Raw genomic sequence first — 1,151,196 nt, forward strand, 5'->3', positions numbered from 1 at the left:
TTGGGGAGAAAGAATAAACCAGTGAGCTGGTGTGGTGCCTGTGTGGGTGCTACTCGTTCTTAGAGCTCATCTTAGGTGTTGCTCACTCTGCAGCCATTCTCCCCTGCAAAGAAGACGATCCTACACTATTGGTGAAATTATTAAGGCCCCTCCACGTAGTTGAAAGGGAGGTTTATTTTGTGGGGTAACTTACAAGTGAAGGGATAGGTTACAGGATCTGGGAAAGGTGTAGCGCAATCCGGCAGTTTTCTCTGGAGAACTCTTCTCAGTCTACCTTCAGCATCCAGGGTCCAGGAACCAAGAGAGCAAGCGCATCCAGATCTCAGATCTTCAGGGTCCTCTCTCAGCCCCCCTTGTAGGCATGACAGTTACTGAAACCTCAATGGGGGTTGGAACTTCCAGATCAAAGCTGGAATGGCTACCCACTATATCTCCCCCTTTTGTCTAAATAAGAAGGTTCTAACCTAATACAAGACTACATCCAAAGGAATGGTTATCAAATATTGTCCAGGAATAATGAGGGATAATGACCTAGATAAGATGGAACTACAACCAATGCAAACAATATCAAGCAAGAAACACATACTAAAATCCAGAGAAGTCTAGAGCGTAGGTAAATGGCATGTTACAAAGATCATTCCAAAAGGTGTCCTATTCTAAAGAACCAGAATCTAATACTTAATGTGTTCTAAGAGATATATATATATATATATATATATATATATATATATATATATATATAAAGTTGTAACTATAACTGCTAGTCTTCAGTCCCATCATAGACCTGAGAAAGAATATAATGGTACCTGAGAAATGGAAGATGGATATAATTCCATTAGGTAGGTAATCTTCAAACACTTCAAAGACCTACAGAATATGGCATTTAAAATGTTTTAAAAATTTAGATTTTCTGGACAATGAGACATGTCTGCTCCTGGCAGCACCAATTTACTTCAGATAGGAGGATGGGCATCGAAGACACTCCATGTGGAGTTTATCTTCACCTTGGCAAAAATAGCCATTTGGGCAAGAAACTGTTCTTGTCAGTACTGTTTGATCAACTGGACTTGCAGGACCCATATGAAGGTGACCACTGAACTTTGCTTGGCGAAATGGTCCCTCAGGTTCCTGCTTCACAGAGGAAACTGCCAGACATTCTACAGGACATCTCTCAGAGAGAGATGACTGAGAGACTCTAGGCCTGTGAGCTGAAGACAGATGCCCCAACTTTACAAAGAAACATTAGGTGACTGTCCAGGCTGCCAGCTGTCTCTCTCTACCCTGCAAGAATCCTGAAAGTTGCTTGCATCCTTCTCCTGTTTCTCGGGTAATAGTATATCCTTCTGAGGTCTTTGATGTAGTTGAAGACTAGATAGTTATAATTTCCTCAGTTATGATAAAAGATAAGTTACATATAAAACCTTAGACTCACAAATATAAGATAGATAGGATATCTTATTTAATATTGTAACTGTAATTCTTGCTTGATAAATGTAATTTTACTATGTTAAAGTTAAAACCTTCCTTTTTGAAAAAAAAGAAAAAGGGGAAGTGCTGTGGATGATTGATTAATAAATAAAACACTGATTGGCCAGTACCCAGGCAGGAAGTATAGGCGGAACTAGCAGAGAGGAGAATTGAACAAGAAGGCAGAGAGGAGGAGACACCAGCGTGCCGCCCAGGGAGCATCATGTAAAGGCAGCAGGTAAAGCCACAGAACACGTGGCAACATATAGATTAACAGAAATGGTCTGAGTATAAGATTGAGAGCTAGACAATGGTAGGCCTGAGCTAATGACTGAGCAGTTTAAATAATATAAGCATCTGTATCTTTATTTTATAAGTGAGTTATGGGACTGCCGGCGCTTGGTGGGACCCGGAGAAAAAAACTCTAGCTACATTACACCTCTTTTCAGTCTCCCAAAGCCAGGCTGGGTGCTAAGTGCCTGCCATTGGCTTCCTCGGCAATGGTGACTTGGAGTTGATAAAGAGGAATCTTTTCCCCTAATCTGTAAAATCAAGTGAGATACTTTTATATCCTCACACACTGCCTTTAAAATGATGGCTATGGTGCAGAGGGAAGGAGTATGAAGAGCAGTATGGGCACACACCGGCTAGTGAGTGTGAATGTACCCATGACTCCTGGCTCAGCTTCGCTGTGGAGTTATGAAACAGTTGGAAGGAAGGCTGAGATCTCTGTCCTGTCGTCCTGTTGATGCCCTCACTGATATTCATTTTGATTCATACATCATTCTCACAAAGGGACCTTAGGGTCAGGTGTGAGGTAGTTCACCCAACGTCACTCAACTCCAAGTGGTAGATAGGAAGGGCTCAAAGATCAAGTCAGGGCTTCAGATTCAATTTTTACATATTATACTGCAAAGATAAGTTAGGAAACACCAACAATAAGGACATTTTTAAAATAAATGTAAAGTACATTTATAGGACATGAACAGAACTGAGTCAATGCCTTTCCTGGACCTGAATTGTCAGGAAGCAGCAACCTACTTAATTTATCTTCACACATGGATATCATTTCTGTTCTGGGTTTGACTAAGGATTCCCACATGGTTCCTAATCAAATCCATTTAAGTGTTTGTACCTGTTTCAACTAGAACTTCTCAAAAAAAAAAAAGAAAGAAAGAAAGAGAGAAAGGAAGAAAGAAGAAAGAGAGAGAGAGAAAGAAAAATTAAACACAGAAAGTATCTAAAAAAAATGACACCCCCAGGGTATTCCATGGAAGGAAATTAAAATGCCATTTCAATGAAAAAAAATGAATTTATAACAGTGGATATTTCAGTCTGTTCTTTTGGAGCTTGGCAGTATTACAAATTTATTGGCTCCTTTTTAAAGGAGAACACTATAGGGAGTCTGAGGTCTGATTCAATTTATGTTTGCTTAGTCATGTCCCCAGTAACCCCACTGGGATGAGGTCAGCCTTGGGAATATCCCTATTTTAAAAACTTAAAGTCAGAATAAGTCTTCCTCCTTTTTCTCAAGTTTCTTATACTTTTCCGTGAGGTGCCATCTCCCCACATGCCCTTCCTCAGGTTATTCATTTTTAATTGTCTCTAGATCTTAGCATCCTGATGCCAGGGACAGAGCCTGTGGCTCTGTTCTGACAGTCCCCCCGCCCATTCCTCATATGTTCACTGAAATAGGCTTAGCAGCCATCTGCATCTCTGTATGGAAGCAGGCAAAATGTCAGCCCTCCCATGGGTTCCACACAGAAGAAAGCTCGGGGAGACCCACTGGTTTCTCACCCAGACTCCGTGGCTCTGACCTGGCTGTTCTCATTAATGTTTTAGCATTAGGGTCTCATGAGCTTGGGAAGCACTTTTGTCATTGAGGTTCACAAGGTAACCTCCAGCACGAAGCACATTTTCCATAGACTGTGGAGAGGTGCTTCTTCAGTCTAAACAAAGAACACCTTTCACCACACACGCATGGACACATTAGAGGAGGGTATTTGTAGCAAATCTTTAATATGGCAAAGGCGAAACATGCTGGTTGATTCTGAGTGGAAGAAAAGAAGAGAAAGGGGAGAAGGGGACAGTAAAGAAAATCTCTAATGAAGATTTATAAAAGGGTGTCTAGAAAGGAAGAGGGAACTAACGTGCCCCTGTGTCACATGATGAAATTGCCATCATAGGTGGATCTATAGTAGAATGGAGAGGTTGAGGAGACTGGAAAGAAGAAGAGAACAGAGGGCATGCATGATTCCTTCCCTGCACCAGAATGTCTGGGGTTGCTTCACCCCCATGGTGCAAAGACATTTATGCTTAGCATTGTCTAAATGTCAAAGTAAGGAGCAAGTAGGAAGCTCAACTCCTTACACTCCTTCCTTAGGAAACATTTGTTGAGTATTATGAACAGGTGATATGGTCACCATTATCTAATCGAACATTGTACAGCTTCCACTTTCAAGCCCTCACAATAAGTTAGGACAGGATTACTTGACAACTGTTGGAAATCTGACTACAGGTTGACTTATCTGCCTGATATGTAGGACAGCTCAGACTAAACATGCTTCTTGAGCATAGACAGATCTACCAGAAGTATCTGAAGACATCCGTGAAATGAATTCATATGAATCAGCAAGTCCTTGCAGGAAGATGTGTGGACCTCAGTAAGTAGAAGAATGAATCTATTTCTGAGTTAGTAGAAACTGACCACAACATTGATCAACACTGGGCTATGGAGGCTTCTACACACTAATAACATTGTAGGGCTCCCTTGGGAAGTCCGTGGTGAATCACCAGAAGGGCTACCATCAGCTTGGACCTCTGCTTAGCTTGTTCCATGACTATCAGTCTAGGATGTCAGGACACATTACTGCAGCCAAAGTCACTTATGTCACACATAGCTCTGAAAACTTGAAGGCCCTGGTCAAGGGATGGGAAGGGATAACTCCTGGTGTCTGTGAGCAAGGTGTATCTGCTCCTAGCTTCCCCCTTGTTCCTACAGCCCTGGGCATTTCTTGGCTTGTAGATGGAACTCCTCTTGTCTTCTCCCATCTTTCCTTCATAAATATCATGCTGTGTGCAGTTATGTTGAGTTAGTAATCACCACAATGGCCTCATTCACTTGTTTATAAAGACGATTAATTTCTTTTTTTCTTTATTAAGAAATTTTTTATTCCTTTAATATACCAACCACAGATCCCCCTCTCATCCCTCCTGCTCTCCCCCAGCCTTCCCCCCTCAACTCATTCCCATCCCCTCTTCTGAAAATGTAAGGCCTCCCATGGGGAGTCAGCAAAGCCTGGTACATTCAGTAGAGGAAGGCTCAAGTCCCTTCCCCATGCATCAAGGCTGCACAACATGTCCCATCATAGTTAATGGACTCCAGACACTTAATTTCTAAATCAGGTCACATTCATAGGTATTGGGAGGATTTCAACATCTTGTGAGAGCTTCTCTTAAGAGCAACTAAGAGTTCACAATTATATACTTCTAGAAATTCTCCCAGCTAGAGAAAGCCAGCTCTTCAAAGTCATACCCCTTCCCTACATCAGTCTAACCTATGAATGACCCATGACAGAAGAATATAAGGCCTGACACTGCCCTGATTTGGGGAAATTCTACAGGTGTAGTCCAACTCCAAAACTCCCTGGAGTTTGGAGAGACTGCTCCTTAACTCTGTTTGCCTCTTTCCCTACAGGCTTTACTGGACAGCACATCCCAGTAAAATGACCTGAGCAAATAAGGAAATCAAAGCCACATCACTTGTACCAGTGTGTCTTCAGACTTGGACCATGCTAACAATACAAAGATAAGACATGCCTGCTCTCCAAAGCCTTTCTCAGTGTCCACAGACATTAGCTGGTATGGCAGTATTTACTTCCTCTTGTGATTGGTCTCCCTTACTTTTGCACCTCCCAGACCACAGCTGATCATTACCTTCTTCCTCTCCTTGTGAACTCTACTTCTACAATAAAGAGAGGATGAGGGATTGCTTCCCATCTATAGGGTACAGTGACCATCTAGTCACTTTACATGTGTGATTCTAGTACAAATGGGAAAAAACAGATTCTAAGGAGGTCAATAAGATCCCAGAGCATCAGTTTGTGATAGATGCAGGAGTGGGATCCCAGGAGCATCCAGTGTGAAAGGCTGTGATCCTTTTGCAACACCACCGGTTCTCAGACCAACATCACGCAGACAAGTATATTAAAAGCAAACAAAAAATTGGCAGACAGAAATAAAATTAGTGATGTAAGATCTTGCAAAAAACATTAAAAGCAAATTTTTTTCAATACACTGTTGAGGGAGACCAGCTCCCTCTTTTTCCTCCCAGGGTATTTTTGAGGAGGGAGAAGTAAGAAATATGTAGAAGTATAGAGGAGAGAGACAGTTAGAAACACAGCATAGTTCGGGAGGGCCTGGGTCAAAACCCACCAGCCTCTTCTGTCCCTGCTAAAGGGCTTTTAAAGGAATGCCAAGGGCTAGAACAAAAGACCTCCCCAGCACAGCCAAGTGCAGACCATCCCAGACACCTGGTGACCACACACGTGGTCCAGCCATCCCCTAATGCAGCTCTGTTGTGCAAAGCAAGCCCAGATCTCGCTAGGAAGCTTTTGTGGGCTCCCACGCACTGTCACCACCATTTCATAAGGTGAGCAACATTTTAAGTCAGAAAAATTACAAACATTTAAAATCAAAACAGAGACTGCATGTGCTTTTATCAAGTCAAGAAGTTTAGCTGTGTGGGAAAGCAGAGTGCAGTCTTACTCCTGATTGTATTCATTTGACTGTGGTTCTTTTCATTTCAAGGATTGATACAAGTTGAGAGAGGGAGGGGAGAAAGAAAGAGAGACAGAGAGAAAGATGGAGTCAGGGAGAGAGGAATGAAAGAAAGGATAAAGGAAGAGAAGGAAGGGAGAGAGGGACAGGGGGGAGGAAGAGGGAGGGAAAAGCGTTGTAAATAGTTCCCAATGATCTAGGTTTTATTCACACTAAGGTGCAAAATGGCCTCTCTATGTTATTCTACTGAATATTTTCAGTGTTGCAAAAGATTTATCCAAGTTAGCTTTGATGGGATTTAACCATAGTGAGGTTGCCTGGGTATTCTGCACTTCACGCCACAAAGCAAAAGCACAAGGAAATTCTATTTTATAACTTGACTGTTTTTCCCCAGGTCTCAGATCTCTCAGAAGTCGAGATCTGGCAAGAGTCCAATTTCTAGTCAGAAGATTCTGTTTCCACCCTATCTATTCACATTACAATCCCCCTTAAAATTTATATCCACAAACTTATTTTCTACCATTGGTTACATCTGACAGGGAACTATAGTTAAAATTCATGTTGATAACTGGATGCTTCTAAAATGCTAGACAAAATGTATGCATTCCATAATGCTTGCCACATGCTTCTTAACAATCAGGTGGGAGTGGAATGAGTTAATGTATTCGTAGTGATCACAAAGATGTCCTCTGTAGAAACACTGATTTGTAAGCATTGTTCACCTGGAGGACTTCCCAAACACAGTATAGATGAGAGTGGGACCAACCACCCACCAGTGAAATGCAGCTGCCTCAGGGGTACCAACTCTTGTGTCTGAGGTTTCAGTATTACAAAGAGAACTGCAGCATTATCCTGGGGAGCTCTAATTCGCTAAGTCTTTCAGATTTAGAACTGACAGAGGCATTTCGTTTGAAGAACAGCAGTATTTTAAGAAGGCTGAGTGTGAGTTTTGAAGTGGCAATCACTCCTTGCAGGCAGCTTGTCACCTTCAAAGGAAGGAAGACCTAGGAGTTCATCAGTGCTGGGTTTGGATCCCAGCTCAAAAAAAAAAAACCAAAAAACAAAAAAAAAAAAAACAAAAAAGATTCAGATGGGTGACCCTGAACGCTGTCATCCCCTCAGTAGAAGGGGAGCTGATAATGCTATCTTTGCCATAAGCTTGCTGTGAAAACTGAATGACAGATGCATTCAGTAAATGATAGTTGTTGTCATTACTGTACCTATAACTCCTGGGGCTATCCTGAATCTTAGTGTTGTGAAAACAATTACAGTAGTAAAGAGTGTTAGCTGTGGTGTTCCATAAGCCTGGGAGTGCCTTCCGGGCTTTCTCATGTCCTCACTATAAACATGTTGTTTCACAGAAGTTGAAGTGGTCTTTGACTGAGAAATTTACCTACCCAGCCCAAAGTTACTGCACAGCTAATGTACTTGCTATTTACTATTCTTACCACTATAACAAAATATTTGACAATAACTACTCAGTGAAGAGTTTATTTTGATGCCCAGTTAAAGAGTACAATCCATCATGGTGGAAGAAACACAGCAGCAGGAGCTCCAGGCAGCTAATCACACTGCTACCCCAGTCAGGAAGCAGAGAGAAACAAATTCCAGGGCTCAGCTGTGCTTCTCTTTCTTCTGCCTGAGCACCGCATCCATGGAATGATGCTTCATGGTGGTCTTCCAACCACAGTTAACCATATCTAGAAAATCTCTCCTAGATATCTCCAGAGGTTTGTGTCCTAGGTGATTCAAGATCTTGTTGAAGTTCAACATCAAATTTAAATCGACAAGATCTTGAATCACCTAGGAGGCAAACTAGGTGACAATATTAAGTTACAATGTCAAACCACCACCATTAGCAAGCGGCAGTGACAAATTGTAGAACCAGCCAAGCAGTATTTGAATGGTCTCTTCAGAAAATGGCTTGGAATTTCATGCTGTCTCCCATAGCTCTCACCGTGCTTTGGCCTTGCTCAGCGCTCCTACTTGCCAGCCCTGACAATAGGATACGGCGGCTATGTGAATGAGGCATTCCTGTCTTGTCCTGTTTCTCCACCTACAATTTTCCCTGGTGCACAAGTCCTTAATCCAAGCAGACGGGTGTACACAACTCCTCACCACACTGCTAACATCATCATTGCTCCTACTGTTGGTATTCTTCGGGTTAGCAGTGCCCTTCAGGGACTTGTGTGTTAAATATTTGGTTCCTAGTTCTTGGTGCTTTGGGAAGATGGTGAAAACACTTAAGATTTGGAGCCTTGTGGTAGGACTGCACCCAGAGGAGGTGGGAACCTTGGCTTCTCCTCCCGTTCTTTCCCACCTGACATGAGAACTTCATGCATCATATGTTCCCACCATTACTGGCAAAACAGCAGGGTCAGTCAGTCATGGAATGAAACCTTTTCTCTATAGAAACTGCTTGCTTAGGCCTCTGTTAGAGCATTGGGAAATTTACTGTAGTGAGGAGGAAAGTGAGAGAATGGAGATGTCATTTACAGAGCATAGAGATCTAACCTGAACCTGAGTTCGACTACCACTACCCTTAGCATTTCTGCCTTTTAACAGCATCTGCAAGTATGATTTCTAGGTTTTCCCAACTCATTCTGATCTTGATGTATTCAAGTCTTTGAGCCAAACTCTCAAGAATGCTCAGCAATTTTGAACTCTTAAAGGTGTCTTGATAAATTCTTTGTCATCCAAGTCAGCCAAGATCTTTTTGTTGCCTTAAAGGACTCGAACCCATCCATAGTTCTCCATTAACATTTACATCTGCTTCACATTGGGTACATTCCCATGCATTGCCTTGTCCTGCTCATTTTCAGTGCATTTCTGAATTTTCTCCAGCTAAGTTATCAGGTCTTTCAGAGCATACACTGTATAGTATATAATTCTCAATTTGCCTCTCTGAGGGCTTAAGATAGTGTGTTGAATAAAACATATGTAGTTCAGTTGGGTAATTGACTACCCCTAGAGGTTCAAAGTCACCTCTTTGGCCTCAGCATAATGTGTTTCCTAACATCCTGACATCAAGCTAGTTCTGGAATTTTCCAAATCATTAGAATTCTTTGCCAGACCAATCTAAGCTGTGATGGACAGGATGCATCCTTGTCTGTAACATTTCCCTGGTGCTGGAGCTTATTAGAGATTGCAGGCCTGTGAGCATCTGCTTAACAACAAAAACAAAATTCCTCCAGGGTAACTCCATTTCTGATCTTCCTTAAAATACATCTTAGATACAAGCAGTCAAATAAGAGCATTGGTTAGCCCTGCACTTTAATCACAGAACGCAAACCTCAGACTTCCAGCACTCCTCTGGCATTGGCAAAACCCACTATAATCATAAGTGTCTGCCTTTTCCTGTGTTCAGCAGGTGAAGGGTGGACTTCAGAGTCACAAGCTTACACTGAAGCTTGTCAGGCTCTGTTTCCTTGGCCCTGTGTTCTGATTATCCAAGGCAAGCTCTCTTCTGCAGGAAGACTGCTCTTTGTGAAAGAACTTTGTTAAATCAATAGAATTTACTCTGAATCTTACTTTCACATGGAAAACACACACACATAGAGCACACTACATAAGTAAAATATTTTGAAATACTTAAAATTTTCCCTTTGTATGAATTTCATATACTATTTTAAAGTAGTTCCATGTATATTTTAATAGTGTTTATTTCTCAAAATAAACTGAGAATTTAAACAGATATGATAGAGAGGTATAAATATTAGCAATTGATTGTCTCAACAACTGAAACTAGAATCTTCCTTTGAAAACCTGTGGATATGTAGTACAGAAACCATGGGGATGCTCAGGCTTGATACTACTATAGTATTGTTAATTTTAAAACTTTTAAAGTATAAGTAGAATATCCTTTTGGAAACAGAGGCTTTTTTCTGTTTTTTCAGCAACTCTCAAATACCCAGCAGCCACTTCCCAAATAATTGACTCACAGGCTTAATATTACATATAAGTGCTCGGCCAGTAGCTCAGGCTTATCACTAACTAGCTCTTACACTTAAATTAAGCCATAATTCTTATCTATGTTTAGCCAGGTGGCTTGGTACCTTTTTTCAGTACAAAATTCTCATCTTGTGTCCTCTGTGTTTGCCTAGAGACTCTCTGACTCTGCCCTTCTTCCCTTCCTTAGTTTGGGTGCCCCATCTATACTTCCTGCCCGACTACTGGCCAATCAGCATTTTATTAAACCAATTCAAGTGACAACTATCTACAGTGTACAAGAGGATTATTCCACAGCATTCTCTCTTCCTGCTTCTAGTCATGCCACCCTTTAATCCCTGTAAAGCTGGAAAAAATAGGGATATATATGCAAGTAATGAAAAAAGTTACATTGTGGCTTGAAGCAAACTTGGGGATATTTTCTCTTTTCACGTTACATTTCTGCTATGATGGTCTAAGAGAATTCGATGGAGTTTACATTAAGAATAAACAAATTATCTTTTAAAGACCTTAATGTGGAAACTCAGACTGTGAGTGACAGGACTTAAACTTCATGTGAAGTCTGTCTTCAACAAGAAAGCCTTAGACAACCTCATACCACATCTAGAAATTTTAGAACAATAAAAATGTCACATGCATAAGAAAACCAATTTCTTAATTATGAGAAAACAATGTGGCAATGTCTTGCCTTTGACTCCCTCAGGTGACTGCCTTGCTGCCTCTTATTATTGTTATTGGTAATAAGCATTTCTACACTATGGAGATATTCATGCATTCCTCACAGGCATTGTATCTATACACTGTTCCTCCCCCTGCACAAGGTGAATCAGTCATCCTGATTTTCTTAACAGCACAACAAAGACCTCAAGCAAAGAAGCAAACAATCTACTATTTCTAAAGTCTTCAACTTAGAAATCATAGTTCACACTTTGATCCTCTGTCATCATTCTGATACACCAAGATTTGAGCATTGACACCAAAGGAATCTACCATTCATGGAAATAATGGTCTGTGTCTTTGGTAAATAGCTACAGTTAGTTCTTGAGTTTAGAACTTTGTTTTCTTTGCAGTTTTCTTGGAAGAAGCAAACATCAGATTTTTACCTAGCCTTTAACTTAAACTTCTCCAAGCAAGTACCAGAAACTTCCAGAGAGGTGCTGCTTCCTGGGGCTGGAGTGATGGCTCAGTCAGAAGGATTCCTGCAGTATGAGCACACCGGACTTGAGGTCACATCCACAGCATCTCTTTAAAAAGTTGGGCCTGCAAACTGGATGGGGAAAAGGCCACAAGGCCTCATCTGTACACAAAGAAATATACAGGCAACTGAAGGAATCTGGGAACAGGAAAGGTGACCCTTCCCAAGAAAAAGCATAACAATTGGTTGTCTAGCGCTAAATGATCAGCTCTTAAAACATTCATACAAGTAATAATATATAACATATATCATATATATACACATATATATTTCATGCATACACATGCACACACACACATGCATGTAATAACAATTAGTTGAAAAAGAGACTATGAATTGGAGGGAGAACAAGCAACGATATATGGAGGGTTTGAAGGGAGGAAAGGAAAGGAAGAAATGTTGTAACTAAATATAACCTCAAAAATAAACAAAACAAAAAGAAAGGAAGGAAGGAAGGAAAGTTGGGCATGGAAATGCACTTCTGAAACCCTAGTGCTGGTAAGAAAGGGACAGAGAGAGAAATCCTTCCTGGAACTGACTACCCAGCCAGTCTAGCTGAATCAACAGGCTCTAGTAGGTACAGTGGCAGTCCCAAAAACTGAAAGTGGAAAGGGATAGATGAAAGATACACTCATTTTCTGACACACACACACACACACACACACACACACACACACACATACACATACACACACACACACGTACAATGTGTATATAAACACACATAAATAAAAACATGTGCATACACACACTTACACATACTACAGAAATTAAAAAGTATTAGTCCCTGTCCAATGAAGTCATGTGTGTCAGAAGCCTAGTGCTATGTCTATGAAAACAACCTGCCAGTATATTACTGCAAGAGTGGGAGTCTCCATGAGTCAGTAATTCAGGAGGTGGGATTTCAAACTAGAACATTTATCAATTGTTTATTACTAATAAAGTCCAATTCTAGGAGCAGAACTGATGGCTTCTTTTTCTTCCTTATAAAAGTGACAGTTCATGATTTTCTTAAGCCTAGAACTTTGAACAAAGGAGAAGAAAAGCAAGCTTGTTCTTTCTTGTGCATATTGGTTAATGATGAAAACCTTCTCACAAGAGCAGTTGCTTGTAAGCATCTAACACCTTGCATGGCTTACAGGGTTCAGTAAACAGACAACACATTATTAACAGAAAGATACAATGTCTTTAAACCATGTTGCAATCAGCATTTGGCAGATGTAAGGCAAACAGTTCTTGCCATATAAGTGGGTATTTCTACAAGCATACCAGAAAGACAATCGCAGGCATAGAGAATTATTTACAATCTGTTGATACTAATTCACCTATATATTCTAAATAATGTAAATGATGCAGCAAGCTTATTTTAAAATAAAATATGATAAAACAGGTAGAGTCTGAGTATTTGCAGTTGTGAACAAAGAAGAGCAATGTCCCAGCTCCTAGTCCCATTTCCAATGAAGAAATCAGAGTTACTCTATGGACATGGTGTTTATTTGTTTGTAGTCGAAAAGTTACTCCAGTCCATCCTGGCCCTGCGGTCCTGCAGCTGCTTATGAAATAATCATTCAGAGGCTTAATATTATTTACAAACTGTGTGGTCTATGGCAGGCCTCTTGCTAACTAGCTCTTATATCTTAAATTAACCCATTTCTATTAATTTATGTTTTGCCATGTGTTCCATGGCTTTACCCGAGTTTCATTACATGTTGCTCCTTGGGCGGCTGCCTCACATCTCCCCAGACTCCGCCTTTCTCTTTCCTGTCTCTCTCCTTTCCTGCCTGCCTCTAAACTGCCTTGCCATAGGCCAAAGCAGCTTATTTATTAACCAGTGGGAACAACATATATTCACAGCATACAGAAAGACATCCCCCAGCATTTGTTATTATTCATATATATATATATGTGTGTGTGTGTGTGTGTGTGTGTGTGTGTGTGTGTGTGTGTGTGTGTGTGTTTTACTTGCATGTATGTCTGTGACCAAGTGTATACCTGGTACATGCAAAGAACAGAGGAGAGTGTCAGATCTCCAGGAACTTGAGATAGTTGTGAGCCGCCAAGTGTTTGCTAAGAATTGAACCCAGGTCTTCTTGAAGAGCAGCTTTTAACTACTGAACTATCTCTCTAGCCTCCAATACATTATTCTCTTAACACTAGCTCTTGAGAACTCTCCAGCAATCAGCAGTGGGAATGACCCTACCAAAAGGCTTCATGACAACCTGTAAGACTCTCCAACCTCAGCTCTCAGAACTTCAGGTTGACCTGGTTCATAGAACACACAACCTCCTTAACTTCTAGGCTGTGATTCAGTGCTATCGTCTGGTGTTTTCTGTTCAGGGAAAAGACAAACACAGCACTGGGTGCTGAGTGATCACTAATGCAGGTGATGGCATGGGAAGATTGGACCCAGGGTCAAGACTCAGGCCTTTTATAGGCCTCAGCCCCTACCTTTGATGAAGCCTTGATCCTAAAACTATTCCATCAGATATGGTGAGAGTGGAGAGTCCAGTCTTTTATTTCTATGAAATGCAGATTGAGGACTGGACTAATGTTTAAATATATAATTAAATCTTAAAATATCTCCTTATATTTAAAATAACATTGAGTTGGAGATATTTGCTTATTCAATAACTAATTCTTGCAAGGGCTATTGGCAAACTAGAAAGCAATGTCCAGCACCATGAAAAGTCTCAGAAACTGTCAACTGTCTTCCATAACTGTCTTATCCACTTTATTTTCACACTAGCTTAGATAGTTAAGTGATGATGAACTCCCTTGCAAAAACAAGACAATAGACCAGAAACATCACAATTTAAATGTGACCTACATTCTCCAGCTCTATCAGTGTGACACTTCATCTCAGCATACTGGTTTCAGTGTGCTCAATTGAGTTCCCCTCTGCATCTGAGGATGCCAGGCATTCCAAGGACAGTGCTAGAGATGCCAAGGAGAAGGAGGAGTGGGAGGATGCTGAGAAGACTGACTAGATGCCCGGAGGGGGATACTTGAGATTCTCAGGAGAATGGGGATGCTGTGAGGGATGCTGAGGAGGATGTTTGGGATTCAAAGGAAAGCTAAATGGATGCTGAGAATGTGGATTTTGACATTTGTTCTACCTGCATTCCCAAATGGGCATTACAGTAATAGAGAAGAAGCAAGGGAGTCTGGGTAAGACTTTGAACAGATATAAGCCTCCAAATCCTGAGTAACTGACCATCAACCACATAAATGTGAGTACTTGAAATTACTAGAGAACAATGGGGCTCCTATTGAGGTTCAGTGTGGACCTCTGTAGTCTCATGTCCCTAGCATTTCACATTAAAGTTTTTTACAGCGTCAAATAATTCTCAAATGTTAGGATTTCATAATTTGGAAACTTCCTTCATTAGTCCAATAGGAACTATAGTTAAGGATAGTTGAATTCTATGTGTCCAGTTCAAATCCCCAAGGACAGAAGGCAGGGCTTGTTTCTAGGGCCAAATTCTCTATGCTTTCTAGATTGCTTATCATCCCAATATGCCAACATGCAACTTTCTCTGAAGCTTCAGGACCTTTCATCATGGTCTAACCTTAGCAAATCCTGAGCCATTGTCATTACCTATCATCATCATCTCACAAACTGTCTTGTAAACCACATGCTCAAACACAGTTTCCCCAACCAACTGACAAAATCTGCAAAGATTAGGATGAAAGCTGTTTATGGTTCATCAATAAACCCTCACGGGTTTTGAGAACATGGTAACTGCTGGGTAAATAGAGAGTGAATGGAACAAACTCACATCCTTCAGGGTTGTATCAGTTCATCTTCTCAAGGACATCTGTCAGGACAAGTATCCTCAAGTAGAATTAAGTCCACAATGAAGTTGAAGGCAGTCCTTACAGGGACAGTCTGAGAACTTCCATGTTGGCAGAAGCCACTATAACATGGGGGGGGGGGCGCATACCTAAATAGTTACTCCAGTAGGGTCTTAAGGAAAATACATGGATTTCAAGGAAAAGAATTTATTCTTGGCACACTCAGAGATCTGAGCCCAGTAATGAAGTGTTAACAAGCACCAGCACAGAGCAGAGTCTGCTGACTACATACTTCTTGGTTAATAGTGTGAAAATAGGATTGCGTGGATGTTAAATCTGTTTATTTTATAAAGCTAAAGTGCCTTTTAAGATTATTGATTCCTTAGGGAGATTCTCAGCACAGAGTATTCTAGTATATTAAAAGAGGATTCATTAGGTTACTCTGGACTAATTGTCCTGGTCTTAATTCTATTTCAAACTGAATTTTCCGTACTTTTGTTTCAGTGTTGGGAATAGAATAGAGGGACCTATACATATGAGACAAAGTCTAATACATCCTCAGCCCCCAAAGAAGCCATTTCTTAATTGTATTTAGAAGCTAAAAGTTAAGATGTCCTAAAAATTCAGACAACCTCTTGTTCATGAAATACTTTTTATACTAGAAAAAGTTAATAATTGCAAGGTCCATAGTGTCTAAACTCATCCATTCATTCACTAAACCACAGGAATATTGGAGGTAAGGTATACAAGCCAATGACCAGAGCACATCACTGTATGGAAGAATATAGTACAACTACCTTCAAAATATACTTTATCAGCAAAGTTAGTTTGAATATATATATTATATTCTCTTATATATAAGTCCTATTATAGTATTTAATTCAAATATTATTATAAATATGTACTATGGTTACATCATTTATTAAGCACATTTATAGTTGTCATAATATATGTTTACTTATTTGTATAATATTAAATATATATCTTTACTCGATGTAAATATAGTTATATGGATTATAATATATTCAGTCTATATAAATGCATTTGCATATTAAATTTTGTTTTATATTATATTTACATACAAAATAATTTTGCTTATCCTCCAAATAATTTTTGGAAGGTTTTTGTTCTATGCCTCCCTCTCTCCCTTGGACAATTCCCAGGCTTCACTGTTAGGATTTTCTCTTTAGTCTTCCAGTTAGTCACCATCACTCACTGTGTTTCAAAGCCAGACCGTGATTCCACATGTGCCATGTAGGCACAGGCTCAGACTCCACTGCATAGTGAGCAGCCTCCCCATACCTTCCCATCTCTCTCCAGCTTTTGTTCAGTCTCAAAGCCTGCCATCCCCTGAGGTAAGCAAAAGTACTTTCAGGAGCACGTAGTAGGACTACATGTCACTGGCAGCCACTTTGAAATTTGTGCTAAAATAACACAAGATCTAGTTGAAAAGTTATGGAGCAGATAAAATTATACAACACATCAGTTATACAAAGTTATTTGCGGAGACACTTTTCAGACACCACAAATACCTTTTCCAATATCACTGAGCTCCAAAGTCTTTTATTCTGCCCTTTCTTCTGCTTCTTCTTTACATAATAAACAAGGAAAACTAAGAATAGTACTACTGAAAATAAGTTATTAAAAGTTATTTATTAAATAATTTAAAAATTAACAATTTTATTTTCTTTTGTGTTGTTTATTGTTTAAAGTTATAAACACAAACGTAGCCCTGTATCACTGAGAAGCTGCCATTTCTCTTTACACAAAATCTTCCTTATACATCCTTTTCAGTCAAAGTACTTACCAGTGTATTCCTTTGTGATGGATCCCAAATCACTGAGCTCAAGTAATTACCAGAATTGTGGAAAAGTGTCACATGTCAAAATGTTCACATATTTACCACCAAGAAAATGAGGGTGGCAATGGGTACGTTTCATTTTGTACTTTGAATGTTCTACAATGTAGACTTTCCTTTTTGTAATATCAGTATAACAAAGATAGTGGCCATGATCACCAAACTTTAACTCTCTAATGATATTTTTTTAAGTACAATTACTACTGTTTCAGTTTCGTCTTGCTGCTGTGATAAGAGCATTCTGACAAAAAGCATTTTAGGGAAGAGGGGTTTATTTTAGCTGTGACTTCCAGAGGAATGGAGTCCATTATCCCAGTGAGGAAAGTATGCCAACAGTAAGGGGAGGCCTGGAGGCAGGGGAGGGGCAGATGCCTGACCACATTTTTGTCCACACTCAGAAAACAGCCCACGTATTGGAAGTAAGGCCAAGCTAAAAACCCTCATAACTATACCTTAGTGGCGTACTTCCTCCAGAAATGCTTTACCAACTAAAGAGTTCATAACCTTCCCAAGTAGCATGAACATTTTGGGGCCAAATATCCAAACACATGAGCCTGTGAGGGACATTTCTCTTTCAAACTCTCAGAATTTTGCATGCCTGGCAAGTGTTCTTTTACAGAGAATGAGTAATTATAAAGAAGAACTACACTAACAAGCCCAGGTGCAAAATCAAACTCATATGTTATTGCCCTGATCTTCCTTGACTATGACAATCACAACTGTAACATGCAAAGTACAGCATTCTCAGCTGAAGAATCATGAAAGCAAATAATTGAATTATCATAAGTTTACTCTGAAGCAAGATCAACATATGTGAGCAGGGTGTCTCACTTCAAACTTCCAAAACACATTCTTTGCTACATCTTGGAATTATGCACTTTTAATAGGAGCAACAAAGAGACACAAAGACATTCATTACAACAAGGTAAATAATAAGAAGTCAAATACTTTTCATTCATATCTACTCTGTGTATTCACACCAGAGTTCTTAGAGGCACACATTAGCAACAGGACATCCAGTTAAGAGCAAAAGTTCTCAGCGATGGAACACAGATTTTCATGACATGAAATGAGTTTACTGACAATTTAATCTGAACTGGATTGGGAATAAAGGGTGGCAGAAGCCATATGCTTGCAGACTCATGATTAGTTTTTTTCTTTTTTCTTTTTTTTTTTAACTTGCTTAAGCAAGGTGTGTTGTTTACCATAAACCACTCCCATACAGGAGATTAGAAAAAAATTCTGGTGATCTCACACTGCCAATGGAACCTTAGGAAAGACACCACTTGTGATGGCAAGACTTGCTTTTTTTTTATGGCTGAGAATATGGGGAATGCACTCAAGGTTTCTGGCAAAAGCTTGAAAGGAGTCAGAGCATCTTTGTGAGGGAAACAGCTTTATCTGTAGATACTTGTGTTTGCTAAGCCTGCATCAAAATGGGTTGACCTTGACTTGACAAATATGAGAGTAAATCAGCTCCACAGTTTAGCAATGTTGCTGCCTCACTCACGTGTCTGGTAGCTACGAGGCACAGCTTTCATGTATGCCACCAGCATACAATAGCTACACTAATGGTGTTCCTAAGACTTCAGACCTGATTTATCTGAGCTATCACCTGCCCAGGGCCAGCTTAAGACATCTGATATTTGCAAAAGGCATTCTGGTGGGCAAGTTAAATGCTCCTCCTTCTAGACTCCTTGGATCATCAGGAAGCAATGTACTTGGACCAAATTATCTGAGATCTCCACAGAACCTCCTCCCTGACTGATGATTCCAGGCTTTGCCGTGGGCCTTTGCAGGGAGTCGATAGGAAACATTTCCTTGGTATCTGCTGCTTTGCTGAGCTGTTGCAGACAGTGCTTGCAAATACCAGTTCTTCAGATTCACCTCATCTGACGCAGTTCCACCAAAAGTTTGCTTCTGCTTGCAAATGTGTGTGCCTTCTTTGGTCTGAAGTGAGTATTAGGTAACTAATGAGGTTTCTTTTTTGCCTGGGGTCTCAGGAAATTTGGAGCTAAATTCTTGCATATATTATACATACTTTAGAAATTAACTCACCTCAGGCAATATTCTTCATGCTTTTCTTAGATAGTTTCTTCCTTCCAGTCACCATGTACCCTGCTTATAGGCTACACTTGGAAGCAACTTTAAAAGCTTGCTGTGGAACATTTGTTTACACTGTAAAGATACGTCTCTGTCTATGGTGCCTTCTGAATGGTTGAATAAAGAGCTAAATGTCCACTAGCTAGGCAGGTGAGAATAAGTGGAACTTCGGGGGAGAGAGAGGACTCTGGGAAGAGGAGAGGATGAGATACGAGCAAGATGAGGAAGAAGTCAGATATATGGTACAGAAGAGAGGTAAACAAGCCATATGGCAGAAGGCAGACTAATAAAAACAGTTTAATTTAAGTTATAAGAGCTAGTTGGGGGAAAGTCTAAGCTAAGGTCAAGCTTTCATAATTAATAATAATTATCGGGGTCATTATTTGTGGTCTGGGGGGCCAAGAAAGTCCAATTACAAAAGCTTTTTCAAATCAAAAGGGAACTAAATTCATTGAATATTTGTTGATGCCAAGTAATTCACTTATAAAACTTTATAAATTTCTTTTCTTTTCTTCTCTTTCTGAGACAGGGTCTCACTATGCAGCCCCAGGTGACCTGGAAATTACTGTGTAGATGAGGCTGGCTTTGAACTCATAGAGATCAGCTTGTCTCTGCCACTGAGTACTGGATTAAAGGAGTGTACCACTAAGCCCAGCAAATTCTTCTACATTTCTCTTTATCTCCATGTCCTGGTTGAAAGTTAAAGTTCATATTCTTCAAGTAAAACTCGTAGTGCTTTAGAGCTAATGATAGTCAGGATTGATACTTGAAATCACTGCTTCTGCATCTGTCCAAAGCACACAGTCTACAGTATATTGCTAATATTTAATTAATAATTATAATAACAGTACTGATTTGTTATAGTTAAATGTATTATTTGGGTATTAGACATCTATCCTCTGTGCACTGTACATACAGTATTATCATGAGAGTAAAATAAAATTAAGAAATGGCAGCACTTGTAAAAAATGTTAAATGATATATAAACATGAAAGATTTAGTTTATCTGCAGTGAACGTTAGGAAACTTTTTTCAATGTTAGTTTCTAATAGTGATCAGTGTGAATTATTGCTTTTAAATCAAGAGTTTGCATGTGAGTGTAAGGTTTTAAATCTTGATGAATCTATTATTTATTCTATTATTGTTCAACAATAGTTTTAACCAACTGGAAAGTCCAAAGGTGCTTTAGCAATGGTCAGTAAGATATAAAATATCATGTAGAAACTCATCAAGTATATTATAAAGTAAAATTCACATTCTGACAAAGGAGTCGCAGCATGCCTGGACTTTCTCTCTCAAGTTCATCTGAAGCTGTCCATTTGAAAAGCCCACTGTGAGCCTCTGATCCACAGGAGAGATTTTCTCTTTGAGAGTTTGTCAAAAGCAGTGGAGAGAGATTGGTTGTTCTTTTCTGCATCCTGAGAATCAGTCTCAGACTTTATGAAGTGATCAACCATTTCTAAATCCAGACCGGAATAGTCTCCTCGATTCATCCCAGCCCAAATCCTCAGCCAATATTTAACTGCTACCTCAGCATCACGTTCAATCCTGTTTCACTCTCTTCTCATTTCAGCTCTTCACCCTTCCATAAAAGGACATCTGGATGCTGCCGCTCTTGATTCTAATTATATATATATATATATATTTCTCTGTTTCCTTTAGCTTACAAGTAAGAGTATTTTAAAGTCCATTGTATCATGGGATATGAACATTCTTCCTTAAGATTCAATAGCAGCTTCATGTGTCACTTTACTGAAAGATTTCTGTGTGGCTTCATGTTTCTAAAGCATTACATGGTTCTGCACTCTACTTCCTGAGTGACTGCAGTAGACTGTAGAACTGTGTAATGCTTTAAAACAACGTAGTGCTTCCACAGGACTTTTAGCAAGCTGCAGACTACAGACGGTCTCCATCTTATTTTTAGTTTAATGGGTTGTGATAACACCTTCGTCTTCCTCTCTCCATCATCACTGAGGCCTGAACTGACGATCTAACTTTTATGTGTACTACAGCATATTGAATAACTCATGACTGGGAAATATCATGTGATCCTCAGAGGCTCTGTAAATTGTAAATCCCAACGAGAGAACTGTATATTAGAACCAGTGTGGCAAACTGTTGCAGGCTGTCTCTGGTCCCTGGTTTACAGTCGGAGCAGAAGGAAAGCAGAGAGGAGATATAGAATCCTCTCCTTTTTGAAAGGAAGAACTTTGATCCAGAAGACCAGGTAGAGGAAGCTATTTAAGAAGCTCCATGGCTCCCTAATACAGCAAACGTGGCAGGGAAGAGGGGCCAGGGAGAGGAGGGGTGCAAGTATGTTTCTCGTTTTCTCTGGAAGGACAGCCTGGGGTGAGGTTAGGAAAACCACATACAAAGAAAGGAAAGAGCACGATGGACTGATGCAGCACCAAGCACCTCCTGGTCTGGCCTCCCAGTTTCCAGACACGTGAAACTCCTGGTGAGGAATCGCAGGCTCTTCCTGTGAAGAGAAGGGTGAGTACGCATGCTTGATGTCATAGCATGGAGATAGACACCGACAGGAAGATACACAAGCTTGCCTTTGTTCTAATAAAACTTTATTTACAAAAACAAGTACTGGGCTGAATTTGGCCCCAAGGTTCACTGAGTCTTTCTGTCAGGTGCACCCCTTAGGATTCTACAGGAAGGGGTTGAATCTTTTCTGTTTTAGTCATGAGCTATATAGCTGGGGTGGGCAGAGACATAAACTACCAGTAGCTCCATCAGCTAGAGCAGTGGTTCTCACTGTCCACTGTGACACAGCATCAAAAGGGAGGCTTGCTGAGGTAGATCTCAGGGTTCTCTGAAGCATACATGTTAGTGGTTCCAGAACGAGCCTGTGAGTTTTCACCTTTAGCAAGCTTCCTAGTGATAAGCCCACTACTTTATCCACAAGGACTGCTTGAGGCCAGTTCTTCAGGGGAGGAGGCAGCTGTGAGCCCTTCCTCAGTGGCATTCTAATGGCTAGAGGCCAGTGGCACCATCCTGGGAAGGACATCTCAGCAGGGCATTGGCAGAATCTGGATTCTGCTATGAAAAGATGTAATGAGGGCACTGCACCGGGGAGGTGGAGGCTTCAGAATCAGAAGTTCTTGTCCATCCATCGGTACAAATCAAGTTCTCCAGCTAGTTTAGTATACACAAGACCCTCTGTATTTCAAGAAAACAAAGTACTGTATTTGTAATTGTTTGTTTGATGGTGCATACTTATAACTTAATCACTGAGGTGGAAAAATTAGATGTTCCAAACCAGCCTTGACTATGTATCTATGTATGAATTCTTGAGAACTTCCTGGGCTACAAGAAACTCTGACTAAAAAACAAACAAACAAACAAACAAAAATAACAACAAAAAACCTGTATGCAACATCAAATTAAACAACAATGAAAATATTTGTGGAAAGACACTGATTTGAAAATACAAACTCTAGATAAGAAAATATATTTATTCATCTCATGTTCCCTTTTTTGATAAGGACACTAATCCTTGAGTGACTTCTTGCCTAACTAACCAGCTCTGAGCCAGCTGCTTCTTAGCAAGCAGGTACTGCCCTCTCTATCTACGCTTATGTATAAGTTTTCCACATGGGTTTATTGATGCCTTCATTGGTATTCATTGACATACTAATCCCTGTTAGGTTCTAATCTCCTTGATAACATAGGCCATAGTTATTTCTCCCTAATTTTATAACTAACACTCTCAGGGGAAAAGAATTCTGTGCACTTCAAGGCTGCTTTGAATCAATATTTTACTGGGGCACTTGAAGCAGGCAGCATATAGAAAACAAGGTTTTCTTTACTTAATTCCTCCCATGACTTCTAGCTTATTCCTTTCTTTTATTTCTGTTATCACAAAATATATTACCAGACAATTGACATTAGGAATATAAATGTCAGATCTCTCAGTATTTCTGTCCCTTTACATATCACAGCCTGGTATTAATGTCTTCTCGTGAACATCTATTTCTGGCTCATAGATGCAATACAAGCAGATGACAGCCCCAAATCCTAGCCTGTATTTTGTGCAGTCAGCTTTCTGAAATGCCTATGGATTTCTGAGGTGAGGAACAATATGCCCGGGACCACATGCCTAAATATTAGTATCTGTAACAATGGAAAAGAAGAATGTATCTTGTGGTTGAGACAAGTTAACTAACCAGGCCAGTCTCTAGAATAAAATCAAGTCTATCTAAGGGATCATAATTATGGAGTCACTTCAGCTTCAGTGTTCAGAAGTTAATAATGATGAGAAGTGGAGCAGCCAGAATGCTAAAATGGAAATAGATGTTGACTTTTAAAGGTCTTACTAAATTTAGGGTGTGTAAAATGACTCAGCTGGTAAAAAACACTTGCCACACAAGCAAGACAACCTGGGCTTCCTCCCCGGATCACACAGGAAAAGGAGAGACTCCTCAAAGTTGTTCTCTGATCTACGTGTGCATGTGTTCACACACACACACACACACACACACACACACACACACACACACACACACTAAAAAATAACACATCATTTTATCTTAGAAAAGCAAGATTTTTTAAAAATAAGTCATGAAATTTAAAAGAAAATCAGATTGTACTGCTGATTCTGTCAGTTGAGAGCTAAAACACATGGCAACGATCATTTTTAAAGAAGTAAAGGGGAAGAAATGGAAATATCCTATTACAATTTCTAATTCTGGTTTGAAATGGTATAGCCTGATGTGAGTGTGGTAAAATACAATGTGAGTTAAAAATATAACATAAGCCTGATGTAAGTGATTGATACTGCTGAGAGAGGGAGAATCTATTTCGCCAAAAATGGTTCCCTAACTGTTTATCCAGTACAAATGGTCATCCCAGAAAACATACACATTTAAACAAGACTAAATGGACTGTGTGTGTGTGTGTGTGTGTGTGTGTGTGTGTGTGTGTGTATGCCTGTCAATAATAAGGAAAGAGAAAGTGGCCATGAATTTGAGAGGAAGCAAGCATTCATAAGAGGGGGTTGGAGAGAGGAGAGGGTTAGAGAAAATGATGTTATGTCTTAGTTAAAACAAAATTTTTAAATGTATATCTTAAAACCATTGTACAGAATTTTAAAATATTTAGTAAAAAGACAAGTGGAAGTAAAAAATAATCTAAAACTTATTCAAACAAATACAAAAGGAAACAAAAAAATCAGTAAAAACAACAAGGAATAAATCAGAAAAAGGTAAACTGTGAAAAGGTGTATTTGAAGATACCCATACCGATAGTCTAAGTATTATAGTTTGAAAATGACAAACACTGTGTGCTAGCCTCATGTTATGAACCAGTTCAGGGTGAGTGGCAGGAGGAGTGTGAAGAACAGACCACCACTTGACAATGAAAGAGGCTTTCCTCAGCACATGTCTAGTCGCAGTTTCCTAAGGTGTTTTACGCAGAGAAAGCCGAGGTCTCCTGTGAAGTGACTGCTTAGAGTTGGAACAATAGGATTGTTCCAACAATAGAATCTCCATCCCACACTACCAATAAAATGCCTACCTTGCAAAAAGACTGGGGCAGGCATAAATATGACATAAATATTTAATATAAATATGGCAATAAACTGATAGATTTGGCTTAAGCCAAACAAAGACCTGGTTGAAGTAAGAAAAGGAACTGCTCTTTCCTACAGTGTGTAAAATTGAGTTCAGGGGATGGAAATGCACAGACAAGACTTCCTGACTTATACTGATTAAGTTCAGGAAAGCCTCATTTGGCCACAAGCATTAAAAGTTGGATGGATTCTAATTGGCTACATAGAACGAAGAATTCACTTCTGCTGTGGTCTGCTTTTGTGCTATGGATCTGAACTCACCCGGAATGGTTGGCTCTCACTTGAACTTCAACCTATCTCCAATTAGTGTCTCTTTGACATGATTGGAAGACCAGAAACAAGCACCCCCTGGACACTTGTTTTCACTGAGCCTCCTAAAGTTTGGAATCCTCAAACCCAGTAACAGCCTGCCCTATAACTCGGATGCTCTGGACTGCCCTTTCTATGCCACAGCTCATCACACTGCATATTTCCAGATTTTAGACACTAAGGTATGACTACACTTTAGGAAACGGTCATGCACATCTTCCATAATTTCATAATCACTTGGGATTAACCATAACACATTTATTAACTAATTTGTATGTATCTGTCTTTCCCAAGTGTCTTCTATGCACCACTGGCCCTGCTAGGTATTTGAGTTGCAAAAATGAATTTAAGCACTTACTTCATTGTGATTTTACTTTCATTTGGCTTTCACAGTCAGTCAATGGGCATAAAGTTACATGTAAGTAACAGGAATAAATGCTGATGTTCTGTTGCAATGGTGGGGTAAGCATGATCAATAGTAATGTAATACATACTTCAAAGTATCTAGAAAAGTGTTCAAATTCTCTTGCCACAAAGAAATGGTAAGTGCATGAGGCAACGACTACTAAATTAAAACATCTTCTTGAACTCCATGCATCTGTTCAATTACTGTGGTGTCATAAATGATAAGACAGAGGCAGACATTGTAACAGAAAGTTCCAGCCATTCTGAAACTCTCCTTTCAGGACTGTTAGTCACTAAACTATTCTAAGCCATTTTTAATCATTTGCAGATATTAGCACTTCTAAATATTAATTGTCGTTAGTGAGTTACAGTTGATTTTGGTTCCTGTTATAGAAATTTCTACTGTCTTTCTTTCCTTCACCCACTTTAGGAACTAACTTCAGGTTGCAGTTACGATGTCCCCTGCTCCCTGGCAGACACAATCTCCCCCTTGTCAGTGCTCAGTCCATGCACTGCCCTGTATTCATTTTATTCTTGTGCTCTCTGTTGCTGTTGTTGTCTTGTGTTGGATTGTTTGTTTGAGGTGAGAGTCTTTCTCTGTAGCCCAGATTAGCTTTGAACTCAAGATCTCCCCTGGTTTTCCTCCCAGTGCTGAGGTTCTAGTGTGCACCACCGTATCAAGCCAAGGATGTTGTGAAGTCCCCCAATGCCATTTGTTTCTTTCATGTGGGTATCATGACTTCTGGTGTAATACTTTTTGGTCCAGTGTTACCTTTCCAGGATTCAGTAATTGTGCTGACTCTTCTTGAAAAAAAAATATTGCCGAATCACTAATTTTGATATTTCCCAGCTCTCTTTATGGTTTATGACCACTCTATTCCTTCTCATGAGATCTTTCTTCATAGAGATTGGTTGTCTCTTTATGATTTATTGGAATTGTTTCACAGGCCTGCTCATCTAGGATAAATATCAACCACATTCTTGGCTTGGTCCTAAATCTTCTTCAACTCTCTTCTTCTCTCCAGGTTTTCAGGAACATTTTTTCTGCAGTCATGTTCTTACATATATGGAGATGTGGTAGGGAAGCTGGAAATCACAGGATCCTCTCTGAAGATCTGCATGAGCCTGGATTCTACAGGAAGAAAAGCAAGGGAACAGGACTCAGCTACAAACAATCTTAGGAACAGCAATGCCCTGTATGTGAGTGGAACAACCATCCTGCAGAGACTCCACAAAGGGAAATCCAGGGATTAGATATTGAAGCTCCCTTAATGCCTTCCACTCATTATTAGTAACATCCTCCACTGGCCATGCCCTCCTATAGTACAGGGTAAGATGACATCACCCACTCATGTCAGAAAGCAGTAAACTGTGAAAAATGACACACAGAAATATTTAACTGAGGGTTAATACCTATAATATGTAAAGAATTTGAAAAAATAAAACACAAAATGTCCTAAGTAAGAAATGAACTGATAATGAACAGACAGTCCCCCAAAATAAAGTACAGATGACCAATAAACACATGGGAAAAAAACATTGAATATCCTGAGCCCTCAGAAAAATGCAATTAAAATTACATCTCATCTCATTCTAATCAGAACAGTAATTTTTATGAAAACCGTTAAAACAAATGGTAGTGAGGATGTGATGGAAATGGGAGCCTTTAGATACCTCTGGTGGGAGTCTGAGTCTTCCTAGCCACTGTAGAAGTCAATGTGGAAGTTCCTTAATAACTCCTAAAGATTTGACCATAATAGCTCTACTCCTAATCTCCACTACCATAACTTTCTGGTTTTTCACAGTAAACCTCTTGTCTTAGTTAGGGTTTTATAGAAATAAAAGAAGAGATCTATGACCATGGCAACTCTTATAAAGGACTATTTAATTAGGGCTGGCTTACAGTTAAGATTTAGTCCATTATCATCATGGAGAGGAGCATGGTAGCATATAGACAGACATGGTGCTGGAGAAAGAGCTGAGAGATCTTCATCTTGATCATCTTGGCAGCAGGACAAGCATGCCACACTGGGCATAACTTGAGCATCTGAGACCTCAAAGCCAGCACCAAGTGACACATTTCCTCAAACAAGGCCACACCTATTCCAAAAAGCCACACCTCCTAATGGTGCCACTCCCTGTGGGCCTATGGGGCCCATTTTTACTCAAACCAACACACCCCTCCTCACTATTATACAGACAACAACTAATGAACCACAGGCCCCTAACTCCAGCCTTACTAGGCTTGACCTTACCTATGCTTACTGGGACCATCTGTTCTGGCTATGGTCCTTGACACTCCTCCATATACTACTAACTGCTGCCTCCAGGTCCTTTAACAGGCTGATGCTGATTCAAAAATCACAAGACTGGAGCTTGGATTCTCATCTGCAAATGCAGCACAGATGTCCTGGTACCTTGGTGCATCATGTGACAGTGAGCACACCTGAACTGGGGCCTCAGCTGAAACTAAGGCAGCAATAGTTCTTTCCACACATCTGGTGATGTTTAGTGGAGATATAATAAATGCAGGGTCTGGCAGTAGTTTGTTGGGGGAGAAATTTCCACTACAGTATAAGATAATCAGTCACCAGCATATAAAAAAAGGAAGATAAAAATCCAGTGAGACACAGGAAGGAAGATTTCAACAAATCCTACCTGGAAAAACTTGTTATCAACAACAGAATGATGACACACACTTAGTAAATAAAAACTAAATAGCAGTTACCAGCTGTTAAGCATCATCTACAAAGGAGTATGAAGCAGTCTACCAGTAGAATGTCTTTCAATATGCAAGCAATCCTGTGAATATTACTGTCAGGAAGCTAAGAAAGGCTACCCCACTCTTCCTCTGTCATGATGCTATGGAGCCAAGTGCAGCCAGCTGAATGCTACGTTTCTAGATATCACCAATGGATGCGCTCCTTAAAGAGAATCTTAGGATGCTGCCAAACAAGAGGCTGGTTTCCTGGGAGCCAATGGTAGTGATAAGGAAAGGTTTAGAGCACAGATCAGGAAAACAATACCAACTGCAACCACTACACCATGTTTATTCACACCTATGATGTCATATTAGAAAGAGACTCTAACAAAGAAGTTAAAGGTATCTTTGAGCCTCATTCACATGCTTCATAATTCAAGATTTTCTGAGATATAACTTCAATATTCAGTAAGTCGCTTATAACCAAGTTTTCCCCTATGACACTGTTTAGCTGCCAAGCTTCCATTCTAGTGTAAAGAAAAGCCAATCGTAATAAGCAAGAAGAAATCCACATCCATGAAACTTACTGATTTCCAATCATCTTATGACACTACCTAGGCTGCCTTGCAGAATTTCATAACCTGTTGTATTTGCAATGATCCTTATTTGGGAGAATCTCTAAGCTTCCCCTCTTCCTTCCATAAAATAATTTCTGAAACTCTTCTGTACCTCATTTGTCCTGTTACCTAGCATGCACTTTGACTGCTCTCTAGGTCTTTAATTTATTTTTATGTTAGTCGTTAGAAAAGGAAGTACTCAAAAAGATAGTCTGCTTTATTTTACACTTTAAAGTGGTCACAAGGTTTGCTCACCCTGTTGCTGCTGCTGTCTGGGGGGAGCTTGTTTTGCTTTTTATGAGATGGAGTCTTGTGTATTCCAGGATGGCCTAGAGTCCTTTTCTTTGCAGCTGCCAGGAATTAAACAAGGACTTCGTGCAAGGTTGTCAATTGTAATACTGAGTTATATTCCCCAGGCTGGCTTGGAATTCTTTATCCTCCTGCTTCAGCCTCCCAAGAGTTGATATAGATATGAGAAACTATATCTGTCTTTGAATACCTTTATTAGGACAAAAAAATACATGAAACATCTTGTTTGATATCATACTGTGGGCAGAAACTAGTCTTTATGGCTAGTGCCTATTTAGAAAGCTCGAATGGATCAGATCACCCCTGCATCCTGACAGTTCTAACAGCAACAGCTGTTTCCCCTGCCTGTGTCACCACAGAAACTACCTTCCCCCAAATCACCAGCATCATCCCTGCTTCCTCAGTATCCCTCTGATGTTCTCTCGTTTCCCTTGTCCTCTCAGCCCATCCACCATCTAACAGCCATGAGAGGTTTCCAAAAATGTAAACTGAAGCTGGAGATATGATGGTTCAGCAGGAAAAGGCACATGCCTCAAGCTTGGAGGCTGATTTCCATCACTAGGACCCACATGGGGGAAAAGGAGAACCAACTCTCAAAAGTTATCCGACCTCCACACGTAAGTGGGCCATAGCTCACACCACACTACTCACATGCACACATACATACATGCACACACAATAAATAAAAGTGTAATTAAAAATGTATAAACTGCACTCTATTCCACCCCTGCTAAAACCTTCAAGAGCTGTCACAGTATAAAGCTGACCATCTTAAAATGAACTGCAAGGCCCTGTGCAATATTGTCTTTGAGGACATCAAAGCTGAACCCTTCCATACCAGCTTTCATCTCAGCCTGCATACAGTTGTGAGTGGTATAATCTTCCCCTTCCCTAAACGACTGTTACTTCTATGAAGGGGCCATCAGAGTTCCATCATTTGCTTGTAGCAAACACCTGCTACACAAGTTCTCCACATTCTAATGCTAAATGAATAAAGGAACTTTGGTAAAGATTACTGCAACGAGGAGAAACTGTGCTGGTTCATATGCAGCCAATAAAATGGAAATTACAAATGTAATAGGCAAAAGATTATAATACACCATATGAGAAAAGCGAAATAGAAATGTTGGATACTGTGTGGCATTTATAGTGTGATTAGCCTCACACTTACAATCTGATTGAACTGATTAGGACAGTGGATACAAGCTTTCTAAAACCACTCTGCTTGAATAAAAAAAAGAAAAAAGAAAAAGAAGAAGGAGAGCTATTTAGAGCTTAGATGCATGGTTTGTCTTCCAATGTAGGAACCAAAGTTTGTCTTAGGAACCAATGACCTCTGTCTGGAAGAGATGTTTTGGAGGCCCTTTATTATTCTGGGTAGAACAAAATCCCTTTTTTGAGGTGGGACAATGTCACATCTTAATTGTTCTGAATAAGAGTTAATTTGTCTTCATGCAGTGAAAATCATTTCTATAGTTATTTCCCCTTTGAAAAATCTGAGCTAAGCCTCCTCTTTCACTGTGTGGGTAGCAGGATCAGAAATGTTTCAGAAAGGATTTGCCCCAGCTGTGATGACTCATACCTGCAATCCCAGAACTCAGGAGGCTGAGACAGGAGGGTTGCTGTGAGTTAGATGCCAGCATAAGTGTAGAGTTAATTGCCATATTCAGTGTAATGCCACATCTCAAATACTACTGCCAGTACTCATAATGACAGTAGTACCAAACGACCAGAAATGAGAGGCTTTGAAGTTGACCTCTGTGGAGAAGAAGAATGGGCCGGAATAACAGTGCTAAAGCCAGCCTACAATGCTCTTAAGACCCAATTATTACATTTTCAGGATTTTTAATTAATTAAATTTAAACTAATTAGTTTAATTAACTCTTAACTTAGACATTATTTAATATTCAAATGTATAATCTTTAATTTAAATGAATTGTATTAAAAATTAAGGAAATAAATAACCAAAGCTCATCAATTCAATGGTCTTTGACTTTCACCTGTGCTTTGGTGTTATTTGTGCCTCTCACATCTGAGTACTAGAAATGATATAATGCTGCTGCACAGTTTTGCCCAGTGCTTTGCTTAGTGATAACCTGTTCATAGCTTTGACATTGACAATTGTGTTTGTATTCGCATTCTTCAAACTGGCAACCACTACAAAAATGAGGCTCTATTTATTTTTTCCAAAAATTTTACATTTATAAAAATGCTATGAAATTCAGCCTTCTGGAGATGGAATGGCATAACAGCCATAACAGGTCATGACTTCAAACCAGTATGGTTATCTACCAAATACCTGCACAAAGATGAGGCATGTCAATATTCCATCACTGATGGAGAAAGAGATTGCGAGGCACCATCCTTAGCTCAAGGAGTTATTGTCAGTTAATGGTGGCTGGGAGGAGGAGAGTCATTCTCTTCATCAGTGTAGACACTGGTAAATTGGTGTTGCTCCAGTACATAATGCTAAACACACACACACACACATACACACACACACACACACACACACACGCACACACACACACACGCACACACACATGCACGCACGCACATAGAGGCTCGCATGTGCACCCGCACATAGATTCATGAAAACAACTTCAAATAATCTCAGCAGGTCACAAGAGAAAAGACATGAAAGTAAGAAGTGGACTAGCTGGGGCTCAACAGGAGTTTGAGATAGCTGAGAGCAGATAAGGGAAGTGAAAACAACCAAACTAAAAAGGGAATGATGAAGGTATGTTAATAATGTAAATGATTATATTTGGCTATGTGTGCCTTTGCATCATAAATAGCAAAGAATATTGGAGAAATAAATTATTATTCAATCCAGCCAAGAAGTTTGTCTTATCATAGTCAAATAAGTGAAGTTCTGACATACATTTTCATTGTTTAAATTTTGCTATAGCCTTGATTGCAAGCAGAAGATCAACCCCCATATGTGCCTAAGATCTACTTGTTTGTTAATTACAGCCATATGTTGTCTATGAGTGCTGAAAATCAGCAAAATCAATGAAAACATTCTGTAAAAAATCAATGACTACATAGACTTTAGTATGAAAATATTGCACATTTTATCATTATTATACATTGTCCTATGTTACCTTCATATGAGTAAAATGAGAATATACATTCTTTAATTTTCTTGGAGAGTTGGGTGGTGAATTATAGCCCACTGAATCTGAGCTACTTCTACATCTGGATTTGAAACTATGAAAGGCCAAGTCTTTCTTGAAAGGCACAAAAAGATGTGGGCAAGCAAGCCTGACAGTAAATGCGTGGGATTGGGAGTCTAGCTACTGGAGCCTGTGTTTAAAATGAAAGTAGAGGCAGAGATGTCTCAGCAGTTAAGAGCACTATCTTCTCTTGCAGAGAGCACAGATTTGTTTCTCAGCACTCAAATGGTAGCTCACAACATCTGTAAGTCCAATTCCAGGGGACACAACACACTTTTTCTGGCTTCCTTGGGCACCAGACAAGCACTTGGTGCACAAACATCCATGAAAGTGAAACACTTATGGGTCATTAGTAGTATAGTAGCTAGTCATCATTGTTCCAGTGAGAATGATGGAAGAAACCACAAACCCCTTTCATTATACGAATGTGGGTGAAGCTATGCTTGTGTGAACAGTTTCTTTGATGGTTAGTGGGCATCCTTTCTCAAATCTCATGTTATAAAACAACAGCAGTCTACCTCCAAACAATACTTCATTGGCTCTCCTCAGTGCCATCTCTATCATTAATGTGGAAAAGAAAGGATATACCTCTTAATAAGGACATTAATTATAGGAAGGGCTTTATTTCCTAACCTGGTGACTATAAACTAAATGTTCTGAGACTGATGCATAAGTGGCCTCAATACAAAGCCCAAAGGACAACTGTAGTTTTAAGAAATGGCACAGATAACGAGGGGTCCTAAGGATGACTGTCCTTATTTGGAAGGTCTTTCTATAGTGACAACATGGGACCCTCACATAAAATTTTATGAGCAGTAAATCCAATATAATAGTTAAAGATAATTGCCCTGTGACATAAAAGTAGTGTCAATTGACATTCCTGTGGCTAAGGGGGGTGCAATTCACCAGGGAAATGTTATTTATTTTAATAAGTGACTTTCTACCCTCTCATTATTTTTGTTACTCATAATTGGTGTCAACGTGAGATCAATATTGTATCCCTACCTCATTTGTTCCTGTGAGGATTGAATGATATATAACCTGTGAAAACAGGAGGGCATGCACACTCTGGATGGTTACTCTTAATTTACACTACTGTTACCACAGTTCTACATGTGGGCTGGGAAGAGTCGACCTAAATGTGGTCCCCAAGGGTATTGTTGCCACCTTGTCACTGTCAGAAAAAGCCTGTGCCGTAGTCAATTTCCCTGATGTTTGCCTGGTACTTTATCAAGACTTCTTGGGGACTCTCTGTCCATGCCACAGAAAGTAGAGGTTGATCTTAAGTCCAGAGGAAAATCCAGATAACAGATCTCTTAGAATTGCATGGTCTTGACTCAGAAAAGCTTCTTGGTTTACAATTGCTTTTCAGAGCCTTAATTCATGGTCACATAATAAATGCTATTTCTAGTAAGTCGTTTCCTTTTGTTCTGTTTCTTCAGTCATTTTAAAATCTTAAGTGTACAATGCTATTTCTATCAATATAGTTTGGGACTGATAACTTAATGATTAACTTAAAATTTTGAGTGAGAATTAAATTAAGATTAATTATTAAAAATTAAAGCAAAAATAACCAAGCTCCCATTGTTGTTTCTGGGACTCTCCTCCTCTGCCCTTCCTCCAGCATCTTCCTTTACTGACATCAGAGCACTGGCTTCTGTGCTTCTTAACTTCTTCCTCTCCGCCCAGCCCACTAGAGAAGTGATCAGGTGACATAGGCTGCTCAAAGAATCAGCAATGCAACACCAGTGAGGGGCTTGAGGGAGACAAGGCGTCCAACATGGATGGTCAACATTCTGGAGAACAGTAAGAATGCCAGGAAGCAGGGGCGCTGACCTGAGGAGAGCTCCAGTGGCATTGCTGGGTTTGCTGTCTGCACCTGGTACTTCAGACACACTGCCTTTCACTCAGTTGTTCACATTCGTTTTGTTCTTTCACTTTGACTGGGCTTCCACACCTAGGATGTATGGTGCTGGGTGTGGAACGCAGGACTTTATGTGTGTTAGTAAACACTCTACCAGCTGTGCTGCAGTCCCAGGCCCCAGATACATCATCTCTCTGGATCTTTGCAGCCTTCACTCAAGGCAGATGCCATATTCCATTTTGTAGATGAGATTTGAGACTCAGAAGTACAGTACCTTTTCCTAAACCATATCATGAAGAAATTTCAGGGCAACGATGAATAGGGCTCTTCCTATCACTCCAAAGACTCATAATTTATCTCAATGGACATGATTACAGTCCGTTGCCCGGAGCAGCTTTCTCTACTGTGATAAAGAGTGTGAGTGTTCCTAGAGTGAGAAAAAATAGCTTAAGTGGCTTCTAAAGAACAGAAATTGATTTCTCAAAGTGTTAGAGGTGGGGGAATCCAGGATCAAGGATCAAGGTGCCTGGAGATTTGGTGTTTGTTAAAGGCCAGTCCCTAGCATTTTTGCTGCTTAGAAGAGGCACATGAACACTTTGAAATGCACCCATCCCATGGTTATGACAAAAGCAGCCATGGAGACATGAGCTTGGATGCTGCATGAAAGGATGTAAAACAAATCCAGGTTGGTTGATTTGATGGTTATCCCTTGTCATAAAGGACTCACTAGGTCCTACATCATTATGGTACATTTGATAAGATATGGAAGACCATATATATAGCTGTACAACTGTATCATAAACCAAAAACTTTGGAGTGTCTAATATCAGAAGTGAAGCGACTCAACCATGAAGTTGAGCTAGCAACAAACTCATAGATATCTCCTATAAGCCTTCCTTACTGATCTATTATTGTTTAGCTATATAAGAAGAGAGCAGAGAGCACGTCAAAGAGGCGGTTAGGAGTGTGTGGGATGGAGGACAAGAGGGACACAGGCGAGTAGGGGCATATATAGTACTTCTATAGCATTCGCCACTGATGTCATAGTACTTCAACACTTTGTAGCAATTACGATTTAGTATTATATATTGCTCTTTGGAGATACAAGATATCCAAGTTTTTACATCATTATCTTAGTTCTCGCACATACTATAAGTACTCATATTGTCATTCCACTGTTGCATTCACCTAGCTCGCTATTTATGTGTTGAGTCGTTCTACATTAAAGGACCATGCTTTTACTAACCAGTCTCATAGTACAGTGGCCTCATCGAAGCCTATGAAGTATTAATTGATACTATAAGATGATGACTCATGTTATCGTGTGCACTTTAATTTTCTTCTGGTGCATTTGACTGTCAATTGTCCTCGTAGTGTTGAACCACATTTTAGTGCTCTTCTCACTGATGTGCAATGTGAAGAGTAGTTTTATACACATGGAGATATAGCCTTTAGCCTAATCTAATCATCTTTATGACGTTTCTTTATTCACGAATTCAGCGCCTGATTTCCTGTAACGGGAGTGTTTTACTGTGTAAGCCTTTGCGTAATGCCCTGCAAATGCAAAGAATACGCATAGATGTGTGGATGGCGATCATGTCACACATATAGCGATGGAACTCCCTCTGGTGCCGTGAAATCAAGTTGGGCAAAACCCTCGCAACAGCTTATTGCATGCTGTATGAAGAACACTGTTACCAACTTAGACTTACAGTTGTAAAGGAAGCTCCTATGTGTTACATTCGCCCCTGATATATGACTGGTCACCAGATCTACGAAGTCTTATTTGCTCATCGTTGTATCATTGATGGCTCACATGAATAAGAAAAATCCTACATTTGGTATTTTATTTTATATACCTAATAATTCTATGAACTATAATAAACTTGAATATGTAGCTTTTTTTTATAAAAGTAGTGTTGCTTTATTTATCTATTTGCTCTAGTTTTATATATCTAGATTAGTTGTGTCGTGAGAATATAATTGTTTTTCTTGACATTTGTCATATAAGGACATAAATTTTGCGCGACAAGTTGAATAGTGCCAAGTGCATTCATGAGGAAGTAGAATATATCTCAGTCAGTGTCATAGTAGGCCTCTAGCGTTGTGAACTTAGACGCTTACATTCAGGCTACCATTAAAAGTTTATGAGGCATGCATTGTGATAGCTTGACGCAAAGAGAACACATGCTGTATCACATTATAGACACTTACATAGAGCTGCCTTGCGAGAGTCGGATACAGAGCTAAAACGAAGTCGCATTACCTAAACCTATCAGTCTCAAACTTAAGGTTATCTCCTTCTTTGGTCCTACCTAACAATGATCACAATCTTTTACATAGATCCACGATGACATAAGCATGGTTCCGAATAACATGATAAATTTGTCAACAAAGTTGAACATGTAAATACAGTCGCAAGTGGGACATAAAAATATGCAGTTTAAGTATTCTCTCGAGTTGTTGGTGTGACATAATACTAACAAGTGAAAATTGTAGTTGCACGGTAGACATTGATTAGTAGAAGATATGGTGTATCATTATATTAAACTGTGTTTTGCAATACTCCTGAAGTCGACCAGGTATTGGGTGATGGTGAAGAATTGATTCTCTACGCTTACGCTCGAAAAGCTACAGCCCACAAGTTTAATTTTAAGGTGTAAAACTTTTTCAAGCAGGTTTCTCTCTCTTCACTTCGTTGGGAGGCTGGAATGCCCTGGTTTTCTCATATATCGCAAAGCATACTTTGCACAAAGGTTAAGCATTCGCTTATACCATTCAGCAAAAACTGTCTCGCTAAGGCACATTGATGGCTAGAATGTAACCATGAGGCATGTCTCAAAAAGACCTCTCTTAACTCCAGTGCCCTAGTTTCCTGGTTTTTCCACTTTTTGACGATTATGTTGGAGATATAAGCTCTTCTCAGCTCACTAGCTGATGTGATCCCTGCATTCCATACACCTCCACATCTATGGAGGACTTAAAACAAGGGCTTCTATACTAGTTAGGCGAGTGGCCATACATGGAAGCCGCACACAGCCGCAGTTGCTTGGTTTCGGCCCTTCTCCTTGTGGTTTTACTAAGATGTGAGTTCCAAGGTAATAAAAATACCACGAGGAGATCAAGAGCAGAGGTTACTGCTAACATCTAAGTAATTGTGTGTGAATTGCGCAACTTGACTTTAGGGTGGCCTGGGTACCGGCTCTGTTATATGCTGCGCAACACTTCTGTGTAGCGAGTAGTGCTGGTTCTGTCTCATGGCCCCGACCTTAGTGTCTTATTAGGCGCGTTAACGCCTTTATAGAGGGGACACCCATGACTGTACTCATCTCCACATGCGAGTCTCTGAAGGAGTCACTCAATATGATTTCCTTCTACTGATATATTGATGTCGGATTCAACGCAAAAAAAAAAATCAATCGTCTCATTCAGACGCACCCTTACAGCGCTTAATGGCTCTCTCCTGTGTGCGTCTGTGTGCTCCATTCGTCGCTGATGTCCTATTTCGCGTCACTATGTGGCTGAGAATATCTTTTCTAAAGTATATTGTTTTAACGCTCTCACTGTCTTTAACACCATGTCAGCTTTTGGATCCATTGGAAACGCATGTGTAATCTTATATACTCTCTCGCTCTATACTCTAAGGACTAGGTTTATCTTCAGACGCGTAGGTGTGGAATTAAATGCTGCTATGTGACAACAGTATAGAGTTTTTTAAGTGTGCAAAACATTAAAGTAGCAGAGAGGATAGATTTTAGCATTAGACTGGGGCAGTGTGAATCTAACCTCTCTCTGTAATTCGACTCTCACAGATATAGGCAAAATATTACTGTAAGTGTGATTATGAGAGATATTATGAGACATCTTTGTTTATAGTAACGATAGGTGTACAACATCTCTGAGCGCTCCTGGATGTATTTTAAGCGGTGTATAAAGAATCTCTAGTTAAAATCACTATTCCTATCTCGTGAGACCCACTTGTCTTTATCATTGTGTGTCATATCTCACAGGCAAGCGGGATGATCAGGCAGTTAACAGTCTACTCACTCCTAAACACATATGAGACATTCATTCAACTGTGGTAGATAGAAATGCACAATTGAATAAAATAACATGAGAATTCTGATGGGGATGCGCAGGTGCTCTGGAGACTATTGTTCACTTAGAAAGCGATAGGAATTGACGCGTAGCTCAGAGTCTCTACCCGCATTCCCATCAAGGCAATAGATGCCAAATCACTGGTATCATATATTAAAATGTCACATTACATTGTTTCTACCCATTTGCTACTCAGTGCACATAATATAGTTGTCGATGTTGTTTACTTAGGACAGAGACTAAGAAGAGCTTTGTAAGTATATATTCTAGGGTCTCACCTTACGTAATACGATAATATTGGTCGAGATATCAAGGAATAAAACAAACGCATCGCTAGATTGTAAGACCGTGGATCAGAGTGTGAGAACGCTCATGTATTGAGGAGTTGGAGAACATTGAAGTATAAATGATATATGCGTTTTTTGAGCTCTATGTTCTAAATGTCTTGTACAGACTAACGCACTCTAGGGCAGTGTAATTGGAAGGAACGAGCTTGCTGAGCTTCACTTGCTATAGTTTTTAGGAAGACTTAAGGGAGAGGATGTTCGCAAACAATGAGAGATTGCTCTAGATAGTTGGATTTTGGTGCACTTAAGATTTTGGTGAGGTGATGATGCCTGTTACTAAGCTTATCGATGACAGTGATCAGTGAAAAGGGACATGCTGCAGATGGCAAAGTTATTCAGAAATATAAAGGTACCTAGAGGATGATTTAGTGGCTCTCATACAATCACCATAGAGTAGTGTGTCATATATATTATTAGATTATAACTTAATTTCCGAATTTTTAGAAGACTCGATTGAACAGGAGCATATTATTGAGCTTGACATTAAACTATTATAACGAGCGCTGATTGCTCACTCGCTGCTAGCATTGTGGAAATTCAAGAGATGACTGGATACTCGGCTTGCAACTGATCCTAGTGTGCGCTTATATATTGCCTAATGAGCATCGTCTGGATAGTGCTAAAACTTCCTCTTTTCACTATAGAACTTGGGCGGATACAGATGATTGCGATGTCATGGGCGTCTCTGAGCAAGATGTGTCGTCACTGAATAGTGGAATTATATCAAGAGATTGGTAGCTCACACATTGCTTAGTGAGTCATTTCTCTAGCTCCATACTGGGCATAATCAATATACGCACATTGACGCTTGTATGGGTGTCATAACAGGGGGATGAGGGTTTGAGTGACAATATAATGCTGGAAGAAATTGAGTTGGATAATCAATCTCAAGACATGGCTCAACAGGCATAATCGTGCTCTTCACGATGCAATATGCTACATGCTCTCGCGCTACACTAGGATGAGGATCTGAATACGACCATAGGAGCACATGCAAACACTCTAGAAAGATCTATATATATATATAGTATGGTTGACGATCTACTCTTTATAGGAATGTAGAAAAAAGCTAGTAGGTAATCGGGTGCTTCTCCTAACATCGAGTGCGCTTGAAGTTGGAAGGAGGGTCGACTGACACACGCAGATTTCTTCCGTGGAGAGAAGAAGCTATGCCTATGTCGCGCTCTAGCACATCGACTGAGATATTAATCACATGAGACACAGCCTAGAAGTACGACTCCGCCAAATGCTAAGAGTGAGATAGAGTGTACACGTTGTCACATGAAGCTTTTAAGATAGTCTATCCAGGAATTGACCTCTTATATCATCTCGGAGAGTCGCGTCTATTGAGACTGTTATGTAGGTTACTATGAAGGAATGCGATAAGCTAATAGGAATATCTCACATACATTGATAATGGCAAGTCAGATAGCATGGAAAATACGATTAGGTAGGGATCAGATATAAGTGAGCGAGTGGTTCTAGATGATGCTGTACGAAAATTTCATACTTAGTCACTTAGTGACTCATACCCATGGCGCTCATAGACTGATACGGTTCACACACATGTAATGCATGCGGTGGATATGATTGATTGTGATGTGGAACATCAGAGGTTCTACGGGATGTCCTCTCGAACTGAGAGTAGCACTAGTCTATTGGGTTTGTGCTGGAAACACCTATAGGCACGATATTCCCTACTCGCTATAAGGCATAACACCTTTGAGACTAGAAGATTCCGTCCTTCCTCTGCTTATTTCCTTTGTGCACTCTAGCTCCTACTACTTGATGTTCAACTGCGCTTTCTTTGTTGTAGTTTTTTTCTATACTCTAGAACACTCGGTGATCTTGGTGCAACACTTGAAGGAGAAGTAGCACATCATGGCTTCACTTTATGTACAACATCTATATATTAATTTTGCACTCTTACTTGCTTGCTTCTTTATGCACTTCGCATTAGCGTCGTGCTCGTACACTTGGAATCACTAGTGTTACGACCGTGCACACTCTCTCTTCTCCTCTCACCCTGATGTAATTGGTTCTCTCGTGACTTCTCTCTCTCACATGTTCTTTTTCAAAAAAACAGCGCCTTTGGAAAGTAAACTTACTTTCTTAACATGAGAAAATTGACATATTAGTGGAATTCTTTTATACTCTCACTCAACGAAATGTCGCTGGGCGTGGACACTCACATGAGTGTAACAGGCACTAATTACTCACGAGATAATGTAAATGTTGTGCACACAACAGCGCTCATGAAATTGACGTGCACGTACAATATAACTTGTGGTGTAAGCGTCGCTCTATTTGGCTCCACTTAGCAGGTACAGCAACACAGTAAACTGAGGAGGATAGGGGATAGATAGGTGTGATGGTTTCGACATTTGTTTGGTTGATACGCGGCACATGATCATACCTACAGTGTATTACAATTGCGTGGAAATGTCCTTTCGAGCTCTCAACTTCACTGTACAAGCCAATGGTCGCGCGCCGATTAATGTTTTCTATTATCTCTCCACGCTAGCATACTTTTATATTTTCTCTACTCACATCACCAGACTATCTTTTCTCTATATATCACGATATATGTTACTTTATTTTTGGTGTAAATGTCGTATTCCTTTTATATATTATTCCTGTGGTGTTTGTTTTATTTATGAATTTACCTGTTCTCAGTAACAAGTTTTGCCTGTGCTCGCTCGAACTTAAGAGACATAAGGTCTTATATATTTATTTCACTTATAAAGTTTTTAGTCTGTATGTGTGCAAGTTTCCACCTCACTCTGGTTTTCTCCGCATTTCACTTCTGGTTTTTTTGTCTCCTAGCGTAGACACGATCTGGTATGTCTCATTAAGTGTCGCATATATCTTCTTGGCTCACATATCTTTGAACAGTAGATTAGTTCCCTTGCACCTGCAATCTCGTCAGTTGTTCTCTCTCCATGTGGCTCGCGAGCTCTGATTATAACCAGTGCAAACACCATCACACCACATATCTTAGCTCTGTATCATCATTATCTTTAAGTAGAGCACTGATATTAATTTTAAAATATCAATATAAATAATCGAAATGCGTCACCTCTCAAGCCTCATTCAGTAGTTTTCATTCAGGTATCGTAGCCGATAATGTCAAACGGGCAAACATGATTTTTGATTTCTCAGCACCTTTGGTCATCATTTGGTGGTTCTTACTGGACAGGGACACCATACTATTAATATGAATGAGCGCTTTTTCGTTCGCTCGGACTCTTCTATAAAGGCAAGTCGCCACCTACCTCAGCTATTCCATCTCTCCACATATTGCAATGCAATCACATTACTGTTTTCATTTTAGTATAAAGAAGACATTAGCTCTCGCCAGACCAGTCAAAATGACCAATTTCCATAATACTCAGCCATGTGGATGTCATCAACTAGACACCACTCACTATGTCTACCATGTTGGACTAAATAGCTCATGTCTTTTGTGCTCAGTTCTTTTCTCTCTCTCTGCAGCTTTTGCCTTATATTTATCTCATGTAATACCTCGCGTGAGTGGTGTTGATTTTTCTGTCAATGCCTAGATTCTATAGTGTAGGAATAGATCTTGCCATGATGTGTGTGGATTAAGCATGAAGTATTGACCAGTGCAAATGAAGACAGGGTCCTGCAAGTTTTCGATTGTTTGTGTCTCACGTAGTTTTCCTCTCAAGCATGCACATTTCTCCACGCCGATTCATTCTGCGCTGTATATATAAATCGTTCTTGTGTGAAATACAGACCTGAGGGAGACAGCTTGCACATAGATGGGAGTGTGGCATTTAATCTTCCTACTATAGAATCCACGACAAGGTACCTCCTCTCGCTCGCACAAGAATAACTTGATATAGCCTATGATTGTATCGACTGTCATTCGCGCCTGAGGTCCATTTTGACGCCATTCGGAGGCAAGCGCTGTCAATTCTGGTGATCTTGGCGTTACGCACACCACACAGATAGATATCACGTCATGGGGTTATACAAATAAAATACTCGCGGTCTATTGCTTAGCTCTTGCTGTACGTCACATAGCATAGATGTTTAAATACGCTTGAGCGTGAGGTCCGTGAATACACACTTTGCTCCAGAGATGAAACCTTCGCGCGGGTCAGACTCATTTACTAAGGGCACATTGGCGTTGCTACCTTTTTTAATATGCTATTGATTATGATCTTTTTTCATTATTTATAATAGTATTAGATTATAATAATAAGGGTTCAAAAATAATTAAATTTTATATGCCCTCCATTTGGTTACTATCAGCAGGTGCTCTCTCATAGTACACACGAATGTCTTATCATCACTCTGTGTTTTTCTCACTCATCTCTCTGAACTTTTCTACGTTTCACACTTCTACTCCTTCTCCAGCAAGACTACTGTATATGTCTTCCTATAACATATTACGCAATTACCTGAATAAGAGTTTACAAGATGTGTATAAGGGAGAGAGCATCTAACCATGGCGTGATGATACAGATAGTCTCCTGTGTTATCAACTTAGAGCTAAGCAGTAAGAGCAAGTGCTCAAATTCTCCATAGGGAAGTATAAAGGCACAATGAAGGCTGTGCATATAGTGATATAGATACACTTTTGTATCTGATAGGGGAAAGAGACTCTCAGTCTGTCCTCGAGCCTTCCTCAGATAGAAACAGCTGCGACCAAATCTGCCCATTATCAATAGGGTGAGCGATTGGGTTGCTATATGGTGGCCCTGATTCTCTCATAAGTCGGGCCCGGGAGTCACTGGACCACGGCTCTCTTTAGGACGCGCCAGAATCAGTCTACATTCATAGCCTAGAATCCATTCGTTGCTGTATATGAATTGTCAAGGTGTGCATGTTGACATCCTCGCATTCACTTCATTCTCACTGTGGACTCGATAACCAACAACGCGATGAAGATAATATGACATTATCTCATATAAGTTACCAGTACCTAATCCATATTGGAATAATAATATGAGTCTATTTAATCTGATACACACCATTTGACATAAATTATTTTTTAGAGAGCTGTTTTGTAAGAAGTCTCTCTTTTCATATCTGTGTCTCTCTCTATTTAATGCACTCTTGATGCTAATTCATCTCTACTGCACGCGCCCCACTCTCATGCTTGGTTTTTAACGGTTCTTCACCATTGTAGAGAGCAAGTCCCCTCATCCCAATAGTGATATCGCGTCTCACTCATGGAATTTTCTCTCTGATCACAGCCAATGTTGGCATAGAACTTTTCAGTCAATATCCATTAGTCTTGGTGTCTCTCGGCACCAGGCTATGGGATTAAAGATATGCACATCCAGCATGTAGTAGGAGACGCATGACCTATTCATGTTTTGTAATAATAGATATCAACATTATTTTTTATTCATCTTATTTAATGATCTGTTTGTTATGCACTTTGCTTTGTTCTTTGTTAATGTACTAATATTTTCGTCTGCCTTCTTGCCATCTCTCATCTACCACCCACTACCATTTCACCATATGTGAATCATACTGTTGTCACACCTGTCTAGTGAACAGGACACTAGATAATGCCAGAGATAATCTTATCGTGATTAGGATACTTCGTAATATATATATATAATATCACAAAACAGTGAAGATTTTTATAATATATATATTTATTTTTTCCGTGGAATTTTATTTTTAACCACAAGATTAACAAGGTCTTCCCAGTTACTTTCGCGCCATTATACTGGTCCTTGACTGACTCCATTGTTATTCTCACGAACGCACTCTCTTACGCCGTCCCGCCTCATCCGCTTTGGCCTCCGCCGACTCATGAAGCCCACGCGCGTTCATGTCCTCGACTATCCTGCAGCCATAGGGCAAGACGAGTACCCCCTGATGTGTACGTATATGTATCATGACTCTGACCATTGATGCAAGTCTCATCCAGGGAGGGTCACACCAATTTCTCACCATTAACTCCTGTCACACACAGAATATTGAGACTCACTAGTCCTGGACATAGAGTTCAGACAGGCTTTATCACAAACATGAAGATACCTCAAATGCTCATAAGCGCTGATATTGAGTGAAAGACCTGATACACAACGTTACATAGCATAAGCAAGTGAGCCTGCTCCTAACAGCAATAGGTAGTAGACTGGCAAATGAGATCTTTCATGCACAGTGATATTGAGAAGAGCGCTGCTTATGCTCTGAAATAGTTCGTGGGGCCCTCACAGAGAGCCAGTGTGGTGTTTTACTCACGTTTATAAATTAGGGCTGGACAGGTATGAAATGGAGACCGCACCAAAGTGTTGGATTTATATAATATGTGTTTCTCCTCATTCGTATTTTGTATCTTCTCTATTTGAGATCCCAACCGTAGCTGATATTTATTCTCGTCACTCTCTCTTATTTCGTTTCACAGATTACGTTGTCAATAACGATCTGGAGTAAACCATCGCATTCAACCTATTTTCTATGACTAAAGTTTGTTATGTAGTCTCTCGCAATTGTTTTTAGCGATGAAACAGAGATACCTCTCCTACTCATGGGGCCTCATAGCCATGGACTGTTGTCTGCATCACAGAGTTCTCTGCATGCCCCTCACTTGGTCAATATGTGTTATATACTGGCACTCATACTAGTTAGTGTTGTTTTTTTGAGGTTTCTCACTGTCTCGAGTTGAACACTACTCAATTCACAACGAGGGTTATAAAGGTCTGCACAATGTGACTTGCGTTCGATACGCGCGAGCTGTCACATGAGGTGCATGCTACTGCATGCAGTCTCTTTATTCTCGTGGGGGTACTCCTTTGCTTTATGGATATTCTGTTCGCGAGTCTTCCTCATTGAGCTCATAGCTTTGTTTCCTTCCTTTTTCATCATGTGGTCTTCATTCTACCATGGTCTCCTATTCCTTGTTCTCGCCTTTAAGCTCTGTGCTATGATTCGCAGGCCACTCGGGATCATACTCTGCTCATTATTTCCCTCGAACTAGGCTTTCTCTGGCTCCTTGGACTTCAATCATAGCTTCAGCACTACCTCCTTGCCTAATGAGTTCAGTAAGGAGCCATCGTTACTCCTTCTTGGGTTGAGGGTTTTATTACGATTCGATTAGACTGAAAGCAAGGAAGTTGCCATTTACGAACACCTACTGTGCTCTGCTTCTTTACAGTGGAGAGCCGATCATTGTCCCAGCCTTACGAAGCAGAAAACACCACCTCCATTGCCAAAAGTGAAATAGTCAAGTCCCTGTGAGATCAAAAGAAGTTGCCCAGTGTTGTACAGCAAGTACATGAAATAAGCCTTTCATGTCACTTATGTCAACCAGGTCTAACGGCACAGGCCTGTCATCCCAGCTACTCAGGAGACTGAGACTATAAGATCACAAGTTCAAGACTACCCTGGGCTACAAAATGAGTTCAAAACTAGCCTGGGAAAGTTAATGAGATTTTGTCTCAAAACAAGTTAGATGCTCATAAACTTCCAGAGCTTCTTCTGTCTCTAACTCTTATGTCACCCTAGGAGCATTACATACATGCTACTATACCTAGATTTATATGCATTCTGGGGATTTGAACTCAGGCCATCATGGTTGTAAAACATGCTCTTTACTTGTTGAGCCATCTCAATTCTCTGGGAATTCTTTTTCTTTTTGCTTAAGAATATCCAATAAAGCTACGTAGGTGTGAGTGTGTGGACCAGATCAAGAAGAGTATTATAAGTTTTGTCTTCAAGATAAGTAGACCCTGATCCACTTCCTAAGTCCCTGCAGTGTCCTTTCCCAGACACCAAAGCCATCCATATCCTCTTTGACCATGTCTTGGGCCTTTATTTCCAAAGTAAGCCCTCAAAATTGTCAGCCGGTGTTTATCTGCAACATCCAGAAACTGTTGTAGAAGTCAAAAGTTTGCATAAGGGTAATTCATGTACCATTGCTCCAGGAGTTTATAATCTTTAAGAAAAAAGCATTCAGACAGTTAATTTTGCCGCACTCTGACAAACACTACAGGAGACTCCTGAAGCAATGAAGACAAAGAAGAGAAATAAGTCTTGCTGTGGGATTTGTGTGGGGATTCCTGAAAGAAATGAGCTCTTTGTTGGCTTTGAAAGATGAATAGGAAAATAATTTCCTTAGAAGAGAGAGCAAAGGATCCTGGAAAGAGGGAGTTGCATGTATGAGGAATAAGAGGCCACACGTGATGGCTTTGCATGAAGGAAGTGGAGAATAAGAGAAGAGGGAAATACTGGTTTCCTGCAGCTGGCTGCTTCAATGAAGTTGATTGACTAAACTAGCAAAGTAGCATAACTCTGGAGGCTTGAGATCTGAAGCAGAGTCTCAGCAGGGCCGTGTTCTTCCTGATGGTGACAGGATAAAGGAAAGCATGGTTGCGTCACAGTTTCTGGTGCTTTCCCAGCATTTCTTGGTGTGTCACCTAACTTGTGCAGACACCGATCCAAAGTGTGACCATCCTCTCTTTGTGTATAATTTCCCACCTTCCTTCCATGTCTGACTGCCAGTCTCTGTCTCCATGTGTTCCCACTTGTTTATCTGTGTATATAAATATATAGATTTTGTGTGTGTGTGTGTGTGTGTGTGTGTGTGTGTGTGTGTGCTTGCATGTAGGCGTGCAGGTGCATGTGTGTTGTCTCACGTGCCTTGTCCACATGTGGGAATCAGAAGACAAGCTCCAGTGTCAGTCTTCAATTTGCAGCTGTTTGAGGCAGGATCTCCTCTTGTTCTCCACTGTGCATACAGTAGAGCATCCCGCTTCCACCCCCAACCCGTCATGGCACATCTATCTCTATATAGGTTCTGGAAATCCAAATCTATCCTCATGCTTCCATGACAATAACTTTACCTACTGAGCCATCTCTACAACCCCAAATTTCTCCTTTTCAAAGGGAAAACAAAATTCAGTGGGATAGGGTCCAATCTAACAAGCTTACTGCAACTATTTTGTAGAAATCTTACTTCCAAATATATTTACATTCTGGCGACTATAAGCTTAAGACTTCAGCCCATCTTTCTTCTGAATAGAGCACACAATTCTTTCTGCAACTTGGGATAAAGGTTGCAATGGTAGGTTAACAAGTGTGTTGAGTCACTCATTTATTCAACACACATTATTATATATGCCATGCTGAACAGGCTGCTGGAGAGGAAAAAAGTTTCTGCCTACAAAGCACTCTAAATTATTTTAGTTGACACAATGAAATTAGGAGAAAACATTTATTATTCAGTGTTTAGTAATAAATCATTCTAAACTTGGTATCTTACAACAACAGTAATGTATTCTTTTGGATCACGCAGGGTCTGTGCAATCTAGACTGCTTATCTGAAGTGACTCTGGGAGGCCAAGTTCCTAGCATAATGCCAGTTGGGTCACTGTCCTCATGATTCTAGCTGGGGGTTTTCTTTTCATGATGCCATTTGGAGACATTGCTCATATAGCAAAGGACTAAGAGAGCAAGAGGAAATCACCCAGAGCTATCATTTCTACTCTTATCAAATTAGCCAAAGCAAGACATAGTGCCAAGTTCAGATTTTAAAGAAACTGTGGTCATATTGTCAAGGAGGTGGATACAGGGGAAAGGAAAGAACTAGAGGCAAAAGACATATGGACTTTGCATCAAATAGTAAACATACCAACTTTGTACACTGGTAACTTTGCCACTCTCTTTACTCACTTTACAGAAAGCATTAGCTTGTTCATGTAGGGTCAAGTCAAAAGCATTCTTTATTCTTGTGTTCTCATCTTAATCTTAGTTGTTTGGGAAAGAAGGAAACCATAATATTTAAGATAAAATATAGGAGTTGAATGTCTTCCAAGAAGTCTATCAAGAGGACTCTGCCTCACTTGGTGGTAGATACAGCTTCATTGATCACAGTGAGGTAATAATGGGATATGAAGTGGCTGTTACATCCTTTGGGCTTTAAGCACAATGATCGCACTACTACTCTGTGGGGGTCACTGTCTATTTACCCAGTTACAAAGCATTCATGATGTGAAGAATACTAGAGACGTTTCAGTTGGTCATTTCTCCTTAAAAATTACCAACAAGTGAATGATGTCAAGGGCTGTCTGGAAGCTTTACAGAAATGCAGATTAGATGTAGACTCTAAGGCAGTGTCCAACCCTAGCTGACACCTTCCTGCTGTCAGTGCTCATTCAGTGCTCTTCCACATCATTACTGTGTTAACATCATCCTCCCTCTATCCATGTGCACTCAACCTCACCGATGTGGCAGCTCCCACAGACCTGGAGACGGAAGACATCTCTGGGCCCCTGTTTGTAATTGAATTACAGTTCAAATACATGAACCCTTGATCTGTGAAAGAGACAAGGATCTAGATGTCACTGTGCTTCATCATGCAGAAATGTACATTTGCTTCTATGGAGTAGAAAACAGCTAAAAGAAGGAAGAACTGGCTGTGTAGTTTCATTTCTAATTCCTAGATTATTTTTCTCCTGCTTTAAAGGTACTTCATGGTCATAGAAAATTGAGAAAGTTAAAGAAAATGCTACAAAGAAATATAAGGATTAGCCATCATAACCAGAACCCACAGATAATGTGGGCAGCATCTTGGTTGATTTCCTTCCTGTAGCTCCTGTATGCGCAAAAATACATATCTCATATACAATTGGAACACAGAGAATATATGGCTGGCTCTTTCTTCAGCTTTAATATTGTGGGCATGAACCTAGATCATTTTTACTAAATATTCTTCAGGAATAGGGTTTGTATGGCTTTGATTCATACCTTTTCACTTTTCAAATATCTTATTGTCTTATTTGGAATCCATAAGTCATAATAGGGTCTTGATTTGGGATTTTTTTTAATATATTGACTTTCTATCTTTCAGATTTGTCTAACCCAAGTCTTTGTTTGTATGTTTGTTTTGTTTTGTTTAAGAAGCCAGGCAGGGTGTAAAATGCTGATGATTCATTCAGAGTACATTTCAAAGAAGCAGGAGTAAGGGACAAGGTAGAGTGGCTTGAAAGGAGGAGATAACACAGGAGTTGGAAGCTAGCTGGTGGTGGCACATGCCTTTAATCCCAGCACTCGGGAGGCAGAGTCAGGTGGATCTCTGTGAGTTCAAGGCCAACCTGGTCTACAGAGCGAGATCCAGGACAGGCGCCAAAACTATACAGAGAAACCCTGTCTCCCGGTACAGAAGAAAAAAAAAAAAAAAAAAAAAGCAGGAGCTGGAAGATCAGGGCCACTAGATCACTGGCAGGTAGAAGGAAGGAAGAGACCCCACTCTACATCCTTTTGGACAAAGACATCTTGATACAGGGCTTCTGGGATGCATATGCATGGATACCAGGTAAAATCCTTTGACACTAGCCTGAGGCAAATCACTGTTAAGCTGTGCCTGGGTGAATTCACAGAAGCTGGTCCCCAACAGTGAATGGAAAAACCTGGGTAGATCTGCTAGAATAAAAAGATGTGTGTGAGCCAATGCCTTGCTTCTGGGTCTACAATTTTATGCTTATTGAAAACCAAAATGAGACAAAACCCATAAATGTTGTGTTGGTCAGCTTTTCCTCAAGGTGTGAAAACAAAAGAGAAAAGGTGTATTTGGGCTCAGTCTGGGGCGTTCAGTCCACACTCAGGTAATCCCACTGGTGTAAGCCCGTGGTAAGGAGTGATGATGGTGCAGAGAGGGTGGTGTGGCAGAGTTGCTCACACTCTGATGGTCAAAGATTGCTCCTTCCAGGCTGCACTCCAACAACCTGCTTCCTCTAACAGCACCCTGTCCATTTTTTTTCCATCACTTCCCAACAAGTGATCAATGCCTTCAGTCCAGAGATAAGACTAGAGCCCTCCTGACCAGGTCACTCCCTAAAAGTCCATCAGTTGGCACCAGAGCCTTGAACCCATGGATCTTCAGGGCAACATTTCAACACCAAACTAAAATCAATATGTTACTATCAGATTTATAGCATTAGACAATGGAGAAAAATAAACAAGAAGAAAGCCAGAGCAAGGGGCTGGAGTACCACACCCCAATAAGAAAGTCTTCAGCCCTTCCCTCCTCTCCTTCAAATTACTCCTAAAAAAAAAAAAAAAAAAAAAACTGCTCCAATATGCTCTTCTTTATACACTCCCCAAAGGAGCCTTTGCAGGGTGCCCGATGACATTCCTTGCCTTCTTCCTATGCAGTCATCATGACAATGTGGTAGGGCAGGGGATCCCAATTTAATAGTAGAAGTTCTTAAGCAGTAGCAGTTCTTAAGTTAGCCTTTCATGTCTGTGTATATGTTCAAAATTACAAAGTAATTTAGGACAGAACTGTGAAGTTAGGAGCATTTCACATCAATATCACAAATCTACATTCACTGTAAATAGTAGTGTTACATACATTTTGGTGAACACAGATCAATTAAATATGACAGTGGAGATGGATGTAAAGAGGCACAAGTATAAACATATTTCATTCAACAAAAGCAGCATGATAATCTATTTATTCGTGCTAGCATGAGTAGGATATGAATAAAACCAGATACTACTGTCTATTTCAAAGGTTTTACAATGCCAGAATGTATGTTTGTTACAAGCTGAGATTTATATAAGTATAAATATATGGGTGTCAACTATTGAGAGGTTTATAATAGGTGTTATGGCTTCAAGCTCTGAAGGGAGATTTGGTTTCACATACGTTACTAGAGGGAGTAGGTGTGAGATAGAATTCCACCTTTATGGACCAAATAAAGAATAATGGTGATATTGATTTCATTGAGATGCTCTGAGTACAAAATGAGGCACCTAGTCCAGTGCCAAACCCAGAGTAACTACATTTTAGCAGCAGTTTTTATGCTGTCAGATTTCACAGAGTTTGAATGCACTACTCAGTATCGTGTATTCGCCAGTGCTAGACCCTGGCTTCCCGTGTCTCACTAATGGTACTTCAGAGGCAAAGAGTGTGTAGGAAGAAGCATGGCTCCAGGTGTCAGACTTCCTTCTCTAACAAACAGCATAACACTCTGCATATAACAAACAGTCAATAAGAAACGACTCCATACCAAATGACACAGTTGCTAGTGCATAGTAAAAATCAGATGCTTTGCTTAGCATTGCTTTAGAGGACCCTAAGGATATCAAACACCACTTGTTCCTTTGGTCAACTACACAGTGATAAAAATTTTAGGTGCTCGTAGATTGTGGCCACATCCTTCCAAGATACATTTTGTTTTCGGAGAGTAGGACTGAAAACTAAGATACTCAGGAGGAAAGTACAGTGCTTATTATCAGAGGAAAAGAAATTAGGTAACGGAATTGCTGAAAAACTTCCTGCTTCTGGCTAAGATGAAGCATGTAGCAGAGGCTCCTGTACCCCTCAGGGAAAAGTTCTACAAAGATTACCTAAGTCTGTCGTGAGGAGCCTGGGACAAGAATGCTAAGCCCATGCAGGCACCAAGTTATTCAACAATACAGATTGTCTTTCTGTTACATTTATTTATTTTGCAGAGCTAGTGATTGAACCTGGGTGGGCCTTTATGCATGCTGGGCATGAGTTCTGCCTGTAAACAGTCTCCCGGCTCAATGAAAGGTCAGAAGCCACATTTATTTTTAATTAGATATTTGAGGTTATATAATTATAACATTGTTCTCTTTCCTCTCTCCTTCCAAATCCTTCCGTATATCCCTCGCCTTCAAATTCATGGCCTCCGTTTTTCATTAATTGTTATTGTATGCATCCTTGAGAAAGAGCCATGGGATTGGGATCCACATTCCATGTGGAGAACCATGCTTGCTCTGTGACAACAGGTTCTGGAAAACATGTTGCAATTTCCTTGTTCTCTTAGTATTTTCATAACCTAGTTTCTCATCCTTCTTTACTGAGCATCTACTGGACAATATATATATTTAATATATATATTTAAAACACACATATTACATATAAAATATATCCATATGTGTTACTATATTTTATATAGTATGTGTATATGCACATATAGTACATATTATATATGTTAATATATTATATTGATATGCATGTTAATATATGTGTATTTTTATTATTATTATTATTATTACATTCAGACCTCCCAAATTACTGTGCTGGTGAGGACCAGGTAAGGGTCTGGCCCTAGACTTAGCCTAGAACAAGTTCCCAGCAGTCTTTACTGGCTGTATGGAAAGGAAAAGCACTTCCCTTCAAGCCAGAAACCTGCAAAGCCAGGTGACTTTCCCAGAAATGAAGGGGCTGAGTCTGCAACAGATGCAGGGCACTGCTGATTGTGCCCTCCTCCTCAGCCTGGCTGCACTCAGCAGTTTTGTTGCCTCTAAGTCTTCCCTTTGCAATTCAGCGTCCCTGTTACTGCCTTCAGTTCTCGAATTGCTAGTCTCATCCTGTCACTTCTCGGCGGCCTAAGACATTCAGATTGTCCTATAAACTCTGGCCTTCTCATTACTATTTACATTTAATGCCATCACAGGGAAGTCCTGGTCCATGACTCTCACTGACCCTTGAAAAGGGCCTGTGTATTTCACCCCCTATATATCTTCCTTTGTGTGTCACAGAAAATCATCAGCTTATTCCTCCTGTCGCATGACACCACCATATGCTACATTGCTCCTTTCCAGTCAAGCTTTGCCTTCTCAGCAGCAAACAGTTTCCTGTTGCTTGCCCTAGTTTCTAGACCTTCGCATGATGCATCTTGCAATCAACAGAGTTTATTAGTCATGTGACACTCAGCTCCATTATTAGAGTGCAAACACGCTCAGAGCAGCCAGCAGTCATGACAAAATCAACTTTGAGTAGCCACCATGGCAAACACTATATCCAGTATGCAAGAATTGCTGGCTGGGGGTGTAGAAATCCAGCTGTTAAAAATGCTTGCTACTCTTCCAGAGGACCTGGATTTGATTTCTAGCACCCAAATAGCTGCTTACAATCATTTCTAACTCCAAGATTGGGTGATTTAATACCCTCTTCTGGCCTTTGAGAGCACCAGGCATGCAAGTGGTAAACAGACATATACCTAGGCATAAACAAATAAATACATAAATAAATAAAAATATATAAAATAAAAGTTATTTTTAATGTAGAAAAAGAATTACTAACAGTATGCTTAATGCAACTAACTGGTTAGAGTATACTAGCTAAATATGATACATTCCATATATATCTGTGTACACAAACATGTGAAGTTATTGTTTTAGGAAATTAAAGAGCTACCATTCATTTCTTTTTCTTAAGATTTGTATATATGTATGTGTGTGTGTGTGTGTGTGTGTGTGTGTGTGTGTGTGCACATGCCACATATGTGCAGGTACCTGCAAAGGCCAGGATGACATAGGATCCCCTGAACCTGGAACTACAGGTCCACTTTACCTGGCTGTAGGAGTCTAACGCAGATCCTCTAGAAGATGATGGCTGACCCATTCCTTCAGTCCCCGCCACTCATTTCTTGGTACTGTAAACTGCCTCTTCTTTTTTCACCTCCTCATTCCATATCCTTTCTGTTGGGTAGGTTTGTTTGTTTGCTGCAGAGCAGAAACTGACCATGATTAGCTGAATCCAAGGCCCCCTACCTGGATGAGCTGCAGCTGAGAGATCCCAGCCAAAACTCTAAAAGGCTCCACTGGACAGTGATGGGTGTTTCGGTGGTGGCTACCACTGCATGGTTATTACTAGCAGATTTTTATCTGTGACTTCAACAGGGTCATGAAAGAATGGGGCCCAAAACAACAAGCCAGGCTAGAGACCGATAATTTGAAAAGTAATAAATTTGGAAGGGTTATTAAAAAATCATCTAGTTAATGTTCATTAGAAACCATGAGGGCAGCCTTCTTGGGACAGAAGTCTTCCTTCAGACAGAGAGAGCACTGTGGTTCTTTCCAAATTAACCAATTGCAAAGAAAGTGCCATTTGTCTATGAAACGTGTGCCGTGTTGTGGGGAGGTCAGAGAGATGCCTTCTGGTTTCACTGACATCTACCACTGCAATAAATAAACAGAGAGCTGCCTGAGTCCATTCTCAGAAGAGTCATTCCTAATCCTTTTAGGGCAGGAGGATGATTTGTGCACAGCAATCTCCTATCAGCAGCTGTTCCTATTTCTCAGAGGATTCCAGTTGCTTCAAGAGGAAATATTTGGAACAGTCCCCCAGAGACTGTTCAGGAACCAGAGTGAGGTCCCAGCATGTGGAATAGGCAGATTCAAGATCCTACTGGCACTCTGGAAGCAATTTTCAAGTGATTATTCACTTAGAAAGATGTTGGCCTTTTCTTTGCAACAAAAGCAGGTTGAGCATGACAAAGATGCTCTGAAGTGGATAGCCACTTGGGCATCATGGTAAGTGCAAGGATGGCACTGAGTGACACCTGTCTTCTGGAGTGCAGTGGAGACAAGTAGATCAACTACTCCTGGGAGCAGGAGCTATGTGTTAGGTCAACCTCCAGTGCCTCCACTTCCGTAACACAGTGACACTTGGGAGTGTCTGTATAATGCATCTGCCATTGCACAATTGCTCACTAAATGAAAAACAGCAGGCTTTTCTTGCTTGCTCTTATTGACAGGATTAGTCCCCTATTATTAATATAGCCTTTGAAACTATCATAACATCCAAATTCATAGTAATTAAAAATTCATGAGTCTGTGAAGATGATTTAGCCCATAAAGAATCAGACATGCAAGCATGAGGACCCGGGTTAAGATCCTCAGCACCTATGCAGAAGGCCAAGTGCGGTGGCACACCTGTAACCCCGTGCTTCGGGGAGAGGAGCTGAGATTCATGAAACTCATTGGCCAGCCAGCCCAGCCAAATCCAAGACCTTCATGTTGATGAGAGACTGTGTCTCAAAAATTAAAAGTAGATAGTAATCAAAGATACCTGACGTCAAGCTCTGGCCTCCATATGCCCATTTGCACAATTGGTCACACCTACACAAGAAAATAGACACACACACATACACACACACACACACACACACACACACACACACACACACACACACACACGAAAGCCAAAGTGCATGCTTTCTTAATTTTCTATAGCTCTCTAACATCCTAGCACAACAAGCTGAAATGCACATGTTCACTGAGAATGTTTCCTGGAACTCTCACTCCCGTCTTAAAACTCTGACTAGAAATTACAGCACGATCTTCAAATACTGTTTGTCAGCATCGGATCTGAAGACTATTGGGAGGGAGCACGGTGCTCTTCCTTCAGGACCTGGAGGGCACTTGACAGATTTGCAGATGTCCACCCAACTCTAGCCTCCCTACCAGCTTCCAAGAGTGTCCCTTCAACACCTGGTAAAGTCACTGCTGTCGCTCCAAAACAAGATCACAAATATGTACTGAGAAATGAAAATTTCTGCAGACATTTCTTCCCCTGAGCCTTCCAACTCTAAAAGATAGAAGGCTTTATCAACCCAGTCAATTTCATCTTAAAGGCAAATAAAAAGTTATTGGTACCAAGAGTTCAAATATTTCATGGAGAGTAACACTTGAAAAATGGCTAAAATATGTTATTGATTTTATGTGCAATTTGAAAAGAATGGAAACACTTCTTATGCAACTCCTGAAGCAGCATTCATTTTTCAGAGTGCTTAATCCTTCTAAGTAATTTCACTATTTCTTAGTATCAGTAAAGATTTTGTGTAATCATTTGTCTTCAGATTCCTATTTCCAGATTTCAGAAGTAACACGACATTTTTCAAAAGATGCATAAACTTATATTTCTGCACACACCCATGCAAACACACACCAGGAAAACCAGGGTTGTTGGGGTGCCAGGCAGCAGTTTGTCCTAGTAATCCACTTCCCTCTAGGAGTCCCACAGGAGGCAGATACCCCCTGCTCTCTGAAGGCACTTGACACAGATCAGAAAGCCTTTCCTTTATCACTTAGGGGCCACACTGTAGCATAAGAATCCCATACACCAGGGGAAGAAGAAAGGGGCCAAGTGTCTGATTTCTCTTCCTCAGTAGTCTCTACTTACCTGGAACTGGAGGGATGGGGCTGTACAGCTTTAGGATACTGTGGGCAGTTTACCTCCAGCTGTGCCTACCTAAGCAAAAAATGTTAGCTAATAGAAGCAATTACCTGGTGATTCTGGCTCAACCACAACCCCTGTAAAGAAGCAACCTGGAGAATTTGGATTTTTGTCACATGAGTCAGGCTGGGTACTTTCTCTTTACAAATTTAAAGCTATGTTAAAAAAGAAAAAGTATAGTGTTACATCGTGAGAACTTCAGAACAGGGCTTGCAGTTAACTTGTGAGCACTTTGTGTGTGTGTGTGTGTGTGTGTGTGTATGTGTGTGTGTGTGTGTGCGTGCGTGCGTGCGTGCGTGCGTGCGTGTGTGTGTGTGTGTGTGTGGAGTATGACTGCATGTATGTTGTGTGTGATATGTATGTGTGTGTATAATTTGTGTATTATTGTGTATGTAGTATATGACCACATATACATGGTATATATGTGTGTATGATATGTGTGTGAGATAAATAAGTATATATGTGGTGTATGTGTGATGTGTGTGCTTGGTATTGTGTGTATATATGTGTAGTGTGTGTAGAGTGTGGTGTAAATGTGCATGTTGGTGGTGTGGTATATTGTGTGGGTTAATGTATATATGTGTATGGTGTGTGTGTGTGTGTGTGTGTGTGTGTGTGTGTGTGTTATGAGGAACAGAACCTTGGTCAAAAGTCCTCAAATTTTAACAACTGTTAGAATCACCAAGATTCAGTGAATGCCAATTTCAGGCTGGAGCCCTGTGAGAACATCAGCTTAACACAATCTAGAATCACCTAGAAAAGAATGCCAGGGAGGGATTGTATCCAGATCATGTTGCCCTGTGGACATGTCTGTTGTGGTGTCTCGATTGCCTGGGTTGATGCAGGGAGCCCCAGCATGTAAGTGAAAATGACATAAAACAAATCTGAATCCTATTAGCAACTCCTTGAACATGAATTTCTGCAAAGTTATGAACAAAAACCCATCTTATTTGGTTACTAGTGGCTTGCAGGTTATCAGAGAAGAAATAGAAGGTGCTGTGGCCTCTTTTTTGGCAACAGTGCCATAGGCATTCAGACACTTGTGCACAGAGACAGTCTCCATATGCAAATACCTTGATGCAATTTACTTTTGAAAATTCACGTTGACGTGCATGGCTAACATTTGAGCTGGTAAAATGAAATGGATTCTAATTTATTTAGCCAAAAACACTCCTTAAGTCAGGGCAAATGGCCATTTTCATGAATTAAAAATGAAAATGGCATTAAAATGTTATTTCAGGCAATATGATGATATTTATACTTAATAATACCTTGCTGACTCAATTAAATAAAATCAAAACCAATTCGTCTGATGTACGTGGTGGCTCATAATCCCAGCAGTTGAGAGTCAAGGCTGACAGCAGATCTTTGTGAGTTTGAGGCCAACCTGGTTGTACAGCAAGATCCAAGCCAGACAAGGCTGCTACGCGTAGTGAGGCCCTGTCTCTAAAAGCAGAAAAGAAAAGAAAAAGAAGATAATGAATGAAAAAGAAAGTTGACTAGTCTAATTTAAATTTTCTTTTTTTTTCTTTTTTTCACCATCATTGTGGAAATGCTTTTTCATTGTCTTTGGTTTTGAGAGCCCTTGTTTCAGATGTATTTCTTTTTAACTTTGGTTCATAGTGAATGATGAAGAAGATAATGTAGTTTCTCCTTTTAACAAGTAGACATGTTTTTATCTGCACCTGGGATATTTTTTTAGTAGCTGCACCAGGGAAGTAAACAAACACTGAAGAGAGCCTAGCTGTGAGATGGGCCAACAGAAAGACAGAATAGATCCAATTTCTTTTCTAAGATTTTAGGAATATGGTTACCTCATTTTTAAGTTGCTTGGCAATTTTCCCTTTGATTGGCAAAGGAGCAAGTCTCATCCAAAGTCCATACAGGTTATCTTAAGCTCAGAATTCTTCTTTGTAGAGGAATACTACAAATGTGGCTTTAGTAAACCAGTTCACGTGAGCACACTCCATTCATATTGTATTCACTGTACTGAATGGTAGAGACAAACAGTAAAAAAAAATAATTTTCAAAAAATGTTGTAAGATAATAATTTTGAAAGAAAAAATCCTCAAAATTCTTGAGGAAAAACAAGTTCAATGAGAGGACAAGAGCGTATATAAAAACATGTTACCTAATGAAGTGGGGTTCGGGAGGTGGTCATACTTTGGTAAGGGAGAGCGTATGCCCTTTCAGTATTATAGACTTAGTATGGACTAAGTGTACCCCTAATTATCCTTTATTATCATCAGCCATGGGTAATGTTGGATTTAACTTATGAATAAAATGGGGTGGAATGAAGAGCCCTCTTCACTAGGGTAGTAGTAGTCACGTAACTAACCAGTCCAAATCATTCAACCCACAGCCCCTGTCACTGCTACATTATTTTAAAACATCCTCTGATAAATGGTGAGTTCTAAATCCACCTAAGACCCACGAGGATAGATAACTCATATCTCCCCAGTGCTTCTCAGAGCCAAGTGCATAGCAGCTCAAGAATAATGTTTGCTAGACAGATTGATGAACAAATGAATGAAAGGGAAAGAAGAATGCCTAAGAGATACAGAATTGTACAAAATAAAATGGTGTAACATGAATTTTAAAAGGTCTTATTAATAAAAAAAACAATAGAGGCAGATGTTGGGGTGAATGTTGAAAGATCAGAGAAACAGAACAAGCCACAGCCAACTTCACCTTGCCAACTCCTCAGCTGATCCTGTTTCCACGAATCCTCAGACTGAAAGTCTCTGAGTCCTCACTCGAATGGTTCTCAGCTGAACTGCTTCTAAAAAGCTTCTAGTTCCTGGTCTTCATGTCTTATATTCCTTTCTGCTTCCTGCCATCACTTCCTGGGATTAAAGGTGTGTGTCTTTCCCAAGCAAGACATGAGATCTCAAGTGCGGGGATTAAAGGTATGTGCCACCATGCCTGATTCTGTTCCCAGTGTGGCCTTGAACTCATAGAGATCTGGATGGATCTCTACCTCCCAAGTGATAGGATTAAAGGTGTGTGTATGCCACCATTTTCTGGCCTCTATGGCTAATCTAGCAGCTCTTCTGTTCTCTGACCCCAGATAAGTTTTATTAGGTAGGGTACACAATATATTGTGTCCCCCAATATATTACCACAAAATGGCTTCTATTACATTGATTAACCTGTTAGCCAAAGTAAAGGAAGAGTTGAAGCCCAAGATGGATACAAAATAAAATAAAGTCAGATGGTAAGAAACTCTTTTGAGGAAATCCAAGTAGTTAGGTATACCCAAGTCTAGTTTGGATGCTCTTTGAAAATAAGGACTGGGTTGCAGCAACTTTAAGATACTGAAGTGACTGCTGAATGCCAGGTTTTAAAAATCAACATGTATATCATCCCCAACAAGACCCAGGAAACATCACGGAAAAACGGACCGATAGATTAGAAGAGCTAGAGGATGGGAAGGAGTGCTGGGAGGCACTGTCTTCTACGTGTGATGTGGTCAATGTAATCCTGACAGCAGCTATGACTACCTGCAAAGGACTAGTACACACCAAAAGTAAGGCGGGAAAGTAGGAGGGACTAACTGGGCACCAAAAGGGGGCCTGAAGTGTTGGGAGGGAGATAAAAGTGTGAACATTTTCACAGTGTGCTGCATACATGTGTGAAACTGCCAAAAATTAAAATTAGCAAGAGAACAGTTAAGGCTCAAAGAAGGGTATGCGCAAAGGAAGAATGTGATGCACCCGTCTTGGGCTGGTAGAAGACTGATTTGTAACATGTAGTACCAGGATTGGTGGGAAATTTGGAAAGAAGTCAGTCTGTGTTTTGGACTTACTACCTACTGCAATTCTTAAACCAGCAGTGACCTACTTCCTCCAGTGAGGCTTCAACTGCTAACAGTTCTACCACCTCCCAAATCAACACCAGAAGCAGCAACTGAACATGTTGGGGATGCTTCGCACTTAAGCCGAAACACACAACAAAGCATGATTGTATCTGGTCCCAAAAATAGTGCTGGCTAGAGTCGTGTGCTTGATTTAATACTATGAGGAAAGGACATTCTCCCACCTCCCTAAATAGCCCATTTGGTCATCAAAATATCTCTTAAATTCAATGTTTACGGGGTTAGCAATAAGATAGGTATTACCTCCTATGACATACAAGTAAAATCTTCCTGAACACAGAGACAAACTCAGCAAGATGAACAGGTCTGGATAGAACGTGACAAACAGAATTGATCACTGAAAGAAGTCTTATAAGTACATAGAAAGTTGGGCATATATGTATTCCTGTGTGTGATCAATTCTGTATATATTCATATATTATCCTTAGAAGATAATGAATTATAATTTGGCAGTTGCTTAGAGTAAGAGATGATTAGGAATGACGATCAGACACGAACAAAGGGGTTTACTACGTGACTCACTGTGTCACACTGCAGCTTCCATGATGAAAATTTCAATCCCTCCCTTTTTCATTTCTCTTTCTTCTCTTAATTTTTTTTCGGGGTGTGTGTGTGCAGGAGCAGAGGCCTGTTGCAAAGGGACAGAGAAATGGATGGGATCAAGATACATGATGTAAAAAGACACATAAATAAAAAAAAGAAAGAAAAAATAAAAAGGAATGGCGATTGGTGTATTAGCTTGGGATTGCCAGAAAGTAGAGTGTGACATCAGACTTACTGGAGAGGCTGGAGAGATGGCTAGGGCTACAGCGAGTAAGAGATAGCTTGGTGCTTCAAGCCACATGCTTCCAGAGGACCTTGTTCAGTTCCCAGCTCCCATGTCTTGTCAGGCAGCTCACCCATTGCCTCCATCTCCAAAGGATATGAAGTCCTGTGGCATATACTCACATGCGTATAGGTATGTGAGAATAAAAATAATAAAAATAAACCTTAAAATTATTCACTGGAGAAACTTTGGGGGAAGGGATGTGAGTATGATCCCAGCAGCACAGGAGGGTCAGAGGGCCAGAGCCAGAGGGAAGGAGCGTGTGTATATCCAAGCTGACCACTGTTTCATGCAGCAAGACCACCCCAGAAGCTGTTTGGAATACATCTGCCTCCTCTATCTGTGGCAGAGAGTCATGCAAATTTCCAAACATACCCATGTCCTGTTCACTAAAGATTTTTCAGTGTTTAATCTCCTACACATCTAGGTTTCCATTTACATCAAACACTTCAAGAGACCCCTGGGTGGGAGGTGAGCTGCAAGAGAGGCCCAGGGCACCACACTATGAGTACAGCTTGCAGCAATCCAGAAGAGCAAGTTGTTTGCTCAGGGACCTGGGGGAGAATAAGGCCCAGAGGATCTGGAGTGGACTTGGGAGGCATATAGAGCTACTTACATGATTACATATTCCTGATTTTTCAGCTTAGGGCTCTTTTCTGTGTTGTTATCCAATCTAACAGAGAACTCTCATGCTGTCTGCACTCATTTATTCTTTGACTGTTTAATAAATGTATCCACTCCACTAGGATTTGGACAAGGTACCGTGCATGGAAACTTAAGTGTTATAAATGCCTTTGGTTCATTCATTAAGTTCATAGTTTTATCAATGATGTAACCTCAATACCACAGGTACATAGTAGGTTATGCTAAGAAAAAAATAGATGTTTTTCTGATATCAACAAGCATTACTTGCTCCCCCAAATCTAAACTGACCAGAGAGTGTCCCACTGAGTAAACTACTCCACCCCCTTGCAGAGAGTCCTTTACCCCCAGGTTGTCATGGCCCATTTCTGCTCTGGGAGTAGAGACTGTTTCCTTTACTACCTACACACTGCCTAAGGGCAGGAGGCAGAGTTAGACAGATTTCTGCACTTACAGGCAAAGTGCCTCTGAGGCATGAGAGAGCCTTAGGAGGGGCTAGACTCCCACAGCATCAATGCTCCTCCAGTTACCTGGCCAGCTTCCCAGGAAGGAGGTGGAAGATGGCCTCTCCTGCTGCCGACATCACTTCCCTGAGCGTCCCAGGAGCCAACCAGTGACCCCTGACTCTACCCAAGTGCTGGCTTCAGGCAGCAGCTCTCCTAGTCCTTCCTCAGAAGCACTGGAACGGGAAATGCTTGATTCATTAAAACCTTTGATGCTATGTTAGCTGCCGTGGGTCAGTCACAAGGAATATGCCATATCGGGAGCATATTTATATGGCAATAAACTTTTAATGCCTAAGAAAGTGCCTGAATAAAAAATAAAATCAGAATAAAATTATGCAAATGACAACATTTTGGAGAGCAGGCAAGTTTTCTTCTGGCCTTTGTAACAGTGAAGCCCTGGACACCATCATGCTTCTGGCCTGGAATTAGTTGATGTATGGGGAGCTGTCAGTATTCCTTAGTATTTCCATTAACCGCTCAAGGCAAGCAACCGGAGCATGCAGAGTGCTTTATGGGGCAGTCAAGGCAGTGCAGAAGGCCGCAGAAGGCTTTCAAGGGGAACTTCCCACCTACTAAGAGTGGAGGGCTTTTTAGAGCTCTAAGGCCCCAGGCTTGGGAGCTGAAGACCAGGAAGGTAAATTCTATGAGCTCTTCAAAGGGCATGACTGAACACAAAGACTTTTAGCTGCCACAGACCTTGCTCCCCAAAGAGAAAATGAGGGGTCAAAAATAAAGAGCGATTTTCTCTACACAGCAGATCTGTAGGCCTGCCACCCCTCTGTTGGTATTAGTGCTCAGTCCCCGAGTCCTGGAGAAGCTACCTGGGAGGGGGCACTTCAGGCACCTCTTGGAGTGAGCACCTGCTTTAGACAAATGGGGGAAGGGGATAGGCGGGGACAGGGGCGCTGGCCATTAGCCTGGGAGCAAGGGCTACTGCAGTAGTGGATAGTGGGATGGGGGTGGGGGCGGCGTTTTCCAGAAATCCTTGCACTAGTGAGGATGATACAGAAGTTATAGCAATTAGAGGGCCACCAGTTGGCATTGCAAATCACTCAGAGATCACTCACTCACCCCCATTCGGAATGTCTTCCCATCCCACACAGTTTCAGATGGGGAGGGGGTGATGAGTCATGTTACTCTTTAGTCGGATTCCCTCTCACACAAAGGTGATCCGGAGGATCTGAAATACGTGGGAAAGCAATGCGAGTCCAGTGTAGGCAGCAGGAGGTACAACGTTTGATAGTTTGGCCCACTGCACTTCCAAATAGCCTGAGGAGCTTGGGTAAGCCATCTTGGCCGCATCGTGCCTCCGTTTCCTCTTCTGTTCCCGAGAAGTCTAGGGCACTCTAGGCAGCGGGATGCAGCGCCGGGCCGATTGAATGTGGTGCGTGCGCGCGCGCGCTCTGAAAACGGCAGGGAGCTCTCCCCGCTACTGCCTCTGCACCGCACTTTGGTGCGTCCTTCCAGCCCAGCTAGGGGTGGAGGAAGCCTGGGCTCTAAAATTAGTCCAGCTTCCAGGCGAGGCGCCCAGAGCGTCCTGCTGCCCGCCGCCGCGTCTCCCCGGCCCCCTCCCGCGCCTCTCGTCTTCGCGTGGCGCTCGGAGATCACTGGTCGTCCCCCACGAGGACGCAGCTCTGCGGGGAGGGAGGAGGAGACAGCGAAGCTGGGGGCTTGGCAGTGCGGCGGCGGCAGCGATGGGGAACCCGAAGCAGCTCCTCGACTAGCTGTAGCGGTGCAGGCTGCCGAGAGCAGACGCGAGAACCGCTCCTCCCGGCAGGCTGCGCTGTGATCTGGGCTGAGCATTGGGACCTCTCTCCCGGTCCCCCTCCTCCCGCCGCCATCCTCCTCCGACTCCCCTCCTCCGCCCGCCAACCCGCAGCGGTGGCGGCGTCCTGAGCGCCAAGCGCGGAGCGCCTCCGCTCGCCTCACCAGCTTTAGCCGGGAGCACGCGGCGAGCACTGCGGCGGAGGCGGCGGCGTGGCCAGCTCGCCCTAGGCCGGAGAAGAAGACCACGGAGGACGCGTCTGGTGCAGGAGAGCATCGCCAGCAGAGGCAAGGGTGCGTGAGGATTTTTAGCGTGCTTATTTGGCTACAGGGTGCACCGACTAGAGCGCACCTTTCTCAGAACAGCCCCAGCTACCAGGTTACACAGAAGCTGTAATGGGGTTCCGGCAAGCTAGAGCCATCAGAAAGCGTGGGGGAAACTTTTCACCTTGTAAAGTTCCTGCCTGGGTACTGCCGGGAGCTGTGGTCATTACCGCTACCAGCTAGAACCCAGGGAGACTCAGCCCTGCGGCTGGAGCCAGGAAATAGCTACGGGAGTTGGTCAAGTTTAGGTCTAGGGATAAGAGGAAAGAGTGCTTGCGGGTCTGCATGCTTGCACGCTCCTCTGGGTCCTCACTGAGCTGTGGCTGTGGCGGCTGGCTGCAGGTGCATTTGATCAGGCGGCTAGTCCGCTTGGCTGGCGCTTGCAACATCAGGGGGAAGGCGCAGATGCCAATGGATGCACTTGCAGGACCTAGAGGCGCAAGTTGGGTGCTTGCTAGAGGAGGCTATGTGCGGAGCAGAGAACCTAGCCTGCACTTCCACCGTGCAGGAACGGTAGCCCAGACTGTTCGCCGGTCCTCTCCTCACATCTGACTCTTGTCGGGTTGTGAAAGGTACTGAATGACAGCAGACTTTGAACTGGTGCGACAGTTTGATGGAGTAGCCAAGAGATGATTCCCTGTTATTTTGACGGGAAGATGGACCCGAATGCTTAGGGAGAAAGCATGATTTTTGGCGGGCGGGAGAACGGGCTTTCCTATTTGAAAAGAGAATAGCGCAAGTCTGACCATCCTAAGGATGCCGAAGGGCCCTTGCGGCTCTGCTTGGGCATGTTGAAGGCGCACTGGTCCGCGCCTGGAGGTGATGAGAGGGACTGTCGGTTCTCCAGAGTGCAGTTGGGGATCCTAGGGAGCTGGCTGGAGGTGGCAGACAGGGCCTGGAAGGATTTCGCTTGGCGCTCAGAGAGCAAGAGGACGCGGCCAGCTGGGGTCGCTGAGCTAAAATGCATCGGGCCAGGCTGACGAGAGGTGGCGAGCCCGGGTATTTTTAGCAGTATACTAATTCGCCGTTTCTCTCCCTAGCCGACTTTTGTCGCGTGTGTTTTCGGAAATGTTTAAGCACTGACCACGATTAGACTTTGTGGAAAGCAACTCGTGGTGCTTTTCTCTGTCCTGCTCTTGCATGCTTTGGTGCGCTTGGAGAGCGGATGGGATGCAGAGTGCTGGGTGTTCCCGGGCGCACTAAGGCTCATCTCCTGGCTCCTGCTACCAGAGGAAAGGGGGCGCTCCTGGGTGTACGTGCTGGCGGTGTCACCCACCTTCAGATACAATAACGAGCACGCCCGGCCATGGGGTTGTCCGCAAATGGACGTGAAGATAGGGATAGGCTGCAGACAGTGAGGTCGCCGTGGAGGCTGGGAGTCTCCCAGAAGCGAGAAGCGCTGGCATCCGGGAGCGAGGTCAGCCAGTGTCCCGAGCCTCCCTGGGGGAGCCCCACTTCTCCGCCGCGTGCGCTCGGGACCTGGATCTTGCTTGGGGTATTCCTGAACCCGCTACGCAGCGGCGCGAGGGAGGAACACTGGACCAGGCGACGGATGGGAGTCTTTCTCTGCTTTCCCCTCCTCCCCGCCCCCAGACTCCGGCGCGTTTGCTTCCAAGTTGGATCCCACTTCCATTTACAAGTGTCAGACAAACCGCGCCAAGCACCCGCTCTCTCCGACTCAGCCAGATGGGGGAGGAAGCAGGGCGGGAGCCACGCTCCCACTAGGGTCGGCTCCCGCACGGGAGTCCGGAGTGCTTTCTTAGTTTTTAGGCCCTGATGTTTAAAAGGTATATAGAAGAAAACTGCAAAGCCCACAGCACTAGTGGACACTCGCGTCTCAGCCTTTTATCCTCCTTTCCACCGACACATTAATTTTCTGGCCCGGCGCTTGTCTTTTCAAAGGCGAGTTTGGGCGGTGGGAGGAGGGGCCGGGAGCTGGCCGCCAGTCCACCTCGGTGGCTTTGAGCTTCGGGCTTTGTTGCCAGGATTTGATTGAGCCCGGGCCGAGTTAAAATAAATGTAGAAAGACAAAAACAAGCCAGACATACTGCAGGCGAAGCTGCCTTGATTCGGGAGATGGAAAGGGCGAACTGCCATCTAGGAATTGAGGACCCAGAGGCCAGCATCTCAGCTTAGATGGAGAGAGCATAGGCTCCCTTGCAGCTGCATCAGGCTCCCAACTCTCGGTTATCCAATGCTTGAGCGGGGGCGGGGGTAGAGGTGGGGGAGGGGGCTCAGTGTGATGTGGAGATTGAATCTCATCCGGAAAGAAAGGGAGGAGATGGCAGAGCGAGAGAGAGCAAGGGGAGGGGGGGGCAGACACACACACACACACACACACACACACACACACACACACACACACACACACGGGGGGGGGGGAGGAGAGGAAAGAGGGAGAGGAAAAAGGGAAGAGATTAAGAAATAGAAATGATATGGGCTCCTAAAAATTTCTGGTCACTGACTGCTTGGACCCGCCACTTTAAGCCCCCTCCCCTTTTCGTTCTTATTCCAAAATTGGACAGTTGCACAGGGAGAATTAAAAAAAAATGCAAGAAAACAGTACGCCAAAAGACAAAGAGTATTTTTTAAATGCACAATTACTTTTGCTCCTTGATATGATTTTTATACAGGAAGTTTGGTGTGGGGGAGGTGTTCAGTTGTTTTTTTTTTTTTTCTCTAACATTGTATAGGGAGAAAAGTTGTCTTCCAGAATTAAACCAAATAATTAAAATCAATCGATCAGGAGTCCCCTTTGTTGCTTCTGGAACTTGGACAATGAATGATGTTGGAATCAGTTTCTATACACTATGTGCTGGAAGGAGAAAGTTCCCAGAACTGTCCATGCTATAATGTCTTCATATCTGAGCCACACAGAACTCCACATGAGAGACAGCTGGCTGGGAGATCAGAAATTGGTCAGCTGCTGAGCTGGCTCCATCTCTCATCACTGCAGGATTTTCGCAGCCAATATTTGTTGACCAGCGACTGGCTTTCCAGCCTTGCCTCCACTCACTCCCCTTCTTTCAATTTTTATTTATTCTGGTTCCTGGCAGAGACATTTTGGGAAGTTTTAAATAGTCAGGACCCAGTCAGTCTGTTAAACAGCAATTAAATTTGTGCTGAGCTACGAAGAAATGAAAACTAGTAGCAATAACCCGGGATGCGGTAGGGGGTGGGGTGCCCACCGACCAGTGTGTTATATAGATGTTTTGCTAGCTCACAGGTTTTGTAAAGCAGGGTTTCTTCTGACTGTTCACGTAAGGGCAGTGGCAGGTTGTGCTATTCCTGCATGCTCTCCCTGCTAGGGAAGGAAGGGCCTGCTCTAGTCTACACGATGAGTTATGTCAAAAGGAAAGAAACAGGCAGCTGCCTTGGAGAAGGGGTATTCAGTCTAACCCACAAGTCAGAGGATGATCTGTGAGGGGCTGTGTTGTTAAGGTGTGTTAATGTTTCCTCACAGACCAACAACCTAGTGGACCTCTCTTATTACTCTCGGAGTTAGGGCTGGTGTGTCTCTGTGCCTTGGATCTGTCCAGGTGACTGTTGGACAAGAGGGAAACCACACTAGTGGGGGACATCTGGTGTTTCCCTCTGAGTTACGTCTGGTGTTTTCCTGCTACAAGAACATTGAATAGGGTTCCTGTCTTGGGCTCAGGTGGACTTGCTCCTTTACATTGATTTCTTTGATTGATAAAGTGGTATTGGTGAACCCCATCTTTGCTGACTGTGGAGACATTAGAATTGGAAAGGGCATTTAAAAGAAAGGGGCCTGCAGGCTGTAGCCTCAGCTCTCAGGTTATGGAGGCAGGAGGATCAGAAGTTCAAGGTTATTCTACAGTCTACAGTGAGTTCCAGGCTACCAGACCAGCCTGAGCCACATAAAACCAAACTGGGTCTCAAAAAGAGGAGGGCTAATAAACGTAAGGGGAAGGATTAGTTTCCTAACCTGTTTCTCCATCCAAAAGTTCACAGATGCTCTAGCACTCACCAACACTGAAAGGAGGAACACAGATAGCCCTGTTGTTTGTTAGTAAGTCTCTGCCCTCCTTTTTGCTTTTCCTTCCTCCCTGTCACTCACTCCCTTCCTCTTCCTCCTCTCCCTCACCCTTCTCTTTTCCTACTGTTGATTATATCCTTATCTGCTGCTTTCTACCCAACTGTAAGATCTAAGGACAGGAAGACCCACACTGTGACTACTTCCTTGGGAAGACAGGATAAAAAGCTTTTCTCCATGTGGGTTCATTTGACTGCACTGGTATTTCAAACTCACTAATTTCTTTGAATATCCTCTCATCTCATAAGCTTTCTCCCCATTGACTCCTTTCTCCAAGAATATTTCAGAGAAGCTGGCATTTAAAACAATCAACTTAATGCCACAGATTGAATTTATTGAAAAGACATTGAGGACTTGTCTAGTGGCTTGAACTCTTCTGGTTTAGTTTCTGACTGTCAGTTACATGGAAAATAACAAATTACCCAATCTAGAGATTATGTATTGAAGAGGAATTCCTAAGTTAGACTCAATTTAGCCTCTACCACCTTAGGAGTTCTTCCCAACCCCTAACTCAGTGGGAGGGGCAGAAGTTTGAGAGTGAATTCCCTGATGTGCTCATGGAAAATGGAGAATGGACCTCAGAACACAATAATCAATCTTGTGATCAAAGTGTGGTCTTTCTGTCAGTGTGATTACGTTGATTTCTTTATTTGTTTATTTATTTATTTATTTATTTAGTTAGTTAGTTAGTTATTATTCTGCAATACAATACATCTGAACCACATCTTCCTCTCCCTCCACTCCTGGGGTCTCTCATATAATGCATCCCAACCATAGTCTCCCCTCCCTCCACTCTTTCACTCCCACACACCTCCCCTCTTCCCGAGATCCACTGCTCCTCTGTTTCCCTTCAGAAAAGAGCAGGCCTCCCAGGATATCAGCCAGACATGAAATACCAAATTACAAAAAGACTAGGCACAAACCCTAGTATCAGAGCTGGGTGAAGCAACCCAGTAGGAAGAAAGGGATCTCAAGAGCAGGTGAAAGAGTCAGAGACACCCCACTCCCACTGTTAGGAGTCCCACAAAAACATGAAGCTAACAACCATGACATGTATGCAGAGGTCCTTACACAGAGGAATGCAGGCTCCATGGTGGCCGCTTCAGTCTCTGTGGGTCCCTACAAGCTCTACTTCATTGATTCTGTTGTTATATGCTGATACAGAAACCTTGGCAGATTTCTGGGAAAGGCCAAGTATTATCTTCCTTCAGATACTACCTTCTGAAGATGATGCCATCTTGGACACAAAAGTTGTACAGAGGACCTGGATAGGTCTTAGATTTGACATTCTGACACTTCAAACTTTCAGTATTGGGAAGCATAAATTCTGTTTAATGAACAAACTTATTAACGCTCTCTTCTAGGTGTGTTTTTGTTTTTCATTATGTAAAGTCATGTAGACTCTAAGGTAGTTGGCCCTTTTATTCTTCTTACCAGTTAACTTCACTTTCAATGTTTCACCATAATCTTTGACTGTTGTTTGTATCATTTGAACACCCTTTCTTTTGTTTTATAAGATAGGACCCTGTCATGTGGCCTGAAATTCATGTGTAGCCAGGCTGGCTTCAAATTGATGGTCTTCCTCCTTCTAACTCCCAAGTGCTAGGATTAAAGGCTAGTACCACCATGCCCATAATTCATTTATTTTACATTATTTTCAGCAATATTTACTGAAACTACCTCTGTCTTGTAAGATTCAAAGAATAGCTAGCTACATCCATTGTTTTGAATCTTTGTCTGTTTTCTTGTTGTAGCATAAAAACAATCTGACCAAAGCAACTTAGGGGAGAAACTATTTACCAGGTTCACAGTTCCTGGTTACAGTCCAGCTCCAGTTACAGTGTCAAAAGCTGGATACAACTGGTCACGTTGTATCAATAGTCAAGAAGCAGAGAGCAACAAATGCTTTTGTTCAGCTGCCTCTCTCTTTCTCACTCACTCCACTGCCCAGACAGTGAAACAGTGGAATTGGGACTTCCCAACTCAACCCAATTAAGAAAATCCCTCAGAGGCATGCCCACAGTCTAACCAAATCTAGCCAATCCATCACTGAGACTCCTTCCTAGGTTATCCAGATTCTGCCATGCTGACCAATGAGAGCAACTGTCATTGCTTTGATTAGTCATTGCTTAACTGGGAAGGTGGGAGATAGCCATTCATCTGCTCTTTAAGTCAAAACATAATCGCAATTATTAACTGAAAAAAAAAAAAGAGTGACAATGAGCAGGTACTTGAATAGGAGGGTGAGTGAATATGAGGTGATATACATTTTTAGGAGGGTTATAAAATTTTCTTTCTCAATGAATATATTCTTTCACAATTTCATATATATATATAACACATATATACATATATATAGTGAGCTGATCATATTCCCTACAATTTATCTCCTTTTATTAATCTTAATGAAACCTGAATATATAATATAGTCATTGGACAGGCCAAAGAGGATGTTGGAATGTTATTTGATAGCCTATGAGGAATTCCAGAATTTATCCAACCCTTTCTCCATTATCCTCTTGAGGTTCTCTACTCTGCCAAGTTCAAAAGGGACTCTGGGGATTTTGGAACGTGTCTGGAAGCCTGGATGCAAGTGTACACAGTGCATTCCAAGTCCTACCTCTTTGTATCTGTGACTTAGCTATAGACATACAACTAGCTATGGCACAGAAAATTCTGAAGGTGTTCTGTACCTCATAAATTAGTTCTGTTGCTTACATTTCAGCTGACAGGACAAAACAATAAATAAAAACCAAGAAAAGTAAATGGACTGCCTTGTGATCTTGATTCCTGAATGTGAGCTCTCCATGTTTGTTATTACTGGGGATTTTTGTAATAGGTGTACATAGTATTTCTGTTCCTCTATCTTTCTCTCCTTTTTTTGTTTCTTTCTTCTTTCTTCTGTTATACTAGAGATAAGTGCCCACGATAAGGGAGGCATAACCATGGAGACAACTAAACAGAGAATTTTGCCTTAAGGATGACCACCAAATTACAGTCCAAAGATTGTATGTAGTCTTTTCAATACCATGCAAGGTCAAACAAGAAAACTCTGGAGCAGCTAGATGGTGCTTCATGCTTTGAGATATGCCCCGAATTATCAGTACTACTAAATATCACCGAATACTACTCAACACTTAAAAGCATCTTAAATCCTGCCATATGGAAGGCATTAAATTCAGGAGAAATGTGATTAATGACAGTATAAATGTCAGGGTTTTTTGTTTGCTTTTGTAAACATAAGCTCTTGGGGGTTTTGTTTGCTTTAGAAGTCTAATGAAGCTATCTAGGTAAGAGAAGCCTCTTTGACATTTTGGAAACCTAAACCATCTATTGCAGGTGACATTCTATTGACTTTTAAAGTATAAATGTATAAGTAATATTTTGGACTTCTGAGATTTATTTCTAGGTGTAGTCTGGGTGTCTGTGCTTGGCCATCAGTGGAAGCTGAAGGATGGGAGTGGCTGATCTCATACATGGAAAATAAGGCAGGTGATTCATGCAGCTCACACAAGTCAAGTAGCAACTTGATACCAAGGTGGCTTCAGCCTAGCTTGACTCTGGAGAACTTCACTTCAAGGAGATGTACACATGAAAGTGGGTCAGATGCATATGGCTATTGTATGGCTGGTGTTGTGGAGAGAGGAGGGTGTGACTCTTCCCCACCTTTGAAGTAAAGATGTTTTATTTTAACCATCAGATGAATCAGAATTCACAAGTGTATGGTGTCTCCATTGGGAACCCAATGCCAGTTTCATTGGACTGTATAAGGACTTCAGAATGTCAGAGAAATGGAAAATTTGCCTAGAATTGAATATACTTAAAGAATGTTGAAATCTGCTGTCCATATTCAGATGCTGAACACAATGTTTAATTAGTGAACAAGGATTGGGGCTTATTGACAGGAAGGCTTTCTTGGGGTGCATTTCACTCGGTAAAATCTCACCATCTTTTGGATCTTAGCTGTTTCAGTGTGACCATTTGTCATGTCGTGTTTGTGACTTCCACATTGTGTTCTCTCATTTCTTCCTTCTCTCCCTCCTCCGTCCTTCTGTCCTCTTTCTTCTCTCTTTCTTTTCTTCTTCCCCTCTCCCCTTTATTTATTTATTATTAACTTCACAACAGTTGGAAATGATGTTCCTTCTCACCTTGATGGCTATTCCCACACAACAAGGACGGATGTCCCCTAAAACTACGACTATCACTAGGGATCTAGGCACTTCTAGTACCTTTAAAAGAAAGGAGGGTGCAGAGCAAAGCAGGAACATTGGTAGAATTTCTGTTCTAAAAAACCAGAAGCAATTTGGGGGAATAATTTCATATCTGTAATGACAGGTTCTGTATTAGGTTTATTTAATGGTATCATTTATATACAGCTTTACATTTTTCCATGCCGCTTATGTTTTTTGGTTGGTTTAGTGGTTCGAATCCCTTTTATTCCTGATTGTTGGCAAAAAAAATCTTCCAGTCTGATAGGAGATTGAAAATTTCTTTTTCTTTTATACTTGTAGGGTGTATTTCTTTTTGAACTGCATTTGACCATCATGAATGCTTGAGCATGTTGCAATGAGTGAAGAGAAAGCCTGGGGATGCTAGTAACCACTGAGTAGAGGAGAAAGTAGCTTTATGGAGCCATTGAGAACTTCAGTGACCTGCTTGCAGTCTGAAACTTGATGCCCTCTGCACTGGTGTACTGTGAACAGCTAATTCTTAAACAATTTTTAGTTGATCTTCCCAGATATATCCTCTAACTAGGAACTGTTTAACAGCAACTTAAAATTCCTTATGTTTTATAGACATAGCAGCTCATTTTCAGTCTGGCTGAACTAAGAACACATCGCACTGTTAGCCAGGCTGATGGGATATGCTGGCTCTTCACACTCACCATTGTTGGGGAAAGTGTATTTAGAGTGTGCTTATTTTCTGAGGCTGATTTTTTACCTGTTATGTATTAAACTAATATGGCACCTGACTCTTCAAAATTTATCTTTCTCTTCTGTATGATATTTGTCAGTTGGGTAAAAGAAAAGACGCATGTATGTATGAACCCATGCAGGAAGATAGTCAACTGAAGTAATATGGGATTGTAAGGTGCTAAAATTTTACAAGAGACATGAAAGCCTTAGATTCACATTCAGGAGAGAATGATTCCACTTGGATAAGGATATTGGGCAATGTAGACATTAGAACTGACATGTAAAATAACATGTATTTCTGAGGTTGCCTCAAATTATCCAGTGATTAGATCATGTCTCTCAGTTTGGAAGAGTAGATTGTGTGCATGTAATTACTTGGGTTAATCACTTTATTCCTAAACTGTGTTCAGCAGTGTACACATTCTGTACAATTTGCACTCTGTATATTTTTGTTAAATAGTAGGATTAATAACATATTACACGTTTTCTCTAAAGAGGAAGGAGACAGGGTAAGATGTCAGTATTTATGAGATTTTCTTCCTTCTCAGAGCTCATCAGTGGTTATTATAATAATCAAAGTGAATAAGCTTAGATTGTTTTTATACAATAGCTACATTTTCAAATGTTGAGTATACATCACATTTTCCCCAAAGCAAATCATTCTTTAAATGTATTCAATTAGAGGACCTCACAGTCTGGAAAAATATTTTTTTAAAGTGAAGAATATTTTGGCTCTCAATAATCCATCTGTTTCTTACGTTTAGATTGGGGACATCAAATTTCTTAAAGAGAAGCAAATGTGTTTGCATTGTGGAAATACATTTTCCTTCAAATATATGATATTGGGAAAGAGTTTGACATTTATCCTCTATACTACTTTGAGGAAAAGCATCAGAGTAGAGGGCAATTGGGGTAGTGAAGAATTAGAAATGGGTGTTGTTGTGAATGCCTTTAATTCCAGCACTTTGATCCGAGACGGAGTCAGATGGATCTCTACAAGTTTGAAGACAGCCTGACCTATGAAGGGAGTTCAAGGCCAGCCAAGGTTATGTAGGTAGACCTTGTCTCAAAAAAAAATGCAAATGTCAAATGTCCACCTGGTTTTGATATTGAAAAAATGTAACAAAAAATAGTTTAAAGTTACCTGGAGGGTTAGGCCAGGGTAATTCAACCCAGGATTCCATGTCTGGCCTTGTCAGGTTGCTTGTGAAGACCTTAAGTACGGCTAATGCCCATCTTAGTCTGTGGAAACCCAATATTGATCTTCTTGAGGCCTTGCTCTCTGCTTTCCCTTATTCTTTCATTGTTGATTCTTGATCCCTTTGTCCCTTCCCAAGTCCCATGGTCACTGGCTGGAGGCCTGTGCCCTATCTCCCATGTCCACCCCCTGTGTCCTATCTCCCATGTCCACCCCCTGTGCCCTATCTCCCATGTCCACCCCCTGTGCCCTATCTCCCATGTCCACCCCCCAAGTCTGTGTGCCCTCATGAAGGTCATGTCTACACCTCCCATCCTGTGTTTCCCACATCTCTGCACTCAGAGCCCATTACACTCTGTAAAAGGTGGACATTCATGATCTGAAGTGCTGGTTATTTCAGGTTTGGGGTTCATTTAATTTTTGATGTTGTACATGGAATAACATTTTTATGGAGCAGGATTTTCCACTCACAGTGTCATATCAGTGCAGAAAGATCAAGATTTTGGAGAACGTCAGACTTTCAGATTAGGCACAGTCAACTTTATTATTTGAATGGCCTTTTTATTGCAACTCTCTCAGTGACTATGCTGGTGTCCCCCCCCTCACAGTGACTATGCTGGTGTCCCCCCCCCCTTGTCCCCCCTCACAGTGGCTATGCTGGTGTCCCTCCTCTCACAGTGGCTATGCTGGTGTCCCCCCCCTCCCTCACAGTGGCTATGCTGGTGTCCCCCCCCCCTCACAGTGACTATGCTGGTGTCCCCCCTCACAGTGGCTATGCTGGTGTCCCCCCTCCCTCACAGTGACTATGCTGGTGTCCCCCCTCCCTCACAGTGACTATGCTGGTGTCCCCCCTCACAGTGACTATGCTGGTGTCCCCTCCATCACAGTGACTATGCTGGTGTCCCCCCCCACAGTGACTATGCTGGTGTCCCCCCTCACAGTGACTATGCTGGTGTCCCCTCCATCACAGTGACTATGCTGGTGTCCCCCCCTCACAGTGGCTATGCTGGTGTCCCTCCCTCAGTGTGCAGCACTTCCGGGATTCAGTGGCATCTCCCCAGTCCTTGGTTCTGTACTGTTATTAGTACTAGACCTTGCCAACATTTAGTATTTAATGTTGAATGATTGTTTATATTTGATCTGGGCAGTGATTTTGACTTTCACTATTGAATGTATAAGGCCAGATATTAACATTTATCCCTGTGAGGTGCTAGGATCCTGTCTCATGTGGGATAGGTATTTGAAGTCCACATTTTGTATCTGAAAGGAAAGCCCTTCAGCATATATACTCAGGTCTTGTTGACTGGTCAGTCAGAACTATGAAGCTTCCTTGAGTGTTCTCATTCAGGGTGATGAAGGCAACCCAGGAGGCAGGTGGATATGCCTGTGTTTCTTTGCCTTTCAAGAGCACAACATTGCTTGCAAGAAAGTCCTGATACAAGAATTATCTACATCACAGTGTGCTTTCTTGGAGCTTGATGTCCAAAAATGAAAGAACAGAAATACCTCTCAGAGGCAATCTCTTTCTCTCTCTCTCAACAATGATCTCATAATCCGGAATGTTTCTACAAGGACCCTTGGAGACCTTTTCTAATTAGTATTTAAACAATGCAACCCTTGTAAATGCTGTGGTATAACTATCATCACACTAAGTTACTGTCCACACACCCCACAAGGGGTTAAGACATGGCAGTGCACACTGGGAATTCATATTTAGTTCTGACCATTGTGGGCAAAAGAGTGTGGGTTTACAGGGTGACCTGCAGTGTCCTTGCTTCTCTAAGTTCATCCACGTAAATGAATCCAGCACTGATGTGGTGGTTAATAAGAGAACCCATTAAAGTTCACAGTCTGTTACATTTTAAATCTTTTCTTTTTAAACACTATACTGCAATATAGGCATTAGCCGAGAGCCTGGCCATTCATATCAACATACAAACAGGTGTGCCTTAGGATGTTGTATTATGTTCAATAACTTCTCCTTGAATGAATGGAAATTGGAAAAGATTGTCTTTCAGATACTTTGCCATCCTTTGAGCTTAACAAACAAAATCTCATTAACATCAGCTCTATGAGAGCCTGAGAAATATGTAATGTTCTTAATTTCTTTTTAAGTGAACTGTGTTTATTGAGAATTGGCTTGAAGATGCACTGAGCATAATACGTGGCAGTAGATGTAGGTAAGTTTAAGTCCCCCAGTCCTGCTGTGTGTAGCATTTTCTAACAGCTCCGGTTGGGACCGTAGGTGGGGCGAAGGCTCTGTTCTTTCTGGGAGGATTTACTGAAATGAGAAGATGGTGAGTTAAGACTCTGAAGAGCAGCTTTTCACACTCCTGTGCCTCGGGGGTTGGTGTGATTGGCTGAGCCTGTGTTTTTCCAGCCATACTCTGTACGTGTCCATAAGCAGATGAGCGTGAGAGAGAGGGCAAACAGGGGCTGGTAGAGGCAAATGCCAGTCCCGTTTTTCTCTATTAACTCACGAGGCCTGCTGGGCAGCAGCAGGCATTACAGATACTTAATTGTGTGCTAGGTAAGCCTGGCACAGCTCCAACATCCTGCTGGAGCAAGAATTACACTAATCAGCTGGGATATACTGCATGTATTGATTAGAGTTGGATTTTGTTATGCAAAAAGAAAAAGAAAAAATCCTTATAAATAGTGGGAAAGTAATGGAGAGTAATTAAAAAGGCAGAGAGTTAATTCACAGGTCTTTCCATGAAAGGGTGTTTGAGCCTTTGCCTCCATGCAGATTCCGGGCAGACTGCACTGGGCTGAGTGCTGAGTCTAAATAGTATGACCAGTGTTGTTACTCAACTGGAAAGAGAATATATGGGCAGGCTCCGTTGATGGCTCAGTGATGACTGAGATCCAACAGTCACTTCTTGATGGCCTTGCTGATGGAAGTCCTCCCTATTTTTTGGATTAGAGCATTTTATTTTTTGTGGTCTTGCTAAAAAGAGACACTCATCATCAGTGTCTCTGATCAGAACTGAGTCCCAGGTAGGCACTGGGGAGATAGAATTGATTATGAAGACAACAGGATGGGTAGGGGCCAATTTAAGGACATGCATTTTATCTGTCAGTGTCAAGACTTGATCCTAAAGCTCTTCTCCACACAAAATCCTCATTCTAGTAAGTGAACGGTAACATTCTCTCAGGATCTGGGATAAAGCTACAAGTTAGGCCATGAGCATCATCAACCTGGGCTTTGGATAATGCTTATACTGCAGTATAATTTTGAAATTCAATAGGGTTCTAATTTCAATCAACTCTGTTGCTGTTGTATTGTGCATGCACCTCTTAAAACCAGATTCAGTATGTGCTGGAATGCCTTAACCCCTTACAGCAGTTCTCAACCTTGTGGGCTCCATAGGACTAACATATCTGATATCCTGCATATTAGATATTTACATTATGATTCACAACAGTAGCAAAATTACAGTTATGAAGTAGCAATGAAATAATTTTTGATTGGGGGTCACTACAACATGAGGAACTGTATTAAAGGGTTGCAGCATTAGGAAGGTTGAGAACCACTGCTTTAAGACATATGTGGAAAGTAACTTAATGTGTGATAATGATTGTACTGGAGATATCTTTGAGAACTGAATGTTTTCCTTTGGAAGAAAATGGGATGATTTTACAGACTTTGTCTATACACAATGATACTTTAATTTTCTTACCCATCAAAATACTCATAGCTTTATCGCCAAGGCTTTTGAGTAAAAATGACCCACCCAAACTTGCCCCAAGTACATCTTGAGACACATCTTTGGTATTTCAGATAGGGAGCCAGTGAAGGCAATCTGATTGAGTGACTGGAAGAGCGTGGTGACTTGGTGTCACCTAGGATTCGCAGAGCTGAGGAAAGCACTCCTATCCCATAGTCTCATCTTGTCTCAACAGTAGCCTTAAGATCTGTTGTTGTAGCTCCTGAAAATCAGAGTCCAGGAAGACTGCACAGGGCTGCTCTGCTCTGATCCTACGAGTCACAGAAATGATGAGAGAAGAAATGCTGTCCCAAGTTAACTACCAGGGGCAATTTCACTGCACCAGCTTTAACACGAGAAAGCTTGAGAAAGAGAGGAAGGATGTACCTAAAGAATCTTGAACAGCAGAACAATCCAAAATTCCCTACTTGTCAGCTGGCACTTGGTTCCTAGGAAAATATGAAAAAGGGGTTCTTGACAAATATTGATTACAGTGACTCATGACTTTAGAACTTAACCTCTGTACCATTTCCACTGGTGTTATCAGCAACTAATACTGATAAAAAGCCTTCAGTGTGTATCCCCTGGTCCATCTCCTCAAATCATCTGGGTTCATATTCTCCTATCTCTACCGTATAGATGGGACACTGAAATGCACAGGAGAAGGTGGAGAAACATCTGAGTTCTACTGCTAAGATTTGTAGTTAGCTTTGAAGCAGAAAAATTGTAGTTTTTGTGATCAACAATGAGTGATGTGTGGAAGATGATCTGGTTCCAGAAGTTTTGGAGTAAGCATTCTAAGCTGGATTTTCTGAAGTGGGTTTCTAGTAGGGCCTCAGTTTGACTGCAGTCCCAGCAATCCTGGAGAAAGAGATGCTGTAGCCTAGAGAGTAGTGTGGTGTGAACTGTGGGGAGAGAAATATTCCCCAGCTTTCCCAGGATTACCAAAATTGAACTCAGAAATAGGAAACAAAAATGTCTTCAGACTTACATGACTGTGTGGTCTTCAGAAATGAAGATCCAAAAAGACCCAGGGAATGTTCTCTCTGTTTCTGTCTTTCTCCCTCCCTCCCTCCATTTTCCTGTCCTTCCTCCTCTCCCCAGCCCCCTTCTCCCTTACCATTTCCCTCTCTCTCTCCCTCTTCCTAAGTTAGGATTGATTAAGAATGGACAGCTCTGTGCCTTTGTTATCTCATGGTAGGCAACTGAATCAGGGACACCCAGCAAGGCCTCTTCAGATTCTTCTCTGCTTCTCTATATTCCTTTCTTTTGTGTGGCAGGATGCCTCTGAAATGGGGGTCTTCTGTCCACCATGTAGATCAGAAAAGTCCCTTATGGCCTGGTTCTACATGGAAAGGTGGGGAAGTGAGAGTTTTACTGCTGAATTTTGAAGCTAGCTTTGAGGAAGAGGATATGGAGTTCCCATAACCACCATGGGACAGAGGACTCTAATCTCTGTGACCTACTTGGGGAAAGAAAGAAACAATAAGAATTTAGAGACCTTCCCTTCCAAGACTCTTTCAGTTCCTTCAAGTACAAGTTTATTTCCAGACACTGTCCTTTGGAGTATTCTGTTCTGACTCCCAAAAATTTTCTAAAATTTGAGTGTACCCCCAGGGCAGCTGGAAGCACACGGAGTCCTGCAGAGAGAGGCAGTACAATGCTCTCTTCTGAAAATGACTTTGTCCTTTCAGGTCACGTGACAACATAAAAGGAAGGAGGAAGGTAATGGGGTTCTAATGCACTTGACGTCCACTCTATCTGAGGAATCTTCACCAACTAATGGTCTGACTTTAGAACCATTCTGGGGCAATGGGTCTGAAACTGAGCCAGAGGATTCCCAGTGACTACCTTGTAGTTCCCTGTGACTGTTTTGTGTAGGAAGCTGGAAATCTGCTGCGTTTTCCTGGGTTTTGTTTTGGGTTTCTTTGGTTTTTTTTGTTGTTGTTGTTGTTGTTGTTTTGTTTTGTTTTGTTTGGGTTTTTGGATTTTGGTGGCTTTTTCTTTTCTTTTTTTTTTTCTTTTTGGCATCTCAGATGAATGTAAATAAAAAGATGGAAGAAAAAAATGTAGAAAATTGCATTAGCCTGATTAGGGGTCTTATTTGCATAAAAGAATCTTTGAACACAATTACCCTCTGGCTTTGGACCCTGCTTTTTCTGAGTTCCTCTTATCTGGTCCAAGGTCATTTCTAAAAGGCTTCCTGTTTCGTGGGAGAGGACTTACTGAAATATTAATCTCGTTGCCTGAAGTAGATTCATAATGTCTGGTGAATAATTCGAGGTCCTATCAAAATCACTAAAGTAAAAGTTGCTGCTTATGCCTTTGGAAGGGTGGCACAGGGTTTTGAGGACTTCTACTTGACATAGTGACAGAAGAGAATACACACTTTTGCATTCTTTACTTTCCTGAAACAATGTTATCTGGGTAAGGTGCATGTCTAAGGCATTATGAAGCAGATTTTTTTTTTCTTTTAATTGCACATTGAATTTGATGCATAGGACTGGGAGAGAAGTGAGCTCATGAGATTTTAAGCTTGGAAACATCCCCCCCCTTTTTTTAAGAATACACAGAGCTTGAGGATTTTGTTGAATGTCTTCTCCATTTGTCACTGCCTGTACAATGCTGCCATTCTTTATCCTTTTTGTTACCTTAGCTGTGTGCATGATTTCACCAGCGTATTGACAAGCAGTGGCACTCTTCAATAGCAGGGGTAAAAGTCCCCACTCTTTCTTGTTTGTATCTGATGATAATAATACTTGCAAGCACAGTCCTTAGAATAAAGTAGACAAAACAAAAGCAAACCCTGAATGTGATGGAAAGCTTTTGCATGATTATACAAAACAGCCCCAGGCTGCAACAGATACACTGGGAGTGAGTTTGGCTCGTCTTATTGACATATTGGCTTGTCTGTTGTGAGTAGACATGCATTATCCTTGGCTCAAATAACATACATCATTTGGCAACTTACCTGGAAACATCCTTGAAAGTTTGTGTTGATCTTGTTCACGGAACGGCTCAATAGGTCTTTGCACATCATAGTCCAGTCCATTTTATATATACATCTACCCAGACACACTGCTGGAATGATTTTGTATTTACTTCGAAAGGCAGTTTTGCTTAAAGTCACAACAAAATAAAGCAGGGTTAGAGACAGACAGCATTGCCTTTTCAGACCCTATGCGTTCTGGCATCTCATTGCTATGCAAATGAGATTCAAGGAGGTCATCCCTTTAGCAGTTGCTCTAGCCCTGGTGTCTACTTGATATTCCTTGGCCAAACTTACTAAGCATTCATTACTGAGCAATCCTGGGTATTTAACTCTTCGTTGGCTTTGGGCTAGGCTGTTTGAGGTTGCTGCATTTCCCAGCATTTTCATGTTTTCTTCTCAGGAACCTCTCCTCAATATTCCTCTGTAGAAGATAGAAAGCCTAGACTTCTAAGATGCAATTATTTGTACTTGGCAAAGACAGGATTACAGAAGTTCATTTGTGAAATTTCTTTTACTGCATCAAGTATTTTAATCATTGTTGTAGAATGTAATTCTAGATCGATATTTTATTCATTCACATATGCAAGGAGTTCTCACAGATATTTTTATAGAAAACCGTGTGCCTATGCTGGTTAAAGCTCCTGAATTACTTAAATCACATGGTCTGAAATTCACATTTGATTTCACCAGATTTGGCAGGAGCATTAATAGTAGTAAGTGAAGATGCTAACATCTAATTTCAGTTCAGTGAGAACTGGTGACTTGCACTGAGTTCAGGTTATTGTTGTGACTTTATCTGCTTGATTATTTACAGTATTTGTTTATCAGTGTTTGCCTTCACCATATAATAGATAGCTTTGATTTTGTTGTTGTTTTCTCTTCATAATGTAGGGAATTGAACCTCGGCCCTTGAGCATGAGAGGGGAGCACTTGACCACTGGTCTGTATCCCCAGGTCCAATGGGTGTGTTCTTGAAAAGGTTCACCCACCTTCTTTTATAATTGACACTGAATGAGCCTTCTCCAGCTTGAAAAGCTGCCCTATTGGAGATGATTAACTTGTAATAATCAGTACTATTTCAGTAGTGAATTTCATTTGTAAACCTGCAGACATGGAGATGTCTAGATTCTTAGCTTGCACAGGCATTGTGCCTAGAGTAAAGCATGGCTTATACCAGCTACAAAGCTTTAGGAACTATAATGTCTCCCCGACATTAAGAAGAAGAGGGACCACATTGCTTGAGGGGCAATTTGTTAACACAGAATTCCAGCATGAGCATCGGACTTACTCTTCATTAGTTAGGAAGGCATCTCTCAACTCAGTATTGAAATATACACAAAATTCTTTCAGGATGCTATGCTTGGCTTTTATAAATCATATAAAAGTATCTTATCTAAGTGTCTTCTGGTGATGAAGAACTACTCAGATAGCTGATAAAGATAGGTTATCTTGAATTCTGCTGAGAGGGGTATTACTACAAAGTTTTAATGAAGGGCATTAGAAAATGACTAATGATTAAGTAGTGGAACAGTGTTTAAATGGCCATGTAAGTGTAACCTTTGAAGTAAAAGTTAAAGAGCACCATTCAGTCTGGCTCCCCAACTCTACCCTACTTTTTTCTGACTCACTCTACATATAATAGAATAAGACTATTCTACCTGGGCAGCTTACTGGTTTCTAGAAGGGTCTAGGAAAGAAAAACAGCAGTTGTTCCAAAGGAACTTAAGTTCTAGAGAATGAGATAAACCTACAGATAACCATCAAGAATTCAAAGGAGTGTGGGACACTTGTATTTCAGCCACACTGGCCCTGAGGAAGGTGATTGTAACCCTGTCTCAGTAGGGAAAAAAGTAATTGGAAAGTAAAGTTTGGTAGGCCTTGGTATATCTGTAATAAATCCCAGACTCAGGAGGCTGAGGCAGAAGCATGATGAGATTGAGACCAGCCTGGGCTACAAAATTAAACTGCCTCCAAACTAGCTGACAAATGAATAAAACAAACAGAAGAGTCAGAAAGTAAAGTGCGGGCCTTTGCAAGCTTGGGGGCCTGAGTTCAATGCCAGAATCCATGTTAAAAAAAAAAATCAAGGGATCATGATACATATTTATATTGTCAAGAGAGGTGGCAGTAAGTGGACTTACTGGACAGCCAGTCTTGTCTAAACAGCAAACTCCAGGTCTCAGTGAAAGACTCTCAAAAAGCCAAGGTGGGCAGCCCCTAAGGAACAACACTGAAGGATGATGTCATTTCTCTGTGTACACAAAGGTAGGGGAGAGGAAATCATATTTACTTTGTATTTTCTTGCAAGACAAGTATGTGGTGGTATTGTGTTCCCCCAAATATTGTGTACCTTAATAAACTTATCTGGGGTCAGAGAACAGAAAAGCCACTAGTTAGGCAGTGATAGCACACGCCTTTAATCCTAGCATTCCAGAGGCAGAAATCCACCTGGGATCTCTGTGAGTTCAAGGCCACATTGGAAACAGCCAGGCATGGTGACTCACGCCTTTAATCCCAGGAAGCAAGCCTTTAATCCTAGTGAGTGATGGTAGAAAGCAGAAAGGTATATAAGGCGTGAGGACCAGAAACTAGAAGCATTTGGCTGGTTAAGCATGTGGCTGGTTTAGCATTCAGCTGGTTAAGCTTTCAGGCTTTTAAGCAGCAGTTCAGCTGAAGAGCCATTGGGATGAGGACACAGAAGCTTCCAATCTGAGGAAACAGGACCAGCCGAGGAATTGGCAAGGTGAGATAGCTGTGGCTTGTTCTGTCTCTCTGATCTACCAGCATTGACGCCAATAACTGGCCTCAGGTTTGATTTTATTAATAAGAACTTTGAAGATTCCTGCTACACAAGTAGTATTTGCAGGGTTTTTCCTGTCTGTCATTTTTTTGTCCACTTATCACGGACAAATCTTTCCTTTAGAGCAGTGGTTCTCAACTTTCCTAATATGGCGACCCTTTAATGCAGTTCCTCATGTCGTGGTGACCCTCAACCATAAAATTATTTTTGTTGTTACTTCATAACTGTAATTTTACTACTATTATGAGTCATAATGTAAATATCTGATATGCAGGATATCTGATATTCATTCAACCCCCGTGAAGGGGTCACAACCTATGTGTTCAGAACCACTGCTCTGAAGAAAACTTACAAGTTATTTTGCAGTAACAAACACAGTATGAGTTTTAATTTTGTATTCATAAGACAGTGTTAAAAGTTTAAAATCTGAAGATAGTTCTCTATCCAAGCTACATATGAACCAATCCTGAGAGTCACCTCTTTCCTGTGGTCCTGCTCTCCTCACCTCTGATATTGACACAGGGGCTGTCAGACTCGAATCCATCAACACTGCTTACATGAGAGGAGACAAAGTTGAGAGTCCATGGTAGCTAAAATGAGTAAAGTATGCATCCTGTCCTTTTCTGGTGTCCTTGTTTCCATGACCACAAATGATTCCACTGGATATGTTCCGGCTAGGTGAGTTATAACAGCCACAGCCACAGGGTTTCATCTGGGACTTTGGGGGTGAGTTCTAAAAATGAGTTTGCTTAGAGTTAAATGGAAATGTTCTTTGCAGAAGGCTTGATTTAAAAAAGAAATGTCTTGCTTTATGTTTTAGGAGATTGTCTTTTTCCTAAATAGAAAACTTCAGAAGAAAATAGTTGGCTAAGCATTTTGCATGTCGCTTGGCCTATTGTAGAGGCTTACTGCCTTGTTTCAAAGAGCACTGCTGAGCATGATGTCTGTGCTCTCTGTTGTCAAGGATGTTAGCAAATGCAACCTGAAAGGCTTCTTCCTGGGCCCTCATCCTACTAATGCGGTAAAATGCTACCAGATGGGCTATGGTACGAGCTGCAATAGTCACTTGAATTAGACTTTAGATCCTTATTCCAAACCATGGAATATTCACTGTAAGTCATTTTTAGACAGTAGAACCAAACTTTATTAAAATGCCTTAAAATAGAAAGCTTCCCCCATGTGACTACTCACTGCATTCAGGATGCATGGAGAACCTAGACTCTGGGCTCCCATCCCAACCCTCCTCCTGCACAGGCTCAGTTGAAATGTTTCTCTCAGCCTCTGCACTCCCCACTCTTCTGTGGAGTTAGGATCTCCCCCTTCTGAAAGACTGAGTTTCCCTTTCTCCCATCATAATATTTTTATTGATTATTTGGGAGTTTACATAATGTACCCCGATCATATTCATTTCTGCATCTTCCCAAGTCCATCCCCCCTTGTAACCTACCCCCAAAAGGAGCATAAAAGAAAAAAAAAAAGTCCAATTTGTGTTGCCCATATACTCAGTGAAGTATGTTCAAACTCCCAGTGGCCAGCCCCTTAAAGAAAGCTGAGTCCTTCCCCTCCTCTCGCCTCCACCCCCTGCCAGAAGCCATCAACTGTGAGGAGCTACACTTCAGGATCCCTAACACAATTTTTAAGAGTTCTCTTCAATGGCTTCCTATCTAGACCATTTCTTTATGGGGCGGCTTGGGGTGGGTGTGGGGGACAAAGAGAGGTTTTCAAAGAAGTCTTCTATGTCTCTTATTCTCAAATGTGAGTCTGCAATCATTGATACTACTACAAAAGAGGCTTCCTTGCCCTTCACAGTCAGTGACAGCTTGGACCATGGACTTCCACATGGTTTCTAGAGACAGCAGGAACCATGGACATCCACATGGTCTCCAACATCAGCACAGACTACATGATCATATAGTCTGCATTATGTGTATATGTGTGCAAGTATGCACATGAATGCAGTGCCTACAGAGTCCAGAAGAGGACATCATATCCCATGCTTGTTGTTTTTGTCAAGTTGACACAGACTAGAGTCACCTAGAAAAAGGCAACCTCAATTGAAGATTTTCCTGCATCATATTGGCTGAATTGGCCCATGATGATATCCTCTGCATAGATCACATCTTATTCTACAAAGGTCACTAAGAATGGGCTTTCTGGGTAACAAAATCAAAGCCCAGTAGATATGTTTAGTGGTTACTTAGAAACACTAATTAGCCACAAGGCAGTTCAGCTTGACTCAAGAATCAGCACCATGTGTCTGTACTTGGGGCCCTGAAGATGGCTCAGAAGTTTTCAAATTTTAATAGGCACCAGTTACTTGCAGGGTTTGTTGGAAGGAGATTCTCAGTGTCCCACTCCTTAATCTTATATTTAATAGGTTTGGAATAGAACTCACAGACTGTGTATTCTAAAGCTCTGAGAAGCACCAACACTGCTTACTCTAGGGCCTCCCCTTGGGAGCCATTGTAAGGGTTACAGAGGAAATCTGGCATGTGTTTTCTGTAAGGGGCCAGAAAGAACATGCAGGCTTTGGTGGCCATTCGTCTTTATGACTAATACTTAACTTTGCCTGTGTAGCTTGAAAGCAGCCACAGATGAATATATAAATGAAGGATTATGGCTATATTTCAATAAAACTTTATTGCAAATCTTGGCCATTGACCCGTTTGGGTAGCAAATTTTGCAGCAACTGCCTGAGGGTAAGAAAACACGAACCTTGAGGACAGGAGTCTGGGAAATCCAAGAGGAGGCCAGAAGAGTGGATGATAGGGGACATAAAGGGGAGCAGATTTTCAATGAAAGTGGGATAGGCAACACTCGGCAAGCCAGTCTCCTGCCACGTGGTGAGGATAGGCATGGGAGTGAGTGAAACTGGAGGAGTTTGTTGCACTTGGCAGCAAGAGAAGTACCATTTACTAAGCAGTCTCAGTGAATTGATGGGAAGGAATGTCCCCCAGAGGAAGAGGCCAGAGCAAGAGGTAGAAATAGCCAGGTGGTGGTGACGCATGCCTGTAGTCCCAGCATTTGGGAGGCAGAGGCAGGCAGATCTCTTTGAGTTCGAGGCCAGCCTGGGCTACAGAGTGAGTTCCAGAAAGGTGCAAAGCTACACAGAGAAAAACTGTCTCAAAAAACCAAAAAAAAAAAAAAAAGGTAGAAACAGCAAATTTTGAATATCCTTCTAAGATTCGGCAGTGAGGGAAAGGAAGGGGTAGGGCTTAAGGACAAAGTTGGGTCCAGGAAAGAAAGCCAAGCATGTTTACAGAAAGAAGGGGAGAGGATGGGTAGAAACAGAAGCCTGAGCTGAGAACACATTGCCACCTCAGGAAATGGTTCTCCCGGGTCCATGAAGCCAGTGCTCAAAAGAAGGAAACAAAAGACACCAAGAGGAAACAAACAGCTTCTCAAGGAGCAAGACTGGATGGGCTAGACAATCTGCAAAGTGGGTTCTCTGTGGGGCTGAGGTCTGTGTGCTGTAAGGCCACAAAGTCCGAGCTGGTGGGGATTACCCCACAAGAAATGTGAAGGACAGGAAAGGAGGAGGCAAAAGTTAGAGAGATCTAAACTGACTATGAAGAAAAAGGGCTGACTGAAGATATTTGTAGGGCAAAGCAGAGATCCCACAGAAATACAGTCTGCACTGGCACAGTGACAAAAAATCGCACTGCACATGAGCATGGAAAAAGTCTGCATGCACAGTGAGCATGATAAAGCATGCACAGTGAGCATGGATAAAAGTCTGCACTGGCACAGTGAGCATGGATAAAAGTCTGCACTGGCACAGTGAGCATGGGTCAGAGTCTGCACTGGCACGGTGAGCATGGGTAGAGTGCACTGGCACAGAGCATGGTAGAGTCTGCACTGGCACAGTGAGCATGGTAAGAGTCGCCTGGCACGTGAGCATGATAAAGTCTGCACTGGCACAGTGAGCATGGTAAGAGTCTGCACTGGCAGTGAGCAGGGTAAGAGCTGCACTGGCACGGTGAGCGTGGGGAGTCTGCACGGCAGGGAGGGGTAAGAGTCTGCAGTGGCACGGTGAGCATGGGTAGAGTCTGCACTGGCACGGTGAGCATGGAGTCTGCACTGGCACAGTGAGCATGGGTAAGAGTCTGCACTGGCACAGTGAGCATGGGTAAGAGTCTGCACTGGCACAGTGAGCATGGATGAGTCTGCACTGGCACAGTGAGCATGGATAAGAGTCTGCATTGGCACAGTGAGCGTGGGTAAGAGTCTGCACTGGCACAGTGAGCATGGGTAAGAGTCTGCACTGGCACAGTGAGCATGGGTAAGAGTCTGCACTGGCACGGTGAGCGTGGGTAAGAGTCTGCACTGGCACATTGCACACAACAGATACAAATGGCGGATCCTTCTGGAGGGGGCTATCAAGAGAGTTATGGTACAGGGCATGCCCTTGAAGGAAATATTAGGATTCTGGCCAATCTTTGCACTTCCTAACCACCATAGAGCAAGCAGTCAGTGTGCTATAACTACTACTACAATGTATTGCTTCTTCACAGAGTCCAAAGTAATGAAGTAATAGGCCAGCACTGACACTTCTGGAACTGTGAGTCAAAATTCATCTTTTCTCCTTATAAGTTGATTGCCTAAGGTGTTTTGTCACAGCAACAGGACCAGGCATTACTTTAGTTTTTACTTGGAAGGTCTCAACAATGGGTATGGGTAAGGGTTCTTTTATTGGAGCATGCGTCATACCGTTCTGGAGAACTTTTCCTAAATCCATGACAACCTAAGAGTTGCAGAAAAAAAAAAGCTCAGGAGTTACTAAGAATAGCAGGTTGTCAGAAAATGTGGGTGGAGGACAGAACACGATCAGATGTAAGACATCTATGATGTGAATGGAAAGGGAACAACGAGCACATTGTCATAGACTTTAGAGATCTTGGCAAAGCTAAAGAACAGGTCTGCAAGGAAGAGGGAGTCAGAGATGTTTAAAGAAGGCTTAAAACCAATGAAGGATGTTGGGATTTCTTAGTGATTTAAGAGATGGGGTAGTTTAAGGAATGTTTAAGGCCTCGCTGTAGACCTGGGCTTCTGACGTTGAGTTCAGATGAGTGGTTTGTGTAGTTAGACTCAGGTAAGTGTGTTGTGTGGGTAGGCGGGGCTGAGCTTGAAGCCACTTCAAAGGATCTCAGGAGTCAAGGCTGCTCCTGCCTCAGCCTCTGCCTTCCCAGGCCCCACCTCATCCCTCTTCGCTTTGTGTTTTGATGACTCTGATTCTTGCTTGCTTGTGTGTTTCTCCACCCCTGCCTGGTGTGATGCATTGCTTCTGGGACTGCTTTAGTCATTTGCAATGTGTTTCCACTCTTGCATTCTTCCACCTGGCAGAAACATAGAGAACATTTCCAGACAAGTGAGAATATGTCTGTGTTTGTGACTTGACTTCTGTGACCATCATTTCCAGATCCAAGGGGAAAACATTTCCAACTTCCTCTAAAGAAGAGAGGAATGGAGGGAGAGAGGGAGGGAGGGGAGAGGGAAGGGGAGGGAGAGAAAAAAGCAAGAATGAGAGAACTAGTGAGAGAGAGACACACACACACTGAGAGAGAGAGAGAGAGAGAGAGAGAGAGAGAGAGAGAGAGAGAGAGAGAGAGAGAGAACACAAAACTCCTATAAGACAGAACATGATTCTCCTATGAATGAGAGAAAGCTAGTTGCCAAGAGAGAACCTCTTCTAGCAGAGAGAATGAAGTTCCTCCATAAAAAGTCAGCAAACCTCCTCTCTCTATTTAGAGAGAGCCACCTCTGTGAATGACAGCAAATCTCCTCCCCCTCCCCCTGTGAGGCATTGCAGGTTGCCAGGCATTGCTGAGCCTTTATTGGTGACCACTCTGTGTTACAGGCATTCTTAAGGGAGCTGGCACTTGACTTGCGAAATGGTTGAGCTCTCCTCTCAGTCTTACTTCTTATAACAAATTTTCTTATAAAAATTAGCCAGACTCACTTTCATTAAAAGCATTTAGGGCTTGACACAGGCAATACATCTCAAACCCTAGCACTCAGAAGGCTGGGCTAGCAGGATCGCCAGTGTGAGGTCAGAGTAACTACATAGCAAGATCCTGCCTCAAAACACAGTGCAAGGCCATGCAGAAAATAACTAATGATTTCAATATGAGTAACATTTAAATAGAAATTGAAGGTTTTGAAACAAATGTTTAGAAGGTTTCCACCTCTCACATATAAATCCAGAAAAGGATTAAAGCATTAGTTTAATGCTGTGATGTTATTGTGAGAACCTTGGGGACATGCCCACATGTTGGCCTGCACAAAGGTATTCATGTAGCCCTAAAATATAGTCAGAAAATGTAAAATGTGACATGTAGGATTATGTTATACAAAAAATAATAATAACAGTAGAGCAAAGAAATAATCAAAAGAGGTAAGAAAAAACACAGAATGAAAGAATATTCTGGAAAGAATATATCTGAGTCAGCATCTCGTATTTAGAAGGCAATATCAAAAACCCAAATAACTTAATTAAAAAATGTCTTAAAGTTGGAATAGAAGTTATTGTGAAAGGTGTTGTTTCCCTTATTTCTTTCTCAGACTCCTCACCACTTCTTTCTCCCAACCTGAGTCAAATTAGTGCTTCCCATATGCCCATGGGTGTCAATTATCAACTGGAGCATGGGCCACCTACTTTGGAAGCATGTCTGAGGAAAATAGACCCCCACCTCCACGGTAATCAACTCTTAACAGTGCCTTAGCTGGTGGTGGGGGATAAGGGGTGGGGTGGCCAGTCCATGCTGTAATTCTGGCTGTCCTGGTTTTATGTAGGTCTTGCATATTCAGCCACAGCTGCCATAAGTTCATGTGCACAGCAGTCCTGTTATGTTCAGAAGACACTGTTTCACATCAGTCCTCTCAGGCTTTTATCATCCTTCCCTGAGCCCTGGGGAGGGGGTGAGATATATCTATCCCATTTGGAGCCAAGCAATCTGTGGTGAATAGCCATTTCTTTAAAAATGTCACACAAGTGCTCATCAGGCATGTAATGTTACAGGAAAGGCAAACCATTGCAGCCCAGTTAGAAAAGCTCTATCAAAGACTGAAGGAAAGAAGATGCCAGTAAGAGTGTGAAGAAAGAACAGGCTCACACACTGCTTTGGTGGAATGTATCTGGTAAAGCTAATGTAGTCTATAACATCAAAGTTGCTCGAAAAATTGAAATTCACACATTGTATGGGCCAGCAATCCCATTACTGGACTCACAGTCAGAGCATTAAGATCCCAGTGCTGAAGAGACACCTTTGAAGAAATAGGCTCAACATGAATGTCTTTCAACCAATGAATGAATAAAGAAGTTGAGGCACATGTAGCACAGTCAGGAGTACTACTTAGCCTTGATAAGGGATGGAACATCATGGGTGGAACTGAGTGAGCATCCTTCTGTGGACTAAGCCAGTCTCAGAAAGACAAATATCACATGATCTCACTCATGGAGTCCAAAAATGCTGATCAGAGAGCAGTGGGGACTAACGTGTGCTTAGGAGTCAAGAGTGAAGAGGAGCAGGCTGGTCATATAGACTGTGTTAGAAATGGGCAGGATGACTAAGGGCTAGTGATCTTTTACATAACAGGATAAGGTTAATAGCAATATGATGAATATCTCAATATAGGTAGAAAGGGGGGGGGTTGAATGTACCAGCCATAAAGAAATATTAAAATCTTAAGATGATGGATAAGCTAATTACATAATGTTAGTATTATACAGTGTCTACATAAATGGAGACATCATGATTCCCCATAACCATGTACAGTTATGTGGTAGTCTAAAAATAATAGAGATGAACATGATTGAAGTGACTTCAGAATAGCAGCTCCATCTTTTAAAATAACTACCTTCCTGTTTCCCCATTTCTTTCTTTCTTTGTCTCTTAATGTTTGATTCTTTTAATAATTTTCTTTCTCCCACTGAGATAAGAAAATGATATTTTAAATAGGCCTGAGTCACTGATGATTTTTCTTATTAATAATGGTTCAATTTGTACCTTATATTTTCATGTGTCACTTGAAAAATGAGAGAAAGTTAGTTAGCAACGTTATCATCTGTTAGGACCCGCATGAGCACACCCCACACTGGATGTTTTGTGATGTGTAGATGCAGTTTACCCTCTGCCTATTTCACATCCAGTTCAAAATTGTCAAAAGAAAGATGTAGATATGAAAGGCAACACGGACAAGTTCTTAGAATGGACACAGGGTGTGCTGAACTTGAGATGTGTTTCTCTCACATACATAAAGGTTTACCCATTTACCTCTTGACTAAATTTGTGCAAAGTTAATCCATACTTGACATCTATGAATATTCTTAATACTAAAACATTAAAAAACAAATTTTGAAAAAGTTGAAAGCTCTAGCCTAAACTTATTTATTTATATTGCCATTATGGAAACTATATTATTAGAAAATGAAAAAGGACAAGTGATGGGACAGCACCTAAATTCTAAATGTAAGATCTCAAATCTCCCTGCATTAAAGTGACGTGTCCACACATGTTAGGTAGGTTGGAATTGGGCATTAAAACTCTGTTCAGGTGGTAAATACATTCCCACAGGTGCGTTAACAGTCTCAAAGTGATTCCTCCCTGAAATCCCAGGCACTAGGGAGGTCAAGGCAGGAATATCACAAATTCAAGCCTTCCTTAGTGAAAGCCTGCCTCGAAGCACAAGTGCCCCAAGAGTTGGTGATGCACCTCAGTAGCCCAGCACATGCTTCGCATGTGGGAGGCCTCAGTTCAGTCCTCTTACTGGGGCAGAAAGTTCTCAAGATGTAAAAAGTGGGATGTTTCAGGGCCAAAGGAACCTTGGAGCTTCCAATGCGTTGTTACAGATGAGTGGAGGATCACATAACTAATGAACATTAGCATGTCATATTTCCTAAAATATGACATCTGGGCCTCACCATGTGCTGGGTTGGAGCATTTCAGATTTTTTGTTTTGTTTTGTTTTTACTTAAAATTGTAAGGTGATGGTGGGCATTTGGAAAACCCATTCTTGGTTTTAAAGTAAGTTAGAGTGCCCGCAGTTTGTTCTTGTAATATGGGATGTTGAGTGCTGGTCATTCTAGAAACAATCCCTGTCTCCTTAGATGAACCTTGGGGAGTCACTGACAGGAAATGGTTATCAGAGAGAAAACAGGAGTAAGGGGTGTGTGCCCTGTCCGGCATCCCACCCATCCATCAGCATTCGTCAGAGCAGAGGTCTCAGCCAGGAGCCGAGTGCTCTCAATCCAGGCATGTCAGTAATTGCCATCGACCAAGCATTCTGTCACACCTGCATGCTTTCCTTTCGTGCTTCTTTTTATCTGCTGGACTTCATTACATATTGATTGACTTCCTGGGTTTTACAAGTTCATAAATCACATTCTTTTAAGAGGGTTCTTGGCTTTTGTGTGTGCAGATGGAGAGTCCTGGGAAAGATTGATATTGGACTCACTGTAACAGAGTGCTCATCTCCCCTCCTCCAGTTTCAAATGCAGACCAGGGCATCAGAAGAAGTCTCCTTAAGATGAAATGGGTTTTAGACAGCACAGATACCTTATAAAACCTCACGGTGCTGGCAGCCAGCGGTCGGAGGTGTGATTGAATCTCTTACTTTGCATATAAGAGAGTTGGAAAGAATTTACAGCTCCAAAGTGGACTTACACTAATTGCATAGTGAGATTCCACTCTTGCAATTAGTTATAGACATCATTACCTGATTGCAAATCTATAATTCTAGAACAAGATGGAGCAGACTTTTCTGTCTCAAAGGGCTGCCTTTTATATCGCGTATGGCCAACATTATATAAGAAGAGAAACTTGTGATTTCTTCTACACCTCAAATTCTTTCAGATGTGTAGGTATTAGGGATCAATGTTTTGTTATTAATTTATTTTTAAAAGATCCACCATTCTTTCAAGTATGGGCATTTAAAGTTATGACTTTGTGCAAAGACTTTAAGCCATGAAATTCTTGTTGTTTATACATACAAAGTGGCTATAGAAACTCAGCAAGGGTACATTTCCTATTTTTAGCACCAAGTATTTTTGGTTATAACATAAACCAGATATTTGACATTTTATATTCTCACTTATAGATAGCTCTTAAACATTTTTCCCATTTACAGAAATAAACTGGTATATAAATATATTTTTCCAGCTAAGCATTTTTTTATTCTACTATAGACCAGCTATAGTATTTTGTTATAGAAAGGTAATGTAGTATACAATGTTGACACCTAGCATTCTTTTAAGTAACAAGGCAGCCAACTTTGCAGGTTGGTGGTTCATTATTAGAAACAAAGGACGGTATTTAGGCTGTCTTTAATATTAACTTGGAGATAACTTGCTTGTTCCTTTCTGAATTAAGTCCAAAGCAGAAAGGATCACCACTCCTATGGCTGCTAGAGCTTGCTGCCGAAGCTCTGCTGAGCCCTCCCGTGAGTGAGAAGAGGCTGCCTGGGTGTGGGGGAGGGCAGGTGAGGGGCAGAGCTTTTGGGGAGACCTCCGTGCAGGCATGAGAAGGGATCTCAGAACCATTTCCATGTTCCTGACTAAAGAAACTGCTTGTGTTCTCTCTGTGAGGAGGAGACAAAAGGGGGAGAGGAAGCTTTCTGGGGATGGCTGTCACTTCACAGAGTTTGCGAACAGAATGTATAGGCACAAGAGTGTCTTCTGCACTGTTTAGGAAAATGACATCCATACTCACAGTGTTGCTACAGAAAGGAAAATCGACGCTTTGCTGTGATAAAGACAGCCCTGTTTGCTGCAGATCAATCAAATAGCGCTGCACATGTGGTATTTACTTGAGACAGATTTAGTAAACACACAGCTCCAGAGGAGTTCCCCTGAAACCAGACACAATTCAAGTACTTCAATAGAAAGAAGTATTACTACTCATGAGAAGCCACACAGATCCTGAACGGAGCACTGACTGTCACTGGAGAGCCTTCCCCAAACCTCACGACTGTGGAGACAGGTGCTGTGTAGGCTCTGAACCTGAAGTAAGGAAGTTCGAATGTGTTCAAGGCCAAGCTTTTCTTCAAAGCTGTAGTACAGATCTTCTTATAGTAGCTGGAAGCATCTAATTATTTGTCTTTATTAATTTAGAAGAACTATGTAGAATGCAACATTTGAACAAAAAGAGTAGGCACTTAAAATGAATTAATAATTGATGAAGCTATCAAAATGATATTATCTGCTCATGTTCAGATTATAGATTTTCTAGTTATTTTTTTCCTGTTCTAACTTCCTCACTGCTTATTTCTCATGCAACATGCTTTCAGGATTAAAATTCGTTTTACTATTAATTACAGTAGGGATATTGTTGTAGATTATTATTTTAAGGTGTATTACTTTTATTTACTTTGCATTTGTTTAACTCTATGAAGCTGTGTTACTTTGCCTGTCTAAAACACCTGATGGTCTAATAAAGAGCTGAATGGCCAATAGCAAGGCAGGAGAGAGAAACAGGCGGGACTGGCAGGCAGAGAGGATAAATAGAAGGAGAAATCTAGGAAGGAAAAAGAAGAAGCCAGAGAAGGAGGAGGAATCCAGTGTCCAGCCACCCAGCTACACAGCAAGCCTGGAGTAAGAGTAATATTTACAGAAGTAAGAGAAAGGGAAAAGCCCAGAGGCAAAAGCTAGACAGGGATAATTTAGATTGAGAAAAGCTGGCAAGAAACAAGCCAAGTTAAGGCTGGGCATTTGTAATTAAGAATAAGCCTTTGCATGTGATTTATTTGGAAGCTGGGTGATGGGCCCCCCAAAAGAGTAAAGCAACAACAGGATATAATTTCAAAAAGAATAAAAACTGCTGTGAAAGCTCATAAAAGCTCATAACTCTCTGCTTTTGGATGAGTCTGTTAGATTAAATAAGAACTTAGATACTATGTTTCAAGCAGTTTTGAGAGGAGAAGGCAAGGCCTGCTTGTGGAAGGCTCATTATTTGGTTGGGAAGGAAAAATGTGGAAGAAGTTGAGACAAGACCTAGTTTACTTTCATCTACTTCTTTCAATTATCTAAGATCTTGGAAGGCTCTACAAACTGAGCACGCATTTTAAGTGCTGTATGGTGGTTTGTTTTTAACTTAGAAAACCACCCCTTCTTCACTATTTAGCTTTAACTAATTAAAAACCCCACCGAAGTGAACTGTTGATTACTCTTGGCGCTGATTATCTGGGATTCTGTGTCACTTCACTGTCACCAGTTACCACTCCATGCACTAATACAGGACAGGGGGTCTTGAGATGATAAAACCAAAAACCAGAACGGGACTCAGAAGCCACTTGGCTGGGTGCAGCTTCTCCAGACTCCCAGAGAGTCCAGAGCCATACTCCAAGTAGAGTGGCAAAGTAACAGGAGAGAGAATTGATTTGGCAACTGTGCCTACGACACGTCTTTTGAACAATCCTTTAAATTGGGAGTATTTTCTACCAAGGTGCACATCTGCAGAAGGAGAGGAACAGTTACAGAACCATGTGGACCAAGTCATTCAGCTTTAGTGACCTTTGTCTGGGACCATCCAGGCCACACCTACCTCTCTTATTGCCCAGAAGGGAATAGCTACACTGCTACCAGCTGGAACTAGAGCTGTGAGTTTGTCCCAGCAATATCACAATTAACTAAATACTGGTGTGACATTGACGACAGCCTTCTGCTAAACCAAGTCTATGGAGAACCTACAAGAATGCACCTGGTTGCAAGAGTCACTGAAGTCATCTATTCTATTGTTTTGTCTCCCTTCCCTTCCCTTCCCTTCCCTTCCCTTCCCTTCCCTTCCCTTCCCTTCTTCCTTTCCCTCCCCTCCCTTCTTTCTTTCCCTCCCCTCCCTTCCCCTCCTCCCTCCCCTGCTCATGTGTCCTGTGGTTCCATCAACCTTAAAGACATTTTTAACAGTTACATGTTGGTATGAAAGTTACTTTTAAGTCCTGGTTCTCAAACCTGGCTCTCTGTAAAAGTCATAGGGACCCTGAAAGACTGCTTCCCTGGTTGTACTGTCTTAGGCCACTTAACTGGGCAAAGAACATAAAAATAATTGCAAGTAAGCCTTCCTCTACCAAAACTAAGACTATTTCTTTCTGAATTGTGGCCGGCAGTACTTCTGAGAAGACCTCTCTGTTTCATTAGCCAGCTCTTTACCTCATCTCTTTATAGATCTGGGGACAGAGGACTAACTCACAAATCTTACTTCCCCAACAAGGTCTTGATGATCACTTTAGGACCATGAATTTAGCCTAAGTACTTCCTGTTCTCTCTAAAATGCCATGCCTTCCTTCCAGTAGTGGCTTTTGCGCAAATCAAGCAGTAACAGCAGGTAGACTTTCCTCTCTTTCATATCCATAAGGCCACACCAGCTTGGTTTTCTTCTCTTTGGAGTGTCATGGGGTCCTGGGTCCAGCCCTTGTATAGTCAGCCAAGTTTCTTGCCGAAAGGTTGAAGCTGTTTCTCCTACTTCCTGATACCGAGTGGATAGTGTCCACTCAGAGGAGACAAGACAGTCCCTCATGAGTATATGTTCTTCTTTGCTCCTCTGGGATGGATTCTAATCCCTCGCTTCTTACAATGCATTTTAAATTTGTTCCTACTCCTCATGAGGGGCTTTCTCCAGTGAATATTTCTTTTGTTTAGAGTATTTAAATACATCCTGTAAAACACTTACTTTCACAGGTTATCAACTTTGCTTCTGTTCTTTCATTTTGTTGAAATTAAAATACAATTATACTGTTTTCCCCCTTCCATTTCCTTCTTCCAACCCTTCCTATGAAACTCTCTCCTTTCTCCCAAATTCATGCCTCTGATTTCTTTAATTGTGTGTGTGTGTGTCACATGTACGTGTGCATGCATGCATTCCTAAATATATAAATACAACCTATCCTATTCAGTCTCTATAATGAGACACACACTATATATATGTATATATATACATACACACACATTCAGGACTAAATATATTTTACTTAGTCCTTAGTTTCTGTTCTGAGAGTTTTCTCTGGAGTATGAGAACTGGTACTCATTTGCCAGGAGCACCTAGGACATATTTATTGGCTCCTTGGAAAGGAAACCAACTGGGCAGCTTAAGGGCCATTATTCAGTGTTGGGATTTACAGAGAACATTTCCTCACAGAAACTCGGGTTTCTTTCCATGGGAAATAAAGCTTTTCTAAGGCAAAACTAGCTGGGATTTAGCCATGATTTTTCTCCAGTACATTTTTTTAGCAGTGAGTTTTAAGAAAACCAGCCGTCGTGAGGAATTTGTTTATTGAACTGTCCAAGGTGAAGCATCCAGGCTGAGAACAGATTTGCTGTGTTAGAGAATCTGCAGGTTGGAAGGGGCCTAGAGGGGCGCCTGCTCAGGAAAAATTGGAAGAGTTTCACTACTGATGAATTCTGAACGGAAATTGTCCTACTGCGTAGAAGATTCCTGGACTGCTCTGAGATTTCCCTCATTTGGACTTGAACACTTGAACACTAATTCAGATCAGCTAGCAACAGTCCTTCAATCCTTAAGGCAGAGATGTCATTTCGTTATATCAAAGATCCCCATGAAGCCCCAGATCCAAAGCAGGTGACAGCAGTGTCCAAGGGGGCAGGGCAGGGAGCTCCACGTTCTGGTGGCCTCCAGATGGACAACACCAGCCATGTCCTGAGAGATGGAAGGAAGCCCCATGTTCTCTCTGTCACCTATGGAAACTGTGAAGCCTCTTCTTCAAACATTAACAGTGAGGTGAACCCTGAGAAAGGCTGAGACTCTCACTAAACGTGCAGCACAATCCATGATCCTGAACTCATCAGTGACAACTTTACGCACAAGACCCTCAAAATGAGAAGTTGTATTAATGCGTGTTTCTTAAAGCCTCTGAAAGACAAAGTGTGAGAAACAGAACTTTTATACAGCTTGACACCCTGCTAGGTAGCAGTGCTGGTCCTGCTTTCTGAGCCTTTGAGAAAATGAGGGTGTTGCTATGGATTAAAACTTTCTGAGCACTGGGGTAGTTTCAGGTAAATTGCATGCTGAGGCTGAATGCCCTAATCAAGAAGCTCATGGATTAGGGGTGCAGAAGGGGGTGTTTGGAGGACAGGATACCCTACTGAAACCATGTGGTAGCTGCCCCTGCCCCTAGAGTTGTTGGGAAGATGGGTAACTAGAAACCTCATTGACAGCTAGGATAGGGATCTCCACCTCATGCCACCACCCAGCTAGCAGCAGAGATCCTGACTTTAATTACTTGCATAATTTTTATCCCAGGTTTGTAAAAAAAAAAAAAAACTACTTAATTATTAGATAGTTATGAATTTTAAGACTTGAAAATTCACCTCCTTACAAATGTCTTCTGGGTAGATATAATATGATCTTTCCACTACTTTATATGCCTGTGTGTGAGTGTGTGTATATGTGTGTGTGTGTGTGTGTGTGTGTGTGTGTGTGTGTGTGTGTGTGTGCAGGTGCAGGTGCATTTGTACATGTACACATGCTTGTGTAGAAGGGAGGACAAACTCAGGTGTCATTCCTTACTTTTGGAGACAGCATCTTTCATCACCTTTAAGTCAGACAGGCTGGCCAGCATGCTACAGTCATCTTTCAGCCTTTGTCTCTCTGGCACTGTGATTACAGTGATGTTCTTCCATACCTGGCTTTAAACATGAGTCTTGGGATCAACCCAGGTCCTCATGCTGCCACGGCAAGCACTTTACTGACTGAGCTGTCCTTTAACCCCATTTTTTTCATTATCCAGTCTGTGTTCCCCACTTCTGTCTCTGCCATCTAGGATAGAATCACTGATACACAAAGAACTGTAGGCAACTGAAGAAAGTTGGGAGTAGGAGACATGGTCCTTCCCAAGGAAGAGCATACCAATTGGTTGCCCAGCACCAAATGGTCATCCTTGAAAACTTATATACAAGTAACATTATATGAACTGAACAGGCTATGTTTAGAAATGTACATGTATGTACATACACATGTGCATCTACATATATGCATGCAATAACAATTAGTGGAAAAACTGGCAATGAATCTGAAGGTCACTGGGGTTGAGTATATGAGAGTGTTGGAGGGAGGAAAAGGAAGGGAGAAATGTTGTAATTATAATCTCAAAAAGTATATTGAATAAATGAATGAGTGGATGATGGAATAAGGAATGAATGGTATTATCAGTAGAAACGAACCATTTTGAAGATTCTACTGCCTGGGATAGAACCTTATTCTGCCTCACCCCAGATGCTTTGAGATTGGGAATTGTCTAACCTTTCTGTGCCCCAGTGTATTTCTCTGTAAAGACATGATAAGAATGATAGCTACTTCCTAAGGTTTCGTCACTTAGAATGGGTCTCTTACATGATGGATGAGACATGTGTGTCAGGGGAGATATACAAGAATGAGCCCATTATAGAACAAAGTGAAAGGTCTCATTGCCATCCACATTTCAAACACCCACTAACTAGAGGCGTAACATTTCCTGTGAAAGACATGCCCAGGGTGTGTGAATCCAGATAGACAGTCCATTGTGTAAATAGTTGACATGGAGAGGTGGCAGCTCTCCCATTCCTACTGAAAGGTTACACCATCATTTACTTTCAAGTAAACTAGAGGGCTGAATTCTGATCCAAACGCCTTTAATTTGAGTGCAGAACTGTTTTTAAAAGTGCAGAATACTGGTTGAATATGGTATTCAGCTGGCTGAGTGCTTGCCTAGCATGCAGGAGACCCTGACTACCATCCTCAGTGCTGTATAAAACAAGCATGGGCAGAATATAAGGTTCTTAGTTTCCCTCAGAGACCTCATTTTCAATGTTTGGTGCTTATCACCAGTGTGTTTCTGTGTGAACAAGATTCTTTGTGTCTAAATGTAGACGTGGACTATCTGGAGACAGATGGGGAGGAGTGGAGTTTACAACAGCACTGTAGACCACAGAATCCAAAAAAAAAAAAAATAATAATAATCCTTCAGTGGACTGTGGAGGTAGTGCTGCAGACCAAGCCTCTGTGCAAGCCTTACAACTAGAGTTCAGATTCCCAGAGCCCATGTAAGATGCTAGATAGGCAAGATACCCCACTAGACTTCCAGTGCTCACAGGGTCATATCCACTGAGCATGCTGGCCATCTCTAGGCTCAATTGAAAGGGGCTGCTTCAATAAAAAAGGTAGCAAATGACTGGGCCTCCACACACATGTGAACATGCTTACACTTCTGGCATTTATACATACATAGCTGCACACATACAATGAAAATATTTCTCCAAATGAGATTTTTTTCAAAAATAATTAGCAGATATATGTATGCATGTCTGACTGAATAAATAAATGACATGGAATTTGAAAACCAAAGTACAAAAGAAATTTCATTTGACATGAAATAATCTATTTCTAAGCATGAAGTACTATATTTCTTTGAGTCTTATTAGTAACTGTCTTGTCTTAGCACTGATATCTATTATGGATATACTCTGGGTTATAGCTTGTTTTCTGCTAAGCAGTTTATGTAATTTGTTTCATGTTCTTAATTATTCTTCCTGTGAGACATAGATATTGCCATGTCCATTTTAATGTTGAAAAGACAGAAATTTGATGATCTTACTTATTCTGAAACTACATGGCTAATTAATTGGGTATCCATGATATGAACCTAGTCCTGCCTTGATCTCAGGGCTGTGTACTCTGAGTCACAATTAGGCAATGTGGCAAGCTCTAACACTAACAAGATGCTCTGGGTTGGGGGACAAGTGTCAAATGCTGATCCTCTGCTCTATTACTTGTCTGGGGGTTCTAGAACTCTGGCCACTTCTTCAGAACCAGGAATAAGTGTTTCTCAGTAAACCTTGTGTGGGAACAGCTATGGCAAGACTAACACTGAAGTGCATAACACCCTCATGTGGTCTTTTCCACCTGTGCCTTGGGCAGTCTGCCTCTGCTCCACCCCCTGGAAAAAAGTAAAAGGAGAGATCTTGGTTTTAATGGCTGCTTGCAATTTCATCTCGGGTCTTGTTATAAAGTTTACATCGAAAGCTTTACAGTGGTACCAAGTTCAAGCTAAATTTGAAAGTAGCTGTGGGAGAGATGGCTTTAACATTTCCCTGGGGAAGTGGACTGGAAAATTGCTGGAGAGTGAGCTGCAGGGAACAATCATGAATTGGCCTCTTGGGCTGGACGTAATTACCTAATGGATTCTCCATCTCTGAAAATTTTGAGGAAGGAAAAAAATTACCTTAAAAATAACAACACAAATGTGAAACCTACAACCTTTTCCATTTCTCTCCAGAACTATAAACCCCAGTCTTCCTGTGATGCCTTTGAAGAATAAGTGTCCACCGAGGAGAGACCAGCAAGGGGCAGACATGTGGAAGAGAAATGGGCTTGGTGTGTGATTGAAAACTCACAAATTACATAGTTCTACTTTTTCAATAACTCTTCAATGAATGTGGCTATTCAGACCCTCTGAGATTGTTTTGGGTACAGACTATATGTAAATACAGTATGTATTCTATATGGTGGGTATGAATGTGACTATATAAATGGTGGGGTCAGAGGACAACTTGCAGGTGTCATGTTTCTCTTCCATGTTGGTCCCAGGGACTGAACTCAGGTTGTCAGGCTGAGCAGCAAGTGCCTTTACCTACTGAGCCACCTCACTGGCCTAGGAACTGTATTTTAATGAAAAATGTGACCTAATTCTGACTATTTTACTTTTCCAAAGACTCTAAAGGCAATTGTGGACTGGCTCTAGCTGTTTGTGTACCGCACATTCTGATTCACGTGCCCCTCTGTGCAATCAGTTTTTACCACATACCCACATCAGGATTTCCTCCTCTTGCTTGGAATTTTCTTGGGTCCAGAAACATTAATCCTAGCTCTCCCACTGACACCAGGTACATCACAATACATTTTCTGTTTTAATGTGATTTGTTATTATTACCCAGAGTGCCCTGGGGATGACAAAGCATCTACTTGTTCTCTTACTTATTATATTTTCATTATTAGCTCTGGGAATACATATGCTTCAGTACAGGATGATTCCCAATATAGTCATTGAAAAAAATAAATGTGAGAGCTTCCTGAGTGCCTAATGTACAACAGCTAAGGCAGACCTACAACTGCAGTTAATGCCCACTCCTTGCTTTCTCGGTGGGGAGAGGTAAGTCATTTGCAGAAGAATTTAAAACACAAGGCACATAATGACAAGAACTGCAAGGGATCAATGTACTATGAAATTCAAACGAGGAGACTTTGACCTGGCTTGAGGTACCATGGGATAGCTCCTGAGACACAGTTGTAGTGTTGAGTGAGCTGCAAAGGAACATCTCAATTGAATACAGCACCAGAACAAAGACCCAGTGCCGGGACAGAGGTATCATGGAAGGAATGTGTGAATCTTTTCACTCCATCGGAACTTTGCCTGTGTGATAGTTGTGGGTGGGAATACTGATGCTAAATATTGAATAGTACAGGATGTCAAGAAGGGACCTTGGACTTTAATCACTTGGCAGTTGGGTTTCTTGAGAATTTGGCATTGCTGTGTGAGCCATGATTATTATGGAGCTCTGTGGAAGTAGGCATTGTGTGATGAAGATCAAAGGAATACCAGCAAAGAGAGGGAGAGGTGAGTAAAGATGAATTTGACGATGGAGAACACTAGAAGAGTAGAATGACGATGTGGACCAGAAACCTAAGACCATGAAAGAAAAGTCATCAGTTTTCCCACTAGTTTGTTCAGAGGGAAAGATTAGAAGCTAGATAATAAGGAGAAAGTTAAAAGCATTAAGAGAATTTGGTGAGACAGGAATGATGTAAATACTGTGGTGGAATTGACCAGAGTAGTTGGGAAAGTTGAGAGTTGGTAGACAGGCAGGGGAGGCAGTCTGGTCAAGCCTCTCTCTCTCTGCCTTTCTTCCTTCCTTCCTTCCTTCCTTCCTTCCTTCCTTCCTTCCTTCCTTCCTTCCTTCCTTCCTTCCTCCTTCCTTCCTTCCTTCCTTCCTTTCTCTCTCTCTCTCTCCCTTCCTTCCTTCCTTCCTTCCTTTCTTTCCTTCCTTCCTTCCTCCCTCCCTCCCTCCCTACGTCCCCCCCCTGTGTGTGTGTGCACGCACATGCATATATGTGTGTGTGTGTGTGTGTGTGTGCATGTGTTTATATATGCACATGTATGTTTTATTGGGAGTTTGGGAGCAGATGGGAGTCAGCTGGTCAGGCTTTGTGTATATGTGTAAATGTGCATTCATGCAGGTATATGTGCTTCTATGTATATAAGTGTTGTGCTTGAAATTTGGGAGTAGGGAAGAACATGTATGTGTACATGTGATTGTCTTGAAGTTAGGGAGTAGGGAAGCACTGAGGTCATCAGACTGTGTGTTTAGTTTGGAGTTAGTGGGCAGGCAGGAGCCAGGTAAGCCAGACTTTGTGTGCCTATTTGTGTGTGTGTGTGTGTGTGTGTGTGTGTGTGTGTGTGTGTGTGTGCACATTTGTTGGCATTTGGAAGCCTGGCCACAAGAAGGAACTGGACTACCTGGCTTTCTTTTCCATTTCAATCTAAATCTTTCTTAACAATGTTTACTGAGCAAACAGTTTCACCTTTTTTGTTATCCTCTGTATCTTTAAGTACATCTTTAATTCTTAGCCTTATTATTCCAATATTATTTCCACTATTATTATTTAGGAGTTATAGGAAATGGGTTTTTCAAGTAACTCTCAGAATTGGGAAATGGGGAGAACAAAAAGTGTGACACAGAAGTCATCTGAAACTTTTTCTGTTGCACAAGACTCTTGACCATTACAGCAGATGACGGCCTTTAAATGAATGGTGGGCATGTATGTTAGTATGAAAAGGCAGATCTCAAGACTTAAGAAGATATCAGTAACATGGGGCCACAGGTATGATGTAAGCTCTTAGTGCCACAAGTCATAAGTGGGACACAGGCTGAAATTGCAGGGATTGTCCCATGTACCTTTAGAACCTATGAACCTTTAGAACTGTGCCTTCAGCGTCCTACCTTACCTTAATACACAGCGTAATACATATGTACAATACAAGGAAACGTCCACTGTGGAGAGGCATCAGAGGTGGTTCAGTGCCTGGAACGGAATTCTTCAACAAGGACTGCAGTCTCTCTCCACATATGTCAAGTCACAAGCAATTGCCTGGTTTCTAAGTCAGGAGAAGTGCTGAGCTGAATGAAATGAAATGAAATGAAATGAAATGAAATGGAAAGGACCTGGTGTGCGTTGGAAACCAATGGAATGGTCTTTCTGGGGTGCTGGAAGGGACCTCATGACCTTCCAGCTTCAAAGGATATGATTTCTGGTGGGCTTTCATGTTTTCCTTTGGTGTTTTCCATGTGTGAGGTAGAGAGCAGAGGAAATGGTTGGGGTGCTCTTACAAAGGACCTGAGGTTTGCCCTCAAGTCTTTCAAAGCTAAGGTTTTTCCTCACCAGGGAGTGTATGTGTTATGCACTAAACAGCTGTCTTTCTGAGGCAGCAAAGCAGAGCCTAGGTGCCTTCTACAGCTGTCATGAATTCCGGGCACCCAGTGTGAAGAACCGCCAGTGTGCCCTGTTCCTGAGTTGACGCAGCCTTGCCTTCTCCTGCCGCTCTTCCCCTCTGTTCCTCTGCTTTCATGGATTTTGTTTTCGTCTTCAGATAGAAATGTTCCAGTTTACCAACTCATAGTAGTGTGTGTGTGAGTGTGTGTGTGTGTGTGTGTGTGTGTGTGTGTGTGTGTGTAGGATATGTGTTTTAAGAATATTAATTTTGTGCTACTAAGAGTCACATTAAAAAAAATCTTACCCAAGGCTCTGGAAATTTGCCCTGTAGGAAAAAAGAAAAGCAAAGGTCTTTATCAGCTTTCTTACTTGGTTATAAAAGTGATAAGGCATGAAATTGAAACAGATGGCATAAAAAACAGCTAGCCTTATTTCTCTTATCTGGCTTTTGCTCAAAAGTTCTTTAATCTCTTTATAAAATCCCACTTCTGGTAGTTCTTTCAAGGGCTGCAGTGAAGACCCCCACAATGAGTCCCCATGAAGATTGGTTATAGAAGCTTGATCATGAGCTGCTTGGGACCCACAATAGACCAGAAGCTTCATTTATATATTTTTCATGAATACAACATAAAGGTATTATGTGAGTCTCTTGTCTATACCAACACCAACACACTGTGGTGTTAGGCGGCCCATGTATGTGCTACGGCCTCTGTCTAATGAGTTAATGTGAACCTAACAAGAGCCTTCATGGAAAGTTGAGGGGACTTGAGAATATCAAGCTGGCTGTTTCTTCCTATACATAGTCTCAGATAGACAGCAAAATGACTTAAGTAGTGGTTATCCAAGTCACGTTTGTCTGCAAATATTAAATAGTTTGAATGGCTGGGAAGATGGTTAGATCATTATCTGTGGATAGTGTCTGAGAGTTTATTATAGGGTAGTTACTGAGCTTGGGGGGGGGTACATCATTATTCATATTTTAAAATGCTGCCACAAGCATTGCATGAGTATTTCTCCGTAAGTCACCCCCAAGTCCTCATGCTTGAGGTGTGGAGTGTTGAAAAGATAATTATTTTCTGAGGCAGAAATTTCCATTTCTTCACTGGAAGAATTTTGATTGTAAGGAGAAATTCATCCAAGTAAGAAAGCTGTTTACTGTGGTTACATTATTAAGTAGGGAAGGTAGGAGAGATGTGGTCAGCTCAAATATGCCTCCAAACAACAACACAGCCTTAGCTGCGTGTGATTTGGGATGAGGCATTTCTGTGGAATGCTGGGTTGAAATCCAACTTCTGTTCTTCTGAGAACTGAGAAGTGTGTAATACAGGACCAGCATATCATCAGTCCACAATATTCCAATGCTCGCACCTTGACTAAAGGTCAAGAGGCTCTAGGAACCTCTGTCTTCTTTTCCCATTCCTCCATCATATCTTTCTGATGCTTGAGTTAAGATCTAGCATTAACCTCAGCTGAAATTGTAGTTTCATTAAGTACCGTTTATTATTAATTACAAGTCACCATTTGTATTCTTTTCCTCCAAACCTCTAATTTGGAAGAGACTTGTCTATGGCCTAAATGCCTCTTAAAATAATGTCTACAAGCATTTAATTAACAGAAGTAGGGAATAATAAGCCATGTTTCTTTTTCAAAATTTTGTTCTCTGAGCATGCTATTTCTTTCTTTCTCCAGTTTGAGAACCTGGTCTCACTGTGAGCAATGATGTCCAGATAATCTAGAAAGTGTGTTTTCTCTTAGTATATGAGCAGGAGCTATAAAGTGTCTTAAAGAACAAGCTGCTGGGAGGCAGAGCCAGGTGGATCTCTGTGAGTTCGAGGCCAGCCTGGTCTCCAAAGCGAGTTCCAGGAAAGGCGCAAAGCTACACAGAGAAACCCTGTCTCGAAAAACCAAAAAAAAAAAAAAAGAACAAGCTGCTATCTGTCCCATGCCCAAGATGTGACTCCTCCTTGATAAAGCATCATTAGGAAGGCATACTGAGTGCAGTGCAGTGATGACCAGGTGGGGTTCAGCTTTGTCACTGTGTGTGTCAGGAAATTAAGTTTAATCTAAGCTGCTTCCATTGTTTCTTTAGCTCCACTGGGTATACTTTGTGCCAGGAGACTGCCCTAGAGTCTGCTGTGGAGAATGTGAGCCTCTCACTGCTCCACAGGATCAGCCTCTGAGACTGAGGTGTCCTGAAGGAGATTCATACTCCTTCCCTGCTCTGAGGGGACCTGGAATTTGCGGGGACTTTTCCTCTCTTCAGCTTGATTTTTCAGAATGTTTTTTTTTTCCTACTTGTATGGTAGTGACTATCTGCCAGAAGCTGTTGGGAAAGCTGTCAGGAATTTGAGTGCTTTGGGGAGGGGGGGTGGGGTGCTTTTCTCTGATTTCATCAAATGACTTCCTTCTCTGGGTTCATGTTCCATAATTCTAATGCACTCTGGTATGTCACCCATGGAGTAATATCCCATGACCAAATGGCCTGTGTATGTGTCTGTGTATTGTCCTTTGTCCTTCTTTGGGAAGGACTTTGTAGTCAGTGACTATATCTGGTGTGAAAGGGCATATAAAACTACGTGCTAATCATACACTACCTGGCAAAGACCTAAGCTCCTGAGATTTCCACTTTGCTCACTTTGGTACCAATCCATTTGCTGTGAATGTTCAGCGAAAAATAAGCCAGTTGATCATTTGATATTTCATTCTGCTCACTCAGCACAGAATTATGGGGCAGAAGACAAATTCTCATGTTCCTGTGGTGCTGTCTACACCTATCCTCCAAGAACACAGTGTAAAGATTGCTGTTGTAGACCCAATCTCTGTTGGTCTTAAAGAAATTTTAAGTGCATTTTGAAACCTCTGACCAGACACCTACCTAATCAGCTTACTAGCTCTGATGTCTTAAACATAAGCATAAGAGAATGGTGGGCATATTTACACTGAGCAAAGTGAAAAGAAGTCATAGAGTCTGACAGGCCCCTTGGCATCCTGGAAGGGGCACAGGCTTTGGCAGAAGGTCCTTGGACAAGAGCAGCTTATTGGAGACCATGGAATTTAGACAGCAACAGCTTCAAAGTTCATATGTTAGAAAAACAGGGAGTGGGGGTGGGAAGTGAGCCCAAGGAACAGGCTCTCCCAGTTAGACCCAATACCAACTGTCTGTCTTTGATTACCCTCTGAAAAAGGTGTAGAGGAATTTTTAAATGAAAGAGAAAAGAGATTCTCAAGGAAGCTTGGTTAAAATTATTTGCTTATAGGGGTTCCTTTGTTAGGATAGCACCTACCATTCTAAATAATTTTGTAACACAATGACAACAACAACATTTATAGGACCACATAAGGCTGTGTCCTTGACCAGGTAACATTGGAAACTGGCTTGTTAGAATCTGTGGGGTGAGGTTGGATGGAGCATATTCATTTCATAATGTACACGGTTATACTTTGCACACCTAGGGCCTTCCTCTTTTGCTGTGGACTGCAGGCATGACAGACTCTCAGAGAGTCAAGTTCAGTCTCTGCCCCAAACAGCCAATCAGTGCATGCTTTAAAAGGGGTGAAAGCAAAGTGGTCACAACAGAGTCACTGTCTCTGTGATCCTCCTGGTTCTTAGCATGGCAGATATCCCCTCTCCATTCATTCCGATGTAGGTAAACTAAGACTCAGAGAGGCCAGGGCACTTGCCCAGAAGGCCATAGGAAGAGGCAGAGGAAGTTTTGATTAAATCTGCCTGCATCTTTTTTCCACCTTTTGCCATGTTCCCGAATGAGGCCATTCCACTTAAGTGACAGTAAATGGATCAGCACCCAGTGTCTTACCTCACTACATGGTGCTCTTTCATATGCTCTGTGGTGGCGCCTGGATGGACTGAGTGTCTTACCTCACTACATGGTGATCTTCATATGCTCTGTGGTGGAGCCTGAATGGACTGAGTGTCTTACCTCACTACATGGTGATCTTTCATATGCTCTGTGGTGGAGCCTGGATGACTGAGTTCTTACCTCACTACATGATGTTCTTTCATATGCTCTGTGGTGGAGCCTGGATGGACTGAGTGTCTTACCTCACTACATGGTGATCTTTCATATGCTCTGTGGTGGAGCCTGAATGGACTGTCTTACCTAACTACATGGTGATCTTTTGTATGCTCTGTGATGGAGTCTGGATGTGTCTTAACTCTCTTACATGGTGATCTTCTGTATGTTATGTGATTTAGCCTAGATAGCTTTGATCCTGTCCACTGATTGCAAAAGAGATTACTATATCATTATTATTCCTAATTTTTAAAGGAAAAATAACTTTCCTTAAGGTGATCATTTCAGTATGCCTCCTTTCTCTTTTAATGGTTGGCTGTCTGTAGATTCTAATTGAACCTTCAGACACATCACTAACTTAATTTTAATTTCTGGTCTCTCTCCCCTATTTATTTCTTTTCCATTGAAGTGATAGGTGTGCAGTTGTGCTAACCATGATTAATGTATAATTTGTTTCCCTGAAATTCATGGAGAATTGACTAAAGTATAAGTTATCCTTAGCTTCTAAAAATGTCTGATTGCTATTTGCAAACATGTACAATATATACTCCCTGGTAAACATTGCTTTTATTTACATTTTTTCCATAAGGAAGATGGGTTGGAGAAGAAAGAAGAATTGTTTTGTGGGATATTTAGATTAAACTGAAGTTAGATTATAGATTGGGAACATTATGCTTTTCATTTCAGGTCTCACTCGGCCCAGAAAGAATTTAAAAAAAAAAATCATGTATTCAGGTGTTTTCAGCATGTTGAGCTGCAATGGAAAGCAGAATCAGCTTTTCCTCCTCTTTATCTAAGAGCAAAAATACCATCATGTTGTAAATTGCCTTGGGTCAGAACACTGTTTGTTGAATTATTCAACAGATTGAACTGGTAGAATTAGAGGACTCATTAGACTGAAGGTCAAAAGTTAAGTTAAAAACATTTCCTTATAGTTATGATACGACTCAGAGTGTTGACAGATTCCAGACAGGCCCCAGGAGCTGAGAGATGTTGGTCTTAATGAGCTACAAACAGACTTGCCTGGCCGTTCAGTCTCCAACCACTCTGAAGTGCCCTGAATTGAGATAATGTAGGTCTGCATTGAGACCCACATGTGAGTGAGATGACCAGCAGTTATTTTCAAAGAAAGAAGAGAGTAAAAACAATTCTTTTGATTTATTTTTTTCTAAAATTACCAAATCCCATGAAAAATTGAGCCTGGTATGCATAATCTGAACAGACAGAACTTCTGCTTTGCAGTTGATGTTTAAGTTATTTATTAGAAAAGCTTGGGCTTGAAGTTGTGAGATGGAAACTATATTAAGAGTATTTCTTAGAGACTGGGGAATGGCTCAATGGGTAAGTGCTCTTGTTAGACAAGCATGAGGGCCTAAGTTTGGGCCCCCAGAACCCACATGAAAAGCCAGGCCTGGCCCTGTGCATATAATTGCAGTGCCTTGTAGGGAGGAGACAGGGGGATTGCTGGGCATAAGACAGATCCAGGTTTAGTGAGAGACCCTTTCAACAGTATAAAGTAGAGAGTGAAAAAGCGGGAAATCTGATATCCTGCTCTTGAGTCCCAAAGGATGGCCATGGGCACATACATGTCTACACACATATACACCTCTTCCTCCCCCGCCCCCACTCATGCACACATCACACACAGACACACACACACACACACACACACACACACAAAGAGTATTTCTTGAGCAGGTATGATAGTTAGTTATAAATATCAACAGTTTAGAATCTCCTCTGGAAAGGGTTTTATTTGAAGAATTATCTAAATCAGGTTGACCTGTGGGCACATAGGGATTGTCTGATTGTTAATTGAGATGGAAAGACCCTCCATAAATGTAGGTGGCACCATTCTGTAGGCTGTGTCCTGCCCTGTAAAAGAATGGAGAGCATTAGCTAAGCAGGTAAGCAGGATCACAAGGGGAAGCAAGTGAGGATGTAGCAGACCATCTCTTTGCTCTTGACCGTGGATATGTTATGACCTGCTTCCTTCTTCCATCATGTGACCTGGAGCTTTAATCCAGTAAGCCCTTTCTTCCCTTATGTTGTCTGTTGGTCTGCATATTTTTGTCACAGAAACAGGACAGCTGGAAATTGGCAGAGTGCTTGTTTAGCAGATGGCAAGCCCTGGGTTAATCTCAACACGATGAAGCATAAACTAGGTGTGATATTGCATGCCTGTAATCCTAACAGCACTTGGGAGACAGAGGCAGAAGCATACGTACTTGAAGGTCACCTTATACAGTGAATTTGAAGTCAGCCTGGGCTACATGAGACCCTTATTTTAAAATAAAATTTGTATTTCTTGTTAGGAGTGAAGACAAAGAATAATCAAGAGATTGTGGGTCTAAACACCATTGTGATAAAATGACCATCCATCTTTCCTAGTTACTTTTATGTAGAGAGCTTGTAGTAATAAATATTACCATTTTAGAAATTGAGGAAACGATCTTTGTCACATAGTCTTCGAGCTCCGTTCTTAGATTCTCGTCTAGCCAAGGTGCTTCATGCCCCTCCCCCTTGGTCACATCCCAGTGAACTCCCAAATCCATTCCATCACCACTTGTTGCAGTGTTGTTCAGGTTAGATACATTAAGTTGTGAGTTTGACTTTTCCAAAGTAGTTGGCAGGGAAGCCACCAGGGTAGTAAGGATGATGGTCACTTTGGTCTCAGCTGTGGTCCACCTCTTTTGAAAACACTTTCTTGCCAGGTGATTCATGACTTGTTCATCTGACCTTTAAATTTTTAACCTCACAGATTGAGTATCTCGCAGCATTTGTCAGACATGGCTACTTCCATTTTAGTCTCCAAAGCACTATTTTCCGAGCTTCACTTCTATTGTGCTGATCTAGTTTTCTTCCACCACGCTGGTCTATCCTTTTCAGTCCTCTCCACTGATCCTCATACTAATATCTAATAATAGCAGCATTTCAGAGTTCATTCTCAGCAACACCTATCTCTTTATTTTCTACTTCTAATGATATTCCTAGTCTGTTGGTTTTAAGCACTTCCTATACTCTTGGATTACTTTTTGACCCTTGCCTGGAACCTTTCATGCTTTCCCATGGGTAAAGACCAACTTGCCACTTACTCTGTACCCCAGGACAAGCGTCCCTTCCAAGCCCTGATTCCTTCTCCCTCTTTTGTGACATGTGGGGCTTTCTCTGCCATAAGCCTCCCACACAGTCTTGCTATGTCACCTTATATCTGATTTCTTGAGGTCATCCCTCAGCTGCATCAAGCCTTCACCCTCTCTCTCAGAAAAAGCCACCCTGGCTGAAACAATCCCTCTCTGCAAATAACTTAGCACGATCCTATCTCGCTGTCTTCAAAGCACATTTTAGAACTGAAAATGGCCAGTATTTATAATGTGCTCTTTGTCTCCCACCAAAAGAATCCAGTCTTGGGGAAAAGAGTCTGTCTTGGGTTCACTGCCCTGCACTTGGCACAGGATATCTGCTCCATAAATGCCCGTTCACTGACTGACATTTAGCACCTTGCATTTTTCTCTTTACTTTTGTGGCCACCTTTGATTTATCTCTGGAAGGGAGAGCTAACAATCTCCCTTGATGTGCTGGGCTGGGTAAATTGGGTTTGCCCCATTCATCTGAAGCAACCGTACTGTCAGATCCCATAAATCCCTTTAATGTGATTTGGCCTTACCTGATTTCCTCTGTGTTCCCACTTTGGGAGTGGGTGTATTTTGTGCTTCAAAACTGTTATCCAGTTTTTAATCAGTGTGTGACACTTGGAAGAAGTGGCTCCTTTGATTTCTTTCTCAAGTTGGCTGCGATTGACTTGAGACTACATCTTTTTCATTATCCAGTTGTATAAAACTTTAGACCAGCTCTTCTAACAGTCCTTGTCACCTGCCACAATGCTCTGAGGCCACAGATTTGCACTAAAGGACTCTCTTACTATTATTTTGCTCTACAGTCCTGCCCAAATCAGGTACAGAGATAAAAATGAGAAAAATGATGAAGCCCTTAGGAGGCATTGGTGGGGATCAGTGGGATTATGTGCTCAGAGCCTCCTTTTTTGGACTCCCTCTTGGTTGGAAGTCATCCAACAGAATACAAAGTAGTACAGAAGGTAGAGTGGGCTGTGCCTACTTTCTGGTTGGAGGTTTTATGTTTCTATACAAACTTTGCAGTGCTTTAGTGTGAGGGGACTATCTTGAGTTCCTTTAAGTCTATGGAATTTTGTGAATTATTGAACAGTGATAATAGTGGGGGCTCTATTTTAATTCAGCAAATTCTAAACTAGACAATATTATGTGAAATCACGTGTTTGATATAGCAGTTATGTATTTTTAAAATTGTAAACCCCTGAGTATATTATGTGTTTTATATAAGTGAGGCCAAACATGTTCACAGAGAACATGTATCTTCTTTTAAAATAATTCTAGCTGTTGGGGAGAAATAAATTTAATTTCAACATCTTTGTAGCAGCTCCATTAAACCCTTCACCTCCATCTCCTTCTGCCTTCTCCCCCGCCTCCCTGGGCTCTGCACAAGTTGAGCCTGCAGGGATTGTGCAAGACATAATAAGCAAGATCTTGGGTGTTTTAGAATCTGACATGCAGTGAAAAGAAATTACTGACAGAATCACCACTTAATGGAAGATGGTGATATCCATCTAGTAATGTTTCCTGCAGTCCTCATTGTAATAACTGTATAATATCATACACTTCTCAAAATCATTTAAAGACCTTCAGATGAAGTCGTTATAGAGCCCCTGAGTAAAGTCAGATGAAGGTCAGAGTTTCTAGACTGTGGCAAGGGCAGGAGCTGAGAGTTCATGGACTGAATTACAAGACCAAGAAATTCCAGCTGGAATCTTATGAGGGCTTCCTTCAACTTCTTTAGCTGGCCCTCAACATTTCTGTAGCTCTTTTGTGTTTATCTGTTCGTAGTATCTTTAGCTGCCTTGAACATCAAAGCTCTCAAGGTTGCATAATTCCTCAGAGTGGTTTCTTCGTTGTTTTCTTCATTCACACAATCTAAAATATGGCTGTATTGAAATGATTGGGTGAAATTAAGGGCCAGGCCTTGATTTTGTTTGGAAAATAAACATTTTTATTACCAAGACAGCACGATGAAGTAAAATCAAGATTCCATGATTTAGTATTTAGTTAAATATTAGAAAACCATTAATATTTGGTTTTGTATTGGTGGTAAGAGGGGTTTGCTAAGAAATTCAGTATTTTAAATAGATTTCAGATGGTGGGTTTAAGTTTAGGAACTTTGATTTGGAGGTACTTTAGAAGTATTTATTTTCTTGATGACTTTGAGCTTATTTTCAAATCTTGTGAATGTGCAATGTACTAATTTTAAATCATTAAATAATTAACTATGACACCCTTCTAGAAAATACTTTAGCAAAGGGTATATAAACTCTAAAATTATTTTATAACAAGAACAACAAAAAGATTTTTTTTTTTACTATCTCCCTGCAATTCCTTTTCCACTTTAGCAAGAGAACTGTGACGTAACACATAGCTCTTACGTCTACTCCATAGCCTCATCTTATCTGCTGTTTAAAACCAGAGGGAACAAGAGCATGGAGTCTGGGCTTCCCTGTGACCACCAAGCCTTTCTTACTAGCCCACTTTGCAGGTTTGCTTCTGTGGGTGCCAGCATCATGAGTGTGGAAGGGCTGTTAGAAGTCTTAGAGTCTTAGGGACAACAACTTTATAAGTGAGGACTGTTAGAAACAGTGTGAAAGTAGGACCCACATGAGCACCCATTTGACAATAACTAGCTGTATTTGCCAGGATTTTAGATGCTGTAATAAACACGGCTGGTGCCATGAGAGGCTCTCAAAGCTGTGTGCTCCCATCTTTCTGAACCTACACTGAAAGGGGAAGCCTTCCAAGCCATCCTTTCTGTCACAGTTAGACTGCTACAGCCCCCAGCCAGAGCTTAACCTTCTCAGGTTGGATTAGGCTGCGGTGTCCGTAAGACACCCTCTTTCCCTTCTCCCTATCAAACTGTCCACATTACCAGAGCCACCGTCCACTTCGGCCCCTATCATCACCCACTTAACCGTATCAAGCCCTTAGGTCTGGTTTCTAATGCTATGAAAATTGGCTTCAGTTATTTTTCAATTCTACTTTTTTACTCTTAGTCCCACCCATCTCTGGCTGGTATTGCGACACCTTTATTCAAGATTTTATGAACCCTTGGATCATAGTTTGATTCTTTGATATTCTATCTAAATCTAGACATTCATCAGATCCTGCCTTGTGCCTGCACTGTGACCAAACCCCAATGTTTGGCTTAGTTTCCTCCTTCGCTGCTGAGTCTTTAGGTACAGAAGATGAGCTAGGTCCTGTTGGGGACAGAGCCCTAAGCTATTAAGGACTCATTACTGTCAGGAGTAGCCAGGATCACTGAGTCAGTGACTACAGAAAGGACGTTCTTCGGTAAACCTGAACAGCACATTGGACATTAGGGGCATGTAGAATTGTTTTGGAATCCATATTGCATCCAAACCATCCTTCCCGCTTATGTGGAAAAGTAATCTATACTTCTCCTTCACAGGAGTTATTTTAAAAATCAGCCACCACAGAGAAGTTTCCTTGATGAGGGGTGAGGACTACACATAGCTGTGGGCATAAAGACAGACAGAATGTAGAGAGCAGGAGAAATAGTCTCAACCCAAGGAAAAGCACACCAAATGGTTATCTAATATCAAATAGTCCACGCTGAAAACATATGTGAGTAACATTACACAGACTGAGGAGGTTAGATTTAAGTGTGTACATATCTACATCTATATCATATATGTTATATTTATTCCTATATTTAGGAATATATTATATATGTAACATATATGCTATATCTATTCCTAAATATAACCATCTTGAAGATACACTTATATGTATATACATGTTATATGAATATATGACATATATATGTTACATTTATATACATATAACATAATTATGACTAAATATGACCTCAGATACATATGTATATAACATACATATATGTATATATGTATTCTTAAATATATATATACAAATTAATTTTTACATATATATGCACGTTATAACAATTAATGAAAAAAGAGATCACAAATTTGAAAGCATAAGGAGGGTATATTGGAGTGTTTAAAAGGAGGAAAGGTAAGGAGGAAATGATGTAATTATATTACAATCTCAAAAGTGAAAGAAATCATTATTAAAAAATCAGCCACCAAGTCTTATAGATTACAGGATCTTAAAGTCATTTGTATTCATCCTTTAAAAATAATTATAAAAACATAAATAAAAATAATTATAATGATTTAGTTCACTGAACAGTTATTTACTTGCTTGAATGCTTTTCATATCTTGGCTTAATTATCTCTCAGAAAGACGAAGAGGGGTCAGGGAGAGGGGAGGAGCCTTTTGTGTATCCCCACTAAACAAATAGGATAATTGGTGTATTCTCATGCCCTGTACTCAGTTGCAAGGCGAAATGTGAAGATGGTCCCATCTTGGGAGCTGTGGCAGTGACCTCACTTTGACTGCTCTATTGAATCATGATTAACTTAAGTTTCCAGAAAAAAATGTGGATGGCTGTTTTTGGTTTCTGTCAAAATTAGAATCTGAACTAATGTTTAACTTCTGGTCTCACCTAAACTTGTAGACATTCTTAGGTAAAAGGACTTTAGCAATCATGTAGTTGGAAGATTTTCTGTGTCCCACCTGGCCTGCGATTGGGACAAAACTCTCACCCACAGTCCTGCAGCCTTTTATAAAATAACCACACAGAGGATTAATATTATTGATAACTGCTTGGCCATTAGCTCAGGCTTATTACTGACTAGCTCTTACACTTAAATTAACCCATAATTCTTACCTATGTTTAGCCACGTGGCTTGGTACCTTTTCTCAGTTCTGCCTTGTCATCTTGCTTCCTCTGTGTCTGGCTGGTGACTCCTGCCGGACTCAGCCTTCCTCTTCCCAGAATTCTCCTTGTCTGTTTATCCTGCCTATACTTCCTGCCTGGCTACAGCCAAACAGCATTTTATTTATCAACCAATCAGAGCAACACACATTCACAGCGTACAGAATGACATTCCACAGCACAATCATGCAGTGTCATTGCCTCCCTCTACAAGAAAGTGACCTCAGTGATTATCTCAGGGCATACCTGAGTCTGGAGCACCTGATCTTTGCCTGTCTTCATCTAGATTTATTGTCACAAAGACCCACAACAGGAGTGGACTGAATATCATGATTTGGATGTTTTGTCTGTTGGAATCAAATTAAAAAATATATACTATTTTCCTAATGACAAAGACACTATCATTTATGAACTCTGTAGCCACCACTTACTGGAAGTGAGAAGAAAAACCCACACATGTGCCCTCTCTCTCATGCTACTATTGTTTTGATCTGCTCACTGGTAAATCCTGGACTATTGCAGGAGTCCTCACCCAAGCCTGTCTTATCTGTCACTGTCACAAACATGATCATGTTCCTGTTTTCATTAAACCATTTCAGAGTATTCGTGGCTCATGGCTAGTATTTTGAGCTCAGTTTCTGTAGCTCAGCTCTCAGGGCTGTTCCTGTAATTTTGCATCCATGCACTTTCATACCAATTTCTTGTGTCAATAAAATACTTTCCCTAGTATTTTACTTTTGTTTTTCAAAGCTCATTTATATTTTATTTACAATATATTTCCTGACTTAATAATTCTTTTAAGAGTTGTTTTTGTTGAAACAAATAATTATGTGTAAATATGCTTTACAATAGCAAATAAACAAACAAAACAACAAACCCCCTGCGTTTCAAGGACCTGAAATAAAATATCTAGAAATAAGGAAATACTCTGATTAATACCGTGGGATCCTTGTTTTCTTGACATGCTCAGGGACTTGCTTATGCTAGGCAAGTGTTCTACCACAGGGCTCCACACCACCTGAGTACCATGGTACATCATATATCTATTAGATTTATATCTCCACTGACTTTTAATAACAAAAGGGAGCATACAAAATATATTATTAGGTCAAAGTAATATCAAATACAAACTTATGTAAATGCATTGTCTTTTATATGTTTCGATGTTTGTAACTGTTGGAGGAAGGAGAAGAGAGCACAGGGATTCCTGGAAAGACACATGCTAAAGTTAATAGTTAACTGACAGAAAAAGTTATAGGTGGTTTCTATTGTTCTCTACAGTATCATGAATAATATTTTACAAGTGTATACAAGCATGGGTGTATTTTATAATCAAGAAAAACAATATTAGTTAAGCATACACTGGTGAGTTCAAAGCTAGGCCTGTCTGTGACATCTTCCAGGAACTCTCCTGCTGACCTGACCTGTCTTCTGCACTTCCACAGGCTGGTGCTTACTGTCTGCAGTACTTCTGCGACAGCAAGTCCACCCTTCACTTGGGCATCTCTAGCCGTCCTCATATTATGATCTTAAGATTGGGCATGGCTATTACATGACTTTCCTGAATAACCTAACATGATGACTGCCCTTAATGAGTGCTCAACCAATGTAATTTATGAGTAAACTAGAAATGAAGGTTTTTCTCTAGTCACTCATTGGTCCCCTGTATCACAGTGGCCACCTTCCTGAGCATTGGAACATGGGAGAAATTATTGCATGTTTGGATTAATGCTTTTAGGAGTATCTTGATGTTCTCATATTTATGGATTCTACATTTCAGATCTTCATATCCACCTCCTAACTGTAAAAACAGTCTCTTTAAAGTCAGGTTCAAATGCATCAGCTCATAATTTAAAATAAAGAGATTTTTAAATCCCTTTATCAGGACTTACTGTCTCCTACATTATTAGCAATTACTGTCTGGTCCTTGCATTAAAAAGCCTTTAAGATTCTACAGTGGATAGACATCAGAATGCAATCTTCTATGTCATAAATGCAATATTTAGTTCACTAGCTGAATAGAAAACTTTCAAACAGACTTTAAATATTATAAAACTAACATCTCATTTAGATGTCAGTCAACAGTTCTCATGCAGCTTGTTGGTCACTAGAATTCTGTACATGACTTGACTTACATCATCAATTCTGAGGAGCTTCATATCTGTGATCCTATTTTTATTTTTATTTTGCTCTATAGGCATCTTTACTATCAGACACACTGAAAACCAAATGTTTATTTACAATGTTATCTGTGTCTTTGAATAGATAGTGTCTGTGCGATAAATAATGATAAAGGAATGAACTTCTTTTCCCTTAAAGAGCAGAAGACTAAATGCTTACTATATATAAAGTACTGTGTAAAGAATTTCAGTTAAGTTGAGGCTCCTGAGCCAGGCTTCTGGCTCATAGAACTGTTCTCAGTGTCAGGCAGAAAGTTTGTCATGTGTTGACATAATGGGCATGTACTCTAACCAGTGGAGTAAGCACAGGGGTGATGGTGATGCTGCTCTGAGTTAGCTTGGAATATAGAAAGATCTTAGCAAATTAAAACTAGAGATCTGGAGAGATGGCTTAGTGGTTAAGAGCACTTGCTGCTCTTCCAAAGGACTTGGGTTCAATTCCCAGTACCCACATGGCAGCTCACAACTGTCTGTAACTCCAGTTCCAGGGGATCTGACACCCTCACATAGACATACATGTAGGTAAGCACCAATGCACATGATATAAAAATAAAAGAGAGAGAGAGAGAGAAAAGAAAGAAAGAAAGAAAGAAAGAAAGAAAAAAGAAAGAAAGAAAAAAAAAAAAAAAGAAAGAAAGAAAGAAAGGAAGGAAAGGAAGGAAGGAAAGAAGAAAGAAAGGAAGAAAGGAAGGAAGAGAAGGAAGAGAAGGAAGAAGGAAAGAAAGAAAATTTAAGCTAGGAGCTGCTCTCAAAACACAGGCAAGGTCTAGAAAGCAGGATGAAAAATAAAGTAGACTGTGTGGCCAGCTAGAACACAGACGAAGATCAGAAAAGAAAGGGTGAATTTGAGCATGTGCAGGAGACCATTTGCCTGGTGCAGAAGAAGATGGCAGATAGGAAGGCAGGAGAGTTACTCTAACACAAGAACCAGTCTGTGTCTGTTGAGCATAAGATGGAAAGGCAGGTCTTGGGAAAGGTAAGCCATATGAGGAGGAAATGGAGGCAAGCAGAGACATAGGAAGCTCACCATCCTGATCAGTCTGCTGTGATTTTTAAAGGCAGTCTGACTATGGGTGTCATGTCTGTGGTGTTTTAGAGGTCATAATACAAAATGGTACAGACATCTCGATGTACCCAACAGACCTTGGCTTCTTATTCTCTTTCTTCACTCATAGAGCAAGACTTCATATTTGGGGTGAGCAGGTCTTCACTGAGTACTTAGAAACTTCTGTATGGATCTGTGCTGACTATTAATTTCTGACAGAAAAACAGGCAATCTCAATAGTTAGTGATTTGCTGCTACTTACCCACTGCTCTGACCCTATGTTTACAAGGTGACCGAAGTCTGTAGAGTGAGACTTCAAAGTAAGCACTTGTTACATAGATGAAAAAACTGAGACTGTAGAAGCTGGATGACTTATACAGGCATAAAACAAATGACTTCAAGGTCTGGAGGGGCAGCCTGTTCCCAGGCTCCTACTCTACCACAAATCCAGGTTCTGTGCTCTGTTGTAGCACAGCCCGGTAAAGTCCACACCAGTAGCAAGCCCCCTTCCTTGCTACAACATGGAATCTTGGACCCCCCCCCCCACTTGGCCCCAGACATGCCGTACCACTAACAATTGCATTTCCACTACAGCAGAGCACCTCTGAGGTTTGCTGCAGCGACACACTTTGCTCAGGGGTTGGAAGACATTTGGGGTGTTTTACTTGACACAGAGGCTGAGCATTATAAAGTTCATCAGTCAAATACTTGACACCAAACTGCCACCCTGAGAATTAAACCTTAAATCATTTTCTGAGGCACCCTAGGTGCTATGACAGCCATGTAAGCCAGGGTCTCTCCTGACACTGGCTTCTGACACTTCCATGATTCTTATTCATTAGTCTCCTGGTTTGGGGTTCAGAGACATTTTAGCTAGCAGCTCTAGAAAGGCCCAAGGACTCAAATCCAGCTTATCTGCAAATTTTTACCGCTAATGATGGTCTTTCTGTTCACTTGAAGAGGCTTCTGGTTTCAGCTGCAATTCAGAGACAGCTAAGCAGCATGATTCTCTCATTTCTTTATTCCCCAGACCATTATGCCTAGTGTACATTGACACTTTTGAACCTGACCTACATATTGTCCTCAAGCACTTTATAGTTTATAGGAGTGACAGGTGCCTCTTCCTGGGAGCTTTCAGAGCCACCCAAGCAGATGTTGCTCTTTGTTTTGTTTCTGGGGACATAATTCATTGGAACTTTATTAGATCTCTATGCTTTTGTGTTGTGTCTTGATCGTTACATATTTCTAAGAGATTTCACAGAGATTGGAACAAAATCATACTCAACCATCTCTACTTTCCCAGGGCCAAGCACAGCAGAATTAGGCCCTTCAAAAACATATGGTAAGTGAGTACACAAAGAGCTGAATACATACTAAGTTCATGTCCATTTGGAGGGTGGTGGAGGAGATACTGTCTTCATTGGTTCTGATGGCTAGACACATAAGATGTGGGGAGGCAAACCGGTTCTGCATGCAGCACACCCAACCCTAGAAAGTGTGAAAATGTATGACCTCTCTGAACTCCAGAGGGTAGTATGCTCAGGCGGGGCAGGGAGAGGGTGGTATCCTTGGGCTAGGGGACAGTGTTCATAGAAAGGAAAGCAGAAATAGTATTGAGAATGGAACAGGAGGTCTGCTGGCAGGTTTGGAGAGAGGCGATGAATATCCAATGCTATTTCTGTTCACTGGTCTTTGTCCAACTGTAAAGGCTCCATCTCTTCGGTTTAGAACATATAAAAGGTGAAGGGGTCATAAAAGGATAGTGTCCTGAGAGATCAAAGCCTGGTAAACTTTGTGGAGCAGAAAGACTAGGGTGGATAGGAAGCCAGGCTATTGAGTTCTTGGATGCAAAACTCACTTGTAAATCTTGGGGTAAAACACATGTTTACAAATCCTACTTTTGATTCTTTAAAGATGAATTCTGCAGAGCCTGAGTACTAGGAGTTTTGCCCTTCCCCCAAACCGTACCTGATTCTGGCATAGTACCTCAAACATGGTTTTGAGGACACTGGCAGGCAATATTCTCGATAGAGCAGGACGGCAGCTTGCTGTTTCTTTGTTTCATGGGAGCTGAGTGCAGTGCTGGCACACGGAAGCTCCCCTATAAATATCTCCTGAGTAGAATTGAATTCCTGAAATGTAGCCAAAGATACCATCACCTCGGGGACATCAGAAGCTGGAGTTTTTGTCTAGCTTGATGTTTGATACTTATAGCTCATGGATGATAGAATTTTCTATTAGGAAAATGGCACCACAGACATTATTTTTGTGGCTCATCTATGCAGTGGGAACAGAGGTGAGCAGAGACATCGGAGGGCAGTGACTGCTGCCAGTGGTCATTTCTTGGGCACAGATTGGGGGTGTTCATGAGAAATGAGATGTGTGCCAAAGACAGAAGATATATATCCTCCACTTTTTGGTGGGAAGAAGTGGGAGAAGTGAGCACGTGGCGAGGCAGACACTGTGATTGGCATGTGCAGCAGTAAGGTGACAATGTCTGAAAGTGAATGCTCCTGTCTGTCTCCCTGCTCACATTCACACTGTGTGCAGTTTGCTGTTTTCTTTTTACTTGTTTGTTTTTGTTTTTTGTTTTTTTGAGATAGGGTTTCTCTGTGTACCTGTGTGTTTCTCTAGCTGTCCTGGAACTCTCTCTATAAACCAGACTGCCCTTGAACTCACAGAGATCTGTCTATCTCTGCCTCCTGAGTGTTAGGATTAAATCCATGCACCACCACCACCCAGTCATATGCACAGTTTTTAACTATGGACAAACTATTTGGTACTGACATTCTACTATAATTATTGGTGTTATTATTATTTTGTTAAATATTTAGGCTTTCTGCAGTGGAAATAAACCAACTGTGGGGTGTGTATGGATATGAGGGTTAGGACACTGGGCAGCTCAGTAGTCTGTCAAGTGCTGACTTAGTCTATCCATGTAATCATTTCATTCCTGCTGCTTCAGTGAAGTCATCAGAGAAGCACACTCCAATGTCTGTTGGATCATCTTGTGACATCTGGGAACAGGCAGCTAGGTCTTTTCTGTTCTTATGAAATCATCTACCTCCGCCAAATTTGAAATTATCGCCTTTATGCTCAGAGAAAAGCAATCATCTTGGCAGAAGGATCTTATATCTGGTCCTTTTTTGCACATTCCTTGATCTGTCTCAAAATAAGGGCATTCATATGTTTTTAATTCAGTGCCAAAATTAATGTTTCTTCAGTCAATTATGAAAATGTTTCTTCAGTCAATTATGTATTTGTATCTGCGTTTTTATTGAGACAGTTCATGGTAGACTTTAGTGTTCTGTTTTCTAGATTATTTTACCTTACTTACCCAGCTGTCTTCACAAAGGTGTGGTGGGAAGGATGGCTGGAAGTGGGTAAACATCCTGGCAACAACCTTGGGTGCCAAAGTTCATGCTCTTCCCCAAGAAAGGGTTGACAGAAACTGGTGCCTAAGAGCAGCCTCTCTTTCCCCTCCCTGGAGACAGAAACCTCTCTTCTCTGTCAACCCCAAGCTGTGGATCAGACACAATTCCTAATGCAAACTCCCCTAACTTTGTCACGAGTAATAACAACGCTTGTCCAGCTTCGTCATTCCAGGTGCTGATGGATTGCAAAATTCTGTCTGCAGGGTCTGTGGGCTGCAAACTTCAGGGGTCAAGCCTCTTTTATTGACTTCTAGGCAGACAATCCCAGTGCCAGGGTTTTTGCTCATTGCAAATTTTGTGTCATCAAAGCCTGGATCATCTGTCAATGAGTAATGGATATGAATGCTGAGATCCTGGAGACAGCTTTCCCAAGCTTTCTTAAACACACAGAGAGAACAGACTCCAAGTTTTCACCCAATCCTTTGTGTAACAGGACACGGTAACATAGTAGAAGGGATATATTATTCAAATACAGAATGAGATTTTTTTATTGCAGCTGTTTTCTTGAATGACCACACTATAGTCTTTGATAACTAGTTCATTTAGAAAAGTGCCCCAGCTTCCTTGTTTTAATAATACATAACACTTACGACATGGTTAAGGGTGCTTTGCAGTAGTGACAGCCTGGGAGAAAGAATTCCAGTGGCTGCCAGCCCTCTCTCAGTGTACACTGAGAGCTCATTTGCCTTTTGCTATTAGGGCTGTGGCAGTTGCCAGGGAAGGCCACTCCTGGTGCTTGGTGCTGCATCAGGGATGCAGTCTGGAGGAGTCAATAAATCAAACTGTGGCTTCTGCTTGGATGGTCCCTCCTCCTTCAGCTAAAGACAATATGTGAAGAATTCTTAGTACAGCTCAGATCTTACACTCAGAGAAGTTGCCCTTTGAATCTACTCTGTAAATAGTGATTAGCCACAAAGCTTCCATTTTGATATTCTACCACCAGTATCAGTGCCTGGGTACCAGAGGAAAGTGCCTTCCTTGCTACAGCAGAACTTTAAATGGTGAATTCTTAACAAGAGACAAAAATAGGTTCCCTATTGTTCAAATGGGTGTTTTAAGTGCTTTGCAGGTGTATCTTAGCGAATGGAAGTATTTATATTTAATGAGGAGAACTGAAGAATAAAAAACAATCATAGCCTTGGAGAATTGAAGATCAAAGCTTTCTTCATTAAGAAACAAATGAAGGCCTTCATCCTAGGAGCTAGTAAATTCATTAATTTTTAATAGAGGAATAGGCTATAAATGGTAATTTAATTCTTTGGGGAGAAGGTCATTTAAGTGTTGTTTAAGCATCCACATGTGTTTTGGAGTAAAGACCTGCTGTGATAGCTAAGGTAGGAAGTATATTACACAGTTGAGAAACTTGTTTCCAAGCTCTGAAATCTTGCTTCAGAACTGCTGTTTCTGTGCAGGAGAAAACTTTCTGTGCCTGCCATCTCTAGTTGTTCTTGTGGAGCTGCCTTCCCCACCTTGCTGCCCCAATTACAAGTGTTGTTGCAGGTAGAGTTGTATACAGAAATAATAAGCCAATTTCTTCTGTTCCATGACCTTCCTGGCTGGGGAAGTGTCCCTTGACCTTTGCACATTCTAATGCTTCTCTTTGAGGACCTCTAGTGGGTGGTTTCTTTCTTTTACTTGCCTATCAGAAGGCCTGGTGTTTATTGAAGAAGCAATCTCTTTTCTCCAGATGTTGGTTCCATAAGAGAGTGCAGCTGCCCAGAATTGTTACAGGTCTCCAGGGGCAGCTCTACCAAAGAGCATCTCTGTTGTGAACTGACCATGCTGGATGTCACCAAACTGAGGAAAATGTTGGCATTTTCCAAAGCAGCAATGTGAAGGGGTATGCCATACGGGCAGGAGAAGCACAGAGTAAGTGTGTTATGCCACAGATTTGTATATGGAGGACTATGTGCACATAAAGGAGTGAATGGACATGGAGGGATGTGTGAGCAGGAACTGATTGGCACATGCTTGTAATCTCAGCACCAGGAGGCACAGACAAGCAGGTCCATGGGACTCATTAGTCAACCAGTTTAACCTACTCTGTAAGCATCCGGCAAGTAAGAGACCCGTGAATAAAAAACAAGGTGGGTGGTTACTGAGGAAAGACACCTGGAATTTACCTCTGACCTCTCCCTGCGTGCGCGCACACACACACCAGCCAAATGTTAGAAAGAAGGAAGGAAGGAAAGAAGGAAGGAAGGAAGGAAGGAAGGAAGGAAGGAAGGAAGGAAGGAAGGAAGGAAGGAAGGAGTGAGATTCACAAAACCAATAGAGAATGTTGTGGAGTGTGACCCTAGCCTATCCTCAAACACTCAACGAGGAAAGATCATCTATCTGCTCTGATCCTTTGCTCTAGGGATAAAGATGGCTCAGAGTGACAAAGAGACATTTCTGGAGCTATCAGCCTGTAAGAACAAGCTTGCTTCCTGTGTCTCCTGCAGTGCATCTGTGCATTTTTCTCATGTTGAATGTTTTCCCAGGACACGCAGCACATAAAGGAATGAGTGCATACATCCTGTGCATTGCTGTGCCCTGGCTCATCAGTCTGCTGCTGCAACTCTGTTATCCATCTACAAGCATTTGACTCTGAATTGCTTCCCTCTGTGTAACTCAGCTGTAGAGATGCATGAAGTCAAGGACGCTGTGTAAACTGAAGGAACTGACAACTTCTAAAACCCTGTCATGTGCCTGTGAGGATTCAAAACATTTTGCTAGGGTATGAGCATCAAAATCAAGGTTTACTGAAACACACTTAGCTGTTTGGTGACAGATTGTTAAGCCTGATTTAGAAAAACAAAAAAGCTTCCCATGGCAAGGACTTCATTTGCATTCCTTGTGAATGTGCTCAGAACTCTCCTTTAGAACTGTAGGGCTCGAACAATAACTCACTGTATGCTTTGGGCCCTGTTTGGGGACTCCCCATTGGCTTGAGGTCAGAGGGCCAGGTCAGGCCTTAATGCAGAATTGGTGCAAGGCTGTGAAAACAATTGCTTACGTCGTCTTTCTCATCTTTCCAAGAATGTCTGTTCTCTAAATCATGCTCTTAGTGATTTAATTCACACATCTTGGGTAGTAGTTTAGAAGCTTCCAGTTTTTGAAGGGTTCTGTTGGATGACTCCAGTGGTTGTATGAGTTTTGGTGATCAGTTTTCCTTGCCTCCGATCTCTGTCTAACATGCTCTGTAGTCTAGATAGGAAGAACAGTCTGCAGTTTTTTACTGGACAGCTTCTTCAATGGGCATCTGAAATTACATGCCCAAAGTGCATCTTGAGTTTCTCCCTCCTCACATTTGTCCCATCTCAGTAAATGTCTGCTACATCATCTTTGCAACTTGGAGCCTCCCTCTGATATGTGTGTGTGTGTGTGTGTGTGTGTGTGTGTGTGTGTGTGTGTGTGTGTGTGTTCTTCTATATTCAACTCTTAAACAAATCCCATGACCCTAGCTTTGGGATATTTCCAGAGTCTGAACATATTTCATTGTTACTGACTTCATCTAGTCCATCACTAGCTCTTTTTAAAAATCATTGCAATGGAGCTGGAGAAATCTCTTAGTGACTAACAGCACTGGCTGGCTGTTCTTCCAAAGTACCTGATTTCGATTCCCTGAACCTATATGGTGGCTCATAATTGTCTATAACTCCAGGTCTAGGGGATCCAATGCCTTCCTCTGGCCACTACAGGTACTAGGTATGCACATGGTATGTGCTCATAACATGCAGACAAAATACCCATGCTCCCTCCTCTTTTAATTAAAAAAATAAAACCATCACAATGTCCTTTAGCTGGTCTCCTTGCTTCTTCCTATGAAGGTTAATATTATTTGTTATCTTGGTGGTATGTAGAGTCGCAAGTTTTGGGGCATGTCTGTGAGGAATTTCCCAGATTGGGTTAATTGAGGTACTAGAAGGCCCACACTGCACATGGGTGTCACCACTCAATGAGTCTTCAACTGCAAAAAAATGAAAGGACGGAGTGCCAGCATTTCTGCTCACTGCTGCCTGCCTTTCCCTGCAGTGTGAGCAGCTGCCTCTCCATCCTGCTGCCTTGTCTTCCACCATAGGGGGCTGGACCCGCAAACTGTGAGCCCCATACACCTGCCTTGTTCCTCAGTCACCTTTGTCAGGCACTTTGTCGCAGCAGTGAGCAGAGTAAGCAGAGTATCTAACCCGCTGCTTTTCTTTGTGTTCTACTTACAACAAATCAGCTCAGAAATACTGGTAAATATTGGCTACATTTCTCCATCTCACTTCTGCTATAAATACCAGTGGCTTCCTAGTTAATCTTGTGACCTTTGCAAAAATGCTCATCATCTGGTCTCCTCCTCGCTGAACTAGTCTGACCTTTCTCAATGAATTGACTCCTGGCACACTGTTTCTCACTAGGCCTGTTCCTGCCTGAGGGCCTCATTCTCACTTCCCAGCCCTAGCTGGGTCTCTTTCCCACTCCTCATCCTCACATGTGGGTCCCTTTCTTCGCCAAGGTCTCGCTGTAATGCTTTGTAATGTTCCTTTCTCCCCGCTGTCCTTGGCATCCTCTGACCTTCATCTATTTTAGGTATTGTCTTCATTCCTTTCTCTTCTTTCTCACCTAGAACACAGATACCCTTGGGAGCAAAGATTATTATCTTTGTCTGGACCTGTGTTAGTAGCTCCTCAGTGAAGCCTATCTCATAATATGCCATCAGCATGTTGAATGAATGAATGATGAATAGATGTTTTCAGGAAAAGTTTGCCCTTTTGTGGCCCAAAGGTTTTGCTTTCTGTGGTGTTAATAGTTAATAAGAGAAATTCGAAGCTCATGTGAAGGGGAGTAGATTGAACTTATGGCTTTCTTCAGCTGTACATTAGCCACCATCTAACACAAAGACTGCACATCTAATCATAGAATTTCCACTCAGTTATACTATTAATATTACAAATGCTAGCCTTAAGGATCTGAGCTTACAAAGACATCCAAGAAGGCGGATGCCCACAATTGATCCTTCTGGAGACCAACCATGGCCAGATGGATAAGATATGCTCAGTGTTTATTCTAGGCTATGCTTTGTGAAATATCTCTCTGTCTCTGTCTCTCTCTGTCTTTCCCCTCTCTCTGTCTCTGTCTCTCTCCTGTCTCTCTTCCTCTTTTCTCTCTTCCTTCCTCTCTCCTTGCCTCTCCCTACCCCTTTCCTTTCTCTCCCTCCCTCATTCTTTGGGGGGAGGAAGGTAGACACTGTCTCCATTTTACAGATGAATACTCTGAAGTTTAAAGACGGGCAGTAACCTGTCATTCTTTAGCAGTGGAGTGGCCGTAGCAGGCTGCTAACCTCAGTGCTTGCTGCATACTTAGTAGAAGGGTTTTTTTCTGAAACATGTTAACTGAAGGAATTATTCCCAGGTAGGAGCTACTATTTGCTTTCATTAAAATCCTAATGGCTGCCCTCATGAAATCAGGCTCAGGTTGGAGAGTAGAGGGCAGGGTGAAGACATTGCCAAATTAGTACTGCAAGAAAGACCTGGAGCAATAAGTAATCCAGAGCCCTCATCTGTGGACTGCAGGCTATGGAGGAGGGGAACATTAGCTAATTAGAAATCCAGGAAGAAAGAAGAGTCCAGAGTCACTATCGTAATTGGGCAAAGATATACCCTGTACTGCCTCTCTCTAAACAGAGATATTTGGTCTAAATGTACACTATGCTCTGGCACCTAGAAGTAATTTCTCCTTCTCAGCCCTGAGCTACAGAGAAGAGCCTAGGCTCCTCAGGTCTCCCAGCGGACAGGATTTCAGACCTGGAGTGGTGTGTGGAGAGCTGTGCCGTTTCTCTTGCAGAGGTACTCATGCGTGTGAGTTCTCCAACCAGGTGATGTCTTTCTTAGCCTGGATCCACATAGTCTCCTCCCTGTCCAGCTAAATCTTCTCTCTACATTCCTTTGGCAACCTCCACCTGAACTTTAGGCTTGAGTCCAGGAGACAGAACAGGATTAGTTTTAAAAAGTTTCCCAAGGCAAGTAGAGACAGCAATGTCCTTCTGTGTTTACTGTTTATTCCTCAAGATGAAAAATTAATTTGTGTAATGACATATGTGAATGCCAGTAAAAGCTTGGCTAATGCTTAAATCCCTCTTACCTAATATAAGACAAAATGTAACCATGGATATGGACCACAAGCAAGCACATCCATTAACAGATATCGATGGCTTGTAACCAAGACAGAGCCTGTTGGTTAAATACAACCTTCAATTAATGCCAAACTGAAGAATAATTTATAAAAGATGCCAAGTGTATATCTTTAGCCTAAGTGTGTGACTATGTGAAGCATAAGTTTATCATTATCATCATTAGGGAAAAAAGGTAGCAGGTTGTTTTTTAATGAATCCAGATGTCCAGAACTATATTTTTCTTTATTTTAAACTTACCCACAGCAGTAGTTTCAAAGCTAGAGCATGTTGAGCATGACCACGGGAATGGTAGGTGAGATGAGATGGTTGCTTTTGTCTGTGAAGACTTAATTTGTGTGACACTTGCCTTATGTCTTCCAAGAAATTAGCATGTGAAGTTTTAAAACACAGAGTAGAGGTGCCACCGTGTTTACCAAGCCAACCCAACTGCATATCTATGTGACTATGCATAATTTTTTTTAAATTATGTAGGATGTTGTGAACTCTTCCTACCTGAAATGACACATTTACTTAAAGGAGACCTTTAAGTGTGGAATCCAGAAGGAAGGGGGTGTTGACATTTACCAATAGCCTCCTATGTGCCTGGCAGTGGGCTAGATACGAGAAGAAAGGATTGACATTTGTGGAGACTCTTCCTTGTGCCTGGGAGCATGAAGTTTGGCATTTTCCTGGTCATGGACACCACAGGCACTAGCCTAACCAATGTGTTTCTGAAAACAAAAGCTCCTTGAGCTGCTGTGGGCCAGTGGAAGTGTGGGGACTCAGAGCATACAGCTTCCCAGAGGCTTCCTGGTGCCTGAGGGAGCCAGAGGGTGGAACACAGAAATGAAGCTGGTGCCGATGTTACCGGGTAAAAGGCTTAGGGTACCGATGCTGCCGGGTAAAAGATTGGGTTGTGAGGTTGATGGGAGCTTATCAAACTATATAAGGAAACCAGATCTACTGTGTTCCAAATGTCAGTACTGGTTATCTATGAGTTTGTGGGTCTGGTTGTAACTGTTCTTTGTATTCATATATCTCTCTGCATTTTCAGAAAACAAGATGAAGCCTACTTGTGCTCTCAAAAGGTCAAGAACCTTTAGCTTCTTTTTCTTTTTCTTAATTCAAGCATAGTTCAACCATTTGGAGAAATCTTATAAAATACACATGAATGTAAAGAAGAAAGTCAAGGCTGGAGACATGGCTCAGTAGTTAAGAGTGCTTGTTTCTGCAGAGGAGTGGAGCTTGGTTTAGTTAATTATATATATATATATAATGGAACTTGGTTCAATTTATAAAAAGAAAATTATAATCATACTGTGGTCCAGTTACTCTGACATATAATTACTGTTTCTGTTTTGAAGTAGAACTTCTGATGTTATATATAGAATTTTCTTTCTTATTCAGTTTGAATATATGGTGCATGCCCTTTACTTAATTTACCAGCAATCGGTTTTCTTGATTGAGCAATTAAAAGTAATAGACCTGTAGTATAAGACATCTCATGGTGAGAGTCTAGTGGGGACTTTTGAGTCTTCTTTTCTTATGGACACTGATTGTCAGAGCCCAAGGGAAGGACCCTGCTCTGTTTGTAATAAGAGCACAACCCTGTGATCATGGAGATCTTTAGTTATTTAGGGTTCGATACCTGAGTAGTGCCAGGAGAGGCAGATGAGGCAGGCTTTATCTAGTCAGTACCAAACATGAGAGAGCGGTGCATGGGTGAAGCTGCTGCCCCACAGAGACATGGTAGGACAGATGCTCCTGTCTCTAAGGCAGCGGCTTCCTCACCTTGTTACAACCTGTCACTTTCGGTTGTCTTTGTCTCCTCAGGCTGCCATAACAGATACCACAGAGCTGTGAACAGAGGAAAGGGGTTTTTCTTACAGCCCTGAAGGCTGCAGCATCAAGTAGCAATACTTTGGAAACCTGGTCTCTGCTGAGATCTCACTTCTGGACTCCACATACCATCTTTCCCCATTGTCTCAGCTGTCTTTTCTTTAGATTTTGCCCATAAGAAGGGAGAACATTCTCTGAAATTTCTTCTTACAAGGACACCAAGCCCACTGCATGAGGGCCCCATATTTGACACCTGATTTCTGTGGTGACTCCATTTCTAGTACGGCCACTATGCTAGACAGAGCTTCAGGATGTGAACTGGTGAAATGGGGAGGACACACACCCCATACACAATACTTACACAACAAAGTATAGTGGGTTCTATTGCTGCTGGACTGCTAAGGTGTCTAAGAAATAGAGATGCCCCATAAGCCACTGCCACATCACACTGGAGTGGAAATAAGTGTACCTTGGACCCCAAGTTTGGGATGGCTTCCAATCAGACCTTAAGAAATAAGCGTTTATGATGCAGTAACTATCCCAAAGAATAGGACAACTTGACTTTGCCTGTCTTATTTCCTTGCATTTAACATTATTTTGCTACATCAAACCAAACTTTGTAAGTCACAAAAATCCTCTATCCCATAATCTCTTTTTGGTCTTATTTGTAATGTGAATAAATAAAACAAAATGCAGAAGCTGGAGCTAGGCATTTGTGGGATATTCATTTCAGGCATGCATCCCTTTGTTCCTTCTTCCAAGCCTCCTCTTTCTAAAGACCTGGTTGAAAATCCAGCAGCATTTGCATAATCTCCTGCAATCCTTCCTGATCTCTCTTAATGCCCTTTGCTTGCTTTATTCAGTGGCCATGGCCACTTCTTCTCTCAGCATCTTCCTCCGCAAACTGGAAGTTTCATGTTGTCTTCTGAGAAAAGGACAGGTAGAGCTGGAGGTTTTCACAAAGTGTAATGTCCTGTCATTCCATCATTACATTTACTGAGCATTTGCTACTTGACATTCACTACATTTAGGGATCACTGACTTTGGAGTGCATTAGAGAGCTCTTCAGCCTTGGTGCATAGAGATGTTGCATGTAGGAGACGTTGCTCTGACTGGGTCCATGGAGGCTCCCTGGAACTCTGTGGCTGGTGTTTCTTCCCCATTTTTTTCATAATTTGATCATATCTATTTATCATTGTACCTTGCTCTGATTCTTTCTCTATAATCTTCCCCTGTGCTATAACATTAGGGTGAGACCAAAGCCTCAGTCTCCAGTGCACAGCCTGGAGATCTGATGACAGGCAGGAGCTCCTGGGTCTGGCCAGTGGAGAGGTGGTATAGGGCAGCAGCCTGGTGAACATGCAGGCAGGACATAGGAATAGAGGCCTCTCCTGGCTGGGTGGGTGTCAAGCAAACTCCGGGTGGATAGACACAACTGTTCTTTCCTTGCCAGCTCTGACCTTGGGCTTTCTGCTTCCCCTGGCTTAAAATTCATAATTCCACATCTGACTCCCACACAGAGTCAGTGAAACAGTACAGAGTTGTGGCTGGTTGCAAGCAATGCAGTGGATGAGAGCAGGGGGAGAAGGGGAGGAGCAGGGCAGGAGAGAGGAGGAATGGGGAGAAGGCGACAAGTTAGTTCACCTACATCACTAGAAGATTGTCCTTGACTGGATTCTGCCCATCTTTGGCAGAGTCCTCCTTCCTGAAGCCATCTTTCAATTCTTGGGTTCCTTTAGCAGATACACAATCTTCAGAATTCTCACAGTTAACTTTGCACAAAATTCTATAAGAATCTCATGAAAAGGCTTTGCATTATTTAATCTTTTTAAATACCTGACATACTTCTTTACATATAAGAATTCACCTTTCATCACCTAGATCTATATACATAGGGACAATCACAAGAAATAAATTTGAACCATTTGAAAATTCACTATTGTTCTGATCACCAAATGACAATTGCCATTTTTTCCTGTTTTCAATTAGTTTATTGAGCTGTGACACCATCATTAGTTAAAGAGCATCTTATAATATGAAAATTAAAATAATTTTTAAATGAATCCCTATAATATATAAAAACTACAAAAAGCTGTCATTTTTTTAAAAGGTATTGAACCACAAGGTTTATATTCAGACCATTTATAGTCCTTTTAATACTACTTTAGATCTTAATTCATTCTCTAGACATAACCCATGACCAAACTCAGTAGAGATCTCCCGACATTAATTTTTCCTTCCAAACCCACAATCATTGTTTGAGCATGAATGTGAAAACATATTGTTTCCTATGTTCTGCGGGTTTGTAAGTGAGTGTAGTTACCATTTAGAATTCTCCCACCTGCTTCCAGATGTCAAAGCAGGGGGTATTACTCTTGAGAGCTCATCAATTCTGCTTCAGTGGATACTGGGAGGATGCAGGGTGGATAATTTTGCCTATCAATCCCTTTTGAAATCTTAAATTGTTCGCAATAGGTGCAAAGTATTGCTTTATTGGGTAGGGTGAGAAGGTGGAATAGCAATCATTTAGTAAGAAATTCTGTCCAGCATGCACTGGACATAATAAACCAGCCTTTGCAGGGCTTGTGGTAAGCTCTTTTTGGAGGAATTAGCTTGTTTCTGTGGGGGTGGTGAAGGCATCCAGGATGAGGCAAGTGATGACTGACAGCCCAGCTGGTGGATATGGGTAATTGGAAATTCATGGCACATAAATCTCCCGGTACTTATCTCGAAGCACAGGAAGAGAGGGGATCCAAGCAGGGGAACGTTTAACTCTTTCAAAGGGATCTAAGAATGTGGCATGTCTTCGGTTCGTCATCTGAACTTTAATTCTAGTTTTCCGTTTTAGACCAATGCATTCTGTTTAAGGAAAGGACTCTGCACAGTAAATGAAAATATTTGCAACTGTTCCTAAGAATGATCTGTAATCCTTCCCCCATGAGGCTTCCTGAGACAGTGACTGGTCTCCTTACTCTTCATTGGTTTCTGGATTTCTATGTGTTCACTTCATATATAGGACCTTCCTCTATTCTAAACTACTTTTAAAATGAGGTAACATTAGGTCATTTGCAAGCAATGTGAGCTAAAAATAGTAGCCTGTAAGTGGGTACATTGTTCTTACTGAAGTCCCTTGTACTCTCTGATAGCTTGAGTCTTTGTTTAACATCCCAAGATGCACATATACATTTGCAATCTTCATGATAAACCTTTATATTAAATATGACCAACAAGTCACTTCTAATTTATTAATTTTTCTTCAGGAAAATCAACCCTATCCTTTCTAATTAACTGAAACTTTTTAATCTCAACAAAGGTAAATCAATGTTTTGAGCTTGTCACAGTGTGGGTGAGATTAAGACTCTCCCTAAGCCTTGTGGACAGAACCCTTGACCCCACACTGTAAGTGGAACAGGACTTTTGAAGGGAAGGATTCATTTCAGCACCTGACCTTCCACATTTTCTGCCTCCTTTTTGCTTATGTTCAGAACACTTATCTCATCTTGGTGGGTTATGTTCCTGAGGATTTGTGGCCATATCTGGACTGCTTGTGTCTGGAGAAGTGTTGCATCTTCTTCAATGCCAGCAGTCCTGCTGGTGAGCACAGCTACCACATGGGAATCTAACTGTCCATAGTCCCAGAGTCTATCTGAAGTCTGGGAAAGGAGAAGATTGTGAGTGAGACAACAGGGCAGGCACAGGAAAATAAATAAATAAATAAATAAAAATTTCCTGCGGTGATCGCTTTCGAGGTGGATTGGTCAGTGTGAGGGAACGCATCAACTTTCAATCCCAGGTCATTAATTATCTGTGTTCTTCTAGATACTTTGATACTTTTTTAGACTAGATCTTTCAGATGTGAAGGGCAAGACTGGAGATGTAGTTCAGTTGGTTGAATGTTTATCTAGCATGCAAAAAGCCTCTAGATCAGACCCTCATCACAGCATAAACAGAGTTTGGTGGTGTACACCTAAAGTCCCAAAACTTGGGAGGCACCTTAGAGACAGAGATGCCGTAAACCCTTCTGCCATTTCCAAAGGCTATTATAGGTGATTTCTGATTCTGATGTGTAGCTCTCAGATGGACTGACTGATTCCATGTGAACAAGATAATGATGAGGGTGGATCCCAGAGAATGGGTGAATACTTAGATGTGATAATCGCAGCAGGAATGCCTGCATAGAAGTAATTATAAAGCTTTTAAAACCACCTTCATCTCTTCAAACGAACTGCAAATAATGTATGTCTCTTTAGTGAAGGGAACAAAAGGCCATTTGAATAATATCAGTAGGGCTGGAGAGCAGCTCGGCAGTCTAGACTACTTGCTGCTCTTGCAGAGGACCAGGGTTTGAGTCCTAGCACCCATATGGAGGCTCACAACTGTTTGCAATTCCAGTTCCAGGAGATCCAATACCTTCTTCCGACCTCTGAGAGCACCAGCCATGCACGTGGTGCAAATAAATACTCATACAAATCAATAATAAATCTTTAAAAAGTATATATAATAAGGAAGCTTCATGATCTTTATGAAAAATATCAGCAGCCATGATAGATTTATAAGGGAGGCTTCTGGGCCAATAGCTTAAATTCATCTTCATCCAGTTTCTTATGAACTATAAACCTTTAGTAGTCCAAGTATGCACAGAAAGAAACCTTACTGTGTGGCCTTACATATTCCAGCCTTCACAATCTGTCTAGTCCTACCCTCTCTACCCACAAGCCCAAGAGATAGTAACTTATGAAGGAGGCATGTGCTAGAATATACATGATTCAAAATAAATCCAGTTCTCATAGGCAAAGAATGTGCATTCCATCCATTGTGGCCATGGGGAATAGATACACCTGTGCTCATCAGCCCAAGGTGCACAGCTTGGCTGCAGAAGTGTCCCGGACTCCCATCTTTGTTCCCCATGATGGTGTCTTACTAACCATCGCTCTTTCACTAGCTCAAATTCTTTAATCAATTTTGTACTTGCAGGAACCTCTCATGAACCATTTGTTTATTTTTATTTTTGAGACAGGGTCTCTATAGTTCCAGCTGGCCTGGAGCTTACTTTGTAACCCAAGGTTACTCTCTCACTCATGTCAATCTTCCTGCCTCAGCTTCCTAGGGCTAAAATTACAGGTGTCTGCATACCTGTCTAGAGAACTCTTTCCATTGGTGATTATGGATATTTGTGTATTGGTTACTGTGTTTCGGAGTCTGTGCCCCCCACTAGACTATGAAAATATCAAAGGTAGACTGTCTGTCTTTTTTCTTGAGAGGAGTTTAATAAACATGAACAGACATGCAGCCAGGTTCTTCTATCCAAGGATTTGAACTGCTATTCCTTCTGTCTTTCTTGCATGCTTCTCCATAGATCTTTAAACTGATGCCTTTGTTCTCAGAGAGACATCCTCTGAACACCTTACTTAAGTAGATTATTTCCTTCATCCCAGCCTCTCCTTATCATTTGGTGAGATGTGTTGTCTTCTTAGTACAGGCCACTCTGCAGCATTTTGTATTTGCTTCTGTCTGTTGCCACTAAACCCAATCTAAGAGCGATGGTGACCTTATCTCTCCTTGTCTGTGTGTTCTGCAGCTAGAACTTTGCTGGCCTGTGGAAAGCCTTGGTAGGTGTTTGTCAAATACATGGATGACATTTGACTTCCTCATCTGGCTGTGGTTCTAGTCTAACATGATGTTTTAATTACTAGGTGGGAGCTCCGTGTCTTGCTGGAACCTGATTGGTGCTGGCTCCAGGGCTCTCTGAGAAGCCTGATGCTCTTTTGTGTCTGTCCTGTCTGGCCTGAGTTTTCCTCAGCAGATGCTGCATGGGTTCTCCCTGAATCTTGGAGCTTCAGACCCTTTTGTTCATTATTCCTCTTCCTCTGGTGACCAGCAATAGTGGCCAAGGTTGGGTATCTGCATTTGCTTGTGTTTCTCTCTTCAGTTTGTCTCCACCACTGAGCCATGGACTCAGACTTGCCAAGAGCCATGTTTGAGAGGGTAGCAGTTCTTCAGGAGATTTCATCTTTCTCTTCAGATGCCTGACAGTTCCCCTAGGAGGAAAGACACTTGGCTAATGAAGAGGATGAGTGCTCGGCACAGGAGAGAAGGCATCTGTCTCAGTTGCGTTTCTATTGGTGTGAGAAAACACCGTGATCAAAAGCAACTTGAGGGGGAAGGGTTGATTCAGCTTACAGGATAGTCTATCACTGGGGAAGCCAAGACAGGAACTCAGGACAGGAACCTGGAGTTAGGAAGTAAATAAGAGAGCGCAGAGGAGTACTGCTTCCCTGTAAGCAGTACTGTAACCTGTAAGCCAAGTGGTTTTACTGCTAGTGGAATTGAAAGACACATCCAGTGTATAACTTCATCATTACTGTGTAGCTCATGTTAGGTCATGTTAACTGTCTGTCAGTTAGGTTAGCTGCAAGCAGCAGAATCTGTACCCCTTCACCTGCTCCATAGGACTTGGAGAAAATGTGGGTCATCAGTGTATAGCCTTACTCTGGGGAATATTCAAGAATTCCACTGAAAGACCAGGGTCAGTTCTTACCTCTGCTCTAGGGCTGGAAATATGCACACATGTGCATATGTGTGTGTGTGTGCATATGTGTGTGTGGGGGGGGTGTGCACGCACATGTGCAAGCACGCGCATGTGCGCCATGACCTCCAGCACAGGAGGTCATGTTTGTCTTTTCATTGAAAATGAAGGTGGTAAGAACTATCTAATAGAAGATGCAGAGTATTCTCTAGGAAGATTAAAATACTACTGGATATAAATATTTAAAGGTCTTACTGATTTTTTGAGACAGAAACTGGAATCCTAAGAGGAAAAATTTAGCCGTTGTTAGAGTGATTCCATAATGAACCAAACTAGTGTTTAATCAGCTGCAAGTCAAGCAGTTTATCATGAAGATGCAAACTGTAATTACCACCTAAGCTCTCATTTTACTCCCCAAGTTCCTTCACCCCTTTTCTTTTAGCATTATTGCATTCTACTTGGATTTCTGCATTTAGCTTCGGGGAAAGGAAGAACACACTTGCTAAAACCGGATAGTGGACGTCACCCAGGTAGACTATTACTCCACTCTAGCTGCAAAGAATTTGCTGTGTGTACAAACAGGTTCTGTAGCTATACACATTTCCTTTCCTACTGGTGGAAAATTCCAAACAGAACACACAGTCTTCTTTGAATGAGAAATAGTCTCAAGTTGTAGTTTATTATTTTAATCATTGTTTTTATTAGTCATTTAACAATTGCCTGGTACTGATTAATTATCTGGCTGTGTTATGTAAATAAGATTTCCAGGGAGGAAAAGAAGTCATTTTGCTTACGTGGGTTTAGTCTAATTTTATTCACCAAAATGGTATTTACTTAATAACAATGGTGGGGATGAGCTAAGATTCAGGCTGTGCTGTCTTCATTGCTGTGCCTAGCTGATTAGCAGACCCAGTCCTACCCAGGGGTGTGAGTCATGGCTGTGTCTCCAAGCTCTTTACAGACTTTGTGGGGGATCAGTGAATCCTGCATCTCCTGCCATGTGAAGTGGTCCATGGGTTCCCACTGGATAGCCACCCATGAGGAAGATGGAGTACTCCTGGACAACTTGAATCCTGCATCTCCTGCCATGTGAAGTGGTCCATGGGTTCCCACTGGATAGTCACCCATGAGGATGATGGAGTATTCCTGGGCAACTTGAAACCTTCACTGGTTCCCAAGCAAACAAACAAGGCTACTTCTTTTTTTTTTTTGTAGTTGGATGGGTTAGTTTTCTGCCTGGGAAGGACCATCTGACACTGATGCTTTGGCCCCAGATTTGAATCTCTGTTGTGCCATTTTCTCTTCCCTCTATTCTGCAGGGGTAGAAGATGGTTTTCCTTTTGTCACGATGAGAACTCTGTCAGCACATAGCAGCCCCAGAGGGTGTAAATCAGATCAGGGATCATCAGGCTTTCAGACCCTTGGAAGCACAGGTCAGACATTGAATCTTGGAAGAACCATCATGGGTTTTGCCATAGTGTCTGAAAAACTGAGTCCTACACTTTTAGTCAAGTGGAGATATCTTTAGAACTTGGTGTTTTTGATTTTGGACTCTAGAAGGTCTTTGAATTTGTTACTATAAAAATTACTTAAGAGCAAGAAAAACTTTTTAAGTTTTAAAATGTTTTGATAATTCAGACAATATACAATATGTATCTATATACATATAGATATAGATATATAAATAATCAAATTCACCTCCTTTCTCCTTTTCCACCTGCTCTTTCTCCTATTGGAACCTTTTTTCCAGCTGGTCCACTCCTGCTCTCATGTCTTTTGTGGTTTTTGGTGGCCTACTGAGTTTAATTTGGATTGCTTGCAGGAGCACGGACGGGACTATTTGCTGGAGTCTCGCCAGTTCACCAATGGCCACACCACCGGGGAAAGTGACTTTCTGCCACAGAAAAGCTATGAACTTCCAAAAGCCCCGCCCTATGCTGGATGGAGTATTTACTGGCCCTATCTAGCTTAGGCCTTGAGCGAGTTGCCACGGCTGCTGTGAGTTCATGGGAGAAGTGGCCACATCACATCAAGAAGACATGTTTCACAGTGACCCCCTACACCCATTGTCTGCTTCCGTGGCCCATCCTCTATGATGAAAAACTAGTTATTATTTATTTCAGAATTCCCATTATATATTTTAGGTGATGAGTTCTCTCTATTTTTGTTTTCTTTTTGAGACTTTTGTATTTGGGGTACACAGTCAGAAAAGCAAGAGTCACATCTGAGTTTGTTAGAATCAAATCATTGCTCAAACATTTCATTTTGAACAAGAATTTAGCAGCTTATGCTATAAACCATGAGATAGTGTTGACAGCCTATTAAAATATAATTTAGAGGGTTTTGGAAACCAATAATAAATAATGAAACAAGACCCCGTTTTAGGAATTGCATGTTTTTATGAAGATTTTAGTTGAAAGCCCAAAAGATTTGACAACATGTTCTGTTTGGTGTTTTCAAGTTTTGAAAGGGTGTTTTAAAAATATGTATCTGGAAAATACAGGAACTATGCAATATGATTTCCAATCCTCTCTGTATTATTTGCTTCATAAGACTTTTCCTTTAATCCTCTCCAGGTGGGGTTCTTAGTCCTCAGAGGCAAGGAGGACTTGGGCTAACTGTGCCTTGCTGCCTCTGGCTGTTGGGCTCAGTAGGGATAGAGGTAGGTCTTTTGTGACCTGCACTTTTGCCTCAGTGAAAATTGGCTTCTGTCTGCATCTGTATGCCAGTTTCTAGAGCGGCTTCTTTGGAAGCAACTGATCTCACTTGCTTCTCAGACTTCTTCATCTTCCTGGAAATCTGACTGATATGGGTGCAAGCTTCTGGGCTAGAGTCTTGGCTTCTTGATTTTAAGGAAAAGATACTGAAGAATGGCTGGTTGGAAAAGTGTGTAGTCTTGGTACCAGTGTGGCTTTCACGAAGTTTCCTCCTAGTAGATTTAATTTTATTCCTATTACTCTCATGACTAAAAATTAAGTCCAATAGATTGTGGCTAAGCTGACTCTACATGGTGTTTATACATGTGAAATGGCAAAGATGGCTGATTTCTGGGTTTTGTTTTCATTGAGAACATAGGTGTGTAGAGAGATGTGAGGTCAATCTTATTCTAGCAGTGAGGGCACCATTTCAGGATTGAAAGTCAAGAGGAAAGCTTCAGTCTGTGGCCTAAGCAACTTGATTCTTCCTCAGCTAGACAGGGATGAGGTAAGACCAGGCTGAGATGAAGCAGACACGTGGTGGCCTGAAGGAGAAGGTCCAGTGATGGTGGTCAGTGGCTGAATGCACTGGTGCAGGGGTATGCTACAGCTTCATTCTGTGGGGCTGGGGTGATTTTTCAACTTTGTCAGACTAATCCAGGCATGAAGATTCAATGTGCTGTAGGACCCTGAGCTGGGCCAGAAAAAAACCATGCATGCAGGGCATTATAAATATAGGACCTTAGTAAGCATTTCTAAAAGAAGTTAGCACTGGTTTCAGAGTTCCCTTGTTTTAAGCCCTCGCTGCTGGGAAGTTGATGACATGTTTTGTTCTCCTGTTTTGTCCTTCTGCTGCTGCTGAAGATCTTGACATGCCAGCAGGAGCCTGAGAGGGAGGCCTCTGGTGCTCTCTCGCCTTGTCAAAGAGCAGGCAGCACGGAGGGGTTCTGTTGTGTAGGTATAGTATAGACCAATTATATTGGTTTAAGGATCATCAAGTTTTCGTAATTTTTTTCTTTAAACAATTGTTCTAAAGGGATTTTTTTCTTATACTGGGATTCTAACTGATAAATGTAAAAGGAATAATGGAATAAACAATTACCATGTGGCATCCATCAAAGCAAAGGGTCAAGAATGGGTGCTAAAGTTACTGGGTGAAAGGCACCAAAAGCACAATACTCTCTGAGTCCCGGAGTAAGTCCCCATAAGAATGGCTTAGATTAAAAGAGGAAGCTGTAGATTCATAACAACCAGGCCTAGAAAAATCACAGAGTTAATCTAATGACCAAATTTCTGCATGTCAGGATATCTGGCATCATCCCATCATCTGGATATGATGGTACAATTAATCTTGAGAATATACCAGATAGAACCAAACTGAGAGGCAGTTCCCAATACTATAAACCGGCACTCTTCAAATGCCAACATTGTGAGAGACAAAGCGTAAGGAGAACTTACAGACTGGGGAGACAGAGGTAACATGACAGGGAAGGTCTGTGCAGATACCTGTGTTGAATGCTGAACAAACCAAATAACAGAATGTGCAGCTATTAGTTCCCAATATCAACCATAGTTAACATATAATTAGCATACCATAATCATTATGTGTGAACACCTGGGAGTGCTGAGGGAACGGTAGGTGGAAACTTTTTGTGTGGGTTTTTCCTCTTTTGGGGAGTTTTTAAAACAAAATCTTTTCTTTAGGGACATTGACCTTGCTGAATCAATGGGTGGACTCTCACGTGTTACCTGCATGCACTGGTTCTAATAAGAAAACAGAAGTGGACAATAGGCATGTCCTTATTGTTATTTTACTTTTAGCTTCTCAGGGTGGCTGTCTTCCTACTACCCTCCTTCCGTGGTCTTGTTTCAGGGAAAAAGAGGGGTCCAGCTTTGCTTAATGGCATGGCCATCCATAGCAGTGTTCCCCAGATTCTCCTGGCTGAACTTCTGAAACAAATTTCTTTCAGGGATCTTTACTTACATTTAAGTTGATAATTTATATTTTTTTTCCCATGTTGGGTTAGTATCAGCCGTCTCAACACCTAGATGTGACATCTGCTCTTGATGTCAGAGAATTCTCTCATGAGGTCCATACGGGACAGTTCAGACCAGTGACACCCCCAACTCATTTTTAAAACAGCACAGGAGAAAACAACATCATATACAAGCCAAAATGGAATATTTTAGAAGTTTTCCTTTGTTTAATTTGGCTCACTCCCTGGCCAGGCAGAAATATAATCAAGTGAGACATAAGTAGCATTCCAGAAAGCAGAGTATATCCATTCCCTTCAGTCAGGCCAGATTTGCTCATCCAAGTGATCATGTTCCTAAGGTATGCCCCTTGGAGGCTGCAGGGGGAGGCTGGGGTGGGAGGCTGCAGGGGTAGGCTGGGGAGGGAAGGCATCTTAGACTTTCCCTTGAAAGACAGCTGCAGGTTCCAGCTACCAGCCCAGACCTAGCCCTATGCTCCTGGTTCTTCCTGGGTCACTGTGTCTCTCAAAGAAGCTCACAGTATGAAGTTCCTCCATGGTCGATGTTAAAGTACCAGACCCCACAAGAAGAGACCAATTATTCATAGGGAGATCTGTGTTAAATAAAACACAGCGTTAGGCCAAGGAGCATGAAATCCGGGGTTGGTGTTGACAGCCCCTCATTCCTGGCACTTACTAATTTTATGTCTCCTAGGCCTGTGTCATTGCTTGAAGATGATTTAAACGCAGGCTTTCAGATTCCATGACTTAACTCTTTAAGACCATCACTGACTCATGGGAATTAGTGGTCTCCTGTTTTACAAAAATTCTAAATTGAGCTTATTCTTATGGAAATTTGATCTTTAACAATTTTATCAGAAAGTGATGCAGCCAGATGTGTGCCTCCTACTGAAGCTCTTAACTTACCATGAACATTTTATTTCTAGTCATACACTTCTGAAACCAGAGGATTAGAACTGTAATAGGAAAAGCATGGTATTTGCTTTCAACTCTCTTGTCCGGTGTGTATGTGTGTGTGTGTGTGTGTGTGTGTGTGTGTGTGTGTGTGTGTGAGAGAGAGAGAGAGAGAGGGAGAGAGAGAGAGAGAGAGAGAGAGAGAGAGAGAGAGAGAGAGAGAGAGAACAAAGGCATGTCAAGAACAAGGTCTAGAAAAGGATGTATCCCAGACGAAACTAGTCATACTGAAAATGATACTGTGAAGAGCCGAGACAAGCTTCAGAAGAGCAGCCTTCTTTTAGTAACAGCAAGATGAATATGTAAATTCTGTGCTGTTTGTCATCTTGCTTTATCTCTGGGTTATGATAAACTCCAGTTACCTGACAATGAAGCAGAATTAAAACCAGTGGGGAAAACGTACCAATTAGTAAGGAAGACCTACTGTGAAGGTCACTGTGACAGGAGACAAGATAACACTTCCCAGACAATGTTCTCCAGTTCATCCTTTGCCAAAACACTAGGATTAGGTCATCACCAGTGGTCAGTCTGACCCAGAAAAGCCTGAAAGTGCCTCTGGGCAGATGCAGGAAAGGCAACTTACCAAGTCAAAGCTCCCTTCAAAATGAAGGTCTTAAACAGGTTCCATCAAGTTATAGCCTGCTTCTTGTCTGATAGGTGGGTACCCCTCCTGACACCCCACTTGGCTGTCACTCTACAGAGGATATAAATTAGAGCAGGCTCTCTTATTTTAAAGCAATGCTAACGGCAGCATATGTCATACTGATCATACCAGGGAGCTAGCCAAGTATGGTGTTAATTGGGTCCTCTGGAACTCAGCACCCCAGGGTCCCAGAACTTTCTAGCAAGGGGTGGGGGTGGGAGGGAGTCAATCCACAGGCTGCATGAAAATGAAATCCAAGAACCTGTAGTGTCTGGATCACTGATTCTTGGCAGTCCAGCCAGCTCATTTTGTATCTAATTTCTTCTTTTAGTTACTTGTGTTATGCCCCCCCCCCCAGCGCAACTGCCTTTCCTGCAAAGCCATGAAGCCTTGTGAAAACCTGCTGCCTCAGAATGCAGCCTTTGGCAGTCCTGACCTCATCATTCTGAGGCTCATTCTATATGTTGTTCACATTCTCCATTCTCTTCAGCCCTTCCCTCCTCATCCATACATTGGTGCACACTCTTTCTCTTTCTTACATACACACATGAGTGTGGGGGTGGGGGGGGGGAAGAGCAGGAGGAGGAGGAGGGGGAGAGCTGTACATACTTTTTTTTCCCTTGGGAGACAGAAGCAGGGCAGGCTCAGGACTTGTAATCAGCACCATTCAAACTAAGGGGCTCATTGCTGTGTGTTGAGTTCATGGCCAATTCTTCAACTCTGTGAGAGTGATTATCATGATCCTTTCCATTTTTCCTTCCATCCTCCTCTGTCTTCTTCCAGGACAAGGTTTGTAAGAAAGGGAGATGGTTGCCTTCCCTGGCTCTTTCTTGTTATCCAGACAGTGAATGAAGGATGGAGCAGGCAGGCTGGGTTCTGACACACAGTTCTTAGGGGACTGCATGAGGAGTTCAACAAAAAGTGTGCATTGCAGGCATGCCTGCTGAGTTTATTATGCTGTTATCTGTCACTTACTCTGACTGAAAGGCAAGGGCTTCTGTAATTTGTTGCTGCAAAGAATTGGTGCATTGTTCTTTTTCTAAGGCTTCCAACTAATTGGGTCTAGAGGGAAGATTGAAATGAGAGTTTTTTCTTGACTTTTGTAGCTCATCTTATTAGACCCTCTTTTTTTTTCCTTTTAATATTTGAATGGAAAGCAATCACTTCAATCTGTGGCTGTAGACAGAATGTGTATTTCATTGTCTTAAAGGAAAAACAAACAACAAACTTTTTGATCCCCTGTTTCTTTCCATTTACAATTTTTCTTTTGCCCTTGAAGAGATAAAGTATACACAAGGCCATCTTTTCAATCATGCCAATAAACTTTGGAAACAGGAGCCATGATCTTCCCAAGACAAAACTATTTTAATTCCTTGGGTTCTGATTTGCCAATTAAAAAATCCAGAGCATGTTAGTAATCTATGTGAAGATGCCTAGTCACTATTAATGCAGTAGAGGCAGTCATACCTGTAGGTGTTCTTGGAATGTTACATCCTGGAGGATTCTGAGTCTGACAAGCCTATTGGATAAGATTGGTTCTTTTCTGTCCCACTTTTGTTGAATCTGGAGAAAAGCTAAGCATACATATCATCTTACACATAAGCTGAGAAAACAGGACTTCTTATGTAGAGATATCTTAGTTTCAGAAAATAACTGAGTTATGTTTGAAAGGCTCTGGGAGTCCACTAGTCATTTTTATTCCACACAAAACAGGAACTGGCTTCTGTATCAATCATACTAACAACAATTGCCTTGGAAATTACTGGGAACTCCAGCCTGACTGTCATAGAAGCCTGACAGTGATATGTGGAGAAAACATAACCAATTGAAAGCATTCTTTTGCCTGTGCATTTTGGGTGAGCTTCATCGTCTCCTTAAACAGAAGGAATGTTCTTCTTGCAGAGAAATTTTTATCCTACTCAGAAGGTTCCCAGGTGCTCCTAATTTACCAGCAAAGGCCTCTTAACCACAGACTAAGGATTGGTCTGTGACCAAAGCATGTGTTTTTCCCATCAAAGCTTCTTCCTTTTGGTGCCTTCCATAGTTTTGACAGTCTTGCAAAATCTTGAGATTCTTGGTACTCTTCAATGGTATACATCATGGAGTCATCACCAAAGCTCGGAATATGGAGATCCTCCAAGAAGTATCAAATAATGTCTAAACCACGACTGCAGCCTCACAGGAATGCCACAAGGGCACCCATGTCCATTTTCTGAGCCTCAGCCATTCTTTTGGTTCAGCAATTTGCCATGTGATGCTTCCCATCACTTCACAGAAACTAACCAGTAAATTCAGGGTAACTCACATCCCTTTCCATGACCTCTTCCCTCTAAATTCTAGGACTTTTTTTTAACAAGATAAACTGCAACCTCTACTGTAGTATTCATATAGTTTTCAACCATTTAACACATGTTACATTTTGCTACCACTGTATTAGCGTCTTGCTTTTCAAAAGGTATGTTATGAGCAATGTTTTGATTGTGGTGTTCCCCAAGCCTTATTACCTGATGAGCTGCTTGGTTTTGTTGTGTGGTGATTCAGAGCACAGATGATTTTAAGAATGCATATGCTTCATTAGTGTGAAGCCAACAGGACTCTGTGTGATAAACTCTCAGAGACTAGCTGCCGAGCGCATTCATGCCCTAGTATCTTTTTCTAGGCGTGTACAAAACGCAGTTTCCTCTCATGTTTTTCTTAACCTAAGAACTTTTGTAATCTTTGACTAGTTAGTAGATCATTGCTTAATTGTAATTGATTCTAAGGTTCAGAGGGGAGCATAGTGATACTTTCCTGCCTTTATCACACACACCCAGACTTGGTGATTTTTCACATTTACAAAAAGCCTGGGACGGTAGCTCAGTAGGAGAGCACTTGCCTAGCATGCTCAAAGCCCTACAGTCAGCTTCAGGGATTGCAAATAAAACAAACCAAACACTCTACAAAAATTGCTAAGGTGTTTTTTTGTTTTTATGGTTTGTTTTTGTTTTTTGTTGTTGGACTAAGCAAAGGAAAACACAGCCCTATCTTGGTCTGATAGAAGGAAAGGGAATTTTAGTCTTCCTGAGCATTAGGGAGAACTCTATGCTGCATGCTTGTTTTTTTATTTGCTGTCAGCGTTTGCTTCTTGTGGGTCTCAGGACTGGAGCAGGGTTTTCCCTCTCTGATTCTGTCTTTATCATTCCTTTTATTCTTCCTATGTACAGATGTGTTTGTGTGTGTCAGGGGCTGAGATTTGAACTTCAGTGTCTTCCTTGATCACTCTGCACCTTACACACTGAAGCCACGGCTCTTGAACTGAGAGCTCACTGATTCTGTATCTAGTTAGTTTGTCCTTCTCCACTTTACAAGGTGTAGGTGTAGAGGTGGCCCACAATGTTCACCTAGAGTTTTCATGTGGATGCTGGTGACCTGAACTCTGGTTTTCACATTAGTATCAGGCACCTTAGCCAGTGAGTCATCTCCCTCGCCACAGGAGACTTTAATCCACAAGGAGTTACAGCCTGATAGTGCTCAGGGGACTCCCTTGCCACTTCCTGCTGGCCCACTCTTTATTTCACCTCTAAAACTGCCTCCAAGGAATTGAACCTCACCTGGCCTGGGTTTGCGCTGGGGGTGGGGGGTGGGCTAGGGTTGTTGCTAAGGCTGTGGTAACCAGTATCCCTGTGTGTTATCTCTGTAGCCAAATTACCAGGAGTTTTAGTTAGTTCCTAAATAAGTTCTCCAACCTCTTTTCTAGACCTTTCACCTGGCAGGCTTCCTGGCCACAGCCACCATAATGAGGGAAGGTCATATGCACATGTACAGTCAGTAGCCTGAGATCAGGCCCGATGCCTTGTGTGTTAGACACATCTAGAGCTCAAAATCTAATATGGTCTTATAATAATAATAAAAAAAACCCAGAGCCAGATATTGGGGTGAATGCTGAAAGATCAGAGAGATAAAGGAACAAGCCACTCCATGTCTCACCTCGCCAACTCCACGAATCCTCTGTTTGAAAGCCTGAGTCCTCAGCCAAAAAAGCTCTCTATCCAAAAGGCTTTTAGCTGAAAAGGCTTTAGTCCCTGTCTCCTCACACCTTATATACCTTTCTTCATCCAGCCATATTACTTCCTTCCTATTGCTGGGATTAAAGGCATGTGTGCTTCCCAAATACTGGTAGCTAAGGCATGAGATCTCAAGTGCTGGGATTAAAGGTGTGTGCCACCACTGCCTGCCTCTGTTTCTCTCCTAGACTGAGTCAATTTCATGTAATCCAGGGTGGCTTTGAACTCACAGAGATCCAGACAGATCTCTACCTCCCAAGTGTTATAATTAAAGGCGTGTGCCACCACTACCTGGCCTCTCTGTTTAATCTAGTGACTTGCTCTGTTCTCTGATCTTCAGGCAAATTTTATTAGAGTACACAATATATCACCACAGACATACTCAACCTGATTTTTATTTCTTAAACATGCATGATGTTTTACATTAATAGATTTTTGAGTTGAAAAGAGAAATCATAAGAAATATTGAAGCACCCTTAAACTGACAAGACACTGAAAGTGGCATTCACACTGACGCTGTTGAGATTGTCATGAGGGTATTTCCAAGCTAAGCTGATCAGCATGTTAATACTGCATATCATCTTATAAAAAATGCAAAAGCAAGTGCCTGTTCTGTCTTCTTTGCTTTCTTAATCATGGAGGTTAAACAGCATCCATGTACTCTATGGTTGTCAATAGGTTGCAATTGAATCTTGAAATAATAAAAATGGAAAAAAAAGTTAATTTTAAGTATGTGATATGTACCTTTCCATTATCAAAAATCAAGTTTATATTTGATAAGATATTCAGTAGTTCAGTACTTGATTCTAGGTAAGTAAATAATACCTGCCATAATGCTATTTCAAATTTTAATTATAGACAAACTACAATTTTTCTTATAAAATAAATTTGAAGTAAATTAAACAGAATATATTACTTATACATGAGGGAAAGTTGAAATTTGTCTTCATACATAATGAATATTATTAAAGTTGTATTAAATGAACTTTGAGATAAAATCTTTAATAATATATTGATCTCAAGTGAAATGCTTTATTTCAAATCTTCTCTCACACACCATGCAAAAATGATGAGATCATTAAAAGATTTCCCAAAGGGTTTATCATGAAAAAAAATGAGTCCTCAAGTAGACACTGAACAGAAAGTGCTAGGTTGGATGACCTTCAAAGCCTCTGCAGAGCCTCCTAGTCCAGGCTGTGCCATGAGCAAAACAAGGTTAGGACTAGATGATGCTAGGAAGACAGAATTACTCAGGAAGTGCAAAGCAGACACTCCACTTGGCACTCTGTAAGCAGAGGAGGTCTTATTTAGCTGAAGCCAAGTGAGAGTTCGAGACTGAGAACCAACCTGTGCCCTGAGATAACATGCTTATTGGCAGTTTTAACTCTTTGTTCTTGAAGAATATATACCAAATGCATATTTATTAGTTACTTTGGTTTAAAAAAAACTAAATGAATTTCTATTAAAATCATTCTCTTAATATCATGTCAAAAATATGCCCTTGGATACCCATGCTTAGCGAGTAAAATTGGAGAGTGTTCTCTTCTTGACTACTTCACAATTAACTGCTTAGGTTATTCTTGGCAAATTCTATAACCAAATTGTCAATCAATTTTTCTAAATGCCCTCTAAAATTAAGCTAAAAATGAACATGAAAATAAGTTACCGCTAGAATTGCGTATTTCTTACTATCTGTTTTAAGGAAAAATGATGAAGTCCCTTTTGGAATCATTGTCTTTCAATCAGTTTTGCTTTGCCCTTCGGCCTAAGGGAGGAGAGAGCAAGGAGGTATCAAGCTTCTGTGTGTTGAACTAAGGAGACTACTTAATGACCACATTGCCTTCCTCTCAAATTCAGTTCCTTGTCATGTTGTAAATACCTGTCACTCAATATGTGGGCTGTGCCACCAAGAGGGTGCTGGATTTGGAACCACAGGAAGAATTATTCTTAATCTTGACATGGTGTTCAATTAATTTAAATGTAGCCAGGATTCTAGAGTGTTCTGCTTACTTAGCATCATTGGAAAGAAGTATTCCCCAGTGTAGCCGTCAAAATGAAAATGAGGGGAGAAATAAAATTAGGAGCCTGCAAGAGCAAATTGATTCCCTTCCATTCCTTCCAAGCACCAGGACATGGAGAGGAGCACTGGCTGCTCTTGCAGAGGTCCTGAGTTCAATTCCCAGCAACCACATGGTGGTTCACAACCATCTGTAATGAGATCTGGTGCCCTCTTCTGGCCTGCAAGCATGCATGTAGACAGAACACTGTATACATAATAAATAAATAAATCTTAAAAAAAAAAAAAAAGCTGTATTTGCTTCTGGAATTAGCAAGAGGCACTTTTCAGGAAGAGGCATGGCTGTTGGTTGAAAAAGGAATTTGTTCTTCAAAGTCCTGGGCACCTGACAAGTGTGCTTTGAGCTGTACATGAATGAAGTCATGCTCTCAGGTGTTCCTAATTATCAACTTCCTTCTCTAGACCAACATCAGTTCCCAAAGTCTATGGCTTCTTTGCGGTAGTCACTGCACACTCAAGGCTAAATAGTGATACCATACATCTTTTTAGCGTGTTTGTCTTTCCTACAGCTTTTTCTATTGGCACCAATACAGTTCCATGACATGAAGTTTGATGTATGGAAGACCTGTAGAATGAAGTCCGACCATGCCAGAAGACTGAACCAACTGGCCTAGAGGATTTTCTTCAAAGTGACCCCTGCCCTCTCAAGCTATAAACATGATACTTTGATCCTAAATGGCCCAGGTCTTATTTCTATTTATTCAGTACAGAAGACCCCATCTGTCAGGGAGACTTGGTCTAGAAAGACAGAGAGGAAGGGTTATTATAAATCTCCTACCACTTCCAGGGTACTTTGGGGGAAGTTATCTCTGTCTTTACTTTCAAAATATGTTCTTTGCAAACCACAACTCCCTCATGATATTTCATGATATAGTGGAAATCCTGATCTTAGTGTGGGTCAAACTGAGAACAAGACAAGTGAGTGACAACCTTGATGCCCTATCCCTCGAGGACCAACTAGTGAGGCAGGGAGTGATTTCCCAGGAAGCTCCTCTGAGGTTGCAGAAGGAAAAACTGACTGTTTCCTCACGGATGAAAAGATGGTCTTCTGTACCTCTGGTTTCTTTGTGTTTTCCAAATTTACCTTTTCTAGGCTTCCTCAACTTTTATAACTTTATATTGCAGCCAAGGTCCTGGAGGTTGGGGTTGTATTTTGAAAATTAGAGATATATGTAAAGGGCAAGAAATATAGAGATGTCAAACTCACTGAGATACTTGTATTTTAGAATGCTTGTGGTCCTAAGAAAGGAATCTTCCTCCTTTTTCTTTTATGTAGTCTTAATTGACCATTTCCCCTTTGTCTTTAGATTCTTGGAACATGAAGTCATGGTAGAAGAATTCCAACTTATAGAAATAAATGTATTTATAATTTCTTGGATTAAAAATATCCATAAAGGTTAAAAACATTGCTTTACTGAAATATAGTCAACATTAATGAGCCCTTTATCAAATAAACAAAAGTTTCAGAAAAGTTTAGTTGAAGATAAACAAACATTTTAGGGAAACATGCCTTAGAAACCAGGAGGCTCACATCTAGACTGGCGACCCAAGATGGGAAAGTGTGGTGGTAACTGAGGTAGATGCTGTGGGACAGGTGCTGTGGTCTAAGTCTGCAGTGTCAGGAGGTGTGCTCACCCATGCTCACTGGGAAGTCTGTTCCTGTGTTTGTCCAAGTTGGCTAATTATAGAACATGTGCTATGCTATGCACTGCATTGTCACAGCAGTGAGCAGATCAAGTGACTTCTTACAGAAGCTTCGTCTAATAGAAGGTCACTGATGGCTGCCTGAACACAGACCTGAAAATTCCAGTTGATTCTTGGAAAGTATGGAAGATTTCAGGCAGTGATGGGCCAAGTGAATAGTTCGCATCACAATACCTTCCTTGGAGTGCTCTGTGCTTTTCTTTAATTGCTGAACTTGACTGGGGGTAACTGCTTGACACTCTGGAGTCAGTCAAGGTGGTGGACAAGGTACAGAACTTGTTCATTATGTGACACGGAATCGTGGGGAAGTACTTGCATGCATATGGCTTAATTCAAACGATGTTTGGTTGCTTGAGACTTTGGATGGCATCAAGCCACTCTCCACTCTCACATCTTCATGTGTTGCTTTAAATGAGTTTTGTTTTTTTTTAAACAATGGCTTTAATAATTTCCCATGTTTAGTATGTGGTACACCTCGCCCATCAGCACCAATACCAAATATTGATTCCTTCTATATCCTGTGCAATGTGCCACTGATGGGAAAATGAAAGCCATGGTCCTTACATTTAAGGAGCTTACAAGATTGGGGATTCAAGGTATTAAGGAAATCGGCTTTTAAAAGTCATTTTTTTCATGTACCTTTCTGTAAATGTACGTACATTGGAAAAAGAACACTGAGCATTGGATGAGAACCAGGGCATTAAGAGCTATCTGTTGGAATTATCTGCCATTCCTAGTCAAGCATATGTGAACATGAGAATCTGAATATAATTAGAGAAGGTTGTGACACCCCTGAATTTGCTTTTACTTGTGTTTTCCACAGTTTATTCAATGGAATGTTGTTATTAGGTAGGGCCTGGTGCTGAGTGGAGAGCCCAAAGGAGGAAAACAGCTGAGTTTTCCATAGCTAAATGAGTTTTAAACATTGAGCTAAAGGAAGTGAGTCAGTTTTTCTCCCAAGCCCTTTCTCTTTGGCTTTTCCTTGGAGGCACGTGCTATGTTCTATCCTGGGCAGTAGTTCCCCACTTGGCATCCTGATCCCAGAGCCTCACAGATTCCAAACTCCAGCAAATGAGAGCTGATGACTTGTATCCACGACACATCTGGGAGATTCCTTTAATGCAGCTCTAGTTTTTCTTAGGGAGTTGATAGGTTTCAGACTTGACCTCAGATGACCCTGACAACCCCGACCTGCAGGAAGCACCCACCCAACTCAACACAGTGGAGCCCCTCTTCTTCCAAAAATGCATGCTGACTTTCTGGGATGTAATGGTTTGGAAAATGCTGACAAGCACATTCTCTTACAAAGGATTAACATATCATTGACAAGTCATCAGCTTGAGACTTGACTCTGCTGTGTGGTAGCTCAGGGGCCACTGAAGATCATGCCTGTGTTGGGGAACACACGTTTTCCGAAATGGTACATAATTCATTATTCTTAGGCTTTCTTTGTCTTCTTGTCAGCTGGCATGTCTACAGAGACTGAGTAATAAGGAGGAAACTATATTTTTTAATTTTTTTAAGAGAATAATGCTTAAGAGGTATTGCATTTATGAAACCAAAGTGCTCAGGGATAACAAATTATATAGAGTAAATATTGCAAGAATTTTATGAAATGAGTAAGTCTTTAAGGAGAGGCCAGTCAGAATAATAATAATAAAAAATTTCCTCAACGATGTTCTGTGGCATAATAGAGGTGATCTAATTAGACAAAATAAGAAAAAGAAATAGAAGAGAGAGAAAGGAAGACAAAGAAGGAAGTAAGGAAATGAGGGAGAAGGAGGAAGAAAGGTGGAAGGGAGGGAGGAGAAGTGAAGAAACACTGGTCCTGATGAGAAGTTTCTGTGCAGGGATGTGATGAGTAGCTGTTAACTGACAACTTGACACTTCCTAGAATCAACTAGGAAGCAGGTCTTAATGGGAAATGATCTAGACCAGGTTGGCCTGAGGGCAAGTCTATGGGTGATTATCTTAATTGTTAATTGGGGTGGGAAGACCCACCTTTAATGAGGGCAGCACAACTTCATGGTCTGGGTCCTGAACCATGTAAGAGTAGAGAAAGCTAACTGAACATAGGCACCAAGCAATCCCGGATGCCTTTGTTCTCTCTTGGCTTTTAACTGTATATGTGATATTAGTAGCTGCATCAGTTCCCACCTCAACTTCCCCTGAAATGAGGGACCCTGAGCAGGAATTGTTAGTCAAATAAGCTACCATTCCTCCCATGATGCTCTTGTTCGGGGTGCTTTATCATAACGAGAGAAACAAAAGCCTGAGCAGGTAGGAAAATGAGAAATCCCCTATAAAGATAGAATATTCTCTCTGCCTGTCTCTCCTGTCATCTTTAAAGCTTGTGGCTAAACTGGGACTGACCTTGAACTGCTGGGTTTGCATTTTATTGGACCTGGTAGTACAGCCATGGGAAGAGATGATGCCTATCAGCCACTCTAGAAACAGCGGTTAGCATCTAGAGACATCTAAGTGCAACCTGCAACTAGAATGCTCAGTGTGGTGCTCTCTGGTGTTACACTGCTTTTGGTAAACCCATTCTTGAATTTCTACCCAATTAAGTCATTCTAAGATAATGTAAATCATACCATCACTCCTATTAGCCAACTGTGGCTGAGGCTCAAGGCCAGGTGCTTTGAGACTACAAGTCAATGACTGGCCTTTGAAGATATGTCTACAGTCACTAGAAATCATGGTTGCTGAAATAGGGACTCTGGTTAGGTGTAAGTCTTGTCTGAGGGTCCAAGGGTAGTAAAGAATCATACCAGGGTGCTAATGGTAATCGTGTCATGGCTGATACTATCAATGTAAATGTATGCTGAAAACGCAAATCTCTACAAATGTTGCTACAAACTAGAACCCTTGTGAGATTCCTGGAGACTTTCACAAAATGCTCACATCAGGACTTTGAGGATGTTTATCCTTGAGCCAGAGCTCTTATAGAGATAGCATTTAAGACCCATTTCAAACATGTTATGTGCATTACAGTAAGTCTCCAGGGAAATATTCCTGGACTCTGAACATTTAATGGAGACTGTTGTTTGACACTCAGAGCAGGTGAGGTCCCTACATGTAGCATGTGAAAGTACTAAGATAGGAAGATAACAGGCTTGACTTGATCTGAGTTCCTGCCAGCTGTGACAGCTCTAAGTAGTTGGTGGAAGCCCAAAGAGGGCTTTTATTCCTCAGAGAACAGAATGTAAACACTCCCAAACACCCTCCTCATGGCTAGAGCTACTTCCAGGACATCTTTGCCGAGAAAATGAACAAGTTTTGAAGTTGGTGTGTGCTGTCCTGTCAGAACTGTGGGCCTGTTCATCCTTGTTCCCTGGGTGCACTGAACAGATGTAACGGCAGTTTGCCTTCCTCTTCCTCTCTTGGTTTTGTTTCCTATGTTTTTTCATATGCTACAGTTGAAGGCAGATGTTTTCTCATTTCAACAATTATTCCTTCCCTTAACTCCCATCTGACATGTGGATAAGATGGTATTTGTGCTGTTGGGACACAAGACTGTGACATATCACAGATGTGGGCCCATTCTCTATTGTATGAGTAGGAATGAGTTTGGTTCACAAGCATATTCATATTAAAACATACACAGGGTGGCATTGCACTGATTGTGCTCAGTACTATGGCTAAGCACACTTCATCATATGCTCACTATGTGGTTCAGGCAAGCAGTTTCGCTGTGGAGCCCCTGTCTCTCCATCTGCTTGTCTATGATGCACAGCTAATAAAGCTACTACATGGAGTTTTTTCAAAGTGAAACAAGACAAAGCCTTAAACATGCTAAGCTGTGCCAAGTACACAGACAAGGTTCTATGATTGTTGAGCCAACAGAACTGATGTAAAATATCTGTATTTTTCATTTTCTTAGCTAGCAAGGGTGATTCCATGACATTTCAGGAAAATCTATGGGGCTGTGAATGTGGGGTAAGATTTCTGAATGGATACATCTCTTCTTTCAGGATGTGATGGAGACCAGGAACACTCAGCAGCAGCTGCAAACCTTGGGTTGTGATAGGACTCGTATTCTTTTAGTTGGTGATATTTCTTAGCTTTTATTTTAGATTTTTAAAAATTACATTTACTTATGTAAGTGGGTGCACATATGCTGAAATTTGTTTGTGGAAGCCAGAGGACAACTTGTGGGAGTCAGCCCCTTCTTTCCACTATGTGGGTACTAGAAATTGGACTTCATGGTGTCAGGCTTTGTTGCACATTTTGAAAAGCCTTCTTACTGGCCCCCCATTTTCGAGATCTTCCCCCTTGATTATATATAAATATATTTAAGGTATCTTTTAGTAAGTATATAGAAACATATATACATTATGTGTAACAGGTTTGATGACAAGAAATAGCCCACTGCAGTAGCTTGCAAGGGGTTTGTCTAACCTAGTTGTCCAGCAGTGACCCAGAGCATAAATATATTAGATATTAGGGTCAGTGCTTCTGTGATTCTCTTAGATTTCCCTTTCTCTGGCTGCAAAACAGCTGCCAAATTCAAGAGAAGAAGAAGGGAAGGAGGGGAGAAGGTCCTTCTGTCTGCCATTCAATATCTAGTTGGGGGCATTCTTCACTCCCTACTCTATATTTTTGTATTCTCATTGGCTTGAATGATTTACATACTATCTATAAAGGATCTCTATGATCATCTCCTAGAATTCAGAGTGTTTGTTCTCTAATGAAATGTACTGTCCTCCAAGCAACACCATGGCCGTAAACATCAGACAGGCTAGAACAGCCTCACACCACACTGCAGACTCTAGCTTTGTTCTGTGCAAGCAGCCTTATGAATTGGAGGAACAGAAACATGGTTGATCCTAACCCATCAACCCTCTGCATGTGAACTAGCTACAGTGAATTTCTATGTTCTATGTTAAGTATCATGCACAAAAGAATTGGTAGCAGCCCATTCCTGCTTCAAGCCCCACATTTTGAACTACAGTAGCTTTTCCCGCCATCACAAACTTCAGGATGTGGGTAGCTAAAGGAAGTTAAAATGGATGTTATATTGGGCTATATATGGTCTAGACCAGAGGACATCCAGACAAATAGTCAGGGCATCTGCCATTTTTGACCTATATTATGGGGATGAAGGACAACCACCTAATGTATTTTGTATACAATTTTAGGAGCCACATTCCTTACCTCCTTCATCAGTGACCAGTGGTTTATTTTCTCCATAGACCCCTAACACAGAAATGAAAACTTGTGCAAGCTTAGTTATTGTCTATGTTAGTGACTGGAGATCTAATAGCTCCTTTTGGTTTGATTTTGTGGGACTTTTGTGCACATACTTTCCCCAGCTAAGTAGTCCAGTTGGAAATGTCTCTCTGTCTCCAAATAAACACTCTGTTTCTGTTAACCAACTGACTCTTAAAAAGCCCTGGTCATCATGCAAATGCATGCTTTCACTGAGATAGTTACACCATTTTACTTTGTTCTTTTTCACCTCCCCCAGATGCTCTTCTCTGTCCCACCAGCCACCTCCCAAATATGACAGGGAGACTTCTTATTAATTATGAAAGTTCGGCCAATAGCTTAGGCTTCTTTTTAACTAGCTCTTCTAACTTAAATTAATGCATTTCTATTCATCTATACGTTGCCACATGACTGGCTTTTACCTCTTTTCCTGCATGTCTGTTCCCTCGGTGTCTGCTGGATGACTCTGCTTTCCTCTTCCCAGCATTCTCTCTGCCCCCCCCCCAAATCCTGCCTAGCTATTGGCTGTTTAGCTTTCATTAAACTAATCTGAATGACACTTCTTCACAGTGTACAAAAAGATTATTCCACAATATCTCATCCTCCCTTCCCTAACCCTCTCCTAACACTATGGCTGCTTTCTTTCCACTCACAAATGGTCCTCCCTCTGCTTGCATGCCACATATGACAGCAACCTTCCTTGTCCTCCTCCTTCAATAGACCTCTCCCTTTCCTCCCGTTGTCCCTGGCCTACTTTTACATCCAACATACACATGTAAGTGTGTGTGTGTGTGTGTGTGTGTGTGTGTGTGTGTGTGTGTGTGTGCGCGCACACACACATCTATGAGGACAAACTCATGATACACATCTCTCTGAGTGTAGCTTATTTCATTTCACATAATAATTCCTTAGTAATTGCAGGGACAGAGGTTTCTGGAGTTGGCATTCACTGATCCAGGACAACTCACAGCTCTCTTACCCTGGTCTTGTGGTAGAGAAATAAAATTGAAGGTCTTTTTATTTCACTTGGCCATTTTTCAAGGCAAAATAGGCTTGGTTATAGCTTGAAGGAATTCCTTATGCAGTGGAGAGTCTTTTAAAATTATATTTATTAAAAGCCAAGGTTGTTTTGCTTATCATGCAACTTGTTAGTGACTTTTTTCTACATGAAAGTTGTTGGGTTTTTTTTTTTTTTTTTTTTTTTTTTTTTTTTGGTAGACTTCTGTAGATCCCATATTAAAAGGCATCTAGGTTGAATGGAAGATTTCCTTTATTACTCTTTTTCCCCCTGCTTGCAAAGCCAGGAGTCAGAACCATGGGATCAGAGGATTCAAGGCTTTTTGTAGTTGAGCAGAGTGGAGCAGAGAATGGACAGAAATAGGTCAGACAGCTTGAAAGGCTAGAGCTGGGAGCAGTTGCTGGGGCTCACACTGGTGGGTTTTTATTTGCGGAAGAGTATTTCAGAAATATTGGAAAGCAAACACTACACTGTATGACAGCCAGGAAAATATTTTAAAAATCACTATGTGTGTACGCTTCCCCACTTTCCTGGGTTTTGGAGGTGGTTACACTTTGTTCCCTGTGCCTGGAGCCTTTGCAGGAGTTCCTGGATTGCTGATCCCTCAGGAGCTGAAGCAGTGGTCCTGAGATTCCTTAGCCTTCGGGTAACTCATTTCTGAGCATAGAGTTTGAGGAAGTCATTTAGCCCGACACTGTAAAACAGACCAGCCAGTTGACCATTGGAGCTTCTAAACTGACTGTGTTCATCTCACCTCGGAGGGTGCATCCTTTCCAGATAACTGGAGGGAGGGAGAGAGGGAGGGAGGGAGAGAGAGAGAGAGAGAGAGAGAGAGAGAGAGAGAGAGAGAGAGGAGAGAGAGAGAGAGAGAGAGAGAGGGAGGGAGGGAGGAGAGACTCCACAGTCCATCCCTGGTCTTTACTTTTCTTCCTCTTCCCTGCAGGAGGCGGTGTGACACCCAGATCCCTGTCCTTCTCTGGGCACTGCACAGGCCCCAATCTCTTCTTTATTCCTGCTCCACTTAGGGTTTGGCTCAGTTCTTCCTGTCCCCGTCCCTGTCCCCTTTTGCTTCACTCTGTCTGGGCATTTGTAGGACTGTCAGCTCCCATTCCAAACCCAGACTTGTCTTCTGCCTCACAGTGCTCCTCCTTGCCTCCTGCCAGCTTCTCCTCCCTGTCTGCACTAAACCAAGTCTAACCAGTGTCTGTATTGTTTTACTAACATAATGGACCATAGGATAAAAAGTGGAGTTAGCATTTTTTTTTGGGGGGGGGTTGCAATAGAATTATTATAACTTTTTTTTCTAGCAGCCAGCCAACCTTCCTCCTTCTTTCCTTCCTACTCTCCCTCCCCTCCATATTCTCCCCCTCTCTCCTTCCTTCCCTCCCCCAATCCTTCTTTCTTAACTTCCTTTATTTTGGTTATGTATGCTGCCAATTTTTTGGTTTTGGGTTCATACCCAAACAGGAGTCCTGTAGAGTTCTAAGTTTAGTTATTTTAGGGAAAGAAGACACAAAATTGTCCCCTAGAACTCCTAGAGACCCAGGATCTAGAAAATCACCTGAGTGAACTGGTGGTCCATTGTCTCACTTCACCCACCAAGATCCCAGAAGCTGTCAGCGAAGTGTACCTGTTTCCAACCCCTGAAGTGTGTTTTAGGACTGGTCTCCCTAGATTTGGGGATTCATAAGAGGGAATGGATCATATGAGCCAGTTCCTTGTGAGCAGCTTAAGCTGAGGGGCAACTTTCTACAAGAAAGAGGTTTAGTGGGGTCCATCAGACCACATGTGGGCTTTTATAGCTTGGCTTCCTGAGCTGCTAATGCAGAATGGAAGGACAGCACAAGTCACAATAGCACATTCAGACAATGGCATCATCCTTTAGGATGTAAAGGAGGCTATACAAAAACTTCACAGAGATAATATTTCCTTCAGTGAACCTTTCTTCGAAAAATGAAAACTGAGTTTTATGATCCTTTCTTGTTCATTTGGTTTGTTAGGTCTGACTATGTGTCCCAGCCTGGACATGAACCCATGATTCTCCTGCCTCAGCAATTTTGGTTCAAGGATTACAGATGTGTGACATCAGGGCTGGCTCACTTAAGACCTTGTGATCTATTTGAGATCTCTAAAACTACCTGCAGTTCTGTGGAAGGGAGTAAGAAAGGATTTGAAGTCTGCAGGCATCCCATAGGTTCTATGTAACATCAGTGAGAGGGCTACCCTGCTCTGCCCAGTCCTGAGCCTTACATCTGCACATCATATCTATATCCAAACTCTTTCAGAAAACAATTCCCAAGACTAATCTTTCAGTCAGCCAGTTACAACTTGAAGTACCATCTAATGAGGACTAGCAGATTCCCTGTGTATTAATGCTTCTCTTCTGTCTGGAACCATGGCAGAGCTCAGCTTGACTGTGTTCTTCTGAGTTCTTGTGTTTGAAACTTAATCTCCAAATTCACAGGTGATGGCATATGGGCCATTGGCGGGCAATGAGGGATACCGTGTAGACTTGAGGGTGGGTCTCCAGAATGGGATTAGTGGGGATGAAAGAAGAAAAGGGAGACCAGAGCCCACACCTTTGTTTTATACTCTTTCATCCATGAGTTAACCATGCTCCAACAGGTCCCTGCTGGATGCTGGCTCCTTGATACTGAGCCAGTTTCTCTTGAGAATTATCGAGTCTGAAGCATTTATTTAAGGCACTGTAAATGGACACTTGATGTCTGTAATAGTGGGGGCTTCTACGCACCAAGAACCTGCAAGATTATTCCTTGTTCTGGGTCTTAGAGCAAAAGTTATTTTTTTCTGAGCCTTGACTTTTCCATCCATGGAGAGCAACTTTTGAGAGGACCAGTGGGTACCTGAAACTACAGATAGTACTAAGACCAATATATCTTGTTTTTCCCAATTCGGTATACTCACACATATGTCAGACCTTAATTTAATTATACAGGAGACAAAATAAGATAAGCCGTGACTAGTCACCAAACAGTCATGACAACACACCGTGACAATGTGGCTTCTGCTGTGGGATCGTATCCTAGATTTTCACCTGAGCATTTCTGGTGGCATTTGACCTTCAGTTTCTGTTGCTGCAGGTCAGGGGAATCACTGCCCTACTTAAACAGTGGCTGTGGAGAAAAAGCTAGAAAACTTGAAACATTACCTGAATAATTTGAAAAACTGTTCAGATGGCAGAGATTATAAAAATATATTAATGCTATAAATGGTTGGGATGCATTTTTTTTTTTTTTTTAGATATTTTTCTGGTATAGGTCAAGTTTCTTCTGATGTCAGTAAAATTTTTACATTGTATCATGTACCCTGAGACAGGTGTCATTCCAAATACTTTTTAAAGAGTGTGACATTAGAAGGAAATTTGAATTATGTGTTCTGTGTGGCAAAGGAGAATGTGGTGAGCTGAGTTTCGGAGGGCAAAGACCCTATTGTCTACTGGAGGACATTTGTCAGAAGCACCAGCACATAAAAGGTAATAAATCGAGGTGTGCTGATGATCACAGGTAACTGAGACATGCTGTGTTACCTGTGATAGGGAGAGCTGCCATAATGTTCCTGTTAGAATCTCACTGTTTGGATTACTCCTGAAAATGCTTGAATGGCAGGTGGGGTATCAGAAAGCCTCCGCAGCCCTTTTCTGTGTGGAGCCATGGTCTGTGCGGACACTGGCACTTGAGCATCTCTCTGGCCTTTGTCTACATTGTCAACTACTAGCTTCAGAGACCTAGGACATCTCATTTGCCTCCAGAACTCAACCTTGAGAACTGGGGGAAATGGTTCTTAGCACGCCATTCCTCACCAGGCACCCACCCTTCCCGCTGTCTGCATTATGCATTAGTCAGAGTTGCTTGCACCTCCTCACTTAAAGCCCCTGCCAGCCGAGCTGCGAGGAGTCAAGGGGTTTCTGAGAGAAGAAGGCTGCTATTGACTCTCTGGTTTAACTTCAGCTCTGAACACTGGGGCCAACTTAAATTCTTCCTGCTGTGCTTCTGTTGCTGGGCGCCTCTCTTCCTTTGTTTCTCAGCTGAGACGGTAAACAGAGGGTAATGGTTGCCAGCTCTTTTGTGAAGGCTGTGAGCTCCAGACAAGCACCCTGGATGGCTGGGGAAGAAAGACTGCTGAATGACAAAGAAAACAGAAATGACAACAGAAACCCTCTCCCTCGCTGTGGTTGGCTTTTCCCGAGCCTCTGGGTCCTTCCTATCAGTGAGTCCAAAACTGGACTGCTTCTGCAGTAATAACTGTCGAGGAGGAAAGAAGCTGGCTGGCTGGGTGATAAATAGGGAGCCTTTAGCTGTGCTTAATAAACTGCAACTTCATTTGAATGTATTTTTCTCCATTACTAGAAATCAAGCAGGCTCTTAAAGCCAAACATTAAAATGACTTTATGCTTCCCATGTCTTCAACTGAAGTTGGGAGTCCTTCACATGAGAAAACTCACAGGCACTTCCAAAATGCTTAAAGGATAGTGGAAATAGGAATGAAGAAAACAGAATTGTTAGCTGGTATGGTGGATTATGCCTGTGCTCCTAATACTTGAAAATCTGAGGCCAGAAGTTCAAAACCAGCCTGGGCCACATAGTAAGTTTGAGGCCAGCATGAACTATATAACAAAACTCTGTCTCATAAATGAAAGGTTTCCATACCCCGATAATTGGTTTCTCCACTGATGCAATAAATCAGATCAGGCTGAATACAAAGTAGGAGAGAAATCACATGTCAGGTCTAGGGATAGTGTCTTAAATACCCTGTAGTTGTGGTCTTGAGCATCTCTGTGGGAAGAGCTGACCCTTGGTGGGCTTTCTGAGGATCCGGGTCTGGAATGGGAGGAGGGGGGCCTGGAGGAGCAGAGATTCTCAACAATAAAACCAAAGGGGCAAGGAACTGGATTATTGTCAAGGTGATCACAGAAGCCCCTCAGACAGCCAAAGGTGAGAAGGTGATGTACATGTTAAAACTGTGGTTCTGAAATGCTACAAGACTGTATGTATGCTGAAACATGCATTTCTAGATTTCATAACTACAGAACTTGGTGTTACTTCGATCCCTCTGCTCTCCTCCCCTCTCTTCCCCTCCTTGTTTGCTGATACCCTGACAATTGTTTTTTAGCTTCATCAGGAATCCATCAGATCAATTTTGACTCAATTGTTCTTTGTTCCTTGACACTGAACAAGGCATTTTGTCCTTCTTGCTTTCCATGAGCGTGCAATCAGAGATTGTTTATTACTTCCATTTCAGAGTGTTCTCAGATACATGGTTGCCCTGCAGTTTTACAGGTGTAAATCAGAGTGCTGATGGTACCTGCTGAGCTTTCTGGGTTCTTGTGTCCTGGAGCAAAGAAAAACAAGACTAGCTGCCAGCATCGTGATGCTTATTAGATTATTTATAGGGCACATGTCATCCCCTACATTTGGAAATACTGGGATTTTTTCTTTGAATGCTGTTCATGAATACACATATGTTACATGGAGCCTGAAGTGGAGAAGTAGTAGAGATTTTCCTCTGCCAATGGTTTCTTTCATATGTTGGTCCTGATGCTCCCTTTCCTGCCCCAGAACTTCTGAGATAGGTGAGGAACAAGGTCACATTTGAACACTTTTCCCAGTGTCAAAAGACAAGCAAGAGGACGTCTCACATTTTCATGCTTCAAACCCAACGTCACCCCAGCTCACCATGTAGATTGATTCATTATTAATTCTAAGTGCAGGGCCCTGGGAAAGGGGTGAAGATAGGCATCACAGAACCCTGAGTATATCATAAGCAAATATTCATTTTAGTGTTGTCATTATGCCTCACAACTATGTAAACTGTTTATTATTGAGAATATTAACAATTTGGAAGGAAAGGCTTCAAATAGCTGATAAACGTAGGAAATCTTTAGTAATGTGAAGTATTAGTGAGTTTCGATTGACCAGTTTGGAAATTATAGTAATGGAACAAAGAAAGGGATTTCTTACTAGAGAAACTTACAAGAACACTATGTGCCTCTCTCTCTCTCTCTCTCTCTCTCTCTCTCTCTCTCTCTCTCTCTCTCTCTCTCTGTGTTGTTGTGTGTGTGTGTGTGTGTGTGTGTGTGACTACGTGCTTGTGTGTGTGTGTCTCTGTGCATGTGTGCGTGTATGTATATGTGCCTGTTTGTGTATGCAGGTTGTACAACTATATTTATAAATTTTAAAATATCATCATTGAATTCTGTATACAGTTGTGTAAATGTTAACATAATTATGTCTAAAATTAAATGCTTTAATGTGTTTAATAAAACACACACTCGGGACTGTTGCTTGAGATAAGATTTGAGGAAGATCTTATTTCACATTGCCTTAGCACTGTTATAGTACTGTTCGTGGTTGAATGGATACCAGAATGCAGTCTGCATGAAGGATGTGTTCTTTTTTCTTTTTCCTTCGGCATGAGAGTTCCATCCAAACCTCTTTCTCATATTAAAGTCCTTTCCTTGATCTGAATAAATATTTTCTCTTCAGGCAGGTCATATTGTAGTTTGTTTAACAAAATAAAGGCAGTGGGCAAGACAAGTGGCCATAATTCCCCAGGGCAGGTGAGCACTGTTATTTCAGTCATAAAGTCCCACTTATTAAAGTGTCTGTCACCAGGGCTTTGGAAGCAGCTGACCTTCTAACCAAAGGGGATATAAAACCAAAGCCTGTTCTTGTCCTTCATCGGAGACCAAGACATCCCCAGCTCCCTTGCTTGAGGCTCAGTGTGTGGCCATCACAGTTGAATCTAGAAAGAATGAGAAGCAGAGCAGGAAGCTGGCTTTTACAACATGGAGCTTTCCATCCTAGTCACAGGAAACCCTTGCATGCCCGAGGCAACACTTCTGTCCCAGTGGTTACCTGGACATTAAAAGGGAAGACTTGGCAGGGAAGCTTCCAGAATGGCCTCCAAGATAAACTGTGCTCATTAGGGTGCGAATGCTGCCATCGTGTGCTTCTGCTTCCTCTGGTTAGCTAACCCAGCTCACTGATTCTTTGTTCAACAGACCCCACCATTGCTCACACATGGGGGGTTATGTCCTTTGCACTTTCTGGATCGGGAACCAAAAAGATTGCCATCAATCATTAGGATGATTTTTGCCCATGTGAACACCTCAGATAGGAGTTTAGTGCTGGGTCGAGAGACTAGGCAAGGAAGTCAGACACACCATGTGGGAGATGCAGCTTTAGTAGATATGAAGAAACACAATGTGGGCCAGGAGCCTAAGCTCTCCAGCCTCAGTCATACCATCCGTTATGTTATGTGGACATAATGGTACTCTATGAGCTCCTGTGAGAATAAAGTAAAGCAATACATGTAATGGTATATGGCCACAATTCGGGCATTTCATGGCCCTTGGTAATATTATTCAGGGTCTCCTGATTAATAGGTTTTGTTGCCACGTTTTGCTCACTCTATAGTGCTTTTTGTGCTTTGCTACCATTTTCTTTTCTCCTACAGGTTGATCTCTGCTGGGTGTTTAGCGGGAAACAAGTAATTTTTGTGTGTAATTAATAGTTCCAAAGTCATTCTGGGAACATAAAGATCACACTTGTATAATATAGAACAACATGGAGCTGAAAAGCAATGGAATGGAAGATGAGATACTTACATTAAAGATCTCCTTAGATGACTGGAAAGGAGTGGAAACGGTAGCTGTCTGAAGTCATTCAACTGGCTAACAATTTGGCCCTCTGGTTTCTGGGCTTTTGCACCTCTGGTCTGATGGGCACCTGTCTTTTTAGCTTCTTTTCTCTTGTTGTATTGTAAACTACTGACTGGGTAACTTGTTCAGTTTATTTGGCTCATAATTCTGGAGGCTGTGATGTCCAAGGGCATGGTGCCAACATCCGGCATGCTGTGTCCTAACAGGACAGAGTGTGAAAGGATGAGCATGAGCCAGCAACAGGAACCTGCTTCTGGGGGAACTAACCCTTTGCAGAGAGACTCACAGTCATCCATTCAGGAAGGTGGGTCTAAGGATGAAATTCCTGTCTGGCCCCACCTGGCAACACTGCTGTACTCTAACAAAAACTTTGGGGAGCCCATTCAAAACTGCAGCACTATTTGCAAAGCAACAGATATTTATTGTAAAAGTGAATGCTGTGAGTTTTAGATTCTCATCGAGTCATAATAGTAGTGTTATTTATGTATTAGTTGAAACAACTGATTGCCCTAGGATCATTGAAAGTCTAGAAATAAGAGAATCAATTTCAATGAAACAGGAACTGGCCTTGGTCTTTGATAGCAGGGAGGTGTGTCTTGAGTTTGGTGTGGCCATCTCTGCAATCTCTTTGAGTTTGATTTTGAGAGTTTAAACTCCAAATCCTCTTATTTAGATCTTCTACATTCTGGTCTTAAAACACCAAAAATTAGTAGCAATCGCATAGAAATTTCTTTCACGTTCTAATTTTTAAAAGATTATTATACATCCTAATATATACCCTTTTTCCTCCTGTGGGTAATTGAACCAAGAGCCTTGTGCACCTGAAACAACTGCTTTACTGCCTAGCTTCATCTGTGGTCCTTTGTTTTGAGATAGACTCCCACTCAGTTGAGCAGGCTGGTCTTGAACTCATTCTGAAATTGAGGCAGGCCTTAAACTTGAATTCTCTTTCATCAGTCTCCTGAGTAGTTGGGATACAGATAGGTATCACCAGGCCTGACTACATAAATATACCTTAAGTTAAGTCCCCTCAGTCAAGTGCAAAGCACCTTTAAAGGCTTAGATGTTGGATTGCCCCATATTCAAGATGTAGAGTTAAAATTCTTCTGAAAGTGCTTCCGTAATCGTGTCCTCTCCTCACATCCCCACCAAAGGAGAAACAAATGGAGAGAAAGTTTCCTTTCTGTTCTTAGTTACCTTGATTCCAAGTGTCAAGAAAATTGATGGAGGAGGGGCTGATTGCTACACAAGGTAGTTGATCACTTACACAACACCTTTTCTTCTCATATGGAAAAAGGTAAAGGAAGGATGAATAATAATTTGAGAAGAGTAGAACCATTATATTTAAAATTAAGAGTAATGTTAATACAATCAAAATCATAGTAAGATTATGTCTTATGACTTTTTCAGAATCTATTTTATTCCTTCCATCACAGGGTCAATACAGAGCCTAGATTTTCATTCTTTATATTTTAATTTCAATTGTCTTTAGAGAGATTACAGAGAATGCCATTGATCAAGAAGTAATTCTATCTCCCACATAGCAATATGTCTTATAGAGTTCATAATTCCACTCATGGTAGAATGTGGAAATACCACCTTAAGGAGAAAGACATCTGCCTCAGTTCCTGACAGACCTTGAACAGCCTCTGGACAGCACCATGAAGCCTGCTCAGAGCTCTCCTCTCCTGTCAGCAGAGCGCTGACTCAGATAAGATTCATCCACAATTAAATGATGCTTGCATGAGAGATGTCAGGCTGGAGGGAGTACCGCCTGTACTCATCACACATTACACCTGGAGAGATTCTTATCCAGAAGGGATGGGAGTTATCAGGATCATAATGAACTCTGCATATATTAGACACAGTCAGTTCTGAGACTGCTCAGCAGCAGGATTGGCCACACGCCTGTCTGTCACCTGCTCTCTTAAAGGATGTGGAGTTTCCACAACTTACATTCCTCATCCTGAGAGCTTCATTTTTCTGTTGACCTACCTGGGAATCTAAATATTCATTTTTGTTTAAACACATCAGGGTTAGGGAATCATGGTCATCTCTCCCACCTGACTTAACTTTGTACTGAATGCTTCCAATACATCTCAAATTATTTCAAACTGAAGGTTTTACTCTGTGACTTTTTATCTAAGTTAACTGGTTGATTATGACTTTTTTTTTTGGTTAAAGTACTTTTATAGTCAGTTTGGTGATAGACATAAGCTAGTATATTACAGTTATTGGGAGTTCCCTTGGGGTTCTGTAAGTCTTGAAATTGCATATTCTATAATAATTGCTCATTTCTTAGTTCTTCCAAAAGAAAAACTAAGGCTTTGCCAACAAGTTCAGATGTTCTGAATGATGTAAGCACCTAACCCCCACAGAAAATGTTTTAAAGCACCATCCTGAAGAATAATTTGTATATATGTTTATCTTTAAACATACTAAAATATAAATAGTAGATGAACACACAAAATATAAAGATGACCATATTATCTTCTTTGGAGTATATAGTTCTGTAGGATTCAGTCAGTATATGAACACTGATGTTTGCAACTTAAGCTAATGGCCTTAAGAAAGAAATAAAAGGACACTGTATCACATAGATGTGAACATGTAAAATGGAAATTAAATTTAAATTGATCTATAGGGAGAAGAAATAGAACAAAAAATTTATTTTAAATTTTCTCCCCACATCAAAAGTTTCAAAAGCATCAGGTTGATATGTATTGAGTCTTATTGTTACATATTCTATATGACTTTTATGTCATACAATTACACACCTGATTAGGTGGTTTGCTTCATGACTACTTAGCAAGAGATTAGTATTATAATAGCCAGGAACAGAAAGAAGTTTTGTTATTTTAAAAAAAAAAAAAAACTAGAATGAAATAACCAAAAACTATTTCATAGCAAAACCAGATAATTTAATTATCAGATAATGTTTCTTGATGGTTTCAGAAAAAACAGGAAGACTTAAAGATGCCTTTAAGGACTTTGTAGACCACATGGCTTTCATCTGAGATTCTATGAAAGAATGGTCAATAAGCATGCTCTTTGAACCCCAAGAAAATTACTTTGAAATGCTGCATTCAATATAACCACCTATTTTTAGCCTGAGACTTCTGCACTCAACCAGACATCCCTTGGAGTATGTTGTGGATTGTCATCTCAGCTCACAGCGCCACCATTTCACATCTGAGCAAAGGCGCTGTTGCTCGCCACTGCCCATGGCTCTTTTTCTTTGCATCCCTGACTCTGGACACACCACCTTCAGGTTCTCTTAAACCAGAAGATGTGAACCTCTGCCCTGTGAACCAAACTGCAGAACATCTTAAAACAATAATTCAGGAGATGTAGCAAAATGAAGAGCATTCCTGCTGTGCTATCTATTAGTATTTATCAATTTGAATACTTTCTTGAGTGCCAAATATTTATTCTTGTAGAGCACATACATATGAGTCAAAAGGAATATGCCCCAATACAGGGTCAAGAATATTTAGTTTAAATAACTTCTCTCTAGTCCTACAGTTTCTAATGTGAGTAATGGAAGGGTGACATTGTTGTCAAAGGGGCTCTGAGAGATGACATTTTCTTTTTGATGTGGAATGTGGTGGTTCTTAAAAAACAACAGTGTAGCCTGGTGGATTCTTGAAGTGTTTGGCACACGGACTGTTCTGTTTCTAAATTTATATCATTTACTCATGTCTCCTAGGATTTGCTAATAGCACACAGACATTCAAAAGCAAGCTTCTGAGCTCATATTTGTAATGTCTGAGTGACATTTGCTCAAAGTGGTCAAATCACCAGGGCTCCTTTCTTGAGTGGGGGAAAAAAAGAGGAAATGGGAGGCATGTTAAACAAAATAGAAATCTATTCGAAAGGAGCATTCAGACCTGAACCCTTTGGGAGATGAGTTTGGTAAAAGGTTAAACAAACCTTCCCTCACTCTTGTGGGAGCTTAAAATAAATTCCATCCCATTCATGTCAGCCTTCTTGTACAGCTGTCCCTAAACATCTGCTGTGGATGCTCCCCCTCACAGTTTACATATGCTTGTGTAAACTATTTATTTGTAATACATAATTAGCAGTAAAGTGTATACTTGGTTTTTAACTACATATACTCAGGGGTGGACTCGGAGAAAACTCTTTAACTATGTGAAATGAGTCTATGAGGTTTAAAGCTTGCCAGAGCAACAATCCCACTTCTTGTTCTGCAGCTGTTGATCGTAAGGGTTGTTTTAATGTGTTTGGGTTATTGTAGCTTAGGGTAGAATTGTGGAGTTGTGCTGAGACCTCCATCCAGGGCAGAGCTTGTCAGCCCCTGCCCTGTGAACCACACTGCAGAATAAAATCAGCCTTCAGGGCTATGGAGAAGTGTGGCTGCCCAGATACTCGGAAGCTGCAGTCTTCATAGACATGCAGAGAAAATTAAGCAAACCTCTGGAGACACAACCCTGAGTTGACCTGGAAAGATCAATCTTCCAAGGTCTTGATTTTGTTGGCAGAATAAATGCTCCCATAAAGTGTGAGATCCAACTGAGGTTGGGTGAAGACTGCACAACACTAGTTCTTGGGAGCAAATGGGGATCCTAGCTGTCAGGGTGACTGATGGTCTTGCCACATGTGAATGCTTTGTTGAGAAATGAGGTCAGATGGTTCCACCAGCAGCAGCAGGAGGTTCCTTTATTCTCTGTTGTAAGCAAGGAGCTAAGAACCCATTAGGTTAACTTACTGGAGATGGGAACCGTCTCAGCACTAACAAAAGGGAGCCCCATTTGTTGAAGGTCCAGAATTGACCTTCTCGGGGGAACCTTTGAGTGGCAGTAGAAACACTCTGGGCAGTCACCTTTATAAAGGGACTTGGTTGGATCTATCCTTCTCCAGATAACGGCACTAGTTCCTCTAATCAAGTGCTTCTGGAGTCAGCATTGTGATGGCCAGCCCATGTGATTCCATAGAGTCATCTGTGGCCTACTTGTCCTGGTGTTGTGTCAACAGCAAAAGATTTACATTGTCACCCACTATTCTCTGGAGGTAAGCTTCCTGTGGAGAAAAAATTGACCCCAATTAATACATACTGTTCTAATCTGATAATTTTCTGAACCTTATTAGACAGTAGAAATGTATTGAGTACTTAGCTACCTTGGGAGGACAGTGTTTGGTGTGGGTGACAGTAACTTCCCTTAGAGATAGTCTCATTCTTTTTGTAATTCACAGTCAAGTTGGATAATGCTATTCAAACAGCTTAATGGGGAAAAATGTTTAGAATAATATCTAGTGCTACAAAGAAAATATCCTGAGGCTATCCAACAGTTAGGCCTGGGAGTCAGTTGTATGCCCGTGTTTTCATGGTGGCATGGTGGTTAGGGAAGAGAGTTAAACTCGGGAAGCATGTGAAAGACAACAACAAAAACAGTGTGAAGGCCAGTGGTCTGCAGGCAGACAAAGGTTTGAAATAGTGCCCAAGACCAGTGCCAGAGTTACCCCCATCCCTCAGCTATATGGACAACTTTGGACTTTGTTGCTCTGGAAGCTTTAGAAAGGCTTTGACAGGAGGCCAGCTGACCTGGTGGCTGAGATGTGCTGAGGGTCAGGTGTGTGGCTGTCTGGGGTAGCAGGAGTGCAGGGGATGGGCTGAGCAGATGCACCAGGCTAGTGGGAGAGCTGGAGCACCTGGATGCTGCCCTCCTCTGCCTGGCATCCTAGCATTCTCCTTTTTGTTCTGTCTGAGGTCTGATCTGATCTGCCCCGAGGTCCTGGCTTTGAACCTGTGCTCTGCTCTCATTTCTTTGTAAACTGGTATGTTTGAAACTTTTCCACATCTGGCTTTCATTTTCAAAAATGATACCAGGAGTGAGATCAGAAGAAAAACAAGCTCTTCTTTGGTAACTGAACTTTTTCTGTTGTGGTGGTTTTATATACTTCTTGTTTGGGTTGGTTTGGACAGGGACTTCATGTAACCCAAACTGGTCTGCAGTTCCTAGTCATCCCGTCTTGATTCCTTAGTTGCTTAAGTAACAGATTAACTTTATTTCCAATACTCATCTCTCAGGAAGTCCCTTCGCTACCAGACTGAATGCTCAGATTCATATAAGGAACAAGATTCACGGAGCTCCAGAGGAACCAATCCCACACCTCTTTTGCTGAGCTCACATGCCAGCTCTTCCTTAATCCCCAGGACAGAATCTGCCCTCAACACTTGTCCTAAGCTCTGTGGCAGAGCCTCCAGGGGATAACGCTTGTTCAGGCCTCTTTTGAGGGGCTGGGTGCACTTATGTGCACTCTGTTGGCTGCTGATTTGAAGCACAATGCTAAATCACCCATTCATGCTCTTGAGCCTGAGGATTATTTCCCACAACAGAACCCATCAGTCACCGGAATTTTGACGTGGAGGATGGGCAAGCTGAAGGAACCAAGTCTACACTGGGCCCTTTGCTGAGACACACTTGTCAGTGACGACAACCTGAGACTAGACTGACAAACTAGATAAAGAGCGAATTTCTAGATGGTGTTTCCAGGTCCACATAAAAGCTGGTTCAAATCCCTGGGGATTGTTTCTTGCTCTGTACCTCTAAATAATTCCTCCTGACCCTGCTTGTTATGTTGCATCTCTCACAGAGTTCTCCTCTTTCTGTGTGAGGTTGCTTGGTTAGCTCATCCCATCGCTCATCTTATGCCAATTGTTACCTTGAGATAGCCTTCACCATATGCTGATACACTATTTCTTAGTTTCTCCCCATCTGTCCATTCTCAACCTTTATGAGGCAACAGAAAATATATAATCAAGTTATAGCAAGCTCAGTATCTCTTATCTCCTTAGATTCATTTAGCAACAATTACACAGTGTTTATCTACCAAAGCAGAACTCAGTGTTCTACATTACACTCTGGTATAAATGTTTGTCCAAATGGACAAGTGCATTCAACCAAGTCCACTTGCTTCTGTGGTGTCCTCTGTCCAGGAGAAGACCTGACCTTTGTATAACCTTGGAAAGATTCAAAACCAAGTTATTTTTCAGTTAGCACATCTACAGGATTCAGTTCTTTCTGAAAACGACACTCATCATCTTTTTCTTCATCTGTGGAAAAGGACACTCATAATCCTTTTCTTCATCTGTGTCTGATAAACACACACACCTGTGGTTGCACACACCTTTAATCCCAGCACTCAGGAGGCAGAGGCAGGGAGATCTCTGTGAGTTTGAGGCCAGGCTGGTCTACAGAGAGAGTTCCAGGACAGGCTCCAAAGCTACACAGAGAAACCCTGTCTTGAGCCAACACACACACACACACACACACACACACACACACACACAACCTTTCTTCCTGCCCCACAGGACTTCCTTTCTTCACAAGAAAGAGGCCTGCTGTCATACCAATTCCTCTCATATTCCTCTTCCTGATTCCCAATGTTACTAATCACATAGTTTTTTCCTTAAAGGAGAACCAGTTCTTGTAACCGGAGGCAGAGCTGTCCCATACACCCGATTACACCAAGCAGTTACTTCCCAAATTACTACACAGAGGCTTATATTAATTATAAATGCTTGGCTGATGGCTCAGGCTTATTACTAGTTAGCTCTGACATTTTAATTAACCCATATTTCTTATCTATGCTTTGCCACATGGTTCATGGCTTATTACCTCATTTTCTACATGTCTTGCTTCCTCTGTAGCTGGCTGGTATCTGCCTTGACTCCACTCTTCTTTATCTCCTTACTCAGTTTGATTGTACTGCCTAACCTTATCTTGCCTTGCCATTGGCCAAAACTGCTTTATTATCAACCACTGAGAGCAACACATATTCACAGAGTACAGAAGAACATCCCACAGCAAGTTCTGGCACTTGGGATGGATGATTAAAGACACCTTTTAGAAGAACAGCAGGGACACATGGAGAGGAGACATCTACTGTTTCAGAATCCATCACAAGGATTCTGAGGGTCCCCAGAGAGCACCCTCCCTCTCAGCTGCATTTGCCCCAACAACTATTGGAATTGATACTATTTAAGGATATTTGTCCCACTGTAACACTTTGGCTCTTTCTCTTTTACACAGTTATTACAAAGTAAACAGTATCATTGTGTAAAGGCTTACTTTATTGTGCCTTTTGTTTTAAATTTGAGTCTAAGAGAATGCTAATGTGTTTACTGTTTGCCTTCTGTAAGAGATGCCACCAGAGGAAAACTGAAATGGGGACCAGGCAGCCAAGCACAGGAACAAATGATATTCTCTCCATACATTTTTTTCTTACACTATGATGAATTTTTTTCTCCAGAGAGAAGAGTGATTTCTGAAAGCCTTGAACAACATGCTAATCTTTCTTTCTGATAGTCCCTGGTTGAATTACCCCTGTATTTGTAGCATTTCCTGATGAAATGATACTTGACATTAACCAGTGTTGTATGGAAATATTTCCAGCACCTGGGGAGGAAATAAAGGAGGGAATTCATAACCTGGGCCTGAGTAGCCATTTTCTTCTGAATGAACTTGAACAATTCTTGCTTCATAGTAACTGACTTTTCCTAAGAGGTCACTCTGAGACAATAAAACGCTTTGCGACAGTGGCAATAAGTTAGAATTTATAATGCTGTTAGTAAGAGAAGTATAATTTTTGGGCTGGTTGGCAAAATCAACTGTGGGCTTTGGGATTTCTATCTTCATGTTGCGCAATAATAGGTCTTGTGAATTGAATATTCTAGTTATTTAGAAAGCACAGATTAGAGGAGCACTCAGGAGAAGCAAGCAAAATTTTCCAGATGGAGAAAATATGAAATTAGTATTTGGTTTAACATCTCAGAGCAATTGGGGTAATTTTGATTTGGCTAAGTAAAAATAGATAATGCAAATTTTAAAAATATCTGGATTATTCACCAAGTTGTGTTTCCTATGTCTGATTTTGTATCTGGAAGAATGGTGTACATTCTGTGATTGCTGCTTTTTCATAGGATTAGAAAATACTGTCAGAACTGTGGAGCCGCTCTCCTTCAGCTAAGCAGAGGGGTGTTTGGGGAACGGGTATTGGGGCACTTTCTTGGGACATAATGCTCAACTTAGTTAAAATGAGAACTCATATCCTATGGTGCAAAGGGAGAATAAGATCTGGCGGCATCTGGGCCACCCCAGAGCTCTCTGCCAGTGCTTCCCCAGCCTCAATCTACAGCACACTTTATTCTGTCCACACTGCAGACATTTGTGAGGGGGAGATCAGGGCTGCAGGGGCATAGGTATGTGCTAGAACTGCAAGATGTACCACAGGAATCACACTTTACATGGTGTATGTTCAACAATACATGAAAAGTCTAGTCATGTGAACAAAACAATGTTTTGGTCAATGACAGAGTGTGCCCACTTAAAAACAGTGTTTTCATGAGATTAAAATGGCTCCAACAAATTTTCATCACCTGGCAACATTGTAGCTGTCATACATTGTAGCATGATGCAGTTCTTACAGGCTGCCATGACTCTGGGATAAGCAGACATGCCCTGCACACGCAGTTACAGAGCATTAACAGACAGTGATGGTGTAAATAAATGACCGTGATCCTGGGTTATGTATTTACTATGCTATACTTCTTGTCATTGCTTTAGAATATACTCTGTCTACTGAAAAGATAGTGTGCAGGGAAGCAGCATGCCCTGTTAGCCAGCAGCAGCCTTGGGTGCTGCATCTCATGACTGTTTCTCAGGACACACTGTGGCTAAAGGATGAGTGGCTGTATTTACTGCATTCTGACTGCCTAATGTGGGAATTCTTCTAATGGTGAATGCAAACACTAAACCTGTAGCATGTTTCATCCAGAGAGAGCAATGCAATACTATTTCTTATATATGGCTCAGCACAGGAAGGGAAAGACTTATTTGGGAACAGCTTAAAGGCTGCAAGGAATTCTAGTTTAAATATTTTTACCTATGCCCTGCCACTGTTTCTGCAAGTTTTCTAAGTTGTAGTGCTGATTTCTCTCATATTCATTTTAATTTTTTTGTAATTATAATGACATTACACACACACACACACACACACACACACACACACACACAAACACTTCCTTAGCTTTCGTGGTATCAGAAGGTGTCATACAAGCTCCCAAGGGTGGGAAGCAGTTAATAGTCATACTCAGATATGCTGCCTATAATCCAGAAAGACCAGCAGGTCAAGATGACCCCGAGGGTGTGGCGGAAGCATGCTCATTGTGTCTTCTCCTTGGAGCCTGTAGTAGAGTTCTGTTGTATGCAGACCAGCTCAGCTTCACTAAATGAAAGGTGAATCTTTGCCCTTTTAAGACACTTGAGCAGACACTGTAAGAAGGAGAAATGGTGGCCTAGCACTTCCATGCCTGTGCCCAGTCCAGTGTCTGCTCTGAGTGACACTTGATAACTGAAACATAAGGGAGAAAATAATACACTAAGATCACCAAAGTTCAAACTGCAGAGTAGAAGCCCTCCAATGGGAAGCCTGGGCTAGGCCTTCTGGGAATTCATTAGAACTCTGAATCCTTAGAGCCACTGGCCCTAGGCCAATAGTCAAAAACTCAGAAAAAGAGACAAGAAATCTGGTGCTAACAGGTCCAGTGTTGGCTCTGATGCACACTGGAAACTGCTGAGGTAGTTCATAGACTGGACCTCGGAAGGTAAGTGCAATTTGTAAACAAGCTTGACAGGCCTGAGCAATGATAGGAGGCAAGAGCAGTATTGGTGTCAGGTTCACACTGGAGATCTGAGGGCCCTTTTCAGCCGTGGGACTGGCAAACCATATGATCTTGTCCACAGTATGTAAGCTGCTGTCTTTCTTTTGTGGTAAAACTACAGTGTTAGGTTAGTTCATTTGAAGACATCTTTGGCTGTAATGTTCATTGACTTTAAGTGGCTTTGGTTCAATACATCAATATATGATCTGTGATAGCATTGTCACATTAATGATTGGTGATTCAAATAGCGACTATCATATCCTGTATTATCTCTAATGTGTGCGCGTGCTGAAGTATGCCTATATATGCACGCGCGCGCGCGCACACACACACACACACACATGTACACACACACACTGTACACTTTTCTCTTCTTTTCAGGCAGTCATTAGCATGAGGCAAACAGCACAGCTTTATTCCCTCGTGTGTCATGCAGGCAGTCTATAACTGACTTCAGGAGCAAGGGCCCGGAGTGCCGAGCAGTCCCAAGCAATCCACAAAGGCAGATGTAGGGAATTCAAGTTAGGTCTGCTTTGGGATCATAAGCCCCAGGACAGCATGTCACTGAACAGGCCTGTCTCTTCAGTGATGCTGACTTCACCCATTGGTGTGGGCTTTGTGAATGGTAGTTTTCATAGGAAGGATGCCCCGCATGGCTAAGGGCAAACCAATGGTGTTCACTGATTTCCTGTTTTGTGTTATTGTTCCTGAACTTCTAAGTAATTAGAATGTCAGTTAGTGTTTGTGGAACTGTTTGTTTATCTATTGAGACAGGGTCTTGCCCCATGGGTAAGCTCCCCTCAAGCTCTCTGTGTAGCTCAGGCCAGACTCGATAAACAAGATCCTTCTTTTCTCAGCCACCCAAGTTTGGGATGATGTGTAAAACACTATACCCACCTACTGCTAGACCTTGGGAGTAGCAGTAGGGTCTGCTATAAACTCCATTTGACAGACAAGAAAACAGACTCAATACACAAAACTTGACTCAGGTTTCTCTGGTCATTGGGGTGGGGACACAAATCTTCATAGCCTCGGGCCAAGAATGAAGTATCCTTTTCTTTGACTTGGGTGTGCCATTTTCTATTAGAGAAGAAAATATAGAGTAGACCATGGATCTCCTCTAGTAACTCAGGAGTTCTAGTTTCTAGAATCTACCTTAGTAAATGATGGCTGGTTAAACTCCTATAATTACTTGTGCCAGGAATTGAAGTGCTTTATAGTTTTTTTTTTTTTGGTTTTTCGAGACAGGGTTTCTCTGTGTAGCTTTGCGCTTTCTGCACTCACTTGTAGCCAGGCTGGCTCGAACTCACAGAGATCACCTGCTCTGCTCCGAGTGTGGATTAAAGCGTGCGCCACACGCCGGCTGTGCTTTATAGTTTTAACTCAAATCCTGCTGAGTGGGCACTATTTTTCTCATTTTTCATTAATAAGAGTAACTGAACACTGGAAGGTTAAATAAACTCTTCCAAGAGTTCAGATTTAAACCCAGGCCTGTGTTGAAGAGCATTCTCTGTAACTTAAGCAGCCTTTTGTTGGTGAGAGCTTTTTCACAGGGCACTTCTGATTGGTAACTGGTCAGTCTGGAGCAGTTAGGATACACACATCTTCCCCCAAAGACACCTGTGGAGGAGAAGCTGCATGTGTTGACTTTGCTGCATGTTCCACAGCTTCACACAGTTTACATTTTGAGCACTTTCTGGAGCACAGACTCTCTCTCTCTCTCTCTCTCTCTCTCTCTCTCTCTCTCTCTCTCTCTCTCTCTCTCTTCTTTTCTCATACAATACATCTCAACCATAGCCTCCCAGTAGCCCCCACACATACCTCCCCTTTCTTCCAGATTCACTGGTCCTCCTCCTCTATTTCCCTTCAGAAAAGAGCAGGCCTCCCAAGGATATCAACTGAACACAGCATAACAAGATGCAATAAAACTAGGCACAAACCCTCCTATCAAGGCTGGACAAGTCCACCCAGTGGAAGGAAAAGGGTCCCAAGAGCAGGCAAAAGAGTCAGTGACAACTCCACTCCCACTGTTAGGAATCAACAGGAGCACCAAGCTCCACAACCACAGGGGAGGAACTAGCGAATACCCATGTGGGCTCCATGATTGCTGCCTCAGTCTCTGTGAGCCCCTATGAGCCCTGCTTAGGTTTTGTGGCTGGGTTGGTGTTTCAGTCCCACTACTGGAAGTTGCCTGGTTACAGAAGATGACTGGTTTGGGCTCTAAATCCTCCATTACTAGAATTCCTCATCAGTGTAACACTTGTATTATTCAGTGAGTTTCTATTGTACTAGGTTTCCATGTCACGTGCCCCCAAATGAACCCAATTTCAGTCAATTCTCTCCATACTCTCTCCTTCTACCCCATTTCCCCATCAGATCCCTCCTATTCCCATCTGTTCTATTTCCCCTTCCTGGGGAGACCATCTTTATTCATCCCCTGTAAAGGAAGGTCTGCATGCTCCATCTGAGTCCCACACTGAGATTCACACTCACAGTGAAAAGGGCTGCCTGGGAGTCATGCCAGTCCTGCCTCTGAAAGACAAATGTCTCCAAGATTGATGGCTCAGTGATCTCTTTGGGGATTGTATAAAAATATTGATTATGTTGCTAAGTTGTAGAAAATGGGCTCTGGGGTACAGAAATAGGTGCTTTCTTTAAAATAATCCAGAAGCAGTAGGATAAATCAATGTACAGGGCATCTAAGACATCATAGCTATCATAGCTTCACAAACAGCTTTGGCTTCCATGTGGAAAAGCCAATACCTTGCTGAAATAATAGCAACTGTTATCTTGGCATGCTAAGAACAGAAGCTAGGGTTTTCTTCTAGTGTTTACTTTACAGTTGTACCAAATCCCTAACTTCTAGCACTCATGTATTCCTGAAACCCATGAGGGAAACTGCCAGACAGCGTTTGTGCCAGGTGAGGTTTTGTTTTCCTTCTTCAAAACCACAGACATTAATGTCATAGGAGATATTTGGGGTTTGAAGCTGACAGAGGTACTCTTGCTTAGTGTTTCATTTTTTTTTTTTTAAGTTAAATACAAATTTCCATACACAGTAGTACAAATCTATTTACACCTGCTTTGAAGTATTTCCAATTGTATCGAAAACCACTCATTCTAGTTTATAAGAGAGGAAAAGCAGCAGAGATCTTGCTTAAAGAATAACTCAGTTTTTGAAAGCATCAATTTTGATTAGTTAAGTTGAACAGTCAGTTTCATATGACAGCACTCTCTGCTTTGAAGGATTCATAAAAGGCTTTGAAAAGGTGACCACCCCTAGGTCACGGTAGAAAACTACTCAATGGAGACAATATCCCAGGGAAGTAACCAGAGATTGGAACGGGATGGTCCTCCCAAATGTTGATGAGTGCTCATTCTGAGATTGTCCCATGGTTGGTCAGTGGATGTGATTAGAATGGACATACAGCACAGTATTTACTCTTGTCAGATCCGAGGACTGTGAATAGGGTAATATTTTCCTTCCTTAAGCCCTCAGTTTCCCCTATGGAAACTGCATTTTAAGCTGCTTTTTTAACCCACGTGATTTCTGAATTCTCTCTGTCTTTGTCTCTGTTTTTCTCTGTCTCTGTCTCTCTCTCTTAAGTAAGGTGTGCCACTTGAAATGAAAAATTAAGACCTCTGGTTACATTGGCACTACAAGGTGCTGCTCACTGGACTGGCATGATTGTTTCACGTACAGTGGGTGCTGCCCTGGATTCCAGAGGCAGAACTGGGCACACGTGTGCTTCCTCTCAGCTTTTCTGCAGTAGGAGCTTAGGGCAGGGATGGAAGGACAGGAGAAGCTGAGCACTGGGTCATGGTCCCTCTCCTGCAGTTGTGGACTTCAGGCTCTTCCAGCAGAGGATAGGCCAAACAGCTCCCATGGGCAGCTTCCCAAGTTAACGGGATGAATGGGAAATAAGGCAGAGCCTGGGTTTGTACTGCGGGAACTTCCGGGTTTTCCTGTGAGAGAAGAGAACGTGGCCTTCGCATCCCCTTCTCACAGCCTGCATTGCTGCTCATAGTCACAGTGAGGCTGAGATCAGCACCTCCACTACTTCTAGGCATCTTCAGAGGATGACAAGACAGGTCCATCAGTGCACACAGAATATCATTAAAGCTTCTGGTGGCTTCAGTGTGGGATTGCTGGAGAGGGGGCTACCACACTCAGAGTTTAGTTGTGTGTACAACACAAAATACAAATCATTACCTCTGAAATGCCCAGGAGCCAAATAGTGTGCTTCTTGAACCCCACTGCCTAGCATCACTGGCTGCCACCTGCCTGCTCTTATTTCTGGCTCTCTGAGCAATGGTACAGTTCTGATTATTTATGTTCTCAGCCCATGAGACATTTCTTGATGATACTCAAGGGAGCTGCATGTAAAATTAACTTCTTTTGTAGAGGTTATACCCTCTTTCTGCTTTTCACTGTGGTCTGTGCTGCCCATGAGCCCATGAGGTCCCTGTAATGGACACGCTGTCTCCTCCCTGCTCTTTAGCATTTTCTAGGTGATTCAGCTGGTGACAGCAGCAAGGCACACCGTCCCACAGGAACTCAGCATGCACACACTCCCCTCAACTCCACTCAAACTCACCCTCTGCCACTAGGAAAAGAAAGTTTGATGTTCTACCTAGAAAAGGGTATAATAATATGTACTTTGCCTACTTTGAAACATTTTATATGCTACAAAAATAATGTGTAATGCATTAAAATGTTAAACTTATGCAGAGTTTTTTTTTTTTATTGTAATACCAGTAATTTATAGCCAGAAAGGGGATAAGGAATTAGAGATGCTGGATGGGTTCATGTGTTTTCATCAATAATCTTTATTGACTACTTCAGTAGAAGTAAATTATGTCACCTGTGTGTCAAGAAGCCTGAATTTGTCATCTGGCTTACAGCTGATTCAGTGAGAATGAAGGTATGGTAGAAATGCACACAGACAAGTGACATTAGGAAAACCAAGGGTCTGGGAGCCTGCTTAGCCACATCTACCTGGCAATATTGACTGGGCCAATGGCTTAACCAAGAATGCTAACTTATTTACCTGCCCGTTTTCTAATATGTGATCAGGTTAAATGGTGCCTGATTCAGAATTAAATGCAGTGGGAAACTCGAGAGATGGCTCAATGGTTAAGAGCATTTGCTGCTCTTCCAGAGGACCTACCTATGTCAGGCAGCTCACAACCATCTGTAACTAGAGTTCCAGGAAATTGGCCACCTCTGGACTCCAAGTTACCCGTGCTTATTTGCACATATCCACATGCATACACACATACCTATACATAATGAAAAATAATAAAATAAGTATTTTTTGAAATGCAGCCCAGTGAGAGGCTGAGCAGTGTGCCACCTGAGTCATCTTGCACCTGCAGGGACATCTATGTCTCCATTTCTTCACCCGCCGCAGGGGACTGGCAGGGCCCTGACAGTGCTACTTGGAGTAATAACTCATATTTAGACATTCTGAAGATATGATTAGCAGTATAACCTGATTTAGCAACTCCTTGTTAAATGGCCACTTCCACCCAGTATTTAACAGATTTTACTGATTAAAACGGGAAAATGTTTTTGCCTTTTAATCTGCATGGTCATAAAACTGCAGAGACTGACAAAATTTGGTATTCACTGATAAAAGTAGCTGGAGGTCACTCATGTAATCCCTCATATACTTTTACGAAAGTACGTTTGCTCTCCTTCTGCCTCTGTGATGGATGATAGCCACTAAGGAGTGTCACGTAGGGTGTACATGCAGCTTCTGAAGGAATTGTCACCTGTACTTCATTACACTGGACATTGTTTATTCTTATGACATCGAACTACCTACTCATTTTGATCAGTTTTAAAATACACACAGCAGAAGACAGTAATATGTTGACGCAGACCTTTGTAAGATTATAATTGTGTAAAAGAATCTGAGCAGCCATTGGTAAGTAATGTTCAATGAGAGAAGTGCAAAATGAAATGACGTCTCCACATCCCTCAGTAGTAGACACTTCAAAGCTAAAGATGCAACTGTCCACGTCAATATTTAAATAGAACATTCTCCAATGCAGCCTGGCCACCTTTACCTTAGCCCTTCATTTTCATGCATTCGAAAGCATCTGTCTCTAACCATCATTTTGGGGACTACATCCTATTTTAAGAATGTACTCAATTATTTAATTTTCTATTGATAGTCTTTTAGTATCTTTGGAGTTTTTCTTTTAAAATTTGAACTGTGCAGTAATAAAGATATCTAAATAGCTTCCTAGTATAATTATATAAAAGGCTACTATAGGTCAAAGTTAAATGCATTTGAGGTCTCCAATTATCCATTTCTAAGTTGACCTCCAACATATAATAAATTTGGTGCTCCAAACCAATCCCAAAAGAAGCAGAAAAGAGTCATTTAAGGAAGTCCAATCAAGATAAGGTTAAATCCTGGTGACTTTGAATTCTTTATTATTTGGTAGCAGTGAAGGTTCTGATTTTAGTATTGCTGCTTTACTGAAAAGATTTTACAATAAAGCCTTCTGAAAGCACCGTTTCATAACAGGTTTTTGGCTTTGTGTGTGTGTGTGTGTGTGTGTGTGTGTGTGTGTGTGTGTGTGTGTGTTTCTTTCCCTCACTCTCTTCTGAATTAATCTATATCTTTTCTCTGTGTTTTTCTCCAGGATGGACATGTGATGTGATGGGTGTGACTATGGGACACTGTGTGGGCACAAGGCCTCCTTCTTGCCTCCTCCTGCTGCTCCTGAAGCTGTTGGCCACTGTCTCCCAGGGGTTGCCAGGAACGGGGCCCCTGGGCTTCCACTTCACACAATCCATCTATAATGCTACAGTGTATGAAAACTCAGCAGCGAGGACCTATGTCAGCAGCCAGAGCAGAATGGGCATCACCTTAATAGACCTGTCCTGGGACATCAAGTACAGAATAGTGTCTGGTGACGAGGAAGGTTTCTTCAAAGCTGAAGAGGTCATCATTGCAGATTTCTGCTTTCTCAGGATTAGAACTAAAGGTGGCAATTCTGCCATATTGAACAGGGAAATCCAAGACAATTATTTATTAATCATAAAAGGTTCCGTCAGAGGAGAAGATTTGGAAGCATGGACCAAAGTGAACATCCAGGTTTTAGACATGAATGACCTGAGGCCTCTGTTTTCACCTACCACTTACTCGGTCACTATTGCAGAAAGCACACCACTCAGGACCAGTGTTGCCCAGGTGACGGCGACAGATGCAGACATCGGTTCCAATGGAGAATTCTACTACTACTTTAAAAACAAGGTTGATCTTTTTTCAGTCCACCCCACAAGTGGTGTCATCTCATTAAGTGGACGATTAAATTATGATGAGAAGAACAGGTATGATCTAGAAATCTTAGCAGTGGACCGGGGAATGAAACTCTATGGCAATAATGGAGTCAGCAGTACTGCTAAGCTTTATGTTCACATTGAACGCATAAATGAACATGCTCCAATTATCCATGTGGTCACTCACATCCCTTTCTCATTGGACAAGGAGCCAACATATGCAGTAGTGACAGTTGATGACCTGGACGAGGGGGCCAATGGAGAGATCGAATCTGTGTCCATCGTGGCTGGAGATCCTTTGGATCAGTTCTTCCTGGCCAAAGGAGGAAAGTGGATGAATGAGTATAAAGTCAAGGAGAGAAGGAAGGTAGACTGGGAAAGCTTCTCTTATGGCTACAACCTCACTCTTCAAGCAAAAGACAAAGGGTCACCTCAGAAGTTTTCAGAACTAAAGACAGTCCACATTGCCAACCCCAAGAGAGACAGCACCCCGGTCAGGTTTGAAAAAGATGTGTATGAAGTCAGCATAAGTGAGTTTTCCCCTCCTGGTGTCTTGGTGGCCATAGTCAAGGTGAATCCTGAGCCACTGGATGTGGAATACAAACTATCTCCTGGGAAGGATGCAGAATACTTCAAAATTAACCCTCGGTCAGGCCTGATTGTCACAGCACAGCCCCTGAATATAGTGAAGAAAGAAGTTTATAAGCTGGAGGTAACAGATAAAGAAGGAGATGTGAAGGCACAAGTCACCATTGGGATTGAGGATGCCAATGACCACACCCCAGAATTCCAGCAGACACTGTATGAGACTTTTGTGAATGAGAGTATTCCTGTTGGAACAAATGTCCTGACAGTGTCCGCCTCTGATAAGGATAAAGGAGAAAATGGCTACATCACTTACAGCATTGCCAGCCTGAACCTTTTACCATTCGCCATTAACCAGTTCACGGGTGTGATCAGCACAACTGAAGAGTTAGATTTTGAATCCTCCCCAGAGACCTACAGGTTCATCGTGAGAGCATCTGACTGGGGCTCCCCATACCGCCATGAAAGCGAGGTGAATGTGACCATTCGGGTGGGAAATGTCAATGACAACATCCCTCTCTTTGAAAAAGTGGCTTGTCAGGGAGTCATTTCATATGACTTTCCTGTTGGGGGCCACATCACAGCTGTCTCTGCGATAGATATTGATGAACTCGAACTTGTAAAGTACAAAATCATTTCTGGAAATGAACTTGGATTCTTTTATTTAAACCCAGACTCTGGTGTTTTACAACTTAAAAAGCCACTGATGAATTCCGGCATTAAAAATGGTAATTTTGCCCTCAGAATCACAGCTACAGATGGGGAAAATTTTGCAGACCCCATGACCATTAACATCTCAGTCCTCCACGGGAAAGTGTCTTCAAAGAGCTTCAGTTGCAGAGAAACTCGTGTGGCTCAGAAATTGGCAGAGAAGCTGCTCATTAAAGCAAAAGCTAATGGAAAACTGAATCTAGAAGATGGGTTTCTTGACTTTTATTCAATTAATAGGCAGGGACCACATTTTGACAAGTCTTTTCCCTCTGATGTGGCTGTGAAGGAGGATATGCCAGTTGGAACTAACATCCTGAAGATTAAAGCATATGATGCTGACTCTGGCTTCAATGGCAAGGTGCTGTTTACAATATCAGATGGAAATACAGACAGTTGCTTCAATATTGATATGGAAACTGGACAACTGAAAGTCCTTATGCCCATGGACCGAGAGCACACGGACCTCTATCTCCTCAACATAACCATATATGACCTTGGAAAGCCACAGAAATCCTCGTGGCGATTGCTGACTGTCAATGTGGAGGATGCGAATGACAACAGCCCAGTGTTCCTTCAGGACAGCTACTCGGTCAGCATTCTTGAAAGTTCAAGTATCGGCACTGAGATTATCCAAGTGGAAGCAAGAGACAAAGACCTGGGCTCTAACGGTGAGGTAATGTACTCGGTTTTGACAGACACACAGCAGTTCACCATCAATAGCTCAACTGGAATTGTTTCTGTAGCTGATCAACTGGACAGGGAATCCAAAGCCAACTATTCTTTGAAAATAGAAGCCAGAGACAAAGCAGAAAGTGGCCAGCAACTGTTTTCTGTTGTCACCCTGAAGATCTTTCTGGATGATGTCAATGACTGCTCCCCAGCTTTCATCCCCACTAGCTACAGTGTGAAGGTTCTTGAAGATCTCCCTGTTGGTACAGTCATTGCTTGGCTTGAGACTCAGGATCCTGACCTTGGATTAGGGGGTCAAGTGCGTTACTCTTTGGTTAATGATTATAATGGGAGGTTTGAAATAGACAAAGCAAGTGGAGCCATCCGCTTGAGCAAAGAGCTGGACTATGAGAAGCAGCAATTCTACAACCTTACAGTCAGGGCCAAAGACAAAGGGCGGCCTGTCTCTCTGTCATCAGTTTCTTTTGTTGAGGTGGAGGTGGTGGATGTCAATGAAAACCTCCATATGCCCTATTTCCCAGACTTTGCTGTTGTTGGATCTGTAAAAGAAAACTCACGGATTGGAACAAGTGTGCTGCAGGTGACTGCCCATGATGAGGATTCTGGTAGGGATGGAGAGATCCAGTACTCCATAAGAGATGGCAGTGGTCTTGGGAGATTCAGCATAGATGATGAGAGCGGTAAGTTTAATGTTTTGTGCTCAATGTGTCCTCTCACCTCTATTTGTTGGTTTTGGAGGACGGATATGAATCAGGGCACTGGAGCAGATGGGGAAGATTCTCTATTAGAGGGGACATGACACAGAGCCTGATCCACATCTTAGAATGGCTTGGTTTCTAAGTAGCTCAGTCTACACAGTCCCCAGTGAGTCGCCTGTCTGTGTTGTGTTGTTTCTCCTTCTCCCCATGGCTGTTAGGAGGTTGTCTTCAGAGAAGTTTTACATTGTTGTTTCCCCTGGTGATTGTATTCCTGACCCTCACCAAATGAATGGTCCTGATACAGCAATTTTATTCAAATTAGCTTTAAATTAGAAGTATGAAATTGATTTTCAAATGCATCTTACATATGAATCTTTCCCTTTATAGTAAAGCTTTGCCTTAGGAAATCATTGCCTGGTCTTTCATGTTGAATGCCTACATCCAGCCCTTGAACAATAGGCACTCATACTCTGACATGAGCATGTGACTTAAGAAGCATTTTTGTAAAAGAAAAGAACCGTGTCATAAATTCTATTCATAAAAACTTGGGTATAAGACACCTTTAATGTTAATGGTTTATTTTTTATATCTTTTTTCTTTTATTGAAATATTTTTAATCTAATATATCTTGATTATGGTTTCTTTTCCTTCTGCTCCTCCAGTTTTTTCTCTCCATCTTCTCTCCCATCTGGATCCACCCCATTTCTGTCTCTCATTAGAAAACAAACAGACTTCTAAGGATAATAATAAAATAAAACAAGATAAGACAAAAACACATCAGAATAGAACAAAATAGGCAAACAGAAGGAAAAGAACCCAAGAAAACACAGATACAAGAAACATAAATAGACACAGAGACCTACTCATTTGCACACTCAGAAATCCCATAAAAACACAGAACTGAAAGCCATAACACATATGCAAAGGACCTGTATGACAAAAAAGAGAGAAAAATAAATAAATAAAAAGTAAAATAAGATTAGAAAGAAAAAAGAAAGGAAGGAAGGAAGGAAGGAAGGAAGGAAGGAAGGAAGGAAGAAAGGAAGGAAGGGCCCTGACATGGCATTATGAGACAAGGAACTTGAAAACATTCCTTTGACTTCATTTTCTGTTGGCCATCTACTGCTGGGCATGGGGCCTACCCTTAAGAGTAGTTAGTTCCCCCAGTGAGACTCCCTTGGAGGAAACTAAGTTTTCATTTGTAAGTGATTATTAATTATAGATAGTTCCTAGGTTAGGAATGAGGACACATGTTCACTTCTCCCTTCAGCTCTGACACCCCATCTGCTTTACACCATTGAAGGCCCTGTGTATGCTGCCTCAGTCTCTGTGAGTACATATGTGCATTGGTCGTGTGGTATTTAGAAGGCCTTCTTTCCTTGGTGTCCTCTGTTCCTTCTGGCTCTTACATTCTTTCCACCTCTTCTTCTGAAGGGTTCCCTCAGCACTAAGAGGAATGGATTTGATGGAGACATACCACTTAGGACAGAATGTTCCAGGGTCTCTTACTCGCTGTATATTGTCTAGCTGTGGGTCTCTGTGTTTGTTCCCATCTGATGCATGAGAAAGCTTCTCTGATGATGGCTGACCAAGGCACTGATCTATGATTATCACATGAAGTCATTAGGAGTTATTTTATTTCTATATTCCTTTAGTAGAACAGTAGTGTTTGGATTTACCCTAGGTCCCTGGATTATCTAGTTTCTGGTTCTTGGTCAACTAAGCAATGTCAGAAATGGATTCCATCTTGAAGATTGGGCCTTAAGTCAAATCAGATACTAGTTGGATACTCCCACAAGCTTAATGTACCATTATATTAGCATATCTTGCAAGCACAACACCTTTGTAGATAAAAAGGGTTTATGCCTGGCTTAGTGTTGACATTTCTCCTTTTGTTAGTTGCAGTGTACTAGTCTGTAGTTGGGGGGGGGGCTCTTTGTAAGCATCAGCTCAACTTATCCATGTTCAATGGGCTGTGTTGGTGTTGCCTTCAGCAATGGGGCCTTGCTGTCAGTTTGTGAAGAGCAACCAGTAGTCTTGACAACAGTCTAGGTTGTTAGAAGGTTCCCATGGGATCCCTTTGGCCAACAACTCAATTAACTGTAACCCAGTCCCAACCAGAAGCTTCATTTGGTGACAAACACATCCAGTTGGGGCTCTGTCTCCCCCATTATTTGGTGATTTTGTTTAGATTTCCTTCATACATGTATATATTTTAGGAAGCTTCTACTGTGTTAGATTTCTATTTCAAATGCCCTTGATTTTAGCTGTCTCTCCCCATATTCCTTCCCTCATCCTCCTTTTCCCTCCACCTCCCCACCTGTTCCTCCTATTCTAGTCCCCCTCTTACCCTTCCAGAACTATCTATTCTATTCTCCTTTGTTAAGGATGTCGATCTGTCGCCAAGTCTCTTTTTATCTAATCTCTCTGCCTCTATGGATTATAACCTGGTTATCATTGACTTAACAGCTAATTTCCACTTATATGCAAATACATACCATATTTGTCTTTTTGAGTCTAGATTGCCTCATTCAGGAGGATTATTTTTCTAGTTCCATCCATTTACCTGAGAATTTCATAGTTTAATCATTGAATAATATTCCACTTTGTAAATATATTAAATTGTTTTTATCCATTCATAAGTTGAGTGACATCTAGTTTGTTTCTAATTTCTGGCTATTATGAATAGAGCAGCAGTGAACATTGTTGAACACATATTTCTGTGGTAGGATGAAGCATCCTTTGAGTATATGCCAAAGAGTGGTATAGATGGATCTCAGGGTAGATTGATTCCCATGTTTCTGAGGAACTGACAAGCTGATTTTCATAGTTTCTGTACAAGTTTGCACTCCCATCATCAATGGATGGGTGTTCTTATTCCAAATCTTTGCTAGAATGAACTGTCACTTACTTTATTGACCTTAGCCATTCTGATTGGTAAAAGATGAAACCTCAAAGTAATTTTGATTTGCATTTCCCTGATATCTAAAGATGCTGAACATTTAAGTGTTTCTCAGCCATTTGAGTTTCTGCTTTTGAGAATACTGTTTAGACCTGTACACCATTTTGTAATTGGATGATTTGTTTTCTTGATATCTAGGACTTTTTTGAGTTCTTAATATATTTTGGATCTTAGCAAACTATTGGATGTGTAGTTGGCAAAAATCTTTTCCCATCCTGTAGGCTGCCAGTTTGTCCGAATGATGGTGTCCTTTGCCATACAGAATGGCAGCTTCTCAGTTCCACTAATTGTTAATCTTAATTCCTGTGCTAATGGTGTTCTGTTCAAAAAGTCTTTGCTTATGCCAGTGAATTTAAGGATCTTCCCCATTTTCTCTTCTATCAGTGTATCTAGTTTTATGTTGAAGTCTTTAATGAGTTTTGTGCAATGTCATAAAATAGAAATCTATTTGGATTCTTGTACATGCAGTCATCCAGTTTGACTAGCACGATTTGTTGAAGATGTTTCCTTTTTTTTCCAGTCTCTATTTCTAGCTTCTTTATCAAATATCAAGTGCCCATAGGTGTGTGGAATTATGCCTGGAACTTCAATTCCATTCCATTGATGGACATACCTATTGTTGTGCTACTACCGTGCTGTTTTGATTACCATAGCTCTGTAGTACAACTTGAGGTGAGGGAAGGTGATACCTCCAGGGTTCTTTTATTATTCAGAAGGTTTTTGTTGTTGCTGCTATTGTTTTTGTTTTTAACTGTCTTAGGATTTTTGTATAACACATTATTTATAATTGATTTTATAGATGTTTTAAAATGCAGAGCAAATTTGGCAAATACTTTATTGCCCAAATCTATCTACTTACCTTCCATCATAGATAACAGCATAATTTTAAAAATGCTTGCTATGTTTATCATTTGTACAAATGTATATTTGCCTAGACATGTATGTGTATATGTGTGTCAATGTTTGTATGTCCTTTTCCATGTTCGAGTGCATACACATGTGTACAAGTTTATGTGTACATGCATATGTGTGTGTGTGTCTTCTGTTAGCACCACATATTTTCCTTAGTAGTCTTAGTAGATTCTAAAAATTTCAAAAAAAGAAAATGCATATTCTCTTGTCCTGTGAATGGTGGTATTAGTGTGTTGTGTTTTCAGAGCAAATTTGCATATACTAACTAATTTTCTACGAAAGTCATAGAATTGCTTAGTACCTATCTCATTCAGTTTTAGGCTACTATAAAATCCATCCACCACCATGGGTGGCTTTAATAGACTTTCGTTTCTTATAGTTGTGCATGCTGGAGGCCTGAGACCAGTGTGCTCACATGGTCAAGGCAGAGGGCCTTCTTGAACTTGTGCTGTGCCCTCAAAGAGGGGGCTTTAGTTTCCCCCTGCAATGATCATTTTAAGACTTGTAACTCAGGTGGATGTCAATAGGAGGATGTATAGCTAAGTTATTAACTACTGCTATCTAAGGTACAGTAATTTGTCCAATTAGGAAGCTAAACCGTGGGTTTGATTCAGAGAGTCAAGGGCAGGAGAAGTTGTCACAAGTAGCCTATACTTTGCCTATATATTCTGCAGTTTACTGTTTTGAGTTTTTATTTTAGAAAATAACTCCAAACATTTAATATCCTTGCTGTTGGAAACCCCTCACCAAAGAAATATAAAAAAACTTCAGTGGTTCATATCTGTTCTGTTGCATTCTTAACTTTGTAAAATAGACTCTTTCATTTATAAAAATAATGTCAGTTGTGTTGTAACACTACTTGACGAATTAAAAATTCATTTGATGTGAACATTAGCTTCGAGGGGTCAAAGCTAAGTGAATCGTGAAGGAAGCCAGACTGTGCACCTGCATCTGAGACTGAGCACAGGTGCTCTCTCTCTTCACACTCATTGTGTTTCTGAGATCTTTTTTTCAGAGCACCTTTTAGTTTTTAAAAGTATAGCAAGTGTCCTTTCCCCCGTCATTTCATTTTCTTCTCTTAGACAATGAAAGTTTTCCCTCTATATTATGGAAAAGATGCCTGGATGTGGAGCTGAAGAGTAGAATTCTCATAATATTCCACATCATATTTCTTCGTTGCATTTCACTGAACCCAAGTTTCAGGATCTAAGCCCAGGAGCTCCTGGGTAGTTGCTGTGTGCACTTGTGCCAGGGTTCAGAGGTTTGGGAAGTAACACAGAAGCCATCGCAACAGGGCTCAGAGCCTCACATGATTCTTTCAGGATCCATCGACTCTCGGCCCTGAAGTACTGAAAAGCATCGCTAGAACCAACACTCAGGGAGTGGTTCGTAAGCCCGGCAGTAGTTCCTGAGACTCAGGCCTAAACTTTTCTGGGTCCACTTGGTTCCCATGAAGGCAGACATGATCTCTGCATGTTTGGATTTTTGCCTTTTAAAAGTTGGAAGTCAGCTGCCAACGGTTGCTCAGTGCCTGGCCTTACGCCTTACTCACCAACTTGGAGATTTGGAGCAAGAATTCTGGGGTTTGTTCGCAATGCAGGACCCCTGGTAAGGTCCCAGACTGCAAGTGGTAGAGCTTAGGTGAGCTGAGAAGCTTCCTGTCAGTTTTCTAAGCCATCCTGGCACGCAGACTCTGAAAGTAAGGCGAACTGTTTGGGGGGCACCCAGGCAAGGGGATCGGGATCCGTCCCTGGTACATGGGCAGGCTTCTGGGAATCAGGTGCCCATGGTGTGATGCCTTGCACAGCCTTGGTGCAGTGGGAAGGGGCTTGGACCTGCCTAGGCTCAGTGTGCTGGGCTCTGCTGACTCCCCATGGGAGACCTTGGGGATGCAGGGCAGGGGGGCATGGGAGAGAGGGCTGGGGGTGGGACGAGGGAGGAGGGGGAATCTGTGGGTGGTATGTGAAGTGAGTAGAAAATTTCTTAATAAAGAAAAATGAAAATAAATAAATTGTTTTCACTTGAGAGAGAGGAGAGAGAGAGAGAGAGAGAGAGAGAGAGAGAGAGAGAGAGAGAGAGAGAGAGAGAGAGAGAGAGACCTGAACCTTGGGCTCCCAAGAAAGGGGTTGGCAGAGTCGGTATTTTTCCTAAGGTCTTTTTTCTCATCCCTTTAAATGGCAGATGATGTAGCTCAGGTGCTAGGCACATTTCTTTTCTAATCAAATTTTACTATACAGATAAACCTTTTATTATTCCTCAGTGGCAATCTTTTTCTGAATGTCTTTCTGATGGCTCCTAAGCCCATTTGTGCTTCAATAATTCTGGGAGCTTGTGCCTCATGGAAAGGGAGGGGGTGCTGGGGGTAGTTGATGCACTTCCTAGATTGAAATTCTTGACTTTTTGGTACTCAGTGCACAAAACCACACCTTTAAAATTCTTAACCGTGAACCAGCATTTATTAAATGTTTAATAATATTCACAGGAGCTGGATTAACTCTCCTCATGCTGCATTGAGTCTGATCACAATTTAAATCGCTACTGTGGAAGATGCAATTTAATCAGTTTTTCCTTCAAAAAGAATTAATTCTTACTCTATGGCACAACAGGAATCCATATTCTTGACTACTCAGAGGTACAAAATGTTCTAAAAAGAACACAATGTGTATTTTAAACTGTGAATTTGTGTTCGATTATTTTGTAAACCATAAACTACAGCACAAATTTCACTAATTTGTTTACTTGGGGTTAAAGAAATATTTAATTAAGACAAACCGATTCTAGCTTGGGACTTTAATCAGAGATAATTGAGAAAGTATTATGTTACCCATTATTGCTATTTATTTCTTCCACTCACTGAGACTCTATAAAGACCCGGCCCGGGGCAAGTTGCTTTTAAAGTCAATGAGGTAGCATCAGAGGCTTTCTCAGCCAGGATCATGTGTCCAGTTGCTAGCAGTTCTGAGATCTGAAATCCAGTGGGAAAGATTCTAGAGTTTACCCCATGTCCCTTCCTGCTCCTGCAAGCCCTCCATAGGCAGTCTCTGTGTCTTCTTCACAAGAAAGGGTGCTTGGACTCATAGAGACTCTGGAAGATTCCATGCAGAATCTTCTCAGATTCTGAGAGTCAGAGCACAGCCCTAGGACAAGCTCAGCACTGCTTTGGGACAGAGGGACAGTCTGAAAGTGTCTGAAGGTTGGCATCCATCCAGAATCCATGTGTTGGAATCTAACAGCCATTGGAAGCAGTGTGATGAGGTGGGTTTTGTGGAAAAGAAGTCATGAAGACTCCTCTCTCATAAACAGGATTAGTAACCTTAGGGTAGCAGTACAAGTGAACTTCTTTCCTCTTCCATCGTGTGAGGGTACAGTTGAAGAAACCATTTATGAGGAATGGGCACTTGCCAGACATTAGGTCAATTCTCACACTGATTTTGGACTTGCCAGCTTCTAAACTTGTAAGTGGTATTTTTGTGTTTGTCGATAAACTACAGAGTGTAAGGTGTTTTGTTATAGAAGTCCAAGTGATGACAGCTCCTTTACTAAGGGAGAGAAAGGACAAGTGAATCATTACTAAATGATGACACAACGAAGCAGTGATGAGATCAGCTCCTATTGTCTATCTTATCTCACGTGAACTGATTTTACCTAAATGAGAAACACCGGGCAGACACTAGTGATGTAAAAGAGATGCAGGTGTAAGGTGTGGGCCTTCCATAGTGGTGGCCTTTCCAGAATGTTCCAGAGCAGCAAAGCTAATGTTCACTGAGCACTGTTTATATGCCACATTCTTCATAAGATGCTCATATCTGTGATCACACTCAGAAGTTCCGTAAGCCAGGGCTCATTTCCTCTAGGTTTGACTCATCTGATGTTGCAGGGGAGCTCACATGCACAGTGCCTTCAACTGGATCTTTTCCTGTATTGACGCTCTGGTAAGCATTTCTCCAACTTGTCTGGACATGGAATGCTTTATTTATTTTATAGACTCCGTAGAAGCTAGGGACCTAATATGTGCCTAGATCTAACTATATGCTCCAAAAAAGGTCCGAGAAATATTAATTATCGAAAAAGTAGTTGCTCTTTTAGACAATATATTCCAACCATCAATAAATAAACTTTGTAACTTTTATAGGTATGTTCACTTGACTCTTCATATCTACTTTGTATCCTGTTGTGTGTCCAGAAGACGATAGGCAAGTTTGCTTTTATACTCTCTGACGGAAGTGAAGCTTGAGGAGGAAAAGGGTGGACTTGGGGTATTTCTCCTTTTGACTTTTTCACATTAGGTGCTGTGGACATCCTTTGATGGACGGGCCTAGAACATCAAATGCACACTGTTGACTTTCCGTGACCTTCACCCATGCCTTTGTTAGTGGCATATTTCGTATATACTTCTTCCTCGGGTTAGCACTGTGTAGCAAATTTAGTATATGCTTCTTCCTTGGGTTAGCACTGCGTACTGTCTGCCTTCTTCCAGGAGCCTAACTAGTAAAATATTCTTCTTAGGTAAATGTTTTTGAAACAGATTTAATTTTAAATGTATTTTGAGTACTATTTTCCAGCAACTTTTATTAAATGTGGTTTCTATAACCCTGCTCTGGTGTATTGGAGCTCTGAAGAAGCAGGTGTGGTGATAGCTATCTATTTCACAGGGAGGAAAGTAAAGCAGGTCTTTTTCTTGCTATCTAACTCCTGCCCTGCTTCTCCACTACCAGAAATGGGAAGAGAAAGGGGGTTCAGTGAACAGCAGAGTGACCTGAATATTTCAAACTCTCCGTCATTATCATGCTGTGCTTTGGTCCTTTGTAAAGAGACAGATAAGTCTCACCTGGTGGCCAAGGAAACAATAAAGCCATGCACTGAATAGCATATATTTAGTTCACTGAAGAAGTAAGGCCAGTACTATATTTAGAATCACTTCTCTGCAGTTTCTGATCATCAGATAATCCAGACAGTGGATGCCAAAAAGGGAAATTTTGTATTGTTAGAAAACACTAAAGAGCTTTATGCAATTGCAAAAACCGTGAGCCCAACCCAGGTACTGACAGAGTGCTTGGTCCCCACGGGAGCACCTTTGACTTACTTCACTGTCAGTTTCCTTTCCTTGATTTCAGAGGCACTGGAAACAATGTTTGTCTTATGGATGATTGCTAATCTTTTCTACCCTTCTTCTCGTTGCTGGTAACTCCTCCTTGATAAGCTCAGGATGGAAACATTCATTCTTAGGAGACTTTGGTGTAATTCATGACAACTTTAGACTGAACAGTGTTCCTTTTCTTCATCTACTTCAGATGTGATATCTTACTGGAGCTCATTTGACTCAAAATAAGCATAGCTTCTGGTCGAGCCCTTGGAATCAGAACAAGCAAAGGAGAGGAATGGAGTTATGATCAGTGACAACAGAAACTTTGCTTGGCTCTGGGATTTCTGACCATACTCATTTGCAAGAAAAACAATCAGGCTTCCCAGAGGAGCTCTGAACACATCACATTGTTCTGATGAACTTAGGAGTTGCCATGTAAGCCAGGCCGGAGAGACGAGAGACGCTTCTGGGAAATGATGGATAGAGAGTTTCTACCACAGTTTTCAGCAGGTGCTTTTTTTCTTGACATTTTTTTGGCTGTTGGCTGGAGGCAATTTAGCTTTAATGGAGGACTGTTGGTTTATGTCTGCATTGTGTATCAATCTTGGGCTGTTATTGTCCCCATATAACCAGTAAATGATGAGAGTAACAACAATCATAAAGAAGTAATCCAGATAGGGTAGCAAGCTGACCACCTGGGACGTGTGTGCTCTTTCCTCTGTGTGTGGTCCTTCTTTCACATTTAAAAATGGACACAAGCAGCAGTGAAAGGAAATGCAATAACAAGGACCAGCTCATATTTGTGTATCAGGCTGTGCAGAAGGAGGAGGGATGGATTTAGTGTCCCCCATGACTTTGGGTAGCTTGCATCAGTTCAATTTTCTAACCAGGGCAATTTTTGGAAGTGTTTTGCATGTACCTTGAAGGACATTTTCATTTATCATTACAGTTGGAAGAATTATAGAGTTTGATAAATATTTATGTGATGCCACTATACTCTCAGTGTTTCATTGAAATGAAAATGAAAATGGTCTGCAGTCCGTATTTTCAGCTTGCCAGTTTATTTTATTTTTTTTTATGAAAGTACATCTTATCCAGAGAATATCTGCAAAGAGTTGTGAGTAGGAGTTGGTTCGATTTACATTAAATTCTGTGCACTGCTATTGAATAAAATAGGGCTCTCCAAATTCTCCCACTGGACACTATAGGATTTAGTGGCTCCTCTGGGCCATTCTTCGTGATTAAATTCACAGATTTTCATTTGCATAGCATAGTTAATATTCTGGTTGCTTTGAAAAAGCAACATACAGTTGAAAATGATAGCTAGTAAAATTTATCAAATATGAAACATAGTGACCTAAAAAGTACATAAAATTTGAGAAAATTAAGATAGAGAATTTAGGTATACACCATACACACACATTAAAAGGTAGTTTGACAAGAACATAAACACACAGAGGTTTACCTCTGAGACCTATAAATGTTTTTCTGGCCCTCTACTTCTTTTTCCCCAAATTCTAGTACTAACTATGCACCTGTTCTCTCTTGTTCTAGAGCTTTGCTCAGAATGGGTGGTGGTTTAAGTCAAGGGTAGGTCATATTGACAGAGAAATGTGTAACAGTAAAGTGTGTCATGTACAAGAACCAAAAGCATCTACCAGCCACTCCTGTGGCCTTACCATCACCTTTGGATTGTGAGAAGATTTCCATATGTTCTGAGGTAAGACTCTCTGAGAGACACTTGGAACACTGGGGTGAGTTAGTGATAAGATGGAAGTCTTCTGAGGCAACCCCAGGAATGGACCCAGCTTCCTTAGGGCCAGAGAGCCACCACTGAGCGGCTGTATTGAAGAAAGAACAAGTTATGACAGAAAAATTGCATGTTTTTGAAATGAGGAAAAAATTATATTTCCATAAACTGCAAAGTTCATAAATACCACAGACATCATTTAAACCCACAGAAGCAACATGATACTTTACTGGCCAAATCCTGACATTGGCCTCATTTCTGGCTGCATCCTTGGTTTGCTTGCTTCTCTGTAGTATAGCAATCTCATAATAATTGCTGCAGAAAGCATGGAAATACCATTTGCTTGTCTTCCACAGTGGATGGCTGAAATCTGGCTTTATTATTGAGAGTTAAGATGTATTTTTCCTAGGCTTACTTCTTATTGATAATTTAATGTAAACTTTCAACCTTGCTATCAAATTTTGGAAGATATCCTATCAAACTCACTGCCACAAATATTCTTACCATTAATGTGTCACAGGTCTAGACTCCGTATAATAGGAAGAACAATATACCCTCTCTCTCTCTCTCTCTCTCTCTCTCTCTCTCTCTCTCTCTCTCTCATCTAATTATTTACAGAAAACAAGCCCCAGTGCATGCACAGTATCGGTGCTTCAGTATCCAAGGCAAAGCATTCATTATGAATGTGGTAGGAACCATGCCTTCCTATGCCAGGTTTATATGTCTTTTGTCTTGGTGATTTTCCTTAGATAGCTTTCTGGATCTTTCCCTTTTATGTATAGAAATTATTCAGATCCCTAGAATGCTTACAGGTTCTTTGCCTTACATATGAAAATTACCATGGCAAGAATCTGGAGGCAAAGGGCAAAGACACTGAACAATATCAATAAACAGATAGTTTTGGAGCTGGAGAAAGCTCAGTTGATAAATGTTCCCCTTACAAGCATGAGAACCTGAGTTTGTATTACCAGGGCACACATAGAGTCTAAGCATGGCTGGGGTGACTATAATCCTGGTCCTGTGGAGGTGGAGACAGAGGATCCCTCAGGCTCACTGCCCCAGCTGGGTTAGCTGCACTAGTTGAGTTCCAGGTACACAGAGAGAGACCTTGTCTCAAATAACAATGTAGAGGGGCATAAAGTGATGCTATAGAAGGTAAAAGCACTTGCTGGAGTTTGGATTCCAGCACCCAATGACTAGAATTCCAGCTCCAAGGCATCCAACACCCTCTTCTGGTCTCTGCACTTGCCTGTAGACACATGAGTATATGCCCTCACACAGACACACACACTAAAAAAAGATCTTAAAACAGTAAATATATGATGGAAATGACTGAAGGAGACACCAACATCAACCCTTGGTATCCACATGCAGTCTGCTCATGTACACATACACACACACACACACACACACACACACACACAGAGAGAGAGAGAGAGAGAGAGAGAGAGAGAGAGAGAGAGAGAGAGAGAGAGAATCACAGTTCTGCCTCACTTGGGTGTGTGTGGGGACGTGACTGGTATGCTCTGGTTGAATCACTCAGACAACTTAGCTGCAGATGTTCACAGATGCTAATCTTAGGTCAGAATTCTAAACTTCATAGGCACAAAGTGTGATTCAAAAGAATATAATCATAGTTTAGCTAATTTAGGGCTTCATAATTTGGTTGGATACCCTTAAGAAGCAGGATGTCACCCTCAAAACAAATTTGCTCTAATCTATAGTAAATTTATACTTTATCCATAACCTGTTTATGATAGCATGTACATAATTCTATTAAAATCGATTTCCACACACATAATCCTGTGACATTTAGAGACTGCAGAGCAGAAAGTTTTCCCAAAATAGTTTATGAACTACAATGAGAACCAGGCATGAAGCACGATGCACAGACCAGGTCCACTCTGTACTTTATTACTAGGGAGTGAATTAGTGTTATCTCGCTTTCCTTCAGGAACACCTGCAGCTAGACACTACTGTCTTCCCCATCTCTCACATGAGAAAACAAGCTTGCTTTGGAATTTCTTTTCTGAGTCCTCCAAGTTTGTGAAGGAGCTGCAGTTTGGGCCAGGCAGGTCAGCAGTGGATTCTGAGAGCTTAATCAGGGTACTTTAGTCATTTTCTGGACTAACAACCCCAAGCATCCTGGGGTTTAAGTCAGGAAGGGTTCATCACCTCATTACCACACAGTGAGACAATTATCATTGCAACGAGAAGACAGGATTATCAGCATTGCCCAGGTTCCCTATAAACCAGCTGGGAGAAGGACAGTACCTGATAGGTCCTAAGAGTGCGATCCCAGGGGAGCACAGGGGAGAAAAAGGCCAAATGGAAGGGATCCCAAGTACATACTAGCATGTTATTAACTTGGTCTCAGCTTCACAACTGCCATATTGTTTCCCAGTCCCCTGTGCATCCGCAGGAAGTCACAGGGAACCATAGGGTAGGACAATTTCAGCTTGGACCTAGAAGAAATGTGAGCAGAGGCTAGCTTTGATGTCTCCTCTTCATGCCTGGCCTCATATTGACATGATTTTTCTCACAAGAAAGTACCAACCTCTCAGCTAAGACTTTTCGGATATGCTGATGTGTCTGGGTAGCTGTCAGGGAAACCAGAACTTTCATAATACAGTTCATCTATTTGCAGCTATTACTGCCTCCATTTTTTTTTCATGGGTGCTGTTTACAGTGGGAGGCAGGAATCTCTGCTATGTTGTATCAGTGAAGAGTTTCAGTTAGGAAGCAGGAGGAGCAGTTAAGTATTATGTTGCCTTGGAGCATGCTTGACATTGGTAGAGCACCACCCGAAGAGTAGGCTGAAACTGAGCTGTGCTTTGGAAAGATTCTGTACTCACAACAAACCAAAATTAAGGCAAAAGCCCATACACTCTGATGCTTGTGTGTGGAGGCATTTTATTACTCAGAACATCATAACACAAACAATACATTTCCCAGGACTCTGCTTTGTTAAAACCCCACAGTTCCCATCTCTGGACCCTAGAATTCTTAAAAGCATAAAACAAAAACAGCAGGATTATTTATTATTTAATCAATGTGGCTAGAACATAGTTTTGTGTCCTTCCTTTCTTGTGAACATCCACAGTCAGAATGTAGTTTTATCAAATACACGTGTGAGTTTGTGGGCAGGAAGTGGGAGAGAGAGAAGAGGCTGGGGTTGGGATCTAAGGGAATGGTATCTGCTCGGCTTCTTCTCAGGCTTCACCCCTCCCGCTGTCCCCATGTGTGTGAAAGGGGCAGGTATTAAAAAGATCTGTCTCACAGGATTCTGGAGGTCTCCAGAAGAAGCATTTAAGCAGGAGAGCCAGGGAAGCTAGCAGCATGGCTCAGCCCTAGTCAGAAAGAGACTCCAGTTCTAGGTCTAAAGCCTTGCTTCACATACTTTTAGTTACTTTCTGTCATTGCCACAAAATATCTAAGGCAAACAATTTTAAAAGAAGACACATTTGCCTTGTCTCATTATTTCAGTCCATTGTCAACTGGTGTCAGTTTTCCTGGGCTTTCGCTGAGGTACATCAAAGGTCACTGGGAACTGGGAAGTAGACAGAGAATCAAAGCACCAAGAAGAAAAGACAGATAACAGACAACCTTCAACAACATTCTTGCAGCAATCCAGTTCCCCACCCCATGATAGCCCATCAGCTGTGAATTCACCAATGGGTTAACTCTTTGATGACGTCAGTACTTTCATGACCCAGTAACCCTCCTATTGTGCCACTAGTTGGGCACCAAGACTTCAGTACATGAAGAAGGATTGTTTATACTCAGACCGGAACAATCTTGGAGATGACTACACTGATAGAAATCCTAGAGTTCAAATGCAGGAGAGCCTTGAGTTCTGCTGTCCAAGGACAAGGAGAAAGTGTTTCTGATCCAGAAGAGAAAGCTCACCTCCATGCTCTCTTTGTTCTGTTCCACTGCTTGGTACTCACTCATGTTGCGTGATGATAGATCTTGTTTACTTGCACTGATTCAGGTGCCCAGAAGTGCTCACTGGAATATTAGAAATCAAGCTACCCTGACTATCCCAACCTCCTCAACTTGAAATCCCCTATCATTCACTCTAATGCAGACAGTCATGATCAGCAGAGATAAATGTAAAGGATAAAGGACAGTAAGCCAGGAGACTTTAGACACAGATGAGGAGAAGAGAGTACATAGCTAGTAGTGGGTTATAAAGAAAATTCCCCAAGAAGCAGCTTCCTGATGAAGTCTCTAATCACAGGAAGAAAAAAAAAATGATTAGATTGGATGCTTGCCACAAACTCTGATAATTTCTCTGTGAAGAAAGGTGAAAAGGAGGCTGGAGAGATAGCTCAGCAGTTCTTCTTCCAGAGGACCCAAGTTCAGGTCTCAGCACTCAACACTGGGTTTCCCACAGCTTCCTGTAACTTCAGCACCAGGGAATCGGACAGAATCCTCTTCTGGTCTCTGTGGACACTTGCATACATGGACACACACACACACACACACACACACACACACACACACACAGGAGCACACGTATATACACATAAGTTTAAAAAATAAAAATAAATCTTAAAGAGTGAAAACCCGTAGGAAGAAGGGAGCTTTAAAACACAGTTGTGTCTGGAGATTTTACTGAGCCTTAGAACATCCTGTTGGAACATATTTTTCTAATAAATCAAGTTTTGATGTTGATGAACCCAATATCAAATCCCTCCAGTTGTAGCAAATCTGAAGTACTGGATGTCATACTCTTCTTAACTATTCACATATACCACATCTCCCTGCTATGAACCCATTTTTACATATGCAGTTGTTTTGTTTTAACCAAGGTTGCTTTTTATTACCATAAAATCCATTGCCTTTAAACACAGTACCTGGAACAGCCGCTGTGTCTGATGTGTTGTCAGATGCAATGGACATGGAGCTGCCTCCATGGCCTAGAAGACTGGTGTTGAGTCTAGATAATAGGCATCCTTGCAAGAAACAGGGAAAGACACCAACTTGTCTAATAAACACAATGGCTAAATTGCTAATTTCCAAAGAATTAGCTATTCAAAATGCTTAAGTAGTAATTGAATTGGATTTTTATATAACTGTTGATTCCTTAGAATGCCCAGAGTCAGTATTTCAGGAACAGAAACTATGGAGGTGAAATGATTTTCCCAGAGCCCTCAAAGGATCAATGGAACAGCTCAGCCTAGAACTCAGTGCTAGCCAACATGGCCATTATTCTGCTCAAGGCTGTCTTCATAATCTAGAAGGTACTTTGGATGTCTGAAGTAATCATCTTAACAAACTTCACCAGGATGTTGTTTTTGATAAGACTCTAAAAAAATCTTTGGCGGCGTGTGGGCACGCTTTAATCCAGCACTCGGAGCAGAGCCAGTGATCTTGTGATTCAGACTTACAAGTGAGTCCAGGAAAGCCAAAGCACAAAGAAACTTCAAAAAAAAAAAAAAAAAAAATAAAAAAAAAAAAAATAAAAAAATCTTTGATTCTTACTTGAACTTAGTGCCAGTTTGTGCATTTCATATTTATATTGTGAGGTTTTGGATAACCCTGGTGTGAATGTGTGTGTGTGTGTGTGTGTGTGTGTGTGTGTGTGTGTGTGTGTGTGTGTATGGAGGCTGGCAGTCAACATAGGGTGTCTTCATCTGCTGCTCTCCATCTTACTTTTGGGAAGGGTCTTTTGCTCCTCCTTGAACTATCTAAAGTAGGTGACCAATGCTACTGAAGATCGGCCTGTCTCTAATGCTGTGATTACAGAGACATACCACCATGACAGCTTTTGTTTGTTTATTTTAACATGGAGGAGACAGGAACTCAAATCCTCAAGCTAGAGCAATTGCCCCCTGGGTCACCTCCCCCAGTCCGCCCCCATGGGTCACCACCTCAGTTCACCCCCTGAACTACCTCCCCAGTCTACCCCCTGGGTCACCTCCCCAGTCCACCCCCTGAGAGACCTCTCCACCTTGATGGTATCTCACAACTTGGTGTTTCACATTTTGTTGCTTCCTGACCTAAAACAAACAAACAAAAATATGTAACATTTGAAACAAAGATCAAAGTACATTTTTAAAAATCATACAAATTCAGCTTTTAGTTGCCAAAATTTTTAAGTGGTTAACACATGCAAACCCTTCTCAAAGTTTTTAATTCCCTAATTATTGTATTGTATATAAATAAGCCAGACTTTAAAACACCAGCATTAAAATGCAAACCATTGTGTTGTTAGGAAATATTAGAGGGTCATGGAAAACACAACCCATGCATTTGTGCCTGCAGGCAGTGCACACTGGGAGTCTCTGCCCCTCTGCACTCCATCTCCTCAGGGCTAAATGAATTTCTCTGCTGGAATTCACTGGCCACACCACTTGTTGGGGGTCAGAGAAGAGGGACTTCTGTGCTCATCTGCAGTTTCTCCAGCTGTGAGGAGAGCTTCTCAGGCCCTTTCTACATTTCAGTTGGTGGTTATTTCTGTTGTCTGTTCTGGTTCCAGGCAGACACAGGCACCTGGAAAGCACCCTGAGTGCTAATGAGCAGGTGTGCTGTTGGCTCTTCATCCAGCCATCATCTTGGGGGCCTGGGATGGGACTCTTGCTTGATAGGCAGAGCTTGCCAACCAGCTATTGCCCTCAAGAACATGCTTCTGTGCTAGGAATATTTTCCAGTTTGTCTGTGGGGTTCTCCATAATGATGCTGGATGCAGCTGTCTTGCTGTGTGTTGGCTTCTAACCTGAAGACGACTGAAGGCCTTGGGCCATTGTCCTTCTCTGATGAACCTTGGAGCCATTCGCTTTGGATAGCGATTTTATCTGCATGGTTGCTTCCTGTGTGGTTTTCTGCCATCCTAGTGTTTCTAAGTTGTTCTGATTTGACAAGTTTTGAATAGACATATGGGCCTCAAATAATTGTACTGAAAAATGCAGAAAATATTGAGCAAGAGGCTATTGGATTTCCATAAGTAAGCAAATATATTTTAAGAACTCACTAGTGAAAATTGCTTTTTATTTAATGAGTCATTTTTATTGGAAGGTAATGATTATGTCCAGGCCATAAATACAGTATAAATTCTCTTTGGAGGACATTAAAAAGATGACTCTCAATTGCAAGCAGCTTTTTAAAGAGCATAAGGATATTGAGGTATAAATTTCCAAACCTGAGGATTCGGTACATGTAGGAACATGAAGAAGTGAATGAGACTCCACAGTGGCTTGTGCATGGGAGCAAATGTTTACAGCATAGGCCAAACTTCATATAGGGATCTGTAAAGATACAAGAGCTAAGGTTTTCGAAGGTCTAGTTTCATGCTTTATTTTATTATTGCCAGTACTAAATGAGTTACCCAGTCCTCTTTCTGTCTTATAGGTAGGGAAATAGAAGTCCAGGGAAGTTTAGAGTCTTGCCCAAATACTCAGTTAATTTCCCTCAGTTCTTTGTGTATCTCATGAATGCATAATTAGCTCAGTGAGAAATCTGAGTAGGAGAGTGTTCTAATAACATTTAACCAGAAGCAAGAATTTTGTGTTGTGGTTAAAGGTAATGTAATGTTTGCTTGCTTGCTTGTTTGGGGCAAAGTATTATGTGGCCAGTTTCTTCTAACTTTCCTGCTTACACCAGTGGAATGCTGTGACTACAGGTATACATCATCAGACACAGTTTTAAATGATATATTTTTACACTAGATTATGTTTGAAAGTCACACTGTTTCAGGAAACAAAAATTGTCAGGTCACAAAGTAAATTCAGATTCTGTTATGTATTTTGTCTGTGCTACAATTCTGTTTTATTTTAAAATGCATTCTTACACGAAGAAAATTAAATAATGATGATTAATAATAATAATAATAATAGTAATAATAATACAAACAAAGATCCTGTTCAGCTGCCCAGCTTGCAATTGAGAGGGCTCTTCCACTTGATATTCATCCTACCAGGATTCCCAACTACATTGTCCATCAGCTGTACCAGTCAGCTCCCTTTATTGGGGTGCTGAGCACACTCCTTCTGTAGGCGTAGAATCCATCTTAAACTGATGTCACTGGTGATTCTTTTCATAGCTCAGGTCTACTGTCTGACTTACTTCCGATTGGACCGAATTCTTTGGCTTTAGGATTTCCACCTGATGAACCACTGTGTCTGGCTCACTCAACACTTGGCACTATAGGTATTTGTGGAAGAAGACTGGGAAAAGCTGCTGAGCCCAGGCAAGAGCAGCTCAGGGGCTTGGTGCGGTTGTTTTGAAAGGTTGAGTAACACGAAGAAGCCATGCTGTGTGTGTGTGCACATCAGTTTCAAATCCTGCAAGGAGAATCGTTCTGCTTCCTTTGTTCTTTTGTGGTTAAAAGCTTTGAATAATGCATATGTCCATGAAAAATAATTGAAACACTGAGGGTCTTTGAAGACCTTGACTGTAAACTCTGGGTTTTCTCATACTTTTTCTCAGCCATTTAAGATTCTGAGGAAAGAGATGATGACAGGTTAGGTTTGGAGAACTCAAACTGGAAATTATTACTGTTGGATAACTTTCACGGTGTTTCATTGCCCCCCAACAGAGATTTTCAGCTTGTATTTATATCTCCTCTCTCCCTCTCTCTCAAAAAGAAAGAAAGAAAGAAAGAAGAAAGAAAGAAAGAAGGAAGGAGGGAGGGAGGGAGGAGGGAGGGAAGGGAGGGAGGGAGGGAGGAAGGAAGGAAGGAAGGAAGAAAGAAAGGAAGAAAGGAAGGAAGGAAGAAAGAAGGAAAGACAATCACAGGTCTGTTTAGTATACTCTCATGTACAATGTCTCCTCATATTTCTGGTATTTTTTTAATTTTAATTTTTTTTGTCGCCTGACTTGCTTTGCCACAATGATGTGTTTAACACTTTCTTGGCCAGTTTTTAAAGGTTTGTTATCTAGGAGGCTTTATCTTCAGGACAGCCATCATCTTTTCCCTCGTTCCTGGTTCCTGTCTATTAAAGTCTCTACTCCCCATCAGCACCATGGCCTTACCTCAGCACCATGGCCTTGCCTCAGCACCATGGCCTTGCCTCAGCAGATGCTCTCAACCTTGAGTGAAGCTTTGAGTTTGTTTTGACTACAGTTTTTTTCTGTAAGGTCTTCCTTGTTACCTCAGCTGTACCCAGGCTGTTGCTTTTCACTGCTCAAAGATTTAAAAAAACATCCTTACTTATCTCAATTTTATATTATATAAAATTTATATATCTTAGATTTTTATAAATTTATATAAAATTTTTATATTTTATATTAACCTCTTTTGATATTTCTTTACAAAAGTCTTTTCTTGGTCCATTCAGGCTACTATTGAAGAACCATGTCTGCTGAAGTCTGTTTTCTGATTCTAAGCCAGTGTCTTGTGGTTGGGTCCTCCCATAGTGGCAGGGATGAGGAATTTTTCCCAGGCCTCTTTTATAAGGACTGTTATCCTTTCATGGCTACTCTGTTTCATCCCCTCATCTCCCAATGGCTGTATCTCCTAGTCTTGTTGCCAGGGTGAAGATCTTTCCATACTAATTTTAGAAAGACAAATATGCAGACCTTAGAGTTACATTTTTTCATTTTACATCTCTGGCCTTGTCATCTCCTCACCCCTCCTGACCCCTATTCCATCAACTTCTGGTAGGCAATACTTTCCTGACCTCTTCAGAATTCTGTCTTCTACATCAGCATGGGAAAATATGCTAGCATACTTTCTCCACATCGTTTTCATGTTGTATGGTAATGAGCAATTTTATGTATAGAACAGATTCCTCGTGGATTTACACCAGACTTCCTCATTCCAAAAGAAACTCCAGTTTTGAAACAGAAGATTGTAAAGTATCCATCATTTCTACACTAAACAAGCACTAGCCACTTTTCTCTTCTGGCAGAGAGCATGAGCTAATTTGGATAGCTTTATTCTGTTTTATGGGACTAAGAAGAAGCCATAGCTTCTGAATAAGGCTCTTTTTTTTTTTTTTTTTTTTTTTGCATCCCATAGGCCTAGGCTGCTTAGTAACTCAGATCACTGCCCATTGCTCTTTCCTTGCAGCCCTGGAAAATCTTTTTAGTGGATTGTAGATGAGGACAAAAAAGCAAAAACAATACAACAGCAGAAGGAAGGAAGGAAGGAAGGAAGGAAGGAAGGAAGGAAGGAAGGAAGGAAGGAAGGAAGGAAGGAAGGAAGGCAGACTAAGCCTCAGACTAGCTTTGCTCTGTGCTAGCTGGGCAACCGTGGTCTTTGTAGGTCATCTTTTGGCTTTGGTGTCTCCATCTGTTCAAAGTCAATGTCATCATCTTCAAAAGTTTGAGACCATGGAGGTAAAAAATCATTTTTCCATTTGACCTTTAGCTTTTCCACGTCACTGTTTTGGGGTTACTCAAATGACTGGAACAGAATCTTTGAAGTAGAGGAATTTGGGCCTCTAATGTCTAGACATTAGAGGAGGAGGAAATTCAAGAAGCAATCAGACCTGGGTATGGCAGAGTGATAGAGAAGATGGCAGCTATCAAGTCAAGTGAGGCTGAGGGCCACACTACAGGAGCTGGTTGTCAACTGGAGAGACATTTGGAGATGTGCCCAGGAGAGATGAATGGATTGCACCTTTTGGCTGATGATACTGTTGGAAAGGCCATCAGGTAATCACAGCTTTGTGAACACACTTGTACATGCCTCTGTGTGCACTCTTGTGTGTGTGTGAGTGTGTGTGTGTGTGTGTGTGTGTGTGTGTGTGTGTGTAGATGCCCAAGGAAGAGAGGGATGAAATATAGCAGGTGAGATGTTTGTTCTCTGGATAATTGGGGTTAAATTTTATTTAAAAAAAAAATTGAAAGGACTGGAAAATAAATGTGAGTGTACTTGCCGCATGCAGTGAATGTTTTTTAATATCTAAAATACTCTTTTTGGTTGGCCTGTGACCCTTCCTGTGCCTCTCCAGAATGCTTGGAATTAATAGGTGGACCTGGCACATGAAGTGCCAGTTTCACATGGCTTTCAGTAGAATTTGCTGCTGCATGGCACTCACTGAGTTGACTTATCTATGGCTCTCAGCTTCTTGGAGCCTCTTATCACTTCTGCATCCCCATATTCCTCTGTGACATTTGTTTCACCTGCCAAATACAGTCGATGTCAGCATATCTTTTCTTTCTTAAGCACCCCAAAAGAAAATTAACTGACTCAGCATCACGTTGTAAGATGGTAACCATGTGACCAACCATTAGCCCTGTGAGGTACAATTACCCATGCTTCTGAGATGAGAAACACTGCTTGCATAATTCATCTTTCTCAAAGACCCCAGGTAGACCCAGTTGCCCTGACCCTCAGACTACCTTTGAGAGATGCCTTCTTCCTGGTGACACATCAGTCTTTGATTTCCCAAACAGTCTGTTTTTTTTTTTTTTTACATATCAGGAATCATGGGAAATCACATTTCCTTCAGCTGGTGCTACAAAATAAACTTGCATTCTTCTCCTTCAGCCCCCAGTTGACATCTTTGAGTCTGTGAGCTACTGATGAGATGAAGTCCCTAGAGAAAGTAGGATTTCGATGGTTTTATTTATTTGTTTTATTGAGATGAAATTCAGAGAGCACACATTTCTCTTTTAAGTGTATACTTCAGTAGCTCTTAGTTTATTCACCAAATTGTACATCCATCTCCACTCTTTATTTTTAGCATTTTCCTCACCCTGGCAAGAAACAGTAAACCCGAGAGGTGATCATTTCCATTCTCCTTCCTGTGACCTCTTGGCAACCACAAATCTGTTCTCTGACTTTGTTTATATTTTTTATAAATATAGACTATTGCTCAGGCATGGTCGTACCCATCTGTAATCGCAGCACTTAGGAAGTGGCGGCAAGGTGGTCAGGAGTTTGTGGGAAGCTACATACAGAGCTCAAGGCCAGCCTGGACTACATGAGACCTTGCCTTAAAAAATGGGAATCTGTGGCTGATATGTAAAAATAAATTAATTATAAAATTTAAAAAATAAAAAATAAACAGAACATGGTCATCTTGAATGAAAGGATGCAGCCTTCAGTGTAGTGACAGGAGAGAAAGTCAAGTCTTAGACACTGAAACTGAAATCTATTTTTATGGCATTTTATGTCACTACATATCTAGGAGTTGAGGTTTGAGAATAACACTTGCCTGACTTGAGAAACTGAATAGACAAAATTCTGTTCAAGCAAGTAGCCAAGTAACTAGAATATAATGAATTGATGAACTATTCTGTTTTCTTTCTCCTTTCTTTTTTTTTCTTTTTTTTCCCCCATTGGTCTTGAAACACTCACATTATATAGCCCTGGAAGGCCTGAAAATCCCTGTGTAGACAAGGCTGGACTTGGCCTTGCAGCGATCTTTCTTGAAAGGATAAAAATGGGGAAGGGGGCACCTGGGCACCTTCGGCGGGCCCTGCCAAGGTGTGGCCGTGAGAGAACACACAATGTGCAACAGGGGTAGTGCAAGGTGCTTATTGGGGGAGGGGGTGGGGACAGTGAAAGAGTGGAAGGCCACCTGGGAGCAGGGAAATGAGAGAGGCAGACAGACAGACCAGACAGACAGAATAAGCAGGAGAGGAACAAGAGCAAGAGAGAGAACTGCGGCAGCGGCGGCGGTGGCGGCGGAGAGGCACTTTGAAGAGGCGATGTGTAGCACAGCTGAAGGTTGAAAGACCCTGGGGGCAGGTGGTGCTTAACTCCGTCAGCAGAGGAGGCGCACTGGTCCTGTCCTGTCTTCTGAAGGCTGGGACTATAGATGGGAGCCACCGTGCTCAGATAGATTCTGATTTATTTTGTTGCTGTTTTCTTTGTTTGTTTTGAGCTCAGAGTTGAACCTAGGACCTTACACAGACATGCAAGTACTGTATCACTGAGCTGTATGCCAAGCACCCCAAACCTTCATTCACCCATTCATTTATTTTTTTTTTTTATGTTTTTTTCCACTTTAATTTCAGAAATCTGAATCCTCGCAGCAGTCTAGGGGAAAATTGCAGTTTACCCTCCACCTTAAGTACCTCATTCCATCCATTTTCTTAAAGGGTTGCTCGTTGTGGAAAGGTATGCAGACAGCAAGAATAACATGAAGGACACGTTCCTTGCTGTGTTTCTCTGAGACATTGGAGGGCAGTTTATGTCCTTCCAGCAAGCTTCATTGGGTTTTGCTGTTCTTCATTGCAACACTGAAGTTACTTTAGGGGAAGAAAGTCTAATAAAACATGAGGAGCTCCGAAGAAAATTGAACTCTGGCTGCAATCAATCGTGTGTTATTTTAGGAGACCCTGGCTTCTGGGCATCTAGAATTTTTGACATCAAGGGGCATTAGCTCAGTTTTCTTTTGACTTGGGGTTTTAGTATGAAGTTCTAGTACTTAATAGTTAAAAAAAAAAAAAAACATGTTTTCACATGTATTTTTAATTTTCCCAAGTATGAACTTTGTGTATATGTTGTTACACTGGCCCTCTGAAGTGGTTTTCAGAGCTGGTACTTAAAATATAAAAACCAGAGGGCTCGTGGAGGGGCACCGCTGAGGGTCATCTTAAGGAGTGGGCAGCTTTTCTGCTGGTCTCTGCTCAGCGTTTCGGCCAGGGCTTGTGTGGGGTCTGGTGGTCAGCAAAGAGATAACACTGAGGGAATTACCTGCTGGGGCATTCTCATCCAGGAAGGCAGTGGGATAAGAACTTTCTGGTGCTCAGAGAGGGGAACATTTTGAGGTTCTGCCTGGAAGGTTTCCCTACGCCGATACTGGGTTTCTCTACCCATACGGTAAATCAGATCTGGCTGAATTAAAAGTCCAGGTTTAATGAGCAAAGCACCCCGGTGATTCTAGGGGGAAGAAAGCAGGAGAGAAATCACCTGGCAGGTCTAGACACTGAGTCTTAAATACCCTGTAGGCGTGGTCTTGAGCATCTCTGGGGAGGAGCGGACCCTTGGCGGCTTTCTGAAGGGAGGATCTGGAAGGGGAGGAATGAGGCCGGAGTGGAGGAAAAGCTGGCTGCAGTCCTGGGTGTGCCTATGGTCTTTGCATTGTGGAAGTAGAGGCAGGTTCATGGGCCAGCTAGTCTAGAGATGTGGGGAGCTCCAGGTTCAGTGAGAAACCTTGTCTCAAAAAATACAATAGTAGTTCTGAAGAGATGTCTCAGCAATTTAGAGAATTTTTAGCTCTCAAAGAGGACCAGGGTTTGGTTCCCAGCACCCTCATGGTGGTTCATAACCAGAAGTAACTCCAGATCCAGGGGATCTGATGCTCCTTTCTCTTCTGACCTCCCCATGCACCAGGCATGCATGTGATGCACACACACACACACACACACACACACACACACACATATGTATGTATGTATCTGCAGGCAGACACTCACATACCTAAAATAAAACAATTGAATCTTAGAACAATATAAGGCAGTGAGGGATGGAGGGGGATACTGGAGGCTGACCTCTGGCTTCTGTACACAATATGCACACACAAGTGCACACACACATATACACACCCTAAAGAACTTTTTAAAAAACCAAACCAAACATCTTTCTCTTCCTTCCGGTTCAAATCCTAAGTCAGCCACAGTTTGCTGGCCTTTCTCACCTGTGACTGCTGTCACATGTGCAGGTGTAACAATCACAGTCTGAGAAACACCATACTGACCTAACAAAACCACATTTGAGCTTGATCTGCGTATGTATTGTCCCAGTTTTACATCATGTGAGCCTTGGTGACCCCATCCAGGATGTTGCTGCAGGTAGAAGAGTGAATTCAGAGTCCAAGTCACTAGATCCCGACCCAGTAGGCACTCTGCCTAGCGAGCAGTGGAGTTTGTCATTGTCTCATTTGGTGCCACATTTTCCTGTCCTCGCCCACGGGATCTCATGAGAGAGGCCACTGTTTGGCTGCCATCAACATACGTCAAAGCTACAGATTTTTCTTAATCCACCAGTGCAGCAAATATATTTTATCTTAAATTGTATTTTAATGTGTGTGCACGCACATTTGCGCTTGCTTGTACACGGCATAATACACACATGGAGGACAGAGTGTGTTCAGTGATCATCAGTTCTCTATCATGTGAGTCTGGGAATTGAATTCAGGTCCTCAAGACTCACAAACACGTTTTTTAAAAGATAAAGAATTGGGGAGGGAGCATTGAGGTGGTGGTACATGCCTTTAATCCTAGCACTCAGGAAGCAGAGACAGGTGGATCTCTGTGAGTTTGAGGTCAGTCTGGTCTACAGCGTGAGTTCCAGGATAGGCTCCAAAGCTACAGAGAGACCGTGACTTGAAAAACAAACAAACAAAAAAGATAAAGAATGAAAGTAGGAAGAGGAAGAGAGAGGGGGTGGGGAGAAAGAAGAGGAGGAAGAGAAAGAGAGAGAGAGAGATGAAAAAGAAAAAGGGAGTGCTGTGATATCTAATTCAGATGACATTGCTGCTCTTGACCATCTGATGGTAAAATTATTGAGGTATTTTATGTGGAATCTTCAAATTGCAAGGCTGCTTCCCAGCAGCCACTAAAACCTAACAAAGAAATCCATGTGCATTTTACAAAACCCCCACCCCCACAGAAATGTGGGCTGACCTAGAATGTCATTAATCTCAGCCTCTTTTGTGTGATGGGAAGGGGCACTAATTCTTACACAGTGGTTTGGGGAGAGGTCCAGAGAGGGCATTTGGGTAAGACAATTCAAAGGCTTCAAAGGGGTCTGCCTCACTGTCTCATCCCACCCAGACCACCCCGAGGGTGCACCCTGCCTCCTCCATCATTGCTGATTGGTTCTGATGACTTTGTCTATTCTCTTTGTGCATCAAGTAGGAAACCAGGGTGAGTTGCTGCCCTGAGGAGAATGAGCCATTGGGAAGCAGATTTGGATGACAAAACAGTTTCTCTGGCAGGGAGTGGGGGGAAATGTGCAGCAGGGATGTGTGTGTGTCTTCAAATTCTGACCAGGAAAGCACAGAAAAGAATTTCACTAACTCACTGAAGCTTTTTCCTCCTGGAGTCCCATATCCTATAGCCTAGTGAACTCATTGTGGAAATCCTAAGGTAACTGAATCAGAGAAATCACTCACAGCTATCATCCTGCAAGAGGGATGCTTCAAAGCTCTGCTGATATACCAGTTGAAAGAGTGGGGAAAGCAAATTAATTATATTCAAAAGGAATTTAAAAGGGACTAATCAGCCGAGTGGAGGAGACAGAGGTGGGGAGCTGTTTACAGATGTGCCTAGATGTAAGGAAATCAGTGTTGGCTTGATGTGGGAGAAGGAGTGGGATTCCTCTTCCCCAGCTAATTAAAACAGGCTTATCTGTAAATTTACTTATTCATAAGGCTTGCTTCCACAGAGCTGATGTTTCTCTAATAAGACAGGAAGGCTGCTGTCTGTAGATGTGGGTCAGCCCTGCGATGGAGTGACCCAGATTCCTGCAGACACCCAGAGAGAGAGAGAGAGAGCAGAGAGATGTGGGAATTCCTGGTAGGTAGCACATCAGGGTATGCCCAGTCCCTGCTTCATCTGGGACGGTAGCTACATTTGAACCTGAATCTTCCATCTAGAAATTATATCATAAGAGCCCACCCTCAAAACCAGACCAACCATCAGCTCTTTCTTTGTATTCTCAATTACCTCCTAAACTCATATCTTTCCTGCATTTTAATTAAAAATGCATGTTTATCAACTGAGTCTGTGCTTGTGACAGCTCTAAGGGACAAGTGGGTAGGTGACCATGAGTGCCCATGGGTGGTCAGTTTGGAATTAGATTCAGGCTGCCTCTTAGACAGCTCATTTTGGCATTTGTTTGCTCTCTGAACATTTTCTCCATCACATAGTGACTGTTCACATTCATAGTCAGCCCGAGTTTTCTATATTATAAAAATTATAGCCAAGATTGCATATTCACTGCAGAAAAACCTAAAGAGAAAAATAGGCAAAATCGAATGAATAATAAAATTACCAACTCAGAGAAGCAAGCATTCTTCTTTCCACTACTCTTAGTATTTGAGGCAATAAAAAAGACACCGTTTCCATCTGATTTATTCTGCAGCTCTGTGGCTGCTCAGTGGCAGCATCTGGACAACTTAATGCTGTTTGTGTCTCAGTTTCCTCCTTGGTAAAATGTAGCCATTCACCTCAAGTGAATGCCTGGGAACATATAAACGACCTTGAATATCCCTGTCACAAGTGTCCCATAAATGTTTGCTGGAAAAGACATTCAGTGAGCTCTTGGATGGAATGTCTCCCATGTGGCACAACACTGTCTGTGGATTTGCTCCCAGATCAATGGTGACAGCAGTACTCAGACCCGGATGGAACCGGCTCAGGCCAGGGCTTAAGCAGTGTGTTCTGGGTAATGCACTAGTTACCACTGCTGCCTTCCTTTTTATTACTAGGCCCTCTTCTTAGAGTACCTGTCCAGTCAATAGAGAGTCGTGGTGCTCAGTCCTTATTTTAAATAAGGTCCAAGGATATTTTCTAGCCGAGGGTCTTCATCTGAACTGCTGTGTCCATTTTGAGGTTTTTACCAAGCCGTGTGAGGCAGCACTCAGAAACAGGGAGAAGCAGATGAGCACTGACTATAGGTTTGGATGTTTTTGCTCCAAGCTGATAGAGTAATGAAATTTTAAAGTTTTATATCAGAATCGTTTTGTGAACATACCACAATTATTTATCTGCTTTTTCTGGAGTCCAGGAAATGAAATTGTTGCAGAAATTTGTCCTCATCTTGTCGCTGACTCGATTTGGTCCTGTCCACTCCCCCGCCCCCATCTCCCATTTATGTGGTTGGGATCATTTTTATCAAGCCCTCCAGAGGAGATGCTTGCTAATATTGCTCATTTGTTTTAGCATGCACACTGCCTTAGGTAAAGTTATTTCCTGGAGGAGAAATGACAGCGAAACGGTGTACAGGAGGATGGAGACACAGCTATAATTTATTTCTTAATTTCCTACTTACGTATTTCAGACATGGAAGATAAAGAATTGGTTATATGTCTCGGTGACATTTATTTAGGACTCTATGTCAGCTAGGAGTGAGTTTCCTAGCAGAGAAATAATGGGTTGCACAGCTACAGACCAACTGAATAGAACCACTGTCTGGACGAAGCTTGTACTTCCTGGAAAAGATGGTCTGCTAAACAGTTAAGTTCCAAACAATGGAAGAGGTGATGTGAAAAAGGATACAGAGATCGGAGCATGACTGCCAGGAGAGAGCTGGGGGGGGGGGGGGGGGGGGGGGGGGATCTTGGCACCCTCATAGCAAGTTTGATCTTGTTGGAGGTCATGTCCCTTTCCCTGAACTAGACATTCCACTTGCCTTCAATGCTTTGCCTGGGTTCTCTGCTTTGCGTTATCACTTTCTTAGATATGTGTCTCATTTACAACTTGTGCTAGGACATCTTCAGGACAAGATCTCTGTCTGCCCAGCTGTCTCTCCCCCATGCCTTGCCTAGCAAACATCACTGTATGTGACCACTGATAATCTATGCTCAGAACTGCAGGATAACACTGCTGCTGTTGGTAGCCTCTCTGCTACAGATAGGAAAACTAAAACTCGCAGCATTGACGTCACTGAAACTTCTTCCTGAGTTTGGCCTGCTTTAACAAAATACACTAGACTGCTGGCTTAAACATCTGAAATGTATTTCTCATGTGTGTCTGGGAAGGCTGATCGGGATCTAGCACAGACGGGTTCTGGTGTGGGGGCATTTCCTGACATAGAGACTTGCCTTCTTTCCAAGTCCTCATGCGAAGCAAGGGGGACAGAGCTCTTTTTGACTGCTGCTAGGATGGCATATGATGAGGCTTATTTCTCAGTGTGGTGGAGTTGGATGGCAGGGCCAAGCAGGGTGGGGAGAACAGAGTCTACAGGAATGGGTCCCACCCTTCCTAAGGGAAGAAAGGAACTCTCAATTTCACACCACTGGGTTAGCTGCTGCAGGGCTGGGGTCGTGTTGTTTGTCGTTCCTTATTCTCTTGCCATGAGTCCAGTTACCAGAAGTATTGTAGCTTGCCATGTAGATTACAATCCTTTCTTCATAGTTACACAGTACCAGACATTGTGTCCTAGCTACAGGATCTGGACTAAGACAGATGCCAGTCTCACTCATGAATGCTCCACCCTCATGGCTTATTTACATACTGAAAACACCTCTTGATGCCGTCACACTAGGGATGAGGGTTTCTGTGTATGAATTTTAGACAGATACTTAATTCAGCACACAAAGTCACACAGTTCACTGAGAGCAAAAGCCAGCTCCGTATTTTCTGTCCATCTGTTTTCATTGAAGCCCTTTCTGTAACTCCCACGTTGGGAGGCAGGCACTGTGTGGCTGTACCTCGTTAAATATGAACTTCTGCTTTGGAATTCCCAATTCTTTGAATTTAGGGAGGTTATTTGGAGTAACGCTGCATACTGCAGAGATTCTAAGGAAGAAATTTAAGGAAGGTAGGCATCCAAAAGAGTTGTCTTATTGGCCATTTATGCAGTGAACACAGGAGATTTAACACATGAAGACAACCTGGAAACTGAAGTGCAGTTTTGAGTTACATGGTCAAGGTGAGAGGGAAATGGGGTTCAGGGGTACCATGCCCCATCAGACATTATCACAGACCGTTAGTGGAAAGATTAAATTCCTTGACCTATATATCCTTCTATTAGTTGGCAAAGTGTCCTTGACTAGTCCCAGAAACATAAATTTAAAACATTAAAACTCCAAAGCCCTGGAATGGAACTGTACTGGAAATATACAGAGCATGCCCTGTAATGGCAGTAGGACTCGAGGGTTTGAGTAGACTCTGGAGAGTCTCCGGTGCCTACAATCACTTCCTGGATCCAGGCTTAGGAATGTTCTTGGGCACCCAGCTTTTCTCTGGGGAATGTGACAAGATAACCTCTATTCTCTGCCTTAATTTGTGTTCAACACTCACAAACAGGGCTATTTAACATTTACAACTTCACCAGGCAGGTTATTCTTTTTTTTTCTTTTTTTTGGGGGGTGGGGTGGGGTTTTTTTTTTTTTGCTGTTATTATTATTTTTTTATTTATTTTTTAAATTACACTCATGATATTAATCACATTTGTGGTATTCATAGATTACATTTGAAGTATTCATTCAAATATATATATATATATATAATATATATATTATATATATATATATATATATAATTTTAAATGTCGAATGTATTCATTTCTTAAAGGGGGTAGGAGTGTTTAATTACAGGCTTACAGCACAATGGGAGGACCCTGAGGGCAGAAGTTCGCTACTGATGTTTTACAATCTTGCATCTAAGCTGTTAACGCCCATTATTCAGGATACACAGACAAGGAACTTCCCTTAAGCATTCAGGAGGGTGGAACCTGGCAGGGAATTAGCATTGGGAGGATATCAAGGTCACGGTCCACAAGCAAGACAACAGTTACCCAAAACGGGGGCCAGGACCCTTCAGGTCTCCCTTTTATTAAAAAATGAGCTTCTGACTTGGGTTGCGTGGGATGTCAGCAGGTCACCTTACCGGGCATGGAGACGCCCAGGCAGGTTATTCTTAGTCCTGCTGTATAAATAAGAAAATACCATGAAAACTTGAAGTCATATTTGCAAAGAATGTTTACATGCAAAGAAAGTTGAAGAAAAATAGATCCAAGTAGCAGAGAGCAATTCCTTTAGGCGGCATGAGTCCCATCGCCAAGTGCCTAGTGTCTCCCAGGAGCCATCACTTCCTGAGTGTTCTAGACGCATGTTCTCACTAAAGCACTTTAGAATAATTTGGTCTCCAGGTAGCAGTCAGAAATGAAGACAATGACTTCTTCCTTCTATTTATGATGAAATGGGCCCTGGTGAGTTAATTGCTGATGAGTAAATGTCAGATGTGGTAGCTGGGCTCTTTCCAGGGTTTATTCTCATAAAGAGTGTGGGATTATAGCAGTTCACACTTGTGGATAGTAAGCTTTGAGCTTCCCTTTCTACGCTGTCTTATCTACAGCCAGCAGTCTTCACAGGACCTTCTGAGAATCAGAGGAATTCCAGGTAGGGAGCAGAATAAGCAGGAGGCATGCCCAGAGCAAAGCAAAGGGAAGGGTGGGGGAGAGAGAAAAAAAATGCTTAAAAAAATTTTTAAAAAGAGGAAAAAAAATGTTCCAAAATAGGCTTTTGAAGTCCACATCAAAATGACAGTTTTAAAAGCAAAGTTTTTGATCTTTAAGAGCTAAGTTTTGTTAGGGAAAGAAAAGACTCCTGAAATGAAAAAATACAGGAAAAAAGAAAGTTTCTAAAACAGCTAGGGATACAGCTTATGCTGGGATGGATTAGAAAGAGCCAAAGGGATAACTAAAAGCTTTTTTCCCTCTCTCAGGTCTCTCAAATGAATTATGTAGGTCTGAGCTAGGAGTGGCATTCTCAGACTCCAACACTGGCGAGACCTGAGCAAAGCCCGGGGTGGAGAATGTGCAGGTAACAGCCATGCGTGTCTGAGGGCCCAGCTCAGCCCTGCTACCATCACCTGCTTGGTGAGCACCCTAAGTCACCTGTGTCAAGGAGCTACTGTGGTAGCTGTCATGGCTAACTTGGCCTTGGTGATTGTCTGTGCTTTACCTGTGAATCACCTGCCAGAATTAACATGTTTTCTCTGTGCCTCAAAGTCTCTGTCAAACCTTGATGTGAGCCACCCTATTGGGGAACTCCATTCCATTTTTTATGCCCAGAATAATCAGAACAACACAAAGGAAATCAGTCCACTCGATCTTTGTATATCAAGAGAAGTGAAAATTGCCTAAGGTGGCTTCCTGGGCTGGTACAATGGCTCATAGGGTGAAGGTGTTGGCCATATAAGCCTGTTGACCTGAGTTCAGTCCCTAGAACACATGTAAAAGTGGAAGGAGAGAATAAACTCTACAACATACACATGCACACCATGGCTGTGACACGTACCTCCACACACACTAATAAGAAATAAAATAAATAGATGGCTTCTTGAGATCAGTGGGACCCAAACAGTATAGGTCATCACAGGATGGATAGATGCTGGTAGGACAGACAAGGAAGACTTGGTGACACGGATCAGAATGTATGAAGATCTGTTTTTGGAAAGGCAGGGTGTGGTAAAGGTGTGAACCCTGAGATTACAGACTGAAGCTACAGTCTGACATGTGGGTTTTAAAGTAGCAGGTTAAGGCAGTATACTTCAGTTTGTGGGCCTTGAGAGGCCATTGAAGCTATCTAGTGCTTGTTCATTGGTATTCATACTGCCTACTGAAGGCCTTGTTAATTAGTTCACACACACCTAAGATTCAGTATTCAAACTCCACAGGGGCTAACAACTTCATGTAGCCCAATGCTATGTGAGGGAGAAGCTGTGGGAGGAAAGGATTTGCATTTCCATCCACATGACCCAGTATCCATACTTTTCCAGTCCACCACACTGTCCTTCAGCCCTCTTCTGCCTCTGCCAGTGTTTGGATCAGGAGTCATACTGCAGCTAGCATCTGGTCCACAGACTGTGAAAGAGCCAGAGGCATGCCTATAACCCTGAAAATAAAAATAAACACTCTGACACTCAACCACCCTGCCAAGTTTTCCTAGTTTGGTTATTATTAGGTTGTGTGTCGTGTCCCCCATTCTCATGGAAGCCACTGTGGTGGCATTGTTGCTGGGGTGACAGGCAAAGGGTTAGCAGCTCAGGTCCTGGATCCACATCTTGAAAACACCAGTGTATAATCTTTCCTTCTTACTTCTTCAGAGTCCCTAACCCTTCTGTGAAGGGGGACAGCACCGTGCTTTCTGTGGGCCATTATTCAAATGTGGGTTAGATCTCTACTCTGTCAGCTCATTAATTTGTCTACTTTTCATCCAGTTAATGACAAATGTGGGCTATGCAAATGTTTGACATTCAAAACAGACAGCTCGGCAGTTTTGTGCTATTAAATCATTTTCTCATTCCGACTTAGAGATTTATCTAAATTAGCGTGGTGGTCGGCAATGCTTCCTGGTATTTGTACCTGTCCGTTCTGGAGTTGTATTTGATGTCTCAGAGCCAGGAACCAGGTCTGTGAACACCAGCTTGCCTCTGAGACAGACAGGCAAGCATCCTAATGCTCTATCATGCAGGAGGCAGCAGCGGGACATATGTCCTAGTGCTGCTCGGGTGGTGTTCACTGCTTCACATGCTTGCTGCTGCATTGCCACCTTCAGCCCCACACTCATGGTGGACATTGCTCAAGCTCAGACTTCTACCCACAGAGCACGCGTACCTCGAGCATCCTGCTCTGGCCCAGCTGAACAGTATTCGTCTCCTCACCCCAGTGTCTGTAGATGGTGATGGCTGTCCATTGTTGAATGCTATGCTTGTTATTCACAATTTCCCATTCATGTAATTTTTGCTTTTAAGAGATGAAGGACCCATTTCTCTAACATTTGGTGTATGTGTCTGTCTGTCTGTCCACTCTGCTGGGCTGTGTATCCTTCTTAGACTTCCTGATTACAGTGTGTTCTCAGTGTTCATGGAATCCATCGATAACTCCCAATGCCTCCCTAACTCCCCATGTATATGAAGTGCCATGCCTCCTGAAGGGTGCACACTACCCGTTCCTTACTGGTGGACTATACTGTCTTGTGTTGATCAGTTTACCTGGCTCAGTCCTTTTCTCGAGACAAGATGTCTAGAATTGTTTCAATCTGCCTGAGCTGTCAATAGGTTTTCCTTTACCTGGTCTTTGCGAGTTCTCTGGAAGGCTGGTCGTATTGTTGATTGATTGATTGATTGAGACTGTATAGTAAGTGATAGCTGTTCTGTGAGGGCAAAAAACAAACTCATTCTCTGCCTTCATACCATTGGGAGGAGATGGAAGGTGAGCATGGAAGGGGACTTTATCTGATATTGCATAAATGTGTGCTTGTGTGCATGGATGTGTTCCCTGTGTGAGTGTGTACCTGCGTGTGCACACTCACGCTGTCTGTCTTGGGACTGGAGAGGGCTTCTGTTTTGCCACCAGTCTCCTTGTGCAAAACATTGCTGTCATCGCGGGAAACATGTGGCGTCAAAGCGCAGCGGCAATTAGGCCAACATTGGGATGTCTGAGCTGTGCAGCATCTGCTGATGCCTCCAGACTTTTCTGCCAGCATTCCGCCTGCCAAGCCATCCAAACCATATGTTCTCATCAGCAGGAACACCCTCAACCCAAGCCTTGCAGGAGCAAGACATCATAGATCAATGGCCGATACTGCAATCAGGAGACAACACGGCTCCTGCTTGATTTAGATTATGGAGGGGAGGGGACAGGGAGCTTGCAATTTTGCTTTCAGACACAAGAGGTGTTAAAAGTAATGCTGAATTTACTTGTGACTTGCTATTATTGACAGCATAATTAATGGGTTAATTAAATTCCATGAGAGTGGTGTTTTCCGTGGTGTAATCCACGGGCTGCTTGTCGGTGAGCAGTCATGGAAAAGGACTGTGTGGAGGGGTTCACTCAGAAACTGCTATTTAGCTAAGTGGGAGAATTTTTAAACTTCTGGTTGGTTGGGGAGGCATCTACTTTCTGGGGGTGCTAACACAGGAATTTCATATCCTGGCTGTCTTGCAGTATTTCAGGAATTGATCTAGATTGTTTTATGCTCGTTACAGTGTGCTTGCTTTGTTCTCTAGCCTCCCCTTCTAAAGAATAGCCACGCTGGCAGAGGGTGGGGGATACGTCACAGGAACCCACAACAGCAGTGCATGTGGTGGGCACCTGCTGACTGCACCCGTACACGTGAGAATGGATGACCCACCAGGACCCCCATCTTTTTCATGTATGAGTGGCATACATGACTCCATTCCTGCTTAACACTGTTAGTTAAAATGGAGTCCAGAGTCCTAAGGATTTCCCCATAATTTTCCTAGCACTTCTCCTGTTGTGTCTCTTACTGATTGTTTGTCTTTCTGTAAAACTAAAAGACTTAGGTTCTCAGGGGAAATCTGAATGGATTGAGGGAGGAGGAATGTCGTTTAGCAACTGGGGTCTCACTCATGGAGCGGTGGTCCCTAGTTGTGTTGTAGGGTGCCAATATGTGGCATAGCTCTTCCTGGCGGGGATCTGTTTTTGCACTGTGCTCTTCCGGGCTTCTTCCCCCGCAGCCCAGTCAGTCTCAGGATGGTCAAGACACTGCAACGTGAGGAGGGGTACAGTGGTTCATTCTTGTATTCCCAGGGCTGGAATGCATTCAGGACAAGGTGATGGGCCCCTCACATACAGGATAGGTTTAAATGAGAATTGCATTTAATAAATCTGAGGGAAATGGTATACAGCTACGAGCCATGAATCCATGATGCAGAGAAGACACAGACGTGGAAGTACGCAGCAGAACCTTAAAGGGGAGCAGAGCAAAGCCAGGATTTGCTTCTTCAAAACCATTTTCACAGTGCTTTGTCTGCTACCCCACCACCTTCCATGGAGGGTTTTATGTACGTAGTGCTGTAGACTGTGAATGTCTCACCCCTCACTCCTCCTGCTTGGGCATAGTACCCTCGTGGAGGTCTTTGTTGATGGTGGAGGTTAGATGGGGTAGGGTATGAAAAAGCCTCCTCTACCCAGAGCTGAGCACAGCCAGGTTCCCAGGGAGGAGCTGGATGTGATGAGGAAGTGCAGCTTGGGAGAAGCCAGTTTTGTGTCACCTACCCCGCTCACTGTTCTGTGACAGAATGAGCCCTTAGCTTTTGTTTACGTCCTTTTGGTAGGCTCACTGGTCACACCTTTATAAATAAGTGAGGCTTATGATAATGCTGCTTTTTCAGTTAACGGAAATCATATCTTATATTGCAGGCATTTCGTGTCACTTAATTTGTATCACCGACATGTGCTACACTAGTCTGCAGCAAGGCTAAAACTGTTTGCAAAGTGCTTTTTGGTTTGGCCTTTGTAAAAATAAAATTTAAACAGGATTTTTTTGAGGATTTGGGCATTAAGAAGTACACTTTCCCAGATGCAAAAAGCTAATTTCTAAGGGGTATGGATGTCTTGTTCATGGTATACAGAGGAAGCTTAAAGGGAATTAGTTTAATTGTGTAAGAATATTAACCAATCTCCCACCGTCTGCTGTCAACAGCACGTGGGTCCCTGAAGGTCTGCCTTTCCGGCACTCTGATTTTCTCCCTGTCTGGATGGAGATCCCAGTATCATTAACACGCCTCACATAGTTTCTTTTGAAGCTTTTGGCTGGGTTAAATCATTTTTACTTATGCAAAGTAGATGGCTAAAACCTTTTCCCCAAATACCTGCCAAAACCAGCTCATTTTGTTTGCTATCTCACAAGTGCCACATGGCCAGTCTCACACCGTGTGTCACCAGCTCACTCGCCTGCCTCTCTCTTGAATGATGCTGCTCATCCTCCCCATCCTCCCTTTCTTAACTCACTGCTCTCCATCCCTCAGCCACCCACATAGCATATCTTCTTCCCCATACTTTTTACATTTTAATTTTGTTCTGGATCCTGTTATGAAAGGCTAGCGATAATCTAGTTGCTTATTTTATTGGACTGTTTTGAAATCTTCCTTTGACTGCAATCCACAATAGAAATTGGATTTTACACTGTAACCCAGAATATACACACAAGCATACACTCCTACACACAAATAAAAAAAAAGTGTTCACAAAATAACACAGTATTAGTTTCCACATACAGGGTAGGTAAGTAATAGATATCTATTGTCTGACACTAATAACTAATAAAAGAGGTTTGAAGTCTCCGAGTCAAGCTGTTAGCAGGGATGTGGTCCCAGTTAAGGTCTCTGTGGATTCTGTCATGTCTCACCCAACCTCTGGTGGACGCCACACCCTCCCACGCTGTGCAAATGTGGTCGTTCCAGCCCCGTGGCTGGTTTCTCCCAGGTAATCTCCCCTAGTGCATTTGTACCTGTGCTCAGCTTCTCCTGTGATAAGAACACCAGACACATCACAAAGCACCTATGACGCTGACTTTTAATTGGATGACCTCTTCAAAGATCCCAACAACACATAAAGCCTGTGTGTTGGAGGCGGAGGATATGAACCGAGTGATACCTTTCAGGAGACAGAATGCAACTCATAACAGAAAAAAATAACTCCTAAATAATATCCTCCTGGCTATTCTATTTTAATCTTTCATTTAGAAAACTCTGGTGGCTTTTCACTAAAATAAGTCCTTATCGGTTTCAAAGTCTTGTGTCAGGCCAATGACCTGAGTTTCAGTGTGGGGCTTCCCTGATTTTTCTTGTCCTCCATAGATGATTCAGTCTCACTTTACAGGACATAGCAAGAACTAGTTATAAATGAAGAAAGTACTTGGAAATTTAAATATAATGAAGGCAGAGCAAATGATCAGGTATCCATAGTATTAATCAGCTCTAAGAATCCACACAGAATCATTGGTAAATCTGATGCAGCTAAGACCTCTAGCTGTTTGCTAATTAAGATGGTCAGCAAATGCCTGATTCATTATATTTACAAATACATGCAAGGTGTGACTGCTTACACTAGAGGCTTTCAATGCTGCATCATGAGCTTCACTTTGGTTTCACACTACAATTTTGTTAACAATCCCATGATTTACATAATTTTTCATTACTAAAGTCCAGGTCATCTGCACTTTTCTCTTGCAGACTCCCTAAAATGGGCTGGAAAGGGAAATACCTAATAACCTGGGTGTTTGATTCTGTACTCATATAGGGAATTCTATTTTCTTGTGAAGTCCTCCACTTGAATTTGATGACTGACTTTATAAACCTATTCTCTCTTAACTTATTTTTTGTTCAGACTGATAGTTTTTGATGTGAAATATTTAACTCATTTACAGAATACTGTTAGCAAGTTATACTAGAATGTATAAATGTAGCTTTTGCTTACAGCACAAACCCAGCTTTAGCAACAGAGAGCAGATGTCCTGGAGGATGAACCGATGTAACCTAGCCAGGAGCATGGCTACTAATTTACAGAGTGAACAGTGACTGAGCTAGATACACAGCAGTGGATTAAGGACACCTTTATGTTTTAACCTCCACTTCCACAAGTCTGTTCTCAGCCACAGATAGCCTCGGCGATTGAGGGGGTCTTTTCCATATCTGCACATCTCCTGCCCAGTGTCCTTCATGGACTCAAGGTTTTCAATCAGGAGGAGAGTCAGAAGGCACATCAACAGGAGAACAATAGAGAGGAAGAAGTGGGTTTGGTACTTGCGTCTGCTTGGACCTGCTGCACTCCAAGGGTGACCTTAGTAGGAATTTGGATCTAGGCTGTCATCTAGAGGCAAAGGTTATTTAGCTGTTGCTGGCTTTTGCCCCAGACTTCTGAGGTGGTCAGGAACTAGTACTCACCAATGTGGATCTGCCTTCTTGTACTCATGTACATGACGGTTTTTTTTTTTTTTTTTTCTTTGCCTGTGTTCCTAATTTTATCTAGCAAAATAGGTATAAGCTGAACTTTTAGAAAGGCAGATGTGTAACTTCATTAGGTATTTATTATGAAATGTCAAATGGTGATTTATTAGCTTGGCAAGGTAATGCCAAAGAAACCCAGAGGAGGCTTCCAGCCTGGCTGGAAGCACAGTGAGCCTTTTTCTCTGTAACTGCTCTAGCCTTGGATCGCTTATCAAGAGAAGGAATGTGCTTTCCACTTTGAATTGTGTTCTTTCAAGTGTTTTCTCTATGGATCACAGTCCTCAACAAGCATGCATAATGCTCAGAAGATAAGGTTGACTACAAATGGCGAACGCTGTACAAGAGCCAGGGTCTGGGAGACTCTGAAACGCGGGTATTTGAAATTAAAGTGTTGTAAGCTGTGCTAAGTATCGGTGCCAGCTGACATTTCTACTCAGTTCAGTCAGACACAGCGCTTCCTGCACACAGAGGAGGAAGAACTGGTTCCTACAATAAAATCTCATGCTGTCTTGCTGAGAACAAAGAAAATTATTAGTGCATTTATTTGAGAGACAATTAGGATAACTGTATAGAAAAGCAGGTTTAAGAGTCTTGAAAATTGACTTTAAAATCTCACAAAACAATGAAAATGTTGGCTATGCTTGGAGCTTAAAACCAGAAGGGGAGAGTGGATTCCTCTTTTGTCTTTCAGGAAATGTATGTGGCTCTAACAAAAGCCATGCTGTCTTCTAGGACTAGGGTTGGGTGTTGCTTCAATCTCTAAGTCATTTAGAAGCTTCCACAAATGCTTAATGGCGATTCTCTAAAAATTATAGTTTGTTACAGGCCAAATGTCAACACGTATCTTGAAACATCCGTTTAGGCAGAGGAGTTCAAAGGTTCAGCTATGGCTATGTGAGAGGCCATCCTGACAATGGCTACCTGAACTGATCATTGTTATGATTCAGTGCTAGATAAATACAATGTTGATAAATCTCTACATGAGAAAAGATAACTACATACAATGAAATACTGAAACAGACTGGTATGATCAGAACCTTGAGGAAGCATAAACCAAAAGAATGCATGCCTCCAGGTTAAGACGTTTGTATGAGTACATGCACAACTAACTGAATGACTGATACAGAATACATATCCTCGCCTTTCTGAAAGCTTTTAAATTGAAAAACTTCTGGAAATCACAGCTTACTTAAATCTACTACAGAGAAATAAGAAACCTGAAAAGCTGAAAATCAACAATGAGACATTCACCTTTAATTCTAACAAGGGGGAAGTTTGAAAACCATAACCTTTGCCATTGAAGAAAACACATAGGCAAACTGGATTTTTGTGAAATAGGTTTCCCTGGAACAGAAATTGCCAGATGCCATAGTTGGCAGAGAAGTTTTAATAATAATTTTGATGAATTGCTGAGAGCTATGTGGAGACCAGAAAAAAATTTAAACTCCTACCACTTCCCTCTAATCGGACCAGTCACTTTCGTAGGCTTTTCTCCCTGGAACCATACCAGGTACTCTGGAGGATGATTTGAGAATGTTGTCTCACAGTCTGGAAAAAGGGGACACACCAGCCATCATGGCTCCTTTCAGTGCCACCCCAAAATCAGAAGGCCTGGAAGGGAAGTTTTGGGATAGGGGACAACTCTAAAACCTTATTCCAGGTGGGAGGAAATCACACTTGGTCCTCAGCCCCTCAGCCTTCCTTCTTAATTTCATGTCCTTTTATAAATTTTGTATTAATTTATTATTTTTACTTCTATTTATTCATTTATTAACCCACTAAGTCCAATTGGTGTTGCCCATATGCTCATAGGCATCTGGTCATTCATTAGGAAATGGGAGACCTATCAGAGGACCCACTACAAAAGAAAAGTGACCTTTCCTCCCTCAGGAGCCATCAATTGCCAATGGCTCCGTAGATAAGACTGAAGCCCTCCTGAACTCACACTGGGGTTTGTAACTGCCTCGACCTTGTATAGTTCTCATGTATATAACTGCAGCCGCTGTGAATTTGTATGTGCAACAGCTAACTTGTAGCCTAAAGGGTACTCTTCTTCTCCGCTCTCTGCCATTCTTAAACCTCTTCTTTCTCCATGGTCCCTGACCCTGCACAGGCTGGGGTGGAGTGGGTGTAATATAGATATCCCATCTGCAGTACTCACAGTTGCTTATTTTGAGTACATTGAACATTAAGGAATCAAGATTGGGAGAAGCACAAACATATGGATAGAATCATAGATATTTAGAAGGAAATTTCACAGCACAACTATTTAGAAAATAACATCAAGAGTTCTCTCCTAGGGCCTATCATTTTCCTAGCCATGGTTTTAACCATGATTACACTGCCAGGTACGAATTCCATCCCATGGAGCAGGCCTCTAATACGATCAAGAGAGCAGCGGGTTATTTCCATATGACAGTCTTGCCACTATCGCACCAATGGGAGCAGGCTGCATGGCAGGTCCATGGTGGAGCGTGCAGAGCCTGTGCTGGATAAGACCACTTGAGATGCTTCTCCCCTAGCAGTCTGCATAGCGTCTTCCAACACTAGGAAAGCTAACCAACAGGAAGAGAGTGTCCTGGCCATTTTAAGATTGATGTCAGTATTCCCTGCACCCAAAGTGTGGTGTCTTCAGCAAATACCTTACCGTTCAGTTACGGGGAGCAACCAAGAGCACTGGCAACAGCCTGTCTTGCTCTGGCCGCCTTTGGAGCCACTCTAAGTAAGAATTCAGGGGGAAAAAAACATGTGCCTGGCACAGATATTTTCATTTATAAACTATGTCTCACAATGTGTTTTATAATGCTAATGTTTTTAGCAGAATGGATGCACTCTAGATAACAAAAGTACGGTTAGTTCTCTCTTATAAACATTCACATGAAAATACCAAGTAAAATATTAGCAACAGAAACAAATTCAATAGTGTAACCAGAAAAAAAATAACAGTTTTTCCATTCAGGATTTATTCTTGGAGATAATTCATCATTAAGAAATTTGAAAATTTTGAAAACTGTTGAATATATGAAAGGAAAGAAACTAACCTATTTGCCGAGTCATGCAGCTGTTAATAGTTTGAACTGTGACTTTCGCTTCCACACCAGAGCCCAAGCTCTTCTCTAATATTCTCTCTTAGAAAAAAGACAGCAGAATCTTTCAATGGTAGCAGATCAGGGCACAGTTGTAATGGCCACAAGAAAATAAAGGCTGAGTCTATTAGCCTTCTATTTATTTCTCTTCTTTTACCAAATCTTTCAAGTCTGACCTTGTGTCTTCTTAAATGGTTTAATTTGTAGTTTTCTTATTAACTCGCTGTGTTTTCCTCACCCAGTCTTATTTCCTCTTATGCCCACTAGGATGCCAATAAGACCCCCAGAAAGGGCAAACTGAATAGAAGCCATTGCAGAATGGGGAAGTAGCACGTGGGCTTCAGAGAGCATAAACACTGGAGTAAGGACCAGAGACAAAGTCAGGGAAGATAAAGGGACGGAGTTTGCACGGTGGCATTGCTAAGGGCCTGGTATGGCCATGTAGGAGACAATGCCATGAGGAGCCTCTTCCATCTGCCCTGCAGACCTGTTTGACAGATGTACCACTTCCAGGTGCTGGGGCAGCTTCTAGTGCCCTTATATGGATATATCACTCTGCTCTTGGAAGCTGCCTTTCCAAGGTCTTATGCCCTGCGAGTGTCCCTGGAACACTGTTAGATTAACACCTGAAATTCATAGTGGCAGTCTTTTGTAAGCCTTTGTCTAAAGAGGCTTATTGCTTGGTGATAGTTTCTCTAGTATAATCTTTTTAAAATATCTCTTCCGCTGCCATATTGGAATGTCATTTGAGCAAGGCTCCTGTTTACACAGTAAGATCTGTTAATCTACCAGAGAACATTTTCAATGGTTTCATTTGACTCTCTTTTAGAAAACTGTATTATTTTGGGCTTCTCCCCATTTCCCAGTTAAATCTGTGAATATTTTTAAACCCTGACTATTTCAAGACATGTTCTTGAAGTTTAAAATACATCTTGTTATTGTAAAGGCTGTAAAAATCCCTTCATTGTTTGGTTCACGGTGACACGTTACTTGATTTATAACAAACTGCTTAAAATATCCATTTAGATTCCACTAAATTCAGGTTTTAAAAAATCTGGTAGGAAGGCTCCTTTGCCATTTGCAACATACTTTCTATGGCTTTTTAAAATGTTTCTATGGAGAATGTCATATGCTCTGAGAAATAAACTATTTCAGAATTATAGTCTAAAGGATCGGATATATTTTATTTATGGTTCCACGTGTTACACCAGGCCCTGACAGAATGTGGCCACATTCTAGAAACAGTTTAATTTTACTCTCTGATTCTATTTTCAGCACACAAGGCGTCCTTAAAAATTCTTTCAAAACTAACTGTTCCCTTCTTTAAGTAAATACCTTAGTGCATCCTAAATTAGCATAACCAAGGGAGTGGTGTTCCTATTTCCCTGGATGGAGTCTGGTCTCTTTACTTCCTACCATGCTTAATTTGTTGGTGTGAAAGCTCTGCAATGGACTGGCAGAGTTGTTTAAAAAGGAAAGCAATTTGTCTAATCCAGTAGGGTTCTCTGGGTGACATTACATTTCACATCCTTTCCAGCAACCAGTAATAGTGAATCTTGGACATTCTCTTGTGTGCAGAAGCTAAGTGGCTCTGGAACTCAGGCAACGGAAACCTCCCATGTGGGTTACCTATAGCTGTCCTGACAGGCAGTGCCTAGACTTGATGTGATATGCACTCTTTTCCTGGCTAGAGCCTAGAGGTGGGAGGCTTTGGTGTCTCTCAAAGGTGTTCAGCCAGTGATTTGTAGTTTCTCTTCATCATATCTTAGAAGGTGTCACCCATGGGGACTACCTCAGAAAAGGACTATGGAATCTAAACATTTTTTGAAGATGAAACAGTTATTCCAGACATTAACCTCATGGTACCACTGATGCTCAGGCTTACCCACAGGATGCTATTAGAAAAGTTCTTTAAAAAGATTTCAAGAGACTGTGAGAGTGTTGTGTAGTCATCCCCTCTGACCTGAAACTGTCTTTCCTAGAAGGTAGAGAGAAGTTCATCCATCTTACCTGGATCAAGAGCCTTAAGGTTAAAGACTCACATGACCTAGCCTCAAGGTTATAGAAGCAGCAGCAGTGCTGGAGAAGTGAGTTGCCTGCAAGTTGGGCAGAGGGATTCAGGGACACAACTTTCATGAGTTACCCAGACTCCTGTAAGCAACCCAGGTAAACTGATGGATGTGGACGGCCATGCATCAGTACCCTACCTAAGGTTAATGACATTCTGTACATCTCCCAGGAAAAGTCACATAACCGAAAGGTGATGTGCTTAGGGGAGAAAGAGGGAAATGGAAATGGACTAGTTAGATTTCATGGTGTCTTTTCAGAAGTGTATTTGTTTTATTTTCTACTAATAATTGGGAACAAATACCCAATACACTCTTGAAGCATTTCTTAGAATTAGGCCTTTCACTCCATAACCGTTAAACAGCTTTAATACTGCCCACCACAAGGCAATTACTCAGAAAACATTTATTAAGGAGTGGGACGAATAAATGATTTGATTAGATTTAGTTGATACATATCCTGTTGTTTGTGAATGTTTAGGTGCCATACCTTAGCTGGGCTTCAAACATTGACTATAATTTCCTGTGTGTCTGTGGGCTGATTTGAGAGGAAATGCCTTTGATTACAGAAATATAACTGGTCAGGACTGATCAGATTAAAATCTAATGTAGGCGCCTAATTCAATGAGGAGAGAAAAAATTACCCAGACAAGAGCACGTGTGATTATGCTAAGTTCCATAACTCCAGGGTCACAAATGGATTTTCCGTACTGTCCATCTGACATGAATTAATTCCAGTTGCTGACTGTTAGGCAGCAGTGTGTAGGGTGCCTTATGATAAGAGGGCTGTTAATTCCTGTTCAATTACCATGGTGATCCTCTGCAGAATCACACATCTCATTCACATGGAGGCTGCTGATCGAGGCACTGCAAAACCACGAGGCTCAGAGGGAAGCTCTGCCACAGAAATTGATGGGGAGTGAGTTTTCCCACCTACCATGTAGAGTGGTAGAAAGAGTGTCCAAGAGTGTCCCTGTGAACTGGTGTTTGTCTACCAGGCAGAGTGGTAGAAAGAGTGTCCCTGTGAACTGGTGTCTGTCTACCAGGCACAGTGGTGGAAAGAGTGTCCCTGTGAACTGGTGTCTGTCTACTAGGTAGAGTGATAGAAAGGGTCTCCCCGTGAACTGGTGTCTTTCTGTTGGGCTGCTACAACGGATGCCTTGGATGACGTGGCATGCACAGTGGAAACATACTGTCTTAAGACACAACTGGACACATCAAGGCCAGGGAACTAACTTCCAGTGTCAGTATCCACTGACACTCTTCCTAACCAGCAGGTGGCTGCTTAATTCACACAGAGATTTGCTTCTGATTGTTCAAAGTGGAGCTAGAAAGTAGCAAGAGAGCTGTCAGGTGTCCTTCCCTCTAAGGACACTGACCCTAGCAGATGAGGCCTAAATCCACGGCCTCACTTACATTATGGCTGTATAGACCAGGACTCCAAATTCAGTGATTCTGGACTTTTCAAATGTGAGCTTTAGAGGTGCTGCTGCAGTCCAGTGTGTAGTTCTGGGGTAGTTGCTTTGCTGCTGTTGAGACTCTCCCACTGGTTACCATGATTCTAATGCACCAGTTACTGTGCTTCTTCCTGTGACAAAGCACAACCCAAAGCAGAAGCAGTGTGAAGGAGGAAGAGGGGTCCTAGCTCCTGGGTGGAGGCGGTGCAGTCACAGAAGCTGGCAACTTCGCACTAAGCTGCAGGAGGCTGCTTGCTCACATCACAGTGGACAGGGACAAGGAAAGAGGAACAATGGTGGCTCAGCTCGCCTGCTCACTTCCCTGTTCTTATTCAGTCTGGGACTCAGTGTGGGACACCATGTGACAGCACCTCTCCAATTTAAGAGCTGATCTTCTACTTGGCATTAACCTTTGAATATACCTTCACAAATACATACATACAGAGGCACAAGCGAGTGTCACAGTAATGTCCAAGGCATTTCTTGATCTAATCCATTAGAAAATCAAAATTCTACTTCCCATTTACTAAGGTAGTAATAATTCTCATTACTGCTGGCACATTACAAAGAAGGATGCCAATGTACAAAATGTCTTCCTTTGTGCCGGGCGGTGGTGGCACATGCCTTTAATCCCAGTACTTGGGAGGCAGAGGCATGCGGATCTCTGTGAGTTCAAGGCCAGCCTGGGCTACAGAGTGAGTTCCAGGATAGGCTCCAAAGCTACACAGAGAAACCCTGTCTCGAAAAACAAACAAACAAACAAACAAACAAAAAATGTCCTCCTTTGGCTGGACAGCAATGTGGGCACTCTGATAGGGTAGCCCAATGCTGCATGGGTCCTTGTCTACTGTTTGGGCTGAGTTAGAGGTTTGCAGAGAGAGCCTGTGAGCCCAAGTCCCTCTCAGTGATTGGATTATTTCTCAGGAGGGAAGAACAGAAACACTTCAGAATCATAGATTAGCGAGAATGTATACCACATGGCTGTGTGGAGAGAGGAAGATGGCTCCCACACAGGTTACTTCCTGAGGTGATTCAAAGGACAGCACCTAGATCACAGGGTGACCCTAATTCTAGTCTCTAAATTATAGGGTTAGGCAAAAGCCTTTGATGAGAAAAGAAGTGCATTTTTTTCAGCAGAATTCCATATTTAAAGGATCCCTATCTTTAAGTATTTCTCCTTTAGTGATCCTGTCAACTGCTAATGAATTAAACATCATGTGTAGAAGTGCTGTTTATGTCTCGTAGCAAAGAAGTCTCGGGAGGGAAGAGTCTCCATCTTTCTGTTCATGGTATTTGAAATTAACTTTCTCTGGCCAACTGTTATAGATACTCCTTATTCATGATTTTAGCACAGATGTTCATAAATGTCACCATAGTGTATTTGCTTCCTTTGTTCAGTTGAATTAATGAAGCTTTCATATGCATATCTATAAATACATATAAACACATCAGCACCACGTGAACATCAAGACTTTTAAAGACATAAGCATTTTTCTCCCTCTGTATTTGAGAAAACGCCCTCATGTGTATGTACAGCTGCATTCCAACACCCTTGTAGGTTTGTGAAATATGCTATGTGTACCCCGTGTCTGAGGCCCACTAATGAGCTAACTCCTCTACTGCGGTTTGTCTGTGGAATTTCCTCGGCTCAGCAAATGTATCTTCCATTCATTCAGCCCACAGAGCGGTTATCATTTGGTGTGATTTGCTGTGACAGGAGGGAGGGAAAGAACCACTCTTCCTTAAAACGCTGTCAAATTATTGTCACTTCCCCCACCCCCCTTTGGTCCCAGTCCTTGTATTTGGTATTCAAAAGGAACCTTTATCTGCGGCATTGGGCACAGGATTAGATCAGTTCCAGGAGATAATGACCATATTTGCAGTTGTGAGCCTTTGTGATTGCAGGGTGGCGCTTACAGCTTGGAGACGCTTCTTCCTCTCTGCAGTTCTGCAGATGAGGTGCACTAGCAATGTCTCCTGGCTTTTGTGCCTGGCCAGGCTCAGCATTCTGTACGGTGGTGGTGGTGGTGGTGGTGGTGGTGGTGGTGGTGAGGGGGGACTTTTATTTTCCTAACTAGAGAGCACGAAAACAGACTGGGTCTTTATGGCTAGGGAACGTACCAGTGTGTAGGTTCATCTGCCCATTTCTAAGAAGAGGTAACCAAGGAACACACATTGTTTTGTCATTGATAGGAAAACATGACGTATAATCACCAGGGTAGTAATATAAAGATAAAGATGTTCTATTTCTCTCACTGGAGGGTCTTTACAGGATTCAGACTCCACCCCCTGCAAAAGGTGGTCAGTGACCTCTTTGTCATATAAATAGCAGTAGCAACACCCTATAAATCAGAAATCCTTCCTGTCATGTCCACACTGTGAGCTAATTCCATTATAGGGCTATTTGAAAGAGCACTGTAATTAAAAAAAATTATTTGTGTATATTGTACACATCTGAGTATAGACATGTACACAGTGGTGAACAAACCTCTGTGTGTGTGCATATGGCAGCCAGAGGTTGAAGGTGGGTGTCATACTCCATCACTCTCCACCTTATCTTTGAGGAAGGGTCCTTTAATGGACATGGAGTCACTGATTCAGTCAGTGAATCTCCATCATCATAAATTCCTCAGTGCTGAATTTACGCACATGTGGCAATCAGCAGGGATACTGGACCCACACTCAGGTTCTCATGATCACTGTGCAAGCACTGCACCAGCTGAGTTATCTCTCTAGCACCTGTAGTGTGTGTGTGTGTGTGTGTGTGTGTGTGTGTGTGTGTGTGTGTGTGTGTGTGTGTGGTGTATGCACTCCAGCATGAGTGTGTGTGCGTATGTGAATGTGTGAATGATCACTCTGGCATTACCCTGGAAGTGAGTACAGGGTTAATTCTACTTCTTCAGTGACTGAGATGAGGAGCTCCTGCCTGCCCAGTACTGGCCACACAGCCTGACAAAGACTTTCTGGAGGTCAGTTGGAGTGAACTCGAGGCTGGGGATGTGTTCCCCAGTTTTTTCCGTGAAGGGCTCTTGTGCCAGCCACTGCAGGCTCTACGCTATTTATGTCCTAACTCCTCACTTGTCATTCTTAGCCAGTGAGTAGCTTAGTAGCTCATGGGGAAGGGAGATGAACTTACTGAATAATTTTCCAGATCTCTTTCTGCCCAGACTCCAGCTGTGAGCAGCACATTTTCAGTCACACCAGGTCCTTATATGTGCCTCGACCTTCCTGGCCTTATTGCCAGAACTAGGCAAAATAAACAAAAATAGGAAATATGACTCATTTCATGCTGCTTTCTTGAAATAATCTTGGAGAATTTCTTCAAAACTCTGCTGTATTCTGGAGAAATAAGCCTCATAGGAAGAAGGGAGTTTTCATACTTCAGACTAGATTTTTAAGACTCTCTCTCTCTCTCTCTCTCTCTCTCTCTCTCTCTCTCTGTGTGTGTGTGTGTGTGTGTGTGTCTGTGTCTGTGTGTGCATGTGTGCACACATGTGTAGATGGATAGGTGTATATGTGTGAGTACAGGTGCTCACAGAGGCCAAAAGAGACTGTGGGATTCTGTGGACCTGGAATTACAGGCAGGGGTTGTAAAGCTACGTGATGTCAGTCCTAGGGACCGAACTCAGGTTCTCTGTAAAAGGGGCTATGTGCTCTTCATCATTGAGCCATCTCTCCAGCCTCAAACGAGATTTTTCATTCTTCAGTTTACTTTGAACATTAGGGACAGTTAGTTCAGGGGACAAATTTAATGCGCATAGATAAGAACGTCTTAAAGCTAGTTAGTCACATAGGCAAGAAACAGCAAAGAAACATTAGAATGATACAATCCATCATTGTATCAGCCAATTGATTTGACCTTACTTTTTTAGGGAAAAGGATAAAGTCAGCATTTGGAAGTTTTGTCAGGTCCAGGGCACTGTAGAATTTTTTATAGAAATGGTTTTGGTATTTGCTACATACCAAGGAAGCCCTCTGCTCAGTGAAGGGGAGGACACAGGGATTCCTGGACAAGGTGTTGTTAAGTCAAGCAGGCACAGCTGGCCCAACCTGAGGAGGCTCTGGGGAAAGCAGTGTTCAAAGGCCTTAAGCGGCTGCCTCTTTTGTGCCTCCGACTCTCAGAATGAAAGATTTATTTTCCATTTCATCTACATTCGCCATGCTTCCTCCTAAGCCCGCTTCCTCTGGTTTCCTCCTCTATGGAATTGGGAATCACGGTGATCATATTTTATACAACAACCTCTGCTGCATTTCAAGGAGGCTACCGAGTTCCCCATGGTCTTTCTTCGGAGGGTAATTAATAATCATTTGTCAGCCTTTTTCTTACCTTCAAACCCTTCTGTTGCTTTCATCACCCCTGCCTGGGCTTTCCCCAAATTATTTGTATGTGTCCAAAGTTACAAAACCCAAATCAAAGCTGTTGAGGTCTTAGCCTGTGCGTGCTGAGTGAATGGATGGTTTATTCCCGACATGTTCCTAAATTCTAAGACTTATTTAAGTTCAAAACAGTGTCTGGCAACTCTAGCATGATCTCCACATGCATGGCCTTTTCACATAATGTATTCATGATTACATTATGTGAAAGGATTAACCAAATTCAAAATCTATTTCCTCTTTCTTCTGTATTTATGACAAAGGTACAACCACTATATTATGAATATACATGCATTCATATGTATACAATATGTTCATATATAATATGTATTATATATACTTACATGTAACTCAAGAACAGCTTTAAATAACAAAATTGAGAAGAAATCAGAACTTCCCCATGTCCTTGGCTCTTCCACATACATAGCCTCCCCTTGCTTATTAGCCTCTACCACTAGCTTGGTGCATTTATTACAATCAATAAACTTACATTGCATCATTCTTATGGGTCTGGAGAGATGGCTCAGCCATTAAGAGAATTCTTTGTTTTTCCAGCGAACCAGGTTCAATGTCCAGCATCCACATGGGAGCTCTGTCACTCTAGTTCCAGGAGATCCTCTTCCTTCTTTTAGGCTCTTCAGGCACCAGACACCCAAATGCTACACAGACATACATGCAGGTGAAACACCTATACACATAAACTAAAATTACTAAACACCAACAACAACCCTGGCACTGCATCTAATCTCACTGTAAGATTTTGATACTGGCCTTCAAATGGTTCACACTGTGTTGAAGGCATCCTCATCTGGTGGACTCAGTCCTGGAGAGGAGACTGAATCATGACAGCTGACCAAGTCACTGGATTTATCTTCTGATGGAGTTGTAATCTGAAGGCAATTGTAGGAGGTGGGGTCTGTCTGAAGGACATAGGCCACCGAGGGTTGTAGCTTTGCAGGGTATTGTGTCCCAGGCTCCTTCCTGGCTGCTGTGAGGTGGGCAGTCTCCAATGCCATCTCTTCCTGTTATGTTCCACTTTCTCTCATCCAGAGAAATAGTTCCATAAATCCTTGGCCTGAAGTCTCTGAGGATGAGAGCAAAGGTTGATCTCTTTAAGTTGTTTCTCTCAGTTTTTGTCACAGCAGTGGTTGAGACATGCACCACCTTCCATGGCTGCCTTGGGAGTCACGGCAGGTGTTATGTCTTCTGTCTGCCTGGGCAGTAACGAGTCAATGCGGGTATTAGGTATTCTGTCTGTCTGGGCAGCGGTACAGAGAAACCTCACTAGCCTAAAAGCCCTACATCGGTTCATCTCTTCCTCTAACTCAGAATCCTTTTGCTGTCTTCATAACTATTCCTTTTCTGTAAATCAAATGAATGGACTCATATGTGATACGTTTTGAATATCAATAAAGGATTTTTTCTCTGCATGAGAGCACACAGATTTGTATATTAAACCAGATAGGCCTTGTGGCCTGCCTTAATCTCTACAGTAGGGAGAAGAGTCCACTTCCCATGAAATCTACTGTGATAACATGTAGTCATGTTCAAGAGATCATGGTACATGTTAGCAAATGGTAGATACATTGTATGTAAATTAGTCTGTCTTATATCTGCCTACTTTGTTTTGATAAAATCTGCCCAATCTCTAGCTACACCTCTGTATAGTGTCATGTTCTTGCATTTGCGTTTCTTCGGGTAGAAATGGAAGAAAGGTTTGCTTGTGAGTGCTCCATGAGTCTGAGTCGGTCTTTCTCGTGTGTCTTCTCATCACCAAACATCCTCATTACATTCCTCTGTAGGGTCTAGAATGGCAGCTTTTCCTGCTTGCACTAAAAAGGTTTAGTTGGGTTTGTTCAACAGCACAGAAATAAAAACTTAAGATATTTTTCTCTATAATCATTTATATTTTTATCAAGAACATTGTGTCCATGTATGTTGACAGAGAATATCATGTTGAAGAGTAAATGGAAGTGCTTCCCAGAAGAAAGTTTATTTGGCTGGTCTCAATGACCTAGCTCAAGACAGACATGTGTCTTTATGGACCCCATTTCTTCATTACTCTGGAATTTGTGTATCAAAGTTGGTAGTAATAAGGCTGTGATTTCAGTGCTTTCTGTAAAATAGGCAACAGCCTGACCTCTATTCATACTTTGTATTTTTGGAGATGTCTGAGCAGGTACCTTTGCTGTGTGGTCTGTGATGCTCAGGCCTTACAGTGTTTCTCGGTTGGGTACTAGATTATCTTTGTCTGTCTTTGTCACATGTGCAGCTCTATAACCCTTTGGTTTCACTCTGAGTTCTTTCACTTGCAACAAAATTCACAGATTTGAAAATAAGCTATAAGATATCATAGAGCAGAATAGGACTCAGAAAAAATAAGCTCCATGCAATTTGATGAACTAGCTTAGTAGCCATGTTGGACTTCACAGATGATTTTCCTTTTCCAAACTCAGGGGTACTCGTTGCTTTGCATTGTGAAACAAAACATAATTAATTTCATAAGGTTTTATTTTATATGTAACTTGTTGTTTCTTATGCTGGTTTTCAAGGCGTGGTATCTCTGTTGTGTTCCTCTACTACCTTTTGGTCTACAAAGAATGTAGCCTATGAATGTGGGTGGCTTGCTTTCTTAGAAAATGTTCAACAAAGCTGTGTATAATAAACTGATAATTTTCACTGCAGGAGAGCCAAATACACTGCCCTATTTAGAATGGGCTTTTATAGAACCTAAAGAATACACTTACTAAGACAAACTTGGCATGGATTTTTATATTTTTTTGTAGTGACATCTCTGCTACAGAACATTCTGAATTGCAAAATATACAACTTTCTTTCCCTGATGGGGTGGGGGAGGGAGACTTTCCTGCCAATTCCAGCATGAATAGCTTCAGTACCTGTTTAATGCATTCTCTTCATGAGTTGCAAGCCTAAAATTATCCTACCATTTCACAATTTAAAATATGCTCTCATCTGATCTAATTTTTTCAGCAGTGAGTATGGGGGTATTGTGCAGACTGATCAGTCATCCATGTGCTACATGCCTAGGGTGCCACTTTCCTGAATTGTTGTGTGTTCATGGCATGCCTGAATTAGGAAGGGCATGAGATCAGAATCTTTGGAGTGGGAGCAGATGCCCAAGGCTCATAACTAGCCTGTTCCCTTTCATTGGAGCAGCAGGATAGGATTTGACTTGCCTTATGCTGTCCAGTTTCAGAAGGGTGATTCTGGCCAGAGCTGACTCTACCTCCATGCTTTGGATGTCAATGGCTAGTCTGAGAAGATACAGAATGGTTAGGATGGCTAGTTCCAGGTAAGAGACCCCACTAGAAATTTGACATAAGCTAGAGTCATATGAGAAGCAGATTCAACTGAAAAAAGAATGCCCCCATCAGATTGGCCTGTGGTACATTTTTTTTACTTATGATTGATGTGGGAGAACCCAGATCACTGTGGGCTATGCCACCCCTTTAATGGTGGCCCTGGGTACTGTACAAAGCAGAATGAGCAAACAATGGGGGGCAAATCAATAAGCAGCACTCCTCCATGGCCTCTGAATCCAGTTCCTGCCTCCAGGTTCCTGCCTTGAGTTCTTGCCCTGACTTCCCTGGATGATGGACTACAAGTTTTAAGATACTTTCCTCCCCAACACTTTTGGTCATGGTGGTGTTTATCACAGCAATAGAAAGCTAGCTAAGACAACCATCTTTATTTTTAGAAAACATTTGTAGTGACTGAAAAGAAAAAGATTACTTCACAGCATAACTCCATGTGCTGCTCAACAGATAAGCCACAGAAGCACTAATGTTGAAGTTTTCCCCAGGTTTGCTGCCTGTAGACGGCATAAACAGGCTCCTAAGAACACTTTTGCAGGGCTGGGAGAATGAACCGGTCTAGAAAGTTCTTGCCTTACAAATATGAGGACCTGAGTTCTATTCCTAGAAGCCAAGGGAAGAAGCTGAACATTGAGGTGCCTTGTAATCCCAGCACAGGAGAACCTAGGGCTCACAGGCCAGTTAGTCTAGCCTACCAGGTGAGTTCCAGGTAAGAGACCATGTTAAAAATAGTAAAGGTAGACACCACCTAAGTAATAACATTGAGATTGCCCTCTGACAGCCAGCCACTTATTCACATGCACTCACACGAACATACCCCTCATGCTGCCTTCTAGCCTCAACTATTTTGGCAAAGGAAAAGCACTTGAGTAACCATGTCTAGGAAAGAGTTCTTATTTCAGCGTGAGAAAGTTAGTGTTGTTTTGAGCTCGGTCCCTTGCACATCACTGTCAACCATTTCCATGCAGTTAGGCACAAGTCTTCAAAGTCCCCTTTTAAAAAGGAGTTTTCGGTAATAACGTGAGTCATAATTAACTTATACAATTGTTGAACCCGTGTTCTTTATATATTTTTCTCTTATTGGGACAATGGAAATTCTGTTCTTTTAAGTATATATGAGAAGCCCCTGGAAGAGTCACCCAGAAGCACCTTTCTAAACTTTGTCAGCATTTTATGGTGGCCTTCTTTTGGCATAAAAACAACCCAAACAAGAAGTCGTCGTCATCCTTGGAAAGTGCTTGCAGTTTAGCAATCATCTCTGAAACACTGCCTGATGAATGACGTTTCATTGAAGTAAGAAGTAGGCTGACAGCTGTCTTTGTTCAGTGGGTCTCTGGCAGGAAGGTAAAGTGCACAGGGGAGTTGATGGGACCTTTTCCCCGTGTCTTCGGCAGCCTCCTTTACAGGTGCAGGCAAGCATGCCTGTGTTCTACAATGAAACATAGATGTGTTTGAACTTTGGAAGGAGCAGAGGATGTGTCCCAGGATAGAAGCGGATGAAGAAGTGGGCATTGTGTCCTGGGGCTTCCTGACAAGGCTCTTGGATGTTCGACTTAAAAAATATAGTCAGGCAGGATGAAGTTGAGTCCAAACTTCAGGAACTAAGGAAACTTCAGGTAACTAAGGAAAACATTAAGCAGTTGTCTGATTCTACAGGACTTCATTTGGAGATTTAAAAGTGAATCTCTTGTCATTATATATTCATATAATCCACTGGTTTGACAATTCTTAGGAATTGACGATTTTGTTCACAGTTCTTAAGAAGTCACAGTGATTTTTTTCTTGTTCAGTTTCCATTTTAAAAGTGATACTATACTAGCTACTATAATAAATAGTTGTGGAAGCTGGGTGTGGTGGCACATGCCTTAATTACAGAACTCTGGAGGCAAAGGCAAACAGATATCTGTGAGTCTGAGGTCAGCCTTGTCCATATAGTGAATTCCAGGACAGCTAGGGCTATGTAGAGAGATGCTGCAATAGATAGATAGATAGACAGACAGACAGACAGACAGATAGATAGACAGAGGCTGATGGGGAAGAGTTCATGATCACTGGGAACAGGATTGTGTTTCTCATTAAGTAAAAATGTCCATTCAAGGGATTGGAGTTTTGATTGTGTGCATTCGCAAATTCAACATGGAAAATGGATTTTACCATCTCCTAAATGCTTTGCTGGGGTCTCAGGATACTAAAAGGAGACAAGTATGAACTCTGTATTGTGTAGAACATATTATATACCATAGGTAGGAAGACAGCTGTACAAACAGTAACACAAAATAGAATTTTGATTAGTTGTGGCCACAGAAAGTTGCAGAAAGAAGCCAGATGAAAAGGACACTGAGTGTTTGCACACTAGTGTTCAGCTTGCTTTCCCTGCTCTTACACAGTCCGGGAATGGTGTCCAGGGGATGGTGATACCCACAGTGAGTACGTCTTCTCACCTCACCTAATATAACCAAGAGAGCCCCCAAAGACGCCCAGAGTCCCTTCTCCCTGGCGACTCTAAGTTTTGTCACATTGACAACATCACTAACTGTTGCAGAAGTGTTCACCCCTTAAGCAAAAGCTGTAATGAATCCCATTGTCAAGCCCTGGCATTCTGATGTAGCAAGTATAGCCCCTTTCACTGGGTCACTGCTTTGACTTGGCAAATCACTCACCAGAGGCTCCGTGTCATCTGAATCAAAATGAGCTGTTTCTAGGTATAGTATTTAATTATTTCCTAACTTGAATTCCATCACCAATGAAATCATCTTTTAATATATTTTTCCTAACTGTAAAGGGGAATCATCTATTCTTCTGGAAAATCAACCCAAGGCATTCTGTGCATTTACCAAATCTCCTATACATCCCCTCCTTAGCAAATATGTAATGGTAGCCCTACACGTCAGATAGCATCTTTTGCTAGACTGGAAAGAAGCTACCTTTAAAATTAATTATTTGGTAATCACTATAGTAACAAGAACAACAGCTTCACTGAAAGTTAAAAACTTCTCCACTCCATAATAAGACAAACAAATTCCATCTTAGCAACACTGGGCATCTGTAAGACTGCCTGGGTTGTAATCTTTCTGGTGTGGCCCTGCATGGGAGGGCATCTCAAGGCACTGGGTTCCTTGGTAAAGACAGAATTTACATAGTCTGTCTCACTGTGCTCGGAGGTCCACAGGACCCATCCGAAGTGTTCTGAGGACCACTCAGGTGCCAAGAGCAGTCATTGGTCATTGTATGAAGTGAAGTGACAGACCCATAATGGACTTTGCTAAAGGACTTTCCTTAGAGTCCTTTGTAAATTAAAGCTTCTCTCTCTCTCTCTCTCTCTCTCTCTCTCTCTCTCTCTCTCTCTCTCTCTCTCTCTCTCTCTCTCTCTCTTTCTCTCTGTGGTATTGCTATGTTTTTGTGGAATGTCCTGCTGAGAAAGGCTTTAGTCAGTGTGCATAAATCCCCACCCTTATAATATTTTCAGTCTTTGCAAAACAAAGATATAACTATTGTAGTTTATAGAAAATCATTAGTTCTGTACTAAAAGCATTTTCATAATATCTGGACCTCCAGTCAAACAATCTATCTTGTAAAAACTCAGACAAAGTAGAAAAGATTCTAACACAGGCTTTGTCCTTTCCATGGCTGACTCTTCCATGGCTGAGTCCTGACTTAAAATCCCAAATATTCATCCCCAGGGCACCAGCTCCCCCCCTCCCCCAGGCTCCAGGTAATACTCTAACTTTTCTTGCCGGTGCTCCCTACAAAGACTCCCTTGGAGACTCTGCATTTTCTTTTCCTTATATAATCATTCTGGTTATAAAATGGTCTTCGTGCAGCCAACACAACTGTTGCTATACACGTTTTTATATCCCTAGCGTCCCTCTCTGATTCTGCTATTATAAAGCACATTCAAATGCAACTAAAAGGAATTCCACATATCTGAGGAGACATGGCTTTCCAGAAACATTGTCTTATGCTGCAAGTGACAAGCATCTGACTAACCCACACACACTCAGGACTAACATCCTCTTGTTTTTGTCAATTTTGTTCATAGGAGACTTAGGCAGAGGGCTAAAGGTTGGCAGAGCTGGAGGGCCTGCTGGAGGTCAAGTGTAAGAGCAGAGATGGGTTCCTCTCGCCATTCTGTTAGACTCTGGATTGCTTTTGTTGTTGATCAGTAGGTGTGCTGAGATGGGGCTTGTTCTACTAGCAAGATAGCAGGAACATTTTGAGTTTCTACCTATGCCTCCTCCATGATCAATATTTATTGCTGTTATTGCTACGTATTTGATCATCTCTGGCTGTCTTCTTATCACTAAAATCCAGAACCCCTGACCAATATTTTTTTTGTTTTGTTTTGTTTGAGACATGTTTTCTCTGTATGGCTTTGTGCCTTTCCTGGAACTCACTCTGTAGCCTAGGCTAGCCTTGAATTCACAGAGATCTACCTGGCTCTGCTTCTTGAGTGCTGTGATTAAAGTCATGTGCTGCCACCACCACTCAGCCCCCTGACCAATCTTAAAGGACACAAGGAAGAATCTGTAAGAGTGAGTCAATTGGACTCGTTTTTAATTCACTAAGACATATCATGTAATCCTTCAGCCTCTTTGTTTCCTGAGGTTTTGTCCATGTTTTGAGGCTAGACTCTGAGAGACTGTAAGGATAGGAAATTTGCTACTATGGAAGGTCATTTCTTTCCTTAAGGATGCTTGAAGGAGGAAAAACACAGAGAGATCATTTAGATTTTAGGTGCACTCTGACACGTGGGTGATTTTGCAAATAAGGTTTTAATGGAAATCAGCTACTGCTGTGCAAGAGTAGAACTTAATACTTAACTGTGAGAGTGATATATTAGGAAGCCCGAATTTCTCCTGTCTGATCCCTTCAGCAAAAGCTGCCCAATACATGCCTTACAGTATTAACTGTACTTAATATTCATCAGGTTCTTTTATTGGTAATTAAAAATCACACCAAGAAAGTATTTTATTGATAGGTCTGCTTCTTGACTTCTACTTTCTCCAAAGTTGCTGAAATTCTCTTGAGCAACCACAGAGGCTGGGGTGGTGGGAAAGAATGACTCGAGATCTCATGAGCACAGCATCACTCAGACATGGTTCTTGGAGCCCTGTTCTCCGAAACACTGAGGGTCCTTGTGGCCTTTACTTACTGCCCAGTGTGGTCTCACATAATCTCGGGCACCCACACTATCCCTCTGTTTTCCTTTATGATAAATAGAGGAGTGAAAAAGGGACCTATCAAACTAAAGCTCTGGTAATTATTGAAATTCTACAAATCCTAGGCCTTCTGCATCTCCACTCAGGAGCTCTCTCCCGCCTCCCCGCTCGTTTTCTATGAAACAAGGAGGGGAGATACACAAACAGATTAAAGTACACTTAGAAACCCAGCTGGCTTGTCTTCAGTTCCCAAAGGGGCACTTCATTCCCAATTACACTATTTTTCCTTTTTATCAAATTGCTAAGAAACAGTAACTCAATTGATTTAAATGATTTCTATCGCCATAGCCTTTAAGACAAGTAATGGGTTTATTATGCTCAGTCATAACGATGGCATTTTACATCGTTGAGTGTATTTTCAGCAGTGCTCATAAAATACTCAATTTGACTTCATTTATTAACTTTCTCATTTTCCATTAGCTGGTGTTTTCCTGTCTGAGGATAATTCCCCTGCCTGTTGATATTGCACAACATGATGGGAAGGTGTCTTTCAGGAGAATAAACAAAATTATCTGTGGAGGTTTCAATGGGATGGTTTTGCTTGAACAACATCCCAAAGAGTAACTCTTCAGCTCTTGTTTAGTCAAATTCAATTCTTAATGTCACAGCCTGTCTGGTCCTTGGAACACCATTTTGAACTTAAGTACACTAATCCTGCTGGTTGCTGCTTTAGTTTCTTGCTTCTAAAACCTATACTTTTTTGTTGTTTTAGTTATAATTCGGTCTTTATTTATTATTGTTTGCAAAATTAATTGGGAAGATGTCTGGTCTTATATTTAAGTTTTCAGCTTTGTTTCCTTCTCTGCTCAGTATCTCTCCATCTGTCTGTAGGCAGAAGTCTTTGGAATTCTTTTTCTGGCTTCCTCCTGTTTTATTGGCATGTGCCCGTGTGTATGTGGCAATTGAGCTACTGTGTGCTTACGTGGGTTTATGAAATTTGCATTAGCAGCTTTTAGAGATCTTAAATTTGTTCTAAACATAATTGAAGAGGAAGCTTTCCAAAGTAGCATCTTTTAAATTTTAGTGTAAAATATATTTTGCATTTTGTTGAATGACAGCCTCACAACCATAATGATTCATTTTTCTTTCCTCTTAGATGCATCTTGTGTGTTTGTTCTCTTGAAGGCTGAGTGACTCTCTAATGGCAAGGGTGGGTGAAATGTGGAAAGAGAGAAGCACTGGGGAGAATACTAGGCTGAGAGAAACCCTCACACGTCCTCACAGGGCCTCTAAAAGCCTGAGCTCTTCCCAGATAAATGAAAATGCTGGTTCTTAGGCTGAGATGACCACGTCTCAGGTGCTACATGTATGCAGAACTCAGCTTTGAACAGGCTCCCACTGGCATTAACGATGGTTGCTCCTTTAGTTCCTCAACTCAGCTGTGAGCAACTCTTGTGTTTCAGTCTGTTGGCTTCCGGTCGGACCTCACTGACATAATATTACAGAGACACCTAGCTCTCTGTGCATCTGTGCTCTGACCAACCAGAGAGCTCAGCCTGTCTCCTTTTCTCATAACCAAGGACTTCTCCTGGTCTGAGCTCCACCTGGATGAGCATTCCTGGTGCTTGTCCCTTCCCTTGCTACTCAAAATCTTGCTCCTGCCCTCTGGCCCTTGTTCATACACCTGGAGCTTCCTTTATATGTTAATATCTAGAAGCAGTATTTGATGAGAAAATGTTTATGTTGATCCTGGGCGCCTGTCTTAAGTCAAACTCCATGTTGAGTGATGAGACCCTTTCAGAGACTTCCATCATCTGATAATATCCAGTACAGGCAGTGTGAGGAGTGGAGCCTTTTGAATGACGACCTGGAGGGAGCATGGACATGGTAGGTGAGGACAGAGATTGACTGGAGGCTTTAGGAGGAATATGGGAGTGAAATTGGGCACAAAATAGTGTGTGGTGGGAGGAATAGAGGCTGGGAAGCTGAGCGCAGAGCCTAGGTGAGAATGTGATTGTAGACTCCACTGTGCTTATAATGAAGAGTTTCTGGAACTCATGGCATGGAAAGCTGGGCCTTGACTGTGGCTGGCCACTGTCAGTGACTTTATTGTATGGCTGATGGTCTAACTAAACTTTATAGATCTGCAAGGGAAATGAAATAGGCGAGAGATGACTGGAATCTGAGGCAGCATAATGCTGCTAACACTTCTGCTAGCCTCTGTGTGCAGAAAGCAGTCAGAACCTTGTGAGGTACTAAAGGAAGTACACTCTGCAACCACACTCTTATTTGGTGTATCTATTATAATCCCACTTCATTTACCTAACAGAAACAACAGCCAGCACTGTAGTGTATTGACAGGAACATCACTAAGCTCTTTGAGTTTTCATATACATGTTATATATAATACATATAATGTGATAATGTGATTCATATATTATTGTGAGTCATAAAGAAGTTTGAAAACACCACCATAGGTAAAGGAACCAGTGACTATCAAATATCAAGAGTCTATCTTTTAGCTTTGAGCATAAAATAGTCATAGACATTATCCAACCCGGAACACAACCTGTGTTTTGGGTGGTGGAGGGACTCTTGACTCAAACCATGTGACAGTAGGGTAGAATAGAGTTAATAAAGAGAAGTATCACCCTGTGTATGGGAGTCAAGGTTCTCTGGAGAGCAGAGTATGGGTATGTAAATGAGAAACAGGGTAAAGGAAAAAAGCAGGGAGGGAAAGGGAGACAAAAGGGGAGAGGTTGAGATATACTCTGAAGTACTAGCTCCTATAATTTTGGGGACGGGCACGGTCTCCTCAGAGAAAACCCACCTTTGCTTTTCAGTAGCCACAACAAGCAGTGGGTGAAACCTTAGCTGAATGAAATAGGCGAATGTCAGCCTTGGCCTTCCTTCCTGCCTCTGCTGACAGAGTTGCAGTCTTGAGCACTGCTTCATTTGAAAAACCTGAACCTTTTCTTGTAAAGCCTTCAACTGACTGACTGAGGCCCACCTACATGAGGACGGAATTTGCTTTATACCAATCCACTGATTAGCCATGGCAATCGTACTGAAAGCACACCTGGTGTTCAACCAAACTACCGAGGTCTATCACCTAGTAATGGAAAATGAACCTCATGCTATTTAAATACGGGAAAGTGGTGGCTACCCATAGCTAAAGGCTTTTGGTGCTGCACACTCTGGGCTGAATCTGGGTCTCCTTTTTCGATGGTGGCATCATTCACCTTTATTGCGTTCATTAGCAATGTACTTGATGATTGTTTTTATGAGGGCCTTGCTAGCTTTAGAAATAATAACAAAAAAAATCATTTTGCTAATTTACATAGCTTTTTAACTAGATGTAAATTGTATGTATTTATTTAACCAAGGTTATTTTATTTTTTTATGAAATATTTGCAAAAAATGTTTCTAAACACTGAGTCTATGCAAGACACTCTGTTTATCCTAAGAGCTTTAGGACATTTGCATATGGGGAATTTTCTAGCCACTTGTGGCTGGCTGCTCATGCCTCTGATAGCGGTACTTGGGGAACTGAAGCAAAAGGAAAATGTTGAGTCCAGCCAGTCTCGGCTAGAGCAAGACCTTGTCGCAAAGAGGTAGGGAAAAAAAAAAAAAAGAAAGGTAATTTGTATTGTAAGCACCTTCAAATTGCCTTCTAAAGTGTGAGCTGAGCTGAGATCCTTGCAGATGCTTGGACAGGCTCCATGAGACCCCCACCCAGAGAGAGGGATTTAAACTAAATAAAATGTGATTTCTGACTTTCTGATGGGGCCGAGTTGACAATTGTGATCTTACTAACATACAAAAATGTGTCTTGTCTCATGGCTGTCTGCCTGCCTCTGTTCACACCTGCTGGCTGACTTTCCGGCAGATGCACTCCCCTGGTTCAGTACTCAGAGCACCTTTGTAGACAAGCAGACCATGACCATAGGCTTCTGCACTGCCAGCTCAGTGCACTTCAGGATCCAGCTCCTCGGACCCTGTTCCCAGAGTTGTCTCTTGAGTGGCTGGGGCACCCCTCTTATGGGCAAAGTTAAAGACTGCTTCTCAGGTCCCAAAGCAAGCTCTAGAGACACAATGCTCTAGCATGGAGGCCTGCACCCCTTCTGGGGTCTGTCTGCACTGCTCTGGGGTCTGTCTGCACTGCTCTGGGGTCTGTCTGCACTGCTCTGGGGTCTGTCTGCACTGCTCTGGGGTCTGTCTGCCCTGCTCTGGGGTCTGTTGTCTGCACTGCTCTGGGGTCTGTTGTCTGCACTGCTCTGGGGTCTGTCTGCACTGCTCTGGGGTCTGTTGTCTGCACTGCTCTGGGGTCTGTCTGCTTTCTGTTGTCTGCCTGCTCTGGGGTCTGTCTGCCCTGCTCTGGGGTCTGTCTGCCCTGCTCTGGGGTCTGTCTGCACTGCTCTGGGGTCTGTCTGCACTGCTCTGGGGTCTGTTCTGCCTGTTGTCTGCACTGCTCTGGGGTCTGTCTGCCTGCTCTGGGTCTGTTGTCTGCACTGCTCTGGGTCTGTCTGCCTGCTCTGGGGTCTTTGTCTGCACTGCTCTGGGGTCTGTCTGCACTCTCTGGTTGTTGTCTGCACTGCTCTGGGTCTGTCTGCCTCTCTGTTGTCTCACTGCTTTCTGTCTGCCTGCTCTGGGTCTGTCTGCCTGCTCTGGGGTCTGTTGTCTGCACTGCTCTGGGGTCTGTCTGCACTGTCTGCTGTCTGCACTGCTCTGGGGTCTGTCTGCACTGCTCTGGGTCTGTCTGCACTGTTCTGGGGTCTGTCTGCACTGCTCTGGGGTCTGTCTGCACTGCTCTGGGGTCTGTTGTCTGCACTGCTCTGGGGTCTGTCTGCACTGCTCTGGGGTCTGTCTGCACTGCTCTGGGGTCTGTCTGCACTGCTCTGGGGTCTGTCTGCACTGCTCTGGGGTCTGTCTGCACTGCTCTGGGGTCTGTCTGCACTGCTCTGGGGTCTGTCTGCACTGCTCTGGGTCTGTCTGCACTGCTCTGGGGTCTGTCTGCACTGCTCTGGGGTCTCTGCTCTTTGTCTGCACTGCTCTGGGGTCTGTCTGCACTGCTCTGGGGTCTGTCTGCTCTGGGTCTGTCTGCACTGCTCTGGGGTCTGTCTGCACTGCTCTGGGGTCTGTCTGCACTGCTCTGGGGTCTGTCTGCACTGCTCTGGGGTCTGTTGTCTGCACTGCTCTGGGGTCTGTCTGCACTGCTCTGGGGTCTGTTGTCTGCACTGCTCTGGGGTCTGTCTGCACTGCTCTGGGTCTGTTGTCTGCACTGCTCTGGGGTCTGTTGTCTGCACTGCTCTGGGTCTGTCTGCACTGCTCTGGGTCTGTTGTCTGCACTGCTCTGGGGTCTGTCTGCATGCTCTGGGTCTGTTGTCTGCTTCTGGGTCTGTCTGCACTGCTCTGGGGTCTTGTCTGCACTGCTCTGGGTCTGTCTGCACTGCTCTGGGGTCTGTCTGCACTGCTCTGGGGTCTGTTGTCTGCACTGCTCTGGGGTCTGTCTGCACTGCTCTGGGGTCTGTCTGCACTGCTCTGGGGTCTGTCTGCACTGCTCTGGGGTCTGTCTGCACTGCTCTGGGGTCTGTCTGCACTGCTCTGGGGTCTGTCTGCACTGCTCTGGGTCTGTCTGCACTGCTCTGGGGTCTGTTGTCTGCACTGCTCTGGGGTCTGTCTGCACTGCTCTGGGGTCTGTCTGCACTGCTCTGGGGTCTGTTGTCTGCACTGCTCTGGGGTCTGTTGTCTGCACTGCTCTGGGTCTGTTGTCTGTCTGTTGTCTGCACTGCTCTGGGGTCTGTCTGCATGCTCTGGGGTCTGTTGTCTGCATGCTCTGGGGTTTCTGTTTTGTCTGCACTGCTCTGGGGTCTGTTGTCTGCACTGCTCTGGGGCCTGTCTGCACTGTTCTGGGGTCTGTCTGCACTGCTCTGGGGTCTGTCTGCACTGCTCTGGGGTCTGTTGTCTGCACTGCTCTGGGGTCTGTCTGCACTGCTCTGGGGTCTGTCTGCACTGCTCTGGGGTCTGTCTGCACTGCTCTGGGGTCTGTCTGCACTGCTCTGGGGTCCTATCAGCACTGTTTTGCCCTCTGAGTTTCCAGTTTCTGACAGATACACTTTGATATCCTGTTCCCTTTCTCTGTGGCCTTACTACCTATGCACACGCCACAGTTCTGAGACATGCTGCAGAGGAAGCACACTCCTGTTCTTCCATTCTTGCCATCAAACAGTTTCCTGACACTTGCTTCTTGGCTCCATCTCTCGCACTGTCCTTGCATTTGGTTAATATGCTTGCTGACATACCCAAAGTACATTGATCGCAAAGAAGAAGCAGTAGTGTGTGGTTGTTTATTAAGTGCATTGTGATTTTTTTCACTCTTGTCCCCAGTGGATTTAATTGACTTCTTATTTATTTAAGTAATGTTTTGAGAAGGCAGCAAATAAGTTTATCTTTATTTTGAAAGTTGCAAAATTGATTACAGGGAGAGATTAGATAGGAAGGGAAAATGGAAAAGAGTTAAGTATTTTACTAAGGGGTGGGATAACTACTTCCAACAACTAAGCTCTCCAAATATGCATAGACCTGCTTCTGCACTGGCCCTGTTTCCTTCTGTAGGTGTTGTTGCATGGCTGTGTGACTTCAGGCTGTTCCCTCAAGCTCTTTATGACTGCAACGCCCATTTTGTAAAATGAGGCAGTTGTTGACAATCTCATAGACACTGAAATACAATTTATAGGCATTCAGAGATATGGTCTTCATCCTCAGCACTTGTCATGTATTAAGCTCATAAGTGCGTTGCATGTTAAACAGAGAGTAATCTAATTTCACAGTTAAATAAAGTGCTAATTTAAATTACTTTTGAAATTAAAATGTTAATGGAATAAATTTCCTGGGTCTAATAAATGAACTCTTCAGCATCCTTCCCTTCCCCCGTCCACTCTCTGAATCCTCCACAGTGGTTCTATGTTGTCTGTGCCTGTTTTCCACTGTACCTCATGTTCTGGAACTCCTTTTATTTCAGGCTGGATTACTGTTATCAGCAGCTGTTTGGGTGGCAGGAATTAGATCCATTTGCCTGACAAGAGTTTTACATGGAACACATATTTGAAAGATTAATGTAAGCAGTTGCTGCTGAAACAATTTAATCTTGCTTTCCATAGTAATGAAAAATGAATAATCAGAAGAGTAAATTGTGTCTAGAAGATAATAAATGCCCCTTAAAGGATCTTAGCAATGTGGATGAGTTATGGCTGACCCCCCCAGCTTAGAAGGCCACAGCCAGTTGGTTCTTAACCATATGTCTACTGTACCCCTTAGTCTCAGAGGCTGATCCACCTTGCCTCTGTCTATCACAGCCAAGTGCTCTGCTGTCTTCTCACTGATTTGAAACTACAAATAACATTTTGTGCCAATTAGGGGAATGCATATATAAAGTGCCATGAAACTAGTATTTGATTTCTCCTATGTGCCAGTGTACCCTGCTCTAGCATTCTTTATAAAACAGCTGTGTGGCTCAAACACTAACTTTTCTGCAAAGCTAAGGGCTGAAAGGAACTGAGGTCCCCTTAAAACAGGGATGTCCCTGCACCTGTGTGGCTCAGTGCTGTGGGGTCCTGCTGCTATGGGACCCAGGAGACCAACATCATCAAACCACCAGACAATAATGTACCATGTATCTTCTTATAAAACACTTGGGATCACCTCTGCTGTGTGTAGTGTGAAAAACTGTCCTAGAGCTCAACCAGGAAGTACTTACTGTGCAAATATAAGGACTGAGTTGAATTGAGTGTGGTGGCACATACTTGAAATCCCAGTGCTTGGGAGGCAGAAACAGGAGGATCCCTCTGGCTCCTTGGCCACCAGTCTAGTCTTATCTGTAGGTCCAGGTCCCAGTGAGAGACCCTGTCTCATGAAACAAGGTTCATAACAACTGAGAACAAATACTCAAGGTTAATCTCTGGCACACACACACACACACACACACACACACACACACACACACACACCAGCAAAAACAAGTTCTGTATCTCTGAAGACCTCAAGTCAGTTCTCCCATTCTGCTTAGGTGAGACCTTTTAGCCAAGGGGCTTGGCCTTAAGAAGCTCTGTGTCCTCTAAAACAGACTCAGCTTCTACTCTCTCCTGTTTCTAAACATGTTTTTAAAATAAATGAGGGGCTGGAGAGATGGTTCAGCAGTTCAAAGCACATACTGCTCTTCCAGAGGACTCAAGTTCATCTTCCAACAACCACATCAGACCTGTGAACAGCTCATTGGGTGCCAACACTTCTGGCCTCCACTGTTCTTTGAGACCCGAACTCATGTGTGCATACCTACATGCACACACACACACATATAAGTAATTTAAAATATAATAACAAAACAAAATAAGAAATGAAACAGTGTTTGGAACACAACAGGGCCTTCTGCACCCCATTGGTGAACACACCATACATGTCAGATAGGGCAGTCTCTCCAGCTGCCAAGGGTTAATTTTTAATATATGGCTGCTTATTTTCTAAATCAAAATTTTTGTTAGCATACAAATTTAATTGTGACATTTCCAAGCATATCACTATGATTTGTTCTTAGTCAACCCCCTTCATTTCTTTCCATCTTCTTCTTGCTGATGGACTTCCTCTCCCAAACCGGTGCCCTCTCTCATGACATCCTCACCCCACATCCTCTTCTTATTCCCACTGCCCTTCCCTTAGACTTATGTCTACTTCGTTTCTTTTGTGTCTTTAACTGCAACTATGTCAAAGGTCTAGACAAGAAACATTTTCTTGTTCCTTACCTTTGTACAGTGTTATCTTGTCAAAGCTAGAGATACAACTTTGAAAGCTTCCAGGCTAGGGAAACAAACAAGCCAACAACACTATCAAACAAGTCTTTTGCAAGAGGAGAGGATTTTCTTAGCTTATTGTTCCTAAGAATAAACTTTCCTAATCTGGCACAGCTGCTGGGGAGCAGAACTGCGATGCTAGTAGCCCAAAGCCCTGACTGCACACAGCGCTATGTTATCAGTTCCTTGTCGAACTACCAAAAATTTTCCTGGCATTGTGTTTTCTTCTAACAACTCCATGCAGTTTGGCTTTTAAATCTATTTTCATAGAAATGTTCAGGTTCTTCTGCACTCTTTGGAAATATTGCCAGGATGTGATTTAAGCTCTTGACTTGGCCGTGAGAGAGAGAGGTTGAGAACCAAAGATAAGTGGCCATATGGTCCCTTACACAGGAGAATCACCCAGTTAATTTTCAATCACCAAGGCCAGTCTAGCAGGAAGCATGTTCTAAACATGACATTTTGGGATATTTCCTGAAGGGCTTTTGCAAGAAATCAATCCTTTCTCCACAGAAGGATGGCAATCTCCCAGTGAGCTCTTTTCTTTGATCCTGTTCCAATTCATCATGCTGATGTTACAGGAAGAAGAAGGAGACAGAGGAGTAGCAATGAGGGAGAGAAGATCATAATAACACCCTTCAAACCATCTGGTGTTCTATCACTTACAAAGTGACTGTGTGTGTTGTTATCTATTTTGACAATAAAGACAGGTATTGTATCTTAGGTCTGTAATCCCAGCACTTGCAAAGCTGAGACAGGGGGATCACAGAGAGTTTGAAGCTAGTCTGGGCAACAGTGTAAATCCTCAGAATAGAATACATGAGACAGAAAGGCAAAAATCACTGAGAGGAAAGATGCTGAGCAGAGAAGGGGAGGAGAGGGTGATGACATCAGAACTGATGAACAAGAGCACACACAACCCTGTCTCCTGATTTATAGCTGGGCATGGGATCCGATCTATAAGGCATAAAATCTGGATTGTACATGCAAGTGGAAATAAAGCTCAGTTGATCAAAAATATTGGGCTCTGAGCACAAGTAGAAGTCCAAATTGTCTCTCTAGTGACCTGTGCTGCACAAGAACAACACACAGATAGTTTGTTCTTTGTTTGATATCAATAGTCCCCATGCTTTAAGAGGAGGCTTCGTTTTAGTTTTTAACTATTTTATTTATAATATATAATATAAGGCAAGCGATATGTAACGTGTCCCTATTCAGTTATATTATTGCCCCCTCTCCTCCCTTCCTCCTGACTACTCCCTTCCACTCTAGGTAATCTCCCCTCCCCCTTCCGTCTCATGTATTGTTTTTGAGAATTTACACTGTAACCTGGGCAAAGGGGTGAATCAAGGGTTATAATGTGACTCAGTAGAAGAAAATCTGCCTAGCATGCACGAGGCCTTGGCCTTGATATCAAGCACCATGAAAAATTAAATAAATAAGAGTACTTACTCTGCACAGCTGCCTGGCTAATTGAGAAGACAATCAGTCACACATTTATGAAATAGACACCCTCACAGCTCAGTTGCATCTCCTGTCTTCTGGTGTTTTGTTTTCACCGTTGTGTGGTAGTGTAATGCATCTTTATTTAATAGCTGTCCATGTAACTAACCAAAGTGGAGCTTATGCTATAAGCCCATGTCCTACTCATAGTGGGTTCAATATAGAAATTTAGAAGATTAGTAAAAGAAACAAAAGCTAAGCTATGAGCAGAAAGAAGGAAAACCAACTGTTACAGAGATCCCTTTCAGCCACAGAGATCCCACAAAGCTCCCAGGCAGAAAACACTTTAAATATATCAGTGAATATTGCCAGGGAAATGCCCAGTAAGCACACTTTTCCTACACCATTCTAGAAATGGACCCAGTAGAGGAGAATGCTTCATGGTAGCTACCAGGGCACTTGGCCTTTTCTTTCTCAAAGATGCTATGACAGGGAATTCTGTCACTGAAGGAAAACCCCAGAGGAAGCTGGTGTACTAGAAGCAAAGGTCTTTTAAGAGTTAAAATACAGCCACCTCAGCTCTTGGGAGGCTGGGGCATGGTGTGTCTTGATTCAGTGGGGCTGACCTCCTTATGAAAAGGGAAAATTGGCTTGTACAATTGGAGGCTGAGGCAGGAGGATTGTGAGTTTGAGACCAGATTGGGGTATATTACCAGATCCTATCTACTAAATAGTCACTGAATTTGGAATCAGACACACTAGAGGGAAGAAAGAATGAAGCCACAGTGAGAAGAGATCCAGGAAGAGGCCACAGAAGATAAATCTGCTGGTACCTTAACTTCAGAAGTGTGAGGGTAAGGAATTAAACTATGCTGTTCAACGTCCCGAGCCTGTGTGTCTGATCATGGTGGGTGGCCGTCCATGATCAACCACCAGTGTCTCAGAATCAATTAGCAGTCCACACAGTGTCAAGGCTCAGGCACCATCCCAGGGAAGGGGAAACAGGTCTCTGGGAAGTATTCTTTTCAAAATCCCAGAAGAATCCTTGGACATTGGCATTGAGAATCACTAGGTTATATTTCTTTCCAAGGATGTTCCCTCCTAGCTGCTGTCAGAAAGAGAAGTGACTCTTCTACCCCTGTCTGGGTTATTGATGCTTATCAGTCTCAGAGTCAAATATCCTAAGTGTATCAGTAGTGCTCCAGCGTGGACCAGGATTCCATGGAATTGCCTGAGTATCTATAAATTCAAATTCATAGAAACAAATTTTGTCATTCTCAGGATGTCTAGGTCAGACCAGGGTTTGAATATCTAAATTAATCTCTGTGAGAGTGACTCCAAAGATAAGCTGGATTAATAAAGGCTTGACATTTGTGTGTCAGCTATGGATCTATGTATGTATTATCTTCAACAAGGGAAACTTACTTCCTAGGCCACCAAGGAGCCTGCTTACTCTCTGGTCTCTACTGTTTCTGGAGGCCTGTTTTCTTCATTGTATCTATTTTAGTTATAGAGGTCATTGAGACTGACTTAACCAAGCAGGTATGGCATTTCAGTGTGGTTCTTTGTAGTTGTGAGCTCAGGTTAATCAGTGCTTTCTCCTTCTAGAACCTGCTGTTGGCAGAAGGGTAGGGACTAATCAACTTCGTTGTTTACCTCTGAAGTATAAGTTTAACTCCTGAATTCATTTGTTCAATAATCCTCATCTTTATTAAATACTTTTTGGCTTCCTTGGGGGAAATTCTTCCATGGTGTGTAGTACCTCTACTCTGATCTCTGTGATCCCCAATTAAATAAACTAAGATCTGAAATGAAGGGAAAAATAAACCATTCCCATGGAAATGCAAACTAGAAATAGCAAGGATAACTAACACGTGTCATGACTGACACTAAGTGGTCATCTTTGGTCACAGGACAGAGCCAGAAGAGGTGACTGCTACATCTAGGCAAAGTCCTCCTGTGAGGGGAGACTGCCTGTGCACAGAGCCAGGCAAGAGTCACCTTTTGAGTATACTTGCCCACTGTCATGAGGCAGAGGAGTGCTCAGGACTGCAGAAGTGTTTGGGGGAGAAGCTGAAAGAAAGGAGTAAGAAATGACTGTGGAGTGTAGGAAGGGAAGCTAGGGGGACCCAGAGGGTCCACGATGAATCCAAGCTTGTAGGAATGAGACTGAGCTAGGATGAGGTTTCAGCTAGGACTAAGTTTTCAAGGTCAATCTATAGCAAAAAGATGGGCTTCTGCAAGTGCAGGTGCAGGTGCAGGTGCAGGGTGCTGTCCCTCTGACACCAGATAGGCAAGAGCTCGTGGCTTAAGCCTTTAATAGTTGATGACTTTGGATGAGTCTTTTTTGTTTTCTGTGGCTAATTCCCTTACTTTTAAAGTGAGAACAAAAATAGCACTTAATTTATAGGGCTGTTGTAGAGAGGCAAGATTAAATATCTTTATGGAAGTGCTCACAATATGCTAAGAAATACCATATATATATATATATATATATGTATATGTATCAAACCTACCTGTCCAAGGGCTGCATGGCCAGTTTTTTGCTGTCCAAGGAGTTGTCCTTTCTTTTCTCTTTCTTCTTTATCAATTGAACCTTGATTTAGGTGCATTTCCATGTGAGAGATGATGCTTGGCAGTTCATACTTTTCCGGGGGTGCATCAGTGTGAGGCTTTTTGAATTAAAAGTCCTGAGCTGGTTCTGACATAAATTATTGTCATGGAAACAGTTCCTTTCCCAGTTAGGAACTGCCTCTCACCCTTTATAATCCTTAAGATGCCAAATCTGTGGTATAATAAGCACACATTAGCACAGAGCACATTCTCAGGCAGAATAAAACCTCTAAATAGTCTAACGGTCCTGAAGTTAGAACATAAATTGACTTTTAGCAGAAGAGTTTGCTTAAGATCTAAGGGCAGTCTCATTCTCTACGCTGTTTTTAAGTCTAGCTGTAGTTGAGGGAGGTCTGGACCGTACCCCCACCCACCACTTCAACATCAACCTAGCACCCTTGTTGATTGGTAAAAGTAGACTGAGGAACAGCCTGGGTGCATTCTGGTTTCCCCTCTCCCTGGTCAGCTGCATCAGAATCTCAGGGATTTGACTGTCACTGGGCCCAGTGTATAGCCAGTGATCTTTGCACTGTGCTCTTGGGTTTTCCAGGCTGTCTCTCCAGAAGAGGCTTACACATGTCACTACCAAGGCAGTTCTAAATGGCAGCATGGGGTTGCTCAGATGTCAGCCTGTGCTGTGAGTCTAGAGACACACACTGTTGGGTGGCAGGTGGTGCTCCATGGGTTGCAAGTTCAACGGGGGTAGAAGAGTATGCTTCATCCATCACTCAGTGAAATCTTTCATGAGAGTAGACTCCGTGCTAGGTAGCTCAGATGCCTGCTGATCTACTCCTTAAAACATTACTGTTAGTGCTCTAAAGTACCTAACAAAAGCAATTTAGGAAGGGTTTTTTTTGGCTCACAGTTCAAGTGCAACAATCCATCATAGTAGGGCTGTTATGTCAGTGGAATTTGAGGCAGCTGGCTACTTTGTGTCTGCAGTCAGCAAGCAAGGAAGATGGATGATGCTGATGCTCAGTTTACTTTCTCCTTTTAAGTCCAGGAGCCCAGTCCATGGAATAGCTGCTCACATTTAGAGTGGGCCATTATACCTCAATTAACCCAATCTGGAAACTCCTTTGTAGGCATACCCAGAGAGACTGTGACATGCCTAAGTCAAGCCATCAATGATTACCATTGCTTCTATGCTGAAAAAGTAGTGGCTGAAATATCTGTGTGATTTATAGATGCTAAATTGCTAGGTGTAAGTTATATGAGAACCAGACTTTTGCAAAAACCTAATCCTGAAGTTACACAACTGTTCACACCATTCACAGCCATAGTGTGGGCCTCCCTCTGAATGGAAGCATCTGTGCCCTGGGAAGAGCAGTCAGAGTTTCCTATAGGTGGCTCAGCCTCAAGTCACAGAAGTGCAGAGCTGAGTGCAACACTTTTCTTTGTCATGGATCAGTGTGGCATCCCTCCTAGATTTGAAATGGATGAATCAAGTATTGGAGATAGACCAGGACTCCATTCAGGGAAAAGATGTCCCCATGGAAACCAGCACAAGGTGAGGGTCAGATGAGGAAACGGAAGCATGAGAAAACTGAAGAATCTGCAAAAGGCTTTCCAGTTCCGTAACACAGGGACGAACTTGAATAGCATCTTCCCACCTCCCTGTGCTTAGTGGGAGCCTCACGCCATACTGAAGGGCTAGAACTTTTTCATAGGAAGAGCTGTGTTCTCTCTGCTCTGAGGGACCGATTTGTCAAAGGCTCAGCCGTACTCTACAATCTAAACAGAGAGCTTAGATGACTCCCCAAGAACAAGTAGGCATTTTACCCATGAATTTAGCTACTTTTCCTCTCATGGTTCTGATCACTTCCCTCACATGGTGCTGCCTTGGTCACTAGCTCCTTTCTGCTGACACTGGCACACTGGATGTCATGCCTTCCTTCCCCAGGCCTGATCTTGGTTCACTATAATTGCCTCCTTAGCCACAAGTGAGTGATACCCAGCACTGAGCTATTTCAGCTACATGCACACCCATGGCCTTGAGGTCTTAAACAAACAAACAAAGGCCTCCTTTCAAATACAGTCAAACTTGGCGTTCGTTGTCTAAACTGCATCTTCTTCAAAGGCAACAAGCAGGGGTGGTCCCAGCTTGAGGCTGCATCTGTACTTAAAGGACTGGTTCCTGGTAGCTATGGTGGCAGGGGAGTAGAGTGGAGAGGGCTTATGGGAGAACTTTTTGAATGAACTGGAGAGAACTAATGGAGATGTGGTGTCAGAGCCTCTGGTTTCTAGAAGTCCTTGCAAACCACACATACCTACAACATGTTAGCAATAATAATTGTGGCATGAGAAGCAGAAGCGGGTGTGGAGGGCTCCTGTACCAGACTGAGACAAGAAGATGTTAAATTGCAACTCCCTCAGAGTCAAGAGATGTTCCCCAGAGCCAAGAAATCACCAAAGACTGCTATTTCATACATGGTAATTTTAGAATCCTAAAATAGTCCTGCCTTCGTGGCTAAGCCGAGCTGAGAGAGGGGAAGTTATCGGCTGCGTTCCCCTGAGCTGTTATTAGCACATAGACTCGCACTGTTGCAAACTTGTCTTTCAGTCTGCCCTATTTCAGACACAAAACAAAACCAAAAAGTCCTGCCTAACGTGGGCTTCCAAACTCGAAACCCTCCAGAAATCGAGAAGCTGACAAAAAGAACCGCCATCTTTACTGGTCACAATTTACCAGTTTTGGGGGAGAAAGTATAGGATGAATTTTGTTTAGAATTTCATCAGGCAATTATGTTATTTTTTTCTCTCCCTCTTGACTGAGCCTCATCAGATGATTGCCTAAGCCTCAGCCTGTTCATTAAGAGGTCTCCCCACCCCCAGAGTGTAGAAGAGTTGCAGCCTGTGGCCAGCTGCACGGGGAGGCCACTCTGGGAAGGGTGTCCTAAGCCGTATGACTTTGGTGGCAGAGCTAGGGCACCCTCAGCACCGCTCAGTAGCTGGAGTTGTAACCAGTCTCCCATAGCTAACCCTGTCTTTGATTCCTTTGTGATAGCATTATTCTTTGGATTATCAAACGAGCCCCTTTGGATATTTCTATGACCTTGAAAATTAGAATAATTAAGTTTCCTCTGGCACAGCAGAGACTTGATACGCGTAATTAACAGCGGCTTGAGTTCCCTGGAGACCAAATTTATGAAAGACATTAAACAAGGAAAGAAGCCAGCCTTTCGGAGAGGGGAGAAGCGAACATTGTCATGTGGACTGGTAGTGTTGCGGTGTTCCTTGTCCTGTGCACATCTGTGTCTCCTGGAACTTGATAATTCATTGTCTCTTCATTTTCCTTCAGAATACCAATCACTTGAAACAGGACAGTGGCTATCAGTATCTGAATCAAGGACCAGAGATAAGAACTGAAAATTTTAATTGTATGGTATATTAACTTATTAACTTTATTGTGAGCAAAACAACTTCTGTTATTCATCCATTTAGTTATTTATTTATTTATTCATTTTATTTATTTTATTTATTTTGTGTGTGCACCGGGCGCACATGTATGTCAGAAGACAGTCTCAAGGGCTGTTTTTCAGATACCATCTACCTATATCTTGAGACAGGCCTTTTAATGGCCTGGAAATCATCAGGTAGGCTAGGCTAATTGTCCAGCAAGCCCTAGGGATCTTCTTCTTTTCAGTTCCTGTGTGCCAGGATTACATGCATCCCATATTTGGCTCCCATGGCTTCTGGCCATCAAAGTCATGACCTCAAAAGTTACGTGTTTTAGATAATATATTCCTGTCTTCCAAATAATTTTTAGACCAGAGCAATTGTATGTGAGAATTTTATGTTCCCAAGCTGTGACCTCATCAGATTTGAGTTGGTCACACAGTAGACACCTGAGATTTGTGCAGCGAGCTCCTCGGCCAGCGAGGAAGAACGACCACCACTCGAGGATTCTTCTCAGATCACACTTTATTGGAGCACCTCTTGATTAAGGGAGAGCGGGAGGTGAGGGGCCCCGAGAACTAAATTGCAGCTGCTTATATGAGGACTCAAGCACACGGGTCAGTCCGTGATTGGATCCTGCCAGAATGCTAGCACGGGGAGCCACGGGATAGGCTGAGGACATAAGGTCGATTACCATACCCGTGCATGCACAGGTCACAGGACATGTAGTCCTAGGAGTATAGCCAAATATGGAGTTGTTTACAGCTAGGCTACCAGGAGGCCAGCGCCATCTTTGAATGGCGGCTCCCTACAGATTTGAGCAGAGAATTTGATCAGTCATTTGTCTTTCTAAAGACATGGTCAGAAAACTCTGATTTTTCTCAGCACTGTTTTCTCTGAAGTTCCCATCATGAGTTCATTTATGGATAGGCAGATATAATCAAAAGATACACAGCTTACAAGAATGTAAGTCTATAAATATCTTTGGATTGCTTTGAAAGGTGTTTGCTTTTAGTCAATAAGAGTTTTTTAAGAGCCAGGCAGTAGTGATACATGCCTTTAATCCTAGCACTTGGGAGGCAGAGACAGGTGGATCTCTGTGAGTTCGAGGCTAGCCTGGACAGGCACCAAAACTACACAGAGAAACTCTGTCTCAAAAAAACAAAATGAAAAAAATGAGTTAAAAAGAATATGCTGTGGATATGCTTTCAGCTAATGAAAATGAGTGTCCCATACTCTAAGAGCTTCCTCTTGGAATTCTCAGAATAGTGTACCCACCACCTGGCTTCTGTTTCCAGCTTTGAGTTCAAGTAGTGGGAACTAGTAATTCAAGTTCTGAAATTGCCCAGCTGTTTGTAAGACTGACAAAAGTACTGTATGTATAATGATTTTAGAAACCTTTAGGAAACTACCCAGAAAACACATGGTGGAAACAACAGGTAGTGAAATCCTTCACGGTTATTAACATATTTGCACTGAGGAATAAAATCAGTAGCACAATGGGCAGAGCAGGAAACAGATTTGCTGACAGGCAGGAGAGGATTGTTAAAGTTCTTTGAAGGGACATCTCACCCATGGGCTCTGCTGTGCATCATGATTCTGTGAATGGGACACCTCACCCATGGGCTCTGCTGTGTATCATGATTCTGTGAATGGGACACCTCACCCCTGAGCTCTGCTGTGTATCATGATTCTGTGAATGGGACACCTCACCCATGGGCACTGCTGTGTATCATGATTCTGTGAATGGGATGCCAAATTCATGGGCTCCACTGTGTACCATGATTCTGTGCTGCTGAATAGGAAACAGAAAATTCACTTTTTAATAGAAACTATGGAAAACTCAGGGAGGGCCAGATAAAGTGTTCCATAAACACTCACCACAGAGATCTTAACTTGATGTCCATGTTTATCTTAACCTACCAATGTTCTTGCCTTGGCTCCTGGTCTCCTCTTCTCTCCCCAAATAAATCACTATTGAGAAGATCTTAACATTAAGATACAGTCCAACAGATGATCACAGGTCCTAGACTCAGTGCCAGATGGACAAGAAGGAGTATGGTACACAAATGCCGAATCTCTTCCTCTTGACCAATAATGTTAAAGGACACAGCTAAATATCTATCCTAGATTATTACCATCATCTTTAACTTTGATCCAGGTCATGTAGTCTTTGTCCTTTCTTGGAAGTATGTTGTTTTAATCAGTACTCCAAGTTCATTGGTTTGAGATAAAAAAAATTTCATTTCTTATAACTTCCTAGATTTGAAATTAAAACTACAGTAATTTCCTTTTTTATAAAACAATAAAAGGAAACAGGGACTAGAAGAGAAGAGATAGGCGGTGAGGGGAGGGGTGACAGGAGAGGGGAGAGAAGGGGGAAGTGGGGAGGGGGAAGGGAAATACAAGGACAGGAAAGAATACACATCTGATGTCACTGAGCACTGGATCTTTCTTGATATATACACTACATACTTAATGTAGAGGAGCTTGGAGAAGGCCTGAACTAAGCAATTTGTTTGTTTCAATTTAAACTTTGGTCAGGGAAATGGCTCAGTGAGTAGGAAAAACACCAGCCTCCAAGCCTGAAGACCGGAGTTTGATCCTCATAATCAACATTCAGAAGGAGAGAACTGGCTTACGTTGCTTTCTCACCACAGATGCTCCATGTAGAGGTACATACACACACACACACACACACACACACACACACACACACACACACACACACAACATGTGTTTAAAAACTTAATAATTAAACCTTTTATTCAACGTGATAGAAATATAGATAGATAGGCAGGTAGATAGGTTGATATATAGATAGTTAACATTTCTTGAAACACATTTTAGTCATGGCTTTCTACTATGTGCTGTCTACACTTCTTTCAAAGTAGCACCTATCAAGTGTTTAGGTGGTATATTAAGCCAACAAATATATTTCTGTGTGAGTAAGCAAAATGCTGAGCTGAGTGTGCCTATAATCCTAGCAGTGAGGTGGCTGAAGCCAAAGGATAAGACAAGCTCAAGAGTTAGAGACCACCTTGGATAACACAGTGAGAGCCCCATTTTATTAGAAGGGAGAAACGGAAGGAAGGAAGAGGGAAGGAAAGAAAACAAATAAGAGAAAGAGAGTCAGAAACAGACACACACACACACACACACACACACACACACACACACACACATACACACACCCCAAGTGGACGGCACAAAGGCTTGTTTTTCACTGGTTCAGCAACACAGCACCTATCCTTTTCTGAGCTCAGTCTTCATCCATACTCTCTAGTAGCCATATAAAGCCACCCATGTACCATTTAATTCTTTTCTAGAATAAAAGTGAAAGTTAGTAAAAGATCTTGGCAATATATTTAATCTGTTATATCCAAACTATTATTATTTTCATATAATGTATTATTAGACATATTTTATTCTTTTCAATGACTTCCTCAAAATCTTTACTTTTTCCATATGTCCCATATGTAGCACACAGGACTCAGCAGCCTCTCGTCACAAGTCCCCTACCCTTCTTTCAGTGGTGTAGTGCAACCAGTCTGATTTGACCTCACCCATGTCACCTGGATTCACACCAGCCATGGGAGTCAGTTGGTGAAGACACCAAGTATAGGGTATTACTGTTAATCAGCTCCTGTATCAAGTTCACCCAATGGGAAGAAACGTACTTCACAGAAATCTTTGTGAATTAATGAAAGCCAACAGTAAGTGATCTAAAACCTCTTTTAGCCTTGTAGGGATACATTATTTCTCTTACTTAGATTTGATACACCCTTCCATTTACTTGCAGCTTATGGAAAGCCTTATACATAGCTGGGTGTAGTTAGCTACATCAAGATTTGATAGATGAATGCCAAAGCAGACATTGAGGACCAGAGAAATTGCAAGTCTAGTGTGTTTAGAGTGGGTCTGTGTATGTGCTTATAGGCAAGAGAAAATAGTAATGTTGAACACCTAGTGCCTTTTATGGCTGATCCCTGTTTATTGAATATTCCTTTAACCTTTCGAACTTTGGAGTGCCTCAAGATGCAGAAGAAAATAGGATTTAGGTATGTTCCATAGTCCTTATCACTGCTCAGTACCAAGCTCTTGGGTCTCCTGTAACAGGGGCTCCTGCCCAGTCTCTATCCAATAATCTTCAACCTTATAGGAGCATGTGGGGTTGGGCTCAAACAGGACAGTACAAATGCAAACTGCTGTACAAAATGCATCCTTGGGGGTAATATCCCTGGATGCCCTTGCCATGAGAATGTTGTTCACATATTTTCTCCAATAACATGAATATAAAGACAGTGAAATTCCAACTCTGAAAGCTGTGAGAGCACTTGAATCTTTTCCTAGAGTATCAAGTTCACTCTGCATTTCGCTTCTGTGGAGCCATGCCTTGCAATTTTCACAGGACTCTGTCCCCAGAAGTTGTGGCTCTGACAAGTTCCTGCTGCAGCCACTTCATTAATCTTACTCTACCGGGACACCTGCTTGCTGCTGTGTGGTGTCAGCTGATATCATGAAGTAATTATGTTGTTAATTCATGGGCTGATGTTTTCCAGGCTGAAGCATGGCTTCCTGTAGGCAGTGATCTGGGAAATCAAATCAAGGAGGCCAGGAAAAACACTGACAGTTGTCAGCTTCTGCTAGCTTGGTTGTGGGACATGACTATGGGTGGAACGAATACCATTTGTGGAAGACGATCTCTTTCATAGCTGCAGTTCAGCAGAAATCCTGTTCTTGGGCTGATGTAAACCAGGCACTCTCCAGTGAGAGTCTCTCTCAAACTCCTCCTTTCAGGATCATGAACTCACTGGCCTTCAGTGCCCTTTTAGCATGAGAAGTGATAACGAAGTACATGTCAAACACAAAATCTTGGTCCAGGACACTCAGTAGATGTTAGTTTCTGTTATTGAGCACATGGCTGCCTTTTACTTAGCAGTATTGAAAAGCTACTTGGAGACAATGGCACTCATTTACCTTTGATTCCGAAAGTAAAGACACGTGAAACACGGGATGAAGGGGTGATAGATGAGAATGTGGTCTTGAATCTTGAGAACCTGAAAATGAAAAATGTGCAGTTTTGTTTTTCATGGTGGTGTGATTTCTGAAAGATTTAGGACAGGTTCTTTGCTCTACTGCCTCCCAAGCAGCCTTGGGCAGGTCACTCCACTACTTGATTTCTTCTAACAGATACTGAGTATATACTTGAGGGTTCACTTTAAGCACTAAAACACCTTAAATACCAAACCATGCCTGGTCCAGGCTCAAAACCAAAGAGCTGGCTCTTCGTAATAATTCCTTACACAGTTGTAGTTTCACTGAGGATGCTGACCTAGCATAGAACATGAGAAATCCATAATGCATTGCTGTATTGTGTTCATGTGCATGTATGTATTTGTAGATAGGTAACAGATAAATGACAGATGATAGATAGGTGAAAAAACATTAATTTCTAATATTTTTTTACCTATAAAAACTTTTTTATCACTCCTTCCTCCAATGACTTGGAAAACAAAGCAAAATCACAACAGAAAATGTTGACAGGTTTTCTAATTGTAAAATCAATGAATAGGCATTGCAAACAGATTTTTGTAGATAAACCAAGAAGAGAGGGACACATCGGAGCCTTAATGGTGCCACTCTGAAGTAGCTCTTGTGAACACCTCCCTATGCCATCTTTTAATATGCTAGTATTTGTGTGTTTATATCACTTGACAAAATGAAGTTATGTTATATGAACTGTATACAATCTAGCCTATTGTTTTTATTGTGTTCTGGGACTTACCAGACTGTAGCAAACTGTGCCAATCCTTGCATCTACCTTCTGAGCTGGGTTCATGGGTGCAACCTATCTTGTACTTAATGATAAATTATGTATATTTGTTGGTGTTGGTGTTGTTTTCACTCTTTTGGCTCTTTACACTTTAGGGGACCCACCACCTAGCTCCCTAATAAATCACACAGAGGCTTATTCTTTGTTATGAATACCCAGCCTTAGCTTGGCTTATCTGTAGCCAGCTTTTCTTTTCTTTCCTTTTTTTTTTTTTTTTTTTTTTCCGGTTTTTCGAGACAGGGTTTCTCTGTGTAGTTTTGATGCCTGTCCTAGATCTTGCTCTGTAGACCCGACTGGCCTTGAACTCAAAGAGATCCACCTGGCTCTGCCTCCCGAGTGCTGGGATTAAAGGTGTGCACCACCACTGCCCAGCTTAGCCAGCTTTTCTTAATTCAAATCATTCTGTCTATATTTTGCCTCTGGGCTTTTACCTTTTCCTATTTCAGTATACCTTTCTTTACTTCTTACCGCATACCTGCTTTATAGCTGGGTGGCTGGCTCCTGGAGTCCTCTTCCTTCTTTTCTCATTCCTCTATATTCTCCCAGATTTTGCCTCTTATTTATTCTTTCTGACTATCCTTTCTCCTTCCTTGCTATTGGCCATTCAGCTCTTTATTAGACTACTCAAGTGTTTGAGGCAGGCAAAGTAACACAGCTTCACAGAGTTAAATAAATGCAACAAGAAAGAATGCAATATATCTTTGCATCATTAGACAAATATTCCACTGCATAAAAATGTAACACATCTTTAGCTAATATTCTACAACATATATTTTCATTATTAAAATGTTTCTCAACAACACTTTATGTGTGGGCTAACACTACTCTATTGTATTGATATAGTATAACTCATTTACAGAGCTTTCAGTGCTGGACACAGGGAGCTCGTCATTGTGTGCCATGATAAATAGCTCTAAAATGAAATCTCAATCATCCAGTGACTGATGGAGGCAGAATCAGAGACCCACAGTCAAACACTGGGTCTAGTTCAGAGAGTCCTGCTGAGGTAAGAGGGATTGTAGGAGCCAGAGGTGTCAGGGACACTGGAGGAAAACCTACAGAAAAGGCTAGCCTGGCTCATGGGAACTAACAAAGTCTGAACCAACAACCAGAGAGCCTGCATGGCAATGACCTAAGCCTTCTGCATATATGTGACGGCTGCTTAGCTTGTCTGTTTGTGGGAGTCGTGGCAATGGGAGCAGGGGATGTCCTTGGATCTTTGTCTGTCTCTGTTCCTCATGCCTTGCCTTGCCAAGCCTGAATACAAGGGTAGTTGCTTGGTATTACTGCAGCTTGATGCTTTCTGAGAGAATAGAGAGACGGGGGTGGATTGGGGAGGAGTGGAGGGGAGGGGAAGAGAGGGAGTGGGAGGATAGGTGAGAGAGGAGACTTCAGGATGTAAAATAAATAAATTAATTAAACTTTAAAAATGAAATCTCAGATTTATCCAGTCTTGAAGATTGATTTACTATTATGCTATCTCTGGTATCCTGATTAAGAAAGATTCATGGTTGGGTCTACAGCTGAAAGGTGGCAAAATCGGTGCTGTGGTCCATGCACTGGGCAGGAGGGGATATCAGACCTGAAGTGGTTCGTGCCAAAGCAGCAAGGCCTTCCTTGGTCAGAGGCAAGTGTGGTATGTGTGAGAACAGTCAGGCAAGCTCAGAACTGTCTGCTGGCCCTTGGACGAAGCCGGGAAAGGCCAGCACTTGTTAGAAGCAGCCTTCCCAGAAGTGCAGTCCTCTGACTTTCACAGAGCCTTTGGGTCTACATACTTCTGCTCCAGAGAACAGACAGAGACCAATAATTTTGCTATCGGAGAAGCTATGGGCAAGGATGCTTCTGAAAATAAAGCCATTTTAAATAGTTAGAAAGAAAAGATAAGCCTACTTCTGATGGGAGGTTATATGTACAATTTGATGTGATTTTCACTTATCAGCTCTGATGAGTAGATCTGCAATTGTGTGCTTGATTTCACCCTGAGAAATCTCTGATAACTGCCCATGATTTGCTTTGCTAACTGGGGCTGGGCCGGCCATGGTTATCTGGAGAAAGGGGGAAGGAAAACCAATCAATTGCCATTATTGGATACCTTTTTCTTTTTATATTTATTATATCATGTGTGTACCTTTGTTTGTAGGCATACATGTATGTAGGTGTGTACATGCATGATGTGAGTGTGGAAGGCCGAGGAAAACCATAGTCTCAGTCTTCAGGGGCCTTGTACCTTTTTGTTTGAGGCAGGGTCTCTCCCTGGCCTGGAATTTTATGGAATAGGTCAGACTAACATGTCCTGGGACTTTCAGGCATCCTCCTGTCTCCATGTCCCATTTTACCATTGGTGGGATTACAGTGGTGTTTCTCCACACCTGACTTAGGCTCTGGGGATCCAAATTCAAGTGCTCCTCACACCTCCCAGGCAGGCAATTGAGGCACTTCTCTAGCTCCATCTTTTTGTCTTCACAAAAAATCCATCAAAATCACCATGTGCATATCACTTTAGTATTCCACATTAAGACTGTTTAATTTAGTCAAATGTGAAAATAAACTGACATATCTTGGCCCAATAGGGCTAACTGCCTCTCACCTGACTAATGACAGAATGAAACCTTACCTTCCACTTCAAAGTCCAGTTCTTACCACACTCCCCTCGTGGTTAGGTGACCTGTTTCCTTTTTCATGCCATGGTCCATGGCTGTGGTTAGATATGGTGCTCCGCCTGCATGTTTTTAAATATTTTAACTAATGAAATGTTGCTGCGTTTTTGCCCTTGGGGACATGGAGCAATAATCAAACTCACCCAGGGCTAACTGGTAAATAACAGCAGCCACAATGCTGATTAATCTGTATTTGAAAGTGGCGTTCCCCACCGGTTCCAGGTTCTGACATCTCCTTATGCTTTGTCCTTCCGTATAGGTTTATATAGCTCTACTTTCTGCAAAAGTGTTTTCTTTAAATTTCCACAGATTACAACATACACTTCTCTACTACTAAATCAGTGGGGGAGAATGGTCGTATTAGAGTGAGTGCAAGCTTGTGTTTGGTAATTGGCAGTGGAACTTGGGGATCTAGCACTCTAGTCACCACTTGTTTCTTCTACTGTTCCCAGTTTCCAACGGGGTGTAGGACATTGTGGCTGCGATTCAAAGGGGATAAGTGGCTTCCATTAACATTTCCAAGGAACAGGTCCCTCTGTGGTAGGCTCTTATAACATGTGAGACACACTGTACCCAAAAAAAAAACCACCAAAAAACCTCACAAGATGCTGTCGATTGGGCTGTTCTTGGTTTGAGAAGGCTGTGAAGGAGAAAGCATTTGTATTCCCTTCTGTAATCTTGTCTCCGTGTCTGTCCACTCCCATCGTTCTTCAGGATTGCACTGCCTGCTGTGTACTTGTCTCCCAGTGGAGTTCCAGGTGACCATCCTGAGGTGTTTCCATAGGGCGAGAGGAGGCGTGGAGTGAGGTCAGAACTGAGAACTCCCAGTTTCTTGCTTCTTCCTAGCTCTGCACACTGGTAAATCTCGACACACCCTGTGCATTCATGGCATTGATAATACTTTTGTGCCTAACAGCGAAGCCGAAGGCTGATTCCATTTAAATAAACTCCAGTGCATCTCAGGGCTCTCTGACTCCTCTGCCTCTGCCTGGAAGAGAGAATGCTCTGAAATTCTTCCCAGCAGAACGACTGTAAAGCAGTGCAGACATAGCTCTGACCCAGCATTTATTATTCGGAAAGATGAGGGCTCATTTGCTCCTTGCCTCTCTGAGCATGGAGCAAATGTCCTGCTAATTGATAGACAAGCCAGCAGTGGATTGGTGTCTTCATGCGCTCACTCTATGTGGTCAGATATCAAACCCACAGTTCCTTAGGGCATAAGAACTGGAGTCTAGCTGTTACAGGACAGGATATATTTCTGCCGTAGCCTCAAATGCCTTTGCATGCTCCATGCCCCGCCCCTTCATTCCCAGGGCTCCTGCATGCTGCAATATTCAGCAAGAGGAGCTTTAGCACAAGCCAAAGAGGCAACTTTTGGATTTGTTTTCTCTTTGGCTCCAGGTTTGTTGTTTTCAGGGTTCTGTTTGCTATCCAGTGTGAAAAGCGGTTTCTCTGTGTCTCTGTCTCTCCAGTGACACCTGCCTCGGGGATCTGTGTGCAGCTTTGTGCTAGACAGTGTTCTGAAAAGCAAGGCCTGGGAATTGTTTGCAGTATCACTTCCAAGGGCGACAGACAGACATGGAAACACAGCTATTCAATCTGTGTATTAGGACAGGGTGGATAATTAAACTCCTTCCTGGTTCCCAAGAGGATGAGGATGTGTTTTTATTTTCTAGTGAATGAGTAATGGTCATCAAATGCCCATGTCATTCGGGAAATAAGAATTCTGCGGAAGCCTGACCCCAGTCTCTGCCTCACCATGTTCTGCACAGGTCCAGCCTGAGCCACTGGCAGCAGCAGAGCTGGACCAGCCACACAGCTGTCAGAATCACACATAGGAGTGGAATGGCTGGGAGTGTTGCCTCCTTATCTGTGACAGTGTTTGTTAGTCCAGAGCTCACTTTTTTAAAGACAGTGGTTTGTTATCAGGCAGGCGCGTGTAAGATAAACATTGTGAAAGCAGTATTAGAGAAAGTGTGTCTGTGCGTGGTGTGGCCCAGTGATACAGAGCTTGCTAGAAGCACAAAGCCACTGCTTGCCTACAGGCTAAATAGAGGCGATTTAATGTCTCATCTCAAGGGAGAGCGCCAAGCACCCTATGAGACAATTCTCAGCCATACCACAACACATGCCCGGCACCCCCACTGTGGCTGATCTTTGTTGTGTGTTGTACACCTAAAGCACAAAGGTGTTAGAGACATTCTGGAAAGCTTTTCTTTCATTTGAATGTGTTTCTATAAGATGGATGGGCCTCTTCTGGGTGAACTGTCATTATTGCCCTGTAGATACATAGGAATATCACCCAGAGAGCAGACAGGAGGTTGTTATTGTTCCGAGCTGTGCAAACCATGGGAATGTTACTCTTATTGAGGCTCCTGGCTATTGGAGCCTAACGGAAAAATCAGTAATGCTGATCCCGTCTTAATAAAATAATGTATCATTTACCGTGGATTCTATTTTTAGTTTTTAGTGTTGTGTCAAGATGCTACTTAGCTAGTTTCTACGGATTTTTTGTAACACCAATTCAGTTTCTTACCTGGGTATGTGTTCAGCTGTCTTACCCTCTTTCCAGCCTCTCTGAAGGGTGCCTTGCGCTTTCTTTGGGTGACACCAGAAAGAAGGGCTTTCTCCCCACCGCCGCTGCTGCCCGTCACTGGCCTGCTGCTGTGACAGCAATCGAATCAGACGGAGTCCCCACATTCACGTAGTTAATGATCTGGAAGTAATAATAGGCAAAATCAGATTAAACACATTTAAAATTAGAGTAAACACATTTATAAAAATTAGAGGAAAGTCATTTATGAATATTTTTTTTTCACAGCATGCACTGTGCTGTGTAGCCAGGGATTTGGCCATATTTAAAAGGCTGGGGATGTGAGTGGTGACAAAATTGGAACCATTTGCTCTGAGGGTTAAGTTGGAACTGACAAGATGATGGGGGCAGAGAACTCCATGCAGAGGGCACTATCACCGTAGGGTGAATACCCACAGAAAGAGACTAATTCAGAGAGGGAGGGGGATGAGAGGCCCAGCAATGTGCCTGGGCTCAGGCTGAGGCAGCTGACAGCAACCGAACAGTTTGGAGGGAAAATTCAGAAGTCTGAAGGGGCACCGTGGACCGACGGAGACTTCTCTGAGAAACATGCTCGCACTTTTTCCTCCACCCTCTGTGCCTACAGTCGCCCATTACTTATCTAAAAAGAGATTTTTGATAGTGTAGGATCTGGAAAGATGGCTCATGGTTAAGAGCCCTGGCTGCTCTTCCAAAGAACCCTGGTTCGATTCCCAGCGCCCATATGATATCGCAGAACTGTTTGTAACTCCAGTCCTGGGGATCTGATGCATTCTTCTGGCTTCTGTGGACACTGCATGTTACAGAGTGCACAGACATACCCGCAGGCAAAACATTCAAATGCAAATTTTTTGAATAAATCAAAATGTATTTGGAGCATCTAAAAAGATCCTTGCTCTGTGCACAGAGAGTCTTGGGGTCAGAACCCTGTAGTCTTTAAGTATACATGTAGTTTTACGGCAGTTTGTCTCCTTCAGAATTCCCTTTCTCCTTGGAGTCTGAAGATGATGGCAGTGGTCTCTTATTTAAGAGTTGCTCTGGTTTATGAGTCCTCAGAGGAAGATGGAAAAACAGCACAAATAATGAATGTGGAAAGAAGAGCTGAGGATTCATCAGCAATCAGAGCATTTCTGAGGCAGCCTCATTTCTCATTCTCTGATGAAGCTTCCTATGCATGCTGCATGCTGGAATCACCCCATTCCTTCACTCTTCTGAAAGACTTTCCATATCAAAATAATAAATAAGCTTTCACCTGCTGACACCCTCATAAATTCACTGGCTTCTCTCTACTGACACTTTTCATGTTTTAGGGAGTAGAAGTCAATAAAATATATAACACTGTTAAGACTGTGTTTGTCTTTCACTCTGGTCAACCAATCTTTTGGCACATCTCACTCCCTTCTGTCTGGAGAGAGTCACCAACTCATTGTAGTCAACTCTGTTATCCATGTGGCATCTTTCATGACCTTTATTCTTCTTTTCTGTAGACACATGTTGATGCCTGCAGGTCAGAGCAGGGCTATGCACCCAGCTCTGTGCGAGGCAAATGAAGGATCCCTCTATGTTGGAGTGAGTTATGCCAAAAGACTCAATGTATGCTTGGAGCTTGGCTTAGTGGAAGGTTTATTCTGCCTAGCTATTTTGGAAGGCTTTATAGAGAAGTAAATATCTATGCCAACACTTATCAACGCCTAATGATGTGTGATATTGACTCAACTTACACATTGTTCGTTAACTACAGTTTCTGAATTGTTCTCATGTCAAGCTGTTCTTTTCTGAATAGATGAGTAGCAGATACCATTTAGAAAATGATTGTATCATTGTGTGTGTACACACCAAGGTGTGTGTAGTGCTTTACATAGCTGACTCAGAAGAAGACAATCTAAGCCAGTTGCAGCTCTACCCACCAGCCCTGGGCATGACTTCAGGGGGAGTACAAAGACCTTCAGGTCCAGCTCTTTGTCAATAGGGTGGGATGGACACCAGTAAATACCTAACAGTACTGCGAAAGGATGTGAAATAAGCCATGGAAAGAACCATTTGTTCTGGAAATTACCATTAGCTATTGGAAATTACCAAGTGCTTCTCTGGAAGCTGATTTTGTTAGCATCAGAACTGCCTTGAGGAATTTGTTAAAGTTCCCAGCTTTCTGGTCCTCAGAGACCCACTCCATCTGCTCTTCTAGATAATTCTCAGCATCTGTGTGTCTAGCAAGCATTCTACTTACTCTTGCCAAAGTAGCCTGGCATCACATCTTTACCCCGACTCATCAGCTGCAGGACATGAAAGTCACACCAAAGGAAGCTGCCCTTGCCAGGCCTCTTTAGTGCCTTCCCCTCCATGACGTTGATATTTGCTTGCTTTCCCTGGCTCTTGGCGTTCTAACTTTGAAAAAGAGTTATTATTCTTTCATGATTTGGGAAAACCACAAGGGTGTTCCATCCCAAGCACACAGCACATGGTTAGTGGACAATGGGACATGGCTGCTGTTCTCCTAAGCATGTACTGGCCACGGTGTTAGGTGCTGAGGATGCAGAGAAAATATGTGCTTTCAAGTTTGCAGCAGGAGCCCGGAAAATGACTAGTGCTTTGGTCTGAAATAACACCCAGTGGTTGGAAAAGGCCTTTAAGTTTAAAGTACTTTCATGTGGTAAAAGAATTGTCCTTTAACATCCCCTCAAATGGCACTCCTCTAAGTGACAAGTCTGTCACATGTCACAGCAAATGAAAGCATGCTTTCTTGTTATTGATTCTTTCAGAGCAGTCCCTCCAGATCCCTGCAGCGTAAGTCTCAACCTCAGATGAAGTGTCCGTCTTGAAGTATCCAAAGGCAATGTCATATTTACTCCTGACTCTAATTTCCAAGTCAGCATGATCTGATTCTCACTTACCAGGACTTAGAGCTGCTCTGCACCCTTTTCTGCTGCCATGGGCAGCAGGATTGCCTTCCACCTTGGAGAAGGTTTTACAAAGGCTTTGAGGCATCCATGCCTCAGAAGAAGCATGTGCGCACCCCCTCTTCAAAGGCCTGTGTAGGAACAAATTGTCTGGTGATGTCAAAGTGGATAGATTTGGTACTTGTGGGAGAATATGGAAAGAATGGGTGTGAAAAAAATCAGTGCTTCTTAGCATCTCTTAGAATATCCTCAGCCTTCATTTACGCCTCCAATTTCTGTTTAAAAGTCGTTTCTTTGGAATGTTGAAATATTCCTAGCACATAAAGCCTGTCTGCTTCACTGTGTCTGTAAGAAATGAGAACTCCCAGGGACGGTGTGAGAGGACAATGCCAGTTAAATCCAGGAGCTAATGAGACGGCCGAGGCAGACGTTTGATAAGCTTTGTCATCTTTTTGTCTGGAGATCATAGACTTCGCATTTTAATTTACTACACATAATGCTTTCTTAATGAGTTCCAGTGGATGGCCATTGAAACATGCCAGAGCAGATGCCCACGTGATTACAGGAGGGGGAAAGCATTTATTTGATTTACGAGATACGCAGTTAGGGTAACTAATATCTGCAGCTAGGGTACAATAACAGCATGAAAAAAAACATCAGTATTACTGTAGGTTTGGAGAAAGGTGCTAAATCAATTTATTTTTTTCCTGTACGTGTGAAAACTACTAAATTTAAGCTAATGGAATTGCATGTTGGATGGTGAATGACTTGTTAGACTGTGGTTCACTTGTGCCAGAAAGTTCATATTAAGCCAATGCAATTATCAGAATTATTTTTTAAGTGAAAATTGAATTGAGGCTTCCTATTAATGATTTTGGCTATGTTATAAAACACTGCCCTCAAAAATAAGTGAGGTTTAGAACAATGATTGAAGACAATCCCAATGAGTAAACCATGGAGAAAGTCACAGATGTAATGATGATAGTCACAAGAGCAGGCCAGAAAATCTCTCAGATGCACTACGCCATGATGTTCTTAATATCTCTAAACCTTGCATATGGTTCCCACCTTCCTTCTGGAGAAAACAAGGGATAATACTTCTCCAAAATGTTATGAAAGGAGCTAGCAGACGGTTCAGTTGATAAGGTGCCTGTCCTCAACCACGTCTGCATTTGCTCATTAGTCAGACCCTTGGATGTCACCAGTCCCTGAATCCTGTGGCTGTTTGCTCTGCTCTGTGCATAGCCTACAATAACATAGCCAGTGATGGCATTGGTCAGGGCTTCTTAGCATAAGGCTGATGTGCCATCATTTCTTAAGCCCTGGGACTCTGGCATTGTTCTTCTATGTTAACAAAAGTCTTAACATGGGTGCATCATTTTGTATCTAAGCTATATGCATCAGACAGATGTCAGAATCCAGAACTCTAGAAATGCCACAGGGAGTGAGCATGTCACACAGGAAGCACATACACCAAATGTGTGACATCCTCAGCAGGGTCCAAGCAGTACCTCCTGATCAGGTGTTTCCACATTTCAGTGGCAACGGCCCACAGAATGAACCTCAGAGCCTGAGTGTGGTGGCCTCACAGAAGGCCAGTTGGGCCTCTAATTCAGCTTTTCCTGGTATGGGCAGTGGGCTGTCACAGCCTGGGGGATTTTGATTTTTCTAACTGTGGAGAGAGCAGGATGTTAGTCTGCTACTAACCAATCACTACTTAAAATAATTCACTGTCCTGTGTGTTGTAGGAATTCAGTGTTCCATTCTCTAGGCAACAGTACATATTTATATCATAAAATAGATTAGATCAGAATACAGTTGGCCTGGCCTAGTGTCTACAGCTGGGATGGTGTCCATAACTCCTCTTTCTGTCTATGAGATGGGGCAGCAACAAAAGCAAGTGACTATGGAATATCTAGAGACGTTGCAGCAAGCTCTATAAATCATATTTTCCCTGATAATTTTTTTTTCATTTTTTAGGCCACAAACAACTAGTATGTCTTTTCATCTCGAAATCATGTTCAAATGCATTCTGAATTTTGGAGCCAAATACTAACTTCACCACATGGTCTTGTCGTCTCACAGGGTTGTAACTTCACGAACCATCAGGTTGATCAAGGTCATCTTGTACGTTATAGATAATTAAGAGCAAACAGGCAGGCATGTGGGGTCCTGATGGTTACATCTGAAAATCCAAAATTGTTCAGGAACTCATAAATTAGCCCTGTTTAATGTTTATGAAGATAATTAGGGAAAGATTGCTTCAAAGTAATAACTGTTATAAAAATGAGACCTTTTAAAAACCCTGATTTATAAAGCATTCATTTGCCTTCAAGAATTTTGGGGGCTGATTTATAAGCTCATTCACCATCTGTCTCTTTTTGGCCAAACAAAGGGGAAAATTGTTAGATTCTATTTCAGAAGCTAAATTAAAATATTAATGGTACATTTTACGTGAGCAAGAAGTAGAGGGAGCTAGTATTTGCCATTGACCATGGGTCCTCTTTTCTGTAAGGTTCAAAATCTATGGAAGTGGTATTTTAGAAAGAAAAAATTATGCATAGAAAGAGTAAAACTTGAAAAATGTTGCCCATGGACCTGTGTGTGTTGGGAGGAGTGGGTGTGGGGGAGGGCTGGGTGTGGGAGGGGCTAGTGGGGGGGGGGTGGGTATAGTGGAGGGCTGGGTGTGGTGAGGGCTGGGTGTGGGTGTTTGTGGGGGAGGGGTGTTTGTAGTGGAGGAGTGGTGGTGGGGGTAGTGGGGGAGGGGTGTTTGTAGTGGAGGAGTGGGTGTGGGGGATGGGCTAGTGGGGGAGGGGCTAGTGGGGGAGGGGTGGGTTGGGGGAGGGGTGTTTGTAGTGGAGGGGCAGGTGTGATAGAGGGGTTGGGTGTGAGGAGGGTCAGGAGGAGATGCAGGAGGAGGCCAGAGTTCTTGTTTTTGATATTGTTTATAAGGAGCCATCTACCTTGTGGTTTTTGTTGTTGTTTGTGTATTTGTTTGTTGCTGACTTGCTGGTTCCTGGGGCTCAACAAGCAGATGGGCTGACACTGTCTTGTCTTTCCCAACACTGAGATTCCCAGCACACCTCTACACTGGGCTTTTTATGCGGGGCTTTATGCTGGGGCTTGACCTCAGGCCCTCAGGCTTGCACAGCAAACCTCTACCTGCTGAGCTTCCTTCCCCGTCAGTCACCAGGCCTTTCACAAAGCTTTGGAGGTTTGGTTTGGTTTCTGTGGCAGCTGCTGTGTGTCTGGAAACTGTTGTACAGTGATCAAATTTCAGATTCGGAAGCAATCACTATAGTTCCACCGTTATTTTCTACTTTTTGTTTTGTTTTTGTTTTTTTGAGGCAGGGTTTCTCTGTGTATCTTTGGCTGTCCTGGAACTCACTCTGTAGACCAGGCTGGACTTGGACTCACAGAGGTCTGCCTGCCTCTGCCTCCTGGGTGCTGGGATCAAAGGTGTGTGCCACCACTCCTGGCTTGTTTTCTACTATTTGAGTGGGTCTGGCAGGCCACGTCAACTGTTTGCTTTCCTTATCTCTAAAGACCCAGTAGTCATCAAACCCGATACCTGCTGTTATCCCCATCCTGTGATAAATAATGTGAATCTACAAAATGATTTAGTAATTGTCCCAAAGCTGAGTTTAACTCTGTCTGCTTCTAAAGACAGTCTTTCCTTTTGTTCTATACTTGATTTTAAGTCTGCCAAAAATTTTTGTTAATTATAAGCATACATTTCACAGATGGAAGACAATTATTCTAGTATTGAAGCTCACCACATGTGAGGTCATGGTGTTTTTGTGAGTCACTTCCCTCATTTAAGTTGAGTTGATATCCTCAGCCACATGAATTGTATGTGCTCTTCTGTAGCCCTCAGAATCCAGTTCTAACTATGATTTCATTTAGCTAGAGTCTGAATCACCTTAAATTGAAATGTGAGCCTGTGCCTAGAAGCCACATGCCCACTCCACGACATGGGTACAAATTACCTTTTCCCAACACTTGTCTATTTGTCGTATTTGTCTCATCCATCTTATTTAGAATGTGAGCCTTTTGGGACTGTGGAGTTCTGCTGTATGTGGAACCCACAGGACTCCATGGTTATCATTTTCCATTAGGGGAGACAGGGCTGATCCAACATGATCATTTCCTGAGTGTTTGGCTGACATGTCTGGACTCAGACACAGAAGTCCTGCACACGTGTGCACATGAGTCTTATTTAATTTCCACCATGACTTGTTGAGAGTTATCCACATTCTGTCACTTAGATTATTTTTCTATTATTTTATTATCATTCTCCTATATTCCAATTCTGAGTCTTCATGATATATTTACATGAAAATCATTTTTTTAAAGGAGTCATGTCCTTCACAGAAATTTCAGAAAAGAAAATAGCTAAGATTCAGGGAAAGGTAGAGTGAGTGCTAATAAATTATTAATATCACTATATAGAAGGAAACCTAACAAATTCAACAAAATATCTTAATGGAAAAATAGCCAAATGTCTTGCCTAAACTTTTTTTTTTTTTTTTTTTTTTTTTTTTTTTTTTTTTTTTTTTTTTTTTTTTTTGGTTTTTCGAGACAGGGTTTCTCTGTGTAGCTTTGCGCCTTTCCTGGAACTCACTTGGTAGCCCAGGCTGGCCTCGAACTCACAGAGATCCACCTGGCTCTGCCTCCCGAGTGCTGGGATTAAAGGCGTGCGCCACCACCGCCTGGCTTGCCTAAACATTTTACACAGGAGAAAAAGGAAACACTCACTAACCATGCGAGAACTCACCCAAGAAACATTACATATACAGCAAATTAGAAAAGAGTACTTGGTTCTAAACAATCTGTTTTAAGGCTGTGAGAAACAGAAACTCAGGTTATTATGGAGAGGCAGTAGGAGTCTTCAGGAGCTTTGGAGAAAGACTTGGAGATACCCAGAAAAGCACAGGTGAAATATACTTACTCAAATCATTCCCTAAGAAAACACCCCCTCATGTGCACAGATGATTATTATAATATTGCTTCTAACAGAAGGAAACTGGAAAGAAGCCAGGCATCAGCCTTGATTCCTAATACTTCAAAACAAAGGCTGAGCTACTAACGTGTTCTTGTTGCCCGGATCCATGTCAGTGTAAACACAGCATAGCTGACATGGCCCCCAGCCTGCCCACCACCAGTTAGCCCTCTCCTTTCCAACTCACTAATGTGCTTGGACTGAATCCTTCCAGAGATGCTGAGAGATGCACAGCCCTTCCACTCAGCGTTAGAGGACGTTCATGATCAAGCAGTGGTACACTTGGGCCACACTACTGAGTGGTCTGTGGTTCTTAAAAGAGCTGCTGGCTTTTCGAAATGTGTGGGCTTTACCATTCCACTTATCCTTTAATACTTAAACATAAATGCTGCGGGGGGGGGGGGGGGGGTGTCTTTCCCGAGCTTCTGCAGCTCAAATGTACTTGCCTTTCTGCGTGGTATCACTGTCTGCACATGGTGGCCCTTCGTATGTGTGTCGATCTCTCTAATTAGGCTTATAAGCTTCTTACAGTCAGGGACTGCATTCTTGGTGTTTGTATACCTAATTGGCATAGTACTTACTGCAGAGAAGGCACTCAGTCAGTGTTTGTTAATTTAATTGGAATTAGCAATGCTCTTAGTTGTGTGTATATTGTATGTGGGGGAGTGGGGGAGAGAGGAGGGAGGGGGAGTCCCCAAAGCAGCTAACTACATTCGTATTTTTAAACCATTTGTCTTTGACATTTCGTTTTTCTTTGATAATATTTTCAGTAGACGATGATGGTTTTGAAGTTTTACCCAGGTTTTCATAGTATTTGGAGAGCCACCTGATTTAGCTTTGCCACCAAATTTAGTAAGCAGAGCTTTGCTTGCTTTATTTTAGGTATCAACACAGAGAGAAGTGAGTTGAATTTAAGAACCTATTCCTAAGAAAAAACACTACCAATCACTCCAATTGTTTCATTTGGATTTTCATTTAAGTTAAATACTCACACTGAACATGAGGGTCTCACAGGTCATGGGTTTTCTATCTCTTCTTTGGATGAAAGTACTTTGGCCAATAATCTGTTCTATGGAGAACAAACTCTGTGAATACAGGGACTGAAAGGAAATTCAGAATGAACCTTTTCACATAGATAAGGAAATGTTCATTCTTATGGGTGCAAGACAGCTCAGCAAATTCAAGACGCTTGCTGTCAGCCTGAGGACCTGAGTTCAGTCCCTGGGATTCACTTGGTTGAAGACAAGAACTGATTACCAAAGTTGCCCTCTGAACTCACAAGCACACCATCACACACACACACACACACACACACACACACACACACACACACACACAGGCAGGGGTGGTGGGGACAGATAAATAATTCCTATAGTTATAGACCAGAGTGAGGTCTAGACTTCATGGCCTCGTGTGTTGGGAGACAGAGTAATGATCTCCACAAGCCTCTTTGGGATTTTGGAATCTGATGTCAGCCTAGGCTTTGTCAGGATGCTTCTGATACTAGATTGCTTGTGTGTGTGTGTGTGTGTGTGTGTGTGTGTGTGTGTGTGTGTGTGTGTGTGTGTAATCCTCAGTTTCCTGGAGCCCCATTCAAAAGTCTCTTGGTTTTCCTGGTAGTCCCTTTGTCCAGCACACTCTGGTTGTACTTAGTGGAGCTCTGTGAAGAAGCTGTACAAGCTCCCACCATTACACCCAACATAATTCTGGGCCTATACATCAGTAGAATAGGCATGGATTCTACTTGGGTAGAACTCCTGTACCGAATGCGGCCATGCAAAAGTAAGTGGCTATCATCTTAGCTCTTAAAATGCTTAGAGCATAGGGTGTCAGGACTGTAGGCTCTGAACAAGTGAACACAGGCAATGAGCATCCCTGTGAATGAGAGACTCCAAAAGGCTGTAACAGCAGTTATACTGGAAACCAGGTCCCAAGGAAGGACACTGTCTGTGAATCTGAAGCCAACACTGACAGCAAAGCTTGGATAGGAGCTAAGAATAAGGGTGCAGTGCTTCTCTGGGCATAACAGCTGCTCCTGGGAAAGGTTGGTCCCAGCTGACTCCCAGGCTATGGAGAAGGAGTGTGAAAAAGCCACCGAGAGAAGAAGTCACTGGAGAAAACTCACAATGTGCCTGGCTGTCACTCTAGCCTCTTATTCACATAGATGGATTCCATTCATGTTTTTCTCAATTTGGAAAAACTAGCTACAATGTTATGTCAACTTGTACCTGGAGGGCCTTGAGAGAACAATACCTTCTCCTGCAGCTGACTGATGCCATATAATTCTCCCTGTTACCATATCCCCTAGACAGGAGTAAGCTGCAGTTTTGGGCTTTATCATCATCAATTTACTGAAGCTGTTTTCTCTGTCTCTTCACAGTCATTCTGACACAAACCTTGGATGTGGGAACTGTGTCTCTGTCTAGTTTCTGGGGGTACTGCTTCTCAGTTCTGTCTGCTTAGAGAGTCTGGGACTGGCATTGCCTTACCCCAATGCTGTTCTTAGCAGCTTCTTCCAAGACATGGCTCATCTCTCAGCAGAGAACTCCATGTACCAGGCATCGCCTGTTGGCCATTCTTCTCAGGCTGTTTTTGGTTGGTGTCTTTGAGTCACTAGAAAACAAGTGAAGATGTATCCTGAGCTACTTTTCCTTGTGAGAGCCCCGTGTCAGAAGTTGGACAAGCAGTTCAGAAGGAGCCTAAATATTCATGACAAAAGCCAGCAAGATGCCACCTTCAGAGACGAACCTGGGGCTCCCAGTTTCTACCACTGGCAAATGTAGTCTGCATTATTTCTTGAGCCCCTTCTTGACCAGAGGAAGACAAAACAAAAATGCAATCAAGGAGTACTTCAGGAGAGTAACAAATAGATGAGCTCTCCTGTGCTCCGAGAGAAAGCATGGACCACCAGTGCCTCTTTGTTTGTGAATGGCCACATGGAACCTTCAATGTTAAATCTAAAGCTATGGGATAGAATATGAAGGAAAAATGGGAATTTATTTTTAGGGAGTCACTTCCATACAAACCTCCATAAAAAGTCTTTATGGAGAGAGGAGGTCATAAAATCAAGTGAAAAGGAAGAAATTAAACACCAAAGGTTAATGTGGAGCAAAGGAAGATGGTTAAGTGATTTATGAGACAATTGAAGTGTCAGAAAAACCCCTTTCAAGGTTCATGTGTCTGGAGGTTGCTGCCTAGCCAACACAGAAACAGACAGACAGACAGATAGACAGACAGAGGCAGACAGAGAGAGAGAGACAGAGAGACAGAGAGAGAGAGAGACAGAGAAAGACAGAGATGGGGAAGAGACAGAGACACAGAGAAAGAGGGAGGGATATGTGCAACCTTGTGTGTATGATGAGGGAGCAGAAGGGTGAATGGATGGGAGAGGACTCCAAGAATGAGTAGACAGACAGAAAACTGGTAACTACATAATACTGAGCAAATCTTTTGGATGACACTGACCAGTAAAGCAACTGTTCATTTAAGGTGGTGTTGGCTGGTGTACCTATTTTCTGTTGAGACCACTTGAAATCAACCGTCTGGACAGAAATGCTAGACCCATATTAATATCTACTATTTATGTAATTTTCAAAACCATTTTTATGGTACATCTAAGCACATTTCTGTGATAAGAAAAATCACAGCCAGTCAACTTGGCTTCTGTCTTTCATAGACTACTCTTTCTTACCATGGAGGCAAAAAAAAGTTTGCGATTTTGTAGACTTAGCAACAGAGTAGCTCCCATACTGCCTGCTCCACACATAACAAGAAGGGCAAACTGGAAGGCTGAGAGGCACTGCAGAAAGCGAGGGTGGCTGAGGCAGCAGCCACTTAAATACACTGTCCCTGTCAGATCACAGCAGGTGGGCTGCGCAGAACTGTTACAGTTCCAGTGTGAAATGTCCCCAGGCCATGTGTGCCCAGCTGGTAGAACTATTCTTGGAGATTGTAGACCATTTGGGAGGTGGAGCCTAGCTTCAAGAAGTGGGTTGCTGGCAGATGAGCCGTTCGTTCTATAGCATGGCCTCACTCCTTTCGCCCTCTGCTTCTTCGTTAGTGAAGAGATGAGCCAGTCGCCTCTTGTTTCTGTCCCCACAGAGGAGGTGGCCCCACCACCATGCATTTCCTGCCATGCTGAACTTCTACCCACACAAACCCTGAGCCAAAGTAAACCTTTCTTCCCTCGAGTTTGTTCACAGTGAGGAATAAAATAACTAAGATGTAAATTTACTGATCTGTGAGTGTGAAATGTCAGCCCTTCTTCTCATGAAGCTCATAAACATTATGAGCTAGTATGGGGTAGGAAGACCAACATGGATGGAGACAAGAAACCCATGGTCACTAAACCCATGCCTAGGAACTGGAGTACTGTTGTATCAGATACACCAGTTGAAAACAAAATGTAAAACTAAGTTCCATCTCGAGCATGGTAGCTGTTGCCAGCATCAAGTCTTCCCTGTAACATTCTCCTCTGTTTGTTTATTTCTCCTGCTCCCATGACCAGCATCAGGGCTCCTGTCTTGTGCAGAAGGCCAGGAGCCAAAGCTGGTAATACACCATATAAATGAGATTCTCTCATTGTGTTGAGACTTTCTCCATGTGCTATCGTTTAGATTCTGAACACCTGGTGGAAAGTTCATTAATGAACTTTATTAGTAAATCCAGAGAGACCATAATTGGTCTTTCATTTGTTATTTTTAATTGAGGCCGTCTGACAGCTTTATTTAAAACACCTTCCCACAGAAGAGAATGGGGATTTCTATGGTAACAGGAGGCCATTCGCTCTGGATAACAGATGACAATGAAGATGCCTCTATTTTGGGGGCTTCTGGTGTGATATGTATTTTTGTCCATTGCCTCATGCTGTGTGTAGGTGGCAAACACAGCAATCTAAAAATACAAGCTGCCAGACTCTTAGTTTAGTGACTGAATAAATAGGTCCAAAGTGATATATATACACACACACACAATCTAAATTCTCCAAGCTCAACGTGTCTGTCCTCTTTTCTGGATAAATCTGTTCCTGTTCTTCATAGGGACTTGTTCATGTAGTTGCATCTTTACTTTAAACGCTCTATTGGGTTTTCCTCTTGACCTTATTCTCACGAGAATCAACTGCTCACCTACTCCTATATGCAGCTCTCCTAGTACTTACTGTTTGCTAGTCTGTTTATGTACTCTGTTGTCTGTACTCAAGCTGGGGTGTGAGCTTATTAAAGGTGGAAGCTGTGGTATGCAGTGTTGTAGCTCTTACATTTAGCACAGCTGTGACTGGATCCCAGAGCAGATGTTGAGTCAGCATGAAGGTTGAGTTCATTCATGGTTCACTGTATTCTGTGTCTGTATTGGAACACAGGGGCGGTTGTATAGCTCTGGTCTATGCAAGTCAAAACCACTCTTGACCTGGAGTCACTGGAGAGCGTGCTGCAAGAGGTCTGTTAAAGAGTAGCATGGCCTGGGTCAGTGAGAGGACTCGGCTCATTAGAAGTCAATACTACTGTCCTGGCTAATGTTTTTAGTACAGAAACCAGAAGACTTCCATATTTTTGAGTAAGCTAGGAAGGTACAAAGCTTCATGAAATGCTCTTGGGTAAAATTACAGCACAGAGACATTATTTAAGGAAGCTAGCCATAAGTTAAATTCTGGCTTTCTCAAGTCACATGAACATTTCCAAACTTAATAAAGCAGTTTTTTGTTCTTGAAAACTTGGGTTTCAGTTTTCAAGATATTTTTTTAAAGAGTGGAGGATCTACAACTGATAAAAATTCCACTGCTTTTCCCTCTCTCTAGCCAGGCTTGCTTATAACAGATATTTGTACAGATCAGGGAATAATTTTCCCTGCTCCTAACAGATTGTAGTCATTTAAATTCATTCCATTTTGCCTATTTCTCTTATTAAAAATGTCTTCTCAGGACTTCACATTCTATGGGTTTCAAGTCTGTATAGTCATTGGCATCCCTTTCTTTCCCCTAGCTTTTCCATCCTTGTCCTTCAGTTCTATTGGCCTAGTGACTACTACTATTTCTTAATCCAACGGCTCGACTCAGGAAGTAGCAAGTAGACTGGAAAGGTGGCTTTTTGAGTTGGGCCATGAGGATGACTTTCCTGAGCCTCTGTTGTTTCTAATGAGAAATAATCTACCTTAGCCTCATAGTCATGAAAATGTTAAGACTGTGAAATGAAGAACATTGAGAAAACAACAATGTCTATGATTTTAATACAGAGAATTTACTCAAATATGTGATCTATGATCAGGAATGAGTTGACATAGTTGTAAATAGTTATTTTAAAATCAGCTTTTTTATGTGTCTACCTCAGTGAAACATGAACATATATCATATAACATATAACAATGCTACACACTTCAGCCCTCCACCTCTTCTGTCACCTTGGTGTATTAGTTTGACTCTACTCAAAGTTTTGCTCTTGTTTTTAATCCCCCTGAACATATAAACTATTTCCTTTCCTTTTTAATGCCTTATTATTACTATTATTAATAGTAACATTATTATTTTGTTATAAATTGAACCCAAAGTTTCAGGCATCCTAGGGAAGCACTATCTCAATGAATTCCACTCTTAGACCAACACAAATTTCTTAAAGGAAGGAAGTAAACATTCTACTTCTATCCATGTGCAATCCCAGGAACAGTTAAAGTCACAGATAGTAGATAGTTTTCCACCTCCAAAATAAAGTTTCATTGGCCCAGCCTCAAAAACTCAGTGTACCTGCTTACTTGATTGACAATTGAAACATCATCGTTAAGATATTTTTTACCATTTATTTTCAATGAGAAGAAAAGGTTTTATTTCCTCTTTGGTAAAAAATACTTTTAAACATATGAGAAGATCTTTTTTCTCTTGTATTATTTGATTTTGCTCTTGTTTATTTTCATGCTGTTCTCAATCACCTGATAAGCAGAGAAGTAAATATAAAGGGGAAGAGAACTAGAAAACAAGAGTAGGAGCATGGGGGCAGGATGGATTCCATTCCCTATGACTGCAGGCTACTGGTCTACCTCAGGCAAACCACTATAGGCTTCTGTTTATCTTTTCCTTCCTTCCTTCCTTCCTTCCTTCCCTCCTTCCTTCCTTCCTTCCTTCCTTCCTTCCTTTCTTTCTTTCTTTCTTTCTTTCTTTCTTTCTTTCTTTCTTTCTTTCTTTCTTTCTTTCTTTCTTTCTTTCTTTCCAGCAATCTCACTCTGTATCCAACTGTCTTAGAACTCAAGTTGTTATCCAGGTTGACCTTGAACTCATGACTATTCTCCTGCCTTATCCTTTCTAGTTATGGGATTAGAGATACTAGCCACTATGCCTAGCTTGTTTCTCCAGTTTTAATGTTTGGGAAACATGACTTCCATAATCTCTTCTTCCAAAAAGATTTTTCAGTTTGTAGAGTGCTCTCTAAAAAAATTGGGAAATTATCACAGAAACCTTGCTTCTCAGTTGAGTGATCTGGCCTCTCTCACTCCATTGACCATGCCAAACTCCTATTCATCATAAGAGAATAGTCATCCGTAAATGTTGAAAATGTCCCTGATATGGTGTAGCTGATTGACATGGCTACTGGACAAAGCCAGCTTGGGCATGTGCATCAGAAAGCCTGAGCTCACTGAACCCCAGTCCAAAGGAAATGTCTGTTTTATAGGACAAGCAGCAACTCAGTTGTAAGGTGGCGAGAAGGGGAAGCATGCAGCGTCTAGGGAGGAGAATTCTCCTCACAATTAATAGGTGCGGCGAAAGTCCTCAAAGCTGCTGTTAGGTCAGGTCCTAACCTGTTACTGTAGTTTGTCCGTACTTTATTCACATACTTTATCTGTAGTATGTGTTTTGTTTATAATATATACAGGCATTGAGAGATTTTTATCCAATAAACTATCACAATTGGACTTGTAGTGTTGCTAGGAGAAGTAGTTTGGGGTACTGTGAAAGCATTTAAAGAAGATCTTTTGCTTTCTATGGCTTTTGCTTGAAGGACTGGGGGGCTGTTGATTGAGAGAAGTCTGGTGTACCTGGAGCCCAGGGAAAATGAGTAAGATGGATGCTCTAAGAACTCTCAAAGGACTTGAGATGTTGTCCACATGTGGTAGCAATTTATTTCCCCAGTCTACTTCCCAAGATAAATAGGAAAGGCAAGTAGCTCTCAACTTCTATAGTTTATAAATGATTAAAATATGACAGAGGTGTGCAGTGACTTGCCCACGGCCCTGACCCAAATACAGCAAATTCCAAAGTTGTAGAATGTTCTGCTTTCAGCACACTCATTCATCTACTGGTTTTGGAAACATTTATAAATATTTACTATGCAATTGTGCTGTACCACTTAATTCTTAATGTTTTCAGTATATTCCCTTATCAAAGGGACTTGATAAAATCCCTGGTTATTCCTGAATAGCAGGTTCTGAATCATAACCAGTCTGTAAAATTGTTTATACAAACTAATCAGATCATCTTGTGATAACCAGGACCACTGGGTTTTGACAACACCTGTCTCCCTTGACATTGCATTCCCAAGTGTACAAATTAGGCTCTGGGAAGCATGTGATAGCCTCTTCTCTTGGGCTGTGAGGACACATGACTAACACACAGCTCCTGGTCTCATCTCATCAGTGTATCATACTGTGATAAAAACATGCTGAAGCTTTGAGCCTCACAGAGCATTTTGAAGTCAGCTTAGCAAACTTGAGCCAGACTTTTCCCTGATGTTAAGGAAAACACTCATTTCTAAAGGTTCCTGATACTAGAACCACAGTGTTGCTGTTTATTGTTGCTCTGTTTTAGATTTTGGGGTACACCATAGGAAGTGAAAGGCAAGATGAACACCTGATGCTCTGTTCCCTGCTCTAGTGAATTTTCATGAAATATGTCTCCTAGTTCCCCCTTGCTTCTGTTATTACTAAGAAATAGTCCCAAACTGGCCCACTGTCCATGGCTTTCCTGAGAAATCAGAGATATCATGGTCTATGGAATGGAAGTGAGACAGGTACTATTGTGGCTTTGCATGAACTTAAATGTTTAGTTAGAAGCATACAAGGTTGCCCAGTGTCTGACTTTAAAGAAAAATATTTCCATGTGTTAATATGTAGACAAAACCTATGTAAGTCAATCATGGGTTGATGTTATGATTTATTTCACTTATGAGCAAGTTAGAGGAGATACTGATAGAAATGCCTGGTGAACATCTGTCCTGTGGATGAAGGAAGCTTTGCCTGAGTGAGGTTACATCTTTGTCAGCCCTGTACATTCATTCATGCAATGGAAAGCTATTGTGACAAAGTTGGAGGGTTTGTCCTTGAAAATTATGATTAAGATCTTATCTCCTGTATAATATACTTAACTGTTGTCTAGAAGGAAGATTTAGTCAATATAATCTCTCCTTCCTTGCTTTTTAGTTGAGTTCATTTCTTGGTGTGGGTATGTACCACAAGGAAAGTACTAAATCATTCTAGGCCATCACACCAGACTCATAATCCAATAAATACCCCTGGGCAACACTGAGAGTTAACAATGTTAATTTGGGATATTCAACTTGTGCAGAATATATACATCTTCATATTATATATTGAGTTTCTAGTAACAGTTATAATTCTTTATAATGATTCAGATCCCAAATTGTTGAGAAAATCACACACACACACACACACACACACACACACACACACACACACACTTCAGTGCATATTGGTGAACATCTGTGTTCATTTTTCATCATTTCCTGTTTTCCATTCAGAATATTTATGGAAATAAAAACTTAGAGTGACTATTCTAGAATTAAGAATTGCTACATCCCCTAGTAATTTTGGAGTCTTCCTAAGTGTCGGGTCTGCTGCTATTTATATTACCTAATCATTATATCAACCTGACTGTGTGGGTTCTTTATTTCTCTAGTTTGTAGATGAATAAAGTTAAGTTGTACAGAGATTAAATAGCTCCCCAGAATCCAGACGCAGGTCTCGATCTTTCTGACCCTGTATGTACCTCTAACATTGTGATCCCCACCTCCACACCCACAGCAGGATTGGACTCATCCCTCCAGTGCACATGGCACTGGAGTCACTGCTCCTGATTACCCCTCCAGCTCTGGTCCTGACAACCTGATACAGAAACCGCCAGTACCTTTCCTCCTCCATCTCTGAAGTCAGGCTGAGTGTCTCGCTGCTTGGATCCCTTGCTCCTTCAGACTCGCTCTCATCTTCCACTCCCCATTGGCTGCCCATTGCTATTGCAGAAGCTGTAGCATCCCTAGCTCTGAGAAAAGGACAGAGGAGACAGTTCTTTCTAGGCTTCCTTAGTTTACAATACCTTTGCTTTCAGCCCTCAGATAGCAGTTGCCCCATAGTTTCAGAAGGAATCCCAAAAGAGCAGCCATGATCTTTGTATTAGTCACTCCACTATTTCTGTGATGAAATGCCTGACTGAAAGTAACTTGATGGAGGAAGGGCTTCTCCTGTCCTGTAGTTGGAAAAATAACAGTCCATTGTCATGGCAGCAAGAACTTGAGGCTGCCTGCTCATATCCAGGAGACTCAGAAAGCAGAGAGAGATGGATGAAGACCTCTACTCTCTTTGTCCTTTCTCCCTTTTTATTCAGTCCAGGACTCCAGACCATGAAATGATGCCTCCCAGTTTCAGGGAGGATTTTCTACCTCAATTAAGCCTCTCTAGGAAAGTGCTCACAAACATACTCGGTGGTATGTCTCATTGAAGCCCTGGGGATTTTTTAATCTAACCGAGTCAACTATGTAATTAGCCACCACAATTATAAGTGGGGGATGGGGAATGAGGTAACTGTATGTGCAATACAGGAAGGCATAGGCATTCTTCTGGGTTCTGAATCTTCCTGCTATAGCCCAACGTTGGGAACAACTATGCAAATAAACTGGTCAAGCTAAATGAACGACAGTGTGCCTCATGTTTGCCACGTCCTATGTCCTGTGGAGGAGGAGCACACCTGTCAGGAGTTTCTGGAAGTGGCCAGGAAGAGCCGACCTCTCTGACATTCTTTCCCTACTTGCCCTGCCACATGCTTCTGTGTCACTTGTTTTCATCTGAACAGAGCTGACACTTCTTTTTGTAGCTCCCTGTCTATTAGACTTCAGGATCTGCAGGTGTCCTGACAAATCTGTCTTTTATCTACATTGACGTTAACCTCCTCGCCTCCTTTCTTCCATCCAAGCTTGTTAAGCCCTTCTTTTGTGTCACATCTTGCCAAGCACATTGTATCTCTTGAGGTACTAGAGTGGGTATAGAGAATGAGCTCTAACAAAAGATCTAGAAAACATAGGTCTTTGTGTTGTGTTTACACAGAGAAGACACTAAATAAATGCCCACTTGCTTCATAAATGTCCTAGATCCCTGCAGATGAGATCCCAGTCTCTGTACCACTAATGTTCCCGACTTGCAGACCTCAGGTTTTTGCTACCTGTTGCCATAGGGAACTTCCTAGAGGCTGCCCGATTTAGGGGATTCTTATTGATTTACACAAGGAGGGTCTGTGCTGCATGCCATTGTTATTAACGATAGAAGAATTTTGATTTACACAAGGAGGGTCTGTGCTGCATGCCATTGTTATTAACGATAGAAGAATTAGCATGTGATGTAACGAGGTAACCAGGGGGCTGAGTTCTCTTCATTTTTCCAGTAAGAACATCTGAATGGCTTTCCTTATGCCATCCTTGGCTCTCCTGTCCTGTCACCCTGGCAAAGGGCTTTCAAATCACCTTTATGTCTGTGTTGTGTAAGTTATAAAAGTCAGTCTTGTGCTATCTCCCTCTTAGCAGAGTTATGTTTTCTTTTGCTTTTACTATTATTTAATTTTATTAATTTTCTGAGACAAAGTCTCCCTGTCTAGCTCAGGGTGATCTCAGAATTACCAGGGAACCCAAATTGGCCTCAGACACCTGCAATCCTCCTTCTTGTCTCAGCTGCTCAGTGCTAAAGGTCTGAACCACTATGCTTGGCTCATTGTTTTAGATTTTGTTTATTCTATTGGCCTAGAAGTCGTATAATACAGTATCCGGGAAAGGGCAATTTGTGTGACTAGTGAACAAGAAAAATTTCTGGGAGATACAGCATAAGATGCTGTCAAGGACACCCATCTTCCCTTCTAGGATAAAGAGAGACAGGTGCAGAATGGTATTCAAAAGGAGATAAATCTGAGAAAATAAAAATTACATTAGAACAATGGATATAGCTTTCATCAGGCCTCTGCCAAGAAAAGAAACAAATAATATGATCACATCAGTGTTGTCTTGTGTAAGTCACTGAGCTGCAGGGGAAAAAAAATCAAATCACTTCATCTAAACCCCAGCTTATTGTATGGAAGTTTTATTAGAAGGCTGGCTCACCCCTGCCTCTTCTCTGTAGGATAATAACTGTAAATTCCACCCTGTATGTTCACTTCTACATTGCATCTTCAGCTAATAAATACTGCTAATAATATTTGGAAATCAGACTCCCAGGTTGCTAGACTGTAATTGTACTGAGTTTGTGGTGAGCTGAATTTATTTGTTCATAAAGAAGTTAATTGGACAAGTAATTTTTTGAGACATGTCTTTGAAAGTGTGTGTGCTTGTGTGTGTGTGTGTGTGTGTGTGTGTGTGTGTGTGTGTGTGTGTGATGAATGCAGAAAGGAGACTATGAGAGGAGAGAGAGAGAGATCTTAAGAGCAGGGAGAGAGTAATGTGTTTCATAGAATATAAAAGTATAAATGATGCCATTTCACGGGAGATAGGGGATCAGAACAAGGTTCAGGAAAGGACAATTGGGGAAGGGCTGAATAAGGACAAAATACATATGAAAATGCCATAAGGAAACTTATTTCTTTATATGCTAACTTAGAAAGTTTATATAAAAAATAAGTGCCAAAGAGAAAATATTTGCTTGTCTCTTCCATCCTGTTTTCTGGTTGACACATTTTATGTGGAAGAGGTTATAGAGACTGAAGTATCTGTGTGGACCCAGAGAAGCAGACATGGGCTACAAAATCATTCTCTGGAGATGGAAGAGGCCCTGACTGTAGCTCTGCTCACTGAAATCACTGTAGACTGTATATTGACAGAATGGCTTATTTTAATCATCATAATGAGGATATCACATTGAATAGATTACACGGAAATAAAAGGGCCCAAAGAAGCCCATTCATGAACAGCTCATTCCTTGGCCACAAATTATCTGAATGAAAACATTTGTCTCCTCTCTTTTCATTACATATGCAAACACACAATCACAGCTACAAATTTATATGTAGCAAGTGCTCATGGGAATTCTCAATTATTTGCTAGCACTGGATCACAATCTGTGGGTCTTGACCTCTTGGGGGGGGTCACATCAGATATCCCGCATATCAGTTATTTACATTATGATTCCTAACAGTAACCAAGTTACAGTTATGAAGTAGCAATGAAATAATTTTATGTTTGGGGATCACTACAACATGAGGAACTGTATTAAAGTTTCTCAGCATTAGAAGGTTGAAAACCACTGTGCTAGGGCAACCCAGAAAGGTAAGAACTGTTCTCAGTGTGAAGAATGAAAACACCAGCTTCTTTGCACCCTGTGAATTGTACTGAATTAAATCCATGAGGATTTGACAACAGGACAACTGGTTGGCTTGCCAGCTAATTACAGGCTTGTCAATCTCTGTGTGGTCACACATAGATCAATACTGTTCGTGAGCAGGTACCTCTATGCCCATGCTGCGTGCAGGGAATTGAAGAAGGTGAAGCCACAAACACAGATTTCATATGGTATATTTGTACCTGAACAAAGGAGACAGGAAAGACGTGGATAATTTCACAACTGTCTCTGAGGACTCGTATGTGAAACAGACGAGAGGCTGCTGGCTTTTTTGCTAGACTCATCTTTGCTTTGCTTTAATTTGCTCTCCGAATAAAGCACTTCAGAACTGTCCTTTGGGGGGCTGTTACTACGGATTGGTTAGTTACTTTATTGACTGTGCATTAACAGTCTCCGAACCACGTGTTCTGCCTGTTGTCTTACTAAATTATACTTTGCAGCCCAGGCAGATGGTGGTGCCTATTTTAGCCAAATACTTTGTTGTGGTTTTTCTTCTCACAAGCCTGCTGTTTGCTGTGATCATGTCTGTCTTGTATCTTGGTAGTCAACAATAAGAGGTCAAAACGGAGAGTAGGAGAAAAAGAATGTGGGATTTAATTCCATCTATCCATTCGTGCCTTGGCTTGTTCTAAAAGCATTCAGTAGATACTCTCTTTGTTCCAGATGCTGTAATCAAATTTTATTAAAAGTCCTAGATGTTTAGGGGCTGGAGAGATTGTACACTGCATAAAGTGCTTGCCATACAAAGAATAAGACTTGAGTCCAGAAACTTAGCGTTCACCTAAAGCTGACCATGGTGACATAATACTGTAATCCTATCACTGAGGAGGTGGTGACAGGAAGATCTTTGGAGCTCATTGGACAGTCAACCTAGCTGAATAAGTGAGTTCTGGGTTCAATGAGAAACCCTGTCTTAAGAAATAAGGGAGAGTGATTGAGGTAGACACTCAATGTTGCTTACACTCATGAGTGTTTAAACACATGCATAGACACACATATATCATAAACATTAGCTCATATGAACACATGCATATGTACACAATGTGCATGCATCATGTGTATATAATACATCCACAGGTACACATACAAACATGGTCATGCACCACTTATAAACATATATACATGCACATATATACATGAAGATTCACACACACTTGAATATGTGTTTGCATACAGATTCACACACACTTGAATATGCATATATATTACACATACCTAAAGGTGCACATGGACCTGCATCTACATGTAATGTAGATGTACCTTACACAAGCACAGATATACCTCCAGTGTCTTTCCCTTCCCCCAATGAGCAAATTCACTTCACTTGCTTTCCACAAAGATGAACTCTGATCCCTATATTATGGGCGTGGAGAACCATAGGAGAGTCTGAAGTTAATTTAATTACATTTCACCAATATCTTCCCTGTGCTTAACTCCCTGAGGAGCCTTGTAGCAGTCATTTTTTAAGTGAAGATCTCAAGTTTTGGGGAGCTCAGCCTTGACTGGAGAGGAGGAAAGCAGACACAAGCACAGGAGAGACAGAAGAGCAGATTTCAATTTCATCATGGTTTCCATGATATAAATTTCAATTATATCATGTTTTCCACAATAAATCTCCCTCCCAAAACAACAGGGTGCTCCTTGTTTCTAAGGGTATTTAATCTTGTATCTACAGCATCCTGTGGAAGACTGGAGACACTGCCTTCTGAATGAGTTCCCACCGGTATAACTCTCCACTCAGGAGCTTTATGTAATCCCTGTTCCCACACCACAGTCAGAAGCAAGCAAACTCCGTAGTTGTTAAGAGCAACAGTGGGCCTTTACTGAACACGTGCTTTGAGGCAGACATCTAGGTATTCCTGCACTGATGATCTTCTAATTCTCACAGCCTTCTAAGCAGTAGAGCCATGGGAATGCAGCCATACACACAAGGTCTTGAGCTCAGTGAGGTTAAGTGGGTTACCCAAGGTCATGCAGGAAAAGACTTTGAACCATACCTTTATGCCTTCAAAGTCCATGTGTTAAATACAATGCTAGTGTGAAATTTCAAGAATCTCTTGAAATTTCAAGAATCCTTGGAAATGCCTGTCAAAACCATTGACTAAACTAGAGATTCTCATAAAAGAGGGCAGGTTACACAGAGAGAACTGGGTCTGTCTTGCAAAATGTCTGGTGCTCCCTAACCCCCACCTTCTGATGTTCATGCCTTGGTAGAATACTCTCCTCTGATGTAAGTGATTGATGTTTTTCTTCTAACCACTAGAAAATGGCAAAGGTGACTCTCAGGATTGCAATACAACATTATATAAGACTGTCTTACTAGCAGGTACATTCTAAAGGTGTGTGTGTGTGTGTGTGTGTGTGTGTGTGTGTGTGTGTGTGTGTCTTCACATATGTGTGAGTATGCATGTACATGTTGTGCATGTGTGCCCGTATAGAGGCTGGAGATAGATGCTGATGTCTTCCTTGTTACCTCATTTTTGTCTAATGAGGCACAGTCTCTCACTAAACCTGGAACCTGCCAATTCAGCTTTTCTAGATGACCAGCTTGCCCAGAATATTCCCTTTCTTCATCTCCCAGACACTAGGATTGCAGATGGGCCACTATGCTTACCTCGCTTTTATATGGGGTTCTGGAGAGTTAAACTCTAGTCCGTATGCTTGTGTGGCAAAAACTTTAACCCTATTCTAGACTCTTGGTGGGCTTGAAAAGGTAGGCACCATGTCAAGCATGCTCATATGACAAGGAGGCTGTGGACAGGTGATGACCAGCTGGAAGCTGACATTGACATTTCCACAACCACAAGAAGATTAATTCAGACAACATTCTGGATTATGTTCGAAGCAGCTTCTCACCTACTTAAATCTCCAGATGAGAACACAGCCTGGCTGACATTGTGATTGCATCCCTTTGAGACTTTGAGGCAAAGACTCACTAAGCCATGCGGGAGCTCCTGACCCAAGGGGTCTATGAAATACTAAACACTCTGTTTTCAGCTGTTAAATGTATATTGATGTATCACATAGTAACTAATGCCTGCCCTGTGCCAGAGTTCTGATTCAGTAGATATTATATACAAACCTTTATTTTTACAAGGTCCTCAGCAGTCATAGATGCTACTACTGGTCCAGGGGCCACTCTTTAAGAACTGGCTTTAACTTAGACAACTGTATTTTTCCCTCTTTCTACATATCCACTCTCTGAATCTCCATTTTCTACACAGAAGCCAAAGGGTTTTGAAAAGGAAGGTTTCCGGTTGTTTCTAGATGTTTTCAGCTGTTCTACACAGCTTTAAGATACACTTGTAGATCCTCACCCTAGGGTGTGTTTCCACAGTTGCTGCTACTCATGCCCCCTCTGCCAAACACCCTGCTATGGGCCTCGCTTTGTCCCCCCGTTTCCCTCCTCTGCCCCCAGCCCTCCACTCTTCTTTGCCATGTTTTTCTTCCTCTATTTAGATGAAAGCGTCCTTGTTTTCAGCTCATGTGTCACCTGCTCAGTGAATCCTTCTCTCACCCAAGCTTGTTTGCGGAGACAGTTATACACGTGGTCTCTGTGCTTAAAAACCCATCTGCCTGCGTTTGGATCTCAGCTCCTTTACTCCTTAATGATGGGCAGTGAACAAACACATTCATCTTTTTGTGCCTTTATGTCTCCTACCCTAAAGTGTAATTTCATTTAAGTAGGAAAGTTGGCATCTTCTCCATTGAGATTGAGTGGTGACTGGAAGCTATTTTAGCAGATTAGGAGAACAAAATGCATGAAACACATGAACCCCTACCTAGAGCCCAGACAACTTACCTGGGTGGGGCGTCCTGGTGCCATGCAGATGATCCAACAGTGCAAACCTCTGTTGACAACAGAGACAGCCTCCGGGAAGCCTGTCTCTGGCTCACCACGGATTCATTTCTCATGTTTGGAGTGCAGTCCTCTGCATTTAATCCCTCTAGCACCACCCCTTGCCTTATCTCCTTTGCTCACTGGCTGTGTTGAGAAAATATGGTGAGCCTCTTAGCTGGCCCTTGGCCTGGGATTCAGGTGAACTTGCCACCCGTTGAAGTCTGTGTTTTTCCCATGGACCATAGATGTAGCCCTGCATACTTGTACTTGGGTCAAACATTAGGGCATCTTTGCTTATTGGGATCTTCTTACCTACTTTAAAGTCTGTCCAAAGTCTAACATCTACCAGATGCTAACAGGGTATCACTGAGCCAAACACAATTCTATGAGCTTCTCTCTGAGACCAGGAACTGGGTGTTCAGAACTTGCTACCTCTTTTCAGTGCTGGTAAGATTTCTGGAAAAGACATTATGACACAGGCCTCTACAGAGAACTAGAGAGTAGCCTTCTGACTTTCTTGATTGGAAAAAGAGACACACATTCTGTGGGGATTTTTTTTAAACTTCTGCTCAAGAGCAACAAAGAGACAGCTCTGAATCTGCAAGATTCTCTGGAGACTCTTCCCTTCCTACCCCATTTCATTAACCTTTCTTCTGAGACTCCTTATGAGTGTCTGGGTTTAATTAAGAATTTTAGTGTGCAGTACAGAGGGAGCCCATCTCCCCCCTTGGCTTTCTCCTTCATCTGATTTGGGTTGAGCATATACGTTTTTGGAGAATTAATTATAATTGCATTTGACAAAAGAAATGGCTCTTTTTTAAATGTCTGCATATCCTTAATGCTGGTTTATTTTCAAGCAATAATGATAGCCATCAGTTCCAATGGCCTCTACTCTCTACCTGGTTTTGCATACAGCAATACAATTTCAGTTTCAGAAAGTTGGGGCTGAATGGTCCTTTGTTCTGCACTAAAATATTGCTTCAGAGTTCTGAAGCAGAGCAGAGAGAGGTCTGTTGCTGCAAACTGGACTAAAGCCTCAGCCTTATTTGGGACATAGGATGATTTCTTCGCCCTTGCAGGCTGCCAGCTTACCTTTCATGTTACCCACACCCGAGCAGTGTAAACCATCAGAAGACCTCCTGTGGGACAAGACTTTGTAAACAATGAGGGGCCCCTCATATGCATGGGATTTTATTTCTAATCCAAAGCATTCTATCAAGAATTTCTTCAAAATGTCTTTGGACTATACCAAAAGCATGCAGGTCAACTCTTGTCACAGATGTTTGAAAACACCATGGCTTATCATACTCTTCGTAAATCATTTTTGTATACCTTAACCTGCAAGAACAGGAAAAGGTGATCTTGCAAGGCGATTTAATGTGTGCATTTTATTAAACACAAAAACCTTGAGAGATACTTAAAATTAACTATACTCTTTAGAAGAGAAAATGTAGAGTCAAGGTTTGAATTTTGACTTTTAGAATTCAACATTCCCTTGACCTTACAGGCATAAATCTCTTTGGTGCAGAAGACTGAAAACAGAACAGTGAGGGGCCTTGAGTTTGCCACAGTAAATCACTATTCAAATTCCTTCCATTTTTAACCTTTACCTGTGTTAACAGAGGGAAATGGACTTAGAAAGTACTATCAATGATTCATACTCTCTACAGATCTAAGAGTAATCAAAGAACAAATGTAAAATCATAGTCTGCAAGCTCAGGAATTTCAAAGTAGTAGCTGTCCTATCCTCCCCTTGGTCCAAGGATGCACTGCGACAGGCCAGACATGTTTTATTGCAACTGGACAGATGTTCCTCGCCTCTATTAATGGGTCTCTACTCATTGGAGTGGATGCTATGAAGCATCCCCTGATGAACAGGACAGATTCATTTTCACAACAAAGAATTATACTGTCCAAGTGAAAATAGTTCGAAGTTAAGAGACTTTGCTAGAACCAGAGGCTCCAGGAAGGTTCCTGGAGGGGGTAACATAATAACTGGGGTTTAAAGCATAATTCTACAGGCATAGAAGAAGGGAAGGGGAGGGAAGGGAAGGGGAGGGGAGGGGAGGGGAGGGGAGGCTAGATAACATGGAAGACATTTGAAAAGTTGGATAGGCCTGGAACAGGGCCGTATATGTTTTCTGAGCCTGTAACAGTGCTGTCTACTTAGTGTCTGAGCCTAGAGCAGTGATATATACTTAGTCACTCTGAACTTGGAGTAGACCTGTATAGTAACTTAGCCTGGAACAGTGCTATAGACATAGTCATTCTGAGCCTGGAATAGCGCTGTGAGCTAAGTCCATCAGAGCCTAGAGCAGTGCTGTGTATTTAGTCATTCTGAACCTGGAGCCAGACTGTATTTAGTCATTCTTAGCCTGAATCAAGGCTGTGTATTTAGTCACGCTTAATCTGGATTAGGGCTGTGTATGTCATTATTCTGACCTGGAGTATGGATGTGTGTGTGTGTGTGTGTGTGTGTGTGTGTGTGTGTGTGTGTGTGTTATCTGAATTTGAACTGTATATTTAATCACACTGAGCTTGGGTTGGGATTGTATATGTTATCATTCTGACTTAGAGTTAGGCTTTGTACATGTCCTTAATTCTGAGCTCTTTGGTGCTGCTACGGCCTTCAAGTCCTAGGTATTGGCACTAGAAGAATGTGTGAAGGCCTTTTATTCCAGCAGTGGTTCACATTAAGACTTGAATTGAAAATTCACTTTTCCCAAGGATGATTCTTTTTTCTACCAGCAATTTAAGAGAGTCAGAGACTCCTCTAAAGAGACACAGTAGGGCACAGTTATGCTCAGTTTGCTTCCCTAGGTAGACATCTACAGGCTTTAGCTATCTTCAGATGGTCTTCAGTATGGACTACTCTGGGCTGCATACTTTCCCTGGCATTGTATCCAGAGCTTCTGTGTCTGTCTGTTGTAACTCACATCCACTCTGCAGACATAATTGCCTGGGCAGCATGTGGGATGAGACTCAGGGACTCTGTTCAAGCTTGAAGTGTGTGGATCTCCAGCCAATGTAATTTGTTGGACTTGGGTGCTTCTCTGGAAGCTTATAATTATATATGGGCACATTATCACAGGCACTTGCTTCAATTTGGTTAAATAAACTGTTTAGTGAATTATGTTCACCAGTTTGCTGGCAAACCTTGGTTTGAATCGGCTTTGGTATTTTCTTGTTGTAAAACCTCTGCTGTGACTTCCACAATAACCAGTAAGATTATATTAGAGTTAAAAGATGTGTAGAAGACCCCAAAGAGATGTTTGACATGCCCAATAGACAGTAGATTTTTTTTTTCTTAACTCTATTGTGGGGCTGGTGGGGAAGGCGTGCTGAGTATTTGAATTTAGTCTGGAGAGTTGTAAGGTTTAATCAAATTCACCCTTGTCTTTGGAGTTCATTCCCAGAACTCTTCAGCTGGACCCACCATGACAGGTGGACTGGCCTTTTTTTTGTCACCTAGATCTGTTATCAACCATGGCCATACCCCGTCTGAGATTTGTGATTTCGGATAAGTTGTTTAACTCTCTGGGCTTCACCTGTGATGAAGCAAACAATTCTTGGCACACAGTGATTCTATACAACATTGGTTTCCTAACCCCTGGGACAGTCAGTATCAAGATCTTCTGAGAATTTTCCTACTGACAAACACAAAAGAGGCTAAATAAAAATCAGAGGTGAAATTTGTTTCTGTTTTATTTAGCTTTGTTTTCCTCCAAATTTCTTCTCATTCTCAAACTTAAGGAACTTTCTGTAACTAGAGTTTTCCCGCCTTGCCCACAGTCAGGACAAATCTCTGTCACCCACCAGACCCACAGCCGCTCAGACCCAACCAAGTAAACACAGAGACTTATATTGCTTACAAACTGTATGGCCGTGGCAGGCTTCTTGCTAACTGTTCTTATAGTTTAAATTAATCCATTTCCATAAATCTATACCTTGCCACATGGCTCGTGGCTTACCGGAGTCTTCACATGCTTCTTGTCATGGCAGCGGCTGGCAGTGACTCCCTCTGCCTTCCTGTTCTTTCTTTTCTCCTCTCTGTTAGTCCAGCCTATACTTCCTGCCTAGCCACTGGCCAATCAGTATTTTATTTATTGACCAATCAGAGTAATTTGATATATAGACCATCCCACAGCAGGTTTCAGCTAACTTATAGTTCTCCAAGGTGAAATTTACATCTTTGGTTTCATCTGTTGTAGACAGCTTTGACCCTAGATGAAGTTTCTAGACCCTTCCATTTCCGAGGGTAGCTGCTCACCTCTATTAATAGGTTTGACCTTGGGTAGAGTTCCCAGAATTTCTTCTTTAGCTCCAACATTTCTGCTATGCATTTTGGGATCTGCTTGAATTAGTTCCTAGACATTAGGAAGATGTTTTTCTACGGATACTCAAAGCTCCTTTCTTTTGGCTTTTTGTCACCTCTGAACTGTAGACACCAGCTCCTTACAAGTATTCTGTCTGAAGTCCGAAAGTGCCCATGGCCCAAGTACAGACACCTTAGGAAAGCTTCTTCTCCATCTTCTGTTATATTTTCAGACTCCTATGCTGATAAGATCCCATTAATTCTGAAGATGCTGCCATCTTTGTAAATATCCCAGGTGGTCTTGGAGAGAAACGAGAGTATGCAGGCTGGGGACGATGAGGGGATGAGACTATGGCTCTCTTTGTCTATGGAAAGTCGTCAGCTATGCTGAGTGAAGACTTCCCAAGATGGCTGCTTGTTGGTTACACACACTCCTATCAATAAGCCCTCACTCCTGCTCCATAACTGAGCTCAATAAACTCATTGGTTCCTTGTAGGGAACTACAATAGACTCAAGCTCTAGTTTGTCATTGTGACCTTAGAAGAAAGGGAGAGTAGGTAGACATTGCCTAGTCCCTCTCAGGGAGACACTTCTATTGAAAGTAACCTAAATAGGATTTTGAGGTCTTAGAGGACAGGAGTTATGCAAATAGAGTCTTCATTGAGGCTCCTAGGTGTGCTTTGATGCAGTTATTAAGGAGATAGGGACAAATGTCGCTGAGCAGAGTGTTTCAGTGTCATCTTGGTGTCTTACAAGCATGCACCAGCAGTGAAGAAACCAGGAGGTCAAGCACTGCTGACAAGGGACAAGATCCAGCACTGGTCCAGGGAAGTGCCCTGGTGGAATGAGAAGAAGCTACAACTATACTTCCATTCTCTCACTTCACAGGGACCTTACTAGCACACATGGAGCATGTGACCCATACCTTGCAAAATTTTGTACCTCAGATCTTCAGCTTTCAATCCCACAGAAATGGACCATAGCACCAGACAACCCCAAAGTGTTACTAGTGCAATACATGCTTGCTTGTTTTCAACTAACTGACTCAACAACTGAACATAATTTAGGGGCATCGTGAAAGCTGGTTTAGATCTTGACATCTTTCTTTAAAGTACTCAATGTGGCAAAAAAAAAAATATGCTAATTTGTAAGCAAAAACTCATCCTACCATGCCTTTTCTTCCTTGTGAGTTCATACCTTCATTAAGAATTAATAGCCACTTCTGTTGGGTAACAGAATAGTATCTTTGCTAGCAAATTTTACTTCCCAGGTGCTTTTGTTCAACCTTTCTCCAGTGCACATAGCAGCAACCAGGTGAGGTGGACAGGGTGAGAGTCACTACTCTCCATAAACAAGAGAGATGGCTGAGGCACTTAGAGAGGGTGAAGTGTGCAAGGTCACCCAGCTGATTAGTCCAGAGCTGGGGCTGAGATCCAGGTCTGCTCAGCATGCCTTTCCCCAGTGCCTATTTCAGAGGGATCAGACAGCTGCAACCATTTGCACACAATGGTGTGTTTGCCCAGTGTTGACTGGCTGATTTGGCTGAAAACAATTCAAGAGATTTGTCACTGTGATTCTCATTGCTGCTCTAAAGGGGCTGTGAGCTCATTACCTCCAGTTTGCTGGTGTGCAGAAAAGAAGCAGAAGGAAAACAACTGATCTGCTTGGAAGCTGTTTACTAGGCACCTAGAAAATTTTCAGAGCAGAGATGTTAGCTGTTCAAGCCAGTGAAGAACACCTGTTCTCCTCTCAAAGTCATGGCTGGGAGCAATATGCCTGTAGAATTAAAATAGAGAAGACACCCATCCAGCACCAGTGACTCAACATCCATTAGAAGGTCCAGAGAGAGCAGTGAAACTATGCACACAGTATGATGGGTTTGGATCCATGACCCAGCAGTTTAGCAGAGCTCTTTGTAGTACAAGCCACATGGGCTGGAGATGATTTTGGTCATAAACTTTTAGCTATTCAGATCCAAATCAGCTGGTTTAAATCAGAGTTTCTAAGATGTATCCAAGTTTTGGCTATTTATTTTAGTAATCTGTGAAATCTTCATTAGATGTGGCATTTTTTTCTGGTGGTGATCCATCCAAAAGATGAGTACTGACAAATTTCAGTGCATAAACTCCAGGACTGATGAGTGATTGAATCTGTTGTGGAGATTATGGATGCAAGCATGGGTTAGGATCACTCTGCCAGTGTCTAACTATCCTGTCAGCTGCTTCCCAGACAGAGGGACAGATAATAAAAGACCATGATCTTTTCAGCATATGCAGACTTTTACTTACAAATTCAAGGTTATATAAGAAAAAAATTATAAAAAGACTTAATTATAAAAGAGTCCATCTCACTCCAAATCAGAATAGTTACTGTCAAGGAAGTAAAGAATACTAAATGCTGAACATGGGGGGAAAATGCTCAGAAAATCTTAATTCATATAACTCAGTATAGAAGCCCCGCCCCCCAAACTACTGTAGAGCTGAGCTAGACCACTACTGGGGATTCAAAAGTATCAGAGTTATCACTCCACAGAAATGTCTATACATTCATGTTCACTGCTACATGAGTCCAATAACCAGTTCATGGAACAAGCCTAGGTGTCTGTGAGCAGATTGATCAATAAAGAAAACATTTTCTTTGTACACTGGAAAGATGTATCAAGTTATAAAGAAAAACATAATTATGTCATTTTCAGGGAAAATAGATGGACCTGGAGATCAATATGTTAAGCAAATAAGACAGAAAAAATATTGTATGTGTTTTCTAATATGTGGAAATTATATGTGTGTATGTGTGAACTGTGTGTGTGTGTGTGTGTGTGTGTGTGTGTGTGTGTGTGTGTGTGTGACCTGATAATAGGAGGGACTCATGGGATGGTAGAGGTGCTTATAAAAGAGAATAATAAGTTCAAGGGGAATACAAACAAAGTATGTAAGATACATGTATGAAAACTCATAAGACCCATCATTTGTGCAATAAATGTACAGTATGCAACTGAAAACAAAAGAAAAATATACTCATTAGCAGATATGTTAGTTAGTGAATATGTGGATGAGTATAAAGAGGTATCTTAGACCTTCAGGATCTCGACCTGGACCTCCTACTCTGTTACCTGTTTCTAACCTAAATGCTGTATTTTTATTTCATGTTATAAAATTTCTTCAATGTTGCAGAATATTTCTTTACACTGTGTGAAGATGTGTTATACTGTGATTGATTTAATAAAGTGCTGAATGGCCAATAGCTAGGCAGGAGAGAATAGGTGAGATTTCAGAAGAGAGAGAGAACTCTGGGAAGAAGAGAGTTGGAGATACTCCAAGAGACACAGAACATGTTGGGCATTCAGAAATGGAGAAGAGGTAAAAAGCCACATGGTAGAATGTAGATTAATAGAAGCAGATTAATTTAAGCTTTAAGGGCTAGTGGGACAAGCCTAAGCTAAAGGCCAAGTTTTTATAATCAATAAGAAGTCTCTATGTTGTTATTTGGGGGCCAGTGGTCCAAAGATAATCCGACAAGAAAGCTTGCTATACTTCTCCTATAGCTGCCTTTCTGCCTGGGAATCATATAGGATTCTTGTGATAGAGTTCATGGTCAGCCTCTTGATAAATGTTTTCCTGGGTTTCCCTTGCCAGTGTTTGGGGTATCTTTGTAGACTCCTTGATTGTATCAAGAGGTGAAGATTTGTCTACCACATTCAGCTTTTTCTCTGTGATGGTGCTCAAACACCACAGACACTTGCTAGTTTCCCATCAATTAGAAAGAAGGAACTGTACATGCACCTGCTCACAAAGCACTTTAAGAAGGTGCAAGTTGATGTCATTATAATTCAAGAGTGGCACATGAAGACATGCTCTGCTTCAATTGGAGAGCTCCAGAGATAGCATTAAAGGTAACACTTGATAGGCAGGAGGTGATACAGTTCTGCTTAATGGCTGACACCATGTTCTTCCTACTGCACAGACATTCACACATAACTTAAACATACAGCATCCCGAGGCATTTCCTGCCCTCCTCCTTGGTGGTGGAAGGTGTTTTGTAATGAGCCTGACACCAGTGGGGGAAATCCTGTAGCCTTTGTGTAGGGCTAACTTGAAACTGACAGTCTCAGTCAGGTCTCCACAGAACTGCTCTCTATAGGTACAAGGGAAGCTTCATGTCCTTCTGTATCACACATGTATCACATATCATCCCCCTTTGGCACAGAAACACTTCCCCCTTTTCCCTAGGTACTATAGCCCTTCACCCCAACTCAAAAGGGAGCATGGCTGATTTCTGCTGCACTTTAGGTCTGAGCCCGTTTTTGTCAGATGATGAACCTGTATCACAGGGTTGTTTTCAGAGGAAGATGCAGGTCAAAACTCAGTCTGTTCATTTTCAACACTATCAGCGGGTGCATACCCAAAAAGCTTTTGATGGAAAAATATTTCTGTTTGGTGAATTTTATACAAATACTGAAAACTGTCTTTCTAGCACTTTTACACACATTTCTCAGTTAGTTATCTTAGTGGCCCTGTGGACTAGGTATCCTTTTCCTGTTATCATTCTCATCTCCTGAAGAAGGAAACAGACATGATGAGAAATTTATTGGCTGGCTAAAGGTCACACCACCACTTAACAACAGAGTCAGACCCTGACCTGAGTGTATCTCCAGATTTTATGGCATGACATCATCTGGTAATTATTGAGATACTGCAGCTTAAATTGGTCAGAATCTGTCAGTCAATCACTGTATTAAGGAATTCAGATTGTAAGTACTTTGGGAAAGTCTTACTTATAAGATAGCTGAGAGTTCCTTTCCAAGGTTTTCTGTATCTGTTATAACCCTGTGATTACAGTCAATCTTCAGTATGAAGAGAGAGAGAAGTGTAGGTACATAGGGGATGTGGCGAAGGACAGATCTGCCTCCATCCTCAAAGAATTTGCTGCTTTGTATTTAATTCACTCTTGCTGCCTGACTTGCAAAATGAATTTTTAACTTTACCTTTGGTTATTCATGCCCTTCATTTTCTTAACATCTATATTGTACTTTCCTGTTTATGCTACTATTTTAGCAAACATTCATTGAAGACCTATGTGTCCTTCCTTATGCTAGGTGCTGTTCACATGGAGCTAGTTACTAATGACCTTTGATGCCCAGTTGGAATATTAAAATGGAAATTGATGCATAGTATGGTTAATGGGTACTGGTGGTGCATGAAATTTGCCTTGGAATTCCAGAGGGTGGGATGACCAAGTCTATGCAAAAGAGGCAGAAGAGGAATAGAGAAAATCCCCACGTGGCATGAGCTGACCTGGTTGTTTCATTCAGTTCCTGAGAGGTGCCTTGGCTCCATCCACTTGATTATGTTATACAAAGTCCAACTTTCATTTTGGATATTGCATGGAAACAAGTCACAGACAAAGACAGCATCGTCTCCTCTACATCTGACTTTGCTTTGGCTATCTTCTGTGTCGGTTTGAGTCAGTCTGGGTAGAAACAGTAGTAGTCCTGACTGCTTCCTCAGAAGAGGCCATCCTTTACGTGATTGAGCCTGGATAACCTAAAAACCAGCCAGTCAGTTACCTTGTGTTAGAGGACAGTGCACAAGAACTGTGACTTCTCTCAGCAAAGTGATAGATAGCCTAAAGCCGAAAGAGCCTGCACTGGGCCCTGAGACTGGGAAAACTAACACACGGGCTGAAGGTTTAGTTTGAAATCGCTGGTAGTCAGACTTGGGTTGAACTGAAGTGAGAACGATTCTGTGTTCACTTTCCAGTCGGCACGAGCTAGCAGAGAAAGTACCTGTGCATCTTTGTTGACCAGAGTTAAAAAGCACCATTGACAGGGAAAAGCCAAACTCACTCAAGCTTCTTATTCCTTTACAGATCATTTCCCAAATATTTGTGTTGAGCTGTAAAACATTAGTTTAGGTTGAGTTATGTAATTTAATTTAATTTGGTATCAGTGAAATCCATATTTAATGTGGTGTTATCTATATGGTCTTTTTTTCTTCTAAGAATGAATTTATGTTGTGATTAAAGTACCCGCATTGATTGGGACATAGCTGTTCTAAAATGCTGATGAACGTGATTAGTCTGGTTGTACAAAAACTTCAAAGGCGGAAATATACCACAGTGTTTCAAAATAGAGCCATCTGCTAGCTCTCACACACAAGGCCTAATGTTCACTGTTCCTTATATTTCTCTGTTTCAGTTTTCCTAAAAACACTCCCAGGAAGTTTCCCCCTTATCAGAACAAAGTGGTCAGATGTAATTCTTCTTCAAGCCGAATGTGACAGAACACACATCGGCATTCAGAACTGAGGCTTTTGCAGTGGGTAATAGTGTAATCGGGTTTGCCAGCAGCAGAATGTACAATTCTATTAGAGATGGGAAAAGAAAGGGCCACCTTAATTTACCTCCAGGCCTTAGAGCAATGACTTGAGGTGCCTGGGGCTACCTGTGTAAAGATACTTTAATCATATGGTAAAAACATTTTTAGTCTACTGCCTGCTTTCAGTAAGGGACGGCTCTCCTTAGTTAATAAAGGAAATCCATTCAGCTTATAGCCTGACAATCATAACATGCTATTTTTAATCTTTGTCAACATTAAACCTATGGAAGGCATTTAACAGGTTAAAGAGAGATCACCCCACCCCCTTTACATCCCCCGTGTTCCTAGCAGAAAAATTAGCTGATGACTGTCCTGTGAGATGGATGGGTCATAAGGAAGAAGTACCCTGGAATTGAGGGAAGCCAGACTTTCATCCTGCTACCTTCGGCTAGAAGCTGCTTTCTGTTGTCCTGTACCTCAGGGACCAAATTCATTATAGTAACCATCAAACTAGAAAGTCTTCAGCTGCGGGTATTCCTTGCATCTGCTCTCTGGCTGTATGGGGGATGTGATCTTTAATTAGTTGGGATTGTAAAATATTGTAGGGAATCTCCCAGCACCCTTTGCTTTGTCTTCAGGTCAGCTAATGTAATTGTTTTAATTGTGGCTGAGCTATTGTCTTTGACTAGATTTCCTAGAGTGCCCTTTACCAATGAATGGTAATATGCACTGGGAAATCACGAAGCCTGTGGACAGCTGTAAATAGAAAGACACTAATCGGGTGCCTATTAATAGTGGTGCAGAGTCAGGGCCCTAATGCCATTAACTGTCAGGATTCCTGTATACAAACCGAGTACTATCCAGGAATCCAGCAGTCAGCTGTGCATGGAGTTTATGAATGCATATGAACACATGCACATACAGACTTGCTTCCAGTCTCTCTCCCTCCCTCCTTCGACTTTCCTGTTGAGCTCTTTTCTAATATGGATTTCCATTTTCTGTTCTGTCTATGATGGATTGGGTTCAAGGAAGTGACACGAGCATGCGGTTGCCTTTGAGCCTGTACTTGAGACGCACTGTGTTTTATCTCTCCTCCTGCCTCCTGGCTCGACATCAGTTCCACCAGTGAGTTTTGACATGTGCAAATTAATAATCATTCAGTCCAAATGAGGAGGCTGACCTTTGAGCCCACACGATACACTCAGAAGAAAAGAGGCATCACTCATGAGCTCAGAGACTTTGCAGTTTAGTGAGAGAATCAAGGTACCTCCTCATTATTTCTATTATATGTGTACATATACACACATGTATTATGCATATGTGTATAAATTTGTACCTGTTTCTAATAGAATGACAATTTACAGTCATTCAGTGTAACAACAGTCTGTATCAGCATTGGGTAGACTGCATAAAAGAATGGTTACTTTTGTGAAAGGCTTAATTATAAGTTGTAATGGCCTCTAGTTTGGGAATGGAAACCCAAAGCAAGGTAAGAAAATATTGAAATATAACACAAAGTCTCCCAGTGCGTAAATGCAGGGTGGAGACACAACCTGTCAGCTGGTGACAAGCATTATGATGTTTCTAAGGCTGGGGCAAAGCTGAGGGAGGAGGTAATTTGTTCCCAAGAAGCCTCCATGAATGGTGGTGGACAGATGGAGACTTCCATCTTTGCTGTTTAGTCATAGTCGTAGAATTTGAGGAGTAATATTTGATTATTGGGTTTTAGGAAAATACATAGTTGCAATATGTATATTGCCTTATAAAAACCACTAGCAATTTTACAATAATCATGTAAACATCAAAAATGTCTAATAGTTAAAGCATTGATTACAGACTTGCTAGACACTGAGCATAGTCAACAATGTTTCTCACCATTTTGTGATAGGTGGACTAAGTGTGTCATGTCCTCAAATCTGTGGCTGTTAGGAGGTGATGCCCTCACCTTATAGACTAGGAAAGTGACCCTTCCGCAGGGGACATCACTTCCAAAGGACAAAGGAAAAGCATAGCCTTTCCAACTCCACTTTCATTGTGCCGTGTCTACACCTTGCTGCCCTGGCCTCTGCCTCTTTTGTGCATGCATTTTGTCAAAAGTGGTTTTTTTCTTATTATATACAGGCATCCTATTTTTTTCCATTTTGTCATATTTAATTTTTGAAATCACAAGCCAAGCTGGGGGCATGGCTTAATGGGTGAAAAGTACTTTCCATGCAAGTGTGGGGACCTGAGTTCACATCCACACGTCCACCGTTTACACTCACAAAAGTATCATAAAACTGTCACCTGTACATACTCACAAAAGTATCACAAAACTGTCACCGTGCAATGATTCCACATCTTATGAACTGATAGCTACTAATTACTATGAAAATCAATGAATACCACTTGTTTTCGTTCCTGTAAAAATAAAGTGCTCCTTGTCCATCTGCTGGACTCAGTTTTCGTGGACATAAAAGGACTTGCTTCCAACTCCTTTGAGATGGTACTCTGCCGTGGCATCACCTCATTGTGGCAAAGGTTACAGTGAAGGAGAGGGACAGTATATGAATCACATTATCCAAATGAATTACCGCTGTCATCTGAACTCCAAGAGATACGCTGTTCCAAATGGGAGTCCTAAGTGACTTGTACTTGTCCATTGGAGGTTGTGAATTATTATGTAATGGGAGCTAAATCGTTGTAGTTTTTCATTTTAGAACAGTTGTGGCTGTCGGATCCAGATCACTCTCCAAAGACAAGTTGGGCCATGGAAAACAGAGTGCGAGCCAGCGGGCTGCACCAATTCCCAGAGGAGCCAGGCTTCTTGGGAGGTCGGTGTGCACTGAGCAGTGGGGCAGCACAGACTTGCTTCTGGGATTATTTTTTTCCACTCATGGTTTTTGGATGATTCCCAGATGTCACTATGCCCGTCTATTTAACTAGCCTTTGAAACCTCTCTGGTCATGCTTGCTACTGCAGCTTGATGGGCAGAAACAGAGAATACGGTGTTTCTGGGGCCTTTGGTTGTGAACAACCGTTAGTTAGGGCTTTAATATTGTCTCTCTGCAGGAATGTACACAAATGGCCAATTAAGACCACTCATTAAAATAAAGTATTTTTATAGCTGATTCGAAAATCCTGTGTCGGCTATGTCTTTGAAGCAGTTAATTGTTATGAATAAATATATTTCAGGTTTGCCTGCCTTCCTCACCATCCTTGCTGTACAACGTGGTCATAGTAGGTTTTATGATCTTCCTGACAAGGTTATACGGTCCTCACCTGCTGGTGTGGTCTCTGGCAAAGCACTACTGTGCAGGGCGGTGGTTCAGGAATGTTTCTTTTCCATTGTCTGTGCTTTGTGCTAAGCACAAGGAAGATAGAAGATGAGTCAGACACTGTTCCCCTTTCGGGAACTGAGAGGGGGACCGACAGGAAGAAAACTGCAGGATTGTGCACTAAATGCCATGAAACTGTAAATATAATTACAGCAGGAAAAGTAGAGGTCACATCTGCTTGAGGACCTGTTTACTAATTTCACAAAGCAGAATGTTCAATTTGTGAATTAAGAAGAAAGAGAGATTATTTGCATGCATGAGCCCATGTGCGTTTGTGCGTGCATTTGTGTGTGTGTGTGTGTGTGTGTGTGTGTGTGTGTGTGTGTGTTAAGGGAGGGTTACTCCAGTTGATTGTGACGTGGTAGCATAGGGAGAAGAATTCAGAAATTTTATTGTACATGGAGGGAGGCAATCCTCCTTTCAAGGGACCCTAAAGCTATTGCACCAATCTAGTCAGACCCAGGCCAGATTTTCTAGGTAACAACTGGGCTCTTAGGCCATGGCTGGAAGACTGCCACCAACTGGTTCTTCCTCTGTGATGGTCCTTGAGTCACCTTGTCACAAATGGAGCAGCCCTTATACTTGATCCATGACTTGGGGGTCTATATGCATTTCTGACTGTGGCCTGTAGGCATGCGACGGAGGCCTGTTGGAGGACCACAGGCCAAACGTGGTGTTTTGCTACTTGTATGTACCACAAGACTATCCAGAGTGTCTCTGTAGCAGAGTGAGCTCACAGGTCTACTACATCTGCTGTGTTTGTGTGGGCGATGCACAGCCTGCGCCAACCAGTGAGGAACTGAGGTTTTCTTAGCTGGGCCCCCTACTATTTTAATTAAATCATGTTTTTAACAGCTCATTCTGTCTCTGCTCTCCTGGGCTTTCTAGGTGCACTCTTTTGCTTTACAGCTTATTGCCACATGTTGGACACCATTAATGGATATGACAAAGGATGATAATTCTCTGTTAGGTTCTTCCTGCATGGCAGGAGCCACAGGGCCTCTGGAGAGAGAAACAGCACACACATACTCAAGCCTAATTTATTGTTTGGATACTATATGCAGTATCTGTCAGGTGCTCTGTAGGTGTGGGATTCGTGCTGAGTAAGGTAGACAGGGTCTGATATGCCCTAGGCCACAGCCCCAGCAGGCTAGTAGAGGATAGCCACTAACTCCATTATTAAGGCTGTGAATAAACCTACTCCTCAGAAAGAAAGGGCCCTACTTCCATGGCTGCTGAACATACATAAGATTTCGAGCCAGCAGGTGGTCTGAACCCATCCCAAAAAGCCCCCTGTGTTATGTATGTGCTGGGGAGATGACTCATTTGGGAAAGTGCTTGCTTCCCAAACAAGAAGGCCTAAGTTCAGTCCCCAGCACTTGTGGAAAAAAGCAGAGTATGGTGGTACAGGCAGTGCCATCTAATCAGCAAGATCAAGGTCCCAGTGAGACAGACCATTTCAAAAGCCAAGACAGTTCCCGAGGAATGACACCTGATGTTGAAACATGTGTATGTATTCCCACATATAATTATGTACACACACACACACACACACACACACACACACACACACACACTTCACATCCAGTCACACACACTCACATATACCCTGTCCTGCGTGACCTATGTCCTTCTGTCTTCTGAGCTGTCCTCTGAGACTCCAGGATTACTTGGGTATCCTCTGGTCATGTCACACCCACTCTTGGCCTCCCTGTAGCAATCTTATGTAGTTCCTGGAACTTTCCTGTGCTTATTTATGAGCTGAGGTGGGTACAAGGAGAAAATGTAGATGTAGCAGCAGCTGCAAGAACCCTAGACCCTTATTTCTAGAAACTCACCCCGGTTTTTCTGCGGCTCTAGCTCATTAAGGAATACACAGTTAACCTAGAGCTATGCATGTGGGGTAGAGGGCCCCAGCTTCAGAAGCATCTTGTACTATGTCCCTGGATGCCAGAGTCTGTCTAGGACTGTGCACACACTGATTGTTTCGAGGATCAGAACCCTTCAACTGTGTCAGCCAGGGCTTCTGCAGGAAGAATACCAACATGAAGTCAGGACAATTTACATAATCTTGTATTTTCACAGTATTGTTGTCACTTTCAAAAATCATAAAATAGAAGTTTCTGATTTTATTCATATTATTTACTTTGCATTATGGGTAGTTCCTAAATAAATGTCTTCATAAAGGGAAAAAAATCAACATGACTTTTCATATCTGCCTTGTAAATACAAGATAATTTCCTCACAAATCTCAGTCATTTCATAAAAGACCTCACTAACCTGCATTGTTATTTAAATAGCTTATGATCATGAGGTAATTTAAGTATAGAAATATTTTAAGAGATTAAATTCTCTTGCATGTGGCCAAAGTCAGGATGGTAACCAAGTGTCCTAAGATAGTCTTCTTTTTCTCCCCTGTCCTTTTTCCTTCCCATTCAAAGCCAGAATCTAGGTACTTAACAAATACACAAGCTGCCCTCAGAGTTCCATTATAGGGACCATAGAATTCCTTTGTCTCCTTGTTACAGCTTAGTCTAGCACTGCAGTTATCTGGGTCTCCTCAGTGCCTCTGGCACTGTCCATAGCCCAAGTGGGCACATTTCATCTCAATTAGGAACAGCAGAAGAATGTAAGGCAGGGGAGTGTCAGAGGTCACAGCCGTTTAATAGGATGAAATTCAAATGAAAATTGGAAAACAATCAAAGAAATCTATACATGATGAGAACTGGCGAAACTCAATTAGGAAAAACCATAGACTTTCCCCCTTTGGGGACTTGGTTTTTATGCTGCCGTAGTGGCCTATTTGGTGATAAATAAATAGGGAAGCAAAGGGCTTATTGTTTCTATTGTAAAGAAAAGTAAGTTGATTATCACTGTCATTCACACATTCTAACGCCTTTGTATATGTGCACTGCCCGTGATCTGATAACCAAAGCTGATTATCGAAGTATGACATTGTCTATGATTTGCCATCATTGCTCAAAGAAAAAAAGTAATTTGGCAAGATTCAACGTGGATAAATGAAACAAAGCAGAACTTTTACAGAATAGTTTTCCCATGTAAGCTTCAGCAAGTGTGTCATAATAGATGTAGCTGGGCTTTTGATGTCACAGCTTATAAATGGGGAGAAACGGTACAAAACTCAAGACCTGGTCCATCTTATTTTGTTGGATGTTGCATTTTCATTGCCTAGAATGTGTTTGATCTGGGAAATAAACCCAGCCCTTTATTTATTTGGAAAGTAGTCTCTGTGTGGTGTGTGCAGCTATTTACAGGACCTAGGTTTCTTTGGTAAGCATCAAATCACCATGCAAGTCAAGAGGCATTCTCTGGGGAAAGAGCATATGTGGTGTCTGCTTTCATTATGTTACTGGGCATTTATTTAAGGTTGTTACTTCTGCTACTCCTTCTAAGATCCTAAGTGTACAATTTGAATCTGCAAGCTTTGCTTGCAGGTTTCTTATCTGAAAAGAGAAACATCTAGAAGTCTCCTAAAAAGAGTAATGGTGGCACTTTTGTTATCTGCAGCTCAGGAGTCCACACCAGAGCAGCTACTGAATTCATTCCTGTTTAGAGAACCTTTTGAAAAAAAGAAAAAAAAAAGCCTTTTCTAAAAATCCTGGAATTCCCAGACTACATACTAGGAGAACCCAGCTTATCCTTAGAGAGTTGAAGACCTGTAGCAAATAGGTCTAAACATTGGATGAAGGTACAGCTAACATCTGACAGCACATCCCATTAAGACATTCTCAATTCAAGACCCAAAGGTCATGTTCTGACATTTCATTTAAAATCTCCATATTTTTCAACCCTGAAGAATTTGGGCTGTGAACATATTTTGACTTAATTAAAGTTATACCTCTAGCAAACTAGCAAACTTACCAGCATCATCTCTGCCTTTTGTCCTACCATAACTGGGACATTTTTGTGACTGAGCTAAATTATTAAAATTTAGAAAGGAATGATTCAAAGGCAGGAAAGATGCCTCTGTGCCTGAGTGCTTACTGCTCTTGCAGAAGACATGGGTTCAGCTCCCAGCACCTACCTCAGGCAGTTCACAACCACCTGTAACTCCAGTAACTTCAGGGGATCTGAAGCCCTCTGGCCTGCATGGGCACTTGCACATAAAAGCTCATGCAAGTACACACACATACACATAAATAAAAGAAATAATTATATTTTAAAATTAAAAGAATGACTTAAACATTCTGACTGGTGAATTCAATAGTTATTATCCAGGAGACAAATTATAGTATATTTTAATTTTTGTTTTCTTCCTAATAAATATTATTCATTGTATAAAGATGAAGATTTCTGATAGCAGTCTCCCGAGAACACCCACTGCTGATACACACTTTCTGGAAGATAACAGGTCAAGCACAGTTAGCAATGTGTATGCTGGACTAGAGAGATGACTTGGAAAACTACTTTCTTTTCTTCTCTAACACTGTGCACAAATGCTGCATATAGTAATATGTGCTTATAATCCAAGCACTGGGGTAAAAAAGGCAGATTTGTTTCGGACTTGCTGGCCAGCTTGCCTAGACAAACTGGAAATCCCAGGCAAATGAGAAATTCTGTCTCAAAAGAAAAAAAAAAAAAGTAGATAGCACCTGGAGAACAACCCCAAGGTGAATATGTGGCCTCCATGTGCACACATCCCATATGTACAAATGCTTACATCCACGTGAATGAACAAGTACACAGACACGTACATCACACAAAACACATGTCTTTGCCTCATAAATTCAGTACTTAAGAAATTATTTTAGATAAGAATAGAAAAATATATAGGTAGAAGCTTTCTTTTTTCTGAGCATGAGTTTTATTATATAAAAAAAGTTCTTACATAAAGAATGGGATCTCGTTAATCTCATATTATGCATATGGTGATCTCTGTCTCTGACATAGATCACTGTGACAAACTGTGATAAATAACTTGGGAGCTGAGGCTGCAATATCAACTGCCTCACTTCTTTTGAATATTCCCTCTATCCTGAGGGGCACTCATCATTGGCTATTCCAACCTGTGTCTGTTTAGATGCTCTCTCCCTTCCCAGTGCAATACTTAATAGTTGTTTTTTACTAGGTCTACAGGTCAAATTGTATGCCAAGTTAGACAAAAGGCCAGTTTTGAATGAAGGAACTAGGAGTTAGGATTGCTGGGGAACCAGCTCCTGAGGCTTTTCCAGTAGCCTTTTGTAGCTTAAGGGTTTAATGAGCCCCACATCTTCTAAGAGCATCCTAACTAATTTTGAGATGTCCTAAGCTGGGACCTGGTTTCCCATCGTGGTAACTGTGACTCAGTCCTATCCTTGTGATAAAATTCTGTTGCTTGGCTGTTGGGATGATGGCCATGATGTGACATAAGAAAGTATAGTGTTGTCTTTTTGGTGTCTCTGGCTGTTATTTGATTTTCTGTTTGGCTTTCATTTCAACTATGAAATAAGAAAGCCAGAAGAAAGTAGCTTAGGCAATTTTTTTTCACCTAATTTAAAATGATTGCCCATGAGCCTCTCTCAGAGTGGTCCCGGGTTTATTTAGAGCCCTCAATAGAGTCCTTGAGGGTGATGAAGCTCATTTAGAAAGTGTATTGATATGGCTTCTTCCCTGACTGTTGCAGAATAGCTGTGACATTTGATTCTTCGGGAAAACAGTATGGTGCAGGCTTAGATCTTTGCAGGTAAAACATTTTCCATTCTAACAGACAAGAACATTTGAAGGGTCTATTTCATTCCTGTAAATGAGTAGATAAAATAATTTACCTGAGAAGAGTATTTGTTTTGTATGAAATCAATTCAGCGCGTCACATCAAATAGAGATTGGCTTGCAAGATGGGGCTCATTTTATCTCTCAAAAGACTGTCTTCTCACTCTTCCATCTTCTCAGTGAGGTGTGTGTGCATGTGCGTGCGTGTGTGTGTGTGTGTGTGTGTGTGTGTGTGTGTGTGTGTGTGTGTGTGTGTGGCCAACTGTCTGCGAATCTTCTTCAATATGCCCAGACTATTTGTGCTGCCCTCCCGAATTCTGGGTGACTCACTTACCTGCCTCCCCTTGCCTGAGCCATCATTGCTCTGTGTTTTTTCCCTAGGAGTCATCACTGCTGCTGACATTCTTGATCGAGAGACAACGGGGTCATACTGGCTGACAGTGTATGCCACAGACAGGGGTGTGGTCCCTCTCTATTCCACCATTGAGGTCTACATAGAAGTTGAAGATGTGAATGACAATGCCCCCCTGACCTCGGAACCCATCTATTATCCTGTTGTCATGGAAAACTCTCCCAAGGATGTGTCTGTCATTCAGATACAAGCCGAAGACCCTGACTCTGGTTCCAATGAAAGACTGACCTATAGGATTACAAGTGGAAACCCACAGAACTTTTTTGCCATAAATATCAAAACAGGTAAGTGCTTGCTTGGCTGAATTGAAATTGGCTGTCCACTTTTAAATGTGTTGTCTGGCCTTGTGTTGCTGGCTTTCCTATTTTATTGTCTATGGAACAGAGTCTTCTTTTCTGGGGGTAGTTTTTGCCCAAGTAGGTGTTTCTTCTGTCTACTTAGAGCGTTTCAATCTCACCTGACACTGAGGTGAACTGATGTAGTAATAATCAGAAACAGCACAGACAGCAAGCTGCAGGCTTGCTCCAATCATTGTAAAACATGGTCCAGGACCTCTCAGATGGTCAGCTGCCTCTTCTCTTTCTCCAGAGCAGCAGCCTGTTGCTGGGTTCATTATGTGAGCTAGCATTGTGAGGCCTCTACTTCTAGGTCCTTCTGCCTTGCTTGGCCTCACTCCAGCTTGTTGTAAAGGAAGCTCTCAAAGGCTTAGCTCTAAGTTCAGAAGTTTCCCTCCCTACATTTTCCATCAATGAAGTGCCAGTGTTCCAAAGAACTTCCCTTGTCTGTATCTGAAGCTTTACACAAAAGTAGGCACAATTTAATTTCCGACCTTTTGCTGAAAAGGTTTCTAAAGGCTATAAAAAGAGTTGAATTTGTTAAGTGTATGTTAGAAAGCAGTACTGATCAGGACAGTGTGGACTTGGGCTGAATGTGTCCTGACCAGGTTGCCCACTAGAACATGGCTTTGTGGTGAAGTCAACCTCGGCATGTTACTGCTCTCCTATACTGTGCCACTGTTAGATTTGAACAGAGACCTCAAGCCCTCAGGGAGAATGTGATGGTTGGAGATTTAATTAATTGAAATTTAGAATAACGGAATTCTTTCATGTTTCTCTGGGAAGGTGAATTGACATTGGTCAGTGTTGGGTTTGGTTGACGTGTGTTGGTGTAGATAGACTTTCCTCAGGAACACTAATGGAATTGGTCATTATTTGCCTTTATTTGTTAAAGGAGAAATATACAATGGACATTATGTCCTTTATAGATATCAAGTTCCAATTCACAAACCTAGAAGGGAGAAGGGTTTTTTGTTGTTGTTGTTGTTGTTTTTTTTTTTTTTTTTTTTTAATAAACCTAGTTCTGAGTCAATCAGTCAACTTTTAGTCATATTTCAATGCTCTTAAAAGTATTTGATCAGAGCTGGGCGGTGGTGGCGCATGCCTTTAATCCCAGCACTCGGGAAGCAGAGGCAGGCAGATCTCTGTGAGTTCGAGGCCAGCCTGGACTACCAAGTGAGTCCCAGGAAAGGCGCAAAGCTACACAGAGAAACCCTGTCTCGAAAAACAAAACAACAACAACAAAAAAAAGTATTTGATCAGGACTTGAACTCTGTCTCATTATAAATGAAAGGTAGTGATCTGCCAGCAGTGTCTGGCCGAGGTATACTTATGCTAGAAGGAGAAGACACAGATAAAGGAGCCTAGCCGAGCATCTGAGGCACACCCAGCACAAACAGTCACCATATACCTGAGAACTAAGTCCTTGTTCAGTGCCAAGAAGACCTTCTGGTCCACTTCTGTGCTGTAGCATAGGACTATAAAATGTGAAGAGAGAGAAATGAATGCAGATACTTTACAGATTTAACAGGGGGAAGGTAGAGGGAAGGAGAAGAGAGAGGGGAGGAGAAGGGAGAGGGGAGGAGAAGGGAGAGGGGAGGAGAAGGGTGAGGGGAGGAGAAGGGAGAGGGGAGGAGAGGGAGAGGGGAGGAGAGGGAGAGGGGAGGAGAAGGAGAGGGGAGGAGAAGGGAGAGGGGAGGAGAAGGGTGAGGGGAGAGAAGTGGAGGGAATGAGTGAGGAGGGGAGGGGAGAAGGAGAGGGAGGACTAGATGACACGGTGTGCACGCTGGGAGGAGGAGGGAGAGGGGGTAGGCCACGGCAGGGAGAGGGGTGCCGTCTGTCCAGGAGTAGGTGAGACGGGAGAATAGAAAGCAGAGGGATGAGGGGGAGGAGCAGGTGCGTGAATCGGGTGGCGGAGAAGGGAGAGGGGACGGAGACAGCGTGCAAGTGGCAGCCCAATAGAGCTAGGGAGATGGGGAGGAAGATGTGTGAGACCTTCTCCCCGGGACGCCGACTGTATTCCCGGGGAAAAGTCAACAGGCAATGGTCAAGTTTAAGTAAAGTTTGTGTGTGAAACATTTGATGAGGCCGCAGCACACTCTAACATTAAATGCTTTGATCCTGCGCCCCGTCTTCCCTTCTTTGATGCCTGTCACCATTTCCAGGTTTCATACAGAAGAAGATCCTGCATCACCCTCCTGCTTTTAGGTTAAAGGACTCTACAGAGGGACAAGTTCAGCTGCTGCTGGCCTTTGCTTAGAGCTGAAAAAGACAAATACCTCTTATGAGCAGACCTCTAGGTTTTTCTGGCCATCCATCTTAGCCTAACGGGTTCCACGCCAGTGAGAGACCTTGTCTCAAAAATAACATAGACATTGTTGCTAAAGAATTACACTCAAGGTTATCCTCTGGCCTCCACATATACATGGCCACATGTGTGTATATGCACATAACACACATATACACACATGTGTACCCAACCATATACACACACACACTCTTGAAAGTGGAATGACTATCACAGATAATGTGTCTGATGTGAAGAACTTAGAGTAGACCTTTTGCACACTGTCTTTTATGCACATGAATTTTCAGAAAGCCCTACATTATCATAATGTGGCTTACATTGCATAATAAGAGCCTTAATTGTATGCATAATATCTCTGTCTTTGCTAGAGATTTTTTAAAACTGTGCCCAGAATGACATTTTCATCTAACTTGTCTAATTGTCTCCAAGAAATGCACAGCATGCCTTGGTTTTCAGACACAATATAAGAAAACAATATATCTTATTTATTCATTATTAAGATCATGGCACCTATTTCTTTTTATCACAAAATCCAATAAATAAGATCATAAGCTTAAGATATGTTTTGAGCTTTTGAGGGGCCAGAAGTAATATGAAAGTAACAGAACAGTTAACACTTGTGACCCAGTGGCAGAAACAACACTTAACTGAAGTACAGGAGCTTTAGTGAATATGGGTTTGGCAAGAGAGATTGGTCAGGGAGGGATTGCTTTATGTTTAGAATCCTATCTTTAAAATACTTGCCGTGGACTTCATAAATGTGAAACTCTATGAACCACCCTAGAGAACATGAAGTAAATCAGTCAGTCCAGGTGATACCAGCTTTCGGTGCTTGGGCAAGTTACTGATCCCCTCTGAAATTTAGTTTTCATGAGTGTGATGGTTAGCTTTGCCAAATTGGTGCAGACAAGCATCATCTGGGGAAAGAGTCTCCATGAAGGATTGTCACCATTGAGTTGGCCTATAGGCATGTGTGTAGAGGACTGACTTAACTAGGTTAATTGATGTGGAAATACTCTGCCCACTATGGGTGGCACCATTCCCTAGCAATCCTGTACTGTGTAAGAATGGAGAAATTGAACTGAGCAAATGCTAGCAAGCGAGCATGTGTGTATTCATTTCTTTTTTCTCTCGACTGTAGGTATAATGTTAGCAAAGGTCTCAAGCTCCTCCTACTGTGAGTTGGAACTGTGTACTACAATAAACTCATTCTCCTTTAAGTTGCTTTGTGTAAGGGTGTTTTATCACAGCAACAGTAATGAAACTAGAACAATGAGTAATGATTGCAGCAAGGAATTCAGGAGTCCCATGAGGACTTACCACACTGCCTAGCACAGCAAAGTCCCATGATAAATGACGATGCCCTGTCTGCTTTATGCTAATGGCAGGAATATGCTTTAATGTTTCTAAGCCTAGGTTTCTTATCTGGAAAGTGAACACAACTTTGCTTACAGCACAGTTATTACTCATGGACAATGGAAGTCACAGGGCAAGTGGAGGATGCCAGTAAAATGCAGAACTCTGTAAGAAATGTGTGTTATTATGACTACATCTCTTTTTTTATGTGGGGGTGGGGTGGGGTGCATAGGTGTCTGTGTATATAGATGTTGTGTGGATGGGAGGTCATATCTGTATATAGACATATGGAAATCAGAGGCCAATCTAAAAAAAAAAACACAATTGTTATTCTTCAGATACTGTTCATCTCGGTTTTGTTATTTGCTCATTTGTTTGGTTTCTTTCTTTTTTCTTCCTTCCTTCCTTCCTTCCTTCCTTCCTTCCTTCCTCCTTTCCTTCTGTCTTTGATCAGCAAGCCCCAGGCATACATCTGTCTCTCCCACCTCAGGGCTGGTATTACAAGCCCATGCTCTCTTGCTCAGTTTTTTATGTGAGTGCTGGGGATCAAACCCAGGTCCTCTTAGGCTTGCACAGCAAGCATTTTGCTGACTGAGCTATTTCTCCAGGTTGTACTTTTTTCTTTCATTTTTGTAGCACTGGGGGGTCAACCTCACTGAAACTTGTAAGCTCCTTGTTTAGGGTGTTGCTCTTGTTGTGGGGAGAATCTGATGGACTCCCTAATAGCAGCTTTAATTTTCAGAATTTCTTCCATCTTTAGAAAGTCATTGGTGTGAAATTGTGGCAAAAACATTGATGCAATATTTTTCAACACTGAAGCAGGGGATATAGGTAACCAGTATGTTTACCAAAGATTTGTACTCTGAGTTTTTAAAACTGGAATGTTGTTGATTCTAGTAAACTAACCCTTTGTTCTCTCTGTGGTAGAGATGAAATTTAAAGAGTTTTGCCTTGTTCTGGAAATGTGTTACATGATAAATAAAGATGAAAATGATTAATGTAATTGTGAATTGTGCCAATGTTCTAGGTCTACAGCCTACAGCACCTAATGGATGTCACTGACCCTGAGATAGAGAGATTTCTTTGCTGAGCCAAAAGGTCCATTTGAGTTTTCCCCTACCAGATTTGGAGCCATGTAAAATAAGTGGGCTGTGGGCTTTCTTCAAGTACTTCTTGTAGGTTAGGCAGAAAAAGAAAAGCTGTCAAGTTGGAAAGTCTTCTTTGGCCAATACCCTGCACTAGCTGCAGACAGAGCAGGTGAGGTCACTCCAATGCAGCTCCTTGCTGGGGCTGCACAAGTGTGATGAACAAGAAGCTGTACAATGTTCAGAATCAAGTGAAGAGGAACTGTTCTTCCTTCCAGGACTTGCAGAGAGATGCAAACTGACCAGTCTCTGCTCATCCCCACAAAACTAGGGAGAAATGGTGGGAAGTTTCTCCATAGCTTCAGAACATTTGCTTTATTTCTGTCTAGTGTGTTACTCTAGTTCAGCAGGCTAGCATTTGCTAGAGCTCTCACTATGCATTAGACATGATTATTGCTCTGTCTGTGCTCCTCATTAGACTAACAACTGTGTAGACTACGAGCAGACTGCATCTGGGTGCCACTGTCTCATAAGAGTGACTCTTGAAGGGACTTTGCCTCACTTGACCGGTGTGTAGCACTCGGACTTTCCATTCAGTTTTATGAAGTGCATTTTTGGTACGGCTGTTTACCTGAATCTGATATTGGTGGATAGGGACATAAAAGAAGATGATTTCTGAACTAAGGAGATTTAGTCTCATGAGAAGATAGATCATCATACCTCATACAAGTCAACTGTGTAAGAAACTTGCATAAAATATGAACTACTGAACTCTGTAGATGAACTCTGTAGATGATGTAGATGAACAGGGTAGCTGGTATCAGGGCAAGCAGGCAGCTAGGGGAGTCTGGCAGCCCTGAGTGTCCAGAGGAATGGGCTGGTCCACAGAGGCAGAGTTCTGATCACCACCCAGAGAATATAAAATGGTTCAGTTAACCTCCAAAGCCAGTCCAGAGATATTTCAGCTACTCCAAGATGCACGCTCTTATTATTGAGGGGATTGCAAAAAGATTTACAAATGTTATGCAAGATCATAACCTCCAGATAGTTGCACTTCTTTTGCTTGGGAATTTGATGGTTGTTATGGTTCAGAGAGTCTTAAGAGTTCCTATTAAGAGTTCCTTTGAGAAGTCTGCCTCTTAAGTGATTGTTTAGAGGGGTAACGTACAGAAGACTGGAGGTTTTGTCTTTCTTCCCTCTGATAAACACAGGCTCAGGCATGGCATCCATTGTGTTGATAGCATGTGTCTATGAAACAGGTCCTTGCTTAATGCTGCTCTTCCCATGGATCCTTATTAGGACTTGGGATATCTTAGTTACCTTCTGCAGTTGCTATGTCTGCCTCTGATCTCTGACCATTGATCTGCTCATGGGCCTATTGTTTTACCTACATGTAAATGGTAGTTTAGGCTTAGCATCTTGGGATAAATCTGAGCACAATATACTTTATCTGCACACACACACACACACACACACACACACACACACACACACACACACAAATCCCCAAATCATTTGAGAAAGAGGAGTCTTCAAAATTGTGTCTTCCATGGGAATGCCTCAAGTTCTACCTGACTATTGCTTCTTTGGCATGTAGACATGTAGATATCTAATATCAAAATATTGGATGGCCCGAGTTTTTTCAATCAGCTGTGAATAATAGCCTCTTGCCTTTGGGTATATAGTCTAAGAGATAACAGGTAACTCTCACCATTAATAAGAGAGTTAACTGAGGAACCCAAGCCATGCATCAACTTGATAATCACCAGGTGATCTTATTAGCTAAGGCGTCCTGTGGAGAAGCCTGGTAATTTGTGTTTCTGACAAATTCCCAGCAGAGACTGAAGTCCCCCTGAGGAGCTTGATGTGTAGTCTCTAGACTTCATTGACGAAAGGGAGGTGGCTAGGCCTGAGATAGTGCTACAGAACAGGCAGCCAGCTTTGTAAATTACCCCAACTCTCTCATCTTACTGTGCTGTGGTTTTGAGAATCAACTGTAAATTCCAAGTCCCTTCTCCACCCATTCCCTACCAACCCTCATACCCTTCTTCTCTTTCCGGTTTTATGAATTGGGTAAAAATAAAAATCATGTCCCTTTAATTGTCAGTGTGAGTAAAACACCACAAAGTCTCATTTACAACGCTGGACAGTATAAGATATTTGGATACACTTGTTAATTTATAATTTTAATTGTATTGAAAATAGTTTTCACACAATATATTCTGATGATGGCGTCCCATCCCACAACTCATCCCAGATACTTCCCGCCCACCCAATTCTACATCCCTTCTATGTATTATTTCTAAAACATGGAACAAAGCAGAATTGGTAAAACGGAGCTTAGACCTACTTTAATAAAGAAGCAATCATATCCAATTTCAGTAAAGTGCTTGAATACTTAATTGTCAAGGAAACACTACCTCACAAGATAGGAGTATTAAAAAATAATTTGCTCTCCAAAGTAAGTTAAGCCCTGTGCTTCTGCACAGCGCCATTTGGGGGTAATCTGCTTAGAACACCCCATGCTCCATTTGGGGGTAATCTGCTTACAACACCATCTCTTCCAGGAAATCAGACGGAAACTGCCCGTACAATTACAGAGGTCTCAAGGGGAAAATAAAAAGCAAGGTGAGGGACAGAGCAAAGGACGGTGCTATTCCTCATTCTTGCTTTCTTGCACTGCCTTCATAGCAAATGGTAACTTCTCCCAAACCAGTAAGGATGGCCTGAACGACACTTTGATATTCATAAGACCTAGGCACAAAGTAGACAATGTGGCAAATGAGTATGGATGGAACAGTAAATCACCCTTACTCCTTCATTCAGCCATGAAAGAAGGCCTTGTCATATAGAATCTTAAATTGTATTCATTTAGTCTAACAAGTTCAGGAGAACAAATGGAGCTCATGCAGATTTATTATTTAAGTATTATTTAAATTCAGAGATGACCTTTGCATCCATGTCAATGTGTTCTAGATGAACAAGGACAACAGGAAAATTTCTGTGCTGTCCTTATGTCCTGAGGAGGATGGGTAATCCCCTCTGGACCAACTCACAACTGCAAGCTGGGATCATAGCGCCTCTGGGATACTGAGGAATGGTCAGAGTGGCCATGGCCAAAGGACAATATGCTCCCTCCTACTGTGGGCACTGGCTGTACCTTGTAGGGCCAGCTCTATCACGATACATATCTTTAAAGTCCATTTCAGAATTTCTCAGCCCAAATACTTCTAGCATGTTAACTCAGATTGTATTGTTCTGTTGGGAGATCTCATACACTTTAAAGTATCTAGCAAGTTTGTGGCCTCTACTACAACCTTAGTACATATATCTCCTAGCTGCTGCAATGAAGACCTCTCCAGACTATATCAATTGTCCCTTACAGACAGAAATGCCCTTTCTGAAAACCACTGAAGTGCTGTGGAGCCCTTCACAGGACCTTGTTTGCAAAGTATTCATACTAAATAAATGACAGGGCAGAATAATTTAAAAACAGTGAAACAAAGCATATATATGAAGCATATGTAAGTGCATATTATTACTAATAGTACATGGGAGCAGTTGGATGGAGGAAATGGAGGGAAAACGATGTAATTATATTTTATTCAAAATGAAAAGTAAAATATAAAAGGAGGAAATGCAAAGTTACCTCTTGTCCCTTTTTAATTCTAGTTTTCTCGTATTTTAAAGGCCCTGTGAACACTTGATATCAACTCTATTAGAAGTAAAGGGGACCCCACGATAACAAAACTTCAAACATAATAATGTGTATAAAGTTATTGGCTCCTTAGTATTTGAAGAGGATTTAGCTGGCGACCAAACGCTCATCCAAGTCTGTTTTGAGCAGCTTTCTTCAGAAAACAGCATGAAGAGATTATTGGAGAGTTTTAGGCTTGAAATACTTTGTAGCTCCAAATCCTGTCCCTGCTTAAGGTCAGCCTTCTGATGAATAAACACAGTGTGACTTCAGTCCTGCAGTAGAGTGGAATGAAGCAGGAGTGTATCACCCTTTCAACCTCGGGGAGGTAGTCAGCAGCTCAGGCTCTAGAAACTTCTGGTGTCTGCAGCAAGCATGCCATGCTATGTGTACAAGCCCCCAGGGAACTGAGGGGGGTTCCTGGGTGCTGAGATTGGGTTCTGGCATGTCATTGGATTATGAAGACTTAGGCTGAGTGGAGTGGAAAACTGTACAACCATCAACAGCAGGGAAGTATTTGACCCCCAAATAGATACAAACTCAAAAAAAAAAAAAAAAAAAAAAAAAACAAACCAACCAGGGTGTCAGTTTGAAAATGGCAAGTGTTTTATGTCACCTACAAGAAATAGCTTTGGATTTTGAGTAAGAGTAAATAGGATTACTTGGGAAAGGATTTTTGAAGTGCTGTTTATTTATAATTACATCACAGGATGGGGAGCTTTGATGAGAGGAAGGGGGTTGTGCAATCAGAAGCTACGTGATTAAAGCTTGCAGCGATGGTACTGCATCTCTGACTGTCAATGGAGGGTCAGAGGCAGCCTGAGATGCAGTATGCTGGTCGCCCCTGAGGCTGGTCTGAGCCCTGTTGCCTGGGCCTCCATTCAGGCTCAGCTGCTCTGGAAAGCTATGAGAAATTACTGAAGATTATTTGGGAAGGTGATGGAGTCACATAAATAAAGTAGATGATAGAGATGTATTTATGAGTAAAAAGAAGACTGATTAAGGTCATAAATTTCTCTTTTATTTCTTGTATCTGGGTGTTATTTGCAGAGCAGTAATTTACTGTGTTGGTTTATTACTGTCTTCTGTTCTGAGGGAAACCTTGAATTTTAATTGAAACCACTGCCTGCCTCCCTGTATCTCTGGGTATTGGATGCCATTGTGAAAGTCTCCCAGATGCTTCTAGCGCCAGGCTATTGCGTTTCAGTAGTCCCTCATTTAGCATCTGCCAGAACACTGGGAAGGGACAAGGGTTCCTGCTTGTAGGTGATTGGCCCAAAGTCCCTCAGTAGTCAGCCTTATGAACATTACACAAGATGGAATTTAAAGCAATCAATTGCCAATGTAGTCCTTCTTCTCTGGATAGAAAGTTAGGAACTTCAACTTTTGTCCTAGTTTTTAGCTAGATATGTGTGTTAGTGGTTTGAGTGGACACATGTGTGTGTGTGACTAAGCATAACTGTTTTGATTTTTCTAGAGCTTTATCTGTTGATGATGCTATCCTATGTCTTAGACATGTTTGCCTTGGGTCATGAGGTTGTATGGAAGTCGTTGTTGACTGTTTTTTGGTACTTTGTAAATCAAGATCTCATCTATTTTTACTCACTTGTCATCTGTCAGGCTCACATTATCTGGAAATACCCCTATAAATGAGCCCTGAATGTTACACATGGGCAGTTAGTGTAAGATAAGTTGAGATTTCCTTATAGACTAGAGAACATCAAGGCTACTTTGGCCTTCATGCCACTTTTTCTTTTCTTTGGGTCTTGTGGTTGTCATCTTTGAGTGACTTTGTTCTTAGCATCTTGAAAGTTTTATGAAGAGTTCAAGTGTTTTAAAAATCTATACATTCTGTTCACATTGAGGTAGATTAATTTAGGAAAGCATGTAAATAACAAAATTTCAAACCACTCTGTGGTGAGCCCTGACTGCTGTCTTATTAATTGATAGAAAAATGACATCATCTTAACTTTGCATAGTCAGTTAGGCTCCATGATAAACCTGAACACAGAATATGCCACCGAGAATGTGTTCACGAGGATAAACACTTGGGTCAAACATCTTCACATTCGAATCCAGCTGCATCACTTGTAGCTTCATTTCTGCAGCTGCTATAAAATACCATGACAGCAAAGCACCTTAGGGAGAAGGGTGTCTATTTGGCAGACAATTCCAAGTTACGGTCCACCATTTCAGAGAAGTTAAGCTGGGCACTGAAGCACCTAGTCACATCATATCCACAGTCAAAAGTGGAAAGAAATGCATGTAGCCAATGCTGCTTGCTGGCATGCTTGCTGGCATTCTTCACTCTTGCACAGTTCAGGGGTTAGCCTAGGGGATAGTACTGTCCATAACAGCCTGGCTCTTCCTACATCAATTGCCGAGAAAAGAAATTCCCCACAGGCCAATTAGATCTAGACAGTTCCTCAATTTAGATCCTTTCCCCTAGGTGATTCTAGGTTATGGCAAGTTGACATTTAAAACTATCCAGCACAGAACTTGGCAATATGATGTTGGGCAGATTGCTTAACCTTTCTGGGCTTCAGTTTCCTCTGAGAAACTGCAAATGATCTTAATAGCACATTGGTTTGCTATTAAGATTAAATAGTTTAACGTATGTAAAGTACTAGAAGGAACACTTGGCACATAGCATACTCTCAATAAATGTTACATATTAAACAAATCTGCACATGCAGTTTGTTTCCGCTAACTGACATTCACAGTACATGATTAAGGCCTTAGACGTTTGTGTTTGCAAACTAGGACTGAATGTAACACTTTCCTCAAGGTTCACTAAGTTCACTGTATGATTAAGACTGCCAGCAATGCTGGCTCCTATCTGTCATCACTTGAGTTGTGTCTGCCAAGTGGACAGTGAAGAAACAAAAGATGCAGACTCTCAGAAACCTATCTGCCTATCCAAGGTTGTTCTGCTTTTTACTCATTTATTCCTATGATGCCTTGCAAACACACTGATGGGAGCAATGGGTTTTCTGAATTTCAATCCAGCCTCTGCCATTTGGTTGCTTTGACCACAAAAGGAGGGCTCATTTCGTTCCTGTCAGCTTCAGAATTGTCACTTGTAAATGAGAATTGGAGCAAGGATCAAACCTGCCAAACCCTAACCCTAGGTTGCTGCTTCATTTCCTGTGCAGACATTAATAATCATTGGTAACAACCTCTCATGGTCTGCTCATGCTGGCATGAACAGGCATCACTAAGCAATGGCAGCATTATCTTATCATCTAACCATACTGGCACCAATTACTACAAAACACTGGTGGGAGCAGATGTTAGGGATAGAGCTACTTACCACTGATGATGCTAATAATAACTCTACCTAGGACTGTCCTAAGTCTTAAGTGACAGTGACATTGGAGAGAATACAGTGAGAGAAAAAAGTAGACTCAGGTTTTGAAGAGCCAAAGAAGCAATAAGAGTAAGAATTGCATTGACTATGCAGTGGGAAGGAATGCCTGAAGGAGGGCCCCTCCCTGTGAGCTGCAGCTTACAGCAGCATCTCTGCTGCTCCTTTGCTAACCTCCAGTCCTTTCTCCCTTGTTGCAGTTACATTGAGGTAGAGGCTTGGACCATGGCTTTTTCTTCCAGAAATTTGTTGCTAGGCTTCAGAAATGATATCTGGCTATAGTGGAATGTAGTTGCAAATCTGAGTGCCTACCATTGACATACAGACAGATGAATGGACTGCCCATAGCAGACTTGGTCCCAAAGAACGCAATGGCAAGTCTAGAAGTTACCAGAAGTCATCTGTGTTCTGCCCAATTAATCTGTTGGTACTAATGCACAGCTTACCATTGAAGTTTGAAATGGGTTCTCTTTATATAACTGATAGGACCATAACTGTCTGTTACTGTGGAAACCACATCGGGAGTGAGGCTGCTGCCTGCCTGTTACTGAGAGGTGTTAAAGAGGAGGAAATGCCTGTACCTTTATATGTACTGATCTAGAAAAAAAAAAAAACAGTGGAAGGTGTCTGCCTGTACACACTCTTGACAAGACTCTCCATCTATATCACTTGGAATCACTACTCATTTTTACAATAAAATTCTGCATGTACTTTTACAATAAAATTCTGCATGTACTGACTAACATCATCTTAATTGTGTGCTTCAACAAAGGCTTAGATCTCTTTAACAGTTATTAGATAAAAATGTGCTGATTTAAGTTTTATCCACAGTATTCTGTCTTAGTTAGGGTTTACTATTGTGATGGAAGGCCATGGCAAAATGCAACTTGGGGAAGAAAGGGTTTATTTCACCCACAGTTCCATGTAACACTTCATTATCAAAAGCAGGAAGTCAAGCAGGGCAGGAATCTGGGGGCAAAAGCTGATGGAGGCCATGGAGGAATGATACTTACTAACTTGCTCTCTATGGCTTGCTCAGCTTCCTTCCTTCCTTCCTTCCTTCCTTCCTTCCTTCCTTCCTTCCTTCCTTCCTTCCTTCCTCTCTCTCTCTCTGTCTTCCTTCCTTTCTCTCTCTCTCTTTCTTTCTTTTTTATTTAATAAATTTTTTTATTCATTTTACATACCAACCACAGATCCCCCTCTCATCTCTTCTCTGACTCCTCTCAACCCCATCCCCTCCTCCAAAAGGGTAAACCTGCCTTTCTTATAGAACCCAGACCAGCCCAGGGATGGAATCACTCTCAATGTACTAGGCCCTCCCCCACAATCACTTACACCTGGGCCCTCCCCATTAATCACTTACACCTGTATCTTATAAAGGCATTTTCTCAATTGAGGTTCCCTTCTTTCAGATAACTCTAGCTTTTGTCAAGTTGACATAAAACTAGCCATCACATGTTCCATAAAAAACTCCACAAATATTCTGTTAAAAATTAATTATTTTAGTTTATTTGAATCTGCTTAACTATAGTATGTTGAACAAGATGTGCATGAAAACTACCTATCTTCTCAGACATATATCCTGAAAAATCTACCTATGAAGGAAGAGTTCTCCAGCCACATGGAAATGGACTAGCTTCTTAACTCCCTTAAGGCTCAAATTCCCCATGAGTATAATTATGGCAGTAAATGAGTTATTGCTAATATTCAATAGTTTAGTCAATTTTATGAAGTGTCTAGCTTGGCACTTACATGTGAAGTATTTACAAATAGTAATGATTATAGTGAATTAAATGGATTCAAAATTCTTCACTTCAGAAATTTTACTTAAAATGAATCCTGCTTTGATGATTGATGGCAAGCAGTATGAGAAGCCTTGAAAGTCTTGTATGTCTACTATACATTCATGTTTTATGAGTGCATACTACACATCGGGAACTGTGATAGGCACAGGATAGAAGGCAAGAAGGAATAAAATAATAAGCTTACCCTTCAAGAGCTCATCCATCAGAATTGCTTTGCCACCAATTGACATCATTGCTCCAGTCACCCAGTTTAGAATGCAGCAATTCATATTAAGGGCTTTATGTGAGAGCTATATTTCTAATAGTGATAAATTCTCAGTATATTAATTGATGGTTTTAGGCAGAAAAACCTCTGAGAACATGAATGAGGCGAAGCAAAACAAGTTCATCACATTGAAAACAGGTTATTACATGGGGAAAATGGAGAGCCTTTCCAGTGCACTGTTTCAAACACGCTGGCATCACATGCTTTGTCCAAGTGGGATGGATCCAATTTTCCCTCCCACCACTTAAGCAAATTTCTCATCTCTGTAAAATCTGCTGTTTTTTAAAGACATACTTCATCTCAGCTATGTACATCCTAAATAGTCCATTTTTTACTTAGTTAAATTGTTTTCTGTCATGGTGAGAAATGCTTTCTTCTGAAGAAATGATGTTTGGGTCCGGGAAATAGGGACATTTATTAAAATAGTGTATTAGGAAACTAGCTGTGGATATATTTTTTACAATTTTAGTTAGTATTTAAGAACTTTTAGTGCCCAGTGAAATTACTTTTACTGTGAAACAGCCTCTGTTAACAGGAGTCTCTGAATTCTCACTTTTGTACATAATTAAAAATCATTGGAAATTTATTTCTTGCCTATATATGTTGAGAAATGTCAGGGATGTTTAAGTGGATCTCTGCCGAGGCTTTGCTGGGTCGTAGCATCCAGTTAATGATGTAAATCAGTTGGTGCTTTTTCCCTACTCTAACTTAATGAGCCTTTATTGACTTGAGATTCTATGCAAGGAAAGAACACAAGGAAACCAGGGGCTTCTCAGATTATGTTCTCAAGGCAAAATCACTGCAATCAAGCAAAAAGAAGCCTGATTTCAAGGTGAATTCTGAGCTTGTTATCGAAATTTGTCTTGGATCTGTGATCATGTCTTCTTTCTCTTAAGCACAAGAAGTGATGTGTATTAACAGACAGTTTTCCCAGATGATGGATCTGAAGCCATGGTGTGTCTGCACAAACAAACGGACCATCATTCTGGACCACTCTCTAAACTCTGTCAAATGTGTCCTTCAATTTTTCACCAAGTCTCTTGAACCAACCCACAGTGACATAAGACCCATGCTTGGGAGGTCCCATGACCTGTTGCTTGCTCCATGTACTTCCTGAACAAAGGCCCTTGCATTTTCATTTTGCACTGAGCCCTGCAATAGCTCTATGCAGTAGCCCATTCTGCATGTCTGATTTTCATTTAGCCTAGCCTGATGCTGTAACTCCTGGAGTCCTACCTTGAGCTCTGCTTACTGGCACTCTCTTCCAAGTTCAGCTCTTTCAGGATTCTGCCTTCTAACCTGCTCTTTTTCATCTGTGGTAACATCATATAAATTAGACTTAGGATAGTAAGCAGGCTAGGATATGAAAGGTGACCTTGAAGAACCTCCAAGAGGCAAATCTACCATGTTAGCAGCCATGCTCTGCAATGGTTAGGTCTGGAATCCCAGGCCAGTGTCTTCCCCAAGGATGACTGAACATAGCCTCTGTAGACAAATCCAATGGAAGAACATAGTCCCCATTTGTGTCCATGGAAAGAAAATTGTCATACCCAAATCATTTTAAGGGATGATAGTTCTTTTATTGAGACTTTTGTTTTCTATATCTTAGAGGTTGCACATTTCCCAGTGACCTCTTAGACTTACTAAAGTCCAATAATTTCTATGTCTGTCTTCCAACTGTTCTCAAAAACTTGAAGAGCCCTTGCTTGGAACAGTCTTGCCCTCAAATGGAAATCTTTATGGCCCAGACTCTGGTCACTAAGCTACTGATATAGTTTCTAACAATTGTTTCTCAATGTGCACAGCCTTCTACCAGCTCCATGAAAGATAAAAGATTCTCTCTATTGCAGTTTTTATTTTTATTTTAGTGGATATTTCTAGTTCCTGAATGACAACCAAAGAAATCAGATAGGAAGCAAGGCCAATTGTTTAACTGTTATTTCTTTGGCTAGTCATAGGGTGAAAAAATATGTTGGCCACAAAGAAATAAGATTCTTAAGAACAGAGAGGAGGTGACTTATTTGGTAGAGTATTTGCCTAGAATGCAAAAAGCCCTGGATTTCATACCAGTACCACATAAAGCAGGCACCATGGAGCAATGCCTGTAACCCCAGCCTTTTGGGAGGTAGGGCAGGAGGATCAGAAATTTGAATCATGCTAAGCAGCTGGAGACCAGCCTAGTCTGCCTGAGAAATTTAGTTGATGGTGAACACATGTAATCCCAGCACTCTGGAGGCAGAGACAGGCAGATCTCTGTGAGCTCAAGTGCAGTCTTGTTTCATAGTGTGTGCTTGGCTACTCAGAACTACTGAAACCCTATCTCAACAAACAAATAAAACAACACAAACAAACAAATACTTATTAAGAGTAGGGAATTTTATCCCCTTTTAGATGCAATTTTTATTTGGTTTTAAGGGTCTCTTTATTCATAGATAAGCAAACCAATGATGAATTGTCAGAACTGCCTTCAGGACCATAATTGGGAATGAAGTTCAGCAACAAACTATTTTGACAGCAAACAGAAGTCCCATAAATCACCTGTTCTATTGGCAAACTTGCATCTTCCAGTTTAAAGGGTTTTTCAGGTTGAAACCATTGAGGGCAAAGACTGTGTCAATATAAAATGGGCAGCATCAATGTCCCCATCGTTTACAAACTTTCAATTGGTGGAGAATGGAGTTGCTAAATGCATGTCACCCCACAAGGCATAAGAAAAAGTCTGAACATGTGTCAAATAAAGATCAATGTTTGTCCTGGAGAATCAAGTTTCCAAAGACGTTATCAGCTTCAGAAGTCTCTGCAGACAGGGGCCAAGGATGATCAGAGCAGAAGGCACAGCTCAGCAATCCCTTCTGCCTTCACTCACCGGGTCTATACAATGACAAACAAAAGCCTTGCCAGGTTGTTTTTTGGGGGAATGTGACAAACACAGGCTATCTGCTTCTCGGGTTTGCTACTAAATTGAGACTGTTCACTGTTCTGAGGCAGGTTCCTTTGGATGTCATTGTGTCCCTACAATAAACTTTATATATATATGAGTGTTTTGCTTGCATGGATATCTGGTCACCATGGACATGCTATGGCCATGGATGCAAGAAGAGGGCATCTAATCCCCTGGAACTGGAGTTACAAATGGTTGTGAGCTACCATGTTGGTGCTGGGATTCAAATCTGAGTCCTCTGGAAGAGCAGCCAGCTCTCTTAACTACTGGACCATCTTGTCAGCCCCCAGGAGTATTTATTTACCCATTTATTCATTCTTTGTTCAACATTAAGTATTGTTTATTGCACATTAATAGTTGCCAGGCACGTGTGGTAGGCATTGATAACATAAGCGACTGATTTTAGCCCGCAAGAGTACAACTTCCCACATTTCAGGTGCTCCATGACAATGCTGAATGAATGGATGGATAGACACAGGCTTTGGGTTTTCTGTATCACTCGCATCAAACCTGAGGTTCTACATTCCTCTTTGTAGCAAGTGGTCACTTGGCCTTATTGAAATCCAATGGGGGCTGAAATTCTCCTGGCTGATTTTGCTTATGTTTACATTTGATATTTGCAATGTTTTTGTTTCTTTGTTTGTTTTGAAATCGAGTTTCTCAATGTAGCCCCAGCTGCCCTAGAACTTCCTATGTAAACCAGGGTAGCTTCAAACTCAAACTCACAGAGATCTGCCTTCCTCTGCCTCTTAAGTGCTGGGACTAAAGGTGTGTGCCACCATGCCTGGCCTTTTGAAGTGTTTTCAAAATGTCATCTCTGGATTCCTCTGCCTCTGAGGAACTGAAAAGATCTTTTTTATTGACACAGTATTCAGGCCATCAGGATATGCACAGTGGCTGGTGCTTTCACACCTATCCAGAGAGGAAGATTAAGAAATTGGTAGTCTCACTTTTAGTCGGTTTATTCTCCGTTACCAAAGTGCTTTGTGAGTCCCATCAGTGCTGGATTTTAACACTGACTCTTATGGCCAATGGCTTTGACCTGGTTAAAACAATATCACAGTGCCATTGTCCCCTGTGATACGATCCCTCTTCTATATTTGATTTTAAAGTGATTTAATACATAGGGGTAAAGGTAGGTAAATAGTGTGAAATGCTTTTACTTTCATATACAAGAGAAATACAGGAGTTGGCCTTTGTTAGCAGAAATTCTAATTGTGATTGTAATTTATACCTGCTTCATAGTGCTGGACCTCTTATGTAGTCTGTCTGTGGCGGACTTAGAAAATCCTGCTCTCCAAGTCTCCTAGTGCTGCATGGGGAGCTCTCCAGTAAGAATCCTTGTCTCAGAGTCAGGAGATGCTTGTCTAAGTGTCATAACCACCCTGCTTAGGCCTGTCATTGTTTACCAGAGGTCAACCATTATATTGGCACTTTAAGTAAGTGGTGGGTGATGGAATACGTGCAGACAGATGTCTGTCAACCTTACCATGAGCAAATTTGAACACAGTGAGTCATGCTTATGGTTCTGTCTGTCATAAATAAGTAAACTAGCCAGAGTTTTCTGGCCTTTAGTAAGGTGATTGCATTATTCTGCTTAATTGGTACATTAAAGATTAATTTAGCAATAATATATGAAAACAAATTCCATATCAGCTACTGGAGTAGGTGCTGAACATATGAAAGTACAGGATACCTCATTCCCCGTGATGTGGGGGTCTGTCTCTCGAAGCATTTCCCTATCACTGCTGTGGTTTGTGTGGTGTTTAATCTCATTTTTATTGATCTGTATGGAACAATGCTTCCTTCCTCTCTACAGCTTTTATTTCCTCTACACTCCGAGTTCCTCATCAAGCCAGAACTGTAAACTAAGACTTTTGTGCTGTGGCTCAGTGAGATAGCTCAGCAGGTAAAGGCACTTCTTCCCAAGCTGAACAGCCTGAGCTCCGTCTCCTGGACCCAAGGGGTAGTAGGAGAGGACTAGCTCCTTTACTTTGTCTTCCAACAACGTCTGGACACTAGAGATCTAGTCTCTGTGACTCTGGTAGTCAGAGCTCTTACTGCAAAGCCCAACACAACTGTCTGGGACTGAGTCCCTGTTGGCTTTTAAAGTAGTGTGTTTGGGGGACAATTTGGCTAATTTGATTGGATTAAGGAACACATATCACTAGTAAGCATCATCATTCCCCTCTCTCTGCTCCCAGACCCACCGAGCTTTGCACATGCAGACTCCTCTCACACTGTGGACTGGAGCTGTGTGGACAGGAGCTGCTCCTGCGGCCTTGGCTTCCCTGCTAAGGGCTCAGTCTCCTACCCATGAGTGAAAAACCATTTCTTCCCAAAGTCGCTTCTTCATAGGTCACAAATAATGAGAAAAGTAACTAATACACTCCTGCTAAAGGATGTTGATACAGAAAAACTCCTTTCCCAACTAAATGAAGAACTTCCAGTTTGTTCTGGCTGCCAATCAAAAGTATACTGGGACAAAAACCCTGACCCTCACCTCCTGCATTTCTGAACCTGAGGAGCAAATCTCACTCAAAGGCCAAGCTTTCACCAGAGCTGTCTCAGCCAAGGCACATAGAGCCCTGTCACTAGCCCGGTTATTTAATGTATATTTGTTGAATAGGTTTAGAAAACAGATAAATTAACACAGAATCAATTGCTTAATAGTAGTTCTCAAAGGTAACTAGCAATAGACTCCAAATGTGTCCTTTGTCCAGAAACTGCTGACCTAGCATGTTGGGATTTGTCTGGACAACCACCTGGACAGCTCCTTCCCCCATTCAGACAATGCTGCACCCCAGAACCGGGCTCTTCTGGCTGCACTGTCCCTAGCAATCACATGAGATCCTAACTAAGCATTTCTAATGTGAGACATTCCCTCCTGGAACAACTTTGTCATTTGCTTCTTGCTTCTCTTGTTCGATTTTTCTCCGTACGTTGTTTATCATAACTTTTCCCTGTGGTTGGAGATAACAGATTTCTGCTTTTAATTCAAGAAATGCCGTCTGCTGTAATGTTTTACAACATGATACTTCCCCAGATCCAAGGGAGAGGATGCTGCCTGGTGGCGTTTTTCTGCGTGTGCTGAAACACAGACGTGAGTGCCCTGGAAGTGCAGAGCAGGAAGCCCCTGCCCCTCCATCTCTGCCAGGGCTTGGAGCAAATGTAAAGGACTTTTTTTTTTTTTTCATTGTAATTTAAATTCAGAAGGAGCCTATTTGTATGGTAATCATAAGCTAAGGAAAACAGTGTTACATTCCTCTCTGGGATTTGTTTTCTGACATCTTCACATTCTCTAGTACTTTAACCTGCATATTACAGGCAGTTCTGACTCCATATTTTAACAAGAGAACAGTGCCCAGGGGATTAATCCACAGTGACAACTGGGAAGGGAGAGGTTGAAGCTGTAATTAATGTTGCCCTCATATTATAGGCTGGAGTTTTCTGGTCTTCACCAAAATATGCTCACCGTATCTTTTCACCATTACAGCAAAACAATTGTGTGTGGCGAAGCATGAATGGCACTCTCCTTCTTTGAGAGAGTCAGTTTCCAACATGGGGATACAAATCACATTCTTGTTGTTTGAATCTATTATTCAACAGGACTGATGGTTTTGTATTTGGAGAAGTCCAATTTTCTTTCTGCCAGCAAAAACAGGAAGGGCCTCCCTCCCTGGCTGTTCGCCCAACTCCCAACTCACTCTGAGCAGAAGAAAGGTCAAGGGTTACAGGCTTCTCCTCCAGTCTACATGATGACAGTGTTCTTGTCTTCAGAGGGGCAATCCCAAGGCTTGGAGTCTCACCTTCAGTCACACACGGACTCTTGTTTGTTTGATCACAAGCTCAATTAGATTAATTCTGCCCGTGATTCCATTTGAGAAAGTGGATTTATCTTATACTCAAGGTCTCTTTGGGTCAAAGATCCTATGTTCAGATGCCTGCCCTGGCACAGGTGACATTTGGGGATGAGATGTGGCCAAGCAGAACCACATCTTTTTTTTTTTTTTTTTTTTTTTTTTTAAAAGCAGCCAATGGCTGGATTTGTTTGTCTCAAAAAAACTTTACTGGAAATCAGTAAAAGGGGCCCAGTAGACCAGTCCACCAGGCTAAGGAGGCAGCCTTCATTTAATCCCAATGAAGATCATGTCCTAAGTATTTCACTTACATGGCTGGTGTTCTTTCTTTGATACCTGATAGAAGGTTTCATGTTCACATGAACTTCTGATAGGTCTGCGCATCAGTTGACCTCAAAAAAAAAAGCAGTCTTCATGCAATCTAAGCAAAAGATGCTTGTGGCTCTAACACTCAGAGGTGTGGGATCAAAGAAATGGGAAGACATCATCTCTGCCAGGATAAAGTGGAGAGGAGTTTTAGACTCCAACTAAGGAACTGTTGGTAAGACCAACTGCTGCGCTACTGGTGACAGATGTTCAAACCTGAAAAGTCAGTTTCAAGTTAGAGTTCTTCCAGACCTCAGAGAGAAAGAAGGCAACATCATGGGATGGAGGAGGCCCTACCTACCCCACGCCCCACTCAAGTCCTCTTCTTATGACCATGTGCTATCTGCCTTAGCTCACTTGTGAAGCTCTGCTCTCTCCCATACAGATTCATGGTTGACCAACCATCATCCTCATGTGTTAGGAATGTCTGGCCTGCTAACAAGGCAAAATGGACCTGACAAGACCAGAGAGAATCAGGCCAGGTTGTCATTTGAGCAGGAGTCCAGCATCTCAGGAGCCAGAGCTTGGTTTAGAATCAGGGCTTAGGTGGTATATGTAGGGCCCATGGAGGAGATACATCTACTAAGTCTTCTGGGCTCCTGACCCTTGGGAAGATGCATGACTTGGAGCCTTTCTGCCCTGCATGGGAAAAGCAGTTTCTTTGGTGGCTGTAAAAAAGGGGACAGAGCAGGTTAAATCTATTGATTTGTACAATATTTGTTCTAGATGAGATCTTAGAGGGATGCTAGTATTTCTAAGGCCTCAGTTTATAAATAAGAATTTTGTCCAGGCACTGGTGGCCTACACCTTTAATCCTAGCACTTGGGAGGCAGAGCCAGGCAGATCTCTACAAGTTCAAGGCCAGCATGATCTACACAGCTAGTTCCAGGACAGCCAATGCTACACAGAGAAATCCATTCTCGAAAAAGACAAAACAAAACTAACAAACAAAAAGGAGAATTCAGGATCACTAAACCCAGCACATCTTCCAAAGAGACACGTGTGTTGGGTCAGAAATACCCGAACTTACTGTTTAGTCCTGTTGCTTCTCTCTTGCCGATGTGTTACATGGGCACCCAGAGCCTCCTTTGTTTCTCTGGAGTCCTCAGTGGGTAGACTTTATTGTCACATCACAAAAATATTTTATTGTCATATCCCCACCCATCACAAAACTGAATTTGAGCCCTCTGGGTCCTGGGCCATTCTTTTCCAGGGAATGTGGGCTCCCGTGAATCTCTGAGCAAACTTTCTTAGTGTTGTTCTGCTTAAATACAAGGACATTCTTGCATTGCCTTTGCAGTTCTCAATCTTTCTTTCTATTTCCCATGATAAAAAGAACAACACCATGAGCAGAATGAATCTGCTTAAACGTGGAAAAGCTCCTGTCTATTGTGGAAGCTGATAGTAATGATCTTTTCAATTTTAAGGTCCTTAGAACAATTTCAAAGCTCTGTATAATTTTTAAGATTAGTTTGTGTAAAAGACTTGGACTCTAGATGCTTGGCTAGGTTTCCCTGGAAACCTCCAAGACAATTTGCATGACTCACCTCAGTTCTTTGGAAAGAAGGCCCCAGAGGGAAGGGAAGAAGAAAGGAGGGACATTCTCCTTACATAGAGGACGCTGTCTTCAATACCATTTAAACCAAAGCTTTCCTCTAGTCAAGGACTAGTTGGCCTGCAAGTTGGAATTTTGGAGGAAAGCAGAAGTTGGTCTTGGTAGTTTTTGTTGGCCAACAGTGCTGACCACTGAGCTGTGCACTGAGCCCATGGTCTCTTCTATTTCATGTGCCCAGCCATTTGTTTAAAATGGAAGTCTGGAGAATGAGCACACCCAGCTCATAGTGCTGAATATATGGTGCTATGCCAGTGTCAGCCTCGGAACCTGACTTAGACCTATATGCAGAGGACTTCTAAGTGGCTAAAAAATGTCACACTATCCCTTTGGTGGACAGTGAGATCTGTTATCAGATGCCCACTTTCTCAGACTTGTGTTCTTATTTGTCCCTATCTGCTAGGACATTTCATTTATGACAAGCAGCACCCTATACTTAAGGTTGCAATCTAGAGCTCTAGTTGCTTATTAGGATATTTCAAAGCTGGGACTGAGGGTACGGCTCAGTGGTAAAGTGCCTGCAGCGCTAACATGAGGACCTGAGTTCAGCATCCCAGCACCCCTGTCAAAAAGCTGGGTACATTTGCACATATCTGTAACCCTACTGCCAAGGGAGCTTAATCCAGCAGATCCCCAGAGCTCACTGTTCAAGACAGTCAAGCCAATTATTTAACACTGTTCAATGTCAGCCCCAGTGAGAATGCCAAGAGATAAGATAAGATAGTAATCAAGCAAGACACTAACTCTGACTTCTGTCCTGCACATACATGCACACACATGCAAACACACATGTACTCACAGAGAGACAGAAACACATATAATGCACACATAAAAATACCTGCTCTGTTTAGACTAAAATACCTGCTCTGTTTAGACTAAAATACCTGCTCTGTTTAGACTATCTCAAAGCAAAGATCTGGCTTGCACTGTCTTCTTTAATAACAGAGCCTTGTAGACTCAGTGTCAGAGCTGAGGTGGCAGTGGAGGAAGACTGTAGAAGTGTTAGGTGAAGGTGCAGGACAAGGAGGTGGAGAACCAAGCACTCCTTAGTACCTCTTGGAAGTGCACACAGCATCCACTTTTTATTTTCAAAATCACACCTGAGGTGTGAACAATGGTGTCATTATTCCTAAAGGATCACAGAAGAAAATGGTTCAGGAACCTAACTAGTTAGAGACCCTCAGCTGAACTGCCATGGTTAGAACCCAATACTAAGTTCATTGATCCCAGATCATGCGGTGTCGGCTAACACATACCATGGAGAGAATTATGCATGACAGACAGTTGTAGCTTTTTAAAATACACCTTAACTAGAATATAATTATATCACTTCTACTCTTCCTTCTCCTCCTTCTACCCACCATGTGCCCTTCCTCTTAACCCTTGCTTGCCTCCCGTCTCAAACCGATGGTCTCATTTTCCTTGATTATTATTGTTGCACACAGATAGACAGATAGAGATGTACAAACACATAAATACAACCTGCTGAGTCTGTTTTTGTCATTTGTGTGTATATTTTTTCAGGACTGATCGTTTTGCATTGGCTAACCAATCAGGGTCTCATCCCTGGGTGAGGCTAATTCTCTCTCTCTCTCAGCAGTTGCCTGTAGTTCATAGGACAGACCATTTTTAAAGTAATAAGGCTCCGGCTCACATAGGCACTGTCACTGCTTGTCTTTCTATCAGGCAAGAAGAGTGAGTAACTTCACTGTACATAAAGATGCTGGGGCTCAGAGAGTTTCAGACATGGGGCCAGACAGAGGTTTATAAAGACAAGTCGGCACCAACGCTCTGGTGTCCTGCAGTTTCTAGAGTACTGAAAAACTACCCAGGAAAGAGGAAAGCCTTCGAAAACCGAGAGCCTCCCTTTGTTTAAGACCACTTCATTAGGGACTCACAGATTATGCGAATGAAGCAGTAAAGCAACATGAAGATGTCTGCATTTAAATTCTCCAAACAAAAAGGGGTCATTTTTCAAGTTGAATGGGCTACTGTGAAATGCCTTGCCACCTAGCTTAAACAGAGACTACCTGCCAAGAGAGAAGAGCCAGGAAGCTGCTGGCTGTGAACGTCCAATAATTAGAAGGGATAATTATTAGATTTATTTTATTATTTATATCTCAGTAGAAATAGCCATCTGCCAATTTAAGTATAATTTGGGGTTGAAGAATGAGTGTCCTTTCCAGAGAACATGTGGTGTGGTTTCCTTCCTAAGCTTCTCCCTTGCGCCCTGTCTGCCCCAGGCAATGATGACCACTGCAAGTACTGACCTGTCTCTCCCTGCTGCCCAGAGTCCCATCTATGCAGAGTCCCCACTGAGACAGAAATTCACAAACAATAGGTGGCCCTTGCCAGCAATTGAAGCACAGCAGTCCTGGCCCTTGGCAGCAGTTGGCAGAAATTGGCAGCCTATTTCCCCAGTTCCCTGCCAAGAGAAAGCCGGGCCTCAGAGTTACCTTGTTCCTTTCACCTAGTGGTCATGCTTCTCTCTTTAAAAGAACAAAACAAAAGAGAAAACTCCCTGCACGTGTGTGTGTGTGTGTGTGTGTGTGTACATGAGCATGCACGTGGATGCACTCTTTACCATTTTCAGACTGAAGTCTTCTGGCACAACTACATGTGAGTCTCAGTATGTGCCAAGCAGCATGGTACTATTAAAATCCATTCCTTCCTTGGGAGAGTAGGGCTAGGATATTGCTTTTGACCACATTGGTGTCACAGCTGAAATGTTCAGGATAGTTTGTATGATCAGTGTCCCAGCACACTATGTTTGCATGTGTTGGATAAAAGATACATTTGACTATTTTTCCTTTCAATATAAGCACAAAATCAAAATGACTCAGAACTCAGGTGATCCCCACTTTTCAGAAAAGGAAACCATTGACATGCACAATGTTTAATTGACACAATAAAGTCATTAGCCTGGTTTGATACACTTAATATTCATGCCACAGGGTGTGGTGGCATCAAAGGAATAGTGCTAACTTTATACATGATTGTGTGTGTGTTTATGTGTATGTACATGTACCTGCATAGTCACAAGGAGGTCAGAGGTCAATGTAAAGGGTCTTGCTCAATCACTCTGAACTTTAGTTTTTGAGACAGGATCTCTCACTGAACCTGGAGTTCACCAAGCCAGCTGGTTTGATTGAGAGCCAGGCTATGGATCCTCCAGGATCTGCAGCCTCCCTAATACTAGAACTGAGCTCTTCTATGAGTGATGTCTATCAAAACTCAGGGCCTCATGCTTGTATGCATGTGGAACATACAGCAACATATACCTAGATGCTGTTGAGTAAAGTATGATCGTCAGTGGGTCAGTGGTAGTTAGTTTAGCAGTTATGAAAAGGAGAGCCACATTAGTCTGAAAAGACCAGTGAAGAGCTAACACTTGAGTCCACCCCATCTATTTATTTTTTCACAGAAATGGAATGAATTCTTACCTCTAGTGCCAGCACTGTCTAGACACCCTGGATAATTCAGTAAAGTGCCCTTTGGAGTAGAGGTCAAATGGCACACAGAGGTAACTGGGAGTAATGCTGTAATGTGACAGGAAGATTAGGGAAGCATCCATGAAAACTCAGTTCACAGGATCTAAAGCCAGACACAAGAGTTCTAGAGAATGGATGTATAAGGAAAAGAATACCACATCTTCCTCAAGGTTACAAGACTCGTGGCTGAGGTCTAGACAGTAAAACAAGTTAATATGATAAACACACAAATTTTGCTTATCAAAATTTTGAGACAGACACACAGGACCCTTACGAAATGAAGACTTTGTGCATTCTTTGTGCATTTGTTTGTTTGTGTTGATAGAGCCAGGTCAGCTGTGTAAAGAACACCTGGACTCACAAGAATATGATCCAACTGCAGGAAATTGGGGAAGACTTGGAAAGTTCTTAGATCCTGTTTGGCCCTGGGTCTCTCAGTGTGTAGGACACAGCATCTTCAACAAGAGAGCATCCACAAGGATGGGAGGGAGAAGGCAAAAAGGTGACCTGCTTAGGTTTTATGACCTTCCCACTTGCACTACTTTCTCAATGTCCAGGGTACTGTGTGTGTGTGTGTGTGTGTGTGTGTGTGTGTGTGTGTGTGTGTGTACACATATGCACATATGATAGAAATGTATAAGAAGGTGTGTTCTAAGAGAAGCTCATAGGAAGAGGAGGACAGAGCAGCCTGTCTGAGGAAGAATCACAAGAGAGCTGTCTTGAAAAGCACTTTACCTGCAATATCTGTCCTAATTCTCATCACAGTGTTCATTTGGTTAGCAAGATATTAACTCAGGTTAAGGATCTTGCCAAAGGCCACAAAGGTAGCAGGAGAAGATCAGGAGTCTAACTTGGATCTCTAGAATGTAGGGCTTCCTTGCAGGAGTCTGTTCCTGCCTTCCTCTTCACAATCAGTGGTGGAGAACTTAGGTTAAAATATAAAGCATGGCTTCAGTGAAACCAGAGTATGTAGGACCCTGAGTGAATTTAAAAGACATTGTCTTTGGCCCCAGCTGCAAAGTGCCCTGTCAGATACCTGTTGGTCCCTTTGTGCACTCCCAGACCTGTCTGTCCTGGGAGCATCTGAACATCCCAGTTAATTTCGTCCTTGTTTCCCAAGACACACTCAAGCTTCAAAGGCCCACTTTTCTGTGAACTAATACTTGTGTCTGCCCTTCTTACAGCTGGACTACCACTTGCTTGGACTTTAGGCTCTTAACCCAGGAATTGCCCCTACTTCATTCTTTGAATATGACTCCGTTTCTAGACTCACCTTCTGAGATCTGGGTGAACTTGAAACTCAAAATGCTTATACCTGTCAACACATGATATTCTGACTTTTTGGTGTGAATATGTGTTGTACTAGGGATTGAACCTGAGGCCTTATGCATAACAGACAAGCAATCTACCACTAAACTGTATCTCCAACTGATCTCTGTTTTCTTGAATTGTACTTTCTATGGCTGGCTAAGCCCCAAGGCTTTATGCACATTTGTGTGTGTGTGTGTGTGTGTGTGTGTGTGTGTGTGTGTGTGTGTGTGTTGATACTATTTGTGCATACACACACATCTATGAACTATATGCCTGTGTGTTTGTTTCAAGAGTTTCTTATCAGCAAGCTGTTCTTTAGCATCTCTGTAAAGTCTGGATGGATAAACACACTCTTCTTAAGCCCTGAAGTCTAACCTCCCATAGTTTACAATGAGTGCAGCTATTGCACACAGAGGAAGCAACTCAGAAATCTCTCTTCCTTTATGGTTCTCTGTACCTTACAATTCTCACGGAAACCATTTCTTACTGAAATAACTGTACTTGGTCATATCATTACAAGAGACGAGCTTGTTGTTTTGACAGTGGAACACCCTTAGACTAAAATCTTAAATTGCTTATCTAGCCACGATGTGCTGCTGCTGTTCATAATGTACTTTGGGAACTGACTGCTCAAATTTCAAGGTTTTCTTTTTTTACCTCTATCAAGTAAAAAGTGACAATTCAGTGATGAATAAAGGAAGCCTGCCTGCCTGTTTGCTGAGGCAAATGATATTTTATCTTAGGGTAAGCTTCCTGCTTTTGGTATGCTCAAAGAAATTAATTTGACTGTTTATGATGTTATTTAATTTTCAATAATCATTCAAGCATATATAACCACAGACATCTATGTAGTAGGCAGATGGATCAGCAAGTATGCATGTAATTAGAAATAACCCTTGAAATACAAAAGTAGATTTTAATATTCAGCATCTGAGAAATTGCTAGCATTACAAATTACCCATGCTCTCTGTAGGTAGTGATGTAAAAATTTAAATATAAGAATTCAGATGAAAATTTCAACCACCTCAGCATCAGGCAATTACTGAATTACAGTAGCAAATTACAAAAACCAACTGGATACATATTTTTTCTGCTTCCCCTCCCCCCTCTGACACACACACACACACACACACACCAATGGGAATTAAACAGAGCATCTTGTTCACAGTAGACAAGTGTTCTTCTGTTGTGCTGTGCCCCTACCACATTCTTTCTTTAACACAAAATGTGATGTATTTATGTAACTAATTATAACTTTAATTTAAATTTTTAATCAAAATTTAAGAATGTGATTATCCCTTTTTATAACAAGAGTACCACACTCAAATGGAGAAACAGACCTGAAGATAACTCACATTTAAGATTACTAGGGAGGAGAAAACATAATCTGTATTCTATTTTAACATCAGAGATAAGGTTCATACTCACAATTTTCAATAGACATAGGGGTGTGCTTCGTTCCCAGTGGGGAATGGAGACAAGGCCTACAGAATCACATGAAGAAATGCATTTGTGTCACAATTCCTGCGTTCCCTGGGAGGAGTATCATTAGCTTAGCAACCACACTCTGGGGCAAGACCCCTTCCCAGGAGTGGCTTAGCTGGCCAAGACAGAACAGAGTCCATGGGTTGTTTTGCTTTGTTTTCCTTTGTTCAACTTTTTTTTTTTCATTTTGTTTGGGTGTATTTTCATCTTATTGTTTTTATTTATTATCATTATTATTTTGTTTGTCTGTTTTATTTTCTGGTTTTATTTTTTTGAGTGAGACAGAGAACCTGAGAACCTGGAGTTGAGTATGTAGGCAGGAGCTGAAGGAGTGGGAGGAGGAGAAGAATGTTATCAAAATATGTTATATGAACAAAAAGAGGATTTTTAAAAATAAAATTCTTTTTAAAAGATTCCTGAGTTCCGATGAAGTCACAGCCTGCTGTTTGTAAAATGAATAACTTTAAGCAAAAGCCCTAATCTTAACGGATTTATTGATGTTTTTTGCAATGGATATTGTTGTTTTAAAGACATTTAACATTGTCCCTGATACTATAACGTACTTTAAATAATTTACTAAAGAAATCAAAGAGTAATTGGAAGTTTGCAGGTATATAGAGGATGTAAGACACTAAGATAAAAAGAAATAGATGGTGAGAAAAAGAAAAACTAAACAACTTCGGTGTCTTTCCAAGTTTCCTAAAAGCACCCTTGGTTTCCAGGGTGCACTACCCGCTCTGATGGTGCTGTAAGAGTTAACAGTCCGGCTGTGCTTTTCCAACTGCAAGCATCACTGTTATTCACACCAGTGGTTAGGTTCTGTTTCTAAATTACAAATGCTTGTGAGCTTCCTGCCTTGTGCCATAGGCCTGTGAGTACAAAGATAAACAAGATAGGGATTTAGCTTCAGGGAACTTGGAGTCTAGAACTTTCTAGAAAACTGCTTCTTATAGAAAAAAAGTAAGTCCCAGCTGGGGCATGCTGACACCAGGCTCTGTCAGTCACCACACATCTGCTTGGCTTTCAAATGTGAAAATGTGGCTTTTGTGCATAAAAGCCAGAGACTCTGTGCAATATAATATAGCATGTGAGGGCTTTTGCCATACCAGGGGCAGAATTAGATGGTGGGGGCACCGTGGACATCGATCCCAGACCCTTCCATGCCTTGCTCATTTAGGGATGCCAAGTTCGAAAGGAAATAAATGGTAGCATCACAGGTCTATTACAAATCCCTCACTAAAGTGGACCTGGTCTGAGAGGGAAGTAACCACTGGCTTAGTCGAAGAGGTCAATGCTTTACTGCAGCCACAGCTAACTCCAGTGCTGGTTTCAGATCCCCCTGCCTCTAAACACAATAGAAAAGCCCAGGAATCCATCTCATGCACACCTGTGCATGTATCAGGAATTGTAAGCACCACTGACAATTTAGCCAGCTGTGGAACAGGAAAACATGCTTCTTTGGGTTATGGTAAAAAAATAATCTTATGCAACTTTTCATTGCAAATAGCTTGAACCACATGCCATAAACTTAGCCCTCACTGGAAATGGAGGCAATGGGTGTCTGTCTGTGTATGGCTTCCTGTTCTGATAATTTGGGGATAACAGTTTGTGCACCTTTAGCTCCTGGACCAAGTCTGCCTTTTCTTTATGACTTGTATTGGTTTGTTCATTTGAGCGTGTCTAGGCCACCTCTGGTCAGTTCCTTGCAGCTAACTCCCAGGCTGAGCTGAGCAGAGACTGTCCCCTTATCACAGCCTCTTTGTGTCTTGTGTCTGAGCTGAAAGGGAAAGCAATGGCCCGTGCTGACTAATCCTGGCAGCCACACTTCCCCTCTGGATGGGCCAGGCACAGCTCTGCTCTGTCATTGGCAGAGTCAGCAGAATTCACAGAATCCTTCTGAGAAGCTATGGTGTTTATGTTCTCAATCAAAGGCACACAAACACTTGTAAATTACAATTCTCACCCCTGGCTCTGCATTTCCTCATTTCTTTCTGCAGCCTATTTAGTTAAGAGGGAATACTTTGTGTGTGCATGCTGATTATACTATCAGCTTATGACCAGGGAAGCTAAACATCAACTCAGAGAGCCCGTCTGCTCATTTGGAGAAAAAAAAAAATGATAATGATTGATAGTCCTGTGGCTAACTCAGCCAAGCACGTAGTGTTTAGTTCAACACTTGGAATACAATAGGCACTCGAGAAATGTTCATTGTGATTACATTGTTTTTATGGGTCTCCATAGCTCAGCTCACTGCAGAGGAAGACTGCACCTTTTCTCCAACCCCTTTTAGGTAGAAGTTCTTTTCCTGTTCTGCTTAATACAGTGCAAGAAGACCCAGGTAATTTATATCCAGTCTCACGCCCTGCATTCCCTCCATTCTTTAAGCTTTTATCTAAGCCTCCCAGATGTCTTCCACGAGCCATGTGCTGTGCTCATGGTTTTCCATTGTCTTCTCTCCCCTGCCCTCACCATTATCTCAGGACCTACAGTGCCTGTGAGGAAGATAACTCAAAGTTCATCATTTCCATCTAAAGCATCCTCACTACACCTCAGCTTATCGCCAGGGCAAAGCTTGCACACTTTCATCATGACACATCCCTGAAACACAGTTCTCTCAGCCCTTTGGTCTGCTTTCCTTGTCAGAACGCTAAAAACCAGGGTGGCTTATTCATTCACTCGTGTCCTCATTCTCTTTCTAAAATTGGGTGCTCAGACTCCATGCTGCTCCAGGTGCTTTCCAAGGTGCTGGGCGGAGACAAAGAGCCAGACAATCATTTTGCAAACACACCAAGTTTCCCACCCAGTTCACTGCGCTGTCACTCTGGGTAAGCACAGCTGATGGTTAGTTTGCTATTTTCAGGCTGTCAAGCCCCAGTAAAGACAGGAAAAAAGCCACAGAATTGCTAGCCAGCCTCACTGAAAGGTATTCCTTCAAACGTCACTCACACCCAACATGTAACTTCTTCGGCTCTCCCCTGAGCTCCTGACAGTGTCTGTACCCTGACTCAATGGTGAGTATCCCATAATACCTGCTAAAACTGAATCTATTCCTTTCTCATTCAACCCTAGCTCAGTCTCTAGCTGCTGCATGGCCTGTCCATTTCTCCATATTTCTTTGCCCTCTTTGATTTTCCTCTGTGCTGCCTATAATATTCTTTCCAGTTTTGATTACAAGCTTTTCTACTTTCCTGAGCCTTCCTTCCTTCATCTTCACTTTCTGTGGGAAGCTTGGGCCCAGGTTTTCCTGGAAATGCCAATACACTGTCTTACACGAATTCCCTAGATTTCCGTTTAGCTGTTCACTCCTTTTGTTGTAATTACTACCCTGTGGTGGGGTGCAAGCGGAGGGATCTGGGGTGTATCTGTCTCGAAGACTCTCTTTTGTCTGTACATCTCATTGTGCCAGGCCCATGGCCTGAAACTCAGCACCAGCACTTTGCCTGGAGCACTTAAGCTGGAATTAGCATGACTTCTCTCAAGATCCACAGCTCCTGCGCTGCTTTCCCTAATAGAACAGGAAGGCGTTGGTCAGTTCCACACAAGCTATAGTGTCAAAGGCCCTGTGTGAATAGGCCTTGATGCAGGTACAGCCTGCAGATCTTTGCACTGGGGAGACTTTGGAAACCTCCATATTTCTTCCTGGGCAGCACAAGGGTGGCGAAGTGTGCACACTAAGGCTGTCCTGCCCCGAAACAGGAAAACTAGAATTAGCAGTGCCTGGGAGTATCCTGAAATCTTTGTCTCATTTACGAGGAACCTCAAAAGACTCTGCATTTAGTAATACATTTAGCAGCTCATCCACAGCTCCTGAGGGCAGACTGCTTGGGCAGAAGATGTGCCAGGCACCTTTGACAAATGTGCTTAGGCATGCAGGCTCTGCCCTAGATTTTATGAGCCTTATTCTGGAGTGGCTTCCTCCATTTGGCTGGGTAAATGTCTCCTGCTATCACATTCAGCCATTTGCCTCCAGCTTGTAAGAAATGCTTAGCGATGTGAATCATTCCACCACGTACTCACATGCTATCGAGGGCCTGGGCTCCGACAGCAGGGGCAGTGAGAGTTTGCAGGGCTCAGATTCCAGGGAGAGGATGCTATTTTCTATCCTCCTAGACTAGACCCTTGGCTATCAGTGTGCTTCTTCCAGAGAACATAATTACAAGCTATTGATAGGGATTTACTTCAATAACTCCAGAAAAATGTTTATTTAGATAAGAGGGAATTTTTCTTTCTGGAAGATAAGCTCTCCCTAACCAGCATTAAATTACCTTTCAAATAGTCTCTCAGAAGCCCAAATGTAGATGTGACATGCAATACTCCCATGTGCAAGCATGGAATGCATGCTTGCATGCACCTAGGTTGTTGAGTGCTCAAAACCTGCATTTGTAGGTTGAGAGCTATTTCTAGTGGGAGATGAGCCTGTCCAATTTATCTCTGGCACAGGGCAAGCCCTGTTTGTCGCTGGCATGGAACAGGCTTAGCTCGTCTGGTGCAGTCTCTGGTTATCACACTGCTCAGCAGGGGTAATTTGTTTTGTTTTATTTCAGTCCCAAAAGGTAATTAATAACACAGGGGCGAAATGGTTTGTGTGCTGTTTTTATGTTTGGATTATCCAGCGAAGCATTTTTTTCAGGAGCCTTTCCAAATGGCTGCTGTGTACCTGGCCGGGAAACCGTAAGACCGAGAGAAGACCTTGGAAATCTTCCAGGGGTCCAATCCTCACCTTTATGCACCCCCGAGTCCAATTCAGTGTGGGTCAAGGAGGCTTTTAGAGGGTATTCATATCAATGAACAGCCTCTGGTGCATAGTAACACAAGGACAGAATACGTTCCTGCTTCTGTGGGTAATTTAAAGAAATATTTTGTAACATTATCACCTCTAAGCTTTTCTCAATTTTCCCCACACATCTTGGTCTTGACAGTAGGCAGTAGAGCCCCATTGTCCTCACAGTTCAGAGGGGAGGAAGCTGAGATGCCCAGTGTCATAGTGTCATTTAAAACCACCTTTCTGTTTCTATGCAGTGTCTCCCAGCACTAAAATTCCCATCTCTGCTCTCGACCTACCCCTGCTCTCCAGGGCTCAACCCCATAGGGTTGCATCTGACACAGCACCTGCTCCTCCGTCAGAGACAGCTGACATTTTGCACCCATCTATGGTTGCCAGGGGACAGTGCTGGTCACTGACACAGGCCACCCAAGAATCTAATACAAGTTGGAAACATGCTGCTTTTCATTTTAATTTGTTTACTTTGCACAACTGTTACTTAAGTTTTTGTTTCCAAAAGCGGCAAACCAAGGCTTAGAATTTGTACCTTTCCAAAAATCAGTTGGTGTGACTAGAATCCAAGCCTGTGTAGCAGAATCCCACTGTGAGTGTTACTGATTTCATTTGTGTCTCTGTATGTGTTCACCAGCAACCACAGCATCCAGATCATTGTTAGGGGCTTTTTTATTCTTTGTTTTGTTGGGGAAGGGAGTTTGTAATATTTATATTGATTTGTAATTCACACTCCATACACATTTCTCACAACCCCCAGCACAACCAATTTTAGAGGACTGGTATTAGCTTTGAGCAGAAACCTGTGCCTGTTTGCCATTACTCTTCGGACCCTGCACCCCTGCAGTGAACAAGCATACATCCGTCCAGTCTCTGTGATTCTCCCTGCACTGGGTGCTTCACTACTGTGGAGTCACGCACCTCTAAGTCCTTCCTATGCGTGTCTTTCACTTAGCCAGGTCTTCAGAGTCCCTGTGTTACAGCATCCCTCAACCTTCATTTTTCTTTATTTTACACACATGTATACTGCTGGCACAGCTCCTTGCTGGTTCATCCATCAGGATGGATATTCCAGTGTTTTTATTATTTTTTTTAACATCTAAGCATGAAGTTGTGTGTAATAGATACTTCTGCTTCTCTTGAGAATGGACTCAGGAGTTGCATTACTATGGCCCAGAGTGAGTCTTCATTGAATTCTTTGTGGACCCGCCCCACTATTTTCCCAGGTGACTGTTCTACTTTATGTTCCAACTAGTGTGGGAGAGTCAGTGTTCCCGCATGTTCCCCTAAACTTTCTATCTCTGTTCTTGGCAGCATGGTGGAGGAGTGCTGTGATATCGTGGTCTGATCTCTGTGTGATCAGTGGCTCTAGATATTGGATGTCTTCTCAGGTGTTTCTTGGCTATTTGTTTATTTATTTATTTATTTTGAAACAGTCCATTGTAAATCTTTTGTCCAGTTTTAAACTGGGTCCCTTTTCTTTCGGAGGAGTATAAGAATTCTATATACAGTCTAGATACAAGTATCAGATATATAATTTACTAACATTTAGGTTTCCCTTCACTTTCCCTATTGAGAAGAAAATACATGAGAGGACAACTTGAAGATTTATTTGGGTCACAGTGTTGGAGCCTGGGGCAGCATCTCATAGAAGCAGGAGCCTGGAGGGGCGTGGTCCTTGGCCAGACAAGGAGCAGAGGAAGTGACAGTAGACTAGAAATACTGGTCAGCATGTGGTATTATCCATTGGTCATTGTGTCAGTGAATTGTGTACGTAAGTGTCCATGTTTACTCTGTTTCTTTTTTATTACTCTACTGTATCACATATCAACCACACAAAGCTACTTCTATGGAAATATTAGAGAATGTTGGTTTTTTATAAGACCACTTCTGCAGACTTGGGAAATTTTTCTGCAGGAAAACTTTTTGTATTTTGAAGATTTTAAGATAAGCTTTTAGCAAAAGGAACAACATCTGCCAACATGCTATTTATCATATCACTTACTTTTTGACAAAATATTTAAAGGGTTACTTAAGCCTGGATAGGGAGCACTTACTGTGGAAGAACGTGTTAGTTCAGTTCCTTACCAGCCTATATGAGACACTTGCAATGTCTCCAGATTTCACCAGTGTTTCTACCATTTCCTGCCCCCTGGTGTACACCGGTGGCTGACGCTTTTATAGCTGTTCTTTCACATTGCCAGTCACTTAGATCTATGTTTTGTGTGTGTATGTGTTCAGGAGTGTGTGTGTGTGTGTGTGTGTGTGTGTGTGTGTGTCTGTCTGTCTGTCTGTCTGTCTGTCTGTGTCTGTGTGTGCATGTGTCTGCCCCAAATGGCTCCTTTGTGACAATTTATTTATCTAATGTAGCAGTAATGTTCTGAGAGCACTTTGAAGATTAGTGTCACTTAAATAAGAAAAGTCATTAATTTTTTTTCATAACTTTAAATTTTCCACTAAAGTGATAATTAAAGGTATTTTAGATTACCAAGATATTACCCACTCTATAAAATTCTGTCTTACCCTTCAAACTTTAAATAAGGTTCTTCTTTAATTTTCATTTCAAATTGACATCAAGTGTTTGATAACATGAAACAGGACATCAGGCTGACAAGATGGCTTCTCAAGTAAAGGCAAGGTTGCTGCCAGGGTTGACAGCCTGAGTTTGCTCCTCAAACCCCACGTGATGGAAGGAACCAGTTCCTGTAAGCTGTCTTTTGACCTCCACACTTAGGCCCTGACATGTATGTCCATGTGCATATATGCACTCTCTCTCTCTCTCCCTCCCTCCCTCTCTTACACACACACACACACACACACACACACACACACACACACACACACACACTAACAAATATAATTTTAAAATAAAGAAAAGCAGTAAGTGGAAACAGCTGTTGTGCCCTGGAAGAAAGAGGATGTGGGTGTTAATTTTAATAGTGTCTGTATTTATTCACTAAACTGGGTAACTAAATACCTGCTCAGGATGCTAACTGCCCTCTACCTCTTTGTCCTGTTTCATAGCTGTCCCCACCTACTGGCCAGCAGTATTCTCTGAGCCATTCCTGACACTACGGAGCTCTGATAGTCTCTCTGGAGCCAGCCCATTACTAGCTAACATTAAGTTGCATACATAGGAACCAGCACTTGGATACTCAAATTCAAATATGAGGTGTCTATGTGTCCATGTCCTGTTCAAGGCAGCGCTCTCTACTGTACAGAACACGAAAATTGCCTTAAGTGCCCTATGCTGGCTGGCTCTCCTTTTGTATCTTTCTTGTTTTCCAGAGTAACTCATGTATAGAAGACATTGCTCATGTGCTACCAGTTGCTCTGATACAGATAATTCAGCTTTATTGAGCTTCAGTCTTTTACCTAAAACATAGATACAGTGTCTGTATTAGTTAAGGTCCTCTAGAGTAACACCACTTATAGAATGAATTTCTCTCTCATATACATAAAGGGGATTTATTAGAATGACTTACAGGCTGTGTGGTCCCGATAATCAAACAATGGCTACCTATGAATGGAAGGTCCAATGATCCAAGAATACAGCAGTTGCTCAGTCCATGATGCTGGATGACTCAGCTAGTCTTTAGTATATGCCAGGATCCTGAAGAAGTAGACTCTAATGCCAGTGGAGAAATGGATTTGTTACTGAGAGTAAGAGCAAACAGGCAAAGAGGGAGAGCTTCCTTCTCCCATGTTGTTATATAGGCTTCCAGCAAAAGGTGTGGCCCAGATTAGATCTAGATGAAAGCACTGGATTAAAGGCATGTCTTCCTGCCTCAAAGATCTGGATTAAAGGCTTATCCTCCCATCTCAAAGATCTAAATTAAAATTAGGTCTTCCCATTTCAAATGATTTAATTAAGAAAAACATCCCTCACAGGGTATGCGCAGTCATTTAGATTTTAGTTAATTCCAGATGGAGTTAAGTTGACAACCAAGAATAGCCATCACAGTATCTTATAGTGTGGATTAGCCAGGGTTAACCAATAGCTTCTAATTGGCTGATGGAAACGAGGGAGGCTCAGGGTGTAATTTAGCCCCAATCAGAATGCTTGTGAACAGGAGAGTGAAAAATGGGGAGACGGGATGTGGGTAATTATGATGTAATCCCAAGAGTCATGAACTCTGATGTTCATGGGCAGAAGATAGTAGATATTCTGGAGAGAGAGAGAGAGAGAGAGAGAGAGAGAGAGAGAGAGAGAGAGAGAGAGAATGAATAAATTTACCCTTCCTCTACCTATCTTATCTTCCCATCTAGTCTCTCATAGGATTGCATGATATCTACCCATACTGGAATGAAGAGGATCCTCTTTACTCAGTCCACTGATTCAAGTGCCAATTGTTTCTAGGAACACCTTTATAGATAGACACAGGCAGAAACAATATTTACCTCCTATCTGGACATCCCTTTGCCATTAAATACATCATCTTCATGGTGTTAAGTGCATCTGAAGGGGTTTTATAACTGGCCTTGGTATGTAACTTAACCCAAGAAACTGCTATAGAAAGAGATTCTGTACCCAGTGTCTCTGCTTCTTCCATACAAAGGTTCTTTTCTCTCAGCCCAATGTCATCTGAGAGTAATTGCTCAGAAAATACTTTCTAATTAGTTTCTGGGCAGCTACTTAAGTCTCCAAATAGAACAAGAATCATCTGTACCTGATATGGATTGCATACACACAACAGCAAGCATGTATGAGGGAAGGCTTGTAAGAAACTATGAGTTTCTAAAGAGTGTGGGCTTCCAGCCTTTGTGTGGGCATTACTATGAATAATTCATTTTTGAACAGGAACCACATCTAACCCAGTGTTTTGTGTTTGGTTGAAAATAGATTGATGTAAACCAACTTCGGAAAGTCAAAGGTTGTCCAAATACATCACTGTTACTACTGAAGTCTTTCTTACAGTGAAACAAGTACCTCAGTCACATCAGGAGTGTGGCTCATCTATGTGATCTCAGCACCAGGCAGCTGAAACAGGAGGATCTCAAGTTCAAGGCCAGCTTGGGCTCTGCAGTGAATTTAGGCTAGTCTTTACTACAACAGGAGACATATTCACAAAACAAATAACCTCTTGGTGCCTTTAAGAAACAGGTGTAAAGAAAGGTGGAGATCACGAAAATTATTCTTAGCTCTAATCTTCAGAGCATTCTATAAAACCTTGTCTGGAATTGACTCCACTCCACCAATCCAAAAATATTTGTGCAATGCCTTCTAAACAATGTGGGTACCAAGAGCACTGTAATGAGCGCATCAGCATCCTCCTTCACACAAATCAAACTGTCAGCAGTGAGTCAACAGACTGAAGATGATAAAGTGCATTTTGCTATTTCTTTTAAAATTCTACATTTATTTCAAGCACCTGCAAGACAAGAATTTGAAATGTATTCATATTTAACACAAAGATGACCTTGGACACAGTCCTTTTATCAATGAGTTTGATAAACCAGCAGGGGCAGTGTCCAGAATGTCCTAAAAGCATAACCAAACACTAGAGAAAGGGACTATTGGTCAAAATTTAGTATAATGCACATGCCTTATGCTAAACAAGCAAAAAAGTCATTTGTGTATGACCCATGATCAGTGGAATTAGCTGTAGCAGCAGAAAGTACCAAATGTGTGTCCCTGTGAGGCCAAGTGTGTAAAGCTGTAAAAAAATGACAGGCTAAGCTTAGAATGTTGTGATTGTACAGATTTTAACATGGTCCTCCAGAGTCTTGAATGCCTCTCTAATCACACAGGGTGGAGCCTGTACTCTTTATTGGGGCATGAAAGAGCTCCAGGCTGTGCTCAGCCTGTCCTTCTAGTCTTGGAAACCCTTTTGTTATGTGTTATGCCTGGAATGTCACCCTCACATTGCTTGCTTGACAGTTCCCAACTCATCCTTCAGAACTCTGCTGGAAGATCATCCCCCCTATCCCCCTGTGAAGTCATTCTGGAAGTTTCCAGACAGGTGCTCACACTGTGCTCTGACCTCTTGGAGCATTTTCCAGTGGATATCTGTCAATGCTCAGGGCACCGGATTTTAATCATCTGTGCTCCTCCACTTCCAGCACTGTGCAGGGACACAGGGACACGGGAACAGAAAGACACGACTCCATCCTCATGAAAATGAAAACCATTTACTTTGGGGGAACATTCTAGATAGAACTTGTCAGAGATTAAAAAGACTCCTCCAATATTTGTACCCCATCAATTGCCATATGATTGAAGTTCATGGTGCAAGTTTCTAAGACATCTGTGCAAGTAACGTCAACATAATGTCAATAACATGCAATGGGTGAGTGTCAGTCAAACTTGCATAGCCCCTCCTTTGCTGCACAATATATCTTCACCTCGTCTTATGTACCTCTCCAGGCCTCAGTTTCCCTTTCTGCAAGCTGAAGATATTAAGCATACTTTTCATAATATCATTACAGGTGGAATAATGTGATAATGTCAGGGAAACTTCTAGAACATTCTATGAATGCTAGCTACTTATGATTCAAATTCAAAATCTATGTGATTGCACAAATGTGTGTATAAACTCCATTAAAAGAGAGATGACATATCAGATCACTTATTTTGAGTAAACATGATACAGTGGATGGGGGCGGGCGGAGATGTCAACCAAAAGGAAGAATAAAGGAAACTGGAAGTTGCCCCAGTTTTTACCAGTGAAACCTGTATATTTTGGAGCTTTTTACTGTCCTTGTGGAAAATTTAGCAGAAACACTATTGGGCACATAATTGTAGTTCTTATCATTGTCCCCAAGAGAGATGGTCAAATTTGCTATAAAGTCTATTGAATTCATGAGAATTTTAGTGGTCACTTCTTGGCATGGTTAAGGTCCTCCCCATTTAATTTTCTCATTTTGCATATTTAATAAGGCCAGAATATTCTCTGCCTTCATTAGGAACCTAGTGTGTGTGGTGGGAATTGCAAGCCCTTCCTGTCTCAGTGGCTTGTCGTATAATTGTTTGGGAAAGTGATTTCCAGCAGGTCATGCCATCACAGCTATGACTCTGAATGCTGTATCTCATCACAGGCCTCCTTGTCTGCCTCCTGGTGTGTGGCTGCTGCCTTTTGTCTGACGCTATGGGTTCACTTAATGTATATAACAGCAATCTCCAATATTTACTGTTTCAAATGGCGATGAGAATGGTGGCCAGTGTTCACTGGACTATGGTTTAGACATCACATAGCCAAGTCCAGCAACGGTTGTTGAGCAAAACAAAGTGAATATGCAGCTACCCAGAAGTGTGCAAAACTGCAAAGTGAGTACACAACCACTGGGACATGTACAGAATAAAACTGACCCAACACTACTCTAGCCTGTTTTTTAAGGGTGTATCTCAGCTCCCACTATCTAAAATTAGTAGATGCCCACGGCACACCTGGAGACAGACATGGTCTCTGGTTATCCCTATGTCTGCACCGAGGTAAATTTGGTATGTACCATGTGCTCATTAGCAGTCCAGCAAAGGCAGGGAATCTCATCACAGGGCTGTATTTTCATTAGTGACTGCCTGGACAAATTCTCATGAAGTATAATTATAAAAGATATTTTAAAAATACAAAAAATAATAGACTGGAGTAGAATGTCCCCTGATGCCCACCATCCAGCCTCCACAATCATTGGTTGGCCATTTCTGTCATCTATGATGCTAATCTTCCTTCTGTCCATCAGTTTTAAAGACAATGTACTGAACTGATTTTGACATGTTTGTGCAGATATTTGGTAAGTGAAAAAAAAAAACCAACAACAATACAGTATTAGTTGATATTGTCAACCTTCAAGGGGTTGTGCTAAGAGCAAGCCCTGTGAGGTAGTGTGAACAACTGCCTGAAAGAGGCAAGGCTCTTTTCTATTTGCTCTGTTTTGAGCACATGGAACTATTCCATATCAGAATAAATTATGAGCAGGGTATAATTTCAGTGTGTCAAAGTGTGGATGCTTGTGTATTCATTCATTGTACACTGATTATGCATGAGAGAAACTCTCCTCCAAGCACTTACTCTGAGCATGAAATGCTTGCCATCTAATAAGACTTCAACTAAAATTGCTTATCAATTCCCATTTCATAATGATTCTATTCCAGGAACTGTTCTTGGGACCAAGATTTAAAACATAAGACCGAATAGACTTATTAGTATCAACTCCAGCTAGATACACTAAGACCATTTGGATTCCTGCTAGGCGACCCTAGATATGAAGAAAAATAAGGGAAGAGAGGATTAAAGACTAAGATCACAGGGAAGGAATCTGGATGAAGAAGCCAGCAGGAGAGGAGGATGAGGGAGACTCCTGGAGGATTCCTTAAGGGTGAACTACCCTTTTCAAATCTGTGCAGCTCAGTGCTGGGGCAGGGGTAGCTAGGAAAACAAACAGTGGGCTCCTTCAGGGGTCTGAGAATCAACAAGGGTGGACCTGGTCAGCAGGCTCCTTCCTGCTCTGGCAGAGTTATATCCCCAGTGTTTTCATTTGGTGATGATACCACCATCTAGTAACACCACACTCCTCTACAGATTTGACTAACGATGAAGATGAATTTGATGAAATGTCACCTTCGAACTAAGTTTGAATAGAGGATTCAGTAGTAAGTTTGGTCCGGTGTCTGTACAGGAGCTGGTAGGACAAGTATAGCTGTTCTTGCTCTCTGCTTCTCAGCGGGTTCTTAGCGCTTTATTGCCGTCCTTGGGTTTCTTCTTATCCCAAGTCTTCCTGTGTGCTCCCTCCTCATTTCAATCCCCCTCTGCACTTGATTCGCACCTTACTCTAGGCTGACTCTGCAAGAAGACTCAGGATTGTGGCATTCCTGCAAACCTTTCTAAAGACATCTGAAATGTTGTGCCTGCCACATATCTGGGGAGAGAAAAAGAGCTTAAAATCTTACCCTTAAACGAACATTTGGCTTTTGCAGCTCCACTGTCTGCCTGATCCTTGATTCTTCTGTTCATTTCAGTGGTGTGATATCCCTGGTGTGACTGGACATTTCTGTGAGCACAGCCTCTACACTTGTGGAGGTCCACCCTCAGTGTACCTCATGCTGAAATACTGTCCCCCCCCAACACACTTGAGTATAACTAAAGCTGTGCTATCTTACTGAGGTCCCTCATTTTAAAGATACCATTTAAGTAACAATGTCCATGACTTTTGTGGGTAATGTTTATGACCCAAAGCTGATGTGCTCTGAAATGAGCTTCAGAAATGATGCTGTCAGCATCCCAGTGAGGAAAATGCAATGGAAAATGCCCTGCAGAGAGTCAGGCATCTTCTCTCCTGTGCACTGAGGTCAAGGGATATTTAAAAGACACACTGTGGTCTGTGCTCCTGGATCAGGTTATTAACATCTGACCACAGCTTTGTTTAATTCCTGTCAACACTGTGATCTTAATGATGCAGTTAAATGAGAGGCAGCATGGGGTGGTGCATCTTTACAACCACTTGCATGTAAGAAAAGGAATAGGAATTAGAAGTGTTCCAGGAACGGAAGAATTGAAATGAATTTATGTGGGGGTACCTCCACCTAGTTAACTGGTAATTGAGGTAGCTAATTGCTGAATGGGTGAGTTGTCCTTGTTCAGCCTGTTTTGTTGCCATGACAACAGAGCCTTTTATCTTTCCTAACATATACTGAATGTTCAGTACTTACAATTTAAGGATTTTATTTCTTCATGAGTTAACTGCAAAGCATGTGGTATCTTGCTAACCAAATTAGAGAAACAAGCCCTGTGAAGATGACACTTAGAATTTACTTGAAAAGGAGAGGGGACAGTATTACAAATAGGCCCATCAAAAGCTGACAGATGCTATGTTAGATTTTTTTAAAGACTGAAGCCACTTTATCTTCTAGCTTCTATTCCATTTTCTTTCATTTTCTCTACCTTTTCCTGGAGCTCATCTGTGTTAATTTAGTAAATAGGTTAGGGTACCTGTTCAGGTGCTCAGTGCACAAAGATTTCAAAGAATGCCCCTGTTTTTATAAGCTGAGGATCAGTGAGAAAACCTCAGTAGGTGATGGTGGCCTTAGGTCACAAACGCTCATGCCAGTGGCTTCAGAAGGACTCTGAAGGATTCACTCTGTTCCTGCTTTCTGTCTCCCCTGGGCCTGGTGTGATGCAGAATAAAGAAAGCATCCCAGGGGAACTTGGCTTCTTTCCAGCAGGCACTTGCCATGTTCCTGCAAACATCCTTCTGTCCTGTCAAGCAGGGATACAACACAGCTACACAGTGCTTCTACGAATCTTAGGCCATGTCCTAAACTCCATCATCAAGAAAGCTATTTCATTTGGAAATAGGGTTTCCAAGTGTTCGGATGTAATTAAGTTTAAGGCTCTTAAAATGATGTCACCCTGGAATAATGTGAGCTTGAATCAAGCGATGCTTCTGAGTCAGAAGACCTGGCGGCACAGAAAACAGGCACAGAAAGATGAAGGCAGACATTAGAGCCACAAAGCCTCAAGCGAATGATATCACAGACTGCCAGCAAATGCCAGATAACTCAAGCTTGAACCAGATTCTACCCCAGATCCTCTTCCCCACCAACCTTGCTGGTATCTTGATTTTGGACCTACTAGTCTTGGAGCTCTGAGGATAAATGCCTGTGTTTTTTCAGCTACCCAGTTTGTGGTTATTTTCTATGACAGCCCAAGAAACTAATACACTGGTCAATTGAAAAACTAATAAAGGAAATTGAAATTACCTACAATAAAGTTCTTCCATTTGGCCACAGTGTGAAACTGGCACATTCCTCTCAAGGCAGGCTTAATAAAAGAGCAAATCTTTATCTCCACAAGGCAGGCATGTATCAACCATCCCCAGGGCCTGGAGAGAAGAGAGCTTTGATTTATGTCTCCATGCTGGTTGGAAATGGCGTAGTAGTGAGTAAGGTTGGCTGTCGAGTGCTGTACCACACACCTGTGTTGAAGTGCTATGCTCCTCCAGGGCCAAAGTTAACCAGGAATGTCTGAGATAACACCTAATCAACAGAACCAAGGAAATAAAGACCCCACCCCAAAACCCGGATTCTCATAGGAAGCATACAGGTAATCATGAAGTGTGTGCATGGTACAAACCAGCAATGTAGTACCTTCCTGACCATGGTGCCCTCTTCTCAGGTCACACATTGGGTTCCATCCTTGGATCTTAGCAGTAGCTCAGGTGGGGTCAGACTTGAGCCCCAAATTTTCTAGGCTGTATGCCTTGAGCCTGGCCTGAGTTTAGCCAGATCTTGTTTCTTTATTGATGAACTGGGAGATAATGAATGTCAGCCCAGGAAACTTTGTTACCTAGTCTCCACAGTGTGGGAAAAACAGTTCGATGTTCCATAACAGTTGGTTTGTTTTATTCGAATACAGCCTGTAAATTGTGAAGCAGGTATTTCTTTCCACTTAATTGAATGGGTTTGAAGTTGAGCGAGATGATATCAAGCTTCTAGTGAATGCTGTCTCGCACGCACCTATGTGTTTCATGCTCTTTGCTATTTCTGGCATTGATGGCTACAACCTGTAGTGATTTACTGCATGCTGTACATGGTGCTAAGCTTTCAGCATACATTCTTGACTTTATGTCATGGTTATCTTATGATGGGTTAGCAGATTAAAACAAAACCAAACCACAGGCATTACTCCCCAGGATCCTCCCATAATGAGAAAGAGCAGTTCAAGAGTGTCAGTGGGTCTCATTCAGGCCAGATGTCCTCAGAGCCCAAAAGCGCACCGGGCTGTCTGTATGCCCTGTGGCTTGATTTCTAAAACACTGCTAGGTCAGAATTTCACCTTTGTCTAGATTTTCTCATTTATTGGCTGTAGGGCTAATGTGTGTGTTCTTCTCTTTCATGATTTTGGGAGGACTACATTCAAAATTAAGGGAGATGTATAGATGACTTCAGCTCATATAGGCAAACACATCCTATATCCACACCCTGGACTCAATGGACACGTTGCCCCTCTGGATTCTTGCATAACTAATGGCCCACCCCAACTGGGTATCTCCTGACTCTCGGGGAATTCATGCAGCTAAGGTGACAATGGGAAGAAAAATACATTTTCTATGAATCTGAATTAGATGTCCCCAATGAACAGATTTACATCCAAACACCACGGTGTATAAAATCTCTCACGCTTGCAACTGAAATAAGTGTAAGATATGTGTGTTCTCTCTACGGACCTCTTGAGCCAATTGTTTTGGGAGTGCTGGAGAGTGTAGGACAGGCCAGTCCTTCACCAGTAATAACAATTCTGTTTCCTCCTCAGTCTGTGAAATGGGTGGATGGGGCTTACTTCACAAACTTGTCGCTATGATTCAATGACAAGGGCACATGTGATTCTATATTCAGAACTTAGAAGTGGTGTGAATTTATAACCAACATGGATGAATTTTGTTGCATCTCTAACTTTTCACCTTCTTTCTTGATGTAGTGGCTGTCTTTAATTTTTAATGCTCTAAATAAATTATAAGACAGAAGAAGAAGGAAGGGCTACAAGGATGTTTGGGAATGTTTTCTGTTTTGTTTTGTTTTGTGTTTTTGACACAAAACAGGAATAGAAACTTGAAACTTGGATTATTGGGAAGATATTTAAAATAGTTGACATTCCCCCTTTAGGTTACACTCAAATAATACCACATTTAGAATGAGATTTATATGCTAATGACTTTGGTATGCTATGTAATGAATTCAAAGTTGGGCGTTTAGAAATATGCTCTGATCCAAGTACAGCCTAGTTAGATGCAGGTCACTGCTCAGACATAGGACTGGGTTCTGTAACTTATGCAAATTGAAGAGCAGGTCTAAGGGAGAGCAGGGGTCTGGGGAGAGGGTTAGCAGCTGTGGTGCAGAGCTGCGTGTTTCCTGTGAATCAGTCCCCAAAGCTAATTCCTGAAGAATATTTAGTTACTTGATTTGGTTTAAATTACTTGTGGGTCTCGACTTTAATGTGACCTGGCCTGTGTCATTAAAGAACATTTTGTGGTGGGATCTCTGGGACAGATTATAAACAGGTGGGTTGCATCACAAGTAAATTCATAAATCTGTAGCCCACGAGGAGTGATTATTTCCCTGTGCTGTAGGCTGAGTGCTCCTTTGCAAGCAGGAGACACCTGCTTCTGCTATTTCAGTTAGTATAGTCATGGAAACACTCTCTGTTCCTGGGGACAGTGGACTCAGAGTCTAGCCTCTGTGATGAAATGCCAAAGGTTACAGAGTTGGGCAAGCTTTCTAAATTTGCACATTCTATAATGCCCCCACTGAAAGCAACAGTAACTTCCAGGCAAACATTATTTCCATTGACATTTTGTCGTATACAGAAGGGAGAGAAGCAGAACTAGTCCACATTTCCTATTCATAACCAATGAATGACTTTCTTTATGGAAGTGGGAGGGGTGGGGGAAAGGAGTCCAGGAAGATGAGAAGCGGGGGCTGACCTTCTTTAACTTAGATCTTGCATTTGGTAACAAAAAGAAAGAAGCAGTACATTGGTTGTATTGAAACTTTAAATTTTGCCACAAAGGGAAGCTACCTGGGAAGAAATTAATATAGTAGAGTTGAGTTTCTTGAAGACAGGTGCCTAGAGCACAGAAACACACCAGACATTCCAAAAGTCAAAAGTAGACCTGTTGCTATTAGACACTTCCTGTTCATTGATATGTAGAAACCTATTCCCTTCAGTCATGACTTGTGGGGGGAAAGAGATCAGATGGTGGGGGACATTGGACTAAACATGGAGGCATGTAGTGTGTGTGTAGTAAATCAGTGGAGCTTTCTGATGTCCCTATAGCATCCATCGTATACTGGGATCCCCAGGACTAATATGTGAACTCAAATTAAATGTTGTACTTGAACATTATCTGCAAGCAAACTACTGGCCTAAAAAAATGCCAAAATAGTTCCCACAAATTAGCAATTTGAATTTTGAATGTTAAGGATTAAGTAATTCTGACCAACACTGACTAGACTATTCCTAGGATTTCTTCACCAACAGGGTCTGATAAAAAGTCATGGCAGTATCTGTTTTTCTTACTAAGGTGGTAAACATGATGGATGATTTGAAGTGTTACAGACCATGCTGACCATGCATTTAAGTTCTGGGATTTGAAGGTGACTTGCTCATTGAGGGTGATCCTCAGAACCCAGTTCAGAGACACCTCCCTTAAAAATTATTATTATTATTATTATTATTATTATTATTATTAATATTATTATTATTTGTGTGCATGTGTGAGTGAACATGCATGAAAATGTATGCCACGTGTATGGGTACCCAGAAGAGGATGTCAGATCCCCTGTAGCTGGAGTTACTGATGGTTATGAGCCACCCAGTGTGGATGTGGAAAACTAAACCTGGACCCTCTGGAATAGCAGCAAGTGCTCTTAACTGCTGAGCTTTCTCCTCAGACCCCAGAATCACTCCTGTCAGTAGGTGGCTCACCCTGTGAGTCACCTGTTGTCCTAGTGACCAGTCACCAAACAAAAGTCTAGGGAGTAAAGGTGACGTTGGCAGTCAGCTTGGCTAAGAGTGCTCACTGAATCCTTGACTGGACCAACGGGGGCTGCACAGATCGCAGTGTTGCTCACACTCAGTTCTATGGCAGACGTTTCCTATCTCGATAATGGACTACAATTTTGGGGAGTTATTGCTTGGTACCCTCTCCCAGCTGCATTAGCAGCGGAGCTGGGTGGGAGAAGCATCTTGTTCCAGCTGGCTTCTTCAGTCCAGCTCACCTTAATCATGCAATCTTCCCAGACTTCTCTTCCCCTGTTTATAAAATGGGGAGTAATAAAACCTCCCATCTCTCAGGGATGAGTGTTTTAAGGACATGTTAGATCACTTATGAAAGAATCTTTATGTTCTTCAGAATAAAAGTACATGGCAAAGTTACATTTTTACCATAACTGTCTAATATATCATAAAGCCAATGCTGAGAAGATAATTAAGTGTGTGGCTTTGACAGAAGAGTAAAAGGAATGAAAATAAAAATAGCTATCTTGGTGAGTGGGATGTATTATTACCTTATAAGGACATTTCTGAGCCTGCTTCACTAAGACAGCTCTTTATTAAACATAAGATGAGTATCTATAGAGCCACGGTGCTGTAGGTTGAAGTACAGATTACATGAGTAGTTAAATTTGTGACATAAAAGACTGCTAGTCTGTTCTCATTAAACTCTCATGCCAAGATCCAACAGAAATGAAACATTTGCTAAAGACTAGGAATGGATCCATGGAAAAGATTAAAGAGTTAGGAGACAGAACCTGCTTGGGAAAGGTTGGAGGGGTAAAATAAAGTCGAAGATAAGTCTGAAGAATGAGAGAAATATGAGCAGCAGATGGTGACCAGAGGACAGAATGAAAGAAATTGGTCTAAATTATGACCAGTGGCTTATACGGAACACCCAGGGGAGCCCCCAGCGCTCCTGAGGTTGTGAGCAACTGGAATGTGCTATTGATAGAATTTATGGAATCTCTTTTTTTTTCTAGAGATATATTCAATAATAGGCCACCTTTCCATTTCAGCAAATTGCTGCAGGCTGCGGATAAAAGGGAACATTCTATCATAGATTGTGGTTATGCCCTAAGATAATTAAATTTGGAGACATAGTACTTCACTGAGGGAAGTGTGTCACTGGAAAAGGCGCCATATTTCAAGATTCCAATCAAACAGTACTGGACACGCTAAGTAAAAACCTGTGTTCTATTTTAAAGGGGAAAAATGCACAGTTGCCATTTTCTTCTTGCATTCTGATGACCTTAGCTTAGACATCAGGAAGTCTATCTATGAAGAGTTTCTGTTTGACAAATCAGTGGGTGTGCATGACAGTGTTAGCCTCACCAAGGGGACACCTCAGGTCCTTAAAAGGCAATGGGAATTTGATTGTCTTCTTTAAAAGTTATCAAACATCTATTTGAAAGCTAGGAATTGTATAGTTTCTGAGTATCACAAGATAATTATTATGTATTCTTTAAAGGCCCAAGGTGGGTGAATAAAAGTAGACACAGACCGGAACACTACGGAAGCACGATTACTCAAGTACACCATGGACAGCAACTGCCCGAACTGCTTTAGTCATGCAAAACCTCTGGGGTCATGATCTGATTTCTGTTGAGTTAGCATACAGCAGCACATCAGGATGAACAGTAGCTCACACAATCCCTTACAGGAGATCTTACTTTTCTTCTTCACTGTGGTTACATTCTTCTCATCACCCCCAGGTATCTGCACCTACACACCTCTGCATATTCCAGCTCAAGGTAATACCCAGCGTCTTGTTTGGTCCAGTGACACGATAGTGATTTCTGCATCTCCTCTATGTAGGAAATGGTTGTCCCATCACTAGCTGTGCCTCTCAGCATCCTCCTTTTTGACTTATAGCTTCCCCACTCCTGTCCTGAACCTCTGGTTGGAAGGATATTTTAGCATGCACACACCGCTAGGGCTTCGCTTTGAATTTAGTCCCTAAGAGAATTTTCTGTCCTGCCCTTTATTTTCTTTTTCAATCATCAGCCCTTTCAAAGCATCACACTGGACTTCTCTAGAAAGCCTCCTGACCTTGCACATACAGAATACATGCAGACCATCTGTTCCACTGTCTTTACCTGTCTGTCCCTTAAGTTTGCCTCCATATCTATGAATGTTCCTGCCCCTCCTACTTTTGCTATTGTGGTTTGTGCTGCCTGAATTTTTGCCCCAGCTCTCTCCACTGAGCCTGCTTGTCTGCTAGAATACTGCAGCTTCTCTTGGCAAACTTCAGAAACCCCCGCTCAAATCCCAGGGCTATAATTCAGGGACCTATGGGCTTCTGCGTTGACTTCTTTATACAGCTCAAACCCATGCTTGTTTGGGGTTCCTAATACCTGGCTTGTTTGCACATACATGGGTTCAGCCCCTCTGACCAATCTGCCCCATCATCACTCCTGCTGGATAGGACTGACCCTTTCCTCCATTTCAGCTCTTCTAGCCAGTGGCTCTGGACTCTGCCTACCCTACACCCCCCACACTCACTACAGCACAGATGCAAACACAGACACTCACTTTTCACCATCCAGGGGAGCCTGCCAGGCATTTAAAGCTCTGCTACCCTCTTTTCATAGGGAGAAATCACAGGGCTCTGTGTATCTAGCAAGTCAGCCTCCTGTGCCAGTATCCAATGTACTCTATAGCCTGCATCACCTGTCTAGGCAGAGGAGCTATAGTCAATGAGCTTTTCCACTATATCTTCTCAAACAGCTCTTTCTTGCTGTAAGTCTTGTTGACTCTAAAAGACAACAGGCCCATCTTTCTCCCCTCTGGGCTCCTGCTGCCCTGAGATGGTACCTGAGAGCTCTCTCCTCTATTACTCTTATTATCAATAGTAATTCCTTTCCATTGCAATTGAGTATCTACTTATTTCCCCTACGTGTTTTGGTGCAGCAATCAAAGCCTCCTAACTTCTCCCCATTTGCACCCATGTAGTATCTATACTTTGCCTCGAATGGATTATTGCCATTTCATTGCTTTAGGAATGAGCATCTCATATTATCAGCTGGCTTAGAAAGCCATTCAAGGGAGAGATGATGCCATGTCACCTCCTCAGAACACTGTGCCCACACACAAGTCTGTATATCTGAAGGTGTATTGTAAATACACACACCACCATAGATAAAGTTTGATGATAGATGTTTTATGCAAATTTATTTAACCTGCATGACTACAGTTAGTAGTTTACCATCAGAAGAGCACCTTGGCTGGATTGGGGCCAGGAATGCAGCAGAAATCATATCACACAACAGATCTCACACAAGAGACTTATTGGAGGTGGGAGGGGGGCACCAAAAAACCATCTCTGCCTTGGAGTGGGGACAAAAGAGAGAGAGAGAGACAGAGAGATAGAGTCAGAGAGACAGAGCAAGAGAGCACGCCATGCTGGCGGGCCTTTTAAAGGGTACTCGTGTTTCATTTAGCTACTGGTGATGATGTGGCTGCTGGCGCTGAGCTGTCGAAGGCTGGCTGGTGGCTGACCTGGTTCTGGAATGTGGGTAGTTCTTAACAACTACAGAAACCACATCAGTATGCTATGATGGCTCCTGCCTATAGCCTCATCACTCAGGAAGCTACATAGTAACTATCAGGTCAGCAGGGACCACAGAGTGAGACCTTGTCCAAAAACAATAATCAGGGGTTGGATTGATGGCTCACCCCTTAACCGCATTGGCTGCTCTTCCAGAGGACACAGGTTTGGTTATCAGCACCCACATGGTAGCTCACAACCATCTGTAATTCCAGTTCCACGTGATCTGATGCATTCTCATGGCCTCTGCAGGTATCTGGCACAAAAATGGTAAAATAAAATAAATAAATCTATGAAAATAACAATTAAAAAAAGAGGAAATCTTGGAGCTATAACATGAATGTTACAAATGACCTACCCTGCAATAGCTCAAAAATTATATCCTGAAAGCAATTTATTATAGATTTAATAATGAAATTTAGATGAATGTCCTGTATTTTTAAGTTGGTAATTATACATTTCCAAGAGGAAGGCATATATGCCATCCAGTGTTTCATAAATGAGGAAATGAGAGCTCAGAAGCCTTGAGTAGTTTGTCAAGAGCAGCACTTGAAAGGGGTTGTTTGTTGGTCTGAGAAGCCATGCAATCTCGAAGGCTCTCCCAGCTTAGTGACTAATGACATATACTCCACGACATCACATCCTTTCAGGGATGCTATCTTCTGCTTTAAAGAGATCATCGCATAACCTGTGGCTCATCGCCGTGTCTCCTGCTGCTGACCCTAGACACGCGTTCCACGAGGCAGAACTCTGTTACTTAACATACACACAGGCCTCTGCTGGACATGAAAGCAACGTCCAAAACCAGCTGCAGGAGCTGTGGGAGACAGTGGAGATAACCATGCTGTGCTTGATAAAGTGCCCTCTAAACCCCATTAGGTAGTTGTTTTGTTCTTTGCTTAACACATTTTCTTGCAAATACTGGTTTCCCTTATCAGACTGTTACTACATTCAAATTATATTAGCGCTTTTAATAATTTCCCCCCAAACACCACCCATCTTTTATGATCACATTACATTAAACTCAATTTAGACTCTCTTGTGTAATTGTCACTACACAGACCTTTCCCCCAAACAGAAAGGACTCAGAGATGCTTCCCTTGAACAGACATTCTCTGCCCTACAGACACAAAAGCCCAGGGGAGGGTCAGAGCATTGCAGGCAGCTCTTTCCTTTGTCCCTGCTTCCTTTCTGTGTGGGAAGCCCAGAATGTGGCAGAATGCTTCTCAGGTGCTGTCCCAGGGAAGCGGGACTTCTGGAGGGAGCTGGAAACATGGACCCTCTAGGAAAAACTGAGATTTTGCCTCATTTATGACTATCATAAGGTAGTTTTCACCTGATCCATCTCAGCCTGTAGAAACCTGGTTTTTAAAATTAAGGTATCCATTCAGCATAACCTAGGTTCCACCAATCCTGGGAGTCTTAGGAGTGAGGTGTGGTGGCATCTGTTGCTATGATAAGCACCCAGTCAGATGGGTTATTTATCGGCCCAGGTAGAAAGTCACAGCATCCGACCAACCAACATGTCTGCCCTTTGTCCAGCAGATCCTGCAGCAGAGTCTCCCATCAGAGTGTGTAGAATACTGAAGGATTTGGAACCAGACCCAGCTAGGATAGAGGCAGAGGTGGGCAGTCATGTCCTGCTGGAAAATGTCTCCACCTGGACAAAAGATCCAACCCACTAACAATCCCACCATCAGAAACTCCCATCACCTTTGTGAACCATATTATATTGATACAGAAATGTTGGGTTGGAGTGTTTTTGACAACAACAGAGCCTTTGTTAGGGGACAAGGGTCCTTGAAACTAGATAGACACCAAAGCTGCCCTGAGACTAGAGCTTTCGGGTTCTTGTCTTGTGAATTTAAGGAGTGAAATGGGCCACAGGGGGTAGATTTTAGATAGTTTGTTGTAGATTCTTAGGTGGGAAGTTAAGAAAGGAAGTGGGAAGAGAAAGGGGAAGCAAGAGAGAGGCTTCCACATAGTAGACAGGTTCCAGGAGAGAGGGTGCCATGGATCTGCTAGTCTGGGACTTTTTAAAGGAGATGTGCTGGTAGGTCCTGATGTCCCGGCCAGGTGTCCAGGTGTCCCTCTTTCGATGGTCATGTGTGTTTCGATGGAGCCTTCAGGAGATAACAGACAGGAGCTGTAATTGTCGCTGGTATTCTGTCATCCAGCAAGGATGTTCTCTAACTGTGGCTTTGGGGTCCCTGGCATGTCTGACCAATTTTTGTTCCTGTTCACATCACTATGGCTAGTAAATGTCCCTGTTAAAATGAGAATCGGCAGGGTATTGGCTGCCAGGTGACTTCTTACCTGTTTGCCTCCCATTCTGAGCCTTCCTTCCTTCTTGGGTCTTCTCTGCCAATAATTCTCTTGTTGGTTTTTTGTCTAGAGACTTTCTCACTTTTTCAGTCAGCCTCTAATGTGCTCAAAGGACCTCTAATGCCCGTGGGGCTCAGGCCACCCCTCTTTTGCTGTTGTTAATGCAATAGAGAAAATGCTGTTTGAGACATTGTCTCTAAAGCTGGAATTTCTCCCAGGCTGCCCATGGTCGACAGACATGTGCTCCCTTCCATGCTGGGGAGGGAGTATGGGGAGAGGGAATCTTATTCTACTTGGCTGCAAAATATGGATCCAAACAGTTCACTGAAATATGGATGCAAAGCACAACACTCTCCTCAAGGATATGAGAATTTGCTCTTGAACCAAACACCAATGAAGTGGCCCTCAGGTCAAAAAGAAAGAAGGAAGGAAGGAAGGAAGGAAGGAAGGAAGGAAGGAAGGAAAGAAGGAAGGAAGGAAGGAAGGAAGAAGAAAGGCAGGCTTGTTCCACTGTGGAAATGGTTTCATGAAATGTTTATTGTTATATAACAAAAAGCCATAAATCAGGATTTTTTTTTAATGCATTGGTAGAAATGTCAGGTAAATGCATGTTCTAGTTTCATATCTATTGCTGTGATAAGACTCCCTGAGGAAAGGAACTTAAGGGGAGAAAAGGTTTATTTCAGCTTTCAATTCCAGGCTACAGCCCATCATTGTGGATAAGTCAAAGCAGGAGCTTGAAGCAGATACTCACCTCACAGTCCAGAGCAGAGAGGGAGTGAGCACATGTGTATTGCATGCTCAGCTTACTTTTTTACTCCTATGCAGACCAAGGCCCAGACCCAGACAACCATGCTGCCCAACTCCAGCCTAGGTCCTTGCACATGAATAAGGTAGCCCAAAACGCCCCCCAGACATGCCCACAGGCCAGCCTGGTCTGGACAACCCCTCCTTGAGATTGGCTTTCCAGAGGCAGGCTGGTTTCTGTGATTTCAAGGCTAGCCTGGTCTACACAGCAAGTTCTAGACAGCCAAGACTACATAGAGAGACCATGTCTCAACAAACAGAAAGTTTATTTATGGGCTAAAGAGATGGCTCAGCAGTTAAGAGCAGTGGATACTTGTCCAGAGGACCCAGGTTCAATTCCCAACACTCACAGGGTGGCTCATAACCACCTGTTAATTCCAGTTCCAGAGCCTCTGATGCCCTCTTCTGGCCTCTGTGTGTAGCAGGCAAGCATGTGGTGCACAGAAATATATGCAAGCCAAACACCCAGATACATTAAAAAAACAATCTTTAAAAAAAAGAAAGGAGACTCTCTTCCCAGGTTGTGCTTGGTTGTTGTTATCAAGTTGACAAAATAATGTATGACTCTTACAGTGAATGGGAAATCTTTGACACAGTCCTCACATGCTATTTAATGACATTCTTGGGTTTTGGTGGGTAGAATCTAGGAGTTCTCTAACATCATACATTCTAAAAGCCATTACCTGATGGTCACAAGGTTGTTAGGTCAGACAGAGAGAAGAGTAATTGATTGATTGGCTATTGAGAGGAATAAAGATGGTCCTAGATAATTTGGTTCTGGGCCTGAGACCTCTCCAGAAACCACATCCTTGTCTTACCTTCAACACACACATGTCTTTCTTCTGGGAACAACAATTCACTAAAATCAGAAACAGAAAAAAAAGCAACAGGAATTTTAGGGGAGGAGCTCCAGCTTTGGAGGCTTCCATAGCCTTTACTCCATTCCCTGTCCCTGAGTGGTACAAAGCAGAGAACGGAGGAAATGTGTTTGACGTAACCACGCTGTGAGGAACAGATACAGTGAGTCTTCAGGGCTCTGACAAGGACCTGAGCTTCCTGTTTAAACAGTAAGAATGGGAGCAAGAGCAAGACATCAGCACAGTTACTTACGCACGTGCTCTTGCCCATCACTGGCTTAGCTCGGGTCCAGCAATGTTGGCTGAGGAGGGTATCACCATCATCATGGCTTGAGGGACCAAGCTGGTTCCTAAGAGACAGTCACATTTACTCCAGGGTTCAGCACCGTGTTCCAGGATAGTTCCCTCATCGGGAAGATGGTCCGCCCTCCTAGGCTTTCCTCTTTCTGGGATCATCCAAGGTAACTGCAAATTTGCCCCAAGGCAACTTTCATAAACTTTGGTTCTTTCTTTTTCTACAAAGCTGTTTAAAACATAGCCACCTTTCTGTATTTCTAAGATTAGTGGGGCGTGACTTGGCTACTTCTGAATCTGTAATGTCCATTACTGTTGTGTGTATGACAAATATCTGATGTACCTTTTTTCCAGTCCCATCCAAGCCTTCCCAGAGCATAATGGCTCTACCTTGGTGGCCACATAAGTAGTAGTAGCTTTTGGATTCCTCAAAGTTTCCTTTGTGTTTTGTTTTAGAAAGGTCTCATGAAGCCCACTATGTCCTCTAACTTGCTTCATAATTAAGAATGAGCTTAGCTCCTGATCCTCTTGCCTCCATTCTCTGAGTGAGTGCTGGAACTAAGCTTGGTCACAATGCCTGTTGTCATTCTTTGTATTTGTAATCATTCACAAGAACTCATTCAACTGTGATTCAGAAAGTTTGTTAAAGTGAGTTTTATGGTACAGAATGCCTTGTGAGTTAACATGTAGGCACACACATATGCTTCTACAGAGAGAAGAAATACATCTGCAAGCTTTTCTCCACCTTTTCTTTTTGGCTACCTTAGTACAATATATTTGTGAAATGCTATGTTCAAGAACATGAGGCAGATCTGAGTGGAGGTCTTCTGCAGACTACTGACAGGACAAAGGGACTGATGGAGAAGAGGTGGAGAATAGAGCTAATCTAGTTTTTCTTCATCTCTGGTCCTCACAGAGGTCTGCCTGATAAAAATTTATAAATTACAGCATTTCTTTGGGGAAAACCTTCATTTTTTTAAACACATGGAAGAGCATTTTCAGAGATCAGGAAAAACGAATCAAAAATACTTATTGGGAAATCAAGTTATTATCTCAGCTGGAGGGCAGAATGTTGCCTTGACCTGCGATCTGAATAGTCTGTGGATTTACTCAGGTTATTTGAGGCAGAGATTCATAATTTTAAATGATATCCCTTTTGTATTTATGTAAAAGCTTGAATTTAAGAAATGTTAACTCCCCCCAAATACCATTTCTACTCTGCAGGGAGAGGGGGAAGACAAGGATGATAATGACAGTTCTTGGCAGTGATGTTGTTGAGAGAGTAATATTCTTAAACCCCGATAGCTAGGAAAACCCACATTCTGTGGTAGATTGTGTGGACAGTCCACAGAAAAGAGGGATGGGCAATAGGAAGGAGTAGGGCTCGCATGCTCACCCGTGTTCTGTGTTTTAAACAGAAGTGACTGTAAACCTAATTTTCACTTGCCTGTGATACTTGAAGATTTGTTTTGCCTTATTTTGTTGTTTAGTTTCAAAGTAGTAAGTCAGTATAAAATGATTTTAATTTAGACAGTTGAATTTTCAACACATTTATCTATTTTTTATAACAAGTTCTGTTATTTTGAAGTTTTTCATTAGTATACACAGTATTCGGATTTAATATGAGCTTTCAAACAAAACTGCAAATTTGTCACTGCTGATTCTCTTCCCAAATTTTCCCCATGCCATTCCCCCGTGTACACTCCCATCCCATTCCCCCGTGTACACTCCCATGCCGTTCCCCCATGTACACTCCCATGCCATCCCCCCGTGTACACTCCCATCCCATTCCCCCGTGTACACTCCCATCCCATTCCCCCGTGTACACTCCCATGCCGTTCCCCGTGTACACTCCATCCCATTCCCCCGTGTACACTCCATCCCATCCCCCCGTGTACACTCCCATCCCATTCCCCCGTGTACACTCCCATCCATCCCCGTGTACACTCCCATGCGTTCCCCGTGTACACTCCCATCCCATCCCGTGTACACCCATTCATCCCCGTGTACACTCCCATCCCATCCCCGTGTACACTCCATGTCTTCCCCGTGTACACTCCCATCCGTCCCCGTGTACACTCCCATGCTGTTCCCCGTGTACACTCCCATGTCGTTCCCGTGTACACTCCATCCCATTCCCCGTGTATACTCCCATGTCGTTCCCCGTGTACACTCCCATGCTGTTCCCCGTGTACACTCCCATGCTGTCCCCGTGTACACTCCCATGTCGTTCCCCGTGTACACTCCCATCCCTTCCCCGTGTACACTCCCATCCATTCCCCCGTGTACACTCCCATGTCTGTCATTCCCCCGTGTACACTCCCATCCCATGCCATTCCCCCCGTGTACACTCCCATCCCATTCCCCCGTGTACACTCCCATCCCATTCCCCCGTGTACACTCCCATCCCCCCGTACACCCCATCCCCCCCCCCCCCCCCCGTGTACACTCCCATCCCATTCCCCCGTGTACACTCCCATCCCATTCCCCCGTGTACACTCCCATGCCATCCCCCGTGTACACTCCCATGCCGTTCCCCCGTGTACACTCCCATCCCATTCCCCCGTGTACACTCCCATGCCGTTCCCCCGTGTACACTCCCATGCCGTTCCCCCGTGTACACTCCCATGTCGTTCCCCCGTGTACACTCCCATGTCGTTCCCCCGTGTACACTCCCATGCTGTTCCCCCGTGTACACTCCCATCCCGTTCCCCCGTGTACACTCCCATGTCGTTCCCCGTGTACACTCCCATCCCATTCCCCCGTGTATACTCCCATGCCATCCCCCGTGTACACTCCCATGCTGTTCCCCCGTGTACACTCCCATCCCATTCCCCCGTGTACACTCCCATGCCATCCCCCCGTGTACACTCCCATGCCATCCCCCCGTGTACACTCCCATGCCATCCCCAGGTTTAGTACCCCAAATGTCCTGCTGTCCCACTCTTTCTCAACACCTTTCTCTCCTTTTATGGTCTCCTCCATTTCCACACTCTACACTCCCATTCACTCCACTTATGTACATACTTAAAACATTAAAAATATATGAGGAAGAACATGTGATTTTTGTCTTTCTGAGGTTGGCTCTCCTCAACTAATAAAATGTCTGAGAATTTTATTTTTTTCTTTACAGCTGAATTTTTAGTATAAATGCCTAGGTTCCAACAGCCCAACAGGCCAGGCTCAGCCCTCTGTCCCTGTCACACCAATTAAAGGGATGGGTAGCAGTAGAAAGCAGAACAGGAGTTTACTCAGTGTGGCTAAATTAGAATGAAGAACACATAAAGGGTACAGTAACCCCAAGGAGGGACTGAGGCAAGGGGCAAGAGGTGCTAACATTTAACCGGTCCAGGATAAGGTGTGCTTTCTCCAGTCATTGTCCCTACTCTGGTCCTACAAAGTGGTCCAGAACAATCCTATTGCATCCTCTCTTGTGGGAAGTCTGGTTCCCACATGATACCGCTCCTGCTCCAAGGCAAACCTGGCCCTCTAGACAATGGGGGACAATAACCCTCATCTGGACTGAGGTCTGTCCTAGGAGTTTTCACTCTTCCTGGAATGGGATGTGTCTACAGGTTTAGGACAGTGACTTCCATCTTGTGGAGGATGAGGCAGGTTAGATGGACATTCCTTGAATGACTGGCTTTCCAACCTGCAAAGGTAAACTGGTTACCCAAAGTTAAGGAGGTGGACATGAAAATTCAGAGTGGCCATGATCTTACCCTGGTCTTAGTTGCCAGGTGGGTCCCAGTGAGGAGTCAGTGCTTTCTAGCAAAAGGACTTATTCCATCTGCAGTTTTCTCTGCTGCTCTAAGATATCTTAAAGTAAAAAAAAAAAAAAAAAAAAAAATTGAATAAGTTCATCAATCTCTTAAATGGGTATATCACCAAACATCTCTCTTGTAAGCACTACCTTAGGGAGACAATTATAAACTACTATAGACAAGCAGTAACAGTTGTTTGTTTCTAGAGAACCAGGTGTTATTCTAACTGTGTTGTGTATAGGGACACATCGATCTTTATAGCAGGCCTGCATGATAGTCCATAATCCTGCTTTAAAAAATGAGAAACAAAGACAGAGATAGATAAAGTTAATTGGTCAAACTTTCACAGCTAGGAAGCAGGCAGCTTCCAGATTAAACTCAGGACAGTGATACCGTAGCCCTCCGCTCACGGCCATGGCACTGCCACCTCCGCCTCCTCTCCTCCCCCTCTCCCTTCCCACCCTTCTTTTACTCCATTGACTACACCATGCTTATTGGTATCAAAGTAAGTATATTATCTGTCCCTTCTCTTTCCTGATTTTTTCTATCTCCCTTCCTTTTCTTCTTTCGTCCCTTCCTTCCTCCATTCTTTCCTTTCTTTCTCTAGCCTCCCTTTATATTTCAGAAGAAGCAAACATGGCCTGGTGAAGTGGCGGAGGTTGTTAGAATTGAGCCACTCAAGGAAGGTTCACGTACTGAAGTCACTGTTCATGCTTGAAGGAATACAGACAAGGTGGAAACCTAGAGGAAGGAGCTAAATGGAAAGACCATGGAGAAGTGCTGCTAACTGGCTTGCCCCCATGGATTTCTTAGTTTGCTTTTTTATAGAACCCAAGACCACCTGCCCTGGTGTGGCCTAATCCGCAATGGACTGGAACCTCTAAAATTAATCACTAATTAAGAAAATGCCTTACAGGCCTGCCTGTCCCCCAGGCCCTCTGCTCTAATGACCCTAGCTTGTGTCAAGTTGACATACAAATAGCCAGCACACCAATATAATTCCCGGCAGCATTCCAAATAGTTTTGCTTATATCATAGATAAGTGTAACTCTCATCTCTCATCAAAGAATTTCCTTTTGAAGCAGACAGAAGCCATCAATATACAGAGGACAACTGGCCATGTGGTGCCCATTCCCAAAAGATGCATTTACAATACAACCCCTATACCTAAGACTCAGTAATTATCATAGAAAAGGGAGTGGAAAGATTGTCAGAGCCACAGGATTAGGATGTCGGCTGCAAGATTGTGTCACATGGGGCAGTGCACCCATGAAGTCTTAAGAGCATGGCTTTCTGAACAAGACCTGCAAATGACAGCACCAAGTGACATTCTAATATGGACAGAGGAAATATCATAAAGCCCCACACATAGATGAAGAGTTAGAGGTAATAAATGGCTGCTAAGAGAGGGAGAATCAGCCTCCTGATTGGTTATCCAATCCCAAGTGGTCATCCCTAAACACATATACACAGGAGCAATACTTAATAGACTAGTAGGTTGTATTAATATATACATAAGTATACGTACATTACATTAACAATTAAAGAAGAGGTCCTGACCTTAAGAGGGCATGTGGAGGGACATGGGAGGAGTTGGATGGGAAAGAGGATGGGATAACCTAAAAGTTTTCAATAAAAATTAATTTAAAACAGATGAGTAGTAGTAAAGAGCTAAGAGAAGAGATTTAATAAATGTGGTCACACTGCAAAAGATAGAGAGAGGAGTCCAGTGACCCGAAGTCTATCTTTGGGTTAATGACAGATGCTTTAAGCCCAAGCAGAGAAAAGACTGAGGCAGAAGCAAGAGGTATTCGTGATGCATGGACAAGGCCCTTCCACAGCTGTCTCTGCTCTTTGATTCTACGAGGAGATCTGAAAGGTGGTTTTTATAGCTGTCATCTTCCAAGGGGGCTAATCTGACTCCTGGGAGTTGGTCTGACCCACATTGAAGCTTAGCCATTATAGATAAGTGTCCTCATACTGCAATGGGTTTTCTCCTGTGATAGTTGGCTGTTTCTAGAATCTAAGGTGGGCTTCAGGTTTAGGACAATGGTTTATCTTTGTGCCCTCACCCTTGAAGTAGGGGAGGATGGGTTAAGCAATCAAACGCTCCTGGGTAATTAAGGAGACTGGAGACTCAAGCATAGGGCTGAACTGAAGTGAGGGCAAACATGCCAGGCTTTCATTCAGCTTTTAGTTCCCTTATAGCCCATGGAGAAGTCTGTGCTTCTTAGAAAATTTAGCCCTGAAATGTCTCTTATACTTAGATCCCATGCTGGAGTCCTCAGAATATGAGGCCATGAGGGTCAAGGGACTGAAGACAGTCTTCTTGAACGAGAAGACTGAGCACACTCAGTGCCACGTGTGACCACACTCTCTGAACATAATGGCTATCACTAGGACAAACACACATTTGAAGTGTCTAAGGAGAATACATAAAGGTTTATATGTGAGTCCATGTTAATTTTCCATCTCCTACAACTTTTACAAAAGCTTGAAAATAAATAACAACTGAAATATTTAACAATGATGACCAAGATGGAAGCTATCTTGTTCTAGTTCTTTTTTTCAATAAATTCAAATTTGGGGAATTTGACCAGGTTTCCAGAATCAGAGATTATAAAACTCTACTAATTATGTATTTAAATGAGTCTCTGTTAATTGCAAGTAATGAGCCTGAATACTGGCAATCTTTTCATACCTTCCCTTTGGGGAGTGTACTCTGATTCACTGAATACATTGCTTTTAAGAAATGGGCTGTGTTTCAGCCACCAATTTTCCTGGATTGCTTTTGTTAAATCGAAGAAGAGAGGTTTTTAGAACATGGGCCCCAGGTAATTATACGGAAAGAGAGAGGTTTTAGAACACAGGTCCCTGGTAATTAAGGGAAAGGTTTCTTTACCTTGGAATGATTTCAGATGTGAAGGACATGGAGGCAACGGTGTGCATAGCAACACAGCGCATTTCCCTGAGCCCATCTGGGTGTGTGCGCGGCAGCGAGCAGCTTCATCCCCCCTGGCTTTTCTTCCCTTTTCCCTACTTGTTTTCAGAAACTAGGCCAATACTGACATGAGATTTTCTAAGGATTTTTAAATTTTGCATTAAATAAGGCATGGTTTTGTAATTCTCTAAAACTCAAATGAAGTCAATGATGATTTGGGATCCTCTGGACAGGTATATTGATCTGTAGGAAGTCGTGTGTCGAATTTGGTAAAAGTGCTTCTTGGTATAATTCCATTAGAGCTGATCCCATGCAGCATCTCATTATTTATTTACTTATTTTCTTCCTTCCTTTCTTCCTTCCTTCCTTCTTTACTTTTTTTTTTCTTTAGGAATAGACCTAAAATTGGAGCAAAAAATCATTCCTATCTCCTGTAAGCTTTTCTTCTGACTTTACCTAAAGCCAGATCAGAGCAGGGGAGGGATTTGCTCCTTTGCATTTTTTCTCTCTGCTGTGAAACTGAAGCAGGGTTGGTTGGTAGCTCTGTCTGTTGCTCAAAACCTCGTCAAATTGCTCACCTCCAGTATGCCTCCCACCATCCACTCTCAGGGGGTGAACTGATGGATTAGAGGGTCCCCAAGCTCTGACCTTCCCAGGCAGGTTCCTGCAGGAGACATGCGTCTTTTCACTCACAGTTTTTTTCCATGCACCTGCAGACTAATTTTGGAGTAGTAGCATTTCCAGTGCCTTGCTCGATATTCCTTTTCTATGTCATGTTGGCAGGACTCACACATTTTTCATTTGTTTTCTTGCAATAAGATGCTGTTCCAGGGCAGAGATGAAATGTTTTCTTTTTCCAGTAACTTGCAAGTGTGCTACATCCATTAAGTCCAGTTACACACTTAACAGAATGGTCTATGGTTATTGGCAGTGACCTCACTGATAAATCACAGTCTGACCCTCTTGACGACTTCCTCCTGACTTTACTTCCTGAGGGATTAGCTCCAGCATTGCTTGTTCAGTTGGGGGTGACGGGGTTAGGGACAATTCTGCACTGGAGCAGTCTCCACTCCACCCACATCAATTAACAAAACACTGCATGGGGAAATGACAGAGCCGCAGACCTTATTCCGACCATGGCGGGTAACTGAGACCAGTTGATGGAATGAGAAAGGAAGCAGTCCAGTCACTCTCAGACAGCTGCCAGGTGTGTTTGTGAGAGGAGTAGTAGCCCCAGGTTGACACATAAGCCATTAAGACATATCATACTCCTGGAAACTATGGCTAAGCACAGCCTGTGTGTGCTCTGAATGTAGATAAGAAGGTGAACTGTAGCTACCCTCTCATAGTTGGGAAGATTTATATTAGGGAACTAATGATGAGTTATTTTAATTAAGGTAAAATTAGGCTATCAGTACAAAAACACTCCTGAAGTTTAGAAGCCTTTCTTTCTCTTTACTACGGTGGGTGTGAAACATCCAGGACATTAGCCAGCTCTATTCCATGCAACAAAACACAGACTGAGATTTTCCATGTTCTGACCGCACCAGCTCCTTGGACATTATCACTATCTCCATAAGTGATGCTGAGTCATAGGCATGTTCATTTCTGTCTTCCAGAAGAGGAAATGACAGTAGTATAGGACATTCAGATCATCTTTTCCATTGAAAGTGCTCAAGGTTGCCTTCTGCTGGCTTGGAGGAGCCACACCCAGCTGTGGAGAAGGCTGGGGGTGTTTGTAGCTTCCCACTGCATGGCCATGGCTTCTCACTACTGTGAACAGGAAGCAGAAATACTTGGTGAGCAAGCCTCCTGTGCAGGTGCACTGACTGTGGCCCTTCCCCTTGGCCAGCGCTTGAGCATTTGAGAGCATGCATTCAATATTGGTTGCACAAGTAGCTCTCAAGTACAAAGAACAGTTTGTGATTTCTAGTCTGGGCCGAGCACTAACACTTACAGAGACCAAATTCTCCTTTTTTTAAATTTCTACATATCAGCCACAGATTCCCTTGTTCTCCCCCCCCTCCCCTTTCCCCCAGCCCACCTCCCATTCCCATCTCCTGCAGGGCAAAGCCTCCCCCGAGGACTGAGATCAACCTGGTAGACTCAGTCCAGGCAGGTCCAGTCCCTTCCTCCCAGACTGAGCCAAGTGTCCCTGCATAAGTCCCAGGTTTCAAACAGCCAACTCATGCACTGAGCACAGAACCCATTCCCATTGCCTGGATGCCTCCCAAACAGATCAAGCTAATCAACTGTCTCACCTATTCAGAGGGCCTGATCCAGTTGGGGGCCCCTCAGCCATTGGTTCATAGATCATGTGTTTCCATTCATTTGGCTATTTGTCCCTGTGCCTTATCCAACCTTGGTCTCAACAATTCTCCTTTTAATGTAATCATACCTCCTACTTAAGCCTAAACTTGTTCTGTATGTAGCTCAGCAAAGTAGACATGTTGTGTTTGGTTTACCTGAGTGAACTTTTCTTCCTGATGACTTTGGATTCTCTCTCTCTCTCTCTCTCTCTCTCTCTCTCTCTCTCTCTCTCTCTCTCTCTCTCTGTCCTCTCTTTGTAAACAACATTCCTTCTCAGATCTCAATTACAGAGATATGACACGTCTAAGTGAGGCCTAATTGAGGCCATTCATATTGTGAAGCTGCTGTCTGCTTCTATATCAAATACCGTTTGTCATAAGACAATGTTTAAATACAGGAAATCAATCTTGCACCAAAGCAACCACATGGAACACCAGCTCACTACATCAAAGCAATATCAATGGATGTCTGGAAGTTCATGTTTGGCCCAAACTGATTAAATTAAATCCCAGTACATTTTAAGTTGGAAAAAAATCTCACCTTTCTATACATTCTTACTTTTTTTTCAGTTCTCTTGCCTTTTGGTCTCATTTAATACCATTCCAATAAATGTTGTGTGAGAATTTCCTTTGATTCAGCGTTTATGTATAATTGAAATGCTTATAGCTCGTAAGTAGTATGACCAATATGTAAGTAGTATATAGTAGAGAATGGGGGTGAGACAGTGGTATTAGTCACCTTTCTGTCACTACAATGAAATAGTGGAAGCTACTGGCTTATAAAGATAAAAGATTTGTTTTGACTTCTTAATGGTCCTGGTTAGTTTGTCAGATTGACAAAGCCGAGACATAAGAAGAGAGCCTCAACTGAGAAAATGTCTAGATCAGATTGGCCTGTGGGTATGTCTGTGAGGGATTGTCTTGATTGTTAATTTGGTGTAGGAGGGCCAAGCCCACGGTGGGTGGCACCATCCCTAGCCAGGTGGTCCTGAACTGTATATGAAGTTTAGATGATTCTAAGCCTACCTGTGAGCCAACTCGCAAACAACATCCATCATGGTACCTGCTGTACTTCTTTGGCTGTGAAGTGAGTTCCTTGGTAGGAAGCAATGCTTTGTGGAAAAGCATGCAGGAATAGCCTTTAAGTTCCTGTCTTGACTTCTTTGAGGGATACTCTATAATTTGGAATCATAAGCTGCAATAAGCCCCTCCTCCCCTAAGTTGTTTTGGTCACAATATTTTATCACAGCAACATAAATGAAATTAGAGCTATGATTTCTGGAAGTTCCTTTTTAAGATCAGGGGACACCACTGTTTTAGGCATCTGGGGAAAAGGCAGCTCATATAGCAAGGACAGGTGGAAGAACAGTTGTCACCTGTGAACCAGGAACAGAGAGAAGAGGAAAGGACTGAAGACCTGTGGTCTTCCTCAAGGGCATGCCTCCAATGACCTAGGCACCTCCCAGGAGGAAGGCCCTGTCTTCTAGGGACTCTACCTCCCCCAAAAGCTATTCCCAGGAATGAGTCTCTAGCACATAAACCTTTAGGGGACATTCAATATCCAAAACAAGAAGCCTGACAAAAGCTACTTGGGACAGAAAAGATTTGGACTTGACCTTTATGATGTAGATTGTAGCATGTGGTAAGAAAGCTGTCCTGACAGATACACTGTGACACAAGGATGGAAGACTTTCCCTAAGAACTGTCCTAAGGGAGAAAGCTGAAGTGAATTGAGGAAACCCACACCAATGGTTAGAAGCCATTTAGTAGATGATTGAAAAGAATGTGAGAAGTTACCTGGTAGAAGTGACCAGGCTTTCAAAGGTATAGCATTTCATAAAACCAAATTTATATTTTATTAGTTACTGCTGCTGCTGCACAAACTTAAACATAGCCGACTGAATGTGGAAACTGAAGAGAGGACCTGAAAGCACAGAGATGATGTATTCTAGAACTCAGCCTTGACACAGTCTTGCGCAGCTCAGTTAGGTGCCCCTGTGTCAGTGTGCCAGAGTTTGTGGCCTGTTCACTCTATACTGGGCAGAGTTTGCTCATGCAGAGACAGAAGCAAAGGAGAAATATGTTACAGACAACGGATGTGTTTTGCCTGCCCCCCACGGTCTCCTTTTTGTCTATCAACCCTGTATCTCAGTTCAGGAAGAAATTGCATGAGCTAGGATTCCAACACAGGGCCTCATCTAGACTCAGTTGATGACCAGAGAGAAGGTGGTGTAGAAACTACAGTGTCAACAGCCCAGACCCATTTCCACTTCTGTAGAGATAAACTAAAGTTAAGTCCAATTATTTTGAGCTCTTTGTGTGTTCTCAATCAAATACAAAAGAGCTAATGGCCTTGAAGGTTTATGGTCATTCTCCAAAATGCTAATTTAGATGCATAACCCTTTGAAAGATTTCTATGGCCAAGCCTAATGGAAATTTACCTGCCCTTGGAACAAAGCAATAAAATGCATTTAGAATGCTTTTGATTGTGTTCTGCATTGTAGATGTGGCTTCTGTTCTCTCAGATCCTCCTCTTAGGCTGAAGTTTAATGTCCTTCTCCTCCAAACAGGACTGAGGGGACAGTCCATCCTTGCTCATAGAACAGGCACTTCCTGCTGATGGGTATCTCCACAAAAGGTTGCTTCCTCGAGAGCAGAACTAACATACTGTAACTGAGAGAGAAATATTCAGGGAGAGGTGAGTGGAGAAGTATTAAGGAGCACTGAATGAGTTTATGCATTCCTATCAGTTCAGAGAGCACATGAGTTTCATACAAGCAAACACATGTAAAGACAAAACAGCAGCTAGAACAATCATGCTAATTAGTTTTTTTTTTCAAGACAGGGTTTCTCTGTATAGTTTTGGTGCCTGTCCTGGATCTCACTCTGTAGACCAGGCTGGCCTCGAACCCACAGAGATCCACTTGGCTCTGCCTCCCGAATGCTGGGATTAAAGGCATGCGCCGCCACCACCTGGCTAATTAGCTCATTTTTAATCTCAGAATTTCCACTATAATGTTGTATTTTCAGGAAGACTTCTCTATGTCTAATGCAGTTTCACAATAGCAGAGACATGTAGGAATACCAGCTCCATCCTAAACTGTGAAACTACTGTTTGTTTTACAAAACTCATGACAGGAGCTTAAAATATCTCCACTCCCCCACAAAGCACAGAACTGTATCACTAGCTGTAGTCAGAATATGAGCACCCTGCTTCTGACATATGAGCTGTTGCAAGGGAAAAATGAACATTTCCTGTGTCTAGATCTGTGGAACACCTTGTCCTAATAGCTAAGCTGAAAATGTTCTCTCCTCTCTTAAGGTTTTAGTAATATAAATAAGGCTGCCCCATTAGTGTGTGGTTAAGGAGAATGAATCACTTCCAAATTCATGTAGGCACTAAATTATTTTTAGACAATAACATTTATTTTTGAAGTGTGAATCATTTTTAATACTAATTAAAACAGCTATACTAGAGAACATTATGAGACAAATGCATTTAACATGTTTATGATAGTATAGAGCTGTATTCTTTAAGCACTGTGCATATTTAACTTGGCTTGTTTCTATTGAATTTGCTGTTTTAGTTTTGATAGAATATGTATAGTGTAAGATTTATCATCTCCACCATTTTAAGCACACACTTCAATAATATCAAGTGCACTCTCATGGCCATACCATCTCAGAATTCGTGATACAGAATGGAACCATTATACCTATGAGAGAACTCTCCCTTATAACCACTCTGTCCCTGACAACCACTCTGTCTCCAGGAACTTGAATTTAACTATTATAAGTACCTCTTACTTATAACTAGAGTAACATGGTATTTGTTTATTCATGAGCTGCTTATTTTACTTAGAATGATATGCTGGGTTCAATGGCACAGATGTTTCTGAATCCCTTTTCTTGAAAGGCTGACCAGCATCCCAACAACACTGGGCTGTGTGTTGTCTCTCCATCTTTAAAAGGTCCCTTGTGTTGCTTGTGTTGGGCTACAGTGGATAACACTGCTTTTTATCATCTATGAAAACCGTTGAGTCTTTTTTTTTTTTAATTTCCCCCCTGATTTTTACATAAAAAAGAAGTTTCTGGGTCAGAGTTAATTTTATTGAGGAATCCCAAACTGCCCCCATTTCCTATCCCCACAATCAGTGTTCCACATGTTCACCAGAACTTGTTTTCTTTTTGTTTTGAATAGTTGGGTGGTGGAGCACCACCCTGAGGTAAAGACTCTGAGCTGGGATCCAAAGTCTCTAGAATCTTTTCTACACAGTCAGTTCTCGGATCCACGATGACCTAGTAGTATCAGCAACAATCAGGTGCTTCTGAATCTTTCAGTTCCTAGAAAGGCAATTTCCCTTTGGTCCAGGGCCTCTAGAACTGGTTCAAGATATAGTATCATATGTGTCAAGGATTCGCATGAATGCAGTAACATAGTCTCAGCTGCATTTACTAATCTCTTGTGGAAACACATGCCAGGACTTCAGGGACTCTACTCCATGGGAAGCCAGAGATGCTACAGAAGTGGAGGCACGTTGACCATGTATGGTCAAGTTTTCTTATAAAGCATCATGTCAGCCACATGTGTTACCAATTCTAGATTATGATATCAGGAGCACATGACCCTACTCTACATTAACCTTACATACCCTTAACGACAGGAAAAGCTGGGACCCCTCCTCCCTATGCTTAGCTCTCCATATTTAAGCAATGGCAAGCACCATGGTGGGAATTTGGCACCAGGTCCAGAAAGAATCTCAAGTCAGAATAGAAGTCTAGGGCAGATGAGCAGCATGTGGAACATGTGGATTCCACTTGTTAGATGTACACTGCTTCATACAAAAGATTCAACATGATCTCCCCTGCTCTCCAGGGCTTCCAAACCATGAAATGATATCCATTTTCATCTCTGTGTGTAACGTCCACTACTGTCTTAGTCACACAATCATTTAGAGTCAGCCAACCAGATTTCTGTTGTGCACATCATTTTAGTTCTCTGTCAATGGTTTAAAAAAAAGCAAGTTAGCGTCTGAAATTCCAGCTTTGAATATCTGCTGATACTTATGGATGCTTCATAGTGAGATGGTCCTGAGTGAAGGATGTCCTGTATCTGATAGGACCGCAGGTTGCTTTACCATAAGTTCTAGTCCCAACTCTCTTGATATCTGCTGTTAAAATACACATTACACTTTAGAATGTTTTCTATTTTGCTTCAAAATGGGTGTAAGGTAGGATTGCCTATGGAAAAAAAATGGAGTAGAATTAGTATAAAGTACAGTGCAGGGCTAAAGAAAGCACATAGAGTAAAGTACATATTCCCATGTATCATTCCTTTACAGCCAGGGATAAGAATTTCATTGATTTTCATATATATGTATCCATGTTAATCCTGTTGCTCCTCATGTCTCTGGCCTTGTTGTTCTAGGTATGATGAAAGTCTCTTTTTGTAGGAATAATAGATGTGCTGAGATGGGAACTCCTCAACTGAATCTGACTTTGGTAGCCCATGACTTCAGAAGAGAGTAATAGAGATTCAGTTGCTCATATTTCAGGAACCCATATCTCCATCAAGGCTCCTCTAAAGAGCCCTCTACTCCCCAACCCATGTGTCCTCTTGACGTCACTTTAGAATGCTTTTGTGAGGAGACTGCAATCAGATGAACTGGGTACAAGGATGTGGGCGGCTAACCAAAATGTTCCACTTAGTTCCTGATAGTCTTTCAACCGGCTGTGGTTATAATGGGAGAGAAATGCATTCTATCCACAGCACAAATTGCTTTTCTTTCTGAACATAATGGTAGTACTTCCTGACCCAGGATTTCTTCAGTTGTTTACTTTGGTCTTTCTTTTACTGGGGTATGAACTAAGTACAAAAGAAACAGGACCTTTCTTGAAGGAAATAATCACCAAGTGTTTTACAGAGGCGAGCTCATTCCCACATCTTCTTCCAAGGCACATGAGACTCTCCTCATTAGGAAACACTAAGAGTTCACTGATGGCATATGAGCCATCAGACAATGTATTTACATATGACCCGTTCAAGCATCACTTGGTCTTGTGCCCCTGTAGGAAGACACTACTGTTCCACACGCAGCATCAGCCAGGCTTTCTTGCTTGCTTCTGTACCCTGCTATCAGGATCTCACACGGTACCTTCCCCTGCATTGTAAGCCTACAGCAAGAGAGAGTGCTGGGTAATGTCTCTCTCGAGAAGATTCTAATGTGGAGGCTTGGGCAAGGGAGAGGTAACCAAGAGCTCAGTAGTGCTTATGGAAGTGGTTTACAGATCATCCTTAATTTCCAACTCACAGAGGATCAAAAGATAAACATCAACTTTAAAATAATTACACTATATGTGAATGCTTTACTTTTTAAGAATTTTAGTGGAGATTGAAACCATTTTGGGTAGATTCACTGTGAGATCTTCCGCATCAAGCAATCTAAGAACTATGACATCATCAAATCCCGTCTTCTACAGGAAATTGACAGCTTCAGAAGTACTATAGTCAGGGTTCACAGAAGTAGGAGCACCGTGTTTGGGGAAGAGAATCTAGAGACTTACCACAAAGCTGTCTTTACGGCGTTTGCACAGTTCTTTGTTTACATTATATGTAACTTCAGTGCATGTCATGGACTGATGGAGGTTCTGGGTACCATGCTTTCATGAGGCCCTCTGCAAGACTGACTGAAGTCATTGTGCTCCAGTGTTCCAGGCCACCAACTATTTCTTCTCTAATGAGAAAAAACCATAATTTTACTGACATAATCATGTTGTTGTGTAACTTTTCCTGAATAGATGAACAAAAATTTGTTCTTCCCAGATGGGACATTGCTGACAGACCAAAAGAATGATGGTAGTTGGTACCCAAGTCAGCTTGTTGAACATATAAATTCTGGGGGGCTGGTCACAGGAACATGGATGAACTTGGGCAGCTGTGTCACTGGAAAGCCCCACTCGAGCATGGTCAATGATACATGAAAGTTGCATCACCTGAGTTTCCTGCACTGGTTTCAGGCAGACCCACCCACTGAAGAGCCTCTCCTCTGTGGCAACTGTTTACTGCTTATGTGACTTCAGAGAAGTTCTAGAGTTCTTGCACCTTCCTTTTAAGTTTTGTGAGCCTTTGCCATTCTGTGCACACTAGCTGTACTTACAGAGCAAGAGAGTGCGCTGTGGATACAGTAAGAAAGTGCATGTTCCTGTATTAGACCCGATTTTGTGCTCTTTTGTATCCAAGGAGAACAAGCAACTTTTTTCATATTCAAGTTTGTATAAAAGCTCTGACTACAACCTACACCAGGCTTCTATTCTGGCAAACAGCAGCGTGTCCCAGTAGCCCCAGATGCTGGCCACATGGCTCATTGAGGCCAGTTAAGTTCTGACAGTCTTGACATCAATGACTACATCATATTCCCCCTCCTGTGGCTTCCACCATGAATTATGAAGGTTTCACAAATTTTGTTTCTCATGCCCTTGAATTACCAACAGTCATGAATATTCCCTTTCTTCACTTTCTAATTCAACTCTTTCCTAGTCTCTGTGCTTATTCCACACTTCACAAATTTATTTACCCCATACTCTGAATATTATTTCTCTCTACACATGTCTTATTGTATCTTACCACACCTTGGTACATAGTTTGCAAATTTTTATCGTAAGTTAGCACAGTATTTATCGTGACAGAATAAACCAAACCATTTATCAGTCATGGTTAGATTAGAAATGACTCTAGAAGTTTTTCACAGTTTTTAGTTGCCTCAATTTGATTTGGTTTGGTTTGGTTTGCTGATATGGTTTTGCTGTATTGTTTATGGTGAAGTCTGTCTTATGGGCTCAGACAATCCCCTTGTCTAAGCCTAGCTAGTAGCTCACATTATAGGCACACCTTACCATACACTGCTAAGATACTTTTTTTTATTAAAAAAAAAAAAGAAGCTACAGTTTAATTATAGGTGAATGCTTGTCATATTTACCAATTTTTTTCTAACAGATTTTTAGTATGGACTTACATTTATAAGCATTTTGTGAGTCCTATTATAAGTTCACTGCATATCAATGTTCTTTTTTATTTTTAGGTTTTTTTACTTATTTTTTTTCCATTTTACATACTAACCACAATAACCCCTCCCTCTCCTTCTCCTGCTTCCCTCCACCTTCCTGCCCCCCATCCAGTCCTCAGAGGGGGTAGGGCCTCCCTTGGGGAGTCAACATAGTCTGACATACCAATTGAGGCAGGACCAAGCCCCTCCCCCTCTGCATCAAGGCTGAGCAAGGTATCCTGTCATAGGGAATGAGCTCCAAAAAGCCAGTTCATGTACCAGGGATAATTGGGAAAGGCCTGCAGGATAATGTTTGAAATAGTAAAAAAAAAAATTAAATGCATGAAAAACCCATAGAAATACAAATGGTCTTATTCATTTAAAAAAATCTGTATTATATTTTAAATTTCTTAGAAGAATAATCTTTACAGGATATCCTTCTCTTTGATGCTTATAGTTGAAAAATAAGGTTGGAATCCATATGAAGAAACTGATGGGGATTAGGAAATAATATACATATGAACCTGTGCTATGAAGATTCCCTAGCCTTTTTTATTTAAAAATGGTTTTCCTAGGTCATCTACATAGTCAGGTTTACTTTCACACAAAACATTAAAGTTTCCACAGGGTTCTGAAGGCACCATGTAAGCTTTCCAGAACACTGTAGAGGAGAGAGTGTGGATATTCTCTTCTGCTTCCTTTCCCTTTCTAACTGACCCTGATGAAAAACAAAGTTCTTTACTCCTAAAAACCTTTACAAGAGCCGATCTCAGGGCTGAGCAAGGTCATTGGTGAAAGTTCCCAGGCCAGCTTCCAGCAGAAAATAAACACTCACTATCCTTTCCTGTCACCCCAAAGCGTTGATAGCCCCTCCCCCCATGCCATTACCTGCACTCCACACCACTCCTTCTAGCTACAGAGGAGCCTCTGACCCCCCTGGGCTGTGTGGGAGCTAGAGCTCGGAGTTCTCTCATATCTCTAGATCTCCGCGCTGGATGTAACTACCAGGGAGGAGATGTCTTTTTAGAGCAGTCTCAAACTCCTCATAAGAAACATCAATAGAAGATCAGATCTTCCACCCCCAGCCCCATAATTATCCCAGATAAATATCAAATCAAATTCTGGTTCCTTAGCAACTGAATTAGAGAGATGAAAAATTACCTTCTAAGAACATATTTCTATTATCAAGAGTTGTGAGCCCAGCTCTGTGCTAAGCCAACAAGAATATCTCATTTACTCCATCTCACCATGGAGGCAGTACCACTCATGCAAATGAGAAGTCTAGACACTAGTCCTGTAGCTTTAGCCATTTACACATTAGGTAAATAGTTTTTATTTATATGCTGGAATTCAAAGCCAGAGCCTTTTGTGTGCTAAGCACAGGCCTTACTTCTGAGCTAGCCACCCATCATGAAGAACTAGATTTGATTGAAAAGTTTCCAAGATACATAATTCTGACTGAACAGGGGGTCACCCGTGACCGTGCTGGGCCTCGCCAACTTGCCTTTCCTGACGCTGTACACAGTTAAAGTAGGTCATTGGCCATTTTCTGTGTATCCATCTGTGCTGCTTGACTTTATGGTTCTACCTTTTCCTTTTTATAGATGTTCTCTTGACCCCTTTCTCTTACCAGTCACTTCTTGTCAGCCAATTTAATCAGTTCTATGTCTGCATGCAATTATTCCTCTGCAACCCACAATTGTGAATTAGGAAGCTGACCAATCACACTTGCTAAAATTGTGCCTAAATAAGCCCACTGGACTCTCTTGCGAGTTAAATGCTTAAACTCTTGATCACCCCTGACTCTAGCTGCATTTGTGATGGCCAAGGTTGCTGTCGTCAAGAAAGTTAAAACATTGATGGGGACTTAATAAAACAGAAAAAAAAATGCTTATGGTAAAGTACTACTTCTGAAAGTATGCCTGTTAGCAACTGGATTAGGTAGAACTGTTAGAGAAGGCATCATAACGTAAGAACAACTTAGGGTAAATCTCAAAGAACTACTTGAACCTGCGGAGTCACTAAATCCTCTCTAACTCGTTCAGTGACTGTTGAGTATTATGTACAAGAATTACTGTAAGTATAGGAGCCAAACAAGGAGTCGGCTTCAATAGAACACACATTAAAGTGAATGTGGATGCACCATGGGCAAGTAAGTCAGTAAGAAAGGAGACCCTTTCAGAGAATTAAAAGTACTAGAGAAAATAAGCTAGAAAATAATATCAAGTCAGGCATCGCTGCTCACACTTTTCATCCCAGCATTTCAGAGACTGAGGCAAGAAGGTTACTGTGAGTTGGAGGCCATTCTGGGCTGCAGAATAAAGCTTTGTCTCAAAACAAAAAAAAAAAATAAGGAAATAAAGGAAGGAAGAAGGGAAGAGGGAGGGAGGGGAAGAGAGAGAAAGAAAAAGAGGGAAGGAAAGAAAAGAAATTGGAGCGAAGAGGACAGAAGACAGAGAAAGAGAGCGATAAGGAAAGTGATAGGCCAACTGGGCAGTGTTATCATAGTTTAGAAAAGATGCTGGGAGCTATCAGCAAGTTGGAGGTTTCAGTTGAAACCCAACTGATCTGAAAAATGGAGGTGGGGAGAAGTGTTCTGGGAGAGGATAGATCAATGAGAAAGTCTGGAGACTGGAGCTAGCTTACTAATTTCAAGAACCAGAATGAAGGATTCAGGAGGAAGATGGACATGCCATTAGAGAAGTAGAGAGGGGGAGAAGTGGAAGTTTAGATTCTAAGAAGGCACAGAAAGCTCTGAAGTGATGTGATACTAAGTGATACTGGGTATTCTTAAAAGACCACCTGACTGCTTGCTATAAGAAGAAAGTATGGACAAGGCAGGTGTGGGTGTGGAAATAAAGACAGACCAAGACAGTCTATGCAGCCACCTTCAAATAAAAAGGTGAAGAGTAGCAGGTATGTGTGTGTCTGTGTGTGCATGAGTGTGTCTGTGTGTGAGTGTGCATGTGTTTGTGCACAAGTGCATGCACATGTTAGAGCAGATGACCTAATGAGCAACAAGGCAATGGGGAAAGACATCAAATTGTAGAGATGACCAACTGTGTGCAGTGTTAGAATAGACTTTATTACACAGAATATTAATTTCTATAGCCAGAGGATCATTTGTTTGTGCAAAAAAGTTAGGGTTTCAGCCACACCATTATTTCTAATGATTGCCACTAAAAATCCACATTTCAGTGTGGCTAGTCCTGATTTATAAGTGGTTAAGTGCTTTAAATTCCGTGGCCCTCCCGTGCACCTGGGGCTTTGGGAGCCTGAAGCTTCCAGACAGGTCTTCATAACATGTATGCATCTGTTTCTGCTTCTGTAGAATAAGAAGTACTGACGTACACTGGATTCACACTGTAAGGCATCTTCTATAGTGTTATATCTACTACCTTATTTCATTTATACATCTTTTCCTTGTTATCTCAGTTTTACTGAGGGGGGAACACATATAAATTGACTGATTATCTTGTTCAAGGTGACAGGCAATGAATGGTGGTGTCAGGACTTGAACTAGGGAAGTTTGGTTTCCAAGTCCACATGATTAACCACCTTGGCTTCTAAGATATGATGGCACATTCCTGTTATCCAATAGTTTTCAACCTTTCTAATGCTGCAACCCTTTAATGCAGTTCCTCATGCTGTGGTGACCCCCACTATAAAATTATTTTGTTACTACTTCATAACTGTAATTTTGCTACTATTATGAATCATGCAAATATCTGATATGTGACCCCCAAGGGAGTCACAACCCACAGGTTGAAAACTGCTGCCAGCATTTGGGGCATGGAGGCAGGAAATTTGGGAGTTTAAGGCCAACCTGAGCAGCATAGTGAGTTCCAGGTCAGCATAGGTTAGATGAGACCTTATCTCTTAAAAAGAAAAATATTACTATGATAAGACCCTCTTGGTGAAAACACCACAAATTTCGGTAACAGGACACAAGGAAATGAAGCTGGTACTAACATATAAGTTTCTCTGTTGGCTAGACTTCATAGTACTGAAAGGTGATATGTAGTCCGCTGAGGGGAAAATTTATCAACAATCTTACCCAACTGTGAACCCTACAAACTGTATCCAGTCTGGCAAGATCTATCCACAGGTGGAATAATAACATGAACATTGTACAGGCAACCAACCACTTTTTAATTGGATTTAAGGCCCAATCCACAGAGCCGTTGTACTCATGCACTCATGAACTCACAACAACTGTAATTGCCTGCAAAAGATCGAACTGGAACTAGTCAACATTCCAGCACAGATGTGAGAGGAGCTCTTGAGCCCCCACCCCCAGCTGAGCAGGTAGTGGATTGGGAGGGAAAGTCAGTGTTCATTTGGAGTGTAGCTCCTGGTGAGCTGGCCACGCTCCAATGGATGGCCCATATTTATGTGCGTATACACAGCATTGACTCGACTCAGTAAGTTCAAAAGTAAAGGGAAGGGAGGGAGGGAGGGAGGAGGGAGGGAGGGAGGGAGGGAGGGAGGGAGGGAGGGAGGGAGGGAGGGAAGAGAGAAGAAAGAAAAGAGAGAGAAGGGGAGAGGGAGAGAGAGGGGGGAGAGGGAGAGGGAGAGAAAGGGGGGAGAGGGAGAGGGAGAGGACATGAAGTTGAAGTTGAGGAGATAAGAAAATGAGAAGTGTTGGAGATTAGGAATGAAGGTTTATATGATGAAGGTACATTGTATACCTGTACAGAACTCTTGAAAGAATAAAAATACTATGTTATAAAAGAAAAAAAATCAAAGACAAAAAGCAGCAGCAGACAAACAAGCTGTATTCCCTCCTTACTTGATGCTGTGTTCTAACCAGACACTTTCAGAATATAGGCAGGACTAGAGCATACTGAAAACTATGGATGCTCAGATGAGCAGCCCCCTCAGGTTCTGATCCAGCTAATTTTCTTTATCACTGAACAGCTCTTATGCTCCACTACAGTTCCCAAGTAGTTCCTTTTTGAGATGTAGTTGGTAGATGTTCATTCTTGGGAATACTCCAAACAATGATGTAAGTAGAGCAAACTTTCCAAGCCACTGAACAAAGAAGTCAGAAGACCCAGGTTGCCTAATTCCTATTCCATTTATTGTTTCCCTTGTCAGTTATCAGTCCCAAAATAAAATCTACCCTACTAGCAGCTTATACTTGCTTTTTGACTATTATTTTAGGGTCCTGTCTATGCCGAACATTCGTTTGGAAAAGACTTTCTTACTTTCAGTATGTGCCCTGTGAAGGAAGGTGATGATAAGTCATATTTTTTTCAAGCTATACTAATCAGAATAAATGGGTAAGAGTCCTGTAGGGATGATGTATGTTTTCTCAGTAATTCCTGGACCTTGGTAAGCTTCACTGTGCCTCTAAGTCATTAGTGAGAGCTTCAGACTTTTGAAGCTCCTTGGGCTTGCAGGTTGAGCCCTGTGAGGGCTGATCCTACCATGTGCTGCTCCGGGGGCACCGTTTCTAGGACCATGTATTCTACAGTGGCCTTGACTTTCTTTGCATATGAAATAGTTAACAAATAAGCCAAAATCCTGGACACTCAAGAACAAGAAGCAGGAAGTGTGAGATTCTCAAGACGGACTGTTCAGTCATATCGATGCTATTGTACTTTCATTACATTCCCTAGATAGAATTGCACCTCAATCTCAGCAAGGGCCTGGAGTCTCGACATTTCTACATTTCTCAGGAGCATACATGACACATGAGGTCATTAGATACTTGGCTATGTGTCCATGTCTTCCTGTCACAGCCTCTCGGGCATCCAATCTGCCCCATTCATTTCTCCAGAGGGGCAGCCTCTTGACAGTCTGCCTCCTCCAGTAGCAGTTTTCTAGAGCAAACAGTAGAAGATGTTTTAATGCTGTTTTATAAAGCAAATGTTAATATATGAGGACTAATTTGCTGGGTAGAGGTTGTTTTCCTTCACTTTTATTAAAAATTTGTACTCAGGGAATGCAGAAAGACCTTATAAACTTAATGATATTTAATTAGTCTTTAAAAACTTCTATATCTATAGTGGCAAGCTGGGAGCTCTAAAGAAATAGTGCTCTAGGAATAGTCTTTTCTCAGGCAACAAGTCGGCAGCCCACCCTGGGAACCCTCCAGTCTGACCACAGTCCTTCCCCCAGCTCCAATCCCATGGTATTTGACGAGGGCCGATGATAGCAAGCAGACTTGACTTCCTCTCCTGAATTTCTTATGTTAACACTAGTATACATGTACCCTTCATCCCCTCCCTCTGCTCCCAGCAGGGAACCTCATGAAGGCTGTTCACCCCTCCTCATCCTTTCCAGTGTATGGCCCATTCTGTCCTGAGCCAGACATCCTGTGCTATGTTCTCTCATGGAGGATGCAAAGGATTTGAGTTTAAATGAATCCTGTTTGTAGGAGGGCTCTGCTAGATATCAGCAAGCACCCATGAGCTGTAACTGTTTGAACTTGGTCTTCTTCAACTATGGATGTAATGCTTCCTGTGCTGTGTCTACAGGGATGTAAATGAGATCCAGATGCAAGTCTCTAACTGCAGTAGTGTCCTGACACAGGTACTGTGGTCCGTGTATGAAGCTCAAACTGACCACATCTTTGTTCTGCCTCCCTTATCACTGACTGTCATCACAAGGACCTTCCTATCCTGCCCCTGAATCTGCTCCCTCCTTCATTCCAGGCTGTGTGTGAACTTTGTTATTTTGATTCCTACCAAATGCCTCATCACAAACAGGAAGGACTTGGCAAACACTGATACCTGCCCCATCCACAAGCATCCCCATCCTCTCACTAGGGACAGAGATTGACAGGACCATTGTCAGAGGGAGAAATTGAGAAGACTTTTATGAGTGATCACCTAGCTAAGATATTTGAGTGGGAAGAGCAGTGTTGCCCTAAAGATACTTAACAGACACTGTTGAATAAGGCAGACATATTCCAACCAATAAATGAGGTAGTATCAGGTATATGAGGTGGCATCATGTGAGAAATGAATCTTAAAATAAATACAAACATCATGGTATAATGAAGATAATGAAAATGTTACAGGAGAAAGAAAGGAGGAGGAGATAATCCTATATGGTTTGTAAATTCTCCTTTGCAAAAACAAAAACCCAAAAACCAAATGATATAATAATTGAAACAAATTAAATATTACCTTATATATTTTGCAACTCTCAAAATCAAAGCTGATCAAAATTAACTTCAATGTGATGTAACTAAATAGCTATGATTGTCACACACCTGTAATGGCAGCACTCAGGAGGTTGAGTCAGGAGGATTTCACAGCCTGGAATATATAGGCAGACTGTCACAAAATCATGGCCTAGAGTACACAGGCAGACTTCATAAAACTTCAAAATAATAAAAAAAGAAAAGACTAGCTAAGCTTGCCCTCTAGCACAAATGAGAAAACAAATCTGGGAAGAGCTGACATGCTTCCTAGTCCTCTCCTGAGAGTGGCAGAGTCTAGACCCCTGCTGAGACTTTCTGCAGCTGTCTACTCAGGTGAGAGACAAACCTGTGATACTCTCCAAATAGGTGCCTTCCACACAAGAGTTCTCAATGGGAATCAAGGCAGGGAGACATGGACAGTGGATACAGAATGCCGTCCTTGACCCAAGACCTCACGCTCTCTCCTCATTCACAAGCTGAGTGAGTTAGTGGTGTGATATTGTTCCCCCTCAGTCAACCCTCAACAACTGGTGGCAAAAGTCCAGTCCTTATTCCCTATTGTCCTTGCTCCTCTGTAGTCCAGAAAGCACCACTGTGTTCTCTCAGGCAGAGGCCCAAGAGACTTCTATTGCAATGTCTTTTGGTCACAATTCTGGCCCAAGAGTTTACTAAAGTATCTAATCTCTCAATCCATCCATCCATCCATCCATCCATCCATCCATCCATCCATCCATCCATCTACCTATCTTCCATATATCTCCATTCTTTATTTTAATTATGAGGCAAACATTCTATTCTATTCCATTCTGTTCTTGTTTAGGAAAAAAACCACATAATCATTTCTAGACTACTTGGGCTGCAAGCATGCTCTGTTTTCCTGAAGGAGCATGCAGCATGCAACACCTTCTGCGGGAATGGATCATTGTTTATGTAAGGTATCTGGTGTCCACCATCCCCAGCCCCTGGGCACTTACTGGGAGGCAGACAGGAAGGAAGGATGCTCAGCTTTGCTGGTTAAACCCTACTGCCACTTCCTTCTAACTCACTAATGAGCAGACTCTTCACTTGTGAGATGGTAATGGCAGTAATGAATGTACTTTCATCCCTTGAGAGCTGTGTCTGTCAGTCATTCTGCTGACTCTTTGCATGGCTTAGCCTCACCTCAGCACCAGTCGCTGGGTGTGCTATTATTAAATCACATCTTAGAGCTGAAGAAACTTGAGCTTGAACATGCTGAATTTGTTTGCTCATGGTGCTCAGTTAGAAACTGAAAATGAACTTAGCTTTCTCACTCTGTCTGAATTCCATGTCTGAATCCCAAACCTGTGTTCTGGCACTACATCTATGGCCCCTATGTTAATTTCTTACATTAGTCTCACAGGAAAACCTCTGTCCAGCTGCAACAGCAAAGGGGTGGGACATAGGTTGCTGCAGTAAGCCTGACATTTCAGACTGCAGGTGAGTGTCAGTCACTTACTGAATCTCCCTCTCCCCTTTCAAGCCAGCTCACTGTGAGTAACACGGAAGTCACAGACGCAGGGAGCTCTCACGCAGGACTTCTCTCTTCATGTCTGTTCTCTTGATTGAAAGTCTTCACTTGGAAATCTGGAATTCAATTAGTATTTTTGTTAGATTTGAATTCTTTGTAATGCTGGGACATTTTGTTGATGATTAATGAACAATTGTTAGATTTTTCCTGGTGACATAACTCATCTCGTGCTATTTCACATTCTGGCTCAGCACTCTGGCAGGTGAAGTAGCATGGTGGATGCATGAGCCTGAGGGAGGACAAGTGGCTTCCCCAAAGGCATGCATCTTGCTGACAGTGTCATCCATTAGATTAACGAAACATGGTAGCACTTATATCCATCCCTTACCTTCTAGAGGCATTTGATTAATAAGAGAATATCCCACGTCTTTAGGGGACTTTATCTGCTTTCCCCTGTGAAGTTAGCTCTTCAGCAAGTGTTTAGGAATTTCTTGCATATGCAAAGGGATAATTATTGTTTTACTGTTCAGTTTTAAGACAAATTAACCAAGTAGAACTATATTTTAAACATGCATTTAAGAATAAGGTAAACAATTCAAATGTTAGGCATCCTGTGAAAGCCATGTGCCTGTATTTCCTGCACTTACCACAATTATCTCATCCCACGAGTTATATTATTTAGTCAGAACAAATGAAAGTGCAACATCTACTTTTCCCACTGACTTATTTTTAGGTCCACTCTCTACATGCCTTTAATATTGCTGGTTCCTCTCTACCCAATTTCCTTTGCTCTGGTAAGATATTGGGGCATCATCTCTCAAATCTGAGATACGTAGGCACAAAAATAGAATATCTGCCAGTTTGAACCCTCTTTTTTAAGACTAAAAATAATTGAATAGTATAAATATTGTGGCATCCAACATTGTGGTTGGGGTTTTAAGTGTGTTCAGGAAATTAAAAGCTAGGATCCCCACAGGAAGGGAGAGATAATGATATAAGAGTGTACTGAATTGCACACCTCTGTGAAGGAACTGTGAAGAAATACCAGTTCCCTGACCTCAGAATCTTCAAACATTAATGCATTTTACTTCTATTCCTGGCAAGTTGTTTGAGGCAGTATTACACACACAGGCCCTGATGGGTTTTATATTACCAGGATATTGATACTTGCCGACGCTCAGTTAATTTACTTTTCATTTCCAGCTCCTTATGGAATGATATGCGGGTAGCTGTTACTTTTCAATCGTGTGTTCACGCTTTCATATTGCAATTACTCAGCTTTTAATAAAAAACTAAATGGAAAAATCATGCTTGAGTGTGAAATATGTGAATTTGTAGATTCCATATTTTCTGCCTCCTTCTTCTCTTTGCATTAGACTTCAGAACATCTCCAGCCCGACTGTTCCCTGACAGCATACAGGAACAGGGTAGAATGGGTTAGCTGTCTCCATGGTAGGATGTGGGGTAAAACAGGTTAGCTGTCTCCATGGAAGGATGTGGGGTAGAACAAGTTAGCTGTCTTCATGGAAGGACGTGGGTCAGAATGGGTTAGCTGTCTCCATGGTAGAATGTGAGCTAGAATGGGTTAGCTGTTCCATGGTAGGATGTAGGCTAGAATAGATTAGCTGTCTCCATGGTAGGATTTGTATAATTATGCATGGGAGAATCAAAGAATTGATAAAACCTGATAGACCATGTTGGTTGTGAATTCACAAGTTCAGCAATAGTAAAATAAATTCCTTCCATCTCGACACTGCAGGATTTTGCTCCAGGGTCAACTCCAAGGTACGGTGAGGTCACTTGGTATTCTGGGAGCTTGAGAATGCTCTCAATATTTTCTGTTTGTAAGAGTTTGCTGGGCAGACTTGCAAAAGGAAGTATCACCGTGGCCCAGAAAAAAAAAAAAAAAAAAAAAAAAGCATTATCCCCAGGAGAAAGGGAGCAAGCCTTTAGGTCTGTTTTTGTGGCCATGGAAATGCTTGGGTAGGAGCTTTATGTCCACTTGGCATTAACAAGAAAAGTCCTTCCTTTCTTTCTGATCATCAAGAATGATGGTTAAGCAATGATTATGGTTGTTTTGTTCTCTGAAGTCTAATGAGCTAAACCTTTTTCTCCATAAATTTCTATATTACTCCATTGTAGAAATGAACTTTCAAGTTATTTCTTGATAATGTCAAATTGTTTATAGAGGTTTACAAGGGGAATAGGAGAATTTTGTGTACTGATCGACATGATTATAAGTTAAAAACTGCTTGGGATTTACAGGAAATTATACGTGTGTGTGTGTGTGTGTGTGTGTGTGTGTGTGTGTGTGTGTGTGTGTAGTCAAAGCACACATTACTTTCCTTTTGGTATATTGATATTTTGTATGTAAGTATGTGGGTAGGTGTGCTTATGTGAGTGAGTGTGTGTGCAGTCTAAGAACACACTATTAGTATGTTGACACTGTCTGTTTTGTGTGTGTGTGTATGGATAAGAATGTGTATGAGTGTGTGTGTTTGTGTGTGTGTGTGTGTGTGTGAGAAGAGAAAGAGAGAGAGAGAGAGAGAGAGAGAGAGAGAGAGAGAGAGAGAGAGAGAAGTCTAAATGCACACTTTCCTATTGGTATAAGGATATTGTATGTGAGAGAGCGAGTGTGTTTGTGTATGTGTGTATGTGAAGTCTAAGCACATACATTCCTATTGATGTGTTGATATTATTTCAATTACTCTACAAATTGGCCCAGGAGGTGTATCATTTGTTATCATTGTACAGCTCCAGACACTGGATAATTGACACTGAGCTACTTGAAATTGGCAGACTAAAGCTGCCTTTCCTTGTTAGTAAGAAAAATGAGAATTTATTTATTAAGTTTGGACCTTAGTCAATAATTCTAGAAAAAAAAATCCCAATCAGGCTTCTCATTTTTTTAAATGAAAACTACATGTAGCCTTTTAGAACATATTTTTATGGAATTTTTTCCATTTGATATAAACTTGAATAAGTTGAGATTAAGGTAAATTAACTTTGATTGAGGTGATATTTGAATTTGTACTGTGTGAAGAACCTGCTTCAAATTAAATAAATAAAATAAACTAGTAAAAATAAATAAATAAGAAAGGCTATTTCTGTTTCCACTTCAGCAAGTGGCACAATATCTCCTTGAGCATCTAGTCTGTGGGCAACTGTTTGTCAGGTGCATTTATCTTTCTTTTTGACTGAGACAAAGATTAACCCCAGGACCTTGCACACACTAGGTCAGCACACTGCCACGGAACCACAAGCTCTTCTAAAAGGCTTTGTCGTTCATAGTTTACATACTAGTGAGACTTCGTAGAGTGATTCTAATGAGTGCCAGAGGTCTTGAGACAAGTTTGAGTCATCTCCTAAATGGCTTCAATAACATTTATCCTATGATATTTTTTTTTAGACAAGGGTTTTTAAAATCGCTTTTTTTCCCAATGTATTCTGAAATTTGATCTCTTGTGTAATTCAGATGAGTATTTAGGCCTATCCAGTTTAGAGGTTTTAACATCTAAAAACAAAATATGCCTTGAAAGTCAGAGGCTCCAGATGTATGTACGTATGTATGTATGTATGCATGTATGTATGTATGCATGTGTCTCTCTTTCCCTCCCTCCCTCATTCCTTCCCTTGCTCCTCTTCTTTTCCACTCCCTCTCACCCCACCATCTTTCACTACCCCTCCCCCTCTCTAGTCTCACTTCAGTATCTTGTCCTCAAGGATCTTTGGCAGCTCAGGTCAGCGTGGGTTCCCTCCTCTATACAGCAAAGTGTCTTGCAGATCTTTATGGCACTTTCCATAACTGTACTACATAGTCAGATGTTCCATTGTGATTTGTCCTTCTTACTCCCACTGGCTTCGCAGGATACTAGCCAGCAGTGCCTGGCACACAGTGGGTGCTTTGCTGTTTTCTAAATGAGCAAAGACTAGATGCAGCCTCCCACCTCTGCCTCCATAAGAGGAGATCCTTCTGACAGAAACATTTAAATCAGCATTGATAGAAAATACTTTCAAATCCAAGATTAAGAAGTAAACCAAACTTGTTTCCCTGACCTTGATTCATTTATATGTCCTTTTCTGATGATATTTTTGTTTATGTCTTTGATCATTTCAATATTTCTTTTTCTTAGTTCAGGGGGAAACAAGCAAAAGCCAAACAAGATTATTGAGTGATTCCTTTCTAGATACTCTGGTAATTTAGGAGTAATTGAGGGAAGGAAGGGAATGATCAACTTACAATGGTCTTATCAGAGGTTAATCAGAAAGTTCTGTGATTGTGGGCAAAAGAATTGAATGTCTGTATACCATGGGGCTGGATGCCTGCACACCTCAGGGGCTGGATGCCTACACACCTCAGGGGCTGAATACCTGCACACCTCAGGGGCTGGATACCTGCACACCTCAGGGGCTGGATGCCTGCACACCTCAGGGGCTGGATACCTGCACACCTCAGGGGCTGGATGCCTGCACATCTCAGGAGCTGGAGGCTTACTTACACACCTCAGGGCTGGATGCCTGCACACCTTAGGGGTTGAATGCTTACTTACACATTTCAGGGGCTGGATGCCTGCACATCTCAGGGGCTGAATGCTTACTTACACATCTCAGAGGCTGGATACCTTCACACCTCAGAGGCTGGATACCTGCACACCTCAGGGGCTGGATGCTTACTTACACATCTCAGGGGCTGGATGCCTGCACACCTCAGGGGCTGGAGACCTGCACACCTCAGGAGCTGAATGCTTACTTACACATCTCAGGGGCTGGATGCTTGCACACCTCAGGGGCTGGATACCTGCACACCTCAGGGGCTGGATGCCTGCACACCTCAGGGGCTGGATGCCTGAAGGCCTTAGAAGTAGAGGAGGGCTGTCGGCTGAGACTAAGGTAACCTTGGTCACATATTGGCTCTCACTATGACATTTAACGAGTGTAACCTTCATCTTTCTTCATCTTCAAAATGGAAAAAAAAAATAGGGAGGAGGATATGATTTTACAAGATAATAAAAAATACTGAACTAACACATTACTAAGCATATTGGACAACTTTAGTAATACTCATTATTTTGTTGTGGTTTTGCATTTTCAGTTAATAGAGAAATGCCATCTCCAGATTTTCCTTCCCTTTTGATATCGATAGTGTTTTCCATACAAGACCTTTTCCACGTATGCCAGTCCTTTCTCCGCTTTGTTACGAAGCAATCATAGAAATGACAATTGGCTCCTTTCTCAATACTCCTGCCCGTGCCCCACTTGTCGAACTGATACAGAGAAGCACCTCATCTAAGAAGACAAGAAGTGATTGGCTCCCTAATGAATCTTTGTCAGTTAAAAAAAGGAAAACCTGAGAAACTTGGAGGCTGCCATGGGCCTTGCGCCCCATTTCATTGGGGGTAAACAGAGTGGAGAACTGTAACAAGAAAGGACAGGAGGTTCTGTAATCGGAACGTGGCCAGCATTTGATACAAGCCTGCCAGCCCTTCCATAGGAGAGTGGGGATGTTTTGTGAGCACGGAAGAGCCTGAACACACCCAAGTTCTGGTCCCACCATGGAGACCAAGCTACACTGCACTGTAACCCCCAACAAGAGTGGACCAAAGGTGGACCTAAGGGCGGGTGTGGAGTGTATAGAAGAGAGGGCAAGAAGCCTTTCTGGAGAGAGAAGCATTGCAGAGACCTGGAAATGAAGGTGTAGTTTTCACAGGTGCAGACAGAACCCTCAAAAAACCAACTGCAACAGACAAAATGGGATGTATGAGGGCATCAGACAGGAAGTGTGGGAGACAGTAGATTTGAAAATTACATCAGTACACGCAGGCTCACCAACTGCCATCTCTTAGTTAACCGCGGCCTCTCTTCTCTCCCTGTCTTTGGGGATTATTCCTCTAACCCACATTCCAGCCTGTGTGAAATTTGAACCTAATAACTCTCCTCACTGGAGTATCAACTACTAAGAAGCTGCTCATTTCTATTCTGTGACATAAGCAACAGAACATGTTCCATTTGCTTCCTAACTTCTTTTTAATGTAAAATTCAACGTTTATATACATGGAATTTCTAACCACTGGCACAAACAATTTTAGAACATGGTTATGACCCCGAAACAAAACCTTGTCACCATGATAATTCACTCCCTGTTTTTATTTTGTTTTGGGTTTTGGCGAGGTTCTCATTCATTGGTAAGCAGATAACTACTTTCTGCTTCTACATAATCACCTGCTTTGAGTTTTTTTAAAGATTGATTTATTTTAATTTTATGGATAGAATGTTTACCTGCATGTGCATTAGTGTACCACATATATCCGTTCAGTGCTTGCAGAACTGAGAAGAGGATAATAGATCTCCTGGAACTAGAGTTATAATGGTTGTAAACCTCCATATGGGTGCTGGGAACCGAACCCTGAAACTCTACAAGGGCTCTTAACTGCTGAGTCATCTCTATATGCCATAATCTGAGCTTTGTATACAGTATGTCTGTCTTCTTTAACTCATGTTCAGAAGGCCTTCCATTTCACAGTGTGTAACAGTATTCCACTTCTTTCCTTGCAGAATAATATTGTATTATATCAATAAGTCATATTTATTTATCTTTTTATTGGTTGATGAAGGTTTAAGTTGTCTTCACATTTTTGTGACATTGCTTATTTGAACATCTATATATGAGGTTTTAATATAGATACATTTTTCTTCTTTTAAGGACATACCTAGAGATAGAATTGCAACAACTTGTGATTACTCCGTGTGAATAGTCTGAGTAATTGCTGGAGCATTTTCCAGAACTGCTACACTAGCTAACATTACTACCAGCAGTGTATGAGGGTTCCTGTCTTCCCACATCCTTACCGACACTGATACCGGTTATTATCTCTTTGTTTTGATGATAGCCACTCTACTGAGTCTGAGGTCATATTTTTTTGTGAATTAGATACGTATTTCCTCTCTGACTAATAATGCTAAGAATCCTTTAATAAACTGAATTGGTTTATTCTATTGTATTCCAAGCTTTTGCCCATTTTTAACTGGGCTGGTTGTCATTTTATTAATGGGTTCTAAGAGTTCTCTAAGTATCCTTCATGCAAGTCTTTTCCTGGGTATCTAACTTGCAAATGTTTTCTCCTGGTGTATAGGTGTGTTTTCCACTTCCTTGATGCTATTCTTGGAAGAACAAAATTAGTGAAAATTTTTCAAGAAACCAAATTTTCTTTTTCTTTCTATGACATGTGCTTTTCTGCATTTATCCAAAGTCTTTGCCTAATCCCATGACTGGAAGGTTTAATCCTATATTTTTACCTATAAATTATACAGAGTTAGTGCTTACATTGAAGTCTCTGACTCAGTTTGAATCTTTTATTTTCATTTCCTGTGAACGGAGACCCTTCATGATTTTCATTTGGACATTGGTTTGTTCCAGTGCCATGGGAAACCTTTCAGATTGTTCTATTTCCCACAGCATGGTTGATCTTGACATCTTTCCTGATGTCTGTTCATCTTGAATGTAAAGCTGGAGTAGAGCACTTGTGTAGCATGCACAAACCTTGAGATCCAGCCAACATGGTGTTGTATGCCTATAATGGCAACACCCACTGGGATCATGGAGGCAGGAGTTTCGGAAGTTCAAGGTCATCCTCAGTTACCTAGTGAGTTTGAGGCCAGCCTGGGCTATATGAGACTATATCTCAAAACTGTCTAACTCAACAAATAAATAAACAATCTAACATTATTTAGTAATATTCAAGAATCTGTTTCCCTGAAATATAAAGGCTAGATGCTATCCCCAAACCTGTATGGGGAATCTTTGCAACTTTGTAATCATTTTTAAAATTAGAAAGTGACACACTGAACTTTGTTCTCTTTTTTCATGACTGTTGTGATACTTTGTTCTTTGAATGTCTACAAAAACTTTAGAATTAGTTTGTTAACTTCTAGAACAAAACAAAAGCACCTGGTAGGATTTTGGTGTGCAGTGTTTAATCTTTAGAATAGTTTATGAAGTACAGCCATTTCTTTCCTTCAGTACTAGAGATGGAATCCAGGACCTTGCACAACCTAAGCACGCACTCGACCACTGGGCCACAGCCCAGCCTGCAGTATTCCATCCGAACAATATTTGGTCTTGTGATTCATGAACATTAGACATGTTTCCACTGATCATTGTAAATTTTCTTTGAACATTATTTTGTAACTTTTAGTGTACAAGTCTTATATGCATTTACTTTAATTCCTAAGGTTTCAATGCTGGGGATGTTGATATAAATTTAAGTGCTTTTTAAATTTCATTTTTAGATTGTTCATTATAAGTGCATATAAATACAACTGATGTGTTCTATGCCCTGAACCTTTGTTTAATCTACTTTTTTAGTTTTAATTGTGCCTGGTGTGTGTGTGTGTGTGTGTGTTTGTGTGTGTGTGTGTGTGTGTGTATGTGTATGTTCCTTAGTATTTTTGACATATGAGATCAGGATCATCAGTAGCTTTCCATTCATCTTTTCCACCTTCATGTCTTTTATTTTCCTCTTGTGGTTAGAACCTCCAATACTAATTTCACCAATAGCAGCAAACATCCTATCCTCCTATTCTTGTCTTAGGAACAATAATTCAGTTTTTTAATCACTGAGCACTATGCTAACTGCAGGTTTCCTGTATGTATCTTATTTCACAGTAACTGAGTCTCTGCCTGTGTCTAATCTCTTAAGTATTTAAGACCATTCTTTGAGTAGTTGGACAAGTTCATGTCATAAGAATAATGTTAAACTTGTAGGTATGTACAATAAAGCTAATCCCTGTGAGGGATCTTATTGTTTCTCGTGTAATGGTCTGTGGAATCACGGTATTCCAAAACTCTGGAATGCAGTTTTAAAATTTGGACTTGGACATAGTAAATCCATGTTCAAGCTGAGGAATCTGCATGTTAATGGTCCACATTGTTCTAGTGAATGGAGGTTTCGATGCACAGTGTGGACCTCGTTAAGTAGAAACTCCATGTACAGAAGAATTCTTGACCTCATCATTATTAGATTTTAGTTAAATTTATCCAGCACCTTAAATATTTTGGTAGAGCATAATTCTTTCAGTTACTGAGATTAATACAATTAATTAATACTTTTACTGACATAGTCATTTTGTGTTAAATATTCATTATTGATCAAAGACAATGTTCCTAATCATCCAGTAGTGAGATATTCTTCATAATCAGTTAAGTACATACACAGCAAGTGTCCACATGAGCATTCAGAGATCATTGCTGGGTAAGGGTAGACTGTAAATCCATCATTGCCACCTCCTCAGCCTTGACTCCTGGGGAGCTTCCAAGGTTTTCCCTTTTGTTAAGAAACAGGCATGCTGTGTGTTTATATATCAATCTGTTAGCTGAAGCATTACATATTAGACTTTGTGCCTGACTTGCTTTCACCAGATTTTAGGAAGTACTGAAAAATCAGCTCAAAGGAGAGGCAAGAGGCTTTCTATGGTAAAGGCACATGGAGTTCTTATCTGAGCTCTGGTCATTTCATAGCAGAGGCACAAAAGTTAATAAAAAGGAATTTAAATATTCTGCCTGAAACAGCATTCTTCCCTGAGACTCCCTGCAACACACTTGGCTGCAGAGCTACAACAAGCATTCTTTTCTGTGGGGATGAGCTTCGAGAAGAGTTATGGCCCAGTTCCTGGGTGGTTCTGTGACAATATATCAGTCACTGACCTTAAGACCCCCAGAGAGGCCTCCCAGCAAGTTGGATTCCAAGTCCCTCTCATAATGAGGTTGACCCAAGTGCTGCCTTTGAAGGTCTTCTCTCATGAAATCCACAATATTCAGCTCTATACTATCTTACAAGCTTAGGAAACAACAACAATAACAAAAATGCATGCAAAAATTTCTGTCATGCCAACTCCCCAGAACTACACAAGCAAGTGAATCTGAATTAAATGCAGAAAAGATTTGTTTCCCCCAATGACCTGAGACCTGGCCAGAGATGGTGCCTTGTCTTATTCCATTTAGCATCCACCTTCTCCCAGGCCCACCCCTTCCAGCACTTTAATTGCTGGTCAGCACAGTGGCGCTTATCCTAAACATGTGCTGTTGAAGTGACTTAGAGGTTAGTTGAAGACCTGTTCTTAAATAAGATGGGTTAGCATAGGATAAGCCAACTCATTATTTTTTGGTGTGTGTACCAAAAAAAATGGAAAGTATGCCATATTATGTGGTAGGCAAGCAAGATAATTCACTTCTCACTGCATTAGAAAGAGTAATAAATTGTGGAGTAAAGATTATATATTGTGATTGCTTTTAAAATTACAGCATATGGAAGTACTGCCTGCTTTTAAGTATGAAAACTTTTCACCCCTCACAATAGATATTTATGAACTCTTTGCTGTGAGCTGATTACTATGCTAGATACTAAAACAGCCAAGGCTCCAAAGACAAACAAGGCATGGGTCACTCCCAAGAAACTCACAGGCAAGAGGCTATTACAGCAAGATTCAGTGAATCTTGATAGAGCCATGCACATTACTATGGAGGCAATCCAGGCAGAGAATAAAGCCCTTCTAGGATAAGTAAAAGTTTCCCAGAAAGACTCCTAAAGAGAAAGACAGCTATCTGCAGCTGTGAGGTGCTGTGTCCAGTGAAGGCCAAAGGTAATGTTATCATGGTCCAAAATGAAGCAGAACGGTGCAGAAATGAAGTGATACCAGCACTTGGGAAGTGGATGCATGAGGATCAAGAGTTCGAGGTTAGCCTCAACTACATGATAAGCTACATAACAACAAAGAAAAAACTAGAGAAAGAAAGTAAGATGGGAGAGGAAATAGATGGAAGGAGAGAAGGAAATTTAGAATTACTGACATTGTTAGAATTAAGCAACCAGTTGAAGCTGGGGGCATGAAGAAAAAGATCTAGAAGTTGACTAAGTTACATCTTGATGGAGGGTGGCATACTGACTAAAGCCACTTCACATCACCTTGATGCCAGTAGACCTACCCTGAATATGTGGAAATAGATCAGCAATGTAGACTTGTTAGTAACCATGAGAATTCAATCAGCAAAAGTTTTTGTAAAAAATATTTATTTATATTATATGTACATATGTGTTCCTGGTTGTATGTATGTTCATCATATATGTACAGTGTGTAAAGATACAGAAAGAGGGCATCAGATCCCCTGAGTGTGTGTATGTCCATCATATATGTACAGTGTGTAAAGATACAGGAAGAGGGCATCAGATGCCCTAGAACTAGAGTTACAAGTAGTTGTGAGCCACAGTGTAGGTGCTAGAATCTGAACCTGGGACCCCTAGAAGAGCAGCAAATGTTTTTAACCACTGGATCATCTCTCAAGGCCTCCATAATTTCTTGTAGTAATGAAGTGAGAGACAGCAACCTGAGCAAAGTCAAAAGATGAGACAGAATTCAATTTAGCCAGGGCTAAAACAAAAACAGCCACCAACCAGGTGGCTTAAACAGCAGTTATCATCCCATGATCTTAGAGGACATAAATCTGCAATGAGTGGTCCAGCCAGGTTGAGTCTTTCTAAGTGGAACTTGCTCAAGACGTCTTGGGTGGTAAGAAGCCACATTTACCCCTGTGCCTCTTCATATCAACACCCCTTTGTCTTTTGTCTATATCCCAAATTCCTGCTTTTGCAAGAATATTTCTTATTAGATTAAAGCTAACGTTCTTAACTTTGATTTGATAATGTAGAGAGAACCCTTCTCCAAACAGGATACAGTGTGACACTTAAGAGTAGTGCTGGATGATTGCTTGAGACAGAATGCAAGAGGGGATTAGGTAGATGGAGACTGAACTGGATCCAAGCTGTCTTCTCCATCCTGCATTTCTTTCGATAAAATGGCATCACAGCCTATGGGCTGCCTGCTTCTGTGAGTTTTAGATTATGTACCTGAGGCACCTTAGTGTGATCCTCTTGCTTTGTAGTTAAAGTATTCTGACTGTACCTCAGGGAGTGGGGTTGTAGAGAAACTCCAGGCTGCCCAACTCGTATATAGGCTGTCAGATCCCATAGCATCAAAGTCATTCTGTTTGGATGACAATAATCTGTGTTTCAACTACCCCTCCCTAAGACTAGCTGTCATTGCTAAAAAAGACACCTGAGGCCAGCATAGCCAGCCTATGAAAGCTCCTTCCAATCATGTTGTCAGCTGGAGCCCCCAATGAAACTTAGACCACTTAGACCAATGATTCAGACTGCAGAGATGCTGCTGTCAAAGTTAGCAGCTAAACACAGCGTGCTGGCATGCCCTTGGCTCCGTATTTCCCAACGTTGTCATTGACCCTGCTCATTTGGTGCTATACTGGGGGAGCTAAGACAGGTCAATGGGCAGCAACCTGGTCAGTAAATATGTTTCTGTCCTTCAACAATTTTAAAGAAAAATAACATTAGTCAAACCCAAGACACACTTAGCGAACCCCAGGCTGAGAATCTCCTCTTTTGTCACTTTGAATTATTGGGTCCTATTGAAGGCAGAGATGAAGTGTGTGACCCAGACAGGAGAACCACATTGGGCCAGGGGACTTCCTGGCTTTAATTAAAGTACTGAAATTGATGAGTATTGTAAGTGACTTGCCAAATTGCCTGACAAAATGATTTCCACAGATAACTCCTTGTTTTCAGAAAAATGCAAGAAAGTAGCCAAAGCTTTGAAGTGAACCAAACAAATGGCATCTAATGGAGGATTAGCCGGGGATGCCTGAGGTTTGGAAAGAGACCAAGCACTCCTCTGGAAAAGTCCTTTTTTATACTCCCTGGAGAAGCCCCAGAACCTGGCTGCAGATTTATCTCAGCTTGTTTTTTATCCCAATTTAAGTAAGACATTGGAATTATACTGGGCTGAATTATTATGGAGAGTTCATTTTAAAGAAAGACAATTGAGATAATAGTTTTGAAGGCTGGGATTTAATTTGGTAGCTAGGCTTAAATTCTACTTAATCAAAGAATTTGGAGAAAGAACAACTTAAGAATTATTGGTTTAGAGAGATTCAAACATGAATTTAATGCATCAATATTTGCTAAGTAGAAAGACCATAAAAACAAAGAAAGATCATAAAAACAAAAATTTTAGGTAAGAATGAAGTCCCATGTATGTGTTCTTTTAAAAAGAATAAATACAAACAATCCAATGTTCTTCCTGCTAAGTTTGCTGGCACATTTTAGGTATTTGCTCCAGAGCCTTGATATCATACCCCAGAAGATCCCGAGTGTCTCCAAAGTGAACAGGCAGGCGTTCTAAAGCTCTGGGCTGAGGGACAGATGGTCTCTGAAGCCCTCACCCCAGTAACAGCTATCTGATGCAGCGGCACTCACCCCATGACACACAGAGGAAAGGAAAAGGACTGACTTTGAAAAGAAAGCTGTTATGTTGTTGTGATAGGCACTGACTCCCCTACTCTGCAGCTTAATCAGTTGGAAAATCACCTCTCATTAACTGTGGGTAATCTGCCATGGATGTCCTACTTCCTAAAGGAGTTCAGAGGAATGTTCCTGTTGCTTTAGGTTCTTCTGTGATGTGCGCAAAGGTCAGATTAACATTGACAAGTGTCACAGATGAGAGATGATGACCCTTTTGTACAGAGGTTAGGAAGGAAGTCGGAGCCATTTTAGTGGTTCTCCATGAGCAGGTAGGGCTTGTGGCATGGTTCTAGAAGGTTCTGTTGATCAGAGGAATAGAACCCCACATAGGGAGGAATGGCTTCAGGGTGGGCTGTAGAGAGATGGAGAGGGAAGCTGCCTTTTCTGAGGGTCTCTTAACTAGCAAACACTTCACAGAATGGGAGTCTTTTGTTAAAGTGTTCCTTGAGATTTAAATTATGTTAGGCTATCTGACTTAGAACTCTCTTGAAATTTGATGGATGTGGATAGAAAAGGAAAGGATTGGGTACAGAGCTGCTGACTTGGGGAATGATGTCTTTATTCATCATTTGGTGAATAGCACAGATCAGGTCCCGGGTGTCTGAGGTGGAATCAGGGGTGGTGTGAGCACTGAGGGACACAGTGCTTCCAATTTCACTAATGTAACAGGAATTTACTTTTTCAACTTTGTTTTCTTAAACAAGGAGACAAGAGAGCTGGACAGCGTCTCTTGACATTCCCCCTTCTCAAAGAGCTGGTGTTGAAATGGTAGATGCAGCATTGAGCATGCTGTTGATAAGTGGGCTGACAGCATTATAAGGATGAGTTGACATTAATCATGAAAGACTACAGGAACTCACAGCGTGAACAGCTTCATAAGTGAACAAGGCTGTGTGAAGGCCACTGAGCCCCATGAGTAGAGTGCCAGGCTTTGGGCATCTCAACTGTAGCTTGATATGCTCTGAGTGACTTGTTGAAGATCCTTCCTGCTACAGTGAAACTGGATAAACGGGACCAACCTCATTTTGTTATTCTATGGGGTAATTTAGACAGTGGATATCTAAGCCAGAGCAAAGGACCTACCTGTGGTGGGCTGCCAAAGAGAAGTTGTTTACTACCGTACACTGCATGTGTTCACAACTTACATACTGTCATGGTTTGCAAATCATTCCTTAAAATTCACTGTTTAACTACCTCTTAGAATGTAAATTTTATCTTATGTTCACCTGGGGAGCTTGCTATTTCAAATCTTGATTCTCTTCATCGGGAATTTTATGGTGCTAATTATCTACATATAATTTATCTGGTTTATTAAGTTCGGCTTCCGTTCTTTGGTGTTTATTGAAGCGAATCAGGCTTCATATCTTGTTCACTCATATTTGCCCTCTGCTGTGAGCTTTGTGATGTGTGATCACTGGTATCAAGAGCAGTATCTCTCCCTCAGCTCTTGAGAATTAAACTGGAGGAAGCTTTTCTTCCAGCGATTATTCTCGTAGGTTGAATAGTCTTTAAATTGCAATTGACAGAGTGTTAGTCGGATGCTATATTTAGGAGCTATTGTGTACCTGCATCTATTATCTGTGCTTCTCTTTCTTTTCCACAAGGCAGTGTTTCCATGGAAAAAGCACATTTGTTGCTTAGGAGATTGTCCACTCTTCCATTCTTGTTTTTTCATCCATTTAATCCCACACAGGCTTGTAATGTCACTCCCAGTTGCTGTGGAGACTGTTATGATGTCATGTGTGTGCAGCTGATAAAGTGGTGACTTAGCAGCCAGAGATTCTGAAGTGAGACTAATACAAAAGACTTCTGTAGACATGCACATGAGTGCATACACATGCAGGTATGCCCTTGTCCATGTGTACATGTGTCTGCACACAGGCACATACATGCACACACACACATGCACACACACACACACACACACACACACACACACACTCACACACACACTTCAGGAATTCTTTTTGGAAGTGATTCTATCAGAACTCATGAAAAGTGCATCAGGCTTTTTTTTCCTAATATAGTCAAACTTATGCTCTGCTCTCTGGTGGCTTGGCTTCTCAGTCATTCAGGATTAAAATGCTGACAAGATAAAGAAAGATGTACAACCTTTTTACTTAAGATACCACTAAATCTGTAGTGCTCTGGAACAAGGCTAATTAACTTGTAGCTTACATCCAGATCTCTCCTTATCAGCTTATCACTCTTTATTAATCAATGTGCCTAGAAATGAATCAAGACACAGCAGCAAATTCAAAGACTCATAACTAAGCTGGAAATCCCTGTAAAAGGGTAAAGGCCAGGAGAAGTGGCTCAAATGTATTGAATTATTTCTATGTACTAAGTGGTGACCCTCCTGAGGACCTTTGGCCTCTTCTCTCTCTCCCCACACCTTAACCTCCACTGCCCTTCCCCAATGCCAACCCAAGAAAGTGACTGAGTCTCTTCAACCCTTTTCTCACCCTGCACATAATTCTGACTCCTGCCCCATTTCTCTCATTCTATTTTATGCTGTCTTCAAAAACTAACCCATTTCCCCCAAGAACGCAACCCAGCAGAATTACCAGGAAAGCCTGTACAATGCCGAAATTAAGTTTCATGGCCTCAGAGGAATTAGAACGTGGCTCGGACCTCAACTTCTGAACCAGATTCCTGAGCCCTCGGTGGATCCCCAAGAGAGACCCTGGTGTTGTCAGAGCCCTCGGTGGATCCCCAAGAGAGACCCTGGTGTTGTCAGAGCCCTCGGTGGATCCCCAAGAGAGACCCTGGTGTTGTCAGAGCCCTCAGTGGATCCCCAAGAGAGACCCTGGTGTTGTCAGAGCCCTCGGTGGATCCCCAAGAGAGACCCTGGTGTTGTCAGAGCCCTCGGTGGATCCCCAAGAGAGACCCTGGTGTTGTCAGAGCCCTCGGTGGATCCCCAAGAGAGAGCCTGGTGTTGTCAGAGCCCTCAGTGGATCCCCGAGAGACCCTGGTGTTGTCAGAGCCCTCAGTGGATCCCCGAGAGACCCTGGTGTTGTCAGAGTCCCGGTGGGCCCTCATGGTCCAGCTACTGTCCTCATTGCTTTGGATTCCTCTCCTCCCATGCAGTCAGCAGCCCTTCTAGCCTTACACCAGCAAGCATACTTTCACTTGGAGTCACCAGGATCCTCCCTCCCTGCTAACAGAAAAGTATGTCAGTCCACTGTGAAAGACGCTCGTGACTGGCCATGCCCACTTTGGAATTTCCTCCTCCTAGTACCACGGCACACTAGCCTTTCCAGTCGTTCTCCTTGACACTTCTTGCAATCCTTGTGGATTCTGTTTCCCCTCCCTACTCCTTAAAGGTCAGTTTGCCTCAGGCTACCACACTTACCCACCACTGTTGATGGTGCTCATGTGCATCTGACATTTCAATAATCTGAGCTGCAGACCAATGAATTTGCCCACATTCTGAGTATCTGTGTCCTGTATTCTCCAAGGACTCGACTTCTTTAAATCTGAAGCATTCCCTCCTTACTAAATGTAGCAGAGAATGCTTTGTCGCCAGACTCAAACTTGAAGCTGTCTTAGTCTAACTTATCCCTGGCAGTAAACAGTTCTAGAACTTCCAGTTTTCCTCTGAACTTCTCGAATGTGTCTCTTCTTAGTGTCCCACCCTCAGACCACACCATCCCTCAAGATGATTTTCTCCCATAGATCCAGCAGTAGTTTATTTTCTAGGCACCCCTTTTTAGATGGTTGGCTTCATGAGGTTATGGAATCTGGACCTTTTCATTCTGTATTCTCGGCACCTAACAGAATGCCTGGCAGGCTATCAATGGAGTGTGATAAATGAAAGCATGAACTGTCCAGCACACCGCTTCCTTGGAAAGCTTCACTTACAGATAAAACATGAAAAGCAAGGAGCTTTGGGGCCAGAGTGTTTAAAACCTGAATTGCCAAGAAACCAGATTGGTAATGGTATTAAGTGTAGAGCTTTACAATTTATTTCCCTCCTTCTGGTCTTGAGCATGAAACTAGGTCAACTAAATGTTTCCTCAACCTGAGAGAAAGCTGGCCACTTCACTTGAAAGTGACCTTCCTCCCATTTCATTACCACAAGTCCTAACTTGAGACAGATTCACTCAGGCTCCTATAGTCTCCCCTGAGATCTTAAGCTTAGTAGTGTGTGGTAGGTATTGCCAAGGTGACTTGAGTCTTTTCGGTCACCGGGGTCACCATGGCAGCCTGCTCACTGAGTCTTTGATTTCCCTGTTAGATCAGAAAGCAGGGATGCTAATGACAATAAAAGGTCACTGAGAAATTAAAAGCTGGCTTCCCTTTCCCCTTGGTAGACTACGCATTGCGTGATACACTTTATGGCAGCAAGTGCTCAGCCAATCAAGCTGCTGACCTGGGAGAATGGAGATCATCTCTCTGTTTTTGACTCACCAAGCTTCCCTCCCACTCGCCAGGGTGTTTGCTTGTTTTGTTTTTACTTGTTTGGTGTTTCTTTCCTGTTGTTTGTCCCTCTGCTGAATAGCTGTCTTACGTATAAAGAGCATTTAGAGCTTCTTGGGGAAAATATGTCAACTAAATTAGTCACTGCTAGTGTAGCTGTGGGTCACAGGTGACTGTTGAAAGCCTATGTTTATAGGTGCTGTTTTTTCAGATTGTATTCGTAAGTTTCTTTTTTTTCTTTTTTTCTTTTTTTTTTTTTTTGGCTCAAACTTTTTTTTTTTGAAGGAGAAAACCAGAACATCTGTGAGAGTGTAGAATCTAGTTAGCTACATAATCTGCCATGGAGTAAACAGCCATTCTAGCAAGGCCTGGACTTCCACCCTCCATGCTAATGAGGACTAAACATGCTATGGATAATTTAATGCTGTGGATAATATAAAAATCCAGAGGCCCACCGTGTTTTATATCTGTTGCTGCTGTCAGACTGGTAGCCATTTGAGTCCCCTTCTTCCCAGCTCACTTTCATGAAAGGCGCTAATGAGAAGCAAATGGCTCAGAGTCAGGCACGTTAATGTAAAAAGAGCTGTGGCGAGGACAGGAGGACATCAGTCCCCAAACCCAGCTACCAGCAGCCAGCAGTGCCGCATGTCTTCAGGTCTGGCTTTGCAAGCCAGGCAGGCATCGTCCCTCTGTTCTGCAGCATGAGGTCAGATGGAGAGGTTGAGAAGGCAAGCAGCATAAGACCACGCATGCACTAGTGCAGGAAAGCAGCCTCAGACCCAGTCAGGGGGAAGTTCCTTGTGACGCAGGTGCAGTGGCAGCGCCAGGCCATTTCTCCCGGTGTCTCGTGTATTTGTGTCCACTTTTCCCAGCGGAGATGTACTCGGAGCCAATCCTATCAGGCCTCAGGTGAGACAGGAAGCGTCTCTTTGTATCTCCCAGCCTCTGGAGAGCCTGTCCCGAGAGCACATGGAGAAAGAAGGTGGGCCATTCTCTGCACCGCTTCCAAGGAGCATCTCCTGTTCTTTAAGACCCTGCCTCAGTCCTACTCTTCCCTATTGACAATAAGCAGGCGCAGTCTGAGATTCACAGTTGCAGTTCTCATTTGATGAGCACTTCTGTGGTTCTTCACTTTCGGCCATTCTTTAATGCGTTGTCACACTCATGACATGTCAGTTCCCTTGCTTACCGCTGTGACAAAACATCTGACGAAAGCAACTTAAAGCAGAAAGGGTTTACTTTGCCTCACAGTTTCAGGGAAGAGACCGTCATGGTGGAGAAAGCGTGGCACAGAAATGTGAAGTATCCACTTACATTGCATCTGCAGTCAGGAAACTAGAGAGAAAGCAGTACTCAGCTCATTTTCTGTACTCCACTCAGTCCAGGCCCCAGCCATGAAATAAAGCCTTGTTTAGGATGGGTCTTCCTATCTTCATTACCCAATTTAGAAAGTTTCCTATGGACATGTGTTTCCATACAGATTCTAAATTCCAACAAATTGGCAGTCAAGATTCACCATTCTACATGTATGTATACACATGTGCATTCTGGAGATGGGGAGATATACATGTGTGTGTATACTAGAGGTCAATGTCAGATGTGTGTGTGGATTACCCAATACCTTGTTTTTTGAGCCTGGATTTCTCTCTGAACATGGCGCTCACCAACTGGCTAAAGAGGCTAACCAAAGAACTCCAGGGACCCTCCTGCCAACATCCTCCTGGCACTTGGCTTATAGACATATGCTTGGGATCTAACTTATAGACAGTATTGGGGATCTAACTCAGGTCTGATGCTTCTAGGCAAGCACTTTATGAGCTGAGCTATCTCTCCATTCTCAACTAGTTCTTAGTACAGAAGACAGAGCTTTTAATCCTGGACTCAAGTAGGCTCAGACACCTATTTCTTATGCAATGGTTGTTTGTAGAAAATAGTTCATTTGATTATTGTGCTTTTCAGTCAACATAAGGCAGATATGTTGTCAAACAGTGACTTCCTGTCCATTCTTTTACAGACAATATCCTGAGAATTGATCTGATGCCCCTGTGAACTCCACACGTGCTAATGTATCAAGTTGGGGTCAGTAGAATTTGAGAAGTTGACTAAATCCATGGGGAGCCATCCATATCACTGTCCTCTTGCACAGATGACTGGTGTGGGGAAAGAGCAGTGGACTCTGGGCCTAAGGAGGAGAGGCTATTAACTTTCCTTCTGACACACAACACTGACTAGCTGTTCCTATCTTGTTTACCAGGGTGTTTTCCTCCTGCTTGTGAATCTTGGAGGTAAAGGAGATAAGGAATAGAAGACTACTGTGTAGTAAGCAACTACCTCCTTGGCCATAACAGTCCTAGTAAGAGAAGAATAGATTCAGATATTCAGAGAGTCTAACAGCAAAGTCTTAGATGGGTAGCTCTGAAGTACAACCCAGCAGGGTCTGCTGTGACAGTATGTGTACTGTCCATAGTGGACTCCAGCCTATTCACTACTTTGACAACCTAGATTCCTCTTTTATAATCTGTTTCCCAAGACTGGTAGGTAAATTTGTATCACCAAGTTGATTTTCTGTTCGATCTTACTTGACTTTCTCCCAGTGCTAGAGCATAATCAGGGGTTTCCCCAAGTGACCCCTAGCAGCAAGAGGAGCTAGTCAGAATTCTGTGCATAAGATGTCCTCCTATTGCCGGGTGGTGGTGGTGCACGCCTTTAATCCCAGCACTAGGGAGGCAGAGGCAGGCGGATCTTTGTGAGTTCCAGGCCAGCCTGGGCTACCAAGTGAGTTCCAGGAAAGGCGCAAAGCTACACAGAGAAACCCTTTCTCAAAAAACCAAAAAAAAAAAAGTTGTCCTCCTACGTTGACGATCAAGCCACTGTATATTCTCTTTGTTGAGCAGTATATGGACTGAATCCCAGTGTCTCTTCAACCACACACTAAGTCTATAACCCCAATGTGACTGTCTAGCCACACTGAACTTGTAACACCTAGTATGACTACCTTATCACACATTGAGCCTGTAATGGCCACTGTGGCTGTAAATGCTGACGAAGCTCTCAGGAAGGGATTGAGGCTAAGTGGGGTCATTGGAAAGGGTCTGATCCAGTAGGATCATAGGAAGAGAGAGTAGATCTCTAACTCTATCTCTATCAACCCGAACTCTGCCAACTCAAGTCCCAAGAGCATGCCAAGATAAAATCTCTATGAGACCTCGTCTACAGACCAAGAAGAATGTATTCAGAAACCAGACACTGAGCTTCCCTATCCAGAACTGTGAAACTATACATGCATACCATTGGGCTACCCACCTACATTATTTCTTTATGGCAGCCAGAACACTTTACACAAACAGTTCTCCTCCTGTACTGCAGGCCCCAATAGACAGTACTAGTGTGTACTGTCATGAAATACAATCACAAGGTTTTCTTCCTTATTCTTATGACCCTTTCCCAGTGAATATTTGAAAGGCAGTTTTATGCTGCCATTGGTGAAGGGAGAATTTCATAGAGATTCTACTTCTGAATCAGACTCTGCTGCATGCTGTAGTTTTCTGCTAAAACTAATTTAATTGGTAGTACATTCAGATATAATAATAAGCCATATGATGAGGGCATTCTACTTTATTATTAAAATACCAGGAATAACTGTCTAATGAGGACTTCAGCATTATGTTTTAATTATATACAAAGTTAAAGAGTTCTTAGCCTTCAACTCAGGGTATAATTTAAAAAAAATTACTTAAATTAACTTTGAAGCACCTTTCAGACATTTGTTCAACAGTTAAATCCCCCAGAATGCCTGCTGTTTCCCTCTAATCTTTGACATTGTTATCTTCCTAGAAACAGAGTGTGTTTAGCTCAGCCAGCACTTAACAGAGAACAGAAACTGGTTATTCTCGGATCTAACTGCAGTGATTGAAATACAGTCTTTTGTGTTAAGAGTAAAGCATGGGAAGAAAGTGTTCTATCTTATGACAAAGTAAATATTTCCACATGAGATGACTACAGTTGCTTCAGGGAAAACCGTATGAGTCATTAGTTGCTCAGTAACAAAGCCTTGGAATTCCCTGTATTAGCAGCTTCCATTAGGACCATCTATGTATAGAAGACAGGAAGTCTTTCTTTGACTAGTTATAATACCTGGCTATGTAGAAGCAGCTCAGGTCAAGCTATTCCAGAGACTACTCTTTCTATAAATCAGACTTGTCGTTACCATATCCATAATCCAAACTCCAGCTAGAACGCTCCAGAAATTACAATTCAAATCTACCATTTCATCTTCTCTTAAGGACTCACAGCCTTGGGGACGTGTGTGTGTGTGTGTGTGTGTGTGTGTGTGTGTGTGTGTGTGTGTGTGTAGTGGCTTAGGAAGAACTCCACAGATAAGCTCATCACACTGTTGGACAGTGAGGTTTTTGTTTTTGCCTCTCTCAGAAACCTCCTAGGGCACTTACTAGTCTCTGAGAAACAAAGATCCACAATAAGAGAGAAATCAATATGTTGTAAAGGCAATAACAAGGTCTGCAAGATTCCTAACAGCTGTTAGGGTTTCTACTCAGTAGCACAGTGTGAGATTGACTGAAGATTTTGTTGTCCTGGGTAATATTGCAATTGTCCTGTTCAGGCTTCACAGCTTCTCCAGTGTTCTGATGAGAGGTGCAAGCTGGATTGCTGAGAAAAAACATGGCAGCAACCCCGCTGTGTCTTTTCATTGGTGGTCTCAGCCTTTTTAATTTTATTATTGTTACTTGAGCATTTCATACATTCACATAATATGTTCTATTCAAATCCACTCCATTCACTTCTCCCCAACTCTTCACCACCTCACCACTTTTTACTTGTCCTTTCCAACACCCTGTCCCACCAAGTTTCACTGAGTACTGCCTGTATGGCACAGATATAGGACCTGTGTCCTGGAGTATGGGTAGGCTTCGGGAGCCCCACCCCTGGAGAAAACTTTCTCTCTCCAGATAAATGAACATAGTATTAAACTGGCACAAATTATGTTCTCATAATAATACCCACAGAAGAGAGTGCTTCTCAACCCTCATTGGAGAAGTTTCTTTTTGCAGTAAATGGTGATCAATACAGAGCCCTTCAATTGATCAACGTGCAAAGAATAAGAGACTATGGAGTGCCCATCTCTAAATGAGACATCAGTATCAATCCTTTCCATTTAATAACAAGTCTTATATAAATTAAGTCACCTTGCTAGAAATTGCAATATTATCCATGATGTGGGTGCTGGACCCAAGTCCCCATCCTGACTGACCTTTGACAGTCACTACAAACAGCTCATATCTTCTCATAATCATCCCTCTGTCCTCCAATTTGCCTTTGAACAATATTCAAAGACTCACTCACAGACTATAGCAAAGCCTTACTGAGCAAATCAATCAGTATCAGTTACTGTGCTGTGAGAGTTCAGACCTAAGAAAGAAGGGGTACAAAGACACAAAAAGCAAGACATTCCTTATTTGGTTGTCCAATGCTGAGTAGTCATCCCTGAAATCACATACATACCAACAACAGAAACATACTCAGGTTTCTCTCATATATATATTCTCATACATTTATTCATATAGTCTAAGAAAAAGAGGCTATCAACTTGAGAGTAAGGGCACAACAATAGGAGTTGAAAGGAGGGGAGCTAGGAGGGATAGATGGAGGAAAGGGAGGGTGCAGCATGATGCAATTCTATTTCAGTTGAAAAAATTTCAAAAGAAAGAACACCCTTCCATGAAGCCGCCGGTCTTTAACAAGGAGTTGTCTGTGTTAGAGAGCACATGATAGAAAACCTGTGCCTCACAGGGATTGCCCAACGACAGAGAAATGGGTGAGATCTACGTGAGCAAGCTGGACGTGAGGGGGGTAATGAAGGGTGAGGGTCGTGGGGAAGAGAGCTTAGGGGAGCGGGAGATCCCAGCCAGATCAAGAACAGAGAGGGAGAACAAGAAATAAGAGACCATGATAAATGAAGACCCCATGGGAATAGGAAGAAGCAAAGTGCTAGAGAGGTCCCCAGAAATCCACAAAGATATCTCTACAATAGACTACTGGCAATGGTCGAGAAAAAGCCTGAACTGACCTACTCTGGTGATCCGATGGCCAAACACCCTAACTGTCATGGTAGAACTCTCATCCAATGAGTGATGGGAGCGGATGCAGAGATCCATGGCCAAGCCCTAGGTGGAATTCCAGAAGTCCAATTGGTGAGAAAGAAGAGGGATTGTATGAGTGAGAATTGTTGAGACCATGATTGGAAAAAGCACAGGGACAAATAGCCAACCTAATGAAATACATGAACTATGAACCAATAGCTGAGGAGCCCCTAACTAGGTCAGGCCCTCTGGATAAGTGAGACATTTGATTAACTTGAACTGTTTGGGAGGCCCCCCAGGCATGGGACCAGGGACCTGTCCTTAGTGCATGAGCTGGCTGTTTGGAACCTGGGGCCTATGCTGGGACACTTTGCTCAGCCTGGGTGAAGGGACAAGGGGACTGAACCCGCCTTGACTGAATCTACCAGGCTGAGCTGAATCCCCAGGGAAGTCTGTGGGCTGGAGATGGGAATGGGGGGGGGCTGGGGGGGCACGGGGGCGGGGGGGGGCGGGAGGAGGGAGGACAGGGGAATCTGTGGCTGATATGTAAAATTAAATTAAATTATAAAATAAAAAACCTATGTCTCGTCAAATGATGGTTTTAGAGAAAGCCCTGGACCTCTTCTTTCTCCTCAGAGCCCCAGATCTGATTTAGGCACAGGTAGATGCATTATCCTGCTGACTGGAGAGGAGAAGGCTTAGAAGGAGCTGAGGAGGCCAGGAAACACCAGTTCTGTTTCATGCGACTTATCTCATTAAGGACTAAACAAAGGCTGTTAGTATGCTTCATCTCTTGCTGAAAAGAGTCAGTTAAATTCTCTTGTGTTTGCAATGAGTTGTTATAAAGAATAACAGTGACTGTGGCATATCTCTTCATTAACACTGTTGAAGTCACAAATGATTTTCTGAGCGAAGTGCTGGGTAAGCAGCAACACAAATTTCAATTATACTGAGTTGCAGCTACGATGATAGGAGCATGCAGGGAGTTCTGTGGGCATTCTCTGTCTTTGCTTCTGTGAGCTATGAACCCCTCAGAAAGCCAAAGCTGGGTGACTGTGAATACTGACTCATCCTTCCTTGCCCAGTTTCTGAGTGTTTTCTATAATATAGAAGGGATGCTGACTTCATCATACTCTAAGAAGTGGCACAGTCTTAGGCTTCTATTTTCTAAAATAAATGAATTAGCGGGACAGTAGTGGTGCACATCTTTAATCCCAGCACTCAGGAGGCAGAGCCAAGTGGATCTCTGTGAGTTCGAGACCAGCCTGGTCTACAGAACGAGATCCAGGATAGGCACCAAAACTACACAGAGAAACCACGTCTCAAAAAAAAATTTAAATAAATAAATGAACTAGTGTGTTGGGTACATAGAATTCCTAGAAATAAACTCAATTCTCAGCGAAAGCTATATGTTGTTTGAACATTGTTTTTTTGCCTTGATATTCTGTATTTTCCTTGTCCAGGGACAGATGTCCATTGAGGTTTGGGATGTTCACAGAGCTCATGTGATTTTTAATATATACTACAGGATGGCTTACAGTCACACAGAAACGGGAGCATCATCAACTTGATTTTTGCAACAAACAGACCTCTGTAAGATGGCTTTTGAGCAGATTGAGGGGCGCTCCTTGAACTGGCAGAAAGGATGGCTTTTTACACCTAAAATTTCAGATATGCTAAATAATACGGATAGTGTAGACATGTTTGCCAGCATACACACTATCCTGCACTCAGGTCTTCCCATGATTACCAGACATACCCTTCCCCTAATGCAAAAACATAATCAAGACCTTTCCAGATGATTCCCCTTGGGCATCCTTTATTCCTCATTTCCTATCAACTTGCTTTACCTCTGATCTCATAGATGCAACATCATGGTTGTTGGTTTTATTAGCACCTTTCTGTTAATTCTAAAGGAATTAATTTGTACTGTTCATACATTGGAACTTTCAGAGTCAGTGAGTGAAAACATCGCTAGCTATTGTATTTAAGTCTAAATGAACATCAAGTCAGAAATGCAGTCTATGAACTCTTCTACATGCTTGGACCCTCTGTGGGTTTTCAAATGGATTAAATGCATTAGTATATATTACAGCAAGGATTATCTCCAAAATAATAAAGTACACAAGAAGCCAGAAGATGGACTTAAATTCCTTGAAAGTGAAATTGCAGACAGTTGTGAGCCACTCAATTTGGGAGCTGCAAACTGAGCTCAGGTCCAGAGAGCACTTTAAATCCCCGAGTCACCTCTAGGTCCTTAAACAATTCTTTAGAGAAACCTTGATTTCTGGTACTTTTTTAATGTCTCCTAAAATTTCAATGTTCTTTTAAGGAAGCATAAAATAATTTGATGCTGTTATTAGTAATATTGCAAAATCTCACAGAGGCCATGTTAGTCCGACATAGGCTGTGTCTAACAGAGAATATATAGACCACAAGCAGAGAAATCAGGTTATTGTATTCTCCATGATACTACATTTCTCTGGGTTGATGCATTCATCAATTAGTATAGCACCATGATATATTAATGCTGCTATGTAGAATCACAGACACTGAGGGGTTGTTTTCCAGACTAATCATCCACCCAGCTTCCCCTGACATGTGGATGGGTGCACACATGATGAGCGATGGAGGTAGCAAGAATGATTTCCATTCCTCCTAAGAATCTCAGGCACTTCAGAATACCTGCCATTCCAGAAATTTCTTTAATACTATCTCATTCTTGTTGACCTGTTTCCTCCTTGTCTAAAAACAGTAAAGACCCTGCATTCTCAGAGCTGAGTGCCTCTTTATGTAATGTAGGAAGCTGCAGGTTCTGTAGCTCTTTCCATATACAACTAGACTCTGAAAGTATCAACATCATTACCCACATGTTCTCTTGGAGGTGCCTAAGCCATCTGGCCCGTCCACTCTACTGGGAGCTGTTCAGTGCACAAGCTTTACACTTGGCAACACCTGAGTGCAGAAACAGCTCTGGAGCAGCAATGTCTGTGAGCTGTATATGTTCTTCTGCCAGTGAGGCGATGGATTCATGGGTCTTCAGGGCAACACACCTTGTTATTCTTTCCCTTTAGTACTTAGTTGGTGGGGTTGCAGACAGACTCAGTTGTTGAGAACTGTCCCTTAGTCTTGAGTACTGTGTAGGTTTTACTTCTGCTTAGCTGCTTTTCTGCTTGGTTTTCTGGAATGGAAATCCAATTTACTTAATTCTCTTACGGGAAACCATGGGCGCTGCACTTAGACTCATGAGCTTGGCTCTGATGAGTTCAGTGGACAATGCCAGGTCCAGTTCTCCAATATGTCTTCACATTCCACCTCTGTATCCCTCCTCCTCCTCCTTGGAAGACCCATATCCTCTACCCTCCCTGCATAGATCCTAGTCTTTGTTTTTAACCCTCCCAATTCTGCACAGACTTCACTTCAAAACTGTGATTTAAACAGCCAAACAATAATAACACACACACACACACACACACACACACACACACACACACACACACACAAACACACACACACTACACCACCACCACCTTTTATGCTCTCCCAGTATACTGGGACAGATAAATTGAAGAGGCCTCATCATGATGAGGACACAGAATAATCCCACAATAGATTTCAGGACCTGCCTGCTCCTGGGCTTGATGTACACTGCTGGAGTATACAGCTGCATGCTTCTGAGCTTTGGAACCCAACAGCTGGGGCAGAGGCTGATCAGCCATGCTCATAATGAGGAAGAGGATCAGCTCAGGAGAATCACTTTACTTTGCCCCAAACAGTGTATGCTTTTGTATCTGCAAAAACAAAAGACATAATGGCAGTCCTCAGAGGAGTTCTATATAGATTTGTTAAACAAAGTAATGTGCATCAATGTTTCAGAGTGGGGCCTGAGTCACAGTAAGTGCTCAGTAATTATTAATTATGGCCATCACAGCAGCTACTTATTGTTATTAATAGAGCTAGTTAGGAATTGGAAAGCTTACTCTAAAGGTGTACACATAAAAATAAGAACACAATTCATAAAGGTTTTGGGGGCCATTACCTTAAGCTTCATGTTGCAGAATATTGAGGACACAGTGTCTCTCCTTTGGTTATATGTGTTATTAATTCAGTGAGTACAAACTTGGCCTGGTATTTCATGATTATTCCTGTGATGCCTTGTGTAGTTTTCTCTCTTCTCAATTTATATTTTATTTTTTGAGTATTATTATGTCCCCTAGATGAGGCACAGTTCTTTACTTCAACTCTCCCATCATTCAAGACAATGTGCAGAGCGTTTTAAAATCCTATCATGAAACCTGAGGTGACAATGAAGTTTAGATATCATGTGATAAAACAGATCTTCATTAAACACTGTAATTCCCACTTGTTCCAGATTTATATATCTGTATGAAGACAGATTCATTATAATATATAGAATATCCATTATATAAATATATAATGTTGTGTGTCTGCTACTAATTATATATGTATTATTTTAGCTTCTTAGTGTCCTGTAAATTCTATAAACCACCACAAACTTAATATCTTAACACACTAAAATTGTATTTCAGTCTTCTGGATTAGTCTGAAATCTATAGTTAAGGATGACAATGTTCTCTTAGAAGGACACTTCTTTGCTTTGTCCAGGTTTGGTAGCTGCATATATTCCCTGGCATTGGGCCACAGGAACCTTACTTCTGCTCCTGTCCTTGGCCTTCCCTTCTGTGTACCAAATCTCCCCCTGATTATCTCTTATGATGACCCCTGTCATTAGTTTATAGTCCACACAGGTAATCCAAGATAATTTCATCTCAAGATACTTAGCTCTATTCTCAAAGATCCTCTCTCCAAGCTTACATTCAGAAATTCTGTGGTTAAGATATATGTAGCTCATCTAATATGGAGTTACTATTTAACCTTCCACATACATACATGCAACAGCCATTCTTGTTATCATATATAACTATAAAGACTCAAGCAAACAAAAATAATAAATGTTAACAGTGGAAACTGATGTTCATGTACCATGTAATACTGACATACTGAGCTCTATACTAATGAGACTTGCAAAATCAAGGAGCATGCTCGTAAGATGAACTCTGAAGACTGAGGTCTTAGAAAAGTCCAGCCCGGACTGTGTCCCTGGTCTTCTGTGTAGAGTGGGTCTCATATGTATGACCCTGAACAAGGGTCTGTGAGAAGGATCCTCTGTGACAGAGAACTGATCCAAAGCAACCGTGGTACAGGTAAGGAGACATTCCAGACAGATCTGCCTTGACCCTGAGTCTCATCTTCTTTCCTTTGTCTGCCCTATGGATGCCTGTGGATCCCTAAGAGTCTAATTTAGCAATGCCCTCATGGAGAGTGTGGCCCACTTTCCCCTCTGCTTGTCCGAATGTTGGCAGGGTCATTCAGCATTAGGAAAGAGAGCTGAGGAAGTTGGATATTTTAACCTCTAGTGAAAAAATGAACTATCATCTCAATTATTTTCTGGGTCCCACACAAACATTTGACTGTTACAAAGGCCATTCTGCTAAGTGGATATTAGAAGGTATTTTTAGATTTCATCCTAACCAGAGAGTTGATACTGTATTCAAATAAAGAGGAAATCCTTACAATAATACAGATATTACTACTGTGATTCCTCCCCCCCCCTTTTAATTTATATCTATAAACAAGGAGAGTCAATGAAATTCTGCTGCTTACTAGAGCATTTCTAGAGAGCACCAAGATAAGGATTCTGGAACCTAAAAAGACTATGTTATGGCTACTGTTTCCTTTTGGATTCTTTTGACATGTGGGAGACAAGTAGGTCATCTTCATATTCCTAGTGTGCTAGACACTCCTATGAACTCGTGTGTGTGTGTGTGTGTGTGTGTGTGTGTGTGTGTGTGTGTGTGTACATTTGTGCTTGTGTAAGTCAGAGGTCCACCCTGAGTGTTGTTCCTCAGGAACCAGATACTTTCTTTTCTCGGACCAGATTTACTAGGAAGCCTCTGGTATCTGCCTGTCTCCCCCTGCTCTGCTCTCAAGTTACAAGTACAGACTACTGCACCTAGTTTTTATGTCCATGCTGGGGGTCTAACTTAGGTCCTGGTGCTTGCAAGGCAAACACTTTACCCACTGAGCAACTGCTCCGCCCTGCTGCATGTTGAGAACGCTTATGGACTACCTCCCTTCCTGGCTATACTAGAACAAACCCCTAAACCCAAAAGAACTTCATGGAGAGAGGAACAGAGCTAATTCTTACTTTTAGCCAGGCATTTCACCCGTGGGTTTGGTTATTATAGCTTCCCCATCCTCCTGGCACTCCTTTGCGGTGCTAAAAGGAACAAATGAAACAGAATGCATTGTGTCAGTCTTGGGATTCTTTGCTTGCACTGTGCTTTCAGTTGTTAACCACTTGCAGAGGTGGTTGTCTGTGAGGAAGCCAGGTCCCAGGGATGTTTAGCCATGGGATGGGACTCATGTGGGCTAGACTGAGCCTTGAACCCAGGCCGGTTAACTGAAAATCTGTTCTTTCCCCTGCATAAGGTTCTATAGAAAATGGCCTGGTCCTGCCCCAATCAGTTTTCTCTTTTGGAGTATGGACCTGCAGCCTCAGAAGTACAGAAGCATTCTTTAAAGGCAGGCAGCCTTACTCAGCCAAACAGACTGCTCAGGCAGCCCTGTGGAGGGTTTAAGCTGGCATACAAACTTCTCAGAGGCAGGAGCTCTAGTTTGACAGGGTGAAGAATATCTGCAGAGTGGATCCATTGTGAGGTGACCTTCATGGGAGCCCTCGTCAGGCTTCTTACTCATTGTTTGGCTTTGGACAAGTCCTTTAAGACCATTGTTTCACCTTTCACATCTGTAAGAAGGATAATCTACCTTCCATGCTTGCACCAAGAAAGATCCTGATAAGACACATCATGAACTAAACCAGATATCATGAACATGCTATTACAAGATAAGTAATAATTTGGGATAGTTGGAGACAGCGCCTGGCGTTACTGATTTCCCAGCCTTGATCATGGCTGTAGACACTGGAGCTACCCAAGAAGGCTAACACCCAAGACATGGCTACCACTCAAACCAACAGGTCGGCAGTGTTGCTCTCAGATGACCACAGTAGAGTGGGGAGCAGGGTCTTGTTCTTCCCCTGGCAATGGGAGCAATGACTAGTCACTTCAGATAAGGCACTGACCACCAACGAGAGAAATAATTCTTCCAGACCTAGCTTAAAGAATCAGAGAACTTACTGCGCTCCTTATCAGAAGTATGGATAACTCAGAGTCACCAAAAAGCATACCCAAACTGACTGAGGACTCACAAAGGCTACATCCCTGGGTCTGTCTGCATGAGTTGTAGGCAGCTCAATAGGTCATTCTTCTCTCCTTAGCAGCTCTTGGAACTCAAGAAAACTTAGGAATCATGGTTTCAGGAACTCCTTGAGACTGGTCAGTTTTATTTATTTACCTAGACTTGTAAGTTTCATCTCTTTTTTGAGACCTAACGAGCATCTCTCCTTCTCCTAGGGAAGAAAGGGTTCAATTCAGAAGAAATCACTTGCTGCTGACATCTGCACGTGCAGATTTCTTGCCTCGGTGCCTCACAATAAGTAGATGCCCATTACACTTCAGTGGAAAGATTCAAACTTAGAATACATATCTTCAAGATTTTCTTCATTGTTCTGTGACATCCTTGTCATCACACCAGGCAGGGCAAAGTGCTGACCTTGCAGCCATCCCTGTCATTGCCTAGATGCCTGTACCACTGCTACCAGGGCAGCCCAGGGCCATCTCTGGGCCTGAAGGCTAATGTGTCTTTGTCAGACGGGCCATAGGCCAACTCCGAAGCTGTTTTGACACACAGCATCACTCTGTGGTAAAAGTGTCTCCTGGGACCATATACCCTGTGACTCAGTTCATCAACCTGAATTTCCCTGCTTTCAGATCCCTCCCCTCCTTGGGATCAGTTCATCATGATACTGCACTGTGAGGTGTCAGGCAGGTACTCTCAATATCCTGACCTCTTAACTAGATGTTAGAAATAAGCTAGTTTCTGATGTGCATCACTCTCCATGTTTCAGCTTGCCACAGAAAACATGCATGGCTGCTGATAACTCCCATCCTTGGCTTTATGCCTAAAATAAAATGATTAGCTTCTGAAGCCCCTCTCAAGTGCACATCTCCCTGGAAATAGATTTTGGTGAACTCCCTAATAGGGGTCATACCTGCTTTGATTTGCAGCTTGGAGATGTTGTTACATGCTACTCTCTTGTCCTAAGGCCAAAAACCCCATAAAGATGACATTCCAAGCTTGTTGCATGCTCTGCTAAGTCTCCTTAGCGCATTGCAGACCCAGGTGTTACACTTTGCAGGCGGAGTCAGAAGTTAATTGAAATAGCTACCACAGGACACTGCATGGAAAATCTTTCTCCACCACGCTCCACTGCCTATGTCTCCATGTAGGAATTCTCTCCAAGTATGCAAAGCGAAAAGGAAACATAAAGTCAGAGGACAGGGACTTGCTTTCGATGAGCGCGGCAGTGTGACTAGCGGAGAAGTACTCCATGTTGTCAGCACTTTCTCTAACAGAGTTAGCCATGTTTTTAAAAGTGTATTCTTCAGTATAATCCTGCTGTACTTCACTTCAGTCCATATTAAGAAGTTTTCTGAGTAGATGGCAAAGAATAATTCTTAAAATGTATGAATACCAAATGCAAGATAAAAAACATAATTGCAGTTTAGACTTCAGATTTATTTGAAAAGGGGATAATGATAGTAATTACCCAGTTTGAGTTTTGTGGAAGGCTAATTAGATCCCCAAAGCATTTGTATGCATAAGGAAAACCGTAAATACAAAAGACCATCTGGTCCTTATCAGCTTCCAGCACTAACGCTGTCTGTAATTATTTTTTCTATATTGTTTTGATGTTGACATTTTATGGAGCAATACTTCCTACCCTAGTTAGGGGACAACCTACATTCCTGAAAAACTGGGGGTTACCCCATTTTTGCTAAAAAAAAAAGTTTTAGGGCTCCTTAGGCAAACAAGATGTTGTCTTTTAGTGAAATAGGTAAAGAGGCCTTCCTGCTGCTGATTATACCAGAAATGTGGTGTTTACAAACTCCTCTGACTTATCTGACTTGTCATGTTAATAAATGAATCTTCTGAATGTGCTGATGCATTAAATTTTTTGTTTATTTTGTGTTTCATTTTCTTTTGCTTGTTTAGGTAAAAACTTGCAAAAGTACATGCTGCATTCAGTAGTCACTTTCAGGCAATTTGGGTATCACAAAAGCAATGTTCTTGTTTACACATTCATTTTCTTCCTTGCTCCATCATATATCAGTTTCTCCAGGGCAGGAGGTTTTTTTTTCTCATTCATTTGACTTATCTCCAACTCCTATAGCATTGCCTCTGGACACCTATGATCAAGCATTACACAAGCCATTCCAAAAGGTAGCATCTTCAAGCAACTAACATTGCATTGGATCTAAAACTGGGGAGGGGTAACTCTTGTTCTGTGTGGCACTGACAGAAGCCATGAGTGATGCTTGGCGGCCTGAGGAGTGATTCTAAGAGCTCCGCAGCATCTTTTTCTCACACCCCAAAGCCAGGGCTTAGCTGAACTGTTAGAACACCAGTGTGTGGCTTGCACTTGTGGCTTAGTTTCTCCACAGCGTGGAGACTTGGAGTTCTAAGAGGTCAGGGCAGAACATAGAGTTGTCTGAGAGGATGCACCTGGAGTTGGCACTCCATATTCTGCTGGCATACAAAACTAAGGCTAGTTCTGACTCAGTGAGAAGGTAACTGGATTTCTTCTTGCATGGAGAAGTAGCAAAAAAAAAAAAAAAATTCAGACACTTTCATGTGTCATGTTGTTTAATAAAAGCAAACAATGTCACTGCTGAAACACCCTAAAAACAATATTGAATTAAACAATAATATCAAATTCCAGACACATAACTGTACAAGAGCATGCAGACCGAGAAACCAGCATGATGGATGAGGCACGTATGGAGATTATGCAGAGGGCCCAAGGAAGAGCTTTGAAAATGTGAAGAAAACAGAAGAGAGTTCTCAAAGAAGAACTCAATGCTTAAATGTGTAGTTAAACTTTAAGCTTAAGTGTGGATAATGCATAGAATGTCATGACTAGACACTGTAGGAAGCCACCTACAGAGGCACAGCTGTATTGTCATTTCTATGTGTTTCATATATATCACGTATGTGCCCATGTATGTGTGAATGTGCACAAGAGGACTATGCCAGGTGTCCCAGTCTATCATTCTCCACCTTATTCCCTTGACATGAGGTTCTCACTGAGCTTGGCCCAGGCTGGCGGCCAGCAAGCCCCAGCAGTCCTCTAGTCTCTGTCCTCCAGAAGGTTGGAGATGTGAAATCAGCTCTCATGCTTGCACACAGCATATGCTCTTATCTTCTCGGCCACCTCCCAAACCCCAGCTGTAACTCCTGTGAAATGTCCACTGTGTCCTTCCTCTTAGAATCAGCTGTAGCTGCATTAGGCCTGCTCTGCTGTCTTCTGACAAAACCCAGGAGATCTCTTTTCTGTTTCCCATTGGTTTCCAGGAAGCTCAGACCCAAATTTCAGTCAAGTGTAATTATATACCTCTAATTATATTTGTTATTTTGCCACATATCCTTTTCTTTGATAACAACACTTGAATTCTTTGTTTTGCCTCTTTCCTTGTATGGTCCTTTTGCTTTCATCTACCTCAAACGCTTTATAAAATCAATTGGCAATCATGTGCTAAGCACTTAATGTGCTTAGACTTAGATAAAAGATATATGATTATGACAAAATAAAATAGACTCTTATCCAAAGTGAACAAATAATTTAGCTGAGGACATACTTGCAGAAGCTTATTAAGGACAGCTACAAATCAGAAGATGGACAGCAAAATGAGGTCACTGATAAAAGTAAGAGGAACGAGGTGAGCTGTAGACGCACGGCTGAGTGCTTACCCAAAGCTTAGTCCTAGCTGAAGAGCCCTATGTCAATACGACACGGTGCTTCAAACTGATACAGAATGTACTTGCTCAAGAAGGTAAATATTTCATGGGTATTTTCTTCTAAATTGATCCTTCACACAGGAAATAGAGCAGAGTCGGTAAAATACATCTTACCCTAATAGCACTGAGGTCCCAACAGGAACAGCCACTTCTGGAAGATGTCAGGGCCACACAGATATAGCTCATGCTTCTAATGAGCATAGAGTTCAGATGAGGAGAAGGCACCAGCTTGTTGACAAATTAAAAGTCTATCAGATTAGCTGAGTTTCTTCTAATGTCTCTGGGCCTTCGTCCTCTGAACAAAAAAATACAGGACATGATAAATATTTTGCCTCATGCTTGTCTGAGATTTTGATAGCTCTGTCAAAAACAGGGTTTCCTACTTATGTTGAATGTGTGGGACAGAAAAATCATTAAATAAATGGTTGGCTGTCTACCTTAGTTAACCATTCTATTACTGTGATAAAATACTCTGGTAAAAGCCACTTAAGGGAGAAAGAGTTTGTTGTGGCTCACACACATCTCAAGGTACAGTTCATCTTTGTGGGGAAATCAAAGTAGCAGGAGCCTAAAGCAGCTGGTCTCATAGTACTCATAGAGAAGCAAACAACAATAAATGCCTGCATGCTGCTGCCCAGCTCTCTCTCTGTTTTATACAGACCAGGATCCCATTGCCCAGAGAATGGCTCTGCTTACAGTTAAAGTGATCTTCTCCCGTTAGTTAACACAGTCATGGTAATGCTCCACACATCTCCAGAGGCCCACCTCAGAGGTGATCCCTGATCCTCTCAAGTTGGCAATGCTAATCATCACACCCCCTGTTCCCCCAGCTATGTGTGAATCCTATTATAAAGTGGATATAATGTAGTTCTTCCAGTAGATATGGGTTTTAATAGGTTCCTTTCAACTCCTTAGGGATTGTCTTAAACTGGAACAAAATACCTGACCAAAGCAGCTTACAAATGCATTTGTCTTGGCTCACAGTGTGAGGATATATTCTATTATGTCAGAGAAATGGTGGGGGGTGGGGTGGGGGGTGGGGATCAGGAGCATGAATCTACTGATCACATTGTATCAACAGTCAGGAGGCAGAGAGAGAGAGGAATGCTGACGTTCAGCTCGCCTTCTCCGTCATGGTGTCTGAAAGCCCACTCCATGCGATGGTGCCACACTCACTGGGACCCGTCTCCCCACCTCCATTAACCTAGGATGTCCCTCAAAGACATGCTCAGAAGCTTGTCTTTTAGGTCATTCTAGATCCTGTCAAGTTGACAATCCTCAGAAAATTGATAGTCTGCAGATCACAAAAGTCAGCGGTAGATATTTTCTCTTTGTTCTGAGGCTTCAGCCTGACAACATCATGCTAGCAAAGACAGAGGGGGTCCAACAGTAAAGATGGCAAAGTGCTTCCTGGAGTGCAAATGGCAGATGGAGAAAACAGGAAGGTGGTTACTTACAGAGTAGCTTAGAGCCAAGTATGATGGTTCAGGCAGTGGAGCAGGGTTATCTTGAGCTACATAGTAAGTTCAAAGTCAGTCTGTGGTACATGAAACCCCCATCTAAAAATAAATAAGTATAACTTTAACCACAGACACCACCAGGGTCAGAAAAGGCACTTTCGTAGTCATGTGTGAGTGGTGCCTTTGACCACTCAGACTTGAGACCATGGTAGGTGCTGTTGTATGCTGGACATGGTCTTTAGGATGAATTACTGCCTTTTTCTGCTTCCTGGAAGCTGATAAATCCCATTGATCCCATATGTGGACATAGTTTTTAAATGAAGAGAGTCACCCTCTCATCTCCAGTGACAGGGACAAGGACAGTTCTAATGAATGGGATTACCGAAGCCTGCCCACATCAAGATGGGACAACAATTCAGGGATGCTGTGTGACACAGCCTTTCCTGGAGAGGTGTAACACATACCTCTACTTATCCCAGATATGGATCCCATGACCGTTCAAAGTACAGATACCACCAAAGCCCAATTTGGTGTGTTAGGGTCCATGAGAAGTCCCATAAAAGACCACCAGACATGTATGCAATCAACAAGAGCATTTAATTTCTCGAGAATAAAAATTCCAGCATATAACAGACTATGGGGGGGTCCAGCCCATCGATAGCCTCTCCCAGAGTCTGGGAAGAATCTACAACTGGCTGATAATCTAATCTTTGATGATATCAAATGAATCTATGTACACTAAACTCTTTAGTCCATACACTTTATTCTTCTGAGTCTGTTCTCTCTCTACACAGCTTCTTTTCTGCTCTCATGCTTAGCTCCTCTCTGACCCTTCTTTTCCTGTCCTCTGATAGTCCTAGTAATAACTAAGCTCTTATGCTCTCAACCTCATCTTTGTCCTCCATCCCTCCATCCCCCATCTTTCCTTCCTCTTCTACTCTCCTGATCTGAGTCAAATCCATCTATAATCTTCAAAACCTTTTCCTTGTTGTTTTCTCCTCAGGCTGAGCCACTGTAACTCTAACCTGAAGTCAGGAATTCTGGCCCAGTCTTCACTCACCTGGTTGTGCAAAAACCCTTTTGTTTTGAGCCAATAGCTCTGGAATGCCACTAGGCCTGTGAAAGAAAGGGATGGTCTGAGCTTCATTTGCACAAGAAGCAAAGCTATGCACCTGATGTCTGGTGGTGTCTCCTGAATGGTGTTTACCTTAATTCAGGAGACCAATTGCCATTATGGCCTAGGAGTTATGAATGCACATGAAATTTATAGTAGAAGACAACTGATATATTAAAACCTGAATAACATCAAATGTTCCTTGATTTTTGACTTCTCCAGAAGGATTCCTTGATCCTTCTAGGTATAGCTTTATCATATACAGATGAATTTCTATTTCATATTCTTATGGCCTGCAGCACCAGCATGCTTGGGTCAAATCATCTGACAAAGTGGCAAATGGCAACCCTGAGAGAAGCAAGCAGGCTCCTTTTAAGCAAGATTAGGGGAATTCCAGCTGTGGTTAAGTGTACCCCGAAGTGACTGGATGTAGACCCTTACTGGTACAGGAAATCATTTTATGATTTGGCTCATGACATCTGGTCAGCAACTGTGGTTGCAGTGTCAGGGGTCTGTCTGACTGAAATTAGCAAGAACAGTTCTTTCTTGTGGCCAGGTGGGACCTTGACTGGCTACCAGACTAGACATACTTCCTGAGGGTCTGGTTGATGCCAGACATGAGTCAAAACAAGATGATGGGGTAATATGGGGCAGAGGTCTTAGCAAACTGGCCCCTAGGAAAAACAAACAAACAAAATACTGGCCCTATTAGGGTCAGTCCTGTTATAAGAGGGGTGGCTATTTCAGTGAACCAATGATTTTTACTGAGGATACTTACAGAATTGTGGGTGAAGGGTTACTTACAGGGACAGAAAAGACTCAAAGGCCGCTGCATCACTAAAGCCACCCCAGCAGAGATAACAGTTCACAAAGCTGGGAACCTGGAGCACACTGCACAGCCTGCAGGCAGCTCATTGGGTTGGAGAGAGACCTTTCCAGGTGCCTCTGTTGGTCTAAACCTCTTCCAGGCAGCTCAGCTGGTTTCTGCTTTTTCTAGGCAGCTGGTCGGATCTCAGAGTCTCCTGTGCAGCTTTTCTCCTCTGTCTTCTGTGCAGCTCAGCTTCTTTCTCTCTGAGGAGGACTCTCAGCTTTTATTGCTTATTTTGGCAGGGAGGGGCCTAGAGAATTTGGTCAGTTTCAGGGACTTCTACCTTCCTGTTCAAGGAGCTTCCCACTGGATAGAATATTTTAATCTCAGAGAAAACTGTTTTATAACAAGGGCTGTCCTTTCCAAAGGATCAGCTGGAACAAATTTTGGAATTCAGTTCCTCTTTCTGTTCCATTCTGCTCCCTTTATAGTCCTAGGACCTGCTCAAACATCTTCCTCACCTTGCTCTGTTCCCTGGGAGAGCTGACCATGAGATCTTCGCCAGCTCCAAAAATTATAAAAACTGCTATTTACTTTTTGAGTGAAGGGCACATATGCATAAGACCTAGGGAGACTAGACAGTCCTAGCCTCTCCAGACCTCCCTGGATCCTGAGAAATACCATCAAGCACCACTGCGTACCTTCCTGCAGAGCTGAACCGTGCCTCTTCTGCCAACTTCCATCTGTTTCCTTTGTAGCTCTCTACTGGGTCCCAATGCTTCCATTTGTCTTTATAATTCAGTTTCTTGTACCTGCCCAGTGAAGCATAAATGGTGATATTTGTCTTTCATATTTAGTGCATGGAAAAGCGCCTGGGCTTATAATGAAGTGTGTCTCACTCTGGGTTGTGATGAAGACTGATATTTTGCACTAATTGTACAGAGTATAAGATTCCTGGGTCTATTGATTTCCATTAAAGTTGTGTGGAGTTATAAATCTCAAAATAGAAGTCCAAAACTATAGCCACCCTAGGACAGTGTTTTATGGCAAGCTAGACTCAAGAGAGCTTCATAAAAATCAGCCATTGGTGCTTGTCCTGGGGTCTTATGTCTTAAAGAATCACTTGCCTTTTATCTGAAAATGATTCCCAGCCATCTTTGTGGTGCTGGACTGACTGGATGAACACAGGGCTTTAGAAGATTCTGAAAACTGGCTATCTTCTTCCTTTGCCAGTGTTCTTCCTTCTTCTGATGTTGTAGAGGGCTTGCTTCTCTGTCATGTGTTTCTGTGTGTCTCTCCAGAGCAGCATTGCAGCCATTGCTCTCTTGACTGAATGTTCTACCACACACATGTACATGCATGGCCCTGTAAAGAGGAAAGTGGACACTGTGTCCTCCTAAAGCCTGGCATCAGAGATGCAGACCGCAGCTGGGTAGAAACCACCTATGAAATCATAAAGGAAGTCTTTCTTTATTATTTCTTTAACAACATTTGCTGAGTGTTATATTGTACACCTTCCTTCTCTTTCTCAGGGTTTACTTTCATGGCAAATAGATCGAGAGTAAACCTCATTCTAGAAGCATTACTGGGAGTAGAAGTCTACAGCTCAGTGACAGAGCATATGCTTAGCCTGTGCCATCACAGAAACAAACAAAACTAAACTATATTATAGAGAAGAGCTGCTTCAACAGCTCACCCTCATCCCGCCCCCAGAATGAGCAAGCATCAGAGAAACAGAGACCAGTCTATCCAAAGTTGACTAAACTGTCAGTTCTTACTATTGCAACTAGATGGGGTCTTCTGTTCCTCTCAGGTATTGAAGAGGGCACCCTGGCTACTTATAATGACATAACTCCCAGCAAATTGGGGTCTCCCTGGTACAGACTTTATCCTGGCAAATCCTAGCACCAATTCTTTCATTTATAGTCTCTCTGCATCCTTGCCTGTTTGCAGTCTGTATCATACATTGTCCTTCTCATTTAACATCCAGCTGTTGCTGAGTCTATGTCTATTATTTATTGGCTACACAAGAGTGGTTCATTAGCAGAGATTTTCAAATCAGGCAGCCTGAGCAGTGGACGTGCTGGAATGAATTGGCTCACCAAAAGAATAGCTTGCTGATTTCTTGTGGTGTAAATGTTCCCACCATAGCCAGTTTCAAGGCACCCAAGTGAAAAACTGGACTCTGTGTTGCTGAAGATGAGAGCGTAATGGGTTCCTGTGAGCTGGCACACAAGGATCTTGCCAAGGACTTGCCCTTGGCAGCACTAGAGAACATTTGCCTAAAGTTCTATTTGCCAAGGTAGGGAACCTGCTTTGTTAAACATAGATTTGCAAGGGGGCCATCTTCACCAGTCAGAAAGGGAAAATTAGTTAACTAGGTATTATAGATGTATTAATCTCATCATCAGTCCATCTCTTTCTCTGGAGCCATCATTAGTTCTGATGAGATGTCCAGTATAAACCAACCTCCTCCATGAAGGATTCATTTCTAAGTAGCCCAATGCTAATATCCCTGTTCATTTCTGCATGTCCATCATCCTACTTAACAAGTAAGTGTCATGTGTATACAGTTTTTTTTTTTTCATGAATATGTTGTTCTAGATATTGGGAAGAGAAATACCTGAGCATGACTGCACATCACTCGAGTGGTATATAGGAGAGAGACAGACACTGAATAAAGAACACATAACTGGAAGACGGAGGAGGAAATGATGTAATCTGGAAAACCCTCTTGGTTCTGTAGGTTTTCTCTGGAGGAAACACCTGGCAGTCAATACATCCAGTGTCAGGGCCTGACCATATATGAAGCATGCCTTCTTGACATGTGAGTCCTCACTAGGCAGGAAGTGAAAAGAACCACCATTCTTCTCCTCTCTCTGGAGTTGCATGTGGCCTTGCACTAGTGACCCAGAAGGGAACCTGTCTTTCAGTAAGAGTTAGACACATTTCTTCAGGATAAAACCACACTTCCCTCCTCCCTTCTGTCTTGCCCAGTCAAAGTCAAGGGTGTACAGAGCTGGGGGGGGGGGGCAGATCCCTCTGCAGAAGGAATAGAGGGACCCCTGCACAAGTTAGATATTCAAAACAGTGTGACTTCTAAATATTTAATTTCACTATGCTTTACAACCATAAAACTTACTGCTTTTAAGAATTTATTGAGACGTTTTGAAGAGATAAACTTACACAAAAACCCTAGCTCACATTTTCCAGTAAATTGATCCTGCGCTTATATTTTACTAAAATACTCTTTTCTGCTTGCCAAGAGGAAATTGTGTGTGTGTGTGTGTGTGTGTGTGTGTGTGTGTGTGTGTGTGTGAGAGAGAGAGAGAGAGAGAGAGAGAGAGAGAGACAGAGAGACAGAGAGACAGAGACAGAGAGAAGTAGGAACAGAGACAGGCAGGGAGATACAGAGTCCACGTGTGTTTATGTGTATACACATACATGTTCTTCAGTGTCCAAGTAAAATTGCCCCCTCCACGAAGCCTATTTTAGTCCCTAAACCAACTTGTTGAATCTTTTGTTGTAGTTCTAATGGTGTGTTGTATCTTCCTGACCCCTCCTCTTCTGCCTCTGGCACTACAGCCTGTGAATAAAACTGCTACATTGCCAAATCCCAATCTGAGTGGAAACATAAAAGCTTGGAGTCCAGCCATTGGTCACCTCTTCAGCCCACCTTCCACCAAGATGACACTGTGTATCTGTTAATACTCAGATCAGGTCTCTGTTTTCTAAAAGTATAATAACTTTATTAAAACAGGAATGTGCTCATCCCGAGCGACGTTCCCTGAAGCAGCTGCTGTGTCTGGCAGTAACGAAGCCTTGGCCCCAGGGCCGAAGCCTGCACTGCTGTTGGTCTGTAGGCTGCACTTGGCCCTTTGGTTGTAATTCTTTCCACCTGGGAACCTAACACATCCCATCTTCTCACTGCAAAAATAAGAACCTACTTCCCTTTAATTAAAATATACCCTCCTTCCCCCATTTTACTTAAATTATTATTATCATTATGATCACTATTATTATTAATTTACTGAAGATTGCATTTCAGACTTGAAGCTTGCTAGGTAGGCACTCTACAACCACTAAACTGAATTCCCATCCCCTTTCGCATTTTATTTTTACTGTAAACATTATTTATGTTGCCTCTAAAAGAAGAAAGACTTCACTGGTTCTAGCAAAACAATCCTAACACATGCCACCTCCTGCATCTCGATGTTCCCCCACACATCCCAGGGAGCTATATAATATTTCTCAACTTTCCATCTTTTGTTTAAAATTTGACTACAAACAACTAAATCATCCCATTTTAAACATTTTTTTTCTTTTCTACCCTGAAGCATATTTTCAGATTAGTTTGTAGATCTTTCCTCAAACAGTTGCAGAAATGCATTTCCCTAGCGGGCTCTAGGTATTGCAGCCTTTGGAGTCAGCACCAAGAGGTTAGTTTGTTTGCTTCTGAGTCTCAACCCGCTTCCAAACTGGCTTCCCTTTTCTCACTTTCTGCTTCTTGAAGCCTCAGCTAGAGTGAACATGTTTTTTAAATCAGAGAGACGCGAACTCGGACTATCTATACCAAGATGAGTCCCTGCGATGCTCCAGCTGACACTGCTGCTTTATGTATAGCAATCAGAAGGCTGTTGCCAGCTTAAGAGTGATAGAACTCTTGATTTCTGCATGCCTGCCCCTTACTCCCGAGTAAACATGCCCCTTCTTGCTTTCTCCCATCTCCACAAATGATGGCAGCCTTGCCTAACTCTCCAGTTGGCCATTATGGCCTTCCTCTCCCATTGTGGGCCTCTGTCACAGGCTCAACCCAGCCATTGCTACTGTGTCTGCTTCCTCTGCTCTGCCCCTTTTAAACTGTTCTAGTTTTATTTTGTTCTGTTTTTAACCTGTGCTTCTATCATCCTTGCTCAAACCTCAACCCAACTGAGATGGTTAATTTTGATTTCCCAATTGGTTGGATTAAGTAACATCCAGGGGACTGGTGATGGAGACTCTAGATACAGATCAAGGGGGCTCTATCCATGGATTGATCCTGAGATGGATGCAAAGGACGAAAGCATTATTAAGTGGTGCTGAAAATTGGGGGCGCGAAGCCTTGTTAGAGGAAGCATCTCATTGGTTTGAGTATCCTTGGAGATATATATCAATGATCAGTGTCCTGTGAGACTTGTCAGGCTGTCTTCTCCTCCCTGCATCATGTTGTATTGTAGGGTCTCTATTGCCTGTTCTCAATGACTCTCCATTTATTCCCATCTCAAGGCATGCACAGCCTCCTCCATCTACAGAGACCTCTCATGTGAGCTTCTTATTGTTCAGGTCTCAGCTCAAATGACCTCCTTAGTAATAACTTCAAACCTTTCTTACTAAAATAATCATTGCGCGCGCGCGCGCACGCACGCATGCTCGCATGCAAGGCACTTCTCTTGCTGCAGCCTCTTCCTGGCATTTATCACTGTTGATAATGAATGCGTGAATGAGAGGATTTATTTCACTCTTCTCTGCAGAATTCAATCTCTTGCAGGGTAGAAACAGGAATTTTTTTAAGCTCCGTGTCCTCAGCACCTGGCATGGATTCTGGAACTCAGTAGACGGTCAGGTAATGTTGGATAAAAAGACTAATGGAATGAGAGCAGAAGCCTCTGGTCTGCTGCCTCATGCTGTGAGGATAGGGCTTAATTCTTCTCACTTGCCTCTGGAGTTTGTTGTCAGGACAAAGTATAATAATTATACAAAACTCTTAGTAAAATAAAGTAGACATCTGTCATCATGTGTTTATTTTTTCTCATTGTCTCATCTGCCTGCTTCAGAAACTTAGGGCTCAGCTCAAATACAGCCCTCAGTAGATTTTCCTAGCCCTCCAGGCTGGAATTACTCTCCCCTGACTCTTGCTTGCCCTAAACCAGGCTCTTATTCTCTGTATCTTATGTTCAACATTATGCTGTGCCCCTCAATGTTCTGAGAATTGTAATGGGTGCAATGTATTTATTTACTTGGGGCTATGGTAAGTTGATTATCATTAATCCAATCCCACTTCCCTCTCCGTTTCTAGCCTGCCTTTGCATGCTGTGTGTATGCTCTGACACTGATCTATAGTCCCAGTTTTAGCATTCCTAATTTAAATATCAGGAATCTTCAATTCTTTGAGTGTCAATATGTTACTTGAAAAGTGTCATGTTTTGGAACAGTATGAACTTCAAGTTTGGGGCTAAGTGATACTGTATGAATAAGGAATATTTAATTATTGCTCAATCTTCAAAACTCACAAATCTGAAATTCTCTGGTCTCAAGCATTTCAGATAACCAGAGGCTTCTGGGGGGCTTCAGCTCTGGAACCTCATCTTGCCCTGCATGATACTGTACAGTTTCTCCTCATTGCACAAATAATCAGTGAATGAATGAGAGAAACATCCTGTCTGGACCCTGAGCTACTAGATATCCTGGACCCTTCCCATCTGTTACTGCCTATCACCCAGACACCTACTGATGGGGCTGTGAGATGCGTAGACTCTGCCTGGCTTACAAGCAGAGTTACATAATCCTCCACATTTTGGATTTATGAACCACTGAGGCAGGGTTGCCTAACCTGCCATTGACTCCACCAATTAATTGGCTTTGGCCTGTAACAAGTGTTGACACTGGTAACATTAATCGCTTGTTCATTTTGTGGGTAGAAATGAAATTCTGTGGAGTTTGATGGTATGACCAAGTTTCCTTGAAATCTCCTTTATCCTGGCTCTAGGATATAAATAGTGAACTATTGCTGATTTCTATTCTTTACTAAAATTCCCTTGGTGCTTCTCAGCAGATCTGGAGCTCAGAAGGGAGTCCTTGCTCTCCTCTAGACCCATGAGTCTCACAGGAGTAGGGACCTTCTTTTCTACTTCATTTTTTGCACCTACATGTATTAATTTACTTCCCAGCATTTCTTTCACTAACCTGGGCTGTTCATCTCATATAACCAGTTTCTTAATGTAATGAGACAACCAAACCACCAGACACTTCCATGAAATTTCCACAGCAATGGCAGAGACCACCATTAGTTCTGCTATTTTTGCTATTCTAGTAATGGATTCTCAAGTTTAAATCTACTTTCTAATTCAAAGCAACTGTAATTTTGCTAATTACTTTAAATGGTTTCCGTATTAAAAATACTTAGCATTAATGGCATTCTTTGAACTCTAAAGAGTGAGTTATGTTCATTAATTAGCCAATTAATGCTACATCCTAGTGTGGAGGACTCTATCAGCTCAGATACCGTCTTCTAGGTGGAGAAACTCACAGTGACTCAGACATGATTCTTGAAGTTCAATTCTTTATCATTTATTTTTCTGCCCCTTATCTCTTGTTCAATGAAACAAATTGTCTTTTCAATAAATACTTGAACTAAAGATTGCTTTGAGGGGAAGAAGAGGGGAATGTGGAGAGGAAAGAGAGAAGTGGAGTAGTGGTATGTGTTGAGCATTATAGTGGTGTCATAAAAAATAAAAACTGAATGGATAACCAGCATCAGGAACTAAGATAGAGGAGACTGCATTTATGTGTTCTGTTGAGTGAAAGGTTTGGTTGAACAAAGGTCTATCTCATTGCTAAGGTTCTTTCCCATCTTCTGTCTAATGTGGCTGTTTTCCATTGACATGGCCAAGACCCCCCATCCCTGGGATGGTGGGGCTGAACTACTGCTGCGATGAATGGTTGGCATGCTTCAGATACACTTCCTGCAGAGCATGCAGGCATCTTCCCAGCAAACTACAGTTAGCTTTTGCTGAGTAGATGACTTTAATTTTTCATGTTTCCTTGGTAACATTTTTCTGGCAGAAATTCCGTTGACAGGGTTTAATGATTCATTGTACCATGCACACAGAAAGGAAGGAGATGTCGCGAAACATGAGGCAATCCGGCTTATGCAGGACTGTTAAATACAAGAGTCCAAATGAAGACCCTTCACGGAATGTTGAAAGGAAAGGCGCTCATGTTTACAAACGGCAGTGGGAAGTTGAAGTGTGTTGTGGAATTCCCATGTCTTCTCCAAAATGCATACAGCTTTTTGCCATTCAAATAGCCGTATTTATCAGTTTTCAGAGAACATAAAGATTAAAGGGGATGAAAATACTTTGCAATGTTATATTAACGAAGAACTCAAATGGCAAGAGTAAATTGATGATAAAATAGTAGAAGACAGACTCAAATTTAGCATATAGAACCAAGGCCCCATTAGAGCCAATAAATCCATTACAGATCACATGGTATTTTCAGTTGTCAGACAATATCTGAATTTGAGGTTCAATTCTATGGTAGACCACTGTTGTCCAATGGAAATGCAAGAGGACACACGTGATTTTTCACAATTTTACTGGTCACATTAAGAAGGCGAAAATAAGGCAAAATCAATTCTAATATCTTTAACACAATATACAAAATATTATAATTGAAATATTCAGTAAATATAAAGTTAATAGTGTATTGCATTTTTCAAATTGTTTTTAAAATCCAACATGCATTTATACTAACAATAGATTTTAAGTTGAACACTAAGCTGTCATCAAAAATAATTCATTTGCATTTAAATTTCATAAAATTTATAGTTGAAAGGTCAAATTAACAAATCCAAGTTGTTAAATGTTCTGAAAATTAAATCAAATATCAGTTTTAAAAGTTAAGATTGAGCTGTTTAAAAGTGAGTTAACTTAAAAGTCAGCTTCTCTGGTCTACTGCTCCCAATCTGTGTCTTCCATAGCCACTTGGAGGCACCGGGTGCCATGCTGATGGCCCATGTCTCCGCACAGAGATACAGTGGAGTCCCCAGGAAGCAGAGTCCCACACAGAAATGATGGGCAGGGAAGGAAGACTGCTTGGGCTTATCCCAGAGCATAGAGGAGATAGAGAATGATGATATGATAACGTCCTACCAGTTCAACTTTTCAAAACCAATGTCCAAGTATTTTTCTGTTCTTACCTTGATGTCTTCCTAATTCAAAAGGAAAAAAAATGAAAAAGCCTGGCCTTTTTAGTTTTTTAGTCTTTTGATTAGTTACTGCTTTCTAAAGTTCTTCAAGAGTAGGCATGTTTACACAACTCAAGGACCCATTTCCTTTTCTGAATAGATGAACTTCCTTTTGGAAAGACAGCTGGCTCAGTATGCTTCAGCAACTAGGCCTAAGCCTTGTTAAATGAGCTGTAAGTACCCTGTGTGCAGAGAGTCTAAAGGCAGCTATTGTCTCAGTGCCTTGACCACTGTCCTGGACATCACCGTCACCACCATCACTAGCCTCCTCCTCATCATCACCGTCTTTCCCACCTTCAGCACCACCACTGCCCTCATTCCTCTAGGACCCTATTGCTCCGTTCTGCCTTCAATACCCAGCTTCAGGCTCCTGTCTGAGAAGAAGGAAATTCATATGGTAGATGACTGTACCATTTGCCAACCTATGTAGATTGTGAAGAAAAGAAAAAAAATGAAAATGCATTTTCACATAATCTCCACAGCTTGTTCACCATTCTCTTCTAACAGTTGAAAACACAACTCTAAAACTGACAAAGGTTGACTAGCTTGCCCTGGATCAAACGGCAGAGCTTAGGTATGAATCCATGGGAACTGAAGCCTGTTGGAGAACAGGGCTCAGAGGATACAAGCACACTGCAAATCTGCACTGTGGTGACTGTAATGGACGCTAAGCACCGACAGACAGAATATGATGCTTTCATTGGCCCAGAAAAGACATGGGAAAATTTCCTTCCTGTCTGCAAATTATAAATTCATGAAATTCAAGGTTGGGGATTTAGCTCCATGGTAGAGCACTTGCCTAGCAAGTGCAAGGCGTGGGTTTGGTCCTCAGCTCTGAAAAAAAAAAAAAAAAAAAAAAGACAAATACATAAAATTCTACTTTCACCTTCTCTTCTGAGAATGCTCACACGCATTACCCTATGACTTTCCCCGCTCTTCTTCGTGGTTATCTTCATTTTGTAGATGACAGAACAGGAAGTTTCAGACAGAAAAAAAAATAGGTGCTGGAATAAGAGAACTTATTTCTTGGGAAGTAATATAAGAGAGCCACTGCCCAGGCTAAGACCCCTGCTGTCAATCATGGAGTGTAGTAGGAAGGAAGTAGGAGGCTGGTGCTAGAAAATGATCCTGTTTTTACCGGTGAAGAGTGCTGGTGTTGGTGATAAAGACTCATTGCAGGGATCTGCTGTCAGGGAGATGTGAGGAACAGCTGCACAGAGCAGCTGAGGAAATTCAGCCTGGATCTCTGCACATGTGCACAGCAAGCTGGGGACACACTGCTGTTAGGCAGTCACTCTTGAAAGAACGTTAGGAAGGTACTAAGGTGGAAATATGGTTAACATCAGCCAAGGTTTAGAGCTCCTTCTTGGAATTTTTCCATTAGCCATGTGTTATTCCAGGGCTCACGGAAAAGAACTGAGAACAGAAGTAAGGAAGAATTAGTGTCTCCATCATGCACATGTCTTGGTATCGTTTTTCCTCTTGAGCTGATGAACTATGGGGAGTTTTGCATAGGAGGAGCACAATGGGAACCCATTTGGCGGACTGTTTTAACAACTAACCTCAATGTAAATTACTGATTTAAACCACACACACATTTTTCCTGGACAGGGGATGAGCAATAGGGAGTTTATAGAGGTATATTATGGGCAAGAAAGAGATGTGCTCCAAAATTGACATTAGAGTTCTCAAGGTGGATAAAGATACTCAGAGTATGTCAGGTGTTTTTTTTTTTTTTTTTTTTTTTTTTTTTTTTACAATATTCTATAAATGCCAAGGGCTGGGATAAGTGTGCAGTTCCTCAGAGACAGGCTGGGTGAGAAGATAAACAAGTTCAGAGCAGAGGTCTGCCTAGAAAAATGTTCAAATGCAATAACCAGTCCTACAATGAGGAACAACCATGCCTAATCTAGGCTGCTCTTCCTAATGAGATCTCACTATTAAACATGATGGAGTGGTAGCTCGTAGTGGTACCTCTAGTTAGTTATTATAATTAATTTAAGAACTCATGAGAGCCTAAGAGGAAAATTCTGTGTGTCTCTCATTCCTTGATTTCAATTGTGCCTTAAAATGTTGATGTAGCTATTCCTTACACTAAGAATCAGGGCTTAGAGAAAAAGGAACCTCAGTTGTCTGTCACTGACCCTATGAACTGAAAGACTTTTATTAGATATAGCCATCAATCAAAATCTCCTAAAGAGACAGAACATAAAATATTTCTCATCATAGATCATGTCTTAAGCAGCAACAGCTGTCTTCACAGTGGGAGTGTTTCAAAGTCTGACCTTAATGGCTCTAAAAGTTATGTCAACAGACTTAGTAAAAATGATCTTTAAAAAAATATTATCCTGAGGGAACTGAGGATGTAGCTCAGTTTGTAGAGAGCTTACCTAGGATGCATGAAGCCCTGGGTATGATCCCCAGCACCATGTAAACTACATGTGGTAATACATGTCTGTAATCTCATCACTTGGGAAATAAAGGAAACAGGTCATCTTTGGTCAAATAGCATATTTAAGGCCATCCTGCGTCAAAAATATTATTTTATCTCTCTCCACATGTGTGTGTTTGTGTGTCTCAATAGTTCATCATTTAAATTCTTTATTATTAAGCACAAATAGTTACAGGGTTGAGCATCAGAAGCCCAGTAAATGATATTGTAAGTGCCTTGGAACCCCATAAAAGACTGTAGTTGAGCTGGGACACAAGTAACCAAGGGAAATAAGGGACCACGCCTAGGGAGGGCTCAGCAGTGAGCTGTTCAGACACTGGTTGTCTATTTTGAAGCCCAAAACACTATTTCAGAAATATTCACAGAAAGATTTGATAAAACGTAATTCCATGGTGGCAGAAACACGTGTGGTCCTCTGAACCATGGGTGCAGTATTGTTCTGCAGCTCTGAGAGAAGATGTTCTTTCCAGATGTGATGAAGCCTTGAGTGAATTCAATCCCAAGATCCATGTCCTGCCTCTGAGGACCATCCCCAACACACACATCGGACTTGTGGACATGGCTTCCCACATGGGTTGGAAAGCATCATGAATGGACATTAATGTGTGTGACAGACAGTGTTTCTCTGATCTTAGCTTTTCTGCCAAAGCATGTTGACACATGTCCTCTTAAATAAATGCACTTTCTCATTTCCACTGATCTGTTTAGAAGCAGCAATACATTTTTTTTTTGTGGGGGAGAACCCATTTGTCCTTAGAATTTAAAAACCAACTGTTTCAGAAGGATCTGGAAAGAGGAGAAAGGCCTTTTATAAATTATCAATAAATCAGCATCTAACTTTTTCCTAAAATAAACTGCAGCTATTTATATAATCCAGGTGGAGACCATGAAGAAGGAATTATAGGACAGAATGATACAAAGGATCTTTGTTTTTGAAAGCAGATGTAAGATGCATGCCATATATATCTGCCAGTATGGGTGACTGTTATACAGAAAAGTGACTCTCTTGAAACCCAAGTGCATGATTCATGTTTTCCCCCTACCTCTCTGTTTATATACCCATTGTTGTGCTTGGAATTATTGAGATGACATTAGCATGCCAGGCCAGGACACATACATCACACCCGTTAATACTGGTGCTCCCCTCAAGCTGCTGCTGCAGTGCTGAGCAGAGTGAGAGCATCTTAACAAGAGGCATTGTCACTCTCCTCAGTACAGCAGGAACTAGGGGCACATTTGGAGGTGAGGAGCATCTCTCCAGTCATTTCTGTAATCCTAATTTGGGGAAGTGAAACAGTTTACAAAATGGTGCCCTGGGCTCGGAAGTCCATTCCTTCTTGACTGTAGCTGGAGATAGGTTATTCCCTTGCACAATATTGAATTGTTGAAAACTGAGGTCACATGTTTTCCTGTAAGATGTGATGTTCTGTTTTTGATGAGTTCATAAACTTCAAAACATCACAATGAAACTGTTATGGTAATGTGTTTCCCTCATCTTGCTCTGCCACAGACATCCTGATGCTTTGGGCTAGGCAGCAAGGGTCCTGACAAGGAGACAAGGCAGACAGTGAGTGGGGAGGAACAGGGCGCTCTAATCTCCGCGTCTTTGTCAGCCCACTAAAGTCATTTGTCATGTTTCATCACATCATCTCAAGCTTTCTGTCTCCACTGGGACCTGGCCGATCAGCCCTGAAGCTTTTAGCTGTTGATGTGATAGGAAGGCCCTGTGCTCCCAGGAGGAGAGCAGAGTATGCTGTATGTGCTAAGCCCAAGGAGTCATTTCCACTCAGCACCTCTTTATTTAGCATATCCTATGGGCACGCTTCCAATAAAGTCCTACTCCAAAGCAGGAAAGTGGTTTGTTAAGCCTGTGAGAAGATAGGCTAGAGGAAAAAGGATTGCTCACCAAAGCTGTGAACCCACCAAAGCCTAGAGGGACAAGAGATTTTGTGTACCACTGAACCAGTTGGAGACCACCTTAAGGCTATACTGACATTTGGGGTTGAAATTGATACAATTCAGATTATAATCTATGAAGTAAATATAGAAAAGGAAATTCTAAAGCTGGGAAAATAATGAATTCCAGGGGACATATTTGGGGTACACTGAGTAAATAGTTTTCTTGAGCATCAAGGTTGAGCGAGATAAGGATAAAAAGGGTTTAGGAATAGGTCATAAAAGTTTTAACAATGAAGACAAAAAGTTCACACTGATTCGATAGAGAGAGGAGACCCAACTACAGATTAGTAAATAGGAAGTGACATGAGAACATAGTTTAAGAAAAAACAGGAAGTGACAGAATCCAAAGTAGTAATAGGAAGTAGCATAATCAGAATCACAGGAGAAAGCAGGAAGTAACAGAGTAACAGTTTAGTAGAGAACAGGAAGTTACACAGTTACAGGCAGGAACAGGAAGTCACATAGTCATAGGAGAGAGGAGGAAGTGGCATAGTGTGATCTAAAAGGAGATTAGAGCTCCTGAGGGTCTGCCAGGTGAGTCCACCCCTCTGCCTCCTGCTGGCTCTCCTATGCCCAAAACTAATCATCATTCCATCTGAATTTTGCATTTTGCATGTAAAATGTACACCCATGCTCCAAAAAGCGCTACCATCTAGACTTACCCTTTCCTTTGAGAAATGGTACATCAGCCTACTCAATTGTTCATCTAAAGAACTATATATAGAAAGTAAAATAAAAATGAAAATCTTACCATCCTCAAGTACTCTGTCTCCTACCTCCCAGAAGAAACCAGTCATAACCAGCCTCCCATCTGTGAGTCTGCTCAGTTCCTCTTACTCATCCCATCCCACTGGCTTAAGGCAGGTCCACACCAGCAAACCCAGCTAATTGTTTTCTTCCCATTCAGACTTTCATGCAGCTGCTCATTATGGGTGGAAAATAAAGTTAAGTCACGTAGCTTGGTACTTCTAAGATGAGCCTCCATTGCCAATGAAGAAAATCTATAGAGTGTTCATGGAAGAGTCTTCATGGTTTGTTCTCCTCTACTCTTTCTCTTTTAATGCCCCCTTCACAATACTCGTCCAATACATGTTCATGTCAGGACTTCTGCTTTCCAAGTGTGCATTCTTGTTCTCACCTCCACATAAAAATGTGTAGTCAGACCAGAACTCGGAAAAGTCGGTTGAACTTGGGATTGACTGGGAGGCCAAAGATTTAAAAGCAGAAGATTCTCTCAAGACACAAGTTGTGTGATAATAGTGTGTTTTGTGTGTGTGAATGAGAATTTGTAAATGTTGAATTCTAGGCTTCGACAATCATTGTCAGTGCAGATTAAGCTGCAAGTATTTATGCTTTAAAACTTAAATTATAAAGCTAGTTACGTCTTTCTAACAACTAGTTTTAATGTTTATGAGCATATTTTACCTACATTACCTTTTCAGGATGTTGAGAAAGATGCATCATAAGCACAGGCTGGAGGCTGGGCTGGGCTAGATGGTTTTGAGGAAGAGGTCTTGGTGGACTCTTTCATAGAGCAAAGGGAAGCAATGCCTTCTGGGAAATGAGCTAAGTTTTAATCTAGTCTTTAAGATTAGAAGTCAAAAACAAAAATATTAAGGAAAGGAAAACCTAATTGATCTTTGAAGTATTGTTATGTGGAATTGAGTGGGACTTTTGAGGCCTTTCTTCCAGAAAACAAGGACTTGGTTGTCAGGCCTATATTAGGCCTAAACCTTGGTGCCATGTAGTTGTACTTAAATCATTTCAATGGAAAGTGTCTTAGTGATTGGAACTTCTAGTGCAGTTTGGAGTTCTTCCATTTGAAAAATGTGATATTTGCATGGGATTGTTTGAATCTTGTTTTCTAGTCCCTCCCCATCACCACCCTCATAGTCTGAAGGTAGATTTTTCTCTTGATAAAGGAACAAAAAAAGGTGAACATCTTGTTTGTAAATAGGTATCTAGTAACTAGTGGTAAACTTGAAATGGTAGAATTCTTTAAAGCCTAATTCTAGATAGCCTTAAGAAAATGTATCTTAATTATTTTGAACCTGTATTCACCTTGTTTTTTTCAAATATCTTAAGTTATATTTTCTTTTTCAGAGCTGCTTCTTATTTGGGGCTACTTTTTTTTTAATTGAGGCGTAATTCATAAAAGGGTATATTGTTTTGATGAGACTTTTTACAACTGTGGCTGGATGTCTTTCTTTAGTCTTCCAAGAAGGGCCATTTTACTTTTTTAGAGTTACTTTTAAAAGTCATGAGGTCAACAACTTGGACTACTATGCATGTAAGTGCTAATGCAAATTAAAGCCCAAGTTGACCTCCAGCAGCAGTTCATTCTATGTTGACAGTGAGAGAACACTTTGTCTGTTAGGATACTGTTACTCGTGGACTGAAATGCTGAAGAAACCCCTCCTCCTATTTTGTTTTTTTGCAAAAATCAAGGTATATTCTAGGGTTTCCTGGTTGACCTCAAACAGATAAACTGAGATGATAGTCTTAGTTCAGAAATGATCTAAATGTAGATTTACAGTCTATGTGTACAGCTGGCTAAGTGAGATCGCTTTCACAGTTCTACATGTATCCCATCGGCTCCCCATTAGTCACTGAACTCTTAAAACTGGTATTGTAACATTATCACAATGTTTTGCGCCAATTTTATAAACTTTACAGTGCAATATGTGTTCCTTTTCTGAGGCAAATCAAAGGTATATTTCTCAAGGTTCTGCTGCTATCAGCAGCGTTGATGGAGGATTTTTTATACATTTGTAATAGATAGAAATAAACCAGAAAAAAAGAAGAAAAAAAAAGTGGTGGAGGAAAAGGTGAACACTGCAAGAATACTCAAAAGGGCTGAGAGTTGCAAACACCAAAATTGGCTTTGCATAGTAAATGGAATAGAACAGCTCTGAACTATAGCTTACTTTTCCTGGTTTGGTCTGACAGAATGATTGAATGCTTTGTACAAAAATCAGAGCCTTAAAAACAAGGATTTGGTGAGATTGTAAAATGATGTGCCACTTTGGCAAAACAGTTTGGTGGTTGGTCAAAATGCAAAACATTGTTACTCTGTTACTCAACAATTCTACCCTTAGGAATATAACCTCAAACTACTGAAAATGTGCACCTATGAAACATGTACATGAAGGTTTACAGCAGTGTGTTGCTAATAGTAAAAAAGTTAAAACAACTCAAATAGCTATCAAATACTGGAGAGAAATAAAATGTGGCTTATTCATACAATAGAATATTATTAAGACATAAAAATGAATGAGGAACTGACAGATTAAATGACTTTGGTGAACCTTCATAATTTCATTTGTAGATCTTTCCATTTCTAATTTATAAATACATTTGGGGTTATAAATTATAAATGTACTGCCTCCTGTCAACATTGTATACTTCTATTTGATGATTTCTGTGTCAAACATTATATATGTCAAGCAAATATATATACATAATATATATATATTAACTGTGAATGAATAGAACAAAATAAATTGCCTGTGATGGAAAAAAAAAAATGTGTAGTCAGTGTAGCAAGTCCTTTTCCTGCTTGGCCAGCTCCTACCCATCCTTTAGGACCCAAGTTGATTCTTTCTTTTTTTTATTTATGAATTTTTTTATTAAGAAATTTTTATTCATTTTACATACCATCCTCTCTTACATACAGATCCCCCTCTTCCCTCATCCTTCTCACCCCCCAGTTTTCCATCCCAACCCACCCTCTATTCTCTCCAAAAGAGTAAAGCTTCCCATGGGGAGTCAGCAGAGCCTGGTACATTCAGGTGAGGCAGGTCCAAACCCCTCCCCCTGCCTCACGGCTGTGCAAGGTGTCCCACCACAGACAATGGGCTCCAAAAAGCCTGCTATGCACCAGGGATGGATCCTGATCCTACTGCCAGGGGCCTCTTAAGCAGACCAAGCTACACAACTGTCTCGATTATGCAGAGGGCCGAGTCCAGTCCCATGGAGGCTCCACAGCTATTGGTCTAAAGATCATGAGTTCCCACTAACTTGGTTCAGTTGTCTTTGTAGGTTTCCCCATCATGATCTTGATGTCCCTTGCTCATAGAATCCCTCTTCCCTCTCTTCCACTGGACTCTTGGGACTCGGCCTCATGCTTGGTTGTGGATCTCTGCATCTGCTTCCATCACTTACTGGATGAAGGCTCTATGATGACAGTTGGGGTATTTGCCAATCTGATTACCAGGGTAAGCTAGCTCTGGCAACCTCTTCACTATTGCTAGTAGTCTAAGCTGGGTGGGGGGTCATCCTTATGGATCCCTGGGAACTTCCCTGGCACCAGGTTTCTCCGTATCCCCATGATATCTCCCTCTATCAAGATATCTTCTTAATTGCTTTCCCACTCCTTCCCTATTCCAGCTCTACTATCCCATTCCCTTATGTTCTAATCCCAGGGTGATCCATGCGTCCCTCTTTGGGTCCTTCTTGTTAGCTAGCTTTTCTGGAGCTGTGGGTTGTAGTCTGGTTATCCTTTGCTTTACATCTAGTATCCACTTATGAGTGAATACATACCATGTTTATCTTTCTGAGTCTGGGTTATCTCACTCAGGATGATATTTTTTTAGTTTCATCTATTTGCTTACAAATTTCATGCTGTCATTGTTTTTCTCTGTTGAGTAGTACTCCACTGTGTATATGTACCACATTTTCTTTATCCATTCTTCGGTTGAGGAGCATCTAGGTTGTTTCCAGTTTCTAGCTATTATGAATAATGCTGCTATGAACATAGTTGATCATCTGTCCTTGTGGTATGATTGAGCATTCCTTGGGTATATGCCCTAGAGTGGTGTCATTGGGTCTTAAGGTAGATTGATTCCAAGTTTTCTGAGAAACTGCCATACTGATTTCCAAAGTAGCTGTATAAGTTCACACTCCCACCAACAGTGGAGAAGTGTTCCCCTTGCTCCACATCCTCTCAGACATAAGTTGTCATCAGTGTTTTTTATCTTAGCCATTCTGACAGGTGTAAGATGGTATCTCAAAGTCATTTTGATTTGCATTTCTCTGATGACTAAGGATGTTGAGCAGTTCCTTAAATGTCTTTCAGCCATTTGAGCTTCTTCTGTTGAGAATTCTCTGTTTAGCTCTGTAGTCCATTTTTTAATTGGATTGTTTGGTATTGTGATGTCTAATGATCTCACACTCTATGCTCTATGCTTTAATTCATAAAACATAGAGTTACATTGAATTTGTTGGATTGTAACATGACACTTTAGCAAATGGACTTTCATATCAGGCTATGATCTGCTTAAAGATAGTGACAATCTGATTGATCTTGTTCTTCTGTCACTCTGCATGAAGAGACAATTCAATTTCTGTAGATCAAGGGAAGGACATGGATGATAATAGAATCTTGGTGTGAGAATAACTATTAGCATGCCATTTCTTTACCTAGGTCTTAGATCACCATTAAGTTTATTTTGTCTTCTTCTAGGAAATCAGTTAATAACAATAAAACATCTAGGGCAATGTCTGTGCATGGCCAATGTGCTGTCCCTACCCACATAACACATTTTAAATGAGCATTTACATTCATAAAGAATAATGATTACCAGTGTAGCTTAGGAATAAAGACATAAAATATGCAATAAATTTGTTATGTTCGTTTGAGAATTTACATCCCAGAATTTTAAACATTGTATTAACTTGTGATACTTTAGGAAGACATCGTCCCTATATAATGTACTAAAATATGAGATTCTTCATTTGATTGCTTTTCAAGTGGATGCCTTCTATTTGGTTTTTATTTCCCATCCCTTTCTTGATCTTATATTCCCCAAAAGGACAGGTGGGTTATATTTGTTTTTCATTTTGTTTATAATATTAGATTTCATACAAAAGTAATCATTTGGCCATATGTTTAGCAAGAAATTTTTACTCTAAAACTCCTCAGCAAGGATTTACACTGGTCTCATTTGTCATTGTGTCAGGTGAAATGTTGATTCATGCTCAACTCCTGTGAGGTCTTGTTAAGTCATTTTTATCCAACTCTATTACTTAACCAAAGTTATTTTAATACTGAGAGATTGGAAAGGTTAGAAGGACCTCTGTTTGCCTCAGAAATGCATGGTGTTTCTTCAGGCCTGCCTGCCAATGCATGCTGTCCTTCACTCTGGGTTCAGCAGCCTCCTCATCTGACCTCACATCGTGTCCAGGGTTCACTTGCCAGTGAGGAAAGGTGGAGCAAATGCCTCTCACAATAAGATGTTGTTGAACACAAAAGAATGAGTCCAGTGAAAACTAGAGATTTTTGAACATTTAACAGGTATCAACTGTGGCTAGCTCATTAGCTCCTGATAGCAAGGGTTCTTTTTCTAATTCATAAAAAGGAAAAGGAGAAATGAAAACAAGAAAGTGCTCAAAAGGAAAGGCAAGTGGTGATAATGGCTGATCTTCTCTCTACCTATGTTGTTCTCCACCAAAAGTTCCTCCAGAATGTCTGAAACTTCTTGAAATTCACTTGTCAAGAACAAGATGCTGCTTCCAGTCCTGGTCACGAAACCCCTAAGAACTAATGCCAAAAGCTGTGTTCAGTAACCTGGACTGATCATGGTTTATGGTCAGCTCTGCATTCCAGCAGAAAAACAGTCTCTACACATGTGCCCTCTTGTCTGACTTGATGGGGATCCCATTCTCTGTACTCCATTAGGCCCCCTTAAGCCTGTTTCCACTCTTTATGTAATAAGAATGATGGCAGGTTCATGACGGTGATGAAGATATCACCCAGATCCCCTAATTTGGTCTTTTATTTGACTTAGAAGTTATGCTCATTTTGAGCTTTTATTGCCTCCCTCCAGTTTGGCACTGTGTTCAAATCTCCTGTCTCAATTGATACAAATTTTACATTACCTGTTGACAACATGCAATAATCAACAGCCCATTGAGAACTGGAAATTCTGTGAAGTAGAGGTTGAACCTGAGAGGAGTCACAGTAAAGAAAGCAGCTGTTAGATGACATCATTTATAAAGCTTTTTGACAAGGGCCAGATGACACCTGATAGGTTAGTGGATCCCAATTTTATTTCCAATCGAAAGTTAAGGATGCAATCAAACGGCTAAAATATAGTCTAAAGGGGAGTTTTGCTGGTGGTAATCCTGCCAAAGTAGCAATCAGAGTGGCCCCACTTTTGGAGGGAGGGGTAGGAAAGCCAGAAGAAAGGAGTGGTGAGCCGTAAGCCAGCCTTTACCGCTCATTGCAGCAGTTAGAAAGAAAGGCAGAGATCATGAAAACAGGGACACCCAAATGTGGCTCTGATCCCATCTTCTCACATTACATTGGTGGAATCAGTCACGTAACCACACCAGTGCAAGAGAGACTGGGAAACGGAGTCCAGATGTGTGCCCAGGAAAAATGATAATCTGTTAAGGTGAACATGTGACTAGCAGAAGACTTGGACCAAGAGAGCTGGGCTGTGGCTCCCGCTGCACTCACTTGTAAGATGAAGGAGGTCGTGACTAGTTTCCTACTCCTAACTCACATTGGTGACACCAATTTGGCATTTGCTACATCACACACAGCTAACTCTCAGAAGAATTTCCTGAACCTTAAAGAAACTTTCAGAACTAGTAAGATAGGGGATACATTACTTTGTGTGCCATGTTCACAGATCTGGGGTGACAGAAAAAAAGTGGATCTCTGGGCCTTTCTAACCAGCCAGCCTAGCCTACATGGCAAATTCCAGGCCAGACCAGTGAGAAACCTAGTTCAAAAAGAAAATTGGGCAAGTCTGAGGAATGACACCAGAGGTTGTCATTTGGTCTCCATGCATACACATTCACCACACACACATGTGCACCGACACACATACATACACATACAAACACACATGTGAAAGCCTACCTGTGGCCTCTGTACTGTCCTCATGGTATAGTGTGAGGTTACTTTTTTTTCTCCTTAGCCTCCTTTCTCATTTCCTACTTTACCCCAGCAAGCTTGTAAACAAATACAACATAAACAAAACCCAAAGGAATACCACTGCACCACCAGCCTCATCCCCTCCAAGGAAATTCAGAACCTGAGCCAAATAGCCACAGAGTGGTATTCCCACTGAACCTCTGGGATGCAAAAGTGGGAAGAGATGACATTTGAGACTTCAGTGAATAGCCATGAAGAGGATCCAGTGCTGATGAACTACCTGAAGAGTGCTGGATCTGGCTGGGGCAGTGATGTCATCCCTAGTAAGAAGTAGCAGCCCTTCCTTTCTCTCTTTGCCCTCCCTCTGGAGGGCCCAGTGTTCTGAAATGACTGAAAACAGTGAAGTGTCCCTGGGGTTAACTGCCGCTTTCACTCACTCTTCTCATGTGCTGCGGCCTTTCCCACAGAAATGTCATTGGCTTGAGGTGATTTCTCCCACACACACACACACTTTTTATTCTACTGTGCAGCAAATGTCAGGCTCTCATATAAAAGTAGGTTGCAGGCAACTTTTGCCACAGAAGCCTTTTCATTGGCAACATGATGATGTGTGAGCTTTTCTTTTGCAAAGAGGTGTGGACCTGTCTCAGGAAAGGGCAGAGGCCAGGAGCCTGACCCTAGTTTCCCCTTAGGAAAAACCAGATGAGGTAGCCCCAGGTCTGTTGTGCTTTTTAATCTCTTCTGCTTCTGGAGCAAGCATCTTCATGGCTGAGTGACAGGACGAGAAGGTTCTAAGAACTTGTGGAGTCCTTACATGGTGATGTTAGACAGATTCTTTCCAGTTTGTCAATCCAATTCAGCAAAAATCAATCACTTTCCATCACAGAGTATTAGATACTTTTCTTGTTGCTGTGTTCAACTAGTCCACATGAAGCAACCTGCAGTTGCCTTGGCTCACAGTTCAAAGGGATACCAACTCTCACAGAGGAAGTCAGGAGGCAGCTCCTTACAATGCATCTGAGTCAAGAAACGGGGTGAGAGGAATGATATCACTGAGCTTACTTTCTGTTTCCCATCCAGTCTCAGACCCCAGCCCATAGGATAGGGCCACTCACATGTAGGCTGTGTTTTCTCTTCTCAATTAGTATAATCTAGAAACTTTCTAACAGACTGTGAAGAAGCTTCTCCAAGATGATTTCTAGACCCCAGAAAGCTGACAATCAATATTGACCATCATAACCAGGAAGGAATCTTTTTCAAAATGGGGTTTCTCAGCACCCCTGTGTTCTCTATGCATAAGGTAGAAGGCATAAAGAATAACCAGGTCCTCACCACAGGAGACTGAAGAAGGCAGAAAGAGCCTGAGCAGGTCTCTCTTTCCAGGGATCTTAGTAACTGTGAGACACATTGGCCCCAAGCTGCATCAGAGCCTTCTTGTAGAAACAGATTGCTGGAAATAATGTGAGATTCACACTCACACAATGTAGGTTTGAGTCTGGGCTCTACTGCCTAAAGCTGTGTGATTCTTGTCAAATTATTTAACTTTTTAAAACCTTGCTCTCTGCTACATGTAAAACAAGGAAAATGGCCAATCGGATAAAATAACCCATGCCCTCCACAATCACATGCCAGTGTCCTCAGCATACAGCCCCACTCCTTGTTACCCAGACAAGCCTGTGGTGGTTGTATCCATGATTTTCTGTTTTTTTTTTAATTTTTTTTATTCTTTAAAATACACTCACGATGTTCATTAATTACACTCATGATATTAATCACATTTGTGGTATTCATAGATTACATTCGCAGTATTCATTCAACTTTATATATATATATATATATAAAATTTTAAATGCTGAATGTCATTTATTGAAGGGGGTAGGAGGTCTTAAATACAGGCTTACAGCACAATTGGAGAACCCTGGAAGGGCAGAAGTTCGCTACTGATGTTTTACAATCTTTCATCTAAGCTGTTAACGCCCATTATTTCGGATACACAGACAAGGAACTTCCCTTAAGCATTCAGGAGGGTGGAACCTGGCTGGGAATTAGCATAGGTAGGATATCAAGGTCAAGGTCAGCAAGCAAGGCAAGTTACCCAAAACAGGGGCCAAGGACTTACAGGTCCCCCTTTTATTAAAAAAAAAATGAGCTTCTGACTTGGGTTGCTTGGGACGTCAGCAGGTCACCTTACCCATCATGGAGATGCCTGCCCAGGCCACACAGGTGCTCTGTCTTAGGTTGGTGAGCGCTCCCCAGGCATTACCCATCTCTGAATACTTATTATCATACAGACTCAATCATGTGTGAGCTGCAGAATTAACTGCTGCCAAAGATCTCAAAGTGGCACTGGGCTTGCAATCTGTGTGTTCGACACAGAAAAGACCAACAGAGGTCCTAAATGATTTTTTTAATACACAGATTTAATGCACCATTAATACACCAGTCTCATGTTACACTATCAACTTACCAATCATCTTTCCCTCTGTGCTTATCCAGCTATGCTATGGCTCACATGAGAAAAACAGCCATTTTCCCACTGTGGGTTAGGACAAAATAGGTTAACTATTTTATTGTAAGTCAATGAGACTTACTTATGTTGTTAGAAGAATATGCTTTTGAAAAAGGTAACCATGGTTTCCAACTCCATACCAAACACTTTCTAACTGCAAGCCATTGGAAGAATCCTTTAATGTTGAAATCCCTGTACCTCATCCATGATATGGAAATCTTCACATGAAGCTCTAAATAAGAGTGTATGGATATGTGAGAGCATGTTACTCAGTCTGTTAGTTCTGTAAATAAGCAATATCTCCATGAGCTGGGGTAATAGATAGCTCATCTGTTAAAGCACATGCCACCCAAGCATGAGAACTGAGTTTGATCCCCAGAATCACTGTAAAAATGCTGGCCATGGTGGTATGTACTTATAATCCCAGCACTAGGGAAGTGGAACCAAATAATTCCAGAGGCTTGCCAGCCTGCCTAGCCTACTCTGTGGATAGCTCCTGGGGAATGACAGCCAAAGTTGACCTCTGGACTCTGTGGGCATGCATACCTGCAAACATATGTGCACCCACATTCATACACACCCAAAGAATTAACAGTGCTTAGCAAAAGAAGTAGCACTGATAGCAGTAGGGAAATGGATCAGATCCAAGACCCAATTCTACCACCTCAGAAGAGCCTTTCCCTTCTCTGTCTGTGATGTATAGGTCAGAGCAAAGACATGATTTTTCTCAAGAGGCAGCCGCTTTAGCTATGAGGCCCTACAAGAACCATTGCTGTTCTCCATGCTCTAAGGACCCTGGTGAGTGCTGCCCTGAGTGTCCCTTCCCACTGGCTGATAACTTAGCTTCCCTTTTGTCAGCATGCTTTTGAGACATAGGCAGGCTGTCATTTATTTTTTTATGATAAGGATATTTCATTCCTTTTGTGTTGAAATAGCTGCTTTCCATTCTGGAAAATTCCTTTAAATGGCCTTTGCAATTCACAAGTTTCTGATAACTCCAAGCCAATCAGCACCAACACCAGGGACTTTCCCTGCCCTATTAGAACAAATCACCCTGGGGATGTTTCTAGAAAGGAATCTGCAACCACATTCCCTGTTTCTTTCTTTATTAACAAAATACAGCAACTAGCATCCTTCTAACGGATTCTCAAATTACCTCTGGGAGGAAGCACTTTATTAATGAGCTGCACCGCCTTGTTTGGGGAGATGAGTTGTGTTGACATATCAGGTTTCTTTTGAACTGGCTTGCAGAGTGCCTGGGAATTGGGGCCAGACAATGTTTCATGCCACAAGTTTCCTAAATTTTACTGTAGCAAAGCAGGAGCTGGATTATTTACACTGCGATAACATCTGCAGAGGAGACAGATTGGATTTCAAAAGAGAAAGAGCATTTTATAAATGGGTCACACCTGCATCAGGAAAACGAGACAGGTTAGCATGGGCACACTGTCTGGACACAAAAACACTCAGTGTCTAGCCAGGGCTTACTCAGAGGATGGGAAGAAGGTTCAGGAAGCCACTGAGCCCCATGCTGATAATCAGTCATGTCACTCCTTCCTTCAAAAACACTTAAATAGCTTTCCATGGCTGTAAAAAATAAATGTAGAACGAGAGCCTAAGGCTGCTGTTCAAAGACTGGACAAGGTCTTCCACCTCAGAGTATAGGAACACCCTGTGGCTCAGGCTTCTGAAGCTTCAAAGATTCACTGGGCTCTTTCCTGCCTTGGCTGTTAGCTCATGCTGCTCACTCTAGTGGCTCTGTCCTCAGCTCACTGTTACTACAAGCTGGCCTCTGTCCAGGGCGTCCTCCTGCCACACACTGACTACCATCCCAGTGGCTCCTCTTCCTCAGCTTTCCCAGTTGTGTTCTTTGTCGGAGCTCATCTTGTTTACCCTGGACACTGTCATGTAAGTCCTTCCTCCATGGATGCTTCACTGTTCTTTATTCCAAGCACCTACTCCCATTTTTCACTCCAGCATGCATTCAGCATGTTTTCATTCCATGTATGTATCCAGCATGGGCTTTCCTACTAGACTGTAAATTCCAGGAGGTCAAGGACAAGCTCAGATTGGTTCTTCATCTTATCTTCTTTCTATCTGAGTAAAGTACTTAGCTAGTAATGGGGCTTATAGTCAGCTTATGAGGCAAACTAATGAGTGAATGAGGTTCTGGTATGTTTCACTGCTAAGCTCAAATAACATATGAGAGGTATCATCACATCCTAGACAGACCCATCTAGTTACAAGTCACAGGGCTTGCACTCAGATGTCATGTCATTGGAAAGACCCTTTAAGTCAGACCGTGAACCCACTTTAAGGAAGAAAATCTAACAGGAGCATCCTAGAAGGTGTGGTCTCTGCAATGTTTCCAGACATTGGAACTGGGAGGCAGATACGGCTGGAGCCTTTGCTGTTAGCTTTACATAGTTGTCACTGGTGATGCAAAGTGCCTGGTGATAGGCATTCCTGGCAGAAGGAGAGTGGATATCAATCCCAATAAAATGTGAAAACCTTACCCAGCATGATTGTTCCATCTCTTTGTCTTTTGGTAATCCAATGAGCTCAAGGCCAATGAGAGACCTGGGTTCAAAGAATAAGATGGATGACATCCTGGGGATTAACACGTGTGATTGTCCTCTTAAATCTTCATGCATGTTCATAGCATAATGCATACGCATGCTTTTCAAAAGGGAAGAGAGATGCTTCCTAGGAGTGTCAGCTGATAGGCACCAGGTGCGGAGAAGGAGGAGCCACACACTCTCTTCTACATCAGTTTGCAGTTGGTTTGGCATCTTGTTATTCAGACAATGTTAAGTGTTCAGGGGTGGTACACACTTCTTCATGTGTTGGACTGCCTAGTTTTTTTCTTAGCTATGACATGGTTACTTTCCACACTAGTCTGGTTTCTAGACTTCCAGTCAAAAACAGGGACATGGTCCTGAACCAGAAGACTGGTTGGAAAACAAATGAGTTCAGAGACTTTCCCTGACTTTCCCTCATCCGTGTTTGCTGAGACATATACATCCTCTGTCCCAGACATGGAGCTGAGAGGACCTGATGTGGAAACCACGAGGGATGAGAAAGCCTGGAGGTCGAATTCTATGGTGCAGATGCCTGAAAAGTCTGAGAGCTCCTGGCTTTGAACAAGGAGCTAAAGGAAGGCAAGTTTATGTGGTAGCCACTGAGAAGCACGTGATAACTGGTGAGATGACAAGCTGGGAGATGGCACTGTGGAGCCGCCCCTCGTGAAGCAGCGCGAGGATGATCAGGACCATGGACCTGAGTGCGTGTTGAGATGGTCTGCACTTGCTGTGCTGGGAGAGTTTTTGCTCACTTGTGTCTCTATAACCCTGGAGATAGTAGGCCATTTTTATTTTTTTTTTTTTTTTTTTTTTTTTTTTTTTTTTTTTTCTGATTGCACTCAGAACTCTGTGTGTGGTTAAATGCCACACCACTCCTTTTTTCTTTGTTTACTTCTTCTCTTTGATTAACTTTATTTCACATGTACATGACATATTCAGATTGCTGTCCCTGCTCCCTCTCACTTCCCTCCATCAACAGACTCCCATTCCTGTTCCTTTCCCAGAATCATGACTTTCCTTGTGTTGTGATCCATTTCATCTATCAAGAGCCCCTGAGTGGCCATTGTGCTGGAACTGTGCACGTGTGTGTGTGTGTGTGTGTGTGTGTGTGTGTGTGTGTGTGTGTGTATGTGTGTGTGTGTGTGTGTGGCAGGAGTTGTCATTAGCTGGGTGCACACTTGAAGTAGCGACTTTCCCTTCTTCGTTATTTTGCTTTATAATATAAATGTTACAAATATGTAGGAAAATATACATAATTAAGGTTTTGGAAAGAGCAAGATATGCGAAGCATGTTTATTAAGATATCTTTATGATTTTAAGATATCTAGGAGAATAGGGAGTAGGGAATGAGTATAATCAAAATATATTATGTATATATATGAAATTCTGAAAGGATAAATAAAAAATACTTTTAAAATGTCTTTATAATGTGGGTGTTCTTTGATGACTAGGAACTGTTAGCTTTTAATTCATAGTTGTCCTTCTAAAACAGGCCTTTCCCTGACTTATTCTTCTCATCATTTTAATTGGAGAAGAATGCCTGTTACTCTCATAATTTGAAAAGGTGCCCAGAGGATACAGCTTCGGTAGTTGAGAAAACTTAATTCTCAGGCAGGAAGCATGAGTGCCGTTCTCTTAGTGGTCCTCAAGAGACATTTACCATCCCTATGTTTTATTAAGAGGCCAAATGAGCAGCAAGGAAAGACTCACAGTTCAGGAGACTCTTAACTGTGCAATCGGAGGAAGGGGAAACATTTCCTAAATGCAAAACTAACTCTTAAAGAGATTTTCTCTTTGCGACTGTTTAGCTGGGAACTTCTCAGCATTGAAAGACCTGAAGTCCATCCCAATAGCACTTAAACTTAGAACACGGTGGGTAGCAATTAGGAGAAATTTAAAGCATACCCAGGAGGCTCAGAAAGTAAATATTTCTCTGGGCAGATGTGTTATAGCTGAACCAACTGGGTGTTTTTCTGACTGCAGTGAATCAGAGAGATAACAGTCTTTATTGCCTGTAGATGTAGTCTGTGATTTCAAAATACAAGTGGTGCTAAATGTTCCCAACAGAGGCTCACGCTCTCGCAGTTTGCTAAGCATGCCATTGCTGCTGCCAGGCTATAATCATGTTGTCTCCAGTTGTTTGTCCAATTCTAAGTAATAAGGTTGCCATCACCCTCCATTTGAGGTGTGTTTACCTTACCAGAATTTGGGTCAAATTGAACTTTAATTTCACTCGATCGTATTTTCTGCTAAGCGCCATTCTGAGAGCAGTGAATCACAAGATTCATTTCCTTCGATATTCTTGTTTAAAAGTTTTGCCAGGCAAGGAAAATCAGTATCCCCTGTTACACTGATTGGATAATTTGGGGTGATTATTCCATCCTCTTACTTAGCAGAAAGTTGTAAAGAGGATAGTGCCTCTTGGGAGCTCTGGTCTTGACTGAGTTCATCCTTAGACTATTGACAGGGACAACATTTAGTGAGATTCTGCAAATGGGTAACTGCCAGGGTGGAGATGGCAGGGTACCAACCCAGAACACTGAATGCTTACAAACCAGCACCCAGCAAATGCTATGGTGGTTTAAGAGGACTAGAGTTACCTTTGCTGTGATTGAATACGTCTACCCAAGATAAAGATTACTCCAAAAGAGATCTGGATTATGTTTTAATCTAGCTGAGGCCCACTGCAGGCAAGTATTCACAGGTGCACCTCCCCTGAAATGCTAGGTGATTTAAATGCTTTATCATAATTTAGTATTGATCATGTTAGATTCTTGTTATCTCTCACCTGACTGTTGAGGAAAGAGAATCCAGTGCCATGTGGAAAACAAATATCTGTCTTATTCTGCTGCTCAAATGTATCTGAGGTCTGTGTGACTGCCCAGAAGTCTTAGATACTCAGAGACATGAAATAGCAATCATGTCCCCCAGGAAAACTTCCAGGAGATGTTAGGATCTCAAACATCTCACCTCGAAGTTTTAGGATGTTGTCTTAGTTATTTTTCTTTTACCATGTCAAAAATACCACAACCAAGGCAACTTACAAAAGAAAGCATTTAATTGGGGTCTCACAGTTCCAGAGGGTTGGAACCAGTGACCATCCTGACAGGCAGCATCACAGCAGGCAGACATACATGGCACTGTGTCAGCAGCTGAGAAAGTGTCTGTTCACAGGCACAAAGCAGAGACAGGGGAGGGGAGAGAGGGAAGGAGGGGAGGAGTGAGATAAGGGAACAGGGGAGGAGAAAGAGGGGAGGGGGGAAGGGGAGGGGCACAGGGGGAAGAATGGGGCAGGGGAGGAGGAAGAGGAGAGAGGGAAGGATGGGGACAGGGAAGGGGGAGGAAGGGAGAGAGATGGAGATAGGAGGAGAGAACTAGGAATAGAATGGCCTTTTGAAACCTCAAAGACTGACCCCAGTAACACATCCCCTCCAACAAGGCCACACCTCCTAATCTTTCCCACACAGTTCCACCCTCTGGGAACCAAGTAATCAAACATTAGAGCCTATGGAGGCCATTCTTATTTCAACCACCACAAGTTTTGATACATCTTTGTCAAGGGCATCAACAAAAATTAGATGAAAAGTAAGCTGCATTTTTAAATAGGTACAGTGAGAAGTGGGTCTTAGTTGAAGTGGGGCTCTCCTATTGCAGAGTGATGGAGAAGTTATTGACGCACATGCTTTTTAATTAGCATCTTTGTGTTGAAGCCTGAGAGCAATGACTATTCCATTACGTTCTCTTGCTCCACTTTAAAGCTTCCTTTCTTATGGTCTCTCTCCTACTGTCATGTCTCTCTCTTACACATGTGTGTGTACATTCGTGTGGGAGTTAGTGGGGGTGATTTGGCATATGAGAGACAATGGGTGACATTTCACTTTCTGAGTCTGGCTTATTTTGCTTCTCCAATTCCATCTTCTCCAATTCTGTTTTCCAGCAAACAGGATCATTTCATTCTGTGTAACAGACTGTAACTCCATTATGTATATATACCACAATTTCGTTATCCATTTATCTACTGATGGACATCCGGGCTTATCCACATCTTGGCTCCTGTGAGTAGTGCAGTGATAGGCCTGTGCAGGCACATCTGTGATGCTTACAGAGTCCTTTGGGCACATGTGCAGGAGTGCAATCGGTGAATCAAACAGTTGCTTTGTTTTCACTGTCATGAGGAACACCCATACTGGTTCCAGTAATGGCCGCACCAGTTACACTCCCACCAGCCAGGATAAGGATTCCCCTTTTCTCACATCCTTGCCAACAGTTGATGTGTGTTTCCACTTTTCTGTTTGTGTTGCTGTTGTTTTCTTGATGACAGCCATTCTGACTGGGGTGAGACAGAATCAGTAAGAGAGACTTTAATTGCTGTTTTCTTGTTGCAGAAATCAATGCTTTCTTTATGAAATAAAACTTCTCCTCCAACCTCTAAACTTGTGTTTTATGTACACCTGGGTGTTAGCACCATGCAAAGGAAAGCTAGGATGAAGAGGCAGCTGAGTTACGAGCATCTGAGAAACAAACATCTCTGATCTGGGTCCTTTCTCAAGAGGCTAAGGACTCGGCGGAGGGTCCAGAATGATGCTGTTATAGTAGTTACATCACGTCTGATGCAGGTGCAGCCAGGAGGATGGTCAGTCTTGCTCTCCAGATGCCGAAACCTCCTTACCATCTTCTGCTATGGTTTTTACTTCCCAAAGCCACAATTCCTTTATCTGAAAGGAGAAGAAGGTAGAAGAAAATCAACAGCCACAAACAGCTACTCATTTACACAAGATGCAGAGCACGCATGAGCAAAATGGAGTACACTGAGGCTTCCTCAGAGGAAGAGAAAGCTGCTGCTGCTGAAGACTGCTAGAGACTAAAAACCTCTCAGCCTTAAATCTAGACTATTGAACCAAGAGACTCCGGGTATCTAACCTCTCTTGCTGACCTGTTTTGTGTGCTGGTGGAATATGTATTCATTTTCCTGGAATTCACTGGCCATGGAGGTCTGACCATAAAGCATTGTTGTAGTAACAAACTTCTAAGTACCTTTTCCTGATAATTAGCCCTTCAAGTCCCTACATCTTTGTTAAAGTATAGATTGCTGTTACAAAATTTTCTGAAAGTATTCCAGATGCCAATTAACTAATAATGTGGTTGTTTGTCATTTCTGTCTGGGTAGCCACGTAAGAGTATGAAAGGTCAACATTCGAGAAGTGCAAGGAGCACACCGGATACTTGACATGGTGCAGATGGTGCTCCATGTCTTACTGTCTTCTGTGCTCCCTGCAGGCTTGAGGGCAGATTTAGCCAGTCTCATTCCATGGGTGAAAAGCTGAAACGCAGAAGTAGAGTCCTTTGCTCACAGTTGCTTAGCTGAGAGGCATTAGGCTTGGAGCTGAACTGGACATTCTCCACTCCACTATTCTATCTTTTAGGTTTTCTCCCTGATAGGATCCAGAAGACTCAGTCGTAGACTCAAAACCAACAAATTAAGTAAACAAATTTATGGCAATTATTGAAATATAATGACAGGAAGATTCCAGCAGCGCTTGTGGTTTTTCACAGAGATGTTCATTCTTTTACACAAGAGTCATTTATGAAGACCTGAGCATACGCCACAGTCCTTATTGGTACCAAGGTTGTAAATGTGTCAGTACTAGGTATTGAATTCAGACCTTACAGGTTAGGTGCACAGTGCAGGCTTTTCACAGCGCATGCTCCCAAGGAGGCCAGGAGAATGGTGATAGTCAGTGGCATGTACACCAACAGGGTACTTTTAGTTCCACAGGTCAGAAGAAAGAAAATGAGCCTGGGACACTTCAGGGGAGGGACAAGAGAGGAGAGTAACATTTGAACTAATTTTTTTAAAGAAGAGCCTAGCTATTGAGACAGCTGTGTAGACCAGAGAAGGCGAGAGACATTGGAAGGGAAGGCCAAATGCAACGACTTAAGGAATTAAGATGAACGGGAATAGGATTTATGTGGTGATAGCACAAGAAGCGTGTAGACTCTGGTGATAAATAATAATGCACTGAATTCTTTGGGATTTATTTTGAGTATAAAGACTGCATTCAAAAGAAAGTATCTACCAGGGGTGGAGCTGGAGAAAGACACAGCTCAAGGGAGAGAAGTTCCTCTGAAGGAAATCCTGGAATCCAGAAGATGAAGTCTCAGCAGAACCCTTCAGAAGTACCTGAATCCCTTCAGGTCCCAGTGAAGGGATCCTAAAACATCCCAGTGTTGCAAGATGAAAGTTCTCCCACATCTGTAGCTGTTGCTTCCCGAAGCAGTACCAGGGCAGAGGGAGTGAGAGATGCCCCAGCCTACCAGGAGCCAAAACTCAAGGGCAGAGTCTTATTATCTGGACACACTCAGAAGTTAGTGAAAGAAAGAGCAGGAATGGGCACTCAGATGGAAAACCAGATGTACAGTTTCAGATGTTTGGGTTTGTTGATGAAGTAATTTTCTAGAAATAATAGAGGACAGAATTAAAAGGAAGAAAGTCTTGTGTCCTCATGACTACCAATAAAGCTGTCACAGTGGAATTTCAAAATCTTGTCAGTCGACCTAACTTCAGGCCTCTGGGAAGTGAGTTGATCCTGTTAGCACTCAAACCTCTCACCTGCTGACTGCCATAGTCTTAGTAGTCTGTTAATAGTCATTCAGAATTATTTTGAGATAAATGAAATTGAATATGCATGTAGAGAATGTTCAGAAGATGTCATTTGATGCCAGCTGCCCTAAGAAGCAGCTTTGGAGAGGTTTTGAAAATGTGAAAGTACATGAGTAAAGACAAAAGGAAATTCTAAAGCAACTCTGAAGGTCTCTGAGCAGGATCCTTACCTATGTGAGCTGAGTATTGTACCTGGGATTCCTCAATTGCAAACCAACATGGATGTCCAGGTACAGCTTCAAACACTGTCACCAGCATTGAGCATTGAGCATAGGCTCAGCTTCCAGATGTGGTCTGCAGCTAAGCTCAGCCAAGCAGCTCTGCTTGCACAAGACTTTATACCGTATCTGATACTAGAACTCTCACTGCTGAACTCACAAGAGTCTTTGAGCACATCAGGATGACTCGTCTCTACAGATGCTTTCCATCTGAGGTCATGAGGACAGAGGATGGGGAGGGAGGCAGAGGGGAGGGAGGGACTTCCTTCATGGTAATGGACTGGCTTTCTCCCACTGCCCCACCTATGGTTTGGTTGGGACCAGTTGTTTGGTTTTAATGTTGGCAGTCTTAGTCTATTTATTTTCAGTTCATTCTCAATAGCACGTAAGAAACAATTTCAAGGTTTATCCTAAGATCTCCTGGAGCAATATGGGGACAGTTTTGCAGATCCTTCACCTCTGTCCCTTTTCTTCTCCATTAGAGTGTAGCTAAAGCTGCTTTACCTCCTTGGCTAATGGCATCTGACAAACCCTTCTTTGTCCTCTTTATATAACTGCCTGCATTCACTATGCACTCTGTATTACTCTCAGTACTTTTTAAAGGGCAAGTACACAGGTGCCAAGTCAGAAATAGGGTTAGCATTGTAACTGTGATGGTTGGCTTTAGTTGTCAACTTTACACAGTCTAGAATGACCTTGGAAGAGAGTCCCATTGCCTAGATCAGGTTGACCTGTGAGCATCTCTGTGAGGAATCTCTTGATTGTTAACTGATGGAGGAGGACCCAGCTCCTTGTGGACAGCACCATTCCTTGGGCAGAGACTCCTGAACTACACAAGACAATAGAAAACTCGATAAGCTCAGAGAACCAGTCAGGCAGCATGGGTTCCTCTATTTTTCTCTGCTCAATTCTCTGAGTTTGTCTCAAACCCCTGCCTCTGTGGCTTCTCTGCAATTATAGGCTGTAACCTAGAACAGTAACCCCAAAGCCTTTTCTTCTTCATGTTGCTTTTTGTCAGGATATTTTTATCACAGAAACAGAAAGGGAAGAACCGTGGTGAATGTCCTATTAGAGACTCACAATGTCTGTCTGTCCACCAAAAAGAAAACCAAAGCCAAGCACCCAGAGTAGCCGAGACTGTCAACACTCTTCTCTCTGTTTTGGTTTGCTAATGAAAAGTCTGCCAACAGTTTTTTTTTTTCCCATGGTAACAAACAAAACTCACTGATACAGTTCCAGCCTTAATTGATCTAGCCTTGAGCCCAGGTCTTTCTAGTCCTAGGACATTGAAGTAACTCAAAAGAATTAAAAATGCAGCAACATTAAATAATCTTATTGGAAGAATACAAAACCAGGAACTAATTCCAGGCTATACAGCAAATTATTTGCTAATTACAGGCACAGTAGCACTGTGCCAGCTCTAGGGTGGTAAGGGGGTTGAAAATTCCCTCTCAGGCTCTGTGCACAGCCATTTGTTCCGAAGACACTGTATTTCCCAGAGTGTGACTTAGAAGGTCCCTCTCCCTGTGCCCTCCCAGCCACACGGCCAGTGTCTGATTCTCTCCATCTCCTCTCCAGATTTTCCAACTCTTGCAGCCATTCGCTGACTTGATTAACAAATCTCAAATGCCATTTAACTCATCCATTAAATAAGACAGCAACCCATAGCACAGTCCTACTAACTCTTATAGACATTTTTGGAAGGACTAACCTGAGGCTGATGGTTTCTTATATTTTGGGAAGTGAAATATCAGCTGAATTCTATGATTGGCAGGCTAATAATCCCTGTTCATATGTGACAGGTTCTTGGACAAATAACATAATTTAGTTAAACAAAAAGTAAAAGCAAAATAGAAATAAAATACATTTTAGAAAGTCAGGAACATTGGCAATCTGCCATCCTCCCCCCCCCCCCCGCAGCCATCCCCCCACTAACCTCCTAGACTGCTGACTCGACTGTAGGACAGAATCAACAAGGCTTTTTGTGAACCTGTAAGGTTTCACATTGAAAGCCCCAAACAGTAATTATCACAGCACAGAGTTTGTTTGGAAGCTCCACAAAGGGCATGATTTGAAAAGCCAGGTTTCAATGCTGAGTGAATGTTCTCACAATATAGACCATTACCTGCTCTGAATAGCAGAGAACGTGTGTAACTGACTCATATACACACATATGCAAAAGGTTTTCTATGGGGTACAGAGATGGCTCAGTCAATAAGCACTTGCCCCAGTAATGGAAGGATCCGAGTTCACTTCCCAGAATCCACCTTAATAAAGCCTGTCATTGTAACATGCACCCACAATTCTAGTCTGGGGTAGGCAGGGACTAGCAGGTCTCTGAGCTCCATGGCCAGCCTAGTGGGAGAGTTTCAGGCCAGTGAGACATGTTTCAAAAAACAAGGTGGAGCTGATCAGAAGGCTCAGCGGGTCAAAGCATCTGCCTCCAAGTGTGATGGCCTGTGTTCCATCCCCAGAACCTACTGTAGAAAAAGAACTGATCCTATGGGTTGTTTTGATTTCCACACCTACTCAATAGCACACACACATGTATGTGCACACACACACTTAAAAACAACCATGGTGGACAGTGCCTGAGGAATACTGCTCAGGTTTGATGTCTAAACTCCACACAAGCACACACATAAACTCACATACATATACCTAGCAACAAAAATATTTAACTAGATGCATTGTACTTCGTCTGATTATTTAATACACATGCTTCTTGTAATTTAGTCCTTAGGTTTGTTAAGATATCTTGGTCCCCTTTTACAGAGCCTGTGCTAAGTCTGAAGGACACTAACAGTGGCTTCACTTCCCAAAAATGAACACCATGTGATTAAAATCATGGCTAACTTGGGGAAGGTCACAGGCTACTGCAGAAACAACATACAGAGTTCTTAATGGGGTGGCTTATAGCGTGTTCTACAAAAGAGGCCATGTCTGGATTGACAGGGCCTCTTTTCCGAGGTGCTATAAACGATGTTAAACCTTCCTTTATTTCCACTTTGTTTTATGTAAGAAGAAAATTTCAAGTGTTACCCCCAGTGGGGAAGAGGTTATTTGCTACCCATAAAGCCATTGTTACTTTAGAGGGAAAAACTGGAGCTCACAACATTTTAAAAGAGGCTCATGTCCTCTGTGTCGATAAATAATGGTGCACAGGGTTCATCATTCTTACAATGAATGGTGCTTCCTCCCAAAGAACGGACAAACAGTGAAGGGCCATTGCTTCAGAATCTCAATGAGGAGGCTATTAGAGCAGTGGGAAGAGAGTGGGAAGAGGGATCCAGGCCAGGGTAATGGCTGAGGAGGAACGAGGCTTCCACCAAGTCTGAGTCCAATCCCTAGGGCACAGAGGAAGGAAAAACTAAGCCCTGCAAGGCCACTCAGCTTCCACACAGCTCAATAGGAGACATGCACCACCACACAACCATAATAAATAAGGTAGTACAGTTTTTAAAAAATTATAGAGGAAGAAAAGTCAGATTCCAGAGTATTTCAGGAAGTGTGACTTTACAGTTTTTCACACATGGTTACTGTGTTTAACACAGTGTGGTGGAGCAGAAGCCCTGTTGGACAAATGCTAATAAACAGTTACATAGGCTATTTGCAATTAGAACATCAAAATGGCGGTTGTTAAAATTAAACTGCCTCACAAATTGTTTGTCTTGAAGCCATTAAACATTCTCCTGAGACCTTTCTGTCCTGTTAATTTACCAAGATGGCAGAAAGGTAAACCCCAACCAGCCATGGAGCTATCACAGATTCTCAGACAGGTGGTACAATAAGAATGAGCGTGTACATTGCATATGTGAATTTAAAGCAAAGACTTGGAGTATGTGAAAATCAACTGCAAAATGTGTGCCTTTTCTCTTTTCCTTTCTCTTTCTCTCTCTGTTATTACTAACAGGTTTCTGATAATGTACAAAGCCTTCCATAAAAAGTAGTGTTTCTTAATTTGATTTCACAACATTGCTACTAAGAGGTCTTGTATAATTTATAGAATAAAAATGCTCTTTACGAATTGTGTCTTCAAAGCACACATACATTTTCAAGACTTTACACATTCTCTGAGTAATTTGCACTTTATCCATCCTCTTGATTTTAGCTGTCACATGGAAACAGATGTGGGAAGAAATTATTTGCAGTGAAATAATTTCTTAGGGAAGTGCAGTGCCTGTTTTCACACCTCTGGAGTGAATTAAAGAATATTCCATGATCTTTCAAACAAACAGGAGGAAACTTCATCTCTCGGTTGTCTGATTACTGAATTCACAGGCATTGTCAGAGCAACCAAGCTGAAATAATAAGGATTCCTTCTTTTTCTGCGTGCAGTGAGAAATAGCACCCTGTGCTTTTAAGGTTTTAACACAAGGAAGATGTGTATTGTTTTTGAAGTTTAAAAAATTATTTTTAAATTTTTATACTTAAAATTGTATGTTGAGCATATCTCCCCCCACCATGTTACCTCCCATTAGTCTCTTCTGTTTCCTCCAGACAATTTTATAGCTACTTTCCTGTCATATGCCATACACAATGATTTTATGTCTCTGTACAAAATCCAGGAAGCAAAAGCAAGAGAAAGCATATGTTATGTCTTCCTGAACCTGGATTGATTCTCTTCGTGTGATCGTCTCAGTTGCTGTAAGTCAACACATCAGAGCAACACTTGCAGACCAATGCTTTTTGCAGTACTGCTCACAGTGGCTAAGTTACACAGCCTACTGAGGTGTCTAACAGCAGAGGAATGGCTAAGAAGAAAGTGGTTTATGTGCACAATGGATTAGTGTTTTCATTGATAAAGAAGAGTGAAGTCATAGCATTTGTAGGAAAGCAGAAGCACTGCTTTGCATACAAGTATACCTGCTTTACTTCTTTCAGTATTAAAATATACTCTCTCTATCTCTCTATCTCTCTCTCTCTCTCTCTATCTCTCTCTCTCTCTCTCTCTCTCTCTCTCTCTCTCTCTCTGTGTGTGTGTGTGTGTGTGTGTGTGTGTATGTGTGTGTGTGCAGGTTGGCATATACCATGGTACCCAAGTAGAGATCAGAGAACAACTTTGTAGAGCTGGTTTTCTGTCTGACACCTGGGTTCTCGTGTCTGTTCTGGTGTCAAACTCAGGTCAGAAGGATGGGTGGTAAGGAACCTTACCGTCTGAGCCCTCTTACCAGCCACTATTACAGCTTTCCTGCAGCTCCTTAGAGCTGAATCCTTCATCTGTGTGCCTCCTAACTAAGTCTATGTACTCTCTCAAAGTCAAGGTGGCAAGAGCACCCAGGACCCTCCTTTGCATATAGCAAAGAAGCTGCAGAGCCAGCGTTTAAACCCTGCCCCACCTCTTTCTTCAAGGCTCTGTCCCTAGCCTCATACTGATTTGGCATGTCAACCTTGCCAGGGTCTCCGGTAATCTGGTAATTTTACTGAGCACTAATGTCTAGGTCTAAATGTATCTTACTCCCTTTTACCTCTCCAACAGCACATTCCATCTGGGATCCTTCTCCAGGGCATCCTGATTTGCCTAGAGTATGTGTTCAATCACACATTCTGTTGAAGTGTTTCCAATATGTATCCATCTTCCTCACTGGGCTTTCAGTCCTATGATCCAAAATGTGGCTTTAGGATTGTATCTCCTGGGTTCTCCCCATTGTGCCTGAGGGAGACATGTATGTGGAAAGAGGAGCCATCACCAGGAGGTGAGAGAGTACATAGACTTAGTTAGGGGGATCCATGCGGCAAGGGAGGGTGAACTCTACAACAAGAAAGAAAACAAAAATTCCGGAATGAAGAAACACTGTAGCCAAGATGAATCATAGTGAGACAAGAGGAAGCATAGTTCAGATCACAGCTGGGGCGCATGACATCCTCCTAGTGTGGTCCTTTGCTAGAGAGGGACTTGGAACAGAGGTCTAGAGAATTCAGATAGAGAATTCAGTGGACTACATTTCTTGAACTGCTAATTATGGGCAGTATGGTTCATGGCAGGGAAACCAAATCATCCAGATAAGCCACAGCTTGATTACTATAACCCTATCACCGAGAACATAGCAACTATATACACAGTGGCTTTCAACCTTGGCTGAACCTCAGAACAGTGGAACCAGCCAGGATGTTTCAGAGATACCCAAGGCCTAGGATTCAACCTGTAACACAATATAGACAGTCTTTAGATATCGGGCCTGATTTCAATATATATAAGAACTCCCCGAGTGCTTCCAGCACACAGCTGACTTTAAAACCCAGAAATTGTCTAGAAAAGAGCCCCTACTGATTCATTGCCTACCATCCCTTAGGGAACACTCAGTGTTAATCCATGCCACACTAACCATTGAGGATGTACATTCTCCTCTCAATGAGATGCAACAGACATACACTGAAAGTTCTTACCAGTAAGTCTTGGAGTAAGTTGCTTAAACTATAAGTAACAGCTTCCTTATCTGCCAGAGGAAAGGCTGAGGAGTAGACATGATTTTTGTTACACTAACATTTGAAACAGTAGGAGGGAATCTCAAGATGAGAGAAACAAGGTTAGACTGTGGGATGCACAGGATAGCCCTGTGGCTATTCTTCTGGTTGATAAGAATAATAATATCATCCAGGCATTTAGTATGTGGGAGGAACCAAGCCAAGAATTTTTAACGGATTGCTTAATTTAATAAGTTTCATTTTACAAAAATTTAGAAAGCTAAGTAACTTGCCAAAAGGCATGCAGCTGCCTGGGCTCGAGCTGAGGTGGGAAGCTAGACACACAGAGGTCAGAGCCTGCTGCTGTTTGGTACACACACGGCTAGAGCAACTTCCCAATACCTCCCATACCAAATAATCCCGAGAGCCCTTATATTTAGCTGAATTTAGATTTCCAGCCATTTCTGCTTCTTTATTTTCATCACACAGTATTTGGAATTATGCAAAAATATCTTGGCAGAAAGATAAAAGAGATGTGTGCCATATTGCACATCTGAGTCCGCACACCAGTGATGTGTTAATGGCACCTAAGGATGGCATCATTTTCTATGACATCCTTAATACTGACTTGCCATCTGCAGTTTAATTTCTCTGAAGTAATCCAATAAGCATTCAAAGTACAGCAAAACAGCCCAGAGACATTTTCAGGTGCATAAATGCTTCCTCAACCTAGGCAGATTTGCAGAGCGGAGCCCAAGGGTTCTGTGTGATGAGGAGGATGCCGATCAGGAGAAGAACTGTAAGAACAGATGGGCCAGGGAAGTATCCAGGCACCCTGGCAAAAGCAGTCTTAATTCTATGTGTGTGTGCATGTGCACAGGTGTGTGCATGGATGGTTGTGAGGCAGAAACACCATCTACAGACAGAATACTACAGAGGAGGAGTTTGGAAAAGTCCTTCGCCTTCAGATCACCATTACCCTTTGCTTGCTGGCGCTACCTTACACTTTACTCTGAGAGTAAGTCACCTTGACCCAGATGCCCTTCACCCATCTACTCTATAGCAAATGGTACTGGGATGAGAAAGAGCTTGCTGAGCCTCAGAATGCTCCTTCCAGGTTATGGGCACCCCTCTCTGTCAGTTAGGCATGAGAGGAAGGTAGTAGACATGTGTGTACACCTAACTTTTCTTTCAAAAGCTGGCTTTTGTATGTGGCAGTCTCAGAATGCTCAATCCGAATGGGAAAGTGTGTCTGTCTGGCAGAGGAGTGCTGAGACTTCTCCGCTGCTAAGGCAGACTTGCAAAATGCCATCCCCTGGCTCACCCAGCCAGAAAATGAAGTGTATCTGTTACAGAGGCAGCCGCTGTGAACCCTGCTTACGTCACGGTGTCTCCATGCTTCTGTTGAAAACACACTCTCTCTAGCAGAGTTCTAAGGCTCCTATTAGCATCTTGTAAATTCCTATTTATCAAGAAATGCATGTGTTGCAGGCTTAAGCTCTGTTGGTGTCCCTTGTCAAATTTTCTTAAGAAAATTTAATAGCATCACTTGTGTGCTCAGTGGAGCAACTCCAGATCTTCACGCCTGACGAAGCAGCCCTTACTTAAGAAGCACATCAAATAGGTCCAGTTCCCATAATCCTTTTTAACCCCCTCATAACCAATATCTTAGCTCCCATCCTTTCTGATTATTCTTTTCTTTATAAGGAATCATATATATGTATATGTATATATTCAAATCTGAGATTACATATTCCTTTTTTCTATTTGTTTATATTTTAAAGATGCTTTTATACATATGAGTACCACATATAGGTCTGTGTAACACATGCATGCCTAGTGCCGATGGATATGAGAAGAAAGCATCAGATCTCCTGGAACTGGAGTTACAGATGTTGTGGCCTTCCATGTGGATGCTGAGAACCAAATCTGGGTCCCATACAAGAGCAACAAGTGCTCTTAATCTCTGAGCCATCTTTCCAGCCCAACTTTAAAAAATATATTTAAGCAGTCCTGACACTTGGTTTAATTTTACCTTTAAGTCTGAAGTTTATGTTTGGTATGTGACCATTTTATTTCTCTTCTTTTTGTTTTTGTTTTGTTTTGTTTTGTTTTTGTTTTTATTTTTGTTTTTGTTTTTGTTTTGAGACAGGGTTTCTCTTTGTAGCTTTGGAGCCTGTCCTGGATCTTATCCTGTAGACCAGGCTGGCCTTAACCTCACAGAGATCTGCCTGCCTCTGCCTCCAAGTACTGGAATTAAAGGCGTGTGCCACCACCACCTGGTGACCATTTTATTTCTTTCCAAGTTCAACAAATAGCCTTATATTCATATGAAAACACTATAGGTGACGTTTTAAATTGTCTTTAAGGACTAAACGCTGAGGAAGAAAAAGCTTCTGTCAGAGCTGCACTGGCCTCTGTGTACCTAGGTAGCTGGATCTTGGAATGCCCTTTCCTAGTTGATTGTTCTCAAGCAGAAACTCACCATCACCCCCTGCCAACTGCATTCCCAATTCAAATTCTCTCTCCTTTCTATCAAATTGCCATTTTCACAACTTGGAACCTGTGTTGATTAGGATCTTGTCTTCAGGGGACCTTTCCTATTGTCTCAGTGAGAGAACAGACTTTTTATTTTTTTATTTATTTATTGTTTTTTTAAATTTTCTTTTATAATTTAAGTTAATTTTACATATCAGCCACAGATTCCCTTGTTCTCCCCCCTTCCACCCCCCCTCTGCCTTCCCCCTAGCCCAGCCCCCCATTCCCATCTCCTCCATGGCAAAGACTCCCCTGAGGATTGAATTCAAGTTGGTAGATTCGGTCCAGGCAGGTCCAGTCCCCTCCTCCCAGGCTGAGCCAAGTGTCCCTGCATAAGCCCAGGTTCTAAACAGCCAACTCATGCACTGAAGACAGGTCCCAGTCCCACTGCCTGGATGCCTCCCAAACAGATCAAGCTAATCAACTGTCTTACTTATCCAGAGGGCCTGATCCAGTTGAGGGCTCCTCAGCTATTGGTTCATAGTTCATGTGTTTCCATTCATTTGGCTATTTGTCCCTGTGCTTTTCCAACCTTGGTCTCAACAATTCTCCCTCATACAAACCTTCCTCTTTCTAGCCAATTGGACTCCTGGAGCTCTACCTGGGGCCTGGCCGTGGATCTCTGCATCCAGTTCCCTCAGTGATTGGATGAGGTTTCTAATATGACAATTAGGGTGTTTGGCCATCCGATCACCAGAGTAGGTCAGTTTGGGCTTTCTCTTGACCATTGCCAGTAGTCTATTGTGGAGGTATCCTTGTGGATTTCTGTGGACCTCTCTAGCACTTTGCTTCTTCCTATTCTCATGTGGTCTTCATTTATCATGGTCTCTTATTCCTTGTTCTCCCTCTCTGTTCTTGATCCAGCTGGGATCCCCCACTCCTCTAAGCTCTCTTTCCCTCGACCCTTGCCCTTCATTACCCCCACTCACGTCCAGGCTGTTCATATAGATCTCATCCATTGAGAGAACAGACTTTTCTCTTTAATGACATGAATCTTAACAACAGTAACTTTCTCCACAACTGCCTTGCCTGCTTCTTTAAATTCACTCATGCTCTTTTCCTAACCAACCACATATTTCTTAAATCTTTCCATCTGACTTCAGAGTTAACTATGAACAGTAGTTAATAACCATGACACAGCTGGCATGTTATATTGTCTTGAAATTTCTTCTACAAAAAATATAAGTGCATTATTTTTTCATTTGTTCTTGCTTAAACTTGCATAACATGAGCAGTACATTTTCAAATTCTTTGTCAGACTATCATATGAACAAACCTCCAGCGTCCCTTCTACAAACTTGTTCAAATTTCTATGAACCTCATAGTCAGATTATCACAGTAACCATCTTACTTCACAGCAGCAATTGTCAGTATGAGTTATTTCTTCATTGCTGTGATAAAATGTCTGCCTTGAGCAACTAGAGAAGAAAGGCTTGGAGTGGCTCATCCTTTAGGGGACACAGTCCACCCTGGTGGGAAGGCATGGCAAAGGGAGTGTGTGGTGGCTGGTCATAGTGTGCCTACAGTCAAGAAATCTTCTCCTTTTCCCTCTTTTCATTCAACCAAGAATCCCATCCCATGTAATTATTCTTCCAGATCCAGATATTCCCTCCCTCAAGTCTCTCTAGAAACTTCCTCACAGTCATATCCTGAAATGTGTCTCCTAGGTGACTCTAAATCCAGTCAAGTTGACAGTGAAGATTTGCCATCATGATAGTTTAGTTTAATTTTCTGGAATTCTAGAAGATCAGAAAAATAAACTTGAAGTGAAAACAACTATTTGGTCTATTTAAAAAGCAGAACTGGGGCTGGGGAGATGTCTCAGTAAATAAAGTACTTTCTGCTCAAGCATGAGGATCTGAGCTTGGATCTTAAGCATCCACATGAGAAGATGGGATGCAGCATGTGCCTGTGACCCCAGTGCTGGAGAGGTAGAGACAGGTGGTACCTGGAGCTTGCAGGTCAGCCAGTCTAGCCAATGAGTAAGCTCCATGTTTATAGAGAGGTCTTATCTCAAAAAACAAGGTAGAGAGTGACAGAGGAAAATTCTCTGCATCCATTCTGGCCCACACATATGCACACACAAGTGCACATATAGGCATGTATACTTAGGTTGTACAGTATCTGATTTATTGTGGGATTCTTCAAGACCATGTATGTGAACTTTTTAGGACAGTACCTAATATATGGTATATATTAGCCATTACTACATTATTATTCCCCCACATTTGTCCATAAGTTAGATAGAAATCAGGATGTGGAGAAAGGTGGGAAGGTCCCAGGATCCATAGGCACAAGATCAAGGATAAACTGCTTTAGGCAAGGAGTGAAACTCTGAGCTTAATATTAAGGAGGGGGGAGGGGAGAAGGGAGGAAGGGAGAGAGGTTACAGGAAAGAAAAAGAGGGGAAAATAACTAAGCAGTAGTTTTAAGTTTATGGGAACTTTAGGGGGCATTTGGCTTCAATCCCTGTGCACCAAGACCACGTTGAATAAAACAACACCACTGAATGTTCTGGAAGACAGGTCCACTTCACCCTCAGCCCTCCTCCAAACAACTTCCTCTTACAACACTGCACAATCGCTTTATTAAGCGTCAGGAGTACCAGATGAATAATAGCCGTTAGAGAAAACTTCAACAAACAGAGAAACACTCTGGGTGCCCTCAGAGCAGAATTTATGCATCCAGCAAGTGAGACAAGCACTTGACCTGAGTACTTGGACTGGGGGACCACCTTAAGTCTGGCTTCTTGGGCTGTGGCCTCAAGGGGGATCCAGAGAATAAATAAGCTTCCGGCAACTGTGTGTAGGAGATCTAGGAAGTTGCATGGGAAAAGTAATATGTGGGTCATCTGCAAGTATGAAGAAGCGTTCAGCGTGCTGGGCATGGACATAGGAAATTAGGTGGGAAATGCAGAAAGTACTAAGGGTGGCATTAATTCTAGTTAGATGTTTTAATAGCAAGCCCACCATCCTGCCCTCTGGGAGAATTATGCTGAACCAGCCAAGACCTGCACTTAAAGTAAATGTGAATGTCCTGTTGGTAGTTACACAGATGTGACCCAGGACACACACACACACAGAGAGAGGGGGGCGGGAGAGAGAGAAAGAGGAGATCAGGAAAAAGACATTCTAGTATGTGTCATCATTCTGACCACAGCTACTTAGAGTATCTTCAGTCTTTGTGACCAGGCAGCTACATTTTTAGTCAGCTTTTCAGAGAGATTGTTCAAGTCTCCTGCCCCCCTTCCATGACAAAGTCAAAGCCAGCTATTTTTAAAGCAATTGCCCCTTTCCAGTCATTTATTACCTCACTTAATGTCATTGACTTACGGCTGGCATCTTTCCCCCTCCTAAGTATAAGTTTGTATAAGGAATTATATCAAATTATGTGGCTCTTCTCACAGCCCAACCACATTCCAAAGTGGGGGAACTCCATTTCATCTTTTAAGTCTCCAAGTATAAGTGTCCCATGTGTCTACACTTCCAGTGCAGTGGCCACACTGCTCTCTTATGTAGGTTGCAGAACAGGATTCCTTTCCACATGGCTGAGCAAGTGTGGTTAAAGGGATCCTTGTCCTGTTTTCTCCTTCACTCCGTTTTAAGGTCCAATCCATTGTGGACAACACAACCATGGAAATGAAGCTGCTCTTTCTAATGAATCCCTCAGGACTGTGAATGGGGACTCCCTGACTTCCTTCCTGACTGTAGAAAACAGCCACACTTTTGGTATCCTGCTGTTCATCCCAAGCATGTACCTCTCTAGGAAGTAAACTTTACCCTTTCCAGGTTTTCTTAGGACTGACCAGATAATGACTTGATTTTTCATTGCAAATAACCCTGAATTACTACTCTAACACCACCTACCCAAAAGTTCACTGTTTCTTAGTTCCAGATTCCCTAGACATACCTGATAATTTTGTCATTCATTGAAACCCAAGGTTAAGCCTGATTGCTAAGTTCATTCATTCACTAAGTATCCTCACTTTGCAAATATGAAGATTTGTTAAAACCTGAAAGGCAAAGTTTGTAATTTCTCACAGATTTTTGATCACTTTGTTGATACATGACTTACATAAAATAACATCTGTGCATATAAAGTATGCAATTCAACACTTTTCAGAGTATAGTACAAATTACACAAGCCTCACCTTAATAATATGTAAAGGACTCTTGTTGCTCTCAAAAAAAACCATATACCTATCAGTTTTTCTCACTATCCCCATTCCACCTCATCTGCTTTTCTAATGATTTCTTCTTTTAACTCCTTCTGCCCTGTGTTTTACTTATGTTTGAGAGTACACAGGGGCCAGAAGCCCAGAGTACTGGGGTGTGCAAGACTTCCTATGGCTTCCCTCTAGGAGCAATAACTGCTTGACTTCCCAGCTCCAGCTCACTGCTGAGTAAAGAGTTTCAAGCCCCCTTCTATGTGAGCTGATAAACTCACTTATGAAGGGCACAAATGGGAGACACTGGACTGCTCTCTCAGACCCATGTGAGCATTGTAAAAAATATACAAATTTCCTGAAGACTTCCTCTAGCAATCACCAGGAGAAAAGCTGGTTGTCACCCTGGGCAATCATGCAGATTGAGCCCAGGTTGCAGGAGTACTGGTGACATGAGAGGACTCAGGGGAGCAGAGGTCTGTGGTACCTGCTCTCTCTCTCTCTCTCTCTCTCTCTCTCTCTCTCTCTCTCTCTGTGTGTGTGTATGTGTGTGTGTGTGTGTGTGTGTGAGAGAGAGAGAGAGAGAGAGAGAGAGAGAGAGAGAGAGAGAGAGAGAGATCACCACAGATGTGCAGTAGGAAGCAGAATTCTCCCTCCAACCACCACGTGTTTATAGCCTTCTTATAGCGAGCACGCCATAATCCCATTGTGCCTTCTAACACAGGACTCCCTCTGAGGAGGCTGGAAGCTGGACGAAAGGCTCTCTCACTCTGTGAAAACAGCTACTATTCACTTGAAAAGAGCCTTCATGACATATGACCTTGTCAGACAGCATGGGCCGGAACTGTAGAGTGTGAGTCAGACCACACAGATCCTCAGTCAATATGAAGCCAGGAGCCAAGCTTGTCTCTGCCTTCTGGATGTGGCTGAGCAGGCAGAAAGATGGATGACAATGGAAAGTGTTAGAGAGATTCAGCAAAGAAGAGTCCAATTGGACAGCTCCTTGCTCTTAAATGCGGAGGACCATCTGAGTCCTCATCCCCAGATTCTGATACAGGAAACCAGCGATGAAGTGGAGTGATCAATTTGTATTTTTAAACTTCTAGGGAGTATTGTAGTAGTGAAGAGGGAAGGGAGTCATTGACTCTTCCTCTGAACACCACTGGGGCAGTGTTGCAGATGTCCTGCTCCACAGAGCAAATCCAAAGACAGTAGCGGGGTCCCCTTCCTTATTCTAGGTAAGGAACAAGACGGGTAACAGCATTGGAAGCAATTGGCAGAGTCTTCCCATCATGACATGTCCATGTGTCCACTGGAAAGTCACAGACTTGAGAACAAAGAATTGTAATGATGACAGAGGAGGGCACTGTTGACAAGTGGCATATCAGCTTGGCCAACACAAGTCAAATCTAAAAGTCTGTGGGTACAACTAGTTGATAAGAGGGTGTTATACATTTCAAATTTGCTAAGAATGTGAATTTTAAGTGCTCTCACCACAAAATAAGTACTTTAGGCTGAGCCACACAAATGAGTTCTTGGTGCAAACAAAGCACAGGGCGAAGCGGGTGTGCCAGCTGGTAGAGGGCTGTGCTACTCTAACTGAGATATTATTTTGCATGTCACCAAGGCATCATTTAGTTTCCTATGGCCTTTTGTTTCTCTAGAGTCCATGCCCTCCCACTCATCCATCTACAGCTCAGCAGCCTGAGGTCAAGAACTTCCCTGTAGACTCCAGAAGCCTTCTCCATATGTAGTTTTTCTTTGCTCTTCCTTTGTTAATCAGCATACACCATGAAAAAAAACCCAACTTGTATTTTCTTCAGAGATATTATAATGAAGAAATGGAAAATAAATTTGATTCATAATAGCCATTTCGAAATAAGAATAATAAAATGTGCAAAGGACAAATTTGTGCAATAAGCCAAGAGGTCTCAGAGGTCCACCTTCTCATTTCCTTTCTTTATAGACATCGGAAGAAAAGATAGGTCCTTCCCCATGGGATATCTTAGTATAAAGATCCAAATGCATAAAGCAGAATGATAAACTTATCATGAGGTGTCTGTTGTGAGAGCTACTGAATTTGAAATAATTATGTGTACAAGTGTAGCTATTGTAGAAACCATCCTCTTGGAAAGTGTAACTCCAAATTATGTAAGCATATAAAATTAAAAAAGAAAAAAAAAAGTGACCTCTCATAGCTGGAATCTAATCAGTGTCAACTACCTGTTAACAACTTAAGAACTTTTAATGCAGCTCCTAGAGCACTACAGTCCTGAGTAAATGAATCTTTGGGCTGCCTCGGATTAGAAAAACAATGTTTCTTAGGAGTTTTTGCATTCCTCCCAGACAGCAATGGCTCTTCTGTGCTAAACAGAACTGTGATCATGTCCCACAGTTTCTTAGCACATTTGATTTTGCTTTAAGAATAAGTCTGAGCATCCCTGGGAAGTGGAGGGGTGCCATTCTTCATCATTTTTGCTTTCCCTTTAACTGGGCTTTTTTTGCCATATTCAATGAGCTACTTGCCCCAGATATTTAAAAGTAAAATATTCTCATTTCTACACAGGTCTGATTACCACGACTTCAAGGAAATTGGATCGAGAGCAGCAGGCGGAACATTTTCTGGAGGTAAGCGCATAGAGAGAAGCAGCACTCATTAAAATTGACTTTCGCTAAACTCTCCTAACCTTCATCTCAAGCAAGAACCTTAACACATCTAAGCAGTGGGTTTCCAAGGCATGTGCTCCTCCTGGCCTGATTGATTCCAAATTCAGAGGCTTCCAGTGCAGTCCTCTCCATGTACTGCTAAGGACATGCAGGTGCCTGCACGTCTCTGCCTGGACTTCAGACTCTATCAATAATCAGAGAAGAACATTTGGGAGCAGACCCCTGTGGGCCTCAGCTCCAGATGTCTACAGGATAAAGGCAGCATCACTATAGTTCGAGTGAAGGATGTCATTCGAGAGGATGCTGATCACCTCATTTCTCTTCCTGGGGAGAGGGCTGAGGCTGAGAGGTGCTTCTTGATTCACAGCCCAAGATGACTGCTCCTGAAACTGTAAAATCCACAGCCATAATTCATTAAGACAGGAGCAGCCATAGTGGAAACTCTAAGAGCATTACTTCTGAGGAGAGAGAGAGATTAAAAGACAGTGTAAGGCAACAGATGAGAAAACAGATATGAGAGAGTGTTGTGGGTCTTCTTTCTGTACATTTCCAGGTTCTTTATTGGGAAGCTTGAAGGAGTTTTATAGCACCATGATTTAAGTGTGACGGTGTGATATGGCATGGAGGATGATGTTCAAATTGTGAGGGCATTATTCAGAGCTGATAATGTGCACACATTTGAAATGCTCCTTTTATCCCTAGGACTTGCTCACATGTACCACACCTGCTCACACATACACAACTACATGCCTATACACACCTATACACAACTTTATACCTACTTACCTACATGTGCCTCGAGACATTTGCATACCTTACACATACACTTTCATACCCCTACAAACTTACACACCTACACAAATACACATATACTTGTACTGCACACACACAGCTCTCAAAACTTATCCAGGAATCTCTTTGGAGTCCTCCTCTATTTACTTATTCACCACGAAGGAACTGTGCAAGGAACCCTGGGCATTGAAGTGTTCTGCCTTGTGTAGCCTCAAGCTTTTCATCACACTATATAATTAATCACCCTAGACTTCTATTTCCTTCCCCTGATCCCCTGAAGTATTGCAGAGAATGCATAATACTTATACCTTATAGGGACACTGTTAGTATCAAACATTGTGTTCTATAGCAAAGTATTTTTCAGAACTCCAAGTCCCATGTATAATAGAGTGTTGTTATTACAGCATAACCTTGTGATAATCTGTCTAAAACACCACCTTTATCCATAAAGATAAAGACTACAGTCTTACAAAAAATAATTATAATAATTCTTTCCCCAAAATCCTATTAATAGGCTGAAACTCCAACTGGTTCAGGTTGGTGATGCCAGTATTGTTTTGTGCATTTCTCTACTTTCCAGATGAGGCAGCTAAACCTGTTACCTCCCAGAAGGAGGGAAAAAAAGACAGTGTTTCATGATCCATGGTACCCTGGGGAGGGCATGGTACAGAGCAGGGATGATGTTGTGCTGGAGAGAAGTGATATAAGACTGATTGGAGCCAGTAGGCTTTGCTTCCCACGCACATCCCTGATGCTTACAGAGTCTTCAGAGACGTAGCTGAGTATGGAGAACCAGGCTGGTGCTTGAACTGGTATAGCTTGGGGTCTAGAACCCAACTGCTCAGTGTGATATAAAATCAAGGGATGGAAGGTAGCATAGAAACTAATGTCACAGAGTTGTTACACGATTACAATTTATATGAGATCCTGCGTCCATCGACTGGCACTGAATAAGGGTTGAGGAAAGTAAATGCAGTAATTGAGGCCTTGGCTATTATCACATGGGGCCCTAAGGATAGAACCCTCAGATGTAAACTCCATCTGATTCCTATGAGGGGAAAAAAGAAACAGCAGTCTGGGCAACTGCAATACAGCCTGGTCTCTGCCTGTGACTAGATACTACCCAGTCCCTCTACAGACTGAGGGCAGGAATGATAAGCCATATGATAGTCAAAGGAAGAAGCCACTGAAAAGGTACAAAGAGAATGCCAGAGTGGGGGGGGGGATGAGCTGGTTAGGAAGCCCTATTTAAAGAGGTGGCAATTGATGGCTTGAGTCTGAGATTCTGTCCAAGAAACTGAAAGTAGAGGAGAGTGTCAATGTGGAGAAGGGCAGAGGGTGAGACGGTGGTAAGTCAAAGTGAAAAGCAGCAGGCTGATGCAGTCAGGATCCCATACTTCATCCATGACTGCAGCAGACAGCCATAGCCTATTGACAAGTTGATTACAGAGTCCAGCAGGGCAGGGCTGTAGTGATATTTGTTCCGCCCATGACCTTGGGCTAGCTAGTCCAAAGGAGGTGGTGCTTCCTGCCATTGAACATGACCTCTTATAAGCAGTTGAAAAAGGGTCACATGCACTTCTCCCTGCTCCTGCCTGTAAGGTGGGTTCACTCTGGGTCAGATTGGAAGACAACTTCTGCTGTCTACTCTGTTCTGTATGTGAGTGTATTTTCTCAATTTATATCTTAATAAATTCTGTTACTCATTTAATAGACTCATGTGGATTGATCATAATACAGGACAGCAGAGACAGTGGAAGATTGTGGGACATTTTAGTGAGACCCAGGAAGGACAGTGTGACCTTGGGGATGGTAAGGACAATGTTGATAAAGAAAAAAATTATCTACTCCAGACCCCAGCAGGGATACAGGGACAGGCATGAGGTTAACTTTCTAAAGTTTCCACAGTTGGTAATTTAAGGGTGAAATTATTAAGGCCACTCCACATAGTTAAAAGGGAGGTTTATTTAGTGGTGTAACTTACAAATGAAGGCATAGGTGGGTTGCAGGGTCTGAGGAAGACGTAGCACAGTCCGGTGGTGTTCTCTGGAGAACTCGCAGTCGGTCTACCTCTAGCATCCAGGGTCCAGGAACCAAGAAAGGTGGCGCATCTGGATCTCGGGTCTTCAGGGTCCTCTCTTGGCCCTGCCTTGTAGGTGTGACAGTTACCGAAGCCTCAATGAGGGTTGGAACTTCCAGATCAAAGCTGGAATGGCTACCCACTACAGTTCTGGGTCATCTGAATCAAACCAGTGTGCCCCAGGGCACATCTCATTGCCTTTCCAGTTTCATGACACACTGTCCTCAAAAGTCTACTGAGACTCCAAAGCCAGCTGGATCTTTCTCTTCTCTCTTTCTTCTTCCTCTCTCCTCTCTTCATGTCTGTTTCCCCCTCTTCCTCCCTCTCTCCCTTCTCTCTTCTTCCTCTTCTATTCATTCTCTTGCCCTCAACCTTTAAATTGTATATTTTATAGCCATTGTGTTTATTTTGTGTAATGTCACAGGAGAGTTTGAATATACCCATTTGTTTTAATTGATTATCGAAGGAATATTATAACTAATATTAAGTTATATTAACTATATATTAACCAATAAAACTAGTAATTATAACTAATAGTCCTGCAAAAATAATGCTTGGTAGTACAGACTGGAGTTTTCCATCATTGTACATAAATTTTTGTAGCTGCTGATTCATTTGGAGAATCCTGAGTGTGGAAATTAACCTCTTGGGGAGTTTAATTGACCAGGAAACACTCTGATCCTCTAATGTTCATATTTACCTCTGGTCTATTTCATAGTTTTCCTTTCCAATGAAATGAAGTTGACTTTTCTTGAAAGAACCTGTTTAGACACCTACAGGGCACATACATGCTGTAAAGGAAACCCAGAGGACATGGGTGGTTGGGTGTTGGTGGCTGTCTCCATGATAGAAGGCACTTCAGGTATACCTTGGTTAAAGATAACTTTGATTGTGTGTGGGATGCATGGACTTGTGACTCTGTAGAGAAGTCATATTAGCCTGTGGCTGTCATATTGTTCTGAATCACACCTGTGACCCCATTATTCAGGAGGCTGAGGCAGTTGAACCACAGTTCCAACTAATTTAGTCTCCATAGGAGACTGACTCATCATATCATATCATATCATATCATATCATATCATATCATATCATATCATATATCATGTTATATCATATCATAGGAAGCTGGTTATTCCCAGAATCCAGAGAACTTTAAATTGCAGAAGAACAACAAGGAATGCAGACAGAGTGGCATGCACAGCTTCTGCATCCTCCAAGATTTCTAAGTGTTAATTCTCAATTACCTTGGAAGTCACTTATGTGAAGATATTCTGCTGCTCTTCTCTTACCTTCACAGATGCAAAAATATATGTGTAACTCATACATTCAACCTTTATATATCCTTGACAGGCAGCCGTGGCTGTGGTGTGGGAGGCCAGTTACTACATCCACAGTTAGTGTTGGAAATAAACACATTAATTAGTGAATAAGCATCATGGCTTGGTAGTTTTGTCTTTGGTCCAGATTACTCCATTTTCAGAGAAATCAGCTACAAAATAAGTAGCAAAGGCACTAGCTCTTTCTTGTAGTATAATCACTAATGTGATTATACTACAAGGTATACTTTAGCGTCTTGCCTATCAGATGCTGAAGCACCCCAAAGGTATAAAATTGATTTCTCCAGGTATTGAATCAAGGCCACTAGGGAAGCCAGGCCTTCATTTCAGGAGTGTCTGACTCTGTTAGACTACAGAACTCGGATGTAGTCTTGGACCTCTCTAGACCTCATATTCCTTGTAGATGAATTTCTAAACTATCTTATTAAATAGAAAACATGGAGCCAGATATAGGGGTGAAAACCTGAGACAGATCAGAGGAATAGGAACAGCCGTATGCTAACCTCATCTCACCAACTCCACAGCTTCCAAAAGAGCCAGTTACTTCCTGTCTACCCACGCCTATATGCCTTGCTGTTCTGCCATCTGATTTGCTCTCTCTGTCCAGCCACATCACTTCCTCTTCCAGCCCAGCTCTGTCACTTCCTGCCTGTCTGTACAGACCTCCAGACCTCCATGGTAAACTAGTGTTGGCATTTAAGGCATGTGCCACCATGCCTGGCTCTGTTCCCAGTGTGACCTTGAACTCTCAGAGATCCAGACAGATCCCTGCTTCCCAAGTGATAGGATTAAAGGTGTATGCTATCTTTGCCTGACTTCTGTATTTACTTATAATGGCTGGCTTTTTCCTCTGATCTCTAGGCAAGCTTTATTTATTAGAGCACAAATAAAATCTCACCACATTTCCTCCCCCATAAAGAGGAATAACAGTCTTTGTCTCTCAGTTGATGTAAAAAGTAGATGAAATGACAGCTGAAAGGTGCTCGGGGGTAGATGTTAGGGAATGTGTGTGAACAATGAAGGCATGGTCATTACAGACTGGCATTCTTGCCTCTGTGCTCTACACCTGGGGAACTCTGACTGCTATGTGTATGACATGACTGGGGTCACCCTAAAAGAGGGTGTTGGAGGCACGTTCAGCACATGGGAAAAAGTATGAGCTCAGAGATAGAAGCCAAGGGCCTTGTGCCTCCTTCCTTTGCATAAGGATTGACAAGTTAAATTTTCTCCAGCTATGATTTTCTTTATCTGTAAAATGGAAGTAGCAACACCTTGATTTATACACACAAGGCACAGAGAGCCAGGCACTTACAAAGCCTCCAAAACACTGCCAGCCCCTCCCTCTTCCTTCTCCTCCTTTCTCCCTGTCTTCAAAAAAACGCCGTCAGTTACCTTTCTTTTCTGTAGCTGCCCCAGCAGTTGACTCTCTCATATTGAATTGATTATTCTTATACACACACACATATACACACAGCAACGCACACACGCACACACACACACACACAAAGTTCTGACTTAATTGTGTCTTTATCTTGCTTACAAAAAGAGCATGATTCTGCTTCTCTTTTGCTTTTGAAATGATGTTCTGTTAGGGGCTGGATATTCTGATTAAAATCTCCCAAAACAGAGAAAGTATTTTATTTGTAAATCAAAAAATATGACAGGATAGGACCAAGTAACCAGTATAGAGACAGCAAATGAGAAATTATGCTGAATATGTGTATAACTTGAAGTAGCTGAGAGAATATGGTGAGAGTTTATGCAGTAAAATTGGTATAAATGTCAAATCATAGCAGAGATATACCTAAACCTACAGACATGTGTATTATTTAGTGTCTGTCTTTTTCACAGACTCATCCATCATCTTCTGTAGGATGCAACTCATGTGACTCTGATTTTCGGCATGCCTGGAAGTCTCTTCACTTTCCTATTAATGAAGTTTATCCTTTGACAATTTTATTCAGATATTTAATTTAATCAGGCATTCTGGTTACTCTCTCCCCACAATAAGAGAAATGTGCTGGGGTTCAGTAAGTTTGTACACACTTTCTCTTGCCTCAGATGTAAATCCATTTGCTAGTGAACATGTTTCCCTGGGACTTCTCTACTTTGCTAAGCATCTGCCATTGAAAGATGATAATTTCTGTAAAGACAAGTACAACCTCACTTCACCCTGGTATTTCCAGAACTTAATTCTAAGAGAGTTGGAAGGTGTCTCCTGGGTGTCCTGTATCAGCCACTTCTCCTGTTGCTGTGAAGGAAGGAAGGTTTTTTGTCTCATGTCATCCCACTCTGCATAGAGGCCACTGTTTGAACCACAGCCTGTGTTCAAAGCCCAAGAGCAGTTCCTAAATCAGTTTCCTATTGGAATCTGTCACCCCCAGGAGATGACAAATATCTAATCCAGAAAGGACATCTTAGATTTTTTTTAGTGATGCACTGTTGTGATCCCTGGCATGCTACTGTGCACTTTTAAAGATGCTGATGCATCAGGATTAGACATGGAGCTAAGCTCTGTGCTAATATATACTTTCCTATGATGCTATTGAAATGGTGTATACTTCCAGGTAACTACTTCAAATAAAACAGAAAAAAATCAACATTGTTGACATAAACTACTCTTTAGTGCTGTAATTACAAAGCCTCATGAACACAAAGCTCTCCAGACCAGGCAGCCAGAATCCACAGAGGGATCTGACCAAACTAGACCATCTTCACCACTGGAGAGAGGCATGATTCCTTCTGCATGCCTCTGTGTCAGGAAGAATCCCTCAGGCAAAGTCTGCCTTTCCAAGCCTCTGAGGGCTCTGAGGAGGTGGCAGGGAAAGCAGGAAGCCATGCTAAATTCCAAGCTCTACTCTAGCCTTATTGGCAGAGATCCAAACCAGCAGCAGACAGGCTCTCATGGTTTGCAGGAATTGGAGACCCTCTTGTTGTTTTTAAGAAGGGAACAAGATAAGGTTTTTTATTTATTCAACATTTATTAAACAGAGGATGTTCTGTATCTATCAGCCATAGCCAGGGCATGCCTCTGCATGAAAAATCACAACCCCCTGCCCAAGGCCATGACAAATCCAGGATCTACACTTCAATACATCTCTGCAAAGCCATCTGCCCCTCTTCAGAAATGTTTCCAAGGGCAAGTCACTTAAAAGTTTCTGTAGACCAAACTAATCAATTTCTGATGATTTAAAGCATATACATGGACCAGGATTTTGCTTTTAGGCCACCAACCACCTCTCAAACCATGACATGGAGTTTTCTTATTAGTTATAAATGCTCAGCCTACCTTAGGCTCATTTCTGGCTAGCACTTGTAGCTTAAATTAACCTGTTTCTTTTTATCTACCTTTTGCCTCAGGGTTTTTTACTTTTCTTGCTTTCTTTATATCTTACTTTCACTGCTTCTTGTGTCTGCTGGCTGGTGGCTGCCTGGCTTCTTATCCCAGGTGTGTCCCTTTCTTTCTCTCTTCCTTCCTCTCTTGTTCTTCTCTCATTCTTTTCTCCTCCTATTTATTCTCTCTGCCCGCCAGCCCTGCCTATCCTTTGTTTGCCTAGCTATTGGCCATTCAGCTCTTTATTAGACTAATCAGGTGCCTTAGGCAGACAAGGTGAAACAAATGCAACACATCTTTACATGATTAAACAAATTCAGCATGAACAAATCTGATACATGTTTGCACAGTTAAATAATATTATATAGCATAAACAAATGTAACACATCTTTGCATAATTAAAACAATATTATACAATATAAATGTCCACATACAAACACACAGAGAGGTAGGGACACATACATACATATACACACTTACATGCACACACAGGGACATAGACATATATGTACATATAAACACATATGTATGCACACTAACACACAAATTCATATGCACACAGACATATATACAGCATGCACATACACACTCAGACACAGAAATATATATACATACATACATATATACACAAATACATAAACAGAATAAATACAAATGCATGTGCACACATATATACACACATACATATACACACATAAATATATATGCATACAAACATATGCACCCAAATGCCTATATACATATATGCACATAAATACATACATATATACACTCACACGCACACATAGAACTATACCTGCATGCATACGTAATACACACAAATATATATGCACAATAAATACAAGTGCACATTCACACATATATACACACATACATGTACATACACAGGCATACACATATGTACCCACATGTCCACATACATATGTACATATATGCGTACACTTAGATATACAAACATGTATGTACACAACACACATATACATACATATACTCATGCACATACATTTATGCATCTATATACACAGACACACATACTATATACCCACCAACCCTATTCACACATACATACATACATATATACATAATACACACATTCATACGTTAGTACATATACACACACACAAACACTTATGAAAGGGAGAAAAAACCTAAACTACTCTAAATTTTTAAATTTTAAACTGACTAGGGTAGGATGTAGTCAGAAGTTTTCCTGTGTCCCCCTATGCCCCACCTGCCAGACATTCTACAAGACACAGCAAAAAATGACTAAGAAACTCTAGACCTATGGGCTGAAGATGATGGAAGCCCCAATGTTACAGAGGAACTTTGGATGACTGTCCAGGCAGTCAGCTGTCTATGTCATTCTAGATTTTTGGAAGTTGCTTACAATGCATTTCCTGTTTACTTAGGTAATATTATATCCTTCTTGGGTCTTTGATGTAGCTGAAGACTAGATAGTTATAATTTTCCTTGGATATGATAAAAGATAAATTAGATATGAAACTTTAGACTCACAAATATAGGATAGATAATAAAATATTTTCTTTAATTTTGCCAAATACAAATAGACTAGATATTATAATTGTAATTATTGCTTGATAACTGTTTATATGTAATTTTACTATGTTAAAGTTAATCCCTTCATTTTTGATTATACAGAAAAGAGGAAATGATATGGGATGTCTTTCTGTATGCTGTGAATGTGTTGCTCTATTGGTTGATAAATAAAGCTGCATTGGCCTATGGCAAGACAGCTTTGAGGCAGGCAAGAAAATCAAGCAGATAGACAGGAAGAGAAAGAAGAGGAGGAGAAACACCATCCCACCATCCAGGGAGCAGCATGTAATGGCACATAGGTAATTCCACAGAACATGTGGCAAAACATAGATTAATAGAAATGGGTTAATTTAAGTTACAAGAGCTAGCTAGTAAGAAGCCTGAGTCATAGGCCATATAACTTACAATTAATATTAAGCTTCTGAATGATTATTTTATAAGTGGCTGCAGGACCACTGGTGAGAGAGATTTGTCTGGACCATGCAGGGCTGGGCAGGACACAGGAAAACTTCTGCCTACATTAGGATTTTAAGGAGTACAGTTACTCTGAATTATGAAATGGTTTCCAACATGTGACTATGATGTACAGCATATAATACAAAACATATATTCATGTTGCAGGAAAGGAAAAAGCAGAGAGAGGGAGACATGCAAAAGAACATAAACAACTAGAAAAACTTTAATAAGGAAAATTTAATAGCATCCATAACTTCCCCAATCACTTTTTCTATTTTGTTATGTGATCTCTCAGAACATGTTTGCTTTTACATGCATACACATATCTATTACATGTAACCTCACATAAAAGCTGTCAAATATGGCTGAAGAGAGGCTCAGTGCTTAAGGCATTTGCTGCTATTGCAGAGGTCCAGAGTTCGGTTTCCATCACTCCCATCAGGCAGTTCACTGTCTGTAAATCCAGCTCCAAGGGCTCAGGCACCATCTTCTGGCCTCTGTGGGTACCTGCATACATGTGCACACTCACACATGCAGGCATCTACATACGTGTAAATCTTTCAAAGCTGTCAAATCTCTTGTAATGCTGTACATATTCTTTTAAAAACATTTCTCATCTATTGTGTTCATTTATATATTAACAAATTCATGTTCCTCCCCCCATGGGATCTCATTAGACAGTACTCCATGGTAGTAGACTCTGTAATGACCTTAAGCAGGGAACCACCCATCAGAGGACTGCATGGATTTTGCCTGCCCTTCCTTCTAGACCCTCTGCTTACATGTCTGTACTGTTGGTATGCAGCCCACTCAGAGGCTCATGGATCAGTTTGAAGACAGACTGTTGAAATCAACCCACATCACATAACAGATGACTTGATTAGGCTGCACTGACACAGTTGCAGAGGATCCCTGCTGGCCTAAGCCTGCAACCTCGGGGCCTCTGCAACTTACCCACAAACACCAGCTATTCCTCTCACTTTCAGGGCAGAGTGACATTCTATACCACAACCACATTGTAACCATCATTTGCCAAAGGTATCAATAAATCCTTTACATTCTTAAAATATCCCCATTGACCAACATCTTTGAACCAGCTCATCTAGATGATGGGGTGTTAAAATACTCAAGGAAGGGTAAGCATTTACCAAATATGAGCATGTGAGCAGCAGCCACATTTAACATTGCTGCCTGCCCTATCTACAGGTGACATTTTGTGATGTCAATGGAGACATGATGTCAATCAGTAAGTACCCTGGCTAAGGCCCAGTGTGTCTTTGAGAGGGCATGCATGCCATCCTAGGTTGGAAAGAAAAATCTGGCTCAGTTGTTAAGAGCGCTTACTGCTCTTGCAGAATACCTAGATTCAGTCCCAGCAACTACACTGCAGCTTGCACCCGTGCGTTACTCGAATTCCAGGAGTTAGGACACCCTTTTCTGGCCTCCGAGGACACCAGGAACAGATAGAGTACATATGCATAATGTAGCCAAACACAAAATAAAAGTACATAAATCTTTCTTTGAAAAAAGTAAAGCTAAATCCTGTCAGATGATGCCCATGGAAGCCAGAGAGAGAGAAGCAGCCACTGACGTAGCCCCATCAATTTCCACTGAGGCTGGGGTGTGGGGGAGTCTGAAAACTCGTGGTGTGCATGCTAAGCAGTCATTGCTGCCCTGGCTTAAACTCACTTTCACACAACCTTGATATGTGCTTTTGAGGAACGGATGGCAGAGAAAATAATATGCTTCTACAAAATGCCCTGTTTTGAAGGTAAAATATAAGTAAATATATAATTTATGGATATGAGTCTGTCAAGACCAAAGATTACAGGATCCTTAAAGACTATTTTTGTTTCCTTCCTGGCACTGAGTTAAACCTACTAGACTTATAAATATTGGCTGAACTGAATTGAAAAGCATTTTTTCCCTCCACAGCTTTTCATGTGTTTAAATCAAGGAAGGAGAACTGAGTGGCAGCTCAACTTTACAATTAGTTCTCATCTCAGGGGAGGTCTAGAGCCCTAGGACTGTGGTGGACATTTCCAGAGATGTGAATAAGGAACTGTAGATAAATCCACTTCAGAAATACTAGAAGGCGCCACATGTATGTGGAGGCCAACTGGAGAGAAAAATGAACTTGGACCCTTCGCTCACATTATTACATCATCCACCATAAATTGGTTTGACCCCAGTAGGTCAGAACTTATAGCTCTGGGTATGAAATGACCCAGAAATCAGCACTCGGGCCAGTTTACATCTGGCACTGCATGCCAAGTGTTTACTCTTCACACAGGTGTGTGGACAAAAGGCCTGATACAGCACATTAAGGAAACAAGACAGTAGAGTGATAAGACAGAGATGAGCTCCCATCACAGGGATGATAGTGAGTCCTGACAAAGGAGAGCTACCGAAAGCCATACCTGAGGTCTGGGTTATAAGTTCAAAACCACAAGAGTTGTCAGTGTAGGGAGAAGCATTGTTCTGCTGCTTCTTGTTCTCCTTTTAATTGCCACACACATTTCAATCACATCCAGATGTTCTATTATTGTGGCTACCAACTTGGGAAATTACATTGTAGTCACTTTCAAAGCTGTCAGAACACTAAACCCAACAATGACAGTTTATAACCCATTTTCTCTAAAGTGCTTAATTTTTTTTCTTAACCCTAATGGGTTAGCATTTACATAAAGTCAGGCTTCTTCAACTAAGTTATTCCCATATCTGTAAAGTTACACTTTATGGTTCCCAAAATGTGCATTGACTCCTCTATACATGCCCCCAGCCCATTTTAGTTCAACTTCTCTCTTTGTGCTTGGGCTAGTTTAAAAAATAGAAATTGTGGGACTGGAGAGATGGCTCAGGGGTTAAGAGCACTGGCTGTTCTTCAAGAGAGGACCTGGGTTCAATTCCCAGCACCACATGGCAGCTCACAACTGTCTAGAACTCCAGTTCCAGGGTATTCAACACCCTCATGCAGGCAAACATCAATGCACATAATTTTTTTAATGGAAATTGCTTGACACTTCAATATTAAATAGTTGGATTTTATGATGAAATTCTTTAAATGCCTTTGGGGTGTGTGTATGTGTGTGTGTGTGTGTGTGTGTGTGTGTGTGTGTGTGTGTGTGTTCTGAAAATTGAAAGCTGGTTTAAAAGCTGAGCATTATTAATTTTGAAAATGCATGTTTTCCTACCTAAATTAAAAAATATATAATAGTGTATTTTCTGTTTTACCACTGATATATTTAATATTTCCCAGAAAGTTTTATTCATAATTTTCAGTTGCAAAGGGATGAGTTCTTCGTTCAAGCCCTCAGCATTCTTATGATAATTTAGAAATTGGGAGACTCGGCCACATTCATAGATAGTAAACTGCAGAGAATCAGCCACTTTCAAATCAAACAAAGGCATAGAAAACCTTGAGGGGACTTTTGAAAGGAGACTGTTTCTAACAAGTCAAATTATAGTGTCTATTTCTAAAGTCAATGAAAGGGGGAGTTCATATGAGATGGTTGCTGTTGCTCTTTTGTGGAGGCTGCTTGCATAATCTGTCTGCACTGTGCCTAGCACCCCATTGAACTCAATAAATATGTAGTGCTGGTAATGTTAGTGCTCAGAATTCATTTCGCACTTTCACATCTTTTGAGTGTCATGATGTTCTGCCTGCTAGGTGCAGGGAATTTTAATTTAATGCCCTCTTCCAGCTTTGGGAGTGTAATGACCCATGTAAGGTAATCCTCTACTCCAGCAGGACATTTTTGGAGCAAAGCCACAGAATTGTCCAAGAATTCATTAAAGAAAATCAGAGGAACTTTTCTTCCCACACTAAAATGCAGAGGCTTAGCTGACTGGCTTTTCCAATCTGTCCTCAAAGCCATCTGCATCATTATTTCCCAACACATACACACACACACACACACACACACACACACACACACACACACACACACACAAGAAAAGTAGAATGTGTCTATGATACTTAAACCACTCTAATCATCTTCAATTACACTGTGATCCCTGGCAGAAGTTGGAAGGGAAAAAATATAAATAAATAAAAGGTCGAGCAGGAAGCCACCTACCCCACACCCCGCTGCCTTTAGCCTGGCCTAGCTATGATTTAGGACTATCTGTAAGCTTCCGAATTTCTCCCATGAAGTCAAGGTTCCTTTTGGCTAAATAGAAACTGGCACAGGCAGCTGTGGTTCTTCCTGCCTTGCTTTCATGATGCTGAGGATGGAACCCAGGATTTTCCACATATCGGGCAGACATTCTTCATGGACCACACTCACAGTCTCACAGATCATTTTGTTTTTTAAATCAATCATGTCTTTAGTTCTGACACAATTCCAGGCATCTACTGGGCACAGTGGAACTATTTATTTGAAGAATAAATGATCCATAAAGGGAAGTACCAGCTACCTATAAAAACTCCTGTCTTGGTTATTTTGTTTCTAAAAAAGAAAAAAGAAAAAAAAAAAGCTATTTTGGGAACCTTACAAAATCTTCAGCTTTTTCCTTGTCTCACTTAGAAATCATAGGGTAACTAGACTACCTTAAAAATTGAGCTCATCAAGCAATGGAATACAATTGTGGGGAATATTTAAATTACTATCAAATCAAGGTGAATTATCATTCATGTGAGCACAGAGCCAGCTTTTTTTTTTTTTATCATTGTGACAAAATTCTTGACAAACAAGTCAAAATGGAAAGATTTGTGGGCTGGCTGTCATGTCAAAGGTTTCGGTCCATCTCGGCAAGGAGGGCAGAACAGTGGCTCAGTTAGGCACATACACAGAGAGCAGACCTTTGCTGGCAGGGCCTCTAATTCCATCTGTGCCCCAGCCTATGGGAGGATACCGTCCATCTTCAGGATCAGTCCTACCATTTGGTTAATCTTCTCTAGAAATGTCCTCACAGACATCCAAAGGTATACTTACTAATCTCCTAGCTACTTGTAAATGTACTGAAATTGGCAATAAAGATTTACTATCACACATCCCATGATAAATAATAACCAGGAGCAGACATAAATGCACACATATATAGATTTTCCATTTTATAAAGCACAGTAATCCCCGGAAAAGATTGCCCTAAAAGAGTTGGGGCTATCAGAGTAGCACTAATTAGTTGGGGGAGAATGCATAACAGAACTTTGTGTGAAAGTGGGAGAATCAGCCTCTATGTGGGATGGGGTCCAAGACTTCACCTAGAGAAGGGCGAGAGCTCCAGGCTTTGAATAAGAAGGGGAACAGCATCAAAGAAAACAGCACACATGATTCCAGCACCGACATGTGTAGTAATGGATGTGATACTCTCGGGGGTTGCGACACAGGGAACCTGATTGGCAAGCTGAGTCAGAATTAGAAGAGGAAGGAGGATGAAAACTTGGGTCTGCGAGGCTGAGCGCAGTGACAACACCTGGAATGCAGGGATGAAGAAGATGCGCCTTTGTACTTAGAGTCTGACATCCAGGTAGAGAGGAGGAAGAGCGGGTGTGCAGGTCTCACTACCACAGCCTGGGGAAGCACACCAATAAGATAAAAGTGGCGCAGGAAAGAGGTGGGCAGAACTCTGGGACTGTGAAGAGAAGACGGAGGGTCACGGTCTGTCCCAGAGGTCAGAGCTGGAGCCACCAGCTCGCCAGAACAGACATCATGAGTTCAGTTCATGTCTATGGATTCCTCTTTACATGAAACCCTGTGGTTTGCCACCAGCTCATCCTGCTTGCTTATCTCCTCCTTCCCATACATGTAATGTCAGTGGAAAAGAAGCTCTGGGTAAGCATTTTCCGGAAAACCAAAAGGTCGTGTTTTGTTTGTTTGTTTGGTTGGTTGGTTGGTTGTTTTTTTTTTTTTTCATTAATTTTTCCTGTACATTTACATGTATTTCAATTTTGCTCATTTTCATAAAGTTCTTGACTCACAGGATGTGATCAATTGCTGTTTTTCCAAACATTGGTGCTTGACTTAAGGCTGGAGCATTTCAGTTTCCTTCTTAGCTGTGTGTTTCCTTGGGATTTGATCCAAGGAGTCAGCCATTCACTAGTGTTATCTGAAGAATGTGTCCCAGAGGCCGGCTGTTATAGAGACTCTGGGGTAAGCGCAGGACTCTTCCTTTTATCATAGTGAGCCTCTCTTCTTACTGGGGCAGCAGCCCAGAGAGTATTTGCTCAGAGGGAGGATCATTGTTATAACAGCACTCTTTACTGTGTGGAAAGAGACTCATGATTGTAGTCGGGCCAACCATAATTGCAATAAAGATTCTGCCAGATATCACTGAATGGATGAGAGAAAATTCTGATTCCATGACAATTTCAGTGTCCTCGGCTATAAATGGAAATGATTACAACCAACTCATTGGGTATTTGAAATGTTATATAGAAGCATAAACAGAGAACAGGAGAGTGTCTAGCACGGGGCGGGCACTACTGCTAGTTTTCTTCTTAAAGTTAAAAAAAAAGGTACACATAATAAAAATCATACCTTGTCTCCCAAAAGATAGTATAATCTTAAACTTGTGATTCAATAAGAATGTTGTTTAATGGAAACAAAGGAGAAAGGCATTTTTGACGATTATGAAAAAATAGCAACTGCCATCATCAAGGACACCCCTTTGCCTTCGTCAGGGCACCTGCTCAGCTCCCTGCTAACAGCAGCCTTGTGTTGTGGGTGAGTGAGGAGGGTGAGTGGTCTTATCTTGAAGACCTGTCAGGAGGATCACCATGACTCCCACTCCCACAGAGGAGGTTGATAAGTGAGTCTTTAGAGCCTTAGAATTACATGGAATGGCTTTGTCACCCAAGTGACAAGAGGCTTCACTTTGATAATGCTAAATCTGTAGAGGCTGACAAGTAAGATCTCTGCATGAGGGGCCGACGAACATGGGAGAGAGTGTGTTTCAAAGAGTTCTGTGACAAACCGCTTTTCTCCTCCATTAGTCCTGCCATGTGCTTTGGCTACTGCATTTGTATTAATTTAAACTTGATTTTAAACCATTTCTACAGCTATTCCTTGATAGTCTAGAGTGTGTAGCTTTTGTCCTCAGTATGATGAGGACAAGGATAAACAAGACATGGCATGTTAAATCCCCACCTTCTGAAGTCCAGAGAAGCCTGTATCAAGGCAAAATGGTCAGCCATGGTCCCCATAAAAAGTGTTTTTGTTCAAAATGGCACTGGTAATGTGAACGTTGCTAAGCTTTCTCTGAAGTGACTGTGGAATTTCAAAATGGCCGACCCTGAGCTTGACCCCAAGGAAGCCTGCTCTACTCTTTCTGTCCTTCTTATCCTGAGACACTGACGACAAGTTTCCATGGTGTAGCCCTCCAAGAGGAGAGAACTCCCTTCCAAACTTTCCTTCCTGATGCTCAATAGGCCACCGAGAGCATATGACAGGGTGTCCCACTTTCTGGAGAGAATGAGTGGACCACCAAGCTGATCTGTGAATGGCTTTGAAAGTAAGAAAAAAATACTACCTCAGAGCTATATAGTGGTTGGCTGGAGCTAGGGGAGCTTGGGCTGACCCAGACTTAACTTTCTACCTTCATGCTCCCACACAGAGCACACAGGAGAAGGTATGAGGGATCTGAAAGAGTGCTCCCACACAGAGCACACAGAGAAGGAGTGAGGGTCTAAAAAGTAAAAACTGACAACCTGGAAATCCTGTCAGGCATGACTCCAAGCACATAGAACCTGCAATTACTTTTCTGCTTTCTTTATTTAGTGTCTATTTCTCTACCTTCTCCAGACCATAAACAAGTTAAAATGAAATCTACATTGTTCTCCATGATTCTACAGCTTCTAGATCAGTGCTTGCCAAATAGAAAATTTTCAGGAAATATTTGTGAATGAGTGAACCTCTGCAGGTGTTCTGCTAGGTAAATTCCCAAGGCAGTCATTCACAAAGACAGCTGCATTGCTGGTGAGTCAAACAACACCCCACACCTCCTACCAGGTTCATCCCAGAGGAGTGCCTGAGAAATGTGAGCCTGTGTCCTTCTCTATGCTTTGAGTAATATCATCATGTCATGTCTGATCAGATATGTGATCTATACACATGGAGTGAGACATTCTTGATTTCTGTGGCAACATTTTTAAAGTATCATGTTATTGAATCTTACTGAATTCTTGTACTACAGTTGTTATACTGTTCAGCCATCTCGGAATATTCTGTGAATGTGCTGCTCAGAATGCCATTTGCTTTCTGACTCCTGCATCTAAGGGCAGAGCTGAGCAGCAGGCATATAAGTTTAGAGCTGGTGGGAGGAGGGCATTAATTCCTTCATGTTCAAGGAGAATGTTAGCCAATTATTACATAATGAACCATAAGCTGCTAAGGCTTGGTAGCTTTCTGTCCCCCTACATTTTCTCACATTTAACTCACAATAACCCTAGTTCTTGTCCTTTATTTTCACGTTAATTATATGCATGTGTATATATTCTCTATATATGTTTTTCATATACTTAGGTTTTTTTTCTGTAATTTTTTTCAAATTTTATTTGGCAGTAGGCATCGTATTAGTAATTCATAATGGATCTTATTCTGAATCAGAATTTGCTGTTCCAGGGAACCTGGAACATGAAAAAAGCCATGAGCAAAGCTGTCTACCTCCGTCCTGGCATGGAATGCTACTCTTGGTGGTACCCATTGCCATTTAAGGGTAATGCATACTTGTTGCATTGCTCTGATTGCTCTCTGCTCTCCCCTGTGGATTTGTTTTGTTTATTTGTTTGTACTTCAAGATAGGGTTTCTCTGAGTAGTGCTGGCTGTCCTGGAACTTGCTCTGTTGACCAGTCTAATCTCAAACTCAGGGATCCACCTGCCTGTGCTTCCAGAATACTGGTATTAAATGTGTATGCCACAATGCCTAGCTGTCTCCCCTGGGTTTTATCCCACTCTACAGGGGCTTGGCTAATGATATTTGTGTCCACAACTTGTAGACTATAGACATGTAGAATTTGAAACATATACCTTCTCCAGAGATGGCCTAAAGGATACTTGCTGAGGGACGATTTTACCTTTATCTCCTCACTGCTTAATACAATGCCTAAGCCTCAGGCCCTGAAAACTATGGTGGAATAATTACCAATTGATCTTCCAGGGAACTTTAATATCTTTGCAACTCTAGGATTGATTATCTTCTTAGACCTAGAGTTTGATGCTCCAAAATTAAAACAAGAAGTCACTGTTAATATGATTGTTTAACCTATAATTTAAAATGCTTAAAAATAGAATTCAGTTGAATTTTCTTTAGGGACTAGAAAGGCACAATAAGATGGGCTACATGATTAGTCTCTATAATGGATCTATATAATGGATCTACTCTTCTTTCTCTTTTTTAATCATACAATTGGAGCCATGCTTTTGTCAAAAAATATGGCTTAAGGTAGTGAACTGTGATGGACTTGATGAAAGAGGCAATTTAACAGTGTTGTGTTTCACATTTCACAAAAGGGTATAAAAATATTTTCAACCTTTTTTAGAAAAATGCAGCACACCTCTAACTCTGTGTTTATTTCCCTTCCTTTATCCTTACTTTCAGATTCAGGAAATTAATTATTTTCTATCTTTTAATAGTAGCTTGAATCACATTAATAGCCATCTAGATGTGATTAGCGTTTTACATTTTAAATGAATTATCATTAAAGTGTGTCAATGCTTCAAATTCAAACTCTGCTAAATTAGCTCCTTTAATTTAAATGTTTATCATCCTCTGAGGGTTTCTCTACCAACCATCTAGGGCTCCAGCTTAGAGTTCAGGAGTAAAACACACAGCATGTGTCACAAAGGGAAAAATCAGGCTGCTGGAAGAAATATGTGACCGTGACACAAAACAGCAAGTCCAAGCTCACTAACTGTTGGCCATAGAAAACAGGAAGTAAACAGCTATGTCCTTTTGGTTTATTGGGTGTTCTAAAATTAGATTACTGTAATGATTGTCACAGTCTGTAATTTTAAAGGAACATTTTAACTGCATCCTCTGACTGGGTGAGTATTATGGTATGCGTGTTACATCTCAATAAAGATGGTTTGTAAAAGCTGTGTCCTGGTGGAGGATAGAAATAATGGAGGTAAACATATGGAGGCAACATGATTCTAAAAATCCCACAACTGAAACAGGCTGAAACTGCGGCTCTCAGAACAAATGTCACCTCACTGAGGACCCTCCTAAGAGTTTCTTTTTGTCGTCGGCTTCCACTGAATCTTTTGAGACTCAGAAACTTCAACCTGACCACGCTGTTCAGCAGGTGATGCTGGGTTCCATTTGAATAGGTCTGTTCTTGAAATGTGTGAAATATGAGACACAGCTGCCCCAGGAACTCATCGCCATGTAACAACACATGATGACTTAATTACCAATCATTCTTCTTCTTTGGCTTTCAGTATGTAGGTTACTGGTATCTGCAGGGCTCATGCAAATTGTGATCATGGGGTCGAGAATGGTTGTCTCATGCCCTGCAACTGGCAGGGCCTCATCTCTCTTCTGTGTGGCCTCTTATTGTTTAGTTTGATACTGTAATAATCTAGGTTCACAAGTACAGCAAGGGCAGGAACTAGAAAGCCTCTTGTAGCTCAGGGTTGTGACATGGCAATGCCCCTTAGACTGTCTTTCAGTGACTAAAGCAAGTCTCCAAGCCAGGACAAATTCACAGGGCATGACAATGGAGCCCATTGACAGTGCAGCTGAATCTGTCTAGATTATCCTATCTTGTAAAAAGGATGACTTGGCCCTGAGTACTGCTGAATAGGCACAGAGTGTTATGTATTTATCAGGATTTGAAATAGTTACCCTGGACTGAAAGCGACAGCAAGTTTGGCCAACATTTAAATTTCATTTGATTTAAAAAAACAGGTGAAAACCACCATACAAACCACAGCACTGAGCTCCAACTAAGATCAAATGTTAGTGCTTTGAGATACCAAGCACTGACTCCTTCTATAAACAGACTGGGAATAAGGATTGCTTTGTACTCTTAACGAATGCACCATTTAAGTGGGACCCAACACCGTGCAGAGGTATGAAAGCCAGGATTTCCATTACAGTGTGGTCAGTCCACACTACACAGTTGAGGATCAACTGCTTATAACAAATGTTCTGATCCTGGACATCTGCAGCTAGAATTTTTCTCACTGTAGTAAGAAAAGCTTGGGAGATGAGCAGAGTCTTCCAATAAAAACAAGACAAGGGGAGAAACACCCCAAACTCTGCTAACCATTGTTAGAGGAGTTTATAAAATTGGAAGCCTTGGTTAAGATATACACCATAAGGTAAATCAGCAACAGGTAGTCCAGAATCACCAGATATGATTTCATAACCTTATTACAAACATCACCCACTGTCAGCTTCCCCAAGAATCCTCTTTCTGTCAACTCTGACTTCAGGGTGATGATAGCAAAGTAAGTGTCCAACCCAGGTTATCTGATGAAGTTTCAGAAAACTAGAGGAGAAAAAATAGAAGGGGAGAGGAGTGAAGGAGCCAGGAGGGAGAAACCATGCCAAAGAGCCGTGCTGGGCACTATGCCACAAGTTCATTTTTCAAGCTGTAATATTTTCAATTTTCAAATTAGCAAGTTACTAAAATACCTGCTTTCTAAAGTTATAAATTATAAACTACTCTATCAAATTTACTAGCGTATCAAATACTGTGTTTCATGAAGTTCACACTGGATGGAATTGCTAAGAGCCATGATAAGCTATGGACATTGGGCCTTTTCATTTTCTGTGTTCATAGTAGCACTTAAGGATGTTCATGTCGTCAGAATGAAAAGCACAAGAGGCTTAATCTTTTTAGCAATGTCTAATATTCAGTCAAATATATTTAATGGTCAATACCTAAGATTTCAGATACTCTTTTCTTCATAAATATGAAATTTGTTATAGAAAGATGTGAATCAGCTATATCAATAAATAATACTAAGAGTTTCATTAAATACTTATTAAAATATGAATCTTAAACATGTTAATTATGATATATATGTATATTCATGTCTTTATGTGTATCGTTAATGTTGCTAAAGATGCTAAATTCTCAGTATTTCAAATGGGGCCTGTGGAGTGAACAGATATTTGATGCCCCAAGCAAACTCTCCACATATGACAAGATAAAAGTTAACAAGAAGCTTGCCTGCAGCATCAAATTAAGGTTGAAAAGTCATCCTGGTTAAAAGCATTAAAGTGATTATTATGCAATCATACAAAAATAGCTCAAGGAACCTGAAACATTCACAAATGATGAGTTAATCTGTTACTACCTGGCAAGTGGGATCTATGGTGAATGGGATGTGGCAACTGAGTAGATGTGTGCACATAGACTCTACCTGAAAAGTGGGAATAATCCAGGGCAGTAGAAGAAAAGCAAGAATGGGATGCCCCAAGAGAGCAGGACACTAGCAAAAGCATCTCACTGATAAATCCTCTCAGTAGAAATCTTAGACACTTTCTGTTTCTCTCAATAAAGTAAATGCCCATAAAATACTGTTCTTAAGACAGAGTAAAACAATCGTCACCTTCAACTTCTTGGAAGTCTTTAAGAGCTGCTCAAACTGCCGAATCTAATATGAGTTCCTATTAGCTATGCAAACAGTTACAAGAAAGAAATGTTTTGGTAAATTTAGCACATTGATTTTTGGCAAATTGGCCTCTGGCAAACTGGCCGTTTTGTATATTGTTTATTTCAATGTATTGATTTTTTTAAGCACACTGGCTTTCTTCTGAGCTGGTACCCTCAGAGAACAAACTGGATAAGCAAAGATTCATTTTAAAAATGTACATCAAATGCTGCCGGACACTGGCTGGGAAGAGGGTGCAACCCAGTGACAGAGGCATTGCCCCTGAGCTCTTGGGATCTATGGGTGTGAAAGGAAGGCAGGAATTAAGTGAACGCTCAACAAACTCTTATATAGTGTTTTGATAACCATGATACAATGAGTAAATAGTGTCTGGGAGGAGAACCTAGGAACAGAACTCCTCTTACTCAGTCCATAGAAAATCTGCAGAATATAAAACTCAGGTTCCACTCATGGACACAGACAAAAAGATGAGAGTTGACCATCTGGCTATCCTACCAAATGAGCAGGTTATCAGAGGTTGGCTGCAGGGAGACACAGACCATGGGATAAAGAACATACTTCAAAAATCTCCAATGTTCACCTCTGGCAGGGTTCTATTTTTTCTTTATTTTTTTCATTTATTTTGCATATCAACCTCAGTTCCTCCCTCCTCTCCTCCCGTTCCCTTCCCCCACCTCCCCCCTACCTCACACCCCACCCCAATCCACTCCTCCCCTATCTCCATTCAGAAAGGGCCAGGCCTCCCATGGAAGTCAACAAAGCATGGCACATCAAGTTGAGGCAGGACCTATCTCCTCCTGCTGCATCAAGGTTGAGTGATGCAACCTAGCTTGGGGATTGGGTTCACAAAAGCCAGCTCAGTTGACGTTTGTCTCTAAAAAGACATCTTAAACTTCTACCTATTCACTTCAAAAATCTCAAAGTGCTGGGCTCTGGATTTGAGGTCACCAATGTTTTTAGCTTCACTAACACTGGAAGGCATGTAATTATGAGAAGTTCTGATTGTTTGCAACTTGTTTAAAAACAGATAAACACTGTGTGAGTGGGAGTGTGTGTGTGTGTGTGTGTGTGTGTTGTGTGTGTGTGTATGTGTGTGTGTGAGTGAGTGACTTGATTATGGTACATGAATACAATATTATACACATGTAGCATGTAAGTAGCTGGGTTAAAAAAAAAACAGGGTTGTATTAAGTGTGGTACTCCAATAATCGAGGCACATGAGAAGCTGAAGTAGTAGGATTAATAATCCAAGGCCAACATGGATATAAAACAAAACTTGTCTCACAATAAAACAAAAAACAAGGCTCCAACACCTAAGAGAGGAGAAATACTTTCATTTGCAATGTTTACAGAAGAGCTGGGCTGCTGCAATGAACAACAGCCCAGCTTTGACTTGGCTTTGTTTTAAGTCACTATGTATTTACTTCCTAAGGCTACTGTCCAACAAATGACCTCATACTTGTCTTAAGACAACAAGAAATAGTTTGGGAAGGCTAGAAGCTCAACATTAATTTTACTGAGTCAAAATTAACAGGACTCTAGGCAAGAATTTTTCTTTGTTCTAGCTTCCAGCAGCTTCCAACAACTTTGCTATGTTGGTACTTTCTCAAAACTGTGTGCAGGTTCTCCATGGGTGATCCCTGTTTATATGATGAGTATACTTGTAGAGTCAGCTAGGGCTCCACACGCTAGTCCAGGAGATGCTTGGTCATGTTTGGAAGGATGCATGTAAATTGAGGCTTTTCTTTGTCCCACCCCATCCCCTAGCTATTTCCAAATAATCACTCAGAGGCTTATATTAATTATAAGTCTTTGGCTGATATCTCAGGCTTATTACTAACTAGCTCTTACACTTAAGTTAACCCATTCTATTAATCTTTGTATTGCCACATGGCCCATGGCTTATGGGTGTTCTGACATCTTGCTCCTTTGGCAGCTGGTAGTGTCTGCTCCTACTCTGCCCTTCTTCATCTCTGTATTCAGTTTGATTGTACTGCCTAACCTTATTCTGCCTCACCATTGGCCAAACAGCTTTATTTATCAACCAATGAGAGCAACACATATTCACAGTGTTCAGAAAGTCCATCTCATAGCATTTCCCCCTTTCTTTCTAATCAAAAGGAAAAGTTTTTAACTTTAACATAGTAAAATTACATACAACAAAAACAGCTATCAAGTAAGAATTACACTTACAATATTTAGTCTATTTGTATTTGGCAAAATTAAAGAAAATACTCTATCATCTATCTTATCTTTGTGAGTCTAACGTTTTATATCTAATTTACCTTTCATCATAACTAGGGAAAACTATAATTGTAACTATCTAGTCTTCAACTCCATCAAAGACCCCAGAAGGATACAATATTACCCAAGTAAACAGGAACTGCATTGCAAGCAACTTCTAAAATTCTAGAAATGACAAAGACATCTGGCTGCCTAGATAGTCATCCAAAGTTCTTCTATAACATTAGGGCATCCATCTTCAGCCTATAGGTCTAGAGTTTCTGGCAAACTTTTTAATGAAGCATGGAATTTGAAGGACTGTCCCACCTATATTGGCAAAGTTTGTCAGTTGCTTTCCTTTGTGTCCTGCAGAATATCTGGCAGTTTGTTCTGTGAAACAGGAACCTGAAAGACCATCCTACCTTGTTTTGGCAAAGTTTAGCAGTCACTTTCCTGTGGGTCCTGCATATCCAGTTTGTACAGCATACTGTTGAGCAGTCCAGGCAAGAACAGTTTCTTGCCCAAATGGCTAGCCTTGCCATATTGAAAACAAAGGAGTTTATTCGATACCTATCATCCTCTTTGAAGTAATTGGTGTTTCCAGGAGCAGATGTATCCCATTGTCACAAAAAAACCTTAGGTTAACAAAACATTTTAAATGTCATATTCTGTAGGTCTTTGAAGTATTTGTAGACTATCTATCTAAAATATATCTCTATATGATCTTGAATGCATACTTGACATCTCTACAAATTTGATTATTATAGGTGACTAGCTATTATCCCATGTTTCATGATTATACTAAGTAGTTTATAATAATAACTTTCAAAAATTAGAACTTTACCTTATATTTTAAATTAACTTCATAGGTACAATGCCTTAAACAAGAGTAGAAACAGATATGCAATATGTTGTAGCAAAAATAACCTTAAATTTGTATCAATATATAAAAATCCTTTAAACAAGAATAGAAACATATATACAGTGTAACAAAATTAACTTTAAATTGGCATCATTATACCAAAATCTATGCCAGTGTAAAATATCTGAGACTAATAGTTACCTTTTTATCCTATATTCCTATATTTCCCTAAATATAACAAACATACATAACCTACCAAATAACCAAAGACCATCCACACTCCCAACTCTTAGGAATGCAGACATTGTTTTCTCCAAACTGCTTCCTGCTGTCTGTGGATAAAGTATCTTTAGGGTCCCTGAGAAAATTTGAGATAATGACCAAGTCCTGGAAAGACCAGCAATAACTTTTATTGATAGATATCACCTGCCAAGGTTCATGAGGTCTCCCTTGATCAAACCTGATCCATATTAACCTGGAACAAATCCACAGCCTCTTGTTTCCACGGGAAACAAAAGCAAAACTTCTTTCCCAAAGCATTTTTATTTCCATTTGAAAAACACACTTTTTGACTTCATTTTTAAAGTTAAGGCATTCTTAAAATATCTAGGTTGATATATTTCATCAATCCCTCTTTCAATCCCATGTCTCCCAGCAGCTGTCTCTTGCCCATCAGCCATTAAAAAAATTCAAAATCAACACAATAACATACAGGATCCAGACTCCCTGTATATTTTGCACCTCTACATGGCTTATTCTTTTTTATTATTTTACTTCTCTCTTTAAAGACACTATTACATCATTTTAGAAGTACTTATTCCTTTCTATAACTGTCCATACCCTTTTTATTTCTTTCTTAAGCTTATACACATTGTAAATACTGGAACCTGATTAGAGTTTTTTTCTGTCTGGACCTCCTTTTACTGTGTATCTTTTATCTTTTTTATCTGTTTGAGCAAAAGCCTTAGACCTGCCATGCAGTACACACTTATACCACTGCCTGTGTGAGACAGTGCAAATCTGCCATGTTGCAGCTCAAGCATAATGCCACAGTCAGGGGATACATCTCTGTACAGCAGCCCACATGAGGGACATGAACTAGGAAGCTGTTCTTGGCTCCATTTTAGAATTGTTTTTTAAGCTCTCTCAGGTTTTATGCAGATGGAGTTGCCAAATGTTGAGTGCCATGTGTAAACAGAGACTTTTCTCTGTCTTGCTCCATCCCATAGCCATTTCCAAATAGTCACTAAGAGGCTTATATTAGTTATAAATAGGCAGCTGCTGGTGTTTGCCCTGACTCTGCCCTTCTTCATCTCTCTCTTCAGTTTGATAGTACCCCCAAACTTTATTCTGCCTTGCCATTGGCAAAGCAGCTTTATTTATCAACCAATGAGAACAACACATATTTACAGTGTACAGAAAGACCAACCCACAGCAGATGCATTTCCAAGTGTGGTGACATGCACAATCTCCAGGATTTGGTTTTGTTCCTGTGGTGCCATCACTCACCTCCTGCAAGAGGTACCAGTATTTTAACTGTTAATCAAAATTCAAAGAAATTGACCAAGGCTTCCTTTATATTGAAGTTGGGGGCCTATTGGGCTGGTTTGTTAGAGGATGTAAAGTCGTTGCTTTTCCCTAACTATCCAGAATAGGCTTCCTGTGATGTAGAGTTTTCAGTGAAAGATGTTCATGGGTGGGATTGCTGCTGTTTAGTCCACATGCAGGAAGACAGACTGGATTTCCAGTGAGAAAAACTGAAGCAATGATAGGTGGATGGAAGAGTTTTATTATTAATATTAATTAATTAATTAATTAATTTATCTATTTGGTTTTTAGAGATAAGGTTTCTCTGTGTAGCCCTGGCAGGCCTTGAACTCACTCTGTAGACCAGGCTAGCCTTCCACTCACAGAGATCCATTTGCCTCTGCCTCCTGAGTGCTGGGATTAAAAGCCTGTGCTACCACTGCCTAGCCCAAATTAGTCTTTAAAATTAAATGAAATTTTAATTTAGAAAATATTTTAAGTACCCATTTAATTCAAATACTCTAGAGACTATTCTAGAATTCATAATCAACTTCTTACTCAGAGTCTCTTCTAATAATGACTACCTCCAGTGATTAATGAAATCATGGGTTTTATTTTCCTATCTTTATGATTTTGCTACATCAGGCTATACTGAACATATAAAATTGATTGAAACTGATACATTTGTGTTGGATTTTAGAGTTTCCAGATTATTCTCCTATTAAATGTTTTAACTGGTGATTAAAATAGTGGGCTTCGTGGTAACATTTTTATATGTGTAAATCATTGTATTTGGCCCCTACTTGCCCATCACCCTCCCTGTTCCCTTCCTCCTCTTATGGTCCCCTTCTTTCCCCAGTGTCCCATTTCTGCCTTTATGTTCTTTACATGTATTGCTTCAGGTAGAGCTCTGTGAGCCGGATACTCTTTTTCCACTTGGAGGATGAGGTATCTAGCTTGGAAAGGGCTGTGAGGCTTCAGACAGCAGGGAGGCATGCAGAGACATAGTGCTTCATCTCTTGATTTCAAGTCTAGTGGCTTAGTCAGAAGTAACTTTCTAAATGCCTATTTATAAATATGTTTTGGAAATAAATATTTTTTCTCATCCCAGTATGGGATCTCTAGGAGATCTGAATGTGTTTATGAGCATACTAATAACAAAGATTATGTATAGTTGCACAGTCATTATTTCTGAGAAATGCCCACTTATACCTTCAATTATCTATTCAAGTCTCGTAAAAGACAAGTTTCAATAATGTGATTTTTAAATAATATTTAACTTCCTTGGTCTTACCATATGTATTCTCACACCAAGAGTTGATTCAATTTATATAAAATGAATAGAATAGGGTTCTTTTTAGACCATTGATCCTTTCCTTCAAAATTTGATTGTAAGTTAATCTTACATTTGACACTCTCCATCTGTGCCTGCCATCCCTTCAGAGAGTCACTGTCATTTGAGAGTCCTGCAGGTCAGCACTCTGTATTGCTGTGCTAAAACTCAGCATTTTGCTATTGAGTCATGGATTTGTAAATGAGGGAGTTAAGTACTGTTTTATTTTCCACTTTCTATTGAAGCTAGAAATGCTTCCATCTGGGTGTGGTAGGAAGACTCTATAATCCTGTCTCAAAAAAAAAAATTAAAACCTAGAAATAGTTTCTACACATCATATAGACTGTTATTTCATTACTAGGACTAGTTTTATCCCTAGAAGACAGTTGGCAGTCTGGAGGAATTTTGTTGTTGCTCTCTTAGTGCAAGACTCATGATGTGGAGAGGCTAAAGATGTTACTAAGCAACTCATGGAGGATAGTCTCTACACTGAAGAACTATATGACTCTAAATATCAGAAGTGCTCCTGATAGCTCAACAGCATCCTCTCCCAATTCTATCTCTGGAGAAGGCTGAGCTCCTTTTCCAATGAAGGGCACAAACACACAGATCCCACACAGCCTGCCTTTGTCCTGGGAGAGGTAGGATCTCAGGTCATCAGATGCACTCTGCCTCCTCCTGGTGCCCTTATCATGTCAGTGGCTGTCATGTACTCATGAAAATGTCCTGCTCTCTGATCACTAAGGGCTTCTGAGAGGTCCTAGAGTCATCCCTTAAAAAAAAGAATTAGCCCTATGAGAGGAGCCACCAAAGTACTGTTGATGGTCCAGAGTCTTTTACCATCTCTAACACATTTGCATTTTCTTTGTTTTCTTTTAAAATTAATTTTGTCTTTGACAGTTTCTCCCTTGTAAATAATATATTGTGATGATATTTCATTCTTCTATTATCTTCTTTTACATTTTAAAAATTTTTATGGATTTTTGGTGTCCTCAATTAACTCAGTTATTTTATAATAGCAACATAGTAAATGATTTTTGAGTGAATGGCTTTAATTGTGTTGTTTAGAATTTCATACTTGGTTACAGAGCATGAATCCTAGTCACCTACTTTTTCCTATCATGCTTTCAGAACTGCTCTGCCTTCTGAATTCTGTTTTAGTCTCTCTGCTGTGCTAAAGGATCCATTTTTTTTAACCCATTTAATTCATGGTAACATGAGCTAAAAGATATAAGGTCTTTCAGGAAAAGAAAGCAAATCACGAATCAAGGCAGCAATAGGTAATTTAATTATTATACAGAAAAGGGCTGAATCCCATAAGAACCTGATACATAGAATAAAATGGGGTTAAGGTCTGTCTTAATTAGGGTTTTTATTGCTGTGAAGAGACTTCATGGCCATTGAAACTCTTATAAATGGAAACATTTCATTAAGGTGGCTTACAGTTTTGGAGGTTTAGTTTATTATCATCATGGTGGGGCATGGCAGTGTGCAGGCAGACATGGTGCTGGAGAAGGAGCTGAGAGTTCTATATCTTGACCCATAAGCAACAGAAAGTGAATTGGACATAGCTTGAGCATAGGAGTTCTCAAAACCCATCTCCGCAGTGACACACTTCCTCCAACAAGGCTATACCAACTCCAACAAAGCCACACCTCCTAATAGTGCCACTCCCAATGGGGGCCATTTTCTTTCAAACCACCACAAAGTCATGCAGGAGTTTGCAAGTGAAGCCTCAACCTGTGCTCCTCTGAATAGAGTGGAATTTGTTTTTTTGTATTCTCAAATACTCACTCATTCCATAGACAGTTTTCACATGCCTGCTATATGTCCAGGGCACAAAGATAAGTAAAATGTTATTTTATCCCTTCAAATGAATCATAACCTCATAAAGTAAGACCTCAGTGGTAGTCAAAGCTCCTGAAGCTGTTGAGGGCCAGTGGAGGATCCACAGAGCATGACATGAAGAGTGAAAGGTGAGGAGAGCCAGCTACCTTGAGGGAATTTAACAGTAAAAAATGATTAAAGGTGGGACCCAGGAAGAAACTGAGCAGGAATTCCAGATAAAGAGAATAGCTATTGAAGAAGAAATGGTTAGACTGAGGCTCTGGGAGGGAGGATGGGAGAGGGAAGGAGACAGATAGTTGGAACCTGAGCAGTAGTCACCAAGGCATGAAGCTGGATATGAACAGACTTTGTGTGTCTTGTAAGAGATTTTGGACATACCCAAGAGCTGTACTCTATGGCCAATTAACAAATGAACCTACTAACTCTGTGTTCTGGAAGGTTTGCTGTAAAGACAGGTAAACTTGTAAGACTATGGTCCTGTTAGCTCAAGGTTTGCATTTGAAAGTTCAGAGAATCAATTCAAGTGGATGAGTCAAGGCTGTGTTGGAATGTGATGACTTTGGTAGTCTCTCATTTGTCAAAATATAGAGGGTTTCAGAGACATGTGTTTTTGGTGTTCTAGATGATAGAATGGCCTGAGGACTGCATAGCAGATATGTAGCTGCTACTGCATCATCCAGTTATAAAGGGTGTAAAGGGGATAGCTGAAAGAGAGATGGAGGGATGGGCAGAAGACTTCTAAACAGAAGCATCAACATTGTGGGAAGGAAAGAGAACCTCCCACTCAGCAAGCTTAGTTCAATGAAAGCCTAGCCATCCTGGTTCACACAGACAGCTGGGCTTTAAGACAGACAGTGCAGGTTGAGTTTGGTGCCTTTAGTCTAAGATACACAGGAGCCAAAAATGGGAAATTCCCATAAGCGCTTTGGATGCATATGATCAAAGCCGTCCCTGACATTGAAGCTGGAGACACAGATCTGGAATCCTCAGAATAGAAATGATTATTTAAAGACTACATAAATACTTCTTGATTTTTATGTCAGTTTTTGAAATGACTTTTTGTGATGTGGATTACATGCTTTGGTGTAACAGCTGATTAGTGGATTAACAGTTTTTCTCTGCTGGAAATTGTCAGTTTAATATACACTGGTACCTAACATACCACTATGCTCTGCATCTGTAGTAACTCCCTTGTGATAAAATGGCACTTTGGAAGCTGTGCCAAGTTTATCATCACCTAAAACACTGTCCGATGTTTCAATTTGTTTTGTCATATTTGGGGTACTAGTCATTGAAGCCCAACTCTTCCCACATGCTAAGCACATGTTCTACCACTGAGATACACCACTAGCCTTTGATCTTTTAACATATAAAAAACATGGCTAGTAAAATTATGGTAAGAGTCCTTGATTACTGCGTCCTGTGTATGGAAGTTTTCCTAGTTCTTCTTGAGAAAGAATAACTTCTCAGAGGAGAGACAAGCCACATGAGGTTCATTTAGTGTCTCCTGTGCCCATAAAACCCCATTCTAAGTCTTAATATACATCAGACACTGGATTAGATGATGGGGCATTAACACATTGTCACTGGGCAAATCAAGTAAGCAGCTACAGTTGAGTGTGGAGAGGGGTCAAATAGAGGACAGTAGATGATTTGCAAACCATGAAAGACAACAGAAGTGACCTTGCTCATGGACATCGGGTGGAAAAAAAAAATCACAGTGCGATAATGCTTGCACTCGCCCTGAAGGCTAAGCTGAGTTTGCTTCCGCAGTTACATGTGAAAATTTTAGTTGGTCACCCTCATGGTAATGTTCCGGAACATATATTCAATTAATTTTAAAGCAACATGCTTGTTTATTTGGAACATGGTAAGTACTTGAAAATGGAGGACAAAATGCTAGTTATTAGTCAAGTAGACAAGGCAAGAAAGGAACAGTGTGCATACTACAGAAAGAAGCAGTGGTGTGTATATAGAATCATGTTCATAAAGAGTAGGTGTGTGGCTGTCGTTAAGATCATAGTAGGATGTTGACAAATGAACCATTACAGTTGCTTTGGAAACTGTTCTTTGAACTTGCAAAGGGAACATGAACTGTTCACAAAGTAAAACATGATGTCACAGCCGTATTTTTTGGTAAAAATGAATAGGGACCTGAATTAAGGAAGGGGATAAAGAAGAGAAGACAGATTTAAGATAGACTTGGGTATTAGAATGTATAGAACTCAGCGGTAAATTGGATGTGTGAACAGTAGACAAAGATTCTGCAGGCACTCTTCAGAAACTCCTTATGGCATCAAAACACACCAACCTGGCTTAGCATGAGAAGAGTTGGCCCCCCACAACCTTTGCTGAATGAGGAACCTGATTTTCTGCATCCATGCTGCTCCTGACTGTCTTTGACCCTTTGGGAAGTAGCACTAACTCTTTCAGGTCACTAGGGCACTAACCATAGCCACTTTTTATAGTTATACAACTGATTTACAGTTTTGAGGAATAAACATGGGGGAAGGCTTTCCTGGAATATGATGTCACTGTCTTAGGACAAAGTCAACTGCATTAAGACTGTTCCATGAGGCTGGTGTCATGAACAGGAAAATTTATGGAGCTTTTGTTCTCAAATTCTTAGCCACCTCTGATACATATTGTGTATGAAATTCTTTGTTCATTCCTGATATATTAAATCCATAGACACAGACTATTCTAAATGAATGAACCCAGCCACAGCTCACAAGCTTCAGGAAGGGACCATGATCAGGACTTTCATGCCTCAGGCTTGCATGCCACTCACCCAATTCAACAGCGCACCTTCTGCAGAGCCGCCCACAGTTCCCAACCACTGACTGCCATGTTGAGATAACTGCATGTGACTCAAGGCCCATGCAACAGGGCCAATTCACACTACAAAAGAGTGGATTTAGAGACAGAATCTTCATGTGATAGAACACAGTTCATCCCAGTTGACCCTTGAGCTATGTGATCAAACATCCATCAGACTTCCGAGAATAAGGGAGTTCTACAGAGTCTTCCCTTCTCTTCATCTCAGGATACTGGCACCGTCTTATCAAAGTCTCTACAGCATTCTTGGGCCTCAAGTAGCTATCAGTACTATGGAGTCGTAAGTATGACCACATTTCTGTTCTTTGAAATGGAAACATTCTGAGCTACGGAGTCATAATTGGAGGGTCCATTTATCTGGAAGTTCTGCCACGCAGATGCAATTTCAGTCACTTCGAAGGTGGTCTTTTCTTTTTCTCCTCCTTTCATACATGTGAAAAGAGAGACAACCCCTGCCCTGGCCCTCCCTCTGGTGCCTTTACAAAGCTGGAGCCAGACTGATTACAGACCTTTGTTGCTATAAAGACAGAGCAGAATGCAGTTATAAGAGAAGAAAGAGCCTTAACTAGGATTTCTTCTCCTGTGATGGCTATTTTTTTTTTCCTCTGATACCTTTCCAGAACCATGGCAAGGTGACATCTGCTTAGAATGTATTTAATTACAACTTTCCGAAGGCTGAAACAGTAAAACTCAGAGGATCCTAAGTCACAATTCAAAATGTTTGGAAAAGCAGATGAAGTGTAGTGTCAGCCAAGAGGGGAAGAAAATGGAATTTTGAATAGTCTGCCCGGTCTACTGATTACACGCTAACAAAGAGGATTGCCAGCCTGATTTTAGTCTCTGATTTCCATTCATGTGGGATCCTGTCATTACCATCAGGGTCTTTCCAGGTACCCACAGTCCTCACGATCTGAGGAATAGCGAGAGCATTCTGTTACACTATAATGTGGTAGCTGCAGATACAAGGAACCTGATCCCTACCCCTCTCTACAGCAATCCTAAGGCAGATTAAGGATCTCCCCTAAACTACAGTTACAGTGTGTGTGTGTATGTGGCAGTCTGTACATACAGAGGAGCATGTATATACGAATGCTGTGTAGAATAGAGCACAACAAAATCTTCTCTTTTTTTCTCTTTTTTCTTTTTCTCTCATACAATACATCCCAACCACAGCCCCCTTCCTCCTCTCCTCCCAGTGCCCCCCTCCCCCAGATCTGCTGCATCCCAACCACAGCCCCCCTCCCTCCTCTCCTCCCAGTGCCACCCCTCCCCCAGATCTGCTGCTCTTCCATTTCCCTTCAGAAAAGTGCAGGCCTCCCAGAATATTAATGGAACCTGGCATAACAAAATGCAATAATACTAGGCACAAACTTTCATGTGAAGGTTGTATGAGGCAACAGTAGGAGGAAGCAGGTCCCAAGAGCAGGCAAGTGTTATACATCCTTATTCCACTGTTAAGAGTCCCATAAAAACCCCAGGCTGAACAACCATAGCATATATACAGAGGACCTAGCACAAACCCACAAAATCTCCATGATTGTTGCTTTGGTCTCTGTGAGCCCCTATGAGCCCTACTAATTGATTCTATGGGGTATGTTCTCCTGGTGTCCTTGATCCTTCTGGATCCTACAATCCTTCCTCTCTACCTTAGGTCCCTGAATCATCCAGCTCCTCATTCCTGGCCATCCAGTCAGTTTCAAGCCTGGGCTCCTCTCTTTTGACTTATGCCTCAAGTTAGACCAGTTGCTGGTGAGCCACTCCCACTAGAGAGGGCCTGGTCCTAGGGCAGTAAGTAAAGGGGCTTCTATACTTAGGTGTCTGCATCCTCAGCCATTGGGGAAAGCAATTGCTTCCCCACAACAAAATCTTACATGAATATCAAAATTCAATGACCTAGAGCAGTGGTTCTCAACCTTCCTAGTGCTACAACCCATTAATACAGTTCCTCATGCTGTAGTGATTCCCTCAACCATAAAATTATTTCATTGCTACTTTATAACTATAATTCTGCTACTATTATGAATCTTAGTGCAAATATCTGATATGTGACCTCTAGGGTTGCAACCCACAGGTTGAGAACCACTGACCTAGAAGCTAAAGAGATGGCTCAGCAGTTAAGCACATATACTAGTTGTTTTAATTTGTTTTATTGCTGTGAAGAAACACCATGACCACGACAACTCTTATAAGGAAACATTTAATTGGGGCTTGCTTACAGTTCAGAAGTTTAGTCCATTATTGTCATTCCGGGAAGCATGGCGAGACACAGGTAGTCATGGTGCTGGAGAGGTAGCTGAGAGTTCTACATCTGAATCCATGGGCAGCAGGAAGAGAGAGTGAGCCACTGGGCCTGGCTTGAGCTTCTGAAACCTCAAAGTCCACCTCCCAGAGACACACTTCCTCCAACATGGTCACACACACCTCCAATAATGCCACTTCCTATGAGTGAGTCTATGGGGGCCATTTTCATCCAAAACCACCACATTACTCTTTCAGAGGACCCAAGTTCAGTTCCCAGTACCTATATCAGGTACCTCACAATGGCTTTTAACTCCAACTCTGGGGGAATCTGATGCTTCTGGTTTCTGTTGGCACCTGCACTCATGTGTACACACAGACATACATAATGAAAAGTAAGAATCAATTTTGTATGAGATCACCTAAAATAAGGCATTAGAAATTTTCACTACATATTAGTAAGCTTTGCTTATCAGTAGAATTAATTATCCTAATTTGGGAAGAATAGCCTTTTATTCACTAATTCAGTAAATGTATTATGTAAATCACAAAACAGAAGTTCATGCTGTGGTGTGCCAGGAGGTATTCAGATGAGAAGAATGCTATCAGGGAAACTGATACTTCAGTCCTTCCCTCCTTAGGGTCCAGTCATCCAGTGTTTTATTCACTCTTCTAAGAATCTATAGCTATGATCTCCTGTTCACGCTGAAACAGGGTGGTGGGATGGCAAACAGGAAAACAACCTCACTCCACTATAAACTCATGATTCTTATTTTGTAAAGGGTGTGCAAAACCTATGATCATTTGTCCTCAAGCATTTTTTTAAGAAGCACTGAACTTAAGAATAAGCAGGTGAGGAACCCTCTGGGCAGCTGTCCAAAGCAACACAAATACATGGTTCCAGATAGATTTCGAAACATCCCATTTTATGAAGAATTTTATAGTCACCTTATAAAAAGACAACTCAATAATACTGATTTCTTGGGGGGGGATATTTGATTTCTCAAAAGTAAAGGGCATTCCTTTTAAAATATCAAGTTGCCCGTGACTCTGATGTGGCATTTGAATAATACCACAGCATCGGTGACAACGAGGGACTCTTAACCTGGTTGCTTTTATACACAGTCCATACATGGAGCCCTCTTTTTTCCTTCCATCCATTCATTATTTATAGTATAACTGACGTGCCTTGAGATGGGCAGCTCCTGTGGCTGGATGCTATATTTTAGTTCATCCTCATCTCTGTCTCCCATAGGGCTCTCACATTACAGACCTTCCAGGATCAGTGAATACATAAAAGAATTACACAGAGATCAAGAAGAATATTGATATAAATGATACAGTTTTTTTTCTTGGATGGAAATGCCCTATGCCCCCACTTGTGCAGCAGTAATGTGCAGTTGACATTTTCTAGGAGTGAGTGTGTATTTCTGCTGGACCATGCAGGTCTGCAAGGGCTGCATAACATAAGCCTATGTTTTACAAAGTGCTAAGTCTGCCAAGTCTGTCCTGTGACCTCTGAGTTGGGGGACTTGAAGAAAAGACTTTGACCTTGTTGAGTTTTCTGTCTACAACCTAGGGATTAGAATTTCTTCATCAGCTTTCCTAGTTAAGCTGTGAAGAGATTCAAATGGGATCACTGATAGCAAAGTGCTCTGAAAGAGGGGTATGAAAGAGATGGCCTCAATATCATCATTGCTAATAACACAGAACATCATGGGTCCCTCCAGCATGTACTGTTGGGTTTTTATCACTCCGGCAACCCACCCACCAAACCCAAGAACACCAAGACTTGTGATGACTCAGGGATTGAAAGTCCATCCAAGAAGTTATTTAGGAGGACAGAAGGTCTCACTGTCAGCCTGCCTTGCAATGTAGTAATGTGTCCAAACCTCTGTCCATCAAAGATCCAGATCTTAGGGAATATTCCTCTGCTAGCTGGCCCTCAGCTGCCAACCAGACACTGTCTTGGTGTCTCTTCCCTCAGTCTTTTCATTTGTAGGACTTCTTTCAACTTCAAAGGAAGTGAAGAGGGTCCCCTGCTATGGTAATGTGCCTAGGCATTGCAACAGGGAAGCTGATAACTCTATAATTCACATATATCACCACTTCCTAAATTTGTTTTGGAATGGTTTCCCTGCTGGGTTTTTCATTCTAAAAAATCTAATGAATCTGTGAGTTTCAGAAAGTCTTTCCACTTTCTGTCTGTGCAAGGCTTCCCAGGATCTGAGCTATATATTCTGTAAATTACTTTCTCCTTCTTTGAGTCTGGGCCTACTCTTTTGACAAAGCCAGGAGGAAAAGAGGGGTGCTGATTTACAAAATTCTGTGCTCAAATCTAGAAGGCGGCTTATCAGGACAAGTAGTGCTCATAACTCATTAACTCAACATCCCACAAGTGTGCCCTGCCATGCTAAACTCCGCCAGCATTTGGCAGTCTCCACCATCTCACACATCCTGTAATGTGGTTTGGGAATATGTCTCCCAAAGTGCTTTTGCCATAAAGTAAAAATAGCTTTGGCTGCCCGCTAAAGAGAGTTCTTCCAAAGAGACATTCATTATTCATTGCTCACTGCTCTTCAGGGCTTCCCACCAGAGATCTCAGGAGCTTTCACACAAGGGCACTTACAGGTCTGACCTTCTGAGAGGAAGTGGAGGAGTAGGATTCTCCTGGCAAGGTCCTTCCATGCTTTGCAAAGTGAGTGGTACAGGTCAATTTGCTCAGCATAGGGGCAGCTCCGGTCTGAATTGACACAGCTCTTAGAAGGGGGTCAACTTCAACATAACGTCACTCTGAGAGTGAAGCTCGAGACTGCATGATGTCATCTGTCAGATGTAGGTTTGTTAGGATTTACCTAGCAAAGAAACCCCAGGCTTACTGGGACTCTTCTTTGCAAATGTCTTTGTAACGTTTTTTGGACTAGGCAAAGACTCTTTTCAGAGTTTACAGATACACACCTAACTCATCTGTCTTTAACTGACTCCTGAGGCTGTGTAACTCGCATTTATCTTTCATGACTTAGCACATTTAATGGAGTTCGATTTTGACATTGCAGAGAGCTCACCAGCCACTGTTTTTACATTATTTAGGCCTGAGGACAGGGACTACCTGTGGCATAATGGTGGGAACATTCTTCCTAATGTTCTGCCTCCACTGTCCACAGAACTGAAGACTCATCGTGAGGCTGTATGTGGCAACAGATGAATGCTGCTTGGGAATTGGGTGGAAAGTTTAGGCCTCGAGAAATTGTCCTTTTAGAAGATTATTAATTTTCTTAAGTTATGAGGTTTCTGAGTCTATGTGATTTCATAGTCAAAGGATAGATTCCTCTACTAATTTCATAAAAGTGAACTTTGGAAGTATCATAAATTCCCAAAAAAAACCCAAAACTTCTGTATTCCTTGCAATAGTTGTTTCAATTTTTCAAGAATATATGACAGACTACTAGAGTGCCATTACAATCATTTTATTTGAATTTTTACTAAAATAGTGCATTAACTATTTTTTTACAATACCAGATACCTAAGAGAAACAATTTAAAAAAAAAAAAGTAAGATTTATTTAAGCTCATGCTTCTGGAAGTTTCATTTGATGGTTATCTGGCCCCATCTGTGCACTCGTGGTAGGGCGGAGCACCCTGATGAAGAGGGTCAAGTAGAATAGAGCTACTCATCTCACACAGAGACAGAGCAAACCTCAAGATAAGCACCTCATGACCCATTTCCCCAACCAGGCTCTCCCTCCTGACAGTTCAACAGACAGGTCTGTCAGGGGGTTAATCCAGTGAAGTCAGGCACCTGTGAACCAGTCATTTCCCATAGTTCCCTCTGGTGAATTCTACTGTGGAGGGATCCAGGCCTTCAATGAAGGATTTTTCAGGGTCCATACTTCATTGTAAACCATAGCAAAAAACAATTCTAGACATTCCTTTTGGTCACTTTTGTATGTAAGATTGGTTTCATTTTCTAGATACACAAAATTATTTCACTGCTAATATTATTCATGTTTGGGTTTTCCTGTCTCTGCCAGTATACGGCCCCACACATCTCCTTCAATTATTCTGATTCAGGCCCTGAAAACTAAAAGGTAAGAGTTCTGTCCTTGAAGAACTCTCAGATCTACTCTGGAGAGACAGACAGTTTTATAAGGGGTCAGAAGCATTTGATAGAAAAGTGCAAGAACATGGAGGAAGCAGAATAGGGACAGTTACTAGCTGGAGCTTATCCTGGTGTTACATTCTCCTGGAAAACAATGACTAATGGATATCAACCAATACAATACATTTGCTGGATAGCGATAACTGTGATTAAGGTATCGGTATTGATAGTGTGTAAACCTTGAATTTGAGTCTATTTAAGTCTACTGAGTTGATCTTTATTTAAAACTTACATGTACTTACTGTCATCTTGTGCAAGTAATTAAGATACTCCCAGTACCTAAGGGGAGCCACATGTCCCTTTCAGTAGCTATATCCTGAGACACATTTCCCTGGGGATTTTCATTTTATTATGTGTAAAGAACCAACATCACCTGTTGTGTTATGAATACAAGAGTGCACAGGGTTTTTAATCACTCTGTTAATGGGATAATGAATTATGTTTGTTTCTAACCAACAAGGTATCTACCTAATTTATTAGCAATCTAAGAACCTTGCTTTGGCTATAAAGGCAACATGCCTTTATGAGTGGAAAACAAAATAGAGTAAATAATTTATTCACTGATGCAGGGCCTTGTTCCTGGTACCTTATATGAAAACTAAATGGAAATGATGTTAGATCTGTATCCATCATAGATAGCCAGACATCAGTGTTAGAGACTGACAATGTGGTGGTTGAGTGTATAACCTAGTTGAATGCAGAGATGTTAATGAGAACTAAGATGTGTGATCAGGGAGCATGTTGGTGCACAAACAAGGCCCACCAACATCTAAACAGGAAAAATTCTACCTGAACATGCTAAAATGTCATAAAGAAACAAACTGTTAGACCAGGCCACAGAAGTATTTGCAAGAACTATAGGAATAAGGAAGATCCCATGCATGGGAACCCCTAACAATATTCAAGGGTCTGAAATAACAATAGTTGAGCTTTCAAGGAAGGCTTATTGCTTACTGCTGCATAGCCAGAGCTCCAGCACTGTTTCCACAGCACTAGCAAGTGTGTGTTGAACTGAGCCATCTGGCTGTGTGAGCAGAACTTTAGGTCAGTGGATTGATACTGCAGCTAAAGAAAGCCTGACAGACAAGTATATCACACCTCAGGGGTCTTGTTTGTTCAGGATAGAGAGTGTGAACCTTGTCCTATAATTAAGCACTTCCTAAACATGCTCCTTTAAATGTCAGGTATGGGACATGCAGGTTCATCACTCCAGGTTCTTACATCTATCCATAAAGCTCAGGAAAGACTGGTTTAAAAGTTTAGACTTTCTTGTGTATATTATAAAGCTCCAAGAGGGGACTATCATTCTTCAAATTTCTAAGATCCTGGATAACAATCAAAGACAAGTTCTGGCGTTCTCTGCATGTTTTATAAAATCTACTTTGAACAATGAAAAGTCATTACAGGTTTCTAACAAATAATTGGCATTCAAGCATTGAATTTCAGTTTAGAAGACTTGGGGTGAGGAACAGAATGGGTGAGGGAAGGGTGGAAGTAAAAAGACTCTGTGGAAGGCAGGTGCCACAGTTTAGGAGAAGATAGTGATGATGGCTTGAGATTATGCATAGAGAAGAAGGTATGAGCTGTAACTGGCGTTCCAGGGGTAGAACATGTCAGAACTAGGAGCACACACAAGTTGTGCCCTGGACAAGGACAAAGAGCCAGTGGGTCCCAGTGCACTGACTCTGGCCTCTGTTCTTTGCTGCCAAACTTTGCACCAGAAGAAGCAGGGCTGCATGCAGTCTGGAGAAGATATCATCTAAGGTGCAGGGATGCATGCAGTCTAGAGATGATATCATCTAAGGTACATGGCTGCCTGCAGTCTGGAGAAGATATCATCTAAGGTGCTGGGTTGCATGCAGTCTGGAGAAGATATCATCTAAGGTGCAGGATTGCATGCAGTCTGGAGAAGATATCATCTAAGGTGCAGGGTTGCATGCAGTCTGGAGAAGATATCATCTAAGGTGCAGGATTGCATGCAGTCTGGAGAAGATATCATCAAAGGTGTGAGGCTGCATGCAGTCTGGAAAAGGTATCGTCTAAGGTGCATGGCTGCATGCAGTCTGGAGAAGATATCATCTAAGGTGCAGGGTTGCATGTAGTCTAGAGAAGATATCATCTAAGGTGCAGGGCTGCATGCAGTCTGGAGAAGATATCATCTAAGGTGCAGGACTGCATGCAGTCTGGAGAAGATATCATCTAAGGTGCAGGACTGCATGCACTACAGAGGACAATATCTGTACTTCTAGTAAGTGGCTGATGAGGTATTGAGAGGAGTATCTAAGATTATGACTATTTCTAACATACATGCTTGCCTGGATAAGGTTGTTTTATTTTATTTTTCAGCCTTCTTATAATTCTTTTAGAAATACAGTCCCTGAAATCAATATCTCTCGGGAAGGAATAGTGACTGTGTAACTCTGTTGTTCTGAACAGACTCTGCCAAAAGCTAAGGTTTTATCTTTATCACATATTAAAGTATAGGTACTATTATACCAAAAAAAAGCTCTTCTGAGATTTGAAGCAGGGGTTATAAGTCCAAATGCTTACAGCACCCATTCAAGCATTGTAAATAAGTAAAGTGTGTAGCAGACTAAGAGTCTGGGCATGAAGCTCACAGAAAATGTCTCCATTAAAAAAAAAGGATTGCTCTTCATTTGCTTTTCAGTGGACAGTCTTCTCTGTCTGTATTTTATAACCATTTTAAAGGACTTGAGCAGTGAGCCACGTTTCTCCATCTTAAGAAGTGATGAATGTCATCCAGCACACCTGCATTGTTGGTGATGCAGTGGAGAACGGTGGGTCAGGAAGTTTCACTTTTCAGGAGAAACTGAACAGTTCGCTTTTTATAGGAAATCTTACACAATTTAAATGGTTCGCAGACATTTTTATAATATGCTGCCTAGAGTAAATAAAGCAAATCTATGGGCCATGGCTTACAATCTCTACCTTGGTCCATATGGACTATCCTCTATACACATGGGTCTGATTTCTTACGAAGTTTAAAAGTCAAGGTTTTTAGGTAGACAGGTGTTAAATGACCTGCTAAGTTGTCCTGAAAACCTATGTTGAGTTTCTGAGTCGGGAGAGAAAAGCCCTGTTTCCCAAGCCAGTAACTGGAGCAGTGTCCTTATTTTTGCATTAAGCCTTGGCTGTGGAAAGAAAGACATATATATATATATATATATGAGTTAGTGTTTAAATACAATAACACCATCAGTGGAGCAAAGGCAGAGAAACCTTCCAGGATAAAAGTGACAGAAGGCATGAGGTCCAGAGCTGTGAAATGGAAGGCAATTTATTAACAGTATTTTCCACTGGCATGCAAACCTGGTGGATTCAGTTTTACAGAGAGAGTAATATAGAGCAGTATATCAATGAGGACCTTGATGTCAGGGGGACTGTGAATAGTGCAGGGGGATTTAGCCTTAAAGCTAACATGATGTCACATCTTGGTTCATGGCAAGACTCTTGAAGCACATGTGTGAGCACAGAGATCAGATCCATCTGGGCAAAGCGGGGAGTTCTCAAATGGGTGGTAATCACCCTCTTTCTAAGGAGACTCAGGAGAGGTGTTTCTGATGATGGGGAACATTAGAATCAAGCAAGTTTTGTGAATAGAAAATGATGAGCAGATGAGTCTGCAAGGAAATGGAAATGGGATGAGATTAGTAGCTGATGCACACCTCTCTGCAGGAAAAAAAAAAAAATACACAGCTTGAAGAGCTGTCAGGCTGGAAGAGGCTTTCCTTCCTGAAGTGCTATGAGGAGATTTGGACAAACCTACAATTTTAGTAGACAGATGCTGCCAACGTGTGCTGGTCAGGGCTCTTTCTAAAAAAGCTGCCCTTTAGGAGTTGCTGGGTCTAACATGGTGGGGAAAAGATGTCATTGTGGTCGTAAGACGCCAGATTCACAAGTGCCTTCTACCAAAAACTACAGAAGGAAGCGCGAGCCCTGTGCTGGCACCGTGCTGTCCCCTTTAGTGGCTCAATAACTTGGGAGAATAACCACCCTGTAGATGCGAGAGAATCAACTCCCTCAGGCACTCAGAGGGCCGCTTGTGGGGATCGAGGCCTGAGTTTGTCCTGGCCTTCACAACACTGTGAGTTCTTTGGGTTAAAGATAGTTTTTGTTTGTTTTGTTTTGTTGTTTTGGGTTTTTTGTTTGTTTGTTTTTTTTTTGTTTTTTGTTTGTTTGTTTGTTTTTTGAGACAGGGTTTCTTTGTGTAGCTTTGCATCTTTCCTGGAACTCACTCTGTAGCCCAGGCTGGCCTGGAACTCACAGAGATCCACCTGCCTCTGGGATTAAAGGTGTGTGCCACCACCGCCCACCTAAAGTTAGATCTTGAGAAGAAGAATTCAGTGACTTTGTCATCCCAACCTAAGGATCCTGGTTCCAGGGATCAAGCAGTATCTTCAGCAGAGCGTCTGTGGCTGTGTCCTTCCCCATACGGACTTCTTAGAAAGACAAACTTTGCGAAAGGAAGCAGTCCAGAGCAAATCCCTGTCAGCTGCTTTCCCATCTGCTCACAAGGGACGAACAGTCACGAACTGTAACAAACAGGTTCTCCTGTTCTGTGTAAATACCCTTCCCTGCAGAGAAGAAGTGTGGTCACTTCTCTCCAGAGCATTGCTCCATGCCTCCGGCATCACCTCTCCACAGAGGGTCACCATCCACCTGCCCTTCTTGCTCTTTGCTTCCTTATCTCCATCCTTATTCAGTCTTTTCTTCTTCCTTCTCCTCCTCACTTCCAGCCCTTGCATCATTGATTTCATAAGATTTCTTATGACGTCGACCATCTCCATCATTTTAACAATCTTCTTCCAGAAATACCTGGTTGAGTGAAGTTGAAAAGAGCAGGGACACTTCTGTCCCCAGTTCACAGAAAGTGGGGTCCTCAACATGCTTTACAGCAGGCAGCGTGGTGCAGGGCTAGAGCACCACACCTCTGGTTGATTTCTTAGTACCAAATTATCGGTCAAATAACAGAAACTGCTTGTAAAAGAAAAACTAAGGGTAGATGCATTAGTGTCAGCTTCCAGATGCCTTTCTATTGTGGAAAACACAGGGAACCACTGACGTTAATTTTAGCTCCATGATTTCACCTTTTGAAGTTTATCTTCAAGAATGCCTGCTCCTTTGAGACCTACCCTTTAATTCACTGTTTGCTCACAGTTTTCTTTATAGAAGTGTCAGGAAGCTCTTGTCTTCCCAGAAATGCAGGAGTCTGAGCTCGCAGGCAGAAAGGTCTGTAGCTCAGCCTTTATATTCACTCCTGAGTATTTCTTTTTTTTGAGAAGGTCATTTCTCTGTTTTTCCACCTGCAAAGAGGAGATAAAGTAACTTTCAACCTATTATTTCCAGAGAATTAGGCAGCTAAAATTTACAAAATTTCCCAAAGATAAAAAGTGGAAAATAGCCGGGCGTTGGTGGCGCACGCCTTTAATCCCAGCACTCGGGAAGCAGAGCCAGGTGGATCTCTGTGAGTCGAGCCAGCCTGGCTACAAGTGAGTCAGAAAGCGCAAAGCTACACAGAGAAACCCTGTCTCGAAAAAAAAAAAAAAAAAAAAAAAAAGTGGAAAATAAATATGCTCTCTATTATAGAACAGTAACTTTTTAAAGAGCTCAGCACTCTGGAAATACCTAAATTAAAACCATAAAATACTGAACTAGATTCACACACATATGTATGCATGCATCTATTTTAGTACTTTGATATATATATATATATACATACATATATATATACATACATATACATATACACACATGCACATATGTGAGATTATCTGAATTCATATTAATTCATGAATTCATGCTTTGTCTGAAGCTCAAAAGCCAGCTTAGAATTCTGATACCAATATTTCGGATAGATTGAGGTTATTTCTGGTGAAACGATGTCAGACTAAGAAGCTAATCTGTCTAGACCTCAGGCTCCTCTGAGTGAGCTGAACCAGGAGGGGGCTGATACACCCTGCTACTCTTGAGTTCTCCTAATCGCTGTTGACTTTCTGGGAGTATGAAGGTACACAAAGGTATTTGTTTTTCCAAAGTTCTTCTGCATACATGAGGACATCAGGGTAGGAAAGTGTTCAGTAGTGGGTCCCTTCATCCATTCTCTTTCTATTGCTAACTAGGATTGGAAGCACCCAAATATACACACACACAACCAAAGCACACCACCCCCAACTCAGCCACTGAGAGGTGAGTTCAGGAGAGAACTAGAAAGCCAGAGTTTGGATCACTAGATCCATGTGAACCCAGACATAGTAGCACATTTCTAATGCTAGAATTCCAATGGCTAGATGGGGCTGGGTTGTAGAGGTGGGAGTGGGGTGGGGGTGGGAAGATGGAGAGAGGAGAATCCCTGAAAACCTACAAGCCAGCTAGCCTGGCATCACAGAGTGACCTGTATTGAGGTAGAAGACAGGACAGCACCAAGGTTTTCCTCTGACTTTCACATGCTTTTGCACACCATGAAATATGTGAACCTTCACGTGCTCATGCACATACACGTGCGCGCGCGCGCACACACACACACACACACACACACACACACAAATTTTTCAAAAGTGAAAAATTATTCTCATCAAGAATATTTTTAACACCCACAGTATCTGAAATTCTACCAAAGCAGCTTGTCCTTTGCATTCTGTGATTTTTCTCCAACTCTACGATTTTTTTTTTAAATTTTCATTGTTTATATCCATTGTACAAAAGGACCATTACATAAGACCTTCCAGTACAGGTATATATTGCATGTTGAACACATTCCCCTCTATACATGCCTTCCTTGACTTTTATTCCCCCTCCTATAACCATTTGTCCTCTTTGTTTCCCTAAACAGTTTCATCTAAGCATATTTTAAAATTGTGATCATATCAAAGAGAATGGTAACAAGCTTGTATATTAGCAATTTGTCAAAGGGCTTCCTAAATGATATTCAAAGAACATGGCAATACTTGTATACCTCCTTTAGGTGTGCAGGGACAGCCATTCCCAGATAGGAAACTCTAGAATAATGGTCCATCACGCAGTCACACTCAGCTGTTCAATAGCTATGATGCAGCTCCTGTGAGCTTAATTGCTGCATGTGTGTAGACACCCTCCCTTAGTTCAAATGGCTTGATCTTTACCTTTGCTCCTTGGCCAGAGCCTGCAATCTAGACCAGGAGCAGATAATGAGAAGGTGTACAAAGTCGTAACCCTCCTTCAAGAATTGTCTTCTTTAGAATAATAGCAGGTGCTAAAACAGCTCATAGCAATCAAGAGGCCAGAACAAAGGGTGGCCGAGGAGAAGGGGAGTTGTCAAGATGGGACAATTGCTAGAATAAGAAAGAGAGGGACTCAGCCCAGACGGTGGCAGATCCGTGATAGTAACAGCTGCCTGCCTGCCTGCCTCCCTCTCAGAGATGTCTGAGGCCACATCACATCTTCTGATGGTAACTGTGGCCTCCAGATACGGCAGCCACAATGATGCAGAAGCCACAATGCATGTCACACACTTGCCATTGTTGCCCAGGATATGCTACACTGGGAAGCTGAGGCCAGCAGGGAAGGGCTGCATTTGAACTATGTCCAGACAAAAGAGATGGAGCCATTCCAGTGGGCTGCGACAAGCATTTTGATGAGAGGAAGCATAAGGCAGAGAGAAGGCATAGAAACCACAGACCAGGATGAAGGAGCCTTGTGTCATTCTGTGTCATCCAGCATGGGGATGGTACTCACATTTTTTTTTTCTCTGTGACTGGTTTAAGGATACACAATTCATATTTCCCAAGAATTTAGCATAATGCCTACAATCTTCAACGTGGAATGGAATTCCTGATAAGCTAGAGATAATAGAGAAAAACGGGGACTGCTTATCTTCTCTCATCTCTGAAGTCAGACCAATTCTATGTTCAGAATGATAGAGTACATTTTCTGAAAGAGGGATGAAGAAATCTATTTGCACTCAAAACGTTGGGCCTCCTGTCTCGGGATACTGAAAGACATTGTACCCATGCCCCGTGGCCAGTGTCAGAGTTTAAGTGCCCGAGAACAGGAAAAGTGCCCAGAGAATGGAAACAGTCAAAGATGTTCCCAATTATCAAGAAAGGGAGAAGGCTTGATTCTAGATGTACAGCTGAATGCTTGGATGTTGGATCCAAAGCCACATGGGGAGGGACTTCCAAACAGATGGTGGTCAGATGCTACTCCATGGACTGTGCAGGAAGGTAAACTAAGGTGGGCTGTGACAGGGAGGTGAGGAGGATGGGCTGTGACAGGGAGGTGAGGAGGGTGGGCTGTGACAGGGAGGTGAGGAGGGTGGGCTGTGACAGGGAGGTGAGGAGGGTGGGCTGTGACAGGGAGGTGAGGAGGGTGGGCTGTGACAGGGAGGTGAGGAGGGTGGGCTGTGCTGCCAAACTGTCAGGCACAGCACAGACCACCATTCTGACACTCACTGGCTGAGTGGTATCACACAAGTTACATGCCTTCTGAGCCTCAGTTCCTGCAGATATAAATTGGAAAACTTGCAGTTTAGAAGGTACATGTGTGTGCATGCATGTGTTCATGCCTGTGTGTGTGTATGTGTATGTGTGTGAATGTATGTGTTAAGAATCCATGTTGACAAGTCCAAGTGGATCAAAGACCTGAACATAAATCCACTTACACTAAACTTAATAGAAAAGAAAGTAGGAAGCACTCTTGAACGTATTGGCACCAGAGACCATTTCCTAAATAAAACACCAACAGCACAGACCCTGAGCACAACAATTAATAAATGGGAACTCTTGAAATTGAGAAGCTTTTGCAGGGCAAAAGACACAGTCAATAAGACAAAAAGACAGCCAACAGAATAGAAAAAGATCTTCACCAACCCCACATCTGACAGAGGATTGATCTCCACAGTATATAAAGAACTCAAGAAACTAGACATCAAAATACTAAACAGTCCAATTAAAAAATGGGCTAAAGAGCTAAACAGATAATTCACAAAACAAGAATCACAAATGGCTGAAAGACATTTAAAGAAATGCTCAACATCCTTAATCATCAGAGAAATGCAAATCAAAATGACTCTGAGATACCACCTTACACCTGTTAGAATGGCTACGATCAAAAACACCAATGACAACCAATGTTGGAGAGGATGTGGAGCAAAGGGAACACTCCTCCACTGTTGGTGGGAATGTAAGCTTGTACAACCACTGTGGAAATTAGTATGGTGGTTTCTCAGAAAATTAGGAATCAAACTACCTCAAGACCCAGCCATCCCACTCTTGGGCATATACCCAAGGAATGCTGATTCATACCATAAAGATACATGCTCAGCTATGTTCATAGCAGCACTATTTGTAATAGCCAGAACCTGGAAACAACCTAGATGCCCGTCAATGGAAGAATGGATGAAAAAAATGTGGTACATATACACAATGGAGTACTACTCAGCAGAGAAAAACAATGAAAGCATGAAATATGCAGGCAAATGGATAGAAGTAGAAAAAATCATCCTGAGTGAGGTAACCCAAACCCAGAAAGACAGTCATGGTATGTACTCACTCATAAGTGGATTCTAGATATAAAATAAAGATCAATCAGACTACAACCCATAGAACCATGGAGGCTATATATATAGCATGGAGGTCCCTAGGACTACTGTGGCTTATAATAACTTTCGGTTTTACTCAATTACTGAGCAAGCCTCAATGAAACATCTCACTATTAAGATAAGAATACATACTCTATCAAGATGATAATAGAAAAATAAATTAATTAATTTTAAACAATAAAAAAATAAATAAAAATAGAAAAATTTGAAAGTATTAAACAAGCAAACATTTTACTAAAATTAAAAAAAGGGAGAACTAGGGACTCATCATTCCTCTTCACATTCTATTCTTTCCCTTGTTTTATTTATTTAAAAATTTTTTTTATCGGTGGATTCTGCTAGAGTTTATCGGTGGATTCTGCTGGAGGATTGGATGCAGATAAGCACTGGAGGGCTCCTGTTGCAAATCACCCTCTGGAGCGATGGAAGGATCTTTCTATTAGCACGTGGAGGAGACCTGATCTAGTGCTGGTGTGGCCCCAGAGTTTGGTTTATGTCTTTCCTCAGGACAGTGAGATTCCTCTTTGGATTCCTGAGCACTGAATGCGCCCTGTGGCTGCTGCTGAAGCCCAACATGACAGAGACCTAATGGGTCATCATGAAAAAATCTACCCTTCTGATGCCAATGGAGATTGAGAGCCCAATATGGCCAGCTTTGGCAAGCATTAATATTAGCCTAGGAACTGTAGCCATGAGATTGGATTCTCCAGAAGAGCTGCCAGCCAAAGTCATGCTTGGATCAAGAAAACCGGGTCTTGGCAGTTAGTGTTCCTGGAGTTGTATCCATGCCAGTGGATGTCCACACAATCCAGAAGAGAATATGGCATCGCTGCTGCCACTGTTGCTGTTATAACAATGGCACACACCACTGCTACTGTTTCTGGGATTACCGTTTCATAATTGCTTACTACAGCTAGCACAGTGGAGACCCTGGCAACAAAAGTAGCTACTATAGTTAGTTAATCTTTCATTCTATTGGGCATGATAAATTTAATTCAGTAGTTATATACATCTCGATTAGCTTTGAAAATTATAAATTTATAAACTCAAGTTCCAGTTGTTTTTGGGATACTATTTTATAAGGACTCCAGCATACAGTATGGCTCAATAAGGAAGGGAATGTCTCAGTTGCCTTTAGCCTACTGGCTATGGGTGAGATAGGACCTCTGTTGTCTTTTCTGTATCAAACACACAGATTGCAAACCCAGTGCCACTTTGAGATCTTTGGCAGCAATTAACCATGCAGCTCACACACAATTGAGCCAATATGATAATGAGTATTCAGAGACAGGTAATTTCTGGAGGGCACTCACCAACCTAAAACAGAGCACCTGTGTGGCCTGGGCAGGCATCTCCATGACAGGTGAGGTGACCTGCTGACATCCCACACAACCCAAGTCAGAAGCTCATTTTTTTAATAAAAGGGGGACCTGCAGGGCCCTGGCCCCCGTTTTGGGTAACTATTGCCTTACTTGTGGACTTGACTTGATATCCTCCCAATACTAATTCCCTGCCAGGTTCTACCCTCCTGAATGCCTAAGGGAAGTTCCTTGTCTGTGTATCCTGAATAATGGGCGTTAACAGCTTAGATGCAAGATTGTAAAACATCAGTAGCAAACCTCTGCCCTTCGGGGTCCTCCCATTGTGCTGTAAGCCTGTAATTAAGACCTCCTACCCCCTTCAAGAAATGACATTCGACATTTAAAATTATATATATATATATATAATATATATGTATATTATATTATATTATGCATATATATGAATTAATACTGCAAATATAATCTATGAATACCACAAATGTGATTAATATCATGAGTGTAATTTAAAAAAGAAAGAAAGAAAAGAAAAAAAAAAAAAAAAAAAAAAAAAAAAAAAAAAAAAAAAAAAAAAAGAAAGAAAAAAGAAAGAAAGAAAAAAGAAAGAAAGAATCCATATTGATGACTTGGTTCTCTTTTGGGATGTTGGTTGCTCAGCTTTGCTGTGGGATAATGCTTTTGTACACTGGTTTAATAAAACGCTGATTGGCCAGCAGCCAGGCAAGAAGTATAGGCAGGACAGCAGACAAGGAGAATTCTAGGAAGGGAAAACTGAGTCAGGAAACACCAGTCCACCATCCAGGGGCAGCATGTAATGGCACACAGGTAAAGCCACGGAACACGTTGTGACATATAGATGAACAGAAATGGGCTGAGTTTAAATGTAAGAGCTAGTCAGTAGTTAGCCTGAGCTAATGCCAAGCACTTTTAATTAATATAAGCCTCTGTGTGTTTACTTGGGTCTGAGCAGCTGCAGGACTGGTGGGTGAGAGAGATTTGTCGTGATCGCAGGCCAGGTGGGACACAGGGAAACTTCAGCTACACAGCTTATCCCCCAATTTGTCTCAAATAAAGTTTCTACATGAAGAGTACTGGATATAACTTTCATTTATTCTACACAAGTTTATTAACTACTTACTATATTCTAGGCATTTATTCTAGTTTCATTTCTGACACTGTGATAAAATGCTCTGACAAAAAGCAACTTGGGGAGAAAGACTTTATTTTAGTTCACAATTACAGCTTCTCATCCATTGTAGCAAAGAAGTTGAGGTAGCAGGAACTTAATACATGTCTACAGCCAAGAGCAGAGAGAAATGAGTATAAACATGCCCACATGCTTGCTTGTTTGCTCTTCTCTGATACTGTTCAGGACCTCTGTCTAGGGAATAGTGCTGCCTGCAGTGGGCTGTGTCTTCCTATATCAACTAACAATCGACAATCCTCAAGACATGACTATAGCCCAACCTCATCTAGATGATTCCTTATTAAAACTCTCTTCCCAGGTGATTCTAGGTTGTGTCAAGTTAACAATGAAAACTGACCTTCATAGTGCTGTTCTATATGGCAGGAAATATCCTTGAACAGAATAGATGAGAATCATGCTTCTAAGTCTTATATTGTACTAAATATCTTGTAAAGATATGTAACAATAAGCTCATAAAACAAAATAAGATCATCTTATTTTGTCAAGGGAAAATATAGAACATGCAGACTAATATGGAATCTTCAAAGAAGAGTGTGAAACTTTAAATATGTTGGCCTTGGAATAGCTAGTTATGGTCAGTTTGCTGACCATAGGAAGGAATTTCAAATTGGAACTCTCCAGCCCAGAAATAATAAATATGTTCTCAGATATTCTTGTGATCACTGGACAATGCACTAGACAAGTGTCAGGGTCTCATCTTTCAGGACGTTATAGTTTCATGCTCTGTGGGACAGGGAATGACAACCATAATAAATATCAGATAAGTTTGGTGAAGGGAAATGTGGCCTCTCCCTGGCTGGTGTCACACTAGGTTTCTTAATCTCCACTTCTTTGTGGTCCCCTGAAATTCACACATCTTCCAGAAATAGACGTAAAAGCATGCTTCTTTTGTCATTGTGTCACCTGAATCCAGTGGTCTATGTTTGGTGCCTTCTGCCTCTGCATCTGTTGGCATTCATGGACCATGAGGACTCCAAAGAAAAATGAGATGGCCTTCACTGTCCTCTCAGTGGCACTGAATGTTCTGTGTTCCCCTTTGTTAGGAAATTAATCTTTCAAGCTTTTGATTAATTGCCAGGACTACTGATTATTGATCTTCAGAGCAGATCAGAAAACCTGGGTTAGCAGAGCAGTGTTTTCTTGTCAGGCCACAGCAGAGCTGAGGCAAGTACACATGGATCATTCCTGAGCAACAGTGGTTCCTGGCACTATTAATGGAAAATGACACAGAGGAGAAGCTGTTGGGAATTTGTCTCAGTTCATTTGGCTTTGATCTCCAATGCAATTACTCTTTCCATATTGGCAAAGTTCAGTGGGTGGGTTGAGGCCAAGGACAGTGTGTAGTTAGACTTGTTGCTGCTGTGGTGAAACACCTGAGAGAAATAGTTTAAGGAAGGAAGAATTCATTCTGGCTTATGGTTTTAGACATGTTAGCCCACCATCCCTGGCTCTGTCAATTCTGAGCCTATGGTGAAACAAAAAAAAAAAAAAAAAAAGGAAACAAACAAAAGTCATAGCAGTGGGAACGTGTAGATGAAGTCGCTCACATCATGGCAGACAGGTCATGGCAGTGGGAACATGTGTGTGAAGCTGCTCACATCCTGGCAGACAGGAAGCAGAAAGAGGAATGGAGAGGGGTACAAAACAAGGTATAGCTCCCAAGAACATGCCCACAGTGATCAACTTCCACCAGCAATCCCCAAGTGCCTAACATTACCAGAACCTCTTAATACAGTGCTGCCATCTAGAGACTTAAGAACTCAATGCATGAGTTCTTTGGGGTGACACTCCACATCCAAAGCAGAATAGGCAGCTTGGAGTACTAGGGTCTGAGGATGGGAGTCACTGGTGACCCCCACTTTAGGGAGGAACATAACAATGGAGAGAAGGGTATTTAGAGACGCAGTCATGAGAACTAAAAGTTAAGGTAGGTAACATACTACAGCAACCACTGAGAAAACCTAGGTTCCAGAAGAAGTTGAAAAGGAGGCCTAAGTCCCAGCCTCTGGTAGCTCACAGGATATCAAAAGAGTTGAATACATGAACAAGTCATTTCAGTAGATTGCAGATGAATATCCACAAGGGAAGCATCATTTTCAGACTGGCCAAAAGTCATTTGATCCTGAGCTGGCAGTGCTCCCGGAAGTGGGAAGGGAACAAACTCCAGAGTGCATGGCTCATCCCGGTTCTACCATAAAACACTAGGGGGCGGGGGAACTTGTTTGTTCTTAGAGATTCCTCCATTTCAGAATGCTCTCTTCATTTGTTGTCATAAAGAAGCATGTATGTAAACTAATTCTGATGACACCTGAGTGTTACTTGGAGCTGAATCAGGTGCCAGAGCATGGTGTTGTCAATCAGCAGCCCTTGACCTCAAGGTATCCACAGTGGGGAGGATTGAATGGAGACCAGCTTGTGGACAGACACTTGCAATGCAGGATGACCACTGTTTTCTGGCTCTGTGCATGCAATGAGGTGATAGTGCCAGGAAACTCAAAGGGCATGCCCATAGGTCTGGAGGAGGAGGTATGGCTCCCTAAAACAAATCAGGTATAATGACAGGAGCATTGGGTGAAGATAGTTTTTGGGGTGTTAATGCTAAGGACACAGGGAGCAACCAAGCTCTCTATGTCCTGAAACTTAGAGGTGAAAGGTCAGTTTGTGAGAACAGTCAAGGTCCTTGTCCTCCAGGAAATCCTGCAAAATGTCATGCAGGTCAGTGGCATGATCAGCCTTTTAAAAAAGAAATGGCATTCTACAACACAGGAAAACTGACTCCTCAGAGACTAGGGAGCTGCAGTAATCTACCAAGGAAGAGGGGATGAGGCTCATCCTAGGACAGTCTAGCAGGGGGCCGTGGCCTGGAAGTAGCACACAGGGGCCATGTCTGAAATGATGTGGATGGCTAGACAAGGAAGACTCTAGGTACACTCCCAAGAACCTAGTGTCACTGTGAACATGGATACAGAAGAAGGGAGTCTGAAGTCATACTTTTTATTTCTGAATTTTGGGAAACACACACAAGGAGTCTAGCACACGAATCTCTAGTAACTGGCCATGGTGTTTTAGCAAACGGGGATAATAGATACACACTAGAGAATACCAGTGAAGAAGCAGCAATTGAATTGGTGGGTAAGGAGGTGAGAGCATGTGGGAAGGTGGTCACAGGGCGCTGCCCCCGCATTGGTGTACCCCGAGAGCATGTTTCTGAGCCAATATAATAAGTGTGCTTCCACACACCAGCAGACACACTCTAAGGCCCTAGGCTTGTAAGTTTGCCTGCTCTGTACATGAGCTGTTTTTTAAGTGGTGCAATATGCCAGTGATCAGGGTCTCTTTCCTCAGCTATCTGGCCTCAGAGTCCTTTGCAGGGTACATACTGATAGCCAGGGAAGAGGGGGGTTGAGGCACAGGGAAAACAGTGAGAGCTGCCTTGACTTGGAAAAACTGTTCAAGCAGGGAAGAGGCAGAGAGACCGAACAGCCAAGAAATCAATCCTGGTCAACACAACTCACCTGTAGTATAATCTCAGCAATGAGCAGGACAAAACATGTCTCTTCAGAACTCAGAAGCCCAGGAAATAACCCAAGCATCTACTGCCAGGCTGGGTACACATCTGGTCTCAGTGGCACTTTTGCAATGCACAATAAACCAACAGAAAATATAACATTGGAAGAAAACTGCATTGATTTGGTTTTTCAACAAAAGCAAGAACTCTGATAGAAATGTATCTCAAGTCTATTAAAGCTAACCTACTAGGCAGCTTGTAAAAGAAGCTAAACTATATTACAATTTCATTTGAAAAAGAAACTTTAATCTATTATCCAATAATTTTGATCTTTTCCTCCATTATTCCTGTCAAGTTGTCCTAACTGTCAAGTGCACTTAAAATATGCTCTGTGAATTATAAATTATGTATCATTATAGTACAAACCAACTATCTGATGCTTTTCTTTTTGCTCCATAACAATGTAAAGAAAAGACACCAGACGTTTCCATCTTTCTCTGTCATATGAGCAGATGGTAGGAAGTTGGGTCCACAAACCAGGAAGAGCCTTCACCAGAAGTGAGAATCGGATGTCGGTCTCCCTACTCTCCATGTTCTGGTCTGAATACTTGTCTTCTCAAAGTCTTAATGCCCAGTTCAACAGTATCAGCAGGCAGGGCAATTAACTATGGTTAGATCATAATGGAATTAGTGTCCTTGTTTTAAAAAGGTTAATGAGGCTTTGTCTGTGCCCTTCTGTCATCAGAAGGCATATCTACAACGCTCTGTCTGTAAGGAGGCCTTCACAGACACTGACTCTCCTGGGACCTTGGCTGTGGACTTCCCAGCCTCTGAAACTGTGAGTGAGCAAAGCTTTTGTTCACAAATTTCCACTCTAAGGTATTTTCCATGTAAACTTGATCACACAAACACAGAGTCCCATGAAGCTTTCACGATTAACCCCACCTAAAAAACCCACCTTCTAATAGTGTTATATTGGGAACCAGAATTTGAGGATGAGACAAGCATTAAGACATGGAGACTGGGACATCCCAGGTCAACTTCCGGCATGGTTTTACTTCTGGTGGAGGGCTCCTCTTGGCTTGTACCTTTTCGCTGTGTGCTTATATGGCAGAGAGAGACAGGGACATCAGGCACCATCTTTCAGAAAGAATCCAGATAGGTCAGCACCTTTATGATCTCATTCAACCGTTTAACCCCTTTTCTTGAAGATCTCATCTGCATTATAGGCTCAAGTAGGAGTAGGGCTTTAACACATGAGTTTTGAGGTGGAAACAATTCAGCTCACAGCATGATGGGAAAAAAAGAAGAGGAGCAGAATTAGATGGTAAAAGCCTTATCTGTACATTGGATGAAACCTTCATGGGTCAATGTATAATAATGATTATATATATATTTTGTGTCTGTTGGGAAGACATCTTGGACTACACAAACTAGGGGTTTTGCAAAGTCAATTCTACTTCTTCTCTGCTGTACTCAACAATAAGTCCTTGCTGTGGCCTTCTCGTGGTGATGCCTCCACTGAGTTCCTATGTAAACTGAAGAGCCCAGGGTGATGGCATCACAAAATGGGGCTTTGTGAACTGATCAAGTTATTAGAATGCTTATCCAGAAGACTTCAGAGTGTGGATTAGCCTTTTCCCCCAGGCTCCAGACTCAAATTCTGCCTTTTAAAGTCACTAGTGTACAGCATATGACTCAGCAGCAGAAACCAGCTATGAACTGCTCTGCTTTGCTACTCTCCCTCCAGCAATGACTTTCACTGCTAGTTTGGAGGCCTTCACTCTCTTACGGGTTAACTATGAAAAAGTTGTCTATCCTATATAAATAATAGTACTCAGAAGAGCTGAGATGGCCCAGTGTATAAATGGGACATTTGTGAGATGAGCTGGGACAAGTAGGTGACAGTGTGCATATTTTCTGATTGCATCATCCTTTCTTTTTCAAAACTCAGGTGACAGTGACAGATGGTGGTTCTTCTCCAAAACAGTCCACCATTTGGGTGGTAGTTCAGGTTCTGGATGAAAATGACAACAAGCCCCAGTTCCCTGAGAAGGTCTACCAGATCAAGCTTCCAGAACGTGACCGCAAGAAGAGGGGAGAGCCTATTTACAGGGCTTTTGCATTTGACCGAGATGAAGGCCCCAATGCAGAAATCTCCTACAGTATTGTGGATGGGAATGATGATGGAAAGTTCTTTATTGACCCTAAAACTGGCATGGTCTCTTCCAGAAAGCAATTCACAGCAGGCAGTTATGACATCTTGACGGTAAGATTGAATTCCAGAGCATCACCCCCACCTGGTGAGCCCTCTTCTTCGTGCCTACTTCCTTGATCAATGAATCTGTAATGTGGAGAGTGCAAAGGTAGCTATGAAAAGCTGCTTTCTAGGGGCCAATTACAGGCGAGAACTCTTACCTTTCTGGGTGATGTTCTAAATAATCAGGTATCTTTGTTGCATCCTATCAGTGAACCTTCCCCAATTCCATGGCCTGCTGGGGCCTAGACTCCCAACCACATATCTTGGTCCCTAAATCATTTTCAAGGTACTGTACATAAAGGACAGTATGTATCTAGAGTAAAGCAGAAGAAGCTGTGATATATACACACAGGCATCATATGCTCACACTCACACACAGACACAGACATACATATACTCACACACATGTGCACACATGCATATGGTCATACAAATGCATACACATTTGTACACATTCCCACACATGTGCATGTATATTCCTACATGTTGTACACACTTATGCACACATGTGTATATCACACATGCATACATACATATGCATGTACACACTCATATGCATGTACACAGTGCATGTACACAAAATTATACTCATATGCTCATATACATATGCACACATATACTTACATAGTCACATATGCATACACTCACATACATATACATACTCACATGAATGTACACATGCTCATACATCCTAACACACAAATAGGGACTCACAGTGTACTCAATTTCCCTTCGACTCTCACTAGAGGTAAAGTTCAGAGTCATGCTATGATAAATCAAATCAGCTATTTTTACTCACATGAACTATCATTCTTGCCCCTGAGATACAATAAATTGTTAAGTACAACATTTATTTTTCATAGTTTCACATCTTAAAAGTTGGCTTATGGCAGATGTTCTGTGAGCCCTGTTCCCAAACAGGTCATCTACTCGCATTCCAGAGTCCCCTCAACAGGATACCGCTCTTCTTCTTGTGACACTGTGCAGAAAATGGTCTTTTAGCTCAGTACTGTGTGAGTGAAAGATTTAAAGTTCCACAGACTCGGAGCACTAAGTCTTCTTCTGTGTTCCCTCCATGTGTGAGCAGATCAAGGCTGTGGACAATGGCCGACCACAGAAGTCCTCCACGGCCCGCCTCCATATTGAATGGATTAAGAAGCCCCCACCTTCACCTATACCACTGACATTCGATGAACCGTTTTACAACTTCACAGTCATGGAAAGTGACAAAGTCACAGAGATCGTAGGGGTGGTGTCTGTGCAGCCAGCCAACACCCCTCTGTGGTTTGACATTGTTGGTAAGTTGAAGTCTCTAGAGCATGTCAGGAAATGGACTTAACTGTTTGAAGGAACTAGCCAAACAAACAAACAAACAAATAAATTTTAAAATAATTTAAAACGCAAAAGAAAAATTTAAAAACTAGCAATTAAGCCTAAGATTAAAATTAGTGCTGGAATGCAAAAGAGCCAGTAAAATGAATAACCGACCTGTGCTTTCGTTCCAATTCTGTAGCTAAGCTGAACAGAAAGTGCTCTCTGGCTGGATTTTTCCATAGTATGTTATTTACTGCAAACTTAATGTCTTTCTGTGTGTCATTTTAATTCTATTGTCACACTTGGCTAATCTCATTTCTAAATGTATTGATGGTACTAGACTTGCTGTCCTTCATTTCTCTCTTTTTCTTCACCTTTTTTTCTGCATTCTGTTCTTTTTTTTTCTGCTCCCGACTGCCCTGCTTCAAGGTGGCAAGCATGCTCGAGAGATGTTCTATATTCTACAGACAGCTTGTGGGCAGAACTGTTCAACAGAAGGTACCCTTAGTGCAAACACATTTGCTAAAATGCAGCTATCCAATCTGCCTTTTACGTTTTTTTTTTTTAAACAAATTGAATTACATCTTTCATAACTGCCTGTGACAGACTGAAATGCAGCCCACAGATTTCATACATGCCTCTAACAGCTCTCTCATTACTCGTATCCAATGACTTCTTTGTTTGAGATTAAATGGGTTTTGGGTGTGGGGGGGTATTGTTTTGATTTTCTCCCATTGCTTTTGAGGTATGTGGGCTTTTTGTTGTTTTGTTTTTATCTTTTTGTAGGTTAGTTTATTTAACTGGGAATTTTCCAATTGAAAAACAAATGAAAATGTATTCCCGCCTCTCTATTTTTCAGCAGTAGTGGCATTCACAGACCAAAAAACCCCACCAGGAGAGTCCCCTGGCTGCTGTCCACAAGAGGAAGGGCAGGAAATAGAACCTAGATGTGCATGTGTAGCCAGTAAGCCTCCACTCGCCCTGAAGAGAGAAAGCAGATGGAAGGAAGCAGGCAGGGCAGACCTTGGGAGCCAACCTTTAAATTCCTTGAAAGAAAGCAAGCAAGCACGCCAGGCTGCAAAGGAAAAGGGCAAAACAGCCTTTCCACAGACCTGCAGGGAGAGCGCTGGAGAGGAAGTGCGCGTGGGAGAGGGAAATCAAACAGGCTGTTGTCAGAGAGAGGGGCTGGCCAGTGTGCCTGCCAGGGCCCATCAGGCCTGAGCCAGAGCCCACTTCCCACGATTCTCCGTGAGCAGTGGAGTAGCCAAAAGAGCAGTGATGTAGGAGAATCGTTTCTTTCCTCATGTTGCCTGGACAGTATGGGCAGGAACCTGCTACTCCTCCAGAACAGCTGGGGCTGGGAAAGCATTTAGGAGGTTCCACATCTGGTTTAATGAAGCATAGGAAAAGAATGTTCTATGTCTCCCAGTCAAACCTCAAAGAGTCCTCTGAACTCCCAACACATAAAGGCTTGCCTTCTGCATCTTATTCTGAAAAACATAGGGCATCTTTGTTTTACTTAATTGACATTAATCTCACCATCTTTTCACATGAGCATCCTTTCAATTCCTTCTTCATCTCTGCCAACATATTTGAGATGGAACACCTTCTGATCCCATGAGAAATGTCTCATCACCATCTCAGTAGTTTTCTGCTTGTTCAGCTATTGTATGGTACAGTTTCTTCTTTCTCGATGCAAGGAAGCATTGCACATGTCACCAGGCAATTGTCTTTTGCCTGCCTGGACACCTTTGGTCATTCCTTCACCAACTCAGTTTGCAAGCCTCTCTATTGCATAACAGTGCTTCCTGTCCCTTGCATGAGCATCCTACCTCTACCCACTTAGCCCAGGCTGCCCATAAATGGTAAATCTCACTAGCATTCCTTCCTTAGATACTCAGTGTGGTCCGTCACCTGAGGCCAATTACTCAGGCCAGTTTGCAGTTCTTCAGCATCTCCACAAGTATGTAGGTTAAGTGCTGCTAGGAGTACTGCATGTAAGGTTGCTCACAGGCTTTTCACACTATGCTATCAGTGCTACTGTATATTTTCATTTCTCCTTATCCCATCTCCATTCTTCACCCTCAGAGTGAGTGAAGAATACAGAGACTGCTGGTGATGCCTCGGGCAACCATGTTAACCTCCTGTGGACTCCTGGCCCTGTCCAGGGTCAGTGTGACATTCCATTGTACACCAGTCACAATAGCCTCACTAGTTCAAGGACAAAGAGGAGTTTATTGAGAACACACTTCCTGGCATGCAAATATAATCCAGGAATGATATGCAAAGCATGGCCTTAGTTTTTGTGTCTCTTTATCTTTGGTTTCTAAGCACTGCTCTTCTCCATAGATTCCCTCCTCATCCATTTTACTGCATGAATAAGAGAGTAGTTTTTTCACTGAAGACTCCCAGGACTGTACCCTTGACTTCTCCATCGCAGATATTTCTCTGTAAATCTGGTAACAGTTTGTCAAGCTTCTTCTACAAATTGAACTTACTGGGCCGCCTGCCCAAACAGATCATGATTGTACTTCCATCCCAAAGCCAGTCAACAAGGTCCTGAGATGCCAACTTTTTACTTCACTGTAGAACGTCAAATCCTTTCCTCAGGTGCTGGCGGTTTTCAGCAGAGATGCTCTCCTCTTCCAAATCCCCTTTCTGAAAATGCAGCTCATCAGCCAGAGTCGTATTTTACCCAGTGTGCTACATCTTCCTTCTTCTAAAGCCCGCATTTGCTTTAGCATCTTCGGGTGTTTCGTCCTCACTGTCAAAACTTCTTGCTTATTTATCTCCCTTCCTCCTTGCCTAAGCACCATCTTTGATCAAACTAGAAGAGAGGGACCAAGAGTGGGCAATGCTCCTTAGCACTTAATCCTCATCTATGACCTCTACAGAGATACAAAGAATAAGCACGAGGTAGACAAGATCAGCATGGATCTGAAATGAAGCCTCAGGTCCTATCAGGGTCTGTCCAAGTAACTTGTTGAAGAATAAACAAACCCGTGTTTCTACCAGAGACCTAGTGCATCCAGACAAGAACACAATGAGAGGCCCAGGGATCTGGCATGTACAGCTTTAAACCGCTCAGCCCGGTGAATCCTCATTCCAGAAAAAAAAAAAAAAAAAAAAAAAAAAAAGAATACTAAAGTTTTAAGCCCGTGACAGCCTGCTTCCACTTGCACATTTGCAAACTTACATGACTGATTTTAACTGAATTTCCTTACCTCCTATCAGAACACGAAGTTGTAGAAACCCCGTGTGAGCAACATTTTGTTCCCAAGCCCAGACACTTGTGTTGTCTTGACTCCAAAGAGACTCTCTTCAGCTCCCAAAAACAAGCCCTACTTATAACCAAGCTAAGAAATCTGTAATTAAAAGGCAACATAATAAAGTTCAGCTGTTGAGGATTTAAACAGCCCAACACACAGCATGCTTCCTCTCCTTGTTAAAAGGGAAAGAAAATGAAGGGAACAAAAATAACCCACAATCCTTTGTGGCTCTGTCATGTATCTTCACACTTCTCAGGAGGCTCCGATTTCCCTTAAGCCATTCCTGATTTACATACCCTCCAATGTGCAGGCAATCTGGTTCTCAGTTCAGCCCCAGAATCTCATCCTGATGGCAAATATTTGAATTGTAAAGGCCACCGTCATTAACAACTCTGTATTGAGAACTGAGGCATGCTGATTTCCAGTGTTTAGCTTTTAGTGAATCAGGTAGAAAGGTGCTTTACCTTGCAAATAGGAAGCTCATGAACCACCCTGATTTGCCCCACCCAAGGTCAGGAAGGAGAAAGGCCCTATTAACATGAATCTCTGATGGCCAGCGCTCTGTGCTGGCCTCTCAGCCATCTTTCTGTGTTGATAGGCAGAGGTTACCTTGGTGCTCAGGTGGCTGTAGATCTCTGTGACTTGGAGTCATTGACTGTTGCCATCTCCACTCTCACGTGTCCTTGTAGCCTTGTCTCCTGGGCCTGCGCAGATGGTTTGGGTCTGGGTCAAGCAGGCCAAGCCACACTCCCTGACAGCCCCAGCAGTAGTTTGGTCCTCGGCCAGGTGTGTCCAACCTTTCGAAATTGATGCATACTATAATCCACAAAGTTCATGCTTGAGAACTACGCAATTACTTTTTTAAATGGTAACGAGAAGAAATCTTGAATTTTAAATAAGTCTCTGATTTTTGTGTCTGTACTCACTGCTATCCTCAGCCACCCAAGGTTGGACACCCCGCAGAGCTTGGGCATCTCTGGGTCTACCCTGACCTGGCAGCCACATTTTTCCATCATGTAACTCTCATCCAGCCTGTCTTCAGAGAAGCCACATCTATTTCTAACTCACCTGCTCCCCCATCAGAGTAAATCCTGCTCAGCTGGTCAACAGACATCAAACACTTCATTTCTCCTATCCTGCCTTCATGCTCGAACTTGATCACAAACAGGACTCAATTTTCTCTGCAGCAACCATCTCATTTATGGAATCTTATCTGAGGACATTTTAGAAAAGTAATAAAAAGTCTAAAAATACTTCACATATTAATTATTTTAAGAAAAGGAACCTTGGACTGAATTCTAGGGTTTTTCCCCTTCCTACCACTCTTTCCTGCCCTCCAGCTTCTGCCCACCATTTAAATATCAGCCTGCTGTGCGCTTGCTTCATTCCAAGGCAGAAAATTATTCATAATCACACCGTAACTGGCACCGAATGTCTTTCAGTCGGTTGGGGGTGTACATGCTGAACTTGAACGAACAGCTTGTGCACGGCTCCTTCATTCATTGAGATTCAGTTGCTCAGGATTTTGGAAGCTCCTCAGTCACACCTCCCCCTGGGTGACTACTAGATTTGGGTTGGTATTTTTATAATTACACGTGTGAGAGTGGAGTTATTTTCTAGAGGAAGAGCCTGGGAGCTGTGCCATTATTATCACTGAGTGTCTTTGAGCAGAGAAGGCACCAGCGTTCTCCTCTGTCAGGTGTGCCCACCCTTCTGAGATTGAGAGATGATGTGATCCACAAATCTCAAATCTCACAGAAAAGCTCAACTCAGTTATACCCCAGTGAATTGAGCGGTAGCTGCTAGCTCCCAGTGTTTGCATTCATGTCCCATTTCTAGTCTTTTCAGGACCCCTCCTTGATCCATTACATTTTATGATATTATAACAAAAATCCAGTGTGCCTCCTCTGCTCTTTCTTTACTCTATGACACCTGTCTGAGCCAAAAATGGTCCACGAGAAATGTCCCCAAAGTGAATTGTTGTCATGCGGGCTGTTCACAATCTCGCTTGTAACTACCTCTGCCGCACCCCCATCCCCACCACCAACCCCCCCCCCTCCGCTCGCAGCAATGCACAGGCTGTGACACTTCTGAACCCCACTCTGCTGGGACTCGGGCCACCTCTGCAGTGTCCTTTCTGCCCACTTTTTATTTGGCCTCATGCTGTTGCACCCGACACACTCTGGCTTTGCATGTTCTGTTACTGGCTCTGAGGAAGCATATCTTGTTTAAACGGAATGCTGCTAGTGAAGATGGACTCCTTGTATTTGATTGATAGCCTCGCCCCAGATGATTTGGACTTGTTTTCCTACAAAATTGAAATCACTTTTCAGGCTAAAAGGGAGACTGGAAAAACAAGACCTGGGGGAAAGGCATGGAGTCGCTCATGAAATGGGATGCTTAAGTGTAGCTTATTAAATTGTGTCTGGGTTGATGGTGAACTGCTGGTCTAGATTCTATGTCCCTTGTCAGAAATTCATTTGGAAACTTGGAAAGATTTTGATTTAAATGAAATCTTGGCTTAATTAGGAGCAAATGTCTTAGAAATGAGTATTATAGCATACTGACCACATTGGTGGATGGGAAAATGTATCAAAAATGCTATTGATGTATCTCTTCTATGACATCAAAAGTTTCTTATTAGGAGTATTTAAACTGTAAAGACTAATGAAAAAAACAAATACAAACACGGCATATACATGCAAAGGGGAAAGCGAGGACTATAAAAACTGAAATTGGCAGAAGTTGCCAAAATTATTAACAAGACCAAAAATTATGAAAATGCATATAATCTACATACATATAAATATGCAAATGTTACACCATTATACAGGTGAGGAGAGAGTGCATTTTGCACAAACTCTGAAATGTCACAGTCAGTGAGAGAAAGAACTGACATTGGAAACCTTTGCCTGTGTTTCCGCTGAGCTTCATCTTCATTCATCTTTCAGCTGGAGACGATAATTCTCTTCTTTTGATCCACAAATGTTTGCCTTTCCTAAATAACTGATGCAGAGGGATGAACACTATTCCCCCCAAACAACAATTTAAAACAAAAATCCCAGTCTTCATATTTACAAAAGTAAACAGCATCAGGAGAGGGAGCGAAAAGTCTACTGTTGATTGAGCTGTGACTGGGACCATGAATTAATATCCTCCAGAAGTAACTTGAGAAGTTGTATCCTTGTCTTTCTCTCGTGTCTCTGGAGGTTGTTAGTACCTTTCTTCGAGGATTTCCATGGCAAAGGTGTTTGTTTTGTTTTTCCCCAGCATTTACCTCTTGGAGGTAAATAATCTGCCTTGGGACTTAAAATGACTGGTACCACCAGTCATCCAAATCAGCTTCCTGTTTTATTCCATGTGCTCATCACGGAAGCATTGGCTTCAACAAGAAGCCGCTCTCTAAGACCTACTTCTCTTCTCAGGCTAGGAACCCTCTCTTCTTCTGAGCCCTCAAAACTCTTCTTTGGAGTTAGCATCTAGTACTTCTCAGTAAATCAATTAAAGACAGTAATTGGAAGATGAATCTCTTTTAGATGAAATTTTTGAGAACATATATCATCTCCAAGCAATTCTCTGGTACCCCTGTATCTCCACAGCTTTAATTAAATGTCAAAGGCAATTATGTTCTCTTCAGTAATTAAATAATCTTATGTGAACATGGTAGCTGCAAGCAGTTGGTGCTTGGAATATACAAGACTACATTTTTAGACAGTAAACCACATTATTTATTTTTGTCACTGTAGGACAAATTTCAATAATTTGGGGTGAATCTCCACCCCTTCACTCATCTGCCTACTTATTATTATAATATCATGAAAATGTGTTGACCAGAAAAATAAAATTCAAAGACTGTAGGAAGTAAGAAAAGTCAAGCTTCTCTTTTTTAAAATATGAAACTCAATACATACATTGCCCTACATACTAAAGTTAAACAAAATTATCATCTGAAACCAAAAGTATTTCACACATGCAATTTCCAAAAAAAAATAAATAGTGCTGGTGAACATACACTGACATTTAATTAAATTGTTCCAACACTTAGACTGTTATCTTTTCTCTCCCTTAAAAAGGTCTCTAATTTGGGAAAGTTTATAAGTGACACTTCTGTTCAGAAATAAAATGGTCCCAATTCTAATGCTATCTTAAGTATGCCATTCAAGACAAGAGGACAAAAGACAACTTTTTCTAAGCCTTTGTAAATTGCCTTATAAGTTCACTAGTGTTGTATCAGCAATATAATATCCATGGCATACCTCTCAGATGTGCTGATTAAATGTTGTTTCTATGAAATCATCAGCCACTTGGTACAAAATTAATTTACACTGCCAAGATGCTAAATACATTTCTCTGAATACCCCAATGTTCAGAAAGACTCTTTTTCATATGAAATTCATTTTTTAATTTTTTCTTATCTTCCTGTATTCATAATTTTATTTCTGACATTTAATTGAGGGACTCTGAATTCTACCAGCCAAATGTTTACCAACAATCCTAGAACAGACCTAAAAGTATCAAATCACTTGTGTTTTTTGTAATTGGAATAGTTTTTACTTAGAATGTATTCTACTAGAGAAAAAGTTAAAGTATTTCCCAAGTTCCCAGGGTGGCAGCTGAGAGGAGCGGAAGGAAGGGCTGCTAGTATTCTCAGTGTTTTATGGAGTCAGATTATAGACCATCACTCTAACATTAGTGCTGAGCTCTTTATTTACAGTATATTGGGTTTTGTGTCATTTGTTATGCTTATAGAGGATGGCTTTTGAAAGACGAATTATGTTAGAAATAGTAAGGTCCCATTTAAGAGTTATAAAATTGAGCCATAGGGATGCCTGCCAGAAAATGTATCTACATAAAAGCACCCTGTAAAAGATATATGCCTCCATACACTCAATACCTTCTCAGCTGTGCTAATTCCATGTTGTTTCTGTGAAATCATCAGGGGGGAATTTTGACAGCTCTTTTGATGCAGAGAAGGGTGTTGGGACAATTGTCATTGCCAAACCTTTGGATGCAGAGCAAAGGTCGGTCTACAACATGAGCGTGGAAGTCACCGATGGAACAAATGTTGCTGTCACTCAGGTAAGATGTGAAGTTACTGACTAGCAAGAATGTGCAAAGATCTGCTAAAGAGAGAAATGGAAGAAGCAATGAAAACTAGATCCAGGGAGTAATAAATTATGTCCATGGATTTTCATTGTTCAGAAAATCGTTTCAGTGAATGACCGAGACGAAGGGTCCTATTGGTGATGTTGTAGAATTATTTGGCTGCCTCTTTCGAGGTGACTGTGGTTGCTTGTTCATGGAAGAGTGATACGTATTTGTTTCCTGGTCATTTACTGTAGTTTTATCTCTGACATCAGTCAACTCGCAAAGAGCCTATCTATGTGGTCAATGTTGGCACAACATGAAATTCTACCCCTCCTCATTTCTTGGGTCACTGAAATTTAAAGCTAGAGATGCCTAGGAGTCCATGTTCAGTTATATACTGAGATGGAAGTTACACAGCCAAGGTCCAAGAGCCTCAATTAAGGACAAGACTGAGGCCTGGGTATCCACTGTCATCTTTGTGTTAGGGGTTTTCTATCCCGACTGCACATCATACCCTCTGACATGGAGCATGGTGAGAGCAGGCCCAAAGCCCTGAGAGCTGGAATCTAGCCTGAGTTCCTGTTGATGGCCCCATGCAGCTGGGGCTGAGGAACTTCTGCTCTGCTTCTTGAGAGCCTATGAAAGACACTGAGAGTCGGAGGAAAACTTCCGGCTTATCGTCTGACTCAGAACACCTCCGAACTTCTTCCCAAGTGACACTAACACAAGGCTAGCTCTCAACACAGTGGATTTCTCTTAAATGTAAGATGTTTGTTTTGTTATTCAGTACCATAAACCCAGCCCCATACAGCATGCACTGCAGCTCCACTCTTCCTTCCTGCTTCTCTCTGTTGTTCCCACAACCCCAGAAGACATGAATGATTGATCTGGGCCCTGTTCTCTGCTGGACCCAGATGGATATTCAGAATCCTACTCAACACGTTTAGGTAGTAAGAAAGTTTGCCAAACCAGAAGCAAGCAAGTGATGATTTATTTTAAATATGATTTACACATTTATAACCATGAAATTTGAATGCAGGAGGTGGGAGATTTCATATGCTTGTCCAGACAACTGTCTCTTGGTCTGAAGCTGCTGCAAAAAAATGTAACATGACTGTTTCCTTGTAATCAGAGAGTGGTAGAGGCTGAAGAGAGCAATGGGGTTCATTTCAAGTGACCATTTACTTCCCATTTGAATATAATTATAAATGAAAATGACTTGTATAGAGACAGCCAGTGTATGACCATTCCTGATTCTCACTTTGGTCCCTTCTGCTTATTAGGTGACCACCATTTGCCTTAGAGAGTCCCACTTACATCTGTTAACCTGGAAATATGTATTAAAAGCACCTCATACTGTCTGATAATTGACCCAATTGAGACAACAAATTATATATTCTTCCTATCTAAACCATACCACTCCTTGGCATTTTTCAGTACTCAGATCTAGACTCATAAATGAGGCCCCTGGCTGAGATTCCTTGGAAACTGAGCAGTAGAAGAGTGTGCTAGAAGACCAATGCCAAACAATCCATGTACAGTGTTGCTATGTTGTTAGTGCTAATTCATTTTAAATGGGAACTTAAATTAGATTTTTTTTAAATTAGTAGTTTCTTAAAATATCCAACCCCAGCTCTTTTGTGCTAATTAAAAATCCAAGACATATTTTAATAAAATACAAATAAGCATGGGAGCCTATTCATTTCCAGACTTTCCTCTGGGTTTTTAACCAGTTGAATTAAGCAGTATTCAGTGTATCTAGAATGTATAATTCATTCAATATGTTCAGTATGAATGAATGAATAGATTCTCCATATCCAGCAGGGTCTGTCTAGAAGGTATGTAGATCTCTGAGGCACAAAACATTCATGTTAACAATTTAACAATGGCAATGAAAAAGTTACAGAAAGACATTTAGAATTCCACTAGGCTGAGATGAGCAACAGTTTAGTAGGATTGATTTTCTAAATATTTCTTCAGTCCATGCCATATGCAGTGAGCTAAGGTACTTAAGGTCACAGTGGTATAGTTTTGGTTGTTTGTTGTTTGAGACACGGTCTCACTGTATTGCCCATATTGCTCTCAAACTCCTAAGCCCAAGCAACCCTTCTAGCTCAGGTCACATAGTCGGTGAGACTATGGCACGTTCCACCACACTAAGCTAGTAAGAAAGTTTTAAGGCCAAAGTCTAATATGCACTCATTAAAATAATATGGAATTGCAAGTCTTTGAATGAGACCCTTGGATGAGAACTTGTCTGAGACCAAGCTTTTCCAAGCTTATATACATTTACACTTGACTCCAGAGCATTCGTAAGCACTCTGAGAATTGGAGCGAACTTGGAAATCGCCTTAGCAAGAGCAAATTAAAGAGGTTAATAAAGGACATCATGAGATTTTTCTTGTCAAAAATACCCAAGTCATGCTGTTCTCAGGAACCATGCCATTAAGGAATGAGAACGCAGTTTCCAAGGCATGTATTGTGTCCTCATCAAGACTGTTGCTGTCAGAAAGCCATAGACTGTATTGGACCTGTCTGCCCACCAGCGTTGGTCAGTCCATAATGATTTGCTTTTACCCAGGCTTCCCTGGGCAGGGCAGCAGAAACAGTTCTCTATACCAGAGTCAGGTACATTTGAACAATAGGATGTTTGGGAAATAAACAGAGCGTTCTAGACTTCTTTTAGAAACTGCTAAAATATGCTCAACTCCATGACCCCAGACAACACAATGATTCTACCACCAAACAGATACCTCTCTCCACATAACTAGATTGATGTTCTGTAGTTTACAAGCCACCTGTTCAGAACTCCTTGGGGGACTTTTCTCTCCTTTGTTCACATGAGATCATAAAACATGGTAGGACATGGGCTTCTCATCAGCCATAAACAATGTGTTGAGTTTTACTTCACAAATATCAAATAAATCCGAGCCTCGGGGATTCAGTGTCAACATGAAACTCTCACTTCATCTTCAGGCTTGTCCTGTTCTTCCGACTCTCACAGGATTCTTGTGCCTCCAAGCTACACAATCCGATGCTACATAAATATCCCTTTCTTTCTGAGGATTGCCTAGGCCCTGTGCAGACTGTAAAGGGGCCTGCGCATTTCACATTACAAAGATTTCAAAGAACAAACTGTGAAAACAGAGCATCCCCGCGTGGGCAGAAGCCACCTGGTGAGGTGGACAAAGACTTCTGCAGGAAATTGTGTGGGGTTCAGCAAAGGACATTATTGCACTTTTCATATTACAACACAGTACAGAAGTGATCCCCATGTTGTGATAGAAGCCAGAGATGAGCAAGGAAGTCTGTATTAAAATGGAAGGACAAAAGAGCAAAGTTGTCTCTGGACTGTCTGCTTCAAGTAAAGCTGAAGAATCACAAGGAGCCCTGGTAGTTTGAAGCAGCAGGACTGGGAAGTATCCAGAGAATGGGGCAGGGGCAGGCAGCACATAGAGAACAGAATAAGACACCAAAGAGGAGTCCCACCTACTCCAACATAAGTAGAATCGCAGGAGTTTAAGTGGATCCTCGCCTTGGTTCCCAGACAAGACAGCAGCTGTTTGCATTAGAAAAGAGCTAAGACGCTTTATAGAGATCGCTAGCCCCACATTAGGGCAAGAGTATCAGTCATATTACCCTACTAAAGAGTCATGTTAAAAGGGGACCAGAGGCAATGCAAATTGGCTTTCACTAGATAAAGATGGGTAGGTCCCTCAACTTTCACAATGACTTTACAAAACATGTACTGAAAATACTCATTACAGGCAGAATTGGTATATCCTGCCTACCCCAAAAATGTCCACATTCTAGATGTTCACTTTAGAATCTTGATGTATTACATGGCAGAAGGGACTTAGATATAATTAAGGTCGAAGGTCTCCAAGTAGGACTTATCTACTAACAGAGGGTTGACTGTCGACTTTTCCCAGCTGGAATCAGAAAGGAAAGGGAGAAGCTGAGAATCCAGTGCAAGGAAGAGCTGAGACAATTTTAATGTACAGGTAGCCTCAAGACACTGGGGAGCCAGCAAGGAAAGAGGGATCCCAGTCCCATAACCAGAAGACACTATATTGAGCCTGCATGAAAAAGGAGAGCATTCAAAAGGAATGCATCTATGTCAGTCCCTTGAGTTTGGGCCTTGATTTCAGTATTCAGAACTATGAGACAATAATAAGTGTTGTTTGGAACATCTAAGTTAGTAGTGATTTTTTGTGGCAGAAATATGAAACTCTTTGACTACTGTCATTTCCATTTCACTGTTCAGGAAAAAGGCCCAAAGCAAAATTAAGTGGTTTGAGGAGAACCTGAACTCAGACCTACACAGGTAGATACTAGAGCTTACCCTTTGGTCCACTGCACTGTGCCAACTCTCACAGACAACATTAAGCCTTTGGTGTCTGTTCTAAAACAAGAGTTACAAGAAGCACACCCTTTTAAGTTGTTCTCCTATGAAATGCAATACCTGTAACCTTTGGACTATCTCCTAGCTATCCAGAGGTCCAGCCTCCTCTTAGCATACCTTCAACCCCAAGGACATATGTTGCCAAGGATGACCCATAATGACTATTATTAATACTCTCTGTACATCTGCCAAATCAATCAGAGCTGCTGCATCTTCATAGAAGTTGTAAACTAATACAGAACATGGCCTTCCCAAAGGCTCAATGAATGAAAAGGCATACAAATATATAATACTTGATGTTTGCATAGTGAGAATCAACAAGTCTCATAAGGAATGTCCATTTTCCAGTAACCCTGGAAAACTTAAATCTGGAGTTATCATCATTCTTTTCCAGGGAGAAATAGGGACCCAGATTGGTTAAGTAACTACCTAGGTTCACAGGAAAGAGATATATTTTCTTCCTTTACAAAATCACATGCTATTCAGAAAACATTCTTTTACACATTTATATCTACAAAATATGCAAATTCATCCAGTAGGGAAAGAATATTGTATACTAAAAAAAAAAAAAAAAAGTATTCAGCCAGAATCAGGTGGTGGAAGTCCAGGTTGCCACTTGACCTGTGTGTATTCCTATAGAAGGCAGCTTGTTCTGTCTAAGGCTCAATCTTCTTCACGTGAAATAATCCTATGTGATTCACAGATTGTTGTAAGGATGAAGAAAGATGAGAAGGCTCTTGGAACTATCACATGCTGAACACATACAGACTTTATTAATACAATCTGGTACTCAACTTAAAGTTGGAACAACATACCTGATAGCTGTAAATTATGTGAGTGACCTTATTGTTTATGTGAAAGAAAACAGATAGTCCTAGCCAAATAATAATCTAAAAGCTATGTTGATTTGCTTCAGGGACTCAGGATATGTGGTTTTGTGATTTTTAATATCCTTTTCTTATTCAGGGCATCCTTTAGGTTTGTAAAGCTAGAAGAGCAAGCTCATAATTGTAGCTCTACAACCAAGCCTAACATTAAACATCTCCTTCCATACGCTCCAAAATTCTCAAGCTCTACATGGGCAGCTACTTGAGCATGGGCTGCACTGATTGGAGTTGGGGTGAGGTGGAACTATGACCAGATTCCCAAACTTAGGCTTGAATCCCACCCTGTGGATCCCATCGCTAAGACTGCTGGGAATCCCTCACTGCCCTACTCACTTAGAACGGATTCTACCATGAAAATGTGTCTTCTGTCTTGATCCTTTTCTCTGTCCACATATGCTTCAAAAGGTGGAAAAGAAAATGATTTTTTTCTAAAGATGTTTGTTAGATCAGGAGACCCCCGAGATAGCTCTCCTCTCACTACGACTTCTCTCACATCCACTTTTAGTGTCATGTGCCTCTAATGTGTGAAAACAAACTGGCCCAAATGTTCATTTGGTGTTTAGTTAGGTCAAGGAAGAGCTGAAGTGACCAACCCCACTGCATATTGATAAATTGCCATATAAAACTATAAAACTTTCTTTAAAAAATGGAGGGGGGGACAAAGAATGATAAAATTTCACTATATGTAATAGATCTGTACCTGCCACCTTATGAGAAAATCAATTTTTGAAAACAGATTTCAATTTTCAAGGTAGCAGGGAACTTCCTATTCAAAATAATTCCTTGATAATGTTCTTGAGAAGAAATGGCCCATACTGGCTGTCTGTTTGATGAGTTAGTGTTTCTCTATAACAAAGACCATGACATTTACACACATTTGCTAACATATGTACAATGTAAATTTATTCTCAATGTCTAGGTAACCTAAGTGCATGTGAGAATGCTTATGAATGAACACAGAAGTGGCTCTGAAGAAGCCAGAGGAATCTGGTCTTGTCCCTGTGTCTTTGGGCACACCCTTTAACATTTCTCTCCATTGAGGAACCAGATATAATAGAGTGCACATTTCTACACAGGAAGCAACTGTGATATAAGTTTTCTATTCATACATTCCAAAATAAAATTCACACCTTTATGAAGAATGCAAGGGGCATCTCCCCTGAAAAAGATGTTTTAAATACGGCTTAGAAACGCCAACAGAGGCAGAACAGGATTTCAGTAATTTAGGACTTAATTGGTCTTGCCCAACAATTCACCCCATGGACTGTTCTACCGTGAGCCTTTGTAAAGCAGGGCTTTGGCACCTACCCAGACTTAGCTCAGAGGAGCCTGTGGAATGCAACGTGTTTAGGGGGGGAGGTGAGCATTGAAACCAGCCCTGGAGATACTTCCCATGCCTGGCTCTCCTCCTGCCTCAGGTCCTTTGTGCTTTTGTAAGCTTTTCAATTCCCATTTTGAACACAACATCTTTGAGAGTTACTTTGCTTTGTTAGTTCAGGAGCTCACAAGCGGCCCCAACTGTGGGAAATAAAAAGCAAATGAGGAGAAGGAGGTCTCTACAGAGGAACACTTGTTCTGACTGCAGATTAGGCTCAGGACAAAGCAAGCAGAAAGAGGCAAGCATTTCCAGATCACATCAGCTTTGAACTTCCTGAAGGTCAGGGCAGCTCACTGGCCAGAAAGGCTTTCACATCTGTTGATGTAACTGCCACTCTCAAAACAAATATTTTAGCATCTTGACTAAGTTACTTGAACTTTTTAAAGAATTGGCATTCAAAGAATACAATATGGTTTTGCAAATACTTTAAAGATAAAAACAATACCTAAAACTCTCTTGGCACACTTCTCAACCTTTTTTGCAAGCACAAATTAGGGGACAAAGCCTGTCCCTGTTAGCATCTCTCCTAAGTGAAAATTGTTGTGCCACAGATGTGGCGGCGTGTCTATCATTCCACTCAGCAAAGCATATCTCAGACACTGTAAGCAGCTGTGCAGCTGTTTGTAAGGGTGGTACGTCTGCATATATTTATTTGGAAAAAATCAATGATTTTCTAGAATGCAGTCACATTCTAAGATATTATGAAATGTAAAAACCATTAGTGGCATTCCTGTTAGTCAGGAGTAAGACAAGAAGAGGTACCAGACCTATTGCCGTGTAAAACTGTGTGGTAAGAGACAGCGCCACCAGGCAAAATAAAGCACTGAGCCAGAAGAATTATAAAGGAAAATGCAAGACCACCTCTAGTTTCACAAACATCCCTAAAACAGTAACACAGAAAGAAATACAGAGCCATGAAGAGGAAAATTAAACTAGATCTTGCTCTCACATAAAATTCCAGAAAATTTCCAAATGCACCAGAAAGTGAAAGAAAAGAAAACACACAAATGCCACCTATAAAAACTACATGTGTTCATCTATAGATGTGGAGAATATTCCAAAATATTCACCACCCAGAAACAGTAGAGGAAATGCTGGGTGGCTTTCCTTCTGCATGGCATGCCAAAGAAACTTGCACCCAGAATAAAGTCCATGGCAGAGTTTAGCACAACGTTGTCATTTATATCACCAAGTTTCTAAAAGTAAAGAAGGAAGATAAACTTTCTAGCCCACAGATGAATAAACTAGCGTAAGCAGTTCAACAGAAAGGAAATGCAAAGGCTTCTGAAGAGCATGAGTCAGTGCTCAGCCTTGCTCACAATAGGAACATACAAACGAAAACAGCAGTGAGGTACCACTTCCCATCCAGCAGGCTGACAAAAGCTCTTCCCACAAACGCTGTTGGCAAGGCTGGGGAGACAGTCATTCTTACATATTGTTGTAGGAATGCACATTGATAAAGCCTTGGAAGAGTGGAACATAAAAATATTTCACAAAACTATAGAAACATTTATCCTTCCATCAAACTGTCCTAAAGCTAGGACAGAACTGTATGCCAGAGAAAGTATTAAGAGACACAGGCACATTTATTTTCTTTACATACTCTAAGAACAAAGAATAGAAAAGTCTTAATGAGTCTGTTAAGGATGACTGAGCTGACCATGATGCTCACTGCAAGGGCATTTCTTTCAGGATACTGAGCAGGCTTCTCTACACTGCCCAGGACCATGAGCAGCTCTGCCCTGTGTCCACTAGATATCACCAGCATCCCTCCTTTCAGTTGTGAAAGCAAAAGCTGTCTCCAGACACTTTTGAAGTGACTCTTAGGCCAGTTGGGAACAATATACATTTTATGTTCATTGTAATTTCTAATGTTAATACAAAGTGATATAGTGTGATAGGGAAAATGTATATGGTATCACTATATAGACAAAACAGAGGAGAAACCATCTGTTTTTAATAAAAGTTATCTACAGGAGAGAAGGAGAAGCAGGGAAGCCAAACTTCTTTAAATGTTTTAATTTTTTCTTCAACAGTCTAATAAATATATATTTTGATCATATCCACCCCATCCGCTTCTCTTATTCCTCTCCTAGCCCCTCTGCATCCCTCTTTCCCAACTATTCTCCTCTTACCTTCATGTCCTTTTTATGACCCACTCATTGAGAACCTAAACTTCTCTGAATACACTTTAGATGTGATTTTAAAATGGCAAAACAAAAATGTTGAAAAAGCAAGTATATGACTTAAGCCTGCACCCAAACATAGTTGACATATTTCCTTCTTTAACAGTGACTTTAAACTGGGCATACTCCGGGATAATCTTCAGGCACCCTAGGAAGTCTGCCTGCCCCAATGCTGTCCTCTGTGAACTTGTCTAGGTTCCATAATAAAGTCCCCAGGCTTCCTTTGTTCTTCAAGGCTCTGCTTTAAAGTAACCCCTGGACACTCCTTACTGGTTCAGCTAATAAATCCTTCTCTATCCTTTAAAAAAAGTTCCAAAATATAGAAATAAATGGAAACAAATTATCTTATATGTGAATCTAATTCTGGAGGAGAATTATGGTAATGGATGTTAATCATCTAATTCAACTTTGAGTTCCTCCTTCAAGATTCATCTCAAGAATAAGAGAGCTGAAAAACAGTATCAACATGTTTTGAATAACTGTAATAGAAATGCAGGCTTTATTATTTGGAGTCCTTCAATTCATATCTCAAACAAAACAATGACTAATTATGATCTTGTCACTGAACATAGAAAATGTCAGCAGCCGAGGAAGGAAAAACAAATGCGGAAACAATGGCACCAAGTGAAATCACGAAAATGGGAAACATTTGTGAACTCCTAACATTTTCATATTTTTTAATTCTCTCCTAATTTTGTCCAGTGGATGAAAGCAATCCACTAACAAGAATTCCCAGTACTAGATTGTAATCTCCAAGTATTATTTCTAACAAAGGGAAGAAAAGGAGATACCAACAACTTTTGGAGCAATGGATAATTCAAGAATAAAATAGAAAATGTTCAAGACAACCCTAAAATTAATACCAGTTGCAATTATCAGAACGCAAGGGAGCTGGCTGGGAATGCAGTTCAATAGCAAAGTGCTTAATCAGCACAGCAAGGTTCTAGGTCCAGTTCCTAGCACATGAAAATCAATTTATCAAAGAAGGGAGGGAATAAGAAAAGAAGAAAGGGGGACAATTCAAAGACTACCAGGATTGTGTCAGAAAAACTCAAGCGCCAACCTGAAGACAATCTTACTGGCCGAGGAAAGACTGCACATTGCAGTAAACATGAACACTGCGGAGAATAGAATCGTCAAATATGATCACACTAGCTGGGGCGCCCAAGGCTGAATTTCTCACTTCCTTGTGCTAGGAACCCTACCATACCATTGTGCAGAGCGTCAGTGCAGCGCTCAGCCATAAACGACACATCCATATCACCCCCTACCCTGGTCAGTGCTCAGCGGACATCACAAAAGAGGGGGGTGAAAGATGGAAGGAGCTGGAGGTTAGGGAGGACTAGAATGAAGCAGTGTCTTCTTGACAACAGGACTGTTGGCACCCATGAGTTCAGAGCAGGCTTTGTCACCTGGACAGGATCAAGCCAGTCAACACTCCAGCATGGGAAGGAGAGGAGGGCATAAGATCCCACCTCAACTGAAGAGCTGTAACAGTTAATAGCTTCTGGGGAGAGAGAGTCAGTTAATTTAAGGGTGTGGCCACTGGTAGCCAACTATACTCAAGTGGATGACACCACACTTGTGAGTATCTGAGGCACAAATTGAACTCAATGGGTGCTTTTTTAAAGAGGGGTGGGAAGCAGGAAGTTCGAGAGTGAGGAGGTAAGAACTGGATCTGGGAGGTCTCAGGAGGATTGGAGGGTGAATGTGATCAAAATACACTAAATGAAATTTACAAAGAGTTGATAAAAATACTAAAGAAAAACAGTATGTTGGTTAGTTTTATATAACCTTGCCAAAAGCCAGAGTCATTGGGAAGAGGGACTCACAATTGAGAAAATGCCTCCATAAGATTGACCTATCAACAAGTCTGTCTGGTGTTTTCTTGATTAATTATTTGTGTGGGAGGGCCAGCTACTGTGGGTGATGTTACTCCATGGCAGGTAGTCCTGAGTTGTACAAGAAATCAAGCTGAGTAAGTGTCCCTCCATTCCCTCGCTTTAGTTCCTGCCTGCAGGTTCTTGTCTTGAGTTCCTCCCCTTTGATGACGGACTGTGATATAGCAGTGAAAGATGAGTTGCTTTTGGTCTTTATCACATCAACAGAAACCTTAAATAATACAGAAATGCAGATCAAAACTTGATAGAGCATAATTATACTTAAAAATATTCATCATTGCTCACTCTCAGTGGAGCTAGGAAAGCAACAGCTTATTTAGAACTAAAGGATAGAATCAGTGAGCACCCTGCCTTTCCTCTACATGTTGAGCAAATAGTAACCAAAGATCTGAGCAGTTTCTTTTGCAGAGCTTTCCCAGTTGACAAGCCAGAGAGGGATCATAGAGTTGGAACATCAAACATTTTATAACTCTATTAGTCTTTAATGATCTCCAATGACTGCTAGCATCATAGTATAAGGGACAAAACCAGACAGGGTACATCTTCAGAAGAAGCACATGTGTCACGTGTACAAAGAGGTCAAACTGTAAAGGAACTTGAACCTGAACTATACCTTTTCTCCTATACCACACTGCCAATTTCTCACAAATAGGAGGACTGATCATGTAGAGAAAAGCCATAGGATGCTGCAAGCAAAATTCAGACAGGAAACTAAGAAGAAAATTCTCAATCTCTTCCCCAGTAATAATCACCATGGGGAAGAGAAAATCAGGAGGATTTACAAAGAGGTAGAAGGAAATTCTGTAAACTAAAATGTGAAATACAATGCTTGAACCTCTATATTATGATTAAAAGAAGTTTATATATGCATACACATAGTGTACACAATGTATTTAACAGTGGAGAAATATTAGCATAAATTGTACATTTAACATTAAAGAATTACTGGGGTTGGTTTTTTTGTTTTTGTTTTTTTTTTTTTTTTTTGAGATAGGGACAATAATACTCTGGTAGGTATTTGTACAGGTATCTTATTTATTCTAAGAGTCCTTACTTAGCTCTTAGAAATACATACTGATGTAGCTGTAGAATTTCTCTCCAGCTCCCAAGTCCCACCAGTCCCGGAGCCCACTTATAAAATAAACACACAGACTCTTACATTATTTAAACTGCTTGGCCATTAGCTCAGGCCTATCATTGTCTAGCTCTCACTCTTATATTCAGCCCATTTCTATTAATCTATACTTTGCCATGTGGCTCGTGGCTTACTGGTACCTTACATCTTGCTTGTCCTGGCGGCAGCTCCAGGCAGTCTCCCCTCACCTTCCTCCTTCCTCAATTTTCCTCTCTGTTAGTCCTGCCTATACTTCCTGTCTGGCTATTGGCCAATCAGGTTTATTTACATATAGCGATATCCACAGCGTACTGAAATAATAATTGTGATTTGCTTCAAAACAATCTGGGTGGCGGGGTGGGGAGGATTAGGAAGACAGTTGAAGCCAGATTAGCCATGATCTGATCACTGTCAAAGTTGAATGATCAATGTAACACTTCTACACCTGCCCACAAGATTCCATGACAAAAGATCCTATGAGGAAACAATGGTGGTTTTGTATTGGAGCTATCTGAGCAAGCTTTTGGCTGGTCTTCTCTCAAAGAACAAGCACAGGGTGAGGCTATGACTGCTGAGAAGTTCTGACTACTTCCAATTCACCTCCATTCCTTCCTTCCTTCACCCTGTCTCTTGATTTCTTTCCCCACTTTGTATTAATTACTTTTTTCATTGTTGTAAGAGAAATATCTGGTAAAACAATGTAAGGATTTATTTTTCCTTATATGGCGAGGGGACACGTTCCATCATGACAGGAAAATGTGGCTGCAGTAGTGTGAGGTCACTAATTAGCTTGCTTCCTTCTCTTTCCCTTTGTATTCAATCCGGTACCCTAGCCCGTGATATACTGCCACTAAAATTCAAGACAGTTCAACTTTCAGAAGCACTCTCAAAGTCATGTCTAAAAGTGTGTCTCCTAGGAGACTCCCAACACACTCAACTTGACAAAGAAGATTAATCCCTCCCTCCACTGCCATTATGCTAGTCCACCATAAGAATGGCATATAGATTGGACTTTAGGCAATAGAAACCTCCAAATGAAGGCCACCTTCTATCGTTCACATTGCACCTCAGATCAGACTGTAGAATTATTTTCTCTCATGGCTACCTCAGCTCTTCAATAATTAATGAGATTATAGATCCAAGAATAAATGATATTGCTGCTAATGTGAACTAATGGTTTACCAAAAGCTACTTACTGGCAGAATGTTTTATAGGAGAACTTGCTCTATGTTGAGGTTGCTGCTAGAAGCTAGGATACAAGGATACAAAGAGAGAGGAAATGAAAAGGTGACCTTTTTTGTTAACAGTGAGTGAGTTGGGGTTCCTTATCACTCTTGTCTTCTTTTGACTACAGGTATTTATCAAAGTGCTGGATAATAATGATAATGGCCCAGAATTCTCCCAGCCACATTATGACGTGACAATTTCTGAGGATGTGCTTCCTGATACAGAGATACTGCAGATTGAGGCCACAGACAGAGATGAGAAACATAAGCTGAGCTACACCATCCACAGTAGCATTGATGCCATCAGCATGAGGAAGTTCCGGATAGACCCCAGCACGGGTGTGCTCTACACTGCTGAAAGGCTGGATCATGAGGCCCAGGACAAGCACATCCTCAACATAATGGTAGGACCAGACTCATGATTTTGCTCTCCTGACAGAACCATTAGCCAGCCAAGGCATATACCTCACTCTTCAGAAAGCCATGGCCCTTAAATTCTGTAAATCTAGCCTTTGCACGGTCAGGATACATTCAGTTTAGCCTTTGTATTTCAATGCAGAAGTTACTCTTCTTAGAAAGTAACTCCATAGTTTTTATCAACCTGAAATATTAGATACATTCTGCAGATGCTGGCTGTTCAGAAAATGTTGCTGACAGATGGTTAGAGAGGAAAGCAACAGACAATGTCCCCAACTCAGGGATTTGTTTGGAGCCAGAAGATTGTGTGGAAAAGTTTGAAAGAAGACCCCTGAGAAGCTCTTTAAAAGGGTGGTCATTTGCTCAGTCCACATGAAGCACAGTCTTTAGAAGTGTTCAGAGACCCAGTTTATGACATACCACATTGGTTTGAGACCTACGGGTAATACTGGTGACCCCTAAAAAACTGAACATGCATTAAATCTTCAGAGACTCTTGAATTCATTTACCTTCCTTCAAATTATGTAGACATGGCTTTGCGTTTAAAGTGAGGTTTTTGGTTAATCCATCCAGTGGGCAAAAAAGATGAGTAAGAATTATCATTGACTCACTTATGGCCTACAGTCTGTCCCTGTAATGAGCCCCAGAACAACTCTGGCATGCATAGCCTCTGCCTATCAGGGCTCCCATTATACTCCTGAAGAACAGGAAGGGTGACAGTGATTTAATCTCCTATACTGATTGAGTTTGGTATACCTAAACCTATGAATTCCAAAATCATCCACAACAGTAACATTTTCCTTCACTGCAATCTTCTAGGATGAGAGGCAACTTGAATGCCATACCCTCAGCTACAGTTTCCACCTAAGATCCTAAGAGACAGAAGGAGCAGTTCCCAGAGGCCACCTGGTTCACCACTATGGCCATTCATTCATTCATGCACAGATAATCTTGAGCACACATTTTGTAGCAAGCACTCTCACAAGCACTGAGATAGACAAAGTCCTCGCACCCTTGGGCCTAGTGTTCAATTCATTCAAAAAAAAAATTTCTAAATAGAGTTCAGTTGTATCCTTGGGCATGGACAACCAAGCTATAGAATTCCAGCATGGCACACTGGCCATAATGATGTTTACATGATATTATAGGAACAGAAGCCTCACAGTGGTGAATAATCCCATTCTCATTGTTTTTCAAGTCATTTCTGTTCATCCTTCCCTCAGCAAACTCAAAAATCAGTTTGGTCACCCACTGCCATTCATCATTCATGTAGTTAGATACTTAGAACAAATGACTGCTTCAGACCACCTTCTTCCAAGCCTCACTTGCTCATTCCTCCCTTGTACTAGTCATGAAAATGCTTTTCTCCTTGATAGATCCTCTTGTATATGTTCCAATATCTTCACATTTCTCTAGAGTTATGCAGCTTAAAACTGAACAAGCAGGGGTATTAATTCAACTAATGATACATCAGCTAATAACAGAGCCACATGGATAAAGAATAGATTATTTATAAGCTTCTGCCATATGCAATTCAGGGGAATTTTAAAGTCATTAAGCAAGTTTGTCTGGCAAAATCATACTGAGGGTTCTTGGACGTTATGACTGAATGCATCTTTCTAGTGGTCAAGATTCTCCAGCAGCTCTGGGTTCTCCCTGCCTAAAACTATCACTTGTCACCATCACCATCATGCTATTCCTTCTACCTTTTCCTTGTTTGTTCATCCAGGAAGTAGAGTGTTAGATTACGGTCCTCTTCCCACTCACTATGAGGACCTTTAAATGTATTCCATGACAGCATTTAACTTCTCAGTATTATGCCTTCCTGTGGCTTGCTTGTATCACTCATTTCAAAGATCCTAATATTCTTGAAGGTAGAGACTGCCTGGTTCGTTACTGAACCACTCTACTTACACCATGAACAGGGCATCATAAATAGCAATAAATGTTAGTTAAATGAATGAATGGATGAAAGTAACAATACTGTATTCATTAATCCCACACCTTAGAAGAGTCTCTGTCTACCATTCCATGACTGAATATAAATACATAACAAGGAAGAAATGACTATGAAAACCAAGTGAGAGAAATGGGCTTGTGGTACCCACATATTACATCATTGGCCAGGCATCAAGTGAAACAATAGAGATGATGTTGCCCTGCTCTCAGATGGCTCGCAGTCTCAATCTCTCTCTCTCTCTCTCTCTCTCTCTCTCTCTCTCTCTCTCTCTCTCTCTCCTCTCTCTCTCTCTCTCTCTCTCTCTCTCTCTCTCTCTCTCTCTCTCTCTCTCTTCTGTAATACCACTGTTGCAGAGTGCTTTGTGTTGTGCAAGACTGGGTCAAGCACTTTGCATGCATTATCTCATTTTATTTTCTCAACAAACATAGCATTGTGAGTTCTTTGCAAATCAAGTTTTTAGTCCTACTGCTTCTTATATTTTGCCCAAAGGTCAGAGATCAGGAATTTCCTTACCGAAGAAACTTGGCCCGAGTCATTGTGAACGTGGAGGATGCTAACGATCACAGCCCTTACTTTACCAGTCCACTGTATGAAGCATCGGTGTTCGAATCAGCTGCTCTGGGATCAGTTGTTCTGCAAGTGACAGCTCTGGACAAAGACAAAGGGGAAAATGCAGAGCTCATATATTCCATAGAAGCAGGTGAGAGCTGCAGAGACCTCAGCACAAAGCATGACACCCACCCTCGGCAGCACAGCCCACCCTGTAAACTCACCAACCTATCTGTGCAATGATGTGTGTAAAGCTCTTAGCATTTCAATATTAGCAGCAAGGGAAGAACTTCCTTCCTTGCATTCAATCTTGGAGTTTTCTGAAATGAAGAAAAGAAGTGTGTAATGAATTCAGTGGCCCAGATCCAGAAGCCAGCAAGCCACGAACTTAGACTAAAATAACCACAGTTGGGTTCACTTAACAGTGGGTGGGCTGCAGACTTCAGGAATCCTGGCACACCCATCATGAGCACAAACACCTTACCTAGGTTGGAGGCAATCTGAACAACAGAGCAGTTGGTGGCTGTTGAACCTGAACTGCTTGCTTAAACAGACAGATAAATAAATAAGAGCATGTGTGTTAAATCTTAGTGTGTTTTCAAAGGATGTTAACATTTGAAGAGAAGTTTATAGATGGAGGTGGATAGCTTAAAAAACATTTATGACAGAGATGAATGTCCAAGCAAGAAAAAAAAAAAAGACCATGAAGCTAAAAATGACAAGTCTCCCTTATCTGTTCTGTGTTCCTTCCTCCGTTTTACCGTTTTTGAATATTCATGCTGCACATTCCCAAAGTGTTCTGTGGCATGTCTGTGGGTGCAATGCCAAATGCACACTCTCTCCATGACAGCATGGGACAGCTTCCTGCCCTTCTCTTAAATGTAGAGAATTTGTGTGAGCAGCTGAATTAAAATAAGCATGGTAGGAAAGTAGTTTGGGGATAAAAACTTAAGAAAAAGCAAAGCCAATAACATATAAAAAGCCCCTGTATCAAATGATAATCTAAAAACTACATTTTAGATTAGGTGACACATTTTTCTTTTCTTTTCTTTTTTTTTTTTTTTGTTTTTTTGGTTTTTTGAGACAGGGTTTCTCTGTGTAGCTTTGCGCCTTTCCTGGAGCTCACTTGGTAGCCCAGGCTGGCCTCGAACTCACAGAGATCCGCCTGGCTCTGTCTCCCGAGTGCTGGGATTAAAGGCGTGCGCCACCAATGCCCGGCAAGGTGACACATTTTAAATGGATCAGAGTTAACATCCATGCAGAAGACGCTGCTCACTAATGGCCACGTGCCTGAAGTTTTCCCACATATTACTGTTAGGACTTCCATAAATGTAGACCTACTTAGAAACTCTATTTTATACCTCTTGGTTACCACAGAATATTGTTATTACTGCACTAAATCATCTTTATTCCTCTAGTTTACAAATAAGGAAACTAAGAAGTGAATATTAAATATCACAGAAAGCATTTTCCAGTCTCTCCATCCTCAGCTGTTCTTCCTAAGGTACCATCTAATGTTGTCTTTTCCTTTCCCTGTATTCATCCACGTACATTACCTCATGTCACTGTACACATTTGGATGTAAGGCTTTATTTCCACCATTCTTATCATTTTATGGACATTTATCTGTTCACTATATTTATAAATTTACTACTTTTATTCCTGGGGCTTCAGATGATTTTTAAACTAATATTTAGGTTCTCATGAAACGTATTAGTTACATCCCTGAAAACACTTGCTTCACTCACATTTTACCTCCATGACTGGAACATGGAGCGCAATCATTTCTTTGACAACTGACTGAAATACAAACGGAATGCTATATCTTTAATACATATTTTACATAGAAAACACAAATTTCCAGAAAAAATTAAATTCTGGGAATGATAGGTATCTCAAAAAAAATAGGCTTTGATTCTGTGCATAAGAGTCTAATCAGAGTTACAGTATGCATGACAAACCTGACACAGTATTCGGGCCTTCTAAACACACAGCCCGGCGCCTGGCCCGCCTCCGCCTGTTCCCTCCACACACACCAGCCCACCCCCCCCCCCCCACCCGCCCTGGCCTGCCTGTCCCTCTCACACAGCCCAACCTCCCCCACCTGGCCTTCCTGTCACACACACACACACACACACACACACACACACACACACACGCACGCACACGCACACGCACGCGCACGCGCACGCGCACACACACACTCACACTCACACAGCCCAACCTCCCCCACGCGCACGCGCACACAGCCTGACCTGAGACCTGCACAGCCCTCACTGAGCAGCTGAGCAAGCTCCTTTCCAGGTGATGGAAACAGAAGCAAGTGATAGCTGGTTGTCTAAAATTCTAGGTTTTATTGAACTTGTCTCACAAGCCTCAGATAAGCCAGATTGTGTTCTGTTTACTGGTGGGCTATGAAATTCCTGTCTTTTGCCTGGTTTCAAGTCACACTGAAGCTTTTACTTTGGAATAAGCAAAGTGTTGGTTGGGCTGGGGGTGGGGGTGGCAGAGCTTTGAGTCTTGTGGGGGTTTGGGGTTTGGTGCTCGTGTTGCCTCTAACTCAGCAAAATTAAGGGCAACAAGGGTTGGGAGCACATCCTAAGACGCAGGAAACATCGTTTTCAAGTCTGCCCCTCCTATTGGTCATTCTGCAGTAATTACTGAGCCCGATGTCTGTGGCAGCTGCTGTGCTGTGTACCAGATAAGCAAGGGCAACACAGCTTTAGCCATGTTGCCAAAAGTCTACAGGAGCCACATATTCCAAGCCATAATCAGACGTTGATTTTCCAAAGCTTCATGAGTAGAAGAAAAGAATAAGCAAGTAGCCAACTCTAAGGGAAGCTGATATTGAAGAGGAAAAGAGTGGAGAGGCCCAGCTTGGACCTGATACGGGAGCACAGCACCCTGGGAGGGTGTATCATGTGGCTCCGCAGTGATGGGACAGCAGGGGTATGAAGGCCAACTGGAGTGAAAATATGCCTTAGCTTCACTCCTTCTGTAAAGTTCTGTTGACCTAGAGTGAGGCAGGACTCACCTGCTGACTGTGAAGTAGGCCATTGACATCAATGAATGTGGACATGAACTACTCGCATCCTGTGTGCCACTGTCGCTTGTAGAGAACGACCATTGCTTGGATGACATGGAGGCTGGGCCTGCACATACTTAGCTAAAATGTTTCTTCTGTAAGCCCTCTTCTTTCCCATGCCAGACATGTCACAGCAGCACCCAGGCCTCCATTTCACAGGAGCTGTGCCTCATGTTTGTGGTTTCAAGGACAGTTTTGCTGATCACCATTGTCCCACTTCTCCTGAACCCTCCCTAAAGTGGAGTAAACAGAATGGCTACAGATTAGAGTAACGATCTTGCGTTTCTTGTGTCTGCTTTTACACCTGCGTCTGTGCCTGTGTGTGTTAATACAGTATAGGAAAGGGACAAACAACAGACTACATAGAGGAAGGGGAGTCCTGAGGGAATCCTTAAAACTTACAAAGCAATCAATGACTTAGAAGAATGCCCCTCCTAACCAAAGTCACCTTTGGAGAAGCCTGTTTTCATGTGAAAAAGTAGCATGGCTTCCATATCCAAAGCCTACCAATGGCACAACCTGAAACCATGTGACTATGATGGTGTTCTGAAACTATTCCTACAGTGCTCTTTTTTAAGGATTAAGACAGAAAATGCAGCCCTATAATAGATATCGATACATATTCATTTTATATTTACAGTTTCAACAGTACATACACATAGGCAGATGTATTAGTGGAGGTACATGCCAATCCCAGCTATCTCTCTTCTCATGGGTCCAAGAAAGAGGAAACTCCATACACACCAAGCAGAAGGGACTCTGCTGTAAATGCTCTTGTGTCCCAGTTCAAATGTGTACACAGAGCTATAGTGTCGCTAGTGACATTATCCTGGATTGAGAAGCTACTGATTTGATATAACTGTATTAGGAATCATTTGAGTTATTTCTCAATATCATAGAAAGAAAGTTCTACCTTTGTTACCAGAATGATTGGGAGAGAGTATGAACAGCTGCTCAGTGCTGGCCAAATTAGAGACAAGTGCCTTAAGAGGAAGGTTGATTCTCCACTGAAAGGTTTTAATGACCCTTTCATAACTCATTTCCCCATTGATCTCTGTGTTTTAGGGAACACGGGGAACACGTTCAAGATTGAACCAGTCCTGGGCCTCATCACCATCTCCAAAGAGCCAGACATGACAGCCATGGGTCAGTTTGTCCTGTCAGTTAAAGTCACAGATCAAGGCTCTCCACCAATGTCTGCTACTGCAATTGTGCGCATCTCCATCAGCATGTCTGATAACTCCCATCCCAAGTTCACTCACAAAGACTATCAAGCTGAAGTAAATGAAAATGTTGATATTGGAACTTCTGTCATCCTGATCTCAGCCATCAGCCAGTCAACCCTCATTTATGAGGTCAAAGATGGAAACATCAATGGAGTCTTTACCATAAATCCATATTCTGGAGTCATCACAACTCGGAGAGCTCTGGATTATGAGCAGACTTCTGCCTATCAACTCATCATTCAGGCCACTAACATGGCAGGCATGGCTTCCAATGCCACTGTCAGCATTCAGATTGTGGATGAAAATGATAACCCTCCAGTGTTCCTCTTCTCTCAATACTCAGGCAGCCTGAGTGAGGCTGCCCCCATCAACAGCATTGTCAGGAGCCTAGACAGCAGCCCATTGGTGATCCGAGCCACTGATGCAGACAGTAACCAAAATGCATTACTGGTGTATCAGATTGTGGAGTCCACAGCTAAGAAGTTCTTCACAGTGGACTCCAGCACAGGGGCCATCAGAACAATTGCCAACCTGGACCATGAAGCCATTGCACATTTCCATTTCCACGTGCATGTGAGAGACAGCGGGAGCCCCCAGCTGACTGCAGAGAGCCCTGTTGAAGTCAACATTGAGGTGACAGATGTGAATGACAACCCACCTGTGTTCACTCAGGCTGTGTTTGAGACTGTCTTACTTCTCCCCACCTATGTTGGTGTGGAGGTTCTGAAGGTGAGTGCCACAGACCCTGACTCAGAGGTACCCCCTGAACTGACATACAGCCTCATGGAAGGGAGTGTGGATCATTTTCTAATGGACCCAAATAGTGGAGTGCTCACCATAAAAAACAATAATCTCTCCAAAGATCATTACATGCTGATAGTCAAAGTATCTGATGGGAAGTTCTACAGTACTGCCATGGTCACCATCATGGTTAAAGAAGCCATGGACAGTGGCCTCCACTTCACACAAAGCTTTTATTCCACCTCCATCTCAGAGAACAGCACAAATATAACCAAAGTTGCTATTGTCAATGCAGTTGGAAACCGCCTTAATGAGCCCTTGAAATACAGCATCTTAAACCCAGGAAATAAATTCCAGATAAAATCTACCTCAGGAGTCATTCAGACCACAGGAGTACCCTTTGACCGCGAAGAACAGGAGTTATATGAGTTGGTGGTGGAAGCCAGTCGTGAGCTGGACCATTTGCGTGTGGCGAGGGTGGTAGTCAGGGTTAACATTGAGGATGTAAATGACAACTCTCCTGTCTTTGTGGGCCTCCCTTACTATGCTGCTGTGCAAGTTGATGCTGAGCCAGGGACTCTGATATACCGAGTGACAGCCATTGACAAAGATAAAGGTGCCAATGGAGAAGTGACCTACATCTTGCAGGATGACTATGGCCACTTTGAAATTAACCCTAATTCAGGGAATGTGATTTTAAAAGAAGCATTCAACTCAGACCTCTCCAACATTGACTACGGAGTCACCATCCTCGCCAAGGATGGTGGCAATCCATCTCTATCCAAATCAGTGGAACTTCCCATCACTATTGTTAACAAAGCAATGCCTGTGTTTGATAAGCCCTTTTATACAGCATCAATCAATGAAGATGTCACAATGGACACCCCCATTCTCAGTATCAATGCCACTAGCCCAGAAGGCCAGGGCATCATATACCTCATCATTGATGGGGATCCCTTCCAACAGTTTAACATTGACTTTGACACAGGGGTCCTGAAAGTCATTAGTCCTTTGGATTATGAAGTCACATCTGTTTACAAGTTGACAGTGAGAGCCAGTGATGCTCTTACAGGTGCCAGGGCTGAAGTCACTGTGGATGTGCTAGTGGATGACGTCAATGATAACCCTCCTGTTTTTGATCAGCCCACCTACAACACAACACTATCTGAAGCATCTCTCATTGGAACCCCTGTTCTGCAACTTGTCTCAACGGATGCAGACTCAGGAAACAACAAGCTGGTGCATTATCAGATTGTCCAGGATACCTATAATAGCACAGATTACTTTCACATCGATAGCTCAAGTGGCTTAATCCTGACAGCAAGGATGCTAGACCACGAGCTGGTGCAACACTGCACCTTGAAAGTCACAGCAACTGATAATGGTTTCCCACCCATGAGCAGCGAAGTTCTGGTTCACATCTACATATCTGATGTCAATGACAACCCCCCAGTTTTCAATCAGCTCATTTATGAATCCTATGTGAGTGAATTAGCCCCCCGGGGTCATTTTGTAACCTGTGTGCAAGCCTCAGATGCAGACAGCTCTGACTTTGACCGGTTGGAATACAGCATCTTATCTGGGAATGACCGAATGAGCTTTCTGATGGACAGCAAGAGTGGAGTCCTCACACTGTCTAGCCACAGGAAGCAGCGCATGGAGCCTCTGTATAGTCTCAATGTGTCTGTGTCTGATGGGCTGTTTACCAACACTGCCCAGGTGCACATCAGAGTCCTTGGGGCTAACTTGTACAGCCCTGCCTTTTCACAAAGCACATATGTAGCTGAGGTAAGAGAGAATGCAGCTTCTGGGACAAAGGTCATTCATGTCCCAGCCACAGATGGGGATCCAGGAACATACGGACAGATCAGCTATTCCATCATCAATGACTTTGCCAAGGACCGATTCCTCATAGACAGCAATGGACAGATCATCACAACGGAAAGACTAGACCGTGAAAACCCTCTGGAAGGAGATATTAGTATTTACCTGAGGGCCCTGGATGGAGGGGGGAGGACGACATTCTGCACCGTGCGGGTGATTGTGGTGGATGAGAATGACAATGCCCCTCAGTTCCTGACGGTGGAGTACAGGGCCAGCGTCAGGGCTGACGTAGGAAGGGGCCACTTAGTTACTCAGGTTCAAGCTTTGGATCCAGATGATGGAGCAAATTCTAGGATTACATATTCTCTCTACAGTGAGGCCTCGGTCTCAGTGGCTGACCTCTTGGAAATTGATCCTGATAATGGCTGGATGGTGACCAAGGGCAATTTTAACCAACTAAAAAATACGGTGCTGTCCTTCTTTGTGAAGGCAGTAGATGGTGGCATCCCAGTCAGGCACTCCCTCATTCCTGTCTACATCCACGTCCTGCCCCCTGAAACATTCCTGCCTTCATTCACCCAGTCCCAGTACTCCTTTACCATTGCAGAAGATACAGCCATTGGAAGCACAGTGGACACCCTGAGGATTCTGCCCAATCAGAGTGTCCGGTTCAGCACCGTTAATGGAGAACGGCCAGAGAATAACAAAGAGGGTGTCTTTATCATAGAACAAGAGACAGGCGCTATCAAGCTCGACAAGCGCCTTGACCATGAAGTCAGCCCAGCTTTCCACTTTAAAGTAGCAGCTACTATACCGCTGGACAAGGTGGACATTGTATTCACTGTGGATGTAGATGTCAAGATACTGGATCTGAATGACAACAAGCCAGTCTTTGAAACATCAAGCTATGAGACAATTATAATGGAGGGAATGCCTGTCGGCACCAAGCTTGCCCAGGTGAGAGCCATAGACATGGATTGGGGAGCCAATGGGCAGGTCACTTACTCCCTACACTCAGATTCCCATCTTGAAAAGGTAATGGAAGCATTCAATATTGACAGCAACACAGGATGGATCAGTACACTGAAGGACCTGGACCATGAGACAGACCCTGCCTTCTCCTTCTCTGTGGTGGCTTCTGACCTTGGAGAGGCTTTCTCTCTTTCTTCCATGGCTCTGGTCTCAGTCAAGGTGACAGATATCAATGACAATGCACCAGTCTTTGCTCATGAGGTGTACCGAGGAAATGTAAAGGAGAGTGACCCCCCGGGAGAGGTGGTAGCTGTTCTCAGCACCTTGGACAAAGATACCTCCAACATAAATCGCCAAGTGAGCTACCACATTACGGGTAAGTCCCATCACCCAGTTTTCCCACGTGCTCTGCTTACTGAAGAAAGGTGGGCAGTGACCAGTGGCAGGTGGATGAGATGAGGAGGCAGTGGCGGAACTTTCTGGGTCTGAGTGATATGATAACATGGAGACTTCCAGTTGTTCCAGGGGTTCTTCACTCATCCAGTCTACAATGTTCACACAGAAGCTGGTACCAACCTTAGCATCACTTTCTGTCGTTTTAAAAAACAAAAACCAAGCAAAATATTTTAATTGAAGAAAATAAAATAACAGCTCTTTTTAGTAGGAAGAGGTGTTTTTAAACTTTAATCCCCCTCTGAGCTTTCAATAATGCTAAAGAACAATGGGTATGTCCCCCATTAAGCTTTGTGTGCAGCTTTCTTCTGGTTATAAGAAGGTGTTGTTGCACACACATGAAAATTATCGGTCTCTCTTTGACCTTTTGCTGAGAAATTCTAGATCTATAACTCAGGATCAAAGGATATTTCCTCTGACAGCCCTTTTTCTTTGGAACCCCTGTCTGTCTTCCCCAATAGTAAGTTGTTGTTCACCAGGAAGATCAGGATAGACAAATAAGACACTAAGAGTGCACGAAAATGTCACCATTGTTCTGCGAGGCTGCAGATTCACATCAGAGTGAAGAGTCTGCCCTGTTCAGGAAGAGCTTTCTGGGATGACCCACTTTCAGCGACGAAGCGGGAAGGATTGGCAGTGCTAGGAAAGTCCTTCCTAAAAACCATTTGGGGCCTTGGAGCCAACACCTTGATGCTGAGACTTTTCCAGCCAGAACATAAGCCACGTGCCAAAAGATTTTAAATAAACCATCAATACTGTAGTCAGGTGGCTTTCCCCTTAGAAAAATCACATTATTCAGAGGGAAAAATGAATTAATTAGGATGCCCTCAGGACACAGATTCTGCTTAAGTAAGTTAGTGGAAAAGTTAATTCATCACTGCAGAATAAGATCTGTACTGGAGCAAACACCAAAAGCCTAAGATTGCCACACTTTCCCAAGGTTCTTCTTTGTGTCTTTTAAGGAGCTGGCATTTCTCACTTAAGAACACTTCACGTACTTTGTGCTTTCTCTAAAATCTGGCATCTTATTCCATAAAAAAATGTGTATTTTCTTCAGTTAAAGCACAGAGCACCTTGCTAAGGAGAGACAAGAAAGAAGCAAGATTTGACTTATTTGTATTTTGTTTCGGAGGGAAGACACTCTGAGGGACCCGTTTGTACTTGAAAGAATTGTTAAATACCCAGCCTCAATTATTTTTACAGTCTCTGAGGTATCAGTGGATGATTTAAAGGACCATCCCATCAGCTTCTCTAAAGTAATGAGTGCGGCGCAGCTTAAAGGCCCTCGTACTATTAGCAGAGCCAACCACCAACTGATTTTAATTAGATTTAAGCTTTGCTCTTGATGTAGCACAAGTTGGCTGTGCTGCCTCAGACTAACAAAGGAACATTAATCATTTTATGTAACAAAGGAGCGGTGTGGGCTTGCCTTCATTGAAGGTGTTTAATAGAGAGGTTAACTTTGTGTGTGTGCGGGAATAATATTCAACTGAAGCGCAATTGAATTCTAGCCAGTGGTGGCAGAAAGTGATATGACAGGGAGGAACCTGAGTCTCCCAAGGCACGGATTCTCAGTCACCACTGCCGCCACCTGGGGCTGGTGCATCTCTTATGGTAGGCAGGCTGCTCTTTATATCTTACAGGTTGCTTCACAGCCATGACTGGCCCCTCCACCCATGGTAATAGACAGACTCACTACCATGCTGTGATGACCAAAAATATCTACACTGATAGAAAAATCCTATAGAAAGGGGGGAACCATCACCCTAGTGGAGCAATGTGTCATCTAATATGACTTGGGTCCATTTATCCTGTGTTTCTTATAGTGAAGGGGCTCTGGAACCAGGATAATATTCAGAATTCTAGGACCATGTTTGCCTTTTTATTAAAAAAAAAAAATTGATTATGAAGTGAGCCAGTTCCATTCTTAAAGTGAAATAACAGTTTGTAATATATGTTTTTTTGTATGCTTTTGTTTATTGTGTTCCAAGATACATTTAGGTGCATTCATTTCTTCATTTTGCTCTTTACTTGTAATTAAAAGTTTTTCTGTGCTCCGGCCTGCCGGCAGTCTGGACAAATCTCTCTCACTTGCATCCCCCAAGTCAACACACAGAGGCTTATATTAATTAAAACTGCTGGCCATGGCAGGCTTCTCGCTTTCTAATTCTTATATCTTAAATTAACCTATTTCTATTAACCCATTTTTATTAATCATAAGTTGCCATGTGGCCGTGGCTCACCAGTCTGCTGGCATGTTGTTCCTTTGGTGGTGGCTGGTGTCTGCCCCTTCCCAGAATTCTCCTTGTCTGTTTATCCCACCTATACTTCCTGCCTGGCTATTGGCCAATCAGCTTTTTATTTATCAACCAATCAGAGCAACACATTCACAACATACAGAACATCTCACAGAATTCACTCACTATGTGGCCCATCCTGACTTTAAACTCATGACCTTCCCATCTCAGCCTCACAGAGTTGGCATTACAGATGTGTACCACCATACCAAGCTTCACATTAAAATGGTGAACAGTTTATTTGAGGAAAGGGAAATCCATGAATCCAGCAGCTGCAGATTGTTCAGAGCCCCACAAAGGACAGGAGGGGTGGGTGCTTCCAGAATGCCTATGCAATCAAAACCCAGAGTGTATGTTGCTGGTGAATGTGGAATAGTAAGCAGAGGTTAGCTGGTGGGTTCTTTTGGTAAAGTTTGTCTTTCACCATTTCCATAGCATGGGGGTTTGGGGTACACCCGGAGGAACCCAAGGCAATGGGCTGTCTCAGCCACTTACTTGGTCATGTCATCCATTGCCAGTCTTCCCCTTTATGACTTGAGCTTTACTGATGAAACAGTTTTTGTGGTCTCATCTACTGCTGAATCCCTGCTGTCTAGAATAGTGGCCTAGAGCAGAGGATAAGTACTTTACTGAATACCAAGTAAATGACCACCCCAGTCTGCATTCTGACTATTTCCTGTCGTCTTTGGCCCAGCCTTTCCAGGTGTCAGAATTGGCATGATTCCCCCTTAGGGAGGAGAGGTCAAGTTTCTTTCCCTCTTCCTATCTCTTGTCGAGCTAGCTGCTTTATCTGTGCAGGGTCATGACTGGAAAGGAAATCTGTTTGGGCCACTCTACTCCAGCTCTTCTACTTTCCAGTTTTACAACTTCATGCTCATCCGTTTGATTTCATTGCAGTGCTTATCTTTAAGCTGTTTCTGAAATGACCTTTTGTTGGGACTATTAAATACTAATGGTTTGTCCTCTGTGGTACAAACTTTTCTCCCCAAACTCCAGTCTTTGTGAGGAGACCTCAGCTGTATGATAAAGCGTTCGTTAAAAGATCGCTTGACAGAACTAGCTGCCTTTCCTTGATTGTATCATCAGCTCAGCAGCTAATGAAATTATCTTGGTGACAGGAACTACAGTGTAATGCAGCCTCTCTTGAGACCAAGTGGAAAGACAATTGCATCATCCCGAGGAGCCAATTGATGGTTCACAGTTTGAATCTGATTATCTTTAAGGGAAACTAAACAAAGGACCATCCCCAGCTTCTCTAAGTGGATTTGATTATCTCGGAAAGTTGCTGTTTCACTTTCCACACAAGATGAGCATATAAATATCATGCTTTTTGCAGGAGAAATGAAGGGACTCTCCACTCTTTTCAGTATCATAAGGACACAGTGTTAGGGACACCTGGATGCCCCCACATGGACTCTCATGTAGGTGTCCACTATGACTTCTCAGAAGCTCTGTCTCCACCACAGGAGGGAACCCCCGAGGACGGTTTGCCCTGGGCATGGTACAGAGTGAGTGGAAGGTCTATGTGAAGAGACCTCTGGATCGAGAGGAACAAGACATTTACTTCCTCAATATCACTGCCTCTGATGGACTCTTTGTCACACAGGCCATGGTGGAAGTGACTGTTAATGATGTGAATGACAACAGCCCAGTATGTGATCAGGTGAGCTTCAGGGGTGAAAACTGCTTTTTGAAACCCGGCTTAATTTCTCTAAAATGAAATTCAAACCCATTGCACACTTCTTCCTAAATCCAGACAACATCTGTTCTTGTCTCCAATTGGACATCAGAGGGAAGGAAGTCGAGTCTGGGATAAAATGTCCTAAGTGTGAAAGGAATCTAGATAGCCGGCAAGATCATGCACCCAATTCCTATGCCACTCCCCAATTAAACAGAAATGATGAGCCTTAAAGTTAACTTTTAAGTAATTTGTAAAGGATCTTTAAAAGTAATTCTGAGCATCTTTCTAAGTCACTGGAGAAGAGAAATGGACCCTATGGGTGAGTTGCCTGTTTGCAGATGACACAGCTGTTCATGGCAGCATGGTTGCTGAGGGAGGTCTCCAGACCCCAGTGAAATAGCCTTTCCATTGTTGTACAAACTCACTATGCTGACACAAGAGCTAGATTGCAATTTTTTTGCCAAAATTAAATAATTGTTAATCTATGTTTTCTAACATGTGGACCAAGAGATAGTATTCGTGTTCTATATCTTAGACAAATGATGTATGTAGACTTAATCTCACATACTAAGGCCAGATGTCACCCATGACTCTGTAAAGAGGTGAAAACCATCCCAGGAGCCCATTTGGTCTCAACAGAGAAATGGACAGAGCCAGTGTGTCAGAATGGCAAATTTCACAGTGCAGTGCTGTTATCTGTTTTCTTCACCAATGTGTTCTTACCAGTCATATCTTCTTTACATACAGTAAGTGCTCAATAAATGTTTGTAAGTGATTGTGCACAGAAATGTAATAAAATAATATAGTAAGTTTTATTGCCTGAGACCACTGAAATGTGGTCTCAGGCAAAAGAAAGAAACCACAAAAGCTAAACCATGTGAATTAATTTTAAAGAAATCTGCTTAAATGGTAGCTATAAAATGTGTACCACAGGCAGTAATGATTTAGCCTGCTAAGGCACTGTCAATGGAGGATATTGTACCACAGGCAGTAATGACTGACTCACTCTTGCTGACCTTTGCCCAGGTTGCATATTCAGCATCTCTTCCAGAAGACATTCCATCAAATAAAATCATCCTGAAGGTCAGTGCCAAGGATGCGGATATTGGATCCAATGGAGAGATACGATACTCACTCTATGGATCTGGAAACAATGAATTTTTTCTAGATCCAGAAAGTGGTAAGGTGAAATTTATTCTTTGGGGAAATGCCATTATTTACCCATGTGAGAGTTTGTCCTCTCCTGTGGTCTCATCATCAGTAGACAGTTACTCAATTAGAGCCTTGATAAGAGGCGCTGATGTGCTAGACACTGAAATAAACAGCTCCTAGTGTACAGATGTGGACGCTCTGGGCCACAGGAACTTGACTTGGTTAAAGTCAGGACTTTCCTCCTGTTCCTGTTTCCTCCCCCTTTTCCTTCCTTCCTTTCTTCCTTCCTTTCTTCCTTCCTTTCTTCCTTCCTTCCTTCCTTCCTTCTTCCCATCCTACACACACACACACACACACACACACACACACACACACACACACACACACATTTACTAGCATTAAATAAGCACACAGCTCTGTGAGCTAAGACCAGGCTTGCAAAGAGTGCCAGGCAGTTGCATCACAAACACTGGTCACCATACAAACTAAGGCATGATGCTTAGCCAGAAGTTCCTTCATGGTAAAATTCCTTCGGCTCCTTTCTGATTCTTGTTAGCCCTCTTGTCTGGTTTTCATTACCATTCATGCCTAGTTCTCCAAAGCTGTGAGTCCCCAATTTCCTTGCATAATCAGACAAAAATTATAAGGTAAAAGGTTATGTAAACTAAAGTCAGATGCCAGAATTTGAAGGCCAGAGGTGGTGAAGTCATTTTCTATGGCAGCAGATTATTTCTGTGTTGTGGATTGGGTGGTTCACCTAGTGGAAATTCTTAAATGAAGTGTAAGGAGTAAACAGCTTGTGTATTTCCAGGGCTGTGTTCATCCCAGTGAACTGTCCTCAAGAATCACTGGCTTCCCCTTGTCTCAGTCCCACAGATCCTACCAGGAAGCATGGACATAGTCACATCAGCATGTGCTCCTTAACTCTCTGGGCCCTACTGGAAGATAGACAACCTGAAACCACAATAGAAAGGCACAGTGAAGGGACTGCCCAGAAGAAATGGAAAGGCAGCCATATAGGAATATCACAGAAGTAGCTGATATTCTGAGGAAGGGAGATGGGAAACCGAGGCAAGATCCTAAGAGTTGAAGCAGAACACTGCAGGTTACAGGGACCAGAGCCTGAGAGAAGGAGGAAGCTTCTTGAAACAGACCATGGAGGGTCTGAATGTCCTCCTGAAAAGCCCCTGGGAACTTTTGAATAAGAGAGGCAAATGACTCGGTGTGGTCTGTGTTGGAGAACTAGCTATATTTAGCAAGGAAACCATAGGAGGAACTGACTGATAGCTCATGTGGCTTCTTCCAAATGTCACCAATGTTATTCAGAGTAGCAATGATCCACAAGTCATACATTGTACCAAAAAGCAATTAATCAGGTTATCACTGCACTTGTCATTTCCTATTGACACTTAAGCAACAACAAAGATAATTTCCACAGATTATGGATGTACATGTATATCCATATGTATGTGACATGAAGGTAAAAGAAACTATTTTGGAGGAAGGAGACAAGACAGGGAGGTGGGCAAGAAAGGGTAATATAGAGGAAAAGACAAAAACAAATATTGCATATTTTCTCTCACATGCAAAATCAGATCCAACTATCTATCTATCCATCCATCCATCTCTATCTAGCTATCTATCCATCCATCTCTATCTATCCATCCATCCATCTATCTCTTTCTATCCATCCATCCATTCTATCTATCTATCTATATCTATCATCTATCTATCCATCCATCTCTATTTGTCTATCTATCCATCCATCTCTAGCTAGCTAGCTATCATCTATCTATATATCTATATATCCATCCATCCATCCATCTATTTCTCTCTATCTATCTATCCATCCATCCATCCAGCTTTATCTATGTATCTATCTATCTATCTATCTATCTATCTATCTATCTATCTATCTATCTGGTGTGACAGTAGAAGGGAGACTGTTTGAAAAGAGAAAGAAAGAGGGGGAAGGAGAGATGGTAATATGGCACAAATATGAACTAATACATTAGAACCCCATTATTTTATATACTCAGCTTGATCCTTATAATGCTAGAACCTACATTAGTTACTTTTCCAGCTGCTGTGAAAAAACAACCTGGCAAAGGCAATATAGGGAAGGAAGAGCTGATCTTGGCTCACAGCTCTAGGGCACAGTCCATCATGATGGGGGGCCCCTGTGGTAGGAGCTTGGGGTAGCTGGACTGTCCCATTGCTTCCACAGTCTAGAGACAGAGAAATGAATTCCAGTACTCTGCTCACACTCCATTTGCACAGTCCAAGATCCCAGTCCAGGGAATGGAGCCTCTTATATTTAAGATGGGTTTTTATGTCTCAACCATCCTATTCAAGAAAATCTCTGAGGAATCTCTAATTTAGATAACCTCTCTTTAATATTCCAGGAACCTTGACTCCTGTTGATCCTGGTTAGGTCCTGTCAAACTGACCTATGTCAATCATCACAGGGCCCCTCAAGACTTTTCTGTTAAAGCCAGCTGGTTTTGATGGTTTTATTTCCCTCTAAAAGATGGGATAAAAAAGCTGCATGTTTAGAAACAGGATACTGTGCTCCTGGGTCTCTGGGTCATGGATACCAGGACAATTATATACCTGGAACCATCCATCTGTGAGAGCTTCCCCCATTCACCAAAAGAGACAAGCCCTGGGAACCTTGTAAAAGCAATAATTAATCTGAAGGTCAAGCAGTTGGTTTGTCAGTGCATCTAAAATTCCGGGCTATTTCCCTGATGCCTAAAAATTGAGTTTGCTCTATTTCTTCAATTTCCAAGGCACTTAGACCTTATGTCCTTGGTACTTGCATTTAGAATTCCTCATACAATTGATTTTCTGCTTTTCCATGGAAAGATCGTTTTTGAAAAGCCAGACCAACTATGCTGCTGTTTTTGTTTCACAGGCGAGTTAAAAACCTTGGCCCTGTTGGATCGGGAGAGGATCCCAGTATACAGCCTGATTGCCAGGGCCACTGACGGGGGCGGCCGCTTCTGCCACTCCAGTGTCCTCCTGCTCCTGGAAGACGTGAATGATAACCCCCCTGTGTTTTCCTCCGACCACTACACTGCGTGTGTCTACGAGAACACAGCCACTAAGGCTCTGCTGACCAGAGTGCAGGCAGTGGACCCGGATGTTGGTAAGTCAGTTCACCAGCCAAGCGTTTCCCATATTGGCACACTCCTCACAGGAGTAGGTTCTAGAAACTTCTCCTGCAGAACACGTTCAGTAAGCCAGGTTTTCACTCCTGAGCTTGTGTACCTCTTATGTAGGAAGAACTCCACATGTTCTCCTCCACCTCCTCCTCCCCCATTCCTCCGCTAGAGTCCTAGAAAGAGAACTGGGATCCCCGGACCTGGTAGCTAAGGATGTCGGGATAGTTTATAGGCTCTGGTCTTTTGCTTTTGTGATCTTCATTTTAAAACATAAAAATGAAAACAATAGCATTCTTACTTGCCTATTCCTCCTAAACACAGTTAGAACACTGTGTTGTGCAGCAGGGAGCGTGCATTCCCATTTCTAAGAAGGCTCGTGACAGAGCCTCTGCTGGAATATGACAGTCTTTATTGTACTGTCTCACAGTGCAAAGACCAATTATTAAATCGGCCAGTAGTCCAATGTGGACTCTTTAAACTGGCATTTTCCAGAGTCCCATCCCTCTACCCAACCCCCATTACTTACAAACAGACACCACTAGGCAGAGTGAGGGGGGAAGAGATAAGAAAGACTTAGAACTGAAGTCACTAATAAAGTTTATGTTCAAATCCTTTTTACATAATGAGATGATGAGTTGGAGGAGACTGGAGTTAATTGCGAGGTAGCCCTTCTAAGAATGCATAAGTTATTGAGGTGACCATATGATGGAATATAAATATGAAAGGGCATACAGAGCCTTTTGCTTGTACGTTTTAAGAGCTGTAAATCAGAGGACTAGAAAATGATGGGGTGTGTCTGTTATGCTAAGCAGGCCTTTATATAATTCACTGTCTTACTGCTTAATTCTGAATTGATAGAAAAATTATTGGACTAATGGAAAAGCAAATACATGATAATTAGCTGAAAACAAACGTAGCACCCAGGGTCTCTTCATATTTTCCCTTACAGAAATTAGAGGCTACACTTGAGTTATTGCTCTTATCACATTAGCATAATTTTAAGGCCGAGACCGATTCTTTAAAAGCATGTATATTATTGTGGAAAATGGCAAACAAAAGACTATTTGTTAGTACATAATTATGTAATAACTGCAAATAATCTTTTTCAAATGAAGATTAGGAAAGATTCTCTGGACTCTTATCTGAAGACTTTTGGGAAAAGAGGACAGAGTTAATGCTAATGAGTCTTTTAACAATTTAAAATTTGACTTGATAATTAGTCCATAGATAAAATTTCAAAAGCTGAAAGCCTTCAATTCTGTCACTCATTCACTTTTTGCATGGGGGGGGGGGGGGGGTGTACTTCATGGTTAGCTATGTGTCCTCCTTCACTTCTGTCTGCTCAGCTAACCAGGTTGGCAGATGAGGTGGGAGGAATATCTAATTTCTTCTCATTTATCAGGACAGGGATAGAAAGACCTGGAAGAAGAAAAAAATTGATGGAGACCTTATTATATTTTGATCTTCACATTTTCCATAATAAGTAGAAGGCTTCTTTGCAGAGCCTCACATGGAGACCAAGGAAGGACCTGGGTACCATAGACAACAGTGTAGGAAATATGTGTGCCTGGCCATCATGTCAACCTTAAGAAACCTCCTGTACAATACCAGACTCTTGTTCATTTTCTCAAAAGAACCATAACAGGGCTGGCCAATGTCTCAGCAATTAAAGATGCATGTCACTTGCTCTCTCTGGTAGCCTGAGTTCAAATCAGGAAACACATGCAAAACTGGAAAGGGAGAGTTTACTCCACAAAAGAACTGTGATAGCTGGGGTAGAACAAATGAGTGCCTTAAGAAATACAAACCGAGGACCCACCATTGCCCATGCACCAAGCTGAGAAAGTGATAGTGGGGGATTTGATCAGAGCTCACAGTAGTGTCTGTCTGAACTGTCATCAGAAGGTCTCTGAGTGTCATGACTGAGAGTTTAAGACACAGTCTTTAGTGGCCCCAAAAGGACATGGGTCTCCAAGGTAAATTTCTCTGTCTTTCCTAGGGCGAAAGACTAGAGGAAGCAGTGTAGAATGATTATCAGGTGGTTGAATTGGGGACTCATTATGGGGCCAAATGAAATGTGTGGAAGTTGAGTTCACACACATAGCTGTGAAGCTGAATCTGGCCCTCTAGTGTGTTTTGTTTTCTTTATACAGTGTTATACAGAGCTCAATTTAGTTATTGTTATATAAAAGTCAGGTTATTGCTTGATATTTTAATCTCTAGCACTTGATAAATATCATGGCTCTCAGAAGATATGAGTTCTATGCATTCGGGTCCTATAATGTGTTCAAGAGCAGCTGGGCTTAAAAGGTAGCCACTGACCCCTCTATAGAAAGGCCCCCCATGCACTGACAGGACCACGAAACCTCAGTTCCAACCCATCCTCTAAAAGAATAAAGACATTTCCATCTTCCTTAAAGAAAGTCATTCTGAAATAATTATAGAGTCACAGGAGTTTTTAACTTTCACTTAGCCCAATCCCCCATGGAGATGTCCTGCCTAACTACAGAACTGTTACTGAAATCACAAGGCTGACATAGGTGGAATCCACTAGGCATCATCACCTTTCCTGGGAGTGAGCATGGCTGCACACGCAGCACTATCACTGTGTACTTTCACAAAGCCTCCAGCATCCTTACCCAGCACAAGGCTCCTCTCACACCATCATGACCACACCTTCCTGCCTCCCTCCCAATTTCTATACACTGCCAAACATTTACCTCTATATCTCCTATTTCATTATTTAAAATGTTATTAACCCAAATCCTATCATTTGTCCCTTTTGAGGTTGGCATGTTTTCTCTTAGCAGAACTTGCTTCAGCTTTATCTAAGTTATTGAATTAACTTCTAGTGACAAGTTATGGATCTGTTTGGCTCAGGAGACTTCTGTTAGGAATATCCCTTTACATGAAATGGTAAACTAATTTTACTGGTGTCTGCTCATGAATTTTTGTGTCCTAAAATGCTTTCATTGAAATCTCACCCTTAATGTGTTTGTCTTGAGATGCAGCCTTTGAAGGGAAGGGAGTGCATGTAACCAAAGTGTGGGCCCATGAAGAGTGTTGAATGCCTTTATCAAGGAAGCTGGAGGGAGGGATCCTGTTGCCCCTTCTGGCTGTGAGGATACATAGGGAGCATCTTTGAGGAGTCAGCCTCGTCAGACACCAGAATTGCTGGTGCCTTGGTTTTAGACTTTCCAGCCCCCAGAACTGTAACAAAATTTTGGTACCTCTAAGTTACTCATGAAAAATATTTTGTCATCGTACTCCAAATGGAGTCTGACAGCCATCATTGGGCTGTATTGTATACTTGGTCACTGTACTTTGTAGAGACATGACAAGATACTAATCTAAAATCTGATTCCTGAATTTCCAAGTCCAAAGACCTTCACTTTTTGGGTTTCTTCTTTTTAAACATATTATTTCTTTTAGTCAAACAGGTCCTTTCAATGAATCATTCATAATGAATGAAAAATAATGTTATAAGAATTTCTTCCATCAAGAATAAAATAAAACAGAGGAAGATAATTTTACACCTATTTTATGAGTTCTAAGAAATAGCATGGTAACTGTCTAGATTTTAGCAGTAAGTTCTTAGTTTTCCTGTAAAATGAAAATATCCTCAGCCCCATAAAGTGGTGACATGGCTTCATGACCCCAAATTTATGAAAGTTTAATAATCTTTTCAGTAAAGACAAGGATGTCTTGGCCTTTTAAGCAGTACTTCTGTGGTTAATCTGCTAGGTTTAGTAGACCTTTTAGATATTAACAGTTCTTAGGAGCTCAGGGGGTTGATTTTGTTGTTTTTTGTTTGTTTGTTCATTTTGCTTGTTTTTCAAAAAGTCAAGCAAAGCCGAGATTTATTCAAAGAGGACGATTTTATTAGAATTTAAACAAAAACAAAACAAACAACAAGAAACAGAGCAACACAAAGCACGGAGTGGGGCAAGCCTTAAATCCCAGCAGTTTCCTGGAGGAGAGTGGAAAGAAAAGAGAGGAAAAGGATGCTGCTTAAGTGAAGCCAGGGTGGAGGTCAGGTGCCACAGCTGGGCAGGCAGCCCCGCAGTGAGAAAGCTGTCTCTAGAGGAACAGTGAAGCCCAACGTGTATGGAAAAGCATGCTTAGAAAGGAGATAAGAAAAAGAAAAGTTGCACTTTTCTTATATTTCAGAAAAGCAAGCTGACTTATAAAGCACACTGTGGTTGCATGCCTTAAAAAGAAAGAATATACTGGGGAGGGAAAAATTTCATAGCTAATCAAATGGATAATAATTCTGCCTATCAGAATTTCATTTGGGGTGGATTACTTGTTTTTTGTTTGTTTGTTTTTCCTATCAAAAGAAACACATGGTGTGAAGGATCAGAACAAAAAGCTTGTGACCATTTTAGGCAACATGGCATGAAAAAAAGTGTAAATTTGTAAAGTGTAAATAAATATGCTACAGCCCCTGGTTTATGAAAATACCATTTTCTAGATACTGGGATGTGGGGAGGAATGTTTTCTTACTATGAATAAAGAGCATAAAGAAAGGAATGTATTCTAATGAGCCAGTTGCTCCTTTCTTGTTACCTAATTCCCACAAAATTTAGAATTTGGGGGATCTTAGAAGTGTACAGGCTCAGAGCACACCTCAGGTATTTTCCAATCAACTTAACCCATACTTAATGAGCACCAGGGTAACAATTGCTGTAAATGGAACAGTAAGACTTTCCAAGATGAGTTATATAGAGAGATAGTCCTCAAGATACTCAAAAGTCAAGGAGTAAGTCATAAATGTTGAGCCCCAGAATAAGTGGGACTTGGGAATAGTCTTCAGTAAGAACAGACTTAGGAAGACCATGGACCATGAAGATGAAGTCATAAAGATGAGACTCTGTAAAGCCAATTAAAGAGCTGGAAGAACAGCATGTAGTCCAGGACAGAGGAAAGGAGATGGAACCAGAAAACTGGGCAGGGTGTGTCTATGATCATTCAGGAAGACTACATATCAGGTACTCAATCAGAAAGAAAATGGATGAGCATGTTTAAGAAATGAATTACCAATTCTGGGTGTATGGAAGCCTGACACAGTAGGAGCATCTAAAGTGGATTAGAACAGGACAAACAAGAGTATGAAAAATATCCTAAAAAATTGTTGAGAAAGACCACAAGGACCAAAATAAGAAGGATCAGAGGAGGCCCAGAGGGAGATTCAAGTGTGAAATCTACAAACTTTGGCAGGGGCCTGGGTCAATGGCAAGGCAGTCTCATTGAAATCTCAACCTTAGGGAACAGATGGACATGAGCAGAAAGATCATAAGTTCCAAACAAAGATATGGTATGGACCGGTAATTATATTCAGAGATATGAAAAGCTCTGAGGCTAACAGAAGGGGGTTCTTCCTCTAAAGTTAGAAGATAACATCCTTCTATTAATAGAAAAGAAGGAAGCAGGAAGACCAAGGAACCTGAAAACTTCCATTCTGACCTGAGTGTGTGATTCTACTGTCCCTGCACCATTCTTCCTAGGGGACACTTATGATAATCACAGCTCATTTGGCCATTGGGAATTTGTACAGCAAATCCCTCATGAGGACCATGGCATAATGGGTCCTGTACTATTCATGGAGCAGAAACTAGAAGAACCAGTCTTCCTGTACATATAAAAATGTACAGGACTTCCCCAGGGGCTTGGTCAACTATTAACTCTGAGAGCATAGGTCCTGATCAAAGGGAGGAGAGCTATGTGAGGGAGTGTACTCTAAAGGAAACACTGGGGGCTTCCAGATCTCTTTGACAAAACTATTTCAGATGAACCTGTCCAGTGTTTCTCCTTTCTAGTGCCACTTCTGGAGAACCAGAAAGAGCAAAAGAAAGTATGTAGGTGAAATGTTTGAACCAGCAGCAATGTTCAAGTGCCTTGGCCTCTTCCTGGAATGGAATGTAAAGTACTTGTGCCATTCTGTGAGAATCAGAGATGTTCTCTATGCTGTGCCCAAGCTTCTCAAATCTGATGGCCAAAGTAAAGAGCCACCTCCCATGATCACCCTTCTGATTCCCTCATGAGGAAAAGTAAATATATTCACCATACTCTGTGAGAGCAATCTGGTGAGGACTTGGCTAAACATGGCACCTTTGCACGGGACCTCAGAGGCAAATACAGAAACACACAGGAACAGAAGAGGGGAATCTGAACTCTGAAGTGTCTACCACGTTCAGTCCTGGGGAAGGGAACAGCCTGTGGAGTCAGGAGCAAATTGGCTCATGTGGATGCTGCAAGGGATCTATGCACATGTTCTCAGACTTTCTTTTGCTTTGGTTCCCTAAGCATTCTACACCCTCAAAGCCTCACACCCCAGATGAAGCTGTACCTAGCCTCCTCTGGGTCCTATGGACAAAGCCACAGGGATGGCCCCAGATGCCCCTAAGACACAGATCCCTTAATAAACAAATGGACCAAAATGCCACATATTTGTAGAGATGCCTAGATGATTAGCAGCCTATGGCCTTGGGCAAGTCTGGCCTCCCTCTTGCATAACATTAGAGTGACCGTAGCTTGCTTCGCCAACCTCAATGTCAGTGTGAGATTCGTTCAGCATGGAAAGGATGTCTCCTAGAACTTGGAATGCCCCATTTTCCCCATTGGCACTCCATTTTCTGCCTTGAATTCCCTCAGCATATCATAACATTTTGGTGTGATGTATTTTGCATGACTACCAATCTCACACCTTCCCAAGCAAGAACAGCACTCCTTAAGGACAACAACTGACAATAATGGTAATGTTGCTGTTAACATCCACTTTTACAGCTACTGTTCCATGGCAGGCACTGGGCCAGGGCTCAGATGCATTGTTCCCACTTCTCATAACAGCCCTGCCCTTGGCATGCCGTTGTTCAATTTACTATATGAGTACGTTGCAGGCTTTACTTGTTCTGCGCCGTAAGCTGGTGGCAGGACAGCAGGTATTGGAAAAGGGAGCTCAGGAGAACTGGGGAACAGACATGCAGGGGATCTCATAATGCTATTGAAATAGTGGTGCTCAAGTTAGTTCCCTGGACTACCTGTGCTGGTGTCACCCGAGGGCCCTCAGATGTCAGCAAGCAGCCAGTTCAGTCGGATGACTATGCATGCACCAGAGTCAGAAGCCCCATTACTAGAGCCCCACTGGCAATGGCCCTCCTCTAGAGTTTAAGACTCAGTGGTCTGAGAGGCAAAGCACAGCGGTAATTACATTTCAGATAGTTCCCAGGTGAGCATGACCTACTGTTCCTAAACAGGCACTGAGAGCCACTCAAGGACTCTCCTTCTGTGTCTCAAACACCTGAGCACTTGGTTACATCACTAGATCATCTCTCAGAAGACTATTTGCAATTCATAAAAATAGAAACATTACAAATTAAATATATCAATCCAGGTAAATTCTAAAGTTGCTATTCTAAAGTTGCATTCATGTGCATTTCTTCTTTAGTACATTAATACCAAGATCCAGCACAGTAGGGCTATAAAATCACAGGCTCCGCATGTACTACTGTCTTTGTTGCCTACATCAGGTATTGAACATGCTTTCAAATCTATTTAGAAATTAATGAACATGAAGATGTCAGCGATTGTCTAGGTCACTATCTATTGCTGTGAAGAGACCATGACCAGGATAACTTTTATAAGAAAAATACATTTAATTAGGGACTGGTTTCTAGTTTCAGAGGCTTAGTCCATCATCATCTTGGCAGGGAGAATGGCTGCATGCAGGCAGGCATGGTGCTAGAGAAGTGGTTGAGAACTACTACTTGATCCACAGGCAGAGAGAGGAGAGAGAGAGAGAGAGAGAGAGAGAGAGAGAGAGAGAGAGAGAGAGAGAGAGAGAGAGAGAGAGACTAGGTCTGACACGGTCCTTTGAAGTCTCAAAGTCCATCTCCAGTGACACACTTCCTCTAACAAAGCCACACCTCCTAATCCTTCTCAAATAGTGCCACTCCCTGGTGACTAAGCATTCAGATATGTCAGCCTATGGGAGCCATTCTTACTCAGACCACCACAGCTGTTCTCCCTCTGGTAGCTGCTCTAACCTTGAGCCCAGTGACTTTGGCTTCCTGGAATGTGCTCTTCCCTTGGTACCACTTTGGCTAGTAGGTTTTAAAAGGCCATGACATTCACTGTAGCTACGTCAGCTACGTCTGTTGAGTCACCTCAGTTGCTGTAATGAAGCACTAGGAAGTTTAAACAAATTTATTTTTCACAGTTCTAGAATTTCATGGTCTAGAGTCAGGGTGTGCGTTGGTTAGGACCGGGGGAGGGAACTCCTTCTGATTTGCAGACCTCTGTCTTCTTGTTCTGGACTAACATGGCCTTTCTTATGTATACTAGGTGGGACAGAAAAGTATCATTTTCTTTGTTTCTTTCATTTTTGTTTTTGTTTGTTTGTTTGTTTTTTGTTTTTGTTTTTGAAGAGCTCCCATTGCCTCACATTAACTTCCTCCCAATGACCTTATTTAACCCTAAATTACCTCCCATCTTCCATCCCATCTCTTAAAGAATACAGCCTTGACACATGAATTTTAGGGGGCCATAGTCCAGTCCAGAGGGCTCTCTCTCACTCTCTCTTGTTTTACTCACAGCAGGGAGCAACCACTGCATAGCTGTGAGGAACCCACATGGCAATGAATGGATCAGGGTTCACTTAAAACTACATGAGTCAAATTGAAAGTCAAACCTGCTGCCCTCACTGAGCTAACAGATGAACTCACATCCCACCTCACAATGTACTAGCAACTTCATAAGAACCCATAATGGAGAAACAGCCAGCAAAGCCACACCTAGATTTCTGATGCATCAAAAGTATGTCATAGTGTGTATTCATTATACTATGCTGTTAGGGTCTTAAGCAACCTGCTATGGAGCAATAGAGAAATACATAAAGGCAAGTTCATAGGCATCTTAAATTCTATCTATCCATGCATCGCTGGGAATCCCCTGCACAGTGGTTATCTCTCTGAGAAACATAGGGTCTTATGCAGACCCATGCTAAACCCCATGGGGACCAGTTCAGCCACCTAGGGACCACAGCTACTTTGACATGGTTGAGGGACGGGTGGATGTGATAACTCTTTCCTATGAAAATCATAATCCTAGTAGATGTTTACAATGTCACTACTGAAATCCAGCCCAAACTGTCCCTTTTTGAAGAGACATAGAGACTGACCCCAGAAGACTTTAAAGAGAGGACCTCAACACCTCGAACCAATATTCTAATTTCTCCTGGAAAATATTCTAAGGGGGATTTAATCCTGATTTCTCCCATTCTCCTGTAAGCATCATATGAATCAATGTTTTTCCTGATGCCTTAGAAATCATTACCGCTGAGCTGCACAGGTTAGGAATAAATATAGGTTTGTGTGTTCCTTTCCCCAAGCTCCAATATTGTCTGAAGTATTAAATCTTTGAAGGTGGCTGAGGGATTATTAAAATATCACTAAAAATTAAATAACCCTCTGTGAGGACTGAGAGATTTAAGTCATTTTCTGGAGAACAATGTGTTCCAAGCCTCTGTCTATGGTATAATAAAATGCTACACAGGATGGCATGTGCTTGTAATCTCAACACTAAAGAACTAGAGAGGTCTATCTCTGGGGCTTGTTGACCAGCCAGCCTTGTCTAACCAGTGTGTTCCAGACCAGTGAGAGACGCTATCTCAAAAATAAGTTAAAAGGTAGATGGCACTTGAGGAACAACATCTGAGGTTGACTTCTGCCCCCACAGACTTACATCCAAGTACCCACACCCATGCAAACATGTACACATATACAAATGCACTCTCCCCATGTGTGTGTGCGTGCGCACGCGTGTGTGTATATAATATTATGCATAAGGCCATTCTCCAGATCTCAAAGAACTTTCACATGTACCACATTCCTGAAGCAGAGGATCTTGGTCCTCCTACCTGCAGATGGAGAAGCTGTTCAAAGTGAAGTGGCTTCCCCAGGTGTCTGTTCAATGGTGAGTGGCTTGGAGACAGTGAAGGACTCTGAGGCCCATTAAGACTCCCCTGGATTCTTTTCCTTCTCCCAGAATCAGGGTCCCTTCAGTAGTATATGTGGCTCAATACAAGCTTGAGACACTTACCTTTCCTATGTCACACTCTGGGAATGAACTCAGAATAACATTAGGATATAAGACTGGATTAAAAAATGCTCTATCTTTTACTAGCCATTGGAGTAAGTTCCCCAACACTCTGGACCTCCACACCATCTTCAGACTGGCTATAATTCTAGGTATTATCAGAAACACCTTTATTCAAAACAAAGGGGTAAATAAATAAGCATCCTAAAATGGCAACAGGACACACTCCACATCTAAGATCTGATTTGGGAAAACTGAAGTAAGGTAGGTAGGCCTGAACTAGTTTTTTCTCTAGTGAACCTTATTGCCCTGCTCAGATTAGGAGTCTTTGCATTTGACACATAAGTTACACTTATTATTACCTTTTATAAAATCCAATTTCTCTACCTGTTATCTGTTAACTCAGTGAGTGTGGACCAAAACACTAGTTGTCAAATGAAATTGTAATTCCTTCTAAAGAAGCGTGAGTGGAGAATTCTGATTTCTACCAAGGGATCACGGTGGCCTCTACCGCTCCCCACTCACATTCACATGTTGGCAGCCCCTCTCTGGATGAGGGGCTTATGCAAAGCACAGAAATGCAGGGGTGGCCTCAAGGAAGACTCACAACTGGAGAATTTCTTCCTACTCTTGGCATTTTGTGCAGAAATGCCAAGGACCCCGGTGTGACTTCCTGCCTTGTAGGCACATTGAGGCTCTCATCTGTAGTATCATCCCACCGTGAGACCTCCCTGACAGGCATGCTCAATAACATCTGCTGGTGAGTTCCTTGAGCTTAGATATCACAGAACACGTTCAACTCAGACACCTTTTCCAAGCCAGCCCTCGCAAGCATCCTTATCTTTTTGCTGATTTCCCTCCTCATTAACTTAGGCCCAGTTTCTATTTTACTCCAGGACTGATTGGTTCTAATGAACTGGTATCTCTGGGCTGGTTCTGAGAACAGGCAGTTTCACCATTATGGCTTTATCAACACTAAGCCCTTTGTCTTCTTGTGAGTAAATGGCAGTTTCAGCATGCATGACTTCCCTTGTTCTTGCATCTCTCCCAATGCTCTCTTTATCTGTGATGGTTCCACCTTAACACTCCTGACGACATCTGCCCTTCCTTCATGACTCAAATTAGCAACTTTAGTCTCTGAGAAACTTCTCACCAATCCTTCCCGATAATCAGTTCTACACCTTTGTTTCCTGAGAAATTGGGAGTGTTTGAGGTTGCATGGAAGTACTAGAGACCCTCAATGCGTACTGTGCAGCAGGAGGCCCCAGGCACTTACTGAGTACGTACATGAGTAAGTGACTAAGTGAAGACTGAATCAATTAGTCCAGCTCCTCTTCAACGTTCCATGTATGAAACTTTGGGAGCATCATCACTGGGTCACAGCATAGCACAGAAGTCCAGGATGCTAGCAAAGATGGTGGGTTTTTTAGCTCTTTGTAGATTAATTAATTTACCCACATTAACTATATCAGGTCTAGTACAAGACCAGGCTATGCAATCTGTAGCTTTCTCCATGTCACAGGGAATCTCACTGCACAGGAGTCGGCTTCTTGGGTGTACAGTCCATGCTGTCCAAGCAGAATAATGCCCCTTGCTTAGAGGGGCCCTTTCCTGATTTAATTCTCTGATGTAGCTGTGCTGGATGTCTTCATGTTTCTAAACAAAGGGCCTGGGGTTTTGTTTTGGGTTGGGGCCACAATCTTGCCATCAGACCCAGTGAAAGAGCTGCTGCCAACTTACTTGGCACACACCCAGGAGATGTTGGATGACCTAGTCATGGCAGCCTTCTGTCTACTTTGGACCTTTTAAAGGGAGCTTCAAACTCTGGGAGTTGATGCTCTGCCCAAGAGAATGTGGCAGCTTTAGTCATCACCCACTGGAAAACTTTTAAATGGCACTTAAAACAGAAGTCATTAGAAAGTATATTATAAGGACAGTAATTGCTAAGCTAAAAGTATTGCTAATTCCTGGACTTCGTCATAGGAACTTCCAGTTTAATTTTATATTATCCCAACATATATTTTAAAGATAAAACAGGAGCACTCAGCCTAGGCTATTTGACTCCCTGGGATAGTACTTGCCTTCTACTGAAGATGAGAGAAGAATTTTAGGCCAGCCATTTCCTCTAATTGCTTTAATTAAAGTGTGAAATTTAGTTTAAAAATACTCTTTGCAGTAACTTTATAATGGGGCCTTTGACAAAAGCAATTTTCTAAGTAGCATTAGTATCTTTCTAAGCATGATGAACTAAAATGAACAATGGAAACACCCATCAGAAAGCCTATACAATATGTAGGTATAATTTTCTACAATTATTTCAATTGGTATGTACATTAAGAATTAGAGCTGGGCTGGGAAAAAAATCACTTGAAAACTTGGATACTTTACAAAATTGGTATTAAAGAATTGTTTTCTGAGTGCATGATTTTTTTTAACGCTCATTTATATTTCACAAAGTGTCTGTGCCCACTGTATAAGATCCGGAAAGTTAGGCAAATGTGAAAAACAGCTTCAAAACAGTCAACATTTTGACTGAATCCATTTAGCTTTTTCTCTTCATAAAAATAAACTTATAAACTTGATACTGTTTTATGACCTGCAAATTTTTATGCTGATTTACAAACAGATTTCCATGTCATCTATTCATTTACATTAAATACCATGTACAAAGCACTCTATCTGCATATCAATGTAACATAATTTATCAGCTGGTATCCACTGTAGAAAAAATTGACTGGTTATCAGGTTTTCATTTCCACAGAATTAAATATCTACTCAAAAACATTTTTATATACAAATGCTTTATCTGCATTGTATTTATTTTTAAGATTTATTCTTATCATTTTTAACTATGTATAGTGAGTATATGCACATGAGTGCAGTGCCCACAGAGACCAGAAGAGGCATCAGGTCTCCTAGAGCTAGAGTTCAGGTGGCTGTGAGCTACCAGATATGGTTGCTGAGCCAAACTTGGCTCCTCGGGAAGAGCAGCATGCACGCTTAACCCAGAGCTGTCTCTCCAGCCCTGAAATGTGCTCTTAGCCACAGAGCCAGCTCTCCAGTCCCTCACCACATTCTAATATTACTTATTCCATGTCTTTCCATGCTTTGTCCTTTTGAGGTTATTTATTCTTTCTACATGTACATTTTCAGAAGATATGCATATGGTGCATAAATCTCCTGCACTCACGTGTGTTAGCATTACCATGTCCAGGCTTTCTCTCTCTGGGTGCTTCTCCCTTATTGAATATGGCTCTTAGTATGCCAGGCTCTCTCTCTCTCTCTCTCTCTCTCTCTCTCTCTCTCTCTCTCTCTCTCTCTCTCTCTCTCTCGGTGTTGGACAATAAAATGATCAAGACATAATCCTTCTACCCACAAGTTCCTTAATCTAGTGGGAATAGGAGACACTTATAACTCAGTGTACAATAGAAGCAAAAATGGAATCAAGGAGGCAAAGAAGAGAAGAAGGCTGGAGTAGCCAAGGAAGCTACTCCAGGGACACCCTGAAAAAAAGTGTGGAGGGCTTTTGACAGATGAGAAAAGGAGAACATTCTGAGCAGAAGACAGCCCGAGCACAGGCCGGAGAAGTAAATGTGTCTGTGTCTGAGGAGACAGAGATGTGTCTCTGACTGAGGAGACAGAACACAATATATATGGATCAAGAGAAGGCAGGGCGGGACTATACTGTAAGAATTACAACATCATCCACCCCAACTACAGCTTCTGTGTACAGAAGTGAGAAGTCAGCAACTCTCATATCCATTTCTTTTGCTATAACTGAATAGCCCTGACTGGTTCATTTATAAAGAATAAAGGCTTATTTTATTCATGGTTCATGAGGTTGGAAGGTTAAGGGATTGCATTTGGTGAAGGGCTCCTTGTTTATGGAGACTGTAGAATCTTAAAATAGGGCAAGCCATTACAATGCAAAAGATCTCATGGAAAAGTGTCCCAATGTCCTTTATAACAGGCCCACCCTCGTAATAGCCAACTTACTGTTAACCATTAAGCACTGAGGGCAGAATTTTATGACCTATTCATATCTTAAATGTCCCATCTCTTGACCTCACAGTGGGGACTGAATCTTAGCATGCCTTCTCATGCAAATAGCCAGTCTTCAGCAGTGACTATTTTGAACAGCTCAGGGTTTCCTGCAACAGTCTCAGGAAGAGAAAGGGAGCCCCACCTGGCTGTCAGCTCTAGCCACACTTCATTATAAAGGCCCACTTACAACCACTGGGTACTAATTGGGTAGGAGGGTTTGTAGGACAGTTCATATGTATGTGACAAGGAGCACAGAGGTAGATGTCACCAACATGGCTCTACAGAGGGACAGTCAGAGCAGACATCAGCATCAGACAGAGAATTGGGTGAAGCAAATCCTGAAGGCTCCTTGTGCTTACAGAGCCTGTTAAAAAGGAGAGCGCACTGGTTTTCAAGCCCAGATCAACATAATCTCTGAAGTGTCATTCTTTGGGCACCATTCGCCTTTTGTTGGAGCATTCTAAGTTGAACTCAGGTCCCCATGCTTAGAAGGCAAGCATTCTACCAGCTGAACCAGCTCTTCAAACCTGGTGCTGATGTTAATGCCTTTGACAACCTGATATAAAGCTGAGTGCTTTGACATAGGGTTGGCTCTTTGGAGATGATCTCAGCCCACGAGGTATTATTTTTCACAGAAGCAATAAAACTTAGTTTAAGCTCTATGACTGAATTTCAAACAGTCATTAAATAGCATAAATATCTTCTGTTTCCTTTCCATCCACAAGATTCCAGAAGCTCTTCGTGGCCCAGCTTGCAGGGAATAGAGTCTCTGGTTCATGTTCACAATAGGCTCCTCACAAGAGGAGTTGAAGTCCACTGGAGACACAAATAAAACTAGCTCTATTTGCTGAATTTGAAAATATACAGCAAGGTGAAGTTGGAGTGTAGGTCAGCTACTATGAGGAGGCAGAAGCATGGCTTTCTGCTGTTCTGCAGAAAAGCCTTGTCACCAAGTCACAGTGAACAGAATCAACCTGGAGCTGATCTCTGGTCTTAGTGTGGCTGACTCATATGAGCTGTGTAAAAGCAGCCCTCCTACAGCAGGGACAGCATGAGCTAGGAGAACAGCATCTCCTCCTTAGAGAGGTGGACTCTAACCAGGAGGCTGGAAGAGAAAGCTGCGGACCTAGAACTTTTTGTTCTTTTGTTTGTTTGCTTCTCAAAACAGGGTTTCTCTGTGTAACATCCCTAGCTGTCCTGGACTCTGTAGACCAGGCTGGCCTTGAACTCACAGAGAACTGCCTGACTCTGCCTCCCGAGTGCTGGGATTAAAAGCATGTGCCACCACTGAATGGGAAACATGTTATTTTTAATGATACTGTTTACCTGTCTCAATAAAGGAAACCCAGCCCCATTACAGGCACATTTCAGTTGGCCTTGCTGTGAGCCTCCCTTCGTGTCTATCTTAATTCAACTTGTTTTCAGCAGTGAATCAGAAGTCACCTTCCTCCTTAACTGACCTTTGAGCCTGAAGAGATAAAATGCCCAAGAGCAGGTCTCCTACAACACCTCCAGGAATCTGAGCAAGGAATAGAGGAAAATGCTGAGAGAACCGGGCCAGGCCCTCAGCCCTGGGCTCCTGCACCACTGGAGTGAATTTAGTAGCTCCCAGCATATACTCACATGAGAGGCTCTGTGTTTTCTGTTTCCTGCTCTTGGCAAGAACTGTGTGCCATATGCTGGGGGTGGGATTCAAGCCTATAGGGAATGTGTGTGATTTGAAAACCTGTGTGGTATATCCGTGTCAATTGCTGCTGTGTTTCTGTAAACATTCCTCCATGGCTTTGAACAGTGTCCTGAGAACACTGAATCAGTCTAGACAGCATCCAGAGCACCTGTTCTGACACTCAGTGAGGTGATTGTTTTCAAGGAACAAACTCAATCCCTTCTGCATGCTTGCCTATTCACATCGGCAAGTTATATGGAGGAATTCATTCTTCCAGCCCTTCCCTGAACCACAGTTCAAGGGACAAGAACAGAAGGAGAAAGTCCATTTGTTTTTAGTCTGAGCACAAATATCGGAGGTTGATATTTATAACAGGATAGTTGTTTTGCAGCAGAAATAAAAGTAGATGATGAAACTTAGGGTGAAAAAAATGGACTCTTGGGAATGGGACCAAGAACATGCTCTCTATGTCAGCCTTTAAGTCAAGGCCACAGAGTGTGATTTATAGCATCCCTTCCAGATACTTGATTTTATTGGTTTGCTGGGAATTAGTTTGTTTTTCAAGGAAAATATACATGGGGAAGTAAGATGTTCAGTGCTTATTTGCCAAATGCTTGCCCGCCCCCACCCCCACCTTAGTAAGGTGTCATGCTAGGAAATATACAATGAAGCCTTCCCCTAAAAAGCTTGTGTTCCAGGTTCCATGATTCACAAATGGCATTGCGGTTGGTCGTCATAGCCAAAGGCCTCTGAGAGATGACTTTCTTCACTGAGAGGATTTGTGAGGGCTGGCCGAGATGGGCTCAGCAGCTAAGAGTGCCTGCTGTCTTGCCAAGGACCAGAGTCAGATTCCCAGAACCCTCTTGGGCAGCTCACTGTAACTCTAACTCCTGGGGAGCTGACGTCCTCCTCTGGCCTCCACAGGCTCTCACCATCACTTGTGCATACTCAACAAAAGGGCACACACACATAAATAACTAAAATATTAAGTTAAAATCTATTCTAAAAGGAATTTTATGATCAGAATGGAGCTGTTTCCACCAACAAATTCATCCCACTTTCCTTCTTATAAATTTTAATGACTGAAGCAAATCTTAGGTTTAATGCCCATTTGGAAGAGCTAGACTCTTCTAATGAAGATAACCTTCAGGTAATGTCATTCAGAAATCTATTGGTGGACATTTCTTGGTTTTTTGTTTTTGTTTTTTTAGTCCATATTAAGATAACGTTTGGAGCTAAACACATTTCTTAAGATCACTGAGTCAGCTCTTTTTCAGCTAGAGAGCCCCAGGTTTGTTGGCCCCATGACTTCATTCTTCCCTCTGTGGTCCTTAGGGCCTCAAACAGTCTCATTTTGTATGTGAATCATGGCTGATGATGCTCAAAAGTGCAACTCCAGTTTGAGCTTCTTTTCTGAATGCCAGCCTCTTCTACCTAACGTCTTCATTCAATGTCAGGTCTTTCACCACAAACCTCCTTCTCCCACATCTGTCTCCTTCTCCCACATCTCCCACATCTGTCTCCTTCTCAACAACCGAGAACTCCCTCTTTGCAGTTGCTCAGCCTGCATCTGAGAGTCATCTGAAGCCTCTCTTCTCTGGCATCCCATATGCTGCCAGCCCCACACCAGAAGGCATTCCTTCACCACCTCCACGTTCAACAGACACCTCACATTCTTCCCCTAGTACCCTCTACACTCAGAAGAGATGGAATCCAGTGCTTTCTATCACTGCCAACCCCAGACCTTCGCTCAAGCTGCCTTTATGCTAAGCCTACAGTCCTGTGGGAGGCCATCGGATGGTGCCTGTCTCCTATCTGTTAGCCTTCAATCTGTTTAAGAGCAGTAGCTAGAAGAATCCTGTTCACGTCTAAGGCATGAGCCATGACTCCCCTCTCAAAGTCGTCAGGTGCTTTCAGATTCTCATCTGTGCCTAGAACCCCCATCACCTTCGCTAACACCTGGTATATTCTCAATAAGTATGTGCTGAAGTGATTGGTTAGTTTGGTTCTGCTTTTCTTTGGGGTATATTGTTATCCATACATCTATTGGCCCCTGGATTTTCTTCAGGGAAAATTAACTTGAATGATGTATATTTTAATTATAACCAAAGAATTTTGGTATTGGTTGTCAATTTCCCAGTTTTAATTTTGTTCTATTTTGCAAACTGAAGATTTCATTTCTATAAAGTCAGAGTTAATTCTATCATGGCTTTTTCTCTGGACGGGTCTTTCAGAAGTCAGGAAAGTGCAATATCTTGATGTTACGTTCTTGTTCTCTCATTCTTGTGTCGCTCCACAGGTATCAACAGGAAGGTTGTGTACTCCCTGGAGGACTCAGCCGGTGGGGTCTTCTCCATTGACAGCTCTTCTGGGGTCATCATCCTGGAACAGCCTCTGGACCGAGAGCAGCAGTCATCATACAACATCAGTGTGCGGGCCACCGACCAGAGTCCCGGACAATCCCTCTCCTCTCTCGCCTCTGTCACCATCACTGTCCTGGACATCAATGACAACCCCCCTGTGTTTGAGAGGAGGGACTACCTAGTAACAGTGCCTGAGGACACTTCCCTTGGTACCCAAGTCCTCTCTGTTTTTGCCACCAGCAAAGATATCGGCACAAATGCTGAGATAACGTATCTCATCCGGTCTGGGAACGATCAAGGGAAATTTAGGATAAACCCAAAGACAGGTGGGTAAATGATAATTTCAATAATACTTCCTGTTTCTTCTCTCATCCCATCACCCTTCTCAGTGGGGTCTATGTGTTCCTCTTGCCTTCCTTGCAGGGCCTACATGCAGACCTCAGTGCCCTGCTCATAACAATGGCCCTTCTAAATTCCAAGCTCCAAGCAGTAGGCTTCCTTGGCAAATTCTTGACCCATGAGTTGACCACAGAACATCTAGTTAGGAGGTTTGTGTCAGCATGTGTTCCCTAAGTAACAGCTGGGACATTTACATTAAAGTTCAAGAGTCTATTTGTGTCTCCTTTCCATTTGTGTTCTGCTTGGATCCCATGTGCCTATGGTATGAAGGGTCACAGGAGGTGAGCTGCCTCTGTACCCCATCCACGGGTAGACAACCAGTCTCTCTGGCCAGCAGCCATGACTGATGTTGGCTATCACCCCCAAACATCAAGTAGGTGATTTGCTGTTGTCAATCCAAAATGTGTTTATCTAGATGGGTTCCTACTCATCTTGGTTCAGAGTACCTTTGTATGCTCTCTTCTGAAGGAACTATCCTCTAATAGTCAAGACTATTTATTCCCATTTTCCAGGCAGGAGGTAAGTTTCTCACATCTCTGACCTTTGCCCTTTTCCTCAATCACACAAGAAGTATGTAGCTGTTATGCAAGATGGCAGAGGAGGCCTGCTTCTCCTTAGTCAGTGCACAGAAAAAGGGGACTACCATGACCACCAACATTCAATTACCATTGCCAGTATTCTACAGTCCTTTTAAATCTTTGGGTATAACTCACAAACTCCAAATGAGAAAAACAGAACTTTTGAGTAGTTAACAGTTTCCTCAAACTTTACTATTCATAAATGGATTATGCAATATTTGAATGTTTTCTTTCTGACTCAGGAGTGCCCGCTCTAACCCTGTCACAACTTAACTACTGTGCACAAACGTAAAAATGTACCCTTGAGTCAAAGAAAGTGCAAGTATTGATTGAAGGACTGCACTAGCAGGTCCTCCCAGCAGAAAGTGTTTACTAAAGCCATTACTCCAAACCAAACTGTACGAAGATTCCACTCATCAAGATCTGCATTAGCTTTGCCCTGTCCAACTCCGACAATTGTATATAAACACCATGGAGGGGTGGCTAAGGATAATTTAAATTTGGCATTTGGAAGCTAAATTGACAAAGTTAAGCTCCAGGGATAATAAGTGCTCAGAAAATTTAATTATTAATCAAAATGGGCTCTTGATCGAGATACAATGTCTGTTTCCACCATAATTTGAAGGAGCCTATTGGCAGTTTTGGGACTAGAGTTCTCTGGATGGCTATGCCCAAGAAAATGACCCTCTCAATTGTCCTGATGACTGTTTTCCAGGTGAGAGAAAGACAAACACCTGGGAACTGCCCTATGGGCACGATGACTAGCTACCAACTTGAGAACACTGCACAGGGTTGCTACCAGACAGGGCTGGGACAGGAGGGGTGGCCAATCTCACAGTCCATCTTAGAGGTTGCCCTCAACTAGACACCTTCTTTTGTTCTGCTCACTTGATTCCTTGTGGCGGCATCACGAGGGCTACATGGGTATGGACACCTGGGCCACATGGGTATGGACACCTGGGCTATGTGGGTGTGGACACCTGGGCTCTGTGGGTGTGGACACCTGGGCTATGTGGGTGTGGACACCTGGGCTATGTGAGTGTGAACACCTGGGCTCTGTGGGTATGGACACCTGGGCTATGTGGGTGTGGACACCTGGGCTATGTGGGTATGGACACCTGGGCTCTGTGGGTGTGGACACCTGGGCTATGTGGGTGTGGACACCTGGGCTATGTGGGTGTGGACACCTGGGCTATGTGGGTGTGGACACCTGGGCTATGTGGGTGTGGACACCTGGGCTACATAGGTGTGGACACCTGGGCTATGTGGGTGTGGACACCTGGGCTATGTGGGTGTGGACACCTGGGCCACATGGCTGTGATACCATGGGGCTGTTTGCTTTCCAGGAGCTCCTTTTACCTCATGCCACCCCTTGAGATTCCCCGAGTCCTCGGCCTCTGTGCATGATAGTTCTAGACAGGCACATTGTAAATTGGCACAGCAACTGTGTGGTTATTCAATCCAGTGTTGGCTGTGAGTGGTTACCTGGTGACAGGGTCAATGCCCTCAGGTCACAATCACACATCACTTGTTCTTCTTCCTGGGTCTACTCAGGGACTTGAGAGACCCTCCTCAGGGTGCTTGTCCCTGGCCAGCTCTCCAGCTTCACATGCAGAGACTTCCATGCTGCCTGAAAGAAATCCTGGAATTATCACAGAAACCTGTGAACACTGACCATTTCTCCAGAAGTGTGTCCAATAGGAGGCTGTGCTTACTGACATGCTCATCAGACTTCCATGATGCTTTCAGGGACTCAACCAACTCCCACATACATAATCTTGGCTAGAGATGATGTAAATATATCACTTTGCCTACAGAACAACTGAACCCTGATAAAGTTATCTATTTTCCTTCAAAGGGGGTATTTCTGTCTTGGAAGCTCTGGACTATGAAACATGCAAACGATTTTACCTGGTGGTAGAAGCCAAAGATGGAGGCACCCCAGCCCTCAGCGCTGCAGCCACCGTCAGCATCGACCTCACAGATGTGAATGACAATCCTCCTCAATTCAGTCAAGATGTCTACAGTGCTGTCATCAGTGAGGATGCCTTGGAAGGGGACTCTGTCATTCTGGTAGGTGCCAGCAGTATCTGAATTCTGGAACAAAACATCCTCATGGAGAAGAAATGAGCAAGGTCTGTCTTGGACTTGGTTCACACTCCCCCTTCCAGGGTTTTTGTGTAACCTCCTTCAAAGACGTCTGTCACACGTGGTCTTTCAATGGCTCCTTCCCTGGTTGTTGTATTAGAAAGGGTCTCACAGATTCATTTCTATCAGCGTATGAATTACTAGTCATTGCTTTCCTTCCAGAAGTATATGCTTTTAAAGAAAACACAAGGTATCATAGGTGAACTTTTGAAAGATCACGCCTACTAGTCTGAGGCAGCTAATCCAAGACTAGAGAATAATTGACCCATGACTAAAGCAGAGGTCCATGGGTGTGTTCCCACTGGGGAATGAGGGGTTGCACCAAAACACTGAAAGGGTGAGTGTGAACAAAGCCCATGATTCGAGAGGGAACACAGTCCATTGCGGTGGAAAGGCGTGGCGACAGGAGTGCGAGCCTGGTCACGGGTGTTCACAGTCAGGAAGCAGAGAGCAATGCCCCACTCGGCTTCTGTAATCTTCCTTTCCACTCAGTCTAGGGCCCCTACTCATAGTGATGATGTCATCCATCACCTGTGCCGTCCACAGAGCACTCAAAGGGTCCCCAGAGCTGTGGCTCCGAGTGACCCCCAGTCCAGCCACACACACAATGAAGAACCATCACAAGTGGCTGAGACCACTATGTGCAGAACTGTGAAGAGGTCATGAAATCAACCCTGCCAGTTAGCTCTGGGGTCTGTCATCATTACCTCAAACCCTGATGGAAATCAGGCCTAATTGCTATCAGACTCAGAAAAGGTACAAATGAATGAGGAAATATAAGTGTCCCATGCTAGTGTTGCCCTCTTTGGCCCCACCAATCATCCCCTCCACTGAGAACTTATCATGGGCAGGGGTCCTAGAACACTGTCGTCAGCCAGAGACCCTAAGCACCAACCTTTTGTCTTTCTCTTGTGTTATACCTTGTCTTTGCTTCGTTTCTTTTCTACGAAGCTGATAGCAGAAGATGCAGACAGCAAGCCCAATGGACAGATTCGCTTTTCCATCGTGGGTGGAGACAGGGACAATGAATTTGCTGTGGATCCCATCTTGGGGCTTGTGAAGGTTAAGAAGAAACTGGACCGGGAGCGGGTGAGTGGATTTGGGTCATCCCTCAACCATCCACACCTACAAGATCCCTAGACTCATGGGCACAAACTCCACGTGAGTAACAAGGAAGTGCAGGCAGATATTTGGGTTAGATTTCTGAAAAAAAAATTTCTGCTGATATTAGCTTTTGGCAGATGTTGGGGATCTTAGAGAAAAAGACCAATGTGTACCTTTCTGCACAGTTTGAATTTTAGTCCTTCATAAGTCAGAGAAAGAAGAACCCTTCAACCAGGATGCTATGCCCTGTTTGCATTAGCAACTTCAGTCCTACCTGTGAGCTGCTCAGGAAAGATCACCTGAAGGCACCCAAGGAAAAGAATGATCCAGAAAATCCCTTTGTCCGACTGAGCTAACTCCAAATACTGCCATTCTTGACTGAAACATGTGTTTTCAAAGAAAATTAAATATAGAAATGAATTGCACAGCAATAACCCTAAAAGGCAAATCTAATCTTCTAGGTGATGCAGCCCTCTAGCCCAGGAATACCAAAATCAGTGGTGTGGGTCAGTGATGACAGCCACATTGAACAAAGGCTCAGGCAGAGCCTCAAAGGCGCTGGCTCCTCCCCTCAGGGAAGAGCTAGAAATATCAGGCTGCAGTTTGGATTGGCACGACTAGCTGGAGTGTGATATTGTATCCTTGTGGGCAGAGGCTGGGACATTCCAAACACCCTGAAATACGTAGGCCAGCCCCCAACAGAGAATGAGCCAGCCCCAAATGTTAATGGTGCCGAGGTCTACAGAATATGAGTAAAGGCGACACAGCCAGAGACGTCAGGATATCTGAGCATGCGCAGAAGGGAGGAGGCGCTGCAGTTCCTGATCGCCACCTCAATGCCTTGGCAGGTGTCGGGATACTCCTGCTCATCCAAGCAGTAGATAGTGGCATTCCTGCAATGTCCTCAACGACAACTGTCAACATTGATATTTCTGACGTCAATGACAACAGCCCCGTGTTTACACCTGCCAACTATACTGCTGTGATCCAGGTAAGCAACTCCTGCCTGCCAGGTACTGCCTGTGTGGCTCAGCCTCCTCCCTCTGCTCTGGCTCGTTGAGTTGAGGTTTCTATACAAAATAACTTAGAGTAGGAGACTCTAGCAGCCGAAGTTTACCACTGACAGTTTCAGAGGCTGAGAAGATCAAGATCAAGACTTTCCCAGATCTCATGTCCGGCAGGGGCTCCCATTCTGTTCACAGTGGTGACTGCTAGATGTGTCCTCACTTGGCAGAAAAGACAAACGTGCTCTTTCAGGCTTTTCTATGAGGACATTAGTGCTCAAAAGACCTGTGTCTTAGTACTATTGCATTGGGACCTACTTACCTCCTGTGGGCTATTAGTATCCAATATCAACTTGTGTCTTCCTAAGGAAGGTATGAAAACAACCTCCGTTTTCCACCTCACTTGTTGAGAAGAGTTATTGAGTACTCTTTCTTCTAAGTATTAGATGTCCCATGTACACAGCCTGTCCCCATCACTATGTGTCATGGACTGACACATATTCTCCCACCCCCATGCACACACATGCCTTACAGTTGAAAAAGCCAAGGATCTGTAAGCTTAAATAGTCCTCTCAAGATCATGTAGCTGGAAAGTGGTCAGGATTTGAACTTGAATCTACCATATAAACACATAATATGGATAATCTTTCTACAGTGACAGGCTATCTTTAAGAAACCTGTGGTCTTCTGAATGGGAGAGAGATCAGTATGAACCAGGCCAACTTCAGGAGAGAGCTGAACTTCAGGATAGTTCAGGATAGCTCCTTAAATTCACCTTCCATAGGCAATTTGTTTAGTCCCTTAAATCCACCTGCCTTAAAGTCAGGTTGCAGGATGGAGTGACTTCCAGCTGGCATTCTGATTTCAGGGAAAATGGCAGCCTTCTCTGTTAGCTTATTATTCAGCAGTTAGCTTGTGAGCAGAGTACCTGAGTTTCATTAGTGGAGGCTGAAGGCCAGGTTAGAAAGATGTGCAGACCCAGACTGTGAGTGTGGAAGACTTGGAGAGACAGCTAATGATGCTCATGCCTTACGGGTCCAAGGGATTCTGGAGAAGAAGATCTTACTTTACTCCTTGGGTGTCACGGTGACTCTCAAGCTCTCCCAAGGGCTTTGTGAAGAAGTCAAACGAGAGTGATCGGGTCTCTGGAGAGCCCTCTGGGATCAGATGGAGGACCTTGAGTGTAGCCATCTGTAACTAGCCTCCTTCACCCCAGTGACCCTGAGCTGCCTGGTAATCAGGCTGAGGTGTTCATGAAGCAAATGCTAGCACTGTCTGCTCATGCCTGGCCCCTTGTCAGTGCGATCATATTCCTTCCTGGAGAGACTTTGATTTCCTCTCATCTGCTGCTGCCAGCAGCACATGTGATTGCTCTCCACTTTCATCCCGTACCTCCTCCCCTCCTCCTCTTAGATCTCTGTGGCTGTGGCCTGCCAGAGCACTCTCTGCCTCACCCCACCCTGAACCCTCCTCAAACAAAATACACTTTGCCTTCTCAACATTCCGTTTACGACATGCATCCATCAGCTGGACAGACTATTTCAGATGCGGAAGTCGGCAAAGAGAGCATATGGCCAGGGCCCCCTCCCCCTGCAGGCTGGGCTTGTCTGTAATTTCACACCCTTCCTTCTTAGATGGTGACCCCAAGGACACACATTCTCTCACTCTTTCAGATTCTTCTGCAGAGGAGGAAATGGCCTTCAGAGAATGAGCAAACAAATCAATAAATCTTCTGTTTTGTGTGCTGCTGAGTATGTTGTCTGTGTAAAGCAGTAAATCTTCTCTGGGATGACATGGTCCCATGGTGGGCTCCAAAGAGAGCCAGTGCCTGGAGCCTGATGACCAAGCAGGCAGAGATGTGGAAGAATAGAAACCTCTGAGGTTCTCTCCTAGTCCTCTTTCAAGACTGCCTCCCTTTTCATGCCCAGAATAATAGGTTTATTCCAGCACCTGGCTATCTTCTTCTTCTTTCTTTGTTCATTTCTCTTCTTTTATTTTTTAATTTTAAATTTTTGTTGTTTAAATTTCAACACAAAGTCTCACTATATAGTCTTGGCTTATCTAGAACTCATTCTATATTCTAGACTGGACTCAAACTCATGACAATCCTCCTGCCTCTGGCACCCAACTGCTAGAAATACAAGTGTGAGTTACCATGCTCCTTCTCTATTTCGTACACATAGTTACCATAAACTAATTCAGCATATGAACCTTGGGCTCAGCCAGTATCATGTATTACGCTCCTCATCTCTTGTAACCCAAACATAATCCTTAAACTAGTGTCATCAGCAGGCTAACTAATAAAGCTGACATCAGTCTAGAGAGTGATAAGGCCAAAGTCTAACACAGTGAGACAAGGAGACCAATATTGACCTTAGATACAAAGAACTTCATCTGGGCTTTCAAAGTGAAGAAGATAATCTTTGACCTCAGAAGAAGTTATGACTCTTCATGTTCTTGTTTTGAGATCATGTTTCCAAAATGGTTGCTAAAGTTGAAGACTCTGTCCCTCCTCATTCTCAAGTTGATAAATGTACTATTTACTTTCTTTCCCCTAGAGGAACATGGGACAACCATGTTGTGAGGTGGGTTGTAAAAGTCCATTGGTTTTCTATATTGACTAAAAAGTTTCTTACATGTTGTCTCCCCACAATGTCTGGTAGGACACTGTGTTATAATAGTCTTAGGCCTCCAACAAAATCACAGCACAACATAATCACAAACAACCCACATTGCCATCCCAGCAGGGTGATGCTTTCTGGTCCTGGGTGCATTTCCAAGGTCATCACAAAGGCTGGATAGAGTGTCACTCACAGAGCGTGTAGTTCGGTTCTGAGAGTGATAGCCAGGTGGGACCTGGCTGTATCTTTGGAACCTAAGAACCTGTTCAGCCAAAAGCTTGTGTTGTCATCTGCAGAGATTACAGTCCCCGGGCACAGCAGCGAGGAGGGATACAGATGGGAAAGAGGATGCCTGCAACCACAGCCTGTTTTCAAAGACATAATAAGTACCATGGGGATTGCTTATGGCAAATGCCTGGTGTTCTAGCTCAGCACTCCCAGCCAGAAATGGTGTTTTGTTTGCTTGTTTGTTTGTTTTTAATGTGATAAGAGGTGTAGTTTTAACTTCCTTTATGCAACACTCTTTTATACAGGAAAATAAGCCAGTGGGCACCAGCATCTTACAGCTTGTGGTGACAGACAGAGACTCCTTTCACAACGGGCCTCCCTTCTCCTTCTCTATTTTGTCGGGAAATGAAGATGAGGAGTTTGTGCTGGACTCCCATGGGACCCTGAGGTCAGCAGTGGTCTTCCGGCACATGGAATCCCCAGAGTACCTGCTGTGCATCCAGGTACAGCTTGCTGTCTGTCCACACTGGGTGCTGCTCTCTCATGTCTGTCCTTCTGCCTGTTGGTTGGTTTTTCTTTCTTCACTAAGTCAACATAGCTCATGATAGTGAAGGACTGTTCCTCTTTTAATCCCAAATTCAATTTCTTACCAATAAAGACCAGTTTCTATGTGTGAAACTGAATAAGAAGGAAGAGCATGTCACTGCTCAGCATGGATGTTTCTGGAGGTTGTTTCTCGTGGGCAGTTAGGAGGCTTCAATTGGTACTATAAAGAGTCTTGAGGTTCTAACTGACTCCCGTCCATGCTTCTGGTGTGCTAAGTAGTATCTGCCACTCCTTGCTGAGGAGGATGTCAATCACCATCATAGAAGACTTGGCCATGTCTGACCTCTGCTAAATATACATTCCCTAGTGAGGCAGGAGGAAACCAGGGACTTAGATGACACTCATTTCCAATATCCAAATCCCTCAAGTTCAATGGCCTGTGTGACAAAAAAAAAAAAAAAAAGTCAACAATGGCAGGTATGCAAGGGTCACAAAAAGGAGCCATCAGTGATCAAACATGTAGAGTTCCTGCCTGAACCTTTGCCTATACCAAGATTTGGCTTCCAGTCATAAAACTGAATGACGTTTCAAGCCACTCCTGCCCACAGAAAGCTGCCTGGCCATTTGGAAGGGTGGCTATGGTGACAGTGATTCAGCAGCAGCTCTTTCTCTTCCGTTCCCAGACAAATTAGTAACCGCTGGCTCTAAGCCCATCTGTGAACTCTCCGTTGACACCTTTGTCCAGCTACTTAAATAACGTCATAGCACAGAACATAGACTCCAGGGACAAGGGGACTTTTCGGTGTCTTCTCACGACCCTAGCCCAGATCTCTGCATACCAGCCTAGAGCGCAGGTATCACATCTCCCACAGTAAACCCTCGGACTCCCTCACAGGAAACGCCCACAAGCTCCTTTTTCTTCCTCCAGGGACCCTGTTACTTTACCCTCTCCCCCATATTCAAACTCTCTCTGTGAGAGCAAGCCTGCTGGGTCATTCCTCTGGCTTCATTTTCTCCTGCTCCATCTCTGCACCCATCCCAGGTTAATCCTTTTACTTTATGTCATTCCTTTCCATAAGAGACAAGCAAATGAAAAGCCCTAGTACAGTTCCACTTGTTGGCATGCTTTATGAAAAAATAAATAAATAAATAAATAAATAAATAAATAAATAAATAAATAAATAAATAAATAAATAAGCTTTATCAGGACACAGCTTTACCTATTCATTTCTGCTTCTATGGCTGCTCCTGGGCTCTAGAGACAGAACTGGGTGTTTACAGATCACATAATTCACACATCCTACACTATTAGTCATCCAGTGCTTACAGAAAGTGCTTGCCAACTAAGCCAAAGCTATCTACAGCTGTCATAGCTTGCAAACCTGGGCCTCAGCCTCAGGTCTTCAGATTTTGAATGCCAGGATCCTTAGGTGTACACCATTTCCCTGTCCATCTCTGGCACAGGCTCACTGTCCTGCCACCTTCTGTCCAGTGATGTCATGCCTTTCTGATGCTTTGCTGGCCTCTTACATCGGGGTCGGCAACCTCTGGCAGATCTATGAAATTCAAACTCATCATTGTCCTTTGAGTGTCCACAGTTTGACTTCAAGTTCAACCTCATTTGCCAAACTTGATTCCACCTTCAGGAAGTTTCCATTTTAGCACCTCTTGATTCACATAGCCAAATAAACAGGTAATGATGGCACTGATGAAAATAGCAACAACCATGTGCACAACTACATGCTAACTATTTTTATGGGTCTGATGCCTGTGATAAACACTTTGTAATCACTTTCTCTTTTAATTACCACAAGAACCTCAGGGGCTGATATTACTGTTGTATTCATGTTGAGGATGCAAAGCTTGAAGCTCAGAGAAGTCAAGTCACCCACAACCACAAACAAAATGTGTAGAAAGCTAGACTGAAAGCTTGTGTGGCGCTCAGGACTTGGCCTCCCATTGCCATCTACATTGAGGACACATTTCCTCTGCTGTAGCTCTTTCTGGATCCCTGAGGATCTGTCCCATGGGGACCTGACTTTATTCTGAAGCATGACACCACTGACCCCTCTACCATGCATGACAGGTGCTCATTAAAGATCTGTTGTCATGGTGATTGTTTCATCAGCTCCTCTGTTAAGGGGGGGGGGGTTCAAGCTTCCCATTTCCCCTTTGATGTGCCATCTTTTGTATTCTAAATCTTACCATGATGTAATTCTCATTTAAGTAATGGCATTTCTTCTACGTGCCAAAAGGTGTCACCTGGTCCAGTCAAAGGGAAAGAATCCAACAGAAAACAAATATTCCTTCTCCAAGTGAGGACATCATGTATGGGATTTGTTTTTTCTGTTTTCTGTCTGAAATAAAAATAAGGCAAGCCTGGTGTGGGCATGCTGGGTCTTGTAGCACTCCTGCCCATCATCCCTAAAGTACCCCCACTGGCTTTATTGTGTTGACACGTTTTATTGCCCCTAATACAGCACCCAGAGAATGACTGAGTGTGATAAACCACTCCTCTACTTAAGTGCCCATGCTCAGCATTTCTCAGAATAATGACAAGGGATGGAGGAAGAAGTGGACCCAGAAGAAGGTCCAGACACCTGCTGTCTCAGGGTGATATTTTCATTACTGTTCTTAACTCTTGGTTTGTCCTCCTCTTGGTGTTCCTAGGCAAAAGACTCGGGAAAACCACAGCAAGTTTCTCATACCTACATCCGAGTGCGGGTCATTGAGGAAAGCACCCACAAACCCACAGCCATCCCTCTGGAAATCTTCATTGTCACCATGGAGGATGATTTTCCTGGTGGAGTCATTGGAAAGATCCATGCCACCGATCAGGACATGTATGATGTGCTCACATTTGCCCTGAAATCAGAGCAGAAGAGCTTGTTCAAGGTCAACAGTCATGATGGGAAAATCATTGCCCTGGGAGGGCTGGACAGTGGGAAGTACGTCCTGAACGTCTCTGTGAGTGACGGCCGTTTCCAAGTGCCCATCGATGTTGTGGTGCACGTGGAGCAGCTGGTGCATGAGATGCTGCAAAACACTGTCACCATCCGCTTTGAGAATGTGTCCCCTGAGGACTTTGTGGGGTTGCACATGCATGGGTTCCGGCGCATCCTCCGGAATGCGGTCCTCACCCAGAAGCAGGACAGCCTGCGCATTATTAGCATCCAGCCTGTGGTGGGCACCAACCAGTTGGACATGCTTTTTGCTGTGGAGATGCACAGCAGCGAGTTCTACAAGCCAGCCTACCTGATTCAGAAGCTGTCCAATGCCAGGAGGCACCTAGAGAATGTCATGCATATAGCAGCCATCCTGGAGAAGAACTGCTCAGGACTGGACTGTCAGGAGCAGCACTGTGAGCAGGGTTTGTCACTGGATTCCCATGCACTCATGACCTACAGCACAGCTCGCATCAGCTTCGTGTGTCCGCGTTTCTATAGGAACGTGCGCTGCACCTGTAATGGTGGGTTCTGCTAAATGAATCTCTTCCTATATTGCTTGTTTTTCTCATTGCTGTTACAAAATACCCAGCAAAGGCACTTAAAGAAGAGTCTGTTTTGTGACAGTGTGAGGGTATAGTCTGTCATTGCAGGGAAGTCATGGCAGCAGGAGATTGATGCAGCTGGTCACATGCATAGCTGGAGTCATAAAGCAGAGAGTGAGGAATACCAGTGCTTCATTCTCTCTCTCTCTCTTTTAATCACTTCAGGACCCCAGCGCATGGGTGATGCTGCCCACATTCACAGTGGGTCTTCTCAAATCAATCAACCCTTTCTGGAAACACCTTGGTAGATACACCCACAGGTATTTCCATGATTCTAAATCTAGTCAAGCTAACAGTGAAGATGAATCATCATACCTCCCAACTCTGAGAATTTAGAGGCAGACTGAAATGCCACTCTTGCATCAATCACTCATTCAACTACATAGTAATTCTCACATGCCTAATCTAGATGCTGAGGCTGTAAAAGAAACAAGAAATGGGGGAAATTGGCCCCCATAGTCATGGAGCTGTAGCTTAGTTTGTGAGTGATGGTGACTTGGAAGTGCCCATTGATGTCATCGTGAATGTGGAACAGCTGGTGCAGGAAACGCTGCAACCCTCAGTCGCCACAGGCTTTGATCTTACTGTTGGAGTAAAAGCCCCTGCAGCAGGCTCAGTAGGCAGCTGAGTTTATCCTCTAGGCAGAGATAAACTCAGGTAGGGATCAGAGGAGGGCTTGCCTCAGGAAAGCTTGCCTGAGGAAAGCTTAAAGGATGAGAAAGGAACCCATCCCAAGGAGAATGAAAGCGCTTCCGTCTCTGGCAGGAAGTGGCAGCCATGACAAATGAGACCAGAAAGGGCCATGTACACCCTCAGCCATTAGCTAGGATGAAGAATTAGAAAGCATCCCAAGGCAGCAGGAGCCATAGACTGATTAGAAAGGAAGAAGTGATGGGGTAGGGTATGTCCTTTCCGAAGGGTGCAAAGCGGGCAGGCTAGAGGGTGCTGGTAGCGAATGAGTTAGGAAGCTGGAGCCCAGCTAACAGCAGCACCATTTGCCTCCCTGAGAAACAGGCCAGCTGTCTGAGAGCGCTTTCAAGGGGCAGGCTAACCTCAGATGCAGAGACTAAGCTTCCTGCTTGTCACTGAACCTTGACCTTGACTGGTCAAAGGTCATAGCTGTACAGTCACAGGCCCTCAGTAATCAGTGAGAAGAATTGTTCCCTCTGACCCTTTCCCTCTCTTGACTTGGAAGCCATAAATTCACAGCCTTCCTCTAAGAAAATCATGCTGGCCTTGCTCTTTCCAGTGTGAACTTGGTCCACGGGGACTATGGCCAGAAAAGAAACCATTTATAAAACATCCCTGTGGATAACTGGGCAGCAACTCAGGCCTCTTAAGCACCATTTTGGTTGCAGTTTTGGAGAAAAAGCTCATCAAAGGGAGGGCCTAGGGACTTCAGCCTCCTGCAGGAGCCATTTTGACAGCCTCAGAGCCTCCCAGAAGAGTGGAAACTTGCCCTGTGGTAGGAGTGACTTTGGTTTGCATTTTCATCAGGTAGATGCAGTGAGGGCCAGACCTGTAACATATGTACTTTAGCTGCAAAGTAATTCAACACAAGCATACTAGGTAAAATGCATTTCTGGCAGATGCCACCATGAACAATTTATGAATGCCAGCTGTCCAGGCTCGTCTAGATGTCCTTTGCAGACAAACTGATTTATGCACCAAAGCTGTGCTAGAGAACCCATGTAGTGATTCACAGCAGGGTTCAGAAGGAGTTCAGGACAGGACAGGGCAAACTCTGCAGGAACTGCAGCAACCCATCAATCCTCAGACTCTGAGAACTCAGAGAAAATAAAAATCCTGGGAGGTAGCAGTGCTCTACACAGTGAAGATTCCAAATGAGAAGCACACGGCCTCCTCGGGAGCCAGTGATGCTGAGGATGACTTGTAAGCACCTGCCTACTGTAAAGAAGTTCAGGAATAGAAAATAAGACTCCCTCCTGCAGCCAAAGGAAGCCTTCTGTGATAAGTGTACACAGAGACCAAGTATGGGGGGCTCTTCAGATATAAATATGAGTTCAAGAGATCGGGGCTAGCCAGCTAAACAAAGCGTCTTTATAGGAATGACGTAGTGGATTGTATGTTTGTTTGTTTGTTTGTTGTTTTAATGCAAAGACTTGCTCTGTGGTATATATATTATTCTGGTATTCTAAATGCAATGTTTCAAGGCGATGTCCCCACCCAGGACTCCTATAGTCCCCTTAAATCTTTCTACTCTCAGTAAACCTACAATGCTATTGATTTTGTGACTCGGCCCCTTGGGTAGGCAAGAGGAAGCCTTCCAAGTATTCACTAAGCCTCTCTCTGGTGAGACTAGGCTTGGTCAGAAAAGTCCTTAGCTCTAAGCCAGTCTTAAAATGAAGCTGAAAAGTAAAAGTCTAAAATGTAGTAGTAAATGGAGCTGAAACTATGTGGCTCAGGCTGATCTTCAGCAGATAATGCAAGGATAACCTCCAACAAGAGAGCCATGTGTCTTGGCCAAGCCCACAGTAAAAACTCACACTGGTTCACCACAGAGATCAAAAACTGTTTCCTCAAGGTCTGTGTGTCAAAGTCTTGGTTTCCAGCTGATAGAATTTTTTAAAATGTGTGTGTGTGTGTGTGTGTGATATGTGTATATTTGTACATGTGTTCACACGTGTGTGCCTGCATGTGCATGTGTGTGTGTGTGTGTAGTATGTGTATATTTGTACATGTGTTCACACGTGTGTGCCTGCATGTGCATGTGTGTGTGTGTAGTATGTGTATATTTGTACATGTGTTCACACGTGTGTGCCTGCATGTGCACGTGTGCGTGTGTGTGTGTATGTGTGTATGTGTATGTGTGTGTATGTGTGTGTGTATGTGTGTGTGTATGTGTGTGTGTGTATGTGTGTGTATGTGTGTATGTGTGTGTGTGTATGTGTGTATGTGTGTGTGTGTGTGCATATGCGCATATGGAGGCCCCATGCCAGGCATCTTTCTCATTTTCTCTTCACTTTCCATATTGAGGCGGGTCTCTTGCTGACTCTAGAGCTTGTCAATTTGACTAGTCTACCTAGTAAGCTTGTCCCTGGTGTTCCCTGTCACTGCAGTCTGCGCTCTGCGATCTTATGTGGGTTCTAAAATCACATGTGGATTAGTCCACTGAGGAATTCATAGTTGAGTTGTCTGTTAGCGGTGGCTCTGAGGGGTGAAAGGTCACTGGGGCATACCGTTGAAGAGAGTGCCTTGTTCCTTGATTCTTTCCTGTGTCTCTTGGCTTCCTGGCTGCTGGGAGGTGAGCAACTCTGCTCCACCACTCTCTTCCACCATGATGTTCTGCTTTACCTCAGGCAGTGGAGACAACCGACAGTGGATTTCAAGCCTTTGAAACCGTGAGCCAAACCCAAACATTTCAGCTTGATTTCCTCAGGTGTTTTGTCACAGCAACAAGAAAGAAAGAAAAAAGCAACACGTTGCCAGCATTATAGCAATTTCTTTTCTTCCTATGTAAATCAGAATCTCAGTGGAATGTGCTCCACAGGAACTCTCAGTTAACCCTATTTCCTAGTAGAGTGGTCAGTGTGATCCCAGGGAGGCAGACAGTGTCTCAGACACAGTTTGCAAGGGGCTTGCTGCAGGCGCCAAGCCTCGTGTTCAGGCACGGACAGTAGGCTTGGGTCACAGCCAGGAGTCTGTCAACACTTGTGCCTCTACTGCTGATGAGCAGCAAAACAAACAGGGAGAAATGTCACAAGTTAAAGAAGAAGAAATTCTCCCCCAAGCTCAGGGGCCAAGCTATTGTCCCTCTCGCTTCTGCAAAAGTTTCCTTTTAAGTGAAAATATAATAAAGGAATGTAAAAGGTTAGCAGGTGCTGACTTTTGAGGCATCTTTTCATTTATTAAAAATAAAGGATCACTAAATTCAACAGACATTTTTCTCCCCAATACACACACACACACACACACACACACACAATCTAACTCACACCCTAGTGTGGCTGTTCTTCTGTTTATCCTGGGAGACTGACAGATTCATTAAATGGTCTTTCCCACCGCTTGGTGGAATAATTAGCATGATAAATGAATGTAGTGATCATTTGGGGCTATATAGTGATGTTTATACAGAGTTGGCCTCAGTACTCCGCCCCCTCCCTACTTCCAGCTCGTCTTTTTCTCATGCAGATTTTTGGGTCCAATTATCATCATTAGCATCTTGAACCAAAATGCTGAGTTGTGCTAACAAGTGAAATCCAATGTGAATTTTACTGCCAAATAAGCTCATTAAATCCCAGCCACCGTGAAACAGCTCCTTTGAACAGAACTAGAGAGACACAGAGTTCTGATGTCCTGAGATGACTTCCACTCGAAACGTTGAGTAGTCAATGAACATTGGCATGCCAGTCAGGAAGTCTGACATCGAGTTAAACAGGGAGTGATAGATGTCATGGCCCTCCCATGGGTAAGCAAAAGGAAAGGATGTCAAAACAACACATGAGACCATACTGATTATCCTCATTTTAAATTTTTCATTAGCTGCTCAAAAAATACGAAATAAAAATATATCAAAAAGGACATATTGTCTAGAATCGACTCCCAAGGTGACCATCAGCATTTAAAGTCAGTGTGTTTACAGAAGCCATGGCAGAAGCAGCTGCCTGGTTTGTCATATTTATTCAAATAAGAAACAGAATGGAACCTAGAGGGCCAGGTGAGATGAATGGGACATTTCCGTGAGTGATGCTCCAGGACAGACAGAGATGAGTGGGACAGCAGCCATGCAAGCCAGCCAGCAAGGGAGGCCATAGCAGCACCTAGGCACTGGAGCTGATCGTGTCAGCTTGGCGGGATGGGCAGCCTGGGGAGTTCCCTTACCTTATCTCCATTCAGAGAGCACCTGAAATGGACATTTAAGCGAAGAAATGAATTCAGAAAGAGCAATTGCGAGTGTAGAGGTGGAGTTTATGAAGGTTTTAACCCAGATCTTAAGCTCAGGGATTAGTAGAGGGGCACACAAGAAGAAAGTGAGACCCAAAAGCTTCGGTGTGGGCTTCTCAAAGGACGGGCACAGCTCACTGTCTTTTCTACAGTCATAAACAGGATTTGAGTATATTTGAAGTTATTATGGTTGAAGAATTGCTTAAGGAATTTAGACAATCCCAACGTGGGTTCCTGACGCTTACCAGACAGGACTACAGGTTAGTAGATAGAACGCTAGATGCCAAGGATGCAAGAAGATGGGCTGTCCTCACCCACCTTAAACTTAGTCTACTTGTTTTGTAAGCTTCTCAGTAAATATCCAGAGGAGGGGGAGGCCCTCTAGAGGTCATAGACACTTAACAGAAATATGGTCTCTACACTGGCAGTCTTTATGGTGAATATTACTTGTACTAGAATTCTTGATTTTTACCTGGCAAGAGGCCTTGACCAGACTCTGGGTCGAGGGGCTCCTTTTTCTTCCAAGGTCCTTATAATTCTCCTGTCTTTCTATCCTACCTCACTGGAACCTGAGTGGGGTCTGGCAGAATGCCTGGAATTAGGCAGGTGGCCACAGGGGAGAACTCCAAAAGAGGAGTGTGGGAGCCAAGGCATGGAAATGAAGAGGTGCACAGTTCACCCACAGATCGAAGCAGGGATGGACGAAGAATTAATATCTGTTGGGCCACGACCAGTTTCCAATTCTGTTTCTAGAATTACATTGAACACTGTGACTTATCATCAGCTCTCTTCAAAAACTGAAGAAACTGAGACTTGGAAATGTCTGTTGACAGGCTCACAGCTGCAGAGCTCATAAATGGCTAAACCAAGATTCGTATACGACCATCTTGCTGCAAGCATTTGTTAGCTGCAGCACCTTGCTACCTCTGTGCAACTGTAGAATGAGCTTGGAGGCCACCCAGCCCAACTCCCCCACACTGAAGATATGTCTGCTTTATCCCTGGTGTAGAAATTCAGCTAAGGCTTAAGCACCAGCCCAGGGTCTCTCCAGATGATTGCACACCACTCCACCAAAATCCATCTTCTTATATCACACAGCTTCAGCCTTGACAGACTCACAGAACCCTGCCTGTTCATCCCTTCTCTGCAGCCTGCCTGGGATAGCTAAGGAGAATGATTATGATTCCTCGGGTCTTCTTTTCCCAGCCAAACACCAGTGTTCTTTTACTCCTTGATATAAACAATCACATGCTGCCAAGAAGAAGAAGGGGCATAATTGGGGCACAGAGGAGCTATCAAGGAGAGAAGTATCAGTTTTAGTTGGAGGAGTCTAAGAAAGACTTTGGAAGCAGGAGTTTTTGATGATGTGATTTTGCTAATCAGGCATGCATGTTGAGCAAAGAAAACAGTGAAGAGGAAAACCCAAGCTTTGGGCAGGATCTGAAGATGCATGGTGAAATGGTTGGCACAGTCCTTATCCCCACGAAGCCTAAAACAGCATCATGATGTCCAAAAGGTAGCAGAGCTGGGCTCGCTGGCTGGGAAGGAGTAAGAACAGTCCCTGGAGTGGATACTATAGAACAGGGAAGGAGAGCCTGTTAGTAGATGACCATGGTGATGCATTCTAATAAGTATGGTAAAATAAAATGAGAGATTCTGAGGCAGCATAACACTTGAAACTTGGCTATGAGCTTCTTAAAACTAAAAAAGAATTTTCTGACTTGGGTTTGTTCTCAGTCTAGAGTTTGTTGGTACTAATCATCTGAGGACTTTCCATCCACATAAGATGGCTCCAGGGAGGATGTCTTGAATAAAACCAAACTTGGCCATTAGTGAAATAATACAAAAAAAGATGGCTGAGCCAAGCATAATATAGCCTGGGCATGTCTCTGCTTCTTGGAAAGCCACAGAGATTGCTTCAAATCTTGATTCTCAGGAGAGTATGTCTCATATCTTCTTGCAGACCATGAATCAAGAAGGCATCTCGCTGACTTACACAGCATTTACCAAGACACAGCATCTCAGCAAAGCATGTGGGGATTGGTTCGGGGATTTAGCATTAGTTATTGGATTCTTCAGCATAATGAGGCAATGGCATAAATCAAGAAATGGACTCCGCTCAAAGTGGCAGTTTAATAATCACAGCTAGATGCTGATGTATTAGCCATTGGATCAGACATAATCCCGAGGGGTGTGGGAATACTCCGGCAGTGAGGAGAGTCGGAAATATGGAAGCAAAGCCTCCTAAAAGTCTCCAGGGAACCAACCTTTGCACTGCACAGAAGCACTGAGCTCCAGCTCAGGTGGCTTTTCTGTTGTCAGAACTACAGAAAGAACTAGAATTTCCACCTGAGAAGAGCTTCAGGAAGTGGGAAGTTACAGAGAACAGACACACCCTGTGTGCATCTCCCTGGTGTAGGAAAAACAGCTACAATTGAGGTAGGGAAGATAGCCACGTGGAGGAGGAGGAGGAAGAGGTATACAGATGTGTCTGCAGTGGAAAAGGCAGGGGACTGCCTGAGGTGGAAAAGGTTGGAGGACTGTGCATGACATGGAGACGCTAGGATGTGCCTGAAATGGACACGGTGGGGCCTGTATTTGATGTGGAGAATATGAGAGAGCTGTGTCTGAAGAGGACTCGGAGAGGGCTTGTGCCTGAGGTGGATAAGGTGGGAAGTCATGCCTGAGACCTGGAAGGAGAGGGCTTGTGCCTGAGGTGGAGGTGAAGGGTTGTACCTGAAGTGGAGAAGCTTAGGGAGGACTCTCCCTAAGGTGGAAACCCTTCGCTTTGGAGCAGAAGTGGAGATAAGGGACTGTACACGGGGTGGAGAAGACAAAAGCTGTCCCTGGATTAGAGAAGGCAGGAGGCTCTATCCAGGAGTGGAAGCCTAGACACATAGCTACACAGGCCCTGTGAGCCTGGAGAGTCAAAGGCTCTAGGCCTGATTTTTGCAGCTCCGATACACATCGTATTCCCTGTCATCTCTCAATTTACGAAGCTGACTCAGATCAGGCAGCAGGCACAGAGATCTGGTTTCTGCCATTTGACAGGTCCTGTTAACATCATCAGTTTATCAGCCTCATTCCAAGTTTTCCTTACAACTCTTTTCTCAGGTACTTCCCCGTTCACTTTTCACAACACCATGAAGAGAATTTGTCCTGATTTTCTGAAAGCAGCCAAGATCCAGAAAAGCTAAGCAACATGTCCAAGACCACAGAGCATATAAATTAAATAACTAACCAGGTCTTCAGTTTGTCAAGAGATCAGAACCCTTTCCTCACACTCCCCCCTTCCCCCAGGGGACCTGGGACTAGGAAATAGAGCTTATTCCTCCTGCTTTGTGTTGTGACAGAGGCTCCCACCGCCCACCCTCCACCGACACAGGACAAACAGAGGCATTTGGCTTGGTAGAGAGGGCGGCCCCTCCCTTCAGGCTCACTCCGCGGTGATGGATGCCTGGAGATGCAGAGCCTGCGGTCTATGGGCCCCACTCCCTCGGCTGTCACGGAGCACAGCACAAGTTCATTAAACCTGCATTCTTCAATGATAGTTAATAAGATAAACTTCCTCCCGGAAGCCAACAGGAGTTGACACTGTCATCTCTTAACTGGCACTCAGGAGCTGATGAGGCACTTTCTGCCACCAGAGAGAGGGTCTTTAAGGCTCTTAACAATAATAGGTGTGCACAGTTGCCTGAGAAGGAATGACATAAACATGGGATTTCTAAAATCAGATTAACCCCTCAGGGTCCACACAGGCAGGCTGCATTCTGTGTACCCAGAAAACTTTAGACCTCTACTGAAAACAGCATGTATCCCCGAAGTGTCCCCAGGGACCCAGCCCTGGCTCCATCAGAGGCCAGGAGCACACAGCTTGTTTCAGAATCAACATTGTAAGCCATGAGTCTTAGACAATATATGCTTCAGAAAGGACCTGAGAATTTCTGTGTTACATGTGGAGACTCTCCTGTTCAGAGGAAGCTGGTTTTCAGTGGTTTTATGCTTTTATTTGAAATAAACTTGTTGACCTAACCACGTCTCGCCAAAGGAGCATATTGGATGTAGACTGGCCTGCAGGCTCTGATTTGCTGTCCGAGTCCCTTAAGCCATCAGAGAGTGGACCTGTGAGCCGAGCTCCCCGACAGGCTGCTGGATTGACTATTTATGGCTAAGCAGATCCCAGGCTGAAATGAAGGCAAAGGACCCTGCAGGTGTCTAAAGCATCCAGAAGTACATTCCTTACCCCAAAATGTCCCCTTCACAATGAAGAGCTTATTAAAAGCAAAAAGGAGGAAGAAATGATGGACGTCAAATGCAGATAGAATGAAAACCCATGTACATCATTATGTGCTGAATACTGGTATTCACTTTAGAATTCACTTGTTATATTTGTATTACTACTTTTCATACCTCATGCTGCTTTTCCCTAGTGGGGATTGGATGTAAAATATTCATTAATTGGTGGCTGTGGTTTAATTATATGCATTTCTGTGTATTATGACATAAAACCCCAAGGAAAAAAAAGAGCTGTGGGCTTGAAATCCAATTGCTTGTAAGTGAATTTGTGCTTTGTCTCAAAGTCAGAGATTCGGCAGATCACATGGAAAGTCCTATGCTAATTATCGTGATGAGAAGGGTAGCAACAGGCCAAACAGGAATAACATGTAGAAATACCTCAGTGCTGAATTTTCTCTGAAATATCGTGGTTATCATTCATTAAATATGCCCATAAAGGTTTAGTTTTATTTTTTAAATATAGTCACAACTTCTATGGGAATAAATATCATCACTGTCACGTGTTTCAACTTACCTATTCATCTTTTCTTCTTTGAAATGGTGGCTTTTAAATTAGAGTTTTGAGAATCTAAGATTTCTTAGAAATGTAGCAGTTACATAAAACTGTAACAGATAATGAATGTAATATCTATAGTGGTATGTTGAAAATGTAGTGATGTTTGGAGACAGCATCCCTACGTGTACTGAAATAGGAAGGTAAAAGGAATGTGATGGAATCGAGAACAACAGATTTATTTACATAAACTACTGCATGATGGTCTTGCTTGGAAGTTACTGTAGCTGAAAGGATCTGCCTAGATAATCCAGACAAGCCTCCTCCTTATGAAGAGGTCTGATGTTCTCCCAGGAGACAGCATCCCTTTTCTGGGACATCCCTTGATCTCACATACCTTACCTATCAAAACAGTGATGTATAGTGTGTGTGTGTGTGTGTGTGTGTGTGTGTGTGTGTGTGTGTGTGTGTGATGTCTGTGGATATCACTTTCCATCATCCTTGTCTGTGGATATCATTTTCCATCATCTTTGTAGGCCCTGACTTATTAGCTCACTGGTCTCAGTTACTTTATTGAATTAATATTTTAGTTTTCTTGTTGAATGAATTCAACTATTTGTTGAATAAATATGCCTAAAGTTATGTTAAAACTTGTCATCAGAGCTCCTTGAAGTGGTTCATGAGATGGTCAAACATCAGTTAATATTCCACCAATACTGATGAATGTATGAAAAGCATAAAGATTTGGGGTGAAATAAATCTCAAGATGTATTTTGTGGCATTGGATCTTGTATAATCATGGTAGAGCTCATTCTAAATAATCAGTTTAAATTCCTTCATCTTCTAAGACTGAGAGCTGGATTGATGCCAAGAGTGACTTTTGCAGCTGATCCGGAGCTAGTGGCAAATGGGGCTGGTGAGTCCTGAGTTTGCAAGTACTGGCGAGCTGCTCCTCTTGGGGACTACAGTTCCAAAAATGTTTGCAGGTAATTAGCGCCACATTCCTGCTTTCTCCTGGACAGTGATGACTGTCATGGGACAGTCTTAATAACCAGGGAAGGCATCATGGAGAGGACTATGTTCAAGAGCCAGCTCCTACCAATGAAGGGAGTAGCTGAAGTCCAGCATGTCCCTCCTTAAGTGGGAAAGAGCACTCCAGCGAGAACACTAACCCACTGAGGAATTGCCATTGCATTTGAGGGTTAATTTTAGTTGATTCACTTTTTCAAGAGTCCTTTGCCCCTTAAACTCTTCCAAGTTGAAAAAATCCTAAATACATTTAGAATACCCTGGGCCTGTGGAAAGCATGCTTCTTTCGATAGGATGTACCTGCCTTCTCCTTAGTTCTGACCTAATTTATCTGGGCCCTAGTCCACTTTAATCTTCTCTCAGGGATTTCCCTTCTAAGGGATTAAACTTTCATCTGACTGAGCGTGAATAGAGCAGTGGAGTGGAAGCCTGACTCAGCCAAGGATAATTCTGCTTTTTCTGATAGCTGTCAGGGACTCCTTATAGATAATCAATAAAATGCCACGTGGCAGAAAGGATTAGGAGACAAAATGAGTTGTGCTTTCACAACTTACAGTTAGACTTTTATTTAGGAATATGTACTCACTACCCCTCTCCCTTCCCTCCCACATCCCTTCCTCCTCACCATCCCCCACCACCCACCCACCCACCCCTGCCTTTCTCTCCCTGAAATCAACAGCTAACATCTCTTACAATGTGCCCTTAAGTTTTTCAGAGTGGTAATGGGCTGCAGAAGACAGAGACATCCACAGTGCTTGCTAGGATTCTGGAAACCTTCAGTACCTCCTGGCAGAGTCCTGATGTGGTGATCTCTCTATAGCTGATATTGGCCCAAATAAAGCTTTGATGTATTTTGTTCTAATAAGATGAACTCTTATCCTTTGCTCTTATCCTGCTTCAGCCTGGCATTGGAATGTTGACAGATACAGAGATCTGTGATGGGCACCAATCGCCAGTGTTGACCATCCTGATGCACATGCTTCTGGGTGGTCCCTTTGTCACTCACTTGAAATCACGTATAGTCCAGGCCTTGACAATTTCTTATGATCCATAAAATTGGTGGTGAATCTTTTAGTGTCCTGATCATGTTGCTTCTGTCTTGGCCACAGGAGGAGTGTGCCCGGGGTCCAATGATCCTTGTGTGGAGAAGCCGTGCCCAGAGGACATGCAATGCGTGGGATACGAGGCCAGCAGGAGACCATTCCTCTGCCAGTGTCCCCCAGGGAAGCTCGGAGAATGCTCAGGTACAGAGTGTCATGGACAGGGCAGGGTTGGATCTCCTGCTCCTGGAACATGTTCCTTGTGTGAATGACTCTGCCCAGAAGACACGTGCCTGTTCATACAACATTTACCTTCAGAAAGGATCATGGCCTATGTTTACCCTCCTGTTTACTTGGGACATGTCACAGCCAGTCCATGCTATGAGACATGAAGATAGGTCTCATTGTGTAAAGGGGAGGTCATGGGTCCACAGTCATGTTGCATGGCTGATATTTACATCATTTTCATCCAAATAATCTTCTTTTGATCTTCGCCCAATGTAACATTTTTATCTCCTTCTCACACTTTATTTTCACTTTGTTTCTCTTCTTTCCTCTTAAAGTGTCTTCATTTGCTACACCAGTAGGATCATCTTTTGTAATAAGGTGTATTTAACACCCAGGCACATTAGTACCAAATTTGGAACCCAAGAGATAGTTACTATCTCTTGTAATGCACACCCAACAGCATGGCTGTGGGTGCTGTGAGTGATATAAGTGATGATAATTATAGCAGTAATCATGGGAATATGAGCTATCGTGCTTAATGTATAAAGAAAGCACTTCGCTGAACACAGGGCTTTAGAAGTTCAGCCTTTGCAAGGAGAAGTCCTATTATAAAAATGAGAACCAAACTCCATCATGGTTGATGTCCAGCATAGAGCTATCCAAGAAATGAAGGGAAAACCAGGGAACTTGAGCAAGTCACTGAGGTGTCCCTGGCCCGACACACATGCCGTGCACACAGCATCCCTTTCTACCGACATCTAAACAGAGAACTTTTGATTGCTGATGACAATCACCCATTTGCTTTATTTCCATTCTCTCTGCTTTTCACTGTACAAGCCTGTTGATCTGTTTGCTGCAGCATTGTATTGGAGAGAATGTTCAAAATTAAAAAGAGGGTTAATTCAGAATCAGGTGAGTTCAGAATCGGTGGAGTGAGTTGGATTACAGACTTGGAAGGGGTGACTCTTCTTTGAGAAGCCGTGCTGTGCCATGTGCCTTGATTTCTTCTGAAAACCCTTTTTCTCCTAACCCTCAAGCTTAAGCCTTTTCAGGGAGAGGGGGGGAGGGAGCCTGTCATTAATGATTCTCCCATGGAACTGTGACAGCAGCGGGGGGCTTTCCTATTCAACAGCTGACCCCCGTTGGCTGGTTGGTGTTACTGGAGAATACAAGTATTTCATGACAGTGGATTTTGCTGCCTTTTCTCTGTTTCACAGAACTGAACATTCTTCTTTTTAATTTTCATTCTGTTTCTTTCACTATGCGGGATTGACTTAGGACCTCGTATATGCAAGGCAAGCACTCTATCATCTAGCTGCTGCTATCCTTTGCTTTTTCATTTTGAGAATAAGTCATCCAGGGTTACAGTGAACTCACCCTATAATCTAAGCAGGCCTTGACTTAAGAGCCTCCCGCAGCAGCCTCTCCTGCTGCTGGGATTTCGGCCTGCACCACCTGACCCAGGCACGCTCTTACGTGTCTAAGAGAAGGCAGTGGTGGGGAGGAATCAAATGATATCTTTTAATAATACTAAGCTTGGAAAAAGGAAGTTAAGAATCTAATGTTTCTAAGAAAATCCACATTATGGAATTTACCAAGTTGCTCTGAACAGGAGACCAGTGGAATGATTTGGGTAGCTGACTGGTTAATAATTTAATGATATAAAATTATGAACTGGCTTTAATTAAGACCCCTGGGTTCCACCCTTAACTGCTGTGGTCTGTAGTCAGCTTTCCTGGTGTGTGTGTGTGTGTGTGTGTGTGTGTGTGTGTGTGTGTGTGTAGGGGTGGCTTCATAGGTCCCTGATCATTTCTGGATTTTAAAAGAAGACTTTTGCTATTGGAATGGTCTTTTCAGGGCACACTTCTCTCAGTTTTGCTGGAAACAGTTACATCAAGTACCGGCTTTCTGAAAATAGCAAAGAGGAAGACTTCAAGCTAGCTCTGCGCCTGAGAACCCTGCAAAGCAACGGGATCATAATGTACACTCGAGCCAACCCCTGCATGATTCTGAAGGTTAGTAAAATGGGCTGCATTCTTCCTTCCACAGCTCTGCTTCTGTAGTTATCTCTCATTGTTGCTGAGACAGTCTTATATTGAAGCCCAGGACAACTTCAAACTCAAAACAATCCTCCTGCCTCAGCCTCTTGGTGCTGTGATTATGGGCATGAGCCACCATGCCCCATCCACAATCGTTTCTTATATGGCTACATTGACTATTAAATTGGGAGATACTGAAATTATTGTCTTGTCTGTTTAGAAGACCAGAACAGACTTCAGGACAAAAGAAAGAGCAACAGGGTTGGAAAGTGTGCTGGCATCCTATTTCTTTCTAGTAGCTGTATTTTCAAACTGGCTGGTGGAGACATCTCCCTATAGAAAGGGCTTGAATACGCACGCTCCTCCCTTATATTCCAATCACTCCATAGTTCATTAGGACAGATCTCTCTATTAATCCCATGGCAAAGCTAATCCTTTAACAGGCTGACTGTCCATGTTCACCACATGTTCTTCACACTCGGGCTAGCTACACTGTTACTCAGGGAGGAACTAGGAGATCGTGGGCACAAATATTCCACATATCCTATTATAACCCAAGTCACCCAATTTTTAAATCATTTCCTGACCTCAGAAGTTTGCCTAAAGCAGACAAATTTCATTTAAAATAAATCTGGCATTTGTATGCAACTTGGGATTTCAAGTGCCTTCATGATTACACTAAGAATACTAACAAATGTATCTGTATCTTTCTAATTTTAAATTTAATATAAGTCTGCTATGGACATATTATCCCCACTTACCTGATCAAGAAGAACAATCCAGAGAGTTTTATGTATTCACCCAAGGTAGCTCAGTTACTGAGCATCGAGGCCTGACTCCACAGTGCGGTATCTCCCACCCTCTGCTCTTTGCCTCAAAGCTCTCCTCAGCTCTTCTTGACATTCCCGCTCAAAGGATCACAGATTACATGCTGCACATCTTTAGACCAGACCTAGCTTTTGGGTCTGGGGGATAAGAGAAGACCAGATCCAGTGTGTAGGCATGAGAGTGTGGGAGAAATATGCTTCCCCTGATCTGTGCTTGGGGGTTATATTTCAGTCACTCTATTATTGCTCGGTCTCTTAGAAGTCTTCAGAGCTTGCCCAGTGGAAGCTGACCATCAAACAAGAACAGCTAGACATGTAATGGGAAGGAACCTGTCAGAGCTGCCAGGACCTGGTGTCTCTGGCCTTCCCTCACCTCTCTTAAGCTCTAATGGATTACTGTAATGCCAATATTTGCTGTTAGATAATCTCTGTACAGCACTAAACTTGAGAGGGAACAGAATATCAAATAAGGATGACTTGATCCTAAACTGAGTCTTGCCATTTGTCCGTCCCTGGCAAGTATGTTATGGGTGCACCTCTCTGGGGACAGAAAAGAAAAGTAAACCCCTGAGGGAGCACTCACCATGCGTGTGTATGATAGATACCTCACGAGACAAATGTGTTTCTGAAGTTGGATAATTGAATTCCTAAAAATGAATTCCAATAATCTAAGGCCAATTGCTGTCTGAAGAGACTCTCTGTGAGTGAATGCCATGGGGTTGTGGACTGTCATCTCTCTCTCTCTCTCTCTCTCTCTCTCTCTCTCTCTCTCTCTCTCTCTCTCTCTCTCTCTCTCTCACATGCTGAATTTGCCAACAGCAGGAGGCAACCGTATTGAACTGGGGCAGATAGTCATCCATGTTGCCAGGAGTATCTTTGTAGGGGACTTGCTGAACACAGAGCCTCATGGGAGATTTAATGTCATTGGCTTTAGGTACAATGTGCACCCTGTGCTTTGCTTCAGCCACAAAAATGAAATGCTGGCCTAAACTGCACCTCCTTGTTGCCCGTGTTTCTCGAGCAGAGTGTGTTCTGTAGAAATGTATTTAAGACAACAGGGGCCAGAGAGCATCCCCTGGCACGTGGTAAAGAGTTGCATGGTGGTCAGGAAATACAAAAAACTTGGTGGACAGAAGTGTCACTGTATCCTGGCCTCAGTGAAAAGCACTTGTCTTTCTGTCTCCCATTACTATTCTGACTTCTAAAAGAGATTTGAGACTTACCATAAACACACAAATGCAATAAAAATCGAAGCACCATTGACATGAAAAGAAAAGGTTACAATGCAATCAATGACGTGAAAAAAAAAGTAAAATATCATGATTGAAAAAAATCATAGAAAATACATTAGTTGAGCACAAACCCACTTCTGAGCTTCCTGGAAACCAAAGCCACAGAGTAAGAAGGGTCTGTGTCCCCCTCATGCCTGTTAAAGTAAAGTGTCAGATTTCCAGAGCAGACATGAGGACGAATCAGAGCAGCTCTTTGTGCTGGCATCAGACCTTCTGGCACCAACTGGAAAGCAGACGGAAACTCGGGTGGCTGATGTAGAAATGTTCTTAAATATAAAAAATATTTAGGAATGTAATCTGTCAATAAGTCCTTTAATCAAATTAGTCTCAGACTTGGCTTGATACCCCCCAAACTGAAAGAAAGACAGAGTACTTTTGTAGGTGATGTGGGCGGGTCTTTCCATCATGGACTGCAGAAACTTGTAGAGTGTTTTCACATATGTGTCTTTCTGATTCTTACCCACTCCCTAAAGACGGTGCCCATGTCTGCCTGTGAGAAGACTGAGACTTGGAAGCATTTTTTGACTTAACAAGTAATAACTACTCCACAGTGAGTGTGACAGGTGAAGAGGTTAGAAGCACGTCAGGAGTTAAGAAGAGGAGCATCCGCCCATTTATTTATTCCTTCATGCAATTATTTTTTTCTTAAAATATGGGCATGTCTGATGCCCATTAAGTGGCTTTGAAAATACATGATTGAAGGATATCCTTTCCAGAGATTACTTAATGACCCTTGTGATGATTGATCTTAATTGAGACCTTGATTAGATTTAGATATACTTAGGAGATGGGTGAGGAACACATCTAGATATGGCTGTGAGAGGCTTCCAGAGATAATTAACTGAGAAAGAAGGACTTACCTTAAATGTGGGTGACCCCTTTCCAACTCCACATTTCTTCTGCTTCTTGGCCACCAAGATGGGAGTTGTCCTGTTCCCCTGTCACACCTGCCTGGATAGGATGGACTGGGGCCCATCAAAGTGCAAACTGAAGACTAAATCCTCCCCTGTGCTGTTTCTATAAAATATTTTGGTCACATCAATGATAAAGCTAGCTAACACAGCCCTCTGACAAACAGTCCCATGCTACAAGACTCATAATTTAATAATTTCTACTCAAAATCCTTTACTACGAAAATTACTTTTATGGATCTGATCTCTTGTCTCTTAATGCCCTAGTCATTGAAATTGATCAAAGCACACCATTGATTTCACACAACTCTGAAGATGTAGATGTTTTATGACATAAGGGCATCTACCTTTCTCTGAATTATGAATATCACTGAAAAAAATCACCCACCTGCCCAAGCAATAAGCCATTTCAGTAGCATGACTACAGATCTTTGCAGCTCAGACACACTTCAGTCTCCACTGCAACGTCTCACTGGTGCTCTGATTTGAGGAAGCTTGTCTTTTGCAAAGAAAAATACTTTAAAACTTGGCAGACAGAGAAAATTAACTACTATTAGAGTATAGTTTTCCCATGTGAAGATGACTCAGATACTTCAAAGAGAAGGAAGTATTCTATCTCTCTGGCATAACATACCTACTGTTATTAACTTTTCACAGGGTAGCTTTGGGCACCAGTATTCTAGAGTGTCATAGCAACAAACCAGAAGGTTCAAAATGCCTAGAATCATAAAGATGCAGGTGATGTCTCTTCGGAAAAAAGTGAAACTGTAGGCACCTAGCTTCTTTCGCTTGACGATGCTGCTGCTGTTATGTTATAAAAAGGGCAGGGTTACTTAGCTGTGTTCAGTATTCACAGGCGATAGTTTTAGTTCCTTAGCTGCAAAAATTTTATGTGTGTGGATGTATCAGACTCATGTCAGTTTTTTCTGGTTATTACACACAGGCAATTGGTAGTGATGGGGGAAGGGAATGAACCAAGTAATATGTTAATTGAACACTTAAGTGAACTACACCTTCACCACCAATTTTTCCATGACAGACTGGGGACAGTGTTCTGTAGCCATGGGGCAAAAAGCAGCAGATGGGCTGCTGCAGAAGAAGGTGTCTCCAAAGCTGTGTTCTATCACTTTATTACCTACACTCAAATACAGATGTGAATGTTATCTGTGCATTGTCACTTAAGAAAGTTTGCTGTGACTTACAATAGCCATTCGGCCTATTTTGCTAAACAACAACAAAAACCAGCAATTGCATATGTTTATGAGTGAAAGCTCTCTGGAAATAAATGTTTGTTTTCAGCCCTTTCACATCCAAACACATATACTACAGAGCAGTGTGTGTGTGTGTGTGTGTGTGTGTGTGTGTGTGTGTGTGTGTGTGTTTATGCTGGTGAGTGCACACACACTTCATGTGTGATGTGGCCAGCCATTGTGCAGCAGACACCATGACACATCTCTCTGTTCTCTAATTCCAAACCCACTGAGGTAGAGCCATGCTTTCTAGAGAGCGGGGTGGTACAGGCAGACCTGGAGTTAAGTTCTGCATCCTCTGAGTCCCTGGCTCTGCCCTGCTCTCCGGGCTCCCAGTGTTTTGGGGGCATGCATCTATGACCCTGACTTGCAGGTGAGAAAAAATCCATGGAGTCACAACGCAGACATGAGAGTCACTAGGTTGTTTGGCTGTGGGCCTTTCTGAAACAGGATGTTTGTGAGTGTGCTACAGAAACAACTATGTTTGTGAGGGTGAGTGTGCTGCAGAAGCCACTATGTTTGTGAGGGTGAGTGTGCTACAGAAACCACTATGTTTGTGAGGGTGAGTGTGCTGCAGAAGCCACTATGTTTGTGAGGGTGAGTGTGCTACAGAAACCACTATGTTGTGGGGTGAGTGTGCTGCAGAAGCACTATGTTTGTGAGGGTGAGTGTGCTACAGAAACCACTATGTTTGTGAGGGTGAGTGTGCTGCAGAAGCCACTATGTTTGTGAGGGTGAGTATGCTACAGAAACCACTATGTTTGTGAGGGTGAGTGTGCTGCAGAAACCACTACGTTAGTGAGTGTGAGTGTGCTGCAGAAGCCACTGGTTCTTTCACAAGTAAAACACACCATGCAAAGACCAGCTTGGCTCATTTCTAAAAATTCATTTAACATTTTATTTCTTTAGCTGCTGGCGACATGGAAGGTGTGTCCATGTTGGTCTTTTATTTCCACTTTTCCTTTCTACTTTTTCTCTTGACGAGAGTCTATGCTGTATACAGAAATGCAGGTGTCAGCATCTCAAGACAGACAGACCACCTCCATCCCATTCACATTGGGACACTGGACTCCACAGAATCATTTTCTAGATCTAGAGGCTTTTGTCTCTCAGTGCCCAGCTGTGAGTCCCTTAGTGGCCAAATTTAAGCTTGGCCACATGGGGGCCTAGCTCTCAATTCCTTAATCCTGATGCCACATAGGATTTCTAAGAAACACAGTCCACAGTGGAGCAGCAAGGGTCAAAGGCCATCTCAACAGCAGCACAGTCTGGGTCTACATGGATGTTGAAGAGCCCTGCTGTCTGCCAGCTAGGATCCTTCGATGATACAGCCTTCTCACCTATAGGCAATGCTCTTTGGTGTTAGCCTCCAGGGGATGTGGTGAACACCATGTCTAAAGCAGGCATGTCTCCCCTGTAGTACCCTGACAAGGGATTGGAACACCCCCAAAGTGCAAACAGTTGACCAGAAGGTCTTGTTGTTAAATATGTATAAGCACTAAGCCAGGACTCCAAACCAGTGCACCCTAATATAATTTGAATGCAGCTCAACACAAAATTATAAACTCATTTAAATGTTATTAGATTATCTGTGATTTTCACTTTATAACTTAATTGTGTAGTTTTTAAAAGCATGAACTTCGTGCTTTTATAGATGACAAAACTATGTCCCAGTGTCACTCAGAATAAATGTTTGTATTATTTTGCAAACCATATGGTGGGCTGAGTTAGACACCCATGAATTTAATATGTGGCCCCAAATAATCCTTCTCCACACAGCGTGGTCCAGGGAAGACAAAAGGTTGGACAGCTCTGCTGTATGCAGTAGCCAAGCCTGGACAGTCTGGGAGCGCCTCTTGTCTATATGGTGAACAGCACAGGAAAAGATGGGCTTAAGAATTACATCAGTTTTATTATAGAGAGTTTAAAAATCCAAAGTCCACACAAAGCTGGCCACAAGGAAGCCTTTGCTTCTATCTGTCCTCTTCTCTCCCCCACATCATACTCTTGCAAATTTATCTGGGGAGTATGTCTGTACCAATTAAACATGTGATGTTCCCCCACTGGATTAGTGAGCCCCAGAAGGTCTGGGTAGATTGCTTAGTTTATTGCCTATGACATGATGAGTGTGCAGTGAATATTGGTGAGTTGATGGAAATCATTCCTGTGATAGAGAGTGGTGCAGAAACAAAAAGTTATCCCAGTAGGTCTTAAAGGGGGGACGATCCGTTGTTAAAAACTTTCTTAAATACCACTGTGAGCTTCCTGGCTGTCCCTATGATGGGTAGCCAGAAGATCTGAGAAGTGTTAGGCCTGTGTTTTCCTGGTAGACAGCTGAGGGCTTAGTTCACACAGATGCAAACTCAGGCCTGGATGGAACATCTGCCCTGTTGGGATCGCAGCATTTGGGAGCTAGACTCAAGGGGGCTCTGCATTTCTTCCCACACAGATTGTGGAAGGCAAGCTGTGGTTCCAGCTGGACTGTGGCAATGGCCCTGGGATCCTAGGCATCTCCAGCCGCGCTGTCAACGATGGGAGCTGGCACTCAGTCTTCCTGGAGCTCAATCGCAATTTCACCAGCCTGGCCCTGGACGACAGCTATGTGGAGCGGCGCAGGGCACCCCTGTACTTCCAGACACTAAGCACCGACAGTGCCATCTTCTTTGGTGCCCTGGTACAGGCGGATAACATCCGCAGTCTGACGGACACGCGAGTCACACAGGTCCTCGGTGGCTTCCAGGGTTGCCTGGACTCCGTGGTGCTTAATCACAACGAGCTGCCCCTCCAAAACAAGCGCAGCAGCTTCGCCGAGGTCGTGGGTCTGACAGAGTTGAAGCTGGGCTGTGTGCTCTACCCGGATGCATGCCAACGCAGCCCCTGTCTGCACGGGGGCAGCTGCAGCGGCCTACCCTCTGGCGGTGAGTGAACCTGTGTGCAGGCTCTTAGAGGAGGGGAGGGCATGCACCTGTTGGGAGGCTCACCCTCACAACCAGCACCTCCCACCTTCCCCAGGATCCTCCTGGAGAGGATGCTCATCTGCTTCTGACTCCTCTGTGCTGCAGAAGCAGTAGCAGAGTATGCAGGTTAGGCAGTAACTGGATGCCACCACCTCTTCCCTGCACAGCCCACACCCCTGGAGACTTCAGCTCCCTATAAGGTGTGAGTGACTTCAGAAGCCACCTGCTGTCACTGCAGAAGGCTGCCTGGTGTCACTGCACTGACTGAGCTGCTAATCAGGCTTGGATATAACTTTACCAGCAACTAAAGTGGGCAGAGGAATGTGAACTTGCCTTGCTGGGATGAGAATCAAGAGTTAACGGTTATGGAGCATGCTTTTGAGATGTGTCTTGAAAACAGCTGTATTCTGAACTCTACAAAGACACAAGGAGTCAAAGCAAAGGAGAGGGAGCTGGAGGATACCCCAGTCAGTCAGTGCTTGACTTGCAACTGTGAAAATCTGAGTTGTATCTCTAGGAGCCATGTATCAAAAGCTAGCCACAGTGATGTGCACCTAAAACCCCAGCACTGGGAAGGTGGAGACAGGTGAGCCCTGGGGCTCAATAGCCAGCCAGTCTAGCCTACATGGTGGGTTCCAGGCTGGAGAAGACCCTGTCTCCAAAACAGAAAAGGTGGGAAGTGTCTAAAAAAAAATAACTCCTAGGGATGTCCTCTATACCCTCCTAATCACACATGAACGTGCACACACACACACACACACAGAGAGAGAGAGAGAGAGAGAGAGAGAGAGAGAGAGAGAGAGAGAGAGAGATGAAAATATACAGAGAATCTCAGGAGGGGAGCCAGTCAGGGGTAAGCAGAATGGTCTTTTCTAGTCACATCTTCCCCAGGTATATCCTCAAGGGGAAAGGAGAAAGAGCAGGAAAGAGATGGGAGGTAAAGGGAGGAAATGAAGGAGGAAAGAGGGGTCACAGAGCCACAGAGCATCTCTATAGTTGTTGAAGGCCCAGGAGCCTGAGATCTAAGAATCCGCTGCTCCACATAGGTGCAGGATCTTTGTGGTGGTCCACAAGGTCAGACTTCCTCCTGGCTGGGCCTTGCCACCTCTCAGCAGCCCAGCTGGTCCCCTCCAGCCCTTTGCAGAGCTACTCAGCAGCCATCTGAGTAGCAGATTTAAACATTCTTCACAATCATTTGAGACTGCTCGGCATTGGCATCTATGTTTCGTGCAGACTGGCTCTGAATTTAGAGTCCATTTTATTATTAGAATGTTCTAAACTGTCCATGGAACGATGTGGTGCAGGAACACAGACAGCAAAGCTGTTCAGACTCAGACATGTCACTGTCACAACGAGGGCCCCGTGCCCTGGGGGGACTTTCTACAGTCTCAATTTAAGAAATCTATTTGCTGTTTTTACTGTCTCAGCAGTCTATGTAAATAGAGGGTGGTTATGGCTCCATAATTCCCGAATGATGGGCAGTACCTCTCCACTAGCTGCTCTGTAAACCAGCCCCTTATGACAAATCATGGCCAGTTTTTCATGAGGCAAAAAAAAAAAAAAAAACCCTACCAGTGTGAGCCACTGACAATTTATGAAAGGGCCATATAATTAAATTGGGTTGAAATGGAACACCACGCCATGTCAAATCCTGGGTACGCAGCCACAAATTGTAATATACTTGAACCATGTCAGGACATTGTTTTTCCTGGCAAATCCATGGTCTTCCATAGAGGGTTATCTTTAAAATAATAATAGTCACTGAACAAAGGGGAATTTGGCTCAGTAGGGTACATTTTTAACTGCCACAAAATCCTTTAGCTAAGTACTCAGAGCAGGTATGTTATATAACTAAATGGCTCTTGGGCTCCACTGAGAAACACCAGTTTTTTTTTCTGTTTTGTTCTGTTTTGTTTCATTGAAACAGGGTATCATATATCCTAGGACAGCTTCAAATTTAATGTGCAACCAAGGATGGTCTTAGATTTTTGACCTTCCTGCCTCTGCCTTGCAAGCACTAGGATTCCAGGCATGCATCATCACCACACTCAGTGTCCAAGGCACTGGGGAGCAAACCAGGGTCTCGTGCGTTCCGCCAGCTGAACTGCTTACCAACTCTTTCCTTGCCCGCCCTAAAGGTCAGACTTGCTGTATATGATGCAAACCATCTCTCTTTGCTCCCCCATGTTCTACTTCTTCTATGCTAGGGCCTTCTTCTTAAGTCTGGGCTCCTCAGCTCCTCTTCCTTCCAAGACGATGTAGTCTCTTGTCATCTCCAGTCTTCTCGTTGCACATAAGAGCATATGCTTTTCTAAAATGATCATGCGTCTTCTCTCACATCCATCAACATCACTGCCCTGCCTCAATCCCGCTACTCTGCTGGTGTGAGGAGGCCCCCACAGGGACAGTCATCCCACAAGCCACTCCAAGCCTGGTTGAGAGAACCTGGTTCTGGAAGCATGGCTCCAAGTGGAGCCACCAAATAAGAATGTCAGAGGTCCTCTTCCAGTATGTAAGGAGGGGCCTGCTGGCCTCCTGGCTGTAAAGATGAGGCCTTGGCCTCAAAGAAAGGCTCTATTTTCTTCCCTCCATTTTCTATTAGTATCACAGGCATTTTTAAAAGATTATTTTTGTTGTTTTATTTTGTGCGTATGGGTGATTTGGCTACCTGGATGTCTTGCACCATGTGAGTCCTGGTGTCTATGGAGGCCAGGAGAGGGCATCAGGACCCCCTGGAACCAGCGTTGCAGGCAGGTGTTAGCTGCCATGTGGACAGTGGGAATAGAACTTGGGTTCTATTAACCACTGGGCCATCTCTTCTGCACCTATCATGGACATTTTGGTCATGTCCTTATTTTTCCTACCTGAAAAATCCCTTTTGCCAAATTAGGAGGGTGGGTTACTATTGGTGAAATTACTAAGGCCACTCCACGTAGTTAAAAGGGAGGTTTATTTTGTGGGGTAACTTACAAGTGAAGGGATAGGTAACAGGGTCTGGGAAAGGTGTGGCGCAGTCCAGCGGTGTTCTCTGGAGAACTCTGCTCAGTCTAGCTCCAGCGTCCAGAGTCCAGGAACCAAGAGAGCCAGCACATCCAGATCTCAGGTCTTCAGGGTCCTCTCTTGACCCCACCTTGTAGGCGTGACAGTTACTGAAGCCGCAATGGGGGTTGAAACTTCCAGATCAAAGCTGGAATGACTACCCACTACAGGTTACAAGAAAGGAATGAGCCAAAAGTAAGGCCTCTATTTCCTATTTATGGAATCATTAAGTTAATCATAAAGTCACTTACAAGAAATGCCTTCTTTAAAGCACAGTGAAATGAAGTATAGCCACACCCTCATGAACTCCTTCTGGCTGCCAGAGAGGTCTAACCACACAGCCATGGTCTTGGGCTCCCAGATCAAAAGCTAGGATGCATGCAGTGTTCCAAGAGGACATTTGAATTTAGGAAGTAGACTGAGATCCTTAGAGGTAAGCCCTGCACATGACAATCTGATGGCAGAGTTCACTGGAACACCAACCTGGGTTTTTTTTTGTTTGTTTGTTTTTGTTTTTGTTTTTTTAACTCTCTCCTGTGGATCACTATAAAATACCAGGACATGATTTACCATCGCCATCCCCTTGATCACAGAACAATACTGGAAGACTGGATCTCCTGGTAACAGGCTCCCTCTCAAACTGTGGCACATTGTTCCAGAACATTAATAATCTATAAAGTCAACCCACAGCAAGAAACATTTCTTTTCAGGATTCCTCCCAACTACTCCAAACCCAACCAAAGCCTTGGCACAGGGACCAAAGGGTTGCATCTACTAGCCTGGAATGGTATAGTCAGCAGCTCTGACCAGCCTTATAATCCTTCCTGCCCAAGAAGCAACCCTCAGCAACCCAGGGGAGTCAAAGCACATAGTGCGAGCTTGTGATGTGACTCTGTAAATCAACCACAGAAAGAAGGCTGCCCCTTGGTAATGTCTTAAAACTCTATATATACATATACATATGACCTGGAAACAGCAACCACCGTGGAGAAGAACTGGCTGACTGGCTGGAGCCTGTTCTGACCCTTACATTTTCAGACCCATTGGGTGGGGCACAGACCAGAGAGCACCCACATTCTGAATAAGATGTGCTCAATTCTCCATGCCTCATCATGCTCAACTCAAGACAATTAAGGGGAGACGCAGCAGAAGCTAAGCTGTGATTTAGTGAAGAAATGCACCAAGCCTGTGTCACCAGGCCAGAGGCAATCACTCAGACAGCTTTGCATGAAACTGGACGCCTAAATCCTGAAAGGAAATGTGGGTCAATTTTCAGTGGTCGGAGATACTGGTTTGAGTGTACACAGTACTGGAATATTGCTTACCTTGCAAATGCGTATACACTAAGACTTTTTCAATACTCTGGAAACATTCTTCCCTTCTACTGCCTGCTCCCATTTTACAGATTAAATAGACCAGCAAAGTTAAATAAGAAGTCTAGCATCACATACATAGGAAAGTGTGAGGCCAGAATTTTACTCCTTGCTCTACTCAAGTGTGTCCCAGGACAAGCTACACCATCACGGAGGATGCTAGAAAGATGCAAGTCAGATCCCACCTGAACCTGCTGATTCAGTCTGTACCTCAACAAGCCCCCTAGACAATGTTCTGATTTTACCTTTGGGTTCCCAGGTGCCCTGGAGTCTGGGGGATCTTCTAGCTCTTGTTTCCTACTGTGTTATAGATAGTGGTTCCCCAACTTTGAGACACATCAGATCACTCAAGAAACTTGGTAAAATGAAGTCTTGCTATTGAAGAGTCTCTTGATTATTCATTTAAAAGGAAATACATTTGCTTGTCTCTGTCCTTCATTACCCACATTAGAAGACCCCTCTGCTGGGTACCAAATTATACTTGCAAACTCTTGAATGTTTTGCTGAGAGAAATTCAAGGGCAGTGGGGAGGAGACACAAACCTTAAGTATCAGAATCTACAGGAATTCAGGCATCTCTGTTTTAACAAGGTGGGTTCTGCGCACATTCAAGTTTGAGAACCACTGACACTAGAGGATCCTGAGAGTTCTATATCTACAGGAATGTAGTCTGTGGGTGCCAGGAGATGTAAACAGACACAGGACATTGAAAGGAGTTGAAAGTCAGATGAATAGACCTGGAGTATCACTCTCTTGTCAGCAAAATCAGGTTACTCCGAGATCTTCAAAGACCAAAACAGGATTATCTGTCCTGCTCATGCTCAGCAACCTTGAATATTCTGCCTATCAAGTTGCATGATGGGCTCTTAGATGATTCAAAGAGATGGACACAGACGTGTCCTTGGCAATAAAGCCCCCTTTGCTACCTTGGACCCTGTTTTGTGAAGTGTTTAGTTCCCCTTCCTGTAGGAGTCAGGAAGTTCAATGTGTCAGACGTTGTCAAGTAGCTTCGGTGTGCTGAGCCATGTTAAGTCCTAAGTCCGCCGCTGTTGTGTAACCAGCAGGTGCCACATGAGTAGCCTGCTTCCCCTGCTGTCCCACATGGATTCCACTACTGGCTCACTGAGCAGAGGCACAAGAAGGGAGAGTCTGTCTGCTGTGTGCATATAGTAGAGATCACCCGAACGAATTCTGCAGCTTATGGAAAATGTTTTTCTTTTTTGTGTGACTTTCTCCTAAAAAAAAAAAAAAAAAAAGTTGGTCAATTTTTGGTGTTCTTTTGGACAGCATTAGTAACAATACATGCTAACAGCAAAGTTCAAAAGATCTGAGTCATGTGAAGACACAAAAGAATATTCCAGAAGATGAGATTCAACTATATTCCTCATGTTGTGGGCACATAAAGGCTGTCACATCCTCAAGGAAACTATTCAAGGTCTGGCTTAACACACGGTACCTGAAATGTGGGCCACCTGTCCTGGGAACAGCACAGTACTCTCCAGAAGTTTTCATTTCACGAGTTCCTAAAACATTGAATGCACATTGCTTGCAAAAAGAAAAAAAGTCAAATTTAGAATGATGAAGGTCAAAATCAGCAACTAGACCATCCCACCCGTGATTAGCAACTCAATCCCTCCGCCCCCCCCCTCTCTCTCTCTCTCACACACACACACACACACACATGCACAAACATCTCCCACATTTATTGAGATTTGCAGAGACTAGGGGTCTCAGTATTTAGCCTAAAATTCATATTGAAAACCTTTTCTGGCTTCAGCTAGTAGGAGAGAGACAGAGACAGAGAGAGACAGAGATGAGTCAGAGAGAAACACACAGAGAGAGTGGGTATGCTTGGGTGCGTGTACATGCTCATGAGTGTGCATGCAAGTGGAAGCCAGAGGCTACCTCCACTGCAGTTCCTGAGAACATGGGTGGCGCACCTGACTTCTCTCTGAAAGCAGGTCTCTCTGGCCTGAAATTCAATAACTTGGCTAGGTTAACCAGCCAGTGAGCCCCAGGGATCTGCCTATGTCTGCTTCCCTCTTGGGTGCTGGGATTATAAGATGCACCATCATGCTGGACTTTTTAGAGTGCTGCTGGGGCTTGGATCAAACTCAAGTCCTCACATTTGTGAGGCAAACCCCTGACTGACAAACGTGTCTCCTCTGCCTGCAGTTATTGGGTTTATAAGCAACAGGGGGATGAGAGCGACTTCAGAGTCTACAGTAATTACAGCACAACACCCAAGTACCTGGTGCCTGTGTCCTGCATCGACTTCTAGAATACAGAACCTTGTTCTCTCTGGCAGAGAATTCATGAATATGGTTGTTGAGAAAAAGCAAGGGGGTTCTTTGAAGTCAAGCATCTTGGACATGACCACATGCAGATGATGGGCAATAGCCCGGACTCAGTCTTGGACCCAGGTCCTCACCATATCCAAGTAGTTTCCCAAATCATGGTCATGCCGTAATTCAGCCAGCATGGCAGCAGATGAAACTCTAGGTCTCGGGTACTTTGCATGCGTCTGTCAATATTTCCACCTCAATGCTGTGGGCATTGTTTTCTTATCAAGACTGTGGACCCAAAGAGTGATGGTCATCTGCCCTGATGAATAGAGCAAGAGCAGAAGGTTGAGGCCATTACCTGGGTGAACTGGGTTGAAGAACAAGTAGGCAAGTGGATAAGACAGGAAGTGTCTTGATCATTTGCCTACACCACCCAAATCTGCTCTCTAATTGCTTGTTCCAATTCTATTTTTGCATTTAATAGGTTTGGAGATGTTCTTCTTTGAGTAAGGGGAGGAGAAGCACTTTAAGTTTGTCTGGGTACAGGTTTCAAAACCATCTGCATAGGCTATAAGTAGGAGTGTAAACAGGAACACAGATTTGGAGGCAAGGCTTAAAAATATACTTCCCATGTCGCCAAGATTTGAAGGAAAAGAAGCTGCAGCTTTTTTTTGTACACATATTTCAATACTAGTAAGGCCATTTCCTTCTTCCAAGCTGAGAAGTGTGCACAGTCCATCTGCTCACTGGCTTCCATAACCACGAGAGAACCGTCTTACCTAAGTGCCTGTTTTCTCCTTTGTAAAGTAGCCATGATAATTGCTACCAGTTAAATAATACAATTCATGCGATTGTTATAAGTTAAAAAAAAAGTTACAGAAAGCACTTAGAATTTTTCCTAGTCATTTGAAAAGCTGTTATTCTGATTAGTGGTTTTGTAACTTCTCTTCTACCTCCCCCAAAATTAATTCTTATTTAGACTTTGGGAAATTATACAGTGAATAATTTTTTCTTTTATATTCGTGACAGTGTTAGATACTTTTGTGATCATTTGATACTTTCTAGATATCTCTAGGAATTTGTGTATGTGTGTGTGTGTGCACGCATAGGAATGCATGTAGATGTATTAATATGTGTAGATATAGTTGTGCATGTTTAATTGTGTACATGTGTGCAACTGTATGTGAATGTATATATGTGTTGGTATGTGTATATGTAGGTATGCATATGTGTTGGTATGTTGCATGTGTATAGGTGTATGTGTATGTGTGTTAATGTGTAGGTATATGTGTGTCTTGGAGTGTATGTTTGCATATGTGTACATGCTTGTGTGTGTGTGTGTGTGTGTGTGTATGTTATAACAACATAGGGAATTCTTGGAAGAACAGAAACATGCGTGACCTTGTTCATCTAGTGATTATTTGGCTCCCAGAAGGAGTGTCTGTTCTTGTCTGTCTTACTATTTCTCTTTTGCCCTCAGGAGAACTATGTGAAATTATCACAAACTACTCCCTCTTACTCTTGGCAAGTTGTTAGTCTCACTCAATAATTTCTAGACTCTATACAGTATTATGGAAAATTCTTGGGAAGCCTGGATTTAAGTTCAGACTCAGTCACTTCCTAGTCCTATGTGTTAGAAAGGCCTCATGACCTCTCCAATGCCCCATGGGGACACTAGGGGACCATTCTAGGATTATTGGGCTGTTCTCTTTGAGGATCACTGTGATTCTCTGTTGAGTGTCTGGAAGTGATGTTTAAGTCACTGGATCACTTGGGATTATTATGGCAGATTTACTGATATAAAAATTGTTAAAAGGTTCTGCAGCAGAATAATGAGATAATAACATCATGGTAGTAACAGGTTAATTTTTATAATCAAGCCTTTCAAAGAGGGTGAATAATAGCTGGCATTATTTACTAAAAATCTCATTTGAGTATTTAAACCCATCATTTCCTCCCTCATTATGTATCATAAACTTCCTCCAAAAGTAAATATTTAAAAGCAGATTTGTTCCCAGAGCCCTCTTGTCTGGTGGGTCTGAGATCATAGTGCAGAGCTTGAACACTCTGCTTCTCATCCTGATGACAGAAATGCTCAGTGAGTTGTAGTTACAGTGATGTGTGGTATTAGAAACAGGCCAAGACCACACTGACCAGGCCTGAGTTGAAGTCCGTCCAGCTTTGTGAGCATCAGTAAGTGCTGGCTCCTCTAGGACTAGGTTTCCTGGGTTGTAAACATCTTTTCTGACCTAGAATCCCAGTGCTTTTCATAGTTTCTTTTCTACGAACGTGCTGGTAACACTCCCCGCTTTGTAGTGCTGGCTGGTGTCTGTGGTTATCCTGTTTCTAATGGATCTACCAGGGGTTGAACAACTGGCCTGCCAAACCCCCACCACTAAGAACCAGCACCGACACTCCTCCAACTACCACACAGCTGATCCGTCTTTAGAGGAAGGGGATCAGTCAAGCTGACTGCTACATCAAGTAGATGTTCTACAGAAGACCATGAGGGATTTCTGCAATCTGGAAGATAATGTGTTAGTACTCCAGAGAAGCAGAATCAACAGGAAGAACTCTACCATGCGCTCTCTCTCTCTCTCTCTCTCTCTCTCTCACACACACACACACACACACACACACACACACACACACATGCATATTCACACACATACACAGAAAGGGTAGGAAAGAGATTTAATCTTATGGCATTCTCTAATGTGATTTGGGACTAGCAAGTCTAGGGCAGGCTAGAGACTGGAAATCCATCTAAGAACTGCTTTTACAGCATTGAAATAATAATCCAGTAAGCCAGTTGGCTGGAAATGGGCAAAATCTCTTTGGTGTTGATTATGAGACAAGAATTCTTCCTGGGCCCACACACATTATGGAGAGTACTGACTGGTTGTTAAAGGTGATAAATCCGCAAATACCTAAACATCTAGACCAGTGTTTATGAGGCAGAGCACAGTAACCTAGCTAACCTGAAACACGAAGTACCTATCATAGAGATTAAAAAAAAAAAAAAAAAAAAAAAAAAAAACCCAGGAGAAACTATACAGGTAGAGAAACAACATTAATTATTATTAATATCCTTAGAGAGATAAGTTGCTATTACCATAATATACAAATCTGGGGCTAAGGTTGTACATTAGCCAAAAGAAAAGGCCTGGGGAGGGTGGTAATGGGGGGTGGTAATGGGGGGGGTAAGGGGGGTAGAGCTGGAGACTTCAGTGACATAAAAAAATGTTCTTGGAAGATGACAGTGTTGGTCAGTCTCAAAAACAATTCAAAATGAGAAACTGTCCCCAGAAGAGAAAATAAAGGAAATCACCAACAAAATGATGCAAAAAATTTACCAAAATTAAAGGATGAGAGTTTAAAGATTGCAAAGGCCATCCAAGCACTGGCTAGAACAAGCCAGTGTTAAATCACAGCATAGCTAAATGTCATGAAATTCCAAAAATATGACCTTCCAACATGTTGGAGACAAAAAAATAAAAATAATAATAATAAAAAATAGCAAACCTCTTCCAAGCTTCAGAGGCTTTGGATTTCCCAAAAACAGCAGGCAGAAGATTGCTTCAATCTCCTAATGTAATCTAACTTTCAACAAGTTCTAAGGCTTTTACTATACAACTTCTCATAAAATTTGCCTCCTACAACCCCTTCCCCTGGGAAGCAATTACAGAATCTGCAAATGAAAGAGAGACTGAACCAGGTGATCCAGAAATGGAGCTTCAGCACAGGTTTGCACAGGAGCTACATAGGTGAGCTGTTCAAGGAGGAGCCCCAGAAGCCTCACCGAGATCTCCTTATTGTGTGGAAGTACGAGAGCCACCGTGTGCGGCTCAAATGGGGAGACCCACTGGGCAAAAAGTCTGGAGGTCAATTTAAATAAGCATTCAGAAAAAAAGCAATCAAAATGCAGGCCCATCTTTGATTTTTTTTTTTTAAGACAAAGATGCATGAAAATAAAAGTCACAGGTCACCAAGGGGCTTAGCTACAAATAGAATATTACAGTTAATTACAATAATACAAATACTGTTTGTTTAATTAACATTAAAAGATAACAAAATATTGAGAGGAAGGCCATCAGAAAACTGTCCTTGTGCGGTATGATTGATATTTTGAAATAAAAGCTATGATGGAAAGCCAACAGAAAATGATTATGTTGGAAACAATCATGAAATATCTACATTCCACAGAAGAAAATATTAAAATACTAAAAGGGATGCCCGGATTGTATAAATACTGTGATTGACAAAGCAGAACTCATAGAACATCCCCCATTTACTAAGTGCCTGCCTAACTCTAGGTGCAACAACAATTTCTTTAAGAAAAACATATCCATGGAAATGTACCCTTCCACCCTGAGACACATGTAATAGTCTGAGGGTCTTTGTTCCTCTGGTAGTTAATGTTGTCTGTAGTGCAGACGTCAGTGCCTGTTTTTACATGGCAGGGTCATGAACAGAACATGAAAGAGATGCAATGATGATGCTCCGCACTGCGGAGGTGAAGGGCTAGGGCTTGAGTTTTGGTTGAGTTGACTTGGCCTCACTTGGAGCTCGGGCAGGAGGGAGCATAGCACCAACGGCCTCTCCCACCCTGAGCTGTCACTGTTTGCAGAAGGTGGTAGAGAAAGCATGGTCACCTCACGCACCACCCTGGTCTCTGCTCTTAGTGCCTCTGACAATATCGTTAGCGTTCTTTAAAATGTGCACGTTAGGGGAATTTTTTGTGTAGGGAATTTTTTTGTGGACTAACATGGAATCCAAACTGTGCCCTGGTATTTTTATGGCAAATGAGTTCCACATAGCCAGTGTGCTGATCAACTTTGGAATTTGGGCTGTGCTCAAGATAAGGAGTTGGGAATACTTGTCACAGATGAGTCCAAGGACTCTGTACATCACTGTGGCATCTCAGCTCATGAGGCCCTCTGTTTCCCCCAGGCTATCAGTGTTCCTGTCTCTCACAGTTCACTGGAATAAACTGTGAATCAGAGATCACAGCCTGCTTCCCCAACCCTTGCCGGAATGGAGGATCCTGCGAGCCCATAGGAAACACTTTCATCTGCAGCTGTAAAACTGGCCTCACAGGTGTCACGTAAGTGAGACTCTTCAAGGACCTCTCTCTACACTGTTTCTTGTCCTAAGAAAAAAACCCAGCATATAGTTCATTAGAATAAATGGCCATGCTGCTGTCTTTCCCATACAGTGCTCACAGGGTCTGGCTTAGTAGGAAAAGTGACTGCTGTACAAGAGTCCCTAGCACCCACATAAAAACCTGGGCATGGTGGCACAGACTTGTAATCCTAGGGCTGGGATTTCCTGGGTCTAGTTAGCCAATCAGCCTATTCAAACTAGTGTGCTTAAGGTTCAGTTAAGGTCTCACAAAAGATCAAAATGGAAAGTGGTGGAGGAAGACATCGACATCAACCTCTGGTCTCCAGAGGGCATGTGCACACCACCACCACACTGACAAGAAAATACAACACACACAGACACACACACACACACACACACACCACTAACTACATTTTTTAAGTACTTACAATGTCAGTAGGGACTCTAGGGTTATATCTGATCTGTATGTTTTACTTTATCTTTTTGTCTTTTCAAGCTTATTCAATCCCTATATATTCTATAATGTAGAAGACACTTCAAATGTGCTTAACACCACCTATACTTTCCAGTATAATTCTGAGACACACATAAAACTCGCTTCCCAGAACCGGCTGGACTCTACTGTATAGTGTTTAATGACTATTCTGAGAAATTAATCCTTACCTTTCCTTTGAAAACTTTTCCTCCAGGAAATGAGTGAAATTTAAGTGTTAACCAGATGGAAAGGGAATGCTTTAATTTCTGAGTAAAAGGCCACTTCCGGGCATCCTTGATCGTTTCAAAGTATATCTGTGCACTCTCAGCGAGTGATAGTCTAATTACAGATCAGCCTGGCATGTTCATTAGAGCAAGTCTCTAAGGAGTCTACCAAGAAATACTTAGCTGACGTTGAATCGCTGGATGTAATTTAAAGTAATAAAGTTGCATTTATTTTTAAATACTCTGATTCTAACTAATATCTGGCTGACCTGGCCCCAATCTGTTCAAATTGGGGATGTTTGAACTACATTTTAAAAGGTGGGTTACCAAAACTATGGGTGAATCAGACTTTTTCGATGAGCATATCAAAACAATCACTTAGGTGGAGAATCATGGAGGGCAGACGTTCTTTCACGAGCTTTCAGTGTTAAAGTAAGAAGGAGTCAGACTTAAAGGCTTGCCACACTGGACCAGAGAGAGAGGCCGGTGGCTAAGACAGCTCGCTGCTCTTCCAGAGGGCCTGAATTCAGTTCCCAGCACCCATGTTGGGTGGCTCACAACCACCTGTAATTCTAGCTCCAAGGGATCCAATGCCCTCTTCTAGCCTGTACAGACACCTGCACACACATGGTATTCAGACAGACACACACACACACACACAAATTCTAAAAGCCTGCTTTGTAGTTATACCGCTGTGGTGGTACAAGAGGTCTAGAACTGCTCCAATGCTCTTCCTTGTCCATTTCTCTCGCTTGGTGCAACCATCCATGTTTCCCTGCAGAAATACTGGTGTATTTGATTATGAGGCCCTATGTTGCACCCTTAGGGAAGGGGTGCAGAAGTGTTTTACATGATGTGAGAAATGCATACTATATGCTGTTTCTAAACTTGCACAGTTTTAAATTCTAAGGTGCACCTGACCAGAGTATTGGAGAGGGTATGTCTCTACACTGTCTGTTCTCCTCTTGATGCTCTTCTCTTGCCAGCTCGTCCCTGTCCAAATCCCATGAAGACCTGAGAGGGCACACCTTAATGCAAGGAAATGGGCAAGGGCTTGGTGGACACAGAAATGCCCAAATTCATCCTTACATGTATGTCCATGTGTACATACACAATGCACACACACAGATATGAACATGCACATATGAATATGAACATACATATACTTACACACGCACACACTGCCACGTGGAATTGTACCCTTTAGGGGTTTACTTCTGTTTTAAAGCTGGGCCTTTTGTCTGAACTCTGGTCTAGTGGTCCTGATGTTGGAAGGGTTTCTGTGTACTTTGTCTCTGAAGGTGCGAGGATGACGTGGACGAGTGTGAGCGAGAGGAGTGCGAGAATGGGGGCTCCTGCGTCAACCTGTTCGGCTCCTTCTTCTGCAACTGCACCCCAGGCTATGTGGGCCAGTACTGTGGCTTGCGTCCCGTGGTCGTGCCCAACATCCAAGCCGGCCACTCATACGTGGGCAAGGAAGAACTGATAGGCATTGCTGTGGTCCTCTTCGTCATCTTCACCCTAGTCGTGCTTTTCATCGTCTTTCGCAAGAAGGTCTTTCGAAAGAATTACTCACGGAACAACATCACGCTCGTGCAGGACCCAGCCACAGCCGCACTGCTGCACAAGAGCAATGGCATCCCATTCCGTAGCCTGCGTGCAGGGGACGGGCGCAATGTGTACCAGGAGGTGGGGCCCCCGCAGGTGCCAGTGCGCCCCATGGCCTACACACCCTGCTTCCAGAGCGACTCCAGGAGCAATATGGACAAGGGGCTGGATGCACTGGGTGGTGAGCCACAGGAGATGAGTACATTCCATCCAGAGTCTCCACGCATCCTGACTGCCCGTCGGGGTGTGGTGGTATGCAGCGTGGCCCCCAACCTCCCAGCTGTGTCTCCCTGCCGCTCAGACTGCGATTCCATCCGGAAGAATGGCTGGGACACGGGATCTGAAAGTAAGTGAGATGCAATAATGGGCGGGTTCGCTGGGAAGCCCCTGGGTCTCGGCAGCTCAAGCCGTGCTAACCTCTGAGAAGCGGGGAGAAAGAAAAGGCAGTCTCATGAAACAAGATGATGGAACAGAGGCAGTGGCTGGAGCCAGGTGGCTGTACTTCCCTCTCCCTTTGGCTTCCTGCAGCAAGATGCTAACCCCTGGGAAAAGACCTGGGGGTATAAGCCCTGGAGTGGGAAAGGGCTTGGTGTGCTGCTTAGCAGAGGTGGTGTGGCTGGGATTGCCAAGCATCAGGCAGAAGGTGGGGTTTAGGGTCCACAGTGATGAAGGTTTGTAAGCAGGTGAGTGACATGAGCTAGTTACAGTTTTAAAGACAGCTCTGCAGACCCGGCAAGGGACCGATAAAGACTTAGAAGGGAGGCTGAGAGGGTAAAGCATGTGACTGCTCCCTGCCCTGGCATCAGAGAGACTAAAGCAGGCTCCTGTCCCCTGACTTATGAGCAGGCTACACTCATTTGTTTCTGTAGTATGCTATATATGCCGAGGAGAGAGGATGCTGTGGGTTTGAAATGGTCCTACAGAGCATGTTCAGACAAGGAAGTGAACCATGCTCCTGGACAAAGGGGCATTACTGAGGAATCCTTAACATTGAGTCAATTCTGTAGGAAAACTATTGGAGAGGGTCTCCTTGAATCAGGAAGCCACCAGGTGGGTACTAAGGATGCATGCAGGGGTTGGGGAGGGGCAATCCAGAAGTCAAAGAGATGACAGTGACCACCGTCTGCATATTGTACAGTTGATGGTGAAGGATGGTCAGCTCACCGAGGGGAAAGAGAAAGTCGACTGGCTGGACCTCTAAAAGAAGCTTGAACATGCCAGTCTGAGGGCAGAGGGCAGAATGGAAAACAAACTCTCCCTGGAAAGAAAGAGGAGGGGGAAGAGAGGTGGCTTCTATTATAGAAGCCAAGCATGTCCATAAGGCTCCTAGTGTGAGGTACCAGGAACTGACCAAGACAAAGGAAAAAATACATATGGGGGTAGACACCATGATTTGATGAGAATTCGAAATAAAGCTGCCAGTGCTGTGTGTCTGCCATCTGCTTGTACTATCACAGCTAAATGGCTTATCCAACATGGGTGCCATTATCAGCTCCTGGGGAAGACTAGCTTGATGGAAGTGAAGGGCAGAGTCTGGGCTCTTAGCAGAACTGCTCCAGGAGCTCAGCAAAGAGGCAGAGCAGAGCATGAGAGAGTATCGCTCCATGGGAGGGGAGACGTAAGGTGAGGTATTTCTATTCTAATGCCACTGGCTGGGTCTGTCCTGTGGACACACATGTATTTGAAACCATCCCCTGGCCTCTTAAGTGGAGTCAGGGATCATAACAATGCTGTGGAGAGCCCCTTTTTGATTGTTGTTGGTTTGTTTGCTTGTTTATTGGATCTCGCTTTGTAGTACTACCTGTCCTGGAACTTACTAAGTAGACTAGGGCCTAGAACTCACTCACCGAGATCTGCCTTCCTCTGCCTCTGCCTCTGCCTCTGCCTCCCAAATCCTGGAATTAAATCTGTGTGCTATCATGCCCAGCCAAAGCACTCCCTTTTATTTTGGAAATGAAGGGAGTTCTAAGTTAAAGGCAAAGCTTGCGGGTGTCATTGAGGCCACCAGGGCCAGCTGACCACATGCCTGTTCTCCAGTGTTCAGAGCTCAGTCATGAACACCTTGCTCTTTGCTGAAATACGCCATTGTGTTTTGAGTTGTAGCTGTTGGGAAGTAAACCCCCCACCCTGGTTCTCTCGACACTTCTATCGGTTTATCCGAGGCTCTGGATTCATCATCTGAAAGCAGGTGGAGAGCCCTTAGGTTTGCCTTTGATGTTACTCTTTATGCAGGGATCTGTGGCTGCAAAACCAAGCAACTGTTTCCTTCATCACAGCTCTGAGTCTCTGGACACTCACATTCCAAGATGGTCTGCAGTAGTTCTTGGAGGATATTTTTCATCAGCACCTCATGACATGACAGCTTTATTTCCAGAATCCACCCCAAGCCAAAGCTCACACTTTCCCCTGAAGTATCATTGGATTTTATAGAACATGTTTCCCTCTTTGTTAAGCAAGGCACAGTTAGAGCTAGCAAGACAGTTTCTGGGCAACTAATTCATTGTGGACTTGACCACCTCAAGATATGGTGCTTTTTGTTGCTTCGTACATCTATAAAAGTAGAAGGGGTGTGTGTGAGTGTGTACATTTGTGTGTGTGTGCATTTGTGTGTGTGTGTGTGTGTGTGTGTGTGTGTGTGTGTGTGCTGTGTGCGTGCATGCTGGCTATTTTTCTATAGCAGAGAGAGAGAGGGAAAAAAACCACCAAGTGAATAAGGGAAAATTCACATCTGCCTGTCCTCTTACCAGACACAGGGCAGAGAACATGGCAGAGACACAGGATGAAACACCACTGCCCTCTAGAAGGCAGAGCTGAAAATTCCACTTATCCCCAGAGATGGAAGCTGGAAGAAATATAACGACTTTCTTGCCTATAAAATATTTATGCCCCTGTTTTAAAAGTAATCTCATTTAACCTGGTGTTGACACCACATCGGTTCATGTAAATGACATAAATTAAGTCTGAATGAAGAGCCAGTCAGCTACTCCATCCCCATTTCACTGTCTCCGTAGTCCTCACTTTGAGGCAGGAACACTTACTTTGAGCTGACAGCTATGCGGAAGCTCATTTACCACGGGTGAAGGGGTCCAAATCCATAATGTAAATCACTTGATTGACAGACCTTTGCCCCCTATGGCACAATCAATTTTCCATTGTGGAGCTAACTTATTTTCTCGAAGCAAATCAGAAAGCCTCTAAGAAAAAGGGGTAGGAAGGGAGAGAGCCAGACTGAAAGATTGCACGAGGCTGAGCGCTGTTTCTGCTTTCTCTTGCCTGCTCATGAAGACAAAGGGGCTGACGACCCGGGAGAGGTGACCTGCTTCACCAGCAGTAACAAAGGCAGCAACTCCGAGGTTCAGTCCCTCAGCTCCTTCCAGTCGGACTCTGGAGATGACAACGGTAAGCACATTCCCTTCCCGGCGCTGGGGACAGCAGAAGAGGTGAAGGGGGACACGACTGTGATCGTTTCTTGGCCTGTATGTTGGCCCTTAACCATTCTTACCCATTGCTGAGAGTCCTTGCCAGAGTACCCAATAGGTGACTGGTCAGAGCAGGATCTGCATCAGAGGGAGGGCGTGACAGCTCCCTCTTTGATTTAGATGGTGACAGAACTGCCTCCTCCTCAACGGCAGCTATCTATGACGTGTGTCCCTTCTGTGCCACTTGTACTCTCTCGTTCCCTGCTCCCCATTCAGCCACCGCATCCTTGACATTGCTTTGGAGACAGGGTGACTTTTCTATAGAGCCGGTGATGGCTTTGTTCAATTGAATTTCCCTCCTAATCAATCACCTGGGGTCGTGGGATTTTGGATAACTGATTAAAAACTGTGACACAGATCCTTAGAAAAAAAATGTCTGTCTGCCCAGAATGCTGCACAAAGTCCCTGTGACTCCCAGGCTGCTTTGGCAACTCCGAATCTGGTGCATCCAGTTCCCATGAGTCTGTGCTGATGGAGAAGGAGCTGATGTTTCTAACTAGGAAACCAGCTGTGGAGGATAAGAGGGAAAGAGGAAGAAGACTCCAACTAGCTAATGTTTGTCAAGTGGTGCTAGAGCAGGAATCATTTCAGATGATTGTCGGGGCAGGCAGCCCACCCAAGCCAACACCTTAGGTTGCCTTTCCTGTTTACCAGCAGTTGGCAAAGAAAAAAAATTAACACTTGCTAATTAATGTGATCTTTCAACACATGAACCCTTGCTAATCCACTGTGTGCTAAGTCCTGGGCTGGGTGTTCTGAGCAGAATGAAATTGACAGCACAGCCCCAGCCTCCAAGCGAACAGGGAAAGTGACCCAAGAAGTAGTTAATGGACTACAGCAGCTTGCTTTCTCACATCAACCCAAACCTCTTCCACATGTTCCCCCAACACGAGCCACCCCTAAAGAAGTTTCAATGCAAGAGCTGGGGAAATGGCTCCATAGGCAAGAGCACTGTTCTGTACACAAGGACCTGAGTTAGAATCTCTAACACCTACAAAAAAGCATGTGGCAGCCAGGTGATGGTGCCTCATGCCTTTAATCCCAGCACTCGGGAGGCAGAGGCGGTTCGAGACCAGCCTGGGCTAAAGAGTGAGTTCCAGGAAAGGCACCAAAGCAACACAGAGAAACCCTGTCTCAAAAAAAAAAAAAAAAAAAATCATGTGGCACATTGCAAACGTAAGCCCTGGGGGAAAGAGACAGGCCAGTCAGCCAAGACAACATTCCAAGTTTCCTGTCCAGTGATAGAATCTGCCTCAAGACAAGGCCGAGTGAGAGAGAAAAATACTTAGGCATTCTGCTCTGGCTTCCCCATGTGATTGTACAGGCCCATCAACCTGTACACATGCATCTACTATGCACAAACACACATGCGTAAAGCACACACACACACACACACACACCACACACACACACACACATGTATCTATCTGCTGGGATAACAAACCACGTGCATTTCTCCTGACCCTTTTCGAACCAAAGGCTCTGGCCTCTGCCCCAGGTGTGCTTACTTTCTGCACCCGCCCTTCTTCACCTGCATCGAGAAGAAAAACTACAGCAACTTTGCATCTTCTGTGAAACACTGAGAACTTATCATTTCAGAGACCAGGCAGTGGCTCCAGCCATAACGTCCCACTGCTGGCTCTCAAAGGCTCTGTAACTCACTCACCCACCCCTTCACGACCTGCATCTGGGCAGGCAGCACTGAGCCCTGTCATCTGAAGTCCTGAGCATCTAAATCGCCTCTAATACAACAGAGGTCTCCTTCACATACCCCAAGCCTCACCAGCAAGAGATAGCTTCAGGTTGGGCTGGACCATCAGTGGCTTGTGCGAGGCCATAAAACTCATCCATTCAAAGAATCCTACACAGTAGACACTGGATTCAGAGCACATTGCTGACCAACAAGTAGTTCTCCCCAGGAACAGTCTTCCTCTGGGGCCTCTGAGAATGTTAATGAGAAATCTCCATGAGTTCCATGGGCCACCCTCTTCCTGGTGTGATGTGACAGGCCATGGGGTGTGAAGAAATGACTCAGACATCCTTGAAAGTCATACTTTTCAGGAGTACATCCTCAATCTTTCTGCTGTTTCTGTTCTGTTCCAACAGTCCCTAGGCCTCAGTATCTAAGTGTCCTCTTGACACCGGCCCTGAGGGACAGACAGTGGGAAGGCTGTGGGAGTTTATGTATAATGTCCTCATTATTGTTGTTATTGGTCAGTAACATGTGTTTGAAATATGTAACTAACCAGAAACTGTCCTCCCCCCCCTCCTGTCTTCTTTCCCTGTCCAAAGCATCCATAGTGACTGTCATTCAGCTTGTCAACAATGTAGTTGACTCTATAGAGAACGAAGGTATTTACTGTTATCTTTGGTTTTGATTTTTGTTTGTTTGTTTGTCTCCTCCTCTCATAGCATGTCTGTGTCCTTCTGGAAAGTTTGCTTCTGTGGTGCCCTATCTGGGGTTGACTGTAATCAACAGAAAGGACAAGAAATGGTGGTTTTAGATAGAATAATGGGGCTGGGGTTCAGCTCAGTGATAGACAATTTGCCTAACTAGTCCAGACCCTAGATTTGTTCTCCAGCACCAGGAAAAAAAAATCAAATTCAATGCCAGATGGATCTCTATGGATTGCAATCAATTTAATAATTTTAAGAGAAAAACCTAGTTCATATTTTTTTAATATTTAGGTTCTCTTATCAAATCTCTTCAAAGTAAAGAATATTCATTTGCAATCCAGGTTAATCAGTCAATATTACATTCATTCTTGTATATTTTGAATAGCTGCTGTGAGCTGTGGATACTTATAAAATCATCAGAAATGGAAATTTTATGGGGATTAATTTATATCAGGTAATTTGTTAGTGCTTTAATAAAACTATAACAAAATACAGATGGGATTTATGTTTTAACTTTCCTAAATAGCGATGGGGAGAGATTTAAAAAAAAAAAAAAACTAAACTCAGTGTTAGGTCTTGGTTCCCTAGGAGTAGTTTTAAGGCTTCTGAAATACCTGCTTTGTCTCTCTTCACATGGCCAGGATGGCCAGATTCACTTTTCACTTTGTGTTTGAACAGTGTCTGGTATGGACCAAGGACAGAACTACAACAGAGGTGACTCTGCCACCACCCAGGATACCAGCTCATTTCAGTGTTTCACACCTCTCCACTCACTCGTACCATGCCCCTCCCCCATCCCCTCCGAGTCTCCCAATCTGAGTTTGGCATGTTCCAGGCATCTTGTGTGCTCAGTTCCACATGCATTCCCTTCCCGGCCTCATTCCCTGTGTTTGAAAAACCACCCATTTCCCTGCAAAGCTCCTTGCTTTCTGCAGTTCACAATACACTGGTGCATCTCTCTGCCAGCATGCTACCAGCCTGGCTTTGTGCACAGCATGTGGATGGGAAGAGGGGTAGGGGTGGACATTGACCATCCTGAGTCTGTGTTCCATCAGCATGCCTTTGTTGGCCATCTCTCTGGGCCTAGTGAGTATGAGTCTGCATCGGCCAGGTACCTTCTCTCTCTCCACGCCACAACATGGCTGGCCCCAATGGGCCCTTGTCGAGAGTTTGCGTATGACCTTGGCCCTTGGCATTAGTAATGCATGGCAGGCCCCTCCCTGCTCTCTGTTCGTCCCTGCCCCACCTCTAGTCTGCAGGTAGCTAATCATCTGGATTTCCTCTCACAGCCTATCATTGGGACACCTCTGACTGGATGCCTGGGGCACGGCTGTCTGACATCGAGGAAATGCCCAACTATGAGAGCCAAGACGGAGGGTCAGCACACCAGGGTAGCACACGAGAGCTGGAGAGCGACTACTACCTAGGTGGATATGACATTGACAGTGAATACCCGCCACCTCATGAAGAAGAGTTCCTGAGTCAGGATCAGTTGCCCCCACCACTGCCTGAGGACTTCCCTGACCAGTATGAGGCACTGCCCCCCTCCCAGCCCACCTCACTAGCTGGCACCATGAGCCCAGACTGCAGGAGAAGGCCCCGCTTTCACCCCAGCCAGTACCTCCCTCCTCACCCGCTTCCCAACGAAACAGATTTGGGGGGGCCCCCGTCCAGCTGCGATTTCAGTACTTTTGCAGGAAGCATGAACCAGGGCACGGAGGTCATGGGCCCAGCAGACAGCGTGTCTCTGTCCTTGCACAAATCCAGAGGCACCTCATCCTCGGATGTGTCAGCCCGCTGTGGCTTTGACAATTCTGAGGTTGCCATGAGTGACTACGAGAGCGCAGGCGAGCTCAACCTCGCCAACCTTCACATTCCCTTCATGGAAACACAGCACCAGACCCAGGTGTAGAGGACACCCATAGGTGCTGTGCCCTGACTGTTACAGCATGGAAGGAAATAAGCTGCACTTGTGTCTGGATGGAGAGAAGAAGTCTGTGGAAATGTGGATTTTCTATGAGGAACACCTTCACAAGTCTTACCGTCACAAGCAAGCTTGACTCCCAGAGTGACAAGGAGAGGCTCAGAAATTGTTTTGGGGGGAGGGGGAGCTGACAATCCTTGTTTGTGGGTACCTGTGTTTGTGGCTTGGAATGCAGAGAAGAAGGGCTGGGTGTACTAAGTCAAAGGGAGAACACGAACAGCTTTGTGCATTACTGTGCCCCGGAAGGTAGGAATGCAAAGGTCCTTGCAGTATTAAACCCTGCCACCGCCAGGGGCATCGATCGGTGCATGCGATTTTGAGCCAAGGAAGTGAAAATAGTAGTGATGTTTGTCAGAAAGTTAGTGTTCTAGATGAAAGAAAAGAGATGTGAATGTTAGACAAGAAGGTGGGCGGAAGCCTTTAAAACCAACTCTATTTTTAAACAAGCTGTCTAATTTTCAGCTATAAAATTAGGTTTGAGTAACATGCTTAGTGTGCTCAGATTTTTTTTCTTGTTTGTGTTAAGCATCTGATATCATACAGTTGGCTTTGTGGTCTTTGAGAAAGTTTCCAGGAAAGAGCAATAAGAGACTATCTAGACTCCGGTGGGTGGGTTGGGGGAGGTTAATGTTCAAACATTAGAAAGACTGTAACGACCTTGTTCTGTGTTTCTGGCAAACAATTCTAGCCATATCTTGGTTCTAACACTGCTGCAGAAATAGGCCCCTGCTGGTATATTGCTCTCTAGAATGAGACATATTGGAAAGCCTAAGCAGAATTCACAGATTCAGAGAAGAGGGGCATGTGAGATTGTCACAGGTGATCACAATTCTTCACACTGAAGGTGAAAGTTGTATGTGTTATTCTAAAATGGTAGTGGTGTCATTATAAATATTTTTAGGTTTTTAAGAAAAAGGTAAGTAGTGACCATGTATAAATTAAATTGTGTGCGTGTGTGCGCTCGCACGGGTGGATGCGTGTGTGCAAGTGTGTGTGCCTGTGTGCATGTGTGCATGTGAGGAGGCCCTAAGTATTGCTCTGAGTGTGCACTCACTACAGCTGCTCTTGAGGGAAGCTGCCCCAAAGGGTTTAGGATTCAGTGTTGGAAATTGTGAGGTGAGCAAGCATTGCTCACCTCCTGATTTCTCTGATCTTTAGCGTTACAGAAACACCAAATGCCATATCTTACTCCAATTTAGTTAACCTTATTTTAGTACTGCCATTTATATTAACTTAAAAGCAAGTACTGTGATTTTTTTAAAGACTATTTTATAGTTTTCCAGAACTACTATTTGAAACTCTGTAACATTTGATTACACCTCGGGGTCTCCCTCCCATCTAACCTATGGCCTTTGGTCATCACTTACCCGTGACAGCATGCTCATCCCACTGAGAACACAAGACCCCAACATTCCAAAGTTCAAGTCAGCAGTGGAGTTAACTTTCCTCTTCCACTTCGATCAGCTGTGGCCACCGCCTGTGCAGTGAGCACGGCAAAGGAACGCATATTTGCACATCTGCCTAGTGAGCAAATCTCTGTATGGATGGCTCCTGTTGTATAAAGGGAGCTGTCTGGGATCTGCTTATCACCTCCTCCATTGTCTTTAATCCTCTTACTTCTCTGGAGGAGTCGGTGTTTCAGAACATCTGTCATTTAAAAAATCCCTTCCATCCCCAGACTTCCTGAGTTAGAGGATATGCTTGTCGGGTTTCTCTCCTTTTCTCTTCCGTTCTCTAGGTTAGACTCACCCAAGGAGGCATTATCCACACTGTGGTCTTGAAATAAATGACTTACACTAAGGCTGCTTTCAAGGATAAAGTCTTTAGTATTTTTCTTAGGTAAGAAGCACATTTGCAAGAGTCGCAAAGAAAATGACAAGCTAATGGTGCAGAATTGAATCACCGCTGTGCTCTAATAACACAACAGCATAAAACCATCAAAGGAAAACCAACAAGTCATTTCTTGCCCCAGGCAATATGAGATGAGATCCATGCCAATGAGTCACCAGTGCTTAGCCAGCATCTCTCCCAGAGAGACCGCCTGGCCAACCCTATAATGAAGGCATCAATAGAGCTAACTGCAGGCAGTTGCCCAGTCACTGAAGAAATCCCCACCCACCCTCTCCTCTGACCTACATACCATACTCTTTTCTTTAGGACACCTTTCTGTTAAATTTCAGCAAAATAGCTCTATAGACATTCCAGACGAGCACTGGGTCTATTAGGTTCTTCTCTTTTTAAAAATTTAGATTTCCTTACAGATTAGAAGGTGCGATACATGCAACTAGGTGGCATGACCACAGTTCTAAAGAACTGGGTCATTAAGATTTTCTAGGCTAGCCCCCATACTTCATAAGGGAAGAAGCATGCCCAGAGAAAGGAAGAGACTTGCCCAGGCTCACACAAAAGTTAACTCATTGACAAAAACTGTCACCCATCCACGTAGGCACTACTCTTTGTCTGTAATGTTGCACCCCACTAAGCTGTCCTGAGCCGACAGCTGCTTCCTTCTCCTGAGCTCCCAACTTCCCGCTGTTCCTTCCTTCACTGAAATATGCAAGAAAACAAAACAAATAAAGACCATTTCTCTGGGACTCTGATGGGCCCAGAGATTTGGACATTCATCAAAATGCTGCTTTTGCCAAATGAATGTTTCTAGAATGGGGATGGAGTGAGCACGGAACTATATTCAGACTATAGTCGTCACTGGTAGTGAAACTGGTGGTGTGTAGCACACCCACTAGGTGTGTTTTATGGATTTAATGTTGCTGATTCCTTCTCATAAGCTCTGCCCGCTATCTGTTCTTGTTCTGTCCACCACGATAGAAAATTAGCCAATTAGTGAGTGTCTGTGTATCTGTTGGGAGTTGTGTTGCACACGTTCTGGTGAGTGTGAGAGAAGCTGTCAATCTTTGTCCCACTCTAAGCAGGAGCTATAGGGCTATAAAGGATAGACAGTGTGCTTCATGTATTCCCTTCCTCTGAGAGTATTTTGCTGCTGAGCCTTATCCCATGCCTGCTTTCTGTGTACCCCTATCCTGCCCACTCACAAAATGCAATGGGAAAGTCATAGCAATATATGTAGGTCAAGGCCATAATCTTAAATTTTAAGCTGTTAGAGTCACAGGAAGGCCTGGGCAGATTTACCTGGAACTGCCGTAAGAAATCACTATCTCAGAACAAAGGGAAATGTTTCCTATTGGCCTTTTTCTGCCGACTCCCTAGCCACAGTGCTGTGTCTGCTCTGCAGAAGCTGAGAGAGCCAAACAAACAAAAAGAGAAAGATGATCAGAACAACCATGAAAGACCTGGTTAGATGAAGTAATTCAGCAAGATCTAGTGTTCATGTTCTGTGGGTTGTCTGGCAGACGTCTGGCCTCCTCACTGCTGCAGACACTGGTCGTGTGCTTAGATTTGGATGTCCTGTGCTTTATGGGACCTGGGGCTTCCAAGGGGCATTTCTTCAGTGCCATCTCTCTGTGTGGTCTGTGAGGAGGCGGTGTGTGTTCTTGTTAGTTTGTGTCTTGCAACCTTCAACTGCACAGTGCTGATTCAGGCCCATCTCTTTGAGCTTCCGGTTGTACGTCACAGGGGGTTTAAAGTCGCCATGCATGGGTTTGACATCAGCGAACATTTAGCCAGACGGCTAAGACAGAAAAGAATAAGGTATTTCTTTCCTTATGTAATAATGAAAAGCAATAATTACAAGTATGTAACAATACACAAAGGCCATAATTTGTCTCTTCCAGTGTTCAGGATGCACTAGAGAATTCTGTAGTCATTTGGAGTGTGTTGGACCCGTTAGAATGTCCTGTAGCACCCTTCAGCAAACAAATCCCTGAATTGCTCCTATTTCACAATTTTATGAGCCCATACTACTGGATTTCGGGAGTGACAGATGTGTCTGGAAATGGGGCGGGTTCTTGCAAAGCACTGTTACCAGAGACCATGTTGTACATTTGTCTGTTATAAACAAACAGGCTAGTTTGTAAAAGATGTATGTTTTTGGTGTTTAAAATGTTTATAAAATTGTATATAGGTGGTTTCAATTTTCCAGGCATTTGTAGATACAGTATTTGATGCCTATCCGGATGCTTTAATTTGGAGGGTCAAATAGAATTCTTAGTCATCCACGTTGTTATTCTGTAAACTTTTGAGGTACACCCACAAAGAAAAGAGGGCGTTAGATTTGAAAAGGATGTTTTTTATTCGTTTTGAAATGTATTGTGTCTTTCCTTTTATTCGGCTGTTTCCATTTAACTCTGTTTTCAAAAAATGTTTCTATTGGCTTTTTTTAAGATGAATGTGTTTTGCCCAGTTATTAAGCACTCGACCTTCATGCCATTTCCTAGACAGAATGAGCGGTCATTTCTTCACCTACACGCTCACCTCAGCTCCCACACACATCAACGCAAACCTTATGCAAAGGGGAAAGTGAATAGTTCACTGAATCTTGTCCCTTACAGAAATGGATTGTTTCTGCATATATTGCTGTTGGCGGTATTCAGTCTTGTGTTCTTAAAAAAAAACAAAAGAAAGAAAGAAAGAAAAAAATGAAATAAAAGGACACAAAAATTATAGCCAAAAACTAAAACAAGAAAAAAAAAATCTACCCAACGGTGTACAGGTTTGTAACTACCAAATTTGATCATTAAAACAAGTTTTCAAGTAAAAGGAAAAAATTAGTATGAAACTCCACTGCGTTGGCTCTTCTTAAGTGTCTCATCACATCCATCTGACGTGGCAGGTACTCTGGGAGCAAGCACTCTGCTAGGAAGACCCATCCAGCATGGCCTGTGGCTCAAAGAGGGCTCTGTTCTGAAGGAGAGGGTGTGGCTTCCTTTGTTTCAGCTCAGAGATTGTTTAAATGATATTCTGATGCCCATATAGTAAAATCTTATGTCTTCCCAGGCATATGGTCTGTGGGCCTTTGCCTGATAAGAAGCATGAAATAGAGAATGCTGGAGGCCAGAGAGCAAAGGTCACCCACCAACTTCTACCTCAGCTGGAATCACTGAACCCAATCCCAGCTCTGCAAGGCAGGGCTCCACTTCCTCTGTCTCTGTCTGTGTCTCTCTGTCTCTCTCTGTCTCTCTCTCTCTCTCTCTCTCTCTCTCCTCTCTCTCTCTCTCTCTCTCTCTCTCTCTCCCTCCTTCTCTCCCCCTCCCTCCCTCCATCAAAAAACTTCTTTTCAAAAGTTTAGGTCATAACTGGTGCTTGAGTCTTCCTCCAAGTCTCCAGAAACTTCTCTGTATGAAGTAAAGGTTAAACTGTGTGAGAGGAGAGAAGAGGATACAAATGCTAATCTGAGGAAGTGACTTCGAAGGTTCTGAAGACGCGCTTCCCTTGGTGAGGTGGGTCAGGGTCAGCAGGAAGGGGCTGGAGCTGCTGTCAAAGCGGGCTGTTCCTTCATCCACTTCTTGCCCTGTGGATCTCCACCTGCGGGGTGCTAGCCGGGACGCTGCAGCCTTCCACCACAACCCCACTGGAGCACTGCAGCTAAGCGCCACTCCCCTTCAGCCTGAAGTCCTCCGAGCTCAAGGGCTCCCCTTCAACAGAGCAATCCCTGGTGACTTGTCTACCCCCTGTGATACAAAGGTAAGGATTAAAAGTCGGATAGGAAGGTGGGCACCAACTTACAATGTGCACCAATTCTTTGGAGGACTACTCCTATTGTGGCTGATTTTGACAAATAACAGAAGGGATGGATTGAGGCATTTTCATATTCTTTATTATAATATGTTGTGTTCCATACTGTAGAAATGAATCTGCATGTGTGTGTTACTATCAGCTTAGCATATACTCACAATGCCAGTAGTTTGTTCTGAGTTAACCCATAGGAAAATAAGGTTGAGATCAGCAGACAGTAATTTGACTCAGTGTTCTAAGAGGTGCCTGAACCCAGACATCCATGGAGGAAAGGAAGAATGCAAGGGATGGTGGTCAGAGAGGTACAGATGTTAGTCTCAGAAATGTGGCTGACCACAGTGTAGGCACCATGGAAAAAACCCTGCCCTGGCTTGACCTGGAGCTCCTGAAATCCCCATCCCTGTGGGATTAAGGGCCAAAAACAACTATCCATACTTTCCCACTAGCTCATTGGGCATGCTCCAAGAACCCTACAAAAAGCCCTCCCCTCTGCCCAGCCCTCCACAGTCTATTCCTGGTCAGAGGCAGCCATCACTCTGTTCTCCCCAACAAATCTCTCGTGTGAAGTTTGTTGCATGGTGTGACTTTGGGGTATTCCTTGGCTACCAGATGCCTAGATGTCTTTGCATTGGAAGAACTCTTTCACACCTGACCAGAGAGGCGAACCTAAGCTCAAGAACAACTCATCCCTTTTGTTTCCTTCTCCCGCTTCTCATAAAGTCAGTTGGGAGAGAAACACAAAGCAGTTCTTAGTGTGCTCATCTGCTGCTTCTCAGACTGTTGGCTCTCTAGATAACTTAAGATTCAATTCCTGTCTCTTATCACTAGCCTCTGTGTAACAGTTATTCCAGTTACAGTTCAAGCTATAAAATGATGGGAAATAGCTTATAATATTCCTAAGAGTCTAGTTGTTGCCTGTCACAAACTAGTTTGAACCAACTGAATCTCTAAGGGTTCCCTCCACACTAGAAGCTACCTTCAGGACAAGTAATGACTTTCCTTCACATAGTACCTTTGTATATTACTAACCCTGTATATATGTGGCTTTCTTAGAAGGTTTTGACTAAAAACTTACTTCTGTTTGCACCTAACTACCTTTTTCTTCCTCAATCATTCTTCATTTTGGTAAATTTGGCCATACTAGTAAGAAGGGCTTTCTGAAAGGGCAGTGTTGGTGATGCTGGTATCCTGCCACTCACCAGTGCCCTCTACTCCTTCCCACCTCCCCACCCCCACACAAACCCACCCAGACCTGCACCACCACAGCAATGTGCTCAGGAGCTGAGCAGGAAGAAGACACTGTCACCGGCGTTTCTTCCCTGTGCCACCCTTTTCAGGAAAGCCTTGACTTAAATCTTTACCCTTCTTTGTAAAATGGTAGGACAACCCAGAGACGAGACACAGCACTGGCCTCTCAGATAAGGAGAGAGGATAGGTTTTTATCTGTCCACTTTCTTTGCTGTGTCTTTGCAGTAGGAAGGGTGGATTCTAACTTGGAAATAATTCTCTCAAACGATCTCTCCTTGGGTCAGTCCCCAAGACTACTTCCAGTTTGATAATTCACCAGGAAGATTTACGGAACTCTGTGGGCAACTATATTCACACCTATGATTTACCTAAATGAAAGAATGCAAAGCAAATTCAGTGAAAGGAATAGCTACATGGGGTAAGGTAGGTCTTCACTGGGAACAACGCTGTTTGTAGAAACATTCATAAATGAGTCACTCTGACCAGTTCTGGAAACTACAAGAACCTTCCCAAAGCCCAATGCCCAGAAATCATCAATGGCCAATCTTTCACAGGACTGCAGTCAAGTTGAAAGATATTTTATACACAGTTTCTTAAAATTTTCACCCAAGTGACATCGCTGATTCCCCAGACTCGGCGGTTAACAGTTTCTGCTTTTCACAGTGCACTATGGGAAGCTGAAGTCCTCGGAGAAGTCCACACACATTCCTGCTGTGACCTTCCCTTCCCTTCGCCCCAGCAGTGGAGGCCCTGCCCACCATGCTTCCGCCTGAGCATCCTGTGTGAACACATGCTGGCCAATGGAGTGATTCTGTTAACGATGGGATTTGTACAAAATCGCCAAACCTCACTATCAGGTTTAGAAAGCACGGTTCTCTGCACAGAAGGGAAGACTTTCCACCTACAAGTTCATCTTGACAAATATTGGTTGGTTTGTGTTGTTTATTTCAAAGTTCTCCCATTTTGTCTGCACTCCTTTGCTTTTAAAATTCTACTTAAATTTTAGACAGTTTTGCCAACTCTATACTGTTTTAATAAAGGAAATTTGGAGCTGGGCAGTGGTGGCACATGCCTTTAATCCCAGCACAGAGGCAGAGTCAGGCAGATCTCTGTGAGTTTGAGGCCAGCCTGGTCTACAGAGTGAGATCCAGGACAGGCACCAAAACTACACAGAGAAACCCTGTCTCAAAAACACCGAAGAAGAAGAAGAAGAAGAAGAAGAAGAAGAAGAAGAAGAAGAAGAAGAAGAAGAAGAAGAAGAAGAAGAAGAAGAAGAAGAAGATTTGGATCAATCTGAATATTAAACAGTAAGGGACAATCAATATCTACCTGCACACACACACACACACACACACACACACACACACACACACAAATAAACCACTTGAACAAGCTTAAAAATGACTTAAAACAGAAAAAAAGAAATATTTTAAAATTTAAAAATTAACGTATAAGGAAGGTGTCACGTGTCATTATGGCTTTTGAACAAAGTGAGTTTTAGTGTTCTCTGCCCTCCTCATCCTCAGCTGCAGCCCTGGTGCCCCGCTGTGCCTCCTCCCCAACCCCTTTTCCTTGTTCTGTCCCATGTGTCCTTCTGCCCACCCCACCCTTCCTCATCACCTCATCACTTCCCATCACCCTCTCCTCTTTAGTTGTTTGGACTGCACCCTACATTTACAACGGAATAAACAAAAGTTTAAGACAGTTCTCACATGAAAAGTGTTCCTTCTATTGGTTTCTTCGTGTCTTTAATTATTGTACTACAGATTGATTGCCCTTTACCCCTCATTCATGGGTCCAACTGTGTTTCAAATTTTCAATTTTTGTTTCGTTTTTGACTTCTTGTATGTACATAATGAGCTACGTTGAGGATGGGACTTGAGTCTAAGCATGCAATTCATTTATATCCCATATCACATGGGATCTATTCAGTGAGCCTGCCATCTACTGTGTGGGCTTCAATGTGGAGTGCTCCTCTGGTGGGTGGTGGATGTCAGTGCTCAGATGTTTCAGATTGTGCAGCATCTGGGGCTTCAGATTGGGGAGACTCAACTTGTATTATTTCTTTTTATTATTTCCTGAGCAGTGCAAGTTCATTACCAACTGAGAAAATGAAGACAAGAAAACATGTCATATGTATGTTTTCATCAATGACTACCAGTATTTTATAAATTATACATATGTAACATATAATAGATATATGTACATAAACATATACCAATGTTCTGTAAATATTCCCTCAGGCTTATTTCAGTGTGGGTACATGTTGATATACATTCTTCTCATGAACATACAGGATCTTTATAAAAATAGTCCACATAATAAAAATTGACTTCCTTGTGAAGACAGAAGCCTACAAAGCTATGCACAGAATTCTGTGTCCACACCATTCCCATCTCCCATAGAAACAAGGTCTTCACACCATTCCCATCTCTAGTAGAAACAGGGCTACTTCCTTAATGTAGGAGGCATCTTTAAGCTTCATACAAAATCATTCTCTTCCCAGGACCTTTTTGTGTTCCTCCTTTCATGGGTTTTATGATCTATCAGCTCTTCAGACATCCCCACTGCATTCCATAGGTTCAACCTTCTCCCCAGTTCCCTTTCTTGGGCTCTGTACTGCCCCTAGACTTTCTGCAAGGAGTGTTCTATGATTGTGCAGTCTCACTGAACCTCATGGCTGTTGAGACATTCAGATGAAGCTACCTCACATATATGTGCTAAATATTATGTCTTCCCAAAATGCATATATTGAAACCCCAACTCTAATACTCTGGTTTGGGGAAGTGGGGATTTTGAAAGGCAATAAAGTTATGAGTGAGGAGCTCTCACAAATGGGATTGATTAGTGCTCTTACTATAAAGGGGGGCAGGGCTGAAAACACTTTCACCACTGCCTTCCATGATAAAATATTGGCATTACAAACTGGAGAGGTCCTCAGACCCCAACTACGCTGGTACCCTGATCTCTGACTTCCACTCTCCAAAACTACAAAAAATAAATGTTTGCTGTTTATACATCTTCTAGCCTATAATCCTTGGTAATCATATCCCAAATAATCCAAGTCATATGTACCCATCAAGTCACACATACAGATGAAAGGAGGGTTCATAACAAAATGTGTTTTGTAGATATAAATTGTCCTGAAACTCACTGTATCACTTAACCTCCTGAACACCTCCTGTGTCCAAGCTGGATAGACGGATGGGGTTTATGATCATTTGTGTGCTGTGTGTCTCTGTGTAATGGCTGTGCTGTTTACTGTACTATGATCAGTCTGTGGTTTACAAAAGCAAGCTCTTTGTCATAGGCTAATGTTTGACATTGATGTTGCAGTGAGCGTCGCTGTGAAAGCAGGCACTCATGCAGGTATTTCTGAAGACAAGTTTCTGGAAGGAAAATTTTAGGTCAAAGGGTGTGTCTGTTTTTAATTCTAAGAATTTCTTCCCATTTTAACTACCTGCAAAACCATTTAATAATTATAAATAGAATAAATTATAATCCTATCAATATTACACATTCCACATATAGAAATCTACATTGCACTCACTCTGTCAACTGAGTGAAACTGATTTTGTGTTCTTCAAGATTCCCAGAAGACCCTGGGTTGCAGATATCATGGCTCTTCACTGCCATGCCAAAAACTGACTTTTCGGATTCCACATTTGTAGATTATGCTGGCTGGTTTTGTGTGTCAACTTGACACAAGCTAGAGTCATCAGAGAGGAAGGAGCCTCAGTTAAGGAAATGCCTCCGTAAGACCCAACTATAACATATTTTCTCAATTAGTGATCAATGGGAGACGACCCAACGCATGGTAGGTGGTGCCATCCCTGGGCTGCTGGTCCTGGGTGCTATAAGAAAACAGGCTGAGCAAGCCATGGGGAGCAAGCCAGTAAGCAGCATCTCTCCACGGCCTCTGCATCAGCTCCTGCTTCTAGGTTCCTGCCCTGTTTGAGTTCCTGCCCTAACTTCCTTAATAATGAACAGCACAGGGAAGTGTAAGCCAAATAACCCCTTTTCTCCCCAACTTGTTTTTGGTCATGGTGTTTCATCATAGCCACAGAAACCCTAAGACACAGATACTGAAAACTGAGTGTGCTGTGTGATATTTTGTTTGTGTTGTAACAAATAAAGCTTGCCTGGAGATCAGAGGGTGGAGCTAGCCACTAGGTAACCATAGAGGCCAGGCAGTGGTGGTACACACCTTTAATCCCAGCACTTGGGAGGAGGAAGATCAGGAGTTCAAGGCCACCCTGGGCTACACGAGATTGAACTAGTCTAAAAGAGAAACCGCCGGGAGGTTGTGGCTCACACCTTTGATCCCAGTGCTTGGGAGGTGGAGACAGGAATATAAGGCAGACAGAGACAGGATCAGCCCTATTCAGTCTGAGGATTGGTCTGAGATTTTGTAGAGGTAAGAAGTCTCCAGTGGCTTCTCTGTCCTCTGATCTTTCAGCTTTCACCCTGACATCTGAGGTCGGGTTGTACTGTTAAGACTAATAAGGACTGTGCTTTAGTATTCCTCACTTTGTCCAGAGAAAGCACACTGAGAAAGACCTGATGTCAGACTGGTAGAACTGTAGAGGCTGCATGTTCAGAGGCACCAGAGACCTGCTTCTCAGGCTGGATGCTCCGACAGGAAGGTTTGGGGAAAAGATTTCATGTGAGCAGTTCCTACTGGTGGCCACTACAGAAGCTCGTGTTGGAGAAGCCATGACTTTACAACCTTTAGCCGCAGCGTTGTCTGTTTCCGCAACATAGGAAAGCCCAACATAGTCCTTAAAAGATAAATTTCCAGACTGGGGAAATAGCTCCTTTGGTAAAGTGCTTGCTGTACAAACACAAGGATGTGAGTTCAATCCCCAAAACCTACTTGTAAAAGCTTGGTGTGACACAGCACGCTTGAAATGCCACAGCCTTGGGGAAAGAGAGACAGGCAGAGCGATGATGGCATGCTGGCCAGCAAGCCTTGCCAATTGAGAAACAGTGTCTCAAAAAAAAAAAAAAAGTGAGCCGCAGGGCCTTAGTGTGCCACCCAGCCACACAGGCTCTCACCCCACACCACTCACTTCCTAATGAAGTCAAGATTCCCGTCTATTTTGGAAGCTGCTTCTTGAGACAGAGGCTGTAGAGCTGCATCATTTCCGTGACCCAGAAAGAAATAGCATTTAACTGGGTCACAGAGGAATGTGGTGACAGGGGAGGCGATCTGGGCTGGAGAAAGCTAACGGTCTCGTGCTTGTTCTAAATGGTAGGAAACTGACTTGAGAGGAATGAGATTAAAATGACCAAAAGGAACAACCCTGAAAGGCTGTGAGAAGAGATCATTTATCCAGCACAGAAAAAGGCTTCAGAGGGCTCAGCGCATATGGGGACTTGCTTCCTCGTGCCTCAGAATATAATTAATTAAGAATTCAAGATACAAGGTAATTAGAGGAGCTGTAACCTGAAGGCATTCTGCTCAATTATTCTGATCATTTTTAACAATGAGAAAATTTAATTTTCTGGTCACATGGTGTAGATCTTGAATTTGGATAATGTGAAGAGCAATGTTTATGTAATGGCATCAGAAAATTAAGTTATTTTCTTTGATTTTGATTTTCCAGTGAAAATCAGTGTCAAATGATTGAATCAAAACTGGGGAAATGATTATAGTACATGAAAAAATACTTAAGAGAAAAATTTCAATTGAATTTTCTATCTTCCATGACATGAAACTATAGTCACTCTATTTATATCTGGTATGTGTGTGCATATGCATGTGTGTATGTGTGAATATGTATGTATGTATGTCTTTTGCGTATGTATGCATGCATGTGTGTATGTGTGAGTGTATATGTGTGTGTGTGTGTGTGTATTCTTGTATGTATGTTTATGAATATATATGTATGGGTCTTTGTGTGTATGAGTGTATGTGTATGTATAAGTATGTTTGTATGAATGTGTTTGTTTGCATGTGTGTGTGTGTCTATGTATATGTATATTTATGTGTGTATATAAGTGTGTATGCATGTCTGCATACATGTATATATGTATGTAAAACCCAGAATCCACATGTGCTACAATTTACTCTAGCTTCAGAATTTCCTACTTTCCTAATAATTCCAGACATTGCTTCTATCAGTGTTTCCAGACTTCCCACGACACTTATGAATTCATCAGCTGTCCAATGAGCATGTTCAAGGCTGTTGAATGATTACTTGTTGATTTTTATTTTATACCCATAAAGCTCCTCCTTTAATTGCACTATGAAAACTTAACACCTCACACAGGGTTTCAAAGACTTGGGTTTGTCTCTGTCCTTTGGTTTACTGTGTCCCCAAAATGATCTTTCATGCCTTCCTACCCGGTGCCTGTGAACAACCATATTTGGCAGTAGGGTCTTGGCAGATGTATGTGAGTTTAAAATGAGGGCATACTGGATTAAGGGAGTCCTTAATCCAAAATAACCATTGCCAACAATAAGAAGGAACGAGACAAAGAGAAAGCCATGTGGCCACAAGGCTGAGTGCTGCTTCCACAAGTCAAGGAACATCAAGGGTCAATGACAACCAGGAGACACAGGAGAGACTCTAGGAAGAGTAGATACTTCCTTGGAGCCCCAAGGAAACACACTGTTCTGTGGAGTCCTGGAGTTCCAGTTTCTAGTCTAAAGCCCAGGTCAGCAGAGGAGAAAAAATGGAGAAGTAGAGAGAGCGTGAAAGGCATGAGATCAGGGAAGAGAAGCAAGTGTGTCATCTCCATTTGAATCTGGCTCTGTCAGTGCCAGAGATGGCACACTGTATACCTCCAGGGACAGTGCATGGCCACTGTCACTAGCAAGCAGGAACCACAGCTCGGTCTGTTGGTAACGTAACTAAAGCTCTGAGAGCAGAGCCGAAACCAAAGAAAGTGACGGGTAAGAAAAGAGTGGGATTTGTTGATGCTGGGGCAAATAAGGTGTGGCAGCTGTCTTGCACATCCACTGAGTACCAGGTGGCTGCGTTTATATAATAGGTACCAAATTTCATTGTCAGGAAGTGGTCAGTCACCTAGTTGTCACCCAAACACACACCTTCACACTGTCCCATACAGGCTGTCCTTGGTTGAGGGGCCACATCTAGAAGTGAGATTCAGGCTCTATGCTGGGAATCTTATCCCTACAAAGACAGGAGCTAGCAGCTAATGGGGGTACATCCTGGAAGAAGCAAGGCAGTGATTTAAATGATGTAAGCATGGCTTCAGGCTGCCTTTCCCGCACAACGTCTGGTAGCTTGCTATGTGCTGTCAGGTACCGCAGAGGGAAGAGAAGTCAAGTGTTTTCCTCTCTAGACTTTCCTCTTGCAATATGCAGACCAGTTTTCACGGTGGCGTGGCAAGACAGTGGCACAGACGCTGTGTGGGCTCTGCCCTACACGCCGTAGCTGAGACAATTATACTATTTGGGATAATTGTCTTGTAATTGCTGCTGTGATGTAAAAGCTAATGTTATCCTCCAATTGTTCTGATGTCTTTTCATGAATAATGCAGTTGTCCCGAGAGCCCTCTGCCAGTTTCTCATTTAGAGTGGCCCTGTGTTTGAGTTATGCACCATTGTCTCACAAAACTAATGTGGCAGAGACAATATAGAAAATAATGAGGACTTGGTAATTATGGGAAATGGGAATGCAAGTAGAGAAAGGTTTATCCATGGAAATATTTCCAACCCTCAGCTGGTCTGTAGGAAAATAGGATGAGTGTGGTGGTGACAGGCAGGATTCTCTTTAGGAATCTTGGTCTGATGATATTTGTGTTGTGATTGGCATATTGTTCTGTGTGGCAATAGGATTTTGCTTTGAAGAATAGAAGGAAAACAGGTTTCCCACAGGGTGACTTTTCCCATTTGGATTGTGTTATCATGAAACGAAAACAGCTCTGACAACATGAGCTGGTGCACATCCCAAAGAAGCTGAGACACCAGTTGTTTATTTGAATGGACAATGGAAGCCTGAGTTCCTGTTTCCTGTATCTAGGACTTGGTTTGGTATGACAAGAATGATTGTGTTCCAACAAATGCCAATAGAATCTTCTCAGAATTTCAATCAAGTCTCTGGCCAGAGAAGGGACCATCTCAGTCTTTTGGAGTCTTGACCATTTATTTCTATAACAATGACACAGATGTCATCCTGACTGGGCCGTATCAGGTCAAGAAGGCATGGGCTATGTCTTAGATAGAGAACCAAATCCAGTTCTAAGGAAGCTTAAAACCCATACTCACCAGGCAGTGGTGGCACATGCCTTTAATCTCAGAACTCAGGAGGCAGAGGCAGGTGGATCTCTGTGAGTTCAAGGTCAGCCCGGGCTAGAGAGTGAGTTCTAGGAAAAGCTCCAAAGCTGGGCCTCCACATCAAGCTCAGACCCTCAGAGTGACATCTAGGAACTTAAATAAGATGTCTGTCTTTTTACCTATCCATGGTACAGGCCAGCCATCGTGTCCTCCATGCTCACCATCCCAAACCTTTGCATATACTTTTACAGAGGTCAATTCCTCTTGTTCTTCCATCTCCATTGTTCACCATAGCTCTCACATTCCTCCAGAGCCTCATAAAGTTACCCCTATCACTGTGCTTTTACAACAGGTAATTTGTCTTCTGTTACATGCATGTCTCCACTGCTAGACTGTGGGAACTGGGTGGTAAAGCCTACATTCACCCCAGGTCAGCACGATCACATGCATGGTTGGGGCACTGTCCATCCTGTCAGATTCAATTGGATGCAATGAGCAGGCTGGCCATGTGAATCTGAAGAAGACAGGACCACTTTGCAACTTTTCATGGAAGTGTGAGTAGCAGAAGGCATCCTGAGGAACCCAGGAGGCAGCAAACCTAGCAAATGAAGGCTTCTAATACTTGACATGCAACCACAAAGCAACTAATAATTTCAACTAAGATGGCTCTGATCCATTTACATTATGCTAAGGCCTATGTAGGACTCGGGATCACCAGGTCCCCAATGACCCACTAGAGGACAACTACAAAGCCCTACCCTCTAATGAGAGTAAGAGGATGGAGCTCTTACTCTCTGTCTGCATGAAACAGCCACCATTTGCTGAGAAACTCGCTTTATTGTAGTGCTGCCCCAAATGCTCATGGGACTGCATTGCCCACGCATCAGAAACTATTTTAGTGCATTTCTCGCAAAAGGTGCTTTGGGTGTCCACTGAAAGATGACCTAGGAGAGAACAGGTACTTGAAAGTTAGCTGATGTACCAGTTAGTTTTTGTCAACTCAATACAAATTAGTCACTGGAAAGAGGGGCCATCAGTTGAGGAATTGTCTGTTCGCACATCCGTGTGGCATTTTCTTGATCAAAGATTGATGTGGATGGTCCCAGTTTACCATAGGCAGTGCTACCCCTGGGCAGGTGGGCCTGGTCTGTTTAAGAAAGCCAGCTGAACAAGCTGTAAGATGTAATGTAAGATGGAAGGTGGTAATCAGTGTGTCTCTGTGGCCTTCATTTCTGCCTCCACATCTCTGCCTTGGCTTCCCTCTATGATGGACTATAGCCTTCGAACCAAAACTTCTTCATCCCCAAGTTGCTTTTTGCCAATGTTTTAACACAGCAAAAGAAACCAAATTAGGAAAACTGATGCTTTAAGGTTTCTTTGCCAATTTAATTTTTGAAGCCATCCTCAAAAACAAGCACCTGAGCCCTGAATTTTTGAGAATTAAGAGTGAACTGACATCCATTTATTCTTTCACTCATTTCAGTAAATATATAGTGATGTCCACTCATTATTGCACAGTGCTTATTGAGTGGTACTAGAACTCCGGGTGCTTCAGAGTTAAATGGTTAGTTCCCATTCATTTTCAGCAAAGCTATAATTATGATTCGTATAAATCTAAACAAAGGATTCCAGGTAAAATGGTTTGTTCACTGGTACAGGTCTCAATAAGGAGGTGGAACATAGTATGGGAGCATTCTGCACTGGATTCCTACTTCCCTTTTCCCTGCCTGGATCTCCTGTCTACGAGGGGTGGCTTTTGATGACACTGACAGCTTGAGGTGCCCCACCGCTTGGCCTGGGTCCCAGTAGGCATGGGCTCATGCTGGCAGCAGCTGGACTCTGACAGGCTTCCCAACACTGGAGACAAGTGGAGCTCTTGACATCTGTCTCGAGACAGGCCTGATCCTCTCCTGCTATGATTTCCAGGTCTGTGCTGGGTCAGTGTTTCCCAGGAGGTTTGACTTGAAAGGGAGCCAACATGACAGGAGAAACAGGTGATGTCATTGATAGATGAAAAACCAAAGAATGACAATCTAGCCTACTACCTCAGAATCTCAGGAGAAGCAATGGTATGTCCAACTTGACTCAGAAGAGGTTCAAGAGGTTTCCTGGAGATTGAGCCATTTTAAGTCAGAATTTTCAATATTTGGGGTATATGGAAATCTGATTGCATTGTGCAGTAAGTTTCTTCTTCTATGGTAACAGGGCCTAAGTGTACATAGTAGTACATCCTAGAAGGTATTGAGGATGCTATATCTCACAATAATAGAATTCAAGGAACTTTTGTACTTTACCTAATCTCAGAAAAGAGACAGGATTTGAACCCTGACAAACCAGAGTCATATAAGCACTGAAGTCTCAGCTCTACCCAGCCCTTAGCCACCTTATACACAATCTCATACACTTTGGTGTGATACCCTCAGAGGTTGGTCGGCCCAACAGAAAGGTGGAAGGACAAAGTTCAAAGCTCCTACCAATTACCCCATGGGTTTATCCTCCTTCTCCATCCTTTAACAAGAACATCAGCCCACAGGCAGTGTGGAAATGAATCTGGGGTATGGTTTCCGGCACCCCAGTCCAAGGCCATGTGTACTGCTCAGTCACCTGACACACTGGTGTCAAACGTGTTATTGCCAGACTAAGATAGACATGGAAGCCATGGCAATGGTGTTATTGGAGGATCTCACTGTTAGTGGTGTTCTCGGGTTGTGTTTGGTGCTGTAGGCATTTCATTAAGTCTGTCCTGTTGACCACCACAATGATGTATTTCAGGCCTGCCTGGAGATGTAGGGATGGGCAATAGCAGTGTGTGTATGTGGTCTGCGTGTTCTTAGAGAGACCTGCCTGTGGTCCTCTGTTGCTGGAGAGCTTCTCTCCAGGTCCCACCAAGCCCCTGCAGTCACACAACCCACATATAAAATAATCACTCAGATGCTTATATTACTTATAAACTGTATGGCCATGGCAGACTTCTTGTTATCTACTTCTTCTATCTTAAATTAACCCATTTCTGTAAATCTATACCTTGCAACGTGGCTCGTGGCTTACAGGCATCTTCATATGCTGCTTGTCATGGTGACAGCTGGCAGTGTCTCCCTGCTGGAGGTATCCTTGAACACACAGAGATCTGCCTGTCATGTGATAGGGATTAAGGGCATGTGCTACCACTGCCAGACTTTTGCTATGGCTTGCTATTAACTCTGACCCCCAGGCAACTTTATTTATTAACATACAAATAAAATCACATTTCAGTACAAAGAAAATATCACCATAGTCCTCCCATGAATACTGCCTGGCAATCCCACACAGGGTTGAGAAAGGTACCATCATGCATGCTGCACTAGAGCTTCGAGCTGTCCAAAAATTCCATACATAGTTGAAAAACATAGAAACAGTCCCCAGAAACTCAAAAGCAATTCACAGACCTCTTCAATGTGGTGTACAAGGATTCTTCTAGCCTGTGATACTCTCATGTATGCCATAAAAGATCCATCAACTGTTGCCTCCTTGTCCCAAACTGTCTACTTGCCTCAAAAATCAGAAAACCAAGGGCAAGGGGCTTCATTCAAGCGATGAGAATCTTCTCCTAATTCTTTCAGGGTAGATGATTGACAGGAGCGAGGGAGACACTTTCAAGGCTGTGATCCACACTTCCTTCCTCAAGCCTTGTAAATAGAGCCTGGGCTACCCATGCAGTGTGAAGGTTCCTGGAGACATGGACTGCAGTACCTGGGAAGCATCCCTGCTGGTGTTCTTGATGAAATCTTCATGTCTTAGTATTTACTGGTCTCAGGTTTCTTCAAGGAGACCCCAGTGGTTATCCTTTCCACCCTGACTTTAATCAAGTCCCAGGCACACTTGAAGGACCTTGACCATTTGAGGAGGGGTAAGTGCATTGGGGAGCAGACAGGGATGCCACATTAGACCCCAACAGCATCCCCTACCTGAAGAGCATATCCTTCTTTCTGCATTCTGCAACTAGATCACCTCTAGGAGGCTGTGCACCCACACCTTGGACCCTCAGTCACAGTGTGAGCCTTACCTCTCCTGCCTCCTCAGATTTCTTGATTCTCTTCTCAGCACCCCACAGTTGCAAACAAAATGCCCAATGATGGTGGATTTATTACCATCCACATGGTTGAAGTTGAGAACATTAATGTGAAACTTCTCCTTGACTGAGGCAATAGGCTTAGGAGCTACTACCCAAAAGGACAGCATAGTAAGTCTGAATTCTCCTATGCCTGTCACTGTCCTCTAAGTCCTCCTACTATGCTCCTGTCCAGCATCCCCTCTCCTCCTCTATGTCAGGTCTTGAGTGTGGATGAGGGAGATGGATGACTGCAAAGGAATGTTCAGCATGATGAATGAATACATAGGACATAACAAAGAGTCTCATTTGGAAGCATCAGAGCTGTGGGGAGAGGTGAGGGCAGCTTCAGAGAGAAGAAACTGCATCTGGTCTTATAGACCAGTTTGTATTTGAGACCCCAGAGGAGAGGGCCCCGCCAACAGAGTCATGGCACAGTCCTGTGTTCTGAGTAAGGAAGGTTATATATAGGTGAGGGGATGAGGAGGGCCTTCCAGCAGCCACAGCACAGTCCTGGGCTCTAAGTAGGGATGTGTAGAAGGTTATAGGACAGGAAGTGAGGAGGGGTCCTGAGCTCTAAGTAGAGATGTGTAGAAGGTTATAGGACAGGAAGTGAGGAGGGGTCCTGGGCTCTAAGAGGGATGTGAAGAAGGTTATAGGACAGGAAGTGAGGAGGGGTCCTGGGCTCTAAGTAGGGTTGTGTAGAAGGTTATAGGACAGGAAGTGAGGAGGGGTCCTGGGCTCTAAGTAGGGATGTGTAGAAGGTTATAGGACAAGAAGTGAGGAGGGGTCCTGGGCTCTAAGTAGGGATGTGTAGAAGGTTATAGGACAGGAAATGAGGAGGGGTCCTGGGCTCTAAGTAGGGATGTGTAGAAGGTTATAGGACAGGAAGTGAGGAGGGGTCCTGGGCTCTAAGTAGGGATGTGTACAAGACGATGAGTGAGATCAGAGGATTCGAGTAAACCTAAGTATTCTCCTCAGGTTTAATTTTTTTTCTAAATGGAAAGTCTAATTGCATATTTCTTATGCTTAAATGGCTTGATTATTCTTCATTGCCCTCGGGAGGAATTTTTATTTTCGTTGTGTAAGAGCAGCTCAGAGTCACCTGGGACTGCAGGGTGGGAGCCCTAGACAGCAGCGCAACTGTCTAGGCCATCTGACCAATGCTGAGCACATTTAAGAGGGAGGGGCACTGCGCTGGCATGTTTTATGTCAACTCGACACAAGCTCCAGACATTTACAAAGAGGGAACTTCAGTTAAGATGTTCCCACCAGACTGACCCCGGGCAAGACTGTGGTGCACTGTATTAACTGACGATTGTTATGGGAGAGCCTAGCTCATTGTAGGCAGTCCCGGCCCCCGGGCAGGTGGTCCTAGGTGCTATAAGAAAGCAGGCTGAGCTGGGTGTTGTGGTGTATGCCTTAATCCCACCACTTTGGAGGCAGAGGCAGGCAGATCTCTGAGTTCGAGGTCAGCCTGGTCTACAGAGCAAGTTCCAGAATAGCCAGGGCTACACAGAGAAACCCTGTCTTGAAAAAAATGAATGAAAGGAATGGAAGGAAGGAGGGAGGGAAAGAGAGAAAGAGAGAAAGAGAAAGGCTGAGTAAGCCATGAGCAAGCCAGTAAGCAGCACTCCTCCATGGCCTCTGCATCAGCTCCTGCCCCTAGGTTCCTGCCTTGACTTCCCTCAGCTATGGAGTATGACCTGAGAATTGCAACCTGAAACGCACCCTTTCCTCCCCAAGTTGCTTTTTTTTTTTTTTTTTTTTTTTTGGTTTTTCGAAACAGGGTTTCTCTGTGTAGCTTTGCGCCTCTCCTGGAACTCACTTGGTAGTCCAGGCTGGCCTCGAACTCACAGAGATCCGCCTGGCTCTGCCTCCCAAGTGCTGGGATTAAAGGCATGCGCCACCACTGCCCGGCCCAAGTTGCTTTTATTCGTGGTATTTTATCACAGCAATAGAAACCTTGACTAAGATAGGGTCATTTTAAAAAGAGACTAAAGAAGCAGGTAAGAGTCTGAGTGCCACCAGGACTTGGAACATCTTTCATCAAGACCTTCTCCCTGACCAAGAGCCAGGCTATATAGTTTACCAGGATTCCCAGAGAACCTATCATGAGTGGAATTTCTGGTTCCTTCTTGGCTTTGTAATCCACTAACATGATGGAAATAAGCTGAACACTCCCTCCTCTTGATATGAAACTCCCCAGCTATTACTTTTAAATGTATATATAATAATTATGCAAATCTATGAGTTATATGATAATTTATACATATGTAATATAGAAAATCAAATCAGAGTAATTGGTGTTTCTATCTCCATAAACATTTCTTATTTGTGTTATCGGGGTTGAAATTCTTCTCTAATTCTTTATTAACTAAACAACACTTTGTTGTCCATCTAGTTACCCTCTGTGCTGTGAAATATTAGAACCAGCTCCCCTGGTCTTAGAACTGTGGAAACCCTTGTCCAACCTTGAAGTCCCCCAGTTTCATCAAGAAATCACTGGTCTCTCAGAATGTCATTCTCTTTAAAGTAGCTCAAAGGCACATTTAGCTCCTAAGATGACTGTGCCTTGGAGTTAGACAACCCAGGTCTAAACCTTCCTCCACTTCTTACTGTTGTGTCTCTACCATCTCAGAGCCTCAACTTCCTGATCCTTAAGATGATGAGACTGTCATCTGCTTGCCCATCACTGTAAAAAGTCACCTGGCAGAGCAACTCAGGGAATGTGGTGGTGAACATGGTTTTGTCAACTTGATAAGATCTAGACTCACCTAGAAGACAAACTCTGAGCATGTCTATGGGGGGCTTCCTAGGCTAGATAAATTTGGGTAGGATCCACTCTGACTGTGGGAAGCAGCTTCCATGGGCCAGGGTTCTGGACTGGATGGGAAAAAAGGAATGCAAACTAAACAGCAGCATTTGTCTCCCTTTACTTCTTACTGTGAATGTGATGTGGCCCATTGCCTCATGCTTCTGCCTCCACGCCCTCCTGATCATGGCAGAGGACACCCTCATATCATGAACCATAATAAACCCTCCCTTCCTCCCTCCCTCTTTCCCTCCCTTCCTCCCTCCCTTCTTCCCTCCCTCCCTCCCTCCCTCCCTCCCTTCCTCCCTCCCTCCCTCCCTCCCTCTTTTTCTCCCTCCCTCCCTTCCTTAAGCTGCTGTGTTAATTATGCTCCTGTTGCTGTGATAAAACACTATGACCAAAAGCAATTTAAGAGGTTAAAAAAAAAGAGTTTATCTTTCAGTTTCAGAAGAAGAGTCCATAATCTGGGGATACATGGCTTTTCAACAGAAACAGAAAGGAAGCTGATCATATTTTATCTCTACATAGAGAAAGCAAACAGGAAGTGAGCGAGTCTCTAAATCTCCTAGCAAGCTCTATCTCCTAAAAGTCCCATAACCTCTCTGGACAGAACCACCAGTTGGGGATCAGGTGCTCTAATAGATAAGCCTGTGAGGAATATTTTTCACTCAAACCATCACAGGATTTTTGTCTGTCGGTTGGTTGTTTGGCTGGTTGGTTGGTTGGTTGGTTAGTTGGGGGCACATCTTTTGTCCCTTTTGAGATGAGACTGGTAACTAGCACAGAGAGGAAGGAAGTGGCTAACAGCTCAGGAGCTATCAGTCCCTTGTGATGAGGGGAAGCATGGTAGCTGGGATGGCACCATTCATAGTGGTGGGAGCTTTGGATGATCAGAAAACAGAGAGCCAGTTTGGGAGTGGAGGCAGGTATGGTGGGTAAGTCCTGCTTCTACTGCTCCAAACTGCTCCTATTAGACACCACATCCAAAGCTTCCAAGGTCCCCCCAAAACAGTGCCACTAATGGGGCACCAAGTCCTCAAAAGATGAGCTTCTAGGGAGCAGTTCATGTTCAAATGACATGCATGGCCCACAGCGATGAGCAATAACTGTAACTCCTGCCACCCTGCCTTCTTTTCCCAGTCTGTACTGCTGGATGGTGCTCCTTGGATGGTGCTCCTGCTGAGGTAAAGTGCTTACATAAGCAAAATGCCCCGCCCAAGGTCACCACAGGAATAAATAAAAACAAAATTATACATAGTTGAAGACTCGGGATGACACCTCTTGGTCTGTAGGTTTCCTGCCTTTATCTGAGCCTGTCTTTCTCAAGAATTATTATTTCACTAGCTCCATGTGAGCTGTTTACATAGTGAGTGTCTGTTGGTACTGCCTGGACCTGAACTCAAGAGATAATAAGAGGCTTCCTGACATTGAAGTAACTCAGGAGCGAGTATTCCTGCTTGGATGACTTTTCCTGTGCACTGTTACCTACTGTTGATGGGGAGATATCTCGTTATTTATAAATTTGGAAGAACCTGGCAATTCTTCATCAGTTTTATTTTAAAATATGTTTATAATTCATAAACATCAGTAAAGTCATTAGAGTCTCTACAATGAGATGGACAGGCATTAGAAATAAATTTACATTGACAGAAATACAAGGGATGAACTGGCACCATTTAGAATAACAAGCAAAATGTTGTGGGGACCCTCTGGGACAGACAAGGTTCCATGTCAGGATGTGTCTGTTGTGTAATTGTGTAAACACAGGGAGATGACTTTTTGGAAAAGCAAGCAAAGAGCCTGGAATTAGCTCCTAAGAGAAAAGATAAGGTAGGCAATACAGGCATAGAAACTAAACACACCTATGAACTGATTCCCATCTAGATGACTAGTAACCAAAGCCCTCGATGCGTTACAGTGAGCAGTGGTGGGACAACTAAATTTCTTACCTTTTCTAAGATTCTAGACACAGACTGGATCTGTATCATTGCATAACCATGTCTTACAATACTCAAAATGAAACAAACTAGAATCGGTGATGGGTTTTGATGACGGTTCAGCAGAGAGAAGGGATGCAGCAGCATGGCCAAGAAGGCAGGGACCAGAGTGAAAGAGCCTCAGGGAAACGTGGAAGAGGCATCAAGGGTCCTTCCTACTGGAGGGCAACAGAGTCCTGCAACCTAGCTGGCAAGTTCGCACAGGGTGAAGAGGAGGGTTTCTGTTGTCCTTTTCATTGCTGTGTATAGTTCTATAATCCAGAAAAATCTAGTTATCATAGGTTATCAGTTCATACAAGAGCATTTTCAAGTGCTCTAGGTTCTTCTATGCACTTAAGAATCAACCTTCAGGATCTTACAAGATCATGAAAGGGTCAGTACCCACGAACAGTCTTCTGACGCTGCACACTGATGTTCCCAGGACAATGCAAGGCTCTTTTAAAAAAACTTTTCAGTTTAGTTGGAGCCCTGAATAATTTGCCTAGAGTTTTTAATTTTAGAAAATTACTAAACCAGGTGGAAGTCAGCAGTGGAGCAATCCTAAAGAGAATGTCAAAGAATGACAGACTACGGATTTGAAATTTTTCAGATTTAAAGTCTCAGACATGTTTAATGATTCCATCCATCTTCCCAAGCAACAAGAAAATATTCTAATAAATTTTTATGGCTTTTTGAGGCCAACAAATCTTAGAATAAAGATAGAACAAGAATAAATCTGTGCTCATAAGGAAAGAAAGAAAGAGAGGGAGGGAGGGATGGAGGGATGGAGGGATGGAAGGAAGGAAAAAGGAAGGGAGGGAGGGAGGGAAGGAGGGAGGAAGGAAGGAAGGAAGGAAGGAAGGAAGGAAGGAAGGAAGGAAGGAAGAAAGGAAGAAAGGAAGGAAGGAAGGAGAAAAGGAATAAGAAAGAAAGATGGAAAGACAAACACATGGCCTCCCACCTTCAACTGTCAGGAAGGAGACATGGTCCTCATATGGTAATGGCTCCAAATCAGTGACTCTACTTAAAGAATGGAGACCCATGAGGAGTAGCCTTCCTTTATTTTCCAGAGATGGGCAAATCCCATGACCCACTACATTGTGGGAAGTACTGCCTGAACCCTGTTAAATTGGAATGATTCTTCTCTGAGGGACCAGGGAGCATCATTCATTCAACACATTACATAATCTCAACCCTAGAACTGCTTACAGGCCTTTCCCCAGCACAGCAGAGAGCAGGGAGATGTTGACAGGGAAACAGGAATCTCAGTCAGGATGTGTCTCTTCTCGAAGACAGCATCCTTGCCCCACACTTCCAAGGCTGCTTCTCCAGGACTGAAGAGTTCATTTTAAGCATCCAAATCTTTACTGATTTGGATCACAAATCCCAAGTTGACTCTGCACCTCAGCACAGAGGCAGATTAGAGCAGAGGGAGAGGACAAAGAGGGAAAGAGAGTAAAGGTCCCACATCCCCAATGTGTGCTAAAAAAAAAAAAAAAAAAAATGCCCCAGGGAGAACCTGGGCAGCAGAGGAATCCTTTCCTCTGGCTCAACAGAGAATGAGCACCCAGCCTGGGATGAGGAGGTGAAGAGTAGGGTACTAAGGGCTTAGTGGGAGCTCAGTGCTGGCCTCTTGAAAATCTGAGAGGTCAGCAGGGGACATCTGCAGAGACCTGCCAAGTCATTTGTTCATTAGCTCATTTATTCAAGGAGCAACGGGGGTTGCGTATTTTCAGTTCTAATTTTTTCGATTGGGAACCATATGAAGCAATAAATCAGACTTGAGCTGTATTCCATATTCATTAGAATTCCTCCCTCCCTTGAGTCTAGAAATCCAAGTTCAGATTCTGTCTCTCACGGGTCTCCATACGACTTTAGATAGACCACCGATTCTCTGAACTGGGAGACCTCCCCCTACAGCAGAGATGGTGATCCAGTTCTGCCAGGCCACAGAAGAGGCAGACAACAATTTGGAAGCAAAGCCAATAGGCTCCATGTGGAACGCACAGAGCAGAGGGGTTGGGAAGAGAAAAGAGATGTGATGTGGATATATCCCCAGCGGCCCCTCCCCCTGGTACTCTCAGCTGGCTCACTCTGTTTCCAAGGCAACACTCACAGTGACTTGCAAAAAGCAGAAGTCCTATTACTGAAGGGTGCAGTGAAATGGTCAGATGTCATGATGTGCCAGTTTATCAGATAATGCAGCACCATACAGATCTGAACTTGCATGTTAACTTGTGAACACACACTGCATTTATGAACATTTTGATACCTCAGAAATCATTTAATTAATACATAGGAGATAATAGGACAAAAGAAAAAATGAAGGGGTAAAAGTGTTGATGCGTATCAGACAAACAACTAAAATATTATCCTGAGGAATGTCACTTTCTATTGAACTGTATTTACAATTTAATTGTTATTTACCATGTATGGATAACACACATATTTGCAAATTGTTTTACTGTCATTTTATAGCTTCCCTGTGAGAGATAATTAAAGCAAAACCACTTTAAATGAAGCTACTCAAAGGGACACCATTGTTGTGCCAATAATGTGCTATGTAAATGCAAATTATCAGAATCCCTATTATAGTGAAAACCGCTTTTATCATTTTTTATTAGACCAACATGTAAATATTTTAATAGTGCTCTGATTTACAGAGCGCTCTTCTCCCTAAAAGATCAACATGCCCAGCCATGCATTATTGAACAGATCCTCCCAACCCTGAGTAAATCCATTCATTCGCTAATCCTGTCCCTGAGATGCAGCCACAATGCCCCGCTGAAACAGGTACTCAGTGCTGGACAACAAAGTGGAAGAAGGAGGTGACATTTCCACAAAGCTCACACACATCAGCAGCCTCCTGCAGAAGGTGATGGTTGCCGGAGGGTGGGGCTGGCAGTGAACTAGAAAAGGTCAAGGCAGCTGGGGAGGCACAGAGGAATTCAAATGACTTGGCAAAAATGGCAAGGACCAAGGGATTCACGCATGTGAGCTGAGGCAATTGTTAGCATATAGGAGTCTATTTTTCCAAACCCTGGAGGATGAAGCTGTGAGGGGGAAAAAAAGAAATTATGGGAAAATTCACTTGTAATTGCTGAGCTTAATGTTCTGAAGAAATAAACCCAATGGAGCTATAATCTGTACACGTTAAGTGTCAGAGAAGCCGATAAAAATGTAATCCCAAGAGAGCTGTGTCTTATTTGCCTGGCAGAGCCAGAGACTCATTGGTGGTGTGAACATAGCAGCCCACACTTGAGATTCTCCAGGAGCCTGGCTAATAGGCAAAGCTCATCTTAGAGTTCACACATGCATTTAACTGGAGAACCCATTTTTAGAGACATATATTAACCCCTTGTGAAATTAAGACAGGAATAGTCTAAAATATGCTAGTTTGAAGAATAAAAAATGGGACAGAAAAAAAGTTCCCATGTGTTGATGTTTCCTGAAAAGAAATAAACCCCAATCTTGCTAATCCCTGGCAGTTAACTGTTAAGAATTCAGCTTGCCCCATGCCTGGATATCTGAAAACCCCAGTCAGCTGCTCTTACTACTGTGTTTCTGTAACTGGGATGTGTATATGACATCTTCAGCTGTTACTGACTGTGGTTACATGGAATGCAGTGTTTTTACGGGAGCTATGACTGTTAGTTCTTCACACCATTGACTAAACCACTACCCCGTCTGTGAGCACTGGCCCAATGTGAGCAATGCCAGAGTGGGTCTGTGGGTCCCACAAACTGCACAGCCATCTGGGCCTACATGGGAAATAAAAGTGTCCTACTTCTATCCCATCTGACGATGGGTGGAGAAAGCAGTAATCTGACTTCACAGACCACAAAGATGGTCACTGGTTACCGCTGAGATTTGTTTACTCATAAAGTAACGGTCATAAAGAGTACATGGTGACCTCTTCTAAACTTCGCAGTTCCTCACTTTCCACACTCTATTCCTTCAAGGGCTTCTGAAAGCCAAAATGGGATTGACATCTGTTAATCTGGCATTGAACTGACCCTGGGAATGACCCTGCCCCCTCCACACACACAAGGGAAAGGTGGACGTTGAAACAGGCAGCTGTGGACTCCATACCCATGCGATTCTGTCCAGCCAGTCCTCTTCTACTCTCTCTTGTCTTCATTCACAGCCTCAAACCTGACTTGACCTAAAGCCCTGTTTCTAGAGAGAACTCCACCTTATTCTTTAAGGCAGGGTCTCTCAATTAAACCCAGAGCTCAACAAAAGACTAGTCTAATCAGATAGCTTGCCCTGAATCCTGCCTCTGTGTCTCCCACCATACCTTACCCAGGGTTAAATGGGTTCTGGGGATACAAATTCCAGTTCTCACAGGTGTGGGGCAAGCATGTTATCTACTGAGCCATCTCTCCAGCCCAGACTCCAGCTTCTCAAGCTGTTAGTAGCAACCCCATCCAGGATCTGTAACCAAATACTCAGGTCACACACACACACACACACACACACACACACACACACACACACACACACAAATAGTGGCAACAGTAAAAGGTTGCAGACCTAAACTTAATTCGAAGTCAAAGGTGTAAGGAATCTGAGATGTTTCTCAAGGTACTTGCCCATATCGCAGCCTTGGTACTGAACAGACATGTACACCGTGAATGTTGCACATCATTGTTCTGCAAAACATCATCAAATAATGTCTCAACAGCCTCGGCTTAGATTCCAGACTATTCTGTTATGAATTGATATGTTTTACTATACATACAAAGTTGTTTGCTCTTATAGAAATGTAGTAATTTAATCACAAGAAACAGACTTTGAATACTTTCCTAACAAGCCCACGTATATCAGATTATCTGGATTGTACTGTTCTGTTGAAATAGAATTTTGATATTTTCCTATGGTCATTTCTCAGCATGTATCAAATTAGCACATCTTTTCATTTTAATGTGTTGTTTGACTTCAAAAATTGCTAACATGATATTGAAAAGAATCATTAAATAAATTTTGGCTTGGCATCAGGAAAGAATTTCCAACCATTTCCAAAATGATTCTAAACATTCTTTTGACATTTGTACTACATAATTATGCAAAATGGTGTTCTTAAGATTGATTATTATAAAATCAAAATACTGATCAGCTTTGAAACCCATTAAGGGTGTTCTACATCCTGCAGTACCAAATACTCAGCCAAGATTAAGTTCTTCATGAAAAACAATCACATCCTTCTCAGTATGCAAATTTTTTCATCCTTAATAAATGGTGAAATATATGAACACCAAAGAATTATTTTGAAATGAATTTCTTTGTGACTATTCTCAGTGTTTGGCTTGTATCACTACAATACCTTTATTTAAATACCTTTATGTCCAAGCCTGCATAAAAATTTCTCATGTGATGAGGGGTGTAGAGACCAGTTGAAGAAGGCAGACTTTGAGCATCTCCAGGACTCCTTCCAGAAGCCTGTGTGGTGAAGCGTGGCTAAGAGCAGCGGGTGGATGCTCCAGCTCTACTCTGTAGACTATTCATAGACTCTTGCTAATTGGAGCTTACAGCATGTGAAAAAGCTACCTTTTACAAGCTGAAATTTGTTTTGTTCTTTAGGACTCTCCATGCCATGTTCAGTCCATGAAAATCCGGTAACTGTCCTACCACGAGGTACCTTGTCTTCTCTGTGTCCCCACAGACTCAGGAGAGGAAATTGAATGTGGAGACTGGACTGAGTGCTTTCTTGTGGGGCAGCAGCCATCCTGCTCTCAACTCCAAGTTTAGTGCCTTGTGACTTCTTATCCCCTAAGGCAAGTTGGTGTTGGAGAATGAGGCCCTCGTACACCATCCCTCACACTCAAAGCCCCAGAGGGGAAACACGGTGACTTTGGCTTCTGCACATATAATTACAAAGTGCACAGGGCAGAGACTTGATGTTAACTTTGTAGCCTAGGACAAGGTACCTAACTATCCTCAGCCTCAGTTTCCTCATCCATAAAATACAGAAAACATAGTATTATAACTACTCAATAAAATATTGCACAGAACAGGCATTTAAAGTCCTGAGCATATGCTCAGTAAATGCTAGCTCCAATTATTATTTATATGCATTTGTTATGGAATTACAGAAAGCAGTTTCCAAGGCAGAGCTGCCCTGAGAGAAATCATCACAGCCTCGGTAGGAATAAGCAGGTTATTTACCCAGCAGCCCGAGCTTTGCTTGCAGAAGAACATCCCTTTATTGTCCAGAAGGTTGATTTGCAGAACACAGCCCCCATTTTCCCATCCAGTCACTCTACATGGCAAATACTGGGATGTGGGGATCAACTCTTTATTTCTGTAAGTTCTCACTATCAGATTCTGGACTACAAAGGAAGTTCTAAACATTTAAAAAATGAAAGTTAAGATACCAAAGCTTCGTTGCTCAGGCAGGCGAAAGGCACCTACCAGCCATCCTGGTTCCTCAAGGCCTAGGCTGGCTGAAGGTATCCACAGCCCCACCTGGAGCCTTGTGGGTGGAAGCCATTATGATGAGCAAGTGTATAGGAGAGAGAGAGAGAGAGAGAGAGAGAGAGAGAGAGAGAGAGAGAGAGAGAGAGGTGGAACAGCTCGTGTGCTGTGGTAAGAGGCAGATCTGAAGGTCAAGGGCAGTGTTAGCTGATGTTGGCAGCCTGCTTGCCACCTGGGACCAAGGTGGGCCTGGGCTGCTGCCTAGGCCATGTCTGGGCCTGTGATCCTGCTGCAGCCAGGATCTGTTTTGACATCCATGATCCATGTTGCCAACAAGGGCCATAAGGATGTCTGGGATCTGAGCCGCCACCTGTGGCCACTTTGGTGTCCGAGGGCCATGCCACCACCAGGGCCATGCTGATCTAGGTGGCCTGTGCTGCCACTGGGGGACATGATAACATCTGGCCCAAGCTGCTGCCAAGGCCTTGTCTAGGCATGTGGCCCTACAGCAGCCAAGATCTGTGCTCATGTCCATGGCTCAGTAACCACTGAAGGCTGTTCAGATGACTGGGGTCTGGTCAGACACCTGAGTCCATGTGGGTGTCCCAGAGCCATGCTGCCGCTGGAGTCATGCTAATCTGGGTGGCCTGCGCTGCCACCCAGGACATGTCTGGGTCTATGGTCCTACTGCATCCAGTGTCTGTATTGATAACTGTGGCTCCTGATACCACCAAAGACTGTGAAAATACCTGAGGTCTGGGCCACCACTTGAGGCCATGTTAGTATCTGAGGGCCCTGCTGCCATGAGGGCCATGCCAATCTGAGTGGCTTGTGCTGCCACCTGGGGCCATGGTGCATCTGGGCTCAAGCTGCTGCTGCTGAGGACCATGCCTGGGTCCATGGCTCTACAGCAGCCATGGTCTATGTTGATGTCTGTGGCTCCTGATACCATCAAAGGCCATATGGGATCTAGGCCACCATCTGAGGCCATGTTGGTGTCCAAGAGCCTTGCTGCCAATGGGTCATACTGGTATGGGTGGCTTGGGCTGCCACTGGGGCCATGATGACATCTGGGCCCTAGCTGTTGCCAAGGGCCATGTCTGGGTCCACGGTCCAGCTGCAGATGGGGTCTGTGTTAATGTCCATGGCCTGTGTTACACAGGGGGTCATAGGAAACATGCCAGCCCTGCCTCTCACTGGCCCTGGGATAGCTAGCCCTGCCCCTTGCTGGACACTGTAGCAAGAGAGTTGGCCCTACCCCTCATGGATGAGTTGGCCCCCAACCTTCGGAGAGATGGCCCTGCCCTTCACCACTGATGTGGAAGAGCCAGCCCAGATGGCATGGACCTAGGTGAACTGACTCTGCCCCTTGCCTGAGGGGGTCAGTCTCAGTGGCCCAGACAGACCAGACCAGCTACCACCCAAACCCAAAACCTGGGCATTGGGTTGGCCCACCCTAACATCTACCCTATATATGACCTGCTGGAGCGTGTGAAGGGACTGGTCCCTGCAGAGCATTAGGTTCAGGATCTCCACGACTCAGGGCAGCTGTGGGCTATTCAAGAAGAGTTTCAGTGAGGATCCAGTGATGGTGGTGTACCAGAAACCAGAGGCCTGTGGACCAGACCAATGACTAATTGCATTCTGTGGGTGGGGCTGATTAGACAAAGGGAGTGTACTGTGTGACACCCCACAGCCCCGATGCCACAGGATGAATGAAAAGGTGTTGGAAAGATGGAGGAGCAAGTGGGGAGGTTGTTCTTTTTGTTTTGTTTTTAATTAATTTGGAGGGGGTTCTTTAAAGAGGGGACACTGCAGGGGTGAGAGGCAGATATGGAGGGACTGGGAGGTGAGCAGTGTTCAGGAGCATGATGTGAAATTCTCAAAGAATCAATAAATAATTATGTTATATAAAAAAAATAACAAAGCATCACGTTAAGTATTTTATCCTACTTTAACAAATTCACTTTAAAGATACCTGGAAGGCCAGGTTTGAATCTAGAGTTCCCGGAACTCTCAGAGTTGTAGGCCCAAAGGTGGCAGTGTAATTGCTGGCTCGGCCTCCAGCCTCGCCTGACACATTTTCCTACACTGGTTCAGTTCTGCAGCCTGCACCCCTGCACACAGGAGGGAGGATGCTCTTCCCTCACCCTGGCCTCAGTTCTGCAGCCTGCACCCCTGCACACAGGAGGGAGGATGTCTGTTTGTCTATCGAAACCACATTCCCAGCTTTACCAACCTCTCCACAAAACACGCTTCAGGCCTGGGCTGCTCTCTCTAATGGGTTAGACCACTTTGTGAGAATAAACTCAAGTAAGAGACATGTACAGTTGGCAGAAGAGGCTCTGGTCTATGAGGAAAACAATTGCAGGATCCTGCACACCTAGAAAGAGTACATAGTCTTCTATGACAATTGTTCTTGACCCTTTAAATTCCTCTACCTATGCAAAGAGACATCGCTGGAGTGGGGCAATCAGAGTGAACAGGAAAAGGAAGTGTACGAAAATTTCTAGGCGGAAGGGTACCGTTTGCAAAAACCCTGAGGTGGGGAGAAACCAAATAAGATTGATGCTGTGGAGTGAAGAAAAAGACTCAGAACTACAGGTGTAGGAAAGGGTGGGCTGCTTTGTTTGGGGCTTTTGCCTTTATGAGCAACGGGAAGGCATTTAAGGATTTTAACCAGGGGTATACTCGTATGATGCTGGGGGTGTGATGCCGGGGGTGTCGGTACGTTTACACTGATTCCTGTTGCCTTACACAATGCCTACAGCTGCTTACACCAGATAGTAAAATGCATGACTTGAACTCTGGAGATTTGACATCTAGAGTGCTCGATGGTGGCCCACAGATGGCACTGTGGCCTGTGTGATGGGGTCAGGAGCCCGATGGAAGGGTTATAGCCAATGAGAGGTGTAGAAGTTGGGTGCCTGGAGTTTGAGTGACCTTGAACAAAACTGAATCTGAATGGGGAAAGGAAGGATAAAAAAAAAATAGCCAAAAGAGGGTTTGAAATCAAGAAATGTTTTCCTGTAGGATTTAAAAAGGAGAGAGAGATTTGAAAACACTGATCATGGCCAGCAAAGAGAAACACGTGAGAGACTTCTTAGACAGCAATCGATGTGAGTTCCGTAGGAAGACGACATGGCACGAGGCCCACAGAGGACTGGGAAGGGACTCTCCTTTTTCAGGAGCTAGACAGGTAGTCCAGTTAAATGAGGAGCAGTGAGGCCATGGGAGCATCAGGAGTTTCCTCTGGCGGCTTACTTTCATCTGGGTGGTGAGAGGGAGATCGAGTGCTAGAGAGGGTAAAAAGAAGGGAAGCCCAACACTTCGCAGAGAAAGGAAAAAGGACTCCAAATCTCTGACACGGCAGGGTAAGTGGTGGTCCTGTTAATCAGGGGGCACGATATTCTGATATAACTAATAATATGTATTTCCCTTCCCTGTTCTTTGCTCAAGTCCTTGAGCTCTCCTAAGCGATGTATCTGTTTTGTATGCCATGAGATAACATAGGTTTGCAGCCCCAATAGCTCCTAGGTGGGGGTGGCTGGTTGCCAAGGGAACCAGATCTATTACTAAATGGTCCTAACCTCCAGCAAGGGAAATGGAACTAATGGTCATTGGTGACCAATTATTTAATTATCTATGCTTACATAATAAAGTCTCCTTAAAAATCCAAAAGAAGGGGGTTGGAGACTTGGTTACTTAGGTTGGAAAAATCTGCAGGGTGGTGGTCAGACGAACAGATCACAGTTTAGGACTGGCAATTGGTGTCTGAAATGGAAGGGTGGGCTTGTGATATTGAACCCTTAGTCTGGGATATTCACTAAGTCTGTGCTAGTTAGCACCAGAGAGTTGGAAAAATGGATCAATGTGGAGAAGCCGAACTTGTGTGTCAGAAGTGAAGTTATGGGGGAAAGCAGGAGGCGTGGTTAGCGATGAGAGACAAGTAAGTCTCAGGCTACCAAATGGAAAGGACCGAAACCAATACAGGAAGCTGACCAGGGGTCTAAGTTCTGTGATCCGGCCTTTCCTACAGATGGGGAGAGAGTGATCTACAGTACTTTTTAGGGTTGTTTTTCAATGTAAGTTATCAGAACAATGGCATTACCTTTCCTCAGCACATTCAGGCAACTGAGAAATTCGTTTTTATATTAGAGAGAAACTGTGTAAGGGTCATGGGGCTCAAATATTCATCTATTATCAAATCTCTCCAGGAAGCAACAGTGTGTTGATGCATGAGCTGGAAGTTACTAGCTGGAGAGTCTTTGCTGTCTGAACTTGGGAGTGGGATGGGCATTGACCTCCATGGATTGACTGGAGGGATCCAGAGCTCTGGAGGAAGATCAATTACTATAAGACAGGCAGTGCTCACTCTCACAGGGAGAACGTAGAAAGGCTTCTGGATCCAGCCTGAAGTAATCCAGGCTCAAATCCTAGATCTTCTACCTGGAGTGATGGAAGGAACTCTCTTTAAACCTGATTTCCTGACTGTAGGAGCAAAAAACCCAGCCAGCTGTACACAAATGCTGACTGGAATCTCAATACCATGCAAGTCAGTCATGATTCTGTCTTATATTTACCCATTTTATCTTCATCACTTATTTTCACCCTTATTTGAAAAATAACTGGATTCAGAGATGTGAAGGGCCTTGCCCAAAGTCTCTGAGCTAGTGAGAGTCTAGCTGGCCTGCTTGCAAAGTTGGGTTTTTCTGTTTGTTTCTGATTTTTTTTTTTTTTTGCTTTTGTTTTTGTTTTTTTTTTAGCATATAAAGCTGCCACAAAGCATTCAGAAGGTGTGACACTAACACTGGGCTGTGAACTAAATACTCATGTTATGCTGAGTCACCACAGTTGGTCGCCATGGTAATCTGTGATGTCCCTGTAACACTCCTCCACAGACCATATGCCATTCTCCCGAGACCAGAGAGCCACTGTGTGGCAGAGATGGGCATAAACCAGAAGGCTATATTTCAAAGCCTGCACTCTCCCTGCCACAGTAAGGTGCCCTACAAACTAAAGGAATGCATGGAGCATCTGGGTAGATGGTAAGACATTGGCATTACGCTTCTCAGAGTTTCGTGCTGCTTTTACAGATAACAATACTGAGGAGGGGTGTCTGGGAGAAGTAACTGCCAATATTCTAGAATACAATATGATGCTGCAGTTAACACAATTGACTGTTTCAAAAAAGCTAGTACATCCTAGGTTAAATGTTCCTGACTCAGGTAAACAATAAATGTCTGTCACTCAGCTTCTTGTTTCTGTGATGATTTTTGACAGAGTTAAGATAAAGTCTATTTGAGCTTATAGCTTTGGAGTTTCTAGTTCTTGATTGAGTGATTCCTTGCTGTTCTTCTGTGCTGAATGACAGGGATCATGGCCAAAGAGGGAAAGAAAGATGGGGAGAATCTTTGTCCCAGGCAGAAGTGATGCCCTGAGAGGGGAGGGAAGGAGAAAGAGAGAGGGGGAGGGGTGGAGAAAGAGGTAGGGGGATGCAGTGGGTAGCCATTCCAGCTTTGGTCTGGAAGTTCCAACCCCCATTGAGGCTTCAGTAACTGTCATGCCTATAAGGCGGGCCAAGAGAGGACCCTGAAGACCCGAGATCCGGATGCACCGCCTCTCTTGTTTCCTGGACCCTGGATGCTGAAGGTAGATGGAGGAGAGTTCTCCAGAGAACACCGCTGGACTGCGCTGCATCTTTCCCAGAACCTGCAACCTACCTATCCCTTTATTTGTAAGTTATGCCACTAAATAAATCTCCCTTTTAACTACGTGGAGTGGACTTAATAATTTTACCAATGGGGAGAGGAGAGGCTGAGAGAAGGAGAGAGGGAAAGAGAGAGACACAGAGAGAGAGACAGAGAGAACCAAATCTCAATTTGGAACAGCCCCACATGACCTGAGACTTCCCACTTGGCTGTGTACTCTTATAAGTTTCCCCATCTCCAACCAGTGCCACCATGAAGACCACCAGTCTTTAACATGGGACCTTGGGTAATGTTCCATATCCAAAGGGTGGCATCCTTACGATGATCTCCAGGATCCCTGTCCATCACAAAGTAAATGTGTCCTGTTGGTCCCCATGTTCTGTCTCCACGGTTTCAACATTGCTCACTTGCCAACTCCACAGTCTCCTTTGAGACTCCAAGAAAATACTTCCCAAATTAAAGCTAGTTACATGTCTTAAAAACACAGGTTGTGTAACACAAATTGCTAAACAGTCTTATTAAGAAAAAACCCAGAGCCAGATATTGGGGTAAAAACTGAGAGATCAGAGAAGCAGAAAAAAGCAGCCACATTCTTACGGCCATGAAATCCTCAGCCCAAGAGAGGGCTACTTCCTGTGTACTCATGCCTACAGCCTTTCTGTCCCTGCCATCTCACTTCCTCTCTCTGCCCAGCTACATCACTTCCTCTTTCTGCCCAGCTCTATCACTTCCTGTCTATCTGTCTGTCTTTACAGACCTCTATGGTTAACTAGTGCTGGGATTAAAGGCATGTGCCACCATGCCTGGCTCTGTTCCCAGTGTGGCCTCGAACTCACAGAGATCCGGATGAATCTCTGCCTCTCGAATGCTAGGATTAAGGTCGTGTGCTACCTGCCTGACCTGTATGTTTAATATAGTGGCTGGCTTTTTTCTCTGACCTCCATGCAAGCTTTATTTATTAGAACACAAATAAAATATCACCACAGTGGTGTGTCAAGCAAAGGGCGTGCCATTCCTGTTTGAAATCGAGGAAGGGAAAGAGAACAGTGAGACTAGATCAAAATCCCTCCACACCAGCACTTCCAACTTCCAAGTCCAGGTGAATTTTCCCTTACTACCACTAGGGGGCAGATGTGCCCACAATAATGGGCAAGTCTTCTCAAAAGGCAAGCCACGTTCTTGATGAATAAGGAATACCTCAATGAATTAAATAAGGCCCATTTGACCCTTAGTTGTTGAGGCAGAAGGGTGGGGCAGTATGGACAGGGGAATATTGGAATGACAGAGCAGATTGAAGTGTGGAGAAGTTTTCCTCTCAGGTTAGCTGTCACAGCAGAAGTGAGGAGCTGGCGCAGCATGCGTAGGGTTACATGACATCCCTACGTGATGTCAATGGGACCCAGCACTGTCACCAAACAACACAATGACACACAGACAACAAAAATGAACTCAGAGGATTTAGTTATACATAGTAAGCATACATATACATATATGTAACAATAAAAAACGGGCCATCAACTGGAGAGTGGTGATGTGAGGAAGGGGTTGGAGGCAGGGTACTTGAGAAAAATTGGAGGGAAGGAAGTTAGGAGAGTGATCAGTCCATTTCAATTAAAAATGTATTAAAAGAAAAAAGAGAGAGCCAACCATTCAAACACAGTGCTTGGAGAGGGAAGCTCACTTACTAGAGCGCTTGTCCAGCATGCACAAAGCCCTGGGTTTGATTCCAGCATCTCAGAAACAAGGCATGGTGATTCGTGCCTATAATCCCGGACATAGAAAGCAGGAGACTTTCAATGCCATCCTTGGCTCTACAGCAAATACACGACCACCATGTACCCTGTGAACTTGGGCTGACATCCTGGAGATGAGAGCTTGTGACGAAGGAGGAGCTCACCCACACAGAGAGACCAGGATAAACTACAACCCTCCAGGGTCATAGTTCAAGTACCCTCACTCTCCAGACAAGTCCTACATTCTAACCTCTACAACCTCCCAAATAGCGCCATGAGCTGAAAACCTAAGTCAACACATGAGCCAAACTGAAGTGCCCCAGCTCGTGCTGGAGAGCTCGGCCATTCCTAGCCCTGCAACCTGGTTGGATTCTCTGACCAATCCACGTCCTTCTTCAAGGATACCCATGGCTTGTCTGGTGGTGTTTGGGGCAATCGCATCAGTCACTCCCATGGGGTGTTTTTGATGAGGAGTGGTGCTCCACACACCAGAACTAGCATTCCTTCTGGCTTTGTGGCCTGCGACAGACTCTAGAAAATGAACTGGACTAGAACAGGAAAACATCTTTACTGGAGAAACCACAGGGAGGACCTAGATGGTTTTCTGGCCCTGTGACCTGAAAAGCCCAATGCGAAGCTGTTGAGCCATGGACCTGTGTGCTAACGGACAAAAGGCTTGGTCTGCTGGTGGCGCCTCTGCAGAGGCCCTGAGGAGAACTGAACATCCCTGTGAGAGGAGAGTGCAGGCACTTCCTGTGAGAGTTAATCTACATTGTCAACTTGCTGGGATTGAGAATCACCATGGAAACACATCTCCAGATGTGTTGTGAGGATGTTTCCAGAGAAATTTAATTGAGGTGGGCAGCACCATCCTATAGGCTGAGAGGAAACTGATGTAACAGAAGGGAGACTTTGGGTGGGGGGGAGGCTGAGTACCGGCATTCACAGCTCTCCGCATCCTCACTGTGTTGACCAGCTGCCTAGCGCCTTGTCCATAATGGACTCTTAAACTGTGGCCCCAAATCAGCCTCTTTTCCTTACATTGTTTCTTACCATATATTTGGTGACAGCAATGAAAAAACTAACTTAATACACCTCCAATCCTACCCAGCCAAGCCTCTGGGGCAGAGGGTCTACACTCTCTACCCTCAAAGGTCATGAAGACCCATACACTGTGCCCCCAGAGATGGAGCCCACACATATAACTAATCATGCTATTCACTCCTGGGCTCACTTGCCTAACATCCTGTTCTGAGACTAACCGCCCTTTGTCTGTGTCTCATTAAGATTCCAAATTAGGTTTTCCTCTACTGGAGTCAGAATTATCACTATTATCATGTAGCCCTTTCTCTTGAATTTTTCTATTGAAGATATTTGGCTTAAAGTTTATTTTTAAGTAATGTTCCTCAAGTAAACTGCAAACTACTTTTAATTCTAATAAGACAAAGATTAAGTAGTTTAAGTTATATATATATAATTTGTAAATTAATTATGTAAAATAATTTACATATAAATTTCATAACATGTGTAGTACACCTATTTGTATATAAAATAAACATTTAATCTTATTTGTTGAGGCATCCAATCTAGAAATTGTGGGATAACAAACAACAGTAACAAGATGGCTCAGCAGTTAAGAACACTTATTACTCATCCAAAGGACCCAAGTTTGGCTCCCAGCACCTAGTCAGAGGGCTCACAATTGCTTTAGCTCCAGCTCAGGGGATTCAACACCCTCTTCTGGACTCTGCAGGCACTGCACTCACACGTGCATATACCCACATACAAACACACACACACACACACACACACACACACACACACACACACACACATAATTTTAAATAAAACAAATTTTTTAAAAGATCAAGGAGACTTATTCAGGAGTCAGTGTCATCCAAGGACAGGGCCAGTTCCTTCTAATTGAACACTGAGATTACCATCAAATAAGCAGGAAATTACCCCCTATTCTGTTAGTGAGAAAGTTGCTTCTGACAGTTGGAAAGCAAACAGTTCATTTTCTGTCACTATAATGGAATCTGTGAAGCTGGGTACTTGAGAAATAAGAGAACTTTCATTGATTCACATTTCTAGAGGTTCAAGGACATGGCTTCTGCATCATCTTGGCTCTGGTGCCTTGTAGCACATGGCATCATGGTGGCAGGCACATACAGGAGAGGGATAGATTACATGATGACACAGGAAATAAAAACAAGACTTTAGTATCATGAGACCTACTTTAGTCCTTTCTACGGGTAAAACCTCCCATGTCTTCACTAGACCTACCAGGTCTCACCAGGTCTCACCAGGCCCTACTTCTCCAGGGTTCTGCTACCCATGGCCACCTCCACCCTAGGAACCAAGCTTCCAGAAATAAAATTTCTAACAGCAAACTTGGGTTACACACTCAACACATACCCAATACATACTCAACAACATCCAACACACATACCCAACACAACACACAACCAACACAACACATACCCAAACCATAGCAGAGAAGAAGCAGACAAGAGTCTGACTTTACAACAGGCTGCAGATGTCTAAGACTCCCTCAACAGATTCCCTGTGCTTGGATATGAGCCCAAGCCCTCAAGAGCCCTCAACCTCACTCTGCTTCTCTAGACCAGGCTCTGAAATCACTTTCTTGAACATGAAACCCACTCTCTTGAGTCTGACACTACATCCATTACCTGGATGCCATAGCCCCAACTTCCTATCAGGACTGCCTCCCTGGATCTACTTTAGTTAGTCATACTGAAGTTTGCCTAAGTTCTGTTGGGTTGAGGAAGGATGAGCTTGGGGAAATTTTCACTCTCCCAGCCAAAATCCCTTTCTTTTAGAAAAAGCTTTATTTTAGAGTCACAATAAAATTTAAAAAAAAAAAATAGTTCCCACAGACCCCTTGTCCCCATATACATACAACTTCCCCTTCAAGTTCCTGCAACAAGTAGGACATTTGGCACACCATAACACCACATTGGCACACTCTTGTCACCCAAACTCTACAGTTTACATTAGGGCTTGCCTTTGGTTCATGTGCTATGGGTCTGGACAGAGTCTACCATCATGGAATAGAAGCAGATTACTATCATGCCCTCCATGATCACACAGAAGAGTCTCAGTGACCTAGAGATCCTTCATATGCTGTCCATGCATTCCTTCCCCAGTTCCTGGTAAGCACTGATCTTCTTGCATGTTTAGTTCACAGTTATCAGAACTATTTGGGAAAGTTGAGAAGGTGTTGCCTCAGAGGATGTATGTCACTGGGGCCTGGCTCAGTCTTTCTCCACCATCCTTGTAACTTACAGATCAGATGTGAGCTCCCAGCTACTCCAGTGTCATGCCTGCCTGCCTGTTGCTTGAGCTCTCTGCCATGATGGTTATGGTCTAATCCCCTGAAACTGTAGCAAGTCCCAAATTAAATGTTTCCTTTTATAAGGCAGTCATTGTGCTGGCTAGTTTTAAGCATCTGAAGGTAGAGAACTTCAACTGAGAAAATTTGTCCATAAGATCTAGCTATAGGGTGTTTTCTTAATTAGTGATTGTTGGGGGAGGGTCCAGCCTACTATGGGTGATGCCATCTCTGGGCTGGTGGTCCTGAGTTCTATAAGAAAGCAGGCTGGATAAGTCATGATGAGCAAGTCAGTAAGTAGCTCCCTCCACTTGGTTTTACACACAAACACACAAATAAAAATAGTGAATAGATCTTTAAAAAATGGTATGAATAAAAATTGTTGAAGCATATAAGTATATTTAGTTTGACTTTTAAATTGACTTTACAGTTGCTGTGTGCCTTCAAGACCCAGAACAGCCTGCTGGGTCAGGATACAGCATTGACTTTGAGTACTCCAATCCCAAAGGTCTTAGCATACACAACTGTGGACGCAGGCAAGGAGCAAGATTATATTCCAGGACAGCACAGGGCCGATGCCTGTGCTTGGCACTCCATTAGCCAAATGTCGTTATTAGAGTATGTTGGAATGAGGCGACATAGCTGATATTCCACTTGTGCTAAGAATGTTGCTAAAAGCCAGAGGGATCTCACTGTAGGTCTGTGTGTGGACCTTTTGGCCGTTGTCTCTTCCCGTCAAAGTGGACCTTCACTCTGTCTTGTTGCATCTGTATCTTTGTCCCCTTTTCCTCCCCATCACCTTCCTCCTCCCTGCTCCACCCATCTCCTAATCCCTCTCCTCCCCCTTCTCTTTGCTTCCTTTTCTCACTCTTCCCCTCTTGTCCCTTCTTTCCCTCTCCCTCCCCTTCCTCTTTCCTCTTCTTTTTCTTCTTCTTCCTTTCATCCAGTGGTAAAACACCCTGAATCTCATGTGTACTAGAAGCATCCCACTAACCTACATCTCCATTCCAGACTTCCCCATCTCTAAGGCCCTTTTTTTTTTTCTGCCTCTCTCCAGAGACCAACTCCATAAGCATCCTCTGAGCCTTCCCAAGAGCCTCCACACCTCAGAAATCTGTTTTTCAGACTGGAGCATAGCTCAGTAAAGTGGGCATGCTCACAAGTACAAGGTCCTGAGTTCAAAACTCAGCACCACTAAAAAAGCGAGGAGACTTCACATCTCTAAGCACTTGCTTTCTGGAGATCACACTTTTAAAAATAAGACAACTCAGCACAATTCACTGGCCTTACATGACCTCTCCTGTGATTTCACTTCTTTCTCCAGCTGAAGCAGGTCATGCCCCTTCTCACCTGCTCATCCAGAGCAGCTCCGGCTGCTGATCGACACCACAAGTGGCTGGTTTAGTTTAGTCATACAGAGGGACACTCCTGGCATGCACGTGTTCTGTGCCTCCTAGGGAGAGTTCTCACTCTCTGAAATGCCATTTTATATCTTCTCTTTCCTCAAACTCGACCCTATCTCCAAGCCTGTCTTATGATGTAGCCTCAAACTGCCCAAGAATGCAGAATTTGAAAGGAGCCCAAACTGCCCATGCAGTTTAGAAGCCTTTCTGAATTTGCACCTGGCTTCAGCCTCTCCTCTTAACCAAATCCCTCCCAGGATCCAGATGTGCTCATCTCACTTTGCCAGATGTGCACGTCTGTCATCATACGCCTCCTCCTGCACTATCAGCCTCCTCCCTCTACTTCATCTTTTCTGTTGATTTCTGGGAAGAGTGTGGTGGTATTGTGTTCCCCAAAATATTGTGTACCTTAATAAACTTATCTGGGGTCAGAGAACAGAAAAGCCACTAGTTAGCATTCCAGAGGCAGAAATCCATCTGGGATCTCTGAGAGTTAAAGGCCACATTGGAAACAGCCAAGCATGGTGACACACGCCTTTAATCCCAGAAAGCCAGCCTTTAATCCCAGGGAGTGATGGTAGAAAGCAGAAAGATATATAAGGCTTGAGGACCAGGAACTAGAAGCATTTTGGCCTGGCTAAGCATTTGGCTGGTTAAGCATTTGGCTGGTTAAGCTTTTGGCTAGTTAAGCATGTGGCTAGTTAAACATTCGGCTGGTTAAGCTTTCAGGCTTTGGAGAGCAGTTCAGCTGAGACCCATTCTGGATGAGGACACAGAAGCTTCCAGTCTGAGGAAACAGGACCAGCTGAGGAACTGGTGAGGTGAGATAGCTGTGGCTTGTTCTTTCTCTCTGACCTTCCAGTATTCACCCCAGTAACTGGCCTCAGGTTTGATTTTATTAATAAAAACTTTTAAGATTCCTGCTACAGAAGAGCTTGACTTATATAAAGTTATATGGAAAAAAAACATTCCAGAGCTGAGGAGGTAGCTGGCCTTGCCCACCATTACAAGATTTGATACCCTTAAACTGCCAAATTAATTACTTAATTAGCTAAATCTCTATTATCAAGCTAGTTCTGACTTCTATCACCACAGATGAAATTTAGACTTCATGAAAATGGACCCAAATACTATGTACTTTTTGGATACATAGTATTTGAATACATACTGCCTTTTTTAATTCCATTTAATACACATATGCACATGAAGGCGTGTGTGTGTGTGTGTGTGTGTGTGTGTGTGTGTGTGTGTGTGTGTTGAGTACATATGGGTTCCACTTCTAGCTTTATGTGGTACTTTGGTGATTAATCCATGCTGTTGTGTTTACAAGCAGTTTTTATCCCATTGTGTGAAGTTGATTCACCCACTCTTCTGCTGATAGAGGTGTGGTTTGTTATTTGATTTGGGCTAACACACACAGCTACGGTGGAGAATGTTGGATAAGTGGTTTGGAGGAAACAGCCTTTGTTTTTATGTTGAGTTTCATTCTGATTTCTGTTTAATCTGGAGCATCCGTCCTTTGGTGGGTGGGCAGAGGAAAGCACAGGCACCTCTTTAAAGCTCCACCCCACTTTGCCTTGTTCTTGGGCAATATGAGATTCCATTGGCTGCTCTCTTGATACGCTCAGGTTTACTGGTCTCTCGGTGTTAGTGGTTCTAGTGGGTGGAAAAGCCGCGTGGGGCCAACATAAGAGGCATAACCGAGGTTAGTGCCGCTCTCAGGGAATATTCCTTCCATCTTGTGCTCATGCTTCCTTGATCTTCTTGTCCAAACCTACATTATAATAACCTCCAGCATAGACTATGCATCCATCTAAGCGCCAATCTTAAACGGATATCCACATAAGTATTTTTTAAAGTATTGGTTTTCCAGCACTGACCTCAAGGCCATCCACAACACACAACACGTGGCCAAAGGATAGCTTTCTGTCACCTTTCAGAGGTGACAACACTTTTGGCGTCTTTGCTCTGGGCTTGCTCCTCATTCCCCAGGAGTCATGCGCTCTTTAGAGCTGCACCACCTGGCAGAGCCTTCTGACGACCAGATAGCTCGAACCAGCAGCACCCACTGCAGTCTGCAAAGCAGGTTGTCCCCAGATGGACTCAGCTTCTCCACGTTGTAAAGGAACTAGGGGTTCTTGGTTTGTAGGGACACTGTCCTTACCAACTAGGCCACTAGAAGTGGGCCAGACACTGGTTGAGCTCTGGCGGCAGGGCTGAGATGCTGCAGCGCTGTTCCTGAAAGTGCCTCTGAGGATGCAATCCTTTCCACAACGTCTGAGCCGGTCCTTGTCTGGATCCTTTCTTTCTCTCCGCCCCTCTGCCCACGTTCAATTAATTGTCTCCTTTAGGTCCCTCCCCACCCACCGCCTCTTGCTAGCACTCGCTGGGTCGGCCGGCAGTGAGGAGGCGACAACTGGAGTGCCCGAAGCAGTGCTCACCTTGTGCCTCTGGCAGCGTCGGGATGCCTGAGAACAGCTCTGCCGCCAATTGCTCTGAGGTCAGCGGGCTGGCGGCGCGCCCTAGCTGGTCCGGGTCAGCAGGCGCAGGGCCATCAGGGACTCCCCGGGCTCCTTGGGTGGCTCCCACGCTATCTACAGTGGTCGTTGTCACCACAGCCGTGGATGTCGTGGGGAACCTCCTTGTCATCCTCTCTGTGCTCAGGAACCGCAAGCTGCGGAACGCGGGTAAGTGCCAGCCTTCTCAGGGCTGGGTTCCTCCTGTGCCCTGCCACTGCTTCGAAGCCTGAATCTTAGATCCTTTCACATCCCACAAACACCCCCACGCTCCCACTCCCCCCCCCCTCAGTGCCGGGTGTCTCCATCCATTCATTTCATCCTGGTCCCAAACTTTGTTTCTTTGAAGTTAGGGTAAGTTCTGGTTCCCGGGGGTGAAGCTATTTTGGAACTTGTCTCTAGCAGCTAGCTACCCAGGACACACTTGACACACTCGTGCCAATGTGAATTGAGCCAAGCTTTTCTTGTTCGTGGCCGGATGTGGGCGCCGAAGGGTTGCATGCTGCTATCCGTGGCATTTCAACTGTTGCTGCTCGATGGGGCCCCTTTTGGCCATGGAAGCTCCCGGCCTGTGAGAGACACCCCTCTCCCAACCTGCCAAACTGATTTCATACACTAGGTAATTAGAAAGCCCTTGCTGGAGGAGAGAGTGGACACTTCATGGATTCGAGCAATGGATGGATGTGAGCATTCTGTTAGGCACTGTGTCAAAAATTCATCTAGTCACTGGAAAATCCCATTCCAAGCAAGGGTGTTGATTCAGACACTGGCTTTTCTGTTTTTGTTTTGTTTTTGTTTTTGTATTTCTTGGGGGTTTTTTGGGGGGGGTTGTTTTGGTTTGTTTTGTTGTGTTTTGTTTGTTTTTCGAGACAGGGTTTCTCCGTGTAGCTTTGCGCCTTTCCTGGAACTCACTTGGTAGCCCAGGCTGGCCTCGAACTCACAGAGATCCACCTGGCTCTGCCTCCCAAGTGCTTTTCTGAATGAAGATAGAGAAATTGCTGGTCTCACTGTGAGAACCACAACAATGATTTGGCTAAATCAGGTGGCAATTCTGAAAATATTTTTTTTCTTTCCAATCTATTCCCAGTTCAACTTTTCCCCACAGGGCAACAAAACCAGAGGGAGGGGCATGTAACTCATCTCCTGACAGGGTACTGAGAAATGCTAGTCAAGTGACCTTCGAGAAACCTCAGGGACCCACTGTTAATTCTGTAATTCTTACCTTGCATGTTAAGGCCAAGTAAAATGGAAAGTGGTGTAAATATAAACAGTGGAAAAGCCTAAAGATGACTTTCTAAAATGTCAGGCCATTTGCAAAAGCCATTGCTGGTGAATGATTATAAATGTCTTGGGGATCTTAAAGATGGTTCTGAGGATTTTTCTCTACAGAGGAAGCCAGAAGGGAAGTGTGAGTTTTTAGTTGTCCTGTGGGAACCCTAACGTTGTTGAGGAGCATAAACTTCACAGTCACTGGGGCTGGTGTTTCCTGGAATACCTTTTCAAGACCTCATTGCAGCTCTGGAAAAGAGACATGTGTTAGCAAAGAGTAAGTTACTGTCAGAATGTGTGTTTGCTATTTCTTTAATCACACTGCCCTGGCACAGCAGCCTCAAGCATTCATTTTCTGAGCAGGGGGGCAGAAGTTCAGCCACCCCAAGCTTTGTCCTTGTGGATCAGGGTGCCTAGCCCTCCAGGTCCTCATGCTTCCCTCCTGGACATGCTGGGGGCCAGGGAAGCCTCTATGTGCTGAGGCTCCCTGTTCAGCCCTTAGCTTGTCTGTCATGAGAGAAATGATTGAGGGAGTGGTCGCTGCTTCCTGCCTGTGGATGATGAGGATCCCACTTCTCCTTCACGCCACTTAGGACGGCCCCACCCTGTGCTCCCCACAGTTCCCAGCAGCCAGGAATAGAGAGCATGTGGAGTTGCTGGTGCTTCATCCTCTTCTTCTGTCTCCTGATGCCTGTGCTGCAGCCCAGCACTAGAGAAACAACTAGCATGCTATCCACAGCGTTTATTCCTGTCCCACTGGCAGCTTCCACAGTCACGCTATTTAACCAGTGTTTTCTTTCTTTTTTCCTCCTCCTCCTTCTCCACCTCTTCCTTGTCCTCTTTCTCCTTTTTTCTGAGGTGTTAGGAATGAACCAAAGAATCACATTCATTCTAGACAAGTGCTCACTCACTATGTGCCATGTGCCCAGCCCTCATTTGTATGATGGTTGACTTTGTGGGTGACAGTCATTTACTTAATGGAGTATTAGCTTAAACTAAATGACCATGGTAAAGTGATATTTCAAAATGTTCTGAAAACCTCCAACACTGTGAGAAGTGAGCCCCTACTCACTCTTTATTAGTCATTTTTAAAGTGAAGAGTTTACATTTACCTCAAGAACAACTTGTCTCAGACTTTGTACTCAAGTCTGTTCCCTTAATCTGTCGATATTGTCCTGGTTATGTTTCCATTGCTGTGAACAAAGTAATAGAAGAAAGGGAAGGTTAGTTGTGGCTCACAATTAGAGAGTACAGTCCACGTGGTGGGAAGGCCAGGCCTGCGGGAGTGTGAGACAGCGGTCACATTGTCCTCACAGTCAGGAAGCAGGAAGAGGTGCTGCTTCTCAGCTCAGATTCTCTTTCTTTCTTTCTTTCGTTTGTTTGTTTGTTTGTTTGTTTGTTTCTATGTAACATCCCTGGATGTCCCAGAACTCACTTTGTAGACCAGGCTAGCCTTGAACCCATAGAGATCCACCTACCTCTACCTCCCAAGCGCTGGGATTAAAGGCATGTGCCACGACCACCCAGCTCAGCTCAGATTCTTGTTTTTATTCAGTCTAGGAATCAGTGCATAGATTGGTCCTTCCCACATTTAAGGTGAGCCTTCCCACATCAACTAATGCTGTCTACAAATATCTATGTCCTGCAGACATACCCAGAGGTTTGTGCCCTGGGTTATTCTAGATCTTGTCAAGTTGAAAATCGATATCACTATCAACATAAACCTTATGAAATTCTGACTAGAGCATGTAAAGGACATTTATTTCCACTAACCAAGGTGCATGGCCCACCTGAGGTCTCAACATGCTTCCGGGAGACATGAGGCCCCCTTACTGACTCCCACAAGGCCAGCTGTTCTTGTGTGGTGAGTTCCCATTTCAGACAGAACTTGGGGACAGTGGGGGGCAGGTTCAGGGAACTGACCACCAGGAGGGCAGTCAGGTGTGTGTCACCCCTGTCTATAAGCCAGTTCCTGCCCACCATGGCTTGTCCCCTCACATTGTGCTTCCTGGGGGCTTGCCAAGCTCTAGGCTCTCCGGGTAGCACACACGGACTTTTGTCATGCTCGCTTCACCTCCACCTTACCTGTATGTATGCCTTGTGGTTTGATCACTTCCTTTCTCTCCAGAAACAGTTCTCTATCAGGTCCTCTCCCTCCTGTTTTCTCCTCTCCTTCTCTCCTAACCTCTCATCTAGCTTCCTCTCCTACCTTCTCCCCTCCTATATTCTCTTTTCTGGCCTCCAATTCCCCTCCTCTGCCCTCCCTTACTCTCTCCTGCCCTCCCTTACTCTCCCCTGCCCTCCATTACCCTCCCTGCTCTCCTTTACTCTCTCCTGCCCTCCCTTACCCTCCCCTGCCCTCCATTACTCTCCCCTGCTCTCCTTTACTCTCTCCTGCCCTCCTTTACCCTCCCCCGCTCTCCCTTACTCTCCCCTGCCCTCCCTTACTCTCCCCTACCCTCCCTTACTCTCCCCTGCTCTCCCTTACTCTCCCCTGCTCTCCCTTACTCTCCCCTGCCCTCCCTTACTCTCCCCTAATCCATGATATCCTCCCCTCCTTTATTTCCCACCTCTCTACTTGCCCTCATAGATGTACACCAAAGTCTCTTGTTTTTTGTTTGTTTGCTTTTAAAAAGAGTTATCTTAGTGAGGGTTTTTCTTGCTGTGAAGAGACACTGTGACCATGGCAACACTTACAAAGGAACAACATTCATTGGGGTGGCTTGCAGTTCAGAGGTTTGTCCATTATCATCATGGTACAACATGATGGCATGCTGGCAGGCATGGTGCTGGAGAAGGAGATGAGAGTTAATATGTCTTGATCTGCAGGCAACAGGAAGTGGTCTGAGATACTGGGCATGGCTTGAACACATTTGAGACTATCGTGATATTTTATATGTGCTAAAATGTGATTTTATTTGTATGTTAATAAATAAAGTTGCCTGGGGGTCAGAGCTAATAGCAAGCCATAGCAGAAGCCTAGTGGTGGTGGTGCATGCCTTTAATCCCAATCACATGGCAGGTAGATCTCTGTGTGTTCAAGGATACAGCCAGCATGGAGACATACACCTTTAATCTCAATACCAACCATAGAGACCTAGAGGTCTGTATAGACATGCAGTGATGAGGAGGTCATGTGGTTAGGTTTACAACCAATAAGAAGGCAGAACAGAAAGTCAATAAAAAGACAGACACACAGGAAGTAGGTCTCTTGCTGAGGGGAAGGACAGCAGCGGCAGGAAGGGTAAGAAGGCGGTTTTAAGTCTCAGCTCTTAGCTACTGCTCTGACCTCTTGGGCTTTTAACTCTGCATTTGGCTCTGTGTTTCTTATTTAATAAGACTGTTGCATCTACATAAGACCTCAAGGCCCTCTTCTAGAGTGACACACTTTCTCCAACAAGGCCACACCTACTCCCACAAAGTCACACCTCCCAATAGTGCCATTCCCAATGAGCTTATGGGGGCCAATGAGATTCAAACTACCACACCCTTAATTTTGGGCCTCCCCTGATGCTCCCTCTAGCTATCTTGCTTCTCCTGCTCCTTCCCCAGCTTCTGGAACCTTCATTCCCTGCTATGTGTGACACTCAGAGCCGTACTCTCCTGGGACATCCATTCCCTCACCTTGCCTGCTGCAAATCCCTAGCTCTTCCTCCTCTCTTTATCTCCAAGGCACCTAAGTCTTGGGAGTCATTCTTTTTTCATCCCAAATGTTTTTGCTCTATCATAATATTTCTCACTCTCCCCTTTCCTCAACTCTATATCTTGAGAGTTTGAATCCCCCTCGTCTCCCTGGCACACACTTTACAGTGTTTCGATGGTTTTCACCACTCCTCTCCCCAGAACTATCTTGCCAGTCTCTTTCCTCTCCATCCAAAGAACAGTCTCTTCCAGAGTGCAGCCCCCATCAATCAGCTCAGCTACCTCACCTGCTCACAGCCTGTTGTCAGGTGGCCTGCAGGCCAGGCTGTCCGGTGGACCCAGGAGGTTCCTTGCTCTTCCACCTCCTTGATGTCTGCTCCCTTTCCTCAGTCCCCAACTCAGCCATATGTTTGCTATCGACCCTGTGAACAGTGTAGTGAGTGTCACACTCTTCAGGCTCCCATGATACCGTGTGCTCTCTCCAACAGAGTAAATGCCCCCCATCTCTCTCTTTCCATCTCTTCCTCCCTCCTTCTCTCCCTCCCAGCTTCCTGTCCAGTTGAATAAATACATAGACTTTTGCTCTGCTCTGTCCTCAGAGGCCTGTACACAGTAGGGACCAAATGTCCTTGGGCAAACAGCAGGCACAGAGGGACAGGAGAACTTCTGCTACAGTGGGTGGCAGAGTCCTGGACAACAGTACTCAGCTCAACACAGCAACTGACGAGTTAATCATTGCTTTGAGCAATGAAAGCTCAAAGATTGCCTCATGCTTTCCTTGGAAGCTGACATCTGGACCAGTCACAAAGGCATGTATGCCTGCTCTTGCTCCTGGGTGGCTGGAGTCCCTTAGCAGCCTCAGCTGTACCACAGTCCCTAAAACTGCTTCCCGTTGCCTCTCGGTGCATCCTTGATGGTTTGTCCTGAGCCACCTTAAGCTGTCTGAAGGGCTAGGTAGATGGCTCTGTGGGTAAGGTGCTTGCTGTGAGAATGTGGGAGGGAGAGCGTCCGGATCTCCAGCACCCACATAAATGCTGGAGGGGGGGCATGGTGGCCCACCTGTAACATCGGCACTCTGGAGGCAGAGATGGGATCCTTGCAGCAAGCTGGCTAGCCAGACTAGCTGAATCAATGAACACCAAGTTCAGCAAGATACCTTGCCTCAGTGTGTAAATGGGAATCAATCATGGACACTGATGTCAAGCTTTGCTCTACACACACACACACACACACACACACACACACACACACACACACTATAAAACCTGGATTTCCGGCTACCACCACCACCATACAGTCCCCAGCACAGAGGCTAGAAAATGGCACCCCTTCTGAGCTGCCAGCCTTCATCTTCTCCTCTCTGCCAGCACTGAGGGATGGACAACAGTGTCCATCACCCCCAGTTTTGTCCACAACTCACCCAGAGTTCCTTGTTACCAATCAGGAGCCATGATCTGACAATGGACTTTTGCGCTCAGCTATGGTAAGCAGACCATTTAGACGGTGTTGCTAGTGACTGGACACTGCCATTTTGAAAATTTTTAGCCATTTGTAAGGCAGAGGGCATCAGTGGCTGACAATTTCCTGGGAAAATATGGAGGGAGTACATTCTGAACATAGGCCCACTTGCAAGGCCTGTTCTCCCCACACAGATGCTTCCCTCAGTGCCCAGTGGCACCCAGGGCTCTCCCCATCCCTTACCCAATCGAGGGCTTTCCTAGGAGGTGCAGGTAGGCTATCCTTCCCCACTGGTACTGTGCAGAGACTGTGGCCAGCCCCTGCCCCTTCCCTATAAGGAAACACAGCATGTGATACCTGAAGAAGGTGGGTGGCCCTGGACAAAGGCACTTGAAGGCCTGGAAGGGAATGTCCAATAGGCCTGGAATACCCGGCCCTAGGAAGACAGAGAAAGAGGAAGCTGCTCCAATCAGCACTCAGCCGGCCCTCAGGAAGATGCCACTCAATGTCAGCTGTCTCTGTTGCTGAGCCAGCGAGCAGGTATATGGGGCATGTGTTATCAGCTTAAGAACAAACTAGGCCACCCTGGCCTCCCTCCCCAGTGTTTCTGAGATCTCCAGCTTCACATTTCAGCTCTGAGTACCTTATTATCTTTTCAGTGAGCAAAAATGAACATTTTTTTTAAAAGTCTGTAATTATGTCTTTAGCTACATAAGGAAGGGAACTCTTAGTCTTCTCTCGTTCTTCCCAGGGAGCTCTCAGTTTCCTGGGGGTCATAGAGAGTTCCCTGTCCAACTGCCTTCATTCATTTCCAAAGCATGGCTTCCATACATAGACATGATGTCCTTCAGGACACGGCAGACATTGAGCACGGCTTCTGCAACTCACAGTGTAGAATGTGTGTTGCTGAAGAGGTTAAAGCTCTGTGCTTGTGGAGTTGGCAATCACCAGGGAACTCCCTACCTTCTTTGCTGTCTTTAGTCATCAGAACTACTGCAGGCAAGGGGTACAGCAGGCTGCAACATCTGCACTTATTTAAGGACACCCTGTGAAGTTCCCAGGAGGATTAAATCACCTGGCTTCACATGTGTCAGAACACATCCCAACCTGAAACACAGCTCGACAACTCATGTCTTACCTCACAAGGATCCTATTCTGACCCAGGTGTCAAATGCTCACTTCTTTCAATACAACTAACAGTAAGACAAGAACAATGCTCATAATGATAGTTGACATGACTGTGACGGACGGCTTGGCAGAATCAGGAGATAAACCTCTGGGCAGCCTGTGAGGGAACTGCTTCATTAGGTGAATAGACATGCGAAGACCCGCCCTACCTGTGGGTGGCAGCATTTCATGGGCTGCAGTCCAGGACTGAATAAAGAGGAGAGCTGAGCACCAGCATTCACCTCCTTTTGCTTCCCGACTGGAGATGGAATGTGACCCATGCCTTCGCCACCATAATGGTCCTCGGAAGCGTGAACCATAGGCCCTCCTTGGAATTGCTTTGGTCAGGATATTTTTATCATGGCAACAGAGAGGTAACTAAGGCAGTGACTAGGTATTTCTCAGGTGTCAGAGAATGAGACAAAAACAGGAAGAAGGTGAATGGGAGGGGGGGGGAAGAAAAGGCATGAAAGCGCATGCTAGAGTTCAATGAAAACCTACATATGGTGACCCAGTAACTATAAACAAAACATGCACCAATAAAAACAAGGAAAGGGGGAAAAAGAGAATAAAATATTAAATTCTAAAATCCTTTCTCTGAGGGATATTCCTGTCCAAGTGTTAACTCCATCTCTCTTTCCTTGAAGACAAAGCTAATTGAGAGAATAGGCCATCACTTCATTCTCCCGCAAAGAGCAGAGTTCACCTAGCTGATACCTTGGCTGACCTCCTCACTGCCAAGCTCGGTGTCCTGTTTCTGCCCTTCACTTGTGATGAACACCAGTTCTCTACACACTTGCCTTTTACCCCACTTCCAATGCCCCCCCCCCCGGCTCTCTTGTCTTCTGGTTCTTCTCCAGCCTTCTCTGCTATAGATTTACATAACTGGGCACCTGCTTTTTCATCTAGAAGATCTAAATTGTCTGCTTAAACATGCAGGATTCTTACAAGTACCAAGTGCATACCATTGAGTCTGGTGGCACATCCATTGTCCTCGGTCACTATTGCATTTGTTAAAGTAAAAGATGATGCTCATCATCACGTTTCCACAGAAGCTGATCTCTTCTGATGATTGTGAAGAATGTTTGGTGACATTATACCAGTTATTCTTTCAAACACATGCTTCTTACACTCTTAAATACATCTTCCTGTAAGTTTTTGAAACATCGTCCTTGGTATTTTCCTGTACACTTTTAATTTATATAACTAAGAAAAGAACAACTTTATCTCAGCCTTTCTATGAGTCATCCTGACACCCTGAGGGTTTTTCATAAACAATAGGACTTTGGAAGAAAACAATTTCTACCCTCCAGGAATTTGAGAACATAATGAGATTATCTTACATGTATCCATTGCTCTGTACTTGTGAGGAAACCAACTTTCTAAAGAGTTATCTGCTCAATCTTCTCAAAATTGCTTACACCCAAAACGTTATTAGAATGCCTCACATGATTCCTGTTGACGTTACTGCTGCTTAGGACCTTTCCCTGTAAGATTCTGATTGGCAGGTGCACTGCCATTCTTGGGGGAGCAATCTGGCCGAAAGGTTTGGGGGAGTTGTCCAGCCTGACTAACACCACCCCTCTTCATTGTCTGTCATGGGACTTTCCCCACCTTGTTGCTGTGGCCTGGACTACCTGGGCTACTGTTTCTCTGTGTTGGTACATCATGCCAGGTCTTTCTCTGAGCACCATGCCATGTCTTTCCTGTGTATGGAAGAGCACAGATGTACTGTACATCAAATAAAGGATGGAGGAAGACTTTGATCTGAAAGTGGTTAGCCCTGTCGGCCAGCGTGGGTCGGCTGTGGTCGTGCCTCACTGTGCCCTGCTTCCATTTGTTGACTGTCTTCTCTGTGAGGGAATGGATGCCCCTGGGTTGCTCACCCCGCTTCTCTAAGCTCCCAGCACAGTCAGAACTGCTATGAGGAGGTTCTGGGGGGGGGGATCCCTGCTGAGTAACTGACTGGCGCAAGTGAACACTGACTTGAAGCTCCATGCCCGGGGGCATTTTAAACACAAGGAAACTCTTCAGAGTTCAGAAGGTGAGCAAAGGCGTGGCTGGGGACAGAGGTGGCTTTGCCTTTCAGAGTTCTGTCTGATGAAGACTAGACAGTGTAGCGCTGACCACCTCCTCAGAAACAGAATTCCCAGGAAGGAGATGGGATAAGAAGCTACTGTAGTGTGCTTTACCTGTGAGTAATGGAGGGGCTCTGCTCCAGAGAAGACAACCCTGTTGTGGCGGCCCCTTCCCACCGTCACACCTTGTCTGGCAGAGGCAGGCAGGATGAGTCACTCCAAGCCTGGTATATGAGTGTTTATTACACGCCATTGCACACAACGCAGAACAGAGCTACAGGCTGCCTGACTGATCTCTCACCTGGCTGGGGAAGAAATTGATGCAGCAGGGATCTCCTCCCAAATATCATCCTGAGAGACTCCAGCATCTCAGCAGCTCACAGATGGCCGGCAATGTAAGATCGGCAGTCACCTAATTGGGATTCATGCCAAGGAAGCTAGAAGACAGGAGGACCGCTGGGCAGATGACTCTCCAGCAGGGATTGGTGGATTTCAGCCTTTTAGGAACAGCCGGCTTAATAGGGGAGAGTAATTGAATCACTTTCCACGTGGAGCTAACGTGTTCTGCTCGCCATTTACAAGCTGTTTGCAGCCTCTGGGGCATTATTAGGGGACAAGCCGCATTAACGCAGCGGTGCCTGCCTTAGCTTTCCCAGAGAAACAGCTGGCAGAGCTGGCACCAGCTTCCAGCCACTTTTGACTTTTTCTGTCACATTTGTACATTCCAAGAGAGACTGTTTGCTGTCCATCCAGAAAGCGTCAGGATCTGCAGCAACCAACCTTCCTGTGTTGGTGAAAGGGGGGTGTTCATTACAAAAACAACACTGTGAAGAGTGTAGGGGGGTCTCCAGCAGGAGAGGGGGTGGGTGAAGAAGTCACAGAGAAAGTTCAATCATTGCCCAAATGCCCAATACCAGAAACGGGCAAAACTAAGTGTACCTCAGGCTCCTCCCGCCTCCAGTACCTCCTCCAAACTTCAAAAGAGCCTTAAAATCCCAGAATAAAGCAATTCTTATCCTAACTGGGTTGCGAGAGGCAGTCCCTGCTTCTGGAAACTCAGGACAGTTTGAACTGGAGCATCAGCTGCTTTCCTAGTTACTTTGACAAGACACATGCCACAGGAGACTTGAGGACAAAGGGGTTGCCTCCGTAACTGTTGGGAGTGTGGCTCTTCACGGTGGGAAGGGACAGTGCAGGTCATCACTCACAGTCACACCTCAATCACAGAGAGAGGCAATGGATCCTCAGTCTGGGATCCCAGCCCGTGGGATGCTGCCACCCATATTCAGCATGCGTCTTCTCTGCTCGGCTGCCCTAACCTAGAAACGCTCTCAAGACACACCTAGAGATGTGTCTGTCCCTTAGTGGTTCTGACTCTGCCAGGCTGACTAAGAAGATGAACTTTGGCCAGAAAGCCAAAGGCTGCTGCTGACTGTGGAGACCACCACCAGGACTGAAAATGAAACTCAAAGACGCCAACCAGATATGCCACATGGTGCACAGGTCCTCAGATGTGTGTTTCTCACCTTGAAGTAACAACTGGAAAGAAAATGAATCTTAACCCACAAAGTAACTAAAACCCTCAAATAACAGAGCAGGATGAAAAGCTGCAGAGCAGAGCATGCAGGATACACCATCTCTAGACGACCTCCCTGTGTGGCCCTTCGACCCCAGGGCCATGCTCCTTCTCACCCCACACTTCTTGCCAGAGTTCAATGGCAACCTCTCACATCCCCTGGCCCTGTTCGATCCTGTCCTGGCTCTGGATGCCAGTGTAGCCCTGAGGTCCTGAGAACTTCCATAGTATGATGGGACTTATTTTCTCTCAGTTCTGAGCTGGACTGACCTGGAGCTTTTGAGATGAAAATAGGTACTTCTGCAGGTCCCTGCCCAAGGCACTCTATACCACACAGTCTTCTGACAGGGTGAGTATGTGTGTTGGGACTAGGGCAGGCTGGAGGCAGCCCTTTCCCAAGCTGTATTTTGAAACGTGTAAGTGGAATGTGCTTCATGTGAAGATCTGACAGCTGAACTTGTGACTGCTAGGCTCTAAGCCACCCATTTCCTAGACCTCAACCTGTCCTCTTCCTTCCCTGATGCTCTAGACCCTCAAGTGGGATGAGGATAAGTGGGGGGTGGGTGGAGCTATAGGAGAAGGACAGATTTTAAGCTGGGTGGAGCGCCTGTGTCCTGGGCAACTTGTAAGTTCCTTTTACAAATGCAACCTACCTTCCACTGCATCTGTCTGACAACAAGTAGCATGCATGTGTCACATGGGCCAGAGGACTAAAAACATTATCCCTGTGTACGCTATGCCTCCGAGAAATGCTACATGCCGACAGCCTGCTGCCTTTTGAGCATACAGCAAATGCTCAGAAAACACAAGGCTTGCTGGGGGAAATGGTCTCGGGGAAGGGAACTGCTCGCGCCCTGAGCTCCGTGTTGGAACTCTCCAGTTCCTGGTGCTTCATTCGGGGCCCTGATGTTCTCAGACAGCGAGTCTGGATGAGCAAAGGTGACACTTCAGGAGTGAACTGTCTCCTCCCTGGGACTCAAGCTACGTTCCTGGATGGCTGTGTGGCTCCCTGAGGCTCTGGCTGGCTGAGTTGATGATAAACTACCAAGGGCTCCATTCAGAGGGGAAAGCTCAGAAAGTCAGGGAATGTGCAGGCAAAGCAGGAATCGCCACCACCCCTTTCCTCCAGGACTATGGGCCAAGAGGACAACAGTCACGTCCCTATGTGTCTTAGTTAGGTTTCTTTTGCTGTGATAAAACACCATGACCAAAAGCAACTTGGGGAGGAAAGGGCTTATATCAGCTCCCATGTCCTGATTACAGTCCTTCTTAAAGGGAACTCAAGATGGGAAACTGGAGGCGGAACTAAGGCAGAAGCCGTAGGGGAACACTGCTTCGTGTCTTGCTCCCGATGGCTTCCTTCCTACAGCTGGCTCAGCCAGCTTCCTTACACAACCTGCCAAGCACTGGCACTGCCCATAGTGGGCTGGGCCCTCACACATCACTGTGAGCCAAGGAAATGCCCCCGCAGACTTGCCTAGAGGCCAATCTTATGGAGGCATTTTCTCAATTAAGATTCCCAGCTATGTGTAGGTTTCTGTCAAGTTGACAAAAGCCAACCAGGACACCATGCCTCTATTCCTGTCCTAGAAGCTGTTATTTGAGACCACCCACTCCACTGGGCATTGCTCTCATTATCACACCTACCACAAAGTAGGGTAATTATCAATGCTTTGCAAGTTACCAAAGGGAGCCAGTGAGCGCTTGAGTAGACAAGTATGGATGCAATTTGAGTCCTTGACTCTTGTCTCTAAATGCCATTGGTTTCCATTGCCAGTGATGATGAAAGCAGTTTAGAGAAGCATAAAATGTTGTATGCATATCTGTGTATCGTGTGTGTGTGTGTGTGTGTGTGTGTGTGTGTGTGTGTGTGTGTGTGTGGTTTCTGTGTGGAAATGCACAAGCATGTGTGGGTACAGAAACCAGAGGTGAACCTTGGGTATCATTCCTGTACTCTCAGGTGCCATCTACCTTATGTTTCAAACAGGATCTCTTAAGAATGTGGAGCTCACTGATTAGGCTGGACAGCTAGTCAACGAGCACCAGGAATCTGCCTGTCTTTCCCTGGAATTATAAGAATTATCCCTACGCCTGACTATTTTTCTTTTTAAAGTGTGGGATCTGAGAATCAAACTCAGGTGTCGTGCTTGAGTTACAAGCATTTTACCCACCAAGTGATTTCCCTCCATCCCCATAAATAATGAACACGAATTGGTGTGTGTGGGGGGGACTCTACTAACTGCTAACCTGTGTTTCCTGCTTCAGGTAACCTGTTTGTGGTGAGTCTGGCCTTGGCTGACCTGGTGGTAGCCTTGTACCCTTACCCACTGATCCTGGTGGCCATTGTCCATGATGGCTGGGCCTTTGGAGAGGCCCATTGCAAAGCCAGCGCCTTTGTGATGGGCCTGAGCGTCATTGGCTCTGTCTTCAACATCACAGCCATTGCTATCAACCGCTATTGGTACATCTGTCACAGTGCAACCTACCACCGCGTCTGCAGTCACTGGCATGCCCCCCTCTACATCAGCCTCGTCTGGCTCCTCACTCTGGTGGCCTTGGTGCCCAATTTCTTTGTGGGGTCCCTAGAGTATGACCCACGCATCTATTCCTGCACCTTCATCCAGACAGCCAGCACCCAGTACACTGCGGCCGTGGTGGCCATCCACTTCCTCCTTCCAATTGCTGTGGTATCCTTCTGCTACCTGCGAATCTGGGTGCTGGTGCTCCGGGTCCGAAGGAAGGCCAAGGCGGAGAGTAAGCTGCGCCTGAGGCCCGGTGACTTGCGCAGTTTCCTAACCATGTTCGCAGTGTTCGTGGTTTTTGCCATATGCTGGGCCCCTCTCAACTGTATCGGCCTTGCAGTGGCTATCAACCCAGAGGCGATGGCCCTCCAGGTCCCAGAGGGGCTCTTTGTCACCAGCTACTTCCTAGCTTACTTCAACAGCTGCCTTAATGCCATTGTCTACGGGCTCCTGAATCAGAACTTCCGCAGGGAGTACAGGAGGATCCTCTCAGGCCTCTGGAACACTGGGTGCTGCTTCCATGATGCTTCCAAATGCTGTCTTGCTGAGGAGCTGCGGAGCCAACACCGCCTGATCTCGGGGCTCCCATGCCTGTCCAGGAGGGTGCTCTCTAGACTGCATCAAGTACATGGACCTAGAGGCAAAGCTTTGAAGTGGGGAAGTGTAACTTGTGTCACAGTGCTGTGCACCAACCTGCTCACATCACAGCCCACAACTGGGGAAGTCTGGCAGGTGGCCACAAGCACAAACCTGCAGACACTCCTGGTGCCAGGTCGGACACTGGATTCCAAAGGGCTGGGGCAGAAGTCAAACCCTACCCATGAGATGCTCTTTTCCCTGCCACATTGACCTGTTACTAATGTTGCCCCTTCCTTGAAGGGCCAGCAGGAAGATATCTCTTTTGATTACCTGGGCTGAAAGAGAAACATTCACAGAACTGAATGAAGGTGGGTGACTTTCAGGGACCCAGGAAAAAGACAGCCGCAGAGGATCCTACCCATCAACCTTTCCTGCACACCACAAATGTACCATACCACATACCGTGTCCATATCCATCAACATATACACCAAACACACATCACACACATGTACATCAGACACACACCACATACTGTATCCATATCCACCACACATAATATATACCAGACACATATCACACACATGTACATCAGACACACACCACATACTGTATCCACATCCATCACACATAATATCCACCAGACATATCACACACATATACATGAGACACACACCATGCATACTCACATACCGTGTGCATATATACCAGACACATGCATACCAGCACAACCATATACCACATATATATACAACAAGATTAACACCACACATATACATACTATGTACATATACACCAGAAACACACGACACTCATATATACCAGGTACATACCCACAAAACACACACCACATATACACAAAACATTCACCACATACAAACACAGCACACAAATAACACATATGCACACCATGTTGTTTTCTTCAGATATTAATAGAAGGTGCTTGGTGAGTGTGGTCCAGCAGGAGAACCATGAGGCCTGACCTCTGGGTGGTCAGTCTATTGGACAGACTGCTATAAGCAAAAGCTGGAGGGTGTTTTCTTTGTACCAGTCACTGTGATGAATGCTTGGTATGTACTATCATATCTAATCCTTTCAAGATTCTTGGAAATAGATAGTATTAGGTGTTTAGGTAGGTATGGAGCTAGTCCCCTGCAGACTTGGGAACAAGTAGCAGAGATGCATTGAGCTAGGTTAAGCGTCTTATGTGCATGCCGTCCACAGGGAGAAAGGACAGTTACCTCAACTGGCCATGGGGCTTCCCTGGAGGCAGAACAAAGGGACCCTGGTGTGCTGCCGGCTCAGCTCTATACCACATCTTCACCTTCCCTGAAGTGGGAAAAATCCAGCCCAGGTTGAGAGCTTAGACACCTAGTTACCTGGGCATTCCTTAAAAATGTGAATTCCCTGGACCCTGCCAATGATTTGGTTGTGGAAATCAAAGTCTGATATTAGGGAACCACTAGAGGAATGATTAGGGAAATGTGTGGCACCTTTGGTGACTGAGGGTGGATATTCCCACTTAGGGAACTCCACAGTTCACACCTCAGTCTCACAACACCCCCTGAAATGCCAGAGTCCTCAGGCTCCATGCACTCAGGTGGGTGGAAGTCAAAGTTGACCTACTTAGGCAGATGTGACTCTGGGCTCCTCTCTCCAGACACCAGACACAGAGGTTTCCTGGGACCTCAGCTCTGAAAAAGGAGTCATCACTTGCTTGTCAACAGGGTGACCTTTCCCCTCTGATCATCGTGTCTCCTACTGCTAAATGTGTACACATACTCAGTAAATATAGGGAGAAGGAATACAATCTCCCTTTGTTTTCTCAGCCTATCAATGTCGCTGGTCCTGGCATGTAAGTCTAATAACCAGGACCTTTTCTTGTGTCCTTAGGATGAACCAGTGTCCTAGAGAACAAAAGAAAGCAGAGAAAGCCAGAGCATCAGACCATGATGTGCATACACCACAGAATGGTCTCACACCACCGGCCCTGAATTTAAACAAGGACAGTCATTCAAAGGCGTAGAGATGACTCACCTTCTGCTTGACAGACCCTACAGTCTCTGCAAAGATGCTTCCCAGCCATCTTCCTCCTGTGACCTTCCGAGGAACACCTGTCTTGAGCTCTCTAGGAAACTCTCAGCCTTCAAGGGACCACAAGTTCAGGTGCAGACTTCTGACTGGGTTGACCTCTGAGGTCATTCAGCATGTTGGCCGCCATGGATCAGGACACACACATGTACACCTATAACTTGTCAGAGACACACTTGGAACACAGAGAGTCACAAGAGACTGACAAGTTTTCCTTAACAAATAATAGCCAATCAGATATGCTATGAATCATTGGTTAAAAAATAAAACATTAGTATGCAAAAGTAAATAAATAAAGTAAAATCTGAACTCTTTACATTTTCCAACATGGAGACAGTTTTAAGATAGGCTCTCATATAGTCCAAGCTGGCCTTGAATTAGTTATGTAGCTAGCTGAAGATGGCCTTGAACTTCTGATCTTCCTGCCCCCTCTACTTCCTGGGTGCTGGAATTACAAGCATGCTGGCTGCTACACTTGGCTCAGAGGAGCAAATTTTAAAGCATGCTGTGTGCCAATGTCAAGTATGAACTCGGTGTACAGCAGAGCACTAGGAAACTTCCATGTGCAAAACTGCAACCTTCTCCACATAAGCCTACTTCCTGCTCCAGAGAGTGATTTCTTTGGAAGCTCTACTTGAGCTCATGCAGTACATGCCCTTCTGTGAGTGGACTCTTCACATGGGATAATGCCCTATAGGTTCTTTTGTGGTTTTGCTTACAGTGACATTTCCTTCCTGTGTAAGGAAGAATGACCAACCTACTGTCCATCTACACCACACTGAACTAGCACTGTGACCCAGCGATTGCAGTTTTGAATATCTACCAAGAAGAGGTGCGGTCAAGATTTCAGTGACTTATGTGCACACCAGTGTCTGTGGTGGTATTGTCAAAACAGCCATGATGTGGAAATGACTGTGTTATCCAAATGTTCTGATACTACTGGGCACTTCGATGAATTTCAAGTGTTGGTTCCATTCTTAGTGTTTTGGGGAACTGTCACACTGTTTGCCAAAGTGGCTGCACGACTTAAGTCCAGCAAAAGCGCTGATGCTCCAGCTCCCACACCTCCTTGCTAACAATGGCTACTTGTTTCACTCTCAGATTTTTCATGACTACCATCCTAGACGATAGGAAGTGACTGTTGCACGAATCTTAAAGGGTCTTATTAATAAAAACACACCTGGAGCCAGGTATTGGGGTGAACACTGGAAGATCAGAGAAGCAGAACAAGCTACATCCTCACCTCGCCAATTCCTCAGCTGATTTTGTTTCCTCACACTGGAAGCCTCTGAGTCCTCACCTGAATGGAATTCAGCTGAACTGCTGCTTAAAGCTAAAAGCTTAACTAACTGGTCCTTATGCCTTATATACCTTTTTGCTCCCTGCCATCACTTCCTGGGGTTAAAAGGCGTGTGTCACCATGCCTGGCTGTTTCCAGTGTGGTTTTGAACTCATAGAGATCCAGACAGATCTCTGCCTCTGGAATGCTAGGATTAAAGATGTGTGTGCCACCATTTTCTAGCCTCTGTATCTAGTGGCTGTTCTGTTCTCTGACTCCAGATAAATTTATTAGGGTGCACAATATTTTGGGGAACACAATATCACCACAAGTGACTGCAGCTTTTATTTGAATTTACCTACTGCTCAGTGATTCTGAGCACTTTTTTGGAATCCTGTTGCCCATTCTTGCCTGTATTCAAGTTCAGCTGTAGACTGAACATTTATGCCTACACCCCAGACATCTCAAAGACCCATTCCCAGTGTGAACGGATCTGGAGGAGACACTGGGAGAAGCAATTAGCTCATGAGGGCAAAGACCCAGGGACCACGATTATCACTGCTGTAAACTGAGACCTCTGAGAGCTCGCTGCCTCTTCTGCCACATGAACTCAAGTGAGAAGAGTCAAGCTGCAGCTGGGATTGAGGACTCCTCAGGTTGTGCAACTGCCAGAAACTAACGTCTGTTGTTTTTAAAGCACATAGTCTGTGTGTGGTGTTTCGTAATAGCCACCAAGCCAAATGAAATAAAGTATTCTGTCTATCTGTCTCTCTGTCTCTGTCTCTGTGTCTGTTTCTGTCTCTCTGTCTCTGTCTCTCTGTCTCTCTGTCTCTCTCTCTCTCTCTCTTCTTTAAACTTTGGGATGTTTTGCTTTGGTTTTGACTTTGATTTTGGTAATGACTCAGAGTTACCTTCAAAACTGCATGTTCTATTTCTTTTGAGAAGCAACAATATTGCACATATATATCCATACATTCTTTAGTGATCAGACTAATTAGCAAACATAACCATCACCTCAAAGTCTCATTTCTTTGTGTTAAGATCATTCAGAATCCTCTGTTCTATTTTGAAATATATGCAACAGCTATTATTACTTGGCATCATCTCACTGTGTGACAGAACACCAGAGCTTAGTCCCCTTGTCCAACAGTGACATTGTACCCATTGATCCACAGGACTCCTGGGAGTTTCTTTACTGTTACAGATATTAACCCTTACAAGATCAGTGGTTTACAGATCATTTTCACAATTCCATGGGTTATCTGCTCACTCTGTTTCCTTTGCTCTGCAAATGGTTTTCAGCTTGATGCCATCCTTCTTATCTATTTTGTTTTTGTTGGTGGTGATTTTTATATTATATCAGAGAAATGATTGTTCAGACCAATGAGACTCCCTCACCTACACACACATTTTCCTTCAGTAATTTTGTAGCTTCAGATCTCATATTTAAGCCTAGTCCATTTTAAGTTGACATTTGCACATGGGATAAAACAGCTGTCTAAAGGGTGAGGAAATACTACATTCAAACTTAAATAAAGAAAAAAAAAAGTATTTTTTTTTTCTGCATTCCAGGTGCAGTGAAGCCATGAGGCAGGTTTCCTAGCTCCGAGCAGAGTTACCCCGCCCTGTCTGTATAAGGCGAACACATTTATGATAAACTCATAATATTTCACCTAACCACTTATAAAAATATATTCTGAGCATGCAAATTCCCTTTCTAACTTAATTCAGGCCTTACTTTGACCCCACCTCCTCTATTCATTCCTGTTTGGGTTTGCAAATGAAGCTGACTCACTGCTCTAGTAGGGACCTTAGAAGTTTCGCATTTTAATAGTCAAGCTGCTAGTAAGACAGAGGCTGGGTCCAGGAGAGGAACAGGAAGGAACCAAGATGGACAGAAATGAAGATGAAGATGAGGATGAGGCAAAAAGAGCTTAGTTAGAACTAGGATAGGACAGGAGGAAAAGGGACAGAGAGGAGCTAAGCATGGGTACAGAATTGAAGCTGTGTAGACAGAATTTAATCTCAGAAGAATAAAGTAGACTCATGAAAGAGCTTGGTGTACTTAGAATCACTCCCTCACATTATTCTCGCCATTGGTTGTATTCCTCTGGACCCCTGGGAAGGAGACTAGAGGGGCAAGACCCCAAAAGTTTCCAATAAAGGCATAGAGAATCTATTCAATAAAATTATAGCAGAAATTCCCATAAATCTAAAGAAATAATGAACATTCAAGGACAAGAAGCATTTAGAACCAAAAATAAACATGACCTCAAAATGACCTCTCCACAACATATTGTAGTCAGAATGCCAAAAATACAAAGCAAGGAAATGATTTTAAAAGCTGTAAGGGAGAAACAAAAAAGCAAATGAATCACAGCAGATCTCATTCCCCAGCCTGGCAACCCTAAAGCCCAGAAAATTCATAATTATATATTGTTGTGGAATATTATTTTAAGATGAGTTATATTCATTTATGTTGCGAAACATTTCTTTAATGATGCAAAGGTGTGTTGCATTCTTTTATGTTGCATTTGTTTAACTCTGTGAAGCTGTGTTATTTTGCCTGTCTAAAAGACCTGATTGGTCTAATAAAGAACTGAATGGCCAATAGCAAAGCAGGAGAAAGGATAGGCAATGCTGACAGGCAGAGAGAATGAATAGGAGGAGAAATCCGGGAAGAGAAGATTGAGATATGAAAGAAAGGAGGAGAGGAGGAGCAAGAAAAGAAGGGGCCAGCCACCCTACCATACAGTTAGACATGGAATAAGAAGGAAAGAAAAGATATACAGAAATAGAGAAAGGTAAAAGCCCAGAGGCAAAAGGTAGATGGGATAATTTAAGTTAAGAAAAGCTGGCTAAAAACAAGCCAAGCTAAGGCCAGACATTCATTCATAAGTAAGAATAAGACTCAGTGTGATTTATTTGGGAGCTAAGTGATGCGCCCCCCAAAAGAGTAAAAACAACCGACTACAATGTACTTCAAGATTCTCAAGTAAATAACTACCAACTGAGATTGCTATACCCAGCAAATCTGTCTGTTCAAATAAAGACATAACAAGACAAGCACAAACTGAGGAAGTTCATGACCACCGTAAAGCACTACAGAGCATACTGAAAGAAATACTCTGCACAGTAGAGAGAAATGGCAGTATTAATCACAAACCAAAAGAATAGGAAAGTCTCTGACTAGATGGATTCACCGATAAACTCTATGAAACCATTAAAGGAAAATAAAACACCAATACTCCTCAAATTATTGCACAAAATAGAAGCAAAAGTATAATACCAAAATTATCCTACAAAGCCTTTATTGCCCTGATAATAAAACTGGATATTATATTTACAAGTTGAATTAAAGAACATATTCAAAGAAACATACACTATGACCAAGTTGGATTCACCATTGATGCAAGATTAATTCCTTATATACAAATTAATGTAATATAACACATAAATAGACTTAAGAACAGAAATTACATTATCATATCAATGGATTCAGAACAGCTCTTTGCCAGAGTTTAACATCCTTTCCTGATTTAAAAGAAAAAAAATTGGAATAGAACAAACATAACAAACATAACTAAGGCTATAAATGTCAAACCATTAGCCAACATTATGCTAACTGAACAAATAATAAGACCATTTCCCCTAAAATGTGTAAGGAGATGATGAGACAGGGTGCCCAGCTTGTTCACTGCTATTCAGTACAGGACTTGAAGCAATGAGACAATAGAAAGAAATAAAAGGGATATATAGGAAATGAAGAAGTCAAAGGATTTTATTTATAAATGGCATGATTCAGCACTTGAAAGATGCGGAATACTCTACTAACCTTCAGCAGAATAGCAGCACACAAAACCAGCATACAGCAATCAGCCTGTCTATATACTAATGATAAATTTTCCAAGAAAAAAAGTGAGAAAAATATATCATTCACAAGAACTTTGTAATACCATAAAGTTGTATGTGTTAACCCTAATTAAGGAGGTGAAAGACCTCTATAACAGAAACTGTCCAAAAGTGAAAAAAAGAAGCAAGACATTGAAGAACAGCCTAGAAGATGGAAGAACTCATGCTTATATACTGACATCGTCAATATTGTAAAAATACCCAAAGCAGTCTACAGATCCAACATCAAAATTCCAGTGACATTCCTCACAGAACTAAAAAAAAAATCCTAAAATGTAGATAGAAGCAAAAATACCACAGGCAGCCAAAGCAACCATAGTGGAGAGCCATGTTGGAGGTCACAATACCCAATCTCAAATTGTACTACAGAGAGGTAGTAACAAAAACAGTATATGCACAAAAATGACATGTATACCAATGAGATATAATAGAGGACCAAGAAATAAACCAACTTACTTCAGCCACCTAATTTTAAACAAAGGTACAACACACATTTATTGACTAAAATCCCATTTAACATTTAAATGGTGCTAGGAAACCTGGGCGTACACATGTAGAAGAAGGAAACAAGACCCATTGCTCTCACCTGTGTATAAATCAACTCACAACGGATCGAAGGTCTTAAGACCTGAAATTTTGAGTCTGATGGATGAAAATACCTCAAGATACAAGCATAGGCAAGGACATTCTGAAAATCCTCCACTAGAATAGGAGATCATCTCAGGGACTGACAAATCGGATTCCATGAAATTATAAAGCTCCTGCACAGCAAAGGAAACAGCCATCCTGTGAAGAACAGCCCACAAATGAGGAGAAATTTGGCCAACTATGTATCAGACAGGGAATTCATATCTAGAATATATGAAGAAAAATATCCAACACCCAAAACCTAAACTATTCAATCAACATGAGATGATTTCACTGAACAGACAATTCTCAAAAGAAAAATGCAAATTACCAATAAATATTTGAAAAAAAAATGTTCAACATCCTTAAGCCACCAGGAAATGTAAATTAAAAACACTCTGAGATTCCACCTCTCCCCATTCAAAATGATTATCATAAAAAAAATAGAAACAAATTCTGGGGAGGACATGAGGAAACATTCACTCATTCATTGTTAGTGGGAGTGCAGATATGATGTAGTCAGTGTGGAAGTTTGTCAAAAAACTAAAAACAGAACAACCACATGGCCCAGCTACAATACTCCTGAGTATGTATGTAATAGACTGTAAGCTGCCACACATCCCAGATCCCTGCACATCTGTGTTTACTACTGCACTACTCACAGTACCAATGAAATGGAACCAGCTTCGATGTCCATCAACAGATTACTGGACAGTGAAAGTGCGATGCCTATAAACAATAGTGTGCAGCCATAAAACAAAATGAAAGTATGATGTTTGCAGGAATACAGATGGAGCCAGAGCTTATGATGTTAAGTGAAATAAACCAGATGTAGAAAGACAAATACTGCATGTTTTCTGTTATGTGCAGACTCTCTCTCTCTCTGTGTGTGTGTGTGTGTGTGTGTGTGTGTGTGTGTGTGTGTAGGTTATTAAGGCACAAAGGGAGCCATTGAATGTGAAGAAGAGCTCTTCGAGAGGTGCAGGACAGTAACAGACTATATATGGCACAAAAAAAGAAAAAACCCACAAGGGAAGCGTTTTTTTAGGGGTAAAAGGACCAGCAAAAAGGGCTCAAAGGAGCAGTTGGGGAGGCACACAAACACACAAATAAGAACAACAGATGATTGTGTGTGTGTGTGTGTGTGTGTGTGTGTGTGTGTGTGTGTGTAAACAACATGACAAAACCATTACTTTATGTTAACTTGGCCACAATTCCAGCATGGATAGAGCAAGGGCTCACAAAACCCCAACCACAGATGAGTAACTATTGGCACTTGATGGCTGCTGGGATATTCAGTTTTCTTCAGTGATGCATTCCCTATAGACTGCCCGTGCTCCAATGGATGGCCCTACACCATGTTACATACAGCAGCACTAGGTGGATTCAGTGGGTTTAAAAGGAGCACAGGAAGTTGGGAGGGAAGATGAGGTGTGGAAGTGTGGGAGGAGTTGAAGGGGAGTGAGTCAGGGGAGATTTGGTCAAACTGCATCATTTATGCATAAAATTCTCACATACTAAATTTTTAAAAGAAAAACTGAAGACACACGGCATTATATATAATACTTAGATAGTATCTATACACATTAATATCTGTATCAGGGTCTAATTTTACCACTTTATACAAGGACATCTCATGTTCCCAGTGTTGAAGACACTTTCCTTTCTCCAATTATCTTCTTAGCACCTTTGTCAAATTTGGGACATGAAGAGATTGCCACAACTTAACCACACCCTATGTGACAGGGCCACAGCTGGTGTGGTACACAACCATGAGAAGCAGCTTCTCCTCCCCGATCAAGAGCAGGTAGGAACACTTGCCACCTTCACTCAGCATTGCACTAGAAGTCCCTGCTACAGCAATAAGGCAAGAAAAAGAAATGAAAGCCTCAAAATCAGATATAAACATGAAAAACTAGCTCTTATCGCAGATGATACAGCTTTGTGTGTAAAAACTTAAAAACACACAAAAATTAGAATTGATAAACTAAAGTAATACATTATATATATATTTATTTGGCAAAGTTGAATTACACAAATATCAGTATGGAGAAACTAACTGTTTTTCTATACATTAGCAATGGAAACAAAGCTGGAGAAATAACTACATTTACAGGAGTACCATAAATAATAAAATATTCAAAATAACCAAGGAGAAAAAAGATTTGTATATTGAAAATTATAAACACTGCTAAAGTAAGTTAAAATCACATACAACTGGATATAAATTTCATATTTATTAATTGGAAGACTTGATGTTTTTGTTATCCACATACCTTAAATAGCATATATAGTCAATATAATCCCAATCAAAATTTCAGTGGTATTTTTATAGAAATAGAAAAAATAGTCATAAAATTCATATGGAATCAAAAAGCATCTTTCATAGCCAAAGAAATTTTGAAGAAGAATGAGAGTGAATCATCATGCCTACTGATCTAAAATGTATGAGACCAGCACAGTACCAGTGCTAAGGCTGATGCATGAATCCGCAGAACGGCGGAGAGAGGCCACACATAACCCATGAATCTCCAGCAAGGGCACCAATAATCTGTGATGGAAATGGCCCCTTGGCAGACATAGAATGCACAACCAATCATAGTTTAGAAAGCCCAGGCAACAAAGTGAATCAGTGCTTACCCACTAGATCTGTCCAGTTTGTGGGTATCATGCACCAAAGACTGGGAGTGAGCTGGCCCAGCCTAGAGAACTCCTGAATGAGCCACTTAGTGTCTGAACAGGATGAGTGGGGCTGAGGAGAGCGTCATGGAGCCCTGGGCCAGACCATCCCGCAGCTCCTTTGTGGACTGCTCTGTAGCTGTGCTCAGATATGGGGCAGGGCAGTGGGAAGCAGAGAAACCAGCAGAACGCTGAAGTGGGGCTGGTGTGCAAACAGGATTCACCCACGTGTGGAAGCAGGGCTAAGAGGCAGAGACTTCTCTTGGTGGAGAGAGTCAATGTCTGAGCTATGATGCACAAACAATTTCCAGGGTCTCCTTATTTTCTGATCATCAGGGGAACACCTCATTCCCACCTCCAAATTGTTTGAAACTCATGCTGCGAACACCAATTAAAGCTTCAGTGAAGGTCACACTTGGGTATCTACAGAGTAAATTCACCCAGAGTCCCACAATAAAATCCTGACAGAATGGGTGTGCCCTTTGCTAAGATTATATTCTTTTTATTTCAGTTTGGCTTCCTTTCACAAAATCCTAGCATATAACTTTTTTGTTATTTTAATTTTTTAAAAATATCTTATTATACTTTTATTATTTAAAATGATTTTTAAATTTAAATACATTTTGATCATATTCTTCCTCTACCCATAGTCCTTCCAGATCCTCTTCCTCTCCCTACCCACCCAACTTTAAGTTCTTTCTCACAAGACAAACAAAAAATTGAGGAATCCATTTTATTCTGGCTAACTACTCCTGACCATGAAGCCTGTCCTGGGGGGTTAGTGACACTGTATTGGGAAAAACTGATTGTCTTTCTCCCAACAGGTGTAAGTGACAGTTCAGTTATTAACCTTTACCTTAATGGCCAGGTTTTCGTTCATTCATTCATTAAAAAAATACAACATAAAATATAATTAAAACAAAAACTATCACATTAAAGTTGAACAAGACAAACTAACCTAAGGAAAAGAGCCCAAGAGAAGACACAAGAATGAGAGACTCGCTTGTCTGTATACTCAAGAATCCCATAAAAACACTAAACTGGAAGCCATACTATACATGCAAAAGATCTGTTGCAGAAAAATGTTTTCTCTTCATATAATATTTTCTGGTCACAGTTTCCCTGTCCCCAAATTCTCCCAAATCTTCCCTACCTTACCACCCACCTAATTCCATACCTTCTTCCTCTCTCTTTTTAGAAAAAAAAAGGCAGCTTTACAAATAATAGTAATAAAATAAGCACAACAAACACACATAAAGAAACACACACACACAAATACAAATCCCATAAAAACACAAAATCAAAACCAAATATACAAGGAAAGACCAGTAGGGGGAAAAATGCCCAAAGTGATAGAGTCAAAGTCTATTAAAAAACTGTGGTGGTCTGAGTAAGAACGGCCCCATAGACTCGTGTATTTGAATGTTTGGTCACCAGGGAGTAGGACTCTGACAGGATTAGAAGGATTAGGAGGTGTGGGCTTCTTGGAACAGGAGTGTCACTGAGGGTGGGCTTTGAGATTTCAAAAGCCCATGCCAGGCCCAGTCTCTCTCTCTCTGTCTCTCTGTGTCTCTGTCTCCCTGTCAGTAACTAAGAGCAATAACCTTATGCACAAGGAGAGAGACAGAGACGGACAGAGACAGACAGAGAGACAGAGAGAACATATAACTTTTAAAACTATAGGATACACAAAGATGGTAGGGCACATGATTTGTAGATAAAAGCAAATCCATCCACAGAAGAGATGCACAGAGAGTTGCTTTTAGAAAGTGTTCTAAAGTAAATATGAAAAAAAAAAAGTGTGTTTAAAGAGGTGGTGGAGAAGGTGAGACACGTGTGTTGAGAATTTTCAGGGAAGTAAAAGCTATGTTTGAAGGCAGAGACATCCAAATGAAAAAAATGGACAAATGTGAACATCCTTTGGAAAGAGAACAGAAAATCACATGCTGCAGAGACAAGGGCTCCAAGCAAACACAAAAGACAAAGTTTCACAGGGCACATCTTGGCTGGGTTTTCTATTGATGTGAAAAACACAGTGACCAAAAGCAGCTTGGGGAGGAAAGGGGTTATTTCCACTGACACTTCCACATCACTGTCAATCATCCAAGGTACTCAAGGCAGGAACTGGAGGTGGGAACTGAAGCAGAAGTCATGTAGAAGTGATGATTAATGGCTTACTCAGCCTGCCTTCTTATACGATCTAGGACCACCAGCCTAGGGGTGGCACCACCCTCAGTGAGTAGACCCCTCCCATCAATCATCAGTCAAGAAGATGCCTCTCCGGCTCACCCACAGGTAATCTGGTGGGAGCATTTTCTTAATCCAGGTTCCCTCTTCCCGAATGACTCTAGTGTGTCAAGTTGACATAGAACTAGCCAGCATAGCACACATCTGGCAGAGACAGGCACAGGCTTCTGAGAATCACACTAGAAGACATTACTCAGTGATTGACAGAGACAGCCTTGTGGTGTACTGTCTGCCAGGGAAGCTCTTCTGAGTCTGGTATTTTACTCAGTCAGTCACATAGAAACCATCTGCCTGGAAATAACCACATGAAGACATATGACCACACAAACTTTGCTTGCAAATGTTGGCATCTTTCTCACAGTTACCAAAAACTTTAAGAGCCTAATACTTGTTAAGAAAAAAAAAAATGAATGAACCCCCATTCTAGCTTGAATTGTAATTGATCTTAATAATAAAAACCTGGAGTCAGATATCAGGGTGAACGCTGAAAAGATCAGAGAAGCAGAGCAGCCAGCCACTAGAAAGACTTCTTACCTCTAGGAATCCAGGCTGAAAGGGGCTGAGCTCCTGTCTCTACCCCGCCTTATCACTTCCTCTCTGCCCAGCCATATCACTTCCTGTTTCCTCCTCCCAAGTGTGTGCCACCACTGCCCGGCCTCTAATGGCTAGCTCTGCACTCTGATCTCCAGGCAAACTTTACTTGTGAGAGCTCAAACAAAATATCCCCATACTCTCCTGTCCTTCATGCTTTTCTAAATGCATTTTCTAGTAAGATTGTAGCAGTTCAGAAAAATGTAAATGTTGGTTTTGGAAAGTGTACCATGTTTTCTTGGGACATGTTTGCTTGCTTTTTTTGTTTGTTTGTTTGTTTGTTTCCAGTACTGGGATTGAACCCTGGGCCTCATACATGGTAAGGGCTCTACCACAGGGATTCAGTCAGAACATGGTGGTGGTGGTGGTAGTGGTAGTAGTATTTATTTATTTATTTATTTATTTATTTATTTATTTATTTATTTATTTATTTATAGGTAAGGTCTCAACACCAAGTTGCCCAGACTGCATTCAAATTTGAAATCCTATGTCAGCTTCCCTGACAATTATAGGCTCACATGACCAAAGCCATCTAGCAAAGGGAGTATGTTTCTGGTAGATCTAAATCTTGGATGCAGTTAAAACTATTCAGATAAATTGGGCATGCCTGATAAAGAGTTGTTCTAGGTCTTTACCATAATTAGTATCACCAGAGAAACTGGAGGGAAATGCAGAGAATCCAGAATTCCTGCGGCCTCCTTAGCTCGTGGCATGGCCATCCCGGATGTCCTGCTGAAGTACAGGATTCTCGTGGCAGGCCACCAAGGCTGAGAACTTCAGCTGGGAGGAGGACAGGTTGGTTTTCCTTTGTGTCTTACGGACTGGCTTCTGAACTCCAAGCCAGATCTCTACAGCACGGGCAGAATGGAGTGCACAGCTTCCCAAGAGTGATGTTTGGAGGAAGAACAGCCATTGGAAGCACAAGCTGAGTTATGTCTCACTAAACATTTGTCTCTTAGCATGCACGATGGCAGAACAGTAAATGTAAAAGATTCATTCAGCAGACTCTAGCAAATAAATTCAAGTAGTTAAATATATAATTTTCAGAAATGTATTGCAGTTTTCTGAGGGGAAACTACATTAAATTATCAAATTAATATTTCATTAAAATATTTAGTTTCTTTGCTTTTTCCAGTTTGTAAAAAAAAAAAAAGATTTTAAAACATAAAATAATGGTTACATAAGGATGTAGATTAGCCATGACAACTGAGAGATAAATACATAGCTATGAAACATATAGTCTTAAAGAATATGAAAGAGGGCAGGGGACATCGCTCAGTGGTTAAGGCACTTGCTGGGCAAGCATGAGGGCCAGAGTCTGGATCCCCAGAAACCCATAGACAGGCATGGCAGCCATCTGTCAATCCAGGGCTCCTCAGAGCAAGCTGAGCAGCAGGACTAGCCATATCTGCAGGGAGCTTTGCATTTGATGGTGAATAAGGCGGAAGACTAACAGGTGACTCCCGTAACAACCTCGGGTCTCCACACATGCGCGCGCGCGCACGCGCGCGCACACACACACACACACACACACACACACACTCAAACACACACACACACACATACACACACATACACATACACACACACAAACACACATACACACACACACACATACACACACACATTCACACACACACATACACACACACACAAACACACATACACACATACAACACACACACACACATGAAAATGGGGGGTTGTTTAAGAGTGTAGATAGAAATAAATAGATAGATATAAATTTGTCAAGAATACCCGGTGACACTGTCCACTGTCTCCTGTTGAAAATCCTGTGCTTTCAAAAGCCCTGAGCATGAGCGTGTACGTGGTTCAGGGGCGCAATGTCTTTCATGGTTATTAAGTTATACGCTGGAAACTGGCTAGCTGGTTGTAAAGCTCTTAGGCCAGGCCAAATTGTACCTGGTAGCTAATTTCCCTTTAAGTCAGGCCAGTGATGGAGCCAGTGTGCCAAGCCAACAAGCATGCCAGCTCAGAGAGAGGGTTTTGGTACCAGCTGCAGGTCTGAGACTCTGATGTGCCTTGTGCCAGGCCGGAGGCTGCACTCCACAGCTCTGTGGCAGTTCACCTGCTCCTGGCACTGTGCGATGACTGACAGGTGTTTGGCAGAAAGAAGGGGACTGAAGGCATGCTCACATACGGGCCTTGCTCAGAGGATGGCTTCGCCATCTAAAGCGCAGGAAGAATACAAGTCTGGCTTTCCTACAGCCACCTGACTCTTTGGACTACAGCCACAACTGTGCTTGAGCTGGCAGCGATGATGAGCATGCTGTGCACTTAGGTCAAGGACCTCAATGACTCAATTATTGTCAATGGTTGGTGCTTGCTGTGGGCCAGGCTCTGCACAGGTGCTTTGAACCCTTATCGTATTGTTTAAGTGAATTAGTCATTTAGATGACGACTTCATAGAGGTGGTGAAAAGCAGAAGCTCAAATTCAGTAGCTGTCCTAAATTCATACGTGGAAGTACCTTTAGCTCATGGGGGAAGACAGAACTTGCCCTGGGTCTCACTTTCCCCAGTCATCACGCAGAGAACTCCCACTGACCACCACTACACAGCTGTTGTTAAGACTAGACTCCTAAGACATGTGTCCATTAGGATGTGACATGTGCCTGCTGAAAAGAGAACTGTATATCAAGCCCCACTGTACAAATGTCTCAAGATGTAGCTGTACCTGTTTGTTTGAAAAGCACTCTGATACTGGCATCAGTTTATATAGTCTCCAAGCAAGCATTTTGTTCCTTGATTATTAGCCCTACCTTGCTGAATTGCCCAATCAGAGGGTCTTGGTGTGGACTGTTTTTCTTTCTGGGCATCCTCTGATCAGAAGGCAATTGCCCTTTAACAGCCACAAAGGCACAACTCTGTTCTAATTGCACATGAAAGTTCAAAAGGAAAACAGAGCCCTCTCAATGTTTAACCAAATTGCAATTATCCAGTTAGGTTCCGTACAGCTAATGCCCTACAGACTGGGCTGCACACTGCTGCTGACAGATGAGTTGAGAAGGCATTGCCATAGAGGAAAATTAACCTTGCTGTGGGCATGAAAACCCTGAGCCCTCCTGCTCCCTTGCCTATTCATTTTCCTGGGTAAGGGTTGCAGATCCTATGATTTTCTTCTTCATCCATGAGGAGAAACTACAGCTGTCTCTGGGCTGGAGGTATTCACAGTTTGTAGACATCACAGTGGTGCACACCCAGCGTAGCTCACTGGACAGAGATTCACTGGAGTCACGAGAAGAAGATGGCAGGGCATGTGCCCTCTACACAGAAGCAATGCCTTCTGGCCACAGTACAGCATCACAAAACCTCCAGCCTTCCTGAAGTGGGAGATTAGGAAACAAATACTTCAAGGAATGGAAGGGGGATACGGTTCATGTAAGAACAGGTGCAGCTAAGCTAATTGAGCATGGTCTTCTGATGTTTGGGGGATAGTCGCTGATAAAGGTGCAATGGTTTGAACTTATGTGTCTCCCCAGAAATCATATATGGAAGACCTGACCACTATGTAATGCACTGCAGGGAGATAATTGAGTCATGAGGAAGGAACCCTCAAAAATGGGATGAGTGTCCTTACAAGAGGAGCCAGGAAGAGGGAGGCTATCTTCCTTTCAGTCTGCCTTCACTAAGCAAGCAGCTGGCCGTCTGGAGACCAGGAAGAAGTCTCCAACCTGCAGAACTGTGAGAGATAAATTTCTGCTACTCAAGCCATCTGTCTACCGCTGAGATACAGAGGAAAGCCAGAAAAAAAACAATAAACAAAACACCGCTCTGAGAGGGCCTGCTGGCAGAATTATATACAGCCGTGTTAGCCTCCATCCGCATGATGTCAGAGCTTGCAAGCGAAACCTTGAAGGTTCCTGGAGAGTTGCTTGTAGGTAATGAGTTCACATTGGACGGTCAGAGAAGCTGGAGTCTCACAGTGGTGACAGGGAGCAACTCGTTCAAGAAGAAGCAAGGGCAGACAGAGGACAGTGCTTTTCCTCAGACCTCCTTATGTCTGGGGTGATCCTAGAGAGTGAAGTCCACTTGGAGTTTGGGTCCAAGTAATGCTCTCTATTCACACCTCCATGGAAATGCCCTGAAGTATGTCTTCTGGGTGATTCAAGACCCTGGCAAGTTGACAATCAAGACCAGCTGTCATGCCATCTTTTTTCTAGTCTTTATTTTCCCCTTCTTTTTCTAGAATTTTTTTTCTTTTCTATTCTTTTCTTCCCTAGAACTTCTTCCCAGGTGGGTGGTTGCTCATTGAGGGAAGTTGTGTTTGCTGGGTCAGCTCTCTCCAATCTCATCTTTCTTAAGAGGGGAAAGGAAGTTTCTGAACTCCTCACAAAATCTCCCACCCCTATACAGACTCTCTAGGTCCTTTGTGTCCTAGAAGCTCAGTGGTTTTCAGGGTCATGCAACAACTCTTCAAGTTTTTCTTACGAAAATGTGAACTGATTATGTACTTACATTTCTACATCACTATCTGATAAATATTTAGCTTGGTACCCCAGTCAGCATTTCCAAATTTCCAAAATGCTCTGTTGTAAAAGTAATTCCAGTTGGGGATATCTTTTACTGTATAAACACACTCAGAAGAGGACTATGTCCAGCCCAGAAGAGACAAGGAGGGAGAAAAATTAATCATGTGTACCACCAGCTGTGCAGTGGGAGATCTGTGTGTGTCACGATGAGATGCACGCCCCAGTGCCACTCACATTTAGATGGCCACCAAGGGAAGCAGGTGACGCATACAGAGACTGCATCAGGACTCATTCCTGACTTTGCACAGGAATCTCATTCTTGTTTATGTGCATTGCTGTTTTGTCTGCATTCATTCCTGTATGAGGGTGTCAGATCCCTTGCAACTGGAGTCATAGACAGTTGTGAACTGCCATGTGGGTGCTTGGGATTGAACCTGGTTCCTCTGGAAGAGCAGCCAGTGCTCTTAACCACTGAGCCATCTCTCCAGCTCAGGAATCTCATTCTTAAAGTTGAGTTGTAAACAGACAAAGATTGGTAGGCTGGCAATGTGATGGGGGTGGAAACTGGCCGCCTTGGAAGATGACAGAAACCTGAGAGAAAAATCAAGTCTTCGGGACTCATAACCACGGAAAGCATACAAATTCACTGCAAACTTGTACTTTGTTACATTTGTCTTGTACCACACTTCACCTCTGCCTTCCTGACTCCTTTCCCCTGTCACAGTAGCCACATCCCACACTATTATCTGGAAAACAGAAGACATAAGCTTTCACAGTAATTCCCCCACTCAAGTTAGCCTCGGCTCTCCTGTCTAATTGTCCTCCCCTGGATGTCAGTGCTGGAGATGGATGACTGCTGTCTGTGAACCGCAGGACGGCCACTCACTGCCTAGAGTGAGGAAGAGCAGAGGGCCACGGTTATGGCCCCAAAAGAACAAGGCAAACTCCAACTTGAAAGGAGTGAGCAGATACCGACGGCTGCTGGACAGAGCTCCTGACTGTGGAGCAGAGCAAAGTCCATATCTGAAGTCAAATAGTCTCAGCTCTTGGTTAGATGGTGTCCCAAAGAAAAACAGGCAGACACCGATGCTATTGTGTGCACCTGAGAAGGTGCTTCAGATGTTAGGAGCAAAGCTGAATGCCCCAGAATATATTTGCTCTCACATGAAGATTTTAAAAAATAAATATGCACATTTTAAAGAAATATAAGAAATAGCATTGACTCAAAAGTGACTAGCTTCCAGAATTTCTGATATATGTTTCTGGGAATAGACTTCTTATTCTGAATATTTTTGAGGGTCATTAAGAATGGAGAGGCTGGTCATGGTTATACACGCCTCCACATTAACAATGAGTTCATCAATCTCCATAGATCTCTTCCTGAGTTCTCCTGAAGCTCTTACCTGCTTGGAGATGATGGAGTATCAGGCAAAATGAAGAACACAAGTGCTGGCTTAGATTTATGACCTCCTTTATCACTCAAGGTAAGAACTCAAGAATTCAGAATATTAAATTTTATCTAATTCACAGGACTAGATTAAATGTTGAGCTACATGATAGATGAAGCTGGAATTAATTAATGTCAGTATTCATATAAATTGCTTGTGATAAGGAACAATGGAATCATGGGAAGTAGATATGATACATCATCATTGCTCTTCATTTACTCCAACTGAGAGGTGGGCCAGGAGGAAGACACAGTGTACTTTCGAAAAACGGGGGCAGAGTGGTGATAAAATTATATTCATTTCCTTTAAGTTGTTGGGAGATGTTTCATGCACCTGAAATTCAAATTTGTTGTTCAAACTAGCCACTCTAAACAAAAGTCTGGCAGCTGAAGAGATGACTCAGAAGTTGAGAGCTTGTTTATCATTCAAGGACCAGAGCTCACTTCCCAACACCCACATCAAATGGATCACAACTACCTGTAACTTCAGTTCCAGGTGTCCAGATGCCCTCTTCTAGACTCTGTAGGCACCTGCACATACCCAAAGGCAGACACATACAAACACACACATATGTAATTAAAAATAAAAACAAATGCTTTAAATTTCTTTTTTTTTCCTGTCTGTAACATAATCTTTCATTATGACTATGTAAATGACCAGGGGTGTAGTGGATATCTGGTCTATGACCCTGAAGTGCAGCCCTAGAGACTTAGCAGGTAATTGCTCTACCTGCCTGTGACCTTGAAGTACATGCCCCTGGGGCGTGGCCTCTTGGCTACCCTTAGGTCCTGAAAGTCACAGGTGTAGCTCTCTTCTCTCCCTGGTGGGCTTGGATGGGACTGACTGAGACAGTCTGAACCGGTGAAACTGTGTCCCAGCATTCCAGAACCTGCGACAATTCTGTTCTGTACAGTGAATTTTTCTCCCCAAATAAATTCCTTTGCCCTTTAAGTAGACTCTGGATTTCTCACATTACAGGGGACATTTTCAAAGGCAGAAATATTAGCATTCCCATACTCTTTGAAGTTTGGCACACATGACATGAAAGAGGGTTCACTCACATTCAGGAGTCAGTCTAACTACACCCAGACCTACAGGGTAGAGTCTGGTGGTCACTGCCAGGATGGGGATGTAGCAGCTCCGGAGGCCGAGCAGCACCTTAGGATGGCAGGGAGCATAAAGCAAAGCTGGGATGATGGGGAGGGGGTCTTAGTCCCCTTCCTAATGCTGTGATAAAATATCCTGAAAAGCAGTGTGATGCAGAGCCTGTCATGGTAGGAAGGGCAGGAACAGGAAGCAGGCTCAACGCCCTTTTGCCCACAAACATGATGGAGGCAGAGGGTGGTGAGGGGAAGAGAGAAGAGGAAATGGGTCAAAGCTATAGAGCCTCCTCCAGTGACATACTTCCTCCACCTCCTAAAAGTTGCACAACCTCCCCAAAGCAGCAACCCACCAGGGGATCAGGAGAGTCAAGGAAGCCTGGGGCATGCGCACTTCTACCTGTCAGACTGTCAAGTTAAAACTTCGAGTGCTATCGTTTGGCGCCAGTGCTGAGTGTTTCTTGCTGGATCAGAAGTGGGTTTGAGCCCTTAATGAGGAGAATTAGACACAGCCCCCATGAAAACAGTGCATTTAGTCCATTGGTTCAGCTTTGAGTTGCTGTACTGTACATTCCTGCTACGGCGAAACACTATTGATAGGTGAAGCAATTAGAGATAGACTGTTTTGTGAGGCATCCTTTTCTCTCGCTTGTTCTATTGATCGGCTCATAAAGTGATTTAAAAGTAGACTCGAGGGGATCACAAGAACTTGGTGGATAATAAACTTCGTTAATCGTCAAGTTTTCCGCAGCGACCTGTGTAACACGGCTAGTCACCGGCGGCATTCGCTCTGGGTCATGCGCCCCCTGCCTCTTGCATCGCTCCATGTTGTGCTGCGCTTCAGCCTCGCAGCGATTTCGGTTAGCGCGGGCAGATGCTCGAGCTTGACGAGTAAGCGTAATCGACTCTTCTCTATAGATACCATGAATCAATCTCTGAACACAACTTGGGTCAAGCGCACATGACATATTTTCTTCGAAGATTATGTGATAGGACTAGCAAGCTGAGATAGCTGTGGAGGGGGAGATGTTCACAGTTCACACATTGACGATGCTGTGTGATCTAGAACAGTGTGACTCACTTTGTTTGAGCATCTGGGTGTATGATCAGGATAGCTATAAGGTTCAAGTGGTAGCTCTGCAGAGACTGTTCTCGCAACGCCTAGGTAATGTACACAAAGTAGGCAAAATGAATGTATTTGTGAAATATGATTCACTACCTTCACCACGTAGCAGCGTCATACACTTACCTAACCCATGAGTTGTTAATTGTGTCAAAAGGCCAGCTGGAATAGTACGTTTCTATATTCAAGAATCTGGAGAATCTCATCTATTATCACTGCTCACTCTCAGAGTAGTGTACCAGTGTCAGGTTCGCCTCAGCAAAACCCTAGTCCATGGTCCTACTCTCTACCAATGCCTGATGGCACAGGGGATGCTCATACAGTGGTAGATATCTATATATCTTCACACCTAGCCTGATTATCAGGACATAGTGTAAACCCTGAGACTTCTCCTATAGATTTTTCACCATCTGCTATTGAGATATTTCTATTGTGGAACTCTATTGGACCTTTAGTGAATGTAGTTCGCAAGATAACTGAGAGACGAGATAGTCGATGACGCAGCAGGGTCACCAAAATAAGTACAGTGGTAGTGGTTTGCTCGGCAGATAACTCCAATTCGACGTTTGATACCTCAAGGACCCACAAACGTGTATCCACTATCGTGAGTGAGAGAACTTCAAACAACTCCCACCTCGTGGTTGGGCTTCTGAATATGTGTGCGTATAGCATCACGAGATCTAACCACACTAGCAAACATAATGCAACGACTGCTCTACAGCTTAACATAGACCATTGTCTCAATAGACTATCATCATAAAAAAAATTTATAAGTTAATTTAGAAAATGATGGATAAGTTGCAGAATACTCAAATCGTTCATTTCGAGCTGAAGAGAAACGCTTATAATAAAGCAATATGCACTATTGTGCCTCAATACTAGATGATTTATTCGCTTACTTCTTCCTATATACTCGATAGGTCATGCCTGACTACCGACTTGATTTCTCTAGCTATAAGCACTATGTATAGCGGTAGCAAACTCTGCTCGCACACACGTACTCGTCCGCAATGTGACAAATGAAAGGCTTCACATTTTTATGACTGAGGTGCTTTTTTTGTAAGTGAGAAAGAGCGGACTCGGTACAAGGACCTGAGTTGTGAAGCGAGACATATATTCTCACAATTCTACAATTTCCTGTCATACCTCACCTGACGATCTTCCTATTGAATATATTCAAGAGTGCTTGCTTTTTTTTGTTTTGTCATGTGTGGTAATTGTTTCTTTGTGAACCTGACTTGAGTCTATTTCTCTCCTACGTCTCTTGGAGTGTGTGTTTTTTGATAAGTGCTGCTCCACTCACTGGTGTCTGCACCCGGTTTCTCTTCTTGAACTCATCGATTCGCAGAACCTCAAAACACTTTTCTAGTCTGGTGATTCCAGAGTGATGTGCAAGCACCAGTGGCCAGGCATTAAGCTCTAGCGGTTAGTCAGGAATAGATATCATAGTTTTGATCTCGTTCCCATGTGATTCCAACCACTCACAAACACTCAAATGGCATGCACCATGGAACTAATCAACTCTCTCCCTCTTAGTTGACACTTTCCACAAAATAGGATTGAGATAGGTTTCTGTTTCAGATGTCTGGGCGTTAGGCATTGTTTGAGGAATCCGGTGCGTCTGTGGACTAGACTGAGCAATTTTCAAGATATCGCTGGAGAAAAATATACGCTGCATGATCAGTTACTCAGTGTGTGATAACAAAATTCTATAGTAATACATGTCAGCCTTCTCATAAAGCCAAGTTTTTCTATTTATATTTATACCCACTAAGCATGTTCAATGATCTTGAGCAGTTCTGTTGTAGAGAAGTAAAGGCAGATTGGTAGTTTGCTAGGGATCTTCCATTGCCAAAGTGGACGTAGGTTGTAGTTCAGGTAGACGATGATTATAAGAGACCTAGTATCAGTGTAGAAGCGATAAGTGTGGCTTGTATGTCCCTCTTAGTTTTTTATGAGGCCTCATGCTCTCGGGCTAGAGTATCTCTCCGTTCATACAGTGTGGAGTAAGCAAGCAATTCACTTGAATGCGGCACAGCCTGTGTCATGGTCTTAGGTCTAACTTAGCTTTCTAATGAACATCCATACTGGTTGTCTTAAAGTAGATGGCCGAGCTCCCGACAACTCGAAGGCTAATCCACACCGTCTTCGCGTACGGGTACCAAAGGTGATACAAGAGACCACTGGCTGTTCAGCTACCTCACAGACGAACCCCTCGCTGCTTTTCTGCACTTATTCTGACACTAGGTGCCGCAAACTGTCATGGCGCGCTGGGAGCTCTTGGAGCCTGTTTAATGGATTGAGGGTGTCCTGCTGATGCAATGTCCAACACTGCCCTCTCAGTTATCAAACCTTCAAGCATCTTGTTTGGCGTGAGATGTTTTTCGTGTAATTTGAAGGAATTTCTAAAAGAAACAGATAAAAATATTTTCACGGCTGTCATCTGATAACATCGCCAGATAAAAGGCAAGATTAGTAACACTTTCAGCTCTCAGCGTAATGGCTGAATACTGAGATAGTGTGACGTGGAAATGGTGATACGCTATGAGATAATACGTTGAATTTATAAGCCAGGATTATAAGATCTCTTCCACAGGAATGCGAAAATTGTATATTTAAGACTGATCGACAAGATCTCAAACTGTCAGGAAGGCGTTAATTGTTGACTTGCCATATTAGGAACCCTCATAAACCAGTAGGCATGATCTACATATTTGTATTTCTATAAATGACACAGAGGAGTTAGGTGACAGTAACATATGTTTACACTAGTAATTCTGATAATATACACTCGCCCGACTACCTCACTTCACAGGACCGTGTGTGTGATCCTAGACTTATACGTAGATTGAAGAAAATTGGACCATCGCCATCACAAGAAATGCTGCTTAAGATAAGCAAGCTGTATCTTCTACTAGCGTCATTTATGTATCACCCATCACTCGACGAATGTACCCACCACAGTGTATGTATATCTTTCAGAGAATTGCAAAACTATGCGTTCTATCTATGCCCACAGTCTCCCTTGCCACCGCCTGGCCCTGCTCTTGTCCAAGTATGGGCAATGCGCAGGCCACTCTGATAAGTGGTGTAAATTAACCAGTGTTTTATTTCCTCCCTTCCTCTTTGGTCTACTTATTCTTTGTCCTGCTGGTCATGCAGGATTGTGCTGGTTTGCATAGCACAATTTGGCCTCTGCGTGAATGGGATGTTGGCTATATGCCTGGCATTCAGAGTATTGGAAGTGATAAAGGTCATTTTAGGTAAGCGTGTCGCTCCATTTCCTGTTGCAGGGCGCGCTCGGTGCTCTTAGACATTACACGAATGGTGCAGTAGTGATGGCCACTGCAGAAAAGTGCAGTGTTACTGACAACTCAACTGATAGCACGTGAGCCTAGGCACTCAAGTGTCCACTGGTACCACGAGTTGCCACAATGTTACGACATGTTACTCATTCTGTCCCAAGTGGTCTCATTTACCAAGAGCACAAGATGCTCGATTGCTTCCAGGGTAGCTGAGAGACTATGTATTAGGGTTCATCCAGCGGATTAATGCGGATGAAGGTTGAATCTAGAAGGCCTGCTTATACTGCATTCAGAGAGTGTGAAGTGTATAATCACCCTGTCTTCCATCCTCACTCTTGGCTTTCTCGCTGCCCCAGGCACTGTGTTGGAAGGGACGCTGTGCTTGTTATAGTAAGCTCACAGCATAGGAGCACTGGCAACTTTCTTTTAGGATCGACCTATACCATTGGTAGTAAATCGTCTGGTGACCTGCTTTAGGGATGCACAAATGGGATGTTTGCAGGTGATTGGAGAATGGATGTAAAGATTCTGGGCGGTGTTTTCTTTCTTTCTCTCGTTTTTCTCTCTATGCTGACGAGTCATATATGATAGGTATGTGCAAAACCTTATGAAGAAAGACTGGGCATGTGGTGTCCAAGTGGCCAAGGTGGGGACCGTTACAGGAGTTGTTTTAGATGTCTGTGCTACCCGCCTTCACCAAAGTCATATTTTATAGTCCTCACCCCTGGTTGACTACCATTCAAGAAATATGTCGTGGCCGGTTTTGAGTGGTGGCAGACAGAACGCTTAAGGTAGAATGATGGGTTTATATACGCCGCCTCAAGTTGAGCGGTCTTGTCCCCAGTTCAATTAATGGAGATCAAAATCTCCCAAGTTTCTATTATCCTCATAAGCCGTAAGAATTTTCTGGGAGGCCTCCAACTAGTGGCCACAAATATCTTGATATCGAGAAAGGATAGGAACCTGTCTCACGTAGAAGAAGGGAGAGCATACTCTCCTTAATTTGATGTTTTACGTGTACATAGAGTTACACTAAGAAATTGATTGTGAAGTAGTGTGCATTGCTGCACTGTGCTCACACAAATGATTGTTTGTCTCTCGCTCTAGGTTTGCTACATACCATGGGCAACTCCCTTATAATAGAAAACGATTTAGAATTGAGAGGTGTCGTGAGTATCGACTCTATATAGAATAAAAACACTATGGCCAGTGACAGGCAGGAAGTATAGGCGGACAAAAGAGAGATGAGAATTGGGGAAACGAGAAGAAGGAGGAGGGACACTGCGTGCACGCGAGTGTGTGCTCAGGGTTCAGTTTGGCTGTATAAAATTGGAGACTGTGCGATTCGCTAAAGCATAGTCACATGTGAAGACGCGTGGGAATGCACCAGCTCAATCGCTGGCTAGGTACTAGATTTATAAAATGGGTTATTTATTTATAGATAGGAAGAACAATTAGCAAGAAGCTGCCACGGCCTATAGCAGTTTATAAGTGATATAAGCGTGTGGACCCACTAGCTCTGGAGTGATTTATATGTTTATACGTATGGATTGTAGGGACTGTGGTTTCTTGTGGGACGTGAGAGAGAAGGCCCTCGCTACAAGGATGGCGCCCAACAGCAATCGTAGGTTAATGCCACTCCTCTAACCCTGCTTTGATGCATATTTTAAACTAATTACACAATTGGACAGAGCGCCAGTAACCAGGTTCCTGCTTCTCTGTCTCATACCGGGGCGCTAAGACGCCGCAAAACACAGGTTTGACCTGGGAAGGTTCTGGCGGGCAAGGCTATCCCAGTGTAATTTTATTTTTGGTGCTTTTGACGGCAGTGATGGGCAGGGATGAGGCGTCTGCAGCGGCACATTCGCTGTGTGGTAGATTTAGTCTTTATAGTATTTTAAAAAAAAAAAAAGGTTTTGGCTACACGCTTGCTTTGATAACAAGCTTAGACCCACTATTTCTGAGCACGTTTGATGACTCCCAGAGCTTGGCTCGAGAAAAACGTACCATTCTGCCAGTGTGTGTTAAGCTGAAGGGGGACCAGCCAGCCCTAGAGGTCATTTCTTCTTTGAGAGATGTACAGTTTAAAGCAATAGGCTCAAGGGTAGTTATTCAACAACTATAAAGTCCACTGTATTAAGATGTGCTATCCACACACAGAGAATCTGGATATTTATGTATCTCTTTGATATTAGGATAATAGAAAACACATTTTTTTGATTATACAATGCTGTGAGTGTTATGCCAGAAATGTTATTTTTATACGGCTACTTGACTTTAAAATCTTGGGTTTTTTATAAGGATATTAGCTTCTGGATTAAAGAGTTTTCTGGCTTTTGTTTCCACAGAAAAGCCAGAGCTGTGGATTTGTTCCAGATTAAGATACATTCAGGTGTTCGACAGCCAAGACCCCTGTGCAAGAGTCTCCTGATGCACCATGGCCAGATGAGGCACGTTACCGCCCTCATCCAGAACTGACTTTCTTAAGGCAAACGTTGGCTCCCACTAATCTACCAGCCTCTGGAGATACCACAGTCTAGGTCTGAAAAATTTTTACTATTGCATCCCTAAGAATCAACGCGTGGCCGCCTCGGGGTGTTCCAGCAGAGATTAGTGAGAGATATACGCCCGCGAATCCCCAATATACCAAGCTGGCTTTAGTTGTGCGTAATTTTTCACTCCCCTACAACCCGACATAGTTATGCTTTACACACAAATGGTTACTAAGCTGATTTTCTTGTGTCCCACATCGCAAAGAGCCATCTGGTGTGCGCGACAGCCACAAAAAAACCACTGATTTTGGGTGTCTCTAAAACAGGGTTGATTGACCTATATTGTTGAAATCTCTTCAAAAAGAAAAAGGTGGATATGAATAATGGATATATTAGCATTTCTATCATCAGACGATGATAAGAAACAAGGTAGTATTAAATGAACCTATTTAAAGAACAACTATGTTTAAGTGTTTAGTCATTTTAATGATATTGATTTTGTTTATGTTTAAAATGTTTTTACATTCGGTATAATTTTAGTTGATTGATACAAACTGAAGTTAATTTTATTTACTGTACTATATTTGTGAGTTATATAATGATTGTTATTCTTAGGGTTTGACTTATTGGGATCATTCACTGTTGTGTATGTAACTCCATTAAGTGCTGTTAATGTGATAATTTAATAAATAGGATATAATTACTATCTTTAGTCATCTATAGTATTAATCATATTTGGTAGCCGATGTTTAAGTTAAGTCTTCTAGCCCTTATTTTATACATTATAAGACTATTATTTCAGAATTAGATTAGTGTGTCAATACTGTCACTACACTGTGCATAGACTAGAGTAAGCCTTATTTGGCGATTTTAAATAACTTAAAATTCTGTTGACGTGAGACCAATTGCTCTCTCTGCACTGCACAACTTCCGATCCGAGAAAATGTTGGCTTCAAGAATTCGATTGGAAGTTGTCTTTTTGGCACCAAAATGGGTTCCTACTGTGGAAGTAAGCTGCTCTGCTCGCCGCTACAGTATGAAGTTTGCCACATGTGTCTCTTTCTGTGGACGTGCGTCGGTGCACAAGGTGAAACTAGCGACCTCTGCTTAACCTCTGCATCGACCAGATCGCTTGGTAAGATGGTGCTTTATATTATTTTCTGCTTCTACAAGATCGCGATCTTGTTCATTCTTCATCAGGCCTCATGTAGGCTTCTCGAATTTGACATCTGCACAACAATGCTGAGAACATATATTAGGGGTTGACTGTCCAGGCCTCGCACCGCCTGTTCTTGGCTCTTATCTCTTACTCAACGTGTATTCCTTGAACTTGAGGTGCTTTGCATCCGGTATTATCCATAGTTCTCAGAGATATCCTAATGCTTCTTCTCCATGTCGATGGATATTAGTGAGACTAGATATTGTAATTTCCTTCAGAGTGATTTATGATAAAGATATATTAGCTATATTAAACCTTAACTACATGATTCATAGAATAGATAGGACATCTTCTTTAATTATTGTAACTATAGATTAGTTAGTTCTTACACAGCGGGTAAATTGTGTTTTGTTATATTGCTTATTTTTACGTGTTGATAGTGTTTAAACCTTTTCCTATTTTACAAAAATAAGATGAAAGGGGAAAGTGCTGTGGATATCATCATTATAGGATTTTATACACTGATGGTCCTCTCAAGAGTCTATCCAGGTCAGTGAAGTATAAGGTCTGAGACGAAGAGTAGAGAAGAGATAATTGTGGAGAACAGTAAGGATCAGGAGAGGGACACATGCGTCCACGACGAGTACAAGCACATGTTGAGACGCTGGGTTAAGCAGCACCAGCCAAGTGGCAAGGTAATAGATTAAAAAATGGTGTTAATTTAAGATAAAAGAGCATTAGCAAGAAGCCTTGCCACTGGCCAGTACATGTTTATAAGTGACTATAGCGTGCCTGACAGTGATGTATTTTATACGTGTGAATGGGGACACTTGCGGATAGGTTTGGGGGAGCCTGGGAGAAGCCTCCAGCTACAGAGGGGGTCTTTATCAGTTTTAGAGGTTTCATGGTCCTGAATTATTTTTATCATGACTTTTAGGAGGATTTAAGGTTTGAGTGCTTGACTTTGTCCTACTAGTATGAGTGAGGGTCGCTTTCTTCAAATGGTATGCATTGCACATAACTAAGGAATTGTACTCTTGTATCGGGTTCTAATACTCAGAGGGGAAGCTTTATTATAGTCATAGATGACCTTTCTAATAAGCTCTGCTCACGCTACTAGTAACTGTGTCACATTGGTTCTCTAAAAGCAATGCACGTTCACGTATAGTGCATACTCACATTAGCTGAGGGCCAATTCTAGTGATTCGCTGACACTCTGCGGCACTTCTCGTCTCTATGTCTATGAAAATGTACCAGACGATCTGGTTGTGGATGACACTGTTTCCGAGCTAGATCTAAGTTCGCGTCCATTGTAATACAGTATGGGAGGCCACGCTCTCTCTTAGGCTCACAGGCCTGAGTCTCTGTGTGGAGAGGGTAGTTTGTTAGGTTGTGAGCACAGCAAAGGGAAATTTCACCTTCAGGTTCTTCTTCTCATACCTCAGGTTGCCATTTCAATCATACTCAGTCGTGGATGTCTCTCTTAGTATTGTATGGGCAGTGATTTGCTCCTTACGTGCAGCCTCTCTCTATTTCTCGTTTGATCGTGACCTGTATTAACACTATTATGGTTTGGAGCGTAGTATTTCGCATGATTATATACTTGATTACGCGTAGTTCATGCCACTTCACTTAGTCGGCGTGCAGTGTGCTTTTATGATGCCCCATATGGTCTCTCAGTACTTATTATGAAAAAGGGCTCTTGTACTTTGCTACGCTGCATGTCCTTAGGAGACAAGAGTGTAATTATCATACTCTGTGAAACCTCTCCTTGACCTCTTTCTGCACCTCTTAAACACTAGCTGCGTATAATGTGGTGCCTCTCAACAGACAGCAACATAACTTCTATTATGGATTTCTAGTAATTTTTTCTTATATTGATGCCTTCCAACTTGTTACTTCTTCTCTTGATGATTAGTGATTCAGGAAGTTTCTGCCTACATGTGTGCGTATATACTGTAAAATGTTCTCATATCGCTAGAGAAATGATTATAAACAGCAATTTAATATGACAAAATTGACTGATACATGTATTTAAATGAACCATATAGACTTCTGTAAATGCTTTCGATAGTTGTCACTTACAGGGACTTCTTTGAGAGTTGATTTAATGGTCAAGGTCGCCTATAAATAGGATATTATCTTAGACACTGGGGTGATATATTTACTTAACTAAGAAACCAAGCCTTAGCTGAGAGCGAATGAAATGTGAAGATATATTCGAATCTTTCTCTCTAAGGTGGTGTGAGAGATTCTGGTAGTAATGCTCGCGTGTATTTTCTAGAGCTATGAGATCTTACAATTTTGATAAATTGAGCATTGCATACACGCATAGTGATTAAGGGTTTGGAAACTTTTTCTAGTTAATGAAGGCGGCACAATCAATACCAAAATGTGTGACGTTTATATTGTAGATAGGCCACCTTAAAGTATATTATTGGAGCTAGTGAGAACAGTTTTCAATATAAATTGTGTGTTCTCTGTGGTACGTAGAATATACTCGAATATAATCTATACACCAGTTGTTTATATGCATCAATCTTTGCATCTTCACTTTTCTATCCCATATTGAGGATAAGATGAGTTTAATACTCATGAGTTAATAAAGAACCTAACCTTGTTAATCACAAAGTCATCATCCAGTACTATTATGCTCTAGTTATTTTGGGAGTTGGCTTGTGACAAAAAGCTGGCTATGGGGATTATCGCTTCTTTGATGCGTCTCGTCCTGTTCATGTTGTGAGTGGGAGGCTGGACGTCTTCTGTGCAGAACATATTACTGGGCAAAGACTGCCAGGACTCTTGTCTGACATTATAAAAGATCAATTCTATGTATTAGATACCAAAACTAGTGATAAGGTCGTCTAAAGAAGATAGAACATAGATGGGAACATAAGTAAATAATTAACGTGTGATATGGCTTCTGCATGTGTCGAGTGAGTCCTATGCGTTGGAGTCTGGATTCTGCAATTTGAAACTTGTGCTCTTTGGGGCGAAATCAGTATCTCGCCCTATGTTTCTCTTAGCTTTAGGGTAACGCTAGGGACAGGAGTTTGTATCATATAATACATGTGGATGAGTGATAATATCAGAAGAACTTTGTGTCCTATGACTCAGTTAAAAGCAATGTATTCCATTAAGAGCACAAAAATATTCGAATAACATTCAAGATATCATAGTAATTATACTTAATGACTATGGAAGCTGCTAAAATGGCTAGAGAATGGGGTTTGCAATTTCTGATAGGCTCAATTAAGGGCTTGTAACTCCTGTAACAATGTTTGTAATAAGTGAAGTTTTTGAATGTCGTGTGTGATGTTATGTAAAAAAGTCAAACAAGTAGAGTAGTTAGTTATGATAAAATGTCTCTTCGCGAATTATATAAGCAAATCCTGCAGACATACTTAACCTTTCTCAATATCGGTGACTCCTAGAATGGCTTTAATATTCTCATTGAGATATTTAGATTGGACCTTTCATATTTGTTATTTTGTCGTGCTTATTTCATACTTTTGCGCGTGTCTCTTAAGGACACTCATTATTGTTGAGAATAGGATCTGATATTCGTTGTGAGTGTAACTGCAATATTACTCTTTTTCTTCTCTCTTCCAAGCCTACATACATTTTTATACACATTGTAAACCATTTAGAGCTTTATTCCATCTGAATCTGTCTAATTGTGAATCTATAATCCTTCTCTGACCAGGAGAGATTTTAAACTGCTAAACTGCATGGCTAGGATCAACATGGCAGCCTTGGCTGCTAACTCTACCCATCTCAACTTTTCAACATGGCGGAGGTACCAGGAGAATCACACTTACCCTGCCAACTCTGGGGTCCATGCTGCTACCAGATAGCATGCAGCTAGCCCATAAACCCATGGGGCATGCTTCACAGCTTGGAGACATCTCTGTATACTGAAGCAGGAATCCACCATACTGTGCTCAAGCCTAAATGTTGCGGCATCTCTGTATCTTGGTGTCTCTATATCTTGGCCCACATGAGACATGAAGTAGGAAGCTGTTCTTAGCTCAATTTTAGAATCTCCTTTTAAGTTCCCTCAGGTTTCAGGTGGAAACTTGAGCCAACACATTAGGAAGAGATGCTGTGAAACGCTGCCAGGAGAAGCAAGATGTGAAAGTACTGGTAAGCCACAAAGCCACATGGCAACTTATGCATAAATAAAAATGGGTTAAGTTATAAGAGCTAGCTGGGGAGAAGCTTGAGACATAGGCCATCCAGCTTGTAAATAATATAAGCCTCCCTGTGTTTACTTGGACTAAGCAGCTTTGGGACATGAGTGGGAGAGATTTGTCCTGACCACAGGCCAGGCAGGACACAGGACAACTTCTGACTACAGCTGGGAATGTGGCTCAGTTGATAGAATTCTTGCCTAGCATGCATAAAGCACAGAGTTCAATGCTCATAACACTATAAAGCAGGTCTTAGTAATGCATACCTATAATCCCAGCACTTTGGTACAGACAGAAGGACCAGAGTTCAAGCCTGAGCTCATCTTCAGCTATATCAAGAATTTGGCCTTGGCTACCTGAGAACATCAAAAGAGTAGAGTGTCCTTGTTTGCTTTCTATTGCTGTGATAAAGAACATAAGAAAGGACTTATTTTGCTTACACATCCTGATCAAAATCAATCACTGAGGGAAGCCAAAGCAGGAATTCAAGCAGGACAGGAACCAAAGCAGAGACCACAAAGGAACATTGCTTACTGGTTTGCTCCTCATGGCTTCTTCAGCCTGCTTTCTTATATAGTCCAGGACCACGTTTCTAGGAATGGTGCCATCCTCAGTGGGCTGGGCCCTCTCACATCAATCATTAATCCACATGATATATATATATATATAATCTCCAACACTGAATAGGGCTACCTCATGCAGTACCAGGGTATTGTAGAGTGGACTATGGGCTGCTTTAAAGGGTAGGCTGTAGAAAATACTTTGACTTCTGATTCATGTCATCCTAGATTAGTATTTGTGGAAGAGGCTGATCACCATGCTGGGAGAAAGAAGCACAAATCAATCTCACAGATAGGCCCATGTCATGAAAACTGAGACCCCCTGCCAATGTCAGAACCATCTTGACAGACTTTGGAGTGAGAGTCCTTGAAAGTGATGCCTCAGCCTCAAGCAAGCCTTCAGACATGTTGTCTCCAAGCAGTGTGCTGATTTTCCTCATAAGAGACCCTCAGCCATAGTACAAGGGAAAACACCCCCAAACTCATAACCGAGAGAAGCAGCAAGCAGATATTTATGGTTGGTTCTAGCCACTAAAGTTTGAAGAAACAACAGATAGTGAAGACAAGAAAGGAAAGAAAAGGTGAAGGAATTATTCTAATTAAAGGAGACATAACATTAAAAAGAACATAACCACCAAAGGTAATAAAAGAAACCACATTAGAACTCAGAAGTAGGGTCTGTGAGCCAGATGTTAAGACATAACTGAGAAAACTGGGTGACATTATTGGGTCAGTGTTGACATGTCAGGTGTGATGGTGTTAAGGGAAGTGGACTAATGAGTTTGTTCTCAGGAGATTCAGGTTTGAGCAGTGAGGGGTAAAATATTATGATGTTCTTAGTGTTGAACACTTAAGAATACAGACTTATAAAGATTGTGTGAATCTATTCTTATAAGTTTAGGTACTTATTCTATTCTTTTAGCTTTTCTGTACATGAATGTCTCTAAAATAAAAATTTGAAAGGAAATAGACACGTGATCTAGATAGTAATTACTTCTCAAGAATTTACCCTAATGACACAATGATAAGTAAGCATGAACATTAGACTATAAGGATTCTATCATTCTCTTTAGTAGTCAGAATGCAATGTTTCACACATATTCTTATACTATTTTTCATTATTAATGAGGTAGACTCTTTCTATGTAACCCAGACTGGCCTCGAACTTCCAACCCTCCTACCTTGGCTGCCCGAGGGCTGGGATGACAGTTGTGTGTCACTGGGCAGCAGAGACAGGCACTCCAGGGCCAGGATCAATTGATGAGCTCCAGGTTCAGTGAGAAAGACACCGTGTGTTGGATCTCTAGCCTCTATGTGCGCCTGCACTTCTGTACCCACATACAAAAACGTACACATACATATACCCCCCATACACACACCTTTTGTACACATACATACACCCCCAAACACACACCTTTTGTACACATACATATACCCCCCATACACACACCTTTGTTTTCAGAATCATAGTCCAGCCTTTATAATCTTGCCTTCCACATGGAATTGACTGTGTAAGAGGAAGAATGAAGCTTCCCTTCTGTCTGCCTCAATACTCAGGTCTCTCAGCCTGGTTCAATGTGAAAACACATCTCCTCCACTAGGCTGTGGTGCCTGCACACCACGGTTCCTGTCCCTATATTAGTGGAGGTACTTAAGGTTTTCCGTTTGGGATTCTGTTTCACTGATCTGTATATTTACCCATTCCCTAAATCCAATTAGTTTTATCATACTACCTTTTAAATGAGTCTCAATTTCTGAGAAACTGAATTCCCCACTCAGATCTTGATCATTTTGTGATTTTAGCAATTCCCAGAAGAATTTTAAAATCATATTATTGAATCTCACAAAAAAAATCTCATTGACATTTTTGTTGGAATTACAATAATCTCTAAATAAATTGGGGAAAATTTATATATATATATATATATTTTTTTTTTTTGGTTTTTCGAGACAGGGTTTCTCTGTGTAGCTTTGCGCCTTTCCTGGAACTCACTTGGTAGCCCAGGCTGGCCTCGAACTCACAGAGATCCGCCTGGCTCTGCCTCCCGAGTGCTGGGATTAAAGGCGTGCGCCACCACCGCCCGGCGAAAATTTATATTTTAAAGGTATCAACTCTTTAAATTTAATCATAATATACTTCTCAATATATGTAGATTGGTCTTAATTTCTTCCAGTAATATTTATCCTTTCTCAGAAAGTCCTGGACATGCTTTGTAAGCTTTAACAAAGATTCTTCACACACGTGAGGCTCAAAATCACAGAAGTCTTTGTTCTTCAGTGTCCTTTGTGGCTATAACACACATGTGTCATATGATTTCTACCACCAGACCACTCACATAAGAGTGTGACCTTTGGAAGTCATCAAGGAATGTGTGGGACATTTCACTGGAGGTGGAATCACACTGCTCTGCAAAGCTGTGATTGTGCCATCCAGAGCTGGGGTCAGCCACTAGGTTCCAGAGTGGAGTGGACGTCAGTGGTGCCAACCATGTTTATACCTATTTGCTCTCCAGAGCACTTGGTTACTTGATTTTAAGCTCTGTTTCTGTAACCTCCGCTTCCATGTGAGAGTTATTCAACATGCAGAGGCAGCGGCCGTTCTGTTTGCCACTAATTTTGCTCATTCATCTCTAAAACTAATGCTACTTAAATGTCATTTTCTACCTGGTATGTAGCACTATGACTCACGTACTTTTAATTTAAGAGCCTATCAAAGTTGTCTTATCAATCGCACTTATATTTCTAGATGTGTTCACTATCTTCAGTGATAAAGATTTCATTTCATACTACTCAACTCTTTTAATTTTCTTCTCATTCCTCTTTCAAGTATGGAGTGTACACATGTGTGTTCATGTGTGCGGATACATGTGCACATGATGGGGGAGGGGACTAAAAGTCAATGTCAAGTGTCACTCCCCAGGACACTATCTACTTCATCTGGTCTGGGGTTTGCTAGTTCAGCTAGGCTGCCCTGCCTGTGAGCCTGAGATGCGCCCGTCCCTGCTTCCATGGCGCTGGGGTTATAGGCACCGGTACCCACGCCCAGCTTTCTATAAGGAATCTGAGGACTGAACTCAGGCCCTCAGTTTTCACAACCAGCACATTAGAGGCCAAGGCATCTCCCCACCACCCAGCCCTCATTCCCATTTCTTCTGTCTTCCTCCCCCCTTCCTCCCTTTTCATTTAAATACCAGGTAGAATTTGTTTTAGGAATTAGCTTGTGTGGGGGAAGTTTTTGTGACTCGATTAGAATTGTTAAATGATTTTCACTCTGTTCAAGGTTTCGATCACTTTTGATAAATTCCATTTCCCTGTTGTTTTATCTGTTTATATAGTGTTATATCTTATAGTGTGTTGCTGACTCTGTCTGAAGCATCTATGTAAATATCTCTTTCAATTTCTATTATTATTCATGCCTTCTCATATTTTTCACCTTTTGAATCTAGCTTGGGGTGCTTTAATATCACATTTTCAGTCTTTGCATCTTGTGAAGGAAAGTTGGTCCAAACAATTCTTTTCCCATGACTGGTCCCCTTTTATAATGTCTGCTGATACACGGGGTCTTGGCATGCATCTCTGGTTACCTGTTTCTCTGCTTTCCTCTGATGGTGTCATGCTGGTGGTGAGCAACCCGAGGATTCTCCAAGGTCCTCGGCTACTCAACTGTGAATATTTCATTTACTTTCACAGGACTGTAAACTTTAGCCACACATTCCTTATAACCACAAAACTTGCTTGACATTTATTTTAGGAAACTTTATTTGTTCACTTAGGCTGTTAAATATATTTGTTAAAATAAATTGATTTTACTCACCCTAAAATGTACTCTCTAAGTCTGGAGTTAATGAACCCATAACTCCCTTACTCTACAGACTGAATATTAATAACTACTTTATACTGCATGGTTTTCTTCATTAATGAGAAAACATCAGAATCTAGTGAATTCTTTCTCTGATGTCTGCTTGAAGTAAATAGTACCTTTAGCAGATTCTAATGAAGAGTCTTTCTTCTCTTTGAAAGTTGAGTGTGTTGAAACCAAAGGTCTTCAAAAAGGAGATACAGAGTAATGCAGACAGGCCAGCTAGCTGACTTTTGGAGATGACATTTTTTAGTAGGAGTTGGTAAAGTGGCTTCGGGGCAAATCTACTCTCTCTGCCTTCATCACCGTTGGGTGTCCTGTGTAGACTGACCCTGAAAATTACATGTGAAAATGGCGTCTCTCTGCCTAGGGTTTTGAATGGCAATAAGACAGAGACCTCTTCGTGATGAATGTGAGATGAAAGCCTACTGAAGTAGCCACTCACATTTCAGTAATGTGAACACGCACAACAAGGGTCTGGGTGGAGAGTAGGAGGAGGATGTCTAGGGTGTGGAACTGAGACACTGGGTACAATAAACAGATGACAAGCTTGCAAAAGTCCCTGTCTAGACAGAACTGAACTGGAGCTTTCGTTATTCAAAAGGTAATTAAAACCACTGGTGAACAGGGTAACCCAGAAAGCTGGTGATCATGTCTTTTCTCTTTAGTACAAAGCTGATGTGCAAAGCTCTGTTATGATGCCCCAGATCTCTAGTTGCGAATGAGGTGTCTCCTCAGAGGAGTGCTGCCCTGTGATCTGTTATGAAAAGGTGCACAGGTGTTCTGGAAATGTGGAATGACTTGTTTTGTCACTGAGCCCTGAAGCAAACAGGTGAAGGATGCCCTCTGACCTTGTTTCCTGGCCAGCGAATGCTAAGAGACTGCTGCCCTTCTTACTGCAAAGGATGCAATCAGCTGTCTGCTAGCCATCTTTATGACCAATGGAGGGACCAGGTTAAGGATGCAGGCAGATTTCTGAAAATGCTCTTCTTTCTGGGGAAAATCTGCTGTTGGAATGAAAGACACTGTCAGTCAAATAGAATTTAGGGATTAAAACAATTGGAGCAGTTTTTGTTTTGGTGCACACATTTGTGGGAGATGTCAGCGATGTTAACATCACTGCAACATGCATTCCTCTGTCTTAAATTCATTTGCTCTCCTCCATTCCAGCACTAGGAAGTCACTATGGGGAATTCTGTGCTTAACAGGCTGAGTGCAATTTGAAAAGCAAGCACACATTGCAAATGGACCTTGGCCAAAGTTGCCATTTAAGGGCTAAATTCTTTTGAAAATATCGTTAGCCTTTGATAATTAAGTGCTGTGGTGGCAGGACTCTTTGTCTTCAATGTTCCTCTCCTTAGCAAACTTCCGCAAAAGAAAGAATTACCAGGTCCCACCACAGTGCAGACATTCATTCACATGGAGGCACAGAACAGCCCTATGCCTGTTTCACTAAGCAGAGAAGTTCTGCTCTCTGTCCTAGACACCTCAGAGAGTGCCTGGGAACTTCAACCAGGGACAGCAGCTACAGTATTCTGAAGCTTCGAAGTAAAAGAAAAGAAGGTACTTGTCTATGAAATGGGGAATGGGACTAGAAAGAGTCTGTTTAGGTCTCCACATTACCGTGAAGATGCTGGCCTACAGGGCTTGAATTCTTGTTTCCCTCAATAAAAGTTTTCTTTACAACCACACATTTAGAACATCACTAATTTCTGAATAGAAAGCTATTTCTCTCACACCCTTATGTCTGGTGTAGAATCTGGTACTAACTGAAGGGTCCGCCACCCACACGCAGTATGGAGTGCTGAAGAGTTTCTGCCAAGTGAAAACCCACCTCTATTAGAATGTCAAGGTTAACCTACATGTGGGTTTGGGGCATCTGTACTAAATATGTTAAAAAGAAACTATCATACCATAAAAACAGGATGCTGTATTTTTTTAAATCCTTGCAAACTCTTCCCTAAGTTCCTACCCCTGATCTTTCATGGTTTTGACTGTTATTGGCAGTACAAACATGCACAGACCCCATTCCATAGTACTAAGATTTCAAAGCCACAGTAGTATTGACATAACAAAGTGGCCATCCATCTTCATGGAAATGTTCAGATGCTCGCAATGTTGGAACAGAAGTAAGAAACACAAACTACACAGAACATGGCAGAAGTTTTGAGGGCAAGTTAGGGAGGGTGAAAGGCAGAGGATTAGGAAAGGTGTGTCCAGCCAGCTGAGGGTTTGACTGAGGCAAAGCTGCAGGTGAATTTCTTTGTATCATACAGCCACTGCTCTCACACTCTAGCTGCCGAAATCACCCCTGTTGCAGAGCATGGCAAGGCTCACTGGTGACCCACTGATAAAGAGTTTTGTGGGGTGCAATCTGTAGCACGAGTTCTAATAAATCTTAATAATAAAAACCCGATATCAGATATCAGGGTAAAAACTGAAAGGTCAGAAAAGTAGAGCAGTCAGCCACTAGAAAGACTTCTGACCTCTAGGAATCCTCAGGCTGAAAGAGCTGAGCTTCTGTCTCCACCCTGCCTTATCACTTCCAGCTTCCTCCTCCCAAGTGCTTGAATTAAAGTCGTGTATCTCCCAAGTACTGGGATCAAAGGCACGAGATACTTAGTGCTGGGATTAAAGATGTGTTCCACCACTGCCTGGCCTCTAGTGGCTAGCTCTGCACTCTGATTGCCAGGCAAGCTTTATTTGTTAGAGCACAAACAAAATATCACCACTTGGATGGATCTGAAAGGCCTGCATTGTCACCTGGGACCATGGCGACATCCGAGCCCAGACTGTTGCCAGGGACCATGTCTAGGTTTGTGTCCTACCACATCTGGGATCTGTGTTGATGCTCATGGCCTGTGGTATTATCAAAGGCCACAAGGATGCCCAGAGTCTGGGAAGCATCCTGTGGCCATATTGGTGTCCAGGAGCCATGCCCCTGCCAAGGCCATGATGATCTGAATGGCCCATATTGTCACTTGGGGCCATGGAGTCATCCAGGCCAGGGCTGCTGCTAAGGGCCATGTCTGGGTTTGTGGCCCTACTGCAGCCAGGGTCTGTGCCTCAGTGGCAGTGTGGCCCTTGGACACCAACACAGCCCCAGGGGGCAGCTCACACACACCACTTCCACATGGACACATCATTCTGTTCTTGAAGTCTGAAGCTTCAATCAGCCGTGCCCATGGTGGTTGGTAGTGGGAAGCAGCTATGACTGTAAAATGGAAATTTTTTTCTCCCAGGATGCCTTGCCTGCTTCCCAGAGGGAGGCTGCAGAGCTGCTACTGGACGATCACTGCTAAAATGAGTCGGCTCAGCATCCACTCCACTCTCTCGGAAGCCACCCTGCAGGAGGGAATTGTGCTTGTCTCTGGAACCCGGGCTCCTCTTAGGGGGCACTGAACAAATGCTATCTGCTTACTCTAACAGTTGAAAGGGTACCTGAGGGTGATAGTGCAAGTCGTGACTTTGAGAAAGATGAGGCACACACCCACATGTTCACCATCAAAACTGTGCAAACATCCAGAAACATCATTTTCATCTTGAAGTGGCCAAAGTGTATTCACATTAAGCAATGTGTTTTCAGCCCTGCTCCCAAGGTTTGGGGCAAAGTTAATATTTATTTCTAGGGTGCCCAGGGTAAGGTCATCACCCAACCCTTGTAGCTGTAAAGCTGTGGTGTGACTGCATGTACTGTAGGGATAAAGAGAGTGTTTCTAAGAACTGATAAAGTTTCTGAGATTGGAAGTTCTGCAATCTACAGGAATTCTGGCGATATGTTCATCAAGCCACCATGAGAAGAAGGGTGCTGTAGTCTCCTAGTGGGGTGAGGTAATGAGAGAGCAAACAGGATATGTTGGGGGTGTTACCATGAGGAGGGTTGCTCTGAGTTCCCCGTATATTAAGAACTTGTCTGCCAAAGGAGGAAAGTTGAACTCTGGTGTCTGCTGAGGGGCTTTTCGACCATCGATTTCTTTGATGGCGCACCTTTGGAGCACAGGAGACTCCAGAGATGATGCAGCTGTCGTTTACTGGAAGGATGCACAGTTCCCACAGAAACCACAGTGGGCTTCAGAGCCTGGGTAGCTGCAGCGTGGTGACAGAGCACCCCTGCTCCTGGGACTGTCAGCTTGCAGAGCAAGCCTGCACCTGCCTCTGGGTGCTTACTTAGGAGGACATTATAGCGAATTACTCCCTGGAAACCACACGGGGAGCTTATTTCTGCAGACCTTACATGTTACATCAGAGACAAGACGGTACTTGAGATAATGGTATCACATTGAACACTGAAGAGCCAGAGTCCATTTTGACAAGTCAAAGGGCCCAATGTCTGGTGATTTTGAAAAGAGAGAAAATGAGTCCTTGATCTTTGTTGCGCGGCAGCCTCGTGTATGACAGAGACGGTGAGGGCTGAAGAAAAGGCTGAGAAGAAACTCATCCAACTGTTCCATCTGTGTGATTATCAGGATGGTAAAGTGTGCTCCTCTATGCTTTAAAGACAGAAATGTGGGGGCAGGGAGAAGCCTCCCCTCCTCCCTACCCCCCTCTATCTGTCTCGTGTGTGTGTGTGTGTGTGTGTGTGTGTGTGTGTGTGTGTGTGTGTGTTGTATATGTGTCTGTGTGTGTCTGTGTGTCCGTGTGTTTCAAAACCAGTATGAAACGGAATAAGACGTTATCAGCTGCTTCTTAGAAACTTGCCTAGTACCAACAGCCCGTCCACAGCCAGCAGCAGTCTCCCGGGCCTTTGATCTGTGGACCAATCCTTCAACACTCCAGAGAAGCAGGTCAGTGACTCTGAGCACACTGAGCTGGAACAACAAAGATCAAAGCATGACAGGGTGTGTTGTGCCACCTCACTAAGCTCATTCTAGACATGCTCTGACCAGTGAGGCAAGGCAAGCCACGTGACCTGCACAATCACAAAGTGGGTAATTCTTAACTGTATAGGGCAAATGCACACATTAACCCATGCATGTTTCCTTCTGGAACCCTTCATGGTGCCACCTGGTGACCCTGCAGAGACCCTGTGCATAATGAACATTCCAGAGACCAACACTTGGCTTCCTTGGCAAAGTCCCATGGAAAACATATGCTTTGTACCTGATTTCTTGGCTCTTCCTGTCTCAAGAAATCTTCTCTCTGGGAAGCTGAGGGAAGGAACTCTTCCGGAAGCCAGTAGCCGAAGGTCTGTGCAGCTCTGCCAACTCTGGTGTGGTAACGAAGCTGAGGCTGCTGGAACTGCTCATGTTGCATCCACAAAATAAAGCAAAGCTATGGATAATCTGGAAATCTCAGGTTTTCCCTCAACTTGATGCAGCCTAGAATCATCTGAGAGGAAAGTTTCAATTAAGGAATAACTTAAATCAGATTGGCTGCTGGGATATTGTTTTGTTTATTAATTGAAATACAAAGGTCCATCTCACAGTGGGCAGCACCATCCCCTAGTCAGGTGGTCTTAGGATGTATAAGAAATCTAGCCCAAGATTGAGCAAGCAAGCAACTTTCCTCCATGGCTTCTGCGTCAGCTCCTACTTGAACTCCTACTCTGTTTCCCTTAATGATGGACTGTGGCCTGGAAAGATAAGCCAAAAAACTTACTCGCTTTTCTCTCCTAAGCTGTTTTTTGGTCAGGGTGGTTTATGAAAGCAACAGAATGAAACTGGAATAAGAAGTAAAGAGATAAGCAGTGTGTTGACCCAGATCTGCAAAGATTTTAAACAGAGGTGGAAACCAACTGAACGTGCTACCGATAAGATGGTAAGATTCCAAACATTGTCCTCTGGTTCTGGAATGTTCTCAGAAGGCACACTTGGCAAACTCAGCAGATAGAGCACACATACTTCTTCAAGAGAAAACACAGTCATGCTTCTACCCGCCTCTGGACAGCACCATTCCTGTGGTAACCATGAGCTACCTGTGACAACCAAGCACTTGAAGTATGGCTGCTGAAAGGAAACAGGATATCAACATAAAACATGCATCAATTTCAGAAAAGAGAGGCTTAGGATGTAGCTCAGTTTGGAAAACACTTCTCTGGCTGGTTCAAGCCCCCGCACTGCATCAACTAGATATGGTAGTGCATCCTATAATCCCAGAACTCAGGAGGAAGAGGCAAAAGGATCCAAAACTCAAGGGCGTTCTCAACTATATAGTGAGTTCAAAGGAAAGGCAGCTGGGTTACATGAGAGTCTATGAAGCACACAGACAGACACACAGATGCGCGCGCGCGCGCGCACACACACACACACACACACACACACACCATAAAATATCCCATTACTAAAGTTTAATATTTATCGTGTTAGGAAGATATTTTGGATATATTTGATTATCAGAAACATATCTTTACACTTCATTTCACCTGTTTCAGGTGGTGATGGCACATGCCTTTAATCCCAGCATTTGGGAAATGGAGGCAGGTGAATCTCTATTAGTTTGAGGCCATCCTGGTCTACAGAGCAGCCAGTTCCAGGACAGCTGGGACTACACAAAGAAACCCTATTTCACAAAATGAAAGAAAGGAAGGAAGGAAGAAAGGGAGAGAGAGAGAAAGGAAGGAAGGAAGGAGGGAGGAGAGAGAGAGAGAGAGAGAGAGAGAGAGAGATATTTAGGGGCTCGAGTGATGGGTCAGTGGTCAAGAGCACTGGCTGCTCTTGAGGAGGCCCTGAGTTTGGTTCCCAGCACTCACATACTGCTTACAACTGTCTGTGACTCCGACACCCTCTCATGCCTCTGTGGACACTGTAAACATATGGTGCACAGACATGCAGCAAAATACTCATGCACATAAAATAAATCTCACCTGTTTATTATTTACTTTTTAAATGTAGCTACTAGAACACTATCTTTTACTGCCATATCCTTTCTGGAGAACAGCATCTAATTTCATCTCTCTCTGTTTCAAATAGTGGAAAAGAAATGTGTGCAACCATGCCCACATGAGCAGAAGCACAGCCAGTGACGTACTTGGGTGGTCTTTCTTGAGCATCGCTTTACATGGTCTGCCCAGTCTTCACCCTGGAAGAATGAAATTATTCTTCACCTGCAGAAATCTCAGTTGATGGAAATTTCTGCTATAGAGAAAACCTAGAGTTTGCACTGAGCTAGAAGCAGCCCCAGAAGTGACTTCGAGGTCAGAGGAGGGCTATGGGAGCCCTGCAGACTTGGGTTGCTTCACAAGGTATCCTTGAGCAAGCCCAGCCTAGGTCATTTCCAGACAAACTTGTCTGGTGAGTTTTCGGGTGTAATGGAGGACCTCTGGGAATGCGTTGACTGCTTGAAGAACAAAGAGGACTTTTATCCATCCCACTTGTCTTCTTTTAAAACAGTAAACTGTCTTTATTAGTGTGTGAGATGAGCTTGAAGGAAGGGTGCAAATGTGCCATGGAGAAACTCAAGGCAGGAAATAGCATGATTCAGTTTGTGACAGACAGACTATAATATTGTTTATTACCAGGACCGATGAAGATCCTGGAGGGAGACATGTACAGAGAGCGGAAGATAGACAGAGGCAAACTGTCACTGCCCCAGTGCAGGATCACATATTTATAAGACAAATAACCATTCCATTATTCAGAGAGAAAGTAGAACACATTTTTATCATCTAGCAACACACACACACACACACACACACACACACACACACACACACACATCTTTGCCAATGATGATAGAAAGAACACATCACTCACTTAGAGAGATATATTACAGAATATGCAATGGCCCCATCCTGAAATGTTACTGGCATTTGCCTTTAAAATAGATTATGAAGGCTAGTACGCTTAGACAAGTAACTAAAGAGGTTAAGAAAAATAATAATTGCTCTAAAGAAATGGGCTTGATGGGACCAAAAAAAAAAAAGTACAATAATTCAACACCAGAGAAAATAGAGTCAATGGGACAGGGGATGGGGTATTTGCCCGAAATCCCAGCTACTCAGGAGCTGAGGCATGAGGATTGTGAGCTTGGGTTACATAGTCAAATAAAGAAAGAGAAGGAAAAAAATTAATTAACCCTAACGTACCTAGTAATAACAGTTCTAAGCCATCAGGAGCTAAGGTTGGATGATGATATACCTGGAAAATAGAATTATCAAGCCATTGTTTCCTGACTCCGTTATAACAATTGGTTCTGGCAGTTGTCATCGACTGTCATCGACGGTGGGTGCAAGTTGGTTAGGGCAAAGTGTTAACATGCAGAGTTCTCAAGAGGGTAGACGTGAAGATGTACCTTGTAATGAAAGAATCTAAGGATCACTCAGCTGAGTGACAGGATAGGCTGGTCGCTGTGAGACACCGAGGACTTCTGGTGAATGGTGTGCCATCTATGAAGTATTCTTTATCCAGCATTCAACTGAGCCCAGCAACCACACACCTTAGTGTGGTAGTAGAGGGGAGGAAGGTTCTTCTCAGCCCTCCAGAGTCTCTGGTTCAGTCTAAAAATGAAGATTTCAAAGTCAGATGAATAGGACAAAAGCACACAAATTCATCTGGTATATCTTATGTAACACTCAGACTGCAGAAGGAAATATAGATCTATCTCCCCCCAAAAAGGGAAACCTGCATGTTTAAAATGTTAGTCTGATGAAGTGAATGGTCGTGGAGAAAAATGAACCAATCCAACAAAAGAGAATGATGCTCTGGTAATAAGACAGAGGGAGCAGGTACCCAGCAAGGCCTGGTCACCCCAAGTCATTTCCGTGCTCCTGTGTAGAAATTCTTCCCTTCTACTACAGGGAGGTCCCATCTAGAATGAGGGCCTTAGACCTATATTCAGGAGAAGACCTGATAGGCAGAAAAAACTCATAGAGATTTTCCTGCTTCTGCAATATCCTCAGGTGTCTTTGGACTCAGGAGTCAATGTATTAAGACATGATATTTGGGAGTCATGTGCTCTGGATGCCATCAGTGGCTGCGATTCGCATTTGAGTGTTGGGCAACTATAAAGGGGCTAGTCAGGACTGGATGTATTAAGTAAGACTCCATGTGAGAAAAAATGCAAAGTAGCTCATATTGATTATATATTAAAATAACAACATTTTGCATATATTGTGTTCTGAAAATAATATTAAAATTAATACCACTAGCCATATTTTCTTAAAAACGTGGCATTTGAGGTTTAATAGTTGAATCAAATTTCAATGTTTCAAAGTCTTGGCAAATTAAAGGCGTAAGAAATTGGCAATGGGTGTCACCTCTAATTAAGTGATTTCTCAATAAAGGTCCTTTAGCGGTGGCAAGTACTGCTTTGGCTGACAGTACAGGCATACATTTCATTAGGAGATGGGGTTACTGAACAGTTTACAACAGTTCCCCCTCCCTGCAATTGAGATCTTTGTGAATAATTCTTCAAGATGGAAGGAGAAGTGCTCAGTAAGGATAACCATCATCACTAGTCCCACGGGACAGAACATCTGGAGGGGAGCCTTGTGTGGGTATATGTGTAGCCTGCGCTGTCTCAGCAAGACCCATCTCACTTGGTTTGCTCCTGCTCTTTGAACTATAAGGTGCCCACTCTGTCTGTCTTTCTTCCTTTTCCTCTCTCTCTCTCTCTCTCTCTCTCTCTCTCTCTCTCTCTCTCTCTCTCTCTCTCACACACACACACACACACACACACTTACACTTACACACACACACACACACACACACACACACACACACGCACGCACGCACACACGCACGCACGCACGCTCACTCACCACTTATGTGTTTCTGAAAGCTGATGAGGCCCTCCATGTGCATTGTGATTGATTTTAGGTCCAATTATCTTCTTCGTCAAAGCATTACTTGAATTTTATTACTTTTTATAAAGTTCATTCCTGAGTTCTTCTTATATTCTGCAGCAGTCTCATACCTTACCATATCATCTCCTCCTCCTCCCCAGTTTTGTGGACTGCACACAGGCTCATATCCATGCTAAGCACACGATTAATCTAGCATGATCTGTCTATAACCTCCATTTGTCATTCACCTGCTGATGAGCATCTGTGTTGACCAGTTTTAGGGTTCCTCATCGCATCCACAGTCAGGGCTGCAATGCACGTGAGATCATTCCTCATTGAATCCACAGTCAGGGCTGCAATGCATGTGAGATCATTCCTCATCACATCCACAGTCAGGGCTGCAATGCACGTGAGATCATTCCTCATCCCATCCAGTCAGCTCCATAATTCATGTAGAAGTGTGGGGTGACTGTAACTAACTGTTGGCTTCAATCAGACTCCTGCATGAGGAAAACACACCCAGAAGCTCTGAAGTCAATTGAAGTCAGCATCCAAGAAGCAAATCTGAACAGGAAGGTTCTAAGTATATCTCTGCTTCCAAGTAGGAGGAACTTTGTATATTTGTTCTAAATATTAAAAATTGGGACTATTTCCTTAAATGACTCTGTCTAGCATTTGATGATGAACTCCAGATTTAGTGAGAGACCCAGTCTCCAACACAGGTGGAGGAATTGAGGAAGACACCCAACACGAACTTCTGGCTTCCACATTTACATACACATACGTGCACACACACAGACACTCCTGCACACATCAATGAAAACATTGCTGCTGACTTGTTTATTATTATTTACTCCTAGGCCTCTAGACTGGAGTAAATACTCTTTGGTTGTTTATAGTATTCAACTTGGAGGCTGATGGGCCAGGGTGATAGGATGGGCCATCTGAAAATTGCTGGCTGTCCCCACAGGGACCTCCAGGCTCAGGAAGGACAGCTCCCTGGTTCCCTGGCATAGACAAGGCAGTACGGGGCTATGATTTCCTGTGTCTAACTTCTAGCTCCATTCTTCTTCAGCTGCTCCCTCCTGTCCACACCTGCATTTTCTCCTGAATTTTTGTCTCTCTGGAATGCCAAGGGCACTGTCCTGCAAACTCAGTATACCCTCTTATCTCCGTGATCTGGTGGGCCTTCTCTCCTCATCAAAGCCCTGCAAAGTTTCACCTGACTCTCTTCTTCCCTATCCAGTGCCCTCTCTCCTCATGGAGTCCTTCCCCTTCTTGGCCCTTGAGCAGTGTGAACTGGGAGGCTTGTATGCAGAGGTGCTTTACTTGTTCAGATTGACCCATTGATTTAAAACAGAAGAAGAAAATTAAATGTGGCTGTCAGATCTTTCTTAAAGTGGTCAGAGCAGCTCACAGTGAAAACATGTCAAAACACAGCTTCCAGGAGTGCCTTCCTGGGAGGCCACATGATGATTTGACCCACAAGATGGGTCACATCTGAAAGACCCGGTGCCTAGCGGGTTACTGGCACACTTCAAAGGTGATAGAAGCCTCTTCTCTAGGCTGGACCTCATGGGAGGGTCTTGGGGTCAGGGCCTTGATGGGGTTGGTAGGGTCCCAATTTCTTTGTCCTCTTTTGCTGACTCATGACATAGAAAGCTCCACTCTGCCTCAATATGCTACCTCCACAAAGGCCCCAATAATGGAGCCCTTTGCTCTTAGGTCAGGGTCTCCAAAACTGTGTGAGTCGAAATACAACTTTGCTCGTTACAAGTTAATTGCCTCAGACACCCTGTTGCGTTAATGGAAAGCTAATAGGAAGGAGGAACAGACTGGAAAGCTGGAGTGCTGAAATGTGAAGAACTGATTCAAAGAGCAAGCAGGCTTTTGTGGGTTCTTTGGCTGAACCCGAATTCTGTTCTGTGCAAAGGGAAGCATGAAAAGGCGGCGTTAGCCCCAGATCAGGTCAGTGAGCCTGAAGAATCTGGAGAGATGAGGAGTTACCGGCAGAGCAGAACATGTGGTCTTCGCACGGCCTTGGAGGGAAAGTCGAGTAGATTGCATTCATTTCCTTGTAAACTCAAAACTTGTACTTCAGTCTTGGAAAGGAAGTTTGGTGTGTTTGCCAATGTGAGAAGTGTTCTTGCTCTAGACGCCTGAGTTTACAATTAATCAGACAAATTGCCAGGCTGTAAAGTGAGCTGACCGGTCAACTGAAGAGGATGCTGTCCTGAATAATGCACGGCACAAGCTTGCTGGCTTCAGATTTGTTAGCCAGACACTTTCCTTCCCAGATTTAAGAGCTCTTTATTCTCTGGGGGAGCCTTTGTTTTATGCTCCTTAAAATACCTTCAGTTTGACATTTCCTTGGGTTCCCAGTACACTTGAGGATTGTGCCTCTCCAGAACCCTGACCACTAGAGTGCTAGCTGGCCCTGGCCCTGCCCCAGACCTGTGCTGAAGCTGAGCTGTGTGCTCTCTCTTGTCACCTGTGGCTCTGACAACATCTTCTCTGCCTTCCTGGAGAGCTGTTGGGAGGAGGAAGGGCTTCGGGGCATTGTGTGGCTGTGTGGGCCTAGCTATTCCTGTTCTGCTATCACACCCACACGCTGCCTAGGAGGCTTCTGCAGGACCAGGCACTGCCCTGTGCAGAGCAGGGACTGGACTGAGGTCTCAGTTCTGCTTTATGCGAAGAAACTTCAGCTTTGGTCTGCATTTCATTCCAATAAAAACCTGCTACGGTAAGCCACCACCGTGTGTGTCCCATGAGGCTTTGGTCTTCAAGGTTACTGCCTGACTGGGGAAAGACAGAGTTCATGAAATTGTCATGTAGTTAGAGTATGATAATAGTCTTCACCTTGTTTTTAAATGATGTATCTCAGGGCTCTTGCCTCTTTTTAAAGACATGGTCTAATGTAGCTGACGCTGGACTTGAACTCACTGGTAGCCAAGGCTGGTCTTGAGGGCCTGGCTTTCCTATCTCTACCTTGAAGTGTTGGGATTATAGGTGTTGTGTTCCTATGCCTGCACCCACCCTTATTCTGTCTGTATAATATTTCATCTGCTCCTGTGGCTTTAAATACAACATGTGTGTAGAGCTATCCTTGACTGTTCTCAGTCCTGATCCACTCCTTACTTCTAAAGTCTGTGCTGAAGCTTACAATTATCTCCCCCTTACACTAACAGAGATCTGAAAACTGATGTGTCTAAGAACCGAGTACCCCTACCTCGGCTCCCTATGAAGGCTCTACCATCAGTCTCTGTACAAACATCCCACTATCCACCCAGTCATGATTGTCTTGCTTTTTCAACTTATCCACAGAACCAATTCTACCTGAAAGTGTGTTTTTGTTTCTCTTGGGTGCTTTTTGGCTGAATCTCTAACAAGAATACTTGTACTCAAAAGATATTGTCAGGGTAGACATAAAATGATGTCAGGATAGAGTTGGGGCTGAGAATCTAGCTGTGGATATCGGGTGGAATACTATACAGACAGAATAAAGGTTGGTTCAGGCATGGTACCATGACATCTATGATCCCAACACTTCCAGGTAGGGATAGGAAGGTCAGGCATTCAAGGCAAGCCTTGGCTACAAGTAAGTTCAAGATGTTTGAAAAACGTGAAAAACAGTTATATAGATACTTTGTAGATACAGAGGGAAATGTGAAGCTCCATGCTGTGGCTCCCGGAGATGGCTTTCAACAGTGCACAAGAGCCCATTGTCAAATATCCAGCCAGCTAGCAAACATAGCCTTTGTTAGAGCCAAATTAAATTATTTCACAATTAAATGAACTCTAGTGAAATAAAAGTAACAAATGCTCATCACTCATCTCTAAGCTATTTCATGACATCATTACCTAAGCTAAGACTGTTTACGGTATGCGATGATGGGAATAACTTCATATTTTATTCCACCATTATCTGAGTCATGAGGTTATTGTACCTGATGATGGAGACACCTTTGAATGATGACTCATTTCTGTTCCATTTTATAGTCTGCATTCTTTCCACAAACAGAGCCACAATATCTGTTCAAGTGTTATAAATCAGTTTGCCCTTTCAGTGGAGATCCAGATGTGAAATAGTTACCAGCGTACTACAGAGGTCATGCAAAGGATGTCTTTGAGGGATGGTATAGATCCATATATTTGGGGTCAGGAGGATGATCCTCAGTCACAATCAGATTCTAAGTAGTTGTCATGAAAAGATCAAAAGCCCAAAGAAAGAAATAGGGTCCATGCCTTGATGGTGCTTGTGTGTGTTGGGGAGCACCAGGGAGAAGGAATGGCCTCTGCAGAAGGACCTAGACACCTACATTTTATCTTATAGGAACAGACACTGAAAACCTGCTTTGTGACATGATAAGCTGAACTCATAGAGCAGACTCTCAGCAATCAAGGAGATGAAAGGAAATAACACTTCCATGGCACTTCACTCACCAAGTTGGCAAAGAATCAGAATGTGTGAGCTGAAGACCCTCCACACAAGAAAAACATGTGTTTCCAGGGCCCATGAGATGACTCAGGGGTTAAAGGTGCTTGCTGTTGAGTCTGGAAACTTCAATTCAATCCCTGGGACCAATGGGATGGAAAGAAAGGACTGACTCCACCAAGCTATGCTCTGATCTCTTCATATACCATACTCATACACTCACTCAACAGAGTAATAAAAACATCTTAAACTATGGGATGAAGAGATGACTCGGCAGGCAAGAGCACGTGGGTTCTTGCAGAAGAGCTAGGTTTGATTCCCCATCATCTGTAATTCCAATTCTGAGGGATCTGATGCCTACCTCTAACCTCCTAGGACACTGTGCTTGTGTGGTGGGCAGACATACATGCAGGCAAAACACTAGTACACATAAAATGATAAAAATAATTTTAAAAAATATTTTAAAATGTGGTATTGAAAGACCCTAGCCCTTCAGGCTTACACCCCCAAGCCTCAGGAAAAGAGAAACTTCAAGCACCAGGAAATGAGAAACTAAAAAACTAGTTCCAAGGGCCACCTGACTGAGCCATTATTCAATCACCCCTGTAACAATGTAACAATGTAAAAAGAGATTTCTGTTAAGAGATGTGCTCAACTGTGACTGGGATAGTTGCAGGTGTTCCAGGAAGGACCACTGTGACCTTTGTGTAAACTCCACTCCTGCCCTGATACCCCCTTTGAGATTTCAGGAAAAATGTACATGCGGACATGACTGTACCCACTCTGTGATCAGGTCACGAAACTGTATGGAAATTGTAATCTTATGGGTTTTATGGGTTTTTCCTTTATAAGCCCTTATGGGGCTGCAGTAAGATGCGACTCTTGCTCTCAGGACAAGAGTTTGCCCTTCTGTACAGAAGCTTCAACAAATCCTCATGCTTTTGCATCAATTGGACTGGAGTCTGGGTTCTTGGGGCACCCACTTGAGACCCTAAACTTTGGGGTCCAACAGTATCAGGTGAAATTTACTTTCCCAGGTTTGTGTGAGCTACATGAAATTAAACTGAGCTATAGTCTGAGGACCTCTCAGCCCTGAATAGTGAAAACTCATGAAAAGGTTGAATCAAAATGTAGAATAAGGGTGATTATTTGATGAAGTTTGGCACAGCTAATTCTCCACAGGAGAAGTTCCCATGAAGCCCCTAGCATACCCTCTCCACTGAACTAAAGTCTTCACGACCCTGCTAGCATACCCCTCCACTGACCAAAAGTCCTCCCAAACCTCTGAGCAGACGCCCTCCACTGACCAAAAGCTCCCATGAACCTGCTATAATACCCTCTCCACTGAGCTGAACAGTAGTTTTCAAGACATTTACTTAAGGATGTGTTTCTTACCACAGTTGAAGCTCATTAGCAGCAGCTGAAAATAATTAGAGGGCTAATTAAAACAGACTAATAAGGTGGTTCAGCGCTAATGATACGAAACACTCAATGGAGCTCTTTGTGCCTCATCTGTAACTGGGAGAAAGCATGTGTTCTGCCAGATACAAGGGGGCTGTGACACCTTCATTTTAACTCTCAATCATGAATGCAGCAGTAAAGTCACGGAAGAAGAAAACCTCGCCGTCTCTCCTCTTGTAAAAAGTGAACAATGCACCCAACGATGTGAGTGGTGCCTGGGCTGTCATGGGTAGTCTTTCATCTTGATGTGCGGACCGGTGTCTACAGAAAGAGCAGCTTGCACCTACAGGGAGAGAACAGAGGGGCCTTAGCACTGCATGTAGAGATGCTGAAGGAGACGAGAACAGCCCAAGGAGAATGTGAGACCCTTGTCCAGGAAGATAACCGTAAACTATCAAGCACTGAGAAACTTGGCTGAGTGGGGTTGGTTTGTTTGTTTGTTTTCCTTGAGCCCATTTGGTAACACTACCATGACGTGGAAGAAAATGACTATATTTCCAGGGGGGAATAGCTCAGGGGCAGTACATTTTGACTACAGAAAATGACTATTTTTCCTGGAATGAGAAGTCTAATAGAGAAAATGGTACCATTAGTGGTTCAAAACAAATGTTTGTATATACACTCATAAAAGCTCACAGGACAATTTGAAGATGGTGATGTGGATGTCTTGTTATAATTTCTAAGAAAATGTAAAAATACGATCTAAATAGAGACTCCCAGCTGTTTAAAGACTGATTCAAAAACAGTTGACACAGTCCAAACAGTAAACTCTTACGGATAGAAAGAAATGTCAGTGCTCACCTCCATTTGGTGGGGTTATGGTCTCCAGCAGAATTGACCTATCATATGGCATTTCAGTTCTAGTTATATCTATCTCTAGTGCTGATCTGAGCTCTTGGTTTTCTGGTGTGAAAACCAGTAAGCCATGTGTTCCCACTGCCTGGTCTAGCCCAGGATAACTCACTGGAACCATAAGCAAAAATAAGCCCGCATCAGTTATATTTTCCAGTTGAGCATTTTGTCACAGAAATGAGAAAAATAACTAAGATGTCCCTGGTGGTTAGTTTAAGCCTCTCACCCTACTCAGAACTGATGAGGTAGAGGAAGTTAATCAGCTCTCTCCACTATGTTCCTCGTCCTGCCTTGGCCTCTGAGTTCTTGAATTATAGAAATGGGTCACTATGACCCACTCAAACCAGGGAGATAGAACACAAGCACTGTTAATATTTGGAGTCACATAACTGTGTGCTGCTCTGTGCATTGTGTGGTGTCCAGCAGCATCCCAGGCCTGGGGTTCAGCAGCATCTTTGGCAGGAGCATTTAGTATTGCTGCCATCAAGACAGGGTGATCATTAACATCTCAAGGCAGTGCCAAATGTGCTCTGGGAACACAATCACTCTGATCTGAAAAACCAATGATTAAAGTCCCCCTGCAGTTATCAGCAACATTTAGCTGGGGCCTATGTCCCAGGTACTTTGCCAAGAGATTCACAAAGACTGTCACTCTCCATTCTCACTCAGAAATATCCAGTAAAGAGCAGCAGCCTCCATTATGCTTGGAAAACAGATGTTAAGAGAGAGTTAGTAACTAGCTCGAGGTCACAGAGCTGGGGTAGTAGGAGGTCCTTTGAACTCCGTGGGTAATATGGGTATTAGCAACTGCCCGGGCTGACCCTCTCCCTCAGATTCCCACCAACACCACCCACACCTTCAAGTCTCTTCCCTACCAGGAACAACAGCTGTTCCCATGTTCACAGGGGCGCCATTATTGTGACCCCTGGAGACTCTAACACCTTTAGCCCATGTTCCCTCCTCACAGAACTGGGTCACACATCCTGGTGTCTCTTCATACATAGATATGCCAAAAGAATCAAGCTCCATTCTGAGTCACCCCTACCTGGGTAGGGCTCCCCATCAACTGCTTGGTGTTGGGTATTTCACTGTCTTTCTTCTGTTCGGCCAGCTCAGTATGGCAGCTGCCTTCTGAACTTGGTGTTTCTATGACTCTTTTATTATTGCTTCATTGTCGTTGTTATCAGAGAATTCCACAAGTGCATATGGTGTATTTTGATCATACCCACCCTGACATTCCCTCTCCAGCTCTTTCCAGATCCCTCCGGCCTTCTGCAATTTCATATCCTCTTCTTTTTCCAACAGCTCACAGAGTACAGCATCAGTGCTATCCAAATGCACGTGGGTGGGAGGCTACCCACTAGCGCATCATCAACCTGTCCAGTGCCATGCCCCTGAAAAACACTGGCCTTCCCTCAGCAGCAACCACCAGTAGCCCCTCAGCTGGGGAGTGGGGCAGCTCCCCAGCCCCTCCTTTATCCACGTTACGATGCTTCCTGACTTGACCTTGCCCAGGGATTGGGAAGCATGGCTGCTGGGAGATCACCAGCGCAGAGGCCTGTCTGTGGGAGATCACCAACTCAGAGGCCTGTCTGCGGGAGATCACCAGCGCAGAGGCCTGTCTGTGGGAGATCACCAGCGCAGAGGCCTGTCTGTGGGAGATCACCAGCGCAGAGGTCTGTCTGTGGGAGATCACCAGCGCAGAGGCCTGTCTGTGGGAGATCACCAGCGCAGAGGCCTGTCTGTGGGAGATCACCAGCGCAGAGGCCTGTCTGCGGCATCCAGAAGACGCTCCAGCTCTGGCTCCTACACCTCACCACCTTCTCCATCTCTGCAGTGTTCCCCGAGCCCTGGGGACAGCAGTTGAGACTTCTGTGATGCGTAATGGTTCTATCTTGACTGTTCAATTAATTAATCAATGTGTCTTTATACCTAATTAGGGACACTTTGTATTGTTAGCTTTCTTATAAAAACAACTGGCTTGGCTCTCATCTCTTGGTTGAGCTCTAACAGCACCAGATGCTGACTAACCTTCATGACGACCTAGCACCGAACACCCCTAGAGGAGAAAGATAGAACTGGTGACATTCATGATCTACAGCTTAAATAATACACATGCAGAGCTTTGCATAACATCTTAGGAACTATGATGCTCATCAAAAATGTTAACATATCTGATCTTATGTCTATGAGATATTCATGGAAGAAAGTAAAATAGAGATTGCTGTAATGATGATGGAGATGACTCACCTTTAACTTTGGTTCTGCTTTCCAAGTGAGGACTCTGAGCATGGAGAGGTTGGCAAGCTCCATGCATTAGAAAGAGCAATAGAACATGTCTAGTAAACTTTTGACAAGGAAGATATTTAATAAGGCAATAACTGTTGGAAGGAAATTAAGTTGAAATGTGAGAACAGGGGTTCCTTGGACCAGCACCCTAGGGAAGCGCTAGAAGAAAGGAAGTCTGTGAAGAACAGAGTCCTGCCTGACAAGTCCCAATGGTTCACTCTGAATAGCAAATAATTTTTCCCTCCGAGTCACAGGATGTGAACAGCAATGAGTTTTAATCACAGGGAAAACATGCTTTACACTTACAGCCCCAGCGTGATGTTCTAATATCTTTTCCAGGCACTATTCTGTGGAGTACATTCTGCCTCCAGAATGTCTGAGGGCTTTCAATTATGGCTCCTGTAATAAGACGCAGCTTGATTCAAATGTCTGCCCCTCAATCTAAAGCATCCTTAATTCACTGAATTATTTCTACAATGTCCCTGGGGGTTTCCATTAGCTGTCCAGGACTAACAACCAAGTACAGGAGACCTGCAATCTTACAAAGACAGTTTCCTATGGAGACCCCAGCTATATAGAATCTCTGCCAGGACCCCTGTAGCCCTGGCAAAGACTGAGTTACCACAGAGGTCTCTTCCTATTTCAACAACCACTCAGACTCCTACAGAAAACTTCTCTGAGAAATGGCACAGCCAAGTGAATCTGCCAAGATCTCTCCGGAATCCTTTGGGTTCTTCCATGGTATTTCTTCTCCTGAATAGTATGACATCCGACAAGCTTCAGTGTCTATAATCTTACAATTCTCATAGCTTTGCCTCTGAGTCTATAATAAAGACTTCTGAAGGCCATGATTACCTGCAGTTTCTTCATAAATGTTCATTATACTTCTTTCTTTTCTAATAATTTTGTTCAAGATTTTAACACAATAAGAATCATAGAGCCAAAGCTAGACATAACCATGTTGAAAAAGGCAGCTTCATCTTTGCTCAGGAACAAAAGTCCTGACAGCAACAAACTTTTTTATGAGAAGAAAGGGAGAGACTATTTGAGTACCTGTGTTTCTGTTATACACGGGCACTCCTGTCACCAGGACAGGTCCAGGTTCTGGTCATAGTAAAGCAATTGGTCCGTTCTCTTTAGCCAAAACGAAATAGGAAATGGGCCATGCAGCTCTGATGTTCAATTTCTCTTTATGTCCATCTTTGACAGACTGCTGAGTTCCAGCCCCATGCGTGAGGGTAGAGCATTCCTCAGTGGATGAAAAATGCTGCGGACAGCATCACACACTTACCATGAGCCCAATGCTCCCTCCCTCCTACCATCTGAATGGGCATACAATATGGCTTTCTTTCTGATAATGGGATTGCCTTTCTGCCTGGGCTTCCTGGAAGTTTAGAACAAATTGTTATGCTAATTACATTAGCCAAGCTATTCCCAGGGATTGATGATGGTCTTTTTCCTATATTTTTTTTTCTGTTCTAACTTCATTACCTAAGAGAATGTATTTTAATATGGACTACTTTAAAAATCCTTTTAAGTCATAGCTGAAATACAAATAGCATCTTTTGATGTCCACATAGTTTGGGTAAGGTCACAGAGCAAATTCCGTCTATGGCAGTCTCTTTGAAGGGCCAATTTGCAGTCATAGAAATGAGCATGTACAGCTTCTCTCCCGCACCATCTGTTCACTCATGTTTATAATTCAGGAGACAGCACCGTAAACTCCAGAAATAATGAAAGCAAAATGGCTGGATGGCTCCCTGTAGAGCTGAGCTAGAAGGCTTTTGTGATTTTTCTAGAAAACTAATGTATACCAACATCAAAAGGAAAAAATGGTATTTATTTTCTCAACTCAGGAATGAATCCATTGACTTGCTCTTTTGTTGAGCAAACTGTCAAATATTGTTTTGAATGTCCCTTGGTCCACTTCTATATCTTTTTGAGTTATTATTGTTCACTGTTTCATTCTTTGAAAATAAGACTATAAAGTTTAGCTTTGGGACCAGTGGCATGACTCCATGGGTATAGGTGCTTGCTGCCAAGCCTGATGACCTGAGTTCGATTCCCAAGACCAATATGTTAAAAGGGGAGAAACCTGTCTGACCTCCACATGTACACACAGAAACAAATGAATGTAATTTTTAGAAGAACTAAGCTTCAAAATAGCTAAAAACTTTGACAACATTAACTGACAGAGAAGTAAGAAAAGGCCAAAGGGCTTTAAAATTAAAGTTTAGATTTTTAGACTTTGGTGCCTATAACACAGAACAATAGCAATTAACAATGTTGCAGGTAGATAACATTTATCCTAAGTGAGGCCTGTCTTAGTGAGTTAAAAGTGTCCATCTATTTAATTCTCAAAAGGACCACATAGACAAGTGCTGGCAGGATCCCACTACACAGTAAGAATCTGAGATACATGCTAAGATTGAATATTGTCTTAGCTTGTTTTCCATCGTTCAAAAGCCACTTTCAGAGGAAAGAGTTTATTTCATCTTACAACTTTCAGTTCATTATGAAGGGAAGTCAGGGCAGGTCTCCAAGTAGGAACCTAGAAGCCAGAAATGAAGCAGAGGCCATAGAGGAACACAGCTTACTGGATTGCTCTCTACTGCTTGCTCAGCCTGCTTTTGTATACACCCCAGGACCACCTGCTCAAGGGTGACATTGCCTGCAGCGGGCTGAAACCTCCTACAGAGTGGGAATAGCAAGATGCAGGGGATATAAAGGGGAAATGGGAAAAACAGGGATGCAGCCTTAATTAGGTCAGCAGCTTTCAACCTGTGGGTCTCAACCCCTCTGAGGGATTGCAAATCAAATATCTTATCCATCAGGTATTTACATTATGATTCACAACATTAGCAAAATTATAGTTATAAAGTAGTAAAGAAATAATGTTATGGTTGGGGGTCACCACAACATGAGGAACTGTCCTAAAGGGTCACAGCGTTAGGAAGATTGAGAACCACTGAATTAGGTAGAAGGGAGGGTTCAATACAGAGTGAAAGGGAAGGAGGGGGGACAGATGTTTGAAAAGCCTTAAGAACTCATTGTATCCATATAACTTTACTTGCAAGTGTATTTTGCCAAGAGTCACCTGTCTAGTTTGAGGCCTCTGGTTTCTGCCACACTATCAATGCTGGGCCCTCACCTGGACTCCTCTTGGATATCCTGTTGCTGTCCTGTGTCATGGAGATCCTGCAGCTTTGGGTCTGCAGGACTGGTCCCTTCACATGCTCCAGCAGATCACAGATGGGGTGGATGCTGGGGTGGGCCAGCACATAACCCTGGTTCTGGGCCTGGGTACCTGCAGGGTTGGATAAAAGGGTTGACTGTGTGACCCACTGTGTCACACAACAGCTTCCATGACGAGACTGATTTTTTCCTTCTCTTTTTCGTTTCTTTTGTCTTTTTCTCTTAACTTTTATTTTATTTTGTGGGGTAGGCTGCAAGGGCAGAGGATGAATACAAAGGGACAGGGAAATTAATGGAATAAACATGCATGATGTGAAGACACAAAGAATAAATAATAAGAAAAAAAGAACTCATGTTATATTTACCTAAAATTACATATATATATGTGTGTGTGTGTGTGTGTGTGGTGTGTGTGTGTGTGTGTGACAATGCTCCCCACAAGAACCACAGACTAACAAAACCCCCATTAGCAGGTATGAGGAACCACCTTTCAAGCTGGTGGTCAGGATAGCCCAAGAGACTCTCAAAACAATATAAGCTGCTGCTGTTACCCTTGGCTGTCTCCAGAAGCCGAAGGTGAATCCCTGTTGCTGAACACACCATACACTCAGGACATAGGATTTGGAAGATTAGAGCTGGACTTGACCTGAAGGTCTCCCTCCTAAGCTCTAGCTTCCAGAATGTCAGAAGGTACCATGCAACTTGCCATGGGAGGGAAGCAATCCATAGTCCTACCCATCTGTATAGTCTATGAACTACAATGACCAACACGGCAAGATAATCAGTACGGTGGGGCAGTGGCACTCATATCTTGGTGGTGACTGACAGCTAGCTGTCTATTCGGATTAAGGCCCACTCAGCAAGGAAGAAGTCATGACTGGAGTTAGTGAGGTTGTGGATCTTAGGGAGAACACACTGCTGCTACTTTAGTAGACCAGCACACCTCCTAAATATTTATTCTTATCCCCACCGTCAAGTGTAGCTCTCACCCTCTTTACAAAAGATGGTCTCTGAAAAATCACAAATCTCTAAACGCAGAGATCAACTGATCACAGGCTGCCCAGCCCCAATGGCTATATCTACAGCACAGACCCTGCCCCTAAAGCTCAGGAAAATCACAGAGAAGGGTGTGACAGTTTGGAAGAGTCAGAGGACCAGGAAGTCTGATGTGAGACTCTGATTCCTAGAAACGACAGAGAAGCTTCACCCGTAACACCTCAACAACACGGCTTCCCACACAAGACCAAACAATGACACCACCAATAGACTTGCTAACATGGAAGAGGGAACTCTCACCAGTGGCCCAACTCCTACACAAAGAACTGCCTACAGGTAACTACTGCCTGCTGAGAGGGAGATTTAGTCTTTCCCAGGCATGAGCGCCCTTTCCCAGGCATCAGATTGCATATCTAATACCAAGAGAGCAACCATGAAACCATACACACACATATCAGGCCCTCACAGTAGTGCCTAGACACAGGAGGGGCTCTACATTAGTTATAACTACATTTTTACAATCAGACTCACCACTTATCCATGGGCAGTATGGCCTCGGACAGTGTGTTTTTCTCTCAGCCTTAATTTTTTTTACCCATGGAACGGAATTGATAGTGTTAGTGCTTTTAGGAGAAGAGGGTGACTTATGAAGGAAACCAGACCTTGACAAGACCCTTCTTGCCACTGATGATGTCTTCCTGAAGACAACTCAATCTTTCCTTTGACTCTGCTTATCTAGTAGTCTCCAGACTTGAAGATTTCAAGGAAAAACACCATTTCATCTCATGTGTTTTTTCATAGGGTGCCATCTGAGATGAAGTTGTCTACAGACTGGAACATCTGTTCCCTCTTCCTCTCCTTCCAACAGCTCTGGGTACTTCTATGGATGTCATGGCCCCTGATGGGTGGAAGTAGAGCCCTTGTAAGAACAGACACCCCCATCGTCCTATCCCCTTCTCTCTGCCATGCAGGAATATGGACAAGAAAACTGTGCAAACCGCAAGGACTTCTCAGCCTCCAGACCAAGATTTGTTAAGTCACCAGGTCTAGAGCAACTAGTTATGCAACAAAATAAACGGGCTTTGAAATCCAGCAGCAGAAAACTCCCCAGCAGCCACCACATTCCACTGTCATCTAAGATTGACGGTCCCCAAACACACTCTGTTGAGATGAGTCCCTGTCTAAGCAATGTGGCCATCCTCTACTGCTCCTCTCGTTTTTTCTTCCTCCTGCAGGTGGCTACTTTTCATTTCTATTCCATTTGAGCTTCTCCCACCTGCAGGACAGATGAGCTACTTAAGGTCTTGAAGCAAATGATCTAAGCCTGAAGTTGGTCGGATTGCTGGCCTCATCTTAGAAAAGGTGCGCGTCAATAGTTTATGTAGCATCATTTAATTAAGGAAGAAAGTAATGGAAAATGGCTTATGGTTCACTGACCATGCCTTAAGAGAATCTAGTTGGTCTTCTGAGATGTGTTTTCATCTTGGAGTACATGTCTTTTTAATGAACTCTAGCCTCAGAAGTTATTTGCCAAATTATTTTTTTTCCAGTATAAACACAAATGAAATAGCAATTCCTAAGTGAACACTTATTTGAATAAAATCTTAACTTCTCTATCTTACCGAATCACAGAATGTGGGTGTGCTCTGTGCTTAGAAAATAGCTAAGGTCTTATGGCCAGCAATGCTCCATGGCCTGTGACATGATCAAGTGTGTACCTGGATTTGGTCTCATGTTTCTGTCTGAATCTCAGCATCACCATATATTAGTCTGATCTTGGGAAACTCACTTGAATCTGAGTCACATCTGTTAAGATAATAGTATAAAATCTGTCTCATAGTTCTTGTAAATACTGAGTTACAGAAAAAAACAAACTGAAAATGGGTTGTAAGCCTAAATACAGCAGCTAAAACAAAACCACTCAAGACTCTATCCAAGTGGAAGGGTCTTACATTGAAATTAGTTACACTCGGAACCTGAAAAGAGGGCTGGGAAAGTGGCTCCGTGGTACAGTGCTTGTTACGCAAGCATGAAGACCAGAGTTCAGATCCCCAGACTCCAAGTAAAAGTTGGGTGGGTGTGGCAACCAACCATAATCCCAGTGCCTGGAAGACAGAGACAGAATCCTTGGATTAGCCGGATTAGCCGGAATGGCAAGCTCCAGGTTCAGTGAGCAACTCTGATTCAATATATAACGTGCAAAACAATGAACAGAGGCACCTGGTATCAACCAGGGCCTCCACACATGCACACATATGTGCACCACATGTGTGTACTTGGCCATATACCTGTGCCTCCACATGTACAAACTCACATACGCAAATACATACATATGCCACACGCATAGATACACAAGAAAGAAAGAAAATGAAAAGATCCATAAGATAATAAAAACATTTGCAAGTCATAAATCTAACAAGGGACTCACCAAAAACACACAAAGAACTCAGAAATGGAGGAAGAAGGCAGACATCCATGAACCCTTCTTGCGGGCCACAAGAATATATTATAGAGATTCAGCTGGATATTAAAGCTATACCTAGAAATTTCAAGGAATTTTTTCTAGTGGAAACCATTTATCATGGAATATTTGGTGTTATCCAGTTTTTAATATTTCAGCTGTCTTCTACTATGAAATTCTTGTGAGCCCAAATATTCCCAGACCATTTGGCAAACAGTTCATCTTCTCAGCCCTGCTGAACCTCTAGGTAACAATCCCCTGGCTGAGCCTAGGAGACAAGCAGACTGTAGATGCACAGCTTTGCTTCTTGTGCAAATGAAGCTCAGACCATCCCCTTCCTTCAGGCCTAGGGGCATGGCAGAAAGATGGACTGAAGACAACAGGACTTTTTGCATAACCAGGTGCAAAAAGGAGGACATGCCCAAAGAATGAAACCTTATCCTCTGTCCTTTATATGTACAAGCACACACGTGTATACCCATACACAGATGAATACACACACACGAAATTAGCTTTAGGGTTAAGAATGCCCCATATATTACATGCCACCTTGCTACATGAGCCCCAAATCCTCTGGTGGAGGAATGAGCTAAGTAACCGTGTTCTTACCCAGTGCCCCGCCCCTCATCTGCTGAAGACACAGGCAACATGCTGTGAAGGTCCATACCCGCTGGGTTTATGGGACAGTTAATCTGTTTGCAGACAGGAGAAGATGGGGGCAGAGGTGCAGAGAGAAACCCTGATGAGGAAGGCTCGACAGCCAGCCAGTCTACCTAAACTGCTGAGTTCTGGGTTAAGCAAGAGACCAGGTTTCAAACAATAAGCAATTGATGAAAACACTCGATGTCAACCTGTGGCCTACACACACACACACACACACACACACACACACACACACACATACACACACACCACAAAACCTAAACCCAGAAGACATCAGTAATGATGAGGATGATGCCGTTGTGTGGTCAGGAGAAGGGCTACTCGGCCTCCTTGGAAACACATTCCTACTCTGAACAGGCATGTCTGAAGGCATGCTGACTTCTCCTGGCTCTGTTGATGAGGCTAGAACAGTAAGAGCCACATATAGGCCAGAGAAGTCTCAGCCAGGTCCCTAGCTCTGTGTACCTGTTCAGTTCAAGGACAACCAGGGAGGGAGAGGAGGGGGAATTGGAAGAGGAGTGGGGGGGAGGAGTGGAGGAGAAATTTAAAGGGGGAGAGGAGGAAGAATTAGTCTCAGAGCTAGGCACCAGCCGCTCCCTTCCTATTCAGTAGGTAGGGGACTCAGTGCAGGACTCCATACTGGGACATGGATGATGCCAGGTGTGATACCTCAGTAAAACCCCCCACTCTATCCCCTACAGACAAAGAGAAGCTTAAACCAGGATTCCTAAGTGTAGATAAGAACTTAGACCCCTTTTCCCCAGGTGGCTGTATCTGCTACAGGGACTTTGGAAAACACAGTCAGGATATTCCACCAAAAGACTAAAAAGGGAGGCAGGTTAAAATAAAATATATGGTCTGTGCCTTTAAAGAACTAGCCTCACAAAGAAAGGGGAGTGCTCCTTCCAACCTCCCTGCTGTGAGTGAGAGATTTGGAAGAACCTCCCTGGAGGCTTGTAAACTTAGAAAACACCTTACTTTTGCATTCTGTACCTAAAGTCTCCAGTGGTGGCTTTGGGGACTGTGATCTAGACACAACAAGACCCTCACTTATTGTCTCAAAAAAGGGGCCTTAGACAAAGATATCTCAATATAGATAGACCAGGCAGTTTCAAGTCCCCAGAAATGATGGTGCCAGCCCCAGGAACAAAAGAACAGAGTCATAATGTCTGATGAAGATGCCCCTCTCCAGAGATAACATGACCTGACCCCGGAGAGAAGTTGTAAAACTCCTGACAAGGCAAACAGACAAGCTAGAATAAGATAAAGTCCAGGCCCAGGAAAAACTGGACCCAATCAAGGATGGACCCGTACTAACCCCCTCCCCTCTAAGAAATTTTATGGGTTTTGCCTATAAAAACTAACTTCCCCAAGAAAGAGGTACTCCTCCCTGCCTCACTGTATTGGGTGTAGGAATGAATCCCTGTCTAGACTTGTATCTGCAGAATAAACCTTGCTGTTGCATTCTGGACATCCAAGGTCTTCGGTGGTCTCTTTGGGGGGTCACAATCTGGGCATAACACCAGGCTCTGATTTAAAACCTAACGCAACCATGGTTCTCTGTGAGATTCCTTAGGGACAAAATGTCTATGTATACAGTCAGAGATCTTAAGGTCTCTTTTCCTGACCCATCCCTCCTTCCCCACCTCATGTGAACTATAAGGAACACATGTAAGGCCTAGGGTGAACAGCCCTGGTCAGGAGTGATAAGCAATAGAATGATGTAAGTAAACCACAAGTGGAGTAGTGATAAGCTATAAGCTATGTGTGGAAGTAGGGATAAGACTAGGAACCCAGCCAGGAAAGAATATAAAAGATGAAGCCTCAGACCTGACCAACAGAGCTCGTCAGGCCCTCATGCAAGACGACTCTCCTCCACCAGAGACGTGAGATCCTGTCCCCAGTGCAGACGTGGCTGACCTGAGGAAGGCTAACCCAAGATCCAGAGGAACAGATGTGGCGAGTCCGGACCTGTACACCTGGAGAGGTACTCCTGCTTCCATTTGGAAGATGGGGTGAATATTGCTTGTAATCTTACTGTGTGAATAAATGAGTGTTATACCAAGTCTGCATCAAGAGTGATTATTCCTCCCCCGTAACTGGGGTATGTGCTCGCTACATGGACCATGACCATCCATGATTTCTGTTTTTTTCCTATCACTCATTACTCACCTCCTACGTCAGGCACATTGCCAAGTGACTTCCTTACTGTAATTCGTTAACCACAACAGCAACCTTCTAAAGTAGATACTGTCCGAGTTTTATATATGATGTTTCTAGCCAACATTTATCTACATCTTTTCATCTGGCAGTTACTGTGCTAAGAACAGGCAGGATCTCATTTTAGAGAAGACAATATTCACATCCCTATATTGGAGAGATGAAAACACACAAAGAGAAGCAAAGAAAATTGCCCAAAGTCTCACCTGAAATGTCCTGGCAAGATTCCCCAGAAGAGTTCACAGGCGAAACTATAGCCCAGCAGCCTAAAGCTAATGCACTCAGGAGAACTTCCCAGGGGATTCTTCCTAACAGCTCTGATGAGGCTTGTCCCTGGCGGCACTGTTGACACTGAAGACCCTTGCAGTAGTTACCTTTTGTTGCTGTGATAAAACACCATGACCAAACCAACCAAAGCAACGTCTAGAAGAAAATGGTCCTTTGGGTTTACAGTTCCAGAAGGGAAGTCTACAGGAGCCCAGGAGGCATGGCAGCAGACATCTAGAAGAAGAAGCCGAGAGATCTAATCTTCAACCACACACGGCAGTAGAGAATGAAAAAGTGGAGTGAGGCCCTAAGCCCACCCCAATGACATACTTCCTCCAGCAACGCTCCACCTCCTAAAGGTTCCCCAACCTCCCCAAAGAGCAAACAGCACCACAACAGAGGACCAAGTGTACAAACACGTGAGCCCAGAGGGACATTTCTCATCCAAACCACCACAATTCCTATGCATGAGCATGGTTAGGAAGCTGGAGCCGCCTCCCTTCACCAGGCCGGACATATATGAGATAGAGAAGACTGGAGGTCGTGAAGTTTACACTCACTGGTGTGCCAAGCACTTGGACTTGATGAGGACATGGTGAGTTCCATAGTTGATACGTGGAGAACAGTTTGGAGGTGGATACAGGAGTCTAAGTGTGACGCAGAAAGCTCCTGAGGTGTGTCAGAGGTCAGTGGGGTATTATGGCTGAACCTTGGCATTGGTGATAAATCGACCAGAATTCAAGTCCTGGATCTGTCAATAAGTGAACCTGAGCTAAAGGCATGTGTCCTCACTGCTTATCTATAAAACCTTACTTTACAGATTATTTGGGGCATTAAATCCTCCGGCTATAAAATAGTAGCAATTGTCAGTCCAAAGTATGGACATCTAGAAACAGGAGTGTCTTTGTGTCTCTAAAACCAAGATAATTGTCATCATCATTATTGTCACTAATAGTTTTGTACAAGTGTAAGATGAATCGTGATATGGTCTTATTAATAAAAAATTCCAGAGCCAGATATTGTAAATATCTGGTAAATTCTGAAAGATCAGAGAGACAGAACAAGCCACAGCCAATCTCACCTGGCCAACTTCTCAGCTGATCTTGTTTCCTCAGATTGAAAGCCTCTGAGTCCTCACCTAAAAGTGTCTCAGCTGAACTGCTTAAAAGCCTAAAAGCTTTAAAGCCTCTAGTTCTTGGTCCTCACACCTTACATACCTTTCTGCTTCCTGTCATCACTTCCTGGGATTAAAGGTGTGTGTCCTTCCCAAGCAAGACATGAGATCTCAAGTCCTGGGATTAAAGGTGTGTGCCACCATGCTGGGCTCTGTTCCTAGTGTGGGCTTGAACTCACGGAGGTCTAGATGTATCTCTGCCCCCCAAGTGATGGGATTAAAAGCATGTGTGCCACCACTGTCTGGCCTCTATGTCTAATCTAGTGGCTGTTCTGTTTTCTGATGCCAGAAAAGTTTTATTAGGGTACACAATATATTGGGGGGACACAGTGTATCACCACATACAAGACCTCATGTATCAGGGCTTGATGACTAGGAGCACATACTGTTCTAAAGGACTCGCGTTCTACTCCCAGCACCCACATCTAGGTAGCTCACTCACAACCGTACTCCATCTTCTGGGAATCCCATGTCCACTTCTAGCCTGTGAGGGCAGCTGCACACAGGAACATACACATAGAAACACACAGAGAGATGTAAGCTAATCTTTAAAAGAAAACCTCATGTATCAAAAGCTGGCTTTGAACTTGCTATATGACCAAAGAGGACTTTGAATTTTTGATCCTCCTGCCTCAGCTCCTGAGCCCTGCCCTGTCATGCCCTGGTTTATGCACAGTGGGGATGAGACCCAGGCCTTCACATATCCTAGGCAGGTACTCTTCCAACTGAGCTCCACCCTTACCTTCTAATTCCTTCTCTGTTGTTGTTTGTTTTTGTTTTTCATATTTAATAACGTTCTAACAAATAGCTGGAAATGTTGACCAACTTCAGCACGCAATCCCTCAGTTGAAATCTTGTTCTAATGAAGATTCTAATCTTGAAGATCTGAGATGTGATCAAGGGTCTCATCTCTAACAGGTTCCCGAATTTGTTAATGGTGATTGTGGTCTCTGGTCCACAGTTTGAACAGCAAGAATCCAGGTCTTAACGTGCCGACAGCTACCCTGCTTATACTAGAATTGAGAGAAGCCAAGGAAGAAGGGAATAGGCCCCTCACGCTTTAGAAGCACTGTCTTGGTTTGCTTCTCTGCAGCCGTGAGACAGCGCTGCTCAGCAGCAGCTTGGGAGGAAAGGGTTTACTTGGCTCACATGTCCCAGTCACACTCTGTCACTGGGGGAAGATCAGGCAGGAACCATAGACAGGGTAATAAGCCACAGAGATGGGAACTCTGGAAGGTCACTGAGACATGAGAGTGGAGTCCTCGTGAACAAGTCCGGTGTTACAGAGATGTAAAAAAGAGAGGCCTTCTTTTGCTGTCCAGAGGATGGTCCTGGACAGAGGGAGTCCTGCTTCAAGAGTCCCGGTCCTTGCTCTGACCCTCCAAGATGGAGTGTGGGTCAGTGACGGATGCTGGAGCTTTTCTCATTACCCCTGTGACTAGGATTCTAAAAGGGGAAACGTTCTTGTCCCTGGCAAATAGGAAAGAGGCAAAGCTATGAAGGGAGACTGGTCCTCAGATGCAGGACTTCTTAGCCTCTCAGGTCTTGTGGGGGCAACTTTTCCCCTCTAGCCCCAAGCTTGGAAATGATATCTCCATCCCAGCCTCAGATCTTTCATCACAACCCCCTCTCCCTGTTAATGTCCTGAGGGTGTTAGGAAGGGACCTGTGAGGGTCCCTCCTGGGTGGTCCTCATGCTTCTGAGAGTTTGATGTTTGATAACCTGGAAAACTCCCTAATCTTGTTTTAATGTGTTGTTCATTCTTTAAATGTTCAGTCAAAAGATAATTTGAGCGCCTATGACGTTCTATGTGCTGGAGCCAGACACAGATTCAAGCTGGAATCTCAACCTCAGAACAATTCACTGAGCTAGAGAGGGTTTAAGGGGAGATAGTCACAGAGATCCAGGAAGGGGATTCATTTACCCAGCAAGGTTTAGAAGGCTGCTTTGGTACAATTAAAGAACTCGACAAAGACTGGCTTGTGGCTTGTGAACAGGGAGCAGGGCACAAAGAGTGTGCGGTTGACCTTTTAATGCTCTGAGGCCATCACCAGCCCCACCCCGCACCATACCTCCCAGGAGCTGAGCTAACTCTCTGTCCTTTGGTCCTAGATTCTCTGTTGGTCCACACGTGAGGGATGCCAAGGAAGCCTTGACCTCCATGAGCCGAAATAGCAACAATGGTCTGAGTAGGAGCATGGTAACAGCAGGGCTCAGAGCATCCCGCAGTGGTTCTCAGGGCTCGGGAACACGGTGGGGCTTACAAGTTAAAATGCATGGCACCGCATTGCAGGCAACTGGCGTCACCTCAGGGCCAAAGAACAGCTTGGTCAAATCTCAACACTTAAGGGAATTACTTCTCAGACGCCTCCAAATGACATCTTTAGGCTATCTACATTAAACCAGAACTCCCTATCTTTCTAGATTTCTGTAGCTCTAATCTCTAACACAAATGCATGTGTTGTTACTAAGGTAAAGAAGAATTTATTGGAATAAGTTCCTTTCTTTAAAAAAAAATGTATATAGGTTTCCAAACTGACGATGAACAATCTTTACACATTCGAAGACATGTTTACTTAATAGTGTTACATCTCTGCTTGGATAACCACAACACAGTCACACAGTATTCTTACACTGATGGTGAAAATTTGTTTCCCTCATCTGCTTACATGGTTTTTAGAGATAAACAAATAAATGTGATTTCTGCCTGATAATTTCAATGAGATGTCCCTTATTTTACCTTCTATAACTGTTATTAGGAAAATTATATATAGCTTTGATTACTATAAAATAGATGACTTTGGAGCTGGGCGGTGGTGGTACACGCCTTTAATCCTAGCACTCGGGAGGCAAAGGCAGGTGGATCTCAGTGAGTTCAAGGCCAGCCTGGTTTACAAGGCAAGTTCCAGGACTATTAAACAGAGAAACTCTGTCTTGAAAAACCAGAAAAGGGAAAAAAATGACATTGGGCAATAAAAGATCACTGGATAAATCCTTCAATGAAAGGCAAAGGCTCCAGGAATTACTTGACTCTATATAGAGGTGACTTTATCATGATAGTTTACAATTCCACAGGCATGAGTCAGCCTCTAATAAACAAAAGTGGTTGTCCACAGAAATTTAAATGAGATGGGACCAGTTGAAATAAAACTATTGCCTTATAGGTAGAATAGTATTACGGGTTCATTTCAACATTTCCTTACTGTATTACAATTCATGTACTTGCTCAATAAAACCTATCTGGAAGTCATAAATCTTCTTGATTTTTGAAAATTAGCCTCTGTGGTCACAAATTTCAGTTAATTAGCATTGATTTAGTTATGAATGGAATATAGAAGTGGCCTTCTGCTATTTTGGTCAGCACAATAAAACAGACACAAAATACTTAGCAGAACCCAGTGCCCTTTACCCAAATTTCTAATGAACTTGACGGGAACTCACACGTTTGCTGGTTACATCCTTTGCCAGTGTCACGGCAGTGATGGAGATGGTCCGATGGGGTGCCGGAAGGGTTTCCTTCTTTAAAATGTACATGGGGGTGGTACTGGGGTCTGGGTGAATGCTTCAATGAATGTAATGCTTTATAACAAGTGTTTCTTAAAGTACCACAGATAAACTGAGCTATAGTTATTAGATGGTTTAAAGTAAGGCGTCACAGCAAATGGCAGCATTTTCTGCAGCCGTCTTGGTCAAACACCGCTTTCCTACGCGTGGGTCAGTGAAAACAAGTAGCAACAGTGTTGAATAAATGGGCAAATACATACAACAGTGGGCTTACATAGACCCCAGACAGTGTGCACTGGATCCATCAACTGTGTGAGCAACAGAACTGTTGGAAGCCCGAGGAGTGCTGCAGATGTCTATCTACCAAGTCCTGAGGAAATTGTGCAATACAAGACAGTAAAGGAATTGTGGGTTTTTTTTTTAACCACTTATATTTTTACTGTGTAAACAAATAAAATATATGGGAAGAGCAATAAAAAAAATATGGTAACTATGGTGGGGAGGTGTCTGAATTGCTTTGATGTGTTGAAAGAGAAGATCTGGCTCTAAAGTTTGAACCATTTTTTTCAAAGAGCCCTGTTCTCTCTTTCTGATTGTCTTGTCAATATACAAATATTAAGTCTGTTGACACAAATCTATTCAGATCCCTGGGGACCTTCAAATTGTCAGTTCTCTTGTGCTGTCTTCAAGTTCACTTATTCTGTCTGGGTTGCATTCATTCTATTATTGAGTCCTTTGGTGAGGGAGTTTTGTTTCTGACAAGATTCTGCTACATAACACAGGCTGATCTAGGTTAATGTGTTCAATTCCAACAAGCGCTGTTTCTCTGTTGAGCTAATTGTGGTTTGGGGGCTTTATTCTATTGATACAGTGCATTACATTAATTGTCATGTGACTACTAAAAAGATCTTGCAGTCCTGGGACAAATCCCCACCTCCCCCCACCCCCCTTGAGTAAGAATGGTAAGAATGCTTCCCTAGGTTCATATATCTAAATGCTTAGAGAGTGGCACCATTTGAACAATTAGGAGGTGTGCCCTTGATGTAGAAAGTATCACTTGGGGTGGGTTCTGAAGTTTCAAAAGCCCAAGCCAAACCCAATGGCTTTTTCTCTTCCTGCTGCCTGTGGATGGAACTCTCAGCTCCTTCTCCAGCACCATGTCTGCCTGCCTGCTACCACACTTCTCATCCTGCTGGTAATGAGCTAAACGTCTGAAACTGTAAGCAAGTTAAATATTTTCCTTTATAAGAGCTGTTGTGGTCATGGTGTCTCTTCACAGCAACGGAACACTGACTAAGATGGTTATGTTGCATTTTCCTTTCCATGTGTTCTGAGGCTCCTCTTTCATGTATGTCATGTCTATACTTATAAGGAAGAGCGATTTACAATCTCTCTTAGTGTCGTCTTTATCTTGGTTTTGGATCAGGAATTTAGTGTCTGGCAGCACAACATGAGTTATGTTCTAGGTTTTGAAGAATTTGCAGAGTTAGTTTCAACTTTTTAAAAACTAAGTCAGCTTTCAGAATTGGTAGTTGAGATGAACCGGCACAGACCTTCTGAAGAAAGGCTTGTGACTAATTTCCCTGTCTCACAAGCAACTTCCATACCGGGAGGTGGGACTTCCACACCCAGATGTGGGACTTCCATACCCAGAGGCAGGGAGGTCTGTGCTATCCAGGCTCCATGGAGAAGATCCATGTGTGCTCCTACAGCCTCCTTAGGATCACTTTCTGCACTGAATTCCTGCTGTGTTTCCTTTGTTTCCACATTTCCAGTGACATCATACTTCAGGAATCCTTTGTTTGCTGATAACTCTCCTGCAGTGCACCTCGCTGTAATGTCTCATTCCCTTTGATATCTCTACTGCTCTTGCAAAGGGTCTCATGAACGAGGAGAGCCAACTGTGGGCCCAACGAGCCATCAGGAGATGGAAGCCCACCACTTCTCCTTGATTAACCCCTGGCAGACCCAACCTCAGTGTGTGTGTAAAGCAGAATCACATTAACTCCAGTATATTTACTTTGAAAGCTAGATTATGTTGCCTAACTATTACCTGAAGGTTTTCATATTTACAGAATGAGAATATCATTTGATTTGCCTTATAGCCCCAAATGTGCAACACAAAAGGCACTGAGTTTCACTAATCATATATATATATATACTTTAGAAGAATTTAAAATATATTATATATTATTCTAATTTGCTATCTACTGCTGTGATAAAAATTATGACCAAAAGCAACTTGGAGAAGAAAGAATTTATTTGGTCTAAAGGTTCCAACACTGAGGGACCAAGGCAGGAACCCAAGCAGAGACCATGGATGAGTTCAGGAACCCAAGCAGAGACCATGGATGAGTGCAGGAACCCAAGCAGAGACCATGGATGAGTGCTGCTTACTGGGTTGCTCCTCCCTGCTTGCCCAGTTTGCTTTCTTATATATCCCTGGACCACCTGTCCAGATATGGAACCACCCACAGTAAGCTGGGCCCTTTTATATCAATCATTAATCCAGACATGTCCCACAGACAGGCACATGGGCCAATCTGATGAAGGCAGTTCTTCAAATGAAGCTCCCACATCCCAGGTGATTTCAACTTGTGTCAAGATGACAAAGAAAACAGTACACACACACACACACACACACACACACACACACACACACACGTATGTATATATATACACATATGATACATGTGGATCTATGGATAAATATGCATATGATATATATGCATAATCAATATATATAAATACACATATACATATCTGACATTGTAGCCATTTTAAATTAATATTGAAATATCACATTACATTAGCTCTCTTAATTTCCTTTGAATTTTTAAATAGCAGTGAAATATTATCAAAGCCTTTGTTTTTAAAATAATTCTTACATTCAGAGAGAATGGGTACTGTTTGATACTTCCTAATTATAATCAAGATATTAGATAAATGCTATCAAGGATTTGAATTTGAGTTTGGGATTTCCTTACTAATGAAAATCCTTGATTCAAAATTAAAGTTAACCGGTTTCTCCAGTAGTGGGCCGAATCCTTTAAATCTTTTGAGGATACTTTAACACATTTCTAAGTCACAAATTTCCATAGTTATTACACTCATAGGAAATTCTTCTTACATCTGACCTGCTCCAGTTGGAACTGGTCTCCCTCTTTTGTCTCCTGACATTTTGAAGGAGACTAGAACATACTGGAAGCATAACATAATCACCTCCGAGAAGTCACTACCACATCGTGTGACTTTTGAAAAATGCCAAGGGCAATTATCGTTAAAGTTGAACAAGGCCATAGAATGATAATGAATTTGATCTTTAACTGTTCAGTGTCATCCCCCTGCACAAAGAAGGAATGGATGGAGTAAGTGATGTACTGGCTAAAGTCAGGAGGTGTCATGGGGTCAGGCCGCGGGGTTCCTCCTATCCCCTTGGGCATGCTGTTGAACCTTATTGACTCTCTCATTTGCCTTTCTTGAAAGTGGTTCAATACTAGTGCCGCTGTGCACGGTGGTGAGATTTAAACAGGTGTGACCTTAGCTGGAAAGAGCCCTGCACTGACCTGGATGTGTTTGCATCCTTTGACCTGCTATATCAGAGCATCATATGCCCCAGGCTACCTAAGAGATTGCTTCCATTCTCACCGCTCCATGTGGTCAAAGTCAAAAGTAATGATGCAAGTTTATTTATTGGCTTAAATTTTTTTTCTAAGTTTGAATAAACGAGGGAGATTTTTTAAATGTTTTCACAAACTTTAATATTTTTTTTTAATTGAAAGTAAATGCTTTTCACACACATTATTCTGATCATGGTTTCCTTCCTCCAACTCTTCCCAGATCCTCCCCACATATTCTTCTTTTTTTCTCATTTTCATAGCCGGGTCCTCACACCTAGCTGACCAGGCAACAATGGTACTCATGTGGCAACTCTCAGCTACTGCTGGCCAAGTGTTTGTCAGGACTAAATGGCCGAATTCTTAGATTGCTTTATTCAGTTCATTAGACCACTATTAATTGAGTCTAATAGAAAGGAGAGGTAGCAGGAAAAGTAACATACGAGCTATAAAGCACAGGGGTTGCACAGCTCTATTCTCAGGGGAGAGAGAGACAGCGTGTCAGGGGACGAACCTGGGGTGTGTGAGTATGCGGACCTCAGCCTCCTTACGGCTCGTTTTGCCCCATACTCACACAGAGGGCCTGTTACTCCAGCATGCTGAGCTTGGAAACCACACTCGGAACCTGGAACCCTCCAGAAATAAGGCACCGGAATCTTTGCAAACTCAACTGATCAGATGATGGCCTCCTGGGTTTGTTCACGCTGCAAGCCAAGAGCAGAGGACTCAGCTCAAGTGGTAGTTGTTGGTGAAAACTAAGCACAAAAGAACAGGCCATAGGCCTTAATCCCACGAGGATGGGATTTCGGTCCTCTTTTGAAGAAGCTCTGGTTGTGTATTACCTATTACTCAGGTGAGGCAAAATTCCAGATCAAACTATTTACCAAGAAAAAGAGAGGTTCGTAGCTCATTGATGTTGGAAGTCTGGTGAGATTCCTAGGCAATCTCATGGATGCCCATGTTAGGAATACAGACATAAGGAACAGAAAGCCAGAAAGAGTCTGGATTCCACAATATCTGAGGCCCTGCCTCCAGTGACCGATGCAGGTCCCTCTCCATCCCACCTCTTAAAGGGTCTACAGCACCTCCACACCTCAAACCTAGGAGCAACTCCCAACATACGAACCTTTTGGGAGAACACATTTAAAGCATACTCAAACCACACCAGGCACTTTTCACATTACCTATTTCCTCCAAAGGTATATTCTCGTCAATGTTGTATTAAACAATGCTTTGTACTAAAAAATACAAAACTTAACAGCAAGTAGCCACTCCCAGCCATGCCAGGATTATACATACTACTAAGGCTGAAAAGAGACTCAAACACCAATCTGAGCAGGGGAAGGCCAGTTCAAGCACCCTCTCCACCATTGCTGAGTCTTAGCTGGGGACAATCTTTGAGTTCCTGGGGATTTCCCTAGCTGCAGATTTCTCCCCATCCCCTTAGTGGTACACTCTGTCAAGATATCTCTCTCATTGCTCTCCCTCCCCCATGTTCCCACCTCCCATTCCCTCCAATCCCCTCTCCTCTATTCCCCCTCCCAGTTTACGGGGATGGGGGTGGATGGGGGGAGGTAGGGGGAGCAGACGAGGAGGGAGGGGGAACAGGGGTTGGTATTTAAAAGGAAAGAAAATTTTTTTAAAAATATAATTATTTAAAAACAGACTGAAAGCAGCAGGTTTAATTACTGATTTTATCTTTTAAATGGAAACTGGTGGCGCCTGGGGTCCTGCGGTGTTGAGTCCCTGCATCTGTTCCTCATTCATCAAACGTTTATTGACACCTTCTTATGCTTAGACAGGAATCTAAATTCATCTCAGCAGCTGCACTCCTGGAACAGTGCTGGTATAACTCTGAGACTTGGGGGCCGAGGAGGAAAAGGTAGATGCAAATTTCAGAATCAAAACACCGTGGAATATTATTCCATATTCTCTGTAGTCAGGTTTCGTGGTTGTTTTTTGAATTCTAAAACCTAAATATGAGAGGGGATAATCTGGGGAGAGGAAGGGCATGGAGACAGGAAAGAATATGCTAAGAACACAGTATCATGCCATGGATGTATAAAAAGTGCCAACAAGGAGCCTGCTGCTTTGTATGACAACTTGTACTAGTCAGTTTCTATCGTCAATTCGACACAACCTAGAATCACCTGGGGAGGGGGGACCCCAAATGAAGAATGCCTTGATCAGACTGGCCTATGGCCATGTCTGAAAGGGATTGTCTTGATTGATGACTGATGTGGGTACCCACTATGGATACTAGACAGTGGGGCATGAGTGGTATAAATAATCAATGGTAGCATTCTCACCTGCCTAGGCAGAGGGGCCTGGCTGGCGTAAGAAACTAACAGAGTGACTCAGAGAACAATCCAGCAAGCAGCTGTAGTGATTTGAAAGAAAATGGCCCTATAGGCTCATACTTGAATGTTTGGTCCCCAGTTGGTAGAAGTGGTTTGAATCAGATGTAAGCTCTCAGCTGCCACTCCAGCACCATGCCTGCCTGCTGCCATGCTCCCCACCATGATGACAATGGACTAGCCTCTGAAACTGTAAGCCCCGGTTAAATGCTTCCTTATGTAAGTTGCCTTGGTCACGGTGTCTCTTCACAACAATAGATGTTATTAAAACAGCAGCCCTCATCCATGGTTTCTGCTTCTGTCCTTGCCCTGACTTCCTCAGTGAGGGACTGTGACATGATTGTAAGCCCAATAAACCCTTTCCTCTCCAGGTCGCTTTTGATCAGGGTGTTTTATCACAGCAACAGAAGAGAAACCTAGATGCAGAAATTTAACCTTTTAAAAGCCCACCTTATTGTAACAGAAATGAGTTCTCCACCACTGCCTTTTCAGGATCCCATGTGGATGCTCAGTTGGCGGTGCTAATCAGATCAGCACTCCACAGAGTCTGGTCCATCCCAAGTCTCTTATCTCCACACCTCAGGAAGAGGGTGTGGGGGAGGGATGCTCTGAGTGTGTGTGGCCCTGTGGAGTGAGTGTGTGGCCCTGTGGCTGCTCTGGCTCCCCAGTGCTCCTGAGTGAGATGAAAATGAACCCATGTGAACAGCTCAGGCTGCGTCAGTTCTCGGTAACTTCATCACTTCAGCTAAGAAGATGAAGAGTACAAGCCTCAGTTTGTAACACACCTCCTGGTCAGCAGTGGCTCTGAGTTTTCTCAGGGGTCCATGGCACTTCCCAAACAGGAATCCTTAAATTCAAGCTTTATTAGGTCTACCATGCTTTAGCTTTAAATTTCATATTTTAAAATCATACTCAATAGAATTTTTTATATAACACTCTTATTCATGGTCTCATATGAAACTCAATTGATGTTCTCAATCCTACTTCCTCTTCCTGGTGTGTGTGTTCTTTGCCAGTCCCTTTCGACTGGTAGCTGAAGACTACGTGATTAGTTGCAGGCAGTAACATGAAGAAATGGCATGTCTCTCTTCCAGTCCACACTCATCTTTCCCTCCAATGGTGACTTCAGAAGCCATGTTCTGAGCATGGTGGTGGTGGCACTGGTGAAAGATCCGGACGGAGAAGGGACCAGGGACACAAGCCAGGAACAGACTCTTATTAGGTTTGGTCACAAATGGTGGATAATTGGGTGTGGCTTCTCATTACAGGGACATCTCCCTACAATGGGAGTGGGGGGGCACTGTTCTCCTGTTTCTTCTCTTGTGGGTCAAACATATGTTCTACTGACAACAATTTTTGCTTATTGGTTTTGTTTTTGAGATGGGGTCATCTTCTGTAGTCCAGCCTGGCCTGGAATTTCAGCTCTCCTGCCTCAGCCTCGTTATTACACAACACCTGCCCAGTAGTGCTTTACCGTTATTTGTTGGTGGTTTGTTTTCAGTTTTTTCTCTTGAAGTTTCTCACACACTTTGAGATGTCTTTGTTGAAAGTTCACAGGATCAGAATTCCTGGGATTCTGTTTCCTTTGGCGGAGGGTGGAAAAACACTTTCTGAAACCATTGTCTCATTTTTATAAATCAACCCATATGACTGACATCCGATTGCTTCAAGGTTTTTCAAATGGCAAATAAAAATCAGATATTTTTTGGGTACAACATGAGGTTTTACTACATGTACACAATATGTAGTTTTCAAGTCAGGGAGCTGGCATGCTCATCATCTCAAACATTTATCAGTCCTTAGTGGTGACAACCTTTAACACACTTTAGATTTTTTGAAATAAAGGTGGTAAATTGAGTCATGTACATCACTGGGTACATGGTTCTGAGTGTCCTTTCATTTTTAATCTACTCTTAAATCTTTGAGGCTTTTAATATCTATAAAGACTGTTTATACTATTCATCATGAAAAATTTCAGGCATCTCTCTCTCACACACACATAGTAATAACAATGAAACAAAGTTTAAGTAACTGAAAACTGGGAAGGGACAGCAAAATGATTCAAGAAGCTTGCCACACAAGCCTGAGGACCTGAGTTCGATCCCACCCATGTAAAGATGAGAGAACCAACTCCACAAAGTTGTCCTCTGACCTCCACATGCACTGTGGCATGTACAGCCACACATCTGGATTATATACACATACAATAAGAAGTTACTGTTAAAAACTTTAATAAGACAAAATACTTGTGCATTTGTAGCTAGGATATTCTCCATTTTATTTAATCTTATAAATGGAAAACTTAAAAGGCATTTAATAGCAAGCAAAATAATACTTTATTGACAATTGAGAAGTTACAGTACTTTCAGACATTTTTCAAATTCTTTTACAAAGAAAAATAAATTATAAGAAATGACACAAGTCCAATGAAACTTGACCTTTAATAAAGCTAATAAAATCATTTTTGAAAAACAAAAATCTATAGCTTGAATTTTCATGTCATGAATATACATTTTCCTATGTGATCATCACTGTGGTCCAATCTGTGGTAAGTAGTTGAATGGATTCAGAGGTGAGTCCCTTTGGGGTAACATGCAAGGATGCACATAAAAAGTAGCCAATTCTAACAGGAAATCTGAATAGTTGGGTGATTTGTCATTTCACTTTTTAGGCAATAAATTCCAGACCTAGCCATATTTCTTTTTATATCCTAACCAGATCCAGAAGTCCTGTGTGATCAAGTAACATGTAGCCATTTAATGATAGGAAGCATCCTGTTATCCTCAGTAGACAAATTTCCCACTTTCCTAATTACGGGGAGATAATTGGGCCAAGCTGATCAAATAAACCCATTTCCAATATTTTACAATTGTACACTACTGCTTTATATTTTAACCAATTATTTTCTTGCCCAACAGTTAACGTCTGCTGACATAAGCAACTGTATTATCGCCATTGGCTTACTCTGTGTCTTTTCCATCTTGACTGAAGGAAAAGGAGTTGCATACAAGACCTACTGTGTGCTGCCGGTATCAAACACGCTGGCATCTGTGGGGACTCGTGTGAACTGGGAGGGCTGAGGGCGACTTCCATAGAAAGGGCACCCACATGCACTCACGCTGACGTTTTCTAGGACTACAAATACATCAACGATCAAAGCCTGTAGGAAATCACAAGTGCACTGCCGTAAATGGCTCACAACCACTTCACGCACACCATCTCACGAGACTCAGAACTGGCTTTGGTGAGGGAGAACAGAGCAGGGCAGCGGTGGGGCGTGGCAAACACCGGTGTGTTCTCTTCAAGCGGCACTACCTACCGGAAAACTCCTAGCTCCCACTTCTTAACGTGAAGAAACTGGGCCATGCGGGAACAGTGTTTCCACAAGAGGACTCAGCCGCCGATAAATACTCTTTGGAGTGTCAGGGAACAGAGACAAATGGCACATGGCTCAGTCTAGCCCATGGGAGGTGAACAGCGGCTTTCCCCTCACCTCTCCACAGCAGAAATGGCACCCACACAGCCAGCTTTCAGGGGAAGTTCCCACTGTGCTGAGAAGTAAACTGCGGGGGTCATTTCAGCCACCATGTGATGGATCAAGAGAGCAAACATGAATTCAACATGTGTGGCCGCTTCTCCTTCCTCCAGGCCCTCAGACAAAGGGAATAGCTGCTAAAATCAAAATATCGTCTCCAAAAATCTTTAGAAAATGTAATTCTGTAAAACTAACTATTATAGAAAAATGGTCAAATGATAAATATGTCTTCGGTTGCCCTTAAACAAGAGTGCATGCCTTTTACACTTTGCATCTAAACCGTGTTTCACACCATTTCCTCTCCTCTCAGTCTACGTTCCTTTCTGTCTGGTGACTGCTCCTGTGTTGATCATTTGGGGACTTCCACACGAGGTGTTGATTCAGCACTCTTACTGTGTGGGAAATCCTGGCTGATAAGATGCTCACAGTGTTTGTGCAGAACTTAAAAAGTACTGCAGTGACCCAGTATTTAAAAACCCACTGCACTTGGTGAACTCCACAAGTAACAGGCGAAGATACAAAAATACAATTGAGCATGCAGAGTAGAACATAACGTGAAGACAGCTAGCATGAGCCTCACATGTAGCTCCTAGTCAGTGAGTTTTAACTCGCTGTATGCCACTGCACGTTTTTAAAGATCGACTTCTCAGTCACATTCCTATGAAATTCCTTTCCTCACAACCTCGTCCACTTTCTCTGCACAAGACTAAAGACTTGAAGTAACAACTTAACATTAAATGTCATAAACAATCATTAGAAATATCTAACACAAATGTTTTTAAAATTTTGGTTCTTATGAATTCATACCAAAATAAAGCTTCTGAAATATTTATAGGCTCACATGAAGACAAAGTAAGGACATAAGCAAATAAGTTAACATTTACATAGAAAAATAGAGAATTCCACAGATGGCTTGGTGACATCTTACAGGCCGACACACTGGAGAGCCACGGGCTGAGAAGTCAGGAGATGACCTGGCACGCATTCCTTTAAACCCCGTAATTCTCATCTTCATCATCAAATGAGCTGGTTTGCCTAGCTAGTGTGTTTGGAGACGGAACAAAGGACGCACTTCTCAGGATGATGCCTGAAGTGTCTCAGTATTTACCAGGCAGTTTTTGATTGTTTCAAATTTTCCTAAGCATGCATTTTAGCATTCCTTTACTATTGCAGTAAGAATGCGATGAGGCTAGGAAGATGCAAAATTATATTTTGTCATCTATCTCTGATGCCTGAAGGCCCAGGAGGCAAGTGACCAGAATACGCGCAGTTAGCCATCTGTCCCCTGCTGTTTAAGGTGACCCTACCTCCTGTGACCAGCACACCCCACAGCTAGCCAGTCCCCTGCTGTTTAAGGAAATGTTAGTTTCTCTTCCAGTGTGAGGTCTATAAAGCCACCAGGCAGGATTCTTGGATTTTTATGTCACCTATATTCAAAGAGCAGGCACACACTCTCAAAAGATGAAAATATAATTAAACTCTACATTAAAATTAAGCTGGATGTGGCTTTTCATTCTCCTGGACTATAACATGAAAAATAATAAAAAAAAAAAAAAAACTCTGCATGGAGTCAACTATCAGGTTTTCTTGACTCAATAAGTGCTCTTGATGAAGTCACCTGACATTTTGGGACTCAGTTACCTACACTGGTAACTGTCCTGTCCAGTTTATGTCTGCTTGACATACTCTAGAGTCATTTTGGAAGTGGGACTCTCAATTGAGAAAATGTCTCTGTAAGACTAACCTGTAGGCAAGTCTGTGGGAGTATTTTCCAGATCGATGATTGATTTGGGACGTTTCAGCCCTTTGTAGGTAGGGCCACCTCTGGGCTGGTGGTCCTGGGTGCTATAATAAAGCAGGCTGAACAAGCCATGAGGAGCAAGCCAGTAAGCAGTGTCTCCCTGGCCTCTGCATCAGCTCCTGCCCCAGGTTCCTGCCCTGCCTTCCTTTGATGATGGACTGTGATGTGGAACTGTAAACTGAAATAACCTCTTGCTCCATAAATTGCTTTGGTCATGGTGCTATATCACAGCAATAGGAACCTAAGACAGTAACTAAGGGAGCAGTATTCCAGAAACTTCAATGGCCTTTTCACCTATGATGGAAACAGGAGGTGAGACCCCTGTTCAGTGACTATGCAGCCCTATGGTCTGTAGAGACTACCTGTGAAGAGACTCTGGCTCTGGAAACTTCCTTATGTTTCCATGATGGTCAATGGGAATCGTCTATCCTCCCCAGGGGCTATCAGAAGCATTACCCATGGAATAAAAGTGCAATCGATGCATTTTCAAACAGGAGGCCTACTTGCTATTGTGGGATGTTCCAGAAAGATTTTCTTAACTATGACCCTATTCAATTTCCACAATGTTGAATTCCTTTATCTTCTCAATAGTGGTAAGAAAGATGATTCTTATTCAAAGTGTTTCTTACAGAAACAAAGACTAACAGGGTATGCTTATTGTTTGAGTTTTGATTTTAGTTTTTTCAATTCTCAAAGCTAATTTAAAATTTTTCATTGTCATTAGATAAAAGCAAAAATCTGCCATAGTTTACCACAGCTGCAAAAGATAACCAGTTCACAATCCAATTACAATACTGTGCCAACAAAAACAAGAGTTTGACACTATGTTTAGGTGTATGGCAATACACTGTACTGGTTCTTAATTGCTGTTAGAATTGGGATGATAACAAAAGGCTCACAGATCTTCCACTATTTCAAACCAGGTGCTAAGCATGTAGAGTTCACATTCAGAGAGAGACTCTGTGGGGTACCAGCTACTATAGTTGGATAAATAATTTCTTCAACAGTGACATACGTGCCCAACAAGAAGCCAACGACTCCAGTGAATGCTATGGAAATGTTTTTCAGGATCATCCATATGTTGTAGTGTTCCTTAGAAAATGTAAGGATTTCCACGATGGGGGGCAGGATCAGGGCCAGCGTACTGCTGCTTACAGCCCCAACAAAGGAGATCACGATGTCCAGGCGAGGAATGAGAACCGCCCCAGCACCTATTAAAAAAAAATGGCTTCTGTTGACATGTTTACTACACACATAGGGACTTAATGAAGAGCTTTTAGACACAATGAAAGTAATTAGCAGAAGCCACTGCTGAAAGGGAAAATGTCAATTTATCCTGAGCTAAGGAGAAGCAAACCAGAAGCAAACACTTTCTAGACTCATACTTATCAGGAAACATTTCTCATGTAAACAACTATTACCTTTGTGCTATGAGATTGGAGCGTCTATTTTAGAGTACTGAGCGCCTCTCCCTGCCACACACAGGCGTCTATGACACACAAAATAGTGTGGTGTGCCAGGAATAAACAGGAGTAGAGAGAGCCCAGTTCTTACAGCAGAATTGTGGTCAGCCACTCTTCAGGACAACACACCACAGGGTCATTATCAAGAGAACAAGGCCACAGTCACTGAGCAAGAGGAGCCAGTGGAGGATGCGGAAATGAGTGGACAGAGCAGGATGTGCTGTGTGGCACTGCAAGCTTCAATCCCAGAAACTGGGTTTCCAAGTCAGGAAGATCATGAGATCGAGGCCAGCCTGAGCTACATAGCAAGGCCCTGTCTCAAAAGCCCAAGTCTGGCCTGGGGGTATAATGCATGTCTGGCATGTGTGAGGGTTTGTTTCTAGTACCAAGAATTTAAAAGCTGGATGAGATCTGGATATACGTATAGTCACAAATTATCCCCCTAAGACACTGTCTTTGAAGTGGAGAAACAAAGAGGCCACTTTAAGCAAGTGAGCAAAGCTGTGTTCGGCTGTGGTACACTGAGCAGTGCCCACAGTGCCCCGATGCGGTACGCCCAACAGTGGCCAGCTCCTCCTGTGGAATTCTTGCTAATGGCTTAAGGCTAAATCAGGAGTGGTGGTGCAAACCTGCCATCTCGGAATTTCGGAATCTGAGGCAGGAGGACAATGAGTTTGAAGCTGCCCTGATCTCCACATATACAAACATAGCCCCATTTCTAAAAAAAAAAAATAACTGTTTGCAAAATACATGATTTAAGCAGGTCTCACATTAACACATGCACATGCAGTCAGCTATTACGATAGACATGTACTGATACTTACAAGTGATACTAACCAAGAAGGACCGTATCCCAAATTCACAGATGCGCTTCCATTTGGCATGAAGTCTGGCAGTGACTCCAGGGATAATGATCTCTGCTGGAACATAGAACTGAATTGAATAGGTCACGAAAATGCCAAAGGAATACAGAATTTTCACTGACTGATACAACCTGTTGGAAAAAAGAAATTCAACATTTAGTTTTTTTTTTTTAATGTGAGTTTAACTTTCCTCTTTTTTAATCCTTAGAAGGTAAACAAGAAATAAAGAACATAAGGCAGTTTAGAAACGTCCTAATCAAAGGTGAAAAAGCCAGCCAAACCAGACGTGGCGGTGTACAGTTATAAGGCCAAAACTCAGGATGCCAACGCAGGGGGAACCGCTGTGAGTTCCACATCAGTCTGGCCTGCATCTGTACTCATTTCCAGACTAGACCAGTGGCTACAGACTAAGAACCCTGTCTCAAGGAAGAAAGCAAAATACACACACATAAAAAAAAAAAAAAAAAAAAAAAAAAAAAAAAACCTCCTCTGACCACATTTCTAGTCCTCAATAGACAACTCGCTCTGACGAGGCTGTGAGGTTGAGCGCAGACTTGGGGACACAGTGCTAGAAGACGGAGTTTAGGCCACGCTGGTGCTCCCTACCTATCCTCAGCCCCACGAAGAGATTTCCGAAGCTTTTCAGAGCAGTATTTTTTTCAACTTTCTTTTAAAAATTTGAATATATTTCTTTGAAATATTGAGCCACAGCGCCAGTGATCTCCATGTAGAAGAAAAATGTCATATTAGGCTCTCAATGTGAGCCCCCCTTGCTGTACATTTTTGTGAGGCAAAGGGCACAAGGAGGGCATCTGAATCCTTTCCCCGGCTGAGTTTCCACATGGCACCTGCTGCCTGTGTTAAGATCAAAGCAGTAAGGGCAGAGCTGTGCTGCTGCTGCTTGGTTTGTGATGCAAACTTGTCCCTTGGAGGTCAGGGCTTCCAGTGCACATCAGTGCTCCACTCCTAGACATCTTCAGAATTCTCTAATTACTCGTGTTATGTGATACACGGAGAGTCCCACATACTAACAGGGTCCAGTGTAGTCTGACAGGGCAAGACAGTGCAGAGGGTCCTCCATCTTGTATTGTTGCAAAGGCCATTTCAGGTTTAACTAGAATTTGATCTCCTTGACGGAGAATCCCAGGGAAAATTACCAATTCTATTCTAGGAATCAAGTCACGATGCCCCAGCTAACTCATTTCGGCCTCTGTTAAACTGCCTGTTTATACAAACCTCCCCTCCAGCTGACTGCTTAACTTAGCTCCTGTTGAACTGCTCGCTTATGTAAAATCTCCCCCTGCAGCTGCCCAGTGAGATACAGAAGGTTTTGTTTGCCTTTAAAAACCCCTTGCTCAGGGCTACAACTGGGTCCCAAATATCTGAGTGTAGTTCCAGCCAGCTACAATAAAGACTTTGAATTGGCTAGACTGTGTCTAGGTGCTCATCTCTGGAGGACTCACTATAAACAGTAGTATGTCAACTCAATATAAAATGTGTGATAGTCTTTACTACTTTGGTGATGGCCCCCTGCCAAAACTCACATGCACTTCATCTTCTCCTTTTTTAATTAATTAATTTAGTGCTTTATGTGTTTCGCCTACACGTATCTCTATGTACCATATGAGTGTCCAGTGCCTCTAGGGACAGAAGGGGGCACCAGATCCCCTGGCACTGCAATTACAACTAGCTGTGAGCCATCACATGGGCCTTGGGAACTGAACCAAGTGCTCTGAAAGGCTGAGCCAATTCTCCAGCCCTTCAGCATGCATGTCTCAGTCAATACCTCAGCAAATCCCTGTCTAGAGAAAGTGACATTTTCGGTGAGGTGTAGAGAATGTGTGGACTCACAAGAGTCGGATGAACAATAAACCTACTCCTCTGAGCTATGGATGATAAAAATAGTACACTGTATTTCAATACTCTAACATTCTGATTTTTTAAAAATATTTTTTATATTTAAAATAATCAAAAGAAATATCCACAGGAAACACACTAGAAAGGTGGCTGTGGCTGGGGGGAGCTATGACTCTGGGGCAGTGCTGAGGTAGACTGCTTTAGGTTGGGGCAGTGACCAGCTCCTGTGTTCATTCGCCTGTGGAAATGCCAGGGTCCACAGCCTCTGTGTATCTCCTTGGAACAAATCCTATTATCCTAAAAGGATAGACAGGACTACTTTCGGCAAAGCCATTAATTAGGGCTTAAGCTTATTTCTGACATCCTAAGACCAACAGCCCTGAGAAGCATACGCACTCTGTGGTCTGTGACCAAGCAAGGATTCAGTAGGCTTTGGCCACAGTGCACACACACATCTTAGGAGCAAATACAAGAAGCAATTGGGGCCAAGTAAGAGTAGAATTGAAAATACGGCAAACACCACAATTAGGAACAAGGAAAGTCCTTAGGGCTGAAAATAATAAATCTTAATTTAGAAACTACCCAAGGACATACTTAGCTAGGGCCTTAAAATTTAACTGTAATGGTTGGGCTGAAAATATGCAAAATTACTAAATGACTATTTTTTTTCCGAATGTTCTGATAAGCAGCTGTAGAGAATTAAGCAAACATTCTTATTAGTTCATAATTCAATTAAAGGAATATTGCTTTTTTTCTAATTACTGTTATATCTTCAAAGTATGGCCGGTAATATACTTTAAAATGAAAACACTATTTTGCGTATAATTATAATTACATTCCACTGACATAAAGCTGGAGTTCCACAGGCTAACACATGGTTAGTGTTAATACCACCCACACGCAGTACTGTTATCTGGTGTTATATGGAACACTGCTCTGAGTTTTTCCTCACATTACATGCTGGAGAAGTGAGCACTACACAGACTGGTTTTCCAACCCTCGAAGAGGAATATAGAAATGTCAGTGTTCGAACACACTGTAGAAAAGCCCCATTTATTTCACTTTTACTATTCTGTTTCAAAAGCCCATTTATCTCTACGGTTGGCATGTGTCCTTCAATAACAATACTTTTTCTCAACTTTTCAATCTTTGGTCTCACTTCGGCTTAAGTAGCCACAGAGCTGTACACTCTGCGATGCGCACAGGAGACATGAGAAAACACACAATCCCAGGGCCTTCTGCACTCTCCCTTTCCAGAGCACTAGCCTTTGAGAGGACAGCGCCACCCTGTAGCGCTCAGGGTGTTAATAGTTGAAGGGACTATTAACTCTTAATACCTTACCAGGTCCACAACGCAGACAGTGAACAGGACAGACTGCACCCAGCCGCCCTGTGAAGAGGTTCAGCACTCTCTCCAAAGGAAACCTCTCTCTACCCTGACTTGCTCGCCTACTTCTCAAGATGTCTACTGTTTCTCAGGATAACTTTTGGAGGCCTTCTTCTAGCTGAAAATTAGATGGCTAAACTATGACTGAACAGTCTTTGAGTTACAAGTCCTAATTTGCTCTGTTCTAACTTGAGAACCATAGCAAGCAGGGGTCAGAGGTGAGCTAGTCCTGTAAGGAATGAAAGGCTACTTCAAGTAGAGGTCATACCCTCACACTTGAACTGGCAATATATAGGCATGCCTTCCTAGAGTCCTGCCCCGGTCCTTCTCCATGTCTTAGCTGGGAACAGGGGCATCTATCTATCTGTCTGCAGGCTTTCTCTTCAGTTCCTTTTCCAGGAAGACTTTCCTTAAATACTTCTGTGAATAAATATTGTTACTGTTTTTACCCATGTCTCATATTTGAAAAAAAAAAAAAATTTAAGATCCAACTCTTTTTTTTTTTTTTAAAGATTTATTTATTGTGTATACAGTGTTCTGTCTGCATGTATCCCTGCAGGCCAGAAGAGGGCACCAGATTTCATTACAGATGGTTGTGAGCCACCATGTGGTTGTTGGAAATTGAACTCAGGACCTTTGGAAGAGCAAGCAGTGCTCTTAACCTCTGAGCCATCTCTCCAGCCCATATTTGAAAATTTAAAAGCCTGTCAAGTGCATTTTTAGTTCTACAAATAATTAAATCATGAAAAATTTTAAATGTTCAAATCATAAATCTAAAAATATATCTTCCCCATCAAATCTTATGAAGATAAAAACACAGAAGCTATAACTGATAAGTCAGCTTTACCTACCACATGTCCTGGGGAAGATTCAGTGTAATGCTGCCTTTGATTTCATCACGGAAGCACATGTAGCCTAGAGTGGCAAGGCTGACGTACAGGACTGTGACAATCGCCATGCCGATGTTCAGCGCCTGAGGAAAGCGTTTAGACTCCTTCATCTGGTTTTCCAGTGGAAGCACCTAGGAGGAGAATGTAGCTATTTTTAAAGGAACAGAATACAGCAATTTAGAATAACCAGGGTAATTAGAAAAGTTGATCTTCTGCAGTCTCATCAAGTGCAAAATCTTTTCTTCATTCCACTTGTAAGAGCTATTTTCTTTGTGATATGTGGACATATCCATGTATGTTTGCGTGTGTGTGGTGTGTGTAGGGGTTGACATCAGTGTCCGCCTCTACCGTGTTCCACCTCAGTTTTCCCCTCTTGGTTTGGTTGAGAGTGTCTCACTATGTAGCCCTGGCTAGCCTGGATCTATACAGACCAGTCTGTCCTCAAACTCACAGAGATCTGCCTGCCTCTGCCTCCCACATTCTGGGACTAAAGGCACATACCACCATACCAAGCTTCCACCTTGCTGTTTGTGACAGGATCTCACTGAACCTGGAGCTTCCTGGTTGAGCTAAACTGCCCACCTGTGAGCAATCAGGATCTGCCTGTCTCCATTTCCCAGCACTGGGATTCCATCTGCACCCAGCTAATTATGTGGGGGATGGGCTCATCCTTATGCAGAAGCACTTTGCCAACAACTCAGCCCCTGTGCTCTGTAGATTTTTATATTACATTATTTTTTAATTCCTGAAAAGATTTGAAGATCAGCTCTCATTAGGCAACCTGCTGGTTATTTTTATACACCTTTTCTGGTTAGAATAATTTTAGATTTGTTTTTTAAATGCCAAGGAAAACACAGATGGCTCCCATGTGCCCCGGAGCAGCTCTCCTGTGATTAACACTTTATACTACCAGTTGTCACAACTGAGACAACAGTGGCCAACCACAAGTGACTGAACCCCGAATACCATCTCAGTTTCTCCAGCTCTTCCATGAATGACCTTCCAGGACACCGTACTGCATTTTTCACCTTACTTCCTCGCTCTCCTGTGGTCTGGCTTCTTTGCTCGCTGTCCCGACTTGTTGAACCCCTCTGCACAACATCCCTCTGATTTGGGTCCGTGCTAATGCCTTCCTTGTGACTAGACACGGGTCATGGCTTTTAGAGACTGACACCACACCCTGAAGTGCTCTTCTTTCACGTTTCCATCATGACTGTGATGACTGGTGTACTTCCATCTAGTCCCACCCACCTCATCATACTCTGAGTCTCTAGCTCCGCCCACTCTCCGAGAACTAAGTGAGAGTTATCTATACCTGCTGGGGGATGAGGTGCAACTAGGGATCCTGCCTGTAGTCATTAGTCCAATCGCTTACTCGCTGTGGACTTCTACGATCTGTTATGCACAGAGTTACAACCCAACATTCTGTCACTGTGATGCGACCAGGCATGTGTACATCCCTGATGGTGCTCATCCCTGGTGATGCTCATCACTGGTGGTGCTCACCGCCTCACTGTCCGTCCTCTGAGCACGTCCTTCCTCTCTGGCCTATAGAGAGCCCCCACATTCATGTTGGATTCCATGGTTTCAGTCTTCATCAGACATTTGTCTCCACAGAACGTGGTTCTTGTCTTGGAGCATGGCATTTAGAATTCGGATCTCCAGGGTGTGTGCTATGTGAGGAGTGTTGCTTCTGAAGCCCTCAGGACACAGAGCAAGTTAAAGCTCACATGCATAGGAACGCACATGTAGACATCTGTAACTGCTCTAGAGTGTGTGTGTGTGGAGGGGGCAGGAAGGGGACCACAGAACAGGACAAGGATCTTGGGAAGGGATGAGAGGTAGGAATGGAGTGTAGGACTGGAAGGCAGGAGGGACTGTGTGGCACAAGGAAGAGACCAGCCAAAAGAAGAGAAGGACAGTATATGATATGTGTGTACAGAAATGTTATAGGACACTTTGTGTCCTAACAAAGTAAATATTAAAAATTAAAATAAAAAAGGGAAGAGAAAGTGGGATGGTGAGGCTGGTTTTGAATGAGCAACTGTATGTTGGACTTTTGTCAGAGAATCAACCCTTAACTAAATATACAATGATTAAGATCCTAAACTAATGAAAGACAGACATTAAAATCTGCATCTACAGCTACAACCAAGGTAAGAGGAGTTGTGAGAATTCCTAAGAATTCAGACAGCAGAGAGCCAAGGGGGATGGGGGGGGGGGGGAGAGACGCCGACATCCATTTGCATTCACAGGAAGAGGCATTTAAAGTGCTTTTGTTCTGATACCAAACCATCAGACTTGAAGACAGTAGACATTAATATTCAAATTTCCCTAAATCTACAAATTCTAGGCCACAAATACTGAAAGTATTTTGAGTAGAAATACTTAAGATGTTAGAGGCCTCAGGATGTATCTCCTGGCCCTGACATCTCACTGATGTTGTACCTTAAATCAAATATGATGTGCCCGACCCAAAGAGAGACTTATCTTTGAGTTTCACATGGCAATAACTTTATAATTATTTCCATAACCTTCAAATATTCTAGTCTGTAATATGATGTTGGGGCTGGCAGGTTGACATGCAAACCCTGCAGAGGCTGGATAAGCTGCCTCACATCTATAACCGCACCATTCCTGTGGAAAGAGCGAGGTGGAGACAGAGACCTACCTAGACCTATTGCCCTGGAGAGCCGCAGAGCAGCAGGAGCAGGAGAGACCTTGCCCCCACAATGTAAAAGGAGAGAGCGACTCCTGAAGCTGTGCTCTGAACTCCCCTGACCCACACCAGTACATGAACCTTTTAAAAAATGTGTTATCTGAGGGCTGGAGAGATAGATGGCTCAGAGGTTAACAGCACTAGCTGCTCTTCCAAAGGACCTAGTTTTGATTCTCAGAACCCATGTGGTAGCTCCCAAACATCTGCACCTCCTTTTCCAAAGCCCACTAACCCTCTGCTGGCCTCCACAGGAACCAGGCATGCATTCGGGACACAGACATGTTTAAGAGCAAAACAACCCAGATGCACAACAGAATTTCAAATGTTTTTAAAAAGTTTTATTTGGGCATTCTTGAATAAGTGGGATACAAACAAAACAAAATTGTGAGTTCTATTTTCTCAAGTTACATGATACTTAACAAGAGTTTTCAGTATAATACCTTAAGGCTTTTATAGGCTTGAAATCCGCCCCCCCCCCCACAATGCTAAAAATCTAGTCTCATATTGTCACTTAACCTACCAAGGAAAAGACTTAGAGAACCTAAGAAACATGTCTAAGGTTAAGTTACTGGTCAGTAGAAAAACTAAACAATAGTTCAAGTCTACCCCACTGTTAGGTCTCAAAGCTACAACCTGTCTTGTTCAGTGCCTGTGGGTCCTCCCAGCACACCTCACCCCGCCCCCTCCCCTAAACCTCCCCACCGCAGGGGCTGGGCTCCCCCAGTCTCTAGGCCTCTTGGCCTGGGCTGGGGTCTGTGGCTCTTCCCTTGCTCCCTCTCCCATCTTTCCGGAGCCGGTGTCGGCCAGTCACGTTCAGCCTGGACTCTCCCCTCTGCCTGCCTTCTCCCTCACATCTACAATAAAAAAAATCTCACACCTTAGGGGCAGCCAGGCCCTCCTCCTTTCATTTCTTTAATTTCATTGTTTTCATTCACCCCCCCAAACTGGAATCATGTTCTATGAATATACGAAACTAAGTCTTGCCCCTGCCTCGTCCCCCTGCCCCCAAAAAAGCATGTACTTTTATAAGGTTGGACTGTAAAAATTCTTGTGTTAAGAGTTTAAAAAACAAGTAACGGCTCATTCTTACCACTCCTATGCCTTCAAAAGCAAACACAGCAGTGCCAAAAAACAGTGGGTATTTCTTCCAACCGGCCACAACTGGAAGGTTGTGGGGATCTGGCATGTTCTGCAGAAAAGAAAAAAAAAGAAAAAAGAAATCACATCTTCCAAGCTTCACAGAGCAACTGGGCTTATGAAATTCAGTAAAGGTTTTACATATATATGTTAAGGGAGGCTAAGCTGTTAGGACATCGTTACAGAAACAACTGTTTCCCTCACATCCACACATTCCTCCTGAGTACCTGTGTCCACTGGCCAGTCCCAGGCAGCACGTGGGATACATCTCCTGCCACATGAGAAGTATGCAGGCACACTCAGAACCCGGAGCCCACCGTCACCAGGCTGCTGCGGTCTCCATGCATCCCACCCCTTCAGGCCCCTGGCTCCTGAGTGCCGTGCTGGCTCTCCCTGGTTCAGGTCTCCTTCTGGCTTCAGTGTGTGCTCCGACACAACACACACGACCTATTCCTCACTGTGGATGGCCCCGCTGCCCTTTATTACCATCTCATGGTAATGCTTCCCACTCTCTTGAGATCTAGACAAAGTCACTGTAAGACACCTGGCTCAAAACCACTGACCACAGTGACCTTCCTTCCAGACACCCCAATCCTGGTCCCCCCCACCACCACAATCTTCTCCTCTGCCTTACCTGCTGAATTAGAACTTAAGGCCAAGGTAAGAGGCTATGCAAACCAGTGTGAAAGCACGTGAGTAATGTGGGCAACGTGGAGGTTGGTAACAGTTGAGGCACATGCAGAATTACATGATGTGACAGGGAAAGCAAGGAGCAGAGTGAGCAGGGCCCAACGGTCCTGATCATCTGCTACCACTAAATCATGACTCAGGTGAGCAGGATGCAAGGGCACTTCCTTGTGCCCTTCCCTCTCCTGAGAGATCCACCAATCTAACATGTGCAGCTAAGGGACTGGGAAGCTCAGAAAGGCTCAGGTAACCTTCTTTCCTACCAGTTTGAGAATCCAGAGGGAGGAAAGTGAAACAAACCCAGTATATGAGTTTATGTGAACTTCTCATGGAAATCTTATGATATCTTGGAAGTAGATTAGATCATGGGGAAATAAAACAGGATCCTTGACTTTCTTGGGGTCCTTGGCGTCTGTCTAATGTGATTGGGTTAAGAGTCCTGAGACTTCAAACAATGACCTCAGTTCCAGCTACTGCATGGTCTTCAACCAAAACAGTCACAGACTTGTGCCATGGCAGTGGAGGGCACAGGGCAGCAAGCGAAAACCTTAGAGCATTACATGCATGCCCATCCTTGTGACTGGCTCAGAACTCCAATGCACAAGCACAGTAACTCCACGGCTGAGTCATGGGGGGCTCTGTAGGAAGAGCACAACCCTCAATCTCACAAGAGCTGCGACAGGGAAGGTGGGACGTTTGGGAACACTGATGCAAACCCACAGCCCCCTCCCCAACATTCGAGCCAGACGCAGCCTCTCAGCATCTATGTCATGATTAACATTATCCCCTGAAGGAAAATCAACATTTGCTGCTGTCCGTGTGCCATGTGTGTGGAACAGGTCTCTCCATGTCACAACTGTCACCTCCAAAGAAAGCTTTACACACGTGGGAGCACAAGGTGGTTACTCAAAAGCAGACTTACTCTAACAACATACTGGTAAATTATCACAAGACTGGCAGCCATGGAAACGTTGGCAAGGAACGAAAGTATGAAGAGATTCTTCAGCTCACGAATGAAGACCAAGAGAATTATAAACGGGAGAAAGCAGAGCATATAGACCCTGAGGTCCACACTTCTTCTCTCACATGCCTGAGATGGATCTGTGCTGTTGGAAACCAACGCTGTGCTCCCCAGGAGTCCTTCATGAACCTGCAGTACAGTCACAGAGGAGGACGGAAATTATCCATCAGCTTACAGTCACGAGAGAGAAAATAAAACTCACATTCTCTATGACCAAGCGCCATGACAGTGGTGACCAGTGAGGTCACCGCACAGTGTCTAACTGTGACGGTGGTGACCAGTGAGGTCATCCCATAGTGTCTCCTATGACAGTGGTGACCAGTGAGGTCATCCCACAGTGTTACCCTGACAGTGGTGACCAGTGAGGTCATCCCACAGTGTTACCCTGACAGTGGTGACCAGTGAGGTCATCCCACAGTGTCTAACAGTGACAGTGGTGACCAGTGAGGTCATCCCATAGTGTCTACCTATGACAGTGGTGACCAGTGAGGTCATCCCACGGTGTCTAACAGTGACGGTGATGACCAGTGAGGTTTGGCCAGTGTACACACTAATGTGCACTGCCCACCATGGAAGGAAAACTTCTGCCCAGAGTGACAATTTCCAGTTTCACACTTCTGTGGCTGCTGCCCACCCTGTCCACGTGGGTGTTCCTTGCTGCCTCGGGCTGTTTTCTAAAGTCTGACTGCATGTCTTTCCGTTTCCCCTTATGCTTCTAAAAGTCTTTCATCATTCTAGTTGTAAAAGACAATTTCCCTTTCCAACCAGCCAGGAAGGCACTTTTTCTACTTCATCTTCTCGTGCCTTAAATTTTCCATTAAACTCTAGCTGGAACAGACATTGTTTCATAAGAGAAAGTCATGAAAAGTCTTTAGATGTTTCCTCCCTCTCCCGCTCCCCACCCAAAATAAAACACTAAAATTCCTACGCAGTGATAAAAATCATTACCAAAGGTGGCCAACCAGGTGTGGCGGTACATAACTGGAAACCCAACACTTGGAAAATGAGACGCCAAGACCCTGAGTTCAAGGCAATACACAACCAACAAGCTACACACTAGGGTAGCAGCTGGGACCTGTGACTGAGGGCTGCATTCCAGGAAAAGGTCCGGTAAGTTCAGTACATGTCAGTCATGTACACAAGACTTGGCAGGAGTTACTCCAGGGTAATTGTAAAAGTTAACTGTAAACATAAAACCACAAGGCATTGTTCCTAGATTCAAACAGGGCTTGTCGGCAACTCTCTTGGGAGAACTAGGAGACCCAACCGTGACCAGTCACGGTGGCACACATCTGCAGTTCCAGCACTTGGCAGGTAAATACAGGAGGATCAGGCGGTCCAAGGCCAGCCTGAGCTACACAGAAAGTTCAACACAAGCCTGGATTAAGTGAGACCATCTCAAAAAACAAGTAAAAATGGTGGGGATGGAACAACAGCTCCATCACTGCCGTCTCGCATGATCCCAGACTCTGCCGTCATCACGTTCCGTGGGAACGACTGCAAGACGGCCTGTGTTTCCAGACCCTTTTAAAACAACAGCAACAGTTACTGGACCTTAGGAATAAACGCTCGCCCTCTGACCTCCGGCTTCCCGCTGCTGCATACCATCCTATACCTCCTTTAAAGAACAGCAACAACATCAAGGATGTGACCCCCAGTATCTACATGTATGCTTTTGAGATCTGAATTTGAAATAATCAAGACACAGTAAGCCAGACCACATTCTGGCCCCCCAAAAAGCCAAGCACGGTTGATATAATGTCAGGCATAATAATACCAACAGCAATAACATCAGAAATCCAACCTGTCAAAGAGACACTAAAGAAGGAATCTATAAAAGAGACTGAGTGAAACACGCCTTTAGCTTCAACCGTGGCTTCCACAGATGAGCCGTGCAATAAACAAGGCATCTGAAGAACACATCTCAGCGACTGCAGAAACACACTCACCTGTTTCACGTTTTCAGCTAAGAAGACGATATAGACACTGCAGAATCCCAGCTGTGTTATCACCAGAAAGAAGTCGACCACGCTCCTGAAAACACAGTCCCACAAAGAAGTGTCACTGGGAACTCTGAACAGGCAGCATTTCTCTTTTTAACTATTTTAAAGCATCTGTAATACCATTTATTCTTTTACTTCCTAAGATAACGGTCATTTAAAATATCTGTTTCCCAGGAAGTTCACATGTCAGCCAGCAAGGCATTAGACTAGGATACTAAAAGCACGCTTCACTCAGTTAAAAGGCAAAGGTTTTTTTTTTTTTTTTTTTTTCCAAGACCGGGTTTCTCCGTCTACCAGCCATAGCTGTCCTGGAACTCACTCTGTAGACCAGGCTGACTAAGATTTTTACATCATGTCCTACTTCTGTGATTCCGCTGTGTAAGAACAGCTGCTTATAAAACAATTCACAGAACTCTGTTCAGGCTTAGGGTTTGGCTCACAATGCAGCCTTTAGGCTAGTGTGCCCAAGGACCTTTGTTCAAGCCTCAGCACTGGAGAAAAATTCATATTTTAGACTAAACCCTTCGCCCTGCTTCTCAAGATGTTCTGCACACCAGCCCAGTGTATATCCACCCTGCCAGCCTCCTGTCATTTACACACAGAAGAAGTACACTTGCTACTTCCTAAGTCCATAAGAATGCAGAACACAGGAGGATTGGAAGCATGAATCAACCCTCCAGAAACATCTTTGGTAAATTTTCTCTGTTCTTATTTTATAATGAGATGCTCTGGAAAGTTCCAAAACATAAAACAGTTATGTAGAAGGAGAGAGCAACTGTTGCCAGACACCTGTGTGACATCATCTGGATATGGCAGGTCCCAGGTACTGCATCCTGCATACTGGACTTGGAGCAAGGGGTGAGCACAAGGTCGGATGAGCACAAGGTCGGAATGACTGACTGATGACCCCTGTCAACTGCCATCAACACCATAAAATAGCAAACACGTAGCGACTAGAACCGGAGTCTGTCCCACTGTAAGAACCACTTACTATGTTCCCACAACTTTGTCATACTTTATGTCTTATTCAACGAAAATAGTTAAAATCAGCCTAACTTCACCACACAGACATTAGGAGCAAGGCCAGTGCTCACCGGCCCCACGCTGCCTGCCTCTGAAGGAAACTCCACGGGCTGGCCTCCATGGCGGAACTCACAGTGTCACTGTACCCCAACGCTGACTTCTTAAACCTGCAATGGGACGGCATACACACAGAGCAAATATTAAATTGGTCTATAAGGCCATTCCATGAAAATAGCATCACATAAATAGAGATTTGTGAACTCAGGATATATATTAGCAGATTTGTTTTCAAAGTGTGAATAATCTGTGTACCCACAAGCATGAGTCAAGAGATTTCAAAACATCATCTGCCCTGTTACAGGCACACAAAATTTTATCTGCTGCTGTAGTTTTCCTATTTGTAGGACTCAGATAGCTTTGATTTAAATACTTCAAGCACCGAAAACTAGCAAGTGTACTGTTCATCTGAAGATGACCCATCCTGTGATGGCCCTGTGGAACAGCGTGCAGGCTCTGCAGTACAGTTCCGAAAACACTGTCATGTTTAGTCTTCAGAACACCTCCATGAAGCCCGTGTCCCTTCTCCATTCTGCATTCCACTTTCCTCTCTAGAGTCTGCATCGTTATTTAAACAGCAGACATGATATAAACAATTTTATATTAAACCGTTTATATGAACATTTAATGAAAATGTTGGGGCCAGACCCCTGGTCCGCTAAAACATGAAGCATTTCATGAAGCAGAACTAAAAGGGGCATTTATTTGTCTAGGTCTGTCAGCCCACTTATCAGTAACTGTCACTAAAGCCACTCTGCCCCAGACTGAATCGCCAATGACCTGAAGACCTGGAGCTGCCACTTCAAATGCACAGCTGCGTGGTGGCTTCCTCTTCTACTAGGTGAAAGAACCCATCCCATCTCCCCAGCAGAGCACCTTTTGAATGTCTGTTGTCACAGGCCAGCAAGATGACTCAGCAGCTAAAGTACTTGCCAGAAAAGCCCAACAACCTGAGCTCAAGCCCAGAAGGCCCGGAGAGTGGAGGAAAGTGCTGACTCCACAAGTCCTCACCTTCACACATGCACTGTCATCCATGTGCCCACATACATACAGCGTATACACATAGACAACAGTCAACACTAAAGGAAGTACAGTCATCATCCCCCCTTACCCACAAGTTCCTCATGTGTGGGTTAACCAACTGCATACGGAAGATTCATGAAAAAACATGTCTGTGATAATTACATACACAACTTTATTTTTCTTGTCACTATTTGGTGAATAGTATAGAATAATAATGTGCATAGCATTTATACTGTATTAAAGATGATTGTGGCATCTGGAAGGTGGGACAGAGGTTGCATCATTTTATGTGAGGGACTTGAGCACGTGTAGGTATCCATGGGGACCCTGGAAGCAGTCCTCTGAGAACACAAGGGATGACTGCCCACAGGTCCTGACCACATCATCTATAGAAAACGCTAGCCTGCCCCATGGTTATTATCTTAGCAGAGTTGGGTGTGGAAGGAGACACAACCTCTCGAGGCAAGGCACAACAGCACAGTAGATACACGAGACAAGGATGCTCTAAGCCAATATGAAGCTGAACAATAAATCAAAGAGACTTAATGAGTCCACATTTACCTCTGACATAGAAAGTGACTGCAACGTACCAATATGTGCATACAGTGGACGGAAATAATCCCTATAAACACAAGGCTGATTGGGCCAAGCTGCGGAGAAGAAAATACACAAGATTTAAATACTCACTTTTAAAAACCGAGCGAGCTTATTATAAGCAATGGGTCAATAGACAATTCATTTACAATGAAAAAATTGTTGAATCCACTGATTAAATAGTCACAGACATGAAGAAAAACAGTAATCCTGACACAGAAATTATTTCAGGTGATATTTTAGACAATGATGCTAACTTGCCGACTTGGCCACTGAAGCCTGTGTTAGAGAGGACACTCAGCGGAGTATGGAACGCAAGGTCACAGCCAGCACAGGAGGATAAATCTACAGCATCAGTGTCCCACGGGTGTAGTACACACTGAGACACCCTGTCTAGACAAAAAAGGATCTTTAACCTTCTAGAGATTGCTTTTGGAGAATCTGCACATGTGTCAGGGACAGCAATTAGGAAATAATTCTTTCAAAAAGTGGTTCATGAAAAGTTTCAAGTGTGTACTCGCCAGACTCCAAGTGCCTGGATTGTGCTGGGTAGCAGACGTAAAGGATGCCTGGATTATGGTGGTAGCAGATTCAAAGGGATGCCTGGATTATGGTGGTAGCAGATTCAAAGGGATACCTGGATTATGGTGGTAGCAGATTCAAAGGGAAGCCTGGATTATGGTGGTAGCAGAACCGGGCAAAGCTTACCTGAACAATCAAAAATCTAGTTACTTTACACACAGGACAGAAAAATGGGATAGCTACACCCTCCATGGAAATCAACCCATTTAAAAACAGTTCTGTGTAGTTTACTTCATCCAGGAACCCACCTCACCAAGGCCCTCAAATGCAGCAGTTACAGCAACTGTCTTTAATACTGCTTTGATATTTGTGTTTAAAAGATGCTGTTACTCATTTCAACTATTCTTCTTAGTTGTGAATACTGCATACACATTATAATGACTCTAAAACACTAATGAGATTACACACAAAAAAATCCATTCCCTTAATACATTAGTTGCTGTGGGTACACTGCTTAAGCCTCGACAACCCCCCAAAATGAGACTTACCCATCTTCAGAAATTAAGAACTGGGTTAGGTTTGAGACTTTATTGTTATTAAATATTAAAAATAAGCAATCACATATAAATGAAAACAGTAATTCTCACTCTGGGTTAGGCACCATGATTATTAGAGTTCACATAATTGTATCAGGACAACAGCCAATGGCCAGCTACATGTAACCCATACTGGATGAGGCGAGATGGTGGCTTTCAATCATTTTCACAGACTGTATCTAGAGTGGAGGGCACATGGACAGCCTTACCACAATGCCAGCATTCTTGATTGCCAAGGGGAGCCCCAAAAGGCCAGTCCCGATGTTCCCCTTAAGCAGATGCATCAGAGTCTGCATGAATCTGGAAAGTGAAAATCGTAAGATTTAAGCATTCAACCTAGGACCTAAGCAACAAGCAAGTAATGGTTCCCATCCCACCGGCAGGCAAGAAGTCACCCTAGGATCAAATCCCATCTTCCCTCATAAAAGGCAAGTACAGAGAATTACTGTGGAAATTAAATGAAATATGGGGCATATAGAATAGTCAATTAAAACTGCAGTTTTCTCATAAGATACTTTGCTGCTATGGTGTCAAGAACATTGAGGATCTGGCTGGTAAAACAGAAGGACTTGTTGGCACTGTCTAGATAAGTACGGCTCTAAACATTTAAGGAAGTTATAAAAGAAAAAATGTTTATACAAGTTTTAACACTACCCTCAAGTAAAATAATAATTTGCTATCATGAGCTCCCTCAGGACTTGGAAGTTTCTAGGAGTGACTGGAGGTCGTCTCCTTGACCAAGAAGAAACAAACTGAAATTAAGAGAAACCCAAACTTCAAACTCATGAAACAAAAACAACTACCTAGAGTTATTCGGTGTTTTTAGTTTATACTCAATCAGATTTCAGGTGTCTGTGCTTAATCACTAAATCACTATTAAAGTGATCACAAGACACCAAAACATGTTTTTATAACCCATTCTACCAGTAGCTTGTCTTCTCATTCTGCACGAGCACCTTCCCTCTGAGAAGCCATTCTCCTAACACTAAACACTTCTGTCTTCTCACTGACATCATTCTTTGGGGAACACAGGGTTTGACATCCATCAGCACTGAAGAAATCCCCACGCTGTTCAATATCATAATATCCTTCTCTCCCAGACTACAAGCATCTAGGAGTCTATCTGACTCCTTAGTCTTCCGAATCATCTCTGTATCATCTGTAGCATTCTGTAAACACTCAGACCTGGGGGAGACTAAGAAACACACACAGAGTCAGACCGAGCCCAGGACCCACGACCCTGACACTCACGAAATCCCATGCTGCCCATCCAGCTGGTAGTGCTTCTGCACAGGCAGGAGCGTCTGTTCCTGCTCCTCATCCGACGTCCCATCGAAATTCTGCTCGTTTATTAAGGGTCTCATCACGTCCATATCTGCAAAACGTAAACAATCCTGTACCACTGGCTGTAAAACTGAAGTAAGGCTATATCTCTCGAATTTTTAAATATCAAGAAGTATCAGACTACAGAGACGAGATGGCTCGCTGAATAAAACATCTGACCCACAAGTTTAAGGACCTGAGTTCTGATCCCTGGCACTCAAAAAGAAGCCAGGTAGCCAGAGCAGCTGCCTGTAACATCTTCTCTAGGGAAACACATAGACTAGCAAGATACCATAAACACTGAATTCAGTGAAAGATCCTGTCTCAATAAATAAGGTGGAGACAACCTAGAAAGATACTCAAGGTCAACTTCAGGCCTACACACACACACATACACATTTGCAAGCATTCCTACACTGTGCACACTACACACACACACATACACACACAGGTGCATGTGCACCCTCCACACACGCAAACACATATACATTCTGCTGCACACGCACACCACATGCATGTGCACACCCACACATGCAAGCATGCCTACACTCTGCACCACATGCACATGCATGTGTGCGCATGCGCACGCACACATATACACACACGCCATCTGTATTCACTGCACCTGAGTATCTTAGTTCACCTTGGCCCCCAAGTCTTCTTTTTTTCTTTTTTGTTTTTGTTTTTTCGAGACAGGGTTTCTCTGTGTAGCTTTGCGTCTTTCCTGGAACTCACTCTGTAGACCAGACTGGCCTCGAACTCACAGAGATCCACCTCCCTCTGCCTCCCGAATGCTGGGATTAAAGGCTTGCGCCATCACCGCCCAGCAAGCCCCCGAGTCTTGATATTGTCATAAAGAAACATTCTATTGGATTAAATACAGTGTAGAGGAAAAAGTTTAAGTAATATAGATAACAGTTCTTGTTTTATCCACATGAAGTTTACAGGACAAGAAATGTGAAGAAATAATCAAACATATTTTCCACATCTGGTCAGCTTCAAATCACATTGTAATAGGTGAGTAGTTGTGTTTTTAAATACTTAAAATTACAGTCATTCCAATGTTAAAAATTTTAGTATCAAAACATTCTTCTTTCTAACAATGTTTTCATGTGACTATTCCTCACTGTCCTCTTACTGCAATAAAAATCAGTAAATCTGAGTTCATTAAGACTGAAATACAAAGCCAGGCACGGTGGCGTGTGCCTTTAATCCCAGCGCTCAGGACACAGAGGCAGACAGAGCTCTGAGTTTGAGGCCAGCCTGGTCTACAGAGTGAGTTCCAGGACAGCCAGGACTAACAGAGAAACCCTGTCTCAAAAACAAAACAAATGAAAGACTGAAGTATGGAGATTTTAAAGGTAAACACTTTGATCTACCACTCACGGGAAGATGACATGCCAGGAGATGGAATAACTATAGCTAGACATGATCATCCTCACTCTTCAAATTCTTCATCTTAGCCTAATTTCAGGTTTAAACTTGCAACAACAACAAAAAGTACCAACGCCTTGTGCATTCTTTGCACTTTTTCTAATTTTCACCATTTGCTGCAATTGCTTTCCCCCCTCAAATGCCACTCTGTCTTTTAGGATGTCCTTGGTTCTTCTCTTCTCTCTAATGTTTTACTCTCTAGATAGTTTTAAGATTTTTAAATCATGTGTATATGTGCATCTGTACATGGGTCTGCGTAAGAGTGAGTGCAGTGCCTGCGGAGGCCAGCAGGAGGCATCAGATCCCTTGGAACTGGAACTGCAAGTGATTGCTAGCCTGTATAGGTACTAGGAATTAAACTCAGGTCCTCTGCAAGAGCAGTGAGCCTTCTTAACAACTGAGCCATCTCTCCAGCCTGCCTTGACAGTTTGGATTGTTATACAATGTCTACCCACTACCTGCATGCTATAGTTCAAATGGGCAGTTCCTCTGGCTCATATGTTTGAACACTTGGCCCCGGTAGGCACTGCTGTTTAGGGAGACTGTGGACCTTTAGAAGGACAGCCTAGCTAGACGTGGGTCTCTAGGCAGGGCAGGCTTTGAGGTTCACAGCTCAGACTGCCTTCTGTCCTGTCTCTACATCCTGGTCCACAGAGAAGTGGGCAAGCAGCCCATGCATGCTCCCACCAGGATAGGGCCACTGAAGCCATGCACCGTCTGCCATCATCTTCTCCCTGCCATGATGGCCTGCAGCCTCTTCTGTTGCCATCTTGTGTTCTCTGTTGTCAACTGCATCATTTTCTGTAAACATTCTTCCTATCATGTCTCCATCTACACCTTAGATTTAGATCTGCAGACAACACAGGCAGTCACTACAGTTCTCTGACAGTTTCCTCGATCATCCAGAGTTTATGCCAACTAGGATGTCTCAGAAAGGCCCCGTAGGGCTCACTAGCAAACTGACATGCTCCACCCCAAAGTTTCTGACTCAGTATGCCTGGGCTGGAGCCGAAAGTAAGGCCTTGAGACCCTGATGTGCTGGGGACTCACTCCGAGAACACAGTCCTAGCAGATTCTTCAGGAAGGAATCACCACTACAGTATTCTCCGAGGATTCATTCATTCAAAATCTAGTATACAAAGTCCTGGGTGTCATGATATTTTCATACATGGTTCATTTTTGTTGATCTTCCACCTACATTCCCCTACTTTCCTCCCACTGACTCCCCCCATCTGCCCCACCATCCCCCCAAGGGTCTCTCTTCTGCTTCCATGCACCCTCCTTCACCCCTCCCCAACCCTTCCTAAGACCTCATCCCCCTCTCATGGAGCCCTTTCTAGTTCCATGGCCTCTACTATCACCAAAATACTTATATAAAGATTAAGATTTAAGAGCCACATAAGGGAGAAAGCCTGCACAGTCTTTTGGAGTCTGGTATCTTTCACATAATTTCCAATTTCACAATTTTTCTATAAATGTCATGATTTTATCTTTTTCAAGCTGCATAAAATTCCATTATTTTGTGTAGCCGTAAATTTCTAGGGTCCCACTTGCCCCCCACCCACCCACAGTCCAGACAAATCTCTCTTACCCGTGGTCCCGCAGCCACTGGGACCCAAGTAAACACACAGATGTTTATATTATTTACAAACTGCATGGCCTATGGCAGGCTTCTTGTTGGCTAGCTCTTTAACTGAACCCATTCCTATTTATCTATAAGTTGCCATGTAGCCATGGCTTACCAGTACTTTCACATCTTGCTTCTCCTGGCGGTGCTGGTGTCTCTCTAGACTCTGCCTTTCTCCTTCCTTCCTCTCTCCTTGGATTTCCCTCCTGCCTCTAAGCTGCCTTGACATGGGCCAAAGCAGCTTATTTATCAACCAATGGGAACACCATATATTCACAGCAAACAGAAAGACATCCCCCAGCACTTCCCCTTTTCTAATTAAAAAGGAAGGTTTTAACTTTAATATGGCAAAATTATATATAACAGTTATCAAACAAGAATTACAGTTGCAATATTTCATCTATTTGTATTTGGCAAAATTAAAGAAAATATTTTATCATTTAACCTATATTTCTGAGTGTAAGGTTTCATATCTAATTTATCTTTTATTGTAACCAAGAAAAATTATAACTATCTAGTCTTTTACTACATCAAAGATTCCAGAAGGATATAATACATTGCCTAAGTAAATAGGAAGTGCATTGTAAGCAACTTCCAAAAATCTATAATGACAGAGACAGCTGGCTGCCTGGACAGTCATCCAAAGTTCTTCTGTACCACTGGGGCATCCATTTTCAGCCTATAGGCCTAGTCTCTCAGTCAATTTTCCCTGTGTCCTGTAGAATGTCTGGCAGTCTCCTCTGTGAAGCAGAAACCTGAAGGACCATCTTGCCTTGTTTTGGCAAAATTTAGTGGTCATTTTCCATGGGTCCTACATGTCCAGTCGATATAACATTTTGTCAAGCAGTCCAGGCAAGAACAGTTTTCTTTTCCCATAAGGAAAGCAAACTCCATATGGAGTTTCTTCAATGCCCATCATCTTCTCTAAGTAAATCAGTGCTGCCAGGAGTAGACATGTCTCACTGTCCAGAAAGTCTAAATTTTTAAAACATTTTAAATGCCATACTTTGTAGATCTTTGAAATGTTTGAAGATTGCCTACCTAATTAAAATATATCTATGTATACCTAGAAAGCTTAACTAACATGACTTTCTTTTTTTTTCAAGACAGGGTTTCTCTGTATAGTTTTGGTGCCTGTCCTGGATCTGTAAACCAGGCTGGTCTTGAACTCACAGAGATCTGCCTGGCTCTGCCTCCCAAGTGCTGGGATTAAAGGTGTGCACCACTACCCCCCAGCTAATCTGTATTTCTTAATTGTATATTGCAATTTTAAAAGAGTTGTATAAACACAATACCTTAAATAAGAGTAGAAATATACAGACAATCCCCCAATAAATTCCTAAATAATCATTAAGCTATTTCTGTGGATAGCAATTTAATTGCATTAGTGTTATTTTTTAATCCATTCATCTATTGATGGACATCAGTGCTGGATGCATTTCCTAACTATTGTGGATATAATATCAATAAACATGGTATGTCCACAGAAGGATTATTAAGTCTTTCAGGACTCTACACAGGAATAGCATAGCCAAGCCATGTGGTCACTCTATTTTTGGTTTTTATTTATTTACTTATTTAAAGGAAAGTCTGTGGTATTTCCACAACACCTGCACCAATTCACATTTCCACCAGCAACAAGGTTACTCTTTTCCCACGTCCTCGCCAACACTTGTTGGCTTTTTCTTTCTCTGCATTTGTCTAATGCTTCCCACGGTCCAGCTATCCAAAGGGCTGGGTATAAAATCCTCGGTTCATGCTTGCTTTGCCCTCCTATAGCTTCATTGATTTGTTCTATTCCCTAGATGGCCTAATGACCTACCTTTTCTAATGATCTCTTTTTCTTTTTCAACTCCTTATTGATTCTTTGTGGATTTCATATCATGCACCTCAATCCCACTCATCTCCTTGTCCCTTCGTATCCACCCTCTGCCCTTACAACCTCACCTGCAAAACATTTTTTAAAAATTAAAAATAAAAAATCTCATCATGGAAGTTGTAGTGTGTCACAATTAGTCACACAGTATACCCTTTAGTCCAGACATCTTTACTTGCAAATCTTCATTGCAATGAGTCACTGGTCTGCTTTGAGGTCTCTGGCTCCTGCTACACTATCAATGCAGGATCCTCACTGGAATTCCTCTTGTATATCCTGTTGCTGCCCTGTGTCATGGAGATCCTGCAGCTTTGTGTTTGCAGGAATGGTCCCTTCACATGCTCCAGATCATAGATGGGGATGGATGTTGGACTGGGCCAACTCAGCGCCCTGGATCTGGAACTGGATGGTTGTTGAGTTGGTCAGCCCACCAGCTTTCCCGCATCCTCACCATCAGGGTGAGTTCTCCAGTACTGCACCAACTAGCTCAGCTCCTGAAGTGATGTAACTAACAGACAGGCTAAAATCAGCTAAGCTATGGAAAGCTCAAATTCCTGTCATCCATCTAAATTCATGAGGACTCTGATAATTCAGGCTCCACTGCTTTCGTCTTTGGCTGTGGCTCCTCTGACTGTCATCCTTGGTGTCTTCTCCATGGGTTACTCTGTAGGGTTGCCTTTTTTCTCGGTCTCTAGTAGCAAAGAATGGAATTCAGGCTAGACCTGAATACAGTGAAAACTCAGAAGAGGACAGTAGTCATTTGCCCACGGCAGGTCTACTGTGACGCCGTCTCATAATTACTCCAGACACACATTACGATCGGTTACAAGTTTCCTTTCTAGGAGCAGATCCTGCTTCCTTTTCTGTTATGTCCATACAAGGCCATGCTTTGTTTCCCTACAAAACCATCATTGCAGCTTTGTGAGGGTTACCACAACAAAATGGGACAACAAAATCCACCATCCCAAAGGTCAAGAGGGCTGAAGCCTGAAATAAGAGTGTTGGGAGAGTGAATTCCTGTCAGGGGCTGGGAAGGCTCTGTCCGCCTCAGGCCTCTGTCCCAGGTTGTATGGGTCATTTTCATGTTCATGCAACACTCCCCCATAACTAAGCCTGTACCTAAGTGCCCCACCTCTGTAAGGACATCAGTCACACTGCCTTGTACAGCAGGTCCTGTCTCAAGTAAGATGACTTCCTGAGATACTGGACCAACATGTGACTTCTGGGGAAGCTGCTGAACCCCATCAGCCACCCCTATTCTTTCCTTCAGCTTTGGCTTTATGCCCCAGTGCACCCCGCTGCCCTGTGGGCCCGTGACTTCATTCACTTTGATTAGCTCAGCTTGTCCAAATTACCAGTTACGCCCACTTTCTAATTTCTTTCTGCCCTAGGCTGTGGCTGTAGTAAGTTCACTGCGTTCTCCATAAAGATAGTTATCACTTCAGTATTTCAAAACCGTAACCATCTATTATTTGAAGCCAGCTGCCAGAGAGATCACAGCAGCCATGAAACGTCGGGGAAAAGGTAAGTTCTCTCATGACTTTGAAAACGTATCAACTCTAAATGAGAAGTTTGCTTTCACTGTATAGGTGGGGAATTTATTTTCAGTATCTTTTTTAGACAAAACCTGGGAATCTAACCTACAGGTATCAAAATGGCTGTAAATGATAGTTTTGTAATCTATGGTTGACTTTCAAATCGGCATCTCAGGGTTCCCTTGACTCTCACAGGTCAGCGGGGCTCTTGCTCCCTCCTAACTTAGGTTGTTTAGCAACTGACTGAAGTTTGTTAGTCCAGCCCCAAGTTCCCCTTTTCCCCAGTTCTAAAGTCATTCTCAATGTTATAACAGTCCAAGAAACATTAGCCATGACTTACTGTGAAAAAATCCGTTGCTATATTTCTTTGCTTTCAATCCATTTTTTATCCTTCATATTGAACATCTTAATAAAAGTTAATTATTCCAGGACATTCCTCTAACCTTCTCATAATGATATTTAAGGGAATTAATTTGTAAAAGTCGAAATTGAGAGACAATTCCCTAACAGGTTAGGAGCTCAGGAGTCTACATTTACATATTACTTTGACTCTGCCACCGAAGCGGAACTCAGAGGCATGGTGCTCTGTTAACAAAGGCCTGCCTCAGTGCTTAAATGCTGTCTAAAAGCAGCTGGGAAGGCTCTATGACTTCCCCTTGTTTCAGACTTCATTACTGGAAGAACATTACATACTAAGGAATATTTATCTCCTTTAATTAGACTAAAATAGGTGAAGGGTCAGGTTCTAAAACTGACTACATCAGCTTAAAGAACACAAAGTAACTCCAACCTGAAGAATTAAAAGATACTCAGATGCTAACACCAGGAAAGCTACAGCTAAGGAGCTACAACTTAAAACGTTCCTGAACATCCCACTTCAACCAGAACCGAGGGGAGGGTGAGATCTGCTACAAACTCCGTCACCTGTAACTCTCAGAAACCCCAGGAATCACTAATACAATGACACACTGTATTCGGGTCTGAACTTCAGGATATCGTATGTAAATTCCACAATAACGTCCTGTGTCAGACCCCCTAGGAAAGGCAGTGATGTTTCTTATGTTAGTCTCTAGCAAGTAACACGGGCTTTGGTCAGGAGACCTCTACAGAGCACACACCAGGCCTGAACCTCTGCCTGCTGGTGAGAGGACATCTAATAGTGCATTGTGTTTAATCTGATGAGTCCAACATACTGCCACCTGACATGAGAGTCAACATACCGAGGCCCTGAAATCCAGGGTGCAAATACTCAGAGACCAACCTCGTGTAGCCAGTGGCTGCTGGAGCTTTAAGCAAGGAATGAAGTCAGCTGGATGACATCTTACCCAGAGGCCTCTGGGTCTGTTATACCACACACCCGATGAAAGTCACTTCTACGTCTCAGAGAGCAGACAATGAAATGATGCAGCAGGCATGAAGCACTGAGCCCACGCCACAGCACATGCCCAGCAGTTCCGCCCCTCGCTGTGTACCAAAGCTACAAGCAACACACATTTTCTAGGATTTTAAAGTACTAGTCTTTGACAAGACATCAGAACTATAAATAAAAATAGTTAATAATGAGCATTTTAGAGCATCAAAGTGCCCAATAAGACTGAGTTTGCAAAGACAGGAAGTTATGCCAGCTAAAGAGAAATGGAAACTAATGCGAAATTCATCCTTAAGGACAGCCAGAGAGACAGCTCAGTCTGTAAGGATGCTTGCTACCAAGCCTGAAGATTCCCTGGGACCTACACAGTACAAGAAAAGAACTACAGTTGTACCCTGGCTGCTCTCGTGCATGCACACACACACACACACACACACACACACACACACACACACAAACACACTAAATGAATTAGTGAATTAATTCTGAAATAATAACCATAGTGATGATACTAAAGACCTAATATGGGAAAAGATTTAACAGAGTTAAGAGCACACGGAATAACATCTGAATATTCTACATCAAGAAATTAAAAATTACATGAGCGAATGTAGTTTACAAATAGTCTGTTTTCTGCTGGTGTTTTGATACTTTTTGGCCAAGCAGTAAATTAGACAGTTCTGATAAAAGCTGTGGTAAAACAGATAAAAATCAATAATGCCTTATAAAATACCAATAAGCAGTGGATTTCAAACTATTGGGGCACAATTATTTCTATTTACAAGTGGATAACATGTATGATAAGAAACACTCATCTGATTCAGTGTTGTGCACCTTAGACATCCTATGCACACACTAATGAAACCTGAATGAGGCGGAACACAAATGTTCTCTTATGTCACCCCAACTCTTGTTCCAGCCTCAACTGCCTACCCCAAAAATCAGCTTAAGCTCCAGTTGCAGCTAAAGACTGACAAACTTAGCAATATGGATTAAGTCTTACAGCGCTCATTACTGACAAGCTACTGATAAAGACGTTGTCTGTCGAAACATGACTTCTTAAAACTCGTTAAACATGCAGCTTACTCTACTCACTAAGGCGCACCCCTTCTACAAAACACAACGCTGACTTCACACTGTGGTTAGAAGTCTCAGACAAACACGGGCAGTCACAGCTTACGGTGACTCAGGAGAGGAACTACGTACTCACACTACACTGCAATGTTTTAGAAAGTAAAGTGGAAATGCAGAGAAGAAAATGCACCAAAGTAGGAATAAGCTAGCGAGGGCGCAGACGGCCACAGAAAGAACATCTGAATCCTCTTCTCGTTATGGAAGTTTTAAAAACATGAAGTAATGTTAGATTGCTCTTCTTATTCCAGCAAAATAAGAAATGTTGGCAATGAAAACAGGACAAAGTACACACGGTTTATTTTATTTAAAAAAAAAAATAGCACGATGCTGTCACCTACACCTATGAACTACTATCTTGATCATAAAGTAAAAATACTTTATTCCTGTGGTTGAGAGAACAGTATGTAAAAAAAAAAAGTCTAGAACCCCCAGTGACTTGTGACATGAAGACCAGCCTTTGGGCTAAGAAGCTGAACCTTCATCTTCAGGAGCGTTCTCCACAGATGCCCAGTGTTAAAATACCTTTTACATTGTGTAACACTCGGCCACTGTAGAAAACCAGAAAGCATGGGTAACAATGCGACAGCACTTTCTAAAAACCATCTCACCATCCAGACACTGCCTCAGTAATAATTCAGACATTTTTGTATCTCTTTCCCTCCCTCCCTCACCTCCCCTTCCTTTCCCCGCCCTCTCCACAGCTTCAGTACCACCTATATGCTGATGACTTCCCAGCTTCCTCCCTAGACCTCACCCTCCAGTGACTCTACACACCAAACTTCTCATCTCCTCTCCAAATCCATGTGACTTCACCCAGCAAACAAGTCACCTCTTACGTAGGGATCACTTCTATGGTTGATAGCAGTTGTTTTTTACTTTATTTTTTAAAAAAAGAAAAGAAAAGAAAAGAAAAGAAAAGAAAAGAAAAGAAAAGAAAGAAAGAAAGAAAGAAAGAAAGAAAGAAAGAAAGAGGAAAAAGAAAGGTCTGTGGCTTCTGTCAGGAGGCCTCCAATCTGTGCCCCATGGATGCTGTCTTGGGGCTGCCTGAGTATCTTCCCATCACGGCAGCCAGCCTCCCTTCCAGGAAGTAATTCTACTGGGAGCGCCAAGAGGAAGGCACAGAGCCTCCACTGTCTAGCTCTGAAGTGGTGGACCATCACATCAGTCAAAAGCTAATCATCAGTCCAGCACGTACTCAAGGGAGAGAAGATGGAGCCCCTTCTTCTAAAGAGGGAAACATAGAAGGCTGGACACAGTATAAAACTGCTGTAAGCCCTCAATCCAAGGCACCTTCATCCTCAGACATGCAGGTCCCTGGAGCCATCCTGTCTACCAACCAAGCTGGTCTACATCCTCACATGCACAGTCTAATCGCCTCTCCGTTTGCATCGCTGCCGCCATGCTGGTCTGACAGCACGCTGGTCTCCTTCCTAAACTTGTGGAACGCCCTCCAGCTTCTGCTTGTGCCTTTTAATCCCTTCTTCACATGGAAACCACCAGAAGCTCGCCTTATTTTGTACTGTATTATTTTTTTTTTAAAACAAGGTCTCATGTAGACTAGGCTGGCTTCAGACTTGCTATGTAGCAGAGGGTGACCTTGAATTCCAATCCTCCTGTCTCCTCCTGAGTGTCGTACCCTAAGCCCAGTTTATCCAGTACTGGGGATCAAACCCAGAGCTTAAGGCCTATTAGACAAATACTCTACCGGCCTAGCTACATCCTCCATCATCCTTTTAAAACCTAACTCATGCAAGGCTCACCCTTTAATCCTGGCACTTGTACTCAGGAGGCAGAGGTAGACAGACCTCTCAGTTCCAAGACAGCTGGGAATACACAGGAAGGCCTTGTCTCAAAAATAAACAAATAACTCAACCTAAGTCAGTCATGTTACTGTAAACACTCAGCTCATTCTCACTTTAAATTCCCTTACACTGCTCTTCTTCCAACACACCCTTCACTGGACACACTGTATAATTAATTACCTGACTGGAATCTCCCATGTTCACTCTCTGTGTCTGCTTACTAAACACAATAACCAAGGCAGGCGTCCTAATGGGTTTGGGTTTAGAGTTTTTTTGGGGGGGTGTCTTTTTTCATGTTTCCTGTGTCCTGAGCTACACAGTGAGACCCCACCTCAAAATTTCAAAAAGAGGGCTGGGAAGAAGAGAACCAACACAATTTTCCAGCTAATAGACATGATTCATGGTGAACATTCTTCCATATCATGTTTAATGGCTAATCAGTAGATGACTATACGGCTAGATCACGTCTTAGCCCATGGTCTTTTATTGGACATTTGGACAGTAACTACCTCGACCCTATTACAAGCGCTGCAATAAAAGTCTGACAGGTGTGTGTGTGTGTGTGTGTGTGTGTGTGTGTGTGTGTGTGTGTGTGTGTGTGTGTGTGTTGGTCAGAGGATAGCTGGGTCGTCTAGTCTCACTCCCACCTCGCTTGAGGCAGGAACTCTCTTGTTGCTGCTGCTGTGCCATGCAGCTGGCATTGAAGTGAAGGAGTGATTCTCCCGCCTCTGTCTCCCATCTCAGGGTACAGGGATAACAGATGGCCACGCTCCACTTTACATGGGTTCTGGGGGTCGGAATCCAGGCCATCAGGCTTGCAGGGGAAGTGCTCTTCCGCACTGAACCATCTTCTCGGCCTAATGTAAAATGCTATCACATGATTCACTTCTTTGAGAAATACCCTAGACATAAAATTGCTGAGGGAAAAGATTCACTTTTCTGGAGGGAAGAGGTGAGTCAGGATCTCACTCTGTGGACCAGACTAGCCTGGAGCTCGCTGTGGGGCACAGGCTATCGTCCTCTTGCCTCAGTCCAGGAAAATGGGATTGCAGGTGTGTTCTATTACCACACCAGCTTTATAGGTCTTAATATCATGTACTATCCTGCCCCTGCCAACCTCCTCACACCTCACTAACATGAGTTATCCATGAACTGAAAAGTTACATAAACTTGAGTTTGTAGGAACATGGTCGTGCCTTTAATGAGCTTAATTGCAAGACAAAAAAAACTTGCCTCACTGGACTCCTGGGAGGATCAAGTGGACACTGGCTAGCAAATTATGTAGCTCCCTGCTTGAGGCTCTCAATAAAAGTTACTTTACCCTTACACTTTCCACCATTATTGTAACTTTAAAGAAAACAACTACAAAGTGCTGGCACATTATTACAGAAATGCCAGCCCATAAAGTACTTTTAAGTGCATCTTAATTTAACCTCTTTCTTCAGGGTTAACATCCTGCATGGAATTAGAAATATTCCTAAGCTCAGTGTGCAGCTGGGAGGACAACGTTTTATCCTAACCTTGGCTTCTGTTTTTCTTTCTGACAGCAGCAAACAGAAGCAAGCCTTCCAAAACCATGGAAGCAGAGTGCGGGCAGGTCACACCCAGGTGCGTCCTGTTCTCCCTGGCAGCCCCGTCCCAGTCAGACCAGCTGGGGAGCACAGAGTCAAAAGAGGCTTCACCTGGAGACGCCCAGAGTTGAGATCTGGGGTTAGAAAAGAACACAATGGCAACTTCCTTTAGACATCCTGGAAAAAACCAGTGTCAGCTGCTCCCGCCTCCCTTTGACGTGGATGTGAACAAACTGGGCGACTCCCTGCGCGGGCGCACAGCGCTACAAGAACAGGCCGGTGGCCAGACAGACCGACACACAGACAAGAGACCTGAAGACACCCCATCAGACAGACACCGACACACAGGATGCAGCCAGCGCCCTGCAAGGCCAGGCCAGGCCTAGGGACCACTGTGAGGTGCTGGCCCTGGAGGCGCGCACCCCAGTCGGGGTCCCAGGACCTCCCAGCCTCGGCCTGGGGTCTCTGCACACCGCGCCACCCCGTCCCCAGTCCCCCAGTGCTCAGTGCGCGCGCAGGGACGGCCCCGCCAGACGCGCGACACACCGGGAGCCCGGATGCCGCCGCGGACGCGGAGGCCCGCACCCCGGACTGCGAACACGACAGATGCCCACGCCCCGGGTCCGGGTCGGGCCCCGCAGACACCCACCGAGCTCCTCGCATCCCGCCGCCTCCGCCGGCGCCGGCGCTTCCATCCCTCGGGGGTCTCCAGGTCGCCGCCGCCCGCTCTGCCGCCCGCACTGCCGAGCATGCGCAGAGCCGCCCCGAGGGGCGGGGCCCGGCCGGCCTCGACCGCAGCCCACGAAGGACTGCGCCTCGCGGGGTGACAGGCGCGATTCCGAGAGACCGGGGAATCTGAACCCCGGGCTTCGCGTGCCGGAAAACTGGGCCTCGGGCCGCGCAGAAAGCGGGCAGCCTGCAACTCCGACGGTCGACGGTCGGTCTTCCTCCATCCCCGTTTACACTCTCAGCATCTTAGGACAGCTGAAGCTAGGGTTGAGGCAAAGGGAGGTGCCCCGCGCTGTCAAGCACTGCACACATGGCCGCGTGGTTCTGTGGGCACCGGAGAGACGGCGCGATGCTGGAACCCACTGTGCTCACTGTCCACGCACAGGATGTCACCTCACCACCCACAGTGAGCCAGTGAAGGACAGCATGGAACCGCCACTGCAGCGGGGACTCCCGGCCTGCACGCTAAGCTGGCCTCTCGTGGACCCCAATAAATACATGATGAATCCACAGGGGAAAAAACACGCTTCTGATTAGGAAAATAGTTTTGAGACTGAAAACTGTGTGGTGGCTTACTCAGATAATCCAACGCTGGGAAGAAGAGGTAGGCAGGTTTCTGTGAGTTCAAAGCCAGCCTCCGCTACATAGAAAGTTCCAAGACACCCAAGGCTACATGCACAGACCCTGCCTTACCATAAAATTAAAATTTGAAAGAATACCACGGTGGCACATGCCTGTAATCCTAGCACTTGGGAGGATGAGGCTGGAGTTTAAGGCTATCCTTAGTGGTTTTTTTTTTTTTTTTTTTTTTTTTTTTGGTTTTTCGAGACAGGGTGTCTCTGTGTAGCTTTGCGCCTTTTCCTGGAACTCACTTGGTAACCCAGGCTGGCCTCGAACTCACAGAGATCCACCTGCTCTGCTCCGAGTGGGATACAGGCATGCGCCACACGCCCGCAATCTTAGTTTTATACGCATTGAGCACCTAGCTGCATGAGATTTTGTCTAAAAAAAAAAAAAAAAAAAAAAACCATTAAGTGAGTAAACAAATAACTTAGAGATTACTGTCAGGACATCACACAAAACTTTTTGTTTCTTGTTTGTGTTTTGGAGTCAGCTCAGTTAAGAGGTGTGTTTGTTTCAGTGGGAACAGGGCAGTCTGGGTTCAGGCCACTAATAAAAGCTCAGTGTGTTAGATATTCAAACTTCCCGGATTAAGAAAGAACCAGTTCCTCTCAGACCCACATCTTTCCTCCTCTTGGAAATCCTCAAGGTTTTCATCCGATAACTAGGCACAGTAAAACTTTTGCTCACACCCCGTTTACCCCTGAAAACACATACACATCACAGGGAAACCCCCATTTTCCACAAATAGCACAAATGTAGCAGAGATGGTGAGCTCTGGGACCTGGGTCCCTGGGCTGCAGGGCAGCAGAGGTCTGTATTGGAAGTGATAGTCTGTGTTTACCACCGCGTTAAAAGAATCAAAAGCCATTGCCTCTTAGTGATGGCACACGGGAGACTAGCCGGACTGTCCTGCGAGGCCTGGTTAAGATGGGCTTCCAGACTGGGTTTCATTCCTGTGATGTGAGAAAAAAACCAGTGATGAGGAATCAAGAGAACTGTGCTATCGTACATCATTGCTTAAAAACCCACTTCCTTACGTCACTCTTGCTCTCGGTCTTATGAATTGAGGCAGTAGTCCCCTACATCTCAAGACTGACAGAATGCCTGCAACTGTGGGTGAAATAAACACTGAACCCTATGTAAGCAAACGTAAGACAGGGTTTAACTGACAAAACAAAAGACATGTGAGATCGGTGTTGGGGCATCGGTGTTGGGGCATGGGCTTCTTCCTAAGGGTCACTTGAACACAAGCTCTATGGTTCCACGATAGTAGGTAAGATAAACCAAGACACTGAGCGAGTTTTGGGAAGGTAGTGTATGCAGCATGGATACTCTACAAGAAGAGCAGATTCACAAACATGCAGAGGAGGGTTCCTCAGTGTGAGACTTCACCACAGTACTCGGAGTGTGGATTGAAATTTGTGGCTTCCTCTTTGTTGTTGTTTTGCTTTGTTTTGTTGTGTTTTGTTTTTTGAGACAAGGTTTCTCTGTGTAGCCCTGGCTGTCCTAGAACTTGCTCTGTAGACCAGGCTGGCCTTGAACTCACAGAGAATGACTTCTTTATTTCTAAGATTTTTCTATTAACTATTTTCAGACCACAGCAGACAGGGAGTGACTACAGACTTGAGAGGCGAAATCACATATAAGGAAGCACACACTAGTCCTTGCCACCATAGGAACTGCGACCACTGCTGTAGTTGAAGGTGTAGAATGTCACTGCCTCCGTCCACATGGAACTGAAGGTGCCTTATACAGCAATCCAGAGAGAGTGGAGAAGCTGGGGAGAGAGGGGGAAGAGAAGGGGAAGCTGACAGATCTTAACTGCTGATGTAGAAAATGACAGAGTGTTGCTGGTAGAGAAGCTTCTTCAGACCGTGGAGGTTGAACAGTTGGACTCTGCTTCGGGAAGTGTATAGAGAAGACCATTTCAGCTTGCCTGTTAGGAATTGCCTATTTTGTGTTTTCACCATCTGCTGATTTCCCGGAAGGAGAAGCAACCTCCTCCCCATCTTCTGAACATCGAAGGTGTCCGATGGGTGGACCTAGGAAACACAACGACGGTGCCCTGGGAGATTCCTCACTGGGGCTGATAACATGCCCTTTACTGCCATGTCTTTGTTTACTTAGCTCTTTAGGACTGACTTCTCAAGCTGAAAACCAAGAAAAAAGATGTGTGAGTTTAACTTATTGTGAAAAGGCTTCACACTGTCCTCACATAATTTTTTATAAACACATTGCATCTGCTGTCTTTAGGGTTTCTGTTGCTATGATAAGGCGCCATTGGCCAAATGCAGCTTGAGGAGGACAGTTTATTTCACCTTACAGCATGGAAGTCCATCACTGGGGGAACCCAGGGCGGGAACTCATGGCAGGAACCTGGAGGCAGGCACTGGAGCAGAAGCCATGAAGAGGTACTGCCTGTTCACTCTGCTTTCTAACAGCACCCAGAAACACCTCCTCAGGAGTGGCACTGCCCACAGAGAGCTGGGCCCTTCCTCAATCAAGTCAATAGACTTGTCTACAGGCAAAAATGGAGCATTCTCTTAATTGAGGTTCCCTCTTTTCAGATGTCTAGAATTGTGTCCACTTGGCAAAAATACAGCCAGCACATCCACAAAACGAAAATAGAATGCGATGAAAAAGAGAATAATGTGGGAGCAGGAAGCAGAACCAACAGACAAGGAAGAGTTAAGTATAGGATCCACCAGCAGCGGGCGTGGTGGCGCACGCTTTAATCCAGCACTCGGGAGCAGAGGCAGGCGGATCTCTGTGAGTTCGAGGCCAGCCTGGACTACCAAGTGAGCTCCAGGAGAGGCGCAAAGCTACACAGAGAAACCCTGTCTCGAAAAACCAAAAAAAAAAAAAAAAAAAAAAAAAGGATCACCCAGCAGATCTGGAATCTTAATTCAGACAGACAAAGGGGAAGGAAAACCAAGAATCAACATCGGGACTGAAGAACACTATTATTGAAAGGCATTTGTTCAGAACTGAGCAGACCCCTAACTGCCCAATACAGCAGGTGACAGCCAACTTAAGCCAACACATATTATCATAAAACTTTAGAATAATGAAAACAACAGAAAGACGCTAAACATTGTGCTGCCAGTTTAAATACTAAAAGGCAATGGGGAGAGCCCCCTTGGCTTGAAGCTCACCTGCCGACTCATAGCAAATGTCAAAGGCTAGAGCTCCATGAAACATTGAATTCCACCTTTTCAAGGAAAGCACACCCAGCTAAAACTCTATCCAAACTATGGATACAGTGAAAGAAAAATACAAACACGCTTTGATATAACATAAAAGCTCAGTCTGACCATCTCATGTGCTCTGTCTTAGTGACGTCTGGAAGAACGCTTTACCAGAATGAAGGAGTAAACCTAGTTAGAAGACATGGCAACCAAGAAAGCAAGACTCCTAGGCAGGTGAGGAAGTCCTAAGAGATCTCAGACCACAGCAGTTGCACCTGGAGAGATGTCCGTCCACCTGGAGCACCAGGAAGGAATGAAAGAAATGGTGAAATTAAGGAATATTCTGAAATTATAAAATTGGGCAAAAAGACATTTTCCTCCTTTTGGAGAACATCAAAAGACTTCCTGCAGACATGACAAAAGCCAAGCAGCAGGACAAAGTGAGGGGCCGGATAGACACATGGACAGCAGCTCTAATTAATACAATGTTGATAAAAAGAAATAGAGGAAAGTATAAGCAGAGCACATAATACACCTTGGCCATGAGTAATACACACAGCCACATCCCAATAGATGATGAACAAATGTGTCATGATTCTGCAGATGCTGGCTGATATAAAGAAGCTAAGTTCTTACTTTTTATAGTTATGGGGAAATGGTGATAAACAAAAGGGAAAAATTAGTGTGCATCTTTCTTGAAGTGTGGAGGCAAATACAAAATGAAGTTCTTGAGAGTTTAGAACAGTAGTAGCCTCTCAAAACAGAATTATAAGTAGGCAAGACTCCATCTTTTATTATAAGTCCTATTGGATTTTAAGCTATGTACATGGTTTAAAAAATGCTAAATTCATGAAAGAAATATCAGCCTCTACAAATTATTAATTTTTATTAAGACAAATATCCCAGAAATTCATCTATAACATGAAGCTTATTAATTTTTAAAATCATACTGTGTCCTGTTCTGTAGTTATTTTCAGAATCCTTCAGCATTTTGGTGGTGATGGTGATGCTGGTGGTGATGGTGTTGATGTTGGGGGAAGATAGAGAGAGTAATTGTGTGTGTGTGTGTGTGTGTGTGTGTGTGTGTGTGTGTGTGTGTGTGTGTGTGTAGTGTTGTGTTTATCTCAATACTGAACCCAGAGTCATACTACCAAGTAAGTTCTCCACCGATGAGCTACATCCCAGCATATATTTGGAGACAGTTTCAGTGATTGCTCAGATTGGTCTCAAATATTCAATCCCACTGCCTCATTTTCCCCAGTGCCCAGCACAAATTCACTGCTTCAATGCCGGCCATCTCTATGACTAAGGACATAGCACCTCAGATTCTAAATTTTTAGAGTCTGTGAAAGATGATGAAGAAAATGTATTTCCTGAAATATTCTTTAAATTACTATACTTAGAATCTAAAGGAGCCTGTGTGTTTACTAAAGACTACCGACCCACAAGTGACAGGTTTAAACTAATACTAACTCATCCAGCTATGATGCCCATTTAAACCCATTTACATGTGAAAGTTTGTCAGGAACCATCGTAAGTTATAAGTCGCCTTCCTTTGGGCTGGGAAAGGTAAATGTTCCACACTGGAAATTCAAGGCAGTGAACTGAAACACTGGTTGTTATGCTAACTGACCTAAGGAGGGTGTCCTGGGAAGGCATGGCACGGTGGAGAAAGAGGAAGGCCAGCTCAGGAGCTGCCTCACAGCAGCCTGCGTTGCCCCAGACTGGCAGGGCTCAGTGAGCATGCTCACAGTTGTGGAGCAATAGGTTCTGTTACAGCTGCAATCGTCCCGTGTACAACAGAGCATATAGGCGCTGCTATTGGGAAAGCCTTTGGACACGCGCACTGATACATTCCGAAATGTTCTAAAGATCCCGTGCAGAAAACATTGAAATGTTCTCAGATCATCCACTGGTCTAAAAGGTCCAGCTACATTCTGGAGTTTACTCTGGATTCGTCTCCTTACTACAAGGGTTGTGACTGAGTCAGGAAGCATGCTAACTGTGGTGGCCTTCCCCGGTTAATGCCAACTTCCAGCCAAGCTCACACCCACTTTCCACCTAGCTCCTTGTCCTGGACAGCCTCGCTGCACAGAATACTCAGTGGCTCTCTTGAGTTATGTTTCCAATCAGGTTTCTGGAAGGAGACCACAGGGTAGACTGGAGCTAGGTGTTCACTCCCACTGTGCCTTCCTTATAGGGTACAGAATGTGGTTCCTCTCAAGACCCTAACCTAAGGGGCTCTACCTTCCCGTGCTGAGTTCTCTAAACACCTGTTTTCTTAATTAGCTGAGCCTTCAATAACCAAGTTCCGTTCAATAGGTGTCTGGTAAACAACGAAACTGGCTATTCTGGCTTTTTGGAGCCTAGTGCCTATGGTGAGAGGCTTTGTGCAGCCTTGGTGCAGGGAGGAGGGGCTTGGACCTGCCTCAACTGCCTCTGGCTCTGCTGACTCCCATGGGAGACCTTGCCTTGGACGAGGTGGGAATGGGGGGTGGGTTGGGGAGAATGCTGGGAGGTAGGAGGAGGGAGGACAGGGGAATCTGTAGTCAGTATGTAAAATGAGTAGAAAAATCTTTTAATAAAAAAGTGGGGGGCAGAGAAACTGGCAGATTATAGCTCTGGACTGGAATCTGAAATTAAGGGCAGCAGAGCACAAGTGGTGTGAGCCTCCGCCCAGCTGCAGACTGCTGCCTTCTCATTGCATCCACACAGCAGAAGGATGACAAGATGGCTCTCTGAGGTCCCTTTTATAAGGATAGTAATCTTGTTCACGAGGCTATGACCCTCATAAGCTCTCAAAGGCCACACTTCTTGTCACCATCCCATTGAGGTTAGGGTTATCCAGCATTGAGCCTGCTGAGCCTACTCACCAAAAGCAAACAAGCAAACAAACAAACAGAACAGGTAACCAGTCCTTTCCTGCCTCTGCTGCCTTCAGTTAGCCTTTCAGATAGCCACGCACATCCACGGCCTTATTGGTTTCAGCGATGGGCCATAGATAAGTTAAGGAATTCTAGTTTACAGCTTGGTGGTTATAGTTAAGATACTGAGTGCATGGAATGGTGGAAATTTGCAAGAATCGGTGTTCAGTGATCTTACTACATATGCATAGGGCAACGATACCACACAGGTGATGGGTATGTTAGCTTGGCTATGATAACCATTTCACGATGTATGTCTCTCAAGATACCACAAACACTGTACGTAGAATCAATTATTTATTTATTTATTTATTTATTTATTTATTTATTTATTTATTTATGGTTTTGTAGGTCAACATCTCATGTAGCCCAGGCTACCTTCAAATGTAAATGAGGCTATCCTCTAACTCCTGCTCCTCCTGTCTTCACACACCCTTCACACACACACACACACACACACACACACACACACACACACACCTGCAGGATTACAGGTGTGCACCATCCTACCTGGCTTACATTCTTTTTTTCAGTTATACAACTACACAGTCAAACAGGGAAAGCCAAACCCAGTGGCACAGGCCTGTAATGCCTGCTGCTTGGAAGGCTGAGGCAGAAGGTGGCCAGTTCAAGGCCTGCCTGGGCTGCCCAGTGAGCCAAAGCAGCCATTCTATCTCAAAACAAAACTAATACAAAATAGGCGATAGCTCAGTGGTAGAGCATCTGCCCGGCGTGCGCCAGCCGTAGGGCTAGTCCCAAACACTGCAGAGAATTTACCAAAGAGCAGAGGGGCATGCTTTAGACTAAGCAACTTGCCCCAGTGTCACACCTGGAAGCCAAACGTAGCTGTGACTCTAGGAAGGTGTTTCCCACTCTGCTTCACAGCTTCTCAGGGTCCCGAGCTGTCAGTGAGTGCTGTCCACACGGCCCCTCACTGTACAGTATGTGACTCAGTCATCACACATTTCTGTGAACGTGTCCTCTTGGGACCAATGGAAGATTCGGAAAGTCCCTGTGGAGTCAGGTGACTGACTGCTGCAAGTGTCACTGCTAACATGCCAGCATACTATTTGTCTTCAGAAAATGTAAGCTGTTCGGAGAACAATACCACATAATGCCTCGCAGTAAGAGCTGGAAAGCACAGGAGTGGCCGACAGCTCCGATTTTAATAAACGCGTGGTTTCAAACCTCCCATGAGAAAGAGCACGCCCTAAAAGTGCTCCCATTCCACTGTAGGCATTATGTCTCGGCTAAACTATGAGGACATGACTTCACTTGCTCTGTCTTCAAATCAAACTGTTGTCCTGCTGAGCACTGAAGCCCAGGATTCCTCTGAATGCTCAGATCCTCCTGTGTCAATTTAACTCTCTGTTTCAGGATTTTAACATCAAGGTCTGGCTTGGGATTTAATTTCACAGGCTGTGCCTGTCGGCTTGTATGTAGCCCGCTTTCATCACGGTTCAAAGGGGTGTGTGAAAGATTTCTGATAAGTAGGCCACTGGAGAGCCATGCAAGGCACGAGGAAGCCTGGAATTCCTGCATCCAGCGCTCTCATGCTGATCGGAGGTACATGCTGGGAACTTAGTGATACCGTTGAGAATATCAGCCCCACTGAGAACCAGAGCTCCCGAGGGAAGTCGACCTGGGATACACAGGTCCCTAGGGATCCTGATTAATGACACCAACATCCAGCCCCTGATAGCACCCACATTAGAAAGCTTCAGGAAGAAGTTCCGGTTAGACAGTCACATCCCAGTCCATGAAGTTCACACCACCAGAAGTTTCTGGGATTCGGAAAGAGACATTTTAGAAAGAGATGGCATTTAAAATAAGGAGAAAAAAAGTCTACCAGTTGGTTGGTAGCCAAGTACACTGTGCTCTGTTTACTGAGTGCCTTCCTGCCAATCTTGTTTGTATTCATTGTAGTTCATTATCTGTTACACCCAATATTTACAAGAGATCTACCTGTCCTCAGAAGACCCAGGATGTGACTTATCCTTAACTGAAATGCCTTCTTTTATGTGAGACTCCTAAACAGGGATTTATCAACTCAACCCCTCAGCTTTTCTTCAGCCATTTGAGAATAACCACAAAATATTCAGAGCGACTCTGTGATTTCTCTGTGTGTTTCTCGCTCTCACTCTCAATCTCTCCTTTGTTCTGGCTTGCCCTGTCCCCTCAATTCAGTTGAAATAAGGGTCCATTCCCAATTGCGTGATACCTGCGGGTGGAGCCTGCTGGTCACCCGGTCCCAGTTTGCCCAGGCAGTCTGCATTTTCTCTTATTCCTGGCATCCCAGTTTGAAGAAGTTACATCGTCCTAGGAAAACCCACCATCTAACATGTAAGCATGGCTCAGGTGCCACTAAGTCCCTTTTACCATCAAAGCAGATCTGGCTTTGGTATTGCTCTCAGGGATACATAGTTACCACAGACAAAACCTTAAGACCATAAACTTAAGGAGGGCCCTGAATTCTTTCAAATGCATCCTCCTCTAAGACCATCTGAATGGCCATCTGCCAGAAAATAACAGTAAATTGTCCAGATATTTTGATTCTTAGTGTATTGTCTGTTTCAAGAGCCTGTCTAACACTCCAGCCCCATACAGCTCCTTCAGTCCTGAACATCTGAGAAAATTTAAGTGCCTGGTGTCGCCACCCATGTGCTACTTCAATCTACACAGAAACAGCTGGAGGACTGAGTCCAGAACCCACCAGACATATGTTACATTCAGCAAACAAAGGGTGCAGAGTACAGGGCAGGTGAGGAGCAGCCACATGCTCCACAGCTGTTCTGGGGACAATGCAGCTGGACCGTGTGACAGCGGACACTCAGCAAAGGCTGTAACTCTGTCCCTCTAATTGAGAGACATCTTGCTATAGAACCACACTTTATCTTTCTTCTTTTTCCCTTGTATTAAAAGTAGATTTTTTTCTCACCTAATATATTCTTACTGTGGTTTCCCCTCCCTCTCCTCCTCCCAGCTCCTCCCCACCTCCTCTTCCATCCAGATCCACCCCCTTTCTGTCTCTCATTAGAAAACAAGTAGGCTTCTTTGTTTCCCCAGTGAGACTCCCTTAGAAACAACTAAATCTTCTTTTGCAAGTGCTTATCCATTGAAGATTGCTTCTGGGTTAGGGATGGGGCATGTGTCCACTTTCTCCTTTAAGTTCTAGAACTTCAACTGGTGCAGACCTGTGCAGGCTGCCTCAATCTCCAGGAATTCATGCGCTTGCTCATGTTGATTTAGAGGGACTTGTTTCCTTGGTGTCCTCCATTCCTCTGGCTCTTACACTCTTTCTGCCTCCTCTTCCTTGAAGGTTTCTGAGTTCTGAGGGGAGGGGTTTTGATGGAGATGTCCTGTTTAAATCTGAGTGTTCCAAGGTCTCTCACTCTCTGCATAATGTCTGGCTGTGGTCTCTGCATCTGTTCCCATCTACTACAGGAGGAAGCTTCTCTGATGATGGCTGAGCAAGGCACTGATCTATGAGTATAGCAGAATGTCATTAGAAGTCATCTTACTGCTACATTTCAGGATTTTATTTGGTTTTGTTTTTTTGGTTTTTGCTTTTAAAGCAACAATATTTGTTTTCACCCTAGGTCCTTGGGCTATCTAGTCTCAGGTTCTTGGTCACCCATGCAGTGTCGAGTATGGGTTCCAGTTCATGGAGTGCGCTTTCAGTCAGATCAGATATTGGGTGGTTACTCCCACAGACTGGGCCACCGTTGCCCTAGCAAACACTGCAGCTAGGTTACCATTGTCGAGCCAAAGGTTTGTGGCTGGGCTGGTGCTCATGTTTCTCATTTAGTAGCATCCAGAGTACCTTCCTGTACCAAAGGCACAGTTCAAACATCACAGGGGTGATATTTGACTCCTGGTTTTTATTGATAAGACTAATTAGTATCATGCTTCAGCTCTTCCTTAGGGGACAGTGAGAACTTCACAGATGAGCTATGCTATCACTACCACCCATCATCATCACCACAATCACATTAACTGGTACTGACAGAATCTTATGACGGTGACCGCTGCTCCAAATATTTCAAGTGCATTTTATATGAAGTTGTCTCACTTATTGACACAGAGGAAAGGCATAATCGAGAAAAATAGAAATGAAGAAGAAAGGAGATCCAAGGCGGCAAGGACAAGATGTAGCTTGAAAGAGGAGTTGGCATCTTAAACACCAGGGAAATAAATGTGAAAATCACCCAGCAGCCACTGAGGTCCCCTGAGAGCAATGGCACTAACATGTCCCAGAGAACCACTGATCGTGGTTAGTCTCAGCGTGCCCTGATGGTAGAACAGGGAAGAGCTAGGTGGGGCATACCCACCATGCAGAGTGTCCAGCTGGCAAACCTCGGCAAGTGGAACGTGAGGTGATTTCACAGGAACTGTGTATCACCTGTGTGCGTGACAGGTTGGAGTCGGCAGGGCTTGCACATGAAACAGGTTGGAAGAGAAAACAGGAAGACTCTGATATTCAAGGGCCCCATGGGGTGTTGGGGACGGGGTTGGGCTGGAGTTGTGTCTATCAAAACTGGAAAGACAGAAAGTGATCATACTTGAAGAATAAGATCATGAATCTGGTTTTTAAAATTCTGAGTTTGAGATGGTACAGAGTAACCTCAGGTGGAAGTATGTAGGAAATGTGTGTTAAAAATGAGGTGTGTGGAGATTTGACTGTCTGCGTGTTGTCTTCTGAATGGAGGACAAAGGGTAGCTAGTATACTCAAACTTTGTTTTGTGGAGATAAACAGATGGCAATGTGGGAGAAAAAAAGTTCCCAGTAATAAATGTTGGGCAGATCCACAATCAGCAGTGTGGCAAGGGGGGGGGGCCGGGGGGTCGTGGTGGAAATGTGGAGAGTACAGGCAGTAGACGCAGGGTGATGCTCAGCCAGGAGGGACCTTCCTCAGCACTGCTGCTTTGCGTTCCTAAAGAGGCTAATGTTCGGTCTGACTAGGTGTTTGGGCTGTGGACGCCAGAAGCCAGACGCTGGCTAGCTTAAACAGAAAACTGGCAGTGCTTGAGGAAACTCTTGGGCAGTTTGGAATCAATGAATGAACTAACAACAGAGTCCAGAGTAGGAAGCAAGGACTCTGAAATCTACAGGCCAGTCTAGAATCCACAGGCCTTCCCTGGAGGCACAGCTATCTGTAGAACTCAGCAAATTCTCCCAAGAGGGAAATTGGATTGGCCCATTGGGAGCTGTGTCTCCCTCTAGCAAAGCTAGGCCTCAGGGAGAAGAGGTCATCAGGGGAGCCAGCACCACCCTGCAAAGCATGTCCCGTGGCATTATGGGAACTTGAGGGAGCAGCGAGACTGGTAAGTGGAAGAGAGGGGTGGCCTCGCTCTGCGACTGGAGACAGAGGAGGGTGAGCTGGGGGGGGGGCGTTTAGATTGGGGGGACAGGCTTCTTGTCTACTACTGTAGACTGGGAAGGGGTCTTGTGGATTAAGAAATGACTTGGGATTTGAGAGAAAGCTTAGCAGTTCAAGCACTTGCTGTCTTTACAGAGGTCCTGGGTTGGATTCTGAGCACCCATGGTGGCTCACAGCCATCTGTAACAGGATGGCTGTGACACATGGGACTGGATGTCCTGTGTGCTGTTTATTTATCTATGGTTGTTCCTGTTTTCTTTTTGAAACAACCTCATGTGGTCTAATCTGGCCTTGAACTCACCATGCAGGAGTTTGAGGATGACTTTGAACTCCTGTTTCCCTGTCTTCCACTGTCCAGGTGCTGGGATTGCAGGTGTGCACTCCACACGAGACTTATGAGGTACTAGGAGTGGAAATCAGGGCTTCCTACAAGCAGCCCACCAACTGAGCCATAGCCCCAGACCAACAAAAACTTTTGAAAGAGAAAAAGAAATGTATGTGGGTTTGCAAGACTTGTCTGTAACAGAAGTGAAGGGATGACTTTGACTGAGAACACCATGTGTAGGTAAGAAAGTGATGTGAGGAGCTAGATAGATGTTGTGGGGGTTGGGAGGGGCGACAGAAATGGCCACAGAGGTGAAGTCATCAATGCCCAGGGCAGCACTGTCCCAGAGAGGGGTGGGACAGTGGTGTTTTCTGCCTGAATGAGGAACTTTCCCCAGCTAAAGGCATCTTAACCTTGAGCTCTGTGTTTAACACAGCCACTTCCTGAGGTAGGCTGGGCTTCTCCCTCCACATCTATGCGTTTTTCATAGTTGGGCTTTGTGTCTAGTGCCCCAGAGTAATTTCCTCTGAAGAATGAATGACCCTCACACACATACACACGCACGAATAGGTCAATGTAATTTAAAAATTAAAATTAAAAACTACAAATAAAAGATGCTCCAGTTACTCTCCCATCCTTACCAGCTTGGCTAATGTGTGGGGCCCTCAGATACATTGTCGCTCTGGAGATGAAGAAAATGGGTTCCCTTGGCCTCCGCGGGTCTCCCCGGGCCACTGCTCCTCTAGGAGGTGTGGGAGTGGTGTTAGTGTTTGTTGTTGCTTCCGTTCCTGTTGCTGGGTTCAAATACCCTGGCGGAAAGCAACTCCAGGGAGACATGGTTTATCTCAGCTCACACGCAGGGTAAAGCTGAGGAAGTCAGCTGGGCAGCAGGGACAGAGAGCAGCAGGCCACGTAAGGGTCACAGGCAAGAGGCAGAGACGGTTAAATGCCGGTGCACAGCTTGCTCTCACCTTTTTTTTTTTTTTTATCTTTGAGATCATAATATAATATAATCACATTTCTCCCTTCCCTTTTCTCCCTCCAAACTCTACATTATATCCCTTCCGACTCCCCTTCAAATCCATGGCCTCTTTTTTCATTAATTGTTATTGCATGCATGTATGTACATGTGCATATATACATCCTGCTCAGTTCGTATGTCACTTGTATGTATTTTTCAGGGCTGACCATCTGGCACTGGACACCTAACTGATTGTTGTTCTCTTCCCTGGAGGAGACCACCTATCCACTCCCAGCTGTTCTCAGTTGTCTGTAGTTCTTTGTGTAGGGTTGAGGCCTTATGGGCTATTCCTAGTCCAGTCTGGCATGTCCATTGGTGTCCTCCTGGTTCAGCTCACATTTGGGGAGTCACATTGGTGAGACTTATCGATGTCACTTCTGATGTTACTAGGAGACGCATTTTAAACACTCCAGGGTCCCCTGCCCACCCACAGCTGAGAGGGATCTTCCCACATCATTCCCGTCATAAACAGCGGTGTCTCCTCCCAGGACCACTGCAAACTGACTGTCTTTCTCCACTGCCCGATTGGGTCAAAGAGCAAATACAGTTTCTCTAGTGTCTTTCCCCATCACCTACACCAGAGACGTCAGTATATACGTCATCACCTATGCCAGAGATGCAAACACTGAACACACCAGGCTGTAGTGGACCCTGACTGTGAACCACATGTGGAGCTGCACATTTCACAGATGGTCCCGGGAATCCCACAGCCTGCAGTCTGCCAGTTTCCCAGCTCTGCCTCTGGGTCCCTGCGCTGCAAGCCCGGACTCCACGCCTTTCATCTCATCTGCCCCAGCAGTCAGTCATCCAGGGATCCAGGCTCAGGTGTGGCCCTGAGTCGCTAGGCCTTCCCAGCCGTGGTTGTCCCCACTCACGACAGCAGAGTGAATGATGACCACGTTGACTCCAAACACAGCTGAGCTGGCTGCAGCCACGAAGCCTGCGCCCCTTCAGGGAAATCAACACCCTCCCTTTCGCACCTCTTTCTGCGCCTCTAACAGCTGCAGAAGTCCGGTATCTCCACTCTTATGGGGGGAGGAGCCCCAGATTCGTGTTACTAAATTGTATTAAGCACCCATTTCCCCCTTTTCCACTTCCCCCCTCAACAGAGTAGCCAACGTCTTAGTGCGCTGCTGCAACCACAGAGCAAATCAGCTAAAGTCACCTCAGTCCTGTTCTTCACAAGTTGCTAAAAAGTTCTTTAGAATGATTAAGTCCCCCTGAATCTGGTTAGTATCATTAAGATGACAGTGGCAAGTGTCTGTTCAAGTGAGTGTGCCCTGCATGACCTTTGAACACTCTCGTCACATGGAGCAGCCTGCCTGGAGCACTCTCATCACATGGGGCAGCCCGCCTGGAGCACTCTCATCACGTGGAGCAGCCCGCCTGGAGCACTCTCATCACGTGGGGCAGCCTGCCTGGAGCACTTCTGTCACTTGGAGCAGCCTGCCTGGAGCACTCCTGTCACGTGGGGCAGCCTGCCTGGCCGGAGGGCAAGAAGGAAGGGACTAAGCAGCACTCTAACTGACGCACTTATCCCTCTCTGCCCAGGACTTCCCCAGCTTTAACTCTGAAAGTCCCTCATCCACGAAACTCCCTGGTCCCGGAGAACTGAGACAATTGCATTCCACCTGCAGGAGAGCACAGTAAACTTGATTTAAGATCACATGAGCTGCTATGGTAGGGATCATCGCAGAGAGCTGTCTAACATGTGCAGCATCTGGGGTTGATCCTCACCAGGAAGGGGAAGTGTTAGGATGTGATCATGCGCAGTAAGGCAGTCCCTCCAAGACTTTCCTCCCCGGAATCCTGCTGGACACACACACACACACACACACTTACAGTAACAGTAATGGCATTTACTAAGCCCAGGAAGAAGACAAGCCTGCCATTAGGTACTACATATCAATATCCTAGAACTTTAGACTCTGCTGTGGTTTGGAAAAGTCTTGTCCCCAAACCATTTCTGTGCTGGAAGTTTCATCTTTGTCGTGCTGACGTTAACACAGCCGGTTAACTTCTGAAAGGTAAGCACGGGGTGTACTTGTGTAATTGCAGCAGGAGAGACTGAGGATGGCAAGTTCAAGGTCAGCCTACCTTAGCAAGGGTCTAGAGCAATCCAGCAAAACTTGAAAGAAAGGAATGGAGGAAGTAGGGAGAGAGGAAGGAAGGGTGGGGCTAACCAGCCAGGGCAGCAACCCCTGGGCTGATTCATGCTGCCTCTGGGGTTTTGGGGGACTAGTGAATTCTCCTGAGAGGCCTGTTACAGATGGAGGCCACTCCCAGGCAGTTGCCTTAGTTCCCCACATGTGCTTAGCACCCTTTCAGTCTCTCTGTTACACTGTAATGTACTCAGAAAGCTCTCGTCACCAGAATTGTGAGCCGAATAACCTTTTCCCCATACAGAAACACTCCTGGATCCCACTGGAGCATCAAATGGAGTAAGCCAGACTCTAAGATTTTCAAAAACCTTGAACAAATATTGGAAATACGTTGACATAACTTTGATTCGCAACAATGGCTAACTGACCCAGGCCAGCCATGGGTTCTCCTGAGGCTAAGGAAACAACATTGTGAACGGGAAGATACAGGTCCTGAAAAACACCCGTTATCACTGAAAACTGCCCCTGAAAACCTTGTGGAGGGCTCTAAACCTAGCTGCTATCACGCTCAAGCAAACCCCAATCCTCCAAGCAGGATTAGAAGGCTGGATGCCAGATTCCCGGGGTCTGGGCTACCACCTGGGGCTGTGTTGGTGTCTGAGGGCCATGATGCCGCTGCCACCAGGGCCACGCTGGTCTGGGTAGCCTACACCACCACCTGGGGCCATGGCCCAGGCTGCTGCCAAGGACCATGTCTGGGTCCATGGTCCTACCAAGTGGGGTCTGTGTTGAAGGCTGTGGCTCATGTTACCACTGAGAGCCGTGTGGATGCACAGGTCAGCCACCTAAGGTCATGTTGGTTGTTGGGGAATATTATTTTAAGGTATGTTACTTTTGTTTATGTTGCATTTGTTTAACTCTGTGAAGCTGTGTTACTGTGCCTGTCTAAAACACCTGATGGTCTAATAAAGAGCTGAACGGCCAGTGGTGAGGCAGGAGAAAGGATAGGTGGAGCTGACAAGCAGAAAGAATTAATAGAAGGAGAAATCTGGAAGGAGAAAAAAAGAAGAAAGAGCCAAAGAAAGCCACAAAGTAAGAAGCAACAAAGAAAGGTATAGAGGAATAGAACAAGGAAAAAGGCCAGAGGCAAAAGGTAGATGGGGTAATTTTAAGTTAAGAAAAGCTGGCAAGAAACAAGCCAAGCTAAGACTGGACATTTACAACTAAGAATAAGCCTCAGTGTGTAATTTATTTGGGAGCTGGGTGATGAGCCCCCAAAAAGAGCCAAAAGAGTAAAAACAACCAACAACAGTTGGTGACTGAAGACCATGCTGCAGCCAGGGCTATGCAGATCTGAGTGGCCTGCACTGCTACCTGATGACATGGTGATGTCTGGGACAGAGCTGCAGCTGAGGGCCCTGTCTGGGTCAGGGGCCCTACTGCAGCCAGGGTCTGTATTGATGTCTGTGGCTCCTGTCACCTCAGGGGGCTATAGGAACCATTCATGATAAAAATCAGAGGACTATGCTGAGCCAGCTCTGCCCTACACTGGCCCTGGGATAGCTGGCCGTGCTTCTCGCTGGACACTGCAGCAAGAGAACTGGCCCCAATCCTCATGGGAGAGATGGCCCCGCCCTTCACCGTGGTTGCAGGGAGAACTGACCCTATGAAGGGGCATAGGGGAGCTGGCTCCACCCCTCGCCTGAGGGCCACAGCCCCAGTGGCCTGAACTGATCAGCTCAACTACCACCCAGGCCCACAGCCAGGCCTTGGGTTAGCCCACCCTAACATCTACCCCATCTACAGTCCCTGAGGAACAATACCCGCAGGATCTCCAAGACTCTGGACAGCCTTGGTACATCCGGGAGGAGTTTTGGTGAGGATCCAGTGATGATGGTGTGCTAGAAACCAGAGGCCTTGAACCAAACCAAGGACTCATTGCAATGAATATTTGCAAGTAAAGCTGATTGGCCAAAAGGGTATACTGAGTGATGTTCTGTGGCTCCCAATGCCACCAGGACGAACGAGGAGGTGTTGAAGAGGCCAGAAAGATGGAAAAGTGAAGAGGTGTTTTGTTTTGTTTTTTGTTTGCTTGATTGATTGTTTTGGTTTGGTTTGATTTTTTTTATGTGGGGGGACAGCACTGCAGGAGTCAGCGGAGGATATGAAAGGACTGGGAGGTGGGTGGAATTGAGGTGCATGATGTGAAATTCCCAAGAAATTATGTTATACTGAAAAAGAAGAAGGCTGCATGCATGGGTCAGGTGCTCCGTTATAGTTCAGGAGGGGCCCGGAGCAAGCTTAGTTCTTCATCCATGGAGGGTTTGGGCCCTGGGGATCCTCAAGGATGCAGTGGCAGGAGCCTTGCACTCAGCACAGCTCCCGCACATAGCAAATCCTTCGTGAATGTCAGCCCTGTCATCTCTTTAACGGATGTAGTTGTTCCTATAAATTCTAGTGACAGAATGTCAAAAATTAAGATCTATTCTTTAAATCTAGAGTGTAGTTTTCTCAGGAGAATAACTACAGCATCTCAAGGCGTATATCACAGTCTTGGGTTGTGTGGCAGGCTCCACCACCCTCACCAGGTTCTCCATGCCCGTGCCCTGCACACTAAGGCTTACTAGAGAGATGAATAGCCATGCTGTGGGCTTTGCTGCCACCTTGCGGGAAATTGTATTATTACAAACTAACTTACTGAAGGAGTGTTTCCTTACAAAAAACAGCCAATCCCATGTGAGCTGCCCAGTTACAAACCAACACATACAGAGAACATTCCTATTGAACCTCCAGGAATCCTGGTCACTGGAACCAGTCTGTCTGGCATGGTGAGTCTTTGACGGGTAACTGTTAGACAGATGCGTGCTACTATATTACTGACAAGAAGCAACAAGGACAAGTCCTACTCAACAAAAAAGTAAATCAGTCTGAGAAGAGAAACACATTTCCCCGTGTTTTCAGTCATAATTCCTTATCTTACTTTGGAAAAACCTATGCAATGGCATACCTTTTAAAGAAGGGAAATTCCTTCTCATGAAGAACAATACATCTTGGGCTCTGGAGAGGTCAGTGGAGGCACTCCATTCCTGAGCTCTGCCTGGTTCCCTGGATGCTGTGACGGTCATCCGGAAAGACCTTAGGACAGGCAGAGTGTTTTGCCAGGGTGTTCTACACAGCAACCTTTCCTGTTGCTGTGTGGAACACCCTGGAAAAAGACAAGGAGGGGCTTGTTTTGTCTCACAGTTCAAGGCACCGCCATGACGGGGCGGGAGCTTGGGGTCACACTGCTCACAGCTGGAAGAAGATGCTGGCAAATTGGCTCCTTTCCCCTTTTCATTTCGCCTGGGAGCCTGGCCCATGGAGCGGAGCTGCTCACAGCAGGCCAGTCATCCCACTTGAACCTAATCATGACAATCCCTCATAGGCCTGCCAGAGCTAACCGAATTCAGACAATCCCCCAGTGGTATGCTTGTGGCGTGACTCTTTAGTGATTCTAGATCCTGTCGAGCTGACAGTCAATCAATCTCAACCATCACCGAAGGTAACAGTTCTGCGTTTTTAAAATGCCTGCTCACCTGAGATTGGAGACTGGTAGATCAAAAACAGGTCTCTGCAGAAGTCCAGCTTGGTGAATGGTGAGTTTATCGTAGTTACTTACAGTTGCATGGGTCACTCGAGGCGGCCACATCACCTGAAGGTCGCTGCTCAGCTTACAGGCTTACATTACCCAACGTCCCAACCCTTTGGTTTGCAGCTTCTATGACCTCTCTGAGGAAAGGGGACCAGTGAGGATGTCATTAATGCCCCCTGAGCCCTGTGACCCTTCCACCTCCCTCCCCAGGGGAGTCTTAACAGGCCCAATCTCAAGAGCATCTCCTGCAGGTAGTCAATGCTGATCTCATTCAAGATAACATGAAAAAGGCAAAAAGAGCTAGGCCAGTTCAACGCATCTACATATCCTAGTTTCCCTTTCTTTAAAATATGTCAACCTGTCGCTTGTCATTTTAGTCTACTAGTAAAGGTCTTCCTTTTTCATTTATATTATGTGTATGTGTTTACCTGCATATATGTATGTGTACCACATGTGTGTCTGGAGCCCTCCCTCGGAGGCCTAAAGGAGGCTTTGGGTCCCCTGGAACTGGAGTTACAGATGCTTGTGAGCTGACACATGGGTGCTGAGAACTGAACCTGGGTCCTCTGCAGGAACAAGTGCTCTTAGCAGCTGAGCCTTCACTCCAACCCCGAAAAGTCCTTCCTTAATCCCACGTCTAGAAAATACACCTCTTTAGTTTTTACAGCAGGAAACTCCCTTTCTACAAGACTCTTTATACATACTTGATTGATCCCCAAATCCACAAAAAGTAGTTTGCAAGTTGCTAAACACACATTACTCCCATCATGGTGTACCTATGCTTCCTTTTGCTTTTATCCTGGAAGTATGCACCCTTGCAGACACATAGGACTTTGGGGTAGTGTGTTGCATGTACACAGAGCTGGCATTCACCACAGGACATGCCTTGATTTCAACAAGCCTGTCAGACAAGTCTGGTGTATTAATATTTATTTTGTAGATGAGCAAACAGGAAGTTCAAAGAGGTAAACCAACTTTGGGGTCAAGTATCCGAAGTCAGCATGGCTAGATTACAGTCTGAGTTTTCTGGTTGCTGACTCTCTGGGGCACACAGCAACAGACAGGAATGACCAAAAGACCCTTGAGGAAGGTGCTCTGTGAAAGACCTCCTCATTTTCTCCCAGGACTGATGACTAGGTTGAACCAGCATGCAAAGCCCCTGAAGAGGAGAGGATACCATAGAGGGAGTAGCGCCTCCTCTCAGAGTCACCTGAGCCAGCTGTGGTCAGTGGGAGGGATGGGCCAGCGGGAGTCCAAGAGAAGTCAGCGTGGCCCAGCACAGAAATGTGACATGACTCCTTTGCATGTGTGCTTTTCTAACCTGGAGTGCCGCGCACATTTACCAGAGACTCTCTGCCCTTGCCTTGTAGTGAAGCTGGGACAGCCCGGGGAAGGAGCTCCAAGGCTGGGCAGGCCTTGCTTCTCCACGCAGCCATTGCTCTCTCCAGCAGGAAGCTGGGATTCCAAGCAGGCATGGGGCACAAGGGTCCTAATCCTGACAGTAGCCAGATTGTCCTCAGGGTGGCAGTGCAGCCCTAACTAGCAGATGCTGTTCTCTGCAGGCGCCAAGCTGCTGAAGAGCGGAGCGTGGCCCTGCTGAAGCAGATCCCATGCCCAGGCTGAGGCTGCTGTGGCAGAACTCGGTGGGTGTCTCTGCAGGACACTGTGCTCACTCTTATAGTCAGTTACTCGTCTGTTTCTGTGTCGGTTTAAAACCTACTATACGTAAGAACTCAAGTCAAGGGGATGCAAAGATGTGTCTTTGCTTTTAATAATCTACATTCCTTCCCAAGACCCGGGATCCAGATGCTGAGTGAAAGAGAGGTGATGTGTCACTGTTGTCGGTGGCAGTGGGGATCGAGGGGACATAATGCAGAGCGCAGCCCTTCAAATCTCATCTTCAACATGCTTCCCATCTTAAATGCCGGCTCTAACCCCCAGATCAGGCTGTGTACCCCTATTCTGTGGTGCCTCAGATCCCTGTATTTCTCTGTTGTGTTGTTATTCCTTGGCTAGCTTTTTTTTTCCCCTGCTGCATGTAACAAGCTACTCAGGCAGGAGGTGCTTCTGTCCAGTCCCCCCTCATATCCCCAGCATCCGTCATTAAAGTCTGGCTTACGGTAGCAGGTTCATAAATGCTGCTGGATGAAGGAGAATGGGGGATTCCATGGTGTCTCTAGCACAAAAACAAAACAAAACAAACATTATGTCTGCATTCTTCTAAACCAAAGAAAAACCTCAGTTTACCAAGGTTAGTTCTAAGTCCGCCCTCAGCCTTCAATCTCCTTTCACTCCTAGGGGCCATGCCAAAGTGGACAGTAGGTTTTCCCCGGGCACGTGGGAAGAAGCGCCCCGCAGCACTTCCCACTGTCTCCTGCAGGGAGAGGTTGTGGTCTTTGACTGCCGCTGGGCCACTGTGCTGCCGGACTCCAGCAGCACCTGTCACAGCATCCCCGGCCCCCGGCATTGCTTCTCATCCCACGCCTGCCCACTTCTTGCACTGCTCACAAGGAGGGCCCCAATGCTAAGTGAGGCCAGAACACACAGGCAACCCTGCCCGCTCCAGTCCCTGGAAAGACATCTGCAGGCCGGCCACTCCAAGTTTGGCTCTTCCACTGGATCTCAGCTCCCAAGCACCTCTATGGTTCTTGTACGGGAAGGGGAGGAGGAAATACTTCCCATTGAACACTGATTAGTGGCTTCAGAAAGAAAAGCACCAATTAACTCTCACAAGCTCTTCCTATCACTTAATAAATGGATGTGTATCCTTTCAGAGCAAACTTTCCAAGATATCTGCTTGTTTCTGTCTTCAGGTAGCTAAACTGTAAGTCAATTTGAATCTGTTATTTAGAAACCAGGACTTACTTTGAGTCTCAGAAAATGGTCAATGACATTTTAATCAGCAACAACCAATGGGTTGTGGTCTCTCACCATCATAATGGAGCTAGCCTTGGGTTTTCATTTTACTTTCTGTGAGATCTCTGTTGGAGTTCAGGGAGTGTCACCCCAGAGACCAGGGGTGCAGTAGACTTTACCTCAGAGACCAGGGATGCAGTGGAATTTACCTCAGAGAGCAGGGGTACACTGGACTTTACCTCAGAGAACAGGGGTGCAGTGAACTTTACCCCAGAGACCAGGGGTACAGTGAATTTACCTCAGAGAGCAGGGGTGCAGTGAATTTACCTCAGAGAGCAGGGGTACAGTGAACTTTACCTCAGAGAGCAGGGTGCAATAGACTTTACCTCAGAGACCAGGGTACAGTAAGATCCACCTCAAGGACCAGTGTATGGACTCCACCACAGAGACCACCAGGTGTATCATGTCAGGGGCTCTATCATTTGGAGTAATGTAAGTGTACTTCATGATGTTACCACAACTAAAATGCAGAGAATTCGCATCTCATGGTGGGTCTCAAAGTCAGGGAACTCGGGTCCGTGCTTACATCATGTGAGACTTAATGGAGATTTTGTCTTTGAGATCTCCTTGGGAACAGAAGGACTATACAAACGTAGAGCATAGTTATCAACAACTGGGGAAGTCTGGGTTTCTCAGCCAGAGATGACATGATAAATGACTCGTGGTGGGGGTATTCCAATTCTCTCATGATAGCCTTTTAGCTAAAAAATCATCTTGTGGCTCTCCATTAGTCTACAAAGTCTTGCTATCTTTAAGAGGCACCCATGTGTTAGTTACCACATCTTTCTCTTTCATCCTTGCCTCCAATTCAATTCCGAGGTTTTTCCAGTGTTTGACCTGAAGCCAGTCATAAAGGCAGTAGACAAAGAGGCATCATGAGTCTCTTCATTCTCGAACTCCATGAATTATCAAGACCCCAGTGTGATAAGAGCAAATGTCTGCTTCTGCCTCCTTTTGGTCTTTCATTTGGATACCATTTGTTTGGTACCTACTCTATGCACCTGTCAGTCTCAATATTCCATATGTTGATCATTGACCACCAGAAACATGCATGGACTATTGTGATAACACCTGGTATTTGATACTTTCAGCTCACAGACCTCTCCCACTCTCTCCACAGAATACCCCCAACACCCTAAATTCATCTTTCAGAGACCCAGTCACAGGTTGGGGAGATGGCTCAGTGGCCACAGCCATCACTGGGCCCTAAGTGCAGATCCCCAGAACCAATGTGAAACTGGGCTTACCTCTTGTCCCGGTGCTGGGGGAATAGAGACGGGCAGAATCTGAGAATGCAAAGAGACTGTGCCAGGTGGTGATGGTGCACACATTCAATCCCAGCACTCAGGAGGCAGAGGCAGGCAGATAGAGCTCTGTGAGTTCGAGGCCAGACTGGTCTATAGAGCGAGTTCCAGGACAGCCAGGATTATACAGAGAACCGTTGTCTTGAAAAAACAAACAAGAGAGAGACAGAGACAGAGAGACAGATTTATGGTGTTCAGGAATCCACTGGTCAGCCTAGGCGAATCAGTGAGCTTTGGGATCAGTGAAGAGACCCTGTCTCAAAAAATAAGGGGAGCCATAGAGGAAGAAGTCCCAATGCCAGCCTCTGGCACACACGCGCATGTGCATGCGCACACACAGGTATGCACTCACGCACACATACACATGACTCACACACTGAGAATTACATTGAGCCCCGATCACTAGCTACTTCTTCTTTTCTGTTTTCTCTCTGTCTCCTCGAATGCCTTAGGGAGAATGTGCCTCCACTCTGTGTCAATGTCTCCACTGCTCCATGGCCTGTTTGGGTGATATTCTCAGAGGAGAAGGTTCTGAAAGCCTCAGATAAAACAGTCAGAAACAGCACTGAGATAAAGGCAATGGAGTAAAATCTCAGCGTGACACAGAATAGAAACGCTGATCTCCAGAGCCACCTGCTTTGCTGCAGCGGGAGAAGCAGCCAGGTGTGGATGGGTGAGGCGGATGGGAGCACCAAGGCTGCGGATCTGCCACCCAGACTCTGAACGGCAGTAACAGAAACAGCCATTTCATTATTAATGGCATCACAGGAGGCGTCTGCTCTGTGCCCATCATCCCTTGCTTCCCTTTGTATTAAGACTTGACTCTTTTACCCGCTGCTTCTCCAGAAATCTGCCTGGGTTTGGGTCCCTGTTTTTCTATCCTGTTCCCTTTCCTCGCTTCCTATGAAAGGTGCCATGGAAGAGGGGGCGGAGACAGCTACACAGGGCACAGCTACGTGGGGGAGAACCCCTCCCAGCCCTTGTGTGGCCCTCCAGAAATTTCAAAATCTACACTAGTTTTGTTTCATTTTAAACTTTACGTCACCGGGACCATAAGCTGTGGGTTTTTCCATGTGGAACATTTCTGGGTTAGTGATCGTTATGGGAGGTCCCAGCCAACTGTGGGTGGCGTCCCACCAGAGAAGGTGGTAGTGGGTTGTATAAGGGGCAGGCTGAGCAAGCCAGGAGGAACAGGTCAGTAAATAGCATTTCTTTTCATGGCTTCTGCTTCAGGTCCTGCCTGGGGCTCCTGCCTTTGACTTCCCTCGGTGCTTGCTATGACCTAGAGTTATAACATGAAATAAACCTTTTTTTCTCCCCATGTTGCATTTGGTCATGGTGTTTTATCACAACAGAAACCTGAAGACATCCTGGGAGGGTTTTCCACATAGGTTATTGTAGCTGGGGCTCGCCTGCCTCCGGGCTGATGCTGATCCATCCTATGGACTCACATGCCTGTTTCCAGTTTGAGGTCATTATGAACACTGCTACAGGAGACATTGTTGTTCATGTCTCTCGGTGACCAAGTGTGTAATTTCTGCTGAGTCAATACCTGGGGGTGTGAAAGGCTTTTGAAACAGAGGGTAAGGAATTGAGTAGGGGTGGTGATAGTTGGCTCATAGGGGAGAGAGAGTCCCAGTAATCAAGGAGAATGTACTCCAGCTGTGATTCCAAGATTCACCACCACCCTGCTTAACTCAGGCTCATAAAAGCCGTCCTCTTGAAGGGAAAGATTTTTGCAGACAGCATGCATGGAGAGAGCATGTGTTTCAGGGATCAGTCATGCTTGAAGGACAGAATTTCTATCATGGTGGAAAGCATAGCAGTGGAAGATTAGAAGGACACATGATGGCCTGAAATCTCAGTCACCTCAACCCCCAAACCCGAGAACTCTGCAGGGAGCCTGATCACAGGCAAAGGATTGTCCAGCATGCACAGGCATGGCTGGATGGACTGCCTTTAGAGTGGGATATAGAAGCATAAACCTAAGCTGGGGGTGGAGACGGGCAATGAAGCCTCTCTAAGCAGGTGGTGGCATGGGCAGGGTGTCAGGAGGTCTGGCTAACGTGTGCCAGCATGCTTCTACCAGGTGCAAACTGGGGAATGCGGCCCTCTAGTCAACACCATTCCCCAGCCTCAGCACAGTGACTCTGAGTGCTCTCGCCCACTCCTTGCTTCCCCTGCTGGGTCTCTGTGGAGGCTCATGGCTTCTTTAGCCTCCCTGATTGATCAGTGACTGAGTATGTAGGAGGGCAGGCTGCTGTGTGTCCTGACTCTCCCACTCGGCAGGCTGTGTCTCCCCCTTCCTGGCCATTGTCCCCTGTGCTTCTCTCTCCTTGAAAAACAAGATCTAGAATCCCCCAGGTCTAGATTCCAATGGCTTGTGGGAAGACTAGCTACTGTGGGTTAGAGACCCGCAGACTGTGGAGACAGCCCAAGTCATAGAATTTCTGTGAGTTCTTGGAGACTTATACCATCCTCTGCAGAGCCCAGGCCCAGGGGCTACATGGCACATTCCCGAGATAAAGAAACCAAAGAGAATGATTCTTTAAACTTGGTTGCTTCCTTCATCTATTTCATCTTTATTTAGACCATTGCACATGCCAGGCAATTCTGCTAAATGAAATCTGATTGTAACCTCAGCTCGCTCCTTGACCACTGATGAATCAGAGGACTGGGATTCAGCTTTGTAAATGTTACTATTTGAGAATTCAGAAAATATTCCTTAAGCCTCAATCTGGGCATATTGTTGAGTAAGACAATACAATCACTATAAAACAGTTCCCTGGTTTGACACTGTGAACAGGATGCTGGGAAACAAAGCCCTTCCTTCCGGCTTGCACCTGAACAGTCACCTCGGACCACACCACGGCCCTCTGTTGTTTTCTTCCTCACTCAAGACCCTTCATCACTGCGTTTTGATTGCCAGTTCTCCCATGTGGCTGGGGGCTGCTCAGTGGCATGGTCAGCTCGGGTCAGTGACAGGGCCTCTGAGTCTGACGTAGGGTTACTAGAGGGAGAAACTGCTACGGTCCAGTTGTGGAAGGTCATGAATTCTTAGAGCAGGTAGGGAAGAAAAGCACATATTCCTCATCTGCCCCAAGAATGTTCTGAGCGATTATGGTGAGAAAGGGTTTTTGTTTTGTCAAAGCCAGCATGGCTGCTTCACACACACTCCCAAAGCTATCTGCTACACAGGGTCTAGTTCATCAGAGACCACCACCAAGAGCAAGCCTTTGACCTTGGAGATTCCAGATTTCAGCACTGCCATCCGGCTGCTCTTTATAAATTACCCCGTCTCGAGTGTTCTTTTACAGTCCCACACAAAGATAAGATGCCTCCCATAATGCTCCAGTTCATGTATGGTTATTTTCATAGTGACATAGTTCACAGCAGCAAAACATTGAAATGCCTGACTGCCCGTTAAGAGAAAGAGGCCGGAATATTCACGTTGTGTGATCTCATCTTTTCAGCCACAGAATGGAGCAGTTGAAAGGAGCGAGCTACTGTGAAAAGTAAAAGATAAAAGGTAGAACCCGCACTATGTGAACTGAAAGAGAACCAACTGTGGAGGCTGAATGAGAAACATCCCTCAGAGACTCGTGTGTTCGAAAGCTGTCCCCAGTTGGTGGTGCTCTTCGGGAGGTTATAGACCCTTTAGGAAAGGCAGACTTACTAGATGAAGCCATCACTGAGGGCCGGCGGGCTTTGAGAGTTGTAGCCTCATCCCACTTCCAGTTGGCTCTCTCCACTTCCTGTTTGTAGTTGACGAATGTGATCTTCCAGCTTCCAGCTCTGGCTGCCTGCTGCCACCCCCCACATACACACAGACCTCATCCTACCCCCCACTCTCCATAGGCAAATGTAATCCCAAATAAGCTCTGTCTTCCTTTGGTCATGGCTCCTTTTATCACAACAACGGAAAAATAACCTGATATACCAATAGATCACACACCATATAGTTTCATCTTTATAGTGGTAACAAAAAGCTAAAAACACAACATGTAAGAACACACGTGTGTGGTAAGATATATTAAAAGTAATGACCCTAGGCTAGGCAGTGTACACGGTTCAAGATTTGTGAGCTATCTATAGGTCAGTTCCTTGTATTGTTAGCCAAGGATTATAATTAAAACTCGCAATCATAAAAGAGGAAGTGCCCCCAAAGAATATCATATCCGATTAGTGCCCTCTGTCACTTGATCTTTCAGTATCGTCTGTCTACCCAGGCAAAAGCTGTCGAAATGAGCCCTTTTTGATCTCCAATCTGACTCCTTTTTACCATGGAGAAGGCAGAAAAGTACAAACGGTAATTCTCAGGTTTCCTTCCAGCTAACACAAATCATCAGGTGAGAGATTGATTTGGTACTAGATCACACCGCAAGAAAGTGTGGAGGCCACACCAGTTTGCTGATGGGACAGCAGCATCTGCAGAGAAGCTGTGGGCTCGAGAGCAGATAGCTAGAGCATAAGCACTTTACATCAGCCGCCACTCAAACACTGCAGACAACTGCACAGCCACTGCAGACAACCAGGCAGCCACTGCAGACAACCAGGCATCCACTGCAGACAACCAGACAGCCACTGCAGACAACCAGGCATCCACTGCAGACAACCAGGCAGCCACTGCAGACAACCAGACAGCCGCTGCAGACAACCGTACAGCCACTGCAGACAACCAGACAGCTACTGAGGACAACCAGACAGCCGCTGCCCGGGTGTGTTTGATTCCATTTGTTCTTGGAATTTCAGCTAAGAAGAGAATTCTTTGACTCCTACTAATGAAATAGGCCTTACAATACCTTTAATAAATGTCCTGCTTTTATTCTGAATAGATTCTGTTCTTCACAAGTCAAAACTAGCTCATACAATATCCACAAGAGAATATCTCCTCTTTCTTGACTAAAATAACTGAAAAAGAAAAGCAAATGGCATTGGTTAGTCTTTTTCTTTCTTTTTTCCTCATAAGCTTTATTTTGATCAAGAAAGGCTTGGCGTGGGTGGGGAGGCTCACTGGGCAAGAGTGCTTGCTCTGCAAGTGTGAGGCCTGCGTTTGAACCCCTGGTACCCACGAAAAAGCCAGGCATGGCTGCATGTGCCTGTAACCCCAGCTAGCCTAGTCAAAATGGTGACCTTCTGGTTCAGTGAGAGGCCCTGTTCAAGGCAAGGAGGCAGAGTGACAAAGCAAGATGCCTGACATCCTACTCTGGCCTCTGTGCTCATGTAGACAAGTTGGTACAACTGTGTGCACACTCACATGCATGCATCACACAACACACACACACACACACACACACACACACACACACACACACACACAAAGAAAGAAAGAAAGAAAGAAAAGAAAGACAGTATTCCCACGTTTTAGTTTAAATAGGACTGACCTCTACAACCTGAAAGTTTGGCAGATAAAATGTTTATACTTCAGGGTTCATCTTATTTGAGCTAGATGACAGATGTCTTAGCAATCCACATCGTTATGCTCCTAGATACGTCTTCACAGTGAAACCACAGTGTGTTTGAGTATTAGAATTTGACAAATGTTGAAAAACGTGTGACAGTGTGATAATTAAATAAACTCCAACTTGCTATTAATGTCACATCCACCGAGAAGATCCTAATCCATACTTACGAACTAGAAGTCTTGTCACAGTCCCACAGTGGCAGGAAGTGTGTGTGACATGGGTACTTACTTAGACAGGTCACCATCCAGCTAAAAGGATTCAGTGGGGTGTCTGTTCATCTTCAGAGAACGGCTTAGTCTCCAGGCAGGAGTCCTGCCTGATTATGCCTTGTGACTCTTAACTGAGTGCTCCTCCACTGGAAGCAGCCTCGGTAAATATCATTTCCTGGGGAGGAGCCTTCTGCTTCCCACATGTTGAATGCATGGCAAGATGACAAGTGAGGACAGGAGAAATTACAGAGACGTTGTCACAGCAAGGCCACTACTTACTGCCGGGGCCACTTCTTATGGCTGCTTTCTACTGTGAGTAAAACAGATTCACTTCAAGGCTTAGCTGAGCAGAGTAGAACATGTGGCCCCTAAGGCAGGAGGACTGTGAGTTCAAAGCCAGCCTGGCCTGCATATTAGCTTTGAGGCCAGTCTGAGTTACAGACACCTTGAAAGAGTGTTTCTGGAGAACATTAACTGTGTTGGGCAGACACATACTGAAGTGGATGGCACCATCCTGTGGGCTGGTGGCCCAGACCAAATAAAAAGAGTTGGGGTCAGGGGAACCATCATTCATCTTCCCCTGCTTCCTGATTTCCCCAGATGTGAGCAAGCAGCCTCATGCTCTCACTGTGTGGCTTCCCTGCCACGATGGTGTGTACCCTCCTCACTGTGAGCCAAACTAAACGTGCTCACTCAAGCTGCTTCCTCTCTGGCATTTAGTCATGACACTGGGAAAAAGCAACAACGGCAGACACTATCACCCACTGCAACGAACGTCACTGTTTCCGACGTCTCCCTGCGACTCTCACGGGCATACATATCTTGGCTTCCCTGAGCCCCTTTCTCCAGTAGAAACATATTAGAAATTATGCTTTATATCTGCAAGGATAATAGGTAAAGACATGCTCATGGCCCTGACAGTACTGTGGGTCATATGCACCTGGGGACACAGTGTTGTAGCTGTGGATAAGGGGACACTGGGAACACCTCTGGGATTAGGCAAGAGGAATATTTGCCAAGCATGCTGGAATCCCAACATTCCCTCTATGAACGTTTCAGTTTTCTTTAAGACTGGCTCTGTGTTCTTTGAGGTTTCTTTGAAAATACATGATTGGTCTGTCAGCAGGTGCTTCCCGTTCTAAGCTGTCTGTCTCTACGTGGCAGTCGTTCCCATCCCCAAAATTGGTGTCTTTTACTTCCCCTGTCTCCCTTAAGAAAGTCTGTGACTTAGAATTGTTTCACCATAAGGATGTGAGAAGCTTTCAAAACTGGGAGTCTCTCCTCAGAGCATCAACAGAGGAGGCTGATCAGGAAAGAGATGGAGAATTCATCAGAAGAAACTATTAAGGAGCTGACACAAACCTCCTGGGGAAAGTGCAATATATGTGAGCAATCTATTCCCGATTTAACCAGCTTCGTCAAAGTGACTTGGCTCCATTTCCCACCATCCTTCAGGAAGCCAGCTTCTCTGTGCACTCCACTCCAATGCCTGAAGAGAAATAAGCAAAGCTCACGTAATGCTATTCATGGAATGGGTAAATAGTAAACATAGACACAACACTTCTCTGGAATCCTGTATACATAAAAAATATTGTAGTCTTTACTTATTTGAGAATATGTTTGAATACTGACTTCAAATTGTATTTAGTAGTTTAACATCCCTCCCTAGTTGGTTTTTGACAGATCAAGTAAACCAATGGATACAGCGTCTTAATATTTGGGGGATCAGAAATTGTTTTAATAACCAAGGATTTTTTTTCCTGTGAGTCTTCTTCCTACAAAATGGCACATAAAGCCAAGCCAGGAAAGAATGTCACTGTGATCAATCAATAAAGTCAGAAAGATCTCAGGTAAAAACTGTAGCTGCAGCCCAAGGAACTCCAAGAGTATAATCAACCCCAAACTAGAAGAGAGAAAATAATAAACATTAGAACAGAAAGAAAACAGACTAAAATACGTCACATTAGCGAAACACAGCACTGTGTTCTTTGTGAATGCACACGAAACTGACAGACACTCAAATCACCCTCCACTTTGCATTCCTCTACATTTCTGTGTATTTCTATATTGTGGGTTTTCTTTGCTTTCACTTAAGCACTTAGGACACAGCAGTGTGAGTCACAAGTGGGAGCCTCACTCTTCAGAGCCGACACCCTCCTCACTGAGGGCCGAGTGACTGACAGGCAGAGTGACACCTGTCATTACTCATCTGAAACAACACATCTGCTCAGCTCAAACCTCAGAGAGCAGAGATTTATTACACATTAGCAACTACTTCAAACACTGCAGATTAATGAGGCATGAGAGATTACTTCAGACTCCCATGATCTCGGGAGTTTGGTAAACATAACAAGCTTTTCAGTCAATGTTGAAAGGTCAGAAGGGCCGCAGCAGGCCTTATTTATGGAAGCACTGGTTCTACCCCAGTTCCAGGCCTGCCCTTTTACTCTGAGGGAGGATTCCAAAGACGGTTCAGGGTTACTGCACAAGATCCTTATTTCAGGGATATATGGAAACTCTCCAGCCAGCCACCTTCAGGATTAGTTATCTGAAACCAATTTCTCTGTGGTTACCTGAAAGCATGGAGGCTAAAAGTCACCTGTCTCTCCCTCAGGGACTTACCTTAGGCACTTAGTGCACACCAGAGTGCCCTAATCAGTCTCTACTGTGAACATCGGATGCGTGCACAAAAGGAGGCAAGACAGATGAGGAAATATAACAGCAGCATTCCTGCATCAGATGCCAGATATTCAGGCAGCTGGACTACAGGAGGAGAGGCCAGGGGTCTTGGAGCAACCCTGGAGTCCCATGAGGGGAGGCACGGTGTGAGACTCTCACTTCTGCTGTGGACTCCTAAAATCCAAGCACACAGCATTTTCCCTCTGTGCTGCTTCTAGAAGAAGCCTCATAAAATTATTCATGGGCCCCCAGCTCTGCCTGAAAAAGTCTCTTTCTATTTTCTTTCTGGACAAATCCCTCTCAAGGCTCACTTCCAGCCTGGTTTTCTCTTCCAGAGCTTTCCCTAACCCCCTTTGGCACCTGAGTCAATTCAGCGGCAGACTCCTCTGTGGTTCCACAGTCTATGTGTGTCCCCAGGGCAGTGGATGGACACTCTGCACCTTCCTTCAATCCATTGTTCATATATGTTCTCCCTGTGCCATGGAGCCTGGCAAGGTACACTCAATAAAGAGCATTTAAATGCACGTGTGGATAAATTAACTGGAGAAGGCATTTATAAGAGACATGGTGAGACATCCAGTGAACATGGATTTGAACTCTGACACACCTTTTAAGTGACAAACTGAAGGGATGTTGAGGAAGGAGGAAGGGGGAGGAAAACGGCACCAGAGCTTGTGTGGACTAAGCAAAAGCATTGGAACTTAAAAAAAAAAAGATCCAGAAATGAAGGCTTCCTTAACCCACCTCTCTGAGGGATTTGCTGTAACCACACCTCTGTGTCTCCAACAGTCTTTCTATGCACACATCCTTACAGTTTATATTCACCACACATATCTGTTCTGAGCTTGGCAATGGTCATATAACAACAAACAAGACAGGCATTAGCCTTGCCTCCTATGGATTCTATGGAATAGTAAACAAAAGAGCAATGAAAATTTTAAGTTGCTAGTAAATGATTAAAAGATGCATGAAAGGCACATTCACAACATTGCCATGGATGTTTTCAGCTGAGGTGTGATAGGATGGATGCAATTTGGAGCAATTAGGCTGGCAGTATGACAGATGGAAAGAAAGGGGGAGTTGGAGAAAGATCTGCAGACCACAGCAAGCACACTCACACACAAAAGCTGAAACCAACAATCAATTTCAAATAAAATTTCCTAGTCTGCGGTCTGTGAATCCCTTTGGAGAGTGCAAAGAGAAACATCAGGATTTAAACCTCAAATTCATTCCTTATGTGTTTTATGTTTGTGGTTTGTTTGTCTCACAGCAAATTTCACAGTCTTCATCCACTTGCCAGTGCAGCAGGGAGCACAGTGTTCTCAAATCATCATGAAGGTAATTCCATCTGACAGCCTGACTGGACTAAGATGCTCATAGGGCTGCTGGCTATTGCTTCTGGGTGTGCCTGCCTGCGACGGTGTTGGCCAGCAGGTCAGCACTTGAACCGGTGGACTGAATGAAGAAGAACCGCTGAGCAGTGTGAGCGGGTGTCATCTAACGGATCGGATCTGAACAGAACAAAAGGATAGGGAAGGGATAGAGCCACCTTCTGCTGAGCTAAGACAGCCATTTTCCCTGTCCTAGGACATCAGTACTCACTCAGTCCTCCCACTGACTGGAACCGAGACTCATTTCACCAGCCCACGAGCCCTCCAGCCAGGAGGTGGACTTTGATTACAGACCATGAACTTCCCCCCAACCCCCACTCCATAACTGTGTGATCTGGTCCTGTATGAATTCCTCTGTGTCTACAGACTGTGAGTCTTGTTTCCTTGGAGACTGTTTACTAAGGTGTTCACTAATTTCAGAGTTAGGAGCACTGTGCCCAAACATCATCTGACAAGTTTTGAACCTTTAGAAAGTTACTTACCCTCTTAGAGATAACAGGATATTTTTCTGTATGTGTCTACAGGGTATAAAAATCAATACTCTCAAGAAGAAATGGGCAGGGTTTTGAGCCTGGCTGATGATAAGGGGGAGCAAACACAAGGACTAGAAAAAAAGGAGTGTGGACTTCTAGCACAGAAGACTGAACAAGTTACGGCTTCCAATAGGATATGAAGGACCAGCTGGAGTCCCTCCGCATTGTGTGTCTGGGAAGGAGGCTAGGAGACATCAGATTAGAGATCTACCTTAGGAGTTTGGGGACATCTAGATCACTTCACTGATTATTAGGATATCGAACCTAGTTTCCATCCTTCTGCCATTAACGGCAGACGTTAGCGGGGTATGGATGAAAGAAGGAATGAGAAGAAAGCTTAGGTGCAGAGCAGCCAGGCAAGGATGACTTCTAAGGGAGCCCGAGACTCTGCCCACAGCACTGCGCCTGACTGAAGTGTGGCTGGAAGATCCTCCAGACTGCTGGACCTCCAGACCTGAGGGACAGACAGCAAACCACGTGGCTTCAGAGGCATCCTGGAAAGGTTCAGAGAAGTTGTCAACAACCACGTTCTTAAACACGTGTGCCTCATGGGTGGGCCCAGCCGTCCAGTGTGCATCTTAGGGCATTTACCTCAGCTCTTTGATTTTTTCCCTTCTATGAGCTGAGCACACTCTAAATGTTAGAAACCCTGCTGGTTGACTGTACAATCACTTTCATTATGAGTCCTTCATCAATATTTTTATAAATCTTTTAATTATTTAGAAATAGAGAATTGTATTACATTGTTTTATGCCACATAAATTTTGTGGCTGTCTAATTTCTATTAGTTATTAGCATAATTATTCACTGTGCAACATAATGGGTTTCATTATGACACACTCATGCATGTATATCATACGATGTGATGTTTTTAAATGCAGAAACTACAAAACATGGATGTGACCTGGTCTTTCTCAGCAGAAATTTGCTAAGCTCCTGTGATAACTGGGGCAGAGGACACAGAGGTCTGAGAACACAAGTTCTTCCACCAGGAGCAGCGGAATTTCTCCTCTGGTCAAACGGTAAAACTTAAAAAAAAAGGTATTTCCATTTATGAGAAAACAAATATTTAATTACTTTCAGTAAGACTGGTCAAGAGTTCCATTTGAGGATCTCATCTCCCTGAGAATTTGGGAAAATGAAAAGATAGTATAAGGTATTTTTCTGTGAATGTTCTCAAGCTCTCTGGTAGCTGTGGCATCAAAATAGATCTACAAACAGTAACAATAAAACAACAGCAGAGGAATTCTAGATGGGCCACAGATGCTGCTTTGAAGCCAGGTGTGCTGACACTCACAATCCTGAAGGCATGGGAGCCGGTCTGCTGTCACAGACCAGTGAGCGTGGGAGCCTGAAGCTGAATTTTTCCATCTGTGCAACTCCAGAGCCCATGTGCCCTCCACCCATAACCTGGGTAATGGCTTCATTCTACTCCTGTTCCCTTTCTGGTCCATAGTGGGCTAGTGGCTGTCAAATCCTCCCCCCTGCAGGGTGTCTTCAGTGTGACACGTCTACCCCAACAAGACAGGAGAGGCAGAAATACAGAAGTAAATCCAGAAGAGGCTTAGCTTAGAAACTAGGAAGGGGCTGTGTCACCGGGGCTGTGACAAGCTCACAGATATGCCGGTTCCCACTACATGCCCCTGGAAAATATTCAGCTTCCAGCTCCAAGTAGGTCAGATGATACGGCATAGCGTCAAAAACGTCACGTGAGATGACTTTGGTCCTTGCTCACTAAGCAAGCCAAGCACACCATCTATCTGTTTAGGGGCATGTGTTAGTTAACTTTCCTCGCTGTGGTGACCAAGTCCCCGACCAGCAGCAGCGTAGAGGGGGAGGGGCTTACTATGGCATACAGCTGGAGTGGGTACATCCCACGGCAGGGAAGGCAGGGAGGCCAGAGCATGAGGCAGCTGGTCACACCCTGACACAGTCAGAAGCAGAGAGCCAACAGGAAACGGGCTGATCTACCTTAAGTCACCCACTTCCTCTCTCTAGGCTTCACTTCCTAAAGCTTCCAGAACACTCGAAAACTGCACTCCCGGCTGGAGATAGACCGAGCGTTCAAACACATGAGTCTGTGGGGCTGGAGACAGACCGAGCGTTCAAACACACGAGCCTGTGGGGCTGGAGATTTTATGTTCCACCAGCAGCAGAAGAAACAGAACTCGAAATGAACTCCAGCGACACAGACGCCCACTAAACGCTTACTTGAAGCACTACCCAAGAATGGGCTGGAGAGACTCACTAGATTCCAGACCTCGAGCTCCTTGCAATCTCCCAGAACCAAACTGGGTCATCTCTGAGTGAAGCTTTGGCTCGAATGGATGCACCACCTAAAATGACAAATGCCTTCTATTTCACTGACAGGAAAAGTTCGTCACTCCAGGTAAACAATATCTGCTTCCTTTAATTATAAAGAGGATTTTGATGCCTGAAGAGCTTTTCAGCTGCCAAGAAACTCATAGCCGCAGTATGAGGTAGGAAGCTAGACACTGGTGGACCTCGGGTGCCGTAACCATTTGTGGATCTACTGTTTTTCAGCAGCTTTATTACCCTTTAAAATATAAACTCTTTAACATATCTATGGTAGTATACGTTATTCTAGGATATTTTTGGAATATTGGGTTAAGCCATCTGAAGATGAAGATTTTGAGACAGAATCTCACTATATAACCCTGGCTGGCCTGGAATTCTATATGTAGACCAGGCTGGCCTCAAGCTCAGAGATTCACCTGTCCCTGCCTCCTGAGTACCAGGATTAAAGGTGTGTGCCACCATGCCTGGCTATTACAATTATTTTTCATCAGCTAAATGGGCAATTCTAAATAGTTCAGTTTGCAAACCAGAATTAAATGCAGGATGAATTTATGTGCGTGAGGAATGGTCCCAAAGGGCATACAGCAAGGTCTGAACTGCCAGGCCCTCGGTATTCTGTATTTCTTCTCCCTAACACTGCTGCTCTCTAAATGCCCAGTGACCACTAACATGGCTGCTCCCCAGCCCCCAGGGCCTCGCTGCACCGTGCTCATTACCCCATATCACGCCTCTAACAAAACGACGTGCCTTCTCTGTGAATTCCTGTAGACAAATCACTAGGCTTGTGTATCTTCTTATCCACTGTACCTACACGTGGGAGGGTGTAACAAAGGCCTGCCTGATGGGATGAATCAATGCATCTGAGTCTGACTTCATTGAATCAGAGCATATAATTCAAGTATGACTTTTTCTGCTTTGGCTCTGGTCACTGATTTTTCTAAAAATAATTGAATAGAATTTCCTAACGACTTCTCATATTTTACTTCCTCCCTCTATTAATACTATAACCTTTGAACGACATATTCTCTTCTTATGTTCTATTCAGGTGGCATTTACATTTCATCTTATTTCATTCTGACCTGGTGGTGGCTTTTTAGCATTGCATGACGACAGTCCTAAGGTCATTCTTGGATGTTTTCCAGATTTCTTTAATTAAGTGAAAGTTATGTTCAAAGGATGTCCTTGAGTTGTGTCTTCTCTGGCTTGGAAGTGTTTCTCTTACTGAACTGACTGTCTAGGCTGATTCTGTGGCAGTTAATCTTGAGGTCAGTTTATCCCAGACTCTTCCTTTGTGCCTCACAGCCAATAGCATTTGCATTGCTTTAGAATGGTCTGTTTGGGGTCCTAAGAACAACCTGGGTTTGACAAGTAACAACCCCTCTCTCCCACATGGAAGCAATAGATGGGTTAAAATTAACTCTCAAAATTGAATCTGCATACAAACTGTGCGATGTCTTTTGAAAACGGAGGTCATGGTTTAGGTGGTCTGAAGATATTCCTAATGCTGTTGGTCCTGGCCCACAGTTATAGTAGCAAGGATGTAAGCTCTCTGGAGACCTCTGGATACCCTTAAGTGAGCCATCTGAGTCTGATGAGGGTTCGTCACTAGCAAATGCAACAATTCCAGTCTGATGGCACTGCACCAAGTCCGTGCCCTGCTTAGTGAAATTTTCCAGCACTTCTCAATCCCCTTTCATCATTTCATATGTGCTCTGCCAGCAGGTCCACAGCCCAGGGTCCTCACTGTGGCAAGTCATGGATTCAATAAATTGAATTTCTTACTTAAATTGTCTGATAGAAGCTAATTTAAACAGCCAAACTACATCAATAATTCGGCAATGGACAATATGGCTTAGTGTGTTAATTTCTGTTTCAAAGCAAAAGCCCTCGGTTTGCGTTCTTTCTGTGCCATTCAACAGCTATCGATCTCGTTAAATTGATTAGTGCCCATTGGAGCCGAATAAATGTTTCCCAATCATGTCCTTATGTCTAAACCTGAAACATCAACTTTTATAGAAAAAGGGACTTGTGAACACCAGGATCCTGACATGAGATCAAGTTGGGTTTTCTATGTGACCCACTGTAATCATGGGGATCCGTAGAGGCAACGCTAGTGAAGAGAGAAACAGATTGGGGTGATGAAGCCACAAGCCAGGTCAGCCTCTAGAAGCTAGATGAACCAAGGAATGCGTTCCCACCTTCAGGATCCAGAGGAATCAGCCACACCAATACCTCCATGAGGACAATACCTAGGAGCAACTAGAGGATGGAAAGGGAAAAGGGGGAATTATGTTTCAGTCAGGGTTCTAGAGGAACAGAACTGATGTATATAGGGGGGGCGCGGGGGGGGGAGATTGAGATTAGAGTGACTTACCGGCTGTGGTCCGGCTAGTCCAACAATGGCTGTCTACCAACGGAAGGTCCAAGAATCAAGTAGCTGTTCTGTCCGAGAGGCTGGATGTCTCTGCTGGTCTTCAGTGTATGTTGGAATCCTGAAGAAGTAGGCTCTGATAACAATGAAGGAATGAACTTGCTGTGAGAGCAAGAGCAAGCAGGCAGAGTAAACCGTCTTCCATGTCCTTTATCTAGGCTGCCAGCAGAAGGTGTGGTCCAGATTAGAGGGGGATCTTCCCACCTCGAAAGATACATATTAGTGCTGGAGAGATGACTCAGCGGTTAAGAGCACTGGCTGTTCTTCCAAAGGACCTGGGCTCAATTCCCAGCACCCAAATGGCAGCTCACAACTCTCTGTAACTCCAGTTATAGGGGGTCCTACACCCTCACACAGACATACATGAAGGCAAAACACCAATGAACATAAAATAAAAATAAATTTTAAAAAATTTTAAAAAAAGAAAGATACATAGTAAATAAAGGTGGGCTTTCCCACTCCAAAAGACTTAATTAAGAAAATCGCCACAGCTGTACCCAGCCACGTGGGTTTCAGTTAATTCCAGATATAGTCAAGTTGACAACCAGGTATAGCCATCATATCATGTAATTCTATTTTAAATCTTTTATTTAAAATTAAAGAAGAATTGTAAAACAAGATATGGGGTATTGCTGCTCTGCTATAAACCCTTCAAATTTCCCCAATATCCTTAGCTCTAAATTTTAAGTTGTTAACCCAACCGTGGAAGTTCCCATCAGATCTCCTCTATTTCTGAACTTATCTGAATCCTGCTACCAGCCCTTAGCCACTGTGCCCAAACAGGTTTTCTTATCTTTTCCATTTCTTGCATATTTGGATCTTTCTGGGCTCAGGGTTCCTCTGCCCACATTGTGTTTGCTGCCTACTCCCTACTTGTCTAAATGACAAACATCTTTCCTGCTCTAAGTGCTGCCTTCTCAAGGTACCTCCTCTGAGCACAAAGCCTAGGGTAGATCCCTCATTTTCTCTCTCAATGCATCAGTAAGGTTGCCTTCATAATAATTACGGAAACTTGAATTATATATTTTCTTCCTTAGTCATGCCTGTCTCCTCAACACAAGATGTTACCTTTGAGGACCATGACCACACCTGCTGTGTACATCACTGGCACCCACAAAGTATCTTCAGCTCTCAGAATTTGTTGAATGAATGAATCCGTGAACTAGTGGGCAATCAAAGTCAAGCCTCATGCAATTCTCAGAAAAATGATGCTGGGCTGGAGTCACCAGAAAAGAAGTAACTTTGGGATCCTGGGGAACTGAGGAAAGCTGATCCGGGAAGTACTTGTCTGGAACACAAAGGATAGATGGGAGGTTAGAGGTCCTGATGAAGCCTGTGGAGAAAATCTTCATGCTCAGGGCTAGGCTAGGACAGCAGGAATGGTGTACAGGGACCAGGAAGTCATGGGAGGGTCACACCTGGACACCAGTGAGAAGCTGGACATTGAGACCAGGAAGTAGCTAACATCTTACTAACTCTACCTCTTGAATGGATGTGTCCATGAAATAGAACTTCCACGCCACCTGCAGAGGAAACAGCAAAGGGTCCCATGGGTCCCTTCCCTCCACTCCCGCTGAGATTGGGCACTGCTCCCTCAAGGGGAGATGGTTTGGAACTCAGAGCATGCAGGCAGCTTTCTTTCTAAGACATTCACACCAGGCCTTCTCTCAATCTCCAATCATTCTACCACGTAATAGCCCTGGTTTGATGGATTCATGTCATTGGCTCTCTGCCATCTTGGCCACCTATTCTGCCTCTGTAGGTAAACTGCCCTCCAGCTCATAGCTCGTGCTATCATGTCAGTTAATGCCAGGAGTCCAGCTTCTTTCCACACTCACATTCCTCTCTCTCTAGCCTAACTCCTGCTTTCCTAAGAGAACATGCTCTTCAAATACCTACATCGTGTCCAGGGTCCCGACTCATGTGACTCAAAGCATAATATAGTAACAAAGATGTTTTCATGATCATTCATTGACTCAAGGGAAGCTATGTCCTCAAGTGGCCCAGTTACACTGAAAACCAAGAGGATGCTGGCAGGCTCACTTGTGTGGTATACTATCCTAACATTTGCTGGAAGTCGTGTTGTGGTCGTGAGGAGCAATAGTGAGGCTAGTGCCCGCTGTGTGTTGGCAGAGCTAGGACCGGAAGCTCTTAATATGGTGTAGCTGGAAGTGGTTTACCTTGAAACTTCTTGTAAAGGAAATAAAAAGCCCTTATTACTTTAGCCAATTTGAGTCGGAGCTAGCAGTGACCTTCAGAATATTCCCTACACCAGCTTACAGTGCAAAGAACATGCAAGGACTCCAAGCAAAGGTCACTTGGTTCTATCCTGGGAGTGGAGGTAGAAGTCAATTTCCAAGAATCAAATGGCTCCCTCATATGATGGAAAACAGGGAGAAGAAAGGGAATTCCAAAGAGGAAAATTCCTCCATGAGATGATGGACAGTTGGTTTCAACAATAATCCCGGAGGCCCTTTTCTTCTGTGGCTTAGAGTAAAGCTATGGTTAACAGCACCTGAGTTATTTTGGGATGCTCAAGTCATATACTGCCAAGGTTCACCGTGATTGATTATTTCCTTCCCAGAGTTTTTAACCTATATTTTTATTAATTTATGAGACTACTGAGTATTTTTTCAAATCTGCAAATGCATTTTCTAGGAAGATAGCAGATCAGAATGTGGCCTTCTGAACTTCAGTTTTAATTACATAATGTCTTTATGGGAAACTGAAGTTTCCAGCCAACAAGGCTCTTCGGTTTACTGTTTTGTTTTAATTCCATCCGTTTGGTGAATTATCTATGTAATCTGAGTATTTCTGAGAAGCTCAGATACCTTCAGCATCTTAAAGAAACATGAGCATATTGCGGGTAATGTTGCGCTGCTTCTAGCTGCCTTGGGCATCAGTGATAAAGAGAAGGGAAGGAGGCAGAGGGACGCATCATCCGTGTCACAGCTGGAGAGATGATTCAGGACCTTTGAGTGCCTCTTCATCTTCTCTCTCCGCACTTCATTCAGCCTTCCATCATCTTGCTGGATTACCACGGAGCGGCTGAAGTGGCTTCCTTTAAAACCTCCTGTCTTCCTTAGGTGCAGGCTTCACACCACTTCCACATCAATCCCAAGATGCACTGCTCCAGCTGCATGTCTGCCTCATTCAAGAGCCTCCAGGGACCCTCCACTGCCAGCCAGAATCGTTGGCATGGGGACCCTGGTGTTCAAGGGCCTTGTCATGTAACCAAAATACACTTTTCAGACTTTTTTCTGCCTCTGCTCCTGCATGCTCCCTATGACTAAATCAACCAGATTTCTATATCTCCCAACTGCCATTCTGCCCGTGCCCATCCGAGCCTGATCCACAACCATCTCTCCTCAGAGCTTTGTTCTCATTCCTGCCACTCCACTCTACCTTCAGCATGTGTTTCTTCCTTTGACCTTCAAAGCCTATTTCAAGGTGAGGAGCTCTTTCCATGCACACCTATTAGGCGCTCACTGTAGACTCACTGGACACTGGAGGGGAGGCTAGGGAAACATACTTCGCTTCCAAGGCGTGCATTCCCTGGAGTTTCCCAACTTTTCTGAGACTCAACCAGGAAGGAAGAGCGACCCTCACCTCATCTCAGTGACTACAAAAGAGAGAACAGTCCTGGGACAAGGTGCAACAGAGAGCTTTGGGTAGTACACGCAGTGCTCCACTCCACATACAAAGAGGACAAGTTGAGAGGAGAGGCCGAGAGAGGGTGATGAAAGGACACAGCAAGGCTGCGGGACTGTGGCTAGACCAACTCAAGAGGATTCCTGAAGACTGCAGACAGATATGAAGACATGGGGTACAGCATGTGGAAGTCAATTATTGGATACCAATGGGATTTTTCACTAGTGAATTCAGCAAGATTCTGCTAAACCTAGACTAGGACTTAGAACACAGCCAAAGGCCATGACCTGCACAAAACAAGGAATTCAAAGTGTCTGATTTGAGGTTGCAGAGATGGTAAGAGCACTTGCTGCTCAATTATGAGTACCAGAGTTCAAATCCCAGCACCTCCATCGGGCAAAATGCCCATAACCCCAGCTCAGAAGCATTCTGCACCCTCTGCACCATCACCCCCACATGCACATACACTCACACAGACACAGACACACACAAATAAAACAAACAGGCTGGTTAAGAGCCCGTACTGCTCTTGCAAAGGACCAGAGTTCAGTTCCCAGCTCCGAGCTGCTGTTAACTCCAGCTCCAGCAGACTAAACGCAATTGGCATGTGCCTATAATCCCAGCACTGAGGGGACAGAGCCAGGATCCCTGGAGAGTTAGCCAGCCTGGCCAAACTGACAAGCTCCAGATTCAGTAAGAGATCAAAAATAAGGGAATGGGTGATTGAAGAAGGCACTTGACACGCACCCCGTCTTCCTCATGTACATGCACACATACACATACACACACATTCACAAACACATACGTGCATGTGCACACACACATACACAAACACAAATATACACACTCATGCATACAAATGGATGCACACACAAAACATACATATATGCACATACACATGCACACATACATGAAGTGCCCCTTGTGGTTAGATGAGTTTCTAGTACACTCTTAACTGATAACAACTTTGCACAACTAGTGAGAAAATGATGACAACTTGGTGAAGTGTCACAGAGGGCAAATACACTGGAAACGGGTGGCAGAAGTCTGGACACATTGGGCCATTAGCATTCCATCACGAGGCCTTGGCCTTCCCTGAGGATAAGCAGACAACTAAAGTTTTCTAGAACCAAGAATCCAGCTGTTGAGAGAGAGAGTTTCTTCAATGTTGTAGCCACCCGTAAGGCACCCAGGCTCCTGTAAGTAACCCATCACCCATGCTCCGGAGTAACCCCACTTAATTTATCAATCCACAAAGCCAGACTTTGGTGGAATAGCTTCTGTTGGTGGTGCTCTGTCTGAAACCAGTGGATGGCTTGTTCCCAAAATAGCAGGATATAGAAGTTCAACCTTCATGCCCTACTGAGTTTTCACTCAGAGAGAAATCATTGTACTCTCTTCCCCTTCACTTCCAAATGAATTCATGGGAACAGTGCTACATCACTCCAATCGTTTTAACCCAAGATGCCCAAGCTGAGTATCATTCAGAATAGTGGCAAGCAGCGAACCCTGTGCTTGAGCCAAACTCCTGAGGCGTGCAGCATGTAAGTAATGAAAGCGGCTGGGAAAATGGGTCATCCTGTCATGGGGTGGTGTGTTAGTCTTCTCTAGAGGAATAGAACTGACAGAACAGATGTGCGAGCACACGCGCGCGTGCATGCGTGAGTGAGTGTGTGTGTGTGTGTGTGTGTGTGTGTGTGTGTGTGTGTGTGTTTAATATGCATGGATGAGTTTGATTGGAGTGGCTTACAGGCTGTGGTCCAAATAGTTCAACAATGGCATCTTCCAATGGAAAGTCCAAGAATCCAGGAGTTGTTCAGTCCATGAGGCTGGATGTCTCAGCTGCTCTTCAGTATATGTCAGAATCCCAAAGAGAAGAAGTAGACTCTAATGCCAGTGAAGTGAGAGCTAAGTCCAGCAGACAAGAGCAAGCTTCTCTCTCCCCTGTCCTTTAGGCTGCCAGGAGGAGGTGTGTCCCAGACTTAGGGTGGGTTTTCCCACCTCAATGGATCTGGATTTAAGATGTTTCTTCCTACCTCTAGTGTTAAGGATTGAGGTGGTTCTTCCTCCATCAAATGATCCAGTTAACTAAAACTCTTACAGGTATGCCCAGCAACGTGGGTTTTTAGTTCATTCTAGATGTAGTCAAGTTGACAACCAAGAATAGCCACCACAGGTGGTATACCACTGAAGTCATGTGACTACAATCTCTAAAGCTCCACAATTTATTTTATTACCACACTTCCATAGTCCTTGTTTTAATAAGGACCTGAACTTACTTTCTCCAGTCCAGATCTGATTGATACCCCAATTAGTTGTTACCTGTGTGTTCAGAAGCATACACAGAGATTCATTTTACAGACTACAACCTCAGCAGTTCAGAAACTGTCCAATCCCTTAGATGTATCAGGGTCGTAGCTCTCAACATAACATTTTAATTATGACTTGCTGCTCCTTGGAGTGATTAACTCAAAGAGCTTCTTTTCAGTGTCTGATCCTGTTCACCTATGTTCCTGTCCGACACGTACAGCTTATGCCCCTGCTCTGCACCAGGCCCTGGTCCACACGATTGCCAGGGCAGTGGGGAACTCTACAGAGTCTGCTATCTGAGGGGGCTTGGGAGTGAGGTACAGGCATCATGCACCCCAAAGAGCTGCCCCAAGTGTGAAGCCTGACAAACGAAAGCAGAAGTGAGTTCCTCTCACGCTTTGGGGCTTGGTTTGTTTGTTGTTTGCTATCTGGATGTGTGCGGGGTGGAGATTAGTTCCCTGCAGATCCGGCTGAGCAGGGCCCTTTTGCTTTGCTGTTGCTGCTGCTGCTCTTTTGCTGTTGGTTTTTTGTTCGTTTTTCCCCCCAAGGGCCTTGACAGCTATGTGGGTCAGTAACTGGTGTAAGGACAAATTTAAACCCCAATTTACTTCACCAAGGTCTCTGATCAGCTTCAAGGAGGCCAGTTCATGGGATCTCACATTCAAGCTTATCAAAAATATCCATTTGACCTTGAAAACTTGTTTCTTGATAGCAAGTGGGTGAAAGATGAAGTATTTGAACAAAATGTTTGCATCAGAGGCTCTGAAAGGCCTAAACACTGCAGTGTGTCTGGGGTAAGAGGCAATGAAGGCTCATTTGTTATTGTTCCCATGGGCTTTGTTCCTGTCTGTACTAAGAATGACAGAATGTTGGTGGACAGACAGACACTCTTCCTTTCCACACCCCCTCACTAGTCAAAGCATTCCCCTTTCTCTCCCAAATCCCATCCCTACCCCTGACATTCCCAAGGAAGTATAAATGGAATGTTTCAGTAGGGATATATGAATATTTAAGGAGAGATGTTCTCATCAACCACACTACAGCAAAGCCAGACTATGGATTGTATTATATTAAACTCTGATCTTTTCACACAAGGAAAAAAAACCGACTTGATAAAGGTTAATGCCTCCTTAATATTTGTACACTTGACTGATGTTGGAAGTGCATTTTAAAGTTCTAAATCTTGAATTAATATGACAATGTGCAAAGATGGTGTGACACATTTGTAATTCATTAGTACACACTTTACAACGCATTAGTATCAAACGAGGAATTGATTGTCCTGGTCCCAGCAAGCTTCTGAGCTTCATCTTTGCCTGTTATCTAGAACTTGAAGGTTTTGACGTGGGTGTCCAGAGATGCTCCCAGACGTTTCTAGCAGATCGGAAATAAATCAATTACTCCATCTACCTGCTAGGTATAATATATTACCTCGAGAAACGTGCTTACCCAGCAGGTGCGCAGCATATGTCTGTCTCCTCTGCAGCAGACTTTGAACACCAGACTGCCATAGTGTGAATGAATTGTGACATGATCTTAGTAATTTGGGGACAGCATCTGCCACACTGCACCTGGCACCACGTCTCCCTCCCACAGTGAGTCAGCAGGTGATTAACTGTCCCTGCCACTCACATCATTTTGAAACAGTGCCTGGATAACCCCACATGGACTATCAACAGCTCCTGAAACAGATGGAAATCCAACCGTGTTGAGGGTTTCATAAGCTGATTCTCTGCTGATGCTGAGTCCTCTGGAATAGTATCATTTTAGTCATCTCTTCTCTTGGGAATCCAAACACCAGGCTCTCTAATTGGCAGATGCACACCATCCAAAACATGAATTTAATGGCCAAATGTATTGGACTCTTACTTCAAATATTTACATCTTCACTTTTTAAAAAGAATCCCCAAATGTGCAGGAGATGTTTGGATATCATAGAATATTCAGAGGGCCCCTGAGCACAGAAACTGTTGTAAGGAACACTGCATCGGAGCCTGTGCTGAAAACAGGGCTAAGTGTATGTCAGAGAAAAAGATGCATGGACTTCTGGGGACCAACAGGCTTATTCGTGTTTCTTAGTGATCCATGACCCAACTATTTCCACCCACTGTGTAGTGTAAGCATTTGAGGATATGTGAGTGTGCCTGACTCCCCCACTCCCTCTCTCTCAGGACTCAGGTAGTCCAGGCTGGCCTCAAACTCTGTGTGTAGCCAGTGATGACCCTGAACTTCTAATCCCCCTGCCTCCCCCTCCCGGTGCTAAGATTACAGGCAGGCACCACGACACCCTTTTGGTTGGAAGCCAGGGCTTCATGCAAGCTGGGAGAGCGCTGTGCCAACAGATGTGCATCTCCAGGCCTTGCATCCTATCTTCAGGCAATGACAGCGTTGTCTGCAACCTCATCCCGGCCTCGCCGCTTCCCCTGCCCTACTGTCTCAGGGAAACCACACTTGTTCTATTATGTATTTTAGCCTCTCTAAAGCAAGTAAAACACCGAGTTTCACATAAATACTTTGTTGTCCACACAAGTGATCTGTTTCCTGCTCTTTGCAGCTGCATGTGGCCCAATGACCTTTCAGACAGGAAGAGAGGGACAGGCTTCTGCGGACCGCACCATGCCTTTCCTGTCTCCATCCACCAGCCCACTGCCTGAAGCACAAACTCAATGGCAGAGCCTGCAGCTGCTGTTAATCCCACCAAAGGAGAGTCAAAACCGTTACCCAAACTCTTTGGTCAAGTTATGCAAGCTTTATTTTCTGTCAGACAGGGCTATCTCCCTAAAGCAGGCTTTGAGAAAGTAACATGGAACAAGGAGAAGGTGGGGTTCATATAGCCCCCAAACTGCAAGGCTTAGGGGGTTTCCCAAGGGTTGGGGGTTTCCGAGGGAATTTTGGTTACGTAGCAATTTGGCTGAACATTTCAAAATTATTTGGCAAAACATCTTATCATGGTGGAGGTTAGGATATAGGGTGTGGAACACATCAAATTCCAGAAAATGTGTCAACACCTGGTCAAATTTTAAGTTTTACAGAAAAAGGAATGAATTTATTCTGGCCTTGTAATAAGATGGATTCTAATCTTAAGATGGAGTCAGACCCATTCACCACAGCCATATCCTGCAAATATCAAGTGAAATCCACACAGTGAGCTAGGAGACTTGTGCTCTGAAGCTGGGACCCTTACCAGCCTCAAGCTTCTTGTGTTCAGATTAATTTAGACAAGAGAGAAACAACCCTTTTCTCCTGCCTTTGTTGCCTGTGGAGGCAAACAGAGTCAGAGCTGGTAAAAGTGCCCTGGCCATTTCTTCTGCCCTTGCTGATGGTGCCATCTGTCCATTTCCTCACACTTCAGACCTCTGTCTGTCTCTCTGTCAAGATAACCACTGTTTCAGCTGACATCTTAACATCCTAAGCCAGGACTGTCTGGCTAACACACCCCCAAAGTCCTGACTTATGAAAACTGTAGGGACAGGGCAGCTGAGACAGTTCAGTGGCAAAGTGCTTGCTGTCATGCCTAATGACCTGAGTGTGACCCCTAAGACCTACATAATGGAAGAAATGAAACTACTCCTGAAAGCTGTCCCCAGACCCCCAAAGGCTTGCCATGACACACACGTGCCCTTCCACACTAATATATGCACACATACATAAATTATACAGTAATGCATACATACATAATGATATAACATTTTCTAAGCTCTGGGATCACAAGTGTCTGCTGTTTGGACTGTTAACTGTTGGAGTAATTTGCCATCCAGCCAGTCCTAAGTATTATAAAGATGTGCTACTCTGTTACTTTCTCCTCTCTATTTTATAAAACTGTGAACGGTGTGATAATAAATTTCTATATATGAACATCATCATGTTCTCATGACTCATTTCTGGAGAATCCATTCCTAAAACTAGAATTGTGGGTCTTCTGCATTTTTAATGTATAGCAATTTTAATGTATAGAGTGGGAGCTAGAGAGTTAGCTCAGTGGTTAGGAGCACTTGCTGCTCTGGCAGAGAACCTGTGTTTCCTTTCCAGTGCCCAAGTGGTAGCTCACAACCATCTATAACCAGCTGCAGGGATTTGTCCCCCTCTAGCTTCTTTGGAAACCAGGCATGCAAGCATGCACATGTGTACATACATACAGACAGACAAACATTCATACTCACAAGATAAAAATAGGTTTTAAAATCAGAACATTTTGTCGGGGGGCAGGTGCTTGTGGAGGCTAGAAGAGGGCATCAGGTCCTCTGGAGAAGAACTTGTGTGTGGTTATGAGCCACCCAACATGGGTGCTGGGAACTGAACTCTGGTCCTCTGAAAGAGAAGCAAGTGTTCTTCATCATAAGCCATATCTCCAGCTCCTCTATTTTCTAAGCCTCGGTCTTATTAGGTGTCTCAGGCTGGCCTAAAGCTCACAAGCATACCACTTCTCTTTCTCCAGTGCTGGCATTCCAAGCATAAACCACCACATCCGCCCATGCTAACTTTAAGTCTTATATTCTTCTCCATTTTCCCCAAGCCTGTAAAAGAAAGCAACCCTCCACTTTGGGTTTTAGTCTTTAACTCCTGGTGAGGGGAAACATTGAGAATCCTTTTTTGTATGTTTATGGAATGGCAAAGTGTTTTCTTTATTTCAGATTAATTTCTCTTTGTGTGTTCTTATCTCTTATCCCAAACAGTTCATATTACACAAATTAGCAGTTCAAAATGGATGAGTGATTAAATAAGTGATGTTCAGATATGCAGAGTTTCTACTGAACCCTGTGCCACTAACTTTAATTGAGGAAAGCCTTTAATTAATTTAATTATCCTTTCCCTTCCCACTTTTCACTATTCAATTACCACTTGAGTATTCTCTAAGATCTTTATCTTAAAAAAAAGTTCATATTAATCTGCTTCTAAAAGCAGCCATGGACTGGAATAATCATAAGGCAATAAGGACATCATTAATGATGCTAATATTAAATATTGGGGATCTATGCCATAGACAGTGCACTGTGCACATAACTGACCCAATGTAACCTTTGCTGCAGCCCTGTAAATACTGTCCCCACCATGGAAATGAGAAGGAGGAGTGTTTAGCTTGGATCCAGGCTCCTGTCTGCATAAATTCAAAGTTCATATTCTCTCCATAGTCCTCAGCTGACTATCTTAGACATAAACTGCTTACTTCATTGTTTTCTCATACTGAAAAGTAAGGGCTTTCTGTAAATAAATTCCCCAATTTAAATAACTCGAATACTTTAAAAAAAAAAAAGGCAGCCCCTTACTCCTATTGCTTATGTTTTCAGTAACTTCTAGAAAGAAGAAAAAAACCTTGAGTGAGAAGAAATGATATTTTCATTTCCTTTGTGGCTTACAATCTCAGCACAGCCATTGATGGGTTTAATGTCCTGTCTCAGTTCATTTTTTGGTTACTACAACAAAATCCTGGAGGCTGGAAACTTTATAAAGAAATGAGTTTTCTTTTGACTAATGGTATAAGAGATTGAGAAGTGCCAGCTTGGGTGACCACCTGGTCCTTGAGGGTCTTATACTGTATCACACCATGGCAGATGGTACTACTTAGTAGGAATGTGAGAGAGCAGCCACCAGGATGGTAGGTCAAACTTTAAAACAACCTGCTGCAGTCCTGGACTACAGTCCCATGAGACAAACATAAATCCTTCCATGGATGGTGTGGTTTAAAAGAAAATGGTCCCCAAAGAGAGTGGCACTATTAGGAGTGTGTCACTGTCGGGGCAGACTTTGAGGTCTCTTTTGCTTCTAGCTTCCTTCAGTGCGACTGCTCTCAGTTGACTTCCTATAGCTAGATGTAGCACTCTCAGCTCCAGCACCACATCTGCCTGCACACCACCATGCTCCCCATCTAAACCTCTGGAACTGTAAGCAAGCCACCCCAATTAAATGTTTTCTTTATAAGAGTTGCCATGGTCATGGTGTCTCTTCACAGCAATAAAAAATCCCGACTAAGACAGATGGTGCCCTGTGACACACTGACTTCCTGTAGGCCCATCAAATCTCTCTGCAGTCACTCCGCAAAAAAGCTTCCAGCCCTTTACAAAATATACAAATTGCAACTTGACCTATAGCTCAAAACCAGAAAGTGCAATTGAAACATTTAAACTATAAAGGGAAAAAAATAAAATGCAGAAAATCTCCCTGTGATCAGTCTTTACTGTTGGAGGATTTATGTCAAGCTGTGAAAATTCTTTCAGTTGAGTCAGAAATAGAGCCTGAATAATGAATCTTAACACAACACCATATAGACAAGGATGGATGGCTTCTTCAAAAAGCAATTTGCAAACTTTCAGAGATAATATGTGCTTCAGGAAGTTGAGGTCACCGCGGACACCTTACATGTTCCATCAGAATGATGCAAAAAAGACTTTTTTTTAGAGACAACTCCTCTTACTGTCAAAAATTATTTCTGAACAGAACCATAGCATGATGGAACTCAGATGTGGGAGGTAGCTGACATGTGTATGAGGGCACCTCAAGTTACATTCCATGCACAAGCATTTCCTTACCTCTTTTTTTTCTGAGATCTGTCCATGAGTTTTCATGAATTCAGTCCAGACAAAAGGCAAAAGAAAAATTCTGTCTTCTGTTTTCTTGCTGCATGTGGCAAATCTGTGGTCCCTCAGTGCTGAACTCAGGTGCATCCTAGAATAATGTTTTCTTATTTCTGAAACAGCCTATATGCTCCTGCAGCAGCTGTGCTGAGTGAATCAGGGGCAAAACAAGGAACAGAGAACCATGTAACAGTACAAGCCCAAGTGATGAGAGTGACACGCTTCATTTCTCTTCAACCACATGAGAACTGAAGGTGACTCTTGAATGAACAAAACACTGGTATCTCTCTGGAGCGTATGCCACCTTGCTTCCTGGTACAGCCTGTTTATTCAGCCAGGCTTGTTTTCAAAGTGTCTCAGCTCCACTCAGTTAACCACTGGTATAGGCTAGCAAAAGCCTTGGGACTCAGAGATACACAGAGAGATTCTCAACTCATGGAGGATTTCTCAGTAAAATTAAATAGTAACTTATGAAATAAAAACTACTTGCTACTGTAAAATTATTCATTATGCAATCACATATTGGTTGTTGTTGTTTTTATTTCTAAAATTGGATGGCTCAAAAAAAATGTAACTCAGGCTGTCCTTGAACTTGCTATGTTGCTGAGAATAAATAACCTTAAATTCCTGATTGTTTCAGAATATTTGTTTACACTGTATGAAGATGTATTGTTGTGAATGGTGTAATAAATAGCTGAATGGCCAATAGTTAGCAGGAGAGACTAGGAGGGACTTCCAGGCAGAGAGGATTCTGGGAAGAAGAAAAGTGGATTCACTGTTGCAGGGGCCACAAGACATGCAGTACTGAGATGAGGTAACAAGCCATGTGGCAGAACATAGATTAAAAAATATGGGTTAATTTAAGTTATACAAGATAGTTGGGGAAAAGCCTAAGCTGAAGGCCAAGCTTTCATAATTAATAAGTCTCCACGTCATTATTTGTGAGCTGGCGGCCCCAAAGAAAAGTCTGACTACATTTGGCACCCCATGTTGGGTGCCAAATGATGTTTTTCTGTTGGCTTAATGGCTGCACATGAATCTACTGATATTTTAATTATCATCTGTGGCCCCATGACCCCACAGTCAGTACCCTGCAGGATACTCAGGCCATAGTCTGGCTCTGCCACTGGCAACCATATATAGGTTTAAATTAAGTCTCTATTATTCTATTTACCAACAAAGACTTGGAAGTCAGATGTTGGAATGAAAACTTACTAGATCAGAGAAGCCAGGAAGCAACCAGCTGACTTACATTTTGGCCAGAGACCCAGCAAGAGATGCATCTCTTCTCTCATCCCAGAACTAAAAGGAAGCTCAATCTCTAGTCCCCACCCTTTCCTTCCTGTATGTCTTCTCTATCCAAATTGCTGGCTTCTCTATAGCAAATTCTGGTCAGCTAGTCACTGCCTCTGCCCCCCCCCCATTCAAGGTAAACTTTATTGACAGTCTGAAGTGTCACAGTGTGATCAAAATACCCCACAACCCCTGATCTTCTGCTTCCACCATATAGGTGCTGGGGTTCAGATGTGTGCCCCTACACCCTGCTCTCTAAATACATCTTTAAAACGCAGCTCTTTTGTATAAACTATTGTATTGTATTCTTTAGTCTTTCCCTAACATTATTCGTAACAAATGGTCTTCACTCATTTCTTATTTAATCTATTTACGTTTTTCTCCCCGGTTCTAAAAACAAGAACCTAAGAAAATTTAAAATATATATATATATATATATATGTAACATAATTTGAAAAAAAAAGTTAGATTAATGTAGAAAGGACTTTTATTTCTAGTAGCAGACTTAAGTAGATACTTCTCATATAAGTGTTCAAATTAAAACAAAAAAAATATTCTTAAAATATTAATATATTGTGAGTTGGAATGAAAGAAGGGGATGCAAAAATGTCAACCCCCAGGTAAAGGCAGGAACGCCAACAAGGGGGCAAATCCTGGAAGTAGCTCACTCCTGGAGTTTCTGCTCTGTGCTGATCCCAGTAGAAGATTCTCCTCAAAGCCAAGGTGGCAAAAAAGTGTCTCAGAAAAGCTTTTGTAGTGCAAAGGACATGGTCAATAAGACAAAACAACAGCCTACAGAATGGGAAAAGATCTTTACCAACCCCATATCTGACAGAGGGCTGATATCCAGAATATATGAAGAACTCAAGAAACTAGACATCAAAATACCTAACAGTCCAATTAAAAATGGGCTACAGAGCTTAACAGAGAATTCTCAACAGAAGCTCAAATGGCTGAAAGACATTCAAGGAATTGCTCAACATCCTTAGTCATCAGGGAAATGCAAGTCAAAACAACTCTGAGATACCATCTTACACCTGTCAGAATGGCTAAGATAAAAAAAAAACACTGAAGACAGCTTATGTTGGAGAGGATGTGGAGCAAGGGGAACACTCCTCCACTGATGGTGGGAGTGCAAACTTGTACAACCACTTTGGAAATCAGTATGGTGGTTTCTCAGAAAATTAGGAATCAATCTCCCTCAAGACCCAGCTATACCACTCTTGGGCATATACCCAAGGAATGCTCAATCATACCACAAGGACACATGCTCAACTATGTTCATAGGAGCATTATTTGTAATAGTTGGAACCTGGAAACAACGTAGATGCCCCTCAACTGAAGAATAGATAAAGAAAATGTGGTACATATACACAATGGAATACTACTCACCAGAGAAAAACAATGACATCATGAGATTTGCAGGCAAATGCATGGAACTAGAAAATATCATCCTGAGTGAGGTAACCCAGACTCAGAAAGACAAACATGGTATGTATTCACTCATAAGTGGATACTAGATGTAAAGCAAAGGATAACCAGACTGCAACTCACAGCTCCAGGGAGGGTAGCTAATAAAGAGGACCCTAGGAAAGACACAGGGATTGCCAAGGATGGAGAAATGGATGAGATCTACATGAGCAAACTGGGGGTGAGGGGGATTAATGGAGGGCAAAGGTGGGCGAAAGAGAGCTTAGGGGAGCGGGAGGTTCTAGCCAGATCAGGAATAGAGTGGGAGAACAAGGAAAGAGATGCCATGATAAATGAAGACACCATGGGAATAGGAAGAAGCAGAGTGCTAGAGAGGTCCGCAGAAACCCACATAGATGACTCCACTATAGACTACTGACAGTGGTCAAACAGGTGCCTGAGCTGACCTACTCTGGTGATTGGATGGCCGAACACCCTAACTGTCATGATAGAACCTTCATCCAGTGACTGATGGAAGCAGATGCAGAGATCCATGGCCAAGCCCCAGGCAGAACTCCAGGATTCCAATCTATGAGAGAGGTGGGGGGCAGGGGGATTATATGAGCAAGAGATATCAAGACCATGATTGGAAAAAGTAGAGAGACAACTAGCCAAACTAGTGGAAACACATGAACTGTGAACCAATAGCCAAGGAGCCCCCATGGAACTGGACTGGGCCCTCTGGATAAGTGAGACAGTTGATTGGCTTGAACTGTTTAGGGGGCCCCCAGGCAGTGAGACCAGGACCTGTCCTTAGTGAATGAGCCAGCTTTTTGGAACCTAATGCCTATGCTGAGACACTTTGCTCAGCCTTGGTGCAGGGAGGAGGGGCTTGGACCTGCCTCAGCTGAATATACCAGGCTCTGCTGAGTCCCCAGGGGAGACCTTGCCTTGGAGGAGGTGGGAATGGGGGGTGGGTTGGGAGGGAAGGATGGGTGTGGGAGGAGGGAGGACAGGAGAATCTGTGGTTGATATATAAAATGAATAGAAAATCTCTTAATAAAAAAATGTTAGAAAAAGAGTATCTCAGCAGTAGACAAGGCAAACAGTGAGTTTAGTATGTGCACATTTAAAAGCATTTAGGAAGCTGAAAAAACTGAGGATAGAATGCACATAGCAAAGCAAGACAATCCTATTAGGCACATGTGAGACACCTTGCTAAAAGAGGTAGAAGGAAAGGGCCTGATCCAGCCATCTTTGTCTCATTACCAGACGCTGAAAGGCTACCCACTTTCAGTTCTGTTGCTGTGAAAACACCCTGACAAGAAGCACCTTAGGGGAGAAAGGGTTTAATGTGGCTCATGATTCCAGGTTACAGTCCATCACTACAGCGAAGTGGGAGCCTGAGATGTCACGTCACATCCACAGTCAAGAGCAGAGAGTGAATGCATGCATGCTCATTCATGTGCAGCTCTGGTTCTCTACTCTTACATAATTCAGGAGCCCCTGCCTAGGGAATGGTGCCACCTACAGTAGACCGTGTCTTCCCACATCAGTTTACATCACGTAGGACGATCTCCCACAGACATGCACACAGACCAACCCAATGTAGACAAGCCCACCACTGAGACTCTCGGGTGATTCTAGGTTTCAAGTCGACAAAGCTAACCAACATAAAAGCTAAAGGTCAGATTAACTGCTGAGCTCTGATTGACAAAGTTGTCCCCCCAGGTACAAGTTAATAATTCCATTATTATAATAAATTAGCATTTTTATATATACTACTACAGTTGCCCAACTAAATACAACAATGGCCAGAGCTTGTTTTTCCACTGGTAGAATCGGGATTCAGAGAACAACAAAGGGAAACCAGAACTGCCTATGAGTATGTCTGTGTGGTTTGACTAGAAATGCCCCCCATAGGCTCATATATTTGAATACTTGGTCATTAGGGAGTGGCGCTACTTGACAGGGATTAGATGGTGTAACCTTGTTGGAGTAGGTGTGGGCTTTGTTGGAGGAAGTGTGTCCCTAAGGGTGGGCTTTGAGATTAAAATACTCACGTCCAGACCCAGTCTCCCTCCCCTTCTCCCTCTCCCTCTCCCTCTCCCTCCCTTTCCTCTCTCTCTCTCTCTCTCTCTCTCTCTCTCTCTCTCTCTCTCTCTCTCTCTCCTGTTTGCTTTTGGATCCGGATATTGTACTCTGAGCTCTGTCTCCTGCACCATGTCTGCCTGCTTGCCCCCATGCTTCCCACGGTGCTGATAATGGACTAAACCTCTGAAACTGTAAGCAAGACTCCCAGTTAAATGCTTTCCTTTATAAGAGGTGCCATGGTCCTCACTGAGAACACTGACTGAGACAGTGTATAACAGAATTGAGAATATCTGTATAAGCACATGTTTAGTTAATAAAGACACAACGAGATGGCTCAGTGGATAGGAGCACTTACCACAACCATTAGGATCCGAGTTCAGACCCCAGCACACACAAAACAAGCCAGGAACCCCATGCATGCTTGTAACCTCAGCACTGAGACAGGGACAAAAGGATAACTGGGGCTTGATGGCTTCCAGCCCAGCCAAGAAAACATGAGCAACATGTTCAGGGAGAGATTCTCCCCAAGGTAATAAACAGAGGAGATGCAAACGAGGGAGAGGTGGGTTCTTCTGGCCCCACACATGTGCATCATGTGCACCATATATACACATACACTCTTACTAACACACAAATAAATAAATCTCTTTTAAAATTCTTTTAACTTTTATTGATTCTTCGTGGATTTCACATCATGCATTCCAATCCCACTCATCTCCCTGTCCCCTCACATCCTCCCTCTGCCCTTGCAATCTCCCCCCCACAAACAAAACAAAATTTAAAAGAAAAATTGAAGACCAAAAATAACAAACAAATAAAAGAAGAAAGGGGTGTGGAGGGGGGGGAATCTCGTCATGGAAGCTGTAGTGTGGCCTGTTGAGTTACACAGTTTATCTTCCAGTCCATTCATCTTTACTTGCAAGTGTTCATTGCCAGAAGTCTGGCAGGAGGCCTCTGGTTTCTGCCACACCACCAAAAACGGGCTCTCACTGGGGCTCCTCTTGGATATCCTGTTGGTGTCCTGTGTCATGGAGATCCTGCTGTTTTGGATCTGTAGATTCGTCCCTTCACAAGTTCTAACAGTTTACAGGTGGGGTGGATGTTAGCGTTGGTCACCTCACAGCCATGGATCTGGGCCTGGGTGGTAGCTGGGTTGGTCAGCCCACCAGCTTGTCACTACCTGGGGGAGCGCTCCAGCACTGCCCGGGCTAGCTCACCCAGTGCAGCCTGCAGCAAGGAGCAGGGCCAGTTCTGCTCAGCCACACTCACGCCACCAGGGCCAGCTCTACTGTTTGTCCAGGTGCAGGGTCCTCGCTCCTGATTGCTGTAGGGGACAAACGAGGGAGAGGTGCCCTCAGGGCTGGCTCACCCGTGCCCTCCACCCCCAACCACACGGTCAGCTCTAGTGTGCTGCCCAGGCATGGTGCAAGGCCCACTCTCCTGTGGGCAGCAGCTGGTGATGGGCAGGGCTAGATCTCTAACTCTTGTGACCCTAGGACCAGCTCTCTTGCAAGGGGCAGAGTGGGGAGGGCATCTTTCCCTCACCCATTTCTCTGTATGGCAGACGAGGGGATAGGGTCAGCTCTGTTGCTCTCATGCCCTCAGCGTCAGCTCACCTGCATCCCCCAACAACAAGGTCAGCTCTTTTGTGCTGCCCAGACAGGATACATGCCCGAGGTGAGGGGTGGGGCCATCTTTCCGGAGTATGTGTGTGGAGCGGGGGAGTTCTCCCCTGAGGGGTGGATCCTGTTGCAGCATCCATCCAGGAGCAGGGCCAGCTATCCCAGGACCAGTGAAGGGCGGGGCTGGCTCAGCACAGCATGGCTCCAGTGACCCCCTGTGCTAACTTGGGCCGTGGACATCATCACAGACCCCAGCTACAGTGGGGCCACGTACCCAGACATGGCCCTGGGCAGCAGCTCAGGCACAGGTGTCACCATGGCCCATAAATAAATCTTTTATAAAGAGATATGGGTGATTATATATGGAAATCTGTATATATCTTTGCCTAAGAGACTAATACAAGACATATTTCCTTCTTCTATCAGCCAAGACAGCCTAAAAACAATGAGACCCAACTAGTACTCAGTGCCAAAATACCAGTTTCTAATTGCATTCTTAACTGAAGATACCATGTCCCTAGGGAAACAGCTGTCTGCAGAACTGGGGATGATACATAATAGACAAGAGGAGCTTGGAATGGCTTACATTGTAGGAAGTACTGAAGTTAACCAAAATGAGCAATGAAGCCCCAACCAAAACCAAAATTTGCACAGTGAGACCCCTGTGACAGCGCTCTCAGTGGTGAAAGCTGGTAAAATCATGGGACAAAATGTGGTAGCTCCAGGTTGAAAGACAAAGTACACAGCAAATATTCACAATTCTAAACTGATTTAAAAAAACAAACAGGCCGGGCGGTGGTGGCGCACGCCTTTAATCCCAGCACTCGAGAGGCAGAGGCAGGCGGATCTCTGTGAGTTCGAGGCCAGCCTGGTCTCCAAAGCGAGATCCAGGAAAGGCGCAAAGCTACACAGAGAAACCCTGTCTCGAAAAACCAAAAAAAAAAAAAAAATAATAAAAATAAATAAATAAATAAAAAAACAAACAAACAAACAAACAAAACAAATGGGAGACACGGTTTTTCAAATAGCCAGGCGGTGGTGGTGGTGGTGGCGGCGGCGGCGGCGGCAGCGGCCCACGCCTTCAATCCCAGCACTCGGGAGGCAGAGGCAGGCGGATCTCTGTGAGTTCGAGGCCAGCCTGGTCTCCAAAGCGAGTTCCAGGAAAGGCGCAAAGCTACACAGAGAAACCCTGTCTCGAAAAACCAAAAAAAAAAAAAAAAAAAAAAAGAATTTCAAATAACCTAGACAGAAGCTCTGTAGTTCAGATGGAGCATGATTCTGCACCCCTCAAGGCTGGGCCTCACGTGTGACTGCCATCTAAGAGCACGGTGTGGAAAAGGGGAGGGTACCATCACAGTGGCAGACATGACAACCCAGGGCATGGTGTCATGTGCCTTGGGACAATGTGATCCACAGGGCAGATGACTTCCATGACCTTCCCCATTAGAATCGGAAAACAACCTCTACAAAGGGGAAATCTACAAGACCACAGCATGCTTCAAAACTGTCAAGACAGTCGAGCTCATCAAAACCAAAAATTCTGGAAACTGACAGCCAAGAGGCACTTAAAGAGGTGAGGTGATTATGCATAGTAGGGTGTCCTGTGTGGACTGCAACAAGTATATTAGGTGCAAGCTGAAAAAAAAAGTATGAGTAAAGAATAGGCTTAACTGGTTTTTAAAAATCAGTTTGGATTTGTTAATTAGAACAAATAGATTATGCCGGTGTAAGGTGTCAACACTAGGGGCTACTGGATGTGAGAACATAGTGACTCTCTGTACACAGACCTATTTTGTAAATACAAAACTACTCTGAGGAAGTTAATTTCTTTAAAATAGCAATGTTGTAGAATTAAAGATGTGTTGTATTCTTTATGTTGTAGAATATTTGTTTAATGATGCAAAGATGTGTTGCTGTCTTTTATGTTGCATTTTTTTAACTCTGTGTAGCTATGTTACTTTGCCTGCCTAAAACACCCGATATGTCTAATAAGGAGCTGAACAGCCAATAGCAAGGCAGGAGAAAGGATAGGCGGGGCTGGCAGGAAGAGAGAATAAATAGGAGGAGAGAGAGAGGGAGGAACGAGAAAAGGAGAAGGAGAGGAGGACGCCAGGGCCAGCCACTCAGCACAAAGCCAGCCGTGGAGTAAGAAGGAAAGAGAGATATATAAAACAGAGAAAGGTAAAAGCCCAGATGCAAAGGTAGATGGGATAATTTAAGAAAAGCTGGCTAGAAACAAGCCAAGCTAAGGCTGGGCATTCATAAATAAGAATAAGTCTCCATGTATTTAGATGGGAGCTGGGTGGTGGGCCCCCAAAGAGTAAAGAGTAAATGTTGTGTGATATTTTGATTGTGTTCTGACAAAGCTTGCTTGGAGTCAGAGGACAGAGCTAGCCACTAGCTGACCTAAATTAACCATAGAGGTTTGGACGAGTGCAGACAGAGAGGAAATAAGAAGTAGTAAGGCAGAGCAGAGAGAGGATCTTGGCCCCTTTTGGACAGAGGAACGAGAGAGGTAGGAAGTGAATGTGGCTGCTCCCCTGCTCTCTGGTCTTTCAGGTTCTTACCCCCATATCTGACTCCCAATGTCTTATTGATAAAAATTAATTAGACTAACACTTCAAGTAAATGAGTAAAAAAAAAAAACAACTATACAGCAGTGTGTACCTGTAATCTCAGTTAGAGGCAAGAGGATGTAAAGTTCAAGAGTGCAGTCCTGATCCCCTTCGAGTCTGATCCAGGGTGAGCAGTACATACTGGCCTCACTTTTAGAAACTGTCAGGGGTGGGAACATGATCCAATGACAACCCCAAGTGAGGGGCCAGATGGCTCATGGAGAATGGACTATGGAGGACTGGATGGCATAGTGTCCTTATCCATGCCATGCTCTCCCACACTAACCTTTGGTAACTTCCAATTCCTTCTCTACCCCCTCACCACTCTTGTCTCTCAAATGCACATGTTCTGTGTTTTCAAACTCACTGAATCTACTTAGTGCTGTCGTGGATGGGTGCAGGACCATCTGCCGGACCATGAGAAGCCTCTCATGTTCTGTATCCCTGAAGAAAACTGACTCACCCAGCAAGTCATCAATTGCCAATAGCTCTCCAGCTACGGGGTGGGACCTATCCTGACTCACTTTGTCACATGACACTCTTTCAGAACTAAGTTCTTGAAGTACCTCTCAGCAGCTCCTGTTAGGACCACATGCCCCCACTTGTACTCTTCTCTGAACCTGGAGCCTTCCTAAACACATAAGCCTTTGCAGGCGTTTCCTGTTAAGGAGTGGAGCCGAGTCTTCATTTCAGTTGGGTCTTAAGAACCACTCTGAAAAGAAAGACTTTGCTCCTATTGTTGAATTGAATGGCGGGGGGGGGGGGGGGGGGGGGGGGGGGGGGGGGGGGGGCAGATCTAGTGTACATATATACAACTTCTTAAAGTCCATTAGAGTATATGTCCTCTCAAGCTTTGAAAATCCTTCCCACATCTATTCTTCTGAAAACAGGAAATCAACCATCACCTCTACAAGTCCCAGACTCCTACATATAATGGACTTCTGGGTATTCAAAAACATAACCCTAATTTCTGGGAAGATTTTGAAGAGCACAGAATCTGGTCAAGATGGCCTTGGTTCGTATCTCTTTCCTTTCTGCTCTTTCTGCTCACTTTCATCTGGCGGCTCAGCTGGTGAAGGCACCTGCTACCGAAGCCTGAGGATATCAGTTTGATACCCAGGAACCAAAAGATAGAAAGGAAGAACAGAGTTCCACGAGCTGTCCTCTGACATCTACAGTGAGCCAACCATGTGTTACCTCCCCTGATGCCAACAATAAAAATAAATAAATAGCAGGGCGTGGTGGCACATTCCTCCTTTAATCCCAGCATTCAGGAGGCAGAGGCAGGCGGATCTCTGACTTTGAGACCAGCCTGGTCTACAGAAGCTGGTTCCAGGACAATCAGGGCTACGCAGAGAAACCCTGTCTCAAAACAATAAAAATAAATAAATAATGCAATAATGGTGATTGTGTTTCTTGTGGGGAAAATTTTCAACATAGGCAAGAATGAAGGTTATGATTACCATTCTCAGAATAGAGATGTTTCAGGGAAAGATGAAATAACCATACTTCACTCGGTCCCTGTCAGAACTATGTAACACTAATCAGAACTAGCATCTTGAGTTACTCCATACAAGTCATCTAAGAATCAGACAGACCCGGATGGAGGACTGTGGGTTGGATTAAAATTGACAGCCATGTCAAAGTAGCCAAGTGATATGAAATATCAAAAGGATAATGCAAACGCAAGATTTTAAGACCTAGCAATCGATCTACTAGACGTGTTGAGAAACAATTGTTTCTAAAGTAAGTTCAGCAACATTCCCAAATTCAAGTGCTTAGAACGTTTATTTGCTGTCACACCGGTGTATGTAGGTGTTTTTTTTTTTTGTATAACAGTACGTGTATCAGTGTATGCGTGTATTTCTATATTGTGTGTGTGTTCTGTCATATATATACCCGGTACATACCGTCACTTCCTCGGTGAAATCAACAGGGTCAGACTGAGATTCTGTCATCAATTATTGTTGGAATGTGGCTGAAAAGGGAAAGAATTTGGAATCAGTTACCGTGGGCCCAGGTTGGTTCCCCTCGTTAGAAGCTAGCTACTTACTCCCTTGTCCCCAATACATTCTGATCCACCTAACTAGCAGTTTTCCAAAGACGCGACGCACTGTGTAAAGAGAGAGGTTCAAATGCTTCGAACCCAGTGACAGTGGAGTGAACCTCGCAGATTCCCAGCCAGAAGTCACTACGGTGAATTGAAAGGGTCTTTGAAAGGGTCTTTGCCTGGAGTTCTTTCTTTTCCGCGCCTGGGAGGGGGTCAAGGTCCAGGGTTAGGAGCTCCAGTCTGTGCTGTGTTCCCGGGGCCCACGGGCTTCCTGGTTGGGCGGGCAGCGTCCTCCCGCGCTCCTCTCGCGCCTCCTGGTGCCGGGTGCCTCGGGGCTGCTACGAGCCGGGATAGGCGGGTCTCAGGAGGCGGGTCCGGGGGGCATTGGACTGCGGACTTCCCGCGCTAGTGCTGGGCAGTTCCCGCTGTAGAGAAACTGATGGGTGAGAGTCGGGTCGCGTCTCCATGGCAACCCGAGGGGCACGAGAGGCCAAAGGCGCTGGGCAGACGCAGCGGGCTGGACAGGACAGCTCAGACCTCTACAGAAAGCAGCACAGGTAACCGGCTGGCTCCGGGACCCGGGACACTGGACGCTCCCCTCGGCCACAGCTGGCGCGGGGACGGCAGCAAACTCAGGAGACAAGCTTCCATTAGAACCACGGCCTGTGCCTCAGTTTTCCTCTTTTATTTGTCTGTACTTTCTGATCTGATTTTGCCTCCTATCGCCTCCCATGTCAGCCCCACTGCTGCAGTTCCAGTGGCCTGAAAACGGTGTGAATGGAGATTCTCCCTCCTTCCCTCCCTCTCCCTTCCTTCCCCTCCTCTTCCCCTCCCCCTCTTTTTTCTTTCTTCCTTTCTTCCTTTTCCCTTCTCTTCCTTTCTCCTCTCTCTCCTCTTCCTTCTTCTTTTCCTCTTTTCCTCTCTCTCTCCGCCCTCCTCCTCCCTTCTCAGGCATTTAATTGATTCATATAGTTCTTAGAAGGGTTTAAATTCATTTTAACACTTGTTAACTTACCTTACAGATTAGTCCACAGCTGGGGCAATCTGTGTGTGTGTGTGTGTGTGTGTGTGTGTGTGTGTGTGTGTGTGTGTGTGTGTGTGTGTGTGTGCAGGTGTTCTCACAGGGCAGGAGAGGGCATCAGATTGCCCTAGGGCTAGAGCTATAGGTGGTTTTGAGCCACCTGACCAGGGCTGGGGTCCTCTGTGCACTCTAAGCACTATGCATCCCAACTGCTGGGCCATCTCTCCAGCCCCTGTTCTTAGACTTTCTGTCCTAAATTTCCTGCTTTATTCGCTCTTTTAAAAAGTCAAGAAAGGCCAATGAAAGAATATGTGCTCTCAAAAAAGAGTGGGAAGTCCATTGAGATGGGAATTTTGAGGGCTTCTAGACAGCATTCCTCTAAGCAGGGATTATGAACTGACCACTTCACAAGGCAACTGACACTGAGCTGCCACTTAGTTAAAGATGAATGCATGCTGGTTTCAGCCAGTACCTCATATTTCAACCACGGGCTGAGCCAGTATGAAGTGTGAGGACTTCAAGCCAATGAAGACCCACCCACTTCTGTGCTTGTAGAAGCAAGAGCCTCCATACACAGAAAACTCCATACTGTATAATAACTTACCAACAGCAAGAAAATCATCTTATACTAATATATGTAAGCATTTTATAAACCTAAATAATTTCCCCTCACAGATTAAAACTCAAGAAGAACAAGCCAGATGTAGACATTTCTTGGCATGGAGAACCAGTCCCATACTACCCCAGGGTAAGTGGTTTAAAGCTAATATTTACTTAGTTGATCTTTATGTCCGAAACTCCTTAAATGGAGTATGAATTTTGAAATGAATTGTTACAAGAAGGATCTGCTGATCACTTTTGGTAAGTGGACTGAGGGAAATTTCAAATAACTTCTGAAGAATCTCTTTGCATGAGTCTTCCTGATGCCGAGACCTTGGCTCTGCCCTTGAAGACAGCACTTTCAGTGATCCGTACCGTGGGCATCATAGGCACAGACCCAGGCTGGCCTCCTCAGCGCTTACATGTCCACCACACACATCCTGGCCAGCTTGCTCCTTTCTTGCTGTAATGAGTGTTTCTCTGCTCCTGTTCTTAAGATTTATCATGTTTTCTCAACATTTAAACACAGCCCCACAGTACACGTTTCCACAGAACAGCAAGAATGGGATATTTTAGACAAGGAATGGGGGTTAGAAAATATTCACTGTGGTAGAAAATGGACCAAATCCCTTCTCACAACTGTCTGTCCCGCCTCGCAGCTGGCATCAGCACCATGAAGATCTCACTAGCCACCCGGCCACTGGCTGGGGGCAGCCAGCAGTACTTTAGAGCCCAGTCTTGGTTGTGACTTTTTGACTTTAGTCACAACTCTCGATGTCTCACTTCCAGTGACCTGCTCAGGCTGTGACTCTGACATCAGGGAAAGGGAAGCAAAGAAGTGTGAACAATGATGACTACATTTTGAGCCCCGCCCCCTTACTATAGTCCTTATTCTCAACAAGAAAATATAATATATTACAGTATGGCTGAAGCTCCTGGAACACACACACACACAATGCAGAGCCTTAAATAACACGAAAGCTCATCTCTAGGTCAGACTGGGTGGTTTCATCTCTAGACCCAAAGTGATTGCTTCAGCTCCCCTCATTGTGACTGTTTACCTTCCAGCATGGCAATGCTCTTAATGAAGGGAGGGCAGGAAAGACTTCTCTTCTAGGAGTCTGCCTAGAGAGGTCAGCCCTCGACTGTGTTCACTAACATTGGCCAGAACTTTCTTGCAACTCAGTTAGTTGTAAGAAAGGCTCAGAAATGTGGTCTCCACCTGGCCAGCATATGTTCAGCTACAGTTTAGAAATTCCACACATAGTTGGTGCTGGACTTAGGATCGCTCAGCTTATAACCACCTTATGCCTGTGTGAAGCTGTAAACATTTGGTAGGAACCATCCTTAGATTTCTAATCTGGATCTTTTTTGCAAACTAGTGATCTGTGGATTCACTCTGACAATGCTAGTGAGCTCACACTCTCAGTCAGCCATGCAATGGTGAGGGTCGACCATCACCACACCACGAAACACTAGGTGGTGAGCTGGTGATGCTCAGCGGGTAGGCATATTTGGTACATTTTCAACCTATGGTATTTTCAGTATATAATGGCCCTGTCCAGCTGTAGCCAACTCCACTGTAAGTTGAGGGGCATCTAAAGGGTGAAGAATGACCATTGCTGTGTCCCGAACAGACTCTGCCCTACTGACCCTCAGAGAGATGGAGAGAAGGGAACATGAATTTACCCTCAGGATAGAATACTGGTCAGTGAGGGAGGCAGGGTTTGAACGGAAATACATCTGGCTCCAATTCCTGAATTCTTTCTACCCTGGAAATGGGCAAGGGTCAGCCTGCCTACAGTCAGCATCTTAGTCAGGTCAAAATGAGCATATGTGGGGTCCCCGGTGTGACTGTGACACTAGAGTACAGTAAGACAGACTGGGGGCCTCAAGCCTGAGGGTAGCAGATGACCTCAGCTCTGCAAATCTAAAGGCGTGGCTGGTTCTCTGCATTCATTCAAGGTAAGCTGTGCTGAGCATTAAGCCCTGAAATGCAAAGGTTATTTCAAAACAGACCTGGTCCTTAAGGAACTTAGAATTATTGGAGAGAGTTAGACTTGTTTGGGTCCAGATAGTTACAGAGCAGAAGTTAATGAGCACACCACAGTTGTCCTGAAAGACTGTCACTCATCATGGTAGGCATGCGGCCAGACACTCTGTACCATGATCTCCAGAGCACAGAGACCACAGACTTTCATGCTGTTAAGGAGCCAGTAAATGTGGATCGTTCTCCAGGGACTTGTTAGCAAGTTCATAAACATGTTCCTCCAGCATTTCTTAAGGCAACCTGTTTTCAACAAATACTTAGCACCCACTGTGAGCTTATGTAGCTCCAAAACTGTATAAACATGCAAATATATATATATCGAACACTCATGAGAAGAGGAAGGTATGTGTGCAATACAAAAATTCATTTGGTTCTATGCATTACCAAAACCAAACCAAAATAAAATCTAGTTGTGTTGGTGCCCACCCAGTTTTCTATTCTAAAAGACATCCACTTCCAATTCTTTGGCAGGAGCTCTCTCCCAAGGCCTTTGGTGTCTAACTCAGTATCTTTAAATAATGTGCTTTATTTGATTTTTCAGTTTTAGGCATTGTCTATTGGCTTTTATACTTCTCTCTCTCTCTGTCTCTGTCTCTGTCTCTGTCTCTGTCTCTGTCTCTCTCTCTCTCTCTCTCTCTCTCTCACACACACACACACACACACACACACACACACACACACACTTTTTACTCCCTAACCCCCCAGGATGCTGTGATTTTGGTAGCCTCCATAGTCTCCACGTGTCTTTATAATAGTCTTCTTATGACTTTGTAAGTCACGTCCATCTTGGAGTTTTCTTCTTTCTCCACTGTTTCCTTCTTTAGAAGGGGGTGGGAGTGGGATTTCATCTGTAAAATAAAGATGTAAACTTTATTTTAAAATAAACCTCTTTTAAACTATTTTCCCCAAAAAGTCTTTCTCTCTGGACCTGCCCATCTTCTCAGCCGGTGAGCTGCTTTCCTTGGGCCCCTGAACTCACTTCTTATTCAGTCCGGGATCCACCCATGATATGGTGCCATCCCCACTTGGGGTGGGTCTTCCCTCTAGAAAGCCCCTCACAGACATGCCCAGAAGCTTGCCTCCTAGGTGAGTCCAGATCCTGTCAAGTTCACAGTCAATATTAACTATTCCAAGTGGCTACTTGACACCCACAGTCCCTGCCTTTGTAGGTTTAACTTCGCAGGTTAAAAATATGTCTTTGCTTCATTTTAGTAGGATTTGGGAAACAAACAAATTTTGTGGGTTCATTCCTCTTTACCCAAAGCCTCCTTTTCATCTGCTGAGTCTCTTACATTCTCTGCATTGTTTGACGAACTCCTGAGCCATTGGTCCCTTTCAGAGTCTTGTCCATGGGGTTCTAAAAATCAGGATGCCACTGCACACACCAGTAAACTCTTCTCATCTCTCGGAGGACGGAGAAAGATTGAGTCTTAAAGAGAAGCTTCCCACCTGGATTCCCAAAAGCCCTTCCTGACACTGCTTCCTCTGTGTGTGTCTGCTCAACCCTCAAGGGTCCTTCCCCTGAGAGACAGAATCACAGCTTTGCTTGCTCGTTTTGTGATGAGTTAAGTATGGTTTCATTTATAGTTGGTAAAAAGAAAATCTGGTTTTTCTGATCTAAGCCCCTATAGCAGGACCATAATGAACAGTAACAGTGCATTCTTTCTGTACATTGGAAATGCCTTTTGACTAACCTCTGTGACTTTTTGTGACTTCCGGCTAGCCCAGCCCACTCCTTCCTGTCTCCCCACATGGCTCTTCACCATCCCCCATGCCTGATCCTCACCAGAACAGGCACACATACCAAGTTCCTCTAAACTCCTGTGTCTTGGATGAAGAAATAAGGAGAAAGAGGTGGGTGTGGGTCATCCTGCTGTGTAGCATGAAGGTGGACTCTGAAGTGTTAGCTTGGGGCTGATTAAGGACAGGTTTAGTGACTGTGAAAGAAAAAACTCAGGAGGGAGGAGGAAAGAAGGGGAGATTCCTTCAAAGACAGACTGAGTTGCTAGAGAAAGCTTAAGAGCATCACTACACAAAACACGTGTGCCTTCACTTTTCATCGGACCCTGTTGAGTAGGTGTATTAGCCACTGGTTACATTGAGGGGGTAAGGGACCTAACAGTGCACACTGGCACCACCTAGCCTGACCTGGTGTTCTTTGGTGCATAGTTGATTTCAACATGTTGGAACCACCTAGAACAGCTGAGAGCCTCTAGTCAGTGTGGCTGGCACAGGCGAGTTAGCGATGTGAACAGCGCCCAGGGGTCTCGCCTCTGAAGAAAGGAGTGATCTCCTTGGACAGCAGCTAATGACAAATCATGCCCTCCCTCCACCAAAGCCAAGAAGCAGAAAGAAAAAGGAAAGCTAGAAACAGAGCCAGGAAAGAAGCTCGGGCAGTGGTGACCAAGGACCCACAGGGCCTGAATGGAACCCAGCGACAGCAACATCTTCTCGTTACACCTCCGTGACTGGAAAAGCATCTCACGTGGGGAGCATTCTCAGTCGGGAGTGATGTCTAAGACAGGAAGCATACACACCATACGCAGGGGACCAGAGGAGAGAGAGCTGAGTTCAAGATCAGGTAGAAGCAGAACAATCTGAAAAATGATAGGGTCCAGGAGAACTGGGGTGTTTAGGACACGCAGCCATGTGGCAGCAGTTCCTGACCCCAGTCTGCTCAGGGATCCTCCGAGGGTCACACCTGAGACACACCTTCTAACGCTGCTTAAACTAGGCTACACCTTGAAGTTAACAGGATTTTTGCCGTTGTTCCCACAAACACGCGGTACAGCTGTCTTTGAGCTCTCCTTGCCAAGCCGTCGCATGAGGAGTGACAACAGTGTGTACAGATGACAGCACATGGGAGACAGAATAGAGCCAGCGGGGCCAACCATGCAGATGCCTTCCAAACCTTCGCTACAACACAGTAAATCAGTGACAACTCTGTTAATATGTGAGAATGGAATGATGGATATTGAGGAGGTTACTGCCCCTTTTCTGTTGCTATAACAACATGCTCAAAGCTGGATGGTTTTTAATAAACAGAGGTATAGTTAGCTCAGTTTTGAAGCCTCACCCGCTGTCTCTGCTCACGGCATCTGACAGAGGTGTGCAGAAGAAAAGGAAGGTGGGGGGACACCCAGGGCCACGGATCCTCTCTTTAAGACTCAGCCCCACCAGACCTAAGCAGATTCCTACAAGAACTAAATCACCACACTGTCTCCCATAAGACCAGACCTTAAGGGGCCACCTCTCTGCTAGAAACCACACTTGTCAACCTTTGGGAGATGCACTCCAACCACAGGCTGACAAGAAGGGATGATGATCCTTGGTTAGATTTTATCACTGGATACAATGAGAAGGCAGAATTTAGGGTAGGGACCGGAGGTGGTACCAGTATCACTCACTTGTCAAAAGAGTTTAAAGCTGGCAGCTGGGAGCAGACTGGAATGGGGGCGGGTTTGAGCAACAAGGATCGGGATGTCTGTTTGTACATATAATGTTTTCAGAGTCCCCCAGCGTCCTGTGGAATTGCCAGTAGTGAACAGGAATGGACTGGATCCCTGGAGTTCAGGGCTTGAGGCTGCAGAAATGCCTAGAAGTTAGCACCAGCTAGCAAGACAGGTTCGTGGGAAATTTCCCGCATTCTGAAAGCAGAGTATCCCTCTAAAGTTTTATTTCTGTAAGTCTGTCGAGGCCTAGGGAGACCCCTGGCCCTGCTGTCAGGTAGGGAAGGCAGAATGCCTGTCCTCGGGTCACTAACGCTGCCGTCTCAGCAGATGGGGATTGTCCAGGAGACTGGCTTACACAGCACATGAACCGAATATGAGGACAAACATTATCAGTTTCCTCAACGCTTACGTGTAGCCATTTGTGAGGACTGGGAAGTGTGTGTGCTCCCTCATAGCCACAGAGTTCCCCTGGAGAAGAGGCCAGCACCTTCCAGCTTACATTCACTCTCTGCTCCCCCCTCCCTGTGTGCTCCCCTCCCTCCCTGTGTGCTCCCCTCCCTGGTCCCCCCTCCCCGTGTGCTCCCCTCCATCCCTGTGTGCTCCCCTCCCTCCCTGTGTGCTCCCTCCTCCTGTCTGCTCCCCTCCTCCCTGTGTGCTCCCCTCCTCCTGTGTGCTCCCCTCCCTCTGTCTGCTCCTCCCCGTGTGCCCTCCCTCCTGTGTGCTCCCTCTCCCTGTGTGCTCCCCTCCTGTGTGCTCCCTCCCCTGTCTCCCCTCCCTGTGTGCTCCCCCTCCCCGTGTGCTCCCCTCCCTCCCTGTGTGCTCCCTCCCTCCTGTGTGCTCCCTCCTGTGTCTCCCGTCTCCCTCCCTGTGTGCTCCCTCCCTCCCTGTGTGCTCCCCTCCCTCCGTGTGCTCCCTCCCCTCCCTCCCCTCCTCCTGTCTGCTCCCTCCCTCCTGTGTGCTCCCTCCCTCCTGTCTGCTCCCTCCCTGTGTGCTCCCTCCCTCCCTGTTGCTCCCTCCCTCCTGTCTGCTCCCTCCTCCTGTCTGCTCCCTCCCTCCTGTCTGCTCCTCCCTCTGTTGCTCCCCTCCCTGTGTGCTCCCTCTCCCCCTCCTCTGTGCTCCCTCCCTCCTGTGTGCTCCCCTCCCTCCTGTCTGCTGCCCTCCTGTCCCTGCTCCCCTCCTCCTCCTTGTGCTCCTCTCCGCTCCCCGTGTGCTCCCCTCCGCCCCTGTTCTGCTCCCCTCCTCCCTGTGTGCCCCTCCCTGTGTGTCCCCTTCCTCCCCGTTGTGCTCCTCTCCTCCACCGTTGTGCTTCCCCTCCTCCCCGTGTGCTCCCCTCCCTGTGTGCTCCCCTCCCTCCCTGTGTGCTCTCCCTCCTGCCCTGTTGCCTCCTCTCCCTCCCGTGTGCTCCACTCCTCCCTGTGTGCTCCCTCCCTCAATGTCACTGCTCCCTCCTCCCTGTGTGCTCCCCTCCCTCCTGTCTGCTACCCTCCCCCCCGTGTGCTCCCCTCCCTCCTGTCCTGTCCCTCCCTTGTGCTCCCCTCCCTCCCTGTGTGCTCCCCTCCCTCCCGTGTGCTCCCCTCCCTCCTGTCTGCTCCCCTCCCTCCCTGTGTGCTCCCTCCTCCCCGTGTGCTCCCCTCCCTCCCCGTTGCTCCACTCCCTCCTGTGTGCTCCCCTCCCTCCCAGTGTGCTCCCTCCCTCCGTGTGCTCCCCTCCCTCCCTGTGTTGCTCCCTCCCTCCCGTGTGCTTCCCTCCCTGGTGTGCTTCCCCCTCCCCCTCCTGTGTGCTCCCCTCCCTCTCCTGTGTGCTCCCCTACCCCTTCCCTCCCCATGTGCTCCCCTCCCTCTCCGTGTGCTCCCCTCCCTCCTGTTGCTCCCCTCCATCTCCCGTGGCTCCCTCCCTCCCGTGTTGCTCCCTCCCTCCTGTTTGCTCCCCTCCCTCCCGTGTCTCCCTCCTCCCTGTGTGCTCCCTCCCTCCGTGTGCTCCCTCCCCCCCAGTTGTTTCCGCCTCCCTCAGCCCACTGTGCTCCCCCTCACTCCCTGTGTGCTCCCCTCCGCTTGTGCTCCCCTCCTCCCTGTGTGCTCCTCCTCCTGTCTGCTACCCTGCCCTGTCTCTCCCTCCCTCCTGTCGCTCCCTTCCCTCCTGTTGTGCTCCCTCCCTCGCCTGTGTCTCCCCTCCTCCCGTGTGCTCCCCCTACCCTCCCTGTGTGCCTGCCCCTCCTCCTGTGTGCTCCCTCCCCACTGCTTGTCTCCCCTTCCGAATCCTGTGTGCTCGCGCCTCTTCTACCCTGTGTGCTCCCACCCTCCCCCGGTGCTCCCCTCACGCTGCCTTGTGCTCCCCTCCCTCTCATCGTGTGGCTCCCGTCCTCCCTGTGTGCTCCCTCCCTCCTGTAGTGCTCCCTCCACCCTGTGTCTCGCTCTCCCTGCTGTGTGCTCCCCTCCCTACCTAGTCTCCGCCTCGCGCTGTCTGCTCCCCTCCCTCTACCATGTGTGCTCCACTCACCCCCTGTGTGCCCCTCTCTCCCTGTGTGCTTCCCTCCCCCTGTCTGCTCGCCCTCCTCCCTGTCTGCCTCCTCCCTGTCGTGCCCTCCCTCCATGTCTGCTCTCCTCCTGGGTGGTTTTCCCCCCCCTTTGCTCCCCTCCTCCCTGTTTGCTCCTCTCCGCTCCCACGTGTGCTCGCCTCCCTCCTGTCTGCTTCCACTCACCTCCCTGTCTTGCTCGCCCTCCTGTGTCTCCCACTTCCTCCCGTGTGCTCCTCTCCCTCCCCGTGTGGCTCCCTCTCCCTCCCCGTGTGCTCCCCGTCCCTCCACTGTGTGCTTCCCTCTCCTCCCTGTGTGCTCACTGTGTGCTCCCCTCCCTCCCGTGTGCTCCCCCTCCCTCCCTGTGTGCTCCCCTCCCTCCCCGTGTGCTTCCCGCTCCTCCCCTGTGTGCTCCCCTCCCTCCTGTCTGCTCCCCTCCCTCCTGTGTGCTCCCCTCCCTCCTGTCTGCTCCCCTCCCTCCTGTGTGCTCCCCTCCCTCCTGTGTGCTCCCCTCCCTCCTGTCTGCTCCCCTCCCTCCGTGTGCTCTCCCCTCCCTCCCTGTGTTGCTCCCCTCCCTCCCGTTTGTGCTCCCCTCCCTCCTGTGCTGCTCCCCTCCCTCCCTGTGTGCTCCCCTCCCTCCCCGTGTGCTCCCCTCCCCTCCCATGTGCTCCCCTCCCTCCCTGTGTGCTCCCCTCCCTCCCCGTGTGCTCCCCTCCCTCCCCGTGTGCTCCCCTCCCTCCCTGTGTGCTCCCCTCCCTCCCTGTGTGCTCCCCTCCCTGTGTCTGCCTCCCTTGTTGCTCCCCTCCCTCCCGTGTGCTCCCCTCCCTCCCTGTCTGCTCCCCTCCCTCCCTGTGTGCTCCCCTCCTCCCTGTGTGCTCCCCTCCCTCCCTGTGTGCTTCCCTCCCTCCCTGTGTGCTCCCCTCCATCCTGTGTGCTCCCCTCCCTCCTGTCTGCTCCCCTCCCTCCCGTGTGCTCCCCTCCCTCCCTGTGTGTTCCCCTCCCTCCCCGTGTGCTCCCCTCCCTCCCGTGTGCTCCCCTCCCTCCCTGTCTGCTCCCCTCCCTCCCTGTGTGCTCCCCACCCCCCCCACTCCACCCCCCACCCCCCACCCCCGTCTGCTCCCCTCCCTGTCTGTTCACTGAAAGGTTTCTCACAATGTGAAAAGCTATTACAGAGCCTATCTGTGATGTGTCCATTTTAACCCAACATTGCACTTTCAGAGGAAAAAAAGAGGATATTTTAGATTTTCATGTCAATGGCGGTGCTGGGATACTGTAGAGCTTTTCATCTGTTAGGGGCTCCCTGTCACCATCAGGTCAAAGGCTTTAGAACAGGCCTTTATTCATGCTCCCCTTCTTTAGAACGAGGGAGTTTGTAACACCTCCACATCCATTAAGCTTCTTGCAAGTGGAAAGGAGGACTGGATAGGACATGAGCCTCCATCACACGCAGGCGGTGAAAATAGACATGGACTACTGCTGACTCAGCAAACTCCCAGGACGATGGTAGCTGTGTGTTTAGATGGCAGGGAGAGTGCCTGAGGAAAAGCACGTCCATGAATCAGTAATTAATCTTGAGGAAGTGAACCATGAAGCTATGACCTGTAGGACTGCAAAGGACAGCACTTCCATCCATCATCCTGCTGAAGGGGAGCCACGCTGACCACTGTGAGCATGGGAGTCGGTCGGGCAGGTCCTGGCGACCTCCAGAGCCCCTTTGCCTACATCTGTGTCTCCATGTGCTGCAGTGTCTGCTGTGAGCCACCGTGGAAAGATCGAATGCATGCAGTAGCCTGTCAGCTCAGGGAAATGAGTACGTAATTTATTTCAGAATGAGTTTTCTTAAGAGCTTGTGACAAAGGTAAGGTCTCCTGAGCTTGCTCGCGTTGGAAACTCGTTTTCAGAGGATTCTGTGTCTCCTAAAGGAGCATGCTCTTTCCCTGTCTCCATCCTCCCTGGCGACCTCCCTGTTTCTATGATGAGCTCCTCTGTCTTTCTCCGAAGCTCCAGACCCATGTTTGGTGAGTACCTCGCTGCCTTCGCAGTACCACACTGATGCAATCATTACTGATGACCTCTCTTCACTGTCACAGCTGCCTTGGTTTAGATGATGTCACAAGGCCGCCCCGCTGTCTTTTTAAGAACATGAAATAGACCTGGTGTCTCAAGCCTGTAATCCCAGGATTCAGGAGGCCGAGACAAAATGGTTGCTGTCATTTTGAGGCCAGCCTGAGCTATGTCCTGAGTTCTGGGCCAGCCTGAGAAACAGAGTGAGACACAGTCAAACAAATAACAACACAAAGGAACCGAAACAGAAGCCTGCATTTCAAAGCCCCATGAGGGGAGAATCCGCCAGCTGCTGCGTCACCCTGGTCACGTGAGGATAATTCCATGTGTCTTCTCTGGACTCCATTTTTATTTCTCAGTTCTGTAGTCACAAATGACATTTTTATATATTCAGAAGGTACAATGTGTACATACAAGGTGATTAGTGCTGTCACTTTAAAACTCTATTGTTTCTTATTGACACACACATTGATTAGTCTGTCCTAAACACGTTGAGATGCGTGGTGTTTACCATTGATCATATTCACTGTGCTGCTCCACACAGCACCAGAACTTACTCCTGTCAACAGTTCCGTTTCTCTTTCTCATCCCCTCTCCCTCCACCCCGTCTGGTAATGGTCATGCTGTCAAGATCTATGAGAGCAGCTGTTCCAAGTCTACACGAGTGGGCGGGTATCTGTCTGTCTGTGTATGAGGATGCACTTCACTTCATAAATGTCCTCTGTCTCCATCCATGCTGTCTAGATGTCAGGACTGCACAGGTTTTAGGTCTGAATAGTATTCCACTGTGTCTTTGTGCCACATTCTCTTTGCCATCTGCTGGTTGGTAGACGTTAAGTTTGGGTCTGTGTTTTGGCTCTTGTAGACAGTAATAAAGTTGAGTTGTGAGTGCCTTTTCAATATGCAGATAGAATCTGCTTCAGGTATAAAACCTGCAGCGGGATTGCTGGATCATATTGTAGTTCTACTCTGATTTTTAGAAATCCGTGATGGCCACATTAATGACATTCCCACCAACACTGCACGAAGGTTCCTCTTGTCACAGCCTATCACTTGTTCTTTTCCTTTTGATAATAGCTATTCCTACTGTGGTGAGACCCAAGTAGACATTCTCACTGTGGTGAGACCCAAGTAGACATTCTCACTGTGGTGAGAGACCCCACGATAGACAAAGCAACCTTGAGCAGAAATAATAAGTGAGGAGTCATTGTACCTCAGAACACACTAAAACCCAGTCTCCAATGAAGCATGGCATCAACATAAAGACGGACACACCCTCACCCAGCCTTGATAGGAGGGTTTGTGCCTACCTTATTGTAACTTGTTATGCCATGTTTGGTTGATATCCCTGGGAGGTCTGCTCATTTTTCGAGGGGAAATACAGGAGGAGTGGATCTGGGGGAGAAAGGAGTGAAGGAGGGAGGCTGCGGTCAGGGTGTAAATTATGAGAGAAGAATTTTTTTAAAAAAGGAAAAGAAAAAGAAAAGAAATACACAGAGACCAATGAAGCATCACAAAGCCCAGAAATGACCCCATGAATTTACAGCAAATTGAATTTTTTAATTATTATTTTATTTTATAATTAATTTAATTTTAGATATCAGCCACAGATTCCCCTGTCCTTCCTCCTCCCACCCCCCAGCCTTCCCCCACCCAATCCACCCCCCATTCCCACCTCCTCCAAGGCAATGTCTTCCCTGAGGATTCAGCTCAGCCTAATACACTCAGTTGAGACAGGTCCAGTCCCCTCCTCCCTATACCAAGGCTAAGCAAAGTGTCTCAGCATAGGTCCTAGGTTCTAAAAAGTCAGCTCATGTACTAAGGACAGGTCCTGGTCCCACTGCATGGGGGCCTCCTAAGCAGTTCAGGCTAATCAACTGTCTCACTTATCCAGAGGACCTGATCCAGTTCCATGGGAGCTCCTCAGCTATTGGTTCATAGTTCATGTGTTTCCACTAGTTGCTAGAACATGGAGAAAGGATAATCTTTTCAATAAACTGCTGGGAAAACTAGATATCTATATAGAAGAAAGAATCTACATTCTTATCAGATACAAACAAGCTCTAAAAGGATTAAAGTCTGAAATGTAAGACCCAAAACTAGGAAACTACTAGAAAAAGGCATAGGAGAAAATCTGGGGGACCCTGACTTTGGCAGACAGATGATAGATAGATAGATAGATAGATAGATAGATAGATAGATAGATAGATAGATAGATAGATAGATAGATAACCCTAGAAACACAGAAAACCAAAACAAAAGTTAACAGATTAGATTCCACCCAACTAAAAAGTTTCTTCCTAGCAAATGAAGCAATCAGCAGAAGAACACAGATTCGAATGACAGAATGTAGGCAGCCAGCAGACCACAGATGACAGCCAACAGAACATGCAAATGTATCTGCAAATTACTTATCTGACAAGAGGTTAATATCCAGAATACACAAGAAACTCGGACAACGCAGTGTCAGAACTCAGACAAGATGGCTGAAAAACTGGCTTAGGCCCACACCTTCACTGTAAACACAACTTCCTCTTCACCCCTGCCCCAGGCCTGCAGCTGACCCCTGCTGCCCCTGCTCAACTGTCCTCTTCTCTCTCCTCCCGATGTCATATCCTGACGTTTAATCCCAGACTGTTCCATCACCATGAAGGCCTTGTGCCCTCTCCCTTCTGGCTCCTCATGTCAAGGCTGAAGGGTCTGGCCTGAGCACAGAGCCCTCTCCAGTGAGTTGTTCCCACAGGTAAACCCAAAGGTCAAGACTGAGTTTGCGCCTTACGCAGACACATCCCACCCAGTCTCCAAATCCGATGACCCTAAGAGCTTCTTTTTATTCCATTTTGGCTCCTCAATCAACTCTTCTAAAATTGAGATATAATACCTACTTAGGGGATGTTGGAAGGACCAGGAGAGGAAGTGGAGGAAGATCCTTAATGCAGCGTAGCTGGGGTGTGACTGAAGGCAGAAATGAGGGTATGAAGAACACTCGAGCCAAACTACGGGGAGGAGACTGAACCACCACTTTCACTTTTGGTTTAAAGTTTACTGAAACTGCAGCTTTAAAAACCACGCTGCTTTTCTCACCAAATGCATTTTCCTGCCTTTCTGCTTCACATGCAGCATCCCGCCCCCCTCCTCCCTCTCTCCCTCTGTATCAGCAGCAAGCCGTAGCCACGCCACAGCCTGGATTCTATGCCGTCCTGAAAATTTCTCCACCAAACTAGACAGTCTCTTCTTTTGAACTCTCCCTCACTCAAGTCCTCAGGACATGAACCAGAACAGAGCCCTGTTCTTTACAGAATATAGCCATGCTGTCGAGAGAAACCTCCAGAGCGTACCCTCCACTGTCAACGTCTCTCCACATTCTGTTTCTCCAAAGCCCTCCAGAACGGCCCATTAGACCCCGCTGCCAGCAGTTCCATTCTGTGAAACCGATACAAAGGCCTATGAAGCCCATGATAGGTGGTCACAGCAATGACCGCACTCCTTAGTAGGGATTTTCTGTATAATTTACTTTTCTACTTTCTGTGACAAAACATCTGTCAAAATCAGCCTAAGGACCGTTCTGTTGCTGTGATAAAACACCATGACCGAGGTGACTTCTAGAACAAAGTGTTTAATTGGGCTCATGGTTTCAAAGGGTTAGAGTCCGTGATGGTGGCATGAAGGCATGGTGACAGGGATGGCCAGGGGATTACATCTTGATCTACAAGTAGGAGGCAGAGAGAGCTAACTAGGGATGAGGGGAAGTTTTGGAACCCTCAAAGCTCCCCTCATGACACACCTCCTCCAACCATGAGTCTGTGGAAGCCATTCTCCATCAAGCCACCAAAGGAAGAACATTTCTTTGGCCTCATGGTTTGAAGGGATTCAGTCCATCATGATGGGGAGACAGTGTGGCTGGGTGTCTTGCATCTCTCTGTAGCGGGAAGCAGAGAGATGAACGCCGGTGCTCAGTGGGCTTCCTTGGTCGCCTCCCCCCTTTCATTCCACCTGGTCAACTGCCTTGTCTTTAAAGGCAGATCTTCCCTCCTCAGCTGAACTTCTCCGATGATTCCCTCACAGAGCCACGCAGAGCTAGGTTTTCTAGGTGGTCCTAAAGTCTAGTCAAGTTGACAATGAAGGCTGAATGTCACATGAGCATTTGCAGATTCAAGGCAGAGCAGACTGTGGAAAAGCCTGTAGGAGAGGAAAGACTTTGGGTTTGCCGTGGTTGAGGCACGGAGAGGTTAGAGAGAGGATAACTAGATGTGAGGCATCCTAGGCGATTGGTTTGGATAGCATATTTATCCTTCTCTAGTTGTTTCTGAGCTGGAAAGGGGAACAAAACTCAAGGACACTCAGTAGCCATGTTCTGCCATCTGGTGACACCTGCAACCTTGGTAGTTTGGCTTTCTGAGCTGGCTGGTACAGCAGATGCAGGTCAGAGTCTGCTGTCATGTGGTCTGGCCACCATTCACTTGAATATCCAGATATCTGATATGAAATGTTGAGAAGACAGGGTACAACCAGAACTGTACCCCCACATGAATGACTCAGTACTGTGTGGTCATACTGTGTTGAAAGTCCTGAACGACTTCAGGATCAAGTCAGGACTAGGGAGTGGGAGAGAAGTCACTGTGAAAACAGAACACTTCTTGCTAACACAATATCATCTCAGAGAGTGGCAGTTACTTGTTCAGAGGAGACCTCAGACCTATGCTGGGTGATGTCTTTGCAGTGGTTTTTCAAAATAGATCACAAACTGTAGGAATCACTAGATACTTTTGTTACTGACACAGAGTCATATCAAAGGCCCACTAAATCTGAGCATTGCTGTGTGTGATAGACAACTCTTTTAAGAAATATTTGTGGAAGGAGTGTACATGCTGGACCAATAGGTGAGTTAGATGACCTCTGTGTGTGATTTCTTCTGCCCTGTGAGTCATGTATTCTAGCTTATTATACCATAGTCATAGCCAGGAAACAAGCCATTCATTTATTTATTTAACAATATCAATGGGGTAGATTCTTTTATTCCACAGTCTATGTTGGGCCAGTATGTGAATTCTGCTGGCTTGTTGTATTCCTATATGCCAAAGAAATGTCAATGAAAAAGCTCTTTTATCACCACAGAGGTGTATTGAGCACTTGCAACTCACCATGTCCTGGAGCACTTCCCACATGATGGAGCACTTCCCACATGATGGAGCACTTCCCACATGATGGAATACTACCTATGTGCTAGGGTACTCACCATATGCTGGAGCATTCCCTCTGTGCTGGCATATTGCTCTGGCTTGTGGTGAGACAGTGATGAGCAAGACTAACAGCTCTTTCTTTCTCAGATCCTATACTAACAGAAAAAAAAAAATCTTTTTTACACTAAGTAGTAATATAAGTAGTTATGAAAAGACATCGTGAAAAGGAAACACCATGGTTCTGTTCTTCTCCATGTCATGACTCCAGTTTGTTACTCAGGCTCTCTACAGAAGAATTGGCATACTTCCTTTCCTTAGGTTTAAGTTTTAAATAAAAATTGAAAAAGCCTTTGGGCCTTAGTCTGGTACTAACATGAGAAGGCTTCAGAACAACACTTTGTACTTGGCCCCTCTCTAATGTCAAGGCTGGTGAATGTCCTTCTGGATAAACTAAAGACACAGCACTGTGCAGACTGTGCTGGACAATTGGGGAAACACAGGACTTGGGCGGTTGCCATGGTCAGTACCATAGATTTTAAGTCAGTTCTTATCGAAAGGACCTGTTTTCACTTCACGGTACAAGGACTCCACAGTGGGAAGCTGAGGCCTGTGTCTGACCCTTCCACAGATGAGCTATGTGACTGTGGACCTGACTGATGCCCCAGGGTGTCTCTGTCTCTGTCAAACCTTCTTGAGTTACGACAGACGCCTGTGTGTGTCATTTTCAATTGTTGGATCCCTAAGCACTTAGCATTTGTTCAGAATTACCATATCCACTAGAATTAGCATATTCTAAAAAGACAGTGCTTGTTAAATTTGGTTTGGTTTCAGTTTGGGTTTTGGGCGGGTTTGTGTGTGGGGGGTGTTGTTTGGTTTGTTGGCTTTTTGTTTTTTGTTTATTTTTTAGTTTTTTGTTCGTTTGTTTGTTTTTGTTTTTAAGATAAGTGTCTGGAACTCTTATATAGCCTGACTGACTGCCTAGGAATCCTTTTGACTCTGCTTCCTGAGTGCTAGGATTATAAGTGGGTAACAAGATTTTTTTCTTTTTAGCTAAGTATAAATGTACTGTGCTGGCTAGTCTTACATCACCTTGACATAAGCTAGAGTGATCTGAAAGGAAGGAACCTGAATTGAGAAATACCTCCATAAGATCTGGCTGTAGGGCATTTTCTTAATTAGCGATTGATGGGGTGGGCCTAGGCCATTGAGGGTGGGGCCATCCCTGGGCTGGTGGTTCTGGGTTCTATAAGAAAGCAAGCTGAGCAAGCCCGTAAGCAGCAGCTGCTACGCCACGGCCCCCTACCCCCCATGGCCTCTGCATCAGCTCCCACCTCCGGGTTCTTGCCCTGCTTGAGTTCCTGTCCCAACTTCCTTCATTGATGGACTACGTTGTGGAAATGTAAGCCAAATAACGCCTTTCCTCCCCAGCTTGCGTTTTGGTCATGGTGTTTCATCGAAGCTATAGAAATCCTGACTAAGACAGGTACTATCATCTCTGAAGTTATCTTTTTATTGAAGGGATTAACTTGCAGCTTTGAGGCTTCTTCTGACTTGAATAGCTGAAACATTTGAGGAAGCGAGGCAGCTGCAGAGAGTGATGCAGGAATCCCTCCTGCCCCATCTTAGTCTTCTGAAACTATCTCACTTTTCCACATGCACCAGGGCTTCTCCTTGTGAAGCAGAGCTTCAAGAACTGATGGAACAAATTGACATCATGGTGAGCAACAAGAAGTTGGACTGGGAAAGAAAGATGCGGGCTTTAGAGACGCGGTTAGACCTTCGGGATCAAGAGTTGGCCAATGCACAGACTTGCTTGGACCAGAAAGGACAGGAGGTACGAGCACACATGTCACCCAAGTGTTCACCCGCCAAACTCGCTTGTCACTTAAAATTCTGTCAGCACATTTGGTGTTAAATGTATGCTATCAAATAGATGCAGAGACTAAATCAGGTATTTTCTGATGGAGACACTCACTACATCAGTGCTGCCAATAAATGTAAACAAACATTTATGGAACGTGTGAAGTAAGAGTGTTTGGAAACAAAGGTAAAAATGCTTTGGCTCCTCTAGGAGCTCTGCCATGGAGACCAAAGCTGTCTTTCGTTATTCAGCAGAGGTCAGGAGCATTGACTGCTTCTGATCTGTGAGAGAATGTTTTATGAACAAGCATATCAAGAGTTAATTGCCAAAGGAGAGTGCATTTGACGAAAGTGTATGTGTGCATGTGCATGTGTGTTCTCATGTGTTCGTGGGTATGAGGGGGGTGTATGGGTGTGTGGGGGTGTGTTCTTCTATGTGCATGGGAAAGCTCTCCAGTCAGGAACCACACATCATCACAGAAGTTTTCATCAGCCACTCTCTGCTTCTGTGGACTTCTGGATGGCACTTAGAGTTTGCAAAGCCGAGGGCGTGGGTGTTTCACAGGTGGGCGTGGCTCTGGTTTCCCTTGGCAGGTCCTCTGGTCCTGGCGTCGGCAAGGACCTGCAGTGACACAGGTGTGTAAGTACGTGTCTCGTCTGCATTGAAACAGAATCATTCAAATCCTTAACAAGTGCTCCTAAACGAGTTTATTTTCTCATTAATATGTTAGTTCTTATAAAATGTGACAATCATCCATAGACCACCAACCAGACTGGCAAGAAGTAGAACCTAACCAAAAGAAAATCCTTTGGTTACATTAGCAGAAGTTTTACATGATAATGGCCTCCCAAACCGATCACACAGAGTAAATTCTAAATCTTCATTTAAATCGCAGCAGTGCCAAGGATCTCTTGGTAAACACACTTTCGTGCTGTCCTAATACAGGGCCGGGGACCGGCTAGAGACACTTGGTGTCTGTGAATCCAGTTGTTAGCAGCTGTTTTAAGAACTGCAGGACAGATGTTTACTCTTGGCCCAGGGCAGCAGCTTAGCTTGGATCACACTTCCCCTTTGCACATTTTCTGATTTTTTAAGGTAAACTTCAGAAAAAGCTAATTTAAACTTTGTTCTTAATGCAGGTGGGGTTACTTCGACAGAAGCTGGATAGTCTAGAAAAGTGTAACTTAGTAATGACTCAGAACTATGAAGGACAGCTACAGACCCTAAAAGCTCAAGTAAGAGAACCTGTGAAGGGCAATGGTACATACTTTGATACATGTTTTGACCCATAGAAGTGTTAACCTTTTGTAAAAAAGGTTTTGTATATAAGCAAATGTTCTTGTGTCTAAATTGCATGTTTGTCTCTGGCTTTCATTATCCTCTGTGTCCTGGTTTGTCTCCCTGACAAGGCTGTCACCTCGGATACCGTCTGCACTGCCTTCGCTGTGACAGGACGCTAGACAAACAACTTTCGGTCTCTCCAGGGGCAGTTTTTTAATGGTTATTAGTTATGGGAACAGCAAAAAACCAAATCCTCTCCTTTGGCTATTTCTGGGGATAGGGTTTCTTCCACAGCAGCCTAAAATATGGGTGCTTGCTCCTGTGAAGTAGACAGCTGAAAGAACCAAGCTGGGCTTGCTGTTGATGGACTGTTCATAAATGGCAGTGCCTCTGCATCTGCCATAGAGGGGTGCCGGTTTCTTTGTCCCCCGTCACTGCAGCTCCCCACTAGGCTTGCCGCAGAGTCTTGTCTCCTGCCACGGATGTCTCTCAGGGCAGGTGTCGGCATCACAGGCCCAGCAGCTGCTAAGGTCCTTAACCTAGCAACAGAGTCAGTAGGGAATGTGGTGTGATTGTGAACTCCGACCACCACCGTTTCTTGAACAGCAAAGATTTCATATGTAATAACCTAGTCAAGGGAGCCTGGAGTATTCAATGTTCCTCCTTAAGTGCCTCTTCTAGAAAGGGGATTCAGCCATTAAAAATGGAATAGGAAACATTTGAAGCCATTACTTAACTGCTATTACAAAATATTTCAGACTAGCGAAGTCTACATTTTGCCTGCAATTCAGCCTTCTGCCACTAGAAGGCAGCTTGTACTATGAAGCTGCATACAGTTTTCTGAGCTGAGACCAGAAGCATCTAAAACTTGATGCAATCAGTGTTGGCTTTTTTTTTTTTTCCGCCTACAAAAATAGCAACATAAATCTGAATTCACTCTGACAGTCCAGTGTGGGTATGTCTGATACTTCTGGAGAGCTAGACCAGCTGTGTGTTTCTCTATCCTCCTAAGCACAGTTGAAAGCCCTGGACATTGTAAGACAGCCTGTGAACTTGGTAGAAAGTAGGGAGAAGAGGCCAGTTGCTTAGGGGCCTTGAGAGCCAACACAGTGCATCAGCGAGCTCACTGAGATTTGTTTTAGCATCGTCACACAGCTCAGACATAGTAATGGTGCAGACAGACAAACAGTGGCAGAGTCCAAAGGAAATCCTGTCGTCTATAGCAGAAAGACCAAGAAAGTAGCAGAACTACAAACACAAAAACTCTCAAAAATAGCCACATACCACAGAAAAACCATTGTGGCCCTGGCCCAGCAACAAACACTGAGTAGGAAACCTAGATTTCTACCCTCTCCCGGACAGAACCCCCTGCCCAGGCTGCCTGCCTGAGTGGTGTCAAGAAGACCAGATATGGAGCCTGGATTTCTACAGCTGCCTTGTGGTAGGTCATAAGACACTCGACCCCCGCTCCTGAGGGTAGCATCAGAGGAAGCCTCCTAAAGCAGCAACAAGGTGAAGATTCACCTCATCGCACCCCACACGGCATCGCTGAAGTCTGTATGCAGTAATCGTCCATGCCCTCCAGTCAAGTGCAGGCAGCATCCTCGGAACTCCCCTCCCTCCCAGCTGCAAGGAGGAGCATTTGCCCTGATACCTGGACTTCCACTGACGCCCAGCAGGAGCCATGGCCTTCCATCTTCCCTGCTCCAACATAGTCAGGAGACAGTCTCCAGACACAGTGTCCCCAAATTTCCAGGTTCCTACAGAGAATCACTCACAGTAACAAAACCAGATTATTGGTGTAATTATTAAGGCCACTCCACGTAGTTAAAAGGAGATTTATTTAATGGCGTAATGGCTACCCTCTACATCAGATTTCAGTGTAAAGGAGAATACAGGATCAGCAGATGCCAATGACACCATTAGAATAATCTGACTAGGACCTTGAAGCAATGGTCATGAAGATGATTCAATGAACATTTGCAAACATGCTTGAAATTGATAAAAATTATAACATTCTAGCCAGGTGGTGGTGGCACATGCCTTTAATCCCAGCACTCTGGAGGCAGAGGCAGGCAGAGCTCTGTGAGTTCCAAGCCAGCCTGGTCTACAGAGTGAGTTCCAGGACAGACAATGCTGCACAAAGAAACACTGTCTCAAAACACACACACACACACACACACACACACACAGAGAGAGAGAGAGAGAGAGAGAGAGAGAGAGAGAAGTTAAAATATCGAAAATAATTATAAACTTTATAATTGAAAACTAGAATAATCAAACTGAAAATTTCAGTGGAGGGTCTCAGAAGCAGAATGGAGAATACAAGAAGTAAGGGACACTAAAGGGGCACAGACCTGAGGGACATGGGGCTTCACAACAAACCATTTAAATCCCTGTCATTAAATTCCCAGGAGGAAAGGAAAAGAGGATAAGGGCAGACAAAATGCCCCAAAATTTGACCAAAGTGTCCCAAGCTGAGGGAACCTCAAACAGGATAAACCCAAAGAAATAAACAGTGAACAACCTCAGAAGCATTTGAAAGAAACAAGTCTTAAAGAAGAGAAAAGCAGCTTGGGTAGCAGCGACCTCTCATGGGAGGGGCAGAAGGGCCACAAGTGCCGAGAGAGCAGAACTGTCTGGGATTCCGTCCCAAAGAAATTATCCTTCAGGAGTGATGGGAAACCAAGGCACAGTCAGAGGGGGAGACACTCGAGCCTCTGTTAGCGGTCGCGTTACCTTAACACATGGCTACCGGAAGTTCTTTACAGGCAACAGGAAGACATCTGGTGTAAAATCCTGGGTCCCTGGTCTCAGGCTTTCCTTCTGCTCTCGAGTTTTGCTAATTGTTTGATTTAAAATTTTTTAAATGTCTAATGTAGTTTCCAGTGTATGTAGCAAAAATATGTGTTGTTTTTTTTTTGTTTGTTTGTTTATAATCAAGTCAGGATGAAAAGAAAATAAGGATTCCACATTTGAACTAGAGAAATATCAGATACCTGCAGACCACAGCAAGCTGTGTGTATTTAACCTGATGCTTGGAGGAATGGCTGAAAAAGATGTGAAAAGACACACTCAAAACTATCTACAACTCACAGTGCAGCTTAAAAATAGCCCTGTGAGCCATGGGAAGACAAGAAAGTAAAACCAAACTACAAGCTAGAGGAAGCCAGAAAACAAAATACAAGAAGCCAAGCTTAAGTTGAGCATATCCATAATTACATTAAACAAAAATGGCCTAACCACACAAATTAAGGAGTACCAGATATATAAAAACAGGACCCAGCTCAACGAGCTGTTCAGAGAATTCCCTTCAAATTTGATTATACAGGCAGGTTGGAAGTAAAAAGACGACAAAACTCCAGCATGCAGGGCTTAAGAAGTGAGAGCAGGTGTGCCGCCATGATTCAGCGGAGGAGGTTAGTCCTTCAACAAACACACGGGGGCTGCTCAAGAACACGGACCCTGAGTCTGTCAGCAACGGCTTAGCTACCTCCGAGCTAGTTCAACACAAACATAGCCAGTGGGTACAATGAACAGACTCTCTGCAATCCCCTCAGATGCTACGATATGATGCTATAGACGCACATGAAGGCATCAGCCGGCTGTTACACCAACTGAGTTGTTGAGATTAAAGTTGTCAACACAAGATGGCATTAAGTAGAAGTAAGAAAAATTGTGGGGTTTTTTTTAAGACTGTCAGCTTTGCTGCCTACGTACACTTAACACAAAACTGAACAAAACATTTATCAAGTGAATCATGGGCTCACTGCACAGTAAATGAAGGCCCAGATTCATATGCACAGAATAGAGTCACGCTCGGCCTCAGTAACTGAGTTTTAATAGCAGGTTCCATCCTCACTAATTGGAACATTTAAGCTTTACTGCACTTTCTAATCATGACTTAACATTTTCAAAGAGGTGCGCGACAAAGAAATGTTCTGAAGGCCAGCTGTAAGTAACTGGTACTATTTCGTATCATTCGCAGTTTTCTAAGCTAACCAATAACTTTGAGAAACTGAGATTACACCAGATGAAGCAAAACCAAGTTCACCGAAAGGAAGCCCCCAGCAAAGAAGAAATACCCTTTGAGCTGAGCAGTTTGAACCAGAAGCTAGAGGTGAGCACATGTCGCCAGTCCTTGTGTTCTGAAGGTGGCTTGCTGGAGCCGGGCATGGTTTGCAGGCACATGGCACTCGGTATGGTCTCTCAGTGCACCTTCCTCTTCAGGAACTCGGTGAATTCAGACATGACTATGATTTATCACACACACACACACACACACACACACACACACACACACACACACACACTGGGAAAGCTAAGAAGAATAAAAGTACAAAGACTGCAGCTGCTGAGTGAAACTGAAGGGCACCCTGGGATCAGTTAAATCCACCCACTAAACCTTTTAATGACCATTTGACTGTTAGTGTGCTAAATCTCAGTGAGTCTCAGTGTTTTCAGAACAGGGCCTGAAGGCCCAGAGCTTTCTGTTTTGTTTTTTTCTCTTCTTTAAAGGCCTAATTCCAGTCCTTTTAAATTGTGCCATGTCACTGAGAACTTCTAAAATCCGTCTCTAAAAAGGTTCCGTATGCTGCCAGGACCTTTACCCCACCCTTTTAACATTACAGCTTTAGAAAACACGAACCAGCTCTTTCTTCCTGTGCTCTTGAGAACCCTTGTGGAAAATCCGGAAGGGATGGTGTCTCCGTGAGCCCCTGACATGGGGCTTGCTGGGCTCCAGCACAGCTTAGGGGTCACTTTGTCCTTAACCCTTGTGTTACCCTACTCAGTTTCTTTCATTTTCCTCAGGTCCTAAGCTGAGCAACCCATCCCCAGCCAACAGTCTCATTTTCTCCTACTCATGAGCTCAGGACCATCCTGCATCTCCGAGGGACCAAGGTCAGAGACAGTTTAGGGATCCTTGGCCTCTCTCGTCCTTGCCATGCTCCAGCTGGATCTGCCCTTGACCTTCCTGTCTCCTTGTCTTCAGACATCACCACCTTACTCTGCTCTTTTTTTCTAACTTCTGCTCCAAAGTCTCTGTAAAAGCAGGGAGAATCGCAGTTTGAGATCACAGCCACGGAACTAGCCAGTGTGGTAGAAGGCCAGGGCTTACCTTCAAGGCCCCACAGATTCCCCACCTTGCTGGATAAGATAGAGTTCTTCAGATATAAAGCCACTATCACTCAGTGACGGGCACTCAGGAAGTCCTGACACCTGCTCCCAGCCTCTCAAAGGGTGTGACTGGCCTCCCAGAGGTGTCAGCATGGGCTCTGGAGAACTCGCTCCTCTTGACACAAAGGTCAGAACACCCACTGTGCATCTGGTTGGTTCTTTGTGGACTGCTGGAGGGGAACCACATTCATATACTTGTTTCTGACAACACACATCCTCATGAATATATTTATACTTACGCAAGAGTTTTGAGTAGACACAGTATAACTCGAATGATTATAAAGCATCCAACATAGCTGTTTTTCTTCAGCCATCTGGAAATAGCATGCAGGAGGATGGCTGTTCTTGTTTTCAAGCATGTAGCATGTTCTCTGTTAGGACAAGCACATTCAACGATATAGTGATGTCACTAGGGACAGTGTGTGTGTGCAGTGGGAGAGCATCATGGCTTATTACCCAGAGCATCCCCTATGTTGCTCATCGATTCACTCTATGACATTTAAGCCATGTTAGCCTCAGACGGTCCATCTTTGATCCGTAAATTAGGCCGGTGGGGCTGGGGACAGTTCAGTCAATAAAGTGCTTGTCTCACAAACACAAGGACCCGAGTTCAAGTGCCGGACTCTAAGTCTGGAAGCTGGGCATGGAGGTGCACACCTGTAACCCAGCGCTAAGGAGCCTGAAACAGATCCCTGGGCATACTGGCCAGCCAGCCTAGCCTAGTCACTAAGTTCCGGGCCAAGTGAGACACAGTCAAAAACTGTCCAAAGTGGACAGCTTCGAGGGATGACACCTGAGGCTGCCCTTTGACCTCCAAATGCATGAGTTCAGAAAGTCCCCTCAGAATACTTCAACAGATAAGAGCAAGAAATGAGACAGAACGTTAATGTAGGTAAAGATCACATGGTTTTGGTTATTCTCCACTTTTATGTAAGTATGAAAAAATTCCTAATAAAAAATTAAGGTCATTTTGTGATTTGTAGTCTCACTGATGCATCACTTGACACTGTTACTCAGGGTTCAGAAGAAGGGCTCTTTTAAACAACAACAACCAAAAACTAACACCCCAGGTATCACCAGAAATACTCGTTTTCATGGTCATGACCCACTCTCAACCTAAGTGGCTCAGAGATGGCTTTGTAGTCTTAAGAACTCCCCCTGGAGGGCTGGGTGCCTCTCCTAACCTTGAAAGCCACACCTCTGACTAATGAAGGGACCCGGATTGTGTCGGTACCCAGTGATATGCCGGTGACACTGTCTAGCCATCCTTACCGCTTCGACGCCTGTTCTAGCCCTTATGAGCTAAGCTTAATGGTACTGCCTCCCCATAAAGCATTCTGGGGAATGTTTAAGATTATTTGTGAATGTTAAGTAGGTGATGATAAGCATATTTATTATCTAAAATATATTTTCTAAACTGGGCATATGGGTCATACCTCTAATCTCAGCACTTTCGAGGCAAAGACAGAAGGATCTTGAGTTCAAGGCCAGCTTGGGCTGAACAGTGAGACACTATCTGAAACATTAAAAAGAGGAAAACATATTTACTGTTTAAGCCAATCTTATTCCAATTTTTGCTATTTTTCCCCAAAGAGTTCTTTTTAAATTAAAAAAAAATAATTAATTCCTAAAGTTAGCATACAAAATAATGGGTTTCCTCATGGCATCATCATAAATATTAAAATCAAATTCTTGAAATCTAAACTTGCATTGATTTTTAAATGTTTCTTATCCTCTATTTGCAACCTAATTTTTCAAATATGTAACTGCTACTGAAGACTCATTCTTAATTTTTACATCATTGAGTGGCAACATCAGTCCATAGATGGACTGTCCCCATTATCCTAATAAATAGAGTTTGTCATAAGGTATCTTTATGCATGGAAACGGCGAGATGTGTGCCTGCATTTCCCCAGGCAAATTCCCTCCACTTGATTTCAGATTGCCTTTAATTACATAAAGTCTTCCTCACTCACAGACCTCCTTCACTGATTAGGACTTGTATATTTAAAACACACACACACACACACACACACACACACACACACACTTAAATTTTCCCAAATATTCTTCAAAATCATTTCTGTGCAAGGAATCTGAAAAGCGCTGTTTTTCTCATTCTAAGCAAGATACGTTTGCATTCTCAGAATCAATGGGTTTCCTTTCAAGCATAGCCCAGCCAGTCCCTGCGGCCATTTTCAAAATACTCCAGCCAAACACGCCATGTTCCAACTTGACATAGTAGGAAAAATAACCCCGTGGCTTTTATGCGACACCTTTATCATACTAGTGTACTGTAAATGGCTTGTTTATATCTGCATGCTGCTCCTTTACTATATTTTCCTTTAAAAGTGGGACAGGGGCTTAGTTATGAAATAGTTCCAAACAAGGTCCTGTAAGCAGAGCTCGGAGCAGGCAGTCTTCCAGGCCAGTCTTATAGATAGAAAGATAGAAAGGCACACTGCAGTGGCCAGCCCAGCCAGAGTGAGATGCAGGGAGGTCTTCTCTGGCACCCCCGAAGTCATGTCCGTGGTTCACAGGATTGCATTGTGCTGTTGTGCTCTACACTGCATTACCTGAGTCGACGCTGTGCAGCTAAGCGTGCAGAATCCAGCCAGTCCCACATTTTCTTCTCCAGCTGACACGTGGGAATGAAGGCCAAGATGTGTTCTCCCAAATGAGCTGATGTTAGCTTCACCCTATACACAATGGCTTTGAAAGCCAGAGGCCAATAAAACCAACATTAGCTCAGGCTACTTTAGCAGAATGCAGAGGCTGGGTAGCTTACACAAAGGGCCAACAGGGCGCGATTCTGATGGGGGCCTCCTCATCTTGGTTCAACAGCTGTCTGCTGGTTGTACAGCAGGAAATAGGAGGAATGGGTGCAGGGGCACGATTCTTACCTTTGTTGGGGATAGGTGTGTGCGTTCATGAGAATGTGTGCATGTGTGGAAGCTGCAAACATTATCAGGTATCTTCTTCATCTCTTTCTACTTTACTTTTCTGAGATAGGATCTCTCACTGAGACCCTATTTGGCTAGAATGGCTAGGCCAGGATCCTCCTGCCTCTGCTTCCCCAGCACAGAGATATAGATGGGCACCGATATACCATCCAGAATTTTTATACAATGGGTGGGGATTGAATTCAGGTCCTTGTACTTGCACAGTGAATGCTTTACCAGCTGAACATCTCCCAGACTCCTGTCTTTCTCTCTTCCTTCCTCCTTCCTTCCCTTCTTTCTTTTTTCTCTTTCTTTCTTTCTTTCTTTCTTTCTTTCTTTCCTTCTTTCTGTTTCTTTCTTTCTGTTTCTTTCTTTCGTTTTCTTCTTTTTCTTCTTCTTCTTTCTCCTCCTCTTCTTCTTCTTCTTCTTCTTTTCTTCTTCTTCTTCTTCTTTGTGTGTGTGTGTGTGTGTGTGTGTGTGTGTGTGTGTGTGTGTGATTTTTTTTGAGGCAGAGTTTCTCTCTGTATCCTTGGCTGTCCTGGAACTCACTCTCTAGACCAGGCTGACCTCAAACTAAGAGATCTGCCTGCCTCTGTGCTGGGATTAAAGGTATGCACCACCATGCCCAGCCTGACCCCTGTATTTCTTATATCACAGGAACACTAATCCAACCCACACTGGCTCCAGGATCATAACTCAATAGCCTTCCAGAGGCCCAACTTTCAATTTCATTACAGTGAGCATTCGGTTTCAACATCTGTAGTTGAAGGAGGCACAAACACTGAGTTCATGGGACTTGATAAGTAGGCATCTTCTTAAAGAATTATTTTAACTAATGGGGTGTATACATGTGGATGCTGATGCCTGCTGAGGCCAGAGGTGGCAGATCCCCTGCAGCTGCGGAGTCCTCTGCAGAGCAGTACAGGTTCTTGATCACTGACCATCTCTCCAGCTCCCAGACCCACCCCTTAAGTAATGAGAGAAAATGTCCAGTGACTAAGTGTAGGCAATGAAAACAGAGAGGGCATCCGAGGAGTGGACAGGAGGTGCCCGCTGATGCCAAAGGCTGTCCGACTCCCCCTGATGAGCACTCGCCTTTGACATGTGAGAGATCAGTGCTTTCAGTATGTTTCTGATTTCTATGTATGTTAAAAATCGTATAATTTCCCCCAAAAAATGGAATACACAGGTTAAGCACACCTTTTCTGAAAACTTAAAATCCCCAAATGCTCCAGAATCTCAGGCTTTTTGAGCACTGACACAATGCCACAAATCATATGGTGGCCCCAGCAGGGACATATTAAACACGGCACACAACGTCCCCTTTTGGCAGAGTACATGCAGGGTATGTGGAACACTTGAGTTTGTGTTTAGACTTAGATGTCGTCAGCAAGGCATCTCATTATGAATATGTAAATAATCCAAAATCTGAAATGCAACTCCCCAGTCCAAGTGGTTCAGATGCAGAACACAGGGTCGTAGTAATCAATCAATGTGTAATTCCATCTTTTTTCTGTTTGCTTTCCTAATAGGGAAAGAACAGACCTTTTCTTTTCCCAATGAAGACACACAAAGGGAAGAAGGCCTGTGCACTGTACTTTTAGTGAATAATAATTTTCGATTTGTTTCTCTCCCCCTTCCCTATTCCAAAAGGAGTTTAGAGCAAAGTCAAGGGAATGGGACAAACAAGAGATCCTCTACCAGACGCACCTGGTGTCTTTGGATGCTCAACAAAAATTACTATCTGAAAAATGTAATCAGTTTCAGGTAAACCATTATTATTGTCTGAATTGGAAACTGTAAGTAGAGGTGAATACTGCCATCCTTGCGTTCAGCATGGCATCTGCTTACTCATGGAAGTGTGGACTGAGGGCCAGCCGCCATCGCGGGTCTGACGGCAGCACGACCATGTGCGCAGCCTTTGTCACCGGCAGTTTAGCCTCTGTCTCTGAAAGTCTGGTGCTGTTGTTATACCTTTAAACAACACGTGCTCTCAGGCCGTTTGGGGAAACCCCTGTAATTCCTGCACGTGGGGACCAAATGTAGGAAGGTCATGAGTGTGAGGAAGCCCACACTGCTTAACAGGACTCTGACTCACCAACAAAAAAGAGAAAAGGAAAACACAAAATAGATGTCCGTGTGGTTTGTTTTCCGTGTCCGTACCACCGTGAGGCCGAACATGGCCCCATGCCCTTGTTAGCGCCTTTCACTTCCTCCTCTCGGCATCACACCCCACACCCCACACTCCCATCACACCCCCCACACCCCACACTTCACCATCACACCCCACACCCCACACTTCACCCCACACTTCACCATCACACCCCACACTTCACCATCACACCCCACACTTCACCATCACACACTTCACCATCACACCCCACACTTCACCATTACACCCCACACTTCACCATCACACCCCACACTTCCCCATCACACCCCCACTTCACCATCACACCCCACACTTCACCATCACACACTTCACCATCACACCCCACACTTCACCATCACACCCCACACTTCACCATCACACCCCACACTTCACCATCACACCCCACACTCCACCATCACACCCCACACTCCGGCATCACACCCCACACTTCACCATCACCCCCCCCCCCCCCCCACACTTCACCATCACACCCCACACTTCACCATCACACCCCACACTTCAGCATTACACCCCACACTTCACCATTCACACCCCACACTTCACCATCACACCCCACACTTCACCATCACACCCCACACTTCGGCATTACACCCCAAGCTTTGTGCATCCTGCCTTGCATAACTTGCTTTTCCTTTGAGATGTAGAGGTTGCACACATCAGGAATTACTGACACCAGTTATGTATTGGAAACTGTTTTTTTCCTCAGTCTGTTTCTGGTTTTTATTTCTTTACCACAGAGACATTTTTCAACTATTATGTAATTGAATTAATATTTTTTCTCTTTTTATAGCTTCTAGATTTTCTTTATTGGTTAATAGGACCTCTCCTCCTCCAGATTCCTTCCCTGCTCCAAAGCAAATACATTTTCTCTTCATATGATTGAAATTAAGATTATAAACAAGCATAACACTGTACTGTACAAGCCAAGTTTAATACTAAAAGATATCTTTACTAATTCTTTTACTTCTTTGCCTGTTTGGAAGCTTAAGTATGATATTATTCTCTTAATGTACCTGATTATCATATTTTTCAGAAACAGGCACAGAATTACCAAACTCAACTAAACGGTAAGAAGCAATGTCTAGAGGAGAGCAGCCCTGAGATCCCTCGCCTGGTGTGTGAATCAGACCCTGGCTGTGAAGCCAGCCAAAGAGATGAGTTCATTATTGAAAAGTTAAAGTCGGCCGTGAGTGAAATAGCACTGAGCAGACAGATGAACAAAGCTCTACAAGAGATGAAAGAGTGCCAGGTGATCTGCAGCAAGGTTCATGATCTGCAGCAGAGTCGTCAGTGATCTGACAGAGTGGTTCCAGTGAGGTCTGCACAGAGGTGGTTCCAGGTGAGGGTCTGCAGCAGAGGTGGTTCCAGGTGAGGGTCTGCAGCAGAGTCGGTTCCAGGTGAGGGTCTGCAGCAGAGTCGGTTCCAGGTGAGGGTCTGCCCCAGAGTCGGTTCCAGGTGAGGGTCTGCAGCAGAGGTGGTTCCAGGTGAGGGTCTGCCAGCAGAGTCGGTTCCAGGTGAGGGTCTGCGCTTTCAGCTTCATTTCCAGCTGTTGTTGATGAGCTGCACAGATGCTGGCCTGACAGGGACACGACAGTCACATGACAGCTTTCTGTTGCACTGTCAGCTGAAGTCAGCGCTCCCCTCTGTAATTCTCACCTGAGTAAATTCATAATCTCCTGGGTGTGTTAGTGTCTGGAGTCTTGTAATACAGCACAGTGACAGTGTGTATTATTACCAGTGCATCAGGACAGCAGCCGCAAACCTTGGTGCCTAAAAACCATACCCAGTAGCTACCTACCACCTTCCCCTCCAGTCTTATTTGTAGGTTTAGACTTTGGTGAGAGGCATGGAGCTACCCTTTGATGTATGGCTGGGAGCTCCACATCAGCCCACTTTCCACCATTTTGCAAAGCATTCTAGGTAAACAGTGAGGACTAAAGTTTCCTTCAGGCTCATGTTCCTGTGGTGGGGTAGAACATCATGGTAGGAGAGCAGGGTAAACTAAAACCTCATGGCCCACAGCAAAGGGGAAGGGGAACAAGCTGGGGTGTCCACGGGCCCCCATCTCCCAAAGGTCCAACCACCTGGCCCATAGAAACTCTTGGGAGAGTAAGCCAGTAGCGCACAGGCCTTTGGCCGTCAGTGTCTGGTCATCACACTTGGTCATGAGCCTCTGCGGAACAGTCTTGTGGAACTGAAGTTCTCAGTGACACCATCAGATTGATAGGCTGATAGGTATGTACCCAGCTTTGTCTTCCTTAAGCCAACTATTTTTCCTTTGTAATTTTTGCAGGTACTTTGTACTTTAATTAGCAGGGAGGTTTGGTAACAGCACCCTTCCAAACCATCTCCTGCTGTCCCACACTCATTTCCTACCTGTGCGAATTCAGACACTTGAGTTGTCCTTACCGGCCTTTCTCTGCCTCTGGTCCTCCTTTCCCACCTCCAGATGTTGTTTCTACCATTTTCTTCCTTCGGTCCACCCTCTCTGAGCTCCTCTCATCTGTCCATCAACATCTGCTTTTTCCCTGTGTTTGCCGGAGGCGGGGGGGATCAGACCACGAGGCTCCCACATGCTCTCCTCTAGTGGTATTTCTAAGAGAGCGGCATCTCCCCCATCTTGAACTCCAACTTTGTCTGGAGAAAGACGTTATTCTAACATAAACTTTGAGTACAGATGTAAACAAACAAACCAGACTGAACTGAAAATACTGGACCCTGAAGAAGTCAGGCATCCTCCAGACATAGGGAACAGGTGTGGTGGTATCTTCCCTGGTTCCATCATAGTCTAAGATTAATCCTTCTCTTCCTGGAAGTTTGCCAGGATCTCCTAGTATTGACCTTGCTAGTTAACCACCTGCCTGAGAGCTATTTGTACAGCTGCTGGGTCCAGCAGGAGTCTCTCCCCTGGGATGGGACATTGGCCCTACCTTCTGTTTACAGACAAACGTGAGCATTCATGTCACTGCTGTCTTCACAGCTGGAGCCTGAGCAGGATCAGACTCAATGAATAAGCAGATTATTTTTCTAGGGCCTCCCAAAATATTCTGCCCTGGGCCTCAGTTCACACTGCATGGACTGAAGACCTTTGTGTTTTGTCTCTTCTGGGGGTCTTTTTGCCTCTGGTCCCTGCAAGTCTGTTCCCCCACAGTGTTTGCTGAGTAGATGGGGACAGATGTGAGGATCCCCAGAGCTTTGCTAGCCAGACTGTCTGGCTGAAGAGTGAGCTCCTGGTTCAGCAAAAGACCGTGTCTCCCTTTCGCAGTAAAATAAAACAAGGTGAGAGCAATAGGAGATAGCCAGGGTCCACCTCTGTCCTACACACATGCACACACGCACACACACACACACACACACACCACACCACACCACACCCCCCCCCCCCCCCCCCCCCCCCCCCCCCCCCCCCCCCCCCCCCCCCCCCCCCCCCCCCCCCGCACACCACACACGCACACGCACGCACACGCACACACGCACGCACACGCACACACGCACACACACACGCACACGCACACACACGCCACCCCCCCCCCCCCCCCCCCCCCCCCCCCCCCCCCCCCCCCCCCCCCCCCCCCCCCCCCCCCCCCCCCCACGCCACACACACGCACACGCACACGCACACGCACACACACGAGCACACACACGAGCACACACACACACACACACCACACACACGAGCACACACACATTCACACCAACACACAAGCACATACACACACACACACACACAGCGCACACACACACACGACACACACACGACACACCACACACAAGCACATACACACAAATTACATGTATTAAAAAGAAAAGCTAATGATTGCGGAACATGTTCTGGGGAGGGGGAATATCTATTGTCCTACAAAAAATTATTTTTGAAAATTGAAAAGTAACTTGACTCAGAGTTTCACAATTTCTCTTTGGAAAAAGCACCAAGACCCCAGTTTTTTCTTTTCTTTTTTTTCTTTCTCCTCCACCCTGTGTTTCATTTCCAGGTGTCACTTATGGCCTGTCCTTGTGCCTTCTGGTAAATGCTGAGAATCCATTGATTAAGCTTGTCAGCTAATTTGAAGGTTTAAAACCGTTGCTCTTCTCAGAGTTAAACAAATTCCTAATGAAACAGATGGGCCTTAGGTTTGTTCTACAAAATCTGCATTTTACCACGTAAGGATAAGTAGAGGTAAATAATACTGCAACCATAATACGCATTTGCAAAAAAAAAAAAAAAAAAAAAAAAAAAAAAAAGTGTCCTCTCTCTCAGTCACCTGACAGGGCTCCACATCTCGGGCGTAAATGTAAAAGGACAGGAATTCCTGTCTAAATCGCTGTCATTTAACGTGCGGCGGCGGCGCCTGACAGCGGCTGTGTCTGCGTCTTCCGAGACACGTCATCTGTCTCTGCACAACCTTGAAATGTGTCAGCACACGGCTCATGTTTATTTACTACCCTACACGCCCCTCAGGTTTTTAAATGTGCAGCATTCTCCACTAGAGATGAATGACAAAAATACATGCTTCTGCGTCTTTCAAACATCTATGCTGGGAAAGTTAACTTCTCATGTGCTTGCTAATACAGCGCTAAAAACTAGAGCAACACCGTCCGAGAAAAGTTTGCCCCAACCACAGATCTAATTTAAATTCTGGAGTGTTTGTTATTGGCCTTTGTTTCATTTCATTGTTTTTTTTTTTATTTATTTATGTATTTTTTTTTTTTTGAGATAGGGTCTCATGTAGCCCAAGCTGCCCTCAGATTCCCTATATAGCCTAAGGTGACCTTGAACTTTTCATCCTCCACTTCCTGAACTGGGAGTTTGGGTGCGCACCATCACAGGAAGTTTTTGTAGCACCAAGGACGGCACCCAGGCCTTCATGCACACTAGATAAAGGCTGTACCAACTGAGCTCCATCCTCAACCGTGGTTTAAAATCTTCTTGTAGCCACATTAAAGAACTAGAGAGAAATGGGTACATTTACTGTAAGTAGTATGTTTAGTCAAACCAATATATGTGTATATCAAAACATTGTCAAAATTACAAAAATGTAATCAAAATGTAAAACTGATTAATGAGACATCTTACACTTCTCATACTAAGTCATCAAAACTCTGTGTATATGTTAAACCTACAACATACCTACATTTCACTCCTAAATGCCTGATCTATTTTTAGATTTCATAAAAGATCAAAACTAAAGGGAGCGTGCAGTGCTTACACTGTTCCAGACACGCTTGAAAAGTCCCAATAATGAATCATTTCCCAGATAGTTGACACATTGACAAATAATTGATCTGACTTTCATGCAAAATTGTACCAGTTTCAAAACTACATTCTAGTTTAAAAATCCCATTAATTCTCATGTCAACTTGAGCTTATTGAATCCAAAGCAAGAAGATGATTCTAGATTTATCAATATCAACAAATCCTTCCAATTGTTCTTATACTTTTGCAGCCAATTTACATTACTCTGTCAACTACAATCTATTTTGCCTATTTATCTGTCAAGTCATTATCTCCAACTTGTACAATGTATATCTTAATTTACATTCTCACACCTGTGGATCATTACACAGCGTGTTTCTCCCAGATACTCATCACCACAGAGAATTTTTTCTAGAAACGGAACAGACCACTCCCATCACCCTGACACCACAGGTCACCAGCCTGGAGTTGAGGCTTTCCCTCTTCTCTCCCCCAAGAAAGACACAGCCACTGTCTGTTTGGCATTCATGTCCCACTGTGGAAATCCCACCAAGCAGAGAGCCCGGGGTGTCCCAGGGTGTCCCTTCTTCACCTGCATAACGTAACAGGTGGCCTTCGCATTAAGGTAAATTGCTTTACTGCTGTATAATTAATTGTTTCACATCTCTTTAGTTTTTGAAATTTTAACTCTCCCTGAAAAAAATCCCCATTCTTCAAAACAGAGAATAGCTAAACTAATCTCATAAGACATCATTTTGAATCTGTTTTTAAACTTATTTCTGAGTCACCTGGAATGTGTGTGGCCAAGTAGAGTAACCAGTTCTTCCCAGGCTCAGACGCTTGGGAAAGACATGTAATGAAAGGTTTTCTTTAAGAAACCTTCCTGAGGACTCCCGTCATTGACGTGGAATCATTGCTCATGACTGCCACAAAGCAGAGCTAGCCCTCTATGTGTGCCAGCTGATGAACAGAAACAGGATGTGGTATATCCATGTAACGGGCTATAACTCAGCCACAAATAGGAACAGATATAGTTCGGCATGGATGAACCTTGGAAACTTGCCGAGGGAAAGAAACCAGCTTCAGGAGCCACTTCCTGTGTGGTACCCTTTGATTCCTAGTGAGCTGCCACACTGCTGCAGGAGATCATCCAACAGGCCATGGTCGGGCCTGAAATGGTACACAGTGTACCATTTCACATGCTGAAGTGGCCAGCATGCTTGTCTGTAACCCCCACTCCTGACGCCTCCTCCCTCCCACCAACAGACAGCCGGGCTCTGAAGCTCCTCATACCCAAATGCAGAAACTTACCTCCAGCCCATCCGTCCTTCCTGCCTGCTGCTGGAGGAGACTGGTCTCACAGAAACTTACCTCCAGCCCATCCTTCCTTCCTGCCTGCTGCTGGAGGAGACTGGTCTCACTGCAGGTGCTCTCTCCTGGCTTTGCTTCTCCCACCCACCTTCTGAGGAGCCTCGCCCACTGCTCTTGCCCTTTCTCTCCTGTCCAGATCCTCTGCTTCACTCCAGCTGATCAGGCCTCTTGTAGACCCACAGGGTCACTGGTATTCCTGATCCTTCAGCATAGCTTGACTGCCATGGGGCAGGAGAGGAATGAGGCTCATAACCCATTGTGTTGCCAGCTTTGTGGGGAAAGCTGACTGATGGCTTTGGTCACGAGATTATCTGTCATTTGCTTACTATTTTATTAATCAGAAAATACCAGCATTGATTAGAGTTTGCCCTCATACTTTATTCAAACTTCACTGCTTCAGGTTCACACACAGTGTGACCACATAGGTGTAGTTTGGTCATTTGTTCTTTGTCTTTATCCAAGATGGTGAACTCTCTGAGGGAGATTAGCATCTGTGCCCCAGAGCACCTACCAGGAGCTCAGTTAGCATCTGTCCATTGAGTGAAAGGAATTCTGTAAGGAAGAGGGAGCAAAAGAGGGAACATACTTTACTTAAAATTGAGGACATCGACTTAGAAGTGTTCATTTTTAATTTTTAAATTATTTGACAGTTTCATCCATGTATATGGTGGATTTTGGTCATTTTCACCCATCATCATCCTCTCTCAGTCCCCTCCTCCCCCACCATATCCCTCCTTCTTCCTAACAAGCCCTATTCCTACTTTCATGTGTGTGAGAGAGTGCTTGAGTGTGTGTGTGTGTGTGTGTGAGACTGTATGTGTATGAGTATTGTGTGATGTGTAAGTGTGTGTGTGTTGTGACTCTGTGAGTGTGTTGTGAGACTGAGTGTATGTGAGCTTGTGTTTAAGGTGTGTGTGTGAGTGACTGTGAGTGTGTGTGCACAAGAGAGTGAGAGTGTGTATGTGAGAGTGTGTATGTATTTGAGTGTGCATGCATGAGAGAGTATGTATGTATGAGAGTGTGTATATGAGTGAGTGTGATAGTGTGTTGGTATGAGTGTGTGAGTGTGTGTGTGTGTGTGTGTGTGTGTGTGTGAGAGAGAGAGAGAGAGAGAGAGAGAGAGAGAGAGAGAGAGAGAGAGAGAGACCTTGTGGGTTTCATTAGGATTGCTTCCATGGGTGTGGACTTATTTTTTTGGAGCATGGGCAACTTGCCCGTGACTGCATCATGGAAGAAAACAACTTCCCTCTTCCAGTTTCCATTAACTACCAGTAGCTTCTCAAGGAGGGGTGGGTCCTCAAGAGCCCTCTCTCCTCCTTGATGGAATGTTGACAGGCTCTGTCTTGCACAGCTGCTGTGAGTTCGAGTACAACAGCCAGGCCATGTCCACTAGACATCATGCCAGAGAACTCCTCATCCTCTGGCTCTTGTATTCTTCCCTTGCACAGTATTTCCTGAGCCTCGAGGGGTTGGGTGATATAATGTCCCATTTAGGGCTGAGCACCCACAGGGACTTATTCTCAGCATTTTGACCAGTGATGAGTCTCTGAGGTAACAACTGCCTGTGGCAAGAGGAAGCTTCTCTGACCAAGGTTGAGAACAGCACTAACTTATGGATACAAACAAATGTTTAGAAGGCACTTTAACGTGTTTGTTTAGCAAAGCAACAGTAGCAGCTTCTTCCTCGGACTTAGGATCTCCCCGTCATCCAATCCCAGGTATGGATTCCTTCCTGTGGAGCAAGCCTCAAATCCAGTCGGCATGTGACTGGTTATCTCCACAGCATTGGTTTCACTACTGCACCAGCAGGCACATGTTGATGGCATGTTGGTGGCACGCAGGGTCTTCCACTGGGTAATACCACTGATGAATTTTCTCCCACATCAGCCTGGCTAGCACATTCTGGCACTGTCAGTGCTGTCCTTCAGGGAGGAAGCTACCAGCTTGATTTTCCCATGTCTTGCAATCAATATTTCAGCAGTAGGGTCTGGTGGGCAATGGAGAGCAATGGCAATATCCTGTACTGTTTTGAGGGCTAGATGGTTTTTTAATCTACTGTGCACAATAATTCTAAAGTGAACGTCAAAAAAATTTTACTGCAGGCCATGGAAGCAGGACTGTCAGAGGTGAAGAATGAGTTACAGTCACGTGATGACCTCCTGAGGATCATAGAAATGGAAAGATTGCACTTGCATAGGGAACTGTTGAAAATGGGAGAATGCCAGACTGCTCAAGACAGCAGGACAAGGTACAGTTCTCAGCCTGGAGTGAAACTTCTCAAAGCAGGATGTACATACGCATTCAAGGGCTTCACATTTGAACTAGAATAATGTTTATTTGAATTGCCATGCATTCTTTAGGATATCAATATAAACAACAGTGTGGAGCTGGTGGTTAATTATAGATTTGCAGAGACATGAGATTTATTCTTTAATATAATTGTTTCTGCTTTGGTTGAGGGTGGTGTATTAACTTTGCCTCTGCATTCACGACCTGCAGCTCCATGTTCAGAGTTGTTACTTGTTCTGGAGGGATGGCTCAGTGGTTGAGAGAGCTTGCTACTCTTCCAGAGGACCCTAACTCAGTTCCCAGCATCCATCCATGTCAAGGGGCTCACAAACACATCTCTGCAGTTCCGGAGACCTGATGCCTCTGTCCTCTGAGGGCGCCTGCACTCACGTGCACAGGCACACATGCATGCACATAATTTAAAAAAGAGAAATCTCTCTTTAAGAAGTTATTACTAACACAGATTCCCCCCACCCTTAAAAGCAGACATATATTAAGTTTTTCACAACCACTAACAAGTAGGTCTTCTGAGAATTCTTGGTGTTTGAAGTTCTGAAGAGATGGTCTGATTTCTTCAACAATTCACTGGTGTGGAACTTTCTTCTCAGAATCAGCAAGCTAATGAAACGAATGATAGGATTTTTAAAAATCTGAATAGCTAAATGATCAAGGGTATTTTACTGAAAGATAATTGCTTTTCAGACAGTAGTAATTTCTTCAAAGTTGTAGGACATGATAACATGGAAAGATGGCTCAGTGGCTAGGAGCAATGGTTGCTCTTTCAGAAATCCTGGGTTCAACTTTCTAAACTCATCCCCATACATGGCAGCTCATAACCATCTGTAGCTCTAGTTCCAGAGGCTCCAACATCATCGGCAGGCTCTGCTGGCACTACACACGCTAACATGGTGCACAGACATGCATGCAGGCAGAACGCCCGTACACATAAAATAAATCAAAAAAAAAAAATGGCAGGCTAGGCTAGTCATGATGGCACATGCCTTCAATCTCAATACTAGGGAGGCAGAGGCAGGCAGAGGCAGGCAGATCTCTGTGAGTTCTAACCCAGCCTGGTCTACAGAGTGAGTTTCAGTCTAGCTAGTGCTACCAAAGAACAAAACTAGTAATGTTCAGTCCAAACATAGCCAGCTTTCTTTCAATACACAGTCCCTACATATTTGGACAATACAAACTCTTCTCTAGTCTCTGTCAAGCTGTATGATCATTTTGGTCTCCAAACTATGTCTTTCTCCCTTGAAGGGACGCCCTCAGATGTCTCATTCTGAGACGTCATGAGATGCCATGCATTGAGCATGGCAGCCTCCCACCATGGTAGAGTCTTCAGGCCTTGTCTTTCCCACTGCAGTTTTTAAATCCTTCCGGTCTGGTTTCCATGGCTGCTGGCTGTCTGCTCTGTTGTCTGGGTTTCTTGAACTTGGACCCTGCCTCCTCTTTGTGCTTTATTAAAGTGAAGCAGCCCAGAGCACGGGCACAGTGGTTAGTGATGTTTCCATTCATTCCCAGAACCTTTCTTAATGATATTAAATTTTTTTAGCTTTTCCATTTCCTTCTTTAGGGCACAAGCACCAGGAGCTGACATGTTTTGCATTATTAAAAAACAATTCCAAGATCCTTTTCCTAAATGAAAAACCATACCTCCTTTATCTGTTTGCATTAGCATGGTCATGTTTTCCAAACACATATCCATATCAGAATTGCATGTTTTTCCATTCACTCACTGAACCTGGCAAGCTCACCACAAAGGCTTAGTGGTCATTCAGCATTGCACCCTTGAGAGTGCTTGGGAAGAATCTAGAAATGAGAACATTCTTTTTTGCTTTCCAAATCATAGCAAGTGAGAAATTTGAAGACTACATTTGAAATAGGATGTTAAATAAAATGGAAGTACTCATAACACATTAGTTGGTGAGAAACACAAGGACACTAGATAATAACATGTAGTGTGTACTCTAGGCTTATGAGAAACATGTTCACTTGTACATATGGAGGAGAGGACAACATTCACAGAAAGGCTGACAGCGGTCCTTCCAGGGTCGTTACACAGCGGTAACTCACACACTCTGTTGGCCTCCGTAAACTCGGACGTGGGGAATGTCGGGGGGGGGGGGGGGTGTATGATAACTGTGGTAGGGGAGGGGTGTATGATAACTGTGGTGGGGGAGGGGTGTATGATAACTGTGGTGGGGGAGGGGTGTATGATAACTGTGGTGGGGGAGGGGTGTATGATAGCTGTGGTGTAGGGGAGGGGTGTATGATACTGTGGTGTAGGGGGAGGGGTGTATGATAACTGTGGTGGGGGAGGGGTGTATGGTAACTGTGGTGGGGGAGGGGTGTATGATAACTGTGGTGGGGGAGGGGTGTATGATACTGTGGTGGGGAGGGGTGTATGATAACTGTGGTGGGGGAGGGGTGTATGATAACTGTGGTGGGGGGGGGGTGTATGATAACTGTGGGGGGAGGGGTGGGGGGGGGGGGGGGGGGGGGGGGGAGGGGTGTATGATAATGTGGTGGGGAGGGGTGTATGATAACTGTGGTGGGGAGGGGTGTATGATAACTGTGGTGGGGAGGGGTGTATGATAGCTGTGGTGGGGAGGGGTGTATGATAGCTGTGGTGGGGGAGGGGTGTATGATAACTGTGATGGTCAGAAAGATCGACCCAGCTTAGACACGAGTACCTCAGGGAGACCGCTTGAATTTGTACCTTTTGAGAGATCCTTAATTTCTAATCTTTAAAGTAATTATCTCTCCACCATTGCTCAGATTTGGAGTTGTGGTTTTATTTTGTGTGCTTTGTGTTTCTGATATTTGGAACACCCTCGGGATGTCTCTGGAAAGGCAGTTATCCTCACAGGTGACTCCTCCTGAGTCACAGCAGGTTCTAGAGTGGTGAGCTCACCCATTGTCCTGGAGCTGCTGCCGCCCCCTTTATATCTTAGTGACTGGTTCCAGTCTACCACACAGGGAAGTGGCCCTCACTATCTGTGCTTCTCCGAGCATCAAGTGGGGTTGTCTTCCCTCACTGCTCCCCCTCCCCATATTGAGAAGTGGCTTCGGTTCCATTTTATATGCAAATAGCAAAGAAACCAGGCACCTTTGAGTCTCCTCCCTGGCCACAGTGTCAAGTGTCATTTTCAGTGTTCTGCAGACTGTGTGCTCCCTGGACTTCTAACACAGCTCCTCACCTCAGTGCATGAGCACTTGACGCCCCAGCAGCTGGGTATATTCCCAGTTAGGTTCCCAAGCTATGCTATTACAAGAAGAAGTCTTTTCCTCTTATTAAAAAAAAAAAAAAATCTTATCTACAAGGAATGGAGAGCTAGCTCAGTGCTTAAGAGCACTGACTGCTTTTCCAGAGGTCCTGAGTTCAATTGCCAGCACGACATGGTAGCTCACAGCCATGTGTAATGATGTCTGGTGCCCTCTTCTGGTGTGCAGGTGTACATGCAAATAAAGCACTTGTGTGCATAAAATATATAAATAAATACGCTTAAAAAATCTTATCTACATATGTAACCCCAGTATCCTGCCTATTTTGGTGTATAATTGAGATGGTTATTAACGGCTTCCTTTTCTCCCATTAAAACCACTCTCACTCAAAAACAGAAACATTCTCAGAACTTGGAATTATTAAAATTTGTGATTTTTGTAGCCACTAGTGTTAACAATATAATGATCCATTCTGAGCTTCCAATGACTAGACTAACAATCTAATTAAGAATTCGCCAAGTTAAGCTTAAGTGTTGCTTGCTTTATTCTTAATTTGTAGACTTGAATCGTCATGTTCCCCCTCTACTAAAGAACCGGAAAGAAAAGAAAGGAGTTGTTTTCAATGGTCTCAGATCAACCAAATCATGAAAAAGAATTAAACAAGGTATGGAATGTGATGAGATCCATTCTTTCAGCTCTAAAGTCTCTGCATAAAATTGGCTTTAAAATCTTCCTTCACGCTCCTTCTTTTTCCTGCTGTACAGTCTCCAAAAGAAATAATCCACCAAGCGGATAATTCTGATATTCTGTGTGAACACAAATCTTGGGTTATTCTGCTAGTGGGAGACTGCAGATGAAATGTGGAGGCGTGCCTCTGTGAGCGAGTGCAGGCAGGTGCTCAGCATGTGGGTGACCTTGGGGAACCTGCCTGCACACCTCATCTAGGACGGGGCGGTTAGTACTGTAGACAGAGTGAACAAACGTCTGTCACCCCAGAGAGGGCACTGACTATAGGTGGGGGGAAGGATTCCACTCAAGGCTCACTTGGCACACCAATGAGTTTATTGATTACCCTCAGAAGGGGGCCTAGTTACAGGACCATGTGTGATTCAGAGGCAGCTCCATCACTGCAGAGACCTGCAGGAGGAGAATGCATCACAGAAGCTGCATCCCTGGAGCTCTTGGCTGACAGCTCTGCTGCCGTCTCCTTGTCCCATCAACTGTTAGCTGCTGAGAACAGTGGCTGGACTTGGGGTACCTTCCAACTTTCTGGGCCCCTGGGCTTACCTTGCAAGGGGTTGTTAGTTTCCTGAGTCTTATAAGCTCTGTTTTCAGTGCCAGAGGGATTGTCTCAACTCAGAGGAACGAGAAACACACCTTCCAACTCCCTGAGGTTATGATGGGGGTGAAATGAACGGGTATCTGTTGATACTCCTGTGGCTCTTACCATGTGCCAGGAACAAATTGTCCCAAGGACTTAATAGCCTAACGTCACTCAGTCCTCACAATCATCTTTAGAAATGGATCTATGTCATCCTCTTTTTGCTTTAGAGAAAACTAAGACACAAAGAAGTTGAACAGATTCTCCCACACTACACAGTAAGTGGTAGACACAAGTTTTGAATGTAGGCTATCTTACTTACCCCAGAGACTACATACCAACCTCTGTTAAAATCCAGGAGCTAATGCAAGTCACATGCTTAGAACAGGGCCTGGCTCAGAGGAACACATGACAGATGTGGCCACATCCAGATTTCTGAGGGCCCAGCATAGACCAAGCACTCTACCGAGAGCTGAACACCTTAGATGAGGAGGGCGTGGCCATGGTTTGTACGGAGCCTGCGGCTCTTCATTCTCCTACAGCCGATATATCCTCCTTGTAATTATTCCCCAGTTGCAATAGGAAATACATTGGAATGATAGAGCCTGACTGGGGGTGGCAATTCATACCACTAATCCTAACACTTGTGGATGCTGAGGCAGAAGGCTCGCAAGAAGTCTGAGGCCAACCTAGGCTATATATCAGGACTCCGTCTCTACCCTTCAGCCCCTTAAAAGACAGATCCTGGCAGAGCTGGCTGAGAACAAATGCAGGTCCAGCACAGAAAATGTGTGAGAGAGCAATTGCTGTTGCTCTCCTGTTTTGAACACTGATACCACGTAATCCCATAAAACTGATTTTACTGATCTTAAAAATATAACTTTCAAAAACTGCTCTTTATTGGTATTCCCAGAGATTGTGCCACGGTAAAAGGAGTGACTAGCACTGTGTGGAGTTGGATCCTCTGAGTCAGCCTCCGAGGTGGAGGGAGAGATCAAGGCCCACATCTCCCAGGCCCCTAGAGGCCCAGGCAGCAGCGCTGTGCAGGGCGATGGTGGATGGCCAGGGTAACTAGGTGCAGCTTCCAGAAGTGTCGGCAAAGAGCACTTCCAGTCCATTGTAAAGACACCAACAAGTGCCATGCACTATGAATCTCATGAGTGGTTTTTCTTTTGTGGGTACAGAGCTGTTTTTAGTCACTTACTTTGTGATAAAATTCACATTTAAAAAAAAAAAAGTCATGTCATTGGAAGCACCGATAAATTCATCTCATTTAGAAACACGCTCTGTGGAAGAGCATGTTGTTTTACTATCTAACTAAACTAATAAAAAAATCTTAATCCTCTTTCAGAATAGCATATTCATTTTCTTAATTCTGACTTTCATTTTTAAGAGGACCATGCTAAAGTATACCACAGGGATATAAACAGTAAAATCTAGACTGTCACACTGCAGAATAATATGGTTGATTCACCAAATAAACTGCAAGGAAGAAAAATAGAGAGATGGGAATCAAAGAGATTCAGAGGGGGTGAGCAAGACAGCCCAGTAGATGGAGAGGCTTGCTGCTAAGCCTGATGACCTGAGTCCCATCCCCAAGAGTCATGGTAGGAATGAACCAACACCTATGAGCTCTCTGGACCTCCACATGGGTGCTGTAGCATGCACGTGAACACACAAACAAATATAATTTAAAGAGACCCATCACGTATTCTGGGGTTAGGTCTCGCCACCGAGACTCTTGTTTTGGCGAGCTGGATAACACACCCCTGGTTCCTATTTGCTGAATGGCAAAGTTGAGACCATGTGATTTCTAAGTCACATTTCTAATCTTAGTAATCAGAGCAGGACCAGATAAAGGAGTGGGTGGTGCCTAGCCTAGGATGCTGCACATTGGCCTCTGGACACAGCTACCCCCTGCTTTAGGTCATCTTTCCCCGGGTGTCTGTCCTAAATCCTGGCCATCCCAGTGTGCAACCCACTCTGGATGGGGGCACAGGTTTGGAAGTGACTGCCTTTCATGAGGACTGTAACTGGAACATGAGATCATGGGATGGGATGAAGAGACCAGACACACACAAAAAGAGAGCAGAGTGGAAAGAGAGCCAGGCGGGTGTGGTGATCCTAATTCAGTTTCACAAGCTTGAAGAGCATTGGGGATCGGGACAATTTGACATTGGAATTCTGCCTGACTATTTGGTGATGTGGAAGAAGTGATCGTGAAGACACTGTGAGGGTGTTCTGCTGGGAGAAAGGACAGAGAAAGAGCCCTTACTCCTTTAGAGATACACACTGGGTTTTCAAAGAGGAAGTATAGAAGAGTCACTTCTCACCTTCCAAGTGTCTGAGCATATTCATGTATGTCTCTGTGGATTTTCTTGGTTTCCCTCTCTGGCCTTATTCCTTGGCACACAGATGATCAAAACATTCCAGGCTCCCTCAGTGAACACAGCTCTCTGGCCCACCCTGCTGCATTGTTTGCCTGGGAGTTTTCTCCTGCCTTTCTGGCTTCCATCTACCCTTCAGGATTTGGGGAAGACTATCCTGATACCAGCCCCCCTCCTCACCTCTCAGCTGGGCTAGGCACCCCCCAGGGCATTCCTCAAACTTCAGTTCCTACCCGGTGCTGTGAATATGTCTCTTTTTCTCCCCCTACCCCATAGGTGTGTGATCCACGAGAGGGCTCACTGTGTTCTTTATCTGTGACTCCCAAGAGTCAGAAGCAGGGGGTAGTCTGTCTTTAAAACGATGCTGAGAACAAGGTGCGAGTAACAGGAATAGAGAACAGAAGAGCCCAGAGGGTGAACTGGGCTAGATTTGGACAGTTGGGGGTGGTGAGGAGTCCAGGTCCCACAGGTCCTGTTAGGAGATCTCCGTGAGTGATGATGACTCTGAGGGGTCCTGAGAAGCCAGGAAGACATTCTAACCAACACAGTGTGCTTAGTTGCTTCGTGGTTCTGAGATGCAGCATGGAGTCACAGCTGACACAGTGGGATTTACACTTTGTTTCATTTTTTAAAAAACTTTAATTAAAGCCGAGAACTGTGAGTTCTAGTCTCAAATCTGACATTTACTCTTGTATGATTGGAGCAAGTTGCTTACCCTTCATAGGTCCTTTTTTTTCTCCATAAGAAGGTCCAGATGGCCAGACTTGGTGGTGTACACCCATAATCCCAAAACTTCATGGGCCAAGGCATGAGGATCTAAAGATAATGGACAGTCTGGGCTGTGGAGGTAGACCCTGCCTCAAAAAACAAAACAAAGTAACAATTTCTGTCAAGTCTGTAGCAAAGCTGAGTCCCTAGTGACACTTTACACATGATAAGAAAGCAATGGACTTTGGGGGTTGGGAGGAAAGTGTGAACTTAGTGAGGTGCTTGTCTGTCAGCACTGGTCAGAAAGGGGGTACCATGGACCGCAGACATCCTAGGGCAGGAGGACTGAGGGGGTCCAGCCCAAGCTGCAGCTGTTCCCTGAGTGAGAGGGTTCATGTCTCTGGGTCACTCTCTCTGCAGATGAGAAGCCAGCTCTATCAGGAGGAAGACCGATGCTCCGAACAGGAACGCATGAGGAATGAGATCTCCGACCTCACCCAGGAACTTCACCAGAAGGAGATCACTATAGCAACTGTCATGAAGAAAGCTGCCCTTCTGGAAAGACAGCTAAAGATAGAATTAGAAATAAAAGAAAAAATGTTAACAAAGCAACAGGTATGCAGGCAGGAAAGCATTCTCCAGGGCTGACTCCTGCTCAGTCCTAGCCCTCCTTGTCTGTCAAGAGCCTTGGGTGCTCAGGGTCAGTGTCTGAGATTTGGTGTCAGAGATGCTTTGCGGTGCCTCATAAAATCCTGTGCCATACCACAAAGCATCATCAAAGAAACTAAAGACAGGGTGTGCAAGGGTGATCAGTCCCACGCCGGCATTCTCCTGCAGCTGTCTTCCCACATCACATGTACCCTGCTTCCTTTGCGGGTGTTTTCAATAGGCCCTTTCCACTAACGCTTCCCCACACACACACACATTTAATAGACTGCCATTAGTGTTTTAAACATGGAGGCTGCAGATTAAACATCCATCCAGCACACAGCTTGTCCTCAGAGACGAGCAGAGATTGCGAGGTTCATCCGTTAAGGGCCGCTCATGCACACCCTCCCTCCCTATCTAGTCTTTAAATTTCCCTGCTCTCTTACGAATAATCAAATTTGTAGCCTGCTTTTGACAGCACGGGCTTTATGGCCTTTTCATTCTAAATCTAGGCACACAAAACATGAACCAAGACAATCTGCACAAGAGCAGTTAAACCATGTGGATTTACAAAAACTGGAAAGAGCAGGCCTCCATCCAGTCCCAGGCCTTAGACTGACCAATTTGTACCATACCCAGGAAAATGGCGACGGGGCGATGCACGGGCAGAGGACACGCAGCTCACAGAGTGGGCAGCTGCGCATGAATGAGACTCATTTTCATTTTCATATGGCCATGTTTCCTAGATTTTGTCCATGAACATATATTCTATAACTTACAAAAGTAAATCTTTATAAAGCGAGAGTTTTATAACAAAAAAAAAAAAATGAGCCTTAGCTATACAAAAGAGCAGCAGGCCAGGATTAGAGGCACACATCTGGCCTCCCAACCTTCGGGTAGAAATCAGGGAAAGAAAAAAGAAAGATACAAAATGAAGTCATAGGCAGGCAAGGAAACGTGGCCAAAACACCAGAAGGAACAAATTAGGCATATACTGCTTGCTGTAAAAGTTAATCGGGCGTTAAGAAGCGTAATGAGCAGTCTCTTCAAGAAGGGGTTTTAAAATCGTGACTCTTCTGGCTATAGTTCCCATACATGGGAAATGGAATTTCGGACTTGTTGGGAAAAGGTAAATCGTTATTTAAGTGTTTAAATCCAGCACTGCTCACACAGGAAGAGAGGCCAGGAGAGGGAACAGGGGACCCTGACAAATGGTTCCCTTTCACCACCACAGAAAAGGCTTTGCACCCACAGGACAGAGCTAAAGAACAAGATGACGAGTTGCGCTGTGAGTTTCACGTGTGCCTCTTATCTACTAATCTTTCAGGTCTCGGATATAAGATACAAAGCAGTCCGAACAGAAAACACACACCTGAAAGGGATGATGGGAGACTTGGACCCTGCACGGTACTTGGTAATGCACTGAATTCATTCCCCGAACTGAACTCCTAGGAGGTGGTTGTCTGGCCAGGGCTGACCCTCTCTCTGTGTGCTCACTGAGCATGCGCACCAGAGCTGGGTGCTGTCTTCCTGCCGTGGCTTGCCCAGGCTGGGACACTTGTTTAGGGCTCAGTTCTGATCACTTCCCAGACATGCAAAATATGCAGTTTCTTGACTTTTAATCCCCAAACCCTATATCCTAGACGGCCCAACTTCAGTGCCAACCTTATGCTCAGTCCGCAAACCCGAATCAGAACGATTTGGCCCGTCCTTACTTGGTTCGTATTTGGCTCTGACTTGTTTTGTGACTTGTCCCTTTCAACTGGATGACAAGCAGGAAGTTGGCATAGCCATCAGCTCAGGACATCCGGTACAAAGTAAGCATTCAGTACTGTTGACTGAATACATGAATTAGCCCCTGGCTCGACCTAGTCTCACAAACAAGTGAAACGGCTCCAAGCCTCTCAATTTCCGTTGTCTAATGTGGCTGTTGACAGCTGGTTTTAAAGAAGAACTTTCATTGGTTGAAATATTGACATATTAGCATTGCTTGTTATCTTTTCTTATAGTCACTCAGAGAAAATCCTACCATTGTGTTTGGTTTTTGTTTTTGTTTTTGTTTTTTTAACTGTTCAAGGAACAGAAAGGGTAAGATAGGAAAATTTGGGCATCATGATTATTTAAGCTGCCTGAGGCCTCGGCCGGGCCCCCTCTGAAGCCAATGTTGTATTTCTATCATGTTGTACACCTGTTCTCACACGAGTCCGTATTCCAGCATGAAGACAGGAGAAGCACCTGGAAGCACTCTTCCTTCTTCCCTGAGCGTGGTTGTGGACCCTGTGACTGCAGCACAGATGGATAAAAAGGGAAGATTAAAAAAAAAAAAAAAAAAAAGTCTCCCTATCTGCTACATTAAAAACCTGCCCATCATCTCCGCCTTTTCCTTCCCTAGCATGGGACACAAGTTGGAGTGGCTGCCTAGTGTTTGTCTGTGCATCTCCTAGGTCACCAGAGCCCTGCTGAGGGGCTTCACTCTGCTCCTTAGGCTGTTAGCTTTGTTCACTTATATTATTTGGTTTTTTAAGAACTAAAACACACAAAGATATATAAAGCAGCTGCTAATTACCCACACCCCCTTCTCCAGCCCCACTTGGGCAGCAGAAGGCTCTGTGGCAGCAAACAATGGCTTTTTCCTGACCATTCCCACAGATAAGGTGGGAGACGGAGTCTCCTACAACACAGATGTGAAACTCAAGCGTTGCCCAGAGCTGACCTCCAGCCATGTGTGTGTGTGGACAGCAGTACAAGTCAGCAAGTCCGAGGAAACTTTACACTCATCTAAACTGCACATAATTGTCTGTGAATTAACCACAATGTGCATGCAGGTGACTGCAGAGCACACCTTTTCCTTGCTTCTGCCTCTCCCTGCCTTCTTTCACATCTCGCCCCCTGGGCCAGGCAGATACAATGCCTCCTCAGTTTGTATCTATCACTTTGTATATTTACATACCACACACACATATATGCTTATTTGGGGATTTTATCATTAAAAAAAAAATAAATAAAGGGTGACAGGAGTAGAGGGGGCAGCTCGGAATTTCAGAGCATTTGCTGCTCTTGTAGAGATCTGATTCAGTTCCCCACCCCCAGATGGCAGCTCACAATGACCTGCCAAGTTCGGTTCCAGGGTGTGTGATGTCATCTTCGGATCCCCTCAGGCTCCTGTACATATAAGGCACACATACATACACACAGAGGTACACAGAGATGCATATAATTATTTTTTAAAACCTAGGTTCACATACCTCTACATGCCACACTTGTCTTATTTTTGTTTGCTCCAAAATGCCTTTCCACAGCAACTGGCAGAAACCTAGTCTACCCTTTATAATAATTGTGTAATATTCCATGGTGTTGATATGTCAAAATGTGTTAGACTGTTTTCATGAGTATTTCAGTCCTAGTGTATTTGACTCTGTTTTTGTATTTTCACCTGGATAAATAGGTCATAAAACTCCCAACACGTACATCCTGGAGCAGTTTTCTGGGGGAGGAGCCATTGCTCACAGGACATGTGTGTTTTAATGTTAATGTCATTATCACAGCCTGCTTCTTTTGCAGCACTGTGCTTTCTTGTTGCCAGTACTGTTGCTACAGTAACTTTTCCAGCAGCACTTTGATTTCCATTCCCTGCCAATAGGCACGCATTGGTTTCCTGCCATAGTTGACAGTTTATAACAATATGAATTAGACACACTTGATGCATATTTTCTCTGATGTTAGTTTTCTTTTGCTTGTCAATTTATAGAAGCATTTTCAAAGTCTATTTTCTGTAACTTTATATTTTTGTGATACAAGAAGTTTTAAACTTTGACTTGCCAAAAATCACCCCCTCTTGATGGATATATTTGGAGCTTCCTTTTTTGGTAATAGGGTTTTCCACATGTATGAATATGCTTTTGTATTTTTTCAGTTTTATATTTTCCATCCAATTGTTCAATCCATTTAAATTGTACTTTGAAGTGCAATGTGTAATAGCTCAGTTAAAATTTTCATGTAGACTAAGCTCAGTGCACTGGATTTGTCCTTGTAATTTCCTGTGCATTCTAGCTGGAATTGAATTTGTTTTTGTACTAACTTTGAAGACAATGCCTTTATTATAATAAGATATAGCATGATTCCCCATTTCTTTATAACACATTTCCCAATAATACAATTTTCTTTGAATAGTTCCTGTTTCCTTTCTTTAAAATTATTTCCCAAGTTATTTACAAGTCTTGTCACTGTTACAAATGGAATATCTTGCTTTTACCACATCAAGCAGCTAATTGCCAATATAGAAGAAGGTTATTTTATTCCTTCTAGAGCAGTGTTTCAAAACCTTCCTAATGCTGTGACCCTTTAATACAGTTCCTCATGTTGTGGTGACCCCCAACCTAAAATCACTTCTCTGCTTCTTCATAACTGTAATTTTGCTACTGTTATGAATCATAATGTAAATATCTGACATTTCCAATGGTCTAAGGCGACCCCTGTGAAAGGGTCATTTGACCTTCCAAGGGGTCACGATCCACAGGTTGGGAACTGCCGTTCTAGAAGGAACTTTGCCAATGTAGTTTAGCTCTCTGGCTCTCTCCTCTTTTCCTGTGCTCACTCCAATCTCGTCATTGTCACAGCACCCTTGACAGGACCTCCAGGAGAGGCATGGCAGTACTTGCGAACTTTCTAGTTTATGACTATAAATGTCTCACTTTTGGAGTTTTGCTGGATGTAAATTTGTTTTCGATTCATGATCCTGTGTCGTGCTTTCTGCCCATTGTGAAATGCGACTGCTAGAGCCTACCAGGGCCTTTGCAGCAGAGACGACACTGAGTGAGTCTCCCCCTTGCATTTGGTGATGTGTAGAGACTGTGGTTGACGTATTTCCCAGTTTTCATCCAAATTTGGGTTCCTGGGATATTCTTCCCAGTTCTAAATTGGCTTGATGTCACAGTGTGTTAGCTTAGAACAGCAGGGCTCTGGGAGGAGGCTAGAAGTCCCAAACATGTCCTCAGGGCCATGCTCTCTCTAACCTCAGTGCAGGAGGATTCTGCACACACATAACCCACCCCCAACCCACCCCCATCCCTCCCTCTTTCCCTCCCTTTCTCCTCCTGTTTCTCTGCTGGACTGAGACAGTCTTTGGTGTTCCTGGGCAGAAGAGTGCCTAACACCAGTGCTTTGTCTCAGGGTGCTGTGGTTCCCAGGTCTGACTCATCCCATGATCCTCAGGAGTCAGTTTTCCTTTTCCTTTTCCTTTTGCTGGGCATTCACTCTGAGCCCACTGCCTCTGTGAAGACCCTGTTCTGACTAGGGGTTAGGACTTCAACAGTTGGTAGGAAGCCACAATTCAACCACAGTAGTCATGCTCTGTCAGTTTTAGTGCGTTACTGGGTCAGTGTGATGATACTTTAGTTAAGGTGAGGTTTGTCCTTGGCTCTTCGTAATTGTTTTTAGGGCACACTGGAGGTTCCTGGCTCTGGGTTGTCTAGAAGCAGTTAAATAATAAATACTGGCCTTCGTTACTGAAAGGTTGAACAAACAATGAGACATGTCAGCCTGGACACGAAGGAACTCCCTTTGCCTCTTCCTCTTGGCTTATTCAAGTCTCTATTTTTTTCTAAGGTCATTTGTATCTTTTTAGGAAATATGCTCATTTCTGCTTGTTTCCTCATTACTGAAGTTACTCAGAGACAGCAGCATTATTCATCTCTCATATTCCAGGTGTTATTGTCAGGTTTTCTTGTTTGAGACAGGGTCGAACTATTTATCCAAGTCTGGCCTTGCGCTCCTACATCAGCCTCCTGTGTGTCAGAGTTCCAGATGTGAACTGTTGTGCCCAGTTCTGGTTTTAGTTTCCTTTCTTACTCTTGGGCTTAGGTGGTTGAACACATTCTCTTCCATTTGTTTTAATTATGACTCACAAGTTTATTTTACTGACATGTATAAATAATGGCTTTGAGGGTACTATTACTTCATTTATTTTTAAAATTTTTAACCTTTAATTTTATTTTGTATCTGATTATTTTGCCTCCATCTATGTCTGTAGACCACATGTGTATGCTGTGTCTGTGGACCACATGTGTGTGCTGTGACTGTGGACCACATGTGTGCTGTGCCTGTGGACCACGTGTGTGCTGTGACTGTGGACCACATGTGTGTGCTGTGCCTGTGGACCACATGTGTGCTGTGACTGTGGAGGCCTGAATAGAACATCAGATCCCCTGCAACTGGAGTTACAAATGATTGTGAGCCACCATGTGGTTGCTGGGAATTGAACTTGAGTCCTCTGGAAGACCAGCCAGGGCTCTTAACTGCTGAGCCCTCTCTTTAGCGCCCTATTTAATTTATTATTAGAATTTATCAATATCTTATTCCTTGTTTATTTTACTTTGTTACTCTTTTCAAATTTTATGAAATGAAGAAAACTCTACTTTTATGTATTAAAATTCTGTAAGTACCAAAAATCCCATAATCAGATAATTATTTCAGCAATTACTAGAATATACAAATGTAAAATTGAATGGTTAGAGCTGAAATTTCACCCTAGGTATAAAAAAACAAAACATATACATCATTATTTTCAGCCTCCTAATATTTGTGATATTTGGGTAATATTAAAATAGTAGTTGTTTTTTCTTTTTCTTTTTTTTACCTGCATGTATGTCTGTGTACCGCATGCATGCATTGCCTGCAGAAGTCAGAGGGTGCCTGATCCCCTGGAACTGGAGTTAAGATTAGGTTAGTTCTGAGTTGCCATGTGCACAGTGGGGCCATGTGCACAGTGGGGCCACACCTGGATCCTCTGCAAGAGCAAGTGCTCTTAACCACTGACTGAGCTTTAACTCCAGCCCTGGAATTTCCTTTCTAGACAGGAAATTACTGATCCTGAGATTGGTCCTATCTAAATAATACAGAGTTGAGAATGTTCCTGGTTGCCTAATTCTGAAGCTCCTTACGTCCTTCCATTGAGGAGAAAAAGTTGATCAAAGACTCCCGGGCAGTGGTTGGGAAGCTCTTAGTGTACCACTGCCTTGTAGGCAGCTTCCTCTAGCTGTGGTGAAGGATTGGCTGGGTCAGCCACAGAGCGGCTAAGTTTCTCCAGGTCTCAGTGAGTTGCTTGGATGCCCTCCTGAGTCTTCAGCCAGAATTCAGACCTTCCTCTGCATTTCCTAACCTGTCATAGTCTGCAAGAAAACAGTAAGTAGATGTAGCTAGCCTTTGACACAAAACAAGTAAACATTTTAAAAGATTATATGTGCATATTGCATAATTGTATTTATAAGCTTATTTTCAGTGTTGATATTAACTGATGGTATGAATGATTATCAATATGCAGCTATTCAAGAATGTGAGAAAGTTGGGAGCAATGTTGAGTGTTTTTCTATGTGAATGGTTCTCAAAGCTTAAGAGTCTAGGGATTTCAAAAAGAAATGTCTAAGCCCCAATCATTTAGTTTTCTAGGCCTTGAATCCCAAATGTTTGGAGCTTCAAAAGCGAGGGGTTGCTCAAACCAAGCATTTTGTGCTAAGGTATTACCCTTCCGACACCAGAGAACTGTTGTCCCATCAGCCACAATGCAGCTTGGGATGGTCAGCTTATAGGACTGGAAGGATGGAGGTGGATAATAGAGCGTCACACACAGCTTTCCCACACTTGCTGTGTGAGAATAGAGTCTATCCTACAAAGCTTTGAGAGAAGAGTACACACACACACACACACACACACACACACACACCTGCCCTGGAAACTTCCTACAGTGTTTAATTAAAACAGCCTGAGAAATCTCTAAGCCTCTTTTTAAAGCTTGTAATTTTTTAATTTTTGTAATTTAAATATATTTCATTTTACATTCTGAGGTGGTGCATTAATGTACCGGGTAGCAAATCTCTGCTATGAAACGACATTGCTCCAAATGTGCAGTGTTGTCTCTGCTTCAACTGCAAGATCAGTGCAGCAAACAGTCCAGATTCCAGTCCCAGTCCACAGAGGTTCATCATGTGATTTGTTGCATCACCCAGCAGTGGGGCATGATACTTTAATCAATATGCGATTTGAATAATTGGAAGAATTTATTATTTTTACTGTCTCTTCTACTTTTATAGCAAAATTAACTCAAAATAAGCTAAAGAATTGAATGTGAAATAATGAAATCATAAAACAAATAGAAGAAAGTAGAAGTAAATATTTAATAGCTCTTTAAAAAAAAAAAGAAAATTGGATGTGAGGCAAAGAGGAAGGCGCAAGGGAAAGATGACGTTTCACTAAATTAAAACAACAAAACTCAAAGTCCCTTTCCAGATAAAACATGCCACATACCACAATTAAAACTTTTTAAATATCTTTTTAAAAACTACATACACCATACTTTCACCAATGGAAGAAACATTGGATTGCAGTCTCTACTGTTAAAAAATATGCTGATATTAGTAAACAGAAACTTCTCAGTGGGAATATGACCAAAGAATACAACAAGCAACTGAGAACACAGAGTGAAAATTGCCAAAAGAGCAGGAAAACATATTCAACTTCAGTGATGAAGATGGCTGTTTATTTACCATTAGCAAATCTAACAAAATACTAATATTAAATTGTGAGTGTAATAAATAAGACAATTAGTCTATTTTTGGTGGGAATTTATGAGATTCTTTTAAGGATTTAGTGTGTGTGTGTGTGTGTGTGTGTGTGTGTGTGTGTGTGTGTGTGTGTGTGTCTCATGTGTTCACAGCCCTTGGAGACCAGAAAAGGGCATCAGATCCCCTGGAGTTGCAGTTATAGGAGGTTGTGATATGCCCAATGTGGGTGCTGGGAACTGAATGCTGGTCCTTTGGACGAGCAGCAAGTGCTCATAATCTCTTATCCATCTCTCCAGCCCAAATGTCTGAGAGTAATGAGAGGGATTAGCACTTCCCAGTGAGGTCCTCGAAGACACCCATTCAGTTATTCCCATGTTCTAAAGGGATGCCAGTGAAAGTCTGTGTATGAGCAAGTCACAGTGCCATTGATGATTTTGAAACAGACTCAATTTTGAAGAACAGGAGTGATTAAATAAATTTTACACCTCTTTAATGCAGCCATTAAAAGTCTTTTAAAATATTTTTAATTAATTTATTAATATTAATAATTTATATCTAAAATGTTCCGGGGAACAAAGAGTTCACAAAAACCATGTCATCTAGCTCAAATGAAAAGGCCTTCCCAACGTATGAGTTCAAACATGTGGAAAACACGTGTCGTGTGTGAGGTCACTCAGCGGGGATTTGTTTTACTCCCCAGAGTGTGGACTGCACTGACAAGGCGCATTCACGGTACACATCGATTAACAAACTGGAATACGAGAATGAAAGGCTCCGAAGTGATCTTGCAAAGCTCCATGTCAATGGAAAAGCAGCATGGTCTAATCAGAGTAGCTATGATGAAGCAGGAGCATATGCCTACCAGAGCCAGCTGAAGATGGAGACCAGTGGAGACAGGTATGCTGGCTTGACCATCAGGAACAGACATTTAAAAATGCCTTGAGGAAAATTCATAAGTAATATAAAATGATGGCTTCTTCAGGTATTTATATTTTATCTGGTAGTGATAACACAGGAGTCGGGGCACACTGTTTCATAAGAAGTATACACTGGCAATAGCTGTCCAAATATAATGGTGAGCTGGGTGGAGAGTTCCTAGGGATTTTTGTTTGCTAGTTGCTTCAGAACACTTGTGCAAGAAGACATGCTGTACAAATAAACTAGTAGTCTTTTTAATGTTCTGAGAATAGAGAAAACTAGATCTACTCTGTTAGGTATGATGGCAAAGCGTCACTTTGTCTGTCCATCTATGGTACAGCCACTTGGTGTTGTCATTCTTGCCATGGTGACCAACTGCTGGTCACATCCTTACAAGGGCCCTAGGGACAGTAAGAAGTAGAGTGCATGGAAGATCAATACCCACTGTCCATTTCATATCCTAAGTCAATGTTAACAATGAAACATGCTAATTAACTCAATTTTAACAAAGGATTGATGGAGTCAGAAATGTCTCTGGAGGCTGATCACTGTTTCCTCAATCTTACAAAATGTTCAGCAAAGCGATTCTTTTTCCACAGAACTTCTCAGAGCCATGAAGACATTAGTTTACACTGTGGGTTTCTGAGAAGGGCTATGGCATGCTGCCATCACCAAACTTCCCTGATATAAGCCTTTCATAGTGACTAAGGAAGTCCAGACCACACTGCAACTCAGCCTGTCCTCAGAAGCTTGAGACACTTAGTGTGGATGCCTGACAATGTTTTCATGGTTTCTTGTGTGTAGGGTGTTAGTGGAGATTGTATGAGAGAATCTGTGTAATATGAGTAGTTGCATTAATGTTGGTCACTAATCACTAATATTATTAGTAGTAAATTGTATTTATATTATTAATACTTCTATAATAATTCATGGTGTCTAAAATGTGTATTTTGGTGACTGTCTAGACTAGTAGCTGACCCTGAGGTTTGGAGAAGGTGATGTCAGGCTCGTCTTGATAGCTAAGCAAAACCTATGGAACAGACCAAAAGTGGGGGGTAAAGTCTGCCCAACACTCCCAAAGCTATAGAGCAGCGCTCTCCCTTCACTACCTCAGTCCCATAGGTACCCATTTTTATCAACCTACTTTTTGTCTTGTGGTTTTATTTCCTTTACTCTGTACTGTCCATACTGCTTCCTCTCCATCTGGCTGGCAACTCTGCCCTTCTTCTTCCCAGAATTCTCTCTGACCCCAAAATCCTGCCTAGCTATTGGCCATTTAGCCTTTTATTAAACAAATCCGAGCAACATTTCTTCATAGTGTACAAAAAGATTATTCCACATTTCCCCCTTTTCGTCTAAATCAAAAGTAAAGGTTTTAATTCTAACATGGTAAAACTATATACAATAAGAACAGCTATCAGGTAAGAATTTCATTTACAATGTTCAGTCCATTTGTATTTGGCATATTTTGGGAAAATACTTTATTACTTATTCCATCTTGATGAGTCCAAAGCTCTGTACGTAATTTACCTTCTATCATAACTAAGGAAGACTGTAACTATAACTACCTAGTCTTCTACTCCATCAAAGACCTAGAAGGATATAATATTACCCGAGTAAACACAAAGTGCAGTGCAAGCAACTTCCAAAACTCTAGAAATGACAGAGACATCTGACTGCCTGGACAGTCACCCAAGGTTCCTCTGTAACATTGTGGCATCCATCTTCAGCTTACAGGCCTAGAATATCTGACAGACATTTTTATGAAGCAGGAATTTTGAAGGACTGTCCTACCTTGTTTTGGCAAAGTTCAGCAGTCACTTTCCTGTGTGTCCTGCAGAATGTCTGGCAGACTTTTTTATGAAGCAGAAATTTTGAAAGACACCCCTGCCTCATCTTGACAAAGTTCTATAGTCTTTTTCCTTTGTGTACTGTTTGTACACTTTGTACAGCATATTGTTAGCAGTCAAGACAAGAGCAGTTTGTTGCCCAAATGGCTAGCTTTGCCACATTGAAAGCAAACTCCACATGGAGTTTCTTCAATGCCCATCATCTTCTCTTAAGTAAATTAGTGTTACCAGGAGCAGACATGTTTCATTGTCATGAAAAGCCCTATGTTAATAAAACATTTTAAATGCCATATTCTGTAGGTTTTGAAGTATTTGAAGACTATCTATCTAAAATATATCTCTGACCTTGATAACATACCTAACATGACTACAAGTTTGATTGTTATAGGTGGCTATTAACCTTCATTTCTTTATTATCCTAAATAGTTTGTAATAATAACTTTCAAGGACTAGAAATTTACATTGCATTGTTAAATGAGCTGCATAGGTACAATACCTTAAACAAGAGTAGAAACATCTATTCTAACAAAAATAACCTTAAATTTGTATCAATATACAAATATCCATACCAATGTAAAATAATTGAGACTAGTGATTGTTCAAAATTAGATTCACCAATCTACCCTTTTAGCTCATCATTTTTATACTATATCTCCCTTTTTCTCCTTCAGAAAGGGGTCCTTGAATCTAACTCCTCTGTTTATCTTTTTCCCCTGACCATAAAAAATAACAACTTGTAACCATCTCCCCTAAATGATGACAAATATATATAACCCATTGAATGACCAAAAGCCATCAAGCCCACCTCTTGGGAATGTGGGCGTTGTGTTCTCTAGACTGCTTTCTGTTGTCTGGGGGTGCTGAAATCTTTAGGAGACCCTGAGAAAATTGGGATAATGGTCAAGTCCTGGGAGAGTTAGCTGTATTATTTGTTGTCCAGTCTCTGTGCAATTGGAAAGTGCATGGCTTATTTGAAGTCCTGGATGGAGTGATCTGTGAGGCTGCACCATTTCAGCCAGCAGCCTTGATGCCGAACTCAGGAAACTGCAACAGAGGCATTCTAAGAGGCTGGGTCATCTGGACCACCCATTTTCATTGGTGTCTGGCCCCCTTGTTCTGAAAACACCTAAATTTTCAAATATAATGTACATATCAGCATTAACACAAGTATGGAATGTGCAATGTCCACAAGTCAGCTAGAGATAATCTTTTGTTTTATGTTAGAGCAAGTAAAAAACATCTGTCAACTTTCTAAGTTCATTTGGATTATATAATCAAACTGTAATATAAATCTCTATCCATGCCATATGAAAGGATGGCATGTAATAAGTCATGAGGACTCTGTAGCCAACAAGGTTTACCATGTCTCATCTCATCTCAGAGCTGTTCCCATGTCAAGGGGTCAGCTTACACATCACCTGTCCTGTAGTCTTTTTGGCTTCTTCCCCCATGTCTGTAGCCAAGATACCCAGGAGGTCTGCCCCAGTAAAATCTCTATTAATCTGGAAGGAATCCACAGTCTTTCATTTCTTCTGGAAACAAAAGCATAACCTCTCTCCCAACACAACACATTGACAGACTTCCATTTTGAAGTTAAGACATTGTTAAAATATATAGGTTGGTTTAATTTAGCAGTTTCAATAATCCAATCTCTCTCAGCAGCTATTTTTTTATACATTAGCATTATAAAAAATTCAAAGTTAACAAGATACCATATAGGATCAAGACTCCCTGTGTGTTTCCCATCCTTACATGGCTTAATTTTATTACTTTACTCTCTCTTTCAAGACTTCGTTATTTTTAAACTATTTTTTTCTGACTGTTTATACCTATTTTTTTCTTAAGCCTAGACACATTGTTAAACACACTGTAACCTATTTAGAGGTTTGTTTTTTTTTTTCCATCTGAACTTGCTTTACTACATACTGTAACCTTTTCTCTCTGCATGAACAAACCTTAAACCTACCATGTAGCTTAGATCGTGGTGCACTGGTAGCTCGAGCATTCAGGCAGCTGCCAGGAGATGTGTCTCTGTACTGTGGCCAGCATGAGGGACACAAGACTAGGAAGCCATGTTTGGCTCATTTTTTGTGTGTTTAGAATTTTTTTTAAGTTTTCTCAGGTCTTATGTGGATATATGTGGCTGAATGTTGGGTGCCATTTGTTAATTATAAAGTTATTATTAATATTAATTATTATTATTAATTATAAAAGCTTGACCAATAGCTTAGGCTTGTTACTAACTAGTTCTTACAACTTAAATTAGCCCATTTTTTATTATCAATCTACTTTTTGTCTAATGGCTTTATTACCTTTATTCTATACTGTCCATACTTCTTCTCTGGCTGGCTGGCAACTCCACCCTTCTTCCCACCATTCTCCCCACCCCGAAAATCCTGCCTAGCTATTGGCCATTTTGCTTCTTATTAAACCAATCCTAGTGACATTCTTCACGGTGTACAAAAAGATTATTCCACAACGGGTGGTACTATCGTGGTACTAGAGTGGGGGCACTATAGTGAGGGTGCCAGGATATGAGTACTGTGGTGGTGATGTCATAGTTGGGAGTGCCATGGTGTGAGTGTCATAGTGGAGGTGTCCTAGTGGGGATGCCATGATGAGGGTGGCATGGTGGGTGTGCTGTGGTGTGGGTGCCATGGTGGGGTACTGTGGTGAGAGTGCCATGGAAGGAGTGCCATGGTATGGCACAATGATGGGGGCTTCAGTGTAAGCATTGTGGGAAAAAGAAGAGGCCTCTGGCCACAGCCCAAAGCCTGTCCTCTGATGGCTGAGCACATGTTGATCACCCGGTAGACCTGAAAACCTGTTCTAAGAGGTCATTTCCTAATCTAGAATAAGAACCTCACGAAGCATGTGAGTACTTTCAGTCTCCACAGAGCCCTCAAGATGCTGGGAGGGGTTGGCCCACTGAGGGCTGATGTCAGCGAGTCACTGAGGCCCTGGGCTCCCAGCTCCTCACCTCAGTCACTAGAGCAGCTCCGGGAGCGTCAGGTGAGGTGCTGTGCCATTCCTCTGCAGTTTGTTATTTTAAAAATATTTTTCTTGGCCCTTAATCTTACTTTGTCAGGCAGTGCAGCATGTATTAAAAGTGCCCAACAAAAACAAGACAGTGGGAGACAGAGGCAGAGGGAGTGAAAGGCTCCGTGGGAGACTGTCTTAATAAGCTGTCTGGACAACTGCTCCTGCCGCAGAGCCGTGCCCTGCCAGCTCCGTTTGCTGAAAGTTTCATTAAATTTGTTTTAATGCCTCGTCTGATTTCAATGTTCTTCAGTGACCTGGTTTTGAAAAGAAACAGCATTTCAAATAGTCTGAATAAATTATTGCCATGTAAAACCCACTATAGGGAAGAGTTGTTGAGATGCAGGGACACTGTGAGCTCAGCAGTGGAGAACCAGAAAGCAGGTAGCACCCCACTGAAGCTGGCTGTGGAAGAGGAAGCTTTTCCTCACAGCCCAGCTCTGGGAGTCAAGAAACAAACAAAATCCATATGCACATATGTGCGCATTTACATGGATGTGTGTGTATACACATGCCCATGTGTGTATATAAATAAGTGTGGTGTATGTGTGCATATGAGTATGTGTAATATATATATATATGTGTGTGTGTGTGTGTATGTATATGAATGTGTGTGGTTATGTGTATGTGTGGTGTATATGTATCTGTATGTATATGCATGTATGTGTGTATATGTATGCATATGTGTATATGGATTATATATATAGTTTATATGTGTATATATGTATGTAGGTAGGTCTGTGCATGCAGGGTGTGTTTCTGGTGTAAGTTAGCCAGAAAATACTCAAGTCATCTTTACATATCAATGGGTTAAATTATTTGGAGAAGGGAAAATAAAATTGCTTCATAAAACCTCAAGGTCACAGTCTAAGGAAATGCTCCCTTCTAAGTGAGGAAGATTCAAGCAGTCTGTGAGTTAGACAATCTGTTGTTCATTCCTGACATTTGTCTTTCACCCCATCTGAAGTGATATCCTAATGTTAGCTCACTTGGAATCTGAAGCATTTTCAGGTGATCCAAAGCATCAAGTTTCTAGAATAACAATCTATTCATCACTTAAAATTTTTATGAGATTTAATGAAACTTAGTGAAGATGCTCTGTGTAGTGTTCTTTAAAAAACAGTGTTTTGAAGTTTTGGAGAACTTACAGGCTGATTTGAAGTTCTGGGATCCAGAACTGTTAATATATAACTAATTTTAATGACAAACCAATTTTGTAATAAATGGAGCTTGTCTTTATATGAGAATACACACTTAAAAGTGAAGTCACAGGAGCTGGAGAGATGTTTCGGTGGTTAAGAGCACTTACTGCTCTTCGAGCACCTGAGCTCGGTTCCCAGCATCCACAGCAGGTGTCTCACAACCTCCTGCAACTTCAGTTTCAGGGGATTCGACTCCTTCTGCCCTCCACCAGCACCTGCATACAAGTAAGCCCACACAGGCACATACACATGAAAATAAATAATCTTTTAAACCGTGATATTCATGGTTTAAATTCTTATATCATGAACCAAGAAGACATCAGTAATTGGAAACATTTATCATTAAGATGGCTTCATGTCTAGCTAATAAAGTTAGTGTCCAATAGGAAAAGGCCACACAGTTAGCAGGTCTGTCATTGCTGCTTGCAAGGCCCCTTGTCAGGGGATGAATCTAGAAGCCAAAAATAGGTTATGAAATTCTGTACTGTGGTATTAACCAGTAAGAAGTGGAACACAGCTGAATAAAGGGTCCAGGCCTGGACAGCGCAGCCCACAGAATGGGGAGCTTCTGTGGAGTGTGAGAAGGTGAGGCTGGGGAGTTGAGCAATAGGTGGTGGGTTCTTATCCCCAGCTAGTACATTATCCCATAGTCCAGAAGGAGGACCTGGAGAAGTGGGATGGGCCACACATCAGAGGCCTGCACACTTCAGACAGGACCTCATGCTCCATCCAAGCAGAAGAGCCTGCCATACTTAGCGGCCCTGGAGCAGGGCCTATGGGAAAGCTAATTGCACAGTGGGACTTGTGAGTGGATATCAAAAGCCTTCTGCAATAATTTTTAAGCCCTCTTTAAATTGATACGTGCAGCATTTTGTGTAAGGTAGTTTTATGAAGTATTTGAATAGCTATGTCCTAGAAGGGCTTTCAGCTATAAAGATGATTTAAGGCAAAGCACTTTACTTCATAATATAGTTTTTCCTTCAATCTCAATATTTTATTGATCTTATAATATAAAAAATGTTCCTATATAAATCTTAGTAATTAACGCCATAAAGCCATCTCTATGCATTCACAGCAAAATGGATAATTGGGATAATTAGATAATTTAGAAAAAATACTTTGTATAAAATCTCTACACAGACACACACATACTTTTCCGATCACCCCTATAATTGTCTTGTTTTTTCCACCTGGAAGTGTAGACACTAGGCTCAGTCCAGAGATGATACATGGGTGCATTATACGATTGTTACTGCTCAGTTTGAACTGTGAGATGTTTCATCTATTGTTCACATCATAAACCATGTTATTTCCATTTAATTTGCTCTTCTGTTTCCATGGTAATTATGGTGTGGGATAATGGGGGAAAAGATTTATCTCAAGATAAGTAAAACCGGGAAACATTTGTTTGCTTCTCTACGCCAATCTGCAGGCACCTAGCATGATGGTTTGTGCCATTTGTATGCACAGACTTAAAGAAGTTTGCATAAGAAGCAAGTCTACATGGACTGGGCTTGGGATGAGAACAGAAAAATACAGTGTGGGTTTTTAAATTGTATCAAAACATTGCTTTGAAAATGGTCAACACCTGTGGGAAATCTGGGTTATTAGTAAGGATAAATAGCTTTCATTTAAAGAGATTTTTATGTTTTCATAGTCTTTGATGATTTGATTAAACTTAAGCCCCATTTTCATGAAAGACATTTATTTAGTCAAACAGGCCAGGTGGGATAGTCTTTGGTCCAATTTTAAGGGATGTTGTTTTGTTCCATTATTTGCTTATCTGTTCAGTGGGTTTTTTTTTTTTTACTTACATCTTCCACCCAATATTTTAGCACAGACAATAAATTCCATAGTGTGCTTTGCATTCTTGTTGTGGGGTTCAACTTCAGGAAAACTTGGACTTGAGTTCAAAGTTACCAGTTCCTAGCAATTTATTCTCATTTTTAAAGTAAACAATTGTTTTTAGGGTTATAGGAGTCTACTCCCACCTTTTGAAGGGTTCTTAGGTGGAGGAGAGAGGAATGAGGAAATATCAGATAGAAAGATAGACCTAGACAACGAAAAGAAAGACAGAGACTCAGGATAGCTTCAGGAGGTCCTGGGTCAATACCCAACAGCCTCGCCCTTTATTGAAAAGGGCTTTTTATAATATGCCAAGGGGAGAGGCAAAAGACTTCCCCCTTGCAAGATCAAAGCATGCTGTACAGCCAAGTGTAGATCCTTCCAAACACTTGGTAAACATGCCTGTGGCCAAATCATCTCCTTACACAGCCCTACTGGGTAAAGCAAGCTGAGATTTTCTGACCCTGAGTAAGTTGTCACTAGGAAGCCTCTGTGGGCTCCCTGTGGGCTCCCACACCAGGGTTGACCATTTGGTACTAGATAACCAATTGGTGTACTCTTCCCTGGGGAAGACTATTTCTCCCTCTCAGCCTTCCTTAGTTGCCTGTAGTTCTTTGTGCAGAGTTGAGGCACCATAGGATTTTCTCCATCCACTTTGGTATGTCCATTGGTGTTGGCCTTATTCAGTTCACATTTGGGCAATCACAATGGTGAGACTTTCTGGGTGTAATTTCTGACATTCCTAGAAGGGACAGTCTCACAGCAAACTCGGTCCTCTGACTCGTACAATCTTTCTGCTCCATCTTCTGCAATGTTCTCTGAGCCTTAGGTGCAGGAGCTGTATTGTAGATGTATCTACTGGGACTGGGCTCCACAACTTTACATTTTAATTAGTTATGATTTTCTGTAATGGCTTCTCTCTGTTACAAAGAGAAGTTTCCTTCCTGAGGGATGAGGACTATGCTTATATGGGTACAGGGACAAATATTCCAAATGTAGTTGAAACTACACTGGTTTAGTAAAATTATGGGTTCTTCTCCAAGATCCATGACTCCACTAGTCTTGGGTAGTTGGTTGGGTTTCTAGTACCAGGCATGATTATTCTCTGTTGAGTGTATCTTAAGTCCAGTTAGAGAGCTGTTAGTTATCACCAAGGCACTGCCGTAGCTTTAGGGTTACAGTGCCATTCTGCTTGTTGATGTGGTTCACAGATGTCATGGCTGTGCAGGACTGTCCATTGCTTCCCTTCTTTGGAATCTAAAGTAACATTAGACAGACTGAGCTGTTTGTTGTTAGGAATATATAAGCATATTTATACATATATATGCATGTAACAATGGAAATAGAGGCCATGAATTTGAAAGAGTAAGGAGGGGTGTATGGGAGGGTTTGGGGGAGAAAGGGGAAGGGTTATGATGTTGTTATATTGCAATCTCAAAAGTAAAAGAAAAAAATTTCATACAATTAAAATAAATGATTGAAGTTGGACTGGTGACTCAGAGGATATAATCCACATTTAGTGGGGCTGGGGCATCAGGGGAAGGTGAGGCACAGAGGCAAGAAAACTTCTAGTTCATGGACAGCCTGGGGAGACCCTGTCTAGGATTTAAAAAATAAATAAATAAACAGAACTAGAATGTAGCTCAGTGGTAGGGCACTCATCTAGAAGTCTTTACAAGAAACTGCGCTCACTTCCCCAGGACCAGAAAGAAAAAAAGGAAAAGAAAATGAATGGGTAAATAATTTAACTTTACATTTTAGTTTCTTCATCTGTGATGATGTTCACCTTGTTGGGCTTTTTTGAAGATCAAATGGGCATCAAGATGACCCTGACCCTCACTGGGTGTCGAGAATGCAGCAGGCATCGTGTTCTCCATGTTCTGCATGCATTGACCCTGCACTTGTCCTAAGAACCCTTTCTCATAAGTGAGAGGGAAAGTCAGAGAACAAGTGATCGAGACGCCTGGGAGGGCGCCAGTGGGAAGCAGACTGAGTTAGTGAATCTGAAGGACCTGGTTAGTACAGAGATGTGGTACTACATCCCCAAAGCATGACTTGTTAGGAAAGCCTGTGAAGTGTAGCAGAGAACTCAAATGTTTCCCCCGTGGCAGCAGTGTTCAGTGTTCAGATTTCTATCAGATTTGCTTCACTTATTTATTTGGCCTAGAATACAAAAGCACAACAAAGAATTAGGAAGGCTGAGACTACAGGACAGTAGACTGTCCTAGCAATCTTTGTGTTTTCTGCTTCATAATTCTGCATTCCAAGCTTTTAAAGGGAAGTTGAGATTATTTTAAAAAAAAAAATTTTTTTTCAAAGAAATATGCCAACAAACTCATTCATTCAACTGGTTCTCCTTAGCTGAACATCAGGGAAATCAAAACCTGCTACAATACACATGGCCTTTGGTGGGCTGTTGGAAAGAGAGTGGCCTCATAGATTGGAATACTTGGTCCCCAGTTGGTGGAACTGTTTGGGAAGGGTTCAGAGGTACAGCCTTGCTAGAGGAGGTGTGTCACGGGGAGGAGAGAGCTTTGAGATTGGGAAGACTTGTGCCATTACCAGTTAGCTCTTCATTTTGTGGTTGTAGATCAAGATGTGAGCTCTCAGCTTTTCTGTCATGCTGCCGTCATGGACTTCAACCCTTTGAAACCATAAGCCAGATGAAACACTTTCTTTTATAAGTTTCCTTGGTCATGGTGTTTTATCACAGCAATAGGAAAAAAACAAACCAGGATACTTAGGAAGACCATTGACATCCATTTCTTCTCTTTTAGAATTAGCCAAGACTGTGAGCTGAACAGATGCCCAACACCACCGATACCACCTTTGCCATTTCAGACCAAAGAAATGATAAGTCCCTTGGCTAGTGATGATGAAGTCTTCCCTCTGGTGAGTTTCTGGAAGCTGAGTTTTCCTTTAAGGGTAGATTATTCAATACTGAGACCAACACAGGGAAGGGCAGAAGGGCTTAAAATGCCACTTCTTTCTCTTTTGTTTGTTTGTGGTTTTGAGGTAAGGTTTCTCTGTGTAGCCCAGGCTAGCCAGGAGCTCACTATGTAGACCAGGCTGGTCTCAGAGATCCACTTGCCTCTGCTTCCAGAGTGCTGAGATTAAAGGTGTGTGGCACTACCTCTGAAATAAGACTACAGAGTGCTCTACAGGCCATTTGACCACACCTATCTCTAGAAGGAAAAGATAACACCCCATCAAGAATCCTGGCTATACTTTTTAGTTTTTTGTTTGTTTTGTTTTCATTTTTTAGAGACAGGATCTCACTTGGGCTCAGGCTGACCTAGAATTCACCAGGCAGCCCAGGCTGGCTTTGAACTTATAGCCATCCTCCTGCCTCAGGTACTGGAATTGCAGGCATGAACCACCAGACCCAGCTAGATTTTAATATATAGTAGCATGTATAAACTGAACATGGCCATGGGCTGAGTCATCCCAGAGAACATCATGTAAGTGCTAATGTCCTGAGGCAGAAAGAGTCAGCCCAGGAATGCAGATCACTTCCAGGGAGGAGAAAACTCTGCCCTCTCCAAAGTGCAAGGGACCCAGTGAGGTCTCACTGCAACCAAGAGGCTGCTTAGTGTCAGTGAGGGGTGGCACACCTCCTGGATTCAGCTGGCCCAAGAGTCAACAGAAGCAAGCCAAGTAGCTCCCAATGGGAGGGCCACTCTGCCACTGGGTCCATATATAATATCCTCTGGGGTTGCCAAGGACCAAAAATGGGACAGGTAACGTTGTCCATCTGCTAGCTGCTCTGTGTCATCCTGGGCTCACAGGAAGGAGTAGTCTAAGGTTTATGCAGGCTCTGCTGTAGGAGACACAGCCTCACTCTGATCTTAAACATCTGCAACTTGACTTTCCCTCTGAGGCTTACAAAATGCACACGGCATTCTCCCTGCCGGAGATTTTTTTTTTTTTTCTAGAACAGGATTTACCATTCATCTGACCCCAGGGGCAGGATTTCTAAACTATCTTGAACCCACCATGGAACTCTCCTTTGTTCTAGGCTTGCCAGCCTTCTGTGCTGCCCGGTAATGGCATCAGGTTGCTCTATCCAAAGCACAGAACTTCAGGACACATTAACTTACACTCTACATGGCTATCTTCGCTTGCCCCACACAACCTAAAAACATGCCAAGCCCCTGAGTCTTGTGTGGAGCTTTGTTTCCACCCCTGGAGTGTGTGCAAATTTTGAAGCCTTAGGTTCCTCAGCTTCTCTAACTTGATACTTGTGTTAGTACACAGGCATGGTCTTTTGGGTGTCCAGATGGGCAAAGTCCATTGGAATTCACTACAACACATCATTAGCACAGGCTGGGCCAAACCTGGTGTTAACAGTGTCCATCCCATGTAACAACAACTGCTTCTGATCATGTTTGCCCTGGATATTTAGGAAGAGTGTGCCTGACCCACCAGCAGCAGACACTGCATGTTCAAGGCTGTTTCCTTACACTCTGGTGGAGAGGCTGCACCCGGTGCAGAAGGTACAGTTGGGATTTGACCCTTGGATATGGTACAGGCCTCCACTGTCGCCTGCTGTGATCTGGAGTTTCTATAGATTGATGAACTAAACTTAGAACCAGGTTCACTTCCATAAAGCTTCATTCTTCATAACAAATAAAAAGTAAAGAAGAATAAAGGTGGCCAGGTGCATTGGTGCGCACCAGGAATCCTGGCACTATGGAAGTAGAAATCCAAGTCACCCTCAACTTCAGAGTGAGTTACCAGCAAGCCTGGGCTACCGAAACACTGTCTCAAATAATAATGAAGAGGAAGAAGGGTAGATAAAAGAACTAGAAAAGTAAAGTCTAATTTTTCAATAATTTTATGATGTTTAAATAAAACTAATGCCCTTTATTGTGTAAATATACACTAAGCACATCACAAGCTGTGAATTACCCCCACACCTCCCAGCCAGGCACACTGGGCATACCTCAAATTTCTTCCATTAAGCCCGACTAGTGAGGGAGGACTAGTGGGGAGGACTAGTGAGGGAAGGACTGTCGCACTAGTTCCATTACAGAGATAGAGAGAGAGAGAGAGAGAGAGAGAGAGAGAGAGAGAGAGAGAGAGAGAGAGAGAGAGCCACCTCCAGCAGGATGTTCTGGGCCAGCCTCCTCCCTGCCTAACTCCCCTAGGCATTCAGCGCCTCCTCAAACCTAGCCTGAATCATATTTACCCAATCTGCTACATCTTCACTTCAGATCTGGGACTTACCTGTGTTCTGATTACCTGCCTTGCGAGTCAGCAAAATGTATTCTGCCTGGGTTCCCTGGTACTTAGGTCCACCCTGGATTTGCAGCTGGTCACTTCAGTTTTCATTTCTAGAGCTCTTTAATGGTGTGGAGCCGAGATATCTCAAATCCGTGAGGGTTTCGTTAGCAGGGACTACAGTGCAAGGGGAAGAGGACTCTGCTCAAACTTCGTCAACACTGCAGGGTTGACTGACAGGGAGGTGCATGCCTCTGACTTAGGGCTCTGCAGTGGCCACACCTCACAGGACAGGGAGGTGCATGTCTCTGACCTAAGGCCCTGCAGTGACCACGTCTCACATGACAGGGAGGTGCATGCCTCTGACTTAAGGCTCTGCAGTGGCCACACCTCACATGACAGGGAGGTGCATGCCTCTGACTTAGGGCTCTGCAGTGGCCACACCTCACATGATAGGGAGGTGCATGCCTCTGACTTAGGGCTCTGCAGTGGCCACACCTCACAGGACAGGGAGGTGCATGCCTCTGACTTAATGCCCTGCAGTGACCACGCCTCACAGGACAGGGAGGTGCATGCCTCTGACTTAATGCCCTGCAGTGGCCACGCCTCACATGACAGGGAGGTGCATGCCTCTGACTTAATGCCCTGCAGTGGCCACGCCTCACATGACAGGGAGGTGCATGCCTCTGACTTAAGGCCCTGCAGTGGCCACTCCTCACTTGTCTCCCTCTCTCCAGTCTCCACCAGATGTATCCTTCCCGGCTTCCCTGGCTACACAGCGCTTCCTGATGGAAGAAGAGAGACGGGCCAAGGAGCTTGAGAAGCTGCTCAACACACACATCGACGAGCTGCAGAGACACACCGAGTTCACACTTAACAAATACACCAAGTTCAAGCAGAACAGACACATATGAGCTCTGCACCTTTTCTGTTTGCTTCCTCTCCAGAAGGAAGAAAGGGGGAAGCTCCAGCGCAACACTTGCAAAGCAGGCTCATGAAACAGAAATCTGGTTCCATCTCCACAAGTCAATCACTCTTCTGCAAGGCAGCTAGAAAACAGCATTTGTTCCAGAAAGCTGCTTGTTTCTGCATTTCACATACTAATTGTTCTGTTAGGATAGAATAAGCATGACTAGCCCCAAAGGGTTTCTCTCCTGTCTAAGGAACAGTTTGGGAATAAAAATGAATTATTTCTGATTTTAATCATGTATGCTAAAGTCCCATTTCCTGAGTAACAGGCAGCAAGAAAGGGAAGCGCTCAACTCCAAATGTAAGGAAACTGAGTACAGCCACTCTGTGCTGGGCACAAAAGCTCAAGGACTTCTAAAAGTGAAAGGTGTCTAGATAGATACATTGGACTATGTAAACACCCTGAGATTTGCTTCAGAAGCACAAGGACATGCCTTTGCTGTTTCTACATTCACTTTTGTAGTGTCTCTGCCTTAACATCAAGCAGGATCCTGAATGTGCGCTGTGCACAGCCAGAGAGCCATGCTGCCACCGAGACACAGCAAACACAGAGCACCACATTTCCTCTGTCTCCTTTGTAATCATCCCTGTTTGTAATACAATAAAGGAATGCAAAATTCAGGTTGTTTTACAAGTGTCCAGTTTCTACAGAAGTAATAGCAAGAAAATGAACAAGGAAATTCACATAACAAACATACAAAATGATAATCTGATGTCTTGTTCTTTAAATGTGGAATACACACACACACACACACACACACACACACACACACACCCTGCCTGTACATCTGTATCAGAGCACACAGATTATGAAGAACTTCAAGGTAGGATACAGCTCTTGTAGTCTTTCTTCTTAAAGAAATGGTGTCTACAACTGAAAGAGAAGCCCTATGTCCGTGGATAACAAGTGTTGTTTTCATGTGAACTATACAAAATGGTATCTACTTTGGGAAGCATCGCTGTCTGTGCCTCTACAGCTCCTGACATTTCAAAAGCTTTCCATGGTTGTTAAGCTACTATGAAAGTCCCACAGGCTGTGTGACTTCAACAGGATTTCTCACAGTTTGGGAGGCTGCAAAGTCCCAGACCCAGGAATGGGCTGATTAGTCTGATGGCAGCCCAGTTCCTGGCTTGGAGACAGCCACTTCATTGCTGTATTCTCACATGAGGTGAGAAAAACAATTTCTCTCAGGTCTCATAAGGATGATAATTCACTACCTTTATGAGGCTCCACCCTCATATGGGCGATGCCTTCCTAAAGCCCACCCCCCTCACCCCACCCTCCGCCTACTCCTGATACATCTCATTGAAGGTTGGGAATTCAACATATAAATTTGAGGGAGATACATTTATGGTATAAAATACCTTCTAAGGGGCTGGGAAGCCAGTTCAGTAGGTACCGTGCTTGCTTTATTACACACAGGATCTGAATTTGGTCCATAAAACCCATGTAAAGAAGCCAAGTGTGGTGGCTGCACTTGTAACCCAGTGCTGGAGAGGCAGAGACAGGCAGATCCCCTATTCACTGGTCAGCTAGCTTAGTCTAACCAGCTCCATGCCAATGAGAAACTCTGTTTCAAAAAATAAGGTAGAAGATACCAGAGGAATTGACCTTTAGCCACCACACATGTGTGCTCTCACACACACAAACACACCACAGCACCATTTAAACTTAAGAATCTGATGTTAGCAAAATGAGTATCCAAGGTGCCTCAATGAGAAAGAGAATTTGTTGCTTAATCATGAGGACCTGAGCTCAGATCCAAGTACTGATGTAAAAAGACAGGGCATGGCCATACACGCCTGTAAGCCCCATGCTGTGTGGACAGAGACAGGGGGATCACCAGGGCTTGCTGACTGCTAGCCCAGCTCCAGGTTCACTGAGAGACCCTGTTTCAAGGGGATTAGGTGGAGAGTGACAGAGCAGGACACCTGATATCACCCTCTGCCCTCTGCACACACACAGGTACACACATATCCACACACATACTGTAACACAAATTTTAAAAGGTCTTATTAATTGAAAACCTGGAGCCAGATATTGGGGTGAAAACTTAAAGGTCAGAGAAACAGAACAAGCCACAGCTAACCTCACCTCCACAACTGCTCAGCTGATCCTGTTTCTTTAGAATGAAAGACTCTGAGTCCTCACCCAGAAGGGATCTCAGCCAAACTGCTTAAAAGCCTCTAGTTCCTGGTCCTCACACCTTATATACCTTTCTGCTTCCTGTCATCACTTCCTGTGATTAAAGGTGTGTGTCCTTCCCAAGCAAAGACATGAAATCTCAAGTGCTGAGATTAAAGGTGTGTACCACCACTGTCTGGCCTCTATGTCTAATCCAATAGCTGACTCTGTCCTTTGATCCTCAGATAAGTTTATTAGGGTACACATACTGTGTATTGGGGTGGACAATATATCACTACACAAATACATCTGCAAAACAAAACAAAAGTATCCTGTAGCTAGAGTTTTCCTGCCTGGCCCACAGTCAGGACAAATCTCTCTCACCTGCCAGTCCCACAGCCACTCAGACCCAACCAAATAAACACAGAGACTTATTTTTCTTACAAACTGTATGGCCGTGGCAGGCTTCTTGCTAACTGTTCTTATAGCTTAAATTAATCCATTTCCATAAATCTATACCTTGCCACGTAGCTCGTGGCTCACCAGCATCATCACATGCTGCTTTTCCTGGCGGGTGGCTGGCCTTCCTGTTCTTTCTTTTCTCCTCTGTTAGTCCCGCCTATACTTCCTGCCTAGCCAAGGGCCAATCAATATTTTATTTATTGACCAATCAGAGCAACTTGCCGTACAGACCATCCCCCAGCACAGCCAAGTGCAGACCATCTCAGACACCTGCACTCAGGCCAGTGGTCCTAATCATTCTCTATGTGGACCTGCTGGGTAAAGCCACGAGGAACCCGAGAACGGGCTCCCACAGGACATACAGAACATCCCACAGCAGTATCCTGTAGAAAGCAGGATATACAGAGGAAAGAGTATGGATTTTAGACTCCTGGCTTTCATCACAATATCACTTCCTGTAAGCAGGCAGATAGGGAACAGAGGTACAGTCAAAACATCAGAGAATTCCATGCCCTTAATGTGCCCACAAAAGCCCCTTGTGAGGAAAACCATAGGATTTGGGGCACTTTTCTGTTACTGACTAGTTTCTAGGTTGGGTGCCATGAACAGAGAACATGGGTCTAACATGCGTTAAGCCTTGAGGTGATTCCTGAACTGCACAACAGAAATAAAAAGGACCAAACCCCCAAGCAAATAACGAAAAAAGGCATGTCAGTGTTCTCCTTAGAAGACGGGAAGAAACTGTTGACTTAGAAATGGGTCCCTTGGCCAAACCACCCTGAAACCATCTGACCTTGTCTACATCCTGTACATCCCTAAAACAAACAGAAATGATCAGAAAGTTTAAAAACACCTTCACCAAGTCCTATGTCCTGGACCACTTGAGTCTCCTCAGGGTAACCAAGATCTAGGATACAGCATTCTCGGACGTCAGCTGTGCGGAGAGTGGGAGAGTGTGTCCTGAGACCCGGCCTCCATGTACCAGTGCATCAACCATGAGCAGACTTAAATCACCACTTCAGCACTCCGCTTAATATCAGCTTCTCTAAACCATGTTTTGTCTTGTTTTTAATTAACAGGAGTGAGAACTTACTTTGCTTCACATAAAGTAATTAATGGGCTGGCGAGATAGCTGAGCAGTTAAAGCCCATGCTGTGGGAGCCTGGCAACCAAGGTCTACTCAGAGCCACAGAAAGGTGCAAGGAGGGGTCAGACTCTAGGAAGGTCTCCTCTGACCTCCACAGGCAAACTGTGGCGTGTGCAAGCCTGTACACACACCACGGATAATGGGTAATTTCCAACAATTAAACCTTCAAGTGTGGTGACCTGCTGTCTTAGTCTGTTTAGGCTACTGTAGCAAAATAACTTGTAAACACCAGAAGTTCACCCTTCACAGCACCAGAGGCACAGGAGCACCCTGGGGACAAAGGCAGAAACCAAGGTCCTGCTCCTATCAGTCAAGGAATGCCAAAGATTGACAGCAAACCACAGGCAGCTAGGAAGGAGGCCTGAACCCAGATTCTTCCTCACAGCACTCAACGGGAACACATCCAGTCAACATCCTGATTTCAGATGTTCAGCCCTTAGGCGTAAGAGACAATGCATTCCAGCTGTTTGAGCCACCAGTCTGTGGCACACTGTTGGGGCAGCCCCAGCAAACCAACACCCTCTCCTATCCCTGAACTGGAGCTGGAAAAGCTGGCAATGTATCGAACCAATAAACCTCAGCAAACCCCTCTCCTACTAGGAAAAGACAAGACTAATCCAGTCAGAGACGACAGACAGCTGAGGCTTTGATAGGCTATCCACTGTGAAACCTGAGGCTTTGATAGGCTAGCCACGAGACAGCTGAGTCTTTCATAGGCTAGCCACCTTTCCACTTTGAGAGTCTCCTTCACAAGCAGGCTTAAGCAGTGCTAAGAGGGAAATTTAGTCACTAAATGCATACATTAGCGAACAGGATAAGACTCAAATCTGCAGAATCTAGGAGCATAAAGTTAAAAAAAAAAAAGCCACAAAACAAGTAGGAAACAATGAAGCATAGGGGGCAATGATAAGCAAAGCAGAGAAAGTGCAGAAAACTCAGAGCTGTCTCTGAAAACAAATCAATAAATTGGCTAATCTATAGCCAGACTGACAAATTTTTTAAAAAAGGGTATAAATTACCAAAACAAGGACAGATACAAATGCAAATGGTTATTAGAAAACCAACTTGAAATGGACCAAGTCCTTAAAACAAAGCCATAAATCAGTATGAAAGACCTTATGGAAACTCATACTTTGTAAGCTAATTAAAAATATAATTTTAGCTGGGTGGTGGTGGTACACGTCTTTAATCCCAGCACTCAGGAGGCAGAGCCAAGCAGATCTCTGTGAGTTCAAGGCTAGCCTGGTCTACAGAGCAAGATCCATGACAGGCACCAAAACTACACAGAGAAACCCTGACTTGAAAGACGAATATATATAATTTTAGATCCCCTTCCCCATACCCATGCCCACACACACACCTCCCAACACTCCTTAAAGTCAGCCCAATGTCCCCCAGCAGCACCCCTCCCCTGGGCTCCATATCCCAGCCCATACCTCCTACTCCTTTATGAGAGGCCAGGCTAGTCCTAGGGACCATAATTAAGACATCACCCACCACCCACTAATACCCCTTAAAGCCCACCCAACAGCCCCAGAGTGAACCCCCTTGCCTTGAGCTCCAGATCCCAGTCCACAACTTGGGCAGCAAACTTTTGCTGTACTGGAGGCCAAGCTGTACTAGCAATCTCAGAGGCCAAGCAGGTACCCAAAACCCCAGATGCCATTCACGTACTTGAAACTGCAGAGGCAATTTTGGCACCCAAAACTCCAGAGATGTTGGAGGCTGCAAAAACCCTATTGGAGACAATCTACTGGATCTGAAGACTCACTAGTCACCAGAACCCCTGGCCACAAATGCCAGAAGACCAGAGAAACCAAGGAACAAAACACCCATCCAACAAAGACAAACGCAGGAATCAACACCTAGACCTATAATTATCCCAAATCCAAATGCCTAGAGCCAGTGTAAGAACACAATCAACAACAGAAAGGACAACGTGGCTCCACCAGAGTCCAGCAAGACCTGAAGAATCCAGTGCAGCTGAAGCACAAGAAAACAACCTTAAAACCAACTTTCTGAAGATAATAGATATATGTTTTTAAAGATGAAATGAAAAAATGCCTTATGGGAACTGAAGAAAAGACAAATACTGGAGGAAATAAATAAATCCCTTAAAGAAAGCCAAGGGGGGAAAAAAACAAAAAACAATCAGCTGAAGGAAACTGTTCAAGACCAGAAAATGAAAATAGAAGCAATAAAGAAAACACAAACTGAAGGAATTCTGGAAATGGAAAATCTGGGTATATGACCAGATACTATAGATGCAAGTATCACCAACAGAATACAGAAGATGGAAGAGAGAATCTCAGGCGCTGAAGATATGATAGAAGAAATAGATTCATTGGTCAAAGAAAATGTTAAGTCTAAAAAATCCCTAATACAAAAACATCAAGGAAATCTGGGACACTATGAGAAAACAAAACCTAAGAATAATAGGTATAAAGGAAGGAGAAGAATCCTAGCTCAAAAACCCAAAGAATATATTTAACAAAATCATGGAAGAAACTAAAGAAGAGCATGCCTATAAAGGTACAAGAACCTTACAGATAGAGAGAACCAGAAAAAGAGTCCCACCACCACATAATAATCAAAACACTAAACATACAGAACAAAAAAGAAGAATATTAAAAGCTGCAAAGGAAAAAGGCCAAGTAACATATAAAGGCACCTATTAGAATTACACCTGACTTCTCAGTGGAGACTCTAAAAGCCAAAAAGGCCTGAACAGATATGCTGCAGACTCGTAGACCATGAGTGACAACCTAGACTACTATACCTGTTTGGGTGGGAGCTCCACCTCACAGAGCTCCTCCCCAAACCCGCCCCTTCAGAGCCCCCCAAACACAGCTCCACCCCAGAAAGGCTCAGGATGACTCCCACAGGAGATATATAAGCAGCATCTTCCACCCGCACCCCAAAAACAGACTCATGGTTCTTCTGGTCTCCCTTCCCTGTCTCCTCTCTGTGGGGTGACGCCTGGGAACCCATTCAACCTGGGCTTTTCCTGATTCGGTCTGATTTGGTTTGTTGCAACCAAATCAGAGGCCTAAAACTTATTAATACCCAGCAAAACTTTCAATCACCATAGATGGAGAAAATTAGATATTTCGTGACAAAGTCAAATTTAACCAATATCCATCCACAAATCCAGCCCTACAAAAGGTACTAGAAGGAAAACTCCAACCCAAGGAGGTTAATTATACCCATGAAAACACAGGCAATAAATAATCTCACACCAGATTAACCCAAGAAGGAAAACATGCGCACACACACACACACACACACACACACACACACACACACACACTATCACCAACACCACCAACACCAAAATAACAGGAATTAACAACCATTGGTCGTTAATATCGCTCAATATCAATGAACTTAATTCCCCAATAAAAAGACACAGAATATCAGGAATGGGTATGAAACTAGGATCCTTCCTAGTTTCTTGCTGCATGCAAGGAACACACCTCAATACCAAACATAGACATTACCTCAGAGTAAAGAGTTGGAAAAACATATTCCAAGTAAACAGACCTAAGAAGCAAGCTGGTGTAGCCATTCTAATATCTAACAAAGTAGACTTCCAACCAAAATGAGATGGAGAAGGACATTTCATTCTCATCAAAGGAAAAGTCCACCAAGATGACACTGAAATTTTTAACGTCTTTGCCCCAAATGCAAGGGCACACACATTTGTATAAGAAACATTACTAAAGATTAAATCACACATTAACTATGGGATACTTCAATATCCCACTCTCACCAATGGACAGGTCATCCAGATAAAAGCTAAACAGAGAAATAACAGAGCTAACAGACATTATAAGCCAAATGGACCTAAAGATGTCTACAGAACATTTCACCCAAACACAAAAGAATACACCTTCTTGTGGTGATGTCTTATTTGTGCTCTAATAAATATAGGTTGCCTGGGGATCAGAGGAAAAAGCCAGCCACTATATTAAACATAGAAGTTAGGCAGTGATAGCACATGCCTTTAATCCTAGCACTAGTTAACCATAGAGGTCTGGAAGTCCATACAGACAGACAGGAAGTGATAGAGCTGGGTGGAAAGAGGAAGTGATGTAGATGGACGGAGAGAGGAAGTAAGATGACAGGGCACAGAAAGGTATATAGGTGTGAGTATACAGGAAGTAGCTCTCTCTTGAGCTGAGGGTTTCCTAACAGTAAAAACTTGTGGCTGGCTGGTTCTGATCTCTAAGCTTTCAACCCAATATCTAGCTCCAGGTTTTTTATTAATAAGACCATTTAGCAATTTGTGTTACACCTTCTTCTTAGCACCTCATAGAACATTCTCCAAAATTGGCCATATACTTGATCATAAAGCAAGTCTCAACAGATACAAGAAAATTGAAATAACCCCCTGTACTTTATCAGACCACCTTGGATTAAAGCTGGATTTCAACAACAATAGAAACAATAGAAAGCCTACAAACTCATGGAAACTGAACAACTCTCAACTGAATCACCACTGGGTCAAAGAAGATAAAAGAAAGAAATTAAAGACTTCCTAGAATTCAATGAAAATAAATGCACATATATCCAAATTTATGGGACACTATGAAAGCAGTGCTAAGAGGAAAGTTCAAAGTACTAAGTGACTTCATAAGGAAACTAGAGAGATCTCATACTAACAATTTAACAGCACACCTGAAAGCTCTAAAACAAAAAGAAACAAACACACCCAAGAGGAGTATAAGGCAGGAAGTAATCAAACTGAGGGCTGAAACCAATAAAATAGAAACAAAGAGAACAATACAAAGGGTCAATGAAACGAAGAGTTGGTTCTTTGAGAAAATCAACAAGACAGACAAACCCTTGTCCAAACTAGCTAAAAGGCAGAGAGGCAATATTCAAATTAACAAAATATTCAACTTTACAAATTTGGAAAGTTTAAAAGAAATGAACAATTTTCTCAATAGATACCAAGATACCACTTACCAAAGTTAAATCAAGATCAGATAAACAACTTAAATAAACCCATAACCCCTAAGAAAATAGAAGCAGTCATTAAAAGTCTCCTAATAAAAAAAAAGAAAGAAGGAAAGAAAGAAAGAAAGAAAGAAAGAAAGAAAGAAAGAAAGAAAGAAAGGAAGGAAGGAAGGAAGGAAGGAAGGAAGGAAGGAAGGAAGGAAGGAAGAAAAAGAAAGAAAGGGGCCAGATGGTTTTAGAGCAGAATTCTACCATACTTTCAAAGAAGAGCTAATATCAATACTCCTAAAATAGAGACAGAAGGAACATTGCCAAATTCGTTTTCTGAGGCCAAAGATACTCTGATACACAAAGACTCAACAGAGAAAGAGAATTACAGGCCAATCTCCTTCATGAACATTGATGCAAAAATACTTAATAAAGTACTTGCAAATTGAATCCAAGAACATATCAAAAAGTTCATCCATCATGATCAAGTAGGCTTCATCCCAGAGATGCAAGGATGGTTCAACATACAAAAAACTCTCAATATAATCCACTACATAAGCAAACTGAAATAAAAAAAAAACACATGATTGTCTCATTAGATGCTGAAAAACTTTGACAAAAATGCCAATACCCCTTCATGATAAAAGTCTGGGAGAGATCATGGATACAAGGAACATACCTTAAAAAAGGCAACATACAGCAAGCCAACAGCCAACATCAAATTAAACAGAGAGAAATTCAAAGCAATTCCACTAAAATCAGGAACAAGACAAGGCTGTCCACTCTCTCCTTATCTATTCAATATAATACTTGAAGTTCTAGCTCGAGTAATAAGACAACTAAAGGGGATCAAGGAGATACAAATTTGAAAGAAAGAAATCAAAGTGTTACTATTTGCAGATGATATGATAGTATATATAAGTGAACCCCAAATTCTACCAGAGAACTCCTACAACTGATAAATACCTTCAGCTAAGTGGCTGGATACAAGAGAAAAAAAAAATCAGCAGCCCTTCTATTCATAAATGATAATCAGGCTGAGAAAGAAATCAAGGAACCAATACCCTTCACAATAGTCACAGATAACTCTAACCAAGCAAGTGAAAGACCTGTTTGGCAAGAACTTCAAGTCTTTGAAGACAGAAATTGGAGAAGACATCAAAAAATGGAAAGATCTCCCATGTCTTGGATAGGTAGGATTAACATAGTAAAAATGGTCATCTTACCAAAAGCAATCTACAGATTCAATGCAGTCCCCATCAAAATCCCAACACAACTCTTCACAGACCTTGAAAGGACAAGTCTCAACTTCATATGGAAAAACAAAAAACCCAGGATAGCTAAAACAATCCTGTACAATAAAAGAATTTCTGGAGGTATCATCATCCCTGATGTGAAGCTGTACTACAGATCTGTAGTAATAAACACCACATGGTATTAGCATAAAAGCAAACATGTTGATTAATGGAATCAAATTGAAGACCCAGACATAAGTCCACATACCTAAGGACACCTGATTTTTGATAATGAAGCCAGAAATACACAAGGGAAAAAAGAAAGCATCTTCAACAAATGGTACTAGTCTAACTGGATTTCAGCATGTAGAAGAATGCAAATAGATCCATATCTATCACCCTACATAAACCTAAGTCCAAGTAAATCAAAGATCTCAACATAAGATCAGATACACTGAACCTGATAGAAGATAAAGTGGGGAATAGCCTTAAATGCATTGGCACAGGAGACTAGTTACTGAACACAACACCAATCATACAATTATATACAATCAATAATTAATAAATGGGACCTCATGAAATTGAAGAGCTTCTGTAAGGCACAGGACACCATCAAAAAGACAAAATGGTAGCCTACAGTGGTTGCTGGAGGGCTTCTCTCCAGGTTCCCCAAGGCCCACAGTCCCACAATCCACATATAAAATAATCACTCAGACACTTATATCACTTATAAACAGTTAGGCTCCTTGCTAACTGTTCTTTTATCTTAAATTAACCCATTTTTATAAATCTATACCTTGCCACGTGGCTGGTGGCTTACCAGAGTCTTTACATGCTGCTTGTCCTGGCGGTGTCTGCAGTGTCTCTCCCTCAGCCTTCCGCTTCCCAGAATTCTCCTCTCTCCTTGTCCCACCTACTTCCTGCCTGGCAACTTACTTCCTGCCTGGTCACTGGCCATCAGTGTTTTATTTATATAGAGCAATATCCACAGCACTACAGAATGTGAAAAGAGAGCTGATTTCCAAAATATATAAGAAACTCAAAAAACCAGTGATCAACAAACCAAATAATCCAATTAAAACATGTGATACAGCTCTAAATAGAGAATTCTCAAAAGAAATATTCAACATCCTTAGCCATCAGGGAAATGCAAATCAAAACACCTCTGAGATTCCATCTTACACCTGTCATAATGGCAAAGATGTAAAACACAAGTGATGATGTAAGGATTCTGTCCTTAATTACGTCACCAGCCTGTGACGGGGTCCCAGCCTAAAAAGCAGGCGGGCCCTCTGTGCATCCCTTTCCCTTTCCGCTCTCTCTCCTTCCATCTGTCCTCTCTCTCTCTCTCTCTCTCTCTCTCTCTCTCTCTCTCTCTCTTCCTCTCCCCCTCTCTACCTCTTTCCCACTCTTTTCCTCTCTCCCTCTCTCTCCCAATAAAGCTCTAAAAAGGTAACTATGGCTTGTGATTCTCCTGCAACCCACAGCATCCATCAGCATGGCCACCGCGGGCAGCAGCCGGCCACGAGCGCCAGTGCATAACTAACAGATATCTCATGCTATCGAGGGTGTGGAGCAAGGAGAATACTCTTCCATTGCTGATGGGAGTGTAAACTTGTACAGCCACCTTGGAAATCAATATGGAGGCTTCTCAGAAAAGTGGGAATCGACATATCTCAAGACCCAGCTCCATCACTCTTGGGCATATACCCAAGGACATTCTACCATACCACAAGGACACTTGCTCAACTATGTTTATAGTAGCTTTGTTTGTAATAGCCTGAAACTGGAGACAACCTAGATATCCATCAACAGAAGAATAAAGAAAATGTGGCAGTCTGAGGGCTGTGCTGTTGCCAGGGCCATATAGACCCTAGTGACATGTGCTGCCAATTGGAGCCATGATATTGTCCTCGCAGAATTGTGGCTAGAGCCATAGCTGGGTCAGTGGCTGCTGCCAGGGTCTACGTTGATGTCTGAGGCTCCTGTTGCCTTTGGGGGCAATGCAGATGCCCAGGATGTAGGCCGCCACCTGCAGCCATGTTGGTGTTCAAGGGACTTGCAGCTGCCAGGCCATGCTGATCTCAGTGTCCTGCACTGCCAACCAGGGCCATGGTGACATCCTGCCCCAGGCTACTGACAAGGACCAGGTCTGGGTCCATGGTCCAACTGCAGCCAGAATCTGCTTTGATATCCATGGCCTGTGTTGCCACCAAGGGCTACTTGGAAGTCTGGGGTCTGGGTCAACTTCCTAGGGCCATGTTAGTGACCAAGGGCCATGCCACTGCCAGGGCCATACAGATCTGAATGGCCTGTGTTGCCACCTGGGGCCATGGTGTCATCCAGGCCTGGGTTGCTGCCAAGGCCATGTCTAGGTCCTTGGCCCTGCCATAGCTTCGTTCTGTGTTGATGTCTGAGTGGTTCTTGTTACCACTGAAGACAGTGAAGATGGGGATGCACAGAGTTGGCCCTGCCCCAAACTGGTTGCTGCACTAGGGAGAACTGCCCCTGACCCCACCAACTCTGTACTCACCTGGGCAGCTCAGCTGACCCCGTTGACAGGGGGTGAGCCTGCCCTGAAGGCTTGAGAGTGGGAGAGCTAGCCCCACTTTCCTTCTGTCACACGGTGGCATGGGCAAGGGAGAGATGACCCCCTTGCCCTCTACTGCAGGTAGGAAAGCTAGTCCTGGGGTCACCAGCGGGGAGAGCTGACTGTGCACTCGGCCGAGCAGCCCTGCACCTCACCTGGGCAGCACAGTAGAGCTGACCCTTTTGACAGGGGTGCAGGTGATCTGGCCCCACCCTTATCTGCCATATGGTGGAGTGGGTGAAGGAGAGATACCCTCCCCCATCCCTCATCCTTTGCTACCTGTAGCAGGTGGGAGAGCTGGCCCTGAGTTTGTGAGAGTGGAGAGCTGGTCCTATATGTACCTCACAGGTTGCAGCACTTGGGAGAATGAATGGGTCCCGCACCTCCCCCAGGCATCAGAGTAGAGCTGACCCTGTTGGTGGGCGTGCAGGTGAGCTAGCCCTGAGGGGTTGAGAGCAGGAAAGCTGACCCCATCCCCCTTTGTCTGCCATGTGGCAGTACCAGTAAGGAAAGAAGTCCTCCCCCTGTTGCACGAATCCTAATTGATCTTAATAAAAACCTAGAGCCAGATATCAGCGTGAAAGTTGAAAGATCAGAGAAGCAGAGTAAGCCACAGCCACCACCTCTTACCTCACCAACTCCTCAGCCTGAAAGAGAGCGAGTTCCTGTCTCCTCCTATCTTATATTCCTTTCTCTACCCAGCCACATCACTTCCTGTCTCAACCTTCCTAGTGCTGGGATTATTGTGTTATCCCAAGTGCTGGAATTAAAGATGTGTGCCACCACTGCCTAGCTCTGTTTCTCTTTTAGACTGAATTAATCTCATGTAGCCCAGTGTGGCCTTGAACTCCCAGAAATCCAGATGGATCTCTACCTCTGCCTCCTGAGTGCTAAGATTAAAGGTGTGTGCCACCACTGTCTGACCTCTGTGGCTAACTCTGTGGCTGGCTCTATCCTCTGATCTTCAGGCAAGTTTTATTTCTTAGATTACAAATAATATATCACCACATCCCCGCATCGCCCCTTGCCACGGCAGGAGAGCTGGCCCTGCTGCTCATTGGCTGCAGCAAACAGGAGAATAGGCCCTTCATCTTGCCTGGGCAAAGTAGAGCTGGCCCTGGTGGTGTGGGTGTGGATGAGCTGGCCCCAAGAGTGAGAGCAGAACTGGCCCTGCTCCTTGCTGCCTGCTGCATTGGCTGAGCTAGCTGGGGCAGTGCTGGAGAGCTTGCCCTGGTGGTGAGGATCAAGGGAGATGCCATTCATCTCCCCATCCCTTCATATCCACCCTCTGCCCTTTGCAATCCTCCCCCAATAAAATAAAATTTAAAAGAAAAACCAAAAACAATCAAATCTAACATACAAAAGAAAGGAAGGAAGGGCTGGGTGGTGGTGGAGCACGCCTTTAATCCCAGCACTCGGGAGGCAGAGCCAGGCAGATCTCTGTGAGTTCGAGGCACTGGCTACCAAGTGAGTCCAGGAAGGCGCAAAGCTACACAGAGAAACCCTGTCTCGAAAAACCAAAAAAAAAAAAGAAAAGAAAAAAGAAAGGAAGGAAGGAAGGAAGGGAAGAAGGAAGAAAGGAAGAAAGAAAAAGAAAGAAAGAAAAATAGAAAAAGTCTGGGGGCATGGACTGTGGTGAGTCACACAGTACACCCTTTAACCCATACATCTTTACTCAGAAGTGTTCATTGCAATGAGTCATAGGTCTGGTTCGAGGCCTCTGGCTTCTGCTACACCCTTGATACTGGGCCCTCACTGGGACTCTTCTCGGACAGCCTGTTGCTGCCCTGTGTCATAGAGATCTTACAGCTTTGGGTCTGTAGGTCCAGCCCCTTCACATACAGAGTGGTGGATGTTTGTGTTCCGCTTTCTTTCCTCTTTTTCCATACAGTCTGGGATCTTGATATAATCTAATATTTTGATACAGTCAGGGAAGGATCCCACCCACAGCGGGCAGGTCTTCTTAATCAATAAACCTAATCAAAATAATCCTCCACAGGCTTGCCCAGAGGCCCTTCTCCTGGGTGAGTCTAGACCTCAAGGTGACAGTTGAGACTGACCATCACAGGTACTGATAAGGACCTTAGGAATATCCCATACAAACATGCCCAACAGATTCTTCACAAAAATACCAAGCTATTCAGAGGAGGCATGGCAGCCTTTCAGCAGATGCTAGAGGCCTGTTAGTACATTAAAAGGGAAAAAGTGTACCTTATGCTCAAATTAACATTTTAAAATTAATAAATAATACAATCAATAATTGTATGAAGTAGATTGTGTGACAGAATAATCCTAGAACTTGAGGATCTCAGGCAGACAGATTCTGAGAAGTTGATCAAAGTCAGCCTGAGCTACCATGTGAGACTGTCAAAAAGCATCAACAGATGGGGGTTGGTTCAGTTGGTAAGGTGTTTGCCATGAAAGCCTGGAGAGCTGGACTCAGATCTATGTAAAAATCAGGCATGGTCGCATGTGCCTGATATCTGCATGGAGACAGGCAGAAGCCGCTGGCCAACCAGTCTAGACAGTCAGCAAGCTCCAGGTTCAGTGAAAGACTGTTTCCCAAAATTCAATAGAATGAACTAGAGGAAGACATTCCACATTGACTTTTGACCTTTAGACATGAACACACAAATATACATGCGTACACCACACACACACACACACACACACACACACACATAAACACACAAATCATGGATATAAATATGAAGCCATAAATCTTTTAAGAAAAAAGCCTACGATAAAAACTGTGGGATTTGCAGCTAGACAGGGTTCTGAGATGTGACGGGAAAATCAAAATGCATAGAACGGCAAATTGGTAAGTGGGGAGCTACCACAAGCAAAAACATTTGCTCAGCTAAAGGCCCTGTTAGGAGGATGAAAAGGAAGCCTCCTGGGAAGTGTTTGCAAATCACATAGCTGACAAGAACTAGTGTCTAGAATGTATAAAAATCTCTGCAAACTCCACAGCAAAACAGCGAGAACACAGTTAAGAGCTGTGAAGACCCCTTCCTCTCCCCACTTCACCCAGGAGAAGCGGGGGGGCCACAGAAAAGCACATGGGGAAAGTCTAAGCATTAACCATTCAGGAAATGCAAATTAAACTGCAGTAAGAACCAAGACACTGGCATCAGCAAGATGAAAATCCTCAAACAAGGCTCGAAAGGCGGCTCAGAAGGTTGCAGCACTGGCCGCTCTTGTGACAGACCAGGGTTCGATTCCCAGCACCCACATGTCGGCCCACAACCGTAACTGCAGTCCAGGAATCCAACGCCCTCCACAGGCACCAGGTATGCATGTGGCACACATACATACATGCGTGAAAAACATTCATATACATAAAAAATAAATATAAAAAATATTTTAAAAGAAAATTCTCAAATAAATTTTTAAAAAGTTGGCAAGAACAGAGAAAGTGAAGGGGTGTGGGAAACCCTATGAAAATCTGTAATTCATCTCAGTGGCACCAATGTCAGGCTACCCTCAGACACTCATGATAGGTGTGAGGAAGTTAATCTGGGGGGCGGTGTTTGTTAGCATTCTGGACCCCCCCCCCCTTGGCAACACTGTATGCCCTGACATAGAAGCCTATTCTTAAGGAAAACTCCGCCCCTTCCTCTCTCCTCTCTCTTCCGCTGTCCTCCCACGAGGTGTGCACCTCTCGAACCCCTCACCACCACCACCACCCCACCCCCCCTGTCTCCCTCTCTCTCTGTCTCCCTCTGTCTTTCTGCCTCTTCATCTCTCTGTGCTGATGCAGCGTCTGGGTTGTGTGTCTCCACCTGCTGACATGCAGCTGTGCCCACATGGACTGGGCCACCCACCAGCCCACTGCTGCATCTAGGGGTCCTGCCCGCTGCGTACAGTTACTAACGGGGGGGGGGGGGTAGGTAAGGGGTACACACAATCTCTGTGTTATTTCCTACAGTTACATGTGAGTCTACAGCTATCTCAAAATAAAAGTTTACTTTTAAAAACAACTATTCTTGGCCAGGTGGTGGTGGCTCACGCCTTTAATCCCAGCACTCGGGAGGCAGAGCCAGGCGGATCTCTGTGAGTTCGAGGCCAGCCTGGGCTACCAAGTGAGTCCCAGGAAAGGCGCAAAGCTACACAGAGAAACCCTGTCTCGAAAAAACAAAAAACAAAAAACAAACAAAAAAAACAACAACTATTCTTAGCTGCTATCTGTTCCAACAGGTGGCAAGCTGGATGTGGTGCACAGGCTGTGGTTTATTCTGCAGAGCTCAATGCAAACAAGAAAGAAAGGCAGTTGTTGTACCTGTTTTGCGAAACCCCCAGAGACCACCAAGGAGCTGGTCTCCGATGCAAGCACATAAGGGTCCTTTTATTGTCAGGTTCAACCTGGGCCACTGCAGGGCAGATGGAAGGAAATGTGGTGGTGGCCACAAGGACAGGTATAGAGAGTTTTTATAGGGAAAAACTACAAGCCAGGAATTGGCAACTTGGGATTGGGTAGAAGGGACAAGGTGATTTTTTTGAAACTATTGGTCTAGACTTTGGGTGGGAAACCACATTTGAAACCACTGGGTTAGACTTTTGGCAGGGAACCACAACGTTTTTGAACAGGATTATCTGGACTGCTCAGCAGGATTATTAGATATCTCCAGGGGCCATAAACTGCAGATAGTATCTGTTCAAGTTGTCATGGCACATTCCTGAGGTCTTTCCTGGAACTGAGTATAGCAGGTGGTCTGAGATGGTGGCCCTTTCCCTAAGCTGGAGCCTGTAAAATCAAGTCTAGACCTTCATACAGTGTTCATTCAATGGTGTCCCCTGGGTAGGACATGCCATTGCCCACTTGACTGCTCAGCAGCTGTGATTACCTGCACAAGACCCACTCAAGAAGAGACCCATGGATGTTCCCTCATGGACAGTGAGGGACTCATGGGGCCTCTCCCAGTCTTGAAGATACAAACTGGTAAGTGGAAAAGAGGCACTTCTTGAGTGGTGTAACCAATGATAAGTTGCCCACACTCCCGTAAATTAACTTCTCCACCACACTCCTGCAAACAAGAGTTGGAGTCTTCTGGGTCCTCGCAATCACTGAAAGGATGACAAATGGCATTGGTGGTGGTGCTGGTTACCACGTGGAAAGGTCACGGTCACGACAGAACCCAGTGTTAGTTTTCAGAGCTTTATTAGGAGGGAGAGGGGGGAGGGGAGAGAGGAGAGCCAGGTCTGGAAAGAGAGAAAGATGGGGGGTGGGGGAGAGGGGAGCAGAGCAGAGAGAGCAGAGAGAGTGTGGGGTCTGCATCTGGCTTTTAAGGCACAGATTGTGTGACCACGCTGTGCGTACTTAGTCACCAGCGACCACTGATGACGTAAGACGCAAGACCCTGACCTGCACTTGTGCAGTGATGTAGCCCGGGTGAGGGCAGAATTCTAACAATCACACTGTGGTTTAATATCTGCACTGTGAATTTATCTCATTTTCCATTCAGTCACTTTGACCATAATTCAGCAGAAAACAAGTTTTAAATCATTTAAAGTATCTGCATTTAGACACGGGAGCGATGACTCAGTGGCTGAAGAGTGCTTGCCGTGAAGCATGAGGACAGAAGTCGGAAGCTCAGCACTCACATGAGGAGCTAAGCGTGGCCATGCATGCCTGTAGCCCTGCACCGTGGCGGGAGGAAGCGGGAAAATTGCTTGGGCTTGCTGCCACTAGCCTAGCTCATTTACATTCTCAGCAAAATGGCCACATGGCCTCCATATCCTGTCCATCAATCATCCTTTAGGCTTTGGATGACATCCTGCTCTACAGGTGTGGGGTGCTAGGTCATGGTTGTAGTCCCATTCCTCCGACTGGTGGTCTGCATTTTTAACATCCTCCTTGACCACTGGGTGGCTTGGGGTGGGCAGGGCTTTCTACTCAGATGCTTTGTCTTCTTTGCAGTTAATTCATCTGATTTCTTACTTTTGAGCTGAGTTCCCTATTATATTTGGGACGTTAGCCCATTATCAGATGTATAATTTGCAAATATTTTCTATCATTCTGTTTTTCAAGCTATTCATTGTTTCCTTGACTATGCATGAGAGTTTTGCAACATCAATTTGCCTACTGTTACTTTGAGGTCCTGACTCTAAGAAAAACAAAAAACCAAACTCCTTGTCCAAACCAGTCATGCAGCTTCCTTGCTTCTCCACTCCCTGTCGCCTGACCCTGCATGTATGCAGAGGCTAACACGCCCTTTCACTTCCTGATACATCCATCCCAGGCCAAATTAGCTGCTTACATTTCTACTTGTCTTTCAGGTTACCCTTTATCATATACTGTAAGCTTTATACTGTAAAATCCTAATGAAAGAGTAAAAGATAGGCTTCCTATGCACCCTCTTATTTTCCCTTCCCACTTCCAATTTGTGCCAGCTTTTCCTAAGCCATAATCTCAGAAACATGACCAGGAACGTGATTCTAAATCCCAGTGCAAATTCTCATGCTGCATTTTTCTCTATTTCTCTCTTGAATGTTTGAATTTCATCATTTCTCCATAAAAGGTTCATAGGAAAACAGTCTTCAATTGCCCCACATTCATAATGGCTTCTGGATTACTGTCATATGTTAGCTGTCACCCACCAGAATGCACATCCCATAAAAACAGGAACCAAAAACCAGTGTTTTCTCACTGCTAGGTAACCAAGACCAAAAATAGCAGCTACCACAAGGCAACAGCACTGTGAACACCTGAGAACAGAGAGCTCAACCAGGAAAGAACCAAGGAACTCTTGCTCCATCCCATCTGTTTTCAACACCCACCACAATTTAATTTTGGTCTCCAGTGAATTGACCAAGGTGATCTTGCTTAGTGCTTGTTGAAACTTTGAATTGTAGATTTATATTTTTTACCCAGTTTGGAAATTAGCCAATTTTTAATTAATGTTTCCAGGTATGTGTTCTTAAAAATGTACATTTCCTGTTGAGGGAACATATTGCTAATAGCTATTTATCTACCAGATCAAGCTTACTAATTTTATTATTCTGATGCTCAGTTACTTGAAAGGTGAATCATAAAAAACAATCAAAATGACCAAGTCTTCCTGTGGCCCCCTCAGCAGTCACTTGCTTCATATACAGCTGAGGGCAGGTTATCAACCCACACATCTACAGTCACGTCAGCTTTTTGCTGACTGACTAGTATCTGCCATCTTTTACCCTCATGACACATCCACCTTTTATTTGTTTCATCTGTTGCCATGCTTTTTGTTCATGTATGCTCGCCTCATCTCTCTCCACCTTCTCATTCCCCATTTCTGTGTACATTTCTGCTTTATGTATGTCTTTGAAAACCCAATCTGGGAGGATCGTGTGAGGCAGGCGTTTTAATGTCTGCGGATTCCGAGTGCGGAGAATGAAATGGGTCAGCCGGGCTTTCAAGCAGTCAGTGACAGAGTTGGAAGCAGAAGTGTTTTAAAGTGGGGGAGTTTGCAAAAGGCTCTCATAGCAGGTTTTCTTCATTTGTTCCATTCTGAAGCAGCTGGTAACTTGAGAACCAGCGTCTAATCCCAGAAACTTAGCAGGCCTTCTGAAACAGCCAGGTGACCAACACTGGAAAAGGAATATTCAAAAGGTGGAAAAAACGTTCTTGCTGGGAGAGTTCAAAGACAGACAACTTTTCTGAAACAGTGGGGAGGAGAACACCAAGGGAAGTAGAGAGGTTTAGCCAGGGTTTTTACCAGTTTTACCAAGCATTCAGGCGCTCTCTGGGATCCACAGTGCTTATGATTTAGCAGCTGAAGGGATTAAAAGCTTTTTGAAAAGGCTGTTCTTTTTGAAAGAACTGACAGGCAGAGAAATAACACAGGGCAGCACCTGATATATAATAATGTCAAAGAAGTTTGCTGTGGAAGGCAAGATATTACACCAAAGATTCATGAGAAGAAAACAGGGTCCAGCAGAGTATGTGTGACAGACCAGACAAGCACACTTGCTCTTCCTAGTATCAGAAATGTGAGGACAGGGACAGTCACCTCCAAGGCCTGAACACCGCCGTTCTTACTGCAGGCATTCAGGAAGGACTTAGAAAGCGGCTCCCATGTATTTCCTTAATCTGAAGATACTGTACCTCATGCCTGATATTTGCACAGTGGTGTGTGGCAAACACCATAGAGAACACAGAATCAGCATGGCTCCTACAGAGAGAAACCGCAGCCCTGGCCAAAGCACGAGACATACCCCATAGGACAGCATCAAGGAGCAGCTGCAGAGGATGCAGACACACGTGATGGTGGACACAACCAAGACACTTCCCTCTTTCTCTCCTCTAGCAAGTAAGTGAATGGTATAAGATCCTCTGGGGGGCAGGGGAAGAGCTGTCTGTTTAATGTTGCCAACAAACCAAGCCAAGTGTCAGCATCTCCAATTCTCAGATGAGCCTGGCTGCTGGCAGGAAGCAAGGAGGGTTGCATGCCTAGCACTCTTTGAACTAGCCAAGGAGGAATTAGAGGAGCCAACCTCAGAACTCATCAAACTGAGCCCTTGCTCTCCCCAGAGCAGGCTCATAAGTAGTCAGAGCAGCCACACAACACAGAGTAGGTGGAGAGGCCATGCAGGCTTCCTGGAAGCTTCTCTCTTCAGGGCTGCGGGTTCCCTGAGTTCTGTGTGATCTTTTTGACTCACGTGGGGACTTTGTTGATGCTGCATTCAGAATCTCTGGGGTACCAGAGGCTATATGAGAATCTACAGCCAGACGTACCTACATAGGAACCTGGCTGAGAAGAAGACTGGGTCTGAATTCGTCGTTTCACACCCCAACAGCTGCACTGATGGGTCACTGAGATTCTGCTTAGCCACAGAATGGGTAAGCAGACACCCAGGGTAGCACCGATACACAGCAAATGACACCATTTACACTCACCGCCATGGTTCCTATTCCTGTTTCCCACCTGATTTCCATTCTGGAACATGCTCAGTAATGAGGACTGAACACCAAGAGTCCAATATCCTGCTCAGAAACCTCAGCACGACTCTCTGATATGCCTAAGAAATCAGTCCATTTCGTCATGAAGCCAGTGAGTACCTGGGAATAACTCAAAAGCCAGTGCCTCAACTCATTACCAAGAGCACCCACATGAGAGAACACAATTTACCTTGAGAATTAGTTAGCTTCCACCCAGCAGATCCACAGTGAACAACATCTCCTGCCTGCCAGGAGGTCGCCGCTCGCAGCAAGACTCAGAAGTCCACTTTCAGCCCACCTTCATTGAGCCTGCCCAGTCATTGCCTCTGTAGCTCTAGTTTAAATCCGCATGTCCTTCCACAGAACAAGAGGAGAACATCGAGGCATATTGGGGACTATGAGGGTCCAGCCTCCCAGGGTCCAGGAAGAATCTACAACCAGCTGATCTTTGATGAAAAGAAATGAATCTATGTACACGAAACTCCTTAGTTTATACACTTTATTATTCTGTGATAGTTCTTTCTCTACACAGCTTCAGTTCTGCTCTCATGCCTAGCGCCTTTCTTGCCTAATTTCTCTCTATATTTATCTTCTGTCCCCTCTAGGTTCTACCTTAATTCCTTCATCTAGTTCTGTCCCTTCTAGGTTCTCATCTATCTAGTTCTTTGCCCTATCAGCTCCTCTCCCATCTCCTTCTCTCTCATCTGGGTCTTCCTCATCTTGTTCTTCCCCATCTGGCTCTTCTCATCTTCCGTCTCGTTCCTCTAGTCCTCTCTTCTAGCCCTTCAATCTAGTTCTTCCCCATCTCAGTTTGTTCCTCTCAAATCCTTACCCATCTAGTTCTTCCATTCTCTTTTCTCTTCTCCGTCCTGTGCCCTGGAAGTCCCAGTATATAAAGGGAGGGTCCGAGCTAAATTGTTAATAGCTAAAGCTATTACTTAACGTCCACCTCTCCTACGCGGTGTCTCCTTGTGGAATTTACCTTAAGTCAGGAGACTTGCAGGTGGGCTGTTATCATTGTTAGTCCTCAGAAGTTGGGCACCCCCCCTGGGTGGTGTTTCCTGTAGTCCTTGAAAGTGGCTAAGGGAGATATCTGAATCTAGAGAAAGCCTTTCCCAAGGCTGTTCTCCAAATACCTGGAATGTGTATGTCCAAAGAGTGATCAGTCCACACTGTTAGCCCTTCTTAGGGAAAAGTCAATTGGGAAAACTATGAAGGCACACATGATTTTCATAACAGAATACAGCTGATATATAACAAGCCAAGTAACACCAAAAACTCCTTGGGATTTGGCTTCCTCTGGAGGAATTCCCTGATTCTTCCAGGTAGTGACTTTGCCATAACCAGCTGAGTTCTTATGATATATTGCTGCAGCCTGCAGCAGAGGCAAGCAAGACTTAAAGGCATGTGATGGGCTCATTGCATGTTGTTTTCTGCAATCTGAGCTGCTAGGAAAGCCCGGGGAGCAGGAGTGCAAGTGTGTTGTTCTGTGAGATTCTGAACACACCGACGAGGGAGGGAATGGACATTTATTGAGCTCTAATGATCTACTGGATAGGATGCTATGTTGGTTTTGATTTCCAATTTATCCTCTTACCATCTCAATGGTAAAATTAACAGATGTGGAGTCCCAGAGCTCAGGTGTGGGAGCCTGAGGCTGCTCAGCTGGAAAGCCAAGGGATGGGATTCACAAATATCTTTGCTGTCCCAAACTCATGCTTTTAGACAACTCAAGATCTTGTATGTCAAAGAACCCTCAAATGTTTGCATAGCGAGCCCACGGGACAGACATCTCTCTTGATGTCTTCTGGCAAGGCTCTTCTTCACCTAGACGATGGCTTATGATCATGCCCTTTAGGCGCCCTGGAGGGGATGCCGAACTCATCTCCTAATGACACCTAAGATGCTGCAGTCTCTCTCACTAGGGGAGGCCTGTTCAAACACACCTAGGCAGTGCAGAGTGAGGGAATCCATTGACGCTGGAGTGGAGACTGTGGCTGGAGACTGTGGCCTCTGCAGCGGGCCTTCCACGGTTCACCTCCTCTGCTAAGTAGCTGGTCAGATAGTAGCTTGAAGCTCTGGGACCTCAAACTTCAGGAGTCTGATTACTGGCCAGAAGAACCGGGTCCAAGTCAGATGTCTGGGCCAGAGTGGGGACAGGACAATCTGAAGGGCCCCGAAGTTCAGTTACTGTTGAACCTGAGGCTCTTTCTGGTGAAGAACAAAGACATACTGACAATCAGATACATTGTCCCCTCTCAAGAATTGATCCAAGTAAGCCTGTCAATCACCCAGACAGGAAAACCCACCTAAATATGAAGGTCAGCACAATGGTCCCTGGACCATCGCCCACCATCCCTTCTAGAAAGGGCCTCTTTTGTAGTAAACCTTTCCCATCCTCTTCAGTATAGTGTGGGTCTTGTGTGAATTCTTTTGACAGAGACAACAGCTAAGTTACTCAGGATAAGATACTAAGTTTCCATGTCACCTCTATGAACTAAAGTTCCCAGAAAGAGAACTTATCACCTATCTGGAACATTCTACAAATTGGATTGGCCAACTATGACTTCAACAATTGTGAAGATGTTACAGTGTTGCTAACTCTGAGACGAATATCTTGGGCTATCTTTTGGCCCCTTTGAAGAGCCATTTATTGCCTTCCTCTGTACATGACCTAACCCTCTATTAGACCCATCTTTTTGAGAGGTGTGAAGAGGTCCCTAGCTTCCACCAACCCAAAGGCTAAAAAAGTCATCAGATACATAACTATGCTATAACCTGCCTACCTGATGTTCCTGCTAATGTATTTAGAAAATATCTTGATATATTACTTTCTTTGTTCTCTTACTATAAAAACTTCACAAAACTTTTATGTTGCAAAATAAAATTTGGGGTAAACTAAATTTTTTTAGGACCATGGCTGTTCATATTTGGCTCCAGGAAAAAAAAAATTATCTCCTACCCGCTTCAAGGTGAGAGCATAGTTTTTATGCCTCCACTGTGCGCTGGTGTCTTTGGAAGCCTGCCAATGACCACACTCCTCAGTCAGCAGGAGCCTTGCACATTCTGTTCCTACTTGTGTTTGAAATCTCCTATAACAAACGCCAAGGAAACAACAGACCCGGGCCCTGCCACTGCAGTGACTCAGCCGGAGGCGGGCCCTGCCACTCCAGTGTGACAGCCTGGCTCCCGGCCCTGCCACTGCAGTGTGACTCAGTTTCCTGGAGTGCTGGGCCCTGCCACTCCAGTGTGACTCAGTTTCCTGGACTCCCGGGCCCTGACACTGCAGTGTGACTCAGTTTCCTGGACTCCCGGGCCCTGACCCCCACCTGCAGTGTGACTCCCGCCCCCCCGGGACTCAGCCGGGGCCCTGACACTGCAGTGTGACTCGTTCCTTGCACTGCAGTGTGACTCAGTTTCCTGGACTGCTGGGCCCTGACACTGCAGTGTGACTCAGTTTCCTGGACTCCCGGGCCCTGACACTGCAGTGTGACTCAGTTTCCTGGACTCCCGGGCCCTGACACTGCAGTTGACTCGCACTCAGTTTCCCTGGACTCCCGCCCTCCCCCCCCCCCCCCCCCCCCCCCCCCCCCCCCCCCCCCGGCCCCCTGACACTGCAGTGTGACTCAGTTTCCTGGACTCCCGGGCCCTGACACTGCAGTGTGACTCAGTTTCCTGGACTCCCGGGCCCTGACACTGCAGTGTGACTCAGTTTCCTGGACTCCCGGGCCCTGACACTGCAGTGTGACGTGGTTTCCCGACCACCTAGCCTCTTTGATAAAGATGAGAGCACTTACATCAGATAGCTGTGTGAAAGAAAATGTGTTAGTACAAGTGAGGTGGGGGTGCTGTGATTTATGAGGCTGTCATTAACACTACTTAACACTACTGTCATTCAGTCATCACACCCACCCTGAGACAGGGTGGCAACCACTGTCACTGTCCCCATAGGACATGACTCAGGCTCCAGCAGCACAGCTGGCGTGAGAACTCAGGTCCACCCTAAAACCTCGCTTTCCACTAAATGTTTCATCTCCCTAGAATGTTCTAGCAACTGCTCACAGAGAAACCAAGGCACAGTGTGCTCACACAGCCCTGTAGATGGCTAAGGACTAAATGCAGACCAGGCCACCAGGACAGGCAGGCCTCGTTCTTCTGGTGGGAAGGCTGCTCTGGCCTTGTCCGTTAATGTTGTGAAACCGTGCAGGGCAGGACTTGGTGGCTGGGTCAGGGTGCCCCAGTGGGTGAGGGACACACACTTACTCACACCATGCAGACACGGCCCCATGTGGAAAGTTTAAGGGTGGGGAGAGGAGAATGGAGAGAAAGAGGAAAGGAAAGAGAGAAATGGAGAGAAGGGAAGGGAGGTGCACAAAGCCTCATGAAGAGGGAAAAGAGGAAGAAGAAAAAGGAGGGAAGAGGTTTTTTCTTACAGAGGGCTTTTACATAAAATGATGTCAGGAAGCTGGGCGGCCCCAAGGGGCAGTTCAGAATGTTAGCAATGTCTTCAAGACATCTACTCTAGGAGTGAGGAACCTGCCTGACTCCATTTTAAAGGCAGGAGCCCTTATGCTGTATTTTGAAAAATAAGTTTCTATTTACCAGGAGAGTTGAGTTACTCTCTGTTTCCTGGAACCTGACCTTCCCCAACCCAGGACCTTGATTTGTTTTTGAGAATACCCTGACCCTCCATGACCCCTCCTAATCACATGGTGGGTGATCACATGATTTAAGTGTTTGTTTTTTTTTTTTAATTTCCTTATTGCCCCCATTGTCTCCCTTCTGTAAAACTACTTATAATTTTACTCTTTAAAGGGGTCCAAGAGATGGATTCAGGACTGCTTTCTTAAACCCAACTTAGGAGGCAGTCGCTGGCTGGCTCTTGAGTGCACCCCAATACAAAATCAAGGTTGATTCAAATTCAGCTCAAATTGTGGTAGTGGTTGTTAGAATTCTGCCCTTACTCCAGCTACACATGCACAGTTCAGGGTCTTGCGTCTTACCTCATCACTGTGCACTGGCAACTACGTGCACATGGCCTGGTCACGCAGTCAGTGCATGTATGATGTGCACATGGCCTGGTCACGCAGTCAGTGCATGTATGATGTGCACATGGCCTGGTCACGCAGTCAGTGCATGTATGACGTGCACATGGCCTGGTCACGCAGTCAGCGCATGTATGATGTAGCGCCGTAAGCCTGCTTCACAGGGAGCCCTTAAAAAGCCGGATGCAGACCCCACCCTCTCTGCTCTGCTCTCCCCCGACCCCACCATCTTTCCCTCTGTTCTCTGCGAGTGCTCCTTCCCAGGCCTGGTTCTCTTGTACCCCCTCCCCCCTTCCTCCTAATAAAGCTCTCTGTAACCAGGTAGTCGTGGCCATGGTGCACGACCTTTCCATGAGGAAACCAGGGCCGCCACCAGCACCGCTTATCATTCATTACAGTGGTTTTATGGGATTAACAGGAGGAGGGGACAGCCAGCAGCTTGGTGTCACCAGGGAAAACAGGAAATGGCTACAGGACCTCCCTCCCACTCCTGGTTGAGCAGGGCCTTGGGGCCAGGCACTGAGGCTCAAAACAGAACCCTAGTTCCCCCCACTTGAGAGCTTTTAGTCACACACTCTGCCAACCCCACACTTGACAACTGTTGAGGTAAGTCTCTACACAGGGCCACTGACACTTGGGGCAGGGGTGGCATCAAGCCACTCACCCACATCGGCACGTCCAGATCTCAGCTGGAGTCTTTCATTTTCTCTTCCGGAAAGGCTCCCCCCAGTAGTCTCCAAATATCCAGTAACATCTGTGCTGTCAGCACGTCATTAGCCGCTGATGGTAGGAAAGCCCTTCCTCCTTGCAAATCTCTCTGTAATCAGCCAAGAGACACCCGTGGAACAGTTACCAGGGATCTGACTTCCAAAGAGGCAGCTCCATCAGGCACCAGGACCTGGGAAGCCCGCTGCTGGAATAAAATGAGGCTCAGCCAATTTGCATTTAAAACTCGGTTAGAATGCCAAGAGCCTGCATCCATCAGCTAAGAACAAAAGCTAGCCTGACCTTTTACCACTCAGAATTAGGGTGTGTTGCCATTTGCAAATATAGCATCCAGCAGGAAATGCTAACCAGCCAGAAAGTGTGTGTGGTCAGATGCCAAGGAGAACTCTCACTTTGCTAGAGAGGTCAGTTAGCACTCACTTTGCCCCTAGTCTCTAGACTTCCTTCTCAGCCTTACAAAGACCCAGTCAAAAGACATCATTCTCCTGCAAGTGTAGAAGAGGAGCAAGTGAAGGGGGAGGTGGAAACAGCCCCAGGCAAGGGGAAAGAGACAAGGCCTGAGCAAGGGACACAACTAGATAAATACCCAGTTTAAGACTATTATCTCCTTTATTCAAAAAATAAATATTTCACTTTGAGTTAACATATTTCAAATCCCATCAAGCACAGAGAAGAAATGCTGTCCCCTGTAGTTGTGAATGAGAGCAGGAAAGCATGTTGTAGGAATGGGAGGGAGGGCGGTGCTGATTCCAACAGCCTCACCCAGAGAGTCCTCCACTCCCCGGGTGCAGCTCTGCATCGATTTCAGGGGGGAAAGAAACACACGCACACACACACACACACACACACACACACACACACACGCACACACGCACACACGCACACACGCACACACACTCTGCTTTGAAGTCTGAAAGGCACATGAAGTGGACCATCAGGTGTATGGCACATTCACTGATAAAATGCTCCCTATTCCCTCCCCCAAACAAGTAGAGAAATTTTAGTCAAGTCAAAGACCAGAGAAGACAGGGCACTCCTGCTTGGAGCTCGGCACTGTAGACATCTCTAGAGGAGAGCTGGAACGGAGGTGCTCACTCGGTGACGGCCGGGCGCGTGGCCACGTACACAAACACTACGATCAGGAGCACCACCACAGCCACGGTGGGCAGCACCACCGTGGTGATCTGCTGCCGGGCCTCCTGCATGGCCTGCTTGCGCTCCTTCTTGTCCTTGGACGTCTCCTTCTTTGGCTTCCCCTTGAGCTGACGCATCTTTGCTGGAGGATGCTGGGAAGATACGTCCAGAGAGGTCTCGAGGGAGGGCCGCAATCCTCTGTCCAGGCAGGGACCTCTGTAAGGAGAACAACTGTGATCAGGGAGGAGCGGAACAAAGGAAATACAGGAAATCTTAGAGCCGGGGAGACGGCTCAGGGGTGAGTGATAACACCACATACGTGAGGACTTGTGTTCAGGTCCCCAGTACCCCACGTGTCAGGCCAGGAATGGCTGCACATGCAGCCCGAGCACTGGGGGAAAGAGACGGGCAGCGTAGTCGAAACAGTAAGCTCCTGGTTTGGTGAGAGACACGGGCTCAAGGCAGGAAGAGAGCAGCAGATGAAGACACCCTGCTCTGGCTCTGGCTCCTTCTGTGCAGCAAACATCGCCCCCTGGAGGGAAGTGCTGTAGGATGTCCTGCATGTCTGCATGTTAAATGTGTTGCTCTGATTGGTTAATAAATAAAACACTGATTGGCCAGTAGCCAGGCAGGAAGTATAGGCGGGACAAGGAGAGGAGAATTCTGGGAAGTGGAAGGCTGAGGCTGAGAGATACTGCCAGCCACCGCCATGAAAAGTGAGATGTAAGGTACCAGTAAGCCACAAGCCACGTGGCAACTTAGAGACTAATAGATATGGGTTAATTTAAGATATAAGAATTAGATAACAAGAAGCCTGCCACGGCCGTACAGTTTGTAAGCGATATAAGTGTTTACTTGGTTGGGTCTAAGTGGCTGCGGGACTGGTGGGTGAGAGAGATTTGTTCTGACCGTGGGCCAGGCAGGACTGGAGAAAACTCCAACTTCAGGGAAACTCCTTAAGACTCAGGAAGTTCTAAGGGAGATCCATGAAGACTTGGTCAGGAAGTCCCCCAAACCGACCAGATGCGCAAGGCTATATCCCAAGGCGCTATAAGCAGTAAGGACTTCTGAGGAGACCCAGAGGAGCTGAACTGCCTGAAGAGACTGATTGACCTTAATTGTGGCAAGTTGGCAAAATAAAGGGAGGCACTGTGTCCCAGGGGAAGCAAAATGGGAATGCTCTAGTGGGTGGTGGGTGTCAGGATTCTGTATGTGCACAGCTCGATACTCACCATACCAGACTGGGGTCCTAGAGCGGAAAGGAAAAGTGAATACATGCCACCATCCCTAACCCAGAAGTTATCTCAAATTGATAATCCCTTTAAAATGAAGTTGGTTTCTTCAAGGGAATCTCACTGGAGAGATAAACTACTCTTAAGCATGTAGGCTGCATGCCAGCAGTAGATGGCCAGCAGAAAACAAATTCAACGGCACCTTTGTTTCTTGTCTCTTAATGTGTCTACGGCTTTAAATTTTCGTCACTTTTTTATTTATATATTTTTCTCTCTTCTTAACCCTATAGGTCCTTTGTGTATATATTGTGGCTTTCAGTTTAGTATTTTTATGGGATTCCTGAGTGTGCAAACGAATATTTTTCTGCATCTATATCTATTTCTTCGCATCTTTTCCTTTCATTTGTTCCTTTTGTCTTATTCTTATGTGTTAGTTTTTGATATTATATTATAATCATTTCTTAGAAGCCTGTTTATTTCTAATGAAAGATAGAAAGTGGGTGGATCTGGATGGGAGAAGTAGCGAGGATCTGGGAGGAGCAGACAGAGGGAAACCATGATCAGGATATATTATGTGAGAGCAGGATCCTAACAGTGGGTTCTTAGATGTGGGGCAGTCAACACGAGGAAGAGGCTGCATTTGCTTGTCAGAAGTCCAAAGGTTAGGCCTTATTGGCATATCAGATGTGGCCGGTGAGGACCTGGCAGAGACAATGAGGAGGACCCCATGGTCTGGAGACACTGGGTGTACCACCAGCTGGCTAGTGATACTATCATGAGAGAACTGACCAGAGGAAGGCCCAGTTCAGATCCTAGGAAGATATTACAGCTCTGTTCACACCTGCCCATGTGTAAGGATGCCCACTGGGTGTTTCTGTGGAAATATCCACGAGACAGCTGAGAGTCTGGGGCTGAGTCTGCCCACAGATCTTCACTGGGACTAGGGGAGGTCACTACAGCATAGAAGACAGAGAAGAGGACCTGGGACCGATCCTTGCTCACACACCTGCACCCTGGAAGCTGTGGGTCAGTAGATATGGAGAAGAGAAAAAGAAACTAAAGAGAATGCTCATCACAGGGCTCAGGAAAGCCAAGGTCACTGTTGAGAAGACCACTGAGACAGACATAAGCTGTGCCCATTAGTCACTGCACTGTGTCTGCTGTGGAGGATTTCAGTGGGCATGAGATGGGTTGAGACCAACAGTTGCATGTGGCTGCTGATGTCCCAAACTTTTTCTTACTTGTCTAATTAATATTATACTTCAGAATATAATTGAGCATGCTGATTCCTTCCCTGAGAGGATTTTGCCATAAAAAAAATAAATAAATAAATAAAAAATTGGCTAAACACATTCAATGCATAGCTGATGTCCATGTTAGTATGAACACTTTTATAGTCTCCCAAACTGTAAAGAGAGATGGCAAACATTTTGAAAAGCAAAGGGCAGACAGCAGGCTTGAAGTTCTGCTAGAAGACTGTGTGGCCAAAAAGGTTTTCTGATCTTATTTTAATAATGAGGGTAACCAGAGGGTGTTTTGGGGTCTAGCAGAATGGAAGAGAGTCCTCTTGCTAAAGGCAGGTATGGGAAGGAGCAGAAATGAGAACACACTTGCAAGGAGAGAGGAAAAAGCAGAGTAAAGAGCACAGGGAAGAGCTGATGAAGAGAAACAGGATCAAAGGTCTGCCCTGGGAACACAGAAGGGCCAGGTCTACACAGGAGGAGTCACAGGAGGGTAAGGTTTACACTGGACAAGACACACCCTGGAGGAGACAAGAGAGTGGGTCCACACTGGAGGACACAGGAGGGTGGGTCCACACTGGAGGACAGGAGGGTGAGTCCACACTGGAGGACAGAGGAGGGTGGGTCCACACTGGAGGACACAGGAGGGTGGGTCCACACTGGAGGACACAGGAGGGTGGGTCCACACTGGAGGACACAGGAGGGTGGGTCCACACTGGAGGATAGGAGGGTGAGTCCACACTGGAGGACAGAGGAGGGTGGGTCCACACTGGAGGACAAGAGGGTGAGTCCACACTGGAGGAGACAGGAGGGTGGGTTCACACTGGAAGACACAGGAGGGTGGGTCCACACTGGAGGACAGGAGGGTGAGTCCACACTGGAGGAGACAGGAGGGTGGGTCCACACTGGAGGACAGGAGGGTGGGTCCACACTGGAGGACACAGGAGGGTGGGTCCACACTGGAGGACAAGGAGGGTGAGTCCACACTGGAGGACACATGGAGGACAAGGAGGGTGGGTCCACACTGGAGGACAGGAGGGTGGGTCCACACTGGAGGACAGGAGGGTGGGTCCACACTGGAGGACACAGGAGGGTGGGTCCACACTGGAGGACACAGGAGGGTGGGTCCACACTGGAGGACACAGGAGGGTGGGTCCACACTGGAGGACAGGAGGGTGGGTCCACACTGGAGGACAGGAGGGGGGGGGAGGGGGGGTCCACACTGGAGGACAGGAGGGTGAGTCCACACTGGAGGACACAGGAGGGTGAGTCCACACTGGAGGACACAGGAGGGTGGGTCCACACTGGAGGACAGGAGGGTGGGTCCACACTGGAGGGGACAGGAGGGTGGGTCCACACTGGAGGACAGGAGGGTGGGTCCACACTGGAAGACACAGGCGGGATGGTTCTCCTACCCTGAGGGGACACAGGAGGGTTAAAACTGCACTGGAATGAAACCAGGCTCCTGGGGTTGTTTAATGGTTTTATTTTTGAAGTAAACTGGAAAAGTTAGCTGCAGTTAGGAGGTAAGTCAATGGAAAGGAGCCTTGAAATAATTATACTAAAAAGAAAAATAGGAAACATGGAAAAAATGGTCCACAGGATTGGCATTCTAACCATCTATTTCCTGTTCTTTGAGCATACGAAGGAGCCCGAGTGCTAGCCAGAGTGAAGGAATCAGGTGTTCTGGGCCAAGGCTGTACCTTGCAGACACGGCAAGACTTTGGAAATGGATAGTTTCCTTCATAAAGACGCTGAGCCAGCTGGCCTGCAGTTCTGAACTCTGAGAAGCATGAGGAGCCACTGTGGTTGGACAAGCTTCTGCCTATGAAACGAGTAGCCCCTCCCCTGAGGCACACAGAAGACAGACCTACAGAAGCTACTTGGTGTCCCCCGTGACACCAGCAGGAGCAGAATAAGGTGGGGTCAGGAACAGAGGCAGCCTTCACCTCTGGGAGGACCTAACTTTCCCAGGCCTCTGTCCTGAGGTTACTGGTATCTGTTTCCATGGTGATAAATGCCTTTCACCCTGATCTGGCTCTGATGTTCTCTGCACTGAACATGGAATAGCGCCCCGATTTAAATATTCCCCCAGAGCCCCAGCTTACCCGATGAGGGACTAGCACAACCCACTGCCAACCCACAAGCTTTGACTATGAGCCTGCACAGACACCACTCTCTGGACATACTCTACACCCTCCTGTCCTCAGCTCTCTTCAGAGCCACGTCTAAAGAGATGGACTCACCAGCCCCTTGCGGAGAAGAAGAGGCTAAGCGTGCCATTTCAGGAGGCTCCCCAGCAGCAGCTCAGGCCTGTCCTCAACCTTCCCCAGCAGCAGCTCAGGCCTGTCCTCACCCATGCTCTTACTAACTGCTTCTCCAATAGGATTCACTACACACATGCAGTTACGCTCTTTAATCAACTTTCTTTCCAGCTTGGAGGTCACAATGCACATACCTGATGTACCCAGTAAGACAGAAGCTGATGCTCCCAGTTGGTTACCCCACAGCCTCTAGCTCCCCTAACCAAGGAAACGGAAACATCACAAACACTGAGTTCTACCAGATTCTAATGGGACTTCATAGGCTATGTCCCACTCCCAACAACAGAAGCCCATGGCAACTGGCCGACCCTGGGACCTTCTAAATGGCCAGTGGGAAGAGACTGGAGGTAGGGGTATATGGATTTTTCTCTTGATTATAACCATGCAGTCTCCCACACATGTGCACATTGATGGGTAAATACATACATAATATATATATATATATTATATATTATATATATATATACACACACATACACACATAATATAACACACACACACACACATACACACATAATACACACACACACACACACACACACACACACACATATATATATATATATATATATATATATATATATATATATAAAATGTTCTAAAATGACCCCTTTTCCTCCCAACCAGAGATCATAATGAATCCTAGTAGAGAAACAGCCGGAAATAAGAGCCTAGTTGAGATTAGGGCCGAGCCTCAATTCTGCCGCATGCAGTTACAAGACCCCTGCGAAGGCACTAGATTTTTCAAGACCTGCCTATCCTCTGTACATGGGTATGAAGGCTGCTTTGCAGAGTTCCTGAAACACCAGAACCAACCTACTACCAGAAGTGCCCAGTGTACCCAATGGGCCAAAGCAGCACCCAGGGAGCAGCACACGGAAGCTTACTACCTGGAGGGGACGTCCTGTCCCTGAGGCTGGGGGAAGCTTACTACCTGGAGGCCTTACTAGAGGGGCTGTCCTGTCCCTGAGGCTGGGGGAAGCTTACTACCTGGAGGGGACGTCCTGTCCCTGAGGCTGGGGGAAGCTTACTACCTGGAGGGGACGTCCTGTCCCTGAGGCTGGGGGAAGCTTACTACCCAGAGGGGCTGTCCTGTCCCTGAGGCTGGGGGAAGCTTACTACCCGGAGGGGCTGTCCTGACTGTTACTACCTGAGGCTGTCCTGGGGGGAAGCTTACTACCTGGAGGGGAGTCCTGTCCCTGAGGCTGGGGGAAGCTTACTACCTGGAGGGGCTGTCCTGTCCCTGAGGCTGACACTGGGAAGAGGAGATCACTGCTTTGTTCTTTTTTGTTTTTTTTTAATTCACCACATAACCTATGGGAGACAGAACCCTCAGTGTTTTCTTTCCCCCTTCTCTGACATCGGCTGCTGGGCAGATGTGTTCAAAGGTTCCTGCTATCAAGAGCAGGCTCTGGAGAACACAGGTTACTCCCAACTCGCTCATCCCAGACCTACTAAACCCACTCCGCCTAATACTGAAGCCTGAGCATTTAAAACGCTGCCGAGGGACTGGAGGGAAAGCTCCACAGTTAAGAGAGTGAGCAATGCTCCTGCAAAGAACCCCAGTTCCGTTTACAGCACCCACATAGGGCAGCTCCAACTGCCTGCAACTCCTTCTCCAGGGAATCTGATGCTCTCTTCTGGCCTCCACACACATGCACACATGTGCACATACCATACAGAGGCACACGCACATAGTTTATAAAACCTTAAATGTAGCAGATCTCCAAAATGAGCTCTGCTGCTTAATACAGACCATATTTTAGTAGATTAGTGCCAAAATAAGGAATGTACTTTCATGTTGAAATGATAACATTTTGGATAACTAGGCTTAGATAAAGTTAACATCACCTGCTTTTTTTCTTAAATTGGCTCCTAGGAACATCTGAATTCCCTCAGTAGCTCGCACAACACTTATCACAGACACTGCTGTGCCTGAAAGGTGCTATAAGGAGTCCTATGCTCTGCTCCCCCTGGAAGTGTCAGCGACAGGGGCTTCACCCACAACAGTGACAGCTCCCCAGGGCTTTCACAGCCCAGTGCCATTGGCTCTCCCTGGCCTCCTCATAACAGCATGACCCAGGACCACCGGCACACTACAGCACCTATGCTCACAATCAATTCAGTACTTCCCTTGAACACTCATGGCTGACACACTACAGCACCTATGCTCACAATTAATTCAGTACTTCCCTTGAACATTCATGGCTGCTGACACACTAGAGCATCTGTACTCACAATTAATTCAGTACTTCCCTTGAACACTCATGGCTGCTGACACACTAGAGCATCTGTACTCACAATTAATTCAGTACTTCCCTTGAACACTCATGGCTGCTGACACACTAGAGCATCTGTACTCACAATTAATTCAGTACTTCCCTTGAGCACCCATGGCTGCTGACACACTAGAGCATCTGTACTCACAATTAATTCAGTACTTCCCTTGAGCACCCATGGCTGCTGACACACTAGAGCATCTGTACTCACAATTAATTCAGTACTTCTCTTGAGCACTCATGGCTGCTGACACACTAGAGCACCTGTACTCACAATCAATTCAGTACTTCCCTTGAATACCCATGGCTGCTGACACACTGGGGTACCTATACTCACAATTAATTCAGTACTTCCCTTGAGCATCCTCTTCTAGGCACTGTCAGCTGCTACAGCCCTTCCCACGCTTGGCCAGCTTTTGCTCACAACCTTCCCAACACTCTCTAGGCAGAAAAAATGGCTACTTGTCTGTGAAACCTCAGGACTCAGTTTATGCATTTATGACAGTACTCGCTGGTGGCCACTGCTTAACTGGCCAGGCCTCTGTCACTCACCCTGGACTTCTCTGGGACTGCAAATGAATCTTGGTGGCAGTGTTAACGCGCTGGGCTGTCAGGAAGCCCTGGGTGTAACAGGCAGTTAGCAGACATGTGCTGGATGGAGGATCATGGCTGAAGTGACGCAGCTCTTCCGTGAACTATCAGAACGGGAAGAGCTGCAGGAAGGAACTAGGTGCCACTCACAAGCACTTTTTCATAATTACCACAATCCCACAGGATTATTGCCACTTCTACTATGTTACATGATGAAAGAAATCAGATCTGGACAATGAGTTTTCCAAGTTCAAAGACGACGAGGGAACAAGCACAATGCCAAGTCCAGTGAACACCCACAATAAACATGTATGAAATATTCAATGCACAATGCCAAGTCCAGTGAACACCCACAATAAACATGTATGAAATATTCAATGAGCAGCAACTGACCGAGGATTTGAACTCAGAACCTATTCAAGGCAGCCAAGCCTCTTTGTTATCCGTGGGGCCACCAAACCACCAACTGAGAACAGTAGGTACTGTTTCCCAGGCACGCCCTCCATATTAGCACTCCACAAACATGCAACTGTACCATGCAGACAGAGAAACTGAGGCTAGGAGCTGCAAGCCCCAGGTGCCAAACAGGCACAGCTGTGTTTCCAACCTAGCTCTTATGGCTCAGGTGCTACTCCATGTAGCTGCCCCAAAATGGCCAGAAGCATCATCTCCATAAGACCATGGACCACTTTTCCTGTTCATCAGATTTCAAATCTGAGGCCACAGGAAGAGTGTGAGACCTGCAGGCTGTCTTACTTGCTACTGACAGAGGCCATCTCAAGGCAGGCTTGCCCTGATGTCTAGAACAATGTACCAGAAAGCTCTTTGCAAACTTCAGTTTCTAAAGATATATCACTTAACTCATTGCGTGCCCCAGCTTTCCATGTTGGGGCCCAGGCTGCACAGCTGTGCCAGGTAAAAAGCTGGGCCGCATCCTAAGAGAATGAGCATGAAGGCTGGGCAGCCCCAAACCCCTGAGGGTCAGTGCAGCTTTCTCTGCCCATCACTACACTGACAGGGACCAACAGCATGGAGCCGGCCAAGAGTTGGAGTTGTGCCCACCAAGCCCAGCCTGGCCTGGCGTCTATGTTACGATGCTGAGGACCATGGCAATTGTGTCCGGCCACTCAACACATGGAGAGTCCAGAACCAGGCCCGGGGCAGATGGCGGGCCTGTTCTCAGCACAGGTCTCTCGCACCAAGAAGGTCAATTATGGAGCTGCCTGAGACTAGGGCAGCCTTTTTCTCCTACTGTGACGGCTTCACTCCACTCTGACACAGTGTAGGGGTGAGAGGCCAGCAGGCTACTGGGGAGACTGAGAAAGATGGGGCACCAGACCCCCCCAGCACCTGCTGCTGACAGAAGTGCTTTCCTGGGAACACGCACAAGAACAAGGACAGCCATGCAGGTGTCCACTCCTCTGTCCCCTACTGCTAACAGGCCAGAGGTCTGCCAAGCACACCCAGACGGGGGTGTGTGAGTGTGTGTGTGTGTGTGTGCGCGCGCGCGTGTGAGTGTGTGTGAGTGTGTGTGCGCGTGTGTGTGTGTGAGTGTGTGTGAGTGCGAGAGAGAGAGAGAGTGTGTGAGTGTGTGTGCGTGCGTGTGTGTGTGTGTGTGTGAGTGAGTGTGCGTGCGTGTGTGTGTGAGAGTGTGTGTGTGTGTGTGTGAGAGAGAGTGTGTGTGTGTGTGTGCGTGTGCGCGTGCGCGGAGGGGATCAGAACTATAGACAGAAGCACACCTCACAGTGAGGGCAGAAGGATCAAGGAAACATAAAATTAGACAACACCAAGATCAGTCATGCCTAAAAGCAAATCCCAGAGCACAACAGAACCTGGGGGCTGCTGAACAGAACCAGCACGAAAATCCAGGGTTCTCAATAACTTACGAAGGTAGTATTTCTTAGCAACTGGGGTTTGCAAAGTGCTTTCCCATGCATTATTCCTCTCATCCCCACAGGCACTCTGTGTGGCACTTTTAACAAGAAAAGACAGCATACACGGAGCAATTAAGGGCATGGCAGGGTCTCAGCCCTATCCCAGTAATTCTAGGGACGGTGGCCCTGGCCGACCACTAAGCCTCTTAGACCTTCAATTACTACATTGTAAATCAGGGATAAAAATGCCTCTCATTCAAAGACTTCTTGAGTTGTACTATACATTGGGACAATGGCAAGGAGCCAGCTATGAACCACACAGGCAGAAAGGCTGCCCTAGGTAGGGAAACAGACTTCATTCACGGGGAATGTGAAAAGACCAGACAACCAGCTTCCAGGAAGCTGCTAACTTTCCAGTAAATGGTAGCGGAGGGATTCGGAAGAAATTGAGCCTGGACCAGAGCCTGGAAGAAGGCAAGGAATGGCCTGTTAAGATTTCTGGGATGACCTTCCAGGTGGGCAGCAGAGCAGTCGGCCCCTCTGGTGGGCATGTCTGGCATACCTTAGCAGGACACAGAGGCCAACCAGGTTGCAGAGGGCAAGAACGTATCATGCTGAGATCAGAAAGTGGGGGCAGGTCAAAGGCAAGATGAGGCCCCACGAGTCTGCTAACATTTTATAAGACCTCTGGGGAAAAATTCTCCAGAGGCGAAGAATGGAGCTAGGGCCTCAGCTATGGAACTAATGGAGCCTTCATGCATGGGACGGTGACTCGGTCTAGGGGAAGGGCAGATGTGGTCACATGCTTGGTGCACTAGGAGAGGCCAAGAGATTGGGAAAGTGCATGAAAGACAGAAACAGACCAAAGACTAGTCTGAGCAACAGACCTCAGAAGGGAAGACACAGGAGGTGTGTGGATGCAAAGAAATAGGAACCTGGACGTGTGAGTCAGCTCTGAGATCCTGTTAGACCACACCAAGACTCTGAGTAGGCAGCTGGACAGGGCCAGCCTTCAGTTCAAGAAGCTTTCAGTTCAAGAAGCTGGTCTGGATTCAGAAGATAATGGGAGATGAACTGTGGTTACAGAAAGCTCATGAGTAGGCCAAAACAGGGTCTGGGAATCAAGCCCTGCTGTCAACCAATGCTTGGATCTTGAGTTTAAAGGAACCAGTAAGAGATAAATGAGGATCAGGAAAAACTGGGTAAGATTAGTGTACCCTGGAAGTCAACTGAAGAAGGCGTTTGGGGGAGAGGGACTGCTCACTTGATGTGGCCACAGGGGGGTCATCAGAGCCTAAGGGCAGTTGTGGTGGGGGGCAGGGCAAGCAGGAAGAAGCAGGGAACATGCAGCTCTTCACAAAACCCTCAGCAGGCAATTACTCAGTGAGGACTCTGGGCACAACCCGGGTTTTGCCATTTGTTATAAGCTATAACAGGTATAAGCAGGTCACTTGATCTCTCTATGCCCCAAGCTTCTTACCTGAAAAAATGGGGTGATCAATTGCACCTGGAGAGCTAAGTGTGCGAACACCACCTGCTGCATATTGAGTACAGTGCAAGCATCCACCAATCGGCTCTCATCATGACAGGGCGTATTGATAAAGCAACTGTGCATGAAAAAATAATATGCATGAAAAAATAATATGGGAGGAAAACAACCAGCCCAGCAGGCAGGGAGAGGAAGTGGAGAAAAGTCACAAAACACCTGTTCAGGTAGGGCATGGAATTGCTAGAGGTCTGTGGTGACTGGTGCGGCACAGGACTCAGCTGGTTACAGGCCATACATCTCCAAACAAGGTGAGCCAGCTGCTACCAGCTAGAATAGATTCTCAATTCTACTATTCCCACTACGTCACAGTCCTCCCTTTTCAGCTTGAGTTATTGTCCCATTCCCCAGACTAACTTCCAATTGCATGCCTCTCCTGCCCAGGAAAAAATAATCTTGGCTCAGAGGTGTCTGGATATTGAAGGGGACCTCATGAGCACAGGTCTGTCTCATACACACCTCCTATGATCCAAAGCTCTGTGTACTGATGAAGGGTGAGCCGAATGTCAAAGCCGGGGCCTCTGAAGCAATGAGCAGAAGTTACAGGGAGCTAGGCTGGACCCCCAAAGGCAGGGAGCTCTCCATCTCTAGCCGAGGCCTAAGGAAGCAAAGGATGAACAGCAGGCTGCAGAGGAATTCTACAGTTGGGTCGAAGAGATGGCCCCCACAGTTGCTGCTGTCTCCTCTACCCTGGAGTAGTCTCTACTGATAAACAAGCTCCTCGGAGCCAGAAAGGACGTCACGTGTGTGAAGGTGCCCAGGAGTGTGACCAGCTCTTCCACACTGCCATTCTTTAATGACACCCTCAGCTTCACCCGCTGCTCAGTTAGACACTCTAAGACGCAGGCACGCCAAGGAAGACCGACTTCTCCCTGGCTAGCGACAGCTCAACTCTACAGCAGCTTAGAACCAAGGATCCGGGGAGAATCCATGAAGAGGTGCAGACCAGTCAGCTGCACTCAGTTTAAGACAATGTTTCTCTAATTTCTCCATCTGAAATGGAAGAGAGTGATCATCCTCCTTAAAGGCCAGGTTTGGAGCACAGTCAGCCAAATAACGAAACTTCATTTTGTCTGCTCTATTGTCTTCAGATGTCAAGGAGTCATCTGTAACATTAGCCTTGTTTGTGTAAAGTGTCACGCATCCTGATGAAGCCATCTGTGGCTCTCACTGACCCCTGACAACATCCTCAGGCCTCCAGCTCTTCCTGGGCACCAGGCCCTCATCCCAGAGACAAAAAGCCAATTTAAAGGTTCTAGAATTGGCCCAGGCCCCAGAACACAAGTAGGTAGTGGATCAGTGTCAAACAAGAGCAGTCTGGTTCCACAGCCTCTTCTTCGCTAATAAGCTTGTTAAGTTCTCATCCAGAAACTATCTCCATGTTTAATAGTCTTTATATGTCATTTCCCCCAGATTAAAACATGGTCCTCAAGAGGGCAGGGCACATCACCCAGGGCAGATGCACTATGGTGCACCCCAGATAAGAACAATGTAATTTGATCAGAACCGCCAGCCAATCCCTGCATTTCTATGGACAGATCTGGGCACACTCCACCATTCTTCCTAGACATGAACACAGCCCTCATGTTCTTACAGGCACAGACTTCATCAATAATCAAGTGCAAGCATCAGTGTCTATTGAACCTTTAAAATGAAAACTCCATCTCTAAGCTAAAGTATGGTAAGTAAATTACAGAGCCCAGCTGATGGTAGATACATCAAAGAGTGAGGGCTTCCTGCATTGTTCAAAAAAGAGTAGAAACTGCCGATCCCCAAAACTCTGTATGTGGGCCTTCCTCTCTAAAGAAACCGGGGCTCAATCCCCCTGCAGGGCTGGACCTGAAGTTGAAGACAGAGAAGTCACATCACTTCATTCATTTATTCAACAGCTATTTGCCATGCACCACTGTGCTGGGACCCACATGCACAGATTCACTCATAAACTCTATCCATTGTCTGGATGCTACCCAGCAACATCCCTCATGCCTGGTGCTGATTAACTGTGGTGACTGCGACGTGTGCCTAACAGGTCTAGGAAACAGTCACTAGTCAGCAAATACAAAGCAGCCTTGGTATGCAACGTGTCTGATCCTGGTGGTGGGACCCGGTCTCTTGGAACTCCAGTTCTAATTGAGGAAGACAATAATAAATAATGGTGTGCTGTGTGTGAGAGAGGAACAAGCCATGAGCACAGGAGGAGCAGGAGCAGACAGTGATGTAGGACTGACTCTGATTACAGAGGAGGAGGAGAGGAGGGAAGAGGGGGCCAGGAAGAGACAGGAGGTAAAGGACCTGAGGCAGGGGAGTCTGAAATGTGTCAGGTTCAGAAAGATGGCCACAGCAGCCATGGCAGAGGGGCTGAAGCGGCCAGTGGCCTGGAAAGCAGCAGGACTGGACAGGTGGGTTCAAAAGACTGTGAAAGCTGAGTGTAACACCTTGAGCCTATTATCTGGCTTCACTGTAGGCCCAGACTCCTGACAAAGTTAAAATATTCTGCAAAAGGCAGGCAGTGAACTGGGTGCTATAAATGTTTACCAGATAGTGAGTGTCCACAGGGCAGTGGTGTGTGTTCACAGGGGCAGTGGTGTGTCACAGGTGTGTGTGTCACAGGGGGTGTGTGTTCACAGGGGCAGTGGTGTGTGTTCACAGGGGCAGTGGTGTGTGTCCACAGGGGTAGTGGTGTGTGTTCACAGGGTTTCCTAGAGTGGGTCTTGAGCTGGGAGAAGGAAAATGCCTCATCAGGCAATAACCTTGAGCTACTAAAGTTCATCTGTCACTAACAAGTTGATATCTATTTGGTCTTGAACTGAGACACCATCGTTAGGGTTGAACTTGATGCTGACTTTCTAATGTGGATGTCGAGGGTGGGTGGGAGGTGGCATGAGGAAGCCACACAGAACAAAAGGCTTCTGAGCACCGAAGGTGGGTTCATCTCAGACGTCCCCGTATTCCAGGCTGGCCACGGCCTCGGTCCACTCAGGCCTCTGTGGAGTCACTACCAATAAGAACATTCCAGCAGCCTCAGTCAGGGAGCTGTATGGTCCCCGGCCCTGCCACTGCCACCCCACTCACCGCTACACACTAAGCCTGGACTCTGAAGTCACTGCACCCCGGATTAGGTAAAGCTGCAATCCTCACTGACTTTCGGTGCCTATCTGACCCGCCTCCCTGCCACTCAACTCCCAAATGTCGGGATCTCAATGGAGCAAAGGGCCATCTTCGCACTCAACCAGTCAGTCCTGTGACTCCCACTGCCGGAGCCACAGGGTGCTGATGTGGCCCTGGAACACAGCTCCTCACAGTCACCTGTCTGCACAGAGTGGGAGAACATTGCTACTTCAAGCTGCCCCATCTGACTGATGTCAGCCTGCTCCTCTTGTTACCACAGCTGGAGCCAAAAGCATGGACTACCCTGGCCCCACTTCCTACCTCACTTCCGACACAAGTTCTCTTCCTCCGGCTCCGCCCTCCCATACTGCTTTGCATGTCCTCTTCTCTTCTCTATCCCCACAGCCTTGAATTCAGGCTGATCTTTGTTCCCGAAGGTTGCCAAAACCGTTGTGTAACCTGTGTTTTCTCTCTACTCTCAAAGCCCTCGGTATGAAAACATGCCTAACCTCATCTAAAACCACTGCCCACACAGGCAGGGTAAAGCGTGCTATACCTGCCCATCCCCTCACTTCCCCTGACCAACAAAAACATACGGCAAGCTTCAAAATCACTGTAGCAGCAGATATGGAGATGTGAACATCTTCAGTCGAGGGGCACAGTTGACTCATCTAAACCTCATGCCTGCTTGAAAGTGTAGCCATTGGAAACTTTTTCAACACAAAAATATTTCTGGCATAAATATGCATTACTCGATATGCAGGGTTAAAAACCAACCTGTCAGACTAATAACAAGAAAGCCAAGTGAGCAGTAACTGATCATTAGACATCTAGATTCCCAGCAGCTAGAAATTGTTACAAATTCAGGATTTTGCTGACACGGCACCATTAGAGTGCTGTTTCCAAGACCTGAGGAAACTGGAAGCCAGAATGTCCAGGCACCGCTGCAGGGCCCTCCCTGGCGAGTAGTGTTGAGAGCAGGAGCTCTCCCATCCTCCAGGCCTGACAAGCAGGAGCTCTCCCATCCTCCAGGCCTGACACGCAGGAGCTCTCCCATCCTTCGGGCCCTCCCTGGCGAGCAGTGCGGCTCCCATCCTCCAGCAGGGCACTCGCTGGGCCACTGCATTCCAGCGGCACAGCATCCCTCACGGTTAAGTCACTAAACTGGATTTGGGCCTCACAAAGGGGAGTCCAGAATTCTGAGTCTCACACCCACAAGAACAGATGAAATGGCTGGAGAGTCAGCTCAACAGGTAAAGGCGCCTTCTGCCAAGCCTCACAACCTGCTTTGACCCCTGAGAACTGCCCAGTGGAAGAGAACTGACTCCCTCACGCTGTTCTCTGATCTGCACACATGCCATAGTACACCTCCACCACAAACACATACACACAATAAAATAAATACTTTTCTAAAAAAAGAATGGATTAAATGACACAGGATGGGAATAAGACCTCTGCCTTTGGGGGCAGGGTGGGGAGATTTTAAGAAGGCAGTCATATTCCAAAGAGGAATCTGACCCAGAACTCCCTAGCGCAAATTCTGTAACAATGTTCCTCTGGCTACAGAATTAAATGAGCCAAACTCCTTGTTTAACTCTGTCCCCAAGTAAGGTCCTCCATGACCTAGCTCCTACCCACATGCTGGAGCTCATGCCCCACCCCAACATGTCCCCAACAACCTACTTTGCCATCAGGACAGCCCTACGGACCTCCTACTGTCTGAAGTGGTTGCCAATGCCCCATAAGACCCACCATAAAGATCACATTACTTTCTGCTCTGAAGGTGAGGAAGGGCCCATCTCTGACATACACTCCACCATAGCCCGTGGCACCTGTGGATCTCCTGGGAGGCAGCTCTCCGTCATTTTTTTGCTATGATTCACCAGTCATAGTTCAAATTTAAGATCACAGAGCAGCTGTGTTCCTTAGAGGCTACACTGCACCAAAACTCCTGCTGTAATTTCACTATTCCTGTTCCTTACCTTGACCAGGAAGCCTGTGAGGATGAGGTGTTAGAGCAAGAGATGTGCAGGTAGACGTAAACACCCACCAGAGGAAGTTCAAGGTCAGATAAGACCAGCAAAGCTGCAGGGGAAAGTGTTGAACAGGAGGGTTGTATGGCCAGCTCGAATGTTCTTCCTTCCCTGCAGGATGCTGGTCTTTTCTGCCACAAGCCTAGACATATTCATGAGTTCCTGAGTTACAACGCTGCTCAACATTCCTATGCCAAGAATATTTAGGGGACAGGACCACTCGGGAGGGAAGGAGGTGTTAAAATGTCTTTTCACTATGTATCGGCTGTGAACTTATCAAGGTTCCAAATAAAATAATGATTCACCTCTGAGTTCTAGGAATTGAAATTCTGGGGTTCCTGGGAACAAATCACCCCCTGTTCCATGTCCCATAACACAACAGCCATCCTACTTACACCTTTGAAAGCCTGACATACTTTATTGCATTTGGAAAATCAGAGTCATTGCAATCTTCAGCCCACACAGTCCTCTCAAGTCTACAGGCTCCATCCAAGTTCAGTACTGTTAAAGATACTTCTCAGCACAAAGGGAGGATTGGAACAGAGACAGAGGGGTGCCAGGAAGCCAGCTGACAGGCCATGGCAGGCAGCTAGGAAACAGGAAGCTGGTTTGGATATGGGAAGGTGTAGATGAGGTTGAGACTTACTTTGAGAGAAGCGCTGAGACCTTCAGGATTTGAAGGAGAAAAGGTGACCGTGACCAGATGACTCTCCAAGTCTTTCTTAGCTTGAAAAGCAAAGCAAGTCAACTACTACACATCTGGATGAGATGGAGGGGAGAGCAGAGATCTGGAAAGAGCTAAACCATGACCACACTGAGTTCGAGGTGCCCTTGCCATACCCACGTTTGCTAACTGTTGAACAAGAAACAGAAAAAGCTATGGAGCACAGAGGCGTCATGGGGAATGATGGGCACCTGGAGGTAGTCTCATTGCCGACCCCTTCCTGTCGTCCTCTCCTCTCACAGTGACTGATGTGTCCCTGCCACCATGCCAGCTCAATAATGGAGTGCAACTAGTGAGACCACTTCACCCAGGAGGTGCACAGGCTGCCTGTTACAGCCCCAGCATCACAGGTACCCGAGCTTGAAAGTGAAGAAAACAAAAACCCTTAGCTAGCTAGCAACAAGAAGAATGGACAGAGAGAATTCATATGGAATTTCCTTCAACCATAAAGGACAAAATTATGTCATTTGCAAGAAAATGATTGCCACCAAAGATAATCTATTAAGCAAATTAAGTCAGTCTCAGAAAGGCAAATTTCAGTTTTCTCTCATTTGTGCTTCCTAGATTTATTTCATAGAGATATTTAAAGTGATGTCATATATATATATATATATATATGACATGAAGTAAAACTGTCCATGGGAAGAAAGGGACTAATGGGTGGAAGGGGACAGTAGAGAGATATGGGGGTGGGGGGGGTTATATACTCAAAGTACAATACTTGCATGAAAATGCCTCTATGTAACAGTATAATATATGATGGAAACATACAATAAAACCTTTTTAAAATTTGCTTTATGCTACAACTGGAAGTGTACAGCCTGATACATTCACTATTCAGATACAGCATCATGGGAGGTCTGCTGATTTCTCAAGTACTCCTAGTAAGGAGAGTGCTGATCTGTCATGGGCCCTGCAACTTACACCTTGCCAGCATGGTCCTGTTTAGAGACTCCTGTTCAGTCCCACGGGCAACTGGTATCACATACAGAGGAAAGCCTTCCAACAAAAAACCGGAAAGGTCAGCCTATTTCAGGAAACAATGGTTCACTGAAACTGCATCCTGCTCTTAAGCGAATCTGCCTCCTGCTGGACCACAACCTGGCCTCGCACCATGGCATCTGCTTTCCAACTTCCTCATCAAAGGACAAATCAAATGTCAGTTGACAATCTGCTTTCTAATTAAAAGTTGATTCTTTTCTTTTTTTAGAAATTGCATTTAACTAAACAATTCCACATGGCAATTCGGTGTGCAGTGCCACACTGATTGACAGAACCATTTGCAATTATTTAAAAAAGGAAAAAGAAAACACTGTCAAATGCGGCAGGATCAAGTTGATTGGACACTGACTTCCAGTTGACTTATGAAGTCTGACTATGCAGCATTCATACAGAACATCTGTACTCCCAGCATTTAAATAAGCCCTATGGGAGAGGGCACTTTCAAGGCTGATTGGAAGGTATCAGGGGGAGGACACTGGCTGTGGAGGAAAGGTCAGGCTGGTGATGAAGAACAACAGGGTTAACAGAGAAGAGCAACATTCCCTGAAAGGAACCTGAGGCTGGGAAGGGTGGGGCTCCAGGTTTCTTGACACAAGCAGCCTGCCATGGTTTCCAAAGAGAAGACTAAGATGCTCCAGGGAGGGAGAAAACAGACTACATCCACACTGTCTTGTGCCCTGGAGCAAGCTTTGAACTTCTGAGCTAGTTTGCTGACTTGGATTGAAAGGCTACCATATGCCTGCCTGTCCTCCAAGACCGCTGGGAGAAGGAAACTGCATGCTGTGTGTACAATTACCTGAAGTGGGAAGGCACTCTAGCCCCAAGAGACTGCTGTGATCACCACGGAAGGGCTGGCACTTGTCTACCCGAGGACAGCAAAGATAGGATAAGCCAAAGCCTTCTTTGGAATAATTGCAGATACAGAAACAGTTTGAGAAATGGCACCTACTGGCTGGTTTAAAGTTAAATGTTTGGGTAGGGAGACAGTTACTGCAACTGTCCACTGAGCCGCCTAGAGGCTCCCACGGACAAGGTTGGGGTCGGCCAGGCACAACCACAGTGACATTAAAACCTCACCCCAATTCAAAACCAGCCTCTGGGCAGACATTTGAGATTGATGAGCGAGAAGAGGCCAGGCAGCAAGGAGGCAGGCTTGCCATCTCCCCAAGGATGGGTAGTTTTTACCTTTTCTTCACACTCAGGAGCTGCTGCTTCAGTGATGGTGACAGTCAGCTGACTTCCCGTCAGGGTGACCTTGTGACTCCTGTGGAGAAATCAGAAGTGAAGGAGTAAGAGGTGTGCAGAGGTAGGCCACCCATCCTGACTGCCACCCGCACTGAGAAGGCAGACGCGTGCTCGCATCTCCAGCTGCCAGGGGAAGGACGGACAGTCCGCTGTCCTACGCGGACACAGCCCAGGTGGGAGCACTCCGCTAGCACTCCCAGCAGACAGCTGTGCTCGTCCCCTGCATTCCCGAGAGTCCGCGGCAACCTCCTGCCAATGGCAACCTCCTGCCAACGTAAACGGTGTGAGGGCATTCCTGTTTCCTGCGACCAACACAGTAAAACGAGAGGCCCAGGGCTGGATCCAGGAGAGGGAGTAGAAGTGGACAGTGAAGAAATAGCGGCTTCTGAAATAAAGACGTGAGGAGAAGGAAAAAGGAGGGAACAGCATGGGACTCACACCACTGTCCCAAAAGTATTAAAGGAAAAAGATGTCTGGGGACCCAGAGCGCAGAGCCGAAAAATAATTCCTGAAATCCAAAGACATGAGACCTCAGGATGGAGGCCCAGACTGCAGTAAAACACCAACCAACGTAAGAGTTCCACTGCAAACAGAGTTGGGAGCATCTGAGAAGAGTCTACACAGAAACCTGGAACCACCCTGCTGTCAGCATGCGCTCTCTACAGACACTCATCCTCGCTGACCTCAGGAACTCCTAGGAAGCTTTCAGTCTTTGAAACAAACAGACAAGGACTTTGAGACATAGCAGAACAGGACATCATTTCAAAACAGAAGGCCACTGGTCCCTTGGCAAACTCACACCCCAGTCTTAACTGCACACAACTTCAGAAGACCCGGGAGTGTCTAAACGTTAGCTCTAAAGTGATAGTGTTCCACAGGCCCTCTCATATCTCAGCTGCCAGCAGGAACACGGCAGGTGTGAGTCTTCTGGAAGGCTGCTCACCACACTCTGAGCAGCTGAAAAATCACATACACCCTTTGAAGCCACATTTCCATTTCCCCAATCCATGGTAGGGAACTGATCTGAGACAAAACAAAACTAGACAGTCAAGTGTATCCACAGTAGCCTTATGTGCGAGGTAAAAACAAAAAGACAATATTAGATAAATAAATGTGGTAGATCATAAATAAAATTTTATTAAGCCATTAAAATAAAAATCATGTTATGCAGAATTTTTAATAAAAACAACTGCATTTCTTAAGTGAGCTAGGCAATCCCCTAAGCATGTATTGTATATGTCTCCCCTCTCTGTCTCTCTCTCTCTCTCTCTCTCTCTCTCTCTCTCTCTCTCTCTCAACACACACAGAGAGACACACATACACATACACACCATCAAGGGTTAGACCAACTCAGGAATGCAGGTGTTTTATTTCAACTTTACAATCAAAAAATAAGTGGTTGAGAATCAAGATACATGCTCAAGGTTGTCTGGCTTGTAAGAAGGGGCTCTGGGATTCGAACCCACACAGTCCAGCCTCAGAGCCCCTCTTAAGCACTACAGATTGAACAAGAGCCCTAGAGATAGCAGGCCCCATCCTGAAAGTTGTGAATGTAACCTTACATGAACAAGCACTCTGAAGATAGCAACAACCTTGAGTTCAAGCTGGGATGGACTCCCGACCAATAGAGGCCACAGAGTGAGCACAAAGCCAGTCTGAGTGATTTAGTGATGGCCTAGCTCAAAACTGAAAAACAAGTTTTTGGGGATTTTTTGTTTGTTTGTTTAAAAGAGCACAACCTGGGGATACAGTTCAGAAACAGAGTGCTTGCCTAGGATGCTTGAAGCTCTGGGTGTGGATTCAAATCCTAGTACTACATTTAATTTGCAATAATCTGAGTAAGACCTGAATGCCACAGCTAACAGAAGCAAGGGAGCAAGGAATAGACCCCCATAGCTGGTTGAGGAATCAGTCCTGCCTGCACCCATTTGGGACTCTGTCTCTCGCAACTCCAGGGAATAAATACACACTGTTTAAAGCCCTCCATATACAGGAAGTCATTACAGCAGCTACAAGAAACCCATGCAAACACCTAGACTGTGCTGCCGCCAATCAGGAGAGAACACTCATGCGGTAAGCAACAAAAACCGAAATCAAAATTGATACACAATGATCTTAATTATGCATACAAAACACAGGCAAATACAACAAATGTTTTTAGTGATTATCCCTGAATAGAAACATGTTCAGCATTATGCTTTTTTTATATTTTTTCCAATTTCTATAATTAGTGTGAATTATTTTCACAAAGAAAAGAAAGGTTTTTTAATTAGCAATTCATGATCTTTCTGCAAATCTAACTCAAATACAAAGACTAAAAACCAGGAGGTCCAAAATTTCCTGATAATCATCTTAATTCAATCTCAGGCCACCACCTGAAGAAAATCAGCAACTGAGGCCCACCATGCTGTAAGAAAACCACCCAACCCTCAGTTTCTCAAAATCTAACTTTTCAGACTCTGGTGGGAGCAAAACGTGACCATAGAAGTTTCAGGCTTTGGATACCAAAGAGAGCAGAGGGTGGCATGTTTTCCTCCGTCTATCCAGACTTGTGGTGCCGGGGAGAGCCAGGTCAGGCCGAAGTCTGCGGCCACATGCCAAGAACAGAGAGCACCAGTGAAGGTAAATGTTTAATTCTCCGTAGAAGACATTCCAGAAGGAGACCTTCAACAGCAGCCTCGCCTCCTCACCCACGCCCCGACTCCAAAGCTGCTGTCACAAGGCTCTGGCTATCAGCTGTGCAAGCAGGCACACCAGCCCAGGCCGCTTCCCCGTGTCTACACCTGTGCTTTGATCAGACAGACTCAAAGTGCACACGGTTTCCCCCGGTGTGTGGGCAGTCTGGACCAAAGCAGACAGCAGGGTGTGTCTTTCCTACCTGCATGTTCTCACAAGATGGTGGAAACCGAGAGTAGCTGGTTCCCTCTAAACCGAGTCAGACCAGTTTCCCAGAATACACTGAGCATGTTACCTGATTTCAGAGCATGGGGACAGAGCAGGGAATGAGACCCTGGTGAGGGCATAGGAGATGGGGGAGCATCCTACAGTCCAGGTGTTCCTAAGTACATTTATGAATGTCTGATTGGCTAGGGTACATCACCTATAATGTCACATGCCAAAAAGACAAATTCAACACATTGCCTAGAAGCTGACTCAGCCTGGCATACAATTGACATGATTATCTGGATCAAAAGGATGCCAGCAGCAGTATCCAGAGAAAGACCTATGGGCAAGGCAGAGCTCTAAAAAACAGGATAGTTGAGAACAAATAATTTGGTATGGTATACCTCCTTACAAAGCATTCCCTCACCACCTACGTGGTGACTTCAGTGGTGACTTCAGTGACTAGCCAATGTGTGTTGGGGTCTCCCACTCAGCCCTCCACTTCACAGTGTACCAGTACCTAGTAGTATCTAAACCTATGAGATCAGGCAAGAACAAACCCAGGCAGTCAATTTTATCATCTGCTAAAAGGGAAAGGCAGGGCCTAGAGAGACTGTTCTTCCGGGACTGGAGTTTAGTTCCTAGCAACCATATCAGTTCACAATTACCTGTGACTCCAGCTCCAGGGTATCCAATGTCCTCTTCTGGCCTACATGCTCATAAATAAAATATTTTTTCCCAAATCCTTCTGTGCTTAACACCTGCTGTTATCACATACACCACCCCTCAAAAAAAAATTGCTAAGAAAACCCTGGAATACCATCCTAAGCTTTTCATCTGTTCAAAAGCCATCTATTCAGGCCTTACCACAAAGAGGAGGAGGAGGAGGAAGAGGAGGAGGAGGAGGAGGAGGAGGAGGAGGAGGAGGAGGAGGAGATCTACTTTCTCACACAGCCCAGGCCCATTTGCCTGGGGACAATGCCGCTCACAGTGGGCTGGGCCCTCCCACATCAATCTTAGCCAAGACAGTCCCCCACAGACATGCCCACATGGCAATCAGACAGGGTAATTCCTCAGCTGAGGTTCCCTCTCTCCAGGTGTGTCAAGTTGTGGCAACCAAGATGAACCGTCACAGAGCAAATGACCACCAGGTGGTCCTGAAACAGGACAAATGAGAAGCCTTGAGACCACAGCAGATTCCAGTCAAACAACCAGGCTCAGTAAGAGACTCTGCCTGAGTAAAGAGTGGAGAGTGATAGAGGAAAAGACCCAGCATCAGCATCAAGTCTCCACATTCTCTCTCTCTCTCTCTCTCTCTCTCTCTCTCTCTCTCTCTCTCTCACACACACACACACACACACACACACACACACACACACACACACGCACATACAGGTGTGCAAACATGCATACACATCATGCAAACACTGCACACACAAAGAATGTCTAGATATTATGAAATCTGCTTATTATTACATTTAACTTAATATTTTTAAGTCATTTCAGATTCTAGTTTATAAAAGTTTCTAGAAATGGTCTGTGTACATGAAAGGTATTCAGATGGCTTAGTTGGGGAAAGGCCTTGAAAACATGGACTCGGCATGGATCCCCAGAACTCAAGTTAAAGCTGGGTACAGTGCAATACGAGCAGCATAGATAAGCAGATCCTGGGAAGTGTGTGGGCCAGCCAGCCTGGCCTACAGACTGTCTTAAACAGAAGGCTAACGGGTACCTGAAGAACAAAAGCCAAGGTCACCCTCAGACTCGTGCACACAGACACTGAATACACAAGCCCTCTGCCGTATACATTCACACACACACACACACACACACACACACACACACACACATACATACACACACACACAAACACACACATTCACATTCTCACACACACAAACACTCACATTCACACATACATTTACATTCTCACACACAGATTCACACACACATGCACACCTTGTTCAGGAAAATCTCACTAATTTTAAGACACTGGTCTGGTGTTGCGGGGTCAGAGAATGGAGGATGGGGCTAACACTGTGGTGGGCACTCAGACCTGCCAAAAGGCCAGAGAGAGCGTGCTAACCACCACAACTGACACTGGCAGACTTGCCTCTGAGCAAGGAACACAAAAGCACTCTGTTCCACAGACATATGATCTAAGAACAAAAATGATGGGGAGTCAAACTGCAGGGCACCGAAGACCCATTATTACATCCTAAAAAATGAAATACAAATTTCTATAAAAGAACAGAGATGGGGAGATATTGAAATTTAATGATGGAAGAAAGAGGAAAAGCCAGGCCTTACAAAGCAGACTTGTATCCAAATAAAATCCTGCAACATGAAGGAAATCACGGCAACAAAGTGCAAGGCTTTAAATCTCTTAAGATGCCAAAATCAAGATGCATCTCAGGCATGTCTGGAAAATAAAATTACAGGAGCCAACAAAGAGCAGTAAACTGCACAGTAAAGACAACAGAGAAGCTCCCAGCTGCTATCCCAACTCTCAAGAGGCTGAGCAGTGGGACCACTGAGAGCTAGAGGCTAGCCTGGGCTACAGAGTGAGCGAGACTCTGTTTCAAAAAACTAGACAGATGACAGGTGGGTATATCAGTATGTACACAGACAGACAGACAGACAGACAGACAGACAGAACTAGCCAGAGAAGACAAACAGGAAGAAAAGGCGGTGAGGAGAGGACACTGGCCTCTGCTGAGAGAGCTTGAGTGTGAGCTGCAGCCAATCTCCGCACACTGCACCCCACTGCTGGAGAGGGGAGAGGGGGAACAAAGGGATCCTTTTCAGAGTGAAGAAGAGCGAGTCCTGCAGAGTCAGGTCCAGCTCACCCCCTGAGCAAGTCCATCCCCTGGGAAACATCTGCTTACTCCAACCCAGCGCAAACGCAGCAAACTGGCTCCCCAGCAGCTCACACAGCCGTCTGCTAAGTCACACGAGCTATTGTTGGAGCTCACTGGGCCTCGGTCTCCTCTTCTGCACAATGAGGGGTCCGTCATCTCTTCCAGGGTGGCGGCAGAGGTGCCACAGCATGGTGGCCCTGTGAGCCTGAGTCTGGTGCAGAGCAGGCCTTCCACAAGCAGGCCTGAGATTACCAGTGCAGCTCCCACTTCACAGCCAACACAGAATCGAGGGCTTTCTGGTCAGCACCTATTGGAGGCCAGAGGGCTCCTGGAGGCCGGCTCCGGTCAAGGTGTCAAGGTGTGGAGAAGGGGTTTGAATGGTTTGGCCAGGATCACACATGCCCAGCTGACGAGAGCTGTCCTTGACCAAAACCTGGGGTTATGTGGCCTCTCTGGTGCCTGGCAGCCTGCATCACAGAGGCACTCTGCCCTGAAAGAGACCCAAGACAGGAAAGGTTGAAGAAACAGCTGGCTTCCGGGACAACAGGATAGCTAATGCCAGGCACCATTTACAGTCTGCTCCCTCCCCGGGGTCAGGATCACCTAGAGGTGAGCTGCCAACTATTACTATGAGCATGAGGCTGCTCCACTGCTCACGTGCTCTTTTTCTGGATGTGTATGTATGTGTGTGTGCGTGTGTGTGCGTGTGTGTGTGTGTGTGTGTGTGTGTGTGTGTGTGTGTGCAGAGGCCAGTGGTGAACATCGGGTGTTTTCCTCAGTCTCTACCTTGTCTTTGATACATGATCTCTTATTTTCCATCCAGAGTTCACCACAGAGATTTGCCGTTTTGATGTGGGTACCGGAACTCAAACTCAAGCCTTCATGACTGCATGGTGAGCACATCCAACTGAGCCTTCTCCCCAGACCTGAACTGCTCTCTCCATCTAAGGTCTAGGACTTTTCCCAGGCCCTGTCAGAATGGAAAGCCTACCCAATGGGTGTGGGTCAACAGCTCAGCATCCAGTTAGGGTAGATATTGGGAGTCTAGTAAACAAAGATAAAACTCAAAAGGTTTTGACCTAGTCCATGTACTAAAGATAGTCAATTAAACACATTCTGGAAAAGTCAGGCAAGAAGAAGACTGAAGACTATTTTGACAGAAATGATCAATTTGACTCTTCCCTCTCCTTTACCTCCCCCAGATAATGGAACAGCCAGTAAGTATCTCCTTAGCATGCGAGGTGCTGTCCTCGGTGCCCTTGGACGGACACTGCGTGAACAGGAAACTTACTTTACGCTGCTTTAAGCACAGTCAACTTGTAATGGTAGCAGGTCATAACGAGGCCTAAGTCTGGGGTGACCAATGCAGATGTAAAGGGCCCTGAGGTCTTTCAAAGCCAGGTTGATCTAGGTGCTGAAAGACCAGTGAGTAAGGAAGATTGAGAGTCACAGAGAGGAGCTGGGAAGCAGGCACTAGTCCTTGTGACCACACAGATTTCATACTCGGAAGCGAATGGGCTCTTCAGTGGATCCCCGAAGGCAGGCACTGCTCAATCTGCATTTCTAGAAAGGGAGGCTGCACCAGGCTCTGCCACACAGAACCATTCCAACTTTTCTTCTGTGGCAACATGCAAGTAGGATACTTTACACCAGAAACATGCACCTGCTCACACTCACTCGGCCTGCACTGGACTCCTGACATTACCTGTGACCCTGGGCCAGCTTCTCAAGTTCCTGCGACTGTTCCACCACCTATAAAACACAACAATAATGACACCACCTCCAGGCTGTTGTTGGGGACAGATAAGTGAGTGGTACAAAGCCCTTGCCGATGTCAGCTGTGGTTTGTGAAACCACTGTTACATATGAGTCTCACCAACTAAATCAGACTCACCACATACAGAACCTCCGACATTTTCCATTCCACCTCTTCCGTCCTGCATCTTTGAAAAGCTGATTTCAGAATCTAGTGGCAAGGGTAATGACCTAACCTTTGAGATGCTGGCTTGGAGCCAGGGGATGAGTGAGGGCAGCAAAGTCCACAGGACTTGGTGAGCACCCAGTCACTAGTGAGGGACAGGAAAGGGCAAAGACCCTCTGAAGTGCCTGCAGTGGTGGTGTCCTTGGGTTGGGGAGTGGTTTCAGCCTGTAGGATCAGAGGAAAGTGATACTTTCTCCCCCACACCACTGTCACCCCGCACGGAACGGCAGCCAGCAGCAAGAGGCCAATTTTTACAATGACTAATTGATTAGGTTCTGAATATCACATTTTCTAGACTCCCAAGGCCACAGTTCTTACAGCAGTGGTTACATGTGTTAATCACTGCCACAACTAAGGACTGTGTCACCTCCTGCCATCCTCAGCCATTCCCGCTGCACAGGTGACACTCGGAACCATGCCGGTGAGTAAGAGTCATGCCAGCACTCATACTGAAGCTGGCAAAACTCCAAAGCCAAATCCACGAGCAATTATTCTGAAATCTGCGGACCATTATCCTTGTCACAGAGGCATGGAGAACACCCTGCCTGACTTGGAGACGGCACTCTCTGCTCCCCAGGACATAATTAACTCAGAAAAGGCCTTCTTTAGGCTCAGAAAAGTCCACGATTTATCAAGAGCCAGCCATTTGTTTCCTACAGCTACACAGGTCAGGTCAAGCAACTCTGGGATTACAACTTGAAAGATTAACTGTGCTCACAGCACATTTTGTTTAGAAAATTAATGGTATTCAGGACAGTGGACTCATTAGTGCCAGGCACTTAATAAAACAATATTGGAAGTTGAATTGCCCGTCCCCATCTCCTGCTATATAGTCACTATGAAAAAGGCAAGCCCAGGGAGTCACCAAAGGTCACAGTGCCTACAACTCTTGTGTAAGTCACAGAAGAAAAAAGTTGTGTTCATCTGGGGCAAAGGAAAGGATGTAGCTGAGGGAGATGCATCAGCAAACTCCGTACACTCCCTGACACAGACTGCTCCCCACTGAACTCTTCTCTACACCAGCTCTAACCCCGCAGACACCAGCCTGTCCAGCACCAATGGCGATGGCACTAACTGTGCAGACAGACTGAGAGGACACAGCCACAGACAAACAGCAGCCCAGAACTAGACGGCCCACTCACCAGTGTGGGCAGAACCGGAAGAAAGCAGAAAAAGACTCTCCTCCACCAAGGACCCAGGGGACCTTCCTCGGGCCTTATTAGGCTGCAGGGTCCACCAGGGCCAGACGACAGGGGTAGGAATGGGGGATATGAATATGGGTGAATGTGGTGTGTGTGTGTGTGTGTGTGTGTGTGTGTTTGTGTGTGCAAGAGAAAGAAAGGGTGTGTAGTTGGTGAGTGTTTATCTTGTTGGGTGTGGGTGTGTAAGAGATAGAAAGGTGTGTGGGGGTGGGGTTGGGTGGGTGTGTAAGTGCTGAAAGCCCCTTGGGAAGAGAGACAAAGGCACTCACCCTCTTCTTATCCTTTCGTGGGTTTCCCCTTCCTCTTTTCACTATATAAACAAGCTGCCCTTGGTCTCTGGATCTTCCTGCCTCAGTCTCCCAAATGCCAGGAAAACAGATACGTGCCTCCATGCCTGGCTCCCGGCTCCCTTAACTGTCGAGTGTCTGCCTTTTCTGTTTGACTTGGTCACTTCTGGAGAATTCAGTGTACCAAGTACTGTCTTACAGGTATTCCTCTCACACACGCCACACGACTATGGTGACTTCTACAAGTCCAGAAAGCAGGGCAGTTTTGACCCTTTTCCCCAGGGTCGAACCGTGCTGGATGCTAATGTCCAAGCTGGGTCTCTAGTGTTCGAGTCTCTCCAGGTGGCGCCTGCTCTCTCCTCGTAACCGGACATAAAGACAGACATCTGTAAACACCTGCAGCTCGCCCGGCGCTTCCCATCCAGTCTCTCTCCTGACAACCCTAATGGACACACTAATTTTAGGCATTCTTTAAGCATGCTGGGAGGGCAAAGACCACTTACAAGACTAATTGGCCCACAGCAAGAGTGACAGACCAGGATTGCAAGCCTTGCCATCCAACTCCACACTTCCTTCTGTACCCTCAGTGAGGAACCTCACCCACGAGCAATCCTTGTGCAAGGTCACTGTAGAATCTCAGCTTCACGGAGACAGGTTTAGCTGCCTACCTGATTTTTTTCAAGGATGAGGCAAGGGCTCTGTTCTGCCAGTGGGAGCGTAACCCAGTATAGCCATTAAGGGAATAGGGTAAGGGGGTGTCTTAGTTACTGTCCTATTGCGGTGAAGAGACACCGTGACCAAGGCAACTTGTATGAGGAAGCATTTAATTGGGGGCTTACAGTTTCAGAGGTCAGTCCATTATCATCATGGTGGGGAGCATGGCAGCAGGCAGGCAGACATGGTGCTGGAGCAGCAGCTGAGAACTTACATCCTGGTCCACCAGCAGAGAGAGAATGAGACTGGACCTGGCGTGGGCTTTTGAAACCTCAAAGCCCACACTCAGTGACACACCTCCTCCAAGGCCACACCTTCTAATCCTTCCCCAAGAGTTCCACTAACACAGGACCAAGTATTCAAACAAACGAAGAAATGGGGCCATTCTCATCCAAACTACCACAGGATGTTTCTCAAAACATTAAAAACACAACTATTACATGGCTCAACAACACCACTCCTGGGCATATACCCAAAGAGTTCATCTGGGTTTTTAAGCAGCAAAACGTCACCTAAGCCATAGTTTCACCAGGAACCACAAAGCTGGCTCTGGGACGTTTCAACCAAGGAAAACTAGCAAGGGACAGGCTGCAGACAGGGCAGCATCTGTGGTTGGGTTGTAGTCATTCTCTGCCCACATTTTGTTCTTGGTAAAACCACATTTGCCTATGGAATGGTATGGACCCAAGATCTCTTCGCAGTCTTTAAAGTCTGTCTTTGCTGCACCTCTTCAGAGGTCAGGCCTGAAGCAGCAACAGCAGCTTAAGAGAGACTGGGTTAAAATGAGGCCACAGGAAAGACACACAAGCGCAGGAACCCATGCGGAACACACTAACACACCCTCATTCTACATATCTCGGCAGGCAGCTTTCACAAGCTTTGGGGTCACCAGTGATCACAAGGCTGACGGCAAGGTGGGGACACAAGGGTGGTCCCCGAAGAGCACGCCGTGCACCTCTAAATTAACAACAGCACAGCAGAGAAACTTCAAAAGACAAGACTGACACTTCTGATAGAAGCAAGAAACTAACATGGCTGGGACAGCTGGCCAATCAGGTACGAGGCAGGGGAGCTGGCAGCACTCACCACGCAGGTGTTCCGTGCGGCAGGAAGTGGGATAAAAACAACTCAATTAATTCATTGTGCATTCCTGTCCAGCAGAGCTGGGAGATAAGCCGGAAACATCAATGGAGGGCCAGAGACTCACTCTGCAAATGTTGGGGTTGACAAAGGAGCACGTGTAAAATATAAAATTACACAAGACTGACTCTGGCAACCCCTTCCCAAATGGAGGCCCAGAAAGCCATTCCCTTCTAATCAGGGGCTCTTCTAGGGAAGCTGAGGGGTGGGGAGGATATGGAAGCATAAAGAGAAAGGGGGTGAGGTGTAAAAGCCAAGAGCAAGGCAATGGGGTCACCCTCATTTGTAACCTCCCCTAGGTGTGAGACTCGGCCAAGCTGAGACTGGACAGAGACGCAGCAGGCAAGCCAAGAGTCAGCACACACAGACGCGAGAGGTGCAGACTCGAGAGGTGCCGCCGCAGAGCCGGGGAAGGGAAAGACACTGGGAATTTAAAGTGAGGTAGGAAGACACAGGGTGACGGGGCCAACCCGTGACAGAGCAGCTGTAAGCCCTTACTGGAGAGGGGACCCCACCACGCTGCAGCCAGCACCAAGCACTCCATCCAACAGGAACAAGACACTGGGCAGTGAAAGGCAGAAGAAGGGATGCCTGAGGCAGCAGGGACCACTGCAGACGGACCACACCCTTGTCTCACAGAAAAGATGCTAAAGAGGGGATAAACTGACGACATGACCGCCCCATGCTACGGTCAAGGGGAGGATTTTTATTGTAGATATGAGGGAGATCAGCCACAGACTTCTGGAAGAGTCCAGAGCAGGGAGAGAAAGTAGTAGACTGAACACGGCCAGCAGAGAAACAGGAGCAGAGAGCGGAGGTGGAGGACGTAAGAGACAAAGACAAAGAAGGGACCAAGAGAGCGCACAGCCAAAACAGAGGGGCGCTAAGGAGAATGAGAAGCTGGGAAAGCCGAGGGGAGAGGGGTGAGGAGAGCCAGGGTGCCAGCATGGACTCTAACATATGTAGCAGGCATGTGTGATACTCGGGAGCCTGGAGACCAGCATACATTTGGGATGATAAAAGTCACCACAAATAGCCATTTGTCCCTTCTGCCAGTGACAAGGGAAATGACTCCTTTGGTAGAACGGAACCATCTTCACAAGTTCCTGAGGAATACTGGCTTTTGTCTAACTGCCAGAATCTGAGGAAATGGAGTTTCCTTTGGACCTGACAGGGGCTGGGGAGATCACTCAGTGGTTAAAACACTTGCTACCAAATGTGACCAGAGTTCAGATGCCCAGAGCACATGGAAATGCCAGATGGGTGTGGTGGTCCACAAGCTGGCCAGCAAGACTAGCCATATCAGAGCCCTGCCTCAATAAGGCTGGAATTGATCAGGGATGACTCCCAGTATCAGTCTTGGGCTTCCATACATATGAACCTTCATATGTATACTCACACACGTGTACCTATACTCATATATACCACACACACACATGCACATGGAAAAGAAAAGACACTAAGGTACTCACCCAATCACAGAACTGGAGCCCGAGTCTCAGACTGGGAAAGTCTGCAGGCTAAACCATTAGCTTGACTGTAGGGACAACACTGGGGGAGAGATGCTATTTCAATTAAGGCTCCAGGTAGAAACCACCTATCTGGCTAATTCTCAGCATGTACCACTGTTGCCTGCGCATGCGCGCGCGCACGTGTGCGCACACACACACACATCAAAAGAAGACAAGAAAGGAAAGGAAAACAGCGCTTATAAAGAACAGAACTATTTTAACTTCGAGAGGAAAAGTTCATGACACTCAAGCCTAAACTACAGAACTGAGCAGACTGAGACTTGAAAGCAAGGGTTGGATGCTAACACTCAGCACACAGGCCCTCAACAAACCCTGTGGGAGTATGTGTGGGTGTCAGTCATGGCCTCAGTTCACAGCAAGACTGCTAAGGTCAGAGAATGACTTCAGAACCTTGTTTGCCAGACCCAGAGAGTCCACTAAAAGCATCACTGGGCTGGATACAAAGCCACCAGGTTCCCTTCCACTGCTACATTGTTTTAGAAACTAAAAAGCGCCTGCTGTCCCAAGCAGCTTCCTGGGGTTCTCCGATTCCAGCACAGCCCCACTTCTCCACCTACAGTATAAAGCCAGGACATTTCTCCAGCGCACACCTGCTCTACCCACCAGCACCTTCACAGCCACAATCAGACCCCAGGGGAAGCTTCAAGTTTACTTCCAGAGTTCTGGAAGGGGCCTCCTGTGTGGGGGCACGGCTCCAGCTGCACCCTGAAGCCCGAAATGAGTCCTATCATCCTTTTTAGTACTAAACACAAAGCCAAGAGCAGCAGGCCGTGCTTACGGATGCTAGGCTCTGCGCCAAGGCTTTGGGCCTGAGCCATCTCATCCCATCTTCAGTATCTCTGAGGTGGGCATGTTTTCATACCCAGCTTCAAGATGGAGTGGTTATCCAAAGTCTCACAAGAATTCAAACCCAGGATTTCTCAAGCTTCATGGCCCAAGTTTCTGTCAGAGTAAAAACAGCACCCTTCGCCCTCTGGGGCATCAATGAATGAGTCCACAAAATAAACTGACAGTAGACAGGTTCCCCCACACATCATGTTGAAGGACCAAAGTGGTGGGCACGGCGTGGCGAGGACACGACCAAGAAGCAAAATGCCCAAGGAGGAAGAGAAATCCAGGTGACCCAGAGAAGAGCCGATCTCTGGGGAGAAGAGTGGGTCCTCACGTACACAGGTGTATCCTCGGACAAAGTGAGTGTGGTGTGACTCCCCCTCCTGTGACATCCATACATCATCGCTGGCTGCAGGATGCATCTTTAGGCAGACAGTGCAGTTCAGCTAACACACCTTCTTTCGTGCGCTGTGCCCCATTTGAAGTCCAAATTGACATATTTGAGGTGGTTTTTTCCTGATCCCCATCATCTTTCTGTTTTCTTTATTCATAATGCTAAGGCAAGATCCCCTTTCCGATTCCTTGTGGGAAGACCATTCGGCAAACTGGCCTGCACATTTCCCTGGCTGTTCTTGCAGCTCTAAGGGGAACACGTGAGGAATGCTCCCAGACAGACCTGCCAATCGGCTGGACAGGCAGACAGGTAAGTGGTAGCTGACGGACACAGGTGGGTAACAGGTTTAGGGAGTCAGAGGAGGGGCTGTCTTATACTAGGACACCCAGTCCTTCATCCCACTGCAAGCCTATCAGTAGAAGACTAAGCTTGCAAATGATCTTGTTTTCAATGAATTAAGACTCAAAAGTCACCACCTCCACCACCATCTCACCAAGACTCAACCTCTCATGGAAAGAATCCTCATGTGACTCTCGGCTTATTCACATGATCAGAACTTGAGGCCCTCTGCCCTACAGGATTGTGAGCTCCTTGAATAAAGGAAAATAACTCAAGACCAAATGGCAAATGTATAAAGCACTGGAACCCTGAAGACTAAACACTGTGGGCTGGTTCCCTGGCTCCCTGTACTTGTCTCCACTTTATGAAGGAGGGTGAGTAGCCTGGGGAGTTCTCACTCGACAGTAAAAAACGGAAGAGTGAGTCCACTAGCTGCGTGGGAGGTGTTTTGAGAGGAGGCCAAAGGGCTTTTGAAGTGAGCTCATGATGATTACTTAGTAAGTGACCGTGTTCAAAGTGCAGGTGACCGATACTCACATTTTAAAAACTGTTTCTAAATGCTGTTTTGCCTGGCATCTTGGCTCATATCTGCTATCCTAACACTCAGGAGACAAAGGCATGAGGTTCACCATGAGTTCAAGGCCAGCCTCGGCGACAGAGTAAGAACCTGTGTCAAAGAATAAATAAACAAAGGCCGGCAAGATGGCTCAGCAGTCCAGAGCAGGGGATGCTCCTCTGAAGGACCAGGGTTTGAGTCCCAACACCCAGCTTACAACTGTCTGTAACTCCAGTTCCAGGGAACCCAAGGCAGAAACTCAAGGCAGGGGATTTAAGCAGAAGCTATGGGAGAAGAGGCCAGGCCACCTGCCTGGGGATGGTGCCGCAGGCTACCCGGATGGAGGAAACTCTATAGTTGAGGTTCCTTCTTCCCAGGTATGTCAAGTTGACAACCAAGATCATCCATAACAAACAGGACAACCGGCCCCCAAATCAGGGTTCTCTGCAGGGTCTCCCTGCAAAAGTCTGCAGAGTAGATCACTCCCACTCTCCCTGGGGAAAGGAGAGGGTCTCGGGTCTCAGCTAATAGAGCAAAACAGGTGGGTTTTCTAAGGTAAGCCGGTGGGAAACTAAAGACAACAGCACCCCAGGAGCTGGGTTCTGACTCACATACAGACATCCGTCTCACCGTAGCTTTTTATCGCTGGACATTTATAGGATACGGACACCGAGAGGGTGTGTGGCCAGCTCCTACTCACAAAGCCAGGAAATGCTGGAGGGGACAGCTGCTCCTGGTGGAGATGCTTGCTGGTCCCAGCAAACCCCCAGGCAGCTTCTGAGGAGGCATTCTCACGGACAGCACAAATCAGTTTTAAACAGACACCTCTTCAGATTTTCTCTAGGAGAACCCTTTTTTAACAACTGTTACTTCGCTTCTGTTTCAAGTCAGTAGGAGCTGCTCCGAGCTGACTTGCTGTGTGCCAGACCTAAAAAATAGTTTAGAGGAACCTGCAGCAGAAGGCAAGCATGCTAAGTGCTGGGCTACCATAAAAAGCATCTGTAAATGGAGACAGGCCATGGTGGCTCTGAGGAACGCTGGCCAAGCCAATCCCTGGGCAGACTGCCTCCAGGTTCTACTAAGACGACCACCTGGAACAGCAATGTTCCCTTCTGGACTTTATGACCCACTGTGAGACAAAGCTAGAGAGCAAGATTAAGCACACAACCACCTCCAAACTCAGACCTGCTCCTCAAACCTGCAGGAAGGCAGGAAGAGAGGGAGGCAGGGAGGCAGGAAGACAGGAAAGAAGGAAGGAAGGAAGGAAGGAAGGAAGGAAGGAAGGAAGGAAGGAAGGAAGGAAGGAAGGAAGGAAGGAAGGAAGGCTGGCAGGCAGAGCGCAGGCAGGAGGGCAGCAGGACTGAACAGTCTGGTCAACACTGGAGCACACACTGGGCTAGTGTGAAGCCAGCGATGTCACATCTGAACACACTGCCCTCACTCAGGAGGCTTAGACGAGGACACCAGGGAACACAGCAGAGCGAGAGAAAAGTCACTCAAGGGTGAAGGAGCCACGGCGTCACACTAACTCCAGGTAACAGCACCTCTCCCGCCCTGGGCAGGTCCCCAATACCCAGAGCCGTCCTTCCTTTAAAAAGGTCAGAACAGGCCACAAAGCCTCAACCAAGCACTCATCCCACATAGGATATCAAAACTGTTCACGCAAAAACAGGCTGACTGACTAGACGTGTGGGTGTCTTTGGCCCCACTGTTTCCATACACGAGTGTGAGCAAAGGGCTATTCCACTCGGACCCCCTCACTCCTCCAATCTCACGTCCAGGGTGGCTGTGAGGGCTTTAGGAGGGGAGCTGCAGGAAAAGCTTAGCATGCACCATGTCCACAACAGAAGCAAGCAAATCGCTACAAAGATGAACCTGATTTCTCAGTAGGCAGTTTCGTGCTCTTAATGAGGACCAAGGCTTTTCCGAAAACTTAGGAAAGTGGGTAGGAAGACCCCAGAAGGGTTCCACAGCCTCTGCTGGTGCTCCCTAGAAGGCCTGGAGATTTGGTGTCTCCTACTCCAGGATCTTCACACTATAAATACACCCTGAAACCAGCCAGAGTGCTTACGGCCAGTCTCCTGGGCAAATGAGGCCAGCCAGATTTGCTCTGGAAATTAAACATCCATGGAACGTAGCCAAACTCAGCTCAAAACACGTATCCATGACCTACTTAGTCTGCCAGTACTAAACCAGTCTCAAAGCAGAAACCAAGTGGATAGTGAGATGGGGTCGCTGACATCAGCAGAGTCTTGCCTAGACTGTCCTCTGTGTCACATAAAGCATGCAACAGAGATGACTCAAAAGTCAACTCAAGGTGCTGAGACAGGCACCCAGCCACAAACCACTGATGCGCATAGTTGCTGAAAAGCGAATAGTGGCAAAGGCATGCCAATTGCTCATGCCCTCTGACTCTCTAGCAAAACACTTCTGCCTATGCGGACCAAGGGTCATCCATCTTCTGTCAGTGCCTGTTTATGCTACTGAAGCCTTCACCCTTTTAACTGTGACTTTCCTCACAAAACCAGGACTTCGGTGAGAGCTACACCATCTTCTCCCGGTGTTCTTCAGTGTCTTACACTTGGTGGGTCTACCAAGGTGAACACACAGAGAGAGAGAGAGAGACAGAGAGAGACAGAGAGAGAGACAGAGAGACAGAGAGAGACAGAGAGAGCGAGCGCAACAGAGCACAGCTCCCAGCCACTCCCTCAAAGGGTTAGAGAACAAAACTGAGCTTCAAACAAGACAGCTAGCCAGAGAACGACACTGTACACTAGTACATTCGAGAACACAGGACTGCAAGGTGATCTAGATGACAAGTCCCTTCAACAAGGGAAGTGAGTCTTGTAGAGCAGATCTACGGAACTTGCCAGGACCAACTGCAGAGCATTTAGCACCAGGCACACAGTGCTAAGTACACAGAGGAGTACTCCCCCTCACCAGCTAAGCAAGGGCACAGGGAGTCCGCCAATGGCAACGCAGAGCAAAACCAAGCAAGGCCTTTCACAACGCTTCAGATCCAATATCCTCCTCCATCTCTGGGCACAGCCCACTTCCCATCCAACATCCTCCAAATCTCTGGGCTTGGGCCAGAACACTGCCTAAGCTCTGTGTGCCCGAATTCCCATTACAGAAACTACTTGAGAGCAGAAATTGGGTGGAGATGCTGCTTGGTTCATAGAGTCCTTGCCAAGCAAGCATGAGACCCTGGGTTCCATCTCCAGCATCACATAGAACTGGGCATGGTGGCACATGCCCGTAATCCTAGCACCTGTGAGGTGCAGAGGCCAGAGGATTTGAAGTTCAAGGTGAACCCAAGCTATATAGTGTGTTTGAGGCCAGCCTGATAGATACAAGAAATCTATCTCAAAATAAAGTAAGATAAGGGAAGGAAGGAGGGAGGGAGGGAGGGAGGGAGGGAGGGAGGAAATGAGACCAAGCATAAAGACTGAGGCACAGACCTTCAAACTCCAAGTTCAATGCTTGCTCTCTGAAATCACCCAGACTCACTGAGCTCACATATTTAAGTGCCAGGCCACTCTTCTGCCCCAGGCCACTCTATCATTCTGCACACAGAATCCCAGCAGGCAGCCTATATACTTCCATCTTCTCAGCAACAATGGAAACACAACCACCAGCAGCTTCAACACCACAAATCCAGGCTGACCAACACAGCCCTAAACAGTACACAAGCCCACTGCTGGAAGTCTCAAGAGAAACAGGTACGAGTGAACAGCTTTGTACAGCCAGTGTGGGGCAAACGTAGGATAAGACACAGAGACCCCCACAGTCACAAACCAGAGCACCCAGTAAGTAGTTATCAGTGCTACACTCAAGTGTGACCTCTGGAACTTACACTCTGACCTTCATCAATAACTCTGCTCAAGTCTCAGCTTCCTCAAATACAAAACGGTAAGTTCAGGAAAGGATCTAACAGCAAAGATACAGGCCTGAACTGCACATATGAAAACAGTTTAAAAGGCCAGGAGTAGGAATCTGAAGAGATGCTTAGGGGTTAAGAGCACTCCCGCTCTTCCAGAGGACTTGAGCTCAGTTCCAAGCACTCCCATCAGGGAGCTTACAGCCACCTGTAACTCCAGCTCCAGGGAATCTGAAAGCTGTGCACACACATAGCTAAAAACAAACAAACAAACAAACAAATAAATCTAACAGCTGTGTACACACATAACTATAAATGAATAAATACATACATACATACATACATAAATACATACATACATACATACATACATAGAGGCTAGGAGTGGTGGTACACACCTATAATCCAAGTACTCAGGGTGGTGGGGGCAAGAAGATCACAAGCTCAAGGCTAACTTAGACTATTTACAAAAAAAAGGTTAAAAGGGTAAGTTTCATGCTATTTATACTTTATCGCAATAATAAAATAAGTTTTTGTTTATACTTTTATAAATAATTTTAGTAGTAGGATTACATAAGATACTATAAAGGCATATCTTACAATATCTGGTACCTATTTAATTCTAGTAAGTAGCAACTTGTTATTAATATTGATGTTTTTACCATGTACAACATACAAGAAACAATATCTGGGCTAAAGATGTATGTCAGTTGGTAGAATGCCGCCCAGCATGTTTGAAGTCCCATAAACTAGGCATGATGGGGCGCCCCTATAATCCCTGCAATTGCAGGGAGGAGGCAGAGGGATCAGAAGATCGAGGTCATCTTCAGCTACATAGCAGGAGAGACTAGCCTGTCATACACAAACCCTGTCTCAAAAAGAAAACAAAGATGCAAATTTCCAAGGATACAAAATATAGGGATAACCAGGGAAATAACGTTTTAGTATTTCCCCTTTGCAAATGTATTTCTCAACAAATTTACAATGTAATATATGTACAATCTTGTAGTCATGACCCATTTTTTCCCTTATTTGAGTTATGAAAACAATCCCCAGAAATAAAGAGCCTTTGTTCAAGGCAGGGACAGAAAATTGTGTGAAACTTGAGAGAACACGGAGATTAGCTGAGCAACTGAAGGTACCTGCCTCCAGAAGCAGTGTGTGGGTTCAAGCCAAGTCCTCCCCTCCCACGCCTCCCTCCCAAACACCACTGTCTAGGAAGCAAGGACCTTGGAGGGCTGTCATGGAATACTAGAGATGCTGGCCATGACTTCTGGGGGAGTCTGAATGTGTCAGGTTCCCAATACAGAACAGCCCTGCCCTCAATGGGTTCCCACACAGGGAGATGAGGCCAAGGGCTGCCCAAGCGGAGAGAGGGGCACTCTAGTCCTCTCATCCAGGTTAAAGGTCAGACAAGCACAAAAGCAGTGAGCTTCGGAGAAGCTCTTTAGAGGCATTGCCTGCAAATCGTTCAGGGAACTCCAGGATGGGGCTTTTGTGCCATTGCCCATGACGGGGTGGGGTTTCCAGGAATGTGGCTGCTTTTGAGTCATCCATGCTCTGGCAAGTAGCCCCAATAATGTCTCCAACTGAGGCCCAGGGTAGCAAGTGACTTCCCCAAAGCAGGAGGAATAAGAACAGAATTTAGTATTACAGTCCCAATGTGGGGACTCTGAGCTCAGATCTCATATCATGCAATAAGCCTGGAGTCCCCAAAACATGTCAGAGTCCACACTCAATACTATCTTGTCTATCAAAAGTTACTTACCAAGTGCTCGGGACACAATGACAGAGACAAAAGCCATCCCAGGCTCAGGACCAAGCTGACTCATAGGTACACTGGGATTGTCATCCGGCTATGAGACAAGGGTTCCCACTGTACATATAACGCTGAAACAACACTGGCCTTGCGTCATCAATAGGACACCACCAAGACCATCTTCCTGACTGGCTCTAGCAGAAAAGGACTGCATTTTAAAAAGCACTTCTTCTATGGGAGTCGTTTGATGTGCTAAGAGAAACACCCCCAAAATAACCCTGGGGAAGGGATTACACTCTCACAAAATGCATGAGGGGTCTACAACTTTCACTCTGTAGAGTGCTTTGCTCAGGAGGGAGTTGGGGGGTAAGTGTGTATCTCCCCAAAGCAGCTACTCCTGACACAGGCAATTCTACTCCCTTCTCCACTTAGACATAATTATCACCTAAAACCATGCTCTTCACAGGGGTCTGGGCAGCAGCACCATCCAGCTAACCTCCAAACATGGCTGGCCTCTAGGACCCCCTCCGTGGGTAAAGGAAGCAAGCCCACCCCACGGCGCACCTCTCGGGAGCCTTCCTCGCACAGTACCAGGCCCTTTCCTTCTGCGGCTCCAAGAGGAAATTCCTTGTCAGTTAGACAAGGCGGCTTCCGATCCAGCGCTGCTCTGTTTCCTCAACAATCAAGCAACTGACCCCACAGGCCTCAGGCAGGCCAGCAGGCTGAGGCAAGCTTCATTGTCATGACTGAAACTTGGTGTTTTTATGAAAACCTTGTGAGTTACAGAGTGAGAAGGCCCTGGGCTTAGGCACCAAGAACACAGAGCAGATCAGCCCTCTCCACAGGTCTCTGCAGACATTCCTGCATTTTCAAGGCTAACCGTGACCCCCTCACCAAGGGAGCTGACTGGACTCTTCGCTGCATTGACTTTACAGCCTGCAAAGATCTGGATGCTGAACTTGCACACTGACCTCAGCATTTCCAGCACCTGCCTGGAACAGAGGATGGAGCCCACAGGATCAGGGAGTGGAAGGCCATGAAACGCACAGCAGGGTAGCTCTGCATGCTTTTTCCATGTACACATGTCACCCAAGTCTCATGCTCATGAATGTGGCATGTGTGAGGGAGGTGGGTGGGTGAGGGATCAGGAAAGGGCCGAGGATCTGTGGTGAATGGAAAACTAACTTCTTCCTTTGAAAGGCGCACGTACACACGGACACGCGTGCACACACACGGAGCACATGCATCACCCCAGCCATCTGAGCTTAGAGAAGTCCTGCTGTCATGGTGGATGCAGCTTTGACAGTGGCTGACACCCCTCTACAGGAAGACCAGCATCTCCAATAAGGACAGGACAGGACCCCTGATGTCCTTGAGTCCTCAGAGGCCTGCCTTCTCAGAGGTCCCCACAAAACACACACTTTGCATTTAACACGCTGACCCTGCACCATCTGTGGGAGGGCGCGCCCACCTCAGAGGCTCTGCTGACCGCCCTTCCTTCATGACAGTTAACTCCAGCCCTAACTTAGAACAGTCCCTCCTGCTCCCTTCCCTCGGGCTGAAGCTCAAATAATACTCCTTCAGTGAAGCCTTCCCAGATCTTTCAACACCACATCTTCCTTCTGCCTGACCCTCTCTCTGCCTTTCGGCCATCACTTCATCTCACCCACTAGCTGATTTGAACAACAGCTCCCAAATCCCCCACCTGGAACTTCAGGCATGGGACCTCATGTGTAAACACTGTATGTGCAGTTAGGTACAGCCTAAGTGTGGCAGTTATGTGTAGACTTGACCAGCTCGAAGGCATCCAGACATTCAGCCTGTCACGTGTGAGAAGGCAGAGTGAGCAGGGCAGACTTCTCTGCCTAAGGTGGGTGAACCTATCAATCAAATGAACCCTTGAACAGAACAGCCTGTGTAAATGAGAGTTCCTCTGACTGACTGCTCCAGGACTCGGACAGCACTGGTCATTTCCTGCCTTTGTTCTTGAACTCAAAATCAGGCTTGGGGGTCTTCAGCCTGCCAGTTCTCAGACTGTGACTTCTATTGTTGGCTCTCCTGCTTCAGGCCATAGATTTGGTCAGAACTCATGCCTCATCATGCTGGGTCTCCAGCTTCTGGAAGACAGATCCTAGAATATTCAACACATTACAGTCACACACAGTCACACACACACACACACACACATGCATGCACGCACACGCAAACGCGCACACAAACACGCGCGCACACAAACACGCACGCACGCACGCACACGCACGGCTCTAGCTCTCAGGAAGAGCCCTTAAAACAATGAGCCTAACTGCTTGTTCTGTGCTTCTGGAGAACCTAGCACAGAGGGGTAAGGACAGCCCCAGGGGAACACCAAGCAGTTCACCACAGCTAGGATGGGACACGGAGCAGATTCCCGGGGAGCCTGAGAACTGGGGCAGAAGAAACTTCTGTTCCTTCAGCTGCTGCCCCAGGTGCTTGTCTCGGCAGCCACAGGACACCAGCACACGTGCAGGGCCTCGGCTTCTTCCCCTCACCGTACGGTCCAAGCCCACTGGAGAGCATCGCTTTAACAGGAGGAGGGCTGCTACCTTCAGCCTAGAGACGGCCATGCAGAGAGACTAATGTGCTAACGTCCCTCGGAGACAGCCAGCCAGGTGGAGAAGCGGACCGGGAACTCACTCATCTGATTCACAACACCAACTTCCCACAGGCGGTGACCTCGCCTCCAGGAGAGCTGCCAAGGTGATGACTGCCGGGGCCGGGGCAGGATCCAGTGTGGCCCTTCTCTCCATCAGACTGTGACCTTGAACAGGCACCTCACCCCTGGGGTCTCAGTGTCTTTATCTGTCAAATGCAGTGTGTAATAAAAGCCCAGGCTATCTGCTCTCTACAGGCTAACTGTGGCTCGTTTTAATTTGTGCTGGTTCTGAGAAGCCGCCCAGACCTCTAGCCCCAAGGTGAGACCTTGATTCTGCTAACTTCTATTCAGGGCATACCTTTGGTACCTACTGCACACTGCACTCAAGTCTCTCTGTTAGTCCACTGTACCATTAACTGTCACACACACACACACACACACACACACACACACACACACACACACACACACGGTCCAGACTCATGTCACAGCTTCTGTAATTGCAATTCTGCCCACTCCCTAGGACCTCCTGCATCTGTGCATGGTGCGCTGGGACCCCGCAGCTTCCAGACCACATGCTCATTCCCCAAGCACGGCTTTCAGGAGCACGGCTCTCTTCCCAGGTAGATACCACCACCCTGGGTATTCTGCAGGCCTTGGGTACAGCCTTCTCCGCATTCAACCTGCAGTGACCTCAGTGCATAGGCTGACCCTGATCATTAGAGCCTCGGGCAGTAGATGACACAGCCAACACTGTCCATGTCTGGAAACAGGTAACACATGGCAGTGTACAGAAGATGGGAAGAGTCTCTACTCTCTAAAGCCTGAGACCTGGACTCCCTCTCTGTCCTGCCAAGTGTCTGTCAAGTGTGACTTGAAACAGACACGTTACCTCTCAGGGCCTGAGAAAAGTTCATTCTAGGTCTTCCAGCATTCAGTCTCTCTAAATAAAAATGGGAAGGCCTTTGCCCCTGGGGTACTGATGTGCACATGAGAGTTGTTCACTGGGAAAGCATGGGGTGAAAGCCTCTCCTGCCAAGGCTCCCTGAGAGCCCCCCACCTGCACCCCTCTCTTTTCCCATCTGTCTCTAGGTAGCTACTGATCTCCAGACTGAGCCCCTTCAATGTTAGCAGGCTATGTGCATTTTCATATGTACAGTCAAATGTTCAGTCATTCACTTAAAAACATGGACTGGAGATGGCTCAGGAGGTAAAGGTTCCGGCCACACAGGCCTAACACAATCCCTGCAACCAATATAAAGGTGCAAAGAAAAAGCCAACTCCAAAAAGTTGCACTCTTACCTCCACAAATGCATGCTTGCGCATTCACACATGCACACACACATACATACACACACACACACACACACACACACACACACACACACACATATACAAATCAATTAAAAGTTTAAAACCAGTTACTAAGGAAAGGAGTGTGCAAACAGAAGAAATTACTTCAGTCACTGAGTACCTGCTGGGTAGATGTCCAACTCTATAAATAGCATTCTGGATCCTCACAATCACCCTGTGAGTTAAGTCCTAGATGGGCCTGGATCCCTAAAGAGGAAACTGAGGCTAGAACGAGAACTAACCCTGTTCTAGTGTCAGAACATAAGGGCTTGGCTCTCCCCTCAATGAGGACTGAGCAGGAGCTGAGTTCCAAAAGAGCAGGGCTCCCAAGTCCCTTCCTCACCCCTCTGCCCCAGCACCCCCACTGCGGGACCCCTTCAGCAGTGAAGACTGAAGTGTTCCAGTAAGCCAAAACTTCCCAAAGTCCACGTCTCAGGCGGTGCAGACAGCCCAGGAGTCAACCTGCAGGAACCATCCGGCTATCGGTGTGCTGGCTTCCTGCTAAGGCTGCAGTTTCTCCTAAAGACCCCGGTACCTGGCAAACTGTCACAGTATCCCCCAGCAAGCAGGGAGCAGGGGCGATGGCCACGCAGCTGGAAGAAAAGCCTGCCCCACAGAGGCTCTCTCCTGGGCTTTGCGGAAGCCACAGCATCTGGTTTTCAGGTGCATGGTCTCCACATGCTTTTCACCATGTCAGAGGCCTCCTTGGCAGACCAGTCTCAACTGGTACTTACACACACCCAGTTCCTCAGGGAAATACTCCAAGATATACTCAGGGACCCTACACCAAATCCCGAGCGTCCGGTCACCATACCTAGACTCTGGCAGAAGTGGAAAGAATGTGAAACCAGGAGGTCTGGCTCCCAGGTGCCACGCCACCACCCCTGGTGCCACGGTACTTCCGCCACCCTGTGCAGAGCCAATCAAGATCCTTGTGTGCTCTACTCAGTGGCTACTATGGCCTGCCCACTCTGACAGTAAGCTCTCATCACTGAGATCTGGAGGCTGAGAAACGAGTGCCAGGACTTTACCGGGAATCGACAGAATGCTGATAAAACACTATGTATAATGTCAGCCGGTAAGGAAAGGGGCAAACTTGTAAACTGTAGTAGAAATCAGGACATCTAAGAGCACCACGTGGGCACTGCTGTGATGTGCTAAACGAATGTGAACATCCAACAAATCAATTCCAGTTTTAGAGAAACACAGGCATACTAACACACAAACACTGCGTAAGAGAAAACTTCATGCGCTAGCAATCTGTCCATCAACAGGAAACCAATTCACAAACTGATACACCTACAGCACACTTTATAGACAAAACAACAGAGAAGAGATACATGAGTGTAAATAACTTCACAATATCTTACAAGAACAAAGAAAGTAGTGGAATGGTGTGTACAATAAGGTCTAGGCTTGCAAAACAAAGAAATCCTACGTGCGTGTCTGAATGGGCTGACAAATGGCTTCAAGATGATCATCCAGCTGCTAAGACTAGTTGCTGCTGAGGACTTGGCAGTTAGGAGGTGCCTGGAGAGGGTTGCTGGGTGTTACCACGGCTGCTCTCCTCTTCCACACTCCTTCTGTAGGAAGGTGGGGGTGTGGAAGCAGATGCTCACACGCCACCTGTACGAGCTAAGAAGAACGCCAATGGCCTGCCTGTAAACACCACCACCAACAGATTGTCCTGCTGCCAAACTGCACCACACATCAGTGTATGTTTCCATGCCACACTCCAGGAGGAACTAAAAGATTCAAGCCGAATTTCTGACAACAGGCCAGACTGGGATTGACCGGGTAAGAGGGCAACATGGAAGCAAGGAGAGCCATGAGTTCCTGAGAACACACAGGCCTTTCCCACCCTCAACCTGCCATGCCCAAACACAAGGAGAGCCATGAGTTCCTGAGAACACACAGGCCTTTCCCATCCTCAACCTGCCATGCCCAAACGCACCAGATCTGGGCCTCTCCTCACACAGATGTACACGATGTCAAAGCAGAGCTCCCCTTCCTGTAGCAGAAGGGAGGTCTCCCTCCCTCACCCACTGAGCATCTCCCAGGCAAGCCAACAGAAGGATCTGGCCAAACTCCACCTTCCCAACAGACGCACGCATGCACCATGTGCCAGTGCCTGTGTTGGTGAGAGGGCCAAGACTGGCAGAAGAGCCTGCTCAGTGGATCCGCCACTCCGGCAAGCAGCCCGGGGATCTTTCCCCTCACTCCTCAAACCCAAACCGCATCAGTATACAAATCCGACAACTCTGCCCACAGAGCAGCGTTAGCAACAGAGAGATAACCCAGCGGTCTCCTGGCCAAATGTGTATTTACTCTCTCTGCCTGCCAGAGCCACAGCGCTGCTGTAGATTTAAACATCTGATAAATATCTTCTCTGATTCTTAGTAGTAACTAAAACAAACAGACCCCAACACACACACACACACACACACACACACACACACACACACACACGCCCCTCAAAGAGGCGGCTCTGCTTTGGACCTAATACTCCGCAGCAGCTGCGATCTTCAGTAAGAGCACTCACTCTTCCACAGCCCGGGCCCCACCCAGACAAGGATGCTATTGCAGTCGACAGTCTGGGGGACCAAAAGGAGGCACCTTAGGACCATGATGTGAGGTCACCCCTGCAAAAGAGAAAGCAAGCAGTAAGCGTAGGCGCTGAGGTGGGTCTACACTAGTGTCTTCCAGCAGAGACCGTGAGACAGGCTGAGAAGCTGTGCAAAGAGGTCCAACAGGTACCTCGGCTGCCTCCTCACCCTCACAAAGAACATAGCGCAGACAGAGCCAGAACCTGGCCAAGCGATCCCCAGCCTGACCAGAACCAGAAAAAACAGGAATGCAATCCGGAAATGGAAGGCCATAAGCAAGTTTCTTACAGTCTCCGGCACAGACTAAGGGAGCTGACCCAAGATGCATGAACAGTGTATTCCATGTAGGAATTCCAGTCACCCAGGGCTCATAGGCTGCTCCACCTGAGTCTGCCAGTCTCTGCTGCACGGGCTACAGTCCTTAAGGCAGTGGCTCTCAACCTATGGGTCTTGACCCTTTGGGAAGTCACATATCAAACATCCTGCATATCAGACATTTACATTACAATTCATAACAGTAGCAAAATTACAGTTATGAGAATTTCAGAGTTGAAGGTCACCACAACATAAGGAACTGTATTAAAGGGTCGCAGCACTAGTAAGGTTGAGAACCACTGCTCTAGGGGAAGATAACCTCTGTTCCTCGGAGTTGGCCACTAACCACAGTAAAGGCGTCACCACGCTTTCCCCGGCAATCCCACACGGGCAAGCACAGAGACCTGAGCACTAACCTTAGCATGTCTGCTTGGGGACCAGCAATTACTGGGATGCAAACCACTTTGAAACTAGGCTGCATCCTTCTAGCACTTTCCACTTAAACGCTCACACCGCATCTTCCTAAGTGGGGTCTAAGGAGCCCGACTTCAGTCCTGAAAAGCCTCTGGAAATGATAAGGTCAGAGGGTGACCACAGAGAAGGCCCTTCTGGTCCCACTAAGACACCTGTCTCTAGCTGGCTGCGAGACACCAGCAGAAACCATTCCTGCTACTGCAGATTTCCGCTCAGCATCGCCAGGCTCGGAACTCAAAGCTGTAGAAGGAAGAGGAGCAGGAGGAATGGATTCTCTGAACTCCATCCTCCAGAGACCGAGCTCTCCCATTCACTGTGCACCTTTCCCCATCAGAGGGCCACAGTGTGTGTTCTTCATGCGGGCTGTGTTTTGAGCCCACTATATTAATGGACTCTTTCCTCTACTAATTTCCCTTTGCTGTGCGTAACACTCCTTGTACAGACTTGCCACTTTCTACTGAGGAAGCTCCCGAACTACAAGACAAAGGCTCTATACGATCCTCACCAGTGAGCACAGCCCCACCTGCCCAGAATCAACGTAAGCACAGGCCATCGTCAAGGCTGACTAGCTGTTGGACACGTGTCTCTGAACCATCACTACATCTGTGACAGTCTCTCAAATTCTCCTAGCATGCTTCTGAGCACTGGAGACAACACGACCAGCCTTTCATGTCTGCAAGATACATGTCTGTGAGCCATCACTACACCATGCTTTGTGGACTGTGCGATGGGTCTCTCAGGTGTACTGTCAGGATCATGTCCACGCCATGACATCCTAGCTCTCCAAGAGTGACCAACTCTATGGCTGTCCCCAGCCTGGTTCAGTATCCGGTGCTCTTTATTTCCTCTGCACAATCCATGGGCAAAAATTAACCCAAGAGAACAGAGAGCAGAGGCAAGCTCTAAAGTGTAAAAGCTAGGCTATCAAACTGGAAAAGAAACGGAAATTAACTCATTATTAACACAACGTAAGAACAGGGAAGGAACAGGTGAAAATATAAATTCCTGGGATGCTTTGGACATCATCTGTTTCAAAAATTTAGGAGGGTGGCATTTTAAAGACTCATAATGGAGACATTTCCACGGTTTAAAAACTATTTTTTAATAAATTTCTTCAGGGAATTAGAAGGCACTTTCATAGACTGACTAGATCCTAATGAAAATCCCGGCATCCGTCACAACACACACCCTCCTGGAATTTCATTTCCCTTCTGCACACAACTGACGACAGAAATTCACTGATGTTGCCGCCAAGACAAGTCACAGTCTGCCTAGAGTGCAAAACTTCAAAGCCAGCAGGGGCAGGAGGGCTGGCGGGAAGTGATTCCACATCTACCTGTGTTCCTCATCCACTGTCAGCCAGTCACTTCCTCCATGACCTTCCTGCCCCATCCCTTCCAGGGCCTCCAGAAGCCCCCAAATTCAGCTATCCTTTCCTTGTCCAAAAAAGAAAAGAAATCCAGAAAATAAGCCAAAGAAAACTAACTATAACTATCCATCTCCCAACACATGATTTGCCCTTTCTGGCTTCTGAGTTTGTTCAGTTCCTTCTTGAACCCATCCCCCCAAGGCCCTGGAATGTTCTCTGTGTACACTGGGATTGGCGTGAGGAGGCAAAAGCCGGAGGAATTATTCATAAGGACAAAAATGTTCTTTAAAAAGCCTTTCTCCCCTGAGGACAATTCCTCCTGGAAGACTTAATCAATCCCATTATCTGGAGTGCCTGGGCAAGGAGAGAGAGGAGGGGCCGGGCTTCCCCCAGCCTGGTTCACAGGTGAGGGAAAGCATCATGGCTGCCATTTTACACAGGCAGATCCCAGGTCAGAGGTGAGGCAAGGGACTTACACCTGGGCCCACTTATACTCCCAAGACTCATGTCACAGGCGGCTTCCAGTGTCCAGTGCTTGTGGCCCAACATCCTGAGTAAGACAGCATGTTGATTTTCAGGTTCATGACGTCACTTAGAGATGGCAACCTTTTAGACAGATAAGAATTGCTTTCCCATCACTACAAAAGGCTATCTGCATGCGGAGAAGCTGCTGGGACCCAGAGCTGTGCCTCTTGGCTTTGCTTCCCACCCATGAACCGAAGCCCATTCCTCTTCACCAAGTCTAAAAAGCATCAAGGGGCTCACGTGGTAACTATATTGAAAACATGACCTTTGTTAATTTACCAGTCTCTGTTAAAGTCATATTCACAGATGCACACACTACAGATATTTTAAGGGCTGGATGTAATTAGTCAAGCCCTCACATTTTTAAGATACCATTTTACAATATCTTAAAGTTGTTAACATCTACCATCACTCCCAAGAAACTAGCAAAACAATTTTAAGGATTACTGAAAATGACATGGTCAAGTCAAAGCCAATGTGGATTTGGAAAGCTGAAAATGGAAGTGGACAGGAGAAGAACTTTCAGTTATGACAGAACAAGAAAACCCTCCTCACCTCCCACTCCTTAGCTCGACCATTAATACACTGGTTAGCCCCGGTTACAGGGATCTGTGACTGCCCTCAGCACCCAGAAACTGTTTCCCCAAGTTCAGATGAGGGGTTGCCCTGGGGGGAATGGGGAATAAGATGGTGTAGACGCAGCACACACTGCTACTTGGAGCTATTTTTTAATGACTGCACCCAAGCATACTGCATGCCTATTTATTTGCTACTTTCACTTGAAAGCAATCAGCTCAGTTCAGAAACACCACATGCACTAGGAAATCAGCCCACACTTCTAAGCCGGGATGGAAGAGACGGCAGGGCAGCAGTTGCACGCGCCTCAATCAGACAGAAGGATAATGAGATCTGGACATGTCCATCAGGGAGGACTCCATCAAGCCAACTGAGCAACCACCCCAGGCTTGAGGGCTAAAAAAAGAAACCGTTCATGCCCATGGGTGATATGTTCAGTATGTTCTCAGCTTGAGGAGCAGCTTTATAGCAAAGACCAATGGGCAGCCCGGACCACCACTGCCTGCCTGAACACAGCACTCACAAGGTACACTTACCACCAATTACTTTTTTGCTTTGTGTGGTCAATCTCTTCAGCTTCTGTTTCCCTTTCAAGCTACCCTAATTTTTTCCTGAGAGCAAGTAGAAACATATGTGCACACGGGAGTCTGCAAGTCAGACAAGGCTACACTCCAAGTCTCCCTCTAAAACCTATTCCTGCATCCCATTGCACAGATAACAACATTGAGGTCCTCGTGGCTCACCCAAGGTCATGTCCTACGGACACACTGAGATTCTCCCAAGGCCTCAAGAGGCCCCTGACCTGGGCCCACAGCTGTATGCTACTGCGCTGGACTTGGCATAGAGGTGTCGTGAATACTAAGTTTATTCGGGGGTGGGGGTCATCCGGTTCATCAAAGGGCGCCACATAGGTTGTTCTAATAACTCACGGGCATCCGCTGAAACCTTGTTTGGGAAGTATCCAACGACAGACAGAAAATCAGAGGCCATGTCTTCTATCCACACACCATGTGTGCATGTGCTGTGTGGCTCTGGGCAGCTGCTGGCCCAGCCCCGGGAATCTCTTAAACGCTAGGGGGCCCCGACTTTCGCAGCACCGAGCAGGGAATGAGAGGGTGGGTGGGTGTGCGTGCTCCATGCGGTCCCATCCCACTCTCCTCGGAACACCCTACACGTACCGTTCGCTCGGCGGCCGGCTCAACTTCCCCAGGACCAACGCACCGCAGGGTGCGGTGAACGAGGCACCCGGAGGGGCGGTCCTGGAGCCCGCGACGCAGGAAACCACACTCAGTTCCTTCCCCACGGGGGCCCCGGACGCCACGAGGGGCCCCCAACTCCGGGCCGGGCCCCTGGGCCGCAGCGGGGAAGAGGCCAGTCCGTCCCCGCCGCCTGCCTGGGTTCCCCGGCCGCCCGCCGCCACCTGCAAACGCGCGCCCCTCTGCGGGCCGCGCGTGTGTCCGCGTGTCCGCGCGGGGCCTCGGCCGCCCGCGCCGCACTTCCCGCCCGGCCCCCGGGGCCAGCGAGCCGCCCCAACTTTTCCCGGCCCGGCCCGGAAGGCAGACGCGGCGGGGAGCGCAAAGCCGTCCCGCCCGCCGGCGCGCGCCCCCGCGGCGCCCCGGCCTCCCGGCCCCGCTCGCCGAGGCCCCGCTCGCAGCCGCGCGCACCCCGCAGCCCCCGCGCCCACCTGCCGCCGCCGCGCACGGCCGGGTACGTGGCAGGGGCCGCCGCTCGCCCGCCTCGCCTCTGCTCGCGCCTCGCGGGCGGCTCCGGGGCGCGGGACCGCGGCGCCAGGCGCCCTCTGCCGCCGGGAAGCCGAATCCTGCGCCCTAACCCTAACGCGGGGCCGGGCCCGGCGGCACCCTGCAGCCTGCACCCTGCAGCCTGCACCCTGCAGCCTGCACCCTGCGGGAGCCCGGCAGGCCTGGACCCCAGCCCGCCACATGCAGGGGACGCACGTGTCGCTGTCGGGCTCAGCAGAGGCAGCCAGGCCTGAAGCACCCAGAGTCCAGGACCCAGTGAACAGGAGGTGGGGGTCTGTCTTGCCAAATGAAGTGCTACACTGCATGGCCAGGTACACCCAGCTGCGCCTCCGCCATTGTTGAGGGGAGAAGGGAAGGTCTAGGGTTTGCGGAGTGTTAGGTTCTACATGGCGGAGGCTTCCTCAGGTGGCCACTCTTGCAAAACTGTTTTCAGGTGGCCCTTGGGTACGTTCAGAAGGCTGCACAATTTCATGTCCAACACAGGTCAGTTGCCCGATGGCAGAAGTTTGTGCAGTGTGATCTGTGCCTGGGGTTTATGAGGAAGCAAAATAAAAACATAAATCTTCCCCTCCCATCCAAGTAGACTTTCACACCTCAAGGGGATGATATTCTGACGAAGGTTTGTTTCTCATGAATTATACATGTGCACACATGTTCAGCTTATCATAAATAAAATGGGATTGCTTGCACCTTATCTCATCAGTATTAAAGCCCCACAAGGCCCTAAGCTAAATGTTACTAAGGACTTGTAGCCAAACACACGGGTTTTAAATCAACCACTCAAAAGTTGAACAGTCTCACGAAAGCTAATCTCCTTTTGCCAAAAATGAACTCGTCCATAATAGTCGTAAAACCTACTTCCTGGTGTTTGTTTTGAAGATCCGCAGAGATCATGTACAGCACTTAGCCTAGCCATGGCGCTTCTTATGTGTTTGGTGACTGGTCTATTGCAGGATGAAAACACACATGTGTATAAGAAGGCTAGTTTGGGGTCTGAGGAGAAGACTCCGGTGCTGGCCACTCAAGCATTAGGACCTCAGTTCAGGATCTGCACCCCATAAAAGCTCGGCATAGTGCGCTCCCTCCCTCCCTCCCTCCCTCCGTGTGTGTGTGTGTGTGTGTGTGTGTGTGTGTGTGTGTGTGTCTGTCTGTCTGTCTGTCTGTCTGTTTAAAATCCTAGTGGGGGAGGGGAGACATTTACATCCCTGGAGCACTCTGATGAACTGACCAGCTAGCCTAGCTAAAAGGCTGAGATCGAGGTTCCATGAGAGACCCTGTCACAAAAAACAAGGTCTCAACCATAGAGGAAAGGCCACGGTGTTGACCTTTGACCTCCACGTGCACATGTTCCTGCAGGCGCACAGGGACACACACAGGAAGTAAAGGCCAATTTTTAAGGTTTACTTTTGTTTACTTTATCTATGTGTGCCCGAGGAGGCCAGAAGAGGGCGCCAGATCCCCGGGCGGCTCAGTTACAGGAGGTTCTGAGCCATCTCTGCCCGTGCTGGGACTAAAACTTGAGTCCCCTGGGAGAACGGCAAGCCCTCTTAACTTCCATGCTACCCCCCTACCCCCCAAAAAAAAAAAAAAAAAAGGCTGTTTTTTCACTTGAGGACATCTTTGCATCTTAGGTTTTGTTGTTTTTTTTTTATTTTGTTTTGTTGGTTTTTTTATTTGTTAGCTTTTTGGTTTTTTGTGTTTTTTCTGTGTAGCTTTAGCTGTCCTGGAACTCATTCTGTAGATCAGGCTGGCCTTGAACTCACAGAGATCCTCCTGCCTCTGCCTCCCGAGTGCTGGGATTAAAGGTGTGCGCCACCGCCACCTTAAGGACATCCTTGAGACCCTGGGTGGTGGCTCTGTCACTTGTGTAGGAACAAGGCCACCTCTGTCTCTCCCCTGAGTCATGGTAACGCATTGGTTTGTTAAAAGCTGTGACTGTGGCACAGATTTCCTAAAGAGCTTCTGTGACCAGCCCTTTAAGAAGGAATAACCAGTCTCTGAGGTGATCTCTAGAGCACACAGGTATTTCATATCAGTGTAGTTAGCAAGCACATTGGGTGAGCCGATCTAGTGTTGTGGGTCCTAGATTGAGCGAGGTAACTGTGTGAGGTCAGGTTCTTGTGCTTTGACAGTTTGAGCTCTGGGGGATGAGACATGCACGGTGTCCTCCATCAAGGGCAAGGCCCAGTCTGCAGCACTTTGTCCTCTAAAGGTGATGTATAGAACTTCCCAAGGCCACCACCAAAATTCCCAAGTACTTTTATGAGCCATTGAAGAAATCAGCCCCTTAATGAGGTGACTCTGATGTTCCTTTGCGTCTGGTCAGCACCTGTTTTGCACCTTGGTGAAAGGCCCTCATTTTCTCATTCGAGTTGCATTCCCAAAGGTCAAAGCCACCTTGACCCAAAGGTCACCCAGCACTCCCCTGACGGGAAGGAAGAGGCACCACGCTCTCCCTGAGATGGTTCCCGCCCATGCTGACCATGTGACCGCTTGGACCTGTGGGTATTTTATGAGATCTTATGAGCTGAGTCCTTGAGCCTTTTTCCTCGCTCTTCGGGGTGCTGCCCCCCTAGGACTGCCACAAAGAACCCCAGTCTAACCTCTACACATACGAAAGAGCCCAAGGAGAGAAAAGCTCTGCAACACAGCCTGAGTGAGGTCTGGGCAAAGCCAGCCACAAGGAACCCGGGATTTCAAAATGTAAAATGGTACTGATTTAAGTCGCTGGGCATTTGGGATGGTTTTTACACGACAATAGATAATGGAGACACCCACCCTTCCTGGTAAGCATGTCTACAGTTACAAGAATCAGTCTCCAACTAGTGTTTTTCTGTCGTGAAGTATTCAGCTGAAGCCTGTGTCTGAGCTTAGCCAAGCATCACATTTTATGTAAATGCCTCTCCCAGAGTCCTTCATTGAATTGGTTCATCACTGAGCCTGGCAGTTTAAAATTCTTTTGCTGCCAGTATATGACAAGGGGCTGGCAAGGTCAGCTGGTAAGCTATCAAGCTTTGAGCCTAACTGACTGGAATGCCAGCCGTAGGTGTCATGGAGGTTGGGTATGTTCATTTCTTCCCCTGTATTATAAGCTCCTTAAGGACGAGGTGTGTGTGTGTGTGTGTGTGTGTGTGTGTGTGTGTGTGTGTGTGTACCATGGTGTGGTGCATGTGAAGGTCAAATAATGACCGTGGGGGTCAGTCCTTGCCTTCAGCCTAGTGTAAAGAGGGGTCTCTTGTTCACTGCTGCATATACCAGGCTGGCCGACCTGTGAACTTCTGACAGTTCTCCCTTTGTCTCCCAAGAGGGGCATGCTGGGACTGCGGGTGTTTGTGCTATTGCATCTGGCTCTTCATGTGGGCTCCAGGGCTAGAAGTCAGGGGTACCTGTCAGTCAATGCAGCAAGTGCTTTACCCCATAAGCCGTCTCCTTAGCCCGTGGTAAGACCAGATCAGGAAAGACTGGGAGAGAAGCAGCAGCAGGATCATTGAGTCTAGCACCTCATCATGTCAGGAGGAAACACCTGAGCTGAGAAGAAGCCGATGGATCCCCAGGGATCTGTCTCGACACACACTCTTTTGCAAAGCTCCTGAACGGTTCTGGTTTTCCTTTTTGACATTTGTTGCAGTTTAAAATATTCTCCCTGGGGCTAGAGAGGCTGCTCGGTGGCCAAGGGCACATGCTGCTCTTGCAGAGGACCCGAGATGAGCTCCCAGCACCCACGTCAGGTAACTCCAGCTGCAGATTTGACCCCCTCTTCTGGACCTACTAGGGCACCCAATGTTGTGCCCATGTTGCAAATCCCCCAGAGACCACCAAGGAGCAGGTTTCTGAGGCGAGCACACAAGGGTCTTTTTTATTCTCAGGTTCAAAGCCAGACCAACACTCTACGCTCCGACGCAGTGGATGGGGGGAAGTGTGGCAGTGGAGGTGGACTCAGGGGCAGGAGAGTTTTTAAAGGGAAAAACCGCCAGCTGGGAATTACATGTTTTGGTGTTTTGGGATCCGGTGAAAGGATATGGGACAGGGTGATTTTTTTTTTTTAACTATTGGTCTAGACTTTCAGTGTGAAATCATATTTGAAACTAATTGGCTGCTTCTAGGGTGTGGGGTTTGAGTTACATTGTCACAGCACATTCCTGGACCTGAGTACAGGCCCCAATCACCAGGTTGTCTAAGGTGGTGGCCTTTCCCTAAGATGGACTCTGTAAAGTCATGTCTAGGCCTTTATATTGCCTTCACACCATATACACATAGCATATACTCACACACACACACACACACACACACACACACACACACACACACACAATTAAAAACAAAAATAAATCTTTAAATGCAATGACTATTTAAATGCAATCTTTAAATACATGATCTTGGGCAATCTAAGAGATAGGGTAGTCACCATCACACACATACACACACACACATACAGTAGTAGACGGACAGGTGGCCTACAATCTCTTATCCATGTTTCAGAAGGGCCACGAGCTGGGGTCACATAGGGATTGTTGGGGACAAACAGGCGTCGCCAAGGCTCAATCACTAAAACAGATGCTGGTTTTCCTTTTACACCACAAGCCCTAGAAGAAAGCAGCTTGGCTTCACATGGTCAAGAGAACTCCCGCGGCCAACGAAGACTCTTAGAGAGATGTATCTTCCCTGAGCTAAGGGGGACAGTCCAACTTCCTGTATTAGAAAAGGTGTGAGGGAGAGGTTGGCACAGTGACAAAGTTCAGCCCGAATCAGAAAGACCAGTGGTGTGTGCTTCTCTCCTGTGGATCTAAAATGTTAAGTGTATACCTAAAACTATTTGTATGTGTATATAGTATGAATGTAGACATGAAGCTGGCTAGGGAAAGGAAAGGGATGAGTGTAGAGGGTGAATTTGGTCCAAAAGTCCATCATATACTTCATCAAAATGTCTTTATGAGTCTCACCTCTGTGTACAATGGCTGTGCACCAGGTAGCAGGAAGAGTCCTATTGCTTTAACCTGTGCATCTGCATTTCCACCAGAAGCTAGCCCATTCCTTCCATGAAGTTTGCTGGAATCTGACTTCCACAAAGTAAACTAATACATCTATCAAGTAGTGTAATAAAAACCTCTCTTTTTTCCCTCGCAGTAATATATAATTTTTTCACAAAGACTTTGAGCAAAATCATACCTACTCTATTGCACAGCAAAAGGCACACTTGGCTCTTCTCACAACGCTGTTAAACCCCTGCTGGGGAAATGATTTCAAATCTCGGCTTTCGTGTGTGCACAGGAGCCACATGAAGAGTTCACCAGACACCTTCAAACTCACTGGCCCTAACCTGCTCGAGTTGACATCATCAGCTAAGACCGGAAGCAATCCCTACCCCTTGTCCACTAGCAGTCAAGCATGGTAGCCCAGGCTTACCTCCAGTTTGCGGTCTTCCTGCTTTAGCCTCCTGAGTGCTGGGATTACAGGCCTGTGCCAGCCAGACCCAGCTCAGAACTTAATTTCCTCCTAGAGTGTCATCCCCTTCCCTGTCTTCATGCTCCTTGACTCCCTTCAGGATGTCACAGGCTTGTTTGGGAAACTAGGACCACACTAGAGTCGCTACTCCCCAGAGCCCTTCAAAGTGGAACTGTGCTGAGGATGGAGCTGCCCAAGGGCTGAAAATAGTCTGCTACAGTTTTGAAATTCCAGACTGAAAAAGAGCACTTCTGATTTGTCTTTATTTACCGTGACCCTCATTTACTGACCTTTATTTACTGTGACTCATCTACCAGCTGTGCCTTTTGGTCTCTGAATTACAACATCAAAACCTGTTTCCTGTTACCTCCACCCCTCTCCCCAAGTGGATTTTCTTATCCAAAAATAGTGACAAAGTTTCTAATCCATTCTTACCTCCTCAATCACCCCATGCCCTTTGAGTGAATATGTACAAGGTATTGAGTTTTGTGGGTACAGGGGTATGCCTAAAATATGTCATCCTTTACCCCAAGGAGAAGCTCATAAACCAATGAGGAAGCTAAATAAATGAATTTACAAATAAATTGTAGAGGAAAAGAACTAGAGCTGTGTGACAGTATAATAAAAGAAGCAGCTTGGAACTGAGACTTTTGGGGAGGCTATCTGATGAACAGGCAAAGGCCTGTACGGGAACTGCTCCTCTGTGATCCTCACTCAAGGCTTCAAGATCTTATTAGACAAGAACAGGACAAAGAATGGTAACTTCCCTGTGCATCAGAGGAGAGTCCTGGAGTCGGCCTGCCTTCCCACAGACACACTTCCCAGTGCATCACAGGAAGTCTGAGCGCCTCCCACAGACAGAGTTGCAGCACAAGGAACCACACACACACACACACACACACACACACACACACACAACTATGCCTCTCAACAGCAACTCCTTTTCCCCACTCACCCCACATTGGACTTCCAGAAACTCTGGACTCCCCTTGGCTGCAGCACCTGGGTTAGCACCCTGGTGATTATCACTTTGTCAGCACCCAGGTGAGTGTCACTGTGTCAGCACCAGGGTATCATCTAGGTTAGAGCTCTAGTTCCCATGCTCCACATCCAATCTTTTGGCTCCTGGAGGAAGCAGCTGCCTCAGTCTCTCTTTTCATACTCACAGTCCTTTCAGTTTGAGACAGCTACCCGTTTACTGAAGATGGATTTTATCTCAGCACATCCTAGTGTCCAACGTCTGATCTGATGTGGGTAAGAGCGGAGTCAGAGACAGCAAGTGTGCTTTATAACTGCAAGGATGATGAAAAATGGCAGGAGGACCACCCATGTAGAACTTCCCCTGAAACCAAGGAGCCCAGCAAACATGGCTCTGATTGAGCTAAGACTCCACCGTGTCTACAAAAACAGATGCCCTCTGACATACCTCCCTCTACACCTGTTGCCCATGGGAACACTGTAAGTCCAAATGCATTGCAGACACCTAGACTGTCCAATATTGCTGTGGCCACAGTCTGTTAGCCTGACTGTGAGGCTTCTTGGAAGTCATGGTCACTGCTACAGCCTAGCAGCATACCATGGCTTACATGGCATACCTGGAAAAACACTAAAGTTCAAAACCTATGTCCTGTTCATATTAGATGCACTTGAGCTCTGCACCATCCCATCAGGATCATCTGTATCCAGAGTCAAATCCTGATCACAGAAACATTAAAATGTGTAAATACAAGGGGGAAAAGTTGGCACTTGTCACTGCTTTCATGAAAGTCAACATAGACTTTGATTTCCATCTGCTCCACAGCCATGCTTCTGGCAAGGCGAGTGCACAAGCACTTCAGATTCCTTCTGGAATCATCTTTCTTAGATTTGTCTGGATGGCATGTCATCAAGGCACCCACCTTTCCTCTCTTGAATGGATGGGCACCTGGCCACCAAGCTAGGTCACCAGGATGTAAGAACAAGGATGGGAGTGTGAGGAGCTGGCTCCAGAATCAGATCCTGCTAGATACAGCCAAAGTACCCTAAGTGGGTGGGACTCCACTCTTCCCTGTTGGTCCTAGAACTGAGGCCACCATCTGGAGTCCATGTCTTGGAAACGATCCATGGATAGATGTAAAGGGTCAGCAGACACGTAATTTAATATGTTCAGAAAACTGCTTTTCTTCTGATGGGATGGTCTCCAGTTTTCAAGGGTGTCTGTCAGTTGCCTTTCTTGTTGCCATGACAAAATATCCTCAAAAGCAATGTTAACAAAGGAGGTGTTACCTGATCGAAGTTTGGGGGGTCATTCCATCATGGTGGAGAGATCGTAGAGATGGGAGCATGGGGTGTCTGCTCACTTTGGCCAGTCAGGAAGGAAAGGAGGCAATGCCTCTGCTCTCCTTGTTTTTTGTCTTTATCCAGTCTGAGACCCCAGCCTATAGAGGGATGCTGCCCACAGTCAGGGTGGACTTTCCCATCCTGGAAATGTCTGTTTGCACTGACTCTCACCTTGTTCCTTTCTGTATGAAGGTGGGCAACACACCGTGGTGCCGTGAACTAGCCATGTGACATTGCCACTATGGAAATCAGAGACTTTTCACATCATAGTGTTACAGAGATCTGGAAATACAATTTATGCCTCTCACTACTTTAAAATTATAGCATTATAATTAAATCCATATATTAAATCCATAGTAGATGATGTTATTCAACAGGTTAATGAAGTGTATTACTTAGTCATCAATATTTTATAATTGTATCTCAATATTATCCTGAGAAGAGATCTAAGAGCTCCATCAGGCTGCTGACCCACCCACAACACACAGAGGCCAAAAAACCCTTTAGGGAAAATCCTGATAAGAGTCTCCTTCCCCTGCCCATCTTGGTTCTCTAACAGCTGAACATCTTGACTCTCAGTATTTCATCTTCTGAATTCAGCCAAAGAAGCACACATCGCCTAGGGCCCAAAGAGAGGAACTGATATGAACTATGGTACAGAAACAAATGAGAAGGGAGAGGGGGAGAGAAATGAAGGGGACAGAGGAGAGGGAGGGAGGGGGAGAGGGAGGAGGGGGAGGAGGGGAGGGAAGGGGAGTACATCCACAGAGGGCAGATTGGTGATTTTAGGTGGCTGGAGGAGGCCATGGGGAGATTAGCCTCTTTGGTGCACAGGGCCTCCTTTGGGATGGTGATTACAACTAGACAGAGGTAATCATGACACAGTACTGCATGTGTTCTAAATGTCACTCGATTGTATACTGCAAAGGGTTCATTTTAACATGAGAATTCGATTCTATTCTAGTAAGATGTAAAATGCAATAATAAGACGAATAATAGAAAATTCCATAGCCAACCCTACTGTGAATTATTTGAGCTCCCACTTAGAGGAAGGTTTAGTGGCATTTCTTTCTCTCTCCCCTCTGCCCCCCCCAACTCTTTAGTGCCTACCGAAGTTTCAGATTGTTTATGAAATTGCTAATGTGTACTTCAGCCCCCACATTAAATTCTGGCTTGCACTTAGGCATATTAAAACACACCACTAAATACTCACCTGACAAGCTATATTTTAATCCTCAAACTAGGCTATATTGTGCCAGGATGCATGTTTAGTGCACCTGCTAAATTTCTCCTGGATTGAAAAATAGCCAGCAGTGGAGACTGATGAGGGGCAGGAGATGTTACTCATTTCTGTCCTCTCCTGCTGGTTAGTGTCTAGGGGTTGTGAGCTGGAGGAAGTGGGAGATGCCCTAGAGGAGACATCATTAAGTTCCTTAGCCCTCAGCTGTCTTTAAAGACTTCTCCTCTATTCCCTCCACATGAAGGCTGTAATGGAGAGTCATTCCAAGATGGAGAACTGTGGCAGCTGTCACGTGTCCCCACTTCATGCTAGACTGTGGCTTTTGGCTGCTCTTTCTTCACCCTGCCCGGGGCTAAGCATGACACCTACCAGCTGTCTGAATTCTTAGGTTGTGAGCTGCCCTACATGCTAGCCTTGGAGGGCTTTTTAGGAAGAGATCTGAAGCACCATTTTGTCTTGCTGCCTCAAATAGGACCTGGGAGATCACTGCAGGTGTTCCTGATCGGGAACTCACTCCACACCCTGGACCTCAGCCCCAAGGTATGCAGCCCCAAGCAGAGTGCTCGGGCACACATGGGCTCAGGCACACATGGCTCAGGCACACATGGGCTCAGGCACACATGGCTCAGGCACACATGGGCTCAGGCACACATTGGCTCAGGCACACTGCTCGGGCACACATGGGCTCAGGCACACATGGGCTCAGGCACACATGGGCTCGGGCACACATGGGCTCGGGCACACATGGGCTCAGGCACACATGGGCTCAGGCACACATGGGCTCAGGCACACATGTGCTCAGGCACACATGGGCTCACCCTCCTCCAGCTCCTCTCCTTCCTCTTCCTGTCAGCCTTGCTCTGGCTCTCCCTGCTGCAAAAGGATGCACCTCTGCTTCACACTAGGTCCATAAATCCTAAGGTGTGATTTCACGTGAAACTGTTACAAATGCCACACGTTCTGCAAACGTTGGAAAGACCGGGGTGCCTTACCCTCAGGCTTCATCTTAAAAATAAAGATTTTTCCAGTTGATTTACTATCTTGTCCCAATTATTTCAAGGCATACACTCACACTATACAAAACTTGTGAAAAAATAACACCTATCAGTCCTGAATCTCAATAATTCCAGAAGTTTTCTCTTAAATGTCCATTTTTAATGTTGTATAGCTGAAAATGTCCCTATCCAAGGCTACACGGGAAGCAATTTGAATTCCTTGTTAAAGACACAAGGGCAGACCAGCTCAAGCTAACTGAACAGCTAACCCAGGAACACTGGCCCCAGGCCTCACAAGGGCCTTATGGCACGCTCCAGGGACCATGTTCCCCAACTTCTCTGAGCCTCGATTTCCTCAGCCTTGACATCCATTCTTTCAAGCAGCACTCACTGTGAGCCATGGTGGGCCAGGCACTCCAAGGCCCTGGGTTATGATAAAACCTGAACCTCCCACTGTCAGAAACACGTGGACTGCCAGGAAAGTAGCCACACACTTACTCTTCAGCATGCCAGAGACTGATCCCAAACCATGCACCAACTCATCAGACCCCTCCAACAACCCTTCGTGGAAAACCCAGGACACACAGTCTAGATTAGCATCTCTCCTAAAGCCATGGTTAAATCCTAATCCACAAGATGATGATGAAGGAATTGAGGCATCAGAAAGGCGATAGGGTCATAAGGGCTTGCAAAGTGTTAGTCAGGACTCTAAACCAGTGCTACTCAACCTTCTTAATGCTTTGGCCCTTTAATACGGTTCCTCATGTTTGTGGTGACCCCCAAACATAAAATGCTACTTCATAACTGTATTTTTGCTAGTTATGGATCATGATGTAAATATAAAGGTTTGCCAAAAGGGTCGGGACCCACAGGTTGAGAACTACTGCTCTACAGGAACAGAACAGACAGGATGAACACGGAGTTTGAAACGGGATTTAGTAAACGGGCTTGCACAATTGAAAATGCTGAGTGCAGAAGCTATCTAGTCCCCGAAGCTAGATGCCGCCGTAGTCCCAATCTGGTACTGAAGGCCTGAAGGATTCCCACAGGGCCACTGGTCTTCAGCCAATGTTGGAAAGCCAAGGAAGCAGGATGCAGATATCAGTGGAGGATGGAGAGTGCTGGCCACAACAGGATCATCACACTCCCCAGCAAGAAGCAAAGGCAGGCAGGGAAGCAGGGCCGTTGTTTCCCTTAGACCTCTTTACATTTGGATGGTTGCCAGAAGATGCTGCCCCCTGTCAGGAGGGGCCTCTGCCCTCAGGTAATCCTTCATGGATATAACCTCACAGACCTCCCTCAAGAGGTGCATCTTTTAATTGATTCCAAATCCACAAGATCGGCAATCAAGATTAACCATCCCATGGTAATTAACACAGAGATCCACAGCTTGACAATGTGCAGAGAGACTTTGGAGTCTCGGTCCTAAATGGGATCCTTCACCAAGCCCCTCCCCTCAAGGCACAGAGCTCTGTGTGGAAGAGGAGAAAGAAAGACTGTAAGAGCCAGAAATGGTGGATGACTCTGGGGAAACAGTGCCTTCCAAACACAGCAAGGCTGACACACGTACAAACTCACAGACTCTGACAAGCATGCACAAGACCTGCCCCTGTGCAAACCAGACAAAACCCCAGTACTAAGAAGTGGACACAAAGCCCCACACCCAACCAAGATACACCGGGCAAGGGAAAATCAGTTTCCTCCAAGGGAGTGGCATTAGATAGGTCAACCACACTCCAGGACAGGCCCTGTGGCCAGAAGCAGTTGGCCAACACAAAGCAGACTCCATGGGTTTTTGTGTATGTGCTTTTTCTTTCTTTCTTTCCCCCGCCTCCCAGAGACAGGGTTTCTCTGTGTAGTTTTGGTGCCTGTCCTGGATCTCACTCTATAGACCAGGCTGGCCTTGAACTCACAGAGATCCACCTGGCTCTGCCTCCCGAGTGCTGGGATTAAAGATGTGCACCACCAAGGCCAGCGTGGTTGTGCTTTTTAATTTGTTTTGGTATATTTTGTGTTATTGGGATTTTGTTGTTTGATTGGTTTTGATTTTCATTTTTTGTTGTGATGTTTTTTATTTGAGAAAGAGAGAAAGAATGCAATTGGGTGGGCAAGGAGGTGGGGAGAAGCTGGCAGGAGTTGGGAAAGGGGAAAGAATATGATCAAAATAGATTGTCTGAAAATAATTTTAATTAATTAATTAAAAGAGAATGTAGACAGAAGAAAACATTTTCATGAATAGAAAAAAAAAAGACTAACTAACCTTCTGAGTGTCTTTTACCTTCTGCCTCATGGGGTTGTAGTGAGCAGGTGGCCGTCCAGGAGGAGGCAGGTCCTGGGCACTCCTGGACTCTGTCCTGAGCCTGAACTCCCCAGCCTGCACAGCTGAGAGAGGAGTGTCTACTGCTACAGAAACAGCAGCTTCTTCAGGAAGCCACTCTGTGCGTGTATTTGACTGGAGCAGCTAGGTCGGACTCAGACAGTGTTGTCACAGACAGCACGATTCTCTTCACTCACAGATGAAGAGTCGAAGTCTCCAAGTGTTCAGTAACTCACATTACATACTGTTGTAGTCTGACAGGCTTGCGTGTTCGAACTCATGGTCCCCAGCGGGTGGTGCTGCTATGGCCGACTGGAGACTTTGCACAGGGAACTGCCTGGAGGACATAAAGTCCACAGAAGCCATGCTTCTTGTTGCATAAATTCTAAAATGGGTCTTTTAATTAAAAAAAAAAATGTGGAGTCAGATATTGGGGTAAATGCTGAAAGATCAGAGAGACAAAGGAACAAACCACTGTCACGTCTCACCTCACCAACTCCATGAATCCTCTGAAGGGGTCCAGCCGAAAAGGCTGCTGAAAAGGCTCTAGTTTCTGTCTCCTCGCGCCTTATATACCTTTCTCCACCCAACTGTATTCCTTCCTTCCTAGTGCTGGGATTCCTTCCTAGTGCTGGGATTAAAGGCCTGTGTGACTTCCAAATACTGGTAGCACAGGCATGAGATCTCAAGTGCTGGGATTGAAGGTCTGTGCCACCACTGCCTGGCTGTTTCTCTCCTAGACTAAATCAATCTCATGTAGTCCAGGGTGACTTTGAACTCACAGAGATCCAGATGGATCTCTGCGTCTGCAGTGCTAGGATTAAAGGTGTGTGCCACCACTGCCTGGCCTCTATGTTTAATCTAGTGGCTTGTTCTGTTCTCTGATCTTCAGGCAAGCTGTATTAGGGTACATAATATATCACCACAGTTTCTGATCTAGTGCTCTGCTTCCTGGTTTTCTGAGATGTGAGCACTTTCAGGGTCTCCTGTTCCCTGCCATGATTATATCCCCTCAATCCCTGAGCCAGCATAAATCCCTCCTCCCTGAAGTTGCCCTCATAAGCGATGAAGGTCACAGCGATGAGAAACAAAACTAATACACACGGCTGATCATAAGCAGACCTAGACAGCTTCCTATAGAGTCCACCACTAACACCACAGGACTGTACTTCCATATGTCTTTCCACACTGCACCTCAGGACTCAGGAGCTAGAGCCATTAATTATATCTGAACAAAGTCATAGGGGACATCAGATGTGAGTCTGTGTCTCAGACAAGAGCATAAGGAGAATTTCGCTTGGCAGAGATTGGAGCAAGGGGCAGCCGATGGGGCAGAAAAAGCAAACATTTAAAGGTATCTAAGAGCCTGGAACCTCGAAGCTGCCAGGCAGAACAAGGCCATCAAAGCCACAGTGAGGAATAAGGGCCAAGGTCTCCTCCTGTTAGCCCTGTGATCCCAATGCTTCCTGGAGGCAACCGTTGTTTGCCAATATATCAGCAATGACATCAAGCTTCTTCAGAACACAGGTCCCTGGGCCTGCTTTTCTTGCCACTGTCACACACATCGTACTGAACCCTGGAAAGCAGACCTGTAAAGTGACAGATGTTGGCACAGGGAGGTGATCATTACTTAAAAGAAATGTCAGAGCTTTTAAAAGACGTAGCACACATTAGATACACGTTCCTAAGATGTGTCTCACTAACTGCATATTGAGCGCCCATGCTGTACACACAGAATCAGCTGGTAATATCGCAGTGAGCAAGTCAAGAGAGCTGCTGTCACAGCCTGCGACATGTTCTAGATCGAGAGAGAGACAAGGATTAGGGAGGGAAATGGCCGGGAAACCTGCCGGGAAAGGCCTCAGCGAGTTCTCATCAGCAGAAAGCCAGCCCAGCTAGGGATTTTGTGATTGGCTGTCAAGGACAGCCACCCAAAAAGGTGCCATTGTTACTGAGAGATGAGCAGGGTCCGGCTGTCAGGGGGCTGAGCACAAGTGTCTGTGAGCAGCTGGAGGTGGAGAAAGGGCTCCATGTGCTGCTATGTCTATTAGAAAGGAGGTGACAGGGCCTGCCATAAAGATTAAATGAGAGGAAACATGTGACATGCCTTGTGGAAGCGCAATAAAGGCCACCTGTCCATCATTGCCATCCTTATCGTCATCACCACTGTCAAACTAGCTCAGTGAGCTTGGAGACAGGTCATGCCAATCATCACAAGTCGTATGAGAAACTCAGGATGCTGTGGAAAAGCAATTGCAAGTCGTTGGTGAGCTTTGTCCCTTTTGTTAAGAAATTTAGCACTGAGAGATGGGTGCTGGAGCAGAGGACACAGGAGTATGAGTCGCGAGGCCTCTGTAACCGTCCAGGCCGAAACCCTTCATAGAAACCTTAAACACGCACCTCTTAACAAAGTTTTCAAAGACGAAGTTGTATGTATTTTTCAGTGTGCTGCACATTTTTGACAGAATATGTTTATATACCGTCTGATGTGATATTTCATCACAGGTAAATGTTGCTTCCTCAAGAGTCTCTGAGAATGCTCCTCAATCAGCGACCAATTCTCCAAGTCTCCAGACAGCAACTACATGTCCACAAAATAGGATAGGTAGTTAGTATCAGCTCCAAGAAATTTAGACTCAGCTCCACAAAACTGCCCTACTCCAGGCCGCAGTCCCACGTGCCAAGGTCCCCATGCTTCTGACTGACTGGCTGTTAGTCACAGGTTCCCATGATTTCCCCATTAGAGTTGATAATCAACTGGAACAATGCACAGAACCCAGGAAGACACCTCACGTACAGCATTTACTTGCCGTAGAGGAGGCACCTTCAGAGCAGCAAATGAGAGACTCACGGTGAGGGCATGGGGTGTCCGTGCCTCTGGTGCACTGGTCTCCCAACACCACTGTGTACTCACCAACCCTGGAGCTCTGCAAACTCCATGATTAGGGCATTCCATGGAACGATGGACATGGATTCCATGGAGCCAGGGACAAAGGTTCTATGCATAAGGTACACCACACCCTTGATTGGACAAATTTAAGGGTTTTTTTTTTTTTCCGGAGAAGAGCATGCTTATTAATTATATTTAGAATCAGATAAATAGACATATAAAATATGTTTCTAGTCTGTGATTAACTGTAAGGATAAGAATGCCACAGGTCATGTGGGACAGCCCTTGTAATCCTGTGATAAGCCACTGATCTCTCTGAGATTACACACTTCCACAGGGCAGGCCAATGGCTTTGGTCCTCACACTGGTAAATGCTTAGTGGGATCCCTGGCACACATAACTGTTCAATAAGCACTTTCCAAATGCATGAATGAGTGCTACAGGAACCTGACAGTTAGATGTGACCCCATGCCCTTGAGGAATTTGTAATACATTTGGAAAGAAAGCAGAGACACAAGTACTTAAATAATTCCTCCCCAAACCCCCATGAGAGAGAGGTTTTGCATGTGGCCAATGCTCTCAGACCTCTGACCTCTATGTGTCATTTAAAGAGTTACTCCCTTCTCTATGCTTCCCGTTTCTGTAAAGAGCCATTGTGACAGGTAGAAAGTCCACCTCAGGGCTTAGAGTGGTGCCGGGAACAAAGAAAATGCTGGCAATTTGAATCCCAAAGAGGAAGTAGCTTTTGCCCTGAGTAGTACTGGTGTCAAGAATAAAGCATTTATCTGAGTTAATAAGAGACAAGATTAATAATGGGATGATGGAAATCCTGAGCGATCTAGCATCCTGCAAACCTCTGAGGCTGAGCCTCACTCCAGCAGAGAGGTTTCTGGTCTTCAAGAGAGTAACTCACATTAGGTGCTCCATGGATCCCAGTTACAGAGTCAATTTGGGAGCATTCCAACCCATAGTGGTGGCTGAACTTCCTCCAAGATGCCGGTTCTTCTGTTTTTGGCTGGAGGAGGAATGAGTGGCTTCTGCTGCCAATTTCAGCTGGTCACTGGCCATGCATTGGCAGCCCGCCTCTGGAAAGCATGGCCTCATGTTGTGTGTTCTGCAACAACATCTCCAAAGTTGGCTTTTGGCCTCCACCATGGAGCATCAGAGAGAGCAGTGAATAAAGCCACGACTGCTATTGGGGAGACAGACCCCCTAACCTGGGCTCTGCCCAGGACATGCAGCAGCAGACGGAGTGACCTGGCCCTCACTTTCATTCCCGTGGAACTTGGTACCCTCCTTGCTCTTTGTCTTTGGAAGACCACAGCTTTAAGACACTTGCATAGAGACAAGGCCTATTTCTTCTCTCTCATTCTGATCTCTGGTCCACTCCACACTATCAAAGGCATGTCACACTCCAGAGAACCCAACCAAGAAGCCCAGCAGGAAATAAAGCAAAGGGTGCAGGCTCAGACACATCAGACTCCTGGGCTGCACTTGAATGGTCTCTGGGGCCATTCCAGAGCCTGCCACTTGAATGTAAAGCTAGGGATGGCCAGGGCGACCAGCACGGCCTAGAACCTAGTTCAGTGAGTGGTACAGGCTGTTGCTCTTCTGTCGATTGTCGATTCTGTCCTTCCAGTTATAGAATGTACACATTTCAATTACAATCTACTATACTTGTTTTCATTATAGTAGGGATTCTAACAACCAAAGAGACCAAATGATGGAGTTGGCCTGGTAGAAATACTGGCCACAACTGACTGACCAGTGGTCTGGAGCAAGTCACTTCTCAGTGCCTCAATTGCATTCTCTGTAAGAGTGGGATAAGAGAAGCTTTCATGCCATGCTAATGAGATCATGCACATAAGATATTATACTCACAGGTGTCCTCAGTGCATGCCTGCGAGTGACCTTGCATGCCCAAGCTGCCTATCAGCTCCTCATGTTATTTCTTCTTTCCAGTTCTTCTGGTTACAAACTGTTGTGTGGCTTCTCCTGAGGAGCCGTTAGCAAACATCTGTTAATCCCAGGCAGGCCAACAGAAGTTGCATGAAAGAATTGATTCTACCGACAGGTCCAGCTTGGTGATCCAGCAAATGCACTGGAGTTCCCTGCAGAAGCAGGGGTGACTCAGGCAGCTGCATCAGTGCAGAGTCCCCCACCCCCACCCCAGAGGAATGATGACTCAGGCAAGCTGCATCCCTGGAGCTGTCTGCAGGGCTTGCAGACTAGCAGGCAGCTGGACAGGTCAGAGTCTCCTCTCCCCAGCAACTGCTCACTGCTTCTATAGCCTCAGGGAGGGGCTGCGAGTCTTGTCCCACTGGTTATGCGGCTTCCCTGAGAACACTACATTTCAAACCACAGATAACAACTACACAACAACACAAACAGGCAGGCCCTTCTTTCATTCATTCATCACTAAGCTTAAGTGTTTTCATTGATGGTGATTGTATTAATCTGAGTTCCCTTGGGAAAGAGAACCAATAAAGATATAGGCACAGTAAGAGGAATCTTAGTTCAGGAATTGGCTCATGAAATTAAGGAGGTCTACTATCCAAAAGCCAGTAGTGTGCCTTAGTTCAGAGCTGAGCTGGGGATGTAATTTCAGCTCAAAGCCCCAAGAGCCAGAAATCCTGGTGCCTAGGACAAGAACAAGTGATAGCTCGGCCCGGGTGGGGTGTGTGTGTGTGTGTGTGTGTGTGTGTGTGTGTGTGTGTGTGTGTGTTTTCCCTTCCTCCATTGATGTGGAATGTCTTTCTGTACACTATGAATAGGTGTTACTCCCATAGGTTAATAAATAAAGCTGCTTTGGCCTATGGCAAGGCAAGATAGAGGCAGGCAGGAAATCCAAGCAGAGATACAGGAGAAGGGCAGAGTCTGGGAGACTTGAGCCAGCTGCTTGAGGAGCAAGATGTATTAGAACACAGGTAACACCACAAGACACGTGGCAAAACATAGATTAATAGAAATGGGTTAATTTAAGTTATAAGAGCTAGTTAGTAATAAGCCTGAGCAATTGGCCAAAAAGTTTGTAATTAATATTAAGCCTCTGAGTGATTATTTCATAAGCGGCTGCGGGACAGGGAAAAGCCTCCGTCTACACTCCACCTTTTGTATAAGTGTGCATGTGTTCGTGTGCCTGTGCTGTTGTGTACATGCACACGGAGGCCAGAGGTTGAGGTCCTTTGTGTTCCTGCATTACTCTGCATATTCCTTCTGGGACAGGATCTCTCGCTGAACCCAGAGCTCATCGATTCAGTGAGGCTGGCAGGCCAGCAAGTTGCTCGAGGATCTGCCTGTCTCATTCCCCAGATCTGGGGTTACAGACCCAGCTGCCTTCACATGTGGGTGCTGGGGATCTGAACTCAGGAGCAAGCACTTCACCCACCCCACCCCACCCCTTTATGTCCCGTTGAGACTGCTGCTGTCAGTAACTGTCTCTGGAGGCCCACCTGTTAAAGGTTCAGCTGGCAGCCTCTGATTACTGCACTTAGGTTTCTGGGATCTTTGGGCATTTTTTTTTTAAAACTTTTAAAGTTGAAATGATCTCTAGCAGCCAAAAAGAAAACACTTTCTCTCTTGTGGCTCCTATTGCACCTATTGCGAAAGTATTTTTTAAAGGCAACACAAAACCCCAGAAAGATCATATTTTGAGCTAAGTGTCCAAACAGGCAGCAGGTGCGCTGTCTTCAGGCCAGACCCTTCTATCCTAATGGCCATGTGGCCCTGAATCAGCCACACAGGGCACATGGGACGCATTGGAGACTGGGCTCTTTGGCTGCAGGCAGGCACACAGTCCTTCAACAGAGCTGTACCCTTGGGCTTTGCCTTTGAGAATTAATGTATCGCTGTGTTTCTAAAATGCAGGCAGCCAGCTGGCTTCTAACAAGGTGTCGGCAACTGCCAAGTTCTGGTCTCTGGGATGGGACATGTTTCCTGGCCTCCCAGGGCACATGATCCTATAATTTACAGTGTCCTTGACTCTTGTTCATTCAGAGTAAATGATTCTTCATCCCTGGCTTAGAAGCTAGGCATGTATCAAACTGCTGGGGTATTGTTTTCCTCAATCCACTTCGTAGGGGTCTAGTAACTCTTTAACTAGTGTTTGTAAGGACTTGCTCCCAGCCTGGTCCAGACACACGGAAAATCAACCTCGAACATGCAGAGCCGAGTTTGTACAGAACAGAGTTGAGGTGAGAGAGAGACACCAATCCAACAACACAGCTTCACAAGTGAATGAAGAATATTGAACAGGGATGTTTAGTCACCATTCTCTTGCTGTGAAGAGACACCATAATCAAAGCAACGCTTATAAAAGAAAGCATTTAATTGAGGCTGGCTTACAGCTTCAGAGGCTTAGTCCATTGTTTAGTCCATTGTTGTCATGACAGAGAACACAACCATACACATGGCGCTGGAATGTAGCTGAGAGCTACATCCTGATTAGTAGGCAATAGGCAGAGAGAGAGAGAGAGAGAGAGAGAGAGAGAGAGAGAGAGAGAGAGAGAGACTGGACTTGGTGTGGGCTTTTGAAACCTCAAAGCCCACCCTCAGTGACACACCTCCTAATCCTTCTAATCCTTTCAGACAGTTCCACTCCCTGGTGACCCAACATTCAAATATACGAGCCTGGCCTATGGGAGCCACTCTTACAAAAACCACCAGAGGAGATAAAGAAATACAGGAGGGCAATAGAGTGAAAAACAAAGGCACCTGTACTAGACTGGCCAGGAGTAAGGAGAGACAATATGGTGTGGAGAGAGGTGCTAAGAGAGAACAGGGCTACCCCATGGGGGGCAGGTGAACCTAACTGAGGATTCAATCCATACCCAAATGCTAGGTACCTTTGGAATATCCTAAGCCAGGGACAATGTGATCAGGAACACCCTTAGAAGGATGGTCTATGGTAGCGCCAAGAGCGTGAAGTATGGAAGGGGCAGTTAGAGAAGGAAGTGTAGGAAGACCAAATAAGTTGGAGGCTATGGTGACTGACCACACCACGGTGCTGCCAATGGTTCAGAAGAACAAAGTGTCATTCATTGCTGATGGGCATATGAAATGGTGAGGTCACTTAGAAAACCAGTTGGGAATCTCTTACGAAAGACCCCACAGACTTGCCATGCACATCAACTTTTGCCCTCCTTGGTATTTATTTAAAGAAGCTGAAAGCCTGGACAAGGATGCATATATAATTTCCTGTTCATAATTTCCAAAGCTTGGAAGACCTGTGAATTAATGCATGCCTGCTAGTGCTCAGTTTGCCCCCTCCATTTGATACAGTCTAAAATCCCCTGCTCGGGGAATCGTCCTGCCCACAATTAAGGTGTACGGAGGGCTGCCTCCTAAATGTCAAGCAGACAATACCAACCATCACAAGGGAAGTCTGAACTACATGACGTTCTGAAAATGGGGAAGCTTTGAAGACAGTGAAAAGACCAGAGACCCGCAGGAAGTGAGTCGGGAGGCTTGAGAGCTGAGAGACTGTACAGTACACAATTGTGATGGTAGCTACTGTTTAAAACACAGAATGGGCAGCACCGAGTGAGTCCTAAGGTGAGCCTGCTCAGGGGTCATGATGCATCAGCTGTGAGTTTTCACTGAGTCTAATACGCCACTCAAATGGCAGATGCTGATAACGGGAATGTGAGCATGTTGGGAGTAGTTGAGTGTGTGGGAAATCTCAGTGCCCTCCTCTTTGATTCAGATACAAAACTGTGTTATATTTTTTTCTCTTCTTTTGTTATTTCTGTGAACTTTATATATAATACTGCATCTGCATCACTCCCACCGTTTCCTGCCTCCATTCCTCCTGTGACCTCTCAAATTCATGATCTTTTTAAAAAATTCAGATGTGTTTATTTTACGTGTAAAAGTGTTTTGTCTGCATGTATGCATGTGCACCGTGTGTGCAGAACTGAAGAAGGTCAGAAGAGGGAGTCAGGTCCTACAGAACTGGAGTTACAGTTTTGGGCCACCTTGTAGGTGCTGGAGCCTGAGCCCAGGTCCTCTGCAAGAGCAATGAGTGTTCCTAACTGCTGAGCTATCTCTCCAGCCACCTGTTTTCTTTTGGAATTATTGTTGTTACGTGTATATGCATATGTATTAGTCAGTCAGTTAAATGAAAGGTTCTGAGACATTTGGTGGGAGGGGTGTCAGGTAATGGCGGGGGGGGGGGGGATGTTTACAGAGGTGGGATTGTCCAAGCTAGACCTTGAACAAATAGAAAGCAAGAGCAATAGGAAAGAACAGGTAGCAGGTCCAGCTACTTCAAAATGAGCAATGGTTTATGAAGAGGCTCTGTATGGGGTGCTAAATGCCTCCCCCAAAAAGAACCACACTTGTTGAGGTATATAAAGTAAGGAGAGGGAGGAAGGGAAGGCTACTCCGCACCACGTCCTATGACAAAGGCAGCTAATGGCAACAGGTAATTCGTCAGGGGTGACAGGGTGCGATGAGAACGTGGAAAATATCAGGTGAATCTGCGTGGCAGCGAGGAGGAAGACAGAAAATTCACACTGGCACTGTGGGGAAGTGAGGATCCAAACTGTGCTGCACAGCATGAGCGAGGAGACTCGTGTGAAGTAAATGTTGGAAGTCAAGTTAACAGATTTAGTAACTGATTTTGCTAGGTGGGGAAAGTGGGAGAAATACTTTAAACCTCAGCTGGCCTATTAAATCAGCTTTTAGAAAGATATACTTTACATAAATTAAAGTGGGTCTATCTAAGTACGCAGCTCGATGAAAGTTGACAGTTTCATCTGCACCCACGAAACCACAACCAAAACCGAGTATCTCCTTCACCTGGAAACTTAGCTTGTGACCTCTTCAGTCAGCAAACAACTCCCCTACCCAAGCCAACTCAGACAACCACTGACACGCTTTCTGCTGTTGCAGTTTCTCCTTTTCTAGAATTAATTCAACAGAGTATTTTTGAAATTCATCCACTTGTGTTAACTAAATCAGTAACTCATGCATTTATATAGTAAAGCAGTGTTCCTTTGCATGGATGTATACCATACTTCATTTTTATTTATATATTTTTTAAATCCTTAAGTCTCTTCGTTTCATAGAAAATTGCCTTAAATACATATTTTCCATATATGCACAGCCTACTTCTCTATTTTAATTGTTACATATTTATTGAACGAAGTGCTGGGTTTTATAAAGCTTTCACCCTGGTGTCTCATGTACATTTGGCCATCTACACTTACAGTGTTGGTTACCTTTAATTGTCAGTTTGACACAGCCTAGAATCACCTGAGAGGAGAGTTTCCTTGAGGGACTGTGTACATTACATAGGCCTGTGGGCATGTCTGTGGGGAATGTCTTAATTCTATTCATTCATGTGGGAAGTGGGACAACTCAGTCCACTGTGGGTGGTACTACTCCCTAGGACGAGCATTTAAGACTTGAGAAACAAAGCTAACCCAAGCCAGCAAGAAATGACTGTGCATGCATTCATTCCTCTCTGCTCTTGACCATGGTTGTGACCAGCTGTCTCAAGACGCTTCTCCACCATGACAGGTTGTGACCTGGAAGAGTGAGCAAAAACAAACCCTTGCTCCCCTAAGTTGTGTGTTGTCTGAGTGTTTCATCACAGCAACAGAAATGAAAGGAGAATACCACCTCCCTCTCTACCCTTCAGTTATTCCCCTTCTCACTTAGTTCCCAGTTGGGAGGTGTTTGAGTTGGTTTCTGTTTGGGACAAGAAATAAAACTGTGAAGAGCATTTGTGTCCAAGGATCCGTGTGCATATGTGTTTTTATTTCTGGGGGAAAAAAATTCGTAGGAGTAGAATTTTGGAAACCCATGCTAAGTATGATGGAATACAAGAAATTGTCCACGGGTCCTCCAAGGACTGAAGCTCTTTGTATTCCCTTCAACAACTTACACACATTTCAATTGCTCCATATTCTTGCCAACACTTACGTTGTTGGGGTCATAACCCCAGACACCATCGTACTGTGTAATAGTATTTCATTGTGTCTTTTGTTCTTACTTATCTGACGACTGATGACACCCAGTCTCTTTTCCTTGGGCTGTTTTCAGGGGTTTCAAGAGTTCTTTATGTCCCTTGAGAAAGTGGGAGGCAGCGCAGGCATTGGACTGAGACAGGAGCAGCTGAGCTGTTTGTAAGTACATAGGAGGCAGAAACAGTGAGCCTTGAGTGGCTGGTTTCAGGCAGATTGAGAGCAACGGGAGATTGGCTGCTCTGCAGATACATCATGGAGGCCAAGCTAAATATCAAATGTCCTAAAAAGTAGTGAGTTTTAAACTGTGTTAGAAATTAATTTAGTGGCTCCTGACCAAAAATTATGCCAAAGGGCGATAGAACAGGAAAACGTATTCCAGGCTCTGAGGTTAAGTTACATCCATGAAGACTCTTGCTGGATGCATAAATGCCATGCTGGTCATGAGGGCATACCTCTTCTTGAATTCTGGTACAAGGAAATATTGGAAGAAGAAAGAAGGCTAACGATGTACTCACCAGTGTCACCCTGGAGAGGTGAGTGACTAAGGATTCCGACTCTGTCAGAGCCGGCTTCAGTTCTAGGCTGCTCCTCTTCACTAGCTCTCTGGTCTTGGAAAAGTTGTGTGAAAGGCTGACCTTTCCTTCCTGTAAGTGTAGATTGGAAACAGGGACAACATTTAAGGCAGAGGCCTGTGCAAAAGGCAGCTCTGTGCAGGGTCCCAGTGCCTCTCTCAGAACAGAAACAAACCCTTGCCACGCTCTTGGCTGAGCTGGCGGACCTGGGCCAGAATTGCACACCAGCTCCTCTGTTGGGCAGCCTAAAGACAACCAAAGCTACAAGCTGCGCACAAGGAAATCGTATCAGTTACTTTTCTCACTTCTGTGGCAAAATGGCAGGGAAAAGCAGCTCCTGGAGGGAAGGGTAAGGAAGGAGGGCAGGCTCACACTGGAGAGCACGGCCCATCATGGTGGGAAGGCATGGTGGCAGGAAGATGAGGAGCTGGCCACACTGTGTGCTGGTTAGTTTTTGTCAACATGACACAAGCTAGGGTCATCTGGGAAGAAGGAACCTCAGTTGAGATTGGTCTATAGGCAAGTCTGGGGGTATTTTTTTTTTAATTGATGACTGATGCAGGAGGTCCCAGCCCACTGTGAGTAAAGCCACCCCTGGGCAGATGGTGCTGGTTTGTATACAAAAACAAATTGAACAAGCCATAGTGATCAGGCCAGTGTTTCTCCACGGTCTCTACTTCAGTTCCCACCTTGGCTTCCCTGGTGATGAACTATGACTTGTTTTATCACAGCAAAAGAAACCTAACTAGAATACACTGCATCTGCAGTGTGGAAGCAAGGGCGGGTGGGGCCCAGCTCGCTTTCTCTTTCTTATTCGTCCAGGACCTAGAATATGAGATTGTACTGCCCACTTTCAAGATAGCCACCCCCATTCTGTTAGACACACCTAGAGACCCTGCAAAGACATCCAGATAATTCTACACCCCATCAAGTTGGCAATGAAGATGAACAGAGGATTAAGGGAAAATGTGCTTGGAAAGTTTGTAGTGTTGAGCCCAGGTTCTCTGTAAACACTGAGTGGCTTCATTTTTGCTTGTTAATCCTACCAGGGCAGAAACCATCTCCCACTTAACTGAGAAAATGGAGATGATATATGGGGCTCCCCTCAAAAAGCTTGTTTGGTGGAAGCAACCCAGATGCCCATTAATTGATAGAGCGACCTCTTCATATAATGGAATTTAATTGGATCATTAAAAAGAATGGAGAACTGGTACATAACACAAAAATGAATGAACCAATCCAAGTAAAGACAACTAGCCACAGAGGCGTTTATGAAGAGGAAACATTCAGAAGAGAAAATCCACTGGGCCTCCCAGCAAAGACTGACTTCCAGGGATGGGGTTGGGGGTGGGTTGGCCAACTCCAACAAATAGCTTTTCAGTGATTAAACACACACTGAAACTAGATGATGGTGAAGACCACATGGCATTATGAGTGCCTTGAGTATGTCAAGTCACATGCTTTCAAGTTTTTTGGGTTTTGTTTTTGGGGTTTTGGGGTTTTGGGGTTTTTTTGGTTTTTTGTTTTTTGTTTTGTTTGTTTGGTTTGGTTTGGTTTGGTTTGGTTTGGTTTGGTTTTTCAAGACAGTTTCTCCATGTAGCTTTGGTGCCTGTCCTAGAGCTTGCTCTGTAGACCAGGCTGGTCTCGAACTCACAGAGATCCACCTGCCTCTGCCTCCCGGGTGCTGGGATTAAAGGCGTGCGCCGCCACCACCTCCTGGCACTTTCAAGTTTTAAATGGCAGATTCTATGAGTACTTTACCACGATTTTTTTAAAAAAAGGCCTATTCAACTTAACGATTGTTTATGGTCCTTCCTTCAAAAGCTGTTTCAGAGGAGAGAAAGGGAGAAGGTGATGGTTAACACTGTCAACTTGACAGGACCTCAAGTCAGCTAGAAGACAACCTTTGGGCATGCCTGTGAGGGCTGACCTTGCTTAAGTTAACTGCAGTGGGAAGACTCTCCCCGCCTCCCTTTAATTGTGCCTGGCACCATTCCCAAGGCTGGAATCCTGGTGAATGAAGAGGAAAGCTAGCTGAGCATAGGCATCATCCCTCTCTGCCTCCTGGCTGCAGATGTGACCAGCTTCCCCAGCCTTTTGCTGCTGTGACTTCCTCACCATGATGGTCTGTTCCTCCAACTGTCGGCCAAAATCAATTCTTCCATCCTTAAGTTGATTTCATCAGGCATTTTATCATAGCAATAGGAAAAGTAAAACTAAGGAAGGGGAAGAGATGGGTGGGGGTAGGGAGAGAGGAAGTGGGGGAGCTTGGGAGCACAATGAGAAAGATTGGCTCAAGAAGTGAGAAAGCTGAGGGAAGACACTCCTGAGAATGGGCCGAGATGGGGTGTGCTTTGTAGGGAAGGAGACGGAAGGGGGACTGTCGAAGAGCCCCCCCATACACAAGGATGTACACTCATAAATATGCACACATGCACGGACACACATGCACGGACACACACACGGACACACATTCTCAAGCGGGTCTGAAAGCTTTCTCAGGACTAGGCCCCCTGCTGAAGGAAGAGACTGTGGGAAGGAGCCTGAGCCATGAGAAGCCTCAGGCAGCTGTCTCCCGCTCCTCAGATGGGACATGTATATTGTTAGTGTTCCTAACAGAACAGGGATAATTGGACAGATAATTAATAATAATAATCCCTCCTGCTCTCTCTCCAGCAAGTATTTGGCTTGGCCCCAGGAGCTTAGGAGCTAAATAATTCTTTATTACAAACTGATTTAACAGTGAATGAATGGTGTTATTGGTATTAATAATTAGAGCCAATTTACTACTAACTACACTACTGAGTGGAGCAGCACTGTGTATATTCTGGAGCACAGGGTGACTTTATAAATGTTCTCCTCTGCTTTGCAGGCATTTGATCTCCTACCATGCATTTACTTTCTTGATTATGTCTGACCTGGGATTATTTAAAAGTCACTTTACCTTCTCAGAGGTGAGCTAAGCATGCAGCCTTCTCTAAAGCATTTTAATTCTCCCCAGTCTAATGAAAGTCGGCCTTATATTAACCACCTTTTAGCTTAGTTTAGTTGGTTGGTTGTTTTTTCTATACAAGTCTTACAATTCTTACTATATAGTTTCAATGCTTGGAACTCACTATGTAGAATGGGCTGGCCTTGAACTCATGTGATCCTCAGCCTCTGGGTACTGGAATTACAGGCATGGTCCCAGCTTTACTGAACTATTTCTTTTTAATTACCTAATTGGGACTGGGGAGGTGGTTCCGTTGATAAAGTTTTGCTGCACAAGTGTGAAAACCTGAGTGCAGTCCCTAGTGCTGACATAAATGCTGTGTGGGTGGGTGTGGAGGCCAGGCTGTGATCCTCAAACTTGGGAAGCAAAGACAGGAGATCCATGGGGCAAGGGACCTAACAGACAAGCTGAATGGTGAGTCCTGGGTTCAAGTGAGAGGCCCTGCCTCAATATATAAGATGGAGAGTGATCAAGGAGGATGTCTAATGTCAGCCTTTGACCTCCACATGCACACACACTTGTAAAAAAAAATTCCCTGGATGAATGAAAATAATTTAGAGGAAGAAAATATTAGCGTGACTATGGCAGTATTAATGAGTGTCTACCTAACAGGCCTTAGAGTATTCTGGCACTGTTTGATAGTCAATAATATTTAAATCTCCTTGCTTGGTATTCATCCAACAAACACTTTTTGAGCCATGTAGCAGGTGCAGAAGACACCGAAATAAACAAGGCATTTCATCACTCCCAGGAAGACACTGAGAAAGCAGAGGAGGAGGACATAGAAATATGTATTTGCCCTCAAATTGAATAAATGCAAAGAAAAAACAATCACCTCAGCCTGCATTGAGGCATTCAACAAAAGTGTGCATGACAGCTACCTGAAAATATTGCCTTCTGTGGCTTGAAGATGTTTTACTCACAGATCCAACATAAATATCATCATTCATCTGTCTCCAGTCACCTCAGAGGTTCTCTGTATGAAATATTGACTTTTTGTTTTTTATTCATTATGACTATTTCATTGCATTGCCATTTTTCTTTATTTATTGACACATTCCAGCATCTTTCCATTGCCCTAAAAGAATTACATGAGTTGAAAAGTGCTACAGTTTCTGTGGGTGTAGAAAACATCTCAGACCCAAAGTCTGTACATAGAGCTTTGGGGGACCCACAAGAGGACGACCACAGCTGACCCTAGCTACAGCTGCAGTAGAAACCGCTGCAGGGCTGAGGATGCCATGTGGTGTGCAGTGTATATTTGTGGATGGTACCTGTTTCTCTCTGTCCCCTGACCTCTGAGTGAACAGGGCAGGCCCTCCAGGTCCAGGGCTCCCCGGTACATTGGTGAGACGTGGGCAAATCATACGTGGGAGTGAATTCTCTTTTCCCAGAACTACAGGCAGACAGACAGACAGACATTGCTCTTGCTCAGTGTGCCTCATCTGACTGAAAAGAGGCCTTTCACTCCTTTTTTTAAAACTGATATACAAAATAACAGGGTTCTTTGCAACATTTCCACATATGTGTATCATTGCACCTGCTCACGTTCACCTCAAACATGGTGCCAGTGTGATGGTAAGGAAGAGCTGAGATGAAGCTGTAGCTCTGTGGTAGCACGTGGGAGGCCCTGGATTCAGCTGCCAGCCTTACAAAAGAAAGGAGGATGAAGAACAGAAGGAGGAGGTGGAGGAGGAGGAGGAAACAACTGAATTCAAGGGTCATCTAAATGCCATCATTGTTCATTTATTCAGGCATCAATAGTTAATGAGTGCCTACTGTTTACCAGGCTGGAAACACATTACTCTCTCTGGGTTGGGTGAATTTATAGTCTAAAAGGAGACAAAGATAAGAAACTAGTTAGCAGATAAAGCCCTGAGAGATCTGAAGTCAGGACAGGTGGGGTGATGGGGAGGAGCAGGCACTTTGGATAGGGTGGTGATCCAATTAAGGCAGGTTGAAGCAAGGTGTCACTAGATTAGGACTGGGGACTTTGGCCAGAAGAGCGAAAGCATAACAAAACAGGGTCCCAGCTACTCTGCAAGAGCTCCTCATGAAACTAAGAACAAAGCCTGGGTCTGCACAGCACTGATCTTGTCTTGACTAGTCAGAATTTCAGAGATTTTGTGGTTGTCAGGGACTAAGTTGTGTCCCCTAAATTCCTGTTGACGCTTTACTTCCAAATCCCTCAGAATTTGGATACTCGGCCTTCAAAGCAGTGGTTAAATTAAAAGGAAGCTATTAGGAAAAGCCTAGCCCAGTCTGACTCGCTCATTTCATTGGGGGAGTTAATCAACCTTTTTGTAGGTGTCGCATATCAGATATCTTGCACATCAAATATTTACATTACAATTCATGATGGTAACAAAATTAGTTATGAAATAGCATGAGATAATTTTATGGTTAGGGGCCACCACAACATGAAGAACTGTATTAAAGAGTCAAAGCCTTAGGAAGGTTGAGAACCACTACCCTGGAGCCCTCCTCTTTACCGAATCTCTTTGGGTCTATGGATTGTAGCTTCGTTATCATTTACTTAACTGCTAATATCCACTTAGAAGTGAATACATACCACATTTGTCCTTCTGGGTCTGGGTTACCTCAGGATGATTTTTTTCTAGTTCCATCCATTTGCCTGCTAATTTCATGGTGTCATTTTTTTAACAGCTAAGTAATACTGTCATGTAAATGTACCACATTTTCTTTATCCATTCTTCTGTTGGGGACATCTAGGTTGTTTCCAGATTCTGAATATTACAAATAAAGCTGCTATGAACATAGCTGAGCAAGTGTCCTTGTGGTAAGATGTAACATACTTAGGATACATGCCCAAGAGTGGTACAGCTGCGTCTTGAGGTAGAATGATTCCAAATTTTCTGAGGAACTGTGATATTGATTTCTACAGTGGCTGTACGATGTTTCACTCCTATCAACTCCTTTGCTCCACATTTTCACCAGCATGAGCTGTCACTTGTGTTGCTGATCTTAGCCATTATGACAGGTGTAAGAGGGAATCTCCAAGTAGTTTTGATTTGCACTTTCCTGATGGCTAAGGATGTTGAACATTTCTTTAAGTGTTTCTTAGCCATTTGAGATTCCTCTATTGAGAATTCTCTGTTTAGATCTGTACCCCATTTTCACATTGGTTTATTTGGTTTTATTTGGTGTCTAGTTTCTTGAGTTCTTTATATATTTTGGATATTAGTCCTTTATCGGATGTGGAATTGGTAAAAATCTTTTCCCATTCTGTAAGCTGTCATTCCGTCTGATTGATAGAGTCCTTTACCTTACAGAAGCTTTTCAGTTTTGTGAGGTCGCATCTATTAACTGTTGTCTTAGTGCTGTGCTACCTTTTCTGTTCAGAAAGTCTTCTCCTGTGCCGATGAATTCAAGACTACTCCCCACTTTCTCTTCTATCAGGTTCAGTGTATCTGGTTTTGTGTTGAAGTCATTGAGCCATTTGGAGTTGAGTTTTGTGCAGGGTGATAGATATGGATCTATTTGCATTCTTCTACATCCAGTTTGACCAGCATCATTTGTTAAAAATGCTGTCTTTTTTCCAGTGGGTTTTTTTTTCTGGCTTCTTTATAAAAAATCAGGTGTTCATGGGTGTGTGAATTTATGTCTGGGTCTTCAGTTCAATTCCATTGATCAACATATCTGTTTTTATGCCAATACCATGTGATTTTTACTACTAAAGCTCTATACTACAGCTTGACATCAAGGATGGTGATAATCCAGCAGTTCTTTTATTGTTCAGGATTGTTTTAGTTATCCTGGGGTTTTTGTATATCCATATTAAATTGAGGATTTTCCTTTCAAGATCTGTAAAGAATTGTGTGGGAATTTTGATAGAGTTTGCTTTGAATCTGTAGATTGCCTTTGGTAGGATGGCCATTTTTACTATGTTAATTCTACTGATTCATGAGTATGGGAGATCTTTCCATCTTCTAATATCTTCAATTTCTTCTTTCAAAGACTTGAAGTTTTGTCATACAAGTCTTTCATGAGCTTCATTAGAGTTACCCCAGGATATTTTATATTATTTAAGGCTATTATGAAAGATGTTGCTTCCCTGCTTTCTTTCCCATCCATTTGTCATTTGTATAAAGGAGGGCTACAGATTTTTGTGACTTAATTTGTATCTTGCTACTTTGCTGAAAGTGTTTATCAGCTGTGGGTGTTTCCTAGTACTATATTGAATAGATTTGAAAAGAGTGGACAGCCTTGTCTTGTTCCTGATTTTAGTGGAATCCCTTTGGGTTTCTCTCTGTTTAATTTGATGTTGATTTGATGTAAATTACCTTTATTATGTTTAGGAATTTCCCTTGTGTCCCTAATCTCTCCAGGAATTTTATCATGAAGGGGTATTGGATTTTTTTCAAAAGCCTTTTCTGAATGTAATGAGATGCTTTCTTTTTCTTTCAGTTTGTTTATATGGTGGATTACATTGACTGATTTTCATATATTGAACCATCCCTGCATCTCTGAGACAAAGCCTATTTGATCATGGTGGATTTTTTTTTTTATGTTCTTAAATTCGGTTTGCAAGTATTTTACTGAGTATTTTTGTACCTATGTTCATAAGGAAAATTGGTCTATAATGCTCTTTCTTTGTTGAATCTTTATGTGGTTTGGATATCAGGGTAACTGTGGCCTCATAAAATGAATTGGAACAGAAGGAAATGCAATGTTCCTTCTGTTTTTATTTACTGGAGTAATTTGAGGAATGTTACCATTAACTCTTTTTTGAAAGTCTGGTACAATTCTGCACTAAAACCATCTGGTCTTGGTTGGAAGACTTTTTAATGACTTCTATTTCAGTAGCAGTTATAGGTCTATTTCAATTGATTATTTAATCTTGATTTTACTTCAGTAAGTAGTACCTATCAAGAAAATTATCCATTTCTTTTAGATTTCCAGTTTGGTGGAGTACATGTTTCTAAACTATGTCCTTATGATTCTCTGGATTTCCTCAGTGTCTGTTGTTATGTCCCCATTTCATTTCTGATTTTGTTAATTTGGATATTCTCTCTCTTCCTTTTAGTTATTTTGGATAAGGGTTTGTCTATCTTATTGATTTTCTCAAAGAACCAGCTCTTTGTTTCATTGATTCTTTATAGTGTTCTCTTCGTTTCTATTTTATTGATCTCAGCCCTGAGTTTGATTATTTCCTGCCATCTACTCCTCCTGGGTGTGCTTATTTCCTTTTGTTTTAGAGCTTTCAGGTGTCCTGATAAGTTGTTGATGTGAGACCTCTCCATTTATATAGGCTCTTAGTATTACAAACTTTCCTCTTAGCTTGCTTTTGTGGTGTCCCATAAGTTTAGGTATGCTGTATATTTATTTTCATTGAATTCTAGAACATCTTTAATTTCTTTCTTTATTTCTGTCTTGACCCATTTTTCATTCAGTAGAGAGTTGTTCAGTTTCCATGAGTTTATAAGCTTGCTGTTCTTGTTGATTATATCCAGCTTTAATCTGTGGTGGTCTGATGGGATGCGGGGAGTTATTTCAATTTTCTTGTATCTGTTGAGACTTGCTGAGTGTCTGAGTATATGGTCAGTTCTGGAGAAAGTTCCACTAGGTGCTAAGAAGAAGTTATATTCTTTTGTATTTGGGTGAAATGTTCTGTAGATATCTGTTAGGTCCATTTGGTTTATAATGTCTATTAGCTCCATTATTTCTGTTTAGTTTTTGTCTGGATGACCTATCCATTGGTCAGAGTAAGACATCAAAGTTTCCCACTGTCATGTGAAGGTAAATATGTGATTTAAGCTATAGTGGTGTTTCTTTTACAAAAGTGGATGCCCTTTTAAGATATTAAGAATTGAAATGTCATCTTGGTGGATTTTTCCTTTGATGAGTATGAAATGTCCTTCCTCATCTCTTTGAATATTTTTGGTTTAAAGTCTATTTTGATAGTTATTACAATGGCTACACCCACTTGTGTGTTAGGTCCATTTTCTTAAAATATCTTTCTCTAATCTTTTATCCCAAGCTCATGTCTATCTTTGATGTTGAGGTGTGTTTTTTGGACAAAGCAGAAGGATGGATCCTGTTTTTCTATCCATTAAGTTAGTCTGTGTCTTTTTTATTGGGGAATTAAGATTGTTGATGTTAAAAGATCAGTAACAATTTATTGCTGATTCTTGTTATTTTCTTGTTCTTGGTGATGGTGGTGGTGGTGATGGTGGTCTCTCTCTCTCTCTCTCTCTCTCTCTCTCTCTCTCTCTCTCTGTGTGTGTGTGTGTGTGTGTGTGTGTGTGTGTTTCACTTCTTTTGGTTTTGCTGGTGTGAGATTATTTATTCCCTGTGTTTTCATGAGTGTAGCCAATATCCTTAGGTTGAGTTTTCCTTCTAGCACCTTCTGTAGGGCTGTATTTGTGTATAGATTTTGTTTAAATTTGACATTATAACGGAATGTCTTATTTTCTCCATCTATGGTGAATGGAAGTTTTGCTGGGTATAATAGTCTGGGTTGGCATCTGTGGTCTCTTAGAGTCTATAGCATATCTGTCCAGGCTCTCTAGCTTTTAGCATTTCCACTGAGAAATCAGGCATAATTCTTGTAGGTCTGCTTTTATATGTTACTGGGTCTTTTTTCCTTGCAGCTTTTAACATTCTGTCTTTGTTTTGTATGTTTGATGTTTTTATTACTATGTGACATGGGGGCTTTCTTTTCTGGTCCAATCTATTTGGTGTTCTGTAAGCTTCTTGTACTTTTATAGGTATGTCCTTTTTTAGGTTGGGAAAAAATTCTTCTATGATTTTGTTGAAAATATTTTCTGGGCCTTTAAACTAGGGTTCTTCTCCTTCCTCTGTTCCTATTATTCTTAGGTTTGGTCTTTTCATAGTGTCCCAGATTTCCTGGATATTTTGTGTTGGAGTTTTTTTAGATTTAACATTTTCTTTGAGTGATGTATTTCTTCTATTGTATCTTCAATGCCTGAGATTCTCTCTTCCATCTCTTCTATTTTGTTGGTGAAGCTTGCCTCTGTAGTTCCTGTTCAAATTCCTAAATTTGTCATTCCAAGAATTCCCTCAGTTTGTGTTTTCATTATTGCCTCTGTTTCCATTTTCTGGTCTTGAATGGTTTTATTCATTTCTTTAACTATTTGGTTTTTTTTTCTTGGCTTTCTTTAATGATTTATTTATTTATTTCAATTGTTTGTCTATGTCTTCCTGGATTTCTTTTTTTTTTTTTTTTTTTTTTTTTCGAGACAGGGTTTCTCTGTGTAGCTTTGCGCCTTTCCTGGAGCTCACTTGGTAGCCCAGGCTGGCCTCGAACTCACAGAGATCCGCCTGGCTCTGCCTCCCGTTCCTGGATTTCTTTAAGGGACTTATTCATTTCCTCATTAGGGACCTCTGTCATCTTCATATAGCTGTTTGGAGGTCTTTCTCTTGTGCTCCAGCTGTGTTGGACTTCAGGGCCTGCTGTGGGAGGACATACTGTCCTGGCTGTTATTGTGTGTTACACTAGCATCCAGGCATCTGGATTTGGGGTGATTATAGGTCTGGGTGTTGGTTTCTGGGAGGGCAGGAGGGGATAATCTGTGGGATCCACAGGTGGCATGGACTGGGGAAAAGGAGGCTGCAGCCAGTGTTCTGTTGCAATGCTAGGGATAAGTCTGAGATTGGGCTGCTAAGGGAACAAAGAGCTCCACTTTTATTTTTAATCAAAGCGTAATAATTTTATGTATTTATGGGGTACTATGTGACATTTCAATACCTATATGCAGAGTAAATGATCAGGTAACTGGTTTATCTACCCAAACATGTGTCAGTTCTCAATGCTGGGACCACTCAGCATCCTCTCTATAGGTGCCTTTGAGATCCATAATTAACTGCTGTCAATCACAGCTGTCCTCTTCCATGCATGCTCCCAGCTACAAACCCAGATCCTACTCATCGTTCTGTCGAGTGTGCTTCAGTGAGTGTGGATTCATTGTTTTAGCAATGTTGTGTTTCATAAGGCTGAAGTATCACTACAGCCAGCCATTCCGGAGCGGCCACTGCTTCAGATGGCAGATTTTAAGTGGGTCTTAAGTCACATACAGGAGGTGAGAGGGCAACCTGGCGCTTCTGCTCTCAGGAAATGAGAGTGAGGGACCATGGGGCATCCAGGAGAAGTCAGCAGCCGAGGCGGCTCCCATGAGGACAGTGTAAGTGTAAATGAGTGGATGTGCCTTGTCATCCAGCTTGTGAGTAGAAATGGGAAACTATCCAGGAAAGGTTATAGAGGGGGAAAAATGCATGGAAAGGGGAATAGGGAAAGATGAGGGGGAAGGAAGGAAGCAGATCAAAGCAATCTATGAGGCCTCTAAAGAAAGGTGGGAGGTTTACCCGTCTACCTCTCGGCTCAGGGTACATTCTTCAACTGTCATGAGGCCATCCTGGACTGTGTTCCAAGGTAATGTTTGCCTACACTAGAAACTCTCTCAAAGTTCAGTTTTATATGTATACGTTCTGTTTGGCTAACTTATGGAACATTTATTGAACCTCATAGTGTGCCAAGTATATTCCATCCATTTTTCTATTAAACTCACCCATACTGATGGTTCATGCCTGTAACTCCAGAACTCAGGAGGCTAAGACAGGAGGATTGCTTTGAGTTCAAGTCCAGCCTGGGAGACATGGTTTTGGGGTGGGGGAGGAGCAAACAGAGGTAAAATGGGATTCATACCATCGACTTTAAACATCTCTGTGGCATGTATGTGTGTATCTAGCTTTCGGTAAGAACGATAATTATCAAGCACTTCTTCAGTAATGCTGGCACTTTCCCAAATGCATGACATTTATTCACCTCAGTAAATCATAAGCAGCGCTGGGGAGCTGTTACTAAGCTCCTTAGGAGAAGAAGACAAGTTGGGAGGCAGGAGGACAACCGCCCTTGCCTGAGGCCCCCTAGCTGTTTGAATGGTTGAGATGGGCTGGGAGGCGGTCTGAGCCTACAGGGCTGGGGACTGCATTCTCTATCTAGCTGGCAGCCGGCACAGGTTCATTTTCTGCTCTCCCTCCTCGCCCCGCCGCCCATGCCTGGTGCTTGTCTCCTGGCACCGCCTGCCTCACGGTCAGTGGTTCTCTGTTGGCTCCCGCTGGACGCCTGCATGGTGGGGCAGTGCAAGCAGGGATCCCCGGGTGCCGCCTGAGGACACACTTTAATTAAGGCGGGCTGCCCTGAAGAGCGAAACTGGCAGGAAGCAGCTTCTCAGAGACCCTTCTCTGTATTCCCAGGCCTGCCCATCTGCACAGCAGTCTCCAAGCAGCTGGAAGGCAGACAGTGCATGGTGGCCTGGCAGACCCTTCTCTTCCAGTTTTAATTAAGCCAGCAGGTTGAGCACACACACACACACACACACACACACACACACACACACACACACACACACACTGGTTTCACACGGATTTGCTGGTTCTGTGTTTATTGTCACCCCGATAGCTGTTTCACAGCACTTGGAGTAGAACCAGGAACCGATTCCACACAGCCCCACAAGAATAAAAACCAAACAGATCTATAACCAGGAAGAATATGAGCCTCTGGGCTTAACTGTGAGAAGTTTTCAGTTAGATTAACCTCTGGGCATGCCTGGGAGGTGTTTTCTTGATCACAGTAACTACAGTGGGAAAATCACCCTGAACATGGGTGGCACCTTCCTGTAGCAGCCCAGATACTGGGAGGTCCATGGTCAAGCTCTTGCTTTTTGCCTCCCTGCCTTGGCGTCTCCCTGTCTAGTTTATCTGGCCAGTCACTGCTGTCACCAGCTACTACTGTGCTGTCCTTCACTACCATCAGATCACAGATTCCTCAGCCTTCCAACACCGACTGAGGGCCAGCGGCTCTTCAGTGGTTCTCCAGACTTTTGACACCAGATTGGACTGTGAAAACACGCAGCCTAGTACTGTTCCTCCAGAGAACACTGGTCAATATGAGATGCAATTCAAATTTAGTTTAGGTGGTTACTAAGGTAAATAAAACTGTCAAAAGATCACTGAAGACTGAAAAGTTAGGAAAACAAATGCTGAAGATGGCACTTCAGAAGCACAGGCTAAGTGTCCCTTATCCAAAATGCTTAGGACAGGAAGCATTTCAGATTTTGGAGTTTGGAGGAATCTGGGATATTTGCCTAGGCTGAGCATCCCTGATTAGGTAATCCAAAACACAAAACACACCCAAATTCCCAATGCTTCAGAATCTGACCCTTCAAAGTTTCAGAGCAGAAGGTCTTACAGAATGCACACAGTAAGTGTAATAAGCACAGACCTTCTGCATGCTGACACAGCTTGTACCTGACAACATTTGGACCTGGTCTGAGAAAGCAGTTCTTTTTAGGTAAATTAAAATTGCATTTCCTTGAAAACCTTCTATGATTCAGACACTTTTTCTCCCCAGTTAGCCTCAGGAGTCAAGGTTAGGCACAAGTAACTTAGAGAAAGGAAGTGAAACAGGGTTAGCCCGGCGGTGTTGGCACACGCCTTTAATCCCAGCACTCGGATTTCTGTGAGTTCGAGGCCAGCCTGGTCTCCAAAGCGAGTTCCAGGAAAGGCACAAAGCTACACAGAGAAACCCTGTCTCGAAAAAAGAAAGAAAGAAAGAAAGAAAGAAAGAAAGGAAGGAAGGAAGAGAAGGAAGAAGGAAGAAGGAAGGAAGAGAGAAGAAAGAAAGAAAGAAAGAAAGAAAGAAAGAAAGAAAGAAAGAAAGAAAGAAAGAAAGAAAGAAAGAAAGAAAGGAAAACAGAAACAGGGTTATGCCAAGGATGAGTGCCCATCGTCTATCCCCCTTCCATCTTACACAAGGAGAATTCAAGCCCTTTGATTTGTCTACTGTATTTTGGCAGCTTGTGCTCTTAGCTTCTCCTGCAAAGCGGCCAGGATCCAGAACAATGCCCCAGTGCAGCCGTAACCCCTGCCCTACCCCTTTTTAAGCCTGGCCTCCTCCACACAGTTGTTAGTGAGTCGAGAAACCAGGCTGTATTTTAAGATGTTCTTGTGTAGTTCTATCAACAAAATGGGTATAGTGCAGAGAAGCAACCTTTTCAAGGATCAGCACCGGGGGAGTCATTCCTAAATCCCCACGTGCTAAGGACAGGCACAGTGACTTGAGGACCGAGAAGGCCTTCAGGCACGTTTCATAGAACAGATTGAACTTCTTGAATTTCAACGTGGCAGGCTCTCTGCTGTGCTGCTGTCACCAAACAAGACGCTTGTTATAAAAAAGAAATACGTGTGGACTGCTGAGAATGCCGCCTTGTTAATGGCTGCTTCCCGCACTCTGTAAAACACTTCCCTGGGATGTTGTCACCTGTGCTGAAAGATAGTCAGACTTTCTTACCTAAACTGTCTTGCCAAAGACGTTCAGAATATGCTAATGCCACAAATCCCTAAATAAAAAGCCAGCTTAAGAAGCCCCAACTCCTAAAATTTAATATAAGGATAAAATACTAAATCCCTGGCATCTGTGGCTCAGCCTTTGCCAGTGAGTCGTAAGGTAGTTCTTTAATATCTCCAGTACAGTTAGTTAGCAAAGACTGTGTAAACTGGCAAATGGTTTATACTTTTCATCTGAGAATACACAATGGATGTGCAGTATTGCTAGATGTTGAAGTCTGTGGTGCTGTAGGATAATGCTTTTGTACACTGGTTTAACAAAATGCTGATTGGCCAGTAGCCAGGCAGGAAGTATAGGTGGGATAAGCAGACAAGGAGAATCCTGGGAAGAGAAAGGCTGTGTCAGGAGATGCCAGCCCTCTGTTCAGGGAGCAGCATGTAACAACACACAGGTAAAGCCATGGAAAACGTGGTGACATATAGATTAACAGAAATGGGCTGAGTTTAAGTGTAAGAGCTAGTCAGTAGTAAGCCTGAGCTAATGGCCAAGTAGTTATAATTAATTTTAAGCCTCTGTGTGTTTACTTGGGTCTGAGTGACTACAGACCTGGTGGGACACAGAAAAACTTCCAAATACACTATTGGGGATGATGGGCAGGACTTCTGCAGCAGGGTTTGTTGTGCTGGGCACAGAGGTAGAACATACCTGTGAGAACATTTGGACCTCCTTCCTGACCCTAACCACTCTTTGCCTGGAGCTCTGGTTCTGCCTATTCCAGGCCCTTTTAGGATTTTATTCTTTGTTATTTTTTTCTTCGCAGTGCTGGAAACTGAACCCAGGACTTCATGCATGGGAGTCAAACACTATACACTGAGTTCCATCCCCAGCCCTGTGAGAGGAATCCATGCCTCCCAGCATCATCAGTCTCCAATTCTTGAAAAGAACCCACATTATTATCCCACAGTATTCCTTCAGGTTCTGCCTTCCAGAGTTCTACATGACACACACCCCACACTCAGACACAGCAGGGATTTCTAACCACAGTTTTCATTAATGCACCTCACCTTGGTCATCAACACTCAACCCTGGAAGAACTGCCTAACCATGATTACCATTAATGCATCTGTGTAGCTAGAGTTTTCCTGCCTTGCCCACAGTCAGGGCAAGTCTTTGTCACCCACCAGTCCCACAGCCGCTCAGACCCAACCAAGTAAACACAGAGACTTATATTGCATACAAACTGTATGGCCACGGCAGGCTTCTTGCTAACTGCTCTTATAGCTTAAATTAATCCATTTCCATAAATCTATACCTTGCCACGTGGCTGGTGGCTTACCGGAGTCTTCACATAGTGCTTGTCATGACGGCAGCTGGCAGTGACTCTCCCCCTCAGCCTTCCGCTTCCCATAATTCTCCTCTCTCCTTGTCCCACCTACTTCCTGCCTGGCCACTGGCCAATCAGTGTTTTATTTATTGACCAATCAGAGCAATTTGACATACAGACCATCCCACAGCACATTTTGACATTTGCTGTCAAGCCCATATTTTCTGTGATATATAAAGGGTAAAAAGCATTCATCCATTGCCTTCTAAACAAAATCCAAGCTGCCACCAGAACCCTTCACAAGCTAAACTACCAGGGCCACTCCCCATGCTCACCCTGGATGAATCACCACTGTCTTCTGCTAAATTGATCTACGCTCTACTCACTGATAAAACTTACTTTTGCCAGATCACAGGGTAAATCTATGTACTCAGCTCGACTGGATCTAGAAGCACACCTCTGTGTGTGTATATGAGGGTGTGTCCAGAGATGCTGAGCTGGTCAGAGAAGACTCTTCCTCTGTATGGGTGGCATCACTCTGTGGGCTGGGGTCCTAGACTGAATAGAAAAAAGGAAATTCACTAAGCACCAGCATCGTCTCTGCTTCCTGACTGGGCTGCCTCCCCCTCCTTTTGCTCTGTCTCCCCCACCCCCACAGTACACTGTATCCTCAGACTCTGGGCCAAAATAAACCAGCTTCTTTAAGTTGCTTTTGTCGGTTGTCGTAACAAAATTGTCACAGCAGTGAGAAAAGTAATTAATAGATCCATGATATCTACTCCTGACCCATCTTTCTCCTCTGATCATCTCCTATTCATTTACTCAAAACCAGTTCTTCCAGGAGAAGCCCACTTCATACCCACTCTCCTGCAGACAGATCCATCTCAGCTACAATGGCCACTGTCTTTGCTGAGGAGACTTCTAATATAATCAAAGCCTCTTCCTGGCATGTCTCATCTACCGTATTGCCAGAGTATTCTTTCGTAGAATGCTTTCGTAGACACAGGATAAAGTGGGACAAAGCAGGATTTAATTTATAATGGCCTTAGTCACCAATAAGAAAAGAAAAGAGCAAAATTGTTTAAATGTATTTTCAAATCAAATAAAATATATTTTAACATAAACTTCTACAGCTCTCTATCCTATAAAACGAATGGATGCCCCTTTCTGCATCCCCTTGATCAGCTAACACAGCCAGGGTAATGGCTTTATGTGCACTCATGCACACACACACACACACACACACACACACACACACACACACACACTTCCACCAGCACACCGGGGACTTAGTGTCATCCTGGTTGTGCTGCTGTCCCACCCTGTGGGTCTCTTGGGATCCTGTCTGTTGGAGGCCATGGTGGTATACAGCAGGTGACAACTAGTATTCAACAGGTTGACCCACCAGATGAATAACTCTCTGATGGGGAGCCCCATTTGGCAAAGACTGTAGGGTCACTGACTATAGAAGGCTGGTTGTTTCCGTCTGTAGTTTTTCTCATGTACCACTACATTTCTTCCCTAAGAACTGCTATGGGTGTTTTCCTACTTTCCTACTTTCCTTCAGAACTGCTTGTGTGTTTATCTCATCTATATATTCCATCTATTGGGCACATTTACAGCTGTGGATGGTCAGAAAGATGATTTCTGCTTAACCTGTATAATTTTGATGGATAGAAATAATACTAGGCTATTTTTCCAACTCAAACTAACTTAGAAAAATGACAGTATTCTCAGCTACAAAGTCAGCTTTTTCAAATCCAAAACAGATTAGTTGCTCCTGGAGATGAATTGCTCAAGGGCAAGTTCCCAGGTATCTGTTTGTTGAACCAAAGTCAGGCTGATAACATTAAAAGATAAACTCCCACCAGGCAGTGGTGGCACATGGCTTTAATACCAGCACTCAGGAGGCAGAGGCAGGAGGATCTCTGTGAGTTCAAGGCCAGCATGGGCTACAGAGTGAGTTCCAAAAGAGGCACAAAGCTACACAGAGAAACCCTGTCTCGGAAAAAAAAAAAAAAAAAAGGCATAAACTCCCTACAGTAATTGACTTTCTGCATGTACTCCTAGCCTCAAGATCCAGCCAACTAACTGTTGATTGTTTAAGTCTTGAATTTCAATGTCACTCTCTGTCTGGGGATGCTAACCACTCAGAGATACGTGCTTACTTTATTCACCACGGCTGGTCAGCCCGACTTCCCTTTCCTTGCTGTGTGAATCCTTGCATGGATCAGAATGGCTCTGTCTCTTATTGTTTACTCAAGAAATGCTTTATGACTCTGAAATGTAACTCATATTTATCCAGAGATTTTGCTGTGGAGATGGAGATATGTATATAGGGCAGAAATGTGTGTGTAGAGGAGAGTGAGTGAGTGAGTGAATGAGTGAGTGAGTAAAGAGTGAATGAGTCAGTGAATAAAGAGTGAGTGAATGATATAGTAATGTGTGAAGGAATGTAGCAGAATAGAGAGAAGAAATGTGTTTAGATGAGAGATGTGGAGTTACATAAAAAAGAGATGTAACTGTGTGTAGAGATGTGGAGCTGCAGGAGAGAGAGGCTTGCATGTCAAGAGAGTTATGTAGTAGTATGTAAAGAATGTAGTTGTATGCAGACAGAGATTTTCAGAACGTTACCATCAGAAAGTATGTGTTTCCTTCTTTACCCCTCAGATAAAAAGTCCAGCCCTCGCTGCATTCATAGATTTTTTTTTTGCATACCCTTGTATATTATTAAAGGACCAGCCGTAATAATATACTCCCCAGGGGTCCAGAAGAGAAACTACAAATGGCAAGAACTATTTTCAGGAAATGAATCTAAGTACACCAAGCTCTTTATCCACCTACTTTATTCCTCAGGGATAAAATCCTGTCTACACAGCTTCAGTTCTGTTCTCATGCCTAGCTCCTTTCTTGTCTGATTTCTCACTACCTTTATCTACTGTTCCCTCTAAGTTCTATCTTAATGCTCTCATCTCAATTCTGCCTCATCTAGGTCCTTCTCATCTCATTCTTACCCAGCTAGTACTTCCCCATCTGGCTCTTCCTCATCTTCCATCTTGTTCTCACATTCTTCACTCCTCTCTTCCTCTCTATATCCTTATACCTCTAAGTCCTCTCAAGTCTCTGAGGTGTTCAGTTATAAACCCAAGCAATAGTGATCTTCTGCCAGAGCAAGGTCACCAGGCTTGAATTCTTATGGAGTCATAAAGGCAGGTAGAATTCTCCTCAGGCCATGACCATCAGGCTTTCTTTTACAACCTGGACATCGAGTGGTTAAAGGAGGTGATCAATAGAGAGCTAATAATGAGTTAGTATATCAAGAAGGGGATCTATGTGCTCAGTCTACATTCCTAGAAGTGGCTAGGTAAGAAATTAGGAGTCTATTAGTAAGGCTGTAAGAAAGGAGGGCCTAAATTGCACAAGAAATAAAGCTATCCACCTAACTTAGGAGACAGGTGTTGTTTCATTTGACCTTGGATGCTTAAGTCTGTTCTTAGACAGTATAGAGGTATCTCTGATAAGAATCTTTTATCCTTCTGGGGATGGACCTGGTCAGATGCTGCCAATGACAATAATTACAGGGAGGCTTGAACTGGGGTTCTGGCTGTGCATAGCTGTCAGCGCACAAGGTTATCTAAATATTACATTAGTAGAGGGGAAATGGTGCCCAATGAGTGATGGAAAAGCTACAATAGCACATGAGAAATTCATAGCAGGAAACGGCTGATAATCAAAAGCCAAATATCAGCAAGGCTCCTTGAGCCTCAGCTTGACCTCTAGCAGGCCTTTGGCTTCTGCCAGGTATTAGCTTTGTCATAATCAGTTGAAATCCTGCATTATATATTTCTGTGGCTTTCAGCATATCCTGGAGGTGGTCTTGGAGCAGGCTTTCCCAAAGGACACCAATACCTGTTGTTTTCATTTCTCTCCTCTGGAACTTGGAGCAAGAATGTTACTTCACTATCCATGGTGACTAAAAAGGATGTAAACCAATTAAAGTCAGAGTTTTCATTTTCCTGCTGGTTTTTGTTTAATTACCAGACTTGGGTGTTATGGTGTTGGTGGAGCAGTAATCTAGATTACTTCCATTATTAAACATCATTTCTTTAAGTGTTGATACTCCGGTGGTTTAAAATAGAACATTGAACTTCTAATAAATTATTGAGCAATTCATTTTTTAAATAATGGGGCTGGAGATAAGTCAGCAGTTAAGAGTACTTGATCTTCCAGAGGATCCAGGTTCAGTTCCCAGCATCCATGTGGCAGCTTTACAAATTAGCTGTAACTCAAGTTCCTGATCCAATGACCTCCTCTAATCTCCAAGGTCACCAGGCATGCACATGGTGCACAGACATACATGCAGGCAAAACAATCATAAAATAAAATAATTTTTTAAAACAAGGTTTCTTTTTTTTTTTTTTTAGAATTATCCCTTGTTCCCTCCCTCCCTCCCTCCTTCCCTCCCTCCTTTTATAACTTCTAAGATGGCAGGTTTGTGGAAAGGTTGCTGAAGCTGTCTCTCAGACAAGCTTTATTAGCAGAATTAGACAAAGAAGAGCTTCATCATACTCTTCACATCATAGAGGGTCCATCTTGGATAGCATAGGGCTCCTGAAGGGAAAGAGCCTTCAATTCTCCTGAGTTCTGGAGTTGAAGCATGATGGGGCGTTGAAGGGAGAGAGCCTTCAGTTCCGAAGAATAAAAGGGCTTTCTTGCTCTTATAAGTTCTGGTGGAGGAAGGGGTGTCACCTAGGTTACCCACCAGTAGTCACAAGTTGGGAAGGACACTAGATAAAAACAGCTATAATTCAAGGCTGTCTTGAGGCTGGATGTCAGGAGGGAGCTGACTTTGCATCTACAAAGCTTCTGAGGCCACAGAAGCTTCCTGTCAGCTCTGTCCACAGAGAGCTGAAGGGACTGTAGGAGGGTTGAGGTGGTCTGTTTTCTGCCAGAGACAGCTGGAGGGTCTGGGCTGAAACACCTCCCTCACTTCCTTCTTTGACTCTCCCTCCCTCCCTCCCTCCCTCCCTCCCTCCCTCCCTCCCTCCCTCCCTCCCTCACTCCAACCTTCTCTTCCCTCCTTCCCTCCTGTGACATGCATTCTCTGTGTTTAAATCCTACTCTCCCCAGGTGGACCCCATATCCCCAGAGGCTTACCCTTTTCTGCCCCAGGCACCTTCCTCCAGGCTGGATAGATTGCTGAATGAGACCACGGTTTCTTGCTAACGCTGAAGGAGACAGTGGGACCCTTGGGGACAATAACCTGACCTGCCATCATAATGGCTCTTGGCGTCAGAATGCAACAAGCCTGCTGTAGAACCCATGTTGGTGGAGTAGGAAAAGGGACTCTCTCCTTTTCCTAGTGTTTGAAGCAGTTCACAGGAGGAGGGTGATGTGGAAAGACAATCATTTCACTGTGGTTGCTCAGATTCATCAAGCGCTCAAAATCTGGAATTTTAAAGAGCTAGCTGCACTTCTCTTTGGGAAGAATTAATAATGTTGATGAGTAGTCTTTTTATTTGTGTTAGCCAAGCATCATACCTTAAGTTTTAAAAGAAGCAAAGAAGAACGTGTGGGGTTCCACATGAATAATTAGCAATCCACTACACTGAACACCCAATTGTGAGAGAATCCTCGAACACCACATTACAGGTGGGGGTTGTGGGGACAGACACTGCAAGTTCACTACAGGCCTCTGCTTCCATCAGCTCTGGGATATGGACAATCAGGAAGTCTCTGGATGATCACTGAGGGTAGTGTTTCCAGCAAAAACAAAATTCACACTATAAACTTATAAACTACTGTAAAACATATACACGGATACATTTTTATGAATAAAAAAAAAAAGGAGACAGGGTCTTGTTATATTACCCAGGATGACCTCAAACTACTAGGCTCAAGCAATTCTGCCTCAGTTTCCCGAGTAGCCAAGACTACAGATATGTGTCACCACACCATACTATAAGGCGTTAAGTCCACTTATTTTCTTTCAACCTTTCAAACATGTTTTATCTTCATTTTAGTAACTGCCTGCGGACACTGTAAGAGAGCACTTCTTTCCATGTGACTCAGCGAAGGCTGCTTCTACGGCAGAAGGAGCCTCCTCTGTCCCACGCTGATGCCTCCCCACGGGGCACATTCAAATTGGCTAGGCATTAAAATTTATGAATGAAGTATAATTTATGCAAAGTAAAACCAACGACGGAAAACTTTTAGACACGTTCATACAAGCATATTTTGTACATTGTCGGTATCCTCCCCCACACCTCCTATTTTTCCCTTTGCCACTCTGAAAACTTTTAAATTATTTAAATTATATTAAGTGAATACAATAGCAAGAAGGATAAATCCAGGCACATTGGAATTTAATCTCTAAAATGCCAACATTTTATGATCTCAAAGTTTCTTCCTTCTCCTAATAATTTATACATATCTACCTGTATCCCATTTTTTTTGAAATATAGTATACATTCAATTATTGCTTAATATAAACAAAAGGAAAAAAAACAAAAAATTTGCATAAAACACTTTAGGTGTATCCTAGACATTTGATTTTAAATGTTTAATCAAATGTTCTACACATACTCACAATGAGTAAATTTTTACATTTTTTTCCTGTATTAAAAGTGTCCCTCTATGTTTTGTTTTCCTTGCTGGTTCTGTTTCATAACCATTTAAAATACTTTTTAATTACATACAGCCAATCAAAATCTTGGCACAGTGGGATGTTTTAGTCCCAGGAAAGACATGGGTCTTTAACTACTGTTGCATTGTTTTTAATTCTACTTCTAAAGTATATTCTCATCTGCATTTTTTTATGAAAAAAAAACCAACCTTACATTTCACATTTTGCACTTAGCATCCTTAGCATCTAAATTACACAGGACACAATGGTAATCAGAATATATTGTTTCAATCATAAACCCAGAGTAGCGGGGGATGTTGGTCCTAATGGAAAGAATTAATCAGTAGCATTTTTATATTCCTGGTGCAGGGAGATAATCTGGTCTCAGAGTCGCTTCTTTCTGAGGCCACCATCTCTGGCTGTGATTTCATTCTAACAAGCCAGAAAACTGCTTTAATCTTGCAGCTGGAGCTCTATGCATATGCTATCAAAGGTAGGCAAATCTTACTGACGTTCAAAAGCAGGTAATGAGAACCCGGTGGCTGATACTGGACTGGCATCAGGCCTGGAATCACTTTTGCTTGATTGAGTCATTTTGTCCTCAGCATCACTTTGTTCTGTTCAACCAGATTTCCTCCAGTCCCAGTAGTGGGCAGCACACAGCACTCCCCCAGAGGCTTCTTGTCCAAAGTTAGAGCCCTCAAAGTAGACAGGTTACTTAATACCCTAACTCCACACAGCCAGGAATAGTCAAGAGCTCCCTGTACCATGCTCCAGGCTGACTTGTCCAGTAGCCCCATAGCATCCACTTCTGAACCCAGCTTGTAATGACGTCCACTCCAGGCAGGAAGATTCTCCCAATAGCACACTTCCCTTTCACTGGAAAAGACTGGCTAGCAAGATGCTGGGTTTCATGAAGATGCCCACAGTCCAGTTTGCCTTAGTTGGTTTGCATTGCCATGACAGAAGAAACAAGAAAAAATGCTTCTTTTGCCTCTCACATAGTTTCAGGTGTTTCAGTCCTTCATGGCAATAGCAGTGTGGGGCAGAAGTTCATCTATCACGGCCAATCAGGAAGCAGAGAGAGCTAGACTGGGACCAGAGGCAGATATAACCTTCAAGGTCCACCATTAGAGGCCCCACATCCCAAAGGTTTCACAACCTCCTGTAACAGCATTGAGAACAGTATTTAGTCACACAAGCCTATGGGGAGCATTTGATATTTAAACTAGAACATGCTTCTACTTGGTCATCTTGTACTGCAAAATGCATCCAGGATAACTTCAAGAGTCCACATAGTTTAAATAGTTCCAACATTGACTTTTGAAAAATGCCAAACTCTGAAGTCTCTCAGAGACTGACAGCAAACTCCCAACTGTGATTCCCTGTAAAATCAAAGAGAAAGTTATGTACTTCCAACATACAATGGTAACCCACAAACATGCTCACATTCTTATTCTAAATGTGGGGGATGGATTTAGTAAATGTGGTGATTTAAATAAAAATGGCCCCCATAGGTCGTACATTTGAATGTTTATTCATCCGAGTGACACTACTTGAGAAGGCTTACGAGGCGTGGCCTTGTTGTAGGAAGTGTGTCACTGGGGGTGGGATTTCAGGTTTCAAAATCCCAAGCGAGATCCAGTGCCTCTCTTTTCCTGCTACCTTCAGATCTGGATGTACAACTCTCAACTACTTCTCCAGCACCATGTCTGACTGCACACCACCATGCTCTCCACCTTGATAATAATGGACTAAATCTCTAAACTCTAAGGAAGCCCCAATTAAATGGTTTCTCTTATAATAGTTGCCTTGGTCATGATATCTTTTCATAGCAAAAGAACACTGACTAAGGCAGGGAGGAAATACTCCACCAAAGCAAGACCAAAACCCAGAGGGGCAAACACCACAGCCTGTAGCTATTTGTTCAGTCCCTGGGACAAATGGTGGCATCATCTGTGATCTGAAGGACTTGGGCAGCCCAGTCCATCCCTACAGCCATGCCATCTGCCACACACATGTCCTCTCTCTTAGGTGGCTCCACTCAACTCCTGCAGCTTTCCTTAGTAGACCATGCACGTCCCCAGCCTCTCCAACATTCTGATCTCATTTTAACTTCATGCATAGCTAATTCAGGAGCTCTATCTGAGTCAACAGGCATTTTCTTCTGGAAATATGGTATTAGCCTCATGACTCTGTAGCCTTGTATTCTTCACATCTACAAACCAGTACTCCATGAACAATGCAAAATTCTGCTGGCAACTTGAGAAGTAGCTGGGTGCAGTTGGACCACAGATATAGTTGCTTTCTGAATGTCTATACTGCTGAAAAATACTGCCATTAGTGGCCCTGTTCAAGCAGATCACACCCATGGCAGCACAATCCCCCAAATCTGCTTTTGTTTTACACCTTTAATATTCCAATATTCCAGTCTTGTCTTTGGTGTATTTTTTTCTACTCTTCTAGTCTGAAGTGCATGATTTATCTTCAACGGTCTTAATCGTTTTAAGGATTATAGATGATTTATCCACACTCCTCTTATCTTCAGCCAAAGCACACTTCCCACATCGTTCTGCTCTGCTTCCTGTCTCTTCATTCTCACTTAAAGCTGACTGGACACAGCCAGCAATAACTGTGCCACAGACTGAGCATGACGTCATCTCACAACTTCCTCTGCCAAATCAATTAGACTGTTACTTTTTAATTCAACCTTACTCAAATTTCCATGACATGGACAGATGGTAGCCACATTCTTGGCAAGAATATAATATTAATGGCCTGTAGCCCAGGTGTCAGGAAAGTCCTTGTTCTGATTGTAAGTCTTGTGAGTACAGTCTTTACTGCTATTTCTATGTGAATTCCTATCTTTGGTGCTGCCAACAGAGTGGCCTGTTAAAATCTGCTTACAGCCTTCTAAGGGATCTCTAGCCCAAGCTCCATATGCTTCAATGTTCTTCTACAAACCAGTTCCAAAGACCTAAGAGCCACATGGTTGGGTTCATCACAGCAACAACCCACTTCCTGGCATCAGCATTCTGTTAGTGACAGAAGCAGCTGAAGGAGGGAAAAGTTAATTAGGGCTCATGTTTTAGAGAGATGTCCATTTATTATGGCAGGAAATGCATGGAGGGGCAGGACTCAGTCACAGTCAACCAGGAAATAGAGAACACTAAACTGGAATCAGAAGTGGGTACAAGCTTCCAGACTCACCCCTGGAGACCCATTTTCACTAGCCAGATCTCATCCCCTAAAGATTCCACAGCCTCCCAAAATAATAGAATTATCTGGGGTGTATTTCATATTCAAACCATACAACTAGCTATGAAAATTGAGAATACAGCCTGTCACAAGTCTCCTTCCAGAAACAGAGTAGGGGAAACAAAGAATTAACTCTCATAAAGAAAATCTACTGAAGGAGGAGAGGCCACCAAACGCAATGTGTGTCCCCATGGACCTTTTTCATTTGTTCTGGATTCATTCTTCTGCAGCAACAAAACTCTGACAAAAGCAACTTGGAGGAGGAAAAGGTTAACTTCCCCTAACCCTTTCAGGTCACAGTCCACCACGAGGGAGTCCAGGGCAGGAACTCAAAGTATGCGCCTGAAGGCAGGACGACTTGTTATTCCATGCAGCATTCCCTACAACCAGATATCTCACCCCCAGCCAAGGAGATGTGGTAGAAACCACGGAGAAGTGCTGCTTTACAGTCTATTCACAGACCCTTCCTTCCTTCCTCCCTCCCTCCCCCCTCCCTCCCTCCCTCCCTCCCTCCCTCCCTCCTCCCTCCCTTCCTTCCTTCCTTCTTTCCTTCCTTCTTTCCTTCCTTCCTTCCTCCCTTCCTTCCTTCTTTCCTTCTTTCTTTTTTTTTTTTTTTTTTTTTTTTTTTTTTTTTTTTTTTTTCCTTCCTTCTTCCTTCTTTCCTTCCTTCCTTCCTTCCTTCTTTCTTCCTTCCTTCCTTCTTCCTTCTTTCCTTCCTTCCTTCCTTCCTTCTTTCCTTCCTTCTTTCCTTCCTTCTTTCCTTCCTTCCTTCCTTCCTTCCTTCTTTCCTTCCTTCCTTCCTTCCTTCCTCCCTCCCTCCCTCCCTCCCTCCCTCTCTCTCTCTCTCTTTCTTTCTTTATGATTTTTTTTAAAACATGGTTTTTCTGTGTAGTTTTGGTGCCTGTCCTGGCTGGATCTCACTCTGTAGCCCAGGCTGGCCTCAAACTCACAGAGATCTGCCTGGCTCTACCTCCTGAGTGCTGGAATTAAAGGCATGAGCCACCACCACCTGGCTTTAGCTAGCTTTCTTAGCAGCCCAAGACCATCTGCCCAGGGAATGGTACTGCCCACAGTGGCCTGGGCCATCCCACATCAGCTAACAATGAAGACAATCTGCCACAGATATACCCACAGGCCAATGATCTGGGCAATCCCTCAACTGAGGCTCTCTTGAGTGACTCTAAACTATGTCAAGTTGACAATTAAAGTAGCTAAGATAGCATCAAATGCTTTATAAGCACCAAAGCACAGTTGGAACAAATGTACACTCTTCTACTGGGGCTATAACCCAAGTTTGGGGAAGTCTCCAAACCCCAACCTCTGATGGCTTCTAGCATCCTTTCACTTATTGCTATGTATGGATAGCTAGGTTAGTCATGATTCTCTAAGGAACAGAACTGGATGGGGGCATTTATTATTAGAACGGCATATAGTCTGCAGTCTGGGTGTTCCCACAATGACTGTCTCCTAACAAAAGCCCAATGGTCCAGTAGTTGCTCTGTCTAACAAGACTGGAAGTCTCAGCAGTCTCAATTTGGTGACAGAGTCCTAGAAAATTCCTCCATTCTTCAGTCTATGTTGGAATCCCAAATAAATAGGTTTAACACTAGTGAAAGAATACCTCAGCAACAGGACAGATGAACTTGCCAGCAAGAGTGAGGGCCAGCAGGCAAAAGCAAAAGCTTCCTTCTTCCATGTCCTTTTATGTAGACTACTGCCAGAGGTTTGGATTAGGGTTAAGGTCGGTGTTCCCTCAAATGATCCAGTTAAGAAAGTCCCTCACACATGTGCCCAGATGCTTGGATTTTCATTGATTTCGGAAGTAGTCAAGTTGACAACCAGGATTAGCCATCACAGTCTGTTGCCAGAGTCTTCCGTGGACAAGGCAGGAAAACTACAGCTACAAATGGCGCCCAACGTGTTGGCAAGAGTTTCCACCTAAAACCTGAAAAAAAAGATTCTGAAACGGAGCTAAAAACAGCTTCCTAATTATCTCTCTCAAATGGGCGGCAGCTTGCCGGTTTGAACTACTGGTGTGTTCCTAGCGTGCTGTATGGCGGGAATGAGGCCTCTGCAAATGGCACATTAAGTTGCATGGTGGATTTGGCCTTTGCTAGTACAAGGTAAAAAGGGTTTCTGGGCTACACGGTGCTTGGATAAAAGCACAGACCCACGATGGCTCCCAGAGCTGGTGGTAAACGGACCACCACCATGTTGGGAAGTTGAGGTGGGCGGAGTCAGCAGCCATAGCACCGTTTCAGCTTACAAATGCTGCAGTTTAAAGCAATAGATTCACAATAAGACAGATTCAGATGGAACAAGACTTTAAATGTTTTACAATGTGTGTAAAAATGTACATAGGCTTGGAAGAGAGAGGAAAAGGAACATAGACAGTTATATAAAGAAATAGAAAGTTTAAAAAAAAATAAAGTCTTTAAAGAGAAAGTAAAAGTAATATAAAAAATAAGCCATGTAAAGATGGATATCACACAGAGAGTCTGGATTATATTGTCTTTGGGATTTTTAACTGCAGAAAGACATGTGATTGTAAATACTGCTCAGTTAAATCAATGTGTATATTTTAAAGGTATTTCAATTTTGAAATTTATGTCTAAGGATGTGTTGCTTTGGAAAGGAGACTCTGCTTTTCTTTTCACAGAAAGCCAGAGGCTATGGATTTGTTCCAGATTAAGATACATCAGGTTTGACCAGCCAAGACCCCCTGAAAGGTCTCCGATGACACCATGGCCCAGATGATCCAACATCCAGAATCGTTTCAAGGCAACTGGCTCAGACGATATGGTCTCACGGACTACTCCATGATCCTAAAATTTTCTGTGTCCCCATAAGATACAGCGCCCCCCTCCAGCAGGAAGTAGTAAGAGAAGCTACGCCCAAATTCCCAAATATACCAAGCTGACTTTGGAGATGTGTAAAAGTTAAAACCTTCCTTTAAAAAAAAAAGAAAGGGGAAGTGCTGTGGGATGTTGTGTATGTCTTGTGGGAGCCCATTCTCGGGTTCCCCATGGCTTTACCCAGCAGGTCCGCATAGAGAATGATTAGAACCACAAGCCTGAGTGCAGGTGTCTGAGATGGTCTGCACTTGGCTGTGCTGGGGGATGGTCTGTTTGTCAAATTGCTCTGATTGGTCAATAAATAAAACCTGATTGGCCGTGGCTAGGAGAGAAGTATAGGCGGGACTAACAGAGAGGAGAAAAAGAAAGAACAGGAAGGCAGAAGGAGAGACACTGCCAGCCGCAGCCATGACCAGCAGCATGTGAAGATGCCGGTAAGCCACCAGCCACGTGGCAAGGCATAGATTTATGGAAATGGATTAATTTAAGCTATAAGAACAGTTGCGAGCCTGCCACGCCATACAGTTTGTAAGCAATATAAGTTCTGTGTTTGCTTGGTTGGTCTGCGGCTGTGGACTGGGGTGAAAAGATTTGTCCTGACTGTACAGCTACAACAGTCACTTGGATCCTTGACATTGTTTGACCTGAACTTCCTGTGGCTGCTATAACAAATTACCATAAGTTAGTATTTTAACACAAGAGAAATTTATCACTCATGTCAGGCTAGAAGTTCAGTATCAGAGTGCTGGCAAGGCTGGGAACATATCAGGGCCTCCAGGGAGAATCCACTCCATATCTCCTGATTCTGGTTCTGCTGACTTTCTTGACTCATGTGCCCTCTGTATCTGCTTGCTTGGTTACCCTGCCCACTCTTTTGTCTGGGTCAAATCTCCCTCTCTTATCTTCTTCTCTTCAATATAAGGAGATTGCATTTAATGCCTGCCAGAATGATTCTAAATAGTCTCACTATCTCATGGCTCTTAAATTAATCTCATCCACAAAGTATTTTGGGGCCACGTAAGGTGACATTAATGTGCTCTGAGAATTAGGACAAGGACATCTTTGTGGAAGACATTATTCACCCTACCCTAATGATAGTGATCATTAACACATTACACTTGTCACCTGAAGGCGTGTAGCTGACAGAAGAGAGTTAAACAGAGCATCCCAGCTTGGTTTCATAGGACATCCCAGGCTCCTGCTGCCTTCTTTGATGTAAATTACCAAATAAGACAGAGCGTTCAGTTTCCAATCAGGTTAAGAGCCTCCAGATAATCAAATAAGTTGTAAAGGACTTTTAACACCGCCTTAAAATCCTTTTTGGAGAAGCCAGAAAGAGCTATTTGAATGTGGCTTGCATTCATTTGTTTCAAATGAGCACATCCACACATGTCAACCAAAAATGTCACGGCAAAGTGTATGTTTAACGATACTGGGGAAACTGCCTTCTGGTCTTTTCTTGCTGTTAGATAATAATTGTAAATGGCTTTGATCATCTTTCAAGGGCCACAGTACAAGTCAGTGACATTTGAATACTTATGTCTAACCCATAAGTCTTGAATGGTTTCTAACAAGACCTTAACCCAAAATCATTTCCTAAATCACCCAGCTTGGTAACCTGTACCAACCAAAAACATAGTAGATAATTATTCAGTATTGAACTTTGCTTCGGTTGGGTACACATGTTTAACTTATCAACCACAGCAGTACAGCAATGCACCTTGGGAGTATAGAAGCAGCAGTCTCCACTGCAGGACTGGCCAGAATGACCGGTGCATGAATAATGAGGAAACAGAAGCCAGGTGAGATGGTGAGAGCCTTCCTTTCTCACTTCAAAGCCTGCTTGCTTGGCATGCCCTCCCCCTGACTGCTTCTCCTCTGAGCCAACTCTGAATACATTCATATTTCAGAATGTCCACGGATAATGATGCTCCTTAGCTAATTGGTTGTGAAATGCTTTAAGAGCTTTATGACAGAGGGAAGGTACAATTAGTTATTATTAGATCACACAATTCATTAACTCTAAAGGGCAAACAAAACCTTGTTTGAGAAAATAGACTTGTCAGAGCCTGGTTCTCTGCTATCGGCAATGCCACTTCCCCACCCCCCAAAAGGAGATGTGCATGCTGCCACAATGTCAAGGTCCCTCGGAAATATAGTTGGGAGCAGTTATTAGTGTGTTTACTTGGAGAGGACACTCCATCAAAAACACAATTTAGTCATCACATCCAATCACCGGGACTCAAATGAAAATGCTTTTCCAGTGTTTTAAACACCATAAGGTTAAAAGAAAAAGAGGAAAGTCATGACACTGTTAGAATCCTACCAAAGGAATTCCATCTCTGCACAAATGAAAAACAGGTCCAAATCTGTAAGATTATTTTAAAGAGAAATATTTAAACTGTACTTACAGAGAAACCTTTCCTGTATAAGTTAATATAAATACTATCCCATTTTCTGTCCCTTAAAACATTTCTGAAAAAATTTATTTGTGTGCATACTCATGAGCACACCATGTGTGTACCATGTAAATACATTCTGACCTACAGAGGTCAGAAGAGGGCATCAGACCCCTTAGAGTTGGAGTTATGGGCTGTTATGAGTCACCTGACTTGGGTTCTAGGAACCAACTCAGGTACCCTGGAAGAGCACCAAGTGCCTTAGCCTCTGAATCATCTCTCCATCCCTCTAAAACATCTTCTAATGGGAAGCCTGATATCTTCCTTGGAGATTCACCTTTGAGTTACTTTCAAGAACGTTTTGGGCAGTTGTACTGTAATGCTGCTGTACTGCATGGTGCTATGGGGACTCATCGATTGAAATAAGTCCCTGGAAACAAACCAACAAATAAAATCCATGTTTTGGTCTTTGGCTTGTTATCCATTGATATAGCAAATAGACTGTAGATTTCAACTATTGGGAAGTTATCTAGATTCCCTGATTACAGGGACAGACACCTATCTCTGCCATCTCAAGCCAATGGATGCTCTGACTTCTACAGTCATAGGAGAAAGAATGGAGTTGGTCTTTAGATACCATACATAAGGACTCTAGTGCTTTGTGATGTGCTGTTTATTTTTATCATCACTATGAACAAGCACCTGACAGAGACAACTTAGAAGGAGGAATCATTTATTAGCTTGCAGGTTAGCGGGCTTGCCCCGTGGTTGTGTGGCCCCAAGCACTTGAACAGAACATCACAGCAGTGGCAGCCTTTGAAGGAGGAGACTGTTGGCCTCACGGTAGGAAGTGGGAATTGAGGAAGTGGGCAGAGATGAATATAACCTTCAGAGGCACATAGGCTAGATTAGAACTTACTTCTAGTTAGGCCCCATTTCCTAAAGTTTCCAGACCATCCCAAGTAGCACCTCTATGTGGGACCGAGTGCTCAACAAGCTAACCTGTAGGGACAGTGCATACTCAAACCCTGATAAGAGTCTGCATCTAAACTTCTTGTGCATTCCACCTCTACTGAAACTAGAATTTCTCTTACAGTAGCCTGGCACCGACTTCTCTGAGCATCAGTCTTCCAGCAGAGTGAGCCTACAGGGAGGAAGTACTCTGGTTGGCTTAGCTTCAGCTACACAACAACACATGGACCCATCTCTGAAGATTAGGTAATGGTGTAACTTCTACATTCTTCCTCATGACTGTGTGGAAGAGTTCTCTAGAGTTATACATGGCACATGCCAGACTATGGAGCTTCAGGGTACAGGCATTATCAACTTCACAGAGATTTGAAGATTTAATATCAGCTGAAACCACCAACTTCAATAGGGTTGAATATGGACATTTTCTTTTTAAAAATTCCAGAGGAGGGGCAGAAAGACTGTAAGACTCAGAGACTGGGAATAGCTCTGTGAAACACTGTCTTCTGGATGTGATGTGCCTGATGTATCTCTCAACTCAGCAGCTGGGACTGTAAGGTGAAAAGGGCCAAGGAAAAATACCCTGCCTGTGACTTGACCCCAGGACCAGGGCTTGAAATCTCACTAGTCCCTGAGCCTGCCCCAGAGTCAGGCTGCAGAATCCCACCAATCCCTGAGGTCCCTGAGCTTGAAATGCCACCAATCCCTGAACATGAAATTCTGCCAATCCCTGACCTTGCCCCAGAATCAGACCACAAAAATCCATCAATCCCAAACTACCCTGGAAAGCTCCACCCTCCAGCCAAGAAATCCTGTATAAGATCTGTACCCTGTTCAGTTTGTTACTGTTTCTCACTGGAAGCAGCCACCCTCCTAGATACTTCCTTTCCACTAAATCTCTTGAGTGGGGTTTGTTGTGCATTTCACTAGAGCAGAGCCCAGCTATAACAACTTTCACCAGACCGGAGCAGAGGGCAGCAGAACTCGAACACGTTCCTTACAGGGGAAACTTACCCCAGCAGAGCAGAGCTGTAACAGTTCTCGGGAGCAGAGCAGAGCTGTAACAACTTCGCTGGGAAACCCTCCTCTGCTAGACTAGAGTTGTTACACTTGCATTGGGGAAATCTTTCCTCAGAGCCGGGCTGTAAGCTGCTACACTTACGGTGACTTTGTGGTATTCCTTGGCTCCGGACTGCCAGGATCCCTTTCCATCCCAGTTGCAATGCTTACAGTAATTACCTGTATAAGATGAGCCTATCACCAATCCTTCCCGCGTAGGGGAGGAGCTTATGAGGTCCATCTCTCCCCGAAAATCTATAGACAGTTAATGGTTTCTGCGAGAGAGGGAATCATATCCCTGAGTGGTGTAGCCACTGGTAAATTGCCCACCACCAATGTTCATGCAGGCACCCTAATTAAATGCAGTGGGACACAAAGATGGGGCGTCTTAAGAAGCAGCTGTTAGGTGGGACAAGGGGACAGGTATGGAGTTGTGAAAGAATAAATAATTTTTAAAAAACTAAACTTTTTAACACAATACAATTCAAAAGTATACAAATTAGATAAATGCTGAAGCATGCTGATAAGAAAATCCTAAGAGCTTGTTTCCTGAAGAAAAGAACCGCACTATGTACTTAAAGTCCTAAACAGTTTTTTGTTGTTGATCATGTTTTGGTTTATTTTTTTGTTTTGTTTTGTTTTGTTTTTTCCGAGACAGGGTTTCTCTGTGTAGCTTTGCCACCTTTCCTGGAACTCACTCTGTAGCCCAGGCTGGCCTCGAACTCACAGAGATCCGCCTGCCTCTGCCTCTTGAGTGCTGGGATTAAAGGCCTGCTCCACCACTGCCTGGCCTAAACATAGTCTTACATTGCCTTTTCTTCACCTGTTCACATTTATCCAACTGGAATTTGTTTTTCTCTATGTGTTGTTGACACAAAGATACAACTCTCACCTCACACAGGATAAGAGATGGTTTATTCTAGAGCCAAAAATCAGTAACTACGGTTTGGGAACACAGATTTAGGTTACTCCAAATTGTGTTCCAGGGTGGTAACAGTTTGATAATGTTTCTATAGTAACAGAACAAAGAAACTCATCAATCAAGATACTTTTCAAAGACACTGGTGGAAACATTAAGTAGGCAGGCTACAGCAGAGCAGAGGTATCTCAGCTCTAGGCCCCAAATGCCATCTGATGATCTTAGCTTTGCGGTTAGTGAAAGCTAATGCTTTGCTAAGTCAACACTTTACCAAGGACACCCAGTGCTCTGTACATTCCAAATGACTTACCTGATGGCCACAGCAGGGGAGGGCAGTAAACGTCTGTGAAGGGAATGAAGGTGGCCCAAGATGACTGGACTCGGCATTTGCAATGTTCCTAACTGTCTTAGTTAGGATTTCTATTGCTGTGAAGAGATACCATGACCACAGCAGCTCTTTTTGTGTTTTGTTTCTCTGAGTAGCAGTCCTTGCTGTCCTGGATCTCACTTTGCAGACCATGCTGACCTCAAACTCACAGAGCTTCACCTGTCTCTGTCTCTGAAGTGCCAGGATTAAAGGTGTGTGCCACCATGCCTGGCTCTTATAAAGGAAAACATTTAGTTGGGGTGGTGGCTTACAGTTTCGGAAGTTTGGTCCCTTATCATCATGGCAGGGAGCATGGCAGTGTGCAGGTCGACATGGTGCTGGAGAAGAAGCTGCTACATGTTGATCCGCAGGCAACAGAAGTAGACTGATGTTCTGGGTGTGGCTTGAGCATATATGAGACCTCAAAACCCACCTCCACCATGACACCCTTCCTCCAATAAGGCCAGCATATATGAGACCTCAAAACCCACCTCTACCGTGACACCCTTCCTCCAACAAGGCCACGCCTACTCCAACAAAGGACACCCCCCAGTAGTGCCATTCCCTATGAGCTTATGGGGGCCAATTCCATTCAGTCTACCACACAAGCTCGCCACAACCACAGACGTTAATCAGCCTTGCAGGGGGCTTAGCTCTTGTTGCCATCAGCAGGTGCAATTAATTTTCCTCTCCCTTGCATCTAGCCTGGCCTTGTCACTTGATTTGACCAACAGAGTGTGGCAGAAGTGACCCTGTGACCACACTAAGCCCATCACTTAGGAGTTTAAGGCAGATACTCTGATTCCCTCTCTTAGGACCAGCAGCCATGCTATAACAAACCCAGGCTGTCTTCTGAGGTGGACAGGCCCTGAAGTTGTCCCCATGGAGAAACAGACTGCCTGAGGGAGTGGACACTCAGACCCCTTCAGCACCAGGGCCCAGCTGAAGAGAGAGGCCACACAACAGCTGAATGAAGCTGTGTGACAGCTTAGACACCAGCAGTACATGAGGCCCTGGGGGGGGGGGGCAAGCTACATTGAGGAGGACAGGAGGAAATTATCCTTGTTGTCAGGAGTAACATTTTGGGGTACTTTATTATCCAGCTGTGGATAAAAGACAGCCATTGGCATAAATGCCTAACTATGGTGGCCATGTTCTCACTAGACAGGAAAGCCTGCTGCAGCCTTGATATGGTAAATTTGTAATGAGAAATAAGAAGATAGTCTACTTGCTGGTCCAGAATACCTTAAAAAAATAATAAGAGGACTTGGATAACGACATGCAAATGAAGAGCCTCACTTCCTACCTCAATTGCTATTCTTTCCCCTCGGGCAGTCTGTGTCTCAAAAGAAAAAGAAGACCAAGACCAAAAAAATCATCACTTAAAAGAAGGGGAGACATCAGTTCCAATCACTTCAAACTTAGGCAGAACGACTCCCACAGCCTCGCTCAAGTTTGTCAGAAAGTAATTTTCTACCTAATTTACTTTCCCTGGACACAGACCTTCTCAGGAGGTGGAGGGGAAAATCCTTCCCATAAGGGCGAGAATGACGTTCAGATTTCTCCCACAGTTTCCTTCCCCCAGCTACCTTGGCATATGGAAGACAGGGAGGAACGGGTAGCCTGAGCAGAGTGCACAGAAGCATCTTCCCACGAGGACTGGAACTTGCTTGCCATGTATGACCACTGCTGCTTGGTGAGCCTGAGCCGTGGGCATCAGACACAAAGCCTGGATTCCTGGGGCCTCAGACACAGATGAACATAACAGAACCCAGGGATGGAATAAATGAATAGCCAGTTTTGATTCCAGTCCTATTGAGTCATCTGACAATGTAGCTGGAGATAAAAACCTTGCCAGAAAAGGAGAGTGGACAAGTAAACATCCTAAGTGATGGCTAGGCCTGTGCTTCTCCCCGCTCCTGTTGAATTGCTCCTTTGCCTGATATTTCTGTATAGAAGAAGGCTGTGTATTTGTCAGCCTGAAGGAGGACAGCATTTCACAGCAGCAACATGTCTGTTCCCGGTGTCCTCACCTCCTCAAGCACACCCCAAGCTTCTCTTTTGTGCCCCTAATCTGATGGTGATTTTAATTGCAGTCTAATTGCAGTGGTACAGGGACACACAGAACAACCCTGCTCACCAGTGAACTCTCCCCTCACTGTGCGCTTGTATCAGCATTGCTGGGCTCAAATGTCCACGCGGGCGCTGTGTGGGAAAGGGAAAGGAGGTGCTGAGTCCTCTTGCAACATCTGCAGTGAGGATGTGCAGCATATGGACAGTGTACGTCTGGTGGAGACAGGACGGCCTTTACAAACCCGAAAACTTATGCTCACTGTTGGGAGGACTTAAGCCAGAGCTCAATCTTGCCAAAAGTAAGAAACCAGGGAAGAGAATGATGGGAGGGGCATGGAAGACTGCCTGAGCTGCACTTGTTCAGCTCCTGCCGTGTGTACTCCCTGTCCTTCCCCACAGCAGTCCTGTGTGCTATGCATTCCCATCATCCCCATGTGACGGTCAAGTTCTCCATTGCTACCTCAAGCGCTCTCACCTGACCGGCCTCTTGCTTGTCTTTAGTACCCATTCGGCCATTACATGCTGACTCAGTCACTTTCTCATGACTAAATAGCTGACAGGGGCTACTTAAAAGGGTTTTTGTTTGTTTGTTTGTTTTTGTTTGTTTGTTTTTGTTTTTTGTTTTGGCTCACAGTTTAAAGTATATCATCTAAAAAAAATAGTATACTATCTCTATTAGTAATTTGTCTGTTGTTGTGATAAAACACCATGACCAAGGCAACTTGTAAAAGAAAGAATTTACTTTTGCTTGCAGTACCAGAGGGTTAGAGACCATATGGTGGTGTGGGGGTGGGGAAATGGCAGTAGACAGCAGAATCGGGAAGCTGGAGCTCACAGCTTGAACCACAAGCCTGAAGCAGAGAACACAAACTAGACCGCTGGGGACTATTTTTTTTAAGGCGTGTTACTTTTGTTTGTGTTGTGCTTGTTAACTCTGTGAAGCTGTGGTACTTTGCCTGTCTAAAATACCTGATTTGTCTAATAAAGATGGTCTGATGGTCTAATGGCCAATTGCAAGGCAGGAGAAAGGATAGGCAGGACTGGCAAGCAGAGAAAAGAGATAGAAGGAAAAATCTGGAAGGAGGAAGAAGGAGCGAGAGAAGGAGGAGGACTCCAGGGGCCAGCCACTCAGCTACACAGCAAGCCACGGAGTAAGAAATAATGAAAGGTATACAGAAATAGAGAAAGGCAAAAGCCCAGAGCCAAAAGCTAGACAGGGTCATTTAGGTTAAGAAAAGCTGGCTAGCAACAAGCCAAACCAAGGCCAGACATTTATAATTAAGAATAAGCCTCTGTGTGTGATTTATCTGGGAGCTGGGTGGCGGGTCCCCAAAAGAGCAAATCAAACAATAACACTAGAAGTGTCATAAGACTGTTAATATCCAAGCCCACCTCCTCCTCCGTCTCCTCCACCTCCTCCCCCACCTCCTTCACCTCCTCCTCCACCTCCTCCTCTGTCTCCTCCACCTCCTCCTCTCTCTTCAACCTCTACCTTTACCATCTCCACCACCATCCTCACCTCCACCACCACCAGCGGTGCATAATAAAACAAAGTATGTGTGAGAAGAAGCCGGTGAGATCTGTGGGGAGTGCAGAGCCCCACAGAGAGATGTTGCACTGTCTGCTGCACCGATGCTGAGGAAACCAGCAAAGATTTGTCACAACTTGCACGCCTACCTAGTTCTTCGGCTCTATTACAGTAAAGCCTGGGTTACCTTTTCCAGTTCTAGGCTCAGTGTCCCTCTCTGTTCCTCCATTTTTAAGGTAAAGAGGTATTAGAAATTCACAAACTGCAATCAGGAATTGGGAGGTTGTTTGTTTTTAGGGCACAAAGCAAGGCAGAAATACCATTGTTTATAAAGCTCTACCTAACAAATGGTTTTTGTATGTTAGCTCATTTTTCTCCTCTAAAATCTTCCAAATTAGGGAGGCCAAGGGGTTACCTCTGTGTCATAATTAAGAAAAGTGGAGTTCAGAAAAGCTGACTTATTTGTACAAGCTACATGTGGGGCATGGTGAACTAGGACTCAGTTCAGTTCTTACAGTCCCATGTCCAAATTCCATCTTGTCACACTAGCATTTATTAGATTCTCAGTGTGTACCAGGCTTCACAATGAGGGGTATAGTTTTGTTGTAAATAGTACACCTCCAAATGCAGATGTGGGCAACATTTCAAGATGAGTGTGTCTAGGTTGCTCTCTGTTCAAATGCTTTTCCTTTAATGCCTTCGAGAGTGACTCTCAGTGGTTCTTCCATTTTGAAAATTTGATCAGGGAACAGAATTTTAAAGTTTATCTTGAGCTAATGCTCATCTTTAAGAGTTTAGCAAAACCCAGGTATGGTCAAGCATTGTGGACAAGCCCATACTTGTAAACAGAGAGTGAAGGATTATAGTTCAAGGCCAGCCATGGCTATATAACAAGACTATCACAAACAAAACAAAGTCTAGACTAATGCTGATACTAACTTGTGATGATGGACACATTGTATATTTTCACAGTCTGCGATGATGGACACAGTCTATTCTTTCATTGTCTAATAGAGTAGCTAGTAACCACATTTGTGGAGTAAGTGAGCACTTAAAATGTGACCAGAATGGTTATTAAATTTTTCGATGTAATTTATTGTGTATTACTTTAAGTTTAAATTTAAACAGCCATATGTGACTAGTGGCTACCACATTGGATAACCCAACATTCTAGACCACTAAGTCATACAAACTAGAATTTAGATTCTAAATGTGCACAACTTTTATTGAGCCCCAGTACCCTAAAATGGACATAATAATATTTATTTCACATAAAGGATGGAAATAGAGTCCAAGAGAAGCTTTGACATTTAGTAGGTGCTTTTTTAATCTATCACAGTAGTAATCTCTTGGTTAATTTCCACTGTCCTTGCCAGAGTATAAACTCCATGCAGGCAACAACTTTCCTATTCAATTATGTATTCCTAGCAATTAGCCCACGTGTTACTTAACTTTTCGTTGCTGTGATAAAAACATCTGAGAGCTGGGCGTGGTGGCGCACGCCTTTAATCCCAGCACTCGGGAGGCAGAGGCAGGCGGATCTCTGTGAGTTCAAGGCCAGACTGGGCTACCAAGTGAGTTCCAGGAAAGGCGCAAAGCTACACAGAGATACCCTGTCTCGAAAAAAAAAAAAAAAAAAAAAAAAAAAAAAAAATCTGAGAAAATCATCTTTCAGGAAGAAAGATTTGAAAGACCCAGACACAGTTCCCCCAGAAACCCAAAAGAGCTGAGGGAAGAGATATCTTAAAACTGACTCAGTTCCCCCTTCCTGGAGAGGATGAAGTCAGGTGTTTTCAAAAGAACAAAGTCAGGATGTCTGGTGGTGACTGATTAACCATGAGATGCCCCTCTCTGGCAATAGCATGACCAGACCCTAGAGATGGATTGTAAAACTCCTGACAGGGCAAACAGTTAAGCTAGAATAAGATAAAGTCCAGGCCCGGGAAAAACTGGAGCAATCAAGGATGGACAAAGTCCAGGCCCGGGAAAAACTGGAGCAATCAAGGATGGACCCGTACTAACCCCCTCCCCTCTAAGAAATTTTATGGTTTTTGCCTATAAAAACTAACTTTCCCAAAAAAGAGTAACTCCTCCCTGCCTCACTGCGCTTCAGCCAGTGAGTGCTTGAGATGAGTTCCTTGTCGTGACTTATAATGGAAATAAACCTTGCTTTTGCATTCTGGTATGCTCATCCTCAGTGGTCTCTCTGGGGGTCACGATCTGGGCACAACAGGTTTACTTGGGTTCATGGTCTCCCAGGTTCCGATCCAGTCTCGGGTCAGCATTTCTGGGATGGAGTGAAGCATAGTATCATAACAGGGAGCACATGTGGAGCAAAGATGCTCACCTCATGACAACCAGAGAGCTGAGAGTGAGGGGCAGACACATGATGTAAGACTCAAGGGAATGCCCACCATGACCTTTCCCTCTGCTTAGCCCCCTCTGCTCAGGGTTGCTCACTTTCCCATGCTGCCACAAGCTGGTGATGAAATGTTTAACACATGGCTTTGAGGTACAACTCAGACCCAAACAATAACAACACACTATACATCCTAGGCACTCTCCAAGCATTTGGGAGGAATCCGGATGGCAAGATGGACTAAAGCAAAGGCAATGAGATGACTGGCACCCTCCCTGCTCATCTGTACCCCAGTGCATTCTACCTGACCTGCACTTAGGGACAACACTGTCTGGCTGTCCTGGAGGACATCACAGGAAACAGAACTACAGAACTTATCCAAGTATTGCTTGTCCTATTATAAAGACTGAGCAAGCATGAGAACCTGAGTTCAAATCCCCAGCACTCATATTAAAAGTCAGGCACAGCCCTGTGTGCCTAGAACCTCAGTACTGGGAGACAAAGACAGGAGGAACTCAATCGCTCCCTGGCCGGCCAGCCAGCCTAGCCAACAATAAGTAAGCTTCCAGTTCAGTGAGAGGCCCTTACTGAGGCAATGAGCTGGAAAGTGATAGAAGAGGACACCCACAATTCTGCTCTGACCTCCACATGTTCACACATGGCACACACATCTACACATGACCTCCAAATGCATGCACACAAGCACGCACACCCACACACTCATGTGCATGCATCACACAAGCTTACATCAAAAAACACACAAACACACACACAACACAAAGAAAAGCTGTTTAATTTTATGAGAATTAAAACTAATTTTCAATTTTAGTTTAAAGTAGAAGATAATTGTTTAGGTAGTTCTACTGTGCATTACCTCATTTATGAATAAACAAATGAAGTTTCCATGGTCATACCGGCATGTTCACTGGGTATCTGAAGAATATAGAAACAGAATAAACCCATTTTAATACAATATGTTAGTCATTTTCTGACAAGAAACCTCTCCTAAAATGAATAAACTATGGGCTATAGATTTTGACATAAGGACAAATGCATTGTTTGCCCTGTATTTTTAAACTTTAGCCAGTGTGTTATATAGTTATTATACACTTGTGCCTACTGCTTAAAAATTAGAGTTATTTTACATGAAAAACCATCTGGAGATAGATTTATTGTCTGAAAATGAAGCTAACCTGTTGTACGACAATATTAAGCTCAGGAAGATTTCCAGACTTGGGATCTCCTATAGAAAGCAGAGTCAAATCGGATCCTGATTTCAGCCAGGTGGATTTCTGAAAGGGACAACTGTCCCTTTCCAGCAGACTCCTCAAGCTTTTACTTTCTTTTCCTTCCTTCCTTTCTTTTTCTTTGTTTCCTAAGTCCTGGGATGGGGTGGTGTTGAACCTAGAGCCTTCTCTTGTTACCATGACAAAGACCTGAGAAAAAGCAATTTAAGGAAGGAAGTGTTTATCCCAGCTCATGGTTCTGGGACACAGTCCATCGTGGCAGGAAGTTGTCTTGGTGGTAGGGACAGGACACAGCTGGGCACATCATGTCTGTAGTCAGGAGAAATGAAGGCTGGTGCCCTGCTCACTTTCTCCTTTGTATGCAGTCCAGGACCCCACCCCACAGGTCGGTGCCACCCACATTTAAGATGGGTGTTCCAGCCTTGTTTAACCTAATCTAGATATCATCTCACAGATGTGGCCAGAGGCCTGTCTCTTTGGTGATTCTAGACCCTGTCAAGTTAACAATATCAACCATCACATGCTCACTAAGCAGGTGCTGTTCCACTGAGCCGTGTCCCTGGCCTTCAGGAAACAACTTCTGTCTGTTGATGCTTTACCTACACAGACTCTCCAGTTCCTAATGTAGCCTGCCGTGAAAGCAGAATCCACACACGGCCACACAGCAGGGGTGAAGGTAAGAACTGGCTAAGACTATGGTACAGATAAGTTGTGCCTCCTAGAACCACTATCTTTTAGACATTCCTGAGTTCCAGGGTGCATCTTTAATGTCCCCTGTAAACAGACGTACGTGAGCTTGATCCTGTGTGGCAGGTTTCAGAGGTGCAGCTTTTAGGAGATGCTTAATAGTGAGGGCTCTGAGGTCACTAACATGTTAACCTATTTTCCTATTATGGCCTAACAGGCAGAGGAAAGGTGGTAGGAACTTTAGGAGGTGGTGTCTAATGTGGGGGAGAAAGTCATTGTGGGCATGTACATGAAGGAGATGCTGTGTCCCCAGGGCCACCCTCCTTGCTTCCTGGATGCTATGAGGCAAGCAGTTCTGCTTCCCCTCACACTCTGTGTGAGGCTCTGCCTCATCACAGGCCTCAAACCATGGACTGAACTCTATGAAGCTATGATTCAGAATAAATATTTACTCCCTTAAATTGATTTTCCTGGGTATTTTGACACAGCAATGAAAAGTTGGCTAACATACCACGTAAGCAGCGTTAAGTAATTTTGCAAAAATATTGGGTGATGGGGGTGATCATGGAGCTGAGGATGTTGGGAAACAAAGAAACAAGTATCATTTTTAGACAAGCATTCATTTGGTAAGTGCCTATAATATAAAACTACCCACAACAAACATGGTCCCAAAAAGCCTAGTGAAAATGCAGCCTTGACACTTGCTTAGCTAATGGTTGCCAACAGATTTTTCAGGCCCCTGTAACACAAGTGAGCGTTCAGGGTGATGGCCAAGCACCTGGCAAGCTCTTGTTCTCACAGGAACGTGAACTTGAGCTTATGGCACTGGCTGATGGCAGCAAGATGCGAGTGTTCACTTGGCAATGTTTTCAACAAGATCTAAACAAAGGAGATTTCATCGTCGGCCTCGTAGACAGGACACTCCAATCCCCACCTAAAAGCTTTGACAGCAAAGGTTCAAATCCTCCAGCTCAGATAAGCAGCAATGGCTGAGAGGGAATACACAACTTTGGGGAAATATCATTTGGTGGCAGAAACCCCTTATCTCCCACTTACGGGATCTGCGTGTACCTCAAGAACAGTACAAAAGAGATGTTGAGTTAGTTACTTTTCTGTTGCTATAATAAACACCGTGACCAAAAGCAACTTAGGGAAGAAAAGGTTTATTTTGGCTTACGGTTCCAGAGGGAGAGTCCATATGGTAGGGAGGAATGGCAGTAGGTGGTCAGAGGAAAAAGCTAAGAGGTCACATGTTCAACCACAAACACTAAGCAGAGAAAGTGAACTAGAACTAGGGTGTGACTATAAACTCTCAAACCCACCCCCAGTGACGCACTTCTTCCAGCAAAGCTCCACCTTCTAAAGAGCCCATAGCCTTCCCAAACAGTGCCAGGAACCAGGAACTGAGTATTCAAATACCCAAGGAGGGGACATTTCTCATTCAAACCACCACAGATGCCAAACACAAGACTCAATAAATACAAATCAAGGTGAACTCCTTTCACACAGCCCAGTGAGGGACTCTGGAGAATCCCCCTGGGACCCGTGCATCCTGACGAGGGTGACAGTCATGTCAGTCACTGTGCTGTCAGCATGCGGTGGTCACTTAGTTTACAGATGCAATGTACACAACTGCACGCACGCATGCACACAGTGTTGGTTTTAAATGCTAATAAGCGGTGCTGGTTACTGCGCGGAAAGGTCATGAGGCACGAGGCTTGACAAAACCCAGTACCAGAGCTTTATTAGGAGGGGGACAGAAGAGAACATGACCAAGCCTGGAAGAGACACATGCAGGAGAGAGAGAGTGGGAGAGAGCAGAAGAGAGAGGAGGGGTCTGTGTCCAGCTTTTTATAGATTCCCCTGCACATGTGCATGTGGGCTTACAGAACTACGCCACACATGCGCAAATTTCGTGACCTTGCCATGCGCATTACATAATCACTCAGCACACGGATGAAGTAAGACTTAAGACCCCTTGCTTAGCTACTGAACTGCGCATGTGTGGTCATGCAGCTGGAGGAGTGGCCAGAATCCTAACACACATACATAAATGTATTGTATGTAATGCTGAGAAGTAGAGATTATTGTTCCCATTTTACAGAGCAGGAGATAGGTTAAAGATTAAATAAAACCTTCTGATTACCCAATCTAATCTGTGGGGGGGTTTTTAGAACTTGGTCGCTTAGTAAGTGATGTCTAAAGACAAGAATATAACTCTGAAAGAAAATCAGTTATCATTAAATAGTTATCCCAATTGCCAAACCAGATAGTTCTGGCTCAGAAATGGATTTTAGATTAATAAAATTTGTCATTTGTTTAAAATAATTTAAGTTTTACAATTTAACCCAGTGATAACCTCCACCCCAAAGCATACAAACAATGACAGCCAGTGGTGAAGTCTGAAGTCTGTCTCCCGGCCTTGCATGTGGAACTGAGTTGAGGGGATTTTTAAGTCACACAACATAGCACGGACCAGCAGAACTGGACTGAGTCGAGTCTGACAACAGGCAGGTCCTCTGGTAAGGCAAACCACTGGAAGGTAACGCAGAGCACCTTCCTAACTGCCCTCCTGAACCACGGTGGCGCAGATATCACATCTATCAGCATCTTCATTATTGTCCTTTCGAGTGGACGGCTCAGCAGGTCCTCTCGTGGCTCTAATGTGTTGGCTTTATGAAATTGCAGAACTCAGCCCTTGCTGTAAACATGGCAGGTAAGCAGGCCTGTGAGGGCTTCTCAGGAAACTCAGTGATCCACACGCACCATGCTTTTGGAAGAGGACAGGGACATGGGAGGCAGCAAACGTAACTTGCCTTTGGCAAGAATGTAAAATTGGGTCACTTTGGAGGGAAGGCAGAGGAAAAAGCCTTTTCATTTTCAGTTTGCAGTCAGCTGTGTGGAGAGACTGTCCCTACGCTCACTCCTCAGCTGCACACGCTGGGCCCTTCCTAGGCTTGCCAGCAGAAGGAAACTTCACTCCCCTACCCTCCAACCCCAGGATGCATGTGCGCTTCTGTCTCCACCTCTGAGCTCATCGTTCTTATCTGCTGCATGGTTACCTGCCCATTGCAGTCTGGGAGACAGAAGCAGAAAGCAAATGTCTACAGTGCGAGAGCAGGGGGAGGGGCCCCTGCCTTGTAGACTGCAGGCCGCACTTACCCAAGCTGCCTATTCCTGTCTGCTCCACACCCCATGTGAGATGCTCCCTAGAGCACAGTGTCTGGAGAACTGCTGCCAGGGTCACAGTGGGGTTACCGTCACGGCCCCCTACATTCTCAAGTACTATAAAAGGAAATCTGTAAAGATACGTTGCTGTGGGCTGTGGAGATGGCCATCTCTGGAGGACCTCCTCCTTCCCTGTACTTCATGACCCCACAACATCCACCTTTGTATATAACACACACACACACACACACACACACACACACACACACACACACACTGTAAACAAACATACATGCTAAAGCTTCAACCCCTGCCGTTCCATCGCTGAAAGTCTTGTCCCAGACCCTGGGACTTGGCTTGTATTTGATCTTTTGTTAGGAGCACCATGAAAAGAATTAAGGGGCTGCCCTAGGAACGCCTGCTTAGTGGACAGAAGAGAAAGCTCTTCCATACAGGGAGGCTGTGAGTGAGAGTGGAACGGGTGTTGCAGTGTGGAACAGACCATGGAGCGGCAAACAAAGGCTAGAGCGGGAAGGAGAAAGGCCCCTGGTGGAGCTCTGGAGAGGAAGTGTCTCAGTGCATTCAGGGTGGGTGCTGCACTTCCTTACCAAACACCCAACATCAGCCAGCCTCTAAGCGGAGAGGAAAGTGGGGATTCCGGAAGGTTCGGGCCCTGGCACGGCCCTATTGCTCTGGGGCTCTGGAGGCTACGCAGACTGGCAGGAGAATGTGGCAGAGAAACAACCCACCTCCCAGCAGCCACAGCCAGTGAAGAGAGAAAGAGGAAGGGGAAGTGTCCCACTGAGGGCACAGCACGCCTCTAGTCATCTCAGATCCCCCACCATGAGGCCCAGCCTCTTAAAGGGGTCCCAGTGCACCAAACTATTTGGATCTGGAATGTTTTTGTCCTGGCTGAGCATGTTAGGGGTTCAGATTTCAACCTGGGCATTTTAGAGTGGCAGGCACACAGATGTCCAACAACTTTTACAAAGCAGTCACAGAACCAAAGGAGCTAATCACCTCCCTCCTCTTACCCCTAGCTAACCAATGGCCTGAAAACAGATAACTGAATTACTATCCTCCTCTCCTCTTAGACACCCCAATAAGCAATACTACAGTGGAAAAACAAAACAAACTACAAGCAGCACCCATGTTTTGGAAGAAAACAGAGAGCCTGACTTTGGTTTTCAAAGTGGTTTCCAGAGACTTGCTGGGAATTGTTCTAATTACTATGCCTTAGGGATCCATGAAACAAAAATGCCTCTGATCTGCAAGCCCCTTCCTAAGGACAGATAGTTCCTGAAATGCTGGAGGCTGCTGTTTCTGGGAGATCACAAACCACATGTTTTCACTCCCCTAAACAAGTTTGTTTGACCTATCTGCATGGGATGTGCTTGATTACATATGTGGGCAGGACGTTCACAGGCAGGAAATACGTCAGGATATATGCTTGCCCCTAATTGGATGTAGGCTGGAGGTGTGTCAGGATGTATGCTTGCCCTGATTGGACCTGATGGGAAATATTTAAGCTGCTACAAAACTTGATCTGGGGCCATTTTTCTGGGGAACCAGAGATGGACCGGGCCAAAGAGTCCATTCACCTGACCAGTATTTAATGAAAGCTTGCTTCAAATTTGGCTTTAAACTGTGGTCGTGGTCGTATTCTCAGTTGGTGGGATTAACATTTTCTGGCCCCAGCCAGATTTAGACCAAATTCTAAAGCTGGAATTTCACTCCACGTCTGACCGACAGGTAGGGCGGAGGCAGGACTGGTCCAGCCAGTCTCTCCGGGATGGTGAGTGTCCACAACCCAGACCTCCCCTGTCCACCAGAGAGAAGCACACTGAGCCAGGAGTCTTGTCAAAGCAGGAACCCACTTTATTGCATCAGAAGTGGACTTAAATAGGTTGGGGTGCTGGGGGGGGGTGAGGATAGCGGGCCAGTGAGATGATGCCATCTCAGCAGTTACTAGGTAGAGGCGATTCTAGGTCAGGTAGAGCTGAGTCACTTGTATGTGGAAGTCATGTCCGAGGACAGGTCGCCAAACTTGAGCTGTGCTCTGGAAGTTACACTGGGCCTCACGCAGGGCCTCATGGGGCCCAGCAACTCCAGAACTCCCGGCTGAGGGGCCACTGCCTTGAGACTTTCCAAGGCTCTGAGGCTGCCTTTGGTTCTTGGACCATCGAAGTGAACTTCCATGCTGAGAAAAACAGCAATCATCTACTGTAGGGTCTGAGGAAATGCTGAAGGAAGACCCCAGACTCAAATAGTATGCAGGGACAAAGAGCATTTATTATACCAGCATGCATGTGGGGTCATTCACCTGTATAAAATGGCGATGACATTCGGGCGGTGGTGGTACACGCCTTTAATCCCAGCACTCAGGAGGCAGAGCCAGGCAGATCTCTGTGAGTTCGAGGCCAGTCTGGGCTACAGAGTGAGTTCTAGGAAAGGCAAAAAGCTATACAGAGAAACCCTGTCTCAAAAAACAAAAAACAAACAAAAAAAAAAAGATGTGTTCCTGAGGAAACATATAACTTTAAGATTTGGGCTGGAGAGATGGCTCAGAGATTAAGAGCACTGGCTGCTTGCTCTTCCAGAGTCCTGAGTTCAATTCCCAGCAACCACATGGTGGTTCACAACCATCTATAGAGAGATCTGGTGCCCTCTTCTGGCCTGCAGGCATACATACACTATATACATAATAAATAAATAAGTCTTTTTTTATAAAATGGTGGTGACAATGAGAGGCACATGCAGGCTCCTTTTACGCACAGCTGAGAGGAGTTTCAGGGTCAGCTACGTAATTGGTTAAGCAGGGAGCAGTTACATTAGTATATTTCTAATTGCCTGAGGTTTAGTCTTACCATTTTTGGACACATCTGCACAGGCGTGGATGTGACTCAGAGGGGGCTGCTGGGTTTGTCCTTGAGATGCTGTGAGGCTGACTTAGACCCCGTGTTTGTTCTCTCCCTCGACCCTGAATGTAAGGGCCTTGTAGATGAGTGGAAAAAGACTCCCGTTTGCCCTTCTCAGAGAACTGGAACCTAAATTCAGGTGTGAAAGTGGAAGAGTTTAACCCCTCCAGTACAGAGGCCTCCTGGTGAGTCATAGTCTGGTTCTGTTCTGTGGGATCCCTATCCCACATGGAGGGGATTCAACAGGACCCCAATATTCTCCCATCCAGGGCATAGAGTGAGACATCACCCGTCATCTGGTACTGGTTGGAAAGTTTTATCTTGTTGGAAAGTTTTGTCTCTCTGTTTTCTAGTGTGTCTGTAAGTTTTGTTGCAAGCATTGAGCTGAGACAGAAATGGGCCAGATGTTCCTGCTGTCTCTGCCGCCAACAGCAGCCAGTTGCCACTGCTGCCATGGCTGCATTTATGGCCAGGGCTCAGAATTCACCTCTGCTCACTGGATTCAGGTTAGGAGGAGGAGTTCAGATGTCTTTTGGGTGTGGACATTGAAGTTGTTTTATGCTGTTCTTCTTTACTGGAAAGCTGGCTCTCCCTTCACTAGACCCAGGCATGTTTAAATGCTTCCTCTATGTCCTGTGTCACGTGATCCGCCTGGCACAGTGATGGGGAAAAGAAAGCAAAGCAGAATATCCAAAAAAAACTTAAGCTGGGCGGTAGTGGTGCACGCCTTTAATCCCAGCACTTGGGAGGCAGAGGCAGGCAGATCTCTGTGAGTTTGAGGCCAGCCTGGTCTACAGAGCAAGGTCCAGGAAAGGCGCAAAGCTACACAGAGAAACCTTGTCTCGAAAAATCAAAAAAAAAAAAAAATTAGACTTGGTTTATGTGAACACACTGTACCTCGAGGAGATTTACAAGTTTATTTTGTTGGATATGGTTAAAAATCTGTGAAATCTATGAAAAAAAGTTAAAACTAGTAACGCTGGGAGTTGATAGTTAAAGATCCATGCATGGGTAATTTTAAAGGAACCATGGGGCATGGTTCTGTTTTGGATTGCCACATGGCTGGCAGCCATATTTGCTATGGTTGGAGAAGACAGATGTCATGTGACTTCACTGCCATCTTGATTAAAGGTGACCACGTGGAGTGGAGTGTTGCCAAAGAGGCAACAACAGGTCTCCAAGATATTTTGGATTAGGATGGATTTTTGTATAATTCCTGTCCTGTGCTGAAAACGAGATTTATGAAAGATAGTATTTAAAAACAATGCTTGTTTAATAAGGTATTCGAGCTGTACCTCCACACATTCATACTCAAGAATATACCTTGTGCTGGCAGTCAAACTTTGTAATGTGAGAGTCACCCAGGTGATAATGGTTTTAAAGGCATTGTTAGGATTCTGCCACTCTTCCAGCTGGTGACCGCACATGCGCAGTTCAGTAGCTAAGTAAGGGGTCTTGTGTCTTATGTCATCTGCGCACTGTGTGATTATGTAATGCGCATGGTGTGGTCACACAATCTGTGCATGCATGGCATAGCTCCGTAAGCCCACATGCGCATATGCAAGGAAATCCTTAAAAAACAGGTCACAGACTCCTCCCCTCTCTTCTGCCCCCCCCCCCTCTCTGCATGTGCCTCTTCCCAGGCCTGGTCAGTGTCTTCTCCGTCCCCACCTCCTCCTAATAAAGCTTTGATACTGGGTTTTGTTGGCCTCATGATCTTTCAGCATGGTAACCAGTGCCACGTATTTGAAACCAACAGAGGTGAAGGGGTCGTGTGGGACAGCTGAGGTTTGCAAATTGTCAGGGTCCTGGAGAAGTGCCACAAAAATGTGTGACAGGGCTAGAGTTCCTAAAGAGAGCCCAGTTGCAATGAGGGACCTTAGCAGTTTTGGAAATGCCAGTGCCATGTGATAGTCACCAGAAACACCAGCCACAGTGAAATGGAGCAGGCTGGGATCCAGAAGGCTGTGTGTATATTGCCAAGGATGGGGCCAAAGAGGTGGTCCTAGCCCCTCGAGAATTCCAAAAGGATTGTGAATGAATACCAGATACTGGGCTTTAAACTGTTTGCACTGCTGGAGCTGGGTTTTGCTTTACCCAGATTGTGGTTATGCCCTGTTTTCTCCCTCTTGAAGTAAAAAAAGGTACTTTATTTTTGATATTGCAGGAACACACAGTTGAGAGATTTTAAACTTTTTTTAAAGAGGAAATTTTAGAGTTTTGCAGAAAATTTAAAAACTGGATTTTTTTAAAGGAACAGTTTTTAAAACATTCAAAGTTATATGGCTATGAGACATTTTAAGTTTATAAAATGATTTATATTGTTAATATTTGAACTTAAAAAGATATAAAGGCTAAAAATGAAGGTCATAGCTATGAGCACCAAACACTAAACACCAGAAATCGGAATGTTCCTATCTTCTGATGCAGCAAGACAATGACCTGAGCAGTTTGGAAAGGGTTTGGAGCAGCTTCTCAACCTTTAAGTCTTGACCCTTTGGGTGTTGAAAGACCTTTTTACATGGGTAGCCTAGGACCACCTGCCTGTCAGATGTTTGCATTGAGATTTATAACACTGGCAAAATTGCAGTTGTGAAATAGCAACAGGAATGATTTTGAAGTTGGGGGTTACAACACATGGGGAACTGTATTGAAGGGCTGAAGTATTAGGAAGGTTGGGAATCGTTGGCTCAGAGAATGTATCTCCTTACCTAAGGTCTGTTCATGCTTAAGAATGTATGTCTAGCCTCTTCATCTTTGCCAGCTTTGTTAAGCTTAAGCTAGTTTGATAAACTGAGTCATATAAGGAACTGTTATATTTTGTAATGTAATGGTGTACTATAAAAGGATCAGGAATGCCAGGTGGTGGTAGCACACACTTTTAATCCCAGTTCTCGGGAGGCAGAGGCAGGCAGGTCTCTGTGAGTTTGAGGCCAGCCTGGTCTACAAAGTGAGTTTCAGGACAACCAAGGCTACACTGAGAAGCCCTGTCTCAAAAAACAAACAAACAAACAAACAAAAAAACCAAAAAAACTGGATCAGGTGTGGGGCGTTTACCCACCACCCCCACAGCTTCCCAGAGTTTTCTTGAGTGTGAGCAGCAGGAAATATTAGATAGAAGGATTTATAGCGGAGAATCTTGTGGAGATAAACAGATAGAAAATAAAGGATAGCCTCGAGAGGGCCTGGAACCTATTCCAACGGGCCCGGACTGTCTCTGGTCCAGGGTTTTTATAGAGATGCCAAGGGGTGGAGCAAAAGACCTCCTCCCCCAGCACAGCCAAGTGCAGACCATCTCAGACACCTGTACTCAGGCCCGTGGTCCTGATCATCCTCTATTCGGACCTGCTGGGTAAAGCCACGAGGAACCCCAGAACGGGCTCCCACAGTCAGGAAACTTCCCAGTCTCTCTGTGGTGTGGGTTTATGAGTTTGTGAGTTAAGTTTTATTTTTGTTAGGGTCCACAGAACACCCCACAAAACAGAGACCACCACTCACATATGCAATCAACAAGAGCATTGTTTATTCTAGCATGCTAGGGTCTGCCAGCCAGACACCAAAATGGCTGGGACCTGGAACAGAGCTTGCAGGCTCCTTTTATAGGCAGCCAGGAGGGGATGAGGTCATCCTGAACATGATTGGCTAGGACTCTTCTTCCTGCTTTAACAGGGTATAGAAACAGAAACTGTAACCTAGCAGGGTACAGAAACCAAAACTGAAACTAAATTAAAACTCAGGCCTAGTGGAGGCTGGGCCCAGAGAAGCCTATCCATGGTGCTGCTGTGCCCCCTCAATTTTGATACTAAAAGGAGCTTCACTTGAGAAATTGTTTTTTGAGGGTCAGACTTAACAGAGATGAAGCTATAAAGTCCTTTCTCCAAGGTCAAGCATTAGACAAAAGTCCTCATTCCCTCTGGGGCTTAAAGAAAATTCCTGGACAGAGGGAAAATGTTCAAGCTTTTTAACATAAATCTATAGCTTTTTGTAGGAGTCTACTCTAGCTGTTTTAAAGACACCTGTTACCTGCTTTTTCTACAATGTGGATTTTAGTACAGATTGGTAATCCTAATGATATCTAAAACTTTTATATTTCTTTTTGTAAACTAAAAAAATTCATGTAAGCTTTAGAGAATTAAGAAAGTCTTGGATCCACTTCTCACAGGTCCAAAGGACTCCAGATAAGTACAGCCTAAATTTCCCCACCTGTCTATTCCTGAGGATGGTATTTTTCTCTCTCTCCTGGTCTTGGGAGTCATCCCCTTCCCCAATTACTAGGACTATGGGCCTGAAAGTTCAAAATTTTCCTTTAAGTTCCTAAATTTTAACTTCTGTCCCTAGTCTCTATCTGTCTCAGCAGATTTCCACTTGGATGATGGACACATCCAAGCATCAGCTGCTGATTGCAACCTGATTCAAATGACTGGAAGCCCTATACTTGCTGAAAGCTGATGTGGACCATTCCATCCAATGTGATTGCTTCCTGTCTCTTTGGCTAGGTCAGCGAACCAGATACTTCTGATGAAGCCCATTGCCTGAATCCCCGCTTTGCCTTTGACTAGCATTCCAGCCTTCCTGGGCTTCAGCAGGAAGTAGTTACAGAAGAAGAGTATGTCACTCTTTGCCCCTCAACAGGCTAGGATGTTAGATTAAAAGGAAACTTCTGGCATAGGGGACAAAATAGTGCCTATTGGCATACCAAGAAAGGTACCTGTTAAAACTAAATAGACCAGATCTATCAACAGGTAGATTCATTCCCTGAAAGAGTTCTATAGTATGATAGGGCACTCGCCCTGCTCTATGTAAAACAGAGAGGTGGTTATTATAGCTTTAAGAGAAAATAGTTGTTTCTGTATAAACCACTCAGGAATCATTAGAAATAATCTGGCTATACTTGAAAAAAAGTCATTACAAAAAAGGGGACCTAAAATGAAGTAAATAACTGGTCCCCATTTTCATTTCCAGGTTCCCTATAGATGGTAACTCTGATGTCAGCCATCACAGGGCCTTTGGTCCTTCTGCTTCTGCTAATTGCTGTTGGCTATTAATCACTGCCTTAACTAAATGATAATTCCTGTCTAGGCACCACTAAGCTGATATTTATCAAATCCCAATATAAACAGGTATCCATCATAGAATCAAGGATCTGACTCAGGATACAACTGAAAGGTGGGCAGGAATGTGAGAGCCAAAGCTACATTTTAAGTTTTAATTACTATACCTAAGAGATCCATAAAACAAAATATCTCTGAACTTCAGAGACAGATGTGGTATTAACACAAGGATGCACAGGAACACAAATGTGTGCACACATAAACAGATATACACATGCATATACACACACTGTCATGGTTGGTGTCAGTTGTCAACAAGACACACCTGAGAAGAGGGAACCTTGACTGGGAAATTGCCTGCATTGGAATGGATTGTGGGCATATCTGGGGGGGCATTTTCTTAATTGCTAATTGATGTGAGAAGGCCCAGCCCCACTGTGAGTGGTGCCAACTCTGGGCAGGTAGCTCTGAGTTGTGTAAGGAAGGCAGCTGAGCAAGCTAGAGGAAGAAAGCCAATAAGCAGCACTCCTCTGTGATCTCTGCTTCCATTCCTGGCTTGAGCTCCTAACATGGCTTCTTTTGATGATGGACAGCAAAGTATATGATGAAATAAACCCTTTCCCCTGCAAGTTGTTTTTTGGTCACTGTTTTATTAAGGCAACAGAAAGCAAACTAGAACAACCCATGATCACACACAAACACACACACACACACACACACACACACACACACACACACACATACACACATACACACAAGACTGGACAAAGCAGTATGACATTTCTTTAAGTGAATCCCAGAGCCTGAGAAATTAGAAAAAGTGCATGTCATACACAGAAGTCAGAAAGCTAGGGAAAAACTGACCAAGAGACAATAGCAGAACCACAGCAGCCAGAGAGCACCTCGTGACCAGGAGACCGAGCTGTCTCCCGAAAGGCAGGAGAGGCACTTGCTTGGCTGCATTGATGAGAACAGACAGTCCAGGCTCTTCCTGACACTGGTACCTTAAGCACCGAGTCAGGCCTGCAGCAGCCCTCAGAAAACGCTGCCCTGGGAGCCTGACACGGCAAGAGGTTGTAGGAAGGCCTTGAATGCCCTGCCACTGGTTTTGTAAGTCATCATGACTCGGGTAGGAGGCAACAGGGCATAAAAAACCTGGATAAGCGTTAGAGATGCAGTTTTACAGGATGAGGCATCTATATGGAAGCCTCTAGGGGAGCCAGGTAATACTTTGTGTTGAAGCTGTGCTGAGCAAGCTAGCAGCTCCTGTCCTAAGCACTGAAGTCATCGGGGCAGTGACATCAAGAGAAAACCCAGCGTGCTGAGATAAAGTCAACGTAAGGTTAAGAATCTGTGTGGAAGACCTGAGTACTTGTTGAACAGAAACAGCTTTCTCACAACTCGCAGCCTCTACAACCCGTGGACCTCACAGCTAGATGTCACTCCCACCCCTCAGCTCCCATCCAAGCACTGGACTCTCCAAGGCTGCTGTAGTCCTGCCAAGACAACTGTGGGATGGAGTCTCCAGCTCTGGGAACTCCTGGCCTGCTCCTGAACTGAAAATCAGTTCAGTCCCCTATGTCCCTAGTTTTAGCTAATGTCTGGCCAGAGTTGCTGTTCCCTTCTTGGTCCCTGCCTGAACATTTGGAGTCTTAAGCTATCCACTGATCATACTCTATGGGTCCTTGGCTCAACCCTATCTAGTGGCCTAGCTAGCCAATCAAACACTTTCTACCTTGCTATCCTTTGGGCTTCAGGGAGTCCTAATCTTTGTCTTGTTGGGTTAATACATTCTTGCCTCATTCCAGTGAGTGACATTCTAATCATGGAAGAATTGTAGAAATTTGCCCATTGTGTATTATTCCGTTCTGTCCCCCTTGAGGCTTGGAATCCAGAAATTCATCTAGAAAAGACCATCCAAAGGGTCAGCATTTCAGAGTGGGCCCAGTCCTCTTCCTGCTTATAAAATTAATAACCCAACCTGGTCTACAAAGTGAGTTCCAGGACAGCCAAGGCTACACAGCAAAACCTTATCTTGAAGGAAACACACACACACACACACACACACACACACACACAGAGAGAGAGAGAGAGAGAGAGAGAGAGAGAGAGAGAGAGAGAGAGAGAGAGAGGAAGTCAGCCTTTTCACTTCCAAGGGCTCTAAAAAGCACTGGGGCTAAGCCTTCTGGGTGTCCCAGTAGCACCAGCCATGGCTTCATTAAGGTCTGGTCCTGTGTGGCTTGAGTCTGCTGAGGCAGGAAAGCTAACAACCGGGGGAGTCCAGGCCAGTTACACTCTCCACCTTTCTTCTGCCCCGAGCACCAGCTGTGGAAAGAATTCTCCGTTGAGGGGCTTCTGGGGTCTCTCTGATGGGTTAGATGGTTGGAGGATGGCAAGGGCCTCTCACTAATCTTCATGTCAAAAGGCAGAATGTGGCATATAGCGATAGCTTTGTTTATGATTGTAAAAACAGCTGTGCAGCTCCGTGATGACTCTCCCAATTAAGTACACCTTCAGTTAATACCACTGAAACTCAATTATCATTAACAAAGGCTAAGGGAACCTTTCCTGTCCCGGCCAGCGGGATCTTCAGCAGAGACCCTAGAAGGGGGAATGGCAAACAAAAGGGACAAGAGACACAAAGAATTGACAGCAAGACAGTATTCTGATCAAGCTGAAAATTTTTTTCCTCAGGTGGGTTTTATAGTAAGCAGACAAGGAAACTTTCTTTGGGAAAAGATCAGGGGACTCTTGAGTTGCCAAGCAACCCAACCAAGCAACCCAACCACAAAACATTGTTTCTAATGGTCAATGTAGCAGAAAGATAAGGAAATGTTAAGTTATTTTCTAATACCTCAGGACTTGTCCAGGCATGTCAAAAGTTTCTGGTTAGTGGCTCAATACTGGACAACAGAGACTTAACTCAGGCAGGCAATATGGCATGGCTCTTAAAACTGTCCTCAGTACTTTCCAAAATGTTGGCTTGGGAAACTTAAAATTTTTTTAAATGATTCCTAAAATTTAAAAAAAATGGAAAGTAATGATTCACCTTCTCTTTAGATAACACATAATCTTTGCCCAAAACCCCTTAATTTAGGTCCAATTGAACTGGTCGATGCCACTTAAACATTATTAGTTTGTCTTTTAGAAGGCAGAGTCTCAGTTATAACTAAGGTTGAGAGCAACCAATTGGATGCAATTGACTACGAATTTTCATTTGGACAAATTTCAAATATTTTTCTAAAAATTAGATTATTTTCTTCTAACATGGACAAGGAATTGCATCCTCCATCCGGCAGTGATTCTGAGGCACTTCATTGGAATCTTGAAATATTTACTTTATTGGGTTGCTTCTTCCTTTGAGAGGAAGAAAGGGGCTTACTTTGGCCCACAGGTTGAGGAGAAACAACCCACAATTGGGGGGAGGACATGGTGGTGGGAGGCATGAGCAGCTGGGACTCCTTGTGTCCTCACATCTTGACAGAACAGGAAGTAGAGAACAGACCGGAAATGAGACTGGATTAAAAACCCTTGAGGACATCATTCCTCTGATAACCTCCACCTTCTAAAGTTTTCACAATCTTTCAGAATGGAGCAACAGCTGATGACATGACATGTAGACACTTGAACTTCTGAGTGGCATTCTGCATGCAAACCACAATGATGACCCAGACATGTGACTGGGTAGACGGATACCCACTTGAGGTAGAAGACATGTACTCCACACACATTCTTACCACTCCAGACTGTGCTCATGGGACCTGCTGCAGATTAGTGGAACCAGCGCCCAGTCTAAAAGGAGATCCGTTCCACTTTCCCCCATGCCAACCCAGTGTCCAGGAGATTGTCCCAGGAATAAGGAACTGGCAAGACACTGCAAACTTACTGATGGCAAGGGCTTCACTTGGCCAGCGTCATCACATCTGCTTGTCAGGTCTACGTCCTAGGGCAGACAGACTGCAGACAAAACTGTGACTCAACACAGCACTCTGCACTCTCCCCTACATCCTCTGCACCATCTCCCTCTTGTCAACCCCCCTTGGGTCCCCAGAGCTGCAGGTGGACCTCCTGCTTTCTCTGCTCACTAGACAATCTTGACACATGGATGTGGATGATTGGACTTAATATTCTAAAAAGTGTTCTTGAGTTGGGCATTGGACTCAGTAGTAGAGCATTTGCCTAGCATGCATGAGCCCCTGAGTTCAAATCCCTAGTATCATAAAAAAAAAAGTAAGAGTTTTCTCAAAGAATGAAAATGAGGTGCAGGGGTGGGGAGTGGGGTGTGGGAAATCATGGTATGTGTTTATATTTAAGCATATGGAAGGATTCATTTAGTACCTACAACAAATGAGTTCTAAGTCTCTTTCAGAAGGAGAGTTGCATGGCAGTGATGTGCAGCCTTGATTACACATTGGATTCACCTGGAAAGTGTTTGAACCATGCCAGTGTCTGGGAATTACTCCAGACTAGGCAATCAGACTCTCCAGCAGCAGCTGGCATTGCAGAACCCTCAGGAATCTGGCATTGGCAGGTGTGGCAAATTTTGAATGAAGAACTTGTCTTTGTCGTGTTCTAGTATCTTTTTCTTAAAAGGAGAGGGTGATTCCAATCTTCCCACCACATGCTTGGTCAGCAGGGCATCTGCCCATAGAAGAGGCTCAGTAACACTGGTTCCTTCCTGAAGGAAACCCCCATATAGGTCCCGGCTTCCTCCTGGACCCTGGATTAGGCACAAACCACACCCAAACACCTGTTTTCACAGAGAGCTCCTTTATTAAGCAGAGAAGAAAAGTTAAAGAGGCTGCTTTCTGACTCAGGCAGAGAAACAGCAGCAAATGAGTTTGCAGGTGTAGTTTTGAAGAGGAGGAAAGGGGGAGGTCTGTGTTAGGATGGGCTAGGATGGGGTGGCAAAGGAGATAGGGAACCAGAGAGAAGGGGAAGGGGACAAGGGAAAGAGGGATGGGATATCTGTCCCAGAGGACAAAGGACTGCCTCTGGATAGAAGGGAGACAGATGAGGCACATAGGCAAGTGATGATTTATAAGGTAAAGGAAAAACCCCATGTTAGGACGAGGTGTTTAATTTTAATTGGGCACGTCAATTAGGTGAACCAAAGGGGGCTTTTCATAGCTGGATCTTGGTAGTCGACCTCAGGAGGAGGAAGTGACCTTGGTGGCTAGCTTTAGGAATGTAATCTACAGTTTTTAGTAAAGCAGAGGGAATGGAAAGAAGGACAAGGCCTGCCAGAGCCACTTGTTCGAGTGGGCTGGTGTCCCTTCACTTCCTCCTAGTCTGTCAGGAATCTAAGCCAGAAATTACACATTAGGAGAACTAAGTACCATGTTTGGCTCTATGTAAACAACAAATACTTTTCTTTTTGAAGGAAAAAATCCCTTTGACAGTCCTAGAACCTCCCAGAACAACTCCTCTCAACTGTGAGCCACCCTCATACCTTAACTACAACTCAGCCTTACCCCAAAGATGGCCAGAAGAAGCCCTGGGGATTGGTGTGTACATGAGGAAGTGTGTGTGTACACATGAGCACACAGGCGTTCATGCACATACATGCGGAGACCAGAGGACAATTGAGAGCCATCCACATTGTTTTGGAACAGTCTCTCACTGAGTTTGGAGTTCACCAAGTAACAATTTCTTCTGAGATTAAAACACTCCACCTTGCTGGGGCAATGTTGATGGACACTGGGGCTACACAGAATGACCCCTTCTCTGAGAAACCAAACCAACATCCCCCCACCCCTGTAAAAACAAAAATTACATCTTGCAGGAAGTTCCTTAACCAGGAAGGTAAACAACTCAAAATAACTTCAGGAAGTTTCTAAAACTGACCAGATTCACTAGGCCCCTCTCTACCAGAATAAGCACTAAAAAGCTGACGGAAGGAAGCTGAGCCGCAAAGAAGACTCTCTGACAAGTAGAGCTATAAAAAAGACTCCAAGACCCGAGCAGCTGCCTGGAAGAAGCAGAAACCAGCCAACCTGGCTGGCTGGCTATGAAGTCCCGGGGGTCTACCTGTCTGCCTCTCTGGTGCCATGATTTAAAACACATACTATCTTGCCTGTCTTTCTGTGGGCTCTATGGATTGAACTCAGGTTAATGTGCTTGTAAAGCTAAGCTACCTCCCCAGCCCCTGGGTATGAGCATTTTTAAAGAAGTTTCTAAAGTAAGTTAAAGAATAAGTCCAATGGTCCAAAGATAGATTTACCTTCCATCTCTGCCTCTTACAACATGACCTTAAACACAGCACACAAATTCCCCCAGATTGAAAATGGAGATGTCATTGGTCTTATAGTCATAAGGATAAAACGATATAATGTAAGTTAGAGGCTTTTAAAACTACAAAGCCTGGATGAGTTTAGTTTTTATCATTTTGAAGACAAGAGTCTTTCAGTCTAGTTGTTTAATGGGACACAGCCTTTCCAAGACTCTAGTACTTGGAGAGGGATGGAGATCTGGGCAAAGGGACATACCCAAGAACATGAGTGTGACAAGACCTTGTTTGCTTCCTCTGTGTTGATAATTCATGAAACTTTAGGCAAATTGAAAAAAATGGTAAATTTCTCTGTCACAAACAACAATCTGCCTGATGGTGAATGGTTGCTGGGACTTTTTCTGCAATATGGATTCTCCTTCCCCAGTGGTTTCCTCCCGTACTACAAAACTCCCCCACTGGCGGGGCTTGGAGGGAGCATGGACCAGTTCATTATTCTGCTCACGCAGTTTCTGGGCATCAGGTTTAATTTAGCTGCCAGAGCAGTAGGATGCTGGGATTTTTTCAAGCCTTTAGCCCTTGGCACTGTAAATCAGCCTGAATGTCAGCCAGGAAGAGGACTGAGATGTGAGCTAGCCATAAGCCTGCAAATTCCATTCATTACTCCTGAAGTAAGTGGGGGAGACAATAAACGTTGCATTTAGACTCACCTTTGGGACACATGTTAAATATCAAGAGGCATGAACTGGGAAGTTTCAGGACTGCTTCTCCTCCCCACTCGCCTTGGCGTTCAGATGCCCATTGTACACTGTGGCCCCACAATGTCTAATGTGTCTGTAGACAGTGGTTCTCAGCCACGTCATATCATTTGGGGGTCTGAGAGAAACCAGTACCTCAAGCCCAATTTCAGACATGCTGGTGGTACATGTTGATTAAGAATCTATGTGTTAGGGCTGGGGGGGGAGGGTGGCTCAGTTGATAAAGTTCTTGCCTTGGAAGTATGGGGACCAGAGTTAGAATCCCAGAACCCATGTGAAAATGCTGAAATGATGGTGCGTACTTACAATCCCAAAGCTGGAGAGGTGCAGATGGGAGGATCCTGGCGCTTGCTAGCCAGCCAGCCAGCGTAAATGATGAGTTCCTGGCCGGGGAGATACCCTGTCTCAAAGAAGGTAAATGGTATTTCTGAGGATGACACTTGTCCTCTGATCTACGATACATGCGCACACACACACACACACACACCTGTATTTTAACTTACATTCTCACACATGATTCCTCCTCGGCATACCAGGTTTGATCATCCCTGTTTGATAACATCCACTTATCAAAGCATCCCGAACAGCACTCGGTGTTCTCCATCTCACAGACCCATCAGTGCTGTGACCAGGTCAGAACCACACAGCTAGTGACTGAGCAGAGACCCACCCAGCTCTGCTGACATCAGGAGAGAAGCACTTCCCACCGGCAGCAGTCGGGGTTCTCAGAGCAGTGGTCTCAACCTTCCTAAGGCTGTGACCCTTTAGTACAGTTCACACTGCAGTGACCCCAACCATAAAATTATTGTTGTTGCTACTTCATAACTGTAATTTTGCTACTGTTGTGAATCATAATGTAAATATATGATGTAGGATATCTGATATGCGATCCCTGTGAAAGGATCATTTGACTCCCCCATGAAGGTCGTGACTCACAGGTTGAGAACCACTGCTCTAGAGGAACAGAACTTAAATGAATCTCTGTCATATATATATATAGTTGAAGTCAGCATCAAATCTGCTTCATTTTATATTCCTAGCACCTAGTACTGCCTTGTAAGTAGTAGGTATTAGTAAATTGGTTATGGGCAGGGGTGGGGAGAGAGAGTGTCTGCTTATCTTGCACAAATACACAGACACATACACATGACTAAAAAATAAGAAAAACAAATCTAAAGGAAGCCCATGATGGAGACCGGGCTCACTACCTCCTGTGTTATGGATATGGACTTTGAGGTTCAAAGAAGTTAAGTGACTAATCTAAGGTCACACAGATAAGTATTTATCCAAACTCTTCCAGAGCTCTCTCTGAATAATTCTGTCTTTTCAGTCTCTGACATGGTCTGGACTGCTGCTGGTACCTGGAACAAGTGTTGTGTGTGTGTGTGTGTGTGTGTGTGTGTGTGTGTGTGTGTGTGTGTATCAGAGAGGGGGAGGGAGGAGAGAGAGAGAGAGAGAGAGAGAGAGAGAGAGAGAGAGAGAGAGAGAATGTATTAGAATGACCTACAGGCTGTGGTCCAGCTAGTCCAACAGTGGCTGTCTACCAATGAAAGTCTGAGTCCATGAGTTGTTCAGTCCCTGAGGCTGGATGCTCCAGTTAGTCTTCAGTATACGCCAGAATCTGAGGAAGTAGACTCTAATGCCAGTGGAGGAATGGACTTGCCTGTGAGAGTGAGGGCATCCGGGCAAAGAGAACAAGCTTCCTTCTTCCATGTCCTGTATATGGGCTTCCAGCAGAAAGTATGGCCCATATAAAAGGTGGATCTTGCCACCTCAAAAGATCCAGATTAAAAGTGGGCTTCCCACTTCAAATGGTTTAATTAAGAAAAATCCTTCATATGTGTGCCCAGCACTTGAGTTTTAGTTAATTCCAGGTGTAGTCAAGTTGACAACCAGGAATAGCCATCACACCACCCTACCCATTAGGACCGTTACCAAAGACACGGAGTCTATAATTTCTTTTGCATCTTCCTGGTACTGTTCTTAAGAGATTCCCTACAAATGGACCTAAGAGGGAAGAGTTGTCAAAGACACAGGAGATGAAGATGGCGGCAGTCAAGCTCTTCACTGACAAGGACCATTGCCCAAAGTAAGAGAGATTTCAGCTACAGATTTCTGGTAACCCTGGAAACCTGCTTCCGTAGCAAGGTCTGCAAGTCCTCAAAGGACAGGGTGAAGAATAGAAATGTAATTGGAGAGAGGGCGAATGGAGCCCTTGAGGAAGAAAGCTGCCCTCACATCTATGAATGCTTCTCTGCCAGGCAATGCCCCAGAGCAAAATACTGCCACCAGGTCAGCCAAACATCCAGTCATGGATGGACAGCTTTGCCTCCAGGGTCTTGCACGCTTGTCCTGCCTGATCAAACTTCAGGTAGCAGCAGCAGCCCAGGCTGTGCCAAAGACTGAAAGAATTATGCAGAGGGAGAGTCCTGGAAGGATAAGTGACCTTAGTGAAAGGAAAAGCATCAGCTCAGAACCCCTAAGGCCACGTTCTCTGCATGAAGGAGATTTATTTGCCCCAGAGGGACAGAGAGCAGGGATTAAGAGACAAAGACAGGAGACAGAGGAGGAGGGAGACAGGGAAGGGAACCAGGGAGAGGGAGCGGGGGTATTTGTCCTCCAGGGGGAAGGGGTGGGGCAAAGGACTGCCTCTAGATAGAGAGGAAACAGAGATGGCCTATAGGCAAATGGCAGTTTATAAATGTAAAATGGGAGGCCCTGTGTTAGGGTGAGGTGTTTCCTTTTACTTGGGTGTGTTGATTAGGGGAACCAAAGGGGGCTTTTGATTGCTGGACTTCAATACTTTGATAGCTGGACCTTGATGGTCAGTCTCAGGAGGAGGAAGTGGTCAAATAAGGGAACAGATCTTGGTGGCTAGCCTGAGGAATGTAATTTAACAATTTTTAACAAAGCAGAGGGACTGGGGAGAAGGGTAAGACCTGCCAGAGCCACATCAGCCGTGCATGTGCTGGCCAGAGTCCTTCACTTAGTCACTTAACCTCTTCGAACCTCAATTTCCATATCCATAACACGTGAGGTAGTGAGCCCTGTCTGTCTCCATCATGGGCTTCCTTTAGATTTGTTTTTCTTATTTTTCAGTCATGCGTATGTGTCTTGGTGTTGTGCAAGGTGGGCAGACACTCTTTTGCCCTCAATAACCAATTTACTAATACCTACTACTTACAAGGCAGCAATGGGTGCTAGGAATAATGAATGGACTTGATGCTGACCTTAACTTGTTTACAGGCTGGTGGGGAAAGGTACCACTGAATTTTGTGGTGTTTTGAATAAATATTTGTTAATGTAAAATGTATTTATCGCTCAGCAAGCACTCTTAACCACTGAGCCATTTCTTGGCTTCCTGTACTGTGTTTCAGACTGGACACACGCAAATACAATTTGTGTGGAAGAGACAAGGAGTGGACTTGGGAGGCTCCTTGACAATGTGGTCCACCCACCACTGAATCACCTCATACTTCACTAGCAAGACAGTGTTCTTAGTCGAAACATAGTCCTAGCAAAGCTGTGAAATGAAATGTTTCTCACGAAAGATAATGACTATTTACCACTTAATTTTCGTCTGAATTACTCTATCCACGGGTTATTCAAGTACTGTTCGGAGAGAATTTTCAAAGCCTGCCCTGCTAAACTCTTGAAAAGCTGTGGACTCCTCTAGCCAGCGAAGACCGAGCAGAGGTGATGCCGAGAGCTACAGAGTTTCTCACCTCTTTCCCTCTTCTCAATGGCAGAAAATGTCCCAGGAGGAGGTGGCTGCGTCAGCTTGCACCTCGCTGTGGGCCCGTGTGAGAAACAGAGCTCATAAATGAGCCTCTGTATTAATATAAACCTAGAGAGAGAGTTGGGAGTCTCGTTTGTCATTAGGGCATGCTTGTCTTACATGCCCCGGAACCCATCTCTTTGTATTCGTGCGTGTCCACTCTGAAACACAGTACCGGAAGCCCAGCAGCCAGTGATTTCTCTCAAGGTCAGCACTTTCAATGTGATAGTGGAACTCTGGCCTTCAAATGTTTGTACTCACCCCCCCCCCAAAACCTAACAATTATAACATTAGTTATAATTTATCATGAGAAAAGTCCATGATGGAGGCTGGTGAAATGGCTCCATGGTTATGAGTGCTTGTTGGGCAAATTCAGAAAGGCAGGCTTATGGACATACACAGTGCAGATTTGACCCCAGCCCAAAGCACCGTGATCTCCCACCAGTCAGGAAAAGGCCACATGCACTTTGATGATTCCAGGGCACGTGTGTTGCTGTGTGTTCTCAGTCTCTCTGTTGCATCTCTCTTAGCACGTTAAGGACCTTAATACACTCTGACCTCCATCCTGGCATCCTACATCACAACAGGGTCCCTTTTGAACACACTGAACCGTCGTGGGAGAAGGCTATGGGGAATCTCAATATATGGCTCTCCTTTAGACTTTATGAAATAAAATCATCTATTTGGCCTTGCTCAGGCCACCTACTTGTCTAGAAAATTACCAGACACTTATCCAAGACTAAAAGATTGAATTCTTGTAACTCAGCAGCAATCATCAGAGGTGTTGCTGGCTATGTCAGATTTTCTTCAGGTATGAATTTTCATTTCTTCTCTCTTTCACTCTTTCAACCATGGAAATAAGGTGGCAAGGTTAAAAGGATGCTGCTGTGGATTCTGAGAAAGACAGGCTCTCATAAAACAGTATCCCCATGTAACCGTGGGAAGGCCTTTGCTCTCTCAGAACTTCACCCCATCTCTAAGTATGGAATCACCACCGAGAGCCCGCTGGTGACTGTGAGGTATCTGACACCAAGGAAACATTGCGCAGATGATAACTATACCTCATCACCACATTTACCAAGCCTACATCCCCTCCTTGTGGCTGACATTTTAGAGTGGAGTCTTCTTCATTAAGCTAATGTGTTGAAGTTGCGTGCATCCCTGATTGCCCAGCTCCAGACTTTGATACCTGGAGCTGATAAGCTCCTATTTGCCACTTAACTGGTTACCAAATGGCCTGGAACATAATAAATGTTCAATACAAATGATAAACAAAACAATGAAGAAATGGGCTTTGAGTGAGGTTGCTCAAACAGTTCACCAAAGTTCTCCTTTCTGTTTCCTCCATGTAGCTCACTTTCTGTTCGGTATCAATCCTGGCTCCCTGTGGCAACCATCACATGATAGGAATGGTGTAAGCGTGTTTGTGTGTGTGTGTGTGTGTGTGTGTGTGTGTGTGTGTGTATGTGTGTGTGTGTGTGTGTGTTATAATGAGGACACACACAGTACGCTGAGCTGTTCAGAAGACGATTGTCACAACAAAACATGCTTTCCAACACACCCTGTGGAGCTGTGCGTCGATCCGCACCTGTGCAGTCATTAGTGTTCCTCCTTACTGGTCAGTGCCTGAGGAGTTCAGAAATGAGCAGGCCTTTTCGCCCTGCTGGCTGCTAGGGACTGTTTTCCAGGAGTACACAGTTAACTAGCAAAAGTTACAACCATCTAGTGGTTTAAATTATATATGAAATCATAATAAAAATTTTAAAAGGTAACCAATGCTGCCACTTGTATTTAATTTTATAGCATGTGAAAAATAACAAAGTTTGGGATTTGTTCTTGAATAGATGTCACATCTTTCCTTACCCGAATCCCATATCTGTCTAGTGTCCAACAAAACCCCTGCTTTGATGTGTCTGTTGTACTACAGTGGGCCCTCCAATTTCCCCAAAGCTTGGGACTGGATTCAGAGATTTCAGGAGCATCAGAGTCCAGCAACTGATGAAACTCTTGATCAGCCAAGACTTCACTCTGAAGTTCTCCAGAAATGCAAAACCGTTCTTTCCCCACAGGCGTGTTCTGTGAGTATAATACAATGCGGGATTTTCAATGGCAAAAGTGCTCTGTGGCAAGCTGCCTCAGGTCCCCAGATGATTAGGTTTAAAGGCTGGTTTTAGGCTCTGCTGCAGAGGAGGAGGGTCAGAATTTCAGAGAGAAGCTCCCCAGATTAATCTTCCACATACTAAACTGTGAGAATCTCTAGTGTATTGATTAGAAACGTGGTCTAGAGTTACATGAAGTCCAGTTTGTATTCTTAGTGACCTCGGGCAGGTGTCTAACCTCCCTCAACCTCAGCATCCCATTCCCACATCTCAAAAACTACCTTCATACATTGAAGACAAAATGAAGCCAAGATTAGGCGTGGAAGCATGGTTCTCTCTCTGGCATGCCAATCCCAGGGGTCTTGTTAAAACGCAAATTTGGAGTCAGTGGCTGTTAGTCTGGGCCTGAGATGAACTTGTTCTAGTAAGTCTCTGGTAAAGCCAATGGTACAGTCCTCCGTCTGCACCTTGAGTAATTACCAGGTACATTACAAGCTCCTGAGGATGGTTATCCCTTCCATTATTCATCTGGGGAAAGATGGACAGAGTGTGGGCACTGGGTTTTTTAAACTTGTTTTTTTTTTTTTTTTTTCAAAAAATGCAGATACTTAGGCTCTTACTTAGAAGATACTGAGAGTTACCCCAGGCAGAGCACAGTGATCTATGTTCTTCTTCTTCTTCTTTTTTTTTTTTTTAATGTGCATTGGTATTTTTCTTGCATGTCTGCAGGAGGGCATCGGATCCCCTGGATCAGGTATTTACAGACAGCTGTGAGCTGCCATGTGGGTGCTGGGAATTGAACCCGGGTCTTCTGGAAGAGCAACCAGTGCTCCTAACTATTGAGTCATCTTTCCAGCCCCTGGAATCTATGTTCTTAAACTATGACCCAGGAAGGACGTCCAGAGGCTCTGCAGTAATCAGCATGTCACATGAATATTGTTTTACAGCCAGTGAGAGATTGCCCAGGGTCTCTTATTCACCATGGTGCCAGTCTACAAGGTTCCTGTCACCACATCAAAAGGGAAGAAGGAAGATGTTGTCCCCAGACCTCAGACTGCTCTGGACCCTCTAGCAATTACATGGCCAGCTCCCATAGCCCTCTGATTCTTTACCACACAAAAGAAAAGGTTACAAGATGCCAACATCAGGCATGTCCCAACTCCATTGTTTGCCAGCTGTGGGATCTCTGACATGATGTTTGCACTCCCTGAGCCCCAGATACCCCACTTATAACACAAGGAAAATGTCCAGTCCATTTACTCACAGATGTGTTGTTATCTATTAAATTGTCCTGGTACCTTAGGATCCTAGGTCTCACTAGGGAAGGAACAAGCCTTCTATTACACAAGAGTGGAGAGAGATAGGCACAAAGGCAACAAAACAAAGTGCTGAGCAGTGTCCGTGCTTGTCTGGAAACCAGGCTTATTAAAAAGCAATGTCATGTCAAGCCGGGCGGCGGTGGCGCACACCTTTAATCCCAGCACTTGGGAGGCAGATCCAGGCAGATCTCTGAGTGAGATCCAGGACAGGCACCAAAGCTACACAGAGAAACCCTGTCTTGGGGGAAAAAAAGCATAAATAAATAGCAATGACATGGGCTGGAGAGATGGCTCAGCGGTTAAGAGCACTGGCTGGAGAGGTCCTGAGTGCAATTTCCAACAACCACATGGCAGCTCATAACCATCTATAATGGAGTCAGATGCCCTCTTCTGGCACAGAAGCATATGTGTAGATAGAATACTGATACATCAAATACATAAAGAAAAAAAAAATTAAAAAAGCAATGTCATGCCAGGTGTGGTGGTACACACTTTAATCCCAGGACTCAGGAGACAGAGGCAGGTAGATTGCTATGAGTTCAAGGCCATCCTGGTCTACATAGCCAGTTTCAGGCCAGTCGGAGCTATGGTTAGAACCTGTCTCAAAAACAAAAGCAGTGAGTGCGGCTGGAAAGATGACTCAGCAGTTAAAAACACTGGCTGCTCTTCCATAGACCCAGATTGGATTCCCAGAACCACATGGCAGCTTACAGCCATCTGTAACTCCAGTTCCAGGGGATCCGACACTCTTTTGGCCTCTGTGAGCACCAAGTATGCATGTGTGGTGCACAGACACAGAAGCAGTCAAAATGCTCACATACATAAAATAATAAAAAATAAATAAATAAATAAAAAGCAATGTTGGCAAGCACACTGTTGAACCCTCGCTCCGAACCACAGCCATCAAAGCTGTCCAAGTGTGTCCACAGTCTCAAGTAGCAATACTCATTCATCAAATACTCACCATAAAAGAACACAGTTAAGACCAAAGAGTCAATTGGGCACAGCTTCTGAATGTAACCAGACAGTCATCTGTGTATTTTGTAAAAAGCAAACAAACAAACAAATAAAAAGATGCAGATTCTGGCATTCTGCATCCCTACAAGTTCTCAGAAGACAGCCAATCTCCTAGATCATGCACTAGACTTTGAGGTGTTAGACTTGAAGGTTTAGGCCTCCCAGGCCCTACATCAGCACTCTTGGGGACCAGGGAGAAAAAAAAAAAAAAAAAACACCTCGGCCTGTGTTAACCACTTCTGATACAACAGGTGACCTTAATTCCTCCCATCCAGAAGCACTGTTTCTGCAGCCCTGACACTGTTAGTGCTTATGAGCACACAGGTGGAGGACAAGGGGACAAGTCCCAGCTGCACATGCGCAGAGCAGTACTGTGAGATACTTCCATCAGTCAGTACTGTTAAGGGGGGGATGACATAGTGGTGGTAGATACACTGTTCTGTGAGCTGAGGAACCCATCAATATATCAAACCCTTCTGACTTTTCCAGACCTGCACAGTGGTGTTCACCTACAGGCACCATCCTAGAGCAGAATAACGTGAGTGCCAGCTTCCAGGAGCCACACAAGACTCTCTTTTTTTTTTTTTTTTTTGGTTTTTCGAGACAGGGTTTCTCTGTGTAGCTTTGCCTTTCTGGAGCTCACTGGTAGCCAGGGCCTCGAACTCACAGAGATCGCTGCTCTGCCTCCCAAGTGCTGGGATTAAAGGCGTGCGCACCGCCCGGCCAAGACTCTCTTTTTATGTGTAGATGTTGAACAATGGTGTCAGCTCACCCTTTCGTGAACGTCCCCAGGTAATCGGCTCTATAGCAGTCTGCTTTGGCGTGATGTTCCTGCTCTACAGATTCATGCGACTGTTCGTTTGATGGGCCAGGAGCGTTAGAACACCCCAGTCTACCTAGACTCATGATATAAATTTTAGCAAGACATATATCCACAAAGAAAGATTGTGTTTAATAAACATTACCAAGAAAGCCTGAGCAGGCTCATGTTTCACTGGGCTCATGGCTTCATACGATTCGAGTCCATGACGGTGAGCGAAGGCATGGTGACAGGGACGTCTGGGAGCTCACATCTTAATCCACACGCAGGAGGCAGAGGGCACACTGTGGAATGGCTCAAGTCCTCTGAAACCTCAAGGCTCACCTCCAGTGACACATCTCCTCCAACAAGGCCATACTGTCTAATCCTTCCCAAACGGTTCCACCAACTGGGAGACCAGAGTTAATCACATGAGCCTATGGGGGCCATTCTCATTCATGCCACGACGTTCCGTCTTGTACTCTGCTTTTTAAAAAATTAACAATGTAGGAGGCTGGAGAAATGGTTCAATGAAGAGCACTGACTGCTGAGGACCCAGGTTTAATTCCCAGTGCCCACATTAGATGGATCACAACCACCTGTAACTCCAGCTCCAGGGGATCTAACACCCTCTTCTGGACTCCATGGGAACCTGCATTCGTATGCCATAACCACACACACAAATTGAACATTTTTAAAAACTCATAAAAACAACACTGTTATTGACTACAGTTTACAAGCAGAAGTTGTTTAGAACTATTTTCTCTGCTTAGAGCTACTGCTGTCAGACAGTGGTCCCCAAGGCCTCTGGGGACTGTCCGTGATGCATCATTTAATTACAACCCTTTGAACAAACAAACTCAACAAACAGCCTGATTCTACTACTTATCCGCTGCTTGCTTTGTAAAAAGATATGAATACACTTAACTTTTATCAGTCTGTTTCTTCATCTGTTAAATAATTTCTCTTTTGTTAACAATTTACATGAAAGTATCGATTTAAAAACCTGCCTCAGATTGCCGGGCGGTGGTGGCGCACGCTTAATCCAGCATCGGAGCAGAGCAGGGGATCTCTGTGAGTTCGAGGCAGCCTGGGCTACAAGTGAGCTCAGGAAAGGCGCAAAGTACACAAAGAAACCTGTTCGAAAAAAAAAAAAAAAAAAAAAAAAAAAAACCTGCCTCAGACAGGTGTGAGGATCAAAGAAGAGAGAGCAGATGACATGCCCAGTGCAGATGCTCGATGGTAGTCTGTGTCATGAGGACGTGGGGCAGAACTAGCATTCTAGCTGCACTTAGATAAGACAATGATGTCAATGTCATGGTAGCCTTCGTGTCTCCCTGATACCAGTGACCTTAAGTCATTCTTTGTAAGCAAGGGGATTTGTGGAAGTGGGGGGATGAAGAAAATGACTGTAGGAATGGCGTAATGTAGGTCGCTCAGGTAGCAGCAGCGGTTCCAGCTCTAGTCTCTCTCTCTGCTGTGTAGGTAAGGCAGAACCATGGGTTGGCACAGATGTCCCTAAGAACCACAAATAAATTGAAATAAAAAATACTGAGCAAAGATTCCAAAGTTTGTTTAGCCTGCCCTCTAGTGGTGGATATTTTAATCCTCAGAGCTGATGTGTACTAGAGTTGTTGAGACCTGAAGCCACTTCTTACTCTCCAGCTTCCTCCCCGCACAGGCCAGACAGCACCTGAGACTGGACCCTCTCATTTTTTAGTTTCAGGACTTAAAATACCCTTCTTAAAGTTCAAACATGGCCTAGGAAGAGTTGCCTGTGAATCCTTGAAGTTGAATAAGCTAAAGAATAAGACCTTGTAGATAACATCATCGTGGGGGAGGTCAGGAAAATCCATGGCAAATCAGCACCCCAGGGTGTTCACAGGCTGCAGAGCAGAAGGCACAAAGATTGCTAACAGTGTCTCTTCTCCCTCGAAAGTCACAGTGTCTGTTTAGGATCAACATCTCGAAGCAGGCGGTTGTGACCAAACTGGAACTCAGGACACAAAGACAACCTCTTCTCCTCGATAGCACTTCTCAGGTTCCAGCATTCATGCTCTCCTGCCCCCTCCATCTCTTCCAAGCCTTGGCTCCTAGGGCTCCACTTTGGGAATTTCTCCCAAGTCCTGCAATAGGGATCTATTCAGTCTGCATACATCTCCTTAGCTTCACTGAAGAGCTAAGGACATTATAACTTACCTTGATGTCACTGGACCACCAGACCCAGGGCAGAAGACAAGCATTTCTATTCAGTGCATTTCCCCTTTAACTGTCAACACAGTCACCACACATGATTCCAGAGTATGCATAAGAGAAACAAGACCATCACAGTCTACTACTTTCCCAGTCCTTGCCCTGAGAGCTGAATTATCACTATCAAGCCCATTATATAGTTGAGAAAACTCATGCTCAGAAAGTCCAAAAGGTTTTCTGGGTATAAGCCTTGTTCATTAACAAAAGTGCAATTCAATCTTTATCTTCTAGGCCTCCAAACCTAAGGCTCCTGGTGCCAGCAAGGATTCAGGTTCAAGACTCACCTTTTGAGTTAGGAGGAAACCTAGTTCTAGGATGATGGCACAGGACAATAATGGTGGTCAGACCATTCTTAACTTGCAAACAGTACCATCATGTGCCACTTATTTGGGAACAAATCAAGTCAAAGAGGATTCACCTTGGATACTCTTAGAGCCAAAGCTTTATCACATCAGACAGAGTGGGGCAGGCTGGAAGGACTTCCCACTGACTCTAGGAGATAAGATCTGGAGAGAGGAAATGGGCACTGGGAGATCTGCCATAATCCAAAGAATTAACACTGTGGCTGGGAAACACAGTGTCATATATTTTCATCTATTGATTTCAAAATATACAGCATAATACCAAACCTTATCTCCTACCAAGGGGCTTTGTGTGTGCCAGGGCTTCTCAAATGCTAAGGTGCTTGTAAACAATGGGCAGGTCTACTTGAAATATAGATTCTGAGGGCTTGGGTATAACTCAGTGGCAGAGTTCTTGTCTAGCATGCATGAGGCTCTGAGTTCAATTCCTAGTACTTAAAAAAATTAAAAAAAAAAAAAACAAAAAAAACATGTGAGTAAAATTCAGATTTGATTCAGCAAGTCAAAGCAGGACCTGAGAGCCTGAATTTCCAGCCATCTCCTGGTGCCTCCCTCCCCACCCCCAGCCCCATGAGCACCAAGTGTTAAATATGTGTAAATTACTGCTATGCTCACAGGTAAGGAGAAATAATGTTTGTGCTGCTGCTGCTGTATTTCGCTGCTGTTGTTTTTGAGACGTGGTCTCATTGTGTAGAACAGGGTGGCACAGCCCAAACAGCTTTCAACTGCTATTTTCCTGCCTCTGCCTCCCAAGTACTATGATTTCACGTTATACCTTCTAGCCTCACTTTGGAAATAATTTTAGATGACAGGAGTGCTCTGCAAACAGGAGCGCTCCTCAGGAGATGAATTAAGCAGGTCAGTTGGCAGAAATAGAAATGCTAAGGTGGGTGTCCCCTGCTCTGGCTCTGGTGGACAAATCATACTGTGATCTTTTATAATTAGTTACGCTTCTAAGTAAGATGATTACAGCTGACTTGATTTTTACAGCTTGAGGAATTTATTTATTCATTTATTTTATGGATGTTTTGCTTGCAGGTGTGTATGTTTCACAGAGGCCAGAAGAGGGTATTGGATCCCCTGGAACTAGAGTTACAGATGGTAGAGAGCTAGCATTTGAGTGCTGAAAATGGAATCCTGACCCTCTGCATGAACACGTGATCAAAATCCCTGAGGCATCTCTCCAGCCTCACAACTTGAGTTCTTACATGTGGTTTTTACAACTGCTGTTAGATGGGAATTTCTGGCACAGAGACCATTCAGTGAAAACTGATACTTTTATCCCCAAGAGCTTCAGAGAGGCTAACTTCTGGTAAAGCAGGTGCTCAGACCCACATCTGAATCCAACATCAAAACCAATGCTGTCTCTACATAGCCCCACTTGACTGTGTGTTTTTCTGGGTTGTAAATTACCTTTTTTCCCCTTTTTGTCTGGCCCTTCCTATCTTTGTAAACATGTAACTTGCAGCTTGGTATCAATGGTTTTGTTGCATCTCATAGGAACAATATGCCAAAAAGATTTAAATGATGGAACAATGGAAGTCCTTTTCTTCTTTCTTTTATCTTTTCTTTTTTTAAAATTTATGTGAGCATTTTGTCTCCATGTATATATGTATATCACATGTGCCCATGGTGCCTGCAAAGGTCAGAAGGTGAAACAAATCTGGAACTGGAGTTAGGGGTGGTTGTGAACCACCATGTGGGTGCTTGGAATTGAACTGAGGTCTCCTGCAAGAGCAGCCAGTGCTCTTAACCTCAGATCCATCTCTCCAGCCCATTCTTCTCCTTTCTTACTCAAGTAAATAGCTCAGTCCTGCTCCATGACTTAAGACAGTATTTGGGATTTGAAGCATTATGGCCCAGGTTGCCACACTCTTGATATCAGTCCTACTGAGCAACTGCCACTTGTTCCACCCTTGTGGTGCTAATATCAGGGGAGCCCAAATAGCAGGCTATCATATGGAACCTCTTAGATTACTTCTGTTCTTAAAAGATTGTAGTTGGAAGTTTCTTTGGTCTGCCAACTAGCTCCCAAATAATGACATTATTAGTCTTATTAATTGAGACTTATTAATTATAAATGCTTGGCCTTAGCTTAGGCTTGTTTCTAGCTAGTTTTGTTTTTTAACATAAATTAACCCATTTCTATTCATCTATGTGCTGTCACAAGGCTCATTTACCTCATCTACATACTGTCCATCCTACCTTCCTGCTTCCTATGTGTCTGTCTGGCCCTGGCTGGCTGGCTGGCTGGCTCCCCTTTTTTCTCTTCCTGCCAGCCCCACCTATCCCTCCTCTGCCTAGCTATTGGCCACTCAGCTTTTTATTAGACCAATCAGGTGCCTTAGGTAGGCAAGGTAAAATAGCAACACATCTTTATATAGTTAAAACAAATGCAACACATCTTTACATAGTTAAACAAATATTCTGCAACATAAATATCTTTACAAAGTTTAACAAATGTTCTATTCCACAACATTCCCCCTTTTTGTCTAAATAAAAAGGAAATGTTTTAACATAGTAAAACTATATATAATAAAAGTAATTACAAAAATTGTATATACAATATCCAGTCTATTTGTATTTGGCAAATTCAGAGAAAATACTCCATTATTTATCTGATCTTGATGAATCCAAAGTTTTGTACCTAACTTACCTTCTATCATAACTAAAAAAAACTATAACTATCTAGTCTTCAACTCCATCAAAGACTCCAGAAAGATATAATATTACCTGAGTAAACAGGAAGTGCAGTGCAAGCCACTTCCAAAACTATAGAAATTACAGAGACATCTGGCTGCCTGGACACTCACCCAAGGTTCCTTTACAATGTTGGGGCACCCATCTACAATATCTGACAGACTTTTCTATGAAGCAGAATTTTGAAGGACTATCCTGCCTTATCTTGGCAAAGTTCTGCAGTCATCTTTCTTGTGTGTCCTGCATGTTCAATTTGGACAGTATACTGTCAGCAGTCGAGGCACGAACAGTTTCTTGCCCAAAGGCTAGCTTTGCCACAGTGAAAGCAAACTTCATATGGAGGTTCTTTGATGCCCACCATCCTTTATGAAGTAGATTGGTGCTGTCAGGAGCAGACATGTTTCACTGTCATAAAAAGCCTTAGGTTATCAAACATCTTAAATACTATATTCTGTAGGTCTCTGAAGCATATGAAGATCACCTGTCTATCTAAAATATATCTGCTTAATTTTAAAAACATACCTAATATGACTACAAGTTTGATTATATAATGACTAACTACTAACCTGCATTTCTTAATTATATATTACATTTTTAAATGAGCTGGATAAGCACAGTACTCCATACAAGAGTAGAAACATACATATAGTATAACAAAAATAACTTTAAATTTATATCAATATACCAAAATCCATACCAATGTAAAATATTTGAGTTTAATAGTTGTCTTTGTATCCTATATTCCTATATCCCCCATAAACAATAACTGCTGTGGAATAATCCTCTAGTACTCTGTAAAGATGATCCAGTTGATCCAACATTTCAGAGTGCCTCTGTTGCAGTTCCCTCTGAGTTCTGCATCCAGAACAGCTTCAAGGTTGCTGCCTAAGATGATCCAGCCTCACAGACTACTCCAGTCAGGACTTGACCATAATCCTAAATTTTCTCAGGGTCCTCCAAAGATTACCAGCAACCCCAATCAGCAGTAAGTAGTCTAGAGAACTATACCCATATTCCCAAAAATAAATTATGAATGTTTGTTTTTATTTAAGGGGGTTGGCTATAGTTGTTTAAATTCAGCTATAAATGATAATCATCCATAACCCACCAAATGACCAAAAACCACCCACTCCACCTCTTGGGAATGTGGGCATTATATTCTCTAGACTGCTTTCTGTTGTCTGGGGGTGACCATGAGAAAATTGAGATAATTGTCAAGTCCTAGGAAAACTAGTTGTAACATTTTTTGTCCCATCTCAGAGCTGTTCCCATGCAGAGGTATCAGTATATATGTCACCTGTCTTGTAGTTTTTCTTGGTTTATTTCTTTATGTCTATAGCCAAGATTTTCAGGAGGTCTCCTCCAATCAAACCTGATCTCTATTAACCTTGAAGGAATCTACAGCCTTTCATTTCCTATGGAAACAAAAGCATAACCTCTCCTGCAAAAGCAATACATTTTCTGAATTCCATTTTAAAGTTAAGACATCTCTAAAGTATCTAGGCTGGTTTAATTCAGCAGTCCCTTTTACAATCCAGTGTCTGTCAGCAGCTGTCGTTCACTCATCAGCATTCCAAAAATTCAAAGTCAACACAACACATTATAGGATCCAGACTCCCTGTTAATTTCCCATCTTTACTTGGCTTTTTTCCTTTATATCACTTTACTCTCTCTCTTTATAATTTTTAAACTATTTTTGTAATGACTATCTATCCCCATTTTCCTTTTTTTCTTAAGCACCTACACACATTTTTATTTTGTGGTTGTTTTTTTTTTTTTTTTTGTGACAGGGTTTCTCTGTGTAGTCCTGGCTGTCCTGGAACTTACTCTGTAGACCAGGCTGGCCTTGAACTCACAGAGATCTGCCTGCCTCTGCCTTCTGAGTGCTGGGATTAAAAGTGTTTGCCACCACTGCCTGGCCTACATACATTTTTAAAAACACACTGCAACCTGTTTAGAGATTCCTTTGTTCTGGACCTGCTTTATGGCACACCTGTAGCATTCTCTGACCGAGTGAGCCAAACAAACTGGCTACTTGGCTTTGTGCTGGTGGCTGGCTCAGGTCCATGAGAGCAGAGCTTTATGCCCCGTGGTCCCGGCCAAGAGCTGCATTTAACTGGGAGCTTTGTTTAACCAGGAACTGTATTTAACTGCCCCAGCTCTAGGAAGTTGGTGTCCTCACTGTGGGGTGTTTTTATTTAGTTTGTTGTTTCTACTTAATGTGCCTGCTGCTCAAGTGGTTGCTGTACAGCAGAGCTGTGCCTCTGTAAGCTATTAGCACCAGGCTGCTAGGAATCCATGCCAGTTCTCTTTCTTTCTTTCTTTCTTTCTTTCTTTCTTTCTTTCTTTCTTTCTTTCTTTCTTTTTCTTTCTTTCTTCCTTCCTTCCTCCTTCCTTCTTTCCTTTCTTCCTTCCTTCCTCCCTTCCTCCCTCCCTCCCTTCCTTCTTTCTTTCTCTCTTCCTTCCTTCCTTTCTTCCTGTCTTTTCGTTCTTCTTTTTCCAGCTTTCTCAGGCCCTGAATAGAAATATGTGCCCCACATTGGATTCTAAATGTAGTTGAAATATTTTTTGGTCCACCAACCAGCTTCCAAGTAATGACATGGAGACTTACTATTAATTATGAATGCTCAGCCTTAGCTTAGGCTTGTTTCAAACTTTTTTTTAACTTAAATTAACCCATTTCTATTAATCTATGTGCTGCCCTGAAGCTCATTTACTTCATCTAAATGCTGTTCATCCTGCTTTCCTGCTTCTCCATGTCTGGCTAGCTGGCTCTCCTTTTCTCTCTGCCCACCAGCCCCACCTATCCCTCCTCTGTCTAGCTATTGGCCATTTAGCTTTTTATTAGACCAATCAGGTACCTTAGGTAGGTAAGGTAAAACAGCAACACATCTTTACATAGTCAAACAAATGAAGTGTAAACAAAAGCATCACATCTTTACATAGTTAATAAAAGCAGTATAAACAAATGCAACACATCTTTACATAGTCACACAAATATTCTGTAAAACAAATAAATGCAATACATCTTTATATAGTTAAACAGATATTCTATTCCACAACATAAGATCTCCTTTCTTTTGGATTGTTTGTTGAATGGGGTCTCACTGCATCCCTGGTTGGCCAAGAACTTGCTATGTACCCTAGACTGGCTTCACACTTATGATAATACTCCTGCCTCTGCCTCCTGAGTGCTGAGATTACAGGAGTGCACTCCACCCAACATTCTTTTGGACTTTATACACAAGACTCTGAGGACTCCTCATGCTTAAATGTCAGGTTTTTTTTTCAGAATGTAGTTAGAGATTAAAGTGAACTCAGAGCTACAAAGCCATCTTAAACTATTCTGCTGTGATTTGAATGCATTGTCTCCCCCAGTCTCACAACTGCAATGTTTTGTCTCCACATGGTGATGCTATCTGAGGAAGTCATGGAAATTTTAGAAAGGGGTGTCTAGTTTGAGGGTGTAAATCATTGACAGTGGGTACTTGAGTGCATACTCTCCCCCAACTTGTTCCCATTTCACCCTCTCTATTTCCTGTCCATGACTAAGATATGAAGTGCCCCTTGCCTTCCTGGCCATGATGGACTGAAGGCCTCTGAAACTGGAAGCCAGAATAAGCCTTTCCTACATCAAGTTGTGCCTCCCAGGTACTGTGGTCATATGATGCTAAAGTAACCAATGCTCCAAACCTAATAGGCTTCAGCTGTATTCTGAAGAGATGCTGCATTGCACAGAAGCCAGCCACACTAATGTCACCATTCTTCCTCTTGACCATCAGTGTTTGTTTATTCAAGAACTGAGAAATGGCCAATCAATAAAGTACCTGCTGTGCAGGCACGTGGAACTGAGTTCGGATCCCCACCACACGTGTAAAAACTAGACATGGTGGTGTTGGAGGTACAGGGAGGGGTTGTGTTTAGACAGGTATATTCCTTGAGAACCCTTGTCAGTCTTGCTACCAATCTAGCTCAGTGAAAGACTTTGCTCCAAAAGACAAGGTGGAGAACCATAGAAAACAACATCTGACATTGACCTCTGACTTCCATACCTGTGCACACACACATGTATGCACACATATGTTCAAACACACACACACACACACACACACACACACACACACACACATTCATTCCCAATGGATGGACAACATTAGAAGCTAAACATACCCACCTTCTCTACACCTATGCACGAACATAATTAAAAATCAAAACCAAAGCATTATGTGCTATGGTGACCATGCCTTTGATCCCAGTACTTGAGAGGTAGAGGCAGCAGATCTCTGTGAGTTGAAGGCCAGCTTGGTCCACACAGCAAGTTTCAGGACAGCCAGGGCCACACAGAGAGACTGTCTCCAGAATAAAACTTTAAAAAGAATGTATTAAAAGGCAAAATTTTAAAAGCAGCTTGTGTCACACACTGAGTTGCCAGGAGTTGTCTTAACAGCTTAAAACCTCACAGCAACCTTTGGAGCACTTTTGCTACATCTGAGTTGAGAAAACTGACTTCTAGGCAAGTTCAGGAATTAGCACAGGGTCAGAGTCAGTAAGCTAGGAATTTACGTCCATGAAGTTGGACTCTGAATCCCTGTCTCAACCATTATTCTGTTTTAGCTCCCAAGATGCCAGATATTATGTCTACAGAATATAAACCTGTAAACTGACAAGTTGTAGTGGCAAGCACCTTTAATCCCAGCATTAGAGAGATAGAGGTGGAGGATCTCTGTGAGTTCAAAGCCAGCCTGGTTTGGAACTCACATGGTTCCAGAACATTCAGTAAGCCAGTGTCTCACAAACAAAACACAGAACCCCATATTGAAAACATCTTAAATCCAGGGTTCCTGTCAGAAAGATACAAAATGACCAGGGGTACTGCTGACGTCAGAGATGGCTGCATCCAGGAGTTTGGACACTGTTGGACTTCCCTCACATGCTCCCTGATGTATGTCAGACTTCTGCCTTCAGATCAGCTTGTGTGGAATTACTCAATGAAGAATTCATTCAGCAAGGCTCCAGATTCATACCCCAGCATGAACCCAAAGAATGTGTTCATTTTTGCTGGTTCCAGTAAAAACAATTGCTACAAAATACTGTTGGCCCAGTTGAGGTCATGTACCCATCCATGGGCCAGTCACAATGACAAGGGAGATAGAGAATGACAGTTGTCCTGTCTTGGTCATACTTCTGTGCTGTGAGGGGCTGGGTCTGTATCAAAGGGCAAAGTTCCGAACAAGAAAGAAAACACACAAAAGAAGACCTTATGATTTTGAGAATCTGCAAAGTGCCTTCACATGATTCTTAACCTTTGAGTCTCCCATGGACTCAGGGAAGAGGGCAGCTAAAGTATTACTAAGGACACCGCAGGGAACTAAGATGCCTACAAAGACTTAATTTTCTCCTGACTTGAGTTTGGCTGGCCCTGATACTTAGCCAATAAAATGCACCAAAATTACAAGCCTCAGCTTCCCCTGCAAAGGCACTAACAGCCTCACTCTTTCCGGAGAATGCTCTTAGGACTCTCCCTCTGAAAACCAGCGAACAAGGAGTGCGATAGATGTCTGGTCCCTATGGTCAAGGCACAGGGAGGCAGGCACTCCACTGAACACTCCAATCGAGCCCTCAGCTGACAGGAAACAGATGCCAGGTGAAAAGAATTCGCCACTTTGGACATTCCAGGGTGGCTTGGTCTACAGCAATACAGGTCTAAAGAGAAACTATGACTCCAATGGTTTAGGGTCCCAGCTAGCATGCAACAGAGATGCTCTGTCAGCCCACTGCGCTTGCTTTGATTCCTCATGGTTTCCTATTAAAAACAGAACACTTTCCACTTGTGGACTACTTGTCCAAGACGCCCGCTGCGTGGAGCACACATCAGCAGGTCAACAAAGACAAGCTCGAAGTGCCAGGCAACTGAACCAAACGCGCCTCAAGAACAAGCAAGACTAACGTCCCCCTTCGTGGCTCGCCAGAGAGCTTCCCTTCCCTACGTCTC

At 43.6% G+C, this 1,151,196-nt stretch overlaps 6 protein-coding genes and 1 long non-coding RNA gene across 14 annotated transcripts; 5 read left to right on the plus strand and 2 right to left on the minus strand.

Annotated features, from left to right (window-relative positions):
- Nucleotides 1-63,590: 63,590 nt before the first annotated feature.
- Fat3 (FAT atypical cadherin 3) lies at nt 63,591-666,106 on the plus strand. 5 transcript variants are annotated; one of them, XM_037207739.1, is made up of 28 exons: nt 63,591-64,447; nt 184,082-187,387; nt 318,645-318,959; nt 487,965-488,026; nt 544,802-545,116; nt 546,195-546,405; nt 554,630-554,769; nt 568,004-568,279; nt 570,742-570,952; nt 574,952-579,025; nt 582,866-583,062; nt 584,107-584,260; nt 587,150-587,383; nt 605,504-605,893; nt 608,403-608,617; nt 609,644-609,785; nt 610,645-610,787; nt 613,955-614,152; nt 616,866-617,664; nt 629,578-629,712; nt 631,594-631,751; nt 638,505-638,973; nt 650,662-650,815; nt 652,836-653,488; nt 656,428-656,541; nt 658,914-658,973; nt 659,697-659,732; nt 660,308-666,106. In XM_037207739.1, exons 2-28 carry the CDS (start codon nt 184,099-184,101, stop codon nt 660,928-660,930), a joined length of 13,767 nt encoding a protein of 4,588 aa, XP_037063634.1. In that variant the 5' UTR covers nt 63,591-64,447; nt 184,082-184,098; the 3' UTR covers nt 660,931-666,106. The 5 variants fall into 5 exon arrangements, 4 of the variants coding, with proteins under 4 accessions (XP_037063634.1, XP_037063635.1, XP_037063632.1 ...); XM_037207740.1 differs by lacking the exons at nt 658,914-658,973; nt 659,697-659,732; XR_005091996.1 differs by lacking the exons at nt 658,914-658,973; nt 659,697-659,732 and having other exon boundaries at nt 63,596-64,447; nt 609,644-609,781.
- On the plus strand, nt 526,611-529,861 carry LOC114696367. The gene is made up of 2 exons (XR_003734996.1): nt 526,611-529,342; nt 529,423-529,861. It is a non-coding gene; the product is annotated as an uncharacterized LOC114696367 (long non-coding RNA).
- Nucleotides 666,107-706,076: 39,970 nt separating the features above from the next.
- Nucleotides 706,077-720,577, plus strand: Mtnr1b (melatonin receptor 1B). The gene is given in 3 exon segments (XM_028874014.2): nt 706,077-706,331; nt 719,616-720,428; nt 720,431-720,577. Coding segments are annotated over 3 exon segments (1,092 nt in total). The 5' UTR covers nt 706,077-706,108; the 3' UTR covers nt 720,487-720,577.
- Nucleotides 720,578-803,049: 82,472 nt separating this feature from the next.
- Nucleotides 803,050-834,398, minus strand: Slc36a4 (solute carrier family 36 member 4). Of its 3 annotated transcripts, none has more exons than XM_028874038.2 (11): nt 834,316-834,398; nt 821,247-821,370; nt 820,205-820,295; nt 818,845-818,933; nt 817,275-817,370; nt 816,127-816,211; nt 814,079-814,306; nt 812,423-812,521; nt 808,575-808,744; nt 804,441-804,610; nt 803,050-803,364 (listed from the first exon to the last, which is right to left on the minus strand). In XM_028874038.2, exons 1-11 carry the CDS (start codon nt 834,359-834,361, stop codon nt 803,063-803,065), a joined length of 1,500 nt encoding a protein of 499 aa, XP_028729871.1. In that variant the 5' UTR covers nt 834,362-834,398; the 3' UTR covers nt 803,050-803,062. The 3 variants fall into 3 exon arrangements, with proteins under 3 accessions (XP_028729871.1, XP_028729875.1, XP_028729873.1); XM_028874040.2 differs by having other exon boundaries at nt 803,233-803,364; nt 804,454-804,610; XM_028874042.2 differs by lacking the exons at nt 821,247-821,370; nt 834,316-834,398 and having other exon boundaries at nt 818,874-818,933; nt 820,205-820,236.
- On the plus strand, nt 827,442-835,145 carry LOC119088343. 2 transcript variants are annotated; one of them, XR_005091997.1, is made up of 2 exons: nt 827,442-827,779; nt 830,995-831,180. XR_005091997.1 is itself a non-coding variant. In XM_037207742.1 (2 exons), the coding sequence occupies exon 2, from the start codon at nt 834,273-834,275 to the stop codon at nt 834,930-834,932; it is 660 nt and encodes a 219-aa protein (XP_037063637.1). In that variant the 5' UTR covers nt 827,442-827,779; nt 833,643-834,272; the 3' UTR covers nt 834,933-835,145. The 2 variants fall into 2 exon arrangements, 1 of the variants encoding a protein (XP_037063637.1); XM_037207742.1 differs by lacking the exon at nt 830,995-831,180 and adding an exon at nt 833,643-835,145.
- Nucleotides 835,146-896,417: 61,272 nt separating this feature from the next.
- Deup1 (deuterosome assembly protein 1) lies at nt 896,418-968,134 on the plus strand. The gene is given in 15 exon segments (XM_037207743.1): nt 896,418-896,598; nt 898,149-898,221; nt 914,994-915,165; nt 916,332-916,427; nt 920,462-920,593; nt 926,247-926,360; nt 927,800-928,015; nt 935,434-935,579; nt 939,408-939,445; nt 939,448-939,512; nt 943,685-943,879; nt 945,240-945,326; nt 953,168-953,364; nt 964,099-964,213; nt 967,282-968,134. Coding segments are annotated over 14 exon segments (1,779 nt in total). The 5' UTR covers nt 896,418-896,598; nt 898,149-898,192; the 3' UTR covers nt 967,459-968,134.
- A 27,165-nt stretch (nt 968,135-995,299) lies between these two features.
- On the minus strand, nt 995,300-1,047,320 carry Smco4 (single-pass membrane protein with coiled-coil domains 4). The gene is made up of 3 exons (XM_037208223.1): nt 1,046,434-1,047,320; nt 1,014,987-1,015,065; nt 995,300-996,063 (listed from the first exon to the last, which is right to left on the minus strand). The coding sequence occupies exons 1-3, from the start codon at nt 1,047,318-1,047,320 to the stop codon at nt 995,779-995,781; spliced, it is 1,251 nt and encodes a 416-aa protein (XP_037064118.1). The 3' UTR covers nt 995,300-995,778.
- Between the last annotated feature and the right edge of the window lie 103,876 nt (nt 1,047,321-1,151,196).

This window comes from Peromyscus leucopus, chromosome 7 (assembly GCF_004664715.2).
Source record: "Peromyscus leucopus breed LL Stock chromosome 7, UCI_PerLeu_2.1, whole genome shotgun sequence".
Classification (NCBI taxonomy): domain Eukaryota; kingdom Metazoa; phylum Chordata; class Mammalia; order Rodentia; family Cricetidae; genus Peromyscus; species Peromyscus leucopus.

Bases quoted from the DNA above. Each gene is read 5' to 3' on its own strand.
- LOC119088343 (XM_037207742.1), top strand. From the start codon at position 834,273: ATGCCCACGCCCCGGGTCCGGGTCGGGCCCCGCAGACACCCACCGAGC.
- Fat3 (XM_037207739.1), top strand. From the start codon at position 184,099: ATGGGTGTGACTATGGGACACTGTGTGGGCACAAGGCCTCCTTCTTGC. The intron at 187,388-318,644 runs GTAAGTTTAATG...TTTTTTCCCTAG, and splicing joins CAGCATAGATGATGAGAGCG to GAGTCATCACTGCTGCTGAC. The intron at 488,027-544,801 runs GTAAGCGCATAG...TTCAAAACTCAG, and splicing joins AGGCGGAACATTTTCTGGAG to GTGACAGTGACAGATGGTGG.
- Slc36a4 (XM_028874038.2), bottom strand. From the start codon at position 834,361: ATGGAAGCGCCGGCGCCGGCGGAGGCGGCGGGATGCGAGGAGCTCG. The intron at 816,212-817,274 runs GTGAGCACTGGC...CTGTGTTTTCAG, and splicing joins AGGCAGGCAGCGTGGGGCCG to GAGCGTGGTCGACTTCTTTC. The intron at 804,611-808,574 runs GTAGGTAAAGCT...TTTTTCCAACAG, and splicing joins AATCTTCCCCAGGACATGTG to GTTGTATCAGTCAGTGAAAA.
- Smco4 (XM_037208223.1), bottom strand. From the start codon at position 1,047,320: ATGCAGTGTAGCACTTCATTTGGCAAGACAGACCCCCACCTCCTGTTC. The intron at 1,015,066-1,046,433 runs GTACGTGTAGGG...ATTTCTCCACAG, and splicing joins AGCCGGCCGCCGAGCGAACG to GAGTCACAAGGTCACCCTGA. The intron at 996,064-1,014,986 runs GTAAAAACTACC...TTCTCCTTACAG, and splicing joins CTCCTGAGTGTGAAGAAAAG to AGGTCCCTGCCTGGACAGAG.